At 38.3% G+C, this 1,153,433-nt stretch overlaps 9 protein-coding genes and 7 long non-coding RNA genes across 38 annotated transcripts; 9 read left to right on the top strand and 7 right to left on the bottom strand.

Annotated features, from left to right (window-relative positions):
- Positions 1 to 21,158: 21,158 nt before the first annotated feature.
- Positions 21,159 to 51,277, top strand: LOC310899087. 2 transcript variants are annotated; one of them, XR_014583977.1, is made up of 5 exons: positions 21,159 to 21,909; positions 38,052 to 38,117; positions 50,239 to 50,471; positions 50,961 to 51,058; positions 51,231 to 51,277. It is a non-coding gene; the product is annotated as an uncharacterized lncRNA (long non-coding RNA). The 2 variants fall into 2 exon arrangements; XR_014583978.1 differs by having other exon boundaries at positions 21,680 to 21,909; positions 50,961 to 51,277.
- Positions 51,278 to 74,118: 22,841 nt separating this feature from the next.
- On the bottom strand, positions 74,119 to 80,429 carry LOC310899089. Its single transcript, XR_014583982.1, has 3 exons — positions 80,323 to 80,429; positions 79,062 to 79,129; positions 74,119 to 74,248 (listed from the first exon to the last, which is right to left on the bottom strand). It is a non-coding gene; the product is annotated as an uncharacterized lncRNA (long non-coding RNA).
- Positions 80,430 to 164,065: 83,636 nt separating this feature from the next.
- On the top strand, positions 164,066 to 167,503 carry LOC310899082 (uncharacterized protein). Its single transcript, XM_083835055.1, has 2 exons — positions 164,066 to 165,633; positions 166,012 to 167,503. Exons 1-2 carry the CDS (start codon positions 164,704 to 164,706, stop codon positions 167,206 to 167,208), a joined length of 2,127 nt encoding a protein of 708 aa, XP_083691181.1. The 5' UTR covers positions 164,066 to 164,703; the 3' UTR covers positions 167,209 to 167,503.
- Positions 167,504 to 242,845: 75,342 nt separating this feature from the next.
- Positions 242,846 to 334,275, top strand: LOC310899085 (uncharacterized protein). The gene is made up of 13 exons (XM_083835066.1): positions 242,846 to 254,362; positions 260,143 to 260,212; positions 265,267 to 265,341; positions 280,030 to 280,165; positions 287,235 to 287,362; positions 288,824 to 288,902; positions 291,165 to 291,192; positions 299,100 to 302,987; positions 305,644 to 311,588; positions 313,129 to 313,244; positions 314,205 to 314,279; positions 333,158 to 333,292; positions 334,135 to 334,275. Exons 1-5 carry the CDS (start codon positions 254,351 to 254,353, stop codon positions 287,326 to 287,328), a joined length of 387 nt encoding a protein of 128 aa, XP_083691192.1. The 5' UTR covers positions 242,846 to 254,350; the 3' UTR covers positions 287,329 to 287,362; positions 288,824 to 288,902; positions 291,165 to 291,192; positions 299,100 to 302,987; positions 305,644 to 311,588; positions 313,129 to 313,244; positions 314,205 to 314,279; positions 333,158 to 333,292; positions 334,135 to 334,275.
- A 4,844-nt stretch (positions 334,276 to 339,119) lies between these two features.
- Positions 339,120 to 857,078, top strand: GALNTL6 (polypeptide N-acetylgalactosaminyltransferase like 6). 11 transcript variants are annotated; one of them, XM_083835053.1, is made up of 18 exons: positions 339,120 to 340,142; positions 340,502 to 340,609; positions 341,724 to 341,835; positions 345,693 to 345,769; positions 349,759 to 349,853; positions 463,856 to 463,968; positions 542,023 to 542,131; positions 566,201 to 566,339; positions 585,029 to 585,195; positions 773,475 to 773,660; positions 779,344 to 779,527; positions 810,970 to 811,087; positions 820,690 to 820,797; positions 833,698 to 833,919; positions 842,927 to 843,043; positions 850,486 to 850,635; positions 854,390 to 854,560; positions 856,198 to 857,078. In XM_083835053.1, the coding sequence occupies exons 7-18, from the start codon at positions 542,122 to 542,124 to the stop codon at positions 856,363 to 856,365; spliced, it is 1,740 nt and encodes a 579-aa protein (XP_083691179.1). In that variant the 5' UTR covers positions 339,120 to 340,142; positions 340,502 to 340,609; positions 341,724 to 341,835; positions 345,693 to 345,769; positions 349,759 to 349,853; positions 463,856 to 463,968; positions 542,023 to 542,121; the 3' UTR covers positions 856,366 to 857,078. The 11 variants fall into 11 exon arrangements, 5 of the variants coding, with proteins under 5 accessions (XP_083691179.1, XP_083691176.1, XP_083691178.1 ...); XM_083835054.1 differs by lacking the exons at positions 339,120 to 340,142; positions 340,502 to 340,609; positions 341,724 to 341,835; positions 345,693 to 345,769; positions 349,759 to 349,853 and adding an exon at positions 377,020 to 377,158; XR_014583969.1 differs by lacking the exons at positions 339,120 to 340,142; positions 340,502 to 340,609; positions 341,724 to 341,835; ... (2 more) ...; positions 463,856 to 463,968; positions 854,390 to 854,560 and adding exons at positions 377,013 to 377,158; positions 851,329 to 853,280 and having other exon boundaries at positions 856,198 to 856,324.
- Positions 372,454 to 376,896, bottom strand: LOC310899086. 2 transcript variants are annotated; one of them, XR_014583976.1, is made up of 3 exons: positions 376,777 to 376,880; positions 375,185 to 375,393; positions 372,454 to 373,647 (listed from the first exon to the last, which is right to left on the bottom strand). It is a non-coding gene; the product is annotated as an uncharacterized lncRNA (long non-coding RNA). The 2 variants fall into 2 exon arrangements; XR_014583975.1 differs by having other exon boundaries at positions 372,458 to 373,647; positions 375,185 to 375,258; positions 376,777 to 376,896.
- Positions 665,777 to 699,570, top strand: LOC310899499. The gene is made up of 2 exons (XR_014584350.1): positions 665,777 to 680,210; positions 683,989 to 699,570. It is a non-coding gene; the product is annotated as an uncharacterized lncRNA (long non-coding RNA).
- Positions 857,079 to 868,583: 11,505 nt separating the features above from the next.
- Positions 868,584 to 892,302, bottom strand: LOC310899088. Of its 3 annotated transcripts, XR_014583980.1 has the most exons (4): positions 886,776 to 886,915; positions 881,891 to 882,000; positions 873,332 to 880,732; positions 868,584 to 871,342 (listed from the first exon to the last, which is right to left on the bottom strand). It is a non-coding gene; the product is annotated as an uncharacterized lncRNA (long non-coding RNA). The 3 variants fall into 3 exon arrangements; XR_014583979.1 differs by lacking the exons at positions 868,584 to 871,342; positions 886,776 to 886,915 and adding an exon at positions 887,481 to 892,302 and having other exon boundaries at positions 873,087 to 880,732; XR_014583981.1 differs by lacking the exon at positions 868,584 to 871,342 and having other exon boundaries at positions 873,087 to 880,732.
- GALNT7 (polypeptide N-acetylgalactosaminyltransferase 7) lies at positions 886,791 to 958,752 on the top strand. 6 transcript variants are annotated; one of them, XM_083835061.1, is made up of 13 exons: positions 886,791 to 887,023; positions 917,896 to 918,353; positions 934,374 to 934,540; positions 940,830 to 940,960; positions 941,148 to 941,227; positions 942,639 to 942,821; positions 942,986 to 943,168; positions 945,892 to 946,009; positions 947,835 to 947,957; positions 949,561 to 949,779; positions 952,017 to 952,115; positions 953,413 to 953,541; positions 956,062 to 958,439. In XM_083835061.1, exons 1-13 carry the CDS (start codon positions 886,904 to 886,906, stop codon positions 956,197 to 956,199), a joined length of 2,148 nt encoding a protein of 715 aa, XP_083691187.1. In that variant the 5' UTR covers positions 886,791 to 886,903; the 3' UTR covers positions 956,200 to 958,439. The 6 variants fall into 6 exon arrangements, with proteins under 6 accessions (XP_083691187.1, XP_083691185.1, XP_083691184.1 ...); XM_083835059.1 differs by lacking the exon at positions 942,639 to 942,821 and having other exon boundaries at positions 886,795 to 887,023; XM_083835058.1 differs by lacking the exon at positions 942,986 to 943,168 and having other exon boundaries at positions 886,795 to 887,023.
- Positions 958,753 to 966,023: 7,271 nt separating this feature from the next.
- Positions 966,024 to 968,333, bottom strand: HMGB2 (high mobility group box 2). The gene is made up of 5 exons (XM_083835047.1): positions 968,175 to 968,333; positions 967,572 to 967,742; positions 967,309 to 967,454; positions 967,040 to 967,214; positions 966,024 to 966,567 (listed from the first exon to the last, which is right to left on the bottom strand). Exons 2-5 carry the CDS (start codon positions 967,719 to 967,721, stop codon positions 966,415 to 966,417), a joined length of 624 nt encoding a protein of 207 aa, XP_083691173.1. The 5' UTR covers positions 967,722 to 967,742; positions 968,175 to 968,333; the 3' UTR covers positions 966,024 to 966,414.
- Positions 968,334 to 981,101: 12,768 nt separating this feature from the next.
- On the top strand, positions 981,102 to 987,576 carry SAP30 (Sin3A associated protein 30). 2 transcript variants are annotated; one of them, XM_083835045.1, is made up of 4 exons: positions 981,102 to 981,592; positions 982,460 to 982,582; positions 985,069 to 985,167; positions 987,241 to 987,576. In XM_083835045.1, exons 1-4 carry the CDS (start codon positions 981,248 to 981,250, stop codon positions 987,361 to 987,363), a joined length of 690 nt encoding a protein of 229 aa, XP_083691171.1. In that variant the 5' UTR covers positions 981,102 to 981,247; the 3' UTR covers positions 987,364 to 987,576. The 2 variants fall into 2 exon arrangements, with proteins under 2 accessions (XP_083691171.1, XP_083691172.1); XM_083835046.1 differs by lacking the exon at positions 982,460 to 982,582.
- On the bottom strand, positions 987,414 to 1,003,634 carry SCRG1 (stimulator of chondrogenesis 1). 2 transcript variants are annotated; one of them, XM_083835048.1, is made up of 3 exons: positions 997,307 to 1,003,634; positions 992,566 to 993,217; positions 987,414 to 991,046 (listed from the first exon to the last, which is right to left on the bottom strand). In XM_083835048.1, the coding sequence occupies exons 2-3, from the start codon at positions 992,904 to 992,906 to the stop codon at positions 990,992 to 990,994; spliced, it is 396 nt and encodes a 131-aa protein (XP_083691174.1). In that variant the 5' UTR covers positions 992,907 to 993,217; positions 997,307 to 1,003,634; the 3' UTR covers positions 987,414 to 990,991. The 2 variants fall into 2 exon arrangements, with proteins under 2 accessions (XP_083691174.1, XP_083691175.1); XM_083835049.1 differs by having other exon boundaries at positions 992,566 to 992,829; positions 997,307 to 1,003,624.
- Positions 1,003,635 to 1,057,008: 53,374 nt separating this feature from the next.
- LOC310898162 (uncharacterized protein) lies at positions 1,057,009 to 1,138,684 on the bottom strand. Of its 2 annotated transcripts, none has more exons than XM_083832682.1 (5): positions 1,138,425 to 1,138,684; positions 1,115,792 to 1,115,885; positions 1,115,051 to 1,115,153; positions 1,060,084 to 1,060,273; positions 1,057,009 to 1,059,875 (listed from the first exon to the last, which is right to left on the bottom strand). In XM_083832682.1, the coding sequence occupies exons 2-5, from the start codon at positions 1,115,811 to 1,115,813 to the stop codon at positions 1,059,726 to 1,059,728; spliced, it is 465 nt and encodes a 154-aa protein (XP_083688808.1). In that variant the 5' UTR covers positions 1,115,814 to 1,115,885; positions 1,138,425 to 1,138,684; the 3' UTR covers positions 1,057,009 to 1,059,725. The 2 variants fall into 2 exon arrangements, with proteins under 2 accessions (XP_083688808.1, XP_083688807.1); XM_083832681.1 differs by having other exon boundaries at positions 1,138,562 to 1,138,626.
- On the top strand, positions 1,064,782 to 1,069,254 carry LOC310898164. The gene is made up of 2 exons (XR_014583025.1): positions 1,064,782 to 1,067,770; positions 1,068,943 to 1,069,254. It is a non-coding gene; the product is annotated as an uncharacterized lncRNA (long non-coding RNA).
- HAND2 (heart and neural crest derivatives expressed 2) lies at positions 1,073,295 to 1,075,407 on the bottom strand. Its single transcript, XM_083832680.1, has 2 exons — positions 1,074,795 to 1,075,407; positions 1,073,295 to 1,074,119 (listed from the first exon to the last, which is right to left on the bottom strand). The coding sequence occupies exons 1-2, from the start codon at positions 1,075,347 to 1,075,349 to the stop codon at positions 1,074,021 to 1,074,023; spliced, it is 654 nt and encodes a 217-aa protein (XP_083688806.1). The 5' UTR covers positions 1,075,350 to 1,075,407; the 3' UTR covers positions 1,073,295 to 1,074,020.
- LOC310898163 lies at positions 1,075,465 to 1,092,542 on the top strand. The gene is made up of 2 exons (XR_014583024.1): positions 1,075,465 to 1,076,377; positions 1,076,811 to 1,092,542. It is a non-coding gene; the product is annotated as an uncharacterized lncRNA (long non-coding RNA).
- Positions 1,138,685 to 1,153,433: the final 14,749 nt, after the last annotated feature.

The raw sequence follows: 1,153,433 nt of genomic DNA, 5'->3' as shown, positions 1-1,153,433 counted from the left end.
CCTGTCGGTGTGCTGGTGATCTGGCAGCTCACTGGGCATGGAGATTGATGGTACACTCGCACATACGACTTGAAGAACAGAAGTCTGAGACTGGCTTGTAGTTCAAAAGATTAATTTGACTGTTCTCCCATTTAAAAAGACCATGGGTCTCTGGAATAGTCTCATCATCTTTCCCTAAGAGGTCAGGAGAGAAACTCATTGTGTACTGTTCATGATACCTGTTTATGTTGAAGTATATTCATAGAACTGTCTTAGTATGTTTTGACTTTTATTTCAGCTAAGTAGGTTTTCCAGAATAAATGCTTACTGAATTACTCTGTGCTTAAATAAAACATAACAAAAATGAGGATGCCTATGTAGTCCTCTTCTGCAGAATTTCATCCTCAGAATCTGATTATCCTCTGAGCTGTCCAGTGATACAGTAAGATTAATTTTTACTCATGAAAGTCAGACATTTAACCTCTGTGACTCTCAGAAGGGTCAAGAGTTTTACTACAACTGCTAAAGGAGCGAGCCTAGATTTCTTGTAAATAATGCAGAATGTCTGGTCTCCACCACCCCCTGAAACTGCAAGATGCTGAATTCCCACTTTTGGAAGACCTTTTACCTCATGGTGTATGTTATGTGTTCTTACACTGTCATCTAATGAGAAAAACAAAATTGAATAAACGTAACCAGGCCAAGTCTTAACTCCCACCCTAACCCTTTTCCCCATTCCCATCTTTCAATGTTTTTGCTACAAATGGTAGTTGTTTTTAAATATCTGGGGCAAAATGTCAAAGCAATGAGTGTATTTGAGGAGGAGATAGAATATGTATCATGGAGTTACAGTTCTAGCAAACTGTGGATAACTAGCTTGCATAATTTTTTAAATACTAAGGTTTAGGTTTCAAATTATAAACTGTGAAAATTCTGACCAAGGTTGTTGAAAAAAATAGCTCTTCTGGGTTCTTATTGATATTAGTGTTAATTAGATATATTAATGACCTGTGATGGTCAGCGAGCTGTCTGAAATACATTCCAGACGTCAGAAAGAAAAACTGCCTTTTGGTCTGTCTTCAGATTCTGACGAGATATTATCATCTGTCCTCCACTGAGTGTGTGTGTGAGCAGATAGGAAGGAGAGGGAGGAAGAAATTGGCTAGATTGATATTCTCCTTGGTTTTGTTATGCCTTCTTTCTCTGCTCTTGTAGCAGGCTTATTAATGCCCATGCTCCCAACAGTGCTTTCAGCATCCCTACAGACAGCTGCCTGCTACTACCTATTTCTGGGGCAAGCCTGCTTTGTCTTGCTTGCTCTCTGTCTCTGAATCTGCCTGCCTCAAGTGCAACGCCATCCCTATTGTTAATTAAAACATCATGATTAAGTATTTTGTTAAATCAGCAGAGAGTTAGAAGTCCACCTGTAGCTATTAATGACAGCTCACTTATCAGAAGCATTACTTGAAACATACAATAAATGTATTAAAGAAATGCTTGATTCAAATATATTTTTAAAGTTATTCACTCTCTTATTGTGAAATGTTTTTGCTTGCTTCTAAGACTTTCTTGTCTTCTAAATGGTTTGATGTCTTAAACATTGAAATGCATCCACATCTATTCTCTCTGTACAAAAATATACCAATAAGTACATAGTTTATGGTATAAAACTATGTAAAATTAGTAAAGTACAAATGCATGAGGCAATTTTATATTTATTGGTAATTAATTTCCATTATAATAACATAAGACTGCTGCCAATGCTATACTAGTAGATGCTAATAGGAATCACTTGCTTATCCAGTAGTTGTGGTTTATTCTCTGATAGCATTCCAGCTTTTCATTTTGACCTTTCTGACACACTCATCTTAATCAGGAATACAAAGCTCTAGAACAGTTTTCCCTGCAACCCAGCGGTTGAAGCATAATTGCCATGCAGCAAGCAATATACTACTTTTCCTGGCTTTGTTCCGTAACTGTTGTGTAACCCATAAGCAACAAATGAGCAAGGGTTTTTCCCAAAGTCTCTGCAGAGGAGTGGTTTTGCCAGTGCTGAGCATTCAGAATTATGATTTTCACACTCCTGGTAGCTGACTGTGGAGTTTGATGTATGTTATGCTGTACCATGCTTTACCTATCCCATGTACTCTAGACACCACGATGAAACTGTTATATCAAAAATGCCTCATATATGTCTCCATGTTTTGATGAGATTTTTTTTGTGAACAAAAGCATAGATAGCAAGTTGTTACAGAATAGCTAGTAAACAGGGAGTGAAGGTGCCTACCTGGGAAATGGAAGAGAAGGTCAAGTCCTTATTCAGGCCAAACAAAATGAAAGACATAAATTTGAATCTCTCCTTGAGGAGACCCTCTTGGCTCAGGAAGTGCTGAGAGCTTTCTGAGGCAAGCTAATTTAGCTTGTCTTTCAGCTTACTCTACAAAATCATCTGACTTTATAACTTTCTAGAACTCCAGTAAATCCACGTTCCAACCAATGTGAGCTAAAGAGAGGGGAAGAGCTTGAGCAAAGGGACTTGCGTTGGAATTAGCCAGTACCTGCATACTTCCCTCAGTCTGGAGAAGCAGCTTGAGCACAGCACCATGCCGGTGACCCTCAGCAACTTCCAGGTGAGGCACCAGCTAGCACACTGCCACCACTGGCGTCTCTACATCCCGACTCCCCGGCAGTGTGGACATACTCTGTTTCTGGCCTTGACGTGGCAGAAACAGGCACTCAGGTCCTTGAACTTGGATTTCCCACTATAATACTGCAGCCTTTTCTGGTTAACAGACTGTTTTGTTGGGATTCAAAGGCGAGGAGGAGATGTCTTGATAAGATACAGCACGTGTCTTAATAACTTCATTCTTCTTCCTGTTATTTACATGCTACTAAAACACTTCTGGGTGTTTTAAGCCAATCAAATTGTATGACTGAGCATTGGCAAATTTCAGAAGAGATATGTAAAGCTATTAAATAATGCAGTAAAATAATGGAAAATCATATTTTTCCCAAAAAAATATTCTCCAAAGTCATACTGGGAGAATATACAGCCAAACTTCTCAGGTCAAAGGTGTTTGAGATTCAGGTTTGGCTTCACATGGACTCCACATAGATGAAAACTTGTCAAAATGCTAAAGTGTCTGGTTTGTCAGTTTTGCCTGTGAAGCTGCTGGAGCAGTAAAGCGAAGCACTTCAGGGATGTGTAGAACTTGAATAAAGATTTAAAGAAATCTTTAGGAAAGGGGAAGGCTGAAGCACAAAGCAAGAAGCCTGATTATTTTGCACAGATGAAGCTGATCAGTGTTTCACTACAGTGTGACAAAAACAGGTGATATATCAACTGAAATTATTTTAAAAAGTGTAAATTTACAGTAAGAGGAATGAAATGAATGTACAAAGAAACTAAATGCCCACCATGCTTGAGTGGATAGTCCATACTGATTAAAACTGAATTTTGTAAAGCACTTTTTAGCCAAGTGTGTGCATACTCGCATGCAATGATTACTACTGCTAGAAAGTTAACTACTTTCTTTACTGGTCAATTAATGCTATTAACCAACCATTTCTGGTTTTCATTATTATTTTATTATCTTTAAGACAAGATCTCAAGTCCTTATATTTATATTTTAAAAGGCTCCTGGGAGATATATATTTACCATTTAAGCTTTAATTGATGTAATTGAAACAGTAATTCAGTCAAAACTTCTGTTGATTTCACTAGAAGGAAAGATAAAACCCTTAAAATCAAAGTAAAGGTATCAAAATACCTAAGCAAGCCCAGTTTGATTTATGTTTACAGCAATAATGGATTGTATATCAAAGTATGATTTGATTTATATCAGGTATTATTACATTTACAGTATAGTTCTCAAACAAATGCATTTGTTTCAGAAAGCAGAGTGGTTTAGCAGTTTGCATGAATTTGGACCTACAGCTGTTAAAGTCAATGAGAAATTTGCTATTAACTTTGGTAACAAGCAAGTCAAGGTGAAGAGGGTTTGTAAATCCTTCTAACTTCATTCTGAAAATCAGTTTTACAGAGGTGTATGAATTGTGGCAGATGTAGATGGAAAAGTTTAAGATACTAAACTCTCTGTTCTGCAGCTCTCACTAGATTCACGAGCAATGAGTTCCTAATAAGACTGTCTGAGCAGTAAATCTTTTTTAGGCAGACCAAAAAATAAGAGAAAACAAAAACTGATAACAAACTGGAGATAGATTTAAGTTGTGGTTTGTTTGTTTGTTTTCTGTCTATTTGGTATTGTCTTTTTGCAGAGATGTAGCTAGTAAAAAAAAAAAAAAAGATTAGAAATTATTTTTTTAAGAATCACCAACAATGAAAAACTGAATATTTACTAAGTCTCTTCTTCAACTCTTTTCTTTCCATATGAACCTATCTTGAGGCTCCCTGCTTTCCTGAATCAATGTTATTCAGGGTAGTGGCTCCTGTCAGTCACTCCAGTGCTTCTGTATATGGGCATGCTCGTATGTAACCATAGGCAGCTGATGTGGAAATGGCCAAAGCAGGAAGGAGGTCTGAGATGTGTTTTTAAAAGGAACTCAACAAATCATTATGGGAAAGTTAATATTCTCTTAAAAGCAAGGCTCCTTTTGGCTAGCTCTTTTCTGCAGTTGCCACTGAGTCCTATGAATAGTGAACAGTAGAAAAAATATAATAAATAAGCATTATGACTGTCAAAATAAGATGCATTTAGATGATTTTTTTTTTAAGTAGAGTGCATACTATTGCTTCATGTATCAAAACTGATAACCTAGTCTCGTCAAATTACCATGAAGAGTTTGTTTATATTTGGCTTCTCTCCTGTGCAGCTTTGCTGCCTTTCCAGTACATACAAACCTTATTGAAAACTTTGCCATGGTCTTCTCACATTGTAGAACTGCACACTTGAGAACAATATTCATTATATTTTCAGCAACCGATTGTTCATTTTGCATTAGGGGAAAAAAATAAACAACAATGAAACAAAACACAACTTGGTATAAAACTCATTAAAAGTTCAAGGAAAGAAGCTCATATTTATTTCTCTCTGGAAGCAAGGATTCCAGGGACAGGTTTAAATCATGCTCATTGTTTTTCAGAGCAATGTGCAAGGAAAAAATAAGTAAACCCACTAAAATTTCCTAAATTGTATTTGAAGGAAGTAAACATTTGTGTCTCTCCTTCCTAATATTGCTTTTCTGAAACCTTAATCTTTCCTTTAAAAATGTAGGCTTTTTTTTTTTTTTTCATTTGGGAAAGTACTTTTTTATTGCAAACATGGATGTTCCATACTGGCCTGGTTGTAGCTTACTTTGGAAAAGCCCTTTAACACATTTAATTATCTATGTGTTCCTGGTGACCTTAAGTTGTTGGATATTTTCTTGAATGATTAAGCTTAGATGATATGAGAGTTCTTGTCAGAGGACTCCACTATGAATGATTGAATCAGGTAGCAGTGAAAAGTCATGCAGTCAATAAAAAGGAAGAATGTGGATTTTACAGACCATAGACAATCTGCTCTGTTGCCTTTATTGTAGTGAGTGTGGGAAAGGTGGGAGGTGTTGGAGAAAAAAACAAACTTGACCTCTTTGGGAAAATCAGGAGAAAAAATAAGAGAGAATTTATAAAAGCGGATTAGCAATGCAAATTGGTCAGGATAGCTTTTGTTAAATAAATTAGACAATGGTGAGAATCCAGCGTATTCAGTCTCCTACGTGAGAATAAGTGGCTGAAGCCTAGGACACCGTCTTGGTCTGGGATAGTTGAACTTTTTCTGCTAGGTCATTTTTGCAGTGTAATCTTTATCACGTTTTGCAGTGTGCACTCTGGAAAATTCTTACAATTCGCAGTTGGGGAACTTGGAAGATCAGGTAGCTTTTGGGCAGAAAATTTGCTAACTTGAATAGAGAAGGAAAAGCTTGGGACAAGAAAAGAGTGTAAAATGTTATTACACACCTTCCACTTTAATTCACAACAAATTGAAAAAAAAAATGCACAGCCTTTACTGTTATGCAAACATTATGTTTAGCATATCAATGTCAAATATCAATGAGGTTCTAGAGCATGCCAGATATTTATGCTATGAATGATGACTAGGTAGTAAATCAAACACAAAATAAATTCTGTGCTTAAATAGTTTTTATTGATCCATTTGATCGGTAGAAAATGATTTGTGTAAATATATGAATACATGCGAATTGCCTATGCTATTTTCACTTCTAATTAAGAAAGAAAAAATCCTAAGAAGAAGACAGGTAATTTCCTGTAAACAAGGAGATTTTTGTTTGCTACATTATTTACTGAAGCTGTAGCCTATGAAAGACTAGGCAGTAACTAGTGCTGATTTCTTCTTTGCCATGATCTTTTGCTGTTTTCTCCTTGATGTAGTATTTTTGAGTCACCAGTGATTGTTTTTCAAAGTTTCAAAGGGAAGTCCACCGTTTAGCACTATTTATAGGAAAAAAATGGACCTTATAAGTGAGACAGGTCTGAAATTATTTTAAAACGTTAGGAAAAAGCTCCTCCCTCCCTCTTGAAAAGGGGTTTTTTTCACTTTATTTTGTGTTCCTCTCACTCGTCTTTCACCATGTGGCAAAGTAAGTGCACTCCACAGTTTTCAAAGAACAAGAAAAGTTTGTTTCATGTCATAACCTCTCTTCTTCTGTAATGTGTTCTTTTTATATTACAATAAAACATTCTCTGCCCAAAGCTTTGAGTCAGGGGAGATGGACTGTCAAAAGCCTTTGTCTGTTTTACATTTAGAGCCACTGCATGTCCAAATGTGCCAGGAATTAATGTGCTCCATTTCTGGAGTCCCAACGGGTTTCTTGAAGATCTACCACAAACTATCACAGTCAAAATGCTCTTCAGGCTTGCAAACAGAGGGCTTGAATATCAAATTGGAGAGCAGTCTGATAGCAGATGGGAGGGACCCATCTGTGGAGGGTCTTTAAAGTTCCAAGAGCTTCACCTTGAAAATTTTGGCTTGATCAGAAGATTCAATGTTATCTAGTGGGCTGGAAAGTAGGCCCTGATAAATAAAGTGCATTAAATCTGATTACTTTTGTGCTTAACAAGATCTTGACTTCTGTTTTCCCCATTTGAAAAACCAATTGAATGGAAACTATTAAAGTAGATATTACTACTAATTAAAAGGTGAGCTGTGCATCATTTTGGCAAACCAACCAACCAAACAGAAACTCTTGAAACTTGACAGCAACTGAACAAAGATGGAAAGCTTTGGAAATGACTCTGTTCATCTTTACTGGATGTACAAAGAACCTTATTCCAGGATTATGTGATTGATAGAGCTTCGCTAAATTCAGTTATGCGTCTCTTATACTAGCTAGAAATTTGATCCGGGGTTATCTTTCATACAGTTTAATGTATCTATTCCCCTTTAAAACACTCAGCTTCAAATGTCCCTTTATCTTTCTCTAACTTGCAGAGGGCAGAAATCAGCCCACTGGAAGTGATTCACCCAGTTAGTGGTGGCTCTAGACAAGTCCACAACACAGGGAATACCAAATGCTTCTCCTCAACGTGAATGATGGGGCCAGGCTTTTGGATGCTCTTTGCATGGGAAGGGCTTTCCCTTTTGAAGGAGAGATGGGGAAGGGATAGCTCCTGCTTCTGTGAGGAATAATGCTGCCCACACTGGTCCATCCAACCATGGCAGCAAAAGGCAGACATCCACATTTCCAGAGCTCTGTCGTTGGAGGCACTTGCCATTTCCTACCTACACTTCGATGGCCATCGTATGTACTGATACTGAATGGTAATAGGTACCAGTTTTCAGAAGGCAAATAACTTACTTATCTCCCAATTAATTGGTTGTAGCACTTGCTATCTACAGAGTAAATCACAGCTGATCAGAATTTCTTTCAGAATATCTTAATATTGTTCAGAGAGAAAAATGTTTTCACTTCTAGCTATGTTAAGAGCAGCATGGTTTTTGAATTCAAAATTTCAGGTACACTGTGAATTTTTCTCACATTTTTGAGTATTCAAGTCAGTGGCAGTTATTATTCTGTCCCCCAAATGAACTTAAAAGTCACCTGTCTTCCTTTCTTTTATTTATATAACCTGAACATCTGTATCAGTTCATCTCTACTAAGGAAAACACTTAGGTACAAGCTGAAAATTCCTCTCCAGAATAGTGCTGCCATCTAGATAAAATTCATCAAGTAAAAGGTTTGAAAACTCCTTTGTGATGGTACAGCACTAACTATTAATGTGGACATAACCAGGGGAGATACTTTATGTCTCTTTTTATGTTAGAATCATAAAGTCACCAAGATCATGTCAAGCCCAAAAAAGTGGTTAATATTTTAAACTTTATCTTTTTTTTTTTTTTTTCCATTTCTAATGGCAGAGAATACTCTGATGATTAAGGTATCTGGGGAAAATTTACCTTCTTTGACAGTCAGCACAATTCTGTTTGTTTTGTACCAGACTGATAATTTTTTTGCAAACAGAATTCAATGATGCTACTGACTCCTTCATGTTTAGAAGAAAAGTGACTACATTTTTTTTTTCCTTTTTAAAGGACAGAAAGGTACAAAAGTAATTACTCTCTGATATAAAGTATTCCTGTGTTTAGCCCTATTTCTGATTGGATTTCATTAATTAGCTTAGAGATTAGACTTGCACTGTGGATGTATAATGCAGTTTACATCTTTCCAAACCAAGACCAACACAGTATGTCCAAATGTTTGCAAGTTCGAAACTTAGTTTTATTTTTGAACGAAAGTAAGTTTGTAGAAGATATTAATTCTAAAATATGTCTATTCCATCTTATAGATACATTAGTGCCAACTGATTTCTATAATTATATACTAGAGTTCATAATTAATGCTGCCAAAATGATGGTATCATTTAAAATACATTAACTATGAATGATTTCTGTTCTTTAGAGAACTTTTCTTCCATATACATCATGAGATAGATTTTACCTATGACTAAGTCTAGTCCACATTTCCCAGAGGTTTTTTTTTTTTTTTTTTTTTTTTTTTTTGTGTACTGGACTCTTTTCACAATCTGCAGCCTTTTAAGCAAATGCACAGAAAGCATTTTGCAGTGCTTTAATTTTGAATCTGTTTGAATGTGTATGAGATGCTAGGAATGTAAACACTCACAGTGATGCTGAGAATTGGCTAATATGAATTTTAAATCCAGATGTTCTTTTCTATTTCAGCACAAAAAAAAAAAAAAAAAAAAAGCTTGGAAGTGTAGGCTTTGCTAGATACAGTTGTGAAATTTTGGTAGCTTGTAAATACCAGATATTTATGTGTGGCCAGATTTACATCCCTTGCTCACAGTGAATAGTCCTTTGGTATGCAAGCAGTTCTATCAGACAAAATGTGCTTTTAACTCTCTGAGTAAAGGGACGCACGCATTCGTGCCATTCTATCAGGAGAGGAAAAATGTATGGTTTCTGAATCCATATGTTATGTATTATTTAGAGAACTTGTAGAAGTTTGTATGAGACTGTCTTATTTCCCTTTTATTTAGCAAATACATTTCAAAGCATTATCTGTTGTTAAAGTTGTGTGCCCATTGTAGGCAAGTGTCATACATTAGACATAGGTCTAAGCACCAAAAAATAATAATAATAATAATTAAAAAAAATGTTTAGTACTTCCTTCCCATTGGAATAAGTGGGATGAAGGAAAGAGCTTCAAAGTGGTGTGACTGGGAGAAGATCATCTCAAACTACCTCTCTGCTCACACAGACCACAACTTGTGCTGAAGCTGGACTGCACAGGCACCTCAGATTGTTTGTCTGCATCTGTTAGTTGAAAGACAGGGAAGGACTAAATGCTCCAGCTGTGATGGAAGAGCTTGTTAGAGTACCTGGACAATTTCTGAGCTGAGAGCAAAATGTGATATTCTCCTGTCAAGATTTTGGTGTACAGGTGATAGTGTGAAGTTAATTACAGCGTGATTAGCCAGCTTAGCGTGTACAACAGTCCACCTCTGCAGAATTTCATGGCTTGCACGAAAAGTCAGTGATGGTTGGAGACAAGCAATGACTGGAGCAGACACGTAACCTGTGATGTAAATTCTCAGCTGGTCAGGACTCATGCAAACAAATTTAGCACAGACACTATGATGATGAGTTTGAGCCCCTCTGATAGATTGTGTTTGGAGAGTCTTGTGAGAATGGGGCACCGTAGTTAGCCAAGGAGTGTGTTTTATACTGCGCTGTTGTGGATGGCACATTAGAAGGACTGTCTTGTACAGTGTAGTTCTAGTGTCTTCAGGCTGGGGATAATGGCCGCTTACACGATGGATATTGCTTGTGCAGATCACTTGTCTTGATAAATTTAAGACTGAATTTGGACATGTCAAAGGCAATATAGACATTACCACTGAAGCTGATTGCAAAACTTAGACTCAATACTGTGCAAGTCATCCTCTGAGTTCAACTGCAACTGTGTTATTTTTTCTATGAAAAGCCTATTTCTTCTTATGCATTCATATGTCAAGCTTATGATCACATAATTTGTCCATGTGAAACTTCCTATGCATGGATTCTATATGGAATATATACCAGCACAATGACTCCAGGAGACTACATATTTCATAATAATCACTTCATTGTGAATATATAAAGGCTCCTTGCAGTATTTTGTGTATGAAAATGCCATCAGAACATAATAGCCTTATGGTACTGCAACCATAATTATTATTTATTTTATTTTTAAAGCCAACTATTGTATTTATAATCCCATTTCTCTGATTCACTTTGCTCTAGCAACTTTTATTCCTTTTTCTCATTTTACTGTGAGCAAGAAGCATGGAATTTGCACAGCTACAGAGTACAGAGCAATTATTTATTGGTAAGCACATAGCATAGCAAGGACTAGTGAGCTGGTAGGCTAAGGGTTAATATTACTGGACTGAGATATTAATTTGGTATTAATATCATATCCAGTTAATATTACCGGACATGATCACCACTCTGATGAGACATCTGACAAGTCCTTGCTGGACAGGTAGTTGTACGTAAGGTGAGGGGGGGTCAGCTATCTTTGCTCTTTAGATTGAGCTGATCCTTGATTTTGCTGAGATGCCATCTTCTGATTCCTCACTGTTTTAGGCGTTTAGACCTTCTAGCATCAGTATTTTTCCTCTTGAGTCCTCATGCTGCTAACTGTCCCCGTATCTACACTTAGACTTTATTTTTCTTTCCGTGTTTGTACTCTTCTTACCTCACACAGCTTTTTGTTTACTTACTTTCTATAGTCTCAGCAGTTTTCTCACCAGACTGACCACAGGTCACACATCTATACTGAACCAAATGGGGCCTTCGATTGTAGACAGCACTAGCCCTTGCCTGATGGTTGCACATGAACGATGTCCCCAGATACTTTGCTTTTTGAAGTTTTCTGTCTAAGTATTTGAGAAAATGTTAATGTTCACACTTATGGATTTAACTACATCCCATGAAATTCAGACAGTAAACAGAAACAGTCAAGAACAAATCTAATGTATTGGCAGTGTGGAAGTCTTTATGGAATTTAGAACAATAAAATAAAAACTCATGATAAAAAACTATAAATAATACTTAGGATCTCCACTGTGTTTTGCTGTTCAAGGATGTATACAAACATTATATAACTAATCTCTGAATAAAGTTTGTTTAAAATAAAATATAAAACATATTGTAGTGTTCAGAAGCCAAAGAGCATTGTGTTACTGAATGAAAATTACATGGAGAAAGTGACTTGAGAGAGATATCCGCAGTAAATCAGATGTTGTTATTTTTGTTATTTGCCATTTCCTGGCAGATAGAGGATTCTATCACAGACTAGAATTCCACCTTTCTACAAACTATATAGGCAAAAACAAATAATGATCTCTCATCAAAGGATTTAGTACCTATGCATAAAATGAGGTATGACAGGCAACAAAAACTTTAGGACTTGGTGAGATGCATTAGATGCATTAGGTCTGCACTAGGTAGCATAGATCGTGTCCTGCTACGTGAACTGCCTAACTTTAATCTGGATTTTCTTAGACATTAAACCAAAGAAGTTATAAAGAAGTAATACATATAATTTAATGACAGAGTCTTGCAGCTGTCTTTTTATAAGCTTTATGAATTGTAAGGAGAGATCCCACGGAAAGACTGTATTTTTTTTAATGATAGAACCCAAGTGGCTGAGACTTCTGCCTTTACTGCAAGATTGGCATACTTCTTTCCATTCTGGAAGAAATGGGTATTTAATTATCATCAAAGTAAATTCAATTTTGCTGATATTTAGTAACATTCTTATAATTTACAGCTGTGATTCTGCAAGCCTTTAAACAAGTGCGTACCTTGATTCATGTGAGCAGTTGTCACCTGACATGGTAAAGTGAGTCCCAAACACGTTGGCAACTTTCCACTCTAAGGAAAATACAGTGGGTCTCTTGTAGACTTTGAATCTAGCACTATTTGGACTTCAGGAGCACTTTGAAATACTCTTCCAAGGTGTCTTGTCTATCTCCCTTTGTGTTCTTCCCTTTAACACTGAAACCTTAGAAGAAAAAAAATCCCGTTAGATTAGTGCTATTGTCTCAGAATTTCTCTGAAAGACTCCTTGGTTGTTTTGTGACAGCCTTTTTGTGCCTTACATTATTAAAGTACCAGAGACAGATGGCTCTCTTAAGCACCTCATCAATTACAATAAACATAATGGTGTGTTACAGGGTGGTTATCTAATATTTACATAGATAAAGACAGTATGTTTTTGGTGAACTTTATTGGTGGACTTTGTTTTTGGTGAATCTGAGGACTCATGGCATTTTTTTTCTTCTTTTCATTATTGGAAACTCGGATAGTTTCACATCTTTCCTTGAACTTTCAGCTTTCTTCATACTCTGAGGTATAGGTTGGAGTCTGGACACATAGGGGCAGATAATATCTCTTTCTTTTCTCTTGAAGCATGAAGATGTATGTGATTAATGATCTCTGGCCTGCAAAGCGCAACTGTGTCATAATGTAGGACTTCATGTCCCATTTTCCACCTAGAAGCCTTGATTATGAAGATGAGTGTTTAATTGATGAGAATGGGAAAAAAAATATTAGTAAAATAGATTAATGTGTCAAAGATTGTTTGAATGTTACTGATTCAATCTTGGGAAACAGAAATTGCTTAAGTAATCTCTCAGGATTGCTTTCATCTCTACTTTTTATTATTCTGCTTCTTTAGGGAGAGAAATGTAGGATGCCAGGATTAGTGCCTGCTTGCATGCGATGCTGTTTTTTAATAACACATAAGGCGAAACTAACATCTTGTGCATAGCTAGTGGCCTTCTCCATGCAGCTCTTAACTTGAAACTGTGAGGTAGGATGAGCAAGAGAAAGAGGAAGAGACCAAACAAGGACACAAGCAGAAGTAAGGCTGAAAATGGGACTGACGTCCAAGTGGCTCTACGGTGAAGGAAAAAGCAAGTAGTTTAAAGGCAACAAAGAAATACCAAAAAGCATCTGGTGATACTTGAAAAAAATTAGCATGTTTATAAATCACACGATGCATTCTCAAAGTTCAGCTGTTGTGTAGCTCTTCTTGCTTTATCAGAGGTTGTCATGTCCCTGAGGGTACCAACAGCCCTGACAGTCCCTGCTTGCTCCCCTGGGTCTCCCCCGACCCTATCCATAGCTCAGGACACCATTTTAGCCCCCAGAGCCTGTGTCAGGGCTGGTCCCCATCTCCCCACAGCCCTGCAGCCCCACATGCTGGCCTAGCTTCAGCCTGGCCCTGTCCCTGGAGGGAGGCCCAATGCCTGGGCCTGGAGCTACCCCAGCGCCCCTGCCTTCCTGGCTCCTGGCTGGGGCAGTGGGATGGGCCCTCGCTATGGGGCCCTGCCCTGCCGTCCCCATGGAGCCTCTGGCCCCACCAGTGCCTAAACAGGGGCATAGAAATCATTCTTGTTGTATTCCTGAAGTGGAACAAGACCGCCCTCCATGTAACAGAGAACGTAGCCCTTAATGCTAACTTGAAGCCTTTCAGCAGCTACAGCCACAAACAAAAGCTGTAATGACAGGCTTGGATGATAAAGTTTTCTGAAAATGATGCATGTAGTGCACAGCCATATGTAATCACAGAAACACTGGGCTGGAAGGGACCTCAAGCAGTCGTGAGCTGGTCATCTTGCTCCAGTGCAAGTTCTTTTTTCAGCCATGTCTGGTGCACATTTTCCAGCTAGTAAATAATACAGCTATATGTATGTTATTTGTCAGTGAATATCTCAGCTTCTTAACTACTGAGATTTGAAATGTCTGGCTGAATTTTATCCACTGTTTTAAAAACAGTGAGAACTAAAGGAGGAGAGAAAGCCTTGACAGGGGAACTTCCTTGCATTTGTAGAAAGAGCTAATTCAGGTTGAAGTTAGTAATACAACTTTCAGTGCAATTCTGATGTTAGTCAAATGCTTTAATTCCTTATTTTTTAGCTAAGCAACCTATTTTCTTCAGAATGTCTCTACCAGTTCTAGTAGCAAGTGTTGAATATGCATGAAAAGAATAAATTCTGTGGTAGGAGAGGAAATAACATTGTTAAGCAAAGACTTCTGCAGAATAGCCACCACTGGAAGTACAAAATTAATTTTAGTGCGTAGTATTTGATTTCATTGTGCTGCACTATATCTCCTGCAAGAATAATTGTACTGTAACTTCTAAGGATGAATTTCAGAAAACTTGGAGAAGCTAACAGGCATGCAGTAAAAACACTGCTAAACCAGTAAAACCGCAACCTGAATTTTCTGTATGAATTCTGCTCTCCATATAGTAAAAACTTCATACCTTGCCTCAAAAAGACAAAGATGTAATATTTTCTGTGTATAATTTTGAAGAAATAGCTTTTACAGGCCTGACACTGTCTGGTGTGTCAAGGTCTGTGTTGAAAGTTTTGTTTCGATTTTGGTGCCATTTTAGTTTAGTGTCAACATGGAAAAAATATTAGATGAGAAATTTGACATTGCATTCCATACAGTTTGACATAAAATGTTCTGCAGTAGTTTGGGTGTTTTTTAATTTTGCCTACTGTCACTATTAGTGCTTTGGGACATGGTGAGAGATTTATAGATGTTTGAGTTTCACATGAGTTAAGGTGATAAATAACCTTTAGCGCTCTCTGGAAGACTAAATACTTTAATCCCTTCCTAAAATCCCTTTTATACCTTTTGCTTTCAGAGGTAAAATGAAGGGTACGGGCTAAGAAACTCACTCAAGTCATGCAGTTGAATTAAAAAGTCAAATATTGACGACAATGCCCAACTCTACAGCTGAAAATAATAGAGGTTAGGAACATGATATAACACATAATCCGTTATAGCAGCTGTTAAAAATTAGAAAGGTGACTAGGGTTAGGTTGTAAATAGACATGAACTGGACATGGTTTTAGTCCAATACTCAAGTATGTTGCAAATTAGGAGAAACATTTACCTTTCATATAAAAAAGTGGTAACGTCCAGTGTAGAATTATTCATACTGCAGAAAATCTTACAATTATAACATGCTTAGTGTGTGAATGCCCTCAGACTGAAGTCCATAAACAGCTTTGAATAACAGAGTAATTTGAAGTGAGAGTATGTTGCTGCCTGCACTCAGTATAACTGCGATTTATAGAAAGAAGCCCCCCCCCTTATTTATTAAAATAAATCACACTCCCAGAGTATAAATTTACTCATAAGCTGAAGCTATCTTCAAAATATTTTTTGACAAAGAATTAAGTGCTTTCCTGTAAGAAAAATAATCAAATAGCTCTATAACCTTCTAAGAAACTATTATTTTTGTCATTCTGAGATTAGTCTGTGCTTAAAGAGCTCCTGTCATAGCTCATGGTATTGTGGAGAATACATAATTCTTTCCTTATGGTAGCATTTTTTTTTTCAGGATAGCTTTCACGTTTCACTGCCATCTGCTCTTTGATACCTGTAGGATACATCAGGAGAACCTTAACACATTGTGGTTTCGCCTCATAGAACAAACTCATATGATGAGCAGCATTATACAGATCCCATACAACTTTGTGGAAATGTAGGAGTGTGTCATATAAATGTTGAGTCAAGGCAAAATAAAAACTTTCTATTACTCTGATGATTCAACCCCTCTCCTGACTTTCAGAAGAGCTGTTAGGAATAGTCTCCTTCATAATAGTTACTATGAGTTTGACCACTTCTAGTGCTTATGTAAAATAGTCCTCCATGATTGCACATGGTTGCACAGTGACTACCACAGTTAAGAATGTTGTTGATGACTGCAGTCTATATCTCACCAAAATGCGGATGATAACTGTGATAATAATACTGGCAATGCTGTAGTTGTATGGCATGTGTCTCAGAGAGAGAGGACAGAGAGGGAGGATTCTTGGTCTGTATATTACAAAACTTTTGTGAAAGTGCACAAACTACTAAAATGGCTCAGAATAAAACTCCTTATCACAGAAATTGTATTTCTATGTAAACTAAATGAAAACTCTAGGCATAGTGCACGTAGCCTTAAAAGACTGAAATATCCTGTTTCTATTTATTTCTTAATATTTTAAATTATCAGCAGTATTTACCATTACAAAGGAGTTACTTAGCATGTTCAGATCCTTGTAGTATTTTGAATTATTTAAAGCAGCACAGAAGGCAGGAATAGGCACAGAGCCAGGAACCTAGGCAGATATCCAAAGGCACTTTGGGACTTTAGATCCAGATATTTTCTGTTCATTTTAAAGGAAGGACAGTTAAAATCATGGAAATTGCTGGAGAAATATTTTTTATTTTCACTAATATTCTATAACAGGGAACTCATATTTTTTTCTTGTTGCTCTTTTAAAAAAGAGACCTTTTTGAGATCAGTACACTGTCAGATCATGGAACTGCTGTGATGCCTAATGACCCTAATAATCCCTTTTATTTTTACTGCAGCAGTTTGTAGATTGCAAAGCAAATAATAAAGCAATCCAATATAACCGTATCAAAAATTGATAAAAAATTTTGTATAAAGTGCTATGAGAATCAGAGTGATTTGTCAGTAGAAATGGTCTCTCTACAGACCATGGATTAAAAAGGGATTTTGGTGTTAGCAGTAGCTACAAATATTGAAGCTTTTCCTTTAATTATTAATAATAAGACAAATCATTAAAAAGTCAATACTAGCAGAACTATGCATTCAATAGAATAAGCCTTATTACTTTTCTAGATCAACACTGAGGTTGAACTTATGTGAAATAGTTGGTGTAACTTTCAGTGTATTCTCTGTAAAAGGAAAACTTCACCATGTAGTCAATCTTGCTTATACTGTTTATTTCCAAATAAAGAATCATACCTAGACTTCAGGAAATCTAAGGTCTTCATACTTGCCTTTTGCTTTTTGGAGTTTTTGTCTAAGTCTGGTTGATTCTTTGAGACTTACTTGTGCAGAGAAGTTGCATGTATTTTTATTTTAAGTTTTTGCTGCTGCAAAAACCAGAACACCTCTTGGAAACTGCAGAACTTTTATAAAACAGTGTTAAAATGCTCAGGTCACTAATACTGAAAGAAAAAATCTCCAGGATGAATGAGCACATTTATATATATAACTGTCTGAAAGTCTTGTGATTGAAGGTTTTCTTCCTGATCCTCCTTATGGAGGTCTCCCCATGTGGGCAAATGGTTGGCCCATGATAACGAGAATTCAGAAAGACAGGGAGTGGGGAGAGCATCAAAAGAAGACTAGAATTAACAGGTAATTGATGCGGTAGTCCTACTGTAGTCACTTAATAAACAGGATCTCAAAAGAAATGGCTATACAGAAAGGTTCTGCTTTTGTCAGTAGGATCCCTAGTACTTATGACTGCCCTAAAGGCATGTCAAAATGCAATTGAATATGTTTTCCTTTAAGATGCCTTAGAAGGGGAAGAAATTTGGTGGCTGGAATAACATAATTGGGGATTAAAATGTTAATGAATCTCTCATTTTGCATTGTTAATGCATTTATTGAAAGATAGTTATTGATTTAATTATACTAACAAAACAAATTACATTAAAATTGCAGTCTAACTCAGTTTTGAGCTTTGGAAATGGAAATAGGTTTTTCACCTTCAGAAAAGAAGAAAATCCAATTTCAAAGACAGGAAATCAGTTGGATTACGTTTAGAAATTTATTATGGATGCTTTTGAAATGCTATTGGCATTGAAATTGCAGAGTGCTATTATTCTCCAATGTAATTATAATGGGCTTGATTGTATAATCTTACACATCCTAGTAATAACATTTGCAGAAGTAGATATGGTCTAACTGAAATCCAGGCAGACTTAAATTTTCTGATAACACTGTTAAAGCCCTACAGTAAATTGTAAAGGAAGCAGATTTGCAGTGCTGCTGCATAATATAAGCACAGTTTGATATGTCTAGGGAATGTAAAGATTCAAGCTACATAACTTAACAAACAATAAGGCTGCATACGACATACTGTGTATAGACAGCAGACATTCCAGTTATGAATGGATTTTTTATTTTTTTTGGTAAATTTTCTTCCCACAGTTTGGGAGACAGTCTCATAGATAATGATTTGTGGTCACAGAAAGTGGCTAAACCACAGCCGTTCAACACAGCCGTCATCGTATTTGGGGTATTTTATTGGATATTTTGGGTATTTAGGCTGATAAGTGGGAGTTGAGGAAGCAGAATTTCACTCCCAAACTATGGGCCAGTCCAGGATCTTGTGCCCCAGCTCTTCATTATTTTATTGCTGGCAGGAAACAAGTAGAAGGTGGACCTTCACTGCTTTCTGTAAGTGTACTGACCGGCAAGCTGGCTGTTGCCCATTGACCACCACTCAGCAGAATGCACTGCATCACAGCTCCTCAGAGGCCAAGGACCTATAACTTCAGGTGGCTTTGGAGCCATATGTCATGTAGAGCTGCTGTAGGAGCTGATCCCCTAATTGCTTTTTTCAAATATGTCTGAAATTGGCTGATAGATCCAAACCATACTGTGCGTAAGGGATAAACACACAAACTCACAGTATGACAGCAAATGCTTTTGTCTCAGGAAGTTAAATTAGAAATGGTTGAGAAAAATGTTAAAAAATAGGACATTTTTAAAAACAGCATTTTGAAATTATATTCAGATGAAAAATGCTTTAGAAAGGTATCTTCTTCTATTGTGGTTAATTCTTTCTTCTTCCTCACTGATTTTTTTTTCCTGTAACTACTTTTGTTACTGACTGATATTATTATTTTTCATTTGAAGAAGTGCAATAAGCTACGGAGAGGTATAGATTGACAAAAAAATAATGTTCAAAGAGAAAATGAAAGTGAAGTGAGTACCCCTACACAGTGCTCCTTCCTTTATGCTCAATGGCAAATGAAGCAAAAATGAAAGAAGAAAATCTAAAAATGAGTATTGAATATATTGAATATGTCAGAATTTTACAATGTCCTATCTTATCCCCAAATTGAAAACTGTGAATTATTTTATAGAAAAACAAAAGTTAAAAGGAACAATGCTATGCATATAAAATACATTTTTGACAGAATGTCAAACGTAGCATTGCTTGGTCACATAATTCATTCAAATGCTCTAGAAAAACACTGTTGAATGTAGTTTTTAGTCATGTTGTTCTGTGGCCAGTGGCTATTTTCTTTTCTCCATATTGGGCACTGAAACTGTTAACTGCACTTCTATTTGAGAAGTACTGTCTTTGAACAGTTTGTTAATAATCTGCTCTTTTTGGTGGTAACTCATTCCTCTTATTCTTCCTTAGTTTCTGTAAATTTAAACGTTCCGTTATACGTAAATTTTCTTGTCCTACATCATCTTTGGTAATGCGTCTGTATTTTCCACCTTCCCAATCAAACATTTTTGCTTTCTCTTGGATTTTCTTTTACTAGATAGTGATTTCCTTCACCACTCCCATTGATGAAACTTAATATATCTCGCTTCTATTGCATATTTCCTTGAATGGTTTAATGGAATTGGCAAAGAAGGAAAGGACTTAAGGGAAGTATATAGACATATGTCATACAATGCATACTCTGCAAAATGAAAATGTGTGTTTTAATGAAACAAATACAGCAAATACAACAAATACAATTTAAAACTCAAAAAGTTGAAAATCATGAGTAAAAATCGTTTATACCATTTTTTTTAATGTATGCATGCATTCACTGTATTTATGTTTTATTATAATTTAGTGGAACTATTAATATTACTTTTTTTTTTTCAAAGCATGTAATGGTAGTGAAACTTTCTATCTCAAAACTGACATTTTACCAAAAAATACTTGAGTATTGAAAATGGCTATGCAAATTTCAACATCAGTGGACTTCAGCCATGTTTTGTTTGTTGTGCAGGAACTAGACTCTTTTCATGCTCTTGAGCTTTCTAGTGCCCAGTACTGAAGACAGCCCAGGTGATGCAGAGATTTGCTTCGGTCAGATATCTGGTAAACTAAATTTAACATTCATTCACCCACACTTTTTATTAATGAGTGCTATCCACACAGGTGGCTTTTCAGTAGAACTTTGGCTGGATTAAAGGAAGGGGAAATTATTTAAATGCTTTAATAATCTAAATCTAAATCAGGGATATAGTCTCTATACTTCAGCATTATTCTTGTTACTGTTTTTGTAGATCAACAGCAGGAGATCCAATAGCCACCAGTTAGTGCTGTAGTGGTTGAGGCAAAATATTTTATCTGTAGCCTGTATAAACTGTAGCACCACATATTCTTTGGTGCTTTTATTTTGTTTAGTAATAGAAAGCACATAAAATTCATGGAATTTGCAGGAGCTGATGTAGCAGCCTGTTTAAGTTTGCTGTGTATATAAAATGCAGTGTATATTTTGGACTAAGTCTTTCTCTCATGTTCCACCCCAGGGTATTTATTTTCTTCATAAGCACTCATAAAATGTATTTAATGATATGATTTTTCTAGTAGAATATACTGAAGTGTGGCGTGAATTATTATTTCACTTACTTTTGCTGTTGCTTTGTTTTGACCAGAATTATGATTGGAATTATGGGGTGGTTGGTTCCACAGCCACATTCCAAATCATATTACAATCAAACCATCCAGTTGACTTTCAAGAATACTCAATTCCAGATATTCTAAGTGTCCATGAAGGTACTTTGACTATCTAGGTAGTCTGGAAATCTAGTGTGAAAGGAGAGTTTAATCTGTTTTCCTCGGAGTTTAATCTATATTCCATAGCTTCTGGAAAAGTAAGTGGATGATTCCTCCCAATTGCAGGACAGTATGAAGGCCATAAAAAACACTATTAGCTTTTAAGTCAAGATGTGAGCTGGAGTATTGACAGCTCCATAGATTAGGGGTTTATGTCTGTGCCTTATTCAACAATTATAGCACCCATGGTTGTGGTGTTAAACTTATTCACCAAGGCTCATGATTATATCTTGAGGATAAACAACTAAGGAAACACTTCTGACTTCTCCCTGAGAATGGCTTCTCCTGTAAGAGTCAAGATGCATGAAGCAGGGATGATATTTTCCTGTCGTATTATCTCACTGAGAAGTGCAGCTCAATGCAAACCATTGACTATTTCTGCAGTGGTATTATTTACAGCATAGTAAACTGAGATGGCTATAAATACAGAGCTGTAATAGTGACTGCCTCATGTGGTGCACTCTTTCATGTATTAAAAAAAAAAATATATATTAAAAAAGCCTTGTGCACACAAGCTAGCAAAACATTTGTTTCCAGACCTTACTAATTTTGTAATTCACACTGAAGCCAACACCCTTCCCTGACAGTGATTGGGTTTCTAATTAAGGATTTAAGTCTGAACACATGCTCTTAACTCCTAGTTTAAGACTACACCGTGTGCTGTAGCTAGGTTATATATTTCCCCCAGACAGGGTTAGCAGTAAGAGTTGGTTGCAGTTGTTTCCCTGTGTTAGAAAGCAAAACTGAGAGCTCCAGAAGAATCATGTTTTCAGGTATGATTTTGTGGCATACAAGTACTTTTGTCATAGGTGTTTAAAGTTTTTAAGATTTCTGTTTTGCAGGAATAGTTTTCCAGCATCTCCCTTATGAGGAAAGGCTGAGGGAGTTGGGTCTCTTTAGCTTGAAGAGAAGAGGAGACTGAGGGGTGGCCTCATGAATGTTTATAAATATGTAAAGGGTGAGTGTCAGGAAGATGGAGCCAGGCTCTTCTCAGCGACATCTAATGATAGGGCAAGGGGCAATGGGTGCAAGCTGGAACATAGGAGGTTTTGCTTAAATAGGAGATGAAACTTTTTTGTGGTGAGTGACAGAGCACTAGGAGGGCTGCCCAGGGGCTTGTGGAGTCTCCTTCTCTGGAGACATTCAAACTCCCCCTGGATGTGTTCCTGTGTGACATGATTTAGGTGTTTCTGCTCTGGCAGGGGGATTGGACTAGATGATCTTTCAAGGTCCCTCCTACTCCCTAACATTCTGTGATTCTGTGAAAGTAGTTTACTGATTAAAACTAAAGAGAAAGGAATGTCCTGAGAAGGTCAAAAATGGATTAGCTGATCCAGCAGATGGCTTTCATGCTGGTGTTCCTTAGACCTCTTTTAATGGCATATGCAAATGTTTATTTTGTTTTGGCTTTGCTTTGTACAGAAAAGTAAAAAGCATCAAGAGGTTAAACAGAAGTTACTGTGCAGGTTAACTTAATGCTGTTCGTTGAGAAAACTTAGACTGCAGTTGGGATTTAATCTGAAGGAGCTTTATCAGACCTCTTATGTAGTTAAAGAACACAAAGCAGCAAATTCCTAATGAAAATACTGCTTCTCATCACGGAAAATAATCTAATTCGGTTTTCATCCTAGTAAGTGAAACTGTCATTAAGACATGGTATGTGTATATCTATCTATATATATATCACTTCGTATCTACGTCCAATATACTTAATAACTAATATTATAAAATTATATTGGGCAGTAATCATGTTTAGCATGACTTCTTTTTTTTTTTTTTTTTTTTCCTTAGTGAGTAATGATTTTGTGGTCATGTGTAGAAGTCATCTGTTAACCTTCCTTTACCTTGATAAGAATTCAATGGTAAAGTCCAAGCCAAAACCTTTTGTTATCTTGAATTATTTTTAAATTTTATTTTATTTTATCCATCCTGTAAATTAAGTACTCTTTAATACTTTGAAATGATTAAAATTTTGGTGTTCTTCCTTGCCACATTCTCGTAATCTTATGAAGGCGATACTTTCGAATAATCCTATGTAGAAAAGCTTCCACTGTATTACTTCGCTTACTTTTAGGGTGCATTGTTTAAACGAGTAATATAGGTTAGTGCTACAAGTGTTCCCAGTAATTTCTTAGTCTTGCAAAGAGAAAACAAATTATTCAACCTGTAAAATGAATTTGTTGATTCTGGGTCCTATATATGTTATCATTGAGCAAAAGTGAAAGGAGTTTAAAAGGGATTGAGTAGCTGGAAGTATTATTTCCCTTATCATTTAAATTTATAAACTACAAAGCTAGTTTAATATCCAGGCTTTTTTTTTCCCTCTGTAGAGTAGTTTGATTAAAATAACAAATACCATGTCTGGCATGCTCTGCGTTCTGCATCAGCATCTGATTTGATAATACTTAAAAATTAACTTTGCTTTGGGACCTATTTCAGGGGTGCGGATGTCAAAAGCACTTTTTTTTTTGCTACACTTCAGGACTGCAAACTGAATTCCTACAGCATTATCTGTGAGATGCTAATTGGCTAAAAAATATATCCTGTCTCCCCGTGATAATTTTCATCAACAGTGATGTAGAGATGTAAAATATGCGGCTGAAATACCACAATTTCTTGTGGGAACTTTCCACTGTATTTCTTGAGCCCTCTTGATAAGGCCAAACCTGCATGAAAAAAAATACTTCATGCAAGACAAACTGAATTACTTCAAGGCAGGAAGGAGGAAACACTTAAAGGAGCCTGCAAGGGGACACAGCATTTCCGGACTGCAGATCAAGGGAGTATAGTAACATGCTGGGGGAAGAGCTTCTTTTTCATCTGGATAACTGTGAATGTACCAGATGACAGCTTTTTCTTAATGTGGTGAGTGAGTTTTTGCAGCCTTTGGAAAGGTTGACAGGCTGTCCAGTGCATGGAAGAGATGTGTCAGTAAACAAACTTCAGCGGTTGCATGAAGTGCTGACACATGACTGAAGTCAGGTTATCGTGGTTTCAAGGTGTTATACAGGATAACAAGGACCTATGTCTTGCTTTTGAAGAGGAAGTAGGGATAGAAACTATTGAATACTGAATGTCATAGCTATGAATATTAATGTGCTATTTGAGGTCACTTTTCAGAAAGTTGGAGGAAAAGCCTTCTAAAGTTTGCTCAACAGCTTTCTGAAAAATGGGGAGGAGAGGGGGAAAAAGGGTGTAAACTCATTCAAGTAAGTATTTCTTTGGGTTGTTAAACTTGGTCATATTTCCCTCTGAGGTTTTCCTCTTTCCCTCAGGGACTGCAGTGTATGCTAGTATATATGCTTTATGGCACAAGGACAAAAAGAAATGTGCCTCAAATATGAGGCAAAAAACAAACCCTGTAATATAAATGAAATGGAACATAGTGATTGATTTTTGAATGTGTTTATTCTGTATTGTACTTAATATTCTATATTGAATTTAATAATAAAAAAAAGAAATATTAGTGGTGCTACAGTCATCTAATATATATCCAAATGTCATAATGGTACATATGGTGTGTGGGGGGACATGAATAGAGTAACATTTTCAGTATATTTTTTCAGAGTATAACTTTTTAAAGCATCTTGCGTAAACAGATGAGATTAAAACTGTGCTTTTCATCAGGCAGCGTGTTTTCCTTTTTATGGAATACTTTTCTTCATAAGTATTTTTACTCCAAGTTACATTTCAAAGCAACAGTGATTTTCTTATTTTTATTATAACTTTGTTGTTTTTGTGCTAAATTGAATATGTACTTTCCCTGTGTGTACGTATATTAAGTTAGAGGGCTTCCATTTAAGTCCTGAGTTTCATAAAGGAAACAAATCGTAATGTGATGTTTTATGCCAATACTAATCAAATACTACTGACTAGTCATCTTTCTTGCTTGTATCATTTCTGGCATATACACAAAGCCTGTAACATTAATTCAGGCATACTGGATATGTATATTTCAATGCTTGAGAGTATTTCCTACTACTACTGTTGCATACGAACACAGAAATGTGCCTTTTTTTTTTTTTAAAGCTCTTCCTGATGAAATGCTACCATTCAGCAATCCTTTATGTGAATGCAGAGCTGGTTAATGGGATCAGGCTGAAAGTGTTGTTTGTAATGACTTTAATGGAGATCACTGATTTACAGTGCCTGAAGAAGGAAGTGAAAACATCTTATGAAGAAAGCTGGAGGATTGCTAAGTCATCTGTTTGCTTCAGAGAAGCATCACATACTTAAATGAATTCAGCAGTCTGTGTAAAGGACTGTGTTACTACTTAGAAACAGAGTCCTGGAAAACCTGTGTACTCCTAGCTTATGAGTTTAGCCTGCAGCTCTAAGCTGCTCCTTACTGAAGCAGGTGTGCTCAGTTACTGTTTAGTGAAGTGACTGGGCTGTGTTCAAACACAGCTTAGGACAGGGTTGTCATTTCTGCTCAGCATCCTTGACATGCATTGTCAGTAATTTCTGCCAGGGTTGGGGTGACAGGTGGGTTCTGTAACTGCAGTCTGGGGCTTTTTTTGGTTTCATCCTATGACAGGCAAGCATCAGGGAGTGATTTAGTGAATAATAATGTAGCCAGTTGTATATAAGAAAATGAGTGCAATTTTTTTGTAGCTCATAGCCTTTATGCTGCTTAAATGTTATACGCATCTGTAGTCCACTTCTATATGTATATACTACCACAAGTCATTAGAGGACATCTCCCTCAGAGCTTGGTCCACTGGCCTTGCACACATCAAAACCATCAGAGTCCCGTATCACTCTGTCACATGGTTCCTAGAAAGTATTGCTCTCTGCCTGGCACAGAGGTGAAACAATCCCCAAGAGCAATAAATTACTAATTAGCCACATATTTTCATGAAATATTAACATGTTAATCCTCCTGCATTGTGCTTAATGCTGCGAAATGAGTTGGTAACTGAATGAGTGAGTTAAAGCCAATACGGTCTATGTAGTACAGCAAAGTGCTGTTCGACAGCATGATTATAAATTAGAGCAAAGGGTAATTTATATCTTCTTATGGCCTCTTCTTGGCATGTACCCTGATCAATCAATGTGTAATTTACCATACAGACTAGTTACATTCATGGATGTGAAGCTGAAATGTCACTATGTGAGCTTGGGTGAAACTGCTGCCTGAGCTTAGGCAACTTTGCATGAGTATGTGCTGTGGCAAATAATATCAAGGGAATAAAAACCATGTTACATCCATGAGCTTTCTAATGTGATCTACAACTCCTAACACCACTCAATGATCTTTTGTATTCATTGATGCATAGTAAACAAGGGACTTGATTGCTTGATTGAAAAAAGACTTTTAATCTATACAGACGGAACAGTTGCTAGCCAGGGTTATTTATAGCTAGTGCTTTTTTGCTTCTTAGAAGAAAGATGTCCAGACTGTTTTGTTTTTCAAGTTTATTGTCAAAGCATACCTTAAAATGGCAGTTAACTTCTCAGCCAGAATCCTTAAATATTTTTTGTTTGATTGATTAGCAATTATATTGCAGCATTCACCCTGTATCTGGAATATGGGCCATTTTTTTCTTTCCTCCTTCCTCTCTGTTGCTTTACTCTTCCTGCAGACACTAGGAGGGATACAGGAGACAACCTGCATTTATCTGGAGGCTTTATAAAGTGAATAGTGACAAGTCAAATTATTGCTAATCCTAATGGTAGTACAGGGCTTATTTGGGACTAAGCTCTGGGCTGAATGTGGAGTGGCAAAAATCTCTCTAAGTATGGGCAAATCTCTTAATTTAATGCTTTGTAGAGGAAATGGTCAGTCAGTTTAGGAATAGAGAGGATAAGGAGTTGGTATAGGTCTCTGGTTAGTGTGCCAGCTGACACTACTGACTGGTAGAAAGGATCTTGAAGTTTGCAGGTAGTGCAACACATTCTGAGACTGTGAAACTCTATTTGTAAATTTCTGTGTTCACACATTAAGTCCTCAGAGATGTGAAGTCTTTCCCTCCCCTCACAGGAAAAAAGGCTGTAGCAGAAGAAAGGCTTTTTAAATGTATATATGTTTTTCTTTATTGGAGTGTGAGACAGGATGGGAGTGGCTGGTAAGATGCCTGGTGGCACTTACGTGAATCAGTACTTTCACACATGATTAGAATTCTGTTCCTTTGCAGGGAATCAGTTTCAGTTTAAATATACTAGTGGGAAGAGCCTGAAGTGCATGTTTGTGGGGGCAGACAGAGACAAGACAGTAGCTAAGAGACAAGTCATAACTCTGAGGGCAAAACATGGGTTTTCTTTCTTTCTGCAGTAGCTCAAAGTTTTGTGACCTGCATACCTGGAAAAACAGCCCCAAGCCAAAATAACAAATCTGATGTAAAGCTCGGGGAGCAGCTACGGACAGGGAGATCAGTGGTTATTCAGAAAAAAATGTCTAGTGGAGAAACTCCAAGTCATATTCTTAGCACTATGAGAACATGCATTAATGCGGCTTTATGAACTTAGCTGCCAAACTAATGCAGCACCACGCCTCTGTTCCTAAAGGGTAGAAATAAATATGGAAGAGGACCGATCTGAAAAGCTCTCTCCTTACATGTTTCTTTTATTAGGTGAAAGGTACAATATGTCTTAACCTGTGCTATAACCATATGAATCCTTTATGATGCAGTTTTCACTCCAATCATATGGGATCAGCTGAGAGGATGAACTGAGCTCAGAGCTGATGGTCTTCTGGGAAAATGAGTGTCTCACTGTCACTTCATTCCTGTGCTGTTCTAACGCCCATTTCTATTCATTGTTTCTCCATTTGAGTTTGACTCCTGTATTCACAGCTATTATTTTAACATGCACCTGAAACTTCTGTGACTTCTGCATGTCAGAGACGGAGCACAATAACTTGAGAACTTGTCAGTCATGACTGAAATAATGTCATGACAAAGACAAGAACTGAAATAATTTCTTTTCAGAACAGTGTGGCTTTTTGAGTATAGCATTGAGTATGACCCGCGTCCTTGGGCAAGAAATTGTTTTTTTTGTGTTAGTTACTCATCTGAATGACACTGACACTAGTTTCTTTGTAAAATGCTTTGAGTTGTGCTGGTAAGAAGTGCAATTTCAAAGCAAAGATTCATTATTACTCTCTTTTATGCTGCACGATTTTCACAGAGCTGCTGCAAACAAAGGAATTAAGGCTTCTCGAGAGATGATGCAAGTATCTATTCTTATTCTAGTCCCCCATAGTGAGCTGGGCTTCAGCACAATTAAGAAAGGGAATTCTAACCATGGTTACCTCGTTTTAAAATGCAACTTACTTTGTTCTGGAGATTTTTATTTCCTTAACTCAACGTTTTTTGTGTTAGTCAGTACCGTGATTGAAAAGATTCTGGAGAACAAGCCCACAATTTTCCATGTTGTTTGGTTTATTATTGGAGGGAAAACATGAGGGATATTTTCAAAGCTTTTATTTCTTCCCCTTTTGGAAGGCTAGAAATTGTCAAATCAAGCAGTTTTCTCACAGAAGTGGTGAAACAGGCCCTCTAACATCATCTTCTATTCTAGGATGATTCACTAGAGTTGAAGAAAAGTCTCCTTAGTGAAGAGACTTCCTGAGGTATACAGTTCTCTGAACTTGTGGCACTGAAAATGACAAGTGGCCTTTCTATTTCATTCTTGAAAAAACTTTCAGTAGTTATGAGAGATGGCTGTCTCCATTTAGACTTTGAAGATCATTTTGTGTAACTATGGACTTATAGCCTACGATCCAAGAAAAAGTGAGGCTGACTCAGAAGGAGTCGTATAATTACAGTGAAAACAGGTGGTATGTTTGCCTAGGCAAAACCCTCAACTGAATTGACATGTGTGAGGACAGGTTCCATTTTAACTGAAGGTTTGGAGCAATTTCCAGAAACTATTATTCTTGGTTTAAATATAGAAAAGTGGAAGAGTTTGAATCTTGGTGTCCTACATAGTTTATGGAAAAATTCTGTACATCGGTGTACAGCATAAAAGTATTATAGGATAGGAGATGTCCCAGTGCTTCAAATGTTTTGGAGAAACACTGTTTACTTGATGTACACACAGAGCAGAGTTCCTGGGCATGAGTCCCGGGAGATCTACCTGGAAAGGAAAGAATTATCCTGTAAGTGATTTTCTTTATTATTTTTGAGGACTATGAATCTCATCAGCGCTGATGGTCACTTAAGCAGGAAACCACTCATCATGTTGTTTTTGTGACTTGTACTCATATCGCCGAAAATTTTCTATGTATTTTTAAATGTGTTCTTTGCTTAGATTCTGTGTTATTCCTTGAGTTTCACAAGCTTAAGTTAGACCTCTTACTGGCCTGAGCCTATGAATATATTGGCCTCTACGTGCCTTTGATCTTGGAGCTGGTAACTGGATCATTCAGGGGAGCAGAACTTGAAGATATTGAATGAGAAAGTAAAATGATTAAGTGGAAAGTCCTGAACAGTGACTTTATTAGGTAAATCAAAGATACTGCAACTAAAGTTGCAGTGAAGACAAGATAAGCCATGGAGAGTACTAAATGACACATGATAGTATGTCAAATTTAAACTTACAGCTAATAGGGGTGCCGTTAAACACATCTTGCAGTATTTCTATGCTCTGTGATATCCTATTTTTTTTAAGACTAAATTCTGGGTGTTGGACTCTACCATGATGTCTTACAAGTTAAGCATGCACTTGTTAAGTATGTGACTTTTGAACAGTTCAATCTTGCAGAATTTTGTTTCTTGCACTTGGCTTGAATGCATGTTATCTACTTGAATTTGTATTAAATTTGTTAAATTGCCAGGGGGTGGGTGGGGAGGAGGGCATTAAAGTCAAGCAATAATCACTAAACATTATTCATTAGGTGAAAGTTCAGAATTACAAATACTGTAGTTAGAAATAGAAAGAAGAAAATCATAAATGGAAGACATTTCACACAGTGGTCTATTAAACTCTGCAGTGCAAGTAGAAGTGTTCTCAAAATAATAACTCTGCTCATGTCATTGCGCGGTATGTCATCTACACATACCAGCTTTAGATTGCTTTGATATTTGCCCAACAAGTCTTCCAATTTCTCTTCAATGATATTTGAATTATTTAAGGGTTCTTTTTTCTTTCTTTTTTTTTCCCTTTTCTTTTAGAGAGCAGGAATTTAGGAATGACTTGGCAGTGTGACCCTGACCATTAACACATAAATAATGTAAGCTGGTCTTTACTTTGAGAGAGATGATTGGCTCTGTAAAGATATTTGAACAAATGTGTTTGCTATTTAATCCTCATCAATATGAAAAGTAATACTAGAAGCAGCCTATGGAAGATAAACTAATAAATCTTTGCAAGAACTATGTGCAAGAACTATTTGCAAGAACCTGTGATATTTATTTTGAAAAAGCAGTGAATAAAGGGAATGTATTAGGGAGCAAAATATTGTTTGATAAACCTGTCATTTTTATGTGCTGAAAAAAATATGACTCTTGGGGACTTATTGATGCAGAGATGATGGTCATTTTTATTTTAGTAACAAATCATACTATGACAGATTCAAAGGTACATGATAAATAATGAGATAGGAAGTTTTAGGTGGCAAATCTGAGAAAACAGACCATTTATAGAATAACATTTACATTTAATTTGTTTTAAATCATAGAGGTATATTTGTAGCTGGATGCTTGTGTCTGATGGGGAGAGAATATCAGGGTCTTAAGCCAAAGCATATTTCAGTGACCAAAGTGTGAGGGGAAGTGCAGGGCACTGCTTATGTGACACTTCTACTTACCGAACATAGATTTTACGTTCTAGTTCCTTAAATTAATTATTCAAAATGCTGAAACAACTAAATTTGGTTCATTTTTTCATTGACTTAGAAGTTGCATGACCTACAGTGTGTAAAGCCAGGCCATTTACCTCCATTTGCAGCTCTCCAATGATCTGGTCTGAGACCTAGTCTTGACTTGGTTTCCTTCCTTCTTTGACCTTCTTTTTGCCTTACATAGAGATTACCATCTGGTGCAGACTATGTCCTCTCTTATGAACAATTTCTGTCTATTGGTGCTTTTTGAAGGCTGCTAAGTCCACCATCCAGGTAAAATGCTTTCCTTTCGTAAATAAAAATCCATGAAAGCCATTTCAGGTTTGGCTGGAACCTGTGTCCTCACACGTTCTTTGGGTTAGTAGATTGCCAAATGTTCCAGAGTGGGTGCCTTGGCCTCTGGATTGTATGTGCGAACCAAATTGTAAGGGCTCGTGCAGAGGGTAAGGAACTGTAAAAATTAGCGGAAGGAGGAGGTTTGGTCATTTTGGAAGTCATTGCTATATAATGAGGCACACCTAACTGAACTGCCTGGTATGGTATGTTCATACCACAAGATCTTTCTTGTGCTATGAATGTATTGTGAATGGTGAATAACAGCAGTGAGGCAGTGTTATCTTGAAGGTATTGTCTCAAGTGTTGCCTGCTCTTAAAAGCTCTGTTGAAACCTGAAGGAAGAAGTTGCACAGAAGGAAGAGTCAGGAGCAAGATCTCACTAGTTACCACCTGGTAGTGAAGCTTGGTAGCTTGCTATTGCAGATGTTTTTTAAAAAATAAAAAAATTCTCGATACAAAGAGTTGCTTCCAAACAGGCCAGAAACCGAAGTAGTGAATATACAATATTTTTAAGTAAGTATCTTATGTGATTAGTTATTGGAGTAATTCCCAGTATATCAAAGGACTAATGCAATAGTTAATTTATATAGCAACCTTTTAGTACACTCAGTCTTTGGAGAGCTCAAAACATATTAGCAAAGGGAGTATAGAAGAATAGCACCTGACAGTAATAACTCGAGGTGTTTGATCTTTAGAGCACTTTCAAATGTTAAGCTGCTGAATCTTGCCTTGTGTATCGCAGGGTTTCTGGAGTCTTTAAAATTCTGGTGCTACAGGTCTTGTCTTAAAGTAATGTCAAACAAACATCTAAAAGCATGGCAATCCTGCAAAGCATATATTTTGTGCTCATGGGAATGCTTAAATTCATTAAATCATATCCTCTGTCTGCAGAGAAAGATAAACACACACACTTCTGTCTTTCCTGTGTCTAGACTGATGGGTAAATAAAGATAGGAGCTATCAAGAATCTGAGACTGATTATTTTCAGATAAAAATCAGCCTTACATTGAATTTTACATTTTTCTTGTGTCTGGGGTCACAGTTTTCCTTAACAGAAAACTCTGCTGTTAATAATAGCAATAGCTGTCCCAATCCCCATACTTCATTTCCCCAAGCCAATCGATATTTTAAGTCTGACTTAGGTATTAGATGCTAGTAAGCATTCTAGCTGAATTTATGAAGATAAAAAACTAAGCATATATTCACTTTGTAGTTTTCTGACTGTCTGGGATTTGGGTACAATCATAGCTTTCCAATCATAGGCTAATTCATTTTGATTCTTCTCTCTTTTTTTAATGTAAAATTATTTTCTCTAATTCTTTCTATAAACCCATTAACTGATGGTTAGTAAAAACACTGAAGATGTCCAATTGACAATACAGCATGAGGCTTTCAAAATGAGTGACCCAATTTACACGCAGGACAAAAACTCATTTCATTGTGATACTGGCTTTGAATCAAATATGCTGAGAGAGACGTGATTTGGGGTTTGCATTTAAAAACAACAAAAAAGCCATCACTAAAAGTCTAGTATTCTCTGAATTTTTAGTTAACCTTCAAACTGACTTAGCATCTCTAAAAATGTTTCACCTTAATTTACACAGAAAGAACAGTACATTTTTAATAAAACACAGAACCCTTGTAATGATTAGCAAAGCCTGTTTTTCATTTCAGTCACTTGCTAGTAATATATATATCTGATTTTGTTTCTGATGTGTGTTGTGCTTCTGAAACAGAAGAGGCCATCATTAGGTGAAATTCTAAAGAATGCATTTGTTAGTGTCGCATTATCATTATTTCCTTGGGACTACTTACAGGAAAAAATGGACTGACGCTGGCAGCTCTATTTGTGAGGTTATTAACATTTTATATGGTTTGCAAAAATAGAATTTATTTCAGCTTCCAAAAACTAAATTCCCTGAACTGTAGAGTTTTTTCCTCTGTCATAGTACTGTGTATATAACTAGATAATTGATGTAGAAAGAACAGGTTCATGTAATTACAAATAAGACTTGCTGAATATAGTGTTTCATTTATTTGAATAAAAAAACGCATTGCTTCTGATATGTGTATTTAACTAGCACTTCATACAAGGAACTCAGATTTTTCACAAGAGAATAAAGAAATTTTCAGAAGATATCTTTCATAGGATGGCAGCATATTAAGACTGACTTGTAGCTGAATAACATTGATTTAGTATTCAAAATATTTGAAAATGATTTGTATTATAATAGCAAATGCTGTGTGTCACCTCCCTAGTTTCAGCAAAAATTAAAGTCTAAAAGAAATTGAAATACAAGGAGCAAAGACATGCGGAACTAAAATGCTAAAAAAATCAAGTACTAAAAATATTATTATGGAAATGTATTGCAAAAGTTTTAAAAGGAATTGTAGTAGATGTTTAAATGTAGGTTAGCATTGCTATTTTTATTATCTTTTAAATATTTCTACTTAAGCAGGAATATTAAATCTCCATCAGAAAGCTTCACAGAGAACTGCTGTTCTCCAAACTCTCCTTGTGTTTGAGGGCAGTAGGATGGCACTAGCAAAACTGCCATTTTTTCCCCTTAATTTCCTGGTAGGTGAATGTTAGTACACCTTAGGAAAATTGTTGGCCTTCTCAGCTGTCAGGAGTCAGAGGAGGAAGGAGAAGTTGATATTCTGTTGAAATGAGTGCAATGAACCTATATGTATGGGTGCTATGAAGATGCACCAATAGCTGGTGTAGGATCACTGTACTTTTAGCATCCTTTGGAGAAAAGGGAGGTTGAAATAATTTGAGAGATGCAGTTCTCTTGGAGCTCATAACTGAGAACGCTTCTCTCTTGCCTCTATTTTAAAGAGGATTTTCTGAAGTGTTAGGTAGGATCTTAATGAAGTTATTTACACAGACACACCATATTGCAAATGGTGTACAAATCTGAATCACAGAATGGCTGAAATTGGCAGGGACCTCTGAAGATCACCTAGTCCAACCCCCTGCTGAGCAGGATCACCTAGAGCACATTGTGCAGGATGGCATCCATGCGGGTTCTGAGTATCTCCAGAGAAGGAGACTCCACAGCCTCTCTGGACAGCATGTCCCTGTGCTCTGTCACCCTCACAGTAAAGAAGTGCCCTCTCATATTTAGCTGGAACCTTCAGTGCTTCAGTTTGTGTCCATTGCCTCTGGTCCTGTCGGTGAGCACAACTGAAAAGAGACCGGCTCCATCCTCTCAACATCCTCCCCTCAGATATTTATATATATATTGATGAGGTCTGCCCTCAGTCTTCTCTTTTCCAGGCTAAACAGACTCAGCTCTTTCGGCCTGTCCTCATACAACAGGTGCTCCAGTCCTTTAATCATCTTAGTAGCCCTCCTCTGAACTCGCTCCAGTAGTTCTATGTCTCTCTTGTACTGGGGAGCCCAGAACTGAACACAACACTCAACTTGGCAATCACTTCTCTGCTCAATGTTATGTAAGCAGAAGATAATAGATATAAAAAGAAAACTGTAAATTTTCAGATTTATTACACTTTAAATTGACCAGTAGAATTTTTTTGTCAGGTCATAAGCTTTTCTGTACTATAAGGGGGAATAATAGTGCACTCTTTAGACATGAAGACATACTGTTTTCTCTAAATGTAGGTTTCCTAGTTCATTCTAAAATATAGAGTCAGGATAGGGAATGAATGAATGAAATGAAAACAGCACAAACTTTTTTTCCCCACCACTGGGAGCAAGACTCCTGTGGTAGTTTCATGATGCCAGTACGATCATAGAATAATCAGTACATTTAATAAGATAAATGTAGGTTCAAATCTCAACTTTACTTTCAGAGTGTAGATAGGCAATGTTCCACTGGAGATCAATAGATACTCAAAGCATGTATTTAAAATATGAGAGAGATTTTAAAAAGTAGGCATAATGTTTTAGTCATTCTTCAGTTTTGCTTATCTATTTTTTTTAAATTTTGGTGTAACTTAAGATAATTGTTTAAATAAAGTTGAAGATTGAAGATAAGATAATTTGAGAAAGTGACACAGCCAATCATTTCTTCTTCTTGCACACAAAAAAAAAGCCTTTCAGAAGTTGGAATAAAATCCAGAGATCCCTGCAAACTTGTGAATTTTCCTTTATTAAATTAGCCATCCTTTGAATTCAATGGCTTTTGCAATGGTCTGTGTAAAGTGCGAATGTAGACTTTGTAATCCTCAATGTTTTAAGTCCATAGCAATGCATGTTAGCTACTCTTTACCAGTCTCAAAGGCCAATCCCATTTTACCCTGGATATAGGGCATTTGTAACACAGCTGATTGCATTTGGCCAGATTTTATTTTTAAACATATGCAGATATCATTATGCAATTTTACTTTCTTCATTGGATTGTGGACAAGCTGATCCCTTGATGGTTGCTTCAGTTATCTGGTCAGATGACGCTTAAATGCAGAGGGGGAAAGCACTGGAGTGGATTTCACCAGCCTGTAGCAGCAGCTTATGCTGATGTCTAGCACAGAGGCGGACAGGTGGCAGGGGGTCTGCGAGCAGCCTTGCAGAGCCATGCAACTGTCCCACAGCACTTGCTTCTCAAGCAGCCATTTGCTTTTTTTCTATGCTCCTTGGAAGGATAAAAATTTCAAGATTTAAAGATTTTCTTTTCTACAGGTATCTTTACTTTCAGTAGACAGACTGTATTTGTGTGTGAACGTCTATGTTCCTTCATGTCATGCTTAGGACAAGTCAGGTTAACACACGATTTCTTTCAGTAATTCTAAAGATTTATTTTGGGAGCAGTGTGTTGAAGAAGTGCATTGGCAGATGGTTGATAAATATCACTGAAGTTGTTGCAGTCGCTGCTCTTCTCCAGTACTACTTTTTGTCTAAGGAGTGGATTTCAGTATCACATCTGACAAGTTAGCATGCAGACTGCTGTCTCTAACCACGTTTTAGGTGTCTACATTCGCAATAGATGTGTGTGAATAGTAAATTATTCTATTCAGTTATTATTCCTGATGACTAGTAAATTATTTTAATGACATTGACTATTCTATTCATGCATTACTTGAAAGTGATTGGAAGCAAATAGCTGTCAAAAAAAGGCTTTGCAGCTGCAAAAAATTACACTTCCACTTTTTATTGTATTCCCTTTACCCCCAAATAGAATATTACTATTTCTGTCTTTCCACTTGATTCAGCCAGCTGCCACTCACGCATCCACAGACAATTACAATGCACTCGCATCATATCCCAGCTGCCTGTGATATACTATTGTTTTGTAGTGCAGTGTGCACAGGATAATCTCTGAATATCAATCTCCTGCTGGTAACTATTCCTTCATAGGCCACGCTTTTTTTTTCTTCCAGCCAAATGAAACGTGATGTGCTGGGAACCTGACCAGAAAATCTTTAATCTAAGATGATCTTTGTATGATCCCTAATACAGAGCTGTCTAAAATGAGTATCTTATTAAATTTCCAAAAATTTTGTTTCAAAAGTGAATTAAAAATGGTTTTACTTTGTAGAGCTTCTAACAAATCATCATGACTATAGTAACGAACATATTCTGTCACTTACATAATTAAATATAGAAAACAAATTTGTTGCTTATTATAGCAAGTGACCTCTGACAAATACCAATAAAGAACTCTTCCTAAAACATGTTTTCTAAGAATACACTACTTTCATTTAATCGTGTTTCCTTTAATTTTGTGTTCTATTTTAATCATGAAGTGTGAATAAGTTTAGTATTGCTGAGTATGAAGAACAAGTCATTAAAGGAATATGTAGGAAGAGGGAAAATGGGTTGAATCTTACCAAATTGTGATGTCTCCTCTTTCTTCTCTGAATGATCAGATCGGCAATAGTGCAACCCTAAATTTATCATATGTTCATTGTACTCTACAAAGCAAGAGGAAAGATGACGGTGTGTGTATGGAGGGGCTTTTCTATTTATTTTTTACAGAAATTCAGGTAGCCAGATGATGAGTGGCCATTTGCTTGTTTATTGTAGACATAGCAAATACTATGTACTACAGATTAAATCTGAAATCTTAAGTAAACGTGAAAGAAAACAGTGATTATATCTTTAAATAATCACAGAGCAGGCTGAAGGTGGCAGAGGGGTCTGGAGGTCATTTGGTCCAACCTGTGTCCACAGGCAGGGACACCCAGAGCAGGTTGTCCAGTCTCCTAAATATTTCTCTGAGCATTAATGGCTCCTTGGTTCAGGAGAGAACAACTTAAGTAGTACATGGCTCATTATGTGCATGCAAGCAAATTCTGAGGAACTGCTGGTTTTACAGGGCACACAGTTGGAGAGTGGATCTTAATCGACTGCACTACTAATCTATGAGGAAGTTAGTGCAGCTTTAAATTGCAAGTCATTTTTTTTTTGTGGTATGATTTTTATTTATTTTTAATTGATAGCTTTGTTCTGGAGAGAGATTCAGAGTTTTAAGACAACTTCAGCAAAATCTGAGATTTCTCTCTTTAACAGTATGACAGACCTCTCCATCTGCCTATTATTATCCTTACTATGTGTTTTAAACTTGCTTTAAATAAAAGCACCATCAGATATGGAAGTGATTTTTTTTGAAGTAATTTCAAATCATTATCGCTTACAGTTAGACTTATTTTGAGAACTGATATACTTTATTAGTAATACTTTGCATTATCCATTGCTCTGAAGTTATCTTCTAATTATTAAATGAGCTTTATTATTTTTTTGGGGGGGAATATGCATATACATATTCTCGTATTACATAATTACGGTAGAGCATTTTTTAAACTACTTTTCAACCATTCCTTTGCTTTCAGCATGGTTTCCAAACATCAGCCTATTACTTCCCGCATGGTTGGCTGGGTTAAACTGTGCTGCTTCAGGTAGGCATGAATTAGCACATACTTCAGCAGCATAAGATAGTTCCACATAGTTTCCACTTTCTTTTTGTTTTTCTTTTTTGTTGTTGTTGTTGACACTGATTTATGGCTTTAAAAATACTAAAAGTATTAATGTGTTTTTCAACTCCCATTTTTCCTCCAGTTCTTGACTTAAAATGGTTTCTTTCATCCTTTTCCTCTTTTAAAGGGTTGTCCTTAACAGTTTTGTTTCAGTGTCAGATTATGAAGTTCAGCGAAGTCAGTAAATAATGTCTTTAGAATCAGTTGCTTTTAAATCATATGGCTTTACTGTAATTCACTTGTGTTTACTGATGAAGGTTGGCATCCAATTAAACCTACAAAGGGCTGTGTTAAAAAGCAATGATAAATTCCAGTCCTTTCTTTGGCACTTTTAAAGTAAGTAAAATCACAAGTAAGAATGAACTAGAGAGACTGCTGTTCCATTGATTCAAAATACGTTATTTGTAATTTATTTTTACAAGGATAGGAGGCATCTCCTTTGAAAAGAAACCCATAGGTGATTTGAATAAACATCTGTTTATAATCAAATCCAATAAAACACTATTTTCCACAGTGTCTGGAATAACACAGTAAGATGAGCTGTTGTGGTTTTTTGTTTTGCTTTTAGACATTTGATATACTGTCTGCCACTAAAATGATTTCCATTGGCATTGCCTTTGTAATAGCTCTGAGAAAGTGTTGCTGGATTTTTACATAATGTTATAGATTTCTCAAAACATTTTTATCTGGCAAGTAATGCCCCCACACAACCAATTAATTGCCAGTGGGGGTAATTAAGAAGATCTGTTTTATCTAAGTTAAGACAACTTTCTAGTTATTCAGATATAATTGTAGTTGTGGACTGCAGTGCATTTGACTTATTTTTATTCCAATTTGTGTAGACAACCCAATGAGTGGGTCTTGACAGGATGTTTTTTGATTTTCCTGAGCTTGTTCTGTAAGTCGTCTTCCAGGTGAGGGCATCTTGCTCAGTGTTACTCATATATTCCTTGGGGTACTTCTATAAAAGCAATGATTTAGATTCTCATCACTTTACAGCCCACCCAGTGTTAGTAGTAAGTAGGCTTATCTCACTACTATAAAAGAGAGGAAAAAAATGGAAGAATGGAAATTAATTTACAATTTTGAAATGATAAGAGCGGGAGACCCGAATAAAAATCCAAAATTAATGTGTTTTTTGTGGGTATAGTCCATCTAATTGTATGTGCTAGGAAATGAACGATCTATAGACTAATTAAAACTTAAATGAGGTATTTGAAGGAAATTCAGTACAGTAGTTGAGATGCTAAGGTATTGTCATAATGAAATGCTTAATAATTATCATAAAAATGAAGACAGGATTGAGAGCCCAGATTTTAGAGATGTGTGCTTTCTCAGAGAATTAAATATAGACTTTGAAAAAAAGGTGTTCATTCATCTTCCTTACTAATTTCAATTCAGATGGAAATGTATAGTAACCTGAAATAGGGTATTATTTTCTTTTAGGAGTATAAGCTTGCACAATTCAATCAAAATCATGAAAATTTTTCTAAATAACTATTTAGAATTAATTGAACATGTATCTCAACATGTCTCCGTGCCCAAGTTCCATTTTGCTTTATCCCATGTACTTGCCAACATAGACTGTTTGCCTGAAATAGTTCTCCAATTCACTTTGTCTTTTGAAACAGAAGTTCATGTAACATGTTTATATTGATTATACTTCTGGGTTTGATCATATTTACTTTATTATAAAGTTCTAATATGCTTCATAATTCCTCATGCGTCTCAAGGGAGTGGTATGAAATCCAATGAGAATCTAATGAAGATTCAGATAGTCGTGTCCGTACTTGAATACTAATAGCTTTAACCAAATATATTCAAAAAATAACTGTAGTCTGCTGCTTTGCCTTGGAGAATAAGAATGAAAAGGAATGGTGGTTTTAACCATTATAAAAGCCCTCAGTAGGAACCCCCCCCTCACGAAGGATGCATTTTCCATGCCTAAGAGGAGCTTGTGACAACTTAATGGAATACTGAAGCTTATCGAAGGTCTGCGTGTTGAATATAAGCTCATAAACAATGGCCTTTTGTTTCAAGATGAATGCTTATAAAGCAGTTATGAAAGTATGTACTGGAAAAAATAGCTGTTCTTCCACTCTGTATTGCTATGTGGTCATTATACCCTCGCTAGCTATTTTCTACTCCAGTCCGTAATGCTCATGTTTCTAGAGGCACACATCAGTAGTCTAGAAAATGCAGAAAAGGATCCTTTGCTTCAGGCAAAATTATTGGCTTCATTTAGATGGCTATTTGTAGATGGAAATATTCCTGACATTAGTAGATCCTCAAAAGTTCTTCTAGGTAGCCATGATTTTACATATTAAATAATTTTAAAAAATAAGCTATGTCGTGAAAATTTAATGTCATTTGAGAACCACCTACAAAACACTTATGGCCTCATAGTTCCTTATATTTTAAGGATCAGGTTTTGAAATGTTTTCCACATTATTTTCATGAGAATTGGATTTTTAAACATTCATTGCACACACTAGCAATTCTCTTATTTATATTACGTTATCTCATGTACACAGCTCAAGTAGACACACAAAGTTGGTGATAATTAATTAATCCATTTTTCTCATAATCATATCTGAGAATTTAATATCTTTTTCCTGAACTAATTTCACTCTTCCAAGTAGTGTTTCAACAAGCTACTGATAGACTTCGCTATCAAGCCCATTGAAGATAAAGTTGAAGAAGGAAGCATTATTTAGTTTCCTTATATATCTTTGGTTCACTGACACCTTGATTGACTATGAAAATGCTTGTGCTTGCTTACTAAAATATTTTTTTTAAGGTTGTGATCTTTTTGAAAAACTTATATCAAAGCCTTTTGTTCTCATCTATTCTAAAATGAGAGTAGTCATAATATTTTCTTTTCAAAACAGTTTTGTTTTAAAAAAAACAGATTTCAAAACTTTTTTGTTCTCTTCCTCTCAACTACATTCCTCCAAAATGTTTTGTTTACCTTTTTGCTGGGAATTTTGGCATTCTCATAATGTCTTCCTGTGTTAATGCATAATTGACAGTTTATACATCCCTTTGTTTTTATAGATCTGTCTTTGCCAAAATTATTTCTCCTGCAATATGATTTAGGGTTAATTTCCTTAGGAAGAGCTATAATGCTTCATATCCCCTTCAGGGAGTAGACCACTTTGTTGTTGTTGCTTTTTTATTATTATTGTGCCTAGTCCTAAATTTCTAAGTCATATTGCCTCATCAATTGCAAAGGTAAAAGCTTCATTGCAATGACTGTCACTGAGTAGGTAAAACCTGATCTATAGATCAACTTGAGAATTAAGGCTTTGAATTGAGAATTGGTGGAAAGATTGGCACTTGGGGAGAATACACTCATGGTTGCTTGGCCTCAATGAGTTAATGGGCCACTGGATGAGATGCAGACGAATGGCTCTGTCTACTATTTTCACAGTCTGAGTATGATGATGATGTGGTTCATTGCGGTTATTTGTTTAGTTGAACAGAATACATGAAAGATGTTGGCGAGCTGCCATGGCAGATTTATTTTCTCAATACTTGAAAGAATTGGGCTGCTTCATCTTAACAGTGAATTTGAGCAGAACTCTGTGCCTTCAATTGCCTGCGAAGAACACAGAGAGGGAGAGTGGGAACTGGATGAAGATCATACTCAGTTACTTGTTTTTTTTCCTTCCCATTGCACACAGAATATTTCTTAACTTAGTGTACTTGCTTGGGAAATAGGGACCTAGTAATGCATAACTTGGAAATCCAGCCACAGATAGCTGTGACTTCACTGTATTTTGGGTTTTTGCTGATATTTTTTCCTAAGTTAGAGTAGACAGACTGAGAAGAGGAAGTATATTCAGGCACGATTTATACTATGAGCAATTTGAAAACTCATCTGTAAAGTATGTTTTACTTTGTAAAGTTTTAAGTAAAACTGAAAACTATATTTCTTAAAATAGCATTTAGAGTTTAAAACTTATTGTCATTTGTTTTTATGTAAGCTTTGTGACTGTTTTGGCAGAAGCCTGACAGCATTCAGACACATGACAATGATATTTAATAGGATTGTGTCATCAGGTGATGCCAGAGAGATTATAAAATGATCGAAAATGTCAAGAATTTCCCTATTTTCCCTGCAAGTTGTAGTCTTAATCGCAACATTGAACAGCCTGGTTTCTCCACCTTGTCTGTTTGTAGATGGAAGATGCTGGGCAGTCCTTTGTTCCTTACCCAAGCACAATTATCTTGTAGGAAGAAGAAAATGGCTGTGACAGAACTGAAGGTAAAATATCTGAAGACCTCAGGACTCTTAAGCTTCATGAAAGATGATGCTTCAGACCATATTCTTTTCATGGGATGAGCTGTTAAGAGGTTACTAGGTTTTGTGTTTTACAAGGGCCTATAAGATAAATAATAAACCCTAGCCTGCAACTAACCATTGCACTTACAGACTAGTAATATCCTATCAACTCTGCTCAGGCACGTTTGAGACATTTATTAAGTGAAGATTAAAGACTACAAGCAACCTAAGAGGCCACACTAGGGGAAAGGGTTGTAATAGCTGTTGATAGCTGAGTGCCAACTATGTGTGCTACTCCTGACGGACTTTTTTTTTTTAACTTCTGATGTCTTTTTTTCCTTTGTCACTTCTTTTCCCCCCTCAGACTGTAGGCGTGATGATAGGTCTGCTCAGGGCTGGACTGAATGTCTAAGTAACATTCTCGAACTGCTCAGTTGATCTGCATTTATTATAGGATGCCAAAATATATGGTGTGCAGTGGGCTGTTACACCACTATACCGCTAATGCAAATTTGAACCAAGCTTTCTCCTTTCCAGGCAGACTCCTTATACTGCTAGGCTTCTGAATGTTCAGGGTACAGACAGTTCTCACATTTCGGTACAAGCTATACGCTACCCATGTAGCTCATCTTCTTAGGACCATTTTTGCAGGAAAGCAGATGATTTTGGTGAAAAATGCATATCTTTCCTTCCTTGTTTCTATTTAGTCCTTGTTAGCTGAAGCGTATTTTACAAATCCCTTCACTATGGTCTTTTTTAATGCTAGCTGTATCAGAATTAGTAAATCAGTAAGCTTGGAACTTGTGTGCACAGCTGCTAGCTCTCAAAAATCATGTGCACTCGAAAGGAAGCTGAGTGTAAGTCATTTCTCTGCAAGTGGGTGGAATGTATGTATTGACAAGGGGTCATCTGAAATATTTTAAAAAGTAATGACTGGAATATAAAGCAACAGCTGTTAAACTTATTTTATACCATACATCCCAATCTTGGTTTAAAAACAAAAATAAACAACAACAAAAATAAAGTTGAACAGCCCCTCTGTCCCCCTTCTCCTAAAACCTTACACAGCTTGAGAGCTCTTAGTACAAATCTTCCAGGAGGGAGGGTGTTGATGTGTAATTTACCAAGTGTATTGTGTATGCTTTGGAAGTATTATGACCTACGTGTAATAAGTGCATGTTCTTAGAGATGGTGTATGAATACTCACCTTGCCAGGCTATTTGCTTTTTCTGTTACCTAACAGTTAAGCTGGAAGGTACAAATTTGTATGTGTATTTAAGCTAGAGTTATATATGTTATATATATTTATATATATATATATATAAAGCACAGGAGTGTTCTAGGAGTGGCTGATGTATATTGAGTATCCTTAGTACTTCTGATAAATATGACAGCTTAAACTCCTGAAAGAATTACAAAATTGGGCTCTGGTTTCTCATGTTGTAAATTATAAGCACCAGCTTGTTTGAATTTAACCTTTCTTGTTGACTTTCATCTTATTTTGAATGCTGGGAAATTTAACTAAAGCTAAATGCCTGGAGATCATAATATTTTAGATCCTCATCATCTTGCCAAGTAAAAGAGTTTTGAATGACCTTCTGAAGAACATATGAGAAAATTGCCTGCTGTAGATAACACAGTAACTGTGATCAAGGACAGAAAGGACATATAATTTTTTATGGTGAACTTTTTACTGGCTAGTGGCAATCTATTACTGATGGTTTGAGGCTAAAATGAACATCAGACAGTTTCAGTGAAAACTTGATCTTTCACATCTAAGGAAAGGCATGCACCTTTTGATTAGTACTGCACCAGGCTGTTCACCAGAGATTCAAACTCTTGCAAACAAGTGCCTTTAGATAAGGATGAGTGAACTGGCATTTCTGACAGTTCAGTTCAGCATGTAGTTCAACTCCTTTTCTTTGGGGGGCGAAGGGGGGGGGGGGGGGGGGGGAGTGGACAGGGAAGAGGAACCAGTTTTCTGGAGTCTTTCAATACAAGAGAATGCCATCTGTGCCCCTTTCATTTGCTTATATATTCTTTAATCTTAGTCAGCTTAATCTAATTGGATTAAAAAGCTTATTTACTTGAGTGCAAAGACTTTTTTTGTTTACTGGGCATCTTGTTCATATGGTTCTATGAACACTTATTAAACATTATGCAGCGTAAAAAACAGAATGCAGGTGGCATAATGTACGTGAACCTGAATAAAAAACTCTACACCAATAGGGCTGGCTAATAGAGCCAACTCCTGATCTTTCTCACAGAGACTTCATACATCTTTCAGGTACTTAAGCTTCTCTGCAGGCTGACCCTTTAAGCAAGTAGTTTCGTGAAAGAAATTTCCATTTCAGCTCTTCTGTCATCTTTTGGTTGGCATTTCTGTCTGCCAGTAACTTTCAGACTTGGAGGGCAACAAAGCACTTTGGAAGAAATCCCAAGAAATCCACTAAATAGCTCAAGTCTCCTTGAAAAAACTTATATCAGAGATGAGACTTGAAGCCTGTTCAGCCTGAGTATTCTAAACAATAGGTTTTGGAATATTTCATTGCTGCACATCAAGTCTTACCTGTCTGTATATAGTGTAGTCCAGAATACAGGTATTAATCCAGAAATACAGTTATTAAGCATGATAATACAGTTGCACATTAACATGATCAATATATGTGGTAGGTAGATTGTCGAACTTCTCATTTAAATTTTATCTTGGCAACGTCCAGAGTATTGTTCATGCTAGAAAACAAAGCTATGCTTCCTTGAATTTTTGTATGATTTTTGTATGATATCCATTTTTGTATGGATAGGTTGGGCTGATGGGATTCTCTGTAATTGATAGAACTTGATAGAATTGATAGAAATTGATAGAATTGATAGATCTTTTTTCTACTGTTCCTACTCGAGGGGGTGGGGGGAACAACAGGAAAAAGGTCTCCCTCTGATTTTAGTCTGTTTCTGGAATGAATTATCTGAGCATGATCAGCTATAGCACGACATTCTAGCACTTTAATTTTCACTGCAAGTCATTTTCACTAATGAAATATTCCTGTTTCCAATCTAAAGACAATACTGACAAAGAAGTATAGAGCTTTCCTCTTCTACTCTTTGTCAGCAAAACTTCTAAAGGTGGTAAATTTTTTTTACAGGTAATTACCATTGGAAAGGACTTAAGCAAGTGTAAACTCTTACTTTTGTCATGGGTCATTCTGTGTCAATATGATCTTCAAAGAATACCTTGTAGTTGCTTATAGGTGACAGAAACCTATAGCTGGACTGGTGTGCCCAGTAGTTTTTGAGTCTTAATCTTGCTATAGCATTGCACATTGGCTTAAAAAATAATAAAAAAAAAAATCAAGAACTTCTATGATGTAGGTCCCACCTTGGTAAAAAGATTGTCTTAGGTATCAGCTGAGATCACTCCTTATGCAACTTTGAGTACTAAGAAATACATAAAAGATGTAGCTTTTTGAGAACCAGTCTCCTGGCTGCTAATGGAGATGAAAACACTTTTCTACTCGTATCTTAGCTGTACAAAGATCAGTTTGCTACAAAGATTACTCTGTGGACAACAAATTTGTGTGGAACATTCTAGTGTTTCATTCTTGTTCTAATGTACTTGGATGAATGTACATCACCTGCAGTGTATTTATCCTGCCAATAATACATGTTTCTTACAGTCTATGATGTAAATCATCACAGTCTGTTCTTTAAGGTCCGTTTATGTCTGATAAAGTATTTTTAAAATGTATTTGTGTCTTGGGTGATCAGTCAGGGAGATCCAGTAGTGGTTTTCAGCATCATCAACTTTGGAAAATAGTATCATCCTATTTTCATCCTTCTGACAAATACTAAAATTAACTTAACACGCTGTTGTTGTCATGGATGGATAACTAACTCCTGTTTCTTCTCTGTGAATATTTCTATCCAACATGGAACCAAAGGAGGGACTTTATGTTTGGAAAAGATAAGATAAGTCTGCTTTCTACTGAACTTCAAAAGTACAAAATTAAGAGTACCAATTTATTAGTCATAGTATTCGATTTTTCACATAGACGCTTTTATTTTTTACAGTATTTAATTCGTGAATAAAGTTTGTAGCTGTTTAAGAAATTTTATTTCAAGTTTTCATTCCTTTGTAGTACATCAAATTAATGAAATGAACTAGTGTTCTGCTATCAGCACAGATATTAAAATAAGCTACAGCAGGGTGAGCTTGTAAGGGGTGTCACTTGTTTTTGTTATTGTAGTAGTACAAGGCCCTATGCAACCTGATCTAGTGGGTGGCAATCCTGCCCATGTCAGCGGGGTTGGAATTAGATGATCTTTAATGTCCCTTCTAACCCAAGCCAGTCTGTGATTCTAGCAAAATATGAGCTGTGAAGTTCTCATCCAGAATGTGTTTCCTGACTTGTCCAAATCAAAGCTGCTAATGTTATCTGTAGTAATACAACTTGATGAAGAAGTATTTGCAGTGTATCAACTCTAAAGTTTTATTTGTTCTTTTCGTTTTGTGATGTTCCTCCTACCCATTTTTGTCCCCATTGGCAGATTTAACCATTTAACATTCTTTCTATCTCTTATTCCTCCCCCCACCCCCCTTTTAAGTGCGTATTTCTTCACTAGTTTTATTTTTCCTCACTGCAAAGGTGCTGTCCACCTCCCATGCTTCCACCAGTCTGCTTTTCTGATTGTTCTCTCTGATACAAGAGCTGTCAGTTGTGGCACACCTTTGTGAACCCCATCACACCCTAGTACAGCTCTTGCATCTAGCTGGGCTGGATAGCACTTTGCTTTGTTGATAGCCAGACATCTTTTCTCTGTCTCTCATGCTGAAGCACTGCCAGTGTGGCTGGAGAAGGGAATTAACAGTTTTAAATGTGCTTGTGTTTCAAATGCTCATGGAAAGGTAGAATAATCTCTAAGAAGCATGCTGTGAAGACAACTAGCCAGGTATATATAAGAAATACAAATGGCTATCTTTGGTGAATCAAAATTAAAGCACAGTCTCCTTGTATCTCACACAGAGAGAAAAGGTAGGCTATTGTTACAACTGACTCATAAAGGTCTCTTCCTTTCCTAAAAGAGGAAAAAAGAAACCAAAACAATAACAGCAAATCAAACAATAATAAAACCTATCTAAAATCTTTTGTGCTTGGGAACACAATTATATGCTCCAAAATAAATGAACTTATCAGCCCATCCTTGAAAACATAATAGAAAATGATGGTATTGAGAAACATTAGGACTCTTGTGATTCTCCACATCTCTCCTACTATTTTATTGTAGCAAGTTGCAGCTTTGTCTAAAACTTGTGGCAGGATTTTCTTGCAAGTGACTGAGGAACAGTCTGTGGTCTTTTGGGAACAGTATTTGATTGTGTGGCCTTGATGATCCATCCTTTGATCTTAGCTTGCAAACTGTGTAATTTGAAAGAGGTTATGTTCTGGAATTCTGTAACAAGGAGGTTATTGTTTCTTACAGATTTCAAAGGAAGACTGTAAAATTTGTAATTCTATGGGACTTGTGCATAAGGAAGCCTAAAAATGGACTAGAGACATCTCCCATCTCTAACTTTGTTCATGTACTATTTACACGTTTTTGTGTGTAACTGTGTGCACATGAGAGAAGGAGAGAATTTTACCAAGGGAATAAAGTGCAAGCTCCTTTTCAGATAAGAACGTATAGATAATTGCATATGACTACGTGGGATAAAAGAACGAAATCTAGATGAGGGAAAGATGATAACAAGAAAGATGACTTCTAATAAAGTCAGAAAGGCTAATATAAATGTTCTCCAAGAGAAATAAGATAGGAAAAGAGACTTCTTTAATTTTCATCAAAGAGTGACATTTATTAGGTACGGAAAAACTTATATAAAAGGTTAACGGAGATTCAGCATGAATTAAATCCTAATTGAAAAAGGATGTGGCTTGTAGATATGATTAGCAGTGTCAAGGTGACTGTCCACGCCTGCTGGTGTGGAGTTACTATGATTCTCTGCTCATTGCAAAGTCACATTGGTGGCCTGAGCTAGAAGCCTTGCCTGCATTTCTAGCCAGTGAGATTTTTATGACAGGGAGGTATTAGCTACTTTAAACTGACGCAGTAATGTTGATTTGTAGTTGAGGCTATTTATGAGCATGAGAGGCAAGGAAGATGTGATAGCTTCTGATTTGGAAAGTATGCAAAATAAACGCATTCATTACAAATTTAAATCTGAAATAGAACGAGAAAGTGGATAAGGGATGGAAGATGACAAAATTATGGATTTTTATGATGAAAATCTATCTTTAATTTTATTCCTCTTGATTTAAATAAAAAGAAAAAATAATTTGAAGACAGTTTAAAGCTTAAGGGCTCAAAGGGATTTGATAATCAGAAAAAAACAGAAATGTTTACACTTGTTTTCAGTCTTGAATTTTAAAATCTCAGACTCTTGAGAAACACATTTGTCTTAATGTCTTCAGAATGCCTCAGGTGATGATAGTGATGCAAGTATTAATCGAATTAAAACACCTAAGGCTGCTTTAGTGCCTATATGCTTTATTCATACTACCTTGTCCTATTCATCCTATCTAATCTATCCTTAGTTGTTTCTTGTTTTGAAGAATCTGTATCCATGAAAGAAAGTATGCAATATAAAAATTGACAATCTAATAGACACATCAAATATATTCATTGGAAGGACTGAAAGTTTGAATTCAGGTTCTGAGTCAGGAGCAGATTAAGCACACTGTGAATTGCATTTTGCCCCTCACGTCTGTTTGTTTGTCAGTGTCCTTACCAGCTTCACTAATCCTTTGATTCATAAAGACAGAAATTTCCTGTAGGGTTAAAGTGACATATGATTGACTAGTATATTCTGCATTCTGCCCAGCAGGGTATGATGTAGCACAAGATAGCGCAGTAGACTATAATTGCTGCTTTACAAGAGAAAAAACTCTGCTCTTCCTTTAAAAGAGCACTAGTATAATCAGAGAAAAAATTGTATTGGAATTCTGGCATTTAATATCACATGGAGCTCTTGCAACGTTCAAAATGATATTTGTTATGTTCTCAAGGCAGTTGTTTCTTTTATTTTTGTTTCCTTGTTTTGAAGTTTTTATAGTGATATTACAGTATTTAATGGAAATTGGGAAAAGCATCTACACAGATTGCAATCCCCTCTGTCAGAGTTTAAACTCTATTGCTGCTGTTTCCGGGATGCCATATATTCAAACATTGTTTTGCTTTTACTTTCCATAGTGTTCATGATTATGCATTATTCTCTTCAGCCTGCTCTATATATTTCTCACCCCAACTACCTTCTGTCTCTTGTCTGGAGATAATTTTATTTTTTTTATTCATTTCATTAAGAAGAGTTAAATCAAATATATTGTTCATTACCTTGGATTGTGAGGTTTTATCTCCAGGACCCTGAAGTACATAAATAAAAGTCAGGTCATTTTCCAGTACCCTCATTTCCAGCAAGGCTTCGGATGTGTAAATATATAATTCCAGCTACAGGAAAATAAGTAATTAATCTGAAAATCAAAAGATGCCACCACATAGTTAAAGCATTTTTATTGTAACCTGTGTCAAAGGTTTAATTCTGTAAGCGAGATTCTCTCTTATCTTTTTATTTCTTTATTTATTTTGGACAAATATTTTGGCTTTTCTTCACGGCTTCTGTGAAATATCTTTAAAATTCTTCTCTTGCTCAAAACCAGTTATGGCTACAATAAGGTCAAGGGTAGTAACTGTGTGCTTTAAATCCAGGTGCATCAGAGAGGAGACAAGCCAGACAGCCCTGGCCTGAGCTCTCCTAGCTGGCTGGGAACAAGTGGAATTGGAACCATGGACTAAGAGCATCCAGGAATGAATCGGGTCAATCTTCCCAAAGCATTGGCAGTGGTGTCTTGTACTCAGAAACTGCCTAGCTTCATTATTTATTCAGTCGAGCTTTGCTGTTTCTGTTAGATTGTATGACAGATATGACAGCAGCATGAAAGGTACTGACCTGAGGACATTCTTTTCTTGTTTTTAGAGATCGTAGACAACCAGTCACGTAAAGGAAAATATACCCTGATTTTAGGGATCTCTCTATAAATCAAAGAGAATTTAAAATATTGAATGCTCATTACAACATTCAAAATTATTGATCCATAAACTGTAAATATATATGCTACTATTTATTTGCTTATTACCTTTCAAATATGTTCAAAACACTTTCATTTTTTTGTGAAGATTCACGAGTTCAATTATGCATGAATTTAAGCAGGTGGATATTCATGCTTAAGGTGCCAGCTGAAAATTTTATTTTTCTTCACCTTTATCAATTAACTCTTTTCTGTTGTCCTATGGTTACTATTTAATAAACTTATAGATCTACTGTCAGTACCATGGTGACAGAAACTAAGTTCAAAGTATTATATGATTTTTTTTCTATGTATTTTCAGTACCGTAGCTGCTTTTACAAGTGTTCTGTTCTCCCTTTGCAGGTATTTTTTTGCTGGGCTTGCTTTACCTCTTCAGTTCCATTTACTTCTGCTGGTAGTTTGCAAGTGTCAGTCATTCCTAGGCTGCGTTTGCTGTTCAGGTATGTTCTGCTATTTACTACTGCTGTATATTTCAATAATACAAATATATGTTGTGCACACAGATGAGAATGTTAATGCAAAGGGATCAACAGCACTCGTTATGGGAAGTATCAGAATATTATAAACAATGCCTAAAAATGTACTATAAAGTATGATTATATGGTATTTCAGGTGGAATAGGAATAATATGAAGACACAAAAGAATACTGGAAGCTCATCCTGTCCAAGAATCTGTCTCTGGAAGTGCTTAATAATCAGGCCAGATTAAAACAGATACTTAAACTGATAATAGCAAATGCAAAGTGAGAAAATACTTCCAGTCTGACTTTATCATCTGTTTTGTTCTTTGCTTTGTGCTACCTTTGCACTCATTTAAATAGTCATACAGTCTGCACCATCATGCTGATTCTGACCACGTGAGTGATGAGCATAGCTCTTATTTTTTGATGCAACTGCCAGGTTAGAATTGGAAGCGACATTCAATGATATTCCATTTCTGTCACATCATCTGGTCATCTTCTTGGCAAGGCATGTGAAGTATAGCTTCTCTATAGTAACTTATGCTGCCTATTTGTCATGAAAAAGGGTAACGATTATGAGCACCTTCCTAGAATCTCAGCAGGAGAAATCTTGAGCCTGCAGCTAATTTTTCCTTGAAGATATAGATGTAATGGTAACTGGCTATATTGTGCCATCAATAAAGTGACTAGTCACATTTTATCTTCAGCATATTATATGGTGGTTGTGAAAAGAGTAAGAAAGCTTTTGTAAGTATATTAGCAACTAAACCTACAAAATCACAAGAGAGCTTAGATAGCTCCACACGGGCACTTTATGGTGTATTGAGTACATGCTTAGAAGTTGGTGAAATTGCACTGAGGGTTGATTTTGGCTTGGCATTTCTATGTTGAAAGAAATGACGAGTGTGCTCGCTGCCTTATTCTCCTAGTGAATTCTGAGTTTCATAAGGTTAATGTTAGTCAGTTAAACTTTGAAATTCTTCTTAAGATATGAGATTATTTCAGACCAATAGAGTGCTTTGCAAGTGTGCGTGCTACAGATTATTACGGTGCTTTAAACTTTGTGAAGGTAGGAAACTGTCAGGAGAGAGTTGTATATCTATTCAGTTCACTCCATCAAATATATTACTTAAAAATTTCAAGATTAGCAATCTTCATCTACAAACTGTTGAAGGACAGTAAAGTTTATACAGAATTAATTTCTAGTGTGTGTGACAGCATCAATGGATTTGTCACTCTCAGCAGTAGTTTCTTCCTGAAACGTTTTGACAGAACTGTGAAGCATTTAACTATTTCAATGTTAGCATTAAGAAGTCTACTCACAACTTGGTACTTTTCAGTGTATTCTGAGTATGGATGAAAACATCTATAGTAAGTTTCAAGGGTACTTGTGCACTGTGAATCCGAAAGACAACAGTGAGGTTCTGAGGACCTGTTGGAGATTGTGGTACAGAACGGAGCATTGTAGGTCAAACTCTGCATTCAGATGTACGCGTATTGTTGCCACTGAAGTTATTGGAGATTCCTGTTACAATGGTCTTTTACTCCAGAATTTGCTGAGGTAAATTGGAGAGGCAATTCAACCCGGTCCATTTCTCTTCTTTGATGTTATGTATATGCATCCTTTTCAAGTAAAACCTGACTGACAGTTGTATGTCATCATTGTTACAGTAGGGCTATTCACTTATATACATACAATTACCTAGAAATCTTAAAATAAGTCAGAATATGGATGAATTATAATCTTCATGTGCTTGTTTCCTTCTTTCTTTTTTTAACCCCTTATGGCTTACTGAAGTAAAATGGTGAATTGGGTTGCCCCAATGATTTTGCCCAGCAGACTGCTGTATTGCTTGATCTGCAATAACAAGCTATATAGAACTAGATTGTGCAGCTATACACATTTTAATACATAGGCTGATTAAAACTAAATAATAGAAATGTCATTGAAAGAGACGTTCCCTCACTGAAGAACAGCAAGTAATGCTGAAAGGGTAAGACAAGAATTTTATTTTAGTTATACTATATTGAAAAACTGTGTTGAGAGAGGAAGTTCCCCAGTATGAGTAACATTTATGTAGCTGTAGAAATGAAGGGGAGTAGGGTGGGGGGTGGAAATCATCTCCAAATGCACCTTTCATTATCAGCAGGGGGGTGGCTCTTCCATGCAGCAGGAGAATAGAAATGTCTAATATGAAAGATACTGTCTAAACTGTCACCTGATGCCCTGAGTACAGAAGAGGGTGGATTTTTCTGACTTAAGTTCTCTTGCAAATCCTGGCATATTAAAATGGAAGAGAAGATGCATATTGAGTTGGTTGCTCCTGGAATCAGCAGGGCACAGATAAATTACTAGGCACTGATCAGTGCTTGTTTGGAGAACTCTGTGGCAATCTAACATCCACTGCCCCTTTTGAATGCTTAACACACTGTGACCTTGTCCAAAGATGATTTAGAGTCTCGGGTTCATCTGTAAGAGAAAGGAATTTAAATTACATTTCTTGGACTGTTCTACTGTATGCTTAATATTTTAATGATAAATTGCAGCAGTGCCAACAAAGGGAACAATTTAAAGTGAGTTAGTGTGTTCCTGGTTTTGACACAGAAATGTGTACCTCTTGGGTATACAAGAGAATAGATTTAGAGTGTCCACTTTACTTTTCAGATCCATTCATCAGATTTAAAATAGCAGAACATACTTTTTCCTCAAGTATATTGCAGACCTAGCACCCTGGGATTATTTTAATTTTTAATAAACCAAAAAGTGCAAGTTTGAGAAGTTTGATAACTTGGTAAATAAGCACAGAAAATATTAAAGGAACGTATCGTTCTGTGTTTCCTCTGGCTCATATTTTTCTTTAAGATTTCAGGGAATATTTCCGCAGTTGCAGTTTGCAGTTGAAAAAAGTGCTGTACAATAAAACTTACACAACTAAATAAATAATGGTTTGGCATCATAAAATTGAACTTGAAGGACAGAAATTTTGTTTAGGCCTATTGCATGTTATTTTCATAGTAGACGGAAGAGTGATGAATACGGTAGGATGTGAACGTGATTTTGCATCAATGTGAGTAAAATTCAAGATGAAGTGCTGGTTTTAGTGTTCTGTGGGGATAGAAGCTCTAGAAACACAACTCATTGGAGTGTTATGCCATTTTTTTGTTTTGTTTTCATTGTTGTAAACAGCATTCTAAAATTTAAAAAGCCCTAGTCCCTTATGCTTAATCTGTTTGTTTGTTTTTTCATTCAAGCCTGGTTATAAAGTTTTAGGGCTATATTCTAATATTTTTTTTGTAAAATCTTGGTTTCCAAAAATATTAAGAAGTGGCAAAAAGCAAATCTGGAAAGCTGGTAGATGTTTGCAGTTTTCTGTTAAATCAATACATATTGCAAATTAGCATCAGTTTGTTCCATGACATGGCACTGTAAGTAGGTGAAACTTAATATGCACTACCTTATAGAACAAAACTTGATGAATTTGGCAAGCAATGTGTTTTATTTCCTTTTTTTTTTTTCTCTCCAGATATTCAGTTTTTATTTAGTTTGCACTGTGACCCTTCTTTGGGATAAAGCATTTAAGGAACTGAGGTGTTGTACTTAACTAGCAGAAAAGAAAGCCATGCTGTGCAGCAGGCTGGGTACCAGAAGCAGTGTGGCTACACTCACACATTACTCCATGTAGTTTAAGTAAAAACATAGACTGACAGAATGGGTTGGGTTGGAAGGGACCTTATGGAGTCCATCCAGTTCCAACCCCCCTGCCATGGGCAGGGACAGCTCCTGCCAGACCAGGTTGCCCAAAGTCCCATCCAACCTGGCCTTGAGCACTTCCAGGGATGGGAATCCTGCACTGTCTCGTAGTGTCTCCTGGCTTCCGCATCCATCTTGTTGTTGATCAACAGCGCGCTCTAGCAGGAAGCACTTTGGTGACTATAAACGTGCCACTGACTTGCAGCATCAAGACAGTTATCATAAAACCCATCCAGGGGCTTGAGAAACAGACTTATGGCTCATTGAGAATGTAGTATGCTTTCCAACTCTCAAGCAACAAGGTGAGCAAGTAGACAATAAGAAATGGAATGTTCTGAACTTCCGTATTGTATAAAATATCTGAATATTTTAGTTTGATTTTGGAACTCACTAAATTCCTCAACAAAGTCCCTGAAAGATTAAAGAACAGGTGGGAACCTTTTGTCCTTCCTCATTACCCTGCGAAGTACTTTAGGAATTGGCCTGGCCATCCTGTTCCTCAGGCATTCAGGACTTTGTTGGTCTTCTCCCTTTTCAAGCATTAAGCCAACAGGATTTAAAGTCTAGAGGCCAACAAAGCATAGCAGCATGGTGTATTGTATGGTATCATCCTTTTTCTTTGGATTTGCTGCCCTTGGTGAAAATAGCAAGCTTTGGGTGTAGTGCCTCAAACATACATAAATTATTCCAGACAGGATACTTTTCTAGAGAAAACTGTGGTAAAATTACTTCCTCAGGGATATTTTTGAAAGTGTCTTTACCTGTGAGATGAACAAAACTGAAGGTATGTGAGCACAGCCATTTCCTTTTACATAGAGGACAAAAAGACTGTTTTAATAAGCAATATGTTTTAGGACACGTACTCTGAAGGAATAATTTTGCTTTATAGAATTACAAACACTTAATGGATTGACTTTACATATCATTGCCCTATCCCCTAAATAGAATAGATTTTCTTAATAATAAGAATTCATTATCATTAAGGTAAATGTAGCATATAAAATTACCTCCCACCATCCAAAGTGGGTGGCAGACAGTGGGGGGTGAAGCTTGTTACCTGAAAACCTGAAATTCTCCTGAGGCATCTAGGAGGAGAGTAACATAACAATATTGAAAAGAGCAATAACAAACATACCTATTATGTGTCTTCTACATAAATACACTTGGATAGAAGGGAAGTAATTGAAATGCTGAAGTTTATTGTAGCAAGATCCAAACATTTTCTTTTTTTATTAATCAGCATAACATTAATGACTGCAACATAAAGCAGAATTCTTTGCATATAGATCTCAGTAGCAGTTTTCCCTGGGGTGTAATTATGAGTGCTGTGAGACGTTGTTTGCATCATTTCAAATACATGAGGCCTGCTTCTACTTGTAGTTAAGTCAGCGGCAAGATTTTCATTAGCTTTCTCCTGTGATAGCCCAGTCAAGCTCTGAATGCAGGGAGTGCATAACGGGTCAATTCATCAGACCAACAGCACTGAAAACTGAGATTAGATATCAAACAATTAAAGATTAGCATGCATAAGCTACTCAGTTGTGTCCATGCTCCAGATCTCCCACCACATCAGTGCAAGGAGCATAGAGTTATCAGTGTAACAACTGGAGAACTTAGATAGCTATTACTATGTTAGTAAAGTGCTTGATGATGAGAAGAGGAAAAAATGAAGGTACCCCATAAAAGTAATTAAATGAAATTTACAAAAGCTTGTACAGATTTATATAAATACCTGAGTGTATGTAAACAGCTGTGTTTGAAAAGGGGAACTTTCCTCCTGAAATAACTGGAATATCTTAATTCTTGAGTATCACAGAAGACATAAATGGAATATACAGCACACAGCAGAAGAAAAATACTATAAGTAAATTTATTATCAACAGGAATTACTTGAAAGAAAATCTCTGGACTATTATTTGGATGAATTAGTACAATACACAAGTTTTTTTTGGTGTGTATAAATATAGCTATTGGAGCAAAAGAAGCATTTTATTTGAGTAAGTCTTGTCAACAGAACTCTAGGCCTCAGGCAGGTGTATCTGTAATTAATTCTGATCTGGACATGAATTTTACACTATTATAGAGAGAAAGGATACTCTTTCTATTAGAATTTAAGGCACATTCAAAGTCTCTTTAATAGATATTTTCATTCTATCAAAACAGATTAAGTCACAATTTTCCAGACTCCTCTAAATACTTCCTATCTAATCTCTTAAAATCGTATTTCTCCTCCAGCTCCTTTTTTTGAAGTAGTCTTAAATATTTTTGTTATAACCAAGATTGTGAGTAGTCAGATGTTGAAAGACGCTCAGCCTCCAGTAGAAAGTTTAATGTCAGGGGAAATGAGTACTCTGAACAAGCCTCAGTTATCTGATAATGTGAGAGAAGCTTCAAGATGTTTATAAAACAAAAACAAAAACCATAAAGCAGCACTGGCCTATTAACTACTGTGCAAACAATGAAAAGTCTTCAGAAATACAAACCACCTAAAGGCTGGCTAACTGTTTTCAGAAGTGGCTGTAGTGTTATTAGAGCTAAATATATAGACAATAAACATTTAAAATAAACAACCAACAAAATAAACAGTGGAACAAAAAAAACAAACAAAAAACTAAAACTACAAAAAAAAATAATCTCTGCAAATCCAGTCCATTGGAGTTTGAGCTTAGCCCACAATAGCCTCCCGGACTCACGATGTTTAAAGTAACTTGGGGTGACTGTATGTACGTTGCATGGACTAGTTTGTATTCTTTTAGAGTTAATTCTCTTATGGCATGCTCTTAAAAAAAAAAAAAAGTACTGGGATTTAGGACTTAGTTTGGAGGTGTTTGGGGAGCCAATTCTTACGTGTAAATTACAAGTTTAACAAGCTAATTAAAAGTAGATGTATGTATTACATAAAAATAGAGATGCTTCAAACTCATTTTCTCACAGTATCACAGATTTCTAGGTTGGAAGAGACCTCAAGATCATCGAGTCCAACCTCCGACCTAACACTAAGTACTCCACTAAACCATATCGCTAAGCTCTACATCTAAAAGTCTTTTAAAGACCTCCAGGGATGGTGACTCCACCACCTCCCTGGGCAGCCCGTTCCAATGCTTAATAACCCTTTCGGTAAAGAAGTACTTCCTAACATCCAACCTAAAACTCCCCTGTCGCAACTTTCGCCCATTCCCCCTCGTCCTGTCACCAGGCACATAGGAGAACAGACCAACCCCCACCTCTTTACAGCCTCCTTTAAGGTAACTGTAGAGAGCGATAAGGTCGCCCCTGAGCCTCCTCTTCTCCAGGCTGAACAAGCCCAGCTCCCTCAGCCGCTCCTCGTAAGACTTGTTCTCCAGACCCCTCACCAGCTTGGTCGCCCTTCTCTGGACTCGCTCGAGCACGTCCATGTCCTTCCTGTAGCGAGGGGCCCAAAACTGAACACAGTACTCGAGGTGCGGCCTCACCAGAGCCGAGTACAGGGGCACAATCACTTCCCTAGACCTGCTGGCCACACTGCTTCTTATGCAGGCCAGGATGCTGTTGGCCTTCTTGGCCACCTGGGCACACTGCTGGCTCATATTCAGCCGACTATCAACCAATACTCCCAGGTCCCTCTCGGCCAGGCAGCTTTCCAGCCACTCATCTCCCAGCCTGGAGCTCTGCTTGGGGTTGTTGCGCCCCAGGTGCAGGACCCGGCACTTGGCCTTGTTGAACTTCATACAGTTGACCTCAGCCCATCGCTCCAGCCTATCCAGATCCTCCTGCAGAGCCTTCCTGCCCTCGAGCAGATCGACACACGCACTTAGCTTGGTGTCATCTGCAAACTTACTGAGGGTACACTGGACGCCCTCATCCAGATCATCGATAAAGATATTAAAGAGGACCGGCCCCAGTACCGAGCCCTGGGGGACACCACTAGTGACCGGCCTCCAACCAGATTTGACTCCATTCACCACAACTCTCTGGGCCCGGCTGTCCAGCCAGTTTCTAACCCAGCGAAGCGTACGCCAGTCCAAGCCCCGAGCAGCCAGTTTCTTGAGGAGAATGTTGTGGGGAACTGTGTCAAAAGCCTTACTGAGGTCAAGGTAAACCACATCCACAGCCTTTCCCTCATCCACCAAGCGCGTCACTTGGTCATAGAAGGAGATCAGGTTTGTCAAGCAGGACCTGCCTTTCATAAACCCATGCTGACTGGGCCTGATCGCCTGCTTGCCCTGCAAGTGCCACGTGATGACCCTCAAGATAATCTGCTCCATGAGCTTCCCTGGCACTGAGGTCAAACTGACGGGCCTATAGTTCCCCAGGTCTGCCCTGCGGCCCTTCTTATAGATGGGCATCACATTGGCTAGCCGCCAGTCAACTGGGACCTCCCCCGATAGCCAGGACTGCCGATAAATGATGGAAAGCGGCTCGGCCAGCTCCTCCGCCAGTTCTTTCAGTACCCTCGGGTGCATCCCATCCGGCCCCATCGACTTGCACACATCCAAGCTCCGTAGCAGGTCGCCAACCATTTCCTCATGGATAGCGAAGGCCACGTCCTGCTCCCCATCCCCTTCCACCAGCTCAAGGCACTGGGTATCCAGAGAACAACCGGTATTGCCGCTAAAGACTGAGGCAAAGGCGGCATTAAGTACCTCAGCCTTTTCCTCATCCTTAGTAACTAGGTTTCCCCTCGCATCCAGTAAAGGATGGAGATTCTCCTTAGTCCTCCGTTTCGCGTTGATATATTTGTAAAAGGATTTTTTGTTGTCTTTTAACGGCAGTAGCCAGGTTGAGCTCCAGATGAGCTTTGGCCTTTCTAATTTTCTCCCTGCACAGCCTCGCTACATCCTTGTAGTCCTCCTCAGTGGCCCGCCCTTTTTTCCAAAGATTATAAACCCTCTTTTTTCTGCTAAGCACAAGCCGCAACTCTCTGTTGACCCAGGCCGGTCTTCCTCCACGCCGGCTCGTCTTTGGACACGTGGGGACGGACCGCTCCTGTGCCATCACGATTTCCTTCTTGAGGAGCACCCAGCCTTCCTGGACTCCTCTGCCCTTCAGAACCGCCTCCCAAGGGACTCGGCCAACCAGCGTCCTGAGCAGCTCAAAGTCAGCCCTCCGGAAGTCCAATACAGCAGTTTTACTGGTCCCCTTCCTGGCCTCGCCAAGAATAGAGAACTCTACCATTTCGTGGTCACTCTGCCCAAGACAGTTTCCGACCACCACATCTCCCACCAGTCCTTCTCTGTTTGTGAAGAGAAGGTCTAGCGGGGCACCACCCCTGGTAGGTTCGCTGACCAGCTGCGTCAGGAAGCTATCTCCCACGCTCTCCAGAAACCTCCTAGACTGCTTTCTCTGTGCCGTGTTGTGTTTCCAGGATATGTCCGGGAAGTTGAAGTCCCCCACGAGGACCAGCGCCGACGATTTTGCAACTTCTGTCAGTTGCCTATAAAACTCCTCATCTGTCTCCTCATCTTGGTTCGGCGGTCTATAACAGACCCCGACCAGGAAGTTAGCCTTGCCTGCCTTCCCGCGGATCCTAACCCACAGGGATTCAACCTTATCATTCCCAGCCTGGAGTTCCACAACATCAACATCAAAAGATTCTCTAATGTAGAGAGCCACGCCACCACCCCCTCTGTGCTGCCTGTCCCTCCTGAAGAGCCGATAGCCAGGCATTGCAGCACTCCAGTCGTGGGAGCGGTCCCACCACGTCTCCGTGATGGCAACCAAGTCGTAGCCTGCCTGCTGCACAATGGCTTCCAGCTCCTCCTGTTTGTTACCCATGCTGCGTGCATGAGTGTAGATGCACTTCAGCTGGGCCATCGCCTTCTTCCCCGGCCTAGCCATTGTTTCCCCCGGCACAGCTCCAACAAGCCTTGTTTGAGCCCCGTCCCCCTTCTTACCTAGTTTAAAGCGCTCTCTATGAGTCCCGCCAGCTCCTGGCCTAGGATCCGTTTTCCCCTTGGAGATAGGGACCCGTCTGGGGCCATCAGGCCGGGTGCCGAGTAAAGCTCCCCATGGTGAAAAAACCCAAAATTTCTGTGCTGGCACCAGCCTCTGAGCCACCTATTAACCACGCGAGCTTTCCATGTCCTCTCCGTGCCTCTCCCTTCCCCCGTAGGGATGGACGAAAACACCACCTGCACTCCCGCTCCCCCCACCAATCGTCCCAGCCCCCTATAGTCCTGTTTGATAGCCTTCAGGCTTCTCTTTTCAACATCGTCACTGCCAGCCTGGACTATCAAAAGCGGGTAATAGTCAGAGGGGTGAACCAGGTTTGGAAACTTCCTGGTAATGTCTCTGACCCTGGCCCCAGGGAGGCAGCAGACTTCCCTATGTGTGGGGTCGGGCTGACAAATAGGGCCCTCTGTTCCCCTGAGGAGGGAGTCACCCACAACAATCACCCTTCTTTCTTTCTTGGTGGAGGCAGTCCTGAGGCGTGGAGTCAACTTCCTCACCTCAGGCATCCTCCTGGGTAGGCTTCCTACCTCATCCTCACCCACCAGTCTCTCCAGCTCCAGGGCCTCAAACCTATTGTTCAAGGGCACCTGGGAAGGCGGCACCGGAAGGGGAGGGCATCTCCTGCGAGGTCGAGCAGGGACCTGTCTCCATTCCTCCTCAACTCACAGGTCCCCTCCCTCTGCCCGATGGCGACAGGGCAGGGGGTCCACCCCCCTTTGGAGCGTCTCACCCTGGTCCCTCTCCCTCCGGTCCTGCAGGGAGGTGCTCCACCAGTCTATCTCCCGCTCGCACTCCCTGATATCCCTCAACCTCTGCACCTCCTCCTTGAGCTCCGCCACCATGCGGACCAGGTCGTCCACCTGCTCGCACCTCACACAGGCATTCTCTCTGCCCCCCGCCGATGGCAGCAAGAGGCTCAGACACTCCCCGCATCCGGTGACCTGAACTGCCGCATGTTTGGGCGGGCAGTCAGTCTGGGTGTGTACTGACTTCCTAGAGAAAGCACCGTGCCTGGTGGAGACCATCGCAGCCCAGCTGACGGGAGAGTTCCGTTGGAGGAGTTGTCCCTATGGGCGGGTGTGAGCGCTCCGCCCTTCCTGCCCGCCCTAACTGCCTCGCTAACTGCCGCGTCACTCCCTGTTCGCCGCGCTCCTAGTCGCTCGCGCTCTTTAAGGGCTGCCTTTGAACGGCCGGGGGGAGGAGCTGTCGCTGACGCTGCTGGCTCCGCCTACGCCTCGTCAGCCTCCCTCACGAGGGCTGCCGGTGCCTGGCGGCTCCCTCACGTAGGCTCGATGCCCGAAAAATAGCCCTGCCTGTCCCGATCCCGCGCTCCACTGCAGCACGCGTCTGCCCCGGAGCCGGTCGCCTCGGCAAGTGGCTCTGAAATGGCGGTGGTGCCCGATTTAAAAGGCCCGCCGCTGACGCTGTCGCTGACGCTGCTGGCTCCGCCTACGCCTCGTCAGCCTCCCTCATGAGGGCTGCCGGTGCCTGGCGGCTCCCTCACGTAGGCTCGATGCCCGAAAAATAGCCCTGCCTGTCCCGATCCCGCGCTCCGCTGCAGCACGCGTCTGCCCCGGAGCCGGTCGCCTCGGCAAGTATTCTCATAATACATCTTTGATTGTTTAATTAAGAGTGGCCTGATTTTCAGAACTGTTGATTTCTCTGTTAGTTTTGGCAAGTGATAAGCGCTTCTATTACGGAGGCTACCTGTAGGCATGGTCTTATTTGGAAATGTTGGCTGTGCTATAGAGTGGTTTTCTTTGTGTGCTTATTGCACCAGACCCTTAAGTGCATTAAATAAATGTCTTTAAAATTCACTGCTGTGACTTATGCTGTAAATTAGGTATGTAGCAGCATTTTCTCTATTTTTCTTCTGATATACAATATTTTTTGCAAAGATCAATCACATAAGTCTCGCATAATTTTCAGAATTCTTTAAAAAACTTGTTTTGGAGAGGGAAATGATGTCAGAATTACCAAATCCTATAAAGTACTTTTTCCAAATAACTAGCATCCTTACGCCTTGTCTCCCTCTGAAGCAGGTTTTAAAAATGTATGTTAATATTATATACTAATACAGTCCAAAAACTGATGTAAAACATTTTGACATGTAAAGTCAAATTCCATTAAGTTCACAGTCTTTAAAGTCAATAGACATGAGTTTGGATGTTGATACCAAACCTATGACAGACAAGTAACTGTTGAAAAGTTGCAAAAATGCAAGTGAATTAGCATAATTTCATTAATAATACATTTTAGTATGGCAGATTGTTTTTGTAGGAAGAAAGTTTACATTTAGGTTTCTTAGATGAGATTGCAGATTTATCTTCCTCAACTGGGATTGCCCATTTGAGTATAGACTGAACTACATAATAGATAAAGGTTTTGATTTGCTATTATTATGTCATCATTAAACATTCTGTCACTGAAGCTGCTTACTGTCAAAAGTATCTAAAGGTTTGTTTTATGAAAAAAAAACAAGTTTTAATATAACCATGTTAGTACAAGTTATAATGCTAATTTCTAATTAGCAGTAATAATTGCCTTAGAATGAATAGGTGATATTCACTTTGTGAAGGCTGCATCTTAAATGGTTTCCTCTTAGTTGTAGTTGACCGATGTAAGTGTCATGTTCCTGAATAGACTGGATTATGAAGTTCAAGGAATGGGGTAGAGTTATTTTTAAAAACAGGAGCTGCTGTTACGTACTAAAGGAAAGTGCCCTACATCTGTCTCTGCCAGAAAAATTCAGGCTCAGCAGTTTGATATGACACTAATTTACTTGCTGAGAGATTTAGAAAGCTTCATAAATAGCAGAACAATATGATTAGATAGTACTTCTGTTGATTCAATTACAACTGAAGTTTAAAGATACTAAATAAATAAATAAAAAATCAAACATCTTGAGCTAGAATTAAGCTTTCTTAATGGAATGGGAAAAACTCAGCAGTGATGAAAAAAAGAAATTATTTCCACTGTGATCAAGGAGGGAAAACATTTCTTAAGCTGTGATGGGTGTATTGCATCAAAATATGGAATTTTTGCTGCATGTCATTCTTGTTTGGAATCTGGATTTCATTTACATTTTTGTGAAAACTTTTTAAATGGTTTATTCTGGTTTGCACTGAATGTATGTCCTTTTGTATGGAATAGGCTATGAAATGGATCACCTCATAAATGTACCCAGAATACTGTGCAGACTCTTTTGGTAGCAGTGTATTATGCTTTTATTCCCTTTAATGTTGAACGTAAGCAGTTCTGATGTCTGTTTTTAAGCCAAGCAAGTCAGGAGTTTCAAGCTAAAGACTAGCATTCAAATCTATTTTATCTAAAATATCGTAATATTGATAATTCAGTTGTATGTTACAGATGACACCTCTGGCTACTTTCTGCATTGGACAATTCCACTCCCCACCCCTCTTAAAAAGGAGGAGGGAAAAAAAAAAAGTGCCTGTATGGCCAGAGGATATGTTGTGCTTTGTCTGAAAGCTCTGGAGGCTCGATATACCAAACATCACATTCAGTATTCAGTCAGTTCAGAGTCTTTTCACTTCAGAACTGTATTTTAAATTCTGATCTCAAGATTGTCACTTTGTAAGTGATTTATGGCATATAAACTATTAGGTTCTGTCTTTTTCTTCCACTGTTGCTTCTCCGCTCTGTAAAACTACTGAAATACTCACCAGATGGGAGAGGTCATGGGGAATAGTACTGTGTGCATATTAGTGGGTAGAGAAGTTTACTTAGAAAGTAATATACACCTGTGTTCCAGCCCTAGCAGTAACAAATACTCAAGTACTAAATGATGCTTGTTCCTGCCATTTGGAGAAGTGTAAGCTTTGTCAACAGAAGAAGTGTTGAGCTTTTACTCAACCAAGTCCGGTTACTTTTTTCTGTTCCTAACCAATAAAAATTCACAGTTTGACCAGTGATGGTGCTGGAAAGGGTCATGTTTGATACACAAGTTTAAGCTGATAGCTTCCGAGTGAACATGAAGCTGGATGAAAAATAGTCTGGTGAATTGCTAACATTTGTGTCCTACTTAAGATTTTTTTCATTTTTCTTATTATTTCTGGAGAGGGAGAACTGAAAGGAAAGTAGGTTGGGCTATTTACTTGTTTTTACACTTTTTTTCTTCCATTCCTGTATTCTTTATAATTTGAGTCATTATGGAATTTCTTGGCTAGGAATGATTGAGCTAAATGATACAAAAGGCTTTTGTAGGCTTTTTCTATTGCAAGTTTCCATAAAAGCAGAAGTGCATTGACATTCTTCTTTTCAAGTGTGTCTAACTGATAAATACTCTGAGTAACTATTTCTGTGGGATGGGGAGGACTTCCTTTAAGAATACAGACTAATGAACATAGATTTAAGAAAAGAAGAATAGAGGTGCTGTGTTTGAAAGTAGGACTTTTAAAGGATGAATAAAACTTCTATTTATATATTTATGCTTAGCAAAGTTTATGCTATTAACTTGACACTCTCATTGCACAAATAAAAGTCACTTATTGCACAAATATATCACATTATTGGGATAATAAAGGAATAAAACTAGTATATTTACAAAGGGGTAGGAAGTTTTTTGTGGGAACCTCTTGATGGCATATGTAGGTAAGTAGAGAGAGACAACTCTTATTTGCAAATATGTTCGTATGTGCTTTGAAGTGATTTGAAGTTGAGTTGAACCTAGTATTTGCTGGGTGTTGACAGACTGTTATCTGCCATTGCTATTGTAAGGATTATTCTTAGCAGTGCCTCCCTGTGCCATGATGATGAGCCTCAGACTGAGCCACTGGAGGGGGGGAAACTCCTCTTTTGAGTCGCAGATTTGTGATCTTGCGCCTCACTGCTCTGAGGGTTTACTGCAAGTGGTAAGCAGTAAAATCATTATGGAGCAGCACAGATAAACACAGATAAACTTGCTGAGGCTATCGAGACTGAGCAGCTCTTGCATGCTGGCAGGGGATTACTTAACTAGCAACAGACCTGTGATAGTTTGTGCTGGAAAAGCTCTCTGGAAATCTCCAGCACACAGAGCCCTTCAAGCCTGCACAATGAGCTATGATTGCCGTATAACCGTCGTTAGAGAGTAAGTGTCCAATTACCTTGACGGCTGCTCAGAGTGGTCAGAGAATGACCAGGCCTCGTCTGTTATGGAAACCACCTGAGAGAGAATTCCCAGTATCATTACTGTTGATCATGCTGATTTCCAAAACTGCTGTTCTACTGAGCTTTCCTTTTTGTGTCTGAAGTAGAGTCAGTATTTAAATGTGATCAGACTTAGCATTTGAAAATGGGGAACTACTTCTCCTGAGGGGGGTCTAGATGGTGTAATTTAGTCCTCTGTTTTCCAGTTGGATCCCTAGCGGGATGGTGGTACCAGTGGTCAGGAGCATCTAACACTGAACTTCTGTGTAGGCTCTGGAGATTAGTGCATAGGGGTTAATGCAGTTGGAATTGAGTGCATGGAAAAGTTGTTTTTTTTTTTTTTTGAGGGGAGGTATAGGCAGGCTGAAGACCTTCCACCTGGTGAAGTCCTTACTCTGAGACTGACTGTATTTCAATCAGTGAAATTTTTTATCAACTTTAAACTGTCTGTGGCTTCCTAAGCGAATTCAGCAACAAAATCCTATGAGAGCTGGGTAAATCACCAGTACAAAGCTACCCGTGGTTCTGTCAGGAAATGAATTAATGAAAGAAGCTTGAATAAACTTACTTCAAAAGCTGAACAGTTTCATGCTTTACAAGCTCGCAAAGATAACACCAGTCCTCATTCTACAGGAGGTGGTCTTTTGCTATTTGCTTGGGTAGAAGTGTTTAAATTTCAGTAGGGTTGCAGAGAGCATGGAACCAGGATCTGTGGTGTGAATTAGATGATACTACTTAATAAGAATAACAAAGCTGGTATTTTATCATAACTGGTTTAACACAATTCAGTCCAACTGCTTGCAGAGCAAATGGTATTTGTCTGCTCTAGTTGTGTGTTAACATATTTCTTGCAGACAACTTGTACAGCAAGTAAGTTTACTGCTTGGTAGGGCAACTCTGTTCTGTAAAACTCCTCCTGTTGAAACGGTTGGTTCAATGTCCTTACTACTTTGTCCTCTTGAAAGGGCAATAATCCTTCCATGAAGATTAAATCCATAATATATTTGGGAATATTTGCCCAGTTCATTTGCATGTTCTCTGCAGTCTTAAGAGTTATATGTTCATTTGTTTTGAAATTAAAAAATGAAAATACAGACATATAACTCAGAAATGTGAGGAGATTTCCTTAGATTCAATCTGTCCTTCAGAGGTGAAGGGGGGGAAAAAAAAAAAGAATAATGCCTGGTGGGATTTATGAGTGACTTTTTCTTTGTTATTCTACAACTGTAAGTCCAAGTGCTTGCAAACAAAGCACACTGAGAGGTAACAACACCCAGAGGGAATAATACTGAAAAAATGGCTATGGGTTACCAGAAGAAAAATTGCTGCTTCCAGCAAGGTCAAAATTATTTACTGGGTGATGAAAATATTTGTATGCTGAAGATTTGAATAATAATAATAAATGCCATCGCCATTGGAAGGTTTTTTTAAATACAAATAATAGAAAATATAGAGTTATGGGTAATAACGTATAAAACTATGCATTAATTAATTCCAAAGAATAATTATTCAAAATGTTGGAAGTGTATAGAAAGTAATCAGTAACTGTCTTTTAAACAAAAACACTTTTGTGTCAAGTGAGAGACTAACTTTACAAATTTGTGTCCTCTTGATGTTTAATAGAAAACAAAAATTGTCATTCATTTATTCATTTAAATATCAAAGTGTGTTTTTCAGAAAATGACTGAGTTACATATTGCTTGTTTGGATGTATTGTTGCCTGTCGCAGAACAGAGTAGGAAAAATCCTGAAATGTGAAATTTCCCCTCACCCTTACAAAAACAAGATAAACTGAGAATGGTATCTTCCAGTGGACTAACACAAAACATTCAAAAAATGCTTATTTTAAGCTAGCCAGTTGTGGATCCTGGCCTGGTCATCTTATGAGATCTTGCTTACTTGCAGCATATCCTCCATATCAGGTTGCTTTCCTCAGGGAGCACTTAAAAGTAATTCTGTCCAATCCACTCAGATCCTACTTTCTTATGTTCCTCTTCTCTTCCTCCTCTTTATTTTGCATCTAATTGACTCAGGCAAGAGTGGTGCCAAGACTGACTAAATAAAGGACTGATTCACCTTTTTGAATATGTAGGTATCCTGCTGGCAGATGTCTCTTTGGCCTGTTGGTGATTTCTCAAAGGCAACCCCCTAGATATCCACTACTGAAGTGATGCTGCATATACCTATTGGGGTGAAATGCTCCAGTCACACAACCCTTGTCTTGCATGAACTTTCTCACTGACAAATAATACTGCTAAAAACACTGCAGGGAATTTAGGGCATTTAGCACCATTAACAGTACTTGCTCTGAGATGTGATCTGTTTGCAGTCGATTGCTTTAAAGTGCTATTAGGTTTTAGACTAACATTCAAAACATCTCTTTGAGGAATATCTTACCAGCCAGTGTGCATTAACTCGAAGTATTTAAATATTGAAGCTTTGCTGCTTAGGATTGGCATTACCATACACCTGAAGAGTATTGCATACAGTGTATTAAACATGGAGCCGAATTGCTGAGCTCCCATTATTACTGTTTTCACAATGCATCTCATGAAAACAAATACATCTTGAATTTTTGTCTGTGTTTACAAATTGTAGAATGTAGCTAATTAAGCTAAAAATCTATGCTAAGTGACTTGCCTCCAATTCACTGCAAAATCTGCAGTATGTTCATTGGGCTCCAGGGCATTTTACTTGCAGCACTTCAGTTTAACAAGAGCGCCTCTGAGTTTCTATGCGGATTTGAAAAACAGACTGTAAACAATGTGTTATTCTCTTTTCGTACACCTGTGTGTATTTCATTTACCTGTCCCTTTACTTTTTCCTTTTGCATTGCCAGCAAGCTACAGGTGCACACCTCATAAACGGGTTTTATAAAAAGGCACTTAAGAAACATTTGAATTCATTAGGTGATTAATTTTTTTTAATACAGCTGCTTTGAAGTGCCTGAACTATGTATGGCTATGTAGCAAGGTGTTAACACAATTTCTAAAGCATTAGTTGTCCAGTTTTCCCTTTAGCTTTGGCAGAAGATATATATGAGTTGCTAGGCTGGAAGTCACAACGTGCTTTTGCGGTGTGCCACAGTTCATGTGAGAAAAAGCAGAGAGGAACCTTATGGGACTACCAACAAAAACTTGTCCTATTCATATTCTATTACTGAAAATGAGATTTGGATTTTTATTTTAAAGACTTTCTAAAACTTTGCCTTTCACATGACCCAGGTCTGTCCTGTTATTCTTCTTTCTGCATTTCTGTGTGACTTGCTGTGATTCACTTAGAATTTGGTAGGTGGCTTTTGTCATTTGATTGGGTCTGTGGAATATTTAAATGGCAAATGTTTCTTGGGCTGGACTGCAGAAAAAATTGCTGGCACCAAAACTGCAGCAGCACTCAGGCAGTTATATCCAAAGCTATGGTCCTGGAAATCCTGCTGAGCTATTGCCTCATCCATAAGGGAACTAAACTGTGAATGGACCCTAATTTCAACCTCTAGGAAAAACTCCTTGCGTTTTGACAGTGATGTATGGCTTTGTGTCCAACTCATGTTCAGGACCAGCTGGTCTTTAGAAAATTGTCTACTAAAGTCTCCTGACAACTCAATCAGGAAATGCATCTGTATGTGCTCATCAGACCCAGGCAGAACTGAGTATCCTGTAACATGCAGTAGTGGTCAACGCTTAACTTTGAAGTCTCCTCTTCTCCCTCCCCGATGCTAGTATAAAACACACACAGGAGAAAATAGATTCTTCTGTTTCATGTATTCTAACAGTCAGGCTGATGCATAAAGCTCATGGGAGATAGTTGGAAAAATGACCAAAATTGAGCTTTCACTGCCAGCTTCTCACTGACCTAGGGAGGGGGCTCTTTATATGCTTAACACATAATTTTGCACGTTTATTTTATGAATTTAGTTGGTTTTGAATAATGCTCTGTCAAGGTAGAAGAGGTTTACCTAAAAGAGTCAGAACTCTAAATATTAGATGTCACTTTACTTGCAGGTAGTTTTTTGCCCTGTACTTGAAAATGTGAAGACACTTGCAAAAGTTCTTAAATATATATGCCCTCCCCTTCCGGTGCCGCCTTCCCAGGTGCCCTTGAACAATAGGTTTGAGGCCCTGGAGCTGGAGAGACTGGTGGGTGAGGATGAGGTAGGAAGCCTACCCAGGAGGATGCCTGAGGTGAGGAAGTTGACTCCACGCCTCAGGACTGCCTCCACCAAGAAAGAAAGAAGGGTGATTGTTGTGGGTGACTCCCTCCTCAGGGGAACAGAGGGCCCTATTTGTCAGCCCGACCCCACACATAGGGAAGTCTGCTGCCTCCCTGGGGCCAGGGTCAGAGACATTACCAGGAAGCTTCCAAACCTGGTTCACCCCTCTGACTATTACCCGCTTTTGATAGTCCAGGCTGGCAGTGACGATGTTGAAAAGAGAAGCCTGAAGGCTATCAAACAGGACTATAGGGGGCTGGGACGATTGGTGGGGGGAGCGGGAGTGCAGGTGGTGTTTTCGTCCATCCCTACGGGGGAAGGGAGAGGCACGGAGAGGACATGGAAAGCTCGCGTGGTTAATAGGTGGCTCAGAGGCTGGTGCCAGCACAGAAATTTTGGGTTTTTTCACCATGGGGAGCTTTACTCGGCACCCGGCCTGATGGCCCCAGACGGGTCCCTATCTCCAAGGGGAAAACGGATCCTAGGCCAGGAGCTGGCGGGACTCATAGAGAGCGCTTTAAACTAGGTAAGAAGGGGGACGGGGCTCAAACAAGGCTTGTTGGAGCTGTGCCGGGGGAAACAATGGCTAGGCCGGGGAAGAAGGCGATGGCCCAGCTGAAGTGCATCTACACTCATGCACGCAGCATGGGTAACAAACAGGAGGAGCTGGAAGCCATTGTGCAGCAGGCAGGCTACGACTTGGTTGCCATCACGGAGATGTGGTGGGACCGCTCCCACGACTGGAGTGCTGCAATGCCTGGCTATCGGCTCTTCAGGAGGGACAGGCAGCACAGAGGGGGTGGTGGCGTGGCTCTCTACATTAGAGAATCTTTTGATGTTGATGTTGTGGAACTCCAGGCTGGGAATGATAAGGTTGAATCCCTGTGGGTTAGGATCCGCGGGAAGGCAGGCAAGGCTAACTTCCTGGTCGGGGTCTGTTATAGACCGCCGAACCAAGATGAGGAGACAGATGAGGAGTTTTATAGGCAACTGACAGAAGTTGCAAAATCGTCGGCGCTGGTCCTCGTGGGGGACTTCAACTTCCCGGACATATCCTGGAAACACAACACGGCACAGAGAAAGCAGTCTAGGAGGTTTCTGGAGAGCGTGGGAGATAGCTTCCTGACGCAGCTGGTCAGCGAACCTACCAGGGGTGGTGCCCCGCTAGACCTTCTCTTCACAAACAGAGAAGGACTGGTGGGAGATGTGGTGGTCGGAAACTGTCTTGGGCAGAGTGACCACGAAATGGTAGAGTTCTCTATTCTTGGCGAGGCCAGGAAGGGGACCAGTAAAACTGCTGTATTGGACTTCCGGAGGGCTGACTTTGAGCTGCTCAGGACGCTGGTTGGCCGAGTCCCTTGGGAGGCGGTTCTGAAGGGCAGAGGAGTCCAGGAAGGCTGGGCGCTCCTCAAGAAGGAAATCGTGATGGCACAGGAGCGGTCCGTCCCCACGTGTCCAAAGACGAGCCGGCGTGGAGGAAGACCGGCCTGGGTCAACAGAGAGTTGCGGCTTGTGCTTAGCAGAAAAAAGAGGGTTTATAATCTTTGGAAAAAAGGGCGGGCCACTGAGGAGGACTACAAGGATGTAGCGAGGCTGTGCAGGGAGAAAATTAGAAAGGCCAAAGCTCATCTGGAGCTCAACCTGGCTACTGCCGTTAAAAGACGACAAAAAATCCTTTTACAAATATATCAACGCGAAACGGAGGACTAAGGAGAATCTCCATCCTTTACTGGATGCGAGGGGAAACCTAGTTACTAAGGATGAGGAAAAGGCTGAGGTGCTTAATGCCGCCTTTGCCTCAGTCTTTAGCGGCAATACCGGTTGTTCTCTGGATACCCAGTGCCTTGAGCTGGTGGAAGGGGATGGGGAGCAGGACGTGGCCTTCGCTATCCATGAGGAAATGGTTGGCGACCTGCTACGGAGCTTGGATGTGCGCAAGTCGATGGGGCCGGATGGGATGCACCCGAGGGTACTGAAAGAACTGGCGGAGGAGCTGGCCGAGCCGCTTTCCATCATTTATCGGCAGTCCTGGCTATCGGGGGAGGTCCCAGTTGACTGGCGGCTAGCCAATGTGACGCCCATCTATAAGAAGGGCCGCAGGGCAGACCCGGGGAACTATAGGCCTGTCAGTTTGACCTCAGTGCCAGGAAAGCTCATGGAGCAGATTATCTTGAGGGTCATCACGCGGCACTTGCAGGGCAAGCAGGCGATCAGGCCCAGTCAGCATGGGTTTATGAAAGGCAGGTCCTGCTTGACAAACCTGATCTCCTTCTATGACCAAGTGACGCGCTTGGTGGATGAGGGAAAGGCTGTGGATGTGGTTTACCTTGACCTCAGTAAGGCTTTTGACACAGTTCCCCACAACATTCTCCTCAAGAAACTGGCTGCTCGGGGCTTGGACTGGCGTACGCTTCGCTGGGTTAGAAACTGGCTGGACAGCCGGGCCCAGAGAGTTGTGGTGAATGGAGTCAAATCTGGTTGGAGGCCGGTCACTAGTGGTGTCCCCCAGGGCTCGGTACTGGGGCCGGTCCTCTTTAATATCTTTATCGATGATCTGGATGAGGGCGTCCAGTGCACCCTCAGTAAGTTTGCAGATGACACCAAGCTAAGTGCGTGTGTCGATCTGCTCGAGGGCAGGAAGGCTCTGCAGGAGGATCTGGATAGGCTGGAGCGATGGGCTGAGGTCAACTGTATGAAGTTCAACAAGGCCAAGTGCCGGGTCCTGCACCTGGGGCGCAACAACCCCAAGCAGAGCTCCAGGCTGGGAGATGAGTGGCTGGAAAGCTGCCTGGCCGAGAGGGACCTGGGAGTATTGGTTGATAGTCGGCTGAATATGAGCCAGCAGTGTGCCCAGGTGGCCAAGAAGGCCAACAGCATCCTGGCCTGCATAAGAAGCAGTGTGGCCAGCAGGTCTAGGGAAGTGATTGTGCCCCTGTACTCGGCTCTGGTGAGGCCGCACCTCGAGTACTGTGTTCAGTTTTGGGCCCCTCGCTACAGGAAGGACATGGACGTGCTCGAGCGAGTCCAGAGAAGGGCGACCAAGCTGGTGAGGGGTCTGGAGAACAAGTCTTACGAGGAGCGGCTGAGGGAGCTGGGCTTGTTCAGCCTGGAGAAGAGGAGGCTCAGGGGCGACCTTATCGCTCTCTACAGTTACCTTAAAGGAGGCTGTAAAGAGGTGGGGGTTGGTCTGTTCTCCTATGTGCCTGGTGACAGGACGAGGGGGAATGGGCGAAAGTTGCGACAGGGGAGTTTTAGGTTGGATGTTAGGAAGTACTTCTTTACCGAAAGGGTTATTAAGCATTGGAATGGGCTGCCCAGGGAGGTGGTGGAGTCACCATCCCTGGAGGTCTTTAAAAGACGTTTAGATGTAGAGCTTAGCGATATGGTTTAGTGGAGTACTTAGTGTTAGGTCGGAGGTTGGACTCGATGATCTTGAGGTCTCTTCCAACCTAGAAATCTGTGATACTGTGATACTGTGATATCTTGCTTGCATAAACTATTATGTGTTGTGACAAGAATTATTCTGTCTTTCTCCATGTCATTTAAACAAAAAAAGTTGGATTTTCTTACAAAAACCGGTTGGCAGAATGATTATCTTCATATTGTCTAAATATCAAATTTCTTCATGTCAATGATTGTATAGGTAATGCCTGAAATTTGATTTGAACAGAAAAAAAATATATTAGCATGCTAAAAGTGAATTAACTTGCAAGCGAAGCTTCGTTCAGCATCCTAGAAACTACACAACTATTTCTGATCAGAAACTCAAATGGCTTTCTGATTTTCGATGATGACGTTTTGGGGCTTCATGGATGGGTCTTTTAAGTACACGGAAGGAATGGAACAGAAGTAAAGTCAACAGTGCTATGTTTCTGATTTTTACTGTAATCTTTCTCACTAATTTGAGTTTACTTTGGTATTACCTTAAACTATTAAAACCAACCAAAAAAAACTTCCAATGTGTACAGGAAGAAAATGTAGCAAAGCACCCCAAAACTAGCTCATACCATAACTGCCACAGCTTTATTGTGTTAAGTGCAATGTGCCTTTTATAGCTAGTTATATTATCACATACTTTTTTTCTTCCAGAATCTTTGCTTTCTTCAGGGTATCAGTTGAACAGGACTCTCTAAATGAAAAAGGGAGAGACAGACACTATTTTAATTAGATTTCATCTTGAAATGTGTGGTTTGAGGTTTGACATAAATCATCCATATCTTGCTCTAAATACAAAATATTAATTTCTTCATAACCTTTTCTGGGTTTCTCAGCAGTATAGCACCTGCGTGTTTCACAAGCAAAATTTGATCAATTTGTTGTTAAACTCCTCTGAGTGAGGTATGTGATTTGCACCTTGCAAAGGGAGAAGGAAACTACAGCTCCCACAGGTTTCAGCTGCAACTGTGAACTCTGTGTTAAGAGCCCAGACCTTCAGATTTCAAGTAAGGTTCCCATAAATCCTGGCTTCCTGTCAAGAATGTGCTTTGAAATTGCTGGAGAGGAGAAACCAGGTGAGAATCCAGTTTTCCAGCACAGCACCCAACCATCCTCACATTTAAAAGGTGCTACCTGGCTGTTATTACTACAGGGGTGTTACAGACAAGTGCATCTCTATAGACATCATCATTCATCTTGTCCTCTGATGGGGGGGGATTCTCGTAGCCTGGTATGCAATCACATGACTAATTCTTCTGCATAGCTGATGTAAGGTGGTAAGGAACAGAGAACTGTGAATCTGACTTTTCTCAACAGTTAAACACACAACTTCCAAATGCTTGTGTTGTCGCTACCTGTGTATCATTTATAACAAAGAAAACTAAGTTTTGCAGAAATCATATCTAACCTGCCCAAATTGTTTAACGCAGAACTGGTAACTGCATTTACTTCAGAGACACATCGGTGCTTGTACCAATGGAGCTGTTATGTGGTCATCTTTATATAAAATAATTGTTCTGAGCAAGAAGTAGGCGTGCACCTTGTCCTTGGGATTCACAGCTTCTTGATGATAGGAGATATTTCTGTTAACTTCAGAGTTATATTTCAAGTTCTATTTCAGAACCATTTTTTTCTAGTGCTAGCATAATGTTTTTAGTAAAGCAATTAATCTACTAGAAATATAATTCAGGACTGAGCCAAACTTTCCAAAGAATTTGCTTGAATTCAGAATGTCTTGGTCCCATAAATAGGGGAGGAAACACTTTGGAAAGTTTTTTTCCCTGTTTCTTTTTTTGCTGAAGTAAAATATATATATTTTTTTCCACTTAAAAAGAAACTTAATATTAAAAAAAAAGTATTGCTTAATATGGAGGCTTTAGTCTAATCTGACCCCAAGTACCTTGTATTTAGTCAAATATAACCCTTATTTTGACAAAATGACATGTTGACAATTTTTTTTCAATTCAGTAGGAAAAAAAACCCTTGCCTGGTCATTTCCTCAGTTCTTGCTCCTACCTTTCCATATGCTTTTTTTTTTTCCAGGCTGTCCTCTACTGCTTGCTTCTACACTTGTTTCTGTCCCTGTCCAACCATCTGCTCTTCTCTTTACTCTTTGTGCTCTGACTCCTGCCTATGTTCTTCCTCTGTAGGCATGTTACCATTGTGGGTACTCATCAAATTATCTTCTATGCCTGCATAGAAGAATTTCTAATTCCAACCCCCTGCCATGGATAGGGACACTTCCCACCAGACCAGGTTGCCCAAAGCCCTGTCCAGCCTGGCCTTAAACATTTCCGTGGATGGGGCATCCGCAGCTTCTCTGGGCAGAAGCAGCAGCCTAGCTGTGGAGGTAACAGCAATGTAAATTACATTTCCATGCTTCTTGTGGCAGTTTTGCCTTTGGATAGTCACTACACTATTTTTTTTAAGCAGCTGATGAAGTTAAGCAACCTACTATATTCACTGAAGTCGATGAGGTTTCAGTAGTGTGGCTGTAAGCAGAATTTGACCAATAAAATGGTCTTTTCTATGCAATATAGCTCAGCTCTGCTGGTGACAGGATTGCTTGTTTTATCTGAGTGCTTTTATCTGTTTTACTTTTTAGTAAGACCCTTGCTCCAAATGGCTCCATGCTTCCAGGCATATTTCAATAATTCATCACAAAAAAAGCTAGAGTAAGCAAGATAAATAACACAGTATGATATATGGCTGCACCTCAAAGGCAGGAAGTGTAAATTGTATTTAACCACATAAATATCAAGCTCTCATCTCACTTCATAAACAGGGAGTGGTACACTTGGCCAAAAAAACAAACAAACAAACAAACAAAAACAAACCACCACCACCACCACCAGCAAAGCAACAGATTTATAAACACCTGACTTTTCTATTAAAAATGAAAAGGTGGGCAGGAAAGTTCACAAGACAGATGATGATTATTTAAAAGGAGCGTTGTTCAAAAAATACATAGGTGCATTCATGTGCATAATGATTGTTCAAAAAATGTATTAGTATAAAAGCAGGTAAATAATTCAGTGACACATGTAATCTCTATTTCCCTAATATATATGTTTGCTTTCTGTGAAGGAAAATCTCAATAGTTTTTCAAGCTCGTTGTTAAAACTGGCATTTTTGCATGTAAGGGTTATTTTAACTAGTTTTGTAGAACTGGTTGATTTAAGAATATGTGTATATATATCTGACCTTACAACTATCTGATAGCTGACTTCTTTCCTCCTTGTCCTTCCCTCCTCCTTTTGCTCCCAAGTCCCAATTCTCACACCTCCCTGAATCCTTAGCTACTTCCTACTATACCTTTTCCCACATCTCCTAGCTCTTTCTGTAAACACTCCTTGGCAATAGAGAGTCTATCATTTATTTCTAAATACCACTCTCAGTAGTTGAAAAACCTTTTACAGTGTTCGCTGTGTGCTTCCTGGATTTTGTGATACAGGGTACAGCAAAGAAGAGCTCAACATCCCCAAATGCTGGGCAGCTGGGCAGTGAAGCTATAAAATCCCAATGCATGGAGGGAAAGATGGCAAATTTTTCAGGAAACCCAGTGGGGGGAAAAAGAGTGGCAGCTTATAATGTTCATAATAGCATTTGCTTCTGCTCTGTGCCTTCTGTTCCAGCTTTTGGATAAGAGAAGAGGATTAGGCAAACATGGAGAGAGCAGGAAGATAAGGTTCACTGTGCAGATGCCAGGGAACAAGCTCTGGCTATGATAGGGATACTCCAGGAGATGTGCCAGCATTGTCTGATAGCCTCACAGATCTTTGCGCTCACAGGCTTTTCTCCTTTTTTTTTTTTTTTTGAGTTTTGCAGAAACTATTTTGTTCTCTACAATTTGTCACAAATCTAGTGCTATGACTTAAAAACACTGTAACTTAAATGCTTGTGTGCAGCAAATATGGGTTCTGATAAACTTTTTGTTTTCTAAATTATGGTTTTCCTTTGGCCCTAAATACGTTATTTGTTTAGATGATGGCACGTTTCTCTTCACACCCTGTTCCTTCTCCGTTTTTTTAGTGTTGTCCCACTTACCTGAATTGCATCTCACAGTCTAAATCATTGGCTCAACGTGCAGAGATGATCATATGGTTGGTTTTATGTGCTTTAAAATGAGAATGATAGAGCTCTTTCATTCACCAGGATTCTTGATCACCTACTAATTCATCAACTGCAAGTTCTGCAGAAAGATCTGTGGTGCATGTGGGCTCTTACAGTGAAAATAAAGATGGTTTCATGTAATCGAAATAATCCTTGTCTTATTAGTTAAACTGAATTTGGACAGCACCCAGAGGGGTTAATGCAGGGTGAATGTTTTAAACCCTTTTTTAACACTTTAGAGTTCTAACTTGAGAAAGCCAGTTGCCATATAATGCACAATATTAATAATGTAACTAGCAAATAAAATCACCAAAATCCGCTCACAGCGGTTTATGTGTCTCTCTTACCTTTTCTGTGCTCTTTTTAGGATAAAAAGTTAATTATTGCTGAATTAGAGTTCTTATCCTCCTGTCTCCTTCCTGATCAAAGAAACAGAAGGACATTGCATTTCTGGCAAACTGTGCTTGGAGTGGGAAGAAATCTTTATTTTCTATTTTATCAGTACCTAAATTATTTCTCAGATCTGTTTCAGGTACTTAAATGCCACTTACAATGTATGCTACTGGGAATAGTCAGCAGGTGTTTGCTTCAGGTAGTCATAAAGTCTCTTCAGAGACTTCAAAATGGCAGTATCAATTAAAAACTCTTTGTGGGAAGTTAGCTGCTGTGGATCTTTTATGGAAATTTTCAATGCAATGCTTTTTTTGAGGAATTATATGAAATTTTAGTCTATGACAAAAGATATTCAACTGCATAACTCCAAGAATAAGACTCTTCAGAAGCCCATGTGTGCAGAAATTATACTGTTGCTCCCTGTACCTTCTTGAGGTTGTCATTAGTTTTTTCAAATTTACTATTTTTGTATGGATTATGTACCTGCCAAGAACTCTGCTTGAAGCAAAACCAACCTGTATTTGTTTTTTTACTCCGAGAAACCTTTTCTAAATTTCCTATTATGAATTCCATTGTCCCTACTTTGATTGTGTTACTTTATTCTCGTTACTTTATTCTCTTCCGTCTTGCTCCTAAGATGTAAGCTTTTCAATCATTTGAGTAATCATAGAGCAAATGAATGTGTTATTGTGTGTGCAAACATCTAGATAAACCAAGATTTATGAACAGACATTGTCTCAATGGAAAATCTCTGGACTGATTTCACTTAGAAGTAATCAAATTGAAAATATGACAAGTAATCAGCTAACGCAAACTAAATGCACCAAATATACTAAATCCTTTTTTCGTAATATGATATACCTAAGTCATGACAATCATTTTAAATCAAGTATTATATAACAAATTGCTGTTTTCTAGCTGTATAAGAAATGAATATATATATATGATTTTATTCTAACAGCTAGGAAATATTTACAACATTTTACATGAACAATTAATACCTTTTTATTTGTGATGTTCTCAGAACAAGTTATCTTCCACTTTTGGTCTAATCTTCCTGCTGACTTAGCTGCAAAAATATCATTGTAGAATAACTGATCAATACTAATGCACATTTTAGCAACAACAGCATCAGCGGAAAGGAACTAGGGGTAGTCCCTGGTGTTATAAAATGGCATATTGGATATAGTTAGCTGATACTCCAAGTTAACGATAGAGCTTCTGAGGTTTCTTATGTTTTAGTAGCGTACTGCTTTTTACAGCATTCTTGGTTTTCAGAGGGACATAAGAATGAAGATGCTTTAGACTGTTCTATAACGTAGATAAAGATACACGCTGGAACTTCTGGAAATTCAGGAAGAGGTTTTCTTTGTGTGAGAAAGGAGCAAGCACTGTGGAAAATATTTCCTGACAGAAAGTAGTGCTATCCCATGCATTTCTGTAAAGATACTTCAGTCTGCTGCTTCTCATTTTCATCTCATACCATGTAAGGACTGAAAGACTACATCTATGTATCTTAAAATATTTACACGATATATTTAGAAATCTAGTAAGGAAGATAATGATGGGAAAAAGTAGATGTCTATCCTCATGTTTACAGTTCCTTTTTTGCGTGAATATTAAGAGGTAGCAGAATGCAGCTCTGTTTTACATGTAAACTGCTACACGGTGCTTTTTTGCAAGAAATAGCAATAAAAAAAAACACTCAATGGCTTAGCATGCTAGTGCAACAACATGCAAGGTTATAAACAAAGACAAATCAGTTTATCTCCGAACCAGACCCTCTACAGTTCTACAAATTAAATTCAGAGAAACAGCACATAGGTGTAACTGTTAGCTAATTGTATTGAATTGATATGAGGTGATATTTGTTTCACTCAACTGTTTTACTGGATCAAACATTTTGTTCAGGTTTTGCATTGTATCTTTTATTCATTTTAAAGGACAAGTATTTTATTAAAAAAAAAAAAAACAAACAACAAAACCACCCACAAAATGCTGTCATAATTTCAGCAATCCACATACTTTATAAACTCTCTTTTTAATAACTTAATTTTCATTTTGTCTTTAAGATTTCACAGTTTCAGAACAGCTTGTTTCTTGTTGATTGATTAAAGTGAGTACTGCATATGATACAGTATTGGGGCTGTATTGAACTCCATTATTTAATTTAGTTATCACTTGAGGCCAAGGAGAATATAAATGTCAGCAATAAGACTTCATGCTACTTCTGTGAATAAACAATAATTTTTGTTGGCTTACCTCCTACAATCGTTACTGACTGCCCTTTCACATTCATTCTTGTTAGGATAGGACTTGATGCAAAAGTCTGAAGAGACTCTTACGAAGTGGTAAATTGCCTTTTCTAGGTGCTTATATCTTTCAGCTGCTGTAGAAGAGCCAAGGGGACCAACCTGAACTGGTCGTTTTTGACTTTCACCTCAAGGTCAGTGAAATGGTTTCCAGACACAGTGTATATAACTTGTATTCTCATGTCTTTTTACTGATTTCAAAGTTGTTTTATGTGATGCTCAAGAATTTGGGTTAAAGGAAGGAGACTTGTTAAAAGTTTGAGTTCCCCTGCTTGCAAGAGTTCAGTCTAGGGGAGATGAACAGGATCAAGGAGTGTAGGTGAAGCATAAAGGTGCACAGCCTACACAGCTGATCTCCTGAGCAGGTTATTTTACAATCTGTCTGAGATGTTGGAGCAATGCGTGTGTGATTTAATTGAAATGCAAACTCTTGGAGTTGTTTTTGCTTCTTTCCCCTTTTTCCCTCATTTAGCCTTTTCTAAGCATTTTTTTGGCCTCTTCTAAGTATTTGCTTTTTACATAGTGATATCAATGAGATTATTTTACCTGTTTCAGATATTGTGGTGGCATGAATTTTTCAAGGAGTCTGACTTATGTGCAGTATTTTACAAATTTTATTTTTCTCCAAGACCCTTAGAGAGAGAATTGGTACTTTAAAGCAGGCAAATCAAGCAGAAATCATGATATTGGTTGAAAAAATAGAATTTTTAAAAACTATGAAATCAGCGCAACAGCTAAGCATTAACTTGTAGGACAAGCTAAGCAAAAATATTTATGTCCATGTCTTTTCTCTTGCTTTCTGGCCAATTCTTTTCACATTACAACTTACTTCCATTTTATGTAGATTGTGCCAAAGACGAAAGGCTATTAACTAATGTGGAGAAGATATTCCTCAATTTAGTTATTTCCAAGAGATTGATTTGGTTGTGTCTATGCATTTAAATTTTGTTAAAAGGAATGGTAACAATGTTTATGATAGTGAGATTAGTTTTGGAACAATTCTCAAGCATTTTTTAAAATGTCTCATCATCTGTTTAATTGTGCTTCTCCGTTGTTGGATGAAATGTCAAGTAAGGTTTCTTTATATGCACTTGTTTGTGCATACACTGCTGTAAATCTGCATATACTGCTGTAAATCTCTGCTTAGTTTGTGTTTATTTGATGGTCCAGCCATTGAAAAAAAGACTTGGATTCTATTCTATTTCACTTATATATATAACTTTATCATACCAGTTGCAAAGGAATAAATCTGATTTATTGTCTTCAGAAGGTGTAACCATTAATCTCTCTTGAATTTAGGCTACACAGCATTTGCTTTATTGTGTGTCCATTTTGGAGCAAGAAGCTTGCAAATTTGACCAAAACTGAACCACTTTTTTACTCCCATCCTCCCTAGAACCCTTATCTCCTTGGAATCTTTAGTGTAACTTCTATTTTGTTATAATCTCTTAAGTGTGTTTTGCTAACTACCTAGCAGGCACAGTATGGGTATCTCATGATGAAAGAAAAAATAGAAATGCCTATTTCTTTCTGTATCAGCCATAGTGTAGTTTAGGGCAGATGAAATTATTTCAGTAAAGTGAATGTAGTAGGTGTTGAGAAGATCTGGAGCTGCTCTGCAGCAATGTAATGTAATGGTTCCTACTGGTAGGAGGACTGCTGTTTGTTGTATGTGTATTTCTGGCATGGCTTAGATATTCTCATGGAAAATTCCTCAATGTGTGCTAAAGATTTGGTAAGAGACAATGTCATAAGAAGCAAACTGTTTCCCAATGGAGCATCAAAGGAACCGTACAGAATTTAGAAGGGAAGGTGCTTTCCAAAGAGGCAGGTAATTGGTGCAAGGGTCTGCAAGGTGTACGTGCATTCACTGTGGTGCTGTGCTGTGCCTCAAAGAAGTGACAGCTTTGGGGCAGAGTGCAGTTTAAACGTGCCTGCAAGTGGTAGCCCCAAGTTTATGAACTCTGCTGGGAGGACTTTACTAGCATGTCTGCTGTTCTGTTTGTGTACAGCTGTAATTCTCTGGACCCCAGCTGGCTCATTGTCAAACCATAACAGAAGCTTTCTTATCTTACTTTCCAGCAGTAGCATTGTGCTTAAATTGTCTACTCTGTAGACATGTCTTGCAATATTGACAGAAAAAAAAAACTTATCTAGTCTTGCTTTGGTAACCACTGGGAGGAATGGCAAGACACATGTATGTTGCTTGTTTTTACAGCCCTTTCTCCCCCCCCAAGCATCTGTTTTTATCAAAACATAAATAATACTTTATTTTACCTTGTGACTGGCTACAAGCTTTTGGAAAGAAGAATCGCAAATGCTTAAATCTGGTCAAAATGTTAAAGGAATGGCAGAATTGCAAAATTTGCAAGACGACATAGCCTACAAAGGACCCAGTAGCACAACTAGATCTATTATTGACAGATGATATCAGGCAAAAAAATATTGTTAAGATTTTGCTATTTAAAAGCTGGCATAGCAAACTAAAGACAAAGTTAAATACAGTGTCTGCCACTCATTTTCAGAAGGCACATCAGTGTTTGCTCTCTGGGTTGTTGAACTTGGTTGCCTGTTTATAAAAGAACAAGCTAGCATGGTATTGAAGTTTTAGCTTGCTTAAAAATATTGAAAATGTTCAGACATTCAAAGTTATCTTCTTACTGAGAGCCACCTGTATGCCATTGAGCAAAAGATTAAAAACTTCAGGCTCCTTCTAAGCTTTTCGTATTTTTTTCCTTTCTAAGTTAAAAATTACAGGACTCATTCCTGTGCTTTTATGCATTTTACTTCCCTTTCAAGCATGGTAAGCATAATATGTCTGCTTATCCAGAAACACAAAAAGGAGGGCATGCTGTCAGCATTTTCAGCCTTATTTATTCCCAAGGATGTCGCAGGGATTAGAGAACTAAGTAAATGTATGTTATGAGTAAATGTTTCACAGCCTGCAAGGAAATACTCATTTTTCTCTAACTGCTTTCTCTTCTTGCTAGTCCTTCATAATAGACTCAGTTATGATTAATTGTTCATCTCAACTCCTATTCATTGTCCTCTCTATTTCATTCAAAGTCCCAGGGTTTGCCTGGAAAGGCTAGAGCTAGAGTTGCTCAATGTTCACCCTGGAAAATCAAAGAAGAAACAGGAAATGTATCTACCATCCACCGCATTTTATTCTCTGAAGGGGTCACTTTCTGATCCATGGGTGGTTCTTTTTTCTCTTTCAAATACAGAAAGTCTTTAAATCCAAATAGTATCTTTAGTTTCATTGTGCAGTGAAACAGTCCAGACAATTGAATGCCTCTGAAAGTGTCTATGTCCCAAGCTGCAAGACAAATTATAAAAAGAAACCACTGGGAAACTATGATCAACTTCAGCCAGGATAGTTAACCTTTCAATAACTTCTCATTTTCAAACAGAAAAGAGAAAAAGATGATTTATGGCAATGTGAGATCCTAATTTGAGAGAATCCAAAGATTTTTCATCCCCCTTACTAATTATATTGTGTGCGTATATATATTATCTATCTATCAATATATATATAAAATTAGAGAATGGGGAACATTTAAGGAGATTTTACCTCTGGAAGGAATGTAATCCAAGATTTGATGTGGTGATGCCTGAGTCCAGCTTTTCTGGACTCTCAAAAGCTCCTTCAGAGAAGGATGAATAGACAAGTAAATTGCAGAGTCTTACGGTTAACTCAAGTCACTTGAAAATAAACAGCAAAAAGACAAACTTTCTGAAGATCACCTGTGAAATTTTAAGCATCAGGAAAGCTGAACCAAAAAATCCTCCCGTTCTTAACTATTAGTCTTTTGGGGGAATTTCCTTTACTTTTTACTTCCTTTGTACATAAAGAGCTTTGAAGAAGAATGAAAAGACAAACTTCAAGATATTTTGCCTGACAGTATAGCAATAAAATGATATCTTTAATGAAGTGACAGCTAAATGAATACACTGAAGATCTGTTAAACATATGGTAAAAATACTCAGCAGATGTATTGTGCTGCACTGAAAAGAAAATGGTCAGGGACTAGCTGAATAAGCTGTTGTAGAAGGAAGGTGAACATTCCTGATCAACTTGCTAGCCAAAATAAAAGTAGTGCTTTTCTTTTTCACATGAATCATTAGGGGAAATGAATGTTTGTTTGTTTGTTTTTTAAGACCAGTTGTTCTGATAATGCCTCACTTTTTTTTCCTAAACTATACTGTGGATATTTTGATTTCTAAAATTTGAAACTGATTTTATGGTTCAGTAAGGGAGAATGCTTACTTTTTTTAATTAAACCAAAGAAGCTCTCAGTACAGGAAAAATATTTCCAGCCCTGCACTATTCACAGTGCTTTTGGATTGCTTCTGGAGATGTTATTTGGATGAAAGCTCCTGTCAGACTCAATAAAATGACTGACAAGGCCAAATTGGCATGCATTAAGGGAAATGACAGGAGAAGAGCTTAATCATACCTGTACCAATAGATTCAAGCTACTTTGGTGATCACACTGCCATCCTGTGTGTGTCAGTAAGGCTTCACTTTCATCGCTCTTTGTAGAAAAGGCTTCAGAGCAAAAAGGCAATTGGACTTGATTGTATGCCTAGAAGAGGCCAAAGAGAGAAGTAAAGATTTCTTGGCACTGATAGGATAACAGGTCAAGCAAATACACTCTGCTTTGTCCCACAAAACAAACAAGAATATAGTAGTAAAATGGATTTTTTTCAGACAGAAAGCTTGGAAGTCCACACCTTGGTACCATCAGTCCCTACCCTTGATGCATTTTGGTGGTGTGACAAACATGAGTGCGAAGTATGGAATAGTGTTAGATGAACAAAAACCATCTGACTAACCACCAAATTAACATAACTATGACATATTAAATGTAAGTTGCTAACTAAAAGAAATTAATTCAGCTCTTTTTCATAGTCTCTAGTGGTCCCCATAACATCCACCTAGGAGAACTTTATTTTCTACATAGCCACAGGTTTTGCTGGAGGCTGCAGAACCTCACTCCTGAGAATTTTGGAGTAACATGGCTTGCAAGCCTTTAGCTTCTTAAAAATCTTGTGACTTTGTAGTCAGTATTGTAGGATAGCCATGGTAGCAGCATTGTCCTGAGAAGCTGAAGGCTGCCAGCCATGTTGCAATACAGCTTTGGAAGCAGATTTCATTCTGCTGCCTCTAACAAGCCACCCTTTGAGTATAAGTGGGTGTTACCTCCCTGAATAGTTTACCAGTTTCCCGTAAATATTTCTTCAGTTTATTATTAAAAAGATAAAAATCATCTCCATGGGATCTCTACTCTCTCCCAATCCTTTGCTAAACTCAGGAGAGAGGCGAACACTTGAATGCTTGGAAGAAAAAAGGATGCTGTTGTGTCACACAGTAGTTGATCTGAAGTTCCTGAGTTTCAGCCCTCCAGATGGGATGTGCGCAGGCATGCTAGTGAGAGACAGGATGATAGACATAATGCATTTCTTGCCTCGTTTTAAAAGAGTGGTTGGTTTTGCTGGGATGTTCTTGCAGGAGGGGAGCAGCTGAGCATATCTGTGGAAGGAAGTTAAGCTGCTGGAGCTGGTGGCTAGCAGGAGAGCGAACAACCCTGATGATGGAGCTGGGAGCTAGTGAGGCTGGGAGGCTGCTGGTAGTACGTATGAATGTCCCTTTGGGTTCCTCACTGACACAGGTGCTTGCCAGAGACCAGAACAGGTTTTGACATTGTGAATAGCCTGACACTGAGGCAAGGCCTCATCTGCAAGAAGTGGGCAAAAGGAGGTGTGTTTTTATATATATGTACACACACGCATATATAACATATACTATTATGCTATATCTCTGGAAAAATAAAACAACACAACCACCACCAACAACAAAAACAACAACCCATGCTTTCCTCCAGGAAAATCCCTAGACAGATCTGCTTCAAAGCTCCTGGGGTCCTTTTGCAAACAGAAGCATAAAAGACTGGGAACGCAAGCCAGGCGTTACGCTTTCACAGATTTATCAGTACAGCTTTTTCTTTCACCTATGCATTTGTGTTTATAAAACTATAAATCTACCAAGAACAGCTTTTCTGCCAAGGTGTTGTGAAGACATTTTCATAATGGTGTTTAGCTGGAGTGGCACTGAAAACTCCAGTAGCTACAGATTTATTCTCCTCGTTGAGAAATGCAAGAGTTAAGATTCTGGCCAGCAGATAAGAATATTGTATGTCTCACACTGTAATTCTCAGTTTGTGATATCCTAATGCACAACATAGCTATGATAGTGGGCAATTACAGAGGTTACATTTATTTTACGATGCAAGTCAGGATATTACCCCATAGTACTGCAATCACACTGGCCATAAAAGGACTTTTTTCTTTCCCTAAATCATGGGGGAATGGTGATGGGTTCTGTCTCTTGCTCTTTTCGTATATTTCCTATTAGATTTGCTTGGTTTTAGTACATGTGTTCCCTTCCACTCCTGATTAAAATCCTTTATGATGAGGATTTTCAGCAGAAGTTGGGAATTTCAGATGGTGTGTCCCACCAAAATTCAAGTTGAGGGATTTGTCTGCGTTAGATTCTGCCACTTTTATTGACGTGTACTGAAATTGCAGTTCCCAGAGTCAGTGTTAGTGTTAACAATGACTTAAGTGAAGTTCAGGTTTCACTCATGGGTCCTTTGCTTCCATTAACCTTAATGGGCTGTGAATCAGAGCTATTGAACAATGGCAATGGGGAAATCAATTACTTTTATAATAAGGTATTGTGTGTGACAGGGATAGAGGCAGAACCTACCCTTTAATTTTATGCTTTCCTACATCTCTGAGGTTTGTTTCTTATTTATAAAACTGCAGAAAAACTGACTTCTATGGATTCACAGAAATGCAAACCAGACTCAGATAAGAGTCCCTTTGAAGTGGTAGCCAAACCTACCTAACACATATCATGTTCAATGAATTAGCTAATAATATAACTTAGTAGGTGGTAAATGAGCTAATAAAATATGTAATATAGTTCTATGTTGGAGTCCAAAACAAGCGTTAAAGTAACATTTACCGTTATGTTTGTAGTAATTTGTGTAAGCTGCCTGGTGGGAGGTGAGTGTGCTGCTCTATTACAAAAATTACAACAGGAATAATCTCATTATTTGTAGCTAGGGTGAAAGGAAGTCTGTGAATTTATCCAACAAAAATGTGTTTTATGAAAGAACAGGCTAAGTACAGAGGTCGGTGTTAGATACTACATTTTAAAGACCAAGAACTAAAGACATCATTACCCAGTGAGTCAACAGGGACAAGAGTAACTTATGTTAGCCAATAAAAATAAAACTCGTATGCTGTAGAAAAGTTTAAAAAAAAAAAAAAAAAAAAAAAACCAAAAAACCCTCACATAATGTAGATTTGGGTAATTCATGCAGATTCCACAGAAATGTAAAATAAATGAGAGATGAAAGCAAATACTAATGGAGAAACCTACCACATAGGGCTATATTCTGTCTGTAAATTCCATAGGAATTGTTTTGAAATATACATATAAAAAAATTGCGTAGTGAAATGATTGTGCTGGGCTTCATTCTGTGCCGCTGACTTTAATGGGATTTTCCAGAGCAGCAAATGAGGGAGTCAGCTCTGGTTAGTGGCAGTACCGCTTGACTCCAATCACAGCTAGTCAGACAGCCACGGGAGTAGAAACCATGTGTTGAATTGTACCACCTACCTAAAATGGGAGGAAAAATAGTCTTTTTTTTTCTTCTTCTCCAGTATTATGTCTGGAAATTTGCTCAATTCCTTTGAAAAAAATTTCAGTTATTGAATTGAACCTGCTTTGACTGTTAGTGCCTGGGGACCGTTGCTCAGGAACACATGTAGACCAATGTTTAAATCCAGTCCTATTCAAAAACAGCATTTGAGCATGCACTAACTTTTGAATGTAGTAACTCTGCATGTGTATGTGCCCTCTTCTGGTCCTGTTATCCTAGAGATTACTTCAGCCAAGTGTTGTTTTCTTTTTTTGAATGAAGGTGTAAAATTTAGAGTAACATCTTGCAAATGAGTCAGCAGTGCTCCCCTGGGGTGGAGGAATGCTAATGCTCATCTGCACTGTGTTAGCCAGACTGTAGCCAGCAGGTCAAGTGACGTGATTATTTCCTCCTTCTTGTAGTTTGTTTTTTTTTTTTTTTTTTTTTTTTTTTTTTTTAGGCTACAACTGGCATGTTGTCTTCAGTTTTGGGCCACAGGCTTCTAGACAGGGCTTTGTTTAGCCTGGAGGAGGCTAAGAGGACAGTTAATTTCTCTCTTCCACTAAAGAGCTCAGAGCTGTGACCAGGCTTTTCAGAGGGGTACAATGAAATAAATGGAGATCACAGTCACAAGATTCAAGAAAAAAAAAAAGACTATTTGATGTAAGAAAAATGTTTTTCATGTTGAAAGGGGTGAAGTATTGGAGAAGGCTATCCAGAAAGGCAATAGAATCTCTGTTTTTGAAGATATTCAGAATTTCATAGGACAGAGCTATTTCAGAGTATTAGAATATATATATATATTTTAATAAAATGACTAAAATAAAATTTATTGTGAAAATGGGTCATTACAATACTTCCCAATCCTATTTAACATTTTAAAGAGATGTAAAATTGTATACTGTTGCTACCTGGAAGTTAGATATGTTATTGTATATTTTTGTGTTTCAGCTGTTTATTTTTTTTAATACCTTTCTAATTTAGAGAATGCCAGTAGGCTTCTGGAGGCTCAGTAATTGGCTAAGGCAGTGTCAGGGAAGATAAAATTCAAGCCTGTTAAAAGGCCAGAATTTGTGCAGGCTCTGAAATGTAGATTTTCATAATTTACATGCCATTTTAATTCTCAATTTATTTTATATACTGTTGAAGAATAAATATTAATTACTGTTTTCTCTAATTACCAGTCATAAGTAATAATAAAAAACAGAAACCATCTAACAGAGTGTCACCTCAGAAACTGGACCATTTGGCAAAATTGGATTATTGGAATTATTTGTAACTGAAGAAAGGAAGTTGAGATTTCATTTTAAAAATATCCTTAGTGCAGAACAATGTAAGGATACTCTACTGAGGAACAAAGAGAAGTGTAATGGTATTGAGATTCTAATTAGAATTGTGAATGCTGCTACAAAAATAACTTGCTTCTATTCCTTCCATAAGTAAAAGCCTTGGATTTGCACATGAATATTTTCATTAAAAGAACACAGTAAAACCATCAGTTAGCTATTTGATGTATATTTCCTCAGTATAATAAATCCTGGTGGTTCTTTATGTTTAAGATGACAAGAGCTTTTTAAGATGTGTTGTAAATGTTGTGCATCATTATATAACCTTCATGTAATAATTTCTTAATACTCTTCTAGATGAATAATTATAAGATTTATGAAAACTATATTGAGGTCATTTGATGATACAAGGGGTTATTAGCTTAAGAATAGTGATACCAACTGGAGAAAGTAATTACCTGGCAATGCTTAAACAAATTCCTTCCAAGCACAGCAAACCCAGAGCACTCTTTCCAGAGGCTGCTAACACTGTTTCAGAAATTGAGAGCCTTTGTAGGAGCATCCGATAATTTTTTTTGAAATAAGAGAAAAATAAGCACTAATTAAACCCAAATAGAATATAAATGTTTGTCTAGAATTTGGAATGAGTGAGTGAAAAAAATACAGCTACTGTTTAAAAGGTACATGAGGAATTTTGAGGGGGGAAAAAAAGTTTAAATCAGTCCAAAGGACTAATTTAAAAATATCTAGATAAAGCTGACATGGATACTGAGGTTGCAGTATAATGCAGAAACCAATTCCTATGAAACACCAGATTGCTCAGTGATTGTGTGTGCTCAGAGGGGAGGCATGAGCTAACATTTGGTGAAAAGGAAGGAACAGTGCAGTTTAATCCAGATTGAGGACTGTTTCTGTTCAATGGTATTTGCTTCTTTCAAGGTAACTTCTCTTATGTCTTTTCTAGGTAAATGACTTAACTCTTACCATTTTTTTAATGATTTATTTATAGGTTACAGCCCCTAGCTCTGTTACAACATATTCAGAGTATTCAGTCTGCCTAAGGCAGTTAACTAACAAAAAGAATGTTTACTTATTTCTTGCTTTAGCTATCATAAGTGGTCATTAATGTGGGAGGCGAGATAGGCAAGTTTTCCCCTAGGGCAGGCACTCTCATGTTTTTAACAGTCTCTTAAAGTAAAGTGTTAAAGAGACCTGAAGTTTTGCTTTCTACTGTCTGTTTTGCTTATGCTCTCTCTTTCTCTCATTCTCTTTTAATAGTACTAATATAGTGATAATGTTGATCATTATGATTGTTTTACTCATTTCAACCATGATATCCTTAAGTCCAAGCAAAGGTAATAAAAATGGTGGAGTTACCATTTGGTAATTGCTTCCACAGAGACAGTAAGTAAGAGTTAACTTTATCTTTTCTCAAAAGTGTGAGTAGCTGTTTTTAAGATAAAATTATTTAGCAAAAGACTTAGAGCAAGCACAGTTGCTATAATTAGCTGCAGGGAAGCCCATGGAAGAGAGGAAAAAAAACCAAAACACCTTATTAGGGACTTACTCATTAAAAAAACCCAATACCTAAAACACTTTGCCTTAGCTGGATGGACAGCATAGCTATTAAGTGAGGAGGAAATCTATGCCAATAATACTGGAATGATGGAAGGTCATTTTTGACAATGACAAAAAAAGGAATTGTTCTTCGTCGTTTCAGTCTATTAAAAACACACTGGAAAAAGCTGTTTGGAATATTGTGTAGGAAATATTTCTGCACTAGCAGGGCATGAATGACAGGAAATACACAAAAGGACATAAAAGGTCTTACAAGTTTCTAATTAAATGAAATTAAATTTGAAAGGCTCTGTGTTTTTTTTTTCTTAGCTACAGTAAAGATTTAGACATGTAGTGAATGGACTAAAATGTAACCTTTAATGACAAGGAAAGATTGTGGTATAAAAAAATTGCCTTCTACTTACTGACAGAGCTAGATCAATGTTTGATTAGTTCACAGATGGTAATTGAATTAAAGCTTGGAAGTGCAATGTATAGAGTATTGATTTTTTTTCCTGTTGACTAATCAAGAAGCAACAATTTAGATGCTGAGAGAGGAAAAAAGAAGGTTGCCAGAATATATAATTGCCATTAAAATACGCATCGTAAGGCAATGACAAAATCAATAGAAGACTGATACCATGCAGGTCTGGGTACTTCTAATTACTCAAAATTATACAGTCTAAATTCTGTTTTGGCTTTATATCGTGTATAACCTCATTGATTTCAGCATAAAATTTGGTCCAGTACCTACAGAGAACTCTACTTCGTTTCCTTTTCTCACCATGGGTCTGCTCCTGCTGAAATCAATAGCAGAACTCACATTAAATCTCAATAATGCCTGACCATGCAATGTGACTACTGAAGGAGGTGTCCGTATGAAAAACGGAAGAATTCGTTTCTCCATTGATAATAACAGCAGCTAAATGGATGAGGTTGTTGCTTTGCTACATTAGTTGCCTGCTTTTAATCCAATTAAAAAAAATTGGCAGTTATCTATAGAGGTTTATGATAAGGAAGAGGACTCAAATAAAGAATCCAGCAAAGCAAATGTGTGTATTCTTAACTTCAACTATGTAAGTGAAGTCAATAGAAATCACTCCAAGGTTTATTCAGCTGGAAAGCTAAGTATGTGTTTAAAGAATTTTGCTTGGTCACAGTTGCAGCATACAAAAAAATAACTATAGTTTCCGCAAGTGTCTTTCTAAAGCTTTATCTTTTTTTCCAAGTGTCAGTGGGTTTGAAAAGCTCTGGATCTTTTCGGAGGAACAGCCTACCATTCCCCCTTTTCTGCTCTCATCACTGATTGGATAAATGCATCCTGTTTTAAAGTGTGTTGCTCTCCAGTTACTATGTGGTGAGAGTCAGACAATGGCTGCAGTGTGGTTTTGTGGTCTCCAGCTGCCTTTCAAAGTAAGACCAATACGAGGATTTTTTATTGCTCCCCATGTTGCTGTTCGGGTGAGTCTGTGTAATTGTCGAGCTTTGTAGTTGAGTGACATTTAGAGATGAATACTTTTAATATTTCCACATAGTGTACTTCATGTCCATATTGGAACTCTAATGACACTCCTTTATTATGTTTTAACATATAATCATTACCAAAGAGGGCTGCATTTAAACAAAAGTACTTTCAAAATCCAAAACTTCAGATGTAATTTGCTGAGGCCTCAGTGACTGGATGTAAGTGTGCCTGCCTGTCTGTTGTGCCAGATGTCCCATCAGGGATATGATAACTGTTTGCAGTCTTGGTGATTAATATGCTGTGACATTTATAGATGGATGGGAACTGCAGCTGATTCTATGTTAGAGGATATTATCTGGTAATTTAGGATATGCACCCATCTATATACAACTTTTACAGTGACTATATGCAGATGTAAATGGAATTTTATTAATTTGGCAAACTTTTATGATAGAATATATTTGATTTTAGCATAGTAATTTTGTTCTAGACAGTATCCTGGTTGCTGCTCCCTCTTACTAGCCTTCCAAATGGCATCCACCTTCCTCGTACAACTCCAGATTTAATAATAATAATATCCTTAAATAAACCCCTTATTAAACTCCAGCTTTAATAATAACAACTTGAAATGGCACCATTCCAAGCTGGAAGCCTCCAGCTCCTGTATGAGGACTTGTAGCTTGGAAGGCAAATAATTTTTTTCCTGTGTAAGAAGAAATTAACATTTCTATAATGGTTATACAAAATGATGGCTATGGAATCTGGCTGCTGTAAGAAGATGAATTATCTTGGGGAATAAAGTTTAATGTTAGTCAAATAATTATATTAATCAATACAGAAGTTCAGTGAGCTCAGAAGTACTTGGTTGAAAAAGCTGCAGATCTTCTCCAGCCAAATGATTTCACATCCCCAGCCTGGTGGCAAGGTGATTAATTGAAGACCATATTTTCTCAGATAAGAGATTCATAGAGGGTGAGATGATTGGTGGTAGCAAAAGATAGATTTCAAAAGTGAGAGCTGCAGGCAGCTCAGTGAATATATCTCTTTCTCTTAAAAGAGAATCCTGAAGAGGGGAGAAAGTAAGCAACTCACTCTGAAATTCTCAAGATACAGTTGGACTTGGGAATTTCCAAGTGAGTTACATTGGGAAAGAGCAATTCAGAGAGCAAGGGCTGGTTTAACTGGGGAAACTCCTCTTTGGACTGGTATTGGATCAATTTTTATTTGTGAGACTCAGTTACTGTTACCTGCTAACATTTTTGGAAAGTTCTGACAGGTCTGTAATGCAAGACCTTACTGACTGATATCTGAAAGAAATAACATTCCCTTTTTTAGTTGTTCATAACTATGTCCTTGTATTTTCCTCACTTGTTACTAATTTTGTTCAGAAATGTTAAGGTATTAAAACATTAGAGTAAAAATATATCAAAGGCCAGTTACCTGTGAAAAGTACTTAGATTACAGCTAACAAACAATTCTCTTAAGAAAGCGGCTTGACAGTATTTGGTGACTGTACATCCAAAAAGGAACAGCTTTCAGGAAAACCATCGTTCTAAACTCACCACTTTTTAAGGTGTAATATACACGTATAATTTTTATGCAGCTTAGTATGTACAGTGTGTACACATGCGTGTTTATATATTTATATCAATACATAAAACGACTGGTATAGAATACTGATGGCCAGTTATGTTGAAGACTAGTATGAAGTGATATGCAAAGAAGAAAAAAACACACCACAAAGCAACATTACATAATAACAGTAATATCACGATAGTTTTCTTTGCACAGTCACCTCTAGAAATCTGCTGTGAGTTCATTCAAAATGGACACCATGTTGATTAGTCCAAATTTGCACTGAACTGCTTCACCATAAAATCTGTATCTCTGCTTTAAAAATACTGGGGAATATAGTTTTTTGTGTGCTTTGTCCTTAGTGATTATAGAGGTAGGCATCTGAGTTTACTTGAATGGAAACTGCCATGTGCTTGTCACTCTTGAAATTAAGTTTCTTGCCCTTTGGTCTAAATACAGATTCAGAAACCTAATTGTTTTCACCCATCTTTAAAGATCGTCATACCTAGGGTTTGATTTGGGATGCTGTCTCTGAGTGATAACTAATATAATTAGTGGTCTGAATGAAGCTTCATTAACTAAATTAGGTTTACACTTTGATTTATATTGTGCACTTTTAGCTTCATTCGAGCATCTCATTTGTATTTCTCAGTTTAACCACCTAAAGGGCTACAAAGTTCAAGAATTTGCCTATAATAGTTCCCAAATCTATTTTTAGGTCAATGCCCTGATGTTTGTTTTCCATTTAGTAGATATGCAGTGTCTCTTTTCTTGATCCAAACTCATTAGTCTACATTTATCTGCATTTGTCATCCACCAGCCAGGTACATTCATTATTTACATCTCTGTGTATTGCTTTGCTTTTCTGTTTGCTGTTCTTCCTAACCACAGCTCATACAGTAGTTGGAAATAATCCACAAACTCCCCAGATCACTGCCTTTTTCTGCTTTCAAGAAAAGAAACATTGAGTCCTGTACAATTTATGAGGTTATTTATGACAATATGGATGAATATTGGCGAATCACAAAATATTCATTAATTACTATATGTTCATGAACTGTCAACCAGAAATTATTGCTCACCAGAAATCTGCGGAGAATGCATTAACCTCTCCACCATTTGCTATTCTTTAGTTGTTTGTTGTTTTTTGTTTTTTTTGTTTTAGTTCCTAAAATGATTGTCATCCTGTCACAGAAAAGAACTCAGCATGATGTGTCTGAGACAAGTAAGCAGACATCTCAAATCTCAGTAACCCCACTTGAAGTGACTGCTTCAGTGTAGTTGCTTATCTGATGAGGAATGGAATTCTCTCATTAGTGAGACTGTATCCCTATGCATTTAAATATATACTACTATTCAGGTGAATGAACAGAAACATGAATACTTTCTGAATGGCTACACGTGTGAACATTTATTTTACCATATGCCTGCTCACACATCACTTCATCATTCATTTTGTAATCAGTTTTTGACTACATAATTCAACTGAATCATATTTTACTGTTTGCAGAGGCATAGAACTCTGATTATAAATCAGTCTCACCTTTTAGATATCAGCCCCGTACAAAGCTTTTTGTCTTTGCGCTTCTATCCTTGTATCACTTCTATCACTGAACTGTTTGCAGACATAGAACTCTGATTATAAATCAGTCTCACCTTTTAGATATCAGCCCCGTACAAAGCTTTTTGTCTTTGCGCTTCTATCCTTGTATCACCTTCTATCACTGAACTCCGCTCAGTCTGATCCAAAAAAACAATGTAAAAACCACTGGTGATCTAAAACTGTGTTTTTGTACTGCTTTCCTACAGTATTATATTGCTTAAATAGTGTTGTGGATATGGGGTGTTTGTGTTTGTTAACTTCTGCTTTCTTCTCCTTTTTTATAAGGAGGAAAGGCCTGACTCCTCAGCTGACTATGCTGCCAACTTGGCGGTTTGCAAAAACTTACAGTTCAGAGTGGTGTTTCTGATACTGAAGTTAATCCATTCTTAGCAAAGTCTTGCCTGTATGTTTTATGTGGCATTATCTAGAAATTCACAAGACAGCATTATGGTAAGTAAGTCTTGGAGACAGCAAAGTCCACCTCTCACTCAACAAAGATGGACTGGTACAAGCAATAGTAAAAAGAATGTATGGAAGTTATCTAAAACTTGAAGCTTTTTTGTTTACATGTTGAAGTTTACATGTTGAAGTTTACATGTTTTGTTTACATGTTGAAGTCACATATTTTCTAAAGCAGTTTTACAAATACTGCAAATACACTTTGTGCACGCTAAGTTATTCATGGGAAAAAAAAAGGACTGTGTAAATGAATGAACTGGGAAAAGAGCACCAGTTCTGAGCCATTTCAGGGATTTTTTTCGTGCTGAATGATGAAGGGAATAAACACAATAATTCCAAAAGACTTGCAGACAGACCAGGTCTGCACAGACTGAAGGTTCAAGAATAAATGAGCCATGATTGTTACCAAAAATTGCAAACCACACAAGTAAGATCAACTGTTAGTAAGTTGTTCTGACCCTAGTCACTCTATTATCCTTGTGCAAAGCCTCCATTATAAGCTGAATGATAGGTTCTCTTTCTCATATATTGGAAACACATTGATTGTGCCTTAAAAAAAAAACAAAAAATAAAAATAAAAACCAACATTCAGTCAGCCTAAAATATTACGAGCCATTTTCTATTTCTTTGTTTGCATGAAATCCTTTCTGATTCTGCAATATGCATTTTCCTTACATACTGTAATTGCATAAATAATTTCTTAGGGAAAAGCTGAAGTATAATTTTAACTTTATTTAAGCAAGCATTTTAATATTTGTAATACATTTAATCTAGAAGGTAGTTAGATCCAAGCAACTTTGATAAAGTGATATTGATTTGTTCAACTGCCCTAAGCAAAATGGATAGTATAATTTCTCTCGTTGATTAGTAAATGCTCTGGCTTTTTTTTAAATAGTTGACAGAATGTTTGGGGGAAACGGACAATGAACTATCTTTTGAGAATAGCAGCATTAATTTAAACTTATTTAAATTTATTTTGGTTACATTTAGAACTATGATCACTGCAAAGCTTTGTACATTGACAGAATGTAGGCATGAAGTTTCCTAAAAATTTGGTAGTTCCTTTTTACAGAATATGAAAGTTATTTTAGAAAGAACTAACAACTGTGAATTATACACAGTGGTGTCTATAACATTCATACAAAAAAATTAAAAGTAAATGTGAAATTTATGAAAAAACAGTCATTCATTGTTCCTCAAAACTGAATGGAATCATTAAATTGCTGCTGGAACATTCTCAGAAGGCTTCAAACGTACTTTTCAACTATATGAGTGTCATTCACCATCTGTCAGCCCCCATATCTGGTCATTTATCTATATGATGACTCACTGCAGGGTGCTATCAGTATCACCATTACTTTATTTAATGAGCGCCCTGTCTATTTGCACCCCCCTTGACAGCTTGTGTCCATATCATTCATTCATTGTCAGCCTACCATCAGCATAACGGGAAAGGCATCTCTGGCTGCTGCCTCATGACAGCCTGGTGCCATGGTTAACATCTGTTCTGCATTGTCCCGTCACTGTTGCGTCTGTTCTCATTGCAGCACCAGCGACTGCAAAACTACTGCAGCTGATGCTGTCACAGTATTTCTCCCACAGAAAGTGATGTTTCTTTTGATCTTGAGTAAAGACAACCATTTGGCACAGGGGAGGAAGAAAAGGAGATACTGATTCACACAGATCCTCTCTGTGGAAAATGTCAAGGAAGTTCTGGTGCAAGGTAAAAATGAATGGCACTCCCTCATTCCTCGAGTAGTTCAAATTGTTTCACATGGGAGAGGATTCCTCTTCTTGTTCCTCCCATGTGTAGGGGATCTGGAGTTTGCTTACACTGTAGAGCAGAATTCATACCTGAGAATATTATGGATCACATAATGCTGAAACAGAGAAAGTAAATTGCAACAACACAGGCAGGACGTCTGTAGAGAGGTTAGAAACTGAACTTCATGGGCAGAAGTGCAAGGGTTGTAGATAGTTTTTGAAAAGTAACTTTTGCTATTAATCATTGTAATTTCAAATTGTATCAACTCATGTAATCAAAATTCTCACAATGAATCAGCACAAATCAGTACAAAGTCATTAGACAGGCACCTAGTATATCTTTCCTGGTAATCTTGCAGTGGTATGCCATCTCTTTTCCCTAGCCACCCAAACCTAGGAAAATTGAGAAATAATTTTCTTTGAAGTCAGTTCTACTCTCTTTCTAAACCATATGTGAGTAATCATTCTGGATGCAGTTACACAAAGGCTCTTCTGTGTGATGGGAACCTCCTGGCAATACATATATATATATGTATGTATGTATTATTCCCAAATGGAATTGTTAATTGTGGAACAAGGTCTTCTAGCTCCAGTAGTCTCTAACTATTCATTTTCAGGATAAACTTTCAAGTTTCCATTGGGGCAGATAAAAGAAAGGCAGTCTGGTGTTTTTTTTTTTTTTAAGAAAAGTAAAGAAAAGAATACTCATTTGAAATGAACTTTTATTTGGTTGCTTACATTTTACAGTGGCATAAAATAATGTTTATAGATGTGTTATTCATTGAATGTATTGTTTAAAAATGCATAAAGATGGGGGGTCAGCTATATAAATGTTAATTTAACTGGTAGAATGAAATAGAATGTAAAACTTAATGAGAAAGGCCTATCTGAAGTGGGAATAAAAGAAGAATTTTTACAGCTTGCAGTGGTATAGGTGTGTAGGTGGTAAGATTTAACCCTGCTGATGGGAGAGGTTAATATCATTCTCATTAATAAGGAAGAATAATAAGGATAATAGCACGACATATGTGTAGACCCCCTTCTGTTTGCACTCAGATTGTCATAAATTATGACTCTCTGGCATTGGGTTAATCAAAGTCCACAGACCCCAGGAGAAGACTTTCAGGACTTTTCCTGTCCTGGCTTGTTTCCTGCCTCCATGGCAGGAAGAGTCACCTTGGAGTGTGAATGATCTCACTGTGTTGCCTCAGCATCCTCCTGTAAATGACGGAGCAAGCAAATAAAAATCTTTTTCTTCTCAGTTATTTTAAGCTAGATACTCAAAAACCTAAGTGTCTAAAATATAGGAAGCAATTAGTATTCCAGGAGGGGATGTCATGAACACAATACTTTACCTTATATAAATGAAGTAGTTAATAAATATAGATGAGGAGATACAGTTAAGCTATACAGAAGAAATGTAAGAGATTAATGTATGATAATAAATTTCCCTTGAAGTAAGGAACTATAGCCAAGGAAGGAAGAGTTGTCCCAATATTATTAGATAGACAAATATGGATCACGATTACTGGCAAAGAGTCTAAAAGTGGAAAATTCCATCCATCATTAAGTGATTATATCTGCGGTATTTGGCTGGTATTAATAACTGACACATGTAGATGGTCAAAATGGAAACTGCCCCACCAAACTGCAAATATCAATGTCAGTATAAGAGTACATTCAGTGAGAAAATCCACAGAGAAGACATGCAAAAAAAAAAAATCCAAACACCTCTCATTGCCAGTTTCAGCCCAAAATTGGTTTTCAGAAATCTTCTCCCTACTGTAACAAAAGTAGAAATTAAATGGAAAAAAAAAAAAGTCATCCTGGCAGCCCAGATGTAACCTAGGCAACTTGAGAAATGTATGAGAAAACATGCACAGAATACACCTGTGTGTGCATGCTTGTAAGTACATGAAATAAAAATTACTTATTTCCTTCAAATAAACAGAACAAACAGTTTTGAAGCATCTGTTAGATGTTGTTTTACAAAACTGGCAAACAAAGCAGCATTTTTAATGCTCCCATAATTTAAGCAAATATAAATGTAATTGCCTTGAATGAGCTGAGATTTCCTTGGAGTACTCTAAGCAAATTCATTTGCATCTTAGCTAGAAAAAAGAATGTAAGTAACTCTTGCTCAATAATAAATAAAACAGACTAGTTAATCAATTGCTTTCTAATTTCTTAGGTTTTGTATTTCTTTTAAATTCCTAACAAGAGTAAACCAAACCAAAACCAAAGGCATATTAAAACATCCATACTAGCTTTGTGTATTCATTATTGTTGTAAGGAACAGTAATTTTTTTAAAAAAAAAAAAAAGGATTATGCAATTGTGTCCTGATTTTGAAAAATTAATTCCATTAAATTCTTAAAAACGTTTATAACTAATGTCATAGTCACATGAATTGATGAACTGTAAATCTTAATGTTTGGTGTGGTGGCACAGTAGCTGCGTAGCTGCATGCCAGATTACCCATTTTGCAAGCTATTGCTGGTACGAATCCCTAGCCTACAGCATCAGAAGGATGTTCTTCAAAATCATAAATACAAATAACATTTCTGTTAGTAATCTAGCCAGCCTCTGATAATATACAATTCTGCTAGGCAAGACAAAATCTCGAAGTTAATTAATGAAATGAAAATCAAATTATGCTCACTAAAATAGGGTATTTCCATAAAATCACCTATATTGACACTCCATTTGTGTGCATTTAAGACAGGTATGGCCTGTCATGCTTCACAGTACGAAGCTGTGCCTTTTAACAAAACATGTTATATCAAAAATCAAATGGAAGTGTGGGAACCATAAGAGAGAACAGAAATTATTTATAAAGTTCCTTTTAGCTAATTCAAGGACACACCTGAGATCTCCTACTGCCTTTTTGTTGAAACACTGACTACTAATGGACAAAGATTATTTTTTTCGGTCCTCTGCTTCAACATAGTTTTGGTGCAGAAATTTTAGTTAAAGTTGCACATCACTGAGAAGTTAAATGCCAACATTGTGTAGGAGCTCCATCCCAGCTTAGTTTGTTTTTAAGTAGCCAGCTGATTTAGTCAAGAAATCAAGCTTTCTCAGTCGGGACGCTATTTTTCAGTAAAGTAGTAACCTATCGTTTAGTCCTAGTGTGATGTAGACATGTCACTCATTTCTGACATTTTACAACTATTCTCTTAATTTATCAGAAATAGATGACATTGATTAGACAAGCATAGAGGTACCACAGAGTAAGGGTTATGTGTTAAAGAGCCAGTGCAAAGTCAGCCAGCAGCACGCTTGACATCTGGTGAGATTTCTTGGCATTTATTAAATATCAAATCATGACATTTAGGAAGGCAAAAGCACTTAACCCACTTCTAATAAGCTCTCAAGATACTATTGCCTATATGAGTAAAACTAAGATAGCTGCAAATGTGTATGTATACACACATAAACACACTTTTGCCAGAAGCTAAGAAAATCACTAAGACGTACACTAGCTCCTGTATTATTTAGCATATTATTACTCATTTATAATTTTCTTTCTTCAAAAGCTCATAACATGTACAACAACACATCAAATTTGCCTGTCCACACCACTTGGTTCTGGACTGCCTGCTGACATGTGATGTCCATACTGGACTTTGATATTTTTTAATGTGCAAGTATAGTCATACTCCCTTTTTAAAATTGCTAACAGACAATCTGAAAATAATCAGAAATACTTCAAATATTAAAAACATAAAAACCAAAACAACAATTACTCTTTCATGTCTCTTTATGCGCAAGCTTGCTTTTTCAGGATTTATGTCGTCAGTCTTTCTAAAATGGTATTATTGCTCTGAAATGAGAGCATAACATTCATGTCAGAATATCAGCAATAGGCAGACAAGATTTTGACCTGATACATACTGAAAGTTCATTGAGGGGAGATATGGAGTGTTGGAATGATATGGTGGTAATGCACCTTGAGAAAGACCAATTTGCTTGTTTTTAGTTTTCTATTTTTTTTTTTAAAGTTTAATACAACTTGACTTTTGAAATTATTTCTAGCTTAGGAGTGTGCTATATCAACCAAGAGACATTGTTATACCTGAACAAAACATGTAATGCAAAGAAAATGTATCACAAATAATTTGTTCTGGATATTTAATGTATTATTCTTACCATGGACAATTTTTCAACTCTAGTGTTGCTTGTGAATATTTGCTTGTAATTCCCAATGATATGTATTCTTTACTGATATGTAGCTACTGCTTGGAATTATTAAGGTGCTATGCAAAAATATATGAGTAGGAAAAAAAAAGATACACGATAAGGAAATGGGCAGAGGCTTTTTTTTTATTCTTAGATGAAGAAAGCTGTCTTGAGAGCTCTGTCAGGAGTTAACTTGCCAGAGACAGCTTTTGCAATTCTGGAGATCTTTTGCATATGTTAGGCCAGTGGGCAAAACAAAACCAGGCTTGCCTTCATTATAGCTTTTTTTTTTTTTTCAATACCCTTTAAACAAATAAGAATGGGGATTTCAACCAAAGCAATGGTAAAAAGCAGGCTTGAAAAAGACAGCATCTAATTCTTGTGTTTGTCAAATATTAGTGGGAGCTGGTAAACATATCATGGCTGGTAAGCTAATAATGTCTTTCCATAGTCCATCAAAGGACAATCAAAGTGTAAACAGGTGAGTAGACTTTTGTGAAATTCTGGGACAGTCTCTGAGAGTGTCAGCAATGCTTTTAAAGGTGGACACAGATCAGATTGTAGTATGCGTATGCTGGACAGGAGAGCCAATAGAGACTAGAAACTAAGAAAATGCACTTTTCAATATGTAATGTGCCAGTTAACAGGTTTGTATTCAGGTCTTTGGGCAGGCAACTCTGCTGTGATACTCTTTAGCTGCTAACTGAAGTCACCATTGGTACTGGTTATGAAGCCTCACTGTTGATTTGGACTCTAGGAGGGGACAAGACTGCATGAAACTAGTCCCTGAAAGAGATTAGAAACATCTTCAGGAGTAACAGATCAGATCGCCCTGATTTAGTGGCTGTTGGTTAGTATTCATTGGATGATGGTGATTCCTAGAGAGCAGTGCCCTGGAATTTCAGGAGTCTCTGGTATGGCTACAGGTAGCTTTTGTGATGAGTCTGGCTCTGTCAAGAACAAGTAACAGAAATCAGACATAGCAAACTCACACATTGCAAATGGCATTAAAGGCAATATAGAAGATTTTTGGCTGTGCTGAGACATTACCTATTCAGTGCCATCACCCCAGATTTAAAAGCTGATCATCAAAAGCAAGCGAGATAGAACAGACGAAAAATAAAGTCGCAAGATTCTTTAGCCCAATCTTAATTGCAAGATTTATCATTGTCCACAGGGCATTGCAAAAATATTAGCAAATCTCACAGAAAGATTAATAGATACCCAGTAATAAACTTAGTCTCCACATTATACATAAAATTAAACATGAAGTTTCCTCATGAGATTCAGATTATTATTTAAGTACTTGAATTGTTATTGCTTTAGTGTTTCAATTTTGCAAATTTTCTGTTTATGCTTTGGCTTTAAATGAGATCAAAATTGTTCAGAATTGTCTTGACATCCTTAAGGTTCATAAAATGCTCAGAGCTGTTTTTCCATGCCACGATGGGTATGAGCGCTCGTTCTCCAGCACGTCCTCTCTGTACGCCTCGCTCCTCACAGCAGAGGAGCCAGAAGCCCCTTGAAGTCCTTTGCTTCATTTCACACAGCTATTTTCTGAGCGAATTACCATCCCAACAATTCTGAGTGCAGTCCTGCTGCTGTTATGGCAACCACTAAATGGTCCCAGAGTCAAATGAAACCAGTGCTTAGAGCAAAAATAATAGAATAGGAAGAGTTCAGGGCTATGCTTCCCAGAGTGCAACCCAGAGACGACTCAGGCATCCTACACAGTGTGCAAGCAGAGTAAAGTACCTCACGAATCCCAGTGTGGTAACACAATTATTTATACATTACCCAAAACTTACTCTTGAACATATGCATGGCTCAGAACTTTGGATCCGTCTCTGTTTTGTATATGCAGACCTGACGCCATGTTTGGAAATAACCTGAGTTGTTCTTTTCTTCTGAAATGCGGTAGTAACAAAACCAGCTTTTTACATTTTGTCCTCTGTTTGAAGAGCTCAGGGTAAGGCAAGTGGCATGTATTAGTGTATATATTGGTCAGAGGACTAAGTCATCCTTCAGGCTCCTGACGTGGTTTGGTAGATGTGCAGCATGTGGCTAGAGCACCCTGTCACCAAGAAAGGCTCTCCATCCAGTTTTTCATCCTGAGGTAGCAAGGAAGTCTGAGAGATTTCCTAGGAAGGCTGGAGGTGAGCAAAGAGGATAATCTATGTGCTTTAGAGAGATGTCAAACTGTCCTTTTCTAATTTAGAGAGGCTTCTGATCTTGTGTCACCAGAGGTGTAGCAGCTTCCTGACTACAAAAAGGGAGAAATATTTCTCTTTCCCATAGACTGAACTAGTAAATAACGAATGTTAGTATGACACGATGGGTTCAATGGATATGTTTAATCCCATTGCTAAAACACATTTCATAACTTCTGACAAGAAACATCCATTAACTGCTCTTCCTACCCTTAGGTCATTTCTTTCTGATGGCTTTAATTAGACTTTTAAAAATGCACCTATCTTATTGCATGACATTTGCTGTGAAATTCCTATGTGAACAGAATTTTAACAAATGCTTAAAGATAATTCATCTTGTTTGAAACTTTATGAATAAAACAAACAAGTAGAGATATCAGGGAAATGGAAAAAAAAGAAAGACAAAATTATGTAAGCAACCCTATTTCATAATTGACAGATTTCCTACAAGCAAAGTGATCAGCAGAATGGTGTTTTCCAGAGGATCTTAAGTTTATGCATGGAAAGGGCCTTGCAAAATGTGTCAAGCAGCGAGAGCAGTCATGAATTGCTGCATGTTCACTGAGATCTGTCAATTGACTAAGATGCTCCTTATTTGTCCTCTAGGTGCTACTTTTTGGGAACGTACTTTGCAAGTATTACCTGGAGTAAAAATTCCCCCAAAGTTATGGTGTGTAGCTATTAGTAATGAAGTAACTGATAACTTCTTATGAGATAATAGAGTTGATGGTATCTGCCTGTCAACATTTGTCCCCTTTTCCTATGGATGCGAGTTATCCACATCATGGAATATTTGTTTGAAGAGTTAGAATAAAAATAAAATGATACATAAATAAGCAAAAATGACAAGAATAAGCAACAAAAAACTACAAAACAACACGCTACAACAAAGTGATAAACTACAATACTTGCTTTTAATTCAAGGTTTCATGAATATGCTCAGATTTTATCGTGCTTACTGTTGTTTATGGCTCTTATGCTGATTAGCAGATGCTTAAAATCTCTAAAGGTTTGGACTGCATGACTGATTACTTACTATATGTCCCAGACTGAAGAGAAGCTGGAAGTACAAGATTTGTGCTAGGCACCAGTCAGGCCTTATAACAGAAAGCACATGAGGTTTTCCAAAATGTCTTTGATTGTGTAAGTTTTTTTTGTTTGTTTGTAATAAAGAGTTCAAGACCTGGTCACATTCCCTTCTTCAATCCCTCATATTTCAACATCTGCTGAAACTGATAATGTTTTGATACAAGCTTTTAACTGAATAAAATCTTCAGGAGAAATGCTGGAGAGAAATCAAAGTAGCAGCCATACTTGTAAACAGCAAAGCTGTTCGCTGTGTTAAATAGTGTTTATGTAATGTTTATGTGCAGTTTGACACTGATGCATAATGGCTATCTTACCTAAAAACACAACCAAACAAACAACTCATTTAAGATGGAAACTTCAGTAAGTACCTTTGTCATATGGTTGAGAAATGTTCTATTTGGTAATGACTGTATTTTTTTATGGTCACCTTCTGTCTTTTAAAATAAATACATCACAAATCACTATCAATTGGCTAATCTCAGGGAGGAAATCTTCCTTAACTTCCTTAATCTTTTCTTATGCTTTAGAGATGTTTCAGTGTATCCATAAGTGGGAACTTCTGTGCAAATGTATATACAGCACAGGAGAAGCACTATCGCAGTCTGAATTTCCTATTTTATAATTTTTTTACCTATTTAAACTAGCATTTTCCTTGAATAATGAACAGAAGCACCTCTCTTAAGCTAGTGTTTCTAATGCTGTTATTGAATAATCATAGTTCATGTATTGCTCTGTTATATCTTATTTACCATTGCTTTTTACAGAGTAGGTTATTCCTGTCAGTCCAACTTGGCACAACTACTGTTAAAACTAGGCCCATGCTGTTTAGAGCTCCTTTGCTCATCTTGATTAAATCACTTCTACCTGTTTTCAGTTCTAACACCTTAAATGTCTAACACCTTAAAGTGTCTAACACCTTAAATCTTAAAAACAAACAAAAAAAAAGCTTAAGAGCGTAGGGCGGATCTGCATGCTGGAGGCTACTGCTCTAAAGGTTCTTTGAAGGCGAGGATCATACCAGATGTGCTAGAGGCAGACTGATTAAATCCTGCTAGAAGTAGTTGGAAGTTCAACTAGTCAGATTTTCTTCTCAAAAGATCCCCCCACCCATTAGGGCTTTGGGTAGCAGTAATATCAAGATCATGACTGATGAGCTCTTTTAATGACACAGAGGTAGAACCTTTGCATGGCCTATTTTGTGCAGAGTGCTCCTAACACTTAATGGTAAGATTTGGAGTACTGTCAAAAAAAAGGAGTGTCAGACTTTGTCTGCTGTGTATGTTCTTGCAAGCATGAGAGAAATGGAAGGGAAATACATTTTATTAGCCAATAGCTGAGTATTAAAATCTTCCTCAGACTGTAGAGATATGGACTAATGTTGGACTGTTCACTTTAAAGGGTTGACTTTAAATTTTTAACATCTAATCGTCCTAATGAATCTTGAAGATACTATATGCAGCTATCCCCATTTATTTCTTAATGAATTTTATGGTTGTCTTACCAGTAAGCTGGAACCATTCTTGACTGAGTTATTCTGTATTTAAAAACATACTAGAAATAATGAGTAAGCAGTACATAAAATCAGAAACCTTAACTTAGCAAGACTTAGGTGGCATTCTGTATTATATTTTATGTCTGATTTTTATGGTGGCTCAAGTTTTCTGCTACACTCCATCTTGATGAAAAAGGGCATTGCTCATACCTAGTGACATTGCTGCCTGCTTAGCTTTACTTCTGCACTGAAAGCAAATGCTTTCTGCCTGTATTTTTTTTTTCAGAGAAATAAACAGGCTATTCAAATGCACAGGAATGGATTCAAAAACTACAATGGTTAAAGGGATCTTTCACTTAGAGGACAAATCTGTTTTTGTGTGTTTGTATGTTCATTATTTGTTATTTTTTTATTTTTTTCCCCAGAAAAGAGGAATGGAAGCTCTTATGGCTTTTGATGTCAAGTTTAATGCACAATTGCATGCTTAGTGACAAATCGGCAGTTTGATAAGAGAAAGAAATGTTAATATATAACTCATTTTTTCATTTGATTTGAATCCTCTGTATTGCCACATGTCCTATATTATATATGGTATAAGGTCTGTGTATATAACTATTTTCAAGAATTTGTACGTAATAGGTTAGTTCAATATTGGGTTCAATGGTAGTAGTAAATGTGAACATCCGTTTAACGCAAGGGAAGTGTTGGTTTAATATCTAAGAAATGTTAAACCGCTTGTCATTTAGACAGAAAAACTGAACAAAGTTCTGGCTCAGCAGCAGCTGTTGCTTGTCTCTGGAGTTGCTTTCTTGTCAGGCAAGCCTAGTAATGGTATTTTGTGTGTGCTTAAATTTTCAATATTTTTAAAATTTAAAGGTATTTTGATTTTTTAGGGGGAGTAGATGCATAAGAAATTAAATGGTCAAAAAGTTGAAAATGGTCATTAGTATAGGTGTTTGAAATGAGTGGTATAAATCTGTTAGTGTTTAGGCCTCTGCCTGCTCAGAATTTGCCTATATGCAAATTTCAAAATTGAGCTAGCTGAATCATGGCAAAATTCACTGTCCTTCTGTTGCCTTAGTGTATTGTTCCTTCCACAGGGTCAGTCATCAATGTGAAGTCTGTGAAAATGCAGGTGAATCACAAAAGTGTTAGATTTTTAGATTTTAGATACCAGGGAGATTTCTTTCCATTTTGTTAAAGAAGTTTGGATGTGAACTGTTGAACAATTCAGTGCATCAGTCAATACATAGTAAAGACTACTGGAAATGTGGAATGTGTCACAAGCAGTAGGAAAGACTGAAATTACTATTAGTAATTCAGTAAATACTTGTATATGTGTTCTAAGCTTATGATTTTTTAATGCAGGAATAAAATTTCTTTACTACTCATACAAGTATAAACAAAGTATTTGAGAAATGACAGACTTGAAACAGACTCAAATGTTAGAAATGAAAGCAATGGTGGCAATAATGACTTCCTTTTATAAAAAGGCCACTTCCATTTTCAGACCTACATGCTTTCCTGGAAACTCTCTTCATTAGCCTTTTTTATATCTTTTTTCTGCCCTTTGTCTCATCGTGCTTTATTATGTAACACATTTCTAATTCTAACGAGTAGATGGCATCAAAATTCACCTTAATGTTTCTCCAGAAATAAATATAAGACATGACAAAATCTTTATGTGGATTTACAATCTAAGAGAAGTGAGAGTGAGGTGCACAAGTAGTAAGGCTAATCTACAATCAAAGTGAGAAAATAAAGGAAATGTAGAGAGCAAAGAGGCACCATTGTTTACACACATTTTAGGAAAATATTTTAATCCTCTTTTCAAGGTGTCACATTGTTAAAGAAGTGACACTTCTCTAGTTCTGATGTAGCTAAACTTTAATAATGAAATGAATGACAGAAAACAAAGTGCATTGGGTTTCTTGTCAAGCTGGCATACAGCTTCTCTCTATTTTTTCTTCTAAGAGGAACCAGCTATAAGCCTGATTACTTATGAGTTCCTCTCTCAGCCCAATATAGTAAGAATAAAAAGTGAGTAAACAGCTGTTACGGTCATAAGAATCTAGCAATATTCTACCCTAACAGGTGGTGAAAAGGTCTGGGCATGTTTACGAAAGCTGGAGCATATCAGGGTATCAGTAGCAGCTTATAAAACAGTAGCAAAGGCAGACAAGGCATGATAATCAGCATGTCTCTACTGCATATAGTGGTAAGTCATCGCTGCTTCGTGCTGTCTTGACTGGCGTCTTAATTTTCTTCATGTAGTGGGTTTAACTTAGGTGGTTTAGAAAAATACCTGGCACCAAAAGAAATCCAAAGCTCACTGTGCTATTAGTGCATCAGATCAAGTCAGGAGTTGCAAAGTGTTTTACTTGCTGTTAACTGGAGATTTTTAGGCATGCCACATGATGCACGTGACATCTGCAACTTGACAGTGTTAGACAGCAAAAGAACAAAAGCACCCCTCATCCCAGTCCTGAAACAGATTTTTCTGATAAGTTAATTCAGCATTAAGTATTTTTTTTAATGCTATATAAAATAGACACTATTAGAGAAAAGGGAATTTTTATTATTATATCTTACTTTTTAAACACCAATCACTAATATACTGGAGCATGTACCAGAGTATCTATGTATGTATGGTCTCCAGCAAAGATTGCTGCTTCAAAGGCAGCCTTGCACCTCAGGGTATGCTGAGCTTCTTCTGTTATCATAAGGAAACCAGAAACATATCAAAATGATTGTCATTGAAGCTAGCAGGTGTCAGGGGACAGCTAAAAGAAACCTCCTACTGCTTGGAAGCCACATTGAAAATGTTTGAGTTTCAACTTATGTGCAGGCAGGTAAAGCAATGACAAATTGCCATTATTACTGTCTTGTTTCAGATAAATTTGATTAAAAAAAATCAAAGTGCTCCAACCAAATAAATACTATAGTATTAATTTGTAAATAGGTATCTATTTGTCCATAGTTGTTGCAGAAAGGATATTGAGGCAATGTGACATGAGAAAAAATGTCATGGGTGGATCTGTAGGTGATGGCATGCATTGGAATGGGTTTCATGGTTTTCACTGGGTCTTGCTCAGTTTCCCAAGGTGGTTGTTGCTTATGAGGTTGTTAGCACTGATTGGAGTGTGCTAACCAGGTGCAAGCATAGCATCCTGTTTATCTGTTAAGTTCCTGTGTTCACGTGTCCTTGCATAATATTTATGAAGTATTTCAGTGGTTTTCTACCATGTTTTGCACTGTGTTTATCTTTCTGTCACATAAACAAATATGGAAAACAGTAGGTAAAGGAAAGCAAAGGAAAGAAGGGCGATGTCCTACCGGTGGTAGTCACTTCCCATGAGAACCACCACAAGAACACCAGGATTTTGCAGGTGCAAGATCATCTGACCAACAGCTCAAGAACAACCACGTGGGATTATAAGGGTGTTTGTTGTTACTTTTGCTTTATCTGAAGAGTTAGTGTTGGTTATACTGATTTCTTCCACTTGAGAAAGCTCTAAATGATAAGTGCAGAAATTTCTCTGTCCAGTCTAACTCACAGCACTTTAGTGCTCAGTGCTGTTTGATGGTTACTGCTGTCCACTTGCACGGAAAAGCAAAGACAAGCTCTAAATCTAGAAATTTCATGTCTTTCTGTTAACTGGCCGTTTTTAAATAAATTTTTGTTTTACTGGCAAATACTCCTACCTATAGACTCTGTAGTATGTGGGAATGAAAAACTTCTGGATAATCAGTAGTGTAAGTAAGAGCAGGTAAGTAATAAATGAAACATGAATAGAGGCATCTACTCTGAGATGCTTCCAGGCTAAAAAACGGACAAAATTGCTCAGAAAGACGCAGGAGATGTCGGTGGCTTTCCGTGTGTACAGATGAATGTCAGCATCAAGTTACAGAGAAAACGTATTACTCTCCAGGAGAGTGGTTATTTAGAACAATTTTTCAAGAAGGAAGTCTGGGAGTCTTTTTAATGGGGAGCAGGAGCCTGAGCCACCCTAAGAGCAGGGCAGAGAAAGAGAATGAAGATGGAAAGTAAAAAAAGGAAACAGCAGATTGACAAAGCCAAATGGAGAAAGCAGAAAGTGACAGAAGACAACAGGACAAGAAATAGAGATGAACTTTTGATATTCTTGCAGGCTGAGGTAGGGAGTTTCAGCTTGATTTAGTAGGGGCTGATTGAATACCATTCCTTTTTCCCTCACAATGATTTTTCAAGGAATCACAGTACAAATGATTTGAAAGCAACCTGCAGTTAGTAGCGAAAAGTTTAAAGGGGGAAGGTGGGGGATGGGAGAAGAACAGAAAAGGAGAATAAGTGGGACTTTTTCTCCCCATACATAATTGTAAGCATGTCACTCAATATCAAATCAGAAGCAGCCTTCATGCTTTTCATGTGGCTGTGACAACAAGAAAACAATATTTACCCAGGGAAAGATGTTTTTCTCTTGTTTTTCTGTGTTGTTCTTAAAGTGGCAGCTTGCTGGTTAACTAAAAGAAAGCTTGGTTAAAATTATTTTGATAAACTTAAGGACCTGTACATGAAACAAGTTTGGTCATAACTACCTCTTTTGGACTCTTATAGGTGACATTTATGTTTGCACTTTGATTTTTAGATTGTGCTTTCCTTCATAATGTGCCTTCCTACCTAATGCCTTTTCAATAAGAGAGTCTCTTGAGGTGGTCTCCTCCAGACCCTTAAGATCAGGTCTGGAAGGTGGAGTGATCTTTAATATCTTCAAATTTATGTTATTTCTGCATTGATAAGGGCATTTTTGAAGAGGTAGACTCTAAATCTTTTATTAATGGTAAGTAATACATTACTATGCAAACAGTGCCATTAAATTTCCTGTGCTGTATCTTTTCTATCACCTTACTTTGGGTCTCAGTGAAATGTGAACTTGGATTGCTTCCATCTGAGTCTGGACTATTAATTATATTTATGTGATGGCTTATGCTCTTGCTCATCTTTCATATGTAACATTGCTGCTTTTGCCAGGAACACATGGGTTTGGAGTAGAGCCTGGTTTGTATTTGAACTCTGCCCCAAAACTCTGTTCCAATTGTATGTGAATGGTCTTTCATAGTTGCCCCAGCAGATTTAATGCCTTACCTGACTTTTTCTGCCATATTCAGATACAATTCTTATCCTTCTTTCCTTAGAGTCCCACCTTTATTAAAATAAGGTAAAAGTAGCTGCAAGATAGTAATTTCATTTTTAGGGCATCTCTTTCACCATAATGACCAGCAAAAATAGCTCATATAGAAGCTTGTAGAAACAAGAGCCCTCAAAAATCCATTGCAGGATGAATAAGTTGACTGCCAAAAACATTGCCAAGGAGCAACATGAAAACATCTTCCGGGATCTTGTTCTTGCAGAACAGTCTGATGCAGAGGTAAAGTCAAAATAGAAGAATAAATAAAATGCAATATCTTTGCAACAGAATGAAACCATCTGTACAGGACAAGGTCCTATATTTCTTTATAGCTGAGAAGTCTTAATAACTTTTACAGTGTCAAAGATGACATTTAAAGAAGAACAGAAAGATTATTTATTATGAAATCATAACATAAATTAATAGCAATATAATTTGCCAATGCTGTGACTTCCTATGTCTCTTTCTTCCCTGTAGCCTCCAGCCAAAATTGGAGAATTCTGAAAATTCCTTTTATTTGTCTAGATTGCACAAGAACAGTCTACTTCAATCCCTGTATCCAAAATCCCCTGTATTCCAGGCCTGAACACCTGGAAGCATTTTTGGAAAAGGGTACTGATGGAACTATCTTTTGTATGAAAGTTTTCACTCACTTCCTGCACATCCCTGGAGTAGTTTCTGTCCATGGGGAGCGATGTGGGATACTTCCTTCCTCTGAATTATCTCTTTGCAGGAGGTGGTGGTAACTTATTTCTGTCACTATCCATTAATATGCAGGCAAATGGAGAGGCAGCCTCTTGCCTGAGCGTTCAATAAAGCAGAGCCTGCAGCTTCCACAAGGCAGGACTTGAATGCTTCTGAAGAAAGTCTCCTGTTTGTGGTCAGCAGTTCACCATCATGCTGCCTGCTTCCACCACATGTATGGGTTGGATGCTATGGAGGTGAGTGGGACTGGCTGTGTAAGGCAAAGTATCCACTGATGGTGTTTCTGACTGGAAACAGCCCATGTACCAAAACTGATCTTTCCCCTGCAGCATGTGGAGAAGACTGTGGTGGAGCTGGCTGCCCCCCTGAGGCCCATGGAAGACCATGATGGAGTGGATACCCACAATGCAACCTGTGGAGGACCCTTGAAGGAAGCTGAAGCTTGTGGAGAGACCACACAGGAGTGGGCTCCTGGTGGGAGCTGTGGCTGTGTGGAGAGGAGCCCATGTACAAGCAGCCTTCCTCATGGGAATTGTGGCCTGTGGGGGACCCATGCTGGGGCAGTCTGTTTCTGAAGAACTGCACCCATGGAAAGGACTCACGCTAGAGCAGTTTTTGAACTGTGGCTTATGGGAGGGCTCCCACACTGGAGCAGGGCATGAGTGTGAGGAAGGAGCCAGACATTATGAACTGACAATACCCACCCATTCCCCATCCACCTGCACCACTTGGGGCTGGAGAGGAGGTAGAAGAATCAAGAGTGAAGTTGGGCCTGGTAAGAAGGGAATCGAAGGTGTGTGTGTATGTTTAATAAATTGATGGTACATTAAATTAATTTTCCCAAGTTCAGTCTGTTTTGCCCATGATAGTAATTGGTAAGTCATCTCCCTGTCTTTATCTCAATCCATAAGCTTTTCAATCTTACTTTCTTACAATCTTAACCCCCTGTCATGTTGAGGAGGGGGAGTGGGAGAGTGGCTGGCTGGGCATTTGGCAGCCAGCCAAGGTCACCTCACCACAGCGTCTAGACATTTAGGTTTGTATCTTCTGGTATTTTTCTCATAGGAATACAACTGGCAAATCTTAAAGACTAGATAACCATAATTGACTATATAAACATGATTGTTAGCAAAAGCAGGCTAGGGTTTGCTGAATGCTTTTATACATATCTGTGTGTAAAAAATATGCACACTTACACATCTCACCTGCTTCAAATAAAGCAACTGAAAAAGGCTTTATTTTTTAGTAATAGTTTCACTGTGGTATCCAAACCAGATTGGTTTGCCAAAAGTTTTATGAGCATCTGAATGTTAGGAATATTAATAAAGCCTATTAAGACATAGCAATTACTAGACATTTATATATACTGCTGTAGCTTATTTCATCTTTTTAATACGACTGATGTTTGTTAACATATCTTTAGCTAAAAATAAGTCATATTTTACTCTGACAGTCCAAGAGAGTAATCATCAGGTTAAATACACGATATATTATTTTGCTACTAGTAAATGGAAGAGATTTTAAATTTGGCGTTGCTTTCCACCAAATGTCCTCTAAATGCAATATACAAAAGTTTTTTTTTCTCCCTGTATTAGCTATAGGACAAAAGTTCAGCTGATACAAATTAATAACACATTTTTAGCTCCTGCTATAGATCTTCTGTATCAAGATGTGAGTGAACTGAAAGGACAGAAGGTAAAAGTGCAATGACAAGGATAAAGTAACATATTTTTTTTTAGAGGAAAAAACCCACAACCCTGTCTCAAAATACTTAGTGGACTGTGTCATGTTACTTTCAGTATGTGGTTTCATTCTGTCTTCCATATTAATAGTGCCAAGAACAGACTCTCAGAGCACCTGGAACTGTTAGTTTTCATTAGTGTTTCTAAAAGAACAGATGAGCAAAATGTTTTCCTGTTTGCTGCAAATAAGAAACATTTCAGTACCCATCTTTGGTCAAGCTGGGTTCTGGTCCCACTCTTCCAGGTGAAGAGTCACAAGAGGGACCTCCAGATTTAACAGACTAGCTGAAATCCATACATTTTTTAACACTCTGAAGAGTGAGTTTATTACAGAAAATATTACAGAATTTATTTCTTTCTGTTTTGATTGGATTCTTATGCTGATGCTACGTAGCAACAAAAACGTTTGGTAGATCGAAAGGGGCTTCATTCTCTGATGCATTGTTTAGACTGCTGCCTCATGTATAGTGAGATGAAAAGCACAGACAGCATGGATATATCTTTAATTCTTCTCTTCTGGAGGTCTGGGCACCTTATTCAAGGCTATAGATATGCTTCACTTCAGATTCACAAGCTGGATCTCTTTGAGTGATTTCTTTCAAAACTCTTTCTTTTAGCTTGTCCCTTCCCAAAGGTGTTCTTAGTCTTCTACAATAACTTGGTAATTAGAATACTTGCCTGGGATATGGGGGAGACAAATTTAAGACTTACTTTTTTCAGAGGGGGTTCAAGTCTACATCCTCTGTCTTCTGGGAGAATACCTGAATTAATGGGCTTTTGTGGAAAATTCTAATTTGGGCCAAAAAGTTTAAGAACCTCTGACCTGTAAGAGAGGCCTGAGGGAATATCCCTTCTCTTACAACACTGACCTGGAAAGGGAATGAGGAATCCTAGTTCCAGTGTGGGACAATGAAGTCTGCATTAACTCTGCTAATGAGTTACATGATTGTGCAATCTACATGTTGTTAGTAAACTGCCATACAGTATCAGGGATTAGATATACAATATGCTGTGCCATGTCAAGTTGATCATAAGAGGGAGAGGGAAGTGCTATGCAAAGATGGGTGTTGGTGTTTTTTTTTTTTTTCACTATATAAATAGTAATTTATTTCAGCAACTGGAAAAGCTATAGTACCTTTTATATATACATATATATTTAAATTTTCCTTTAAACAGACTTTGCTTTTCCCCCAGAGAAACTGTGTCAGTATAGATGAAAACGGTACAATGCTGGGAATATTGCTCTGGCCTCATAACCTTAGCTTTTTCTGAAATCCTATACTCTGTCAGTCCCTTTTTTTTTTCTAGACTGATTTGCTAGTTTCCTTTTTATTCCTGGAACCAAAATAGCTCTTTTTAGCTTCTGTCTACTTTCAGTTTCCATTAGAGCTCTGAGACTCATTCTCCTTCCTTTGTGTCCTATGGACTGTCCTCAGGCCACCTCATCGGGTCCCATTTACAGATGGTATTGCTAAATACCACCTCTGAACTGACACCTTCTAGATCTACCCATCACATTTCACCTTTCTCTGTCAGCCTTCTTTCTGTTGCTGCTGTGCTGCTGCCAACTCAAATTCAAACTAACACACCTGTGTTTATGCTCCAGAGTCCTGCACAACTCCAGTGAAAGGTGATTTGAGTGGCATGTTCTCTCTTGCATCAGCCTCTTTTAGTGTTAAACATGCAGCCAGAACTGCCCTGAGCAATGACAATTTTTTTCATTGCTATGGAAGGACCTGCCAATTACATAGCCAAAGCTCAGCTGTGCTATGCATGACACCAGTTTAGCAAGTGGGAGTAGAACAGAGCTGAGATAGAAAAACCCTTTGCTCATGTAGCTGTGGAAAAAATTTCTGATTGCAGGGTCCTTGTGTGGAAATCAAAGTCCTGTGCTAATAAGGAAATTATTTCCGTGCAGGCACTTATTTTTTGAAGTCCATTGACACTTTCAAACAACTTATGGCTTTAATTCTTGGTCATTATATTTGGCTAGTCCTTGCAAGGGAATGATGGCAAGGCCTGCTGTTATCACTAGGTACATAGCGCTGGTGTTAATACCACAGATTAAACTGTATTGCAAGTAGTGGTAATGAAGATTGCTGTGTGCTGCATTTTTATTACAGATATTGTACCGTTGTAATGTATATATCAGTGCTTCCTGTGCCCTTCAATTGATCAAGCTATGACATATGGAACTGTTGAAGTAATTATGAATTGAGGATACAAGTACAAAGATCCTCCAAAATTGACTACATTTCTGTAATGCATAATTAAAATGTTCATGTCAGCAAATACCATTGATTGCACTTGATGGTGTATTATGCTAGTGTTGCATTGAACTGGCAGAGATACTTGCAAAAAAAATGGTTAGGTTTTTAATAGGAAGGGACTGGAAATCTATTTCCTTTTCTCACTTTGTCTCCTTACCTATAACGTGTCTTTGTACATATGGTAAGTATTGACACCTTGGACAATTCTGAAGAATATGTAATACATACAAAGAAAACAACTATTTGTAAACTCCCCTGGCTTTTTAAATGCAATCAGTCAAAAGAAAAGTGAGTCAGTTCACTGTACCTTGAATAGTGAATACCATTCTTTGCAATAGCACTTACAATTTGACTGGCAACCCCAAGCTACAAGATAGACCAAAACACAGATTGTTTATTCCGTAGAAGATGTATTCTAGATGTATCGTAGAAGATACAGTGCTTAGGACACTGTCTTCATTAAAGCCATTCTTGATTAATGTCAGTCTGTGGTCATAACCAGATTTAAGTTCTTTAACAGTATGATTGAATAAAGTTTTCTAATATACCCTGTCCAGTCTCCTCCCCTCCTGTATCTTTCCCCTTATAGGTTTACTGTTTGTTTCTCTGATTTTCTCAGTCTGAAATTTTAAGTATGATTATCTGCTTTGCTCCACAGCTGGTCCTGCTGAAATCAGCAATGAACTAATAGTCATACATTCAATATATAGAACTCTATTAATTCTGTTCTTCTTGGTTGGTAATGGTGTTCATGTGCTTTATATCCAGTAGGCAGATTTTCCTCTTGGGGTAGTGTAATTAAAGTCTAAGTTTAATTCCATATCTCTTCAGTAGAAATGGGTTTATTAGCTGCGGAAGATAAAGAGGAGTAAAACAACACTTAAAATAACTGAAGGTTATCCGCATTTGGTTGTTCAAATTAGGAAGAGGGACTGATGCTGAATTTGATTAAAACTTTTTTTTAACATTAAAAAAAAAAAAAACTTTTTACCTAAACATTAAGGAATGCAGCAAGAGCCATTACCTTTTCAAGGTTTCATGCTGTTTTCAATACAGAGTTAAGTGAAAAGGTCTGCCTACAAGTTTTGTTGAAGAGAGGGAATGCAAGGGAAGAAAAAAAGCAGGAATGAGTGTTCCCAGTGGTTGCACCAAAATCACCTTGTTCCCTGTATTCTTTGTTACTAAAATAAACACTTACTAATCCCAATACTTAGCCTTTTGCCTTTGCTATTTAGCTCTGGGAAACCTCTTACCTACAAAGCATGATATTGCCCTTCTGATCTGATGCTAGGATAGTGGACAATTAGCTGCTGATTCAGTTGCTCCTGAATGGCAAACTGGGAGTGGCATATGCCTATTTCAAGACCATTTAACTTGATGTTCAATGTTATTTAGCCCAAACCATGACTTTTTAAAACACGTAAGACATGCTTAGAAAAGAATAAAGGAAATCTTTTTTTTATTAATTAACTCTTCTTAAGAATGTTCCTTTCTCTGACCCATGACCTTCTCAATTCCCTTTTGTGACTGTGTGATTTGTATATAGCACATGAATAGTGACTCGCAAAATAAGAGATTTTGAAAGTCTTCTGTTGGGCTTGACAAATTTATGCATGCAAAGTATGTACAATAATTTTCATGGGGATCTTTTTACACCATCCTCTGTTAGACTCCACAATCCAGACACAGCCCAGCTTCTAAGGGTACATAAGCCAAACTTCGAAGTCGCTAAATATATAGGCAGATGCTTAGTATAATTTTCAGAAGCAGCTATGATTCAGGTCAAGCTTCTTTTACCTTAATGTCATTTATGCATGAGATTTGTATTTCCCAGTTCCTTACAATTCTAAAAGGAAATAGTTGGTGCAAGGACATGAAACTCCACTCAAGGATGTATTCATGACACGTATGACTAGGCAGTGCTCTCAGACTTCCCCTGCAAGAAATAATATTACCTATTAAATATGTTGCAATATTTTCAACACCTTCTAGCAGAATGGATCAAATATATCTAGGGGACCATTACATATTAATTTTGTATAAACCAATGAAAAAAAAGAAAATGGGTGTTTAGAACAAAACATTTAGTGAGCTACTTAAAAATAACTTAGTTAAAGGCAGTATTTTGCAAAAAAAATTGAAGCAAGCCATATAAAAACAGTAAAATAATGGTTCAGAATAAAGTCGGTATGCTTTTGAACTCAGCATTTTAACTTTGAAGGTTTTTTTTTTTCATTCCCAGGACAATATTTCAGACTACCTCTTCAGAGATAGTATAAGAATTTGAATATAAATTTAGAATGCAGTTTTCTCTTTAGCAACTGGAGTTCAGATTAGCAATGGACAGAAACCATCATGAGAACAGCTCTATAGGCAATCTTTATTATAATATTTTGGGAAAATGTATGAACATAGTTCTTGTAGTTCTATCCAGATACCCAAATTGAATGGAAAAGATGTTAATAAAACCTTTTTCTCACACACACACACACAAAAATAGCCACCATCAGCAACTTTAACGGGATTTAGTAAAAAATCCAGGAGAATTTCCATTCCTGGATGAAAAATTACTGATTAAACAGTTACTCCAAGTATCATAAGTGGATTAAACAAATATGAAAGGTAGAAATCTCATTAGCACAGAATGAAAAGATAACTGGTCCAGTTACAAAAAATATGATATTGTTATTTCACATTCCTGTTGTAATAAAAGTAGACCATTAGTAGTATAGATATAACACACAATTTCCATCACTACTATAGATTATATATAAGAAAAATATACCGATGTCGATCAGAAATCCTGACAGCAGCAGTGAACAGTGCCAGGCTGGGGCTGAGGAAACATGGGAAAGATCTTAGTACGTCATGGGTACGAAACTACCATGCTCTGGGGATTAGTTTGGGATAGGAAAAACAATCAGTGTGGTCCCAAAGGATCCTCTACTGTGAACAGATATATCTTAATGGGAGACAAGAAGAGAGGACCCATCACACTGTCTTAAACCTGTGGGAATACAAGCAAAACTTCCAGGGAATTAATTCTTGACTAGTTTGATAGAAGCTCATAATCAGAAACATCCCAGAATAACACATTATATTTCTATCAAAGCATTTGCAAAATGGTGCGAATCTGACAGTGCAGATAACAACACCTATGTCTCTGGGTATGCTTATTCTGTTGTGATGAGAACAGGGTTGATAAAGTGGCTTTTTTTTTTTTTTAATCTCTCCTCCAAATTGTAAATGAATGCAAGATCAATGGTACCATTACTGGTCTTTTTTCTGCATCAGTGTATTTCTGACAATGTGCACTATAAGCATAAGAGGATGATTTGACCTCCTTATTGTAGTGGGATGTGGCAATTATTTTTTTTTATTGAAATTTCAATTAGCTTTTCTGTTCTTATAATGTTTTACCTAAATCCTCTTTTAAGTTCCTACTGAGGTTACCAGAAAAGATCATCTAAGCATGACTGTGTTAAAAGGTAGAGGTAAAGAAAACAAATTATTTCTATTGTGTACAAAATTGAGGTCACTTTAGGTTAACTGAATTGGATTCCTTGAAGAGATGAAGACTTTCTACATCATGAAGAATCATTCAGAGAATTCTAATTGAAAAAAGAAAGACACCAGCCTCTTATAGAGAAGAAAAAGATACTGAGATTAGTACAACTGAGTAGGAAAACCTGAAATAGATTTTACAGACTTTTGCCTTTATGACCCTTATAAAAGGAGAATTGTCAAATGAAAAACAATGGAGAAAACCCTGCAGATTACAAGTTTATATTAAACTGTCTAGCAATCTGAGTTCACAGTTTGGACCAAATAAAGAACAAAGGAATTTAGGTCTTACAATTAGAATTCTTCCGCATCTGAAATACTTAAATGCTATTAGAAATTCTAATAAAGAAAAACCTCCATTTGCATTTGACACCAAATTAAAAAAAAATGTTTTTCACAGAGAGAATTAGAAATTTCATTTGGCATTGACTATTAGTGCTAAGGTTAAACTGATTTTTTTCCCCTTGGAAAACTTATTTTTGTTTGTAAACGGGTATTTTTAAAACACTTTTTTTCCAGTCTTTAGCTTGCATGATACAGAAGATGTTTTAATGAGTAGTGAAGCTATTTTGAGTGTATATATATACATATATATATATGTTAAATACAGGGACTCTGAAGTTCATTAGCCCTTGTATAAGTGCTAAACCAACTATGTTCAAAAATATAACTATATTGCAGGGTCCTCTGTTTTCTGTGAAAATGCATGCCATTTGCCAAGCCTGTTCTCTTGGATGTGAATGCATTCAATTAAGAGAAGTTCATAAATTACATACTACTCAGTTCTAATATGAAGTAAGTCATTCTTGCTGATCCAGCTAAGAAGCCAATGAGCCCATTTTCACAATGATAATGCCAATATAACTCATAGGGCATTTAACTCTGTCCAAGAAAAGAAGAATAGATGGGTTCCTGTGCATGTGTATGTTGCAGGAAAGTGTTTATCAGCTATTGCAGTAGTATTGGGTCCCTTTCATGAAGTGTATGGGAAAGAAGAAAAGAGTAATGGCCTGTTTCATACTGAAAGGAGGCTTTTAAAAGACATGACAGGATGAAATTATTGTAAGCTTAGGGATTTGTTATATCCTCTGATTTGCAATGACACCAGAGATTGGCTGAAATTCTCAGTGGATTTAAATTAACGCAAGTCTTCTGAATTCAGGGGCATTATGCCCGCTGTACATGTGGTCATTTGGTACCTCTTGTATTTTCAGTCCGGTATAACAATGCTGCACGATGGATAAGACTTGGCAACACATTTTGAAACAAAAATCTGTACCTTCAGAAAAGGCATGGTTTCCTGAGTTCTTCTGTAGCCTATAGGGAGAGAGGAAAAAATGAGAAAAATGTTAACTACCTCCACCTGTAATCAAAGAGGGTTGCCATAGAGATGGTGCCTCATTTTTTGTGTTAATGGGGGTCAGACTACTGACTATTTCCCAGTTACCTCTTTTTTTTTTTTCTGTATCACAGATCTACTCCTTTAAACTTTACTTATGCACAGTTGGCAATTTTAGTCCATTTTTACTCTTTTTGTCTTTAATTTTCTGAAAGAAAACATCTTAAAGCACATCAGTGTTACAGCTGTACATTCGTACATGAACAGTTCAGGAAAATGAATGATAAGTCTTTCAAAATAACATTGTATGCGTGCATTTTTTTCACCTATCCTCACGTAGCTGAATGTACTTAAACTCCATGATTACCCAATGAAAAAAGACTGATACAAAGACAGAAAGTTTCCTCTGTTCCTGTTCTCCTTCAAGCATGTGTCTTAAATTCACTGTTTAAAACTTGTCTTTAAAGGGAAGGGAAGATAAAGGATGTTTCCTTCTGGGACTGTGGTGGAATAGCATGCAGAAGGAGGGCCTAGACTGCTAACTGCTCACCATAAAATTATGCTTATGTTCAGCGTACCCAAGAATTTTGCTCTCAAAATTTTAACCATTTAATTTTCTGAGATAAGATTGTTGCTATTCTTAGTATTTTAAGAAAGTAAATATTAAATTCCTTATTTTATGGTGGCAGTTTTTTCTCCCTTTTTTGGGGAACAAAAGTGAACGCAATTTTTCTTAAAAACTGAAAAAATGCATTTCTCTCACACATTGCTCTCATAGTATTTCAACACAGTAAAACAGGCCATCACCCAAAGATTAGATAACATGCAAAGGAGTACATCACTCAGGGTGTTGCCAGGTCTACAGATAAAGTGGTGATATAAAAAAAAGCACTATGTAACAAAAATTTTTGTAACTTGAAATATTTTCCCTATGTTTTCAAAATACAAATTAAAGTACAGTAAGTAAAACAATGGTAGTAAGGTGTTAATTAAGTATATTCTTCATACTTTTCTTTTGATTGGATTCTCCCTGAGACATGCAGGGAAGTTACCTAGAACACGCATACTGGAAAAATAAGATGCCTTTTTAACTAAATCTTAGGCTTACTGGGGAAGCCATAGGTCCTGCCTATGTCTATCAAGTAAAGTCTATCAGATACATACTTGGCTGCTTTGAGATTCATTTACCAAAATGTTTCCTGTTTATTTTTGTGTGAAACACCTAGTTAAATCTGAAGGTCATTCCTGTTTACAGGGATCAATAAACTCTATAACTGAATGTGGCCAATTTTCAGTTGAATCTGTTTCTAGCTAGCAATACTGCATCTTTTCTCATTTGTTGGCTTGATAAATTAAGAGAATTAGGGCTGGTGAACAGCCTGAAACAGAACTCACTGGAATGAACAGGAATCTCCCCATTGACTTCAGTGATCTTTGAATGTATCTAAGATTACTTTCGAATGGAAACGCTGTGTTTCAGCAAAGAAAATCACCTAGCATGGAGTGAAATTTATGGACCACAAATAAGACTATGACACTTTCAACGTGTTAAGAGAGACTGCATAATAATGTAAGAGTACTGAAAGGTCAACAAAATCAACATCCACAAAGAAATGACTAGAATCTAAGCCCAGGAAATCTGTGAGCATTTAGGGGAAGATGGAATTGCTGCTGTGGGTTACATCTTGGAGAAGTTTTCAGATGCAGTCAGGGTGTACATATCTTGGACAAAATACACCATTTGTTTGAAGAAATATGTCATAGGAGAAGTGGATAATGTTACAGTGGAAAAAATGAATAAACAATGATCATAAAAGTAAATAGAACTTCTGTTCATTCTAAATAAACAAACAAAAGAGCTGTATAAACCATTGAGATACCAGAAACCAAAAGCAGGAGGGAAAGAAAACCTATAGATAATAAAGGACAGGAAGCTTAAACTCAGGCCTTACTGAGATTAAACTACTAGTATTTCTGTTATGACCTTCTTTTTTAGCTTAAATGTATGATATTCTCTGAATATTTTCTGTTGTTAGCTCATCAGAGTGAACACAAACTTTATTTTGAATCTTTCTCCAAAATGCTTCCCCCCCGCCTGCCCCCTCCTCACGTTTCACATTTCCTGAGGAGAGCAGCTATACTGGATTTAGCATTCAGTTCTTTAAAAGACACAGTGAAACTATGGTTTCCTGTGGTGTCTATCAACTGTTTTCTGAGGAAAACATGTATTGCAGATGTTTTTTTTTAAACAAAAACCTATGGTTGTTTTGCTAGGATAGGCTTAGCCATCTTCTTCAGCTAGTCCATTGGATTTGGGGAAATATCTTAGGGATTGCACCCATGTGCAGGTCAAGCAGGACAAATTCCAGGCCTTTGCAAATCACTGAAATTATTCAGATGTATGTTGTTTTTCATTCTTTGAAATTAGCTCATTTTATGGATGCTCCCCAGTGCTCCTACATTATGTGTCCCGTTTTCCAAGTCTCCTCTCATGCCCCCCAAAAAGCATGCATGAAGATCTGTAGTGAAACTGTTTTCTGTCTGCTTTTCACCTCAGGTTGTATTTTTATTGCTTTAAAATCCTGAAATGAGGCTTCTGCAGAAGAACTCTCTCAAAAGATGGGGTTTTGTCAAAAATGTTCAACTGGCTTTGTAATCTGATTAGATTTATGTGTATACATAGAAGGAGAGTGAGAGAGAGACAGATGAAGTTTCTGACATCTATTGAGAAAGACAATTCTTTTTCACCAGAATAAAACTAACCCCAAGAGGACAGGACAGCAGAGATGATATGTTAGCGACACTCTGTATTAAAGACGCTGTTGGTTGTTAAAGTCACTGAACTCTTCAGATGTTTAAAATATTTAGTCTGAGACAAAATATAAGCCAAGTGTGGTACAAAGATTTCAAATACAAGCAGCTGTATATCAGGATAAAAAAATCCTCTTCACTGCAGTTTGCATCCCTCTTTCTCAAAATCGTATGGAAAAAAATATCATTGTTCTCTTTGCTGCTCTAGAAGTGCGAGAGCTTTTGTGTCTATATGTTAGCTTCTAAGTACACCGCAACGAACCTCCTCTTCGTAAAATATCCTGGGATTTAGCTGCTAAAAAAAAAAAAAAAAAAAAGGATAGCAAATAACACTATCTGTTTAGTTAATTTTTATGTAGTGGTTAATAGCCAATAAACTGTGTGGTTGACATATTTTCAAATATCTCATTGGACTTATAAGTACTGTTAAGAGTCTGAAGTAACGGTAATATGAAAAAATGAGTGGGTGCTAAAGAAAAAACATCTCTCATCACATGCATGTTTTATTACTCTCAGGATACATAGATCTTATTGTTGATTATCCATAGGCCATTTTAGTTGGCTATAGAACTTGCTTTTACACACAAAGGCGAAGACAGTCTTTATAAGTACCAGAATCATAACATTTCTGCTGCATGCCTCTTTTTTATTATGGCAAATATCCTAAATACACTAATACAAAAAGTTATCCATTTTATAATCTTTCTGTTTCCTGCCCTGGTCAGATGAAGTTTATTTTTTTTTATAAAGCAAATAGATATTATGCTCCTATGTTTCCAGCCATGTTGGAAGAGACCAACTATTACAGTAACTAACAAGAACTGAACTCCACCTATCATACTATTTAGTTTGTATAAATGCATTTTTTTTCAGAAAGATGTTTTGAACTAATCTACTTCCCTAGTAAGTTACCCCCAGCATGAATTTGATCTCTGCTCAAAGAAAAAGTGTGTAATGCTGGTGTTGGATCCTGCTCTTTTTATATGCAGCACTGAATGACATCATAACCTTCATCTTAGTGTCTTTACAATTATATAGTTTGTATCAGCTGTGCTTTTTACCCTATGCAAACATTAGGTTTGACTATTTCATATGCTATCACTTGTCACATGTCCACGAGTACAGCAGCACACTGCTCCACTATACCATTGTCTTAGAGATAGACCTTTACTGTATTCATGACCCGGTTCTTGAGTAAGCATGAATATTCTTGAATAAGCTATTGGCTTGCTGAGAAGGTGACACATTTAAAATCAACAACCTTTGTTAAAGTAAACCTGCTGATTAAAATTAATTCTTACTTTTTACAAAATGCATTTTGTTCTAGCTGCTCACTCTCCTTTTCAAAACTTTAGGTTTTTTTTCTTTTTCTTTTTTTTTTTTTTAGATAGATGGATTTCCATATTTTCTTTTGCATCACTCATACTCTGCTAGGTACTTGAGAGGGGAAAGGAAGAAGGTGTTTTTTTCTCTAAGAAGCTGAATTTCATTAGTATCATCATATGCATTTTTGTCCTTGTGATGGTGATTCGGATGGATGTGTTCATACAGGAAAGGTTAGTGTCACAGCTTATCATACCATAGAAAGTCTTTTTCTGATAATGTCTGTTTTAGCAACAGCCTGTGGTTACTGGGTAAAACTGTGACTAGACCATAGAGATACAGGGCCTTAAAACCAACCACAAAGCTACATGGAAAACTCAGAACAATGTTAATGCATAATCAGTGCTACTTTTAGTTTTCTGGTGTTCAAATACCATTCTGCAAACTGGAGTCAAAAAGCTCTGAACAGGTAATGCAGCCAATTTTCTCCCTGTTAAACTGAAACACTTGGAGAAAAGCACCTGAAGCTGTTTAGCAATCTAATCTGTAAAGGTAAATTTTATTTGTTGCCCATCCTGTTTTACTGAATTTTGCTTCAAGATCTCTGTTCCTTTTGGTGTTATTAGAAAGATAGGGATGAAGAGAAATAGGTATAACTATGAACAAATTCAGTTTTTACTCAAGTATCCTAAGATACTTCAGAAAAGTCAGTATAGGGCTGTTGGTAGGTCCTTGTTAAAAATAAATAAACTTTCAGGGCCATAATCTGCCAGATTGGTGGTGATATGAAGCAATCCCTTAGGTCTTAAAAGACTAATCCGTTGATCTCTGGACTATTAGCGCAAGCCTTGTATCCTCTCTGTTGACCAGCTGCCCTGGTAACATCTGATGGCCTCACATCAATTTCAGCTGTCAGGAGTCAGGCAATCTTTAGCACTGTTACAGCAACCATAATTTGCCTGAGAATTTGCACAGTATTTTTTGCTTGCTTGCTGCTTAAAGTGTCTTCTTTTTTTTTTTTTTTAATAAAACCGGTTTTGCACTCTTTCAAGTAATTGTATTTGAGCCAAATTAGATTCAGGTGCCTGTGTAAATATGCAGAACTTCCTGTTTCTTTCTGTCTCTTTATTGGTAGGATGTTAGCAGGCTCCTTAGAATTTGTATGTCCCATCTAAGCAAATACCTTATGTACTTACCGTTGACTGTTAAGTTTTTTTTTCCCTTTTCAATATGAAGTTGTTAATTTAAAGTTGTTTTTTTTTAATGTCTTATGAATTATTAAATAGCAATAAGAGTTTTTAATTGTTATTTTAAGGAAATAAAAATGGGTCAGGAACAAAGGAGTGGCTTAAAACTAGTGGGAGTGTATTTGCAATTGGGAGAAGAAACCACAGAACAAAATGCTCAGGAGAATACCCCTAAATTATTTAAGAACAGTAAGAACTGGAAATGAGGCACCTCGTGTTTTGTTTAGTATAAGTTTGTGTGTTTGATGACTTGTACAAAAATAGCATTTTATTTATTTTGGAACTCTGCTTTTATCTGATTTATCACTGATTTCATAAGTGTTTATGTATTTATTTTCATATTTACTATGTAAAAACTGTCTGGTTTTTGGAATGCTTTCATATTTCTTGTCAGCCATTTTCTTTTCCATAATTTCTTCATTTCTTCAAATACCTATGTACCTGGGCTGAAGCTGGTTTTAGGGATTATTCTTGTATATAGTGCACTAGCATAATTTCCAATTTCAAGTTTCATGTTTTTTCTCAAGAGATGGGAGCATGAGGACTGGAAACAGGTCTGGGAGGATGGTGGACTTCATGAGTGTTTCAACATAGAAGCTTCTCATGTGATTTGGTTGAGTGATGCTTGAAGCTTTTAAGAGTGTTGCTGTTGGCTACAGAATTTCTTTCATTTTTGATGACTATATGTTATTCCTTGGAACGTTTCTCTTCCCCCAGCTATGTGTTCTTCCCTTTATGTTGATCTGCTCTCTGTTTGTTGGCCTTGGATCGCTTTATTTGTCTGCTAGAAGTGTAACTTTAGGTAATGTGCCCTTCAGATAGTTTTCATAGCATAGTTGCTATGTTCTTGGATTAGGTTCTCATGACAAGCACTACTGATTCAGTTTAGATTGAGCATGGAATTTTTTTGCTTGATTGTATATTTTAAAGGAAGTTCTGTATCTGAATCTGTGGGGAAAAGTAATCTGAAATAGCATAGGATGAAAACACTATTCAAGTGAAAAACTTTTAAAAACAGAAAATGTTGAATTTGGTTTTGTTGTGGAATACGCATGCTGTGTAATGAATGTTTTGGAGAAGTACAATCTCCAGATACATTCACCATAATAATTGAATGGGTTTTCATTTTCTGAATGATACTAATTCACAGAATTAACCCAGGAGAATTTGATCTTTGTTTGAGAAATGGAAAACCCTTTTTCTTTTAACTTCTTTCTGAAAAAAAGTCACATACCTTTGCTTTGAGGTTATCGGTGAGCAAAGTGTATTTTAACTCATTCGATGTTAAACAGAATCTTCTTTAGTGTTTGCGTATCTCTAATTTGAGATTAATAGGATTAAAACAGTTCCACACTTGGACAAGAGTATGTCCTCTAGCAGGTGGAAGTTCCGGGATTTCACTGAAATACGAAAGGAAAACGTAATAGCAGAAGTTGAATAAGCCTATTTGCAATGGAAATTTTAAAGAATGGTTAATTTTTGCTCTACTGTAGAAAGTGTCCATATTTGTTATTGAAATTCTACATAAATCTGTAAGTGGTCAAGTGATCTGTATTTTTCTTTTTTTTTTCTTTTTTTCCATGTTTCAGAAATAAAGTACTTGAAGCAGCATGAGATGAGACCAGAGAGGTGAGTTTTGTTTGTTTGTTGCTCTTCCAAACAAGTTAGTGATACTAGGAATACCGTCAAATAGACTCTTGCGGGAGGGGTGGGGGGGTTGATGACTTTTTTTTTTTTCTGTGGTTATAGCTAATCCAGTGGCGTACATCAAACAAAGCCAGACACCCTCTTGCCCCAGACAGTCACAAGCTAAGTTTGTAGTCCAGTAGTGGGCTTGTGTCCCACCAATGCACTCTCAAAGTTTGTTTGTGGCAAACAGTGTATCCCATGAATGGAGGTAGAGTAACTGGTAAATGGGAAATTAACTTGCAACAGGAGATTTGAATGAAATGACACTGTGGTATGATGTTGTGCTAAGGTTCTTGGGTCAGAGCTGTACTAGGGGTGTGGGAAGGAGAACAGATGTAGCTATACATAAAGGTGCTAAATGTATGACCACTATTTAAATATAAAACTCATTGGCTTTAATCATCACTTGTCAGGTTTGCTGGTCTGTGCATGCAAATACAGAAGGACTCGTTGAACCACCTACCCATCAGGAAACTGTACGAGTAGCAAAGAACATGGCTTTAATTTTCATGTCTGGATTTCTAGATATGTAAGAGAAGGCAGTAGGTTTCTTAGACTTCTACTGAATTTGTTTTATTTTATTTTGGGGGTGGCACAAGGGCAGAAAACAAGAATAAACTTGTATTACATACATCTTATTTTGACATTTCTCTTATGAAGTGTGCCTTCCCTGTCCCATGCCCTTATTATCTGGTGCTTCCATCTGGCAGTTGTGTACTATAAGCTCACACGGTTTATATGGCAGGTTCTTCAGATTTCATAATGAAGTCTGAGTGATAAAGCAGTGGAATGAGAACTCCATGTAAAAACAAACAAAAACCTTGGCAATGCTACCTGGTCAACAATTCAAGTATGAAGTGTTAAAAGAGCAGCAGTAGTTCAAGATTTTTATCTAGTTACTAAACAATCCAGCAATGTCTACTGAAGGGTAGAAGGGAAAAAGAAGTTACTCTTGGCCAGGAGCCAGGGATAAGGTACGTTTTTATCTGGACTGATACTAACTCCTATTTCAGTCATTAGGAAATGATTAAATTCGGGCCGGTTATATTTTTGTGAAACAATTTTTTAGTCTCTGAAAGTAATAGTCTTATTTAGCCAAGAAATTGCAATGTGTATCATTTGCATGCTGAATTTCTTTTATTGGTATTTTTGGCAAGTAAAAACCACTATGTAATGTTAGCATAATTAGTTTGTAATATTCATGACTCACTCTGGGATCATTCACAAGTGCTCTGTGAACATTAAAGATGACCTATGACTAGAGCAATTTATCTTGTGCTGCCTGAAAACTTCCCTGCAGTGTAGGAAATGGGAATTGGATCCCATTTAGCTCTTACTTATCCACCTCTTGCAATTTGCAGTAGAGTAAGAAACATGAAGGTGATGTTTTCAGCACCCTCTCTTATTAAACTCCCTGGTCCATCTTCCCCTCATATACAAATGTAGCCCTGTATAAAGATAAGGTATCATTCATTTTTCTTTTAAAAAGAATGCAAGAGGAAAGAACCAAGTCCATATAGATGGTACAGGGACTGTTATCATTCATGGGAGAAAGGGCTCAGAGGTATCTGTTTTTTTTGTTTGTTTGTTTTGTTGGTTGTCTTTTTGTTTCTTGAGATGAATTTACTACAGAAGTAAGACATTACATTCTCAAATACACTGGGTTTTGGGAACAAGAGAGGTTCATTTCCAATTTTTTTAATTGATTTTTTCACAAGAACGTTGGGGGGGAGGGGGAGAGAAGCATGATTTTTGGAAAACTCCAAAAAGATTAATACTCTTTTTCAGAAGAAATGTTTCATAAATTAATTCTGCCAGAACTGCATTTACTCTGCATGTTTTTAGACAGATGTAGGAATAATCTCATTTGAATCTTCCAGTATCCTGTGGATATAATGTTGTTCTGGGGTTATTACTGTGCCAAGGTACCTTCTTGATTAAAGCAAATCAGTTGACTCTGAAATAAGCTTAGTTCCAAATTTTTGCCATGCTTACCAAATTGTTCTGTTTAATAACATCAAGATGCCTTTATAAGTCTAGTCTTGTGCTGGTTGTGTACTTAGTCTCTAGATGCTCGTAAATGGAAACTTTTAGACCCTTGTGGTGCTACTCTTCTGGAATAAAAGTTCAGATTATAGTTCAAATTTCAGTGATTCTACAGTGCTGACTTAAAACCTGAAATTTGCCGCCTTCTTTTGACCTAGACAAAGAAATCTCACTAGGAAGGTGGTAAGGCATGGTTATTTTGGCCTCAATTATTCTAAAACTACATCATTTTAATCTTATTGTTGTAATAGTTTTATAAGATTCTCTCTCCTTCATCTGCTAGTTCTTATTCTATCCCTCTTAAATATAGCTATTGAGACTGTTCTCTGCTGGTTTTGGGGAGTTTGAAAAAAATAATCCTGAAGCTGCTAATGGCCCTCTTATAAATATGGACATATGAACGAACAACAACAAAAAAATTAAATACAACGGAATTTCAGAAATCCAACAAAATTATTTTGTTTACCTGTCCCCTGTGTGACTTTCTCTTATTACTGCTTTTCATAAATATTACAGTTCAGTCTAAGTCTTTGGTCTAAATTACATAGCAGCAATGGGTATGTTGCCCTTGGTTCACTACGCAGTTGGCCTGATTAATCGTGAAGAAATCATCAATAGCTATTGCAGGCTGTTTTATCTTTATAGAAGGGTGTTGAAAGGTGCTTGCAGCAGTGTTCTTAAAAGGGAGTTGATATGCTTCATTGCCTGAGAAGTGGGTAAGAATTACAGAGGTAACTACAGAGGTTTACTGTAGGTAAAGTGTGTGTGTATATATAGCAAGGCAAAGACATGTAATATTTCAGGGAGAAAAAAAATTTTTGAGAAGGGAGAGGATAGAGTCCATAATTATAACCAGGTCAACATCCAATGAAGTAGCACGTTATTTTGTGATTAATATTAGGTTGCAATTTAATGTTAGCTCCCGGACAGTTGTTAAGATAGACTGAAACTGAAGGTGGCTTTTTAGCGTACCAGATAAATGGGAAAGAAAACTTCAGGTGGGAATTGCCCATTAAACACAGAGAAGGAAAATGTTTAAATTGAAAGGAGAGGATTTTTGATGTCTTTCCAAGCTGTTGCTTATTTTGAAGTTTGCTAGCACATGAGAAGCTCCATTCTGAACTAATCATTGGGATACCTGCAGTCCCTCATTATTAAAAGGACCCCTTAAGCATCAACAGCTTCTAAACAGAATATCCTCTTTTGATTTGCCTCTGTGACATCAGACATTTTTCAGCTGAAATATTATAGCTCCAGGTAAAGAACAGGCTTCTAAGGAAAAGAGCTGGTTTCCATGCAAATATCTGACATAATAAAAATAATAAAAGAACTACAAAAACCTCTCCTAGGAAATTTTGAGAATGTCAGAACTTTTACTGAGAATCTTTAGGCAGATTTCAAAAAGGATCCATATCCTTGATCAATATGTAGGCATGTACTTGCAGCCAATGCTACAGAAATGTTTACATTTGCACTTGTAGTGCTTCGTAATTTACTGTGCATATTTAGCATTTTGAAGAACTCTTCAAACGCTATTCTTCCACAAATCTTACAGGTCTTACCTTAAAGTTCAGCATTTTTCAATAAAAATTACACTCAGGGTTATAACAAGGCCTGTAAACTTGTTCTATTTGATTAGTCTCTTTTAATTAGTGAATTACTAATACAGCCAAGCTCTAAGTCCTGGTCTTTGTTATTACCTTCTGTAACATCTTTCTCTTTACCCTAATTCCTTCCTACTCTCATCCTTTAGGGGGAAATGAAAATGGATGAAGTGGTGCATATCCTTTTATGAAATTGGACCTGTAAGTAACCAGCATTAATTTATTATAGGGGACAGAAGCATAACTAATGCTAAAGCAAATGTGCTTCTGGAAGACATTTACCCACTTAGCAGTTATCCAAATTGTGTTTAGGTGATCAATATGGGTGTATCTTCTCTGTAAACATCTTGTGAGCACAGAAGTATTGAAAGCAGTCACAAATAACACCAGTGAGGATTTAAAAATATCTGCCGACGTTTATTTTTTTAGGAAGTACAGGTATCACAGCACTGAATACTTCATCTTTTAAGTTTATATTTGGAGAGGGATGTCTAAACCAGAAAATAGCGTTGTTGTGTGTCATGTCCACCCTTCCCCCAATCTTTCTGGTTATGGGAAAAATAACTTTAAGACAATAAAAACTAAGATTTGGGGAAAACAAATATTTCATTCAGCAGAAACAGCATAGAATTATTCTTGGGCAGAGGAGGTGATAAGGTTTAACTCCTTCAGACTTTTCCCACGTCTAAATGGGGGACTGTTTTGTCTGCACATCATCCTGCTCTGTAACCCAGCTTTAAGGAATGTGGTGCACTCCTTTGGGCCCTATATTTTAAGCCGCATCCAGAAATCCATATGTCTTCTTCAGGCAAGAAAATGCCTTTAGGTACTTGACTACACTGAAGTCTATACGTTTAGGGGAGTGGGATATTTCGGAGTAAGAGCAGACAGAGTAGCACAGGAACACAGAGATCACATCATTTTTTTTCCACTCACATAACCTTTGGTGTTTAAAGAAATTGCAGTCTCCAGAAAAAAAATGAAATCCCTTCTTTCTGCTCCTCAGAGTAATTATATGTATGACCTTTCTTTATTTTTTTGTTTTTGTTTCTTCCTGACTTTTAACCCCAATTATTTTAGAAGAAAAGCACAGGTCCTTTGCTATGACTTCCATCTTAAGGCATAGGCTCCTAATAACTGCTCTCCACATCTGGTCATCAAATCTGCCACATCAGCAGGAGGTTACAAGTGTCTTAAGATATTATTAGCTTGCATCTCTCCACTATTGTGCTACGGATAAACTGTTGTGACACTGTATAATGAATATTTGCTCGAGATGTCAGTATTCAGTTAATGCTCCCATTTAGCATACCATATATCTGAGGACTGTGTGGTCACTTATTTTCTTATTTTACTGTATTTTCTTAACTAAAGATGGGTGGAGAGGGGGCACAAAAAAAATGCAACCAACAACTACTAATAGGTGCAGTTGCTATTAGCTGTACAGATTTTGCTCTTATACTTACATCACTGGAATCCAACCTATTCTAGAAGAAAAAGGTACATTTATATCCATGTGTTATACATGTGAAACTGAAAGGACCCTGGTGTGCAGGAACAGTAAAATAACCCAAAGCAGACCCATCTAACACTGGGATAGCTGCTTTCTAATGCTGCGTTTTAATCACTTGTCTGTACATCCAGCTTTCTGTTGCACTCAGTGTTCTTTTGGTCGAGACTTACTGCAACACATCCTCAGCTGAGGTAAATAGACATGGCTAGCATTTTACACGAGGAACTGACCGTACTTTCTCTCCTTTATTTGTGAACAAGGGAGGGCTTGGAGGTTAAGTTCTACCAGCTGTTTGCAGGCTAGTTTTGAATCTGGTCCTCCTACTTCTTGCCGGTATACCAGAACTGAAATCAAGAGTATCTGATGGGTTAAAACACTCTGCTGTGATGAGTGCTGTCAGCTGAAGCTCACTGAAAGTGCCATAGGCTTTTTTTGTAATCTGAAGAGAGACTGGGACTTTTAAGAGTGATTATTACTGGAACCCAGCAGATGTCCACTCCTGTTAATGCTGTCTGAGGTAAAAACAGCCACTGTAATGTGCCCACTGGGTCTCCTGCTTGAAAGTGCTGCATTACCACCAAGAAGGGAGACTTGTACAGTGTCAGCCACCTAAACGGAGCATGGGAAGGGGGAGACATTAATCTAATTTAGGTTAGTTAACTAAGTGGAGTGAAAACCTAGGGCAAACTTGGCTCTTCTGCCCTGTGCATTTGTGAGGGGGGGGAAAAGATATCATCTTGTTAATCATTTTAGCAATGACCTGTATTGCATGCTGGGTCTGTCATACAGCCCCCAGCCCTGCTAACCAGTGGGAAGGGTGCAGAGAAATGCCTGGAGGGGCTCTCCTTGCTCCTCACATGTCAAAGCACAGCTTGGTTCTTTCCAAAGTTCCCATTGCTATGTACAGGGACACTGATGTTTGAATAACAGATTGCAAAAAATATATAGAGGTCAATTGTCATTAACCACAGCTGCTAGAAGCTTCCACATTAGAAAATGAAACTGGAGGAGGTGTCCTGTGCAGGACTGGACAAAGAGGATATCTTCAACTGCTTCATCAATGAGCTCTCAGAGTTTTTGCTTAGAGATATCTTGACCCAGGTCAGTATTTGTGTCATAATATGAGTCATTTTTAGAGGCTGAGATTTCCTAGGCTAGTTTAATAAGTTCATCTTAAGGAAAATAAGGTACAACTCTACTTCAAAGTTTTGGGTGTAAATACCCTTGAGGAGGGAAGATCAAGAGTTACTGTAAATAGGAAGAGTATGATCAGAGATCAAGAAAGTGATGAGCTGCTAAGATGGCAAAAGTTATTACTACTCACGACATAAAAATCTTCAAAATTTCATATACCCAGGCTTTATAGTTACCAGTAATACTTAACCTTTCTGAGCCTTAAGACAGAATAAAATAATAAAAAAAAAAGGAGAATCTCTTGAATTGGTAAGAATTAAAATCTAAGCGGTGTTTTTCATAGGCTGAGCAGTGTTCCTTGGTTTCATGCTCTCTTTCTTTCAGTGTTAAAACTTACCTTAAGAACATCTCTATGTCCCACATATGAACGCAAAAAAAATTCTAGTTCATCCTACTTCTCCACAGAAGTTTTCAAACATAAATTTCAAAACCGTCATTTTAGCTTATAGTCAGCCTAATAATATAAACAATTTAACTCAAATGCCAACTAAATAGTACCTTTGCCTTGTCCTTGCATTGTATGTTTCCAACACTTAAAATTTGTTTACTATGATGTTTCCAAACAAGTCTTCTTATTCTTTTCTGATGACATCTGAATTATTGAAAGATTGCATCTTGACTGCAGAACTCACAGAATGCCTGAAAGAAGCTAAATCTATTCCAGACAGTATAAATAATTCATGCTTGATTCTTCTCTCAGCTGCGGGGATGCTGCTGCTTATTTACAGCACAGCACACTTCAAGAAAAAAAAAAAGTCTTATTTTATTAACATCTCTGCTATTAAATAAAGCTGGTCATAGACTCCTATTGTAGCTACTCAAATACATACTCTGATGAGCTTTAATTATCTTAACTTGCTCCTTTTATAGTTCTTCCTTTATGAACTTAATTTAACGAATTTGCAGGTTTTATCATTTTATTTTCTAAATAAAGCATATTCCAAACAAGAGATGATGATATTTTCAGTGTTCTGTGTGGGACCTGTCCTTTACCCCCTTCAGGACCAGAGGCTAGAGAACAATATGAGAGAGAAGAGATCAAACTTCTCTAGGTTTTGGTTTTCTGTCCGTTTTCTTCAGAACTGACCAGCAAGTCCAGCCTGTCGTAGCTAGTGCACTGTAAAAACCGTTCTCACTGATTACCTTCCATGAAGTGTTTTGATACTGCTGATAATAAGTAGCTTGCTGCATTCATTTTAATAAAATGTGTTCAGGTAGTCAGTCTCCAACTATTGTGGTTGATGCAATTGACAAAATAAATATTTCTTAGATTCTTCTTTAATATTCACTTACTTGTGCTTTATTTTCCACCCTATTGGAAGAGGTGGACTTGTGAGAAAAAGTTACATGCAAGCACCTAAGTTCTGGATCTTGATTTAATGTTCAGATCAAGCAAGTCTAAATGCAAGTGTAAACACACTACTGTTAATTGTTAAATTCAATAAAGACTTCAGATTTTTTTTTTCACACTGTAATATATTTGATATATCAGAGAACTGGTACTGGAAAGCAAACTGCTTGTGCTGCTTATTAATAGTGATAAAAATTTTCACCTACATAAATTCTTAATTTCATTATGAAGACTTCTCTCCTCTGCATTGGACAAAACAAAAATTGGTTCCTCTTGTAGCTCTCAATCCAGATGAATCCTACCAATTAAGAGAATAAATCACTACAAGTGTAGGACTGTCTTGCTCAGAATAGATGTAGTATCTGGTAACAGTGTTTCAGAGAAAATGAATAAATTTGATACTGGAAATTATAGAATAACTTGCTGAAGGATGTACTTGCTCTTTGTCCCTTGCAGGTAATGTTCCCTTTCAAGAAGGTTTCTATTATGATTAGTGTTTATATGGTAACTCTCAGCTGTAGATGTTCTCACTATACATAAAAAATCTCTAGCCCTTTTCCGAGTGTCACTGCTTTTTGGGAACTTATATTAGTTTGTATCCAGTAATAGTGTCTTACATGTTAACCAAGGTCTGCAGAGAAGTTCTCTGAACATCTTCTATTCACTCTCTAGTAGCACTGAGTGGATGTTTCCAGTAGTTACCTCAGGACAATTCATGTTTCTGTTCTTGCAGTTTACGGTGAACTTAGGCTGAAGATGCATTTTTTTTAGAATCTTTGGTCTTCCGTCCCTCCTTTTTTCCCCTCTTCTTTTCCCCCTTTTCCCCTTCTTCCTCCAGTTTATACCTTAAGGTATAAACATTAAAGAACCTCATTGATGTATATGTATATTTTTCCTACTGACAAAAGGAAGTAATACTATAAAAGATTAACTTAATAAATACAAAACAAAGACATGAGCCAGCTCCCTCAGCACTCATTTGCTGTTTATGTGCTTGTAGAATCCTTTCATAGAATGGTTTGGGTTGGAAGGGACCTTAAAGATCATGTAACTCCAACCCCCCTGCCATGGGCAGGGATGCCACCCACTAGATCAGGTTGCCCAGGGCCTTGTCCAACATGGTCTTGAACGCCTCCAGGGATGGGGCATCCACAACTTCTCTGAGCAACCTGTTCTCAGAGCCTTACTATGCTCTTAGTGAAGAATTTCCTCCTAACCTCTAATCTAAATCTCCCCTCTTTTACTTTAAAACCATTCCCCCTTGTCCTCTCTTTATTTGACTGAGGAAAAAGTTGTTCTCCATCTTTTTTATAAGCCCCCTTTAAGTACTGAAAAGCTGCAACAAGGTCACCCTGGAGCCTTCTCTGCTCCAGGCTGAACATCCACAGCTGTCTCAGCCTTTCTTTATAGGAGAGAATTTTTTTGCCCTTTGAATCCCTTGCCAGATTCAGCCTTGGCTTTCCTAACACTGTCCCTGCATGATCAGACTGCAACACTATATTTCTCCTGGAGTATAATTGCCATTTAACAGTGTAAAATTAAATGGTGATATGAAAACTGCATGGGGGAACTAAAAAATGTGTATTTAAGAATAATTCTTGAATGTTGACACTATTGTTTTATTTACTTTTACCAGTAGAAGACATTTCCCATCTTCGGGGGCGGGGAGAAGGAATTTTATTTGACTGAAATTTACAATTAGCTATATGAAATCAAAGTTTACTCTATGTTTTACAGTGGAGCTCTTCCTGATTTACCATGATATAACTGCAAGAAGCATATCAGAAAACATATATTAGAAAAGCTGATGGACATTCCTTCCTAACCCATGCTGTTAATACTCATATTATTCTTCTCAAAGTTTAATGACAACATGTGAACTCTCTCTTAACAATGATGGAAAGAACATTGAACAAAGGTCATAAGACAGCAACATTTACCTTGGAAGTATTGAAAGGTGATGGGTTGGTGGGGATGGTGGTGGGTGGGGAAGCAGTAAAGCCCATTATGCAACAGTATAAGGTTTTTTTAAGGTACTTTGAAGACAAAGTACAAGATCAGAGCAGTGCAGATACTATTTTCATACCTACAGTTTGTTAGGTGCAAAAGATACGTGTTAAAAAGTGAATCCCAGATTTGATCTTAAGGCCGTTTTCAAGCAGAACTCTCAACACCTTTTCAAAATAACTTTGAAATTCATGCTCTCTCAGTGACATTGTGAAAGTAGCTGAGTTCTGATATATCTCAATGATTGAGTGCTTTTTCTTCAGCAGTGATATTCTTTTGAAAGGAATAGCAAAGAGAAGCTGTAATAATTCAATTCAGATGCAAATATGTCTGGATTTCTACTGAACTAGATTTACCACTGCTCTTTGTCTGCTTTATAATCTATACCTGTGCACAATGTGGAGAGGAGAGGAGAGGTGGGGTGGGGGTGAAAGCCTCTGCTCTATTTTAGTGAAAATCCCTGATTACAAAAGATGCAAGTCAGTGTAGAACTGATCTCAGTTTTGGTTGTTTTTGGTAAAGCTGTCTCTGCTTTCTTTACGGGTCTGCCTTGTTTGTTTCACTAATGCAAAGTAGTGAAGTCTTGGTTTTGTTCTTCTGAATATTACATTTTAAGAGGTACTTATTACTTTGTTCTCTTCTGGCATTAATATTTCATGAATTACTAAAAAAAAATAGTCTGGCTTGATAAGAATTGCATCATCTAAATTTGAACTATCTGAGGAGATATCAAAACAGTCAGTCTTAATACTTTGTTCTTGATGTATTTTTAGTTAGTTCTTCAATTAAGGGAGAAAAATAATTGTTTTCTCAGTTCATCTGGATTAAAGAAAAGGGGTATCTTTCTAGTAGATTTGTTTTTATTCTTCCCCTTGAAATTTAGTTTGTTTTTGTATAACTATTTGAATCTTTACCAATTAAAATTGCTATCACTGTTCAGTCTTATAATAAATTTTGTATCATTGTATATGTTTTATTATATTATTATTCCAAAAATAATCTCCATGCATTTCCCTCTTTCTAACTGGGGGAGAGGAAAAAAAAGGTATTCCCTGACCTCAAATTCATGTTTCAGCAGTTTTTCTTTCACTGATCCCATTCCATTTGTGATGTGAAGCATCCTTTTCTTCTGGAAGAGTGTTCTGACCACCATGGCATCTGTTATACAGATACATTTTTCACTTTGTGAAAAGGAAGGAAACTTCCCCCTCTATTCACGTGGATGTAGTTCTGATCTATTCTCTATTTTGGAAGTCCATGGAGCGGAGTCTTGTGGATATTTCTATTAATTTTGTTCAGCTTTCTTCCCTGGTCAAGGCAGAAGGGACAACAAAATTTTTCTTCTTCTGAAGCCCTTATTCCTTGGCTTGTCTTTATAAGTTCACTTCAAATACTGACTGAAATATCAACAAGGTTTTCTCTATGTAGCTTTTGCTAATAATTCTTAATATTTTTCCCTATAAATATATCTCATACTGTCACCTTCCTCCCCACCCAGGTTATATTTTACTAACTTCTTATGCTTTTGGGGATTATAGATTTCTGCTTGATCACATCTCGAGCTTTCAAAAGTAATAGGAAAAAGAATTATAGCATTTAATTTTTGTTGGCTAAAATTAACACTTCAAGTTTGGAAACTGTAAATCACAGTGAAGATATTTTACCACAGAATGAGAAATAGTTCTTATCAAGTTAATATCTTTATTACACTTCAAGAGCACTTAAGTGGCCTATCTTTATGCCTGTCATATTAGATTTCACTTACTCCACACTGGGTACAATGCAAATAATGGTATTTAAATACCATTTAAATGCTGTATATGAGCAGCAGGTTTAATTACAAGTTAGAGAGGGGATGCACAGTGTAACCTACTCTAGGCGACCCTGGTTTGAGAAGATGGTTGGACTCATTGATCTCCAGAGACTCACCATCATTCTGTGCTTAGGTCTGGAGAAGGGTAAGAAGATGTAGCGACCTGATTCCACAGGCTTGCTCTTCAACATAAGCCGTATAGATCTTATGTCCAAGCCTCTCTGAAGGCCTTTTCTTACATCTAAGAACTAATGAAGAATGAATGAGATCTTGGCACTGCCTCCAGTCCTGCTTACTAGCCAGATTGGCTTGAGGTAGAACAGAGTGAAGAGTAAATTACTGAGGGTCCTTTCAAAAACAAATATGCTCTCAGAAAAAGAAATCAAGAGGGAAGAACTGTAACTGAAATGTCTTGCTGGGCTATAGTGACTCCGACTATTAATAGCTCTTGGGTAATAGTAGAAGTAGCTAGCGTACTATCTGTATCTCAAAACTGTGCCTAGAGTGACACCATAGCCTACAGTGTGCCTGCTAGTGTCCCAACTTGCATTTTTGTGTCAGCAAGAAAGACCCCACGGACATGGAAATGGGTCCATAGCCCTTTAGGGACTAAAAGGAACAGGCTGTCTAACCAAGCTGTCTAACCAATTCAATTTCAGAGGTTGATATGTCTTCATACACAGATAAACTGTGCAGCATCTTCTACATGTCTTCAAGTGGCACAACTCTTATTTTGTACTGTTATTTCGAAGGTTCTGTTAAAATTAAAAATCTGAATCCCTCTTTTGATCACCTTCCCAAAGTGCTGTGGGAGAAATAAATGCCTATGTGATCAAGCTGATATACTGTACACATAGTTTATATATGTTTTAAAAACTTTGCAGATTTATCTTAATCCTCAAGTTGATTTTTTTTCTTTCTTGTTTGTTTTGTTTTAAGAATCTTGTATATGGTAAGGAAGAGGTGTGTAGATCCTGCTTTTCATTTAATTGTCACTGGTACAGAATTGCTTGCTGAGGGGGAAGGGTGTGTTCATTTTGTACAGAAAAGAACAAGGAATTGCAGGTTTATTTTTTGTTGGCTCTTGGGAAACCAAAATTCCTGGAATAGTCACACTTTTCTTTGACCTTACACAACCCTTTTTGGAGGTGACGTCTGTGTATCTGATATTTATTTGTCTAAACCCACTCAGTATGATACTTCCCTTATGCTGCCTTATTATGTTCAAATGAATTAATATTCCATTTTCTTTGCGCCCTCCCTGTTTATCTTCCTCTCTCCTATTTTCCCCATATGAATCTAGAAATGAATGGGAGTTATCACAGAGAAAGACATTTGGGATTCGGTATCATATTACTAATCCTAAATACTATTATGGTTTGAGATAGAAGTGATTGCCTGTATGAATTGCTCTTTAGTCAGATAACTTGTAATAATTTGACTATATCAGAACTGAAGTTTCTATTTTGTTGAGAGAATTGAAAATCCCTGAAAATATTTATACATAATTTTGTACTTGTAGAGTAAATCTGATCTTACTTCACTTCTGGAAACATTCAGCTTTGTATTAAGATGTGTTACCAATTTATATAGAATGATTTACAACATAAAGAACAGCTGCTCTTATGGTCTGTTGCTATTTTCACTTTAAGGTATCACAACAAATGTGTGTAGAAGTAGAGGTATGTTTATGTATACTGTTATTTGTTCTAAACTGTTCTTAAGGGGCTTGACTGAACTGGGTTCTTCCTTGCTTTAGTGTGGACTTGTACTTGTTTAATCAGAAATGAACTTGAAATCTTTTGTAATATGTAAGAATACCAATTAAGTTTGGTCTGGTAAGTCTTCATGTTTGTTTTTGTTCATCTTCAGTAGCTAGCTTTTCAGGCTAGACTCTGTGTGATACCAATGAGAGCTCAGTAGTAAAGGAAGGTGTCTGTTGTACAGATTCTCAGCGTTTTTACCTGATCAGATACGGTGATGTCTATTAAGCATATAGCCATCTCCCTATTTAATTTCCTGCGAGACCACTTTGCCAAAACTTATGGGCATTCCAAGTTAATAAAAGTCTTGTAAGAAAAATAACAGTCGTTGCAGGGGAGAGAGGTACTTTCTTGGTTAAATCTTCTCTGTCACAGATCTCCTGTGCAATGCTGGACAAACCCCTTAAGTCAGTGTCCAGAGACAAAAAAAAAAAAAAAAAGAGTGTCTATTTTCCTTTCTTGTGTTGGGCCATATGATAGAGATCTTTGAAAGCTTTTGCACATAAGTGTGCTGAAATAGACATGCTTTTCCTCCTGAATTTCTGACATCCTATTAACCTGTGGTTTTTTGTTTTGTTTTTTTTTTTGTTTGTTTTCTTTTCCCAAATATAAAATATAGATAATACAGCTTCAATTCTTTTGAATATTATCATTCTGACAGTAATAAGGACTAAATACTACCCAAGTAATAAGAAAGTGAATCACATTGGGTGCTTAGAAGACCTAGTTACTATTCTTAAAATAAGGTATAAAGTCACTATTGGAAATTAAAAAAAAAAAAAAAAAAAGAACAGAAGAACTACTGACCCAAGGAGATTTCTTGTGGAGAAAAATAATTAGTGAATTTACAGGATCAATACAGAAACATTTTGTGTGCATGCTTTGAGATGTCAGCATGTCTTGATGTCCAAGAGCTTCACTTTTTAGAATTATTTAATTTGATGTCTGTAATTTACCCTCCATGTTATATTATTTTGACAAGTTTCCACTTCTTTTGCTATGATAAGAAAAAAAGATTAACAATAAAAAAGTCAATATCAGGTTGTTCCTGTCAACTGTCACAGTGTGTACAAGATGTTTCAGAGAAGGAAATGCATCTTATTCACACCAATTTTGAGGGACAGTACGGTAAGAATGCACTGGGGAATAGACAATCCCTTTAATCTCTGAGATCTCACATACTCCTGCCTGGAACAGTTTCTAGTTGCTGTTTTATAAAGTCGAACTTGTTTGACTCTCTTAAAATTGAAAGACTGAAAGTCACAAAAAGAAACAAAGTAGATATCGGTACTAATCAGTATTCAGAGGAGGGAAATGGACTCTGAAAAGGAGAAAGAAAATCAACCTAAAGCCATATTGTTGATGAGGGGCCACCTTGATTCTCTGACAAGTACAAAGGAATCTTTGTGTCATGTGAAATCTCTTCAGAGTAATTCTTCTGAAGTAGTGAATTTAAGAAGAACCAGGGGACTCCAGTCTAGAGATCACATTGAAAATGAATTATTCATTTTCCTGCTTGTTAAAATCTTATTATCAATCATAGGTACATGATTTTCAGCACTACTTGATTGGTTTGGTGAACTGCAGGAGAGCAACCCCTCTAATGCATGTTTTTAACTGGGGTGATGTGGTGTGTGTGTGTTGGTAGGTTTTTTTTTTTATTATTTCTGAATTCAATCCATGAGAGGAAGAGATGAAAAGGAAACAAAAGCATATTACAGCATTTCTAAATTTTATTTGAAGATGAGTAGTAAATCTTATAAACTACTGCTACTAAATTACTACTTTGCCCCTGTCCAGCTGATGTGCCACAAACCTGTACCTTTTATCTGTTGAAGTTGGCAGTGAGTTGGGGGATGAGTTGGGGAGAAAAAAGAACAACTTGAAACACGTGAGCTGGCACCCTATTAGATTGTCATGTTGTAAAAGACTTTTAGGATCAAGTTTAGGCTTTATTAGATCTGAAATTGGTCTCAGCGTCCTGAATGTCTCATTCCCTTGAGGTTACAAATACTGTTTCTGAAACTTGCAACAATGAAGGAATAAACTAGGAGATGCTCTCTCTAAAAACGGAAGTCTTCATTTTACTAAGAAATGGTGGAGCTCTTTTCTGTTCTTGGGAAATGGTATTTTATTCCACAGAATGGATGCAAAAACAGACTGTTTCCTTGATTTTCTTATTTTAGATAAGAGCTCAGTTCCTGTTTTAAATCTTGCAGATTAACACACTAGAACTTGCTAAGTAATTAAAAGTTTTTATTTGAAAATCTTTTTTTATCAAAAAATTAGTCAAAAGAACCATCATAAGCAATTAATCTAGACTTGCATGGTATTTAATATCTAATGCCATTAAAATAATTGTAGCTGTTGCCTCCTATTCCAAAAAGCCTTTGTATTCCTTCATCTGTGTCTCATCTGAAGTCTGTGGAAGCCAGACTGTTTCTTTATTAAATTCAATGTATTACTTTTCAATTCAACATGATCACTCCTTGCTGTACATGAGAAACATGGCTTATATACAATTCTTGCTGATTACTGGCCTTGACCATGTATGCTATGTCTTAATTGGCAAATGTCACCTTTAAAATTTCAAGTATGAGGACTCCTCCCATCACATGCACACAGTTTTTCTTGCTGGCATTTTTTTTCCATTTTGGGGGGGGGAGGGTGTTTGCCTTGTATGTCTAGTGCATATTTGTATTCAATTTGACATTCTTAGATCTAAGGAGCAGTGTTTTTTTGCTGGTGTTGTTTTTCTTTGTTAGTTTTGTTTTGCAGGGAAGGTTCAATATGTTTTGTGTATCTGCACTTACACTGCAGATGTCTGCCATTCTATAGAGCCCTTTCTTACTCATTTCCAGATGACTTCTACAGCTTCTGGGTTGAAGGGCTGATTGATTTTGCAAGAACGCTTAGCTCATCTGATTTATCAAATCTATTATGAAATCCAGTTCTAACTTTTAGCATAACAAAGTACATTTACAATTGAAGATTTCTACACTCAGATCAGACTTTATATTAAATCTTAGTTGATTTACAATACTATCACCCACCCTTCCTGTGTAATGATTTCTTCCATCTCAATATTCTGAATATATTCATGAAGTTGTGTACTTACATAGCAACTGATGAATTTATATGTTAGAATTGGTCCCACAGCAGTTTTTCCATGTAATCTCAGAAGATGATGCAGAGCACCTAAGACTCATTTGAATGACAGTTGGGAAGGTCACGCTCTGACATCTTCTATTTTAGTCTAGAGACTGGCCCACAAGAAACCAGAAACCATGGTGTAAGATAAGTTTTGTCTGTTCATTTCTGTATTGCTTACATGAGTTTGTCTTACAAGTTAATAGATATATTTCTCATGACAAGTTATTCCTTGGTACTTGATTACATTGATTTGCTTCATGTTATTTCTGTTTAGTTTACGTTTTTTGGCCTTCCATAGGCTTTCAAGAAAGGTTGTATTTAACTATCAAGGTTCTAATGTTTTTAAAAAGAACAAAAATCCACCTTCATATAATCAACAAAATTGAGTGGTTAATCAATTGAAGTTCTTAATCAATAGAAGAGGAATATGTAACCTTGAGGATTCATTAAGTCAGCTCAACTGAAATACAAACAAAAAGGAATTACAAAACCATTCTCAACAAACCAAGAAAAAGAATGCATCAGACTTGCATTTATAGACCATGGAATATATGTTTGAGAAATCTAAGATTTAAACACTACTATCTTTTTGTTTTTTTTTCTCCAGTAGGTATCCTTAGAAAGTTTAACTAAGACAAGGCTTAACCTCATTGCTTGTGTATTTCCTTTGTGAGATAATGATTTTTTTCTGGAAAACTTCAATTCCAGTGCATGACTCTATTCCCTTTCTATTTGGCATCTGCAGTTTTGTAATGAATGTAGCTTTCTATTTCATATATTTTATATATGTTTATTTCAATAAATAACAATTTCACATGGCTCATTGTGTTTGGAACAGGACTTGCTGTTTTCAAGATGAGATTGGTAGATTAATAATATTTTTGGGATAAAATTAAGGAAGTGTAGTGGAATTAGTGCCTAGAAGAACCAAACACACATTTGACTAGTGCCAAATTATTTTTACCACCTTGAAAACCTTCACATTGCCAAGGTTTAAGAAACAAGTGTTTTCTTTAGAAGAAATGCAGTCTATTTGCTTTGGAAGAGATACACTCCAAGTATGGCAACTTCCATCACTGTGTTTGGAAGATACAGTTTTAGATCTAAAGTAGCTTGCTTTAAAAACACACAAACAAAACAAAAACAAACACAAAACCAACAATCAAAAAATTAAAATTATATAATATACAAGAAGATGTGGAAGATGGAATAGGACTGGTATGGAAAGGAATAGGAAGGTATGAAAAGAATGTAAAGTTTAAATGCATTTTAACTTTGAAATATTTAGCGTGATCATTCACTGACTGGTTTTCAGCAGTGCTTGTCCACAAGCTACATTAGCTATAGGAGGCACAGTCACAGTAGCAGGGTGTCTTCTATGATATAGATAATATATTATAGGAGGCTTTGCATATGAATAATGCAAAAGGTTTGAGTGGTTTAATGAGGGGAAAAAAGGCAATCCAAATGGATTCTTCCACTGACAGGTTTTAGGGGTCATTTCTAAAGATTTCACCCTAACAAATTGGTTGCATTTAAAAGCCTAATAAAGCTTAAAGCTGTGTTACTAGGCTGTGTCTCTTCTTGGTACAATGGTTTATTTTAAAGCATTTAAACTGTGCCTGTCAAGTAAATTACATACCAAAGAAATACAACTGACAAGTACATTGGATGGAATATAGTCTGAGCTGCTTTGAATTTTAAGCACTCTAATATGCAATACATGAGAAACTTTATAATGAAAAACATCCAATTCCTTTTTGTGAAATGTTTGCATTACTTGGAACTCTGCTTCCAACTTGTCCTCTTACCTGAAATCATTTGAGGGGAGATGTTGACCACTCTTCATATTTTCTTTGTATCTCTTTGCATTCTTGCATGGCTTGTCAGTCTTTATATTTTTATATATATATATATATAAAATATATATATATAATAGGCAATATATAGAGGCTATATATATCCATCTATGTATATATTTGTCTGGGGGGAGCGTGTGCGCATCCGAGACAGAAAACTGGAATCTCACAGATTAATTAGTGGAACATATTTATTATGTTAAGAGATCATACATAAAGACACTGTTTAGGTATTAAAGCAGTACAATGGATTTGAACTTGTTACTTGTTTTTCAGACTATACATAAAGAAACTGATCTACTTTAATACAGTGTGCAGTATCATTCACAAAACATGGTGTTTTGCCTCTTCAGAAGCTGCCAACAAGCTCAGCTGCTTCTTCACAGTAGTCATCTAATCACTTCAGAATTTTTTAAAGATTATTTAGGATTACTGGAGTATCACAGATAAATATTTGGTGTACAATATTAACTTCAGAATCAGTCTTGCTGTGAAGTGGGAAACTGGAATGTGCAATGGGACCAACTGTTCCTACAACTGGGGGTAAAGGTGCAGAAAGATAACAAATGGCAAAGGGTTCACTTCACCTTTTAGATCTGTGTCATACCTGGGACTTTTTTTGGTATCATTGCACACTGTTTTGAATGCAGAGAGATCAGAGTGATGTCTCTTGCTGGCATTGTAACAGAAGGCCAGAATTCATGATGATAAAGGTATAATGGTATTCCAAACTGTTGTCTCTGGGGTCTGACTATAAACTGCTATGCTAAAAGCATGAGCCTGAACAAAACATGTAACTTGCAGAGTTTTTAAAGGCTGTAAGAGAATATGAATTCTCTTAGCTATTTAAAGGCTATAGAGCTATTGGTACTAGAACAGCTTGAATGCATGTGGTGAAGACACAGCCAACTGAAGAAGCAGTAAGAGCAGTGACTTGAGCTTAAGCCAAAATGAGTATAAACAAATCTAGTAGGTTTTATGTAACATCCCAAGACTGTTTCTACTCTTTTTCTACAACATATACGTTGTTCCTTTTCAACAGTAAGAATTACCGATACTAAATTTATGATATGTATAATGGCCTATTTATGTTGAGTTTAAGCCTATTGTTCTAAAAAGGCCCAAGTGCAGCTTGGACTAACTTGAAAATTTTATCCTCTGTGGCTAGAGTGAATATCACCAACAGTATTTGATAATGTTGTAAAATACAAAAACTAGATTTTATTTTGTCCCAGAATGCATTAACAGAGATATCTGAAGATACTAAGATAGCAGATGCTTGTGTGTTGGTTTTGTTTGTTTGTTTAAATATTGAATATTGTCAAAGAAGGGTTTTAGGAGGTACTTGGAGTGCTTCTAGAGAGACAGGGTAGTACTTTGCATTATGTTTCTTTTAAACTGCTGCAGAAGGCATGAGATGTGGGGAAAATCAGGAACTCACTGCTTCAGTTGTTGGGATGAAACAGACTACTTTCTTACATCCTTAATCCAGTGTTAAAATTATTATACTCCAGTAAGGCAAGTTCAGATGCTCTTCCAACATCTCTCTATCAGGAAGAGCCAGAAGAAGGGTAGAACTTAAAGAAAATCTTTGCTTTCTTGGTTAACAACATAACACTTAAAAATTCTTAGATCTTAAGGATGCAGGTAAATCACATCTGCTACAGCATTTCCAGTTTCAAAAACCTTGGCATTCTTAAGAAAGAGTTTTCTTTCTCTGGAGAGCTCTGAGATGGATGTTTTCCAGCTTCATCTTGGTCATCAGCCAGGAGGTGGCCATAGGACTGATGAAGTCCAAGGCCTAGGCCTGTTTCTCCTTCGGCCCTGATACATTTATCTATTTGTTTGTGGGAACTCCTAGAGTAAGGATTGCTTTGGGGTAGATGCCTTCCAAAGTCTCCACTGAGTAAGGATCCTTGGTTCTTACTGCTAAATGCCACTTGCTGTTCTGAATGCAATATAACTGCTTGTGCTTTGCTTTACCCATCTGCCTTAATAACGATAGGGTTAATTCTAAAGTTTTCCATTGTCAACATGTTATTTTCTTCATGCCTTACTCTGCTGATTTTTTTTTCCCCTTTCTGTCTTAGCTTAGTCTAAGAGCTGCATGTTAGTGTTCAATGGCTAATCCAATATATAACTGTCTCCTATCCATACCTGTATGATTTAAAAAAACAAGGATTTCTTAAAGCTGAAGAACTTTGGTATTACTTTCATAAGACAGAAATTTGATTCAGATGAACATTAATTAAGATAAATAGTCTGTCCTTCCTCATCACTTTAATTGAATGAAAAGATGGAGACTGATTTTTCTCCTTTCCCTTGCTGCATCATATAATGAAAAATGTAATATTGTTAATGAAAGGTAAAATGAATGGGAAAGTACTTACACCTGTGTTTGTGATAGCATTAAGAGCTTAATGAAGGTGGAAGCCTCATTATTGATGAAATTCAACTGATTTGTATTTAATAAAATGCTTTTGTTCTGTAACATAATTGCAGTTTTAAATTTTTTTTTTTTGAGACATCAGCCTTACTGAATGTTATCTATACTTACTGCTCTCAAGAAACGGCTAATTAAGAAGACAATATGACCCCTTTATTCAAGGCTAAATTTTACTCAGTTACCAGGCATTCTTCCCTGACTAGACTTACCTGTATTGATTTAAGCTCCAAGAGGATTTGATTAATTCTGCTAGCAAGAGAAGGCAGGAATTGCACCTATGTGTGCTATTAGCTGACACAGATAAACAATATTTAAAGGACAACTTTTTTTTCTTTGTCATTTTTGTGATTTTTCTTTTTGGTATGCATAACTTGCTCCTGTTGCAGTCTTCTACATAACCCAGCTGACATTGTAAGGTGAGAAAACTAGCCTACGTTAACCTCTTAACATGGATGAAATTATGAGGTTTTAAGTTGCCAGTGATCTGGAATACATAAAAATCAAAACAACATGGAGAGTATAAAACATGAGCTTCCTAAAAGGATTTTCAAAATAATTAGATATTTACAAGTGAATTTAGTGTAAAAGCCAACTCTGTTCTGTGTAAGAAATTTTTAGGAACCACTGCTCTGTGTTGCTAGTGGGCTGTATAAGAAGCTGGTTCATGAACTCTTGCAGTACTCTTTTTTCTAAGGGCTGACATCAGCACTTAATGTTGACATTTTCCAGGTAAACAATGCAAGCCATAGTGTGGATGTGTAGGGTCCATAAGCTTCCATGGTGCATCTTGTTTGCACAATGTATGGAAGACAGTATAAAACACAGTGGTTTGTGAAGATCTTTACTCCTTGGATTAAATGAATTAGCAGACAAAAACATTAAAATACTAGTGAACACATTTGATTCCCTTCATAGCTGTACTTGCTGCTGTTTGCTATTCTCAGGCACTTGCAAAACTGAAAATCTAATGAAAACCATTTTTATGGTTTGTGTTCAGGAAGAGTAGTTATGAATTGTTCATAACTGCTCGTTAGCCTGAGCTCTTGAACTCCATTAAAATACTTCCTTAACATTTCATGAAAAATCATAGAAGAAATGAGAGATTAAGAAAAAAAAATAGCACAAGTTTGAAGATATCAATGTTTATTGAGCCCAAGGTTTACATTACAGTAAAGGGGATGAGATGATGGAATACAGACAGTAATGCATCAAGGAAGTGACAAAAGAGATATAGGGGGGCAAGTATCTGATATGTGACTAGAAAAGGCTGTTCAGAAAAACTGGTATGTACAGGAAGATATACAACTTCAGAAAAACAATAGTACAAACAAATTACCAAATTAAAACCAGTAGAAGAGAGGAGTAATGAACCAGTATTTTAGTAATTTCTGCTTCAATTTCAGCCAAGTATGTAAATGCTGTTGCAATCAGATCTGCATAGACAAATATACTATCACCACCAACAACAAAGTTTGGCCTTAGGCATGAAATACTTCGAGGTGGTTGGGGTTCTAAACTTGAATCCTATTTCTGGAAACCCTTTTTTCCTTTTTTTTTTTTTTTTCCCTCCCCTCAAGCATGGTACTAAATACTTGTGATATTATAAACCAAGTTGTGGAATCTAGTACATAGAGACTGCCTATTTTGGGTGGCATGCTTGAGTAAGAGAGAGAGTGCACTTTTAAATTTGGAATAAAATATTCACATTTGCTAGGGTGCCAAGATAGCTTGACCTGTCTGTAGAGTGCCAAGTATGGACTTTTTCCTTTGTTATTCATGCCTTAAATATGGATCTACTTTAAAATCTAGCTTAACCTCCAAAGCGTATAAGCCACTATGGTCAGATTTTATTTATGATTTATTTAATTGCTATTCTGATGAAATAACAGAAGGCCAGGCTGACTAGACACGACTCCTCCTTATTGACAGAAGTCAACCGTTGCCATTCACCCTGATTTTACAGAGTTCTAATACTATGCTAGTTCTAATACTATATGCTAGTTCATAATAAATACATATTAATAAGATGAGATTTTAATAAACTTTTTATCCTTTTTAACACAGTCATAACAGAAGTGTGTCAAAAAGGTGGAATAGATGAAGTATTCAGATTGCAGACATTCTTAGAGGATTCCAAGAAAGTTTCTGTTTGTCTTAGTGAAATCATTTTAAAATTAATCTATTACATGTGGTCTGCCTGTAATTTGATTCACAAACTGGTGGACGTGATGTCATGATCACAAAGAATACAGAATAAGAATGTTTTTAAAGTGACATTAAATTGATTGTCACAGCATTTTTCCTCATCTTTTTGTAGTAATTGAGATGCAAGTGATGCATTAATATGAATGATAAATAATATGCCTTCTTTCTCTTTTTACTAATCATCTGACTTTTAACACTTATATTAAACAGCACACCAAAATTGATTCCTTTAGGCCTTCCTATAGTTTGTGTACATGTCCGACCTTTATATCAAGGAGCTTATCTGAGTGTTACAGCAAGAAAAATACACACAAAAATGTTGCTTTTTCCAGTGTTTTATTCCCTGTCTGATGGTCTGGTGAAAATGCATATTGTCATCCTGAGACACTGGGAATATAGATGAGAAAGCTAGAGAAATAAATGCTAATGCACCAGAACACTACATAGAAGACTAGAGAAAGGTAGGAAAGTGTGACATGGTTTTAAAACAGATTTAGAAATCATGATTTCATGCCAGAGCCCTGTGATTACTGAGAAGTTTGCTGCTAACAATTCATTTCTTGAAGTTGGATTTGATATTTAGTGCTTTGAAATTCTCATATAAAAAGATAAGGTAGGGAAAAGGCCAAAAATACAACAAAAAAAAAGGCCAACATAGATATATTTTTGCACTGATTCATTGTTGTCTTTGCACATCTTCTCACTGCCATCATGACTACTGGCAGCAAGACTTATATGAATATTTAACAGCTCTGGTTTTGAAATATGAGACTTTTCCTACTGTTACATTTTATGTAAGGCCGGGGATCAGATCCATACCCACTGTCCTGATTAACCTATTTTTTTTACTTTGGTTCACTCCAATTACAAATCTGATTCATACCTGTCTACTCTGAAATTGTCAATTGATGATATAGACCATGACTATGTTTTAATTGCTTGCATAGATCATTAGGTGGCGGATGCCTAGGTACTGTGCTTTTAGAAACTTAGGAATGGTTGAGGAAGTCTCATTTTGTGTTCACAGCATGGCTTGTTTGTGATAATAATACAGATAATAACTAATAACAGAAAAACTTTCAACTAGTGTCTTACAATGATTTCCTGAGTGTATTTTGTCTGCCAGCCAATATTATTTCTTTGTTAATTTAATTTCTGTGCTAGGTATAAAAAAATTTGTGTGTGTACATACAAACTAAATGTAGCTTTAATCCTCTAATTTAAAAAAATATATATATATAAGAGAATTAGTATCTTTAAAACTTTGGTTGAGTAGATAAATGCTGAATTAATAGCAATGTGACTACTCAGTAAAGAGTTTACGTACTCTGAAGAACCATCTCCTAATGCCAGTGGAAAGAGGAAATCTGGCATTCAGTTTTGAGCTCCAATGGCTCTGGTGGCTTTAGCCTGGCTTTGAGGTGGTTACCAGAATAGGTGCTTCTCCTGTTTGTGCTCAGCAGTGGAACTGTGACAAGGAGCAACAAGACTTTCATTCATTTTTTAAGGCTTCTGAGCAAATCCTGAAAATAGGGTTTCACTCAAAAGCTTGAGCTGTTTATTAGTGATCATTAGAAAATAAACTTAAGTCTCTTTCATCTCCTTTCGTACTTCCCAATCAAGTTCAGGGAAAGGGGCTACATCAACATGGCCTGAAACTCCAATTGTTTGAACAGTTGTGAAAAACTTACTTCACATTCTTAGTTTATCAAGTTATGGTTGTTTTCAAATCCTACCTACAGTATTTTTGTTCACATTAATTCTTAAAAACCCTTTGCTGTGACATTATTTCAAACCTTTTTTTCCTCTTATCTGCCCAACTGGAGAATGGTAAAAGATACATAGATACAAAAATCTATGAATTTCAATTAAAAGAAATTTTTTTAGGGCAGAGCAGAAACCTGGAATAAATTACTAAAAAATTGCTCAGTTGTCATACTGTATTTAGAGATTTACTGCCTGCAAACTGAATGATCCAATTTAATGTTCTGAAATGCTTAGTTTTAGAAGATGCAGGATTATCCCATAATCTGAAGAGCTGTTTTGGTTCTTCTTTTCACTTTTCATAACTTCAGATAGAACAGTAAAGCAGCATAGAATGCAAATTTAGGCAATCCCTAGTCCAGAGTTTTTACTCATAAAATCCAGTATGTTGCACCAATTTCAGTAGGTAGTAACAGGTGGTGAGGCTGATCTCCTAAGAATAGCTTTATTTGATTTATTATTTTTTCAGTTAAATTATGCTACACAAGTGTGTATTCCTCTTACAGCAATTATTTATGATTGCACTGGTGTTCTAGTTGTTTTTCAGCTTTTCTGTCTAAATCATTCTCTGCAGATGTAATAAGGTGTTAAATGCTGTCTGAAGAGTAAAATCCACCCAGGTACTCTGTTCCTGTTCTATCAGCTGATGTTTTATTGAAAACCTTTCCTCACCTCTTCCCCTGTCTGCAGGGATCAGGAAGTAAATATGGAAAAAAATGGAAGACACATACAAACAGAGAAATGAAAGAAGGTGGAGATATTAAAAACAGATGTGCAAAGAGGGTAGAACAAAAGAAGGTGGAGTTTCAAATTATCACACAGGGAAATGGAATATTGTTTATGGTAGGTTTAGAATACTGAAGTCATGTCCAGAAGGTGTACTTGGGGTTTCTAAGCAGCCTGGATCTTTTTGAGACTGATAATGTTCAGAAGTAGAGCATGCTTTCAGAAACCATGGACCTGGGGATGGAAATACCCTATAAGCCTCCATCAATACTCCCTGAAGCATTTGAGATTCAGAACACATTATTCCTAGAAAGCATACAAATATTTTATAGATAACAAATTATGCGCTTTTTGACTACAGCAGTCAAAGAATGGCTCCCAATGGCAGAACAAATCCCTCAACTAATGCTGTATGCTGCCTTGTCCAACAGGTGTAAGGAAATTTCTATAAAAGAGCAAGGATAAAACAAATTTTCCATCCTCCCGATATTTTCAGCACTGGGGGATTTTCCAGAGACATAGTCATTTTGCTCATTTGATTACCCTTAGTGGATTTCTCACAGAACTATTTGCTGAGTATCCTCTTGAACCTCTGTAGACATCTATTAGTCAGAATATCCTCTAGCATCGCATCCTACTCATCTGCTATCAGTTGCATGAAGGACAAGTGGCTTTTGCCAGCTTCTCATCTCCTGCTTTCATTTGGTTGCCTCCTAGTTCTCACACTCGAATGAAAAAAGGGAACAAGTGATTCCTGTCCAATGTTTAGGAATAAGAATCTACCAAGTGTCTCTTCAGCTGTCTCTAGCATAAGGAGACCTTACTTAAAGTATTAATTAAGATCTTAAATAAGGAGTCTTATTTAGTTTTCTGTGTCAATGTTAAAGTCTGAAAAGGTCTGAACCTTTTCCAATGCTAATCTATACCTTGGTCAGGAGGTTTGAAGTTGGGTTAACTCTTATTTCAGGAAAATGAATGCAGGAATGGGTAGCCCTCAGGACATTTTTTGTAGAATGCTTGCTGAAGGAATAAGACAAAATATACAGAAGTGTTTTGTAGTTTTGTTTTGTTTACTTTTTTTTTTTTTAAGACTACAAGTTCTGCCATCTACAGTTATTGACCTGAAACGTGGGGAGCTAAAAACTTGTCACTATATCAGCCAAATTCCTGAATACTTACTGCTTCTACTGCTATCTGCCTCTAGCTAAGAATTGATCATGCAACATTGAATCAGATACTGCTTTGACTTGCATAGGAAGAAGTTAAAGCATTTATTAATGAATCATTTTCTATGACCTTATTTGGCCTGCCTACTTTCTATCTTTTCTGCCGTGTTTTTAATGATTTTGCCTTTTTCAGCCACTATAAATTTATTCTTGTTAGCCTGTGTCCACGAAAGTAATATAAAATAATTCCACAGTTTGATTGCAGTGAGTTTCCTAAGACCTACGGCAGTTAAATGTCATGATCTCAATGTGTGCGGTGAATTTAATATATTTTTTAAATGGGAAAGAATTATTCTTCTGTTTTTCTTATGACTTACACTGTAGATTTTCAAAAACTGATTTTCTATGACTGATTTATTTTGAACGCACTTTTAATATATGTAAACTGTCAAGCATAGGACTTCTGTCTTCAGGGGAATCCTTAAGCCAGAAGAAAGAATATTGCTAAAATGACTCCTTAATATATATTTTAATGCTTTTTCTGAATTTCAGTTAAAAAAATATGCATAGCTACATATTTTTCCGGTGTTTCTGTATACTGTAATTTGTCCTTTATCATAATTTTCCACAATGCTATGTAATTATTAGAAGCAGCTAATTGGGCTTTATTAATTAAAAATATCCTGGAACCAATAGATATTAGGAAGCCTGGTTTAAGCTGTCAGTCAAGCTAGAAGTCTTTATTGCTAGACTATTTGAAAGGAATAACAGACTAGCTCTGTGGGTATTGGCTCTGTTTAAGATTTCTGTCTGCTTGTGAGCAAGTGCCAGAATAGGTGTTCACTTTTCAAAGACCAGTGCCATGGTTTATGAAATATGAAGGAAATCCCAAATGGGTCTAGAAAGATAAAAAAGAGCTTTTAGAGGTATTGGTGTAGAAAAGAATAACAATATAGATCTTCACTTGAGCCAGATGTAGAAGTATGCGACTTTCACAACATTATTTCATTAAGACTGGCTTTTGTCTGATTTTCCTCCCTACTAATTTAGTTTCCTAATTTCCTCTCTACTAATTCCTTAAGACAGTTAAACACGATTTGCATGTTGCTTTCTGAATCACTCTATTACTTTATTTTTGTGTTACTCTAATGGTTGAGCTTTTGGTTGATAGCTTTTTCTTTTTCTTTGAAAGGAAAGATAAAACCTTTTTTCTGACTCTCCAGAAACAATTGGAAGTCTTTTAATTTGGCTTGTCCACTTTATTTCCCTGACCACTAGTGTTGTTCTGATGGTCGGAGATGGAAAAACTTAACTCTATGGTAATTCTATTTCTCCATTACTAACAGTGCTTTACCTGTTTTACCTGTTCAGGAATTCTTTGCAATATCTATTAAGAATAATAATTGTTATTATTATTATTTTCTACCTTGTTAGAACAGATCACCTCAAAATTCAGATGAAACTCATTAGGGAAAGAGAAATAGTGATGGACATCATTTTTTCTCTTTATAAATGGGAGGTTAGCTAGTGTTACTACTAGCTTTCTTTCACTTGAGATAAAATGTGTGCATTTGTACCAAAACCATGTTTTTACAATAACATTTAGCTGTGCTGTATCAAGATGGCATCTGTTTATATTTGTCTGTATGACTCTGATTCCTTTTACAATTTCTATCTGAATGGGAAGAAATGAAGGATCAGTAAAAGTGCATTTCAAGACTTTGAAGGGAGGTTGGAAGAGAGCTTAATCGCTACCAAAACTGCTCAAATGAAAACAGGAATATTCCTAAATCTACCCATGACAGAAAAACTGCTAAGCCAAACTACAGATGATCCACGGAGTTTAAATACTGGAGCAGATATTCCTTTTCTGAGCAAAGTAGTCTGCCTCATAGTGCTCTGGGATTTCTGATTTCAGTCCTAGCTGAAAAGAAGGTGAAGGAAGGAGCTACGTAAAATGATGAAAATGTACTATGTTGCAGTTGAGGCTCAGGATAACTTATCTTATTCATTTCAACTTTTCTTCCTGTTTCATTCTATATTCTTTTTCTCTCTTCAAGTTTGATCAAGCACCAACACCAGAGTGTCTGAAGGCTCTATCTATGCTTACTAAAAATGCTACTAGTATTCTAGTATTTCATTGTAAAGTATACAACTTTCTTCTTTTTCTTTTTTTTTTTTTTTTAAAGGCACTTTGTACTGCCATGCTCTTGAATCAACTGTCTTTCTTCCTAAACATCTAGTAGATAAATATGCTGTTCTTGAAAAGGATGGAATGATTTTAATGTTTTTCTTAATAAGTGAATGTGCAGATGGTTGTACTGAGGGGTCTAATCTTTGTGGTTAACTACTGTAGTGGAAAAGAGAGGCAGGCAACTGTGACCCTACAGCTAAAATGAAATAATTGTTTAGTGTGAAATATAAATCCTTATGAGATAGCAAGTGAAACAGTAAGTTAGGGTCTGCGCTGTATATTAGGATAAATGAAAAATCTAGTTACAAGACTAAAATGAAGAAAGAAAAAGTGAATAGTAGGGTCTGGGGTCCTTTCAGATTTTCATCAAACTTAAAAACTAAATGATTGAAAATAAAAGCAAGCCACAATTAGTGCCTACTGGTAGCATAGCATACTAGTCCTTTACCACTGAATTGAACTAGAAATCCTTGTCATAAGTTGGGGTAGAAAGGAAAGAGGGTCATAAAGAGATAAGAACTTACTGAAGTGAATGGATTTGCATGTATGACACCTGGTTTAAAGCAACATGAAGTGCAAGCACTAAGTTGATCACTCACAGGGAAGAATTGTCTTAGGATATTCAGAAAAATACAACGCAACCAACCACCCTTTTTTTGTCCATTCTTCTTTCTGATTAAGGCACCATTCAGTATTTTGCCTTGTTTTAGATGCCATGAAGGTGTTGCGTGTGGTGGAAGTGAAAATACCAATGCATGGGTAACCTGGCAGAGGACTTTTTGCTTCACAAAGACTCTCAGATAGTAACAACTTTAAAACACTTCTAATTTGGCATTTCTTTGTCATCCTGCAGAAATGTTAAGCCTGCCTGTTCTCACAAGGATTTACTCATTATTTCATCCAGCTCGTTGCTTCAGCTGCATTAGATCTGCAGTCAGTACATGTTCTGCAACTGATTCATAAAAGATTATTAAATTGAACATGCATGACAGAAGCCACTAACAAGTGTGCCATCAGGTAGTGATTTGCATGCTTGTAAACTATCCTTTGATTGAATAAATAATTTAGAAGAGAAAGCAATACTGCTAGCAGATATGATGTAAATGTTTGAGATTGGGAGGGGAAGAGCCTATTGCTAATTAATGGTCATAAAAATAGAAGCCTGATCACAATTTCTTGTTAGTTGTTGCTGTGACTCAAATAACACTAACGTATGCTCTGCCATCTCGGTATGTCGGCAATGTGATATTTCAATCATCTAATTCTTGCTTCTGCTGCAACGATGATGAATATAACACCTACCTACAGTTTTCTGCAGTATCATTTAACACTTACTTTATTATCTGGAAAATATGTTGCATGTAGTATTTACAATGCTTTTCCCCATTCATCTTCATTTTTTTTTTTCTGAAAAAGACAAAAATGAAAAAAAAAATCATAGTTCTGGTTTGAAACTGAAAATCAAAAGGAAAAGGAGTTTTTTCATAATCTAATTATTAACTCCATTTACTGAAATGGGAAGTACCCTTAAAATAAATAAATAAAAATTGGATAAAATGTAAGTTACTAGCAAATGGACAGTATTTCCAAACAACTCTGTTCTAACTAGGTAGGTCAAAACGTTGATGTCTGAAAAATAATTGAAAATGATGCTCTGAATGTGACAATGTTATGCAAAAAAAACCCCACAAACCAAAAAAACCTATTTTTGTTTTGGTGAAAGCCATACAGGAAATATTTTATGTTAAATTTGCCTTATTTATATGGCTATACATTTAAAGAAAAAAAAAAGGAAAAGACCCATTTATTATTTAATTGCTGTTCTTTTTAAAAGTAGAAATTTATAGTAAAACGGGAATTCAGTTTAGGTCCTGCTGTAAGAGCATACCGTTATCATTGACAAAGTCTAATTCTCTAAATCTGAGCTTACTGTATCATTTGACTGGCAAAAATAGTAATATTTTCATATTTAAAGAAAAAAATATGAAAATGACTATATATTACAGCTATATATTTATTTGCAATTAGAATAAAAATTAGAATAAAAAGAGTAAAAAGTACATTTGTTTTCAGCACAAGATCTTTACTACTATGATGCATTCTTAAAAATGCTGCAATATGCCAATAAAGCTACTGTTGTGCTCAATGCACTGTATTACAGAAGAAAGAAGCAAGTACTGCTGCAGATGGACAGCATATATTTAGAACATTATTTTTTTTCCTTGTAGTCTGCAGTGCAGAGCTTTATTGGATAGTCAGTACTTTGACCCTGACAGGAATTCTGTACAGAGGGTAGGTACCCAGCTGGAGTGCAGTGAAGATGCAATACAGACCAAAATGGTATGGTCATTGTAATGCAAAGGGAAAGAATTCAAATAAAAAATGCAGATTGGCCATAAAATGCTCTGTGTCTTAACAGTATATAGCTGAAGGCTTTTAAGGTTGCTTGGTGTATTTCTTAAAGACACTAAGATTTATTAAGGACATTGAGATATGTACTGCTCTGTTAAAATTAGGTAAGCTTGTCTAGGGCAAGATTGTGCATTTTAACTCTGTTGGGATGCTTTAGCTTGTGACCTTTCTGTAAGCACCACCTATGCAGGTGTGAGGCATAACAATAAGGATGTGTCATAATGACTTGTCCTATATAATGCACTTAACTCTTTCCTATAAAGCCCATTTGAGACTGCAATAATTCTTTAAAGGAATACTTGAGCACAACAATAATCAAAGGAAATCTAAGAGGCTGTCACTGAGAAGGTCCCCTTTGTGTCCACCAAACTGAAGATAAATTGAAAGGTAGCATTGCAGTGTCAGGTGAGATGAAATGAAATGAATCTTTGCCTGTATGGTTTAAATCCATAGCAAGCAGACAATGAAGGAGTGTAGCTACTATTCCCTTAAAATGCCTGAAGTGTAATTTTGTCCCCAAATAATGTAGTGTTTGGTTTTTGCCTTCCTTGTAAGTCCATTGCATTCCTTTCCCAGTCCATTAGAGTTGAAGAAAATTTTGTCTGCACAGCAATGTCTTTTGCCATTTCTTGTTTTTAACTCATTTCATCATTAAAAATAATCTAAAAATGATTGTAGACTCTCTAAAAAGATTGCTACTGAGATTAGATAAGCAAAAAACAAAATAGACATACAAACAAAAAACCCACCCCAAACTAAAAAAACAGTGATAGCAAAATAGTGTTCCACATCAATATTTTTTTCACAGCTAGGAATAGGGCCTTCAGTTTTATAGAGAGTTGACCTGAATCTTTAAGCTATACAAGGCATTTGTTTGCAGAAAATTACATTTGAACAGAAAAATAAGACTGCATTGTAAGAAAGCCAGAAATTATAATCAAATTCTGCTAATCCCATGAAAACACTACATTATTCAATTTGTGGTTTACGACAATTTAAATAAATTAAAGCAGAATTTAAGTTTTGTTCTAGGTGAAAATGTATAAAATTAGTGTTTTCCACTGTCAGTGTGCCTCAAATCTTTCTCTGAAGTAACTTGCCAGAAATCCAGAGAGATGAGGACTAAGAATAAGTGCTTTTGCTTTGAAAGATCCAACAAAAGTTTTTATTCTGTAATGTGGTAGATAAATAGATACCATAATTATTGATGCGCACGCCTAACCTTGTTATCTTAGTGCATGCTTGCATAAGTTAATACTATCAGTAGTGAGCAATGTTGCTGATCTGGGCTTGGGAACATCATGTCAAAGCTACCTGAACTTAGAGAAATAGACAAAATAAATATACATACAAATAAATATTTTATATAATATACATTTAATACATATAGTAATATATATATAGATATAAATCTTACATTCTTCTCTCAGGATTTAATAGAAGCACATTTTTCAATAGCTAGCCTAAATATTGCTTGGCTGGTGTGCTTCTCCATGGAGAGCTAACTTTGCTGTACGATGAAGGTTTCTATTGTTTCTGGCTTCTGAAACTCATTGAAGTAAAGCAGAAAAACATATGTACTTAAAACTGTTGCATAAATTTTAGAAATGGTTGTGGAAAGATGGATTAATTAGTGAGTTGCATAGGAAGGTGCACATGTGCAAGACAACACTAAAGCAAAGTTGGTACTAAAGAGAACTTAAGATGGGTAAAAAGGCACTAACTGCCTGGGTTAAGGCCTGGGAAAAAGAAAGAGGAGGATGGATGAATTTTTGAGTCTAGATGCCATTATCAGGAGATTTCTCCCATTCTTGGTTATTTCATTCATCAACGTCAAGCTGGTGACTAGTGGTGCTTATTGTTAATAGTTATTGATCAGTGGAACTGACAACAGATTTATAACTGAACATGATTACATGGCTCCAAGCAAATGAAAATATCACACCACTCCTTCCCCCTTGTCTTCCTTCCAGTCCAAAAGTCATTCTTATATTCTACAGTAAGCATGACAGAATGATAAACCACTACTGGTTTAGCACAAGATAGCCACTTTAAACAAAATTATGTAAACTAAATTGCTGTATGCCTAGCAAATTCACAGTTGTTTGGTTCCTAGTGACAATATGCTATACTTTTCCTCAAAAAATCGTAGGAAAAAAAAAAAGAGAAATCATGCAAGTGATTCAGAAACATTATTTCTGACAATGTTGCTTACAAATCATAGACCCGGAAAAACACCACATTGCCACAAATAAAAATGTACGGGTAATGTTTAATTTTGTGCCATGCTCTCACACAAAAACCGAGGAAAAAACAAGGAAAAATGGTCCATAGAGACATGATACAGAATTATGGTTTGAGTAGACATAATACTTTCCTTCTTACCAGATGGGCAAAAACCAAGTTGCATCACTTAAAAAAAAAAAGTTGTCAAAAAGAGAGGACTGCACAATTTCAGCATTGAGAATGGGAGCAGGGTTTTTTCTTGGGACATGCACTAGGAAGGATTTATGTAGGTAGAGAGGAAGTGAGTGTGGGATGGCTTCTGTTGGCATGTCTATTTCAGATGTTCTTGATAGTTCTGTTATTCTCAACATTTATTTCATTCTCTTCAGGTTAAGCAGTGACTTTGTATTCTCCACAGAGACAGTCGAATCTCTCTTGAGAAAAGGCTTGGAATTAGTAACTAACCTATCTCTGAACAACTAGGTTAAATTGTTCCTTCCAAAGTATGTTCCCTTGTATGTGTTTAAGGCAAATATTTCACCTGTCATTCTGCTGGCAAATTAAACTAACTAATTAAACTAACTAAATCTTCTCTAATATATCTTTAGATGATAGATGAAATAGGAACAATATAATACCCTGTCTCACAGGCTTTCTCTTTCATCTTCTCAATACTTCCAGATCCTTGTGCAAAACTTCTGCAGGTGTGTGAATGCCAGTGTAGTTTGGTCTTGTAGTTGGAGAACACAGAGCCAAAATTTGAGGTTATGATACTAGTAACTGAAGATCAAAGTAATATTTTTTTTCTTTGCCATTCAGTGATCAACTTTATGTTCTGCTTAAGGCAACGTGAATTCGATGTGTAAGATAGGCAACCAGAGTATGATATAGTACATTCTAGATATGCTTGCAGTAGCAATACCTCTGGCAGATGCAGAAATGTAGCTCTGTCAACTCAAATAGAGGCAGAATTGGGTGAAATGGAAAAGAACATGTGACTTGACAGGACTCAAAATCTTAAAGGTTACTTAGTCACTGTGGCATCAAGATTTGTTTTCATCATCAGTTTGTTATTAAGAAACTTTGGTAATGTTTCTTTCTTTTTTCTTTTTTTTTTTTTAATTATGGTTTTCATAAATTTTTTAGAGTATGAGAGCAGGACAGCTTGGCCCTTCTTGGATATAAATGGCCACAGTAACAGTCTTGACTTTGAAACTTAAAAAATGGTAACGAGAGTGATTTCTGATTATATGTTATTCTGTACCTGAGTATCACTGAACTAATGAAAGATTCAGTAGTAAGGGAATAACAAGATTCAACAATCAAATCTCTGCTTTGGGAATATTTCTCCCATTGCCTTCAGCAAGCCTAGGATCTCCAACAGGGTGGAGATCACCATGGCAGCCATGACAGATCTTGGGCAAGTCGCAGACTAGACATATGTCCTACCTTGAAACAATCTCACTAATAACAAATTGGCTAATAACAAAATAACAAGTTGGCTAATAACAAAACAATTTTCAAACATGCACAGAAATCTTCTACAGGGATTTTATTTTATTTTTCCTATCCTGTCCTTCCTAGTTACTTTTCAATTTATATATTTATTTATTTATTTTTGCAATGGGAGGAATTTTGTCGTGTAATAGAAATCTAGTTTTACTGAGTTGAAGAACCTTTTCTTTTTAGGGTGCTCACCACAATGAAAATATCCTGTCTGATCCACCTCAAATGCCAGGCTAGCCTGGGGTCTTGTGTCTAGTGAGCAGAAACTTTAGTCTTGGTGGTCAAAAGCTGTTCTTACCATATGCAACATACTGCTTTATAACCGTATATGCTTCTCATTACATGGAAGAGGGTTCATATAATGAACGTGATTCTCACTAATAAGCTGCTTGTCACTGGAAGTATCTCTCTCTCTCTCAATATTTATAAAAATCAAGTCTACAGATACAAATATATTCTAAAAGAATAAATACAATTTATCAACTTGTTGAGGACTGGCTCGCTGCGCGTAATCATATTGATCTCGTGCAGCTGCAAGATAAAGAAATGGCGGATTACCGCACCCAGCTGGTCTAGAAAAACAAGAGCAAAGGCACGTACGCAAGGCTTGTCTGGGAACTCTTGTGAGAAATCCCAGGCAATTAGAAACAATGATAGTAGAGGGCATACTGCCCTGGGAGTTATAGTTAGATTAGAGAGGGGAACTAGCGGATAGAAGAATGCGGAACTAACAGATAGGGCAGTAGATGACGCTTACCAATAAGGAGCTTGGCTTTTGCAATATGTATGAGCTAATTATCCTGTACACGATAAAAGACAATAGAGCTATCCATTAAAGCTGAAGCATACTTAACACTCATATTGAGCGTTTGTGTCTTCCCTCCGTCGACAACAAATGGCGCCCGAACAGGGACCCTTGCTGGACGAGGACCCGAAACGAGTAAGCCGGTCTTAGTCGACGGAGAAAAAGGGAAAGCCGGTTCTGACTACGTAACCCGGACTCCGGAGTACAAGATTGGGGCGAGCAGAAGGCGACTCGGGAAGAGCGCCCGGGACGAGCCCATAGTGGGTCCCGCCGGAACGCCGCGAACAGAAGCTTTACACGGGGGCAACGGCACCGTAAGTAAGAATGGAGAAACAAGCGGCAGTTGATTTACTTAAGTGCTTTTTAGAAAAGCGTAAGACGCCAGATATAGATTGTCATAAAGAATTACAGGGGTTAGTGGCCTATGGGGTGGCGAAGGGTTGCTTTATTAACCCCGACACATTGTTTGAGGAGGATGAGTGGCGTAAGTTTGGTGATATATTGTTTGAGGAAATGATTAGTGAGAATAAGACGGCTAAGAAGCTGGCAAAACCGTGGCGGGCTGTTGCGAATGCTCTAACAATACATCGGGTAGAACAGAAAGTAGCAGCCGCTGCAACAGAGCGGCTGGGAAAAACGTTGAGGGCGGATGAAGAGGCCAATCCGTACCCCCTCCCTCCATCGGTTCAACAATTTACCATGAAGGCACCTGGGGGGTGGGGAGAGGGGGTACAACCCAGTGCATCTCCTTTTCCCTCGGAGACCTCTGAGGGAGAAGGGACAGATCAGGGAAAAAATAAGAATCCGTTTCTGACAGATATGCGACTCGAATCAGGGGGGTCGGAGAGAGCAGGACTCTGGGCGAAAATAGCAGGGGAGGCGTTACGTGAAGGTGATGTGGGGGCAGCGACAGAGCTTGTAGGCGCCTTCCCCGTGGTGTATTCTCCACCAGACGCCCAGGGCCAGATAACTGTTACTATGACAAATCTGGACTGGAAAATACTGACCCAATTGCGTGCCACGGTAAATGAGTCAGGAATACGTGGGGAGCCAACGAAACAGATGTTAGACTATCTGTGGTCCACTAACGTGTTGCTCCCCGGCGACATTCGTAATATCATGAAACTAATACTGACGCAGCATCAGATCCTGCTGTTTAATGCCCATTGGCAATCAGCTTGTCAGGAGGCAGTTGCGGTGCAGCGTCAGCCCGGAGATCCATTATACGGGGTCACGCTGGATGAGCTTTTGGGGGTCGGTGCATACAATCGCTTGGAGGCCCAGGCCCTAATGGGGCCGGATAAGGCAAAAGCGACCATGACGCTAGCTAGGAGAGCACTGGACCAAATTAGGGAGCCTGGAGGAATGCCCTCCTATATGTCCATCAAGCAAGGGCGAGACGAAGCGTTTGGAACATTTATTGATAGGGTTGCCGCAGCTATACAGGTAGCTGGGTTACCCGAATATCTCAAAGGCCCTATTCTTAAACAATGCGCCCTTCAAAATTGTAATCAAACCTCTCGAAATGTTCTAAATACGCTGCCCAGTACCTGGACTATAGAAGAGGCTCTTGATCGATTGTCGCGGATACCGATAGGCTCGCAGGCGCTATTGGTTGACGCTATCCGAAAGGTAGGGGAAAGTATTACTCAGGGACTGCAGGCTAGTCAGTCGCAGGTATTCGCCGCCCTTGCCCCCCTGCAAAGTGGAAAAGGACCTCACTCGTCGAGAAGACCTGCACTACGCTGCTATCGGTGTGGCATCGCGGGTCATATGAAGAGGCAATGTGGGACGGCTAATGTGTGGTGTCCCTCTTGCCGATCTAATACGCATAATGAAACCGCTTGCCGGCGGAAGACCCAGGGAAACGGGAAGACCAGCGGGAACCGCCGCCCCGCGATGACACAAAAAGCGGCTTTTCCCTCAACAGCGGCGGCAGCTGCGGAGACTCCAACCGAGACGAATCCTTTCACCTCCAACCAGCCACCAGAGGGAGCCTGGGGATTGGACTTGGCAACCGCAGTAAATGTGACTTTGATGGACAATAAGCCTGTTGGGGTGAAAACAGGCGTTATGGGACGCCTGACCCTGTTTGCCCCTGATCTACATAGTCAAGAGCTGCGAAACATTACTCGACAATGGAAACGCCGGACGAGACGCAGTCTAAAAACCTTGGGGAGTGACTGTGATGATCAGGTCGAGCTCTGGGGTCCAGCCGAAAGATTCTTTTCGGCGGCACTTGTGCCTGGAGTGGCGGTAGCCCATGCTATGGCTAGTCTTGGGAAACTAGCTTGTTGGGCTGTAAAACAAGCAAACGTGACTACCCAGATACTCACAGAAATGGCTCAGGACCTGGATAGCCTGCGACACGCTGTGTTACAGAACAGAGCGGCGATTGATTTTCTGCTGCTGGCACAGGGCCACGGATGTGAAGAGCTCGAAGGAATGTGCTGTTTTAATCTTTCGGACCATGGCGAGTCAATCCACGAGCAGCTGAAATGGCTGAGAGACCACAACAAGAAGATAGTGGTCCAGAATAATTGGCTTGATGAACTATTTGCGAGTTGGTTTGGGAACATGGGAGACTGGATATTGGGTCTAATAAAAGAGGGGCTACGCTTACTGCTAATAATCGCACTAATCATAGTAGCGGCGCGAGTAATATTTAGTTGTCTAACAAAAAGGCTCGAGCAACTAACTAATAAGGTTTTTCTAGCACAAAATAAAAACGGGGGAATTGTTGAGGACTGGCTCGCTGCGCGTAATCATATTGATCTCGTGCAGCTGCAAGATAAAGAAATGGCGGATTACCGCACCCAGCTGGTCTAGAAAAACAAGAGCAAAGGCACGTACGCAAGGCTTGTCTGGGAACTCTTGTGAGAAATCCCAGGCAATTAGAAACAATGATAGTAGAGGGCATACTGCCCTGGGAGTTATAGTTAGATTAGAGAGGGGAACTAGCGGATAGAAGAATGCGGAACTAACAGATAGGGCAGTAGATGACGCTTACCAATAAGGAGCTTGGCTTTTGCAATATGTATGAGCTAATTATCCTGTACACGATAAAAGACAATAGAGCTATCCATTAAAGCTGAAGCATACTTAACACTCATATTGAGCGTTTGTGTCTTCCCTCCGTCGACAACATCAACTGAAGTTCTACCAATAGCTAACAATATTGACTTCAGCTCATTGACTGTAATGGCATAGAAATCTTGAGAGGCTCTGTGCAGTATCTTGAAGACTGTAATCCCAAATACGCCTTGTAAAATGTTTTCCCCCCTCTCTCCTTACTCTTTAAAACACTATTTATAAAAATGTTTTTGCTGTAGTGTACATTATGGACACTACATAAAAATAGAACACTTTTTATTATCAGAAGATAAAAGATAATGGCTCAGAAGTCTGTTCAATAAATGAATTTTACCAAGTAAAAAAAAAACACTATTTTCACTATACTATGTGTTTTCAGCTTAATATACAAGAAACTGGGGGGAATGAAAGTGCTCTGATTTGACTCATTATTAACCCAAATAAGCATATTAAGCAACCACTGTCAAACATATTGTAAAGAAAGAGATGAGAATGTTTAAACACAAAAGGGTGTTAAATAGCTAAGGATTCACAAGTCCTGATCCAACACCACTCACTTGAGTGGAATTTAACATTTGTACACTGAGAAAATAATTGGACTGTACTTCTTGCACTAAGTAAAAAAGAAAAAAAAATAAAGTTACATCTCTTCATTTGATTTCAAAACAACAGATCTGTATGCTATCCGCATCCATTTTTTCTATTGCTGATTTCTTCAGCATGTTCATGGATATTAGTCTATTGGCATTTATAGTGGAAATTCATTCTGCTGGAAAAACAAAAATTATATTTTGGGAAAGTGTTTGGTTTACAACTCTTTCAGAGGTCGGTAAATGAAGATTTAGTGTATAATGTTTTAAAAGAATTATTTAAATACTCCTCCTGTAAGCATACTCGTTAGAGAAGTATTCTTAGAAGTATAAAAGGATGGATCCCCAACCTAGAAGAGCAATGAGAATTTGAGTTTCAAGGACAAGGTTTTTGGAATGAGAGAAGCAACATACTAATCCAGCACTAAGAGAACTATTTTTAAAGGAAGCAAAATCTGAAGTGTGCCTGAAATCTAAAGGGGATGTCCTTAAACATCCAGTAAGAAATGTATAGGGAGCCTGTAGATTAGCCTTTTCAGGTATGCTGTGCTTGTCTTGTTTGTGATGAGGCTTCTCAGTGCTAGGCAGTTTGTCTGGTTAAAAGGCCTTTTTTGGGAATGTTTTTAGCCAAGTTATTTTCTCAATATCAAGCACTTGTTTAAAGCTTAATATTTCTTGATCCAAGTGCAGCAGGATGCAATCCAGGATGCTTTTGCCAAGAGAGAAAGTAACTCTCAGACCAAATAACCAAAACAGATTCCTAGGAAGTCACAGAGAATTTTATGTCCTTCTCTGTCTTTGAAAATGATGAACTCCCTACATAGAAAGAGAACTCTAAGAACTAATGGGGAGGTTTAATTTGGCATAGTTAGGCAATTACCTGTAAAAAATTAGGGTTGTTGATATGAATCTTGTCTATTTTGTCTATTTTTATGACTCAAATGCATCATTCATATGTATTTATTTAATGTATTTTATACTTCTTTATCTTGTTAGTATGGGGGAAAAGGAAAAATGTTGCTTTGTGATATATCATATTTTTAAACTGTTTTTAGCTTTTTTTTGACCTGCAGTAAATATTTCTTCAATTTATAACTTAAAACTCCACTAAGAGTACATCAGAAGTTCATTTAGAAATCCAGGCTTTGATCAAGCTCACTTTTAAAAGAATTTTATCTGAGTAATGACAAGTAACAGGCATAAGCTTGACAATTAGTAGTATGTCTCAAATCAAGTTGTTCTGAATCTAAGGTTTAAAAATGTAGTTTAGCTTGTTTTCTCTCTGTCAGTTGTCCCCCCTGCCAGACCTGTACTGCTAAAATCATAATTTAATTAATTAATTTATTTATTCTACAGCTGCAAGATATCCCTATTTTTCCCCATGGGGAAATTTTCTTGATTTATTTTGTTGAAATAAGTAAGGTATTATGTATAATACTTCTGGGTAGCTAGGGGTCAGTTGCCAATCTAGCCAACTGTGCTACAATGCCAAAAAGCAGGGGCAGGAGCTATCCAACTCTTTGCCTTGCTTCACTGTACAAGAACCTCAACAGTCTCGTTTTATGACTTTAGAGATGTATAGATCACTCACTACTTATGAGTTTTTTTGGTGGTTGCAACACTGATAAACTATCTTGAGAATCAAACCACACATCTGAATGACACGAGCGCTCTCAAACTATTTGGGTGTTTTTTTCTTGTGGTTTGATTGGAGATTTTTTTCCTTCTTGCTATCCTATTAGGTCTGTTAGCTCAGTGGTCTTATTCTGTCAGTGGTCAGTCAGGAAAACAAGTATTAAATGGTCGGACCAGTGCTCAAAGGAAGTTTTTTTAAAATACAAATTGGTTGACTCAGTGCTAGATTGTTACTATCCTTTCTGAAAAGCACATTTTACTATTTACAAGAAATTTTTAAATTTCATCTAAACCTGTTTTTTAACTTACAGTTAACGTGTTGACTTGTTACATCTCTTCTGACAAAAATATTTGTCCCTGAAAGTTTACTAAAAAGCTGCTGTTCTGAGGGGTGGCTGCATAAGGAAAATAAAACAGTATTAACCTGCTCAACTTCATGAATCTGTCTTATTCAGCTAGTCTCCTTAGGCTCCCCCTAGGCTCATAAACAGTAAGGTTCTAGAAGATGATTCACAGTAGGATCACAACTTACATTTTCTGAACAACATTTTGGAGGAACCTTTCTCTCTTACTTATAAAGGATATTGGCTCAAGTGGTAGCAAAAATACACCTTCAGTATGAGTGGTGAGAATAGCTGTGTGAGTCACTTGCGTAGTAGAAGAACGTGAACGTAAACGCAGCCAGAGAGAGGGAAAGGAAAGCAGTGATGGACAGTGTAATGGGCAGACTATTTGTAGTTTTCAGTTGGAAATCACAGATGAAAAAAATATAAATGCATTTGTGGTAGATATTTGAGAAATTATCACTTGGGAATTGTATATGGTAGAAAATGCACTCTTGAAATCTTTCCTCTCTCCCTTTCACCCTTCTCCCCCCAGTCTTTGAATTTCTGTAACTGAAATCAAAAGAAAATGGGTTTGAGTTATGCTAGTTTTGGCACAGATAAAAACAGTTCATTAGGAAGACATATTTGTAAGACCTGGAAAAATGTGGTTTCAAAATTTATTCAAACTGTTAATCTCTGTAAGAGTTGGTGCAGTAAGTTTTGCTATGATGTTTGCTGGTCTTCCTGAGTACTGTAGCTCACTCAAAAGGAGGAAATTGCTTTACTCAGAGCAACTTTTTTTTTTTTTTTTTGTCCTAATAATACCTACAAGAGGACTGGCCTACTGGGGACTGGAAAGTAAATCTGTAACTTTCTTCACAATGCAGGGTGTCATTATGGAGAAAGTGATGTTTGATTTGATGGAAATTAAAATCAGAACACTTTCTATCTTCAAATTTTCCATGCACCTTTTCAATATTGCCACATTTGCCAAATGTACAAAATTGTAATGAAATATCCTCTTGTCACAATACACTAAAAATTTGGGCTTATTTACCTTACTCCAAATCAGATTTTTTTAAAAGTATTTTTTAAATGTCAGAAATTGCCATTGCTCACAGATTGAAAATTTTCAGTTTTAATCCAAAACCAAGGTCTTGTATGGTTTTGGCCTGAATATCTCTGTAATACCTCAGCTTCTGCTGTTTAAAGAGCAATAGGAATATGTGTAGATTTCTTGCATCAGTCCCTTGAAATGGTTTTGTTTACTCTGTTTTTTATGCAGCTGCCTTTTACACTGCAGCCTTGTTTTTTAATTAGTTTTTACTATTCACAGCTTCTACTTATATTCCTTCAAATCCTTCTCTCTCCTCGGTGTGTTAAATATTATCAAAGCCTGCAGGTCAAGATGACCAAACAAATCTTTCGATGTCTAATTTTGGTGACACTCCAGCTATAGAGTGCTTTTTCTTACTCTTTTTTTTTTTTTTTCCTTGCCTTTCTCCCTTTGACTGTATTGGCTTTTTAAACTCTTCATTTTATTGCTGTATGTTATGCATTCCATATCCTTTGGGCACACTTTAATCTCATTATACACGTTTCAGATTCTCTATCTGCTGTTTCCTCTCTGCTATTTTATTATACTCGATTGCACTCAACCTGTTGAATTTCTTCCCTAAACCCTGTTATTCTGAAACCCAATATCTTTGTTTCCCCCTTTGGCTTTTCTCTAGATGTAATTTAATACTTAACTGGATTAAAATTACAATGCAAAGCAAATTTGGTTACTTAACTTGTTCAATAAACTTTATCTCACTTTCCAGAACTAAAAATTTAGTACAGTATAAAAAACATAGATCATTTTATGGTGGTCTATCAATAGAAAAATTGAAAATCTGAAGTTACGTAGAAGAGACAATTAACACTGTTCTGTATATTAAAAAACAAACAAACAAACAAACCCACACTTCTATATTGTGGAATGTTTCCAGATAGATTTTAACTATCTGGACAGTGTTCCAAGCAGTGCTTAGAGGAGTTTCTGTGAAGTTTGGAATCAGAAGTGTGTGTAGCTAGAGCACCTTGTACTCCCCAGATCTTCTGCTGGCAAATGAATTTTTAAGGACCAACTCTACCATCTAAGTGCCTCTGGTTGGACTTTATAGATTTTGTGATAGAACTAAGACTTGAGGCATAACTAGGACCTGCCCCTTTTCTTCCTCCAGGTGTTAGGAACATGGCTTTATGTCGTTGTTGTTCACAACCATGGTTTGCAGAAAAAAAAATCATTTTATTATATTGTTATCTTGAAAAGAATCAGAATTCCAATTCTAAGTCCTTTTTCAAATCATACATCTTCAGCAAAAAATTTGTCTCGGTGGCAACACTAGAAGCTGCTCAGAAGTGCAAGTTGCCTTTTTCTATATTTGTTCGCTATTTGGGGTGATGCAGATTAGGTTCAGAAAGGATTGGATAGAGTTCATCTCGTAGCAAAAGAATGAGGAGTAGGAAAGACTTCATTCCCCAAACAAAAGCGTTTTGTTTTGTTTTTAAATTATTATTTATTATTATGTAAAAATTCATATATAGCACACTAGCATTATATGAATTGGATAGGATATCCTGCTGAGAAAGTCTATTTCTGAGGGTAATGTTGTTGATGAATTGTAATGAACTTAACAGATCAAGTGGAATGCCCTTAATGAAAATGAGTCTTGTTTAGCTGTGATGGGACCATCACAGGAGATGATGTAGAAAAATAACTTTAAAATTGTGATCTGAGAGGACACAATTTTAACACAGATCAATATTTAGACCTAACTCTTAATCGTCAGATGCAACCATTTGAAGAGAGATCTAATTTTTAAATATGTTTGGTTCTGTAAATCTTACTTTTTGTCTTACTCCTATTGCTGAAACTTTTCCAGCTACTGAAGTTAAGACTGATGAATTTAAGGACATTTAGGAACTTAGGCATGAAATTAATATCAGGAAAGTAAAGAAATAGAAGCATAGAACTGGAATTGGTATGCTCTTAAGAAAAAGAATTAAACCGAACTGGTAGGTTCATACATCAAATTAAGCCGTAACATTAGCTTGTTCTTATTTTTCCAATCCATCTTTTCAGGAATTAAAATGTTCTTAAATGAATAACATGATAGAAATGTTGATACTCTAAAAGAACTTACTAATTATTCATGGATCATTCATCCTGTCTAGTTTCTGGTAGTTACATAGAAGCAATGACCTAAGAAAACACACCGAGATGGGCATTTTTTTCACTTTTTGCTACAACTTGCTCAATTGGAAAACTTGTGTAAGCTGCTAGTCAGTAAAGAAAGCAAAGCTATTTGAAATATTGCTTTAGAAAAATAATAATACTTAATTCCTTGTGGATATGCCATACTTAGTGCTATAAAAAGCTGTATAAGATTCCATTTTCCATACATGTAAAAACTTAATTTAAAAAGGGACTAAGGGAATTTCTTAGTAGAGAACATTCATGGTCATCAACAATAAAACACAAATTAATTTAGTATTCCCTTGATTTTTGTACTTGTTTATTACTGTGTTTGCTGTCAAGTCATTATTGGAAAAAAAATTTGTGCTCATACTATTACTGCATATTTCTCAGTTTATCCCTCTGAGCCTGTACTGTCTACCTTTTTTCCTTTTTTTTTTTCCCCCCACTGATGCTATATTGAATTTTTCAGATTACCCTCCGACATATAAGGTGCTTTCATACTTTATCATTTGACACAGCTTGACCAAACAGAAGGAGCATAGAGGTATGACAACTGAAAAGCTCACTAATAAGGTATCAAATAACATCTAAAGGAATGTATAAATGGCTCTGAATGAATTGTGTATCACAATAAATGATATATAATTAATTTAACAATTAAACAGTGTCACTCTTTATACCATGACTGTCCCTGGAAAAATTGTGAATATTTTCCGATATGCTTTCATGTATTAGTTCCATAAAATACCAGTAGATTAAGAACATCTGATCATGAAATCATATGATAAACTCAGTTTAGAGGATGGTCACATGTAGACCAGTGTGGGAATCACATGTGAAATGCCAGTGACCCTTTTTTTTTTTTTTTTGCTACAGATCAGACCTACTTACAGTAGAAAATCCAGTACAATTCCTTTAGCTTATCTCACAGCTTCTAAGATTTAACTTTCCCCTCTGACTGAAAGATAAAGCCCACTAATCTCTGATTTGTAGAGTATGCCAGAATACTTTCTGTAACCTATTCTTTTCTCATATATCCTCCAAAATATGAGGTGTGAGCAGTTGCTAGACTGAAGGTTGTGTGTGTGAAGATGGCAAACTACACTGAGAGACCCCCTGATTTGAAGCAGAGCTGGTTTGGAGTGCAAGCAATACACATGTACGCCCTAAAGAATGTTTCTACAGTGATGAAAGAGAATTTGAGAGTCACTAGGAAGCACAGTACCACATTGTTTTATGTTTCACTTCCCTGTGAAGCCTCTAGAGCAGGTTGGCTTCCAACCAAATATTGACTAGATATGTAGGCACAGCGCAAGAGTACAGGGGATGGGGGGGCTAACAGATTTATTTTTTTTTTCTTTTTATACAAGGAACTAGGCATCTGCCTGGTAAGAGCTTTAGCAGATGACTGGGATGGGGAAAAGCTGATCTCTAAGCTGACATTAGGTGGTACAGAGAAGAATGTAGGAGCAGATGAATCAGAGATTACTGGAGATGCTTTTAAAAAACTTTTAGTTTTAGTTTTTAGTGAGATCTGTGTGCCTGCATGAAAATCTATGGCTAGGAAGGGGAGAGAAAATTTTTAATATTCTGTCTTAGTTTTGCAAAAACAGGAGGTTTTTGCCCTTCTGTCCACAGTTCTGCAGGGCTAAAGCCTCCACAGGGTTTGCAGTGCCTGCTGAACCCCAGCTTGGCCTTCTGTCTCCAGGCTACCCTCCACATGGCTGGCCCTCTGTAGACACTGTGACCTGAGGACCAGTAACCTGAGACCCCTCACCATCTCAGGTTCCCCTTTCAGTGTGGTACGGCCTGTGATTCAGTACAGCCTGAACAGGTAACACTTCTGAGATGAAAGCACCAAGAAAGGTATTTTTAATACTAGGATTTCATTATCACCCTAGAGTCAGTTCTCCCAATAGCGCTGTTGAAGGCAGATGAGTGTTTTGGTGAGGCTGGGGACCTTTACCTCTATGGAAAGGTCCCCTCCATGCTGGGGACATTTCCCTCCATGCCCATACCAACGTCCCAGCTCTCAGGCTGACCCAGGCTTGCCAGGGGACTGCCTTGGGTGCGCCCCACAACACAGGGCTCGTTCTTTGCCAGCCTTCTCCACAGTTTTGCCCTGGACATGGTGTTGCTAGAGATGTGTGGAGAGTGAGGGATGAAGGAAAGCAGCATCACTGCGCGCAAGGTAGACTTCTTTGGGATGAAACTAGGCAGAAGACACTCCTGGGCTGTAGCTACTATGCTCCATGCAGAAAATGTATGTTCAGTCTGCAGACCCAGGCTAGAGGTGGTTTGGGACAAGCAGCCTGGCAAGATCTGTATGGCAGATGTTGGTTGTATTATCTGCAGAAGCTTTTTTTTTTTTTTTTTTCCTAGAGAGAGCCGCTCTTACTTATTTTCACTACTTTATAAAATAAACTTAGCCTGGACTCTCATGCCTTTGGGGAAAGGACAGTAAGAACAAGCATTACATAATGCTTGTAAACTGTAGCAGGTTTTTTGATGCATTCACTTCATCCCTTTAACAGTGGTTGATAGCAGGTATATGAAGGAAACAATGCAAAGTCCTGCCTCTGGTTCAAGACAGGGATTGTGCTGAGCTGAGGATTCATGTCCCATATGCTCTTTAATGCTAATGTATAATTACATTTAAATATGTTTTATCTGTTTAATATAATCTTTATGGATTCCTGCTAAGCCCTTGGATTTCACAATGAAATCCATGTATTGAAGTTCCATAGATTAACTATGCAGTATTTTACAAAATATTTTATCCATGTCATGTTTTGATTCCTCCTTGGATGTAACCCTTACTCTTACGACAATTACTGCTATTGAGTTGTTTTTTTCAACTATTCATTATTTTTTATAGCTCTGTAGTATCACTTCTTTTTTCTTCTTGTCTTAGACCTAAATAGTTGTCATTTTTAAAATTTCTCTTCATATGAGAATTTGTCCATGCTATAATCAGACCCATTGACCTTCTTCCTCTTATTCTATTTCTGCTCTTACCATTTAGAGGTTAAGTAATCAAGCTGAACAGAATTTTCAAAGAGTTTCAATTTCATTAATTTATATAATGGCATTTTAACGTGTTTAGTATTACTCTCATCTCTTACACAAGTTGACACTATCTTCGCTTTCTGATTGTTGTGCACTGAAGTGACATTTTCTTGAGCTATCCAGTTATGACTGCGTGTAAGTTGTTTCAACTCATTTTTGAAGCTGTCAGTATGTAGAGGTCTGCCATTTCTCAAAATCTTTCATAGGTGAGACTGACTTCTGTAATTGTGCTGTCTGCAGATTTTATCTCATTTTCTTTCTTTTCTTAGGTTACTCTAAATACACTCTACGTAAAATACATGCTAAAATGACAAGAATTTATAAAGGTACATGCTATATACAGAAAATGTGACTTGAGCCCCATAGTATATTTGTGATTACATTTAAGAGTATGCTGACTGGAAACAGAGAAGTGGCAGGCAGAAGGTAGTTTGGTCAACCGAATGTGAATTTTTTTGTACCTAAGTTAGTATTCAAAAGACTTTTTGAACATTTTTCTTTTCAGTGTCCTGCTTCAGACACACTTATTCTATTGTGTATGAAAGGTATTTTTTGTTGTTGTTAATAGAAATAAAGGTACAGAAAGCCCTACAAACACAATTTAAAATTAAAGCAACTGAAAAAAGTAATAATAACCTAAGTAACTAATACATGTGAAAAATATAAAATACATGCTCAGTCTTCTGTTGTTCTGCACCTCTTCCCTTTCATTGCACATAGACAATACTTGTAGAACCTGACAATTTAACACCTTGTGTGTTCTAATTTTTGTGCATTAATTTATCCCTTTGGGTTACTGTTATTTCTTTGCTTCACCCCAATGAGTTTTATCTCATCTAGACTGCCTTTTTTTTGCTAGTAATTATGTTTAGGTAATAGTTGCATGTTTTCAAATGCTGCTGTGACCCTCTTATGGAAGGTACTGTTTCAAATACAGTTTTAGAGAAGCTTTCCACTTGAAAAGCCTATCTACTAAAGAGGTAAGAGACAACATGAATAAGCCTTGTTAGTCAGTTGGCTCACTTCCTGGTCAGAAATACGTGCAAGATACCAGTGTGTTCAACAGGCAATTTGCTGAACTAGCTGTGTTTCTAGTGTTTAAAAAATATTACCATTCATCCATTTCGATGTATACTTATGTAGGATATGAGGACATAATAGAAATCCTGTTGTTTTATATAAACTTCATAAGAAGTCTATAAAAGTGTTTTTGTTGTTTTTCTTTTTTTTTTTTTGGTATGCGTATGTTAGACAAAATGATGTCTGCTTCTCTTGAAAGCAGTTGTTTAAATGTGAAACCTTTCTGCTGGAAAGGTTCTTCTAGGCTACATACATCTCAGTTGTCACTCAAGCAAAGAGGTAACTGACCAGTCCTCACATAAATCATTTGAAGTCATAAAGTTGAAAAGGGTTTTGAAGTTTTGTATGAGAGTTTGACTTCCCTTCCAGAGAAAAGAGAACACTACCTTTAAAGCTCTTTCATCAGTAGAAATTATAGGTTGTTAATGCTGTCTGAATACTTAAAGATACGTGCCAGCATCTGTATTGATAGTCTCCTGAAATGGTAAAGAAAATAAAAATAAAAAAAATTCTCATCGTCATGTACCTTCTTGAAGAACTTACATGAAACATATGCCAAGAAAAATATACACAAAAAGACTGTAACACTAATACTAGTTTTCACATTTTGTCCGTTTTTATATGAACTTTTCCACATTATCATGATTTCCTCTTTATTAAAGGTTAAAAGGAAATATTCACAATGGATGACTAGTCAAACAATAGCAGGATAGAGCATCATGTCGGAGTAGGAATATTGAAATACTAAAAGATGAAATAAAAATACTAGATATACTATCCAATATACTGAATAGTATGAAATTTCATTATGATGTTCCAGTTCAGTTATGTGCTCAGTGGAGAATTGTGTGATTGTCATACTGGTCTGTAAGATGTACTTTTTTTTTCTTTTTTTCTACTTAAGGAATAATTGTAAAAATGGTAAGAAGTTTCAGGGGGATTGGATAAAAGTACTTTAAAAGTTCGTAAGAGAAATCTTTGAACCTTAGAAGAGGAACTTGGTAATGATAAGGGATTACAGGGACAAATGGTTTAGAACATTTAGTTTATGTAGTCTATGGTGTGTCCTTCCTTAGTGAGATAATCAACTACAACCTCACTAGTTTTAGACAGTTTCTAAACCATGTGTTGTGTGGAGTGAAATTCCAATGATCAGCAGTTTATTAGCAAATATCGTGGTAATTTAGTATTAGACACCAATTTTCTTTCTCAGTTTGCAATAAAATTGATCTGGCATATAAAAAAGTAATTATGTACAAACACATCACGGTTGGACACTCACTTTAAAGACTCAGATGTACTAAATAGAAATGATAAATCTGATAGATGATATTTCCTTGTATTGTATGCAGGCAGACATCTGGTATGAAATTCACTGGAGATGCAATTCCATTAATAATCCATTATTGCTGGGGAATGTTTATTATTGTTCATTTGCAGAAAATTATATAAGGCCTGTGAATGAATATGAGCGTGAAAGTTTAGAGCAAGTGGGAGTCAGCTCTGGCTACTCTACACGGGTATTTAATTTCTGTGTTTTATAGACCATAGAAATAATTTGTTGGTTTAGGGTTTTTGTTTCATCAGCCCGATCCTTGATTTGCTTAGAAACTAGTCTTTTCCATCTCTCTCTTTCCTGCCAACATGCATGGCTTCCAAAAAATAGTGTGTATTATATTTCAAATAAAGGAGTCTAGGGTAAAAGTTTCACTTATGAAGGGGAAACACACAATGTATTATATTTTGGCTAAGTTCCAGTGAAGTGTCCTGAAGTATTTCACTAATATGAAAATTGAACAACAGCTGAAACCATTCTGGAGCGACTTCTAACTTTTGTTTTTAATTTATTTCCAGATCAGTGACTATATCTATTTGTCTCTCAACAGTCAGTAAAATGAATAGCTACTCAAAATGTGGCTCAAATTAATCTCTGATACAGCTCTGCTGATTTTGAAGTACTTTGTCTACCAAATCAGCAAAAGTAAGGTTGGTCTGGTGTAGGGCGTATCTAGTGTGGAGAAAAGTGTACCATACACAACACAAAATGACATGTTTGTAATACTGAAAAAAAAATGACTATGAAAAAGAATATGCTATTATGTCACTTCTATGTGTTATAACTTTTCTCTTGCAGACTCTCTCTCTAGTCTGTTAAAGTGTGGCAACTCAATTGCTATTATTTTCCTCATAATCTTCATGGTGATTTCCAGATTTGGCATAATACTTCTACAATACTTAAGTTTAAAACACAAACAAACAAAAAACTTCAGAGGAGAGTGCAGCATGGAGTTTACCCAGCGTAAGCTAAAAATGACAGCAACAACATCAACAGTGAAAGAGACTGTCTTCTAAAAATACATTGTGTTCTGTCTAGTTTTTGTACTCTTCATTTGTATTCTGAGAAACATATCGAGAAGGACTGATATTTTCTTTAGAAAAATAAGTTGAAAAATTGAGAGCTTTACAAGAACAGTAGTGCTGAAAAGTGTAATTTTTGCGTGACAAAATAATAGGGACCTGGCGCTCTAAAGATTCCACCACAGCATAAATGCTAATCAGTATAGATTGCTATTCATATAGGAAAAAAAGTGAAGAATACCTTCAGAAACACATTTTTAGAACTCTCATTTTTGATGAGAGAAAAATAGGTCTTTCAAGATGAAATCAATGTCAGGTGTTGAACACCAGGCAAAATTCTGATTGTATTACATAAAAGTCCAAATACAGATAACTGTATGAAGTTAGAATTTCATCTATTCCTTCTAGAATAACTAGATTTAAAAACAATAGTAGTGTACATTAGTCTTTTTATTACAATCTTATATATATGAGTGTTGCAGGTCAAGTCTACCTATGGGTATGTATTCTAGGTACAGTATTGATGCCAAATTGAAAATCCAGCAAATTGTTCCTTTACTTGCCATTGTAATTGGGACAGAAAGGACCAGGGAAGGCATATACAAAAGAGAAATGAGTATCCTATATCCTTTAACAGTCAGTGTTCCTTTTAGGCCTTTCTTCTCTCATCAGGTGGGAGTTGTCTTAGTCTCTTATCGTATTGAAGAATCACATCATTCACGTAGGATTGCATTCTCAGAACTACCACATAGTTTCCACCTTGAGTTCCTATTTACTTCAGCTCTAATACTGCGCAAGGGATCTTTTCTTAGCTTTGGGATCCCAGTTCCACATCTGAGATCTCTCTGTTAGCCTTGATGAGCCCAAAAGTACAAAAAACAATTGTCTTGAGATAACTGTACATATCTACTGACTAAAAAAGGTAGGCTACTGCCTTATATACGGAGTTGTTATCAACAGTAGCATTCTGCAGCTTACGTGTAATGTGTGGAAAAAGCTCTTAAAAGACATTTAAGAACAGCTATCCATCGCAAAATACAACAGTAAACTTTGGGGTAGTTAGCACACTGTGTTGGAGAAGAGCATTCTTCAGGAATTCAATCTTGAACAGAGCTTAATAAATAAATTGTCTCCAAAAGATAACTCAGATCTCCCCTCCACCCAACCAAAAGAGAAGATGATCAGATTTTTGTAGACTTTTATATTTGCTCTGATACAGATAAATCTTAAGTTTTCCATGGAGACTTGAACAATTTCAGTGGAAAGGACTAAGTGTTTCCCTGACTGCAGATTAATTGGTAGTGTGGTTAAGGTGCCTTCTAGGAGTGAGGAGCTGTGGAAGTCAGCGAGAAGGAAGAGGGAATCAAACTGCTCTCTGGGTGTTTTAAGCCCTGAACTGTAGAGCAAAAATGAGAAGTATTGGCAGCTTCTGCCCCACATGTTTTGAAAGGAATGAACATTATAGAGAAATATATTAGCTTAAATAAGACAGATTAATCTCTGATTTTAGTGATTTTTAGCATAGACTGTTCCCTTGGAGCCATAAATGGCTACTGATCTCCTATATGTTCAGAGCTGCTGGAAAATTGATCATGGTGTTGATCTTATATAAACACATAGAAATACCAATTTTTTTTAAACTATCTGATTTCATTTGTATGTTCTTTTGTATAAGCAACTGATAGCAATCATATAAAATTGATATATGCTGACTTGGTAGCTGTGAATGTGGGTTGAAATAATTAATTTCCTTTATAATAACAGAATTATTATAAAATACTCTATCTTTCCTGATATTTTTGAACCCTTTCAAAACTAAGGCAGTCCAGAACACAAATGATGATCTCTGCTGATTGAGCTGAGATATAGCAAGTAATGAAATAAGTTACATCTATAAACCTGAGAAAATAATTTTTTAAAATTGTCTGAGCCATGAGTATATATAAATTACATTACTGTGAGTCAAACATTATTTAAAAATATAGACCTTTTAAAGCCAGAAGAATTGCCATAATTCGGTCGGTCTTCATGCTGACATTTTTTTTTTTCTCTCCTGACTAATTCTACATGATTCAGAACTTCTCTACAGACATGTCTGATCTACATCAGGTGATATAGACAGAACTGATAATTCTACTGCTGCCAACACTTCCTTCCAGAATATAATCATCCTTGAAACAAATACCTGGCTAATTTCCATTTAAATTTTCTCAGTTGTGGCATCCAGTCTTTGGTGCCTGGCATTTTCTATGCTTTTTAAAATAACTTTTGTTTCTTCATTGTTTATTCTCTGTGATTATTTATACGTAAAGTCATCTCTTCCTGAGATCTAGAGTAAATTCATTGTAATACCAGACAAAGCAGTTTTGTAGCTATCTCTTGCATACTCAACATTTTTCATCATTAAAACATTTGTTTTAAACAAATGTTGACTGCAGTTTTGTATTGTCTGCTCATATTCATCCCATTGTAGACTGCTACAGTACCATATGCATTTAGGATGAACCTTCTTCAAATGGTGCTTGGCTAATGCTAATTCTGAAACAAGTTGTGAGACTGTATTTTACTACTCAGAGGTTAGAAAGCAGTTGTGAGTCCTATGTAAACTGTTTAGTGTTTTTATCCCTGTACGTGTTATTTCTGTGCATGAATGATTTTATTCTTACGGACCTAAATGTGTAGCAGACAACATAGTTCTTAGTGCATTGGAGGCCAGATGAAAACTATTGGCATAGTGCCTTCTACCCTTCCATGTGGAAGGTTTTTCTGTTAATGTATAGTTGGAGACTGTGCTATTCCAGAGCTGCTGGTGCATTCTTTTCCCACAACATGCTTAGGAATGGAAAGAAAGACAACACTAAGCTAAAACTAGTAGAATGTTTCTAGTCTCCAGTTCTGTTGAAATCTATCTGTGCAGTCCACTTATGGACACTAAACTTTCAGCCACCAGAGTTGTAGCTTTTGAATTCTTCAAACATAAACCTACTACAGAACAGTCATCAGTCTGTCAGTTACTTGGATGTATACTGTCCTTGGAATTAAAGGTAAGAATCATTAGTGTACAATGTTAGCAGTAGTTTGGTAATAAAAAATTCACTTGTGTAGTGCTGCTCTATTTTTCTGAGTACACTTTTTGAGAAACATTTGTTTTTAAAAATTTGAGGGGACAGATAAGGTAAATTTGACTATGTTCTCAGAAAATATTAAGGTTTTCTTAAGAAGACAATGATAAAAATGTAATCAGTTATTGACATCATAACTGTTGATAATACTTGTCTCATATCAAACCTTACAATGAGAGCCTGGAAATTTAAGAGCAAAATATGCCATATCACAGAGCTGCTTTTACATTTTGCACCTGGCTGCAGTCATATTGTTACAGAGCTGCTGCTAAAGCTGGGTCTTTGGTATTTATTATGGCTTAGAAAAATAACTTAAGCCTTTGGAGGTAATTTACAGAAAAACAATGCATTGCAAATGTTCTGTATCTTGCTCCCATACAATAATTCTGAAACTATTCCCAGCTAGAAATAATATTACATTATCAGATCTGAGACCATCCTAAAGCAAGTTGAGCTAGAGCTAGGATGCCTGAGGTGGTATTTCTGGAACACAGATACAGTTACTGCTGTACTCTTATCTACCATAAGTACATAAATGTGTCATGGCAGAACTAAGGAACAGCGTGTGCATAGGGTCCAACTTGACAGGCCATCTGTGAAGTTCACTTATTTTCTTTTCCACTGTTTTTTATTCTATTGCTGTCATATAGCTGTCAGTTTCAGAGAATCTGATTTGATTCGTACAGTGATTAACTGGAACAGTCTGGAACAAATGCAGTAAGTTGCTGTGTATGTGCTGTTAGGAGCTGAGCAGCACTTTTGTCTCCATGGCAAGGAGACATTTTAAGCAGTGAAGATGTATGTGGTTTTGTGAGTCACTGTTTATCATGCCAGGGATTAGCTCCCTGGCCAGGCAGTTTCTGGCCAGGCGTGCTTGGTGCTATTCTTTATCCGCTCTCATTACAAATGCTATATCCAGGGACTAAATGTGGGATCCTATGGGATGTAATAAGGACTAGCAGGACAATGCAGTATTGTTATAGAAGTCAAAACCAACTGCACAGATAAAGCTATATTAAATCTAGAAGTTGCCCTGAGTCTGTCATTTTGATTTCCTTCTTAACTTGCATTTGCTTCTTAAAAATGTAAACTTTTAGGGCTGGAAAAAATATTGAGAAGGCTTTTTGGAGAACATTTTAATAGCCATATTTGCACTGAACACTTCAATGCTTTATTTATTTGTTTATTTATTGTAAGGCACACATTTGATTAGGACAATCTGGAAGTCTGTCAGATAAAATGAATTTGTACTGCACAGTTTGTATTTGTAGCACAGGCCTTGGGTCATAGAGTTGTGGAAAGGAATAAGGAATCATTCCACAATCGGAAACACCAGTTCTGATTAGTAGCCAATTTTAACATTAATATCAACATCTGATGTAAGCAAGCAGAGTTCTTGACTGGATGTTTGTGATTAGAAATAAAATAATAATATTAAGAAATAAATTTTAAAAGAAATTTTCCATGGAGATAATATATTTTTAAGTAACTGGAACTATTTCTTATTTTTCTTACCCTTTGGGACTCTCTCATGCTCTGGTTTAAATCATGTGTTGCTTCATTGAGTTACATTTCCATTATGCCAGTTTAATATCAAAGAGATTTGATCTCCAGAGCAACCAGTGTACAATATAGTTGGTGCATATGTTTCCTTCCTTGATCCATGAATTTTACTTATTACATTAGCCTCTGCCTAGAGGATTTCAGATGCATGTTGATGTCAAATGCCTTTCCAAAAGCCACTGTCAAGAGAAATAAATACTTTCAGAATGATTGACTTGGGGGAGAAAAGGTACAGATAAGTAAGTCAGCAACATACAATTTTATTTTCAGATAAATGGCCTAAAATCTGTAACTTGCTCTCCCTGGGAGATCAAAAAGGATCATAAGATCTAGTGAACTGGAAATACAGAGTGCTTTTTTGCTTCAAGTGATGTTGGAACTTCTGGGGTCTTGGAGGTAATGCTGTAAGCAGAGACAGTGGTCTTTACATTTATTCCTCAGCAGGAACATTTGATAACCCATTTTCTGAGAGCTGAAACAGTTTATTGGAAGATTCTTATTGAAAATCTTGTCTCAGGATTTCTGAAAGTTAAGATATTTCAAACACTGATAAGGGCTGATGAGGTTAATGTAAGATGAGGGCCTAGGAGATATTTGGGTTACCAGAAGATTAGAGATTCCAGACACTTCATGATGAATTAAAATTTACAGAGAAGATTTCTCTTTCAATTCACCTCAGTGAAGCAGTAAGAGTAAATGCTCTAAAGGAATATTTCCTTGTGAACTTATGTGTAAGTGAATAACCCATGCCTATACATAATATCCTTTAAAATGTACTGGCTGGCAAGCACTTTGAAAGTCCTCTTTCATCTACATTATTGAATTCTCACTATAAAACTAGTGAGTACAAAGAACTAAAATGATGGCCATTTCATCAGCATTTATGAATTACCCCAGTTCCTTCTGTGGAACACGAGGATCTGTCTCTATCAGTGTAGTGAAAAAGGACTGTGTACCTGTTGGTCACGTATCTTAATGAGAATGAAGCAGTAGTAGTTCTTCAGCAGTCTTTTTTTTTCTTTCTTTCATTTCCTGTTTCTGTCTTCTAACATGCATTGCAAAGGAGAACCGGTTCTGCTTTTTTCTTTTCATGATAGCCTAGTGTGTCTTCACTAACTGTTTTCATTGTAGTAGGAAAGATAATCAAGCAGGAATTTTCCATTTTTTAGGATGTTGCCAAACTATTCTTGAGCAGAGCAGAGCAGCTGCAGCTTGTAACGATGGTAGCTCTGAAGTGGGATCATCATGTGCATTTGACTGCTGAATACTTGATGATATGTGGAATATATTTGTTTGCAAATTGATCTCATGTAAATTAGACTCAGAAAAAAAATTGCACTTACCACTAAACCACAAGGGCCCGATTCTATCATCTTTACTAAATCATCTTGCATTTTTATTATAATGATGAATAATTGAAATCAGCAACAGTACAGGGTTTGGGGAATCTGGCCTTTAACAAAGTCTGGAAACAAATGTGTTTCTTAAATGTTTAATGGAAAAATCTGAATGACATTATGGTCCTCAAAATAGCAGTTAAGGAAAAAAATCCCAATTCAGAAACTTTATTTATATGTTTGTGATATATATATATTATTTCTTCTATATTACTGTCTGTATTTTTCCCATGCAAATTTGGAAGCTCTCAAGCACACCAAGGCACACCAAGTTGCTTTGTATTTCCAAATGTTGCCTTCCAGCATTCCGGCACTTCACCATAATCATTTGCGTTTAAAAATTAAGGCACTTGAAAAACAAGAGTGAAACAGAAACTCTAGCATAAGCAGATATGTTGATTGCTCCTGCTCTTCAAGTTGATTTTAACGCCTGTTACATGCAAGATAGACAGAAATTCCCTCTGGAGTGCTTAAGGTGCTTGTCTTTAATTCTTATTCCAGTTCTTTCTTGTTTTTTGGCAGAAACTGAAGATGGAGAATGCCTTAATTTGTGGCAAAATTGCTTACATCCATAATTTTCAGGAAAAGTTGAGATAGGCTTCAGAAAATGACATTTGTAGGCAGAAATCATTCAACAGCAAAGTATGTGCACTTTGACGGGAAAAAACCTTTTATACCTGCTGAAGTTCTTTCCCCTCCTCTGACTGCAGGCTACCATGAGTAAGTAAAGACTGTATCAGACATCCAGCTCTAGGCTGATGCTGTGTTCATCTATTGCTGGCTAGCAGTGTCGCAGCTTTATCATATGTGAAGAAAAACTAACTGTGCTCTAGTAAGGATGCCTGCGGTAGTACGCTTTGGCATGCAGTTACAGCTGTCAGTGTGCTCTGGTATTACAAAGCATTAACCTCTCTAACTGTCTTCCTCTCTGTCCTCCTCTGTAACTTCATGTCCTGTTACCTTATACATCCACACATCTGATGGCAGTATTTAGCCTGATGTTGATTAATCTCCTGTCAAAATTAAGGCATCAGAAAGCCGACAAGAAAGGAAATGGACAGTTTTGGCAGTGGTAGGTCACTGGAGTTTTCTCTTCCATGGTAAACTTGAAACTAACAAGTCCATTTCCCTGGATTACCATTTGCTTCCTTTTTTTTTGACAGTTCTTCACAAACAGGCAAGTGGTGAGTGCTCTTTCTGCTCTGTCACAAATTCTCAGGGACATGTGCTGGGTACTTGGTACAGTCCCAGAACAAATGCCTTCCCTGTCCTTGTGGGCATAACGATTTATATGTGATCATCTTCAACAGCTTGGATGATGTCGCAGTTACTTCAAAATGATTCATTTTTAGTTTTATATGATTTATTGTTTGTAATTTGTCTTTCTCGCTTCTGCACGTTCTCACATGTATCCAGTAGATAAAATATCTGACAAATGGATCCCATTGTCTGTCTTTTCTCTGATTGGCTCAGAACTTAGAAATAGAAATGTCAGTACATATTCATATTATTACATTACGTACACAAACATAACTTTGAAATTCTCTTTTTAATGTAACCATTTGAAAAAGATGGTGAATCTGCTTTGCAGGGTTTTTGCCACAGATCAACCAGCCTGTTAACCTGAGAGAACGTATGGCTTGTCCCACCACTCCAGCCTTGTCTGTGCATGGCCATAGCTCAAAGTGGAGGGAAAACGCAGAGAACCCCTTGTCAGAATATTCTTGGAATGGTATTTCATGTTCTACGTTTCCTATATAACTTTCTCTGGCTGGCTGATCTTTGTAGGGGTAAGTTTTCCCCTTCATTTTCTTTTAACAGCCTGTGTATATTAATATAGTTTTGAAAAGGGTGACTGATGATATTCTATTAAAATAATCATGAAAAGTCTTATAACTTGAAGCAGCAATACATTAATTTGACAAATGAGAGATTTTTACTTAAGCGGATGATATATATATTAAGCTGGAAACAACCCAGACAGTAGATTGACTGCTCAAAATAATTGTAATCTAGTAGGACATTTTTTAATTAAGCTTTTCAGGAGGAAAAAAAAAAAAAAAAAGGCCAGGTAGATGATTTTGAGCTTTGCCATGTTCAAAACAGCAGTCACATTTTTACAGGATGAAATTTTACTACACGTAGGAGAGCTGGTGCTGGTACTATGCTCTGCCCACACAGCAGAGGATCATGAAGGAGTACTAAGCAGTCTGCCAGTCCTCGCTCTGACCACCCTCATCTGTCGTTTTCACACCAATGGAAAGGATGGCTTTTCATGGCGACTTTTAATAGAAACATCAGTGAGACTGGATAAAGTGAAGTCAAGGAAGAGGGAGAGGCTATTAAAATAATAATTAAAAATTTTATTAAATACATTCTTAATGAGAAGATGCTTTCCTTTTTGCCTGTGTCACTCTGTGCATATAGTCTCCACAGGATTCTTGTTTTACTGATTTACTTTCTTGAACATTTTCATCATTGCTTACAATGCTGATCCATTGTTTTAAGGCTGAGGCTACAAACTATATATGTGAGGTTATGGCTCTTTGATTGTTGTAAGGTTTGTTACAGTTTGATAAAAATCAGTGGGAGTAAAGTGCCTCTGTACAGCAGTACTGAGTTCCAAGACTATTGAGATGCAGGTGTCTACAGCATTCTGGAAACGCTTAGTTCAGTGGGAATTTGGCAGCTAATTTTAGCAAGGACTCTCTCATCTGAAAACATTCTGGCCAAATTGAAAGACAGTGAAAAAAAATAGGAAGTTTTTGGCCTTAATTCTTCCATGAAACTGATGTTGTATATGTCCACTAGCAATAATAAAATAGGTTTCAAATTCTTCCTCTCCTTCCCCTCCCACTCCCAGTGTAAAATGGCAAACTCTCCCAAGTAAATAATCAGTAGGTATACTGATAGTTTTGAACTCCAGAAAGATCAAGCATGGTCTTTAAAAGACATGGGTATATCTCTTTTGCTGATCATGGTATTTCATCACACTATTGTATGGAACCCCCACTTTTCACTTGAGCACTGCATTCAGAAACTGAATTCCCCTAGCAGTGACAATGATGCAGACAGCTTTATGATAGCTACTTCTCTGGAAAGCATCATGTTAATGCCTGAAAATTCCACAGGGTTGAAATCATTCCCAATTTTTAACAGGGTTACTTAGGCCAGGGTGGATGGTCTTTCTGAAGACCCAGGCTAGATGGAAAGCAACTCGTTGCTCAGTCAGATAATGACAGGACAAGAGGGAAGGGTTTTAAACTAAAAGGGGAGATTTAGATTAGAGATTAGGAGTAAATTCTTCACTCAGTGGGCAGTGAGGTGCTGAAACAGGTTGCTGGGGTTGTGGATGCCCCATCCCTGGAGGTGTTCAAGACCAGGTTATCTGAGGCCCTGAGCAACCTGATCTAGTGGATGGCATCCCTGCCTGTGGCAGGGGGGTTGGAGTTGCATGATCTTTGAGGTCCCTTCCAACCCAAGCCATTCTACGATTCTATGATCTGTGTTCATTTACTGGTGCTGTCCTGGGCAATAACTTCACCACGTTTCATTTTTGTCTCTGTAAAATTATATTTCATCCTTCTCGTCTGTTTATAGTCAAGCTGGAGATGACTACTCACTGGTCTCAACATTTTCACCAGCGGTCTCCTTTTGACTGAGATTTTGGTTTGGGGTCTGTTTGAGCTTTTACCATCAGATTATTCTTTTCCTTTGCAATTTTGTTTTTATTCTGTTGCAGTAGATAGATGATGAATTGTCTAGTTGGAAAATATTTTTCTTTCATATATTACTTCAGATGACATAGTAAATCTAACTAATATCAGTACCACAGTGAGCAGAGATTGATTAAGAATGTTGACTGTTTTTAAAACTGTCATACCAGTTACCAAAATTGCAAGCTGTTATTTGATCCAGAATATGCCTTTTTAAATGGCCTAATGACTGTGCTGTTCTGTGTTTGAAGGAAGCAAGTCTGTACTATTTCTTCACAAGGAAAGGAAAATCAATGCAGCTTGTGTAATTAATTTATGAACTATGATGCAGTACAGGACATTTGTCATGCATTAAATTTTACCTTAATGCTGCTGGAGCATTTAAGATATAGATCACTTGCAGTCGGGTTGCACTGAGTTTTCCAGAACAGAGGAGTCTATATCAAGCACAATAGTCATCGTCCTCTTTCAGAGGACACACATGTTCAAGATAAAGATATTGGAAGAATATTTATTAGGACTGCAAAGAACGGAGACTGTGAATTATGGCAAAGGGAGCTAGTTTATCTGCAAAAACACCAGTGTGGCAGCCATACTTTAAATAGGTCACCTAAGGCCAGTGTGCATTCCCTGTAGCCAGGTGGCAGTGCTTTGCAGAGTGTTTATCATGTGTATTTGACTTCTTCCTGCAAGGTCAGAGATAGCCATGATAATAGTGAGAATGTTTAGCCTGGAATTCTTCTCCAGTTGCTGGGAGAGAATGGCCTCCTACATCTTTTTTTTTTTTTTTTTCTTTTTTTTTTTTTTAAGTAGAATTTCAGGACGAAAATGATATATGCAGATTTTGCTGTTGATAATGTTTTATTTTTCCTTCTTTCTTTTGGTACATGGTAGAAATTGGACATGGAAACATCTATGTTGAAAAGTAGAGTTCTTCTGACTAGCTCCCAGAGCACACACATTCAACTTTACACAAGTGGTCCCTTCCTTTGTCAATCATGATGTTGTTTGTTGTGTTATTGTTTTGTTTTGTTTTTCCAAAGAAAATATTTTGATTGTTTTGATAGTTGTTCAGGAGGGTATTTTATTCACCTTTGGAAAGCATGTAAATTATTAAAGCCATCCTTGAAACTCTGCAATTGAATGGGACTTCTAATCCTTGTTTGAAAATATAAATTATTCATTGTAGGATTTAATTTAAAAGTTGGCTATGTCATTCCCATGGTTGTTTACATTGCATTCTGGTGAAATTGAAAACACAAATGAATTCCACTAGGTTTTGTTAGAGACCTTCTGACTCAGTATATCTGAAGGTTGTCTTTCTATTTCTTTAAGTATGTAATCTTTGTTTTTGCTTCCTGTATCAAAATAAAATATAGATTAAAAAGAGAAAGTTGCTTAGTGCCTTCAGAAATAGTCCTCCAGAAATAGTATTTCACCGAAAGCTGCCATTCATTCACACTGGCCATAGTTGGCTCTTGGATGAGAAGCATCCAGAGGAAATTGAGGAAATTTGACATCTGAAGTGATAATATTGTTATTTTAGTATATTATGTTTCACTGTGAGCAAGAAATGAACCGATGTGCTTAGACCCTGATAATTTAAAGGCACTGAATAATCTATATCACTTTCAAAAGAGGAATAATAGCATCTGTGGTCTAGTTGAATTTTGTTTGGATAATTTCATCCTGTATAAATGTCTTGCACCCCAATCTCTATTCCGTTCTACTGTCTTAGGAACATTATTATTATAGCTTAATGCTAAAGTTACTGAAACAAATGAGCAGTGTATCCTCTTTCATGCTAATGTGTTGAATGCGCTTCTAGTGTGTAATAGATCAAATTGTAGAGATCAGCGTTCTTCGTGTTCACTCCTTTTGTGTTCTGCCTCAAAATCATTCCTGCTTCTCACTGAAGTTTCAATGCATACCACCCTTTGTGGCATGATGTTATAGTATGGTTTAGGTGTAAATGCTTGGTTTCATGCCACTGGTTCCTTTTGAAAATCCATACTCAAATTCATTTGTGTTTGTATAAAATATGTAATGTTCCAACTGGCTGTCACACCACCCCACGCTGCGGTCTAGAGCAACCATACACAGCCAGTCTATATACTTCTCTGTTATTTCAAAATCACATCAACAAGTTTGCCTTTCCCCCTTTATAAAACAGAAGCACTTTAGAAGAAAGTGTATTTAAAATGTCAACTGTCAACAAACAGAATCCGTGATCCATTAGTGCAGGAAATACTGGAATGTTGTGTGTGTGTCAGTGAGTCAGAGAACTAACTGAGCTCATATGGGTCTTCTTTTAATACTTAAGTAAAACACGTCCGGAAAACTTTCAGGATCCTAGTGTGTTTTTTGCCTCCTCCAAGAGATATTTTATTAATAAATATGATACTCAGTTTTATTTTTCTAGAAGATACTTCCACTCTGTGTAGCATTTCCTTCCTTAGTTTCACTAATGTTTTTTTACCTTTTTGCAGTATTCAGAAATTGACAGAAAATGTCATTTTCTTCCCCACTGAACTTCCTCAATGTCAGTGAAATGTGGTTAAGCAGCTTTGCATGGGGAGAGAATATGGGGAAAAGCATTGTCCTCCAAAAACAGGTAACAAAAGGAGGAGGTGGAAAACTGTGAAAGAAAGATTTAGTGTTAGAACAGGAAGTGAACACTTGCTTGTCTGCCTCTGTTTGTTTTCTTTTTTCTTGAACCCTCTAGAGATGAGTTCTTGGTTCCATCAAATGTCGCTGAAGACTTCTACGTATGTGGGAAAATGCTTCTTTTTCTCTATTTTTTTTTTTGTTTAATATATTTTCCTGACTGCCTTTGCCACACTACCAATATCCAATAATCTCCAGGAGTTTGTCTTTATTGACTGTAAAAGAATACTTACTATAGTGTTTTACTATACTGCTTCTACTGTCAGATTTGTAGTCTTTTATATTTGGTTCAGGGTTTGGTCCAGTTTTTTCCTTCTTCTGTCTATCTCAGATTTCAGTATATGAAGCACACCTTTGCTGAAAACAAAGCCAATGGTTTTCTGCCAAGTCTGTGCACCCCAGTCCTTCAGTATAATCTAGTTTCTCTTTAAAGTTGATCATATTGTTCTCTGTAGCTTCAAGCATCTACCTTTACCTGTCAAATGCGCAGCTTTGCAATCCTGTTTAAGATACTGTTATTTAAATTCTTAGGCTCCTCCTTTCAGAATCATATATGTAAAGTAGACTAAGGAATTATTTCCTTTTCTGTAGTTATAACCAATGCTGGGGACTCACGCTGAAGCCATAGCCATATCTATGGCCTGGGCATATAAAGCATTTCCAGTCATATGAAACATTATCATATGAAACAGTATTAATATGTATGGCAATAAAAAAAATGTTCCATGACGAAGACATGCTGAGAAGAGCCTTCTAAGGCTTTACATTCTGAAAACAAGGAAATGTATGTGGATTTTCTGGCTTCCAAACTAGGCTTTATGGAATAGCTGCTTTTCAAAAATATCATACATAATCTCTCAGGACATGGCTTATGGCTCAGCTTTCAGGAAGCAGACTTGAGAAAATAAGAACATAAGATCAACAGTACCAAGTCAGACAAATCATTATCTAGTCCATATCCTTTGGCTAATAGCAGATACCAAGGGAAATGTGCAAGAGCAGAACAAGTGCATAATGATACTGCCCTACATCACTCTCCCGACACCCAGTGATTTGTAGCTCAACTGTTATTGAGCCAAAGGTAGTTACTTTCTTTTGAAGAAACTGTATTTTGTCTGTCTGTCAATTGCTTTTTGAACCACTATATACTTCTAGCCTCTGTAACATCCTTTGGTTGAAGCTGCAAACATAAGTAGTAAGCATTAGGTTGTAAGCTCAAGCATTTGTGGAGTCATGACAGACTGCAAATTTCTTGAAACTTCTGTCTTCTTGCATGGTAGCACATCCATCTGTCAGTGAAGCTCAGTTAAACACATGTTTTTGCTGATTACTGTGAATGTACATAATTACTGTATTCTTCAGAAGAATATCTTAGGTCTTGCCTCTGTAACTGGCAGGAACATTTTAAATGCAACTATGCAAATGTTTTGGGTACATCTCAGAGAGGAAAAAGGAAGTGGTGTTTTTTTGTTTGTTTGTTTGTTTTTTCCAAGCTGAAATATTAGCCTATCAGACTTGATACAGCTTTTCATCAAGAACACTTCTGAGGCCCACACTGAACTCTGAAGAAAGAAAGAGAGAAGCTCACTGGGAAACAGCTTTTTGACTTAAAGATGGACAAATCAATACAGTCCTATTCTGCCGTGAAAGAAAAGCAGATTCTAATTGTCTCATAGCTGCTGCAGGAGTGATTGTTATTATTTAGCCACATGGTTGCAATACTTCTAAGTGGTTATGCTTCCTTCACTGCATGCATCTAACAAGGCATATTTTGAAATGCTTATTTCATTGTCAGATTCATGCTCGTCTCTGTACTTTGCAGAACAAGTACAGATGAGAAAGGCCTTACACAATTCTTTGATACTAAAATAGATGATCCTAAGAAGACAAAAAGACTTACAGTGCATGAAGAAGGTTTGTTCTCTGGTAAATACGTATCTCATACATACTACTGATTTTCTTGATATACTTTTTTATATGGTTTTCTATATCTGAGAGGATTTCTCAAAGGGTGTTTTTTGTTTTGGTTTGGTCTGTTTTGGGGTGGTGGTGGTGATTGAGTGGTGATACGTTTATGGAAACAGAGAAACCTTTTCTCTGAGTCTTTCTATATGTGGGAAAGAAGCCATCCAATAACAAAGACAACAGTCATTCTTGTCTTTGTGAAATAGGCTCCATGAAGTACAAAATGAAAGAAAAAGATTAATCACATCCTGAAAGATGGGGGAAAGGTCAAGCCACATTACACTGGATAGCTAGACAGTGATTATGATCAATTTATTACTGCAGAGGTGGACCATATTTTTATGGTCAAAAAGCAAACCCTTACCAAAAGAACAAGAATAGTTTCTTGCTTGCACTGTGACTCAAAGCAAAGTTATGGGTCAGAACAAACAGAGGAGTCCCTCTGCTGATCCCCCCAAAAATGTTAAAAATATATATATAATTATGTAAGGCTTCTGGAATGTTTCTAGAAGTGATTCATACATTTGTAGTGGGTAGATAGTACAAACTAGAACACATGGAACAAGTGTTATTAACTTGGGCTATGCTTGGTTCTGAGGCAGTCTTGAAGTCATGGTAAGTAATAAAAGTAATGCGGGCACATTAATGCATTTCTGAACCTTAGTTCATAATCCCTCCTGCTAAGAACAAGATGCCTCTGTGTAATTGCATTTCAAGGGCACAGATGGGTAACAGTAATTTGGGATTCTCTTGACTGTACTGTTTCAGGAGTATGGTTATGTTCATCACGTTCAGTTTCTATAACTGCTACTGTGGCCTCAAACTCTTGTTAAGATTTTTAAGATGTTCCTGGGTGCTACTCCCTCTCATCTTACTATCTTTCAGCTGGTTTGATGTCAGAACTTACGTTGCAGAACTCCATCTTCTGCAAATCCCCAGTTAAACTGTGGAGGTGGCATTGATACAACCCTGTGAAAATCAGTGGCACCATGTCAGATTGCGTTCAGTAGATGCAGTATATTCAGGGTTCGGGTAGCTATACAGCTTGACGTGAGAAGAAAATCTGAGCTGGTGTCTTCACAGCAAGAACGATTGCTGGAAATATAATGAAGTCTGAAGGATTTGCATTAACTTACACTTTTTGCTCTACTTTGTTAGTGTGTGTAAAAACTGCAGAATTAATTTGCAACAGAAATCACATGTAAGATGTCTAACTTAGTAAATGGAAATTCTAAATTAATTTTACCAACTTTTATGTCAGGTTTGGACTTGTCTGGAATTATGTGTCAACTTGAGGTAGCATATTTTGCATCATTTTATGGTTTCCCTCTATGAAGAATTCCTATTTCAGTAGTATGTAGGGAAAACTGAGTAAGGCTGTTACAATTTTTTCTCATAGATCAGATCTTTTTTTTTTCAGATTTTTTTTTTCCTCACTTACCCTTAACTTATCTCTTCCAGTTCAGCAAGGATCTAAGGCTAATGCAGCATCACAGTTGTATCTGTCATCATTGCTGGTGATAAAAGATTCTGCACTCACAACTTGGCTGACAATTCTGTTGTTGATATGATAGGTAGAATAGAGTCTTTGCGTTGCTAGCTGTAGTTGCAGCTAGTTGTCAGTAAGGAAAGCAGATACATCTCCAAATCTCATGGAATACAGATGTCTCTCATAAAATGTTAATAGTATGGCATCATGTTTGCAAATTGCTAGAAACTGTCTCACACGTTTGATTAAGCATTTAATCATAAGAGTACATTTTTTGTTAAATTGGAAAAGTACTGTGGGCATACAATTTCAGAAGTTTTCTGTAGGACTGTTTCTGAAACCATTGTAGCTTCCCTGGTCACATCGATAGAAAGAAACAATAAGAGTATGGTAAGCACAAGTCTAAAGTTGTTGATGTAAGGTGAATGCACAGTTCCATTTTTTTCAAAAGTATTAAAATTTATTTTTTCGTCTTTGAGTCAAATGAAAGCAGAGTTCAGAAGCTATATCCATGCACAATATTTTCTTTTGAGTTAATACACTAACCTCAAACATAGTGCTAGTACTTACAGGAGATTTAAGTTGCATATTTATAAGAACTGTGCACTTTTATCGCATATTTTATTCCTATTTATTTACCTGCTCTAGGGAACCTGCTTTGGTAGGGGGGTTGGACCCGATGATCTCTTGAGGTCCCTTCCAACCCCTACAATTCTGTGATTCTGTAATTCTGTGATTCTATGCAGTCATGGATGAAATCACTTATTTCATCTTTTCATACAATTTGTTAGATTATGTCTGAAGACAAATGATTTTCTTCAAATCTTCATATATGCCTAAAATATATATTTTACTACTCCGTTGATACATAACATCTGATACATTAACAATGTTGATAATTAAAAAAGTTATAGTGTAGCAATTTTTGACAAATCAGGTTTTCTTACTGAAAAATTTGAAATTACTGAAATGTCAGTTCCTTCAATATATAAATGGTTTTCCTTTGTTTGAAAATGAATCTTTTTCTTTGTATTTATTTTACATTAAGATGGCTTGAAATAGAGTCTTTCTGAAATCCACAAAACTTTATTCTTATATGCATTAGTAAACCATTAATATTTTTAGTTTGTTTTTCTAATCACTGTGGGATTTTTCTAATTGCAAACCCTAAACTCTTCATCTTCCTTTTTTTTATTCAATTGGAAGTCAGTTTCTCAGTCATTAAAAAGGTTTAGTTGAAGTACTGAGCAGTTTTTAGCTCTCTTTGATCCTCCAACTATCTAAAGCTAGTGTATGAAACATCTATAGAAAAAAAAAAAAGAAAATAATAATAAAGATTACTATCCGTTTTGTCAGCTTTCTCTGCTGAATTATAACATTTACAAGCGTACCTGTTAATATAGCATTTGGTCTTGAAATTATTTTGCCATTTTAGTACAACAGGAGTGACTATTTATCGATAAGCTTCTATAGTGGAGGTAATGTCTTAAACCTTCTAGCTTTTTTTAAGAATTTGTGTTTGCAAAGACCGCTACTTTGGCTACATTAACAGTGTAATTAAAAACTCATTGTCCTTGCATATTATTACTGTGTTCAATAATTACGTATTTTCTATACACGCCCCTGGCAGTATAGATGTTGTACAGTAGTTTGTCACTCTGAAGAAGTGCTATGAAACATGAAAGACTGCTCTTGCCTCTTGTACCATGGCAGCCATTTGTCCTGTAATGCTGTGTGAAGAACATTGTACAGCATAATACCATCTGTAGGATGACACCTACAATGGAAGGTTTTCGGTTAAAGAAACTTATTTATGGACTGTCAGTCTGATGTAATTCAAGGAAAGGAAAGGACAACATGAAGGATTTATCTTTGTATATTGATTTTTATTTAAAATGGATTTGTGACATTTCTAACATCATCAAGTTTATTTATTTAAGTTATTTCTTAAAGTATTTGTTTAACTGTCAAACATAATGTCTTGGGAATTAAAGGGATCTTTGTATGAGAATATGGACCTGAGCCAGGCTGTTTAGAATTGAGACTTACATAAACAAGGGGAAATTAAACATTGAAATGTTCTGGGCACTGGAGCTTGATTGTCTTGTTGATAAATTGTTGGAACAGCTTTGCTTCAGTTGTGACCCACAGGCTCTCAAACAGTTATCAGGTGCCATTCAGGTGGTCAGGGGCTGCTTCCAAAAAGCAATTTGGATGTAATCACCTTCTCTTAAAGCATCAAGAGACTTTACAGAAGAAAAACACTTAATGCCAGGATACCTTCACTGCCTGAGAATGGTCCTGAGAACACTAAATATACTAGCATAAAAATAGCTTTGCAATCTGTGTTACATGTATGGAGGAAAGAAAGGAAATCAATATATATAAAGCTTTTTGTTTTCACAGAATATACATATTGCAGGAAATTTTCTTCAATTTATATTTTTACTAGGTGAGTGATAGTTATTGCTGGAGACCATTAGATTTTTAATTTTCAGCTGGTTAAGTTATCAAATTTGCATCAGCTATGTACATATTAATCTAAAATACGCACTTTCCTAGAAGACAAAACAAAGTAAGCTAATTAGATTTGAAAATTGTGGATAGAGCATGATGGGCTGTATTTTATTGTTCATCCAGTTTACGACATACTCAGCAGGGGCATTGGTTGATACAAGACTGATTAGGGCTCCCTGCAGCCCTAGTTTCCCCTGGCCACAGGGGAATAAATGACGTTTGTTCACTTTGCTGTATCTGCTACATGTGATGTGGATTGACATGGCACTTTTGCTCTCCTTTTCCACCTCCAAAAGTGGAAAGTGTCCAGCAGCTCCATCTGCCAGTCTGGGCCTTCTGTTGAAAAAGCAGTAATGTTAGAGTACAGCTGACTGGTACAGAGTGGATCAATATCTGCAACAAATGGATTATTTTGTACCTACCTGTTGGCTGTTTGATTTCATAGTCTAGTGATATCTTTGATTATAATAGAGTTTCTTTCTGGTCTACACAATTATAACTTGCAAGAACTAAAAATACTGTTCCATGCTTTGAAATGCTCGTTAAGCCATTCATTGTAAATGGCTGAGAAAGGCTCCCATTATACACGTATTTGAACAAGACAGTGTTGCAAGCATTTCACAGGGCACACATGAATCTAAGCCATGCAAGAAAACACAGATAATTAGTAAACTGTGATCAGACTGAATTAAATATGATTTTCCTATTTTATTTTATTTTATTTTATTTTATTTTTAGATGGTGTCACATGCTTTAAAGTAAGATTTCCCTGCCAAAATGTAGTGTTCTAAATAGCGATTCAGGTTTCGAGCAGGTTTGACCACAAATATAATGGGAGGTTAGCAGCTGTAAACCTTGTTCTCACTGTTTTTCCCGGTTAAGCTCATTCTGCACGTCTGACTTTGTTTCCCTGTCTGTGGAAATTAATCTAATGGTGTTTACAAAAAGAAAATTCTTGAAGTACAAAGAACTCAAAAACCTGAGGCTTTATGTTTGGAAAATATTGTTAACCATTTTTTAAGACATAGAAACTGGTGGCCAGAAGTGTAATTGTGCTGTACCCAACGTGCAGTTCTCCATTTTCTTCTCTCTTTTCTTCTAATTTCCTCTTCTATCCACATTTCACAGTTTTCAGGCCAGATTTGTTGAGGGCTTTTGATCTGTGAAGTTTGGTAGTCAGACATTCAGCCCTGGATCTTTGCACTGGTCCTCCACTGGGAGCTACTTGCTGCTGTCTGGCAGGGCCAGAGCCAAGAAACAGCAGGAAAAGAAGCTAAGCCCATCCTCATGTTCTTCCCAGAGGAAAAACAGCATTCACTGAAATGAATAGACAAAAATGCAAAATATAATAATTCACTAATGTGAGCTTTCAAGGGATCAAAGGTTTCTAACCAGACTTTCCATATTCTTTTTCCCTCCCTCCTTTTCTCCCTCCTTCCTTCCCTCCTTCCTTCCTTCCAATTCTTGGATATGCCATCTACTGTGTATATTAAAATATGCAACTTTAAACACAGAAGTTGTTTTAGATACATTTTAATAATAAAGATTAAATAGGTCACTGTTCATTTTGAAAGAAGACATTAAAGAAGGTTCCTGAAATGTGTGTGGTGGTGGGAAGGGGAGAAGCTTAAAAATATTATCATGCCCTTTCATAACACTGAATAATCTTTCTCAAAAGTTTTGCTTTAATTGCTTTTCTTATCATATGCTTATGTTTTACTGCTTCTTTGTTAATGCTTTGTGATTCACAATAATGTCTATCTATCACTTCAATTAAATCTTTCTAAGGTCTATTATAAAAACAGATTCATGTTCATTTTCCTCTGTATTTTCAAGGTAGAGCATTTTTATATATAATTTTTAAATTTGATAATTTGATTTCTGGTTTTGCACAGTTGTATCTCAGATTTGTTTCCCGATGCATTGTCTTTGGTTTTTCTTCTATATAAGCTCAATTCATTTTTTTTTTTTTTTTATTAGAAGCATTGCTGCCTTTTGGTGTTTGAGTATTAATTTTTAAGTTGTGGAAAACACTAATGGAAGTGGAAGTTTTTAAGAAACCCCACTGCAGTGCCCAAATTGCTGTCTGGTAAAAAAAAAAAATAAATAAAAAATGCTGTTGTGTGGCTGGAGTTCAGTCATAGATGCCTGGATGCTATTTTATGTTTCCTGGTATTTTAACTTAGACCTATACCCTGTAACTGCCTCAGTCGGCAATTGCCATGTTACAGCCAGGGCATTGTGGTATTGCAGTCATGACTCCAACAAGTTTTGAAGCACTTTCTACATAAAGTTTTGAAAATCAGCATAGATCCACTTTCAGCAATATTTGTTAAAAAATGCTGTATTCCAGGTGCTGGAAAGATGCTGTGCAAAAATCAGCATTCAAATCTCTGTTAAATGAAAACTTAGCCTTGACATGTCACAGGTAAAAGTTTAAAAATATGAAGCAACACTAAAGGTATTGTTTTGTTTTGTTTTTAATCTTCAAAACTAGGCTAAACTGTAACACAAATAGAGCTTTCAAAAACTGGATGTGGAAAGATCCAAGTGTTAATTTCAGTTTTATCTTTTTTTTTTTCAATGTTTACCTGTTTGATTTTGTAGGAGCAGAGTCATGATTTTTAGCCCTTGAGACTGACTGCTTCAAGCCAACTGTATATCACCAAGTATTTCCTTTTTTTTTTTTCCAGAAAAGTGCCTGTGAGGTCCAACCAATGCTTCCCTACAGCACTTTTGTACTGCTTGAACTGATGCTTGGGTGAAGATCTAAGCACAGTTATTTTTAAATTTTGATCACTGGATGGTATGTTATCTTTTCTATACAATAAAAAATTGATTTTAGCACTTAGAGAGGATGTCTAATTAAAGCCTTTGTGTTAAGCATTGTGAACACTTCCAACATTGCTTTTGATACAGAGAAAGTGGGGGCAAGGATTAATGCATTTGTTGAAAGGTGGGGAATGAAGACAAGTTTAGAATTTACTGCTCTGTATGGCTCACTTGTGCTTCTGGAAGAATGGGGAAAAATATTGAGGGAGGTGGAGATTGAGAGTGTTCTCACCCATTAATGGAAATTTGAGAAGGAAATAAAAGCATGTGCTGCAGTTTTATTCAGCAGAGAAGCTGCCATGCAAACCTGATTGCTCCATTTTAATACGGGATAATAAGGTTAGTTGAGCTTTACATGTACTGATGATGGCACTAACATTTTAGTATTGAGAAAACCAGATTTTCACTTCTGGCTTCTGAGACAGAAAATCCTATTGGGATTTTGGAGTGTTTGCGTGTTTGAGTATCTGCATATGGAGGCATGTGGACATATATTGAAGGTGTCAGACCATTTTGTACTCTATTCAACAAAGAGATTAATTGCAAAAAACAGATGCTAGGAATTGCTGACTCCAGCATCTTTCCACTACTCTCTTAATCCAGCAATTCTATTTTACTTCCAGCCACTGAGGCTGATAGGGTGATTTTTGCCATTTACTCTATCATGTAAAATGAAACTTAGGAGCTGTTGCCTGAGAACTGCTTTATGTTAGCAGAACACCACAGAGCGCCTGGGAACAAGAGGGAAATTCCATTCATTAGTCCAAGATTATCACCTCAGGTCTCGCTACTAAGGATGAAGGACTGGCCAGTAATTTAGTGGGTGCAAATTTCACTGCAGGGTAAAGTTGATCTAAAGGAGGTGAGGACCTGCTGAGTAAGTCTGCTACAATTTATTTTTAGATGTAATGATTCATATTGCTATTGGCTATTATTGCATAGCAATCCCTTTATTAAACATGAAAAAAATGCTTAGCTTCTAGATCTTTAAGTTCTTCCTGAGCCCCTGTCTAGGCAACAGACAGGCAACTCCATATAAAAGTTCAGCAATACTGCACAGAAAGAGTCAGATTGAATAATAGGGATGATTCATTCTTCTCTGCACAGAAAGTAAGATAGAAGAACAATCTTTCATCTCCTCTGTTGAAAAAGTTGATGAACTTACTGTACTTCTGCTTAGTCTGTAACATCTCCAATGCTGAAAAAGCTGAGATTTGGCTCTACATCAATATTTATGGGGGCCTCAGAAGAATTACAGACGACATAAATTGTAAACTCTTTTATTTACAATTTCCCATAGCAATAGCAGCTCTTACCTGCTGTAAAAATTAAACTCACGTTGTGTAAATGAACACCAAAGATGTCTTTCCCATGAAAAATCAAGGTTCAAGCAACTTCCTTAACTCTCAGGATTACTGAATTACTTTTACACGCTCATTTTATCACGTCTAGAGCGATAAAATTAAACTACTTGGCTGTCTTCAAGTAATGAATTATTATTATTATTATTTTTAATTTAGAGAAGATAGGTAATTTTACATTACTACATTTAGTTAAATTCCAAATGAATATTTTCATTTGGCACAATAATCATTAAGAATTCATTGGGGGGAAAAGTGGTTATATGTCTTTTAATATAAACTAAGCATGCAAAAAAATAGTGATTTATTTAAATATATAATGAAGGGCAGAAAAGTGTCAATGTAGTTTCATCCTAGGCACGTTAATTCAGAAGACTTTCTGAGAATTTTGCCCTGATATATTGTTATTGATTCACTGACATGGCTTTCATGTTACAATATATAATTCCGTGAATTGGGGTTTGCTTTTTACATCAGTAATTAAATATGATGCATTTCGACCCTTTCATTTGACTAATTTGATTGTAGTTAGTAGCAAAGCAATTTCCCTCAGTTTTGAGGACTTTTGTATAAATTAAAACAAACAAAATCAATGCAAAACAAAAAACGAGAAAACTCTCCCACACTCACTATTTAATTCCTCCCCAAAAAAGAGCTATGCTCACAGGTCAATGCAACATAGATATTTATCCTGATTTGTACTGTCCTCTGAGTCTTCCTCTTTTCTGCTTGAAATAAAAGCCCTGGAAATATAATCCCTGTATTAATTTTTCTAGTCCTATAAAATGAACACTTTTTGGTATCTCTCTTCTGGTCCTTGATTGGCAGTGGTTGCTCTCTTTTCTTTCTAAAGCTTTAAAACTGCAGCCAATTCAATGGGAGGCACTAATTTCACTACTTTGTCTGTGAAGTCCAAATGAAAGAAAAAAACAACAACAACAATAAAACAGTGAATATGACAGGTTTAGAAACAATCCTTTGCTGCTCTCAAATTAATGCTGAGCTGGCTTTATATCTACAGCAGTGTCTGTCTGCTGGAAGTAATGGGAAATAATAATGACTGCTACTTCTTGTAATTGCTGAAGTGATCATTACTGTGATCTGTGACAGCCTTCTCTTGTCTCTCTTAGCTGCTTTCTGGAAATCAGGGGCTAAATCTGAGTAAATACTAAGAACTTTAAGTGTAATTCCAGACGTGCATCATTCAAAGAGACACTTTTGGAAGGAAAACAGGCTAGCTTAGGGCTGACGTTTGATTAGACTTTGCTTCCCATTGTAGCCCCAAGGCCAGGAGTGCAGTGCAAATCACAGGGAGAACAGAGAGCTCTTCACTCTGTTATTGGAAGAAGGCTACGCAGGCCTATGTTTGGAACAAGCTTGAACTTGTTACTCCCGCAGGTGTACCTGCACAGGTTCATTTTGATCCACCTTGGAACAGTCTATCCCTTTCAGCTGTAGGCTTGCTTTCATTTCAGCATTTTATATTTTCACTAACAGTTGTGGTACCAGAACCTAAGCCTTGCTTAGGCACAGAGTTTCATTTCGGGAAGGAAGTTCCTTTTCGGGCCAAATTCTAAGTGTCCTGTTCAGGGTGACTGTACATGCACCAGTAATCTGTTTTTCTGCATTACTGTTATTTTTTTCTTTATTCTAGACCATAATCACAGAGCTTCCATTAGCATTTCTTGTTAGTCTTCCCCATATGCAGGAAAGTTGCCTTCCATTTATTTATTTATGGACAGTAATGCCCACATTTTTTTTTTAATCGCTTTAAGTTTTGTACCTTCAGCTTAGTGGACAGTGGGATGGTGCTCACATTTTTGTAATGGTTTTGTCGTTTGTCCCAGTTTTTAACTAATGGGAAATTTAAAAACCATTAAAAGCATCCAAATGTTCTGTTGGAAGTGCAGCTACTTTTGGATTATCATCTTTCTATTGACATCCACTGCTTGTAGATAGTGTTGAGCTGACTATCTTATTTTCTTTTTATTTTAGAATTTTAGCCCTTGTAGAAGTTGTCTTGCTATAGTTTCCTTACCAGCTTATTTTATTATTAACTCTGGGATTCAGTCAGGCTTTTTGCTGAAATCCTTATTTGTGAATAACCAACTGCTGCTGTTCATAAAAACAAAGGCTTCTCTGACATCCCTTCTTATTTTTTCCCAATTTAGAGAGATAAGCTACTTAAAAGAATAGTGCTCTGGAGTTTGTTATATACACACTTCAGTCATTGCATCCTTGAACTGAATTGAATGTATTTAATGATTTCTCATGCAGTCAGGAATGGCTCTTTCCATGGGCTGAGTTATCCAGTTCATTGGACAGGGCGTATACACATACAGCTGAACCATAGTATGCGTTGGTTTCTGGAATAAAGGCAAAAATATAATTTCATAGTTAGAATTAAAAATAATATTTTCCCTTGCCTGTTCCAACCTTAATATGCAGCTGATGTTCTGAAACTTTTCTTGAATAAACCAAGGTGTAGTTTTTCATCCTTCTGAAAAAGGATCAACTAATGATCAAAAATGCCTTTTCTTGATATACGATTCATAACTTTTGAAGTTAGAGATGGGTCATTTATGGATTCAAAATGGAGCCAATGAAAGAGAGTGCTTTCTAAAACAAAATGAAATATGGTGTCTTCCAGAATGACCTTGGTGCCTGTTTATTTGAAGGAACAGGAGGATTTTACTTTAGAGAATGGGTCTACAGGAATGTAGAAGAAATAAAAAGATACTTTTAAGAAATGCTAGTTTTACTAAAATCTTCATCAATAATTCTACTTAATTAACAATACATAGTTAGGAAAGGCATACGCTTTTGAAGAAAATATGCAGGATGCATATTACCGAGGACAAAAATGCCTTTGCAATGTATTGAAGTTGGTCTTTGCATGATTTCAGCAACAGATAACAGACTAGGTCTGTTTGCTCTCATTAATTGTTGATGTGTTTTGTTTTGTTTCTTTACCTTTTTAACAGAACTAAGCTGCAGCTATATATTCATTCTTGATGGATGTTCCCTCTGGGAACCATGCAGCTATGCTAAGAATTTTAGTTTTAAGTAGCATTATACCTCACAGACAGTACCTTGATTAAAATGAACTTTAATTAAGATAAATGGTGTCTGCTTAGTCATCTGTTTGGCATTGTGAGAGTTGTATCTTCGGACTAATGCTAGAAGTAATGAAAATTTTTCATTTCCTTAGTGAAAGCACAAATTAGATTTTGGCAAGATTGTTGCCCACCTGTCCTGATAAGTGTACAGCTGTTAGAAAGCAATAGTAAGGAATTTCATTTTACAGATTTTTCTCCATAATGAAGTCATGCCATCTTCCCAGTATCCTATAAGGATGCCAGTCAGCAGTATCTGTTCCAGGAATAATAATATGTAATCAAGGTTAGTCTTAATTGCTACTGATGCAAATATTCCCCATTTCTTAATTCATAAAACAGTTGGGGGGTGGTGATTTTTGATTTCTTGGGGGAGATGATCCATTCAGAAATAAAGAGAAATTAATCAGTTGAGAAAACCACAGAATGTGGGCATTTTTTTTAGGCTTAACATTCCATCTTTGTTAGTAGTATTGAGCACATCAGCTTGAATAATAACCCATAAAGGGGCCATTTTGGCTGTACCTCTATAGGTAAGTTTGGATATTGTACAACAAGAAACATTGGAAAATAGCCAGTTCCTTAACATAAAGTTTTAACTGAACAGCCTGTTATCCTTCTGAGAGTAATTTAAAATAGCACCGTGTTACTGTTTTTTAAACCAAAGCATGCTTAAGGTTCCACATAAAGAATTAAAGAAATGTATGACACAGATCTGCCAGAGCAGATTTATGCCTGCATTAAATTAAATCTTCATCCCAAATGTAAATTCTTAGACCCTCCTAGGTTATGGAGAAATTCCTGCCCTTTTTCTGGTCTCTGGGTTTTTCATCTGAGTTTCCTCTTTCCACCTGCTCAAATCCTCAGACCTTTTCAAGGATGTGTACATGAAAAATGTGATTTCAAATGAAGTCAGAGAAAATAGGATGCAACTCCCTACTAGAGGAAGTAGTATGAAGATGCCATTTTCCTAGCTTTTCTACACCTCTGTGGCAATGGTATTTGGGATATATATAAGAGTTTATATTGTAATACAGCCAAATCTATGAGTACTTTTTCTGCTACAGGCTTGCAATGTGCTATCCTTGCAAAGGAAGTTCATTCCTCCTCTGTGGGCAATTCTTGCATTCCAAATATACGCTTAGACAAATGACCTAATGTGTTTTGTGCACATCCACCATGTGAAAATCATGTACTTACACTCTTCAAGGTTACTTTATAATAAATCAGGGGAACTGATAAATGGCCTGTAAAAACGCAGCTTTATCTGACCTAATCTTGGGCCTGAATTATTACAGTGTCTGTTCAAAAGTTGATTATGGCATCTCTTAACTAGTGTATATATATGCTTCCTTAGTCAGAAAACTGAAAAAGACTTTCAAATGTGGAAGATAAAACCCTTCTTCAGAAAGGTGTATTTCCTATTACTTCTAAGTACATGATTACCTTTTTCACTGTACTAGTGTAATTTGAATCATACAACGAAACGCAATGTTTTTGCAAATTTAAAGGCTTGTTATAATAGTAATTGTACTAAATAATAACTAATAAATAAATAATAATAATAAATAATAATAATATATAAATAGTATATATAATATATAATATATTATATTATAATAATTATAATAATTATATATAATATTATGTATTATATATTATATAATATATAAATAATATATAAATAATAATAATAAATAACTAATAAATAACTAATAACTAATAACTAAATAACTAATAAATAAAAAACTAATAATAATTGTACTAAATTTTAAATGTAATGTTTTCCTGATATAAGTATTCATACAAACATGTTGTTAGTACTGAAGAAATGATAGTTTTATTCATTTCAGACTAGACTTAAAAATATTAAAAGTGTTGATAGAAAAATAATATTATTTTAAAAGGACAAGAAGCTCTCCGGTTTTATTTTATCAGATATATAACCTTGACAAGGTAGAATTTTTCGTAGGATATTTTTGCACCATAGGCTTGAAGTAGTTGAACAATTTTTAATCATGATACCTAACTCATAGAATTCTCTCAATATATGCTCTGAAGTGTTAGAGAAAAAGTAGTCAAACACTAGTTTGTAATACAATAATCAAAAATTTTCAGTCCACTTGATTGCGAAAGCTTATTATACACTTACGGTTTAAACAAAAAGCTAAGCAAAGCCAGAATTTAATGAAAATGCATATTTTATAAAATTCTACAACTGTGTAATTTATGATTTGGTTTCACTATGTAACATAACTAAATACTGTTTTACTAGTAGTATTTTTGGTATCCAAACAAAAGGGTAAGGGAAAGAAAACATATCACTTGAAAAATAAAGAGCATTGTTATTTTTGAAATATTAGTAGAGAAGTTGAAAACACGTGAAAGTTATACATAGGAAAAAAAAATTACATTTAAATTGGACCTCTTTTTCGTAGAAAATAGAACCAATATGTTCCCAAACTGCTTAATTCATTTGAAATACTTGTTAAATATTTACACTCCATGATTCAGTTACAAAATGATATTGGTCTGCAGTAGGTTGTTTAAAAGAAAAAAAGCCCGGTATATATAAATATTTATTGGCCTTAGCTTTTGTTAAAGGAAGAAGAGCATAACTTTAGAACTTTGTTAGACGTGGCATATTTTAAATGAAAGACAGGAACACTGGCTCCAGTTTTATGCAGTTAGGACAGGTAGGGGTAACAACGTTCAACTACGTATTTATGTAATTTCTGTACCTTCCGTTTATCCACTTCATAAACAATACAATGTAACAAAGCCAGAACTTTTTGGGAAGGTGTAGGGCTGCGTGAGAGACTGAATCAAACACATCTTAGAGGCAAGATGTTCTCTGCTGGGAGAGAAAAAAAAAATAAAAAAAAGACACAACCAACTCTTTCTGCTTCTTGACCTTTAGTAAATATCTGCAGCCTTCATCTTGCAGGGGCTTTCTAATCTGTAGTGCAGAGTAGCATTTGGTATTTGATTGGAGCCTTAAGCACAAATGTCACTATTTCAGTGAGGTGAAGCTTAATTTCTCCATAGTGAAGAATCTATTTCTTCCCTTCATAGTGAAGGAAGAATCACAGAAGAGATGTGCTTTAAGGAGAAGGTGTAAAACAGCAGCTGTATTTTTCTAGTTCTTTTGGGTACTAAGAAAAATACCTAAATAATATGGCTTCCCATCAGATTTCTCTGAACCCTGGTATCTGGGCTGCGTTATGCAATTCTCGTGGATGTTCTCTCTCTCTTTTTTTTTTTTCCCCACCTAGAAATGTTGTCCTAAAGTTCTTGAAATATTTGGTATGTCTGGTAGCGTTAATAGACTTTATGGCATCGCCAGGCTATGGCTTAGCTGGAAATGCTAGATATTATGGCCGTGTCTAGTAAAGCCATGTTCCATAAGATGGATTATATCAAAAATCATCAGATGAACTATCTGTGCATGTAAGTTAGACTACATATGCAAAGCCTGAACTTATGCAAAGGCATGCTATATCCTGATAGTGTTAGGTGTACTGCGTATGCAGGGCAGCCATCCAGCAAATGGAGAACAGATTGTGTTTCCTTGCAGTGCTGCATGCTCTCTACAGAGCACATGCCCATAATTTCCATGCAGAATGTGTAGGGAGCCAGTATTACCAGCTCCAGAAACATCTGCATGGGGCTGGAATGTAAGATGCTGCAGTTATGGGGGACCCACAGCCCTGCAGAGAGCAGTGAGAAAACAGGCAGCATATCCCTCACACCTCAAGTGTCACTGGCTTCATGTGTGGGCATCTGAACCACAGCCCAGGGTAAGGACACCTGAACACTCACAGGCTGATTGCTGCAATTCTGCTGGAGATGCCAGCATGTTAGTTATAAGAGGACATATACGGCATCATGTCTGGATACATAATTTATATTTTCTATACAGTCAGACTGCAGAGCACTGAATTCCTGTAGTTTGGGTATTTTGTTGTTATTGTTGTTTTTAATGTAGTCTACTATATTACATTAGTTAAAGCATATATGTAAAGGCAAATATTAACTGAAAGTGGCTTTGTATGTAAATCTTTCAACCTGGGAAAATAATAATGAATAATCGCTTTATAAAGCTCAAGTATTCTCATGAGATGATGAAAATTCATTTTTCTTACTAAGCAGAGCAAAGGATTATACCTACAGTACTGAAAACAACAACAACAACAACAACCCTACCACTGATTTATTGGCTCAGTTTTAAAAAACAAATATATAGTATAAAAAGTTTTAAGGTTTGAAGCAATGTCTGCACACCTCCTTGTTCTCCAGGAGCAGAGCTTAGTTTTAGTCTTATGGTTTTTATTATTTATTCTTTTTATCTCACAGATTATTATCACAGTTAAAAATAATAAAAAAAAAACTTTCTACAAGGTACAGGCTTGTTTTTGCATACAGAAGCAGTGCTACACAAGAAGTGTCGTATTAGAGATCATGATAAATGATCTCTCTTTACAAGAAGGCTGAGCAAGAGGCTTCTAGAGGTCCTTGTGTGCCTGTGTAGTAAAGTATTACATTAAAAAGCTGAGAGATCACAAACAGATGCGAGCAAGAGGTATTGGGTAATAGAATACTTTTAGTGAAAAGAAAAGTTTAAAAAATGTTTTTTTTTTCACTAGTGTGAGACTTCTGACTAAAAGACAAAAAGCCTGGAAGTAAACTATTTTTCTCAAATTTCACCAACTCAGGGGATCAGAAGGCTTTTGAAAGAAAAGGAAGAAAATCTAGCAAAACTTAAAAAATGTCATCAAAGGCAAAGTACTCAAGGACAGATTTCCAGTACTTTCAGACCCCCTGTAGTTTTGTTTTTGTGTTTTTAACTGCAAACTTCTTCTTATCCTTCACTCCTCTGGCATACATTTGGCCTTCCAATTTGCTGCTGTTACATAAGGTTTAACAATCCTGTTTGGAGCTCTGAGTGATAATCTCCAATGTATACGTTCACTTAAGTATTTGTAAGCAACATGGGCATAAGCTTTTTCCTGGAATGCCGTTTTATAGATCAACATTTCAGTAACTGTCTAAACTACATAACATTCAGAGTTTGCAGCAGATTTAAAAGCAAGTACCGTTCAATTTCGGTAACAGAAGTTTTAGTCCCCCATGTTTAATGTTTGCACTGTCCACTTTTTCTGTTACGTTGGATTGTCCTGCCCTCTTCTTTTCCCCCACCATAGAAGTATCTTTGTTTGATTTGGCCACTTCCTTTATCCTGCCTCTATCAGGCTAGAGCAGATAAGGACTTACAGTATTTGTCTTTGTTTCCCAAGTGGCTGATAAATGTGGAGGACCATGTCATCCTCTCTTTAGCTTACCACATATGATTTTTATAAAATATGTCAGAAACATAATATAAGAATATCTCACAGAATTTAAAACAATTTAATCACAATGCAATTCACATAGCTTTTTCTTTTTTTCCTCAATTATTTTAGTCTACCGTGTGTGAGCACTAGCATTTTATTCTGCCCTTATGATATATCTTTTTTGTTTTACAATATTCACATCGGCCAGGATGGCATGTACTATTTATGTTGTTGTAGTAACATTTTAGAAGGTACACATGCTTTCTGTGGTTATCATACCTGCAATACTGTAGCATCAGTTGGTAGAAGGTTAGTTATATGATAAAATTAAAAAGTTATCGTTTTATGTTACATATCATGATTGACACAGGCTGTAAAATTTTTTATTATTAAGGTATAGATGAAAGCATCAGAAGGAATGTTATCGCTATTGCTTTTTCACTTCCATAATGGAAATGATATTTGAGAGCAAACTCCATGAGAACTCACCTGTATCTTCATTAGTGTCTGCACAGTCAAGTGCTGGAAGGTATGTCTGGCTAATGCTTTTGTCAACTCTCACGAGCTCTGAGTGATGATCATTACACCGAGGGCTACTTTCATTGACTTTCACAGTGTAGCAATGTTAATGAGGTTCAGTTATTGGTATAATCTTTCCTTTGGTTTAGAAATGTAGAGACCATGACAGACAATGAGAACTGTCTGTCTGACTGATTACTGACATGATTTTTGTCACTGTTGTGATAGAACCTTGTGCACTCACATCTAAAATAATATTTTCATGTTTTTCTATCCTTGTTCTTAGAGGTATTCTTGAAGCAATTTTCACTGTCTATTCCAAATTTAACCAATTGTCTCAGTAAGTGTGATAGAACAGCAGCTGACATCTGTGGGTGCTTTGCCTCTCACAACCAGCCAACTGCAATCAACTCAGAAAAGGATCTGTCACAGTCACAGCACAGATTTAGTAGAGGAGTTGTGGGCTACAGATTTAGTAGATAAAATAAGGCAATATGAGTGGAAAGAAATGCCAACAATAGCATGTAACAAAGCAAACAAGCAAACAAAAAAAGCAAAACAAAAAACATGGCAAGACCTACAATACAGGAGGCTCATAAAAACTGTCCAGGTTGGCGTTAGGTGTTTCATGCTGAATAAAGCATCTTTACCTGGTGATTTCAGTATAGGATGGTGCTTTCTAAATCTGTTAATTGGTAACATATACATTCTTGATCTTGAATATTCACTGTTCTGCTAGATAGTTATTCTGCCTGGAGTCAGAGGAACCAAACATGGTAAATAAAGAAACACATCCATAAGCAAGAGAACTCAGTGTCTATTTTATCAGATTAGTGAGAAGACAGTGACTCAAATACGTGTGCCTTGGGGTTGTCTGTCTTTTTGGATCTCATATCAAATTTTCATACAAGTTTAAATAAAATCAGGACAGTATACTAGCTGTTTAGGCTCTTAGTAATATATTGAGTTGTCACAATCACAACCTTTGCTTTGGATAAGAAGTTGGCTGGACGAGTTGGCTCCAGGTAGAGTTTGGAGCAGGTGTAGGCAAGATCTGTGTAAAGAGCAAACACTTGTTATTTAGAAGTTGGATTCTCATTCTTCAGGTAGTTCTTTGTAGAACTTCACAGAAGGTAGCATGGATATTTATTTATTTATTTTGGTAACGGCTAGCTGTATTGTGTTTTGGTTTTGTTTGTTTGTTTTTGTGTTGGGAAAGGTATTGACTTTTCTAGCAAATACGGTTTTTGCTTTTCTTGGATATCCTAACATAGTACAGTGAGGATTCGAGTTACGAGTGGCAGGAGCTTAATGTTCGTTTGTTTGTTTGTTTTTTGGGGGGAAGAGGGGTGAATCTTGTTTCTGCAGTCAAATTGTTAGTCTCTACTGTCTTAATATAGGCCTATATGTTAGACTATATGTAAGAAGCAGGGCAGTAATGGAGCTCTTATTTGCAAACAGTAGATAAAGCATCTAAAATTTTAGAGGTTGAACCTACTTTTGTAGTACTATGGATCCACTCAAGTAGACACTTGCCCCAGGAGCCTTTGCATACTCACAGGTGCAAACAACTGTTCATGTAAATGCAATTATAAAATTGAGGCTGTCCAGATGAAAATTTAGAAAAAAAAATAGTTTTGGAAACAGCTAAAACGTCCTGAAATATCCCTCTTCCATTTGTCTGATGTCCAGAGTATCTGATGAATACTCCTTTTTTTTTTTTGTTAATTCTTTCTGATCTTTTAAGTAAGGAATTAATGATGAATAAATACTTCATTCCTTTATTATTCTAGTTGACTGGATAGTTATTCTCTTAATTTTAACTTTGTTATATATAGGCTGTTTTGACTCGGAAGCGAACTCTTAGGAAGTTTAATTAAAAATTAGCCTTCATAAGAAAATTTCAAGTTGGTTTCAATGTGGTGCTTCTGTACAGCCAGTTATCCATGAACATGGTCTTGTCTTTTCCCACAAAAAAAAAATTCTAGCTGTTCTGGAGCTTAGAGCAATGACTGTAGCCAGAGGTACGTGACATCACTCTGAGTCAGGTTTCAAAGCAGTAAACACAGGTGAACAGGTTCCTGACTCTTTCCGCAGAGTAGTAAGTCTCTTTTAATAACACCTGCTTGTAGGGATTACGATGAATAGATCTCGGAAAACATCAATACAAATTGTAGCTTCAGTGATTAAAATGTACAACAAACGTTTCTCTTTAATGTATAGCATGCTGTTCAATTTTATGGTATTGAAATTTGAGGCATCTCAAAACTTTCTAATTTTTTTGTCTCTACAAACACAAGTGGAAATTCTGTTGGTACCACCATCAATTCCTCTTCCCCATGATGAAAGGCCTTAGGAAGAGACTAGTGAAGCTATAATTATTACCTGTACATGCAGCCATTCTGTAAAGAACATGATTTATGTTACTACATGCTGATTTATCAGTTGTCTTGAATTGATGTCTTGCTTTCAAGTTAATCAATAGGTACAGTGCCCCATACTAAAATTGTTTGACCTATAAGATGTTATGTGAGAATGCAATTGAAGGTCTGGAAGCTATGGCTGTAAGTTTCAGGGAACACAGTGGAACCCCTTACTGGTTGCTGTGGGTGATAATGTAAGTATGCTGTTCTTGAGTAAGAACATAAACAGTGCTATAGAGTGATAAATGTTAGTAAATATTGTTTTTCAGTTAACTCTTGTAAATTAATGTGTCATAATGTATGTAAGCAACACTTGAAAATATAATGTTATAAAAAGTGTTGTGGCATCACCTTCTTTCATCAAAGGTGCATTTAAGTTTGGGGAAAAACAGCAATGGGCAATTCATTCACACTATTAACAAGGTAAATAGAACAGATAAAGAATGAGATTTGTATAGAAAGCTTTAACCCTTTTAATTCAACAGTGCCTCCTTTTTTTGCATCGTTGTCTATAAATGCATTTATTTTTTCACTATGTTCAGAGTGGCAGCAAACATTTATGTGAATTACTGAGTCTGACATCTAATTAACACAGTCTTTACAGGTTTAATGAGCAGTGATAAATTTCTATCCTTTCTTTGGCACATTTTAATTAGTTGTAATTATGAGTGGAGTGACCTGAAAAGATTGTTGTCCCATGGATTCATCATAAATTTGTATAATTTATATAGGTAGAGACAGATTTAGTTTTTATGGAATTGAAAAAACAAAGGTTGTTTAAACCATTACATCCGTCATATAGTATTCTTCCATAAAACTCAGGTAAACAAAACATTGGACATAAATATTTGACTACACTGCAGGTGATGCCTCATAAATTAAATTTATTGTCTTTTGCTTTTCTGAAGACTAAGCATGCATTGAAATCTGCTTCATCTGTTGCTCACGACTGAAGCATTGACTGCTGACATTCATCTTTAGTGGCATTACAAATTTCAAGAAGAAAGAAAAAGAACATGTTTAAAATATTTATCTATGAAGGTTTTTAGCATTAAATAGTTGAGAAGTGAAATGCAAACAAATGAAAATATAACCGTAATTTAGATGACAACATGAGTACAAAGTGTTTTCCTTACTAAAGTCATCCTGCAAAAGTAAAGTGGAATAAAACTTCCTAGCAGTCATGACTATTATTCCTTCACAGGGAGTTTTGTATAGTCTCTAGAGAGAGACATGAAAGAGCTGTCAAGGAGATTAATGCAAACTTGCATTACCTAACACAGCATATGAAAGTAACTGAAAGATTTGGCCATTAAAATAAATGTGTATTTCATAAAAAACTGTAAAAATGAAACAATAACATTTTATAAAGCTCTCAATTGTGAACTGTGCTTTGATTAAAAAGATAGGATTTCATAAAATGGGATTGTATGTAACATTTCTCTCTTGTAAAGCTGATATTTCAATTCCTGTATTAAAGAATGTTAAAGGAGGTTATGCTGAGACAGGATTTAAATCATTTTAGGCTCAAATAGGTAAAGTGCTACACCCTTTGGGAGCTGATGGGAATTGGAGGCAATATGGTATCCTACAGGAGTCACTCTTCTCCATGCTGTGAGGCATGACGTCCTGTTCACAAAGGGTGGGTCCCCTGTAGGGCTAGTGGGTTTTTCAGTTGTTTGTTTGTATTGTTTTGTTTTGTTTTCTTCATCTTTTATCCTAAAAAAGAGGAAAGAAATCTCAAATATTAGTGGAGCGAGAAAAAGCATTAATAGTCTGCATTAAGGGTGACTAAAATAATACTATTCTGAAAGTCAGAACAACATCTGAGTGTTTTATTTTTCCATGATTTGGGCTCAAATTGTCTTTCCTGCCGCCATCAGACAAAACCCAGAACAAGTTTCTGGCTTCTACATTAACAGTGAATTTGTAATTCCTTTGGTGTTTGCTGTTATTTTAGTTTGGCACAACAGAGCTTTGGGCAGCTTCTGCCAAAGAACGTGTTTTGTGGTAAGGCTCCTGAGAAAGATGTTCTGTTGAATCTGCCACGTACATAGCAGCCTTTGAGTGGTAGGGGGTGGAATGGGAGCTGCAGGAATGACCCTGTCTTTTTTTTCTCTGTTTGTATACCTTTGACTGTGGCTTATGGTGGCTTGAAACTGTTCTCTGATCTACACTGTAGTCTCATTGAATCTAGGAATCTCTGGACTAACTTGAGGTGAAATACATGACAGCATAAATCAAAAAGGAAGAATGGCCACAGCAGGGACTAGAAGCTGAAACAGTGCATGTATTGGGAAACTTAAACATTTTTGAAATACTCTTTTTCCTCGGAAAACCTCTTGAAGATACCATTAAAATAAAATTGTGTCGCTGTCAGACTCAGGTCTCAGTTTGTTGTAGTGCCTTATTTTAACAAACATCCTTCTTTATTAATTTCTTCCACGGTGTTAACTACTCTTGTTGTTTGCCTCCATCTTTACTGTATTTTTTCTAATCTTGTTATGAAAGATAAGTAAATTGCTCTCATTTACTTTGTGTAATGATTGATGATAGTGCCTTGCTTAATCATTTCTGATGCTTTTTTCTGTCACCATGGAGCTATGCAAGGGAAGCGTAGCATTTGTTAATACAGGCAGTGCAAACAGCTCACTTGATGAAAAAGTTGCAGTAGATCACATGTGAAGCTGGGGGGTTGTTTCCCACAGAGCATTTACTGGTACTTTATTAAGCTAGTTTTAAACAGTGGAAAAGGTGCAGTTTATCCGTTTCCCTAGGAGCCTAGACCAGAACTGATCAGGAGGATGTTCTCTCTCTCAATTATCCTAAATTTTCTTGTTCACATATGGTTTGTGCATTCTCAGAAAATTAACTGAAATTAGTATTTCACTCCAAAAGGCACAGGTAAAATTTCAAGATATTTTATTCTGAATTCAGTTTAATAATGTCAGAATACTTATGTCAAGGGCTGTTAGATGATCCTTAGAAGCTGTGAGAAGCGTGTCCTCATATTTTGCAGGTGTGTTCTCTTGCAGTCTCATACAACTTTTTTTTCAGGATCTGGATGATGTTAGGCATTAATATCATATAATTTCAAGGCCTGTTTTCTCCCCTGCCAAATCTGATCTGCAGAGTTTGAGAGTTTGATCTGTAGCCTTTTCGTTATCTTTGTTTGCTTGTTTAGTGAATCTAAGTAAATTCAGCTTTTACTTCGTTAATTTATAGGCAGTTTTTCTTCTTCAGCAGCATTATTCTATAAAATGAGTAATTCAGTAGTAATTTTGATGTAGCATTTTAAAAATGAACTGTGAAGAGTTAAAAGCGAGCCTTAACAGATAAACAATGTGAATATTGTTTCTGAGACTGAACATTAGCTTCTCCCAGTAACACCTTTGAATATAAGGGAATCAGACCTAATGCTGATCTCTATAGCTGGCTTTATTTTTTCTCTGCTGAATTCATCAGGAGCAAAAAGATGAAATAAAATATTATAAGAATCAAAGTGAAAATTATCCAGTATATGAGGATGAGATAGGTCCTAGAATAATTACCTTCCCTCAAGTTCTGCTGCTCCTATCTTTTCCACTGCTGTTCTTTCTTATACTGTCATCAAGGAGAAAAATAGTTGCATACTAAATCTTCCCCACTGTAGAGATGACCAGAGATAATGAAAACTCCTTGGACTCCATTTGGGGACATAATTTGACCTTTCTTGTAAATTCTGTCAAAACTACTCTGTAAATGGAGAAGAAACAGTGACAGAAGATACACATCATTGTCCCCACTAAATCTGCAGAGACTACTTAAGAAAGATAATGATGACACGCATTAACTCTGAGAGGTATCACTTCCAAACAGTGCAACTTCCTTTTGGGGAAGTTTCTAGTACATTTCTAGTGTAATGCAGTTTGTGAAGGGCCCAACCATTGCTGTTTTGGGACTGCGTATGCCTGTGTATTTGCTGTGAAAGCAAATACTTTTCCCATTCTTATGATTATGCAGAGGGAAGATGTGGTCTAAGTGGCGTATGCATGGACTTAAACTGGTATGTGTAATAATTAGCTCAAAGCAGTCAGCAGCATTGCAAAGAAGTGCATAGAAACATTTGGTGTATGCATCTCCCCTTCTACCAGCACTATTTTTTTGATGTTAATTGTTTTTCAACTGAACCTGTGTGGATAAAAACATAAATGAATGAAATGAAGCTTTCCACTTAAATAGGGTCAGAACCAGCCAGACAACTGAAGCCAGTGAAACAGTGAAGAGGATGGCAACATAGTTAATATTGAAAAAAGTGCCCTCTGTAAGTACCATATCTACTGCATATTTATTGCTTATTAAAAAACTGCATAGGGCCTTATTCTGAAAAATATTTATTAATCTCTTCAGAGTTTGACTGACTTCATCTAAATTTCATTGGCAAGGGGTGAGGCTGAAAGCTAGAACCAGTATAGGATTTAGGTGCTTTAGTCATCCTTAACGTCTGTTTTAGGTATTCAAGTCCAAAATTGTTATTCAAAAATCCTACACTCATTGATGCCATGTCTCAGGAGAATTTTAAAGCCACCTTGTTTAGTATAAAAATTTATTTATCTACAGGAAGTAGTTCTTAGCATTGCTTAAGCCCCAGCAGAATCCAGCAACCAGATGTTTGTTTAACAACAGATTTGAAGGCATTCCTGCATTGTTCCTTCTGCATTCAAACAAAGTTGAGAGAACCATGTTTTGGTCTAGAAAATACATGTAATTTCTTTTATCTGGACATTTTAGCTGTATTTTTGTGCTTTCTTTTTGTATAACGTGCCAAAAAAGCCATCGCGTGTGCTTAAAAAAGCTACCAAGAGCTGCAGTGCAGTCAGTGAATTTATATATGCTTATACACCTGAACCTTATCATTCTCTCTCACACATGCTCTGCAGTCATAGTTACAGTACTCTCAGGTTGGACCAGCTTCTACTTTAAGATCTTTCTGATGCTACTGGAAGGAGCAGGATTAGTTCCAAGACTGGTGTATTTTGTAGAAACTGTGATCTGTGTATAAAGTTGTGGGTTTGTTAGATCAATTTTTGTTTGTTTTGGTTTTTTTTTTTTTATTATTTAGTTTTGTTTTTCCTCTGACTTCTGCTTCCAAGTGGTTTCAGAGGGTAGCTTTGGCTAGAGTATATTATAGCTGTTGTCAGAAAGACAAAGATATGGCTGATTTTTAATGGGGACTGCACTTAGAAGGAGTGGTGGCTCCTGTCTCTGTAAATTGAAAAGAAAGAAGCAGAGCTCTCTTGGTCACAGTTATTTGAATGTACTGGGCAGCTGAGTAACTAGCAGTAGTGTAATATTGTGCATTTATTTAGTGTTTAGCATAGGCCAAATAAACAAAGTTCCACTCCAAATTATATACTAATGTGAAATTCAGATAAATAAAGGGAGCTGCTGATATATAAAAATTAACAGGATAGAAATCTGAATTCCTGCAGTAACTGGAGATCATTTTTGTTTACTCCATCTTCAAGCATGTTTCGTGTTGGATCTGGAGATACATATATATGTATGTGTATATTTCTCATTCTCCTTTATTGGCTTTGTGTACCTCCAATAGTCAAGGTGTAGATCTAGGATTAGTGTAGCTGTGTGTTAGTCTTCCTGCCTGGTTGTACTGTGTCCTCTCCAGTGGTTGTGTCCTCTCTGTCTGGCTTTTCTAGTGCTGCTTTCTCTGTCCTGGTAGCTTTAAACAGAAAAGAAATGCACCTGAATTTAGGGATCTGAAGTAATTTGGTAAAACATTTTACAGTCTTTGAGATGTAAGGTTGAATTCAATGTGCTAGCATTCTTTCTCTGCAGTGGATAAATAAGTAAAATGTCACTCAAAACAAATGAACAGTTCACTGTGATCCCAATTAAGATGGTTGGGATGCTGGCTGGGTCCAAAGCAGCAAAACCTAAATCAAGTTAGGACTAGAGGGAAGGCTGAAAGAAGGTCAGTGAAGCTAGTGAAGGGTCTAGAAAATAAGTCTTATGAGGAGCAGCTGAGGGAGCTGGGGTTGTTCAGCTTGGAGAATGGAAGGTTCAGGGGAGAACTTACTGTACTTTGTATTAAAGGCGGTTGCAGCAAGGTGGGGACTGGGCTCTTCTCCCAAGCACCAAGTGATGAGATGAGGGGGAATAGCCTCAAGCTGTGCCAGGGAAGGTTGGATATTAGGAGAAATTTCTTCACTGAAAGGGTTGTGCAGCATTGGAACAAGCTGCCCAGGGAAGTGGTGGAGTCACCATCGATGGGGGTCTTATAGAAAGGTGTAGATGTAGAACCATGGTTTAGTGGTGGACTTTAGTACTAGGTTAAAGGTTGGACTTGATGATTTTAGAGTTCATTTCAATGGGAGTAATTTTTCTACTTTTTTTTCTAATATTACACAAGGAATGAGCTACAGTAGTGTAAGAAAATCAAACTTTTTTTTTTTTTTAACCTCATTTTAACCGTTAGGTCTTGGTGTCATCCCACCGAATTAACAAAGTAGAAGGAGTCTAAGTAGTGTGTTAAATAACAGAATGAATCATCATTCAGAACGCTTGTCATCAAGGAGATAGAGAGCAAAGGTCCATGTACTTTGCATGGGCCTTTCAGAGCTTCACTTGCTTTCCAAGGTACAGAAAAGCAAGACTTTTGCAAAGAGAAGAAAGAGCTTCTCCATAGATGGTAGGTGAAGAGAGAATGCATTTGCATTAGGTATCAATTTCATTAAAAAGAGCAAATGCAGCTGGAAGATGAGCTGCAAACCTGAAGCACAAGACTTGAACTTATTTGCATACATGTTCTGGTGTTGGCTGGGATAGAGTTAATTTTCTTTGTAGTAGCTAGTATGGTGCTGTGTTTGGGATTTAGGATGAGAATAATTCTGATGACACGCGGATGTTATAGTTGGTGCTGAGCAGTGCTTACAGCTCCTCGTACTGCCCTACCAGAAAAGAGGCCGGGGATGCCCCAGGAGTTGGAGGGGACACAGCCAGGCCAGCTGGCCCAGGTGTCCCACACCGCCTGGTGGCATGTTCAGCAACAAAAATGGGGGAGTTGACAAGGGTGATGGGGGGGGCGGGACACTGCTCAGGGACAGGCTGGGTGTCAGTCAGTGGGTGGTGAGCAATTGTGTTGTGCATCACTTGGTTTCTGTATTTTCTCTTCCTCTTCTGTCCTATTAAACTCTCTTTATCTGAACCCATGAGCCTTTTCGTTGTTGTTTTTTCTTTTTTCTGATTCTCTCCCCCATCCCATTGGGTTGTTGGGGGTGAGCAAACAGCTGTGTGGTACTTTGCTGCCCACTGGGATGAATCACAACCATACAGGAGATGAATGCTACACTCTGGCAGTCTGAGCAGTTTTCTGTGTGTGGTGGGAGTCATAGGAGTGGCAAAAACAGGTAAAGGAATTAGGGGTAAAGATATCCGCTCAGGATCTACTGAACAATAGCTTATTTACCATTCAGGATCCTGTGAAAAATCCTGTGCGATATCACATAACAGCACTAAGTTTTGTAATATACATTGAATGCTTATGGGGAGCTACCTGGATTCAACTTTCTCCAATTTTTGGTGTTCAATTGTGAAATCACTATGGTAAACCAATATTTTTTTATTATTATTTTTAAAATGATTATTTTAACTGCTATTAGTGAATTTTAGTGAACTTTGGAATTATGTAAAAACAAATCCACTTTTATATCAATGTACAATAGATATCTGAGGACATAACCTGGACAGTAAAAATGAATAAATTATTTTAAAATTATGTCTGTGATAGTACAGTCATAAAATCTTTCAAATACTAAATCGATGCTGTATACCATACAGGAAGTAATAAAACATGGATGCAAAATGGCAATGTAATAAATTAAGCTTGAACCTTTAAAACAGATCATTTAAAAAGACACGTTAGTAAACTTTCCAAATGATGAAGAATAATCATCTTTCAGTGATTTTTTATCAGAACTGACAACTTTTTATATGTATCAGGATCATGCCTGCCAAAGAAAAATAAAATCAAATGATTAATGATAGCATGTACCTTTCTTGTCCAAATAAAAAAATATGTTTTCTGATTAGAAACACTCCCATGAGTGCACAGGGGAAAGAAATCTTCATTTATGTATGAGTGCAAAATGAAAAGTGAGTCTTAAAAAAATCTGCACAAGCAGAGAGAAGACATGCTATGGCATGACGTTCAATGAATAAAAGTCATCCTCTAAAATCTTGTCAGGTTGTTGTTGTTTTGCAAAAATCAGCATTTCTCTAAAGTGAGATGTAGATGGCTAATATGACAAGCTAAACATGTTATCAGACAAAATAGCAAGTAGTGATATGTATGTTATATGGTATTTGCTGAGAAGTCTCTTCAGTTATCAACAAGGAAAATAGAACTGTATACAAATAGTAAAACATGACTTTCTTAACAGCTTTGTGAAGATTTTCCACCATTTGTATTGCCATATAATTAGAAGTATTTCTCTTTGCAGACATTGGGTAGCTACCCATAGACAATGACCTAGTAATGAATGAGCTACAAGACAAGCTGCCACAAGGGTGATCTTCCCACACTTGTTTTTCTGAGCTTTTTAGTTTCATTTGAATTCCTGTTCAGGATACTTGAAATGCCAATACTTGTAAGCACTTCATTTAGATTTTGGGTATATGGACCTAAAATATGACTGGAATTTATTTTCTCTGGTACTCAACAGATAAATGCATGTTTGAGGAAGTGAGGGAGCCAAAACAGATGGGTTGTATTCAGTTTTCACTCACAGATACTGAATTGTCTTTCTGTTGTCTTTTTATCAATGCAGAATTTATCTCTGGTGTATATTTTATTTTTGTGTCTACATTCCTTTCATCTGTCCTAAGTTAATTTGAAGACGGTAGGATAGTTTTTTAGTCTAACAAGTTTTACTAGCTGAAAGCTTTTGGGATAAAGGTCTTCCCTTTTATTTCATCCCATGATCCCATGTGACATTCCTTCTCCAAGTATACAATAGAGCTAAATTTCTTTGCGTGTTTCATACTTCTTTTTTTTTTTTTCCTTTACGAAAAGCCCTTCTCTTTCTCTTAAAAACATTGCTTTCTACATGCTCCCATTTCCTTTCTGCTAAGGTGAAACTGAAATAGAAACGCATGTTCTTAGTGCAGTCTTACTAGTGTTATACGGTGCGGGCATTACCTGTATGTTTGATGACATGGTAGATCTGCTTTAATCATCAGTCTTTGTTTCCATAGCTAGCAATCTGCATCTGATTTTCTCTGCATTTTAAACATATGGAGATTGCTGTCCTAGTTTCTGCTCTTCTGCAGAAGTTGATTTTAGGATTATTTCATACCTTTATCAATTTCCATATTTTTTTTCAGGTTAGCATCAAGTTGTTTTACCCAAATTTCCAACACATCCAATACCTCCTTTGTAGATTTCTCTATTATGACCTGCTAATATCACTCATGAATTTTACTAGTGCTTATGTTAGTAATTAATAAGAAATTTGACAACAACTAAAGGTTATGCAGTTCTCTTGCAATAAATCTGAGAAATTTTGGCAATTTTTATTGAGGGAATCCAAGTGGAAATAAATAGTATTTCTGAAATTTTATTTGGAACTCAAAGAGAACATCTATATATTTGCATGTATTTTCTTCTCATTTTTCTTGTTCTAATTTTTTATCTATAGATGTTTTACCCAGATTTGATAGTAGAGACATCATTAATTACAGTTTTGCCCCTGAGAAACTCTAAGTAAAAGGAGTTATAAAGTTCCAGGTTGAATCTGCCCAAGTTCCAAAATAACAGTAATGCTTGAACAGTAGTTTGGAGGTCACTTCTGAAGTGTGTTGATGATCACTCTTAATACCACATCAATTTGTTCCAGCATCACAATGCCAGCTATATATATTTACCTATTTTACACCTTTCAACCAGTCTCAATGTGTAGAACAAGAATTTTTGGAACTAGATATTAAATCATCCTGTCATGATTGCATCTTCTGCTCAGATGACTTTGAACTATTTATTCTAAAGACAACTGTATTGCTGTTTTGTGTTGTTTGGTTTTTTTTTTTTTTTTTTTTTTTTTTTTTAAACAACAACAAAGAAAGGAAACAAAAAGAAACAGACATATACAGTGCAGGGTAGTTCAGAGTGCTTACATGAACCAAGAAATGCTTTTTTTAATGCTCTTTGTTATTTTGTAGAACTGTTTGTGACATCTTCCAAGAGGTCTGAGATTTAGATGCTGTCCATCTTGAACTTTCTAGTTATTGAATGGTCTCTTAGGATCATAAGATAACTCCCTTTGAAAGGGATCTCTGGAGTCTTTAGTCCAATATTCTGCTGAAAGCAAGGCCTGCGAGGTTAGATCAGATTGCTCAGGGCTTTATCCAGTCAGGTCTTGAAGTCTCCAAGGACGGAGACTGCACAACTTCTGTTTGCAGTCCACCTGTTTGACTGCTTGGCAGTTCTCATGGTGAAAAACAGTCCAAACCTGAAATTATGAAAACCTTACAATTGTGGCTGTTGATCCATGTCTTTCTGGTACTGGGGATCCCCAAACAGGATGCAGCATTCTACATGTGGTCTAGAGGCTGCTAGGTGTATTTTTTTTAGAATTCTTATCTTGATGATTTTTTTTTTCAGCCCTCTTGTTAAAGAAGCTCCCAGTGTTGAAGATACTGGCTTCAGGACACTGAAGTTCTTTCTTAATCCTCAGTACCTTGCAATTCTTCTTTCCTGGGGAGAAATCTTTCTTTTAGTTGCTCTGGAAAGACGTCAGTGTGAGTCACTGAAGGAGAAGGGCAAGGAGCATCCTTTCTATTAATTTTGCTGTGTTTAGCAGCAGCATGTTGTCTATAGGATTTTCCTCCTTTAGCACAGCTCTTTTCCTGGGGGATGTCACTCTGAATCATCTAAAGCATGCAGTGCTCTTGTTATTGATAGTGGTGCAGCTATACTTCAGGGAACTCAAACATTAATTTACATGGCAAAGTATCATCCTCAAAGAGACAGAGCATAACAGAAATCATTATCGGGAAGGTATTTGAGCAAATTAGCAGAATTGTTACTATAATTACCGAGGAAAAAGATCTACATTTTTCGGGTTGGTTGAAGTGGTAATAGGTTTGGGGTCCTGGAGGCCACTTGCATTTTCATCCCTCTAAACATCTGTAGCAACAACCTCTTCTCCCTAAGTAAGCACCCTTCTTCTGAAATGCAGATGTCTGACCTTCTTCCCTGAGCAGCCCCTTACCAGCTGTACTCGGATACCTCCACCCCCTCACTGCACTGAAGTTACCTCCTCCTTCAAAAAGCCACAGATGTACACAGATCGGTCCTTTTGCCCTTCTAGCAACAAAACAGTGGCATGAGTGAGACACTCTCATCACACTGGGATGTGGTAGGTACAGCAAAAGCTGCTGGAACAGTAGGTTTCAACTGGGAGAAAAACAAAATGTTGAGTGGAAAAGTCCTGTGGGATTTCTGGTGAACCATGCTGATTACTGTCAAAGATGGGTATCTTAAAATGTTCAGCTGTTTTGTGATGAACAGCCACGAACTTTAAGATCTGAATGTACTTCATTCATCTCGAAAGAAGTTTCTCTGAACAGCTTTAATACCAAACAGATGCTGTGCCTGGTAGGGATCTTTCCTGCCTAAAATACAGTAGCTTCACAGCAGCTTCAGGGCTCTTCAGAACTCTGCTAGCTGCTAATCTTGTCCAGTGGACATTAACTCATGGGTTGGCTGAGTTGACTCTGTTCAATGAGGATTTCTCTTTCTATCTGAGTATCTCAGCTTTTACAGCCTTTTCAGCACTGAATAAATGAGTAAGGATGAGGAGGAAGAGACAGTAGAGAATGGGCTTCTTTTGAAGGGAGATGGAGGCTAGAAACATGCTGGTAGCCACAGATAATGAAAACTTCTGCTTTTTATAAAGTGTTTTCTGTCCTACTTTATTTGCTTAGTCAGAAATCATGTTATATCATTCAAAAATAAATTTGTGGGTTTACTGAATGGCAAAAATGTTAAATATTTGGTTCCTCCAGACAGTGTGCTTTTCTGCTTCTTTTTAGATTTATTTATTTAATGTGGAGGCTATAGCTCTAAAATGTAGTAAAAATGCACCAAATCCTAAAACAACTCACAGTACTGAATGCTTTTCATGAATATGGATTTAGGTATGTCCCATTTTTCATAGTGAAACCCATTAAATGTGTGTACCTCACAATGGATCCAGAAGCTCCAGGTTCTTATCTTTGGCTAAAAAACAAAATCTGCAGTAATTGATCAGAAGTCTCCTAAGAGAGAGGGTGCTGAAAAATTATTCAATATTGTTTGGAAAAAAAAAAAAAAAAAGGCATTTCTGCCCATTTGGTCCACTTAACTTTCTCACCTAATTTCAACATTGTGCATTTGATTTGACCTGGCTTATGATAGAGCCGAGAACTTCTTAAGATTCAGGTGGTGGTGGTTTTATCCAGGGGGAAGACAATGTGATTCTCTGGTGTTTCCATGAGATTTAAACTTGAGCTTTGAAGTGATCGTTCCATGCCCAAAGTTTCATCACGGCTCTGGAATATGAAAGTGCCTGATTTAAGTCCCTTTTTTACCTGCTTCAGGGCAGAATTTTAAACTTGAGTCTCCTGTTATCTCAACTGTTTTCTACTTTTCCTTCAGAAGTGAGCAGGGAACCTCAGGACTCTGTGGGAGGTAACTGCTGCACAGTTGACAAGTTAGCTCCTAATACCCAGTGCAGACACTTCTGCACCATGGTAAGGAAACGTGAAGCTGCAGATCGATCTGAATATGCAATACTTAAATGAGACGAAGTGGTATATGCATATTTTAATTAACATATCCAGACTGTCAGCCAGTGGCACGTGTATAAAACAACTTAAACCACTTTCTCCAGTTCATGGGTTTATTTGCATTAATATTTTACCTCAAACAGAAATGCACTTTTGAGGCAAATATTCTGATCACCTTGATTTGCCAGCTGAGTGTATTACACAGTGATCTCACAGCATGCTAATGGTGATTTTCTGTAAATGAAAGTAAAACAGAAAACAAGCTGTAGGAGCATGCAAAATGTTATCCAGACACTGATGGCTATTCAGACCGTGATATCAGGCTAGAACTATGCCAAAAATAAAACATCGAAATGCTTATAATGTAGATGTCAGGACCTCCTAATGTGTGATACATAGCCTGTTTGCTCATAGGTCGGCTTCTATGAGAGTAACTTTTACTTATTTGTGATGCAGAAATCTTCCTTTATCAAAAAAATATTAACATTTTTCTGTACTTCATACTGTGAGCAAAGAGGTAAACATCAATAATATGTAAAAGCCATCTACTCATTTTTATTACAATTTTTAGTTATTATTACTGACCTTTTTTTTTCATTTTTGCTCATGATTTTATTCAGTTACTATTTTAACTGCAAAAAAGTTTACACCAAACTTTTTTTTCATTCTTTTTATGAATAAGTTGGGGGTATACTTAGCCTGCCAGAAACAGCATAAGTGAGATGCGTAGTGGGGTGGGAGTAGGACTTTCACTAAAATTATCCACAACTTTTTCTTTTGTGTGTGTTTTGTTGTTGTTGTTTTCCCAAGTGTTTTCATTGAAAACAAATAGTGATTAATTTGTTTACATTATTGATTTTTTAGGGCATCTTGTTTTTCTCTCTGTGAGAAGGGAAGTTGGATGCTTCAAATAAACCCAGTATGAATAATGAGCTTTGATATTACCAGGTGGGATTAACAAGGCTTTTATAGCTCATTTTTTGTCAATAGTTTTTGCAGTCAGTTTTCTATTATTTCAATAATAAGTTCCTTCTGAAATTATTGTATACCCCATAATGTTTAAATATGTGTATATAACAGTGAAAGGTCAAACAACTATTTCTTGAATTAATTATCAGGTACAGCATATAATGAAGCTGCAAATTCAACAAAGGGGAGGGGGAAAATCAGGGTTGCAATACTAAAAGCTCACTGGAAAGATTAAAAAAAAAAAAGGCAAAAAAAAAAAACCAAGCATCTGAAGCTCCATGCCATTCAAATACCTGAGATAACTACTCACGTTCAAAGAGCAAAATACACAGTATTTATGCCGTTTCTTTTTATACAGAATCAGGCTGAGAAATCTAATTGTAATTCTACAGTTCTGAGGAAAGTTACCTACAAGCATAACTGTCCAAACCAGTTGTTCTGAATGTTTTAAACTTTTGGAGGCTTTAGATTTATATTCTAGGATGTTCTCTGTGCAACCACAAATACTGTGATCTCTTTCAGGCATGAGACTGTCACATCGCTGGATTCTCCCACTGCTTTTTCATTGCTAGGCTACCCTGAAGTCCTCTAGCTATCATGTGCTGCTATTGTGAATTTCAGGAATAGCATATGATTTGTCAGGGGAATCTTAAGCAAGAATATTTAAGGCAATTTATAGGTGTGTCCACATGCCCACTTTCAGTGTTTTGTATTAGATCAGGACACTCTTTACAGTTGTGCTTTGGTTTACCTCAGTGTTTTCAGAGTGCTCTAACTCAATTCTTTCCTGATGACTCTGAATTGCTAAGAGGTTCTGTGCTTTAAGAGCACAACTAATGAGCTCTAACCCCTAATGGGCATTTAGTTCACAGGGTGAAACTGCAACTAGTCAGGTATAACCATTTCAAATATATATAACATGTATTTCTGGTCTTTTGCAGAGAATGATTCACTCTACAAATTTCACTCCTGTTTTGCCATGCTACTTGCTAAATTAGAGATAGCTTATGTTCATCCTTGTTCCATTGTTGCATTTTCTATTGCTTCAGAAACAGTGGAAATGTGTGTCCTCTACCTCGTACAAGGAGGAAAGGATCTGTAAAGGGACACAAAGCTTTTAAAGAGAAACAGCGGTTTTTAGATGAAGTGATCTCAGCTGGATTGAGCTTCAGAAGTATCAAGGACAAAATAAGACAGATAAAAATAGGGTAGATATTTAAGACTTGATGCAGCTATTTTAATTCCAATATCTGATAAGGATGCTATGTCTGAACTGATTTCTTCACTTGGTAGTAAATTCATATTTCACTGATTTCAGCAGAGAGATTATATGACAAGGTCAGAGTTCAGCCTTCGTCTAAAAGTCACTTCTGCTGAAAATATGGGAAATTCAGTTCAAGCTTTCAACCTGAGTAAACAAGCATGTTTTAGATTTTTTTTTCAACCTGCCAGTTTTACAAATTGGAATTTTAAACTAATGCATATTTGTCAAGCATGCCAAGGTGTGAGAAATTCACCGGGGAAGAACAAAAGTATAATTTATTGACTGCACTATTTTTCAAATTATTTAAATGTTATTCCTTTCCCATATCCTTTCTCTGAACTTACTACAGTACACTTTACTGAGGACTAAAATCAAGGTTATGATGAACGTCTCCATGCAAATGAGTAAATTTGTTTTATTATTCGGAAGAATGAAGGACACTCGAAGGTCTCGATATTCCCAGAAATAAACCTGCATGCAGTTTGATGCTGTTTCCCCAGTCTGTGGTAATGACTAAGAAAGCATAAAACGAAGTAGATTTGAAACTGACTCCAGCTGAAGTCCTGCAGAAAAACGGTCAAGCCATTCCTTGTATAATGGCAACACACAATTTAACAGGGCTTTCTAAGCTGGTGACCTCTGCCTGTTCTCCTTCTATCCTTACAGAGGTCCATCTTTCTGTCATTCTTTTCTCTGGACACCCTGTGGCACTCCCAACAAATTGTGCCAGAAATAATAGTTTACAGTTTTCAGTTTCTTGACTCTCAACTCAGTGGTCTTGCAGTGCTTTCTGGGCTTTGTTTCATGCCACTTGGATTTCTCAGCAGCCAGTGTCTGGCCCCTGTCATCTCTTGGTTTATTCCCTCATTTTGAATTCTGTTCAGGAGGCTTTTGTTTCACAGCTGAGAACATTTCCACATTCCTCATCTCCTTGGTCTACTGCCCAAATGGTCTAAATCTTCTGGAGTTCTTTCAGACTTGTTTCACCAGTTTTGGACTGACTGTTCTGTAGGCTTTCTACTCAAACTTCAGGCTTACTGTCCTCTTAAAACTGTCAGAAGATCAAAATCTTGTTTGATTAAAGGCCTTGTTATTACCACCGGGTTATTCAGAGGAAGATGGAAGCAGAGGAAGGTGGAGAAGGCAAACAGGATGTTGCATAACATATTTACCCATTCCATATCCTATGCTAAATTTTATTAGTATATTCTTGTGAAAAGTACTCCTTGAAAAATGCTCCTTAACAATTCACTTTAAACACCTTCTACAGATTTTATGGAATTCTTGAAAGAGGTATGTTGTATCCATTTGGGTCTTGTTTAATATATTGTTTAGCCATAACATGCGGAGCTATTATTGCTGTGATCAAGAAATAAGCTTGGGTTAGAAAGTGGAGAATTACCACTATTATGGACACAAAAAACAACCAACCAAACAAACAAAAAACAACCACCCTCTACTCTTCTGTTGCAAAAGGCTGCGTATGGTAACAGAAAACAATTGGCATTGATTGTTTTGTTGTTGTTGTATCTTTTTCCCCCTCTTTTCATTCTTGATTCTGGGAATAGAGTAAGATGTCAAAACATTATAAAGTGTTCATTTATACAAGCTCTGAGAGATAAAGAACATGCTCATCCTCTGTGAAGAAAACTTTGAAGAAAACTGGATGACCACTCTGTTTACTACATACTCCGCCAACTGTGTTGCAAATTAATGTACTGAAGACTGCTGGGCAAAATGGTTTGCAGATTTTCAGTATGAGTGTGAACTGTTGCCATAAATATAGGTTTACGGATCAAACACTTGGCAGTGCTGAGAACATTGAGAATGATGGCATCTCTCCACAGACAGGAGCGGTATTTTGTGTGACCTCCTGGGCATCTTCCATGTGGATTAGCATAGACACAGTCTGTGGATTGATGATACCAGGCACAAGCTCTATGAGAAAAGAACGTGTGTATATTACTGGAGGGTAAAAGGGGCATCTTTGCATCTTCACTGCAGCTTGTTCCCTCCCTCTAAAATACTGTTGTTTCCTGTCTTCCAGCTCCAATTCTCAAAACTCCTCCGGGAAAAACAGGCTCGACTAGTGCAGTAGCCATTGCAGCCTGTGTAAACAAGCTCAGAAGCTGTGATATTGATAATGAAATCAGGTTTGAGTTTGGGCCTAATTCTTCAGTGCATCAGTTCCACTAATAAGATCTGAGGACACAGATTTTTTTTCAAGGAATTCAACACCTTGCAGAATTAGTCTCTAGCTGAATTCTGGTGAGATGCACAGAATAGGTGATTATGCCAAACAGGTATTAAAGAAACCTGTGGCACTTCAAGATACAATGAAAGAAGTGCTGCTATGGCAAGTCACTAACGTGTGAAAAAAACAAAGGGGTCTGATTCTATTTCATATTTATTAATAAACCCGAGAACTGCAATAGCTTGTTGTGGACTTCAGAAGTATGTGGAGGGAACACTGTTAACAATGAAATGAGAGAGGAAACTACAAACAATTGGTTGAATGATAGTGAACTCAGCTCACTTATGGCATGACAGATATGACTTCAGTACATATGACCTAAAGGACAGATTCTGATATGGCTTTCCATTATTCTTGTTATAAATCCTTAGAATTACAGAAGTATTATGAAAGGTTTAGAGTGAGTAACTGATGTTACTCACTTAATGATATTAGATAAAGACAATAATTGAACTTTGCTTTTTGGAACAAATGGAATGATATGGCTGTCTGCCACCTGTTTGATGTCTGATGACATTCATGAAGAAATGCAGAGTAGAGTTCTTTGCTAAAAAACACCTTAAAAGCATATGTGAAATTACAGTCTATCATTAGCATTGCTGTGAATGTGCTTATGAAATAATGTATTAACCCAATAATAAGTTTTGACATATGGTAATTCTTTTAGCATAATTTTTTACTATTGGTACACCAAAAAATATTATGTTTCTTTTGGCTTCTCTGGGCATTTCTCTGTAGCAAATGAAGCTCAAATTGGACCATAAGATTTAAATCTTAGTCACTATTTTCACAGTGATGAAATCTCTCTTTTGCTGGGACAGGAACTTTGCTATTGCCTTGTACGCACGGTCTGTATGCAGTGTTGAATAGGGATGGCTCCAGCTTCTCTTGTTTAAATATTGGCAGCCCCAGGCCTTTTCAGCCTGTTTTTGCTTTGGATTTTCTTACTTTTCTCATAGGTGAATGTGTTTACAAGTTCTTAGCTTCACTAGTAGTGTCCTGCCACTTAAAGAAGTTGTCAGATGTGTACTTGAGGACTAATAGCATGTACAGTAGTGTAGTTATGTTGAATTCAGTCTGAGCTGACACGTTCAGTGGCAGGATAACTGTTCATGGTATTTTGAGTCAGAAATGAAAACATCCTACTTCCCAACATGAAAAAATGCTAGAAGTAGCTTACATAGATATCTAAAAAGTCTCTGGGATTCTTGGTGACTTGGTGGTGGAGAAACATAGGCAATTTTGTGAGGTTGATGGGTTCTTTCCAGCTGGCACTTTGATCTCTATCAGTAACAATTTGGTTTTAATGTATATGTGGGAGGGGAAAATGGATCTTATTGTCTTTTGAAGTACATCTTCCTTTTTCAAATATGGGAGGGAAAAAAAAAAAAAGTGAAGTACTGTAACACATAGCTGAAGCTTTTCCTGGAATTCACCTTTCTAACTGTTGTGATATTGTGTTCGTCAGGCAGATCATTTTATTTTTTCTTGCTGGTTGACAATTAGCTATTAGAAAAATGATCCTGTGTGCTAAAGAGAATGACAGATTTTTTTCAGTAGCTGGGGAATGTTTCACGGGTATTACAGATATATCTATTAGTATTTATTCAGAGAGATTCAGCAGGAAAAGTTCTCTAGTAGACTGAGGCACATCTGATTCAAATGTGCATTTCTTCTTTTAGAACGTATTAGGTGGTGTTTATTCAGGAATGTTTCCAGAATCTCCAATTTACTCATAAATATTCCTGTACTGAACTCTTCATGGATATGAGTGATTAAATATGAGAGGAAATTTGACAGGATCTTTTTTCTTTTCCTTTTTTTTTTTTTTTTGGACTGAATGTTCTCTATTTGTACTTGCATGTGCATGGATAGGAGAGAGGAGGAAACAATCCACCAACTTGATTTTTACATTTATTTTCAGCAGAGGAATAGTTCTGTGACATATGGTAATTTCTGTATAAGGATAAATACTTAAAATATGGTGTTGATGTTGTGAACATTTTGACACAGACTTTGTCACTTGCTAGTGAGAAAATCTTTAAATTAGGATCAGAAGAGCCAGACTACAAATGTTCAGAGATATGTATAAGCAATAGTGACAAGGAAAAGGACCTAATTATTATTGAGTTTTGGGCTGGTTTCAAGAAGGTCATAAGAAGAATAAGTAGAATGGTAGTATGTCAATCCACTGAATATTTTAATTGTTACTAATTTGAAAAGTAAAAGAAATAAACAGGAAGAGCTGAAGTCTTAATTAATGATTGCAACAGTTACTCAATTGGCATATGAGAGATTCAGTGCAATAATTCACATGATTACAATATTAGTGGGTATAAGTGCTCCAGAAACATCTGCAAGGGGTGAAAGTAAGAGTTTTTTTTTTTTTTTTTTTTTTTTTGTTATTGGGGTTTTTGGTTAGACTTAAACAAATTCAGGGTACTGGTATGAAAATGTAATGGGATGGAATACTAAGTAGATTAAAAAGAGTAAAGCAATGTTAGGTTAGACAAGCATATTTGTATTTCAACTTTTATTGACTTACATTGTTTAAAGCTTACCTGTAGCTTTTCGTTTCTTCCTCAGCGTGCAGAGATTACTGTTTGTACAGCAGGTTGTTAACAGTTGGACTGGGAACATTTGGACAAAATACGTGGAGAAAATACCAACTTAACAGCATTAACGCATCATAAATTTTAATATAATGAGTTCTTACCCTTGAGATCTTGCTTTATTTTACAGTGTTACTATTCTCAGATTATCCTTTGCTAAATACTTAGTCTTCAGTGAAGCTTCTAAAAATGTATTTAAACAAACAAACAAAAACTTCAATTGTGTGTTACAAATTGGAGGGTGGAGCTGTATCTTCATCAGAACTACCAGTGGTCCCGTCATGTTCTAGCCTGTGGCTGCTCCAGCATTGCAGAGCTTGAGTTACCTGAATAAATATTGTCATTCAGTTGCAGAAGGAAACAAAATAAAGGGCACCATTGTTACTGCTAGAAGGTACAAAAAAAAAAAAAAAAAATCCAAGCTCTAATACCACCTTTAAAATCTCAGGTCTTTCTTGTTGTTCTTGTTTCTTTGTTTGTTTTGTTTCATTTTGTTTTTGTGTGGTCCAACACAAAAATTATATATTGTCTCATATATCAAGCATGGTGTTCCTGTGATTCTGGTATCAAGATAAAGAGGAATGATAAGGTACATCCTTTAAGCCTTCTGTCAGTCTGTTATTTCCAGCTCTAGTAAATACCCACATTCCATAGAGCAGTTCAGTTTGAGTTCAGTTTGCCCTATATTCCTCAGTCTCCTCTGCTGAGGAATTTGGTTTTTGGACTAGTTATTAAGTTTGTAGAGACTCCCTCTCAGACTCTCCTGGTCTCCGTCTCTGTGTTGGTCTCTTCTCACTAGGGTGTGTTCCTTCCAGTGATCTAAAAGGCCATCATGGAAGTGTTCTGTTCTGAAATGACATGCAGGAAGAGTGTCACTGACTAGTTTTCAGAAAAGCAGTAGCAGGGAATTGCCATTGGCAACTCCTTGTAGCAACTTCTGTTTGAAGGAAAGTGAATTTGTGTGTGATGGAGCACTGGCACAGACCACCCAGAGAGGTTGTGGCATCTCTTCCTTGGAGATCTTCAGAAGCCGCCTGGACATGGTCCTGGGCAGCCTGCTCTGGGTGGCCCTGCTTGAGCAGGAGTTGGACCAGGTGGATCCAGAGGGCCCTGCCAGCCTCAGCCATCCTGTGATTCTCTGAGGCAGGCAGGCAAAAATGATGCAAGGAACAGTGCATACTTTACAGGTAAGTAACTAGAAATAATATTTAGAAATATGCAGTAATTATTTGTTTGATCTGTATGGGGTTTATGCATTGCAGACAATTTTTTGGTACATCTGCATTGCAAGTCCAATGATAGCGAACAGGGTCACACAGCCCAGTATCACTTGTCGCAGCTGTCCAGGATCGAGCTGGGTCAGGCTCTGGATCAGCCAACTGAGGTAGCAGAGGCAAGGACCCAGGGGAAGGTCTGAAGCAGCTCCTGGGTGAAGCAGATTCCACCCCCCACTGCCCCAAGTCTTTTAAGGCTCGTTTTTGAACAGCTCTTCCTTCATAATGCTGTGGAAAAAGACAGTTGCTGCATCAGCTAAACTTGGAGGCAGGGAGTGAGCTTCAGGCCCTGACAATATGCAAAAATAGTGTGTGTGTGCAAGACACTACTGAAAAGAAGAATGTTGAAGCACTGTTAATAGGCAAACCTGTAACTGCAGAAAACAAATAATTGCTTCTGTGGAAGTTATGATTTAAAATAACCTGACTTCTTGTAAAGTAGCATTAATCCATGTAAATCAACGTACTGTAATCTAGATAATTCTCCTGTCTGGAATTAACTGGTAGAAATACGAGTGTAATTAATGTTTTAGATGTCCTTTTAAAAGTGCTTAAATATTTTTTTTCCCCACAAGAAACAAACGTATTTCCCCTTGAATGTGGAAATCTAAATTATGCCCTTTAGTGTATCGCTATACCATCTCGCTTAAGTGGTCATTATTCTACTGCAAGGTTGATTGGTCTCACAAAAGCTGTTTTGGTTTAGTTTTCTGGGCCATGTGTCACCACAGCCCTGTTTTGTATCAACTATTTTGCAAACAGTGCAGTGACATACAACATACAGTTCTCAATTTGAAATGTCTGCCACAAAAGAGATGCTCTGAATAGATTAATAGGCCTTTTGAATTTTTAGAAACTTTGTATTTTTCTTGCTCCTTTGTTTGTTCTAGGCATTTTCCTTATATTGGATGTTGAAAGAACATTCCTATTGCTTAGCTTTCATGAGGGTATTCCTCTTACTCCTCCGAGTTCATGCTACTGGATTCACATACAGCATAAAATACAATATGGTCAACTTCAGTGAAGTGCACTCACCTCCTGCAGGCTGTGCTTAAGCTCAGTAAAGGAGAAGGTTAAGACTAAGTGTAGTTGAGATTTCAGATATGTGTATGGAGGGTTTCTCTCGTAATTATTTATAGAAAGTTTATAACTCTGTATTTACAGTACAGGTATTAATTCAGTACATTTATAGGCACATAAAAAGATGTTCTGAGGATGTTATAGAATCATAGAATCATCTAGGTGAGAAAAGACCTTCAAGGTCATCAAGTCCAACAATGTGTACATTTTCAAGGCAATTGCAAGCATGTCTGGAAATAAATTTCCATTTAGTATGAACATACAGTGTGAGGGCGATTATGTGCTTGCTTGATGGAAATAAGTCCCTGTGAACTGTTAAAAATAAATGGTATATTTTTTTCTTATTTTTCTGGACGAAAAACAGTGATTTATATTGCAGATATTGAACGACTCTAATTATGTTTTATAGCAGCTTTATCGTTTATGGCAGAAACTTGTATTTCAAGTTGATAGCAAGGAAATTTAATAATTATGAATTATACTGTTTATCTTATGATGCAGATAATCAAGTCTTGTTGCCTGATTAAACTGCTAACAGAGGACACTAAGAATACACGATTAACATAATTAGAAAAGATCTCGTGTTTGATATGTATATACCTGAAAGAGTTCTTTTGAGGCATTTAATTTATACTTGTGAATTCCTTCTATATATGTGAGTTTGAGAGGCTACTTAAGTTTAAACTGTATAAAGAGTTCATACAGAAAATAAATTTGGAAAGCAGGCTTCTCTGGTAGCCAAGTCTTGATTCCTCCCTTCTCCATCAAAGCCATGCTTCTTCACTTCTGCAAGAGAGAAAAGCCCTTCCCAAAGAGCTAGTCTTTAGCTTTCTGCTTTCATAACCATAACTGATACTTAATCTTTTTGATATCTCTTTCAGTCCTTTGTTCCTCCTCATTCCTCAGCAACTCTTCTAAGTATATATTGCTTGTAGTAATTTTCTTTCATAACCCTTTCCAGTCTCTTTGCCAGCTCACCTTCTCTATCATATCAATCAACTTTGTAACATTAATTTTCAAATTCAAAGTAATTCATTTATTTCCTAGTATATCATTTATTTAACTTTCCATCTCTTGATCCTTATTTTGTTCCTTTATACATTGTCTCTGTTTTACAATACTTTTCTTGCTGTTCCTGCATCATTTCTTCAACTTTGTTCATGTCCACAGGAACATGGTAGGGGTTTGATAAGGGGAAGGGGTAGTATTTTTGAAATCATCTCTCCTCTTTGTTGAATTGCATCATATTTATATATTTACATAATTATCTGAGATATCAGATGTTACGTTTATTTATAGGAAAAAGCACTTCTGAAATGTTACTGCTCATGTCATATGAAACCAGCTTACATTCAAGTAGTGATAGCACTTTGTGAGCAGGCTGTATTTATATTCTATCCCTTTCATCATTTTGTAGTACAGTGCTTGTCATCTTATGTTGCAAATAATATTGGTCAGATAATGTAATTTTATACAGTTCTGTAATAAATTTAAAATAATTTATTCATTAATTAATTGGTATAAGGGTAATTTAGTATATGCAGCTCCTGAGAATGAGAGAGCCCCCATTTAGCTCTTAGTTTCATGTTATGACAGGTAAAATCATAGTTGATCTTTTGACACTAACTGATGAGTAGCAGCCAACATGACAGAAATTCACATACAAATATTTCCCAAGCCTTTAAAGTAAATTAAGAATGATTACAGGGAATAAAAGTAACCTCAGTGTTACTGGAAGTGTGGGCTCTGCAATTCACAAGTACCATTAATTTCCTGTAATAAGACTGTTTTTAGTCACTTGTAACTTTGCCAAATGCTAAACATCTGGGTTTCTGTCTTCCATGTCATTTATCTGCCCTAAGGTCTAACTGTTTCAGAAACATTTAACCCTACATGGCTCATCTGTGTATCAAAGCCAGGCCAGGTTGCAAATCTCTTGTCTTGCATGGTAATGAAAAAAAAAATGAGGCTCTGTTTATTATTTAATATTTTATATCCTGTATATATCTTATTATTACTACATTATTTCATATTTTTTTATACTGTATAATTCTAGCATCTGTGTTTTGTCATGAGAATTTCAAACTTGACAGAGAAATGGTTGCTATGAGGAAGTACCTTCTGGCTTGTTGTAGTGGGTTTACATGGCAAGGTTTTGGTAGCAGGGGGCCATAGGGGTGGCTTCTGTGAGAGGGATCTAGAAGCTGCCCCATGTTTGATGAGGGCCCCACTGCTGACCAGAGCTGAGCCAAGAAGCGATGTTGTTTTGCGCCTCTGTGAGAGCATATTTAAGACATGGAAAAAAAACGCTACGACACACAGCAGCTGGGAGAGTGAGAGGAGTGAGGAACAGCCTTGCAAGCACCAAGGTCAGTGAAGGAGGCAGAGAGGTGCTCCAGGCGCCGGAGCAGAAGTCCCCTGCGACCTGTGGTGAGGACCATGGTGAAGCAGGCTGTCCCCCTGCAGCCCATGGAGTACTGCGGTGGAGCAGGGTTCCACCCTGCAGCCCGTGGAGGAGACCACGGTGGAGCAGGTGGACCTGCACCGACGGAGGCTGCGGCCTGTGGAAGACCCCTGCCGGAGCAGATTCCGGGCCGGAGCTGTAGCCCGTGGAGAGGAGACCACGCAGGAGCAGGTGACGTGGCAGGAGCTGCTGCCCATGGGGGATCCAGGTTGGAGCAGTTCGCTCCTGAGGGATGGACCCCGTGGTACGGACCCATATCTGGAGCAGTTCTTGAAGAGCTGCTGCCTGTGGGCAGCCCACGCCGGATCAGTTCAGCAAGGACTGCATCCCGTGGGAGAGACCCCACAGCACAGGGGATGAGAGTGACCGAGAAGGAGCTGCGGCGAAGAAGTGCTATAGACTGACCGTAACCCCCATTACCCTGTTCCCCTGCGCTGCTTGGGGGGAGGAGGTGGAAGAGGGTGGACAGGGGGGAAGGTGCTTTTGGTTTCTTTCCTTTGTTTCTCGCTTCTCTAGCTTGTTAGTAATAGGTAATAAATCTTACTATCTCCCTATGCTGAGTCTGTTTTGTCCGTCACGATGATTACTGTGCGATCTCCTCATCCTTATCTCAACCCTTGAGCCCTTTTCATTGTATTTTCTCCCCGTTCCTGTTTGAGGAGGGGGAGTGAGAGAGCGGTTGTGGTGGAGCTCGACTGCCCACCCGAGTAAAACCATCACACTTGTGAGGAATGCACTCAAAGGTGTCTAAGCCAAAAACTTTCGAAAAATCCCATGTATCTAGCCTAGCAACCAAAAGCTTTGAGTTAATACTCCATTATTGGTGGGGAGTGACTACTCTTAGTTCTCTTGCAGCTCCCAGTGCAGACAAGACAATGCTCTGTTACTACAGAGAGTGTGGCTGGAGGAGGGCAGAATTCAGCTTCTCCTCTGCTAATAACCAAGGCAGCAGAGAACCACAAGCCTCAAATGACACAGAGGGAAAGGAGTAGACTGTGGCTTTGGAAGCCCGGGGAGGCTAAAGCTGGGTCAGAAGTTGGAGGAGGAAAAAGGGATGGATTGATAGATAGATAGATTAGATAGATAGTGTCTGTGTGCTTGCTTGTCTGTGTCATTTTCAGAGTTTCTGTTCCAGTGTCTCCCAGACAGCCAGGCAGGTATATAGGTAGATCTGAGAATGTTTTGTTTGTCTGCCAAGAAATATTAGATTTTGCATCTCAGAGAGCATGTTATAACATGCTTAAGGTCTCACTAATGATATTATCTATCAATTCCAGGATTTTGGGGAACATATGCTGATAAATGCTGCAATAGAACATTTAAGACCAGAAAATATAAACAACATTTTGAGAACGCAAGGACTTAGATATTTACATCGGTGAGCTGGCCAGGTGACTGCTTTTGGCATGTTTAGATAATGATACTGTACTCTAAGGATAAGTTAAGAGCCTTATGTTGCTGTAAAATTTAAAGGTTTCTAAATATTTAGAATCTTATTATTCTCTCAGCATAAATTAATTTTCTGCTATCATGTATTTAGATTTAGGCCATGTGCGAAAACACTGGGAAATGTCTTGTGTTTAAATGTAAGCAGACAAAATCACTTCTGCTTGGGAAGTGCGATGTTACATTTAGTTCATGTGCATCTCAGGTATAAATCCATAGGTGATGGTAAGTGGGTGGACAACTAATGTTGAGATTATACTTGAAATATACTTAATAGTCCTGCTGAGCTGGGCACTTTGGGAAGGAAGTGAAAATGGATGAGTCCCCTGCTGTTTAGCTGAGTGGCTTAGGGTGGGTGCATCACGCTGATCAAACTGGCATGTCCACACTGTGTGCACAGCAATCAGCCTGTTTTTATTCTGCAGGTACAAGTCTAGTTAGTTAGGCAGCCAAATCTTACTGTGTTGTTTTTTTTTTTTTTCCCCTCTGTCTCACTAGTCTGACCCTAATAAAAATTAAGCCTTTATATGTTTTGTTTGAGGTATCTTTTCTGAGAGAAGATTGCCTACTAAAAAGTTCAGATGAAGTAAGGAACTTCACCTTTTGCTTTTATGCCTGAGTATAATTAGGCTGGAGTTTGTGAGGCAGAACAATAATAAATACATGTTCATATCTGAAACAGAATGTTCTACCTTCCATTTGGCCTCCAGTACAACTCTCAGGGGATCCTAATGTTTGTCCCAAATGTTTAATATGAACATCTATTTCCTTAATCAGACAGAGGTATTGCCAGCGTTAAGCCAGGAAAGCAAGTAGCTGGAACCTGAGAATTAGCAGAGCAGAACGCTGTGTGTGTTTTCAATTGAACAGGAGCTGAACAGAAACTTTCACTTGGATGAATATTGCTCAACATCTGAAATAATTTGAAGGCAGTCTTAATATTCACTACCTTGGGTTCTTGCCTACATCCTTAGTATGTGTGAGGTAAAGTATAGAGGGCTACAAAATCTCTGCAGTTGAAATATCAATTGCAAATATTATTTGATATGGTAGCTTCACCTATGCAAGGATTATCACTAATCTTCACCAAGAAAGCACATAAAACTGCATGTGGAAATGATCCCCTTCTTCACAGAAAGCTTTTAACAGTTGGTTACCTTCTGAGCCCAAAGCAAGGTAAGTTGACACAATACCTTCTTTTGATATCAGCTCACACTCAGACAGCAACTTCAAATCTTTCTAAAATCAAGACAAAAACTCCTGAAAACTGTCTTACTGTGATTGGTTAGTTCCCATTTTCAAATCTTGCTTTCCTCCACTTAACCACAAATGTTTACTAGGAAAACAAAAAACAAACAAAACCAACAACAAAACCCAACAAACTGCTTTCAGCAGTGGTCTTTTTTAGAAATCTGCAAATGAATCATATATGAATATGATTGACTAGATGGCAAAATATGTCTACTGCTGAAGTTCAAAAAAGAAGGCAAGAGTGAACCTTGGAATGAAGAAATTTTTTTCTCCCAAAATCCATCTGCGTTACTGATGTCATTTAATATATGCAAACCCAAATTAAGCCACTTGATGCTTTAGGCAGTGGTAGTGCCTTGTGTGATGCTTGCCCTAGTGTCAGGGCCTTGAGTATGCTAATAGGTCTTTACTGTCCTGATCAGTTTCAACAGGGTCATCCACCTACACATCCTCCAGGAGCTCCATTTAAGCTCCTGGGCACCTAGATCTTGTCTGAGCTGACCCAGCTTGCTGGCTGCTTTTGCTGGATAAACTGTGGACCTACATCATAGATGGCTTTGTCTCCAGTCCTGTTTTTGGCCGTCTCCTGCTGTTTTGACAGAACTCCCTGGATAGTCACTGGACCTGTTCCCTTACCTTGCCTTGTCTGGGTCTGTGGATGGGCCCTATTGCTATCACCAACATGGCCCTGCTCAGATATAGTGGGAATGTGACCTTGATGACGAGGACAATGCCTGTGCTATGGTCTCCTTTGGCTCCTGGCTTGTCCTCCCAGTTGGAGCAGCCACAGTCTTGCTGCTCCTTGAAACACTGCTCAAAATGTCAATAGTCCAGGTGTTGCTGCATATTGAGGTACAGATGGATATTATGAAGATGGAAATGGAAAAGTCATGAAGGGTACTAAACTCTGTCCCTGTAATAACCTGGTATCAGACAAGCCAAGTATCTTTTGCCATGGGGTATATTAGAACTCTGTCTCCTTTACAGCTTTACTGATGTTTCTGTTTCAAAAATTTATGAAGTGAAATGATAAAATAAATTTTATTGGTTCTCATAGTGTATATATAGGGTATACAGCCATCAGGCAGACAGTAAGACAGTAAGCATGATTTAAAGTGAGAGATGGGGAATGTCAGCATCGTCAAAAAGCTAAGTATCAGAAAGTTGAGCATCTCTGTTCAGCCTTTCTGTTTCTTGCATTTCATCCTCCCCAAAACAAAATTACAGTAATATAAAACCACCCCAGACTATTACTTCACTAGATTGCTGTAGTATATAGCTGTACCACAACCATCATAGTAAAACTTCCTGGCTTCTCTATGTTGTATTCCCCAAATATCTCCGAATCAAACTCTCATATTTTATCTGTATATAAAATATATCATAAAGAACTATCCACAAAAAATGTTGATGCCATATAGAAAAAGAAATCCATGTATATGTTCTTTCTTTTCCCCTAAAGGAAAGCATTTGTCAAGTGATGGAGATTTGGTGCTGCAGTTTGACAGAAAGAAAAAGCATTGTGGTATTTATAGAAAAAAAGAATGCATTTCCTGATACTTAAATCTGAAAATTCCTTTTCATGGGGATGGGGTGGGGTGGAGAGGGGTGGGGAACAGGACGGGACACAAAAACCAACCAGCAGATAAAACTAGAAGACCTCAAACTAAAGTCTAATCTTGCAAAAATGATTGTGTTCATCTTTCATTCCTATTCCTAATTGATTAAACATTGTTGATATTTGTAGCATATTCATTGTATGAAAGCTTTCTTTAAGAAATAAAAATCAAGTGTTCAGTAGAAGGTCTAAACCAGACATCCACCCATGTTCTTAATATCAGTTTTATTTTTCATATGATTTTTTGCCTAGTTCAATAAATATGGTTGTGGTTATTGATAATAATTTGTTAATATCATTACATGAATGATCAAATTTACATTATTAATAATATTCATAAACACAAGTCATAAAGCAAAATGCTGTTACTTGACTCAAACTGGAATTCAGTAAGAAAAATTTTAGTGTTCGTCTAATACAGAGATATGAATGAAAACATGGTAAAAACTTGCCAGGGACCTCTTAATCCAAAGCAAAGCAAAGGAAGCCAGATTAAAAACATGATAAAGCCATAGGAAAGAATGAACGAACATCTCTGATAGAATATATGATAGAAATGAGTGATTATTACTAACATATGAGAGAAGATACCCTACCCTGGGCAAAACAGGAAATGAAAGAGCGATAAAGCAAGTAAGGTATTTCATATCTTATCACTGAAACTCATTTAATGTAATTTAAAACTTTAAAAACAAATTTCATAAAAGGAAAAAGAAAACAGTTTATGTTTCAACTATTAAGTGTATCAAAAATGCTTTTTATATTTTCAAAGTGCCAAACATCTTCAAGTTCTTAATACCTATTGCTTCTTTGTGTTTGTGATGTGTTTGCGTCACTTCTTTAACCTCAAGCACAACTAGAAACACCAGAGGGCCCAGGAAAAAGTTTTTGTTTTGTAGGGCATCTTGGATTTTTCCATAATCTATTCTTTTGTCTGTAATTGAGAAAGAAACTCTTGAAATACAAGAACATTTTTTTCCTTCCATAACAATTTTTGTCTCTGCAATTCCACAAGGTTTTCCACTTGCATTGTGCAGGGTCTTTTGTGTGAAGAGCTCTTTTGCTAGACAGGGGAAACCAAAGTACAGTTTCTTTTCAGCAGGAGGTGACTATTTCAGATTGAAATTCAGAGGAGACAGATCTGCAAAGAAGAACATGGGACCAAGTTTTAAGCTTCCTTGGGGAGTCCTACAATGTGCAAATTTATTCTTCAAGAATCTGTGAATCTTTCAGGTAATTTCAGTTTCCAGATGTCTTCCTAGACCTGTTTGAGAGTTAGAGATGCATTCTGAGATGTGGTAGATGCAGTTTTCTTACTCCTTAACATTTATTATTCCTGCCACGTGGTTCAAAAGTTTACAAAGCTTTATGGCTAGCAACCTGATTGTGCAATAACACTCGTTTTAGGGTAAGGGCAGAAGAGAAAACAGTTTTTACTTAAGCGCCAAACCCTTTAACAGTTATATCAAAAATTCATTTTATTCACTCTGCTTACTGAAAATCTCCAAAACTGATCTTTTGGGTTTGAATGACAGCATTAAGTATTTTGTCAGATCAGCAGCAAATATTTTAAATTTTGCTTAACTATCCCTGATTTTTATTACTAAACATATATATAAAAAGGCTATTACATATTTTTATTTCATTTATCTTTATTCAACAAGGTTGTAATGGAGTTTCCTCGCATGGAATTAAACCCAAACCTAAATACCATGTGAACTTCTTGTAATGCAGTATTGGTTACTAAGGTTCTTAGAGTTTCTAGGCAAAGCAAACCAAGTCACCCCAAGAGTGTTGCCATTTGGAAACAAGTCAAAATAAATAACTAATAAAAATTAAATAGTTGTGCTCCCTGGATCTAAACTGCTAAACTCAGCTATTTACCTATAATTAGAATTAATGTGGCTCAGATCTACTACTTCTATTTGTGCTTAAATCAATAAAACTTTTTGTGTGAAGGAGATTACAAACGTGTACATACAAACTATGCCAAAGTCTTCTTTTATAGTAACAGTCAACCTAATGAGAAGAAAAATAGCAAAATGTGCTAATTTTGCAAACTAATTTTGCATGAAAACATGTTTAGAATAAGTTTTTTATGAAAACAAGGTAAAATGATCTTTTGTTATTCAAGGTACTTTTGTAAAATTAGTCAGTATGCCATGTCACCACAAAAACTGCATCCAGACAGGAAGTCAGTTAGGAGTGACCCTAAACCATTTAGGAATGATAGCATTGCATTTAAATATGTGACATAGCAAAACCTAGCCTTAAAATACTTGGCTTACATCCAGTTTATGTGCATGAGATTCCCTGTAGCTGCAAAACCTTGCCAGGACATTGATAATAAATGCTGAGCCTGGGCTGCTATGGCAACAATGGTAGCAGTACAGGAGTCAGCTAATTTTAGACTAGCTTGGGTACGTCTACAAAGATTGCAGTTACACTGCTGCCTATAGTAAAAACATCATCTTTGATCACTTCAGCGTCTTAAAATATGAATTAAATCCTGAACACCCAAAAGTGATATTTAAATATACGTGATGCATTACTGGATGTTTGAGCAACTTCAGCCTTTTTTTTTTTCTTTTTGCTGTATATTCTAAGATGTATTGCAGTAATCAAACAGAAGTCAAAAAAACAAACAAACAAAAAAACCACACACAAACATTGACCTCCATGACCAGAATGCATACCTGAGGTAAAACCAATCTGCTTGAGATTTCTTTCAGTATTTAACAGAATGAAGATCCAATAATCGCATTGACAAGAATGTTAATGTCCATACTTTCCCTCTGGGAATCAATGGAATTTTTCAAATTAGTATAATATTCATAGGCAATATTTACGATATGAAGATGGGAACTGAGCATCTAATTTTTAAACCAGTGGGGAATAACAGTGCAGTGATGGAGTCATCTTGAATCACATCAGATACAGAGCCCTCTGGGCAGAAAGACAAAATCCTTTTTGCAGCTAGGCCCAAAGTGGACTCAAGCAGTCCACTTTCATTTTCCCTGTATTGCTGATGGCACATTGGAATTAGAATTTGGGTATAAACTCACATTAGTAAACTGTTATACTGAGAATGAAAGAACTTATCAGGAAGCTTGAGGAAATGAATTAGAGAATTGAGCTCAATGCTATCAGCTGCAGTAGGTTTTAAAATACAATACCTGCTGAAGGCAGACACTCTGACACAAGTAAGAAAAACATTTTATTGATTTTTTTTTTAACTATAGACCGATTTAACAAAATGTGCTTGCAAATCTGAGTGATCTTAATGTTTTTAATGAGCTATTTATGCTTCCCATATTTGAAGGTGCTTCAGAAACTTTTAGATTGAAGGGCCTAAAACAACTATGCTTGTTTTATTTGCCTGACACTGACTCCATTATCAAAGTGTGGCTTATTTTAATTTGAACAGCAGCTGGCCTTGATCTCACTGCTGAAAATAGGTGTGATTCCCTTGCCAACAAATTAGCTAAATATTCTCACTTTACACACCTTATTTCCATTCTGTCCTGGATCAGCTAAGTAAGAATGTTACTGCATAAGCTAGCTCATTCTTAGAGTTGCATTCTAAAGAAAAATGATTTTTAAGTTTTCTATAAAGTCCAAAAGCAAAATCACTTTAACAAAATGACTTGATTTATAAAAGGTGAAGATTAAGGTGTTATGTATGTACAAGCCTGCATTTCTGCATGTGAGTTCCAGCTCAAGTGGCAATTGATGATAAATAGCACATTGTTGAAACAGACACGGCAATAGTACCCACACTTAGGGCACAAATACATTAAGATTTTGCTGAATGCTAGAAACACACCTCATAGTAATAGCAGTGGGATTGCCACATTATCACTTAGGGGATTTTTTTTTTCCTTTTTTTGTCCTCTGTACAGCATTGTTTCAACATTTTGGAATATGTTTTCTGGCCTCTTGGGTAGGTGTTGACTGCATACTTTTAAAACTATAATTTGAGTGCTGAATTGGATCCAGTAACACAGGTGCTCTCTTTCAGAATTATTCCTGGTTTACCTGTAGTGAGAAGTTGGCAGAAGAAACAGAGAAGTGATTCTGTATGTGAGATAGGAAGAGAGGAAAGTTTTGTTGCTCAGAAAGATCAGCAAGAATCAAAGAATCATTTGTTTCTCTTGTGTGCGCACTCTCTGCCAAGGGTGAAGCTCACACTTTGGGGTTTCAGGATCTATTTTGTATACTGACTTTGTACCTCTGTCTAGAATGTATTTTATTTTATTTTGCTGCTGTCTTCATTAGCATGTTCTTTGCAACTCTAACTAACGATAATGCAATTTTTGCAATAATACAATTTTTTTTATTGTTACTAACAATAACAATTTTTATAGTCCTCTGAACTTCATTTTGTATTTTTAGTTTGTAATAGTTTGTAATGGTTAAATAGCAATGAAACAGCAGCTTAAAGAAAACACATTTTTCTACAAATTATTAATAAAAATCACTACTTCATGACAAATTGTCTAAGGCCTGATAAGACTGATCCTCATAACCATCACAGGAATTAAGTTACTTTACAGGGATATTGTTCCTTTAAGAGTGAAATACAAAAAGAAGTATTTTTTTGTTGTTTTGTTTTTTAAACAGCAGAAAGCTAAAATAGCAAACAGAACCCTTAAGTTTTCAAAGAGCTATCATTCTCATTAATGATGGAAATACTATGCATTACACAAGGACAAAGTCAATCTAGTTTAATTGTTGGTCAGACTGTTGATGATGTCAAGAAGACTATTATTCATATTTCCCTTGTGATATGATAACTTTTTTATGCATCACGTATTTTGTAATGCGAAGTGTTACAGAAAATCTCCTTAGCTTCTATTGATTTCAGTGCAAGTAAATAATGCTTGCCATTATATTTCAAATCTTTTTTGATTGTAAGATCTTCAGAAAGGGGAAATTCTTTAAAGTTTATAGAATTAAACAAAAATCCACGATTTTGCATTTTGCTATCACAATAGCTTTTATTCCAAGCAGAAATATTAAATATTTTTTAAAAACAGAGCTTGCACTGACCTTTTGGTTTTATCTTTATCTTTGGTTTATCTGATGGACAGACATATGTACGTGTGCTTGAAATAGTTGCTCTAATCTTGCAGACCTTTTCTGTTCTACAAATTACCGGTATTACCTTGACTGCAGTGGAGAAATAGAGCTTGTTTACAGCCCATAACATACACGATTCTATACTGTTGTTGTTGCATTTGCACACTACTACTTTACTTTTTGTGTTTTGTCTTTGGCTGCAGCAGCAACGTTCTTTAATGGTGAAACACTGCTAGGGCCAGTTCTGCTTGGAAGTGAATGCCTATGCCATTGCTCTAAGGATGCTAGAGACGTATGCTATGATATTACAGTAGGGCAATTAAAATAAACTTTTTGTGTTTGAAAAAAGAGGCTATTTTGATCAAAAATACTTTTTTTTTTTTTTTTAATATCTTTACTAAAAGTGATAGGAAAGGTAGTGATATCAATACCTTATTTTTCTATTGCACCCTGTAGCAGCTACCTAAGTATTTAAAAATTAACAAAGGTTGTAGAGTATTTATGTTAAAATCTGATCTCCTGGGGTATTAGTGAGATTGAACATTGCTTTGCCACATCATAAAATGCTTCCTAAAGCTTCCAAAAGGGATTTCTGAGGTTGTCTCCTTGTTGCATTTACATACTTGTTGTCTTGGAGACAGGAGGCAGCTCTCACCTAACTGATTAGTGATGGTGGCACCTTTCTCACCAAGCAGTCTTCTAGTACGTTTGAGGATGGTCCTAATGTGTGTTTTGTTTCTTTTTCCAATAAATATTTTACTGATGGTACCTGTAAAATGTGGATTAATCATAGATATTTATCAAGAAAATACTGGTTTTGAAAAAACAAAGTCACTCGGCTATAGTGCTGATAGAAAAAAGGAGTTTCACAAAACGGACAACAAAATGATTATGAATCCAGTTTTAGGACTAGTTTAATGGAAATACATCTTGGAGGTTGATGGAATTTGGGTAGTAATTACATTTTCCCTAATTCCATTATTATCATATTTTAAAATCTCATATTTTCATAAACAGTTGTATATGTGAAAATACAGCAGAGATAGAAGGCAAAGTGGGTGAGTGTCACAAAACAGAATGTAATTCTGAGGAGTGCACAGACTACTGAAACAGTAAGTGCCCAACAGACCATTACATTAGAAGGTAAAATGTATTCTTGTCTCAAAATTAGTTTAAAAGCCACTGGCACACCTATGGAGCTTTCACTTCAGAATTAAAAAATAAAACCTGATCTTGTGTCAGCAAGATAACACATCAGGCATATTGGGCAAGTTCCTGAACTGAATTGTTCAGAAAGCATCCTTCACAAACAGGTTGTATGGGCAAGTCCCAGCACAGCAAAATTTCTTCAGCAATTTAGGAACGTCTTAGATTGTACTTTCTGCTAACACATGTGCTCACAGGATCTGTAGAAACTACTAGGAGAAGAAGTATTTACCTCTTTGGAGTGATGATGTGGAAATACGGCCTGATCAACTTTTACTGAGCATGCAGTAGTAATGTCTGCTGTCCTCCGCCTCCCCTTCTCCCTCTCCCTGAACTTGACAGAAGTTTTGCAAATGGGTTAGCCCAAGAAGCTCTTGAGTTAGACGAGCATAAGCAAGAAATGAGAAATGAAATATGACTGGTAGACTATGAAATAAATCCCTGAGATGTAAACCTGGCTTCTGTTCAGATTTTTTTCTGTACAAATTTGGGCAAGGTCACTTCTCAGAATGCCATTTCTCATTTATAGAGTAAGAGTAATAATTGCCTGCCTTGGATTATTTGTGCTGAAGATTAATTAAAATTCATAAAAGCACTTTCAGAATTTATTGTTGCAAAAATACTAAAAGATTTGTAATTTTGATAAAGAAAGAATAGATATGATGTGCAGGAGGAGGAAATGTTGCATACTAGACAGATAATTTGGTTAAAAGAGCTGACCAACTTTTGGTTAGTCTTTGTGTTGGACTGTTTTCCTGACTCTTGTACTTTTTTTATTATTATTCTTAAAGCTTGAATTTTTCAGAAATATTATTCTTTATTTTTTCTTAAAACAAAGCTGTTTAGTGTATAAAAAAAACATGCACATTGTGGAGATTATAACAAGAAGCTGGCTTATTTTCACACTGTAGAAATGTAATTTTGGCTTTGAGTCATGGGTTGGGTTAACAATCTGAGCAAATTAATATGGAAAAATATCAATTACAGTGGAAAAGGAGAACCCATTCTCATTAAGCACTCTAACTTGGAAAGAGTACTTTCGAGGAGGAATTTCCTTGGCAGAAATTGTGGCTGGCATCTAATCAGGAAACAGGAAAAGGGGATGGCCTTCTTACAGTTTTTGTTGTTGTTTGGTTTGGTTTGTTTTTCCCTTTCCATAAGCTATTCTCTGGCACAGGTGTCAGTCACGGTCTGGGTTTATATTTTTGCTCACAAATGGAAAGTATATGTAGTGCCCAGTTCAAGTTGTTGGTGGGAATTTTTTTGTTGCACTTGCTACAAATATTACATAGACTGGGTAAGAGTCTCTTCACCTCCTTTTATGAATTGTGACCTGACCTGGTAGAATTAGATAGATGCTTGAAATCGGTTCTTGTTTAGCCACTCACAGAACAGTGTCTTAGCATTTTGGTGAAAGTGTGAATGAGTTGAATATGTCTAGGAATATTGAAACAATAGCACTGCCTGCCAAATTATTGTGGTCATCTAGATGCTAAATGCTGCAGATGTACAACTAAATGGAGGAGGTAGTGACTCTTCATACATGCAGTACATTCATAAGGAAAGTCACTTGTAAAGGTTTTCAATGCACATCTGTTAAGTTCTAGTTTATTTTCAAGCAGAATATCTGATGACAATATTGAAAGAATTTTTAAAACATAATTTAAATTTCTTGGAAACAAACCATTTGATTATTCTGAGGTTATTGCATAGCATTTATGCGTTCATAACCTCCAGATAACACTGCTGAAAAAAAAGATCTATTTTTTAAAAGGATAGACTGAAGAATCCACTGAGCTTATATGTGATCTTGTATATAGTGTTTTTATTTGTAATGAAACTAATTAAAACTAGCTTTTGATTTCGAACAAAATCGGAGCTTTAAATTAGCATTTCAGCTTACTTTCTTGCTATATTTTTTCTGTTATTCCATGTAATTATAGTGTAATGTAAATGAAATATAATATTCTGAAATAAAATGGAATAGGTAGAAAATTGTAGTGAAGTCAGGGATATTTTTCAGCAGTAACATACATTTTCTGTTAATTCAGTTCAAAGACCAGCGATAATATTTCTCTTTCGTTGGGGAGGTTTGTTGAAAGAATATTTGAGTTCTTTGTATCTAAAAATCAACTGTACTCCACTATCATTTAAATTCCATTTTCCTAGCTATAGATTTTCAAATTAAATTTAATACCAGTAATCTTTTAATTGCATTAAAGATTTTGCAACTTACTCTTCTTCTTACAAGATTGTCATCATTGCAATCATATTTAATAAAAATAAATACACGTAACTATAGTCCCTGTGTCACTGACAAATGAAGAAAAAACATTTTGTTATGTTTTTTAATTAATAATCAATAGTTACCACCAGTCTTACTTTTAATTTCCATGTTAATCTTATATCCTTTTCTTCCAGTGGAAAATATACATACTTGCCAGTGCTTCCTCTTTTATCATGAATTCAGCAGTATAATAAACATTCCTTTCCAAAGGCTCCTTTCCTCCTCCTTTTCTTACTTCTTTGCTTTAAATTCTGCTTGGCCTTAAAGTTCTTTGCAACCTTTTTCTTAATGCTTAAAAGAGGTTCTACATTTTTGAATAAGCTACTGCCTCTTGGTAAGCTTTTAAAATAAAACAAAAAAGAAACTCATAATATTTAACACCAGCCCTCCCATCTAAAATATGTACTCATCAAATATTTTAGGCATGCAACCAATTTAGAAATAGAGCATTTTTTAAATGGTCTTTGAGTGAGCTTTGAATATTTTTTCCACTCTCCATAGCATTCATGTTTGTAAAGCACTTGCACACAAGAACAGCTAGTAGGCAGATGTTTTGTGTCATGGAAGATGGCGGAAAATCAAGATTCTGGAATCTGTTTCCTCTTTGATATGACAGAATTCCATTCTCATGATCTTACTGTAAGAAACAAAATTGCGTTTTTGCAGTAGAAAATTCCACTATTCTTGTATATTCAAAAATGATTGTGCAGTCATAACTGTGGAGAATGTTAAGCTGATGAGGGGACAGTGAAAGGTCCCACTGTTCCACAATAAGCAGGATGGCTATGAAAAACAGGACAAGAAGTGTAAAATCAGTAAAAACCAAAATTGTGGGCTCTCTAATCATGGGAGAAGAAGGAAAAGAAAAAAGGGGAAAAGGAGAAATAAAACGTTGGTCAAATAAAATTGTACATATATGGTATAGTAAAAACATAGAGTAGTTTATGAACCTGTAGTACTCAGGCAATGAGAAAACAGGGGAGGAATTAAGCATTGTATAATAGGGAATATAAGGTTATGATATACTATGCGCTCCTGCTCGCAGGACACCCACCATTGTAATTATGAATAAGTTAGCTTCACAGAAGACTGTCTGAGAAAATTTTTGAGATATTTCTCACACTACCATTATATTAAGTAAAAATCTAGAGATTACTGTGAAAGATGTCCTTGATGATATGAAATAGGTGAATATACATATGGATATATGAATTCCTGTAAGTGTGATGGCTAGAATCATAGAATGGTTTGGGTTGGAAGGGACTTTAAAGATCATCTGCCATAGGCAGGGGCACCTTCCACTAGACCAGGTTGTTCAAAGCCCCATCTAAACTAGAATTCAAAGTTGATGTCTTTTTAGATTGAAGTTCTTAAACTGAAGTCAACATTTGGGTTGATCCTGGAAACCAAGATGGAAAACAGAGCAGTCCCATGGATTACACTGTTTGTGTATGCAGAATGCTACTTGTTCCATAAATTATTTATAATTAATCAATTGCTATTATTGATTGTATATGAGCCTGTATAGTTTGCCTCAATTAAGCTAATTATTATTGCTGTATAGAACTGATCTCTACATAGAGGTAGATTTTTTTTTTTCCTCATCTACTCAATAGAAACTCATTTTCTTTGTTTCATGTGAAAAATGCTTCCTCCTGTTTTTCAAGTAAACAATCTTTCTTTAAAGCTTGATTTTTTTTTCTGTGAAGTCTCATGCAAATCTGATAATTAGTTTCTGAGTTCCAGTCAATTAAATACTGCCCTAAAATAGTTCCTATTTGGAGTCTCATGATGTTTTGGGCCTCTGCAGTATGAAGGTTAGACTGTACAGAAAGTCAAAAACTACAGAGTAAATATTAGTCAGTCTCTTTGGGTTACATAATTGTTTAGTTACCCAACAAAAGGGGAAAAATACTAACTAAAAGAGAAAGCTATTTGCAATAGCTGTGTGGTATAGCAAGTGTCCCACCAGTTCAAGCATATGTAATAATATAAACAATATATATGCAATTTTTTTCAGTGTTGAAATAGCTCTAGAAACTGTGTTTTAAAAAATTATGTTGTTAGTACATAAGTTGTATTTCTGCAAATACAGTCAAATGTATTTTTGAAACTTACCATGTCTGCACTTTTCCCTTAGTACAAGGCATGAAATTCATTTTACTCAGTTTGCATCAATTTAACATTGGTGTAATCAATTGTATTGATTACTGTGAATTAACTGATGTATTTATAGATGAAAGGAGGTATAGCTGAGATTGGCTCAATAGAAGAATGTATGAACTTTTCTCTGTTATTCATGGAAAGAGGAAAACAGATTGAAGTCACACACAAAAAAAATTCTATTTGACTATGTACTGTCAAAGTGTGATTTTATGACTTAATTAATATATGAACAGAACCATTGCAAATTCTTTTCTTGTACTGACTGCAAATCTTAATGTAAACCCACTGATTTATTTATTTTTTGTAATTGTTTTCCTTCATGTTGTATGTCTGTGTTTGAAAAATGTTAGTATTACCATTCACTATCAATGTAGTCTACTATAATTACCATTATTACAATTACTCTTTTTTTTCAAAGAAATTGAATCAGATGCACAGTGCGTTTTACAAATATTATCTGCATCTTTCTTACAGTGACAGAAACCAGGAGTAAGTGAACTCAAGAGAGTGTAGTTACTTTGATGATCCCTGCAGGAAGGGAAGATCAGCTTGTGCAAGTTTGCCCATTTTTTACTGAATTTCAAACTTCTGCATTCATGTTTGAAATGATTCTCTGATGTAGTGAGAGTTACGTTTTTTTGTTTGTTTGTTTGTTTGTTTTTTTCATGGCAAGGAAGGTATTTAGAATTAGCATTTTTGCTTTCTGTCAACTCTTTTGTTTCTTTGAATCTTAGGCAAAGTGATTCTAAGCATTGAGAATGCAAGGCAAAGTGAGTTGTTGCATGATTTAATATTACTGGTGAATGCCTCTTACATGAAATGAATGCTTCCCTCTTCTATATGTTTACATGTTGTCTAGCTTTACTTTAGTTTTCTTTTAAAAACAAACAAACAACGACAAAAACATACTCTTTTCCTGCCTAGCTTAGGATACCAGCTTAGGAACTTCAGAAGCTGAAAAGTTGCTCCCTGAGTACAAGGGCTAATGAGTTCTGGTTTCTCACAGTTCCATGTCCTTTCTCCTTCCATCACTGCTGCAGTACCTTTAGCTTCCCCTCACCCTGCACAGCATCGTTCTCTTTCTCCTCTTTCTACTAGCTCCTGCTGGCCTACAAGCAGCATGGGCTGTAACTCATTCCAGGCCAAGCGCTGAGGGCCATCTGGTAGGTTTAACAGAGCAGCTAAGTCTTGAACTGCTTAATTGAATGTGATTGGAATTTAATTCACTACCAGAAATTAACATGACTTGCAAAACTGAAACAATATTTCAGAAAAAAGAACCTGATTAAAAAAAAAAGTTGCATTATTATATTGAGCTTCAGGATTTTGAAGTAGGTCAGTGGAAACAGACTTGAATTGGTTTCTTTAGACTGAAGTAGGCTATTGCTCTCTGAAGACCTGAGAGGCACATATGCTTATTGTAAGCGGTTGTAATTATCAGATGAACACTCATATCAGATTCAGTTTTCCTATGCAAGGTTGATTTACTTACTTATTTTTTTTTTAATGGTACTTCTTGCGTTGTCCTTTGATGCTGTGTTTAGGAAAATGAAGAAAGCATGCGTAGGATAGAATGCAGTACCACATATGCTGAAGGCACCTGAATGACTAGCCCAACAGTTGCTTTACATGATTTGAACATTAGCCATTTATAGCTATTTGTTTTGCCAACTTAAATGGAAAGGGGTACCGGTTACTTGATAGGCTGATTAGCTACCTGCAGTATATAGTTAATAAAAAAATGAGTATTGTTAGATTCAAAAATCATAGCCACATGCTTAAATACATCAAGAAAAATGTTTCCTATCCTTTAAAATGGAATTTTACATTTAAGCCTGATTTGGATTGTGTCCATTACTATTGCATCTGCAGTTCTTGGTGTTTTATTGCTGCCGTGGGATAATTTAACACTCAAATAATGGATATTTTGGTACAAAATAAGTATTTGTAGACAGGATTAGGTAATTCATTTAATATGATTCTTTTCATTGATCCATCAAACTATCAGTATTATAATTTTTCTGGATTGTGTAGTTCCATTATTTTACTCTCTGATCAGAGAGGCAAAAGAAGCTCTCTCTCTCCCTCTCTCTATCAAAAAAAAAAAAAAAAAAAGGAAAATTTTGGCTCAGATTGGTTTAAATACTAATTATTTTGCATTCAGTGGGAAAATTCCATGGACATCTATGGGAATCTAGGTCCTTGATTCACGAAGTCAGGGTTTCTTCATATGTATGGAGACCTCTTTTTGGGAGGATAGATGAAAGTGCTGTGTAACATATTATCTCATGGTTTTAACAAGAATGTTCTTGGGATTTTTGTTCAGACACCTCACTTTCTATAGTGTTTTCAAGCCATCCAGTTTCCCGTTTACTAGTAATCCATAAAATTCATGACAAGAACTTAACAGTAATGTAGAATGTAACCAACTTTGTGTCTTTGTCACATAAGTATTTTTTGTGAACCTGAGGACTTTGAAAGGAGTAGAAGCACCATTAATTTTACACATTAACACAATAGCTGATTTGTGAAATATCATACAGACTTGATATTATGGTTTGATTTTGTGGTTTATGAATATTGAAAATGCTTCCTGCTACTGCTGCTCTCTTTTATTAATTTATACTCTCGTGTAATACAATTATTAAGCGTTTTCTCTTGAATTCAACGCTGACTTGTGATTTTATGAGTGTTCCTCTGCAGTGCCCCTTCTATTTAGTGGTTTAAGGGTTTTGTGTGGTTTTTTTGTTTGTTTGTTTGTTTTTAAATTTTGTGGGATAAATGGGATGGAGAGGGGTTGAATAGTCAATATTGGATCTGTGAAATACAACATTTTTTTTATTTTCTGTTTTCCTTAACTAGAGAACTTTTTTTTTTTTTAATCCAGATGCCATGCAAAAATAACTCTGATTATTTATTTTAAATCTGCACCTCAGTTACTGAACAAAACAAAGAAGGCTGCCAACAGCATGTTTTACAGGATGTGGATATCAATTTATTTAAAACACTTTCTAAAATAAATTGGAATGCGCTGTACTATAATTTAAGTATGCTTCTATGTGGTTACTCAGGAAGCTGTTAATAAATAAATAAATAAGATAACAAAAGCAATTTTACTGATACCTGCGGGAATCTAGAATAGTGGTCATTCATATTAAATTTATATCAACTTTATGAGGTTTTTGTCATGACACATTTATGGAGCTGTTAAATTTTTGCTGCCTGGGGGATATAATGTACTTGATGTGACCCCACTTATTAAATTAGGACCATGCAAGTAACATTGATGACAAGTCATTCACGAATAAAACGGAGCCAGGTCTTCTCTAGTTCTAGAGAAAGGACATATGTGACAGAGAAATAGCTAGGAAAACTGCCTGAGAATTCCCATGATGATTAAGTTGAATCATATCCATTTGAACAATAATTATCTTAGTGGAGTAAAATCAAAACTTTTTTTAAGCTTTATTTATTTATTTTGGAAAAATGTCCAATAACCAAAAAGTATCAGTATCCACCTTAGTTCAGAGAGATCAAATTTGTAATTACTATATTTAGAATAGACCAGTTAGGATTCCATATGATTGATCAGAGAGTTTTCAAGCTCATGAATAATTAATTCATCATGAAGAAAGCAGAAGTGTTTCTGTATTTCTAATCTTTGTATTTCACAATCACTCACTGAAAAACATGAAGAACATTAAAAAAACAAATATGCCCATATTTATACCTTTGTATTCTCTAGAATACATGATATTTTTGGCTGAAATTTTGTTTCAAAATTGAACACTTCAACTTCTTTAAATTTTTGTTTGCTTAAGCAGTTGTATAACAAATTTTGGTTTAGATTCAAATTAACAGTAATATAATCTTGTTAGTAATTTTGTTTTATTATGCAAACTTGGAAAGTTTTGTTTTGACGTTTTAGAGTTAATTTACAGGTTTCTTTTCACCAGTTCCTTTATTTATTTATTCTGTGACAGGGAACATTCTGCTGGCAAAGGTGTTCTCTGCTTCATATACAATCTTTCTATTTTTAATAGATACTAACTGCATGGTCATGCACATATTACTGAAACTCTCAGTAGGAAACATTGGTTATATTAGCTTTTTAGATTCACTTGGGAAATCTGATGATAAATATTGCCATTTCTAAATATCGTACAATATGGCATTTACTGAGTTGAATCATAGCCATGCAGAGGTTGTATTGTACTTTGCAACATATCCAGAGTCCCTCCTTTTACTATTTTTTAATTTTTTTTTATGTAAAGCTATCAACAACCTGATGGTTCTCTGGTATTAATGTTGTGAACATATTTACCTTGCCAAACTGATTTAGAAATTATTGTATGAGAATCTGTGTTCTGCTGTTCACTGCAAATTGTTTCTGCCCTCATGAAAAGTATTTTGAGTATAGCTGCTTATTTAATATCTTAGTATTGCAGTTTTCTCAGTGAACCAATTCAATGACACATGAAAATGAGAGTTAATCAAAGCTTTTGTGTATTGGTGTTAGCAATTTCTAACTCTTCTTATTCTTTCCACTTTTCTCATTTCTGTTCTTAATGATGAGAAGTACTCACAAATGAAACCCAAATTATGAGTTTTTCCATGAAGGCATGCTATATCATGTAGGCAGGAGGTAATTCTCTTCTTCCAATAAATTCTGGAGTTTCTCTATGGGTCAAGGACTTCAAAAGCATAAAGGATTAAGTATATCGTAGCTATTGGGGGAAAGTGGGGCACATGCTAGTAAACATAGTAAACATTTCACAGCCAGTTATGTCATTGTTGTTTCAATTAGTTAGATTTAATATGAAGCGTTTCTCCTGTGAAGAAAAAATCATAGAACTGGGGCTGTTCGGCCTAAAGAAAAGAATTCTCCAGGGTGACCTTATTGCAGGTTTTCAATACTTAAGGCATACTTATAAAAAGGGTGGAGAACAACTTTTTCCTCAGTCAGATAATGACAGGACAAGGGGTAATGGTTTTAAACTAAAAGACCTGGAGATTTAAATTAGAGGTTAGGAGAAAATTCTACTCTCAGAGCATAGTGAGGCACTGGAAGAGGTTGCACAGAGAAGCTGTGGATGTCCCATCCATAGAATTGTTCAAAACCAGGTTGGATGAGGCCCTGAGCAACCTGCTTAGTGAGTGGCGTCCCTGCCCACAGCAGTTGGGTTGGAACTGGATGGTCTTTAAGATCCCTTCCAAACTGAGCCATTCTATTATGATTCTATGATGATAAATATAATTATGAACATAGTACAAATATAGAAAAATATAAACTTTTCTATGTCCAAAGAGTTCAGAAGACAACCAGCTATGACTAATTGTAAAGTAGCCACAGGTTTTCTCACTAGACTAATTTTTTTATGCTAAACAGGCAAGAGACAGGCAACTTCCACAAATCTAGTTTAGTCTACAAATCTTCCTGACAGATTGCAAATTATAGCATCCAGAATTTTTCATCAGGGAGATAAATGAAAGAAGCTGAAAACAAAGGTATTAATATTATTATGTCAAAGATACATATCCAGTCATGTGCCATATATCATATATAGCACTTAAAATTAAGTTTCTTTCTTTCATTTGTGTAGGTATATTAAAAACTTAGAAAATTACTTGAGAAGAGCAGTGGGTATCATTTTTGTCTTAATAAAAACATTTTTTACTATGTCTTCAGTGCTTATGTTATTTGTTAATATAATCTCAGCAATTTAATTTAGCTACTTTTATTTTCATCCTGTTAGTGTTGTGGTGTTCTTGGTGGTTTTGTTTTTTGATTATTTTTTTTTTTGCGTATGTGTTTTTTTTTTCCTTTTCCAGTTGTTCTTCCAAAAGATGTGTTGCAAGTTCGTTTACAAAAAAGTTTGCCTGTGTAACTTGGCCTTAGTTTACGTGGACAAAATAACATATATATATATTTTTTTTTTAATGAAAATTGAACAATCTGTGCATTTTTGGAACTAAAAATAGAGTATGTATCAAAAATAAACTTTTCTATATATGCATCTCTGGGTTTAGTAAAAGAACACCTGCATTACAAAGACTTCTCTGTTACTTTTTCTGATAAATGATAGAATTTACAGTTTTTCTGCTCTGGGCTACATTTGTCTCATGCAGGTCAGTAATGAAGGTAGAGGTAACACAGATCACTGCAACATGATTTTGAAAACCCCACCAGAATCAGGTTCAGATTATACCATTTTACATAATACATAGTAGTGTAGGGACAGTTACTTTGTATTTATGACTTGCCTTAATTACAAGGAATACATATATACTGCATTTAATATTTCATTTCTGACAAAGTATGCAGATGTCAATATTAAATATTTAAAAAAAATAAGGCCAATAATTTGAATTTCACTTGCTTAGTCATATCTGTTTGCAAAATGAGCCCTTCATGTTTCCAGATATTGCAGGGACAGTTCAGTCAGGCTTGGAGAAAGGTAGCATGAGTGCAAATCTTTCTTCCATGGTATGTGTCCACAGTTGCTTTTTGCTGTCATTTTAGAACAATATTATTTCTCTCCAAATGCAGATCAAGCACACAGCGGACCTTGGTATTGGAAACGGGACCTTCTTAAAAAAAGAAAAAAAAAAAGAGAAAAGTGAGTAGTCCTGAAGCAAGGAGGCTGTTTCCTTTTTTATATTTTTCATTCCTTGCTTTTTTGCATTCATCAACACATATATTTTCTATAGCCAAAATAAGCCAAACAGGCTTAGTTACATTCCCATTGTTGTCGTTTTTGTAATAATTAAGCAGCACATAAAATATGCTTAGTAGAATATATTTGTAAAAATTGAAACCTCAGGAAAAAAACAAGACTGCGGATAATTTAAGATATGCACATCACACACAAGAATGTGAGAGATGCTATTGTTAAAACATATCACTATCTTACTAAGGATTACTATGTCAGCAATATGCAGAAATATTTTAACGAATGACAGTGATGGACACATCTGAAAGACAATTCTTTTCTACGTGGCAAGAGGTGTCTTTTATAGCCCAATATGAGGAATAAAGTAACTTTTTAGTTTAGGTTGGTCTTAAGAAGTTTCTCCTCAGTAGTGGAGTCTGTACCTGACTTAGAAAACGTCATTGGAACTGTGGCTTTGAATTTGGGTTTATGGGCTATGTTACCATGCCAAAAAATTCTTGTGAGATATTGAAAAATGGTTGTTCTGGGCAAAAGAAAACTGGAGAAAGTTTTTCAATGACCTAATCTTTTGACAACTGTATTAATAAGAGCTTCTAGTTCCAAGATTCATAAAGGGTTCAAGCTATAACAGAATTTATCTGCTAGTTATTCATTTTTTTTCCCAGTCTGTACTTGTGCTATTTATCAAAAGCCAGACAGACAAGATGAAGCTTCTTACTAAGTTAGATAAAGTATTTCATTGCAATTTCTATTATCACAGGAAAAGAGAAAAATCATTCTGAACTGAAAACTATGTCAAAATATTTGAAACAAATACAAATTGTAGGAGTTGAAATATTTAGTTCATTCATCTGGTTTGGGTCTATTTTTAAAACTTCTGTTTCTGGTTTTTAAATAAGCTGTTCTGCCAGGGTATTCTTCATTTTGTGGGATTTTTTTTTCAGTTACTCACCTGTCGTCTCATTGCTTTTCAACGTCTTCTGATACTACAAGTATCTCACAGTTTTTCTTGTACAGTATCATTAAAAACTCCTAGGTGTCTCATGATGTATGACAAGCAGTGGTTTATCAGTAAAAAATTGTTAGGAGTAATATTAGAATAAAATTACGTAGATAGACAAAAGGTGGTTAAGGTGAATGTTCTGAACCATGCAGCTTACCAAAAAGATGGAATGGTGTAGGTATTTTATATGTCAGGACAAATTCATGCATAAATTTTCCCAGGGGGGGAAAAAGAGCAAAAAAAAGACTGATTCAGTCTTCAGTTCTTCTCCATGCATTTTTTGAAGTTCTTCCATCAGCATTTATGGGCCACAGATTTTCAGAGTGCCAGTGTTTATCCTGATCATAGTACTGATCCTGGACAAGATACATAGCATGTAGTTCCTTCAGTCTGCTTTTGAGATCTGTAAGGGAAGGTTGCACTGCCTACAGACCTTGTGGGCTTCTGAAGTGTGCAGTTGATTTTTATGAGCAACAGTGCACTAGCACCAATTGCAGGCCCATAACTAGTTAAAAACTCTCCTACTTGACTTATACTGTTTGCATCTATGAGGAATAATATTTGTTACTAAGAGGAAATAGATGTTGAGGTCTTTGAGGGGAAAATCACCTCTTCAGGAAAAAGAAAGAAAGCTCCAAATCGATCAGCTTTTACAACAGTATGTTGATTTCAGTAACAAATACCAAGATAGTTGATAGTGGACTTTTCAACTGTTAAGCAAAGGGGTGTCATTTTGGATGAAATAATGCAAGTTAGTACAGGAAACAGAGATTTTTGTCATTTGCTTATTGTAGATTCAACCAAAAAAAAAAAAAGTAAAGATTAATGGAAAAGAAAAAAACTATCATGTTTTACTGGATAAATATCTCTTGGAGAATACAGATAAGTTTAAGAAAGTTCAAAAAAAATCTGTTTCTCGCTTACTTTATGGATTGTATTAAGAGACTCTTTTTTTTTTTTTCTCTGGTCAGAAAGGAATGTTTTTAGTTATGATATAAAATAATTGTGTGGGATTGTGCCTGTTAATAGCTAACTGTAATAGGTAACTTTAAGTAGAGAGGAAGAGACAACAGCAAATACAATTTGGCAAAATTCAGGAGAGACCTGTTTTTGTACATTTTAAGGTACATGTCATGCCAAAAAAAAATAAAAAAATCTCAGAGCAAATCACTTTGTTTTCAAAATTTCTGGCAGCAATATACCAAAACCTTATTTTTATCTGCAATAGTAAAACATTTTTGTCCACAAAACTGCTCAAACTATCTTTAAGGAATAGTTCCAAAATAAAGCCAATATTTAACATCTTAAGCAGGAAAAGAGCTGTACTGACTGTGAAACAGAGCAACTGAAGTAGATGCAGTCATTTCTCCAGTTCAATGTTTGCTTGGCATTGCTTGGCATAGAAGTAGTGCAGGCTGCTGGCCACTGGCCTGTTCACTTCCTGAATATATGAGCTTGGCATAAATACCACTAAGAACACTGTAGAGGGGCAGACTTCTCTCAAAAACCTGGGTTCAGGACAAGTATGAAGAAACTGTATTTAGAAGTTTTATGGAAGACTCCATACAACTCCAGTGACACATGAAATATATTAGATCCCTTTAGAAATGCCAGCCACATGGACTGCTACAGTCAGGTGTGTTCTAAAAGCCATGACTCGTAGTATGAGATTTAATTGTGGTTTTGACCATTGAGATTTGTAGTCTGTGAAACTTTACATTCAGTCTTCCCACGGAGCGCTTTCTGCTTTTGTGTGAATTGCCTTCTTTCATGTAAATTGCCCAGTGTGTCTGGTTAAACAATCATAGAATTATTTAAATTCCAGAAGTAACAATACAGAATTGAAAAGAAAACGAGTAAGCAGGTGAGCATCCTGATTATGTATATCTTAAAATACTTAATTACAAGTGACAGATGATGATCTAGTTCATGGTATGCTGAGGCAGGAAAATGACCTACTGAGCCTGTGCAGGTAAGGTTGTATGGCCAGGTCAAGAGATCTCTGTTATCTCAGAAATATTCAAAACACTTCCAGTCCATCCTCTTTGACAGAAGACAAGTGATGTATGCTGGAGGGAAAAACAGATTGTAACAACCAAGAGTGGCTATATGAGGTCAGCCCAAGTGAGACTCTCTAGCCAAGCATTCCACCTCAGGCAGAGTTGAGAAGTGTGCCAAAAGCAAAGAAAAAAGTTTTTTATTTTTCCTGTATGAATTTGTTTACTTTGATAATCCATACTTCTTGGAAAAGACTGTGGATTCCTGTTTGTCTCTTATCTGTTTTTTATAATATATAGACACGTCTTATTTTCACCTCAGCTGTCTTTCCCAGACTGAAGAATCCCACCCTTAAGTCACATCCATTGCTTTTCTCTGTGCTTTTCCCGATTCTTCTATACTGTTTCTGAGTTGTAATCAGTGCATGCAATAGTCAAAACACCTGTGCATCATGCATTTCCATGACAGCATAACAATGTTTTCTATTTGCTCTGTTCCTTATTGTTCCTTGCATTTGATTCATTTTTTTTCATTGCTACAGAGCTTTGAGCTGATGTAATGAAAACCCCAAGACACCACTCCTGAGAAAGCACAGAGTCCATTGTTTTTTTCTGTGAAATTCAGATTCTTTTTTCCATATGCATCACTTTATATCTATCTTCCTACATCTAATTTCATCTGCCATTTTATGGTACAATTATTCAGTCTTTTTTTTTCCCCCCACTGAAATTACTCACAGTTGGCTCCTATCCTCACTATCCTGAACTAACCTTGTATCATGAAACTTCATTCTTCACTTTCCCAGCCAACAGTGAAAATATTAAAAAAAAAAAAAAAGTACTATTACAGAACCTGAAATATTCTCTGCAGCTGCTCATTCCTTTTTTTTTCTGCTTTTTGACTTGAATTCATCCCTGCAAACCTTCCCTTTTAATCTAGAGAAGGAAGAGGAACCTTCTTGAATGCCTTACAAATTGACAGTTGTCTTCCTTTTCCATACACTAATTCATAACAAGATCTGGACATTCCTTTTTCCTGACTAACCCCGGTAAAAGCTTGTTTTGAAACCAATAAAATAGAAGTATTTTCCTCTGATCTCAACAGCTGTCAATGAAAAGCATACAGAGTAAAATTAATGCAGATTAAGTTGCTCTTAAAATAACATTTATTTCTGAGATATTCAGCCATTTGTAAAGCCTGTATATGGTTGCTTGCATTATTCCCCTTTTACAATACTATTTAGGATTCCAACCAGGAAGTAACAAGTGGAGCACATTTGCCCCAAGTCATTATATATCATAAAATATGCCAAAATGCTGACAAAAATGATATGTGTTCTACTTAATACGTTACGTTTTGAGCTTAAAAGCAAAAAGATTTATTGATAAAATTAAGGTATCTTGCAAGTTCTGTAAGTTAAATTCCTTCTCATTTATTTATTTATTTAATTATTCATTCATTCTCATTCATTTATTCAGTTGTTTGTGGAGTCTTAATATTTACATCTCAAATTTTGCCATCAGTTTACACTGCATTGATTCCAATGAGTATTGGACTGAATTCAGTGTGTGAAGAAGACAAGAAATGCTGTTCTTCTTAGAAAATGAACACCTCTGATATATGCTACTCAGTTTAAGGGTGGCTGGGGAGAATTGTATTTTAAACACCATTAACAAAAAAAGTTCTTTGTTTTTGGTCAGATTTGAAGAGGTACAACCTTTTTTTTTGTGAAACTGATTTACAGTACTCCGAAAGCCATTATCTGTATCCTCCTAGTAATTACTTTTGGTTATTATGTGTATCCATCTTTTAATAAGAGTTGCTTTTGAAATCAGCTCCTCCTTAGACCTAGTCTAGGAATAAAACCATAATGCTAAGTTTATGATATCTTAGTGTGTTGCTATGGAAGTGATATTAGCAATATTAGAAATCCAGCGTTGTGGGCTGTGCAACAGTGGAATGTGATAAACTGAAAGCATTGATGTGACAGAAGAAGCAGCTTTCATTTCAACAGAGATATCTTTGATTCTTTGGAAAACCATTGGAGAAAACGAGGACAGTGTATCGGAGGAAAGTAAGTATATTTGGATATTGCAGTTTATCTTCATGAGGATGTCTAGAACATAAAAACTAAGTTCTTAATTGTCAATGTTTTCAGGAAAATAAATTTAAAGTCTAGAGTAACCACAGATTTTTCTTTTTAAGACAATGATATTTTTTTAATTTCCATTTTTTCCTCTTTGCTATTGTGGTCATATCCTTTTTTTTTTTCCTTTTTTTTTTTTTAATTTTTTTCTTTTCTTTACATTTTGATTCTGTGATGAGAAACAGACCAAACAGAAAGCAGAAGCCTAGTTCTGTTCCTTTTTTAGCTGTTATTATTTCCTATATTAAGTATGACTGGCTCTGTCTTGGGCCCTTGCATACTAAGCCTGTTGATATTGAGTAATTATTGTGTAGCCCTATAGTAAATATTTATGTGCAGCTTAAGGTATAAGCTGATCAGTTGAAGTTTGGTACAATGTACTTAGGTGCATGGAAAGATGAAGGACTGAAGAATGGATCAATAAAGTCATTACTAGATGGAAAATGCTATGAAAACATAATGGTGATGTACGATTAAAGAACAGAAATCATATACAATCACTAGTTCGAGCTTTTGACAGGAAACATGAGCCTAAAGGCACAAATGACTGTGAATGGCAAAATGCAGCTGCTGCCTTCATTTGAATAGCCTAAAGAAGACAGGAGAGCAATCAAAATGTGCCCTAGCAATAAGCAATCATTTCAGAGCTTTAGCTGACTTAAAAAGCAATAGCAAGTTAGACCCTGAAGAGTACTAGACAGGATCCTGTGATGTGTCGTTGCCAACCCCTTTGGAGGAGATACTGTGAATAAAGGAATATTCATGAGAAAAGGAAAGTTCCATAGGGAATTAAGCAGCTGCAGAACCCCCAGTCTCTGCATGAAGGATCACACATGTTCCCATTTCTGCAGCTGCCCTTCAGCCTCTCTTCAGCTGCTGAAAAACCCATCTTTGCTTCCCTCCTTCTGATCCTAATGAATGCTCCACAACAGTAGCTCAGGACTGTTTGCGTGTTCTGCAGTAATCGGACGCAGTGCTTATAATATCCATTCCCATGTACACTATGGTTTTACATTTACTAGTGTGTTTTTTTTCTTTTTCTTTTCACCAAGAACTTAAAAAGTGAGAACATACTGGTTACCCTAAAAATATGCTGGAGCTGTATAACTATGTACAATAACTATCACAAATAAGTTTATGTTGTTAGTACAGTTTAAGTACTACAGTCGTTTCAGGAGGAAAGAGATTCCAGGGGAGATACTAACTGGCATATACTGCCCGGTGTATTTTGCAGAAATGTCCACAGTTATCTTTAATCTTACTGACATCAAACAAAGCATTTTTGAGAGAAGTTGAAGAGGTAAGAAGCTGTAAAATATAAAAATAAACTATCTGTATCATCAGAGGATGATATTTTTGTTGACCTAGCTCCAGATTTTCCTGCTTTACATAGCTCCGTTTCTCTTCATTCACCATCCTCTCTTTTATTGCATTCCATTATTGCCAGAAACAAATGAAATCCAAAAATTCTGTAGAGAAAAACAAGTTAAGCACCCCCAGCTGTTTGCAGCAGCATGAGCTGCTGCTCCACTAAATCCAATATGTATGTGCAGAGGCCTCAAGCATAGCCTTACCCCAGTGACTATTGGGGATGCAGAATTATTGCTTACAACAAATCATTGTAAGCCAATCAGAGCTCTGGATACCCTGGTGTTTTGACACATGTTTTGTTTGTAAGAGTGACATTTCCGAATGTTAGAAAGCTATGGGAAAGTTTCATTTTGTTATTGCCTGTGTTAGACTTACTTTTGACTGCTGTCATCTTGACATAATTCTTAAAAAATCCTAAGAAAGGCACAGAGAAATAATTTGGTTGGTGGTGTACAGATGAAGAATTTCTGTTGTTACTAAGTTGTTAATGGAGGTGTAGCACTATTATATAGCTTTGCTTACACCAGGAAAAAATGTAAACCAAGGGCTGTATTAACCTGTGAAAGTTTAAAACATGCCTGTGTCACCATTCAGATGTTTCTTGTTGCCTGCAAATGATTTCTCTACTAAGGTGAAGCAAAAACCATGTGCAACAGAAATTGCCTAACTGACACTGAGGATATCCTAAGTACTTGTGCTGTCCAATGAGAATAAATAGATAATTATTTTCAAGTCTTCTTGAAGGGCCCGGTCACCAGTCATATGGCATCGTTATTTCTTCCCTAACGAAGCATTTCTTAATGGTTAATGGAGTGTTCTACTTAAAAGTTCTTGAGGCGTTATGGCCAATAGCTGTTTCAGGTAATGTGTCATTCTCAGAGTAAAGAGCTTTTCACAACCATAAAGATGGAAAAGGCATCCAGAACCTTATCTACATATAGGAAATGACACAAATTCAAGTTGTTCTGAATTGACTTAAGCTGAATTGCGGTCTGGTTCATAAAGTAAGCCTCGTTTTTAATTAAGTAAATGTCATTGAAGTCTTTTCCACTGTTTTTCTATGTCAATTTAAATAAACCCTTAAATTAATCGTTTTCTTGATTGGAAGTTAAGACACAAATGTAAGAACAGGTTGTTTTTGTTATATTTGGGTTTTAGAAGACAGAAAAATCTACTATATGTAGGTATCTGAGTGAAAACAGCTTCTGTTCCAGTAGCTGCAGTAAGAAAAAATCAGTGTTAGCAAGTGGCTTTCAAACTGATGCTGATAGTCAGTGGCATGTTTTTTCTGTACAATTACATGGACTCTTTACTTGAGTTATAACTCATCCTAACCAAGTTATCCACACAAAGGAGCTGGGCTTTAGTTTGCTCACTTACTTAAATGGGAACACAGGCAATTGTCCAAGCACTGCCTTGCAGCTGAAACCTACTGGTGAGGATTTGGACAATGTCAATAAGCCATAGATAGTCACCCAGTGTTAGTGCAGGTGTCAAACTTAGTCAGTCACCTGTACTAACTGTGCAGTGAGCACCCAAAGTGTACCTTGCAGGTCACCATTGTGTAACATTGGAGCTTATTGGTCCACATGGTCCTGTAAAAAAGTGAGGCTGGAAGATAATGAAAAGAACACCGTTGGGGGACTAAATAAACCAGCCAGTGTGGGTTTATTGCTAAGTATCGTTCAGAACTGTTTATCATTTTAAAACTTAATGAAATTTCTATAAATAAAATCTGAGTTTTTTCAGTGTACGGACTATTCCTACAATACAGAGGAATTCATAGTTGAAATTTACCTGAAGATGAAAGCCTTAGTAAATGTGCACTGCTAATAAACAGGTAACATGTAGTTTGGGAAGAAATACAAAATAATGCTGGAGAAAAATGATCCCTAGTGTCTCGTAATAAAAACAAATTTTGCATAGAGTATTAAAGCAATTGAATATATTGAAGTTGGTGATGGAAATTTCTTTAGAATTTGAATATGGAAAAAAAATACATATATCTACAGGTGAAGATAAATCATGTTCCTGCTTAGTTGATGCCTTGTTTTAGGAATAGTGTATTTTAGACTGTAAATGTAACGTGTTAAATGATAACTATCAAAATTGGAACCATGTGATAATAGCACTAAGATCAGGTAATGGTAATCAGTTGGTTTTTGACAATTCATTGCTTTGTAGACAGAGCCAGAACAGATACCTACTGATTAACCAAAAACTTTGGGGATAATTGGTCCAAATAAAAAAGAAAGCTTGAAAGAATATGGAAATTATCGTAAATGCTTACATTAAGTTTTTGCATACAACTAAACTTCTGGAAAAGATATTGAAGATAACCTATGGATGCTTAGCAGAATCTTTATTGGAATACATAAATTAGAAAATAAATTTTCACTGTCCAAAGTTCATTCTAGTGCAGGTTTACAGTGCGTATTTTAAGTAAAACTAAAAAAAAAAAAAAAAAAAGAGAAGAGAAAAACAACAAAAAACTTACTTCCACACTAACTTAATTTTTCCACAGTATATTTCCTTGCTGGTTGTATGCTAGCTAGGAACAAAAGAGATTTACAGAAATACCTTTGCATACCCACATGATATACTGTATGCATAACTGAAGTGTGAAAATCAGTGCATTTCTATGTTGAATGAAAAAGTTTGAGAAAAGACATAGCTTAATGGGCTCAGAAATGTTAAAAACATAAACCAGTTTACATAGTGGAAAAATCGCATAATAAGCCTGGGTATGAAGTAGATGAAATGTCATGAAATAAGTCTCTGTGCAATGGATGCAGTTGTCAGAGCAACCACATTGTGGAATTGCTCTGATTAGAGTCGGAGTGGTTTAGTTTAACCCTCGTGTTGCTAGTTTTTTCTCTTAAGTTCTCTACAGTAACTGGCTCATTTCTTAATTTGAGCACTGAATATATTTTATGAAGCTAGTTGGCAAACAATACTCGAAGCGTTGAGAGACTGAAGCAAAATTTGTCTCCTCTCAATTTAACATGAGCTTTATTGTAGCTTGAAATTAATCTTGAATTCAGTGGCAGTTCAACAGCTGACTTCCTTATATGACCTTGATTTGACTTGAGTGAACTTGTGAAATTCCCTATCTATAGACTAGATGTCATTTTTTTCAACAAAATGGATGCTGTGAGATTACATTCATTGGCATTTTTTGCTTCTAAGGAGCATGAGGGTCTTGTTACAAGAAAGCCTATAAACAGGCATAGCAGATAAAATCTTGATGAGTATTGCCAGGGAGACATCACAGGCCAAATTGCTTAGTTAGATTTTGGATATGCACTAAATTGCAAGTCATGCCGTGACAGAATTATTTTAAGACTTTTAAAAGGAATTTCTTTGTGAAGAATGATAGTCAAAATATAGAGAATCATCTTCTGTGTTGGTGTTAGAAAGCTTTCTTATCCTTGATAAGGTTTTCTTTGGACGTTGTAAGGGGTCCAGAGAGGCAAATTCTGATGGATATTCAATGCTGATACTTTCGTAGTGTTCCATAATAGGATAATTATTATTTTCAGTTTAGCTCTCATTGTTGTCATTGTTCTTTTTTTGATTGTACTTTAAAAATGAAATAACTTTTCATTTAAATTAGTTCATATAGTTGCAACCTCATTTTCAATTTATATTTTATGCATATATATTAGGTACATATGTTTGATTTTAACTATCTACTAATTTAACCATATAATAATTGCATGGAAATGCAAATTTGTTGATTGCTTGCACAATGTTTGTACCAGAACATAGTCTTGAAAAGGTCAAGCTTATTCTGTCAAACCAAAAGTTAAAGCATGTTATTGAGGGCATTATCCAAACATGTCTTAACACAGACGAGCACGAGGCATCAACCACCTCTCCAGGAAGTCTGTTCCAGTGTTTGACCACCTTCACGGTACAGAAATTTTTCCTGCTGTCCAGTCTGAACCTTTCCTGGCACAGCTTTGTGCCATTCCCCTGCGTCCTGTCATTGGTTCTCAGTCCAGCACCTCCCTCTCTGCATTCCTTCCTCAGGAAGTTGTAGGGAGCAACGAGGTCACCTCTCAGTCTCCTTTTCTCCAAACCAGACAAGTGTCCTCAGACTGTCTTCATGCTCTCCAGGCATTTTGCCAGCTTTATGTCCCTCCCCTGGATATGTTCAAAGACCTTAACATCCCTTCTAAGTTGTGGAGCCCAGAACTGTACACAATATGTAAGGTGAGGCTGCACCGATGCTACATGTAGTGGGAGAACCACCCCTTTTGACCAGCAGGTCAAAACTGTGCACACATATTAGCTACTGACTATGCAACCCAAAATGCAATTATTGTATTATGTTATGTTAGATTAGATTAGATTAGATTAATTTAAACCATTTTGATTCAACACAGAAGTTATACAGGTAGCAGGAGAAGGAAGGTCTGTTTGAAGACATGCTTCTCCGTTTTTTACTCTGTCTATAGAATCTGTTAGCAGACTTATGGTATAACTCATGAATCGCCCTTCATTTCAAGCTGTTTTTAGGTTAAAGCTACTTATTTCTGAATAGAAAGATTTTTTTTTTCATTTCTATTGACATTTTTAGTGGTTAGGTGGTGGAGGGTTTTATTGTTTGTTTTTAGTTGTTGTTTCTTTGCTACTTAACATATGCCTGTAGACAGTGCAATTCAACACATTAATTTAAGTGATGTTTTGACCAAGATTTGAAGTTGGTCAGTATTTTCTTCTCATAGGAATCTCTTTAAATTTAAGAGTTCATAAATACTATACTGTTTCTATGGTTGCTAGTAAACTACTGGTATGCTAGTGAAATGGTGTAGCATATGGCATTTTCTACCAGTATTTACTATTTTCTGTACATATTTTTCAAAACCGTAACTTTTTCAAGTCAAGCAGAATTGGTTTACATCATGAGCAGATGTCTTTTTATCAATCTAGAGGAAAATATGAAGCTATTTAGGTTAATTTGTGTGGGTTTGACCTTGGCTTAAATAGGAAACTCATATTCATTATATTTAGGAAAGGTAATAAATTGATTGAAAGGCTTAGACTGTATCATTTATCTTATATTATGACTTTAACAGTTAGGCTATGATTCTCATCAAAAAATGTCACTTTGGATTTTAAATCTATTTTTATCACCTAGAACATATCATCTGTCAATATTTGATTAGAGGTCCTTGCAGCTTGAGACAGCTTTTCTCTGTCTGATAGATAATCTGAGGCTCTGAGACCATCGATTGAAGCTTCATCTCTAGGACGGGAAAAAAAAAACCTAGAAGATAATTTTTGATTACACTTCAACCTGTGACTTCTGCCTTGTGCCCAATAGAAAGTCAGAATCATCTGGTCTTATCACAGCAAAGACAGACTACTCCTGTATTGATTTAGACAGAGAAGTTCAAATAGGTTCCAGCCTGATTATTTTTTCATAACATCTCATCTAAGGTTAAAGGAAACTATCCTTTTTTTTTTTATTTTTTTCCTTTTCAGCCTCGCCGCTCACTGATATAACACAGCCATTTAATATGCTTTGTGGAGTGCTACACAAACTATTGTAAGCTTTCTGTTCAAGCACTGTCTTTGAGGTGATTACTTCTTTACAATAAAATAACTGTCCCGAAGAGGAAAAAAAAAAGTGACTAAAATTTCAGTATAAGTCATATGTAAAATCAGAAACTCAGAGATTAGTTGATTGGAAACCCTGAAAGGTCTTTTAGGCCTACCTGCTCCAGTGGCAAGTGCTTGTCTAATCTGTTCATAAATATGTTTCTTTGTTGTTGTTGTTCGCTTTCGTTTGTTTGTTTTTTTGAGGAGATTGAAGGACATTTCTTGATACCTTGGGAAAAAACAACTAATATTTTCATCTAATGAAAATATTTTTCATTTAATTTCATCTAAACATCTAATATTTTCATATGTTCAGTTTATTTCACAAATCTGTTATAGATATTAAGTATCACAAGCATGTTTTCCCCACATACCAATTTTGGGTGCTGAAAATTGGGCATTTATTTAGGTACGTACCAATAATATAGGGGTAGATTTCCACCTTCAGTTATCCAAGTAATTTTTCTCTAAATCGATATCTTACATGTATTATTTACTTTTTCTTGTAGAATAATTTGTGAGTTCTTCCTTCTACTGACATATTTGGATCCTGGAGAATGTAAATTCATGGCCTAAGAACAGACACGTTAGCTGATTATACAAAAGCAGTTGTGCATATTTTGTATTTATATTAATATGTACTATGTTGAAATTTGACAATATGCTAGATTTGAAGTTAGATTTTATGTCAGAGAGGTGCTCGTGAAAAGCTAAATGGAAGTGAAACAAATATGCCTGGGAATATTTAGCATAGATATAGAAAAAGAGTCAAACTTTGGTGCAAAAATGAGAAGTATTATTATTAGCCAATACAATAGCCTTTACAAGACGCATAAAATCAAACTTATTCATCCTAAACATACCTGAAGATTCAGGTTGGAAATTAGGAGAAATTTCTTCTCAGAAAGAGCTGTTAGGCATTGGAACGGGTTGCCCAGGGAGGTGGTAGAGTCACCATTCCTGGGGGTGTTTTAGGAAAGGTTGGATATGGTACTTAGGGACGTAGTTTAGTGGGTGATATTGGTGGTAAGGGGGATGGTTGGACTGGATGATCTTGGAGGTTTCTTCCAACCTTTATGATTCCATGATTGTATCAAACAAGTACAGCCAATAAAAATTTGCCAGAAAATTATGACAAAGAACACAGCCCTGTAAATATTCACATTAACAGCTAAAAATTTGAATACAATATGTAGATATTGGAAGCCAACATAGGACCAAATAGATATATATTTTAAGTTCCTGAATTTAGCTGTAAGGATGGAGAAATGATAAGTAACCTTAGTAGCCATAAGTGTCCCAATGAATGTATATCAGAAATGCTAACAATTATTAGATGATTAATTTCTAATTAGTCTCTCCTTTGGGTTTACGAACTAATGGCCTGATTAATTTTGACCTGTGACTTTGTCAATTATGTATTTTCCTTTTATATCTCCATTTTTGAAACAAATTCACAGTATGAGCAGAGTTTGTTTGCACACATACCAGAAATGCAATCACCTGCCTTGACTGGAGAGTTTCTTTCTTGTGAAAAGCAATATTGTATCTACTTCAAAAAATCTAAGATTTCCTTGCTGATTTAAATTTAGATTCACCTGCTCTGTCAAAAGCCTTGGAAAATAATTAATAACTTACATTTGTTGACAAGAATGAGAAACAATTGTTGGCTTTAATCAAACTTCGTGTTGAATCTGGGGATTTTTGAAGCATGAAGCTCAAAGCAGTTAGCAAGAAGAATAATCCTACTCAGGTTCATGCAGACCCAAAAGTTGCCAGCTGAAGAATATCAGGTACTTTCACTGTTAGCACAGTAATGTTGAGTTGTGAAATAACTTTTAATGAAAGTCGTTATTTCCCAGCTCCTTGAAGAAGAGGTTGTTGGGTATCATGATGGTGGTTATGAGTGTAGCAGCAAGAGAAGGTAAAAGCAACAGGAGAAATAAAATTAAAAGAACTTGGCTTTTGAAGATAAGCAAAGATGTTTATTGTGGCAGATATGCACTAAACCTTTTCTGAGCTGAGATTTAAAAGATGAGCAGAATTACTATGAAGGAAAAAATATATTTAATTCACTTTTTTATTGCAGGAATTAAAAACATTTTAAGTGACATTTAATGTGCTGTATATTTGATTTCTAACTATAACAATAAACAATGTTATTTAACAAACAGATTTCCCATTTTTAACTGATACATGAGTTATGTATACTATATTAAAATATGGATGACAAAGCAGCAGTTAAATAAATATCAAAGATCTTCCAGCTGTTATGGTCTGGGGAGCAGCTAGAAGAATAACAGTCAGTTCTCTTTCTGTGTACTAGGCAATCCTGTCCTAGAGGAGAGAATTGGACTAGGGTACTTTTTTCTGTCCTTCTGTTTTTCATTAATATGTCAAATACATCAGTCATGAATTTTACGCTAAATGCAAGGAAATATTATCTAGATTGTTAATCATTCAAGCCACCTTCACATCAAAAGGCCCATGGCATATTTTTGCTTTTCCTGAATATATTCTATTGCATTTGTATCGTGAATTTCTTTTTTCATTTGTGTACTTCTAGTTATGTTGTATCAACCAAAGTCTTCTGATGCTTTCCTGTGGAATACATTTTCAGACTGCCTTGCAAGATGAGGAGGCGATGTTACAAGGGTAGTTACACATGGAGATTGAGGTCAAAATACCACTCACTTTGCTTGACAAACTGAGCTACCCAGGACCTGACTGCCACACTATTTAGCATTACAATTAAGCCAATGGTATAGTAATTTAAAGCAAAGGTGCTGCTAACTTCTGTTGCAGATGTTACTATTCACTATGTCCCTATATCAGGATCATAGGGCAGAAATCAAGAGTTCACTAATTAGATGTGCATATGTAATGACTATCTATGAAAAGGCTATTTTAAATTTCTTGTTCATTGGCACATTAAGAATTCAATAGCTAAGGAAAGAATACGATTGAAGATTTCATTCAGCTGCTTTGGATCTTATGTGGTTCTTGCATTCTGCGAGGAAAATACCTGATGGCCTCAGTCTGAAGCATTCTTAGTGCAAATGAAATTTATTAGCTACAGTAAAATTGTCTTTTCTAAGCACAGAAAAATTGTATTTTTAAAACAGATCATTTGGACAGACTTCCACAGGCATGACTAGACTAGCACATGATTTTTATGAGAACACCCCTTGCTATATTTTAGCTGCCTGCCTGAAAGCACAGAATTTCTATAGTTATCCAAGTAACAGTTGATAAGAATCAATTGTCAATAAGAATTTCTGTGTTCAACAAGAGAGCTGTCATTATATAGTAGCTACTTATAGCTAACTAGGCAGGAAATTTATTAATTTCACTATTCTTGCGTGTAAAGATATGTTGAAAGAAAGCTGAAAGGCTTCTGTATCACCAAGGAAAGCTGGTTTAATTTAAAGGTGAAAAAGTATGTCAGTTGTATGACAGACTGATAGAACAGCCAAACTTCAAGGAAATGTCTAGCAGGTATGCTTATAGCCTTAGATTCCAGGAAGCAGCAGCAACTAGGAATCCAGTACTTTGATGATTATATTAGTCCAGCTTTTAAGAAATCATATTCTGATGCTGTTATGTTTTTGGAAGAGTCTTTCATAATCTAATGCTTTTTTTTTTTTTTCTTATCATGACAAATATATCCCTTAGAACTTTCCAGAGAAGTGCAAATTTTTCTTTAATCATGCTCTGAACTTTAGTAAATATTTTTTATAGAATGGTCAAGAAATCCAAGATAAGTTTATGATAATTTGTTAAATTTTGCTGTGTGTCATTCCGTACTTAATACTGCTTTTGTTTTGCACAGTAAATAACCATGTAGCCTAGTAAGACTCCAGAAACTTTTCTTTACATTGCTCATAATACTGTCGTCTGCTGTTTGTATGTTTCCCCAAACTCAAAGGCTGCCTTTCTTTTCTAATAGGACTTACAAGATATCCCCTTACCTGTGTCTATTTGGGAAAAAAGAACAGTCTATTTGGGAAAACTTGGAAATTTGTGCCTTTCTAGAAATACCTTGCTATGGTTATTTAAAAACTGAAAAGTACAATTAAAGGCATTCAGGACTTTCCCTGGTCAGCCAAAAACTAGAAAATATGAAATGATATAGAACATCAAGAAGCTGAAATATGAGTACAGAAACAAAGTAAATATCAGTAGAGTTTCACTTCTTCATCTTTATTTAAATATTTAGAATATATATTTAAATGTATAGAATTTCTTCATCTTTATTTAAAATGATAAATTCCCTCATTTAAAAAAAAATGATGAAAGCATAAATTGATACACAGAACATTCTGGTCTCTTAAGCAAGTGCTCATTCTCTCTATTTTTTTTCTTTCCTTTTTTTTTTTTTTTTCCATTTTTGAATATCTGGCAGAATGTAAGTAAATGGTAAAGAAGACAAATCAGGATAGCCAGGCTTTAGCCATTCCCCATTCCCTGGTGTATATAGGCTGCGTTTTCCAAGGATTCAAGTTCAGCTCCCACATTTATGAATAAGAATGTTATTTCAGACATCTTGTGAAGAAGTGATCTGAATGTATCATTTCAAAAGGAGGAATGCATTGAAACAGATTACTCTGTAGATTGCACTGTAGATATGTATCTGCATATATATCGCTTCAGTCTTATTTGAATGTACAGATTCATGCACAGTTGTCTGCTGAATTTTGTAGTGAACTTCATGCAATCATGAGTAGTCATGCACCTCTTTAGAGAATTGGATGTTTCAATGGAAATGCAAATGAAAGCTGTTTGGAAAATACAGTGGTAATACTTTTATCTTGCTTTAGGGAAAAACATTTTTATGATGCATTTCTGCATGGCTAGCACCAAAAAGTAGCATATGAATTTTGTTTTTCAAACAAAACTGGAAAACTACACAGAAGAAAAAAAAAAGTCATTTAGTCAAAAAACACTTCCAAAACTTTGAGATACAACAATGGTTTTACAATTAAATGGTTTTATAGTTTTATGTACAAAGGAATATTTTTTTTTCCCTGATTAATTTAATCAAATCTCTTTTCTGGTGTTTACTGAAGGTCACTCTAAATTTGATCAAGTTTTCTTTAGATTATACAGTTGTCAGCTAAAGACAAATATTTTTTCCATATGTTTGTTTTAATTTCTCTCTCTAAAATTCTTTTTGATTTGGATGATTGACTTTTAGGATGGTGTTTTCCGTTCATTCTGTATTAAGTTTCAGGTAGGACTATGCATTCCAAACAAATTCAATGAATTACAGATATACAAGGTAAAACTACTCAAGAAGTATTTATATTTGGTTCTGAGGTTTGTAGACAGGTATTCTGTAAGTTTGGAGAAATAGGTATATCTTTACTAAGTATTATTTTTGTGCTAGTGAGATGGAGATTTTTCCATAAAAATTTTATTGCATACATCAGTCTATATTTGCTATTATATTCTCTAAACTGTTGTAAACACAGTGACAGCAGCACCTTTTTCAATGCAGCACCTTTTTCAATACATGTTGGTATAAATTCAAGAACTTGGTGCAACATTTCTGCATTTGAAAGTAACATAGCTGCAGTTCTGATGTTGTAGTTGAAAGATGACACAAGGTGTACAGTAGGAATAGATGAATGACTAGCATTTTTATGCATGAATTTCATTGTTGCCCTTGCTCCCTGGCTAATCCACTCAATGTCATTCTTGACTCCTCTCTATTCTTTTTTTCTTTTTTTGCAGCTCAGTAATCTTTTTTTTTTTTTTTTTTTTCCATTTTATCATAAGAATCCACCCTTTCATCCTTTCTATTCACATCCTTGTGGGCATTTTTTCCCCTTCTTTCTTTGTATGTAAAGTTCGAATACTCAAAACGTAGTCATCTCCCATACTTATCTCTTTATTTGAAGCAGTGTTTTTCTCCAGTTGCATATCTGTTGCCGAATCAAATTCAAGCCTTTTGCCACATTGTCTAATAAAGAGTACTGCCTCAAACTAGTAACTACCTCTTTATCTTCTCTTGCTTCACATTACTGGTTTGTTTTTCATTGCTACTACTCTTTCCTGTAACATGCAGAGTCATTCTATTGTATCATCTTACTACAAAGTCTTTCTAAAAATACCTGCTTCAAGAAAACACCCTAGTCCTTTTTTCTTTTTTTTTTCTTTTTTTCTATTTTTTTTTTCCCCAGAACTCCCAGTTTTTATATTTCTGCAGCAAAGGTCTCTGAAGGTATGTACAGAATATTTTTCTTATTAGCAGTGATACTTATAAGTTAACATGCTAAAATGAAGAGTAAGTGATGTGACAAAAGACTGTCTGAACTGGTAACATGGGTTCAGATTCTTTGACCCTGTTTTGGTTGTTTTCCCTGACCTGCTATATTAGTTTTACAGCTTCAGCTGTATGATTTACAAAACATAGAACATCAGCTGCCAAAAAAATGTCAGAGAGAAATAATTAATGTCCCTTTTTAGTAGTGAGGCCTTTGAGTAGTGAGGCTTGCTTTTTTTTTTTTTTTTCTTTACTCTTTCAGGCATGAGTTATTCTACGGTATGTTAAATGAATATGCTGTCGGCCCCTAGATTTTCATCAGTAATGAAGACTAAGAGTAAAAGGCCCTGATCTGAAAGAAAACCTAAATGATTCTTCCTAGCGAAAGAGATATTAAAGGAAACAGGAGAGATCTAATAAATGAAATCTCTCCCATCTTCACCCTTGGAACGCCTAGTCTTAGATATGATGTGCTCCACACAGCATCAGTATTCATGACAGGGATAACTGCATTAATAGCACTGAAAAATGAATTATTCCATAGCATAGATTTTGTGTGTGTGTGTTTTCCTACTGTGATCTTTTTAAAAGAAAAAAATGAAAATTCTTGAACTTTCTTCTCTACATTATTTTTTATAGGATTTAACTTCATTGTGTATGTCATTTCCAACTGATAAAATATTCTTGCAGTGCTGCAAAATGTTATAATGACTTCCTACTTTTGATGGATAAATTACTGTAAATGTTTATATGGTGGAACAACTATATTATCCATTATTTCTTTGTCTTCTAGATTGCATTAGGGAGCTTCATTCCTGTGTAATAGTCTGTACATATTATAACATGAAATTGAGGGGAGGAAAACTACAGTTGGGATGAACTAGCTGATAGAACTTTTTTAATTTTAACAATGGAGGTTTCTTGAGGAGTGGTGGTAAAACGTTTAGAAAGAAAAAGGTGTTTTTCCATTTTGCTTGAAATAAGGTTAATCTATTAAACATCACATTTGCAAAAGTGATTTTCATGTGCATCAAAATTTGGGATTTTCCTTTCTCAGGGTATTGTAAGTACTGATGTTAGCTTTGATCTTGAAAATTCAGTTATCCAAGTTGGCTGTTGAACGAACACGAAAACTTCCAGTTAAAACATTTGTGTGGGTTTGTTTCACAATTAGTCTGTTACTCTGCATTTTTTAGGAATTTTACTCCATCACTCTCAGGGGGATTGTTCAGTCCCAGCTAGGCTAGTTCTTTCATACTTCATGAAGATCTGACTTGTATGAGGCACAGCAGTGCAGACCTATGCTGTTTTGTGTGTTTGTGTATGTCTGTATGCTTTATTTATATTTATACCTTTTCCCCCCTTAGATGTCAAATTGCTGCTAAGAGAGAAACAAAGCAAGCAGGGCTACACTGTTCACTTTCCATCAGGAATACCTCTGGAAGACTGGCAAAAAGGAAGCGGAGATGACCACGCTGTCAGCTCTGCTGTAAGAGTTACCAGGTAACACTGTGAATTGTGTAGTGCACGCTGTGGACAATTCCTACTTCCAGATCACAGTATACAGCTACTGGTAGTTAGCACTGCTTTGGAGTGCTGCAGACACATTGTCTTTACACAAATCACACAGACTATATCACTTAAGGATTTAGCATTTGCACATGAATGCAAACCAACCTGCATGAACAGCTTCTTCGAAAGGGATGATCTCATTGGGGGATTTTTATTATTTTGAATCTTTTATGATAATAAAAATCCTTCCTTTGAGACGGTTAGTAGTGGGAGAAATGCATCTTACTGGAGTCTTGGCTTGGCACTATGCGTTTATAGGTGATCCAGCACATACTATAGGAGAAAATGAATGAAGGTGACAGAAGGCAGAGGGAAATACAAGAGAATTACAAGGGAAATAAATAGAAGGCTTTTCTGAGGTCAATTCCTGAGCTAAATAACGACTGAAGCATCAGCTCTGGAACCCAACAAAGTACACAGGAGAAAAATCATTGTTTTAAGTGAGTTTCAAGTATTATTTCAGTTTCATCTTTAGGTTTTTACAGGTCTCCTCTCATTAGCTCACATAAGCATATTCCCAAAACTAAAATGAAATATGAGATATTTGAAACTTCATGTTGTTTATTCATGATAAATATGCCTAATACTATGTTGCCTTAGCAGAAATATCTGTGCTCTAATAACAAATGTCTATGTTCAAGCAAATGAGGAGATGCAATCTTTTCTGGGAATTTATAGGAACAAAGCTGGAAACTTAGACCCTGAAGGGTTACTGTGGGCTTTTCTGCTACAGATCAGCTAATCTGTGCAATGGATGCACTCTGCCATCTAGATATCTTACACTTAACTTGTGATAATATGAAGTGCAGTTCTGATGCTTCATTCTGTATAGCAATGACAGATGTGTTGTTCACTTATTTATATGCATATATTAATATATAAATGTATATATTTATACAGGTATGCTTTATATATTTACCATACTATATTTCTATAGCTTTTATTTATATTTATGGGAGATTTTTTATGTACCTTCTTTATATATGTGTAGAATCACAGAATCATTAGGGTTGGAAAATGCATCCAAGATCATCTGGTCTAACCATCACCCTACTGCCAATGTCACTCATTAAACCGTGTCCCTAACATAAATGAGACTAATACTGTGATACTATGCACTTGAACTGTGAACAAATAGTTGGAAGATACACAATTTGGAGACAGAGTGCATTAGGACCATAGAGATGCATGCCAGTGGATATGCCTGTATACTCCACTGCTATCTTCTAAAGCACTGCTGTTGTAAGATCTCTAAGTTAAGGAATCATGATCACTTGATCACCTTGACTGTAATAGTCACTGTATTTTGAAGCCAAAGTATGACCAATATGAAAAGTAGCATACATGCAGAATAAGATCTGAATGTAACTTTGAACTCAAGAAATTTAGTTTTGTCTGTTTTCTTACATGGCTGTGGTCAAGACAAAAATAACACCTGCAGGTTCAGATAACACCAAGCATTTTAATACTGTTGAAAGGTTATGTTGCATATTATATTTCATGTACAACAGTAAAATTTAAATGCGAAATTATTCAGAAAAATTGTAATTAGGAATTGGTGTTAGTGAGAAAACCTGGCCATTTGTTGTCGAAAGGAGTTAATAAAGATTATTTCATTCTCTGCTATATCATCAAGCATACATTTTTACAGCCCTTATTCTCTTATACTCTTATTCTCTCTGCCTTAAAGTAAGGTTGATCATTTCTGTTGTTCAGAGGTGCATCTAAGTCAATAAATTGAAAAACCTTACCAAATCTTTGGCCTGTATAAAAAAACTTAGTTTTACTGCCAATAGCAATAACAAAAGTGAAAAAGTTACATCTTAGCAGCAAGAGCCTAAATAAGTTGTTTGAACTAGAAATGGTGTTCACCAATGGTATTTTGATTTAGTGTAGAATATTTCTCTGTCAACTGCTTATTTTTATCGTCAAATCATTATTTGTGCTATTTTTATTTTTTTTTAATAATATGATTTTTTTTGCATTAACTTTCTGGTTATTATATTTATTTACTTACTTATTTGTGTGTCTGTGTGTGAAAAAACATGATTCCAAGAAAGAAAAATTTTGGAAGGTTATCAATAAGGGTTGAATGGAAAAAAATTATACAATTTCTACTCTGGCTGCCAATATTTTTCTTGCCTGGTATAGTCATAAACAAAAATTTATGAAAGATATTTTGGTCATTAGTTCCTGGGCCTATAAATGGTAAGGTGTCTTTATGTTTCTGAGGGCTTGATTTTATAGGATTAGCATGTGAAATTTAATGCTCTCTAAACCTTGCAGTTTTATCAATTTCTTAATTTATATTTCAGCTTAAAATTTAGTTTTTATGTAAATACTCTATAAATATACACAGTCCAGAACGACCACAGTAAAAGATTTCTTTTGCATTAACAATGCAGCTCAGGAGCTTTGTGATAAATGGTGACATGGCTGATCCCTTCTGGAAAATTGGAGCAATTCATGACTTTGCCAAGAATTTGACATGCCACCCTAAATGTTTAATCAGGGATGCTGTGACATTCAATACTCCTTGTTTAAATATGTCAGTCTAATTTTTATTAAACCTCTTCAAAATGAAACAATCTGCTTTTGGAAAAAAAAATCACATGACTGAATGAAACTAATGCTATTAAGTTTCTCAACGGGTATGATATAAATAAGCTAAAATCACCCATGATCCTCACTTCACTGAGCACAAACTTCCCATCTAAAAGTTTTCAATTGGAATAGAACTCAGAGGAGTGCTGTGTAAAATTAATGATCATGAAGCAAGGCTCACAGAGCATTAGTAGTCAGCTTCTGCCTCAGGTATGAGACCAGGGAATAGATGCCATTCAGTCATCTGAACAGAATTTCTATGATAAAATCTGTCCTTCAAAATATCGTAAGAACCTAACAGGGACTTTCCAGTGACTTTCATCAGTGTAGTCTATTCCAGCCATGGAAAATACATATTGGATTTCAGATAAGGGCCAGAGAAGCCAACTAAAAATAATAGTTATTAATCTGTTGGTGCTGATGCTGCAGATTAAAGGGGCTATACGTGTTATTTCTAATCCTGGAAAGCTTTGCTTGTATGTATTATCTCTTAATTTTTTTATATATAGCTTGGCTTTAGTTTAGTGAGACTAGCTGAGTAATTTGGAAGAATTTACAGAATCACAGAATCATCTAGGTTGGAAGAGACCTCCAAGATCACCGAGTCCAACCTCTGACCTAACACTAACAAGTCCTCCACTAAACCATATTACTAAGCTCTACATCTAAATGTCTTTTAAATTTAGGATCATTTAGGACTGTGTCTGAGTTAAACTTCACAACATGAAAAGTATTTTTATATGATTATTTCTCATTCATAATGATGCTCTTACTGGTGTTTCTCTAGTTTGTTTCTTATATACAGCTTACCTGCTAAAGGTCTTTTTTTTTTCCAACAACATTCCCAAATTTACTAAGCTGGCCCCTCTGTAAGTTCACATAATAACATATGTAATTGAAGTTCTCAATAACATATGAAAATAGGGGTTTAGCTTAAAGGGAAAAGAAAGACCTTTAAAAATATTTCAGAGCAAAAGTCAGATACTTCATTTTTGCTTTAAGAATAATGCTGAAATTTTTTCAAAGCTCAGTATTTAAAACTAGCATGCTTGGAGACTCTTCAGGCCAAGTCAGAGAATAATGCTACTGCTAGATCTAATTTATAAAACATTTGAGAAAATAAGAAGAAAAGAGTAAAGAAACCTCCAGATAGAACAATTAAATTATTGACAAAATAATAAAGTAAGACTCTAATACTTTGACCATCTCTTGATTGTAAAGCTGTTGGCATGCTCTTATGCCATTTAAATTAACACAAAATTACAGAATTCCCGTGTTCGCCAGCATTCCTTTCTAAGTAGAAATAACATACACTTGCAATACCTAGAATCCTTTCTAGCCACAGCAGTATGTGATTAGTGGCAGAAAATTTTGTTCTATGTTTTCTTTGTTGTAATGCTGTGCCCCAGGATATGTACAGCAACACTTATACCCAGACATAATATCCACCTGTGCTGTTTAGTGTGAACAAAAGGTAAGACCGAGTATTATCTCCCAAAGTAAAGTTTGCTCTTCAAAAGAAGTATCAGATGCTCTGGAGCTTTCATGGCTCATGTGTATCCATGTCTGCTTTGAGAATGTTGGTGCCTAACCCCAGAGATTCAGTGGTTTAATTTAAAGAAAATCTTTATTTCATTCCTTAAGGTCCTGGTTCAGCAAGAATCATGTGATAGACATATGCTCAGGAATGTATTGTTTGTAGATATAATATACACAATATAATTTCATAATGTAACTGTAAAATAAAATATAATGGAATAGCTGGGTAAATAAGAACATTAAAACATTTCAATTATTAAAAAGAACAAATTTCTAACGGAGGGAGGTTTAGGGCTTTATAAAGTATAGCAAACTCAACTGTCCGTAGCCTATCTTGCATAAGGTGTAGTAAGATACTAACTTTCTTGTCACTGAGCACTGGTAGGTGGATCTTTAATCTTCAGAATCCAGTAATCATTCTTGTGTCACCAGGAAGTATCAGTACATCCAGCAACCTACTGAAGTAGTCTATTAACCCAAAGAGAGAGCAATTAAAAATGGAGAAAAAAAATATAATTTCTCTTAAAGTTTTAAAGCTCCTTTATTCATGTGACTGAAGCTTTAGATTAAGTCACAAACGCATTCTTTTTCTTTGCTAGAGAGGAGATTTCTGGAAATTATACTATGAAAATTCTAGAAAATTGCAGCCTGCATTTTTTTTTTTCTCTAAAATTACCTGTCTCCATTCTGTGACTGGTTTTTGCCAGAGAATGTTACCATACCAGTTACCATGGTTAAAACATGGCCTTTCCATCAGTCTAATCCATCACTGGAAATCACAACTAAATGGAGGATGAGGCGGCTTTAATGTAGATCCTGAGGGCATTATACCATTAAGGGTTGCTGAGGCCATTGGAAGAAATTATTGTTAATTGAGATCCTTCTTTTCCCCTTTCAGCAGTTTTAATTTTCTGGTTCTGTGTTTATATGTAAATGTCATAATTCTGGAACTCATAAGTATTTCCAGATAAAACCAAAGAGGCAGCACAGTTCTTGATAGGGTCTCTTTTGGGAACAGTAGAGATGCTTGACTATGGGCAACATGGTGTTAGATTAGTATCCAAAGCTATGTTGTTTACTCCAGTTGAAATATTTAGGTTGTATTAACTGTAAGGCTCCTGGGCATTTGGGCATTGTCTTAGCATTTCTTGACCACTTAGGAAGAAGACAAAAAAATGTAGGCTGACATGAAACTGTTCATTGTCTGAAGGCAGCTAACCCTTAACAGGCCTTTTAACAGAGAAAACAGAATTCTGGATACAAAAGTGTTCCTGCTAAAAATGTGAGAAACAACAAGCATATATTCCAAAACAAATGGGGTTTTGGAAGAACATCAATGAGAAACCATATAGAAATACACAGAGACATATGTCTGATATTAAAACTCCCAGTGATTTGATCTGTATGTTTAGCAACTCAGGAAAAGTAGCACTTATACTTTATATATTATACAGAGAAGGAACAGCAGGAGCATAAAATACAGAAATGACTGGGAGAAATGATCTTTTACTGTAGTGCACAAAGGAATGTTTGTGCTTTAGGATGAAATAGCAAACTACTGGAGAGCCCTGTTAATCATAGTAAAGGCTGTATGGTGATATACCAAGGCCACAATGTTCCTCGGTTGCTGCAGCAGTGTGATAAAGTCATGCTGGCTCTTCATATCCCACCAATAAAAGTGAAGAAAACTTGCCTTGGTGTTGTGGAAGCAAGTCTTCCAAATGGAGGCAAGCCTCAGTGTGTGGGAAAGGAAAAACAGATGACAAAAGCTGGGGAGCCTTGCAACTTGCCTAAGGTGCCATTTATGGCAGAATGATCCCTACCCTCAAAGTAAATATATATATATATATTCTTTGATTGATGTGTCACAGAAAACACTTAATTTTGTGATTTTATGGAGCACTGTTTAGTTCATAATTTGTTTTTGAAATGTTTTATTCTAGAGCATACCTGTAACAATAACTTTCATAATTTTAATGGTGTCTTAATATCATGAGATCTCATTATAACAGTCCGCTTATTCAATTTTTGCTGATAAGTGAAATAAGAATGCCAGTTGTTATGGTTGAATTGCTAGGTCCATGGATTATTAAAAAGAAAATTAATGTAGTCATTATATATATATATATATTTTCCTATTTAGTAGTATTTAGAGGCTCCAGTCAGGATTAGAGACTCATTATAATAGATGTTGTATAAACATTAAATAAGGATGGTCTTACATGGTAAATACAACACGCTGTTATTATTTAGTTTAATGTTGAAACAAGTCGAGTTTTGTTTAAAGTTCCAGGAAGAGAGGTCATGTTTGAATAATGTTGTCCATATTTAATTAATACAATTAATTTAGTCATCCAAAACCCTCACAAAGGTTAACAAAATTATATCTGTGGATCTGAAATTTCAATGAAAGCTATCTAAAATATACTTCAGTTATTTTCTGGTGACAAGCTGGATATTTCATTGCATGTTGATCTGGGGGTGGGGAAATTGAAGTATATCTGTTTTCCAGCACAAAAGAACAGTGAATACAGTAGCACTATTTTATTTCCAGCATAGCTGTTTACTTAATCAATTTATTGGTAGCAACCTAGACAAAACTGAGCAAAGTTGAAAAATACAGCATTTCATCACATACTGGAGAAAAGAATGTGTACAGGTATAGTGCAATTCATTTAAATTTATCGTGCTTTGAAATATATTGCATACTGGAGGAAAGATAATTTATCTTTCTATCTTACATTATTATTGTATGCGTTGAATAATATTTTAGTTTGTCATATATCTAAAAAATATTGCCTCATTTCAGGAAAGCAGTAATCATTGTGTATGTTTGTTTGTCATGTTTATTTTAAAGTCTTAACGATCACCACACCTTGATTTTTCCTGGACCAATAGAAAGAAGTGACCGTCTTTTTCACTGCTTCGGGAGCAAATGGATAACATTTTGAAAGACTGTAGCATTAGACTCATCTGGGGCATGAGGTACAGTAAAAAGAGTAGAGCATTTCTGTCACAATTTTCTAGTAAACACTTGGAGCAAGCCTGTACTTGAACTCAGAAATCACATGTAAAGAAGGTGCTACCAAAGCACTGTCTGTGATTTAATACATGGTCTTTAGACTGTTAGCAAGCTTCACATTGGGCAGCAAGTGCTATTTGTCTGCATTTTCTCTCTGATGCTGCTGTCAGGTTCATAAAAAGATATAAGAAGAATAAAAACCCTACCAACTGCTGCATAGCCTGGAAATAATAATGTACACATAGTCTTTTATCATTCTGACAAAACACACACCTTCTTATAGATGAAGTGCGAATGTTGTCTATTCCATACATGAAAAGACAGTGATTTTCTGAATTTTGTGATAACCAAGTACATGAAGCTCAGTACTAACAGATTATCTTAATTGGATTAAGCAATCTCTTCAGGTAGGAAATACTGCTGGCCACTGGAAGCTCACAGTAGTATTTTGTAGTGTAGAGGTGAACAGACAAGAAAACATACAAACACTATGGAGCATTTGCGTCTGTGAGATGCATAGTCTGGTGATTTCAGTGTTCAATACTACTAGCAGCCCTTTAGTTCATCAATGTTCATCTCCCTGGCTCTGTGATCAGGCAGATCTGCCACATTTATTTATCTATTATATCTGGATCCAAATGTATACGTAACCATGACATGATCCTCTTATTGATAATATGTGCTGAAACAATGCACAATGAATTTTGCAAATGTTAGGACTATCTAGTCCCTTCATTTCATGGCAGATGACTTTTTTCTTCTGTCAGATCAGTAGAACTACCTGACCTGTACTACGTATCTGTAAGAAGCCTCTCAATATCATAAAGGTTCTTAAAAACAAACAAACAAAAAAACAAACTGAGGTTAGAAAATCACAATAAAAATCATCAGTGGTTAGTTTTGATACATAATATTTTAAACATAAACTGTGTAACAAATATAAGTGATTTTCCTGTTTTTCCACTGACAAGGCAGAGCATTTTGAAAAGTTCTGTTAAAAAAAACTGAAAATAGCTGGTCAGAAATGTGCACGATTTATTTTTTTTCCAATGCAAAATATTATTGCCATGTCTATACATTTTTTTAATTCTTACTGAAAATGTTACATTGCATATCATCATTTTTCATTGATTTTTGTATATCAAAATAAACTTCTCAATCACAGAATTCTTGAAAAGTAATTCAAGCAATTTTAGCTCATTAAAAAAAAATTCAAATCAGTAAATCACACAATGGGGTATCTATTCAGAATACTTTGGGAATGGGAAGCTTCTGAATTTTCCCCAAATTTCACTTCCAATAAAAAAATCCATATTGTTTTTGCAGTCATTCAGGTGTAACAGTGGCAGACCTTAAATAGCAAATAACTCTTGGATTATGCTAGTATAATAATTACAATGAAAAGCATCTGTTTTTCTTTTCAGCTGTTGGCTACAATGAAAGACACTACAAGTTTCTTAGGCTGTGGTTGGAAAAGTCTTTGAGCATCTAATAGCAAGTAAGGTAAGTGGTTATTTTTCTGCTTTTTTAAAAAAAACTTGTATTTGAAAGAAAAATGCTATTCAATATTATATTATACTTACCTTATTTTATTTTTACCTTATTGTGTGTGTGTTTTGTTTTTAATGAGCAAGAGATTTAAAAATGAAGATGAGAAAAGACTGCACTTTGCTTTTTTCATTTTGCATTCAGCTGCATATTTTCATGTAACTACAGTTTTTGAAGAGATGTTAAACATTGAAATTACATCACTGCAAACACATCATTATGTCATAGAGGAGCAGCAGTTAGCAGTGATCACGTGGAAAAAAATGCAACTCATTTATATAAATTGATAGCCCAGAGGAACCCAAGAACCGTAAAATAAATATCCATAACATTACAGCATATAAACTTAGCTTCTGCAGAAGCACTTCCAGAGCTTAATTAGGAATGCTTATTTTTGAAAGAAATTTTGTGGTTTGAATTAACAAATGTAATAAAATATTCAGACTAGGAGTTAAAATTATGTTTTCTTTCATCCTTTGAGATGGGACTTAAATAGGAATGGAACATACAAAGAGATTATTTATTATTATTATTTGACATCATATTAATACAATTTAATAGCAAAAAAAAACTCCAGTGTAGCAATCTTTTCATAGTATGATATGACTTTTGATTTAGTAGTATACCTATAAGAACAGTACCCAATATATTTTATCAATTCATCAACAAAAGGTCCAGTTGTTACTGTCATTATATCTTAAGAGAAATAAAAAATAGTTCAGTTAAATTATTCAGTTACAGATTATTCATTCATATACAAATAAATTAATGTCAATTAGTAATTTCTAAAACTGAAGCTCAACATAGCGGGGAAAATCCAAGAAAAATGTTTCTGCCATATCAGTCCATCTTCCTCCTATTTGCCAATCATTTTACTCCTGATCATTTCGCTGAAGTTTATTCATGCAAGAATGTTTACATGAGCATGTCTCAGCCTTCATGTTTGACACAAACAGTCAGAACGTGTACTAAATGTTTGAATTGTAGAAAAATTATATTTTGGGGGCATTGTGGTAACTCCTGCACTGTAACGAGCTCTGAGGACTCTGCAAAGGCTAATTTTAGGCAACGCACAGATCAGTCAGAGCTCAAACAGTGAATAAACTACACCCATGTTGCACTTCAATTCAGTGTGACTGCTGGTTGAAGACAAGTGTTGCAGTAAGTAACTTTAGTAAGATATAAATATCCAATTTTCAGCCATCATACTTCTGTAAATATTTGATATTTTCCCCTTTCTGACTTACGGCTGATCTAGTTATCCCTCACCCTCTGTCATGATTCCTAGTCTCAGGAATTGTCTGGCAGTTGGCACCTTTTTTTGTTTGTTTGATTCTGCATGAATACAAATGGGGAAAAAAAAGGGAATATAATCAGAATATTTTTATCAGAAAATTACTTGTCGTGAATCATGTGATCTAAATTCCATTCAAATGTATAGATTTTTAATACTATACCTAGTCCTTCTAGGATGTCTAGATCAGAAATGTTAAGAAGGTGTGATGAAATTTATACTTTCTCCATTTGGACTCAAAGGTGCACATTTTCCACCTTGGTCAGCTGATGTATAGCATGGCTTTATTACAAAAAGTTATGTCACATTAACTATGTGATATTTCAACAGGCAAACACAAGACACTGTGTAATAGCTTCAGCTGCTCACTGGTGTAGTGCTGATATCCTCTGCCCTATTAAAGTTGCTTGGATGCTCAGAAGAATGATCACTTTAAAGGCTTCTAAAACTGTATCTTTTATAGCAGACAGGTAAAGGGATGTGCAAATCAAAGGGCTGCTGTCATTTCTGGCTGAATGCCAAATATCTTGGAACAATTCAGCGGAGAATTTGAATTGCTCACTCCATCATCTATAGTGGAATAAGACTAGTAGTCAAAATTCTTTTTAAGCGATCAAAATTTATGCCATGGCAGGCTCATAGCATTGGATGCTATGTAATGTATTAGGAGTTAAAATATCAGATTTGGATACTTCTGCCAAAGTCTTTGTTGCTGCTATAACTTCAGGAGAACTTCACAGCTGTAATAGAGATTAGTAAATTATTTTAAATAAGTTGCTTATTGTGTAGGTTTGCACTGGAAGAATATTTAGTGAAATTAGTGTCAGTATTAGAGACACGTGAAAGACTTTGGTAAATCTAGCAGGGAATGTAAAAGATAGTATGAAAAAAATATATGTATTTCACCCTCCTTGTCCCTGCAGTATATAAACCTGAGGACTCTTCTATCAGGTAAGAGAAATCTCCCATCTGATCTAAAAGAAATTGTATTAATTAATTAAAGAAGTATTGATGGTTCTTCTGAAAATCTGATAGCAAATTGGCTGGAGTTACCGTGTTCAGATAAACCTTAGACACATATATATCTGATTAGAATATCTTCCATATTGTTTGTGAGTGACTTGACAGTTACATAATACAAAGGCATAGTTTTCTTCCATGTTTATTAAAGATTATGTGTCCTTATTTTCTTCAGATATCAAAGTATGGTTTTGTCTAAGTGGAGGAAAATACTGATGTCTTGGTTGCAGCTGGGGAGATCCTGGCGAAGGAAAGGAGACCAGATATTTTCACAGGGTGTGTGACAAGTATGAAAGGTAGGAACTGTGAAGCAGTTCCTAGGAGGGGAGCCCTCCGCAGTCAGGAGGGGAAGGGCTGAGGCATTGACATCACGTTGCACAAGTGGAGGGATGCTCCATGCGAGGCAGAACTCAGCAGGAGCTGCTGCAGTGTTTGCCTCCACCTTCCATATTAAATCTGCACCTAATATGTTTTCTTCTTGGTACATCAGCATGCAAAGGAATGAACCATCTTAATAAGCTTCAATAGTCCTCCTCCTCTCTAATCATGACAAGAATTGTATAATTTGCATATTGTTTGGGTTATAGCAGCCACCACAGGTATCTCAGGAAAGGGAAAGAAATTTCCTTTAACCTGTGCTTTTGAATGTGTTTGCCCAGTCTTCTGTCCAAGTTTTATAACACACCAGGACAATAATTCAAACTCTAAATTATAATAAGATTGAGCATACAGTGTTTGTTTGTTTGTTTTTAATGTATTATAAGATAACTTGATTAAATAAGGTTTGATTATATTAATGTCAGGCACTCGCTATCAGAATTCTTGCTTTTCAAATTGCCTTGGATAATGATAAAATTAGTTCTAGCAAAGGTTTGCTAAAATGTAAGTTCCATGTTTTTACTTCTGCATTTTAAACCTAAATGTTACAAGCAGCTTCCTTTCAGCATTTATGTTCATTCTAGGTTTATATATAATCTGCCGAGGACAAAATAAACCTTAGTGTGAGTTGCCTATCTTAAATAGTGGACAATGGAACCAACATCTAAAACCATCTATTAGCATGTCAGTCAAAGTGTTATTGTGCTCCCCCAAAATAGTAGGTCTACTTTGAACAAGACTGATTTATGATTCAGAATCACAAAAAATCTATTTCTAAGCCAGTAAAGATGACATCTGGGAAGAGCAGATCTAAGCCTATTCAAACCACAGAGATTTTACCATTTATAAATTCAAATTATCTTCTTTCAGCATTGAAAGAGTGTTTCAGAATGACAAAAGGAACTGATCACTGGTGTACAACAGGCTGACTTAACCACAGGCTTCACTGGCAGTGTGCAAAAGAGGTTTTGTAAATGTGGCATTTAGAATAACTGGTGGTTATCTTCTATTCATCCTGTATTTGGTGTGAGCAAGAAAATAAATTCAAGTAAATATAAATGATAGTTCTTACTTGGCAGTTCCCTATAAATTTATTTAATATTAATAATTATATTTCTGGGAAAATTAAGCAACTGCAAAGTCTATTGAATTCAGATTTTAGATGGAGCTCTAAGAACCTTGTTTTTTGTCACATACAGAATAAGCAAAGGCAACTGAAGGAACTTCAGACATTGAAAGTCCACAAGGTTAAAACTGAATCTGCAGAAGCCAAAGCAGAAACACAGATCACAGCTGTGTAGTGCTCATGAAGTCATCAGATTCTGATATGAAATTTGTTGCTGTTATTTCAAATGCCTGCATTGTGCTGATTGTGGTATCTGGAATAATAATGCAAAGAAAAAGGATTCTGATTCCAGAGCAAAACTTTCACTGACTTTGAACTGAACTGACATCTTCCGAATTTCAGAAGCAGTAGTATTTTGTAATAGGTGGGTTGGAAAAAACTCACACTGAATTTATTAATGCAAAATGCTGTCTCATTGTATTAGCTTTGTAGAGGATTTACCTACTGAATCAAACTGCATACACAACTGTGCTAAGAAGCTGCAAACATGACCTTCAGCATCACTCCTCTACAGGAGGAGGAAAACTGCGTCACAGAAATTGCTAATTCTACACTCACTGAAATCTACCACTGGCTTCAGTAAGGGCAGGTGGTTGTTGTTGTTGTTGTTGTTGTTTTTCCCCTCTGGAAATTTCCAGAAGTGATGAATGATTTAATGGATATTTTATGTGAGCAAATGGACAGTTAGTGTACATAGTTGTATTTCCTTAGTATCATTTATCTAAGTTCAAGATGTGTAATTCATTTAGTGTTTTAGAAATCGTTATTTTGAAGTTGTGCCAGAAATTAGAACAAAAATTGAAATGACCATAATAGTATTTTTTAATATAGAGTATGCATATAAACAGAAGAAACCAAATTAAGGCATTATTCAAACGTTTTAAATAAGCACTGAAATGTGCTGATGTGAAAAAAGTAAGTACGTGATTAACTGTACAGTAAAATAAAGTGAACACATCCAATATTAAATGTAAACTTGTTCATAGAAAAAGAATGTTATCCCTGTCCAGAGATAGATTTAAGTTCTACTGATAATTAGAAACTCCTGCTAATAGTAATACAGAGCATTAAATATTCCGATAAAATATTTAATCAAGTGATAGGATTTGAAATACAGGAAACTGTACACAATTTTCATTCCTTTTAGTAGCATGTGCTTCAGCAGTTTTTAGATATGCTGCCTTCTAAAAAGCTATATTTTCTGGATGGCACTGGCCTTGCAATATTTTTGCTATATTCTGGTATTGAAACCCTTCCAGGTTATTTGGAGTATTTACACCTCTTACACCAAATGGAAATTAACCTGCTACATTATCAAAATTCATCAGGATAATAAATTATCCCATTTTACCCTTTATACTCTAAGCATCCATCCTTGGAGACTTTTGATGTGTAGTTTATGGGAAATACTACCTTTAACTGAATAAGAAATTTAGTTGCACCAAATGTTGTGTATCAAGTAGTACACATCCAGTACTAGAGCTTGTTACAGGGTTAATGGGGAAAATGCAGTGAGGTCAGCAAAATGTTTAGAAAATAAATTTTTAAAGGGTAAGTGGGTATAGCCTTTTGTATTAGACAGGTTTGTTTTAGCACAGTGTTGTAATTTGCCACAATCCAAGGATGCTCTGATCACTTCAACAGTGTGTGCAATGCATTCAGATGACATAATGTATTTCCTTTTCCTGCCTCAGTACTCAAGGAGTCCTCAGAGAAAAGGTCAGTTGTTTTGTGCATGTCCAGCAACATTAAAGAGGATTCCAAACTGCTATAGGTCCACATTTTTTGTTATTGTTTATATTTTCAATTTACAATAACATACATAGAGCTTGGTCATTAGAATTTTCAGAAGAGCTTAGAGATTTTTATTTTAATTGCAATTGCATTCATCATTAATATATTTGTTTATGCATATTGGTGGCAAAAATAGAGATGGGTCTGAAATAAAATGTTGATTCCAAATTCTCTTAGGCTTTTCAAAAGAGTGAAGTAAAGATTCAAATTTTGTTTCTCATGAGATTCTTGTTAAAAGGTAATTATTTCTGCCATAATTACTGTAAATCCCAAACTTCTATGTATGATTCAACCCTGAAATCTCCTCAATAGTAAAGATGTGCTGTCTGTCATACTGAAATGAATATTGATGAAAACAGTGGTTCGAGAACAATAACAAATCTTTATTAGTCAAAATTACCACTCCAGAGATTTCTTGGCAACATTTCCCAGTTACTGATCTAACTCCAGCCCCAGCATTCACAAAAAAAAAAAAAAAAAAAGACAGTGAATTGCTGCAGGTAAACATTGCTCTAAGCTAGATCACTAAGAGACCTCAAAGCATTAAATAGGGCATGGATAAGGGTCATGGCTTTACCACTGATCTCGTTTGAGCAAGAGTAAAGTAAAGGCTTTTCCAATAAATATGTGGTGCCAGTTCTCTCTATAGATAAGAAATGATCTTTAGGCACAGGAACAAGAGCTGTTCCTGAATGTTTTTGTTTCAAGGAATGGTGGTTATTTATTTTTTTTTTTTATTTCACCTATCAGTATACCCAGACAATACGATATCTTCGCTCTTTCAGGAGCATATGGGAACCTTGTGGAGTGAAATTATCTATTTTTTTTTCTTCCTTGTTATGTTTTATCCATAAGACCTCATTTCATTTTGATTCTTGTGCTTTTCTTACTTATTAAGTGGTGTTTCCATTGGCATTTCCATTGGCACTTTACTTCAGGTCTAAGTCAAGACCCACTGATTAATAGGAGTGTTGTTGGTTTCAGTGGCACAAGTTTTTTTTAAATCCCTGAGCACCACTTACAAAGAGTGTTCTGGACCCTTTATGAAGTTATGCTATGGTGAATTTTATCATTGTTTACTACTGCATAGGGTGCTAAAAATGCCTCGTGACTAGGTGAATACTTTTATAACTAATGTGTCAATAACTATATGCATAAGGAAGTAATTTTGAAGATGAGTTTTGGAGTGTGTAAAAATACAAAGAAATCAGGCTTAATTAGGTGGTGCTGATGAGATCAAACAAGTCCAGCAGAAAATGGAACTCTTGGACTTGACAGGAATAATTTTGCTAAGTATGAGCAATGTGACTTTCAAATACAGTAAGCAGCCAAATAAGAGGCATTTAATCTTACAACAAAATAGGGCTTCAAGCATTTGCAAACGTTTATCAAATCCTTTCAGTATGGACAAAGAATGTTTTAGGCTAGATTGTTACTATCCTTTCTGGCAGAATGGAAGTTACCTATACAAATGGCCTCTATTTATAGGGCTAACAGCAACGGGTTAGAGGATGCCTTAGGATCAGTATTGAGACTCTATGTCTTTGCACCCATGCTTGAAGAGGACATAAAGAATGAGGTTGTTGAGGGGTGTTTCTGGGTGTGATGTTTCTTCGTGTGATTTTCTGGTTAAATTAATCAGTTTGGCTGATATAATTTCCTGGTTGACATACCGCAGCTCAGCATTCTTATGCATTTCTTCCCTGGGTTCATTTCTTTTGGAGGATTTATCTCTTGTTTGGGCTCAGTCTAGAATATCCTTTTCCTTTCAAGCTTTCAGTAAGCCTCATATCATTTCATCTTTAAATAAAAACTTTCTTCAATATTTCCGGAGTCATACAGTGTTTATACTGTCCTGTTAAACTTCAGGTGCTAGGGAGGGATTTGTTTTGGTTTGTGTTTTTTGTGTGTGTGTTTTGTTGTTGTTGTTTTTAGTAAAAATGTAAGCATTTTTTTTTTTCTGCAAGATTTTTTGAAGTTTTCCCCAGAGTGTCTGAGAAAAATCTCTCAAACAGCTTCTGGCTTCTTGCTCTTCTTTTTCAGCTCTGTACACAACACACACAGAAGTTTCTCTCTCAAAATTTTTTATCCCCTCTCTGGAAAGAAAACTTTCACAAAGGCTTCCTTTCCCTTGGCTTGCTATCTAGTTGTCTCAAACACTCATATTTGAAATATTCAAATAGTGCAGAGGGATTTTTTTTTTCTTTAATTTAGGTGAAATTGGATTATCTCACGATATCTTGCATTAAAATTTGAGCTATGAAGGATGATGCTATCTACATACTGAGCACTGTGTGCTAAGATGCCTGAAGGCATGATGTGCCTGGTGTGCAAACCCTTCTGAGATGATCCTGCACGTCACATACCCTCTTCTGTCCCTAGTTCAGACAGAACCCTAGGAAATTACAAGTAGTATGAACATTAGCAATCTCACAGCATTGTGCTCAGACTATGAGTCCTGTATCAGTAAAAGTGATCTTTGAGTTGTTGATTTGAACCCAGAGAATTAACACAGAAAATAATTATACTGAGTCATTTACACTGTCATGACAGGAGCATTTGAACTGTCAGCTGCTGAAATTCAAACAGTTCTGTAGGTTCTTCAGTAGGTTTACTGAAAAGGGTACACTATCATTTTCATGGTAACACTCCCTTGCTGACTGCTGTGTACAAATGCACTTGATTAAGCTCTTGTTTAAAACATCACCACTAAGAATGAGAATCAGCACAGGTACACTGATAATTATATTACCTTCTTCAGAAAAGTGGATTCTGGAAGATGTGTGCATCTAAAAATGCACTCTGATAAACACCTGATTTTGGGAATGATGATTTGTTACATGAATTTGAAGTAGTGATTATTAGTCATTTTATTTTCTTAGACGATGTTTTTTAGCAGACTGGTGTATAGACTGTCAATCAGAGTTAACTTGAAAAACAAGTAACAGTTGGTTATCAGCTGCCAAAGGTTGAAGTGAAGCATATTCATCTGCAGGAAGTCAGAGAAGTCAGTTTTGATGAACTAGAGTATCTGCTTTTTTTCTGTTACTTTGCATTAGGAAAAAAAAAAATGTTATAGCACACAGTCTCAGAAAATGTTTCTGGCTGTTCTGTAACCATTTCCCCTAGAAAATGCAGCGAGCAGCATGTGTGCTTGCGTGGAAGTGCCCAGAGAGAATCATGCATCTCCTGAGAAAAAGTAGCTCCAGAGCTTGACCAGTTCAGTGCCTACCTAGGGACACAGAAGATGTTTTCAGTCCTTTATGTAATCTTTCAGTCCCAAATGACCTAGCACTGTGATCAGAGAACTCATAAGGAGTAGCACAGTGTCTAAGCTTCCTTCTGTGATTCTTCTTAACCTGGATCTGCTTTGTCTTTTGTTCCTGAGTATTTACTGTCCTGTATCTTTTCAGTCTTATTAATGTACATGGATTTATGGTACCTAGCCAGCACAGCTCCACCTCACTGCAACAGCACCTCACACTTTTATGCTGAGCCCTATTATTAGCAACACCTCATATATACCTGATATTCTGAGAACAGGAAAGAAAAATACTTGTTTTCAATACAAAGGAGGTTGAACTTTGCAGATGGAGAGGGAACACTGGAGATCCTGGAGTTTTTATACAAGTAGTTAGCACATTTTAGATCCAAATTAGTAGCTAATAATCAAGGTAATGGACTATATTTGATTCTGGTAAAAATCTATTAAATACTATAATATTTCTAAAATAATAAACCAGTGAAGTGTTACTCAGATATCAGATTTATTTTATTTATTTTTTTCAGTAAAGAAAATAACTCTTTCAGTGCAGATATTTCTGATAATATGGAAAAAAATGCATAAATCACATTATCAGTGGAAAATGGAAAAAATACTAAAGGAATATTTAATCTTCCCATTTGGGTACACGCAGAAAGAATCCCTACTGCTTAAATCTGGGGTTAGACTGATTTCAGTTTGCTTCAGTAATGGATAAGGATGTGATTATCTGTGACAAATATGATTTTCTTTGAGGTATTTAATATAAAAACACAGAGAAGTGACACGAAACCTAATAGGCATTCAGACCAGCTGGGGAAGTTTAATCTGGTTTTGAACCATGTTTAGTTCGGTAGGAGTGTACTGCACTTATTCCTGATTGACATTTCGTGTACAGATTATGATACCACCACAAAAGGCATGACAAATGCTCCAGTTTGAACAGTGTTAAAGATCCCTTTCCAGGTATAGCCTCTGGATTTCTAATTTCCTAACCCTGTTCATTATGAAAATTATGAGACATCAGCAAGTCCACCCTTTAACGAAGAAAGGGAAACAAGGAAAAGAAGCAAAAGCATCCAATTAAAATTCCTCCAGGAAAAGTCTCCTTCCCTGTACACACAGACACACACAGACACGTGCACATCCCACACCCTTTTTCCAGTACAGAGCTCTTAATTTTTATGGGACTCTCTGGTACAAACTCTTCCTGGGGTACCTCACCAATATTGTTTTAACAGGTGCTCCTAAAAAATGTTTGCTGTACATTCTCTCTAGGATGCATTTAGGAGGTGCAGTCTGAAAATCGTGAGTCCAGATATTTGCTGGCGGTGAAAGTTCTTTCACAAGGAAATGCACATGAAAATGGTGAGTTTTTCATCAGGTCTCAACTGTGCCTAGGCCAGCTATCTTCCAGAAAAAGAGTAGTGATCACCTGTAAAGCCTTCCTGACAAGAGAGAAGAGAAGGTAATGTAAAAGAATAAAATTATCTTCTGCACTTTGATTTAATTTTTGGTTTTGTTTAGTTTTGGTGAGTCTTAGTATATGACATTAACTGCCATGATAAAACTAACAGATCTGGCATCATAAGGTATTCCTAAGAATTATGATTAGTGATTACTGCCTTAAAACATGCTTGATCTAAGCTATTATTTTTTTTTGAGTACCCACCTTGCTGAGATTCTCCATTAATATTTTTGTTTTCATTTTTGTATTTTGTGAAACTCTCCACTGGCCTCACTCTCTAGTACAGCACTTAGTTTCAGCTGCTGTGGCTTGTTCACGGTAATTTTAAATTTGGGGGGAGGGGTCGCCCTTTCATTGTTTATAATAGCTTGTCTTGATATAATAGTTGTTTGTAATCAGGAAGTTCTACTGAAATTAGAATACTTTAATGAAAATTTGAACTCAAAAAAAGAGTGACTGATGGTTTGGAGTGCCAGTTGTGTTCCGTATGGCCACATGGGTTTTAAAGCTATTTTTTTGTTGTTGTTAACATATTGCCATTAAACTTTTTGCAAAATTTCTCTTAAGAATAGTTGTGTAAATGTAGTTGTCCTGTGTAAATTTCAGCTCAGTCTCCAAAGCCTCTATTTGTCTTTTATGTAAGTTCATATGTGATACACAAAATGATGTCTTTATATATATACGCTGCATAAATTGTATATCTATCTGTAAAGATACTTTGATTAACTATGTGATGAAAGGTAACTGACTGAATGCAAGATGATTCTAACAGCTAGAAAAGTTTAACCGTAGTATCTATTTAGTAATAAAGGTAAACTCATTTATTAAGAAAAATAAGTCTTTTATAATTGGAAGTAATCAGTGTACTTCATGTAATCTGGCAGTAAATGACTGTGCACCCACAGGGCTACTTAAGTTCAAAACCAATTTGGTAATCTTCCAACTGGAAATTACAGTAAATTAAGGTCATTTCTCTAAGGAATGACGTAAACACTTAAGTAATGGAGCTCCTCTCTTTATGTTGAATCACATAAGTAAAATTAGAGCCTGCTTAATTACATCTATGGTTGAATGTTTCGATCGGGCATTTAAATACCTGCGATGGGAGTCACAATTAAGTTTCTCCTTGCAGGCCTGGAAACATTAAACCCCCAAGCAATCAAAGCAGACCTATCTGTTCTGCACAAAAGGCAGTGGGAAAAAAACTGCTAACATGTAAAGCTTCCCCCCCTCGTCCCACCCACTGCCCAAAAAATAGCCCTACAGACTGTGTTTTTTTCCATTTCAAACTAAAATGAACAGCGTTAAACACAACCGAAAAGAAAGTATAAGCTGACTTGCAGTTTGTGGTGGGGTTTGGGAGGGTTATTTTGAGGGGTTTCTTTTTTTTCAAAAGGTATAAGGTTGTAGGATATAAGGGTAAGAAAGAATTTTTCCCCGGTGGTTTCTGCACATCTCCATATAATTTTGGAAAATACCATATCTTCAAATGAGAGACTGATGAGCACATAATATCGTGTGGGACCAAAAAGTTGAGATATCTTTAGTTTTAGCCTTGTCTGAACTCCTAACTGACTCCTGAACTGCTGTTTTTTTAATCAAACAGCAAACTTCTTCAGTGACACAAAAACAGATCTTTGGAAATACATGTTTAAGCAGATCAAATCATTGATGCTTTTTCCGTGTTTCAGTCCTGGTAGTCTGACTCTGGCTTTTGAGGTTTGTGCAGGTTTGCTGTTAGTAATATGGCACTAAGAAAGATGATTTAGCCTGGGGCCACCATGTGTCTTCTAAGAGAACAGGCGTGTGAGTTTCAGGGAGATTCTGTGCTGTTCAGTTTACTCATTAGCTTACTTGGTCTCCACTCCATAATCCCTCATTTTTCTTCTTTGTTTAAGATAGTAAAAACAGAAAAATGTTTTCCTATGGAGGCTGGAGAGGTAGAGAGGAAAGACAGTGCTTACTGAGCAGATGGGAAAGTACAAATGCAGCAGGATTTATTTCAGGCCATTAGGTCTTGTGAGCAATAGACACCAAATTTGCAAATATGTGGATCTCAAGTTTATCATGTTTAAAATTTTTGATCTATTCATGTAAACTGTTATGCTGTAAGTTTCCTTAAGAAATGCAAAGGACTACATTCAGGTGATATAGCTGAAGAAGCCTTTGCAAAGTGGAATTGATGTTGACAAGTGAACTATGGAGTCTATGTTTTATTGAATTTTGTTCAGTTCAGTAATGTATGAAAATGACAGGAGGAAATGTATTGAACTTATACATATGGATATGACAGTCATGCATGAACATTCTGGACATAAAAAACCTTCTTAATCATCTTACTTGGTACTGTTTGATATTGTTCTCAGAAATACTTTAAAAATGAGCATATAGTATTAAGAGAGCAATAAAATCTAATTTTAAGTGCATTTTATTCAGGTTCATGAATATGCATCCAGGTATCTTCTGCCTCTGGACTAAATATCTGTGCTTTTCAGTGCCTGCATAGCATGACCGTATTCCTAGATAATCATTTCAAAAATCTATTATTCATTACATATAAATAAGCCAAGACCTCCTACATAGCTACATGGCTATATTGTTATAAGTAACATTTAATTTCATGTAGACAAAATTGGATGTTTCTGAATAGTAATTATGCTTTTGCAATACATTATAATTAGATGAATAAAGTTGAAAATGTTCTTTTTATGTTTTGCGGAACCAGAACAGTGGTGGATGAGAGAGATTAAGAAATATACAAACTCAATTTTTCTTGCTTATTTTCACATGGCATTTTACGTTTCATTGTATATTTATAATTAGACTTTGTGAAGATGTAAATGAGACAATGACTAACAAACAGTTGTTTTAAAGACATTCTTACTACAGTAATTTTCAACAACAGAGTTAAAATGATTTTTATAAGCTTCCTTTGCCATTTACAATAAGGAAGGAAAAAGATGAGCAAAAATGCATTTGAAGCTTGTTCGGCAAATAGAACTTTAAAAAATATTTATACTCCTAATATATTTCATTCTAATGTATGAAATATTTTTTTTTAGGAAAAGGAGGAAAAAAGACTAAATCCATCTATTGTGTAAAGATGGTAAAGGACTCTGAATTTACTTAATCCTTGCTTAAGGGCTTTGTGAAGCCACTTTTTATTTTATCTCAGTGGTGAGATACTTGCTTCATTGAAATTAAAAAAAAAAAAAAAGATTTGCCATTGACTTCAACAGAAACCAGAATTGTTCCTCTTGCAATGCAGAATTATGTAGTGACTTCATTTAATTTCTCAGTAGGGTACTTATTATAAGGTACTAGAGGTGTTTTTCCAGATCTGTGCTCAAGTAAATTTCAGCCAGTTTCTATAAAACATCATGATGACATACACAGTTCTAAGAACTAAATTATCCTTTTAGAATCATTCAGTGAAAATATTCAAGTAACAGGAATTTAAAATCTCCATGACTGTGTTTGTCTTCTCTTTCCAACTTCATCCCAACTTCCCTTCCCTGGCTGAATATTTTCACAGGGATACACATGAATTCCTGTCTTTTCTCTCTTGTGTTTTATATGTCAGAGGTTCCAGTTAGTGTGAATGTCAGCAGTACTCACTGGACAGAACCTGAATCAAAATGCAAAGAAATGCCAATATATACATTAAAAAAAAAAAAAAAAAGTTGATTTGATTTAAGGTATGTATGTTAGTAATATTGTAATACCTCTAAAATGAAAACTACAAGGTCTTGAAGCAAGTTATTTAATATCAAAAAGATTTTGCTTTGTACTCCTGCAGACAAAGCATGCAACAATCTGCTTTATCAGGCTAATTTGAAAGCTCAGCTGAAAACAGCTAGACTGGCCTGTGTTTTGCTGCAAGACTAGTCCCTTTCCTAGCCAGAGACAAAGGTATTCTTGAACTTAAGCAAATGCTTTGTAATGTGGCCAATAGTTATGCCCTGGTTTATCTCATTTTGATTTCAGTGAGGATTGGAAAGTCCTCTGTACTGGTTATATGTGTTTTGTGGGAATACTAAGGTATAAAGAAATTGTTAACAAGACCATTTGCTTATTACATATTTTTTCACTAGGACTCTGTATTGCCTACCTAAGTTCTTGGTTTAGCTTCAAAGTGGCAGATCTTGAAGATCATTTAGAAACTCTGCCAATAAACTAAAGCAAAGTTTAGAAAGTTTTTTGTACTTCTTTCCCCTCTGTTCACTATTCCCCCCTCTGTACACTACTGCTCCTGCCAGAAACAGCTTTTCCACTAAGCTCCTGTGAATATTGCCCCTTTAGAAGGACAGATTTTTTCACTTTTGAAAGGCAAGGTAAAGTAACCCTAGAAGAAGATCCCAGAAAGTTCTTTATACCCTTGCTCACTCTGCACATCATAGTGTGTAAAATGGATGCTTTAACTGTATTTCTATTACAGTGGCACCTGTCGAGTACATTCTGATCAATGGTTCCTCTGGGCTAGATGTTGCATCCTATAGTCAATACAGCCTGACCTTCAAAAGCTTATGATCTTAAACTCTCAGTCTTATAACAGTGACCAAATGGAGCCCAGAAAAGCCTAAGGAAAAAAAGCATAATATCCAAACTTACGAATCTTTGCTTGTAGAATTGTGGCATGATTCAAAAATAAATGAAATAAGCAATGTTAGCAGCAATAGGGAAGAAAAATTTTGAACTCCTTTGTCAGTTTATAACAAGGATCCATTCAGCAGTGTCTAGTGTGCCAGCTAGTACACTAGAATCAAAGTACTTCAAGCAATTCCATTATAAACCCTGCTATGGAGAAATTTATAAGTCTGCTATAAAAGTTCACTCAAGGCTGATCAGTGCCGAAGAACATTTCTTTTCCACTTAAAAATAATATGTGGCTGCTGCTTATAAATGATGAGGTTGCAGAAGTGGAGAGAGAGAGATTTTCAAAGGTATAAATTGGGATCGGGCACCCATTCTCCATGTCTTCGAATAACTGTCAATAACACCAAAACAAAAAAGATGATGCAAAACACTTTTGCACAATTCCAGTGTCGGAAAGTGTAAATTTTGATGAGTAGGAGGAAGAGAAAATGAAATTTGCCTGCGTATGATTTTTGTCCCTCAACAGGCTAATCTTTTTTCCAACTCTTTGAAAATTATAATTGGCTCTTGGATTATGTTCTTTTGATGATTGAAACTTCAGGAGTTTAGTTACTGGACTTTCAGAATTGTTTTCTATAACTTCTACTTCATATAATTTTATACCTGCCCATATTATCATTTTTAACAGCTTCCTGCTGTGATAAATTGTAATGACCATCTGCCCATGATCACCTGTCAGCTATAAAATATTGCGATATACATTTTGAAATTGGACAAATTAATCTTTGCATGATAGACTTTTCTACTGTCTTATTTCTTATAGACCTTTGTAATAATACTTTGTCTAAATCTGGCTGCCTTCTAATTAATAAAATTAAATTTAAAAAGTCAGACAAAGTAAATTAAATCCAAGTTGCCATAGGACAAAGAGTCTGAGCAGTATGCACAAAATAATGACAAATCAGGGCTCACGTTGCATCTCTATTTTCTGTGAATTTACAGACAATGCAGGATGTAATATACCTTATTTTCTTTCTTCTTTAGTATGTATAGCAAGTATGTATGGCATTATTAACACTATATATTTCCTGGGTGTAATGTCTCCTTTCCATCAACAACACTTTTTAATTTTTAGTAAGGTGCAATTGCTCCTCATTGACCTAGATATAAAAGCCTCCCTTGTAAGTGCTGCACCTCCCTCTTTAAGAACAAATTTATAATATGCACAGTCTCAACTCAGACACACCCACAACAAAAAAGTAACACTAGCTCAGTTTGCAACCAAAAAGATAAGTTGATTTTCAGGGAAAGACAATTGTGACCATTACGCTAAAATGAAGAACTGAAAAATAATGCTCATAACAGCTATGCAGTTTCTAACTTCCCAATATATTCTCTGGTGTTTCCTTGCATGGTGGAACATCAAGAGAATGCCACTGGTGGAGGGTGGTCTAGTTAAAAAAATAAATAAATAAATGTGCAGACATTTCAGTAGTAAAGGGATCTAAGTCCTAGAAATACAACTTGAGCACAGGATATTTCTGCAACTTACCTCCAACCTTTGGAGTCTTTAGGTTTTGTGGGAACAAACAGACATCTGCTTGCAGGGTAGAGTATAAAAACTTCTAAAAACCTCAGACACTCAAAGGGAAAGTCCTATAGTGCTGCCACTTTGGAGAAGAAATAAATTTTGTCTAGATCAGTGAAATTTCTTAAAACATCTTTTAGTAATAGTTAAATTGTTAACTGTAATTTCAGAAAGGAGGAAAGGACCCATTACAGACATGAGGTAAGTCTTATCTAATCTCACACTGTTTTATTATTCCCTGTATCCAGATATATTGTGCTATACCTACATAAGGAAAAAACAAGAAATAGTAGTGTTGGATTTTCATATACAGGTGGTTCATCATTTCATATATACATATATATAAGTAAATATTATATATACTGTGTGTCGGATTGTTTTGCTGTGACATGGAAAATCTATTTTTCATAGCAGCATATGATGGCAGGAATTTTTCCCCCATATATGACATGGTACTGAAATATGAGTTGTATGATTTTGCAGGAGAATAACAGTTTTAACTATGTTACATGTTTAAAATCCCAACTGAACATAATATAACTTTACTAGCTCATTTCTCCTGAGGCATCAACACCATTTATCACTACTACTGCCATCTGGCATGTCTGAACTATCATGATCAGCGTTTTATGTGGAAATGAAAGCATTCAATATGGTCTCTCTTCTCTAATGCTCTGAGGTCAGATACAATACTGCTAGAGGCAGCGAAGATGCATTTTTATCACACACTTGAGAGACATCCATTTGACATATTTTATAGTTTTCTAGGTTAAGACCAGCCAAGCTTTTTCTTATTTGCACTGACCTGACATGGGGTCATTTGCTGCAATAAAAACCTAAGATTCATTCAGATAAGTTTTGCTATACTGCAGTGTTCAAAAGACCACATGCAGCCAAATATTTGAGTGCTGAAAACCAAATTTCTAGTACATATTTTTGCTGTGTAACACTAGAGATTAGAAAGACAATGGAATCCCTTGCCCAACTGGTTTCCACCCAGAGAACACCTGCATGTAGTTCACTTAGCTTAGGTTTTTGTGAAGAGGTATTAGTTGCTCTAGTTTTCTTGCAAAGGATTCATGGAATGTGGGCTGATGACTTAGTTAAGAATATCTTGTAGTTTAAGTTCAAAACTTCAATTCCAGTGTGTAAAAATATATGGCTGTTCCTTTTTACAACACAAATTCATGAGTCACTGTCAATTTCCAAGCCCCAGTAATCCATCTTGTGAGAAGCAGTGTTACCACAAATATCTTTTATCAGCAGCTCCTTCGTTGCCATTTGTGATCATTGTAAGATAGAGGGGGAATTCTGGAAAAAAACACTGAGTCTGTAACTCTCCATAGATCATACCGATCATACCATTATCTTTAATGTGTTTAGAGTTCATCCTAATACTATATATTTACTTAAATAATTTCAAACTCATTTTTTTCAGAGTGACATTAAAATAAATATATTGTTTTTATTGATATTATATGAGTATTGAAAAATACAGTTAAATTGAGCTTGACCAGGATGTGGTGGGTACATGGGAGGTCTCAGATATGTCTGAAAATTTACTCTGTGCATTGCCTTTTCTTGGCCAGTAATGACAGAATGGCCTCGTGCTTTTTGTGTGACTGTGTAGTGTTACATTAGGGCAAAGAATCTTCCAGTCTCAAAGAGTCATAGGGAATAGAGTTTGATCCAGTTGGTGGCCAGTCACCAGTGGTGTTCCCCAGGGCTCAGTACTGGGGTCAGTTTTGTTTGATATTGTTATCAGTGATCTGGATGAGGGGATCACATGCACCCTCAGGACATTTGCTGACGATACCAAGTTAGGTGGGACTGTTGATCTGCTTGAGGGTAGAAAGGCTTTGCAGGGGGATCTGGATAGGCTGGATTGATGAACTGGGTCATTCAACAAGGGTAAGTGCCAGGTCCTACACTTGGGTCATAACAACCCCATGCAGAGGTATAGGCTTGGGGAAGAGTGGCTGTAAAGTTGCCCAGCAGAAAAGGACTCGGCAGTTACGGTCAACAGCTGGATGAATGTGAGCTGGCAGTATGCCCAAGTGGCCAAGAAGGCCAATGGCATCCTGGCCTGCATCAGAAATAGTGTGGCCAGCAGAATTAGGGAAGTGATTGTCCCCTTGTATGTGGCACTGGTGAGACCACACCTCGAATATTGTATTTAGTTTGGGGCCCCTCACTACAAGAAGGATGTTGAGCTGCTCAAGCATGTGCAGAACACAGCAAAGCTGGTGAACGCACAAGAAAACAAGATGTGAGGAATGGGGATTGTTTAGTGTGAAGAAAAGGAAGCTGAGGGGAGGCCACATCACTATCTACAGCTTCCTGAAAGAAGGTTGCAGTGAGGTGGGTGTTAATATCTTTTCTCAGGTGACAAGTGATAGGATTTGAGGAAATGATCTCAGCTTGCACCAGGGAAGATTTAGATTGGATATCAAGAAGAACTTCTTCACAGAGAAGGTGGTCAAGCATTGGAATGGGCTGCCCAGGGAAGTCCCCATCCCTGGGGTTATTAAAGAGATTTGTGGACATGGCACTAAGGGACATGATTTACTGATGGGATTCAGTAAGTCAGCTTGATTGTTGGACTGGATGGTCTTGAAGGTTTTTTCCAAACTAAATGATTCTATGCTTATATGATTAGCAAACTTACATCTGAAGGCAAGCACTGTGAGTTAGGAGAGAATACATTCTCCCTGTAGACTGCTGCTTTTCATCATGAAACACTGCTCATTGTCACTTATTACAAATAATAAAAACATGGACGTGGTTCTCCATGCTCATTTATCGTCAGTAATTCAACATTAAATCTACTGAGCTGCAGATAAAGGGTCAAATTCTAACAGAATAGCTAGCAGTTTGGTCTGCTATTGATCCCATCATACTGCAAAAAAATCCTGTGGCGTATGATAATACACTACATGAATAAGACTAGAATCTTCCTCCACATGATCTGTTGTAAAACTGTAATCTCATAGATACATTCAGAAGGCTAAAAATTACGTGATGGACAATGTAACTTAAAAACCACACACATCAGTGAAATTTGTTCGTTTCTTATTACCATGGCAAATTCAATGTTTTTGATAAATGCTGTCCTTTTGAAAAACAAACAGATAACTTAATCTCTGTGGCAAGATGCTTTCAGATGTTTCTTAAATGAAAACCACCAGCAGTTATCTGGAACTTACAGCATACTTATAGTGTCTAACATGTTTAGAATACAATTGGAATTAATACTGGTTCTTTCTTATAATGCAGTGATGTGACACTGTCCAGATGTTTTTATGGTGCAGGTGCTTTTCTACAGTCATATTTCAGGATGGACCTTCATTTTGGGAACCTGTAAGCATTCTAGCAGATATTTCCATTATTGCGATGGCTCACATATAACCAAAATTAGGAAGATTTCCTCAGTAACTTCCCTAAATTCAAAATCCTGAAATTCTTATTCTGAAATATGTTGAAAGTCTTAAGGGAAGGCTGCATGGAAAACTATCATTTTGCCTTGGTGTCAGATACTGCTAAGAGAAAAGCTCAAAATGTAAAGAAATCCAATGTAAATAACACAGTGCAATTAACAAAAAATATCTCAGGATTAAAATGTTTGGGCTTGATACTTTTCTGATGGTGTCTGGATAAGGTGAATGTTGTTTCTAACATGCAGAAGATAGCTCAGCACAACGGTGACAATATATTTTTTTTCCCTTTCCCTTTCCCTTTTTCTTATTTTTACTTTATTTCCAACCTTCTTTTCTCCCCCTCTTCCCTTTGGGAAGGGGAGACAGTGAGCAGCTGTGGTGGAGTTCAGCTGCCCAGCAGGGTGAAACGACCTCATACTAAAAAGCTGATTTTTTAATGATCTTTTTCTTAACTCACTACCTAAGCACTAATAGTTCCAAATAACTTTTCCCACTCTCTGAAAATATACATTTCAGTATTCATTGAATGACTTAAAATTACCACAAATTTCAAGAATTAAATGACTGACTGCTAAGAGTCCTGGGAAAATGGTTCTTCCCAGTTTTCCAAAAAATTATTGGAAGCCTGTGGAAAAATAAGTAATCACCCATTTTTTTTCTGGCTTCATGTATGCTTTCATACTCTTCCCAAGAGATAAATATGTTTTATACACTCTTTAGAGAGAAAAAGAAACAGTTTGATTTATTTGTATTGTGGGGTGTTTTGGTTTGTTTAAAAGTGTTTTTTGTTTGTTTGCTTGCTTTTTTTTAATCTTGGACTTGGAGTCCTTTGAGCAGTCAAAACAAAAATGGAAATTCAGAGTTCCTAAATTACTACCATCCCAAAACTAAATTAGCCAGTGACTGCACTGACAGAGGTTCAGAATAGCTCCAGATCAAATGCAGCCAATTATTATACCGAAAAATATGAACATAGTTCATCACAAAGACTTGCTTTTGCATTAGATATGACTAGATTAGTGCAATAATATATACCAAATTCTATCTCATCAAGAGAATAATTATTATTTATACATCAATTTGTATTTTTTTCAGATAATTTTAAGTGATTTAGATGCAGAATTCGTGTTGCTGTGAATGACAGTTTGGAGCTATCATTTCCCTCATGGCTTTGGAAGTTTTACGCGATCTGTCTTTATCAGTCTTCAAACATACTTATAAAATATATTTTTTTCTTTTTTAGTTTGTAATAAGGAATACAAAATACAATGGGGAAAACTGTGAAAACTACCTTTTGAAGAACATACATATTTGAGTGAAACTAAGTGCCTGTGTTAGAATAGTTGTGTTTAATCTGAGTTTATGTTCCACTTTGCTAACACACAGGATACTAGACTGTCTGATTTATGACCATTTCTGTAATTCCCCTTCAGTTTTATCATGACAAAAATTATATCCTTAGGTAGAACAGGAATGTCAGTTGATGACTAGTGTATTATTATGCCTTTTCACTGGATGATAATGGGAAGTATCTATAAAATCTACCAGTTAAGAAGTCAATACAAATTACACCAGAAGTTAACTTGGGTTCTTGCTAATCTCAGGTTGGTGATTACATGTCACATTAAAGGTTTTTTTTGTTGTTGTTGTTTGTTTGTTTGTTTTTGTTTGTTTTTGTTTATTATTAAGACAAATTTCAAATACCTATCAAACAGTATGCTTTTCCACAGAAGCATCCATGAGTTTATTTTTCACTGTATTCTGGTGGTCCAACTGATGCCAGTTTATTGCAGAAAATGTGCATCACAAATGAGCTGAGACAAGCTAAACAAACCTCTCAAAATCTAGGATGTGGCATTCACTTTCAGCATGTGCATGATCATTTGTAAAAGCCTGAATGAAATCCATTATGTCATCTATGTGCAATGAGGCTAGAGAAAATAGAAACTTTAACATCACTGAAGTGTCAAAAAGCAGACCTATTTGCAAGTGTTGAGTTTGAAGCACAGAAGGGAATGTTCTGCACGGAATCACCAGCTTTGCCTAACTGAGCCATGCTTGAGATGTGGGCCAAACAAGTTTCAAGCATCACAGTTTAAAGGGCATATTTTACAGCATGTCAATGGCTTGGCTTTTTCTGGGTTTTATCATGTTTCAGAGCACTGTATGGCAGAGAGATGGTATAGGGGAAGAACCATCTCTGAATTTAGAGAAGGCAGGACTGTTCCCATTGTATCACTTCAAAAAGTGTTTCTTTTACTGACAGCACCAGTTAACAGAAACTACAATTTATAATAATTAAAAAAAAAAAACAATCTGCAGAACTGATACACAGTGCAATGAAAGTTTCAAGAACCAGTCATTATTGCACAGCTGAAGATCTTTTCCTTGGACTTCTGATTGCTGCCTGTGAAGCTAATAGTATATGAAAAGAGTGGGGCAGCCAATTCACTTTTAGAATAAGTTTTGAAATGGCTGTGTGGCTGAAATATGACATGCTTTGAACAATTTCCTTTGTTAAAGTCCGTTTGTTGTTTTTTGTTTTGTCAGTCAATGCTTTATCTAATTCATAGTGCCATGTCTCTCCATACTTAGAAAGACAAATCGTAACACAAAAATGACACATGGAGAAGAAAGGTTCTTTTTGATTTATGCACTGGAACTGTTCCCATAGCAAGGTACCAAAACACTCTCCTTACCATTAACATACTTTGGTGTTAGTTTATTGGGAAACCCTTTGTCTACTAAAGGATAAATATTAGAGAGCTTGAACCTAGATAGTGCTTCAGTGGTTTTCACTGCAAAATGAGGGAATTGACTTGAAAGCCAATTCTAAAATGCGCTGAAAAAAAAAAAAAAAAGATTTTCAGCCTATTTTTTCCCCTCAACTGAACAGCACTGAGTTTTCCCTAGTTTCTTTCACTTGCTTTCTGTTCTTACAAGCTGTTCTCCACTTCCTTTATTATTTTTCATATTTTCTTTAGTTAATATGTGTCTCCTGAGGTTGGATGTGGATTCAACTATTCCCATCTACTTCATAAAACCTACAATTAAGGCTGCATCTCATTTCAACAGCTCATCTGTTTGGAGGAATATTGAGCCTCTACTAATCTGTAAATGTAGCAAAAAAAAAAAAAAGTACAGTACTTATTACAGAGAAAAAAATGTCAGCTAGATATGGCAACTTGGACCAATTTTGTTTCACTTGGGATCTTTTACAAAATGCCATTCCTTGATTGTTTCCACTTAACATCTGCTCTTGTTGGCCTCTTTTCTGTCCTCCTTAGTCTTCCCTTTCTGCTGCTGCTTCTTACCTCGTTTCAGCTTTCTTCTCTTGCTTTTTTTTCTGCTTTTCTATTGAAAAATTTTGTGTTTGTAATCATTTGGATTGACAAATGATACCCTGTATTTTACTGTATGATTACTTACCACGCATGTAGCGAAATTAGTATTTGTCAGTGTTAATAAATCATGATACAGTCACAATGTTCTTTTTTTTTTTTTTTTTTTCCTGGGTGGTGAATAATTTGCATAAAAAAATTGTTCTTTATTTACTGTAATTAACTGAGTGTTACTCAGCTGATGGAGCTTGGAGGTTTTACTTCCAAATCCATATGTTGTCTCTGTCATCTATAATGAAGACATTGAAAACTTAAAATCAAGCTAGCAAACAATATTGTGTAGGTAGGTAAATCTAAAAACTGTAAAGCAAAGTAGTAAGTGGTAGCTTGCTGTTTCTTTGCACTAAGTAGGCACTCAGACAATGATGGATCTATGAATAATCGATGGATTTAACTTTTACTGAAGCAGCTAAACAGTCTCAAGGATGAGCCATAGTTTTTATCCTGGAAAAAGTATGATCAGGAAAACTATAAATAAACCAGACATAAAACTACATATATTTTTTCAACATTTTAAAAATTATGATAATACTCATCAAGTTCAAAGGAAAGATAATTCAATCCTTAATTTTGTTCTTCAGTTTATAATTTGATATGTCTGTGTAGGGAAGTTATGGTTCAAACATATATTTTTTAAATCATGACCACAAATATACACCCCATCAATCTGGTAACAAAAATAACTTTATTTTAGTTGTCTATAGGTCTAGCACAATGACCTTGCTTTAGGGCTGTGAAGTAGAAAACTGAATTTGTGATAGGTTTAGCTTCAAAGGTACACTGTCTGAAAAGGAGCTCTGTATAAATCCATGTTAAGTTTTACAGAGGCATCGGAACTACTTTGCTGAAATAAAGAAGATAAACGGTGATTCCTGAGTATGACATATAAATAGAAGTATGAAGACACTAAAGAAAAATGAAAGAAGAGAACAGGTAAAAAAATAAATCCACTGGAGCTAAAATTTGGGAAATACAGAAGAAAACACATAAGCTACTGCATGTCTTCAAAAAGGTGCACAGGTGAAGAGTATCCTACTTTTTAAATAAATGTTTTTTGGATACACTAGATGTACTTAAAAAAAAATCTTTAAGTGAAACAGAAGAGACAAACTATAAAAATATGCTACAGAAGCTTGAGAAGTATGGTACTGCATGTAGAAATGAAATATTTCATAGATTTTAGGTATTTACTTTACAGGCAAGACATCATTCTAAAAAGGCAAGGCTTGTGCTGAGACCTCCCAAATTCTGCCCTAGTACTGGTTTCATAAGTAAAGTTCCAAAAGGAACAATAAACTGAGAAGGTAGTTTGGTGGGCATGAAATAAAGTGGCTTGCAGATATTGCATGATATTCATTTTGTTCCATCATCACAATCTAACAGAGGAAAAGGATTATAGGTAACAAAGCAAAGATTAGACAAAGTTGTAGAATTATACTGAATAAAATTTGATGTTCCTAATGTATAGAGTAACAGCAGGGAAACATGTTTAAATGATTACAGAAATTTTTATGGGAAACTGGGAATTTCAATGCCTATAATACGTGCTGATGTTAGAGGAACTGAAAAATTGCAGACATAGAAAGCCTCGAAGAAAGACTGGAGAAGAAGAAAATTCCTGAAACTGCTACTACTTTATCAAAATGATGCAATGCCCATCTATGATGCAATAACTTAGGCAACATTTTCTGTAGGGGTGTAACACAAAGTTGTCACTTTGAAGCTGAAAATCCCAGTCATTCCTACAATAGGGAAAAACAGTGTGATAAATCTCAAGTCACATACAGGGAAGACTGGCAAGAAAAGGTGGATGAATTACCAAAAAGGAAAACCATACACAATATGATGCTAGGGAGGGCAATCTGCAACTTCTGTTTCCCCTCTCTATTTCAGAAAAGGCTGGTGATTCTGCACAGAAGTATAATATGCTTTGTAAGACCACTGAGACCTTCATAATACTGCTTGAAGGTGAGTGTGCATCTCTTGGTAACAGTCAGTATGAGTGACAGAAAACACAATGCATTTCAGAGGGTAAGTGGCATTAATAAATTCAGTCATTGGACAGATTGCAGATATGTGGAATTTTGTTTTATACAACAGGGTTCTGCAAATTGTTGTCTACTTCATCTGGAAAAGAAAGACACAAAATAAAACCTTAAGAGCCAGTTCCAACAAGAGCCCTAAAAGCCTTAATTCCACGTCAATCTCATTTTTGGCTCTGGGTACATCTATCCTGGTGTCTTGGCTGGTTTGCTAAGTGTGAGTTGGAAACTGCAGAAATTCATGGATTGCTTAGCAGGGATGGGTCCAACTGAAAATTCGGTACAATGGACACTTACAAGTACCTCGTGCCCAAAGTGCCTTTGTACTCAGAGAAAAACCTCATAATATTTAAGATACATGCCATTACTGAAACATAATCAAAGTCAAAATAGCATAAGCTGGAGCCGTGTGATACCAGCAGTGGCATCCATCTCTCTGGGTGTGATTAATTTAACTTCTTTAAGAATAATACCTTTCCCACATTTCTGTCCACTCTAACAGGTAGACAGTGAGAATTTCAGGAAGTCCTTTGATCTGTGCAGGTCTTCTGCTGTACAGTTCAGGAAAGGACCAGACTCATTCATGTTCCCATAAATTTAGTCAAACTCCTGACCAATTTAGCATGGCTTGTACTCCTTGCATTTGCAAGAAGGAGATGAATGTCTGAACCAATTTCACGCAGTTTACTAGAGATTTAGGTTTTGACAGTGTGCATTACACACAGCTGTGGTGTCTCATCAAAGCTAGTCTCTTCTCTCTGTGCTGCATAAACCAGTCTCTACTATTCTTCACTCAGTTCCCCCAGTTGTCTTTCTCCTCCTTTCTGCCTGCTACAGAGAAGCGTGATGTGTTAATTAACTAATTAACACATCATCTTTGTAATTAACCTGGCCTTCTTTTTATGCTGACTATCCACACCAGGAAGAAGGATGTTAGGTGTATCAATTTACAGTAGTCTGAAGCTGTTTACAAGCATATAGGCAGTTTAAAACAAATAGTATGTTAAGAAGGTCTCAAGACAGAAACAAGTTTTATTACCAGCTACTGAGGTAGTAAAAAATGACATTTTCATTAGAATATTATCTGTGCTGTACTTTCTAATACCCAGCTTGGGAAAAGATGCAGAGATTTTGAGGGAAAAAAAATAAGGAAAACATGCCCCACTGGGATGAAAAGGGAGGAGGGAAAGATTTGTCTGAAACAGTCACCTGCTGGAAGGGTACAGTATCAGAGGGAATGTTTTCTGACAGCAAACTTTGGATGGGGAATTAGTTGTACTCTCTTGCTTGGAGCATGCTGCTTTGCATAGGTGGGTCTCCTAGGGAAAATTCTGCTACTGGGTGATTAGCAGCAAGGGTATTTCAGGGATAGACTCGTGCTTTGTTTTATTTGATTTAGGTGGGCATTGCTACAGAGAGATTTGATTTTTGATTTGTATGGCTGTGGGTGTCACAAAACATTTTTAAATGTCTAAGGCTAATTGAGAAAAGAGACTTATGTGCCACTGTGCAAAATACTGGAGGTGCCTTGCTTCTAAGTGATTGATCTCCTGAGTGGAATCCAAAACCTGACAGGAACAGGATCAGTGTAGAGATATATTTAAAATCTATTCACTCTCCAGAGCATAGATGACCTACCAGAAGCAAATAAATTTTAATTTTATCTGCTTCAGAATACTCGTGTGAAGACAGATGTTGACAGTTGTTCTTTAAAAAGAAAAGAAAGCAGGGGAGAACTGGACCCCATTAGTTGTATTTCTGTAGTGGTAATGGGAGCTGACTGCTTATGTACAGATTAAGTCGTGAAAGTCCACAGTATTTTATATATTTTACCCTGTTAATATTTCATGAAAATACATAAATAGCATTTGAAATGCATGCTTCACTCAGTAGGTAAGTTGTTTTTCTTTCATAATTGTACGTTTTTATTTTTGTTCTCTTCTTTCACGATTCTTGGTGAGGCACAGGAACAGGTCGCCCAGAGAAGCTGTGGATGTCCCATCCCTGGAAGTGTTCGAGGCCAGGCTGGATGGGGCTTTGGGAAACCTGGTCTGGTGGGTGGCATTCCTGTCCATGGCAAGGGGGTTGGAACTGGATGGTCTTTAAGGTCCCTTCCAACCCAACCCATTCTATGATTCTGTGACCTTTCTAACAATCGAGTAACTAAAGAAAGTTGATAACATTCTTCCCTTGAAATGTGTAGAAGAATTAAGAGCCTGCTAGTGTGATCTTGTGAATAGCTTGTCTCTGATGTCATGCTATGAATACTTCTAAGCAATAAGAACTGTGGAAAAAAAAATGGCAGTTTCTTCTATGATATTATGTTTGAGATTGTGTGGCCTGTCTAGTCAACTCTGACAGTGCTAAGGTGTTTGTGGAAATACACTGAAGCAAAACTTTCAGCACCAGAGAAACTTAAGATAAAGACACAGGCGCCAATGACAATTTGAAGTGTTTTAAAATATTCTGAGATAGCTGAGCAGGGATTTGCAGAACTATAAATTCTGACTTAAGTGGCTATCTTCTGTCTAAGTCATGTTCCAGATGCTGAAATTGTATTTTAAATCAAGCTGCTAAAGCTTAGGTAGGAGTGACATAAACCCATAAGAATAATAGGTTTTTCATTCCTCAGGTGTGGTGAAGAAAAGCAGAAGCAGATGCTTTTTTTCCCTCACCTTTCTTACAGTCTCACAGCTTTTTTAAAGAAAAGTAAGAGTTAGCTTTAAGAAGCTTCCAGAAAGCCTGAAAGTTTATTTCTAGAATTGTGCCAGTGTCCAAATTTAGTGCAGTAATTAACTCATCCTCAAATAAGGTGATTTTTCAAATCTTTTCTAAAGAGAGAATCCTTTTTTTTATTGCAAATGAAAATTCAGGAGCACCCTCTTGAATGTGGTGCACCTGTTTGATGAAGCATGTCATGAAGGATGCAGTCCATATGCTGCTGTGTGACTCACGGGGGAGAACGTCCTCAGTGCAAGGGAATGCTGTCAGCTTATACAGATTTTTAGTTTGAGTTCATTTGCTGTAGTTGTTCTGCTGGAAACTCAAAGGAAAAAGAAATAGTGCCCAAGACACCTGTAATAGATTTGGATCCTTAGCTGAAAGAAAGCAAAACCCCATGACATTTTTTTTCTTTGCTTTGTTGCAATCATCTTCCTTGGAAAGTTTAACACTGGTCCTGCAGATGTAAAGCATTGCCTTATTCCTATGTCTGTATAGTTGGTTAGAATGGGAACACAATCTGTCAGAATTTAGTTCACATTATTGAAAACGTTTACTAGTTTAATTCCAGAAAAAGTGCCTTTTTGAGACATGTCATCAGGAACTGATACCAATGGGCCTGAGTGCTCGAAAGTTTTGCTTCAGGACCTGCCCACTATTTCTTGTAACTGCAGGGAAGGGGATGGTTGGAGCAAGCAGATACTGCTCTGTGTGGCCTCTGAAAAAGCATCTGTATTATTCTGAATGTCCTCACTAGCTGTGGGCACCGTGACGGTGTCTTTGGAGATGCTGGGGGCATTCAGTAGCTTTTGATACCGACTCCTCTGTTTGTTAGGAGGGATCTGTACCTTTGGATTCTAGCTAGGAGCAGGCTGCCTCCAGACAGGAAGAGATTGGCTTCCCGGTGTTACTCCAGGGATGCTACCTGCCTTACAGCTCTTCTTGTGTGTTCTCCCATCCACTTAAAAGCAGTACTAAGAATTTTCATTCATACCAGCACAAACGTGTTCACTGAAGCCAGCGGGGGCTCTGCACCTGTGCTGTGTCCTGCTGCTTTTCAAGTCAGCATTGCAAAGTAACAACACAGCACTCAAAAGTCAGGTTCTGAGCAAGGAGTAACTTACTCTTTCTCTAGTTTTCTACTGCTGGTTCAAGACAACAAGGAGAGATGACATGGATGGACAGTTGTATATTTTTTGAAATTTAAAATAAAAAATCTGAGCAATAAAGAGCAAAATAAACTACATGTTATATCCTGAGCAGCAGCCAACTAAATCGCCCCTGATTACTCCTGACATCAGCCTCTGGGATTCCCTCTTTCTTTCTGAACTGCATGTTGCAAGAATTTACAAAATAAAAAAAAATTTCCAACTGCAATTCAAATGATAAGTGGTGCATGCTAATTACATTTTATATGGTGATTAATTAAAAATAACCATGCAAATGTCTAATGTAGGAGTCACTCGATTCACTAAGTCTTCAGACACTGCCTAGCTGCCCTAGGCATTTGGTGGTTAGGCAATTTATTCAAGCTTTCAAAATATTCTCAAAATGTCTAAGATAATGAAGGTTCTTGAAAAAGTTCCAGCTAGCTTAGAATGTATAAACAGAGGTTTCAGAACAGTAAAATAGCACTGCATATATTTGCATTTTTGAGCTGAAGTGCTCTGTGTATACATAAAAATAGAACAGGAAGTGAATAATAGAGATTCTAAATAATCTGAATATTTAGCTGTTTTGCAGGCTGCAGCACACAGCAGACCAGTTCATAAATAATTTCATTGGCTCAAGAAAATTAAACAGTCTTACTTAGGTCTAACATTTTCTTTAAGTAAGAAGCTTTTAATATACACTGGACTTGCCTTATTCACAAATAAATATAATTGAATCAGTAGAACAATGTCATAACGGTGACAATTCAAATACAGTGAATTTTAATTAGTGGAATATGCGCTTTATGGAAGACGTTGCAATGGTCTAGAGAATGGGAGGTTAAAATATACCATGTGAAGAACATCTTCAGAAACTAATAAAGCTTACAGAATCCTAATTTTCCATTTTTGCTAATAGCAAAATAATATAAATACTTTCCAGTTTTAGGATCTTGCTCCATGTGATTTTTATTTTTATTTTTAAATAGAATTGAATTTGGTGAATAGATGATTGAAAAGAGAATGAATGTGTCCAAGAAACCCCCTGCATTTGATTTATTGTTTCTTCTTACATAGGAAACAGCACTCTAATGACTATTGCCATGATTCTTCTTAGAAGAAATACGTGCATTTTTCCCTGTATAATACAAGAAAATATATGCTGTTCCTTAACATCTTACTTTCACAACTTACTATTTTTTAAGCCTCTTTATGAAATACCCAGCTTTTTTTCAGCAGAGGTGAATGAGTCTTGGATTATGACAAATGGTCACTCCAGTAAAGGAATAATCAATAGAGCCATCTTGGAAAATAGAATGATGTTGTAAGGGTATTATCCATGTTGTTCTGGGCCACTTGAGAATTGTTTCATCTCTGAAATTGTTCCAGTGTATCCTACAAATACAACAAATTTATCTGCAGGAATGTTCTAATATCAAAATACAGAAAAATTAGATCAACAGATGCAGAATGCATGTACTTTTTCCATGCATTAACGATGTTCCTGCTGCTCTACCCATTTCTTTTGCAAGAACAAATTCAGTAATAATGGGTACTTGTTTTCTGGGACTATTTTAGTTTACACAAGGCTATAAATAGAGTGAAAAGCTTGTGTCAGCAGGCATCCTACCTGCAAACACTTCACAAGCATAAGTGAAATTAATTGAAATGTTAATTATGAAATATTTGTCCTGCTTTTATAAATAGCAATATTTCTTGCCATGTACAGTGAAGCCCACAGTAGCTGAGATTATATGACACTTCCAATTATTCTCTAAAATACATTTAACACACAGAATAATTATTTTACTTTTAAAATTTGTTTACTATTCAAACATTTAAAATAGAAGCTGCATAGAATAAGACAGAGATATAAAAAGACATACAGTGGTAGATCTTTTTAGTCAACCTTTGTTCATACAAGACTTGTAACTTGTTTTGTAAAAAAAAATTATTACTGTATGATATTATTTTTCTCAGTTCTAAACGACTCATTGGATTTCAAGCTATGGGATTCAGATTACTTCCCATTGGTAGTGGTGGCTGTAGATACATCAACACTGGAAAGTCCTGCCTACTAAAGAACCTTCTTTGTGTGTCCAGAAATGATATGTCTTGTGTCTGTTATTCTGGTAGTTTCTGCAAATTATAAGAGCTTTATCTGTTTACTGATGACCTACCAGTGAGGGTGTCCAGTGTATTTTGAGGAACATTTCATAGCATTTACAAGGTGATGCTTTGGGAATTGTGCAATTTACAGGGGAATATCTAATAAGCTCTGTCATTTCACCCAGAAAGCCGTGTGGGTAGACAGTTTCTCCATTTTCTACATTATTGAGGGCTTGCTTTTGTACCCCCAGGGTTTCCTGCAGGGTTTTAATAGCTTTCCACATTGAATGCTGGGTTTGGAGGCTGACAGATGATTGTACAATCTCTGAGAAAGTTTGCATTGTTTTTGCTGATTTTTTTTTCTTTGTTTTGTTTTTCCATCTAATGAACCTGTTGACTAGCTCTTGCTTAGTGTGGAGGTTTAGCTGGAGACTATCCATCTAATGGAGATACTTCCTTATTGAACTAAGTCCTGAGTTTTCATAAGGAGTGCATTTGATCCATAAAATCTCTCTCTCTCTCTCTCAGCAGTAATAAGACCTTTTTCACATTGGTCAGCAGCACAAGAAATCTCACTAGGACAAGTAAGCAGTTACTCAAAACATCAGTGTTGTGTCTTCCAACCATGCGGCCTTTGTTAGGTGAATGACAAAGGACACAGCTACTTCGGAAGACCTGTTACTACTCTCTGCTTCCTACCCACACAGTCAAGAAGTACGTGGCTTCCCTCTCCCATCCCACTAGGGCCTGATGACACTCGCTTCCAGTCTTTGTTGTAGCCTACTACAAGTACAGGTCCACCTGTGGGGGCAAACATAGTTGGCACCTCTGTGACAGTTGTTGCATTGAGCAGGCATTGGCTCCCTTTGTCCCAAGTATCTTTGTCTCCTATGTACATGCAACAGCTACATTTAGTCTGTGGTGCAATATAATGCAACCAAGTTGCTAATTCTGATGAACCTAAATAAGATTGCTAATCAAAACCCTATTCATTTTGCCTGAATGTGGCTTTTTTTTTTTTTTTGGCAACTATTAAAACTTGAATGAAATGAAAAATTCTCTAATATAATGTCTCACTGAAGAAAAGGGAGAACAAGGTCAGAGCATACAAATGTTATATATCTGTTAACATACAAAACAAAAGCATCATAGGTGTTTATATTTCACAGCAACAATAATGACCATCTAAATCTTAGTTGTTCTTTTGTTTTGTAGTTTATCTTCTGAATTATTTCTAAGGGATTTTAATACGAAAACTTAATATAAATATTCTGCTGGTAAAAATACCTAAATGTTTTCTAAGCTCACTTACACTTTTTACAGACCCAGTTGCCATAACAACTTGAATTGTCACTACAGTAATAATCTTTTATTATGAAACAGTATTTTTCACACAGATGCTGTTTTCATAAGCATCTTGACCTTCATAAGTGAAGTTATTTAAAAATATTTTCTGGAAAATATTCATAGTTTTATAGGAAAACGTATGCAAGGGATAATTTCCTTGTTGTTTTCTTTTAGTATAAAAAAATTAAGTCTCACCTCAAATCTTACATACATACATTAAGAGGCTCTTTACTATTTCCTTACACATTCTTTTTTTTTTTTTTTTGTCCACTTAATTTTTTGGCTTATGAAAAGTAGAAGATGTAAAGATTTTTTACTTATTTATTTAAGTTGCTTCTCACATGTTTCCCTTCTCACATTTACAAGGGTGTTAGTTACTTGAAAGCTGATTATTTCTATTTATATATGTAAGAACCTGACACTCCAATGTAGGATCTTAGGAAACACCTTCAGCTTCAAACAAATATAATAAAATACAACATATACATAAGTATAATCAATAATATGTAGATATAATGATTTAATATATTATTTATATATGTAGTTTAATTTATGAAATAATAACAGCTTACCCTTTCTTATGCAGCTTGGTATAAGTTATGAGAGAAATGCCTCCATTTTTTCTGGGAAAAATATTCTTTTCTTTTTCTCCCATGCAACTTTTGTTAAGGATATTATTTTTTTTTCAACAAACTTCCATTTATTTCTGCTTTTGCAATTTCTTATTTTTTTCCTTTTGTGATTTTTCTTTTCAGTCTTATTTTTGCTGTATGAGAAGCTGGTTTCCAGCTCTTATTCTGGGTCTCTGAGGATAGAAGAGAGTCAACCCCTAGTAATGTATTCTACAGAGAGACTTAGCAAAGGAATCAAAGCAGTTAAAAGTTTGGTCTTCTAGAGAAAATTTTTTCCTTTATATATATATAAACAAAAGACCTGAAACACCCGTAGTTTTCAAAGAGATGCTATTCCAAAACAAGGTATTTAAAAAATAAACAAACGACAACAACAACAAAAAACTGTACATGTAAACATGTGTCTCTGTCAGCATGCTAATATTTGTTAAAAGAAAAATTGGATTAGGCACTTAATAATACAGGTTAAGTATTTTAGTTGCTTCAGGTCTGAGTGTATTTCTGATGCCTATTGTTAGAATCATCTTTCCCCTACCAGTGTGTCTTGCCCGAGGGCCACATGTTTTTGAGGTTCTGTCCTGGGAGATGAGAGATGTGGAGATCTGAATCCTTTCCCACATTTTTGAGTATGCTTAGCACATAGATTCTGTGGAAGAGGGTTTAGCAACGGTATCATGACTGTTCTGACAACAAGGGATCATTACTGATACTTTTTGCTGTGAGTCCCATCCTATAGAATGTACAAGGCAAACTTTGAGAACATCATGTAGTATTCTCTGGGGGATTTTCTGGAAGAATGTGAGCTTTGTGACTCTTATCATAAGTGCTGAGCAGTAGATCAATTTTTTCACAGCCAGGAGGTATGTAAGAAACTTTAAGATGGAAAACTTCTGTAGAAGATAGTTGAAATAAACCACTATGAGATGAACTTTGAGTCGATTTTAATGCTTGTGATTTTGCACTTGGACTCTTGGAAAACTTCAGCCAGGTCCTGATACGGATGTTTTCCTTTCTGTTGACTCTAGCCTTGAATTCCAAGTACCAGTTGTGGATTTTTCAGGTATTTGTTGGCCTCAATACATTTTATGTTCCCAAAGTCATCAAGCAGCAAAAGTTTCTCAAACTAGAGTGCAGTGTCAGTGCAATTTTTTTTATATCTCTACAGTGCTGTATTTGTTGTATGTATTGAGAGACGAATTTTGTCTCCAGGTAAATCAATGCATCTTTTCCCACAGGTTTATATGTAAGTGAAGTTGAGTATTCATTTTTTGCCCTTCTGTTAAGAAGGCTTAATTAACAGAAATTTGCCCTTCTGTTAAGAGGCTTAATTAACAGAAAATACTTGAGTGTGTTCACTGTTGCATTTTCAGTTTTGTCCTTATCAAGAGCTTTGTCCAGTAGTTCCAGTAAACTGATGCATTTCTGAAGCATTGCGAATGTATTTTAAACCTGCATTCTAACATCCTAAGGACTCCTAGTGTTAGTGATACTATTTCTACAGTTGTAATAACTGTTGGTAGACTTTCTCTGTGAAATTGTATTTAAAAAAAATGTAGAATATCTTTGTCCTGATACGAAGAGTTTTTGACAAGTGCAATATCTCAACATTGAACTTTTCTGGTACTAAGCATTTTTTTAGATCACGCTTTTTGCTTCAGAGTACCCAAAACTATATCCATCGTAATGAAGTTGCTAAGCCAGTTCATTTCTCTCTTGTTTGTATGCAGCATTCTTGTAATTGGATTTTGTGTAGAAGACTACAATCACTAGTCAGACACTTTATTTGAGCAATTTTACACTTCTCTAATTCTGAATCTATCGAACTGTGCATATGTAACAGTGCTAAGAATTCTTGAGGTTATCTTTGAATGCCTGTTAATGCCCTAAATGGAAAAACTGCAAGTGTTCTAATTTTCTAGAAAGAAAGTCCCCTAGTAATATATTTTATAAAGAATTAAAAAACTATAGACAGTTATTTTCTGTTCACTCATTTGGTAATTTGTGGATTTCTTCATGCTGTACAGCTTGTTTAAAAAATGTTCACACTTTGAGCAATTGCACTGATAAAGCACCAAAATAACTACTTACTGCCATCTTTCATTATTTTTCAGTTTCATTTTGCTATCATTACCTCATTTCTCATTGCTGTGTAGTCCAATACTATATAGTAGTTCTTTAGGAGAAAGGGTACTAGCTTTCAAATAGGTACAAGACCATTTTTATCCCTAATATTTACGAATATGCCTATTCTGTAGACACAGATAGTATGTGTGCGTAGCAGATAATTAGTTATATATCTAACAATTCATAGTGCACGTATACTATTAGTGTCTGTATAATGTTCTATTTCTGCATCATATCACAAGATAAACTGCAGGAGCAGTACTGCAGCCACAAATTTATGGTCACATCATAGAGGCTTTGAAGTGGTTACACTGATAGGTAGTTGTTTTAATAATTTGAAAACTTATCTTCTACATGTTGAGAGCAAAGATTCAACAGTAGTTATTCTAAGAGCTTTTCTGATAAGTTGTTATTGTATAGGAAAGGCATTAAGTCTTTCATTTAATGTTTGGATAAGAGGGTATGCTACATTCAACAAGGGTTTAAATAATTTATAACGTATTTTTATGCCTTGAAAGTGACAGGATCATATTCAGTGATAGTCACTCATCTCTGGAAATATTTTTTTTGTTATTAGAACTAATGAGAGAGTTTTTACAAAAACAAACAGATTTATCTCTGATCTCCTTTTATCCTAATATGTAATGAATTCTGGAAAAATAAAGTCACCTATATGAGATCAGAATCTGATACTAGGATTAGGCTTGTGCAGAAATGTGTTTTACTCCCAATTAAGCTTTGTGCACAGGCTGTTGGAATGCAGGATTGTACTTATGATGCTGTAGGAGAAAATCTGTGTGCAGGAGCCAAAAAGCACTCCTCCTCACACAAGCCAGGCAGAGGTATACCCAGCCCAAGTCTGCCATTGTATATTTCTCCTGTCCTTGAAGCAACATCAAATGATCAATGTCATGCAGAAAATCTGGGACCCTGGAAGGGCTCCAATATTGTATTTATAAAGGCCAGTAAGATCTCTAAGTCAGCCTACATTCAGGTTAGATCCCTGGGGCTTCACTGTATGAAACCGTGTGTCATTCAGCTACTAACAGGGGTGCCTCGAGCATGGGTTAAGGAAAATGCTGTATTGTAACCTGCTCCTAACATACACAGCTTCCAAATTTTAATATTAGAGTGGCTTTGGGAACGCTGGTACTGAGGGCTTGATAGGTGAAGTGAACAGTCATGAGAGAAAGTAGATTGACTTGATTGTTGTGTAGTCGTCTGTTTTATTAACAAGGTCTATACAGCACAAATCTTCCACGTTTCCCATTTCTCTTTCCACATCTTGTTTTGCAGCAGAGATAACACAGTAATGCAGTTTCCTATTCTATGCTGGCCTATTGCGTTTAGGTACTAAAAATGCTAATTAATGAGCTTTCTTTCCATCCCCTCTTCCTTTGTTAAGCATGCAGTAAGCCTGCCAGAATCATATAGTACTTAACAAATGGGCACGTTAAGAATTAGCTTGTATTTTCAGGGTCAGTTTGGAGAAAAAAAAATAATCTTCTTTATGTTATGCCCTTTCAAATTGCACTTGAGGAATTTTCTGGGTCTTATTTTGCTCTCTTGTCATTCAAATTCAAAAGGCTTTATTGAAAAACTGATATGAGATTGTTGGCTATGTTTGTTAAGTGTGATGAGAAAGACACACAACCCTGTTGGGCTATATAGTTGATTATGTTGTTGTTTGTTTGTTTGTTTGTTTCCCATGAATAAAATTAAGTGATTACACCTAAAATGAGTTCTTAATTATCAAGTTACAAAAATGATTGTTTAACTTATATTGGTATTGAAACTAGGGACCAAAGGTACTAAATTTAGACCTACAAAGTTTCAGCTCAACTCCTGAACTTAAAAACTTCGTTCATTACGGTTTGAATGTTGGTATTGAAATCAGCAGCAGAAAAACAATAGAAGATTACAAACTCTGTTCAAAGTCCTACCACTCATCCAGGTGGTCTGCAGAAGAGGACAAAATATCCCATCACATTAGAGGATGTTACACTTGGGAGGGTCTGCAGTTCTAGTGGCAGAACTGTGTAAGATTGAGTCCAATGAGCATTATATTTTCTTCTCCAGGTCTTAGTGTTTTCTGTTCAACGATACTGATGTTTGGTTTTAACAGCATAGGAAACATTGTTTTGTGTGCTACACTGTAATAGTGCAATTCTAATAGCTGAAACCTGGTTAAGATGAGTATATGCCAGTTTTTGTTCAAGACTTAGCAATCTCCAGGACTGTCCTTTTCAGGATTTTCTTTAATGTTAGCACAAGGCTAAATGGAAAGTCAGAACATCATGTATCTGCCCTCCCTGTGGGTGTTTTGCTACCATGGGACTGAACTGCAGTTTCACAGACTGTTTTTCCAGTAGTTAGCAACAATCCACATGGAGCTGTAAGAGCAGTATATAGTTTTTGTTACCCAGGAGGTCAGGTGGTAAAATATCCCTCAATGCCTTCCCCAGTGGGAGAGACTTCCTGCATTTAACCTGATTCAGTGGCCTGTGCTGAAAGAAATCTAAAATTTGGCATTCTCATTGAGTACTGTTGCAATACAAGCCAAAAGATTTTAGTTATGGGGCCTGTTATAGAATATAATGAAAACAAGACTGAAATTAGCTTAATCTAGCTAGAATCAAAGGGACCTTTTCAATAGGTAAAACAGAGGGAGAACAGTGATTTAATTGTTGGACCTGGAAGAATTAGGAACAGTATCACAAAAGGAAGGCTACAGCTGATGGCACCACTGATGATGGGTGCTTGCAATGTAATCGAGCCCTCGGTGTTTTGCATGGCAATAAACTAGAACTAAGCTATTATATTCAAAAGAATATGTAACTGCAACCAGAAGATAGCCATAAATTCTAAGATTACTGCACAGGATATTCAGAGCTGTCTGAATAGCTGTTTCTTGTTTGATCATAACCAATACACAACATAAATGCCCCAGAGAGCGTCAAGGGCAGCTATAACTTTGCTCTAACTTTGTACTTCAATTAGTAAGAGAGAGGTTTTTTATTTCCCCATGGTTTCTTTTTTCCCCACTAACACTATGAATATCCAACTTGGCCTTGTTAATGTTTGAAACTAGGATGTACAAAGGAATACAAATATGGTGTATTATGGTATGTAAAATTTGAGTATGTTCCATCAAAGGAAGGTTATTGCAGTGGTGCTTATAACAACTTGTTACAAAACTTGTTTTTTTATAGTAGTTATCAATCTCTGAGATTATTTTAGTGAGTAAAAAGTAATTAATTCTAATATTGTGAAAAATATTTATTTTGTGTAATAGATTCCAGAGCAGCATGAATATGGGGGTGAACAAGAAGGAAGTGTCATATTCAAAACCAGGATGCATCAAGTAAACTACACACACATCACAGGAGAAAAAAGTACACTAAAGAAATTGTACTGACTAGAAAATTGGGGTTGATGCACTTGGAGAGAGTATTCTTAGCTAGTTTCAGAAACTCCGAGGGAAACTAGCACTGTTTTTTGGTTTTTTTTTTGGTTTTTTTTTTTTTTGATAATGTATTTTGAGTAAACTGGCAAGAATTACAAAATGGTATATTATTCCCTAAAATAAGGATATCAGAGAGATATAAAAAACAAACTTCCTTTTAAAATGGTTTTCTTATATTTTATGAAATGATAATCTTAAAAACATAGGTAAGACACATCTGGAGTGCTGTCCAGTTCTGGTCTCCTCAGTACAAGGGAGATATGGACATACAGGAGCTAGTCCCATGAAGGGCCACAAAGATGGAGGTTTGGATCACCTTTCATATGAGGAGAGACTGTAGAAAGATGAGAGACTGTGCACTGCCACTTGCTGCTCCCTGGAGAAAGTACGTTCCCTCCATGACTTGCTGCTAAATTATAATACTTCCTGAATTCATAGAGTAACTTCTTGACCCAGCAACTGCAATGATTCAGTTGCATCATATTACACAGCAGGAGCCTATATTGTACTACCTCTTTTTATGTGACATGGTTTTGAGATATCAACAGGATATAAAGTTCCAACATTAACCCTTGCACTATTTTCCAGTGTAAAACAGCTTCTATAGTAGATTGTTCTTGTTTTCTCAAGACAAATCGCAATTGCAATTCCAGATTTGTTGAACAGATTTTCATCTGAAATCCTAACTATCCTAAGGAGGAATAGCAAATTAATGCTTTTGTATTTCCAGCTCTCTGACTGTTGTACTGCTTTCAATCATTAGTCTTTGTTAACAGAAAGGTACAGTTTACATCAGTTTAAAAGTTTACAGGAAAGAATTGCAATGAGGCAGGCTGATTCATATTGTGTTGCTTTGGTTATAGAACTTTGATTTGATTACTGAGTTAAGATCTTCCTAAAAGGTATGATAATCCGTCAATGCCTTCAGTGGAATATAAAAAGCAATAAAACCTTGGAAGTCCATGAAAATATCTGTACAATAAAATAATCTTTCTGTTTAATAGTTGAGGAGGTTATATTGCAAAGGCAGTCTGCTCTAGGTGTGCCTGCTTGAGCAGAGTGGTTGGACCAGATGACCTCTAGAGGTCCCTTCCATCCTCAGCCTTTCTGGGATTCTATGATTATGATTTTATTAGTTTCAAAATGTCCTGAGAAATTGAAAGACTAAACTGGAGTGGTGTTTCAGTCTTGAAGAATCCAATACACAGCAAGATTAAAATTAGATAAGACAATGTGTAATATGATATTTAGTGGTTGATGTACCTCTCAATATTTACTTATCGTGTAACACAGAAGTTCTTTTACCATACCCCAAAGGAAAAACACTTGAATATGACTTGCTAAAGTTGACCTTTACTTACACATAGTGACTTTTACATGGCAGTATTATGATAAACTGACTCTAGCTTCAGATTTATTACTCAACCCTGACCTTTGGTTATATTAGAATATTGCTTTCAACCAGACTAAATAATAATGTCTTTATGAATGTAAGGAACTGGCAGATCCGAGATGTCAATTGCCAGCTCAATTTTCCTTTCACCTGGGAGTACAGCATGTCATAGTGCTTTATTGATCTGAGAGCCATTAGAGTTCAGTGTTATAATTCTTCAGTTTTCCACACCGTGCAGTATAGTGCACAGTAAAAGAGATGAAGCGTGAACTGGAGCATGACTTCAGTTATGACTGGCCACAATTTGGAATGTCTATTTCACCAGAAATAAATGTAATTATCTTGAAATTAATTTTCTTCCTAAATTGAGACTTGTAGTCAATTTTGTTAGAAAAGGTATTAAAGAATCTTCCCAAAAGTATCATTGTATCATATTTTTAATATATTCTGGAAACAAACTGTTTTTGAGATTTAAGTGCTTAATTTTGTTGTTATTAGAATGCTTAAAACAATTGCATTGATAGAACTGCATTATGTTCCTTTTGAGTACAGTATAGTAAAATGTTTTGATTTCATGATTGGGTGTAATATTCAAAATGAAAGATGTCATTTTAATGCAAACAAACTTTTTGAGAACTTTTTAAAATAAAAGTCAGTGATGCTGATATATTTTGCTGATATGTTTTGATTTAAAAAAATCAGTATCCACTGATACAAATGATTTGAGTAGTCAGAAAGTTTTCAATCAGCTGTAGGTTAGAGGATAATAATGAATAAACACACCTCCTTGTCACTTCAGGTCATCAAACATGAGAAGAACAATTCCAGTATAAGAATGTCTTTCAAAGTGATGCAGCGGCTTTGTGTGCAATTGCTTTTCAGATAGTGACTGAAATCAGGGGGATTTTAATTTTAGAAGGGACTAAGATTATAATCCTGTAGAAAATTACGTTATTAAAATAATAATGAATTTACTTAACCTCTACATAAAGATTAAAGAGTTTGGCTTGCTATTATTGCTATTGGTGCCAGGGTTATTCTGCATACTTGCCTGCTAGCATTCAGTTCTTAGCTAATTTTTTCTGTGTTCATAAACTCATTAGTTGTTATTGAGTCTTAAAATAGCTATATCATATGGTACAGTGCTGCTATATGGATGAAGAGTGGAGCAGATTATTTTTCCTTTCTAAGAGGTTCTGTATCTTTTCTAGTGTAATGTTTTAATGGTTAATTTGCAGATTAAGCTATGTTGTCTCTTTCCAAGTTATTTTGATGTATTACTGTTGACTGGAAATATAGTTAGTAAATGGGTAGGTATCTATAATATAGAGATATTTTAATGAGACGTTTTCTGGAAAACACGTTGAATTTTTTATTCTTCCTGTGACATTTAGTTAGTAGTAGAAAAAGAAAGAAGAATTAGTACATTACTAGTAGCTAGATTAGCTTTGTGTAGCTCTGAGGTTTAGTATTTCTTTTAATCTAAATACATGTTGATATTTTAAAAACATTTTTAGACATTTAAAATGCCTAAATTTTAGGCGCTTAATTATTTTAAGAGTACACTTTCTTTTTGTACTCATGATGAATAGAAACGTACTTTAAAACAGATCAGCCTAATAAAGGAGGTGATAAGTGAAATAAAAAACATCAATATTGTCTTGCAAATAGTGTCTTCAAAATTCCCATTCGTAAAATCTATTTTTGTGTCTATTATACTTGAAGATGTGCATAAGTACTGCAAGTAATGTTTTACGCTTGTAAAGGTCATCTTTAAAACTCGCTGCTAGTCATTCCAGCATCTCAAGACAGCTTCTTCAATCATCTTTCTTTAAAATCAGAACTGCTTGCAACAGGTACAGGATTTCACTAGTTAGTTGGAGGTAACAAAGTTACCTATAAAATGTTCATGTTACAGCAGAGGTGCTTTCTGCAAACAAATTCACTATATGGCACTTTGCAAGCAGCCATCTGTCAGCAAAAGGCTTATAGAAAAAAATCCCACCAACTATTGCTTATTTAATTTGACTGATTGATCTGATGAAGCCAATACAGCAGAAGCAGTTCTTTACTGCAAGCACTCTAAACTTAATCTCACTTAAGGGGGTGGGGGGGATGGGGGATAGAAAGGGGAAAAAAATGGAAAAAATTCAATTGTCATTTTCAGCTTTTTAAAATACTCTGCATCTTATTTTACAAAACAAATACTTGTTCCTATTATGCTGCAGGAAATAAAAACACAACTTCTCTCTAGAAATTACTGCTTAGCTTATTGCTATTTTATGAGCATTTCTTCCCCCTGACTGAGAACATAGTTTAATTGCTCAATAAACTTGCAAGGCTTTAAGACAAAAAATCTACAGTAAAATTAAATGAGATTTAAAAAATGTATGCTAAACAATGTGTCAGTTCATTACTCCAGTTCTGGTGTCTTTGAGAGCTGAGAATTAGAGGGTCAGGTTCATTAAAACTTATACTGATGTCAGATGAAGTTGAGGCAGCATTTTTACCTCACAGAAGGTATTCAAATTTAGCAAAAAATATCAAAAATATTGTGGAACTGATCGCTACTGGAGATGTGAGCTCTTGCTAATATAAAATACATGGATTTTATAAGGCAATGTGATATTAAATGTAAATTGTTAATCATTCCACAATCCTGGCCAGGATTAAAACATATTGACAAGACAAATATTATGACCAGTTTTACAAACATTTGCTTTCTTATATATATATATTTCATTGCCTGTCAAACATTTCATCTTGCATCACTAGAGAGTCTAAAATCACTTTCTTCTAATGCTAAAACCAAATGGACTTCATTATAATGAAAATAGCATACTTTATTCTTCATTATTTTTTGTTTTGCCGTTAACCTTTGTATCTTTCCATGTGTTAGTTATCTTTGTCCTGCAGGTTGGAAAAGAAAGAATTCTGTACTGATAAGCCTATATTCAGTAACAAGATAGACTCACTGTCCCTGGCCTCATCTCCAACCACAGGGTCAGGACTTTTTCTTTCAGGTTTTAACACTGAGTCTTAGGTATACTTTTTGTAAGAGGAGTGTAAATCTTCATAAGAATATGCATAGCAGAATCACTGAATCTATCACAGTTCTCATGATCAATTATTAAGTTTAGATTCCATTTTGTGGCTACTAGTTGCCACAACTAGTGGGTCTGAAATCATCTGTTAGCACAGGGAAATTAATGGCCCAGTGTTGCAGCTCCTTAGCACAGAAGGTCTGTGGACTTGAATGGGAGTTCTCAAATTGTAGCTGAAACATAAAAGTTTTCATTTTGGATTGATCCTGATGCATTTTGTCCTAGGAAATCTTTCATTTTTATATATAAAGAAGTTGTAGTTATTTATTTTTTCTAGCTACTTGAAGGGTCTTCAGAAAAAAAAAAAAAGTATTCCTTGTTTTGTTCTTAAATCTGGTACTTTTCATGAAAAACAGGCCTAATACCAGGACGCATTATGTGAACATTTAAAATGTTCTCTGCTTTGTTCTCTCTTAGATCCAAGTTTTGTTATTTGTGTACAAAGACAACCAGATCCTCAACAATACTGAACTTTAACTGAAAAGTCCAGACCAGAGTTTAGAGAAACCTGTATATTCTCCCCACAAAAGTAGTTGTTGCCAATAGTTTGTATGATTGACCATGCGTGTACTTTTCTTACCTTATGTTGCAACCAACAATATGTCTGTGTTGTGAAAGATTGGCTGTTTTTTGGGATGGATCTCCTACCCTTTCACCTGACAGTCAGGTTCCCTTTAACCAGCTCTCAAACATAATTCCAACTAGACCAAGGCAGAGCAATAACCCAAAGCTTTCTTCTCTTTTCTTTCTTCTCCAGGTTCTCCCTGATGATTGACTGGCTCACTGCAGACAGCCTGAGAAGTTAAGAAATGTACTTTTGATCTTTTTGTAACATCAGCGAAATGAAATTAGCGGGAATAGTTTTAACTTCACAATTTGCTGGAAGACAAAGGTATGATCAAGCAGTGTAGGTCACACCTGGATGGATCTGGTTATGGGAGGACAGCCAACTGCCAAATTTCAAGGAGCATGTGGTGGCAGACTTGCAAACCTTGTGTCAGCTAACAAGCTGACTGAAAGCTATGGTGATGTTTTTGCTTTGAGGCAATGAAAGACTCCTTCAGATCTATGCAGGCCAAATCCTTTCACTCTTTACTTAACCGTTGTTAGTTGGATCAAGAGCCTTTCCTAGCTCTCGATAATTTGTTATACAAGAAGACACAGTTTATGACTGCTGCTGAAGTTGTAGACAGCTGTTGAATGTCAGTTAGTTTTGCATTTTATCTGACCCCAAGTGGGTCAAATATGTATTAGTGTAAGAGTACGTGATTGTACTGCATGAACCTGGGTGGATATGTATACCTTCCTACACAGAACTTTTCCTAAGAAATTCTCTATGATTTGTTGAATGAATTTGTCTTGTATTTCATTATTGAGAATTTCTATTTCAAGTATTTTCTGAATAATCTTTGAATAGCTCATCGTTCTACCAAAGACACACTTTCACCTGCTTTCAAGTCTTTTAATTTTTTAACCTGGAAAGCTTCACTGCAAAAGGTCAAAGCTGTGAGGAACCTAAGGCATTGTGGGAATTAACATCTTCCATTCTGATAACATCATAAAAGTAGTGCACTTATCCTTTTTGAAGGAACATTGTAAATTTTGAAATTAATTGACTGATTTTCCCACAGTGTCATTTTAGGAAACAGAATCAGTGCTCAGTCTGAAGCATTTTTTCCTGCTTTTTAGCACATGAATTATAATGATGTACTTTGGTATTTTTTTGCATTTTAGGAAACAACAACCACCAATTGGAAAGAGCCCTGCTGCTCTTCAGGACATGCAGGAATTAGTAGACAGAAGTGGAAGAAACTTTTTTTTTTCCTCTGACAGGACAACTGGATCAGAGACTGAAGCAGGGAAAGTACGGAAGAGGTATCTATCTTTATCCCAGAGCACTAAGGGAGATGATTCTTTGTTCTTGGTTGTTTTGTTTTCTGTAATTAGAATATATTTCTCAGTCTGGATGCTTTCAAGTTGTAAGTGGCTCGGGATGCACATAGCAAATTATTATGCTGCTGGTCTATATGAGAAGCTTTATGAGCCATTCTATATCCTGATTTGTTAAAGGAAAATAAAACAGCAAAAAAAGTAGCTGAAAGGTACAAAAAGCATTGTTGCTTTGTTTTTCCTATTTATGAAGCACTGAACTGTAGGTTACTCTAATGACAGCTTGTATTAATTTTAACAAACTTGAAAATCTTGCTGACTAGTCTAACATTTAGGTGCTTTTTCATTCTCAATTTCTCATCAGCCTTTAGCTTTCTGCTGGAGGCACCACATTTGTTATGTTAGTGTAAATAGCTAATTACAAGCAGTGATGAAATGAAACTCCACCACTGATAAAGCTGAGAGGCTTTTAAAAGCTTCATCCCACTCAGTTAAAAATAAAAGAATTGATTTAAATTAAAATACATGGATTGTGATCATACTGGGTTTATTAATACAAAACCCATTTTGGAGCTGCTTGCTAAATAGCTCCAATTTTGTTAGAAAATATTGTTTCCTAAAACTAGCATTTTCTGGTTCTTGCTCTCTACTTACACACAAACAGTGGAATTTGTCTTCCGAAACTACCCGAGGGATTTGAGGATTAAAAAAAAAAAAAAAAGAAATTAATGCCTCTTCTCACAGATTGTTCTTTAACTAAAGGTTAAACTGTATAACAGTTGAAACTCTGGTGATCCTAAGTTGTCTGTTGGAGGTGATCTTTAGCCTTTTGTAAGCAGAACTTTATTTTGCAAAGACACAGGGGACATCGTAGAGTAGATAGGGTATGAAGCCTGATGTCTTGTATTGGAGAGCTGAAGAAGAGAATACTTATTACTGTGGGAACAGGGCACAGCAAGTTTCTCCTCTTCAGTTAAGTTTAGGAAATGGAAAACTACTGGTGGTTTATGTGGATCCTTAACCAACAACTGCATCTACTGCTGCTACTACGTTTGTTTATGCCTAGGCAGAGTATACTTTACATGTGGCCTGTGAACACTACAGCTCTTAATGCTTTCTTTGGCCATTTTTTCATATTTCATTATCCTGTATGAAATTCATTCTGGGAGCAGAGGATCACATGAGAGTCATAGAAGTTGTCAAATTCAAACCTAAATGGGACATGGATTATGTGCTGGCCCTTCTCCAAAGATGAATTTTACCTTTTTCTGCACGAATTTCTGACTTTTCTTCCATTGCGTGAGACCTCCTTTTTCTCTTCATCTCTCCTTGATTTTTTTTAGAAATTGATATATATATATTAATGTTTTATTAAAGAGTGTGACAAGAATGCTGACAAGAAAATAATGTCTTTTATTTCTTATATCTTAGTGAGATTGGTTAGGAAAAAAAGAAAAATAAGGAAATATACTGGCACTTCGTAATACCTATTTGTAAATAATATCCTCAAAATTTTTTTTTTTCCTGTCCTGTTTCCATATCAGCATATGCCCTAGGGGAATGTTACAAAAAATGTAAATCTGTTATTACTATTTTTTCATTTCCATGATATGCAAAAAAAAAAAAAAATCAATATTCCAACACTGTAGTGTTTTGATCCTCCAGACTTTATTGCACATGAAGAGTGCATATTGCAACCACAGGTATTTGCTACTATCCTGGCCTTCCTATGATTATTGATGAAAATAAAGGTAGTACCCTGTCTCAAATCTGCAGAAGTTGATATATTCTGCAATAATGATTTTCTAAACATCAGGTTATAGAATTTGCTTTTTAAACCTGTTTAGCAATGTGCCATCAATAGTTGTGTTTTATAAGTGAATTCATTTGCTGTTTTCTCAACTAACATTGTCACTTTTACAGATTTTTCACACAAAGTTTGTAAGCAAATATTTATGCAGACAGTAATTCAGTTTTCTGTGTACTTCATGAAGGTCACATTTTCAAGGAGAGTCTAGGCAATTCAGGGATAAAATTCCTACACACATAAGAGCACAGGCTATCTTTATGACATTGTTTTGACAGAAGCAGAAATCAAGTATATTGGATGGAAGGGAAATTGTTGGGCTAAAGAGAAAATACTTTATTTGTTGCCTTTGTGTGAAGGAAAGAGGAAAAGCAGTAAGCAGGCACAGTTTTCCAGGGGTATTAAAAATAGTCAAGTGTTAGAACTGTGTAAGCAAATGTCTACTGCAAGATGGGAATTGGAGGCATATGGCAAAGCTGTTGAATATCTTATTGCAGGAGTTGTAAACTGATTTCAATCTAGGTCAGTCACTCAGAAATCCCTCTTTAGAAATACTGTACATATGGGCCAAATGTAACGTTTTATTTTTGTTTGTTTTTAAATTAAATGGAAGAATTGTCTTGTATTTTTAAAGTACCTTTAAGAGGCAGAAAACATAAATGAAGTGTTTTATATCAGGCTAAATAAATGAAAGTAAAACAATGTTGTTTTCCAACTTCTTTTTTATGCTACAGCTTTGAAGTGCAGCTAACTGTACGTTACACTGTTATAAATATGCTTCAACTGAAGAGGTGTTCAATTGGCTGTTATCACTTTAAATTAATCAATGCGTACCTCACAGTCAGCTGAAGCTCATTTTCATGACTGTGAAGTGCCATCTTCATCTTCCTCTAGCACAACATATATACATGCTTTCCTCTGCAATATCTTTATAATAGCTCTGAAGTGATCTCCAGGGAGCATACTTGTCATGAGATAATTACTGTCCTGTACTATATGAAACTCTTGGCTGCTCTTCATGCTTCAGGATATCCCCGGAGAATAATCACTGTACCACAATGTCTTTTCTATTGTGATTTAATATCTCCTTGCAGTGATTGACAAATCAGTCAAGATAAAGTAATTTTATCTTGTATCAATAGTTTCCCAGCACAATTTAAAGTGAAAAGAGATTGGGTAATGCTGCTCAGAAGAGTACAATCACCTTTCTTTCTGACATTAGACTTCAGCTACCTACATTTAAAATGCTATGATACGTGACACCTGGTAAGCTCTTTCTTCTCAACCTCTTTCTATAATCAAACCTAGGATTTCACTGAATGTTCCCCACCTGAAAATACACAAAGCATAGCTGCTGTTACAGTCTTTAGATCTTAATATACAGAGATGGCATTTAAATGCACAGCTGGAGAAGGAGCTGGCACTTGGGCAGTTCACAGTATAGGTCCCGTTGGGGTTAGGTTGCAGCTGCCAGGTCAGGTTGGCTTGTGCAAAGCTGATCCAGATCCCCAAATACAGGAGCAAGTAAACCAGGAGGACCTGTGCAGGCTGACTTCATTGACCCGTGAAGGGAGTGGGTAATGTTGAGGAGAGTCATGTGGTTATGTCTTTCCTGGGAGAAATGTGCTGGTTCTCCTGGGCTCTCCAAGCAGTGGGATTTGCATCATGGTCAGACAAAAATTTGGGTATACATCTTCTGCGGCTAAAGCTGTTGGCTGATACTGACCACATGCCTCCCTCGCTGAGCTTCAGGGCTGCACAGTGCAGCTTTTCACCTTGCTCCCCTCCCAGCCTCTGTGGCACTTAGTTGCTGGAGCAGCCCCTTCCTTTGTGGGTACACAGCCCACATCACTTGGTAAGATACTCTGACCTACGGCAGGAAGAAGACCTGGTCATGGTGTTTTGAAAGGAAAAGGGGTCAGAAGCAGATCCAAATGTATTTTTTAATTGTCATATGAGGGATGACTGCTTCTTAAAGACAGGAGTTTGTGAATGCTTTTGTGATTGCACCTGCTTTTGAAATACACGCACCTGCTTTCACAAAAGGAAAATATTTTTTTTTTTTTTTTAGTGCCTAGGTAAAGCAGCAAGGAAGCATATGGAAGAAGGCTGGCAACCATTTAAATAATTGTATGATTTATTATGAGAGGAAAAGTAAAGTTTTATGTGAGAATTTCTGATCGTCTTTCTCCAACTAAAAGACAGAAAAGAGACAATATAGCGATGATTCGTGATGCAGTTTATGATTTGCCCTTAAGATATTTATGAAACTATTATCTTTATTTCCCCTTTTTCTTCTCATATAATTTGATTTGTGGGAAAATTAATAAAAGAAATTACATACACAAAAGCTTAGCCCATAACTGCTGCATACTCAAATTGATAAATGTGAACCATACTCAGTGTGATATTTAACAGAAATGAAAATATGATGGTACTAAAGTTATATCTTTTTTTTCTCTTCATTGCCTCTGCTATTAAATGAAAGGAAATCTGAATATTATGCATCTTGACAATGGACTCTTAAATAGTGAAACAGCATTTAGCATTATTAAAATGTGAGTTATTCTTGCAATTGCAATTTTTTTCAACATTAAAACAGTGATTGATGTACATAACTTTCAGCTGATAAGTCACAGAAAATACAGTAACAGTAAATTTCTTAAAGCAATTAAGTTGTCTTTTGTTAACATTGAAATTACAGCCGAAGAATATTTATTAGGTTAACGCATGTATTTGTTGCATATATAATTGAGATTAAGGTAGAAACTAATCTAAACTGAATCAAAATGTTTTTTTTTTACAGATAATATGCTCCTAATAATATGTCTGTTTTCTTGGACAGACAACAACAAGCTGTGTTGCCTTGATGCAGAAGTGGAAACAAACAGCCAGAAAATTCAGCACAGAAATGAAGCTTTAAAAACAGAGAAAAGTCTGTCCAGTGCTTCTTTCTTTTATGCTGTGGTGTTGTGGTTGCTGTTTTCCGTGAAGAAAATGTGAATAAGAACTTTTTCCTAGTTTACACTATGTTGATCTTTGTATGTTGTAAGATCATGAAGAAAGGTCTAAGATGCTATGGTGACTCTGGCTTTAAGAGCCTGAGAAATCACTAAAAACACTTTTTGATTTGAATGAAACAAACCCTTCCTTAATCTTTAGCTAGAAGTATAGTGTTTTTTTGTTCCATTAATAGGATATATATTACCAAATATTGCCGTACTATCCATGGTCCACAGATCTGTGTGGACCAAGTCATAAAGTGTTTTAAACAAAGCAATAGAGCCTGTGCATAAAAACAGAAATGTGGTTGTCATCAGGTGCTTACAATACATATAAAATGATCTCTTTAGAATAAAATTTACCCATCTGCAGAAGAATGGGATGACTGCAGCCCATAATATAAGCATATTTCCCAAAACATGTAAGAGGTGTTATTTTCATCCAGCATTGTTGTCAGCACCAGAGTAATAGAATAATTTTTATTTTTGGTTTATGTCCAGAAGCCACATGCAGAAACATTAATTTACATCCATCAAGTATTTTTCTCACTGTCAGCATTACGTCTGAAAAACACTACAGTGAAAGTAGAAGAAAAAGAAGTCAGTCAACCATTTTTCATTATGTCCTTGCTATGAGTGAAGCTGTGTGTGCTGCAGAACATTATGCACTGCTGTCACTGCAAATTCTTCCAGGCTCCCATCTGACCCAGAGGCTGCAGCCCTGGACTAAAGCTCACAGACCTTCAGAGAGCACAGAGACTGCCCAACAGCGTCTCATACACTAGTTCCTAAGAGGACTGTAATGACACTTTTTCTACCCTTGACTCTTCTACGCTTGGAGGAGTTCAGAGCAGAGGAAGAGTGGATGAAAATGAGGGCAGATACTCCCTTTTCCAGATATGTTTTGTTTTGTTTTTAATCAAGTCACATAGAAGACAGGCAATGGGGAGAAATAAGAAAGAAAGGCTTGTTGCTTGTAGAGACCACAAAAATCTAAAGAAAAGCCTGGAAGAACAATTTGCATAAAACAAAGACAAGTACAGGTAGGTTTGTGCAGGTGAAACAGTGCTATGGTGACATGCAGTAGCTCAGATAAAAGTGACTTCCCAGATCACTTTAAAAGACAGACTTGCAGACTTCCCATTGTGGTCAAGAAAACATTTGCCGTACTTTGATAGTGAATATTCTATAGCTGGTACATTTTAAAGAAAAAAAAATTAAGAAAAGATTTTATTCTTAATTATTTTTGCTACCATTTTTTGTTTGTGATCATTAACACAGATTATTATGTGTGAAGACTGAATACTCACTATGTTGGACAAAATATATAATGAGCATCTCTTAGAAATTTGCATTATCTAAGAATGTCAGTATTACTGTTATAATCAATATCTCTTTATAGGTTATAAAATAGAGGCCTCTTGTACTTTTGGGACATCAGACTTCTTGGATTCCTATTATTAGAAGCTCAGTGAAGCATCAAATTCCAAAATATTTCTCTAACACAAAGGTAAATGTTGCTGGTTTAGGAATAAATCTTGGAGGGAAAATTTCATGTGTGAAAGCAGTAAAAGCATATTTTCTTCTAATCCCTGTAGTTGTTTGAAGCTATTCAGATGTTATGTGATGGTTTGTAAACTTTTCTAAGTTTTCTTAGAAAATTTTCTAAAGAGTTTCTAAGCAAATAACAAGTCTGTTGTGTGGATATGCATGAATGTTTGTTCTAGATAAATAGCGTCACTGAAGACCTGCCAAGTGGATTTCTGGATCTCCAAATAGTAGCATTTCACCCATGCACGCCTTAAGTAGTGTTTCACCCATTCACTGACTTTTGGCATGAAGACAAACAGAATTGAAGGGAAGGAAAGGCTGTGCTTTTCTGGGGCTTATGGACTCTGTGATTTATTCCAAAAAGCTCCACAAGAATTTCCCTGGATAAAGTCAGACCAACAGGAGTTTTGCCATTGTTCAATGGGATCAAAGCTTCTCACCAAACCACTGCTTGTAATTCAATTACATGGTGTCAACAGCAGAAAAACAAAACAAAACACAAAAAAAACATCATTTTCTTTCACATATGACTTGCTGAATCTTTGCTTTTCTGTAAAATAATTGAAATATGCACACTTGAGCACCCAGCTGTTAGTTTTGCCAAGCCTCCAGTATCACAGGTTATAGCATCCCAGGGTTACAAATTAACACCATCATACTGGGAAAGTGTTTTCTTTTTTTTTTTTTTTTTTTTTTTTTTTTTTTATTCCAAGTTTTGTGTTTGTTCTCTTGTGGATGGCAGGACTGACCTTCAACCAAATATGTAAGAAACTGTACAGAGCCTGATGTGCAGCACGCTGCATGACTCAATGGGAAGGAAGCATACCTCTATAGGAGGTCATCAAGAACCAAAGATAAAGCAGCGCTCTGAAAGGAACAACAGCAGGACATTGCTCAAAATATTATCAAAGAAAGAAAACTGTTTTCTTAAAGGGCAGCACTCTCCTTTGCAGACATAGTATATTTGCATTGCAACACTTTTAGAATGTGTGTGGTTTACAATTGGATGTCATGGCACACGGATAAAATGCCATGCACAAGAAGAGTTCTTATAATCTATTGTATGTTTTTAGGACCTGCCTGAATACCTGCCTGCCACAATGAAGAATCCAAGCAGTTTAAAGAGTAAAAGTTCTCCAGCATCCTCATGTAAATAAAAGTATCCCTTCAAAGAGATAGACACAGGTAAGTATGAGAAGTATTTGTTGCAACTTGGACTACAGATGTTGTATAGAATGTGGTAACAGCACATTACAGAAAATACTTATTTTCAGCCTCTTTTTCTTGAGAATGTATACCTGAAGGGAGTATTTAGGCTCTTGTGTGCAAAGGTCAGCAGCAATATTTCAGAAGAAAGATACAAGACCAATATTTTTCTGTACAACTTTGTGATTTATGGTAGAATAGCAATGCTTTTGCTAAGTTCCATCCAATCTCCCTGAATTCCTCAAGTCCTACTTGTGCAAGTGTATAATAAGTTAAATAATGTATCTCATAACAAACATCTAGTATGTGTTTGTCTTCCTTTCAAATAATTGCTTCTCATGCAATTATACACAACTTGAGATACCTGTAGTCTCCCTGTGCTACATCAAAGTCTTCTGCTTTAATATTGCAGCAGTTACTTCAGATAAATACTGATATTTTTGAACAAAGACATGAGTGACAAAGAAGAGGCCAGTGGAATTGACAGGAGCAGCACAACCTTCCCCGTGGTCGGTGACCGGGCACACTCCCTCTGGCTCTGCATTAGCGCAAGTCCATGTGCCTAGGAAAGTAGCTGCTGGGCAGGATAATTGCACCTGTTTAATTAGATCTTTAGGCAACTGTCAATTCCAGGAGTCAGTTCACTTGAATATAAGGGAATATGTTTCTTTTCCCTATTGTTATTGACCCTATATAGTTCTATATTTGTTTCTATATTGTTCTATATTTGTTATAGTTATGTATCTGTTAAATATTCTAAGGACTTTAGAGGTAGCAATGTTATGTTGTGTATTACTTATTTTTTGGTAAAGCTACACAGATCTCTCATATATGCTTATATACACATAAATATTTATACACATATGCACATACTCATACATAAGTGAAACCAAATTTATAATATATTTTAAGTGTAGGTAATGCTATTAATATTAAAGAATTCATAAAACTTCAAAATAGTACATTTTGATACTCACACACTGTACATTACACTGTACATACACATTTTGATACACAACAACATTGCAGTGCTTTTAAATAAGAGTTGCATGCATTATGATTATAGTACTCAAATATATAACATTAAGACTATTTGAAAGCAAAGGAATGTCAGAAGATATACGTGATGAGAATAAAGATTACATAAAACTAGCCTTCTAAGTAAGTAACAGACGTGGCACTGGCAAATGTCAAAACAAATAATGATTATCATGTGTAAATTCATATCTAAATGATATTGTAGAGTAACTATGCCATGAACCCTGTACTTTGGCTGAATATTATGTAACCTCTCCTGCAAGCTTTGCCCAATTTGTTTGCACTACTCTAGGTTTTAATGTTTAATATGAGTAAACCAAGTTTAAATGATGCGATGTGCATAGTTGCAGCCATAATAGCTGTCTAGTTCAAAGAAGAAGAAAAAAAAAAAATGTCCTGTCTCTTGAAGACAAACACTTTTCAACTTCAAAATTTAGCTAAAAATACATGAGATGAACATTTAATCTTCTGTTAAAGTGCTATAACATTACAAATGTAGACATACTAGTTGTATTGGAATGAACCTACTGACTGAAGCAACAATCCGTCACTTCTGTATCTCATCTCTGATAGTGGCCAGTCATAGGCAAATTATGTAGAAATTAAAACTAGAGTAGAGGCATGATCCTTTAATACTTCAAGTTTTTTAACAATCAATAATTTATGTTTTATTACATTATTTTCTCCCCATCATATACACTAGCCTTTGATGGTTTTTCTTTCATCACTTGTTTACTTATTTCTTAACCCATTTTGACTGCTGCAAAATATCAGAGCAAAGTTATATGACTTTATTATCGCTTTTTTTTTTTTTAATTCTGTGGCTGTCTAAGAGTGTGCCATCTAGTTCAGGCATTTTGATTGGAAAAAGTGAATAGAATTTTCACTTCATTTGGAGCCTTCATATACCTGTAGCTCTCTAGTGTATTCTCTCTGAGCCTTCCCTGTTTCAAGCTGAATAATATATAACTACCTACAGTTTCTTATATAGAAACCACTCTTTGGTAAACCTCATCACCCTTTTATCTATCTTCTCTAGTTTTTTCTTTTTTTTTGGAAGTGGGATTTCAAGTCTGTATTACAGAATTTATCAATTTTCTCTGCATGGTGTTGCAGAACAACGAAGATATCTCTAGGAAGATGAAATTCCAACAATGATCTTCATTTCTTCCAGTAGTTAAGCTGAATTAAAGGATAACTACATACTTAAAGTGTTGGCAATTTCACATTGAAATATTGATCAAATATCACCTGATCTGTGTGATTTATTAGTATTCATCTGTTTTTGAAAATGATCTACTAGTGTCTCTAAATGAAATGATTCCTTGGACTTCTCTCCTATAAAAACAGGCTAAGCTTTCCTTACACTTCTCTGCTATGAACATTCAAGATGTTTAAATTTGCTGTGATGGTTTTCTCTTCCTGCAGCATCCCTTTTTATATCTACAGTATCTGTGGATATTTTTATACCTACAGGATTGCAAGGCCATACAGCCCTTTGGTAGATGCCATGCTTACAATAAGTCTGTAAAATTAGTGACAGCTTTGGGGTCTTTACTACTAAAGTCCTCATATCTTGCTTTGTTAATGTTTTTCTTAACATATGCTTTGTTAACATATTTATGTTATGAAAGGTAATACATTTCATGGTCATGATATAATACTGACTTCCATGTCTTCCATATGACTTCCATGTATTTTTGCTGTGAGAGCCTCCTGTTTCATTTAATTGTGATACATCCTATGAATAAGATGGCCCTTTTTTTCAGAGGGGGACTTCTAGATGTACTTTTGCTGTGATGTTATTTTTATTCTGATTGGCTAGTGTGGTGTCTTTAGATTATCTGTGTGCTCTGTTTTAACCTTTCTGCTGCTCTTTATACACTCCCCCCCACCCCCCCCTTGGTTTTTGTGTTTGTATATCCCACTTTGGGATATAAAAATTTTGTCTTTGTGTTTTTATATCCCATAGCTAATTGAAGGTAAGCAATAGTATTATGAATAATTAATGTTGAACGTCTTTTCTTCTCTAAGGATATAGGTCAATGTTACAAAGCCACTATTCGATTGTGGTGTCCTGAACCAAATCCTGTCCTTGTTCAGAACTAAATTAGTTTTATGTGTTTGTTTATTTTTTCTGTTGTTGTGAGTTCTGCAATGAGTTGCTTCAAAAAGCAGTCATATATGGTATCAAAAATCTATACTTTACATTATACATCATATGACATTTACCCACGGTGGACTACCTTCTCATTTATGGCTTAATGGACCACTCTTGGAACAAGATATCCATGAATCAGTTTAATTGAACCTTTCTTCTGACCTGAAAATAGATCAAACAAATTCTGATCTTATTTACTCATATACAGTGAGTTGTATTTACCATTAAAATGGATCCCAGAGTTACTTTGGGAAACTTAATTTCAAAAGGGCCATGGAAAATTTAGTCCACAGATAAGGAATGGAAAGAAAGCAATATTTAATCTGGGAAGGAAGCAAGGTCTTCCATAAATCGCAGAAGCTGATATCAAGAGATGTTTAAAGATCAAAGCTGTTTCTCCAGAGAGTGAATACAGCCCATAGAGAAACTGTGGAGTCCCAGAAGAGAAGAAATAAAATTGCCAACAGAAGAGAAGAAAATATTGGTAAACTTAGTGATTACCGAGTTACACAGGACTCAATAACTCAAAAGGCTCCCCACTCTGATCCCCCAAACTGCATGAGAAAAAGTTGTTTTTACATGGAGAAAGGAGAGCTGGATGTTGTGCTTTAATTTAGACTTTCATCTTTTGGTTCAGGTGGATTTTGTAATCTTACGTGACAACTAAATCAAGGTTTCAAGAGAAATGGAAGAACTATTTCCCAAGTTAATAAGGTATGTCTCCATTTTGCTGAGTCTGTACACTTGCTACATACTAGATTTGTACGTACCACTTTGAAATGTTTTCCCTCTTTGAAATGGCAAACATACCCATGGCACTTCATATGAATGTCTTTGTAAAGTAAATGCTAAACTGAAGTACTAGCTATGAATTGCCTATCTGTGTAATCTGTAAATTACTTCTAATAATCCATACAAGGAAACAGACTGTGTTACGTTGAAGGTCTTTGCTCTCTCTCTCAGCAACTTCAGCTCTGCAGAAATTAGTTGAGTTCTCTAGTTGTATTCCTTCACTCAGAGCAAATCTCTTTATACCTACAGTGGAGAAAGGTCTTCAGCATCTAATTCTTGCACTCCAGATCTCCAAGACTCTGTAAGAATAATATGATCCTGTAGCAACTCAGACAGCGTAGCTTCCCTTTCTAGCCCACATTCCTAGAATGAGTAGTTGAAGTTTGGGAAATAGTGTGGCATAAATGAACAGGGAAGAGACGGAAATTGTATCATTCTGTTTTACATCGCAGCGTAAGTGCATGTTTGGTATGAAAAAATGATGGCATTTCTGTGAGAACTCCGCAGAGTTGAAGTGAATATTATTAGGGTTTTCTTTTGTGTTAACATACTTCTACCTCAGCAACCTCTTGATGCCCCACTGAAAGTAATGTTACTGCATAACATGTGCGTACCATAATACCCCCAAAGAATACAAGCAGGCTGGGTCCACCTAGTGAAGTTGTCTCTCTTAAAGCTGGTATCAGATCTTACAGTTCCTTTATGTACCCGTCAGCCTTAGTCGTTAATGACTACTCAAGTGTTTACAGTTAATTACAAAGAATTTACAGGATTATTGTGAGAGGAAAAAAGAAAGACAAAACCATACACACACATACAAAAACAGGTTCTGTCCTCAGAAATGCTGACAATCTCTTAATATAGAAAGACCAGTATCAGTGCTTTATGATGCGTATCAAAGAACGATTTTGATGTCGCTGATATTTTAGTACAGCTGCATAACAAGAAACAGTCAAAAGAATAAAACTGCACGGCTGAGATTCAAATATGCTCATAAAGCACAGTGTTTGGATGCTCGGTGAGCTTTGTAGCCCCAATAACTCTCACTTGTGTCACATCAGAAGCCTCAGGCACTCTTGTCCTAACATGGCATCTTGTTAGCAAGCAAAAGACTCCAGCAGCAACAAAAGCTTAGGGCATCTCTGCCTAACTGCCTGTGAACTCCATTTTCCCCAGAATTCTGCCTAACAGGAGACTTGGTTACTAATTTAATTTGTAGAAGAACAAAACTCTGGCAAATTAAAAGCAGCAAACACTCCCAAGTGATTTGATGCAAAGCAGAATAAATGAATAACTGCTTTAAATGAATCATATTCCATTAATTTCACATAACAGCAAAAGTTGGTTTTTTTTTCTAGTTTGAGTGAAGTTGTGTTTGAAAATATCCATTATTGGAGCCGTTGATAGCAAAGACATTTTATAGACAAGACTTGATTATGTCAATCCTTTTGATTCAAAAGTTGCCATTTAAACAGTGTTATAGATGTCAGGGGACAATCAAGTCATCATTGCCTTATTCAAAAATTGCTTCAGAATTCACAAGAGAAATGAATTTAGAAAACAGTAGTAAGATTTTCATGCTTAGCATTGTTGCCACACAATTATGAAGAATGAGAAACACTTCTCACAGGTATGCCTTATAATCTAGCGAAATAATTGCTCAAACACGTAGTTTCAAGATCACGTAAGATGGGCACACTCAAAGTATGTTTTGCCATTGTGTTACCATTGCCCATTTACAAGGTGTTGTAACAAGCCCTAACTTCAGTAGAAGAAATTAAACAGTTGAGTCTATTCTAAATTCTGACATACAGAAGGATTTGAAACTCCAAAATGTCTTGACCTATTTTGCAGGATCAGAGCTAAGGCAAAGTTTCTCAACAATTCTCAAAATAGCTACGTTCCCTACAGATATAAATATATATATATCTGATATAAAAATATAGAAGAAATTAGGACTCCCAACTATAATGCTAGATAGAATGAAACTTTTCTCTTAGCATTGGCATACTGTACTCTTACTCATTCTTCATACATTTATTCACCATCTTACAGTTTTTCTTTATGATCTCTGTCACCCTTCTATAAACTACATAAAACTGATGTGTTAGTTTTTCACATAGAAATCTCTACTTTTGGTGCTCAGCATCATTCATTAATTTTTATTTCCCCCCCCAAAAAAAACTTTCTTTATGTTAAAGCTGTGCTAAAACTTATTCCTCTCCTGACTTTGCACACAGTTTCTGTATTAATCTTTACTCACCTTAGCAGTGCCACTATAGTCTACTGCTTAATTTACATTAATAATCCCAATGACTTCATCTAGTTCCTTTTGTGGGACTGAATGCCAAATATGCGTCTTTAATCACAAGCCAGATGAGTCCATTTGGCATTCAGGGCTGCAAAAGGAACAGGATGAAGTCATTGGGATTATTAATGTAAGTTAAATATGTAAGTATTTTCTGGACCAGAAGTCAGTCATACTTGACTGTTCCTCATAGTCAGTGGAGATAACTAAAGTTAATTGTGATTGTTATATAATGTCTAACAGCCATGTAAGCAAAACACAAGTCTTCTCCTTGGAAGCTGTTTAAGGTGGTTTTGTTTGTTTGTTTGTTTTCCTAAAATACAAAAGCAACTACAGAGTTGCATGCTATGAATAGCACTTTAGAAATGTAACTTGCTGATACTTGCATGAAAAATATTGAGAAATATAGTGACATTTTCTTGTCATTGAGGATGTTTAACTGGTAGAAATGCTGATGTACTTTCCATGTACTTTAATTACGAAAATATGCACTTACTACCTAGAAATAAGTAGTGGGTTTTCTGCAGAAGGACATCAGCGCTGGGGTCTCACAGGACTCTGTATTAACACATGCTATTTAATTTGCCCTTAAATAACCTGGAAAGAGAGGTGAATAAGTAAGAGCAAAAGTGTTGCTGATAAACCAAAATTATGAGAGTACACTAAAGAAAAGGACCAACTGTGAGTAATTATAAAAGGACATAAAAACCCACACTGACTGCATGATAACATGGCTGATGAAATTAATGGTATGTAATGTAAAGTAATAGGAAGAAAATATTTGAACTTTATGTATGCAATGATGAGTTCTGAGCTGACTATTATTAGTCAGGAATGAGATTACAGGAATGCTGCAGATAAAGCTATCCACATTACAGTAATTGTGTTCTAAGAAAGCAGCATTTAAATTAAAAAGAGCAGAGAAACAAACATGAAAAGTCATTCTGATGCTCTCTGAAACTATGGGATCCCATTGTTTTGAAAAATTAAATGTCTCTCAAAAGAGAGACAATATCATGTCCAATCCACTTGCAGGTCTGTGGGGCACAGAATAGCCACAGAATGATCCTCTTGTGTCCGCAGTCCCTTGGTGTCAGACATCCAGCGTGAGTGTGAGTCCTACTGCTTGTGTATCATTTTCTGCCTCAGTTCTCCTCCAGCTCCTTAAAGGTCATTCAGTTTGTTGGTGAAGATTTTCTAAGGTCCCTACGATAGGCAATCACAATATGATAGAGAGTCCTTACGAATGATGTAGGTGTAACAGTGTTTAGTAAGTGATACATTGCAACCTCTCAGCCATCTTTTTCCGCTTTTATTTTCTGTGCTTTTATGTGCTACCCCAGATGACAGTGGAACTAGTCTGATACTTGCTCAGCAGCAGTTAACAACAGGCTTAAAAAAGCTTTTATAGCACTGTTTATATCTAGCTGCAGCAACATTCAGATTTTTCATGTAAATTGGAACTCTTCTTTTTTTTTTCTTCCCTTTATTCTGAAACTCATATTCAAATAGTTAAGCTGAATATTTTTTTTCATTCTTGATGTAGTAATATTTTTGAGGTCTGGAAAGGTCAAACAGCTCATAGTGTGTACTATTTTTACAGGTTAATTGGCACTAAAAGAAATGATCATCAAGCTTGGAATGTCATAACAGGGATGTCCTCAGACTGTGAAGAACCTGTCCAAGGGAAGGAGCTAGGTAAGTGACAAAGGAGAAATACATTTCCTATCCTCAGCCATTTGTGCCTTTCCTAAGCAAAAAAGAGAGACAAGAAAGTAGTTCTCATAATTCAGAAGCTTTGTGCAGTATGAACCACTAGAGCATTAAAAACCACAGTGAAGATCCATAGGGCAACTGGAGATAATTGAAGGAACTAATTTACTCAGGCCAACCAAGGTATCACTTAGTAACCAACAGTTTCCTCCTTCATTTGTGAAATGCACTGTTTTAATATACCATGCTTTAGTTTTAAAAATCTGGTGTTTGATCATTTCTGCTGCTAGGCTGAAGCTGATGGGAAAATTATGTTTTTATTTGTGAGCTAAAATGAATTAGTTTGATCGTAAAGCGTCACGTGCTCTGGAGATTTGGGAGAGCACATGGACATGGTTCATTTAATGCTGTTGCCTGAGCTCTAGTGCCAGTAAGACGGTAGTCTTTACCCTAGGGCTGAGTAGCCGTGGGATCAGGAGCAATGGGATTTTCAGATATGGCTAATCCTGTTTACTCTTGTTGTTACAATACAAGAACACAGCAGTAAGATTTGATGGATTCTAATCCTTGATATATTTGTCTTGATAATCATTATCCACCAGAGGGAGCTGCCCTAGAAATATTAAAAATAGTTTTCTATTGGGAATTTTGTCTTCAGGACTGAATTCTTCCTCACTTGAGCCTACGAGAATAGGACTGGAAAGCCTGTGTTTTGGAAGCATGCTCACTGACGTAAAATATCAATCTTAATGCATGCAGTATGCCTTTTTTATAACCATATGTCATGCTTTTATCCTTTTTACAAACAACTTTCAATCCTGTGGTTCATGAGAAAAACTAATGTGCACTGCTCTGTGCCAGTCTGAGGGGATGATTATTAAGAAATGATATTAATGGAAATGACCTCTGTCAGTAAGATGGACTAAGCTCACTTCTGAAGCCTATCTGGTCTTTACCAGTTCTATATTTCAGATGCTCCCTTAGGTACATCAGTGCACTGGCACATGAAGTTATAGAATTAAGGGAATGTAAATTCCACCTCTAAAGTATCCCTATAATGTAAAGTAAATACAGAAGTTCAAACTTGTTCAAAATTAGTTGAACAAGTGACTTCTGAGCCCTAAATATTTTCTTTTCTAAACACTAATTCAGATTGTGTAAAAGCAGTTGGATCTTTCGGTATTGGACTAATCTGATCTGTTATTTTACTTGCGTGGTATCTTTTTTTTTAAAAAAAATAGTTATAATTAAATATTTTTCATAAGAATAATCCTATCAATCCTGAAAATTAGATATACATATCATCATACATTATAGCTGTTCACATCTTCACCAAATATTCCCCAAATCAACACTTTTAACAGCAAATTAATAGCAATGTAGGTCAATTCTGCAGTTTCTAAATTACAGCTGTTTGTCTCAGTCATCTTTTGGACTGTTTTTTTTCTAAACAGTTTAGCTTCTTTTCCCATTGAAAGCAAATACAATTGTATGTAAGGTAATATAAGATAACTTTTTACTTCCTAATTTCAGTGGACTACATGTATAGCAAACTGGAGTGAAAATGAAAACCTATATTAATTTAAAATTGTACACCAAAAAGAGAGTAACTGGGTGCATTGTACTCTATCTTGTTTATTTGTTTCAAACAACACACAAAAAATATAATTACCTATCTCTGTAGCATTCTGAGAAAGGAGAGAAACAAAAACACTTGGAGAGTAATACCTTAATAGCCAGGGACTACCTTTTTCTTTTTTTCTGGAATGCTGAAGTTGTAGCACCTTTATTTTCTAAGGTTGTAGAAGTTGGTAATACACCCTACGTGTTTGGATGCTTTGTTATCTACAGAAAATCAATATATTTTTGCAAGCAGCTGCTCAGTCTGATCAATTGTGCTTTCATATTCTGCTCCAAAGTCTGTGGATGTGTTTTTAATCTCCTGATCTCAAGTTCAAGACAGATTTCTGAATCAACTGGCAAGCTGCATCTTTTTGAAAAGCTACAGGCGGCTGCAGCAAGATGCATGTACAGGTTCCAGTGAGCTTAAATCTCAGTGATCAGCAGCATGCCTGGGGCTGTGGTGAAAAATTAAGGTGGATTCACTGGCTTAGAAGCCAATAAAGGCAAGTTTGCTACATGCTACAGCTACTGGCAAGGGAGAGCATCCCTTCAGCACCTGCTGTATTTCAGGCTCCATTGAGCTGCTTCTGGGCAACTCATCTGATAGCCCTGAAGGAGAGTTTAAATTTGAGTGAAGTCCAAAGAAAAATCAAACAAATGTTTCATGCCTTGAAGCACTAGAGAGAAAGAAATGTTATATGTTGCATAAAGCAGTAGCTAATACACATTTGTATATGTTTTACATAATTTTATAGGTTAGCCTTTTGTTTAACTGTGAAAAGGGATGCCAGTAAGCCTGAAACTGTGGCTTTTTTCACAGTGAACAGTTTTGGAGTAGATAGAGGCACTTTCGGTACAGTGTGATGGAGTTTGTCCTATGAGTACCCTTCCTAGGAGTCCCAATTGGGTTTGGATGCCATTGTTAACACAGATATTTATGAGCAATAAAGAAGTGTTATTGTTATTTGTAGTACTGTTGCAATCTCCACTTTAACTCTCTTTTGTACCTTGATTCATTGTGTATAAATTCTTTGTACGGCTTCCACATTTGGAAAGACCATCAATGCTTGTGCTTTGAAGTTCAAAATATATTAAAGTACTTCAGCACAGGTGAGCCATTAGATCTGCCATCATTACGCCCTTCTTAAATTGGGACTGGTTGTCCCAGCTTCATACCAGATAATCGGTGAAGTATTTCATTGCTGCCTTAGGCTTTGTACAAAAATTATCCTTTAATTTAATTTCAGTACTATCAGCTCATAATATGGTATTTTTACAGACAGCAATTTCATGTTTTAGACATGAATTGTGATGTTTTTATATTACTTGGTTTCCTGTCTTTTTCTATGTTCAACAACATAGAGAAAACTTCATAAAAATACATAGAATTTTTTTCATTCTGCCTGAACTAACTTTAAGGGCTGCTGAGGCACTTAGTGCAGAAAGATATGTAAGGAAAAGGAAACTTCATTTTCCAATTAATTTATTTTTCATAGAGTTACCTTTTCCTGGAGTGTTGTCCTGGTTCCAGTTAGGACAGAGTTAATTTTCCCTCCTAGTAGCTGGTAGGGTGCTATGTTTTGGATTAGGATGAGAAGAGCGCTGATAACATGCTGATGTTTTAATTGTTGCAGAGCAGTGTTTACACCAGGCCAAGGACTTTTCGGCTTCTCGCTCTGTCCTGCCAGCGAGCAGGCTGGGGGTGCAGCAGGAGCTGGGAGGGGACAGACCCAGGACAGCTGACCCAAACTGGCCAAAGGGGTATTCCATACCATCTGACGTCATGCTAAACAATATATAGGGGTGGCTGGCCGGGGTGGGGGGCCGGCTGCTCGGGGATAGGCTGGGCATCGGTCAGCGGGTGGTGAGCAATTGCATTGTGCATCACTTGTTTTCTTACACATTATTATTATTAATACTATTATCATTATCACTATTATTACTATTATTGTTATTATTATATTCCTGTCTTAATAAACTGTCTTTATCTCAACTCACCGGCTTCACTTTCCCGTTTCTCTCCCCCATCCCAGAGAGGGAGGGGGGAGGGTGAGCGAACGGCTGTGTGGTGTTTAGCTGCCAGCCGGGTTAAACCACAACAGCCCTTTTGGCACCCAACGTGGGGCTCGAAGGGTTGAGATATCGACAAATTTGATCAGAGTGTGTTAAACTAAAATTGGTATAAGTATTGGACCTGCTTAATAGTTGCTAGTCACGATGTTGATTGCCTTAATCTCCAGTCTGCTGTACCTGTATTCCAAATTGAGTTTTATGGTGCGTTACTTTCTATATGTGCTCCCTGTTGCACTGTTTATCCTTTCCGGGCCCTGGTTTAAGATTGTTATGGTACTGTGCGGTGTAACAATGGCTTATGAAATGATGAAATATCTGGTCACGACTCTAACCTGGTATTTGTACTCAGCACTGACGTCGACTCTATACTTTGGAACCCATATCTCGGAAACTATTGGCAATTACACCTATTGCCTGTTTTCGTTAGGGAGCCAATCTGTGAAGGGGACAGGGGAAGACATGTTTCCCTACCTGTTCACTCTCCCTTTCTCCTTCACCACCACCCTCTTATCCCCCGAGCTAGTTACAGTGGTTCTCCGAGATGTTGAATATCCTTGGGATACTCAGACCAGCCTGCTCTTGTTGTTATGTCTCCTGAATGCGCTTCAGGTTTTGTTGAGGGTTAAACAACTACTTAGGAATCTCATCCGGAGATCTGTCTTGAGGCGGGATAGTTGCGAGTGGCAGGGAGTGTGGGAGGATATGGGCAGGTTTCTAGAGCAGTGGTCACCTCCAGTGTTTTGGACATTCACCCCTGAACAACTGCAAAATCCTAAAAAGCTGGCAGAATGCTTGAAAAAAAGGTGTCATGACTCTGGCAGTTCCAAAGTGACACAAATCACTGTAGCGTGCTGGGGTCTGGCTTGTGCCTATTGAGCTGCAATTGATGCTACTAGCAACCTAGCTCCAGCTCCTGCAGCCGCTCCAGCTCCTGCAGCCGCTCCAGCTCCAGCTCCTGCAGCCGCTCCAGCTCCAGCTCCTGCAGCCGCTCCAGCTCCAGCCCCTGCAGCCGCTCCAGTTCCAGCTCCTGCAGCTGCTCCAGTTCCAGCTCCTGCAGCCGCTCCAGCCCCTGCAGCCGCTCCAGCTCCAGCCCCTGCAGCCGCTCCAGCTTCAGCTCCTGCAGCCGCTCCAGCTCCAGCTCCTGCAGCCGCTCCAGCTCCAGCTCCTGCAGCTGCTCCAGCTCCAGCTCCCGCAGCCACTCCAGCCCCTGCAGCAGCTCCAGCTCCTGCAGCTGCTCCCACTCCTGTGTCTGGGTCAGAGAAACGAGCTGTAGCAGTGCAAGTTGACCCCGCAGAGGGTATTCCAACCCCTGTGGCAGACCCTGTGTCTGGGTTAGAGAAACGAGCTGTAGCAGTGCCAGTTGCCCCTGTAGACAAGGTGAAAAAATGGTATAGAGGCTCAGGTCGTTTAGAACGCAGACAGTCTTCTGCTAAGTCTGGGCATAGTGAAGACGAGGCTGGGCCATCAAAGGTGCAGGAGACTGAAGATGAGGATGAGGATGTCGAAAAATCAACAGTAACTACCCGGACTCTATACCAGCGTGAGCTACGAGATGTGCGAAAAGATTTTGGTCGCTGTATAGGCGAGCAGCTTGTCACCTGGCTGCTCCGGTGCTGGGACACTGGAGCCAATTATGTGGAATTAGAGGGCAAGGAAGCCAGGCGGCTGGGATCCCTTGCTAGGGACGCATGCATTGACAAAGCAATTGGAGATGGAGCACGATCTCGCAGCCTCTGGAGGCGTCTCCTGTCAGCTGTGCAGGAAAGGTATCCCTTCAAGGAAGAACTTGTATGTCTACCAGGCAAATGGACCACCATGGAGAAGGGAATTCAGTACCTGAGGGAATTGGCCGTACGGGAAGTAATTTATAAGGACCTAGACGACGCACAAACATCCGCAGATCCAGATGCAGTCCGGTGTACACTACCCATGTGGCGGAAGTTTGTACAGAGTGCACCATCATCATATGCCAGCTCATTGGCAATACTAGCCTGGAAAGCGGAGGAGAATCCCCCAGTGAATGAAGTGACTAAAATACTCCGGCAGTACGAAGGAAATCTCTCCTCTTCCCTACAGGCCTGTGTCTCGGCTGTGGAGAAACTCTCTGAAGAGGTCCACCAACTTAAAGAGAATTTATCTTCCCCTCCACCTGAACGAACCAGTGTCCACCAGCTAAAAGAGAATGCTTTGGAGAAACTTTCTGAAAAGATCCACCAACTTGAAGAAAGATTATCTTCCCCTTCACCTGAACGAACCAGTGTCCACCAGCTAAAAGAGAATACTTTGGAGAAACTTTCTGAAAAGATCAACCAACTTGAAGAGAGATTATTTTCCTCCCCACCTGTACAAACCAGTGTCTCAGCTATTAGGGGTAAACGTTCATCTATGCAAGGAAGACAATATGGTGGGCACACACACCGCGCCACCCTGTGGTTTTACCTACGTGACCATGGAGAGGACATGAGAAAATGGGATGGAAAATCTACTGCGACCCTAGAGGCACGGGTACGTGAATTGCAAAGGAAAACAACTGGGAAAAAGGAGTTCTCTGAAAAGTTTGCTGCTCCAACTTCCAGCAGGCAGTCCTTTAAACACAGAAACGAAGATTCTGACCAGGACTAGAGGGGCCCTGCCTCCAGCCAGGGGGAGGAAAGGGACAATCGAGTTTATTGGACTGTGTGGATTCGATGGCCTGGCACGTCAGACGCACAGAAGTATAAGGCTTTGGTAGACACCGGTGCACAATGTACTCTAATGCCATCAAGCTATAAAGGGCCAGAGCCCATCTGTATTTATGGTGTGACGGGGGGATCCCAGCAGTTAACTGTATTGGAGGCTGAAGTGAGTCTAACCGGTAATGAGTGGCAAAAGCACCGTATTGTGACTGGCCCAGATGCTCCGTGCATCCTTGGCATAGACTATCTTAGAAGAGGATATTTCAAGGACCCAAAAGGGTTCCGCTGGGCTTTTGGCATAGCTGCTTTGGAGACAGAGGACATTAAACAGTTGTCTACCTTGCCTGGTCTCTCAGAGGACCCTTCTGTTGTGGGGTTGCTGAGGGTTGAAGAACAGCAAGTGCCGATCGCTACCACAACTGTGCACCAGCGGCAATATCGCACCAACCGAGACTCCCTGAGTCCCATCCATAAGCTAATTCGTCAACTGGAGAGCCAAGGAGTGATCAGCAAGACTCATTCACCTTTTAATAGTCCTATATGGCCAGTGCGAAAGTCTAATGGTGAGTGGAGACTAACAGTGGACTATCGTGGCCTGAACGAAGTCACCCCACCACTGAGTGCTGCAGTGCCGGACATGCTAGAACTCCAGTATGAACTGGAATCAAAGGCAGCCAAGTGGTATGCCACAATTGATATCGCTAATGCATTTTTCTCCATCCCTCTAGCAGCACAGTGCAGGCCACAGTTTGCTTTCACTTGGAGGGGAGTCCAATATACTTGGAATCGGCTGCCCCAGGGGTGGAAACATAGCCCTACCATTTGCCATGGACTGATCCAGTCTGCGCTGGAGCAGGGGGAAGCTCCTGAACACCTGCAGTACATCGATGACATCATTGTGTGGGGTGACACTGCAGAAGAAGTTTTCGAGAAAGGGAAGAAAATAGTCCAAATCCTTCTGAAGGCCGGTTTTGCCATAAAACAGAATAAAGTTAAAGGACCTGCACGAGAGATCCAGTTTTTAGGAATAAAATGGCAAGATGGACGTCGTCAAATCCCAATGGATGTGATCAACAAAATAACAGCTATGTCTCCACCAACTAGCAAAAAAGAAACACAAACTTTCCTAGGTGTCGTGGGGTTTTGGAGAATGCATATTCCAAATTACAGTCTGATTGTAAACCCGCTCTACCAAGTAACCCGTAAGAAGAATGCTTTTGAATGGGGCCCTGAGCAACGACAAGCCTTTGAACAAATTAAGCAGGAAATAGTTCATGCAGTAGCCCTCGGGCCAGTCCGAACAGGACCAGATGTAAAGAATGTGCTCTACACCGCAGCCGGGGAGAATGGTCCCACCTGGAGCCTCTGGCAGAAAGAACCTGGGGAAACTCGAGGTCGACCCCTGGGGTTTTGGAGTCGGGGATACAGAGGATCTGAAGCCCGCTATACTCCAACTGAAAAGGAGATATTGGCAGCATATGAAGGAGTTCGATCTGCTTCCGAAGTGGTCGGTACTGAAGCGCAGCTCCTCCTGGCACCCCGACTGCCGGTACTAGGCTGGATGTTCAAAGGAAGGGTCCCCTCTACACATCATGCAACTGATGCCACATGGAGCAAGTGGGTTGCACTGATTACTCAGCGGGCTCGAATAGGAAACCCCAGTCGCCCAGGAATCTTGGAGGTGATTATGGACTGGCCAGAAGGCAAATACTTTGGGATATCATCAGAGGAGGAGGTGGTTCGTGCTGAAGAAGCCCCACTGTACAACAAGCTACCGGAAAATGAGAAGAAATATGCCTTGTTCACTGACGGGTCCTGTCGTATTGTGGGAAAGCATCGGAGATGGAAAGCTGCTGTATGGAGTCCTACACGACGAGTTGCAGAAGCTGCTGAGGGAGAAGGTGAATCGAGTCAGTTTGCAGAAGTGAAAGCCATTCAGCTGGCTTTAGATATTGCTGAACGAGAAAAGTGGCCAGATCTCTATCTCTATACTGATTCATGGATGGTAGCAAATGCCCTGTGGGGGTGGTTACAGCAATGGAAGCAGAACAACTGGCAGTGCAGGGGCAAGCCCATCTGGGCTGCGGCATTGTGGCAAGATATTGCTGCCCGGGTAGAGAACCTGGTTGTAAAGGTACGCCATGTAGATGCTCATGTGCCCAAGAATCGGGCTACTGAAGAACATCAAAACAACCAGCAGGTGGATCAGGCTGCTAAGATTGAAGTGGCTCAGGTGGACCTGGACTGGCAACATAAAGGTGAATTATTTATAGCCCGATGGGCCCATGACACCTCAGGCCATCAAGGTAGAGATGCAACCTATAGATGGGCTCGCGATCGAGGGGTGGACCTGACCATGGACACTATAGCACAGGTTATTCATGACTGTGAAACATGTGCTGCAATCAAGCAAGCCAAATGGTCAAAACCTCTTTGGGATGGAGGACGATGGCTGAAATATAAATATGGAGAGCCCTGGCAAATCGATTACATCACACTCCCTCAAACCCGCAACGGCAAGCGCCACGTACTTACAATGGTGGAAGCAACCACCGGATGGCTGGAAACATATCCTGTGCCCCATGCCACCGCCCGGAACACTATCCTGGGCCTTGAAAAGCAAGTCCTATGGCGACATGGCACCCCAGAGAGAATTGAGTCAGACAATGGGACTCATTTCCGAAACAACCTTATAGACACTTGGGCCAAAGAACATGGTATTGAGTGGGTGTATCACATCCCCTATCATGCACCAGCCTCTGGAAAAGTTGAACGATACAATGGACTGTTGAAGACTACACTGAAAGCAATGGGTGCTGGGACATTCAAAAACTGGGATACACATTTGGCAAAGGCCACCTGGTTAGTCAATACCAGGGGATCTGCCAACCGAGCTGGACCTGCCCAATCAAACCTGTTACGCACTGTAGAAGGGGATAAAGTTCCTGTAGTGCACGTAAGAAACATGCTGGGTAAAACAGTCTGGGCTACTCCTGCCTCAGGAAAAGGCAAACCCATTTGTGGAATTGCTTTTGCTCAGGGACCTGGATGCGCTTGGTGGGTAATGCAAAAGAATGGGGAGGTCCAGTGTGTACCTCAAGGGGATTTGATACTGGGTGAGAATAGCCCATGAGTTGAATTGTAGTATGTTAATTATTATATAATACTGTATGTCATCACTACCATGATTGCTATATATCATAGATGAAAATGGTGATTAATTAGAATGTATTGGAAAGAGTGTAACCTGAGCATGACATAAATGGTATGGAATAAGGGGTGGATATCTGTCCTGGTTCCAGTTAGGACAGAGTTAATTTTCCCTCCTAGTAGCTGGTAGGGTGCTATGTTTTGGATTAGGATGAGAAGAGCGCTGATAACATGCTGATGTTTTAATTGTTGCAGAGCAGTGTTTACACCAGGTCAGGGACTTTTCGGCTTCTCGCTCTGTCCTGCCAGCGAGCAGGCTGGGGGTGCAGCAGGAGCTGGGAGGGGACAGACCCAGGACAGCTGACCCAAACTGGCCAAAGGGGTATTCCATACCATCTGACGTCATGCTAAACAATATATAGGGGTGGCTGGCCGGGGTGGGGGGCCGGCTGCTCGGGGATAGGCTGGGCATCGGTCAGCGGGTGGTGAGCAATTGCATTGTGCATCACTTGTTTTCTTACACATTATTATTATTAATACTATTATCATTATCACTATTATTACTATTATTGTTATTATTATATTCCTGTCTTAATAAACTGTCTTTATCTCAACTCACCGGCTTCACTTTCCCGTTTCTCTCCCCCATCCCAGAGAGGGAGGGGGGAGGGTGAGCGAACGGCTGTGTGGTGTTTAGCTGCCAGCCGGGTTAAACCACAACAAGTGTGGTTAGAGCTGAATTTAGAAGTAAAGAAGTATTGCAAGAATCTAAAAACCTCTGGAAAGAAGCTTTCCAGTTACTATGGAGGAAATGAAGAGACACTGAAAACATCGAAATATTAAAAGATGTAAAGTTATTTTCTTTTCTTAGCACAGAGAAAAGCTGTAGGTGCTTCAGAGAGGTATAAAGGCTTGAAGGGAAAGGAATGTCCTCAGACGGAGGCTGTCCAGCCAATATATTCTCCAAGGGAAATTACAAAGTGATTAACAACATGAAGCAGACCCAGGGCATGCAGCCAGGGATTTATCTCCTCTAGTAAGCAAAACATAAGAAGCAGCTACTGCAATGGTATTATTCAAAGTTTCACTGAACGCTTGTGCTATTGGAACATTTAGCCTGACCTCTGTAGTTACAGATCCTTATGTTTTTCCAAGATACCATGTACGGAATCCAAAAATATTCCTGGATAAAACATGTCTTCCAGAAAAGCATCAGGTGAGTCCCCTCACCCTATTAGTAATATATCGCAGCAGTTAATCACATCCATTGTTGACAATTCATGCAATTTCTCATTTGAGTTTGTGTGATTTTAGACTTTCTGTGTCTCTTTCTTAATCCTTTCTTTTTGAAGTGTCATGCATGGTGTTTTCTTCCTGTGAAAGTACCTAGACATTACTTGAATTACTGCTACAGCTGGTGGTGGCAGAAGAAAAAAAAAAAGTAGCTTGTAAGGTCTGTCACCATAAAAAGTTACTTTGCCCTGTCTGTCAGAAGATGTACCTAATTACCACCAAAGTCTGATCCTGTAATACTTAAAGCTTCCAACTTTCTATAAGCCTATTCCAACATGCATTTTCAACAATGCCTTTAACATCATCATATTTTTATATCCCATAAGTTTTAAGTTAATATTGACATATTTTCTATTTCCTTCTTGCAGTTTTGTTATTACTGTTAGGTACTTACATTGCCCAGGATGTACTTTCAGATGTAATCCTTATGTTGATAGTGGAACCGTTATCTGATGATTCTTGCTCTGTCACAGCTATCTTTTTTTTTAAAGAATTTCCAAATATCTTTTGAAATCTTTCTCTTTAAACATTGTTTTCTAACCGGCTTTGCTTACCTGATGGCTTACATTTTCAGTAAAATCACTCTTATGAAAAATTATGTATTATTGTAATTCTTAATAGCTGGGACTGTGTTCTTTTACTTTATGTAGAAATGGACAGGCTGCATTTTTGCTGTTGCTCTGTAAGCTCCAAAACAATATTCAGTTCCGTTATTGATTAATCTTTATTCAACATAATGATGTCCAAATTAAATTATAATTGCATTTAAAAGCAGTGCATTTGAGCCCAAAAGTTATCTACTGCATTTAGCATTGTTATTATTCTACTATTTGGTATCTTGTATATGCTAATCAAATTGTATTTCCCAAAATGCAAGTTTTCTTTATGCAAGCTAGAAAGATACTTAAGAATTACCTTGTCCTGGTAATTTTTTTTAAGTATATGTTTGAGCTTCCTTAATTACCACAGTTTCCTAAATATGTTTTTATTTAATTATTACTGTGATTTGCATACATTAAGGTTCTGAGTTACCAGTACTTGATTTAGTTACAGAAGTTTATAGCAAAGACTGACTCCCTCCCATCTTGACCTTTATCTCCCTGGTGACTTTTTATCATTGCAATAATCTGACTTGTTCTGCTGGGTTTCAGGCAATTCTTTTCCTTAGCAAAATAACTGGCAGTGGTTATATAAGCGGTACAGTAGAACTCCTCTCTATTCCTTGTCAGCTCTGCTGAACCTGTTTGCAATCTGCTGAGTAGGAGTTTGCATGACAGTTGTCATCTCAGCACCCTTGTCTCCCTGTTGCTAATGCAACAGCCTCCTTGATGTCCAGCTAGTCTCTGAGATCATTAGCTCATTATCATCATCACTGGAGAAGCAGCCTGTTCTCCTTGTCGAGCCTCCTCCCTTATGGAAATGTTGTGCGCTGCTTTGCAAAAACAAATCTTTCACTTTGCACCAGCTAGGCAAATAGCAGTATGACTGCAGCACTCTCAATAATAAATTGTGCTGCAAGAATAGCTCTACAACTTTGTTAGTACCCGGAAATCTTCTGTTACTGAAGTAGGTCTCTGACAGCTATGTGTGTCATTAGAGGCAGCTTGTAATTGCATAATTCCGTGCAATTTACAGATGCATTTTTACTTCTACTCCAGGCAGGTAATGCCCTCACTTTAGCTGTAGTATGCTTCCAGCTCTTTTTCTCCAGTCTGTGATTTACTGTGTAAGCAGATACATCTCTTAACTGAAGAGCTTACAAATTAGCAAGGTATATTTTAGTTCAAACAGTACTTTTCAGGATTGATTCTTACTTCAGAGTTTACTTAACCTCTAACACTAAGACGAATGGAAATTCACTACTAACTCTCAAAATATATTTCAACAGCTAGTTTTCCCTCATGGTTAAATGAATGATTCAAATGAATGGAGGTGAATTGTATAGGCCAACAGCTATGTATGAAAATTTACTCTGTTAGTATTCTCTATCTAACTCTGAACAAAACCCTACAAAAATGAGTACAGGATGAGCATGCCAGCTGGAGATAGAACCTAAAACTTGATAGACCCCTTAATTACTAATATGCTGAATGACTCTCATACCTACAAATGAATGCCTAACATGTTTTTGTAGCTCATTTGCCTTTATAAGCATTTTTAAGGGTACAGCAGTGAAAAATGTATCTCCAGAAATTTGCAGAAGTGACATCCTGTTACTGATCCTATATGAAGAAGAAATGTTGTTCCTGGTGTGTTAGTTACCAGAGAAGACACCCTACAGCCTGGCAGGATGATGATATTTCTGTACACCAGCCAGGCAAAACTCAGGCAATATACAGAGAGACTTCTCCAGTACTAACTGGGCTCCTCACCTCAAAGAGTGTTGCTCTTTGCTTGCTTTAGGACAAAAACCAACCCACCTTAACTAGATGTAAGTAAGTTCTTCTGATAACAGGATTTATAGAAGGTTTCAAACTGAAGGTTTAGAAACCATTAAAATTGTACAGCCACACGTGACAACAAGAAGCCCTCTCACTCAGATATATATATATTAATTGGTTTAGGAGACTGTCATCCCATGCCTGTATCAAATAGGTTGGGCTGTCTGTGACACTCAGTGGTTCATACAGAGAGGTAACGTGGCCTCTGAATTCTTGTTTCCACAAACTCACAAGCAAAGTAGTAAACTGGTAGCTTTTACATTTGGGTAGCCCTGGTATGACAAGAAGAGATGCATTAGGAAGCACCCATTCTTCTGAGAATTAATCTAGCCCGACAGAACATAGGCAGCAGCATTGAGCTTCACTCACAACTTCAGTTTGATGCTTTTTTGTTTTTTGTTTTCTAAATGAAACAGCAGTACACAGCTGGCACAAAATATCCTAGAATTTTTCTTATTCTACATCATTATTTTATTCATGTTACTGTCATGTATATGTGAGCATTAACATTTATATTCCTTAAACAAAACAGAATTTTGAAGACGATAATAGCTTTCAGTTTTGGAAATGAATGTAAGGCTTCACTGAAGGCTGATATATATAGTGTTTTGAATTATAAAATGTGCTTTTGAACAGGGAAGAGAAGAGTGTTTGCTTTATGAAGCTAACACTATAGTGATCCTTTAACAAAGTTTTGTTTTATACACTTAAACCACAGAATCATTTAGGTTCATCTAAGATGCTTTATACTGAATGTTATTTTTTAATGCCATATAAAAGTATTTATCTAAAATCAAAGATGCTGATTTTCCCCAGAACACTTGATTGTAGCCTGAAATCTTTGTGGTATGGCTTTGTTTTTATGTTTTCCATTCTGAAACGAGAGTTTTCCCCTTGCTGTGATATACCTATGATATACTCAACATTCAACAGTAATGAAACTTAATGACTGGTACTCTACATAAACAACAAGCTGTTTCATTTAATGAAACTGACTTTTTGAAACACTTCTTCAATTGCAGATAGGTCTAAGAAATCACTGCTTTGAAGGGTATGCTGGAAGAAAGTGTTTCTTTAGGAAGCTGCATGCTTTCACACTTACATATGTTTCTGATTCTTTCAGCAATGAGTGTAAAGCTTGTGCTTTTGGCTCCACCGTGGAGCTACCAATTGTAACTGCAACTGCACTGTTGACATGCGACTTGAATCCTATTTAAAACTTAAATGTCTTCATATTACTATCTCTAGCCTGCTGATTTGTTCTATAACTTCAGACAGTCACGAGACATTTTCAAAGCATATGGTGTTCTATCACGAAATAGTTAGGAAGAGTAGACAGATTGCTAAACTATCAAAAGAAATAATTATAAGTTACTTCATTTTGGAAATTTTATTTAGAAATACAAACAGGATGAGAACTTTTCTTTTAAATTCTCAGGTAAGCATCCGTTTTCTTACTTCGCTATCCATCAAGCAAATTCTTACTCTTTAACTTTCTGAAGCTCTTTAACATCCTCATCAATTTGCTATGCTTATGAACTTTTGGTAGTCATATAAATGTGCTTTCTACCTAAACCATCTCAGGTACCTATCTCAAAATTGGTCTGCTTTGGTGAAGCTTTTGGATGTTGTTGTCATCTTGAGAACTTGTATAGTATATGTTTCATGTTTCATATTCTGCCATGTCTACATTAGCTTTGGCTTTTAAATTCTACTGCTGTCTTCCACAAAGGGAATAACTTTTTTTTTTTACATGCCCTTAAGGAAAAAAAAAAAATAAAAAAAATAAGCTCAGTGCAGTTTGAGATATAACAAGATGATCACACGTACTGGAATGTCACATAATATTCATCTCCTAGTATTCCATCAAATAAGGACATAGCACAGTTCATGTTAGATTCATTATGTTTTAGACACGAGTACTTGGAATGATGGTTATTACTTTTAGGACATGCTTTGTGTGCATCAATCCTTCTGTCTGATGCAGATTTCTGTGTGTGGACTAATTTGGAAGGGTGACTAACGAAACCGGTCCAGGGTCATCATATTTTGTAATAGATTTTTCTGTTCCAAAATATTGACAACTCATTCCTGAGTCACCTTATGTATTTCCAGTTTTCAGAGTTTTAAGCATCCTGTGACCATGTCATATTAATAAATAAAATATGTATGATGTTGAATTCTATCTTACTTCAGGCACCCTCTTAATAAAGGAGGATCTCTGATGCATGATTTTCAGAAACTTATTGGCATGTAAAATTCTGTTGAACTTCTTTGGAAGTTTGGCCATGAAAAACGGCGTTCCAGCCAGGAAAAAAAAAAAAAAAAGGCATTCAAGACCTTTATTAACCCAGGAGCTTTCTGGGGTGTGGATTTTCCCCAATCATATGTAGAATTTTCATATGTTTGAATTTATTGTGATATGTACTGAGGAACTTTTAGATTTTTCAGCCCATCATCAATGCTCTTATACAGCCATACTGGCCAAAACACTCAGGCATGCTGCAAATCATCTGGGGACATACAGCTTGCTCCCTACAAAAAATATACAAACAAAAAAATCTTAAGACCAAATTTGTCTTCCTATTTTGGACCTTTGCTCTGAATCATATGAAGAAGAAATAGCAGGTTTATGTGACTTAATGCATAGAAGCAGCTGGATTGCTTCCCTTAAAAGGCACTCTGACCCAATTCCCGCTTGGTTTCATTTGGGCAGAAACAATATTTCTGTTTCTGTACTTTGCCTGCTTCATCTTCTGTTCTTTTCCTTTAGCAGCTGACTTGTCAAAGAGACTAAGCCATCAGCAGTTTGAATTGTAAGCATTTTCAAAAGGATCCAGTTTTGAAATACTAATTCTTAAAAGAACAAGACAATTGGAAAACTAGGTAATACAAGGCACCTGGCCCTCGTGGAGGAGGGGAGTACATAATTTAGAGAGTTTTAGACTTCTTCAAAACACTAAATAAGAAGGGATGAGAAGCGTTAGTCAAATAGATAAATCAAGTCAACTGAGCCCCTCCAGCAGGAAGGGATCCCTGGATCTTTCAAGTGAGATCTGTGCTACTGCACATAATGACAATGCATTTTACTAATTGTAAAGTTGGTAAGATATTTTTAAAACAAATTAAGTAGCTTTCCTCTAATGCTTAATGGAATTTTAGTCTAAGAGGTGAAATTTTGCTCCCAAACTTCAAGATTTTTTTTCCTGAACATTTTATATATGATCTTCTCCTAAACAGTACTTAACTCAGTGTCACTTTTGTAATTGTAGTCCTCAAGGTCATCTAGCTCTTCCTATACAAAATTCTAATCTTCTCTATTGATGATGACTCTTAAAATGTCATTAGCATGCACCTACTTTTGTACTAAGATCACTGGCAAAATATTCAACAGATTTTTCACAAAGACCAGTGCTTGACCAGCCTCTACAAGAGCTGAATGTTAAACAGTGAAGATAGAATTATATATAAAAAATGGGAAATATATCTAAATTATAATCTGAAATAGTGCATATCCCCCAAAGACATAAGGTATATTTCTCAGTCAACTTGACTGAGTACAGTCAGAAGTTCAATAACGTAGCTGAAGGAAAAACAAAATACCAAATAACTCATACCAATAATGAAAAGTGCTTCTAAATAGAGTTCTGTGTGTATATGTCATCTCTTTTCTTTTGTAATAACATTTAATATGGGATATTGGTTACTTTTTTTCTATGTACTGAACCTCTGTACAGCAGAAATTTTTCATGCTGAAATTAAAATTAACTTGTGCTAGGAATAATATTTTGAGTGATGTGAGGCTGACCAAAGACTGATGGTGTACTTAGTTATTAATCACCAAACCTAGATAAGTTTGGTTGTTGTCCTTTCCCTTTTAAAGATTTTTTTTCCATTGTCTTCTGCACTGACAAAATAAACTTATTACTAAACAGGTATGTGCAGTCTTTCTGAAAATTATGTGTAACACAAGTCCATCTATAACTATACCTATGCACTTACATTTGTTAAATCTACCATGAAAACTCTTCACAGTAGTAAAAGCACTTTCTCTACAAGCTACTTGCAAGCATCTCCTCTAAAACATGCTTCTGTGTTACGATTTTAGGATAGGTTTCAGAAAAAGGTGTTCAAACAGGTATGTTTAAGCAGCTTTTTAAGTGCTAATGCATAAACATGGTCAATAATTGCATATTAAATGTTACTGAAACCCAACTAAATGAGGGCTATTGTAAAATAGGAAAGAATCTTTCCTGTGAAAGAACAAGGTGTTGGTTACAAAACAGATTTGTGTTCATGGTGAGGACAGGTCCTTAGTTACAGTGACCTCAGTCAGCAATTACATGATAACTGATGTAAGGAGGGGTGGTTGACTTGCACACAATGGCAGTTCCATCTTCACTCAAAACCAGACATAAGCAGTGCTCAGAAAACTTTTAAACGCTGTGGGATTTTTTCCTGTCTTTTCATCGACAAAATTTGTGCCTCTTTGCGAGATATGAGTATGTGTCATTGTTATTCATGGAAACTGTCAGGCTTTTTAACTCCGTTGAGAAACATGAAGGGTGAATGACAGATGGGGACCGTTATCTTGGCAAGGAAGTTCTCTGCTAGCAGAATGCCGTGGTATGAGACCTGAAAGAAAGAAGAGATGATAATTTCACTTGTTCTTGTATCTAAAAGGCATCTGAAAAGAGTCTGAGATGCCGTGGTATTTAGACTCCTGTCTATTTGGGCTGATACTGTCTTCAGTCTTGTTGATAGAAGCCAAGTGGTCTTGAAAAGGTTAAAACACATAAATTAGGCTTAATACCACTAATGCCAACTGCTCTCATTGTTTACCATGGGCTGGAAAGAATTTAGTACAGGAGTGATAGACTGAGATATGAGTTTTATGATTTTATAAGAAACTTCAATATCCCTACCTATTGCTGAGTTGTTCAAACAGTGGCAACTCTTTATCTTGATATGTACTTTGTATGATGTGCTTTCACATGCCCATTGTATGCTTTTTGGGTTGGTGACCTTTATCAGTTTTGTGCCTGTGTCAGAATAATTAGCTCTGATATTTTACATGTACATTCATGAAGTCCCTATGCCCTTCATGCAAACTCATTTAAAACACAGGAAGGAAATAGCTGAAAAACACTGCTCGGCTAAGTATGTGTGAATGGGCACACAGGTGAGCAGGGGAGGGAGGCTGAGGGCCTTTCTGATTGCCAAAAGAAAAGTAATTTGGGGCTAAAACAAAGCCTTTATTTAGATAATTGCTTTGAATTTTATCTTAAAATATCTTAGGGTTTTTTTTTTGTGTTATTCTGAAGTTAGAAAGTTCCTTACAATGTTCATGTTTTTTTTTTTTGCTTGCTTGCTTGTTGTTTGTTTTTTTTTTTAACCAATCCATTTATTTCTATATCAATGCAACTTCTGTTTTTTTTGAGTAGAATCTACAGTTTCAGCAGAAAGCTTTTCCTATTTTTTCTCCTTGTTCTAGTATATATAAAATTGCAGTTGCACTGGGAAAAGTACTAGAGAATTCTGGATTTACTGCTTGACAGACCAGTTCATTAGTCACTTTGTAAAAAGCTCTTAACATTAGCTGTTCTTAACTTTAGTGATGATTTTTTTTTCCCAAATCCATTTGGCTCTTAGCTATTTTTATCTGTGAACAAGGAATGATCCTTTTGATATTGTATTAAGTGACTAAAATTAGCTCCTCAAGGTGTGGAAGGCCCTCTATATCCTAGTTATTAAAAAATGCTTCCTCTAAATGAGAGGGAGAAAAAAAAAAAAAAAGAGCTATATTTACTAAGATCAAGGCATTACCATGGAACAACAGTTCTGTTAGCTTTAAAAAAAAAACAAAACAAAAAACATGTTTGTCAAGCTGCATGAACTCTTTCATTGCCTGTAGCCTGATTCACCTCTCATTTGTACCAAAGTGCTGTAGCTAAAATGAAGCTGTTCTTATTCTCCCTTTGAGGAAAACTTCAAGCCAGATACATGTGTTCAAGAGCCCTAACTCTGAAAGGAAAGGACAGGACAGAATGCTTATTGATTCACATTAGGGATGCACAGGATGTTATTGGCTTTCCCCATGTACATTTCAGCGTTGTCTAAGGACTATTGGCTATCAAGTTAAGTTAGCACAGACCTAGCACCTGGTGCTGCTTCTAGCTATTTGGAGGCAAAACAAGATTTAGAAATATACAGTAATCTGGGTGTTTCAAAACATTAGATTAATGGGTATTTTCACACTAGAAATTGTCAGCTCTCATGAAGTTTCATAAAAGGGATAAACATGTGCTCATGGAGATGCCCACACATGTATTAAAATTGTCCCTGCCCTCTGTTTCTTGATAGCTATTATCATGTCTCTTATTCAGGGTGTGAGGAGAAAAAAACACCTCTGTGCCTTTACATTCAAGGCTCCTTATATTAATGTAACTCTTTTTTTTTTTAACATCTGATAGCCATTAATACTCTATTTTCTCACCTTTATGCTAATGTAAAACTGATTGAAATGATTGGTTTTGGTTCAAAATTTTCAATAAGCTTTTAATGAAACTTTTGTTAATTTTCATTTCCTTCATAATATCTGGTGATATCTGTATTTCTTACATTTGATCCTTTAATGTATTCTGAGTTCTACTTCTGTTGAATATCCTGTGAGCCTGAAAGAAATCTGAGACTGAAAAGACAACTTGTGATGTATGAACTGTAATAGCCAAAAAAGTCTTTTAGTTCTCTTGAGGGGTTTTTGAAATGTGGAGAACAACTTCCATGAAAAATACTAAATTTCCAGTTAGAAAGACTGGACTGTTAATCAATCTGAAGAGTAACTATTATTGTGAAGATACTAGTAAGCAATTTTCTGGGTGGTCTTCTAGTCCCTTCTGGTCTACCTTCGGTTGGTTTATCTCTGGTCTTTAATATTTCTATATAAAATGTCAAATTTGTTAATCATTTAAAAGTGGAATAATCTCTCACTAATACCCCTTAGAAAAGTACTTTCTAAAATAAACTATTTCTCTTGAGGCTCATTTCTTTCAGCATTTATTTCCTTGAATATATTGGAATCAATATTGCAAATTGCATTTACACAGTTCATCAGAAACCACTGACTTTGACAATTGTAATTTTAGATAAAATAACCTTTTCTACTTAATGATGGAGCAATACATAGTCTTTAAATGAAATTATGTAATTGCTGGGTTGCACCCAAAGTATATAAAATCATAATCTTGTCTTCTGTGGCATTGTTGATGCCTCTCTATGGTACATGATGGAGTTCAGTGTATTGCTGTCTACTAATAATGCAGTATAAATGTGCCTCTTCTTACTTGCTTCATGCTTTTATATGTATTTATACTAGTAAGTTGCACTGGTGGACCTGGAGCTCTCAGCATTATGATCTTCATTAGAATTATTTTTGATGATTTCCTCTTCAAATTGGAATAAAATATTCACATAGCATTTGTTGTCCTAGGTATACTTCACAGAAATTAATATTCAGTTGTTGGTGAGTTACGGAAATACCACGTTATTAGCATTGTACTGTTAGTAGCATACCAACGTTTTAGTTTGCTCATGAGTACCAAGTGGATCTCTGACAAAGTGGAGATATGAAAAGGTACAGACCATTTGTGTTTGAAGTTATATGAGGTCCCTGTCCAAGCCATAAGCTTTCATGAAACCCCCGAGATGTATGATGTACCCTAGGGAGTGACACACAGGCATGGTGGGGAGCTTGGGGCATGTAGTGCTCAGCTGGCTGGGGGTACTTGTAGGATGACAGAGAAGCTACAGCCTGGGGCATTCTCATCCATTCTGCCTTTTAATAAGGTTACCTGAAAGAAACGGTTCATGGTGCTTTGTCTCGGAGAGAACTGTCTCCAAGAGAGCAGCCCAGAACAAAACTGGGAGTAAATTAGCAAGTGAGCACTGTGGAGCTCCTTCTAGCTCAACCCCCCTCTCCTGCTGAGACATCTCCAAAGTTTGCTGGTGATGCCTCTACCAACAAGTTAGAACTGAAGGTGACATCTGCTACCATTTGAAATATCCTGCACATTTTACAAATTTGGTGAGAATTTCAGTCTTGTTAATGAAGCTTTCCAAAATGTACTGCTTCATTTCCAGTGATATAAAGCTATGTTATATTGACCTGGATCTGGTTATGTGATGAGAGTGCAAAGGCCCTGTGTATTACCATACAAAGGAAACTCTTGGATGTGAAAAGAGTAATGTTGACGTGAGTCTGTACTAGATATTTGGAAAGTGTACAGGAAGTTCTCTGAAATTGACGAAAGAGAAGATCTAAAAGGAAGATTTTTGAAAAAGATTAATGTTTTTCCTAGCTAACAAAGAGCTGAGTTTGTTCTGTTCTTGTAAAGCTGATATATTGCTTCTGTTTGTTGAAGATGATGATTAAAAAAAGGCAACTTTGGTTCATCCAACTTCCTGCATATGACATGTTCCTGCGCCATATTTAGGTCCAAATTACTGTGGATTTTTGTGAAAGGAAGAATGAGAAAATATTTTTCCTGACATCAGTGTTTTATGATTACTGAGCTATTTAGAAATATTTGACATTGTACTGATTTTCTGTCTCAAAATAAACTTTTCTGATTACCCTTACATTTCAGTGATTTCTTTTGTGAATCTGCAGCTTGTGAGGTAACTGGCAAAAAGTCTGATCTATCAGCATTTTTGTTTGCTTTCTTGAGTTTATAATGGCACAGCAACAATGAAGCAGCAATCATCCATCATCCAGCTAGTCAAACAGAATAAAGATTTGAAAGTGGAAATAATTCATGGCCTTAGCATTACTCATTTAAGTTCTATATGACTTTTACTGGAGCAATAGTTTTGCTTTGGAATTTGAAGTTTAAAAAAAGTTTGGAAGTCAAGTTTCAAACTTAATTTAAACAAATTAAAGTTTGAAAACAAACTTTAGAATTCTGGAATAGGAATGACACAATTTTCTAAATGCCAAAGATTTTTAGGTGCATTCACCCAAAAGACTTCATATCATTTAGTTCATTTCACTGCTACTAATCTTCCGATTTAAGGTGATGGAAATTTAAGTGTACTATGACTGGAAAATCTCCACCAGATTTAAGAAAAAAAAAAAGTTTTCTGATTTATAATAATTATGATTTTAACAAATGTTTGCAGTATACTTCTTAAGTAATATTTTTTCTGGCTCCATGCAATATTGCTAAACATTGTAACTTAAAAAATACAGGTCATGATCCAAAAATCTTGATAAAAGAAACTTCTCTTGTGTTTTCCTCTAGGGAGTGAATTTTTATATTTCCTCTATGAGTAGGAGGTCTCCCAGCTCTCCCTTTCAGCAGAAATTCTCAGTTAAGTTTGAGAACAAGTTTGATTCTAAGAAAAACCTAACAAAGGAGATTTAAAAAAATATTTCCACAGTTAGCAGTGGTACAAATATGTGGTGATGGTTTTGAAACTTGATGGCAAAAATGGGGAGAGGGGAGGCCTAAATAACTTAGAAACAGAAGGTCAATAAAAAACTGTTAAATGTGTTGTTATTTATAGCCAAAGTCTATATATAAATGATCGTTTCAGGTTTTGAGGAAAATACATTGATACTTTCCTCTGCAGGACACATTGAAAATACATGTTCTCTGTGGGAGCTTGGAGGATCTTGGATTTTGAACTTTTATAAAAGTTCTTCCCCTACACATTGAATTTCCATTTCTATTTCTAGTATGCTACCGATATCTTGCCTTTCCCTGGAGGATTTGGTCAAGCTTAAATGATACTTAGACAGGGTCTGATGTGCTGTGAGAGACCCTTGGAGGTCAGAGGAAGAAAAACAGCCATGATAAAAGTGTGTCAGTGCCCTAAATATCAGAATCACTGACTGCTTAAGATCTGGGTTATACTAGTAGAAGAACAGACCTCTTTGCCCCTCATCTTGCCTTTGAAAGTGTTTTGCAATACTACGATTTGTCTCTAGCTAAGCAGATTGAAATAAATATGGGAACAAACCTGTCATTTCACATCCTGAGTTACCTGGAGGTAAATACTGTAATCAAAACAAACTCCCATTCCATTACCTTTATTCACTCTTTTATATGGTGATGTTACAGACTGTTAATCATCATTTTACTGGATTCATTCTTTGTTTACAGTACATCAACCTCTGCTGTTTGTAACAGGCAACATGAAGATGGGTACTTTATCTTTCATGTGAGTGCAGAGCTTGGCTCCTGCAAGCTACTCACTGAAGAGTGGCTTTCTTGCATAGAGTATTGATTAGCTGTGAGCTGAAGTTTCTTTTGAGTAACTCTATATGTAAAGCTGTGATCTCAAAAAATTTACTTTGCATGTTGTCTGAGTTCAGCTTCTAGCTTTGAGATGCATATCCAAAAAGCTTCTCGTACTCATCTAACTTGATAGCTCTCATCCCTACTGGGGTGCGTTGCAGTCTGCTCTGATTTTTGCTCCTAGGTTGTATCAGAAGTCTAGGTGGAGGTTTTGACTGAGGAGGACCTGTAGGAATAGATAGGAAAATATGTCCCCAGAATATGTGCCAAGGTGTGCAGACTTTCATAATACACCTCTATCATTCTTTTTCATATATGGTTGGAGATTTCAAACAGCAAGTACTTCAAGTCTTGAAGGTATTCCAACTGAAGTCGCCATATATTCCACAGCTTTACTACAGATTCTTCTAGGTGAACATATATTTCCCCTTGCCTTGATGTTTGGCTGAAGCTTCTAACTCAAAAAACAATGAAGTTTGCTGTTGGTGTTTTCTTTCTTTGTTTTGTCCTTTAAACTGGCTTAGCATCTTAGCTTAGCAAAAATCAGCAATTCTTATTAGGGCTAGGTGGTTTACAAGTGTGTGAAAAAAAATATATGCTGAAAAACATGCCTTTATTCTTTACAAAGCAGACCTGAATTAGTGAGTTGTGGACTACAGCCATTACTACAAAATCATCCTCAGGGTTCAGGAAATTAAATTGAATTTCCTCTCCTGAGAGTGAACGTGAATGTTTGCATTCGTTTTTATCTCCAGAGAGGGACTTAACTAGCATGCTGTGGAATTCCAGCGTGCAATATCTCCTAAGTCTTTCCTGCCACTAGTGCTTCTTTTTCTATAAAATTATTATATGATCTTACAGCAACTATTTCTATACTTAGGGTGGTTTTAGCTATTATGCTTTTCACAAGGACTGGAAGAACATCAGTGTTGAATCCCTTCAGACAAAAAGGCAGCTGATTCAAAATCTTCTATATGTTAGGTAAGTTCTCTAGCCTTGGATGACTAGCTAAAAGTTAAGTGGAATTTCTGACCAGATCAATGCTCTTTGGGTTTGTGAATACTTCTAGTCTTTTGATGAATACAGCTTTAGAATACCAAACCAGATTTTTTAAATTTTGGTTGAACTCAATACCATGATGTCCTTCCTTATAGCCTGGCAAGAGTGAAAGGAAAATAGTGAAGTATGTACTTTATCACTAGGACAGTAGAGCAAAATTTTGCATGTGGTGCTGGTCTAAACAAGACTAGTTTATGTTGGTCTTGCAGCTCTTAAGGGTGAGTGCAAAATTGTGTGGAACCTACTGAGAGAATAAAGTATCAATGGCTCACTCTTAAATGTGGGTGGATACCTTTTGCAAAGCTCTGCAAGGCTTTGTCCTGGATATGAATCTGCTAAAGCTCATGCTAACGGTCTGGATTAAAGACTAGATATTATTTTTATTAAATTTGTATATGACAGCAGAAGATAGGTTTAAACACAAAGTGCTTTTGTCAAACTGAAGAGAGATTCTGGAAGAAAAGTGATAATATTCAATAGAGTCAGTGCAAAAGGGAGCTGTGTTTGCCCACAGGAACAATGAATGAGGAGGGAGTTAGTTCAAGGAAAACATAACCAACCAGAGCTTAAAGAGCATCACCAACTGGTCATTAGGTAACAGCATAACGCTGCTGCAAACAAATCATCCATTCCACATGTAAGCATGAAAAAAGAGCCCACATTGTGACACGCACAATTATCCTTCTTTTCTTACAAATACTTACAAGGTCTCAAGTGGTGTATTATGCCCGGCTTTGGACGTTGAACTTCAAGAGAGAGAAATCAGTTGAAGACAGTCCTGATGAAAGCAGTAAGAGACATCAGCTGTTGAGATGTCCTGGGCTGTCTATGGAACAGTGTGTTAAAAGGTGGGCTTTAGCTACGTAAAGACTGAGGGGAATACTCTTTTATCCTCAGCGGGTAATGTAGTAGCCTGAAATCACAGCACGGAAGATTCAGGTTAAACATGAGGGAAAAGTTTGTAACTGCAAGTTGGAACAGATTGCCTGAGGAGGCTGTAGTGGTGCCGTCACTGGAGGACTTCACAATGAGTTAGACCAATGCTTGTCAGCAATGACAGAGGTGCAGCTGATCGTGCCTTGGGGCAGCACCGTGGAGGAGCTGACCTCGCAAGGTCCCTTCCAGTCCTACTTTTCTGTGGAGAGCATTATGCTGCTCCCTCCCACCCCACCTTCAGCGTTCAGTCTTCTGTTCCTTCCACAAGCTTTCCTTTATCTCCAGCTCCTCTCCTAAAAATAAGCTTCAGCTGCCTCTCCTATTGTATTATGCATGTGTAGGAAAGGCTTTCTGCACGAGGCGGTTCTGTGGACGGCCCCGATCGATCTCACCCACGAGAAGGGCGGCACTACTTCCCACCCTGTGTAGGGATGCCCTTCGGATGCAGGACGAAGGTTCTCACTGTAGGATTTAGCCCTAGACATTCAGGAATGCTTTAAGCCATCAACAGAAACATGGGCCGTAGTTGGCAGTTTTTATACAGAAAAAAAAGCAGTTAGATACACCTTTATTTTACGATATGGGTTATAAGCATATTACCGCTACAACAGGGTGCATATTTTCCCACTGCGTGAGGTGATGAAGCTGAAAGGGCACTCACTAGGTCCGAGCGACCTTAACCCGAGCGTCTTCCTGTTTTGCCTAGCGGAGTTAGTTGGGGTGGAGAGGAGGCAGTGTGGCTTCAGGGCGGGCAGCCCAACTCCGACCGGCAGCCCAAACGTGCCTGACCAACACACCGGGCAGCGGCTACGCCGCTTCCACCACCTGCGGGGCTGCCCCCGGTGCGGATCCCCCGCGTTTCACGCAGCGCCGAGGCGGGCGGACCGCAACGGGAATCGCGAGCCCCGTCCCCGCTGTGCTACGCGGCGGTACCGGCACCGGGGGGGCCCCGCTGGCCCGGGATGATGGGGGAGCGGCGGGGCGGGACCGCTGCTGCCCGCCCCCGGCCCGGCCCGGCCCGGCCGGTGCACGTGGTGGGGGGGCCGGGCCGGGCCGGGCTGGGCCGAGCCGCCCCCTGGCTGCCCGCCTACCCCCGGTGGAGCGGAGCACTGTGCCGCCGCGCCGGCCTTTGCGCGCCGCTTTTTTATTTATTTTTTTCCCTTTTAACCCTTGCTTAGCAAATTACGCGTGATGAGCTCATGATGCCGCGCCCCCCCCCCCCGCACCCCCCCGCCCCGTGTGCCCGGGCGGCAGGAGGGGGACGTGAGGCGGGCGGCTCCGCGCCTCCTTAGCGCCCCCGCGGTACCCGGGAGCTAGGCGGGCCGGCCGGCCGGTCCGCGTATCACCATCAGCGTTTTACCTCTTTTATCGTTTTATCGCTCGGTGTCGGGCCGCCTGCCGCTCCATGAGCTCCCGGGGGAGCGGCGGGGCGGGGGGAGCAGCGACCGCCAGCCCCGACCCCAGCTCCACCCGGGCAGGGGGCGGGCGGGCGTGAGGCGGGCGAAGTTTCTCCGCCACACCGGGCCCCTGCGAGGGGCGGCGGGGAGGGAAGGACGTGGCGCTGGGGAAGCTGCCGCCGCCGCCAGGGCAGCCCAGCTTTGGCCATGAAGAGGAAACAGAAGCGGTTTCTGCAAATGACGCTGCTCTTCAGCGCGGCTCTCATTTTCCTGCCCGACATCGGCCTCTGGGCTCTCTACAAGGAGAAGCACCTGGTGAAGCCCGCCGAGCCCGCCGAGCCGCAGGTAGGAGCAGCCCCTCGCCCCCCGCTGCGGGGTTTTGGGGGGGGTCCGGGAGCGGCGGGTGGCTCCGCACGGGCTGCTGGTGGCACGGACGGAGCGAAGGGAGAAAGTTGTGGGCGAGGGAATTCGCCCGCCGGCTGGCCCCAGGTGGCCCCGGTGTCCAGGCACGGCAGCCGGCTGTGAAATTGGGAAGATGCGGGATTTCGGGAGCCTCGGGGGTCAGCCCGGGGGGTTACTGGCCTCTGGGGTCTCGCGGGTTTCCCGACGAAGTGGAGTTCCTGCCGCAACTTTCAGGGGTCTGCTCGGCTGTGCCGCTCCGTGAGCTGCTCTGTGCCGCTAACACTGCTCGTAATCCTCCCAGTTCACCGACCACCTCCAGCCTCTCTTTCCTACCCTTCTTATTGAAAACTCTAGAGAAGTGGTTGTCGGTCTTTTTTTCTTTTGAACGTTACTAAAGTGACCTAAAGTGTGCCTGTCAGATTGATGGCACAACCAACTTTTATTTCCAGCTTACAGTCTCCTCGATCACCATTATTAATGTCAACTTATGTCAATTCACAGTTGGCATAAGCAAGGTGTGTTTTTTTATTTTTTCCTTCTTTTTTTTTTTTTTCCCCTGAAGTTATTCTTCGACTCACTGGGCTTATGCGTGGCTCATAAATCTCAGTAAGAGCTGCATTAAGTGAAGTTTAGTTTTGGGGAGATATAATGAAGCACTTTAAAACCCCGCCTGCAATTTACCATTTATACATTTACATTTAGCACTGCTGAGCAGAACACAGATATGCTCCTACACAGTAATTGTCGGTGTAATTTAAATATAATATAAATATTTTATAGGTCATTAGTAAGAAATTATGGGATTGTTTGATCTTTTTGTTTGTTTACCACTTGCGTAGCCTCGATGTTGGAGTGTGCGAGACAGCATAATGTATCATTTTAGTGTATTAGTAGTCTTAATTTCAAGGGTCATCACCCACGTATATAATGCACTTGCTACATACTAACTGTATTTAAGTCAGTTCCTTCAACTGAACAGTAACATATTTGACTCTTTTTTAATATAGCTATCCATTATGGAAGTTATTCCTCCAAAGTGTCATCAGTTTAGTTAATGAAATATGCTGAATGGAAGATACCCTAATTACCACAGGAGGAATTTGAAGCTTACTCTATCTAAGGGTTTTGAAATGCAGTAGATGTCAGGTGCTAGACTGTAGTTGGAAATAATTTCTGCTGAAATAAAATTACACCTGATCATAAGTGTCTGTCATTAGTTTACAAGGTGCATACTGTAGTCTTTGCAGTTTCTGATTTACTTTATGATTTAGGAAAGCTGAAGTGTTCAGTGCAAATGATGATTTCCATGTTTGTTGCATGGCTTTTAAAAAGACATATGCCTTGAGATAAGATGAAACTTCATATGTTCAGGACTGAACCCTAAGCAGAGCATGACTGGATAACATTCATGGTGAAATAATGTTTAAAAAAAAAAAAAAGTAGTTCTGGATGCAGTAGTTGAAGAAGACCTTGGCAATTAGCAAGCAGCTGAACATATGTGAAGGGCTAGTGAGACTTGCTAATGAGCAAATTTTAAATCCTAAGTTTTCTTAAAGTTTTTTTTTTTTCCTAGTTCACCCCCCCCCCCCCCCCACCTGAATGCTAATGGAGCAGTAATGGGTTTGTTTTAATGAGAAAACAATAAAATTGGCAATGAAACTTTGAACCTTGCAGCGGACTCTAATGTAATTCCACTGTCACTGTCAGAACTGAAGTCACGTTGGAAATGTCATACCGTGTGAGGATAGCAGGTTGAAGTAGGGGGGCGTGATGTAATTATGGTACTTGTACCTTTTGATGTAGGGGGGCATGATGTAATTATGGTACTTGTACCTTTTGATGTGTGCATCATAACCCAAAGTGCATTTGAGGAATGAGGTTTGCAGTACAAGTTTTGAGATCAACTGTTTTATGTAAAAATAGATTGTAAGAAGATGGTCAATGTACTTCTTTAAGACTATGCTAGAAAAAAAGGTAATACTAGAAGAGGTTATGTTAGGTAACTACTATGATAATCTTTCTAACTTTTTGTTGTTGTTGTTGTTCCCCTCTAGAGTTAGCAGGAGATGAATGACTGTGGTTAGTGCTGAAATTCTGGCTTTGCCCTTGAGGTATTCAATTACTCGATATTTAGTGTGACTTAACACATGTTTAAAGGTCAGTCCTGTTGAAACTGCAACAGACCTTCGTTATATATACTAGAACTGTGTTAGGTTTCACAGGTATGTAGGTGGAGGCAGAACATGAGATGGTGATGTATAGTGAGGTTGTTCTGGTATGTCATGAGGATGGCAGAGGGTCAGAGCTGCTTTCACCCTCATGAGTAAATGCGTGCCTAGTAGTATTCTGGTGTTGGCAGTAATGCTTACAAACATGCCATCTCATTTTAATAACAGCTAAACCAATGTAACTGATCATCAGGTGTTTCTGAGGAGGTGGCAGGGTGAAATTCTGATACTCCGATGAGTTGAAAATGGAACTTCCCAATGCGTTGCTAAAGCAGACATTTCCAAACTTGCCTGGGAACAAGGGCTCTGTCAGCTTTTCCGACCACCTAGGCTGCTAGCTGCAGCTCCGGAGCGGAGGAGGGATGACAGCAAGCTGATTGAGGCAGGGTATCCTGACAGCCATAAGCAGAGAAGCTGCTCAGAAGCAGTCCACGTGGCAAAAACAGTCTGCTTGTATCAGTGTGCAGAGCAGTGTCCCCTGGGCACGGTGTCACTCCCCATGCTGAGAAGAGGGCAGTTGTGCTCTATAGCATTATCTGGAAATTCTAATATAACAACATAAGTTGACATTTTTCTTCTTTAAAGTATTGCTCCAAGAAGTTACATAAGATTTTTTTTTTTTTTTTTGTCGTCATGCAAATCCTGTCTGTTTCTGAGCAGAGCAGCTCTTTCTTCCTTAGGAGAGATTATAAGATGAGAAAATGGTGTTGACAACGCTGATTTCAGACAGCATTAATGATTTTGATCGCTGTACGTTAATTCTATATGCATTATTAACCTCTGAGTGTTTCATACAAACTTATTTTTCACTTACCGTGTTTTCCTAAGGCTTTCACTTGTGATATTGATAGGCCTGGTCTTTATAGGTTGAGTACTGTTACTTACTTTTGTTTTTTTTTCACGCTATTTAAGGTGAGGTTTCAAAGGGAAAGGTACAGAGACTAAGGTATGATTTGCACAGAGCAACTGTCAAATACTGTTCGACAAGTAAACAGCATATGCAAAATACTGCATGTGAAATGCAAAAAAAAAAAGCAATTTCTTTTTTAATTCTTCGTAAGTCAGTCTTTCTACCTATACTATAGGAATAAGAGAAATTGAAGAGGGTACTTTATGGCCTTTTTAAAAAAGCCTCGTAAATTCCTTAATGGCTCTTGATATCCTTGAGTTTCGATGATAGTTTCTACAGTTAGCTTAACTTCTTTTTTTTTTTTTTTGTGTCACTGAAATATTACTTATGTGATGTAAGTATCCTGTCTGATCTGATCTTTTCTTGTGACGCATTCCCAAGGCAGGGTGTTGGGGTGTTAAGTTATGCTGGCCAAGCTTTTAAGTTCATTTTAGTTTGCAGTTGGAACCAGCAACGACGCAGTACGCCTTGTGGGATGTAATTCTAGTGTAAACCTGGCTACCCTGATGCTGCCTAAAGTTAGTGCTACTTTGTCTGGCTGAAGTAAGGCTGTAACCTTGTCTGTGTATACAGTTGCAGTAGATGAAAAATAACTTCATGTAATAGAACCAAATTTCCTGCAGCAGCTTTCCAGTGTCCATAATACAGATATTTGGTGAAAAGTACTGCAAGATGCCTTTCTTCCTGTTTTCATGGGATGCCAGTGTAGTTGGCTGGAAGAGAAGGGCAATCTAGTGAAGTATCTGCTGATACATTTATAAGAAGGTGGATTTGCTTCGTTTTACTTAGGTTTGGCATAGCACTGGGTGCAACTTTACCCCCCTGATTCAGCCACTTCTATGGGAGGGGCTGTGGTTGGTGTTCGCACTTTGAATGCGTGGAACAGAATAGCTCGGTCAGAAGGGACCTTCAAAGATCATCTAGTCCAATTGCCTGACCACTGCAGGGCTAAAGTGCCTCAGGGATAATGCTGTTTGCACATTTTATTCTAGTGTTTGTACCTTTTTTTTCCAGTGCGTGCATGGTGCCTGGAGCAGAGAGCAAAACACAGGCATCTTGCCAGGGGAAAGCATTGCTCAGTGGGATGGAGGCACTCTCTCTTCCCCTTGTCCTGTGAATCCTGTATTTCTTTCTGGTTAGCCTGATGCTTAGGTGTTTCTTGTGGGACGTGTGAGGTAGGGATTTAAATGAACTCCTCAGGATAAGGAGAATGTAGTTCTTACAACTCCCGAGCACGTGATGTAGCTGGCAAACGTGCGCAAAAAGCAAAGGTGCCAGCTTTGCCTTCTGAATCCAGGAAGCGCTTTTGGACTGAAATCTGTCTTGCAAAGGGTCATTAGTTTCTGAAGTCCATGAAAGAGGTGAAATTTCCAACTTACCCTGAGGTTAAATGTTTCCTGCTGCTGAGTACAGGGGTTCGGATAGGCACAGTTGTTGCGGGACGGCTAGCTCCATTTGCTCACTACTGGTGCACGCCAAGTACTGGCTTGGCTTGGCCAGTTCTGCGTCTGAAGCTGCATGAAAGCTGTACCTTAAAGTGAAAATTCATTTTTCTTCCATTAGCTCTATTTCCCATGCTGTTCCAGTTAATTTCCACATCTCTAAACTATTGTACTAAATACGGTTTGGTTAGGACACAAGTAGGTGCCTCTTTCCTATAATTGCACCACCAGAAGAGGGTCAGTCATGCTGGTATCTATTATACTGTCAGTTTCTGGTGGCTGCTTTCACTGCAAACTTGTGAAGCAGAAGAGTTGTCTTTCTCTTTGTTAACAGAGTGTAAATATAGGGACAAATAGGCCCAAGTCTACAGAAGTAGCTACTTGACTATTGTTGACGTCAATTTTTACTATTTTGGGAGTGCACATGGCTGACAGTTTTTAAAAAAAAAACCCACACAAACAAAACAAAACTGATAAGATGAAGCCTCAGTTTCTGTGCTGTTTCTCAGTTTCTGTACATGTGCTCTTTTGGGCAAGTCCTTGTTTCTCTCCCCAGAGCAGCACCCAGTGTATTCAGTCCTCTTTTACTCTCCAGCTCCTTCCATTGCTGTGCCACTATGTCAGCTCCCAGGCCCCTATGGATGGTATTGCAAAACAGACCTCAGTGTCTTAAAATGCAGCGCTCTGGCAATCTGTGTTTGCCACTTAAACACTTAACAGTCAGACAGTTAACACTTTAGTAATTCACTTCTTTGTCTGAATTGCTCATGTATAATTTTATTCCCCTGTATATATTGGAGCCTACTGAGGAAAATATCATTTGAGTTCTAAAACCTTTGTTACTTTTAAGATACGATATTATTTTTGGCAATTAGCAATATGTTTCTGTTGTATTCAGTGTACCAGAGGGAGCCCTCCTGTGGTTAATTTAATACCTATCAATTTTCAGGAATGTTTCTAAACAGTGTATCTTGCAGGATAAAATGGGCTGTTTTCTATACTTAGTTTTATTTCCATTTAACTCTGTGTTTGTAATGCTTTTTTGCTAATATTATTGTGTGCAGTTACCGTATTTTTTTAAAGTACCGTCATTTCAGATCGATACAAATGAAAATGCAAGGCGCAGACCAATATTTGGACTTGTCGGGATGAGTGGCACTCCAAAGCAGTGGGACACGGGGACCCCCACTGATTAGGGATGCCTGCCCAAGCTGTGTTTCATTCCCCCTGCCAGACATGATGCTGCTTGCTTCTTTCCTAAACTTCCTCACCTGCCTCTGTGGGGAGTGAAGCCCTTGGGTTTGGGTCCAGGGAACCACAGCGCCCTGTAGGTACATCTTGGTTGAGAGCCAGACTGCATGGGTAGTTTAATGGAGATATAACCTGTGTGTGTAGGTAGGTAGATGGAGAGAAGAAAGAACAATTCAGCTTTTTTTTTTTTTTGCTTTTTTAGTGCTCAGACAGGTAACTTATGGACTTCATCTAGCAGTATGCTGATGCGTGCATTTATAGCAATTGAGTTCAGCAAAACTGAGTGTATGCTAACTATTTTGATGGACCTGGGCCAGGAGCAGACATGTTTGGTTACTTTAAATAAGGCTGAAAAAATTAATTCTGAGGTTGACAAGTTAAATACGGTGCAGCTCAGGAATCTCCAGCTAAAATTCCTACATCTATCAGAAATGTGCATCGCAGTCAAGGGACCAAATTACCCTGACCGAACAAAATAGCAGTCCCAGTTTATTAATGTTTCTTTAAAATGTGAAAAGGCCTTGTTAGGAGATGTCAACCTGCTGTACCAACTCCTCTCTGAGAATGTCAGTGTAAACTGGTTTTTAAGGTCAAACTCTGTTGTGATTCATTGCTTTCACACTGGTTTTAATATTTGCCACATTTGGTGGAACATCACAGGGTGATGGGCTAGACTGTGTAATTTTCCTCAAAATATGTCTTTGACAGAGAAATCCTATTCCTCTTTATGAAAAAAACTTTTGGAAGAGACCTGTGTGAGGAGGTCTGCTTGAGAGGTAAAGCTTGTGTCATGGGAGAAGGAAAGGAAGAAACTGTATTGAAGTAACTTAACAGGATATCATGCTTCTCTTTCAACTTCTTTACGTTCATTTCCATAATTTCATGTCTTCATATAGGAGAAGACATGCCTCTAAATCAATGCAAACACCTGGTAATTCCAGCCAGCTATTTAATCACCAAACTAATAGCGATATATTAACAGCACCGTAGGAATTTTAATGGTGAGGTGTATGTAAAACTGATGTAGGAAATGCACAGGATATAGCTGCCACTCTTCTGGATGTTTGTCCCTTACTGGGTCAGAGCTGCCACGTCCCTGTTCCAGGCAGTGTTTCACAGAGACGATGCTGTCTTATGCTGCCGCTGTAAGATCTCTTGCCAGATCTTATTGAAGGAGTTTCCTGTCCCCTCTTTCTTCTGGTCAGACCCTACTTAGTGAAGATCTCTGCCCTCGCTTTAGGAAGCAGTCACTGGCAGAAATACGAGTTTAACAGGTATATGGGTTTAACAGACAACTACAGCATCCTGTTCCCCCCTCACCTCCAGCTGTTGGTTACCATCCAGCACCTGAAACTTTCAGCCAAGTCCCTGGTGATAGGACATAGCAGCATTTGACAGATGCTTCATCGGATCATCTGAAACCACCTCCACAACAGCTTAAGTTTATCTGCCAGACTCTTCCCTGATGCAGCTGAAGAATATTTGCACGTTGTCTTCAGAGCCGTGTGAGAAGCAAAGCATGTGGAGAGTGGCAATGTCTGGAGCTGCAGTGAGTGCGCGATACCCTACAACTTTGGTCAGGTCTGTGCCAGCTCAGAGAGACCATATCCAGGGCAGTTTCCTACGCTTAACCAGCTGAATTTGTGGTGCACATTGGACATAGTAGGCCAGAAAATCTGTCCCATACAATGTAAATGATTCATCAATCACTGATAAACCATTGCTTCTTAGCTTAAAATGCAGTGGGGATTTAGCAGTTTGCTTGTGTGCTATACAGCAGTTTATGACAGGATGCGATGCTGCTAAGAGATTTAGCTAGGCAGAGTAATTATCTGAACTAGGATTTGGTCAGGACACCCATGTTAATACAGGGTGCTTTGGAAATTGAATTGCTCACTGAAGTGTGTAAGTGTAGATTTATCAGACTAACTTAAGGTGCTCATTTGCTTAAAGAAGCATAATTGTTCATACTTGTACTTAAAATAGAAGTGGAGTAACAGATGGGTTTGTTTAGAAAATTTTAACCTGTTTATTTATTATTCCTCTCTGACAATAGTGTTCTATAAATTAAGTGCTAGCAGCATGTAAAGAAACATTTAGGACAAGAAAGAACAGAATCACAGGAAGGCCGAGGTTGGAAGGGACCTCTGAAGATCGTCTAGTCCAAAAACTTCGGATTCTGAAGATCACCCAGTCCAACACTTTATAGCCAGACTGTACAAGTTCTGTTTATAGATGAAGATGGGGAAATGCAAGGGCTCCCTGTCTGTCTGTTCAGAGCCAGTGCCTGGGATATATAGGTCCTGCACATGCATCCATGTAATGCTAGCAGCTTCTGCAGTGTGAGAGAAGTGTTTTGTCCCCTATGTTTTTGCCTCACTGTGATTAAAATCTCCCAGTTTTGCATTAGGTAACATAATTCTATTACAGGCAGTTTGTCATTCTGTTCTGCCATCCAGTCCCTGGGCAGAAAGTTGTTCGTGTAACGTCATGTTGGGCTAATGCCGCTGTAGGTTTATGGGTTTATATCAGAGAAGGCAAGGCTGGGTAAGTACACGTGCTTGGGAGGTCTGAGGTATTCCCTCCTAAAAGAGCTAGCTCCGGTAGGCACTGGCAACAGAAATCTCTCTTCTGCACAGATTAACCCTTGGCAAAATTTTGCCAATCTGTAGCAAAGCTCTCCGAGATGCAGTGGTAGTTAGTGAGAGCTAGGTTACTTTAGAAGAGACTGCTACTTGTGCCTAAGTTTGTGCTGAAATAATATCCTTCGGTGGTTCACCAACTCTGTCCTGCACTGAATATAATCCATGGCTTAATGGAGTTGTTCACTTATTTAATATTTCTGTATTGTGGTTTAACCCAGCAGGCAGCTAAGCACCACACAGCCATTTGTTCCCCTCCCCTTCTCCTCCCCCAGTGAAATGGGGGAAAAGAGTCAGAAAAGAAAGGGAAAAGCTCGTGGGCTGAGATAAAGATGGTTTTTGTCCTTTTTGTCCTTGTTTGTTTGGTTGGTTTTTGGCAGGGGAGGAGAGGGGTCGTGGAGGATGGCAGAGAACACAGTAGAACACGTTTCAGTTTCTTTAATGTTTTTGGTATCTCATTTGATTGCTGGGTAAATTATTTTATTGGATTGCCTGAATCTTGGAAATTTTTAGATTGTTTTTTCTACAGAATGGTAGTTTCACATTAGCATGGGAAATGCATGAAAAAGACACATTAATGCCATCTTACAAGAAAAATATTGCTGTGTTTCAGGCTCTGATAAATGACTACATTTTAAGTTGCCATTGATATGGATACAAAATGAATGACAGGCCTGAACGGATGTTGTTTTTCCAGAATGGCTCAATATAAACTGAAGTGACAGTCAAATCGCTGATCAAATTTTGCAATTATAACACCGGTGTAAAAATGTAAATCTAGAACTTTTATGACATTAAGTAATGAATTTTCCACTAAAATTACAAAATGATTAGACTCACAGCATAAATGGACATTGAAAGTACTTTAGATAGCTCTAAAAATTACTAGAGAACTCAGATGAAATGCAAAAGCTTCACAGCAAAATATTCCTGCAGCATTTTTAACCCACGTTTTACATCAGATTAAATCTTTTTCAGCATAAGGGCATCCTTGACATGATCACCAATGATAGTGAAGTGGTGGGAATTTCTCTAAGTACATAGATACTCCTCCTAACAATGGTCAAATTTATTTTGATTGATATTACTTCTTGATCAATGGCAAGTTAGGTAGCAGTCTGAGAGAAAGGTGGTTTTACCATATTTTCCTAAAGTAATGCATGTAAGAGATACAAGCCCAATCACAGCCAGAGCATATGTATTAGTTTATGCTTAGCTAACGTGGACATTAAACTGTATTCACCTCTACCAACTAACTGCCTGTACTAAATGAATTTAGAAACACAATTGAAAGCTGGAGTCTTGAGTACTACAAACAGCTATGCCATGCATGGAGGAAGGGCTGCAGAGGAGGGCATGGAACTGCTCCTGGAGGGAAAGCAGAGAAGCTGCAGAAGGTTGGGAAACAAATGTGACTGGAAATATGGTCTACGACCATATATGATCTTTCCCAATCTTCCCCATCTCCTCTCTTCATGAGGAGAGGAGACACCAAGAGCTGCAAAAGATGCCAAGGCATTGTTTAAACCATTCATATATAAAGGGTACAGAGGAAGTGCTTTACAAAGAGCTGCTATTAACATGAAACTTGCTCTTTATAAAATTGAGGTGGTATCTCAGCAAATTATTGCTCAGGAATACCAGGTGCTGCAGTGCATATTCTGACCCCACACAGAGCAAAAGTGCTGTCAGAAAAGACAAAGGTGTATTTATTGGAACAACTGCAGTATGAACAAGTGAGACAGAAGTTTTTCTTCAAGTGCTCAAGACGCACAACAGATGTCTTCTTCAGAAACAACAAAGAAAAATTGTATTTTATAATGGGTGAGGGGAAATGAAGATGGCATCATGCTAAGCGGAAACCTGCTACTGCATCTGGGATAGATGCACATGACAAATGAACACAGGAGATCAAGCCCAGGACACGTGTACTTGCTGCCTGTGCACCTTGTAACCCCTTCAGGCTGCGGAGGTCTTGAAAGACTAAACCAAATGGCTTTAGTAACGTTTGTTCTGTGATTTATGAGAGTAAAATACTACTGAATCAAGTAGGTTGAGATTCTTCTGAGTGCATTTTAAAGGAATTGTAAGTAGAATAGATTCCTCAGAAATACTTTTCATGTGTGGAATCTGAGTGGTGTTTTTTTTTTTCTTTTATGTATGTGTATATTTGTAAATACATGCCTCTGTTTACAGGCAAGAGGATGTGAGACCATCTTTGCTCCCTACAAGGGGAGGGAGTTGATTTTTCTTAGCGTAGCATGCCCTAACAATCTTAGAGGTGTGCAAATATGTGTGAAAGTATAAGTTTAGGATATAAATTCTGTACAGCCTAAAGTGTATTTGGCATTTTCCTTTTTTTTTTTTTTCCCCTAAATAAATGTGAATGTTTGGCTTGTTTTTGTCTCCTGTCCCTCTTTATGCACAGATTGTATGTGGGCTGGCTTTATGTACAGTTTTTGCACAGTGACTACTTTTGATGATCTACTGAACTTTTTTTTCCCCTCCCTACTTTCAAGTCTTGTAATACATAGGCAATAGATATGTTGGCTCATATCATTTATGCTTTTGATTATTTCCAATCTGCCTTTTAGTCCTTTCTGCTCTATAAATGCTGGGTTCTCCTATACATTTGTGTAGGAGACTGTAATGAGTTTGTTCAAAAAATACTTGCCCAAAGCTGCTGTCTTTGTAACACTGCTAACTTGCCTTTCTCCGGATGTGATCTTAAAAAATAAAAAATAAAAAAAATTAAATGACTGACGTATTCCATTCAGTAACCTTCTTCATATTACAGATTAACCTCCAATTTACTGATCTGGTTGTTAGAGAGACCAGCTTTTAATGATAATGGAGAATGAAAAGCTGCCAGAGTGTTAGGATGGAAGTGACAGGGAGGAAACTTGAAAGGAAAATGTACAACCAGAAGAAGAATAAGGGAACTATATTCCATCAAATGTATTTCTGGTTATTGCAAGTCACACTGCTAGTGTGTTTCCTATGCCTTTTATTTCATGTTTCTCTAACCTGCATCTCTGGCATATATTGTTATTATGATTTTTTAAAATGCTAACTGCAACCTTATTTCTCTATTTTAATTTATTATAGTGTATTAGTAAAGCTGCTTTGGAATACCCTGGATTAATGATGCATTTAAACTGTTTTAAAATGACCCCAGGCTAGGTCAATTATGGAAGTAGTGCCAGTGAGGAATATTTTATTTTGATTGCAGTAAGCTCTTAGTTTTATGTTAACTGCATCGTACAAACATGACCTGTGGGCTTTTAATGTTTTAGTGAATTGAAACTGTGCGTGAATAAAGCAGGCTTCATAATTTTATACAGCAAACTGAAGCTCCTTCTAAAGACGAGACTCTATAATCTTATTTTCTTCTGTTGTACATGTAGTCACCTTTTTGTACTAGTGCTCTGAGAAAGCAGACTTGCCTTTTTGATATAAAGGGAAGACATAGTGAGGTGCAGGTGCTTCTTGTGGTGTGTTAGGAATCAATGCATCCTCCCCTTCTGTATCCCCTCAGCTCAACAAACTTGTGCTGCTATAGCTGGGTTCAGAGCAAACAGCCTCTCTTATCCTTTGCGTCCTGAAGGTTGGGAAGACTAAGTAGCTCAGGATGTTTTGGTGTGGAAATTGTAATTTGGTGATGCTCTTTGAGCATCCAAAACCAAGCGGAGAGTCTTAGTTGGGCTGCCTGACTTGGCTTCTCGACACTTTGTGGTGTTTTTAGCATCAATGGCTGGAGATAGGCTTTGGATGTCAGAGAAATAGCAGTGCATGCAGGGAGGAGGGAGGATGTGTCTTTTCTCCCAGTGACACAAACAGCACTGATGCTGGGTTACCTGCTTATACAGGGCTTGGGGCAACCTCCCTTGAACGTGTTTGCTGTGGCCAGGCAGAGAATGTGGTCTCAAGCAGTGTTTAAATGCCAAGTGACGTAGTCATTGAGGTGTTCTGTTAGGTATAGTGGACTGAAAAGTGTACGAAGGAAGTGTGATTCACTCCAAGTTTTGGTATGTTTGTGGGAAATTACTGCTATTTGTGTTGCAGTGTAGGAGAATTTTTTAAAGCAGATTATTTTCCAAAACTTTGTTTGAAAAAGCATTGCTTTATTTTTTTTTTTCTTTTAAAGGTCACATCTTTTAGTTATTGCACAGGTGACTTTGTATTTCTTTCACTTTTTGGAATGGAAAGTGTTACTTGCTGTGTTCTGCCTTAGAATTGAGCTAGAATGAGGGTTTACTGCATTTTTTTTTTTGAGAAACACGGATGCTTTTTTTTTTTTCTTTTCCTCTTCACATCCCAAATATGTATCAGTATTTCAATTTAGCAGGCTTTTCTGTGCAAGGCAGTGCTGGAGTTTCTCCACCAAATCTAACATTATGGGCAGTTTATGTAAAAAACAACAACAATAAAAATAAAAAAACACCCTTACGGTAACAAAAGAAAAGCCAACAGCAACAATAAAACCCCAACCTAAATTTAGTAATGCAGTCTCATCTCAGCAAAATTGACATTGCTCACTCTTCAGAGACATTGGACTTTACATATTGGACAGTGGTTTAGATGCCTGAATAACTCAATAGGTTTCACTTGTAACTTTAGGCTGCAGTTGTAGGTTTTTGTTAAATTTGTCTTTCACAGGAGCAGTTGAAAATTTACTCCAGTCATAGACTACTACTTGAAAGTAGACCTGTAATGAAGTTGTGGAAATTTCCTTAGTATAAAGAGGACATGCACCCCCCTAGAACAATCTTTTCTACTGATTTAGAGGTCTCTTGACTGTGAAAGAGGAATAAAAACAGTGTTTGAAATTAAGAATTCTACCTTGCGTAGGGGAACAGTAACTTGGCAGTGGCTGAGATGTTCAAGAGATCAGCAGACATCTTGAACATCAAGCCACTTAAGAGGAGAGAATATGTAAAACTAAGCCTGAAAGATTTATTCGAGATGCTTTAGAAGAATCATTGGGAAGGTAAATAACTATTTTATGTTTTGGGGTTGCTATTAGCCTGAGGAAATTTCAAAGTACTTGGAAACAGAGGTGATCTATGCCTAGGAAACAGGTGCATAAAAAATAAGATGATTCATTGTAATGGACAGATCTTATATATGGAAGAGAGAAAATGAAAAACAAAAGGTATGTGTGTGTGGAGGAATATGGGGTAGGATGCAAACAGAACATTACTGCTGTAACTACAGATCTCTCTGCATAATGCTGTCTTTCTTCATCTAGCCCTCTGAAATAAGATGTGGATAAACATGAAATAAGGTGTATGGGGAACTAAATAATCCTAGTTCTACATACACAGCAATAACTTTTGAGATAGTAATTGCTACTCAGGAAGGAGCTCTTGATGCTTGTATTCGTTTTATGAAAATGTTAGCTTTCTTTTCGAGGAGGATAACATTGTTATTACTACTGTGTAAATTCATTTTGCACTCTGAAATACTGTATGCAATTCTGGTGCAATTGTAATCATCACAGATGGAGTGGAAAAGATGCCTATCAAGGGTGACTAAATTATGTAAAGACTTCATTGTTGAGTGACTGATAAGAAGAGAGGACAAAAGAAATATGGTAGAGGTATTTTAGAAGAGAGTAACATGGAGAAGATATGCAGGGAACACTTAATTCGTTCTCTTCAATAGAAATAATAACATCAAATTAAATACTGTGCTAGGGTTCAAAACAAATGGCAGTCACAGGTCTTTGAAGAGGAGGTTATTAAGCTGTGGAGCTTTTTGAACCAAGGATTGTAGGTATTAAAATTTTGCATGGTTGCAAGAAATAATTGAATGCATTCATGGCAGAAAAATGCATTTAGGGCTAGAGATGCCATCTCTGGCTTGTGAAGTCTTTAAACCAGTTGCTGGAGGAAGATTGTGGGGAAGTGAAATTGTTTGTTTGCCGTGTATTTATATCTTTCCTTAGGATGTGCTGTTGATCACTGTCAGAAAGAGACAGTTGGCTCAATGGACCTTTTTGCATTACTTTTTATAAAGGACATTCGTATACTAATAATGTTTAAGCTAAAATAATCCATGGTAGCTGCTGATGGCAAATCAAGTTGTGGAACATGAGGGGATTTTGAGTGAGTTACTGGATGCTGGAGAATTTTCTGGTAAGCCAGGGAGAAAACTGTCAGATTCAGTATTGATGCTTTACAATGAATCTGAGGTGTGGCGCACCAAGAAAGTGTGTACCTTAGACTAAGTGTAACCATGACAGTGCACGTTTTCCTATTATTGATAAATGTCTTGGTGCATTAGTTAGTATTTGATGGAGACCAAAAACATAATTTCAAGATGCAAAGTTTTAATCAGTACTTAAATGGGCACTGATCCCCTCTCTGTTCTCAGTTGGGTGGGAACAGTAGGTTCCCAGAGTCTTCTGCATGGTTAGTTTGCTTTTAGTTCGTATGCAACTTTTTTCCTTTCTCTATCTCCTTAGTAATGTTTAATTTTTCCTGCCCAGAACAAAAACAGGGACATGTTGAATATGGTAGGGTGTAATAAGGAACATGCTAAACTTGGGACTATGTTATTGTCAGTAGATGTGGAACAGCTGGGGGGTTGTGTTTTTTTGTTTCTGTGGGTTTTTTTCTTTCATTATTTTGTTTTCTAATACTGAAGGGGAATACTTGCTTACATTGCCCATATTGCCTATCAAGGTGAGATTACAGTCTGAAAATGTTTAAGTTGCTCTATGGGATATCTGCAGAATTGTACATTCATTCCTCTATAACTTGGACTCTTGAGTACCTGTAGATATGAATATGTTTTGCTTTTTCCACATGGCTCACATTTTCCTCGTGTTGAGCTCTGTTTTATATCAAGACTGTGTTTTGGATTTCAATAAGAATAAATTCTACCACAGGAATGTGTAGTTTAAATGGCTTAAAAAAAAAAAAAGAAAAAAAAACATGCTTTTCTTTCCCTCTCCTCAGTAAAGGTTGCTTACAGGAAACCTTGTACATTAGGATTCTGTAGGCTGTGCTAGTCAGGGATTTGCTAGGTGCTTACCAGAATACCACATAAGAGTTTGCTGACAGTAACAGATGAACGTAAAAGGTCTTTTATTTTATTATTTTATTTTTTTTTTTTTAGTAAATAGTGTAACGTGAAGTTGCTAATGAAAAGTAGTATGTCTAAGATGGGAAAGGTGTTTTCAAAGAACTCTTCTGGAATCTAGGTTTGAATGCTTATTTGCTAAAACCTGCGCTGCACTTCTATGGAAGATGTAAAATTGTTCTATTGATCTCTTTCCTAAATACGTGCATGCTAATAGTCTTAGCTTTTATATACAAGTTGCAGTATGATACTGTCAATTGTACTTGTGACCATGTGTTAGTACTCGAATTACACAATTACACAAGTGCTTTCAGAGTCTTTCTTAGGAAAAGAGTGAAAACGGGATTTAGAAAAAAAAGTCTTCATTGCCATCCATCCTCGTTACTGGAGTAAAGCTCCTGTTGCCTTCAATGGGAACTGAGTTTTGTAATCAGTGCTGTCAGTCACCATCTGGACTGACTTTCTCTTTCATATCTGAATCCTACCATAGAGTCCTTCCTTTCTGGGATACCATCTGCCAGGCAGTTTCTTTTGACTTGTTTCCAGCATCAACCTTTGTACCTTCTTTCGTGTCCTCTTATGTGCTCCAAGAAACCTCTCAAATCTTCATTCTCCCTGCTGTTTTCAAAACACGTTTTGAAAACTGGTGTACTCAATGAAGTACCCTAGCAATAATAGCTATTACCAAACCCTGGGCAACATCATAGTCATCTAAAGAAAATCTGTCAGGAGGCCAAGGCTTGGAAGGCATCGACTTCAACCCCTTTTCTCATCCCTACAAGTGATATTTCAAAGTAGTAGCTGAGGGAGAAGTTTGAACCACTGGTGACTTTGTGTCTTTTCTGTGGATAAAAGAAATGAGTGAGTATGGCAGTTAACCTAAAAATAGGTTACAAAAGTATTAGTTCGTATAGGTTTAAAAATACGATTAGGTAGAATTAATCTAATGGAGTATAACAGTTATAAAAGCCTGTTTATGAAGACCTTTTTACTTAGTAGAGCCATGTTTATGAAGACTTAAAAAAAAAAAAAAAAAAAAAAGAGGCAGTTTTTGCCTGCATACAGTGTTTTCATTCTGACATAGTTAAAGCTAAACTCCAACAATTCATACAGCATTTCATAAGCCAATATAAGAAGTGTGAACCCCGAAGATTCTAGTTTTAAAGAGAAGGAAGACATAATATATTAGAAATAATACATAGCTGTGGAAAAAAAAATAGGTTGTTACAGTAAATCCAAAATAAGCATAAAAAGGAGGTATCTTAATGAAATCAAGATCAGTAGCTAGCATATGACTTACTTCATGAGTTGTAAACAATTCAGACATGATAATCACCAAATCACACATGGAGGAAATTCCTACATAACTAAATAGAAGGCTTTCTTCTAAGTGGTTTCAGTGATGTGCTTTTTCCAAACAAAAATTGAATGAATTCATGTTGGTTCATGAATTTGATTTGGACTCTACAGAAGGAAGAGTTCCAGAGAGATAGGAAAAAAAAAACAGGAAAAAAACCACACAATAATTCTGTTAGAAATAGGCTTTTCTAGTGTGTGTATATGCATATACGTAAAACCACCCCTCTTATTGTGACTAGATAGCCTACAGGTAGAAACAAACCCATTACTGTGTTTGTTCACAAAGGCAAGCATAATCTAGTATCAAAAGCCTGGTTTATTTCAAAGGTTAGAAAATGTGGCAACTGTCAATTCTGTAAAAAAAAAAAATAAAAATTGAAATAGAGATTTTTATGGAATTAAGGCTTCCTATCACCTTACTGTGCAATGTTTGCTCACAGTTACTTTGCATAAAAATTCATAGTAGAAGACTGTGTTGGAAAATCTTTACAGAATGATTAAGAAATGACACGCGATATCTGTAAATCCTTTAGTTTGTTTAAATGTATTGAAATTGGAATAAGCAATATTCTTTCTAAGAAGCTAAGTCAGTGTAAGAAATGTGCCTTTCCAAATATTGAACGCATATTTAACTGCTGGGCAGGGGCGTGAATGACCAAGTACTGGCCTGTACATAGGGGACAAAGGCTCTCTTCATAGTTCTCTGCGTGCCGTGCCTAGCTTATCACTTAATTTCTCTGTGATTAGCTTCCATTATTTGTAAGATGTGGCTAGGAAAACTTCCCCTGTAAAGCGATTTTCAGTTGCAGATGGGAAGAGTGATATGTAAGAACCATGAGATTATTAATTATTCTGTGACTTCTGTTACTGCTCAGCTCTTAAAGAGGTTTCTTGAAGATGCTTTGCTCTTTGGTAGGTGCTGTGGGGAGCTAGTTACCCATGTGTCTTTTCTCTTAGGGTAGGATGGTTGTGATTATTTTACACCTCCAACTTTACGGTGTCATTTTTGTACTGTTTCCTCCTTGAGAGGAGAATGAAGAAATTTGCCAAAAATGTTAGAGGTTTTTCCTCCCAGGTTACTGACACTTAAAAATAAGTATTTTTCAGTTGTACATTAAATCTTCCCAAGCAAGCAGTCTGAATTATTTCTGTCATGGAAAACCTGTCCATTTCCCTCTTCCATGTTTTTAGACATGGACTACTTTTTGTTTTAAAAATGGTAACTATTTGCCTTCTTCAGCTTATTTAGAAGGAGTAATCACAGTTAGATAAATTTGTTTGATCAGCCCCTCTCCAGCCCTGGCTAGTAGGTGTGGCGTTTTTAACATGTCTGCAGGGAAAATTATTTCTTCCAGGTCTGTGTCAGTTATTGGCTGGCTTCTGTCCTATGGCCTGCCTGAAGACTTGCATCCCATATACTTCGCAGCCAAATTTGTATAGTACTTCATTTTTAGCTGACTTCAAATTTTGTTCATTACCGACTCCCGCTTTGGGAATATTATGATTCCTTATTGTTCTGCACTTCGACGAAATCAGTCAAGAGGCCATCATTCTAACAGAAAGCTGTGACCAATTGCTTTAAAAATAAATGATTCTTGCACTGACACAAGAGAGAAAAAAGGTTCATTAAAACTCATGTTCGAGAACTCTCATCATTCTTTTTCCATTGCATTTGACATTGCCTGAGAGACTGTTATATATTATGTTTATTTTTAGAGACTATTGTTCTTTTTAAACCTGCTCTGCAACTTGAGGAAAGCAATAATGCTTTCAAACAGAACTTAAATTTACAGAAGCAAGTTGTTGCCTTTCTGTTACAATAAGGGACTGTCTCATGAAAAATCTGTTAAAAATAAGTTTGACTTTGTCAGGAGAAAAAAAATCATCATTAGCTGCTTTAGGGCACACAGATTGAAAACCTGTCCACCTTGTATTAAGAATGTAATAACCTTTGTAAGTGAGACCCTCAGCACTTCATGTTCATTCTAATAATTTGTTTTGAAGTGCTGAAGAAACAAACTAGTTTCATTTAGTTTGCTTTTCTCCCCGAGACCAACCTACTCAGCTACTCAGTGTCCTGATCATGTACAGAGCTCATACAAAACTAATGTGTTCTGTAATCATAGGTTTGGAAAGGTAAAATATCCTTTCAAGGCTAAGTGGTTAGAATAACTGAATTAGCAAGTATGTTTCGATTCCTTTTTTTTTAAATGAAAGTAATGGAGACCAATAAGAAAGTGACAGATTATTCTGTCTTTGACATAGATCAAAGCTAAAACACAACTAGTTTAAATTAGAATGTATTTAAATACATGGGAAGAAAATAGACGGTTTAACCAGGCAAATTATAAAAATATGAATTTCCTATATTTGGAAATTGGTAAGCAGATTTAGGGAAAGCCACTTTTTTTTTTTAACCCCCTTGTTCTCTTTGTCCTCATCTATTTCAGTTGCTAGTTACTTTGAAAGGTGAAAATATTAGTTCTTTAAAAAGTACACTAGTTTTTGCAGGGGTCCTCCTATTGGGTATCTTGTGGGGTTATCTCATGCAGTTGACATTAAAGAGGCTACAGGATCAAATGCGGTTTAGTTCTACTGTAGGTTGTGCCTGTCTTTGGTATCTTTTCCACACTACACATCTTGTTTGCAGAAACTGAATAGCATTTGATTCTGGTAGTTGCACTTCTATGACCATTTGTTGCCACTCGTTAGGTTTCAAGTATTTGATGTTTGCCGTGGATTTTTTCTTAGGTATAGCTGGTGGAGAAGGAAAAGCCAGTCTATACGGATATACATTAGGAGAAGCAGAGAAAAGATGAGGTGCAAAAGTTTGCAAAAGCCCTGTTTGTTCCTGCAGTGGCATAGTTTGAAGATGCATGAGTAAAACAGGATCCTAAATTCTGGTCTCATGTATATTGGGACTAAGCATCAGCACTCATGAATTTGGATTTAACCTACAACATCCCAACTTTCTCTGTCTTGATCAGATGTTCAGGTAGTATAGGTAGGGAAAGTGATCACGTAATTAATATCTACCCCGTTGCTTCCTGAGTTCCTAGGGAAACCATCATGGTTTTCAGGGCTGTGATTTCAAACCACCTTTGCAACCCCCTTATTTCAGCTCTCAAGACTGACTTCTGGTCAGGTGACCCAGACTACATCATCCTATCTACTTGTAGAATATGCCATGCTGCTCTTCTTTCCCATTAATACCAGAGTATCGGGACTAGCTTTCACTTGAACTGAGTATTTGCATGGAGAACTAGATTCGTGACTAAATAAAAATTCAGAAAGTAAAGCTGTCATTATATATTCTACATTGCTGAAACAGCTAACACATTATAACAGCTGCCAAATTACCTGTAATCAGCATCCACACAATAGAAGGCACTCTGCATACTGATGAAGGTGTGATTAACACCTATTAACAACATGGAATTTATCAATGGAAAGATGACAGTGCACTGTTCAGAAATAACTGTTGTCTGTGAAATTTCCTGACTTTGGACATAGTAACTTTAGACTCTTGTCAGACATTTGCTAACAATATAAAACTATGCTTTGAAAAACTGTGTTCTTAATTGCTAAGAAAAAGAAATAGTTTGCAAAATGATGCTTTAATCGAAAAAATAGTGGGTTTTTTCTCCTGGCTTCCCTCCTTCCCATTCCGACTATATTAAATAATCAGTTTTTTTTAGGCATGTCATGTCTCTTATTTCCTTGAGCTGTCAGTCTTGACTTTTTTTCTCTGTTTTTATCTTTTCTTATTTTATTTTGTATCTAAGCTCTATAAAACTTGCTGTAGTAACCTGTGATAAGATACACTAATTACTGTAATACCACCCCAGTTAATCTTCTTGGAATACTGTACAGGTAGGCTTCTCTGTACTTAAGTTACTAGCAGAAGCATGTCACAAAAATGTGGTTTTATTTATGTTCCCCCACCCCCAAAGCACAACAGTTAACTAGGGACACAGAATAACTGAATCAAGTATTCAAATTATTTCTCAAGTTGCATTTCCAGTGTAGGACTTGTCTTAGACGACATGATACAGAAGTCATCCTTGTGACTTGCTCAAGAACAGGGCTAATGGGCCTGCCTGCAAGCAGCTGGAAAAAGATGCTAATCGAAGTGTTAATCCTTCACTGTATCCTTCTTAAGAAGCAACATCGAGGGGAGATACGGACAGCTTTCACAGCCAATGACTCTGGAGCTGTCTTTTATCATTCCTTCTGTGAAGGAGATGCAGTGGTATTTTTTTCCTTAGCGTTTTTCTCTTGGACATAGTGATGGGAGAATGTGTAGACTCAGGTTCAGTTCCCTTTGCCTGAAGGCAGTTAGGGGTCAATTTTCATCTCTGGAGAAAGAAACTACTGATTTTCTTGCTTTTCTAAGACTGGAATACTCTCCTTGTTCCTTGCTGAAGCTATGGCTGAAAAGAATTCAACACTTGCTGGTTACTGTCCAGGGATATAATGTTATTTCTATGTCTGTCTCCCAGGTGACTTAACTTTTGGATATGCTCAGTATCCCTAACTGAAGAAATCAGGAACACCCAGAAACTTCCACGGTGTTCTTGGGGGTTTAATGCAACTGGGTTGGCTGCTGAGCAGTCAAGAAGTAGGTGGATTTCTGAACTGGATAAGCCTGCAGATGAGGTCAGCCCATTTAGCACAATTTCTGAAAATACTATAAAATAGTATCAAATCTTTAGCTTAGTTTGGTAACAACAACAAAATTAACTTCATTACGGTGTTCTGAAAGAGTACATTTCAACAGTCTGGTGTGAAACAGTTTCTGCCTTCCACTGAGTTGTTGTGTCAGAGTTCCTGGTTCGTTCTCTTTTTGCAGTTCATTTTTTCTTTTCTTTTTTTCTTACCCAATCCATTAAGAAAAAAGGCTTGCCAAATATCCTCTTGGTTTAGAAAAGGAATAAATTTAATAATTGTTACGTTATTTGAAGATCAGTCAGTCACCGTGGTAGTCTAGTGTATTCTGCCAGCAAAGTAGCATCATTGGCCAACTTTAGGGGGTGTTGTTTATATCTGCATAATCCCCACTGGTGCTAACAGAGGCACACAGCTATAGCTAAGGAGAATAACTTGAGTCAGAACATGTAAAGAGAAGTCATATGCGGAGATCTCTAATGGCAATACTTTTTCTAATCATTAAAGATTATATAAAATTTAAACAGTTGTGGGGTTTTTGGTTGATTTAAGGACAAGGCAGTTGAGATGGAAAATCTGCAATGCTGTGCATTTTTTGCTGGTGACATGGCAACTGGCAGAACCTGCATGCTGTTCTGGTAAGTCTTATTGGGGATAATTAACTTGGGGCTTGGGGGTTTTTTATTGTATACATCTGTCACTAACGTTGAAGCTTGGGAATTGGAAATATGTGGCTAATTAGGTTAGAAATATCTGAAAATGTTTACATGGGACAGGGAAAAGCTGCATTCTGGTATTAAGTTATTTGTTAGACAAACTTGTATCAACATAGGACTTCTACATTTTTACAGATGGATATTAAATAAAAAAATATCATTTCTTTGTACATTTTCATTAGGCACCTATTTTAAAGGAAAACAAGCTGAGCTATTCGTATATTCACAGTCATTCTATGAAAATGAAAGATGATATTTGTTCGGACTAGAAACACTCTTTAAACCTTGGAGGTCTGTATTTTGTGTACACAGTCTCTTGAAAAGGAAAAGAACGTGATGGTGTAGGGCTCTTGTGAGCGTCTAGGACTATAAGTCAATGCTTTTCAATACTACTGGGAAATAACACTGCTTTTCCAGGATAAAATACTGTCTGAATTCTGCAGAATTTACTGCCTGTGGTTTGTGTGGGTTTGCTTCCCTTGGAGCTGGTGCCAGGTCCTGTCACTTGACCCCATGGAGATGTGCAGAGCCATCAGTGAGGACAGATGTGTGGTGGGGAGAGGATGAATGAGCCAAGTCCTTTAGGCTCTGGGGTATGAGTGGTCCTGTGTGTGCTGTCACAGCTGGGGAGTTTCACCACTCCTGATCGAGTTCGAGGGAATCATGGCAAACCTAGGAATGTAACAGAAAAAAGTGCTGTATAAAATTCTGAAATGTTACTTGCAGTTTTGCACAGTGGTTCAAAGAATCATTAGAAAAGATCTCACATGGATGAAGTATCAAGACATCAAGAATCATCAGCAAACAGAAGAACAGTGCTCTTAGACATCTCTAGTTGTTGTGGGGAAAAAAAAAATAATTTTATCTTCTTGCTAATATACTTACCGTGATGTGTATTATATATTTGTTTATGAAGGGAGGAAAAATTGCAAAAATACTGAATGGATTCTTGCCAAGAGCACAGACCTGTACAGCCAAGCCTAGGTGGTCATGCAATTAGTTTTTGCATAATGAAAAAGGAAGTTTAAGCAAAGGCGTAACAAGCATGTAGAATAAATTATGAGAGGGCAGTGAAAGCAATGAGCTGCAACGGATTCAACAGTAATTCAACAAAGTTCTGAAGAGAATATAGCAAATGGGTACAAAAAAACAAGAGATTCAGATAAAAAAATTAGAGATTCTTAGAACTAATTTTTTTCAAACTGCTATGCTAAAAATCTATTAAAAATAGTTATATATTTTTTTAAAAATAAGTGTTCAGAAATGGTTGCATGGAAGGAAACTTTCAGCAGGCTATGCAGGTGCGATGTCAGTGCTTTCTGACTGCTTCCACAGAAGTGTGTAGCTGGCAAACCATCTACAAAGAATGATGGCCGTGGACTTTAAAACAGCTGCTCTCAGCAGAATTCTCCTGGGTAATCTCCCATTCTGCTTCTGTATGTGCAGTATTGCAAATATGTGAATACTCTGGAGTTCCCATCAGCCTGCTTATCTGTCAGGGGAATATTCCTGTGATTCACCAAGCAAATAAGAACAATGAAGTTGTGTTTACTCATCCCTTATTTCCTTTCTCTCTACTCACTAAAACATAGAGGATCTACCATTTTTTACATACACAGGATTAGTCTTGGTGGATGATTTTTCCACTGAAAATAGATATATAAGAATTTACCATGATTCCTCACAAGCAATAAAGAAATAAGAGAAAATCCAGAATGATAGCAAACACCCAGAACATTTGGTTATGTGATTAAAATTGTATGAAGAAGATAATTGAAAAATATTTCTAGGTGATTAGATTTTCAAGATAAAAAGTAAGAAAGCTAACTCAAATACAGTCATAGTCACTGAAATCTGTGTTCATAATATTCTAAAGGCTTCTATTTGTTCTGCTGCATTTCGAAGCATGTTTGCATGTTTGATTCTTAATTTTTTTTTTGTAAAGACAGGAAAAACAAACACTGATTTTGTAAATAATTCATTTGCAATGCGCAGGTTGATCCAAGAAGTATGATCGATTCTAAAGCATGTGGTTATTTCATTCCTAAGAAGTTTGGAAGTATGGTGGCAAGGTGGAAAAACCCTTGCCATTAAAGTTCTGCATGTTTCATGATCATTTTTAGATGAAGAAAAGAGTGGGCAAGGCTAATTCATGGTAAGGGTGACTACCTGCAGAGTTGCCATTGCTCTTGATTGTATCTAAGGCTGTCTGATCCCTCAGAAGAAAATTAGTCTCTAGAAAGTGTGCTGTGTTTCAATTGCTATCCTTAAATCATTAACCTACAATGTGAACATTTTATGGAACGGAATAGTGTGATTCGTGTCTTCTACGCAATTATTTTGGTAGTTACAGTACTTGAAGGAACAACTTTAAGCTGTCATAATTTCTACAGGTATATATACTGAAATGTAATAAAGTTTCAGATTAGCATGAAAAAACAATGCTTCATCAAAGTTGCTGTTTACTATTTTCTGGTCAGCAGCTGAATAACATGCAATAAAGCAATACAGTTATTTAGAAAATAATGTAAAACAATGAAATATGACATTCATCCAGCAAATGGAGGGAAGTGTATTGGAGAAAGCGTGATTGATTCAGGTTTTTTTTTTTCCCTGTACTGCTTCCAAGTTCTGTTTTCAAGGTGATTTTCCATTATTGAAAGATTGAAAGTTTACCTGTTTTTCAAGGACTCACTGATTATTTTTTTTGATTTTGTTTTGTTTTGTTTCAGTTTTGTTTTAATTTGCCTTTTAAACATAGGGGACCAATTTTCCCTTTTGTTGTTTAGGTTTTGTTTTAGTTTGGTTTTTAAACCTTGCATTGTCATCTTTGTGGTTTTAAAGTAGGAACAAAATGCTATCAAAACAGAACAGCAATGCTTCACATCTGCTTTGCACCTGTTTCAGAAGGTGTAACTCTTAACACACAATCCAAGCCATGCTTTTGCTCTTCATTCTTGAGTAAATTTGTTTTTTATGGAAAAAACAATTTTAAATATTTTTCGGTTTGTTTGATGCTATTGAAGTTTGTTGGATATCTTTACTTTTTAAGACAGGCATTTTACTTTTGCTCACATGAAAGTTCATATACTTTTAAATAAAATGCAGTTCAAATTGAGCATAGCTTATCTCATGTTTGCTTTTGTAAAAAAATAAAGATGACATGGAAGCACACACAATCCTAACTCACGCTCCATCTTTAAGCCACGAGCTGTAATATATGGACAGATTTTCTGGTTACAAGGTGTGCTAACAAAACCAGAGCTGTTAAAGGTAAATGGTTCTTTCACAGAGATTGTAACTAATGTGTAGACAGAGCACCCAGCAATTTTATCAAAGATGGCAAGTCTAGTTTGGGTTCAGCTTGCAGTAGTGTTTATTGTCAATTTTATTTTTTTTTATCATCTCATAAGGGTAACATGGGAGAAATAATCATACTTTATTTTTGTAGCATCTGACTACCCAGAAGTCTAACCCTGAAATGTTACTCAGCATTACCTTTTAGAAGACAGCAGCTGGTATTTTCTTCTCTCCTACAGGCTATGACAGTCACTGCCAGATTGGGGTATTGTGCCTCTTGCTTTCAGACCAATCTGGTTAATTCATGAATTTTCAGCTCTGGTGTCTGTCACCTCTTCATGGCTGTAATCTGTCTACGCCCATCTGTACAGAAGTAAGATGTTATTCAGGTATTAAAATGGAAAGGAAACAAAATAGCAAGTTGGATTAAGTGGAAACTGCAAATTAATGTAAATAAAAAAAAAAAGATAAATCTCTCAGGTGGAGAAGAGCAGAAGGGAAATAAAGTTATTGCAAGAGCACAGAAGGGAGGTGACTGGTATAAGCAGGCATGATTCAAATGATAAATTTTAACTTTTATCCCAAACAAACAAAAACAGATAGCAAAAAACCAAAGCAAATATGGTGTGGGAAGGAATGTCATCTCTGTTTACAGCCAGATACGTGACTTGTTTTTTTTATTAAAGAAAAAATAAAAAAAATCCCATACATAGACCTTTTTCACATAGAGCTAGACCAAAATATAATAATCCAATGACATACTACAGTGGGAAAAATAGCAGTTAGTGTTACAGCTACTTGACTTTTACTCCTTTGATGTTGCTCTGAGAAATTTGTGTCAATTCCTATTGAAAATGAGAATTCAGTGAGCTTTGTACAAATACTAAATGATATGCACAGGTTTCCATACAATCAGCTTAAAGGACTTTAAGATGAACTTGTGACCTCTATGAAAGAATGGTCAAAAGGAGTATAATTTTTCAGAAGTACCAAGGATCTAGATCCATAAACTCTGCTGAAAGTTATTTCCAACACAACTGTTCAGGGCCAGTTTGTTTCACATTTCCTCAGAGTATAGAATAATAATAATAAAGTGATTAAAAAAGGGTTTCTGCTCCTTTCACTCTAGTCCCAATTTCTGAACTCAAGTTCCGTTTGCTCAGCTTGGCTCACTATCACTAAAGCTTCATGAAACATGAAAAACATTTGGGAAAGGTCTCAATAGGGCAATTTGAAATTAACCTAGGCCGAGTACGGTTTGCTTATCATATATTGTAGATTAGGGGGATTTTGCTGATTCTGTTTGTGAAGTTGAAGAATTCTTGTTGCATGTATAATTCTGAGTTGGTGTATACTTTGGAAAATAGCTAGAGTTAATATAACATGATAATTAACTAATCAAAATTAATTATCAATTTATATTATTGATACATTTTTTTCAGTGCTTTAGAATTCGTCATTTTTTTCCTCTCCTGCCCATGTTGTAGTATGTTCTACTTGCCTCAAAATAAAAATTAAAAAATATCATTTAATGTTGCATGCATGTCGGGAGAAGGGAAAAAGGCATTTCTCAAAAAAAAATGTTCAGAGAACTTCACAGTCACTTCTAAGAAAAAAAAAAAACACAAAACCTTCAGTACCAGTTGGTTTAATTTTCATTGATGATCTGTTGAGATCATGAGAAAAGTGTAGGATTCACAGGATCTGCAGAGATGGATCCCAGCATCATTTCACCAGTCCCTTTTGTTCTTTTTGTGTCTCTGCTTTAACAAAGTGAGTCACCAGTGCTGAATCCTAAACTTAATAGTCTGTGCTTCTAGTGTTTAGATTGGAATAAATTAATCTGGTTGGTATCTGACAACTCTTGTAATCAACTAAGATTTTTGGGAATGTCTTTTTTTTTTTCTTACCATGGTTAAATGTTGTACTCCAGAAGAGAAACAATTGGAGGCGTTATACAGTTAACATAATTTTAGCTTAGTTAACGAGTGAAAACAGTGGTGTTCAGAAGGTGTGGAGACCTTTGTGCTGTCTCCAGGACAGGGCTGTGGCTGATGTAGCCGGGCTGATGGTGCCAGCTGCAGCCCTCTGCTAGGAACACAGCTCATGCCTGGGGAGGCTTTCCTTGGGCAGACTGAGTTTCTCCTGGTGAATAACAGAAGCCAAATCAACCTCAGCGCCGCTTTGTCAGCCTACACTAGAGGGTTTGATAGCACTGTGATGCTGGTGATGGTAGGAATCCACAGCATGCCACCAGCCCTGTAAAACGGGTGGAAAGCAGGATCTGAGCCTGATGCTGTCTGTGAAGCTGCTTGGGCTATGTGCAATGGCGTATTAGAAGAAGGAGGCATTAGAGGTTACACACACATACACAGAGGCCAACTAAGGGCGTTCAAATCAGGTATGAAATACCAAAAGCAACTTGAAATAATCAGTTGTGGATTGCCCTTCTGCAGGTGCTTGGCAACACATAAAACCCGTTTCAAATAAAACAAACTCTGCAAGAGCTTGAGTCAGTCCATAAGTGCACTTCTGATGAAAGGTAGTAATTATTTGTACAGAAGTATTTCATTAAATGAACAGTGTATTGAGTGGGTTAAATTTGCAGTGGTTCTTTACACTTTTTACAGGTTTCACCTATTTTAAGTATGACAGCAATGAATGCATTTAGCATAACTATTGACATACTGTCACTGCACACATACATTTTAAACAGAAACTTTTTCCCTGAAAATACTCAGATTGTGGATTAAGTCTTTAACTCTGCTGTATTGCTTGGAATCATCCTGGTGCTACGAAGTAATATTTAAATCATCTTTACCAGACCCTCGAGACCTTCTTTGCTCTGATTCTATATCACCGTTCGGGAGCTCATCACTGGTGTGGCCCTCACCTGCTGGAGAGAGGGAGTTTGATCACTGACAATAGGGTAATGTACTTGAGTTTGAAGATGCAAATGCAGTTAGAGTGGAATACCGAGTCAGTTCCTCCACTGTGTCAGTGGTGGTGGCACCATTGACTTCGACAGACCTATGCTATTATACCTCAAGTGAGAATTTGACTCAAAGCTTGACTAATGAACTCATTTAACTCCCGTGACTCAGAAATATGACATTTTTCTTACCGTTGCATAAAGGGTGAGGTGTATTTAAACAGATTTAATTAACCTGCCTAAATTTGATCATCTGACTAATAGATGTTCTTGTTCATTTAGGAATGAAGCAGAATCATTGTGTTTTCTAATTAAGAACTAAACTTAAGGCTGTGTGCCTGTTTGAAATATGTAGTATTTGGACTGGAAGGGGAGATGTTGATAGAAAAAGAAACCCAGCTGAACTCTTACTGGAAAATAATCTTTCCAGTAATGAAATATAAATGTTGCTGGTCTACTCCAAGGTAACAACATATTAGAGACTATGCTTTTATTTCATGTATTTTGCAGCGGCCTTGTGTTGAGGGTTTGCATACCTGGTATTTTACTTCTCTCTAATTTACTTCTCATTCACTTTTGTTCTTTCTCCTGGTTCTCCCTGTGAGAGCTGAAGCTGTGGGAAGGCTGAGTTTAAGGTTATTTCTTTCGAGAGAGCTCTGATTCATTCCGCCTCCAGCTTAAATAAAGCATTTACAATATATTTTTTTTTTCTTTTTTCCTCCCTTGTTCTCCCTAGTCCTATATGCCTGTCAGCTCAGGGCCTCCTTGTCTTTTTTACTGAACTTACCACCTGCTTCTGTGCCCTTGTTATGTACTTTACCAGTTTTAATGCTTCCATGGCATTTCCCTGAATCACGAGCAAGTTCTTTCTTATTTTCTCCCCTTGGGCAGTTTTGTTTTCCCTTCGACTCCATCTGAATTACTGTTGTCTCTCTATTCCCCACTGCCCGCCCCAAAACTATCATTTCCTTCTCTGTGAACTGTGAGCTGAAGTGACATTGCAAATGCTGTCTCTCTCACTCCTAGTTGATCTTGGGTAATTTCTTTGCTTCTGGTTCCCCCTGTGTGCTCTGGCCTTTTTTTCCAGCTACTCTTCTTCCAACTGTACACCCTCTTCTCTCCAGAATGCTTTCTAGGAGTGGTATTTAGGGCAGCACAAAGCAGGCACACAAGCAAATCTTGATGATACCTTTCCATTATCAGTTGACCATGACCATCCTGATGACAAAAATATGCTGTCTCTGGCCACCACTGTCATTATTTCTTGTGCTTGCCTTTCTGTTGCATAAAACTAGTCTTAATCTGTGCTTTTTAGAGACACTTTCACTCTGGATCCTTGCCATGCAACAGTGGGATGGCTCTTTTTTTTTTTCTCAGTGTCTCACTGGTATTTATCTTATTTTACTGAAATTTATTGTATTGAAGACTTTGTAGACAATGTTTTTTTTTTGTTTTTTTTTTTTTCAGTTTGCTAGTAACTGAAAAAGCAGGAATCAAAATGAGTTCAAAAATATAAAGAATAATCATACACCCCTTTTCTTCCTCTCAGTATCATTAATGATTTTTAGAGATTTTTCAGGCACCTATCCATCAACTGTCATCTTCTGAAGCTGAAGAATTCCAGTCTATTTAATCTTGCCTTGGAAAAAGGCAGGTGCTATACTTGTGAGCATCCCTTCCTCAAATTAGGACAGACCAAAATTTCACAGAGCACTCAAATACAGAGACACTTCGACTTCCTGAGCATCATAATGATGTTTTTGTTTCCTTTCTAATCATTCTTGGCATTCTGACTGAAAAAACAATACATTATTTTTTCCCCTAGCACACGTTATTTATAATTCTGGCCACTAACTGAAGAGAACATGTCAGGGCACTGACAATTTCATGTAGGCAAAAATGCAAACCATGAAATTTGGGTCAATTACTGCAATTAATAGACTGTTGTAACTGAGCTTAGGTATATGTATCAATTAGGTAAATAGAGGTCTCTAGGATGAGAAGACTCATTTATGAAGCCAGTTCGAAACTTCAGACCTTACTAAGCTAGGCAATCACTAAAACACCTCCTGCTTGTAGTTTTTTCAGTGTTTTTTTTTTTCCACATTATTCATCCTTGTCATTGTGTATTCAAAGCAGTCAGTCCCTAAATACTGCATTCTGCATAAGTTGCAAGTATGCAATACCATAGAGCTGATGCAGTAGGAGATGACAAATGCTGGTAGCACAAACGCTGTTCGTTTGAGCCAAGACAGCTTGAGGTTTTCCCACCTTCCCATTCTCATTGGCTTTTCACAGCAGGTCTGGAAGAATTTTTCTTTTCTCACTCTAAATCCTAACAACGTGCTTGTCAACGGAATTCAGATATAGTTTATTTTTGGATCCTCGTGACCTGCCTCTGCTCTTGGCAGCATGGGTAGAAAGACTCCTTTTCACTTTGGTGTCAGTCAGGTCCTGACAGAGCTCGTCCATCCTTAGGGTATTGAATCCAGCTCAGCCTGGACACATGTAACAGACTTTGCTCTTTTAATAGTAGATCACATGAATCAACGAACCCAAAAATGCAGAAAGAAGGTCTTAAAATTGTGTCAAGAAATGCAAATCTCAGATCGCGCGGCACTCATTGAAGGCCAGCTGCAGAGACACTGGCTGTGCCATTCAAGGAGACCAGTATTAGCATTCTCTGTGATAACTGCTAACTCTGGAAAATTAAATTTTATGAAAATTTCAAATTTGTGAGATTCAACATCATAAGAATTAAAAAAAGTTGAACGACTCCTGTGTTACTCATGTCAGAAGGATTTTAATTGTGGTTAGGAACAAAAAACAACGTGCTGTAACTGATCTTTTGTTACTGTAACATGATGTAGCTTGTAATTTCAAGGTAATGGAGCCATGAAAATTTACGCTGGCTGAGAAATCCCTTAGTTTTTAAAAGTACATCAACACAATCAGGTTCTGTAAACATAGCATTTCAGAAGCCAGCAATAAGAACGGCGGTAACCAGATTCTTCTCTGCTAGTCACAGTTCAACATAAGTGAAACATTTGGTGGGGTTTCTGGATATGATTAGCACTTTAGAGTGAAAAACAAAACAACAACAACAAAAAACCACTGCATTTAGGCACTTTAGGCATCAAAATCAACTATTTGGCTATCTTTCTTCACATATATACGCAAATGTATTAAGTGCACGTATTTTTATATATAAAATTAGTTCATAAATTTAGAAAATATAAATAAAATATAAATTCAGCTGTATTAGTCTATTAACTGCAATATTTTATCCAAATTCCATGCTTTTCATTTTGCAAAAGTAAAATTGACAGAATAATATCTCTATATAATATCCATATATATACACAGATGTTTACATTTCTAAGTAGTTTTATAATATGGAAAGCCATGCTCTACTGTAAAATTGGTATTAAAAGATTCAAGTTGTGTATATAATCTACCTATAGTATATTATGATTATACTGTAGGATTTTTGCTGGCCTCACAGAATTATTGTAGGGAATGGAAGGGTTTTCTCTATTTCAGTAATATACAAATCAGATAATTGATTTCTAATATGTTGAAATATTGTTCTAGTTTTCCATTTTTTCCTTTAGTTAGATGACAGACGCTCCATGTGTTAATATCATCTGTGCATTTCAATAACAAGTATTTGTAAAATTGCTAATGTGGATGTACATGCTAATAGTACATGCAGAAGTTTTCTATATGATACTGGTAAGCCACTACAGCTGTATCATACTGATGATTTCATTGTCAAATTGGATGGCTTGTCAGTATGAAGAACTGAATTTTCTTAAGAAGTAAGGGGCTAGGAATTTAGATTAAAATGGTATTATACAAAAATATGTAAGGTGTTATATCTAGAACTTGAGAATTTCCTCTTTAAAAAAGGGAGCTTATCAGCTGGAAGTGACAGATGAATAAAACACCTTGTCTCACCAGATCATTAAATAATTGCAATCTACTAACAGGATTCAGTAAGAAGGCAAGTGTGACTGCAATTTTATAAGGGATGGGGATGGGAAATGGTAGTACAACTATGCAAATTGCCAGTAGTACTGTTCTCTGGTCCCCTCATTCCTGAGAGATGAATACAAACAAATGTACAGAGAGAGCTGGATTCAGTGTCTTGGGGGCTCCCCTGCTGTCTTCACCCTATAGCACTCTAACCCGTACTGAAAGCATGCTCAAAATACACTACAAGAAGTAGATATGCCAGAGACATGCTCAGAAGCTAATTTATTTAATATACAAGGTTTTAGCTGGACAGCATAATTAAAAATGCAAACGAGAATGGTGTTTTTAAGACCAAAACTATTTCAATCAATATTTTGGATCTTGATATGAGAATTCTTTGTTTTAAGTTATGCTCTATATCTTTATTTTGGAGCTCAATGTTGTAATATGCTGGATGCTTCTAACTTGACAGTTTTCATGAAAGTTCAGGATGTCAGCCTCTCATGCAGTTGTACTTTCTTTCATTTTTATTTGGTTTGATTTAATTATGTTAGGTTTATCTCAAACTGCCAAGTTACTCTGTGTGATAATGCAGGTCTCTTATGCATAGGGGGTTGCAGACATTGCATAAATATTCACAAAGGGAATCTTAATAAGCAGATTTACTATGCATACCAGGCACAATAATTTGCAACCTAATAACAACCGACTGTTTCAGGACACAATTCGTGAATTAGGTGTCAACACTTACATACTTCAGTGATGGTTATCTACTTTTTAAGAAGTTTTCTAAGCACAGACATGTTATTTAGATACCTCATTCTTACAGAAAATCTGCAATCTGATTTTTAAATGTATTCCTTATCTTAAAAAAAAAAATAAAATAAATAAAAACAGAAAAGAGGAGGGGAGCTTGCTACTGGCATAGACCACAAAAATTAATTTATAAGAAATAGTCTAATTTCTTTTTTGTAATAAAAGATTCAACTGAAGAGCTATGTGTATTTTGTGAAGCTTATGATGCCATTCTGACAGAGATACCTTATTAAAGTAGTTCTATCTCTATTACATGAAAGGATACATTCTACAAATTTTAGGTCTTTCATACAGTGCCAGAAAGTCTCTGAAGCAGAATGTTCCTATTTTATGTTGGAAGAGAAACCAATTACAGCTGTTTATGCAACAGCTTTGGCATAAACTTCTAAAACTTTGTTGTTGTGGGAGCTACCAGCTTACTGTCATGTGGATGAGGATCAGGCTCCTTTAGGAACAGCAAGTGAATGCAATTGCAATGTGCTGAGCTCCAGCTCTGGTACTTAACTTAGGGCTGCCTTTCATCTTGCAACTCCAGCAGAGGCCTGCAGCACCCATAAAAGTGGAAGCAGGTTTTAATACTAGCTTGCGCTCATCCCAAACGTAAGTATATGTACACGCTATAATTTTATCATTTTTTTTTGTACCCAGTGGCCCAGTAAAAGCATTATTGTTATTGCTAATAGCATCAGCCCTGCTGTGGCTTGTGTGAGCAAGCCTTATGCGAACTGTGCAGGGCCTACTCCTGGCCTGCTTTTAGGCTTGTCATCAACTAATTACGAGGACTCACTGTGCAAACCATGGTGTTGTGGTGCCGGGTCCAGCAATTATGCTGCACAATTAGAGGGTACCTCTAATGCTGCAAAATAGAGGGTACCTTGAAGGCCTGGACACAGGATGCAGGTGCTGGCCCCGTAACCACAAAAGCCCACTGATGGCTGATGAAAGGACAACACAGCTGCAGGAAAAGGTTGCTTTTGCTTTCATAGAACGACAGGATAGTTTGGGTTGGAAGGAACTGTTTAAGATCACCTACTCCAACCCCCCTGACACGGGGAGGGACACTTCCCACCAGACCAGGTTGCCCCAAGCCCCATCCAGCCCGGCCTTGAACATCTCCAGGGATGGGGCATCCACAGCTTCTCTGGGCAGCCTGTTCTAGTGCCTCACCACTGTCATCATGAAAAATTGCTTCATTTTATTTTGCTGAAGGGTATGAAGTCAGACCAGTTACTAGCCATTGCCTGATGGCAGCTAACTACAGGAGGTGCCAGATCCAGTCCAGTTTACAACAGACAAAATATTGTTGTGGAGAGAGAATTGCAGTCCCAGAGGTGGAGATGTTCAAAATCACTAAAAATTACTCAACTTTTTTTTTTTTAAACAACAACAAAAAAAACATAGTTTGTTCTATCTTCAATCATTTCCCTGTCCTAGATTATAGAAGAAAGAGAGGCTTATTTTTCAGCATGACTGAGAACCAGTTCATATTACTTTAGGGACTCTTACTAATAATTCGCAAGCGAGAAGCTGGAGTGATCTGAAAGGTTCAAGAAAAGAGAGTACTTTTTCTTTATGAGTTACTGAATATAAAAGACTGATTATGTCTTTTGTTTTTGTGGGGGACAGAACTCATCATCACAACACTACCAACATCATCAATCTGGACAAAGAGACAATTTAAAAATATTCTGTCATAGCTTGTGGCGGTGGTTGTTCAGTTCCTTTCTCTAGAGTGAAATAATCTGATGTAGTATTGAAACTGCCAGTAAGAATTGTTAATGTTTAATTTATCCTTGCAATTAAAAAGCATTTTTAACCAAGTGTCACAACACAGTGACAAGTAAATTAGGCTGTGATTTACATTACAGTGCTTTGCAACTTGATTTAGTGTCACTCTGGAGGAAGTGACAAACAGCCCCAGTGGAGTAAGACAGTGCTTTCAGTAAAGAATGAATTCATTTCCCATGTGTTGGCAGGATTGAAAGATAGTTGCTGTGTGGTACTGAAACAATGATTCATAATTTTTGTTTGCTTCCTAAAATGTAAAGCAATAGAATAGCAAAACTTTCTAGATAGAAAGAATACTCAGGTCAGACAGAGTGATTGATAACTTGGTGTTTTTATAAAATAGAACTTAGTTTAATGCCCTAGGGTGTTTTTTTGTTGTTGTTGTTAAGAAAGGAAGATGAATCTGGTTATTTTATATTTTCTGTAGTCATTGTCTAAAAGTGGGAGTTTGGGAATGTCAGAATGTTATAAACATGATGAAGTCAGTTTAAATGTTGCTAAATGAAATGGACTAAAGATAAGTTAGGTGAAACACTATTACTGTTGAATTTAGAAAAAATGCGATTCCTTAAATGTCATCGGTAATATGAAGCATTTAGTACATTAGTATTTTGGGATATCATTCACTTTTGTTTTGGGGATACTCCCATTTTTCCTTGTCTTCTTTCCAATAAATATAACAACGTTATAGAAAACGTGCGATATATAATGCTGTTGAGATTTCCCTTGAGGAGAAAAGGAGGAAAAAAATATCATGTGATCTCAATGAGTCATTCATTCTCCTCATTAGTTCTAGTTAGCTGTTTCTAGGGAAACTATACTAACAGTGATGGGATGAGACTTTGCAGTTTGTTCCATCCATATTTGTTCTGCTCCAGTAAGTGGAAGTGGATGAACGAACTTCTCAGAGTCCTGACAATGTGAGCAGGGTTCTTTTGGTCCATGGGATGACTTGGTAGTTGCAGTCACTAGAGCTACTTAAGCAAAGACTGTTTCTGGAGGGGGAGAGAACTTCCATTATTGTGAGATGTCCAGTCCTTTAATCTGTGATTCTTTCCTCTCCTTGTGTAAGTCATTTGTTAAAAATCAGGTAAGGGGAAAAATTCAGTTGCTGATTACTATCGTAATTTTATGGACACGTTGTCATCAGTTATATAAGTTCTGGAGATGCAAGATGTTCATGATAGCATCTGTATAAGTGGATAGTACTCAGTATTTCATTGACAGCTCAATTCTCCACTGCTTTTAGATGCTTTTAACTGGAGGACAAATGAAGGAAAAATACCATTAAAAAGTTAGAACCCAGCCATGACTGTTCTGTTAAAACACAAGCTTTCATGGTTCTTAAAATCAGCAAAACATTTTACAAATGTTTTACGAATACTTCTTTTTGAATACATAGAAGGAAACTGTATTATGAAATGCCTGGGTCTGATTTATTTTATTATTTTTTTTTAATATCACTGAAAGAAAATTATCAATTGGAAAGAGCTGATATAGGGAGGAAGAATTGTGTATGTGTGTATGTAGGTATCATTTTAGGTGTGTTGGGAGCCTTGGAATATGTTTAGACAACGGAGTCTGTCTTGTCATAGAAAATAATAGCATTATTATGAATACGCATATAAAGAGTTAAATAAGTTGTTATGACCCCTGTGTACTTTAATGGTCTGCCAGATAACAGAAAATTTGCAGAGTTTATGGGATGCATGTAGTGTCAGTGAATTGGCAGTTTACTTTGCTGCGTAACCAAAATGTTGCATAACAAAATTTGGAAAGGTATGTGCTGATTGGCACTACTGTGCGAGGTACTGAAAAAAGCCCGATGGGAGAAAATGAGGCTTGTGCCTTTGTATTGTCTTGGTTTATGTCTGCTACGTGAATTGTATTCTTCCATATTCAGCTGAGTTTCCTGAAAAGAAGGCAGATATATATTTTGGTTGCTTGTTTACTTTTCTGCAAGTAGGTAATCTTGGTTTTACCTCGTAAAGGGTGGGAAAATACTTGGAATCTCAGAGGGTTTTGTGGTACAGGGATTTTTCTCCCTAGCTCCCTTGGGAAGCTCTTCAAGAAAGATGATGACAAACTGAGAACATTTCAGTCTAATCCAAACAGTTGCAAACAAGTTAAAAAAAAAAAAAAAGTGACACCGATTTACCCATTCTAAGCATGTTAACTCACTTTCAGAACATTTATACACATCATCTATAAAACAAGTCTGACCTCTGCAAGACATACTGTGACCTGCCTACTCTAAGGCCACGACTTATCAAGAACCTACCATAAAATACGTGTTTTTCACCATTTACATAAGCTGGTTTCCTTAACGTTTTTCAGCTCAGAGTCTGAGTAAATTATGTCAGTTTTGGCAATAAACGTAATCCTTTATATCATTGAGTGATTTGGCATTACCATGACTTGGGCTCATGGGCCAGCTACTATTATACAAATTATTGATAATACAGACAAGTGTAGCACCTGATGGTATTTCCAAGAACTTTTTCTTTGTGAGAGGTCACTCCTTTTGTTTTCGTTTGTTCAGTGTAGCCTTAGTACCTTAATAAAATGCGTTCAAAGATCCCAATCGGAATTAATTAAAATTGAAACAAATTACATGGCTTCTTCTACACCCCTTCCCCTGCCCCAGATTATTAATTCAGCCCAATAATACAAGTTATTAGCTGGAACTTACTGTATAAAATCTTGTTAGATAAATGTCTTGCACATCAGAGGAACGTCAATAAGGAGGCAAGGCAATGTTTTGGTAAAGCTCAAGTGTTTGGTTTCCTGATTTCTCAGGCTGTTGCCTTGGGTACTTTGCATGCATAAGGCGATGTGTGCCTTGCTGTCATCTGTTCCAGAACACTGTAAGCAAAAAATGAAAATACTGTCAAGTCAATTTTCCTTCCTGTGGAGATTTTGTTCCTGCTCTCAGTGAAGTCAAGAACAGGACTAAGTTCAGAGCTCTAAGTTCAGTTATCTTTGGTCTTTCCTGTGCAAAAGTCAGGCAGCACAACGGGTGTAAGATGGGAGCAAGAAGTGTTTGTTATATACCAATATGTCTTTATTAGGAGAGCAATGCACTCAGACACAGTGAAGCGGGAAAACACTTCTGTGACCCTCCCAACAACAATAAGAACATTGATCTTCTGCACATGTTGCAACTCTTGGAAGTTACCCATTTTGAAAAGGTGTTTTTCTCCTGTGAAATCTCCCAGGGTCCTTAGCAAAAGCTTTCTCTACCTTTAAGTATGATACCATTTATTTTTTAAGTAGGATCCATTTATTTTTTAGATGTTTATGATCTAATGTTGGAAAGATGCTTAACATGCACAGAATGGTGCCCCTTTAGTACCCTTTTCTGATAGATCAAATTAAAATAATACAAGTGTAAATCAAGATGTGTGGTCAGTTTCTTTATAAAGAAAAAGCTTTGTAGTGAAAAGCTGGGCTCTTTCCTAATTTTGATATTGAAACGTTGTACTTCATATTAAGAAAAAAAGTAGACAAGTCCTTCTTTTCAAAAGCTTTAAAATACTGTTAAGAGCCTAGGAGCCAAGTTTGATATTGCAGATTTTTATAGATGTGATTCGAAAAGTAGCCAGACTTCTGGATTTTCTGAGTTTAAATTAGTGACAGGGTTATTTGTACAGCGTTCTTCTTGGTAACTTGCACTCATCTTGACTTGTGCCCTCCTTTATTTCTCTCCATGGCATAGGTCAGAATTACAGAAAACTGCTCTTACATCTGTCTAAAGTGATTGTACTACACTATTGATTTATGCATGAAATATGTCTATATTTTTGTCCAGTGGAAGCTAGATTATATATGGGATGTTACCTGAATTTATATCCTTTTCTTGAGATACCTAATGATATCTTTGCAGTGCTAATACCAGAACATGTGGAAAAGCAGAATATGGATGGCAATTAATAGGAAGGGAAGAAAAAAATGGAAAATCTTGTAGCACTTCTTACATATTGAGTTAAGGAGCTGCTGTCAAACCATGCTGAGGAGAGGGACTGATTTACTTCTCCTTTGTGTGTGCATGTGACAGAGAGACAGATATTGGTGGACCTTACTGTACTTAACCTATACTTATAAAAACAAAATATAAGAAATATTATAAGATAATCTAGTTTAAACTAACTAGCTGGAGGCAGAATTTGGTGTCTCCATCCTGTTATTGCTGCCTTTTTCTAAAGATCCGAGAAAACTGTGGCATTTCACAAGAATTAAGTGCTTGGAGCTGGGCTTCATATTTTCCACAAGATTGTGGTTTAGAGGTTTATATAAAAAAAATAACCTGTTTACCTACTGTGACTTGCTTTGTGTGCTTAAAATCACTTTCTGGTGCAGTTAGGGTGGATTAGAAACAGAAAAGAGGCAGTGGGAGGGGGAGGAAGAGTAAAAGTGGTGAGGCAGGAGACTTCAGGAGAAAGGCGGTGCGGTAATAGCAGGAAATAATACTTCCTAAGAAAAGAAAACATGTTTATTACCAATGTAAAGCCCAAGGTGCCTGGAGCTGATAGAGTGTAAAGGAAAGAAAATTGCAATGCCTTTGAGTTTTCTGGTACAAAGGAGGCTATAGGACCTTCATCACAGGATGTGGACAGGAGAAAGGCAAAAGGAAGGTGAAGCAGTTTTCTCTCACAATTGGTTGACTTGTTTTAATGTAGTGTTTTAAAATACACATTAAATACACTAATGGCACTGTTACAAGGAGCATCACGTATTATTATAAATAACAAAATTCAAGAGAAAAGTTTCTGTGTTTTATTTCTTGCACACCAAAAATGTGCATGTTTTTGGCAAGGTAGTAGAGGAAACATGCATTTAAGAATTAACAAACATGATCTTTTCCAAAATATATTAAAGCAGGCATAATTTCCAAGCCAGTTTATCTTTGCTCTTAATTGAGTATCTTGATTATACATTGATGATTTTATGTAACCTCAGCTCAAGCAAACTAGTGTTCACACTGTTTCCTGAAATTATTAGGTTAATGTTAGATTATAGGATCATTGGCAAATAAACTGTTTGCATAGTTTGTGTATGATAGGAGTCTTACTTATGGAAGACGTACTGTAAAAACCTTGTTGCTTTATGCGATTACATATCCTTCAATCTGTTTGATACCTGGTTAGTGATAGGGAGTTTGATGGCATGTAATTTTATACAGTGTAAAGCCAGACAAAAGAACAAAGGAAATGAGTTCACACTACTGATGTTTGTACTTTAGTAGGTCTTGGAAACGGCTTAATAGCACTGATGTGGGAGGAATAAGAACTTGTCAAGTGCTGGGATAAATCATTTAACTAAGAAATTGATAGTAAGTGAGATTAAATCCTATTAGTGCTTCAGTACTCTCCAATATGTGTTGACCCACCAGTTTGCTTCTATGTCCTGGTCTTTCAATCTTAGCGAAGTAAGCACCTTTTCCCCTAAAATTTCTCTAAGTACCCTTATGGCACACAATAGAAGTCGTTGGCATGGTGTTGTAAATGCAGTGACAAGTTGCACTATGACTCTCAATAAATCTAACACACTGAGTTGAAAAAACTCGGAATTCTGTCTGGGGCCATAGAAGGCTCCCAGCTTGGGCCAAGCACCACGCAATGAAGGGTCTGCATGTAGTGTGCGTGTGAGCCACTCTGGCCTGAGAAGCCCCTTAGTGGGGGTACCAGAAGTTGTTGCTAGCTGCAAAACTGTGTGACACGGTAGATTAACCTCAGAAAATCTGTGATGTAAGCTATTTGGTTTTATGTTGAAGGAGGAGAGCTGTTCTCACAGCCAACAGCTGATATTCAGCTGGGAGGTGGAAGCTAACAGCAGTCCAGAGACCGTGTGAAGTCTGCTGCCTCCCAGCTGATAGCAGCAACTTTCTGGATGAGCATACCTCATCTGCTTCCTTCCAACTCAGGCGAGCACTGCAGGCAGCACCATTTAAAGCACTTTGACATTTTGTAGAGCAGAGGAGAGGCGCACGCACAGCCAGATGCTGGTTCCTGCTGGGAGGCACATGCTGAGGGTGCTGCCCGACTCAGCAGTGTGTCACCAGCAGGTCTCTGAGGCTCACCTCCCTGCCGCTCATGGGAGCTGCCTTGCTCCATCTAAAGCAGGAGCACTGTCAAAGGAAGCTTTCTTGCCCCACGAAGTAGGAATCGGTCATTGTATGACTGGGGGCCTAAATAGCAATTGAAAATGCAACCTACGCCACGAGGAGGTATCACCAGGGCTGATGCAGGGGAAAAATAAGTCAGTTTCGTAGCAAAACACAAATGTATACAAATATACATTCAGGGAGACATCACACTGAGAAAGTAACTACAAGTAATAATATATGGATAAATGTTGTTTGCTTTTGTGAAAGAGCAATACTGTGTATTTTCAAGACAAGCTTATTATTATGTTTGTTATGCAATCAAAATCATGCTTTTTTTTTATTGGCATTTTTTATAATCACAGAAAATTTGTGGTTTTCCTAGATTCTAATAGTGTAGCTGAAATCTCAGAATGGTATTTTGAGTGTTTGACAGTTTATGTTAAGAGAAGTAATTGCAGTCTTTCGTTCCCTTTTTCATTCCTCTTTCTCCATTTCCCTCTTCTCCATTTCTTTTTCCAGGGAAAAGCATGGCAAATCTTGTATTTATGTACTGTCCAGTATTGTTCAGCACTGAGCATAACATCCCAACCAAAAACATCCATAACATTTAATGCCAGACATGGAGGAATGAGTCAGGGGTGGTTTTAACTTGTGTGGAAATGAAACACAAAAGACAGAAACGTAAAGAAACAAGAAGACAGAAATATATAGGACATCTGTGGTAAATGCTGATATTTGGTATCTCTGAGTCAAGAAAATGTTTTGTTTATAAATGCACTTTATGTAAGTTAAGAGAGAGAGAGAGAATAGAAAATGTCATAAAACTATCTGATCTTGAATTCCATTTTTTATCATTTACTCTAGTAGTCTACTAGTTGCAATTTGGTTGCAGAGTGGCAAGTTCCAGCTATTTAAGAAATTGTGACAGCCTTATAATTTAATACTTTTCACTCTCAATTAAAAAAAAAAATATTTCAAAGACACATAAAATTGCTAGTAAACACTTAAAACACCTGTACCAGATGTTAAGTGGTATAAAGTGCTGTAATTTTACTAACTTCAGAATTAATTCTAGTGTGTTGAGATACTCTCTCCACTTTAAATCTTCAGTAAAATAATTTATCACAGGAGCTGAGCTCAGGGAAAATCATGGTTAGATTCACCAGACCTAAAAGAAAATACAAAATCGATAGAAAAAACATAACATTTCAAATGCATGTTTACAATAATTGATGTTTGACATCCTGTTCATGAACAAAAATGTTTATTGGTGCAGCTTATATAATGGAAAAAGCATTCCATTTTAAAATTCAAAAGGGTGGGAGAAACTGCTGAAGGCAGCAATGAACAGTTTGTGGTAAATCTTAGGAGAAAAAACACCAAATTCTTCAGTGTTTGGTCTACCTGTAGCAGTTTCCTTAATGATTTATCTGCTGTTGCAATATATATATACATATTTTTTTGATACAACCTTACTTTTTTAATAAGGTGCAAGTCCTATCACTGAAGCAAATAATTAGCATGAATACCAGTAACAACTTCTCTTTCTGTTCTCTCAGCCTCACCCAGGTGATACACCTGGTACTAATTACTGCCTTTCAAAGATGTAAATGCTGGAGAGTCACATGTATTTCTGGCACTGAAATCTGCTGTCTGAATGATGAACTAGTATGCCCCAGTTCATTCAAAGCGTTCTTGGAAGGAGTTGTCTCTCTCTTTTTGGGAGAGACAAAAGAATAGGTACGTTCAGAAGCCTGTGGGCAGAAGCAACAGAAATAATCTTACCACCTTGCTTTTCCCCCACTGTAGGGACGTCACTAACAAAACACATAGCAGAGATGATCACACAAACAGCTGTCATAGATTATTTCAATGAAGCCTGTTGATTTTCCTCTGTTCTTTTCTTTCCTTCTTAATGCTCAAATAAGGGATGGGGAGAGGCAGAGAATAAAATAAATAAATAAATCAACCTAGCAGTAAATGCAAATAATGACAATATGAGACCTTGGTGCCATATGTTCTGTAACAGTTCATGCACTTTCACTGAGTAGAATTAATAATTTTTTCCAAGGTCGGTGGGTCTTTCCAATGGGGGTTGTCTTTCCTATTTTTATTTTTATTTTTATTTTTATTTTTATTTTTATTTTTATTTTTATTTTTATTTTTATTTTTATTTTTATTTTTATTTTTATTTTTATTTTTATTTTTATTTTTATTTTTATTTTTATTTTTATTTTTATTTTTATTTTTATTTTTATTTTTTGTTCTGGAAGAGTTAAACTAGAAGCCATAAACTCTTACTAGCATATAAAAATAAGTGAGCATCCATACCTATGCTAAAGCTCTATGCATCTGTAATCATTAGAGGACTTAAGCCATGTGCATGATTTTGATTCAAAATACTGTGAAAAACAATAGTTAAGAAGGTTGTTCTAAGCCTTGCAGTTGATTTTGCAACTTACTGTATTAGAAAATATTTATTTCCTTGAAAGCAAAGCACTACTGAGATTGGAGGTGGTGAAGTCTGTGAGAAAGTAAGAAATGGGAGCCTCTAAATTGGAGATTAATTCTGATAGATATGTCTTCTTTATTTTTCACACATATATTGCACAGTTTAGAAATGAGTACAAAATAATTGTGTTATACCATAAATGAAATAGAAAAAAGTTTAATTAGAGGTTAAAAAAAAAAAAAGATCAAGTGGAAGATGAGAGGCAGGGATAAGTAGCCTATTCTGCTGTCTGCTGCTTGTAATACAGCACTGAAACTGCCTGGAAATGGTGTGAATCCTTCTACACTGAAAGCAGAGCCAATAAGACTCTATCTTCTCACATTTACCAGGGATGCTCTGTGGTACAACATGCTATGTGTGGAAGACTAAGTAGACCAAATAAAGGCATTAAAAAAAAAAGGACACTGAAATATATAGAACTGGTGCTGGGAAACAGACTAATTCAAAAAGAATATTTACTTCTGTAGAAAAATAAAAAACTAAATAAAAATTAATTTACAGGTGAAAATACTCAAATAGAAAGTGGCATTCGGGTCCAGCATAAACACAAAGATTTGTATGTCTACGTCAACAGCAGTTCATGCAGTTTTGTCATTCTTGTTGTCAGTGGCTAAACCATAATGTCCTACGGAGAATTAGGTCTGATGGTCAACAGGGGAAAGAAAGAAACAGGCAGATGAATGCCTTTGTGGTTTGTAACCTGGATTATGTAGAGACTCCAGCGAGGAAGTAAGTACATCCTTTATAGGCTTAAAACTGAGTACTATGGATTCACCTCTAATTGTAAAATCTTGGACGTCGTACGAGTATGTCAAAAATTGTCCAGAAAAAAACAACACAAAAAAAACACCAAACAAACCGACATGCACAAAAAAAACCCCATACTTTGCAGGTAAGGTGGTTATTTCAGATGCTGTGATAATAAATGATAATCTGCAGGAGGGGAGTAATGAGAGTTCTGAAGGAGAAAGAATAGCAAAAAAAAAAAAAAAAAAAAAGGCGTTAACTTACAGTTGCCACTGAGGGTGGACTTTTATTTGGGGCTACAATTTACTGCTCCTAATGAGTAAGGGTTTAGTTCTGGGTTTTATTAAGGCATCAGCTGGGATGCCTCAACAGTTTTATTCTGAATATCATCTCTGCAGTTTTACGCAATTCATAGGATTCTGTCTTCTCTCTACTGATCTTTTCGTGGTCATGCCAATTCTTTCAGAGAGTACAAGGGACATGACACAGGCACTTAGTGTAATGAAACTATCATCAGCAGTGATATCTTAAAAGGTTATAAACTGTCATGTATTGTGTATGTAGTATTTAGGAATGCTTGCCATTGATCTTACATGCGTGCATACATACACCCTCTACTCCCCACCTTCTGGCCTGAGTGGAAAAACTTAGTTGAATCCTATTCACTTTCTTTTTTCTCCTTTTTTTTAAAAATACATTTAAACATACATATACATACATATACATTTAAATACATATTTAAAAATAATGATAATACATTTTGCAATTTGAAATGGGTTGTGCTTTATACACCCTTTTTGAATGCTTATTTGCACACAGATGTGGGTGTATTGTTGTTGTGTTCAGGTACAGTATCAGTTCTGTGAGAATATAAACTTTCCATTGTTTGAATTAGTTACCTTTAATACTGCCTTTTTTTTTCCCTACTGCTCAGATTACCTGACAATAGCCTACGTATTTATAGTATAGGTATAGAGTTCTAAAGCTAATACATAAATTTGATGTGCTCGATGTCAAAAAATGTCTCGAAATTTCTAATTTGCTGGGAGGGTCAGTGAGATATCTGGATTGGAATCCCGGTAAGAATTGGGATTCTTATTTCTAGTGGCTAATATTTTATAGTTATTTTAGATAAAAACAGCAGAAAGACAACTCCAGGGTGCTTTCAAAAAATTAAAGATATAACCTTCATATATGGAGAGGGGAAAAATATTAAAACTCTGTGAACTGTAATCTGTATCCCAGAGGAGTATATGAGTTTTGCATGCTGTGAATACGTTAACTATGCATCCTAGTGCAACATTATCAGTACAGTGATCTGCAGCAGTATTGAAGTACATTCGACATTTTGGGCTTATCTAAATTTGTTAATTAAATAGTGCATTTTATTTTTGAGAAAAAGTATGTTTTATGTGCGTTAAGGGCTAACAAGTGTGATGGATTGCTGGTGAGTAGAAGACATGCACTGCATCTTCAGCCAAACTGTAATGGAAGTCTCTGCTCTTTTCTGAAAAGGAGGGGCCAAAAAAAAAATAGGAGGTATAGCTAGAGCTGTTAAGAACAGTGAGGAATACGTAAAGAAGTTTTGTCAAATGCAGCGTTTTAGAGCAGTTTGTATATGTGGTTATAATTATAAATTTTAGATATTTATCCTTTCTTAATATTAATAGGTGCCAGGCCTTGTACTAGTAACAGTACATCTTGCTTTCATAATACGCTTCTGTAGACGGGTCTGCTGCATGCTTTTTCTCTTGAACAGAATCCCAGTGACATCAGATAATATAAGAGTGGTCCCTGTTTGGAAACAGGAACTCTTTGAGATTCACACCTGATGAAGCATTTAAAAGCCCATTTGCCTATTTACCTTCAAGCAGATGTTTTTGACCAGGTGATTTCAAAGTGAGATGTTGTGTTAGGGTGTGGAAAAAAGGAGTCCTATGAAGTTTAAAGTTTTAAAAAAAAAAAAAAAAAAAAAAGAAAAGCTGGGGGAAAAATAAAGCCAAAAAATATCACCCCATACTTAATACAAGATTCAGAATGGGGTTCTTTTGGAGTGTTGGTCCAGAGAATGAGCAGTCCACCCTTGCTGCTGGTGGGAAGGATTCAAAATTGTATTTGTTCTTTAGAACAATGAAAACAAATTTAGGAAACGTATGCTTTTTTTTTTTTTTAATGCTACAATTCTTCAGTGTTTTCATTTTAATCTGGTAACAAGGGCTAACCTGCAGTAGAGAAACATTACAACTTTAACAAGTTGAAGGCAGTCTCCTGCTTGATTAGAGTAAGAATTATTTACTTCATCAACGAACCTAAAATGCCAGCTGACACAGGCTAAGCAACTAAATATAACTGACACTGGTAGTTAGTAATGAGCTATTAGTACTGATAAGCTTAATAGAAACTGCTGACTGTTTCTGGGTAGGAAACTGCATCTGCTGTTTCTTCGTGGTGTCAGCTGGACTCACCAGTTCATTCCACTCTAACTGGTATTTTGGGACTGTATGGCATAAAGCTTACCTGAATGTGAAGACCAAAGTCTTTCCCAGGCACGTGAGCTTGATGATCTGACTTTAAGGAAAGAAAACACTATTTCAGGTGTAGTTCTGAGTAACTGCGTGAAGCATCATGGCTATAAAGTCTTGTTTTGTAGCATTACTTGTATACTGTGTAGGTCTTCCAAGTTGCTTATAGCTAGAGAGAATGCCATTTCACAAAATCTGAGGTTGTGGAAAGTCTTGGTGTTTTCATAACCTCATCGTTGAACATCATTACAACTTATATATGTATAAATCTCTATAGTCATTTCTAATGTAAACTTTAAAAAATATTCATAATACTTTAATATTTATAAACTATTGGCTGGAAAAACACAACTTGGGGAAAATTTTAATGAATCACCCTGTTCTATGTATGCATGTTTATGTATCTTCAGTGGTAAAAATATTTGGTGTTTTCTAATGTCATCTGAAAATGGAATTGAGAGTAGGCAGTGCATTAAGCTTTTGCTTTTGGCCATAGGAATGTAATATTTAAGAAAGTCTGCCTATGCTTAGATGGAAATAGCTTATGTCCTTTAGTCACATGTGATTTAAACACACAAGATTTTATATCCTTGGAGATCTAAATGTTGCTTTTAACTTGGGCTTGGGAGGCTAACTCCTGTAGGGATCGGGACAGTGAAAATGAAATCTTACATAAAACAGTAGACCTTAAAATGTTAAGTGCTTCCTTTTCTGTAAGGTGTTTTTTTCATAGTTCTAGAGAACTAAAATTTAATGGTTAATTATTCAGTGTCGTGTCGTTCCCCCCCTCCTCCCCCAGCAATTTTATTTTTCACCCTGCTTTTCTGAGAGAGACTAAAGAAATAAATTAACTCTAACTAAAATAACTACTCTTCAAAGAAGAATGTAACTTTAGCTTTAGTTCTAATCTTTTTATATCTTTAATATAAATGAAGCCTTTTGTTTTGCTGTGTTTTCTGCCTGTTATATGTATACTGATGTTTACTAGAAGTTATTACTAGTAAACTAATAGTTCCCATATTATATAACATTTACATTAAGATTTTATGAATATGCTGGAGTTTTATTTTTCTTTTCAAAATCTACTGAAAGATGGAATTGTTTTTGTAGCTTATAAATAATGAAAACTTTGCAAAATGAAATCATGTTAATAACTTACTGTCTGAAGTAATTTTTTTTCCAGATCTTGTTAATAAATGGTTAATAAAGTATGTTAAAAGATCTCATAATTCTCTCATAGTTGTCATGTAATATGTGGTGTGAAAACTTAAATTATGAATTCCATCAGCTGATGGCCAATTATTGCTAAAATGATTCTTTATTGCTGATTATTTCTTAAATTTCTCGTTTTCTTAAATTGCTGGATTCTTGCAATGAATTTCCTAAGAGCCTTAAATGCCGCTTGAAACAGCTGTTCTTCCAGAGTACTGAACACTCATTTCTCTAAGTTTTTATTTTATTCTGTTCTGTACTTAAACTTGTTTATGGCCTGATGCCATTATTTTAAAGGAATATTTTAAATAGGATGACTTTTAAATTGGGGAGTTTCCAAATGTGTCTGGCTTTGAGAAAATAATGGAGAAATGAGATTATAATGTCTCTAATTGTTTTATATTAGATAAGCAGAAAATTAAATGTGATAAAGGTTTCATATGGCTGCCGACTTTTTTTATTATGACAAGATTGCTGTGGTTGATATTTTATATGGAGGTATACAAGATCTATTATTTAAGAAGCATCATTGCCAAATGAGGACTAAAATATAATGAAGGTAATACCTATGCTGTCTCTCGTTTCCAGTTATTGGATGTTTTGTTCAGTCTTAATTGACGCTAACTTAAATTAGACCTGAGGTTTAGTTGTATTAACAGCAGGATCTTCACTAGACATAGGCATAAGAAGGTTATCATGTTCTGTGTTCAGATGCTTGCTTCTTTTGTGCAGTTCTCATGATTTATAATGGTAATAATTATCAGATGAGAAAAAGGAACCATTTTAGTTATTTGTCATCTGGATATGTGTAAATTTTTGTGTGTGAGATGTATGTGTGCTATGTAATATAAATATAACATAATGCCCACATACTTTCTTATATATCCATGTGAACTCTTCTTCGTCTGTCACCTCTTTGTACTAACCCCACACGGTATGGTTGCTAGTTTAATATTTTAATAAAAAGATAATTCAGTACAAGAAAATAAGAATGCAGTGTAAGGAAATACGGTAATCAAAATGATATGGTTTATGAATTACAGTAACTATACATTTTATTATCTTATACACTATATTTTACATTTTATTATAATCTACATTTTATTATTATTACACAAATTGTAGCTCTTGAAATAACTTAGATGGCGATTTGATACTGGTACTAAATTGCTCCTTACTTTTAGCTGTTACAAGTATAATTAATTATGACCTGTCCTATTGCCCAGTGGAAAATGAATATATAGATAATAATGGTAACAAAAGATTCTCGGGCACAAATAAAATTTTGCGTGGTCAGACAGCAGTTCCATTGAAGTCAAAGAATAACATTGTTGTCTGACAGCATGACAGCAACATGGATGTTGTTTAGAGGAACCATAATAGCAACATGGATGTAGGTTAGTGGAGACTACTCACACTTCAAATCCATAGATTTCTTTGTTTTACATTTTCCTGGTAGATAGCATGGCAAAGGGTCACAAACAGTCTGCTTGAAAGCCACCTGTGGCTGATGAATCTGAGTGCTAGTATAGGAGAATGTTTGATACTGTTTATTATTGGGGTTGAGTACAACTGTTACTATCTGTAACAGGATGTGACAAAAAAATCAAAGTTTTCAGATATTTCAGGAGTACTTGTAATAGTCTCTTTCATCTGGTGGGAAGGGGCCAAACTGGAATTAAGGACCTCCCTTCAACCATTTCAGGTGCTTGGGGGTATCCAGAGGAGCATCATGCTCACACAGTTCTGTTATGGTGATTTGTAGCTTCAAAGACGAGTTGTAGGTTGGATTTTTTTTAATTTTATTTTTAAATTTTGAGGAACAGCCTAGCTGAGGTCAACTCCCATTTTGAAACCTCTGAGTTACCAAGAAGAACCCAAGCTCCCAGCTGTCTTGTCTAGATTTTTTAACCACTGCTGAGTGCTCTTGCCCACCTATGTGGTTATAGAATCGTAGATCGATATGCATCCGTGAGTTGCCTTTGTGTAGTGCCCCTGTTGGTTAAATGCATGTTAGTATATTACACTGTCACACAGTAAATTGAGTTGCTTTCCTTTGGTCTCCTTTCTTGCCCTGTGTTTGAGGAATTATTTCCATTAAGACCATACTAATATCCTGACCAGTTAACTCAGTGTTAGTCATCAACTCTGCTTAAAAATTAATACATAAATAAATCTATCTAGAAAGGTTAATTTCTTAAATATGGAATTTATTTCCCTGGAATTCCATTTTGATTTAGGATTAAATGTCTTTGTTCCTGGGTTAGTAATTAGTTTAGGCACTAGGTTGAAAATGAGAGCTTTGCCACTGATATAGAAGGGATTCCAAATGCACTGGGAAATAGGAATGGGATATACTTTTACAGATTTGTATTTTTTTCACAAGTCATTTAAATGGAATGAGTTAGGTTCATACTATTTCTTAGCTATGAAAAGTTCTGGGAGTTAATCCATTTGTTTTAGTTTATTTCAGCATAGAAAAACATGAGGTAAACTGTAGTTGTTTTAGTTTTTGTTTACAGTGTGAAATGACCAGAGTTGTACTCTGCAATACCAAAAAAACCAACCAACCAACCAAAAAAACCTCTATGAAACATTGTGGTGTAATCCCTGATCTTGAAAGAATATTACATAAATTATATTAAAGTTGGAGACTTTCAAAAATTAATACAATTCCCTTAAAAAACATACAAATTTTGTGAAAGGCTGTGGGTTTTTTTTAGATATTACATAACGATGGCACTGAGTAATCTTGAAGAGTTATTGGTGGTGAAGATAGGCAAGCAGTGTGCTGAAAGTAACTTTATCACACAATCAAGTGTTCTCTCTCCATGGATTAATGCAAGGTATTTGATTAGGGAAAAGATCTTTTCTGTAGTGGATCGCTTGTCTGTGCTTTGCTGAAATGGCCTTCTCCTTCGGGTTGTTTGGTTCAGTCAGTGCTCTCAGCCATTATCTATCATTCCATGGTTCTATCATTTTATGATTAAGGTGGCTCATTGCAAAACTGGGATTTTGTTTGTAAATTCAGATGGCCTAAATTCCACCCAGGTCTCCACTTAGTTGTTGTGTCTTTGTTGATTGCTTGAAAGCCTGCAGAACCTATGGCCTCAGGAACATAAACAGAGTTTCGACTATCTGGATATGAACTTTTGCTCTCAAGCTAAAATGAGATTCAGAGCATGTGTAAATTGGTGTGTGCACTCTCTAAGTGGTGCTTCATCTAGAAGTGAATTTTACTCTTAAAAATGCATTAGTATCTACAGCTCTTAAAAAGAGACATTTTCATCCTGAAATTTTAGGTTTCCTTTCTGTAGGTCAGAGCTAAGCGTCTACAAAAGGGAGAATTCTGCTTTCATCCAGCCTCTTGTGACTCTTTTTTGGTAAATAATTAGACAACATTGAGAGAATATAGAACCTGTGTCCAAAGCAAAAGGAACAAATTTAATAGGGAAACTTGGGATATCTAGATAATCTACAAATTACTTTCATAATCTATTTATGTAACTTTTCTGTGTAGAAGTTTGTGATAACCTCTTAAAGAGGTGTATTCATTTTCAGTTGTCATGCCTGTGAATTCGCTCTTGAGAATAATGGGGGTGGGGGCTGTTATTCTGTTTTATATTTTAACTTGCAGTGATCTCTTAAAAGGAGTTTATAGACTTTCACTTTTGTGCCAGGAGAAAACTATATAGGGGAAGAAAAACACCTTCAAAAAAAGTTTTGTTAAATTGAATTCTATCGTGTCTCATTGGACAACAGAAAAAAGACTTTTCAGCCCTGATGGATAAAGTAAGGCAGAATAAAGTAGTGTAGAATAAAAATACAACCCAAGTTGCAAACTAACTTTAAATTCAATGTCTAATAATAATATGTTCCTTTTTATTTTTTTTTTCCCATAAGAGTTTTAATGATTGAAAACCAAAAGGACAGAATGAACACAATTTTCAACATCTGTTTACCTAACTAGTCAATTAAAATATAAATTCATTTAAATTGTGAAAGTTTTTTGGTGGTGCACATTGCCTTTTTTTTTTTTTTGTGGATATGATACTACACAGAAATACTACACTAGCTGCTATTTTTCTAATATTGTTGCCTTTCACAATATGCTTTGGAAATGCCACAAAGGTTCCTGCTTCTCTTTGGTCTCACTTCACGTAACTTGAAGGAGGCAGTTTAATTGCAAAAGTAGCATTGTTCTTAGATCTTTTTGTCAAGAAACTCTTTCTTGGGTTCAGAATTTTGCAGTAAGTTTAGAAAGGGAACCAGCTAGAAAGAAGAAATCATTGGCCTAACAGAGTTGAAGGTAGACATATCATTCCCACTTCTTTTCATCTCCATACCCTTTTAGAACAAAACTCAAGGTGATATAATTTTTCCCCCTGTAATGTCTCTGTCCATCCCATTGTTTCAGTAACTTATGAGTCCTTTTTCTGCAGGCTCAGTTAAGTGAAATGAAAATATTGAATAATCTTTGAAACAGAAATTATGGTGAGCTCTTATATCACCTGATAGATGGGGGGAAAAAAAAAAAAGCAGTGGAAAAATGGAACATTTCCCCCCTCCTTCTCTTGCATGCTTACAGAAGAGCCAAGCAGAAACCAGTCCTAAACTAACATTTAATTCATAATCTTTATGTTGTAGTGGATGGGGACGGGTGTTTCTTGACTGAATATAGTTGGAAGGAAAAAGAAGATACATTTTTAAAAAATGCTTGCAGTAAGTACTGCCTTGATCTGCATTGCGACCAGTGAAATTAAAGAAATTCCTTTTGCTATCAAGTGTGACAAAGTATGCCAGAATCTGTCCCAGAAATTCTCATGGAAAAAAAAAAAAAAGGTTTTAATATCCAATTCTTATTTTTAAAAATGCAGACCTCTAAAAAGAGTAGTAATAAAATTCGAAAACCATTTTATTCACTACTCCATCTTACAGCCTTAAGAATGCTTCTATGCTAAAGTGGGAAAACGAAGTGCTTGTAAAAATGAATTACTGTATTTTTTGCAAGCAGTAATGTGTAGTTCTAGATATATGTGTAGTGAAATTACCAGCCCTAACTATTCTGTGGTTCTATGAATGTTGCCAAGATGCTACACATAGAATAATAGAGGACTAACAGGGAAACATGGCTTACCCTCAAAAGGTGCGTGGGAGCCTTTTCCTGAAAATCCACAGTAAAGATCTTTGTACCTCAGATAGAACTGCAAGAGATGTTTCTGCCCAATATCTCTGTTATCTTTGTTGCAAGATTAGAAAAGGGCGAGAGTACAGAAATATCGTAGTTAATAACAAAAGAGAAATGTAATGAATTGACATCAAGCAAAGATGCATAATATGAATAAATTTGAATTGTTTTAAAATGTATACCTAAAGCACTGTACTATTGATAAGTTGCTTAATCTCCCTTTTTAGACCTAAATTCTTCAAAGTTAGAATCCTGTTTTCCTTATACTGCAATATTAACAATATTATAATGTGGGAAATTTAAGCTTTGTTTATACAGTTGGATGATTAATTATAAATGAAAAATGAATGATGATAACTGTACTTTATTAATTTTCAGTTATCTTTTCTGCCATTGTAATGCATTGTCTTTGCCTTATAGCATGCCTGACAATAAAGGAACATTAATACATCCTCAGTGAATAGAGCTGAAAAATCAGTCATATGCTTTTATTTTGCTATTGAATGTTTTGTTTCCAAATTAATCTACTGCAGAAAGACAGTCCCTGTGAATCAGCAGCTGCTGTTATCACTAAGGAGAGATTTTAAGTTGCTCTGAAGGTAGAGTTTTATCGTTTTTATAAGATTTACTTAGGTGTTTTTCTGCAGAGTGAACACTTATAATCTCAACATTTGGTGTTTTTGTTTGGATCTTCCAGTTGCCTTCTTTTCTCCTAGGCCCTATCATAATGCAAGTGAAAGCCATACAAGTAGTCAAGTAAGAACAAATCTATTAAGTAGCTTACATATAAAATCTCTCTATCATTAAAGTCACTAAGCTGAGATTTAAAAAGGAAGCAAATGCAGAATTTGAAATTCATGTCTTTTTTTAGTGAGTTTATTTTACACACACAAAGAAAGATGCGTGCATTGTACTCTCAGCTGGTGACAGCATTCATAAAGAAGCTCTTGGTAAGAATCTTATAATTGGAGCTTTTACAAGAGGATTTGCAATGTGGCAACCCTGCAATAACTAGTAGCCAGTAGAGAGAGCACCAGGGAGGTTCATGATCAATGGTGAGCAGCTGAACAAGGCAGCCCAAAGCCAGCAGGCTTGCTAATACCTTTCAAAGGCAAAATCTGTCCTGGATGGGAAACAGCTGGTAGATGGGGTGTCTTGTTTGTATGAAGGTCTCTTGTTGTATATAGCTCTTCAAAGAAAAGAAAGTGCTTTGGAGGTAGAATGGTTGTGGAGACTTGTTTGGCATGATTTGTAAGTACAGAGAATGAAATAAATATTTAAAATTAAAAAAAAAATAAATATTTTTGTACTATGAGAAAGATGAAGCTCATATGTGAAATATAATTTAACATTTCTTATAAAAGAATCTAAAAGATATTTTAAAATAATGAAATGTCATGCTTATTACAGTAATATATAAGTATTAGTAGAGTATATGGTTCTGTATAGCTCTGTAGTCCCCGTCCTGCCATAATTGTAATTGCAATAGTATGTACAGAGTGAGATGAGGAGTATAGGACATATAATGTGCAATAGTTTGATGGTTGCACATTTAAGGGCTGGTGGCTTCCCAAAGAGACCAGAAAAGCTCATTATAAAATGTCACACAGAGATTTTGGGATAAGAGGCTATGATCCATACGGGTGTTAAGGGAGTGAAATCTCTTTTCCTTTATCTTCAAAATACTCCCATGACAGATGTCAACAATATGGATGATTACTATGTCATTTTGAAGGGGAAACAGGAAGCTAATAATGGAATGGCAGAACAAAATATGTTCAATGATTATATTTTGAATACAATTATTTGATGTTTTCAATATTAGTCTCAATTTTATCTTTTCCCCTGTTGTTTGTCAAAGTCACAGTATTATTTCTGTTCCTTGAAGGGAAAGACTTACTGTCTACACGATTTAGACAGCTACATATTTATAGTTCATTCACTGAGAATGTAAGTTATTTCATCAAACCAGGAATTAAAACCTTCATCAAACCAGGAATTAATACCTATGCACGTTATTTCCAACTATAACGACAATTCTTTCTGTATTCACTGATATCTTTGAAGAGCCAAACTTGTAATTATGGTAAATTCTAATACTATAAAACTCAGCTGTTTGCTCTTTTTTTACCTGTATATTTGTTTTTTTTTCTTAATTCATTCTTTTTCTTTCTCCTTGCCCTCTTCCCTTTCCCTATCACTTCAGTCCTTGTTACTTGTAGAATTAAAGCTGGAGTTAATAGCTAGTTACCTGAAATTTATTTATCTTTCCTAAGGAAATAAGAACAAATTAGTTTTCATTACTTTTTTTTCTTATTACTACAACTTTCAGGGTTACTTAAATAAGTCAACTTTTCACAGTCCTGCTGTTTGTAAGCTCACAGATGTTTTCTGAGGAAACTTTTATCACAAAAACAACGAAATAAAAGAAGAAAATCCAAACAAAACCTTACAATACAAAAAAAGATTATATACTTTACAACTTGCATCTTCTTTCCCATATGTTTCAATATGTGCATAATCACAAGGGTGATACAAGTAAACGCTACATACATACTCTGGAAAAATATGGTAATATTGGTATTAAAAACATTCTGATGAGAGCGGGAAAGAATTACTACCTTGTTTTAGGTTAATACTCCCAAACTTATTTTCATTACTTTGAGTAAGCAGAAATTTAACAAAATAGCTGTGACAAGCTAAAATGAATGATAGTGTCTTCCTCTTCCTGTAATCTTATTGTCTCTCAAAACTTTTACCTAACTGGGTTAAAAAATTCAGTCCCATTCACTTGATTTCTCTATACAGTAAACTTCCTTTGTAGTCAAAGAAAACATGAACAAAGAACAGCTGTAGGATCAACCTCCCTTTATAGGATTTTGTGTCATGGAAGCAGAATAGCTGAGGAAGTGGCTCACAGTGATTTAGAAGTTTTGTTGGGGTGGTTTTATGTTGTTTTTTTCTTTTTTTTTTTTTGTCTCAAGTAGCACCACCAAACAGACTGTTTAATATAAATGAAATTGTCATGTTTAGTAGTAATAAAACAGATGGGTAGAGAACGGTTATCAAAATGGACTGTATCAGAATAGAAGTTGTGCAGAACACCTTAGGCTAAGTACCTTTTTGTTCTTTGTACTTTTTTTTTTTAACTGCATATGCAAATATATATCCTCTCAATATGTTTCCTCTCAATATGTTTCTCTTCATGCAGCTGGCTTTTTTTAGTTTATCTACAAATCATTAACCAAGCAAATAGCAGAATTCTAAAAAGGTGGTCTTGTGTGGAAAAAATAGTGTGTATATATACACTATATATATTATAAACATGTATACTGCCATGTTTATATATATTCACTGAGGGAAGTCTTTATATTTGTGAAGGAATTGCTTCTGAGCAATATATTTACCTACAGCAATAAATCAATAAATGCGTTGCATCGATGAACAGATTTTGAAGTATGCTCCTGAACATAGAAAGTCTCATTGGTATTAAAAGCCATTATGTTCTGAAACTGTAGCACACCTGGAGCTTCTTACATGAGAAGGTTTAATATAATCAGAGATGTTCACTATAGCTACTTAAAATGTTCTTGATGTTGAGGTGGGATTTGAATTTAATAATTTTGTCCATGGAATATCTAATAGATGATTGAGGCTGCATTTATAATTCTGTGAAGTTGTTGGAAGGAAATTTATTATTTGTGTAAGTTTGGCCAAGTTTTGTGCATGTGTAAGTTGTATTCTTTAAAACATGAAGTTTTACTTCATATTTTTTGAATGGTTAGTGCTCTTTTTTCTCTCACCCCCTACATGTGTCTCTAACCTGTTAATATGCTGATTACAAATCACATACGACTATTGCACTATAATCAGTTTAAAGAGGGAAAATTATATCAAGTAAGAGCTGCTGTGATTCAGAACTGCTCCAAAGTATGTTTGTGTTTGTCTGTTTGTTTTTTCCATTCAAGAAAGCAACAATAAGCATTTGAATGTAACAAAAGCAAAACAGTTGTCTCTTAACAATCTATGAATTAAGACACAGCCTGTTCCTGGTTAAGTGGGGGAGGCAGGAGCAGCAGAGGAGGCTGCCTCGTTGGGGAGGTTTTCCATGCTCACATGTGGCTGCGTGTGCATATCTGATTCTGTGCACAGATTCCAATTATTTCGTTTTGGTGAAAAAAGTTGTCTAGATTACTCTCCGAAATGCATTGCTTGACTATTATACCTTATTCCTTCTCAGATTGCTTCCAGGTATGCTATAGAAATACGTATGGGATGGCTTGTCATACAGCTATGTGAAACTGCGTTGCTGTACTTTTGGCACTAGTTTGAATTGAGCCTACGTATTTTTCCAGTTTTGTTGACTATCTGCAACTGTCAGTATTTTCATGTGGTATGCTGGAATATTTTAATGGAAAGTTCATTATCAGAAAGTGGTTATAAGAAATATAGTACCCGGTGGATAAATCTGTTAAAAACAAACAAAATTCTTTGTTTGCCTTTTTTTTTTTTCCTAATCCTTGCATATAGAAGCTGTATTCTATACACATGCATACTAGGCTGCAGCATGTCTTTCTTGACTCAAGAGTTTTCCCTAAATTATCATTGTGGAACTATTTTGTTGGAAAATCAAGCTTAAAATTTTTGTTACTCCAAGTGAAATGTCTATTGTTAAAGTATCTCAGATTTTCGGGAGGCATTTAAATTCAATGTCACTGTGTTTTAACCTTTCTGTCATTCTGTCTAAATCCCCAACAATTTATCATTGCACAAAATCTAGATTGACCTGAATCACATAGCAAGGTAGCTTATTTGAATAGGCTTTTTTCTTTTTTTTTTTACACAACCAAATAAAATTTTATGCCTTTGACAAGAAGCATCATATTAGAGGATCAAAATTATTATTCTTTTTTCTTTTCCCTAAAACCTTGGTGTTCTGGTTTCCAAATCAAAGATGTCTTTCTATCACTAGCAATAGCTCTTTATTGCAACACTTGCTTCATAAAGTGAAGCAGAGTCATTACAGCAACTGTGAGACCTCCCCCCAGTAACAAAATCTGCTTTCATCTTGGATATGATCTGATCTGGCATATGAGATAGAGAAAGGGATAAGGTTTGTAGATGATGCTGAGCGGTGTTAACAAATCCCAGCCTGGAGTTAAATGAAGTGTAATTGTGTGTATTCACGATTCTCTTATGTATACTTAAGAAAGTGATTTAGGAACAAGTAACTTCCAAAATACTGTGCCATCTGCACACTTCCACAAAAATAAAGAATCTTGTAAAAGTAATATGTGCAGATTTCAACCTGTATTTAAGCTACCATTACAGATTTGCAAACTGAAAAGAAAAACCTTGCACAACCGTTAAAAAAGTAGTAGTGAGCTGGTCACTAATCCCCCAATTCGCTATGGTGAAATCCAAAGATGCAACATTTTGTTGTAAATGTTTTTCCAATGTGTGATCTTGTAGTTCTCTGCAAGAACAAACTTCCAGTGTTGCATATATGGAAGCAGGTAGGTGTATTGTACTTTAATCGCTCTGTAAAGAATCTTTACTCTAAAGCATTGTATAGAACCCTGGGTAAAATGCCAAGGAACTGATTACAAAATATCCATGAAAGAAGAATGCCAGTCTAAAAATTCTCTGTTGATTACCTAAGCATTAGTGAGTGCTGCACACCGTGTCTCATGAAATCGCTGGATGTGAACTATGAATACTCCTTAAAAATTTTATTGACTTCCATCTGACAGTTTTATTCTCAGACGTTACTAAATTGTCTGAAGAGTGGTGCCTCTTTCATGTGACGTGTCTAGAAATTCACTTATAATTAACAAAGCAAAGGCTAAATTGCAGGTGTAATCTGGTGAATAGCTAAGAAAAATATTATCTCCGAGTGGTCGGAACAGAAGAGGAGCCTGCATACTTGGCTGCTGAATGACAGAAGAGGCTTCCTCATATTTTTTCAGTATTCCAATGCATGTAAAATGTTGAAATATAAAGACAGTGAAGCCATGGTAGGAATCAGTGAACTGTTCTAGATTGTATTTTGGGTTGTTTTAAGCTGACTTCACACTAGATAGACCCATACAGCTTTTAAGAATGTGATTGCTGTCTCTTGTTTATAAAGGAACGTGAAATTCAGTTAATTCTTCCACCCTTCTTCCAGGCCCATGTGGTGTGTGGCTTCTGAATCCCAAATAAGACTGTTTTTTGTTGTTAGCATTAGTTTGCAGCTGCAAAACAGTTTTTGGCACTTGATTCCTGTTGGTTTTCATTCTTGACCTTTGCTTCTGTGGCTGCCGGCAGGATATCTGTCGAAGCTCTGTTTCTCTCTGATGAGCCGTGGACCGTAATATACACCCCTCTTTTCATGATAATGGCTTAGATCTTTTAAAAGTGTTTTAGTTCTAGCGGCTTCCTTACTGCTTGTGCCATGGAGAGGTCTCCAGAAATAACACAAATACTTCTGGTTTCCCTCCTCTCCTCCTTTCACAGGTACCCTTCTTTCCTAGCAAAATGCACAGTGCCGCCTACACTGTTGCTATTGGAGAAGGGAGAGTTTTTACCACACAGCTTCCTATGATTTCCCAAAAGGTTTGTATTTCGATGTCAAGATAAAACTCCATTCTTTCAAATGGCAGCAAAAGGTCCAAGTGAAATGTATGGGTTTTGTTTGTTTGTTTTATTGGCAATGGCAGTTACTACAACACAGCTTAACAGAATTATAGTACAGTTCCTTTTATACTAAATCAAAACGAATGTTCCAGACATTCTTGATGTTTGTAGGGGTTTTGATCTAAACGTGGCCAGTACAAACACAGAAACTAGTGAGCTGACACAATTAAAAACGAACATCTCTGAAACTTGAACCTTGACATCTGTACCCATTTATAAGTACCACTTAAATACCATTTTTCTCTGTTTTGTGTGTGTTGGTGGGGAGGAAGGTGTTGTCTGATTGTTTTGATTTGCATTTATTTGTTGGGCTTGGGTTTTTTGATAAGCTGGAGAGAGAAATTTCGCTATAGGGAAGAAATGATAAAAGAGTATTTTTTTTCTCTCGTCTCCTTTGTGAAGATATTACAAGGAAAGCAAGATTAAAAATAAAATATAATTTCCTGTGGAAGCGACAGTAAATGGGAAAGATATTTTGTTTATTTCTTTTGAACCAGCAGGAGACATAAACAAAAAAGTAAACTCTTTGAGTTAGCCTCTGGTGCTTGTCTTATGAAATAAAACTTTTGCATAAAGTCTTTTTATTTGTTGTGACATTACAGAATCCTTCAATTTGAATCTACAATAAGTACCATACATAGTAATTTGTATATGACAGTGGCTTCTGTATTAAAATATTGAAAATTTATGACTGAGGTCAGAAAATGTGTGGTATATTTAGCAATGGCTAAACTTTTTAGTAAGTTAAGAAACATATGACAATTTTTTTCTTCTATGTTGTAAGCAATGCTCACTCATTTAAATTTGCAAAGAATATTCATTCAGAATGCACAAGTTGCGTTTTAAAATGTTCTTGACTTCTGCACATACTTACCCAACGTGATAATGGCAATGCTCTCAAGCATGCAGAGGACGGTGTCTGTATGTGCACACACATGTTCCTTTGCATCTAGGGAACAGTTATCCAATTTGTGAGCATAACTAATTTCAAAATGTGTCTCTGGAGCAGCAACGCTCTTCTTTCCGCACTTGCAGAAGAAATTGGTTTGGCTTCTCTGTGAACTGCTTTTCACTTAGAAGGGTTTGCTTGGTTTTTGTTGTTGCTGATGGTGTTTTTTTGGTGTTGCTGCTAGTGCTGGAACTCCTGTGCAAAGAGACAATTCTTCCCCAAGAGTCTGAGTCCATGTGAGTGCTTGCTATCCAGGTGATGTCTGCCACTTCAGTGGCGCTTAATCATACGCCAGGTTCAGGGGCTGTCTAAGCACATGTGTATTTTCAAATACAGACTTAAGAATAATTCTGTGCTTAAATAAAATTGAGGGATTGCTTATACCCTCTGCTAGATTAGTGATAAAAGGAGATAGGAGCCAAGACTTGGAATGTAAAGTTAGTCCTTAGATCTTAGGAGTAGAGGTGCGTAGCGGCCCTGCAAGTCTTTGAGATTTATGTATGTTGAATCCCTGCAGTTCCTCTAGCTGTGAGAGGATGAAGACTTTCATGAAGTTAAGATTTGCTCAGAAGATTTATTTTGTCATTTTTACTTCTTGCAGCGGACTGTAATACTCCATTGGATACTTCAAAGTCATATCTGATTCTTACAGACCTGTTTTTTTTTTCAAAGATAAGCACACTCTGATTTAATAGTGTTGGCATGTCATAGACAGAAGTCATAAATAATGGTAATATAAAATACATATATATTATATGGAAAGCTTTTTAAGATCTGATAAGTCATAATTTCTTTTAAAAATCTACAACAAAAAGAATGTAGATAAAGCAAATTTTTTGTCGTTGTCCTTTCAAAAGTAAATTTGATGCGATCTCTGAGTCAAGCCTTGAAAGTTTATTCACATTATCTTACAGTATGTTCTTCCTTAATGACCCTTGTAAATTCTAAAACTGTGTCATATATCATATCCTATATAACTACTATACACTTGTGCTGGTGTAAAATGAGGGATACTCTGCCAGCTCTGAGGATATTTTAGTTCTAGTTTTTATCTGACAGAATAGATATCATTAAGAATTTCTGAATTTCTCATTTCTTGGTTATATTTGGATGTATTGTAAAGAACTAATCACTTTCTTTCTTCTGCTGCAAATAAGGCAACCCCAAGCCCTTTGTGGTTTTTGTGGTTTGTTGGCAGAGGTACAGTGGAGCAGATGTATCCACATCACTGTGAAGTCCTGCTGTAGAGATTGCACTTTGCAGTTTTATTACACTAATGGATGTATGCGAGGCTGCAGGTCAAAATTGTCATGTTTGGTGTCAGCGTATTTAATGCATTGTTGTTATGGTTAAAATCTACCCCTATTTCAAAATAACATCAAATACTAGTAATTATTTGGTAGCTTGAATTAATCCCTCATCAAAGCAATATTTACATCAGAGATTAGAAAAAAAAAAAATCTTTTTCATAATTTCTTTGTCTTAACCCAAGTACTCGTTTTGCAGTTTTATCAAGCTCTAAACTGCAGCAGAGCAGCAGTTTGTCTGTTATTGCCTTAACTAAAGTCTGTGATACAATATGACATTGATGATTTTGAGTTGACATACCACGTACAAAATATAGTGATAATGGTGCTCCCCACTCCAAAAGTGAAAAATTGCTAAGAGGAAGGGAAAAAGTCACTTACTTTATGGAATTTTTGATATTTGGGAGGTTAAAAATTAACTTCTATTTCCAAGTTAAAGTTGAGTTTCTGTATTTGATTTCTGTATACTATTAAAGATTCTATAGACCAGTCAGCTTCCTTAGAAGCTGCTCATGTCTTTGATGACCTTCCATGACTTTCTTTGTACAAGACATTTAGCTCAGTTTTGGTTTAGTCATTTGTTTTTGAGGTAGGGTAGTAATTGTGCAGTACTCAAGGTGCTCAACTACCATGGAGTTATACAGTAAGCGGCTTCATAATTTGTTCTCTACTCCTTTGTAATTATTCCAGAAGTTTTGTTATTCTTTAGATTTCTACTACACGGGGATTCCATTTTTTATTTTTCTAACAGATAACAGATCTAGGACTTATCATAAAAAAATTCATAATGAGTAACTGTTACTAACACTGATTTTCATTTCTGGTTTTATCAGCCTGAACATCTTTTGCATTTACCTGTACTTTTCATTATTCTGAATAATTTTAAATCACCATTAAACTTTGATATAACATTATGAATTCCCTCTTCCATATCATTTGTTGAACATATTGAATAGTACAGAGCTTAACTCAGATATTGTACAGTTTGTAAGTACAGCTTATTGTGGAAATGGCCATAGGTTCTTATCTTGGGGTTCCTATTCTTAATACATAATCTTCTGTGTTTTCCATTTTATTCCATGAGAAGTTAGTTTCTTTAAGAAATTCTGATAATTTGTGACAGCATTTAGGCAATAGGACCAGCCTATTCTTTCCATATGAGGAATCCAAACAGATTTTTGAAATACAACTTCCTTCTACAAACTAATATTTACTATACACCATTACATGGAATTAAACCACCTTAATTGTTTTTGTGGTGGATAAAATATTTCCTAGATGAGCCACTTACATTAGTGGTTTTGTTTTCATACAAGGTATATAATCAATTCTTTTATGTTGCTACATAAAATACATATGGTAATAATTAATATAAATGGAGACTGCACATCCTCTTTACAGAGGTAATTATCTGCTGTCCATGTATTTGTCTAACAAGGCCAAGAACCAAGATCAGGACTCGACAATTTTAGATAAATGCTGTAGTGAGGTCTCTTATTTTATCAGTGTCTCCTATGAATTATGCCAATACCAATATAATCATTGCTATCTACAGTAGTTTAATGAGGACAAATAGGCTCTCAAAGCTAATCTACAAAAACACGTCATATACATTCTCTGTGTGACTGTTCAAGCACCCTTCATGGTCCTAATGCCATGTCATTAAAATTGTAATGTGAACTCAGTTGGGGTTATATGGCTGTTTTATTAATGGGCATGAAAGGCTAGTGGTTATGGCCAGTGACTACAAAAAAAAATAACTATAACCACAACAAAGGAAGTGTGAATGGTAAAGAAATATAAGAAATATTTTAGCTCCTCTTGAAAACAACAACAAAAAAAGCAAACACTTTAACAGAATATAAATAAGTGATTGTCATAGTTAGTTTTGTCAGCAGGAATAAACTCCTTTAACCAAATCAAACATTATTATTATCTCCTTTTCATTGGCATTAAAGTAATAGAATACTGCAGATCATCATCATACTGTAACAAGAAAATATTTTCTGTGCATCTCCTTTGTGATAGAATCCTTTTTCTAAAACCTTTTAATCTCTCTCCATCTGAGGTACTCATCATACTTCTCTACTGTCTCTGTGCTGTGCTGTTGCTTTGATGGGTACATCGATGCTGGAAACTAGAGTTACTCGGGCCATAACTCTAAGCTTACAATTTCTATAGCTCATTGCTATTCTTTAGCAGCAAACATGCATATAATGAAAAACAGACATATTTCTTGCTTTATCTGGTGTTCTACTGCTAAGGACAATCTCATAGAAAAGACCATTTAGTGGATTTATTTGGAAATACATCTTTTAAATTATTATTCTGAATACCATGAGTATGTAAATTAGAAAAAAATAGTTTTCCTGTATGATGTGTTTGAGAGAGAGTATTTTACTTAGGGCCACATTCAGCCAAAAATATGGACAGACTCTGTGCCGTAAGTTGGAAGGGAGATTAAGAAAGATATCCTAAGTCATTCAGATGGTCATAGCAAGAGTAGATGAATCACCATGACTTGCATTCAAAAGAGCAAAGTTGAGAATTTTTCTGTGTTTGCCAGAGTTTTTGTGAATCATCTTTAATCTTTTAATTCATAATCATAGTATTCATTCTGGAATATTTTTCTGGAGCCACAGCAGAGCCATCATATTTAGAATTGTTAAAGCTCGGTGTGTGGATATGTCATGCAAACACTGAATTTCTGAGCTTTTATAAGCTCATGTATTTTATAAGTCATGTAGTGTGATTAAAATGGTGAGCTCTTTTTAGTACTATTGCCACACACAATTGTTCTAGCTTAGCATTTTTCACTGCTAAGAGTATTTGCTATTTTCATAATTTTGGCTTACTTCATCACGTTTCATCAGTCTCAACAAACTCTATATCAAATGTATAAATCTTTACCAACTGAAAATCCTTTAACTTAACTAACTTCTGTGCAGCGTACTCAGGTTGTCACACAGAGCTTTCCATGTCTTTTTCCTCTGTGTATGAGACAGCGTGTTGGGTCAGGTGGTGCCATGTGAGGTTGTACAGAGAGGTAGGGTCAAGCTGTAACTTAGAAAGGAGCACCTTCCTGTCCACCCTGTATGGATGACACTTCAGGATCCGATTCATCACCTGTTTGTTGAATCAGAAAATACTGTTTTAGGTGATTCTGGGAGTCTCCAGGTTCACATCACTGGGTGTGCAGAAGTTCAGGCACTGCAACAGAAGTTTTGAAGTCATGGAGGACCACAGTACAGCTGGGAATGATGAAAAGATCCAAGGTAATCTGGGGGGAGCAAGACAAATTTCTTTATATTTCTGAGAGATGTAGCAGTAGGAACGTTTTGTGTGACTAATTCCCTGAGGTTAGCAGACTTCATCAGGATAACAGGACTGAGTTAAATGAATTTTCTAAAGTGTTACACTAAACCTGTTGCAAGAGGGGAAACAAAGTGGTAAATGCCTTTTCCCTTTTATATGATTTGATTTCTTTTATTATTTTTTAAATTATCTCACTTATATTTCAAGACCTGGCATAGGTAGAAATTCTGATGATTGTGGTTCATATTTCTTTATGTGCATAACTTGGGTAACGCAGAAAGTAGCTTTGTATATCAGACTAACCTGTTACCATATGAGAAATGAGATTCTGCACTGAGGATATCTTGACATTACAGGATATCTTGACATTTTAAATACCTGTGTTTTAAATGCTGATGCAGAAGAAGTAGGTGCTGTGTTTTGTCCTGTACAGGAGGAGCTACACTACTACTCATATTATTTGATATTTGAGGAGGGTTGGAAGGAAAATCAGTACTTTTTCTACTCATAATTAGCAGTAAATAGAATAATGTGACAGGATAAAATACAAGGAGGAAGTAGGACAAGAAGATTAGAATGGGATACAGTGTGCTTGCCGTTTATGCCAATCTGCACGTTACAAGATGGAAATACTGATGCCTGAATTGATAATGATGTGATAACGAAAGAGAATAAAAAGATGTAAATGCATATAAATACCACCTTTGCCATGTGAAGTAGGATGGTCAAGTATAATGGAGGCCAGAGAAACAATTGCCTAAAGTAGTCCTTTATCTTGCTGAAAATACTGTGACTGGTAGAATAATATCCTAGCAAAAAGGCAGTGAAATGAACCCTGAGGAAACAGATGTTACAGCAGTAATCTGCTGGGAGTCCAGAAACTGAGTGTGAGCAATAATCCATGGGTAATTGTAGAGAGAGAACCTGTGAATGTATTACAGCACTCACTACAGAACTGCACACGCATTTCCCAGTTATTTGTTCAGGTGTTGCTAAAATATAGCTGCATCATACCATTTGTATAGCACGTATTTCAGTGGGATAATGAGCTGATAGTTCATCTAAATCGTTGGAGTAAAGAATGCTGTGTTGAGTGGCAATAGGTGCACTGGTTTCAGGATTTGGCATAGCAATGTGTGGTAATCTAGATCACAGCTGTCAATAAAAAACATACAGTGTGTGTAGGGTTTTGTTTTTTTAATTTTTTAGTTTTCCAGGGGTCTTTTCCAGTTGAATCTCTGAGCTTTTGGACCTTGATAACTAGGAAACTAGAACACATAACTTGAGGAGAGCTGTGTTGCCCCAAGTATTGCCTTTCTCCAACGTCTTACTCTTTCAAAACCATTTCCTGAAGAACATGTATTAAGTAAGATGTTATCCATCATAGTGGTATCGACTAAATTCTGATTTTAAATGTATTTTTTTCTTCCTGTGATTTTGTGCCTTATTTCATTGGAAAATTTTGAGAAGCCATAAAAGAACTCACGACATGGCTTAGTTCACATTCAGTATTTTGCTTTTCACAACCATACCAAAAAAAAAAAGGCAAATGATCATTGAAGTGTGTGGTATTAAACATACAAAATAATTTAGTTTTATTCTTTAGCTTGTTTCTTTTCTCCTTTTAACAAAACAAAACAAAAATTATTTAGCCCCTCTCTTTAAAGTGGAAGTGAAATCTGTTTAGTTATATGAAAAATGTTACCCAAGAACATTAAAGATACATATTTTTGGATATAATCAAATAGAAAAGCACTGCTCTGGAAAAATAGAAAAGCCAAACATAGATGGAAAGAATTAGATCTCTGTTTTGTGTTATCCACTGATGCATTGGAATCGAAACAGAATAATTTTCTCAGTACTCATTACCAAAAGGGGCTTTATTTCTTTCAAAAAGAAAGAAAAAAGAACACACCCCACACCCCAAACACTAACACTACTAAGTGTAACCCTGTAACCCTATTTTCCTATTTTTAGGTGGGGGAGCTTCACAAATTGAGTTGAAGAATTAAATTTATGAACCTCTTTTCCTTGTTTTGTATCAAATTTGCTTCTTGATACCATATATGTGTGTTTGTATTTTAAATGTAATTACTTCTGTGCTGTAGGCCATGCTGAAATTGAGTGGCAGGTAGATTCTGTGTACATTTAAATGAACTCTAGAGCTACTGAATTGGCTAATCTGAATTTAAACTATTTTAAATAATCAATCAATAAATAAAACCCCTAGAGAGAATTCCATAAAGCTTCAGGTGAATAAATAAAGCTTCTATTTGAAATATGAAAATAGAGCAGAAAATAGAAAAAAGCTTCTCATTCTGTTGTGTTTAACACTTTGATAACAAAAATGGTACGAGTTTGAGCCCAAGAATTTTCCTTTCTCTAAAAAATCTTGTTTTTTTTTTCCATTTTCTTAATGCATCTTTTAGTTTTAAATGAATGTTACACCAGTAAGATTAAAATTACTACTTCCGCTTCTCTTAACAGACAAGTTTCTATGTCTATTTGCTCGCTGTTAACATTGCCACTCCTGGCACACATGAGTCTCTGTGTCACTGCCGAAAGTGATTATTTAACACTTGATGTACATTCACGCTGATAAACTGTTTATTTTCTTTTGTGGTATTCATCCAGTTCTTCTATGAAGAACTTATCTGAGCTCATGTTACTTTTATTTTCCATTCTGGCTGTGCTGCGCTTGCCGTGCTGTGCTTTCACAGTCACATTTTGATCTTTGCAAAAACTTGCAAAGTGGGTGACATGATCATTTGTGCATTTCCTTCCAAGTTTTGGCACTGCCAAGATTTTTATCACTTTCTGCAGGTTGTGTGGCTTGTAATATGTGAGCTGCATTTTTGTGGAGTTAGATTTTAGTCCTACTTGTTTTTCTCATTAGGAATATTTCTTGTAGTACTTGGCATTATAAGTCCATAGCACTGCCCATAGTTCAGTAGTGTTTCTATCAACATCTTCCTTCACGTTATGCAAGTGCTAGTGGTTGGGGACTGTTTCGAAGGAATGTAATGTGGAACGTGGACTGTGTTTGTGTGATTTCCCAGACACAGTTTCAGTTTTTTTTGTTTTTTAGGCTGTATCTTTTTCTGAGTGTGTTGATCCAGAAAGCTCTGATCAGGTTTCAAGTACTCAGTAGCCTGGAAGATTTTTATGCATATTGCAGTATCTCTTGATTTTATTATATTCTTAATATGCTTGCTTAAAGCTATCAAATACCTATTGCCAATCCAAAAAGGAGGGGGGGGGGGGGAGGGGTGGAGTGTGTAAGAATCATTTCTCATCTTCAACGAGAAGAAATATTTTTTTAACTGGTGCCCAGTAATAATTTGAAGTTTTGTGTGAAATTGTGGTGCTGGTTTTTTTTGTCCTACAATTTGTTCTTAAGATTTTTTTGTTTTTGTTTGTTTTTTTCATATTTCTCAGGTGAATTATTTCAGCTTGCTTTCTTTTTTGAAAAATCACATAGTCATGGAAGTCTACTTAATTGAGGCTGTAATCTGATTTGCGTACCTTAATTTCCATGTAATACAGGAACAAGTTCCAACGACTAGATTAAATGGCCTAAGCCTTTTAATGGTACTCTTCTTGACATATGTTCTGTGTGAATGATTGCAGAGCCAAATGTATAAATTGTTTCTTTGTTTGCAGAGAGGTTGATGATTAGACACATGCCAGTTTTCACATGGTAATGAGGCAATTTGTGATTGTATGTTAATTTGTTATTTTCCTATTTTAAAAGTATAATGAACATTTGTTAGGTTGAAATATATTTGCATAAACTATTACAGTTGAAATTCATGGATCTTCTCCATCTTTGAGAGTTTGTAACGAAACATGAAAATATTCTATTTGAGAGAGGTTCCTAATGTGGTGCCAGAGGAATATGACTGTGAAATGTGTCATGAGAAATTGAACTAAAATAGAACAAGGTAGTGTTTTCTCTGAAGGAGATTTCCAAAAAATAATCTTTCTTATCGGGAGGCCTTCTTAGACTTTTTTTTTTTTCTCTGACTCAATCCCAACTCTGTTGAAGCGACCAGGTGAAAAGATCAACGATGGAGAAACCCATTAAGAATTTAGCTAAAGTTTTATTCATTTCTGGTGTGAAACAGGGAAGATATATTCATTACTTCATTACTTGAGTCAATAAGACAAAAAGGGAGCTGCTGACTTGTAAATATAATAGGGTTGTGGCATAACAATAATAGGGGCATGGCTCTGAGCACTATCACACAATTCTCCATGCTGCTCTACAATCAGCAATGCAGAGAGCGTTGTGTTGCCTTATGCCAACCACCACTCTCTCACACAGCACATCAGCCAAGCTCAGGGCTTGTGGTGGTCAGTCACTTCTCACAAATGTGTTTGGAAGCATCCACGCTAATTTGAGGGCTTGGAGAGATTGGCTGGTGGTGTGTTACTTGGTCAGACACCATTCTTTGCTCCTGAGACCATTTTTACTTACTAGTGTAGATACAGGTGACCACAAGTGAAATAATTTTTATTCATCATTGTTAGCTACTGATGAATTTATGTACTTCTTATTCCAATTTAGAACACAATATGCCAATACCAGTTTATTTTAAATGAATTTGAAAGTCTTGGCCAGGATGCAGACTTTTTGTGAATTTAGCTAATAAGTAGTGTTTGCTCACATCACTGAGTGATATGCAACCTGTAGTAACAGAATAACAGAACTTGTTTCCTAGCCAGTACAGAATTTGATGAACATGAACCTTCATTTGAGATCTTATAGCAATGCAGTGAACCCCCATCATGTGGAACTGGCATGGAAACATATGATACCTATGATGATTTGCTTGTATTTCATTCACATGAGCTCGCAGGTTGTATAATGATGACACAGGGTGTAGTTCCCATTGCCTGTCTGACCCACTGAGCCTACAGATGCTGTTGAAGTATGATTATAAAACTAGTCAGTGTTCTTTTTGTTTTGTTGTTGGGTTTTTTTTTTTGATTTGTTGAAACTTTCTCAATGCTGGGGAACAGCCAAGAGTAGCAAGAGTTAGAAGTTCCCATTGAGTTTCATAGTCCCTTGATTTTTTTGTTATTTCTCGGTATTCCATTTAATTGGTCTTGTGGATTTCAGCTTCACCTCCCCTTTCCCTGACTTTCTGCCAGAGGCTTAGATTGGTGCATCCCTAAGTGTTTTTTTCAGTAGTCTTGTCTTAAAGCTTTATCACAGACATATGCCCCAAATCTTTGGCCAGCAAGATGAAATTTGGGTCTTTCTTCAGACTACTTCGTAATTTAAGTAATAAAAGGAAAATCATGGATTTACCTTTTTTTTTTTTTTCCTAAAAACAATTCTGTGATCCAATGAATGAAAAGACTCTATTAGTTTTGGGACAGTAAAATTTATTATGCACTTGGCTAAAAATGACAAAGCATCTTTTATTCCAGGTTGTTTAAATGAGACTCAGCACACAACTGTATAGTTTAAAAAAATAAAAATTAAAAAAATCAAGAGCAGGTTTTTAAAAGTCTGAACGTATTCTGAGCAGATGAAATTATAATACATGATGCAAAGCTAAGGAGAATGAGGCATATTTCCCATACCTATTAGGAGTTTATGCTGTGCTTTTCATCTAGATCTGCCTATTTTTGTATTATACAAAAGACATATACTTATTTATATATTAAAAATTATATAGAGAAATGGAACATTAAGAATTTGGATTACTGTGTTCATCTCTGGGGTCCCCAGCAAAAGAAGGACATGGACATATTAGAACAAGACCAGAGGAGGGCCACAAAGATGATTAGAGGGCTGGAGCACCTCTTCTATGAAGACAGGCTGAGAGAGTTGGGGTTGTTCAGCCTGGAGAAGAGAAGGCTCCAGGGAGACCTTAGAGCGGCCTTCCAGTACGTAAAGGGGGCCTACAGGAAAGCTGGGGAGGGACTCTCTGTCAGGGAGTGCAGTGATAGGACAAGGAGTAATGGTTTTAAACTAAAAGAGTTTAGTTTTAGATATTAGGAAGACATTTTTTACTGTGAAGGTGGTGAGGCACTGGAACAGGCTGCCCAGAGAAGCTGTGGATGCCCCATCTCTGAAAGTGTTCAAGGCCAGGCTGGATGGGGCCTTGGACAACCTGATCTGGTGTGTGGCATCCTTGCCCATGGTAGGGGGTTTGGAATTAGGTGATCTTCAAGGTCCCTTCCAACCCAAGCCATTCTATGTATTGAAGAAATCATAGGGAAATATTTCCACACAGTGCTGGATAGGTTAAATTGGTTCTAGCTGTACATACAGGACTTGCAGAGAAATAAATTACTTTAGGACTCTTTTTAGAAGTGTGTGTGTGTGTACATATGCGTGTATTTAAGGTCAGACTGCTGCCTATAAACTGCCTTTTGAATTTCAGTGACAATATCAATCTGGTTATGTAGCTTACAGAGCTTCTAGAAATACTGTGTTCTGGCTAAACACAGACAGCTGTATTCTGATTGTATTGCTGTGTTAGTTATCCTCTATGAAGTACAGTAGTATGTTTTATTTCTGAAGTGAAATGAACTCACTGCAAGACATGCTGCTGTGGTTGTGCTTACGGGGAATGGTACTCTTTAGAACCTCTCTGACCTTTAAAGCTACGGGTTTGGATTAGTTTTCTCAGGGGTGCTGAGGGAAGGATGGATACCTGAGCTATACCCACTGCTGTCTTCCATATGAACACAACCCCGTGTTTGTTTTGGTATTTTACTACTAACAGCAACTTCTTCTTGAAAAAAAAAAAAAAAAAGCTTTCTCAAAAGTATATAGGAAGCAGAGTGAAGGATTAAAGTGTGAGCGAGCTCTCAAACTCTAGTGAAAGACCAGGAATATTCTTCCAGTCTTCTTTTTTGTTTGGTCATGAACAGGTTCACAGGTTCTCCAGAAAAGGTCTTAACTGGCACTTGAAAACTTTGTATTTCAGAACTTGCCTAACTTAATTTGACCTCACGTCTTTACATGTAAACAGCAATCATGAGCATACAGAGTGAATTTATTCTGCTCTGAATTTAAGCAGGTGCAGTGAAACTCATAAATAGTTGTGGAGGTGAAGGGAATTTATCTGTTTTTCCATGGCTGGTAATGAATCAAAAGTAACTATGCTTAAAGTATATGATGTTGTTAAATTGGTGGTCAGTAGCACAGTTCTCTCATAAGAGAATTACGGAATTATAAAATATTGATCAAATTGTATAATGTCATGAATATTAATAGAACAGTATTTTTTTTAAACAGTCTGAAAGATCATGTGTAATGGTTGTACAATATCAGAAAACACAAGCTACGGGACAATTTTCCAGAAGCTCTCCTGAACGAAGAACTGCTGAAGCCATGCTGTCTCCCTCTCTTGATGATGCCTGGCATGCCAGCACAGCTAAAAGAGTGCATTTATCTCCCTACACCTCATTTGAGTCCCTTATTAATGCTGACATCTGTTCAAATCTTAATTACCACATTACCACAAATAGTCCCTTGTCAAATCTAACCTAATTTAAAAATAGCTCAAAAACAGAAGTGCAAAATGTGTCTCTATGTAATACAATGATGTTTTATTAATAAAGTAAATGGATAAATCATTTGCATAATATTAAAAGCATCAAGATTATAATGCTTTTTATTCAGCTTTTGGACATTTTTGACATTAAAATCTATATTGTTGATAAGTTCTGTATATGTGAAAACTGATTTGAATGCATTTGAAGAATGATCCATTATCTTCCTAAAGAAACTTTTCTCTTTATATGATGTGCAGTAGTTTCCTAGTTATGGGTCCCTAGGCAGTACCTTTTACAAAAGAACTGCCAGCATTATTCCTGAAAAATAAAATAATAAACCGCCAAGATGAAATATTTGTGCAATGTTTGATGCCTAAATATTGAGTCCATTATCATGTTTGAAATGAATTTTAGAGTAGCAGAACCAGAATATTTCCTATCTTCCAACAAAGTCAGAGTAGGTCAGTGGACTTTTTTTTTTCATGCCACTCCACATGTGCTTGCCAAACGTTATTGCACCGTTTGTCTGTCTTAATGATATTGCTCAAGTCTTTGAAAAATTCAGTGGATTTGAGCCATCAGGTGAAGTGACAAAATACTCATGTTCATACTCACAGCAAAAGTCAAAGTTTGCCCTTTAGGGTTATATAGGTCGCGTGTTGGGCTTTTGGATGTGACTAATCTTTATTAATTCCCTTGATCAGCTGTAAAAGATGTAAAGAATCTCCAGGACATGTTATCCAGACTAAGAATAAAGGGTGATATCTATGTTTGTTTATGGACCTTATTGCCTGGGCATTTAGAGGTCGGTTCTGGAGGCTAGGATCTGTCTAAAATGTGCCTGTTAAGCATCATCTCACTCCAGTTTTTGGCTAAATAGGAGCTACATCCCTTACTATGTCTCATTGCTTTTGAGGAAGGTTTTGAGAAAAAATCCTCCAGTAACTTGAGACCTCTATCGACCTTGGGAATTTCCCTCAATATATCTTGTATGTGCAAAGGGACTTTATTAATTGTTCTGTCAAACCTAAGAACTCAAAAAATCACTTTGTAGAATACAACTTTATAAAACATTAGTTCGTTGTTCTTGTATCAAGTTGTATAAAACTGTCTCAGAGCAGGAAATTGTTGATTTTTTCTGAGATGATTGAGGTGTCCTGCGGTGCACAGGAACACAGGAGGTTGTGCCTGAAAAGCAGCATCAGCAGGCAATTCCCTCCAGTGAAGGGAGGGAGTACTTAGTAAGGGTCATACGTTGAAACAGTCCTAAAATTGTCTGATGTAGCCAGAAGCTGATTTGTGGTTCATAAGGCTCCATATAGAGAGAAAGGTAGATGTTGTGAAGTATTTGCTCCTTACCTGTGCAGAAGATCCCTGGAATAGAGACGGGCAATGGTCCCATATAAAACCATGAATGTTGTTACTTTTGTGCAGTTAAGAAGCCCAACTGTGTTTTCTAAATAGTAGATTTTTTCTGTGACACAGATGAGCGTAAGAGCCTTGGTGGTACTAATGTGGGAAATCTAAATGTCTGGGAGGTGGGGGATTTCACACTCTCATGTCCTTGTTCTTTGATTTGGTTTCAGTCAATGTAATTACCATTTAGATGCTTTTTTTCTGTAGTTTTTGATGAAATGTTTGTGTATGGTAGCCAAGGTGAATGGAGGGCAGTATTAGTGACAATCTATGTGAATTGTTCAATTGGTGTCTGTGCCTTAAGACCCTGGGCCACCACACAGTTCAAAATTGTTTAATTTTAGGCACGTAAGCACTCTTATAGACTTTTCTGATAATTTAATCTTTCCTTGAAAATACATTTCATCTCTTTATCTTGCCATTGAATTCTGAATACAGACAATTAGCTTGGGAGTTCTTTTTCCGAAAATAGGGTACCATAAACAACATGATGCTAAGATACTATGATAAATAAAGGTAACGTTTATTTTACATTCCTAAAGATATAACATGCTGTATCAACATTAAAGATCATGCTCTATGATTGAATAAACTTAATGAACATATTTTTTAATCTCTATTGTAGAAAGGAATTCCCCAAAATGTAGGCTTTATGTGTTGTGTTGTAGTTGAAATGAATAGCACAGCGTGTTATGTTGTCTTCCGTGTTTATGCAAACGTATGTATTTAGTTTGCAAGCTGAGAATATTTTCATATATATGTTCATATAAAGATTTAAGTGAGAAATGCCTTCAGGTACGTTTGTGAAGAAAAGGAAAATCTAAACTTAGGTCTTATTTTCAATCCTCCATGATACTTTTCAACTTCATTTACCACCTGCATTTTAGAAGACTCAGATGATGATATTTTCTTTGAAGGTTTTCAAAACTGCTTCGTGTCTTTCAAGTGTTCTAATGAATTTGGGGACTTGGATAATCTATTGTGTATTAAGAATGAATTTATCTGCTGGTTTGTCATATATCAAAAACACGGATATATTTATTTATTTTTGGTCATGCCTTTTGTGAATAAAAAAACTGTAAGTATCTTTGGAAGCTTTAAATGCGGCAAATCAATGAGCTAAAAAATCAGATAATGTCTTCCCCCTAAGATTTGTTTTCTCTTGAGGTATTAGGAATACGAAATTATGAGTAAAGCAGGCAGCTGAATTTCTGTTCCCTCATTGCTATACAATCAGGAAAAAAAGTGTTCATTTTCCTGAGCTCTGAGTGTATAGAGCATCAATGGGTTTTAAAGAGCTTAAGGACTGGGAATCTGCTAAACATAAGGTTATTTTACACAGCTATTTCATACAAAAGCAATAGCATACAAGTATTTGCCTTTATCTATGTGTGTCTTTTTCTTATGCAAAAGTTAAGTTATGCCTGTGATCTGATGTGTGCTAGATTCTTCCCTACAAAACAATACAAATCTTCCTTCCTTTCCACCTGAAAAGGATGTGAAGGGTGGGACATGAAAAAGAAAGAACTGGGTTGTTCTTGCTCTTGGGTAGCCTCATCTATGCTCAGTTAAATATTGTATTCTTTGGGCTCAACATTACACTGCTTGAGACTACAGATACAAAAGTGATACTGAGAGCAGTTGAACAGTTTCTGGGGTTGTGTATTGCATTACATCTAATGATGAGTTTTATTATATTGTTTCTTTACTCTAGCACAGTTTAACACTGTAATACAACATAACTGAGTTAGCCGCATTCTCTGCTATGGAATGTCTTACCAGCCACTAATGAGTCACATCTGTGTTTCTTCTGCAAAAGCAGCTGATGTTGAAGAGCCCATTCTGGATTACCAAAACTTTATTACATATAATAGCATGTTAGAAAAAGGTCCACTGCACTCTCTAGTCCACAGCTGGCTACTGTGGGGAAATAATCTGTTTTTGCATTTGAACATAGTGGATTTTTGATAGCTGGTGGAAACAGTGTTGAGTAATGAATGGTTTAAAAGTTTAAATTTTCTAACGTATATCTGTGTAATTGTATACTTTTTCCTTTTAGAAGCAAGCGAATGAGACAAGAATCAAAATTGTTTTCTAATTATTGAGTCAGCTACCTCAAAGCATACCTGCAGCTTTCAATCCCCTCTAATTTCTGTCACCTTGCGGCTGCTTTCTTAGTCCCCTCAAGAGCCTTTAGGAGCAGGAGGGTTTTTTTTATCAGTCACAGTTTGCTGTCTGTATCAGGGCTGCTAAGATCAATACCATGTGCTCTACCTCCAGAGGAGATCAGTGCATTTTATGCTTAAAACGTAGTGTGTCATCAGCACTTGTGTTTTAGAAATGGTAATATAAGCCTGCAGCACTAAGGACCTTGCTGAAGGCTTACTCACTTGAAAACAGCAGTAAGCCTGTTGCTGTAATTGTAGTGCATTATTGCTGATTGTTATGCCTGTTGGGTGGGTTGTTTTAAACGTGTGTTTCCTTTCCATCTTTTCATGTATCTGTGTCTTGGAAATTTGGAGGAGCTTTAAAGACAAAGTGAGATTCAGTAACTGTATAGATGACATTCAATGACTTTTGATGCTTTAAAAGGAGACACATTTATGAAATGAGAAGTGGACCTTTAGCTTTTCTTCCACAGCAGTGAAATATTTGAGTTTCTCGGCCCTAGTTACTCAGTTCACAAATGCCATAACAAAGCGTTATATCACTATATTGTGAAATATAGGCCATATGTCTCAGCAAGTAATTGATTAGTTCTTTTGATCTGCAATGACCCAACTGCAAAAATTGAAGATGAGTAAAGTCAAGTTCTGGATATCTCTCTTTTTCAGGGTTGGCTATCCATTTTTTTTTTTTTTACCAGAGCAAGCATTGCTGATCTGCAGTGATCAGATCCTTGAAAAAGAACAGGCTATAGCGACTCTGCTTTCCTGAGGAGCAAACACTTTCTCAAGAGCTTGTCTTGGATCCATTTCATTCATCTTAAAAGTTAGAATGCCTAAAGATAGGAGATAAAATTTGCTATTCCACTAACAAAATAGCATAGTGGTTTTGTGGCCTGTACACGCTATAGGGGGGTATGACTTCACTATATTTGGCAGTATGATGCTTGGTTATGACTGCCCTGTAGAGGTGTCCTTTACTTGGCAGAAGTGCTCACGTGACTCAGTTTATTTATTTCTGAGATACTGTAGATACTGAAATCTGTACAGTGACATCAAATATATCTTGCTCCGTCTACTCTGGTGATGTTAATATCTCTGTATTATACTGAAAAGACTGATTTTAGTCCTGATGATCTGTTTCCTATATATTTGTGTTCCACATGGATATCTGAAGAAAAGCAATGGCATCCCCATTCCCATCTCAGTCTTCAACCAGGGAACTTGTGTTAATGGAATTAAATTTGCAAAATGGCTGCTCATACAGTATTGCATACTGCAAAGAGAATAGTCTGCAGTAGTTATTTGTTATTTGACTGTTACCTTGATTTGATATCACCCACCTGTGTTTATCATTACTGCATGTTGGACTTCTTCTCTAGACATAGTTGACACCTTTCTCTCCAGTTCTGTGTTTACCCAGCACCAGTGAAGTCAGGTATTCAGTCTCTTCATTCTCTTCTAGTTCTCATTCTTTCCTGAAGGGGAATGTCTATTCATTCATCACAGAAGCACAGTCCTTTTTGGCTTCTTATGTGAGTATTGCTTTTCTCTGAATACATGCATTCTAAATTCTTACTCGCTGATAGGATAATATTTTTTTGCTCAAATATGTTTATTGAACCCCATCTTCTGTGTTTCAGATTTTCTGAGCATCAACCTACCTGTGCACATGCATAATTGTAATGCATATACATAGATATAAATATATGTATATATCTACACATGTTGTTTGTTTGTTTTCTTGTTCAAAGCAGGTTCCTGTGAATCATATCATGTCTTTGCTTTGCCACTGTGTTTTATTTGACTGTCCCTGATCTTGTCACAGTTAGCACTTCTTTTTAGCTTGTAAACAACATCTTTGGGACAGAGACCTTCCATGAATTCAGGTTATGTTTATCTAATGGAATATCTGTTCATTATTGCTGTTCCTGAATTCTTTGTCTGTCCTTAAAAGAAGAACTTTTCTCTGAAAGATGTACATCTTTGACATTACAGTACACAAATAGCGTCATGTTGGAAACCAGCATGAGATTCATATCCCAAGAAGAAATTTTCCGGTCTGTAAGCCGTGAGATTTCCATTTGCTGCTTATCAAAGACAAAGTGATGGTCTTTCATGCAGTTGTGCATATTGTAAGCATATTTCTAGAAACAGAAGACAGAGCTTGTAAATACATAATTTTTGAAATATTTTTAGTAATGTAATGGTGACATTGTCATTTGACCAGTTTGGCCAATGGAATCGGTTTTTACTGTCTCTTGGAGCTGAGGATACTTGTTTTCAGATGAGATTAAACGCAGCTTCCTTTCTTTTCCTTTTTAACCTCTGAGAAAAAATATCCTGTAACCAAGCTTTAAAGCAAATTACCTCTATATTCTGGTTTTCATATGTCTCCACCAGTTTTAGGTCATTATTATTAACTCTAATCACTATGTGTTTAAGCTTCCTGTTCTTGAGGAAACATTTAAAAAGAAAAAACTTGGGAGAAGTAGCTTAAGTAAATTACTTTTAGTTAGATAAAAATAGGTACACAGAAGCATTTTTATGCACAGTGGGTTTTTTCTCCCATTTGTAAAAGGTAGTAACTTTTGGTTAAAAGTTTTATATTCCATGTAGTGTTTGGTAAAATTACTGGTAAGGGAAGGACTTGCTATAGGTAACTCACTGTGATTACTATTTAAGTGTCTGTAGCTTTCAATGTGCAAACAGCATTGTCCAGTTAACATTCTTTTAATTTCATTAGCGTGATGAGGAAATGTTATTTATTTTAAAATGTAAATAGTTTGCTAGAAAGGTGTCACTATATGGGCAGAATAAACTATATTATTTGTAATTGATTTTGGTTTTCACGCCTTTCTGATTGAGAGAAAGTCTGCTTTGAATTCTGTTTCAGAGTTTTTCTACATATAAGAATCCAAGCGATAGATCTCCTATTACACTTCTCTATTAAGCTTAGCAATGATTAAGCAGTCCTGCATCCTGTGCAGCTGCTGTCATTTGTCTGTTTGCTAAAAACTACTCATTGCTGAACTGTATTGATCTACAATGCTTGACACTGTATGTATGGAAGGTGGTAAGAAAATTTCTGTAGCCTTCAGCATTGCTTAAATTAGTCTTCCTCCTCTTGTGTCCAAGCAATTCTAGCTCTTGGGAAGTCACAACATCATTTTCAACAGTTTAAAATGGGTGAAGAGGGGGTTTCTTTCCAGCCTGCTGGTAATGGTTGCTCTTTTCAAGATAATTGTGATGATTGTCAGTGTCCTTAAGCACGCGGTCACTTTTACTTTCACTTCAGTTGAAAAACTTTGTCCATCATATCAAACCTTTCTTGCTCCACCAAGAGTGATTTTCCTAAAGCTACTCCACTGAGCATAAATGTAACAAACAAACCACAAATGAGTGTCAGAAACCTTTGGTTCTCATCTATAAATTCTCATTGGTTATCTTCTCTATTGCTTATTGATAGGACAAGAGGTAATGGGTATAAATTGAACCACAAGAGGTTTCATTGCCATATGTGGAAGAACTTCTTTATGGTTTGGGTGACAGAGCACTGCAACAGGCTGCCCAGAGAGGTTGTGGAATCTCCTTCTTTGGAGATATTCAAAACCCTCCTGGATGCGATCCTGTGTAACATGCTCTGGGTGACGCCACTTGAGCAGTGGGGTTGGACTAGAGGATCTGTGGAGTTCTCAACCTCAACCACTTTGTGATTCTGTGTGATTATACTGGTGCTTTTCATGGAATCATAGAATCGTTAAGGTTGGAAAAGACCTTCAAGATCATCTGGTCCAATCGTCCCCCTACCACCACTGTCACCCACTAAACCACGTCCCTAAGCACTGAGTCCAATCTTTTCTTAAACCTTTTCTTAAACACCCCCAGGGGCGGTGATGCCACCACCTCCCTGGGCAACCCGTTCTGATGCCTGACTACTCTTTCTGAGAAGAAATGTCTCCTAATTTCCAACCTAAACTTCCCTGGCACGACTTGAGGCCATTCCCGCTAGTCCTATCACTGCCTTTTGGGTAGTTGTAGAGAGCAATAAGGTCTCCCCTGAGCCTCTTCTCCAGGATAAACAACCCCAGGCTTTTTGTCACAGGGGAAGAATTGTTAAGTTCTGGATGTGAACTTATGTTTAGGATACAAGGAAATAACTCCTATTTTCTTTTGGACTTCATGTTTGTGGAAAATATACTTGCCCATGATGCAATGCCCATGGCACAACACATAGTGGCCACAGCTGTGTGGGTATGTACCTTCCTGGTTAGGTGTACAGCTTTATTGTAAGCACATTTAATTCAGGTAAATTGTAACACCTTTTATTAATGCTTGAAGTAAATTTTCTTACGAAGCAAAGGACTGTAGCATTTTAGTATTTTTCAGGCAAATTCACTGATTTGTGTTTGCCTGCCTTTGGTTTTCATCATATTTCTCTGTGAAGATAAAAAGAACAGCTTTTTAAATAATGTTTTAAATGCAGTAGCTGCTACTTGTGTAGTGTTAAAACTGTGTTCTTATCCACATCTTACTTGATTAATCAATGTATTTCACATAAAAAGTATCTTAATGGTTGGACAAGATGAAACTATGACATTACTATATAGTCATTTCTTTGTGTGGTCAGTGGTCTTTCAGGTGTTGTGTTTTTTTAATTATTTTATTTCTTTTTCCTTAGAGCCTTAAATCAAAGGTATCCTATGAAGAAGTTTTAATCTCTCTAAAAGAACATTCTACTCTGTAGTGGAGTACTATGTTTTTGAGCTCTCAGGGAGTCTGATTGCCTGCCAATTGAATTCATTCCTGAACAAAATCCCTAGTTTGCTTTCCGACAAATGGTTCTGGCAGGTGTTGTTGTTTTTTTCCTTTCTAGTTATTTGAGATTTATGAATGGATGGATGTAGCAGTTGTGTTGCACGTGTATACAAGAGGAAATGGCAGAAGGAAGAAAAACTGGGGTTCTTTTCTTACTTTGATAGGTAACCACTTCATTGGTGTTGGATGGAAAAAAAAAGTCAATAAAAAATCCATTATCCTATTGGAGTATAAGTGCATCTCTTAAGTACTGGAAGAATGTGACTAACCAAGAGTTATGGCAAGGCATTCCTTTTCTTAAAGAAGATGTTATATCTGTCAATTTTTGTCTTATAGCTTTTTACATATGACATCCCTGGTCTGAAAGCAAATTTTCATTGCAATTCATATTTCAGAAGGCTAATAAATAGAAAACTCTGAGTTGGCTGCCAATTAATGGTCTGTGATTTATTTATTTTTTATAAGTTGTCTCTTAGAATAATACCAAAAATCTTCAGTTTTGGATAAGCTGATAACATGCTGAAGACAAATGATTTCTAATTTTTTCACCTGCTTGTTTTGATATGACAGCTATACCATGCCATTATTTGTCAGCTCTTTTCTGGGATGGAGTTATCCCAGGAAATCTTCAGCATTTTGAGACCAAAATGAACTCTAAGTTGTCATGTGCCCAGTCAACTCTGAGATGCTGAGAACAGTGTTTCTCACAGAACTGGGATCTTTGTTTTACATCTGTGAATCTGTTGTTTACAACATGCTGTCTCCTTAGAGCTTTGTATTTGGGATGTTATGTAGTGATGTGCAATTACTTCGATGTTTTTTTTGAATATATATATATTTAAGATGCTTGATTAGCATGGTGTTTGGCTCTCAAAGATTACAGCTCTCGTGTAAAATCTTTTAACAATAGTAAGAGCAGAATGTGGGAACTTTGTTTTGGTAAGCAAGGATCTGATGAGTCTTTGAATAGCTGAAAAGAATCCAAGCTGCTCGTAGATTCTGGGAATTTTTAAATCTGGAGTTATTAATACTGAAGACTGTCCTTAATCAACAAATAAGTCTGTCTCACTTTTGGTCTTGTCAGATTGTGGACATCCATAATATGTGAATTGACATAAATGAATCTGCATCTATGACAAGTATGGAAGATGATTAAGAAACTGAAATCCTTGACTACCTGTACTTAAATATATATATATATATATGTATACACACACGCTTTTTCTATATATAAAGAGTATGTATGCTTTAGTATTCTCACTTTTTTTATGACAGCCATTGTATTTGAAATAATTATTGCTCTGTCTAAAGAAAAAGAACCACCTCTGTTATGCTTTGCCCTCATTACTTATTTTAAAGAATAAATGTAAATTGTGGTTCAGTTGGAGTGTGCCATAGCTGACGATGTTTAATTCTGCTCTTTTTTGTTGTTTTTTGGTGTTTTTTTTCACAGTGAAAGCAGTAGCTGAATTATTTTGTTGACATTCTTTTTATATTACATTTACTTAAAAATCAATGAAGAAACCATATTAAATAAATATATTTTTTAAACTGTGTGCTGTGTTTTTTTTGCAGAATTCTGGCTGTGCTGACATCTTTCCTAGGAAAACAAAACTAAACAAACAAAAAAAAAAAACAATAAAAATGCTGGCTATCCCTTGTTGTTTTGCAGTAATGTTGGTTAAGGATTTTATCCATGGGTTTGTTGGGAAGGTGTTCGTGTAGGTTAAAGAATTGCTTATACAACATAAGTCAGTTAAGTCTGAAGTCCTGCAAGTTAGAAAAGTGGGTTTTGAACTCCTCCATGAGCTGTGCGTGCAACTGTTTTGTAGCAAATGCTTGGAAGTGTTTTGGGAATGTATGAGTTACAGTTGTTTTTAAACTCTAAAACCTGATTTAAATTTGTAGCTAACCCACAGCATACTGTCAAAAGAAGGGTTTACATTTCTTAGCAGAGACCTTATAATATATATGTTAATTAAGCTTTTTTAAAGTTAATTTTCTTTTATAGAATAGCATTAAACTATAATGACAAATTCTGTTTTCAGTTGCGCCGTTTTGTTTCCATTAGCTGGCAACCGAATGTGGTCACTAGTGCTTCAAAAACGTATATCACAATTAAATACTTTGTCTTAGGGCAATGTGCTTTCAGGAAATTGATTTTTGAGTTAAACACTGAACATGGTAAATCTGGGAAGCCTTTATATGCTGCTAACACTATTACGCCAGATGAGAATTGCTTTCTCCCTATTCTTGGTCAATGGGAATGGACCAAAAGAAGGAGCACTTAGCTCCCATTTCCATTAGACCTAGGAAATGGCACAGAGCATTACTGTTTGTTGCAGCAGCAGTTTTCTGTCTTTAACTTTGCATGGGGCTACAAATACCTACCTAGCACCTCATTTTATTAGAGATTATTTTATTCTGCTTATTGTAGTGGATATATCATGACAGTTAAGTAAATGGGAGTAGAAATAAGATAAAGTATGCTCATTTGACTTAACTGGTGAATTCAGCACTGTGTTATTTGGTCACATCTTCAATTACCAAGAACAGAGATGAAGTCTTTCAGTTTGAAACCTTTCTGACAATAGTAGCTCATGTATAGGAATTAAAAAGAACTTAAGCTAACCAATATTTCAGTGTTTCCCTTGAAAACAATGTGTAGGGACATGACATTATTTGCCTTTGCTTTTGGATTGAGTCGTGCCTCACTCTAAGCTCTTTACAGACTGTCTTTTGATTTTCTGCCTTTCACACATTTTTGCTTTCACTACACTTTTTTTTTTTGTAAATGTGAGGTGTTTTTTGAGTTAAACACTGAATATGGTAAAGGATCCAGGATCTAGAGTTTCATATGTTTCCAGAGTGTATATATAATTTTCTTTTTTTGGGGGAATGGGAATGACTGGGAAGAAATTTTCTCTTATTGGTTCTCCTATTGGAATCTTACTGGTTGTAAAAAGTTATCTGAAAGTACTGAGTTTGTTTTTCGGTGACACTCATGGTGTTCTAGTTCGATCTGTTTTCATGACACAGTTGTCTTTTAACCAAAACTACAACTTACAAGGTATGAATGAGCAGTCTGATCAATTTTGCTTTTTCGTCATATGCTGCCTTGTATAGAAAGGTAAGTTTTCAGGGTTGTTTAGGCGTCAGTCCTCCTATTCTGGAGGTGGTAGCAAATAAGATGTTTCACCCTCAGGAACTGCATTAAATGCAGTGGCAGTGGAGGACAGGATAGCAGCAAGCACAGCAGAGGCCCTGTAGAGCTCAGGGTCAGAGCACAATTAATCATTTCGTCTTCAAGGGTGTGGGAAAGGAAGGGTGAGAGGGAACCTGGTATAGTCAGGGCGATTCCCAGGCTGACATTTCAGCTGTTAGCATGGTGGTGGTAGATGGACCTTGAAAGCCCAGAGATGGATTTGTGAATGAGAAGAGTCACTGGCACTGGAGCCTGTGAAGTCCTGAGCTAATTTCACAGTAGTTGCAACCCAAAGCAAGGTGATATAAAGCTGAAACATTATTTCAGTTTAAGTGCTGCTACAGAGGACTACCAGCAAAGGAACTAAGCTAAGTTAAACCTAATTGTGCTCTGAGTTTCTTATTGCATTTCTGGTTTAGGGTTACTTATTGCTTTTTGTCTGTTTGTACATCTAGTTCCTAATTATATACAGTCACTTATTAAGATTAATGCATCCATGAGCAAGCAGTGTTTGCTAGGCTTACCTTTTGTTTTGTCTGCCTGATGGATGTGCCGAAAGCAGAAGTCATACAGGATTCCCCCTCAGAAACAGGGAAGATTGATCAACTGTAATGATAAGAACAGCATCATCATTTTGGCTTTACCATGGGGTAAAAACATATATAAATGATACAGTTAACCAAAAGTGAAAATCAATTAGTCAGTGACTGCAGATTTCCTGTAGGGATTTTGTTAACCTTTTATCACCTGATTAAATTTCTGTTCCATGGAGCTGTAGAAAGCAGAAAAATATGCATTCATTTTTTTGCTTGCTTTGCTTGAAAAGGGTGTTATTTTCTTCTAGCATTCACTTTTTAGTTTATTTCGTTAGCAGACTGTCATTTCCATTCCTAAAGTAGAGAACGTTTGCAATCATCAGTGCAATAAACACAAATTGAAGCTCAATGACCTAGACCACAAGTTTAGTCAGAAGAGTTTTAAAATCTACCCCAGGGCAGATGGAAAATGAAGGGGAAAGCAAAACAAAACAAAAACAAAAGCCAGAAAGCTGTCAGGGCATTCTCTAAATCTTTGACTTGTGAAATTTGATTTTTCCTTACTTCTGTAGGTAACAGGCTCTGCAGATGTGCAGAGGTCTTTCCTCTGTTCTTGTGAAGATACATGCATCGTGTACAGGAATATAATACTGATATATTCATTTAGGCTATATTTGACTTTGAGTATGGCGTCAAGAGTTGAGCTAAAATTAAATATTTAATTAGGGTAGGTGCAGTTGTCATGCTGGTGCATATGGCCAGTGCTCCATTGACTGTGGCAGGGTTTGGTTTGGGTTTGTCCAGCTGCCCACATTGCCCTTTGGAAGTAGGAGGAGGAAGAGAGAGTGCCTGGGGGGAGGTGAGCAGCCCCTTTGGGGAAAGGCATGTTGATACTGTGGTGTGGAGCTGGTCTCACTAGAAAACCAAAATAGATGCCTGTGCAGGTGGCCTTTGAAGAGGAGGAGTGTCACTGCAGTGGTGCATGCTTCACATCAGCATGGAGTCAGTGCAGGGAGTCTCAGGATGGTCCAGGCAAAGATATTCTGTAAGGTGGCCCCTGTTGGAAGCAGCAAGGATAAGTTGGTTTTAATACTTTGTACCAGGTGGCACATCAGTTCAGGAACTCTTGGCTCTGAAGAAGAAATGTTGGTCTATGTTGTCTACAAAGTAGCATAGAAGGCTGCTTACTATTGCCAAGGTAGTCCTTCTCCCATCCTGTTGAAGAGTGGATTCTCCCCAAATAATGTGCTTTCCTTACTGATCTATTATCCCAAAAAAATTCATTTTCATGCTTTGTTTAAAAATATTTTGTATTTTTCTGTAGGATTGCAAAGCAGTCCTACTGGACATTGGCTGCAAATTTAGTGAGTCTTAAACGGAAGTACTAAGTAACATGGTCTCTTATTTGATGAGGAATCATTCACAAGGAGTTTTCAGGTATGTTTCCTCCAGTCTGTACATAGAAGTTTGTAATTGTTTCTTCACCTAATTTCTTAAAGGCTGTTACCAACACATCCCAAGAAGTTGTTGGACAGCTGTTTTCAGCTGTGTCTCTTATCAAATGCATGTCTGGGTAACTGAAGCTTCCCATTCACACTGTCTGGCATTTGGTCTGCTTCTGTTAAATCATTTAAAAAGAAGCTCTCACTTATACTACTTTGTTTGGTGATCCTTAGTAGATCTTTATTATGGCTTGTATGTATGTATGTATTTACATAGGGCCAACCAAGCAGCCTTGATAGAACAAGCAAATACATAGTACATCTGTAAAACAGGCAAACATAACTTTATTTTCTGACTGCTTGCCAAGATAAAAAAGAGATTATCTTGGACATTATATTATTTTTTAAAAGCTGTATATTTTAAAATCTTTCCATCTGGAGAAAAAATAATAACAACAAGCAAACATCAACAACAAAAAACACTTAATCCAGTCTTACACTATAAATTATCCTTAAATATAAACTAATTTGAACGCTTTATTTTTCTGTGTAATACTTTATATAAAAAGAACATTTTCATACTGTAGTGGTGATGCTCAAGTAACACAGTTACTTCCTGAAATCCAGACAAATCAGAAGTTCTGTATTAGTATAATCTGTTAAGTGGAAAGCTTCATGGCTGTTGGTTTGATGATAAGCACATATTTCATGATTTAATCCTCATGTCTTAAAATTGCAACAACAAGTTATGTAATAAACTACTAAAGCTTGAGACTTCAAGGAAAGACTGAAATGTATTTTAGATAATTTATTCCTGCCACTATGCTTTCAACAAATGTTATTAATATAAGCATTACCTACATTGTTTCTTTTTATTGTCCTTTGCTTTTTCTCTAAAATCTAAATTCATTGTAATGAATTCATTATACAGAGATGTCAGAATTGGCTTTGGCTTTTCACATTTGCTAACAGGTAATGAACTAGAACAATTGACAATGTATGCAGATTTCTTACTGTGACGGCAGTTTCTTTAATTTGAACAGATGACCAAAGTACAGGGTCCATTAACATAACTGTAGATGGTGTGCAAGGAGTATTTAACAAGAGGAGTTTCTTATTATTTTTCCTTTTCCTTCTTTTGGCAAAAATAGATGTAATTTGATTTTGCAATTACTTTGACCCAAGAACAGTTCTTCAAGGACAGTGTTTTATTAACAGAAATCACTATATAGTCTTGACAACAAAATTTAGAAATACGACTTTTTCATATGGAATACATTTACTGATGTTAGATAATGATCATCTCACAAACCCCACATATAAATTCTTGATTGCATGACATTAGGAAAGACCAATTAAGAGAACATAGGGATCAGATCCTGGCATGTGACACCACCTTGTAGATTTAATTCTGTAAGCAAAGACGACTAATTCATTTGTATCATTCCCAGACATTACTGTCCTCAATTTTTACCTGCGGTTGATCTTCATAATTTTCTATGTCCTTTTGATTTTTATGAAAGTATAAGGATTTTTGTCTCTTAATTCCATCTGTCCAATTTTAGCCTTTGAGATTAAGTACGCTTGTATAAATAGCAGTGAGAATATCTGGAGTCATATTTTGCACTTGTAGGGTAAAAACTTGGTGTGTGTCAGAGTTGCACGCTGCAATGATGGTATGTGTGGCTATTAAGATAATTTGTTGAGATCTGACAACATGATATAAAACAGGAAGATGTGGCCTGTGCTGTAAAACAGCTTGTAAGGGTTAATTGCTGCCTCTGGCTTAGAACGAATGCTAACAGGGGAAAAGAAAAAAACCCTGCAATTTGCAGTTTCTAGCTAAAAGTCTCCTTGGGTGGTAAATGTCAGAATTTTGTATAAGTGCTAGGGTAACAGAAAGGCAAATAGAGGGGAAAGGAAAGATGGGGGGGAAGGGGGGGGGGGGCAGAGGGGAGGGAAGGACTGCAGAAATGGAGGAAAAAAAGAACTGGGGGAAAAAAAATCCCTGAAGGATTGTGGTGTTTCTGTGCCAAACCCTATATAGTACTTGCCTTGTTTCTAGGAGCCCTATATGATTTCTTGACCTCTTCCTTTAAGCTGTGATACTGTTTCCATTGACTTGACCTTTTTATAAGTTTAAGTAGGAAAGCAAAACAACAAAAACAGGTATATGTATTACAAGTAAATACATTTTATTCTCCATATTGCTAGTGCCACAGCTGCCATTCTCTCCATGTTAACCTCCGTGATCCTGACCTTTGGTGTCCCAAAAGAGAAAGAGCTAAAAAGGAAAGGGCATGGAGGGAGGAGTGTGGGAGTGTGTCCTTGATGTCCTTGTCCTTGGAGTCTGTCCTGCTGTCCTTGCTGCTATATGAGGATAAGGGAGAACATTGTGAAGTAAACCTGCAAGTCGTTAAAGGAGAACAAACTGGATGTCTTAAATTATTTCCTCTGTTAGCGAAGTACTGATGTCAAAAATCATGAAAGAGGGTCTAGTTCACTAACACAAGCATGAAACTTATGTCTGAAGGCATCCTGATAAAGGCTGGCTTTTTACAGCTCTTATAGTGTGCTATCTAGGAGAAAAATGGCCGTCTCTTTTGTAAACAGGCATAGTTGAAGACTGATAAACTATCTGTGTGAAACTGGAAGGAAAAAAAAAATCCATAAAATCACAATTTAAAATCCAGTCAATGGCTTGCCAAGCTAAATCTCCTTCCACTATTTTTCTCTCATTCCTTAGACCTATAATAAACTGTTTTTCTTCTCACATAAAATTTTGAAAGGTCTCTGTGCTCTACTCTTCGTCTTGCTTTCCAGAACATTTCTTTTTCATCTATTCCCAATTTCCAAGTTTCCTAGATATTCTGGAACAAAAAGTATTTCTACTTATTACAAGAAACCTAAAATTGTGTGCTATAGATGGAATGCCTCATTTAAAACTCCATCCTGTTCAAACACCTCATTTGGTTTAGTTAATGTGAGATTAAGTCCACAGTAGGGACAGGTGCTAACCATCCAAGTACTCAAACATTATGAATAAACTGAAAAAATTTAATAGGTCATCAAGATATAGTCTTTTCTACTCTTAACTCTGCCTTCTAGTTGTGAACAAATGGGGACTTAGGTAAATCTCTGGACTTCGTTGTAGTGTTAATAATCACTTGATAAGAGAAAGGAAACTTTCTTCATTTCAGTAAAAAACAGCAATGAAATCATTAATAAAGTAGTCACAGTCAAAATTAATTCTGCAGAAAGATTGTGCATAGTATGATTCACCATAGTATATTTTTAGATCTAAATTTATCTCAAAATTAGTTTATTTTTGCAAACTGGCTATCAGATGCATTTCTTCTGAAAACATACTGTTTTCTGCATGATGAGGAAGGCAAAGATTTATCCCTGACATATTAATTAGAAGTAAACTAATAATAGGCGTTCTGTCATTTTATTAGGTTCTTGAGTGTACAGTGGTAAAACATATTACCAGTAAGCTAATAGTCTAGATGTGCTGTTCTCTACGCACTCTTTGCAAATACTTCTATCAATACTGCTCAAAAATATGAACTGTGATGCTCTACCATCCTTGATGAGATGAAATGGGGAAACAATGTTCTTTTTACTGAGATTTGCTGAGTCAGCTGCTTCAGTAAATCTTGGACTAGTCATTTGTTTTTGTTTTAATTTACTTTATAAATGTGAGACTCACATTTATGCTGGTAAATTGTTTCGATGAGCATTTACAAAAGCTTCATGGAAGCTCCGGTCTTGCTAATGATATTCTCATGAATGTAGAATTAAAAAAAAAAAAAAGAGAGAGAGAGATGAATCCTTGATATTTTTATTTTTATTTTTTTTAAGTGTTAGGAGCTGTAATAATTGCTTATCTTAGCCCAAAGTAAAAACAATTAAATCCAGAGCTTATGTTCACAGAAGGTGAAACAGTTGCACTGCTGGTGGTAATGGGAATTATGCTGTCAACAAACTAAGGACAGATAGCAGTATTTATGCATGAAACCAAGCTTTCATTTTTCCAGGTCTTTATTCTGTGCATAATCACAGAAGGTCTGTTGTCAGGAGATTACAGAACTCTGTAAATGAAGCTCGAGAGCATGCCAAAAAATTGCCATCTCTATACCAACTGTTAAAGGAAGTTTAAGGTAGCTTGTCTTGCATAATTTCCAGAAATGAAATGAACATTGTCTTTGATAATCGTACGAAAGGCTGTTAAGCCAATTGGAAGAAGATTTGCTAGAAAATATGATTGGACTGCTAATTTATTATCAGATTAATCTGTAAACTACATCCAATGGAAGTGATCGATCTACCTTCTAATTTTTTTGAAGTGAACTTCATCATGAAGCATGTGATGGTAGTGTGAGATGGTGTAGTGAAACTATGAAATCTTTTTTTTTAATAGGGAGATACTAGACCAGCCCTACCAAAGTGCACTGCACAGAATTGAGTCATGATGGTAATTAACAAACTCAGCAGCTAAGTGTGCTGCCATCAATCATCCTAAAGAATTAAAGAAAAATCAATTAACAATTTAATTAAAAGTCATTTGATGACCTCAGTTATTCTGTTTAAATAAGATCATCATTTCACTTCCCAGTTTAGAATTCAGACCAATTATTTAATTAAAATGCCAATGAAACATTGACCTAGTGAAACCTTTATTCTAGGTGTTTTAAATATAGATTATCAAATTATCTTAGCAACTGCATATTCCATTAGATAAGAACAGCGGTGTTCCTTTTAAATTATGAAAGAGATTTTTCTAAATATGCTGTAATTTAGAGGTGTTTTCTGGCAGAAGGGCACACTCAGGCTATTTTTATGTGCTGTTCCTCAAATTTTGAGCTGTTTTTGAGTGTTGTTTTTTTTTTTTTAACTCTTTAGTTTTAGTTTAGTTTAGTTTAAATCTAGTTGCCTACAGTTCTTGTTGTTCTATTTATTTCACTTTCCTCTGATAAGAAAGCATACTGGAAGTCAGTTACTGTTTTTGTTGATCCTTTTCCAAATGTCTTTGCTGCTCTAGTTTGTCACCTTCTTTCCTGATATACAAGAGACATCTCAGTCCTTGACTGAATTCTCTCTCTTATCTATGGGAACTTCTCTTTTTACGAATGGAGATTTTGGCTTGGCAAGACACTGTTAATGCTCAGCTCAGTCATCTAGAAATGTTTTTTCTTAAATGCAAATTGATTGACTTTTTGTTAGACTATTGTACTCTCGAATCAGTGTACATTAGTCATCTACTGTGGTTTTGCTTGATTAGTGTTTAATTTTCAATCAAATATATATATTTTAAATTTCATTAGAGGTTTGTAAAAACTTCCTTTTGCACTTCCATCTCTCAATAATTTCTGCTATTGAAGTTAAAGAAAATTAAAAAAAAAAATGTATAAAGAAACATTGAAACTTCCATATTCCTTCAATGCTGAGTAAACAAAGTGAAGGAGAAAAATACAGAATATAAAAAAAGACAGTATATCAGCAGTGCTGTCTCCCTGCTGGCACAGGTATGGCAGTGGGGCACCTGATGGGAGGGATGTGTTTACCTGCCCTGGCGTGCACACAAAGATCATCTGTAATGATGCACTTGTATTTTGTGTTGTTTTGAAGAACAAGAATCTGATAACAGAGTACTATCAGCATTATTACCAGTTGTCATGGATGTGAAAAGAGGAATTTGATCTTAATAATTTACTAAGTATCACTTGGCACTACGACAAGCACAAACATCCAGCAGAAATGGGGCATCCAGGCTAACAGCAGGTAGTTAACGTGGGTATTTGCTGCTAGGAAATGTCTTACAGAGCTTTGAGCAATTGATATGCATTTCCTTTCAGTAAAATACAGGCTATCTTCCTTCATGTGCATATGTTGAAATACTCTTAAATGTTCCCAGGGCCCTGCCTATCAACATTTGTATATGGGGTAGGGAAAAGAACATTTGGTAAACTTGGGATTGGGATCATCTCTAAGTGTCCTTTAATACCAGTGAATTCAGTATTGCTTTTGGCAGTAGTCACCAGTAGGACATTGGGCTACATGAAGCAGGGCAAATCAGTGGTACAAATAAATTTTCAAGTTTAGCGCACCGTCTTTCTATCTGCTGAAGGTAGCAGAAGTATGCAGTATTTGTACACAGCTCCTGTATTCAGAGGAACTCTGTAGATAGAACACAGCTTGGCACAACGTCAGTTTTATAACTCCCTTTCCTGCCACAAGGAACCACTGATTTTTATTTTTATTTTTTTTCAGATTTCCATTGCAAATCTAGCTTGAACTATTTCACAAAGCTCTAAAAGCACCAACTGGTATCTGTGAGGACTTATGCTAGAAATTGAATAATTTGAGGAAAGTGTTAGTGTTTTGTTATATGAAAGTTATTCATTAAACTGACTTTTTAGTTTAGACTTAAAAAGCAGAAAGATACATAATGTAATATCTTAGCAACTGAAGTATTGAAGGTCACATTAAATATTTACGGTGAACAAATTAAAGTATTACTGAATGAGACTTTGGGGACTGGGAATCTTCATCCTTCAATGCTTGAAAGCAAGCTTAAAATCCAGAGCTCTATTCTTACCTTGCATTTGTATATAAAATACAATAGACATCTGATGATTATATAGCCAAAGAGCTAACTATTATATAGAAATATTTTTTTTTTACAGAAATCAATAGAAGTGTGTAATTTATGTGAAGAGCTGATTTATAAATAGTGACTGTATATACATAGTGCATTGAGTAGATTTAATGCAGAGCACATAAGGTACCTGTGCCATGGCAGATTCAGTACTTAAAGTGAGTTGACTTTACAACTTGATGTCCTAACACGTAGTATATGTAGTTTTAATGTACTAAAATATACTTCAAATGTGATTTAATTAGTTGTCATGTCAGGTGGAACATTTTACATCCACTTGTTTATCAGTATGTCTTCTGGATACGCTCACCGTTGAACGCTTTCAAACATCTTGTTTCTCTTAAGCAATCAGAGTCAGCCGTTATATGTCCATTTTTATTTCATGTGAAGACCTTTATATTGCACCCTGTCATTATATGCAACTCCACAATTCATTTTATAACACTCAACTAAAAGACTGCATCTTGCAATTTTCTGCACTAATCCAAAATGGTGTACTGCATGATTTAATAGACCAGGTCATGAGCCAGGCTTGGTTCTGATAACTGGAGTTTATTTATACTGCTTCATTTTTTTTTCTTTTTCCTATAAATATGATGATTTTGTGATTCCTCATTTACATCTTGACTGAAATTTTAAGTTAAAAGCTAGACTTACTGTAAGAGTACCAAATCATTTTTTTTCTGATTTTTTAAACTAATTCTATCCTACCTAGATGATTGATATGGGGTTGGGGAGGTTTCTGTTTATTTTTATTTTTTCTGTATAAACCTTAAGTTGCAGAAACAAACATCTGTCTGTGTTAGATTGGACTAAAAATGCCTTTTTAAAGTGTTGTATATGATTTTTATAATGGTAGTTTTGTGTTTATTTATTTATTGGTCCTAAATATCTTTTTACAGGCACTATTTTTTATGTTTTCCTTTTTTTTTCCTGTTAGTTTTATGTTAATTCTTGCATACTGAATTCCACAAAAAATTGAAATCAGGATAGGCTCTCCTGGCAGTGACACCAATATGACTAAAGACTGCAATTTACTATCAGTTCTTTTGATGATAAATGAGCTTGACTAGGTCCTTTATCATTTAGACCCAAAACAGTGTTGCAAGGAAAATATAGCAATCATTTATTTTCATCATTGGAAGAAAAAAATTTCCTCTTGATGTATGTTGAGCATACATCTGAAAAAAAATTTTTGCTGATGTCCTATTATTTTTTTTTCAAGCAGATGTTATGTATGTTTCTTTAGTTACCATAAATTAAATAGACAAAGATTTATTTGGGTAGATAAATACTGTTCCTCCATCAGTACCATCTCGTGTAGTATTTACACTATGACACGCGGTCCTATCTCAGCCCCATTTCCTTGCCCCATTTACTCCTAGTCTGAGGCAGTTTGTGTACTCCTGCTCAAAAAGTTGTAAAATTTGATATATTTTCTTCCTGAACAAGTTTAGTAATCCTAAGAGCAGTTGTAAATACCCTGTTTGCAGCTTCTTTAAATTTCCATGATTATTTACTGTTCGTAATTTTGGTATATGTGACTCTGAGTATAATATTCCTCCTTTCTCCTGAAAGGAATGCAGTCTCTCTTAAACCTTATCCAAATACAAGGTTTTCCAAGTCTTAGCTTCACATGGCTCACAATTTTGTGTGTTTTTTTTTCTTCTTCAAGAAACTATAGATTTATGTACCTAAGTGAAAAGCAGGGTTTTCACAAAACTAGGTGATTCTAGGAGCCAGGGGTTTCAGAAGAACATATTGATACTGTTGTATTGTTAATAAGAATAATTAAAATGTTAGTAACGAATATTTCTATGTCATTTCCTCAGTAACTTTTTCTTTCACTTCTAATGGAGTCTGCATAAAGCTCCTTTTGTTTTGAGCTTGAAAGTAGCCATTTATGCATATTCATATTGTTCTCCATCATCTTATTATCATATGAAAAAAGGCTTTTTGTTTGTTACATGGTCTTTTACTGTACTTTGGATTCCTTTTACCACAGCTGTAAATGTGTTTTTTAAAGTATTTTAGCATATATTTTCTGTGACAGATATAATATTGTATGAAATTTTATTGTCCTCTTTAAGATAGTGTAGACATCTTGTTAAGTGTAGTAAATTGTTTTAATGCATGGTAATGACTATTAAGAATGATATAGGAACATAAAGCAACAGGAACCTATATTTATAGTGGAAAGTTTGCTGATAATTATCTTTCACACTGCATGATGAATATTTCAGTATGTAAGTGATGGCAATTTATCAGTGATAAATCTCACAGGTATGATAAAGGCCAAGAGCAAAACTTTTGCATCATAAGCTGTTGTTCTTCGCTGCTACAGCTATGTGTAAAGGCAGCCCAGAAAACAAGGATTTCTTTATAATGGCACCTGAAGTTTCACAGCATGATTTTTTTTGGCGTTTCATTTCCTTAACAGGCCATACAAGAGACAGTTTATCCTGCTTCAGCCTTATGTTGATATCATTAGTGTTGCCAAACAGTGGCAAAGTTAACTGAGTGGTAGTTTTTACTTTCAACGTGGAATGAAAGAGGAGTGACAAGAAGTTTCCCTTTCCACTGCAGTTTTCCTAGAGATGCATGTGAATTTGATTAGTCTGAATCTTCATGATATGCTTTTTGTACCATGCTACATGTAAGTTACTCTGCATGAAAATCTGGTCATGTGTAAAGAATATTTATTTAAGTAGAACTTTTCTGGATGAAATTGTGACCTTGAAAATTTCTAGAACCAGTAGAACATGGCTACACAAAGGCCATTGCTTCTGCCATTAATCATAATAGACTGTGCCTACAGCTATTGTTGGCTTTTCAAAGTGAATTATTAAAGATATAGGAACATGAGAAGTATTTATTGCAGATCATTTTATCAAGCCAAAAGGGCAGGAGTCATTTTGTACAGACTACAGAAAAAGGGTTGTTTTTCCTGTCTGCGTTTACAGTAGGCCTATAACTTCTTGCTTTTAGTATATGTCAGCTTAAAGTCAATGTACTGTTTAAGAAATAAGGATTTTATAAGCCAACTGCTAAATGTTTGTGTCTTTATTCACAAAGGTATCTTCAGAGTCTTTTATTCCAATGAATGCAAGCTATGTCAGCTGAAATCTCCCTGTATGTTTGAGCTCTCTATTCTTGTATTTCTCTGTATTTTTGGAAGTGTGCAGAATGACATCACAAACTCCTGCAGCTATTTGTTAGATAAAGAAATGAATGCTGCCTGTTTATCTTAATTAAATCCTCACTGATGAAATGATGTATTGATTTATAGCTCACAGACATGCCAGGAGCATGGAGTTTCAGGCTGAAATGACAATACTGAAAGTATTTAAAAAAAAAAAAAAAAAGAATAGTAATATTGCTCTCCAAAAAAGGCTCATTATTTTTTTTCTGATGGGTTTAATTAGTTGAACCCAGAAGGGGAAAAATCCTGTATAATCAGCAGTCATAATAAGTTTTAATTTATCTGTTAAATTTATCATTTAAATGATGGATAAACATGGATATTGAAGAACTTCTGAGGCAGGTTAATGTGGCCCCTGAATAAGACATGCACAAGTCACTGAGCAGGTGGATAGGATTTTCCAAGGTAAGGCAGCTATGAGCATTTTAAACTGCTCACGATGGAGTTGCATGGCCAGGGCCATTCACAATGGAGCACTGCTATATGGGATTGACTAACAGGGCTTCCTATGAAATGCTGGCTTGTTTCATATATGTCTGAAGATGATTATTGGCTTATTCAGACTCAGGTGCTTCAGAGTTAGGCTCTGTACAAGTGTGTTGTGGGGCAAAGGGAAGGCCAATTCCTTTAGAGAGCTCCAGAACAGGGTGGTACCACAGGTACAAGTTGATTCGTACAAGTAAGCCTAGAGAAATGCAGGAAGCCATCACCATGGATGATACCCTGTGTTTCTGTTTATTTGAGTTTGGGGAGTCCAGACGTAAATGAATGCAAGTTCTAGCTACATCAGTCCTTTGTGCATCCATTGAATGTGCTCAGATGGCCTGCAACTGACACTATTTTAATTTCAAAAAAAAAAAAACAAAACCCTTTTTTCTGGATATTTATATATCTCATCTTCTTTATTGGTTGGTTACATGCCATAATTAGATAGTATTATAGTTAGTCAATGCTGTTATGAGGTTATGTATGCAGATGTTCCCCAGAACATATTTATAAGGCACTTTTTTGAATTTCGAATCAGAACTTTTTAAAACTTATTGTATCTGCTAGACAAAATCAGTTGCATAATTGCTCACAGGTGATGTGTGTACAAAGATGCACCAAGCATTTGACATTGCAGAGAAAGATGGGGCCAAGGTCGCATTTGGCAAATGAAGTTTAAAGAAATTTTCTTTCACAACTTTATTCAGTCATCTGAAACTTGCTGCTCAGGTCAACATGCAGACTTCAAGTGAGAACACATCTCATGTTTGGAAGTAACGCTGACAAAGAACACTATAGAACTAGTAGTACTCAGCAATACAGCAGCACTGTGCTTTACCAGGTTCTTTGCTTTTGCTGCGGTAGGATAGAGCTTGATTTTGAAGACTTCATTATGTGCAGTGGCTTACAGAAGTTCAGTTTCCTTTGTAAAAATATCTTCACTCCCAATATTTGGCTGGCTTAGGAAGTTTCTTTTCACGCAGTATGAAATTGAAGCTCATTCTCTGGAATGATGCTTGTAAAGTATAACATGAAAAGCAGATCCCCCTGACCCAACAACTTGAAATCTTTATTTCCTTTCTTTTCAAAGTGGTAATTTATATGTAAGATGCTGTAAACAGATATTTACATTGGACATAATAACTTGTAGATTTTTCTTTATCTGAAAAACCAATGAAGCATTGGCCAGATAAGCTGCTAAATCCTCTTATGGATAAACATGATTTAAATTACTTCATATCCTCCTCTGAGAAGAAAAATCAGGAGCATGAATTTATTTGGACCTCAAGAGGCCTGAAATGAAGCATTGCAATACTGACACAAAAAGGAGATAACAGTGATTTTATTTTAAATCAATAGTATTTTAAGTTGAATTTCGACAGTTTTTCTATATTTTAGCTTTTGGTATTGTTCCAGGCTTCCTGTGAATCCTATTACTTATTGAGGACAGTGTAAAAAGTTGGATGAAAAATCAGAGTGCTGTTTTTATGAGGGCTAAAAAACAGAGGAACATTAGTGAACATTAGTTTCTTGCACAGTATTATCTTAGGATCCCCTTCTCCTAAGTACATAAGGAGTATAATTACACAGAAGTACACTAAGTTTGCAACAGACTCCAGAGCTTCATCAGAATATTTTTTCTCATGACCTAACCATGTTTCTTGCTGTAGTTAAAGGCCATTTCTTGTTGACGTGTTCATCAAAGATTCTGCTTTACATTCTGCTTTACATAGTTGTAAATTGCTATCAAGTCACACCTTAGTCCTGGGAATAATGGCAGCCTTTGTTAGTGTTTTAGGTTTAAGTAAGTAAATCTAGAATATGTAAACTGTGAGGCCAGCCTGGCCATGGACAGCGGGCCCCATAGAGTAGGGTTCTGTTGCTCTCAGGGCCAGGCACATGCATTTAATGCATTTAAATGTAAATCCGAAGAATCCTGGTAGATTTAAGATATAGTAAATGCGTGAATGATAAAGTAGACATCCAGTTTGTTAGCAAATTGCTTGCATTAAAGTTCCTATTATTGTGTTTAACTCACGTTATGGAATGGGTGACAGGTTTAGTTGCATAATCCAGGCAAGGTCAGTTCTTATGGTTTGTGTATTCTTAAAATCTCAGGAAAAGTGTTGCATTCCTGAAAGACTTTGCCAGTTGAAGAACAGTAAGTATGTTGTGTTATGAGAATTTGTATTTTCTGATAATTTTGCCCATCATGAAAGGGAGAATTGAAACATAGACAAAGTTGAATCTGAAATTCAATAGATTAAACTAAAAACATCCCCTCCTATTCTTGTATTCTGTGACAGATTTTAACCGTAAGGAAAATGTAGGATTTTTTACAACAAACCAAATGACTTTGGCTATGAGTAGATATGAAGAACAACTGCATTAGAATGCTCTCTCAGCAGAGAATTTCATTATAAGTAAAAATATCCACTTGTTTTAGATAAGTATATATATCAATATTAACAGGCATTTAAAATCTTGACTATAATATGTTTCATAAAGATCTTTCAGCCAAAGAAGGAAGAATGTCAACCACTAGTAATGCTTTTGAAGCAAAGTAATACAGAAAATATAGTATAGTACTCCCAGAAGATGAAGGTGTGAGTTTTCCCATACATCATCTTAATGGCAACATTTTCTACAAAATGACATGGGGCACTCCTTTCATATTTCATGACTTCTATTTGCCCAGCTTCAAAATGCCAAATGTGCCAGTGAACAACACTTTAATATTCATGGGTTTCTGGGATGGCTTTGACAGTTGTCAGATAGAAAAATGGCTTAATCAGAAGGAATCTAACTTGTGATTTCTTCTTCATACCCAGCCACATACACAAACATGCAACATGTATCTCCACATTTGTCTTTCACAAAAAATATATAATTCATGAGAGCATTTTTTCCCCATTACACTTGACTATGTTGATCTAAAATACATTTCCATTTATTAAAATTCATTTACTAGAATAGCACCTTAAGCTTTGTAGTGGAAAATCTAGCATTCAGGAAAAATAATAATCCTGATCAGTACTTAAACTCATGTCTTCAAATGTAAATATGATTAAAATAGCATGAATATTAGTTAATGTCATCAAAGAGAAAAATATAAAACTAAACTACAGGCAACCATTTTCCAGACATTTGAGATATTTGTGTAAGAAACAGATTTTTTTAAGAGATTCGAGAAGAAGCCAGACTGTTTTGAAACAACAAGGATTCAGGTGGGGATCATGTTCATACGAAATTATCAACAGTGGGAGGGTAAACTAACACAAAGACTTCAGAAGGTAATTGGAGCAGTCTGTAAGGCAAATTTAAGGTAGTGGCAGAGTGTGTTGTTTTGCCAGTTTTGAGAGGAGGAGATAGTGTGGAATATAAGAAATATCTTGGATGAAGCCCTGCACAGGGCTTCTTGTTTTACTATTTTTTTTCTTTGTAACATTTCATATACTTCCAATTAAGAGACTACTGGTATGAAAACAAGAAAAACACATCTTATACCAATTCTATGCTGTTCATCTGCTACTCTGTAAAAATGGGATGGTGATCAGAATATAAGCATGTGCTTTAAAGAAAGTATCTTGTTTGGACCACACCAAAGGTCCTTGTTTTTAACTAGATAAGAAAATGTAGGAAGTAAAGCATTTTTAAGGTAAACATGATAAAAGCACGTTATTAAGACAGGTATATTTGAAATCTATATAGATTTTTATTGTGATTCAAGCTCTGGCTTTAGCAAAGCTTAAAGCAAACTGAAAAGTCATTTTTTTATGATTAATTTAATGTTAATTACAATGTCAGATTCAAATGTGAACAGGATTTATATCACTGGAATTTCATGAGTTCCACTGTCCTTCCAGCTCAAAGTAATAGCTAACTATTTCAGGCTGTCACAATCAATGGAATTTCTTCTCTGTGTCTGAACCATAATTGAAAGAGTGCATTTTTTCAGTTTTTCTCAATCAGAAATAAAATCCCAAGGCCGAGTGCAGATTTTGTGATTCAAATTTGCATTAATGATAAATACGTACATAAATTTTAAAGTAAGTTTCAACCCAGGTTGTGATTTAATTTCACCAGCGGCTCTGACAGTGTACTGGGGATTTGCAGAAGCTTTTATTCTCTTCTCTTTTCTTCAGTGCTTGATTTGGTCCTCATATCATGTGTTGTAGAACTTCTGAGGTGTTCTGTGAAGTCGTGTCATGTGTAAACTGCAGTTGCTGGACATTGTAGGTGAATTGCAAAATGAGGCATTCTTACCAGTTCTTGACCAAAATTATTTTCCCCACTAAATTCACAATGAAATTTCCATAGTCAAAAATTGGTTGTTATACTGACATATGAATATCAGTAGTAGTAGTAGTAGAGGACATCACTTTACTTCCTGAAATCTGAAGATAAAGTCATTATTTAGAGTTTATCATTTCTTGTCCCTTGCTGTTGCATAAACATTAGTAGAGCCTGACCAGTGGAGGTGTGCAAGTGTGGATGAGTAAGTGCTTTGCTGTGCTGAGTAGTCACGTAGCTCGGAGAGTCGCTCTGCAGAGCTAACTTCATGCCAGGCCCATTTCAGAAAAATGAATAAACATTTTCTTCAGTCCATTTCTAGTCAGGGAAGCACTTAAACACTTGTTTGAAATATGTATCTAATTTCCTTAGTATTCAATGAAGAGGAATAGTGTCTGAATTAATTCTTGAACTCTGTGAACACAAGGTTTAGACCTGATATGAAGGAGGATCAGTTCTGTCCTTTCTCTTCAATGGCAAAATTTGTAAAAGCATCTGATCTTTTGATTATACAACCTGTGAACTCTGTGGCAGTGGTGGTTCATCTGCCCTTACAGTAATTCAGGCTTGTCTGAGTTACTTCCCAGTAATCAACTGGGATTCTAGTTGCTTTAAGATTCTAATATATGTTTTTGCAGCTTTTAGAAACATTTTGCTTTTTTTTGATTGTGCTTCTTTGCTTTAAAAATTATTCTTGGAAGAAAGATATTTATTTTGTTACGGACATATGTTTTACCACAAGGGAGAACCTTTACTGACTGTATCCATTATGGTCAGTATGACAGATAATTAAACCTTGAGAGAGAGAGACAGTGGAGAATTAATTGTTTTTATTAAGAAATGAACATGAAAACTCATAAATAACAATGAAAGTAGCCACAAACTGTTACTGTACTGACTTATTGTTTTCATTCATCAATAATTATTATTATTTCTGGACTTAGATACTCGTCCCCTAAACACCTTTGTGCCTGTGTAGATAAATTCAAATGAACTTCCATTAACTTCAAGAAGAGTTCACATAAAATTATATATGCATAAGCTTTGCAGAAGTGCCATTTCAGGTTATTAATATTCTAGATAGAAACCAGAGAATTAACTTCCACCTGGCATTAACTGAAATAAAGCCATAGCTTTCACTGCAATTTAAGTGATTTATATCAGCTGATTTTTTTCCTTAGAAGTTTTTAGGTATGATGATTATCGAAATTTGCATTTAGGCAATCAGTATTAGCAGTATTCAAGAACAACTTTGCAGTACAGAGATGGGAAGTTGAGCAGATTGTAGAGATACTGAGGTTACTTATTTATCTTAGGATCCCAAGTAAAGAAGTATTTCCCTGCCTTTTTCAGAAAGCACAGTATTGTGTTACATAAGTAATATAGTACATTCCAGAATAATATATTAAACCTCAAAAAAAATTGGAATTCAGTACTTACTGTTTTCTGATGTGAGACGATCAAGACATTTTTCAGTGCTGTGGCACTTTTAAATAAGGAATACTAATCAGACTCTTTCATCATCTGGATGAGGAATAGGTCACTAGAGAATATAACATTTTCGGGTGACATGCCATTATACAACAGGGACATCTGTGAGAAATTCTTTGACATGGCAGTATTTCTTAACATGATTTGCCCTGAGCTGGAGTCAAATTTATTGTAATCCTGCACAGCTAGTAAATCTACCCGTCAGTTATATCAGTAAAGCTACCTTTCCCCAGATGTCTGTCAGTAAATCCTTTATTGTATTTATTGATTGAGCCTCAGATTATTTCAACCCTGGCCTTCAGTTCCTGATAAAAGAATAGAGAGAACTTTTCTCTTCCTCAAAAAAAAAAAAAAAAAGATGAAAAGTACGATGAAAAAATCTACATACTGTTCACGTGACTTGTCCTTGATGTAATTAATCTTTTTTAATTCTTATGTGAATAAAGTTTAGCAAAACCTGGATGTTTGTCGTATATTTACGAATACTTTTATTAAAAGAAGTAATAGACTTCAGTGGGAAACGTTGAACTTTAAAATATAATGTTATGTTCCACTTAGAGCATATTTAATGCATGTTCAGAAAACAGCATAAAAGTGAGAGAAGGAAAGATTGCACTTGCTGTTCTGAGGGGATGTATATTCTAAAAGGAAGTGAAAGTAGTGTGAAATAGACTGGACTGTTGCTTATTTTCAATTAACTATAAACTAATTTCTATCAAGACTGGGTTACAGTAATTAGGGAAAACTATCAAGGAAAAAAGGCTGCATCAGTAAAAAAAAAATAAATAATATATATATGTATATATAAAGGCCTAACTTTCAGAGCAGTTGCTCAAAACAGTAACATTTTCAGAGTAATGTACATTTCCCACAGCTATGTTATTTTCCAGCAAGATTCTGTGATTCTTCATACAATAGTACATTGTAGACATGCTCAAGACTGGTATTGTAGTATTTTGAACAGATCCCAAATTTTAGCTTATTTTCCAGTGAAGTACAATTCATGAAAGGAGGTGATATATTTTTTTTTTTCAATGACAGGCAGTGGAATTCATGTGTAAATATTCTTGGCTCATGTGTAGAAAGTGTTGCTTTCAATGCGTAAGACTTTGATACTGTAGTAATTTTATAATAATAATATGAATAATATGGTAGAACATGCAAGGTTACATAAAATATTAGGAACATATACCATGAAGCTGGTCCTTTTATCTGTTTAGTAGACAAAAATCCAATAAGCTATTATCTTACAGGATCTGTCTTCTTTCTTGTCAAACCATAGAATCATTAAGGTTGGAAAAGACCTCCAAGATCATCTGGTCTAACCATCCCCCTACCACCAGTATTATGCACTACACCATGTCCCTGGTGTACATCCAACCTTTCTTTAAACACCCCCAGGGACGGTGACTCCACCACCTCCCTGGGCAATCCGTTCCAGTGCCTAACTACTCTTTCTGAGAAGAAAATTCTCCTAATTTACAACCTGAACCTCCCCTATAAATGCTTTAATAATCTGTTCAGTATGAAAAGCCTTAGAGTACATTTTGACCTCACTTCTTCCTTTCAAGTTATGCCATCATAGATAATTTATTGATAAGGGTACTTGTAAAGGCACAGAAATAACTGTACCTATGCTTATCTGTGTATACCTCCATTTTTAATTAATTCAGCTAGACTATTCCTGATTATGAAGTGGCTGTACTTGTTAGGGCAGAAGTTAAACAATTGAGTAATAAACAAAGAGAGATGCAAGGAAGAAATCAGGAGTAGAAGTATATTTTTGAAATTTATCATAAAGACTAGACACTGTCTTCATGCTGAAGATTTAAATGGAAAGGTCAATACTTCAGTATTCTCTTTGACTCATCAGATGTACTATTAAATGTCACCGCTTTACTAAGGTGCATATGAATTTTGTCTCCAAGAGTTTGTTCTCTTAGTCTTTGTCTGCTCCTGTTGTTGTTGCAAAGTTGCAGAAGACAGGTAGTCATGATAAGGTTTCCAATAGTATATTTCAGGAATTTTGCAGAGGGAGAGTGTCATGGGAAAGCTGATGATGTAGCAGCTGTCTTACCCGTCTACACAATGAATCAGTTATTTCTGATTGCTGTATGATTTTGATTTTGATTTTTTTGGTAGAACAAGTCAATAATGTTTTGCCATATTCTTTATGCAATAGTTAATAGTAAATTTAATTAACCCTTGTCTCACTTTATATGTTTATATGTCCATTGTTTTAATTCCATGTAGGTGATTAAAATGTTTATATTTTATGCAAAAGCATCTACATCTTTAGAGAAAAGCAAAATTATAGTGGATTCATATATCTAAAGTGCAGGCTTTTTCATCAGGATGAGTCGAGTTGTGAGGGTAAACTAAGCAGTGTCATTATGGAATTACTTTCCTGTATTTACATGGAGTGTCTTCAGTGCCAATATATTGCATCTGCAGAACACAGCATGGAATAGCCCCATGTAGGAATGGGATCTGTCATTCCTTGGAGCTGCCTGTAGATCTCATTGGCTTTAGAAGTAGCTGAAACAACATAAACAAAAACATTGACTTTTAGAGGTCGTATGAAATGAATCCCATCATGAAGTTTCGTTTTGGTTGTTTTTGTTCTAAGCAGTTACACATAACTGATTTTTTAAAATCGATTTTTCCTTAGTAAATGAAGTAGAAAGTCATTTTATAGAAACGCATAAGACAAATTATATATCCATTAGACTTAAAATCTGTAATATAGTTTTTGTATGATTGTACGAACCTTATCAGGGACAATGCTTCTCAACATCATTACACTGAGCTTAACCATGGAAAGGGTAGCTGCCTTCTTCTGCTGCTACTCACTGTCGCTACTTAATTGACTGACCCATCAACTGCTGTTCTTCAATTGCTGTGTCCCTTGCAGCTCTCTATTGATTTTCTGGCAAAAAATAGTTCATGGAGACAGCTGTTCTTGCAGCTAGGGTGTTTTTCACTGGACTTTGTTTTCTGTTAAAGAGACGAGTCTGTGGTCTTCTCTCATGATGGGTATATAGTGTAGAACTATATTAAACAATTATGGTAGCCTGGAACACTCATTGAACTTGAAATACAATAAATGTTTATCATATCAACAATTAGAAGCTGCACACCACTGGCTAAATAACAAATATGTCAAAAAGATGTATTGGGGAATTTCACTTAGGTTTTTTTTCTTACATTTTATCCTGAAAAGAAACCCCAAATCTCAAAACATAAGTTAGGAAAGTAGCTTCAGTGGAGAGTGAATTGCTGAATGAATTAAGGTAAAAAGTACATGCCAATTTCATATGAAAAATTGTTAGACATCTTTGTTTTTTCAATTATAGATTTTAGCCCAAAGGTTTTATAACCAAGAAGAAAGCAATATTTATCTATTTATAAACAGTGAGGTATTAAAAAATAAGAGTATATATACTGTAACTCCAGAAGCAGATTTTCTTTCATTTGTAAATTCCTTGGTAGAGGAAGCTCTGTATAGTATTTCCTATCTTTTTGTCAGAATGGGAATATTTTTCAGGGGAAAAAAAAAAGCATTTCAAACAGTTAATTTTTAATTTCATTAGTGAATTAATTCACGTCTCTTCACCTCTACATGCAATGGAAAAGTGTGTATCTAACTTCTGCCCTGTTATCTCTACTTTCTCATGCCTAACCCAACTGCTTGTCTAAATCAAGAAGGCTAGATTCATCCAGCTTGCACACATGAACGAATTTGCTTCTCATCAATCCAGGTATTCACTTTTTCTGACTGTTTAGCATTCATCCAGCTCTCTACAGTGCTGTAGAAAACCACAGTCTGCCGTCTCACCAACACTCTGTTCCAGCCAGGACTGGAACACGTGGTCTCCCAAACCAGTGCTACAGCTTTTCTCTTGGTATAAAATCACTTGTACATCTAGGCCTTTAGATCAATATAGAGCGTGAGCAGGGGCAGTAAAGTTACTGATAGAGGGCAACCCAGATTAAATTAAATCAGGACACATTCAATTAAGTTTAGCAGAGACATTAGAGGGAAGCGCAGCATGAAAAAGGGCAGCAGAATGGTGACAGCATCACATTACTGCTGACATCTGATGTGAGCCATGAGTGTTGCTCATTTCTGCCTCTGGAAATATTATTTATTGACACCTGTGCTGAGTTTCTGGTGTGTGTATATGGATGCTGAAGTAGAATAATTGCATATAAAAACAGATAGTAATTTAATGTTAGTACAGTAGCTGTATGTAAAACACTCGGTTGTTTCAAAGCCACAAGTTTATGAAGCCTATCGAACAATTCTGTCTTTCTCAAGCATAAAGCCCTGAAGAATATAATAGAATTACTTTATCTGAAACTGTAAAACTAATGCTGTATGTAATATTTTAAAATAAATGAACAGAACAGAGTAAAGCAATTTAAGTGTTTGTCTGTCTGAATAGAGGATGGAGTCTAGCCAAGAGTTTTTCCTTGATATGAGAGCATATGACAAAACTGCCCTGTTGCCACTGTGAGAGTGATTCTAGCCGTAAGGACTTCTGGTCCTTCACACCCACTTAGGATTGTGCACTGGCTACTGTGATTTCTTATTTGATTAAAAAAAAAAAAAATCAAATGTCATACTTAAAAAAAAAAAAAATGCATTAGGTTGGAAGGAGAGAGAGAAATAAAATGCTAACAGTTAGCAGTTCTTGTTTCAGTTTTAGAAATGGAATAGTATATCTTGGTGTTGTGGTGTAGCCTCAGCAGGCAGCTCAGCAGGCCCCAGCCACTCGCCACCCTCCCCAGGTGGGATGGGGAGAGAAAGGGAGAGGTAAAAGTACGAGAGCTCAATGCTGGGGCAAGGACAGCTCGGTGGGGAAGGCAGAAGCCGTGTGAATCAAAGACTGACCGGGCCCCACTGGCTGCTTCCCACCGGCAGGCAGGAGCCAGCTGCTCCAGGCCAGCAGGGCTCCTCACGCGAGGCGGCTTCTCAGGGAGACAAACGGTGTTGCTCCCAACATCCCCCTTCCTCCTCCTCCGCCCCGGCTGTTACTGTTGAGTGTGACGCTGGGTGGTGTGGGACATCCCTTTGGGCAGCCTGGGCCAGCTGTCCTGGCTGGGTCCCCTCCAGCTCCTGGGGCACCCCCGGCCCCTCGCTGGCAGGGCAGCACGAGGACCTGGGAAGGCCTTGCCTCTCGGCCAGTGCTGCTCTGCAACAGCTGAACATCCGCATGCTGTCAGCACTATTTTCATCAAAAGTCCAAAACACAGTGTTGTGTGAGCCTCTATGAAGAAAACTAACTCTGTCCCAGTCAGCCAGCACCATGACACTTAAATTGTCTTAGAAGAAACATTGAGGTCACAGGTAATTCTGTTCCTTTTTATAAAACTTTGATCACTAATCTCAAATGAGAATCAGAAAATTTCTGTGGTTTCAAAAGGGTTTTGATTTATTTATTTTTAATAAAAATATCCTAATATACAGCTATTTATTCTCATTCACAACTATTGGTGGTCTGTCCACCTATTTTTTCCTAGTTTATGTTTATATTTTGTGTGAATATTACAAATTGTAAAATTTAAACTACACTTTTCAAGATTTTAAATTAATCTTCTACCTCACCTGTTGCATTTTCAGTCACAATGAGCACAACCCCAGCTAGAAACTGTTATTTTTTGAAGGATTACTGGATCTTTTCTCTTTGTTTTGTTTTTTAAAGATTGATTCACTTTACCATTGACTATGTTAACTAATAATATATAAGGTGGGGAACAATTTCATTGTAACTACACAGACCGATAGCCCACAGCACTGTATGAGCCTCCTCCAGGGACAGATGGCTCTGTCAAAAAGCTCTCCCTTAGAGATTTCAAGGTTTGTTATCTAAACAAATACATTATGCTGTGATGCTTTTAGAGCCTGAGTGTGTGTGGATATTCAGTGGAATTAAAAACTAGGCTGAAATTTATTTATTTATTTATTTATTTATTTGGACTCCCTGCCTGGGTCTGACCACCAGAGACAGGAGTGCTGCCAGTTCATTCTCCCTGGACATACTGGCAGCATATTCCCTTTAGGCTCCTCAACACCCTTACTGCTCCCCAGGTAAACAAATATTACTGTCAGTGGCACACTGTGATGGGTGAGCTAGCCATGGCCTAGGATCCTGGTGCTACAATAAATACCTTCATAGAGTTCGGTATCAATGAATTTCAGGCCCATCTGTTTTTCTCTGGAGTATATTTCTGTATATGTTGAAGGTAAGAATCAAAATCCAAAAGAATTAGGATGACAAAAATTAATCCTCTTTCATCCTCTCTGCTGCTGGGAGAGTTCTGATCCTTCCCTCCAGCTGCTGTGTAAGCTACTGCTGTCAGCTGGAAAATGAGATAAGATCTATATTTTTTATATTAGCACTGTATACAGAACAGTCAACTCTTGGACTGTTCCTAGGACTCTCCTGAGCCTCTTGTTGCCCTGCCGGGATTACATGCTTTTGCCTTTTAAGCAACTTCTTGGAAAACAATTAATGCAGAGCAGAAATAAGCTACTTCCGTCGACTCTACAGGCAGTAGAGCATGAGCTTTTAAGGAAGCAAAGACTTTAGATTTTGGTTTTAGAATTTTTGTTCTGCAAATAGTGATGCGCAAAGTTGTTTGTTTTGTTCAGGGTAATTTATAAGCAACTTCTCAAGAGATGAAACTTTGGGGTTAAGCATGGATAAGATTCTTCATTGTCTACTGTGTTTTTGGCTGGAGCTGTGCTGCCCTGCTGAAAAGAAAACTGGCTCCTTTGGTGCCTGAACGGCTGCACAACATGTGAAAATTGGCAGGATGTTTTTAAAATTATTAGTTCAACTGAGGAAAAAAAAAGAGTTTTCTGATGTCTGAAGTATATGCTGCTCACAGCTGGAAAGCATTTCAGTCTGATAAGTGTAAGTGTGAAATGAATAGGAGAAGATTAATGAACGTAATGGAAAAGTTTTGGAATAGGGTTGGGTTTAAATTTGTTCTGGGTACAAAATATGCAATTATAAGAACTATAATCTGTTTTGCTATAATTACATTCTAAAAATCAGAGGATGATTAGTACTAAGGAGCATCCCGTTGTATTCATTTCATAGTGCATGCTTTTTACAACATTGTGAAGTCATTACGCTCAGGGAGGTACTACATTTAAAACATACAAAACTTTCATGTTTTAACCTCCATGTGTTTTTTTCACGAGCTTGAAACAAGTACATCCTTCCCGTTTTTAAAACCCCAAACGAGACATGCATTATGTGTTTTGTCTTAGGCATCCCCTTCTTTTGTGGTCTGTATTTACAATTGTGTTCTGGCTCTAAGGTAAGGAATTGTCAAACCTCTGAAACTCAGCTATGGCCCCTGGGCATCCTGCTCACCCAGCAAATGTGCCTATAAGCTACATTCTCTGTTATCCGCAGGAGAAAAGCTCATTGAAAGTTCATTCTTGATTGAACTTAAAAATGGAAATCTGCTTATACTCTAGTCTCAGTCTCAATTTGGACACTCCATTGGCCAATTATAAAAGAGAAAATTATCAATCACAGCATAGTTTTAACTTAGTTTTATAGTTTTATCAATCATAACTGATCAATCGTAATTGAAAACTTACAAGCAGACCTAGACAGTTTAGACCAAGACCCCCCAAAAGCACTAGATGCTTCATTGCTAATGATATCAGTGGCAACTCCTTTTGAAAATGTTCCAGTCTGGATGCTATGACATTAAAGATTAGAAGGTCTAAATCCATATAGAAATTAAATTGCACAGTCAAATTACCTAATGTATTAGTTTGATTTAGGCTACATGGTATTAGTATATTGTGATTACTACAAAGGTGTTAGTAAAGGTGATAATAGAGTAATTATTAATGGAGTAAAAGAGATAAGCAGACTCGTTAAAATATCAAATCACTTGAGGAAAAAAATGCATTTACTTGTTGCTGATCGGACCCAACCCACGTATTAGAAGAGTATCTTTTGAATGCAGAAACTAATATGCTTAATTTACTACACTGCTTGATAGTTTAGAAATTTATGTACCTTCAACATTTGTCAGTACTGTTGTAAATAATTCATTTTTATGGCCTTCACTTTTTTCATTTTCTGTTTTTGTGCGTGTGTGTGTGTTTTAGTTAAAACACAGCAGGAATTTATGCTGTGCTCTGTTACTATTTCTCGGCATGTCTGACAGCTGAGCTATTTTCTTGACTGTAAGATTTAGAAGTCTGAGGAAGAAAGAGGACAGTTCATCTCTCCACCCCGAATTAAAGTCTTTCCGACATTTTGATGTAGTACTTTACACCTCGCTGAGTGAGTGTCGAGTGGAGGCACTGACATCTGACATTATAAAGGCTAAAATATTCATACATATTATAAATACAGAACATAAGAAATAGTGCTCTCTTCCCACATTCATTGCTAGGAGTTTGTTCATTGCCAATACATTAATCGTGTCTTTGGTATCCCTCTCTGTACCTTCATTCACATTCCTAGAACCACAGCTAAGACAGGCAGCCTTTAAGCAAGTTTTCATCTTTCATTGTTTTGAGTGCTGGTTGTATTGGAAAAAGAAGGCAGAAAATCTCCATTTAAATTTCCAATATTCATCCTTTATAAAATCTTCTTCAAAAATAATATTTTAAAAGAAGAAGAAAGTGAATCCAAAATCAAGTTTATATTCTTTATTGTAATAAAGTAATTATTAAAATTGTTTTTCTGTCTTACTTTCTGTACTTTACTAAATCAGAAACTATTGTCTCTTCTCAAAATCTCTCTAAATAATTTAAAGTCTCCTATTTTCAGTGATTAGATGGAGCCATTCAGCATGCCATTGGCATATCTACTACATGAAAAGGGAATATAAAGAGGAATTGTATCAATCTGAAGAGGGCCTACTTTCTTGCAAAAGTTATCTGCTTCATGCAGGAAAAAAATATTGCTTCTGTTCTGTCCTGTTTTGTTTTTTTTTCTGTGCCTTTTAGTTTATCTTTTGAAAAAAGAGACAGCATTTGTTCAGTACCTTTTTTTACTTTTGAACAGGTGTTGGGGCAAGCAAATCAACAGACAGTGCCAACTTTGCTAGAGCTATAATTTTTGCTACCTCTTGTCCCACTGTTCCAATATAAATCTTCTTTTGTGAATATTTCTTCAGTGTGATAACAGCCCTTGCTCTGGCATTTCTTGTACTACTGTTGAAATGCTTTACTATTTGTTGTCCTTGGGGGACGGAGTTGGGGTAAAGCAGATGAGATGGAAAGGAATTTTTTTATCCTCACTCATGAATATGTGCTTGAACAGGCAAAGCCTGTGATCTACAAGGAAAAAACTACATTCATTTGAAAGAAATATCAAAATATCTAAAGAAAATACCAATTGTTAATTAATTAATTAATTTGGAAAGTTTTGTTTCTTAGCCAAACCTGTGATGGAAAAGAGAGAGACAGATAATTACTTTTTGATATGTAGGGTCAGCAATATTGCCTTCGATAAAACTGATATTTTTTTTTCATTCATGTTTTGTGAATTCAGTTATCTGATGGGTTTGTGCAAATGTCAGGTTCAGAATGAATTATGTGAATTATATGACCTAGATATACCCTAGAAATGCATGAATTCAGCTGTATTTCTCACCTACAGCTTAAATCACTGCCCAAAACTTTACCTTTTTATTTCCTTTATAAGCATAGATTATAAAATACTATTCTTTATCATAGTGTAACCATATAAACAGTTATAAAAGGGAAACATAGGAAGATGAATTCAAACCAAATTAAAAGGAAAATGAGAACATAATTTTTACCAGGATCGTTTTCTTTTTGTTCTTGTGGTAGTTTGTGTTTTATTATTATTATTATTAATTTATTATTTTTAATTATTCTAAATGTTCTTGTTTTAATCTCCAGTAATTTAACTCTTTGTGTTCTAATTATGCAATTAATAATTGATTATCCTAGATCAAACCTTGCGCCAGCATAGCTAAATTGTACTTCATCTTGGATTAGATTTTGATTAAGTATCAGAATATCAGTAAAAAAGGAAGAAGCTCAGATAGTCATTTGAAATTCCATCTCTTTCAGCTTTGCAAAGACTAAATCCTGGAAGAGAAATATGATTATCCATAGGATTATCCTAACCCCATTGAGGTTAGAGTGGTTTTGTCTTGTTTGTATTGTTTGCTGTTTTGACATGGATTTCTGTCTCACCAAGTACTAAAACTTTTAAAATATTAGGGAGTTTCTGATACTTTGTGACCAGCTCTGGGGAGAGGAATCGGAATGGTAGCAAATGCTATATTGCAATGAGGAGATTGGCAAAAAAAAATATATGGGTGTACATATAAATGCAGAATTTTTAAACCATTCTGAAGTTGACACTATAAAAACTGTTTTTGAAAATTACTTTTTGACTGCTGATATTTAAGGACCATAAAGTATTTATTTTTAGTATACGTGATTTTGCCATGTAATTCTGTAGAGCTCTATCCTATGTCAAATTGGCTTTCCTAAAGAAGTTTAAACTCTAGTTTGTAGAGCTCTCTGTTTAAAAGTTAAATCAATGTCTGAGAATTAAAACACCGTTATTGCTAAGAACATTTCCTGTGCTCCTCTTTAAGTATTTAAATTTCTAGGTGTGCTTATGAGATGTCTTCTGGAGTAATTGCAATCACTCAATTTGTTGTAAGAGACAGCCATACTGTCTCTTATGGAAAGAAGTACTTTTCATAAGACAGGGCTGAAGTTCTAGAGTGCAAGTGTGATATAATCTTAACATTTTATAGATTACATCTTTCATTGTAAAGTGATTATCTGTCTATAATCTGACTTTAATATTGTGGGTAATGCTTGTGGTACATGAAGTGAAAATATTATTTTCTAAAACCAGATTGTATTATTTCTACCAGTGAAGTAGCTATTGAATACTGTAAATTTGCTAAGTTTGACAACTACTTAAATGACAAGGATAAAAAAATTCTGTAAGAACTTCCCTAAGGGTGAGAAGTGCAGCTTCTTTGTGATTCCTGCTCTGTTAATGCAGTCATTGCATGTTCTCCCTTATAAAGCCACTGCAAAAATACTTGTTTTCATTGGTGAATTTGAGATACAGGTTTGTGATCATTGATAAATGTAATGATAAGAAAAACACTGAATATGGTTTAGCCAGAAAATTGCTTTGAAAGCCATAGCAGATATTAACAGGTATTTTAAAGGTTTTGCTTTATTATTTGTTTTTTCCGTCGTTTAAACTTCCGGAAGTGGTGGTGGTTGTTGCTTTTTCTTCATTTGTTTGTCTTGGTCAGTACAAGAAAACATTTTTTTCACTTTTTAGCATTTTTTTCTTTTATTTAGTTCTTTTTAACATTCTCTTCATTCTTATAAGCTGAAAGTTACTGATAGAATTTACACTTTCTTTTTGATTGGTTTAGAATTCTTCCATTTCTTGTTTCTATGAAATCACACATTGTTTCACGGGATTCATGGGACATCGCATATGATATTTGAAGTTCTGTACTGTTAAAAAAGTTACAAGGCCAAAACCTGTGAATATGAAATAGTGTGTCCTACCCACAAACTTGTGTACACTCGGTATGAAGTGACTGTGGCTCCATGACACCATTTCCCTCATTCTTGAATTTAAAGTTGGAGCCAAGAGAGACAAATGAGGGACTGGATGCTCAAATACATTTAAACACCTGCTACCTTTTTTAGTCACCTGCCTTCTGGATAGAACTTTGAGCCTGAAATTACAAGTCAAGATTTGAGTATTATCAGAAAATAAATTAAGGCCAGATGCAGAGTACGGCTAACATCCTAATCAATGCCTAATTTTTTTTTAAGAGAGTTGACATGGGCATTTACATTTATTTCTAGATAGAACTTATTACTTTATTTAATGTTAATGAAAAGAGTTTCATGATTAATGCTATTGTGCTCTTTTCTTCATGCACTGCTTATCTTTTTGTCATATTACTGTAGTCAGTAGAACCAGGAGTGACCCTGCATAATGCTTTTATCTTTTGTTCTTTTCAAAGTATTATTTTTTTTGTAAATTTCTGACAACTTTATGTATCTTTGGAGAGCCCTTTTCTCTTAATTGTTGAAGCCTTCATAATTCAGTTCTTGTATTTGTGGATGATGGGATTGGAAGGATAGTCTGGTTCAATGACTGTGTTCCAAAAGCTTCGGAGTTATTTATGATTTTCTACAGCATAATCATTAGACTCCTTCTCTGCCTCTCTCTAGTTCTTTTGTGAACACTTTCCAAGATGGTGACCCTGTTGCCTTTCCTTCAGCAAAACACCCCAATTAGCCTTACTAATGCTTGCATTTATTTAGGCACATTTTTCTTTTATTCTTCTAGGGCCATTTCTTCATGTTCTGACAGTGACTACTTTGTATATACCTTTTCATTATTTTCATTAGCTCTCTGTATGCATTTATAAAGTATTACTATTCTTTTTCAACAGTATTTTGCTTTCTTTTCTTCATTAGCTCTCCACATATAAGAAGTTAATAGACTATTTCAGTTGTATTTTTTTCTTTTACTGTGTATTAACTCATTTTTCTTATCTGTTTGTTTAGGCACTATGCCTCATTTTATTTTATTTTTTTAATTTTAATTTATTTTAATTTATTTTATTTTATACTTTTGCAATATAGACTACCTCTCTTCTGTTCTGCATCCTTTCTTTGGCTATTCTGACCATACAGATTAACAGCATATTTACAGTACTCTGTCAGTACCTCAGAAAGAGAAATAATTGCCCTGCTAGTGCTGCTGTGTATATATAATCTGTAGCCTATAGTGCTAATAATGTAATTCTGTGCATGTTTGATGTAATGTAGTTTTTACATGTATCTTTTCCTGCAGTGCTGTTCCCTATTCAGTATTTTCTATGGTTTATATTTGTCCCTTATGTCTTTTCCTCTCCAAGTGTATCTTTTGATAAAGTCTCAGTCAAATGATTTTCGCATTTATCCAGTAATACTATATCTTCAGCCAACATGCTAGCCACTTTGTATCTTTGACTACAAATAATGTTTGGTGTGTTTTCAACTTCTAATTTTAGAAAACATCGTGATTTACCTTATCCTTGCTTACCTCACCTCTTTCCTTTTTGACAGAGCACTGGCTAAAACATAGTTTTTCACCTTTGTATTAATGATGTGCATTTTTCAGATGTTCTTTTGTACTATTCTTGAAATTCACAAACGCTACTGCCTTCTATATTTGTATGACACTGCTTGCCTACTGGGCTACAGTATATTACCATAGTAATACTTGTTAGTTTCTGTGGTTATGTTTTTGATTATACAAGTGGTTCTTAGAGTATGTATTTACAGAAGTTTTTGTCTATCATAATATTTTCCTCTTAACAGAAGTGCATACTGTAGAGGGGAAAGGAAGCAATGCAGAGGTTACCGTAGTGAAGTGCCGGGGTGAGCGTGTCAGGGCACATTTCATGCGGCGATGGTCCTTTTGTGGGCTGAACATTTAAACAAGAGCTCTTGATTCCACTATCCTTTTACACTTGACATTGAGCCTTGACATTGAGTGTTACCTTCAGTGTTCTTTTCTCTTCAGCTGCTCTCTGAATTTGGGCTGGGTTGGATGCATGGAAGTGTTGCCACCTGTTTCATGTTACTCAATTTACTCTTAATCAACTTTCATTCCAGTGTAAGAGAGTTTGAGTCTGTGGAAGAGTATCATGTGGGCTGTCCTGCTAGTGACTGGTGACATACTTCAATTGTAAATACAGTAAAAACAGAGACAGTTGTTTAACTTCTTAAGGGGAAAATGGATGTCAGTTAACTAAGGATGTCCATGAGGCTATTTAACTTCCGCCGCTATAGTATCTCATTGGGCAAGAATCACAGGGGAAGTACTATACAAGTACATGTATTTAGTTCTTGATCTTTTTTTCAGACCTAAGAAGACAAGCACAGAAGTGCTACAGTTGTTCAAGCAACTGGGAAGAGCCCAGTACATGTAATTTGAAATCAGATACATAGCAAGTGGGTACTTGGGATATAGAAAACTGAATATGGTATAGAAGTATGCTAATAACAGGACCACTGTTATTATGAAACACCATAATGAGGTATGCAGAGGAGCCAATTTCTTTATTTTTGTTGTAATAGATTTATTTTTTTTTCTGGACCTTTAATTGACAGTTATGATATTGCAAAATGAAATAAAAACTTTGAGAAGAAATGGTAAGTTACTGAAATACTTCAGAATATTTATTTTATGAATAAAAACATTATGGTATTATATTGCATTGTCAGTGCATAATTGCTTTCTAGTCGATCATTTTATTGATGGGAACCTTTCTTAATGTAATTTTTTTTTTCTTTTAGAGCTTAGGGAGGGATCGGCTCTCCTTTGATGGTTATATGATATCTCACATATTATACAAGACAAAGTAAATATCTCAAAAATAGATCTTTGTGTAAATCTCCACAGTGTTTATTTTAATGGGCTTCTGGTTGCATTTTATTTCCACAGTTTGCTAAATATAAGGAATATAGATGAGGGATCCCTATATTCATGCTTCTCATGGAGTTTATGTCAAGGATTTGGTTATTCCTGATATTTCCAATAGAATAATATATGAAGGAGCATTTAGTCTTCAGAAAGTAATGAATTATATTACTACTTAATTTAATGTGACTTACATTACAGCAGAGCAATAAATCATATGCATCCTTAGATTGGCTTTGAAACATTTTTATGGCCAAGATCAGGATGTAAATTGAAAAACTGACATACCATTTTACAAATAATGATACAGCTGCAGCAGGAATAGAGATGGCCAAGGATAAAGAAGCTGTCTCATTTTCTGAGGTAATTGCACCTGTGCTCCTTGCATGTTTTTGACATTACAGGAGGTAGGCCTCAGAAAGCGACTTCAGTTTATTGCCGGTGGTTCTGCTTTGTCTGGAACAAGGAAACTATAATCCTGTAGTCATACCTTTTATGAAGTAAGTTTTATGATAAAAAATATTTATTTTAATAAATCATGGATTCGTAGTTTATTATGAAACCAGTGGGCAAGAAATATTTGGGGCCTAATTATGCAACTCATTTTTGCTGATCATTTTGGTGCCTGTGACTACCTGTTGAGGTAGTTTCTTTCTATTGCTCAGTTCTTCACTCACTTTCTCTCTTTTCTCTACCCCTTTGAGGTTAGGTGATTGATATTGGGGTTGTTACATGGCATCATCTGCAGATTTATATATTCTGATCAAGAGATCAAGAGCAACCACAGTTTTTGCTTTAAGAAACTTGTAACTTTTTTTTTCCAGTTTTGGAGAATAGCCTTACCTGTCTTTAACTCTGTAGCTGTAATAGGTGTACTAGCTATGTATCAGTCAAATGAGTATTGAAGAACATTTATTTAGTTTTTTTTTTTTCCTAACAAAACTTGAAGCATTTGTCACCAAACATGATATATGACATTATTCTGGAACAATGCACCATTTAAGAAGTACCAATAATGCAGATATCTTGTAAGAGATATTAATGGTAATTATTGTGTTTAACAAGATATCCATGTAAAGGTAATGTCTGTAAAATTTGATTTGCCTTGGAGAATAGTTTAAATGCAGATGAGCAACACAACAAACTTGCACTTGAAATATATAATTGGAGTTGCCCGATACTCAAACTTGGACAAGACAGCAATATGACATGACTGTTAGTATCTCATTTAACAGACTAAATTACCCGACTAATCTCCCTAGGATCTCTTCAAACTCTGTGAGAGAACATGGCTTCTCCAGAGAGTAATTCTTAGTGGAAACCCAATTTAAGGCTCTGAATGGTCCTCTGGAGAAACTTACTGCTCTCTTTTGAATAAGCCAGGAGGTTGGTTAATAATGGCAAAGTGGAAAATTCTGTAATTTGTGGCTAAATCGCCCACTTAGGGCTTTTATTTCTATAGTTCCAGACTTCCAGTTAAGGAACAGCAAAAAAAGTTTTCACAGTGTTAAAACAGCATTTGCCAAGATGTAAGATATTAAAACTGGCCTTACATCAGGAAATCACATGGGAAAGTAGATTGAAAGGGGCTGTTTGAAACAGCTCATCAATCTACACGTTTCTGGGTTTTGCTAAGGTCCAGTATCTTATGAAGCCTCATAAGATATTCCATCCCCCTAAGTTGTCTTTCAAAGAGAGTCTCTATGAGAGGTGCAGAGGTAACAACGCAGTCATAAATACTCATTCCGGGAGGTGAGTGCCTCTCCTGAAACCCCATCGATAGCAAGGGGAGCTCTGCTCAGGAGTTTCACAGCTATTGCTTTGTAACTAGCAGAAGATGTAGTGCTGGTGTGGGGACTTTGTTCTTTGCTTTAAAATTGAGTGATGGTTACGTTAATTGAAATTAAATATTTTCTGAACATGTTTAAATTGATCTCACAGGTCATTTTCTGCTTGGTAGATGTTTGTTTGTTGTACATATATATATACAACTGCATGTGTTCAGTGAGCAAATCTCTGAAGTGAGTTCAATTTCCAGGCTAGGAAAAGCTTTTGAACAGTACTGAGCTTCCAAGCAGGAGTGTCTTGAGAATGAACTGGTTTACAGCCTCGTAGAGCTTCCTAAAATAGACTGAATTTGAGCTAGCTCAACCTTCTGCTCAGACTGCTTCCTAAATTGGAGTAATTGCATTAGAACTGCAAAGAGACTTATTATCCCTTTAATTCTTCCATCTAATGAATTCTGGCCTAATTGTATCCACCTGATTAAAACAAACAAACAAAAAAAAAAAAACACAACAAACAAAACAAACAGACATCCCTCTCCTCTCTCCCCCCCAGTCCAAAAAAATAATAAAATTTTAAAAAGTGTGTTTTGTTTAGTTTGGGAGGAGGGGTTGTTTGGAGGGAGAAGGAGGGGAATAACGTTATCAAAAATTTAAAATACCACCGAGGTTTTCCTAACTGCTATGAGTATGTCTGAACTGGAGTCAGTATATTGACGGGCAGATTAACGAGGCATACCTGTCCTACCTCTAATTTTGCTGGCCTAGATCATCAGTAATGTCATGGGTGCACAGACTTCTATATGGATGATGCTATCTTTACTAGACCTTGCATATTAATATGTATGTGTTCACTGCTACTGCTGTTCATAGTCATATCAGTCATGTATCAGTGAAATTAGTTAGATAAAGCCTCCACTGATGAATTATTGGTGTGCTGATTTGTTGTAGCAATTTCTAACAGTTGTTTAATGTGTTAATAACATGTCCTATTCATTCTCTAAAAAAGGAGAAGCTCTCTGAATAACATTTGTTTAGGTTTGCATAACACAACAGGGCAGAGATACTCAAGCCAGCTCATCCTGGTAGAGCAGTATTTTCAGATGACACAAGATAATTGCATACAGCTGCATGTTAGCACTGAACAGTACTCCACCTGGGTTCTTATTACTCTGCTTCTTGGTGTCAATAATCAAACAAAGCAGAAAAGATTAAATAAATTTTCCTTATTTTATATCTACATCCTAATGCATATTTACTTAAATGTCCTGTTAAGTACATGAGCCTAAAGTTGAAGTATTAGGGGCAATGAAAAAAGAAACTGTTTAATAATAATATGTTTAGTGCTATGCTTCATTGTTTTATGAGAAGATACTTTTCTTAATGCAGGTGGTTCGTTTTGACTTGATTATTTTGGTGTGCCTTTTCACAATAGTCAACTCTGTTTGATATTGCAGAAAATTTTATCTTCTTAATTAATCAAATAGCACAGGTTTCCTGTTCTCTAACAGATTATAATTGAAGTTGCTAAGCTCTGGTTTCCTATAATGATGCTTTAATTTACAGTCCCAACATGACCAGTGCCAGTAAAATGTTCTAGTATATTATGTGGCAGTAAATAAAACCTGCCAAAAAAATCAATAAATAGAACAGTGCTTAACAAAAGACATATGCCTCATAAATAATATGTCATGACAACTAGCAGCCATAGAAACATATCTGAAGGAAAAAGCTGAAAAAAGTAACCAGCCAGAAGGAGCTAATGGGTTATTTTTGCTAGAGATCTGCCATAGACTTTTCCTGTCATAATATTATTGCATTTGTCATAAAGCAAAAGGATTTGTGCTGTGATTTTTTAGCATACTGTAGAATTTTCAGATAGCAAAGATCAGTTTAGATTAATTTCTGTGAAGAGCAAGTGTGTCACCCTATTACTAATCCCCTTATATTTGTATTACTCCCCTGTCTCAACCCCAGATCTGACTCACTGTTTTTCAAAAATATATGATGTACTTATCCAAAAGGGACATTTCATTACTTACGAAACATTAGTTCAAATCTTAAAACATAACGCTTGGGAAGAAATACATCCATGTAGTTTGGAAATGACAAATAGGTTAATGGTTTTGAGTGAAATCTGTATGTTTCACTTGAATAGGCAAACTAAATAACTCTCAGATCTCTTGATACTACAGTTTTTGGGGGATTTTTTATTTTAATTAGTCCAAATGAGTGGGAATAGAGGAATATGATGATGAGAGGAATATAACGAGAGGAATATTTTCCTTAAGGAAGTATTACTGTAATAGCATGTAAGAATGCTTCTCTTCTTCCCCTACTCCAGGGGAAAACTGAACCAATCAAACAAACAAACACTGTTCCCCCCAAAAAAGTCATAAGGGTGTTGTGAAATACTAGCACTAAAAGTTTCACAGCAAAAGTTAATCAGAGAATTGCATGAAGCCAGATTTCTTGTTAGGGAAAACATGGAATGTGAAGGCCAAAATGTTTTTACATAGAAGATGGTGGAGACATAATTAAGGGTGATGGGGCATAGTGAATTAGGGAATTATAATAAAGTAAAATAGTAAAGCAAAGCAATTTTGGAACTGGCATCTTGACTTGATTAAATATTATAAGTTTAGTTAGCCTGGGAGGGAGCAGACAAAGCAGGAAGAGACAGTATAGCTGTAGTAGCTGGAGGAAAAGAAATGGATTATGGCACTAGTAATTGAAAGGAATTTTTGTGCTTTACTTTTCATTTTTGTGTCAGCTTTGCATTTAGCAGGTACATTAAAATCTAAGTCTTTCCTATGTTCTCTAATGGAAAGAAAGAGGAAAAGGAAGCTGTAACTTAAATGCACGGGAGTTCCTGGAGTATTTCATAGGCTGGTTTATATAAAGTTCACTACTTGTCTGATTTGTTGGCATTTACTCTGTGGGTGGCAGAACAACTATTGTGATTGTCTTACATTATTAACATTTAAAAAAAATTACATGACATTTAAGTTAAATGTGAGGCTTCACTAATCTTAATACATTCATAGTTTTCTTTGTTTCATTGTACTGTACAAAGAACTCAGTACACCCGTTACCTTTAGTGAATTGAAAGTGTGTTATTATCACATCAGTGTTACAGAGGTTGGTATGTAAAATGGTGGCAGGAGCGTAACGTCACAGCCCCCTGATGCACGAAATGCAGGAGTCATGCTATTTGTTAATTCCGTAGCTTCTCTTCTGTGAACAGAAATAGGGAATAAGACCAGCAGTGACAATGTGGAGTTGACTCTTCTGATACCTAAAGGGGGCCTAGGAGAAAGCTGGGGAGGGGCACTTTATCAGGGAGTGTGGTGACAGGACAAGGAGTAATGGTTTTAAACTAACAGAGTTTAAATTTAGATTAGATTAGGTTTAGATTAAATATTAAGAAGAAGTTCTTTACTCAGAGGGTGGTGAGGCACTGGAACAGCCCAGGGAAGCTGTGGATGCCCCATTCCTGGAGGAGTTCAAGGCCAGGTTGGATGGGGCTTTGGGCAACCCGGTCTAGTGGGAGGTGCCCATGACAGGGGGTTGGAACTGGGTGGGCTTTAAGGTCCCTTCCAACCCAAACCATTTTATGATTCTTTGACTACCTCTAGTATATTTTCAGGGGAGCAGCAAGTCATAATTCAAATGATAAAAGACACTGCTGCTGATAATTTTTAAATAAAATTTTCTCCTTTTAGGACAAAAACATTCTTTTTTTCTGTTAATTCAGAAGGGAAGCAAAATGATCCAGGTCATTCTGGATGCCTTTCAGAGGTACCTGCTTCAAAGTACCGTTTAAAATAAAAATAAATAAATAAAAACATAGAAAGAAACAAACAACAATATTTGATCTATTTTTTTAAGTATAATTCTTATGCTTCTGTTTCTCAGGAGATTTTTTTGTTATTTGTGTAGACCTTTAGTAACAACACACTGTGTGACAATAGAGAGGCAATGAGTATCATGTCAGTGTCGCTGTATGCTTTGAAGCATATTGAGGAGAAATACATATTGAGAGAAAAGAGCAGTTTTGGTCATGTGAATACTATGAAGAGGTCCATCTCAGCATTCAAGAAATCTGGTCCTCCATCAGCTGAGAAAAAAATGACAAGTGGACAGGAATTTGGAAGGTTTTTAGTATATTTCTGTTCAAATTCTCCATTGATGAAGAGGAGATGGTTGATAAATGGAAAACTTTCAGTTACAATGTTACTAAGCTGTCTTTTGCAGTGATGGTAATCTATGGATGGATGTTGCACTTCTCAGGATTTTCAGATGTTATAGTCAGAACAGAGATATTTGTTCTACTTAAATGTCTTGCTTATAGATCAGATGGAAATGCTCATTAGTCTCTATGAAAGGTGTGTCTTTTGGGGAGGGACTGACATTAGTTATCTTCATTTTGCTTTGTGCTATGCATGGAGTGTAATGTTACATCTCCTATGTGCTTATTGGCACCTTCCACTAATGTGGTACAGGCAGCCTTGCGCACTTCTCCATGCTGGTACTGGAAATCTGAATTACAATATGCTCTCAGCCAGCAGTGCTGCAAAGGTCAATGTGAGGAATAGTGTTCTGTCTATAATTTGGGCAGCATGAATATTAGCCAAAGAAACCAGCTTTAGCAAACAACAAAACAAAATTATTATATATGCATATATAAGGAGAAATTAAATATCACAAAATCATATTTAAAAACCTCAAACTGCAGAATGGAAGCCTAAAAAGGCATTTATGATGTATCATTTTTAATTCTGATTTGCAGTCTGTTACTATGATATAATCTGTGGATCTCTTTGGGGAACAGCAAACAGTATCTGGTAGCTCTTTGGATTCCCTCCAAACTGCTTTGAAATAGATGAGAATGTAGTAAAGCAGTGTGAAGGGTAGGCAGCTGGTGAGCATATCAGAATCATGAGAAATTCTCATTTTTCAGGTTATTCTGGTTTTGTTCTTGTGTTTTTGTTTTGTTTTGCTTTTTCCATTCTGGTAAAGTTTGCTGTTCTGAGAGCTGAGTTTGAAATCAAACAAGAAAGCTTTTTATTTAGAGTGCTGTAATATTGCTTTGCAGTGTGGATGTGCTCACAGCCTTCACTGCATGTTTTCATAACTGCCTACCAGAAATGTGCAGGCTAGCTGAGCATACCAGGCAGGCTGGAGCCCTGCTCTGGAGAGCCTGCACTGCTTCGAGGCCCTCTCTGCTGTGTGCCTGCTGCCTCTGAAGCATCATGCTGTGCCACAGCATCACACCTAGGGGAGTTTGTCCAGGGGCAAGGCGGTGTAACTGGGGGAGACTGCTGCTGCTGGCTGACTCCTGCAGCTCCAGCAGCTTTCAAAGCTGATAACTCAACCTCCACTGACAGAAAATCTGCGTAACCTTTTGCAGATTGATGTGAACTGACTCTGTCGATAGTTTAGGCTGATGCAAATCAGTTTGGTTTTGAATTTGATTTCATACTAAACCATATTCAGTAACAAATGAAGTAGACAGAATTATTTGGGGTTTCATTGACTTTTTTTTTCAGTTTAAGAATATAGTTTTCTGGAAAATTTCTTCTAGACAGTCAAAAGATGAAAGATTCAGTAGGTAAATATTTGTAATTTGTGTGTATTTGCAGGTAGCATGCACGTTTCCTTACAGACACTTAAATCTCTCCTGTGGTATGTTTGCAGGTAACAATACCAATTTGCAGTAGTCGTTTTTCCTCCAGTGCATGGCTAGCCTGATGACAGCTTCCAGTTATCAATATGAAGTTATTTGTCCCAGGTGTCTACCACAGCCCTCACCTTTCCACTGCAGTCCTTTACGGGCCTTGCATATGTGCAGTTTTCTTCACCTCACTATCAGACTGCATGCCTACCAACAATAATACTCTGTTTTATTTTACCTTCTGCCTAAGTCTCCCCTGTGAACCCCATCCTCTTTATCACAGCACCTCGATTTCTCTTACAGTCCATGCTATGGTCATTGCAACTGTCTTTCACGTCTTCTGCCTTGCCAAGCACCCTCCTGATTATGGAGCTGGCAGTGCCTGCACTCTGCGTGGCTCACCAAACCAGCAAAGTCAGGGCCATGCATTGTGCAGGGAAAAAAAAAAAAACCTTCACCTTTAATGATTCTGATGATAAGGTGCCTTCCTTTGGAAAACTATATTATGATTTAATTAACCCCACTGTTATGAAATGCCTTTCAGTGTCCCATCCAATTTCTTTAAATCATCATCCTTTTAATTATTTCTTCTGTTAATTTTCATGCAGGTCTCTGCTTCACTTAAGATGTTTGTACTTACACCTATATAAAAGATTTATCTTCTACCCAGTATATGATTTTTTTTCCTTCTATAGTTTTTTAATTTAAAAATATGAATGTGACAAATATATAAGAAATGTGATTATATAGGCTATCTAGTTATATCATGTAAAGTCTGATTTTTCACTGCCCACACTTCACAGATAGTTTCTTAGATTTCATCTCACACTTTCCAGTTTCTTTGTTTTAATAGTTTATTAATATAGCTGCCTCACCTAGTGATCTTAATTGCCATTTACTTGCCTAACAGCATTCTGATTTCCAAAGGTACCTGTTCAGTGACTTGATGTCAGTGAGTCTGCTTTTAAGTGCCCAGTATTGGTAGTAAGGTTCTTATAATCAAATCCCTGCACCTTGTGGTTTGTAACATTTTATAACTTCCAGCCTGCATGATTAGATTGTATCTACCATGTAATGCAAATCAAAGATCCATATAAAATCCACAGTGGGAAGGATGTCTAGGAATTTTCAAGCCTTTTAGTAGTTTCTCTGTTCTTCAAAAATCATATAAATCATGAGTATGAAAGGAAGAACAGTTAAGCTGATTACTGCCATGTACATCTGTGAAAATGCACATTACTTAGAAAAATCTTTTGTCAATTTCTGTAGTGCAAAAATGCAAGCCCGTCTTCAGAAAGGTGATTATTTAATTATGTGAAATATTGCAGAATTTACGTAGTGAAATATGTCAAGAAAGGGCTTTATGCTTAATTTTGTAGTCAATCATCTCACAAATTTATGAAGAGCTTTCCCATCAGCAACATTAGGGGTTTTTGTTTGTGGTGGTGTTGCTGTTTTGTTTTTTTGTTTTCTGTTACTTTGTTTTGGTAAGGATATGGAGTTCTAAACATGGCATTCAAGCTGCAGATTTCATGACGTTTAGCTTTACTTGTAATATAAGCAATAGTAAAATAATTCACACTACAAAACAGTTTTTAAATTCCTCATCAGCCCCTTTAAGATACTCACAGAAGGATTTTCTGTGCTGGCTATACAATTTGATTTCTCAGAAAGAAATTTGTTTTCTATTTTTTTATTCCAGGACTATTTGTCTATTAATGGTAAGGTCAGCTCATCGAGTATAGCTGTCTGTTGGCTGTTGTGATTTCAGTGTACTGAACAAGACAGTCGCTTAAATCTTTCTGACAGTAAAGGAAGCTATATGCGGTAATTGGGACTGTTTGTTTCTGATTCTTCATAATGTACAGTTTACTTCAAAGTAATGGGACAACAGAACTTGGATCCCTATTTGAAGCAAAGGGTTTTTATGAGGGTCTGGCTGCATGAGAATGTGCATATAGTGCTGCTTCTGCAAAGGAAAACAGAGGAAACCTTTGAAAAGCACAGTCACTAGCATGGTCAAAAGATAAACTTTCCAAAAAGAGAAGAGTGCTATTTGTTGCATCTTATTAGGGAATGTGGTAGATAAAAGTGAATCCCAGCTGGTGGATGCCACAGTGCTCTTGTAGGAGCAAGAAGTTTTTACATTATCACTCTTAAAACCCACCCACCCGTATCAGACTGAAAAGTAGATTACTTCACTTTAATGCAATGGGAGCCTATTTTTTCCTAAAAATCTATGAAGTATATAATGGAGGTCATTAGTAAAGTGATTCCATTACAGCTATGCATGCAGAGGATTAGCAGTAAGCATTAAAAGCTGCTGGATCAGTACCTTTGCAGTTTGCCCACTGACTCGAGCAGAAATTGCCCTGAACTGTGTCAGAACACATTAGGTGAGGGTTGTTGGGTTATTTATTTATTTACTGTTAAGGTTTTTAAGATTTCCACATATAAATCATGCCTGATTATGGTGTGCTATTACATTACTAATTATGCAACATCAAGTCAAAATGAAAGCTAGTAAACCTTATCTGTGACAAAAAAATAAAAATAAACTTTGTAAAATTGTTTCTGTTTATTGCACACAAACAGTATAAGACATGATAGACTTAGCTAGTTATTTTCTTCCTTTCTCTCAAGTATTGCAATTTTCTGAAAGACATAACAGGAACATTTATGTCATTTACCAATCTTCACCAGACTTTTAGGTTAAATGTTTTCTTTGTTTTAGCAATTCAAAAGTAGGCACTTCTTTGGAAGTTAATAGCAAAACTTTAATTCAGGTTAGCTGAAAGAATTCAGATAATTCAAACAGATTAGTTGATGACATTATTATTAGACTCTCCAAAATCATTATTACAAGTGTTGTTTGTCTGTAAATCTCGAAGTGTTTAAAAGTTTACAAAAGGGATGCTGATGCCGAAGTGCCCCTGCAGGCATCTAAATCAAGCATTTAAATGTCAATGTATTCATACCTAACCTGTCAAGTGCTGAAGAGAAAACTCCCTTGGACTTTAAGTTTCAAATTCCATAGCTGGATAAGCTGATAATTTGCTGCTTCTCAGCATTTGCATGGGTTACAACGTGTGACCAGTGAGCTGAGAAGCAAGGAACCTGAATCATTGGTCTCATTTGTGATAGCAATGTATATGCAACATTGATGTCCCTATCCCGTATTACATGGTAATATGCAGAGGATGTCCTTAAGAGTGCTTATGAGAAGATAGCTGCCAGAAAAGACAATATAAGATATGTTGCTAAAATATTGTAGAGACTGGGGTCACACCTCCTCCCTTTTCTAAGGGTTTTCCATTCAGGTTTTCATGCTGACTGGTTGGCTAGTGCTTTCGGAGACTGATGAGCTGCTCTCTTCAGCATTAAGTACTTATGCAATATCTTTTAAGCCAGAGAGAAAATCTCTTATTATCTAGTGCTTAAGGCAGCCCCTTGGGATGGAGAATCATGCTTTCAGATTCCATGACAATGAACGTTTAAGTATTCTAAATTAAGCATTCATTAGAGCAGGGACTTGAACTCAGCTGTCCCTCCTCCCAGGTGAATACCCTAATCATGGAGCTACTGCAGTCCTCTACTATCTGAGGATTCCCAGCTGTTTCAGGGAGATGCATCATGAGGGCTTGGGATGAGTGGAGGACGTCATCTCCAGCTGGCTGAGGCACCTTCCTGAAAGTGGAAAGCATGTATTCAGATGCCCTTTAGCTGAAGGGGTTTCAAACCCATGCTTTCTGTTATCTCATATGCATGTTTTAGGCAGTGAGTGGCCAGGTAAAACAGCAACTTCATCAAACGTGTTTTGAAAGAATTGATGCTGCTTTGCTTTCAGAAGTAAGCTCAGGCTCCTGTTTCAGAAAGTTTCAGAGTCAGCAGTCAGGGGATAAGTGCCTTCCTCTGACAGAAGTGAGCTCCCTGTGCCTGCGGGAGGGAAAGGAGTCAGCTTTCTTGCCTGCCTTTCTTAGTGACTAGCAGAGGTGCCCTCTGCTCTGTTCAGTAAGCTGACTGTAGTAAACTCCTTCCCTAGACACCTAGCTCTCCTACTGCATCATGAAAGTGTCATGGTAAGATGTACAGAGATACATTTGTAGCTTTGACTAAAGATACAGGCACATTGTGCAATAGGTTTGATTTAAAGAATAATTATACATTATTTTATATAAAGCTTTGAAATGCTACATTTAAAAAAGGACCTCTCTCTATAATCTTACCTACCATTAAAACCAGCAAATGAGCTAAGTGAAGAAATGATAATTGCAAGTGATTTGTATGGCATAAGTGTGTGCTGCTTTGTAAAAATAATTGCAGTTCTAGTGCCAAATGCTTTTAAATCTCTAATTGATTTTTAATGTTTTTGACAGGAGGCTCCTTTTGTGAGTTTTAACAATTAATATTGTAATAGGACAATCTAGGGACTTCCATGATTTAGCTCAAACAGTTTATACTCTAATACATTGTAAGATTTTACACTGAATTACTGTAAGAAGAACTGGTAAAATGTCTATTAAGTTTGTTCAACGTTTCTCAACATAAATTTCAATTTTAAGTGGTTTATGACACTTAAGCATAAGTCATGATGGTTGGCATTTCTAATGTCAGTTATGTGAAGCAAGTTGGAGGGAGATTTTCAGGCAAAGTGAATATTTCAGAAACCTAAACTAGGGAAAATAGCATTTTGCTTGTTTACAAGTGTTATTTTACTTTAGATAGCCATAGTGTCGCACTTTGAAGTAGGGAGGTGAAATTACATGGGGAAAGGGATTTTATCAAATCTGCTTTTTGTCTGCTTCGTAGGCCCAGATTTGCACAGGTTTGAAGACTTTTGGTAATACCACTTTTTGCATTCCCAGTGAAAATGTCTCACATCTCAGTAGTTATTTCTTCCAAGATCTTTTTGTCACTTAACATTGTTAACCCGACTGTTCCATGGAGCAGCTGAGTGATCTCCTATGGACTTGGCGGTGTGAAAGATGAAGAGAAGCCTGTAATGGTGTCTGCCAGGAGGAAGCTCAGGACTGAAAATATATCACGTGAGGTCTGTTTTGTAAATTACCCAGGAAAAGGAAAGGAGAAAATTGGGCATAGAATCTGATAGGATTAGGATACAGGTATGGGAGAAAGAAGTCGTAACTGGGCTTACAAACTGAAGGCATCAGAGCAAAGAGAAGTTAGGAGTAGGAACAGAAAAATGAAACTGAGGGTCAGTACAAGTCACTCTGGTGATGGTAGCACTGGACTAGGTGAGATGTTTTGGAAACAGGAGAGTGGAAGTGGGATGGGGAACAGACGAGAAGAGGGGTAGATGACCCCGGAATTTTGACTTCAGCTACATTGCCAGAAATTAGATTTGGGAGGTATTTCAAATGCATCTTCTTTTCTCCAAGTTACAAGATCTGATTTTAAAAAGTTGTTAAGCACTGATGGTCATTTGCATTCTATACAGTACCAAATAATGTGTTTAAGTTTCAGAATAAAGTTGCCTCTTAAGCAGAGCCATGGTGGACAAAGAAAGGAAGAGATACAAGAGAAATTATTTTAACTCGATGAAATTTATCATCAGTCCCACTGGTCCTGCCCTTGTCTCTGGAGCAGTTAGGAGCCATTAATATTAGGTATATATTCAAATGCATGGATGGTGCCTTATCGGCTGATAGCTTATTTGATTGCAGATTAGGCTGTAAATTTATTTGTATGACAGATACAACTACAAGGTGTAACTCTTTCAGCATGAATTTTAATTTGGTAGAGATAAGATGTCTATTTCCTCATTTGATTTAGGAGCAGAGATGTACACTTGAAATTGATTATTTTGAATGTTAATGTTGTGTGAATCTTGAATAGTTTAAAATGGGAAATATCATCTGCCCGTATTTATGATTTTCCAGATGAGCAACTGTCTTTTTCCTTGCCTAGATTCAGGTGTAAGTAAATTTCATTGTCTGTCAATAATAATTATTCCTTGTGTTTAAATGTACTGATTGCTTTGACAGCCATACATTTAATCCCCAGATTAAAAATTTAAGAAATATGGATGGCTTAAGATTTTCTTGCTGTATATGATTCAGAAGGTGTGGTAATACTGACAGGTATTGTAGTGGAAAAACTGTCTCTTACCTTGGAATAAGTCAAAAGCTGCTAATGACTGTGGATGGCTTCATCTTTCTTCTTAATTTGGGAATGTCCGTTCCCATGAGTTTATCTGGTGGTGTGTAAGCAATGCCTTGATAAATCCATACTGCCATCACCTGGAAGCAAAACTGCACATTTACTTGCTGTGAAGAGTTTTGTGGGATTTTGGGCATTTTCCTTCCCTCCATCCTCCAGGTTTAAGGGAGAAGGTTTTTCATTTTTATTTGCTGTGTATCTGAAGCCATACTTGATAAGGTTTGTACATTTAAAATGTCTCATTTCTTGAACTCATAGAGCCTTCTTTTATATAAAGAAAGATGCTTAATATATGTTCATAAAAGTTTGGTTGCTGCTGCTTTAACAATGCATATTGTGATAGCTAGCATTATTGACTTTCTTCAGTACCCAAGTTAATGTGTTTACTGCCTAGTAAATCTAGGTTACCTTCTTCAGATGTGTTTCTTTTCCATGGAAGAGGTAGGAATTCATCAATTATGCTAAACTGCTGATTTTTCTATTCATTCCTCAATCATTAAGCAATGTAATGCTTTAATTGGCAGTTGAAAATTATAGGCAGGTTCTCTTTTTATGAGTTGAGCCCTGAAAATGTGAGAACCTCCTTTTTGTAAAATGAGTTCTTGAAAATGAGCTGGAATTCAGTGAAGATGAGAAGGTAGATCTGTAGGCATTAACTCAGGTTTTGGAAGGCTGTTTTAGGAAAAATTACACTAAAGATGAGAGAAATTGAGTAGTTAAAAGAAAACTGTACCACTGTTTCAAAGCACTGTGTACTGGCACAGGCTGCCCAGAGAGGCTGAAGATCTCCCTTCTTGGAGATCTTCAGAAGCTGCCTGCACGCAGTCCTGGGCAGCCTGCTCTGGGTGGCCCTGCTGGAGCAGGGGTTGGACCAGATGGACCCAGAGGGCCCTGCCAACCATGCACTGATTCTGTGATAACCAGAATTAAGCCTATATTGTTAAAGGTTAGATTTTGGACAGGGAAAGATCCTTGGAAGAATTATAGTTGCAAAAGCATATGCTTAAAATAATATATATATGTATATGTAATAGTGCAGCTTAGCCAGTATTCATAGCTTTTATTTTCTCTTGCAAAAGTTCAGAGCACAGGTGAATCTCATTCAAACTAAGAAATTAATCTCTCTACTCTGATTAGTCTTGGTTTTCTTAGTGGCTTGAAAGTGAAGCAAATATAACTGATGCCAGTTCTTGGCATAGTTTGGAAAAAAAGATTTGGTCTACTTTATAATTTATTTATTTGGAGAAAAAGTGTAGGTCAATAGAATGGTAATGGGATATACGATCACTTTGGTGGTCATAACTAGTGATCAGAGCTTTTTTGGCATTCTAGCTGATGACTAAATACCTTTGTGAAATGAGGTTGTTCTCAGTCTAGTTCACAGACTTTCTTTGTTGTTTTTTTGTTTGATTGATTTTGTTTGTTTCTACTTTAGGAAACATCAGCTTTTGCTGACAGTTTCCACAGACAGATCAAAAACTTCTGTGGTCAGTCTGTTTGAGAGAACTACAGGTATAATGTATTTAGGTGTGCTTTGATGCTACCCAGTGCTATGTCTGTATAAAATATGTTGCTTTATCTTCAGGGTCACCAACTTAGATAATTACTCTGATTTATTATTATTATTTTTAGAAATACATTATTAATTATAAGTAAAGATCTGTAATTTGTAATGATGCTTTATCTTTATTAAATTTTTTTAGTAAAGAAATTCTTTAATAATTTTTTTTAAAACAAGTAATTTCATTTTGAAACAATTTATTTAAAACTTCATTGTTGACAATGTTTAATTGCACACACACACACACTCAGCTGATTCAGATTCCTGCTGCTCTGCTTCTTCTCTTTTTCTAAAGACGTTTGCAAATTTATTTATTTTTTTCATAATTAGATCCTGTCAAAAATCCTGAGTTGGTAAACCCTTGAATTAGCAAAAATTAAGACTTTGAATGGTGAAATATCCTCATTACAGGGTGTGAATAAACATGACTTGCCAGTGGATTTTACTTGAAGGTTTATTAAGAAAAAAATTCTCCTTCATATACACTGAGGCTGATGATACACTATCAAGCCTGATGCAAGGCATAATTGTGGCAACCTATTGAAACAAACCTCTATGACTTCTCCCACTGATCCATTGAGTCTTCAACTGTGAAGCTACAATTTTAGCTTAGGCATGCTAGGGTCTGAAGTACCAGTATGTGCTGCTTTCCTGCTGCCAGCCATTCTAGAAAATAAAAGTATGTAATTTAAATGCTTATAGTAATAAAAGAGTATTATTGACAAGTTACATGTAAATAATTGCTATTTTGGTTAGGAACATAAGCGTTTGAAGAAAGATGTGTTGTTTTTTTTTAACCTAAATACTCATTAAAAAAATAAACTCACTTTGCATTCTCTTCAATCTAGTTAAGAAATTAAAAAGCTCAGGTTCTGTGAGCTTGAAAAATTATGCTTAAAAGCTCATATAAAACTACTGTATGATTTGTCCCACTCCCTGTGTAGTATGTGTAGAGCTGCGTCTTTCTGTAAAATTCTATAAGATGAACCTTAAGCATTCCTGCTAAAAAGTTCTACAACGATCATGTGAAGTGTCTGATAACTAGATTCGAAAAGGTACCTTGAGTGTTACTTATATGTTTATTTTGTTCATTGTGTATCTGAAACGTACATAGTACATGAAGATTTTTCTCCTATTTCTTTCATATATCTGTACTCAAAGAGTAAATGATAGAGATTTTATAATTTTCTGCAGAAATTTTTGTGATGTAAATGTAAATTTGAAGGCTCAGCTCCCTATACTTTTTCTATGTTTGTGATTTATACAGTCTTGTACTCATCAGTTGCACTTCTTTGTTTCTATGCTGTTTTGTACTCACCTTTTACTAATTTTTTGCTGATGTGTGTCAGCCTGTAGAGCTTTTCCCTCCCTCAATTTAGTTCTGGCCTATGTAAAACACATAGTTAAAAAACATTTTTTCAGCCACTTCCTTTTACAATAGAATTGTTATTAAAGTTTGTGTGTCCAAGATGTGTACCAGAGTACCATAACACTCAGGACGGTGATTTCATTTTTTCCAAACATTCATGCCATTCCAGTTTGTGCCAATACAAAATGCTATGTCTATAATAAATTTCTGCATAAAAGTTGATGCATTCAACTTCTGGGAGGATAGAAGGAAGAAATTATACATATCAAAATATATAAACCTTTGTTTACAGTGCTCAAGTAAATCGTTGCAGTCCCAGTCTGTAGCAACACAGCAGAAACATTAATCCACTTCTCTGTGTAGTAGTCTGTCTCCTGGCTGCCATTATCCATCTACATTGTTATCCAGATTTTCAATATAGCGTGTAGGAGTGAAATAAGGTTTATTTAAACCAGCAAGACAGACTACACAGATTATCTTTTATGAGTTAAGTTGCAGATCATATTTTGTGATATTTGTGATTCAGTCAGTGTGGATCTGAAAGCAGATATGGTGCTCTTCATTTTCCTCAAGAGGTTGTTGCCTAGCTGTTCAGTTCAGTTGGTTGGAAAGACAGAGCTTTCTTTCAAGTCCTCAGTTTGTGATAGACTCTTGCAACTTTGAGCTTTGGAAAGAAACTGAAAGTCAACACCATTCAGAATGAAGAGCCAAAAGGTTCTTGAGAAAACTGGCTGCAATATGCTGTCTTGGGCTAACTAGTACACAGGAACCTCTGGGACTTGTTAGTTGCAGCTGTCTTCCTTAGATAAGCTTCCTTAATGTCACAATACAGTGCTAAATGCTTATAAAAGTGTCATTGAAGCTAAATCCCAAGTCTGAATATTTCAGTCTTTTCCAAATTCAGTGACTGAGGGTATAAACGTATTTTCAGCTTGAGCATTCCTTTTCGAATTAAATTGACAGATTTTGCATTATTTTATTCTTTCGATTTATTATTGTTACTGTATGTTTAAAATTGTACAAAAAAAGCATCGGTCTCGGATGTCATGGCACCTGAGCAAAATATGAACAAACAGTAGCATCCTGATATACCAACCATTCCAGATCATACCAATTATTTTATTGTTTTTCTAGCTCACGAATTTGAAGAAACAGTTAACTGAATAGTACCTCATTCAGCTTCAAATAATTCTGTGTATGTCTACTCACTGTTTTCCAGTAAAGTAAAAAGGAAAAAAAAAAGTACAAGTCATTTTGACAGCATTTCTTTACTTTTTCTTATGTAATTTTAAATAATTCCCCTGTATCAGCAGTAACTAACAGTACATTAACATAAAGTAGTTCCCATACTTCTAGACTTATAACTCACATTTTAGGAAGCCCACACATTCAGACAGTCCTCTCCTAATCAATGCCAGAAACGGGGGGATGAAAAGCAAGGGAGGTTTTGTAGTAGTGGAAATAAGGTGAGGATGAGTAATAGCAAAATTACTATTGCGAGATGCAGATTGTGCTACGGGGGATCAGGCTGTGGGAGGAGGGAGCAGCTCTGAGATAAACTTCTCTTTTTATTACTCTCATGTATACGCAATCACAGTGTAGTTGCTTCTCAGGTTTTCTACATATAACCCTCAAGCTGTAAGCAAGAAAATAATGTAAAAAATAAAATAATTTGGAAGATAAAATTACCTTTTAAATAAACTTTTGCCTAGTAGTATACAGCCTCTTTCATCAATATGGTAATATAATTATTGAGCTTTAAATGAGCACTAGAAGAAAACAGTAAAATGTGCATCAAAGTTATGATGACCACTTCTGCTCTGAAGAGTTACGAGGCCGATGCAAATGCAATTCAGCTAGTGAGCACCTTGTGTCTTTTTTGTGCTTTTGTCATACCTGTTTCTGACCTGCCTTTCAAGCTGATCACCTTGTGAAGTACACATGCCAGACTCCTTGGGCAGTGCCATTTCACAAGCATGGTGTGCTTTGCCGCTGGAATCACTGCTTTTGCTCTCTTAATATTACCTGTATTTTTATCCCTATCTTCATGGCTCTGAACTACTTACATTTTTGAAACTAGCCATGCTAATAAAGCAAAGCAAAGCACATGGGCTTAGCAATGAAACATTCTATTAACAAGCGCTTTGTGGTGTTGGCAACTGTAGGTTTTTTTTTTATTGAAAGAGAAATGCTGAATAGAAGCTGCTTCTTAAAGGTGATGAGGACTGTTGTCTGTATATGTTGTCTTTAAAGTACCTTGAAATCCAGCCTCGGGATGCCAGACTTCACCATTACATCAGGTCATCGCTCTACACCTCTGCCTTTGTTTGCACTCAGTCATTTAGCGAGGAGTCTTCTGGTCTTCTTGGTCTTGTTTTGTTCCTGGTGGTGGAATGGACTCCATTTTGCAAAGAAACATACCATTAAAAAAAAAAAAAACACAAAATGGGGTCTGTCCCTGTTTTTGCTCAGCTGATGAAATTTCTTCAACTCCCTATCATCAGTTCCTGAGTAAATGGGCATTCAGAGTTATTGGCCATGCAGGTAGGAAGCATATTATTCCAGTATAGGAGAGCTGTTAAATGCTAAAATGTCTTTATTCTTCTGTCACAGTTTCCAGACATGGTATGTCTGCTACCTGTCAAGCTTCTGATACAAGACGGGTGCTGTAATCTGCAGAGAAGATTTTGGTCATAAATAGCCTCCATGTATTAAAATCAAATTCATAACCTGTGACAAGGTATCTTGGAAACTCCCATGAAAATAATTCTTCTTTCTTTGGATACAGGAAATTAAGATTCTGGAACTCAATTAAGTTTATTGCCACTGCCAAAGTATTCCTGTCATATTCAGTGTTTTTAATTTTTAATTTTAGGGCTGTCATAGTGCCTGGGAGTCCCACTCTTGAAGCATATTTCTCTGTCATAGGTAAAATAATAAAAAGAACCCTGAAAAAAAGAAATATACTTAGATTTGCCTGAATGAATGAAACTGAGTGCTGTGTTAGTTTCAAAAATGTATCTTATTGCTATGCAGGAATCAGATTTATGAAAAGATCACTTGAATCTGATCATGCTGATGGACTGAGAACATACAGAACAACTAATATTAGTCATATAGAGGGAGGACTATTAATATTTCCCAATGACAAAGCCAGAACTATGTACCCACATCGAAGTCTCTAGACCTTTGCTAGTCTTCTCCTGACTTTCTGTATTGGGCAAATTTCATATTACGTGAAGCAAGTCAAGATGCTTCTTTCTGGTGATCTCTGTGTTGTTGCTCTCTGAGATAGTAATTACATATTTGGTTGAAAAGACTAAAGAACTATGAAAAGGACCAGAATAATGATAAAACCAGCTCGTATCATACTCATTGTGTTTACTTTGTAACCCTGAAAACTGAAAAATATAGTTCCAAAATAGATGAAAAACATATTGTTAAGTAATTAAGTTAATGTGTAGTTTTCTTCTATCATGCCATATAAACAAATAACCTCTTGTTTAAGATTTGCAGAGTAGTATCTAAATAACTTCTAATATGTATATGTTTGCAAGGTAACAAAATCTGTTGGAAAACATATTAACATCAGTTAAGCTGTTTTTGTTATCTGACTGAATGAACAATGTATTGTCATAACACATTTTTGTTTGCTGTACTGATTGGTATACAAAATATTTACTTCCACTTGTGGGGAAAAAAAGATAATATTTCACTAAACTGTAAACTCAATTTAGGCTCCAAAAGCAGTTCTTCCTTCTGTATCATCTTCACTAAAACCTTTGTAACCTTGATGTTTTCCTATTCTCTTCATATTGTTTACTGCGGTGAAATGTTTATATCAATTCTAAATTGGTCATCAAGGCATTAATAACTGATTTTAAGTAATTTCTTATTGCTGCAGAAAAAGTAGTATAATGAAATGTACCTTTTTAAACCCTGCAAGTAGTGTTCTTAATAAAATTTGGTAATTATAATTATCATCATTGAAGTAAACAAGCAAGATTCTAATTATAATCCAAACACTTTAATTTGTGGTAAAAAGCTGTCATTGTAACAGAGTTTTTTAGTTGTGCCTTATTTTGCAAGATCTAAATAATTGCACCAGTACTTGCTGTCACAGGTTTACAGCTAAGAAAATGGTTTAAACCTGTGCCCTGCAGAAGACCCAGTCAAATACTCATTTTCGTTAGGTTAATGTTATTGCAGTCTTAAGTTTTACTCAGTAGATAATCCCACAAAATTGCATCTCTTCTTTTTTTCTCCAATTGTTATAGTGAAGTTTCTTGTATACTAATGTCAACAGGAATTAAATATAATAATTTAAACAGATTCTTATCCAATAACTTGGACAGGGCTGGAAATAACAGAAGATACCTGTGTTGTGGTTTAACCCGGCTGGCAGCTAAACACCACACAGCCGTTCGCTCACCCTCCCCCCTCCCTCTCTGGGATGGGGGAGAGAAACGGGAAAGTGAAGCCGGTGAGTTGAGATAAAGACAGTTTATTAAGACAGGAATATAATAATAACAATAATAATAATAATAGTGGTAATGATAATAGTATTAATAATAATGTGTAAGAAACAAGTGATGTACAATGCAATTGCTCACCACCCGCTGACCGATGCCCAGCCTATCCCCGAGCAGCCGGCCCCCCACCCCGGCCAGCCACCCCTATATATTGTTTAGCATGACGTCAGATGGTATGGAATACCCCTTTGGCCAGTTTGGGTCAGCTGTCCTGGGTCTGTCCCCTCCCAGCTCCTGCTGCACCCCCAGCCTGCTCGCTGGCAGGACAGAGCGAGAAGCCGAAAAGTCCCTGACCTGGTGTAAACACTGCTCTGCAACAATTAAAACATCAGCATGTTATCAGCGCTCTTCTCATCCTAATCCAAAACATAGCACCCTACCAGCTACTATGAGGAAAAATTAACTCTGTCCTAACTGGAACCAGGACAACCTGTCAAAAGTCTATAATGAACTTTTAATGCTACAAGGCAATTCTTCCTTTATTTAGAGGTCATTTGGTCTTGAAGCATTATAATTGGCAGTTGTCATTGTTTTCATTCCAGCAACTGTAATTTCTGAGACTAACCAGAATTTTCAATACGACATTTTCAAATGGAAATGTGAAAAACATCAGTATTATAGGAGAAAATGCCTCCTGATTTAACAACTGAAAAAAATTAAATCAAAAGGCTGTGAAATTCAAAATGTAGAGGTTCCACCAATCTTATGGAAAGCATCATTTATTTTGATTACATAAAAGCTGCATTAGATAGAAAGGTGTGAGTCATTCAGGAATGTGACAGCTGAAGATAGAAGTATTTTCTCAGAAGAGTATAGTGATGCTATCAGAGAAGGAAATAAGGCATCTGCAGAATTCTGATAGAGCATATGGCATATCTTGATAATTTTAAATCTTTGGAATAAGCTTATTTAATCTATCTTGAGTTACTAAAGCAACTGAGGTCGTTACTGAAAGGTTGACCTATCCTCTATATAGCCCTATTCAGTTCTGTATCGCTCAGAAACTGTGTTAAAAAGGGTCATAGGTTCAGTCTATATCACATGCTTCAGTTTCATCATTACTGGATTTTTGGTATACTAACCATGACTGAAAAAAAATAAATAACATAATAGAAAGAACCTCAAGTGGGATTTATCTTCTCCTGTGAATTCTACACAGTTATTTGTTACTGATATTTAAAAAATAATTATTATCATTACTGCCCTGTGTGTCGGTGCCTCACTCACTCGTATTTCTAAAGTTCTCTGAAGTTCTTTCTAAAGCTCTGTCTGAAATTCTTAGTGCAACTGCTAGTGTGTGTTATTAATAATAATGTATGTGCAACTAATAATATAAATATTACGTTGAATGAAGCAGTTTTCAGTTTAAAATACACTAGGGATATTTTTGGTCAGGTCAAACTTTATCACTGAGATTCAATTATCTTCTATTGTGTTGCTTACATATATGCTCAGGTATATAAGCCCATGCAAATCTAGTCAACCTCAGATAGGATCACGACATGCAAGTCTCATCTGTGGCTCATATGAATTAAATTAAGAAGCTGTATGTTTCAAATGACTGCTTCAATGGTAGAATCCCATTGATTAAATATATTTAAGCTTTATTTTTCGCATTCCAGCATAAATAGTATGTTTGTATAGCATAAGAATTAGAGCCGAACAAAGTTATTATTGAAAGATAACATTTGTCTGGATACCACTGACCTCAAATGAGTTCATTTTATATATATGTATATATTTTTCCATTTCAAGCAATCTGAAATTTCTTTTGTGGTGTTTTGGGCAATGAATAGAAAAAAAAGATAATTATTTATGCATCTGATCGTAACATTTGCATGCGTAGTTGCCTGTAGTTTCACACCATCCACGTTGGAATATTCCTTGTGATGATGGCAGGAGCAGGGAAGACAAGTTTCTAGGTCAATGACAGAAACAACATTTCTTTGTGTTCTCCCCTCTTTTGTACTTCCCTGCATGTGTAGGACACATTTTTTTCTCTTCCTCTGTTTTTCCACTTGCTTTCTGGGGGATCCTGTGCTCTTGGACTCCATTATGCAACCTGGTCTGCACACTTCTGTTATCACTGCAGTACGGATATGCAAATGCTGGTGAGCAGATGGGGAACTGCTGAAGGTGTCACTGCATTTCCTGTCCCACTGTTCGTTACCAGATGTGCCTGGTGTGGCTCAGAGCTAGACAGACTGACAGTTCTGAACCCTGAGCATGTTCAGTAAATTGCATTTTGCTGCATGTGCTTCTTCCATTTTTGTGCAATATACAAAAGGTGTGAGTAGTCTTCATTTTACTAGATTTGTAATAATTGTTCACTGTGCCCTATTAATATACACACATAATATGTATATGTAATATATATGTAATATATACACATATAAATCCAAAATAATGTTACATTAGGGTAATGTAGGTCTGTTATATGGCTGGTTTTGAAATTTACTAATATCTATCTAAATGATACATATGGTACATATAGCCCATATGTATAATTTTGCTTTTAGTTTTGCTTTTTAACTATATAACTGCTTTGGGAGAAAAAATAATACTAATAACAAAAATCCAGGCCTTATATTTTACTTTTAAAATGTTTTCAGTTTGTCCAAAAGCACAGTATATACCATGCACAAATCAGTTTCAACAGAAATTTATGATCAAAAGTATAATCTTCAGTTTGTTAAACTAGGCTAGATTTAAAAGTGTACAAACAAGTGCATAAGGATAGTGTATGTAAGGTTATCACAGATACAACGTTCATCCCTTAGGTGATGTCAAAGTTTCTGTGATAGTTTGCTGTGAGTCTTGATTGAGGTTTGCTATTTACAACAGCCACAAAGGAAACATTGAAAAACTTTTAAGAGTATCTGAATCATCACTGGCTATGTTTCCGTATTACAGCTGTCTAGAGAGGGCTAAGCATTTCTCACTATGACTATGAAGTGATTTTAAGATACATTTCTGTATCTTCTGCCTTTAGATTAGGTATTATATTAAAGCAGTTAAAATTTGAACCATTTAAAGATCTCTCTTTTTTTCTTCTTTTTTATTAAGGAAAAAAATGCATTTCTTTTATGTGATATAAAATTCCCAGTTTTTTAATGCAGATGGATTTATTTTTCTTTTTAGAACAGTAAAAATAATGTATTGCATGTATTATTGAAATTGAAATCTGTTAATGAGTTTTCAAATTGCAGATTTTCAAAAGTAAGCTTAGAATAGGGAAATACAATACGTTATTTTTTTAGAAAGGTTGTAAATTCATTATTCCAAAGTATAACCCATTTTATTTTCCTGTGATGGGTATGGGCTAATTAGCAGACAAAACAATAAGTAGAACATAGAAGCAGCTTATGTTTTTTCTGTCATAAACACGTAGCATACATAGGTTAACCTTGTACAGAAATGCTATACCTTTATATCTACTGATTTGCCAGAAAATATTCAGTCTGTCAGGTGGCAATACAGGAAGGACCATACGATATCCTCAGAAAAGGGAGCTCTGTAAGCTGACAAAGCCTGTGCTAATTGATACTTGCCTAGGTCTTCCAGACAGTTTGCAAGCTGGAAAAGCAATAACTTTGTGGATGAGGCATACTTTTGCATAATTATGACCTCTCTCTGTCCATCTGTCTGTCTCTCTCTTTCAAAAGCAAATACTCATTCTTTTGAATCGCTGTCTTTTAATGCATAGAGAATATTTTTGATGATGATGATGATGATTTTTGATGGTGCTTATTTTCAGTAATAACTGTAGCTGGATAAACAGATTTCTACACTATTCTAGCATTTATTGAGAGTAATGTGTTGTTACTCAAGAATCCCATCTAGGTGAAAAAAGTAAAGAGCTGCTGAAAATTCTAGATAGCAGTATTACAGGAGAGCACAAAAAAGAATAATTTTAAAGATAATACTACTTTCATGCTATCCAGTTAAAATACAGGTACTTTCTAAGGTGCTTTACAATGTTATATGAGAACACTTCTCTTCTCTGATGACATTGCCTGAATTAAGCTCCAGTGCACCCTCCATATTGCTTCCTGAAAACCACGTTTAAGGATAGTATACTCTGGGACTATAGTCTGGGCTGTATTTGCTTCTTCCTACCTTTTCACCCTGTAGGAAGGGGTGTTTGGCTCACATGGGCATCTCAAGGGTCTTCTCCCTACAAAGGTTCTGTGCCATACTGGAGTCGTTTCTCTCATGTGGGCTAATGTAATTTCTCATGGAACTACATGATGCTAGACTGCATAAAATCTAAAATGTGTGTCCCCACCATCAGTTCTATATGCACCAGAAGAACACAATGCCCATGAGCAATTTGTCTGTCATACACACCCAGTATAAGAGGGATACATGGACTTTGGACAACATGTAGAGGTCAGGGACCAAAGGCATATAAAAGTTTTAGATCTTCAGGAAAAGCAACAAAACACATCAAGATCTCCCATTTGTGTCTATCCTCTCTCCTTCATCCAGCTGTTCTTTCAGACAGGCCCCTTCTTGCAGGTCCTTTCTGGTAATGATGGTTAACTGAGAGAGAGACAGAATACACAAGACCTTCACGTATTAAATAGTTTATTTCCATTTGTATTTCACCTACTGCTCAGCTTCTTTTCAGCTGTGCTCTTTAGCAAAACATTCTTTTAAGACTGAAGTCTATACTGAGAAGACAATCACAGCTGACGGCAGCTGTGTTAGCCCTACAGGAAGGTGATAGGTATTCCAATAACTTGTCAGCAGCTTACATGTGACAGCTACTCACAGTAGAAATGCTTTCTTGAAACATAGGTCACACTTCTCCAAAGGCAGTTGCAATGCACGTCACAACCTTTGAATGGGTGTGTACAGACATATATCAATCCATCATGCTAAAAAAATGATGATTAAGTAGAAAACAGCTGGCATTCAGAATAAATTAAAGACCATAAAGATTTGCTTCTGTCTACATCCATTTTTGAACGTATTACAACTGCTACACATTTTTGAATGTATGGTAGCTATAATACTTTAGTATTTGTGCTTACGTTATTATACCATTTGTAGAGCTGATATTTCATATAGCAAGTAACAGCAAATTATTAGAAAGATGTTTAGAACTTTAACAGTTCTATCTACTTTCAGTTAATAAACATCCAAGCTATAATTATCAGTACATGGTAAACAATGTAATGACAGGTTTTATTTCTACATCTGCAAAGACTGTTCTATAGATTTTGATTCTTTTTTTTACAATCTTAGAGCTTTTGTTTGTGTTTACTGAATTGAAATGTAGCAAATGATGATGAAAACCGTGTGAATTTACTGCAGGAATAAAAATTTGTGTGCTGCTCAGTGTACTATACACTACCAGTAATGCCTGTAGCCTTTTCAGCAGGCATTTCAAAGATTCAGCATTACTAAACAAGAGAATGAGATGTTTACAATTTTTGTCATGCAGTCAGTTGATTGTATTTTGCCAATATGAAAGAATTTTCTAAAATTTTATGTTTGTAAAATGTACGTGTTAGTGAAATTGGCATACACAATGAGTATTTGACTGTTTTGCATCAATGCTGTCCATGCACTGCTTTTTTTGTATGTAATATCCTAAACTCTTTACTCTGCTATGAATGGAAGCCAACTGTGTGGTGGCCTGCATCCACACTATGCAGTTTCTAGTCTCCAAAGCAGGATGTCTCGATGAGAAACATCTGTTTGGGATGGTCCTTAGAATATGATCATTGCTGAAGCGCACCTAGGCTAGCTGGTAAGATAAAAGCATGACAGAGATCACCGTTAACAGTTCACAGTGCTAAAGAGCTATGTTGCATTGCCTCAAATTACTCCCAGGCACTATTAAATGTATTAGTACAGCTAGAGCCTGTTGCCCTTAATGGGCTGCATGCCACCCTGTCAGAGTATTACCGTTTGTAAAGCAACAAATTACATCAGTTGTCAGTGCTTCTGTGTTGTGCCTTGTTTAGCAATATATCTGTTATCTAAACTTTTTTGATAGATGCCAGCTTTTTCAATACTGATTTGACCTACCAACAGTGCGAATGATTTGTCTTCATGGTTATTCCTTCCCTTGTTGGCTTTATTTTAAGTTATGTTCCCTTTTTTATGACTGAGATGTGTTATGGAAAGTATATTCTGTAATGCGTGGCCTTCCTTTTTTCTTTTTCACAAATAGTACTGCATGGCATTAGCATCGTATTTTCTACAAAGACAGACTGGTGTTTATAGCATTTGTTTTCAGGTACGTTAATTTAATTGCACGCATTATGGCCTTAGTAGGGTGATGTTTTTTCTTGTAAATGATTCGTGGCGAGTCCAGAAGCCAGTTCACTGCATGGTTTCACCAGAGGCAGTCTGAAAGCTCAGGTTTACCACAAGTCACAGAAAATTGACCTCCATCTGTTGTTCCCCAGATTTAATTCACCTCAGGCTTAGCATGTTTCTGAGGTTGCATTTAACAAGTAACTTGAGCAGATGGCCTTCTCTGGATATAGTTTTTCTTTAGTATTCCAAATCACCATTTGGATGACCCTCAGGCCTCAAGAACAACTTTCTGGAGAAAACATTTAAGTTGTGATCTTCCCTTAGTTTCCAGTTCACAAAGCTGATGTCTGAGTTCTGTTGTGATGGTTCTGTGGTTACAGTATTTGCCTTTCTAGCTGACTTTATACTGTTATTACTTCATATTGTATAACAATTAATAGATTTGATTATTATTGTGTTATTAGTTCACATAATATGATGACCCACTTACTTGTATTTCTGTAGATACCATATCTCTCTTTTTCTGGCCAGTTACGGATTTTTTTTTAAAGACACTTGAAACTGGTTTTCAATACTCTTTACCTGGGGAAACAGCAGAGTGTTTTCAGTACAGAATGTGCCAAGGACGCAGCAAGGGCCAAGCAGAGTGGTCGTGTTGTTCCTGACAAAGTCTGCTGACATGGGCCCATAGGTGGGGGTCAGGATCAGGCCCAGTGAAGGGAACCGGGGCTGGACAGGGCTGTGGGGACAAGGAGGCAGCCTGTGGGGTGGGTCTGGGGTCCAGGCCCACAGACAGGCTCAGTTTGGTGGCAGCAGCAGTTGCTCAGGCCAGACCATGCAGCAGCCCAAAATGGTTCCCAAGGGCCAGGACTGGCCCTGTGGTGGCCTCCCTACCACACTCATGGCCACTAGTGGGAAAGGAACATGCTCAGTGTTGTGGGCTCCATGTTTGCTGTGGGCCCATGTAGCCAGGCAGCAGAAGAGCTCAGGGCCCTGGTAAGATTCTAATAAAGGTATGCTGTATGATACAGCTTCTTAGTAAACTGATTCATTCAAAAAACTGTGAAGTGATAAAAGAATGACCAGGACATTATTGTTTGCTATTAAGCTGCATTTTCATAAAGTTTGTACTCAGCGTTCATGAAAAATATTCTTCACATTACATATATATATATATATATATAATCTATTTGGAGAATCACTTTTTAAATATTCATTGATGAAAAGATATATATTATATAAAACCTATGGTAATATATGCACACAAATTCAGAGAAAAATTTTTAGAAAGATTTTTCTGCAGCGAGTCTTCCCTTTCAGCACAAGCATTAGCTATAGAAACCTGGTGATTAATCAAGCATTGATTCAAAGGATGATCCCAGCCTTTAAAGAGATGTAGAAAATGGTAATGGATGAAAAAAGGAGTTACAGCCAGTTGCCACAGAAATTGAATGAAGCTTGAGTTGAATGGATAGCTTTAGATTAATTGCTTATTGGATGAATTGCTTGAGTTTCCCTTGCTACAGATATTGATAAAAGATACAAGTTTGAAATAAAATGATGGTGTTTTTCATCTCAGAAGAGAATGTTAGCAAGAGCTGAAGGGTTTTTCCCCTCTGCTATGGGAAGAACTCTTCCATTGTTGGTTATAACTTCTCTTGAAGGTCCAAGTTCCTCTTCAGGTCAGCTTAAGCAAAGCTATTCTCATTCATATTGAAAACTGTATGCTGAACTGAAACTGTTCAGAAACATTAAAAGAAACTATTCATATACATAGACAAATGTATGTATATGTATATACTTTTATATACTTAAAGCAGTTATGTATGATGCCAAACACAGACTGTCTGATGTAGATGAATACCTGAACATATATTTCACAAGATTTCATTGAATGGCTCGGGTTGGAAGGGACCTTAAAGGTCAGCTAGTTCCCGACTTAAACTGCTCCTGAATGCAGAACACCTGAAGAAAATAAAGCTGTGCATAGGAAAGGTGCATGTGTGCATTCCAGGACGTGATGGAGGAGTTTTCCAAGTTGGGTCATGTCGTGGGGGAGATGTTGCAGCAAACAAGTGATACGCTTTCTGTAGGGTTTGGACATACAGTAGCACTTCTTGACTCCAGAAGTCTATGGGCTTGGTACAGGTAATCGCTGAATTATAGACCTGACAAATGGCAGTATCATGCACGTATTCTTCAGGAAGAGCAGTGTGACATGATGCCTTTAATGACAGTACACTGCAGTGTCACCACCGGTGTCATCAGTGCTGTGTCTGTGTGAGTGAGATAAAGAGGTACTGGGGGGCAGCAGTGCGTGGGTCTTGTTGACTCTGTAAAAGCTGACAGGCCTGCTTAATTACAAGGGTACATAAAAAGGAAATTGTGCCTTATAAAGTTTCTGGACCAGTCATTAAAAAAAAAAAGGGAGCTAAAGAGTTGCTTCTGGTTTGAGGTGTGATGTCTTTCTTGAGGACAAGTTGGAAACTTAGGTGCGTTTTTTTTTTTTTTCTCTGTCTTCAGGGAGATGCAACCTTTCCTATTCATCCACAGAGCTGAATATTTTTTCAGGCATCAACATGTAAATTACTGTTGTGTCTTTCTCCATGGACTTGACAGAGGAAAAGAGGGCTACTGCTTTGACTATGCCTTACTGTTCTGCCTAGTCTAATACATCAGGTATTCTCTGCTTGATTTTTCTCTGCTCTCCCAAAGTGCTTTGGAGGTTACACCAACACTTTCATTAGGTTTTGAAACATTAGCTTTCATCAGCCAGTAGAACTCAGCCTAAACCCTGATCTCGCTTTTGTGTAGGTGCTTGGGAGGAGCGCAAGGGAGGCTTCTATGAACTAGTTCCTTAATTAAAAAAGAAAAATGTTGTTATGACTGTGTCTTGAATTTAGCGCTGGTTAGGTTCTTAGTGCAGTGAAAATATAATTTCCCATGCTGAATGAATGATACTGTTTCATTGCTTATATTTCTTTCCTCATCTGTTTAGACTTAGATTGTAAACATATTTGGGGTAAAACTAGGTTTTGCAGCTGAGCACAGTAGGCTGATGATTCTTAACTAGAGCTCTTAGACACTGTCATGAAACTATCATAAAAGCATAACTACAACTGTTCTAGGTACTGTTACAGAAAAGCTGTCCATGAAAACATTTATTAAAATTTGCTTGCACTCTGAAATTCCATTACATTTTGTTTTGTTTTGTTTTTGTTAGATCTGCAGTTTGTATGAGTGCAGAGGCGTGGCTGTTCAATTTTATGACAAAAACACACCCTTTTTTCTTCTGTTAATATCATTCATGCTGAGCACAGCTAAGAGCGTAAATTCAGTTTCTTCCTTCTCCTTCATATGTACTGGATTTGATTATTCAACTGCAATTAAAGGATTAACTTGTGTAAATTTGGGGAGGCACATGAATATGCACAGGTGTTTCTAGGGACTTTAATTCAGCTGCTCAGAAATGACTGTCAGAGATTTGCTTCATTTAGTGTTTGTGGTGACTTGATCAGCTTTATGTAAGTGATGGGCTTCTTCATTTGGCTATATGCAAGTTCTGAGGGTACAGATATTGACACCTTTCTTCTAAAGTAACATGTAGTGGTGACTTAATATAAATGTGGTGATAAATACTGTAATAAAAGAACCTTACTCTTTAAATACATTTCTGAGATATCTTACAAATCACTATTGAGCTGTTAATATATATTTGTATGGTATGTCTGTCAAGCCATGGTATACCAGAGAGATAATATACCATTCAGAAATGAAAATTTACCATTTAAATGGATGATATGTATTACAAATATGCTGTGCTAGTAACTCAGGTTTTAAAGAATTTTGTCTTTAAAAATAGCCTGGGTACACAATTCTAGTTTATATGTAAAGTTAGGGAGATCTGTAACTTTCAGTTTTGTTTTTTATCTTTGTAATGTCTAGTATTTAATTTTGCCTCACTGTATTCATGTCAAATGTGCTAGACTATGCCTCCAAAAACTGAATCTCTCCCAGGATGGTTTTCGCTCCGTAACTGCAAATCTTCAGGGGTGGTGGAGGAAAGGAGTCTCTTTTTCCTTCTTTTTATTAATATTTTTATTACTACTCCTTCTATAGCTGTCGGCATTGAAGTCTCCAGGACTGGAGACATGAGAGACAAGGATCATCAGGGTGCAGCTATTACTATGGTTTTGTTTGTGCTTATGAATTTGTCATTTTAATGTTTGTCAGCTCTACAAATTGTGCTCAATCCACCCAATGCAAGAGATGTGTGTGGGCCCTCTGTTCGAACGTTATTCTGTTAGGAATACTCCTGTGAATAGGACTACGTACTTAATTACTTTCAATTTCTTTGTGTTTTACATGAAAATTTTGCTTGTGGAAGCGTGCGTTTCTCAATAGCCCTTTTAAAGTGAGGTTTGCTTGAATCTCTCTTTTTCCTCTATTGTATATTCTGGTTTTATGGTATTTCTGTGGTTGTGACCTTTATTAGCTTCCCTAAGTCATAGCTCTCCGATGTTTCACTTAAATGTCTTTGTACCTGAGACCTCACTAATGTTTAATATTCATAGATGAAAAGTGAAATTTAATGTCTCCATGTATTCTAATATATATTAAGCTGACAATTTAATGTGTTTTCTTTTTGACTCCTCTCCAGACCTGAGACATTTTAAAGTTCAGGGGTTTTGTGTATTGAAATATCCGGCTAAGAGAAAAAAGGGACTAATAATATTAATCCCCATAATTGTAACAGTCACTGGTAAAAAGTCAGTTTTTATAGAATAGCTGCTTCATGGTGCTAGCTGAGATAATATCATTTTTTCTCTGTGTCTACATGGCGGTAATTGTCCTGGTTGTAGAGAGAATTGGCCTTTAAGCGAGCCCTGGAGTTTGCCTTGGAGCCACTGAAGCGTAGCTGGATATCGGATCTGTTGGGGAACATAAGGATACCGAGTTCAGCCAAGGCAGCGCAAAGGGAATAAGAGTGTTTTATGTTTATGCACAGGGACTTAGCAAAGGCAGAACGGCGACACTCCTAAGCTCTCAGCCCGGAGGCCTGGTGAGAGCCAGCCTGCAGGAAGACATGAGCATGCTGGGGAGAAAGCCTCTGCAAGGGCCAGGTTAACCAGCACCGCTGCTGTGACCCAGCAGGGGATGGGCAGGAAAGTCTGTTGTCTTGAGTGTACTGGAAAGCCTGCCCTCAAAGGAGGGGGTGATGGAAATGGTCTGTAAAACCAGGCTGCAGCACCTTTTCTCAGAGGTGAGGGCTATGGCAAGTGCAGTACCATTTCTTTGTTCATGGTAGTTCTTGCAGAACTTACACGGCCTGAGCGGAATCAAAATTATTTCATGTATTCATCTGCTCAACACCACAGGAGGACCTCAAGTACAAATTCCTTAGATCCAGTAACTAAAACTTACATTTTCAAACTTAAGTGCTGCCATCAGTAGGAACTATGGGTACTATGAAAATTAGGCTGTTTATATTAATAAGTAAACACATTTAAATCCTTGGCTTTGGACATGAGGCAGGGAGAAATTTTTCAAAATCTATAAAAGCAGTGTTTAGCAAAGGTGGATATAGCTTCTTCTGTCAGAAGAACTGTGATAATTATTTTCAATGTCTTTTTTTTTTTAAATAGTATCTTATGTTTAAGAACTGCTCACGTAGCACACAGCTCCAGACCTATCAATTTGATGTTTATATATTACAGGCAAAAAAAAAAAGTCATAGGAAAGCCGAAGGTCAAATCTTTAAAGTTATGTTTGTGTTACAGTAGCTTACTCTGTTCAATGATGTGTAACCTTAAATTCCTACCAAAAGAGTGGGAGACAAGGAATTAGAAATTAAAACTCAGTGTATCAATCAAAGCTGTTCTTTCACCTTACTTTAATATGCTATTCACATTCTGGCTGTTGATAAAATTAGATTTAATTAATCACAGTACTCCTTTTAGTGAAATATACTGATTGGTTCTGTAATTGAAAACTATTGGCATAAAATGGAAAGGTCAGCTTAAATGGCATTAGACAGAGAAGATAATCTGTTTGTCCAATTTCAAAGTTTTTTGGTTCAGAGGAAAAAAAATGAGGTCATTGTTTGAATTGAAAATAGTTCATTAAAAGTTCTCATAAATGTTTCCTCCTTCCAGTCCTATTCCCATTCTCCCACGTGGGGAAGAGTTTCTGTGCATACCTGAATTCTTTAAATGTGTTCTCACGACTAGAGGAAATATCAGTGCTATTTCAGGCACAAAAGAAGAAGGACAGGACCTATTAGATCATCATTGCTAATAGTTTTTTTTCTGGTAATTTTAAGTATATGAATCCTGTTGAACTTGAGTATCTTTGCAGGTTTGTGACGTAGTTTCATCTTGATTGGCTTAATTACTTATAAACATTTCAGTCATTTGTCCACTTTAAGTAAAGAGAGTTCACTGCTGCTCCATAAAAATGTGTAAGATTGGGTTGGAAATGTAAAGTATGTAACTGCGTAACATGGGTATGTTAGGCGATTTTATTGTCAGTCAGAGAGGCTAAAAGCATATTACAATAAATAACTTAGTCTTTCTTGCTTTCAGGAAATTGATTGCCTCAAGGTACTTGTCTTAGTTCTTTGTCCAGTTAGCATTGATATGGTTTTATTTGCTTTTTTTTTAATAAGCAGTATGTACTTCCCATTCTTAGTCTTACCCAATTACTAACAAAATAATACAGTTTTCTTCAAAGGTTCATATATTCCTGGGGTCAGCAACAAGAGATGAAGAGAAGTTGAAAAAATAAGAGCATTTAGTCAAGAGGAGAGAATAATTTTCCTGTCTATGAAATGTAGCTGCTGGAAAGGAAATACGTTATTCGTGTCCCTGGTGGAAAGAACAAAGAAATAAATGGCTTAAATTACGGCAAGTAATGCAGGTTAGATGAAAGGGGAAGTTTTCTAATTGCAAGAATAATGAAGCATTGAAGTATATTGCCTTGAGAGATTGTGCAGTCTCTGTATTGGAGGTCTGCAAGGGCAGATTAGTTAGATACTTCAAGGAAGCGTTTTAGGCATACCTGGTCCTGTTTTGAGGTAGATTATGTCTCAAAGGAGCGTCCAGATATATTTTCATGATTCTGTGAATGATCATCAGATTTTGCACTTTCATGCGTGACTTAAAATCTGCTATAGTAATGTATTTTTGGCATTTCAAAAAAAAAATTGATAATAATTAGTCATGGCAACAAAACAGGTAGTCTGCTTTTCCTTTGAGAGAACCCAAATTTGATAAATGTGGAGAATGACATTTTGACCTAAGATGTCTTGGTTTTTATTTATGTATGTTAATTATGATTTTGCATGGGCCTTTGTAAGATCATACAGCATGTGGCTATGTATATCGTTTAGTAGCTTTTTCTAAGTTTGTGTGAATTTTCCCTCACAATGAATTATGAGAGGAAGAATAAGTTCAACTTACTCTCCCCATTTTTTCTGTTTACAATTGAGATGTAGAATACAGTTTTGTTGATTTTTTGTAATAGTTGTCTTCTTCAGATCCTACTACTCCAAAAGAAAAATCTTTTTTTTATTGGAATTGAAAAAAATGCAGAGGTTTCACCTAAAAACTGTTGAAACTATACCATCTTCTGTTTGTAAAATAATATCATTCTAACACAAATTATGTATCTGTTACTAGTCTATTATATATGGGATAACCTATTTAAAATGAATAAAGACAATAATTGTAAACAGTTTGTAAGTGAAACAAAACAAAAAGAACTAAATATAAAACTATTAAGAAAAAGTGAATAACGTTGAGTATTGAGCAAGTAGCCTAAGAAGTTGATTAAAATGCTGACATTTTTACTTCTGCTTCCCTGTAAAAAAAAAAAAATAGTATCAATGAAATCCAAGCATATAAAGTAGCTTGAGACTAGTGACTGTATAAAATTCCTCTGCTTAATATCCTTTCTGTGGACTTATTTTTTGTGCACACAATACTTGTCTTCATATATGTGAGGATTGAGCATTTCAAGAAAGGAAGGATATGTCATCTGTTGTTATTCTCACCTTAAAAATGAGGAGAAAAAAAAAGCAACAGGAGCTGTCATAATATCTTAGTATTAAGATTCTTCAGAACTTCTTCAGTGTTAATTAACCTGTTCCAGAAATTAACTGGATTTAGTTAAAGGATCAAAATCTATTCTAGTATATAAAGGCATTCATGGTATCCTAGTGTTATTCTTCAGCTAGTAAGAGATTAAAACCTGTTTCTCATGTGAAAGGAGTATGCTAAACAATGTTTCTCTACCAAATCTTCCTCAATTTACTTTATTTTTACAGAGTTAAAAAACATTTAGAAGAAAGGAAAGAAAGTAAGTGTGGAAATGTGTATGAGATTGGGAATGGAATGAGCTCAGAGTTAAGTAAGATTCAGAAAGCATGATGAGGTGGTAAAAAAAAAAAAAAAAAAAAAACAATGAAATCCACTTTATTAAAACCAGGAGTAAGGGTTGTAGTGCAGCCTGAATAAAATACAATTTCACATGGGCAAAGTAAGTGAAACAGTTTCTCTAAGTCAGCTTAGGAACTGTTTTTTATCTTTTTAAAAAATTGATGAATTTTAGACATCCCATGTGTTCGACCATGAACATGTACAGCCACCTAAAATTGCTTTAGATCCAAATTTCATCATGCTGGCATCAATAGCAAGACTGCCATCAGCCTCAGTAAACCAGGACTGACTTCACACAAAAATTGTCGTGCTTCCAAAGACCTTGGAAGAGGACAGCTTCATACTGTCTTAAGGCTGAAAGCTGAACAAGAATGCATACCTGTCAGTTATGGTTAATCAGCTTTCCCTCTGCAGCAGTCTTTGGAGTTTGACTGAAAATCTCTTAGTGGGAAATTTCTGTCCGATGCTGACATAAGGAAAGATTTCTTTGGGAGAGAGTAACGATACATATAGTGGAGCATCAGAAGCCTACTGATAAGAATTGGCATTGGCATTTGAGCTGATTAGTTTGATTCAAGGTCTTCATTACAATGCAAGATAAAAGTTTGTTTCCAATGTAGGTTCATTACTTCTATTAATCAAAATAGGTTTTGTTTTCTTTAATCTAGTATAACCCAAATAGCAAATTCCAAAATAAGTTATTAATGACACATTTATATGGTATGTTTTAATAAATTCTTGAGCTGATGGATGCAGGAAGGAAGAAGCTCCTAATAGGAACAGTGTTTTTTCTGCAACTTATATTTTTTGCATAAAAGTTTACTTCCTAAAATAGATAATCTGGAGTATTTGTAAACAGGTGAGCCCTATTTGGTGCTCAACAAGACAGTGAAATGTTTTCTTTCTCCATACAAACTACAGATTCCATATGGACATCGCCGAAACCTTTAGTATGCTGCAAATCAATGCTCTTGGAGTATGAATTATTTTGTGGCATGGATCAGGAAAGAACTTCAAAAATACTTTTTAAACATATCTATCTGTCAGTCTATTTTTTTTTGTAAAATGTTCAGTCAACTGTGTAAAGTAAAAAGTTACTGTATTTCACCTATATGAGAGGCTGTTTTGTAGTAAGGTCATTTATCTATAGAGATTAGAATTTAAAGCTCATGAAAGCCCTTATTAAAAAATCTATTACTCTTCTTTTGTAACAATTGAAGAATATGCTTGTAGAAGGCTATTAGCTTTTACAAATACTCTGAGAGGCTAAATTAAGTTTTACCTTATACTGTAGTTAAAAAAATATGGAATATGCTCTCCATTGCTGCAGAAACTCAATTTTTGCAACATATTATTTTTTTATTGCTAAAGCATGCAAGATAGCAAGTTTGCCTAAAATAAGTTTCTGCATCTGACCTTTCTATAACAACCATTCTATTACACCAGAATAAGCCAAAAATCCATTTCTATTGAAAATATTGGTCAGCTTGGGTTATTTTTAAAAGAAAAGTAATAAATGGCAGCTATTCTTTTCTAATATTGCTGGGTCTGCTGGGTCAGAGGTATCAGATTTGCTGCAAGGCTGTTATCAGCTGTACCACAGAGGTTTGAAGAAAGTTACATTCATGAATAAAATGAAATTTTTGAGAAGTACAAGGTGCGCCAAAGGGAAAAATAGAAAACGCTTCTGAAATATTGTTGCATGAGACAACAAAGTTGAAGTATTCTCATTAAAGACTACCTGACTGTACTTTAATTGCTTGATTCTGTACAGTTTCTAAAATGTTTTCAGTACTTTGTGAGTATTAAAGGATAAGAGAGGATGAACTTTTAGTATAGGAAGTTCAAAGGTAAATGATTTTAGATGTATGTTAGCATAAGAAAATATGGCTATCCATCCCCATTGAATGGATACCTCAAAGTGGGAAACAATTTCGTGCTTAAAACACCTGACACTTGAATTCTACAAAACCACTTTGTGTCTTGAGTTGCTGAAATGGCTAATACAAAACAGCATGATTCTTTCCATAGTGAAAATGTACAGACATTATTCTAAACATGAGGAAAAATATGCTTATCTGAAAAATCTGTTAGCAATAAGCTATATCTTTATTACTCATCTTTGCAATATTGCAAGCTGCAGGTAGTCAAAAAATTAAACAGCCCCTAAACAGTAAATAGATCTCTCTCTCCCACCTTCTCTCTCCCCTGTTTTTAAATGACATTTTAAGAGTTAACAAAATTATTAACAGCCTGATTCTTTGGCATGGACATTGGTCTTTATTTGTTGATTTTTTTTTCATTGGTTTGAAGAAGAAGAGAAAGCTTGTTTATATAAAGTACATACTTACAATTTCTTGTAACTGTGTGACAGGTTTAAAAATAATTAATATCTATCATATAATTAATTCAGGAATTATTCACAGTTGTCCTTGACATTGTTCATTGGAAGGGTCTTAATAATCTTTACTTCAAAAACTAAGCAATAGTCATATTGGCAAAAGTCCTGCTGACTATCTTTGAACCCTTTTCATGTTTTTTTGAAGTAAAAATAAATTGTGAAAGAGGCACTCATTAAAAGCAAGCAGCATTAAAGTAACTTCAGGTATGATTTTAAAGCTGCTGAAAATTAATAATAAAGTACGGATGTAGACTTTCCTGCAAGGTTACCCTGTTGTGCTGGGAAAGCACTCTTTCTTGACTTTGGCAAGTGCAAGAAGGAAATGAATTGGTGAATCGGCACGCTATCAATGTGTGGTTCAGTTCATTTGGAGCTGTCGTAGGAGCTCATGTTATTTTAGTTTGGTTTCTTTTCGCAAAGTTGGAATTGAGACAAGTGAAAATAAAACATTAAGAAAAGATTGTTTTGGGTGTTGTTTTAATTATTGAGCAAATCTGTCAGCAGCCTAGATCACCAGGCAGAAAGAGGTGGGAGTTGCTTTCTCTGATGAATATTTTTTGTTATCCCATCAGTGCAGATCCTACCTCCTGTCCTGTAGTCATGTAGGAAGCCAGACTTCACTGCTAGGCTTTGTAGGTCACAATTCATGGTGTTCGGGTTCAGCAGGTACACATGAGTCCAAATTCCTATGGAATTTGGTGCTTTTTATGTCCTTCCCACAGAACGGACCATACCCTCATCCCTCTCCTAAAGGGCTGGAGTGTCTGTCTCACAGGGAGAAGCTGAGGGCTGGCTCTGTTTAGCTTTAGGAAGATAAGGGTCAGGGGCATGGTATCAGTAGGTATAAACACCTGGAACTGGGGGAGCCAGACCTTTCTTAGTTGTACCAAGTGAAAGGGCACTGTCTGAAATACAGAAAAATCTGGTTAGACATGCTCTGATGCGCTCTTCTGTCCCAGTCAGCTGCATTGTTTGGGGGATTTGAATACTTTAGCCTGCGTTCCCTGAATGATTCCTAGCAGTCAGGAAATACAAATTTCAACTTTCTGGTTGCTTCTTTTTTATAATAATAAGAGATGCTAGCATGTAATTTGTTGTTCATATGACAGAATAGATGAAATTGCCCTGATCCTTTTAGTGAGGTGATAAAGAATATTTTAGAAATGTTACATGTTGAAAGAAATGAGAGAAATAGATAGAGACATATACATGTTGGGCCTACCCTCCTATATATCACAGTGGAAAAGCTTAGAATTTTCCTTGGGGTATCACCTGATGTATTCAACATAGGAGTTCATGAACCATTTTCCTGATAACTTTTAAAATATATTTGTTTAAAATTGTTTCCTGAATGACAGTGCGTACCACAAGTTCTTCATAGAGGAATGATGTATGCAAGACCGTATTAGCGCTAAAGAAGCTGTTAGTCTTCTCATCCCAATGTATGTTCTTAGGCATCTGCAGTCTTCCACAGTTTGACATGATAAATCAAAACTCTCCAGTAGGCAAATGCGTCCTTACAGAGTTCTCATACACCCATTGCTCAAGCATCTGTCCAGTGGGTCAATAAATAGGAAGTTGCGATGTTTTTAAAACCCATGTTATAGCTTTTTTTTTTTTTCTGCACATTTGTGACTTCATCAATATAACTGTAGTGCAGCAATAACAACTTTTATACCCATCTATAAAATTTCTCAGTAATGAAATGCTTGGGGAGTTTGGCATTTTCTAAATAACCTTATTAACAACTTCAATTTTGAATTTATGGCATGATGTTACTGGCTTGTCCATGATACTCTAGAACCTAAAAGCACAGAAAGTGTGATGTAAGTGTTTCAGAAATGGAATAACCTTGAGTTATTCAGATGTTGCAGAGTAAATCAAGTGCTGCCCTTTTTTTGATGTGCTGGGCTAATTATTTCAACTAATGTAAATGTCAGTGCAGTGAACACTTATTTGCTGTCGCATAACAAATAGATGGCACGGGAAATCTGAGCATATGAAGAAATTTATCATATCCTCAACTCTATATTGTATCGCTTCAAGTCAAGGATTTAGATGGTGATTTATTTTCATATTTTGGGAAAAAAAGTTTTAAGTTTACTTAAAAATACAGTAAAAAATAAAATTAAGTAATTAAAAAGCACTAATTATGCATGGATCTGTTCTGATTTTTTCTTCTCATTGAAGGATTCTGAGCATTAGAGCCTTTGCCACCTTCTCTTGTTAGCAAATACTAGTTGTCTACATTTTACTGCACTACTGCATTTTACTGCATTTGCTTCATCCTAGCATCTTGCAGCCTAATGAGTGTACCCAGCTTGAGGGCAGTTGTTTGCTTGATGTGTGCGTTTGGGCGTGTGCTGTAGAAGGAGGTCCCTCCAGTGAATGTCCCTCCAGTTCTCCCCAGGCATCTCCTGTGTGTCCCCGAAGTGCTGCCCCCACAGGCAGCAGTTTTGGAAGGCGATGGCTGGCCAGCAGCAGTGTGGGACCACCTGGAACCATCCATGAGCATTGCTGGTTGCTCTGTCAGGAAGGGCAGCTGCTGCCCACCACCCACAGCCCACCCCAGTACCTGCTGCAGCCATCGACCCCTCATAGAGGGACAAAATCCTGGAGAAGGACCCTGAGAAGCATGTAACCTGTGGGTTCACAGCTATCAGCAGGCATTTTCAAGCTGTGCACTGCCTGCTCCTGGTATGTTTAGAGAAGATCACGGTGGATCCAAAGCACTAGACTTAATACTTACGTTTTATGGTGATGGGAACTTCGTAGGCGCTTAATGACTGTATTGTCCCTATTCACTCTGCATAGTGCTTCTGTACAGATCTCAGTTATACATAGGCAGTTCAGATGTGAGACCTTTTTCATTTGTTAGTCTAATGCTGAAGAGTTGCAGGGAAGGAGAGCCACACATGCAATGGTCGGAGATTAAGCATAAAGGCATAGGGATGGGATAGTGTGATGTTTGGATTTTATTTTTTTTTGCTAGATCAGGCTGCCTTGTAGCAAGCACCTCCTTAGGGGAAATAGCATTTTAGTTTTTATCCTGAATTTCCTCGGCTTGTCACTGCACCAGTGTGGATGCTGCTTGTATGTGGAAGTGGGAGAGCCTTTGACTTCAAATTTTGGGTGATATAGTGCTAACATTTCACTTTAATAGTCTTGTGCTAAAATTTAGCATAAGAAAAAAAGGGAAATCTTCAGGACTAAGTAGTTTTCATGACTGTTCCACCTATTGGGAAGGAAGCCTCATGAGAATGTCTGTGTTCCTATGCTTGTAATGATAGCAGAACTGAAATTTAGAAAATGGACACCTTGCGATTTTGGAGCTGATTTATAATATACGTATGGTGGTATATCCAATGATACCACCACTTTGAAAAACAATCCTTACCTTTATTCTGATAACTGAATGAATTTCATTGCTCAATGAATTTTCTGTTTTTGTTTGTTGGTTGGTTTTTTTTGTGTGTGTGTTTTTGTTTGTTTTTCTTTTTGTCTAGTTCAATCGCAGTAGTTGGACAGGGCTTAGCATGGTGGTAGGAAGAGGGGAAAAATAACAAATTGTCTTTTTTACGCAACACTGTTTACGAACACTATACAGAATCTTTTATTTCAAGAATGAAGGTGAATCAGACAGTGGTTGCCTTTATTCTACTGTTGAAACATCCCTGAAAATGTCTAATGTCAGTGCTTCTATGCCACGTTTCTTTCCCATGTGCATCTTTCCTGAGCAGGAACAAGTGCCTATGTTCTATGTAAGATTATTTCCTGAAATTCATTATACAATTGGAAATGGTTATGCTGATCAGCTTTAATGATGTTTTGTTAATGCAGTAGTTGCTTGTATATTGGTGTTCAGCAAAATAACCCTAGAGCTAGTGAGTAAATCCTCAGGCTCAAAGTGAATCTGTAATTATCTCTTGTATTTTTTAGAAAGGTGCATTTCCACTGATATGTCATCTTCCTTTGCCTGAGACCCCTTTAATTGTCTGTCTCCTCAGAGTGAAATTAAAAATAAATGAGTTATTCAATGAAGGCACTTGTTTCTGAGTTTGAGCTTTCAAATGTCACAACAGAGAAGCTTTTTTCCCTATGAGGAATCTAATAGTCTGTGAGCAAGATTTTTTTGATAATTGTGCTATTTTTTGGGCTCATCGTATTCTCTGTAATTGAACCAGATGTTGAATCTTCTCTAGAGGAGAAGGATCTTCTGAGTCTATGTAGTATTTTATCAGTCTTGCATCCCTAAAGGTTTGAGGTTAATGTAAAAATGAAATAGTAAGGCAGATGTTGTATGCAATGTTGCTGTAGGTGGGTAATCCCTCTTGGTCCGAAACACTTAAAAATGTGCAACTCACAGCTGCATACTAGTTGTAACAAATGGTTGGATGATAAATTGTTGTAGGATTTTTTTGACATCCAGTCACAATCCAGCTCTTTGTATGCAGAGTGACTTTCACTATTTTAATAGTGTTGCAATGATAAAAAACAGTTCTTAAATTCAAGAGGCTAAGGGCTGTAGAGACAGATTGCACTATTTGTGAGTAACTTACAGAAATGTTTTGGAGGGGAAAACCCTGAACATGTTTCAGCTTGTCTTCTCTGCTGGTTTCTCATTTCCATATAATAATGTATCACTAAAGAATATGTGTAACTAAAACTTTGGTTAAGAATTGTTTCACAAGCCAGTAAGCAATTAGTCACTAAATCCAAGAAGGCAGTAGTGATATTTAATATGACTAAGTTGAGTGCTTTTTGCTTTTGAGCACTACTGTGAATCTGTGGCCTGATTTTTTGAGGCGAAGGAATTTCATGTGATTTCATTTGGTATATTCACAAAAGAGAAAAGTATTTTAAATATATAGGAATCCAGTTTGCATTGGTCAGACCTTGAACTTAACCGTGGCTGTCTATCTGAAAGGACACCTAAAACAAAAGCCGATCAGGAGGGCCATGGGAAATCTGGTTGTGTAGGAGCACCTTCAAAACTCATGACTCAGGTAGGCACTCCAACTACACTGCTTCTGTGTTAGGGTGAAGTGCTTTTGGGTGCCTGGTCCTCTTTTCTTATACTCTGGTTTCCACTGGAAAGAAGCCCTGCTGCATATTTGGGGAGGAACCATAAAGTTCTCCAGTCTTACCATGCCTTAGTGCCTCAAGCATACCAAAGAGTATTCTTGCCTTTTGGTGTACACGCAGTTACAGAAGTGTAGACTAAAATTTTACACCAGTGTTGCCGTGTTGTTGCTGTTTAGCTGTATGAGAAGTGGGAACATGCAAATACCCAATATGTGTTCTCCAGCATACCTTGTCTCCCATGATCTGTTGCTCAGTAGTTTGCTTAGCCACAGATTAATAATCCTTGTTAAATTTTTCATTCATGGGCTTGAACACAATGTTATTTGATTATTTCTTTAAATGTCTAATCCCAAATTTATGCTGGAGGTGTTGGATAGCATGAATTTTTAATCATCGGTCTGGCTGCATTAATCCTAAAGAAAGGCAACAAAAGGTATTGCTCATTTTAGCATTTATATTTATGCTGGGTGGCCAATGTTACTTCACTTTAGCCTATCAGTTTATGGTAGAATATGTGTTCAGTGAAAATTCAGATAATCAGGGTCTGTTAACACATCTGTAGTGGGTTTACGTGGCAAGGTTTTGGTAGCTGGGGGCTATAGGGGTAGTTTCTGTGAGAAGAATCTAGAAGCTGCCCCATGTTAGATAATGGCCCAGCTGGTGGCCTGAGCCAAGCCAATAAGTGATGTTGTTTTGTGCCTCTGTGACAGCATATTTAAGACAGGGAAACAAACAAACAAAACAGACAGCCAAACCAAACCAAAAACAAACAAACAAAAAAACGCTGCCACGCAGCATCTGGGAGAGAGAGAGGAATGAGAAACAGTCTTGCAGGCGCCAAGGTTAGTGAAGAAGGAGGGGGAGAGGTGCTCCAGGCGCCAGAGCAGAAGTCCCCTGCGGCCTATGGTGAGGACCATGGTGAAGCAGGCTGTCCCCCTGCAGCCCATGGAGTACCACGGTGGAGCAGGGTTCCACCCTGCAGCCTGTGGAGGAGACCGCGGTGGAGCAGGTGGATGTGGCCTGGAGGAGGCTGCGGCCCATGGAGAGCCCTTGCAGGAGCAGGCCCCGGGCCGGAGCTGCAGCCTGTGGAGAGGAGCCCATGAAGGAGCAGGGGTTCTGGGGGGAGCTGCCGCCCGTGGGGGACCCAGGTTGGAGCAGTTTGCTCCTGAGGGATGGACCCCGTGGTATGGAGCCATGTGGGTGCAGTTCTTGAAGAGCTGCTGCCTGTGGGAAGCCCCTGCAGGATCAGTTCGGGAAGGACTGCATCCCGTGGGAGGGACCCCACGTGGAGCAGGGGCAGACAGTGACTGTGAAGGAGTGGCAGAGATGAAGCGATAGGGACTGACCGCAGCCCCCATTCCCCTGCACTGCTCAAGGGGAGGAGGTGGAAGAGGGCGGAGGGGGGTAAGGCGTTTTTGGTTTCTTTCCTTTGTTTCTCACTTCTCTAACTTGTTAGTAATAGGCAATAAATCTTACTGTCTCCTTATGCTGAGTCTGTTTTGCCCATCACGATAATTGTTGAGCGATCTCCCTGTCCTTATCTCAACCCTTGAGCCCTTTTCATCGTATTTGCTCCCCGTTCCTCTTTGAGGAGGGGGAGTGAGAGAGCGGTTGTGGTGGAACTTGGCTGCCCACCTGAGTAAAACCACCATTTTACATCCTGTATTATGAAGTGACTTCGTATTCAGCTACTCAGAACTCATCTTGAGATTGACCATGGGATGTGCTGCAGTTCTGTCTTTTGTGTATTTGCAAGCAGCAACATTATCAAGGAATCATGGCCTAGCCATTACAGGAGGCAGTTAGTCCATGTATAACAAAACACAAGTTTGATACTTACGACATACTTATGATGTATCCAACACTGTACTTTAGGGTTTGTTTGTTACCTGTTTCTTCCTAGGGCAATGTAGCTTTTCAAACATTTGAGCCACAGCAAGACTTCAGTTTGCTATTTCATAGTATTTGGATTTATATTTATCCTTTTGCTAGATTCATTTTAATGAATTTATTTACTTAAGTATATTATGTTTGCAAGAGGGCCCTGTAGTACATTAGACTTGTAAATGTTATCAGGTAAAGTAACTACAAGTAATTAATATTTTTTAAGAGTATTGCATCAAAATGCAAATAGGCAACAGGAAACCAGCTGCTAACTGTACTACTCAGCTTCCTTTCAGAGTGCTGCAAGTTTGCTATTTAAATCGCTGTTTTCAGGGAAAGGGACCAGCACGGGAATAAATTGTCACAAAAGTGAAGTTTATCATGCTTTTGATAGTTCTGATAGTCTTGAATTCTTACAACCAAGAGATTCACACTGGCTGTACACATGTTGAGAAGAGGCAGAAGTTTAACTGAAGTCAATCTGTCTGTGCCTCACTTTTAAAAGAGCCAGTTAATTTGCTTTGAAGTGGCTAATTTAGGAAGCTGGGCTCAAGAATCATGTATAACTCCGTTCTACCTTGTGTTTCTGACTTTAAGAAACAAGCTGCTTAATGTTACCATTTGAACGTTATCATTATTTGTACACAAGAATTATTGAAATTAATGAGTTCATTTTGAGGCCATGAAAGGTTGGATGAAATAGTTTTATCAGAATATCTTTAGTTCTTCAGTTCTTCCAGGTATGAACCTCTGATATATGTTAAGACATGAAAAAAAAAAATGTTTTCTTGGAATACATCTGCCAAAGTTGCAATAGAGGAGTGAACCCAGGCTGGATTTTATTTCAGTAATATGAAATGTAGGTTACCAACCTTCGATATTAAAATTAAAAAAGTAGGTCATGTTAACAGAATAAGATTGTTGTTTCTCAGTAACTCATTTGTTTGGTTCACATGCTTCATACATGAAGAAGCATCGTACATTCAGAGCATCACTCTTACATGTGCCTGAGATTTTTGTTGAGATTTCAAGATATTTCTCAGAAGAAGACTGATCAAATGTTGTTTCCCCAGAATTGCTTTGCAAGTGTGTTTTCACACATCCTTTGAACATGCTTAACAGCATTTGTAACATGCATTATACATATGCCCTTCATTCTGCACAGTGTGCTGGTTCAAACCTAGGATTAACAGAATAAGATTTTCTCTGTTACTCGTAAGCAGCAACAAATCGCTTCTTCTCTTTCTTCAGCACAGATATGGTAAATCATCTCTTGTTTGTTTATCAGAATTTGCTACACTTTTTTAAACCACATTTTTCATAAATTAAGTGTTTAGAAAATGGCAAATGTTACTTGAAACCTTCTGCAGCCTTGTGATACTTCTTACAGATCTAAATTTTGTTTACTTCTAATGGTATTTTTTTATTTTTGTTAAAATACCAGCATTTGGCAGAAAGAATGAGGAAAAAAGAAAAAGTTTTCAAAGCTCTGGAAAGTTAATTTGTAAGCTCTTCTTAGCTTTACCCGGGAAATTGGAGTCTGGAAAGCAAAAGCTGCATGTTGCATGCATGCTTCTTTTTTGGTTTGCTAGTTGTGTTTGTGTTTTTTTGGGGGGGAGGAAGGGGGGGGCTTGGGGGGGGGGGTGGTTGTTGTTTTTTTGTCTCTTACCACACATACAGATATACTGATTTGAAAGTGCCTTGGGGGTCTCTACATTCTGCCTCTCTAAGGCAGTGGGTCTGGCCTTATATGAATAGCAATAACTCATGATTGGCTATTCCAGGAAAATCCAAAGCTAAAGGGGAATGTTGGGAGGTGCTGAGTAACTATAACTCCAGTCTTGTAGAAATGAGAATTTAACTCCCAAAAAATCGAGGTACTTCTTGAGTTGAAGAATGAGGCGTTTTTGACAGCCTGCTGTTTTAGTGGTCCATTTAACGTCCATAAACTTCTTGTGTAGTAGCCATAGCAAGACGCTAATAGAAATATTACGGATGTGTTTGACATACTTAAATTAATAACTTAGTTAACATCTAAATTCATAGTTTTCTCACAGTATTTAGAATAGTAGCTTCATTTTCCACAGTCAAGGCTCAATATTTGCACTGGATAGACTGAATGTTTTGCTCACTAATGCCATATTATATATGTTGATCTCTAATAATGCAAACAATACATGTATGTGCATATTTATTTGTGGTTTTTTTTGTTTGTTTATTTGCTATTTTTGCAGACAGTTCCATTGGGGCTGGGAGATGGACAGCTGTTCACCTGGACTGATGGCTTGAAAAGGAAGGACTGGCATGATTATGAAAGTATTCAAAAAGATGCCATGCGTTCAGGTATACTTAAGTTCAGAGCAAATTTAAGTGGTTTATTCATTTTTTTTTCCCATATGATTTTCTTTCTCTTAAGTCAGCTAAAAAGAATCATAACAGTCTGTATTTGCAGCATGTCACAAGGATTGATAATGTTCTGAACTGAGGGGTCAGAACAAACAAACATCCTATCTCTGAAAACAGCTAAGTGAAAACAAAAATGTGTTGAATGCTACTAGCTATGTAATGATTGCATTTAGGAAATGGGCAAAAATATTAACAGAATATTTTTCATGTTGAAATCAGTTGTGATACTGTAAAAAAAGTAGCAAAAGTGTTGGTTTCCAAACAAAGGGACGTATGTAGCAACTGCAGCTGAGTTGTCTTTAAATCAGTGGAAAAAATCTGAGCCCGGTACCTATAACTGTCAAGAATATCCAGGGTTACGTTAGGAACAAATTTTGACCCTATTGCCATTGTTGAACTCCAATCTTTTAGTCGTACTTAGGCTAAAGCTACTTCATTCTGACAGTCTAAAATGATGTGAAAATGGAAGCAAATTGTATTTGCAGATGCACTGAAGGACACTTGGTTACATTGAGTAATATAATTTTAATGTACCTTTATGTACTGTAGGACATATGTGCAAACAAAGGTTTGTGTTACTCGTTCTGTCTTAGGAGCATGTTCAGAGTTAAATCTTTCTTTTGTAATATAATTTACAGCTATTCAGAATAAGATGAATTAAATTAAAAGGAAAGGAAGGGAAACAGCAGTTAAATTGCACCTTAATCAGTGTCTGAAAGTCATTTTACAAAGGCCAATCTACTATTATAAAATGAATCATGCTGTCTTGATCCAACTGTCAGAAGATAGCCAACACCTCCCCCCAAATACTGAATCCAATTGACAGAGTCGTAGTATTTTGTGAGTACTTCATTTTGGGAGGTCTTGAGCCACTAAAATATTTCAAGTGCAGATTAATTTTATAAACCGTTTTTTCCTTTCTCTTTTGAATATTTTTGGTCACTAACTAAAAAAAATGATCCTTCCCTTCTACATGTTCTTAGGAGGAAACAATGTGGGGGGAGGGTTGAAGATATTTTAGGCATTTTAGGATTTGACAGATCAGTGTTAACTTTGTTCCAAATTACATACAGGATTAGCGCTTATTCCAACTGTATGTAGAATGACAAGTATCTAAGAGAATGCACAAACTAGAAGCAGCATATATGTAGAAACTTGTAGAGATGTAGGGAATGTCATGTTTGGAATGTGGACCTTTTTGAGAGTAGTGCACTGACATTTTGGCAATGGACTTTTGATTCTTGAATATTTAACGTGAACCCATGTGTTTTGGAAAATAAATGAAAATACTTTTGATTATCTGATGGATAGCTGTAGCATTACCTTTGTAATGCAAGCTGTTGCATGGAGTTGACTAAGAAATTAGCAAAACATGTTATGTGGCATTGTCCTACTTGGGCATTCTACTGCGGTTATAATTTAACAAGTGTGTGGGTATTTTACCAGTAAACTTATTTCCTTGAGAAAAATAATGTATTAAATTCTTCTGACTTATGTTTTTATTGGTTTCCTGAGTGTTTGCTGAGTCTGAACATCTTAAAAATCTTTTTAAGAAATTGTGTCATTATTCATTACATTAAACTAACTTTTAATGTTTTGTTGTTGAAATCACAATATAGTAATGCAACTGCCAAGGTAGAGTACAGAAGTATCTCTGTGCACTCTTTTAGGACATTCTATATAATTTCTGTCCATACTAGCAAACCAAAATTTTGAAATCAACTTTTAGTTAAAAATTACTTAGAGAATAAGCTCTACAATCTGAAGGCATGAAAATAACACCAGTGGAAGGTCTTCTCAGGTGATGTCAGAAAAGGCAGTCAGTGGCAATTACACAGAAATGAGGAGAATAGTGAAGTCTTTTCAGAATCCAGTTTGTCTGTAAATCTTAGTTTCGTGTGTACTGGGAATGGGCATTTCATAAACATAATTACAGAGAGGTGCTAACTTGGCTACTTGTTCTCTTGCAAGACCAAAAGTTTTTATCCTCGTTTATTCCACAAAATCAAAACTGATGTTCCCGAGTTTAATAGGTGTGCCTTGAAAGGTAAGCATTTAGTTGTTTTAAAGCTAAAGAGTAAAGTCACAGAATAACAGAATTGTAGGGGTTGGAAGGGACCTCAGGAGATCACTGGGTCCAATCCCCCTGCCAAAGCAGGTTCGCTAGAGCAGGTTGCCCAGGTAGGCGTCCAGACTTGAATATCTCCAGAGAAGGAGACTCAACAACCTCCCTGGGCAGCCTGTTCCAGTGCTCCGTCACCACAAGTCATTTGCAAGAAATGCAGAAAGATTGTACTATTTCTGTTTATTTCAAGTGTTCTAGCTCATCTTTTTTGTCTCTAAAATTAGAAATAATCTAGCATCTAAATACTGAAGTGAGTTCATGTTACTTTTGGATTTGTGGGGCTTTGTTGGCACCTCTGACATTCAAATGTGTTTTTATGCTGCTTTCACCAGTAGTTCACATTCTTTTAGCATCATGGCTGTACCTGAGAAGGATGTTGAGACTGGAGTGAATAATGGAGTGGCAAGGCTCTACATGTATAAGCTCCTGATACAGCAAAAACAAAATTAATATTCAAAGGTTCTTGCAGATAAAAAGGCTTCAATAACTTGTACTATTTTTTCAACTTCACTTACACAGAAATTGCTCATGCTATAGATCATTCCAAGATCAGTTTCTTTCAGCTGGGAATATTTGGTGAAGCCCCTTTTGAGGGGGAAACATGCTTGTGTGCTTCCCACCTGACAACAAAGGGCATTACAGATGCCATCGCACTGTATCTGCTTTTTACTGCCACTGTTCTGCCACTGAGGAGGTGAATCTGGTGTCCACATGTGCTCCATATAGTTTTTATTCAACATTCTTTGATAGTTTAGAGATAGTTACAAGATCTTCATTGTAGGGATATGTTGCTTTTACATTTGAGAAGAGCCACCTCCAGATTCGGCAGATGGCTGCCTCTCTTCCAATCTCTTTGTCACTCCTGTGGTCCCTAGCAAGTGATCCCACCAGCTGGGCTTCCTGGCCATCTATTTCCAGAACAGTGGCCCCACAATCCCAGCCTCAGACCGCAACTCAGTGAGAGTTGTGTATAATGGCTAAAAGTTTAGTCTAGCGCACTGATCAAGTCTGTGGTTATCTCGAACCCCTCAAGCCCCATCTCAGGTGTAACAAAGGACTTTTTTGGGGTAACCCCAGTAGGAACCTAATCACCACACAACTGTTCTCCCACTCCTTTCCCCTCATCAGGATGGGGGAGTGTAAAGAAAAGAAAAAAGCAAGAAATCTTATGGGTCAATATACAGTTTAATAAACAAAGGAAAGAGGAATAAAGAAGAAAAAAATAAGAAAAAAAAGAAACCAGTGATGCAAAGGTAATTGCTTACCACCTCTCACAAACAGACTGATGCCCAGCTGATCTCCAAGCAATTGCTACTGTCTCCCAAGCTGCTCTCCCTTCCATTTTATTGCTGAGAGTCATGTTATATGGCATGAAACACAACCCATAACTGACCAAAGGGATGTCTCCTCCCAGCTTCTTGCCTATCCCAAACCTACTTGTTGGGGCAACAGAGTTGGAAAAAGAAAAAGTGTTGAGGCTGTGCAAGCACATAGTCAAAATGTCGGTGAGTGATCAACGCTGTTTTAGTCACGAATTCAAACACAGCATATATAGGCTGCTGCGAAGAAAGTTAACTGCATTCCAGCCAGACCCAATACACGTCAAAATCCTTAGAGAAATCTTTGATATAGCTGAAAGAGAGCTGAGCTCTCCACACTCTTTGTCCAGACACTCCATAAATGATCCTGCTTCTCCAGCTGTATTAGAATAATTGAATATTACTGGAACTGCGTTGTATGGCCTATAATTAAGGCAACAGTCTGGAAGTCTATAAATTTAAGTTTAATTTCCAGTTTTCTCACAGGTATTTCATTTTCTCAGTGACTCAATTTCTTGTCTTGAAAAAAGATAATGCTTTCTAACTCTATCAAGAATGTTGTAGGTTATTGTTCTTTTTACCAGTGGCAAAAACCCAAAGAAGTCTTTGGAGACATAACTCCTTAAAAGTTAATTTGTTTGCTAGCCATATTATTTCTGTACCCTAGTAAAAGTCTGTAAATGAACTTGTGATGTGGGACTGTACTGCTACCTGTTTTGCACATCACAAAAGGTCTAGTAGAATACTCACAGGTTTCTCTGAGATACAGCCCTGATCTTACTGATACTGTTGCACAGATTCACAAAATGGCAAACGGCTCCTACACCTATGCCCAGCTATATTATGTAGTATAGAATATGTACTGTACAGCCGGCATTGAAAGGAAATTGTCCAGTCTGCTTAGATTTTGCTGTCTGACTTCAAACCATATGTCCTTTTGATTTACAAAAGAAAAAGAGGGGGAAAAAAAAAGCATTTCCCCAATTTAAATGGATATGCAGATGAGTTAAAAATTCCCCACTAATAACACTCCAGATAAAGTTGACATGTGAGTGATTCCTTGATCTCCAGAAATGATGATGCAATACTGGCACAAATGGTCACAGTTTAATAAATGATTTCTTGATAGTCAAATGCAAGGTCAGTGAAACAGATAATTCAGGCCATCCCAGATTGGTCATTTTCTTGCAAAGAAGAAATCAGTTGTGGATCTGCAGGTCACTTGGTATGTATTATCTGCCATGAGTGAAGAGCCTGAAGTCCTAGATAGATATGAAAAGAAACTAATTTACGTGATACTGGTGAAAATACTAGTGATTCTGTCAGTATAGATGGAATGCCCAACCTTCTTTAGATAAATTTTATATGAATCATTGCTGAACTATAAATGGATTTTTGTTGAAAAAAGAACATTATGTTGAAATCATCATGATACCTAGTTTCGATGCTTTCCAAACATGGCATCTCAATTTATTTTTTCAAAATAAAATAAGAATTTGGAACTTGATTATTTTAAATGTATGTATAAAATAGCTAACCAATGTCTCTTCCCTCTGTTATTGAAAAAAAGTATGTACCTGGATACACTGCTAGAATAGAATAGAATCGTTCAGTTGGAAGGGACCTTCAAAGATCATCTGCTCCAGCTGCCTTCAGTGCTAACCAGAACTTAAAGCATGTTATTGAGGGTATTATCCAAACGTCTCTTGAGCACAGACAAGCATGGGGCATCAATTTCTTCTCTAGGAAGCCTGTCCCAGTACTTGACCACCCTCACGGTACAGATTTTTTTTTTTTTTTTTCTGATGCTCAGTCTGAACCTCCCCCGGTGCAGCTTTGTGCTGTTCCCCCACGTCCTGTCATCGGTTCCCAGGGAGAGGAGACCGGCACCTCCTCCTCTGCATTCCTTCCTCAGAAAGTTGTAGGGAGCAACGAGGTTGCCTCTCAGCCTCCTTTTCTCCAAACCAGGCTACCCAAACGTCCTCAGCGTTGACTCATAGGGTATGACTTCTGTCCTTTTTCATACTTTTCTCAGATACTTTGATATTGTTGATAATTCTATTTGTGAAATTACAGCCTTTGATATAGCCAAATTTTTCATCCTATATTGTAGATTTTAAAATTTCTAATTCTGTCTGGAATCTTCGTTATTCTTTGACCACTATGATTTTCTGTAGAATGCTTTTATCAGGTTAATTGTATATTTAGTGTATGCTATTGTGTTTAGCCTTGCTTTTTTATTATGAGTTAGAAAAAGCACTGGAACTACTTCTCTATTAGGAATTATTTTGTTGTGTTACTTGCAGCTTCTTTCTCTTAACCTAGTTTTTAATGATGTTTCAATATTTTCAATCTCTTTGAGTGGAAATAAAACTTCCAAGGGAGGTCTAATAACTTTTTTTGGTTAATTTTGATATGTGAATGCAAGAAATCAATAGAGAGAATGTAGTGGAAGGTTGCAGAAGCAGCTAATTGCTATACTGTTAGTAGAAAAGGGAAGATAGCCAATTAGTTCCAGTTATCCAAGTCCTGATTTACTCAAAGGCAGAAGGGAATGTTTAATGACTTTTATTAAATATACTGCTCATCAGTACAGAATGGACATAGTGAAATCAAAGATATTTTATTCAGTCATCCCAATCACTTCCATTTTTCTCTGAATATTATTCTTTCATTACTTCAAAACTAGTGATTGAAATATAGAAAAAGGAATCTGAAAGTTTACCTTTAAAAAGAAAAATCTTGATGTGATTGTCATAGGTACGTCAGGAAAAAAGAAAAGAAAAAAAAAGGTTGTTTCCATTTTCTGAAGCAACCCATTAAGTCAATCAGATACTACAATGGAGGGGGAGGGAACAGAGTAAGCTAATCAGAGAAACCGACTTTATTAGAGCAGACGTCATGCCATCTTTCTGACAAGAAACCAGCGTTTAAACTAAGCGCTGTTTCTATTAATTTGTTTTCCTCTGGGAATACAACTGATGACATGCCTTGATGAAAAATATGCTTAATTTACATTAAAATTTTAAAAACTGTAAACAAATGCAAATCTTCCATCTTTTTTTTTTTTTGTGGCAAGTGGTAAACATTGTCTCACGTACATCTGAAAGTATTCTTGCACTGAAGTTAGCATTGTGAGTGCACCCTATGTAAATACAACTTGTGTTAATGACCTGGGTAGCTATTGGTATGTGTGTTAGTCCAGGTACAGCAACAATGATGGTATCAGGGTAGTGCAAGGCTGCCTGGATCTCTAGATAGAACAGAATTCCTGTATGCTGAAGACCATGGTATTACTGTTTATTGACTGGGCAGGTTTCTTTGCTTCGTAAGAGATTTCCCTAGTTCCCTCTTGTTGTCTGGGAAGAACTCTGAGAACATGTCTGTCAATATCTTCACTTCAGGAGCATGACAGCTGGTGTGGTGCCAATGACCACTGATTTTCCAGGCTTTCTGAACAGAAGTCTGAGATGCCCTGAATGCTCCTAAGAAGTATGAGATTCACAAGAGAGAGCCATGAACACCTAAGGCAGTAATTCAGAAGCATCCATGAGAAGAAATTCTGTTGATTCCACTGCTGTCTTTGTACCCTGGGTAAGACTAAGAGTCCTAGAGAATCTGTCAATGTCATTGTTACTTCATTTCTAAAAGTTATTATGCCTATTTCCATCAAGAAATTCTTTACTGTGTGTGCTCATCAATTACAAGTAATAGCATTAATGATGAATTACAGCCCTTCTCAGATAAGAGGAACAATTCAAATGCACAATTCTAGGGCTTTTAGAGAAGTATAGATTGAACATTTATATTTGAATATGGTGCTATTTCTGATCATGAAAAGCTATTTCTAAGTACGACTGATAGCTTTTCCATTGTTAAATACTGCAAAAGGGGAGCTGGCAGAATGGAAAAATGGAAACTTTTCAGCAGAACAGAACCAATGGGAAAACAACAACAAAAAAGATTGGATTTCTGAATAATTGTTGATCAATTCTATTTGTGAAATTAATAGCCTATAAAGAGACATGGAAAGATGGCATACCAAAAGTTCCTTAGTGTTTTTTTTTGCTTTCAGTTTGTTTCACATTGTTAGGGAAAGAAAATATTTCAAAAGGCTGTTCGTTAAATACTTTGTTTTTTTCCTTTATATGATGTCTTGGAGATATTTTGGACTCCTTGAATGTGTTTGCTGAAATGATTGTGATATTTGATGGCCATTGAAAATTCACTATAATTGAAGCAAATTTGGGAAATAATGGTAACTTCTAGGGACCTGTGTTTAGAGCTCTAAACATAAATTAAAAAAAAAAATAATCTTTGTCTTCAAAAGAAATGGGTTAAGGAATTGATAAAGTGACTTCTAAGATTTGGCTGTCAATACTTTTATGTTTGACTGTTGCGTTGTATTGCTCCTGTCTGCTAATAAATTCTCAAAGGAAAAAACTTCTGCAGTGGGCTGTATCACCCAATGGTTATCCCAACAATTATTGAGCCATTTGCACAGTCTGTCTTTCTCCTTTTTATTTATCTAAATAGCATGTGGGAGACTTAGGTGGAGGGAAGGAATGAAAGTTATAATTCTTCCCCATACTCAATATCATCTTTACTTTTCTGCTTCTTCAAAATGTTATCTTGGACAGGAGGAGTTTTAAGCCCCTTGACCTTAACATGCCTCAGCGCAGGGATTCATACAGATTAGTTCATCAGAGATGTATTAAAATATGTATTATTAAAATATCTGTATTATTAAAATACCAAATGATTGTTGCTTACCTAGAACCATGCAGGCAGCACAGACAGATAGCAACTGTCCTTCCATGCATACACAGGTTAATCTTATTGTAAACCAGTATATCTCAGACTAAAGATTCTTGGTTATTTTCATATATTCAGAAGCTGGAGCTTAGAAACAAACCAAAACTAAACAAAGATACTGTAAACAAACTAAACAAGAACATGAAAAATAAATGAATTGTATATTTTTGTGATGAAAATAGAAATACTCCGTTTCTAATACTTTATATTTCTGGGCTTTACTGTTCAAAGGAGGCAAAAGAGTCAAGAATGTTTTGTGTACACAAGTATAAAGTAGTGAACACCTGAGATTTGACTTCTGTGTGACCTAAAGAAATGGTGCACTGGTGATTTTATTTTTTTCCCATCACTTCTGATCTTAGTTCTTCAGAATGAAGTGTGATAGAATAATTTCCCCAGACTTCTGTGGTTAGTCTTTATTGTTCTGAACAGTGCCTGTTCTTAGGTTTAGAAGAACTTTTCAAAGCAAAGCTTAGTGCCAGAGTGACTCTAGAAGTTTTTAGGCAACATCATACTGGGGAATTACATAAAATAGGGAATTGCATTTAATGTTGCTATAGGTTATGAAAAAAATAGTTCTGTGATACTTACGCAAAGAACAATAATCAAAGAGGGGGAGGGGGTAGTATATACTAAAATACTGATTTACTTATCCTGTTTTTCAGATGGGATTATACATTTGGAACTCTGTCAACACTGTATATTAACTAAATTTACTAAATGTAATTTAGGTTTCTGATCTTGCAATCCCTTTAGAAAGATTTGAGAACTTGCAATATAATTGGAACTGCAGTGTTAGCCAAGGTCCGATAAGTAGTCATAACCTAGTTGTTCATAGCATTAATCATGAATATGCTTCCTGTAGTTTACAACGTATTGTTTCATAAAAGGCAAAAATGTTCATCGGTTTATCTTAATGCAAGTCTGACATGATTAAAAAATTCTGAAATGTAATGTTAATCATTGCTTGTCAAGGAAATGGCATACGAAGGGTATATAATAAGAAAGAGATGGTTACAATCTACCGTATTTACATAAAGTGTTTCACGTACTAAAAAAAATATTGCACTGTAAAATATAAAGCACTGTCAACTATGATCTGATTCTAACACTCAAGCTTAATGGTCTGGATGTCCTCCTGAAAACAATTTGAAGCCAGGTGCCAAGCATAAATAAATCTGTTATGCTCTCAAATATTGGTTTGGAAAGAGATATTTGAAATACTTACAGCAATGCCTTCTCCGAAAGTTTAAACCTTGATGTGTAGAAAATACAGGGTTATTTTGTTTGATTTTTCACAGATGCTGAAGTTTTTTTCCTGGATGACAACAAACTTGCTTCCTCAGATTGTGAAATAATATTTCACTGTATTAGTTAAGTGGTGATTTGGGATTTAATACATACCTCCTCAGGATCTCACATTACCACTTCATAATAAATGGCTACAGAATCCAGAAGAGTAACTGTGACTGTATAACATTTGTTTGTGTTGGAAAATTGTGCCTGTGATAAAACCAACTCTCGCCACTTAAATCTATATATTAAAGGGAGTTCATGTATGGCTGTAAGTCAGAGTCAAGGTTCCTTTTAAGAGTTGTTTCTGGAAAGCACAATGACTCAGTGGTCCCAGTAAAAGAAACAAATATTTGAGGCATTTCTAGTGGTTGAAATTAGCTAGATGCTTCCCCAGTTCTTCCCCAGCCCCATCCACACCCCCACACCCTCCTTTGAAAACTCATTACCACTGGAACGTAATTGGTAGGCTAATTTGTAAGAACTACCAGTGTACCCTTCTGTACTGGACATTGGCACGTTGATTTTTACCATGACAGGCAGAAAGAAAGTAATATTTCCAGTAACTCAGCAAGAGATGTCTATGTATACACTATAAACCAATGATACATTTTCTAGCTTGAAACTAGTGTGTAAATTTCAGAAAGTGCTCTTAAAAAATTTTGGAAGGTGCTCATCTTTCCTCTTTTCCTTTTCCCCATGTATTTGCATGTTGGTCTCAGTGCGTGCACAATTTAAAACAAAAAAAGAAACAACCAAACCAAAGCAAAATAAAAGAAAACACCAAGAAACAGATGCTGACTGCCAATTAACTTATGATAGTCCTAAGGTTATTATTACCCCTTCTGTACAGCAGTAAAGATCTGTCAGTCAATACATCAGTATTAGTGATGAAGTTGTGATGCTGGTGAATGTATTTAATGTATAACGTTTAATACTTGGTAGTTGAAAAGAGTGGCTGCCTGCAAGTACAAAGAGAAAAAGAAATGAACACACAACAGAGGGTCTTCTAGAATAGATTTATCTTTGTGTGGAAAGAGAAGGAAGGGAGAGCTCTATAGACCATCTAAATTGAGTTGACTTGTGATGTGTGTGAAAATTATCAAGTTTGTCAGTTCAGAGCAATTATAGCTTGGCTCAGTGGCACAAAGAAACATTGCTTTCTTTTGTATTTCAGTTTCCAGTTGTTACTTGTTTTGCTCTGAAAGTCCCAATTCAATGAAGGGCAAAATGCATCATCACTAAACTGTGGCAAAAGCACTGTAACAAGTACTTGGCAGCAATTATAGCATATCAACACCATACTTTTCAATTCAGAAGCAATGACAAAAGATGAATTTCCTTTACTACTTTTGTATCATCTTTTAAGTTTGAAACATAGAGTAAGGTGCTGTCAACCAGCTTTAAAGACTCTTTCATTTAAAGATTTAAGGAATCTTGGACATGAATCCATGTCAAAAGACCCGTAAGAGGAGCTTTTTTCCCCTCTAATGTACGTAATGCTGGAGGGAACTGGTTATCAGCATAGTATGATGGTGCCACATATTTATTACCTGCACATTCCTCAGTAACCTTATGTGTTACAGACTTTATCATCTAGAATAATCATGATGATAATCACAAGAACACCTTTCCAAAGAAACTAGAAAGCTGTTTACACTCTCAAATTCACCAGTTGTTTACCTTACTGTTGCATTGTTAAGGCTCTTCGAAGATCTTCGAAGATGATGAATAATGTATTGCTTTACAGTACTATCTATGTGCTCATATTTGACTTGATGTTGTAAGACTATTTTTCATGTATTGAAAATACAACTTGGCAGGTCACACAGCATATTTCAGCACAATTTCAGAGTGTATTTTAGCCTTTTGGCCTTCAAAAGGCCAGCAAGAGGTTTGAATTTAATAGTCATTGCTAATAATAATAATAATAAAATTCATGGCATCATCACTATTTTTAAAACATGGAGTCAATCTTGCTTTTGCTATTTGTCAGCTATTTTACTCTTAAAAGAGGTCTATCCTTTCATGTTTTTAAATGATGGTTAAGTAATTTCAGGTTACCCAGGCTGTTGCTTGTATTTTACATGCTAATTATTTGGATAATAATTATAATAATATTGAATAATAATTCTAATTTGGGTAATAATAAGAACGTGTTTTGGAAACCAGTCTATGTCTGTGAGGCTGCTGATACTTCCAGTTGCTCCTTGCATTGTTGTTCCACAGCAGCCTACAAAAGGTGAGACTGATCCTGAAGCACAGTGAGCTTCATACACAGTGAGTGTATAAATCAGGGAAGGAGTATTCTTTGGAGGGTAAGATGGCAGATGCCTTTTAGTGCTGGTTCCCTTGTCCTCCCAGGTCTGCTTTCCTGCCTTCAAGGGCAGGAATGCAATTCTGGTTATTGGATACTTTGAGTCACTCTCCAGGGATTTTTAGTTGAGAGACTAATCTAATTGTAATATTGTCATCCAAAAAAAGACTCTAAATAGATAACATATTAGTTTATTTGCTTTTCTATATATTTTTGTTCCCAGCTTTTACTGAAGCAGTTATACTGGGAAGAAATCCAAACTTCACATGCTTCAGAAAAAAGAGTGAAAGCTTTAAGGTGTTAAAGTTCTAGAGGGTTGACATCTTAATTAGCTGTTATTAATCAGTAAGTAAAACTAGTTACTAACATACTGCCACTTAAGTATGGCATTTAAATGACCTTTTCCCCAGCTTATACAACAATCAACTTCTTTGAAGTTTTTAATAAGCTGTGATACAGATAATCTTTTCATCTGCGCATTTATTTATTTATTTATTTATTTTCTTCCAAGGATTCTAATGTTTTACCTGGAAGTTAGGAGTCCTTGAGTACTTTTTGGAAATGTCATATGCTCAAGTAACAACACTTTTTCAGTGTGTATCTGTTTCATATGGTATATGATAACTACACGTCTCAAAAATGCTAATCAGGAAATTCATAAAAGGATGGATTCTTGGCTACAGTTTTAGCCTACTGGTGAGGCTCAGTTTAGACCTATCATTTTAGGGAAGTTTAGTCTCATAGCTGTAAAAACTAAATTCAGGAGCTAAATCCCTGTTTTGAGAAGGCCCTTTAATAAGAAACTTTGAGGGCAACTGTCTCACTGAAGGCCTTGATAAAGAACAGTTAATGTTTTCAGATATTTTTTAGTCAACTGATACAAACAAATGGGAGAAGAGAGAAGGAAAGGAATTGATCGGGAGGTTTCTCATTGCTTAGTGTACAACCAGGATGTAATGTGTAGGGATCTTTCAATTCATTTATTTATTTTTAGAACAAACTCCTACAGGCATTAAAATCCTATTGAAGGATAGGTTCTTTCAATAACCTTAAGTGTATTTCATGCATTTTCACAGGCCATCAGGATGATAAATGCATTGTAAAGTAAGTGAGCTCATTACTAATGATTTCTGTCAGCTTCAAGTCTGACTTTAGCAAAAGCATCATGGATTTTGGAAAACGTATTCTGAAAATATATTGAAAACAAAAAAATAAAGACTCAGTAATAAGAATGAGTTTATCTTGGTATGTCAAAAATTGAAAACATTTTAAAATGCCAAATTTAATCTTATATAAAGAATCTTCCTCAACGTCAACAAGTCTTGATCTGGTCTAAATCCTCTGTTATTTCTCTCAACTGCAGCTAAACAAATGATGTTTTGAACGATTTTAAAAGTTAAGTTCGCTACCTGGGAAAGTAGGAAATGATTTCTCTATCATTTCTTAAATTCATAGAATCATAGAATGGTTTGGGTTGGAAGGGATGGTTTTCAGAAAAGGAATGTAACTGATGAATCAAAAGAAGACATGGAAAGGAGAAAAAAGCATTGAGATACAAAGTGTTACTTTAGGTCTCGTAGGAAAAAAAAAAAAAAAAAGTACTATAAGTAAAGCATAAAGACTTAGGTAGACCAAAGCCAAGAACATGTGATAGCTTGAGTTTCAGTTGTTTATCTGCTGTAACTGCACCTTGCTAAATCTTGGCATGTTGATTCAGTTCCTTGAGATCACACAGCATGTCTTGAGGTTAATTCTCATATATCTGAATTTTGAGGAAGTGGTTTGTTTATTAAACTAGGTAATTACTTGTATACTCCGTGTCAACCTCATAAACTAATGATTATCTGAGAACAATGGCACTGAATTTTATAATGTTGTAGGTCCATGTGGAGTTGAATATGAGGTAAAACATATACATACTACATGAGGAAGTTACTGTCATGGCCCTGAGTTTGCAAACTCCCTTTGCTTAAAAGTCCTCTTCTCAGCTTTACAGAAGGAGGAAGGATGTCCTTGTTAGTGAGTCACTGCATTGGGAATCAACTGGCTTAGTTCTTGTTCCTGAGCCTGCCTTAGACTTTAATTATGAGTGTTTGTTATCTCCATCGGTAAGAATGGCTATAGGCTTGCTGTGGGGATTTTACATGCTAAATCTATGGATTCTTTCTCTGTAGGATGCACACCATGGGGTAGTGCTTCTGTTGCACACTGTAGACTCATGCATAGTTAAATTCCTTTTTCCAGGCTGTTCCATCTTATTTATGCAACAGCTGCAAACCCAGCTCTGAGAGCTAGTTTAGGTTGATTTATGAAAAGAAAAAAGAAAATAAAATATTAAAGAATTCCTACTAACAGAGTTGCTCCATGGCACACCCTGTTACTTTCCTGTGATGGAATACATTAAACAGCACGTGCTTATAATATGTCTTAGAATTAAGAAACAAAAGGGTGAGAGAAAAGTCTTGTGTTATTTACAGCTGTTCAAAGCCTTTAATTTTATATTTCTGGGCCTCCTAAAACCATACCTGTGCAACTGTAATTTTGCATTAACTTCGAGGAGCTGCTCAGTTCTTTTATATACTATGGTAGTAACAGTTTAGTTTGAGCTTTTCCAAGAGATCAGCTTGGACACTTGCATTAATTATAGAAAACTTGTCAGCACTAGAGACTATTAGAATGCTATTTTTGAGACAGTTTTGTGTGAATTAATTTATTGCAACACTGAAACAAACACCTTACCACTATCAGTAGTATTTCTTCAGGTTACATAGTAATTCCTTTTTACCCTAGCAGGTCATTCAGTTGCTAAACCAAATTTGTGAAGCCTTTTTTGTGGTTGAGCTGTTTCTCTCACATGCTTGCTCATTCAATGTTTACAAGGTTTGGCTCTGATTAATGGTCTACAACCAGTCTGTTCTAACGTTAAATGAAAAAAGCATTCCAGTGGCTGTGGCATTTGGTGATAAGTAGACTAAATAGAAGATGTACTGTGCATCCCTTGGCTACAGGGTTGTGATTAGATCCAGCTCAGCCTGCAGAATGTTGCTGAGGGTATTGCTGCCCTGCTGTAGTGATAGAGCAACTCATATCAAAACAGTATGTGTTGCTGCTTATCTTGCATTGTACACAGCAGCTTTCTAAATACACTGGGCATATGAAATGGTGTGCTTCCCTCCCCCCCCCCCCCTTCATTTTCTTAAATCTAGACTTACTGAAGTGGGAAATGGGGTAGAATGAGTCTTTGTGCTTGCCAAGCCATTGTAGTACTTGAAGCAAGTGTTAAAATTGATAGATTTTCTAAGATATTTTTATTTATTTTTGTGAAATATTTTTTCAAATCTTCAGACAACTTCCTTTTCAGAGTTCATATACAGTCACCCTTTTGCTGAAACAGAACAATGCCACAGATAACCTCATGATATGTTTTGAAGCAATCTCTTCCTCCCCACAGACTGTATTTGTGCTCTGCAAAGCATATGTTGGAACTTCAGAGGCTATATTTTTAGTGTTTCAAAAGGATTAAAAAGGCAAGGGATATACTACCCTAAGAAAACATAGGCTATAAGATTTAGGAATTAATTAATGACTGAGAAAGTGCACATATTTAAGATAAAGCACACTGTCTGGATGTAAGTAGCAAAAGTAAAATGAGTAATGTAAAAGTTATCATGAACACAGATGTGGTTTTTTTCCAATTGTTGGCTGTATAACCCACCTTTTCTGCTACCGTGCAACTGCTAGCAGCAAGTGCCAGGCTGAAATTTGTAGCAATATCCATTTAAGTGTTGGGAAGAAGCAGCAAAGTGGTATCCAGTAAAGATACCTGGTATCCGGTAAAGATACCTTTCAGCTTTTAGGAAGAGCACACAGAGCACTGCCATGCCCCTAGCATATACGGAATACTGTTAATCCATTTCTTCCACTTCATGGCTTCTTAAAATCTCATGCCATTTTTTAAATTGAATTCTGGCCCAGAAGTTACAATCTTAGATTAACATGAAGAGATGACTGAGGTCTAGTCTATGAAAATCTGGAAGTTATGTCCACTGCAGTTAAAAACCTGTATTTTTTTATTTCACTTGTATATGCATTTCTTTTAACAGAAATGCTTCTCAAACATAGTAAGACTGCGTATGTAAAATAAGTTCATTTCAGAGGTTCCCATTCATCCGTCTAATCTCCTCTTCTTTCCAGGAAATGTTCTTATTTTGTCTAGCTCTTACCAAGTATGGAATTTCGTTTTGTTAATGAATGGGGGAATGCATCAGCACCGTAAATATATATCACATTTCTCTGTTAGCAACAGGTTCCCTTCATTGTTACCTCATGCTAGCCATAAACAAACAATACTCTAAAGATCCAACTACGCTACTGTATGAATGTACCTTTCAAAATTTTAGGGAGCATATTCATCTCTCCTCTCTGTGTTTTTGGCTTTATTTTTTTCCCAGTTGTAGGTGTGAGCAGGCAGTCAATATCAAAATTTAAAGCTATATCTTTTTCTTCCAACCTATGCTATTTGTATAGGGACAGTCCTGAAGAGGAGGCAATTTAGTTCTTATTTCTCATGCCAACCATCATGTTACTGTAGCAGCAATTCTGTAACCCCAAGGCCTCATGTTTACTCCCAGTAACATTTCGATACCGCTTACTGAAGACAGTGTGATCCTTGAAAAGAAATCTTGTATATGCTACTGCTACTGGCATCTGAAGGATAATAAAGTAGTAGGAAATTGAATGCTTTCTTCCAGAAAACTGGAGTGAATTTTGGACTGTTTGCTTTCTGTAGTGGTTTGATCTTGAAACAGTAATAAATAAATTTTGTTATATATTTATAAATGAATGATTTATTCTTGCTTAAAAAATGCATTGTTCGGGATTTAGTTGCCAGGGTTTTTATTTTTCCGAATTGCATAAGTAAGATTTGATTACAGCTGTGTCAGTAATACTAAGGAACAGCCTTTTATATTGCTTCAGACTTTGACAGAGTTATATAATAAATTATTTAAAGTATTGTAAATGGTTTTCCATTGGTTTCCAATGGTTTTCCAAGTTGTTACCAGATAGAGTAGCAAAAAAATATAACAGGCATTTTTGATCACATTTTCATTGATATAGAATCAATTAAATTGCTTTCCTATAAATCAGACTCATAAAGTGATACAACTAGTGGGACACTCTGAGAAGTTTGGGAAAAGTAGAAGATGTGATAAATGTATTTCAGTTTCTACTACAAGTTTTGTTGATTCTGAGGAGAGAAAAAAAAAAAAAACAGGGGAAAAAAAACACGTAATTCCAGCAACTTATCCCCTTCTTTTACATCTTACAGAGTTCACGGAAATTTAAGATTGGAATCAACCTCACTAGATGGCCAAAGTTGTATTGATCATCTCTCTGAGGCACAGCATCATTCTTTTCTTCACCATTTGTGGCTTCCACTGTTCACGGGCCTGCCTATCCCATTATTTCACTACTTTTATGGTTAGAAAAATTTCCTTATTTTCTATCTGAAAAGCTGTAACATGTGTGTGTATATATATATATATATTTTTTTTTTTTGGTACTTGGATAGTCCCATTTGATGTGCAGGCCTCAGTTTCACATGAGCCAAGTGCAATTTTCATGTTCTTACTCTCTAGTCAGCAAAGAATTTCCTTTGCATTTCTTGACCTAAAATCTCCATGCTTTTTACTGGAAATGAACATTGACATGTAAAACCATAAAAGGCATTTGTTCATAGCAAGCAGAACCTTCCTTAGCATGAAAGATGAAAGTCATTTGACCAAGTAGCTTCCCCCTTTTTTTCCATGAACTAGTATGTACTAGACATGACTCTTGAACCACGTGTGTATAGTTCACCCACATGTCTTTCAAAGGTTTCAAAATGTAAAATTTGCAGATGGGATGAGAATGCCACCAAGTGTAGATATTCTAGGAGAAACCAAGACATTTACTGTCAAAAAAAAAAAAAAGAAATCCTACTTTGTGCATTTATGAAGTCACCTCTTTGTTCAAGATAATTTAACCATTATTTTAGTAGATGTGCTGTACGTCTTGCCCCTATCTGTGAGGATGAATGATACAGAGAAGCCTTTGAAATAAAGACTATTTCTTAGTCTTCAAATGGGAATTCACTTCCCCCCCCCCAAAAAAAAAACAGAATATGGTGGCAGTCTGAATTCAGAATGGACACTTTGTTATACTTATCAGTTTAAATAGTATGAAATCCATCTCCACAGCAGAAAACAGAAAACTTGAAAAATAGAAAATAGAAAACTTGTATACAGCTGTGCTATTGAAGTGCATACTTAAACAGAATTTTGACTCATTTGTTTTTCTATGCAGAGGCCTTTTCCAAAGTCGAATTAAACAACTACAACAACCACCACAAAAACATTAGGGAAATACAGGGGTGATGTAAAAAATAGTACAAATTACTTTAAACAGTTTTTGCCCTCTGACTTCCATTGGCCACTTACACTGTGACTCCTATATCAGGGAGCATAAAAGGCTGTTGAGGAGAAGTTAACATGGCAGGAAGGTGAAAGATGATGCCTAACTCAATGTAGGTTTTTTTTCACCTAATAGTCTTTATTTCCCCTTTTACTACATCTAATTTTATTTTTTTGAAGCTGCTGTGTAACTGCATTCATTTTGAATGTGTTTTTCTCTCTGCTAAGAAATGTAATCACTAACCTCCCAATCCCCCTGGGACTTCAATTTTGTATTGAAACATTGATTTAGTATAAGATGAGAGCTTTTCTCCCCATGGGAATATTCAGAAGAGAGAATGGGCTCTGAGATTACATGTGAGGTGCACAGACAACATTGTAATAGATTCTGGATGGAATATTTAGGGGTATTAAAATGTGTAATGTATTTTAGAAAATAGCAAATTTATCTGTCATTACAGGATACACTGTAACCAAGCTTACTTATTTTTAAGTTCATTTATTAAAATAAACTTATTTAGTCAAGCATTTAGCACATGGAGAATTCCCATTCCTAATTACAGATGTTATGTTTGGACATGCTTAATGCTTAAATATTTTTGTGAATTATAGCCTTGACTTGGTGTGACTGTGAAGCCTTGCCTGAGTGAACTGCCAGCAGTGGGTATAAACAGTAAAAAATTCAGATTTTTACATAGTTCTTCCCCCAAGAAACTGAGTGGGTTCTGTTCTTTATCCACTTGTTTTCCTGTGTTAAAAAATAAAAATAAAAATAGAAACCAGAACCTATGTTTTGTTGTTGTTTATAATTTTATCAAGCAGCATCCCCTATCCACTACATGTGGAAGCTCTGCAGAACTCTTTTGTTGCGTGCTCAAATTGATTTACAGCTGATATATTTTGCCAACAATACCACTGTTCTGTTTATAATTATCGTGCCTGGCAACTGTACGGATGTGGCTGATCCAGAGACATTATTCTGCTATTATACATTTGTACTGAGTATACAGAATGTTTCTGAGTTTCTTGTCTCACCCTAATCTTCTCTTCATGCCACCTGCTGTTCAAGAAGGGTTGTTCTCCTGCTGCTGCATCTGTATTTAATATAAGTAGAAGATGCCTTAACTGAGGTTTCCCTAAACTCTCAGTTATCGAAAGCTATCAAGCATTAAACTTAAAATTCATTAGGGCTAGGTATAGGGTGTATTATTTTCTTGAGGATATTAACATCCTCGAGTGAAGCTAAAAAAAAACAAAACAAACCAACCAAGCAACCAAACAAAAAACCTTACATGGTGTCTGATATTTGACCGAGTCTATAGTCTTGATGTCTATACTATCTTACTTTAACATTTGTTTCTTTGAATGTTATTGGGTAAGCATTTTCAGGTGGTGTATTAAAACTTTTACAATAACATAATTGATGTAGAAATGTCAACTCCAAAACTAACATGGTATTTTTAAAAAATCTGGCATACTTTCAAAATGTTGCCTACAGGGAATACTGAGCTAAAAGTTAAAATCAAGGTGTAAGAACCCTGTAATCAATAAGATTAGACAGCACTGTATAAATTAAAAAATACTGTTAGGGTTTTTCTTTTGCCCCACAACGGAGCATGCCGGGGGGAGTTTGGGGCCCAGGTTGAGCACACACATCATTCTGGTTCATTGATTCTTCTACTATTTCCCCCACCTTGAAAAATCAAAATCTGAGTAAGTGAACAAAAAGTTCTGTTTGTCCTTTGTTTTTGGGATTATTTACGCTGTAAGTGTAAACCAGCCTCAGACACGGTCAGAGTTGGGTTGCTTTGATCCATCACATCTGGGTCAGCCCCCTTTTAAGCCCACAGAGGCCAAAAATGTCCCTGTTGGGATTCTTGCTCTCGCTATTGCCTACATAGTACATTCTAGTCCTGATATCCTTACAGAATTGCTACTTTGCCCTCAGGCAGAACAAACAGTGTAAGAGGGCTCATCTCTGTCTGTTGAAGGGTTTGAAGTACCCTTCTGTAGCCAGTAACGGGACAGCCTCTCCACACTCTTTTCGCCAGAATGCTACTCTTCATGTGTTATGAATTTTCTCTGTTCACTCTGGCATTTTATGTAGACTTTTGGATAGTCCAGCTCCAAACCAGTATGCACTGAACGCAACTGCCTTGAGTAATCTAGGAAGACAAGTTGGTAACAGAAGAAGAGAGTTTTAATATGCTTACCACAATTTTTAATGCTGAGGAGACTCATATGTGGCGATTTACTGTACAAAGGAACCCTTCGGGTCTGTAAAAGTTCTCCAAAAATTGTACTTATTTCTTTTATTATTATTATTATTCAATTTCTAAGCTAATTCTTTCTCTTCTTCCCAGGCCACTCATAAGAAATGGCCTTTTTTTTTTAACCTGAACTCTTCTAGAGAAATTAATGAACTGCTTTCTAGCTGGAGCTGGTGGGTGTCAGGAGCAGCTACAGGGTGAAAGAGCAAGCAAACAAGAAAGCTTAGAGAAATACCCATTGGTTTCTTAAAAAACCACAAGCTTCTGTTAATGGTCTAGGGTGTGTATTTTAATGTAGTGTTAGGAAATAGTCACACTTCACAACTTCTAATGCATGTTGTGACCCAACTTTTGCACGTGTACCAACTGGTATACGTGCTAAAGCAATCTATATATTGCAGTGGGCCAAACAATTATGCAGCATGGTATGAGAAAACCCCACTTGTTCCTGAGTTGCTCCAGATCAAAAACAATGATATCCTTTTGATTTATGTGATTTTTGTGCACAGTGATAGTACTTCATACTCAGTGAGGAAGACTTCTCTTTAAAATTACTTGTCTTCAGTTTTAGTAGTAGGAGACGATGAAGAAATGGCAGTACTAGGAAAAACACTCCTTTCTTGAACAGTGAAATAGAATCCTTTAAGAAAATCAAAGCAAAGTGAAGAAACCACTTGTCTTGACACAGAGTGAATAGCAAGAATATACAAGGAATTATATCTTTAAAAACATCTGTTGGCAATAGTGTGTCTTATGTAAGTTATTTATTCTAGAATTTCTATTATACTAGTGATTAGATGGATAAATCTTTTATTAAAAGCAAATTCAAATGGTTACCTTTGGTCTACTTAGAATATGTTATTCTAAGCTTATTGTTATTGTATTACAGAGAAGATTTGATATAATTGTACTATGGAATTTTAAGTAGCATTGTGAATCCTCAGCTTGTTTCAATATTGTAGTTGCACACCACATTTAGTATGAAACTGTAAAGATTCACATCTTAGTTTGAGGTTTTGTATTCTGTTAGTTTTAGGGTGTGATAATGTGCATCTCAGGGATGTTTGAAAATAAAAATGACAAAATGAAATTGCATAAGCAAAGAGATTTCAGAATGCAAACTAACTTTTTTTCCTTTGTAAGTAACAGTAATTATTTTCATTAAGAATTAAAGTGGAGTTGTAATTATATGCACAAAATTTGGGATAGAAAGTGAATACTTTATCTGCAAAAATTTTCTGAAATTGTGTGACTACACTATCTTTAATTATACATTCCGTGTTTTAAACTTTTGCATGTGTACAATATGAAATACTTAGACCATTGACAGAGGTTCATAGGCTTTGAGGATACTACTGAATATTTCTCAGCTTTCTGATGCTTTCCTCTTCATCCCCTCCGCAGCTGCTCCTGATTAGCTGAGGATCAGGTGGCTTTGGTCACTAATCAAATCCAGCTGGGAAGTTGATTAATTTCCTTAAAAGAGCTCAGGTGAAAGGAGGTATTTTCTTATGAGTGGGCCTGGTGGGAGAGGAGCAGAGAGGTTATAAGCTGATCAGTTAGACTAGAGGAAAGTGTATCTTCTTGAGAACACGAGTAGGTGTGAGAGACTTAAGAACTTTGAAGGGCTCATCCTCTGTAAGAATGAGGAGGATAAAAATAGTTGCAAAGAAGTGAAGACTTTTGTGTTTTGATTTTTCTTTGAAGTGTTTTTTGTTTGTTCTCTGCTCTGTGACCAGTGGAGGTGTAGTTGTCTGAGGTAGGTACTAAGCAAGCCAAGTGACTGGTGATGAGAACTAACTTGGGAATGAAAAGCTGGAGCAGAAAATCTGTGTTTTGCCAGGGAACAAGCAGTTGATTTCTTTAGGGAACTGAAGGGACCAGTTTCTGAAACCAAATCAGCAATGCTGAGATATTAGAAGCACTGAGTACGTCTGGCTTGTCCCTTAGAGTGCAAGGGTGTTCAAGGAGCCCAGAGCAAAACATTTGGTTTCATTTCCATTTGTTCTGGAAAATTAGATGGCCTAAACTTGAATGCTGAAGTTGTTTTAGGAAATGGTGAGTGTAGGGAAGTGCTCGGCCTGCTAAAATGCTGTATGTATGTGTGTATAGTTATAGATATTAAAAAAAAAAAAAAAATACTCAGTTTACTCCTATCAGTCAAAAGGAGTATTGTGGAAACTCATCCTTTTGTTCATGATTCTGCTATGAAATCTCATTTCTGATTCAAAAAGGTCATATTTAATTTACAAATTGAATTTTTTATGTACAAAATGGCTTTAAGCTGATTGTGGCTATGGAAGGAAAGCAATCTGGGTGAATTGAGAGGGGACTTCCGAGGCTTTTTCTTCTGTCTATTTCGTATGTTTATATCGGAAGTAACTGGAGTATTGCTTTATCGATGAGATGGTTCACTGTGGAATTTTTAACCAGGTAGAATGCAAGGACCAGACATTTTGTTTTCCTCCTTCATGCCTAAATAGATTTAATCTAAAATAACAATATAGTAGCACTGTACTGTTCATAGCAGAAACTACTGATAATTTTAATGGATGAACCTTTCATCCTGCAATCTGAGGTGCTCGTCACAATTGAGATGTGTGTCCAAGTACAAAGGGAGCTAGAGCAAAGAGCTGGTATTCCTTGAAATTGTGTTTGCAGTATTGCTAAAGGTAAATTCAATCTCCTTCTTCTGCCTATGCATGAGAGTCCAACTATGTAACTTCAATATCATTAGTAAACCTTGCTATGTTTTGTGAAAGTTTTTTTTTATTATTATTATAGTTCTATGGTTAAGGAATTTAGAAAATGACAGGTGTTTGAGACCTCTAATGGGAGGTATTATTATTATTATTTTTAGTTTAAATAAATGCTCTATTATATTGGGGGTGGGGGGAAGAAGAAGAAGGAAAGGCAAGGGGAACAGTGAGAAAATGAAGTTGTAATGAAGAATCTGAAATAGATTAAAAGCAATTTTTCCTTTAACTGCAAGATAAAGTTATATTTATGTGCCAAATCCTATCCGAGGAAATAGGACCAAAGAAAATGACTTCCTTCTTCCAAAAGTGAAGATGGCATTAAGTTCTGTTCTGACGTTTGTCTGGGTGTGAGGAGTTTGCCACCCACTATGTGCCAATCCCTCACATTGGAGAAGGAGCAAACCCTGCACTAGAAAACTTTTCAGAGCAGCTTTATGCCCCTTTTGCAGCACCTTTTCTGTAGCCTGTGCTAAGCTATCCTAGAAACACCTCAGCAGAGGGTTATTCTTTCTTTTGTATTCATCAATATAAGGTGTTGCAGGAAGTTAGAGATATTCCACTCAGTATGCTAATTGAAGTTCAGCCCATTATTTTTGTCTTTGTAGTCCATTCTGTGCTATCAGTTTGAGGCAAATAATTGTTTCCTTCCTTTTTAGGGAAAGGTGAACATGGAAAACCGTACCCTCTCACAGAGGAAGACCATGATGATTCTGCTTATAGGGAAAATGGCTTCAACATATTTGTTAGCAACAATATAGCACTGGAGCGCTCCCTGCCAGACATCCGACATCCTAAGTATGTAAATTGTTTCATGGACTATCTGACTTTAAATTTTTTCTTTTTGTATATCTCTAAATAACCCGTTTTTCTGGAAGGTGAAGCATGAATATTCAGCCAATGAAGTGACAGCTTTATTCAATAGGAAACAGCAAGTTTGTTGCTGTTCTTAAATCGTATTTCCTGTCTTTTAAACTGGCCTCTAATCTTATTAATAACATGCTGAGACTGTATAAAGACTCTTTTAGTTGCAAAATGATTTTCATGGCATTTCTGGGTAGGGCGGATATAAATAACATGAAGTAAACTTTCTCCAGGTTCTTCTTTGTTGAAGACCTTTAGGCTGGTGGCTGACCAACAAGTCATAAGTGCATAAACCTTTATTGGTTAAATTTTTGGACCAGTCTCCAAAATGTTTGCCTTTTTCTGTAACTAAACAAAAAGAATCTAATAGCTACAGCTTATCAGCTGTAATACAGATGATACTAATGCTAGTGTTGAATTATGTAAACAGAATGAGTGATGATGAAAATGCACATGCAGAATTGGGGATAGTTGAATGATAGTGTGAAAATAGTTCCTTAATAGCAGTGATATCCTAGAGAGAAACAGGATAAAGAGTATTCTGTAAATAATCACTGAACTAAGAACGATCATGCAGTTCTCATTAAATGTATGCTTCCTTTCATGTTCTGTAACTTCAGATCTCTTAGGCAGAGAATAAACCTTTCTATATGTAACTGGAAATGGTATGTATGCCTTTCTAAGGCTCCAGGCTCTAGTGCCCTACAATTCTTCTGAGCTCTGAAGTGATGATTTAGCTTCTTTCTGTGTGATGTTCTTCACTCTTTTAATTGAGAGTTGCAAACCCCATTGCTTCATTACACTGTATTTACAGTAAAATTCAAGCCCTACTAGCTGTGTTGAAAGTTCTTTTAAGTTCATTTATTTGCATGTGAACAGTGACATACCTCATGCTAGGAAGATTTTCATTTACATTTGAATCCTTGTTTTCACCACTGCTTTCATGTGATTAGTGTATGGGGGGGAGGGGGGGGGAATCTGTGTGGAGAAAGGTATTAGAGAGGGACAAAATCTTCATGACAATCTTTATATTTTCCATGGGGTACAATTCCCTTTATTATGATTTCTTAGTTTAAAACATCTACTTATTTCTTAATCCATATAAGAGTGCCAGGTGAATTAGTATGAAATTATCTGAGGAATGGAACAGAACTTGAGAGCTTGATGGAGTGGGAGAGGGGGTAGATCACGATATATCATGGCAGCTTCTTGTTTCATCAGATGTGTGTACTATTCATTCTTTGAAAAGGACAGTTCATGTTTGCATAGTAAGATTTTAAAAAATAATTCACAGTGGAGGAATTCTCCCCAAAACTATTAAAAAAAAAAAGTCATTGGAGGTGTCTCCTATTTAATTGCCATGTTGCATTGTTTTGAGAAAACAGTTTATTTTTACATCTTACTATTGTTTTGCATAGAATTAAGTGAAAAGAAATAACATACTTCACTAAGCCATATATTTTTATATGCTTCATTTGCCTTCTAGTTTGCCCAAGTTATATACAATTTCCCTGATGTGATTTATAAGAATTCTTCCAAGAAGTTGAGTTCTAATGTACAGCTGTAGAGCGTCAGAGTTGTCTTAAATTACATTGTTGGCATAATAAATATGCTCATCAAGCATCCTTCTCTATTAGTAAAACTGCAGAAGGCAATTACTAAATACAAAAGAGAACTGACATGTCTATCCTCCCTTTGTGTTTTTGCAAGTTGCTCTTCTGGCAATTTGTTTCTCACCCAGTACTGTCTGCACAGTCAATGACATTTCCCTGCGTGTCCCCAGAAGCAATGTGTACAGCGTGTTGTCAGAAGTGACATATAAGGAACGAGTCAGTGTTACACCATCCTTTCTGTATGCCTCTCTTCTTCCCTGGCCCAGACCATTAGGGGCTTTCACTTAAGTCTCTCGCTTGAAAAACTCAAACTTTCAAGGTATCCGCATCCATTTTCATGTTCCAATTCAGCTATGATGTTCAATGAAGCCTCGTGTGACTAATGTTATGGTAGTGTCCTGAATGAATTGACTTGTCATGGCCATCTAACCTTCCTTATGTTAAGCACTTGTAACATAATCTGTCCGATAGTTACTGCCTGTATCATGTTGTAAAGGTAAAATGTTTCTGTGCTCAGTTTGCATACTAAGAAGTACACTAAGGTGACAAAACTAGGCTCTATGCCTCTGATAGAAACAAGTCAGGGTTTGGCTTAACCAAGTAAAATGGTTTTCTTGCCATCAGTAGAGAAACTTCACAAAACAAACCTTCAAGCTCATTAAAAGACAGAGTAGTTCATCTTGCAGTTTAGGCCAAAAGATATTTAAGCAGCTGTAGTAGTTCCTACATTTCTGAAATCACGTTAGGAAAGGAAAAACTATTTTATTTCAAAAGCTTGGACCAAATAAATTTCAAGTCCCACCTCTAAGAGACTGGTTTTCTGGAAAGTATGCCAAGACAGCAGATAACCAAAACTTGCTCTTTTTAATCCAAATGAACCTTCTTTTTGTTCTCTTTGGAAATTTGGCTCTAAATTTGCAAAATACTATTTCTGGTAAGGGGATGAGGGGAACCAAGCAAATGCTTAGATGTCTAAGCTCTGAGAAACTCAAGTTCTCAGGTTTTTATAGTATTCTTTCCTTTTTTCCTTCAAGTATGACATAGTTAAAGCATTTCAGAATGATGTATTCAGATTAGCATCTTAAAAAAGAAAGAAGCAAAATGTGTGTGCTGTAAAAATCCCTGGAGGAATGAAACCGTTAACTTCCATTTTAAGGCTACCTTAACAGCTTTCCTGTTTCCTTTATATTTTTCTGTTGCAAGCTCCTAGTATCTCCCATATATTTTTTTTTCTCTCATAGCTGCACTCGTATGATATTTTGTTCTGTTTCTATGGGCAATTTGGTATCTTGTATCTGTACCACTCTTATGGGGAAGTCTTCTAACAGTGGATGCTCACAGTGTTACATTAGCTAATTCTCTATTCATTGCTCACCATCACCTCTGGCCTTAAGTAAAAGCAAACAAAAATACACTTGCTGAACTGTTTTTGTTTATCTGTAGAAACAGGGCTTGCAAGACAGGTCAGTGCAAAATGTATCTGGGTAAGGACCCATTTAATTTGCTGCTTGTATATGGTGTTTGGTTTTGTATTATAACTTCTGCACAGGAAGTGTGGTAACATGGGCCAATTATGTTCTCTAGTTTACAGCAGTAATTAGGGAAATTATAGACATTTATATTGAAGAAACAAGTTGGCAAAGGCATCTCTGGTAAGAAATATTCCTTTTGCCTTGGAATGCCTGAGTTGTTGCAGAAGATGGTAAATGGATAGAACAGGTTTGTCATCCTGCCACAGAATCTGAAAAAAATATATATATAGCTTTAAAGCTGTTGTTCAGATTGTAGGAAGATGGGATTTTTTTATTTTTATTTATCCCAAATAAAAATCTGAAACAGAAATACCACCTCAATTCATTAGGATTTCAGGACTGATTTAATCAAAGTAAGACTTCTGGTGACCTAAATTTGAAGGCAACATTAGAGTTTTGGGTAATACTTAGTGCTGGCAATGGAATTATTATTTGAAGTTCTTTACTAACAGAAAAATTATTTCAAAATACCAGAGAATAGTTTTAGCTTTTTTTTTTTTTTTTGCTGGCTCATGCCACTTTCTCTAGTTTGGAATACAACAAACTTCCTAAAGCTAGGAGAAAAAGCAGTAGTATCCTGTTCTGTTAGAAAGGGGGTTGGGGGGAAATGCTACTCAAGTGTTTACAGTAACAGTTAATTCTTATCTTCTTAACATTCTTAAATATTCTGTGTTTATCAGTTTTGTTCAAACAAATGAAATCAAATCCGATCCATGTTTTGAATAGCTTTCAAAATACAATTCTGATGAGGCTGCAGGGAATGATTGCAATCATCTAGACTGAACAGAGAATATAAGTTTTGTGGTGTATCTTGTTTCAAACCCCTAAGTCCTCATAAAAAATTGTATACCCTTGTTTACGTATTCATTCTTGAATCAAAGGAATTCAAGTTAACTCCAGTTACTAATAGAGTGCAATGCAAGCATCATCACTCGAAATATTTCATGGTTTGTGTGTTTGTATAGGTTGATTTCAACAGGGCTACTCATCTCTGTTGTTTGTAGAATGTTTGTTTATAATTTGGATTTGTGCATCTGTGCATATGCTTGTTGGTTTACCTGAATAATCTATTACCAGAAATCCCATCCTTTTTAGGTTTCAGTAGGTATAGATAAAAATTTCAGTACAAAGTGAATTTGATGTTCATATTGTACATTAAGGATGTCCAACTTGATTTCTGTGACATCTGTTTTTAGTGTGTATGGTGTGGAGTTGCTGTTTCCAAGTATTGGCTGACTATTGCTATATGAAGTGGTCGGACTTCACTGCAATTCCCAGCAGTGCTCTTTTCAGAAGTCTGAGCTATGCTTGTTGATCTTAGACATTACATTTCTCACAGACCTCTGAAGAAATGCATTTTCATATTCAAATAAATAAAGGTTTGTTAAGGCTGCAAATTGTTCTGTGTCCTAAACAATAACTAATAAGGCTTTTATTTTTTAATAATGAAACCCCCACATTTCACTGTACCTGTTCTGCATAACTGAAACTCACCAACTCTCCCTCCTTATCAGCAGTAGAAGCTGACAGAATGCCTGAATGGTTCACTTTCAAAATATTTGAATGCAGTGAGGTTGCTGTCCCTTGTATTTCTCTTTAAAAGAGACTAAAATGAAAGTGTTGTGGGGTGTGTGTGTGTGTCTTTGGAATAGTTGCAGAGTTAATGTTATCCCTGATGGTGTTTTAGTAAATTTTGCAGAAAACTAGAGTTACTAGAGCCGTATGGGAGAGGGATGTATTTTAAAAATCCAAGATAAATGTTGCAGTCGTACAATCATACAGTAGTTCATATCTGAATCCTCTAAAATTTTCAGTTATTGTATTGAATATATTGAGTTACTTTCTATAAATACAGTGCTCTTGTCTGAATGCTTTTAGCATACGTTTAAGTTATATATATTTTACCTGAAATTGAAATTAAAAAAAAAAAAAGCTTTAATCCAGCTCTCCAAGATAGTTTCCAATGAATTCCCTCAGCATTCTGTTATCTTAATGGCTGTCCTAGGTTATCCTAGCTCAAGACACTAAAAAAAAATGAATTAATTGAAATTAAGTATGCTTAACTTTGCAATATTTAATATGGCGTATGGAAGTAATTAGTTATTAGGATTGATCTTCTATTGACTTTTGATTAGGTACTAAATGAAACTAAAAAAGTACAAGGTTTTTCTAGTTGTTTCACTCTTGTGAATCAGACAAGTCTTTATACACTGTGTGTGTAAATATAGACATATATATGTTCAGATTTATATATAAAATATTTTAATATATAATGTTTTATATATGTTGTTTATATATAATATTTAAGTATATAATGTTCAGATCTGTCAGTGGGTAAGAATATTGTCTCCCTGTTCTTCCTCCCCCAGAAGAAAGGGGGGGGAGCGGATATGCTATTGACACAGACCTGTGCGTATATTAATGGTTCAGTGTTGTTATTTGTTGAGAACCCTAAGTCAAAGTCGGAAAAAAGAAAAAATGATTAAAAGCTTCTTCATCAACCCAAAATATAAAGGTAATGGCATCTCAAGATGTGGTTAGATGTCCCTAAACTTAGAAAATAGTTGTTTTGGTTTTGCTTCTGTGGAATTCTTTCTAGCTACCACCAGGGAAGGATGCTGGCTCCTTGTGGTTTTCTCTGTAACTGTTCTCCCAGCAGTCAGACTTCCAGCATGATTTTCAAAACAGCTGAGTTGCTGAGAGTGAAGGAGGACAGATCTTTTAGTTCTGACATCTTGCAGTGCGCTTCATGCTACAGAAGGGGATTTATGGGAGAGCTGAAGCATTATGCGGTGTGGGATGCTAGAGAACAAATATCACCTGCCTGTGTGTCGCATGGCAGAAGCACAAATTTGCTCAAGTGAATGCTGTAGTCACTTGATCATTATTTGGTGAACAGAAGAGTAATGTGGCTAAAAAAGCAAGAAAGATGTAAGTAAGAAACTGATTAAATTGCAAAAATAAGGCAGTTAAGTGCGGGAGTTGCTGCCCCAAAGCTTACGTTCTCAGATGTCTTTTGAAGCACGTAGTAGGAAGAGTGGGATTGTGGTTCATGAAGTAAGCTTTAATGGTTAACTTCTTATTAACCAAAAGGATGATTTTTATTTCATCTCCTCAAATAGAATAGTCTGACAGGATAAAAAGGGAAATAATACATTTTAGGTATTTTTCATGGGTATTTGTTAGACAAATTAGAGCTGGCTGAGTGACTTCAGCTTTTTCCTTAAGTATTTAACTGCAAGTATGCTGTGCATTTCCTCCAGACAAAACAATCTGAATACTCGGTAGCTGATTTTGCTGTTAAATATTTGTTGTTCCTGATTTCTTTAGTTTATGTACGCTGTGCATAGGAAAGTCATTGAAGTGTATAGCATTCAATCAGAGTACTAGTTTACTACATTAGTGAAATGCTAATCTCTCAGAACTATCAATTAATTTAAAAAAGAAAGTTTGAAAAATGGTCACCCGGCAAATCTAGGTAAGTATTTAGCTCTACTGGCATTTGAAGCATTGCTTTCTCTGTTTTTCCTTACTTTTGTATTTGTGTTTTGTTTTTTTTAAAGGCAATAAATATCCTATAGCAGTTTCAGTGTTTGCAAAATAAAAATGGACTCACTTTTATTGCGAAAATATTAGTAAACACCTTGGCTGTGTATTCACCTGCTGTACATGCAATTAAAGCTGTGGCACAAGTTTAATCTCAGTGCCTGCCATAATGATCTGATGACTAAAAGTCATCTGAGTCTCATCTCTGGCAAACAGGGTCAGCTTTTGGTGGTGCTTGCGTGAGTGAGACTGGTTGGTGCAGCCAGGCCGTTAGCTGGCTGCTGTGCCCCAGCCTCAGGTACCTCCTGCAGCTTCCTTCCCTCCAGAAGAGGAGATGGCTCCTCTGCTTTTCTTTCCCTCTCTGCCTAATGATGAAAAGCTCCTGGAGAAGCTGTAAAAGTTAGCTCAGAGGCATCTGAATCATCTCTGCCTGCTCAGTAGGGAAATAATTTGGGTACAACCTAATTGTTCAGAGGGCAGATGTCACTGGTACCGAGGGATGCTGAAGAGGCACTCTGTGTGTGCTAAACTTGGCATGGCTACTAGCTAGCTGATTCAACTTCCATCTAACTTGCTTGCTCTTATGCTTAATTTGACTGGAATCCGCAAACCACAAAACAAGCTAGCCTTTTCCCAGTGCTTCAAGAAAATGTTGGTTCAGGTTTCTCTACAAAGGGCTGCATTACTTTGTACGGATGTTTGCTAGCACTGTTTAACCTTACCTGGCCACAGACCAACTGGTTAAGCACACATTGCTTTTAGTGGGGTGATGAGAAAGCTGTACACTATTACTTGAGCTGCTTTTTCAGGTGTTCTGTGCAGTTACTGCATAATGTGGTGAAGGTGGAAAGTCATGCATGCCAAAACACGATGGGCCATGTCCCCATTTCCAAGCCTCACCAGATTGTGCCTTGCAGTTGCTTCAGGGCATCTCATTCAAAGTGCAGCTCCTTGAGAACAGGGTCAGAAATGTTTTATGCTGGAGAAAACTTGTGGCCTTCTGTCTCTGTCATACCTGCTGTCAGTTCCTCTGCAATATATGTATTGATAGTAACAAATTATGTGGAATAATTCCTAGGCTCTTTCTGGGTGCTTTGTGTGCTTTTTTATGGTAGCAACAGCTAAAATGGGGTTGAAGATTGATGATTCCCCCTCCACCGCTTTGGTGAGGAGCAGGCTGCAGCGTTTAGTAGGTCAATGAGGAGAGTCCGAGACTGATGGCTCTGTTTCTGTTTACTGAAAAGAATTTGATGAAAGAAGTAAGCTGTTTATACAAGCAGAGGAAAGTAGATCTTGTGGGTTTGAATGCCTTGCATATCTCCTACATTGCAGTGAAGCCTCCCACACTGCTGAGAAAATAGCAAGCTGCAATAAACATACTGTGAAATCTAAATACAATAGGGAAAGGAATACTGCAGGGTATTTACCCTTCAGTCACTTCTGGGCATCTGGGATAGCCAAGTCTATTGGCACTTGGCAGTGGTTAAAACAAGAACTTTTAGGTCTCAAACACAATACAGCAATTGGAAAGCACATGCAGCTTCCTTAAGATCAATGAGAAATATTGAATGTTCTGGGGATCCAGACCTTTGCAGTTCACAGATGACTGTGATGATGATGTATGCTGCCAATTTAATAGTTTCAGGAAAACCTTCTGTATGCCTTACTTGTTATTACGTATTAATTCTTGCTTCCTTTCTGAACATTTTTTCGTACAATTAGGCATTTATGTAATGTGAACCAGCATAGGATTACATACTTCTAAGCAAGTGAAATTTCAGCTCTAATGCTAACAAAACCCAGCAAGTGCCAGTATGTTCTTACAGGCAACAGAATTAGCTGCTCTGTGTCATGCAATAAGGACAACAAATACGCAGCAAAACTAGAGTGAAAAAGCAGCTTTTGTTTTGCCTGGCTGGATTATGGACGACCTTATTGAGCTGTAATTTTCCAAAGGCTGCGCTGGCCACAAGATGTGGTAACAGGCATGTGAACTTACTGATCATGCTGGTGCTTGTGGTCTGTGATGCCTGACAGCGACATTTTCACAGCGTTTGTTCCCATGCCTGCTAGCTGTGACACCAATGCTGTGACGTGGGTCAGACCTAATAATATTTTGCCCGTTGTTTTATCTTGTGTATCGTATATGGGAGGTGATACTGAAAGGGATGTGTGAGTCTGGCTTCTTCCTCCGGTTTATTTCCCGTAGATTCTTTCAGCATCCTCAGTAACTGGATTTTTGGGTGATACGTAAAGCTGCTTAGTGGTTTTGTACAGGTATGCAGTGCATGTTCTTGTTTAGTTTATTACTGAACTTCCTAATACTGTTGGTCCTTGCAACCCTCTGCACAGAAAGATAACTGACCGTTGCGTGATGCAGGAACATTTTATAACATGGTTTAGATCAATCTGATGTTAATTGCATCAAATACCCCCAAATTAATGAGTTTGGTGAACAATGCTTTCTCATTTGGCCTATCCACCAAGTTTTGGAAGCTTTTTTTGTAAACCTCATTCATGTATCCCTTGTATTATTGAAGCCTTTTGAAACTAGGAAGGTTTGCATTAATTTAAATGTGTGTAATGGAGCAACCACTATATTCTTTCTTTAGTTAGGGACAAAGAACTTTCAATTAATATTGTGTCAGAGTACCTGAATTCAGTGGTGTGAGAAAACTGACCTGAAAGTGCTGAGTCCTGAACTTCTTGCTTCCAGAGAGTGAAGACCTCACTGTACTGTTGTTGCATTTCCTTCGATGTTCTAGAATATCTTGCACTAACGCTCAGCATCTCACAGTATAACGCACAGTTCTGTGCTTTCTGGCTAATCAGATACTGTTCCTGTATTTCTCTGCTCTAATGTCACTGCAGGTAAAGAGGGAGTTTTGGATAAAAGGGATTCCAGACTTTACTTTGTATTCTGAGTTCTATATGCACTAAATAAGTTTGATTCTATCCCATCACTTTGTTTTAAGGTAATTTTTAGATGATTTTCAGTATCTTATTGTATTCGTAGTCAAGCTGAGCTTGGTTGTAATCTATTTTTAGCTGCAGAATGCTTGGTATGGAAAAGGAGATGTGGCTGACCTTTGGCAGGGAAGGTGTTTGTGGAAGCCTGAAGGATAGCTCTGGAGCACAAGGGCAAATGGTAAAGGAATAATTAGGATTTCTAAAACAAATTCAATGGTAGCTGAATGTCATGGGTTGGTTTGTTCCTAAGTAGCATGATTAGAATTCACTTTGAAACAACAAAAACGTTCTGATCCTTTTCATTCTCTCTCAGTCAGGAAATCAAACAGACTTGAATTAGAGGCTGCATGTTGATCATTTTAAGCTCTGCATGACTTTTGAGAGACAATCACAAGTTTGAATGAATTTTGAGTACATTGATATTTCAGTAATTTTCACTCAAAAAAAAAGTGTAGATCTGTGTACACGTGTGCATACATATTATATAAACTAGGTTGCTTGCTAGAATTTGGGAATTTATAGGTAATGAAGAGCATGGTTTAAGCTGAATTATAATTGTAGTACTAAGATGCCTCTCGATGTAACTTTCCTTTTAAGTGAGGGATTTTGAGATGATATAAAATTACTTTGTGTTCACTTTTCAAAACCTAGACTTAATATATATGGATAAATATGTAAGTTTCTTAAAGTTATATATATAATAAATAGTTTAAGATCTAGCAATGAGTGATGGAGGTTTTATACTGTGCTTTCTTATAAAACAAAGCTTTGCAAGCATAGGTTTGCTTTGAGTTGTATGGCTCATCTGTCTCTTATGTTTTTCCTTTGTTTAAAGAAACCTTACTGTTTGAATTACGAAGTGAGGCAAACTTTACTGTCTGATTTCTTTGAAGACATGCAGAGTTTCTGGAGTGATTGTCCATGACAGTCCGAAGTGATGCAGCTTGATGTGAAGTAACAAGCATCTCGCTCAACTTTGTGGGGATTTTTGTGTGAAGTCACTGCTGAGAGAAAACCTACTTAACACAGTAGGCTTTTCCTATTTAGTTTCCAAGACATGTTAATTTTTGTATTGCATTTAATAGCAATAATGCAAACTACTTTCTACCATACAATTTCATCTATCTGAAAATAGTAATAAATTTTTAGAGAAGGTTTATTTGCTGCAGTAGGGAGGAGGAAGTGTTGTGACATTTATTGAGGTCCATACCCAGTAATGTATGCTTACTTCCTAGCTGTAAGCCACAGTGGAAATAAAAATTACTTTCCCCTCCATCAGCTCACACCCAAGTTAATTTTACAGCCTTGTCATAAAGCAGTAGAAATTACTAGTTATCACTACTTTATCAGGCTCACTTGACAAGGCTAGGTTGCAACAGAAACACTGTGTGACTGAAGCTTGTTGCTGTAAATTGAATTCTTTGATGTGCTAAGACAATTACTATGTAAATCTTCACTGGAAAAATGTTTTGTCCTGGTAACTTTGTCGTGGGTTTGTCAGCAGTTGGGTACCCACTGGGTGCTGTAGTTCCTTTAATAAAGGGGAAAGAAAAGGTCAGATCTGCTAAGTGTGTGTGCTGACAAAGCCAGTGGAAGGAAGCTTTCAGACCTGATTCTGTTTTGCTCTAACTTACTCTGGTGTTTCATGTAAAAGGAGAAAATTGGAGGTGGTCTATTTTATGATCCAGTAACTGCTGTAGAAGGCTGCTACCTTGCTTCTGAAATACAGCAATGGGATGTCTGCAAGACGTTTAAGTTCTCCTACGCTATTATCTATCAGAAAGGGCAGTTTACAAGGTTGTTGATGTGTCTAGAAAGCACAGAACCTAGTAACTGGCCAAGGCATTGCTATTGGCGTCCCTTAATGTGCATAAAATGTTGTTATATCCACAGGGTCAAACAAATTGCTGCTTTTATGAATTGGCTTTTGCTGTGAAGTGGCTGAAATGGTGCCAGCACTCTCTACTTTTTCATCACTTTAGATGTCCATTTTTTTCATTTGCTGTCCTACAGAGCTGGTAGATCTGTTTCTGTTAGAAAAGCTGTAAAAATGCAGAAACTTTCAGTTCTGCATGTTTTCTTAAGCTATTTGATATTATATTACTTTTTTTTCCTCCTTAAACTTATCGGGGATTTAAACAGAACTATCACTGTATCTTGGACTAAAAGGATGCTATTTATTTCTGCACAGCAGAGTATGCTAACCCTTCTTTTGAGCCAAAAAAAAAGTTCTTAATATTCTTAAGACTCTTAGTAGTCTGTAAGAGGCAATTTTATCTTTTTTTTTTTTTTCACAGCTTTTCTTTTTATAGAGCGGTCCTCTTTCATGTTGTATTTTTAGTGTCGGCTGTAAATAGATTCCAGATGTTTGTGGCAATTTTCTTTTTCTTCCTCAGGCAGGTTAGCATTTCAGGAATAGAGCAACCTCTACTATTCTTTTAATCTTCTAGAAGTCTCCCTGCAACTTCAAAACTTACTTGTGATAGTGATTCATTCAGGAACTCAGTTTTGATTATTGTTTCAGCCTAGTAGAATTCTATATCCCAAAGCAATACTTAAAATTAGAGTTAAGTGTTTTTAGAGCGAGTTCATGTGTGACGGTGTATCCTGTTTTTCAATAAGCCTTAAACTACTGGATCCAAATACCCACCTACGATAACAAAATACAGGAACAACGTTCAAGGTAAATAGCTGCTAGTGGGTTCCACTTTGTCAGTTCTGCATGCCTAAATTTTCACTATACAAGTTATTTACAAATAAATTCTACCTTAACCTTTTGTAAAGAATTTTGATTTCATAGTTACCATGACTTCTGTGGTATGTGTGTATAATAAACAATATTGTACAGCTCTCAAAATTCAGTTTCTCACAACAGTGATAAACTACAGGACTTCTGGGGTTACTGAAATGCAGCTGTACTTGAAATGACATACGATTAGTGCACAGTGATGTGTCTAATAAGGAAAAAAGAGAGGAAGAAGATACTTTGGCTAGAGAGAGGAATGAGGCTTTGGAAATTAATTTGGAAACAACTCACGCCCAGGTAGAAAACCTCAGTTCTTCCCAGTAAAATCCCCCCCAAAAGTTCCTAGAGCATAAAGAATATAGTACCATATCATTCAGTTTGCTAAGAAATAACAGATTTCAGATTCTCAAATACCATGCAAGGAAAGCTTATGAAAAGACAAGATTAATCAAGAACAGCAATATTTGAAAATGTAATTCATGGTTCATAACTTTTGATTCATGTTGGTAATCTCAAAACTGTCATTGCATCCAGTTTGTCCACAAATTCATCATTTAGTGCAAATGGAGCTTTATGCCATATTTTCTTATGTGCATGCGTGCTGGTGCAAATGGAGCTTTATGCCATATTTTCTTATGTGCATGCATACATGTTTGTGTATGTTATTTTTGGGGAAAGCCCAAATTGTTAATTCTGAGAATTTCAGCAAGGGAAATACATAATGCCACTAGCACAGGCCTCTACCAAGCTCTGTTTATTCTGAACATTAATGTAATAACTTCAGTAAGAAAATACAGATGTGAACTACTTAACTAGCAAGATACCAGTTGCTCTTCATGGTTTTCTTTCTACGTATTTCTAGCAAGACCTTTATAAATCACTTTCAGACTTAACATAGAAATTACTCTGAGATTTAAGATTTCATTAAATTTGCAGAAATCTATTGTTTATTCTAAGAAATTGTCATTCTTGTAGTAATAGGTTCAGTAGCTAAGATTTAATGTTGTTCCACGAATAAGTGATGATGTGCTGCACTTCTGTGCAATTTTTAACCACAAGAAAAAGCATCCAGAGCATTTTATTAAGGTTAATCTGTAGCATTCTATTAAGATTGAGCAGAAGATGCACGTGCTGAGTTAGGAACACTTTTCTAGGTTCAAACAGCTGGTTCTTCTCACCCTCAAATTGTTTTTCTGCTAAGAGTGGTAGATGCGTGCAGTTGTTTCTCCACCCCCATGCTCCCCAGCTTCTTGTTTCAGGTATTCAAATTCTATGCTTGTGAAATAAAAGGCCTAGTTTTCCAGCAGTCTCTTTTGGTGGCAACTACCTCTTCATTTTTTGAAGAGTACAACCAAAACATTAGTTATTTTTTGACTGAACTCCATCAGAAAAGTTCTGCAATTCTAAATGTCTAGGGTAGGTGTGTGATTTTAAAGTACAAAAACTTGAATTTTAAATAATAAAAACACATAAAGAACATAACAGACTTTTGTTTCTCAGTTTGCCTTTATAGTGGTACCAGAATGAAGTAGTATTATACTGCAAGCAAATGACTTTGCACTAATTTCTAGTTTACCAAATTAATATTCTTCCTTTATTCAGTGTGAACTCTTCTGACCACTCTAATCTTGCAGTCTGTAAAACCAGGAATAATCCTACACCTGTCCCCTGGAGAGAACTAGATATCTGGGTCTGTTTAGTTGGGATGGTTCCATAGGATGTGCAGGTGCCTACTGTTCCACTGTGCTGGCAATATGGCATGGCATATACCTACAGATACGAGCACGTATATGAGTTAAGACTGATTGGGATCTTTTGGATTACTTTAGGGAAGATAGAATCAAACACTGAAAAACAAAGCTTCTAGTTCTGTAAGTAGTCTCTTATAAACCATTGAGTAGGCTGTATTAGTTGTGTAAGCAATTTAACTTACAGGTAGCTATAACTTAAGTACATCTTAATGTGTTTCTGAGCAAAGTGAATAGATGCTACTCAAATGTTAAACAATAAAAATTCTACTGAGCAGTTTGAACTTTATCTAGGTAAACAAAAGTGTGGAGGTAGGGATGAAAGTGAGGAAAAACATAATGAAAATGGTGGAAAAATAGTTGAATAATGTACTCTTACCATCCTTGAATATTTATGCTCTTATCAGTATGGGCAGTGATGTTGAGTAAACATCCTTAGCCAATACTGATTAATGAGAACACTTTCATAATTTTTTTTTTTTTACAATCAAAGCTGAAGCGAAAAATCAGTTTAGTGCAGTGATTTCAGGTAGTTTTCTGCCCTCAGTCCCATAGGCAAAATTATTTAATTTCATGGGTGGGTTTTCTTCTGAGACTGTGTATGTTTATACTAACATACATTTCATTCAAATTAGTTGGTTTACAACATATCTAGAACTGAGGTATAGAAGTAAAATGACCTGTCTTCATCTTCATTCACCATGCAAATCAATTTTGTTACTATAAACTTCTCATAAGTTATTTTAAATGTTACTCTAGAAGAAAATACTACCAGGACAAAAACTGCTTTTGATGGAAATGAGCTTAAAAATAGAAAATACCTTCCTGGTTTAAAAAAAAAAAGACATAGCAGTTGTTTCTCTTTTTCAGATCCCCATTTGTTTTTCTCTATGTTCTTAATTCATTAAGCAGAACATCATGTGATAATAAGCTCTACAGCGGTATGTTTGCATTTATCTGTTGCATCGTGATTTGATCATGAAAGAGAGCGCATAAAGTAATGTTTATTGACATCAACTCTGTACTCTTTCCTTTCTACATTCTTTTTTGTATTGAAGTAGATCCTGGAGCAAACCTTCAACACTGTCAGAACTGCATATTTTGCTTAAATCTACTATCCTTTTTTGAATATTAATCTTACGATTTATTTCCAGGCTTTTGTGGTTTTCCCAGTACCCCAAGCCTCAAAGTCAATGTGTTTGGAAATGCTGTTCTGTCATTTGTTCTGAATTACACTTACGGTCTACATAGAGCCTACACTCATTGAAAATACGCAAATAAGTTGTGATATGTTCAGGCTGAGGCTGGTGATCATAGCATATGTATGCAAGTACTAAGATTTTTTTCAAGGTGGATAAGAATTTGACAAAACTTTGTACTTAAATTTTGCACTGCAATTTCAGTACAATTCATTTTCATTTAACACATGTACCATAATTTGACAACTTTTAAGGATGAATTAATGCTCATTTAAACATTTTTAAAATAGGATATTAATGGTAATCTTTGACACGTTTTTTTCCTTTCTGAAATAAAATTTGATTTTGTTATTTTTTTATAAATTTTGCTAAGGTTGAAATCTTAAGGGAATATAAAGGGCTCTTGAATTACATTTTCTCATTTCTGTGGAGAATCAAAATCTCCCTTTTGAAACATTCATTCTACAGGGTATGTAAGCAATTAAATTAATTTTAGAAAGTAAACATGTTGAAATAGTGGTCTGTTACTTGGTAAATGCTCAAAACATTTATGATGGCATTATTTTGGTGAGAGCAAAAAGCATGTACTGAAAATATGATTTGATGTTGGCAGAAAATAAGTTAGTTATTGAGGTATCTTAGAACTTTGGAACAGTAAATAATAAAGCAAGGGGAGTTTGAAGTTACAATCAGACTTTGTGTCAGGACCTCTCTAAATGGACTCTGCTGAATTTTTGATAATGAATTTGTGTTGAAAGAATGCCTCTAAAAATCTTTATTGATGCAAAAGTGGTACAGTTAAAGATGAAGGTGTTTTTGTAGTACCTTATCTGTTAATTTTGCTAATGCTTCTTGGTTTTAAACATCATTCTCATCAGTAAAACATGGAAGAGTTGAGTTCTTCTGTTACAGTTAGTTTAATGTTGGAGAGCAAGAGGCTAAAAATGAACAGAATTTAACTTGCTGAAAAAGGCAAGTAGGCCACCACTATGAAATCTAACAGGCTGTCTTAACAATAGAAAAAGATGGAATTTAAGGTGTCATCTCTATGAATATGACAATTTGACCAGCTTGTTGAGGGGGGAAAAGTAGGAAAAGTGCATTTCAGTGGTTTGTGGCTTGTAACAGAAATCAGTTCACATATAGCAGGTACCTTTGGAAAACTTGTCAAAGGAAAAGTAAATATAAATGAAGAAGAATGGTCAAAGATAGTGGAAAGATGGAGACATGTTAAGAAAGTTTAAGGTGTCTTTTGCTTTTATATTCTAAGCATGGCTCTCTTTTAGTCCTAGTAAGGCAATTCATTCTGTAGGAAGAATGAAAATAGTTTTAAACTAGGTCCTTCAATGTTCTTTCTCCTTTTTATCAATTAGAATATGCAATTACACTGAAAGCACAGATGAGAATATCCACATCCGGTGACCTTCCCATCTGTGTAGACTTCAGTTTACGACAGTCAACTGTGAAAACACACAAACCTCACTACAACCAGGCTAAAAAGGCATACTGTTACTCAGGAAGGTAATTGAGTTCCCTTGTGGAAGGGCATCACTTTTTAAAAAGAAACAGCATTCTGACATTGTGTGTGTATTTCTTTTGTGTGGTGTTTTTTGTTTTTCTCCTTCAAAAAAAAAAAAGATTAAAAACCCAGTTTTAAAAACCTACTTAGTGGGAGTTAAAAATGCTAAAGGAAAAATCTTGGTTTCAGGAAAAGCATAAAAATAACATGCATTTGTTCTACTCCAAGCATCACTGTCAGCAAACAATTGACAACAGTAGGTGGTAGTTTTGATAGGTGGTTTTCTTAATTTGCCACCTGAAACAGCTCTGTATGAGTAATGAGCTTCCTTTGTTGTACTCCTTCCTACAGATAAGTAGAAGAATTCTTACTTTGTCATATTTGTGCAGAGTAGCTGTCCTTTTTTCAGTGTGCATATGCATTCTACCAGTAAATTACTTAATAAAAGGTTTCAAAAATGTTATTTATGGAAATGGCTTGTCAATAAATTCATTGCTGCTATGTTTTTGGAAGAAATGGCTGACAAATATAAATTTATTTTTAGGAAAACTTTCAAATACAGCAAATGCTGATTTCTAAATGGCATTTGAAAAGTAGAAAGCAAAATAAGCTGCAAATATATGTAAAACAGCATTAAAACCTACAGCAGTGTTTGATATGCATTGCAATTCTTTCTGAATAGCAGCAAAGGTATCTGTACATTTTTGGACCTAGAAGTTGGAAGTCAAAAGGTTTATCTGTCTCTTTGTGTTGATTTATCATGAAGCAGTTAATTTATATTTGTACGGGTACCTTGATCAGAGCATGACTTTCTCTCATGGAAGCAGTAATAATTCAATGTCTTTGTCCCCAGTGGACGTGGCTGAAAATGCAATGTCGTGTTGCTAGCAGAGGAACGTATCCCATTTACGGCGTTTTGGGGGAGGGGGCGGGGGGGAATGATAGCCTATCAGTTTCAGTAACCTAAATATTACTTATGTTATCTGATTTTAGAAGCTAATGAACTGTAAGACCATTATTTTTAAAGAATACGGATTTTGGTCAAATGTGTGAACACTTCAATATTAAAAATGTTTAAGTTTAAGCACTGTTGTTAGCTGCTATTTAATTAAGATGCTGAAGGTACAGTGGTCTCATTTACTAAACAAAAGGCTGTTTTACATTTTCTTCTATTTTCAGAATTATATGTTGTACTATCTATACATACAGTAGCAGAAATTACTTTGGGCATCTAGATGTAAAGTTGGAGTTGTACTTGTGGATGTTGTTGCATATTTTCAATGCATCAGCCAGGAAAATAACACTGAATTGTTTCTGGTATTTGTCTCTGGGTAGAGCAAACTGCTTCTATGTTTTGTTTGCCATGGACAAAGAAGGATCATTTCAGGTTTTATTTTCTTTCATGATAAATATCAGGAATCTTTCTAATAAGATGATTGGAGTTCTAAAAATGTTGCGGAATATATGTTCTGAGTATAATATTGCAGGAAAAAGATTCTAGTGAAGAAAAAGAAATCTAATTCCAGCCAGTGAACTTCAGTTCCTTTTCTGTTTTGTTCAGAGTTATTGTATGTTGCTTGCAATATAACTTTTTTTAAATTAACTAGTTATTCTCACATGAAAGTACTGTTTAATTATACAGTTGGATTTTGTTCCAGAAACAATGGTGGTTTACTGGCCTAAGCAGGTAGTGTATATGCCAAGGCAGACTTTGCTATATGCTTACACAACTCTCTTCTTTTCTTTCCAGCTGTAAGCACAAGGTGTACTTGGAAAAGCTACCAAATACTAGCATAATTATCCCATTTCATAATGAAGGATGGACTTCACTCTTGCGAACAATACACAGTATTATCAACCGCACTCCAGACAGCCTGATAGCAGAAATCATTCTTGTGGATGACTTCAGTGACAGAGGTAAGGCCCAGCTGGTTTTGTTTTAATTTGAAATTTGTATTGCACTGTGGTCTCTATAGAAACTAGAGTAACAAAAATTGAAGAAAAAAATAGCTTCTGAACTGCTTTCCTTGAAGTACTATTTGATTGTCAGCTAGGGGAAAAAGAAACTTTTTTCTTGCTAAATGTGCTTTTGTTTTATTTTGCATGAGTACTGAAAAGGCAAGAGATTATGAATTGTTTATTGGTCTTTATTAGCACAGTATTTGAATACGTTCTTTCTGAAATACTGCAAATTGTTAATGCTTCATTGACTTGCAGAAAACAGACTCCACAATCAGTAAGATTGTAAAGTAGGTATGTTTATTCAGCGCTGGGCAGCACGGGGGGTAGTCCCGCCAAAGTCGTGTGCACCTGATGTGGCAACTTGCCTTGGTTACATGCAGTAAAGTTACATATGCATGAAGTTTCACAGTACGCCTAAACGTATTCGTAACCTGTCCCTGCTTTGTCTTAAAATTAGTTCCAAGGAGTCATTTCCATAAACTCCTCCCATCTGTGCTTGCACAGTGTATTCTGGTGGTTGTCGTCAGGGGTCGCGGGGATGAAGGTTGATGGCTCTTCCTTGTCACCGCTAGTTGACCTCTTGTCTTTGCGCAGACTCAGTTGCTCCTTGGCTCTTGTCCATCCGCAGGACCAGTTTCTACCAGTTTCTTAAGAAAGGCTCACACTCTTATTAGGAGACTGACCTTGGTAAGGTGCCCAAGGCTTCTTGCTGTAGTTAATTTGCACAATGCACCATAGTTAGCAAAGACACTAAGTAGCATCTTAGTTTACTGCCATCAGCGCTCTATCTCTACGTGATAAGATTCTCCTAACTCCCTGTCTCATCACCATCCTTTCCTTTTAGGCTTCATTTTTACTTGGAATTTTTAACTTTCGCCATTTTGGATGGATGCAAGTCATTTGTCTTTAATCCTGAATATGTATTGAATTAGGCAGCTTCTTGCTCTGGTATAAATTTACCATATAGAAAAATGAGACTGTTTTGAAGGGAATGTAAAAAAATAATTAAAACAATAATTAAAACTTTTGCTTTAGAATAGTTAAAGTTCATGACATCTCTGTATAATAAAATTAAGATAAATGACAATTTAATGAACTTTGCCATCAATACTTCTTGAATGCAACACAACAGTGGAATACTCTCAAGGTCTTTGGATGAAATTTAAATTCCTTAGGTAAAATTAATTCATAACAATTATATGGAACGTGGATGTAGTTTATTACTTTCAATTTTATGCACTTCTTTTAGGAATTTAAATGTGAAAAGATTTGATTGTTTATTTTGGTTTGGGATTTGTTTGAAGGTTGGTTTCTATTGAAATAACAATCAGTTATTGATTGTTGAAATAACATCATTTACTAATGCATATGTGAGTATTGTTTTGAGTAGATTGATAGAAAACAAAAGAATAATGCTCATTGCTGACATTTAGGTAATACCTTTGTCTCAGCTAGGAGCTTATAGCAAAAGGTTTCTGACCTGTTATGGTGAGAAGCCCCTAGGTGAACAAGAGGGATATTAGTAGAGCATTCTTGCAGTGTAAGATTACTGTAAAATTTTAATTTGATGTTTCAGGGGTGAGAAAGATTAATGGTGCACACATCTCTTACCCTTTTGTCTCTGCTGTTTTAGTTGCAATATGTCCTTTGATGAACTGCCTCTCTATCTGTAATTTAATTTTAGAGAAATCATAAAGCAAGTAGAGTTCTGTCTCTTCCATGCGTATAGAAACTAGACAATAGATGATGAAAGTTTTCAAAAACAAGTGCAAAGTAAGACAACAATTTTTCTGCAGGCTAACAATTTCCTAGTAGTAAAACAACTTACCAGGAAGTAAGTTGTTCTTATGAAGCCTCTGACTACTAAAAAAGCTTCTTATACTGAGCTACTGAGACCAGCTATTTAGTGTATGCTCAATCTGGCTGTAGTGTTTTTCTTTAATCAAAGGCCATATTGACTATATACTTTTAAATATGATAATGTTTTAGAAAGCTTATATACTTCCCAGTTATAAGAAAAGGGACTAATGCCATTAAACAGAGAATATTGTCATTTTTATTCCTCTTTCTGGAAATGCCCCAGCTTATGTTTTGCTGCTTGCAGATATTTTAGATATTATGTTGCAGGTATTTTGGGAGTAAATATCTGTAATATTAATTCCTATGAAATTACAGAAATCTCCTACGTCTCCCTCATTTTGAGTTATATAAACTTATCTAACTTCTCAGTGGAGCAGTTTTCATCTGGAAGAAGTGATTTATATAGTATGGAAATGCTTAAGTGTCTGGTTTGAAAGTCTTAAAGAAACTTATTAAGAAGACTTGAATGGAGCTGGGCCAAGAACTGATGTATAATGATGGAGGTTTACTGATTTCTTTTTTTGTTATTAAAAACAAAGATTAGAAATTTGTTTTTGAATGGTTGTCAGTTTTGAATTTGAGCATGTTTGGTAGCATATTTGTGTTTTGGGAATAGCTTTTTAACATGTGACAAATGTGTTAGCATCTCTACTTTTTGAAATCAATAACGTTGAACTCCAAGTCAGTTAAATCATTTCTGTATTTCTGAAGTGAGGTTTTTTTCTTGTATTTGTGATACTCTAAACTGTTTTTTAAATGATGCTATATTGTGTTTTCTTGTGCCTTTTTTGTCTTTCGAAGGCACAGGCTACGTGTAGTATAGATAGGTTATTTAATGTTGGAAAAAAGTCTGTCTACACGTCCTCAGTAATCCCTTCCCAGTTCATAACAATCTTTTTAAAAAGTGTTTGAATAAATGCCTCTAACATCCCTTTCAAGTTTCTACTTATTCTCAACTACTCTAGTTCTAACAAGGATTGTCTCTTGGTAACAATGTCTTTTTTTGTAAAAGGGAAAAGTTTAGTTAGTTGAAGTAGAGAGAAACATTAGCCATTTAATCACTACTATTAAAATAACAGCTATTGAAACATCCCATTCTCCAATACAGCCCCACTCCAGGAGGGTATGTAACACTAATAATAGTGTTATTAGTCCTTCACTTGTTTTTTCAGGGACTGACAAGAGCAGTGAAGCAGTGTGAAAGGCATTGAAGACAGATCAGGTCAAAAATGAAATGTGAGTTAAATTGTTTTCAAAACTGGTAGAAACATCATAAGCAAAGTTTATTGCAGTGTTGAAACTAATTAAACCACTATATGCTTTTGTAATTTCATGAGGCTTCGTATGTCAGCTGACAAAAGGCTATTTCTCACTTTTGTGAAATCAGTTAAAACTATTTAAGTGACACTGTGTATACTATACTGTTCCACAGTTGAAGATTATAAAAGAGTTCACTACTAGGACCCTATTTGTTGATAGTTGAAAGTGAGACTGGAGTATTTCAGCACTACGGTTATTTTAAGGGTAGTAATTAAATGGCTGGTGTCTTTTTCTAGTGTGTTGTACAAACCAAACTTTTCTGTCTTAGAAAACTCCAAGAAGTTGTTACCAAGAGACAGTCCTTGTTAGAACTAGAGTAGATGAGAAAAAGTAGGAACTTGAAAGGGCCGTAAAAGAGGGATAAAACATTGTGCTTTTCTGTTTTCATAACCAATGCAAATATAAATATGGAAATGCATATATAGAGCTTTTGATAACAGATGATGATGTTTTAGTGCATAGCCAGGTACCCACCAGCTTGTTGGTTTGTTGCAGAATTACTTGTGTGCCTTCACTTTATTCGTATTCATTTCTTTGTATTTTGTGATCAAAATGAAAAACTCTAGGTAGTTCGTTCATAATATTCACCATAGATTATGACATTTAGATATTATAAAAGTGAAAGGACAGCTGCACCTTTTTAAATATCAATATAATGCAGACTAGAGACGTGATATTAAGAATGGGGAAGTAAGCAAATGTTATGAAACTTGGAAGTACCAAACATAGTCACAAAAAAAAACTCAATATAAAAAACCCTATATGAATATCTGTGGCAGAAGGAAATGTAGATTTAAATATAGGTATCCAAAGTTGCAAAATATCTTTGTATAAGTTTTGGAGTTTATATACTTAAGTACTAAAATAATGTGAGGGAAAAACTTGATAGAATTAGCGGTGGAATTACTTCCAACTCTGTTTCAACATGTGGGGTTTTTGTGTGTTGATTTTTGATTTATGTTGTAAATGTGAGTAAATGATGGGGTACTGGCAAGACTAAAAGAAACTAGATTTATAGTTTACGGAAGCTCTTCCACGTGTCTAAGAAATACATTGTCTGTTAAGTTCTGTAACAGTGAAGTATTACCTTCTAGTTAGTCTGTCTTTGAAACCTCTTGTTAAGGGAACAGTTTTCTGGCTGACACCTAAGAATGTTTGTTTTTACCCTGTCCAGCTGACTTGGCAGTCTGCTCTTCATTAGAGACTTCCACTGAATTATTATACCTCAGATGTAGGCTCAAGTATGATAGCTTTTCTACAGAGGGTCAATATTGCATTATTAGTAATAATATTGTGGTACTAACAATGTACTTTTGCACTGTAAAGTATGCAGAATATTTGACTGATTTGGGGTTGCAAATTATTCTAATACCTGACACATGCAAGCAAAACATGTATCCAAACTGCATGTAAATTAAAGGCCTATCGGTTGTTAATGTGTTACCTGACATGGAAGCTGAACACCTCAGTGTTGGAGTGTACTGTGTGAGGTGTTTAAAGCAAGCTGTGTAGAAAGGATTCTTTTTCTGGGCTTTTTTTGCATCTCTGTAAATGAGGTGGGCTTTGGGAGAGGAGGGTGATTGGTGTGCAGGTTTGCGTTGTGGGTTTTGGGGAGGGAGGGGGGCAGATTGCTCTGAAATTGCTGTCTGTTGGTAGATAGATATCTGGAAAGATGGCAAGAAGCAGAAGGTGGGCAAGAGCTTTGGAGCAAAGGGCAAAATTCGGAAGTAAGCTAGTTGTCTTTGGTTCTGTTATAGACCAGCTTGTATTTACAAAAGAATGCTACAAACTCTTAATGTGTTTCAAAACTTTAGGGCAAAGTAGATTTGCTTTGTTAATGAGTTCAACAGTCAGGTAGGTTGCCAACACCTTTGCTGATAGCTTTGCACATCCACTTTTATTCCTTTTGTCTTTTAATGGCTTTGTTAGCATAGTCAGGCTTGTGAACTGTTAATAACACAGCTTGTGGCCACGCATGTAAAACTGACTTACCAAGCATTTTTTACTTTTTTGCTTTTACTTTACCCCCTAGATCTCTAACTGGTATAGTATCTATCTCTTGTAAGAAAAAAATAAACGGTGCCACAGCCAACAGTAAATTTATTAGCAGTAACAATTATCAAACAGTTTTTTTAATTGGTTAAAAAAAAATCAGATTTTCCTAAGAATAATTTAAAACTCAGTGGTCAGCAGCTTCTTTCAGGAAAGAACTAGTTTCTGTCACTGGCACCAAACTGATGTTTTAGTGGAAAATGACACTGGAAAATTTTTGTTCATGTTAATGAGCTAGTCCTTTCTCATTTTGTCACCTGCTGTGTTCTTCTCTCTATGTCCTCTTGCTTAACTCTATGTTGTACATCATTTCTCATTTCACACTCAGACTCCCATAATGTCCCATACCACATAGCATATGCTTTCTGCCAGTTCTCTGTTCTGTGAACAGCCCAGATTAATAATGTGCAGGTCAGTCTGCAAAACCAACCTGCTATTGATTGACTAGGGCTTGATTTGATCAGTCAGTGAACTTCAATGCTGGGGATGCTGTTTGTTTTGTGTGAACAAGGAGAAAGATCTGCTCTACTCTAATTACCCAATGACCCTAATAGCCTGCCAAAGCTTTTCTGGCCTTATGGACATTGTCTGGTCATTGTTGTAACTGTACTGTAGTAAACTGTAGCGTTATCATATGTTGTACTGAAAGCAGAGCAGCTCTGAATATCAGATAGCATGTATTTCTTGAGTGGCAAGTTGTGCTATTTGTTGCATGAAAATTAAATTCTCTGTATTTTACTTGCAGACAGCTAGTTTATGTTACATGTCACTTGTGATTCCAATTTATCAATGCTCAGCTTTGGATCGTGGGCAGATACAACTTTTCTGATCAAATGAAAAAGGGCTGTGTTGTTGAATGACTATTTCAGCAGAGGTTTCCTAGGATTCTCTGATATGGTGAAAGCTTGCTACTCCAAAAACTTAAATTCATGTATAAATATGATATTAATAAACAAAGCAAAATATTTGCAAAGCAAAATATTTTTGTCTGTTCCTTAAGTTCAAGAACCTGTTTTTCAAAATGGTATATAGTTGCTCAATGACTGTTCAGTTGGAGCTGTTTAAAGTTGCACAACTGATTTATTTTTTCTTAAATATCAATAATTTTCGACCTTTATGTACCAGAGACTTTACCTTTTGAACTTAGTTTTTGGGTGTCTGCACATCCCTAAACAGCCTTTTCAAAAAAAAGAAAAGTGTGTGCCTGTGGGGTGTGGGGCACCAAACAGCATAACACTTAGAGCATAACTGGTTCTGAAGGCATCCAAGGATCATATGAACACAACTCATTAGCACTTTCTGGAGACACAGTAGGACAAGGAATGGGAAATTGTGTTAATGGGAAAGTCTGGGGTTGCCTCCAGGTGCTGTGTGTGGTCATAGTGGGAGCAGAAAGGTGGAAGAGGGAGCATCTGTGATTTTACAGGTATTAGTATACCAAAACCATGAGGATTCCAGGTGAAGTTATTGGATCCAGAACAGACAAGTACCCAATTGCTGCTGAGCGTAAGGGTAATGAGCTGGGGAGAAATATTGCGCTTCTGAGATCAGACTGCTTTTGGAACTGATGCTAGCTTGACCATCTGTGTGGCATTGTGTTGCATAGCATAAATACCTATTGGAAGAGAGACTGTTTGGCCTTCAGTATATGTCGTTCTGACTTTGTCTAGCTTGATATCAGTATTATATGACTCAATTGTAAGTATAGCGAACTTTAAATTCTCAAGTAGAAGGTGTTATAAGGCAGGTATTTTCCTGCAAACTGTTGATCCTGTACCTGTAGATGTGCCTTGATGCTTGGAGAGGTATAAAGAGGTGTGCTGGATTTTGTTGTCCTAGAAAATGAAATAGCTCAGCTTAAAACTTCTGTGTAAGTCTCATTCCTGTTGGAACTGCTTTAAACGGTGTGGGAAGCATAAAGAACACTTGCAATAATTTCAGAATAATATTATGTTTCTCTAATGCACGAGGTTTTGCACTGCAGGTTCTGCTGCCCATCCCATGGTTGGAAGCTATATGATAGGAAAGAAACTTCAGAAATGATCTGCTGTACAGTAGGATTGTAACAAGTGGTGTTGTCACCTTGGTGTTGTCACCTAAACTGAAATAACTCAGCTGAACAATTAAGGCTAATTCTGTTTTAGGATTACAGATGAAAACAATTAGTGCCGTAGTATGTGTACATCAATATTTACAAACAGTGCACTTAAGTAAAGCTGACTTCAATTATATATAACAGTCCTCTGGAGAACACTAGTCACTTTGTACAGACTGGAGAGATTTGCTTCATTTTTGAACAGCTGAGAAAGAAAATAGAACTAAGCAGTGAACATTGAATTTGAAGTGCATTTACTGTACTAAGATGAGGAGTTGCTTTGGTATGTTTGTCTTGTTTGCAGCAACGTTGAGAGAGAGACAATGTTATTCCTATACCAACATCAACATCCAAGTGCACTGTTAGAAGTTTTCCTCAAGCAAACCACTTAATGTTAATAAATAAATCAAGCAATAGGAAAATGCTAATAAGTCCTTGGCTAAGGCTTGGTACTTGATGTAACTGAAGTACCTGAAATAGTTCATTCCTCAGGAAAAAAGAAGATGATTGTGTGTACTTATATGGAGCTATAATGAGAAAAGCAAGTAAGCTTTTGAAACAGATTACACACACTACCACCACCCCACTAATCTTCCAGATTGTTCTCGGTGAAAGCTTTGCTGCATCAAGAGGGAGGTGTTCACTCAAGTTAGTTTCCAATCAGCTGAAAGTTCTGGGCCAGATCCTGATATCTTTAAAGTGGCTGGATGCTGGGGAACCTGGAAGCAACTTGCAGAATCTGTGCCTGCAATGTAAAACCAGCTTTCTGTGAAGGATGAAGTGTTCAGACGCATCTTGCCACATAAGAGCACTCTGTGTTTATCATTTTGTCTTCTTGAAGTGTCTGTCCCTGTGGTACATCATGGACAGAAGGGAGATTGCTGAGAACAAGAGGCAGTGCTGTGTGTTAGACCAACCCAGTTATTGCCTCTTAACCTGGGAAGGATTAATGAGCTGTTAGTAACGAGGCAGCTCAGTGACCCTATCAATTACACTGTGATTCTTGCAGCAGGCACGTCACCTAGAAAGAGGACTTGCAAGTGAATCTGTCATCCAAAAGTCATCCCAAACAGATGCTGACATCTTAGGTATTTGAAAGCTGTAAATTTGAGAGAGCTAACATTTGTAATTGGTATCTTGAAAGCTCTTGTCAAGTGTTCTCTCATTAACCGTAGTGATGGCAGGTGTTTGCAATACTCGATGCAAGTCACATAGACGTAGTGTGAGAAAGTAGGTATGAATTCAGGTACCTATTAACTTTATAGCTGAATAGTTATACCTACAGCAATTAGCCTTACCAGCTGGGAAACCTATTATACCAGTCATATAATTATACAAAGGTAAAGATAGTTGTTTTCCACTCCCTCAAGAATTTGCAATGGCCACACTGCTGATTATCATAACATCCAGGAACCCAGATCAATTTCAGCAACATCAGCTGGGCTGTTGATATCACTGATAGGGTAAGCTAACCTTTTAAGTAGTACAGTTTAATGGAGCAAAACTTTGAAGTGATGTTAATCTTAATTCTAGCATATTACTGCTTCATGTGCCCTACATCAGAAAAATTACAAGGGACTGACCCTCTTATAAAGTTAAATGCTTTTTTATTCAAAGCTGATAAAATCTCCTTAAAATAATAAATCAGCATATTTAAAATAAAGCAAAAGGACAAATAGGAAATTGAATAAACAATTTCAAGATGTCTGTATTGACTAGAGGTCTGACTAAACATAGGGTTTAATATTTTTATACGTGGGATATGGAGCTATTAAATGTCTTTTTAATTTCCTCTACAATGCACTCACACAGATACTATTTGAATTTTATTAAAGATGTATCTGCCACTTGGACTGGCTTCTAGTCAAAATAGTGGGTTTCTACCATGAGTGTAACAAGTACAATTTAAAGGATATCTGAGCATGAGTTTGAATAAACTGATTTGGCTTTGTAATACCAGATTTTCTATGCTTCACTGTTCCTCCTCAATTTTGATGATTTAATATTATGATTTCTGCTGTGGCGTTTTATTTCCAAATTGCAGATTACAGGCTTTTACCTTCAGCTACTGGATGTACCTTGCAATGGCAGTTTTGTTACTGAAGGCATTGTGACTTGACAGAATGGCTTTACCCATGGGAAAATAAATGGTTACCCTGAGGATGAGAGTTCATGATCAGAAGAATAATGATCATCTTGAAAGTGTCTGCAGCCCATCTCAAAATGCTCTCCAATTGCTGTAGTGCAAGAATATTGTCATGTTGTGAGAAAAGGAGGAGTGGGAAGAACTTGCAGTAATTGAGTTTGTACACTTCACCTACACTGAATTGATTGCGAATGTGGATGCAGTGGGAGCAATGTAGGACTGCCCCCACCTCTCGCGCCCCAATGCTGCTTTCACTCAGACAATCGAGATGCACCTTGTTTATTAACATTGCATGACTGGACTTTTTGTATGATAGCATTTTATATTTATTTTCCATGTAGTTCCTTCAGTTTAAATAAATAAGCATTTTCAGTTACTTAAGGAGGCTGTTTCCAGTAGCTCTGTTTTGGTGAACTTTTCTGGGCTTTTTCCTTCCCATTGTGAAATGTTTGCTGGATGTGCATCATGCTGGTGACTGTAGGCTGTGTTCACTTCAAGTGTAAATATGTAAAGATATTTTTAGTACATTAACAAGGTGGTGCCAATGGGCAGCTTGTACTTTGCAAGGTTGTCCTCTGCGTCAGCTTCTAAAAATGCTTATGCCATCCTTGTATTGAGTGTCATTCACTAGGCATCTCCTAAGGATTTATAGAATCATTTTGGTTGGAAAAGACCCTTAAGATTGTCAAACCCAACAAATCACCTAACACTACCAAGGCTAGCAAGAGGATTCAGAAATACATCACTACATTCCTTCAGTGATCTTGAAATATCAGAAGCATATTCACGTAGTAGAATAAATGCATTCTAGTTTTGAGTTCATTTTTTCTGTTTTTCTACTATACCTCTCAGCTTTGATAATTTAACCCTATAGAAATGTGGCCGAAATTGGATTATTTAAAAAATCTTCATATGAAATAGATGTGATCTCATAACTAGTAAAGAAACTTCCTGAACACAAATAAACGTTGGCTTCTATATCGGCTCTTCTCTCAAACATCAGCTGTTCGCTTTCCTGTTGAAAAAGCACGATTGTACTGCAATGATACATTATACAATTTGACAAGAGCCTTGAACAATTAGCTTAGTTACCTTCTTCAGCTATCGCAGTTTATGAACTATGGAGAAGATGGATATTAGTAGCCCAAATAAGTGGAAAATGTATACTCCTTTTGCATTTCTGTACAATCCTTCCTTTCTAAGTGTTAAGAAAATGCCTTTATTTTTATTTAAAGACAGTACACAGTTGTTGCTATGAATAGGTGCTCTTGGGAGTCACCTGGACATTTAGCAATGCTTTGCTGGTACTCCAAAGGTATTACTTCCACTACTTCAGTGAGAAGCATAATGGAAATGTTCATTAACTTTTACATCTTTAGGCAACAAATAAAGAAGCATTCAGCATGAAAGTCTTGAGTCAGATGGTGTGGGATAGTAGTTGATATTCATTGCTTTGGAAGTCTCACGTGCATCCATTTAAGCTGTGAGGGATTCTCTCTTATTTGGTGTCAGGAGTACAGAGCTGAGATCTTATGTAGTACTGTTTTCATAAACTAATCAACAAGTTTTTGCCCTAGTATACAGCTAGAAGGTACTTGTCAAAGGTTAGTCTTCTGGTATTTAGCAGTTTTCTTTAATTAGAAATCTAAATTTATTTATTTATTTTGTATCTGATTGTTAGAGTTTCAATGTTCTCCTTACTTTAAATAACTCATTATCTTCTCAGTGTATACAGAAAGGGCTGGTAGCTTTCAGTTTTCAAAGTTAAACGTGGTTTAGCAAGCTTTTGAATTAACATCCCAGTAGTCTTTCTGAAGACAGTAGTTTGTTACACAGGGCTGTCTTAATTGCGACATTTGAGTTCACCTATGTAGACCTTCAAAAATGTCTCTTCCCCTTCCTTGAACACAGACTTTCAAGTAGGTTTATATTCACCAAGCACAATAATAACAGTACCATATAATGAGTTACGTTTTATGCATTTTCAAGAAAATAACTTCAGGAAACCTCCTACTTCAGTTTACCTCCTTAAAACAAGGCACTAAATATTTACTACTTTTCAGTTTGCATATCATGGGTGAGCCCGAATGCTGCTAATTTTATTTGAAATATATTACTGATAGTATAAATGATCAGTTATTTTCCTGTTTGTTCACTGGCACCAAACTTTACATATGGTTAAGAAATAAAAGTGGCTAGTGCAAGCAAAAGTACAAGATGACCAATGCACGAAATTGTGATCATCACTTGTAAGAGGTTTTTCAACTGTGATTGTCAGTAGTAAAATTTTGTATTAGCCTCATCTTGTAAAAGCACTTAGGATCAGGTACTGGGTGTGAATAATAGCTTCTAATAATGTCTCTGGAGGGAGACTGGGAGAATGCTGATTTGGTTGCTAACTATATATTTCCTGAAATGAGCACTGAAGTCTTTTGCAGAATGGTTCGTATGTGTAGGATTGCAAGTGAGTATTTAATTTTCAAATCTTAATGGTGACCTAGAGAAAAAAAAAATCTGTAATGACTTTAGCAAATGAGTGCCTTCAGAGCTTTATATGTGAGGAACAAAGGTTTGTCCTGTCCTATTAATTTGGTAACCCTCACAAAATCAGAAATGTTTAAAGAGCTCTAATAGCTATTCTGACCTTGCTTCAGACATGGAGTAAAACAGATAATAATTTCAGCTTCCATTAAAGCTCTGGTATACATTAGTTCTGTCAAAACAAAACAAAATGAAGGATTGCCTACAAAATATTTTCTATCTGAGTATTAAAAGCACTGCAATTCATTTGTATTCATTTAATCTCAATGCTTTTCTGTTGAGATGACACGATACATAATTTGACAGCATTTGTTTCCAGTGATTCTTTCCTGGCTAATGGCAAGCAGTTCCCCAATCATCTGTATTTATTTAATTTATCTTGCATAATTGAAGGCCCTATTGCCAAAAACATCTATTTTGCTTAGTATTTTATGTCTTTATGCAGATTTTTATTTTGTGCAGTCAAAAATCAAAAGAATACTTATGCGTGTTTGTTCATTGCTCTGTGCATCTTGGATGTCTCACAGGAGGCATTAATGACGTATGGAATTGTCTAGTTACAAATCTTCTTGTATAAAAATGCAATTATAATTTTGATTAGCTCAAAAAGGAATATTTTGTTCCTCTCAGAAATCACTATCCAGACAACTCAGCCAACTTGGGGGGGCTTTTCTGAGTGTGCTCTGTTTTCCCAAATTAAGCTCATGCATTTTTTTCAGACAGATGGGCAATTTTATCAAGTTTATAAATGGTTGAACGCTTTAACGGATCTGTCATGCACAGTTTGTTTTTTGAATGTTGCTGATTTGTGCACAAAACATTACTAACCTGTATCTAGCAATTAAAAAGGATTTATTTCAATAAGAGTGGGTCAAATCAGGCTTTCCAAGTTAGAAGTTCCACACCTAGTGGAAGGTTTTGGTGAAAAAGGCAGTGCCAGGAGCTTTTGGGCATTGCCCTCTGCCTTCTGAAGTTGTAACCAGAAAGTGTTTTTCACCTCTGACTTTTTTTTTTTTTGCATTTTATCAAGTTGTCTGCTTATGCTTTCTGAGATTTCTTGCTTCAGCTTTTTCAGTTTTGCAGGGCTCCTGCATAGCTCTGCTGAGACACAACCACTGCATTTAGGCAAACAAATCTCTTGTGCTTTTTTCTTTTTTGTCAGTGACAGCAACCTCTGTACACCTGTTATCAGAACCCCCTATTTCTGTCCTCCCCACACAAAAATTCAATAAACAAGCATCAAGACAAATGATTAAAACTTGAAGCTAATAGTGAAGATAAACTGTATGTATATCTTAAAAAATGAAGTGTGAAAATATTCATGAAAAGCTAATATATAATTTAAAGCATGTTTGAAGGTAGCATATCCAGTCTGTTGCTAATAGTTTTTATGTAAGATTGGCTTAAAAAGTGACCATGAAGCACAAGAACGCTCCTGCAGTGTCTCACCAAAGCAGAGCGTCCTACACAATATGAAAAATCCTAACCGTTTAGAATGGGTAGCCATTAGGGAATTTGTTTCAGTATGATGGAGAGAACCCTTCTAATTATACATATTTGCAGTATGTTTTATGGGTGTATGGCACTAAAAGATGCAGAATTGCTTTCAGTCTTTGCTGGTTTGGAAAAATGATTATTGCTGTTATATTTTTACATCTATCAAGTTAATCTCTCTTACTGCTAGGTCAGGATACCTTTCAGAATATTTTTTTAGCTCTGGGAAAATGAAAAAAAAAAAAGAGGGAATGCATAATACTAATTTGCAGGCAAAATGTTGACCCTAATAGGGATCTAATAACCTTTAATATAGATAGTAATCTCAACTTCCCCAAGACGTTCCTAGCTGGTGACTGAAACGTTTTATGGACTGATGTTCATTTTAATGGTTAAGTTGGTTTGATGTTCTTCTCTTTCTACTGTGCTACCACTTGTGCCCAGAAAAGACGCTATGTAAATGCATCCCAGCCTGCTCCAAGTCACTTCTGATGGCAAACTTCAAACGGCCTGTGCAAGTATCTGAAAATAACTAGGTTGGAATATGCTGTACTCACAGACCTGCTCCACTAGTGGTGCTGACAAGAGGGGTTCGACACAGCGGTCTCCAGTTTCTGATGGCTGAAAAGCATCTGAGCTTTGCCTGTAATTGCTTGAAGGGCAACAGAGCTAATTTAGAAAATAGAGCTGACAATTCCTTTTAAGAGTGCTGTTTGTGCACAGCTATAAAAATAGCAAACTGTAGCTTTAGCAGAATAGATGTGAGTTTGCTGTTTTACTCTTTCTGCCTCATTTAATCACAGAAGAGACCCAAAATAGTTGTCTTAAATGTTTGCAGGTGTGGAACTTTTTTTTTTAAAGAACATTTTCCCATGCCATATGAATATTTCTGATGTATTCTGGCTATACTGGCTAATGTGGTTGCCTGCTCAGTCCAGTATTTTGTTTTTGAGAAGCATAGGGTTTGATTGCCGGTACTCTTCCTTTTTCTTTAAGTGTTTCTAAGCATTCTGATCAGCTAAGCAATTATCACTGCCTATAGGGAATGCAAACTGTACAATGGATGGGTGAGACGTGGGAAACTTTCCAGGGAATCATATGTATCCAGTAACCTTAAAGGCCAAAATACCATTAGAGTTTATTTCTGACAAAATAAAAAAATTATCACTAAATATTCAAATATAACTTTGTGGATTCATGCCAAATATGCATATATTTTAATCTGTAACTTTTAGAAACATTATACAGAAAAAATAGTAATATTATATTTATGGAAATTACATTATTTATTTCAATTATTCTTTTACTTATTTGTCCATGTATGAGATGTTTAGTAGATATGTTTTCTGAAAGAATAAGTTGTTCTAAAATTACAAAAATGATTGTACCTCTTCTGTATTGTGTCAGTTCTCTTCTTTAAATTAGTTGCGAAAATGCATTAAGTCTTTGAGCAACAAACTTCCTTTTACCCGGCTTCATAAGAAACATTACTAAAAAGAGCTGAAATGAGCATTTATAGTGTTTTCTTTCATACTTAAATCAAACTAAGCTGCTTCAGGAACTGAGATCAGTTTCTCTTAACAGGAGTTAGCAGCTGCTTCATGGGTTCTTATGAAAGTGATGGTTGACTAGCACACAACACTGGCCGTCCGAGGAATCTAATGCCTTCGTGAAAATCGTAAATGTTCAAGCATGCGGAGGGAAAAGAATTGATGTGATTAATAATAATTACCTGCAAATTGTATTTTTCTTTTTTCAGGTAAGATTGAAAAAGTGCAGGGGCTAATTAAAATACTTAGATTAAGCCGTGGCAAATCAAAGAGATGCAAAATGGCTCATTGCTGGGTCTCTGGTGAAGCAGCTTTGGGATGATATAAAACTATTCTTTGCTGGTTTTCTGCATGGCTTAAGGGACTAGTAGTTGTCAAGGAGAATTGAAGCAGAGTGATTGATGTGTTAAGGTAAAAAGTCAGTGATGTAATCTTTGTCCCAGAAGGCATGTTGTTCCTTGCTATATCTCCTGTTTTACAAGGAAGGGCTTAGGGTAGATTGATTATGTATGAGGATGGGTAAGCTAGAAGAATTAGCCAAGAGAATAGAGTATTCGCCTAGACAGTTTCCTCTTAAAGTTGAACCAAAAATCTATGCAAGTGATGATAATGAAAAGCAAACAACCCTCAAGTGAAACATAAGTGAGAAATTTATTATGTGGAAACAGCAAGAAAAAGCTGTCTTTATATTCATTTCAACAGGAATGTGTGTTTTCACCTGTGCGTGGATCTGTGCTGATGCTTGTCACTTCTGTGTTGGGCTACTCTACAGGGTACACTGTTGGATTTAATGGTGCCTATAGAGTAGTTTCAAAAAACATTAAGGTAGTATTGTTGCTTTCATGTTGTGCATCTTTCTAATGAAAATTATTTTAATTCTAACTTCCTAATTCATATTCCCAAATCTGTTTTTTAAAATCTTATTTAAAGAATCATGTTGATTCTTATATGATTTCTTTTTGCTTACACCATTGAGGCTTCTGTTATCTAAAGTTGTCTAATTTTATGCTGCAAGCTGGAGAGTATTTTAGGTAAATTGTAATTCCTTTCTAAGCACTTTGACTTCTGCTGGTTTCGGAAAGGTAAGAATTTGAGTATGACTTGTAGCCTTCTGTGTTGAACAAAACTTGAAGTACAAGATAAAATTAAATATAATAAGCTTTTCTGGAACTGCTATACAGAATGTCTCTCAGATATGTCGAGTTATCTATTTTTAGTCGAGCAATATGGTGTAAAACATTGTTTTTCATTGGAGCATGTCTTAGGGAGAGGAGTGGTGTGGGGTTTTTTTGTATTTAAACCTTAATCCTGCCTTCAGCTTTGTAAATTATTGTTATGATCAGTCCTGAATTTGTTCTCTTTATATTGGACACTTGCAAGCATATTTAACTCTGAAATCTTTCTTCCCTGCCAAGTATTTTGATACTGTACAGTAAATTTGGTTTTACTACGGCATAATTTTAATTTTTTGCTGTCATTGTTTTTGTATTGCTTTTTCAGCAGGGAAGCCAACATCATCTTATCTAATTGAGCAGGGTGAACTTAGCTCCTTAAAATTCCTGCTGCTTTTTCTAATGGTGTCATCCCAGGGAAAGCATGTCATTCACTACTTTGCTCTAGCCAGCTGCAGTACTAACCCAGCAGATAAGATTATGCATTTGAGAAACATCGTGCTGAACAGATATCTCTGTTTCTCTGTTGTTGGTACCCAGTGACGTTCCCCAGCCACAGAACATCTCATGTTAACATCTTGTTGTTAACATAATACGAGCAGGGAGAAGGAGATGTGCTGTGGGAACGTTCTCAGGTGGGCCTCAAGGTTTCCATACTTCAGTGCTTGTTCTCTTTCAAACTTCAACACTGTTCCCCAGCGCCCTGGTCAGATCTCTCGCCTTGACAGACGATTGTAGCCCAGCGATTGCAAATAACTGGTTGTGGTGCCTCGAAGCACATGCTAATGACTCCTAGCATGTGAACACTAAGACAAATGGTTGTTGGCTGTGGGATGCAATGAAAGCGAGATGTGTGCTAAGTGCACTGTACTCTAGTAGCACTACACAAATAACAAATAAGGAAAGATTATATTGTTTTGCACGACTTATTGGAAAAGGTTACTTTCTTTCCCTTATGTGTATGGCTATTTTTTCCTCCTGTCAAATACCCACTGTCTCAGGAATATGGACATTACTTGAATAGCCATTTATTTTTCCATTCAGATTTTAAGAGCAGCTGTGCAGTTTTAGCGTCTGTTTTAATCTCAGCTCTGTGTAGAGTTTGCAAATTGTAATAAAAAGGTTTTGAATGGGCATGCCCCCTGTATATCCCTACAGGAAATAACTTCAGGCATACATTTTCCTGAAGCCTACATTCAGGCTTTAGACATCCAGGGTTGATATTTTCACTGAAGTTTATAACGCCTTGAGTGTAGCTGTACTGCTGTTACAGCTACATTTTGCTATGTTATATTGGGTGGGGTGGAAAAAGACGACAAATAATTTTGTACTAATAAAACTGCCCACCCTGAAATGATACAATCTTCTAAAGGGGATTTCCTTCATAGTTTCATGTAGGTTTAAACACAGGCTATTCATGTTCGGCTAGATAACCTCACACTGAAGTAGAAGGTCAGCAACTATGTAGGGCAAGTTGCTTCCATAATTTGGCTGACCTTTTTGGCATTATATTTACGGTGTGCAATTTCAGATTATGTCTAGCCTCAGCATATAAAGTCAGGTTTGAAAAGAATTTGATAAATCATTATAATAGTACAATATAATATATGTATTTTAAAAAGGTGGGGGGTTACAATGAAGAAGTTATTTTGGTCATAGAGTTGTAATTGAGCACTAAAAATGGTTTTAATCAAAGCAGTTATTCAACTATGAGTTTACTTTTTCCATTAAATAAACATTACTGAATAGTTTCACTTCAGGATATCAGTTAATACACCAATCAGGCAGCATAGCGTAGCTGGGCTATGGAGTAAGTAAATCCATGAGACCTTTCACTTGGGGAAATTGATCCTTAAGAAGAATCATCTGTCTCAGTGTTTCATCAGCCACTATGGGATCTCTTCAACTTTGTGTTTTTCTAAGTTGTGTGTTGCAGGCAGAATATAAAAGTGGAGTGTAGGAGATGGGCAGGAGTTATCTGTGATGGAAGTAGAGCATTGACTCCAAGTGCTGCCCTTTTCCCTAACACCTCAACCACAGCTTCTCCACAGTCTCTGACAACTTCTTCCCTCATTGCTTGGTTTTCTTGCTTGATACTGAGAGACAGCTTGGTCTGGGACTGTCTGGTGCTTTGATGGACTCTAGCATTTTTTTAGTAACAGGCACAAATTGCTCCCAGGATAACAATAATTTATTTGGGTGTTTTCTGTGTTTGTAATTGCTGCTTTTACAGCCTTTCTTCTGGGTTGTCAGATGTGATTTAAGCTGACTGTAGGTCATGACTAAAACAAGAAAAGACAATGAAAAACTACAGGACAAAAAGATATATAACATTACGAATACTTTCAGAATACTATAGTTACTTAAAACATCTTAATTTTTAAAGCACGTGCTTTCATAACAATTTTATTTAACATATAAAGTTGTGTAAAGTATAAATGTATTGTTGTTTTAAACACTGGTTAAGAAACTATACATACATTTCTTATCAATCAGGCGTTTACCAGATTTGTAGGCTGCAGATCAAGTATAATATCAGCATTAAATGTGGTCACACGTCTGGAGGGTGCTGCTAGACAGATCATCAGTGAGCAATCCATTTGCCTTGTGAGGTGAATGTTGATTTTACCTGTTCAGACACTGGAGTCTTTTGTGTTAACTTTCAAGAAAGGCAGTGAAAATAGGTTGTATGCTCTGTGCAATGTCTAAAGCACTGTACTGTTACACAAGGATCTCTTCATTTTGTTTACATGTTTATATATAAATATGATATTACAGTGTTACGTGTGAAAATGAAACACCAGGGCCTTCAGACCTGCCCAAGTTACAGGAATAGAAAGTAGACTTTGGAATAAAACACAGGTTTTATTTCTTCCTTCCTCCTGTCTGTTCCTTAACACTTTTTTGCAAAAATGTTAGAGTTTAATGCTTCAGTCTTCAAATTGTATACATTTGCATAGGTGTTGTGACAGCTACACAGGAGAATGTAGAAGAGATTAAACCAGGTAATCTTCCCAGGATTCCGAATTCAGCAAGTATACGGGCATAGTAGTCTTGGCTGCCTTCTGACTTAGCCGAGCCTTACTGCTCTTATCTTCCAGAAGTGATTGTTATTCTAGGCACTAACTCAAATTAGGTTTTAATGTTTCTTAAGAAAGTACCCACTTTCTAAAACTTAAAGCATGTCTATATTCATTTTATCTAGAGAATAAAATGCCTACAAATTACTGACTGCCCATTAATAACAGTGGCAAGGTTTTTTCAATAGTGGCAGAAATTTACGACACAAGGGAAATTTCTTTTTTTAAATGCTGTGAAACTGTGTTTTTAATACTTGTCCAAAAGTTGAGATGCACACAGATTTCTTGCAAGTAAATAGGTGCAAATACTGCAACACTAAGGTAAAATTAAAAAAAAAAAAAAAAAGTCAATTGACCCTCTAGGGCTGAGTTTCTTAGTTTCTTCTGTTGTCCTTTTATCCTGTTGTATGAAACTGCAGCTGGCTGCAGACTCTCTGAAGCAAGCAATATTTTCAGTGTGCGTGTCCGTGTGTGTACACAGAGGCAAACAGAACACAATTCTGATCTCAGCTGGTACCTGTTGGAATTACTAAAAAGCGTATAAAAATATAAAGAAATGGGTTGCCTCAGAAGATTATCTCTTAAGCCATCTTTACTATTTACTGTTAATATTTTAAAAAGCCTTAGTCTGAATGAAGGCTTGGCATTACATGAAGCAGTTATGCTTTTCTGTTCATGAATTATTTCATTTTTTTCATTTTTATGTGACAAGTGGAACCTTGACAGTGCCTATAGCTTTCCATGCAACTAGCTTGCAAAATGTTCTAACACTATGTTTTGAAAGCTTTGATATTTCAAGTACTAAATGACCATCTGAAGCAGTTAATGCTTCCTGTTTCATGCTTATGTGCATGTAACTTAACTGGTAACCCTGTGCTATTAGCTCTGCTCTTAATTTCCTTCTAGAGTGTGAAAGTCAGTGTGTAGAAGTAGCCTCCGTACATCTTAAAGCACTTTTGTTGGAAAAAATGATAGTTATCTACCATTAAAGCGGTACTGGATGTCTGGGAATATATTATATATATCTGGGAATATATTATATATAATATATCTATAAATATATATGTATATTTATATATATGAATTCTTATATTCCAGTGGAATATAAGAATTTATAGGGTCTGTACGGGGTTGGAGGACTGTTCATAGCCTTTCACCTTGAGGCTGATAGCACGTACTTAAAAAGTAGAGGAAGAGGTTAAAAAAAAAAAAATGAAGCTTACATGAAATACCTTTTCAGCAATCTGTGGCTTAGGAACTTTGAGGCAGCATTATTAGACTTTGATGGCTTGCCCTTCAATGAATTTGTGTAATCCTTTAAAAATATGTTTTTTGACACTGACTTCTGTATTTACGTGCATATAGTGTAGAGGTATTTGTTTAGTTCACTGTAATTTGCTTTGATACTTGTCATTTCTTGTATTAAGAATCAGTAATGAAAGTCAAATCTTTCTACCTTTCCTCCATCATTCATGATTTCACACAGATGGTTGTTACCACTTTTCAGCAACTTCTTTTCTAGACTGAAGACTATCCAACATTTTTAATATTCTTTGTTCAGAAATATTTTTATAAACTCTTGCTCTTTCACTGTGACATACCTCTCCTATATCACTTGAGGTGGCAGAGAGAGCAAGCTGTAGGTAGTATTAAAGATCCATGCAGACGATAAGTTTGAGTGGCATAAAGAGATTTTATATTTTCTTTTTCTTATTTATATTGCTAGTGAACATTGAGCTGTCATTTCCAATGAGATATAGATTTATATCTAGTATCATTTTTTTCTTAGTAGTTGTCAGCTCAAAGACAATCATGTATGTTTGAAGTTAGCCTTTTCTTTCCATGTGATTACTTTCTGTGTTGAAATTCATCTGCTATCCAGATATTGATGGAAATATTTACAGTGTTTTTACTAGCTTAAAAATAACTTTTTTTTTGGGGGGGGGGGTAAGTAATTTCACTATTAACTCTTTTCTGACTCAAATACGAGTATGTTGAAAAGCAGTCCTTAAATAGGTCTTAGTGGAATTCCAGGGTTGGTTTCCCTCTGATGTGCAGGGTAGCAATTTGCCTATCAGTAATCTTGTGATCAGGTGCTAATCCTTTCATGAAAGAAATTTTCCCTCCCTAGCATTTTACTTGCTTTCTCTTTTTATGTTTGTTAAAAATAACATGGATAATATGATAATCTGTGCAAGAATTCTTTAGTTTCATACAATTTCTATCAGTTTTCTTGATACTGGTGTCAGACTTACGGAGTTGTAGTTTCCTAGATACTGCAAACACTCTTCTTAAATGTTGAGGCTATATTTGTTACCTATAGTTTCTCTCATTTCAAAATGTTAAGTGATAGTTTATGTGCTGAAGTTGCAATTCAGACATTTCATGCTAGGGTTCCCTAAAATTCCAAGTGTAACAGACTCTGGTTCTGACATCCTGTAACCGATCACATTATAAACTTGTTTTACAGCTGCTTCTACTAGGAAGTAGATCATTTTGAGAGGTCTTCTACCTTATCTATGATAAGGAGAAGTTCCTGTATGAAAATTGCCACAAACTCTTCTACAGTGGATGCAAACACCACAAAACTTGCATAGATTTCTTCTGTTGCCCCATCTTTCTGATTGGTTTTATATGATAGTCTTATTTTTTGGTAAGCTTCCCTCCTGTGAAAGGAATTTATTATTAGGTATGTATCTGTTTGCAAGCTATTCTTTAACACTTTTATTTGTCCTTCCTTCTTAAGATGCTTTTATGCTCATTTTTCCAGCCATATGATTTTTAATTAGATTTGACTTAACTTAATTTTAACAGGCTTTGATGCCATGCTGTTTTACCAGTTGAACTTTTTCTCTCACTCCTTTCTAATTCGTTGTGCATTTGTTGCTCCAAGACTGAAGTGTGTGTAGTTTGTGTCAAACACAGCAAAGACTACCCAAATGAAAAATCTCTCCATTCTTTTGGGTGAGGTTGTGGGGTGTTCTTTTTTACCCTTTCCAATACTACTTTTAATATTCTTGTACTTGTTTCTTATTTTGATTCTCCTTTGATTCTTATTTTTTCTTCTGCAAAGATGTAGAATGTGGGTAACTTAAAATCTGTGTGCATGTTGCATTAAATTACTCAAAACATATTACTCAGTGTCAGGTAGGAAGCTTTCTCTTAATGTAGTTTTCTTCACTATGTACTAACAATGCTTATTCATAGTGTCAGATTTCAAATTTTGAAATTTCATTTGTACTGCCAAGCATTGGCCCCTTTGACTATTTCCTCACTTTAACTTTTAGCTGATTTCTATGTGTATCATTAGGGGTTATCATCTTTGAGACTTAAGCTTATAGAAAGTTTGTGGCACATAAATCTTGCCCCTTTTTTTAATCTCAAAAAATGTGACTTATGTGGCTGATCTTGCAAATCCAAAAATATTCAGTACTTTAATTATGCTTACTTTATTTAAGTGCTGAAGGCTGCAACAGGCCTGCAATTGCAAGAATGCTAACAGCACATAATACAGCCAATTGCAAACAGCGGTCTAATTTGTTGATTTCAAGTGAGGTGTAATTATATTGCTTCATTTGCTGAGCAAATCATATGAGAGCTTCTCTAAATCAGCCTGATTGTGTAATGAAGAGCTAATTACAAACAGCAGTGTTCTTGCAGTAAATTTATGGTAACTGCTAATGCCAGGTTGGCACCAGCGTGACAATGGCTCATTAGTACATTTACAAAAGCAACAATGGAATTCTGCCCAAAGCCCAGCAACTATTCTCTATTTCTGGAGACCAGAGTGATTACCTCTCTCCCCTCCATTGTAATCAGTTAAAAAAATAAGTCTTTAGTCACTTCTTGGAAAAAAAAATAAATAGTGCTTCTAGAAAAGCCTGCTTTAAGACTGAGTGACTTAGAAAGCATTCTTTCCACCCTTCAAGGCAGGTAGCCTTCGAAAATGTTTGACCAGAAACCTTGGCCATTAGTGATAACTGGAGGTCTGTTATTTCCTTTTGTACCCATTTCTGCACCTAGAGGGAAGGTACCTATTTTTCGCTGAACCTTCATAGCATGAGGTCAAAGGTGTTCTTGGCAATCCCATGGCCAAAAGAGAATTTCTGGTTAGCATCATGTTTGTGTCAGCCCTGTGCAAACTAAAAGACTTTAAACTTCTATGCTCTGGTATTTTTCCCTGTTTAAGTTGGAATTGATAGTGACCTGATACGGCTTCCATTATTTAATTCAAAATTATGCATACTGTCAGATCAACCAACTGAAGTAGAAAGATGAACTGGTCACTGTACAAATTCACAGCATAAGATATGTTCTCTAGTTTTTCTGAAGTTTCCATTAATCTCTTGATTTTTATTAATTTCTTTGAGTTCCATGAAGCATACTTTCTTATAGGTACTTTCAAGCAATCTGAATAATTTATATCTGAGTAGATGTGTGTAATTGCCTGTTCGATTTTAAGCCTGACACCCACAGTAGATTGAATGCTATTTTACACAAAGGCTTCTAATCTATTAAATGGTGCACTGGGACTGATTTCCTATGAAATTGCTTGATACACTTTCTGTCTTGGCACAATAGCACGGAATATATTTCTTCCTGTATATCTCCATCCTGCTTTCTTTCTGCTGCAACACAGAATAATGAAGCTGTGGCCTCTTATTATTTCCTCTCTAATCCTGCTTAGTGACAGGTGACCCTTGATGAATGGTCTGATTTGGACAAGCACCCCAAACACAGAAACTTATGTTGTTTAGATCAACAGCAATGGACTTGAATTTATATCAGGCAGACTTCTTTGAAAAAATGTTTGATACTTAACTCCAACAAAGTGGTGAGTTTTTCCCTTAAAAGCTCCAAAGTGGCTGTTTGCTTTGATATATTTGAGTTTTGGCTTGTTTTGGAACTCTTTTTTTTTTTGGTAGCATGAAGACAGTCCAGGACAAATTTGTAGGTTAACGCCTTGTGGCCAGTAATGAGTTCTTGGAGAAACTGTATAAAAAAGTTAGTAGGAAGGATATGGTAGTCACTGATAGAGAGTTAGTGACTATATCTGGTCTGTCATTTTAAATAGATACCAACAGAAGGCACATATATGCAATGTTACTTTGAAAATCCACAGAGAAAATGCAAATTTGATCTAATTATGCATTTGTTAAGCATGGGCAACATTATTTTTGAAAAATCGCTATTTACAAAGTGTTTGGCCTCAATCTTGTAAAGTATATATTCTCAACAAGAGATTAGAGATGCTCTCAACTTTAGCACCATATTCTAGTGTAAAATCTGTTTTGCTAAACAGATCTTCTGCTCCAAAACTAATGTAATAGTAACTGCTAGTAAGCCTATCAAAGGCTTACTATATGGCTATACCTTACAATATAGTTATGTTGCAATATGGTTATGTTTTTCTTTCATTAGACATAGTCAAAATATTGCAGCAGAGAGTGTCATAGTTATTTTTACATTTCATTAACTGTTTCTTTGTTCTGTGGAGCATATGGTAAGGGGAGATTACTAAAGGCACAGCAAGATTTCCTGTAGTTATGCTATCAGTTTTGAGATTAGACATCAGACAGAAAGGAAAGTGCTACAATTGTATATCAAGTCAATGTAAATGTTAGGCATCCTACTCTAGAGAAAATCTGTAGACAGCGATGTTTGTTTCTACTCTCCCTTTTCACCTGACAGAGCAATGGAGTGCTAAATGGTTGTTTTATTCTCTTCCTTCTTTATAGGTCTTATTCCTGTTAATCTGCAGTGATAGAGTTGAGTAATTTTAGGTAACTCTGAAAGAATTTTAACCAAATCCTATCATATTCAGAGAAGTTCATACTTTGGATGAAGACTGCTCTCTAACTTAGAGGGGGCTCCCAGCTTTCTCTTTTGATCTTGGATTTGCAGGCTAGTCCTCTTATCCACGCTTTCAAAGGGCACATATTCATCTGCTGCTTCCCTTGATCTCCCTACCCAAGATTTGAGAGAGATAGACTTTTCACAAATTATTCTTACTTTGATTTCCCATTAATCTGAATTTTAAAGCTGAGTTCAAGACATTATTCCTTTAGGTGGGCTGGGAGAATGAAATAGAAGAGCAAAACCACCTCAAAATGAGCTCGTGCCTGAAGTATCTGCATGAATTTTTGTGTATTTTCTTATGATCATGAGCATCAACACTTTGATATTTGTGTACATAACTTTTTGTTATTGTCCTGTATAAAATCTAGATTCCTCCAAGGGAAGCACCTGTTTTGTTGGTTTTTTTTTTTTGGTGTTTCCCTGCAAACTAAAATGTATGAATCTCTCTCTCAATTTTTATTTAGGGAAGAAAAAAAAAGTGTAAATAAAACTGTAGGATGTCCTTATAGGGTTAATAAAATATGTTTATGTTTAGATCAAATGTTAAAAAAAAAAAAAATCAGACATGAGCCTGTAGCTATGAAAATTGTTTGAAAGTCATTGGGTGGGATGAGATGGTGTTATATTGTGGGGAGCAAGGCTTTCTTTGTGAGACCCTCATGAGAACCAGCCCAGATAAATTTGGTCTCACGTAAGTTAGCATGAAAATATCATTGAAAATCATAATTCTTTTCATGATACTATATTTTCTATGAACTATATCTGTACCGTATCTTCTTCTGGTATTTCATATTGCTTCCATTTGATAAATCTTTTAATTTCCATGTTTATAGTACCCTCTTGGGTGCACTTTACAAAATGGGTGCCCAGAGTTTGGTTTGCTACTGAAGAAATTAGGGTATGACATGACAAGATTGATTAATGATTTGGCCCACAGAGAAAGCTTCTTTTATTCCATAGTCATAGTGAATAAGTTGGCTGGAGATGATAAATGGATGCAAGCTGCAGGATGATTTATGCGTGTTTCTGTGGCAACAACACCATTGAAAAGTATTGATGTCTATTATGGATAAATATGGCATTTCTTTTACAAATATTACTACTATTTCTTGCGTTGCGGGACTTTGCTGCTTCAGTTGTGTTTGATGTCCACAGTCAGGGAATGATCTATTTATTTTGCAAAACACAACATGAGAAGTAATTTCAAAGGTGGGGGTTGCAGATAAAGTGTATGCAAGGTGTAAAAAATAGAAGATTGGTGACTTTCTCCTTTGCTTGTAAACAGTTGCACATTCAGATAACATTTGTGTGTGAACTTGTACTCGTGCATGGTGTATGCATGTATACTCCACATATTCTAGGTTGTACGATACTGTTAAATTACAACTATAACTGTTTCTAAGGGCTCAAGAAGATATATTGCTTAGTGCTTCCATTTTGACAGCATTTTTGCTGCCAGAAGGTTGTCTCATTAGCTAACAGATCGCTAATCACTCTGACTGAAACCTTCTTGTTTTCTTGATCCTCTTATGGAACTGTGGGTTTCAGGTCTCCTGAAGCCATCTCTGGTTGTGTTACTTACTTGTTTTCAAGTATATATCTATCCTTCAGTGCATTTGTGCATTTAGTGCATATCCATCCCAAATGTGCATTTTAAAACTCATGTATTATAGGCTAAGGGTTAACAATTGATTTCTATTTATCACTTCATTAAACACCACTTAATGCAATTCAAAGTCATCCCTATTACACTGATTTCATGCTAATAGGGTCCTGTTTCAGTAACACTTACTGCTATTCCGTATCGTTAGCTAGATCAGTTTCCCGGGAGTCCTTAATAAAATGACAGTCCCAGTTCAGCATATCCCAATTAAGTGAAGTATTTTGTAGCAATATATTACGCTTAGGCAGAGTTCTCCTCATGAGGCCCCTTACAATTACGCGTACAGAACCATTGGACTACGGCAACCGAAGTGACAGAGGGCAACTCTTAACTGATATATTAGGCAGCACAGATTAATGACAAGAGGGGAAAGCTCAGTTATGTTAAGGCAAACATACATTATTGTAATATGCAGCACAGACTCCTCAACATCAGCTGAGTTAGCACTGAAGTTTGAGAGCTTACCTAAGAACCCTTAGAATAAATAATGCAAGACTTTGATATTGAAAGACCTACTCCTTTTTCACTTCCGTTCTCCACTGTATTGGTCTTCCTTGAAGGAAAAAGAATTTCATTTTACGCAAGAGGTTGGTTTGCTTTGAGACTTTTTTGCAGTACTGTAGACACATCTTTTGGTGCTTCCAGAGCAATAAAAGCACCACTGAAGTGCTAATAGCTTGTCACTCAAGTGACAGGTCAGACCAAGTTGCATCTTCAGAAGGAACTCTGGGCTCTGCTCGCTCCTCATTTTTTTTTTTTTTTTTTTTTTTACAAATACTGGCAACAGCCTGACAACTGTCTGTTTCTCATCCTCATTTCTTTAAAAGGAGGCTCATACATTTCATACTTTGGTTGTCTAGATCAAACTGTAGGTATATTAATAATAATTCTAAATGGAAATATGTTCTGATAACCTCTTAGAAAAAGTTACTTATATTCATGCCAGTTTCTGGCTGAACATGGCAAAAACATCAGTCATCAGAGCTTTTCTGCTTCCTTGAGTCTATCTAAAACTGTTTTCTTAAGGTAGAAGAGGGGGTTGTCAGTTGACTTCAGCTTTAAGTATAAAGATCGAATATAGCCTTCAAAGAGCAAGTATATTGCAGGAGCTTTGAAATCTTGATAATTATTTGGTAATATTTTGTCTGTATAATAAACCTTTCATACCACTAGTGATATTTGTTGCTCTACCAGAAATGGTATTTGATCACTCACAGTAAGATGTTTCAGCTGAAAACCATCACTGAAATAAGCAGTTGAGATTACTAGTAGCAACCTGAAAGTGTCCAATTTTATAGGTTAGGAATGTAGGATTTTGAGTTGTAATAGTTTTGACAAAAATTATTTTTGCACAGCAGTGTTATAATTGAAGCTAAGGGAACCCTTACAACACTGCTGCAGCAGGAGAGAGAAGGGTTGTGCTTGAAGAGGAGTAGAAGAGTACCTTACCCTACCTGGGAAGAGAAAAAAGGGGAGAGGAATTTTTTTTTTTTTTTCAGTATCTCTTTGTATTGCAGCTACAATGAGAGGAAGTATTGTCCAAGGAAAGTGGATAATTGGGAGCAGGAAGGAAGAAGGGGATTGAAATTCCTTCTACTCTTCTGTGTAGTGTTACCCCCAAATTTTTTGTTATCCAGATAAGCAGAGAGGTATCATGTTACCAGTGTAATGAAGGCAGACTCTGAGGCAAAAGGGCCCAAAACTTCTTAGGTCAGCTGTCAGTTCATCCTTGAGGAAGTAAAACTGAAAATCACATGCTAATGCACTAAAGCAGATAAGCATACAAAAATTTTAAGGTCACCAAGTAAGACATTCTGTGTGTGAATTTCAGGTAAACCTTAATAAATCCAATTAGAGCAGTGACATATAAATACATAGCTTTTCTGAAATGGGAATAAAATTATGTAGTCAGGTCTACATCTCTCATATATCAGATTCTTCTAATGTCTGAGGGGAAAAAATAGAGTTGTCAAACTATCGTTTTCTTTTGGAATATATAAATTACAACATAAACTATGGTAAACTTGTAAGAAAATGTTAACTAGAAACTCATGTTGTTTTTCTTTCTGAAATTGAATGGCAATTTATTAAAGGATTTGGATCAAGGTTTTGTAGTTTATATAACAAACAGTACAATGGCCTTCAAGTGGTAAAGAAATTATACTCATTTTAGCATATGGAATTGACACTAAACTCTGAAGTGTGTTTTGCTATTACAGTATATTAAATGCTGGCTCCAGAGGAATATTAAAACATATTTAGAACTCAGTATTAAACTGTCTGAATTACATCAAATATATTCTGAACATACTTTTCATGAATTTTCTAGCAAATTAGTTTACTGATAAGAATAGTTTAAAAGAAGTCTTTAAAAACATTGCTTGAGTTTTGTCCTTAAAAACATCTTAAACTGAAGTCCGGGGAAGCTAAAATATGTGCTCGCACTATTACAGATCTGAAGCTTGCTATTTCTGTGCTGCTCGAGTTTTGACCTTCAGTAATATTTCAGTGAACACATACCAACCAGGAATTACTTGTGTAAATTACTTGGCCCATTATTACAAATTTATACATAGGAATCTTGATAAGCTCACACATACTGCATGAGCATAACAAAGAGCAGTTATGACCTTTCAGAAGATTTTTATCTTCAACTATGGTAGCATATATAAAACTGTAAGTGCTATCTCTTACCATGCAAAAGTATCACTTTCCTTAATGCTGGGTAAACTGCTGTCAAATGTTGAAAATTAAAATGACCAATATTGATAAATATCCATCTTCCGGTGTCTTCTAGTCCTGCAATATAACCTTGAAGTCTGACTTCTTATTGTCCTAAAGAAGTACTTGGCTTTTGATCAGTCATCACCAGAATCAGTCCGTAAACAGTCGTTACTTAGAGTGTATGAATCAGGGGGGCGGGTGTTGGGTAATGCTCACTGCTTTTTAGGAAATGAAATTATTTAAAATCTTCTGTGAAGTAATTGGATCAAAAGACTTCATCTGATCTTACAGTATTGGCAAGCTCTTCCTAAAAATACTATACTTTTTTTTTCTTCTAATAAAATAGTATATAAAAATAAATTATATGAAATAAGACTTTATTTCCATTAGTAAACACAATTTTGTTAATTCTTTTTTAGTCTTAAAAATTAAATTGGCCTTTATATACTGGTACTTCAAGTTCAATGTTATCAAGGTGTAACAAATGATATGTTATTTTCAGTGTAACTATGCACAGTGTTTTCCCCTGTTTTGCCACTCCTATATTCATTTCCTTTCAGCATATGGCTCTGCCCACAGGAGCCTTAGGAAAATGATATTTAAAAGTCTAAAGAAATATTAGCATGTACCGTTTTCTACAAATGAACTTAATTTGACAAGCAGCTGTTGGAAATATGAAAAGTCTCAATTTTTTTTCAGCACCTCACTCACATGCCATTCATCTGGAGACTGAGATAAATCTCTGCCTCTAGAATGGGAGGTATGCACTTAGCATTGTGTGTCAATATTTCCTGATTTCTGGTTCCAAAATTCTCAGTAGATCGCATTACCTGTTGGGAAATGTCATTTAATTTGTTTTCCTCCTTGGTAAAATAGGATAGTGTTTACTTTTAAAACCCTTGGTGAGCAAGTGAGCGGAATGCAGAAGGCGATCAAGGCAACTGAATTCATGTTCTTTCCTCATATGTTCCTCTAACTAGTTGAGTATTCCTTTACCTGTCTGCAAAATTTAGTTTCACACTTTTTGAAGATTAATTTAGCTCACAGCAGAATTTACAATGGCAGATGACTTTAAATGTGACAACATGTGAATGTTCTTGCATAAGAAATCCTGCCCTCGACTCTCACATTTTTTAAGTTACATGATAGTTTAGTGGTGAACACTTAAAACCATCTGTGAAGATGGGCATGTAGCCCATTTCTAATAGGTGCCAGATAAACATGTTTTTAGATAGGAATCTTGTGCAATGCTGCAAATGCTCTCCCTGCTACAGAAAGGTCAGGCATTGTGACAGTTTTGCCAAGCATCTCTTTACACTTCGTGATACTTGTTGACACTTACACACCAGAAAAGGGGATTTTTCTTAACAGTGAAAGTAGGCACCTGTGCCTGCCCATGAGGCAAATACAATTGTAAGAGTGACCTTGAATAACAGAATTTGTCAGAAGAATAACATACAGAAATCCTGCAGCAATCCTCCATTATTAATCTAATTCCAGAGTGCATTAGTAAATTAAAGGACATGGCACAGATTTCAAACTTTTCAATGAAATTGGTAACTGGTAATGACAGTGCTTCCTCCCACAAGTTGTCATCTTGGACTTCTGGCGTTGTTTTTAGATGAAAAGGGATATTGTTAAAGATTTGCCATTTGTCATGAAGCTTAGTCACCTTTATTACAGACAGTTTAATTAGACCCTTAATTCAGCTCAGAAAAATGGTAACCTTTGGAAAATAACTAATTGGTAAAGTTAGGCTGAAATTTTCTGCATTGTATTTTGTTTTCATTTTCTTCCTTTAAATTTCTGCCTGCCTTTTAGCTTTTCTCAAGGAACTATTTGTAAAATATCATGTTGTAGTTGTCAGCACAGTTCAGTGTACTAACTTGCTAATAGGGTGTATTTAAAATGTAAGTTGTCAGCACATAAAAGCCAGGCGTATCTCAAATATATATTTATGTATATCTTAAAAAACAAAAAAAGACCCAAAGCACACAGGTCATCTTTGAGTGGTTCTGGCCTTTGCCACTGACCTGCTGTGCATATTTTGGTAACATATCTCCAATAGCCAGCGTATCCTTTTTCTCATGTTTCTTTAACCATTGCTTTCTGAGGAAATTATATATGAAAGGGCTGGGAGCGTTGGTCTGTACAGTGTCTAGTATAATGCATTCTTGGACTGGATTACCTTCATCTTATATGTTACTATGATTGCCCCCTTCCTCACCTTTCCATCCCCAGAAAAGTTTTGTAAATCTAGCTGATTTTTTGTATGTCACCTCTGATTATTATCCACTATTGGTAGCACATTGTTCAAGGAATTAAATTCAGAGAACGAATTAGTATGAACAAAGAGAATAGAAACGCGGTTCCACAAAAAGTGTGCAAGTTGGTAATGTTCTTATTTTTATATGTATAACTAAATTTTTAGGAGTAAGTGATGTCAGTATAATTGATTTTTGAGCACCTAGATGCTACTAGAAATTTAATGAACGAAACATGATAGAAACTGACTTGATTTCTGTTTGCTTTTTTTTGTTAGAGTGATGATGGTATACTCTACTGGGGTTCACGTTCTGTTTAGTCGAGTCTTCTCTTTTTCTTGAAAGTCCTAGATTGAAAAGTTTGTCCTTCCGAAAAAGGATTAGTCAGACATAGGATTGAGGCATCAGAGACTTTCAGAGCCTTTTAAGTAAGTGCATGATCAGAATTAAAGCCAAATTTCACTTAATTTTGCTGCTGTTTGTCTTCACTTTCATTAATTTCACAGCCACTCCATCATGGTTAGGAGCTCTGAATCATAATTTTCTTCAATCTCTAACACATCTTTTTCCCCAAGGAGACGCTACATTTAAAAGTTAATTAGTTTTCTCACAAATGAATAAGTCAATAAAATTGAGTTATGATTATTAAAATCATAAAAGTGACATCAGTTGCACAGATCTGGAATATTTCTGAACATGTATTCATCACATGCAAATTTCATTGGGATACAGATCATCTGCACTTCATGTTCTGACAAGACAATATGCAAGGTCATTTTGAAGGGAAAAAAAAAAGTACAGTGTTGACTGGTGCCATCCAGCAGAGCTCTCTTGCTGTCTGACCTCTCTCTTTCTTTCTCTTTAATGTTTGTAGTTTTTAATTGTATCATTTTGGAAGAGCAGTTAAGTTGCTTACCTGGGTAAATGTGCTGGTAATAAGGAGAAGGTAAATTCTGAACCAGTAGTGGAAAAACTTAGCTAGAAGTAGAATATCTGAAGGAAAGATAACAGCAGGAAACAAATATCAAGTTGTCAAGAATGTGTGTCAAATATGTTAAAGTTTTATTGCTAGTACTGTTTGGCAATATGTTTCAAGTTGCTAATTTTGGCAAACAGGTTTTCTGGAAATTCATGGTTGCCTGTAGAAAAACACAGTGTATCTGTGTCTGTTGTAGTTTAACCCGGCTGGCAGCTAAACACCACACAGCCGTTCGCTCACCCTCCCCCCTCCCTCTCTGGGATGGGGGAGAGAAACGGGAAAGTGAAGCCGGTGAGTTGAGATAAAGACAGCTTATTAAGACAGGAATATAATAATAACAATAATAATAATAATAGTGATAATGATAATAGTATTATTAATGTTATAAATTAGTTTTGGTAGAAATCATTCCTGACACATCGTGGGTAAGGTAGATCGAATTTCTATTTATTTGAGCAATTCAGCAAGCAGCAATAAGTAAAACAGCGCTGGGCGGCCGGGGAGTCTCCTGCTCCGCCAACGGCGCGCACCTAAGCCCGCCAGAGTCTCGATTTATAGCCTAGTAGTTCTGGGTTTAGTGGCACATCCTGGTGTCTTCTTACGACTGCGAGGCCTGTTGCTAGGGGGTCTTCGTCAGTCCTCTGGTGGTCGTGGGGATGAAGATCGTTGTCTTCCTCTGCGTTGGGGTCGTGACTTTGCTGCTGATATGTGTTCTCATGTGAGGGGGAATGCCATTTTGCCCTTTTTTGGAGCTGGTTTCTACTGCAATTGTTAACTTAACAGGAAATTCCTATACTTGCTTTTTTCCTTCAACAGGATATTGGGGGTATAAGCAGTTAACCGTTGAAAACCTTCCTATCAGCAATATTTAATGAACAAACAAGGCTTTACCCATTACAATCCCCCCTTTTTCTCTGTATCATTTTGTTCATTAAATCTATTTAGTTCTAATTGACTCAGGATTAATGTTTCCTCTAGTATGGGTCTATCATTTATCGATTCATACTTTGTCCTCATAAGCATCAGATGAGCAGCCTCCAATCTACCTTTAACAATAGCTATGACTTTGTTAAGGATACAAGGACCAAACGTCAGTCCTAGGGTTAATAAAATCAGCAGGCCTACTATTGTTGACAACAGAGTGGTGAGCCACAGCGAGTAATTATACCAGGACTCGTACCAGCTTTGCTGGGCCTCCCGCTCTCTTTTTCTCCTTTCCAATTCTTCTCTAAGTTTGGTCATGGTATCCCTCACAATTCCAGTATGATCAGCATATACACAGCATTCCTCCCTCAGAATGGTGCACAATCCCCCTTGTTGTAAATACAATAAATCTAGTCCTCTGCGATTCTGTCATACCCCTTCAGATAACGATCTTATAGATTTTTCTAAAGCACTGATAGATTTCTCAATTCTGGCTAAATCTTCATCCACAGCTGTTCATAGAGAGGTGAACTCTCTTCCTTGTTTGATTAGTGAAGCAACTCCTGGGCCTACCCCAGCAACCCCCCCCAAAACCATTACGGTAGCCACTGTCAGTGTGGAAATTGGTTCCTGTTTTGTCAAATGGTGTTCTTGATTGATCTGATTGTCATACATAAAATTCTCTGGGTGGTAGAGTATCTTTGGGATGATTATTACTTGAACACAGAATTCTACAGACCCATTGAACAAGTCCAGGGATAAACAAGGGGTAACTCCTATCTTTGAGCATACCCACCTAGCATCCTTCACTGGTAATAACCATTCCGCTGGTTTCTTTATATTTCCGATGTTAGTTTGATTTGCACACAAGTGCATTTTATCGGGTGGGACTTGTCCATGCATCTCCCCTTCCCAGTCACTTGGGTCAGCGTTATGCCCTGACCCTCTTTCCCCCACATACATTGTGAGGGATTGGATCCATTTACCCATCGGGCCTTCTCATTGACCCCCACAGCTTCGTAAAAGGGCAGCCTTACCCCGTAACAGAGCCAGCACCACTCAGTCAGGTGAGGGTTGGTAGCATTTAACAGCTGGTAGCTTACTTGCATCAATTTCCACAGGGCCCCTTCCTGGGTTCAAGCTGGGGCAGAGGTAGAAATCTGTTTGGTTCAGACACAGGCTTGTGGGTGCCAGTTGACAAAGGGATGTGAGAAAACTTGGTGCACCCGCCGCAGTTACTTGGTTAATGATAACTTGGTCCCCCCACCTAATTAAACTCCACTTAAAGGGTTGGTGCGAATATCCCTGGTTGGCCCCAGCCGGACAGGGGATATTCAATAGGAGAGGTAGCGCCAACATACACCAGAAGGGCAACGTCCTTTTATAATTTTGGGGAGGCGGCTTCAAGTTATGGTGGGTACTAGGGCGGTTTATTCGGCCGGACTCCATCATCTCAAATAGGGGTGGGTACCAAATAACTCTCCCCACTGTTGTACCCCTCTGCCTCGCCCGCCTACTTGGTTGCCTCAAGCAGCGGGGTTCACTTTCTTCACGGCAGCAAGGGTAATCTTCAGGGGCCTAGGTACCAATTTCCCTGTTCCAGCCACTCCCAATCCCAGTTACTCACTCCTCCTTAGGCGCGTTACCCTTCTGATGTATGGGTCTGGGTACATTAAAGAATTTCCCTTCCCCTACTTCCCAGTTTCATTTACAGTGAACCTATTATTCCTTAGAGAGGGTTACCGATCATATGATTACAAATTCACTCTTCAGTCCCTTTTCACATGGTCAGCCTCAAGTCTCTGGGTCGGCTGACCACTCTCCACTGTTCCTCCGGTATTGGTCCTTTAACTCGGCTAGCGTGAGTCCATCCTTTCTCGGCTGTCCAGACAGCTGTGTCTGTGGTAAGTAGAACAAGGTAGGGTCCTTCCCAACGAGGAGTTAAAGAGGTCTCTTTCCAGGATTTTATCAGAACCTGGTCTCCTTGTTTGATCCTGTGTATGGCCATCTCTAGAGGGGGGGTACGTTGTACTACTCACTTTGCTGCAGGATCCCCCCTTATATTGTGAGGTGACAATACCCTCAGTTCGCCCCCAAAGGTGATTTTATGCGTTTCTTCCACCAAGAGCGCAGCCGCAACCACTGCCTGGAGACAGGTGGGCCATCCCCTACTCACGGGGTCCAAAAGTTTAGAAAGATATCCCACGGGTTTCTTTTTCCCTGCCCAGTCTTGAGTTAAGACCCCGAACGCTGTCCCCTCCTTTATGTTGATAAATAGATAAAAGGGTCTCTTCACATCGGGTAAATTTAACACAGGAGCGTTCACTAAATCCATTTTTAAGTCTATCAGGCTTTGCTCATCGCTTTGGCTTCATTTCATTAATCCTTCCCCAACCAGTTTCTGATATAAAAACTTCACTTTGCTACTATAATTTTCAATCCATTGCCGACAATATCCTAACAATCCCAGCAGCTGCCTAACTTGTTTTTTGCTTTTTGGCACTTGTAGTGACAAAATCCCATTTACTCATTCGGGGTCTAGTTTCTTAGTACCTTTACTTAGCCAATGTCCTAAATATTTCACCTCTTCCTCCGTAAACTGTAATTTTGACTTTGATACTTCTAGTCCCTTTAAGCTCAAGAAGTTCAGTAGCTCGATACTTTCTGTTCTGACTGCCTCCTGACTCTCTCCTGCTAACAGCAAATCATCCACATATTGGACTAAGGTTACTTCAGGATTTGGTTCATAGTTCTCTAATACTTGTTCTAATGCCTGACTGAGTAGATTTGGTGATTCCATGAATCCTTGGGGAAGCACAGTCCATCTTAATTGTTGTTTCCGATGGGTTGCAGGATCTTCCCACTTGAAGGCGAAATAATCCCTGCATTCCCTTTTTAAAGGACATGTCCAAAACACATCTTTTAGGTCTATGATACTATACCATTTCTGCGCTGGGGACAGCTGGCTTAGCAAAGTATGTGGGTTAGCTACTACAGGAAATCTGGTTATTGTTTCTTTTGTTGACCTCCCTCAGGTCTTGGACTAGCTGATAAGAGCCATCAGGTTTCTCGATAGGTAATATAGGAGTGTTATGAGGTGACATGCAAGTCTCCAGTAATCCCTGTTGCAGTAGCCTCTCGATTACTGGTTGCAGCCCCTCCCTGCCTTCTTGAGACATTGGGTATTGTTTTACCCTGATAGGAGTCTCGGGATTCCTGATAGTGACTTGAAAGGGACTAATATCTAAACGGCCTACTGATTCGGGAGAATACCACACCTCAGGGTTTATTTTTGCCTTGTCCTCTACGGTGAGGGCGTATAATTTAACCTCAATTCATTTATTTTCCACCTCCAAATTAATTTTTAACTTAACCTGTTGGGAAGAGACTTAATGGTTATATTCAGCTTCTGGTACTAATAAAAAAGATCCTGTGCAACTATGGGCTGGGGTCTCTATTTCCACCCTTTTTATTCCTGAGACCCTAAAGGGCTCTCCTTTTGCTCCTATCACCTGTAATTTCTCCGAGGAAAGTTGACATCCCTGGGGTACCATTTGGACAGTCGATCTTTCTGCCCCAGAGTCCACAAGGAACTCCACTTCTTGATGCTGGGGACCTAACTTCAATTTTATCAAGGACTCCGTTATACCAGAAGTCCCCAGTCGATGGAGCCCCTGACTCCCCTAATCTTCTGTAAACATTCGCTCGTCTTGTAAGCGTTTTTTGCAGTCCTTTTTCATGTGTCCCTTCTTTTGGCAATAAAAACATTCTATCTGTCTTAGATCCCTCTGATCACTCTGGCTCCTCGGAGGTCTTTTTCGTGGTAGCGGAACACCCTTCGGGCGAGGGGGGGGACCCTTTTTGTCCTTCCTGGACCACTGCCACTAGAATCCTGGCCTGCCTTTTATGAATCTCTTCTTCTCTTCGCACATATACCTTCTGAGCTTCTCTCAGCAGCTCATCCATCCCTCTATCCTGCCAATCCTCTAATTTTTCTAATTTCCACCTGATATCCCCCCACGATTTTGCCACAAATTGCATTTTTAACAAGGCCTGTCCCGCTGGTGTACTGGGGTCCAGTCCTGAATAAAGCTGGAGGTTCTTCCTTAATCTCTCCAGCCATTCTGTGGGAGTTTCATCCTTCTTTTGATGTTCACTAAAGGCCTTATTTATATTTTGTCCTCTAGGGACTGACTCCCTTATACCTTGTACAATAATAGTCCTTAAATCCTGCATATGATCCCTATCTTGTTCATTTTGGTTATTCCAGTTAGGCCTCTGTAGGGGCCATTTAAGATCTCCTACAGGACCCTGCTGGTGTTGCTGGTCCCAGATTTGCATTCCAGCCCTCCGGATCATATTCCTTTCTTCCACAGTGAATAATATACCTAAAATGGCCTGGAGTTCTTCCCAGGTGTAAACATTAGACCCCAAAAATTGGTCTACTCGCTCAGAGGCCCCAAGAGGATCTTCTAAGAGATTTCCCATTTCCTTCTTGAATTCTCTGACGTCTCCCGTATTTAGGGGGATGGAGACGTATCCCATACCATATTGGGGCCCTCCCATTGCAACCTCTCTTAGGAGATATAGTCTACCCTCACCCTCTCGATTTCTAGTTTGGCTCCTAGTTACCCGTCTAGTTCCCCGAGGGGTGTCCGTGGCCGAATCAGAGTCACTATGGTAGCCCGGAGCCTTGGGGGGGGCTGGAGGTGAGGGAGGAGGGTGTATATAAGGCGGGGGGTGAAAGTGGGACTTCTTCCTCATTCCGTTCATTCTTCCCCCACCCCACCCCCCTTTTTCTCTTAATGGGTATAAGTTGGCTCAGGTCTCAGATCCTATCCATAAGTGTGCATACTCACTCTCCTCTTAGGCTGAAAGGCTCATTTGAATTCACATAAAGGTTTAGAGCCTGACAGATCCATTTCTCAAAGGATCCAAACATGGGCCAATATAATGGGTGAGCCCCTAATTTGCTTCCCACCCCAGTCTTCCATACAATAATGTATCGTCTTAACTTTATCCTTACCCCGCCTAGAGGGGTAATCTTTCCAATGTTTAATCATTAACCCTAACGGGCTCTCCGGTGGTATCGGGGGCGACCTAGCCTTGGGTTCTGACCCACCCATGGGACCAGAAGACTTGCTCCTCTTCTGTCCCATCTTCCAGAGTGCCTTCACACACACACATGGTCTTCACCTCCCGTTCGTGGCCCAGTCCCTCGCGGGAGGTGGGAACCGCACTACCAGGGAGTCCGCACTCGCGCGCACCTAAGCCCGCCAGAGTCTCAATTTATAGCCTAGTAGTTCCGGGTTTAGTGGCACATCCTGGTGTCTTCTTACGACTGCGAGGCCTGTTGCTAGGGGGTCTTCGTCAGTCCTCTGGTGGTCGTGGGGATGAAGATCGTTGTCTTCCTCTGCGTTGGGGTCGTGACTTTGCTGCTGATATGTGTTCTCATGTGAGGGGGAATGCCATTTTGCCCTTTTTTGGAGCTGGTTTCTACTGCAATTGTTAACTTAACAGGAAATTCCTAAACTTGCTTTTTTCCTTCAACAGGATATTGGGGGTATAAGCAGTTAACCGTTGAAAACCTTCCTATCAGCAATATTTAATGAACAAACAAGGCTTTACCCATTACAATTAATAATAATGTGTAAGAAAACAAGTGATGCACAATGCAATTGCTCACCACCCGCTGACCGATGCCCAGCCTATCCCCGAGCAGCCGGCCCCCCACCCCGGCCAGCCACCCCTATATATTGTTTAGCATGACGTCAGATGGTATGGAATACCCCTTTGGCCAGTTTGGGTCAGCTGTCCTGGGTCTGTCCCCTCCCAACTCCTGCTGCACCCCCAGCCTGCTCGCTGGCAGGACAGAGCGAGAAGCCGAAAAGTCCTTGGCCTGGTGTAAACACTGCTCTGCAACAATTAAAACATCAGCATGTTATCAGCGCTCTTCTCATCCTAATCCAAAACATAGCACCCTACCAGCTACTATGAGGGAAAATTAACTATTTCCTAACTGGAACCAGGACAGTGTCCTACTACATTAATGGCATAAGTTAATAGCATGTCAAGTGACAAGGCTGTTGTTCCTTACAGTGTTGTAATATTTAGACCAAACAAATGGAAGGGTTTTTGTTGTAGATGATACGAATGCTGGCCCTTTTCTCTGATGTTTTTCTTAGCATAAAATTAAGCTATTTTATTTTTTTTTTTCCCTTATTCCTGGTCTAAATATTTCTGAAGGTACTTCTTCTGCGGGTTTGTAATTTGTGCTACTACACTTCTGTGGAGTTGTGGATCATGGGTGTCAAGATATGATTTTCAGTTTAACAAGACATAAATGATGTTCACATAGATTGTAACTCAAAGTATAGGTGAAACTAATCTTGCATATGCAACTGTTCTCGCAATGATGCTCAAGGGTTCCTAATTAAAAAAGCAACGTGCGTGTGGATATTGATAGTGTTGTGCTCAGGTTCTGATAGTGTTACATGTATTTGTGGTTAAAAGATGGAATAGAATATGTGCCCATTAAATCTAATGACAGTCACAAGCTGGGAGGGATCCGAAGTGGGTTTGGCTGCACAATTGCAATTTTAAGAGACCTTAGCTTATTGAGGAAGTAGGCTGGAAAAAATATATATAAAAAAAGGAAAGAAAAAAAAAAAGTAAAGAAAACTTTGCCAAGAGGAAGTTCACAAGGACAGATGTCTTGCTATACTGTTCAACAAAACTATTCAACTTTTTAAGTAGAGGAGGAGGAAATCTTGGCTGTATGGAGACTTGAGAAGGTGTGTATATGTATATATATCTACAAGTCTATCATCTATATGTCTGTGTACATATAAAGTGAGTTATTGTGAATCTAAAGCCTCCAATAAATTAAAAAAAAATCTTCACAGTTGTATAAGATAAGAAAAAAAGTGCAAAAGTTATAGTGGGCTGTATAAAGAAAAGAACCAGTGATGCAAAATACATTTTTCTCCACTTGATTGTAGTCTTTACAAAACTTCATGAAAAAAGAGAGATCATAGATTTCTACCTAGTTTTGTGCTATAATTTTTTTCTTCTCTTAGCTAAAATAGTAAAAACAAATTTAGTAAAATAACACAATATCACAGTTGTAGCCCTTTCAACTACTTTCAGCTACGACAAAAGATGATAGGAGAGGGAAGACTGAAAAGATTGAAAGGACCTGTAGTGGTCTGCAGGTATAAGATAGGTCTATATTTTCCCTAAAGTATTTGTAGTATAGGCTTTAAAAAGTTAACATTAAGAATGTGTCAACTCATCTTCCATGATTTTTATATGAAATATTTAAATACAAATACTAAAAACTAAAGCATGTTACACCTATGAAAGCTTTCTTCCCTCCCTTCATTTTTTGTTCCTGAAATCCTAATCTTCTATTTCTTTGGAGTTGTTATTAAATGATTCTGTGAAAATAACTTTGTAATAAAACAGGGAAGAAAGCGTTCATAAGAGTTCATATGCTCAGAAGGAACAGACATTGTTTTTAAGAAGAAAAAAAAAGCATTGTTTCAGTAAATAAGAGAGTACTCGAAAACTTCACTGACTTACTAACATCTATAGTGGAAGCAATGTAGGTCAAAGAAGAGACATGGACAAAACATGACAAACTGGCATAGCTTCCATGTGTTTTTTAGGCTTTTCCAAGCATTAGCAGCCTTGTAACTAGTGACAAAGAGTCATGATATGTTCTTTGTGACTTATTGCTTAAATAAATGTCCTTTCTTGTTAAAGTGCTGTATGTGATTTTGACTTCAGTTTTAAAGAGTTTTTTTCATAATGGAAATCTCTCTTATTCAGAGAAGTTGCATCTTATAAACTTTTCATCAGAGTGGATCTTCAGAGATTATATACTTGACAGTAGAAGTCATCAGCAGCAAGGCTTTTCACTTTGTTTAAAAAAAAAGTAAATTTCTTTCCAAAGAACAAAACACAGTATGTCTTCCAAAAGCTGATAGAATCACCAGTCTTTCAGTTCTAAGTTGTAACAGTCAAGATACAATAAAACATATTGCTCTGCATTTTCACTACAGCCAAAAGCCCTAGAAAATCTGACAATCCTCTTTTGTGATACTTAGGCATTGCAGCACTAGTGACTTTTAATTTTTTTCTGAAGGAAAACTGTATGGGAGATTTTTTATCTTGTGAAAAAACGACAACAGAAATTGTCTAATTTACAGACTGACTTGCATTTTTTTTAAAACTGAAACTGCCAAATACTTGTAGTGTAAAACTTACTAGGTGTTTATAAGCAGTTATAATTTTGTTCTATAGTCTTAAGAAGAGAGGTAATGATTTTTTTTATTATTTTTCTTTCTGATATTTTGGCTGAGTGTTCTGCACTACTTGAGTTCTGCCTTTCTCATTTCTGACGGCACGTTTCCCTGGAAGTTCAGTATCATCTCAACTGTCCGGACTTCCCTCGGGTATGGGAGTCTGGTTTTTCAAAGGCAGGCTCCTTGGCAGTGATACTGTGTGAATTTAAAACATTTTTGTTAGAGTGGTGCTAATTCTGAAGCAAATGCAGTCAGGCCATTCATACTGGCTTGACTGCATTTGTAGTAAGTACTACTTACTTCCCAGGCAGCGATACTGCCTTGACATATAATGCTTATCTCTTTCCAGGAGAGATGAAACTCTCCAGCTAATTACACAGCTTGTGTTACCAAATTATATATATATATATATATTTTAAAGCAACACTATGTACTTAAATGGGACAATATGTTTTTCAGTTTGGGAGATGAGAAATTATAGAAGAATAAAGAGAAGATTTGTAATATTGTACTTAGCTGGGTTGCAGGGTAATATCTGTGGACTAACAGTGTGTAGCCAAATGAATTTGGCTTCTAATTTCTCCAAACCATTTTAAATGTGTATGCTCTGATACCAAATTTAAATTTATACTGGGGTAGGTGTACCTCAATAGTTTTGATGAGTGACAGTGTGAAATGTGAGATGTTTTGACGGGGTTTACACTGGTCTGCTCCGGAAATGTTCTATTGAGAAGAGCATTTGTCAGCATCCTCATATTTTTGGTTGGTAATTATTTTTCCTCAGGACTTCTGTGTAAGAGTAGAAAAGTATGAGAATAGGGGAACTGAACAAAACAAACGTAACATTTTGTGGTCTTGGAGTTATAGAATCAATCCTGTGCTGAAGGAAATTTCTAAAGAAAGGAAACAGGATGGGAAGGGGGGAATCTATCACCTTCTGCTCTGATTTTGAAATGAAACTCCTTGATAGCGTTTGAAGCGTTCAGTCCCATGAATACAATAATGGCAGATTAGCATGTAGATAGCCCACTTTTCAAATATAATTGAATGTCCATTGCACGCAACATAAACATATGTTGATGCCCCTTCACAGTGGAACCATGTGCTTTTAAGTGCTATATCAGAATGTATATCATTTTCCACATCTGCTGTTAAATTTTATTTATTAAAAAAAAGTCATAAACTGCATATAATCTCTGAATCACTTCTTTTTGCTAAAAAAAAGAAAGTAATGTTTACCTAAAAATAATCAATAATAGCCAAGCAGAGATTTTAAGCTTCTAGATTTTAGAGTATATACTCATTTGGGCTTTTGTGTAGTCACTTCATCATTTGTTGATTCTGCTCTTGTTGCTAAAAATTGCTCAAAGTTATAAAAGTACATGTACTGAATTCTGTGGAAGGGGGGATCAAACGCGAACTGATGGTATTCCAAATCAAGAACCAATAGTGTTGTATTATCTTGATTATATATTGTGTTGTTTTACAAGTTGGTATAGGAAGAAGGCTATATAATTTTTTTGAAGTATTAAAAAGGAAGGCAATAATTACGATATAGTGTGGTTATTCCCCAGATGTGTGATAGTGCTGTGTAATTATTAAATCCAAGTGAAGTGTGTGTGCTTCTTAAGAATATACTAAATAGTTACCTTATGCTCATGTGCCAAAAAAGACTAGTCAAATTGTAGTTGCGTAGTTTAGAGCTCTAATTTAATGGTATCAATTCACAGCAATGCAAGTTAAAATTAATATAGAAGGGAAATCAAAACATGCCCTTGTAAGGTTTTTTACTATATGTGCATAATCTTATTTTTTTCTTACTATAAAGTGAATTAGTGAGATTTAATCTTTTTTTTTTATTTTACTCTTTAAATTTTTACTCTTCCTTTTCAAATTCATGGACCAAGCAATATAAGCAATAGGAGTACAAAGGCTTTAGCTGTTGTAGTAAATCTGTAATCATAGATTTGTGGTTATGGTACAGAGTTGTATTTCAGCCTTAACCAGGCTTGTATTCCTGCAGCCATCTCTTCATGCTGAATCACTTTAAGGAAATGCTAAGACATTTTTCAACAGCAGCAAAAATTTTTAATTTTGTTTGTGAAGGATATATTCAATATATCAATTATTCTTAATATATATTTTAACTGTCTGAATCATTTAAGCTTTCAATGTGTTACATTTTAAGCTGACATGTTTACACAAGATCCTAAAGGTTTTTCAGGAATATTTCAAATAATCCTTTTTCAATTATTTCTTTAGATAAACTACTATACTATATCTTATTCTAACTGAATCTCTTTATTATGGAGTATTTTTTTTAACATGCTGAAATATTGTAAACACAAAAATGCCAAATTATGTATTCTTACAAGTGTTTTGATGCTATATTAAGATTAAAGTTCAAGTTCATCTACTGCATACATGTTCATTCTCACATGCACATGATGGAAACATATTTAGCACCTATTATTTAATAAGCATTATTTATATTGTGCGACCAGAGAATATCAGTTGAGTTTGGTAGGTGCTCGATTCAAAGTAAAACAAAGGAAGGACAATTTTTTTTTATGAATCAGATCAGCTTATAGGATTTAGTAGGCATTTCTGTGTATGCTAACAGTGCAGATGAGTTCAAGGTGAGATTGGAAAATTCATTCAGAAATACTTAGAAACTATGTGGCTCAGAAAGCGACTTTAATGAAAATGATTAGAGTCAAAGAGCTCTGGAGGAAGTATTGTGTATCCTTTGCAGGTCAGGGTAGAAAGCCGAAACCTATAAACAGAATGATTAAAAGCAACTTAAATTAAATTTAAGTAGAGAATGACTAAGAATAGCAGATGCCATCAAAAGAATAATATGTAAAATGTTGTAAATTGTCATTTTAAAATTGTCTCTGCACCTGTATTTTGCTTTTCAATGTCCATGAGATTCCAACAGCCTACATCCTCACATTTCCACTGTGGTTTTAGTTGTAATGTGTGTTCAGGCTTAATCAGTACAAAAAGAGCCTTATGGAAAAATTGATGCAGCTATTATGAAAAGAAAACACATCTGAACAATACAATTCTGAGTTAATTTGAAGAAAAAATTTAATCCTCTGAGCACTCTCTGAGCTGGAAGAATGGTGTTTTTTTTTTTTGTTGTTTGTTTTGTTTTTCTGGAAGCTGTGGTGAAAGGAAGCTTTTGGTTATTTTATGACTTTTAAAAGTTGTGTCCTTATAAAGTTTATGCCCTCTTTCAAGTTGTACCTTCTTGGAGTTTAAAACAAATAATAAAAAGATAATGTTTTAAGTGCTGTTTTGATAATTTTAAGATACATTTGACATAAGAATCAATTTCAGTGAGGAAGGCTTTTATCTTGTAATACCTAGTTGGTGCCTTAATGAGGCTTGACAGGATCCTGCTGAAAAATTTTGAGAACCGCTCCAGGCAAATGTTTTATGATGCATTACTTAAACACATATTATTTGGGATCTGATGGCCTCAGTTACTGGAGAAACACAGGATTCAGAGTCAGTAACGTAGCCAATTTACCAATAATAATAAAAGTAGAAAGGCCTTTTACCGCTCAGTTCTTCACATTAACCTAAACATTTCCCTGATTTGATCTTATCAAAGAGATTTAAAGAGAACATGGAATTATTTTAGACTGCTAAGTACACGAGTAACAATAAAAAAAAAAAGTGTAGCAGATACTACTGTTCTGTAACTTGTGTATATGCATGTATATATATATATATATAAAGGTATGTGCTTATATATATGTATAAGCAAGGGTCTGTTGAAATGTAGACCTGAACTTGGAGACAACTTACTTTCAGCTAAGCCTATTTTTAGTGGAGAGGAACAGTTTCTATGGGACTGTTAGTAGCCAATCACCTTCTATTTAATTTGCTGTTATTCAAGTCTTATGTCTTTAATGTTATTGAAAGTGTTCTTATGGTGAGGAAAGATGAATGGAAAGTTACATTTAGTAAATGATATTTTAACTAAATCAGGGAGTTGGAAAACCAACTTGAAACTCTTACCTTGAAAACATGAGTAAAACATTACATAAAATGTGTTTCTTTACATTAAATGTTTAATTTGTCTGTAAGGAAAATATTCCTTTTAGTATTACAATAACAAACACTCCAAATTGAGAGAATTGTTGCTTTTGAAACATTTAAAATTTTATTATTTTTTTTAATCAGAACTATTTACTAATTTTGACATGGACTTCTGTGCAAGTATGTGACCCCCAAAATGCATTGCTCAGTATATAAACCACCTTTCAAATTTTGGTGAGATCTAATATTGCATCTGGTTAGTTACAAGTGTAGATGTGTCAGTGGCTACTATCTGCTATATCTATAGAAGGAAAAAGGGAAATCCTAAAACAAAGTAGTTAATCATGTACACTGTGTTATAAGATTATGCATTTATTTGTATTTTGTACAATTTTGGTAAGGTGGGCCTTTTACAAACTAGAAGCGTTAAAGTTTATATTTCTCACATTCCAGGGTTGACATGCCAGAAATCATTACTGTCTCCTGACTATGCCAGTTACTCTGTTAATAAGATTTGTATCTTAAAGAATGTTTTTCATTTTGTGTGTGTAATTACAGGATATGTCTGCTTAATTACTTGTGTTTAAATTCTATTATTTGTGTTTTCAATTGACTGTGAGTGAAAATAAGTTCAAGGACTAAGACTTCCAAGAAAAAAATAGATATTGAGATTAAAGATGCCTTTAAACATTTATTTCTTTCTCATGTGAAGAATCGCTATTCACGTTATGTCACTGAAGTATGGACTCCATGCAGAAATAAGACAGTGGAGAGAGAATATTTACTTTTAGAGATAGGCAGGCTGGTAAGCTGCTGGTGCCTGCTGGGTGGGAGGCCGCTGTTGTCAGACCCATGCGTACTCTGGTTTCAAGCTGTGTGAGGAGTTACTGAGCGCAAAAAGACGTAAAGCGAAAGTACAGGCACTAAAGTGCTAGGGATTTAGTGTCCTGTTGTACTGTGTGCACTTAAATACAGTGTATTGGACTTATATTATTTAAGATTATGAAATCTTGTGGAGTTGGCCTGGCAGTAAATTGCCTCACTGTTGCCACGTGAGGGATGTAACCTGCATGGCTGGATTTTGCCATTTCCCTCGTTTCTCTGTCTGTGCATAACCTGCATTGTGTTGACTTTGCCAGCTTGTAGTCACAGCACTCAGCAAAGCATGGATGATAGTGCCAGCTCCAGGAGGAGACTGCACAGCCTGGACTGAAGTGGGAGCCTTTGTAGACATCCCTCTCAAGATCAGGGCCCATGTCAATCACATTCCAAAGGTCAAAAGTGATTTCACATTTCTGGAGTAAACTTGAACATTAAGCTTATTTTGGAGCAAGACAAGATAGGGAGAGGTTATATATTTCCATACATTCATGTTAGTATCCTTATTTTGTTTTGCCTGATGTTTTTGTAACATGTCATGGCTATCTAATCATTTTTCAGCAACAGCGTCAGTAAATACCAGAGATTCTTCTTGTGTTGTGCTGAGTCTGAACTTCAGTGTAATCTACTAACCAGCTTTTCTGGTTTTGTTATTTAAAATAAATCACTGAAACACAGCAAAACAAAGGTCCGTGCAGCATCTGTTTTCACTGCCAGTGATATGGATTGGTTATCTCCAAACCTGGATGTAGGCTGTTTTTTCCTTTTTTCTTAGCCAGTTCTAAGATGAAGAAATCCCATAAGCTCAAAGCAGTTACCATGTAAAGCTATTTGACTAAGGTGTTTTTTCTTTTTTTTTTCATGTGCTTCTCTATAACTTTTGTTTTGTGACAATTTTATTTTTTTTCTCAATACAGTGAGCTGTTTATTATGCTTTCAGATTTCTTCAGGTTTTGGTTGATACTAACAAATAGGTATATGGGATATGCAGCTTACAGACAGATATTTTCCCCACTTTTAAACATGAACTGAAAACATCATATGGAAAACAGAGCTTGGAGATCATACTACATAAGTATTTGTTGTTGTTTTTTTTTGTCATATTGAATGCTTCTGAACTAATGCCACAGGTTTAAGCCTTCTTAAAATAACATTATTCAAATCTCACTTGAACAATTACGTGAGTTGTAATTATACTAGTGGCTAATGATCATTTATAAAGCATCCTAATTAGAAATGTTGCTGAAGATAAATGAAAAGTAGTGAAAGAGTTTCTAGTTTTTTTTTTCTAATGGAAGTCAGATGGAGTACTTGAATTAGTCAAAATAATTGTCTAATTTGGACACTGGATTCTTGGTTTTGATAACACTGCCTTGCATAAGTATCTTCACTGGTAGACAAAGGATAGCGATTTCTAACTATTATAAATGTTATTTTGACATTTCTATTGAATATCAGTGGATTAAATCTAATTGAATTTTGATTGCCTAGCAGATTTCTAATGGATTGCGTAGTGGGATTTATTGGCTTATATTTACAGCTTATAATACAATACTTCTTAAAATCCAGCCTCCTCATAAACAATTTAATTTAATAACTGTGCTTGGCATATTAGTCAGCAATTAATTGAAAGAACTTGCTTATTGCCCATCATAAGCACGCTTTTCTAGAACAAGAAAATAAAAAAACTGTTGTTTTTTTCTCTAGCTAGGAGAAGGGAAAAATCTAATTTAATTATGACTGACTTTTTTCCTACTGTTAAATAAGGAGTATGTCACATTGCGAAAATGGCAAGACCAGATGTGCAAGGATTTCACTTTTTTTCATCTGACTGCAATGTGTAACTAAAATTCGTGAAGAAACACTCACTTCTTGATTAACTCTTGATCTGTAATATAATAGCCTGTTTCCAACAGAATCTTACCAGCAGCCTTTCAGTTAGCACAAAATTTCACAGCCTTGGTAACCTTTGGCCAAATACACTATGCAAGTGTTGCTAGTAAATCCTTCAGTGATAATTTTCCTGTTGGCAAAACCACATCAGAAGAAAAAAAGCTATCTTCTAGGGGCTTTTCAGAGTGTTCTCATTTGTGCAAGAAAGAAGGAAATCCTGAGGCAGTATTGGAGTAATGAAGAAGGAGAGGAGTCAGCAACCACGGTAGCTGACCTGGAGTGAGGCCACGGTACGTAACACTGATCTGGGGGCATGGGAGTGAGCACCCAGCCACCTGCCTTGGAAACCAAGAGTGCCTCGTTACAGGTCTGCCCACTCTCATACTTGTTCTCAGGCACTGCGCACCTTCCCTGCAGTTTTCTTCAGAGTCAGTGCTGAAAATTGAAAGTATTATGTCATGATGCTAGGGCTGCCATTATTGAGCTCTGAAATAAACTTTGTCAGGAGCTGATGATTGTAACAGGAAACATTTTGTCAGCATGGTATTCAGTCTGAATTGCAGTTCACGTACTTCCTTTTTGCATTTTCCAAGTTTTCTTCTATTTTTTTTTTCCAGACAAGAAGAAAACCCTTCTGGTTTGGAGAAGGCATTTTGCTGTGCAGTTCTCTTCAGGAGCAGCAGGATTTCCTGCTGCTGATGTATACATTCTGAATTTTTTCAGCTGGGGAGTAAGCAGTAGCATCAGGCTGATCATTGACCTTGGAAAGAGTCTCTTAATGTGTTGCTGTATCTATAAATGTTATTCGAAGAAAATCCTCAAGTTTATTACGTGGGTATTAATAGAACCTGGAAATGGAAATGACTTTATTTTTGTGATTACATCTTTTTTCTTTTGTAATGCTTAACTATATAGTGCTGTGAAATTGTTGCAGTATTTCAACAGCTGGCAGTACCCTAGATACACCCGAAGTATTGCAGGGTGACAAAGCTGATACTCTTCATGCAGAGCTCCATGGACTTAGATGATGATGTGTAGGAGGAGCTCGAATAATGAATTTCCCTGAATGCCAGGGGTCCATCCCAAGAATGCCAGGAAATACAATTGTATATAAAAGGTCCACGTTAGAAAGCAAACATTAGATCTACCTAGTTATTTCTCAGAGTAGACTTTATGATCTCAGGAAAAAAAAATGACTTGGTTTAACTTTCACAAGCGATTTCATTATTAGCCTTGGGTTAGGACATTTTTAAATATAACCCGTTTTATAATATCTCCTGCCGCTCATGTTTCTGTTGTAGATTGTAATGTCCCTAGTGCTTTTGCTGAGCTTGAATCATTCTTTGAGGAGTTTATTCTATCACAGTTTTAGAAAAAAATAGGGTTTAAAAAGATAGAAAACATCAGAATACTTGCGGTAGCAGGATGTAAGGAGGCCATAGCTTTATCTCTTGGCCATTTACTGCAGCGCTGGCACTTGTCTTTCTGATGTGCTGCAGCAGCAGCTTCTCAGAGTCCACACATGTCAAGAGAATGGCCAGTAAAGGGGAGGAGGCCATTATCCCCCTTCTCAGGGCTGTGATGCTCTTAACCCTGTCTCTGCTAATGACTTCAGCTCAGTGTCACGGTGGCTTTTGGTTGCCTCGTACTGCTCTGGTAGAAAAAGATCTTGCCTCTGGGGTTGCTCTCTCTAGTTCTTGGCTAGAGAAAAAGACAGATAAGAGGGCACAAACAAAGTTAAAAACTTAGGTTTCCTCTGTGTTAGAGTCTGCTGGATTGAGCGTGGCTTGTGAGAGAAAATGACAAGTTGCTGGATTGTGATGATGTGGGGGGAGAGGGGACAAAAGAACTTTTCTTAGAGAAAAGACTAATATTTCATTCCTTGTAGTAAATCTGTAAAGGTGAGCATTTGCTTGACCTTTGCCATGTCAGTCAACCATATAATGACTTTCAGAAGAAGTCTGGTGGTTGGGAAGCCACAGCTATTACTGCTATTTCACTGTTGGCAACAAATTGCAAACAGAAGCTGCAAAGTTGCTTCTATGAATGCGTGAATACAAGGTCTATGTGACAGCCTTTTGCTGATTCATCCAAACAAAGCTGCCAGCCCTGGATAGCTTAGCAGTTTGGCAGGAAGTAGTTCCTACAGGGAACAAGTGTAACGTCAAAATATAAAAATAAAACTAATCTTGAGTTGTTCCATTTTTCTCCTTTGCAACGCAAACAACTGGTACAGTATGTGGTCTGTATATGTCTGCTTGTATTAGCTGATCATTTATATGTACTGATATTATTAGGTTTCATTCTGCTTGGTGGTAGTTTTGCACTTCGTGGTCAAATGGAGAAGGGTGACAGGAGGTCTCCCTCTGCCACCCTGGTGGTACATTTGCACCATAGAAGCAGCCACACAAAGAGGCAATAGTTAAAACATGAAGGGTCTCTCAAGAATCTCAGTTCTTGGCTGGGTAGTTGAATCCTTCAAGTGTCAAGTACTAAATGATGTTGAAAATATAGAACATGCGCACTTGTGCACATGGGAGCATTGCAGTTAACTATGTGTAAAAGCAAACCTTGGAGGTAGTGTTTGAAAGCTTGCCTTTTGCAGACTTTTACTGAAATTTTCAAAGCACAAGACTGAAAATGAGCAGACCTTTCAGAATATTAGACTAGAGAGTAGTCACAGGCTTCTCAAACAATGGCACCTTTTCATTTTTAATAGAAATTTATGTAGCCAGTATACCTTATTTAAACCATACGTAGTATATGTAGTGTTTTTTTTCTTTCATACTGGTAGACTCTTCAGCAGGGTGATTTAATGAGAACTTCCTCAGATGCGTGGTGCCTTGTTTCATTACTTGCTAGTCTGCGGGTCTGAGCACTGTGTTTACTTAACTGATAAAAGGAGATTTGGTAACGAGGGGCCAGCTTATGAACTAAAAATCTCACACATCTTGGTTGTGACACATTGACCTCTGTGGCTTGGTTTTGGATGTGTGCTGATTTGTTAACAGTTAACTGGCCAATTTGAATCAAATTTCTTGAGTGCTAAATTCCTAAATTCTGGCAATTCCTTCCCAATCCTTGGGGGGAAAAAAAAAAGATTAAAATATTATTTTTCTATTGAGTGTGTCCCTCTCAGTTTCTTATGAGTAAAATTCTAGTATGTCTCCGTTAAGTATACTTATTCGCTCCGACCCTTCTGAGAAAAGGTTTCACGTCAAACAGAATTAGGTACACCAGGCTCTTAATTTGAGGTCTAGGTTTGACATGAGAATTATCCTCTCATCCTTTCACGTGTGAAATTGAAGGTTCCCCGCCAGCTTTACAGAGCCCTCAACTCAACAGTTGAGCACTTGGTGCTCAAGCTGTGAGTATCTTCCTCGGCCACTTGCCGAGGCGACCGGCTCCGGGGCAGACGCGTGCTGCAGCGGAGCGCGGGATCGGGACAGGCAGGGCTCTTTTTCGGGCATCGAGCCTACGTGAGGGAGCCGCCAGGCACCGGCAGCCCTCGTGAGGGAGGCTGACGAGGCGTAGGCGGAGCCAGCAGCGTCAGCGACAGCTCCTCCCCCCGGCCGTTCAAAGGCAGCCCTTAGGGAGCGCGAGCGACCAGGAGCGCGGCGAACAGGGCCGGCAAACAGGGAGTGACGCGGGGGAGAGACGCGGCAGTTAGCGAGGCAGTTAGGGCGGGCAGGAAGGGCGGGGATCCATCGTCGCTCTGTTGCAGCTACCTCTCCCTTCCGTGCTTGTAACCTGCTTGAGTAGAACCTGACCATGGTATCAACCAGGCAGAAAACCGTGGCCTCCGCATCTCGTGCGGCATCTCCAGCCACAGTCACCACGGTGGCTACTCAGACGGAGGGACCCGGGAAACACGCAGCCGTCCAGGTCCTGGGCTGCAGAGTGTGCCCCAGCCTTCTGTCGGTCTCCGACAGCAGTGGTGGGTATGCCTGTGGGAGGTGTGCCCAGGTTGAAGAACTGCTCAGCCAGGTAGCGGTGCTCCGGGAGGAGGTGAACAGGCTCAGAAGCATCAGGGAATCGGAGATGGAAATTGACTGGTGGAGGTGCACTCTACCCTCTCTGAGGCAGGCTCATGAGCCTGCCACAGCACAGGCGTCTCCTGTTATGCAGAAGACGGAGGTTCCCTCCTCCTGCCAGGCAGCGGGAGGAGACCTAGATCAAGGGGGGGAATGGAGGCAGGTGCCTATTCGGGGTGGTAGGCGAGCCCTCTCTCTGCCCACCTCACCTTCTCATCTACCCTTAAATAATCGATATGAAGGACTAGAACAAGACAATCCGAATGATAAAGTAGATAAAAACCCGTCCCAGCTGGAGGGGGCGCCTAAGACAAGGCGACCTACACACCGCATTGCCACATCATCCTTCAAAAAAGAAAGAAGGGCTATTGTTATGGGGGGCTCCCTTCTGAAAGGGACAGAGGGACCGATATGCCGACCGGACCCAACCCGCAGAGAAGTCTGTTGCCTCCCTGGGGCTCGGGTGAGAGACCTCGCCAAGAAAGTCCAGCGCCTGGTATGGCCCACTGACTACTACCCGCTACTGGTCTTTCAGGCTGGTAGCGATGAAGTAGCAACGAGAAGTCCGAAGGCGATCAAAAGAGACTTTAGGGATTTGGGGCGACTACTTAGAGGATCAGGGGCGCAGGTTGTGTTTGCCTCTGTCCTTCCGATAGGGGGGATCGAAGCTGAAAGGCGTGCTGTTCACATAAACTCGTGGCTTCGAGACTGGTGTAACCGGCAGAACTTTGGGTTCTTTGATCACGGGAAGGTCTATGCTACACAGGGCCTGATGGCACCGGATGGGATGTGCCTCTCTCGGAGAGGGGTAAGGATCTTTGGTCAGGAGTTGGCAGGGCTGATAGATAGGGCTTTAAACTAGAGTCGAAGGGGGAAGGGGCTAAAACCAGGCACGCCGGTGAAGACCTAAGGGAAGGTACGCTAGAATCAGAGGGGCTGGGTGCCAGTGAGGTCCTTCGGGCAGATCCACAAGGTGCTGAGTGTAAGGAGACGCACCTGAAGTGCTTCTACACGAACGCACGCAGTATGAGGAATAAAATGGATGAGCTAGAAGTCCTGGCCCAGTCCCACAACTACGATATCATCGGCATAAGCGAAACCTGGTGGGATGAGTCCTGTGACTGGGGTGTTGCGATAGATGGTTACAGGCTCTTCAGGAGGGACAGGCAGGGTAGGCGAGGGGGTGGGGTGGCGATGTATGTGAAGCAGGGGCTGGACTGTGTGGAACTTCAGGTCGGAGATGGCAAAGTTGAGAGCCTCTGGGTAAGGATCAAGGGACGAACGAATAAAGGGGATGTCGTTGTGGGAGTCTATTACAGACCGCCTGGCCAGGACGATAGCGCCGATAAATTATTCTTTACAGAACTAAGAGAGGCCTCGAGATTAACTCCCCTTGTCCTTATGGGGGACTTCAACTTGCCAGACGTTAACTGGGAGTGCCACACGGCTGACACGAGCAAGTCCAGGAGGTTCATGAAGCACCTAGATGATAACTTCTTGGTGCAGGTGCTAACGGAGCCAACTAGGAAAGGTGCCCTCCTAGACCTGTTGCTAGAAAACAGAGAGGGTCTGGTGGGAGATGTGGTGATTGGTGGCCGCCTTGGTCAAAGCGACCATGAAGTGGTTGAGTTCAAAATTTACGGTGACAGAAAGAAAAGTGCCACCAAAACCTCATCCCTAGATATGGGGAAAGCGGACTTCAGGCTGCTCAGGGAACTAGTCAGCAAGGTCCCCTGGGAAACTGCTCTGGAAGGCCTCGATGTCCACCAGTGCTGGACATTCTTTAAGCGATGCCTCCTAGAAGCACAAGATCAAGCAATTCCTAAATATCGCAAGTCAGGCAGGCGGGGCAGGAGGCCGGCGTGGCTGACCAGGAACATTCTAATGGAGATTAGGCGGAAACAGAGAGTGTTTCGCTACTGGAAGAAGGGCCAGGTGTCATGGAAAGAATACAGGGATGCCGTTCGTGTTTGTAGGCAGAAAATTCGTGTGGCCAAAGCACACCTAGAGTTGAAGCTGGCTGTGTCTGTGAGAGAAAATAAAAAGGACTTTTTCAGATATGTGAATGGAAAAAGGAGAACTAAAGAATACATAGGGCCGCTCCTTGATAGGGAAGGTCTCCTCACAGACAATGACATAGGCAAAGCAGAGACGCTTAACGCCTTCTTCGCCTCTGTCTTCAATGCCGATGATGGGCTTCGGGACCCAGGGTGCCCTGAGCTAGAGGGCTGGGACGGTGGGGATGACAAACTCCCAACCGACCCTGAACGTGTGCGGGATTTGCTACTCCACCTGGATCCCTACAAGTCCATGGGTCCGGATGGGATTCATCCCCGGGTGCTGAAAGAGCTGGCGGACGTCATCGCGGAACCTCTCTCAATTATTTTTCAACGATCCTGGGAATTTGGAGAGGTCCCGGTAGACTGGAAGCTGGCAAATGTTGTGCCGATTTACAAGAAGGGTCAGAAAGAAGACCCTAGCAATTACAGGCCTGTCAGTCTCACGTCAGTGCCTGGTAAAATCATGGAGAAGATGGTTCTCGAACTTATTGAGGCTCACCTGGGGGACAAAGCAGTCATTGGTCCCAGCCAGCATGGGTTTGTGAAGGGCAGGTCCTGCCTAACTAACCTGATTTCCTTTTATGATAAGATCACCCGTATGATGGACCAAGGGAAACCAGCTGATGTGATTTTTTTGGACTTCAGCAAGGCTTTTGACACGGTTTCCCATAGGATCCTACTGGACAAAATGTCCACCATACAGCTAAATAAAAACATCATACGATGGGTGAGCAATTGGCTAACGGGCAGGGCCCAAAGGGTTATGGTAAATGGGGCTGCGTCAGGCTGGCGGGCGGTCACCAGTGGGGTCCCTCAAGGCTCCATTTTAGGGCCGGTACTTTTCAATATTTTTATAAACGATCTGGATGTAGGAATAGAAGGTATTTTGAGCAAGTTTGCTGATGACACCAAACTTGGAGGAGTTGTGGACTCGAATGAGGGTGGAAAGGCCTTGCAGAGGGATCTGGATAGGTTGGAGAGCTGGGCGATCACCAACCGCATGAAGTTCAATAAGAGCAAGTGCCGGGTCCTGCACCTGGGACGGGGAAACCCTGGCTGCACGTACAGACTGGGCGATGAGACGCTAGAGAGCAGCCTAGAAGAGAGGGATCTGGGGGTCGTGGTAGACAGCAAGTTGAATATGAGCCAGCAGTGTGCCCTGGCGGCCAGGAGGGCCAACCGTGTCCTGGGGTGCATCAAGCACGGCATCGCTAGTAGGTAAAGGGAGGTGATTGTCCCGCTCTACTCTGCGCTGGTGCGGCCTCACCTCGAGTACTGTGTGCAGTTCTGGGCACCACAGTATAAAAAGGACATGAAACTGTTGGACAGTGTACAGAGGAGGGCTACGAAGATGGTGAAAGGCCTGGAGGGGAAGACGTACGAGGAACGGCTGAGGTCACTGGGCCTGTTCAGCCTGGAGAAGAGGAGGCTGAGGGGAGACCTCATCACAGTCTACAACTTCCTCGTAAGGGGGTGTCGAGAGGCAGGAGACGTTTTCTCCATTAACACCAGTGACAGGACCCGCGGGAACGGGGTTAAGCTGAGGCAGGGGAAATTTAGGCTTGACATCAGGAGGGGGTTCTTCACAGAGAGGGTGGTTGCACACTGGAACAGGCTCCCCAGGGAAGTGGTCACTGCACCGAGCCTGTCTGAATTTAAGAAGAGATTGGACTGTGCACTTAGTCACATGGTCTGAACTTTTGGGTAGACCTGTGCGGTATCAAGAGTTGGACTTGATGATCCTTAAGGGTCCCTTCCAACTCAGGATATTCTATGATTCTATGATTCTATGATTCTACCAGCAATTCCTCCCCAGGCCCGTTAATCTGGGGAGACTGAGAGGCAGCCCGGACTCTGCATGAGTGGGTTTCTATACAGCTCTTCAGGCACTTCCAGAAAGAGACGAGGTATGCAGTTTGACAGGATCTTTACCAGTGGTAATGGGTATTTTCATGCGGAGGTCTGTGTTCAGAGGTCACAGAGCATTTGCAAAAATGCCTGTTTAAAAAAAAAAAAAAAAAAAAAGAGAGAAAGAGAAAGAAAAAAGAAAAAAAAAGGCAATAAAGTAAAAGTAATTAATGCAGTAATTTTCAAGTATCGTAAGATTCTCCAGTTACCAATAACAGCTGCAACTGACAGCCTGTATGTGGAAAACTTTTTTTTACCATGTGTGTTATGAACATCAATGTGAAAGATCAATAGATACCTTGCTCAATATTGTGATTATACATTTAATAAATTAAGAATTTTTTTTTTTACTGTAACAAAATTGGATAAGAATGAAACACTTCTCAGTAACGCCTGTTTCCTCTGTGAAATTTTTAGGCGATCAGTTGCCTACACTTCTCAGCTCAACCAGTTTTCTTTTCATATGTAATCTAAATCAAAAACCTGCCTACAGCTGGGAGGGCTAACTTGTCACAAAAGAAAACTCTGTTTGCCAGCTCTTATATTACTACACCAAAGACATGCTTTTAAAGCATCATGCAGATTCATGACTTTTCCTCGTATTCTGGTACTCACACTCTCATGGATTATTATAGATGGTGTTCTATTTGAAACAATTGCATACATATTTTATGTTTTCATGGAAATGTTCAGTGCTATCTTCATCTCATTCCTTACTGCCCCAGACTTTGTATGCACACAACTAGAGAGTAAAATCAGGTCTTGTACTGCCACAAGTCAGGATAAACTTCAGCAGTATACAGATCACAAATACAATAAAAACACAAACAATAGATAGTCACTACATTTATGTTCCCTTCAGCCCTCCCTACTTTCTAGAATGTGGAGCATGTTCTAATTTTTTTAACTGGAATGCAAAAAAAACAGTTCAAGGCCTGAAATCAAAGATCCAAGAATGGTATCAAAAAAGATTTCATGACCTTTATAGGTAAATATAGAATATTTTCCTATGCCTACAGATCTGCAAGAATCTAATGTAGATTGCAAAGCGTTAATTGTTCGGTGCCATTACTGACTGTTTTTTGTAGGAGTACTTTTTAGATTGGCATCCTGTCCAAAACAAATTCTGCACTTGTGAACCAAAGGAACATAAGATTAAAAGTTTGTGTGCCTCTCTGGAAATTCGAAACGTATCAATTACAGTGGATGAAAAATATATATGGTTATTCACAACTCTTTTTCTTGAAGAGATCACCATATATTTTTCACGTATGATGATCATCATATATTTTCCATGAAATGCGAATGTAGTGAGTTTTATATTTTGAGAATGGATACTGCTTTATTTATTATTATTATTATTATTATTATTATTATTATTTACTATAATGAAACAGCTGACCACAGCAAGCTATGTTTCCCAAAATGAAAGTAAGGTAAACATTCTGTTCTGATGAAATTTTTCTAACTTTTAGTAGTAGTGATACTTGGCTGGAAGTCGTGATTTTCCTTTTGCCATGTCACTTTGAGGAGAAAAACGTCGTGCATGAGATATGTTGGCAGACAGATGTAAGAGTATATTTAGAAGGGCACAACAACATAATACACAGAGTATGTTGTGTTAAGATGCATAGTTTCAATTTTAAGTTATAAGTAGCAACAACAAAGAAAAAAACACTAAGGAAACACCATGAAAAAGGTTTTACACTATTTTATCATATATAAAAATGTTATTGAACATGATAATATGAACAGTATCTTTTATGGTGATTTTTTGCCCCCTAGAAATTGTCCTTTAGATAGGTTGAGAAAAAAATCACTTTCCTTCCTTCATTCTTCTGACATTTGTGTCTTATTTGATATCTGAAATAGCAGTAAAGTAACTTTCTCCTGTGCTCATATTGCTGTTATTCCTCTTCCTCCATGTGTAATTTTGACAATGTATTCAATAAATGTGGCGTGGGTTATTTAAAATTTCATGATTGTATCTGGAAACATTATTTCAATGTTGACTTTTGTGGTGTTCTTCTGAAATATGGTGGTGTTTGCAGCGAAGTTGAAGACTACTGTATTTGTCTCAGATGTTCTACATTCAAATATTAGTTTGAGGCTTTAAGAAAATATTAGCCTCAATCTTATGTAGACGAAGTCAGTGTTCATAACTGAAAGAGAATTTATTTTCCTTAAAGTTCTGTAATTAGAAAATATATTAATATCTTTCACGCAAATACCTAATATAGCAAAATTTTAGGTCAAAGATAAGATTTTGAGAACTTTTAACCAAGAGGAGGACCTGGCTCATTGATTGTTTGAAATTATTAAATGAATAAATAATTTGTTATGTTCATGTTTGGAGGGGAAGTACTTGATGTAGAACAGTTCTGCAAGGTCTGAAGAGCATGCTAATTATAGCAGTGGTTCAATGGTAAAGAATCAGGGTTTGATGCAAGCTTTAATGATGGTGTAAAGAAACGTGAGACTACTTATTTAAACACCTTAATATTTTTATTTTTTTTCTCTCCAGGAGTCATATATTAAAAGAGCGTCAAAACATAAGAATTAACTTCCATTATCCTTCATCTTTAAGAGATTAACAATACAATTGAGAATGAAGGATGAAATCTGAACTATTGTTCTGGTTTAACTCTATTAGGAAATTACATTAATTATAATGAATATATTCTACTAAAGCTAATTAATGTAAATGCTAGTTTTATGAAGTTAAGTGGAAGTATATGGGATGCTTTTTGACTAATTAACAGATTGCAAGAATAAAGATTCTACGCAGGGCAACATCTTGAGTCTTGGAGGTCACATTGTAAATATATAATTTTTCATAATTAAAAGCGTAAAAACCCCACATTACTTAACATGGGTCAGTGCATGCTGGCCATGTGAAGCGTGTTTCATTATTGCTGTCTGGACAGAAATCTAAGAAGTACTCAACTCAGTTAAAGTGTGAACACTTATTATTTGCACTGTTCTTTTCTCAGGACTACATGGAACGTTGAATTTTATTTTAAATTACTGAATTCTCAAGATGTCTAATAGGATTTGAAAAATTTAATGTTTCATTTTATTTTGATGTAACTTATTTGATGATAAGTTGTCCATCTCAAACTTTATGAAGTTAAGACATACATTAACTCCTGTAGATTAAAATTTCTTGGCCTGCTTTCATGCGTATGCTATTTAACCATTCCTCAGAAGATTTCCCTGGATGAAATTCTTTGCAAGGCAACTTTATTTGAAGGCAGGAAGGGCATAAATGAGAGGCTGGTCTATTTGTATATATGTGCAGTCAGGTTTTCCATTTTCAAAGTTATAAACCCTAACTACAGCAATCCAATATGACCGTTAGTTCCACCCCAAATGGAAGAGGAATGCTTTAGGATCTCTTTGTTGGTTGTATGTGTTTTTGTTGTTATTGTTTGTTTTGTTTTTTGTTTTTAGTCTTGAAGGGAATAAAGTGATGTCTTTTGTTTCTGTGTGGCAGTGGTCATTTTTAGTCAGCCTTTCTAAGGGAAAGTTAAGAACCCGAGAATCCTTCAATTGTGGACTTTTATTAGGAAAAAAAAAAAGTATCAAATTAAACAAGAAGGAAATGAGGACCTGTTTTTGCTAACAGTGTGATATCCTTACTTACTGTTTACTTAGTGCTTGAAATTTTCAGTTTTATTCTAGAAAATGCCCTTATATTCCTACACTTACAAGAGCAATTTCTATTGGGATCTTAGTACTATTTATGTGCCTGAAATCAAACCCCTGCTTAAATGATTTTGAGGTCAAGGAAATGATCAAAGATGTAAACAATTGGTTTGTTGTTGTTATCTTTTATCCTTTTCCCATCTGTTCACTAGAACATGACATGAATCATTTTACTGAAACTAATAATGGAGCTGTTAGTGTTCAGATGGCAATATGTATATATATATATATTTCTGTTTTGAGAAGAAGCTTATAGTGCTATTAAAATTCTTATCTGTGTCCATCAAGTTCAGCTTCTGGAGAAGTGAGTAACTTTGAAAACCTTTCTTGAAAATTCCAGACTTCTGAATGCACAGTGGTTACAGAAACGTACTCAAAATTACGCATCCACTATTTCTAAAATACAAACATTATGTTGTCTAAAATGTAGGTGAACTGAATCTCCATGGTATTTATTCTAGTATTTCTGTAAATTCTCATGCTATACAAACATACTTTTTGGGGAGGGAGGGAGAGGAGATCTAAATCTTCTGTTATCTGTACACATTAGAAAAGGCAACTTACTATTGAGGATCATTGTTTTATTACAAGGCAAAAGCAGTTATTTTCTGGCTAGTTTCTTCTGGTCTCGATTTCAGCAGCAAATATCAGCCTTAAAGACTGGTCTTCTCTAGTCCTTCTGCAGTCCTAGTTTGCCGCAGGAATGACATCTCCTCTAGTATTGGCATTGTGGCTTGTTGCTGATGTGTTGCTCTGCGAGAGTCCTTGTGTAGAGGCTCAGGCTGTACGTGGAGAGAAACATCAGGCCTGAAGGCAGACCAAGTGAGTCCCTTTGGTAGCCTTGGTTGTGGGAGGAGTATGTGCTCTGGGATGCTCTGGGATCCCCACTGTCCAGAGGGAAGGAGACACCTAACCCTATGCTAAACCCTCACCATAAGTGGTTTGGGTTTATGTCTGTATACTCTCATGAGTGATTTTGTGCACTGGTATTTTTGTGCTTTTTATTTGTTTCTTTCCCCGTGATGATGGAGAGAGATCTGTATATCTGATTAACTACAGAAAGTTCATGTCACAAAAACTTGTAACGTTACTGTGGCTGAATGGGGAATGGTCTGATCTGGTTTTGAAAAGAGCAATCTCAGATATGAGTGTGAATCCAGCCTAGTGTGTAGCATATGTACTTACTTGTTTGAATATGCTATTGAAAACTTCAATTTCAACATCTGTGTAAGTATGCCAGGTTGCACTTAAAAATGTGCTTGTTTGGATGCAGGTTTCTTTCTGTATTTACCTATATTCTAAATTTTTGCTATGTACACTATTCTCTTAAGGCATAGGGCTGTAATAGTAAAGAATGAAGCTCAAGGCAATACTGAAGAAAGTTTTCTGCTAGATAGTCCATCAGCTCCCTTTGTTGCAAATGTGGATGGAGGTTCATGCACCATAATCATCAATACTTTTATCATCTTTATTGTTTCTCTGTAAGAGTCTAATATGACAGTGACATTTGAAATAAGGAGAAATTTTCACTTATTACTTTTATGAGCATTTCATGTCTTTTCATTGCTCAGTTTGAATAATCTGAACAATGTAATTTATAACAATAGGCTAGAATGACTAAATGATTGGCTGGCCAGCCTGCAGGCTCTGAATTTCTGCTATTCAGAGATGGCAGAATTTTCCAAATCTGTTTCTTTGCTTCGTGTGCTTTCATAAAGACATGCTTTCCATTACCACAATGATGGTTTTGTAAAAGTAATTTGGAAACTAATTCTTCTTTCAAAAAAAAAAAAAAAACACTATACTTAAAATATAATGACATTTCCATCTTCACTATCTTTTGAATTTAGTTTTCATTTTACTAATTTACTTCTGTATATTAAGTGCCAGTATGTTGCAGTTGTGTGGGGGGAGAGTCATAGGAATGAATATATATATATATATATTAATTTATTACATAAATATGTATGTATTATGTTGTATATGTACACACATATGTATACATAATCTTGTATCTCAGGATTGCAGTGTCACTGAGAAGAATCTTTCAGATGTCCACAGGCTCTTTGACTAAATTTCGTCTTCCAATTAAGTGCAGCCTCCATTATTCTCCTTGGAAAGTATGTTTTTTTCCTTGAAGCACTAAATTTGTTAAAATGTGCTGCACAAGAGAGTATGAGATACTGAGGACCATGCAGTGAGCAACCAATGTTGATTTTTTTCTCCTTTTGGAAGTTCTAAAATTGAACTTCTAGTAAGGATGGAAAGAGTTCACTGGCTTAATGCACAGGCACATCAGTTTTGGGTTGTGAGCATTATTCTGTTAGGTGCATTTACAACATGCAGACTTCTAGTGGCCAAAACAAAGATTCCATTCTTCTCTGTGTAACAATACTGAAAGAAACAGGATCATGCTGTTCCTACTCATGGCAGTGCTTCCAAAGCTGTTAGAAATACTGTCTCATTGGAATAATATTAAAGACTTGCAAAAACTATTTACTAGTGGACTTCATCTTGTATACTGGGGCAGTTCACCACTGACACTCCTGTTCAATGAGAAATTGCTAAAAGAACCGATGGACTGTCCTGAACAAAGGCTGCTTTGCAGTTCTTCATAGTCACCTAAACAGATGATACCACTGATGAATATTTTCAGCTTAGAGTTAATTGTTAATTTTCCTGTTTTATTTTCTCCCTTCTTTTTCCAAGTTCATTTGCTTCCTATCTTTTGCTTCCTATCTTTCCTCCTTTATAGCTGGGATTTCATTTTGTTTTTCTGCTGGGGTAACGTTTTTACATGTGTACCATAGAAAACCTGAGCTCCTTTAGTTTCTAGTCTAATTAATGCAGTTAATATAATGTAATTAATATAATTAATCAAAATAATTCAAGTGAGATCTTTGGCTTTCACCCATATAAGTTTCCAATTAAATAAGGAGACAAATGCTGTTAAAACATTTGTGCCAATTTTAACATTTGTAGTTCCATAGCTCTTAAAGAACAAGGTGATGATAATCCACATAGCTTTGACTGCATGAAGAATGGTCACCATTAAATCTCTTCTTTCTCAATGCCTTGGGTCAGATACCTCTGTCATTAATCAGTCCGTGGTAGGTACTGGGACACATCCAGGCAGGATCTCTGGAGGTATGGTTTCATGACAATACGCATCCACTCTTTCTAGATGCTTTTATCATGGTAAGTCTGTTCAGTATTTCTTTACATCAGATGTCTGGGTAATGAGTCTGGGACATGAATCAAAAAACAGGGAGTTTTTCAGCATAATAGCAGCTAGATCCTTGATTTTTCAGCTTTGATTTCCTTCACACCCACCAAGCCTGATTTAGATGACAGTGAAAACCATGGGGTCAGAATCACATCAAATTACATATGTTATCAATATTGTCGGGCAGAAGGTAACTTCAGTGAAATATCTTTGTTCCTAGCAAACAGCTATACAAGCGTTAGTTAAATTTTGCATAGTACATGCCTACGTTTGTACAGGAAAAGTAACTTGTGATTTGGGAATCATGGCAGCTCTGCTGTCTGGTCAGACCAACTGGGCAGGTGTTACCTGACATCTGTCACATTAGACAAAAACTACAGTTGTCTTTTTTTCCTGTATCAGGTCCTTTAGCACATTCACAGTATGAGGTTAACTGTGAGGTTAGCCTATACCAGGAAATGAGTTTCACTGCCCAGCCTGCAATGTGGGGCAGATCCCTGAGTTTACACTGAATAAAATAGCCTTGGTAGCAACAGCTAAGCAGCTAGAAGGAATGGACTCTAATGATGATATTTCAACAGGGAAAGGGGCTGTTGTAGACACTTTTTGATAGTTTCAGTGATTTTGTTCATGTCATCTTTTATATATCAAAGGTAGAAGATGAGGAATTCCTTTCAAACACTCCGTCATTTCACTCCATTTAAACTGAAGTATTTAGCACTCTGAATATTTGCAGTAAACTTGAGGCGTACTCAACGGAGTTTGAGCATGTCAAAACAGAAAGGAATGAATGTAGAAATGTTTCTTAATTTCTTCTCTTGCATTATTTTTTTTTCAATTCAGATACTCAAATTGTACAGAAACATCTTGGAAGAATAGAAAAAGTTATAAAAGCGATGTAGAGGATTTTTTTTCTTCTGCAAGTGATGCACAATGCAATTGCTCACCACCCGCTGACGGATGCCCAGCCTATCCCCGAGCAGCCGGCCCCCCCACCCCGGCCAGCCACCCCTATATATTGTTTAGCATGACGTCAGATGGTATGGAATACCCCTTTGGCCAGTTTGGGTCAGCTGTCCTGGGTCTGTCCCCTCCCAGCTCCTGCTGCACCCCTAGCCTGCTCGCTGGCAGGACAGAGCGAGAAGCCGAAAAGTCCTTGGCCTGGTGTAAATACTGCTCTGCAACAATTAAAACATCAGCATGTTATCAGCGCTCTTCTCATCCTAATCCAAAACATAGCACCCTACCAGCTACTAGGAGGAAAATTAACTATTTCCTAACTGAAACTAGGACAACACAATGCATAAACTCGTCTGTTGCCGAAGGCAGTATATGTCTTCATATGCAAAGTAATCAGAAGCACACAATGAATGCATCCTGTTAGAGGAGTGTCCCTGTTTTATTTTGACACACATAAATTTATGTGCATATGTATGTCCATAATCAGTTCAAGTTTGTTTGTTAAATATGATCTAGATTCTTACCACTGTTATAACTAGATTCTTACCGCTGTTAAAACATCTGTTATTTTTCTGTTATGTTGCTTTGGTAGAGGGATGGTGGATAGAGTTGTATCGTTTAATTTATGGGTGAACTTTAACCTAACCTGTCTGAGTGTTCAACGCTTTCAGGAACCAGATCATCACCTGATGTAGTTATTAATTCTAGTGACTCTATGGAGCTACAGCAGTGTTTGTAGATCATCTGTAAATAGGCTATAAAGTGGATCTGCTTTTCCTGAGAATTTTTTGTGCAATTTTTCCATGTTTCTTTCTTCTGGCTAGCCAATATAGAATCACAGTCTGAAATGTTTACAACAGTCAAATTTTTAAATTATTTTTATTTTTTAGAATTTTATGTAAAACCTGGTTATGCTTTAGGTATTGCTTTCTGAATATCCAGTAAGTCCATAATAGTTTCTAAGCAAAGTTAGAATCAAGATTCATTGTCATATAATTTCCTGATCGAGCTTGCCTTGAATCTTTCTATTCCATTATGTCAAGTGAAGCCTCTTGTGACGTATTGTTATCTTTTATTATTTTTGTTTCATCTGGATTTAGTTTATTGCAACTGAGAGCAGAATTCTGCCTCGTTATTGAGCATGTCTGAACAAAATTTTTTCATCTTTGTCATAATTATTTTTTTCTTACTATTCAGACTGATCCTCCGTTAACTCTGAGTGAGCTACCTTCATTTTTACCTGCCAAGATTCAACAGAAAAATACCATATTTCAAGAAATTTTACAGTTAAGATTTAAAATTTCCTTTTTGTTCTCTGTTGCTAAAGTTTTTGTAACCTACATGAGAAAGCAACCTCACCTTAATTACAATATTGGCATTTAGAAATTCATACTGAATAACAAAGGGGTATACAGAATCCTTTTTTTTTTTTCCTGTTGATTTTCAGGATAAACTGTGTTCTCATGTCATTAGGCTAATGTCTGTGAATGACAGTTTAGCATGATCCAAGATTAGGCATGGCAACCACTCCTGAAAAGGGTAGAGACTAGGTCTGTAACTGACCTATGGTTAAAATGACTGCATTTTCTCTGGTGTCCTGCAATTTATTTCACTCCTGTGAGGAGGGTCAAAGGCACCTTCACTAGCCAGCAGTTGTTAGCTGTGTATTTGAGGAAAACGGCGATGTTTCTGGAAGTGGCAAGCCCCACCAAAGCCTTCCTCTGTGCCCTGTGTTACTCCACTATTGGAAGAGGTTGAGTATGTCACATGCTACGCAGGGCAAATTGATTCCAAGGCAGCTCAAACAAAGCAGCAGGAGAGGAAATATCTGCAGGTGTTGCATAGGCCTTGCTGTTTCTGGGTAAGAAACATTGCATTTACTTAGTTTTTCGTTTTCTCACTGTTCTTCATGAACCCATGGTTTCTTTGACTTTTGAAACATTTCAAGTATGTTCAGGAAAGTCTTCAAAAATGAATAAAAGGGAGGTCGGTGAAAGACGCAACAACTTGTGAATATAAATATTAAATTCAGTTTTATCGATTTTTAGAGAAGTAAACCACCTCAGAAAGTATGTTATTCATTGCATTTGCCTTGGTGTGTGTAAGAAGATGGTAGGGATAGGTCCCAAGAAAGCCACCTGCAGGGGAGAGTAGATGGAAGGAAATCGGGCTTATACTCAGAAAAGATGAACTATTAACACTTGTGAAAATATGCTCGGAATGGCAGAGCCTTCCATGTTTTGTGCCTGGCTGCTGCTTGCTTGCTGCCCCAGTGCGGTGGGCTGCTCTGTGGCGTAAGTGTCAGGAACAGTCAAACAAAGCAGCAGAAAACCTCTGCCTGGGAAGTAACTGCTGCTAATAGGGCAGCATATTGTGTGAAAATCCAAAGTGAAATATTTACGTGTTCTCATCCACATGCTTTTCCTCTGTGAGTGATTGGAAAATAAGTGATTGAAAAAAGTTTAAAGTGAGTATTTTTACATGCTTGTACCAAGCAAAATCATAAAACAGTAATGCAAAACCCTGATAGCTACTTACAGATGAGAATAAGAACTATTTACTGTCTAAAATAAGACTATTTATTTCCTTTTATCTTAAAGGGTTTGGGTACTGTTAAACATGCTGCTACCTTGAACTGTCCCCATGCCAGGGGCTTTTTGTTGCTGCTCTCTCACTGAAAGCAAGTCTTTAATAACTAAAGATTAGGTGATGTAGAGGGGGGCAAAACCAGAAAACTGCAAGTAAACACGCACGTCAGATTGCATATAGTTTGCATTTTCCCAAAGGCCGTCAAGGGCAGGCTATTCTCAGCTTCAGAAAATGTGAAAGAACCATACGTTCTCTCAAGCAAGAGATCCTCCTGTGAGCCCCTCGAGTCACAGCTGGCAGCCTGTCCTGCTGCTTTCCCGTGCTGCCTCCTCTCCAGAGCGAGTGTGCGTGTCGTTCTAAAGTGGAACAGACACATGGCTCTCCCACTGGGAATCTATTACCATACCGCCCTATAGTGTCTTTGTTTGAGATGCTGCTCTGTTAAGACAAACACAGCCTACTGTGCATGCAGGTGCTCTGTTCTCAACAGCACCTTTGCCATGGGATTGCCGTCTTCACAAGTATAATGCTGTAGGAGGTGATGTTCCACTATTTTAGTTAATGGGATGTGATTTTTCACGTTGTCTACAGCTTGGTATTGCTTCGTCTTCTGATGTGCATATGAGGCTGGAGGAGAACGGCTTTATGCCTTTTCGCTTTTCCCCCTATCTCTAAACTAGTCTTTATTAATGCTGCATGTAAATCTTGTAAGATTAGTCACCAAAGCAGGAAAGCCCCAGGCCTTGGTTAACGCTTCACTATAGTGCCTTCAACGTTTTTTCTCATAAAAGCCCTTCTATATGTGTCCTAATAGATTTGCCATAGTATTTGTGTGTGTTTGGTGGAAGGTTCTGTTTGTTTACAAGTTTTTTCTTCTGTTCTTGCTTCTTAATACTATTTTCCAATCTTTTTTATCTTTGAGGATTCTTCTTCCCTTCTTCTGATAATCCAAGCCCTTTCCTATATTTTGAGTATCTCACCCTTCAACATAACTATTTTGTTTCGTGAAACTGAAGAGGAGATGAAATATTATTCAGTGCCTGGCAGACTTTGCATACATTTGAATTTCCTTTTCTAAGTTGTCCTGATTCCAGTTAGGACAGAGTTAATTTTTCCTCCTAGTAGCTGGTAGGGTGCTATGTTTTGGATTAGGATGAGAAGAGCGCTGATAACATGCTGATGTTTTAATTGTTGCAGAGCAGTGTTTACACCAGGCCAAGGACTTTTCGGCTTCTCGCTCTGTCCTGCCAGCGAGCAGGCTGGGGGTGCAGCAGGAGCTGGGAGGGGACAGACCCAGGACAGCTGACCCAAACTGGCCAAAGGGGTATTCCATACCATCTGACGTCATGCTAAACAATATATAGGGGTGGCTGGCCGGGGTGGGGGGGCCGGCTGCTTGGGGATAGGCTGGGCATCCGTCAGCGGGTGGTGAGCAATTGCATTGTGCATCACTTGTTTCTTACACATTATTATTATTATTATTAATACTATTATCATTATCACTATTATTATTATTGTTATTATTATATTCCTGTCTTAATAAACTGTCTTTATCTCAACTCACAGGCTTCACTTTCCCGTTTCTCTCCCCCATCCCAGAGAGGGAGGGGGGAGGGTGAGCGAACGGCTGTGTGGTGTTTAGCTGCCAGCCGGGTTAAACCACAACAAAGTCCTAACATTTATGAACACAAAAGTTAGTAATGTGAGTGCTACAAATGTAACAAATCCGAAAGGATTAATGTGAGTCAGCCCTAAGGCATGGGCTTGCTTTTTTCTTTCCTTTCATCTATTTGCAAACATGTAACTGTTGTTTTTGCTAGGTATTGCATTGTATTTACCAAAACTGAGTTCAGAAACTTGGCTGCTTATCCAGACTGTGTACATCCATGTAAAAGGGCTTGTGCATCCCTTAAAAATATTGACATATGAAATGGAGTAGTTTTTCAGTGTGTTGTTATGGTTGTTTTGTATTTTTGCTGCTTCTTGTTACAACAGAACTCTTCAGTCATGTGGTTGTTTTTTTTTTCCTGTTTTCACATTCAGAATGTATGCTATCCAGTTCCTTGCTGCAGAATCTCAGTGCCTTTCAGAGTGATCTCAGATATCCTGCATTGGACTTCATAGTTGTCAAGAAATCTTTCTTTGATAATTTACGATGCTTTTCCCCATAAGCAGCTTTAGACTAAGTGCTATGTCTTCCTTGATTAAGAAGGAATCCCAATCCCTATATTCTTAACTTTGTGTTGCTAAATCTCTGTTTTATTTTGATTTTAAAATGTATCTTCGTCCTTTTATATAGAGGAAAAAAAAAGAACTCAAGTTACCTGCTTATCAAAAGGCTTTAATATTCTAAAATGCGTGTTGGAATCGGGGAAAGCTATTTACAAGAAATTCGTAGGACTATGTCAAACTCGCTACAAGACAAGATGTACTGCTTTTCTGTGGTATCTCATCCAGTTGCCAGCTAACCTGTTTAAGAAGACCCTTTTGTGATACTTCACTATCGGCAAACTTGTGATGATTTCTTATCTTGTTATTTTATGGGTGCTTGTGGGTTGCTTGCTTGTTTTCAGTTTTGCTCTAGTATTTTTCTAGAGATGCAAATCCATGAATATTTGAATTACTAGCAAAAAATAATATTTGGACTAATCTATAATTTCTCATGTCTTTTTCCTTTTTTCTTTTAATTGGAAAAAGAAAAAAGTTTGCCTTTTTCCATTCCTTAGGGTTGCTCAATCTCCATGAGTGTTCACAGTGATGATGTAGAGATTTCTTCAGATGCTTCCTTAGTTACTCTAGGTTGAGTTTCATCAAGTGAGCTGGCCTGTGCCTTAAGCTGAGAGTAATCTTGTTGAATAGCTGAGTATAATTTACTGTTCCTATTAGCATTCTTTTTTTTTGATTCAGCTCCCCTTGAGTTATGACCATAATCTTAATACAATTATATTCTTTATGTCACAGTGACTTTCTACATCAGGTTAGTTTTTTAGGGAAGCTTTTAATGTACCTTTCTAGTGACTTTAACCCTTGGATCAAGTCTGCTGTCTTCTCAGCAGCCTTATTTTGTGAAACTCTGTGCCATGATGTTCCACTTGATGCTGTCTCAAGTGCTGTGCATTTGCCTCTGGTGACACTTGAATCAGTCCCTATACAGAGGAGGGAAATGAGTCTGCAGTGCAGTAGATGATGCTTTGCAGAGGGAAACAGTAGGTGCTGAGTAGTCAAAATCTGCACTGTCATTAAAGGGAGTTACTTTGGACTAGTTCTACTGTTATCCACACTGCCTGAACATCCATTAGCAATAAAGCGTTATTAGATGTGCTTCTGGAGAGCATCTTCTGATTTAATATTGTCCAAAAGCAGTCCAGTTTGTTTGTTCTGAGTCTGTTCCACAAGGTGTACCAAAGCACAGTAAGTGGAAACTTGGAAGAATAATTTCAGAAATGCACTTCCGATTTCACCTGCTTCTACGTTTAGCTGTAGTTAATGCCTCAAAGTTTGGCTCCTGTCAAGAAATTCATTTCAGTGGATGATGGAGCTGAACAACAGGAAATGCTTTTGTTTCTGTCCTTCTACAACTGGCATTTTTATAATTAGCTATTCTGGGGAGTAGAATGCTTACCCAAAGTTTCAGAGATTTCCTCCTCTGTATGACAGTGATGTGAGCTTTGGCAGGGTGATGGGAGAGAAATAATTTGCACCTTTTCATAAATTTAAAGGCAAAAACAAAATATCTTACACAGTTTGTTAACATGATGGACGCTTTTCTCTGAATTTCATTGTTTTTGTTATAAAGTGTTAAATAGTCTCTGAACACAGATTGTTTTATCCATTGATTTGTAAAATAAAATTAATCAGATTGTTTATTAAATTAAGCAGCTAAAGTGATATATGTACTTAGCTATTGAAGTTTGTTCATTATAGCATTTGTATACTGTTGTTTTACTTCTATTATTTCAAGTGTAACAAGCTCTAGCTAGAGTAATTTAGTATTGTCAAAGAGAAAATAGGAAATGTAGTTTCCTATTTCAGTATTATTCATGGGTGTAGACAAAATGATAGGTCAAAGAGAAGTGACAGTAGATACGTGCATAGGCAGCAAATGGTTGCATAGATTAAATAGCTATAGCATGTTGAACATCCTGTGTAAAAGACATAGTGCACTGTAGTGAAACTACCTGACTAGTCCTTGTCTACACAGGTATGTTATAAAACAAACAAAGAAGATGCTGAGGAAAATATTGTTATTCGTCATTGTCTTGATATACCGGTGGGGAGATATTTAAGAAATCATTAGGCTGAAAATGTAAAAGGAAAGAAAATGTTGCTCTTTATCCTGTGAAGTATGACTGTGATGGGAACCCCTTCTTTGAAGATGGTATGGATGCTATATGTATAAGTGGGTGTCAAGAAATACCACCAGATAAAGTCATACAGACCATATTTATTAGTTACTGAAAAAAAATGCTGTTCTGGATGCAACTCCTTAGTGTGTTTCCCCAAATTGCTAGCTAGAGAAGCATTGCTGTGGAGAGATCTCTCTACACATGGCCTGTTTCCATCTGATTCCCTACTCCTGGACCCTAAGAGGTGGAACAGGGCATCACTGTGCTTTCCTCTGTGCCTGGGTTACACAGTTTTCCCTTCAGAGAAGCCTGGATGGATGAGAGCCAGATCAGGTCCCTGGCAGTCCTGTCCACACGAGGTGCTCAGCCCAGCCTTTCAGCACTGAGCCAGAAAGTCTTGGGGTCACCCAGCTTTTGTAGCATCAGGGTTTTGGGGCCCTTTCCACCCAACTTCATGCATTCTCTGTGGGACAGGAGCAGTTCAGATTTCCTTAAGAGGAACTGCTTTTGTGACAGGTGGTCTGTGTGCTTTGGTAGCACCAGGCTTAACCTCATGTAGTAAGTGGAAATGCTAAATGCGGAGGGGTTGAGATGCAGAGATGACATTCTGGCAGCACGGTGCTGACTACTAGTATGCTTGCTGCTTAGGGAGGGTGAGCGTCTAGGTCATATTTTTTGTCATTAAATGATTCCATGCTGCTTTAAGTGCTATGGTATGGATATTAAGGTAATAATTTTGTAGCTTGCATTTTGTTTATATCTCCACTGAATCTCGCAAAGGCAACTTTGATGTACATGGGGTTGAAACATAAAGTAGGTTATTCTCTCAACTCTTTTTAGCAATAGCAGTAAGTACTCCCACAAACTCCAAATATCTTAATAGGTCTTTAAAATGTTTTTACTGCTTTCTTTACCCCACTAAATTAATGTACAATTGCTACTGGTAAAATTGCATGTTCTAGTATATATCATAGTGCAGAAGACTTTTTCTGTATATATTAGGAAGGAAAACAATGTGGTTTTGATTTAAATGAAACAGGAAGATCTCAGGGACAGCAGCAGAGTACTGATGCCCTAAGTCATGCTACACTCAGGATATTAATATAACCTTAATAAGTTGAAGGAAAGAACTCTTTAGCTCTAAAAGTAATTCCTACAGAAGATAGATAAGGTACTTCATCACTGCAGTCTGGCTACTATTTTTCTTTGTCTCTGTTTATGAGGAGTATTCACTTCCATTGTAATTCTACTAGCATCTTTTAAAAATATTTTCCCCAATGGATGGAGAGAGAGAGATGAATATTGTATAACTGTAGTTACCTTCCATGATCAATAACATCATTAAACTATATAAACATGGTTTCTGTAACCTTATAATGCTATTACAGTGATTTCTTGCTGGGTCTTTTACATCAGGCAATCTAAAATATAAAAATAAATAAAATTTAGTCTTGATTCCAAATTCAAAATAATGTTACAACTGATGGTTAATTTTTGCCCTTTAAATTAACATAGGAAATATGTGAAGAATTACAGACTTGAGCCAATCTTATTTAACAGATCCATGTGGTTATTGTCTTGCTTTCCAGATTATTGCTTTCCAGATATATTTTTACTTCTGGAAAGAAATGCTATAGTATTGCCTTCCAAATGCATACTAACTCCATGTGAAAATCTATCACAGATTACTGTGTTATTTAACTAACTGCATAACAACTGCATATAAAAATGAATGTATTTATTTCATGTACTTTGATGTCATTTGTTTTGTTTCCTCTTTCCCTCAACAAACGTGTTCTGAAATAGGCCTTCTTCACAGGGGTTTTGGACATAACTGGTGTAAAACAGAAAACCATAAATTTGCCTTTTACTGTAATTGTTTCATGTCCCCGGTTCTCCCAGGATTATTTTGCTTGTGCATTTTTCTTAGTCATAAATTTGATTATTGTACTGCAGCATTTTACTCTTAAAAATATATATATATTAACAATATAATCTCTCCAAAATTCTCTGCTGTGAGCCGTAACTCTCTGGAACGCTCTTTAACTTTCCAGGCATTATAAATGCCAAAGCTGCACCATGTCAAAGTCATATCATAGCAGTGTCATTTTCCCAGTGGACCAATAATGTAAAGTAATACAAAATACAAATAAATATTTGTAAGACCTGGAGTACAACAATCACAGAATGCTGCCCCATCTAAGAGGAACATTGAGATTGTAAATTTGTATTTTAAACTTAAAATCCTGTCCTGAGCATGAGGTATAATGTGTCAAGGTTCAGAGCTCCATAACCTGCTGATAGAACCTAAATCTCATGAGTTCAGTAGCTTTGTGGATAGCTTTTTGGACCATAAAATACAGTTACCTAGAGGCAGGAAAAGTGTGTATGGAAGAGCTTCACATCATCACTGAATATTCTGAATCTTAAATTTTTAATAATACTGCTGTGTTGCATATCTTTAAGTGAAAAAGACAAAAACAGCGAACAGGAAAAATATATTATTTTGCTATATATACATCATTGGATACTCAAAGTAATTTCATTAAAGTGCTTCAAATACTTTAAATATTTTTTCTGAGCATTATGTTGCTTGTCTCACTTATTTGGTTGCAGTATTTACAATTTACATGCACTCAGATTTTTGTCATATTGGTAGGAAAGACTATTTACCTAACTTTTCTTAAAAGCTCTGAATCGTGGTGTCCAGTATGACAAAAACTGTGTAAAAGAGGAGAGTCACAAATGGTGAATGCACACACAGGCATGCTCACACATGTATATACTTTGTGTGTAGAAGCGCCACAAATCTTCCAGTATGCATACGCTGAGGGAAAAATTGTATCATCTTCATTTTCTTGGGTGGAGTTTAAGCATCTTTTTAAATGAGTTTAAATTCTGTTACTAAGAAGAGAAAGCTAATATGTATCTCAACATATCTCAAAGGATGAATATCGTTTACAAAAGGAGGCATTGAATTCTCATCACTCTGCTGTCTTCTCTTGTGACTATACACATTCTGAAGATGATTAAGGTAATAAATTTATACAGGATTGTTTGGTGCTGAATGTTGCCTCCAAATGATTTGACAAAAAAAAAAAAAAAAACAGCTTATCTAAAGCAAAGTGTTTGTTCTTTACGGTAGCTGAAATTGGGACTTCTCGAGAGATGTTTCAGGAGAGTGTATTTGGAAGAAGAATTCAAACAAAAAAATCTTGTTTTTCTGCTTTGTAAAACCAAGTGTCAGTTATCACATGGCTGAAGATTATAATTGCTGTATAGTGGCTTTGTTACCAGACCTTACTTTACAATTGCCTATGACAACAGGGACTATGGCCCAGAAGGTTCTTCCTTCTGGAACACCCAGTGGTGTTTAGGGTGAGGAGTGGTATAGGTCTGTGTTGATCAGAGATTACGTGTGAGAAGAGGTGAGATTCAGGGAGGGGGGGGTTCTGTTCTTTAACCCTGTGCAAGGTGGATTTCCTTTTCTCTATTTTGTGTAAACTATTCTGCTAGAAAAGGCATGGAGGCTTAAGGGGAGGAATAGGAAAAAGCAAGACAGTTCCATGTTTTCACTTGAGTTTCACAGGAAGTACACATTTCTGTGGTGCAAATACCTTTAGGAGAAACTATGAGCTTTGTAAGGAAGTAAAGTTAGGGTAATGTAACAGTTGCAAAGCAGTATCATGTTGCCAGATTACCTGACAATCATGTAGTTATTAAAGGAAAAATTAAGGAAACAAGTTATTACTGATTTCTAATTATCTTGATTTCTTTCTCAGGTGCTGCTGGTAGTATAACCTGTCATAGGTAGGCATATATTAATGAGAGCAAGCCTTGTATTTTTATAGTTTCTTATTCAGTGTCTAATATTTGAAACTGTGTCTAAACACGTTCGTGCTCAAAAAGAAAAAATTATTCACAATTGTTATTTTTAATGGTTTGGTTTATCCTATAGTTTCAAGTACCTGATGGGTTGCATTAATTGAAAACATTTTAAAACTTTGTAATGCGTGCTTAGGACTGGAAGGATTGCTTAGTTTAACTTTTCTGTCTTATCACAGTGTTATTTCAGTGTGTACGCTTGGTGTGATTGTGTGTAAATGCAAATATAACAGTTCATACATGTTGCTTTGGAATATGCTACCCGTATAAACATATATTATTCGATTTTCCTCATGCTGCAAGTGTGTATGTATCATGAACTTTTTTCTATTGGTATTTATTCTTTGTTCTTCTATAAATGTATGAGACACCATGAGGTTCCTTTTCCGTCAATTATGGTGTTTAGATATTCAGATAAGCTTGGTTATTCTACTCCTATTTCCTATGAAGAGTAGACTGCTTGTAGTAGGTGGGAAGGTCTGGCCTGAAGGGGGTTCTTATTCTTAGTAGCTTGTTATGCAGTAAGAGGCAAACAGCCAAATTTCATTTTTTTAAAAAATGAAACTCAAAGGCAGGTAGAATTCAGTAACCTATGAAGCCAACCTTAGACTTTCCAGAGGATATAAGAAAAACTTAATTATTGTAAATTAAGGCAGTGTTATCCTACTGACAGGGTCATAAATGCCTTTTCTCATTATCAGTGACTGATGTTTCTATTTTCATAGCAGTTTGCCATCATTTGTGATCTGACTATGGCACAGTTCTTGAGAACATTTCATCAATATATGCACCAAGTTTTCATGGTCTTCTGAACACTGCATGAATTTCTTATTGCTTCCAATGTCCCATCCGTATGCAGAAAATTTGCTGCTGTGATAAAAAGCATACAAGCTCAGACCAGTGATCTATATACTTGTACAACTTCTAGTATTTGTATACCAAAACAGAGTAAAATGCTAAAATGCTCTTTATTAATATGTGTTTATAAATACCTCCTTTATACATATATATATGTATATAAATGCAGTTCTATTCAAATCACTGAGGTGGTGCCAAGTTTCAACAGGTAACTATCATTTACACACCAGCAATCAGGAAAAGCCTTATACAAGGGTGGAGCTCCTTTGGGCTTTGCATCTCTCCATGCATTATTTAACAATTATCAGGTAAACAACATATGCTGCAGTAATTCTAAAATGAATAGTGATGCATCTATGACCAAGGGTAAAGGCTGTGTAAATGATTTTTATGTTTTGGAGTAGACCATCCTAATATTAACTCCAAATTGGGTCAGGCTGGTTCTTCAGTCTAGTGCACTCTGCTGATTTATTCCTGTACATTTGCCCTTGGCTACTGAGATTCAGAGAACATCTTCATTACAGGTGTAAAAATTAGCATAAATAAGCACCGTGAGACCATTGCTGCATTAGCTTGTTTCAAGGTTGTTTCAAATAGTACTTTTTTGTAGTCACAGTGACTTTATAATGTTCTCTGGGTTACTGCCTTTTTTCCTCTCTCCTTTTTCCTCTTTTTTTTTTTTTTTTCCCTGAGGATATTGACAGGTTTTCATTATAGCTGGCCAAAACATGACATCCAAAATATCTTTGCTTCTTACCGGCTCAGTGATAGTGGTGAGACATCTGTTGGGTATTGCGGTCAGTCAGTAGCACTTTGTTCTTCAGTCTCCACCTGGGAAGAGAGTCTCCTGTCTCATCCTGAAGACCTGTGCTAGACTCCTGGTGTTACTCTGGGCAGAGCCTCTTTCATCATTTTGTGACAAAATTTGATTTCAACCCAAGTTGAAACATAAACAACATTGTTTTATCTTATTCCTTTTATCTCCTAACATACTCATCTTGCTAATGTGTAGCAGCATTGCACACCCACTTTAGCTTTTACTTCCAGCCTTCTTGAGAAGGCATGTCTATGCAGCAATCCTGACTGCTAGTCCTTACAATTTCTAGCGTGTGCAACATCTGATTTCAAGTCATGTAGTTCTTCCTCCTCCTCCTTGATGTGCCTCTTTTATGGTACCGAGGGTACAAATGTACTAGTTGCTTCCCACTGACCTTGATAGCAAACAGCAGTTCCAGGCTAACTGAACTTAATTAGTTTGTCAGCCTTTCAAGTCTTTCTGCAATATGACAGTTGAGGGAAACAGAAGGTATTGAGGGAGACTCAGAAAAGAGAAGGGTGTTGCTGCACAGGCTGTAGCAGGGAACCCTGGAGATAGGTCAAATTGAGGCAGAAGGGAGAAAGTGCTGTTAGATGAGAATCACTGACTGATTTGTCACCTTCCCTTGCAGATCTAAATTAATTTATTGTTAAACATTAAACTTCATGTTCAGCATGCCAATGAGATGTCCTGAAAACTAATATACTTTGAATGATAGTATTCTTTCATATGGAACAAAAATGCATGAAAGACTCGTGGAAACATCTTGGAAAAAGAAATATTGAAACACTTATTATTCACAGTTTGAAATATATGTGAGTGTGTTTTAGGGAGACATGGAGACTGACCATTGAAGTGTGGAACAACATAATTTTAGTCCTGCTTCAAAGCCTAGTTTCAGTGAATTGCGTGCTGGAGTCATACTGAAATAAGATTTAAATATTCTCATCATTTTGTTGTCTCAAGATATAAATGCAAATGTCAAGTGAACCTTAACTCTTACGTTGTGCATACCTGCATCTTGTCAGGATGTCTTAATACAGAGTAATTCCTGCTTTTCACACTTAGCCTCCAGCTCGTGTGTGTTCTCAAAATGTTAAAAGTATCAATAATTTTGCTACCAATGTATGCAGCTTCTGTGAGCAGCCTGTGTTGTTCCTTTAAACATACGCAGCTTGAAAAGCAGATGGAATTGTGTTCTCATGATGTTTAAGGACTTTTAGAGCACTGCATATCACCAGCATCTGGAGACCAATTACTGAAGAGGCTCCAATAGGGGTCCTGCCTCAGGGTTTTTAGTTGGATGAATAATATATAAACTCTATAGTTTCCCACTGAGAACAACTGGAGCAGTATCAGAAGGAAATAAGCCTTTTAGGAGTTGAACCAAAAGTGGAATAACAGCACTGGATTTAAAAATGAAGCAGTTTTGCTTTTGCGTATGTGGCTGAACATAGTGTATTGGTTGTATGAATTCTGATTTTTTGTCTTTACCATTTCAGAACCTTGCTTTTCCTAATGTTGACACACCTCTATTTGAAAGCTTCAGCAAAATGCTTATGAGACTTATTCAATTACTCAACTGGCTTACTAAAATTCCCCTTTATAGAAGAGGTAGAAATGATCTTTAATATGTGCATCATTCATTTAATAACACAGGTTCAGCATTATAGTACTGAAATGATAATCGGATTTTATCTCACCTATCATTGTATCTGGCTCTGGGCTTACTTGCTGCACTTTATACAACTAGAAACAGATTGCAAAATGCCAGTACCATTCAAAATCTTCTTTCAACTCATGATATCCCTTCAAATATCCCTTCAAATTCCTAATCATTGTCTTCTGTTTCAGTTTACTTGAAAGCAAAATGCATTTTAAAAGGAAATAAAAATATCTGAATGGAGATATCTGTATGTGAGAAGAAATGTGTCTTTTTCTTTTGTTCAATTATAACAGAAAACCTTCTCTAATGGCTCATTGCAATACAGATGTAAATGGAAATTCACTGAGGGGTATTTTGCAGCTGAAGAATACATCAGCTGGAGAACACGATCAAGATATACAGAAGAGAACATAAGGGAGGGTATCTTTTATTTATAAACACACCCCCCCCCCCCCCCAAAAAAAAAATTGTGCATTGCAGATTGGCAAAGGGTCAAGAAATCATTTCATTTTAAAAAAGGCAAAATAAAAAATGGTAGATAAAAGGACTGACGTTTTTGCCAACACTGTCATTGTTTTAGCCTGCAGCTTGCTGCCAGATAGCTAAATCTGGAAGCTCAGTCCCTTGAATTTTAAATATAATGATATAATCTTCATGAGGCAAGTACCAACCACCAACTTGAACATAACTATTTTGCTGCATTTGCAGCTGAAACATTTGTGTGTTTGGTCATGACACCAAAATCGCCTAAATGACATCAAAGTTGAAGGGAAAAAATTAGCACTAGAATGATACTCCTTGGAGAAAAGGATCAGAATCAATGTGGAAGCTATATGTTTTAATAGTATTGATCAATTTTGTATTTAGAGCTTTGGAAAAATGAGTGCAGCTGCCTTCCTTTCAAGAGAAGAGAAAGTGCTATGTGATTGATTAAATAATTATTTGCATGCAGTGAAACAACAGTTACCAAAAGAAAAGTAGTTATATTGAAGGTATGTAAATTATCCTGATTTTTTGCATGAGAAACTACCCACGCAGGAAAGGGAAAGAAAAGTAGTTACCTGGACTAGGTATCAGACTAAGTTGAACCCATTTAACAATATAGTAGAGCTCAAGTTGCATTTTATTGAAATTAAAACAGTCCCTTCTCCTTGAACAGTCACTGTTCCGAAACCTGTGTCCTTGTTTGAATTAGCTGGAGTTGCTCATGAGCATCAATGCTTTCTCAGACTGGCAGCCTATTTCTGATGATGTTTGGAAAAGTCATTCATCATCTCTCCTCCATCCCCTCTTTCATTTTGTTTTCCCTAGCCTCTGTTTTCATTCATAAATATTGTTTCTAGTGTGAATTAGTGGTACCTAATTGTCTGTTGTTTGGTTGTAGTCAGTGCACTGTGCATTATTTCTTTGTGAAAACAGTGTCAGGAGGGTTACTGGCCTTGAAACTTCAAAGCAGCTAACGCTAAACTTTGTGCTGCCGATTCTACTACAGGAGTTTAAAAGACAAATAAAAGCCTTGGTTGATCACAGCAAATGAAATGAAAAAATGTTAAGAGAAGAGAGGGAAATATAGTGAGTGCTGAAGCAGTGTCAAAATCGGGGGGGGGGGGGGGGGGGGGGGGGGAAGCGAAGAAAGAGAAGTCTTCCAAATATCACCTCAGTCTGTTCTTCAGCTCTTAGTCCTCAGTGTCCACTACTGATTGTTACCTAAGCTATGGAAACGGTTGTAAACTGGCCAGATACCTAAGGTGATTCAGGAAAAATGAGGACAAGCAAAGGCATTTATGATAACCCTAGCTATGAGGAAAAAACAATGTAAAGAGGATATTTGGACATGTGCAAATGCTGTGTTGTTGGGTTGCTATTTAACTATCAAAACTGAAGACCTCAGTCTAATCTTCATCTATACAGAAGTAGAATCTCATGACTCCTGATACACTCCCAGAACATGCAGGTGAGCTAGATCTAAATCCCTGAAAGTACACACAGTTCAGGTGCATGCTGTCTCTGTAAAATGACTTTCAAGCCTGCAGTCTTGAGTGGGGCTGCTACACAGCAATAATACAGTTTGAAAGTATTTTTGCTTTTACTGATGCTATAAAAGAATACAGAAACAGTAGAAATGAACCTTGCAAGTCAATTGTTATCAGTTTCTGTGTAAAATCCTGGCATGGGTCATGCCTTGAGGAGGGGAACTGCTTATTTCTGGCCACCTGCAAACAGGTGATCCCAGATTTAGTTACCTCTCCCTGAGGGCTCTTCCAGAGACATTTTCATGTCCATTGGCCGGACTCAGAGGTTGAAGTCAAATTTGATGCCTTCCTTCTGAGCATCTTCATGGCAAGGTGAAAGCTCTGTGGGTTCAGCACAGTAAGTCCATAAAATGAGAAGTCTGTAAAAATAGTCAGCAATAAGGCATACTTGATCCCTCCAGGCATACAGGCACTTTTCATCCCATCACAGTCACGGCTCTTCTGAGGTGCTGGAATGAATCCTTCAGCTCGTTGGTATTAGATACCTACTTCTCTAGAAGTAAGGACTGTTGGACTAGATTCAGCTACACCTGGGAGTACAAATGCATGCACCAAAATAAACATACAAAGGAGAAAAAAAAAACATAGCACATTGATCTTTGTATCTACTTACAACATCCCTTTTATTATGCTGCTACAATTTCTTGGGAAAGGGAAACAAAATAATACTTGGTTTAGCATGGCATCTTAGTAGCTGTTTCTGTTGTGTGCTCTTCCATCTGCAAGAACTAGCTTACACTAGCTGAATGTAACTGATGTAAGCTTGGACTACACCTGATTTTAAATCAGCTTTTATCCATCTAGCAACTTCAAGCACTAAGTTTTAACATCAGACATACTTGAGGATCTAGTGATCAATTAAACATAATTCTTACCCAAATTGTCTAATATGATTCCTTTGTTGTCTCTCTGTATGCATAGCTGAAATGCATTTTGCAGAAAATCATAGCTTCTAAACTCTTTGGTGTTAAGTTTTGTTTGCCTCAACTATTAAAGGTACTAGTTAATTTACAAAAGCAAAACATTTTCTAGCAATGGTGGAAAAACTGTAACTTGATTGTGTGTCTGGACTTTAGTGTTGAAAATAAGAAAGAGTACTCCTTGGTTTGTGAATTGATCAACTTCTGTATTGGAGCCATTTGGGGAAAATATGTATAGATACAGTAAGAATTTGTCTTTAGGAGTCATTTTTTGGAGGAAAACAGACTTTATTGTGTTCCAGTCTGGGTCTCAGCCCGTGGAGAACATGCTACAGTATCGCTACAGTAGACTGTAGTGATAAGTGGTGCTGTCAAGACTGGAATTTTCATCTCCTTATAACTTTAGTGGTGGACGCTTCCTTTTGAAGTTCTATGACATATTAAAAACTTGTTTCCTCTGGTGTTTCTCATCTAATTCAACACATCTGTACACATTTCAAACAGATCGTTTTTTCAAATCTCTCTCTAAACTGGTTGGGTCTTTTAGGGAGTACTTTTGAGCAATCTCTAATGGTAAAAGCTTAAAACCTAAAGGCAATCTCTAACTGCTAATCACAATAGAGTACTTTTTGCTTTTCTGTTTTTGAAATGAATTGCATTTGTTAATTCTGTTTTCTGCTGTGCATGCTGGAAGAATTTTTGTTATCATGTGGTGATAGTGTTTACATTTAAATATATGTACATATAGAAAATCCCACAATTTATGTATACATATTTATATCTTTTTGTAATGGTTGTAAGAAAGAATAATTTTTTTTTTTTTGCCTTTCATAGCATCATGAGCTGCACTATTGTTTAAATGAAGGGTTGCTTGGAAAATGTATCCAGCAACTTGTTAATAAAAAAATGAATTATTTATATTCCAAAACGTGTTCCAATGTTATATTTTAAGGTTTATTCACTTTAAGCTGGTTTAGCTGCTGCTTAAAGAAGAATCAAAGTGTTTCAGCTGCATATATGTAGCATATATATGACTACTCCATATTTTTGCAATGTTTACAAAATGTAGTATTTTTTAAATAATCTCTTTAATAATCATTCTCATTTTTTCATTTGTTTTTGCTGCCAAGAGGTTTATAGCCAAAAGCTGTCTTCTTTCTAACCATTTCCAATTGCATATTTCTCTCAATAATTTTGGCATCCTACTCGAGTAACCTAGTTACTAAGAACAAAAACATCCCTTTGATTGGAAATATCCTGCAGGCTAATTTTATGAAGAGAAAGGATTTGCCTTTTTTTTTTTTTTCCCTTCACAGTTTACCACAGTGTGGCAGTAGTTCTTTTTGATTCCTGCGAACTGATCCTGGCTTCTGTTGTAAAGCTTAGGCATTTACTGCTCAGCATCTGCCTGATGCCTTTTGACAAATTCCAACTGTTGTCCTGTGGATGAGCATGAACTGTGGCATAGTAGAGCTATAGAGATTTTTTTAGCATCTAGAGTATTTTCCTCCATCCCTATGTGATGGATATTCTATGCAGAATTTCCTTACCTTTATTTGATGGGTGATCAAGGCTCACAAAATTATAGCAGGATTTTCCTGGGTTGCCCTCCCTGCATTTCCACTAGAAGTCACAGTTTTCAGCTGTGATCTGCCTCCCTCTATTCCTTCAGGATCGTTGCTGTTGCTTCCACCTTTTCATTGTTCTGTGAATGTATGTGAGGATTATTTTTGTTGGTGATAGAGCAATGGTCAGGTGGTATCACACTGTATCAGTTGATTGAAAAAGAGTTGCAGAGTTGCAACTTTCATTTTTTATTTACTTGTTATTCTAGTCTTACACAAATATGAACTGTAGATGCAATATTGCTCTGTTAAAGAATGTGTTTGTAACTGAATTCTCTGCAGTAAAACATCACATTCTGGTCTAAGTCTATAGTACAAAAGGAAAACAGTATACCTGGTAGCTTTGTGTATGTGCTGTGTTTATAACTTTAATCAATAGATTAAGCCACTGAAGTGTTAAGAAACTTGTCCCATTTTCGTTTGAATAATCTGATTCAATAGAAATGTATTTATTCACAAAAATTTTGAAGTGCCTCTAAGCCTGCGAGAGGACACCTGATAATGTGTTCTCTTAAACAGGTGGGTCAGGAGATCCCATGAAAAACATTCAACACATGACTTTGCTCTGGTTTTGTTGTATGGAGGATGTGCAAGAGATCTTTTTATGTTGGATAAAAACAAGCTTTCTTTTGCAGTTAGATGAACCGGAGAGAGGCCAAACTGTCTGATATGTACTTCTAAATAAGTAGCTGACCATTATGAACTAGATTTTTAGAACAAATGCTGAGCGTTGAACAAAAATACTGTATTTCCTTTTGAGTGATGTTTAAGGTTCCTGCATAAATTCTACCTATCTACAAGGTCATCCCTGTGGAAATTCCTGGTCTATTGATGGAAAGTACCTTGGACTTGTTCACTGACTGTGAAATATGAAAGTTGAGTTTATATTGTTTTAGTTCCAGCTCTGGTGGTGACTTTAGGCACAATGTACAACTATAAGAACATACAGCTGATACATGGAAGTAAGTAGACTCTTTTGTCAGCAGTCATGCAGAGGACAATAGTTGGACAACAATGCTTAGTTGTTAGAATAACCATGGAGTACAATACCTGCAAGATGAAAAGATGGTTTGGTTTGGTTTTACTTTGAAGAGCCGATACATGCACTGGGCCTGATGAATAAGCATGTCTCTGTATTACTTGCTAAGAGAGGAAAGTTTATCAAGAAGTGGCAGTTTTGTTGTTTTCTTTTTTTATTGTTTTGTTTTTAATAGAAAATGCCTTAAGCATCTGAATCCTGGGAGTTGATACAAGTTGATGTGCAAAATTTATTAACAGAAAAACTAGCTGAAGATCGGTATATCCTGGAGGTTTATGATACTTTCTCAGACTGTGTAGTAGCTCAGCCACTGGAGGATGAAAGGATGAGACAACTGCTGATGTCTGAGTGATGTGAATGGTGTTGCACCTCGAGCTGTATCAGCTGTGATCAAGGGAAATAATTTCAACTGTATCAATTGGATGAGATCTGCTGACAACTCCAGAAACCCAAGGCTTCTTAAAGGGAAAGTAACTGTAAATTAGTTCAGCAGACTCCTACGAAGTTTTTAAAAGACTCATTCATAACCCTTTCTCCAAGGGGAGGGAGAGAATTATCTGAGGAATGGGCACTGGACAATAGCCAAAGATCTGATGAGTCTTTTGGATAGCTCTCATGTTGGTAATTTCTTCAATGAAAGATAGTGTGTGGTTATTTCGTAGATATTAAAAATGAACTGGCTGCAGAAAATAGCAATTTAAAAATGCCCTCTGATGTTTGCTGACTAAAAGATCATGCTGTGCTGACTGAAATAAATTCTGCACACAGTGCCTGGAGGTTTAGGACTGTGAAATTCTGATGTAGTCCTTCATCTTACACAGTATTTACCATAAGGAATGTGTTTCCTCAGTTCCTTGAGTTACAACTTTATGATTTTGGAATTTTAAGATTTTTTTTCACCTCAATGTAATTTAACTTGCTGATACCAACTTAGAGGTACAGCTAATGTTGACTGAAATGTTGACTCTGAAATAGCGGCTAAAAATGCAAGTTGGGAAAGGAGTTGAGTGAAGAACTCAGAAACATCATTATGCCATTCATATACCCTTGATCCGTCCAAAACAGCAAAATGGGGATGGATTTGTAGAAGAGCAGCATACATGCTCAAAGACGTATTTAAACACTTAAGACAGACACGTTGAGGGTTCATAAACATGTAGGCATGCCCTTCATCTCTGGACACTGAGATTCTCATGTTTAGAATCAGAGAGGTGTGGGAAGATGTAATGGTCAACTAATTCTGTTCTCATATGCTTCCAAAATTACCTGCTATCAATCACTCAGAAGATGCTAGACTAACTGAAGCCACAAAGGGCCTCTTCTACTTCAAACTGATTCAAGATAAAAGTGGAGCTGAGAAAAAAAAAAAAACTTCTAAAATAATAGTAATTAAAAATAGAACAATATACAATAAATCCAGCTTTCAGACAAATGCGTTAAGCTGGGAACATAAATCTGCCTTAGAGCACTTATATACCCTCTTTGAAGTGAATGAAATTTTCCCAGTTTTATGACTGCATTGATACTCTACTTTTATTTTCCCAAGGAAAATCATTTCTAAATGTACAGTCTAAACAGGAGAAATATAGTTCAGGGAGTAAATATGTAATGGGAGATGAATATTTATGGGAAGAGAGTTGCTGTTTTAAGAAAGTGAAAGGCCGTGAGTTTAATGGAAACCCTTTTTTTTTGTTGTTTTTCATACTGTTAATGAGGTATCATAATGAAGTTTTCATTTTAAATGACTGGCATATTAATCCTTTATGAGAACTCTTAAATTTGATGATTCAAGGCTGAATTCTGCTGTTCTCAAGTAGAAATTTGGAGACTTGTCTCAAATTATTGCAGGTTTACTCAAGTTAATAAAGGTCCAATTCTGAATGTCTTCCTTTGGTAAGAAGAGGTGAATTAAGTAATCCCCAGAAGAGTGTTGGACTGTCCATGTAATGCAAAATCAACCTGTTCTTTGAAAGAACAGCACAAGTTCATATGTACTGTGTTTTCTCAGTCTTTCATTGCCTTCTTCTCTATTTCTTTGCCATATTAGCAGTCAGACAACTTAGCATTCAAAAGTGTGGTCCCTTTCCATTGTATATGGGACATTTCACTTCTGTGATATAGTATTGTCTTTTCTTGTGTGATATAGTATTGGCTTTTCTTGTTCATTTCTCCTTTTGGTCTGTAATCTACTGTAAAGGAATAACACATGAAGAAAACAGTAAAGGTGGAGGAGTAGGCTTAACAAACTAAATGAATACAAACCAGGATTATCTGCCTGTGAGTGGAGTTAAATTAGATATAATGGAAGCCAAGCTCATGGTATATTGAAAGCCCATAGAGGAATAGTAGAAAAATTAGAAAGAAACATTAGATAAAATTTCAGTTACTTTCTAATTATTTACTATAAATTACTGCATCATTGTGTTTTTTTTCTGGTTTTATTTACCATATATTGACACCAAGCTGAGTGGTGCAGTTGATACAATAGAAGGAAGGGATGCCACCCAAAGGGACCTGGACAAGCTTGAGAAGCGGGCCCATGTGAACCTATTGAGGTTCAACAAGTCAAGGTGTAAGATGCTGCACCTGGGCCAGGGCAATCCCAGACATGAGTACAGACTGGGAGAGAAGAGCTCATTGAGAGCAGCCTTGCAGAGAAGGACCTTGGGGTTTTGGTGGACGAAAAGCTCAACATGAGCCGGCAGTGCGCACTTGCAGCCCATAGTTACCATTTCTGTATTTCTGGTTTTTATTTCAGATTGTAGTTGTATACAGAACATGTTAATCACTTTAAAAACAGAAAGACTGTACTTGCCTCAGGAGTTTACCGCCTGCCTTTTAGAACATATTTTTGACTGACTTTTGCAAATTCAACAGCAAAGCTATTAATTTCATTTTGACATTTGTCAGTCAAGGCAAGGAAAATTTCTACTGTGAAAAAAAATAGAAAATCTTAATTTTTTATTGAAATATTTACCCTTTGGAAAATAGGGTTTTCTGAAAATCGGTCATTTCTTCCGTGGAGAATCATCACTTTCATTGAAACACTTCAACAGTGTAGTTATAATAATAATAAAGGAAGACAATTTTAAAACAGTGCTCACTTTATATCGCATCATAGTTTGCACTTGGAAGTGAAAACAATTCTGACCCATTTTTACATTTTACATTTTTTACATTTTAACTTTTTAGCTTTGCTAAACAGTTTTGAAGCTGTTCAAACAAGTCAGTCTGTAATTATCATATCTCCCCTTTTAATTTTTTTCTAGTTTTGCTTAGCTTGCTAAACAGACAAATATAAATAAGAAATAGCAATAAATTATGAAGCATCTGAACACAAACTTTTAGACAGCGTAATGCTTTGAAAACTTTGTAACAACAACAACAAAAAAAGTAGTGTAGCCCCATTGTTCTATTTTTAAAATTGAGAAATCTTTTTTGAGTAATGTATTAATGGAAAGAAGATTTCCAAACATTAAAGTCTAATTAAAGTTTAATGAATGTACAAAACTTTAATAATGTAAGTGTTGTGGTGTGTATGTATGCCATGATAGTGCCTGCTGTTGTGCACATATTCACAGAACATGGGTCCTTACAATTTGCAGCTACAGCTTTCTTGTGTATATCTTCAGAAAGCTTGAGTCACGTGAGAGGAGAGCATCATAATCTAGTGTCCAGGCTGAAAAATTATCTCTTTAGTTGCAGTTTCAGATTTTCTTTGTACTTTCAATCTGATATATATTTGATATGATAAATACGATAAATATATGATAAATATTTATAACATCTTCAATCTATAAATGGATTTTTGCTGCAGCTGTTGCTGCAACTGTTTTGAGCAACTGCAGTGCAGGGCACTGACAACTCCATAAGGTCTCTGACAGCTTTCCAAAAATGCAGATTTTACCACTTCCTCATCACTTGCACAAACAGGATAAAATCTAGATTCTATCCAGAAAATTGAGAATTTGTAATGTGTCAGGTACAAACTGACTTCTGTTAATTATTAATACTGTGTTTTTTGAAACAGTTCAGTTATCTGTCATAAAAAAATAACATTTTTTGTAACAAAATTACTTCCTTGTAAAACACAGTAAATAGATCTGAAAAAAAAATTATTATATATGCACATTTTTTGGGTGTTAGATATCCAAAAAGTACATAATTTAAATAGATTGATAGCTAAAATATATAGCTATGAAACATCTTTTTTTCATGTTTATTCAGTGTGGAGATAAGAAGAAACTTTCAGAAATGTTTTAAACTCTTGGTCTTCAGCAGCATTTGCCTTTCCATTAACTGTTCTTTTTACAATTTTTCTTTCCCATTGCAAACACTCTTTTTGGGCCTTTGAAGGGCTGAAGACCTCTAAATTCACAGTTCAGAAAAAAGAATCATTTAGCACAAACAGACGTTTGGCAGGTTTAACATATCCGTAACAGCTGTTATAATTCGCCATAATTTTTTATGGAGCATCATAAAGAAAAGGCTGTAACTCCCAACTCTAAATGCAACTGGCATATTTCTTACTGCTTCTCCTGCTGCGGAATGCCAATTACAAAGAGTGAGTAATGAAAGTGTGAACCCTTTGGAGCAGCCAATTCTCAGAACCATTAGTTTTCTTTTATACTCTAGCCTAATTCCAGGAATGTGCTAGATGAGAAATAAGACGTATCATGTCATTTCAGGATAATACCATGTAATTTTGGGGTAATAAAGAATTCATTTCTGGAGAGAGAAGTGATCTGATATGGAAAAGTTCAATTTCTTTCTCTCCAGAGTGCTTTATCTCGTCAGATGTGACCTTGTATAATTAAATATATTTCAAATATCAAGAGAAATGGCAGCAGAGCAGACAATAGAATTGTCTATTTTATGTAGAAATGAAATGAAATTATATGAAGCAGTCAGTGTAATATAAGACAAAGTAGATTGCTACTATTCGTTGTTTCCACTGGAATTCTTGCTGTTTGATTTTACTTTATTACAGTTTCAGAAGAAGGCAATTTTGTCTGTGTGACTAGATTTTTAGACTCACACTTAATTGCATTAATTCAGAAAGTACTGGCAAGAATCAGCTCTTAATTGCTGTTATTACTTGAATATAAAAGAAAAAGGGATGATGTCCACTAAAGAAGAAGTTACGTATTTCACACTTGAAATACTTGGAAGGTACTGGGTTGATTCTTAAGGGGTGATGTGTTCAATAGAAAAGGATCTAAATCCCTTTTTTATTCCAACAATACATTTAAAGTATTTTAAAACATAAAATCATTTGTTTCCACAAACCTGATTTTTTCATTAAAAAAAATAAATAAATTTTAAAATACTTGTAAAAATAAAAAATCCAAGTCACACAGTTTTGTCTGCATGTTTCATGTCAACAAGGCACTAACACAAAAATTCCTGTTTCTAACATTTGAATCCTATTGTATTACCATGCTTGATAATATAACGGATAAAGGGTGTTGTCTCAACATGGTTTTACATCTTGCTTCTTACATGTCAGGCTGCATGACAGTCCTTACACTGAAGAAAAGTGACCAAAGCTAACGGTTGGTTACTCCTTGATTTCTACAAAGCAGTGGAAATGGCTGAACATTTTTTTCCTGAAACCAGTGCATGTCCTTAGCTGCATTCTCAGATTTCGCATTCAGTCCTTTTGAGCTGTTCCTTAACTTTACTGGTTAATGGTGCTTAGCTAATAATCAGTCCTTATTCCGTTGTTCTGTTATTCACCGGGTTACGTGCCAAGTTACAGGCGTGGTGCCATGTCCATCCATGGGCAGGGCAGGACCAGGCCTGGCTGGTGATGGTGGGCCTGTCTCCAGGCTGCTCGGCGCTGCTGCTCCTCGCTGAGCTGGTGTTTTGGACGTGACTGAGATGCAGTAAGCACCACGCTTCGCTCTGCACTTCAATGTGCTCTCCATGAGGCACTGAGTGTAACCTTTGTCAGCGTTTTCTTTAGTTTTGGTTTTACAGCTTTGGCAGCAAGCAATAGGGTAATGTCAGATGCTATATAGAAAATACGTAATGGCTGAAACGCCTCGTGGTGGATTGTCCCTAGACCTTTTCTTTATGAATGGTGTCATCTTTAAAACAATAATGTAACTTAATGTAACGTGGTAAATTTTATTCCATAAATGGAGTCTGCTAGAAAATTAGATTTAATTTCCCATTCGCTTAGGGTACCTCTGGTTAATGTCACTTCAATACCAGCTGAAAAGGCAGTTTTAGGAACTTGAATGAGGTAGATTAATACAGCAAGGTGACTAAGCTTTGAGTCTGGCTTTTTGTTTCCTTCATATCATATACAATGTTAAAGAACATAGGGCCTGAACATAAAATTAATATTTTTCCATATATTTTTCTGCAAAAAGCATGCTATGTCATTTTCAGCAAAAAGTGTGTGTGTGTGTATAGTGGGAAGGATGGGATTTTCTTTTTCCTAGTATTGTTTATATGCCCCCCACCCCTCTGCCTGGCTGGGGGAATAGTGTTTCAAAGGAAGTCTGTCTCAGAACAGAACCTTGTGTTTTGGCATAAAACCTGAGTTTTATGCTGGCATAAAGGCATGAGTTAGACTTTATTCTTGTGAAAGCAGCTTCTTGGAAATCTACGAGGAGGTGAAGGATGAAGAAGACCAAAGAGGTCTTATTTTTTCTGAGAAAATCTCTCTGATCAGAAGGGCTTCTACATGTTCTTGACCTTGGCACAGCAGCCAGAAAATGTTAAATGATTTTATTTCTTTTAAGAAGGATGGTGGATTTTAGAATGTGATACAAAAGAAATTTTGAGCTGATTTACTTTGTTAGTCTTAGCTGATGCCTCTGGGTTCAAAAGGAAGTTTCTTCTATTTTCTCTTGCAAGTGTCCTTCTCTGAGAACAATCTTAACACAAGTTAAAAGAGGAAAGTATTGTATTGTACAGGTGCAAATACATGCCAGCGGGCTTAATACTCTCTACTGCATTTTGAAAACTCTAGTATCTTGTGAAGTCAAAGTGAGGAAGAGTTTTGAAGTAGATAAGTGGTTTCAATGTAACCTCTAAATTAACGTCACATTTGTTACCTTTTGAACTTTATTACATTCTGTAGAAATTGTGCTTTGCTGAGACTGTAAATCATTTCTAATGTGCTGGTAGACTTTTGTAACTGATGTAGAGGTCAATAACTGGTTAGTTCACAAAAATTTTTCTTCTAACTCTAGTAAAAATGAATTTTATTGAAGTTGCCAATTCATGTCTTTTTGCACTGCTAAAATGTTCACTTTTAGTCTGTAAATTGCAGTTTTAATTTCAGTTGGTTTGAAAATAAGATTAATTTACTAGTTATTTTTTCCAAAGTGCAAATTGCAACTGAGTTATCCGAACATTAATTATGCAAATTCACATTCAGCATAATATAAAAAGTCCTAGCTTAAGTTTATTAATTTGACTAATTTGACTCTTATTAGGTACACATATGAATTCATCTGAAAGGCTTAAGAGTTACTCTTACTATAAAAGTCCTAGTAGTATTTTGTGCAACCCCAAGGGTGTCACATGCATAAAAAATATGAGGAATAGGTGAGGTCGCCATTTTTGTCACAGTTTGTAATTGAACGGTGAGGAATTGGAGCTGAAGAGCTAGTTTCATACAGATGCATACATAGTTTCCAGTTATATATTTTTTCTTCCAAAGAAAAGAATGTCAGTAATGCAACCCCAGATTTCTGTAAAAGATAAACGCAAAATAAAAGGTTTTTTCAATGATGACTTAAATGGATGCCTTTACAAGCAGTATAGGGATCTGGTAATGCATGTCATATGTTTCCCCATCTGTTCCTGTTTGTTATTACAAAATGACAAGAGGATCACTTGTGTATTTTTTACGTCAAAACAGTGCAGATATTTGCATGCAATTGTAGCAGTCTTTGGCAGAAGAGTCTCAGCAACGGACCTTTTCTAGCTATTCACCTTTACCACCATGTGAGCCTAATTTACGAGCTCTCATTTATATTTGTATCTGGAGCAATTGCAGTGATTATGAAGAATTTAGACTGGTGGTGCTCAGAGTGTAGTCCTGCACTTTAAGTGTATGTGAAAAAGTATAAAGAAAGGAGAATATTTCCTTGGAAAAGTTTTAAATTTCAGTGCTATCATCTTAAAATAAATAAATAAATTTATACATGATGTTAATTTCTATGTTGCCAGTATCTGAAGTAAAGGTAGGTTCAGGTTTTCAATTTAGGCATTAGTTATATATACTATACATTTATATTAATCAAAATTGTTTTTTAACTACTTACGACTATGAAAGGTTATCTGTTTCACCTTTTTCTTCTCTGATCACGTTTTTCTTTAATAAGTGTGTGTATTGAGAGCATTTTTGTGTGGTGGGACAATAAATCTATAGGCAAACATATATATATATAGGTATGTATATTTGTGTGTGTGTGTCACTTCATTTTGAAGTGATGGCGTATGAATAAAAGGCATGGAGACCATATTTATATATAGTCAGTCAAGTACACCTTTTTGTTTGGCATCCTGGAAACTCCCTGATCCTCCTGAGTCTTATTAGTGTTTTGAATTTTCATTTTAGAAATTCTCAAGGTTCGGAACAACTGGCACTGCAATAACCTAATTGTGACCTCCTGTTCAAGTTAATACAAATATTATTCTTTGGTTTATAATGGCACCATGTAGCTTGATACAGGCTGGATTTATAAAATGCTTGTTTTGAGAAGAGTTTTTGTGAATATTCACTAGAGCTGTAATTGCAGGGTAATCAAGTGAATGGAAGCTCCAAAGAATTTAGTTGCTAAAATCTCCATCTTTAGAGAACATATGCAAGCTAAGTTGAAAAAAATTCACATAGGAGTGCGGGGGGGAAACGATACCCTCTGATACAAGCCTCACCCACATCTGTTAAGTTTCAGTTCTCTGTTGTGAAACAAAGGTTCTCAAGAGGATTTTTGCTTTTTCTTTTTTCCAAAGCAAATACGCTGAAAATTGTTTTTCTTTCTCAAAGAAATATTTTATTTCAAGTTAGTCATGAGCTGTTGAACTATTTTATGAAGTTATTCTGCTGATAAGAAAATGAAAATAAATGTTATTCAGTCCATGACATGGAAAAAATTTCAGTAGTGATCATTAATTTTTGATAAGGTTGACATACTGAAAACAATTTTATAACAAGAAAATGTCCATGAACATTATTAGTAGATATTATTACAATTTTCTCTGTATAAAATAATTGGTAAGCACTTTCAATGTATACTGATTACTTTTTTAACAGTAATGTATGAGGCCCACTGTGGATTAGTATGATACCATTTTCTTCTGAAAGGTAGATAACGTGTGAAAAATAGAATTTGGTGAATTACCAACAGAGGTATTTTGCAAAGTATCCAGTGGAAGAGTCCAAATTTTTAATTCCCTGTCCTCTGACTTAACTGTACACTCCTGGTGATGCACTGAGCAAAGGGCTAAGTTTTATGAACACTAAAGTTTCCCATGACAGTACATAGATACTTATTTACGAATGTGAAATAAGGCAAGTTTTCATTCACGCTATTTTTTTTTCTAAGTAGAAAGATGGTAGTCAGCAGTGTATATTCACTAATATTACAAGAATTGACAAAATAATAATTCAGAATAACTGTATGGAGTTCTTGTTGTTAATGAGCTACCTTAAAAGAAAATACCTTACTGAAGTCCTAAACTCAGTTAGCACTGGATCATGCTACTAATAGAACAGGTTTAAAAAAAAAAAAAAAAAAATTCGTTTGGTTTTGCTTTTGAAAGGCAAATGACTTTTTTTTAATTCAGGTATTGTTCCCACAGTTCCCCACTAGTGAATATTTTCTCTTGGGTTCCTAAAACTGCCTTTATAGATATCTCTTAATTTTCACATCGGCAATCTGCAATGTTCCAATCATTTGGGGAAATACTAGATTTTGAAGTGCCTTTTTCTTTGGTCTTTACCTTAGGAAGCTAAATTTTTATGGAGTTAAAATTTTGGAGTACATCTCATATACCAAAAATAAGACTCTTGCAACTATACAGCACTGAATTGAGTAATATTAAAGTTTTATTTTCATAATAGCTTCCCTGTACTTACTTACAGAGTGGAATAGGTAATAGAAAAGAGCATTGTAAACATAAATAATGCGCAAAGTAAACCAAGTATGTCAAAAATATTTTACTACTAAACACTTAAATATCATCTGCAGCAGTCTAGGTATGACAAGAACTAAAAATAAGACAGTCAGGATCAACAAGAGTAATGAACCTCGAAGTCTTTCTGTTCTTCTGGAGCTGTTGAAATGGGACATCTTTAATCTCTGTGAACTGCACGTAAGGAGGTAGAGTTGAGCATGTTGGCTTTTTCAGCACAGAGGAGGAAACTGGTCATAGACAGACCAGACAGCAACAAAGCTGGTGCTTTCACAAAGGTAATGATTTGCCTTTTCAAGTGTTTTATTCCATACTTGACAAGGAAAGGGGAGGATGATCTCTAAATGTTTACTTTGATAAAGAAAGCTAAGGTATAATAAAAAATGTATATCGGTAGCCCTGAAGAAATATGCATGAGAGAACCTTTTCCAGCTTATAACACAATCTAAACTGGGCAATATTCAGATGTTAATAGTGGCACTAAAAGTCATCAGTCCTGTGTAGATTTGAAGAGCTGCAGGATCTTGATAGGTTTTTAGAAAGTCTAATATATATCAGTCAGAGTTCTAACTTTTCCATGGCAAAACCCCTTACTGTAATCATCTGTGGCTAATGCATTCTTCATACTAGCAAAGAGCTGCAGGACTTGGTAAAAGTGCTTGTGCCAGGCTTAAAGCAATCCCTGTGGGTTGTCATAAAAAAGAAAAAAAAAAAGAGAGAGAGAAACCTTGAAATTCTAAACTTCTGCTCTCTTCTGGCTTCCATTAATTGTGTTCAGACTGACACATCATGTTACCTCGTTACTTAGACAACTGTGAGATGAGGAAATATTGCCAGGTTCTCCGTTTAGTTGAGACAATTGGCAGATGCTTTCTCTGGAGCACGGTTGAAAAAGTTAGAGCTGAGCTGCTCATTTATTCTCAGCTACCACGTTCATTGATTTTTTTCAGCTTTAGGCAGTTTGGGGCATATTTTGAAAGAAAGGTGAGTAGGGAGGCACAGCTTGCGCTGAATGAAATCATAAATGCAAATGTTTGTTCGTAAAAGTTTTTATATGGCAAACAGTAACACTGTTATTTCCATCCCAAGCATCTACAGCTATTGTGGAGTTTTGTGAAATTATTCATCAGTACTTTCAATTTGTTTTGTTTTTTGTGATAAGATTTTACTTCTTACAATGTTAAGATTGCAGTTTCTTACAACGTAAGATTTCCCAGCTTTGGGGTTAGCTGTCCTTTTTGCCTCCTTCCATGTGTCTCTGAATGCATCTGTAGAGGTTTTTAGACATGAACCTTTTCTTCTCATGTAATATTGTCAACTGTAGACAGTGTCATGATGTAGCAACAGTTTTTATTCAGCAGGTCTGATTGTCTTTAAAGCTCCTTGACTGTAGCCACTGGCGTATGTAATAATCAGACAAACCTTTTGAAATAAGTGTTTATATTAACAATAGACAAGGCTTTTTAAGAGGAAAAACACATCTAAAAATACTGTACATGTTTATTTTCTTAAAGGTCTTACTACTCTGTAATTTTTAGCTGAACAGACTTTCTTTCAGTTATCTCGGTAAATTCTGTTTGCCTTTGCTTTCTCTGACCCTAGTCTCCTACTGTGTTTAGGGTGTTACTTTTTAAACCACTCAATTCTTTTGGTATCTGTTATGCTTCAACTATCACCTAAGAGGAGTCTTTTCATTTATAGAATTGTCTTAGCACTCCTTTAATATTTGCAGAGAACTTACCTAGAATAGCTCCTCTTGGATAATTCACTTATCCCTAAACCAGAAGCAAAAACTTACTGTCCCCTTGCTCCTTTCTTATGCGGCTGACAGTCAATGTGATCAGGATTTCAGTCCTGGGACACTTTTCAATTTTTTTCAGGAAATGTTCAAATTAAAATTGTCCTTCTGACAAGACTATTGGATCCTTCAACTCTCTCCTCCTGTGACAATATTCTCTAATATTAAAGTGGCAAATTTTAATTCCCAATTTTCTGTGTTAACATTTTACATCCAAGTGTTGGCTTAGCTGAGTTAGAAGAAATATCATACAAGAACATACATTACTGATGGCTTTTCCACTGTCGTATCCCTGTCTGTATTGGATATGTATATGGTCAGGTGAACAAAAGGCAATACTACGTCACTTCTTTCCATTACCTACATCCCTTAGGTTACAATATGTGCCCTGCTTGAATTGCTTACATAGTGGGAGGATTAGACCAAATGAGATCTCTTTCCCCCTCCATACTGCTTCTGATGTCTACCACCTCCTAATTAAATCAAAGGCTATAAAACCATGATTTTAAAATTACGCTGGCTTCAGCATTATCTTCATCAGAAGATACTTCTAGAAATTGACTATCAAACAATTTAAAGGCTCTCATGACATCTTCGAGTGGAAGCTGAGATCTGTAAAGTGTTCTGCTGCTATATGCCATCTATTTGATCCCCCTTGCTGGATTTCAGGTCTCTTTTCCACAGTTGCTCAAATATCACCAGAGATGGGGAATGTACCCTCAAAGTCAGTCACTCGGGAATGCATATTTTTAAGTTTAAGAATTGGGGGGTTAAAGTTGGGAATGTAATGTTTGTTTATTAACCTAAGGAAATGTTGTTATTAGCATACTGTAAATGAACAGGTTCTGCAAATATTTTAATACCCGGACCTTCTCTTCTGAAATGCAGTCCAGCTAGTATTATTTACCATCTTGTTAATATATGCATCTCACTAATGAAAAGATGCCACTAATCTCTTCAGACAGAGGCACCTACTGCTATGAAAATGGGATATCATCAAAACAAAAAATCTTTTTTAATGAATAAAACCTGAAGGCAGATTTGAAATAAGCTCTATTTCTTTTCTGTTTGCTTACTATAAAATTGATACTAAATTACCTGTGTAGCATACATACGTTGGGGAAAAAGAACAAAAATTAAGCACATTTCTGCCCTAATTATTTCTATGGTTTTATTTTCTTTTTTTTCTTTTCCTTTTACTTTTTTTTTCTTGTCAGAAACAAATAACCAAAAATTTCCAGGATTTTAATTGCTGTTTATTAACTAGTAGATATAGTAGGAAGATTACAGGATTATGTCAGGTCGTATCTGTAAATCCGTGATTGTGAATCAAATGTTATATCCACTCTTGCTAATAATCCAAAAGGACCTTTCAGTGACCAGCTTTAATGGTTAATGGCAAGGTGGTAATTACATTTCAAGAAAGGTTTTAAAAACCAATTCTATAATACTTAAAAATTCTATAGCCCTATAAAACGTTAACAGCTACAAAATATTTAATTCAGATCATCTTTGGTTCCAGTTCACTTACTTTCTTTACTATTTATTTTTCTTTTTTTTAATAGTCAGAAAATCATAGTATTACAATATACCAATCTCTGTATCATGTAAAAGGTCCCCTGATAAAAACAAAATATTTTAAAATATTAATAAATTCAGTGAAAGAAAGTGAATCTACAGAGGTGACTCTAAGGTCTCCCGCAATTCATAGTACTTGAGTTCAACTTGAGTCCTGCACGTGTAAATGCATATGCACTTCTACTGAGTATTCTGCCCTAATTAATTAGGGGAAAGATCTTTGACATTATCCCTTTTCACGTAATAGAGCTTGCGTGGGTCTGACACACTGTTATTAGCTATTGTTTAAAAATACTGAAATACTTGTTTACTTATTAGAATGAGACACTTTCTTAGGCTCCGTAATTTAAATGCATTATACACGTACTTTACAAGTGTTTATAAGGCTTCTTACCAAATTAACTAATCTGACTTAAGTATTACAGCCTCAATATACAGTTAACATTTAAATAAGATGTATAAAATGGCTTTTTTTCACTGGTTTGCACTTCAGTCTTCTGTTATTTTTCTTATGTTTTCAATGTCACTAGGTAAGCAAAGTGATGCAGTATTAGGAGTTGTATTTGTGCAGATGAAGCTTAATGGTAGCTTAGATTTCAAGTCTTAATGTTATCAATTAGCCTTGGGTTTGAAATTAATACTTCTGTCTTTAAATTCTGCCCCTGATGTTCATGAAATAGAGAATCTGAATTGTTTGGAGTTATAGACTGAATCTTCTGAAATTAAAACATCCCATTAAGAGGATGCAAAGTACTTCCCAGACGGTGGGTCCAGCCTTTATGCAGTGCAGATGATTTCCAAGGGATGCAAAATGAGCAAGATAAGGTATTTCTTGATTATTATGGAAGTTAATTGGAAATGTCCTCTCATTTGTTCATTCATATTTTACAAGCCGTTAGTTTTTTTTAGATGGATGCACTCATTTACCTGGAGAAGCAGAGACCTTGCTTGATTTATTTATTTATTTATTCAGAAGCATTGCGGGCTTATATTTACCCAGTCAGTATGAAGATTCCCAAAATAACATAATAAAATGCATGAATGCAGAAAGGTAGGAAAATAAAGTTTTTTCCTCTTGATTTGCATGGCTTAAGAACATTAAGAATTAAACTGGAATCAGACACACTGTAGCACTGATAAATTCTATTTTGTTAAGTCCTTTTATAATTAGTGCAATTACACTGTGATTTTCCTACAGTGGAGAGTAGCAGAGTGTACTTCTTGGTGCAAGAATGCATGGAGCCTAGTTTTCTTGAATTGTAGAAAAACAAAAATTTCTATTCCTTTCTCTCTCTCTATCTTCCACTGTTTACACTGCAGTTGTTGAGTAACCAAAGTCATCCAGAAGTCAGGGTGGTCAACATGGTCCTCAGTGTTCTGACTCTGCAAAACCATTTGCTCATTTGCATGACTGAACATTTAATCTGAATTTCTTGTGTAATAGCCCTTGTTTTTCCACTTAAACCTTGTAAAGACAAAGCTGCTTAATCAAGGGAATTGCAGATATTGAAACCTGACTAATAGGAAGGGTCTAATACCAGCAGTGACTCTCTGGACTGCCAATGATCTTCAAGCCATGCTTGAAACTGGACTTTCTATATTCTTAGATACAGTTAAGTAGCCAGAAATCAGCTGAAGAAAAAAGAAAAAATGCTGAAGATAACTTGCCAGGCCCAACCTAATCTACAATGATGTAACAGAGTGAGTGTGGCACATGCTTCCCCTTCAAGGTCAGTTACTGCTGGTGATCACAGTAAATGTCAAATCAGAAGGAACAAGCAAATATTTTTAGGAACTTGACAAGTTTTAGCTACAATGTGAAAATTCAGTGTTTCTGGTGGAGGGGGGAAACATGCCTCTTAAAGTGTGTAATGTAGATATATGATCATGAGACACCACTGCAAGTGACAGTATTTAAGATGCTGTCAATAAACACTAGGTCAGTTTACGAGATAAATGCCAGAACTGCAAATATAACTACACATGTAAAAGTTCAAAGAAAAATGTTCAAAAATAATAAATTTCAGATGTGACAGTAGGAATTTCTCAGTAGAACAAGCGTCCCAAAATATAGTGACAATTTTCTCAGTTTTTCACATCAGGCCTATATGAGTGTGGGGAACACATGTTGCTAAGTTATCCAACAGCACCAAGAATCACAGAGCATCAGATTCTCTACAGTCTAGGCATTGCGCAAGAACCTCCAGAATGACATGACTGCTCAGAAGTTGTCCTGTTTTATTTCATAGTGGGTGGCAACAGATGTTTTTATGAAAGTAGAATAATATACAATAGAAAAGAATTTCTTCTAATTCTTCCTATGCAAGATTTTTACATTTGTCAAATGTGTGTGGCAAGTTTGAAAAGTTTTGTGGAACTTCTCTTTTTGCTTTAAAATTAGAAGTCAAATTTTCAGCAGATTAAAAATTTGAATAGCTGAGATACATCAAAACAGTACATTTTGATCATGTGCTCTGAAGGAAAAAGGCTGTTGCTTTTGTAATTACTGTAAGTGTAGAGCAGCTTCTAAAATTGATACTGTAAAAATTGCTTTGAGTTTGGTGTATTTGCTTATGTCTAAGCTCACAACAAACTGTCGTGATTGATACCATAATATTCATGGAATGGAATAAAGGTGGAAAATACAGGAAAAAGAAATGTTCATTATGGGAGCTAATTGTATAGGATTCTCTCTATGCTGTAATGCAGTGGTCTGCATACAGCCCTAGGGATAGAGAGATCTTCATGTCAGTGAATGGAGGGCAGGGTTCCGTCAGTGCCCTTGGAGAGGGAAGAAAAAAAAAGGTGATTTAGCAGTACTAGATTTTAATGAAACTTCTAAAGATATCTAATTTACTGGTGGCTAATGATGTTATGTAAAACAAAGGCATTGTATTTGGTCGTAGGAACTCAGTATTTTCTGTTCATTAGCAGTACTAAATTCCTATTGATTCCAGATATTTCCACTTGCTTCAATAATATTGAGTCTGTGTTTTTACTCTGAGTTAATCCTGTTGATCTGAATGGGATATTTCATAAATGTGGGCAACTAACACCTCTGATAAACTCACTGAAGAGATTCCTGTAAGTGGTTTTGCTTGTCTTAAATGTCATGTTATTTTCAATGGTATCGTGACAATGAAGGAGGTCCCTTTACTTACATTGGATTGGTAGGACACAGTTACTCTCGCAGTTTGTAAGCAACTACTTAATATATCTGAGACAAACACATTTTTCTGCAATTTAAGTCCCTATTTACTTCTGTAAATACTGTACTTATTATTTCCCAGAGGGCTTGCTAGTAGTTACTTCATAGAATCATAGAGTCAGAGAATGGTTTGGGTTGGAAGGGACCTTAAAGCCCATCCAGTTCCAACCCCCTGTCATGGGCAGAGACACCTCCCACTAGATCAGCATGCCCAAAGCCCCATCCAGCCTGGCCTTGAACACCTCCAGGGTTGGGACATCCACAGCTTCTCTGGGCAACCTGTGCCTCACCACTGTGAAGAATTTCCCCGTAATTCAAATCTCCCTTCTTTTAGTTTAAAACCATTCCCCCTTGTCCTGTCATTATCTGCCCAAACAAAAAGTTGCTCTACATATTTTTTTATAAGCCCCCTTTAAGTATTGAAAAGCTGCAATGAGGTCCCCCCAGAGCTGCCTTCTCTTCTGTAGGCTGAACATCCCCAGCTCTCTTAGCCTTCCTTCATAGGAGAGGTGCTCCAGCCCTCTGATCGTCTTCACGGCCCTCCCCTGAACAGAGGTATTCCTTGTGTTGTTGGGGAACCATTCAAGAGCTAGGAATTTGGCAGCAGCCAAATATATTCCAAGGTCTTTGTTCTAGTTGGTGTACAGTTCATAATATGCATGACGTAACACTTTCAGAAGGATTTTGAAAGAGTTGTTATATTGAGGCTTCCCAATACCAATAACATAATATCCATAACATTAATACAGTGCAACATTTCAAATGCTTAGAACTGCTGTATCAACTAACTTTCAGTAGCTCTCCTAACTTGCTTTGCCTTAGTGTCTTGAAAACGTGCTGTTTTCAAGAAGAAATTCAGAGCTCTGGCTGCCATCTCCAGAGATTAAGCTTTTTCAGGCTGATGGACTTGCTTGTTGTCTGAGACTTTCTCAGGCAAATGCTTTTAGTGCCTCGGATCACATTTCTTAATTTTGAAATTAAATACTCCTCACCCTGGAGCACGACTGTGTGTGGACAACTTTGTACATTTATAAGTCTAACTAGTGTGTCAGAAATAGTGACTGTGAGTATTGTTTCATTTTACAGACATACACCATGAGTTTCAAGAAGCAGTAGGAACTCTCAGGTCTTGATTGCTGTTGATCAGCTAATGAGAGAAATGATTACATGTCTAAGCAATCTCCACTCTTCATGTGAGATCAGACAGATGTAGCTAGGTCCTTTTTTTTTTTGAACACACAGTCTAGTTGTGAGTCTTGCTTAGCAACATCCTTTCATCTTCAGGAATCTCTCTGAAGTTGTAATTATCAAAAAATAAACAGCATCTGTATTTTCTAGGGAATGTTTATCAGAGAAAGTAACCTATTTAGTTACAATACTAGCAGTTTGTGGTCAATACAATTTAACAAGACTTTTCCTACATAAGCCACATTTTCCTGTGAGATGACTTTTTGCGTGTGTGCTGATGGACTGTGCTCAAGGTAATCTATTTTATTTAAATACAATTAATACAATGCAAGTATATATTTATATAATCTGTATTAGTCTGTGAGATGCAAAGCCTTCGTTTTACTGTACTTTTAGAATTTAGAATGTTTGTGATAACTTCAGTTTTGATGCACGCTGCCCCAGAGACTTAATTCTTTCAGTATCTAAAAAATCTTTCGTTCTGCACATTTCCTTTGTTAACTAGAGAGCTCTCAGGCTGCTTGTATAGGACAACCAAAAGACAAATTTCTCTTTTAAATTCACCTCTGCAAGGAATCTTGTTCCCCTCCTTATTTTTGTGTGCAGGCAGCATGGTATCAATTTTAGTGATACTTACGGCCACCACTTGACATGATAAATTCTTTAGAATAGAAATCATACACTTAAGGAAGGCGTTGCAATTTTTCTCTGTTTAGGGTTAGTCAGATATTGCTGACACTTAGTAGAATAGTTCCACGTCTGTAGTCATATTCTTCTACAGATCATGATCTCCTGAATATCTTACAGCACACTAAAAGTGATTATGTGGAATACCTTAGGTACCGAATACCATCCAAATGGCAGTAGTGGTTCTTAAGGGCACAAATGAATGCTGTGATCTGGTTACAGCACCTAAAAAATTTTGCTGACATCTCAAATCATAGAATCCTACAGGCTGAAAAAGACCTTCAAGATGACCAAGTCCCACCATCCAGCTGACCTCGTGAATCATGTCCCTTAATGCCACGTCTACGTGCCTCTTAAATATCCCCAGAGACGGGGACTCCACCACTTCCCTGGGCAGCCCATTCCAATGCTTGACCACCCTCTTCATGAAGAAATTCTTGATATCCAATGTAAAACTTCCTGCTGCAGCTTGAGATTGTTTCCTCATTTCTGTCACTTGTCATCTGAGAAAAGAGACCTGACACCCTCCTTGTTGCAACCTCTTTTATTGTGAGATAGTGATGAGGTCTACCCTCAGCCTCCTTTTCTCCAGAATAAACAACCCCAGTTCCCTCAGTTGCTCCTCGTATCCTCATAAGTCTTATTTTCTAGTTCCTTAAAAAAAAAAAAAAAAAAAAAAAAAAAAGGAAAGAAAAAAGCATCCGTCATCTTTCCTACGATTTCTCCTCACATTTGTTAATAGTACAAAATGTTCCATCCTTAGTCTTTAATTTTAAAAACAGAAGTGCACCAACTCATATTGTGGTTATTTAATCCTTTCATTTAGCCATCCAGCAAAAATATATAAATATCATGTTGCACTCACCAACCATCTCTACTGGTTTTAGCCTTAATTAGCTAATTTTAAAAACACTACTTGATGCAATGTCACATGAGTATTTTGCTTCTGACATTCCTAGATATAAATGAGGTGCAGATACCTCAAAAGGCTTAAATATTAGAAGTTGGCTTCTGTTTGTCTTTCCGGGTTTTGTAGCACTTGGTTTGTGTTAATATTTTGCTCATTTAAGAATATACAAATTAGCAAATTACAATGAATGTATCTGATTGCATGAGAAATTGTGGAAGAAATCTATTTTTAAATCATACATGAAGAATACCATCTTGATTTGTAAACTGGTGCATCATCATCAAGGTATTCCCTGGCAAACAATAAAAGCGTTTTTCAGAGAGAATCAGAGGTGAAGATGATTGTGGTTGTCTTCAAATGAACCTATTCACAGTATGTTGTAGGATTTGGAGGGGACGGATAAGACATGACAGTAAACAGGTTGAATGTAATGAAATAGTAAATAAGATGTGGGCATGAATAAACAGCATAGCTCTTTACCCCTTAAAAGGAAATCCAGTTATTTATTTTACAGTGGGAGAGCTAGAATTAAGTTTCTGATCAATATGAAAAATGCAAAATCATAGTAATTAGACTCATGTTCGTAATCTTCCAATCTATTTGTTACTCTCTGATAATATTAGCATTCTCATACATTTAACTGTGCTTCATTAAGTTTTATTTTCTACCATTTTACTACCCTATACATCAGCTCTCCAAGATTTAAAGAGATTAATTGTTTTTACTTGTGCAATAGTCCGTACTTGTATGGCCTAATTAAACACATCTTCACTGCTAATCCCAACAGGTACTTAATAATAATATTGACATATAAAGGTAAACAGTTCTCTGAGCTGTACACGCAAAGGGGAGTGCTGAGGGTAAAGATAAGAAACGTCAGACTTCCAGGTAGCTGCTGCTGACTGATTTTGGGGGTACCCCTTTTCTACGGGTACCTCTCCCAGATGATGCTTGCGGGCCGTGGGGTGAGAGCAAGACTGCCTCACACTGAGTTCTAGAAGTGGAAAAAATGAGTCCCCGGGGTAGATACAGAGGTGACTGATTTATCAGCTGCCTGACACTAAATATTAAGAGTCTTTTAGTTCTTGGCGAGTTACTTACATGTTTACTAAGCAGTAGATTTGATGATGTCTCTTGCTAGGAGCTAAATAATTGCTTTCTGTGAGGATCTGTTGTGCAGACAGATTGCTTCTGACTCTAGCTGATCTTCCTTTAAATCTCTTGTGAAACACCAGCCTGTGCTGGGATGCTTGCAATATACCTGTCTGCTCTACTGGTGATGATGATTGTTTGATTAGTCAGACGAGGTGTGCTATTTTCCTGATTATCCTTTTGTTGCCTTTTTGTCTTAGCTATAAATGACAGGGCTTTGTATTACACATGATTGTATGTATTTTGTGTGGTTGTCTGCGCTTTTAGAGCTAAGGCAGACCCTGCTTGTAGTTTCCACACCCTTTTGCTTATTTGGTTTACTTTCTGTGTCTTTGAAGGGCAAACCTTTGGTGGTGTTGGCTACCCACCAAAGTAAAAGTAACTTCTGCTTCACTTGCCATAGCTTGTCCAAAAGGCTGCATCACATTTTAAAAATGTTTCAGTCTGGCTTTTAACTATCTTGGAATAAATGGCTGTGTACCTTGATATGCGTTCGTTCTTGGCAATGCCACATAACTTTCAGTACTATGAGGAGTGGAAAATAAAATAGGCAAAGCTTCCATATTTTCCTTTTAAGCATTAATTGATATATTTAGTCGTGGTTTGCAAGGTAAGGTGTACCATTCTCTGTGTCTAGCAGCTCTCTGAATCTTCTTATTGGCCAGATAATGAAAATATTTCTCTTTTCTCTGATTTCCTAAGTATGAGCTTCAGGAAAGCAAAGATGGAGGACAAAAATCTCATAAATTGTTATTAGCTTCTCAACAATAACTCGTTCTCTCTGGGTATTAACATTTCCTTTTGTAGTCATAAAGATACTTTCTCTGTTGCTGTTCATCAGTTAAAGCTACTGCATTTTGTTTCTGAATTCATAGGCATTTTTCCTTCTTGCAAGATTCATTTTATTGTTTTATTTTCTGCATTTTTACGTGTGTCTTCTGTATGGCACTTTAAGTTTCTAAAGTAAATGGTTACCATTTTGTCATCTTTCTAAATGGCTTCAAAGCTTTCTCTTCTGAGGTGGAATTCAGGGATGTGCTCAGGTCTCTGCTTTTCAGAGTCAGTGTGTGACAATACTCCCAGTGGCGCCCCTTGTAGTTAGAGGGAAATGAGAAACTGGCAAGTAGTGCTCTGGTGGAACAGTTAGTGCACTTTGGATACCAGATGATTAATGAGTTTTAGGTCCAGGAAGGAATATTATCATAATCAGATCTCTGTTGTATACTGTATACAGTATACCTGTGTTTTTAGGAAATATACTCTCAGCAGTGTTGCTGCAGCTAGAACAAATTTCCTCTCCTCCTGCACTGAAAATGTCAGTAATTTCAGAATAAAAGACATGCTGTGTAACCAGACCTCGGCAGAAGACAGCAAAACTTATCTGAAGAGTTAATCTCTTGCTGCTGGTGTGTCCTTATTTATCATCCTAAGCAACGATTGATTTTCCTAACAGAGCCTGAAGAAAGAATAATGGCAGTACGATTTCTAGTAGTTGTATAAATAATAGGGTGGCATATAATGTTTTGTGACTGCACAACTTTGCTCTTGTTTCAAGTTTTTGTGTGGGTGGCATTTTTCCTACATGTTTAATTAATTTGAGTCTATTGATTTATCTAAGTAAGAAAGGTTTTTCTTTTTAAAACTTCAGGGGTAGGGACAATGTTTATCTTATTGTGCTAAACCTATGTCATATAGATTTTGATATTTGGCTTCTCTGACTTTCAAGATGCTGTGATCTCCACAGGGTTTCTAAAGCTGGTCTCCTCTCACATTTTTTCTCCCCTTTTTAAAGCTACCAAGAGATAGAACAGAGAATAATTGCTGCCATAATTGCTGAAATTGTTTACACAGCTACATTATTTGTCAAGTTTCATTCTGCTTAAAAATGGTTCTTTATAGATCCAATTCACCAAGCATCAATAAAGAATAAGGACAATTAAAAACTGAATTTCAATGCAAATGTGGCCTTTTCCCTATTCTGCATGAACGCACATTCATCAGGCTCATAAACCCTGCTGTTGACAGCATACCATTGAAATAACCAAGAAACAGCCATGCTGTTATTGTTTCATGAGCCTTTGATATCACGATTCATTTCCCCCCAGAAACAGATAGCAAAGGTCAGTAACATGTCACGGAAGTCTGTACAGCAACTGCGTGAAGATGTATTTGCCTAAATTTGCAAAGGGTCTTCAATACTGGTGGGCCTGATCCCTGCACAGTAGCTTTTTTCAAGAAGCATTTAATACAAAACTGTGCTCATTCGTCATTCATGTATTCCGTTATATCTGACAAGTTGTGATTATAGAATTACAGAATGGTTGAGGTTGAAAGGGGCCTCTTGAGATCAACTCATCCAGTTTCCCTGCTCAAGCAATGTCAGCTAAACTTGGTCACCCAGGACTGCACCCAGCCAGGTTTTGTGCATCTCCACAGATGGAGACTTCACAGCCTCTATGGGCAACCTGTTTCAGTGTTTGGCCAAACTCACAGTAAAATAGTGGTTTTCATGTTCTGCTTGAATTTCATGCATTTTAATTTGTGCCCATAGCCTCTCATCCTAGCATCGCTAAGAGTCTGTCTCCCTCTTTTTCATTGTCTCCCATCATGTATTTATAAGCATGGATAAAATCCTCCCTGAGCCTTCCCTTCTCTAGGCTGAACAGTCCCAGCTCTCTCTCTCCTCATGTGACTGACACTCCAGTTTACTAAACATTTTTGTAGCCCTGCACTGGACACACAACAAGAGGTCCATATCTTTCTTCAAATCTGCACGGGAGCCCAGAACTGGACCCAGCACTCCAGGTGAGGCCTCACCAGTTCCAAGTACTGGGGCAGGATCACCTCCCTCGACCTGCTGGCAACACTCCTAATGCAGTGCAGGATGCCATCAGCCTTTCTTATCATGAGACTGCTGGCTTATGGTCAGCTTCTTGCCCCCCAGGACCCCAGGTCTTTCTCTGCAAAGCTGCTTTCCAGCATGTCAGCCCCCAGTATATAGTGGTGCTTGCGGTTATTCCTCCTCCCATGTTTGTGTCATCAACAAACCTGCTAAGGGTGCATGCTGTCCCATCATTAGGGAGAGGCTGAACAGTACTGGCCACATTATTGTCCCCTCTGTTGGTACACCACGAGTGATTTGCCTCTAAAGAGACTTTGTGCCGTTGATCACCACCCTCAGAGCTTGGATATTCATACAGTTTTCAATCCATGTCACTGTCCTCTTATCTAGCCTGTACTTCGCCAGCTTCTCCATGATGTTATGGGAGACAGTGTCAAAAGCGTTACTAAAGCTGAGGTAACTAACATCCTCTGCTCTCCTCTCACCTATCAAGACAGTCACCTTGTTGCAGAAGGCTTTAGCAATACCCTACCCTGTGACAAATGCAGTTTTCAGCAGACATGGCTGGACTTCCTTAGGTACAATGCAGAAGCCTTAGGATGATGTCAGCAGTGCAACTTTTAATACACTATTTTGGATGGGGTGCATAGTCTCCACCCTATGAAGAGATGAGTGAATATGCTGGTAGCTCAGTGTCGTGTACTCCCTCGTTATGTTTTTTGTGTATTTCATTGTTGCATTCCATACATTTCAGTCACTGAACCTTACTTGCAATTTTGGCAGAGCAATGATTTCACTGAGGCTTGTTAGGAAAGCTTTCTGTAGTGCATTAGTAGAATATGTTAAGAAATCCAATACCAATCTAGGTATATATTAAAAACTAGGAGATACCCCGGACATACACAGATAAGTAATTGCATTCAAAATATGTTCTTCTATGTTGCTTTAGAGGTAAAACAGTCTTCATAATATTTACAGTACGCTGTTCTTCAATAGTAGAATTTGGTGTTTAATTCTTTAAAATGTTGTATTAACAGGGTAGGAAAATTAAGACTAATGGTGGAAAATCCATAATTTAGATATGTGTAGGATACAAGCAATTGATAGAAAGTAATTTTTAATGGGAAATTGAGAAAAGTATCCTATTTGTTAATTGATTAGTATGGATTTACTTAACATCCAGTTAATGAGTCAATGAGTTTTTTATGCCAGCATATTTTACCCGTGGAATTATTTGCAGAACCTCACTATATGCATTTAATTATTTAATATTCAGAATTTGATATTAAAGTTGTATAGCCTGGAACATCAATCATTTGATTTGTTTTTTGAAATTATTTTTCTCCAATTAAGTACTCTAATTCATATATAGTGTGCAAATGGGTAAGCTTGAACTGTAAACTTTGCTTTCCATAATATTTCATAAACAAAAGAAGGTAAGTGGCAAAATTTCTGCCAGGGAATTTGTTAAAATGTTTATTGAAAAGGAATGCACCAAAAAAAAATAATCAGAGCAAAAAATAAATTATGATTCTAAAGATGTGCTTTAACTCAAAAAGACAAATTTATTGTAACCTAAAATTAAAACAAAAACTTATATTTTATACCAGGTCATTCACAAAATAGTAGTGTCTGTACTTTCCAGGGCACTGATTGTATATCACAATTTCAGTCAGTGACCTAACTTTATCAAATATATCTGTGAACCAGAGTCTTAATAGAATGAATCCAATTTTTTATTGGTTTATATCTATCAAAATCTATTTTCAACCTTATATAACCCCACATGTAGGAATGTGACAAAATCCTTCAGGACAGGTTTATTTTAAATATACACCTTTAGGACAGGTGTATATTTTCAGAACAGCAAATGTTGCTTCCTCTTCTTTTGTTCTTAAAAATGTGTTTTATTTTTAATTAATTAAATCTGTACCAACCATTTAGGCAAGGGCAGGCAATAGTAATAAGGTTTTGTTTATTTGTAGGACTATGCTTTTAAATGAGGTTCTTTGCAATCTAACATTGTTGGATAAATTTCAATGACTAAGAACATTAAAATTTACTTTTCAATTTCACATTTAAAGATTCTGTAATGGAGAAATGCAGACATTCAGACCTTAAGCCGCACTGAATGGACTGTTCATATTTAAAATCTGTCTGCTTACTTATGTACAATAGATACCCTGAAATGAGGCTTCAGAAAGGCAAATGAAGAGTTACAAGACTCATTTCTTCTTGGGAAAATTCAGTAGTATTCTTGCAAGGAGAAATAATAATGCCTTTTGTGGAATATGAAATCATAAATGATGTTTAATGCATCGGTGCATGATATACACAGTGAAAAGTATACGATATCTATCTTGCTGAGACGGCACCACCAAACAGTTTGTTAATGTACACAGAGAAGAAATTGGAGTGCAACAGTTTGTCACTAACCAGCTATTGAATTCCCAGAACAAGCCTGGGGCTGCAGATCAGAAATACAAATACCTGTTGTGCAAGTTAAGGGCAGAACTGAAACTGATAAGAAATTGAAAGTCACTTTCACCTTTCCAACGTGGGATTTCTTTTTCAAAAAAACTTTATTCATGAAAATGATACACAAGTAAAGTGATACATGGAATGGTTTTATTTTGTTTTGCTTTTGTCCTCAGTAGAAATACAGAAGATGCAAATATGTGATACTTTAAAAACACTTTCAGGACAAAATTCACCGAGATAGTTCTTTTCAGATAGCTTTCATGGAGAAGTTCATAGCATTAGCTGATGGAGGCATTGCTGCTAGGGTTGTGTGTGCTGCTTAGTAGTGACGAGGTGGTCATTTTCAGGAGGTTACAAAATGTCATGAAGACAGGCAGTGATGCTGAGGTCATGCAGATTATTTGTGTTGGTTTTGTTGTATTTTGTGAACTTCTGCTAATGACACATGCCATAATTTGCTTAAGATTTTTGTTATAGACCTTGGTAAACAATGCAAATTGAATTGCTAATGGAACTTTGTTGTTCAGTTATAAAAATGAGTATACTAGTTACATAAATATTGCCATGTGTAATTAATGTCCCCAGTGCTCTATTTGTATGCATCCTCATGGGTCCTGGTAGCAGCAAAGCTAATAGATTTGCTAGCAGGGGACATTAATTGGGGGTGACATTACTTTAGTTCTGTGCACATTCCTATTCAATTGTCTTTATTGTTACTTGATTACTTTTCCTTTGATTCTAAAAATTGCATTATATCAATTTAGAATAGCACAGCTTCTGATATGATTTTCTCACAAATTAAAATACTTGTGATCACTGTACTTGGGTCAATTTAAATCATTAATCATGCTGTCTTTCGGTTTTCCTTGGAGGAATGTTTCAGGAATCTCCAATAGCCTAGAACTGCTTTGTTATCATTAAAGAGTTATTTGTGCTTTGAGTAATACATAAAGAACTGTATAATCTTGTTTCAGAAACTGGATGTCAATACTTAATACTGGAAATTATTTCTGAATGGATAATTTTTAGTTTGCAAGTTTTCACTGACCATGTTATATGACACGGAGATAGGAATCTTGTAACCTTTTTCTTGTAACCTTTAATGATTTGGTTATTTGCATACCTTAATTCAATTGAAGTTTGCTGGATTGATTTTTATTTATTTTACTGATAACAAAGACACTTATAGCACTTTTTGTTCTAAGCGCTCAATATCTCCTAGTTTTAAGTCTGATAAAACCACCTTTGTGATTTTGTGTGATTTTCGTAGGTAGGGCTTTACAGACCAGCCCAGAGTATGCTCTGCCTCAGCAACACTACTAATTTAGGTATCCCTGTGCTGCTACACAACACAAATTGAGCTCAGACTTGTTTCTGCAGTCTCTGTTAGTTCAGCAGTTGTAGTTCTCAAGCAGATCAGCAACTGCACCTTCATCTATGACCATGCAAGACAGTTGATTTCACATGAGATGAATACAGTTCTACAGGCCAAGGGTGAAGCAAGTGACAGCCAGAGATAATGTGTTCTTGGCTGAGGAGTATCGGTTGTAGAAAAACCTTCAGTGGAGACTGACATCGGCTTTCTACTTTTTGTTTGCTTACAAAGCATTTTACAGTGCCTTTTATTAGTAAAGCTTTTCTACTATAGCAAGGATCATTTGCTTCATAAAGGTGGAGAGAGAAGAGAATGATATTCAACCAGATCCATTTAGAACAATTGGGGGTAGATTAAAACTGGTTCTCTGGTGATTGGTTCTTTGGGTAGAATATACTATGCATAATATGATATGGCTTTTTCTCAAAGGATATAAAATATATTTGTCTATTTTGACATGTTCATTTGGCTCATTATCTGATCATCACTGTGTTCTTCACAGTGTTCCTGAGATAGGTGGGCAACATAGCGCTATTATAAGCGTGGTGAGCATAGGTACAAGACATTGTGAAGTCCGCCATTGATGCCTCTTTCTACCAGATATATCCCAGTTCTCAATAGCAGATATGCCCATAGGTTCCTGAGTCAGAAAATTGTCTTGTACCAATATGTTGTTGAGTATGAAATATGTGTATATTTCTATATATTAACACATCACCTATTTCTACTATCTTTTCTTCAAATCTATTCTTGTGTTTAGGGAAAAAAAATGCAATCTGTGTGGTAACTAACACCACAGTTAGTATCAAACTCATAAATTAATCTCTGTGGTAAAGTAGCCATTCATCCCTTGACACTGAACGGCAATGTTTCCTCTTCCTTCTCTAAGTGTCTGCTGTGGGACAGCAGTTATATTCATGAAAGCAGCAATGCCCCACGTTAAAACTTCCACTTCCCTTGACGCTTTGTGTTGAGTGGGAACTGAGCTGGTAAATTTGTTTTTGCCCGTCTCTGCTAATGAAAGATGTTCCAATCCTTTTAATCACAAATTTAAAGTGTGTGTGTGTGTGTATATATATATATATATATTTATATATATATGGGGCAAATTCATCCTTTTGATTTTGAGTAGCTGTTGTAGCAAAGGATCTCAGATTTAGTGGTTGCTAAGATTTTTCTGTGTAAAGACAGAATTGGGAGTATTATTTCCCATTTTTGTCTTTGAAAACGACTTGTATCAGGAATATCTGCCTGTGTTCTTTCGTGAGGCCTGTGATGGACAGAAGTGCTGAGTTGCTTTTTTACATTGTTTTTATATGCTCTTTTTAGCATGTCTTTTCAACATGTTGAACATGTAGGAGCACAAAATTCTGCTTAAGCATGTGAATAATGAAAATTGAATGTGATGTCACCTATGAAATTAAGTCCTAATGATAGCAAAACTTTATGTGGAAGAGTTGATAAAACACTATTTCTAAAATAATAATAATCAGATAACAAAATTAATCAATAATGGCCAATGTGAGGGTGGTTATGTGTTTCAGGGATGTTTATAAAAGATTACTTTAGCTATTCTGTTAATTTTCTATATGATGGAAAGAACTTACAGATTTTAAGGGTTATATTGCACTGAGAAAAAATCTGTTATTTGGTCCATAGGTGTTAGTATGTCAAATTGTTTTAATTCTTAAGCAGCAGTCTTAAAGTAACTGGTTGAGCTGCAATTCTGAGTAAAGCTAGGGAAGCATTGTCAGCATTGTAAACTTAATAAGGTAGGTGATGTGGATCAATTCACGCTGCCCTTGACTTTCTGCTTCTATTAGAATTCCGGAAGATGGTTAGCTACCTCCGGGATGTATTTGATTAATAGGTTTGGTTAAACAAAACAGGTGAGGTCAGGCGTGATCTGAAATTATGAGAAATATGTATTCCAAAGGGAATTTCCAATTTCCAAATTTTGAACAAGGGTAAGCTCATTCTCTCTTGATTCTGATTAATTTAACTGTGTTTAATCATAGTGATGGCCTGTAAGAGCTTTGTTTTGCCTATAAATAAAGTTTAACATTATACTTACCCTGTTAAAAGCAGTAAGTTGAAGTATGGACTACTAGTATGCATGTAGAGGAATAGTAAGTTTAAAAAATAGTTCTAAGGATATTTTAAAATACCGTATTTATAACTTAAGACAGGGAAGCACACATTTTTAGGATGATGTCTTTTCTTCCACCTGAGGATTCAATAGATTTTATTTTGCGTCTGTGTAATTCCATACAGAAGACAACTCGGAGTGTTCACTGAATGAAAATGAAAATGTATTTTAACAACTAGTAGTCTCCCTATTTTTCTACTGCCCTTCCTCGTCATTCCTTCCTTCTCTCAAAATTTGCAAAACATGATTTATTTCAAGCAAAGATGAAAACAGACACTTCAGTAACACTATGCTTTGCTCATCAGTGGCTTTTCGTTTTCTGCTGCTCATATTTTCTTCCTCAGGTCCATTGGTTTGTGCAGATTAAGCATGGTTTATAGCCTAGAGATACTGTATTTGTCTACTTAGTTCCCCATGAAATGAGAGCAATGAGTTTCACTGTATTTATTTGTGCTATTCACAATTAGCTTTATAAACTATTGCAAGAATGTCTGTCTTGTAAATCCAGTCCATAACTCTCACTTCTCTGATGATGGCAATGAGTCCCCTGAGATACAGTATGAGTTAATTTCCTTATTATAACATACTTTCCAGCTTCTAAATTACTCTTGTCCTGAAACATGCTGCCAACAACAGTAGCAGGTTTGCAGTAGATGTATCTTAATATGGAGCATTGGTATCACTCTCCAAATTAATGACATCAGTTATTTTTGGCTTACTAGCTTCCACAGGTGTGAATTTGTCTTGTTTGAATAGGAAGTTTTGCTATTCATATGCTATTTTAATTTACACAACTTGGATTATGTCAGATGGGTTACCAACAGAGTAAGATTTACTGTGTTTTTATCTTTTCCAAACCACTATTTCTCAGTCAGCATGTGCTTGCTCATAACTTAAAGATCTGCACCAGTTTCTTTAATAACTTGTTACTGAGATATTATCTTCCTGCAGTTGTCTCGGTCTCAATCTAAATAAATTAATTTTCACTAGGTAAAAATGAAATTGTGAAATTATGTTTACCATAACTGTTTCATTTATTGACAGACTTCACAAAGTCTTCTATTTCCAATTCAATCTGCTGTTTCTGCCATCAAAAAATGAAAGTTAAAAAAAAAAAAAAAAAACACTTTTAAACATAGTCACAACAATAAAGGAAGATATGCCAGGAACTATAAATAGTAGGGATTTGTTTTCAATTGATACCAGTTTTCAAGTATTTGTTCGGATGATATGGTCATGTATTATGTTACAAATCTCTGGTCAGTTTAGACAATGGGTTATTCTACGATCAGCTGTACCAAATCAGAATGTAGACTTTGAGTACCACCAAATGAAAAAAGTACTGTATATAATTAAGTAAATATAAAGTAAATTTAAGGTGAAAAAAAAATGACAGCTTTCATATACAAGCTTTTTATGATGGAAAGAATTAATCTTTTTCGAATATTATGTAGCAGTGGTTTTCAGACTTCACTGCAGCAGGGCATCAGTAGCCTAAGCATTGCCCAGTTTCCTTGTACAGGTGGTTCTGTGATTCCTCACAGCTGGCCCTTGGCCATATTGCCCTTGGCCTTCGGATCATCAGCACAGTACTGTTGCCCTGTGCTTTACCCCTTGTTTTACAGATAATTTTTGGACATATTGATTGTTGCAGGGCCTAGTACAGGCTGTGGCAAAACTTCACTGGTGATCTCCTTTGAAAACTAACTTTTGTTTTACCCTCTATGCCATGTATTTCAGTTAAGTATTTATATGTGTCAGGTTTTACATCTTATGCTATGGCCTATTAAATTCATTACAAACTCCATGGAAATCCAAGTGGCCTGTACCGGCTAGACCATCCTTATTTCTGTGCAAAGGACTCAAAATTTTGCAGAGCAAGGTTTTCTTTTAATGCTGATTTTTTCTGTACTTATACAGGAGTCCTTCAGTTACACCTTCTTGTAATCTGTTTCTGAAGGATATAATTCACAATTCTTTGAAACCTTTTCTGAAGATTCATACCTGAATAATAGAGGTTGAAGACTGTCAGAATTTAAAAGCATTTTGTTCCACTTACATATAAAATGCATAGCTTTTGTAGCTTTTACGTTGGCTTGTTAAACAAAAAAAAAAAAAAAATAGTGGGGTGGCTGTGTTGGTTTGAGAGCACCAATGGGGCAAGGAACAGTAGAAGAACTTGCACAGCTGAAAAAATAAGCTAGCATGCTTTTGTATCCATCACTCCTAGCTGTGGCCCAGGACTATATAACAGCACAATTTATGCGGTGAAACCTACATCTATCCACCCTGCTTTCTTGTGAAGACAGCCGATCTACAGCGGATTTCAGATTCATACAAGTATATTAGCTAAATCCGAGAGCCTTTAAGAGCCTGTAAATCAGAGACCACAGGGAAAAAATCCACTACACAGGAGAGAGCTAAGTTTGCTATTAGGGTCTTGCTTGGGCTGTTTCAACTGCCGCATCATCTCCTGTGACTGCTGAAGTGGAGAGTGCTGCTTCTAATTGTTAAATTCTTTATGTCACTTTATTAGCAAGTGAAGATCAAGTCACACACAGAGCATTACCATAATGCCTCTTCTTGGTACCTAATTGTGAAGCACATTGCTCCTGTTAACCACACATTTATCATCCAACTCATGCAAACTGTCTTCTTTATCACATTTTTGTTTGTTATATGATAATGATGTCAATCTAATGTTTTAAAAAGAAGGAAACATTTTCAGTAGTGTAAATTACTTTTAAAGTCTTTAAATACAGCAGTGCTGTTTGTTTTGTTTCCCCAAATTCCTATCTTGTAATTACAGGAAGATTTTTATGAATTATAAAACACACATTTACTTATTTATGTTTTGTTTTTTTCTTTAAGGAATATGAAGTAACTATGGAGTAACTGCTTTTGTGAGTTCCATCCAAGTTAGACTAATGAAATATGAATGAAAACCTGTTTAAAAATGAATTGGAAGTAAACATGCTCATTTGCCCCTGTTACCTAATGATTTTTTACATTTCGTCTTCCACTTAGGAGATTATAATACATTTATTGAATGTAAAAATGTGTATTTCATCTTACTATAGCTACAGTACTCATGTTTCAGACAAGGGTACTTAGTTCTTTAAGAACTAAGATCTTTCATAAAAAGAAAGTAGCCAAGTTCTGGTATGTTTTCTGTTGCCAAAGAAAAAGGTGGAACTGTCTTGCAGAGAATATTCCTGTACGTGCAGCCTGTATTTCACAGAATTGGCAATGCCTCCATTAGAGTACTCTGTTCAGATTTTGGGATCTGCATTGCAAAATGTTCTGTACTTAACATTTTACGGAAAGATGTGGTATAATTGAAAAAATTGGATCTGAAGGTCCTCACTGCCTTCATTTGTTCCATTTATTGACAACGCTATCTCTTACCATCAGGCAACACTAGAATAAGACAAGGAGAATATATTAACATGGTTTCAGTACATAAGATTTGAAGTAGAAGGCTTAATCAAAAGGCTCTCTAGGGATAGGTGGTTGCTCTTGTTGGAGCCTTTTTTTATTTGTTCTTTGTCAAGAAAAAACATGGTAAAGTGGCAGCACAAATCAATCACTGTAAATGGTGCAGAGAGCACAAGAGGCATCTTTTATGGCATCCTTTATCTAGACTTTTTCCTGTTCCTGCTGTTTCTTAGCCTTCCCTCAATTTGGTCCTTCAGTAACGTAGATGAAATGCTACAGGGCAAATTGCTCTCAACTGTGCACAATACTGACATTCCTAGAAGCTTTCTCAGGCAGCCACCCTTTTGTTTTATTTCATTTGACATCCATACTGAGAACCAAAAAATTCAAAGGGGTTTGTTGTGAAGAATCCATATCTGTTCAGCCATGTGTACTTTCACACCTTCCCCAATAGTGAAATAAGCCCCTATAAGCTGTTTCACAATTTTTCTTTCAGATTTCACTGCATCGAGCCTTTCTGGAAAAATAACGTAAAATGGAACAATAAGAAATTAGTATCAATAAGAAATTAGCATCGTTAATAAGTTCCATGTTTGTGCCCTTACCCATTTTTAAAATAGAAATTATTTCTCAGGTGACTTTTTCTCTGCTGCCTGGAGACTCCAAATATCTTAAAATCATTGCTGGCAGAATAATATCAGGATCCATAGCAGCAAATACAAACTTCTTCCCAGCTGCTTTACCATGGCAGTATATATTTTAGCCTTGTGCTTGCTGACCTGCTTCTCTTAAGAGCAACAGCAAAGGAATCTGGAACCCACTGTCTTTTGGTTTTCTGCTATTACTTTTTCTGTGAAAAAGATAATGAGTAAAATTAGTGGGTCAGTGGAACTAATGAAAGAGAGAAGGAAGGATCTCTAATCAGGGGGATAAGAAGCGGTAACTTCATTAGAGCTTATAATGACTGGTTATAGTGCCAGGGTGACAGGAAAAAAGGAAGCAGCAAATTGTTCATGATGGCCTCTGCGGAATTGAAACCTCTTAGATATACGGTCTAAATAGACTTGGTGTTGCTCCATATGATTTAAAATACAGAATATAAACAACTGTTTCCATAGTAAAATCAACCAGCATCCCCGTGTGTTCTCCCTTTCTTAACAACCCGGTATCTCTGCAAAGAAGCATTTGTTTCACCTCTTATTATCCATAGATTGACTTTGGAGAGAGTCTCAAATGAGCAAACTTGGCAGGGGGAGGCAGCACTAATTTCCTGCATGCTTCAAAAAGATCTCATATGTTTAATTTTAATGTATTAATCAAATGACTTTATGTAATAACAAACCACTAATTAGTTGAACTAAATTGAGGAACCTCATAGTGTGCGGCTCTTATGTGTAAGTTCAAAAATGTGGACACACTAATGAAGCCACAGGGCTTCCTTCCCAGCTATGCTGGAAGTGTAGATGCTTTGCTTTTCCAAGCAAATCTACGTTATCTGTCATGATTTAAAAATAAAAATAGAATTAACCATTAAAAAAGTAGTGCTTTGAAATGGTAGAGAGCTATTGTAAGCCCTGCAGTGCTTCCCTTTAGTGTACAACTACAGATTTTATTAGTAGGTATGATTGAAAAGGGAATTATTTCTGATGATTAGGTAATCATTTTACATTGCTGAAGTGTAAGATTTGATCACATTTGCTAAAATAGTTTGCATAGCTAAAAATGTGGTGGGAAGATCTTCTGGCCCCCGAGTCTCCAGCTCCCTGCGCTGGTCCCCCTGAGGCCTGCTGCAGAGCTCTTGTTTAGTCTGGGCTGTCCATCAGGGCGCGCTTTGTTCCTAAATCAGCTCTTGTCTAGAGTTACAGGGGAAAGTGTTTCCAGGGGGTTGCAGGCATAGGTGCCCTCTCTAATAATATATAACAGAAATTCAGCTAATGGGTTGCATGTTTCCTCATTTGAGCCTGAGTGAAGACATGGTTTCGGAGCCATTACTTTAAAATTTTACTTTGAAACTCTGAGTTGGTGCTGCATGAAGGTACTTTTTATGTAGAAAGTCATGGTACTCCAGGTAAAGGCTATAGTGCATTATAGCCATTCAACTTGTAGTTTAAAACTGATTAGTTAGGAATTGTAATTTAAAACACATGAGCAATTGACACAAAAATTAAACGTTACACTTCAGGTGTTCGTAATTTTACTAAGAATATTTTTTAAGAAGATAATTCTATATTTCTGCTGTGTACAGTGGTGTGATCGTGCAAGAGATAAGGAATCTGACTTGACAGTTCATTTCACTTGACACTTTCATTTCATAAAAACTAAATTTCTTCCTTTCCAAAATACACCAGAGATGTATTTTAGCAATAGCATGTAACAAAGTATGCCATATTGCTGCTATTGTTGCATTTTAAACACCCATTGCAGGGCATGCCAAGCACCTGAAACCATACCTTGCCAGGATTTTATCCACAGCTTATAGGTAGGAGTATTTTAATACAAATTATTTGTAAACACTTGTAAATAATGTGTATAAAGGAATTGAGCCGGGCTGTTATGACATCAGTTTTGGATATCTTGATTTATTAATAGTTGAATATATTATATTACAAGGTATTTCATTGCTTATAGTACAATTCACATCTAAGTCTGTTCTCATAAATTTTAAGTCATGTACCTTTCTCCAGAAATTATCTGTGATGCATTCATTAGAAAGTGCTGATAAGTAATGCAATAATTCCTTGTCTCACATTCATAAAGGCTTTTTTGAAAACGAAAGAAAAATATGGGTAGGGTATTGTTATGATAATATGTTTATGCAAACTCTCTCATAAGCTGCAGGGGTGTGGATTGCTTGAATTTGGTGTTAAAAAGTACAACAACCCACTCCCTTCTCCAAGGTGATTTTCATATTTCCCTGGAATTTGTATTCCAGTGCCTGATGGCAGTGAAACTGAACTTGAACCTGTCATCTTGGACTAGGGAGGGGGAAAAAAAATTGTCCTCCTCCAAATGTCACAGATCTCCATGGTAAAAGCCATGTAAAATTATTTAAACAAAAGAAATTGTAACAAAGATCACAGTATCACAGATTTCTAGGTTGGAAGAGACCTCAAGATCATCGAGTCCAACCTCCGACCTAACACTAAGTACTCCACTAAACCATATCGCTAAGCTCTACATCTAAACGTCTTTTAAAGACCTCCAGGGATGGTGACTCCACCACCTCCCTGGGCAGCCCGTTCCAATGCTTAATAACCCTTTCGGTAAAGAAGTACTTCCTAACATCCAACCTAAAACTCCCCTGTCGCAACTTTTGCCCATTCCCCCTCGTCCTGTCACCAGGCACATAGGAGAACAGACCAACCCCCACCTCTTTACAGCCTCCTTTAAGGTAACTGTAGAGAGCGATAAGGTCGCCCCTGAGCCTCCTCTTCTCCAGGCTGAACAAGCCCAGCTCCCTCAGCCGCTCCTCGTAAGACTTGTTCTCCAGACCCCTCACCAGCTTGGTCGCCCTTCTCTGGACTCGCTCGAGCACGTCCATGTCCTTCCTGTAGCGAGGGGCCCAAAACTGAACACAGTACTCGAGGTGCGGCCTCACCAGAGCCGAGTACAGGGGCACAATCACTTCCCTAGACCTGCTGGCCACACTGCTTCTTATGCAGGCCAGGATGCTGTTGGCCTTCTTGGCCACCTGGGCACACTGCTGGCTCATATTCAGCCGACTATCCACCAATACTCCCAGGTCCCTCTCGGCCAGGCAGCTTTCCAGCCACTCATCTCCCAGCCTGTAGCTCTGCTTGGGGTTGTTGCGCCCCAGGTGCAGGACCCGGCACTTGGCCTTGTTGAACTTCATACAGTTGACCTCAGCCCATCGCTCCAGCCTATCCAGATCCTCCTGCAGAGCCTTCCTGCCCTCGAGCAGATCGACACACGCACTTAGCTTGGTGTCATCTGCAAACTTACTGAGGGTGCACTGGACGCCCTCATCCAGATCATCGATAAAGATATTAAAGAGGACCGGCCCCAGTACCGAGCCCTGGGGGACACCACTAGTGACCGGCCTCCAACCAGATTTGACTCCATTCACCACAACTCTCTGGGCCCGGCTATCCAGCCAGTTTCTAACCCAGCGAAGCGTATGCCAGTCCAAGCCCCGAGCAGCCAGTTTCTTGAGGAGAATGTTGTGGGGAACTGTGTCAAAAGCCTTACTGAGGTCAAGGTAAACCACATCCACAGCCTTTCCCTCATCCACCAAGCGCGTCACTTGGTCATAGAAGGAGATCAGGTTTGTCAAGCAGGACCTGCCTTTCATAAACCCATGCTGACTGGGCCTGATCGCCTGCTTGCCCTGCAAGTGCCGCGTGATGACCCTCAAGATAATCTGCTCCATGAGCTTTCCTGGCACTGAGGTCAAACTGACAGGCCTATAGTTCCCCGGGTCTGCCCTGCGGCCCTTCTTATAGATGGGCGTCACATTGGCTAGCCGCCAGTCAACTGGGACCTCCCCCGATAGCCAGGACTGCCGATAAATGATGGAAAGCGGCTCGGCCAGCTCCTCCGCCAGTTCTTTCAGTACCCTCGGGTGCATCCCATCCGGCCCCATCGACTTGCGCACATCCAAGCTCCGTAGCAGGTCGCCAACCATTTCCTCATGGATAGCGAAGGCCACGTCCTGTTCCCCATCCCCTTCCACCAGCTCAAGGCACTGGGTATCCAGAGAACAACCGGTATTGCCGCTAAAGACTGAGGCAAAGGCGGCATTAAGCACCTCAGCCTTTTGCTCATCCTTAGTAACTAGGTTTCCCCTCGCATCCAGTAAAGGATGGAGATTCTCCTTAGTCCTCCGTTTCGCGTTGATATATTTGTAAAAGGATTTTTTGTTGTCTTTAACGGCAGTAGCCAGGTTGAGCTCCAGATGAGCTTTGGCCTTTCTAATTTTCTCCCTGCACAGCCTCGCTACATCCTTGTAGTCCTCCTCAGTGGCCCGCCCTTTTTTCCAAAGATTATAAACCCTCTTTTTTCTGCTAAGCACAAGCCGCAACTCTCTGTTGAGCCAGGCCGGTCTTCCTCCACGCCGGCTCGTCTTTGGACACGTGGGGACGGACCGCTCCTGTGCCATCACGATTTCCTTCTTGAGGAGCGCCCAGCCTTCCTGGACTCCTCTGCCCTTCAGAACCGCCTCCCAAGGGACTCGGCCAACCAGCGTCCTGAGCAGCTCGAAGTCAGCCCTCCGGAAGTCCAATACAGCAGTTTTACTGGTCCCCTTCCTGGCCTCGCCAAGAATAGAGAACTCTACCATTTCGTGGTCACTCTGCCCAAGACAGTTTCTGACCACCACATCTCCCACCAGTCCTTCTCTGTTTGTGAAGAGAAGGTCTAGCGGGGCACCACCCCTGGTAGGTTCACTGACCAGCTGCGTCAGGAAGCTATCTCCCACGCTCTCCAGAAACCTCCTAGACTGCTTTCTCTGTGCCGTGTTGTGTTTCCAGGATATGTCCGGGAAGTTGAAGTCCCCCACGAGGACAAGCGCCGACGATTTTGCAACTTCTGTCAGTTGCCTATAAAACTCCTCATCTGTCTCCTCATCCTGGTTCGGCAGTCTATAACAGACCCCGACCAGGAAGCTAGCCTTGCCGGCCTTCCCGCGGATCCTAACCCACAGGGATTCAACCTTATCATTCCCAGCCTGGAGTTCCACAACATCAAAAGATTCTCTAATGTAGAGAGCCACGCCACCACCCCCTCTGTGCTGCCTGTCCCTCCTGAAGAGCCGATAGCCAGGCATTGCAGCACTCCAGTCGTGGGAGCGGTCCCACCACGTCTCCGTGATGGCAACCAAGTTGTAGCCTGCCTGCTGCACAATGGCTTCCAGCTCCTCCTGTTTGTTACCCATGCTGCGTGCATTAGTGTAGATGCACTTCAGCTGGGCCATCGCCTTCTTCCCCGGCCTAGCCATTGTTTCCCCCGGCACAGCTCCAACAAGCCTTGTTTGAGCCCCGTCCCCCTTCTTACCTAGTTTAAAGCACTCTCTATGAGTCCCGCCAGCTCCTGGCCTAGGATCCGTTTTCCCCTTGGAGATAGGGACCCGTCTGGGGCCATCAGGCCGGGTGCCGAGTAAAGCTCCCCATGGTGAAAAAAACCAAAATTTCTGTGCTGGCACCAGCCTCTGAGCCACCTATTAACCACGCGAGCTTTCCATGTCCTCTCCGTGCCTCTCCCTTCCCCCGTAGGGATGGACGAAAACACCACCTGCACTCCCGCTCCCCCCACCAATCGTCCCAGCCCCCTATAGTCCTGTTTGATAGCCTTCAGGCTTCTCTTTTCAACATCGTCACTGCCAGCCTGGACTATCAAAAGCGGGTAATAGTCAGAGGGGCGAACCAGGTTTGGAAGCTTCCTGGTAATGTCTCTGACCCTGGCCCCAGGGAGGCAGCAGACTTCCCTATGTGTGGGGTCGGGCTGACAAATAGGGCCCTCTGTTCCCCTGAGGAGGGAGTCGCCTACAACAATCACCCTTCTTTCTTTCTTGGTGGAGGCAGTCCTGAGGCGTGGAGTCAACTTCCTCACCTCAGGCATCCTCCTGGGTAGGCTTCCTACCTCATCCTCACCCACCAGTCTCTCCAGCTCCAGGGCCTCAAACCTATTGTTCAAGGGCACCTGGGAAGGCGGCACCGGAAGGGGAGGGCATCTCCTGTGAGGTCGAGCAGGGACCTCCATTCCTCCTCAACTCACAGGTCCCCTCCCTCTGCCCGATGGTGACAGGGCAGGGGGTCCACCCCCCTTTGGAGCGTCTCACCCTGGTCCCTCTCCCTCCGGTCCTGCAGGGAGGTGCTCCACCAGTCTATCTCCCGCTCGCACTCCCTGATATCCCTCAACCTCTGCACCTCCTCCTTGAGCTCCGCCACCATGCGGACCAGGTCGTCCACCTGCTCGCACCTCAAGCAGGCAGTCTCTCTGCCCCCCGCCGATGGCAGCAAGAGGCTCAGACACTCCCTGCATCCGGAGACCTGAACTGCCGCATGTTTGGGCGGGCAGTCAGTCTGGGTGTGTACTGACTTCCTAGAGAAAGCACCGTGCCTGGTGGAGACCATTGCAGCCCAGCTGACGGGGGAGAGTTCCGTTGGAGGAGTTGTCCCTATGGGCGGGTGTGAGCGCTCCGCCCTTCCTGCCCGCGCTAACTGCCGCGTCACTCCCTGTTTGCCGGCCCTGTCGCTGCGCTCCTGGTCGCTCGCGCTCCCTAAGGGCTGCCTTTGAATGGCCGGGGGGAGGCCGGGGGGAGGAGCTGTCGCTGACGCTGCTGGCTCCGCCTACGCCTCGTCAGCCTCCCTCACGAGGGCTGCCGGTGCCTGGCAGCTCCCTCACGTAGGCTCGATGCCCGAAAAATAGCCCTGCCTGTCCCAATCCCGCGCTCCGCTGCAGCACGCGTCTGCCGCGGAGCCGGTCGCCTCGGCAAGATGAATTAATAACACAGAGAAATTTCAAATTGGAAAAGGAAGGCTTATATTTAATTACTGAAGTTTAATATTTCTTGTGAGATGAACTATGATTTATATTTAGACACCTCATTCCACAGTTTGCTTGTTTTTCAGAAGTACTGGTGTGTGTCTGTCAGGGTACAGCCATCTGGTTTAAAACTTGCACAACCTATTCCTATTCTAAAATGTGCTTTGCATGCGGAAGTCACAATGTTTCCTGTCAGAAATAAATACCATAAAAATACTCTAATGGAATTAGGGTATTGGTATTTCCTTACACTGCTGAATGTAGTTCCATACATAGTGGAATATATATTGTTTAAACTTCTCTAGTACTTAATAAACCTGTGATAGATATATTTCTCATTTTTATATATAGCTTAAGATTTCATGTATGAACTTGGCCTAAAGTTTGGGATTTCTTCTGTGGGCTGGCTATCCTCATGTTACATTGTTTTTACAAGTCCTAAGCCTAGGCTGTTGATGCCTTTGGTAATGAGTTATACAATGCAATAAGATCATCTTCTTTACTGTAATTACAGTTTTTACAGTAATTACATTTTTTCTTTCTGCCTTAGGACATGCCTATTGAGTAGATATCAATAAACAAGTGATGGTTATTTCTTATTGATGTTTCTCAGTGGTATTTGATTAAAAATGAATCAGATGTCTGCTTTCTGCAATTGAATATTTGGAATAGTTCTGAGAAGCTGCAAGCTGCCAGCATCTTCGTGCCTTACCATGCTGATTCCCACCCTTGTGTACTGTACTTACCCTTACAGTGCTGTCATATACTTTATAGAAGTGGAAAACCCTTAAATAAAACACCCTTAGTTTCAAACATAGCAGTAGAAAAAAAAAAACACTGTTTATTTTTTTCCAGGTTAATTAGATGACATCTAAATTTCTTAAAGGAAACAATGCAAGCTTCTATATGCATAATCCTATTTAGTAATTTTGCATCTGCAGTTATTAGTGAAAATGCATGAGAATATATTATAGGTACTAAAGATATTGCTTACAATGTTCTAAGTAGGGCGCTCATTTAGTTGTTAATCCTGATTGATCCAGCTGTGAGAGCAATTCAGTGTCTGAATGACAGGTCTACTTTGTAACTAAGTGCAACTTGATCTAAATTCTACAAGAAAACTACCTGAAGGCATCCTATTTTTATTTCTTTAACACCTGCCTCATTTTAGTACGCCACTCTCATGCAGTTAAGTTTCAATATGTGATTCAGTAGCATGCAAAGAATTATGTTTAACGTGGTCTCTTGTCATTTATAGCAGAAGAACATGCATGTGCAGCCGTCTCTGCAAAAGGACTGTTCTTTTTTATTCCCACCCTTCTCATTTCACCTTAATTAGGAGCTCTACTCAAAAGTAATATTTCTTTTTAAAAATTTCACACCAGAATGACCAGAATAAGATGTTGTTGTTGTTGTTTTTGTTTTGTTTGATTGATTGATTTTTGGTATTTTTTTGTTGTTGTTGTTTTGGATGGCCAATTTATTAGCAGAAAACAGTACACCTACCCTTGTTTTTTGGGGCTAGCTGATCAGTAGAGCTGGGTGTCCATACTCCCCTGTGGCAGAGAGAGTATCTAACAGAATTGTTGTTACGCCCATTCATATCCCTGCGTGATTCATTTTCTGAACAACTGAATGATTTATACCTACTGCTTGTACTTACTTCTTTTTGACAGTGGAAGTAATGTAAAGGAAGAGGTAGCCTCAGAAGGCAGCATAATCTCCTCAGATTCTTTGAGGAGGCCACTAAAGGCAAGTAAAGGGGGCAGACACAAGTCTGAAAGCAACTTTTGCAGATGGTAGTTATGAGCGTCCTGCTTAGTGCGACTGAATTTGCTGTAGACTACTGAAGGCAAGGCTCAAATAGTAGGTAGTGTCTAGCCCCATCAATAGGAGTCTTCTAGTGGATCACTGACTTTAGTTTTGAAACCTAATAAAGCTTCAGCCTAAATGTAAAGTAACGCTCAGAAATTTTACGATTTATTGTAGGTCACAATGCTGTTCTGCTTTGTCTTAAAAAGAAAACCTTGGTCACTCTGAAAGTTTCAAAGCTTTCAAGTTGTCTTATGATTATAGCCATGGCTCATTCCATCAGGGATGTGAAACTGTAATGTGATTTTCAGAAACAGTTAAGCAAAGCACTCAGGTTCCAAGTGTTGGATCCTATAAAGTGCAACTCTTCCAAAAATATTTGGTTATCAATCACTAATAACAACATCCTGTTCATTTTGTGATCTCAAAAAGAAGTTACATTTCTTATGTGGTTTGTTGTGAGTTATTTGCACTGTTGTCAGCTGTTGGTCCCTTAGCTATAACATAGCTTTGATAGGTCTTCCTTTTTCTAATTGCGTTTCTTTGCCCTGTCTTGCAAAGTATTTTCGTTCACCTCTCAATTCTACTGGTTGGTTGCTTCAGTAACAAGGACTGTCATTGACTATAGTTACAGATACAGGCAGACAATCCATCATGGTGGATTTTGCATGTGGCGGCTGATAATTAATCAAGGGACCATGGTGCAGAAACTACACAGCAGAGAAGAAATTTGTCTTCCAAAGGCCAATTCAGGGTTAGAGCATAAAGAATAATGAGCCCATAGCTGGTAGCTGTTGTTTACAAATCAATCTTCCTATTTTGCCTTTAAATTCATCTGTAGGATTTGATGAAATCATTCATAGAAGTGATAATAATGGCTCAGTGGAAAAAATGCACATTGAAGACTTCACTGTGATACTCATTTTTTTGTTGTTGTTTAGTTGTTTTTGTTTTTTAAGTTTCTGTCTATTACACAGTTGAATGAGTTAAATACTTGATAAATTAGAAGCTGTATATATTAGTTTTGGAACAAGTTGAGAGGGAGAAGCCTGCACAAGGGTAGAAGGTCTTGCTGTTGTACTCATGACAGATGTTAAGTATCCCAATGAGCCGGATAGAAGATGCCTGAAAGCAACATAAATATTTACGATCACATTTTGGCATCTCCTTTGAGACTAATTGGAAATGTTCTTCCTTCTTAGGATTCAGTATCATTGGAATGTCTGTATGTTATTGTATGAAAGCCATTACAAAACACAAAATTCTTTGTGTTTCATTCCCTGAACTTGTCCAGCATTGGTTAAGGCCAAGTTCCCAGAGATGTTGTGTTCCAATGTTTCTGCAATGACAGGATCCCTCAGCCACACTGGATAAGTAGCTGGGGAGAACAGGTTGTACTTAGCTGCAGTAATAAAGGTTTATGGGCATTCAGAAGAAAAAAAGAATGAAGCAAGCCAGTGTGGTTTTGTCTCTTAACAATGGTTTCTCACAGTCTTTTAAAGTTTTGTCAGTTTCTTCTCATCCATTTTTGTTTTACTGTTATGTGTCATATTCCTTGCAGATTTTCTGGACCCTTACAGATAATTCTTTTATTCTCTCCCACCCCCAAGCACTGGTCAGTGGTTTCAGCTGATCATGTGTTGTACCTTTCCTCATGGTGTTTGAAGATAATGCTACGAGAAGTCCTGTCTCACCTACAGCCGCCAGTCTCAGAGCTACTTGGTTTTATCTGTTGAGTTCAGGATGCCATGAGCGTATTCCTGCACCTGAATTTTATAGCACAGGATGCAGAGATGTCAAACACGTGCAGAGCAACTGCTAACTTAGTGAACACATCAAAGGGAAATCTAGCACAGTAACCAACAGAGAAGAGCAGGCAACAATGATTTCGCTGTTGCAGTCTGTGTCTGTTTCTGTGTGAAAGAGTTTTGTCACAAAAGGCAGATGAGATAGGATTCCACTCCTTTTTCCTTCTTGATGAACACTCAGTTGAAACTAGTCTGGCAGAAAGCCAGTGTGAAGGATCAATCTTTGATTTATTTTTTCTTTAAAGCAGAAAAAAAAAAGTCTATAAAAAGCAGCACTTCAGAAAATCATTAAGCTGAGTGTAGTTTTTGTGTTTTAAAAGTCAGTGTCTGTCTGATAGCAGTAGGATACTGAGGGAGATGGGTCTTCATTCTGACTCAGTTACAGCTATCTTATCAATGAGTGTGATCCAAGTTTCATGGCAACTTGCATTGTTTAGACCCAAAGTTGTAGTGCATCCATTATCTCCAGTGAGCCATTGAACTAGCACCCATGTATACCCTAAATAAGCCTTGCCTTCCAGCCCATTGAGCGGGTGGCTTCTGCCAACATCACGTACAGCCGTACAATAGGTATTTAATGACACCATCCTTTCATCCTTTTTTTTTTCCTGGAAAGAGAATTGATTATTTCATCTAGTGACATCAACCAGGACTTCTCATGATCTGTCAATGGTGACATTTCTACAACTGAATATTTGTAAGTATCCGTGAGATAATATTTGTGATAAAAATGAAGTTATGGTTGCTCTTTCATTAAGGCAGAGTAACGGACTAGCTGCCTCTTGAGGACCCATGGAGCTCCTATTACTATATTTTGATCTATATTTTGCATTAAAAATGCAACAGCTTCTCAATAGAACTTCTGGACAAAACTAGATGTACTTATTGACATTATATAATTCACAAGGAACATCTACTCTGCTTCTCATGCTTCTTAAACCATTTCTAAACATACATGTCTTGCCATGTAGTTCACCAAATGCAGTGCATTCAGTTCATTGTTTCATTATTAAGTAAATAGCTCTTCTAATTGTCAGCATTCACAATATGCATGGACTTTCCTGTCTATTTTATAGTGATAGCTATGTAATTCTACCAAAGTTTTCTTTCATTCTCTGTATCCTCTGTTCCAATGAAATCTTTCATAAGCAACTACTTGGTAATTTCAGGGTGTAATTCCTTGTTTTTTATTTGCTAGAAATCTTTAATAGTGATCTATTCTATTAAATAATAAGTAGTTTGATGAACTAGGGTCTTTTTGCAGATATTATTGTCTGATGATGAGAAAGTAGTGAACATCCAGAATTCAAAGAAATCTGGAGAAAATTTTTCTTCTGGATTTTTGCACGGCTGCTGCTTGATGTTGAACAAATCGCCTTCCTCTCTGCGTGTGTTTTGCAGTTTGTAAAGTGGGGCAAAATCACAATTATCTTGCTGATTCAAAAAAAAAAAAAATCACGTTCTTGATTTTGCTATTATGTAGGCATTCTAGGCAAAAATGGCAGGAGAGCTCTCCTCTTTTCCATATAAATGATTTATCTGAGAGAATGATAGCTTCTAATAAAGATCTATCATCAAGAAGATAAGGGATTAGAGAAGGGTGCCTGTTTTACTCTTTTAACAGAAGAGTAGGGATCTTAGATTTAGCCTAAGAGATTAATCAGATCAAAGCACTACTCAGTCAGGAGGAAGCTTGGTCTGTGAGCCTACTGAGAAAACGAGGGAAAGCGAAATCTGGATTTACTCAGATGAGGGAAGATAAGCGACACACATCTGGACTTCATTGTAAAAATTGAACTTCTGATTTTGAAAACTAAAACACTGCACATAGTTTTCTCATCATATGGAATGGACGTCTTTACATGAAAAAACAGTTCCTTTTGGTAATATGAGCTGAGCTAGGTTCTCCTTTTTTGTCTTTTTCCTCTCTCCCAGACTTCACAGTAAAGAGTTCAATGCAGGGATGAGGTCATCTACTCTTCCAACAATTTGTTCTTCCTTTAACTTCTTGGTTATGCCTCACAATTTCACAGCAAAACGTGCTTTTCATGTAGTTTGTTAGAGCCACTTCTTCTGTGTCACTCTGTTTCCTGATCTGCTCAATTTCCTTCAGTGTTGCATTATGAAGTTAAATGTATTGAGTGAGGGTAGGTGTATTGAGTGAGGGTAGGTGTATGGATTTTTTTTTTTTCATTACAACAAAAAGGTTTTTAGATTCAGGCTTCACAAGAATGTCAGGAGTTCATTTTATGAACCACCTATTTTCAAGGATTTTTCTCCTGCAATGAAAAAGCCCTGTTACTTATTAAAACATTGTCAAAAATGTCATCCTGCTTCCTGTAAGTAATGTCAAACAAGGCTAGCCCCGTGGACTGGATTCACTTACTGAACAGCAGCCTTTTTTAAAAAAAAAAAAAAAAAAAAAAAAAGAACAAAAAAAAAGAGAGAGAGAGGAAAAATAATAAAAAAATTATTGCTTTGTTCAATGGGAATTGGATAATGTGGTTAGATTACTTTCCCATCCCTACACATAAAAATAAGCTAGATAAGTAACAGTAGTACTGTAATATGAACTGACTAATCTTTTTTTAAAGCATGAAAAATAGTATTAAATGTAATATATTTTAAAAATCAAAATGCAGAAGTAAAAAGATTGATCACTGAAGAGCATTCAATGAAATCACAAACAGTTATGCTCTAAGGAGACATTTAAAAATTGCAAGGCAAGATACATTTTAATTAAGGCAAAACTGTCTGTAAAAAGGAGGAACTGCAAAGCTGAAATAGGCTGTAAAAACATTGTGTGACACATTGAGAGCTTATGCAACATGCAGCTGCTATACCTGGTATTCATTCAGTCCTTTTGCATTATCATTTCCTTTACCTGTAGCACCTGCCCACCCCTCCGTCCAGTCAGTCTGTCTGGTACATCTTTTGGCAAACCTACTGCTACCTAAAGTGGACCTGTCTCCCTTTCGCTTGTCTTTATTTCACCTTGACTTGCAGCATCACTGAGGTTGTTAGGTCAACCATAAGACAAATAATAATGACGGCTCTCAAATACTAAGAAAAGAAAATCTTTTGTCTTATTTCTTTCAAAAGGAAGAGCGAGGAGATGGGTGCGTATCACAACGCAAAGGCACATGGCTACAAAGTAGCACAACCTGGTACAAGTGTCAGAGGTTGTCTGGTTTGTGTCAGTGTCCGTGAGAGTTTTACAGATTATTAAATCTTTCTTTGAATTTCTGTGTGTGCCATTTACAAGCTGTAAACCTAGCTCCAGGCAATTCTGTCACCTAGTAAAGAGTAAAATTTTTCATTCTGCTCATAATTAGTACTCCTAAAAACTAGCTTTGAAAGCTCTTATTCACCAGTGTATCATGAAGGCACTTCTTGCCCCTTGGCCACCGTGTCCTCATTTTTGCTGGACAAAAATGTTGAAAATTTACAGAATCACAGAATCACAGAATCGTCTAGGTTGGAAGAGACCTCCAAGATCATCTAGTCCAACCTCTGCCCTAACACTAACAAGTCCTCCACTAAACCATATCACTAAGGGCTACATCTAAACGTCTTTTAAAGACCTCCAGGGATGGCGACTCAACCACCTCCCTGGGCAGCCCATTCCAATGCCTAACAACCCTTTCAGTAAAGAAGTTCTTCCTAACATCCAACCTAAATTTGCCATAGTTTGAGGGGTAAAAAGCCTGTTCTTGGAGTGTTTCCTGCCCCTTGTGGCGTCAGGTTGCACCAGGGGAGGTTCAGGTTGGATATTTGAAAAAATTTCTTCTCAGAAAGAGCAGTCAGGCATTGGAACAGGTTGTCCAGGGAAGTGGTGGAGTCACCGTCCCTGGGGGTGTTTAAGGGAAGGGTAGAAGTGGTGCTTAAGGGTGAGGTTTGGTGGGCAATATGGGTGGTAGGTAGATGATTGGGCTGGATGATCTTGGAGGTCTTTTCCAACCTTAATGATTCTGTGATTCATCTGGCTGCACTGACGAGTCACCAGCAGGCAATTCAGTTTGTGAGCAGGTACCAGGAGGTGACTCTAGCAAAGGCAGCGGTGCAGCAGCAGGAGTTAAAATGCATAAGGCTGACCTGCATAGAGCTATGTTAATTGAAGCTGGTACAGTGTAAACTGGCAAACAGAGTGGCACTAATGAAGTGTTGAGGTTAAAAATGTATGAATCAGCTTAGCAGTATCATTAAACTGTAATAAAGAAGACAGCCTCAAAGTGTCTTGAGAATCCCAAACAACTGTTTTGAGTGCACAGCTTGAATAAGATTTGTAAAGACCCAACAAGATTCCATAGCAGTGTGTCTTGTATGAGTTAAAAATTTGTACAGTGGCACGAAACATAATTAGAGGTACCAGTTGGGTTAGTAATGCCTCACCGTATCAGAAAAAATATTGTTTACAAATAAATATCGTCTTTGAAATGTGATAAAAAAAATCTTAGTATTTCTTTTTAGTCACTGAAGGTGCTGCCTGCCACTGCACTAAAAATATTAGAGAATCTGTTCTGTGCAAAGGAGAGATCAGCCAAAACCAGTAAGTTAGAACAAAACTCTTCAGCTGCTATTATGAGAGTGTTTGTCATGACAAAATAGCTGTTCTTTGGGGGAAGCTGTTCTTGGGGAAAGGTCTAATACCCATTGCCACCTCCTGTTGCTTAGTATTTCTCACTGGTTATGTATATGGTGGCAATTTTTAAAGGTATGCTGTATCACCCGGTTTTCTTTTTTCACCTCACTGCATATGCTGTAAATCGGTGTTACCCTAGCTGTGATCCACTTAACTATGGCAATTCTGCTTACAGTACATTTTGTATTAATAGCTGTGTCCATATTTTTTTCTTTGGTTGAAAGACGTGGTACTGGGTTTCTAAATGTGTGAAAAGAGAAAATGGTAGGAAGTGAGAAGGGGCTTGGAGCTAGACAGTTGGCATAGGGCAGAAGGGGACTTGCAAGCTGATGCAGCAATGAGGACATGAGGGGATAGACATGTCTGATAAGAGAGGCAGTTAGATCAACATCTAGTTTCCACGAGGCCCCTGCAATGTGTATGCTTTTGAAGGTGGTTTCTAAGCTTCACTAATAGTTTTAATTGGTCAGGAGGAAGAAATGGGAGCAAACAGAATGTTTTTGAGTCAGATCAAAAGGAATCTATGTTGAACAGACCAGTTCCTGGGAGCACTGTGGGATTGCAAGGCAGAAATACTGTGTGTTTCTGGGAACTGCATTGCAGGAAGGACAAAAGGCAAATTTTCCAGAATCGTACTTTTTTTTTTTTCTTAGAGAAAAGTGACTGTCCCTAAGATAGTTGTGGGAAGAACGTGATGATGAATATTTTCTCTGGACAGAAACTGCTCCCAGACAGGCAGACTTGAAAAAACTGAACCATTTTCTTCTTCTTTCCTTTACCCTGTGGAGTTTTCCAGGACTTGAGAGTATTTGATCCTAAAATTTGGTGTGAGACACAGGCTAGGACTTGGTTAAGATCTGGCTTCTGATCTTTAATTTAGGAAAAGTGAGGTAGAGATCAAGGGTTAGAAAGGGCCATTTTAACTGCTTCCTGCCTTCTGCGTTTCTTCCAAATGCACTGTGCATCATTTCCAGAAGTTTTTAAGTACCCAACAGCACGAGCTAACTGAAGAGACATTGGGGGGGGGGGGTAAGTTTTCATGTTTTCATAAAGGGGGATTGAGCAACAGTTTGCAACAAACTTGGAAGGGGCCTCATGATATAGCCAGAATGTGGAGTGCTTCAGGAGAGAAAGAAGTGCTGATGTTTCCTGTACCTTGCATTACTACAACCCCATTTGGGGGCTATTTCTGACAGCCATATTTGCATTTATGCCATATTTGTTTCATGCTTATCAAAGTCTTACAGAAATTTGACATACTTTTGGATGTTGCTCTGGGCATACTAGAAGGGAACGCATTACCTAGTGGGATGTGTGCTAGTTTCTTATGAGATAATATGAAAATAGAGTCATGGTTGCATGTGATGCTCCCAGTGAGATGCTCTCTGTAATAATGTGGTTGAAATGGTAAAATGTAGCTCTGTAGTTGGAAGAACAGCTTTTACCTAGGCAGAAAATGCTTTTCTAAAAGAAGCCAATAAACAGAAAAGTGCAGTGCCAAATAAAATTTTAAATGTAGCTCTATTTTAATCACTGCTAAAACCTTATGTAGGAATGCCAAAAAAATCCACAAAGAGCAAAAGAGATAAGAACTAATACTTCATGGTTTTTCTTACTGAAAGCCTGCAAAATAGGGAAGAAAAAAAAAAAAGACTACATATCCAATTTGAGAGTAGTATCAAGATTCCAGCTACATAATGCTTAACAAATGTGTCCATACATACCATGCATCTCCACTGCTCAATATCATCACAGTTTAGAACTTTGTCCTTCCCTTCGGCCTCAGGAGAAAAAGTGTAGTAGATCCTTTCAAAACATCAGCAATTATTTTAGAAGCATTGTATCATATTACTTCATTATTATATTTTTACTTTTAAGTAATATGTATACTAGCTAAAATACCAAAACTTACTGTTCTGGAATGAATTAAACGTTCATTCATGTCCCATAAACAAAATGGGACATTTCGGTTTGGAGATTTTGTTTCAATATTTTTCAACCTTCCTTTTAGTGAAGTTGTAGCATGAAATTTAAATAAATGATTAAATCAGAAAGTTGAAGTGTTCTGTGTGAAAATTGGCTTAATTACATGTTTGAGAGTATGGGAGTGCTGCTCAGAACTGGCCTGCTTTTTTTGCTCCATTTGACAAGAATGGCCTCGTAACTCTAAAAGGATGCTATTGTTAACTCTGCATATTTAAAGGAAAGCATATTTTAGTTAGATTTAATTTTGCATAATTGTTTATTACCATGTATTTTTTAATCTACTGTGGGGATTTTGTTCCCTTTGGCTGGGGGGTTGGAAAGGAAGGAGAGGAAGTACAAGACTTTCCATTCTGAAATGGACCTGCTGCATGCAGTATGGGAACAAGAATGATGGAGGCAGCAGGCACAAGTCTGCATGCCCCTGGGTCTTGTTAAATCCATTACACCTTTGCAAAATCAGTGTGATGCATCATAAACAAACTCTTTTTGTAGCATGCCAGCTTTTCACTCAGCTTACACAGAATGAATGGCAGTGAATTGTCAAGCCTGTTGTTTTTTGACCTCATATTGTAACAAAAAAAGAGGATTCTCCTTTGGGCAGCCAGACCACAGCATGCTTTCAGTCTCTTCTGATAAACAGTATTTCCTCTGTGGTCTGCAAGACCGTGTGTTAGACTGTTCGCCATTTTAAATAATGTTTTTAGTGGCAACGCGTATGTTGTGACCCAGAAGTTAGTTTAATTAGCCTTAGTCCAGAAGATTCATTCAAAACTAAAATTATGGCATGATATGCACTTAAATTAAGCAATGTGTGTAAAAATGGCTTTATAATCAAATAATTAAAGATTTGCAGGGACACTTACTAACTGGGATAGGTGCACAGAGAGCACAGGCAAATGCCAAAGTGGAAACCATAATCAGCACTCCAAATTAATTTTTGTGAGCTTCCCATTAACTCAAAATAAACTGAATGACCATTTGGATAAGCAATTATTTTGATATCTTACCTTGCTGAAGGGAAGTCCACTAAATAAACTGTGCCTGGGGGAGTCTGTGAAAGGCATTGACAATAACCTTTCCAGATTTCGTAACAATGATGTAAAGATTTCTGACTGTCCTCTGTGAAAAGAAATGCCTTTGTATGCTTGTATGCAATCATGCAAGTAAATCATTTGGGTACAAAGTTAGGAGATCTAACTGCAATTTTGGCAATAAAAGAAGAACCAAGCGTTAAATGTAAGGCTACAGAATGACGGAGAAGCCCTGATATTAAGACTTTTTCCATTGTAAAGTCTGTGGAAGGTCATCTCATGACAAGACTCTACCTTGAAGGCACTAGGCAGAGGAGAAAAATGTACGGATTATGAAATGCAAGCCATTAAATACTGGGATTCAGTTTTCATGTTACAAATTCTTTGCGTATTTTTCTTGGGACACTTTTAATTGTAGATTGCAAGGAAATTAATTGGTTTGTTTTTGTGGAAGGCAAAACTTGTTGAAGATTGACAAAGTCTCTTCAAATGCTCTAGAAATGTAAGATTTTTATTTTTTTTTCTGAAATAGATTAAAGTGTAAGTATTTTCTGGACTCACGTTATGTATCACATATCTTCTCACTATTTATTGTCAATTTTTTTATTGTCAATTTCTTACCACTGGCAGGTAAGCATACTGCTTGAAGTTTAAAATGACAAACCCAGATCAATCTAACTATGCATTATCCCTCTGGCTTGACTAAATATTTTTAAACAGAAAAGTTAACCTGTGCACAGAGAAAAAAAATGCCAGTTATTCTGAGTTATTAAGACGGAGTAGAACAAATATTTTTTGTTTACAACTATTGATATGAATATATACTTTTGGAAATTGCTAAGTACAGTTTAATAAAATACAGTACTCCTTAAGCAGAAAAACTTGTAATTTCTGTAAATAAAATCACATTAATGGGGAACTGAATTAATTACATTTTACTGTGCTAAAAGAGAGGAAGTTTGGACATCTGAGTAAAATTCTCGACTGACAGATTTACTGCCTAATTTTGGCACATTTCTGGTAGTCTGTACATCGTTCACTTTCCTCATCTAAAAAATCATAAACTCTCCTAACATGCAGTGATGCTGTCAGGAGTAATTCACTAATGCTTATAAAAGCAAAATGCCTAAAAATAAATAAACAAACAAAATAGTTTTGACCTGAATTTCCCTAATCTGATTTACAACACAGCTGCATAAATGTTTATGCCAGCATAAAAGGAACAAGATCATGTGGGAGGGTGAAGGGGTGGGCAAATTGCTTCTTTGGGAACTTGTGGCTTTAAATGTTCATGAAACAACACCTTTAATGGAACCTAGGGACCCTTGAATACACACAGAGTCTCAGGCTGCTTTAATCATACATGACCAGTTTTTGCTGAAGGTAAAAGGAAATCTCATTGTGACTTCAAAACAAGCAAAGTTTTAACTCACCTGAAAGAATATGATTTCCTAAGCTGTTCCCCATCAAGACTCATGTTCTTTCCCCTGCTCATGGGGTTCCTGTAACAGCTGAAGAAGGACCTATGGTGGTCTTCTCACAATGCTTGTAGACAAACTTAAAGGTCCTTACTGATATTTTTGGAACTACTTGACAGAAACAACACTGGTAGTCAAGAATAAGATTTACGTACCTGATAAATGATGGGGTAAATGTTTCCTGTTTTATTATATCAGTAATTTTAGAGGAGAAGTTCTTCAGATCTTGTGCACACAGTCTGACTTCTTCTCATTTCTCTTCCTTTTTTGAGAATCACACTTTTTCCAGCATTGCTGGCTTTGCCTGGAGGATTCCACGTGTGGGGATATAGCAATGTTCAGTAGCTATCATGCATGAAACAAACCCTAAACTTCCTGAAATCCATTCTGTAGCTCTCACCGAACTGATAGGGTGCAATATCTTTAAAAACCCTGGCGTAATAATGGTCTATTCCCTACAAGTAACACCTAACCACTGCAATGAATTTGTTGTAGTAAAACTTGCAGGATTTAAAAGAGAAAACTGTACAAAAGGTATTTGCTTAGACGAAAATTTAAGGTTAATTTCAGTTAACTAGTCTTCATTAATTCGTCGAGTTATGGATCGCTTCTGTTAATGTGCATTCTTTTGTATATCTGTTGAATCAAAACAGAATAGAGGTTTGTGTTTGCTTCCAAAGTATCCCATTTTAAATCTCTCTGGTGCTGAATCTGTTTTTTCACAAGTATCCCAATATAAAAAGTCATTGTCCAACCTCACTGTCCCGCTCCTGCCTGTTAAGGTGTAGCAGGATGGGTGGGTGTTCAGGAGTTTGGGAAGAATTACTGTTGGGCAGCTGCAGTGTGTTGTCCATCCTGTAGGGTCAGCTAAACTGAGAAGGGTTAAGATGTTATGTGAGATAAGAGTCCAGTTCTCCAAGCTGAAGAGCTGCATGGAAAGGCTGAATGTAAATTCAGTCACTTCCATTTTATCTGCCTCTGAATGCTACAGAGGACATGAATATTGTCCAACAAGGCATTAGTACAGAGCATTGTAATATCTATACAATGCCATGTGTTATGAAAGCTCTCTAAAATATTCTGTATTTCTGTGGGCTGAAATGGGAGTTATAAAGATGCATAATAGCTGTTGACTCTGCTTCCAGACTATATTAAGATGCATCGCTTTTTCTATACTGTTTTGTATGGAATATGAGCCGCATTATCTTTTTATGGAGGATGAAAACTAGTCTTGCCTTTCTGGCTGTTTTGGAGCCTATTTTTACAGGTAGTTCTTGGAGAAGTAATTACAGTCTCCTTTAACAGGAAAAATATCAATCTGATTGTGTTTCCATATGTCATAGCTGAGGAAGTTGTGAGTAGTCTCATCCTAACAAAGCAGGATTTTGAAGAAGAAAGGAAGTAAGTATAATGAATTATGCTTCTTGCTTTTGTTAATGTTTACATATATTCAGGAAATTAAGAAAAAAGATGGAACATTTTACAGGATCATGTGCAGCCAATTGTGTTTTGCAGTTAATTAATCTAAGTTTGATTATATGTAATCTGAACTTGAGTTTGAAAGGTGTGATGAGAAGGAATGACGACTTCTGGCTCTGGAGTTCAAGTTTTGTTACTTAACTGTTCATACATAGCTTAAGTCTGTCATCCTTTCCTGAAAGGACAATTTTTTTTTTTAATTATTTTTTTTAAACTTTTCCTCCTGTTACCTTCTTGAGGCCTGACTTTAGGCTGTATAAAGAGTATATTGAAAACTGGAGGGACACAGGCAGGTAGTGTGATGTCCTTCTGATCTCCAGTGTCAGGAACCATGTGTGGATCATTAAGTGGAATCATTTATTGTCAAAAAAACACCTCATGAATTTCTCATATTGAAACCAAGCAAACGATACTAAGTAGAACAAGAGAAAAATAATCCCATTGCAGGTTTTAACATGACAAAAAGTAAACAAACTCCGAAGATATTTGTTCCTTTTGTCCCAGACTGTCTTAAACACTGAAGGTTGATATGTCTTGTGTACCTTGTTGGATCTGTGATAGGCACAGTATGGTTCAGTCACTCCTCTGATAGACTTGTCGAGCTTGTTTTTCTACAGCTCCTCCTTCAGACTGTACAAACTGCTTGAGAGAGTGTGGCTGTGAAGATAATGCTTTTTCTTTCTACGGCTCAGCAATTGCCAGATACCACAGAATATCAGATTTCATTGCTATCCGTAGGCTGCGTGGAAGCATCTGAGGACAACAAATTCAGTAACGTATTCGCAACCTCATAAATATTGAAATCCATGATTTTCTCTGTAATGACAGCGACTGTGTATTTTCATACCCAGAAATAGAGCTGTGAGCACACTCAAACCAGGAGCTTTATCTGATTGCAGTCTTTAGCACATATCTGGGGGAGAAAAAAAAAAAGGAAAAAAAAGGAGCCAGCATTAAAAGACAGCAGTTAAAAATGCCTTTTGATATTTATACGTGGAGTGAATTATGAAATGGCACTCTCAGGCAGAGGATATCTTTTTTTTTTTTTTTTCCCATGCACCTGATATTTTCCCTTTCAGTCAGTTGGATGTGGAGTGTTCCTATTTAAATTCAGTCCAAGGCTGTGAAAGCAGGGTGCCAGAGAGGACTTGTGCAGTGGTTAGGACTTGTGGCAGGGCTCAGTGGCAGGACACAGAATATAGAAGATCGCTGTTCTAGGCTGCAAATTAGTTTTCTAAGCCCAATGAGAGGTCTGCTAAACCTGGAGTGAATCAAGAGACTACAGACCAAGGGGTTTATTCTGTCCCACTGAGCACATGAAAAGAGCACATAGCAGCTCCTGAGTCACTGCTTGCTGCCTATGGTATTTTTCTACTGTGAACTGGAAGCAGACAGAGCTGGTTTTTCTCCAGCAACTTAGAAAGGTTTGCTTTTTGCTTTCAGTCAGATCAAATTAAAGAAATCGTGAAATCTCTTATTCAGCCTTCTGTGAAGATAAGCAGCTTTAAATCTTAAATCTGTAAACCTTTGCAGATTTTTTGGGGCAGACTAAGCACAAAGAAAATTACCGGTGTGAGAAGCTGTCCACTGGTCACAAACAAGAGGCAGCCAAGAGCTGGGCTAGAAGTTTCAGATGCGTGAAGATGGTTTGCTCAGATCCGTATTTCAGGATAATTGTCATAGCTTTGCCATTTAATATAAGTTTAAACTGTAAGCTTTCTCTCATTGACTGCAATTGGGAGCTCTAAGAACTGATTCATAAATCTTTTTACATCAGAAGAATGTATGTGTTGTTATAGAAAGGTACCCAGCATAAAATGAGTTGTTTTCCACGTAGTCCGGCAGACAGTTCTTCTAAAGCATGATGTTCTGCTTCAGAATGATTTCTTTGCCTAACTACACAGTACTACTTGAAAGACAAAGTTTGTAATACATTAGGAGAGAGGATTAACAGGCTTAATAGAATATTTAAGAAAATCATAAACTGTAGATAATTCCAGGGCTTTGTGATGCTTTCTTATCACGTTGCTTTGAGGCAAATGGACAGTGTGGTAGCAGTCAGACATGCTGGCTGACATGTTTTTGTGATTCGTGTTGGCTCTCCCCAGTGCTTCACTTACCCCTCAGACAACCATGTTGTACCTATTCATAATAAATCCTTCCATTTGAATAGCTTCCTTTATGATCTATTGAACTGTAGAAGGGCTTGCATGTATTAGGTCAGAATTTTCTAGGAGTGGGCACACTCTTCTATCTCAGGCCAATGTGTGTTGGGGAGATGATTTTCAACTTTAGCATCTGTGGAATTATTAAAACTTTTCCAGAAAGAATTCATCTGGGAAAATATGGGTGTGAAACATTGAATTTTAAGGAGAGTAAAATATTTTAAAATATTGCCAATGGAAAATTTCCTGTCTCACTATAGCCCCTTCCCAGCCAGAGGTATAGCTCATTTCTCTTCTGATGTGGGGATTTACAAGATCTCTCTTCATCTAACAGCGTTGAAGTTCTGAGTGATAAATCCAGCTTATTGGCAGACTGAAGGACTTGCAGTGCTAAATTACTTTGAAGATTCCTTGCCTGTGTTTGAACCTCTCCTCGAGACCTAAACGAGCAGAAAGAACTGAAAGGAAGTGCTGCAGAAAGAGTAATGGCAATTGCTTTGTTTCGTTTAAGAACAAATCAGGGCAAATAAGCCATTCTTTTATGTTCTGTGAAAATAGAAAGCTTCTCCTTAATATCACACAGCAGCTAAGGCTTTCTCTGTGTATTTTTGCAAAGTTACAAAAATAGAGGTGCAAACCTTCAGTTCAGTATGCCAACAATGAAAAGTTTTTACTTCTCAAGTTACAAGGAATTGTTATGAAAAGCTCAAGGAAGTATGGAAACACAGCTGTACAAGTGATAGAACTAGCTGAGGCAGAGCTGACAGCAGTCTAGGAGTCTCCACTTCTATTCTTACACAACCACAACTTGAAAGCTAAAGGTATTAAAAAAAAAAAAAGACACGGAGAAGAAAAAAAAAACTTTAAAAAAATAACCTATGTATCTTACTGCATCGTGTGCACTCAAAATACTTGCCTTTCCCTGTTCCTTTAACCATCAAGTTAGGCTTCAGTAAAATTTGCTAGAGAGCTTTGCACTGAATTTTTGCTTTGATTTGAGAAATGCTTATGCTGTCGTATACATTAGGGGAACGTGAGTTGCATTAAGTTGATATTAAATTTGTTATCTGTACCAACAAAAATAACAAAATTCAAACTACTGCCAATCCTTATTTGCTTCAACTAGTCTACTAGATCGTGGTACGTTTCGGAAAAGATAATTCCAAAGACTTGGTGGTGCTATCATGGCATATAATGGCATATGAGAAGCAGCTTGCAGGGTCACTTTAAAGATTGTTTTTTTGGGGGGAGGGAATCATGGAATTGTGATTTGTGGACTGAGTTTTAGCATCCAGTTTCTACTTTGATGCTGCCATTTGAAAGTCTGTTTGGAAAACAGAAAATTTTTGGAAGTATTTTTAAAAGATACAGGTGCAAAGCAAACATAGAAGCAAAGCCAAGACTCTTCTGCAGTATTGTTTGATATAATGTAGTGTGTCACGTTACCAGTTCTGATATTTTTCAGTGATACTGCAAACTTGGATTCTCACTGTGAATCCCCTGGTATGCCACTTCTATCTCCATTCCTGCATACCACCCACTGATATAGTCTGGGAGTTAACTATGTTTTCTTAGTTCAATTATGTTTTAGAAATTACTTAGAAGAGTCTGACAGTTTTAACTGATTATTGCTCTGGGAGCTTTTTGTGCTAGTTGTTATATATTTCTACTTGCTACTATGTTGTGTTTTACTTTTGAATTCAGTAACAGTTTTTTGTTTATGAAGAGTATAGTTGGAGATTAAAAATTGGTCATCTTAAAATATATGTTTACTCAGTGGCAAAACTGCGTGGAGCAGGGATACAAGAGGGCTTCTTATACAAGAATGGTTTTAAGGAGGGTAATGGATTTTCAGTATCTAGATGAAATTTGTAGTTTAACAAAAGCTGAAATAAAAAAATACAAGAAAATCTGAGGACTAAAAGTAGAAAGGAAAAAAGTGAAACCTGCATAGACATAAAAAGTGCATCCTATTACAGACTGAATTTATTTTGTAGTAATTAGGTCTGCTGACAATGTACTCCACAAATATGAAGCAGTATAACATTATAAATTTTATGAAAACATCCATATCTAAGTAATTATGTGTAGGGCACATTTAATTATAAGATCGTCTACTGACACTCATGCTAAAGGTGGTACACCTACCGCAGCAAGACTTTTCTAATACAGCTATATATAGACAAATATCTTGTAATATGTCAAGGCCAACCTTCAACAGTATCATAGAGGAAGGTCCTCTGTATCTAAATCTTAATGTCAGCATATCTCTTTTCGTAGGTCATGTTAACAATATGATATGGGTCATCACTTTCTGAAAAGGATGAAAATTGTTTCTGTAATGTAAAACTCATTGCATATGAAACGTCTACAGAAATCCATAGAATGTAAAATGTTTTCCATTTCTTGGGCAGTTGAGTATTGCAATCTGAGCCTGATGTATACTAAAGTATTAGAATGAACTTGAATAAATTATCAGTTTTTGTAGCTTATGTTTGTATTTAGGTTATTGCAATCGTTAGATGGATATGCAGAATGTTGAAAGAAAGTTAAGTCTTTGATACTGTTCCAGAAACATCCAGCTAGCCACACTGGATAATACCCTGGTCCTAGACAAGAGCTACCTTGGGAATAGGTGTCAAAACTCTTTCGAGGACAAGTAGACATCTTCAAACATTTTCCTACTTTTGAGTTCTCCTGTGGAGATGCCATGTGGGTGAATTGTGGGTAAAACTAGCATAAACCTTCTCATTCCTCTTCACAGGTTCACCCAAGAGAGGTAGTTAATGGCTAAGGTGTGATTTAAGATGTTCCTTGCCGTTGGCCACTGTTGCTGTCTCATGTCTGTGATGTGTGCCTGAGTCTGTACTACCTTGATAATTTGCTGATAAAATTAAACACCACAATATAGCTGAAAAAGAAGGTATATATTTGAACCACTCTTGTCTTTTTGGGGTTCTAAATTAACACGTTAAGAAGTTATAAACTCTTGGTGGTCCTTGCAAATGCAGGTTGGATAGGCTGAATGCAGAAAGCAACCAGAAAGCTGAGCAATAGGACATGGAGAGGAGATTGGTACTCCATACTGACAGCTGTTACAATGCCTGGGTGCACCTCAATGATTTGTCTCAGCTCTAACCATCATATTAAGTTTGTTCACATCATGTTAGAGGAGAAATTACAGAAGATCTGGACATCTGAACTTAGTCTAAAAAAGGCCTGAATGAAGACAAATAACAGAAGTATAGAAAATAACAGCTGGTCAAAAGATGAAGTAGGAATTCCTGTTTACTTTGTGCTTGAATATACTAATAAAATTATTATATAGTTTATATATTAATTATCATAAAGACTGTAGATTTGGTAATATGAAATATTTTATATAGAAGTCATGAAAATAATCATTAAGATAAGAAACTTAATAGAACACAAAATAAGATTAAAAATCATTTAAACGTTAAGTAAATATGGGTTGAAAAGAAGTCTTTATTCAATGTAAGATGAATCATAAATGCTATCAACTTGTTGAGTTTATTAAGTAACTAGTAAGATGTCCTGGTTCCAGTTAGGACAGAGTTAAGTAGCTCATAGTAGCTGGTAGGGTGCTATGTTTTGGATTAGGATGAGAAGAGCGCTGATAACATGCTGATGTTTTAATTGTTGCAGAGCAGTGTTTACACCAGGCCAAGGACTTTTCGGCTTCTTGCTCTGTCCTGCCAGCGAGCAGGCTGGGGGTGCAGCAGGAGCTGGGAGGGGACAGACCCAGGACAGCTGACCCAAACTGGCCAAAGGGGTATTCCATACCATCCATACCATTCCATACCATCCATACCATGAACGGCAGTTCAGGTCTCCGGATGCGGGGAGTGTCTGAGCCTCTTGCTGCCATCGGCGGGAGGCAGGGAGACTGCTTGCGTGAGGTGCGAGCAGGTGGACGACCTGGTCCGCATGGTGGCGGAGCTTAAGGAGGAGGTGCAGAGGCTGAGGGATATCAGGGAGTGCGAGCGGGAGATAGACTGGTGGAGCACCTCCCTGCAGGACCGGAGGGAGAGGGACCAGGGTGAGACGCTCCAAAGGGGGGTGGACCCCCTGCCCTGTTGCCATCGGGCAGAGGGAGGGGACCTGCGAGTTGAGGAGGAATGGAGACAGGTCCCTGCTCGACCTCGCAGGAGATGCCCTCCCCTTCCGGCGCCGCCTTCCCAGGTGCCCTTGAACAATAGGTTTGAGGCCCTGGAGCTGGAGAGACTGGTGGGTGAGGATGAGGTAGGAAGCCTACCCGGGAGGATGCCTGAGGTGAGGAAGTTGACTCCACGCCTCAGGACTGCCTCCACCAAGAAAGAAAGAAGGGTGATTGTTGTAGGCGACTCCCTCCTCAGGGGAACAGAGGGCCCTATTTGTCGGCCTGACCCCACACATAGGGAAGTCTGCTGTCTCCCTGGGGCCAGGGTCAGAGACGTTACCAGGAAGCTTCCAAACCTGGTTCGCCCCTCTGACTATTACCCGCTTTTGATAGTCCAGGCTGGCAGCGATGATGTTGAAAAGAGAAGTCTCAGGGCCATCAAACAGGACTATAGGGGGCTGGGACGATTGGTGGAGGGAGCGGGAGTGCAGGTGGTGTTTTCGTCCATCCCTACGGGGGAAGGGAGAGGCACAGAGAGGACATGGAAAGCTCATGTGGTTAATAGGTGGCTCAGAGGCTGGTGCCAGCATAGAAATTTTGGGTTTTTTCACCATGGGGAGCTTTACTCAGCACCCGGCCTGATGGCCCCAGACGGGTCCCTATCTCCAAGGGGAAAACGGATCCTAGGCCAGGAGCTGGCGGGACTCATAGAGAGCGCTTTAAACTAGGTAAGAAGGGGGACGGGGCTCAAACAAGGCTTGTTGGAGCTGTGCCGGGGGAAACAATGGCTAGGCCGGGGAAGAAGGCGATGGCCCAGCTGAAGTGCATCTACACTAATGCACGCAGCATGGGTAACAAACAGGAGGAGCTGGAAGCCATTGTGCAGCAGGCAGGCTACGACTTGGTTGCCATCACGGAGACGTGGTGGGACCGCTCCCACGACTGGAGTGCTGCAATGCCTGGCTATCGGCTCTTCAGGAGGGACAGGCAGCACAGAAGGGGTGGTGGCGTGGCTCTCTACATTAGAGAATCTTTTGATGTTGTGGAACTCCAGGCTGGGAATGATAAGGTTGAATCCCTGTGGGTTAGGATCCGCGGGAAGGCCGGCAAGGCTAGCATCCTGGTGGGGGTCTGTTATAGACCGCCGAACCAGGATGAGGAGACGGATGAGGAGTTTTATAGGCAACTGACAGAAGTTGCAAAATCGTCGGCGCTTGTCCTCGTGGGGGACTTCAACTTCCCGGACATATCCTGGAAACACAACACGGCACAGAGAAAGCAGTCTAGGAGGTTTCTGGAGAGCGTGGGAGATAGCTTCCTGACGCAGCTGGTCAGTGAACCTACCAGGGGTGGTGCCCCGCTAGACCTTCTCTTCACAAACAGAGAAGGACTGGTGGGAGATGTGGTGGTCGGAAGCTGTCTTGGGCAGAGTGACCACGAAATGGTAGAGTTCTCTATTCTTGGCGAGGCCAGGAAGGGGACCAGTAAAACTGCTGTCTTGGACTTCCGGAGGGCTGACTTTGAGCTGCTCAGGACGCTGGTTGGCCGAGTCCCTTGGGAGGCGGTTCTGAAGGGCAGAGGAGTCCAGGAAGGCTGGGCGCTCCTCAAGAAGGAAATCGTGATGGCACAGGAGCGGTCCGTCCCCACGTGCCCAAAGATGAGCCGGCGTGGAAGAAGACCGGCCTGGCTCAACAGAGAGTTGCGGCTGGAGCTTAGCAGAAAAAAGAGGGTTTATAATCTTTGGAAAAAAGGGCGGGCCACTGAGGAGGACTACAAGGATGTAGCGAGGCTGTGCAGGGAGAAAATTAGAAAGGCCAAAGCTCATCTGGAGCTCAATCTGGCTACTGCCGTTAAAGACAACAAAAAATCCTTTTACAAATACATCAACGCGAAACGGAGGACTAGGGAGAATCTCCATCCTTTACTGGATGCGAGGGGAAACCTAGTTACTAAGGATGAGGAAAAGGCTGAGGTGCTTAATGCCGCCTTTGCCTCAGTCTTTAGCGGCAATACCGGTTGTTCTCCGGACACCCAGTGCCCTGAGCTGGTGGAAGGGGATGGGGAGCTGGATGTGGCCTTCGCTATCCATGAGGAAATGGTTGGCGACCTGCTACGGAGCTTGGATGTACGCAAGTCGATGGGGCCGGATGGGATCCACCCAAGGGTACTGAGAGAACTGGCAGAGGAGCTGGCTGAGCCGCTTTCCATCATTTATTGGCAGTTCTGGCTATCGGGGGAGGTCCCGGTTGACTGGCGGCTAGCCAATGTGACGCCCATCTATAAGAAGGGCCGCAGGGCAGACCCGGGGAACTATAGGCCTGTCAGTTTGACCTCAGTGCCGGGGAAGCTCATGGAGCAGATTATCTTGAGGGTCATCACGCGGCACTTGCAGGGCAAGCAGGCGATCAGGCCCAGTCAGCATGGGTTTATGAAAGGCAGGTCCTGCTTGACGAACCTGATCTCCTTCTATGACCAAGTGACGCGCTTGGTGGATGAGGGGAAGGCTGTGGACGTGGTCTACCTTGACCTCAGTAAGGCTTTTGACACCGTTCCCCACAACATTCTCCTCAAGAAACTGGCTGCTCGGGGCTTGGACTGGCGTACGCTTCGCTGGGTTAGAAACTGGCTGGATGGCCGGGCCCAGAGAGTTGTGGTGAATGGAGTCAAATCTGGTTGGAGGCCGGTCACTAGTGGAGTCCCCCAGGGCTCGGTACTGGGGCCGGTCCTCTTTAATATCTTTATTGATGATCTGGATGAGGGCGTCCAGTGCACCCTCAGTAAGTTTGCAGATGACACCAAGCTAAGTGCGTGTGTCGATCTGCTCGAGGGCAGGAAGGCTCTGCAGGAGGATCTGGATAGGCTGGAGCGATGGGCTGGGGTCAACTGCATGAAGTTCAACAAGGCCAAGTGCCGGGTCCTGCACCTGGGCTGCAACAACCCCAAGCAGAGCTACAGGCTGGGAGATGAGTGGCTGGAAAGCTGCCTGGCCGAGAAGGACCTGGGAGTATTGGTGGATAGTCGGCTGAATATGAGCCAGCAGTGTGCTCAGGTGGCCAAGAAGGCCAACGGCATCCTGGCCTGTATAAGAAGCAGTGTGGCCAGCAGGTCGAGGGAAGTGATTGTGCCCCTGTACTCGGCTCTGGTGAGGCCGCACCTCGAGTACTGTGTTCAGTTTTGGGCCCCTCGCTACAGGAAGGACATGGACGTGCTCGAGCGAGTCCAGAGAAGGGCGACCAAGCTGGTGAGGGGTCTGGAGAACAAGTCTTACGAGGAGCGGCTGAGGGAGCTGGGCTTGTTCAGCCTGGAGAAGAGGAGGCTCAGGGGCGACCTCATCGCTCTCTACAGTTACCTGAAAGGAGGCTGTAGAGAGGTGGGGGTTGGTCTATTCTCCCACGTGCCTGGTGACAGGACGAGGGGGAATGGGCTAAAGTTGCGACAGGGGAGTTTTAGGTTGGATGTTAGGAAGTACTTCTTTACCGAAAGGGTTATTAAGCATTGGAACGGGCTGCCCAGGGAGGTGGTGGAGTCACCATCCCTGGAGGTCTTTAAAAGACGTTTAGATGTAGAGCTTAGGGATATGGTTTAGTGGAGTACTTAGTGTTAGGTCGGAGGTTGGACTCGATGATCTTGAGGTCTCTTCCAACCTAGAGAAATCTGTGAATCTGTGTGAATCTGACGTCATGCTAAACAATATATAGGGGTGGCTGGCCGGGGTGGGGGGGCCGGCTGCTCGGGGATAGGCTGGGCATCGGTCAGCGTGTGGTGAGCAATTGCATTGTGCATCACTTGTTTTCTTAGACATTATTATTGTTAATACTATTACCATTATCACTATTATTATTATTATTGTTATTATTATTTTCCTGTCTTAATAAACTGTCTTTATCTCAACTCACAGGCTTCACTTTCCCGTTTCTCTCCCCCATCCCAGAGAGGGAGGGGGGAGGGTGAGCGAACGGCTGTGTGGTGTTTAGCTGCCAGCCGGGTTAAACCACAACATAAGATTAGTAAAATTAACCTGAGACTAGGAAGAAAATTTCTGCCTAGTAATATATATATATATAAATATATATATTTATATATATATAAATATATTTATATTTATAGAAATAAAATATTTATGTTCTTTCACTTTATTCTGAGATGTCTATATTAAAGAGACCAGGATAAAAGAGAAGATGAGCCATTGGTCTGAGCCTGTTAGATCTGGAGAACAGAAATTTTGAATTTTTTTTCAGTGTCTGATTATTTGGGCAAAAAGATCCCATAAATAGTAGGAACTGTTGTTGTTGAGGTGTCTTCTAACTGAATGATTTTTAATTTCAGAACAGTAAAGTTGTTTTCCGGTTTCAGTTAAGTGAAAAAAAGCTTTTGAAAAAATAAAACATACAGCGTTTTGCTTACAGCTGGGTAAAACTTCTCACTTGTTTTCTAGAAAACCAGAAAATCAATATGCTGCTATTACACTTGGACAAAGTTATGTTTAAGTATTGCATTTGTTAATTAGAAATTCAGATATGGTTCCGGATTAATTGTAGGGGCTTTTCTGTACTGAGAAGGCAGCGAACTGTATGTATGAAATGGCAATTGTGTCTGTTGATGCAAAATACTGCAGAGCCAGATTTTTGGCTCAGGGTGAAAAATTTTTCATCCATGCTTTCTCTCCCAGACTCTCAGATCTGTTTTCTATGGCTGCTTTTGGATGGGAGGGGGCACAGGTAGACTCTTTAGGTTGTAAGTCTGTGTTCAACCTTTAGCCACACTCCATCTCCATCCAGGGACAAAAACAAAGTCTCCAGTTTTCCGTATGGTCTCTGTTCATTTCCTGGACAAAATTCTGCCCGTGTCTGTGTATAGCGCCTCAAGTGCCCAGACTGGACAGTCAGGGCACAACTGCAGAGGAGCACATCCCCAAATCACTTCGTATGAATTGAAAGTCAAATTTTTTCAGGACCAAAAAAAAAAAAAAGAGCCTTTATGTTGTTCATCCTTCTCTCAATTGGGCAAATATTTGTAACCATGTGTGTAATTCTCATCTGGGAACAAGGGGTGTCCTTTAGGTTTCCCCCTTGATGAAGTGCCTATCATGCTTTTACCTTACTTTGCTTTACATGTTCATTCAGATTCATGGAAAATTTCTAGACCACCAAGCTCCAAACAGAAACACCTATGAAAATACTTTTTCATATTTTGGGGTGTGTGTGTGTTTGTTTTGCTTTGTTTTTACCAACTGTGGCACACTTTCTTTACAGAGTACTGTAGATACTGCTTCTTGTTCCTTTGAAGAGGTGCACAACAGAGCATGTACCAGACAAAAAAGGACAGGGCATAGCCAGTGAAGCCAAAGTTGCATAAGCTTAGCTCTTGTTGTATCAGTTTTCTTTCTTTCTTTTTTTTTTTTTTAATCACATGACAGTGCCCCAAGATTACAGTGCCAAAGGCATAGTTAAACCAAAGAGCTCTCCAGAAGCTGAAACAGTACATGAAGCTCATGGTAAATAAAGCCTGACAGTCACCTAAATCAAAATAGCTTGTATTGTCCTTTGTAGTACAAGAATTTATCAAATATAGCCTTGACTATCAACTGAATGGTTGATAATGTAGAAGTCTCTGGTATTTGGACAGCTTGATGAAATAATTAATGTTTCTGAATTGCATTGTGCCATCGCCTAACTCATCAGTGTACTTTATCCTAAAATCTCAGATTATTAAAGGGAGAATAAGCAAATGTTTATATTCTACCAAAATGACTTCAGAGTTATGAGCTTCAAATATCTCTAGTTGAAATTGAATACCTGCTTATTACTTGGCTTTAGTACTGCTGTGTTGTAGGCTGAAAAGAGGGGTTTGTTTTTCTTGGAGTTGTGAGTAACTTTATCACAGGTTTTCTCATTGCATTCTTCCAGACCCTAAGGGTAAGAGTTGATGAGGTTATGGGGAGAGTATAAAATCAAAAACTTAGACTTCAAAGTTGTCAGTTTTTAGGTATCGTTTTTTTACATGTCATATCAATCCATTAGTGAACTTCAGTAAAAATTGTTTAAAGATTCAAGATAAGAGTTGTATGCTAAGCAGGTGACTTCCTCCTAGATTTGGATTTCTTTGCAAATACTTAATAGAGTTCAAGTCATGTTGTCCACGCTGTTAGTTTTTGTAGGAGATAGCATAACCAGTTTCTTTAAAAGGAACTCCAAGGTAGTTTTGTGTCTGTGTGCTGTGTAGGGGAAGATAAGAATCAGCAAGACTATTTTGACATAATGCTGTCCAGTAAATATGTTTGACAGTAACGTATCACTGCCTGTCATTTTGTTATTCCTTTGTGTTCTGAACTGCTAGTCTTGCGTCAAGGGCACAAAATACTTCCTTATCTGCAGGATGTTCTATTGCAAATGTAAAGGATGAGCCAAAGTGAATGTCATGCAAAACAAACATTATAGAAACCCTGAGCTGACTTAGAACTTCGTCTCATCTTTATATTGAGATCCTGAGCTGCTGCTGCTCAGTAGGGTCCACAGTGTTTCTTTTGCATTGCAAAGTTTTGATAAAAGCATGGAGCATGTTGTTACAGAAAAGTCAGAATTTTTGAGGGCAGTTGAAGAGCAAGCAGCTAATACGGGGGGAAAAGGACTACCGGATACATTGTCTGAGTTAACGATTGATTTATTTACACTCAATGTGTTGAAAGCTCCATGATGAGTAGAACATGGACCTAACTGAGCAATGGGAGCAGCTGGTTGCTAGAAGAGTTCTCTGTGTTGCGCTGTTATTTCTTGTGACAATGTAACTTATAAATGTCATGATGTAAGATAAATTAGAGAAAACGTCATTGCAATCCATTGTAATCTAAACCAGAACTGGAAATGTAGCTTCTTGTGTGCAGTCACATAGCTGGAGATTTCATCTCTGTTAGCTTTGAAAAGCCAAGGCAGATGTGAAAAATTGAACTGTTTTGTAGTCCAAGTCAGCAGAACTGTTTCTCAACAGCAAGCTAAATAAGTTGTTAGAGTTACTTAGACTTGTGTTAGTCTTAGACGGGTTAATAAATCCTATATCTTCTGGAGTATAAACAAAGATGAAGTTGTTAAAGTACTCTTGCATGTAGTGCATGGCTTATTTTTGGGATGGGGGTTGCTTTCTAAAGGTATTAAATGGCTGAATTATCCCTCCTGCTAGTAAAGCCCCAGAAGAGAGGTGGAGACACAAAGACTCTGCCAGCATCCCTTTTAGATGCTTGGAGAATGCTTCCTCTGGCCTGACCAAGGCATTTAATAATAAATGTGTATGTATGTATGCACAGTTAGGGACTGCTGCTGCTAACTGGAATTCAAAAAGAAGCAGCATACTGTCCATTGCCTCTGGTAGGAAGCTTTGATTTGAGGGATTTGTGTAACATCCCTTCGTTATTGCACACACGCTACAAGTGCATGAGTGCATGCCTTTGGCAAGAATTGCTCTGATCTGTCTCCTGGAGTTATATACTTTTCTTCCAAATAATAGGGAAGTCTTATACCATTCTTTTAAAGTATGGTAAATGTAGCAGTAAAAAAGAGATTATGTCATTTTTCCACGTACAGCTTAGTGATCCAAGAACATTTTCCAAGATGTGTAGGATGCAGGTTCAGTTACCTCTTCTGCTAACAGGGCTGCATGTTTCTTTATGTGCATTACATTGGGGCACAGAAAACTGCATCAGAAACTGACAGCCATCTGATTTTAAAATATATATATATACTTTCCAGAGGAAGGGAAAGTTAGTGAATTATCACTCTGTAGCATAGTTTCCCTCAAAAGTAGAAGTGTTTATTGCACAGACTGTTTCTGTATTTTCTCCAAGGGATATTTCATGTAATATTGGCCACAAGGGTTGAAATAGTTACCCTATTTCAGCCCCATTGGATATTGCAGCATACCTGGACACATGTAGGTGCACACTCATGCATGTGCACACACATACACACAGTGCTTGGAGCCTAGCAAGATGTATTACTGACTGCTGGGGTGACTCCAGGATTAGGTGGATTCCAAGAACCGTGCTCCTGGATGAAGACACGTATACTTTTCATACGGGGTTTTCTGGGTCTTTTCTTAACATTTGTGGCTCTAGGTCTAGATTGAAGACTTTATTTCTGTTGATTAAAAACAATCGTAGTTCATTTGATAATCTGTGTGTATGTTGTTTGCAGGGTTATTTGAAAAGCACCTGAATATTCAGTATTTTTAATCTAACAGCAATGGATATAAATTTCTAATCCTACAGCCCAGTCTATCACTTTCAAACAATGTTTTGGCTTTTGGCTTATGGTATCAAAATTAATTTTTTCTTCAGTTAGTACTTTTAAGAATGACTCCCATGCTGTTAAATCATTCCAAAGTTTAAATCCGTGTAAGAGAAGTAAAACGTTAAAACACTTGATTTTTTTTTTTCCAGAATGCTATATTTACAACATCAAAATGGATATAAGCCAATATTTCGCTTTTTGAAAAGCCTTCTGGCACAAGTCTGCTGTATTTCTCGAACACTGTATAAATATAACTTACAGCCAAGCACAATGTACAGCTTTGAAAGCTAACTGGATTAGATTTATTAGACTGAAGCGTTGGATAGGACATTAGTTTATAGACAAAATTAAGTTGTTGTCTGTGGTTTCCAAGTTTATGTTTGTATATTGATTTGTAGGAAGACCTCGTGCTATGCAAGGTATTAGTCTGAAGCTTGTAGCTAGTGCTGATGAAGATTATATCACTGCTGTGCTGGAAATCAAGAGCAGCAAGCCCTTACCTCATTTCCAATGTCCAGAGGGCAGCTGAGCTTTCTAGGACAGTGGTTTTCAAAGCAATTCCTTTCTGAACCCCCACTCTTGGTATTTAGGTTCCAAGCTTAAATATTAGCTAAGTATCAGCAGTTGAAGTGCTGATGTTTGTGTTTCTAACTGGACTCCCCTGTTTTGGAAGCTGCAGCCTTACCTGGCTCCACTGTGTTGGGCATCTCCTATGGGAAGCATCACAAGGGAGGATTGGTGCTTCCTGACTGCCCAACATTGGTTCCCTAATGTGACTCAAAATTATGTTATCTCCCTGGATGTTGTTTTTACTATGTCGGTACAAGAAGGTTTAGTAGGTCCCTCTCTTATTCCAACTGTCACTTTCAGTCCAAATTATAATGATTCGTGCTGGTGAAGTTGGCCTTACTGAAAAATACCAATTCGTTTTACAATAATAATAATAATAATAATAATATAAGCTACTTGTTATTTCCCCAGCCAGCAAAAAATCTGGCAGGGTACAAGCTGGTTGCAGACTCCTCCTCCCTCACCGTCAGCTCCTTAGGGGGACACCCTGCTGATGGTATCAGAGTCACTGGAGGAAGCCCTGGATTACACTGCTGTGTCGGGTGCCTGCCACAGCTTGCTCCACAGGTAAATGGCCATCAGCCTGCATAAGGCTGGGCCTGACTCTTCACTGCAGGACTTAGTGACTGAGTTCAGTCTTACCTGGCACTGCCCTACTTGTAAAAATCACAATCCATCCTAACATGCAAAGAACCCCACAATATAAAGCACTTCTTTCAAACCAGCACAACTGATGTGTGGCATACATCCCTTCACCCTGTATAGAAGGATCTCATCCTTAGCTTTCTGCTCTGCAAGTCCCTCATTCCCAACCTATCACCGCTCTGCTTCTTTTGTTTCCTACCAGTTTTCATTTTGTTGTTGTCAGAATCAGACTATCCAGTCCTTGCAGCCATTGCTAGCCTCTGCACTTCCAGCCCCTAGCCGTGCATTCAGCTTGCTAATTCTAAGGGCGCCTGTGGCAGGAGGAGCACATATTCTCTCCCTAGCATCAATACAACTGTCACAGAAGAGATTCAGTACAGATGTAGTGCAGATGCAGAACAGATTTAGTAAATCTGAAGTGCATGGGGTATCAGAAACTTTCCCTAGGGCCTCTGCCACCTTGACTTTGCAACTCTGACGTGGACCAAAATCCCACTTGTGACATGCACTAAGCAGCTTCTTGTGTTAGAAATTACAGTGCCTGATGAGAGGCACAAAGTGCCAGCAAGGTAGCATGCTGACATCTCTTGTTCAGGTGGTTGAGGCCAGTCCTCATATGGAATTGCATAAGCTCATTAAAATGTTTAAAGCGCTGAGTACTTCTGATGTTCCTGAACTCTGCAGTGGTTTGAGGTGTGTGCCAGATACCATCCACGTGTGAACCAAAGCTGTTTAGCCAGAGTGCTCATAGCGTTAAGTCCAGACAAGCACAATTCAGTTAAACAGAAGTTGTGCATAATCTGTTTGGTGAGTGGCCTGCCAAATGCACACACAATCTCCCATGTAGACAGGTACAGGTTGTGAGTTATCCTCCATTCAAAAAACTTCTGTATTTTTAGGCTTCCAGATTAACTCCAGCAGTGGGTTTTGAAGCCTGTCTGCTAGGATGTACCAGATGTGCTACTGTTGATTCTCAGTATGTTATTTTTCTTGTCTTTGCACTTGAGTCTTTTGGATGAACAATGAGGTCTTGACTGTGCAGGAGAACGGGGTATGACCTCATTTATACTGCTGTATCTTCTGGCTTTAATCCAAAGAATTTATTTGACCGCAGGACTTGCAGTCAGTGTGGTTGATCTTTATACCAGAATACAGTATATCAAAAGCCGATCTGTTCTATATAGGAGTCATAAAACTATGGACATGAGCCTTAATGTCTTGGGATATTTGAGTTCATGCTTTTTTTTTTTTAAAAAAAAAAAAAAACTATTCTCTGTACTCCCAGTTACGTGTAGTGGTCTTCCCTTTCTCCTCGGTACTCAGTGGAGATTGAGTAACGTGCTGTGAAACATTTCTGAAGCTGCTTGAGAGAGCACCAGTTTTTAATCCCAAGAAGCAATTCCTCTACACCTTAGGAACAAAATGCAACACTCAGTTACACCAACATAAATCCAGGTTAGCTCCACTAGTTCCAGTAGCCTGTATTTGCAGTGGCATAACTGAAGGCAACATTTCATCTTATATTCAAAAAAATAATAATTTGAAAGTCAATTTTTAACCTTTTCCAAACTGCTATTTTATATACAGATTTTGAAGCATAGGTCATTAATCATGTTATATGGTGCACTCATAGGGATGTGTCAGTTTTTCCCTAGCTTTCACCCTATCTTGTTTCCCAATATTGTAACAGATGTGTGATTTATGCTACAAAACATCTTGAGAACCTCTACATACCAGGGATGAATGTACATGTTGGAAAGACACCTTATCTCCTTATCACCTGAACCATTTTCTGCCTTCCATCCTACCTCAAAACACAGGAAAAATTCAAAGCTGCTCCAGTGATCTTGCTTTCAACCTTCATGTCTTTTTCTGCATTGCTTTATTGTGTTTAATAACCACGAATGGCATGCGGTGTCAGAAAGGCTGAACGTTGTTTGCTCAGCCAGAACCCTGAATATATTTAACAATGTATTGAGGCTGAAGTCATATCAATTCAAATGTTTAGTAGCTATGCATATTAAATGGCTGTTAGTAGAATCATCAAAATCAATACTTCATTTGTTTCTCAGGATGTGACTGCACTGTAGTTTCATTCATTCCTTGTCTAATTATCCCTAATCTGCTGCTCCACATGCTCAGCAAGTGGAGCAATTGAAATAATAAAGTTGTATTAAGCATACTCCAAGGCTACCCTGGCAATAATGCAAGGGTTGTGGATAACAGAAGGATTTTGTTCATTTTGTTGCTTAGTAACAAAAATATTGCACAGAGGGTGTGTGAAAAAAAATGTAATTTTAGTCAGATACATGCATTCTGCATATTTATAGATCATGATTAATGTTACTGCTCAATTTTGACAATGCACTGTTTAGGTTTTGAATCTGCAGTAAATCAGAAAATGGAAAAGTCTATTGCGCTACTTGGCTTGAAATACTACTTACGTATTCATTCATTAAAATCCCAAAGTGGCAAATATTTATTTGTTTGAGGGCAAAATGGTTTTAAATTATACATACGTATGGCATGATTTTTCTTCTCTGTAAGGTTTTAAAATTGTTACAGGTATTTTATTAGTCTAGGCAAAATATTATCTAATTGGTGCAAGTGATGGCAACAGAGGCAAAATATTATCTAATTGGTGCAAGTGATGGCAATAGAGGAAAGCAGAGCACAATATAGCAAGTGTATGCCTAGGCTTAGCTTTCTGTAGCGTGTACATCTTGTAGGCTGAGAGCACCTCAATTTGTCATCGAGTCCTTCATGCTGGGTACAGAGAAGGCACAGGATTTTCTAGCTTTAGGTCAGTGGATTCTACTCCTCCTTCGTGTGATGGAATAGCTTTCTGAGTGTAGACCTGGTGAGACACTTAAATATATTGCTGAATCTCAGCAGCAAGTCAGAGCTCAGCAGAGTGCTTCAGTAGCAGAGAAGAGCTTCCAGTACTACTTTCCATCTAATAAAAACAGCTGCATGCCTAAGAAGCATAATCTGTATTGGACTGGACTACTACTGTCCCAGTTTGCATGAGGTTTGCAAGTATTTTTCTACAACCCTAGTCTTAAGAGGTAAAATCAATCTTTGAACTGTAATGCTGAGTCTTCCCCACCCGGTGGATGGCCACAGGCACCATAGAGCCTGTAACGCTTCGACCCTTACGAATCGGTACAGCACGTAATTGCATATTAATGAAAGAGATCTGAACTGTAAATAAGGAGATTGAAATCTTTGTCTTGATGTGTTTTTTGTTGGCTTTTGACTTTGGTGAGATGACTTCACCCAGAATTTTAGAGTTCCAGCCAATTTTCCACACTTGAATTATGAAAAACTTGTAGTGGCTGTTTGGAATCCTGTAGATAGATAAATACATAAATAAAATCTTGAATTAATGTGTAACTCAAAATACTGGAGAAAAAAAAAAAAAAAGGTGCTATTTGTGAGGTTTTTCTATTATTAATGACCAGCCTGGAGGTCATTTTCAGTGTTTGCAGTTTATCTGACTTTGTTTACTAAATGTGTAAATCATTTGTTGTTGCAACTCATCCCAAAGTAGATTGGTGTAAGATATTTTCAAGTCATTTCAGTAAAAATATCATATTCCAATTAGTGAGGCTGAGCAAAGAGTAGAGTTGCTGCTTTAAATAGCAGAATTTTGACTGTCAAAAAGCATGATAATATAACCTCTAAGTATTCTAATAATATATTCTTCTAAGGAATAATCAGCATTTTGAGAGCATTCTCATTTTCTGAGTTCTGTTGACTGACAAAACTTGTGTTTGTTACACTAAAAATCTGAATTGAATTAGAATTTTTTGTGGTATTGAATTTTCCATGTTATTTCCAAAGATCTTTAAATAATCATTCATAATGCAAATATTGAATAGAAAACTGAACAAACATCTGGCTATTGTCTTCCAAGGTGCTCTGTGCTAATTATGACAACAAATTAAAGGCAGTATTGATCTTGAATTTTAACTGTCTTTCAGCTAAAGGCAAAACATTTCAAGGGTGCTGAGTTCCTTCAGTGCTTCTAGGGAACGCAGATTGTTAGTGCCAAGAGTAAAAGATCTGAAATGTTTACTGTTTGCTAAAGGTCAGCCAAAAATAATTATAGATAAACCATTGCTACCAAAAGGAGAAAACATTTATCTTTGTAGAGAAGGCATTATCAGCATTATTCCAGTGCTTCCTGCCTTCCCAAGAATTCAGTTGTGATTGAATTTTCATGATCCCACAATTCTAGAGAAAAATTTCTAATTGTAAAACACTGTGGTCATTGGACTAAAGTGTTGGAACATGTTTTCATTCAGAGGTCTATTTCTGAAGGATTGAAGCTGACAGTTTCACACACGGGTAAATTTTAAGCAAAGTAAATCCCCAAAGCCACCTTTATATTTAGTTTTCAAATGTATTTGCATTTTAAGTACATCTGATAGAGATCCAATTACTGTAAGCTTTGAGGCAAACTTGATTTTTTTTTCTTTTAAATTATGCTATTTTCTAGTATTTTGTCTTGTTACTTTGAAATATGCCATAAGGACTGGATTAAAGTGGTGATTTCAGTAGCTTATAAAAAGCATGTAAATGTTCACGTGTCTGGTATGTTTTTTTGTAGCAAGATGCTAAATTTCTTTTATTTCCGATTAGTTGGGACATGGAGTAACAGTGGAAATGCTGCTATAATGACAAGCATAAAGAAAGCTGAAATGTTCTGCTTCAAAGAGGAAGAGAGGAGGTCAACGTTTGTGTGAGTGCCAGGGGACAGATCCATTTTGGGAGCTGGCAGTGGCCAGTAGTGGTTGTACTGTTCATGCCCTTATGAAGGAATAACGTCAGTCTCTTCGTAAAGGTGCTAGGCGTGTGCCAGCTGGTCCATCTGGCTCGTACGTAGTCAAAGGATAGCATCAGTGTCACTGACAAAAATAATACAGGGAAAACACGGCCTAACCCAACAGTATCACAGTATCACAGATTTCTAGGTTGGAAGAGACCTCAAGATCATCGAGTCCAACCTCCGACCTAACACTAAGTACTCCACTAAACCATATCGCTAAGCTCTACATCTAAACGTCTTTTAAAGACCTCCAGGGATGGTGACTCCACCACCTCCCTGGGCAGCCCGTTCCAATGCTTAATAACCCTTTCGGTAAAGAAGTACTTCCTAACATCCAACCTAAAACTCCCCTGTCGCAACTTTTGCCCATTCCCCCTCGTCCTGTCACCAGGCACGTAGGAGAACAGACCAACCCCCACCTCTTTACAGCCTCCTTTAAGGTAACTGTAGAGAGCGATAAGGTCGCCCCTGAGCCTCCTCTTCTCCAGGCTGAACAAGCCCAGCTCCCTCAGCCGCTCCTCGTAAGACTTGTTCTCCAGACCCCTCACCAGCTTGGTCGCCCTTCTCTGGACTCGCTCGAGCACGTCCATGTCCTTCCTGTAGCGAGGGGCCCAAAACTGAACACAGTACTCGAGGTGCGGCCTCACCAGAGCCGAGTACAGGGGCACAATCACTTCCCTAGACCTGCTGGCCACACTGCTTCTTATGCAGGCCAGGATGCTGTTGGCCTTCTTGGCCACCTGGGCACACTGCTGGCTCATATTCAGCCGACTATCCACCAATACTCCCAGGTCCCTCTCGGCCAGGCAGCTTTCCAGCCACTCATCTCCCAGCCTGTAGCTCTGCTTGGGGTTGTTGCGCCCCAGGTGCAGGACCCGGCACTTGGCCTTGTTGAACTTCATACAGTTGACCTCAGCCCATCGCTCCAGCCTATCCAGATCCTCCTGCAGAGCCTTCCTGCCCTCGAGCAGATCGACACACGCACTTAGCTTGGTGTCATCTGCAAACTTACTGAGGGTGCACTGGACGCCCTCATCCAGATCATCGATAAAGATATTAAAGAGGACCGGCCCCAGTACCGAGCCCTGGGGGACACCACTAGTGACCGGCCTCCAACCAGATTTGACTCCATTCACCACAACTCTCTGGGCCCGGCTATCCAGCCAGTTTCTAACCCAGCGAAGCGTATGCCAGTCCAAGCCCCGAGCAGCCAGTTTCTTGAGGAGAATGTTGTGGGGAACTGTGTCAAAAGCCTTACTGAGGTCAAGGTAAACCACATCCACAGCCTTTCCCTCATCCACCAAGCGCGTCACTTGGTCATAGAAGGAGATCAGGTTTGTCAAGCAGGACCTGCCTTTCATAAACCCATGCTGACTGGGCCTGATCGCCTGCTTGCCCTGCAAGTGCCGCGTGATGACCCTCAAGATAATCTGCTCCATGAGCTTTCCTGGCACTGAGGTCAAACTGACAGGCCTATAGTTCCCCGGGTCTGCCCTGCGGCCCTTCTTATAGATGGGCGTCACATTGGCTAGCCGCCAGTCAACTGGGACCTCCCCCGATAGCCAGGACTGCCGATAAATGATGGAAAGCGGCTCGGCCAGCTCCTCCGCCAGTTCTTTCAGTACCCTCGGGTGCATCCCATCCGGCCCCATCGACTTGCGCACATCCAAGCTCCGTAGCAGGTCGCCAACCATTTCCTCATGGATAGCGAAGGCCACGTCCTGTTCCCCATCCCCTTCCACCAGCTCAAGGCACTGGGTATCCAGAGAACAACCGGTATTGCCGCTAAAGACTGAGGCAAAGGCGGCATTAAGCACCTCAGCCTTTTGCTCATCCTTAGTAACTAGGTTTCCCCTCGCATCCAGTAAAGGATGGAGATTCTCCTTAGTCCTCCGTTTCGCGTTGATATATTTGTAAAAGGATTTTTTGTTGTCTTTAACGGCAGTAGCCAGGTTGAGCTCCAGATGAGCTTTGGCCTTTCTAATTTTCTCCCTGCACAGCCTCGCTACATCCTTGTAGTCCTCCTCAGTGGCCCGCCCTTTTTTCCAAAGATTATAAACCCTCTTTTTTCTGCTAAGCACAAGCCGCAACTCTCTGTTGAGCCAGGCCGGTCTTCCTCCACGCCGGCTCGTCTTTGGACACGTGGGGACGGACCGCTCCTGTGCCATCACGATTTCCTTCTTGAGGAGCGCCCAGCCTTCCTGGACTCCTCTGCCCTTCAGAACCGCCTCCCAAGGGACTCGGCCAACCAGCGTCCTGAGCAGCTCGAAGTCAGCCCTCCGGAAGTCCAAGACAGCAGTTTTACTGGTCCCCTTCCTGGCCTCGCCAAGAATAGAGAACTCTACCATTTCGTGGTCACTCTGCCCAAGACAGCTTCCGACCACCACATCTCCCACCAGTCCTTCTCTGTTTGTGAAGAGAAGGTCTAGCGGGGCACCACCCCTGGTAGGTTCACTGACCAGCTGCGTCAGGAAGCTATCTCCCACGCTCTCCAGAAACCTCCTAGACTGCTTTCTCTGTGCCGTGTTGTGTTTCCAGGATATGTCCGGGAAGTTGAAGTCCCCCACGAGGACAAGCGCCGACGATTTTGCAACTTCTGTCAGTTGCCTATAAAACTCCTCATCTGTCTCCTCATCCTGGTTCGGCAGTCTATAACAGACCCCGACCAGGAAGCTAGCCTTGCCGGCCTTCCCGCGGATCCTAACCCACAGGGATTCAACCTTATCATTCCCAGCCTGGAGTTCCACAACATCAAAAGATTCTCTAATGTAGAGAGCCACGCCACCACCCCCTCTGTGCTGCCTGTCCCTCCTGAAGAGCCGATAGCCAGGCATTGCAGCACTCCAGTCGTGGGAGCGGTCCCACCACGTCTCCGTGATGGCAACCAAGTTGTAGCCTGCCTGCTGCACAATGGCTTCCAGCTCCTCCTGTTTGTTACCCATGCTGCGTGCATTAGTGTAGATGCACTTCAGCTGGGCCATCGCCTTCTTCCCCGGCCTAGCCATTGTTTCCCCCGGCACAGCTCCAACAAGCCTTGTTTGAGCCCCGTCCCCCTTCTTACCTAGTTTAAAGCGCTCTCTATGAGTCCCGCCAGCTCCTGGCCTAGGATCCGTTTTCCCCTTGGAGATAGGGACCCGTCTGGGGCCATCAGGCCGGGTGCCGAGTAAAGCTCCCCATGGTGAAAAAAACCAAAATTTCTGTGCTGGCACCAGCCTCTGAGCCACCTATTAACCACGCGAGCTTTCCATGTCCTCTCCGTGCCTCTCCCTTCCCCCGTAGGGATGGACGAAAACACCACCTGCACTCCCGCTCCCCCCACCAATCGTCCCAGCCCCCTATAGTCCTGTTTGATAGCCTTCAGGCTTCTCTTTTCAACATCGTCACTGCCAGCCTGGACTATCAAAAGCGGGTAATAGTCAGAGGGGTGAACCAGGTTTGGAAGCTTCCTGGTAATGTCTCTGACCCTGGCCCCAGGGAGGCAGCAGACTTCCCTATGTGTGGGGTCAGGCCGACAAATAGGGCCCTCTGTTCCCCTGAGGAGGGAGTCGCCCACAACAATCACCCTTCTTTCTTTCTTGGTGGAGGCAGTCCTGAGGCGTGGAGTCAACTTCCTCACCTCAGGCATCCTCCCGGGTAGGCTTCCTACCTCATCCTCACCCACCAGTCTCTCCAGCTCCAGGGCCTCAAACCTATTGTTCAAGGGCACCTGGGAAGGCGGCACCAGAAGGGGAGGGCATCTCCTGTGAGGTCGAGCAGGGACCTGTCTCCATTCCTCCTCAACTCACAGGTCCCCTCCCTCTGCCCGATGGTGACAGGGCAGGGGGTCCACCCCCCTTTGGAGCGTCTCACCCTGGTCCCTCTCCCTCCGGTCCTGCAGGGAGGTGCTCCACCAGTCTATCTCCCGCTCGCACTCCCTGATATCCCTCAACCTCTGCACCTCCTCCTTGAGCTCCGCCACCATGCGGACCAGGTCGTCCACCTGCTCGCACCTCACGCAGGCAGTCTCTCTGCCCCCCGCCGATGGCAGCAAGAGGCTCAGACACTCCCTGCATCCGGAGACCTGAACTGCCGCATGTTTGGGCGGGCAGTCGGTCTGGGTGTGTACTGACTTCCTAGAGAAAGCACCGTGCCTGGTGGAGACCATCGCAGCCCAGCTGACGGAAGAGTTCCGTTGGAGGAGTTGTCCCTATGGGCGGGTGTGAGCGCTCCGCCCTTCCTGCCCGCGCTAACTGCCTCGCTAACTGCCGCGTCACTCCCTATTCGCCGCGCTCCCTAAGGGCTGCCTTTGAACGGCCGGGGGGAGGAGCTGTCGCTGACGCTGCTGGCTCCGCCTACGCCTCGTCAGCCTCCCTCACGAGGGCTGCCGGTGCCTGGCGGCTCCCTCACGTAGGCTCGATGCCCGAAAAATAGCCCTGCCTGTCCCGATCCCGCGCTCCGCTGCAGCACGCGTCTGCCCCGGAGCCGGTCGCCTCGGCAAGTAATCTTTAAGCAGCTGACAAAGATCACAAACATCCTTGAAGCAAATTAATACCATATTTATTTAATCTGTAAAATAATACTACCTTAATATCCATAGCATATCACTGTCCATAACCCTGGGTCATCACTTGTCTGTCTATTCAAACCCTTTTTTTTTTTTTCTTACTCTCTATTCTGTTTATTTTAGCCTAGTTCATTCCTCAGGGGTAAAACATTTGTTGCTAACTTTGATAGCAAAAGATCATGTCATCTAATATGGCTATATTAACTACTTGAATTTTTTCTGCACTTTAATTCTTCCAATATTCGTAAGAACATACGGTCATGTCTATAAATGTTTGAGCTATTGTGATTCAGCAAGCAGTAATTTTTTTTCTTCATTGTTTTTCTATTTTTTTCAAAGTGTAGCAAAAGTATGGCATTCCTTTAATGTAAGAACCATTAATTATCTTCTACAGGTCACTTCAGGACTGTGTTACCTTAGAAATTAAAAATAGTGATTTGAATCTTTGAATCCTTTGAAGCTTCTGGTGCTCCCCAGCCCCAAGTATTTGTTGCTAAATGCCTTGGACATGTATCACTTTAAATTACAGACTGGTAACCTGAGTTCACCCCACTGACTTCCATACAGAGAGATTACTTTTTATTTACTATCCTAAATCGCTGTTCCACTGTGGGGCTGTAGCCCTTCCTCAAAGGCAGAAATTTTGAAAGTGGGTATTAATTTCCAGGAAAGCCACATTTGTAGGTCAGGTCAGATAACATCTTCTATTAGACCTGATCTAATTTAAAAAAAAAAAAAAACAAAAAAAAAACAGGTATCAATTATATCACCTGCTGTAATGAAATATTTGATCTGCACTGCAAGCCCTTATTTCCCCTGTACTCTCAGACTGTCACAGCTACGTAGCACTGATACTAGTAATTCTCATGCAGACTTAATTTTCTTGAAGCATCAGAGAGTCTCTTGCCATGAGTGGCATTAGCTAACTAAATTACTTGTGTACTGTTTAAAAGAATTTACATTAAGGGAATGAAAAGATAGGAGAGTCTACAATCAACAACAGCTTTAACCATTTTTTTCTCTTTCTTCCTTCCTGTTTTATCTTGTGTATTTTGTGTCTTCTATCTTCAGACTTCAGCTTTAGCATAAAGTAATGGGCAGTAGGAAGTTTGGTAAAAAAGGTAAAACTTGCTCTCAGCTCCTCAGCAGTGCTCTCCTTACATACTAGAAATTAAATGAGATCTCTGCTCTTTTAGAGTAACACTAATTGTTTGTGTATATGCTAACTAACATTGTCTGTATGCTATGTATTTTAAATTGCCAATACTTGTACAGACATACTGAAGGAGCTTCTCAGAATTGATTTCTCATGTTCAATCAATATCTGACTCAAGTACCTATCACCCAATTCTCTAATCACTTGCCTGAGCAGTAGAGTATGAAATTTCTCAGTTAACTTGAGCAAAAGTATTTTAAGCACATAGATGAGCATGTAGGTGCTAGCATGAAAAGATCTACCGTGCAGAATGGGAGTATGGTGATGTGGGTAAAGCGTAAAGGTTTGAGTTAGCAAGAGAAAATCACCAGACTTTATGTGAATCCTAAACTAACGTGTTATTAAAGCCTCTAGTTCACTGCATCATGTATTTGGTATATGCCAAATATGATATACACAAGATACTTAGATTTTTTTTTCAGATTTTGAGGAATATATGCCTTCAGAACCTTGGTTTCTAATGCAAAGGATTGCTGCTAGAATAAACATGAAATTCCATGAAGTGGTTATTATCTCCTACTATTATTGTTGAGTGTGTAAGGACTAATGTTTGTGAGAAACACCATATTCTTTATCATCTGTTATATTCATCATTATCTGCATTTTCTTTTCTTTTTTCTTTTTCCTACATAACCAGTTCAGACATCCTAGAACTTTCTCATCTAGGCTCTAAGTCCTCTGTTTCCAGACCCAAATCACAGCTAAAGTTATCAGCTCCACTAATTCTGTGCATAAGCTAGGGTAATTCTGCATATGTAGAAAGAGAAATGTTTCTCTATACAGCTGAATTTATATAAAAAATATAAATAATAATGGATCTCTATAGTTGTTGCACTACTATGCTGGAATAAGCTCCATTTCACTTACCAAATAAATAGCCGAAGATAACAAAATTTAAGCACAATCAAATGCGTAGATAAATCAGTCTTTGAGCTCACCACATGGACAAGTACACACTGTATCAGTGCTTAAGTAACTACATCATGATTGAATTTTTAATAGGAAATGCCTCTATTAAGATTTGTAAGTCCTCTTACTATATGTATTCATAGAGACAAAAACATTGCAACACATTTTTCGTATTCTGGCCTTTCTTTGGGAAATTAATTTTCCAGTGTGGCAGCCATAATATCATAGTGGAGGTTGTGTCCTGAGTTATGAAATAGACTCACAAGTTTTCTTCAGTGCACATCAGGAATCTGGGGAATCAGTCTAAACTGCAAAGTAGAGTTCCTAGAATCACTAAGCTTAGGCCAGTTCTGACCTGGATTGGTGCTTTTGTTTGCTTGTTTTTCCAGTAGAATGAAGGATTAAAAAAAAAATGTAAATGCATATTGATATTTGGAAACTTTAATGGGTCCAAATTCAGAGATAAAAGCCTGAGTTTTTATTCTGGACTGTAGTTAGAACTGTTTTCTTTTTCTGGAGTCTGTGTGATCTTAGGTTCAGCCTTCTCAAACAGCCAGGGCCAGTTCCCCTCTGAACAGACAGCAGAGGCATCCGTAGACTCGGAGATAAGAATGAAAGGCTTTGGTCCTGATTTCTGTGCTGGACATGGACCTGCCACTCCTTGGGCTCAGGTTTCTGTACAAATGGGGCCACAGAATGCTGGTTGAAAATTGGACAGAGAGTGTGATGGAGCAGTAGGCTTTCCACAGCCTAAATAGTAGTAAGCCACAGGTGCTCGGAGAGCATGGTCATTACTTAATGGAGGTTCAATTGGCCAAAAGAGCTTAATGTTTTTTGCAAGTCTGATAATGCCTAATGTCCAAAAAAGATTTTGCTACTTAAATTACCTCATAGTAGATTAGTTATACCAATAGGAATTTTGCCAGTGTTAAAACTGCTGGATCAAATTGTTAAGTTGTACATTTTGTTATTGAGTCCTCTTTGCTTACAGCATGCTTACATGGGCCTAAAGAGTTTCTTCAGTGAGTACATTTAATTTTTGTTTAGTGGTAGGATGGGCTAAAACAGAGGTAAAATATATAGTTCTGCACTGTAAACACTAGAGATGATAAAAACGTCCTTTCCATGGCAGATGAAATGTAGCTTTGTGCCAATTTGTTCGCCTTTGTCTCAGAACACTGCTGAGTAGTTTCTGGTCATGACAGCTTGGTTATGTCAAGTTACAGAAAAAGGAAATACTTACTTTCCTTTTCTACATCTTATGCCCTGTTTTTACCACTAAGTGAATGCCAACAGAATATGCTTTAATGGTATCTTAATAATTTGAAAACTGTTGCAAAGAAACGTTATCACAGTGTAAATCACCATGGTAATAACCATGATAATGTGTGCAGTTTAGCTTTGATGATAAATTCTGAATGTCATGAGTCATGGAGTGGTAATTATCACTTCTAATGATGAGCATCTTAAGAAAGCTTGTTTAAGATGTACAGATTAACATCCTGCTTTTTAAGATTTGTCAAGATTGTGGAAATAAGTCTCTTTCTGCATTTTGTGCCAGTGATGGAAAGCTTCCGTATTAGTAGTATTACTGGAGTACATTATCCAGTAACGTCTGCAACATTACTTGAAAAATGACAAAGCCTTTTTTGAAAGTGCTAAAGTATGTAACAGTGCTACTTGCTCATTGTCTTTGTCTACCTGAAGTCCTCGATGTGCAAACCTTGTTTTTCTGCTCGTTATCTGCTATTGCCAGCCTGTATTTGCCTGGCCTCCATGTCCTGTCCAGTGTTGTTACTGCACTAATAGTAAGGGTGCTTTGTTGTATGGTTGGTTGGTTGGTTTTCTCACATTGTGGCTATTTAAAATAAGCAGAACTTTACTGTCTGCTAACACATATTCTAAGATGCTTGTGTTTGTGTGGCTGCTCTCCAGCATGCACTGTACGTTCCAGTCTGTACAACCGCGATGCTCTGCTTCAGTCTGAACAGCACTGCCTATGGCAAAGCGGAGGGAATGTGGAAAGAGCAAGAGAGTTTTAGTATCTACTGATGAACAAAACGTTCACAAAAGAAGGTAATTGTAAAGCACAGATAATTGGCGATGTAGTAATCTGGACAGGTAAAGGAATAGCAATACTCAAAATTCTGGTTTTGCTCACAACTCTCCTCCGTTTATGGTACCTGTAAGTACTTGTGTGCTGCTTTGAAGTCATGATCGAGTGGTACATATTGCACACCGACTCTTTCCAATTTCTTTTTAAAGGGAGCTTTTACAAATAAGCTTGCTAAAGAATAACAGAAGAAAGTAAGATCAGAATATTTGAAGTGTTTACCTACGAAGCTTTTTTATTAATGAGTTTTAAAAGTGTTTAAATACTCTCATTATTAACAAAGAGCACTCAGTGTTTGAAAACCTTTAACATTCTGGCCATTACTTAACGATGAGCTTTAGATGGCATGGTGATTGCTTGTTAAAGGATTTTCCCTACTTAGTTTAGACAGATCTTTTAATAAGAACTTACAAATGTAAGGAAGAAAACTTCCTTGAAAGCGCCTGACTGCCATTAATTCCTCTCACTTCAGATAAAGAAGCAGAGTGATGTATAGAGCTGAAATAAGTGGCATATCTTTTCCTAATGCATTGCAACATGTGGCTGAACTGTGAAAATTTTAGATTATGTGGAAAAATCTTTCTCCCTAGCGTTCTATTCATTGTTGTCTGAAGTTGTTAATGTGAGGAATTGTTGCTAAAGCATATATTCACGAGTCACCCTTGCAGGGATGAATTTTACAAAGGAAAAAGCATGGATCTTTCAGTAGGGTCTTTCTGAAAACAGCCTTTGCAGTTTGATTTTAGTAAGAACATTTATAGGATTTAGATTACACTTGGGGAGAAATTTTCAGTTCTGCAGGACAGTAATTTAATTGCTGCCATAGGATGTATTGTTCCATACTTCCCATTAAGCCTTGATCTGTGGTAACAGCAGCAGGGGTTTGCAACTCTGCCTGGTCTGGAGGACAGTCCTGATTGAAAAGCGGGTGTTAATGTGGCAATTAAAGGGGGAAATGCTACAGCCAGGTAGAAGGCAACTAAGTCGTTTAGATGATGTGAAGCAAGAGGAAATATACAATACAGTGATTTAGGAAAAAAAAATAATAATCAGCAAAACCTGGGTCCGTGGGTTTCTGGTGGTTCAAATGCTGTTCAGTTTGAACTGTGATGTATAACAGAGAAAGAAAACAAAGAAAGAAGTCGTTCTTTGCATAGAGTTTCCATGACTGGTGACAGAAGAATCTGAGAGAAATGACATTGTGGGTGGGGTGACTTTGTGCAGTTGTTTCTGCTTTGGTATATTAGCTGAAGTTTCCAGGAGAAATTTAGTGTAAGGTAACCATTTTTTGAAAGTGCATATATTCATCTTGGTTTTGCTTTCAGAAAAATTCAGAATATGGATAAAAACTTAGTGGTGGTTGTTGTTTTTTTAAAGTGCATGTGTGAGTGTTGTAAGACATGTCAAAAAATTCGGTCCTGCCAAGTCTTTTTAGTATAGGCACTATCGCAAGTCTCACACAACATGAAATACAAGATGTAATTCCAGTGTAGAATAGGTATCAATGTTTCACAAAGTTACCAATAGTAAGCATTCTCCATTTGTACTTAGGCATTGACCTTTTTCACTCTAAAGTATAAAAACAGGATCAGCTTTAGCCCTTAGTAATGAAAAGTAAAAAAGCTTCTGCAGCCTGTCAATGAATTTGGAGAAAACTCCAAAGCATAGTGGAAATAGTTTAACACCATGACTGTGCTTTTCAGCTTTTCTTAGTACTTCTACTATTTTGACAAATTTTTATGGTATTAACATCTGATTTGTTAGTTAATAGTGGAATTCGTTAATCAATAGTGAATTATTTCTTGAGTGAATATAATTTCTTTTTCAGAGTATTTAACATCCTGAAGGGTTATGTATCAGTTTCTTCTTTAATACTATTTTCTAGGTTACATTTCAGAATACACATTTTAGTGGTTTCTCACTGCGTCAGTGGATAAATTCACAGCAAATGAATTGGCTAAGGCCCCTGCTTACATCTGTGGGTAGATCTCAAGGTATAGCACACATCCAGCGAAGTGACATGGAGTAAGGCTTTTTCATATGTCCATTTGCATACACCTGCATTTACATACATCTGTTCCTGCAGATAACTTTGCTTTAGAAAATTTCATAAAATAAATAGCCTTAAGTTGGAGCTGAATTTTTTGCTCTCGCCTACCTGACAGAGGCAGTAGCCTGGTCCCTTTTGTTTTCTAACTGGTTGATGGAGTGAGACAGGAGCTTCACAGGGAGGGCATTTCCCATCTGCAGTCACCTCCCATCCTCGTGTGTGCTTACATACAGGTCAAGTGTTTTGGATGATCATCAGGGGGCGTCCTCTTAAACACATTGGGCTATCTTCTGCCAGCTGTAGACTGCACCTGTCGCTCACTGGTGTCAGAAATGTCCTGCCCCCCCATCAGTTCTTAAAGCTTCTCCTGGTAGTGGCATTGGAGCGTTTCCTGCTTCCCTGAAATGAGACCGAGAAGAAACTAAATGAGATGGGAGCTGGGTTAGGGTCCCACGGAGCTGTAGCACTCTGGTCAACAGTGGCCCTCACAGTTTGTACCTGCCTGGGGTTTAGCAAATCTCGGGCTTCTCTGAGCCAAGCCAAACGCTAAGCTGGCAGTGTAAATTGTACCTTCTGTTCTGCTGTGTATGCTGAAGTTCTCCCAGTGCAGTTCACAAATTACCTGTGTTACATGAAAGTTCTTCTCAGAAGATCTTAGTTTAAGGCAAAGTACATTTTCATAAACTCGCTAGATACATAAAGATAAAGCTATTGCTCATGTGTGTAAAGCTGCCTCAGTCTTATGGCAGGTACTGAATCATTTCACTAACAAGCCCTGTGTCCCATGGTAAGCCATTGTCTGGTGAAACAGATAGCTCTGCTGTTCTGAGGCTACAAAGGTTTTTAAAACTAAAAACAATATTGACATTGACGAATAGATGAAATACTGCCTTGCTGACTTTGTTGCTTTCAAAGTATCCTGCCGAGTTGTGCTGGAGTAGCTGCTAAAGGAAAACACACAGTAGGGTTATTGGAACAAGAGATTAAGAAAAGTCACTAAGACATGTTCAAAGGACGCTGAAGTGTTTTTGATTTTCTCACATTCAGTGGGATCCTTCCAAAAGCATAATCTGAGCATATTGTCATGAATACAATTTAGTTACAGAAAAACAGAGAACACACCGTTGTGTGTCAAGCCAAAAATTAGAATGTATTAATACAGTGTTTTAATTGCCCAATCAAAATACCACAATCAGTTAATTTAGCACAATTGAGAAGGAATTTGCAATTTTACAAATTAATTATTCCACATTCTCATTAATAATGCAATTAAAATAGCTGTAAACCAGCATCCTTGTACCTAGCCTCTTCCCTGGTGTTGTCCTTGCCTTCTGGAGTCAACAAGAGTCAGAAGGTGAGGGTGGGAACTTCTTCCTCCCTACAAATCTCCAGGCTTGTTAATCCTCCTCTGTAGATGGTGTGATTTCTTTTTAAGGGGAGAACTATGCAACTAACAGAGAGCTAAGCATAATGCAAGGTAAAACAGTTGAAATAACTAACACTCATAAACACAGGAGAAGCACCAAGTTAGCACTTGTAACTGGTGTTACAGCTAGGACAAGCTAGACAATGACCATCAGACCTTTAAGTGAGTTTCTGCTACAGTCTATTTCTTACTTATTTTTAGATGTGGCACATCAAGCTGCAGTAAATTTAAGACAAGGATAAAAAGCCCTATGTTCTGAAGTACTTTATTAGTTTTTAAAATCAAGACTGAGGTCTATTGCTAGCACTTGTTAATGCCAAACTGAGTGAACCACAGAGTTACAATATAAATGAGCAGTTACATCCTTATTTCCCTTGAAAATGAAATTCACATTTGTGTGAAGCGCTTGCTTTAATGAGTTTTCTAGTAATTTTAATAAAGGGAGCACGTTGTCTTTGTACTGAGGGGAAGTTCCTGTTAAGGGATGCTCTTATCCTTGAGAGAACTTCCTTGGGGAAAGGTGAAGTGTGTATCAGTGAAAGAAAGCAGGTAGAGTGTTATTTCCTCCTTTCGAACATATCCAGCTGTTATTTTGGAAAACAGGTGCATTTGTGCATGAGTCTTTTGTGTTCTTCCTTTCACTCCAAGCCCCAAAGTGAACCAGATGAAGAGATGTATTGCTAAGGTGCAGACTGCCCTTTGCAGCAGAACTAAAAGCCCAACGTTTTCACAAGAGTGATAGTCTGCTATGAACAGGAGCCATATTCACTTCAGAATATTGTGGTTACTTGCATTGTACCTTTTATTTATATACTCTTTACTATTTTGTGGTGGTGTTTTGTTTTTTTGTTTGTTTAGTTTTCCTATATTCAGTTTCGCCCATACCAACATTTATGTACTCAACTGTTATTTCTCTGTTGCTCTTAGTTCCTTTCAGCTGCTTCTAAGAAAATATGAACACAAAAAACAACTCTAGGAAATAGTTCAGAGTTTTTGTTCTCAAATAGCTTTGAAATGAAGCTAAACATGTTCTTTGACCTATAAGTACCGTCATGGTTTACTTTCCAGAGTCTGCCAAGCATTTGATAATGATGATAAGTCAAACTTTCTTACAAGAAGAGAAAGAAACAAAATATTTTGAAATAATTTCTGAAAATCACAAAAACGGAGAGAAGTAATTACAACTTATCCACAAAAATATACAAATTCTGCAGGCCAAAATACAAGTAGAATGCAACAATACTTGTGTTATTTCCAGGCAAGCCATTGCTAGAGCTACCACAGAGATTAGTGAGTTCGCTACTGGAAAGGGATGGCTGCCCATCTGATGTATAGTAGGAGGGCTGTTATCTGTAACGCAGTGCATCTCTTAGGATGTGACTCACAATGAAAAGGTTTCTCATGGAGAATATTTTCTGCCATTTGTGTGTGTGTGTATTCTGTTTTGTTTTGTTTGTTTTGGGTTTTGTTTTTGTTTGATTTTTTTTGTTTTTTTTTTTGCATTGCACTTGCACAGCAGATTGGCACACAGCTGGTTTTCAGATTACAGTGCAGAGGAAAATATTTTCTTGCTTTATTCATTTATTAAAAATATTAATCACATGCAGTGAATGACAACAACTTTCCCTCTCCTCTTAGTACATCTCTTTTTAAATACTTCCTTTATTTCGTAGTTGCTGTTAAAGGTGCGAAACCGCACACCAGCACAAAATTAGAGAGAAGTGTAAGTGACAAGCTATATATCAACCACACTACTAATTCCCTGCCACACTTCTAGTTCAGAGAAAACATGCTGAGGGGAGGATGTATGCGGATATATAGTTCTGGTCAGGACCAGCAGGGTTTCTTTGATCACCCAAGCTATTGACAGCCTGATGAATACTTTAACTCTGAAGTGTTCTGTTTTTTTTAAATGAGAATGAGATTATCCTTTGTTTTTATTTGTGTATTTCTTCAATTCACATGTTTCTATTATAGCTTTGTATGTAGTTTTAGACAGGGATATTTTTCATATGTTAAGGTGGTCTGATACAAAGGTTATTTTGTCTATAACGTGTAGTTTTAACAATAACAAAGGTATGAGAATTGTTTTCAGAGTTAAAGCATTTTGTCCATCTCTAAGGATCAGTAAAATTCTCTAAAACAGTTAGGACCAGTCCAATTTTGAAATTTCAAATACTTAGGGACATGGTTTAGTGGGTAATATTGGTGATGGGGGGACGGTTGTTCTTGGAGGTCTTTTCCAACATTTATGATTCTATGATCATAACACTTTCCAAAAGCAAGAAGACATTTTCATGGTGATAAATTATGTCACTCAAACAGCAGTCTAGTTCTTTCACTGTAGGACTGTACACCTTCCTTTTGGAAGGACACTTACAAATAATAATAGTTAGTACTTAAAAAAAAAATACTTGTTAGCTGCTAAACCATTAACCCTTTACTTCAGAAAGACTTGCAAAATGTACTTGGAGGAGGCTGTGCTTATGTAAGTAAAGGCCAGATCTGGCAAATTGTTCTGTTTGGATCTGAACCCGTGTCTGTCTGCCTGGAGATGCGGTGAGCCCTTGCTCCTAAGGCTCAGCTTTCCAGAGGGATTTAGAACAGTATGCTATCCTCACTCCTTATAGCCAAACATGACCATTTTAATGTAAAACTTTGTGACGCATAAAGTAAAAACTAACAGATTATGTACTGTGTCACATCCTCTGTTTTTTGACATTGCAAGGCAGACAGCAGTTTGGGGGAGGGAAAGCACTGGAGGAGTGTTCAAAATAAATTGTGTAGAAATGTGTAAGCGTAATCTGAGCCTAATCCCATTGTCATCATATGAAAGCTGCCAGGTGCTAAATTATATCTCTTAGTTAATATTCAACATAATGTCTGTTTATTTGTTTAAACTTCAGATCTTAGCTGTTCATTTAATATTCAGTATATCTTTCTGTTTTTTAAATTCACATCCTTAATGAGGGGACCTGCCAGACTAAAGGGGATGTGAAGAGCATCAGTGATACTGCAGAACAGTTGTGACAGCTGAGAGACAGGAAAAGACAAGTTGATTCAATGTGTAAAACAAAGGGAGAGAAAAGATAACAAAGAAAAGAAAGAACTTGATGTCTCCTCTTCCAAAGCTTGATTTATGCAGCAGCTCATTTATTTGCCTTTTTTCTGGTTTTAAATAAAATGTGAAAAGCCAGTCATCTGCCCATGAAAAAAACAGGGTGTTATTGTTTGATTAATACCTCATACTGATGTTAGGAGATGCCTAATTATGCATCAGTGTTTGCCTCATTATGTAGAGGAGCATCATCACAGCAGATTAGTCCATGAACAGAGAATGGTTTCCTTTTTGCTAATTAATTCTCATGCTTCAAAATAAGGAACCCAAACAGCAGTCTAGTTCTTTCTCAGTAAGACTTTACACCTAATTTTGGAAGGAAATTGTTTGTTGCAAATAATAATTATAATAATAATAATTAAAAACAACAGCAACAAAAAAGAAAAAGAAGAAAAAAAAAGACTGTCTGACCTAGTCTTAAAAACATGGCTCAAATAGATTGCTTTTCTTTGCTAGTAAGGTGTGAGAGAATTCCCACAGCCCGCAGCTTTCTGAAAATGTCTTCAGCAATATTAACTCCATCTTCTTTCCCTACATTTATGACATAGTGATGACTCCAAAGGTTATAATAAGAACACAGCTAACTTTTGCAAATAAATGAGTGAAACACTGAGAACTACAGTTCTGTTCTAGCTCAGTAAAGGCAGAAATTAATATCAAGTAACAGAAGAAGGGATGTATTTCCACACTAGACAAAGTTCAAAGAGAAAATACTCTTGAAATAACAACTAAGAAAACGTTTGGATGATGGAATGCAGCAATCAAGAGAAGTAGCTGGATACTTGCTTCAACAAATAGAGGAAAAATGTGTAAATTCTTGAAGGTTATAATGGCCTGCATTCCAGCCATGAAGATATGTCTGCTAATGCTAGGTGCTGTGATGTAGGAAATAAAGTTAAGGAGGTACAAAGGGTATTTAAAAGGTACAAAGGGTATTTAAATTTTTATGGCTAAAAATTTAGTGCTAGCATTTGAACTACTGGGAATTTAAGGCCTATTTCAGTAGGTTAAAGAAACCTTCTTAAGTGTCCTCATCTTGTATCTTGCCACAGCATGCAGACCTTATGTAAATTCATCATTTCATAGCAAAAACTTGGAGCCTCAATCCCTGCATCAGAGAGAGCATTTTTAAAGAGACAAAAGTAAAAGATGAGCAACTTCATGATATAATATTAAACTTCAAGGAGAGTAAAGTATTGCCCAAACTCTATTTTGTATTTTGAAATCTCATTTCCAAAGCATAGTTCAAGGACTTCTCTTATTTACAAGAACAAACCCATGCATTAAGAAAAAACGCACTGAATTCTTGAGGAAAAGGACAGGAAATTGCAGGTGGATTATAGAACCTGAAGATTTTACCCTGAATGATTAGTACGTAGAATGGACAAGAATAACAGAAATGTAGGAGGGAGATGGCCATATTCCAATATCCTCAGGTTAGCAGAGCCTAAGTTTTGCAATCTCAGAAGTAATTTTACTGACATTATTGTCAGTAAAATAAAAGTGGGAAATAAAAGTGCTCAGTGTAGAGGGCTGTGTCAGAATCTGATGCTACTTAAAAAGTAATTACCTGAGTTGTGGCTTCTATTTCTGCCCTTCCCAAGGGCTGGTGTTACTGTCCTCTGCAAATATAAGGTCAGTGCCATCCTCACAGTAGAGTTTCACTAGCTCTCCACTATAATCTGTGCTTGGCATTTGAGAGGTTAAAAAGAGCAGTATGGGAGAAAACAGCTGTCTGACAACAGCACCGACTGTAAAAGTCAGTGATGTATTTTGGTGGAAGAACTAAAAATATGTCAAAGATAGTTTCAGGCAAAACAGAGAAAATGTCAGTGTAATGACAGGTCTCAAAATCTGCAAGACTGTATGCAGTGTTATAAATATGTTCAAAACCAAAGTTTTGCTTGACAGGTTATCATTTACAATTTTTAACAGTTAATGTTGCCAGGATGCAGTAGTGTGACTCTGAAAATAAGTTGGCATTTCTGAGTAATTTATTGATCTCAAAGAAATTACACTTTCCTGGATTCACTTCAAAGTAACCTTCTTCTAATTGGCCTTGCAACCTGGAAGAAACCTCGTAACATGCTTTCCTTGGGGACAAGTTACTGAAGAAATACCTGTGTAGTAAACAAATCTGTTAAAAAGAATCAAATTTTAGTGCAGCAAGATCACCTTTAGACAGCTTTGTACTACATACACGTGCCCAGAGAATGATCTGTAAAGGCAGCTGTATGTGTCTTTGTTATCCTACCGTATACTTCAGTTGCCTTGATTCTCGTTTGAGCTATAGCCTGGATTACATTTATTGCACTGGTAGTGTAAGAAAGTTCCAATGTAAGTGCAGCTATCCATAGGAAAATCTTTGTTGTAAAAATGGTAGTTGTCAAAAAAAAAAAAAAAAAAGTTCTGCAATCTCTTCTGCCTTCCTTATCACCCAAGAGGGAAGCGTGTCTCTGAGCACGCCTGTGCCTGTCATGTTAGGTTTGGGGCTAACAAGGCTGTACTGAGAACTTTTCAGAGGTCTGGTTGAACTTTGTTCCGTGTGCCATGCTGCTGGCATCAGTGAAGCTCTTTCAGGAAGCGAAATGTTCCAAGTGTCATTCAGTGCGGCAGCGTGAGTTGTACGGTTTCTTTTCACCCCCTAATTTCAGGCACTTTAGTTTTAGTGCTATCAACCCATTTAGTTAGCAGGAGGACAAGCAGAGGGAAACACAGCTTTCAGTTTTGTGTGTGCTGTCTCCCATTCAATCTGCTGTATCGTTAATTGGGTTCCATTTCTTGCTCACTTTCAGGTGATTATTGTATTTATGTTGCAGCAAAAATAACTTCCTGCAACTTTATCTTTATCTCCTGTTTAAGACTGCTTTTCTGTGTATTCTTAACCAGCTTTCCTCATCTGGCATAAGGTGGTTGCATATATTGTGTGTCATTCCTCTGGTGAACAAAGTTATTCTTCCATATATTATGGCTGACAAACAACTTGGATATGAGCAGATGAACAGAGCTATAAAGATAATGCATTTCCTCAGTGTTGTTTTTGTTTTGTTTGTTTGTTGTATTTTTTTGGTTGGTTGGTTGTTTTCACATAGGAAATACAATATTGAGGAAACATTCAGAAATAGATAGAGGCAAACATAGGAACAAGCATGTCACAGGCTTTTTTCAGGCAGTTCCAAAACCCTTTTCTGAAGATGGACCACTAAAGATGTAAAAGACAGTTGCTTTAAAACTATATACAAAGAAATAGACAGTCTATTTAAATATTTTAGCTTTAAAAAAAAAATCTTTTGGGGAGGGATATTCAATTTTCATGCCTGCAAAAACAGTTTGTTTATTGTTCTGTATAGTGCTTAAGTTCTTTTTGCATCAGTTATAAGTTATAAAATACATTGGACATTAATTCCTAGAGGTGCTTAACTGTGATATGTAAAATAGGATTTAGGTAATTCTGTTACTCTGTGGAGGTTTTCAGGCCATAAGTAACCACTTTATCATTTAGTCTTTGGGTAAAAGATTAACCCCACTTTTCCCTGAGTTCGACTGCTGGAAACAAAGCAAATGAAGGAGTCTGTTGTCAGCTGTGGAAAAGACATGAGTTATGATACTGCGGCACCAGTGAAGGTATCAACAACTACCAAGTGCAACTGGCACTTGGAATAAATCCATAAAGAACAACCAACCATCTTTCATCCTTTCCTCGGGAAATAAAAAAGTTCCCAGCCGTGTCAGCACTACCAACAAACTAGGAAGCCAGCGCTAGCTGCTCGTGCGGAGGTCTGACTTGTCATGCTAGATTACTGCAGCCCCAAAATTTTGTGCTTTGTTCCTTTCCCTGTTTGCGAAATCTGAAGTAGAAAAGTATCTCAAGAGTTTAATGATGCTTCTGTGATGCTTCAGTGTTTAAGAAGTCACCACACCTTATATCTCAATAATATCCTGTGTGTGCTCTATTAGCTGAACACTCACCTTGTTGACGAAGTCGTCCCTGGTGCTTCTGTGCTGGTTATAGGACTGTCACAATGGCATGAGCTCAGGAAAGTGGAACAGAGATACCAGAATCTCCGTCTCTCTCTACTGACTGAGATTGTAGCCTGAGAAAGTGCCAGCAAATCTGGCCAGCCTTGCACATTCTGCAGTCTCAATCACTTCTTTCATGACTATGTGGAAACCTATACAGATTTGTTCAGAGAAGTTTATTTAAAGCCTATCATGAATGACATCAAGCTAGGCTGCGTATTTATCTGTGCCGTTTGCTCTCTCCTGCTCTCAATAATGCTGACCTTTTGAGGCTGTGGCAAAGGAACGAGCTGTAGAGTTCAGAGGTTCTTTCAACTTGAGCAGGCTGCAGTAGAAACTCAACATCAAAATGAAGTTGCTGTCTGGAAGATTATATTCACTGGTGTGCAAGCAATGAGCAGAACTATTGCACGTTCAGAATCCTCTCCATAGCCTTGTATTAAACCATCCAAGGACTTTGTCTTACTATTACCATCAAAAAAAGAGACTGCATTTTAGCTTGTCCTTTTCCCAGTTGTCCTTATTCTTAGGTGTGCAAAACTGTGTTTGGAAAGAATGGGTTATCTACTGCTTAAATGAGATTGCTATTAGCTAATTGCTGTTATACCAAGCAGTTGTAAATTTTGTTCTCATTATCGGTCTGTGTCACACTTACCATGTCCAACAGTTTTCACAGCATCTGTCTGCTTCTGGAACTTTTTTTAGAGTCTGGCATGGCTATGGATCAGGTAGTAAAGTCTGTACAGCAGAAACCTCCCCATCCTTCCTCCAGGATTTTACTCAGTCAGGACTGATTAGGAACAGAAGACTTTGGATCTGGATATCAGAAGAAAGAATACTGACACACTCTTCTAGGTGAAAAGTAAAGCCACAATGGAAGATAACCAAAAGACTGGGTAACTATTGGAAATGGAAGTCAACTAGGATGGGTGACCAAAAAGAAAAAGATGATACATCATTGAGAAAGACAGAGAAGTGGACTGGTAACTGTAGACCAGCCAGCCTCAGCTTGCTGTCTGAAAGGAACATGAAATACATCCTCTCCTTGGGTGGTGCCTATCTATTTCAAACTATGGGAAGGACAGGAAGGTAATATTGTCATCACATATTTACCAACTGCTAATCATGTTTGAACAATCTGGTTGCCTTTTCTAATTATCGTGGTCAAGGGAAGGGTGATGGATGTAACTTGTTTTGACTTTAAGAAATTTTTATCCCTGCAACATTCTCATTCATAACCAAAGGAAGCGTGGGCAGCACAATAAGACTGCTAGATGGGTTGGACTGATGGGCTCAAAGGGTAGTTAATCAATGTCTTGATGTCTGTCTGGCAGAATATCACAGGTAAGTACTGGGGGCATTGCTGGTCAATATCTTCAGCAGTGACCTGGAAGAGGACTGTGCACCTTCAGCAAATCTGTGGATGATGCTAAAATAGAGAAAGTGGTTTACACATAAAGTACAGCATCAGTCCAGAGGACTATAAGAAGCTATAGGATTGGGCAAAATAAATTTATGAAGTTAACAAGAAATGTTAAATTCTGTACCTGGGTGAAAAACTCCATGCACCAGTAAAGCTGGGAACTGGCTAGCTGGGGTGTTGCAAAGGTCATAGTGGATAGCAAGTTAATAGGACCAAAAGGTGGACTTTGGTCACCAGGAAGGCAAACTGAACTGGGCTACAGTGAGCAGATTAGGTGAAATTATGTGCCCTCTCACAATGTTGGTGCTGTGTATGTACATCTGGGATTCTGCATCCACTTCTGGGCTCTACAGTTCAAGTAGGATGACAAAAGCTGGCATCTGTTTAGACGAGCTTGCAAGACTATCGTGGGCCAAAAGCATGTGACCTTTGAGAAGAGGCTGAGACATCTGAGCTTGTTTAGTCTGGCAAAGAAACAGCTAAGTGGTGATCTGATATCTGCCTGCAGCAACCTGAATGGGAATTACCCAGATGGCAGAACCAAATTCTTCCTGGTACTGGCAGATGGTAAAATAAGAGGCAACAGCCCCAGGGTGCAGCTTGGGAGATTCAGTTTGTACATTACAGAAAAGTTACTCACCAGAAGGGTAGTGTGGTAGTGGATTTGCTTACCCAGAGAGGTAACCAGTGGAATTGTCCTTCTTGGAGTCTTCAAGACTTGGCTAGAAAAACGTGGCAGCTGTCCTGGTACACCCTTGGCAGCAGTCCTGTGTCCAGCGAGCACTTCCAGCCAACTTTCTGCGAGTAACAAACTCAAAGCGTAACTCTGAAAAGAAAGTTGATGCACCCAAATTCACGTGTTCATCTCATATTCTCTCTTCGGGATGATTTGGTTTTATGCTAGCATGCATAGGGGCAGTGAAAGTAGAAATAATGACAAGGTGCTGGGGAAGGCTGTTTTGTCAATTGCAGTAGAAAACCAATAATAACAAAATAATCATAGGCCTCTAAGTTTCCTTTATGTATTTTTTGTCAAGCTAGACGGGAGCATTTCAGTCATCAAAAGCTTAAGCTGACGTGTTCCAAGAAAAACGTGTGCTCAGGGCCTTGGGAGGAACGGAGGGTATGCTTGCTAATTTTATCTGGGAAGATACTCCCCTCTTGGGAGGATATAAAGTGACTGAGGTCCTTTCACAGTGGGAGCTCTGTTGCATAAATTGGTTTGCTGTGCATACTGGGCACAAAGCTTTCTGCTGCTGGCCAGAGATAAGATTGAGAAAAATGTTCTTGAACTGGACAGCCTCATTATCATTGCATGTAAAAACAGCCATTTGACTGCTTTAATTTTCACCAGCAGAAATAGTCACTTGAAGATTATTTTACTTAGCTAAGACCACAGACTGCTATGTTATTGGCCACACTGCTTCCTCCCATTTGCCTGTGCTGAGTTAACAAGAGAGGCCAGCATACATTTTCCACCACAGAGTTTTTCCTGAATCTCATTTATATGGCTTATGTTGGGAATGGCAGAACAGCTCAAAATACATCAGTAAATTAATGTTAAAAACAAACAGATTTAATTAAGATTGTTTATCAGGGCATTTAGCAGTTCTGGTAGGCTCTGTGACTGTTCTTAGTGGAGTTACACAGTTATTTGATAACTTGCAGGTTGGCGACAGTAAAACAGAAGTTGTGCTTTGGGGCAAAAACTGGAGGGGCAACATAGGTGAAGAGAGTAAGCTGTGTTACAGGCATGGAGTTGGGTTGGACCTGCCTGGCTCTCCAGAAGGGATACTTAACAAAGGTCTTTTTCTTTGTATATGCTTTTCTCTTTGATCCATGCTGCAGTCAAGTGAGCCTTGAAAACCAGCTTCAGTTTTCCCATCATCTTTTAAGTCTCTCTGAACATTTCAATAACCTTGGAGAAACAATGCTTGTCATATAGCACATATTGCCAGGGGGCACCAATGTGATGATAAAATGCTCTCTGTATACATCCTAAAAGGAGAGAATTACACTTCCACTTTTTATTGCTATGATTTTTTCCTGACAAAGGCTTGATTTCTAATATATGTCTGGGCACCAAATTAAGTAGCCGGGTACTCTGCTTGAGTAGGCCTTCAATTAGTCTGACCAGGAAATTGAGTCCCTGCTATTCTTTTAGGAAAACTTCTCTAGACTTTAAATGAAGAAAGAGAAGACCCACAGAAAGTAATTGCAATGGAGAATCTGTTTACAGATTATTGCTGAAGGAGAGATGTAATGCTGCCCTTTATCATCACTTGTCATAGCAGTGACAGCCTGCAAACCTCCTGCCTGTGCATTATTCTTTATTTGTCACCACCTGTGCCAACTCTTGCCCTGGCAGGTGCCTGGCATGTGTCAAACATATGATTCATGGGTACATTTGATCAGCACTGTGAAGAAAATGATGATGTATTTTCTTTTAAATTACAAATTAGACATTTATTTCCCACATCTAGTGACAGGGGTTTTGGCTTCTTTATATCCAAAGTGCACCATTTATAGCTCACTGTAGAATTTAAATATTGGCTCCTCTCTCATGCCTAACTCTGAAAGTGAAATTTATGTAATATTACAGCACATAAATGAAACCATTGTACCTCCCTGTTTTATTGTTGTGGCAAGCTTTCCTCAACTGATTCTTTTGGTAATAAATGGGCCGAATGTGTTGTCTCCTGGAGATTTAAAGGCCATTTTATTTCCTGTTGCATTCTGTTTTGCACACTGTTATAATTGCTTTCAGATAATTTCTTTAAAATTATAATTTTTCTCTGGCATTGATTGTTGCATGTTTACTTGGGTACTAGAGCTCACTTGCTTCTAAATGTATATATAGAATATATAGGCTTGTGTGAGAGATGTTTCTTCTGGAGATAATATTAGCAACAAAATAACTGGGGACTGCAAGGAACTGTAAATGTACTATAGGAAGGAAAAGTATTTTTCTCTTAGAAGAAAGAAGTTTATGGAGTGCTGTGAAAGGGGGACAGTTTATTATTTTAGGAAAATATGAGATTAGTTGGAATTTGTTAATAACAACAATTACCATCTAAGTCATTTGTTAGTCAAATTTATTGCCATACAGAACATTTGAAAGTCTTGTCCAGTCTGTTTTAAGTAATACGTGAGAAGCGAGATTCCCAGGTATTGTCTTTGTCAAAGCATCCATGTCTTTATGATCACTGGCTCTTTTATTAAGTAGCTAGCCCAGCTGCTGACTGCAGATCCTGCAGAATTGCTACTACTCTGCATGAGCATTTTCTTTCATAGTCTCACCTATAGTAATGCCAGCATACTGAGTAATGCAGGGGTGGCTTTTGTGAGTAGTTCAGCAGAAAGGTTATGTTTTACTACCTATATAAATAGAATAAAATGCTACAATTTTCTTTACAACTACTACTGTTCTGCTGCCTCTGGCTGTTACTCTGTGGATTTTTGTGCTATCAGAGATCAGTAAGATCAGAACCAGATAGTGCCACAATACACTGCAAGAGAAAATGCAGTGTGAAAGTACTTTCATGTTTATTTAAATTTGGAAAAAAAATTATTTAAGGATCCAAAAAGGGATTTATTTTTTTTCTTCACTTTATTTTCATTCTCAGAAGCATATTACAGTTGGTTGTTGAACCTAAATGCTGCATGATATTTTTTGCAAATAAATTCCAAAACTTGCTTCTTGGCCAAAGCTCCAAACTAAAGATATGGTAGGTGTTGTTACTGGCATCTCTTTGACTGTGTCATGACTTACTGTTAGAATATTACCAATACGTGTCTCTAGATTCCTTATGTATTGCCACTAATCTATATATTTCCGTTTGTATATAGACCTGATCTTTTTATTTCATTTATCTAAGCTTTATAAAAATTCACTCTTAAATTTGTTTTCTTCCTGGTTACTTCTAGTTATGTCTAAATGAGGGTGTATTTAGAATTCTGTGTGAACAAGATGTGCAATTTTTACCTCTTATTTGTATACCTCTTACTTGTGAGTAGTTCTTTGAATCACAGGGAGAAAATAATAAAATGAAAGTATCTGAAAACAATGTTGGGGCACGTAATTCTGGCATCAAAAGATGTGCTGTCTGTTTTAATGCAGTTCTTTACAAATCAAATGATATTCTGTCTGAAATGTGTGAAGAGCTATTTGAAGGAAATGGAGGAAGAAGATGGTGTAGTGAACTCTTGTTTGTTGTACAGAATTTCAGCCATCATTCTGGCCTAAGATAAAATATTAACAATGCGAAAGATCTCTTTTCCTGAGTTTGCAAGGAACCTGAAGCAATGAAGGAACAGTATGAACTATCATTGTTTCCATGGGGTTCAAGCTCAGATACAACTGATGACAATCAAATTATATTATTCATTTATTTCATTATTTAGCAATTGATATAAGAACAGAAAAGAATGTAGCATAGTATGGCCGTGTACATCATCTCTCTCTGAAGTGTTTTCTTGAAGAGATGGGCTTTCAGAATTTGCTCATTGGAAGATGTGCAAGGAATGAAATGAAGTCCTTTGAGCAAGGCTGGGTACACAGCTGAATTTCACTGAATTTATTTGGCCCAAGGCAAGTGATAACAGTCAAGAGTGCATGTGAAGATAGCATTTGTGTGTGTTTGTTTAAGCATCAGTGGATATTCAAATTGGGTACTTGCAAGGGCTTTAACTTAGTTGTTGTGACACCTGAGTAAAGGTCCAGTTCAGGCTTGCCTTGAATTTGTAAATAGGGAACAGAGAGCTTACCCCCACCAGGAACAACTTAGATTGTTTAAGCTCCTGCTTCTGTCCATCAAGGGGATGAGGAGCTGCCTTGGTAGCTGCCTTCACATACACAGGGGGAATTTGCCAGCCTGTGAGCCAGCTCACGGGAAATGGTAAAGCACTCGCACCTGGTGCAGAGCCCGGCTGAGCTACGTAGTAGGATCCTCTGATCAGCCAGTCTCATCAGTGAACCACCTCTGAGGGCAGACAGGTAAAGATGGAGGATGTGCACATAGCCAAGCTGTTAAGTGCTTGCTGGCCTAGTTGGAGAGCTCTGTTCAGGCTGGGTCACCTGAATCTTTTTGTTAGTTGTCTGTGCAGTATGCAGCAATGTGGTCACCTTCTTGGCTGGGCAGGCCATGCACGGGTCAGTGTAAAAATCTGAAGATTTGTGGGTGCAAGAGATCACAGGGGAAAGGGTTAGATGACCTTAGAGTACTACAGGACATTTTCACAGTGTCTCAGGACTAAAAGAAGCCACAGTACCTAACAGATTAGATTTGCTCTACTTTGGAAGTAAGTAATATCCTGTCATTTTGAGAGACTTTCATTTTTCATGGCCATAAGATGATGCGATTTACAGTGGGAAAAAAATCCAGATTGACAGCCCTAACAGATTTTCTTATATTTCCTGCAAGGACTCTTTGTATCTTTGTTTTTAAGGTCTATTTCCCTTCTTCTATATTCCTGCACTATGGGAATAACCTCAATGGAGCTCATAAAAACAGCAAAACAGGTCAATAAATATATGCTTTAGACAGTCTTGCACATGGGCACAAAATGATCTAAGACTTGATTTAACCTCAGGCCAGTCATGATAGTGAATTGTAGCTGGTACCTAAAATGAGTCAGAGTGGCATACAGCCCTTGTCATGTGAGTATGGTTGGGCATACAAAGATCATCATTCAAAGACACAGTGCATCTCTTGTCATTGTGACTGCTGGGGGATTGTGTTGTTTTTTTATTGAGGTATGTAACTAGCGAAATGGGATGAAAAAGGGATGCCGCTGCTTCTCTTATTTCAGAATGAAATCTGAGAATTTTCCAATCAGCCATGGAGTAGAAGACAAAAACATTTGATGTTTATCTGAATGTCATTCTTTACTTTTTGGAATAAGGTCTCAGACTTGGCCCTTAACATATTTCTCTGACTTCTCACAATCATCCTAGGAGGACTTGTTCACGACACTTGTTTACTACTTGATCTAATACTTCTCCCGGGTAGTACTATGAACACAAAGCACTCTTGACTCAGTAGCTCTCCAAAGTATTCCGTTTCTCCCTCCCGAAGCTCACAGCTTGTTCTGCAATTCTTGTCAATTCTCTGATGGTTCCCAGGTCTCAAGCCTCTCCCTTGTCAGTGTGAGCATACATTGATATTCAGTTCAGAGAAGTATCCCATACAGTATTCTCCTATTAAATGCATATAACTTGTCCCTGCTGCTCTGGATTTGCCAGCAGCATGTCAACAATTCAATGTTTTCTACTCCTCCTGATCTACGGGTAGATTTAGAAAGTCTTGTGTGTTGATCTGCTAGGAAGTAGAGGAGCAGAGACAAGAAGGAGCATGAGCAGGAAGCTGTGTTTCAGTAGAGCTTAATTTTACTTTAACACAAGATCCTGTATTCCCTGTACTGTGACTTGTTTGTTTGTTGCCTTTAAATCTTTGTGTCAGCATTATACACTTGAGGGTACTGCTGAAGAAGTCCCTTCTGGTAGTCCATAACAAACTTCTTGCAATCAATAACGATGTCGGGTCTGGATCAAAGCCTGTATTGACTGACCACACAAGTCCAAACAATAAAGTAGGTGATATAAGAAGCAATCATAACCTGGCAAACCTATTTCAGTGAGATTTAGTTTGCAACTCCTAGCATCACTAAATGTGGCACATCAACAGTTTTCATTACTGGAGACTATGCTTTTCTCTCCTTATTTGTCTTGCCAAAGAAGTTATCAAACTTTTCCAAAGTAATGAATCTGACATGCTGAGGTGTTATATCGAAGGCAAAATATCAGTGTTTCTGTTGTAGATGTATTTAGGAAGAGCCAAAACTATAGGTTGTGGTGTTTTGTTTGTTTCTTGTTAGTGGTGGTGTTTGATTTGGGGTTTTATAGTTCTTAGTGTCCGTTTCTAGTCAGAATAAAAGAAGTTCCCGAAGGTGCTGTTTTGTGATACAAACAGCTAGGTTATGCAGATAAGAGAATCTATCAAATGCTCTACATTTGCAGCTTAATTTTATTAGGACGTCAGCTGTCCATTTGCTTCACACTGGTATCCAACTATTATGATCTTCCTTCATGTCTGTTTCCCTTCCCATTACAGAAACAATCTAATAATGCTAGTTTAATGGTTACTTTTTAAAAATTGCTTTCCGTGCGTATTTCTTCATAATTAGTTGATAATAGGAAGCCCACTTGGAAAGGACACCGTTTATAAAACAGTATGCCAGAATGTTTATCTGGCCTTGGGCTGCAGGAACCAGAGGATGTATGAATATCCTGCAGTTGTTTTGGCCACGATTATATCGCGGATGGCAGGTTGCCAGTAGCAACTGCAGTAAAAGGTCCAGAGTGTCAGTGTCTTCCTCTGGGTGATAAAACAGAGAACATTTGCACTTTCCGAACTGCCTCACAGAGGATTTGTGGCAGATTTTGGAGGTCTTGAAGAGACAGGAGACGGAAGTGGATAAGCTGCTTGCAGGTTGTATGCCAACCTATCCTTCTGTTGGCTCCTCCAGGCTTGGCACCACTGACGCTTTTTTTGCCCTTCTTTCTAGAACATTTAAAAGAGAAGCTGGAGGAATACATGGTCCGTTTTGCCAAAGTGAGGATTGTACGTACCAAGAAACGAGAAGGGCTCATTCGAACCAGACTGCTAGGAGCCTCGCTGGCTAGAGGAGAAGTCTTGACATTTCTGGATTCCCATTGCGAAGTCAACGTGAATTGGCTGCCTCCCTTGCTTAGTAAGTGTACGAGTGTTCATCACCCACTAAAACTGCAGCATTCAGCATAGCTTAAGCAATCAAAACTGTGTCCCACAATAAAAAGGACATACAATGTATAGAAGTGTTTAGAGCTGCTCTGCAATGTCTGAAGAGTCAGTATGATAGAGAACTCAGAGAAAACTGAGCAGCTCAATTTTATGTTGTTGTTGGGTTTGTTTGTTTTTGCGGCAGAACTAGCGAAAATTTGAAGTATCACTTTGGCCTATTACAGTTGTGTTTTATTTTATTATTACTACTACTAAGCAAGCTACTAAATCTAGTATTATGCCATGCCCTTACTATACACCTGAGAACTTTAGTTATGCAGGTATCGTACTGCTTCTTAGTCTTCCACATTCCATTAAAACAGCTTTTGCTGTAAATGTATCTAGGACCTCGGAGTTAAATTCAATAACAACTGCATTCGCAAGAGAAAGCTCAGAGAGAATGATTAGCTATTGACTGCTTTGCTGGAATCTGGCTGCAGCCAGCAAAGCTCCATTAGTCAAAGGAATGGAAGGAATCAATTGTAGTCTAGGATTTCACTCAGGAAGCAGTAGTCTCCTTTTCTGTACACCTGACTACACGCAAAGCATATGTGCTTTGCAGTGCATTTTTTTTCCAAACAAAACCAAATAAAACTTCTGAATTTGTTGTTAAAGAAATTTGTATTATTTAAATGGATATGTCACAAGTATAAGACAAGATAGTGTTTCATCAACTAATGGTTATTGTTTCTTGAATGTTGTTCCTAGGCTAGGTTTGGCCATACAATAAGCTAATAAAACATTTAGAGCCAAGAAGAGGGCACTGTTTGGGTAATGAACTATCACTTGAGACAAAAAAAAAAAAAAAAAAGTAGTAACTAGTTTTCTTTCAGAACAATAACAGGAGAATCTACAAAATTCTGAATTTACATCCTTTCTATCTTCCATATCAATTTACAAATCCAGACTATCCCCGTGTTACCACAATGTCCTTAATCACACGATCAGCATTTTTAAAAGTAACCTCACTATCTTCATGTGAAGCCCAAGTGACATAAAGGAGCAGAAGGAAATACAAGTTTCAACAAGCTTTCCACAAGCAGCTTTGACAGATAGCTGTTAAACACTGTGGAGTGTACATATACATATACTGTACATATACAGTTTTCCTCTGCTTTCTAATTTTGTCTGAAGGTTCATAATACATCACCATAATGTAAAAAATTCAGGAAGACTCTCACTCTTGTCTGCTGGAACCTTTTGCTAAATTGTTGCAGATTAGATATAGCCCTTCTGTTTTGCTAGTTTAGACATGGGAAAATTGCAATTGCGAAATCAGTTCCTTTTCTTGCTTTCTTGTCTGAAGTGAAGATACAGGTAGCTGGGTTTGACCCCATAAAAGCTTTAAACAGAATGATCACAAAGAATTCATAATTGCAGTTAGATTCAGTTGGGTATTGAACTGATGACCACAACCCCCGGCTTCAAGCAAGAAAACTGGAAAGATGAGAGAAGCTTCATCAGGGACCAAGACCCAGTTCTCCTCAGCTCTCAATGCAATTTGATCTCTCTCGTTCCCTTTTAGTGGAAATACCCTTAGTTAACCAGCTAGAGGATCTGGAAAATAATCTTGAGGAACACAGGAGCCCAAGGTCAATAGGCTTTATTTTGAAAGAAAAAAAAAAAAACATTACATGAGGAAGGACAAATAGAGAATGATCACACAGCTAATATACTTAAGAATGCCTTGTGCCCTGTTTTCTGAAAGGGAAGAGAGAATTGCTCTGAACCATTAGGGGGCAAATATTTACTATCTGGAAATTGGATGACATGTGGCTGTTAGTAATAGTAAAATTGGTGGCTTTTTTTGTTTTGTTTTTTCTTTGTCTAGTTTTTAAAGTGTTTATCTTAAGATTTGTCTTATGTTTCAATCAGCACTGCATTTGAATGAATGTCATTCAAGGAAACCAAAACAGAGTCTATAATGGGTACTTACTGTTTTGAAGCTGGCCCTATTTTATCTATGATTTTATTGTTTTTTTTTTGGTCAAGAATAGTGAAAAGTCCTCAAAAAGGACTTTTCAACCCAATACTGTAATGAAGACTGTCAGTCTTCACTGAGAGCAGCAGTGTTCTGCACTGCTCAGAGCAGTGGCAAACAGCTTTTCTCAAAATGAGATCTTGCAAGTTAGAGGATAGAAAAAAAGAAAGAAAAACAAAAACAAAAAAAAAGCAATCACTTAAAGCCAGGTCTCAAAGTTATTTAGGCATCTAATTTACATTTTAAGAATTGGCTATCACTTTTTAGACCAAAGAAAACCTAGTTATTTCAGTACTTGTTAGGTATCTAAATACTTCTAAGGAGATCAGCCATAGGTGTTTTCTGTGAATATATATATATATTCCTTTCAGTTGCAGTCCTTTGTTGTTGGTTTTTTTGTTGTTGTTTTCCTAAAAACAGGTGCAAAATGGCTTTTCTTTATTTTCTTTAATCTTTATTTAGTTTATTTGGTTAGCTTAAACAGCATTCTAAACTGAGATAAGCCACTCCAAAACTGAGATCTGAGGGAGTTTTGCCTGATGTTCACAGAGCAGGCAGCTGCAATCATGTAAAAATGTTGGCAAACACAGCTGTTTGTTATCACTCCTCAGTAATATAAAGCCAGCAGAGAGAAAGTTGTGATTTGAGCTCCAGCTGCAGTATTTGAGTCCAGTGTAGTGAAGAATCCCAGTTATCACGGGTTCAAGGAAAGAAACTGAGGAGCAAACCAGCTGAAAGATGCAGGCACATCTTTCTTTCTGCTGATGTTGCTGCAGAAGTAGGAGGAGAGGGGAGATGGAAACACAGATCAATAGTGCTATAGGCTACCAAAGCCAGGTTTGTCAAAACAGGTATTTTTTTTTCCTGACCAAGAACTAAAATTACATCATGCTTAGCAAGTTACCAAGACACCTGCTAGCCATAGCTATCCGTCTCCACGATGTTATACTTGATAACGTTACTTGCCAGTGGGGAAGACTTAAGAGCGCAAATGCTCATGACAAGTCAGATAACATGAAATAACTTGTTGAGCTACTCAGATGTCACCATCCGTAACTCCATACATAAATACAAAAATAAGATTATTTGCAAAGTAGTATTGTTTCTTAAATCGGGCCAATTTGAAACAAGCACTCAAAATTAAAGGAGTGCACCTTTCTCTTAAAGACAGAACCTAAATTTTTTTTAGGTAGTGGCTTATCCAACATTGAAAACTTCTGCTTACTACCACATACATACACTCTGCTTGATAATAAAATTGCTGAATCCAAATATGTACATATAATTGCTTAAAATTTCAATAGCGAAAACTGAGCAGTGTACCCTCTTAATCCCAGGCCTTCTCTCAAATCTGAAAGATTTTTACACGTATGATGATGCTTATGTCTGCTTTTCCCTGTTTCTGCAACATATTTGCATTGAAATACGGTGCGGACATTTTCAGACAGACAGGAATTTGTGAGAGGATGAGGAAGCTGTAAAACACTTCCTGTGCCTTTCAGTTTTGTACATTAGGAGCAGGTGGGATAAAGAGCAGCTTGTGGCAAAGGCAGCAGCATGTTCACATCTATAAAAGTATGATATAAGTACTCTTGTGGAAAGTAAGCTGCCTGTACAGCCCTTTTTTCTGTTTCCTGAATTTATACTGGGGCTACATTTAAGCCTGAGAAGTATGCAAAATTCAGTATTTTAGGCATACCAAAAGAAACATTGAGGCTGAATGTTTTATTACTCTGCCTTTTGGTGTACAACTACATAATTTAACAGCCTGGTTTCATCAAAAGTCAATATCTTCATATGGCACATCATCATCTCTGAAACATTTTAAGGGATGAGAAGTGTAAGTTTTGCAGATACCCCAAGACCAGGCATGTAAGCATCGTCTTACTTGCAAAAATCTTGCAGAGTTTTAGGAAGGAAGACTAGGCTTGAGTGTGAGCCCTGCTCAAACAGTTGTCTTCCTGGCTATCTCTGCTTGGGACTTGGAGGTTTCCAGTCCTCCAGTCTATTTTAAGCTCTTGAAGATCAAGAGAAGGATGTCAGTATATTATGAGTCTACCTTTGACCTACTCCAGCCAAATCAATCCCATTTAGTTTCTCTCCTCTAATCAGTTTAGAAAGGGGCGATCAGAGGCAGATTATTATAAGCCCCGTAACTATTAGCAGGACCATCACAGGAAAGAGATTATGTAAAAATGACTTTACATAATGATTACAGGTAGCACTACACAGTGTACCAGTGAATACAATTATATTTGGCAATAGGAACAGTAATGCAGCCATTATGTTTCAGAAGAGTTTCTTAGAATTTTGTGAGAGTCTGGACATTAAATTTATTTCACTACTAAAGGATTAGGGTGTAAAAACCTGCTGAACTTCCAGGCACAGCAATTTCTCACTAGCAGTCAGTATTGTTCCCCTATTTGGACAGTCTCTTAAGAATAGCTGAGAATAAATATGAAAGCTACAGAAGTTAGCTAAAATATATGTATTTTTTTCATTTCAGTCCTTCAGAAGCACGGAAACAAAATCTATATTATTAATAATACCACCAATATTTCCTGCCTTCTGATCCAAATGTTCATTCCACACTCAGCCCTCTGATTATTTTTTTGGGGATATTTTCAAGCACTAGTGAAATCTAACCCTTAAAAAAAAGTTTTTCACATAGACACAGAAAAATTTATTACATTGTTTAGAAAATCTGGGCTATCATTTGGAGAAAAAGCTTTACTGTAGTTGGAGTTTTGAGATCTTGTTTTTTTCACAGATAGTCTTTCTCCTGTCCTTTCATGCCAACACAGCTACAAATTTTCCCTGTACCTCCTCACTTCAGTACATTATTCTTCTGCCTAATTCATGCAGTTGGCATATCTTCTTTCCTGCTGTTTCTTTTCTGTGGAGCTCTAAGGTATTTAGCACTAAGATTCACCAAAGGCAGACTCAGGCCCACCCTGCTTTTATATTAGAGATGAGAATTTGATTTAATCTCACAGTTCTAATTTTTTTTTTTAAGCCAACTGAAACTGCTCGCTTTATAAAACAGGTGAGTAGGAATAATACCGTGAGGCCCTCTTTGTATCTCCAAGAAAGGTACAAAAAATGGACACCAGCCCTGTTTTGTTCCCAGCATTGGAGTTTGCCTTTAATTTGTAGCATTTGATCTCAGAGTTGATGGACACTAGTGCTACGGGAACAGAGGCTGAATGGTTGCGAGGTCTGAGATTCACATTTGGGAACACAAATCTCTCTCTCAGGAGCTTGCCGTACACGCTCCCCACAGCTGAAGGAGTATTTTTATATTTTGCTTGCTGGCTCGTTCCATAGCTGACAGATTGGGGACAGCTCGGAGTAGCAAAGTGGCAGAGATATAGATGACTGGACTCCTGTGGGTCTCACAGGGATATGCCTCCCTTTAAAGAACTGTAAATGCTTCTAATCATTGCCTAACTGCATTAAGTCCACTTTAGATAAAGGTTTGATACAGATTTGAAAAATGAAATGATTTGGGGGCCATGGGGAGCGAAGCAAGCAATCTTCAAACATCAAAAAACCTGTGGGATTCACTTTGCAGTAATATGACAGATGGCTTGACTAGACATGCCATTTCCTATTTTCTACTTTCATTTTTCAGACCAGATTGCACTAAACCACAAAACCATCGTGTGTCCTATGATCGATGTCATTGACCACAATCACTTTGGCTACGAGGCACAGGCGGGGGATGCCATGCGAGGAGCTTTTGACTGGGAAATGTACTACAAAAGAATCCCGATTCCTCCAGAGCTCCAGAGAGCTGATCCCAGCGACCCCTTTGAGTAAGTAGCAATAAAGGGGAGAGTGGGAACATGAAGCAGAACAAGCAAAGAAGGCAGCTGTAGCAGAAGAAGCCAAGCCCAGGAATTTCCTTGTAGGCTGTACTAATTAAAGGTAGTAAAAGCAAGCAGCTATAAACTTCAAAACTGGGGAAAAGATCAGGGCAACCAGTTGCCAAATTCACAAGCCGTGGTTAGAAACACTTCCTGAGCTCTTCTGGCCCAGTGGTTGTGTGAAAAAGAAACAGACTCATACGTGCAGTTAAGAGAAAGTATTGGCATTGAGCAAAGAATGAATATGACTACAATTATTCTCATTATTCCACAGAACACATTCTGAAAATATTTTAGTTATGTTTTCTTTGCTGAAGATTGATGCAATACATGTATCAATCGCTGAGCCTACATTCTGGCAATAGATGCTTTGTTTATGGCTGGTGATACTGCTATTGTATGTGTTCCTGTAATTTCAGCACAGGACTGCCAAACCTGGACAGTGTCAAGCTGATTTGTAAATAATTTTTTACAAGCCAGCCTCTGATCCCAATATTATATAGATCAGCTCATTCACAAGAATGATCTTCTACTCTTCATAAAATTAGATCCTTTTTTTTGACTTTCTTTTTTTTTAATTTTCATGTAAGGATCAGATGGGGTTAATCCTCATCAGCAGAGAGGACAGGCAGCCAGACATGGTTCAACATGGTTGAGTCTCTAGGTCTCTCATGCAGCATGCATCTCAGCAGGACTGGCAGTGAGACTTGCTTTGATGCTCATGACTGTCTGAAATGCCATGCTGCAGATTTTGGCTGTTTAAAAACTCAGCATTTTCCCCTCCCCAAACAAAACCTGGAAACAATAGCAACAGAAAACCTGTGTCTCTGTCTCAGAGTCTGCACTGTTTGAAAGCAATGGATCCGATTCACTTAGAATATGACCCGTATCTTCAGGGAATGACCAGCCCTTGTACATCAGGAAAAAAATAGGTGATTGCAGCATTATGTGGGCTTGTTTTCATTATTCTGCTCGCTGCTTTTTACTTATTCCCATCTAGGCACATCAGTCTTAATCTTGCTTTTTTAAGTGCTGATGAAGTGCTTTCCATCAGCTGCCAATGTGACGACTGTACAGCATGGATGTAGTGAATGCATTCTCCGTGCTCTGGAGTTGCTAGTCTTCCTGGTCCTCTGAAAAGTTGTAATTTCTTGCCACTTACTGAAAGTCACCTAGCATATCCTATAATTTGGTTCAGCATTCAAACTTTGTGTATAACTAAAAGTTATACTGCTAGTGCAAACTATCATCTGTTTCGCACATTTGCAGTTTGTTGTATTCATCTTTCAAAGACAAGAGAGGCCTGAAGAGGAGATACTCATAGGAAGTTTTATAGAAGAGACAGGGCTTCGTGCACTACAGAGCAGATGAGGCAATTTTCATGAGCTGTTGTTGTGACCATCGTGGCAGCAGTTGGTACCCAGCTTGCTTTGCCTGCGTATGTAAGATGCAGAGATAAATGGCTTCACAAGGAACAACATATAGGACAGTGTGACCTATAAATCCCTTGTAATTTGATTCTTCCTGATTCTTACATAAATCAAGGAGAGTCTTCCTTTGTTTTCCCCGTGACAAGATCCGCATCAGAGGTATGCAGGTTGAAAAGCAGTACCGTACAGGGAACCACTCTGTGCACCCTGCATGTGGGAACAGGATTGAAGGCTGGCTGAGCTAGGACAATCTGTTTGCTCAAAAGTACCCTCTGTCTAAAATGGCAATAGCAGAAGTGTGTTTAATGATCGGTATTTTTGCTTAGTTGAGGAATTATTTTCTAATTGAAAGTCAGTACTACTTTTCTCTTAGGGCCTTCTTTGTTGACACCTCGGGCTTTTAATACCTTGCTTACAACAAATAAGGTAAATGTTACAGAACACGTGTTTAGATATCAGTAACTTAATTGACCAAGGCAGCTTCTATGGAATTAAAGAGGCAGAACAGTTTTCCTTTAGGTGCATATACACTATAGCTAGAAATGGCTTCAACCAGCACCATAATTATTGTGTCACTATTTTGTAAGCAGTAGGGATATTTTTTTAAAGGTAAATATTTTGCTATTGGTAGTCTAATAGCCCCGTTTCTTGCTAACAGCATTAGATCTGAGCTGATCCTTAATGAACTGGAAAATTGCCAGAGTTTTTAGTAAAACACCAGCAAATAATGGGTATGTGAATCAAAAATTGTGCTGATGAGTTTTCCCCTTACATAAAATGCTAGCCCAGTATTTGTGTAAAGCAGAAAGGTTACATTAGCCTTAATGTACATAAAAACAGATCAAAATGAAGAAGACCTAAGAGTGGTTGTTGTATTATATGTGCGGTATATTTGCTTTCCATCTGCACATGATCAAAATCCTGCTGCAGTGGGCATCAGCAGGATTTGCTTTTGGCACAACAAACTGAAGGGTTGTCAGGTAGGCTTTTGTTGTGACAATAGTATGGAGCTTACCAAACTCCCGTGCCAGCTGAGCTAACATTTCTGGAATTAATTTTTCCTTGCCCCCCCCCCCCCCCCCCCCCCCCATCCAGAGTCTAAATCAGTGAACTCCTTGTTGATTTCCCTTTTCACGTGCCATGGAAACAACAGAAGTGTTATATAGTATTCAACTGATTTGTCACACTTAGGGTTCATCACAGTTGGCCATAGTGATTTTTCTCTTTTGATGCACATACACCTCCACAATACATTCTGAAGGGGACTTCATACAGTTTCCCTTTGATGCATTTAGGGCTGAGTACCAGGCACAGAGCAAATTGGTTCTGCTGTATTGTGGGAAGTGGTCTTTGTAAGATAAATGTGGAATCATCACCATGTTACAGTGGTGGTTCAGTGTCTTGAACCCAGGTTCACTATCATTCAGCAAAATGTGAGATGACTTGGGAAGTGTTCTTTCAGTTTGTAAATGGGGAGAACCAGAGATCTTTACATCCTTTGTTGCAAAGTTCTCTTGCACTGGCTTGTTTCTGTGCTATGGTAGAGGTTTGGGGCATTGCTTGTATGCTCTGATGTTTCTCTTTCTGTGGTGCAAAACACTCTAGTCTCTGGAGAAGTTTGCCTAACCCAAGCAGTTGCTACTTAAACTAATAGGGTAACCTTGTTGCTATAATGGACTGTGATATACAGCATGTCAGTTTATGTGATTTAATAGCCTGTCTGGGCTAAAAGCTCTGTGGAAGTTTAACACGGGGGTTTGATATGCTCAAGCCTGCTAGGGATGACTGCTCTTTATTTCCTGGCAGCAGTTACATAACATCAATTCATGTTATCTTGTGCCCTGTCTGAAATAAGGCATCAGTGTCCATTGGTGCCAGCAGCAGCATATTCCTAACCAGACAAGAAAGCATCAAAAATTCATCTCAAAAAAAAAAAGGGAGGGGGGGGGGAAAGCATAATAGATTCTATACATATTATAGCACAAATTGAATAGGATAGGAGAGGGCTGCACAGCTCTTCAGAGCAGTTTTGTGGAGGTGTAGGTTTATGATACAGGAAAGAGGGAAAGGTGCAGGTGAAACCTAATATTGCTCTGGAACTGCAAGTCAGGACGGCGATGAGAGGAGTGTTGTGCCACTCACTGGTACCAAGACTTCCAGCACCTACATGAGAAAGTTAGTTGGTTTTTGGTATATGAGTACTCCTTGACTACTCTTTGACAATTTCTTTCTGTAATGGTTTCTTTGCCTTCTGATATAGATCTGTCATCTCCAGACCTCCGTGAAGGGAGATGAAACTGGAGAATCATGTAATTCTAGCAAAGGACCAGAACAATAGTTTGGCAAATACTTTGCTAGCCAACGAATTAGAATCAGCTTTGTAACCTTTGATGAGACATTTTAGTTCTTTGTACTCAGTTTCCCATTTGTAAAATAGGAATAGAAATGCTTCACCATCCCACGGCTACTTGTAAAAATACAAGGATACAATGCTACTTTTACAAGGGTACAAGTGTGGCAAAAGTTATAGGACTGAGGTTTCACAGTAGTAAGGGCCATTCATTCATTATGGATGTACTTTTAGTGAAATTTTGGATGTGCTCAAGGAATGTAATTAGGCGTTCAGTACATTGTTCTCTTCCCTTGTATAATAGATGCTCAGCCTTGGATATAACATAGGACCTTAATGTGGTCAGTTGTGTGTTAGATTGCTTGGCACTTTCTGTTGATTTACATATCTAAAATCATATTATTACTATGTAAGCTGTTGTCAGATTGCTCTTTTATTTGAATTTGATATAATCTATTTTAGAAATACTCTTTTTTTTCTGCAGTTCCTTATTCTCAGTATTTATATGTACTTTTAACAACATGTTGGTGCAAATAAAGTCTTTGCTAAAGACCATGTTTCAAATCTGACAAGTACTTTTACAATTTTACGATCATTTTCTGAAGTTTAGAAAGTGCTATGGACAATGATTTCTGTTCTATAGCTCCCAGTGCTTTATAGTCTGTGTCTTTTCTGGCTGATTTCTGCCTATAAACATATTCATAAAACCTCTCACAACCAGAAACAATCATCTATTTTTTTAGAGCTTGAGTGTAATCTACGGTTTTGAACTGTGCTACAGGAATGTTTGATGCAAAGGCGTTATTCTACAGAAAAGCAGTTGCCAACCAGTGTGAGTCTGTGCAATTTAAGGTCTTGATTTATTGTTTTGACAGACTGTGGTTTATAGAGGACTGGTAGCAGAGATAACAATAGATTTTACAAACTCCTCTCCACCTATGGCCCCATGAAATTTTCAGATTTTTTTCAGTGAAAAGTGCTAACAACGATGCATACTATTTATGTATGAAGATCTGAATATTCCATTACTTTCTCCTGCCTTTGGTGGGATTTCAGTGTAGAGCTTCTGTACAAGCAGTACATTTTCTCCAAAGGCCAGTTCAGGAGAATTCTACGGAAGAGTGCAATGTTTCAGAATAAAAAAAAATAAAATAAAAATCAAGAATCACATCTGCTGCTGGTATCATTTTTCTAACCTCACGAGAATCACATGGCACTTATTTGAGTCTTACATGCTGGTTGAATTGGATAGACCCAGTCTGGATGCACAACTTTCCACTTAAACGTTGTTTGGGGCTCATGCACCCCAAGGCAAAAAGGGACCAAATCTTGTTCATAGACTTGATGCTGCAATGCTAAAGTAGCTATGTTTTTTCTGCTTCTGTGGAAACTCTTATGTTAATATTTCTTTTACACTTGGACTTTGTGTTTAGCATAAAAACATAAATATCTTGAATGTAATGTTTCTAGAGCTGTTAGCCTGCTACTTCCCACAAATATTAACTTTAGAGGTTGATAGTCTATATGCCCATATGCTAGGGCAGATTCGTAGAGTGGGTCACCAAAACTACCAGTAATTAGAAAACTAAGTAGTTTCTGGACATGAATTTAATATTTCTTTACATAAAAAAGACTGGGGTGGTAGCCAAGAAGAAGACAGAGGTATGTTGCTTAATGCATTCAGGCGACCTACTTAAAGCTATCAATATGCTATTGATACAGATGACTTGGCTTTCAAAATTATAAAATCCCATCTGAACAATTTTCAGTGATGAAGAAGAAGTCACCCTTTTGAAGTAATTATTTTTAAGTGTGTATTTTCAAGTATTTTTTCTAGAACTTTCATCTAGAATTTGGTGACACCTATTGGTACTACTACACAGAAAATGAATGTCCCTCTCTTATATTTTGTAGTGTTTACCTAGTGTTTATCTGCTCCTAACGTTGGGAGCGACCTCTGCATCTGCTGCCATTTCTGCTTGTTTGAGCTCATTGGTGGTTGTTTTTTTAGAGAATGATCTATTGCTGTCTTAAGTCTCAGCTTAGTCCATATCTGTGCTACAGCTGCTCCCAACACAAGATTAAAACCAATGACTGATTTTGTTAGACCCCTCACAGTGCCAAACAGCTTCCAAATATGTACATTAAAGCAAGTTCTGTATGTGTTCATTGACTCAAGTTACTATTATGGGCCAGGATGTGCATTGTGAGGGTCATTTTGCCTGTAATGTACAAGATCTGCCAGAAGCTCCACAGTAGCACAGTGTTTCTCTTCCTTTCTTCTGCAATGCTGATGGTTCTTGGAATTAAATATGGTACAGAAACATCTTCACCTGCCGATATATACCTTCTGATTTTTTGTCTATATAGCCTAATTCTGACTGTCCAGCTATCTTGACATAGGATCACCTTAGTCCTGGGGATGAAGAGATATCTCTGATGTCCACTTTGAAGAAATTGAGCTGCTAATGCAGTACATGCAGGAAGCATGAAAAGAAGAGGCTAGGAAGAAATGTCAGGAAGTCTCCTACTTTGTCCTGTTAACCTCTCCCCCCTATTTGTAGCATTACAAATAGACTAGCCTCCTTTTAAAAACCCCAGTCATGCGGAGTCTCAATAAATTGCCCAGACAATTTATTATATAGCCAGTGTTACAGTACTATTCTTATTTATAATAGTTAACCAGAAATTTCCTTGTCATGGCTTTAACTCCCCTCTATTTTGTCCTGAACACTGTACACTGGGAGAACACCTTTTTGAACACTAGTGTCAGATTAGTTCACTGTTCATTTTCAAATAAATTACCTTGTTTTTTTCAGTCTCTCTTAATAAGTCATGTTTTCTACGTCTCTGATGATTATCTTTGCTCTCCTCTGGACTCTTTCCATTTAGCCTGTAACACTGAAAGCAGATACTGCACCAGCCAAAGCCTTATCATTTCCTAGTAGAGCAGGTGGGTGGCTTTACCTGTCTCAGAGACTGTGTTCCTATTTACATTTCCTCGACAATGTTGATTCGTAACAGGCTCGTGTTCTGGTGTAACCTCCACATCGTTTTCTGCAGAACTGGTATCAATCCAAGTGTTCATCATCCTCCTCTTGTAATTCAGATTTTACCTTTTTGAAGGCAAGGCATTTGCCTTCATATCTGTTTAAAGTTCCATGGCCAAAAAGGTGATGTGTCTTCATAATCCCTAGTTCAGTGATGCTTTATACTTAAACATTTTTACTTTTATCTTTTTTTTTTGGCCTTCGTTTCTTTACTTTTCCAGCTTGTCAAGAGTTTGAATTCTGTTTAACCTTCCAGCTACTTTAAATCTAGTGCACTGTTATTTGTGCTCTATTTGAGGTTCTTGCAAATGGCAAACTCTGCTCTAGATCCAGATTGTAAAAATGGCAGGATTCAAGATGTATGATGTCTCCAGGTTTCAGCAATACATCCAGTGGTTCTTCCATTTTCCCAGTCAAAAACAGAACAGGTGCAGGTACCACCTCTGTGTCTCTGGAAAATCTATTTTATTCAGAAGCCATGCTTCCAGCCGTGCAAACCTGTATAAATCATCTAATGATCCCAGTAAAAATTGGTAAGCCTTATGAATATGTCTTAAAACTCTGAGAGGCTCTGAGCACCACGTGTTTCATGCATTGTGAGTCCTACACACAGGATTTCCTCCATGAGCTCTAGATGGCATCAGATTTACAGCACAATGTCAGCTGGCTCTTCAGGTCCCTTTTCAGATCAGAGATCAGGATCTAGAAGCTCGTGGGCACATGTTCCAAACTGGTGCAGAAAGGCAAAAAACTGCATTCAAAAAGCTGCATTTAAAACCCTACGGATGAGGAGCGCTGGATGCGCGTTTTTAATGAAATACTGAACTGAATCAGGTGCAGGACAATGTTTGCAGGTACTGCCTAAGGACAAATTCCTTTCTGATGTTGGGTTATAGGTGGTTGCTTTTTACTTATGGCTATCAGCAGTTTTTGCACCTCTCTGACAGACATTATGTCTAGTCCATGTTTCTGTAGTTTTTAACTCGCAGTTATTTGTGAATCTGATCACTTATTTGACACTGATCTGAAAAAAAGAGAGTTAATGCAAATTTTGTTTAAATATCAGGAGAGTTCAATATGGGTATTGACATGATGTGGGTCTTAGAACTAAGACAAGCACAATCACATTCTGAATTATCCCCAGACATTCTAGCAGCTGTTTTCTTTTCATCTAAGTAGCTGCAAGACGAGTTTTGTCAAGAGGTGAAGGCAAATGCCTCCAGCAGTCATTGAGGTAAAAATTATTATAAACACCCCAAATTTTGCTGTGCTAGTTTATTTATAAAATGCTGTGCATATCTTTTGATAGACCAGGAATAAATGAGGCTCACAAGAATTGGCATTTGTTGTTCCATAAATTGCCAAGTCAGTGTCCTTCACTGGGGAACAAGGTTCATATCTCAGCTTTGCACATTTCTAAAAATACCTGTTTCTATTGTGGGGATCCCTTCAAGTCAGTAATTCAATAATTTTGAAAATCAACACTTCTGATGTTTTCTATTGTCAGCTTGGTGTGGGGGTGTTGTTTTCAGTGCTGGAGAGGTGCTGTAGGTGCTTAAATTGCACGAGTCAATTTGTCCACGACAGAGAACGAGGTGCCTGCAAGGAAAGAGGATATGCCACTCCCCACTCTCTTCTGGTTCTCAAGCAGAAAGATTAGCTGATTCTGCAGAACCTACCTGTTTTCTTTTGTGCTAGGCCAAGTCACCACTCTGTTTTCCCAAGAGTACAAATGACCTGTGGACATGCAGTGAATTAGGAGTGGAAGAGATGGTGATAAGCCAGGAGCACAGCAGGGAAACACCAGCAACGTTTTTGCCTTTTGGAGGATTGTGAACATGCAAAGGACCTCTCAGAGTACCAGAGGAAAAGGTAAACAGCAGGGGAAGAAAGTAGTTTGGAGCAGTATTTTCAACCCATTGTCTTGGGGACCTCAGGGTAGTGGTTTCTAAGAGACTCACTGAAGGCAGGAAAGGAAAAGTAAAGTTACTGAGTTCTCACCCCACAGGAAATGTTTTTGGTGCCCAGATTGCTTCTTTGCAATATGTTTTTGTGCTTAGCCCATTTTGCAGTGATTCTTTTTGACAGAATGACAGTTTAAATAGCAAAACTGTTCAAAGCACAATCTTTGTTTGTTCCTGACTTGTTCAAAGGGCATTCAGGAAAGAAGAATAGTCCTTTGTTATAGGTTGCCTGTCTGTGCAGTTGTAGTTACAATATATATAATTAGTTTCAGTGTTATAATTAAGTCGATATAGCTAAATCATGTGGGCTCTATTATTTCAGTGTTGCTCTTACTTGGCCTTAAATCAAGCAGCATAAACAAAACAATGACTTTAAAGTTCCAACTACTTTCCCTAAATTTTATATTATGAATTTTATATTGTAATTGCTTGCATTTCCATTTCTGCTAAGCAGAGATATTATTATTATTCTGTATCAGAGAGATGATAGGAGACATTATTGCATTTTTTGTAAATCGTAAAATACTATCGCTATTGCAGCCAATTTCCAGTATTAGTTTCTATAATGATAATTTAATAGATTCGTATTTTTTTGATGCCAAAACAGGATATTGTGACTATCTTGATGGAAGTGTTTTAAGAACATTCATTTATTTGCTGGAAGGTAATTAAATGCTTGTAATTTCTGTAGGCATAAAAGGACTCAAAGCTTGTCAAAATAGGGGTATTTGGATGACTGGCACTACATGTTTCTTTATACTGGTATGTTTTTAATGTTGTGCAACAGAATACTGATCAAGCTTCTTTTTTTTCTTTTTTTTTTTTTTTTGAGATGCTCAACAGCACATGGTCTACTTTAAGGAAATGTCTTATGATTACATGTTTAATTTTCCGTCTTTTCCCTTTTGTTAGTATTTTCTTGAATATGAAAGTTTCCTAAACGCTGTGGGCACAGCTGACCACAGACTGTAAGAATGGCTTTGGCAAGGCTGATAGATGGGCCTTAACTGCATACAGATTTCACCCGTCTCATCTAATACTTATTAAGAAATCTAACCTTGGTTAAATTGTATTATACAAAACTTCAATTGGATCACGGACGGTCAAATAGCTGTTTTCTGCAGTAATTACTGGACTTACATCTCCACCTACTGGCTGATGGGGCAAATTCCCATTTGAAAGTCAGTTTTATTGCAATCCAAGTTGTTTTTAATACTGTAAGGAAAGTTTTTACAGGTAAATCATTTACAGACACAATTTTAAGGGAAAGTTTGTTCAAAGCTATTTAGCTGTGTATGTAATTAAGACACTGACTTCAAACTCACTGACCTATGCATATTAGCCTTGGTCTTAATAAAGAAAATAAGACAAGATTTTAAGTGAGGAAAAAATTAAAAAATGCATTTAAACCCACCTACAGATCCTTTTTGTGGGAACATGTGAGTACATCCAAGAGCCAAGAACACAGTAGACCTCTAGGAAGTTATTGCTATATAACCCAATAAAGCTGAAGAGAATAACAAGAATGATTATAATTAGGCTCTAAGAGAAATGAATTAAAGAAATAGAAAAATCTGTTCTAACAAGGTTCTCCGGCAAGGTTCACAGGGTGATTATCAGTGTTGACATGCAACAACAACAAAATCGCAGTTCAGGCATTAGCAAAGAGAAAAGGCTGAAATTTAATACCAAAAAGTACAAAGTCAAAGTGGACAGATAATGAGAATGTCTTTTGGAGTGGATTTCGTCCATTGGTAACAGTAAAACAGGAGAAATACTATTTGTAAAAGCAGCTCGTAACAGCAACTCTCCGGTGTGATAACAGCTGTGGAAGGGCAAATGCAGTCCTGGAGCTTGTTTTGCCATAGCCCGTGGCCCTTCAAGGTTACAGAGTATTTCAGAATCTCAGAGAGCCCCTGCTCCTGTTCCTCACAAGTTAGGGAATAATCTCCTCTTAGCCCAGAATGAAATCTGACATGCTTCTGCTGTTTTTTAGACACAGCAACCTTTTTCTTCTTTCCCTGGGGAGAACATATAATAAACAGACACAAAATTACAGCATAGGGTGTTCATTTATACCTTAATTTATACCAAAGGCTTTGTTTTCTGTTCTGTTTTCAAACATCAAGTTTCTGGCTTCAGGAAGCTTCCTACTAAGGATACATGGGTAAAATCTAAGTAATTGTGAGGAATATTAAGAACCCAAGCTCCCTAGTACTCATTTCTAGGTGAAATTAGAGATGTGCTGCTTGGGCAGAGTCATACTAACTCTCCTATGCACACACTTTTCATTTTACAGAGACTCGGTCTGGGTCAGATGCCCTATCAGGTGCATCTACGAAGTCATATGAGCCATTTAGAATTAAGTATCTATTTCTACAGAAGCTCATGTTAAACAGTGCTAGAATTGAGATGCTAGATGAAGTAGGTTTCCTCTAAATTCTTCTGCTCTGATCAATTTCTTTACAACAGTTACAGAAATGAAGCAAAACAGAAGCATGTCCTGAATGGAAAAACAGCTATTACCCATCTGGAAAACAAATTTTCCAGAAATATGGAAGACAACTGAAAGAAGCTTAAAAGACACTTTGCTCTGTATCTGTAAATAATAGGCACTAGTAGAAATATTATTTACAGAGTAAGACAATGGCTATAGTTCTCAAGATGGTGGGTTTTTGAGTGGTTTCATTAATTTTGAAACAATTTAACTAGTAAATTTCTGCATATTATGACATTCTAGACATAATAGAGAATCCAAAATACTCCCAGAGCAGAACTGAATCAGAAAGACATGGAGTTAAATCCATTAAGCAAGACTGGTGGGCTTCCTGTAACTTGACAGCAATAGAGTTGATACCTCTCAAATCTCTGAAAAGGCTGGTCTTTCTGGAAATGAATTGTACGTACCTAAGCAGCCAGGTTGTTTAAACATATGTGATCTATCAGATTTACTCTTGCTCTGTCTCTAAAGACAAATTAGCTTTCATTTTGATGGGTTTCTTCCTTTTCTCATAGAATTCCAGATTCATAATTCCTCTGATTATTCTGGCACAGCTCTGTGATAAGTTTCATTTTTCCTTTTTTCTGAAAATAGTTGGCCAGATTTGTATGCAGTCTCATACTGCATGTGATCTTCAGCAGCGCTAGTGATCTGTACCTGCTGAAAAGATCTCCATTGATAGATCTTAAACTTGTATTTTGCCTTTCCAAAGCTTATCTGATACTTCTTGCATCCATTCTTGAACAATCTGACCTTGCATATCTCAGGTATTTGGAACAACTATTACTGCAAAATTTCAAATGATTTAGTCTTGGTTCTGATGAAGCAATGGGCAGAAGATGTGCAGGAGAGCACTGAGATGAGATGTATTTGAAACGTTTCCGTAGAACTTGGATGTTTCTTTTCCAATACTTGAGTCCATTTTCATTCAGTAAGTGTTGATGGTTTTTTACTTTCTCTAATGAAGCTTGAAATTAACAGCGTTTTGTTTACTTTCTTATTTGCAGCAACATCATTGATAGTAATATCATGGCACTGGGAATAGTTCTTGCAAAGCTGGAGGACAGAAGTGAAAATTATTTTGGATAGGCCCTGTATACATATAACTACTATTTAATATTTCTATATTTAGAATGCTGTTTGTTTAGGGGAAGACAATCCACGTGAATCAGAGATACAAATTATTTTGACTCTGAACTCTTTGGTAGCACCACTTTAACTTAACACAGATGCAGTTTTATTAAAAAACTCAACTAAACATAAAATATTTATTTTTCTTATTGTGATTTGCATAGCATAGAAAAATACTTTTAAAAAAGGAAGAATTATAGCAGTTCATTAATCTGATTTTTTTTTTAAATCATTCATGATTTTAAAAACATATTGTACTGGTAAGCAAGATTTTAGTAAGTAGATTTTACCAGCTGGAAGTATGGTAGGAGATGAGCAGCATTTTGGTATTGAAAACACACCCTGAGATTTCTGGTGTCCTTGTATATTTGGTGTCTGTTTAAATAAACCCAGTGTTAACCATAAGGTCAGAGTCTGTTAATACTTGCTTTGGAGAATTCTGTCTTTCTGAGCCTTTTTTTTCCTTTGTCTATTTTTTGGTCACTGTAAGAGTGAAGTTAACAGTATATACTTCCTTACAGAGATACGTTAGTAATGGAAAAAATAGGTGTTTGTAATCCATTTTTCAAAGTTAGGTATTTCAGTCTGAAAAATGTACTGTTTTGGAAATTCTCTTGTTGGGACTCAATAAAGAAGCAAAAAATCTGTAGACGAGAACAACAGCTAGATCGGTAGTAACTCATCCCAGTGTCAGAGCAGGACTGGTAACTGAAGTGCTGTCAGATTTGTTAGCTAAAATAAACCTCTGGGGATTTTCATGACAGCTTTCCTTTCTGCACATTTGATATTCCATATTTCTGAATTATTCAGCATTGCTGCTGCTAAGTCAGGTAGTGTCTCTGGAGTGTAATTATCTTAGCGATGGTTAAAAACAGGAAAAAAGAAATGTCCCAATTATATATTCATTGTTTTTTGAATACTTGGAACAGTAGTTTCAAATACCAACTGTAGTTCACAGGAACCTGAAAGCAGGACTGGGAAACCCTGGAGAAGATATTGTCATCTCATTGAAGTTAATACCAAGCAGGGCAAAAATTAAACATTCCAAGATATGCAAAACCAAATAGACTTAAACTAATTGTGAAATGTGATCTGTTCTAGGACAGTCACTTCTCCATGTGCCAAGTGTTTTAGTTGTTGGTTTTCCAAGCCTCACCTTTTATTTTATGGAAATTAAAATTAAATCAGTTCTTACCAACCTAATACTGAGAATATTTAGCTGGTTTTTGATCTACTGCTTTTTTAGCTGGAGCCATGTTCTGCTAAAATGCACTGACGTTTCAGGACGGGGAACTTGAGAAGCATTTGATTAGGTATCTAGGTGTCTTAATATTTGTCTCATGGCAAATTAGAGTATTCCCAGACAGTTTCCTTTCAATTTGACTAGGCTGGCTTAGCTAAAAAATCATTGTTCTTCTTGGCAATCATAACGTATTTCTAATCTATAGTAAAAAATGTACTCTCAGGTATCCAGAATACATAACCTCTGTCTTGGCCATGAGTAAGCTGTATGGGAGAAATAGGCTTTGCTGCTGGTCCGCTGTACAGTGGCAAATGAACCCAGTTTTTCTTTTTTCCTTTAAGTCTGATACTGATAACTGACTGTCTGGTACTGATAACTTTCATCTGACACTGATAACTGTGTCAGATGAAATGAACCCTTGAGCTAATGTCCAAAAGACCATGAACACCCTTCAGTAATTTTTTTTACTCTAGATTGAAACAAAGTTTTAAGAAATGAAATCAGAAATTTATTTTGTTAATTCCAAGAACACTAAGTGAAAAGAAATTACTTTTTGTTTGTTTGATCTTTCACTGGGAGCTTTTAAATATGATCTTTCTTAAAAGGTTTTGTTTGAATCACAAGTTCTAGTGAGTGTCTTATCAAAGCTTCCTACTGAAGGAGAAGGAAACTAATATTGAATTTAATCGGTGAAGCAAAGAACAAGCTTCTTACTAGAGAATCATGTGTCAAAGATAGGAAAAGAGCAAAATTCAGCATGATAACTGTAGGTATCTGTCTGTCTAGACAAAAGACTTAGACATTCTGGATTTGGGGTCATTTTCATATTTTGAACTGTTGTTACACCTACGGTATTGAGGAAAGAAATAGTGCTTTCCCTCTGGAATACAGGACTGAAAGGGCTCTGCTCTTTCTTATTCCTGATTGTCACTGGTACTGTGTCTGCTTTTTGAAGCTCTCTGCATTTGAATTTGTCATGAATTTGTCAACCATAAAATTCTCTATAAACTATCTCATACTAAATTCAATACACTGTGGTGCTGAAGTGTTAAATTCAAACAGAAGCGTCCACAGAGGACTGTTGAGACTAAAATTAGCTCCTACTTCTTACATCCTCTTCCCCCATTTTTTGAGCTGTTATCTTTCTTTTTAAATTAACTAATTTCAATTAATTGATTAATTAGTTCTTCAGATGGAAAAAGTATTTAACATTTCCTAAAATATTTTTGGTCATTTAGCTCTCATGTATAGATTTAAGGGAATAATATAAAACTAAATTATACCAATACTTAATGACAGATGCAGTACTCCCTCTTTCCATTTCTGTTCAGCTGATGCACGCACAGCTTTATTATCTCAAAAATGCACAGAAATTATAGTTCTGTTTCCTGTGCGTGGGCCTTATGGCAAAGCAAGTGAGTAGCTGTATATTTATGTTGAGGCAAGGAGAGCCAGGAATATTATACCAGGTGACTCGGTTGAATGGTCACAACAAACACAGCTTGGCATTTAGAACTTTTAATCCATGGAGACAGACTTCAAAATATTATTAACTGAATGATTTCAAGTGACAAAGATACTCAAATATTCTTGCAAGTATTTCATAAGTCTAAAAAGAATCAGATTTCAACAGGCAAAATGTTCTGAATTAGGGATTTTTGAATACAAATGCTGATGTTATGGAAACCAAATGAGAACAATCAGAAAAGTTAGTATAACACCAAATGCTTTGTCCGAATTGTTATATTTTATCACTATCAGAAGTAAGCTTGATTACTGAGTAGAACATCCTGGAGGACAGGCTTGAAGCCAAATTAGCCATCTGTCCACATTCGTTACCTGCAGGAGTGATGTCAGAGTTGGCTTCAGGGATGCTCCAGCTGGTGTCCTCCAAGGGAAATATTGGATGTCATCAGTCTGAGTGCACCTTGCAGACACACTTTCCTGCCCTGAAGTCAGGGTCAACACACTCTGATAATAACAACAACAAGCAGGAGAGTTGAGCCAAGGAAAAGTTCTTTGAGATGGAGGTTGGGCTGGCTGCAGCTCCCCCTTCCAAAACTGTAGCAATCCTCCAATTCTGATTTCAAGTATCCAGAAGCCTGCAGTCTCGGGGCATTGCTGCTGGTGCAAATGATGTTGCTGAGTGCAGAGTAGCTGGAAAGGATGGGCATACTGTCCTCTGCCTCAAAATTCAGCAGCCTAAAATTCAAAATGCTCCCTGTGTTCTGCCACGTACAGCAGACTGGGATTTCCCCGGCAATTTGCAAGTCTGATGTGGAGAGTGAGGAGAATTTCTGTGATATACAAGGTTATGTATACTTGCTATGAAATTTTGGGACAGGTAGGAGGAAAGCTTATTGAAAGACTGGATAAAGGAAAATAAAAGGATGATGGTAGATATTATAGAATACCTATTCTCTGTTTGGAGGATATTGTAGACCATCTCATCAAAAGAAAGAAGTGAATGAGGCTCTCTTTGAGCATGGATTGAAAATTTGAAATACTACTCAATAATCTACTTGTAGTTATCTGTAAAATAATAAAATTAATAATATTGAAATTGATTTTTTTTTCTTTAATGGAAGTTATGGTGCCATGAGACACAGGAAGAGCATGACCAGCTCCCTGCCACTAGAATAGTGAGAAGATGGTCCTGCTCTCCACAGTCTCTCGTGATGCTGACTTAGTGCTGCTTCCTGTCTTCACAGTACCCCTCTCCAGGATCCACGTAAACTCAGTAAAAATAAATAAATAAATAGAAGCTCAGGGAAAAAAAGCCTATTTTTCTGGCATTTAAATGAATTCTGTAGCAGTTTGAAGAGGACTAAAGCAGTTACGTGGGGAGGAGACCACACATCTGCAAGCTACAACAGGGAGGAAGAGAGGAGTGAGCAGTGAGCCAGGGAATGAGTTCTCACCCTTTGGTAGCAGCAAGTCATTAGATCTATTAAGCAATATTAGGATCTCAGCTACCTAGAACAATGAAGAAGTAAATGTGCCCTTTCTTCCAGTGCTTTTGGTATTGCTAATGTTGCTTTCTCACAAGCTGGTTAGAGAGTGGATGCATCTTTAATTTTCATCTGATGATTACACAACAGGATGAGAAGAAATTGCTGTCAAAGAGTAGCTGTCAATGGTTTGATATTAGACCAAGAATGTCTCAAAGACAGATACAGGTCCCCGAGGTAACTGTCTCTGTAGAACCCCACATCCTAGTTCTGTTCTGCGTCTTCATTAATTGTCTGAATAAATAGGTAGCAAAATGAATGGCATCAAGTTGACGTTGGCTGGATATTAAAAGTCAATTGGGAAGACAGGGTCAAAATGAAAGTGGATCCTGGCAAATCAAAGAAATTATTGGAAGACAGTAACATGAGATTCAGCACAGAAAGCAAGAAAGCATCAAGGGCCACTATTGAGGAGAAATTTAAAGCACAAAATAGTTTGTTAGCACTGTGACTAGGACAAGAGACATAAATTGTTAAACAAACAACAGTGTACAAATTTAAGTGTGTTAACATCCATAAGAAACAGTGGGTAACTATTCCAGTCTGCATACTTGTGAAGTGGCAGGTGCATCACTGTGTCCAGATGTGGCCACCATGCCTAGGAAAGATGCAATAGTCATCCAGAGACCCAGTTATATTTCAGTTGCTTAATCTAGAACACAGAGGGCATTATATCTGTTTTCTGATTTTAAAAAGGTCAGTAAAAAGTGGCTAATGATTAATTGTTCCTACGGAAACTGGGGCAATTTCAGACAGTTGTAGCATTGTTCACACTTTGTTTATTTACTGCAGTTAGCATCAGGCAAAGGTGTTGTGTGAAGCAGACAATCTGCTTCTACACCATCAAATATGTTAGTTTCATCAGCCCTTAATGTTTTAAGGAGTGATATGTAAACTGAAGGAGTATTGGTGGTGATTTAAGTGGTAGGAGTACCTTGAAAAATGTTTCATGTGTTGGTTTATAGATAAAGTAGCTGTAATGCCCTCACCTGTAGAATTTTTAAATACTGCTCTGGGAGACAGATTTATTTGACATTCAGAACTGTTCTTGTGCACAATTATTTTTTTTGCCATGAAAACCATGTTTTTATGGAAGAAGAGGAGCACTTAATGATTTGCTGAACTCTTTAACTCCAACAATGAGCTTAGTTTAGTAACTGAAATGTTAGGATGAGCATTCTTATTTCACTGAAGTACTTCATTTATGTGTTTGGTTCCTAAGAAGAAAATTAAAAAAAAAATAGTAATTAAACCTCTTGTCATAAAGTCAGTTTTGCAGAGCTTAAAATAATAGGAAATGATTAAGTTTAAATAATGTTACTTTAAAGACTTAGAGTACTGAAAAATAATTTGAGCAAAAATTCAAGCAGTATGTTCAGACCTGACATTAGAGGCACATATGAAATCATATTTTAAAGGATTTTTTAAACGTAGCTTCCTGCATAGTAGCCCAAAAAACATTTTATTTGGAGTTCTAGGTAAGTTTTTTTAATTCTTACAAGCAACACTTCTTAAAGTAAGATGTTTTCAGCAATTAACTAGTAGAGCGTGAATCCAGGATGTCTAATTGCACTGATGCTGTAGGAGGCAGACCCAGGTAGAATTTTAGTGACTGAGGAAAGCCCTCCTTGTGTATCAATTTCTAAACAAATACCTTTGTGCAAGAATTGATATTTCAAATGATTATTTAAATCCACAGACAAGCCACATGATTTCTGAAAATTATTTTTCTTTTTTGTTACAACAATAAATTGCATAATGACTTCCTATTAAAAAATATATTTAAAACATCTTACTTTCATCTCCACCTAGAGTACAATTTAATTATGCTTCATGGATAAAACTCTGTAGTTATAAAACTAAAATCAAAATCCTTCATGCAAAAAGAAAAATGTTCTTGACTATATTCCATTCTGTGAAACAGGAGCTTTTTATTACTTATAGTATTTGTCAAGAATGTCTTATGTGTTTCCTGTTGAATACATAGTTGTTGGCTTTCATCTTGATAATGAAATACATACACACGTACTCTGAATGGATCTTGACATTGGAGTGAACTTCATTATTCCACAGAGATGCTAAGATCTACTGTAGGAACATTGGATCAGTTGCATTGTGTTTATCATGTGGACACCATTGCTCATGGCAACAGGAGTTTGTGGATGCTGATATTATTCATTTGGAGCTTCGCATCTGTTATTAGAGCATGGCAAATAGTGCCTTGATCTTGAGGAACTACAGGACTGCATACGTGGATCTTCGGTTGGCATCTACTTTGTATTTACAGAGTTCTTGAAGTTACAGAAGCAAAAACAGGAAGATGTTTTTCAGTGTTTCTTACTTTTCTTCTTAGTCATTGCTTCAGATAGCGCCAGTATGATTGGTATTGAGGGTCTGTGTTCTACTGTATTCTTCCTTAAAAACTGAATGCCAGACAGTGCACCTGTTGCTTTGATGCTCTCTGATTTCTGAAATTCCACAGGAACTGAAATCAAGTCTCAAGGTGAATTTCTTCCCTGTAAGTTTGTTTTGTATGTTGCTTCTACGCAGGGAGATGGACTACATTGAGCTTTCTCCTTGGGAAATGCAGGTGTATGAACCACCCCAAGATTAATTGAATGGTATCTAAAGGGTATCGGTACAGACAGGGTGATGCATGAGGGAAGAAAACCACTAATACAGAGCATGCTGTGCCAGATTTGCTTGGAGCTGCTGTCTGTGCTCTGGCAAGAGAAGCAACAAAGACAGAATGCTGACCTCTGTGAAGCTCATTCTTTTTCTAAGAAAATGTACTCAGTCCTTCTTTCTTGCTATTACTCATTGTCAAGAAATTGTATCTTCCAGCTAGAGCAGATTTTGGCCTTCGGGAATAGTCTCATCCACAAGTCATTGAAAGATATTGTCAGGACTCCACTTCACCTGACCCCAAAACACAGCTTGGTTTTGACTGTATTGCTTCTCTGCCTCCATTGAGACATTAAGCCTCATCACTAAAACCCCGAACACAAATATGAATGGGGTTCTTCTAACAATACATGGAAGCAGATTTTATCCCTTTGGCTTGTTGGCTTTCCCACTTACTCCTAATATTAGTTGTTAATGGAATACTATCTTCTGTAATTACAGTAGAAGCATGATTCTGCTTGTAAAGTATAGTCATTAGGGGAAAATATTCACAGTGTTCTGTTTCATTTCATCTTTATTTATTGAATATCATCCTGTGTATATCTTCAGAAAGAAAGCTATAAAAGATTCTGTCAATGTTAGTAATTTCAGTCTTTGACCTGCAATTCCACGTTTTATAATGTTTATTTGTGTTTTGCAATTTATATTTAATTGTGTCTGAGAAGTCTCATGCATAACATCCTTCCTTTAAGTTTTCCATTAGTTTTATTTTCTTGCCAGCCGAATATGGTTGAATGCTACAGCAGCTGCTTTGCAACTATAGCTCTTCTCTCTTATTACTGATAATGACAGCCAACAATTTACTGCATGTATTAAGTTTGGTTATGCATTGTTGTATAACTGAAGTTTTCAGAAAAATATTTTCTGAAGCATAGGACAACAAATGTCAGGCTGACCTAATTACTGTTATCCTATCTATGAGCTCTCTTTTCTTCCGCTAGCTGCAGAGAAGTTGTTGGAAAATGCATGTTAGCAAAGTATTCAGATTTCTGCTGTGTATGGCATCATTATTCCCATTTTTGTTTAGCTGGTAGTGGGTGAATATTTTTACTTAAGGATGTAAAGGAAGGACTGCCCCAAGTGGAGGGAGTGGAAGCTGCTGCTGAGGTCCATGCCCTTGGGCTTGGGCTGGCCACGGAGACGTGGACCCTGAGAGCTTGTGGAGTTCCCCAGCAGAATGAGGGATGAGTTCAGAGGACTTGGGTCAAGAGTTCAAAAAGAAATGAACTTGCAATGACAGAGCAGACATGATCCTGTAATCGGAGTGCTTGCATCCTTCAAAAACATGCAGGTTTTATTCAGTTAGCATAATCCCTGTTGATCATGGCCGTTGTCACTAAATAACAGACTATAATCTCAAAGGTTGCTGAGAGGTACAAACCAAGGTGATGTACATGCCTGCAGGGTAAAGTGATGTCCCATGGTGAGAAGTTTCTGGGCAGATTGAGCAGTTTGACTCTCTAGGGAAAACAGATGAGTTGAAGTGTGAAGCCCATCTGTACATTGACACTGAGGGAGGGTTACAACATCACCTAGGTCGTTTACCAAGATTCAGTTCACATTTCCAAGGACAGCTTTGTTATTTCAGATCACGAAGCTGTGGAATAGTGAAAACAAGTCAGTGTGAACTAGGGCCTTAAAGTAACTTGCACCTCTTTGCATTTGCATTTGAAGTACTTCCATGCAGAGCTAAGAAATCTGTGAGATTAGAAGCACTGAGCACTCTTTGTGTAGTCTGTAAAATAATAACAGTATTACCAACTCCATCCTATAAATATCATCCACCTAATGAGACTATCTGTCAGTAACCATTCAGACAATATAGAGCCCATTTGTCTGTGGTGATGAATGTGACTGTGATGGAGGGGATCAGATAAAACTACAGTTCCATTGTTGCTGGTAACTGCTATTACTAACAATAGATTATTCTGATTATTTTGTTATTAAGGATTTGCCTTTTTTTTTTTGTGAAGTCTTGACAATAAAGCCTTTATAGATCAGTTGCAAGAGTTATTACTGTCCAGCTTATCTTCCTGCCAGTTCAGGATTTGATATGGCTTTTGTGTGTTTTCTAATTTAAGTCTGAAATGATAGGGCTTTCACTAGCAGATTTTTGGAAATGAGTCAGAATGGCTGATTGCTCCAAATTTTTCTGTCTCTTCAGTTGTTTCTTAAAATAATAGTATCATTTATTTCATCCGTATGCTCTTAATCTAGATAAATGCAGAAGAATAGTATTTCCTGGAAGTGTGTATAGGCAGGAGTCTTGGGATTTGAGTTAATGCATTTGCAGTGTTTGTATGTTATCATTTCCAGTTCTTGATTCATTCTTGCGGTGCTTTCATTATAGATAGGCAGAGGTTGGGGTGACCCCTCTTGATGCTCGCTCTGTTGCCTGGCAGGCACACGAGGGGAGCTGGGCAGCCTGAGCCTCTGGGTGCGGGAGGGAGGAAGCCTGCAGAGGCTCCTGGGGTCTGCCTTGGCGAGTCACCCAGGTGCCAGCTCTGTGCCCAGTCCCACATGGAGCAGCTTTACTTCTGGGGGGCTGCCATTGTTCTGCCTTTGCATTACTCTCAGAGGTCCTCTTCTGCTTGCTGTTCTCAGAAATGTGTCTTGTACTCTCAAGCCACGTGAAAATTTTAGTTTGCAACTTGGAGGGCTGGGGTGGGTGTGGATGGTCATCCCACGCAGTGGAGGTGCTTTTCTGTGTGTGGGCTGTTACAGTACATAGGAATTCTTGTTTCCGGCTCTGAGACTGATGTGGTTCAGAAATGTTTGCAATACAGCCTGTGCAAATGATCACAACTCTGTGGAAAATCCATTGTCATTATTTGCCTTCGAGGTCGGGTCCAGAGTTCATGCACAACAGCATAATTTCACTGGCAGCGTATTCTGCGTACACTTAAACCATCTAAAGAGCCAGCTTTGCAAGGCATTATTTGGCAGCAGAATCGTATAGTCAGTGATAGAGATTTCTAGTGGCTTACCTCTAGAGGTGACCATTTATCAGTAAATGGGGTAATAAGTGTGGTTGTTTTACACATTTTTATATTTAGAAGAAAGGAAAAATGTGATATTTCAACCTGGATAGACCCTTTTCCTCTTAGCTGCATATCAAAATATTCACATGGCTGAAAGAGTTTCTAACAGAAGTGAGCATTTATAACAGCGATCAACAGCTCTTGCCATCAGAATATTTTACAAACGGTTAATGAAAACTATCTATACTATAACATGATTTTTCTAAACAACCAGTTCACATCCAAATTCTGAAAGAAGAATACTAGATATCACTCTTTGTGAGGAAATAAAATAAGCTATTGGGTATCTTCTGCAATTCCTGACAGTCTTGCTATTTCAAAGCCCAAAAATATTAATCTCCCTTAGATCACATTGTGGATATTCTCTCTATCTATGTCATTATTGCTAAGGCACATTTCCATGCACTTTTAGTACGGAGTGAATGAGCTTATGCAAATGTGGAGAGCTATCCCTAGACCAGACTTCCATTTTACTTTTATTATCAAATGGAGATTTTTTTAATGGGATTTATTATGATGATAAAACAGGAAGGTTCATTTCCCTGGGTTTCCACAGCCCTGCCTGCCCATCTTTACAACAACATCAAATTAAAAGCAGATGCTGTCATGGGACAATGAAGTGCTCAACATCATCAGCTTTCAGCTCCTTACTCCCTTACTGTGAAGTGGTTTCCAGTGTTTTTCTGTCAGTTCTATTTCTGAAGAACTGTTTTCACTGTTTCATAGATTTTACAAGAAAATATTGTTGTGCCTCTGGTGCAGACAAGGGGAAATCTAACTTCATTATAGTTAAGTGCCCGCCTCCCCATTCCCCTCTATAGTAGGGTAATGTACCAAATTATAGAGTTTTAATAAATAGCAAGGATGCAGTTAGAAGCACATTTCTAGGATCTCAGAATATCTTTGGCTATGTTTGCCTCTTCAGGCATTTTTTTTTGTCATCATTGTTCCTGATGCCTTCTCATAGCATAATGATAATGTTCTTGAAATTGTTGACCAATGGCAAATGGGTGACCTGCTTTTTGTAGCAATGGTGTGAAGCTACACGGGTTCCAGTCTTCCTCCCTGTCACTATGCAGTGATTTCAGGCTTCTGCGTTAACCCCTAAAGACAGAAATAAATTAAATATTAAAATTACCTTTTGTCCCCATTTCCTGCCTGAGTTTGAAGCAGCATGTGTGCGCAAGGGTAGAGCAGGGGCACTTGCTGACAGTACTTCTGAAGGACTGATCAAAGGAATAATATTCATCCACATCCTCCGCTCCATGGCAGATCACAGGCCCTATCATTAACTGTGTGTCTCATTTGCTTAGCAAAGTGTGAGCGCTCTGTCTGTTTGAATCAGGATCACTATGCACAGTTCGCAGGACCCTGAAGAAAAGCTGATTCCACCAGTGTGCTAGGCAGCAGTATCTTAAAAGATCTTGCTAAAGAATCAGGAGAAGGTTATTGTAACTATGCTTCCACTTAAAGTCTTTGCAACTCATAAATGTTCTGGAAATGTCCTTCACTAATTATTTGGTCTGATCTGGGAAGGAAGTGGTGGGGTGACCAAAAAGGAAACCCAATGAAACCAAACCAGTGTTGCCACTTCCTTGTAGTGCTTTAATAGTAACTACACATTTGCACAGCTGAAGCATTCTCTGTCACAGAAATAAAATTTTAGCCTGTAATATTGCAGCAGAGACAGAAAAAAAAGGCTTCTCTATAATTTGAAATTTATGACAGTGACTTTAGCTTGATGGCCTTTTTTGTCTTTTTCAAAGTTTTCCAACTGTTGCAAATATGCATATAGTGCTATACGGTGCCATCCAGTACGGTCAACAGAATGACCTCTTTTTCTCACCTGTCAACCATAAAAAGACCAAGCAGCTGTTTTACCAGCCCCCGTGGAGTACATATGGCATAGGAGATGCCACAGGCCTGGTAGGCACAGCCCTGCTGGTTCTGCCTGTTCAGCAGATGCTACGGTGAGCAGTGCTGCCGGAGCATGGGATGGTGCAGCTGCTCTGGTCTGCTGGTGCAGTTCTGCTGCAAGCTGTGAGCAGTGCAGGGAAAAAAATGCACTGGAGCAGTTTGTAATCTCCAGGCATGAAGTCACCGTTACCCATTGTGTGCAAAAGCTGGCTTTCTGGGCTGTGGTGCCTTCAAGTCTTCTTTAATCTGGAATAAGTACAGAATGCTTTAGAGTTATAGAGATCAGTCATAGAGTTACAGTAATCAGAAAAACTTAAATCATCTGTAACATCTAACAGCAGGCTGATAACCAGTGAGATTTGTTGTTATTATTTATCTATTTATCTATGTTGGGAGAACAAGGTTTGAATTAAAGGGCTGTTATGGAAATTAAAAAAAAAAAAAAAAAATGTTTGGGCTCCAGTAGATACGTTTTAAGAAGAATCATTTATCATCAAATTTTAATAAAAATTTCCCCGAGTTTAAACTTTACTTATGATGCTGTACTGTGTTATGTAAATAAATAAATAAAGCAAAAGTAAGTCCTGGAAAAGGAAGATAGTTCTGTAGTTTATACCTCTACATCTAAAGAGAAGAAGGTAGCATTGTAATTGGATAGTAATTCTGTTGAGCTACTGCCCCCATATATTCTGAGAGAACATCCTTGAAGGGAGTGTTGGAATTTAATGAACTGTTGTTATTCCCTAATACTTGGGAGGCAGTGATGGAGTTGCTGTGCAACCAAGAGAGATGACCTACAGATATGCTGCTGGCCTTGTTCCTTATTTGAAAATAGAAGTTTAATCTCAAATGAGATGTCAATTTACCTGAGTGTTACTTTCCATAGACACAGATTTCCTTGTTAGCTTGAGCAGATTTTTCCTGTTTAAAAGTAAGATGTACACTCAATTTAGAATAGTGGCATTGCCTTAAAATGTCAGTCTCACATTTCATAATAACCCAGAGGGAAAAGAGATGATAGTAGGAGGTTCATTGTGCCTTCAGCTGAATGGCACAGGCCTTCATAATCAAAATAATTGGATTTTTACAAGAACCAGAAACAGGGTGACTTCCCATACTTGCAAATTTCTTAGGCTGTGCAAAACGTTACTTATCTGTTTGAACTTTGACCTTGAGTTAACTTTGAATGCAGAGTCTGATGTAATGTCTTTTTTTTTCCTGACTTGTTGAGAAAGAGTATATCCTTTAAAAAAGTGATTTTTTTATTTTTAGATATGCTTCTAATTAAACCTTACTAAAAGCCAGAAGGCCTAATATAAGTTCGTATTTTAGAGACATTTAGTAATATTTTGCCTCTGTACTGTAAATTAAAAATTGCATCAAATTTTGCTTGAGAATTTTTTTTTCTAGCATTTCTTACTCACTTCCTACTAGTAGGCTGGAGGGTTTTAGGGCAGCTATTGAGCTGCACATATCTGATATCCCTGCCCCCTCATGCCATGAACATGGCTCAGCAGTAGTGCTGCTCTCAGCTCACCTTACAAGCAGTCTTACAAGATTCAGGTGTTTTAGACTCATGTCTCTAGTCCAACTTGAAGCACAATATTCCCAGTGTTCTTTTGCTCCTCAGTTTTATCCTCCTGAACACCTTTGCCAGGAGGACATTTCCAGAACATTTCATTTTCCTTTTGTGATAATATCTGCTGACCGACCTCCTTAGTTTGATTACTGTAGATCTCCTCTAGCAATAATACAGATAGATTTCCCTTGGATTATGAGAGGTAATTATAAGAGAAGGAAGTCTTCTCTTCAGTCTTCCATCTCTACCCAATTGTCCCACCTCTTCCAGAGCTTCATTAGTTTTCTAAATATGGGAGGGAAGGCTAAATGGGCCTCAGCATCATTACCCATATAAGGGTTCATCACTCTTTTACAATATGATGTTTCAATGAAGTTTAGCAATGTGCTAAGTAAAATGTTTGCTTAAATACCAAAGCATCATTTGTACGTTTAAGATTAAAGTGAATGATGTGGCTATAATGCCACTTACAAAGGTTACCTGTAATGAAACTGCTTGATGACTATGCAGCACTTTCATAATCTCCAGCAAAGGTTGCTATGTGAGAATGCAAATTTTTATCAACACTTTTACAGCTCTTGGTCATGGGAAATTTACTGCATTTGGCATTAGAATGAGGCCTTACTGCAATTTTAGTAGAAAGTGTGTTGATCACGGGGGGATGCAGGCTATGAAAGTATGAGTCAGGTAAATTAGCCTTGATCTCTATCTTGTATAATAGTGCCTCCCTGGAATCACACAATGGTTAAAGGTTGGAAGGGACCTCTGGGGGTCATGTGGTCCAACCCATCTGCACAAGCAGAACCTACAGCAGGTTACCCAGGACCATGTCCAGGTGGCAAGGAAGTAAACGGGTGAAATCTTTGTTCTATGCCTCTTAAAGGACACCTATCTCACAAATGAATTATCACCTATAGAATAGTTTACTGGGTGCCAGTGAAAGAAATGTATTAACCATGCATATATATATATGTAGATATTCATTGTAGGTAAGATAGAGACACTGTGGATCTGTATGAAATCTGTCAACACATGATGGATTTTGCAAACAACTCATTAGAAAGATAGAGAGGAACAAAAAATAACACAAGAATATTCAAACTGATTAGGAGCGATAATAAATTTATACAGCAGCTTAATTAGAGAATGCAGATTACTGAAACCAGCTGGATGTGTAGGAGTCTGCACAGTTGAATACAGTGGTGCAAATGCTGCCTTCAGTTTACTTTGTGAAAATTGCTGTGCTATCTTATTATAAATACTCAAAACTTCACAGTTACATAAAAAATAAAAAAAAAAAAACAGCTGGTAATTTACAGTGTACTTTGGTGAGGGCTTTGAATGTACAATTATTGAACTGCTGTGGTGTAGGGGCACTATTTATGGGGAGCAAATCAACTTAAAGACAGACCATTTCCTTACACAGTTGATCTGTCATGTATTTTAAGATACCATTCCTACACACACTAAGAAGATAGGATGTGGGCTGCAGGGATGCAGTGGTTTGCAAAAGCTATGTGAGCATTTGTTAGAGACTGGGGCACAAATTCATCAAATAAGGGGCAAAGTTGTTTCATAATCATGTTGTTAGAATGGATGTTAGTAAGATAAAAGGAAATAGTGCCTTACAGAAATATTCAATGTAAAAAAATAGTGTATTTTAAACTAATTTCAACATATTTGTTTAAACAGTTAAATATATGTAAGATACCTCTTTTTAATTTACTTGAAAAATTCAGTGATGTCAGTCTAATCCATATTCATCCCAATTACGTCATCTTTTTCTATGCACAGTACAGAAATTGTCCTTCAATTTGTCTTTTGGAGCAACCTATAAGCTCATACTGTATCTATCACTTCCTAGCCACTTGGTCAACTCATCTTCTTCATTTCAGTTCGTTTTATTTCTGCATCCACATCATTTCGTTGTTAGTGTCCAAATCTCTGTCTCTTGCTTTAAACATGCATAGATTTTAATGTTTAGTTTTGTTCGAAACTTTTGTTATATAGGATTAGTATCAGCTCCTGCTGTTTGCATGACGAAGCTTTGGTGCACTATCAAGAATCACTGCAGAGAGCACCAGCTCTCTGGAACGAGGTATTTGAATCTATTCACTCTTCTGAGGTGCCTTCCTGTGGTATCACTAAGGTGGAGGGGCACACTCCTCCTGGGCTGCATCAAAAGCAACATGGCCAGCAGGTTGAGGTTCTCTGACTTTGAAAATTCATAGATGATCTCTTTTCTTCCTCTGCACGTAAATTATGAGAAGTCAGAAAATTGTTCACTGGTTACAGTTAGTCTACTGCTACATTTCCTTAGGTACATTTTTTTAAATCTGTAAGTTATTTTTCTTGTTAAGCATTTACCTGCCTTTTTCTCAGTGCAGTGTGTATTTTTTTTTTTTGCAAAAAATAACTTCTTTTTTTTTTCTCACTATCACTAAATCATACTCCATTTTTGTCTCAGCACACCAATCTGTGCTGGGAAAACGGAGATCTCTTGGGCAATTTTTGGATCAGCTGACTTACCAGCAGTATTGTTCTTCCAGGTACAGTGAGTTTGTGCAGTACTCTTATGTGGAAGCTTTTTATAACTATTTTTAAGCTTAGCAACCTTAGCCTTTCCAGCTTTTCTGATGTTTAGGAGTCTTTGTCCTTTGAAGTGTTTGACTAGAAGTTTTTTACAGCTTCCCACTCTAATTACTCACATAATATTATGTTACAGTAGCTCAAGTCTGATTATTTAAGTGTCTGAGTAGGATGTTCCATGAAAAAAAAAATGCCTTTACAAACATAGCTTTGTACTTGACGTTTCTATATAGAAGCCATTAAACAAGACATTAATTCTTCTCTTTTGGGCTCAGTGCAATTCTTGTCTGTGTGACTAATCCTATTGACTACAAAAGGACTTTTCATATCAGTCAAGATTGTAGGACTGGACTCTTGTCTTCATATTTTGGAGACAAATTAAGCCCTGTTCAGCTGTAGCTGCTTGTGGCATGCTGTGGAATACATATCCTGTGCCAAGTGGTCAGGGCCACACAACTTATTGCTCATCTCTCTCCAATAACTAGAAAGCTATCTTGTTTTGTCCTCCCCATTACTTTTTCTGCAAAGCTACAAATGTCAGAACATGCTGTGGAATGACTATGGCAACATCATGTGAAACTTTTTTTTTTAAATGCTAGAAATATGAATTTGCTGTTCCAATCCCTTGTTTGTTAGTTTTTCTAATTGTAATAAATGTTCTGAACTTTCATGAATGATCATCTAAATAACAAGGGGTTTCTTTACTCAGTACTATCTCTGGAAAATGTACAGATTACTTTTAAAGTATCTGCCAATTATCTTGCAATTTGAAGTCTGATTTTTTTCATTTTCTATCTGATTCACCTGAGGGGATTGCCATTTCCATAGGCTCTCCACTGTGTCAAGAGAAATACTCAAGGAAGGTAAAGTACTGAAGAGAATTAGAGAAAACCTGTGCTTCCCCAGTGATTTCTGGGACTTCATTTTTTCTGCCAGTTAAGATTTAGCTTTTAGTATTTTCCATGCAAGTCCATCTTTATAAAAGGACATTGTATTTTGATTATTTAGAACCTGAAGTCACAAAGGGCATGTTGTAATTAGTTTTACATCGGTAGGAATGGAAAACGTATTGTAGTAGTCAGAATCCCCAGGGGAAGGTTTCTAATAAAAAGTCCGTTGAATTTATTCATATGTGGAAAGAACAGTCAATATTTGAGGTATGAAATGTCAATAAAAGTGAAACGTATTAACACGCAGTCTATGTTGCAGAGCATGGCCTTGCCAGTTAGAATATTGGAGCTTTGTTTCACAAAGCTACTGTGTACTTTTAGAAATACAATCTCTAAAGGAAAACAGAATTAGTCTGTTAAAAACAGGGCTCCCTAGTTGTGAAAATTGATAGCTTAATATAAAATGTAAGATATGTTTTTTTTATATATACATATATTTCAGATTACATACTAGAAGTGAAAGGTAAAATACCTGTAATGTATTACATTACTATGAATGCAGCTGAGAGGATCATTTTCTGACGTTCATTCTCTGTGATTCTAATGGTGGTAGAGGCCACCCAGCTGTTTGCTATTTTGTCTTGGATAAAAGATAGCATTATAAAAAGCGATAAATTAGAAAAAATATGGCAGAACATTGTTCCATTAGCTTGATGTCCGGTTAATAAACTTCTAGCTTACTGCAATACTTATCCTAGTTCAGTACCAAATCCTAAATCAGTGGCAAAGAATGAAGTTTTTATTTGCCAGTCAGTTCTCAGGAATGGAACCATGTGCTTGCATAGCCACAAACAATCCACCTATATTAATTCAAAACAAATGTTCCCCCAGGTGGGATGATTTTCCCAGAGGGGCTGCAGTGTTACAAAACATATAGCATACTATCTGGTTGTATGTCTATTCTCTGATTAGGAAGTACCACGAGCATCTTTCCTCTTACTGACCAGACATTAACAGAAATGTGTTCCTTTTTGCCCATTGCTCTAAACTTACAAGGCAAGTGTTGACCCAAAACTGATTGAGCAGTTGGATTGACCTTTCTTCAGCTTATCTTCTACCTGCTCAGTGTAGAACCCTTTTTATCCCCTTTCCACTACAACATCAAGGAATCATTGAGCAACATTGAACTCCTGAGAGCTGTCAATGTACTTACTTCATTAGAAGCATCGTTGTCTTGGTAGTTAAAACAAAAAAATAGTGTCCAGTATAAGAAATCATGCTTATAAATTTAAAATGCACTTTTCGTGAACATCCTATAATCTTAAGTATCCCACTTGTTCACTTGTTTGTTTTCTATATTATCTGCGGAAAGGGGTGAATTAAAGCAATTCAATTGAATTCCACATGTTTATTCATGGAATAAATGAAAACACAGGAAATACTGAATGATTTGCCTATGAGGTAAATCACCACTGTGAGACCAAGTTTAGGAGTTTTAAATGCTCCTGTAGAAAAGCAGATGTTCAACTCCCAGCAGCTGCTCTGTGACCATCTACTGTTGCTTTTCTCTAGCCAGCACCTGTGAAACTGAATTGAATTGAGAAGTTTTGCTTGCTTTCAAAACTCACTTTCAAATGTGAGTTACTTCACATGGAACACAGGGATCACATTAAACACTTTTGCAGGTTTCCAGAGTCCCTTTCTTTCACTGTTACGTAGGTTTACTTAACAATGAACAGAATTTGGTTTTAAAAGGGAGAATTTGCACGACTGCCTGCCGTGCCCTATATCTATCTACTTATATCACATTGCCTGTTTCTCAACTGGAGTCCATTTTAGGGTCAATAAAGGTAAATGTAGTTTATAATAAAGGTAACTGTGAATTTACCTACATTCACGTGATCCTAGCATCTTCATTATTGTTTGTCCACGTACATTGCCAGTCTTTTCCATTTTTCAGGCACAGCAGGATGGTTCCTGTCATTTACAGTTTGTTTTACTTATTCTTCAGGTCTCCTGTGATGGCTGGAGGTCTATTTGCTGTTAACCGAAAATGGTTTTGGGAGCTGGGAGGCTATGATCCGGGATTAGAAATATGGGGAGGAGAGCAGTATGAAATCTCTTTTAAGGTAAGTCATCGAGTCACCTTATGACCTTATGAGTCTTCCTTACTTGTTTGGTTTTATGCCTGTGGATTTTGATTTCTGATATGCTTTGTGATCGTGATGCTGTAACTAACGCTAGCTTTAGGGTTTTAACTAAAATTAATTTAGTACAGTTTGAATTCTTTTTCTTTACAAATTTCCACTAATTTAAAACAGAATTATGTCATCAACATAGGCTCCATAAACCATATAAAATCACTGCGTGCAGTTTAGTGCAATTTTCTCCAAATATCTGGTAGCTTACCGCCATCAAAGAACAAAGTTTTACCTTGTCCTTTGTGTCAAGTCTTTTCCACTTACCATCATCCATCAGACGCATTTCCTGAACCCTATCATGCTGGAGGTAGGCTTCCGTAGGGTCAGCTGATGGGAATGGATGGAAGTGAAAGTAGAAGCTCGTAGGAAAGAGGACTCTCTTCAGTAGCAGTGAATCACTAGACCAGCTCGACTGCTATGAGCTATTACCTACAGGCCAGATTCTCAAAATTGGATGATTTTTAATTCAATTTTGATAATTGACATAATTGTAATGACGGGGAGTTTTTGAGTGCCCAGGTTATGAACCACCATCCATGGTATATCCTCTGTGTGGACATCTGTATTCAAATCAGTTACTTGGCTTTTACATGCTGAGTTGAAAGTCTTACTACTTTCCACATGTAAAATAGGTATTTGCATTAGTTTGATAAAGACTAATATATCTAATTTTGAAAATTCAGTTTACTATGCTCCAGTATACCCATGGAATTAAGAACTTTACCTTATGGCCTCTGTATGCGCAGGTTTTCAATTAGCTGATAGAATTTCATGAAAAATATAAAATGAGTCAGACATGTTTGGATAAGGATCTGTAATCAGAATTCACATTTAGCTTCAGGATCTTTCCAACCTACTTCCAAACTCCTACGGTGTAAAGCTCAGCAAATAAATTTAATATGTCAGCCATGACTAATATTGTACATCTTGCTGCATCTGAGTTTCAACAGTGATTAAAACAATAAAGCTGTGGCCATTCTGTGGAATAAAATGTACAGCACGACCCTACACTGGGCTGCTAGACTGTCTTTATGGGAGTTATCAAGAACAGAAAAATGGTTTGTATTAACTGCACTACTCTCATCTTTCTCTAAATCATTTTTACGCCACAGCAAAACAAAATTGGAAGGCAAGGGAAACCCAGTAGATGGAAAACATGTTTTGAATATATCGATTTACGTTCTATCCATATAGGTTGTTTCAGAGTCAAATGTAAGTAGTCACTTGTAGCTGTAACAACAGTCTCTGGCAGGTCACCTAAGATTTTATTATCCTATTTCGACTATTCCTTTTATTTGTCATCACAAAGAATATAATTGTAATGCAGTCCAGTCTTTGTATAGAAACCATGGTAACAGCACTAGAAATTGAGATACTAGATTGCCCCAGTGTGTTTTACTCAAGTGATAGATTCCTTTTTTTTTTATTTTTTGGAGGCAGCTGTGTCACACTGGGTCTCATTTCAGTCATATCTCCTGATATCTCCTGATTCATCTCATTAGTATGTACTAACCTTAGGGTCTCTGTCCTTTCTTATTAGTATTAAAAGAAGTAGGAGGAGGAAAAAAAAAAAACTCCTTAGAAAGAATTGCCAATAGAAACAGCTTTCTGCTGGAAGAACTTAACAGATATGAGTTACAGAAAAAACACTGCTGTTTTGTTTGGAATGACACAAAATGGGAGAAGAAATCATGGGAGGCAGGATGGAGAAACAGAACAGACTTTTTTTGTTATACCAGAATTACCCATGTCATCTTGGGAAAGGTTTCTGGTTCAACAGTTTCTACATTGAGAGCTACAGATTCAGTTGTCTTAAAACTTTTTTAAATGAGAGCAAATTAGTCAGTTTAATTTTATTCACAAAGTTTTTATTCACAAAACTTGAGAAGGTGGTGGGCTTGCCATCTCTCTGTTATTCACAAAGTCAATGAAAAAAACAGATGACCAACACGTGAAACACCCAGCTTGAGTGGGTAGGAAATGACATCTTCCCTAGATTATCTATTGTTTATGGGTACCCTTTGCTGATGCCATGTCTTGTGTTAATGCTATTTTGCTTGGCAAATGACTATTTGGAGCATGCTGCCTCAAGAACCCCCTCCAGAACATCTCTAACTACCAGATACTTGACTGTTCTCGCTCATTTCTTCAATTCAATTACATCTCAAGTATTTTGTAAAAACATTCCATTAAGAAGCTGCAAAAAGAAGCCAATTTGAAACGTCCCATAACAGTGGAAGAAAGTTCACGTTTAGAGAACTATTTCAGGTTGGTCTTCAAACTCAGTGACAAACATGATCTTCCTTTTATTTTCTTCGCATATAATCTTGTTTTTAACTTTGAGATTCATTTGTATGAGCACTGCTATATAAGTATAAATAAGTGATCCAGCTACTATAAATGGATACCATACCAATGACATGATCTTTCCAGTGTCAGACTTGTGATTTTTGTGGTTAATTCTAATACAGTGATGTAATTATGAGGGAGTGCATGCCAAAGTGAGAGCTGTCACAGACTCTCTGGAAGGAAATAGTGTCTGGTTCACCTCGAACAGATTGCCCTGCTCCATGAGCTGGAGTGAGGAGTGTTCGTGGATCATTTTTGTTCTTCTACTCAGTTATGAGTTTTAAACTCCACTTCATGGATCAACAACCTACTGTAACCCCTCTGCTTAACATTGTAACAGAAGATCCAGGTACTATACAGTAGACAAGCTGTGGCGCGTCTTTAATTAGTGCTCCAGTTTACTTTAATGATTTGAGTGCTTGAGGTAGGCTTACAGGTATGTTAAGGAAGATCTTTGGCAAATGTGTATCTCAAATATCAGGCTTATATGCCCAATTTCACTGTTTCCAAGCATAGCATCATGTAAAAGAAACAGTGCATGTCATGTTTAATATTTTGTGGCCTCATTTTATTTGGAGAAAAATATCCTAGATGCTGGAATGAAACTTCTGCAGGAAACATTCACACACCAAAGGGAAAATATCACTTGACAGTCAAGATCATATTAAGGAAAAGCATCTTCTCAACCAAAGACGTCTGCATTAGTGAATCACAGTTATTGACAGTCATCCGCACAACTCAAATTAGAGGAGTGTGGGCTACAAGGCAGGTAGGAAGCTGTGAGTACAGAGCATGGGCTTAGAAAACCAGAGAAATTGGATCTTTCAGAAAAGTATGATTGCTAGATCTTTGCTAGTCTCAGGACTCCATAAAATAGTTTGCCTGATGTCCTCTGACATAAGGCTTCATCAGCTTCTGCATCGTGAACTTAGTATCACCTGCTCTGCTGTGCTGTGCTCACTTTAATCTTCTACTGCATTTTGCATACCCCAGACACACAGTGAATTAAAGGCTGGTGTGCAGGGTCATCATACAAGCTCAAAGGAATCACTAATAACAGCTAAGCCATGCTGCTTTATGAGTTCAAGATGCTAAGGCAGAGTTTGAGTACTGATTTAAAAAACTATATAAGAAGATTATAACAGGAGAATTCGTTGTCTGGGGAGTCAGGCAGCAGTTTCTGACACAAAAAAAAGTTGAACCAGATTTAGGAAGGGTAGTCAGGCTGGGAAGATTGGATGGTAAGTGTCAATTTTGATGTTTCTTACTGGCTGTTTCACTAGATGTGACCTGGGGTGACAGGCACCAGGCTTCAGTGTAGAGGATACTCCTAACCCAAAGTATTTTTCTGTGGGGGAGTTTGCATTATCTCATTACACGGGGACAGGGGGTGGGTAGTGTGAGAAAAAATCTCTTAGTGTGTGTTTGGGGATGATGAGGGGTGTTCTAGGGGGAAAAAAAGAGACTGAATCTGCACTGAAACTAGTTTTACTGCAGAGTAATTGAATGTTTCTCTAAAATACAGGAAGCTTTATAATGTTTTGGTGATGTTTGGAATTGTGCCATAGCAGGAAACTTCCGCAGACTTCAGGCACATTTCTATTCCAGGTGCTGAGTTGTTAGGAAGAGACAGGGACAAGTTTAAAAAAAAAAAAAAAAAAAAAAAAAGGCTGCATTTTAAGTTTGCTTGGCATTTATTTCCTTGACTACAAAAAACAACATACTTCTCTCTTTCTCTTGCGTGGTAATGTTGCAGCAGAGGACAGCAACAGTCGTTGCACCGGGTGCTGTGTTGATTAACTGCAGCTTCCAAATCAGAGCACTTGGACATACATTTGAGGGATGGTAAGGCAGTTGCAACCTGTGTATCAAAATATGACCTCTTCATTAACGGGTTTCTTAGATTAATTTTTACATAAGAAATAATGTGTAGCATTTTAGTTTTTTGGCAGCATAACCTCAGGATCAATTTTTTAATTAAAAAGATGTATGATATCTTGCTGACGATACTGTTCAGCATGTGCTAAACTTGCAAAACTGTTCAAGTGCTGGAACTGACCTGATTAATAGCTTCCCTTCTCATTAACCAGGGAAGCCACTATTTAGGAAATCCCAAATTTAAGTCTGCTAGAAAAACACTATTTATGTAGTAATTTCCAAAATATATAGACTTGTAAAAGATAGTCATTTCCTGTGTTTGCTGAAGATCCTTTACACTGGACATTCCTTAGTCATAGACATATACCATACCTTAACAAAAATGATCGTGCTAATATCCCAGCCTCTTTGAAGAGAGTCACCTATATCTAGGGCTTTTTTATCCTTAGCTGTGCTGACACATCTTCCAAGTTCTCTCCATCCCTGTTTTTGACACACAACTCCAAGTTCATTAATCCCTTTATTTATTGTCTTCATTGTTAATTCCCTCCACTGCTGGCAGTCTTGGGGGGAGATAGGGAGTAGGGGAGCATTACCACTTGTCAATGCAGTTGCAGACTATACTGAAGTACAGATGCGCAGTATTTGAGAGCCACTGGTGGGTTCTGTTGAAATATCCAGTCATCGATTTCCAGTTTACACAGTACTGTTTTAATGTCGTTGGCAAGAAATCCCACTACATCATGAGTAAATGGGTTTTGCTGTTTCTGACCTTGCTGACTGCACATTTGAAGTCATTGTTCCTGTTTTTAATTTTTTATTTTATTTTTGCATTTAGCTGGGCATTCTCGTTACATGGAAAAGTTCACAATAAAATATTCTTCCTTCTTTTCTACCACTGCCAGATCTGGTTTCTTGGCTTACATTTCAGGAAGAGTATCTGCAAAATTCCATAATGTTTTTGTGTTTATATTTTCTGTGACTTTTTCAGCCCCATCGTGATAGTACATTCCTCCTGTTTGTAGTCTCTATTTCTTGCCCAATGCTCAGAGCACCAAACTGACAGCTTTGCATGACATACTTCATATTCCTTTTCCACCAGTTTACTGTTTTGTGGTGGTGGTGGTTTGTGGTTTTTTTTTCCTTTCATTACAGTGTCTCTTGCTGTTGTCTGTCTTGTTACTGACTCTCAGCTGCGGTATGTTTCTCAATTAGTTTTGAAGACTGATCCAAAATCCATTCAGTCCCTCCTCAATCTTTTACTTAATTTGCTGTATGTTTATGTTCCTGTTCTCCAGCAACATATCCTCCACTGCTGAAAAATCATGAATCTCTTACTGCAGTAATTATGATTACAGTGTAGCATATGGATTGGAGTCTCATTCTCATGTGCACTGTATTTACATTTTACAGATAGTCCCTGGGCTGGATCACTCACAAGCCGGAGAGATAAGGCGAAGAGATAGAAAGAGCAAGCAACATTTAGTTTTAAAGACGAAGTGATACAAAAAGAGGGTGATTCACCCCAAATCCCACAAGAGCTGTACAGCAGAGCCAGAAAATGCATCTGTGATATCTAAGCTGCAGTCAGGAACAAAGCCACAAAACCACAGCTTAATCTATTTTAAATCTTGCGTTAATGCTTGCCTTTTGCTTTCAACCATCCCTATAAAGTGTTTTGCCACATTCTCTTGGAAGGAGCTATATAAAGATAAATTGTGATATAGTACATAGCTGACACATAAACTACTCTTCTTTTGATCTTTCCAAACTGAAATTGCATTGTTCTAGTTTCATCTTTGTATTTTATACCTCAGCTGTGGACCAGATTCATTGCTTTGTAAGAAGGAGGCATTAGCAATCTTGAGAGTTTCATTGCTTGCTTCTTAGATAAACAGAGGCATCAGTGTTGTGATATCATTTTGCCAAATGTCCCACACCACCTGAATTCTTTTCATGGTACACTGGAGATCTGCAATATTTAACACAGAAGCCATTCTCCAATTTTTTGCATTTAGTGCAGGTGACATAAAAATGCACATTTTAAAGACAAGGTTGCCAGAATTGATCTTCCCAGGAAAATATTAAAAGTGCCTTTAAAACCATTCTGAAGCTAAAAGATAAACAGGAACAGCTGCTAAATGTCCTTCAAGGCAGCCCGAGATTCATTTCAATTACCCTATACAGTGCACCTCAGGTGCTGCACAGCATTTTCAAGTTTTATATCTATCAGATATAAACCTAACACAAAGTGTTATTTCCTCCCACTTGTTATTGCCTCAGCATACCTGACAGGTTTTTTTCCTAAATCCTTTTCTCCTTTCATTTTTTTTTTTTTTTTTTTACAGATATCCAACTGCATTACAGAAAATGCAGTATATGTCTACTTCAGCTCTCATTGTCTGAGTTAAAGTAATACTGCCCTATAAATATATATGCTTTCTTGTCTTTTAAATTTGTTCTGCTGCTGATCCTCCTGAGTCAAACTTCTATACTGTCCACTCTTAGCTTCAGTAGCTAAGAAACATTGCTTAATGACTTCAATATCTTGTCTAGTCTTTGAAATAACACTTTAATTTAAAAAACAGCAACAAACTGTAGATATATGTCTGCACTTTCATCTGTGCACTGGGTTATTTGAAGACAGTCACAGAGGTATCCACTGAAAAGGTACCAAATGATGTAATGTACAGGGTATTCGCAGAAAGGTGAATAATATTTTTTACATGATTATATTACCCACCTGATTTGAACATTCTCATTTTTATGATTTTTAATATGTTTATGAATGAGAATTAGGTGTCACGGGATTACGTGAAAAGGATATTCTATGATTCTATATACAAATGTTAACAAGATTTCGGGTTTTCGTTTAAGAAGCAAACTTTACAAAATGGTTTTGAAAAAAAATGATCAAGTCAGCGTGGCATAGCAAGACCACTCGGGGCTGTAATGAGCTATTTTGACACAAAGGCAGAGCATTTATTTGGGTCTCTATTTCTAAACCATCAGTAAATTTACTCCCTGAGAAGGACTGTGCTCACTCAGGGACCTGATGAGATATGCTCACAACAGAAATAGGAGTTAAAATACTCTTGATTCCATCACATTGTGTGCTTCCATTTGGCAGTGCAGGTGCCTTTATCGCTTGGTGCCACTAACCTGCAAAATGTGCCTGCTCATCGGACATGCTAGCAAGCACCAGAAGCACCTACAGAGCGCTCCTGTGCCTTAGTGAAGAGCTAACTAACTCTGTGCTGGGCGAGGGAAAGGTCATGAGCAGCTTTCAGCTGTGCAAGGGTGTCTGTGGGTCCACAGGAGAAAGCTGAGCACAGGATCTTCTGCTGTCTTTGGCGGTTTCAAACCTTCCTTGCTCGTGCTAGTGTACTCAGGCTTGTCAAGCAATCTGGTACAGAGCCTCAGACAATTACAAGGGCTAATACCCAAATGACCCATAAGAAGTAGCTTCCTCAATCGCTTTGCAACTCAGGCCTTCGTGCTAAAAACCCCAGCTTTCTCTTCTCACAGTATGAATAGCACAGTCAGTCTCAGCGGCTGAATTCCAGCTTGCTACCTTCAGCAATTGCTTTCAGTCACACTCAAGCACCAAGAGATCCCGCAGTGCAGTGCTTAGCATCTGTACGTTCAGATTACTAACATGTAGTCGCAAGCTCACAGCCACACAGCCAGGACTATGCAGATACACCCTCTGTAACAAAGGCAAGCTCAGCAAAAAAGGACAAACTCTTGTCCATTTTCAGTATTGTTTTAAATGAATGAAATTAATCATTTCATTTTCCTGTGATTTGAAAAAGCCAGCTGCTACAGCCAGCTGGTAGGCAGGCCAGAAGAGTCAGAATGAGAAATGTATGGTAAAAAAAATGCAGAGATGCACGTTGTTCACTGCAGGCTTCACAGTGAATGTCAAGTATTCGTGATCATATCATATTTTCTGATACCTTTTTCTAGGGATCTGGTAACTGCTTCTTTAACTGGGAGTATATCAACTTCTGGATGAATTGCTTTCTGTATGTGAATCATTGATAAAACTTTCAGTTGTCTGTTCTGTTCTGCGTTAGCCTCAGTCACAAGCTTACTTCATTCCATTTTGCTCCAAAATGCATCAAATACAGATAAAATCCCTTCATATGTGTAGCATGTGGACCTCTGTTGTCACCCAGATAAATGGAAATTAATGGAAATATAGAATAACAGCCATTCTGTTATAATATTTGCAGAGAACAAAGAATACTGTTTTGCCAAGGCTAGGGAATAATGTTTATATCAGCTTTCACTCTAAGTGAATTTTAAACTCTTGATGAATGACTGGTTTCAGGATTTTGAAAAAAGTTCTGCTTGGGGACTTTCAGAGGTTTTTTGTTGTTTTCCATTTCCCTGATTTGCAAAGTCAAATTGCTTTTTCTTTTTATTAGTATTATTTTTAATCAGAAAGTCATAAATGTTGTCAGTGTGCTATAAAAACCACTGAATAGCCATCTTGGAGTTCAGTGGTTTGGCATAGAAAATGATGCCCGTAGGTGTTATTGCATAATTTCTGTAGTTCCTCTGATGTGACATACAGCCTTGCTCTCACATACACTTGGTAAAACCTAGTCACACTAGGTGAAGCCTTGTGAAGAATTCCTTACTTGCTGCCCATCGACATGCAGCGTGGGTTTTAGGCCTGTGATGTACTTGCAGCTCCCATCAATTTTGACAGAGATGACTACATTTGTTTCAGTGTCAAATGTATTAAAGATGAAAAGCAGCATGCTCTTTTCTCTGTCTATGTGAATCTGATTGGAAGGAAATTGATTTTTTTTCCTTTTTCTTTACAAAATGAAGAGCATCTTAACAGTTGAGCTCTTTGTTCACTATTCAATACAAAACATAAACCAGGTGTTTTGGAAATTCTTCTTTCTTTTTCTGATGGTTTGTTTTACACACATGGCCTTCTTCTGAAATGTTGTCCCTATAAGTTTTAAACAGTAGACAAAATAATATGTGGTTGTGTTGCAGGAGGACTATTGATAGATATATTAAAGATGTTTTATATTTTCATTTTGAACATACTCTGCATATGCAAAGTGAGATTCCAGGTACCAAAGAACCTTTTCATCAAATTGCAGCATTGGGTAAGCAAAGAAGGCCACCACTATGAATACAGGAGGATTCGGTACAGAATGATGTATAGTTTTTACATAACCCTTACATAACAAATCATAACGTCAATCAAAATGCCCTTCTTTGCCCCATTTGTCCCCAGGAGTCATTCTTTCATTTGCTGTGTGTCTCCTTTCCAGGTGTGGATGTGTGGAGGTGGCATGTTTGATGTTCCATGCTCTAGAGTTGGGCATATCTACAGGAAGTATGTCCCTTATAAAGTCCCTTCTGGAACCAGCCTAGCACGCGTGAGTAATTGGGTTTTGCTGTTTGTCATTCTCATTCATAATCAGTCTCTTCATTTCCGCACCTAACAGTAAACCATTAAAATGTAAAATGAATGTTGCTTTATTTTTCTGAAATGGGATGTGCAATTGCTGCAGTTATGCTGCCTTCGAGAGATAAAATTGCTAAGAATAAAATGAAAGCTTAAAAATACAGGGTTGGACATTTCAGCACAGAAGTACGGTTCATACTGATTCAAAAGAACCGAGGAATAACCTAAGGCTTTCAGTTCTTGAATTGCACAGTGTTGTCAGTCATAGCAGGACCAATTTGAATGCACATTTTCTTATCAGTCAGCAGAACAGACAGAATCTTGCATAAGGAATATTTTTTGAGGCCAAAGAACTGAGTAACAATAATTTGAGTGGCTGTCTAATTATTGTATAAAACCTGGTTATGGAATACAGCCAGCTTCAAACTGTATGAGTGAGAAATTAGAAGACCTCTTGACATTTCTCAAAGACTACCGGCCACGTGCATGAGGGGCTTTTTGCTCAAGAGAAAATGTTCCATAACTTTTTGGAGATGTTCATGGGATGTCAAAAGATGAGAGACAAAGTGCACAGATGTAGCTTCAAGGCAGATACAAGTATTTATTCATGCTTGAGTTTAATCTTTTCTATTTTAGAGGATTTTTTTTTTTAAATAAAATGGCATTAATGTTGAAGTCTGCATATTGCCATAGGGTAATATTTTATGAATCATATTTTTTTTTTATTAATGAAAATGTGGTATGAATAAAAGAATAAATCTTTTGCTTTAAGGGGGAGATATTCTTGGTTTCAGCAGCATGGGACAAGGCTTGCTGTAATAACTCCGCACACAGGAAAAAGGCCTTCTGTACTGCCTGCCTGACAGTTGCCTAGGGAGAGAAAAAACTTGCCTTAAAAAAAACACCATGTAAATTGTGAGACACCGTAATGGGATTAGTAGTTGTGGTAGTATTAGTGACAAGACATGTATTGACAAAATTGTGAGATCAAAATCTTCCCCTTATATATGTGTAATCTCAGTTTCCCCACTCAGATTTCATGGAGATACTGTGAAAACTTGCAGCCAACCGCTAGCCACAGCCAGCAGCCTCCCTTTATATATTTATATCTGATATATGTTTATTTTAGCTTGATTTCAATAAACTACTTGTGAAATGTTACCACCACCACCCCATCCTAGAATCCTAGAATATCCTGAGTTGGAAGGGACCCACAAGGATCATTGAGTCCAGCTCCTGGCTCCACACAGGACCATACAAAAATCAGACCCCGTGTCTGAGAGCATTGTCCAAACACTTTTGGAACTCCCTCAGGCTCGGTGCTCTGACCACTACATGGGGAACCTGTCCCAGTGTCTTGACCATGCCTCTCGGTGAAGAACCTTTTCCCAACATCCAGCCTGAACTTTTTCCTAATACCCAGACTAAATCCCTGTTACAAAATTATAAATCTGCCCATGCACGGACTGACTGCCCTATGTCTTGTGAGAAAAGATGTAGTATGCTGATAGGATGGATTTTATCCTTCCAATTCAAGTAATGGTTCATTTCCTATGTGGTGTTGGAATCCAAAATATGATGATGCTTAGGTAAATTTCTGGCATATATTTAACACTGAAAGAAAATTTGAATTTTCAGGTTCCCCATATTTTTTCCAGTACAGTGTTCTAAACCAAAGTATTATTGTTAAGATGCATTTTATTAAGGTCGCCAACAACGCAAGATCTTCTCTATGTTTCAGTGTTAGTCCAAATATTATGTTCTCCAAATATAAGTATTTTATCTAAAACTGCCCTTCAGTTCCAGAACATAATGGATAACATATTCAAAAATACTCAGAAATATTATCCCTGTTTGCCAAAAGCATATTTAGTATTTTTCAGTATTTAGTAGTATCCATGAAACTTTTCGCTAAATCCTTTTCCATCTTGTGGGATGTAAAGCAGGATGCTAGCGATGCAGTTCACAAAGGAATAAGCCATAGGAAGCCCGTCTGTGATTGTATAAATGATTGTAGCATCCCCTTCATTAGTCAAGAAAGAGTTTGCCATTGTGCTGATACTGCATTAAAGGATCATGGATTTCCTCATCCTGTCCCACAAGATCAGCACAAGGGATATAGAGATGAATTAGGAAGAGGATGGAGCTTCTAGACAAACTCAGGCATAGCCCAGATCATGCCGTGGATCTTCTTTCAAGCTGTTTCAGCCTTTGTTTGTCCATAATGAATATGTCTTAAGGTGAGCATATTACCTTCCCTTCCCTTGGGATTTCACCTGTCTATAGCAGCAAGGTTCAACATGCGCTCTCAGGTAGCTATATAATATCTGACGAATCTAGATATATTTTTAAAGAGCTATTCTCTGACATGAGGATCACATACACTTTATAAAATGAAAGACTTGTCAAAAACTGTGTTCTGCCACCTTCATCAGTAAATAAGTATTAGTGTACCACACACAATAGCAGATATCATTACATCAACTTTCTACATTCTTATTATAATATTTCTTACCTCCTTATCTGTCACTGAAGACCTGCAAGGCCTACACATACCCAGTGTTGAAAAACATCCACCCATGAAATGCTCTGTCAGTAAAACTGTTTGGTAGTACAGAACAAAAGTAAAGGAAACTACACATGTAGTAGATTTATAAAACAGACCACAATGAACAAATGCGGATAGCAAAGCTGAGTATTTTTTTCAGGAGATATCTCAGGATGTAGCTGCTTACTAAGTGCAGTCAATGCCCAATTTACAGGTAATTGCACATGAAATGAGATTAATGGGCAAGCAGATGACAGCAGTGATTCCGCATTATAATGTGGAAGCACCACATAATTATTTGTTCATTCCAAACCTGTCAGCCTCTGCACAAAACTGCAGTGACTAATAGCTATTTTTGTCTGTTTGTTTTAGGTAAGGCATGTATAGCAAGCAAGTCCTCAAATCTTAAAATCCTACACAAGATGTTGCCCTATTAAGAACTTCTGAATTGTTTGACTGGATTATTTTAGTTGCTTTGTGGTATTCTTCACTGTTGCTTCATTTTTAAGAGTTTTACCTAAGCCATTTTCTTTTAGCCAGTTACCCATGAAATTAGACTTTAGAACATTATTAGCAATTTATTTTAGGTATATTTGAGCTTATTATTTATTTTATTTAGTTTCCTAGTTGGGGGGTGGATATTTTTCTATTCGCAATTCTGCCAAGGCTGTAACACATTTATCGATAAATGCTCACTGTTCCATAGGATATGCAGAGATGAACTCAGAATTTCAAAATATATCTACAGAAATTGTTTTCATTTGCAGGTATCTTACACAGCATTTTAGCATTAACTACAGAGCATTACAGTACTAGGCCTTCCTGAAGGGAAGGGCAATCCCACTGAAGTTCAAATTTGGATGCTAACCAAGCAGCATGGTGAAGCCTAATCTTAACTTGAATTCCTCCCTGCACTCTAGGACGTGGGATCCCAGAGCACAGTGATCCTCTGACCCAGCAGGCACAAGCACGATGACATTTGCCTCATTACACAGTGTTGCTGAATTGGAACTTGCAAGAGTTTGTTTCAGGAATTCAGCTGATAAAGGTGGGTTCAGATTCCCACCTGAACCATTTGCTCAGCCTTTTTTGTGTGGCTTCGAAAGGGATCCTTAGGGAAAATTTCTGTAGCTAGACCATCTGGTGCTTTGACCACATTTGCATTTTTGACAGAGCTTCCTTTAATATTATTACCTTTTTTATTTTGTTTTATTTTCCAGCTGCAAATATTGACTGGGGCTTTCTTACTGCAGCCCTTGAACATTTTCTTTTCGGCTTCCAGCCAGGTTAAAGAACCAAGGGGAAACAGTTAGGTAAAGAATATTTGTAGGTTTCCTTGTGACTGGAGTGCAAACTGATGGATGTGGCTTGCTGTTCAGGGGGCAGTGCTGGCACTTCTGCAATCACCTCTTTAGTGCAAAAGGCTGTAGCACAAATTCACTTAGGAATCGGCAGTCACAGTAAGCAGGTGTAATGTTAGCTTAGAACTAGCTAATCGTTTCAGAATCAAGCAAGAATTGCCTTCTTGCAACAGCACAATTGTAATATATGATAATGGTCACACAATACAACTTTTAAGTTTTCATTCTAACTTTTTTCATTTAACAGATTTATGAAGTCGTTATTAAAATTAAACTCAGATCTCAAACAGAGCACTTACCAAAGAAAAACTTTAATATCTTCTAATCCTTGAATACAAGAAAGTTGCAGTAATTTTTTTAATGCTAATTTTACATATTTTCTTTGATCTGAATAGAAATTTTGCTTTTAAGATAAAAAAGGCAACAGGACAGGCAGTTTAACTATTAGCTATATGAAAGAAATGCAAAAAAGATGGAGAACTAGATGTCCCTGGATAACAACAGCATCAGCGATAACTGCTTTCCAGGATTTGTTCAATAGACTGGCACTGGAAGTCAGGTTACATGGCTAAAGAAATGTATTTGGCATCAAACTGCTAACTCTCCAGGCTTAACTGCACGAGTGGGCTAAAGGCTGAAAGTGCCCACCAAGTATGACTCCATAAAGTGAAAATCACAATAGTGAACAGATTTGTGGGGATGATGTCACTATGATTTCTGCTGAGGAGTAGTGGTCAGTAAGTAAAATTTATATCTATACCTTTCTGAAATGGTAATCTTCAGAGTGGCCATGAGGACACTGTGCTTTATGCCCTCTCTCCCCACAGCAGCCCTACAAACAGTATTCAGAGACCTGGGCTCGGGCCAGGAAGCATCCTCATGGTACACCATGCCCATCCTGCAAGCCTGCAGAGCTCACTGACCACCAAGCCACACAGCCTGGCCTCAAGTGAGCAGAGGTGTGTCCTTTAGTGACAGAGCGCTTTTTTCCCCCCTTTTTTCTAATGTGTAGATCTTATTTTTTCTTGTGCTGGAGATATAAACGTTTATACAAAGAATGGAATTCTGGTTGTTTTCAGATGACATCTGTGGAATTTCAGTTCTAGGTATTTGCAGGCTACAGGCTGAAAATAAATAGTCTCTTGCTTCTCTGCCAGCTGTGCTGTGCTAACGCTCACAAGAGTTATTTATATACACCCCCAGCTTTGTCACCTAGTTAGCATACTGTCTTCCATGGAGAAGCCTTTCTTTTACACCTGCAGGCATCTCTTTATTTGGTTGTTTCTTTTATACAAATATAAACCATTGCTGGAATGAAACCCAATCAAGTTTTAAACACAATTAAGGGCAGAGGACCAAAACAAGATGCCCAAGAGGCATAAAGACTGACAAACACTAGCAGTGCCTAATGCCAAAATTAAAAGGGAATTAGGCAAGAAGGGAAAAGAGATGAAAGTCCACATCTAGATGTAACTGATGTGGGCAGCTTAGACCTTTACATGTCACAAAGCTGTAATTAGTGTCCAGGAAATGCTTTACTATGTTTTTGCTGTAGAAATATGCATGAATTAGGAATGATTGTGTGCTGTTACTGCAAGAAGGATGTCTGAGTGAAGTTTAGGATACTGTTTTTCTCCTTGTGCGTGCTGTGAGGTTTTGTATGCTGCTACCTCTGTCATATTAATCCGCATTTGTTGGATGGGCTCCTCCAGTTGTACTTTGTGCTCCTCCTACGTGGTGATTTATTGTGACGTTATACTACCCATAAGCCAGCAGAACATCAAGTATAGTTCTCTTGCCTGGATGGATCCAAATGCGCTTTTTAAATACTTCTTTATGTAAAACAAACTGAATATTATAATATTCCTAGCCAAATGAAGTAAAGCTACTTCCAGAAGTAAAAATGACACACATTTTGAAGTAGCAACAACACTGTTCTTCACAAAACAAACAGTAGAGAACATTTAAAGTAGGAAAATGAAATAGCTAGAAAGATAATAACCACATTGGAATGTTACTAGGAAGGAAATAGATTAATATGTCAGTTGTTGCAGAGATTGTTGTGTTATTTTTAGTAAATAAATAGCTGTATCCTCTCTTACATTTCACAGCTGAAATACAGTCAGGCCTTAGGCATGCTACAGTGACTCATATTTGATTGAGGTAATTGAAAGTGATTTTTGATGTCCTGGCTGATGAGAGAAAAGGCTGTTGTGACACACAAAACTACAGCAGCTGGGTGTGTGTCTGCTAGTGACATCCAGCTTCCTGGAAACTATTCAGATTAAATGTAGGACAACAGGAATTCATTGCAGGATCCACATGTTCCTGTAGCAGTTTAATACTGACAAAAGCAAAGTTTGCGGATTGGAGTCAGGGCTGGTTTTGTGCAAAAAGTGAGATAGGCACAAAAGCAGAAAAAATGGGTTATGCAGGTGTAATGAAACAAATAGGAAAACCATTGTACTGCTTTAGTGCCGCTGGATAACAAAATGTGCTTTAGAACATCTGGAGAAACTGAAAACAAATTACATTTTTATGGTAGTTTAACTGCTACATCTAGAATGTGAGTTGGAAAAGATGTAACTGTGTGATGGAATTATGCAGGTTTGCAATCTGGAATAGTATTTAGGATGGTAATATTTTAATTAGGAAGTGTGGATTACCCCTCTCTTATCAGGGGCCAAGCTAGTTAAACCTTGCTAAGAGGGAATATTTATGAATCCGTCCTTTGCCATGCCCCTGCCTGAGTCTATTTTTTCATTCATATGAAAAATGTGTTTAGCTTCTCAGTGAGTTTGAGTAAACGCCATGTCTCTTGTAAAAGGCAGACGATCTTGCACCATTAAGACTACTCACTGAAGAACGTGAAAAGGACAAAACAGTCCATGAAAAATATCTTTTTCTCAAGTGGAGAAGTCTTCATTTGTCTCTTTCATTCTCCAGTCAAGTTGATTTCAACTCTTTTATTAAGTCTGGATTTCAGTGACGTATTTTAACCACCATTGTAGAACGTTGCTGAGTGAAAATACAAAACGAAGCCACAGTTTTAAATGTATGAGCTCATACAAAATTAACTCGTCCAAATGTAAGCTTAACAGTAAACGATTTACCAAACAGTAAAGTTGTAGCAGCACCACAAAACTTCATTAAATCAAGAATGCATGCAAGGGCAACTGATGACAGCTAATGCATGAGTCTTACTATGATTGATATGACTTCTGCATGCATTTCTCAGCTTCTTGCTGACACCTGTCATAAACTTATACATAGAAATATGCATCTACTCAAATATCATCGGGCTTTTTTTTAATCATACAGAAATTTTTCATTGAATATGACAAGAGGGAAAACAAGTCATCATTTGTCTGTCATGGATAGGTCCTGAGAAATTCTTCAGATGTCCATCTGCAATCTCTGTGACTCCCTTACAATCTGTGTAACTGTTTTGTATTGAACTGATCTTCATATAAATGTTCCTATTTCTTTTTCTACTTTTTTTCCTTTTTATATTAAAAGTCCAGCTTCTCTGATCTGGACATCTGCAACCTTGTAATGAGTAGTAGTTTGACGACAAAGCCAAGCCACAGCAGCTTTTCAGCTGTAGAAACATACTTTATTTTTCCCTTCTGTATAAATTTAGATGACGTTTTCAGTTTGAAGTAACAGAATCCAAGCAAATGTGATCTACCAAAAAAACACACCAAAACCGATTATTTGTATTGATAAAGATATTTGATGCCGTTTGAGAAACTGGCATTTAAAAGACTTTTTTTCTTTAAAAGATTATACAAAGAGTAACAGAGACAGAAATCAAGAAGATTCAAAGCCAACACTTATTTTGTTTGTTCTAAATTTGTTGTAAATTAGCTTTACTATGAGACTGGAGTGCTTACGTGATGCTGTAGGACATTCACAAAATGCCACCTAATCTCGTAGGCTCTAAAACTTTTTTGACCTGTAAGTCTCTACAGCACTACACACACATACATTTTAAAGTCCTAACAGTGCAAAACTGCTTAGCACCTATTTTACATTCAGAATCTGTCAAGATTTGGTAGCTGTTCATTCCCGTTCTTATTTGTGGGGCTTAATATACTGACATGCTCAAGAATGTATCTAGACTCATTTAAGGCTAAGGCAGGGAGGATGTGACAGTCCTACTGCCTCCACAATGCCAACCACTCGACCAGATAGTAGTAAGGACAATTCTAGGAGACTCATAAAGGGCTTGAAATCACTTCTTTAGAAATAAGTCACTTGATCAGTAAGCCTTAAAGTGCGATGAGCGCTCTCATTTCAATTGTGCTCCTCTTCCTTTCTGTTGGTGATAAGGTCAGTAATAAACAGAATCTCACTCACACGGTTTGCAGAGAAGTTATGTTCCTAGCAGGGTCTTCTCACAGGGCAACTTCTCACAATGTCAGAAAGCCACAGAACTGGGATATTCAGCTTAGCAAAACTCATTCGTTCCCAGGGTCGTGCTGAGTTAGCATATTCTGAACAGCAACATAAATGATGTTTGCCTTTGATTGTGTAAGGTTGCTCTGGGCTAGCTTGCAGGAGAATTCATCTACCTGACTGCATTCAATTTAAGTATGGGGGTTAACTGCAGTTTGTAGTTTTTGTTATTGGTCTGCACATGTTTATGTTAAAGGAAAATGTGATTACTGAGCCTGTATAGAGATAATAACTATAAAAAGCCCATGTTAACTGAAGCCAGCAAACCTCTTCAAAGTATTTGGATACAGAGTGCTTTCCTGTAACTACCACATTCAGAAAGAGCTTCCTGCTTCTCCAGGACAGAGGTTTCCTTCATAAACAGTCTGGAGGTTTAGAGCTAGTAAATGAAGAGTTTGTATTTTAAAATTATTGAAATTCAAAGAGCTGCCTCATGCAGGTTCAGCTTATGATGGTAATGTATAAACTTGCTAAGGATGTATAGTTTCATTATAGAATCTGGCAAGGTGTGGAAGATTTTTAGCATAGGATGGAGAGAATGTTTTTGGAAGAACCAGGGAATAAAGTCTAAATAGTTTTGGATCCTGGCAGTCTCACTTCAATGCCTGGTAAAATTATGGAGAAGATTATTCTGGAAGTTATTGAAAAACCCATGAAAGACAGTGCAGTCATTGGTCACAGCCAACATGGATTCACGAGGGGATAGTCCTGTTTAATGAACAGGACTTTTCCTTTTATGAAAAGGTTTCCCACATAGTTGACCAAGAGAAGCCAGTTGATATATATTTTTTTTGATTTCAGTAAAGCTTTTGATACTGTTTCTCACAGTGTCCTTCTGAAAAAAACACAATGCAGTGGGTGAATGGTTGACGGGTCAAGATCAAATGGTTACGGTAAATGGAGTTATATCGAACTGGTTGTTGGTCGCTAGTGGGATTCCCCAGGGCTCCGTTTTAGGGCTTGTTCTCTTCAATGTTTTCATGAATTACCTGGATGTAGGACCTGAATATATGCTAAGTAAGTTTGCAGGTGACATGAAATTAGGAGAAACTGTTGACTATTTTGAGGGCAGACAGACATTACAGAGAGATCTTGACTACTTAGAAGGCTGGGCAATCACCAACTGCATGAAGTTTAACAAGAGCAAGTGCCAGATCCTGCACCCAGGACAGGGCAACCCTGGCTATACATCCAGAATGGGGGATGAGAGGCTGGAGAGCAGCCCCTGGAAAGGGATTTGGGGGGTTTAGTCAATGGCAAGTTGAATATGAACCAGCAGTGTGCCCTGGCAGCCAAAAGGGCCAACTGTATCCTGGGGTGCATCAAGCAGGACATGGCTAGCTGGTGAGGGAAGGGATTGCCCTGCTCTGCACTGCACTGGTGCGACCTCACCTCAAGTGCTGTGTGCAGTTTTGGGCACCACAATATAAGAAGGACATAAAACTATTAGAGTGTCCAAAGGAGGACTAGAAAGATGGTGAAGGGGGTCTGGAGGGTAAGACGTATGAGGAGCAGCTGAAGTCCCTTGGTTTGTTCAGCCCAGAGCAGAGCAGGCTGAGGGGAGGCCTCATGGCGGCCTGCAGCTCCCTCACAAGGGGAGCAGAGGGGCAGGCGCTGAGCTCTGCTCTCTGGGGACAGCGACAGGACCCGAGGGAACGGCATGGAGCTGGGACAGGGGAGGGTCAGGCTGGGTGTTAGGGAAAGGTTCTGCAGCAAGAGGGTGGTCAGCACTGGGACAGACTCCCCAGGGAAGTGGTCACAGCACCAAGCCTGATGGAGTTCAAGAAGCGTTTAGACAGTGCTCTCAGAGACAGGGTCTGAGTTTTGGGTGGTCCTGTGTGGAGCCAGGAGCTGGACTCAGTGATCCCTGTAGGCAGCTTCCTGGATAAAGCGGCTTACATGATACTTGGGGAATGGTGGGCAGAACTGTACTTTTCTTTCAAATGCAGTATTTTGGTGGGTTTCTACCACCGCAAAGGAGAGAGAGGAAAAAAAAAAAAAAGGCAATGATAAAGGGCTCCTTTGAAAACAAAGAGGTTTTGATGGGTGAATGAGAGTTTTGAGCTAGTGAACAAGTGTAATAATATGAAGCATTTCTGTTGGACTCTTTTTTATTCAGTTATAATCATCTAAGGAAGAATGTGGTTCTTTTAGATTAGCCAAATAACTGGAGAAAACTCCAGCAGAGTCTACTTCAATATTGATGGGCTCAGACTCTGCTGGAGGTATTTTGAGTTTTCCTAAGATTTTTTTTACTGTACTTTTGCCATATTTTTATATGAAAATAACAGTATTAGATAAAGTGATTAAAACAAAAATAGTATGATATTTTCTATAACAGTCTTAAACTGCATTTGCATTATAGTAAATGAAGTGTGCAGAACATAGAAGTAAAAAATATACTAGAAGGATCACACTTATTTTCATGATTTTAGTGTTCAAGGCCAGGTTGGATGGGTCTTTGGGCAACCTGGTCTAGTAGGAGGTGTCCCTGCCCATGGCAGAGGGGTTGGAACTGGATGGGCTTTAAGGTCTCTTCCAACCCAAACCATTCTATGATTCTATGATTTTGGCTTTTGGTTTTAATGCGCTTAATCATATTTTAGCCTCATTTATGGAGTTTCGTCACATAGTACTTTTACTTGTCAAGAGATTTTTTTCTTACAGGGTTTCTGCTAAAAGTGTGGGCTTGTCATTTAGATGTTGTTCTTGAATTTATTCTTTCTTTGTCCTACCCAGTTCCTTTATCCTTGAATTCAAATGCCTTGTAAAGTAAAATAATTTAGGTTGTCACAAAATTACAACAAAAATAAACCCTATATAGGGCATGAGCCATTTCTGTATAGGGATAGAAGTCATGTGATTTCTTAAACTTCTTTACTTTTACTTGCTTTGTCCCTGCAGGTTTTAATGTATTTGCTTCACACAGACAAAACACACAGAAACTTGTCTTGCAGTGTCAGCTAAATGTACTTTGTTCTGTATCTTGCTGTCTTTGTATTCAGATAAGCCTTATTAGTTCAGAGACATCTAGTTTTTGTGGATTAATAAAATTCAGGAAAGGAACTTTCAAACGAATCTTGAAAGCAAATCAGAGTAAGAATCAGTCTTACTTATTTGCAGAGAATGTTCTGAGAAGAAACATTACCTTATGTTGCTGATAATCAGATGTATATTGTCCTCCAGCTTATTACAAAGCAAATCTCAGCATTTTGCAGTTAGTGTTCTATAAAAAGAATATTACAAAACTTGATGATGTTTTTACAAACAAAGCAATAAGAACACTCCAGTGTCTCAATGTCATCCAGTGAGATGTTGCTTTATTGGTGGGATAAGAGCTTATTGGGCAGCTGTGGAAATGCAGAATAGACTAAATCGGTATTCCACAACGACATCTGCATATAAATTCATGTGGAAAAAAACACAGAAATATAGAAAATCTCCCCTGACCTGCTGCTGTTTAGACTCCATGATGTTAAACAACAATAAAATATATCTCTTCAGTCTTGTTCTTAAGAAAATAGATAATTGTCTTCACTGTAAAATGCCAACAAAAATAAACTTTGTGGGGCATAAGCCAGAACTGGGTTTTGTACAGAAGTAGATTTAGGTATGTCTACAAGATGAGTGCAGAAAGACACAAGTTGCACACTCTATTCCATTAGCTGGTTTTCCTCAAGTCAGTGTCACTTATGATTATGGGCTATGCTTTTGCAGACTTACTTGTACACTAATACAACAAAGTTTCCAAAGCTAGCGTGAAACCAAATGTGAGAGCACAGAGCAAGGTCATGACTGCTTGCCCCATACATATGCGTGTAATTCATACCTAAAACGTAGGTATGATTTGTGAGATGTGATCATGGGAGAGGGCTAGCTGCAGGGCAACTAGACCTCCGTTCTAGGTCAGGTATTTAAGATTTCCCTAAGGAGAACTGTGAAGGCAACAGGAAAAGCAAATTGATGAAGAGAAGTTAACCAAGACTGGAGAAGGTTCAGAAGTGCAAAAAGCTAGGTGAGTAAGCCATGTGATGACAGCTGAAATTCAGATACCTTTCACATGTGAAGTGAAATATATCAGAAGAAGTAATTTAAACTATTCATGCACAGTAGTAGGTTCTGAGCTAACAGGAAAAGCCATAGGAGCAAATGTGAGCAGCTGAAAGAAAATTCTTTTTTAACATTCAGTATTAGTCAAAACCCATGTAAAGATGCATAAAGAATAGGAAGGAAAATAAGATGTTCAACAGACAGAAGAACATATCTTATAGAGTCAGCAGGAAAACAGGATACTTAATACTCTGCAGTGGTTGCTCAACACTTTAATGAAGGTAGCATATGTTTACCAGTATTTTTCCACGTTAAGAATAAAAAACTAGACCAGCCAAGCTTAAGAGCTGTGTGGACTATTGATTTTTTGTTTGCTTAATTCTTTCCATTGGAGATATCATTTCAGTCAAAGCATGGAAAAGTTAATCTCTGCTTTTTTTCTGCTGCACAGAACCTGAAGCGTGTGGCAGAGACATGGATGGATGAGTTTGCAGAGTACATTTACCAGCGACGGCCTGAGTACAGACATCTCTCAACTGGTGATATCTCTGCCCAGAAGGAACTGCGCAAGCACCTTAAATGTAAAGATTTCAAGTGGTTCATGGCTGCAGTGGCTTGGGATGTCCCCAAATATTACCCTCCTGTGGAGCCTCCACCTGCTGCCTGGGGGGAGGTGAGGAATATACAAATTAAGGAAAAAAAAAAATTGAAATGAGTCTAGCATTTTACATTACAGGAAATTAAAATTATGAAATTAGATTTGGCTCCTTTGATAAGTAGTGTTATTAAGGGATTTCTTAGTGATTGGAACAATCCGTGGACTAGCCATTAAAATGAGAAACTGTCATGTCTTAGAACCATTGCTGTCCTTTTTATAATTCATTACAATTTCGTGTGCGCAGGCCATAAGCTACGTGCACAATGAGGACAAGAACATGGAAAAGATTATGTAGAACTCATTATTGCATTTCATAAGATGATTTTAGATTCTGAGAATCTCATTAGCAAAAAGTAGTTCTGAAGTCAACACTTTTTTTTTCCATATCCACTTAGATACTTCCTCCTGTTCTTGCAATTCACCAGGGTTACTGTGTAGATTCGGTTAGGTTTGGTCTGTTTTGCTCATATGTACAAGTATGAAAAGTGGAGCCTTGGTACTTTTCTTTTAAAAAGACTAATTTTGCTCAGCTTGTGGCCTGCATTTTGTAGGTGCCAAGTATCAGTAGCAAACTGAATTTCTCTTCTGGGGGATGAGAGGAAGGGAGAGAAGGGGAAAGGGAAGCCAATAACTGCACATCACTTGAGTAGGGGGCAAACAAACAGCCTGCTGGAACTCTCCACCAAAGAGAGGTGATCAAAGATGTTCTGCCTTCAGACTTCTCTGAAGAGTAGAGCCAGGGCACACCTTGTTTTGACAGTTTGTTTTGTGCAGAAGAAATGAAAACACAAAGAGTGCAGGGACAGGAAATGACTTCTGTGGCTGTACTGAAAGCTGCAGTGGCATTTTACCCCTAGGTACTACAGCTGATTCATTTCATCTTGAACGTGACATGCAGGGGGCTTTTTCCACACAGTTCACTAAGATTTATAAAGAAGACTTTACTCTCAGTTTGTTTGGCTGCTTTAAAAAAAAAAAAATAGGAATGTCTTCACTGTGAGTTCTGTCCCTCTCAGATTTTGCTGGAGATTTTTTTGGGGTTCTCAGACCAACCAAAGAATGAAGTTTTTGACCAAAACGTTTGGTAAGACACCTTCCATTTCAGTATCTCCCCAGTGGTCAAGGATGATCTGTGGAGGGGATTTCTAAACACAGGTGCCTTTATAGTTTTCCAGATTTTTCTTTTAAAGCAAATTATATCGTTGCCAAATTTTAAAAATAACTTTCTGTGGTAGTAGTGGTCCTTAATTCTTCTTTGCAAGCTATCAGTTGTGGAAGTTCAAAGGAATGTCATTTAATTGTGTCTTACTACGTGCTACTCCTTCACAATAACAAATTCCTTTGTTGTTAATGCTTCTAATATCTTTGATGTTGTTGCACACACTTAATTGGATAAATTTGTACCAAGAGGTAACAAATTCATTAGTAGAAGCCAGGCTGGATCAGGGTTGTATGACTGCTACAGTGGTCTTCGACATGTATACATGTGCATCCTTCGAATACTGTGATCTATATGTGAGATCTAGAATTTCTACAGCCAGCCAAACAATACTTAACTCAGAATGTCTAAGAGGAAGAGATTGTGATTCAGGTATTAATTTTTCTAATATCATTATTAATGCACTATTTGCATAAAAGCAAGACTTCTTAAAAGCAAATCATACATCATAGCGGTGGTACCTAATCTGTACCTTAAAAGTACTTATTGAGTTCTTAGGAAGGAAGTTAAGACCAAAGACTTGTTTCCTCTAAGATATAGTTTCTTTAAAATAAAAAGAAGTTTCAGTCCTATTTTTTCCTGAGACTGTCACATTTCTGTGAAGTTTTAATTAATTTGCTGGTACTTGCAAAGGACTTGAACAAACTTGAAGGTCAATGACTGTCATAATTAGAAGCAGAAAGAGGAAAACAGACTGTGTGTTATTGCTTTGTAAGAATTCAAGCAGCTCTGGAAACCTTGCTGATTAAACACACCAAAAGTCTGTGCCAAAGCTGACTGTCATTTAGTACCCTCTCTGCTTGCACTTAGAAAGACTTTACATCTGCTTGCCTATGCCAGTCTGAGGAAGAACAAACAATGAGCTACTCAGGCAATTTTTGGTTCTGGTATTTTGATACATAGCTAGTAAGAGCGTGTGGTGTAAAAACAGGCGTCTCATAAACAGCTGCTACATAACTCCTCTCTTTTTGCAAACATACTTATGTAAAATCTGACTCTTAAATTTCTTGACAAAATCTATTCATGATGGTGAAAAAGCAAATTTGGGAAGCAAAAAACAGTTGTCTTCACTACACTCAACATGACCTTATTTTATGTCTTGTTTTTGTTTGTGCCTTTTGTCCTTTGTAGTTGGTGGAGTGTATATTTCCTTGATATTCTGTTCTGCCTTATAACATCTGAAATATGTGCAGTAAAGTAATGCAACGATGAATCTAGACAGATTAATTTTAGTGAGACTGTCAGTTCTGTGTCTAGGTGAGATTACCGTATTGTTTCCTCTCCCACCATGGAGAGAAGAAAAAAAAAAAAAAGAAAAGAGCAGGTTTTCAATTTAGATTTTGTTCTTTCCTTACAAATATATTGGAAGGGATGCTACCAGTTGCAAAACAGTAATAACCATCCCATTCTCTTTCAAAAGTGCAATAATTTATTAGTAGCATGTATTTGAAATCCTGTTGAAGGAAGTTAAAACAATAGCTGCATTAGGTGAGATTTGGATGCTGGTTGTTTTCTTAGGAAGTACTCCTGAACCTACAAGCTGTGATCTGCTGTGTGTGTATTGTGCAGCTTCCAAGAATATATTTGAAAACACATTTTATAGTAAATCAATCATATAATTTCAGCCATTGCAATTTACTTTAGACTTCATGAGCCCTATTGTCAAGGTGATATGAAAAAATTGATTTGTTTTACTGGGTCAAAAGGGAAATATTTAAGCTTGATTTCATTTGCTGTTGCACGAACTTGTTATTCAATGATTTAATACACAGCAAGTCTCTCAGTTACTGCAACAGTGCTGAGCTATAGGACCTTTTCAGTCCAGACCTCATGAAGTTTATAGAATTGTTTTACAGCACTGACATGAAGTTAAATCAAGTAGCATATCTGAAAAGGATTAAAACATAAGAACTCACTACCTTCTCTTTTGATAACTTTCTTTTTTAAAGTGTCATCCTCATACCCTTAACGAGTCAGTCCCAGCCCACCATGTGTCAGATGGGCACTGCACAAAAGCAGCATAACCAGCTATTCCCCACCCGGCACAGAGCGAGCGCTGCACAGCTGAGCTACTCAAAGCTCTTTCATCAGGATCAGTGTCATACAGAGTCCCCTGTTTCTTCAGTGAGGTCTTTGGCAGAGCTCGACTTCTTTTAACTTCAACTTTTCCTTTTTATTGCTCACACAAAGGATAAATACGCTTAAAATTGCTACGTATCAGTTGACGGGAAGGGTGGCTTGTTTCTGCGTATTTGATCTGTAGATGTTGATGGCCCTAGGGTTATCTGAGAATGTAAGCATACACAAAAACTGTCTTTAAGCGCTGCTCAGACAAAAAAAGCAGTATAAATGAACATTTGTAATGTCTTCCAAGAGCTACAGCCACTTTCTTATTTGTGGCATTGAATCAGATGTAAGGAAAGTACTCTATGAACTGGTAACACCAAGGTGCCTCTCATGTTGCTATATTGTATGGGGCACCCTAGGGATATTCATAGCACCATCTCCACCTTCATCATTTTATGATGACCATGTTGAACACAGAGATGTCTTTAGGTTGCTGTGCTTCCACACTTTTTACTTTTGGTGCAGCTGGATAGTGCAGTGACGAGCACGCAGCACAGATCCCTGTGCCCGTGGGAGCGTCTCTCCCTCTTTGACTCACCCACTACGCTCCAGAAGGGCTGACAGCGGGGCCACAGGGCAGGCACTGCTGCAGCCAGGACATCTCACCTTGTCTCAGGAGCAAATCTTGCAGGAACTTGCAGTCTTGCTCAGAGTGTGAAGCCAGACCATCTTAATCTGCATCTCCCATGGGGAGAAGATTAATCATGTAATTGCTGAGTTTCTGCAAAACTCTGACATTAATTCAGCCTGAGGTCAAGTTATCTGGGAGACAGTATATTCTGCTGTATGTAAATACTGTTTGGGAACCCCTGATTTTCTTTTTATTTTGGTGTGAGATTCTGAAGTAAATTTATTTTTGAGTATGGTCAATTTCCCTATATTATTTCCTACTGGAAACGCATGTTGCCCTGCTTGTTGATGCTTCACATGTACTACAAAGTTTGTCTGTTCTCAGATTTCCTGTGAAACTGGAGATTTTGGAAGCCAAATGATTTGTACCTCAGCAGCTTTGCTCACACATGCACTATGTTGTCTTAGCTCTAGGAAGCTTTATACATGAACCTGGTGTGGATGGGCAAGCAAAAGTGAATGCCTGAGCGTTTGAAGTTGCAGATAATTTCAGTCACAGGTAAAAGAGAAAAAGGAGGTTGTGAAGGAGGGAAGCTGACTGGACTCTTGATATAGTTAAGAGAAATATCATTATCAATGGGGAAAAAAAAAAAAGCTGGGAAATAGGACAAGGGAAGAAAGAGAGGAATTGAGAAATCCTTTGATACCTGAAAATATCCGAACCTCTGGTTTGTTTCTTTGCAAAACAAAGTTCCACAAATAAAACCAACCAAAGATACTGACAGATAGGCTCAGATGCATACTATGCTTTTCTTATTTATCACATGATACAATCCTAGGTGTTGCTCCACTCACTGATGAAGGGACAGAATTAAATCCTGCAAGCATTCCTCACCCACTGCATCCACCAGTGTAGCTCAGTTAAAGCAAGGCAGCAGCAGAACAGAGCACGTGTCTGGTCCTTTCTCAATGAAAGGGCTTAGCAGGGTGGTGGGAAGTAACTGAGACACAGAGACTGGCATGGGAACCAGAGATGAGTCTTTAACTGCCACAGCCTCCCTGTGGTGATTGCTGACCACAAATTTCCTTCAAGTATAAAGAAAACACTCTTTTAAATGCCCTTTCTGTTGAACAGTCAATTGTTCAACTGGCTAGAGTTGAAAAGGAAGCAACACTGAACGTGGATAATTGTGTAAATGTACTTTTAATATTCTCAAAATATTTTGACATCTTAAAAACCAATCTTAAGGTGACCAGTATACCAAATGTCTTAGGGGAACCACTAGCACTCTGGCTGCAAATAAATCCCATCCTTCCATCTGTGCTTGGGCCCACGGGTCAGCTTTCTCTACAAAGTAGTTATTTTAAGTGTCTCTCTCATCAAGACACTGGACGAACACTGTAGTCGTGATTGTTTCTGTTTATAGAGAAACACAGAGATGCTTTAATCAAACACATGCAAACCCTGAACTTAAAATGGAATATTTTAATAGGTCCTGATAATCCAATGCACTTGGTAGTGGAGCTGGCCATACTGACATCATCTGTCAAAAATATTTTGCATTAACAAGTCCTTTGTTCTTTTCCCTAAAAGTTAACAGAGAAATACCTGTTTATCGAATCAGCAGCTTCAAATGTCAAGAGGTAACAGTGTAGTCTTCAAATCTAAAGTATAGGCTTAAAGACCTCTCCTCCCATGTTATGGCTCCTGTTTTACATCATGTTCTTCTTTCCACTCTACTTCTGGGGAGCTAAGCTACTTCTTTCTCCAGGCCTCGCCTACTCTGCAAAAAAGCCTTTTTAACAAGGGCTGGCTAATGTAGAGAAAGGAAGCTGTAGTTTTAATGTATATTCATTGCTTTTTATAATATGCAAGATAATTGTATCTAGACTTACACCGTGATTTCTGCTCATGGCTTTCTACCTTATTTAAAGCACAGAAGTCAGATGCTACAACAGCAGCGATCTCTCTCTGTTGGCATGTCTATTTGCCAAAGATAGGTACAGCACTGAAAGAGCCTTTATGTCCTTACTCTGACAGCTTCAATATAGAAGAGGGAGAACACAAATCCATTAGAGTTTGTGTTCTCTGTGCTTTTACACCTCACCTGTTCTCTCTAAGAACTACAGGGTCCATAATCTTTCTCAGTATCTGTCCCAGTGTGCGTTAGGATGGCATTTCAAGAAGTATGCATAATGATATACACACAGCATCCCATGCTTTAATTCTAAAAAGGCGTTTAAGATCACCACTAACCACCCTTGTTAGTCCCTACAAACTCCTCAAAAACATGCCTTTCCCATACACATATCTGTATGTACAAATGATAGCATTTAAGGTTGGGCAAATAATCTTTGTATGTAGCAATTCAGTGCCCTACCCGCATGTGTGATAAGATGTCTCCTGTTCATCCCCAGTCTCCACAATGGCACAACCACAAACGTTGGAAATGTGAGTGTGTTAGGAGTGCTAGCTATTTCTTCTCGAGTTGTAGCTCATAACCTAACCGTTTGAAATGCATTGTGCCATGTGACTGGAGACAAGACAGTTCAAATGCATATTGATGTATAAATGAAAATAGAGCTTCTCTTTGCTTTGTTCCTGCTTTTCTTCCTTCTTCCGTGAAGGGATCTTAGGGGATTTGGCGGCAATGCAGTGCTGGTGTTCAGCAGAACATTCCCTGTGGTTCTGGCAGCAGCTTGATGGCTCAGTTCAATTTCTAGTGACTGCCAAGGCCACACAAAAATGCCAGAGAACAAAAGCACAGACTTGACTGAAATGCCTGTAGTACAAAAAGAAAATGAAAAACAAACCACAACCCCTCTGCAGCTGACAGGAAGGATAAAACAAAAAAAGGTTGAATTAACATGTAAGCTGAAAAAAAAAACAAAACAAAATAACCTAACTCGAAGAAACTGTTAAGGAGCAGAGGGAGTGGTTTCCAGCAGTGAAGGAACTAAATGTAGCTTCAGCACAAAGCTTTTCCAGAAATGTGTAGAATAAATTTACCACATATTCCAAATGAATGAGACAGGATGGAGCAATGTCATCTAGACAGAATTATAAAAGCTCTTTAATCCAATAAGTGTTCATTGAATGTGGAGTGTATTCTCTTTCATTTTACAATTCTGAATCCCATAAGTATATCCCAAGGATTAATGGTAATTGTTAGCATCTTCATGTTAATTAGCTCACACTCTTTAAGGACAGAACTGATGTATCATTTAATTTTGTATTAGGCCAATAATTTTTATTTATATAAAGTAAATTTAAGTGCACTGAGAAATGACTGAATGCTCATAATATTTGAAATAGATATTTCACTTAAGACAAAAAATATAAAAATAAAATCTTTTCCCCTCATTATTCTTTCTTGGGTTTTTTTGCTGAACAATATGAAAATGAAGGCAGAGTTGTTGAGAGCTGATTACATTTCATCCTTTTTTCAGTTAATGTGACTCTATACTATGGGGCTCGGTCCTGGGTTTCAGCATCTGGTTGTGTATATCAAAAAACTAGTATCTGACCTCTTCTACAGCAATTTCATTGCGTCAAAATAAGGAAATATACCCTAGAACTGCACTTGTCCAAGTCTTGGAGGAATATTCCTCTGAAGTCTGGTGAAGGCTCAGAGTTTCTTGGAGCCAATTGTTCAAACTGGTGCTCACATCATTTGCTCAATCTGCTCTTTTCTAAGCTAAACAAATGCAGTTCCTAAAACCTTTCCTGAAGGTGGTGTGGTGGTTTTGTTTGTTTGTTTTGATTTTCTCCAGTTCCTGTTGCTTTCCCATCTGTCTAAATCTTTCTTAGAACATGATGAATAGACTCAGTTCCAATCCTCCAGATTCAAGAATAGAGCAGAGCAGCTTTCCCGTGTGTCTTACAAGCATGAGGATTGCCCTTTTTGCAACGTTTTGTGCTGTGTTGTTTTCCATCCTGGTTTGGTTTTGGTGAGATACACAGTATTTAAGAGTGGCAGTGTTTACATTTGTCTAACATAATATGGCAACAATGCTGACTTCTAAAAGTTTTCCATGGAAAGTTACAAATGCCACCTCAGCTGAATCTCCTTCAGCATCTAGCTTTTCTTTTTTAAATATGGACCAAATTCATTGCAAGAATGTCACATGTGCACCTGCTTTCTATGTATTATATATACCAAATCTGAATGCAGCTCCATGCATGTGTGTAGGTTTTGGTTACTGTGCTTCTCTGTATCTCATTGAAGGGGAAAGTTGTTTAAGAAGTCCTCTTCACTATGGAAGTGTGGAAGGATTTTTAAACAGCTTAGCTAAGGTATTCGAGGAGAAATATACATGTATTTGCAAAATAAATATAACATTTTCCTCTTTTTAGTGGCAGTGGGCAGCCTTTTGAATAGTCCTCCAAAAATATCTCCATGACAGCAGTTGTACATAAACGGTATGACTAATAGTCACAGGTTAATTATTACTCAATTGTTTCAGTCTCAAAAATGAGATTTTCCTTTTAAGAATAAGTTCCACTGCAGATTGTTTGCAGAAGCATATGGACAAGACAGCACAAAGAACCTCTGGGTAAGCATAGTAAGTTAAGTACTTTCTAATTTTATGCACTTTGAACACTAGTTCAAACCTTATCTACAATGGTATTATTGTGTAAAAATAAGAATACGCATTGGGAAAGGGTGTGCCTGAGTCTTCAAGAAATATTGCTCCGAAGTCTGTGAGAGAGTCATTCAGAAATCATTTCCTCTTAATGCAGTTGATCTCACTTGCTCCAGTAAGAGGGGGGGGGAAAAAAAAAAAAAAAAAAAACAGACTCAACTTTGAACTTTCCACACTTTTCTCTCTTAATTTCTTTGCATGAGACTATTTCATACAGACCTACCTTTCATTTGTTAAGCAGAGTATTTCAAACTTTGCTGCTTCCAAAGCTGTTCAAATAAAGAATAGGTCATTCCAGGAGCTGGTGCTCTATCCTGTAAAAAGTAAGACCCACCACATATATATAACTGAGCCTCAAGCCCCTCAGTTTCTAAGACAGTTGAATTCCTAGCTTCTTAATGTTGGAAGCTCTGTTCTGCAGCCTGGTTTAATGTAAAATGTCACTGCTTGGTTTTGCAGATTCGAAACATGGCAGCCAATCTCTGTGTGGACAGTAAACATGGAGCCACGGGGACTGAGCTGAGGCTGGACATTTGTGTGAAAGATGGCTCAGAACGGACATGGTCGCATGAACAGGTATTTTAACAGCTAAAAGGCAAAAGCAATGTCAAATTGTTACATCTCTTTTCCAGTTTCTGAACATTTCTCTGAGGTTTCCTCTTTTTATTAAGATAAAGCAAGGTGTAGAAATTATTTTTGAGTGATTGCTGACCTTAATAGTTTTTTTAAAAGTATGCTTTAACCTAACCTCAGAATTTTGTCATCTGTGCTATGTATTCTTCTGAATTTCCAACAGGAATTGTAATACCCAAAGAGCTTTGGGGTGCCCCATTCTACCCCATTGTTTCATGAAAACACTTTGATTTCACTTCACTTACCTGAAAATATTTTAAATATACTACCTGGGTATGTAAAGCTCTAGTGGTTGTCTCCTTTTATGCTTTCATCTCAATAAACACAGTAAGTGGTCGTATGTTAAGTGAATAAGAAGTATAAGCGAGATAAATGGGGTGAAAGCCAGAAAGGGTTTCACAAGGATAAGGGATGATAAAGACTCAAACGTCCTTTTATCTAGGTAGGTTAGGAAGAAAAATATTACCTCCCAGGAGTATGGAGGAAAAGATCTCTCATTTGTACTCACCATGATTGTGAGTGCCATAGGAAAGAAATCATGACTCACTAGCTCTGGCCAACATGAGCAAAGAGAATCTGGACAAAAGGTACAACCTGACCATTTATTAGCAATTTTAGTGAACATGCCTTCCACACGGCAAAGTCACGGATTAGAAAAAATCACCAATGCTGAAGAGAAAAATTGACTTGGCAGTCATACATGGCACTTCTATAGATATTAAAAGTTCAGGAGAGAGGAGTTCTGAGGGATATTTGAAGTGCTGAGGTCAAAAAATCATTCTCTGAGGATACTGAGAAATGCAGGGGGAGGTGTGTTAGTGAATGAAGCTAAGAAGCTAAAGAATGATCACAATTTAGATAAGTGCCAACACAAGGGAGAGGAGATTGCTGAAAGAAGGCTTCTTCATATAGCTAGCAAAGGTAAAGCACAGTGATAGGGTGCTGACGTAGATAAATATATATTTTATTTTATTTTTTATGAAAGACATCCAGCAATTCAAACAACTATTTAAAGGAATTTGTATGGTCCAGACCATCATTGTGGCCTCTCTAGTTTCAAAATCTGCAAACATAAAGAGGTCCAAACCCTCACCAAGAACAGAGGGAGTCCTGACAAAGCCAGATATGAGGAAAGAGAAAAGAGGGAAGAAAACTGGATGAAAAGTTGTTAAAAGAAACAAAAAAATACCAGGGAAGCAGAAAAAAAGGGAGGCTTAAAGTATCATTTGAAGGAGCAAGTTCTGGTGAGGAAAGGGAAGGGACACAAAGGGAGAAGACCATCAGGAAGGACTCTGTGTTTCATCGCATTCCAGCACATCGTGATGCTTGGAAACAGATTCAATGCAATAGTCTTATTCTACACTAATAACAAAAAGTGACTTCATTAAGATAAATAGGGTTAAGTTAACACAGAACAAGTTCAACCAACCTCAAAGTGCTGAGCCAGAACTATGAAACCTCCCAAACTGCTTGACGTGTGCCTCGAGGGAATCATGAATTATTTCTGCGAGGCTGGAGTAGAACAGCACGTACCTTCTCGCCGCAGAATAGCGTTCAAAACACTGCAAGGGAACATTTTTCTGAACAGCATGGTACAGTTGCATTGGACGAGGACTGCCAAAATCCAAGCCAAGACATTTAATTCAATTTGCTGAACAGTTCAGTGACTTTTCTGGGTTGCTTAAGAGGGGCAGGAGCAGGATCCCACAGCTGATTGTTCGTTTTTCTTACACATTTCTCCAAGAGCTACTGTTTAAAGTGTGTAATTCAGAAAACAAGCAGCAGAGGGCAGCTCCGGACAAGCTGAACACAAACGGGCCCCAGGGAAGGTTAATGAATTAGCATCGTTGGGAGCTTCTCCGTGATGACAACCAGAAAAGAAGGAGCTTTTCAGCTCTGACAGAGGAGGATGAAAATTAATGGCTTTAAAATTCCCCCCCACACACCCTGCCCCATCAAATAATAATAATAATAATGCTATTTAACCCTCAAAATAGTCTGTTTTCCTTTGCTAACATGGGGATTGTTTGGATTCATTTGTGGTGTGTTGTTTATTTGTGGTTTTTTTTGTTGTTGTTTTTGTCCCAGAAGACAGGACCACATTCAAAAGCTGCTGTTCCAACTGATAGGAGCATAGGTGCCATTAGTTTATCTACCTGTCAATGTAAATCCCAGAAATCACGAGAACTGTTGAAGAATCCCTAGAAGAAAATTAGGGTAACATAAGTATAATTTCACTTTCTCCTAGAAAAAGTTCACTTCACTTTCTCCTTTATTTTCTAAAACTAGAAAATAGAACTTTTAGAATAAAGATGATAGGCATAACATCCATTACTGTATTACTAGGTAACTCTTTATTTGCATAATCTTGTTACTTTTAATATCCTATTGGTTTCATGATTAGTTTAGAAACAAAATGAAACTGATTGTAGTCAAATATTCAGACTCCTAATACAAGACACATTCATCCAGCTGGTGGATTTCAAGAGTGAGTCTGTGCAAGGTATGGGTTTTCAAGACGCCAATTAAGAAAGAAAGGAAAGAATTACAGAATCTGTGATTCTTTGAATCTCATAAACTTAAAGACAAAGCAGACTAGATAGTAGACTTGGCTGAAACTCAGAATTTCTATCCCATAGAAAATTACAGTACATGCAGATTATCCAGAGGAGAATTTTCGGTTTTCTTGTAGGAGAGAAATTCTGAAAATGTTTAATTTGGGAAGGTAAAAACATTTTGGTGATGCAGGGCTTGAATTTTTTTCAGAAACAAGATAGCATCCTTTCCCTTCATTTTCTTAAAGTTTTCCTCAGTGGAGTGACTGTGTGCACGGTTGTTAGCAGCCAATTTTCCATTGCTCTAGCTGTAGCTGATGCCTCTGTATCCTGTAGGTCCTCAGGAACCCAGAGGGCAAAATCTCAATTTCCACCCTGGCAAGCAAAATCTGCCTTTGTGTTAGTGACAGGTGGTAGGGAAAAAAAAATCCCACAAAGGTATATTTTAGATTGGGATATTTAGGTGAAAATTTCTTGACTAGCTGTCCTTACTCAATCCCAAAGGCTACACAGTCAGGAACGTTACCTGCAGTAGATGTTAAGATCACAGTCTAATGAAGCAGCTCCCAAGGAGAAAGAAGGCGATCTTCTACTTGCACCCACAGTAAGCTATGAAGATCAACTTTGTTAGAGTATTTGGGAAGAAATGCAAAAGAGCTCACCAGCCCTCAGATAGCTCCTCCTTATTGCTAGTACCTTCTTGAATTTGTTGCTTACCAGATTTCTATGTATGCCAGTAGACACTAGCAGTGTTGATGAAAATATCAAGTATTTTACTGTCATATTTCAAGTAGTGTAGACTGACACTGAGCTGGTCTTGTAACTTGTGGTGTAAATTTACAGGGAGTTCTTTGGAAAAATATGTTATATGACTGGTGTAGCAGGTGGTAGTGCTGATGGTATCACTAGACAGAGTCACAACCCCTTGTGCTCCTTGATTCAGCCCCTTAGCAGCCCCCAGGAAGGAGACCTTCCACCCCAGAGCTTTAAAAGCAAACAGCAGGCAAAAGCTTCGTGGATGTCTTGCACCTTTTCTGGTAAATAGGACAAGAATCAGAAGTGAAGGTGATTGTTACTGAGCTTTCTGGAAACTTCCTCAGAATTAAAAAACAGAGAGGAAGAAAAGGGGCAGGACGGTGGCACATCTTGGTAATCTTCCACCTCCCTCTTCCCAGAACTACTACCTGGTTTGAGGGGAAATTGGGGCCAACCAAAGAGCAGCAAATGATGTGGTGGCAAGCATCTTCTTTGTCTTCTCAAGTCCTCCAGGCTGGCCAGGGAGTGAGTGGACAGGCATCATCTCCAGCCCAACCCAGCCAGTAGCTGTGCAACCCACCCAGCTCTGTCTTCTCAGAGATAAAAACTCAAGTCAGAGTCTAGTTCACAAATGTGACATTTTGTCTTTGTGCAGGGCACATGTTGTCTGCTTAAATCTTGTGCTATGGCCTGAGCACAACGGTCGCTGAGGCCAGGCAGCAAGCAACCAACCAATGTTGTCAAGCTGGAGAGCATTAATGGTTTCAAAAGGGCCTTTGTCCTGTAGACAGTCCCAAAACAGTGGCTGTGTCAGGCAATCAATTTTCAGGCCCAGTGCCAGTTACAAATTAAGCTCTTCTTAAAAAACTAGATAGATGGAAAGCTGTATTTTTCCAAGTTGTCCTGTGACAGGGCTAGGCCTCATCAAAAGCTAAAGCACACAGGCTGAGAAAATACTTGTTTGCAAACACAGAGGATGGGGCCTTGTTTTACAGGGTCTGTGGTAGGACAGGAGGTGGAGGAGGAGGGAGGAAGGAGCCAAAAGCAGAGAGAGTTTCTTGAACTTGACAGGGAGCAGCAGCCCTGGAAACTATGAGTGAAAAGACAGACTGCTATCTGTTTCTAATGTGCTTGGAAATCTCTTTGCAGCCTTGTTTCAAATCTGGAAACGGATGGGAGTGAATGAAGGAGTACAGAGGGTTCATCCGTTTCTCATGAAGTCAGGCTCAGATGGCTCCTAACAGCTTGGGCCAAAGGAACAACATCCAAAGTGATGGATGGTGGCAGAGCAGAGCGTTATGTGCTCAGGACCACAGCTAATAACACATAGCATTGTTACGCATTATGCAGAGGAAAGATCATTTTTATATCGGCCAGATTTAGTGTTGAAGTACACAGGATTTGATGTGTAATGGAGGATATCATAGAATGGTGAGATTGGAAGGACACAGGCCTTCAAATTTTATCCATAAGTTTTAATATTTTCTATAAATTTTAATACTAATTGTGTGTAGAGAGAAGTATAACCTTTTTTTCCAGTCATTTTTTTCCTTCTTTCTTAGTTCTAAAGTTGAGTTTCTGCCTCTTAACAAGGTTTGTTTTACAGTAGTATCACTGTGGAGAAGATGTACTTTTTAATTTGTAAATGCAACTGTGCTACAAAACATCAGGCTAAGAAGGAGGGGAAGGAATCTGTGTTAGTCTAATCAATAAGATCTAGTATTACACAGATCCCATTTTTCAGTGGAAGGGAATAAAAAAAACCCTAAGTATTACCAAGTCAAGATTCTTGACTTTCAAACAGAATACAGCCCTGGCGGTCTTCAGAAACTACACAGGAGTGAGAAGGGCAAAGGGATACCCTGCATCAGTCTGATCTGATGTAAAAGCTAGCTTTAGTTTTTTCAGGTGTACTGATCCATTCAGTGCGGCAGTAGTCCTTGAGCCAAGGTCCAGAGAGCAACAGGAATGGCCCCTCAGCTCACCGATGATGCACAGAACGAAAAATTTGGAGAGCCAGCCACTGGGAAAGATGAGAAAGGCGCTGCAAGAGGACCTCTCTCTTGCAAAATAGTCATGAGAATGAGAATATTGCAAAACTACTGTTCCACACCATTTCTCTAGGTATTTGTTATTCATCGCTTTGAGCTCCAGGTTTATTACTTGGCTGTAGAAAAGTAAAGCAAAAGAGAGGAAATTGCTTTTGCTGTTTTTTCCTTTAAAGGAAAATCATCTCAGGCTTCCCTTTTTCTAAAGATGCAACATTATAGCTTTTTTTTCCTGTATCAAATCTTACTTCTGACTTTGCTTGTGAAATGGTAGCCTATTTTTCAGGGAGTCCATGATGCTGCTTCCAAGAAACATGAATAAAAGTGAAGAAAGATTTAACCTTTTAAGAAGCAGGAATTGGCTTGAAAATGAAGTTAAAGCTGTCCACTGCATTTTACTGCAGATAAATCTAAAATGCACTCCGGGGGAAAGAAGAAATGAGCAGGACACAGGGGCAGACTGAGCAAATGCTGACTAGAAAACCTACAGTACAGAAGTAAATAGGAAACGACAGCTGCTAACAGGCAGAACAAGGGCTTACAGTGAGACACCAGAAAAAAAGTAAATATTCAGATATATGCTTGCATTCTGTGCCTGCAAACCACAGGAAACAATAATGCCTCTGAAATGCGGTGTTTAGAGGATGGTATAGCATTGAAGATGCAGCATTTTAGAAGGATGTATCTTTTAGGTAGACCACAGAGAGAAAATAGCTATCACAATGAAAGGGTCAAAATCTGGGAACCACAGCAGGAGTATTCCAGATCAGACCCACATTACACTGAGCTTTAGTCTGGATTGGTAGAGACTGGTTCTAACACCAGGAAACGTATACATTGTGGGGAGCAGGTCGCTAGGGCAGTACTGAAACTACCCTGAGATGAGATAGCTGGGGTGCTGGAGGCAGCCTGAGCACAGCCTGTGGAGCTGCTATTCCGGGTGATGAGCCCGTGTGCGGTTCCACATGAGTGGTCACAGCTAAATGGTTTCCACTAGCAAAGTTTGCTCATTTAAAGAGAGCTTCGCTTTCTCGGTGTTATGCTTCAGTTTGTACTGTGGAAAAACAAGAGCCAAGCAGAAAGCCATGGAATAGCACTTACACAATAAAATAAAATAAAATAAAATAAAATAAAATAAAATAAAATAAAATAAAATAAAATAAAATAAAATAAAATAAAACAAAAACAAAAACAAAAACTTTACAGCTCTCAGCAGAGCTTCTAGATAGCAATTTTCAAGCTGCAACCTGTTTTCTGCAAGGATTGGTCCACAGGAAAGGAAAATGTGCTCTGCATCTTTAAATTTGATGCTGTCAGACCTGTCACCTTCATCTTATGATTGAACAACTGCAGTGTCACAGCATAATTTCAGACAGCTGGTGCCTGATTGAGAAGAATTCCTCTGTTAACTGTGAGCCTCCACAGTTCCTCTCAGGAAGCAAAAAAGAGCTGTAACAAGCTGCCTGTAGCTCACAGGTTTCACGATAGAAAGACCGTCATTTAGTGTGTGTTGTTTGGAGAAAAAAGACAGTCAAGAGAAGATATGCTAACAGCATCCCATATAAACAGAAGGGAACTGTTCATTAAGCATAGAGGATATTCTGGGATGGGAAGATCTCTCTAAGTGACTTCTTCAGACCCAAACAAGAGCTAGAGGAGTGTCAGCAGCAGAGGTTTTCTGAGTCCCTGGTAGCTGCAGATCTCGTGTGCACCAGTGTGCCTTTAACTGGGGTAACAAAAGGCTTAACACAGCATATTCCCTCCCCTCTTCAAAGCACTGTGTCATCAGAGATTTTTCCCTTCCCTGCGATAAGCAGCTGATTATGCCTTCCTGGGGTTACTCCGCATTGCTGTTGATGCACTTTAATTAAGGCAGTTGGAATCACTGAATCATACACATGTAGCATCTCACTTAATCAGAGGCTGTGATGTACAGAGCAGGGCAGCATGCATCGAGCTTTGTGCATCTGTTTTTAAACGTTTCCCACTAGTAACAGATTAATGCATTGCCTGATTGTTTTTCTAGCTCTTCACCTTCGGCTGGAGAGAAGACATCCGCCCTGGGGAGCCACTTCACACCAGGAAGTTCTGCTTTGACGCCATATCGCACAGTAGCCCTGTCACACTGTATGACTGTCACGGGATGAAGGGAAACCAGCACTGGAGCTATAGGAAGGTCAGAATCACTCTGGGTCATTTCAGAGGGTCAGACTTGAGTCTATATTCAAGTTAGTGCAGACTTGTGTTTTCCCATCAGAGAAGTTGTGTTTTAAAATCCACGCTGTTTTATTCCAATTTAATTTTGTGGTAATCTCTCTAGAGTATGTTCCTGTTGAGCATTCAGCTATTTAGGTCAAATTCAAATGAAAATGGATCTGATCCAGCTCAGAGGGTGTCTGCGTTGGATCCATTCCCTGAAAGGTGTTTTACCATTCTGGCACTTCAAGACACTTGTGTCATTTTAGCAGAGGCACTATTGGAAGTATTTTCATCCAATGTGACAGCATTAAGAAATGCTGCTCATGAGTTAAATATTATTATTCTACTAAGTTTTATGAGTGGAAGAAATATCTCCCTCAAAAAAACCCAAACCAACATTAAAAGCACTGCTGTAAGCCCAAAGACGGCAGGAGTTTATAAATTAAAGATAAGCAGCTTAGACACTACTTTGATGTGCCAAGTTTCAGCTCATTTTGATAAATCGCTAAAAATGGGAGGTCAGTCTAGGAAATGAGAGAGCCTCATTTAGGGTTAAAAAATAATAATAAAAAAAAGTCCAAGTAATGCTACCAAGTTTTTTTTAAAAAATGGTTAATCAGTAAGTTGCCTTGATAAAACATTTCACTAATAAACACTGTATTCCAGGCAGAATAAGGACATACATTTCTCTGAAGCACCAAGGACTTCCTCTCCTGCATCCTTCACTTTTCAGTGACCACTATGCCTTGTCATCTTGGGACCTAAGTGCCAGGAATTGGATTTTGCCACGTAAACCTCAGTAGTGCTTTCTAGATTGAAATGATTCATAGGAAACTAATTCAGAAGCATTAAAAATAGTTTTGCTCATACTTTTTTTGCTGATACTTTTTCTGACTACCTACTTTTTAGCCTGTGCCTTTTTTTTACTGTATTTATCTTTTAATCAGAGATGCAATGCAATATTTTCCAGAAACACATTCCCTTTGAAGCTGAGGTATTGCTTGTAATAAAGTTAAAATGTATGGGTCAGATATTTAGAGGACATAAATTGTCATGGCTGTATTGCTGCATATCTGGCTTTGTAATGCCATTATAATACCTTCTTGCTTCAGAACCCTTCCAATTTATCTTTTTGCTTACCCAAGCTGTAAGAAAGAAGCTTTCATACCTTTAGCACTTCAGTGGTGCCTAATGTAGCTGGTTCATAAGAAAAATGCAGGTCTGGAGCTGCCCTCTTTGTGGCTCATCACCTTTGATGTGGACAGTATACAGCAGATAACCCAAAAGAAATGACATTTGAAAAAAATACACAGTGTGAGTTCTATTAAATCCTCTGCACAGCTTCATTTTTCATTTCCAGAAGGCTGACAGGGCTCATAAAAATTCTGAATGCAAGGCAGGCATTTCCATCTCAGCAAAAGACACCACAAAATTTTGTGATGATGGAAGTACCGACACAATCCCAACTGTACTAGTAACCTGACAGCAAGCTGATTAGTTTGCATGAGTACTTACCATTTAACTATAAAACTTCAGATAAAGAAACTGTAGTTGATAGTGAAAATATAATTTCGTTATTATTATTTAGGCTTAGTTTTAGTTTGGCTACACATTAAGTAGGTTTTGATTGTTTCACAGTGTTTATTTCCTTAGATACAGGGTAGATTTATAGTAGAGATTTTTGGTGTACAGCTATACCAAAAAAAAAAAATCCGGATGTTATAATCCTTATCTAGTTTTGGAACATCTAGGCAATGGGATATATACTGCTTCCCAAGGAGAAATAGACCAAACAAGCAAAAGGATGCTTATATCAGTTTAATGCTTCTATAATAGAGCCCTTTACCTAGAAGACAGTATGCGACTAAAATTGCACCTTAAAAAATAGGAGTAATAGTCTGTGGTTAAATAAGAAATGTCTCCTTTTGAAAAAGAAAGAGAAGATCAGCAACTGTGTTCTGTTCTTTGCATGACTTACCAAAGCCATAGTTTTTTAATGGTCATTTGTTCATCTTGCCATTAATTCTTCCCATCTATTAGGAAAAATGACCTTGTTTGTCAGAATCTTATAAGATGCTTAATATAAAGCATTTCTTATCATGCTGTCATGCCATTCCTATAAAACTAGAAGACGAGTTTTTTATTAATTTAAGGGTCAGTCTCTTTTCATGATTATTTGCATCCTCAAGTCACTGGTGAGCTCTGAGCAAGTAATTGAAAGTCTAGAAAGTCTGTGATACTAAGAAATGATTTTTTTTTAGTCCAAACTATTGGTGTGTAATAAACCAGCCAAGTATACCCTGTAAGAAGTGATGAAGTAGCCTGAATCCAGGTAATATCATGAACATCACTGTGGATTAGAAAAATAAGGAAGTGAGTTTAATACTAGAAAAACAATATTGACACTGTAATGGGGTTTTGTAAACAATTCTGGGAGCAATGGGAGAAATCTGAAGATATTAGAGATTTTGGAGAATAATGGCTTTCCAATCTAAAGCCATTTCCTTGGCTCTGTTTACAATTCCTAAGCGTGCCAGAGATGAAGATCAACGGTGTCTACAAATTTCCATTCCTCCCAGTGAAGGAATATGCCTCAGGTTTTCAGCTTAGTGTCACTCTGAGGTAATACATCAGTTCTTATAAAGTATGATTAAAATTTATGTGCCCTAGTCCCCTTAGTACTATTTGTAGAGCACAGGTATCCAAGAGAGAGCTGATTTAGTAGGTCTTTAAAAAATAAGTTATAATCGTGCAAAATCAGTTCCATTATACTATAATTTTATGCTGAACGTAGTGATTACAATAGATGCTAGACTGACAACGTCAAAAACTCTGCCCAGAATGGCGTGGTTTGTTCATACTTTCCTGACAGCTTCAGGGACAAACTGTAAGAGTAAGTTCACTCTTCACTCAGTGGGCCCATAGATTATTTCCTCAGACAACCAAAGACATGTCATTGTGATAGTGGTTTTTATCATATGGACATCTGTCCTGCTGAAACTGCGCTGAGGCTACTGACTAATTTCAGATAAACAACTGCAGCTACCAGCTGATAATGACTTCCAGTTGCTGTTGACCTTGGCCATAGTTATAGCAGTGACCTAGAAGAAATGAAAGGCTCTGTGTCTCATTACCAACCCCCTGAACTGCCAAGGCCTATTATCTTATGGAGAAGTTTCTCCTACAAATAATATTCAGACTTGCCGTCATGCAGAAGAAAAAAGAAATCGCTCTGCTCATTTCAGATGTTAGAAAGGTCTCCACAGGGTCCTTGTGGCTTTTTAACATTGGTGTAAAGAGGAATTTATATATTTCTCCCAGAAAGTTCTTCTCCGGGATACACACAACTGTTACCCCTTAAAGTCCTCAGCCTGTTTCCACTGAAATCCATAAGAACAGCAGGCTTTGACCTTAGGTCAGTGTAAGCTGGAGATGATAAATTAATAGGCCTTTATACATCGTTAAGTCAGCCAGAAGTTTTCCCAGAGTAGTAACTATGTCCCTCTTCTTGAAAGACGCTCTTCTCTCCTAATAACCAGACTTGCTAAAAGAAGGCACCAACAATGCTTCATTCAAAAATTGCATCCCCTGGCTATTTCTGTGAGAAGACAGACCGCCAGCTCTCTTTGAAAAGGCCGGAGTGTTTTTCATAGCACGCTTTTTGCAATGAAACAGCTTCCTTTCTTCTTGTACTAGCTACTGTATTAAAGCTTCTAGTATTCCATCTTTAGCTTCCTAGCAGCTTGGCTGACCTTGTCCCCAGCTACGATGCGAGGAAAACCAGACGTCACCTTCCTGCGAGGCGCCGCAGCAGGCAGGGAAGCTGTGCCACATCACTGCCCACTCCCCATTTCAGCCAGTGCCATCCATCGGTCACTCACAGACCAGGAGGAGCTGGTGAGGTGAAAAAGGGCACATACACCACCCCGGAGGGTGCTTGGGAGCTCTGGTAGGACCACTCGTGACACACTGAGGACATGACATAGAGCAAAATGGGCCCCTACCCACCCCATCCACACAAAGGCGGTCAGTTTGGTTTAGTCCTGTTAGCTTTGACAGCTTCCCTCAGACTTACAGTCCTGTGTGTACATGTGGTTAGCAGCTTCCTCGGGGTAAAAGTTGGAGGTGAATACTAGTGTCTGTGACAGGCAGGTCAAGCACCATCACTCTCAACGAGAGCACAATGACGTACTTTCGAAATTGCTCTTTGTTGCATATACTAAATACTAAAAAAGGATATTGTGCTTTACCAGTGTTTCACACCCCTCAGAATCAAATAATTTATTCTTTCATAAATTAAAACCAAAAAAGAAGGAGAAGAAGCTTTCCTTTTCAAAAGTGGCTTCTATTTCTTTTTGGCTTATTGTGTTGGTTTTGGTTTTGTCTTACTACTTTTTTTTTTTTTGAATGGTGCGTTGTTTTTAGTTCAAGAGGTTTCTGTAAGATTATCGCTCAGCACCCAGAGCACTCCTGTGAGTTTTTAATCAACTGTGATTTGTCAGGTAGCTTTCTTTTTTCCTCTTGCAAACTGGGCAAGCAGGCACATCCCCGATTAGTATTAAACTACCGTCATGTTTGGCATGGAGGAGGTTGGAGCCTGCATGTGGTTTACTGAGAGTAATCTGAAATTTATTTCAACAGATACAGTAACTGTATTGTATAGTCCCTGGGAACTTCAAACCAACCAATCACTCCCACGTCTGTCTCTCTCAACCACTTGCTTACATGGACTGAATAGGTTGAAACTCCCCAACAAATACCAGTTGCTTATCTGGGTACTTTCTGCTTTACCAAAGATTCACAGTCAGGTTATTAAAAATAAACTCAATTTTTGTGAAGTAAAATTAATAAAACTAATAATCATAAAGATCCCTTTTAAAACAACATAATCTATACTTATCCTCCCAAAATCTCCATAGGGAGCTAAAACAGTGTTATAATTTCCTTCTTAGGAGTAGAGTACTTCAGTGGCTTGTCTTATCAAGGCTGCAGGCAAAGTCTGTGTTTTATGGGGTGAGAACTGAGATCATCAGTCCTGTGTCTGTCTGTCTGTCACAGTATTCCAGTTAATATTCATTACTGACATCTTCATCAAGTTGAATAGTACCCAGTTCCCAGACATATTGTTACAGATCCTCCTGCCCAGAAGCACAGTAGAAATTGTCAAAAAACAAACCCAAGCAAAAAACAGACTTTTCAGGTTCAGACATTTAAGTGGGGCCCAGGGAAGCACATGATATGCAAAGATTACCTAAAGACATTCTATCTTTTCATTGTATTATGTAGTTATTATCTAAAGACCAGAAGATGTCTTCTCATTCTTTCCTGATCCCCAGTTTTTTGGAGAATAAAAACCCAAGGAAAAAATACTAGATTCTCTACAGCTTCATAAATTAAGCTGTGGTTATTACCCAAGGTTATGACAGAGTATACAAAATCATTTCAGACAGGGTTGTGTTAATCCATATTCTGTAAAATGAGAACACTTCCAATTACTTGGCATCTGCTACTTAATTGTATTTTTTTCTCATTCCTGTAGGACAAAACTTTGTTCCATCCGGTAAGCAGCAGCTGCATAGATTGCAACCCAGCTGAAAAGAAGATTTTCATGAACAGATGTGATCCTTTATCTGAAACTCAACAGTGGATTTTTGAACATATTAATACAACTGTTTTAGAAAAATTTAACAGCAAGGCCAGTTCCTAGGGAAAAAAAAAAAATGAACACACCCAGTTACATACAGCCTGCAGACTACATTTTCGCCAGCATCTGGGTCAAAGGAGTCAGGAATTAAATTTCCTAGATCCAGGAAGTCTGTCCTGAGGATTAAGAAAATGCCACAGCAAGAGCCAGCAGGCTGTCCTTGTGGATGTACTGTATCTGAAGAACTTGGCTAGGAGCCTCACCGGATGCTGATGAGAACTTCAGGCTGAAAACTCCCTTGCTGGTCAAGGGAAAACTTTGTTTAAGAACTGTTTAAAAGTACTCCAAGTTAATAAAGTAAAACAAAACTCTAGAGTTTCTCAGGTCAAGTCCTGCCGTAGTGAGTAGTTCAGAACAGATGCTATAATTAGGGATGGGTATATGGTGTGCATGACGGCTACAGGAACCTGAAGAAATCCCAGGTTTTAGAACTAAACATACTAGTGGAAGAATAATGATGTCCCAGCACTCCCCAGACAAGACATATGCTCTGTTGATATTCTCTTAATAAAAGGTTGGGTTAAGCAGGTTTAACCCTCAGAACTGCTGCAATTAATTTTAAATACCTCCCTTTTACATTCCATTCATTACCAAAATAGGAATGGTAGAAATCTTAGGGTCTAGAATTACACTGTAGTGAAGCATGAAATAAACTGTAAGATTTTGTCCTCATATTTCCCCCCCTTCAGTTGGGAAAAAAAAAAAAAAAAAGTAAAGCAATTAAATTTCTATACGTGGTATATTTAGCAGTTGTGATTCAAATCCCATTGTCACACAAGGTGAGATTTTTTTCAGTGACAAATATAACATCAGCAGCTGCAACATAATGGAAGGCTTGTGTACTATCTATCTTTTCTAAAGGTAGACTCCTTACCAAAGTACAAATTAAATTTAAAATAGGAAGAGAAAAAAACGTCATGAGAGTAGGAAATAATTGCATACTGCATGCTGAACTAGGTTAGTCAAATTAATATTGGTACACTGCCATCACCTAAAAAAGTGTTGACTCCCCGTAGTGCTGCTTTGAAGATTTTGCAGAGATCATATGTTGTTCTTGACAGATAGCTTGGAGAGAAAAATCGACATGAAACTAGTTGGGTGGTTTCAGAGTTCTTGATGAAAACCATGAGGGAAATTACATGAATCTTAGTTATCAAAGAAATGGCACTGTAGATCTTATGATGGAGGAAAAGAGGAGTGCAAACAAGTTACATGTTATAATATTTTGGTGTTTGCACGGACACAATTTAGATTCAGACAGATTTCTGTCACGCTGATGGTCATTATGGCATGTGGTGTCCCTAAGAACCATCAAGCTATTGGCTTGAGAGGCCTACGGTTCTTTTCCGAAGAAATCGGTTAATACTGATATGTGGAACATAATTGACAAGTTTGGGATTTTTCAAGGTAAGAGCACGTGTGTAAGTATATCCAAAAAGTATATGGACTGCTTTTGCTTGAAACATGAATTTACAGATGAAAGCACCATAAATACGGATAGATGACATTCCCTAGAGGTGGCTCGAACAGTGCTGTTAGGTTCCAAAAATATCATATGTAATTAAGTTGATTATTCTGATTCCTGGAGAGGTGGCTTTCTAGCCAAACTACTGATGCGTAGGCAACCCTGTTCTGAGGGATAAGGGTGAATGTGTTTTATGTATTGCTCCTTACACTGTGTTTATGCACAAAGAGCACTGATTGCATCCAGAGGATGGTTCTAATACAATTAGTATGCACTATTTTATGACAGCACCTAGTAGTTGTAGATTAAGACCCAAAATTGTAGGTTGTAGGAACTTTTTAGGAGGGTAATGAGATCCTGAAGCATTTAGGATGCGTGCACTTAGAAAATTCTGAAATGCATCCATACTGTGAGTAATTGTCTCAGGTTATTGAAGAGACCTTTCAATTAATCTAAAAGTAATGTCTATAGAGCTAGATTTCTCATTTTATGATTTTAAAGCAAATTAACTTGTTTAGGTATTGTTTAAATTTAATTTAAAGTTATGGTGCACTGAAGAATGGAGGCAGTAAGGCTGCTGTGTGAGGATACTTCAGATTTATGTAGCTATCAGTACAAAGGACCAGACTGGGCACTGCAGACTGCCAGCCTTCCCAGGTGCAGTGCTTGTAGTATCATTTATTTGCAGCCTGAACATGAGAAAAGAGGATTTAGAAAAAGAAGAAAATGGGCACCTAAAATGTAAATGCAGTCTTCAAGCTGCTGATTGAAAATGGCCCCAAACTGTCAAAGTCTTGGAAGCAACACTGTCTGCCCAAAATAGAGAGGCAAAGGAGAATTGCTAAACCATCTAAGCAATTTATATTATGCACACATTGGTAGGGTTATATCATTCAGTGTCTGACTGCATCTCAGTGGTCTGATTCTGAAATGTCTAATGGGAACTAGACTGCTGTTGGGGCAGAGTTCTTGTATGCTTTTTACAACCTTCATTGATTAATATTGCACAGCATCCTGTACTGCCAAAGGAAACTTTCCCATTACTCATAGTTGGACACTGACTGTAAGCTCTAGCAGTCCTTGTCAGAAAACAATCCATATAACTGATATTCAGATGTTTTGGAAAAATGTATTCAACATAATATTTTTGTTTTTTATGGGCAAAATATAAGAAAAAATATATTAGAGTTTGTTGTGTGTCAATAATAAGCAACTTTTGATTAATCTGGAAATATACAGTTAAATGAATGTCCAGATCTTGCAAAGAGTTTAATAAGAACTTGCCACAGTGTGGTATAAAAACACACACACATATACATATATGTATACATTACTAGTGGAAAGAGACAGATGGAGCAGAGAGGTTTGTTTTCAATTCTTGGGCTGAGATATCAAATATTTAGTATAACCAGAGCTGCACAGAGGAAAAAAAAAAAAGTGTATATAAATATCTGGAGCCATTAGCCTAATAGAGAAGACAGTTATCTCACTGTTTTCAGCTTAAGCAAATTCCTCTTTCTAAAAACTGAGACAAAAAAGCTAGCATGCAGCTTCTCCACAGGCAGCTATAATCCTCCTGCTCTGCATAGAAGGTGGCCCTAGGGACAGTGTTTCAGAGCTGTGCTCCTGTAGCATTTGGGGTGATGGATTCGCAAAACGGTTATGACTTGCTAAGCACAGGACTCCTTCAACAGAAAGTATTATTAATAATATATGATCATCCCTACCTCTAAATTAAATTCTGTCTTGAGTGTTCTCCAAAGCTTTCTACTGATGACAGCATTTCATGACTAATTTAACGTTCAGAATTTCTTTAAGTCTTCCAGCAACCATATCTTTTCCACCCAACAGACATCTGAGCAACTCAAAAGATCAGATGGACAGGTATATTTTCCTGTCATATTTCACCAGGACCATTTAACTTCAATATGCATTTCTCCAAAAAACTATGAAGTTTCTTCCAGAAAAATGCTTAAAATGCAAGGTACTTCTGAATATATTTTGAATCTAGTGCACAGGTAGCATTAAGCGATGTAGGCTGGTAATTTTAGTGGGGCTCTACTAACCTTTCCCAGCTGATGATTCTTTCAGTTTGTCTATTGATGATTTTATGATTGAGAGCGCTTTAATCAACATGCCCCAAAAGATCTATGCATCATAAGAGTTCATCAGCACCTACCCTAAACCTTTTTCCATTTAAGATTATCCGACTCTTTTCATGGTCACCAAACTACCACTACAGGAGATGACAGCAATTGGAAAACCAGGACAACAAAAACTCTAAAATCGTGTATGTTTCCCTGTGTATATTCCAAAATCCAAACGAAACAGAAGCCCTAGCAGAGAGGGCTTAAAGGAGAGAGTATTTGGGAAATAAAGCATTTCAGAGGCATGCCAGAGAGCATCCTTGTTGCAGAGGCATGATGAGACTTCACTTTTCATTGGACATGACCTTATTTCAGGAAAATGAGGTAGTTTTAGAACAAATGTTTTCTGCAACATTATTGGTATTTTAATGATATAATGTGTGCTTCCTGAGTGTTATCAATTTATAAATAAATGGGCTGTAGCTCCTGAACTAGGTCGTCTTCATGATAAAGATAGCCTAAGCTTGAAAGGAAGCCGACAAGCACTTAACAACCTTTGATTACTGGCAATTTTCCAAGCATCAGTGTCTCTGTGGCCTCAGTGAAATCGGATGCCAGAGAAGATCACAGAAGAAATGTACATAAATAGCCTAACCAAACGTATTCTATGGATTGCACCCATTTAAGAGCGGATATCACCTTTGTTAAAAAAAAAAAAAAAAGAGAGAGTCATAATCAGAATTAATTTACATTTTTACTGATAACTTCTGCAGAGGGCCGAGGGAATGGTACTATTTCAACCCACCCAGGCAGAGTGGGGATGAAGTGCTTTGGGGAGGCTTTCAACGTGGCTGCCACCAAGGGTGCATCTATCGTCTGGTTAAAGAGCATCAATCTTTAATGCTGGAAGGCCAGAAATTTTTAAAAGAACAGAAGGTGTACATTAAGAAAAAAAAGAGTATGATGATAGGTTACTTTTTAAAATCCATCAATTATACAAGCCATTTCAAAACCCTTGAAAACAAAAAGCTGATTGGAAGTAGCTTTTTTATAGCTGGTATTAGGTATAAAAGGTTAATGAATTCATTTATATAACTCCCTTACAAATCTGTTCCATATATCCTTTTAGAAAGAGCACAGAGGTCCCAGAGTGCTTTTACATCACATTTTGAGGATCTCGCCCTACCTGGAAGTAAGTTTTGAAAGACCTTTAGAAAATTTATATATTAAAAAAAAAAAAAAAAGACGTGAATATTATGTCTAGTGTATGAAGAGATTTTGCTAAATTTCTTCATCCAAAATAGTACCCGCTGACTGGAAAAAAAATAGATGAATAAGTACTATAGTTAAGTAAATCCTTGGTGTGTAGTGCTTTCAATTTAAGATTTCTACTCTTTAAGAAAAAGTACAAAGTTTAGTGAATCTGTGTAGTTAGTTGCTGACAGTTGTTTTGTTGGTTTTTTAACCACGTGATACGTAAATCTGTCCTGAGGTGTCCTGTAACCTCATATTTTTCTTGTTATAATTTTGAATGCACTGGGCTGAGAATAATCTAGGCAGAGAAAAGCCTTTAAGAACTATCTAACTGTGTAAAAAACAAACAAACAATGAGCAAGTTTAGCTAGAGAGGAACTGAAAAATGCATCACATTTCCAAAGCTTCAGCAGCATTTAGAAAATACATTTACTTCGTGTGATGGCTCTGTGCCCTTTCAGTGTATCATTAATATCACTGGCATTACCCCTGGAGAAGGATTTCTGAAAATGATGTGCTATCATTTGGCACGGTTGATGGACAGCGTGCTGCCAGAGAAAAAAAAAAATCACTTTGTAGAAACAGTTCCTAAAAAAATGCATTCAAACATTGCAGTCTGGTATGTCTTCAGAGTCTTAGCTATTTATGAAGTTCCCACTACCTCAGTTTTTTGTTTGTTTGTTTTTAGACAGGACCAGACAGAGCACTGGCACAGGTTCCCCAGAGGGGCTGTGGGGTCTCCCTCCTTGGAGATCTCCAAAAAGCCACCTGGACGCGGTCCTGGGCAGCCTACTCCGGGTGGCCCTGCTTGAGAAGGGGTTGGACCAGGTGGACTTAGAGGTCCCTTCCAGCCTCAGCCATCCTGGGATTCTGTGTCTCAATGGCCTTTATGAAAACAGTGCATACAACAGAGGAGCAGAGAGGACATGCATTAAAACAAATAAGAATTTGTGGTTACCTAAAGATACCTAGTCCACAGGCACGTTAACTATACACAAAGATAAATCCGTTGCTTTTGTGTGGCCCTTGTGGAAGATGCACAGCTGCACCAAGTATATGAATGAGAAGGAGCCACGTAAAGTGGGCCAGCAGGAAGTCCTTACTTAGCAGACACAGAAAGAGTCACGGTGACCTTATTTTTGAGAAGCAGATGAACAGGGCCTTGAGAGTGATACCACAGCCAGCACAAGCGATGTGAACAGATCTGCAATGAGACAAGTTTGCTAAGCAGTGCTATCTAAAAGACATTAGGGCATGGGAAAGGAAAACTTTGTCCTCATTAACCTTTGCCCTTATTAACCTTGGCAGTATCCCTCACCCTTTGTCCAAGTGTTAGTTGATTTAATTAAGTTAATCCTTCACCTCTCCCAGCAAATGACCCAAGCCCAGAGGAACCACAGCCCAAGCAAATTCCTGTTGACCAGCTTAGAGCATCTAATTGGCACAAACACTAGGCACAGGTTAGTCAAAAAAAAACTACTGCCACCAAAGCTAAAACATTATAATCAGCCTGAAAAATCCATAGGGCCCCCTTACATCCCTCTGTGAAAAAGGGTTTCGCTTGCCTGAAGGAGTGATTGACAGTAATGATCCTAGATTAAGAAGATCATGAATCATGAGCTAGCAGGGAGGTGAAAGGCCAAATGGTGAGATTATGGCATGGCAGTTTAATTGAGAAAGGAAGGAGGAAATAGGTGGTAAGAAGGAAGAAGCAGGAGTCATGTTTATTTCTGGGTATGAAGGAGGCATGACCTACAAAGGTCAGCCACTGATAATTTTGGATACCTCTTCATGTGCCAGGGTTTGTGTGTTTATTTCCATCACAAATGTTCAGGAATTGAGAGGCAATCACTTCCACCCTCTCCCACAAAGGATTTAAATTTAGAAGAAAGAGATTTTCATACTCTGAAATGTGCTGATCTTGAAGTATGTGAGTGCAGCAAGAGCAAAGGTTTGCTGGACACCATGCCAGCATGTGGTTTTCCACCAAAGGTAGGTACCTCCATTACTGAGGATGTTTTGGAGATAGCGTGTAGAACCAGAATATTATGGTCACTGTTTTAACTCAGATTAATATTTATCTGCATCTCAGGTTTTTTTGAAACAGGTAAAGAGGTTAGCTAAATTTTCCAGGAAATGTCAAACCTGATCGGTACAAAGTAGGTCTGCCTCCTCCCAGCATGGATCAAGGTAACTTGTGTTTATCTTCAGACATCACATAGAGCTCCTAAAAAAAACATCAGTGTGGCAGGTTTTGTCCGTGCTAGAGATATACCTCAGCATGGACATATCCACATCCCATATACCTTCTGTGAGGGAGAAAACTCTGTTGGCAAACTATTTTCTCACCCATCTTTAAAATTCAGTGCTAAAGTCATGTAAGACCAGAAGTGTCTCATTCCATCGATACGCTTCTTACAGATGTTTAGAAGCAGCTGAACTTAAACTTCACAAGCAAGTTTTAACTTGTGATTATCCTTATTGAGCTAACGTAGATACAAGAAACTGACTTATAATTAAGTTAAATTAAAATGTGGTTTGTATAAGCCACCAAGGGGTTATAACTACTTGACTTGAAGGCATTATTTCAAATCTAAAATTGATGTGTAATCCCTGATGAACATATGATATGAGTTCACCTTTAGTCAGACTGCAGAGAGTCAGAGTGGCTTTTTTTATTACAAAACCACAAGAGGGAAATTATCCAAAATGTAGCAGCTCTTGCTTTTAACTATATGGGGCTTCAGTTTATTCCTCGATATGTCAGCAAAGATGATATATACATATTAACATCTCCTATGATTCTCATTATCAAAGCTGCATTTGCCTACATGGCAGTAAAGCATCATCTTTTCTTTAGTATTAGCGGAGAATCCTTTCGTTTGTTTCCCAATTGTTTTTATACACCCCCAGAGTCATTTATTTATAACCAGAACACACAAATAGAAGTCTTACACTGTCCCTTCACTACACAAGTTCCTGGTGAATCAGAATAGTAGTGTGAAGACCACATAAAAGCAGTGTTGAAAGGACTGTCAGGCAAGGAAGAAGGATCCTTTATAGAAGAACGATAAGCCTTCCTAAAGTTGGGTTTCCTTCATTCCTGTTATAGTTGCGGCCAGTGCTGTACATCTAAACATGTCATGGTAATCACACCTGGAATGATAATGGTGCCTCACCAGGGCTCTGCTGCCAGTTTTCTGTATGAATCTCTACACCATGGCTATGTAAAGCTGTTCTTTGGAGCAGAGTGTCTTCATCTACAGTTGCTGTCCCTGTAAGGAACATCCCTTCCAGCTGTGCCCTGACCTGATATTTTCCACCTCAAACTCTGCTGGCTGAAGTCACTTGGTGTTGGCCAGCTCTCCAGATGATCTGGCCCATCACACGTCTCTTAATGCTTCACAGCAGTCCAGCCCACGTGAACATGTACACAGTTCACCAAACATTAGGTGGCAAAATAGAAATTTATGGTCCCTGCTGAGTCTCTGAGATGCTTCTATTTATCAGCTAGCCTTTCTGATGGCCAGAGTGATTTCCAGGCACTTCTGTGAATATGCATCCTTTCCTGCAGGTATCCTGCAGAATATCCATTTCTCTCATTTTTTTTGAGAGTCTGGAATGGCAGCCTTTGCTTGCTGTTAAACAACATTCAGGACAAAACATTCCCTGGCAATTCAGCTGTTATAAACTACTTTTAAAGGGCCAAGAAGGGCTGGAGATAACTTTGTGCAATCTCTGTCCTGTGTGCTTGTAGGCAAGGCAGCCAGCAATGATCTGGGCTGATAGGAGGCTAGCAGAGATCAGTCAACAAGTAGTAGACAGAGTTGTCTCATTTTCTGGGAATCGAGGTCTAGTCCTTTGGTTTTTGTGATTTAAGAAATATATCTCTCTGGAAAAAGATGTGGGAAAATATTTTCAGGTGTGTGTATTTAAAGTATTATACAGTAGGCGGCAATTAGTAATATATACATTATAAAAAGCAAAATGAAAACATACACTTCTGTGCTGACTAGTCTGAGATAGTTGGCTTAGATGTTATTAAACAGCAGCTGTAGAAGCTTTGACCAACTTACTGATGCATTAAAATAAAGTTTTCAAGACATGTTTACAGAGAGCACATGCCTGTAAATTACTAGACTGTAATTAGGAACCTGAACTATGGAATAAAAATTGTACACCTGTCCTATTTTATACTTGGATGTATTAAATTATGGAATACAAAGTAAAGATTGCTGAAGTACAGTTTCAAAAAAAAAAAATCACCGTGATCTGAATGAATAAATACCTCTCAAAAGTAATAACCTTAGTGTTTCAATTTGTTGTGCATCTGTTGCTGTTGAAACAACCTGCTGTGTATGTCAAGTGGGTGAAGAACAGGACCAGCTTGTTCAGAGCAACCAGGGCTGCCCAGGGCCTTAGAGCTGCCTGCTATTCCCACAGCCCCCAGCCATGATAACTGTGCAGTATCAACAGAAGGAGAAACCGAAATCGTCTCCATCCAAAAGCATTTTTAGCTCTGGCAATATTGGAACTAGTATCTTGAATGGCCACTTAAATAGGAGACAAATACAATGTAGGATTAGATTAACCTATTAAAAACAGGTTGCTGCACTGCAGAAATTTAGGAGTCATATTGGAACAGCAAGAGTCAATCATCTTCAAAGACTAGGGGAGGAAGAGTTGCTTATTACCTATTATTTTGTTTATCCTTCAGAGAATGATTTTTTCTTTTTCATTTGCATTTCTACTTTAAGCCCTATAACTTGATTTTATGCATACCCATACAATTCTTCAGTGCTGTACCTCTACCCTAAAAGTACCTGATCTAAATTAGTAGGTAAAGTTCATCCACTGTGTATGGTAGAGTTGTTGTAGGATTTAACTGAACACAATCATTTTTTATTTATTCAAGCAGCTTTCTGAGGGAACGGTTAAAGTGTGTATTTCTTCTGAAGACCTCTGCCTGTCAGAAGCAGCAAAAATAAGAAAATTATAAGTATGCACTGGAAATATGTGACTGCTCCTTGTCTAGAGAGCTTAAAAGGCTGCTGCAGTCAAATGTAAGCTGAAGAAATCTCCATCTGCGAGGAAATGAAAACTATTATTTTCCATCTAAACTTTCCACCTAAACCGTTTCTTAGACTAATTCCTTAGGCAGCTCCACTGAGCAAAATTTGGTAAATATCTCTCCAGAATGATCATAAACCGAAATGATGTTAACAACAACAAAACAAAGTCCTAGCGAGGGGGCTTTTATGAGTAACAAAAACTCATATCAAAACCCAAAGGAAACTGGAGTAATCAACATTGCAGGCACTACCCTTTGGCAAGGGAACAACTAGGAACAAAGAAAAATTATTATTAAAAGAACAATAAAGTGCTTCAGATACATCAAAAACAATTAGCCATTAGTTTTAACATAGCCTAAAGTTAAACACAGTAAAACAACAGAGGATTTTCCCATTTGCATCATTTAAAGTTCACGGTCTTGGATAAGCATTGTGGATAAAGAAAATCAAGAGCCTTATGTGAATTTGGTGTCAATTATCTAATTAACTTTGATAACATCAGATGCAACCCTTCAGGGAAAAAGAGCTTCAAAGAGCTCTTGCAGGTAAGGGCACATCAGGAGAGCAATAAGAGCTAAGGCGGGGAGAACAGAAAGGAGAGAGGCCTCTGGCCTAGGTGCTTGTCCCTGGGTGTACAGCAGACAGCAGGAGCCACCGAGCAGCTGCTGGTGCACATTTTCCAGCCCAGTGTGCAGCATCTCCACACAGGAAGGAGGGCAAGGGGGCTGAGCAGGTTTCTGCTCTGACTCCTGTTTTGCTTCAAGGCTAAGCTGCTGTGATCTGGAAGCAGAAGAGCATCCTAGCCTGGCTCCTGCCTCCTCCTCCCATCCTCCCTCCGCCAGCAGTGCCCGCAAATAAGTGAAGTTTGTAAGTGAAGCTTTGTGAAGATTGTGTGATGAAAGTACATTTTAATTATAGTTTAATCCTGGCTGGGCATGTGGGCAGCTCCTCATGCAGGAGGGAGATTGCCCCTCCCAGAGAAAGCCAACAGCAGCTCCAGGCTCTCAGCCTTCACATTCAGCTTCACATTAGCAGCAGCTGGTCACAAACACTTACCACCCACACAGCCTGAATTTCCATCCTCAAAAGCTCGTGATACCACCAGCTCATGCAGTAGCTCTGTGCACGAGCTGCCTGTTAGCTCAAGGCAGCGCTGACACTGCCACCGCTCTGAGGGCAGGCCCCTGCCCACGGCCGAGAAGTGCCACCTCCCTGCCTGCACAATCGCTAGTGCTGGCATCTCTGCACGCCTGATCGGTGCCAGCTCTTCTTCTTGGTTTTGGAGGGGGTGTTGTGGTGGTCATTCCAGGGCAGTGGATGCTGCAGAGGGTGTCAAACTGAGTGCAAAGTCAATTATCTGTGGGCAACCCCAGAAGGCACCTCCTTAGACCACCCCATGTGCTTCAGGTGACCCAGGAGGGCCTGTGCTGGCACCAGCAGCACCACCGGGACAGATGTTGCGGTCAAAGGTAACTGGTGCCACCTGAGCAAGCCCATATCACCCAGCTCCTCACCAATCCCACTCCTCCACAGGCCATCCTAAAGGGTATATGAAGCCTTTACAGACTTTCTCTCATTTTTTGAGGTCTTTTGCTTCAGGGACTCCTGCTTGTACCACCTGATTAGTGAGCAGCTGTGGCTCCACCACTTTCATGCTAAGAAATCTGTGTTTGCAGCCCTCAGAGAAGATGCATCATTGGTTCTCCAAGCACTGGGACATACACTTGAAAGGAGACCACACCAACCCAAAATCAGGTCAGTGACTAAATTATTTGTTGCTGTCAGATCAGGTGTCAGTACTGTATGCACACTTAGGAAGATATTTGCAGTTGTTTCTTAGATCTGAGAGCAAGAACTACCTATTTGTGAAATAACAGCTAGGTTGGGAGGGAAAGGCAGGGAGTTAGGAAAGGGTGGGAAGATGAAACTGCAGTGTCATCTGCTGAAAATGCAAATGTTTCTGCTGCTAAGAGCTTATGAAGGTGGTACTGATAAGGGATACTAGCTGATTGTCCCACAAACCTTAAATAATAATGGATATAGGACTGTAAAAATACATGGAAAGCTTCATTTATTGTTTTCAACTTATTTCTTCTAAATAGCATGCTAAGAACTTGAGATCTGTGCCCCTGCCTTTTAGGATTTCTAACCTGCTCGTCAGGGCTCTGGCTCGAGAAGTCCCAGCCTGCTGTACCTGCGTGCTGGCTCCTTGGCAAGGATGATAGTGCAACACGTGCTTTGCTGAGCCAAAGCAAAATGGCATTGCTGCCTATCCATGCTGGCTGTCAGCAGGCCCATGCGATTTGTGTCACTGCTCTGCCATTTCAGCAAAGGTAAGGAAAAGACACTTTTCCTGCAGTCTAGGTAGCATCAGCAGTGCCTGAAGTTGATAGGCAACACGGTACAGCCTCTGAGAGCTGCAGGAGGTGGAAAAAGGGTAGTTTTGTGTGTATTACCTGGCAGTAGACTTAGAAAAATGTGGTGCTATGTGGCAGGTTGGCAAACATTTATTGCGTAACTTTTTTTGGTGTAATTAGAGGAGAGTTTACTACTTTGTTAAGAAAGGCAAAGTACTAGAAAAGCACATTTTGTTTTAGGAAGTACCAGTAAACGAAAAGCAAAAAGCAGAAATTTCATGTCTTTTGAGCTATCTACTTTTGGTATCACGGATGTTGCTGAGCTTTTGTTCTGTGCAAGAAGCCTTCCTCTTTCATCAGTCTTTCATCTGACCGCTTACTGAGATTTTCTTCAGCTAGATCACTCTTAAAAGGCTGAAACTGTGCTAGTTCTCAGGATGGATTGTCAGGAAGAACGTGAAGAAGTTAAGGCAAGTCTAGCCATGAATAAGGTCTATGATATTTTCAGCTCTCTTGAGAGCTTCCATCAAGGTAAACCTAGACTAATTTTTTCTCTTATAAAATGGCTCTTTTGAAGCAAAGTGAACTGGTGTTTTCAGCTATTTGTTTTCCTCAATATTCTTTACTTGGTGTCTGATCACAGTGGTTGGCATATGCAAATACTGTGGCTCATTTTTTAACAAAGCATAGGTGTTATACTTTTGCCTTTCAGTTTGCATTTCAGGTGAAGAGGCAATAATGTATCACAAAATATTTACCCAGAAGAGTAACAATTTGCTGAGGATTTGACAGCAGTTTGACTTTTTTTTGTGTAAATGATTAAAGCTTACAGCTTTGTTTTCAAACTAAGGTTTTCATGTGGGTTTTATAGTATATGGCATGTAAGGCATGCCTATTTTTTTTTCTTTAGGGTCTTCTGCTTTTTTTTTTTTTTGAGTTGACAGTCTGTATTCACTTTTCTGGAGAGTTTAACAGTCCGTGCTTGTAAGTGTTCTGCTTTTAAGCAAGGTAGAAAACCTAACCTCTTTGCCTTTGTTAATCTAGTGGTTGTAGACCATTTACCCAACAAGAACATTTTTGTTGGGAATGGATCTTATTCCTTCTCTTTCTCTCTCTCTCTGTCTCTCAAAAAGAAATAAAATAAAAGCCCATGAGCTCATTGATCATCTGGGAGGGGAACTTTTCCCCCACCTGCTGACTTTGTTTTTTCCATAGGTCAGGGGCAGGTAATGACACGTGAGGCAAGGTGGCAGGGTGTGGGGAGGGAGGGGAAGAGCACAGATCATGAAGAGCCATTGGGCCACCTCTTGTCTGTGTCCCACAAGCAGAGCAAACAGGCACAAGGGCATTTTGCATTGATGTTGTTGGAGTGCTTTTTAAAAGATAAAAATAAAAAATAAAATTAGTCATTTTCTGCCCTAGTTGAATGAAGAATGTGACGTGCTTAACAGGAAAGGTGGTGTTATGCCACCTTTGCATTGGCTCTGTGGAGCAGGGTCGGGGAGCTGCTGAAGTTGAGCGTGCTTGCTAGGGCTTCCTGGAGGGGCTTGGTCAGCCTTGGGGATGGTGGTGGCAGCCCTACAGGGTATGGACATAGCAGCTTTGTACGGTATGTGTCTGCCAAGTGCACCAAAGCACAGGCATGCATGTCATCGTGAAGGTGATTAAGTGTAGATTGAAGGGCTCCCAGAATGGACCTGGCTGGGTGCACTTTAATTGGAGGGCTGGCAGTATTTTTGCTTTCCAGGTCTACATGGGAGACAGCACAATGGCTGGAGCCCAAAAGCATCCTCTTTAGAAGTGCAGGCTCAAAAATCTCTCATTCCATACCCATCTTATTTTTCCAACTCTATTTGTCTTGTTGGATGCTAATGTTACTAAAGCCAAGAGACACATTCTTGTAATTGACTTTGTTTCATGCAGCACTAATGAAGTTTGGGCTAGTTATTTTCTGACTTAAAATTCATAGTTCAAGGCAGAACATGAACCCTGGGGAAATAATTTGTTGGTGTCCATATTATTAATATTATAAAAAAAAAAAATCAAAACTCGAGTTAAAAAAAAAAGCTTTATTGCTGAATCGTGCTATATTTTCTGCATAGTATATAAAACATTCTTTAATTGCATTTAAGCATGTCTGAAGAGTGAGATCAATTTTTCTGTGGTAAAATTTGCTGTTGCTTTCCTGAGAGCAAAGCAAAGGGCATACATTATGCAAGTGGTATTTGATATCCCCAACAAAAATAAACAGCCTGAGGAATTCAGTGAGGAAGCATCATGCAGGACAACACGCTCTGCTTTGCTTCCTTCTGTGCTCTTCCATGCACAAGCAGCGTGGTGGGTGAGGGAGATTTGCCCCTGAAGGAGGCCCTGGCCCTTCAACATGAGCTCCTGCTCCCACTGAAGTTCTTTCATCCAAGGCCCCACTTGCTCTATGGCCCCAGCATGGGGTGGTGCCCGGTCCTGTAGCGGTGCCTGTTTTGCTGTTTCTTCCATCTCCTACATTGTGTTGTTTCTCAAGTATATCCAGCAAGGTTCACTTACTTCAGATCCATAGAATCATAGTTGGCCTTCTGAGATTCCTCAGTGACTTTACCTGTTCAGTTTTGGAGACCTTCTTTGCTCAAGGAAGCAAAAGCATAGTGTCTTGGCACATTTGAAGCTCAGGAGAGGCAGAAGCAAGTCGTTGCTGGTGCTAAGGCTTTGCATCAGGGCATGTCTGCTGGCCACAATCAGAGCTCTGGCCTGGTTATTATACAAAATGCAAAGTTACGCAGTACCGTAGCAACAATAAGAGCAATCAAAGGGCAAAGGTATGCATACTGAGAGGAACTTAATAGCAGCAAGAAATGCATGCAGCCTACAGTATTTTAAAGCCTATTTGGGGTGCTAAAAAGCCCCCCTGCAAGCATGCTTTATTATGATAGAGTAGAGACAAAGTGAGTAAACTCTAAGACTTGATTGCTAGCAATCAGGAATTGTTCATTTGACATCTTGTATCAATGGAAATTAAAATGCAAATAAATACCATCATAGTACACATTGATTTTTCTTTAAAATAAGTTATTGGCAAGCAGGAGTCAGAAATCAGCTTTTCCAAGTTCATTAAAATTGAAGAAAAGTAGGAAAAAATTTGATGTAAAAAAAAAAAACCCTAAGACTGCAAGGTATAGAAACCCTTCTGCTTCCCTGTTGATGTTCTCCTTCTCTCAACACTCAGGTGAAAATAATTGCAGCTTCAACAGACTAGCATTAAAGACAGATCAAGTACAGTCCTTTTTTTTTCCTTCCATTAATTAAAAGGAGATTTCCTATCTTTTAATTCTGAACAGATACAAAGATGTGCCGAATGGCTACACAGCCATGGCTAAGTATTTGCTGTGTAGTATAAGAAAGAGCACTGGTAAGAACTATATGGAGCAGAAATGTTGGAGAGTGCCAAAACCCATACTTGGGTGCTAGTTGAGTTAGCAAATTCACAAAATAGTAACTTACTGCACAAAATCTCTCTGCAGTAAAGGATGCTATGTCAGATAACCCAGGCAGCAGTGTCTTTACGATACCTGAAGGCTTTGCCTAATTGCAGTCTCGCTTGTGGCAGCGATGCCTGCGAAGGAATTCCCCAGGCCTTGTGAGTGAAGCACAGGCCTGGGCTCCCACTGCCATAGCAACAGAAGTGCTCCCTGCTGAAAAGCCAGCTGAGTCCAGGAAAGGTCACCAGAGACCTTTAGAAAGCCGGAGAGCTATATTCCCAAGTAACGAGACACAGCTCTGAAGCTGGAACGACAAAATGGTTTGCTGGTGGCAGGCATCCAAAATTCACAAGTTTACCTCATGAATTATATTCTTAATGTGTTAGTGTTGACTTTAGGGCTATTTGAGCTCTTGGCAGGTTTTGGGGGAGTGGAGGGTGGTAGGGCTCTGGAGTGAGGGTGCGAAGATTGGGGTTTTTCTGCAGTTGCCATGGGTAGAAGTTACTCATGAAGCTACAGGGACTGAGGCCTTGTGGAAAAAGCCCATGAGTTCCAAGGGCTGGCATCACTAAGGAGAAAAATAGCTTCCTTCAGTGTCTTTTCTGTATTCTTCCACTACAGTTGCTGTCAAAGTAGAGGTAAAATGTAGCATGCTGTTTCCAGGGACACTGGTCAAAGTGCTGGGCCTGGTATCACCAGAGACAACTCAGTCTGCCTCTCATGACAGGCTGAATTTGCGGAAATGTGGGAAGGGAGAGAGCTCTGTTTTTGTTGTTTGTTTTTATCCATGTACCCGATCCAGGCAGGATCATCCTCTGGTTGGAAAGCTTTTTAAAGACGTAAAGTTTCTGATGCACCCTGTCATGTTTATGGTTGTATATGATTGCAGGACTTTTCTCTTGAGTGCTTAAAGCATTTGGGTAGCACTTCCTTAGACCTGTGTAAACTATAACTGATGATGTAAACTGTATCTGATGGTAACTATTTTGACCAGGAAAACATTTTTCCCCCAAAGGTGTATTAAGACTGCTGGGTATAAAACAAGGCAGAGGCTGAATGTGCGCAGTGCAGCAGCAAGCACAGCCTGGCCCGCTGCCCTCTTGGGGGAACAAAAACCTGATTTGGGTCTGCTTTCCTTCGCCTCTCTGAAAGAGCTTGTGCAAAGTGACTCTGCTGTGCAGCAGGATGAACAAAAAAAGACACACACACACACACCCCTACACCCCTCTTCTGTGTTTAAAGAGGATAAATTAAAACGTACTGGATGGGAATGTGCATTTGAAGATTCAGCCACATCCTCATTCCCACAGACTCCTCTACTCCCAATGCATGCTAAGGAAGCAAGTGTTTCTGAGTACAGGACACCTTAAAGAACAAACAAAAAGAAACATTTACGTGTGCAGAGGACAGACTTGGTGTTAAATATTTAACTGTCATAATCTTCCTAATCTGTTTTTTTTGTCTTTTCCTATTTATCTGTATTGCATGTTATTCTAGTAACCCTAACCCTAACAGAGTCCTCAGGAAGTCTGCAGCGAAGTCTAATATTTTTTTCTTCAGAGAACAGTTAATCTAATCTGTGGTTCTTGCCATCTTCATTATGGAAAAAACAATATGATTACACAGTTTGGAGCAACATGAAAGCACGTGAAGCACCAATCCACAAGTCTTGGTACCTTGGATCTCAAACGATGGTGTAGGCACGTGTGTATATTTGTTATAACAGGGTCATTGTAAAGTCACTATCCCATAGTCTCTGAGAAAAGGGGGAAGCAATTGAGGCCATACATGGAAACCTCTACATGTAGTATCTTTTTTTTTTTTTAACAATTCTTCCTTGCTTTTTTTGGCACAAGAGAGTTGCTTAACATTCCTTTTCCCCAATTATGTGTGATTATATTTCATATGGCTCATTATTAACAGAATCAGCTAGTTAACCAGAAGCCTGCCAGTAAGTTGAAAGCTCCTTGAATTCAAAATGTTGTATATGGAGGAAGTAGTGGAATAATATGTTTGGGGGGGATGCAAAATGCTTCAGCGAAATACCCCAGGTGGAGGTGGTTTAGTTGCGGTGGGGGGAGCAGGTGGAGGAGGAAAAAAGCGACAATAAATAAATGCTCTTGAGTCACATCTGGGAGTGCTGGCTTTGGGTTTAAGATAAATGACCAGGCTGCAGTTCCCAGCCAGAGCACACACAGCAGCAGGTGTGGACAGGGGAGCGCCGGTGTTATTTGAGCCAATGCAAATACCCGGGACCAGCTGGCACAGCAGCCGAAACCAGCACACCTTGTTCGGCACAGCCAGCCACATGGCACACTTACATAGCTGTGCTATAGCACAAGAGCGAACGTGAACAAAGTTATCCACGTACAGGCTCGGCAAACCAAACCCAAATTACCAGGTCAAACATACTGCAGGCAATAATTAATTGCTCAGTAGATTTACTTGTCACGAGATCTTGAAAACCTTGGTATGAAATAATGGTACAAAGTCCCACAAACTATAAAACGTCAGGAACACTGGGGCAACTGAGCCAGCCTGCGAAACCCAGGCACTTTAATGTTGTTTTAGACATTGCTAACTTCAGAAATGTGGTAGGTAAGCGTACTGTCTTGGATCAGAATGTACTTTACGTTAGGTATCTGCAAGTTACTGCCACGTAGCAGTGGAAATGTTGTTCATGCAGAGAAAGAGAACAAGCTTCCTGCTAAAGGAATTTGTAATGCAAATATGTTATGCACACAAATGTTAAGTGCAGGCTGGGGGTAAATTGGACAAAAGCTGCTGAGTGCATCAGCTATGTCTAAGGATGACACACCCTTAGGTTAAAAAGTTGTGTGTTAAGGGTATACGTTTACAAGCTCTTCAAGCACAGCAAGTATCTTGGAGGAGAAAGGAGTGACAGGACTATAAAGGATGCATACTCTGAGCAGTATTTACAAGTGAATGTAATAAAGAAACTGATTTCTTAAAAATCTTTTAACTCTATAGAGTAAATCTTCAAAGTAGCGCATGGAAGTCATGCACACAAATCTCATTATTCTGAAAGCTGCTTAGGAACTTTAGCCCTCAGAGTCAACATACCACAACACATTCAGAAGTAAAATTTCAAAGAGTGACAAATGTTTCTAACAATTAGCTAATTTAAAAAAAAAAATGAAGAAAAAATAGGATTGAAAAGGATTTAAAAGAGAAGAATTACAGGGGGGTTATATGTTAAGAAGGAGGTATTTGAAAGGGATTGAGGGGGTAGAGTAGGAAGTGGATGTGGTTAAGGCATTTGCAAGATTAGTAGAAGAAAAGTCTGGTAAAACTGGAAGTAGGGAGCCAAATCCTGGGACGAATGAATATAGTTTCTTTGATGTATTTGAAGCTGCATGATTTATACATATTCAGCATCTGGCCTGTGGACCTTAAGAATGATTGGATAAAAATAATGATGAAGCTTATTAAAATACAACCATAAAAAGTAGTATGTAGTGTTCGATGCACAAAAGGTTAGCACTTACCTTTTCAGAGATGAAAATATCAGTGTCAATCAGTGGTACCAAACAGCTGCAGGTATTCTCTAAGCCTTAAGCGGGCTTAGAGAACTAAACATCTTACCAGTAATGGAAGCTGCAACTTGCTATGAAAGCTGGCTTATTGAAAAACAAAATTTTTCACAGTATTATTATTGCTTTAGAGGTGGGCCGTGAATTTGAAACTCTCTTTCAAATGCATCCTCAAATAAACAGTATAATATAAATGTTCAGGCTTTGGGAGCTGATCTGGAAAGCTCTGGCATCCAAAAGATATTTACTCTAATTAGTGTAGATACGCCTTTTGAAACTCCTGTCGGTTTTTGTATCCACAGAAAATATATTGGCACTCCCAAGTGAGTAGGGTGTGTGTGTGCACGTGTGTGTGTGCTTGAGATCTCAATTACTTCCAGGATTAGGACATGTGTAACATCCTACAGGTGCTCTAGGAACAGGCTCGATGAGTCTGTGCTTGCACTGAGCAAACACAGGGTAAAGGTACACGACAGACAGAGCAAAAAGGCAGCAGAGAAAGATAAATAAAGAGCTGAAACTGGTCAGCATGGCAGTATCCAAACATTGTACTCCCTGGCTGTGCTGCAGAGCTCCTAGGATCTTTTTGCATTTTGCATACTGAAATCTCAAACAAGAGGGCAAGGGAATCTATGTCTTGACATTAAGCAGACTAATTTATAAGATTACTCTTATTTCATTTGCATTGCTTCAGTGAGCCGGTGCCATGTTCAGAGCACTGTCAGCATTGAGGAAGAATAGAGAAGCACTGAGAGTTTCACGGTCATAAGAATAAACATTGACAGCAGGATACATAAAATAATGTATTGGATTTGAAACATGACATCACAGGAGAATGAAGAAAACCAGATGCATCTGCTAAGCATTTCTGGCCAGATCAATTTAAATTATGCTATTCTTGACCTATGCAACTTTATTGTAAAAGTAGGATAGGACAGTGCTGCAGACCTGGGATAACCAGCAAGGAACCCCAGAATTTTATGTTAAAACCAACTAAAGAGCAGTATCTTTTTTTTGCCTTGATACAAAACTCCTCAGAACAATAAGGGTTTTTCTCTGTGAACTTTGTTTATAAGGTCAGCGTAGACACTGATGCTATTGCTGTTCCTCTTCATGCACTTATAGGGTAGGAAAACACTTGATAATAGAGATTATTGTGGATACTTGAAAGGAGGATATCGTTTAACTGTACACAGATAATTGAGTGGAAAACTGAAAAGCCTGGTATCAAGGTTGGGTACCATGATGAGGAACTTGTATAAAACAATAACTTTTATTGAGAGAAAAACAGGAATTACAGACTAACAAAAGGGTAGTAGCAGTAAAGAAAGGCTTTGGTAGAAGCTCTGAATGATCAGAGAGGACATTGTTATCAGATGAAGCAAGTTCTAGGAGGCTTACAATGAACTATTTTAATTTTTCAACAGCAGTTCAAATTGTGCAGTCACTCGTAACAACATAGGAGCTCTTTTTATTACAATTGCATACTGTATGCACTTCTTCAGAGAGACCAAGTTATTGATCACTCCCACCTATGTTAATAGTACATCTCTGTTTGGATTGCAAAATAATAACTACATGTTTAATTAACTTCTGTAAGTATTGCAATGAAAATTATGCCTAGCAGAGTCCAAAATCCAGACTCGTGAAAGTAGGGAATTTTTAAGTTACCTTTGACTAATACTCTTTTTGAATAATGAGTTTGTTGTTCTGCAGTGGACAGGGTAATAACACTAAGCTTAGACCCAGTCTAATCTGCTCAAATAACTCCTATCTTCAGTGCCCATCTACCTCTGTCCATAGTGCTGCTGTCATGCAGCCATGCACACCACTACATGCAACTAAAGGGCTCTGAGATACAACCAGAGGCATGGCCAAGATGAAGAAGATGGGAGTCCCTCTCCCACGCTCAAGTCCAATACCACAGTAGGAGACTTTGGTGAAAGAGCACTGTGAATCATGACTGGTTGCACAAACGTGGAATATCATTAATATCACATCACCAGCCTGTGTGCATCTTTACCTAAATGACATCATTTTATCACCTATCTGTGGGGTCATCATTAAATGCAAGACAGTGGGACTCGGTACTTTCACAGCTTTAGGGAACGTGATACATCCATAGGCACTTTGCTGAAGTACATGCATCCTACATCTCAGAAAATCTGCTTTCATAGTTTTATTGCAAGCTAAAACATGAGATGACTTCTAAAATTCTGTATATAGATGTGAGGCATGGTAATGTAGGTATCAGCTGGCTCACCGCCACACATTTGAAGGGCAGGTAAATCTTAACGCACGTTAAACTGGTGGTGGATGCTGATTTGGCTCTTTCCTTTAAAAAAGAATCGTGTTGAAAAGCATCTTTATTATTATTACCTTTTTTTAAAAAATATGCCAGTATCAAGCATTTATGAATAACATTTCCTGTTTTAGTAATCAACCCACTTAAGAGAGGAAAACAAGTATGTGAAAAAAATCTGCATCTTATTTACATTTGAAATATTACATAATTCTGAAGGTATCAGAAGCATTTAAATGAGGATTTTGATAACAGTGCTGTATCAAATGCAGTTGTTTTTTTTTTTTATGTTTAAATAAAGGAGATTGTAAGGACATAATTGGAAAAACTGAAGGTGGGGTCAAAAACATACCTCACTCATTACAAAAATGTCTGTGCTTTTCTTGGTCTATATTTTAAGAGCATATCAATAGATGCACAATAACAGGCATTTCTTGTTCTGCAAGTAATAATTTGTCTTGTCTTTTAGCGCTTCATCATCAGGTACAAAAAATCACCTGACTTTGTGCATACGAGATGAGCACATTTATGGAGCACTGATTTAAAAAGTCACTAACTCTGTCCTCAGGCTGCAGTCGTTGTGCTGCTTCCGACACTCAGCACCCTGCATAATTGCATATCAATGGAGCATTCTAATTAATGCTCTGGTTTTAGCGTCGTGATACGTGTGATTCTGTGCATCACCAGTGTGATGCACAAAACATGGAAAAAGGGTATCCTTTGTTCAGTAAGTGTGCTGGCTTATTTATTTGACACCACTGCTTCACAGGGGCAGTTTGTCTCGATTCAAGCACTTCCCTGAGCTTGTGGGTATATTTGCAAACCACTTGTGTAATTCCTAGTAATGACCATAGAAGTCTGTAGATGACAGTTTAAAGTGCACAGTACAGTTCAGCCCCTCAACTTCTCATCTGCAGTAGGCTTTTCTGTGACATTCTTATTTTGCTGATCTCCTCTATTTTCTGGTCTTAGTTTGATTAACCGTGCATACGGGAGGAGGGGGGGGGGGGGGGGGGGGAAGTGATTCTTTTGACTAGCAGTATCAAATTTAGAAATGAGAAGGCCCTAGTTGGTCAGCTTTATCCCCAACACAACTGAGGTTGAAGTCCTAGCTCTAATTAAGTTGATGGGAAAACTCCCCTAATTTCGAGTAGAGGTATTCAACCCTACTAAATACTTCATATCCTAAGGGCTCTATAAGTTGTTGCATAAACATTAAATAATTAGACTATGGAAAAAAAAAATCTCCCATTTGCCTTCAGAAAAGGGAAATTCCTCACCTAAGGTAAAAATCTTTGCTGCCAGGTTTCCGTGGGAGAAGCTGGCAGAGGTAAACTGGCAGCAATGGAATATTCTGGGATTAATTAGACGTGGCCTAGATACATGCTGGAGAGTATCAGCGCTGACCTAAATGTTGCGAGGAACAGTGCCTCTATCTCCTCCTTTGTGTTAATCAACTCTGACACCAAAGGCTTAGCAGGGCAAGTTTGAAGAGAGATGTTGCATAAAAGCCTGAAAGAGGCAAATTGTTAAATTAGTTTTTGTTCATATTATAATCCTACTCATTCAAATCTAAAAACGTATTGAAAACAAGTTTTATCTTCGTGAATCTTGTAGGTTAATAAGAAGTCAACCAGCTTTTTCAAGCAGTTAGCCAAGAGTTTACAAAGCTCTGCTGAGGATCACCATGCTTTAACAGGCTGTGCAGTTTTCCTATAGCTTTTGTCCTAAAGCACCGTTTCGGGGGGAGTGTGGGGGAGAATAATTAGTTACACAGATACTGCATTCATTTTTAGTTATATTCCAATATGTCAAGGTTGTTGATGGTAAACAAGGAATGGAATCAACTTCACTTTGACCTAAGGCTTAGAGGAGCAGTTTCCATTGCTCAAAGAGTCAATGAATAGGAATAGGAATGAATTGCTGATTCTTCTGTTCAGTTTGAAATAATGTCAATTGGAATGAGTCTTTTACCACTTACTCTGTGAACTGCAACTAACTTCTAAACTCCCTTCGCCTATAGGATATCCCCAGGTGGATCAAACTACTCAGAACAAAGACTTACTTGAGCTGGTGTTAAAATAAAAGTGCAAACTGGAGATCTGCTTCCAGCTAATTGCACATACCTTGGAATTTCAGAATGTTTTTGGCTTCATTGGACTATTCAGCCAACTAGTTTGTCATTGCAGTTGTACATCAGAAAAGGGAGTTGAATGATAGTGAACTGAGAGAGCTGGAAACCCGCAGTATGTGAAGGTGGATGAGATCCTGCCATTGTCACTATTACTTCTCACAGGTGACTAAAAAGCAGTGGAGTTCAGCTTGCCAAGATGACAACCTTATTACAGTTGTGCATGTGTGTCTATATTGATACCTGAGCTAAAACTGTCCACACTTGAAATTGTTTAATTCATATCAAGTAAGGATATCTATGTAGCTATGGATCCGAGGAAAAGGAGAAACTTCCCCCAAAAAATGATGCGTCTGCATGTTGTACTAAAAACCTTGTAAATTCTATTTCTTTATGATTATATTTAGTAAAAGACTTGAATATGTGCAGTGTTATGATCCAACAGCTGCTACTGCCTGCAATTTCACAAGCAATTCCCACAAAACATGTCTTTTATAACAGAATCATTTCACTCAATTACTTAATCAATACAACTTGGTGTCAGATTATACATAATAGAAATAATCTATTGTTTAAGAATTTCTCTCCAAATAGCAACTCCGTGGGAACAGAGGCCACTTAGTATCCCAGCATTGCTTCGCATCCACTTGTAATGTCAGACTCAGTTTGTGAAGCCTGCAAAACAGTAAGAAAGCTTGGAGTTGTTATCTAGTGATAGTTTTATGCTTAATTGCTACCAAGACTTTTGACTTTGAGTAATGGATTTGTGATGGAGGCTGTGAGGATCTGCAAACTTTACATGACTAATGGTAATAGTGTTACTTTGCTGTCAGCTGCAGGCACCTCGCATTACACCACACACCTTCCACGTTCCCAAGGAACCCAATTGGAAAACCAGTCTGACTTACCTCTATGATGTTATTCTGGTGCTATTATTTCAGTGTTAATGCATAAATCTATCTCTTGAACTGGACTTATTATTAATCATTAAGTCATTATTAATTGACCTTTCACGTATTTATGTAAAACAAGGCAAATTACTCTTTCTGCTCATGTATCCTGTGGCTAAGGAACAACAACAGATAGTTGTTTTAGTGACTAGTAACTGTTGCACATCCATATTTTTCAACTTAACAACCTTTGATTGTCCTTCTTACTTGCCTACAAAGCCTCTTAGGGCTTTATCTTGTTCAGATTTAACATGCTGACTTTACCAAACCTACCCAATGCTTTACTAACGATTATTAACTTCAGTAACTGTCTTGTTTAATTTTGAACATAACAGACTATCTTGAATAAGAATCTTAATATAATAATAATGTTATGTTAGACTATTAACAGACCAACAATAAACTGTCCATAGAAATATGGAAATCTAATTTATTTACAGTTGTTTGTAAAATATTTCATATTGTACCTCAAAGGTACTTCAGATTTTGTTCAAATCATCAATTTCATTGAATTAACTCTTCTAATTTGCTAGATTTTAAAAGGTTTTTAGGAAAAGTAAATCAGCATCTGAAATGTGGGTGTTTACACCGTTCACTTTTTCAGCATAACAGAAATTGCAGCAACATATTTCAATTTTTCCTGCCCTAGATTCAGGAAATGATGCCAGTTAATTTCTGTTCTAAGTCTTCAGGAATATGTCAACCTGAAAAAGGATATTTTCTGGATCCAAAATACTTGCTCTTACATCTGGTTCAAAATACAGGTGAGAGTTCCTAAAATAAAGTCATTTAAAATATGTATTTTTCTTTTACTTTTGAAATGGCTAAGTCATGCTCAGAATCATTCCAGTTCTCCTTAAACTTAAATGAGACACCCACGTACCAGACCATTCCATCTCCTGCTTTAACGAGATCCAAATCTGTCAAGGATTGTCAACAGGCATCGCGGCATGGATTTCTTGAGGACTTGCAAATCCAAAAGAGGTTAACTTTCTGTAGACAAAAGCAATATTAATAGTACAGCATCGGCCATAAACATTGATTGGTGCTCGATACCAGAAAGTGCATCTGAAAAAAATATATAGATTTTTTTTCTTTTTTACCACCTAGTCTTCAGGACATGAGTAGAATACAGAACAACACAAAATAATGAGCTTCACTTACTGTTGTGTGATAAAATATAGGATGAGCTAGAGGTGATATTGCGGGAGGAAAACTGACTAAGTAGGCATGACAGGAGTATGGGGGCTAAATATAATGACAGGAACTTCATAATGTGTTCTTCATAAAAGTGACAGAAAAAGCAAAGGAGGCAAACTGCGCTGTGCCAAAAGCATTAAATCAAATGGTGAAATGCTGAAGAATAATTTTTGGTAGGGCATGCAGTGCTAAAGCTCCGGCTTAAAAAAAAAAAAAAAAGGGGGGGGGGGTTGGGGGATAAAGGAGAATTATAGGAAAAATTGTACTAAAGATTAGAGATCACGAACACCAAACAATGAGGATGAAGTATACCTCAGTCTAATTTGCAAAAGCATGTATTAAGTATTACTGAGAGCCACTTGTTTGACTAAAGCACATTTTAAACAATTGCAGAAATTAAGAAGAATTTTAAAACCTGTAATTCAGTTTTTTATCAACTCCCACATTAAATATACATATGCTGTTAATATTTAAGGTACAGCTTTATCTCCATGGAAGTGTATGCCAAATTCTGTCCTTCTGAATTGTCCTAGCTGGTGAATGCCTCATTAACCTAGAGTCTGCGTGAGTGTCCCTGTGCTGAGGACAGCCTCAGCAGGGAGGTGAGCCTCTAACAGAGCTCGGTGTAGGGCTGACACCAACAGCTCCGTGCTAATGCTCTTCACAACGTTTCTGTAAGTGCCAATGGCCAGCTTGCCTTAGACCCAAAGCAGCAATGTGTCAAACCTCATCAGCTTTGTTCAGAGATAATTGTTTACATGCAAATAACTCCACAAATCTGACCATGGAGCAGGGAAGTTGGGAAGGGCTGGGAAAAGCAATTGAATGCAGGCAGAGTTTTCACTGGACCGGAGGCAGGAGACAGAGGAAACATTTTAAGGACCATTGCTCCAGCCAACAGGCTGCTTGCCCCTCGTGTGTCACCATGTGCAGCCATGCAAACCCAGTCACTGTTGCTTTTGTCTCTGTCCGAAACAGGACACAGCAGCAGATGGAAGGACACACAGCTGACTGGTGTACAGGGCCTTTCACCGCTCCTTCCCAGACCATTTCCTGGGTACCGTGCTTCTCCAGCCTGGCAAATTTTCTTTCCATCTACTCTTTCACCTCCCACGAGGCTACTACAGATCCTGTCCATGTACAAGGTTTTTGCATTAATGAATTGTACAGAAGTTTGGGATCCTGTGATGAAATGTGCACTAAGGTATATATCGTAATACTGACAAATGCTTTGTAATACATAATTCATAAGATAGACATGCCACTGCCGTTAAAAATATAGACATGCCAATACCCTTTAAAAGCCATGTTAAAATGAAACCAGCCCTCTCGTATTCAGGGCATTCAGCTTAGGAAAGCGAGCCACTGCCTATCAGCTGGCATTTTCCAGCAATTTCTTCTCTAATCAAAGCATGACCAAGTTTGCTGTTATATTAAGCCTGGAGTATATCCTATCGTGAAATACTGCGCTAAATGAAGTGTTGGTAGTTAATTCTGGAAACTTCTAAGGAAAGTGAAATTGCTTGAGGTCTACAATTCATTGCAAATTTCAAAGCACTGTTTACAGACTCGTGAAAAAGCCTTGTGATCTGTGCTTGCTGCACTCAGCAGAAAGGGAAGTTGGTCTCGGAGCTGCAGGCTTGACAAAGGAGGACTGTGTTTGAAGAAAATCTGCAGATGAGCAAAATGGGGGGGGGGGGGGTGTTGAAACCTTTACAGCAGCTTGTTGTATTATGGAACTTTGCACTAGATGATTTTCATTTTGATAGGTACTGAAGTCTATAGGCATTTCCTTTCGAAGACTGCATTAATGTTCAAGAGAGGCCTTTATTGTGGCCAAATATTCACGACAATGCTTAAGAGGCATATCCAAATACTGACACTTCCCCGGCGCAGGTGACTGCACAAGGTTTTGACATTTGCCCGTGACCCTGCTGCAGACACCATCCCCCAAATCCTCAGCAATAAGGCAACTGAATGGCTTAGGGGATTGGTAATCGGATCCTTCACCCCCAGGTCATCGAAGGTCTTGGTTCAGGAGCGGTGAGGGTGTGCAGTGACTTAAACACTGCCGGGTATTTATTTGGAGGCATGTGCAGAAAGGAACATATGATTTTGGTGCAGCAAACAGTAGACGCGTCCACATATAGATCCAAACATTATGACAGTGCCTGTCTGCTGGAAACATTTGAATGACAGAGTATCAGGCTGACAGAAGTTGATTAAGCCCCTAATAACAGTCAGGATTGTTTCTTGTTTTAGTTTGAGCTAGACGCTTAAAGCACTGTGGTTTGTACAGTCTTTTGCAAATGAGAGAGGCAAAGTTTCATGTTTAACACCCTCTCTCTCTCTTTTTCTCTCTCCCCTTCCAGGTCATAAAAGACTTTTTAAAGTGTTTCTGAATGTTACTGGAGACAATCCAAAGGCAACTTTAATTTGAATTTTCTATCTCAGCCATATGAGTTTGGCAAGAGCAAAAATATGTTCTGCGGGTATTTTGGGGGACTTTACTCCATGGGAGGAACGAAGAGTGCGGAACCTGAGACTTCAACTCGTCCCTAATGAAAACAAATGCCTTCGGCGGGGCAGAAGATTACTGCCAAGGTCAGCATTAACCTGGGCCCTCTGGCGTCGGGCCGGGCGGCCGGCGCTCCTGGGGCGAGGGGACAGCAAAGGGAAGGGGGAGCCCCCTCGGGGAGCCCTGCCGGGGCCGAGCCGGCCCAGGGGCTGGCACCAGGGCCCCGTCCCCGGGCCCGCACTGCCTCCCAGCGGGCATCGGCTGCTCCTCCTCCGTGGGGAAGGGCTGCCGGCTGAGGAAGCTGCTGCCCGAGGGCAGCTGAAGGGGAATTGACTTATGGCCGGGTGCCGGGCTCCTGGGAAGCAGAGCCCGGCCACACGTGGGATCATCCTCCAGCGGGGAGCACTGCGTGGTCTTGGATGTGCCCTTCATTCATGGGTATCGGCAGGATGTAAGCCTCCATTTATTAAAAAAAAAAAAAAAATCGGTGGGCAACCTTACAAATGTGAAATCGTGTAGTATTGACCGGCACGCAGGCAGCCCTGTCCCTGTCACTCAGCTTTGACAAGCAGCAGCAGAGCAGCTTCCCAGGGCCGCAGCCAGCTGTACGCCACCCTCTGTGCAGCGCTTTCAGCGATTTATTTCTTCTTCTTGAGTGTGCACCAGCACAGGAGAACAGAAAGGGATCCCCAAAATGGAGACTTAAGCCCAGGGAGGCTAAGCCACGTCTTGCTGCAGTTAAGGTCTCCTGAAGTCGGGAGCTTCCACCCCCCAGCCTTGTGCAAGTGCTGTTGTCATCCCAAAAACAGGCACTGGAGCCTTCATGTGGAAATGTCAGTGTGGTCACTGCCATCACAAATGGGGAGGGAGCTTGGGGAAAACACCCCTGGGGACCCCTCCTCCAGCCCTGTGGAAGTCAGAGGGCCGTGCAAACAGCTGTAAGGGTTAGAGCTGTTGCCCATGCTGTAAGTGCTGCCTTCCCTTGCCTCGTACCTTGTAGCGTGGGGAAGGATCACGGGGTGCTATATAGCACTTGCACGGGTTATACGAATAAACAAAGATTTCTGTGTCTAGGTGTGTCAGCTACAAAGGTCACTCTGTTTCTTTTTTTCCTCCAAAGTGATCCTGTTCAGGGTGTAATATCCTGTTTTATTTCTACAGTGCTTATCATTGAAAGTTAATGTTCAGGATTGCTGGATCTGATATACTCACAATGCACACAGGGGAAAAAAAGAGGCTGAAAAATGTCAAAACAAGCGGATATTACTGAGCGTATAGAAAAGGCAAAAGTGTTACATGGGGAGTATTGTCCTTACATTACTGTGCTTTGTGGAGGACTCAAATAATCAGGTTTGTGTGTGTGTGCATGCGTGTGACAGCCTTTCAAAGGCGGAAATAGGATGCCTAACTTTTAATGCAGAAAATTAGTAACGAAATACATGCAAAGCTTCAGGCTGATAAGATCTCTGCAATCTCCTCCACAATCTGCTACCCTGAAGAAAAATGTGTTGACTTTACAGGCTTGTCCTGAACGCACACCAGCACCGTTCTGCCCCGGCTGCCTTCAGTAATTAATGGGGCCTGTGTTCGCCCAGCTGTATGTCCATCACTGCGCTCACGCTGCACTTGGATTTTCACCAGCCAGTGCCCCATGGCACACCCCGAGAAAAGAGAAGCGGGGGGGACAAATCGATAAAGGACCCCCTCCCGTATGCACCCACGCAGCGCTCGGGGAGTTCTGGGGCCCCTTCCCCTTTCGTTTTGCGGGGGCGCGGTGGAGCCCGGGGCTGCGGCAGGTGCAGCGGGGGCCCCGCCCGGGCTGGGGGCTCGGTGCCGGTGCGGGGCTCGGTGCGGGGCGGCCACGTGGAACCGCGGCGCCCGCTGCCGCCGCCGCCCCTTCCTGCTCGCCTCGCCCCGGCGAAGAGGGAGGGAAGGAGGGAGGCAGGCAGCTAACGGGGAGGAGGGGAAAAGGAGAGCGAGGGGGAGGGAAAAAAGATTTAAAAAAAAAAAAAAAAAAAAAAAAGAAGGGGGGAGGAAAAAAAGTTTATACGTGCAGCGGCGGGCGAGGAGCGGGCAGGCGGCGGGGCCGTGCCGGGCCGTGTCGAGCCGGGCGGGGGGCGGAAGGCCGGCGGTGCGCGGCGGCGGGAGGCGGGAGGCAGAGGGCGGGCGGGCGGGAGGATGCGGCTGAAGCTGGGCTTCCTGCTGCGCGCCGTGCTGCTGGCGGGCAGCTTCTTGGGGCTGCTGCTGCTCTGGTCCTCGCTGTCGCCCCGCGCCGAGGAGCCGGCTCCCCCGGGACGGGTGAGTGCGCGGCGGCGGCGCCGCTGGGCGGGATGGGGGCGGCGGGCGGGACGCCGCGGGGCCAGCCTGGAGATAACGGGGGGCGGCCGCCGGGGCCGCGGCCTGCAGGCCCGACACGGGGAGCGGCGGGGACAGCCCCGGCCGGCCCCGCATCCGCACGGGAGGCGCCGCGCCGCGGCCCAACGCCGCCGGGGGGGGGGCACGGAGGGGGCCCGGGGGGCGCCGCGCTCCGGATGGGCCCCGCGGCACCGCCCGGGGGGGCCGGAGCTGGCCCAGGGCCCCGGCGCCGCGGCCCCTGCCTGGCGGCGGTGCCCCGGGCGGGGGCTCCCCCCGAGCCCCGGTGTCTGGGAGCCTCGGGGCGCGCCGGGCCCCGGGGAGCTCCGCGCGAAGCGGGATCGTCAGAGGGGCTTGGAAAAGTCACAGCATCGCCTAGCGATGGGGGGAGGAGAGGTCTTACGCTCGTACGCTCGGTCCTCTCCGGTGGGCTGCTTTGACTCATCGGCGAGGCGAGCGAGCTGGCATAATTCTTGCTTTTTAACACCGAAAATGACTTTGGGCTCCTTCGGCAGATGCTCTGTCTTCTGAAGCTCTCACAGTTCGCTGTATCTTGGCAGTTACTGCTGAGATAATAGGCCGTAGTGGGTTTTTTCCTGAGATACACAGTTTATTAAGTGTTGGAGTTCCCATAATCTGCTCTTCTCGGCGCAAGGCGGGCTTCTCTGCGTACGGAGAATTCTTCAGAAATGTTGCTTCCATATCTCCTGAGAAAATGTCAAGAAATAAACATTTCACATCAAAAGCGGTTGAATTACTCATCCTGCGTAGGAAGGAGAAACAGGCCCGCCAGCGGGCATCCTCGGGGTGAGCAAGATGAGCGGCGTGGCCTTGCAGTGCCCGCCCTTAGGTGGCTGCCCCAGGAGCCCCAGTTGAGCTATGGCACTCCCAGCAGCCTGGGATTTCTATGAGTGCTACACTGACTCAGGCTACCCCTTCCCACCAGCCTGAAGGATACTTTTGAGCTGAAACCTTGTATCAAGCTCAGTTGACATGCCAGTCCCAATGTGGAAATCCCTTCTCACTTGCATGTGTGGAGATAAATGAGTGGGAAGAGTTTTTTCAGCCCGTCCCTGATAAAGCAGTGGTCTGTCTTGATTACCTCCGTCTGGGCTGCAGGAAGAAATATCTGTGATAGCCACCTCAAGAAATAATTCAGCCTTTGTTGGGAGCAAATATAATTCTCTTAAGTAAACACTGTCAAAGAGAAATCTAAACAGAACGTGTGGTTCATTAGCGAGATCAGCCGTTTGCTTATCACCGTGATGTATGTGAGAGCGAACAACACGTTTTATCATCGTTTTGTAGGAAATGGTGGTGTCATTTCTAAACTGGTGTTTTGCTTTGGACTGCTTGCCTCCTGAGCAGCCTCTCAGGTAACAGATCCTAGTGAAGAAGCAGTGTGTAAGCAGTGGCTGTGCCCACTGCTGGCTGTGCCTTGGCATATTCTGGGGAAATGCCGGGGCACCTCCGAGCACACTGCTTGGTAGGAAAAGGCTGCCTGCCCCAAGACTCAGGGGGATGCTCCCTGTGGCACCTGGGGATGGGCTGTGCCTCGGTACAGTGCCTGCTTTCTGCAGGTTGGGGTGTAATAGGGCCCAGCGCTGCGGGGCATGCGGCCTGCGCTCTGCTCGGTCATGCCAACACGTGTATTTGCTCTGCTGGTGGCTGCAGATAACAGAATAATTCTTCTTTCCGTACAACACCCTCCTCCTGAAAGGTCTAGCCAACAATTTAACTTTTATAGCTAACCTTGGGCAGTACCTTTCCTTCTCTGCACTGTAAGCCCGGGCACAGCCTGGAGCATAACTTTAATAACACCCAGGCATTAAAGAAACAAAGCTGAAGAGTTCTGCTGCCTTGTTCTTTTTATCTTCACAAGCGTGAATCTTTTCCTGCTTATAGCAGCTGACGGGGATGGGATAGGCAATAATACTGAAGATTTTGGAGTAGTTCTATAACTATGTACCTTTTTTAAAAACAAAACAAAACAGTGCATTCTACCTTCAAATACCATATTGTGTGTGTGTGGTTTTTTTTCTGTTGATCTTAAAAGATTTCAGTGGTCTTTTAGAGAAGTGAGATGACTTGAGGTGCAGAGTTTCCAAAGGAAAAGTGAAAGTGGAGAAGCGGCTATTTAGGAAGGAAATGAGAGAGCACAATTAATAACAGTAATACAGAAAGGTGGAGATAAGGCATTTCTTTTTCCCTTCTGGTAGAAGACTATCACAGATTGATGTATTCGCTGCTATTGAAAGCATATTTGGAACTTGAGGAAACAATACACTTTTCCAGATAATCAGCCTGTACAGCTTTGTTTCTGCAAGATGCATTCAAGAAAAAAATGTTTGCAGGATCCAGAGGGAGAGGTTAAGTAAGTATCTGTTTTTGTGTAAGTAAAGACATTAGCTATCTGATAACAAGGATTTAAAAAGGTACCCAAGATTTAGGTAGGGATGCACGCATTCTTGTTTATAGCTGCAAGAAAAGATTAGACAAAATCTTTGGTTAGATTATTATGTACACGTTGTGGGGTCTTTTGGATGTTTTCTTAGAGTTTGTGCTCTTCTCAACCAAGGCATGGTAGTTTTGGAGCCAGCAGGAGATGATTGAGGCCATTCATTGTAAGAAGATTGCTGTAGGGATCCCAGCTATGGTGCTTGCTGGTCTCAAGTGGGATATGTTGCTAATGATCAGCCTCGGAGGTACAGCCTTAAAATCTGGTTTTGTCAAGGAGAGAATAGAAGTGGGAGTACAGCAGGCAGAGCCAATGGACTGAAAAGGTAAAGAAAGATTCACGGCTGAGAAGTTGAAAGCAGCGTATCTGGAAGGAGCCTTATGTAAGCTTAGTATAGGTCAACTTTAACTCTCTAAATCAGACCAATTACAAAGAGTTATAGTGACTGAATTACTATTCAGAAGCTTTTAATTAAATGTGTAATTGTTTGTGTTTTTTTTTTAAAATCTGTTTAGCCTACTTGAGGCAAAGCTTGGATACAACTTCGCATGCTTCATAGTAAATAAATAAATAGTTAATTCATAATTCATAAATTCATAGTTTATGTGATGCAGTGTAATTAGTGGTCTCCTATGGTTTCTAGTCTTTGCTGGACCACTGCAGGGAGGTCATAGAGATGACCCTATTTGTTTGTCCCTATGAAGGAAAGTAAGAAAGAGAGAGCATCCAGCATGTTTTATCATCCGTGGCTTAGGAAGCTCATAAAAGATTTGATGGAAGTATGCAGCTGACTTTGCTCAGGTCAGAAATGTGGTGCTGAGACAGCAAAAACCATAAAACAAATGCCATGTTCTGAGCACTTCCCATGTGCAGTGAGGAAAATGTTCCTGATGAAATCTCAGCATGTGCTGCGTAAACTCCTATCTGGGAACCTAGTGCTTCTGAGACACTATAAAACTCACGGTGTTCCCCAGCCTCCACTAGCTGATAGCTACTGCATCCCAGCTGCTGGCAGGCTCCTAGTCATCCACCCCTGGGCACCTGTGTAGGGGTCAGTCAGCTCTCCTTGCTGCCAGCTGTCCTAAAGGAGGAGCAGGGCCCCCAGTTTGGGAAGGGTCCTGGTCCAGGTGCGGTTCTGGCGCATTCACTGGCTCAAGGAACAGCTCGCAGCCAGCTACCTGGTGGCTAAATGCTACAGATCTCACGTGGCCACTGGAAAGTGGAGGTTTTATGCTTTGGAGGAGGAGTTAGGAAGAGAGAAAAAAAAGGCAAATGGATTTTTTTTGACTTTTCTCGTGACACCTCTTTTCCCCCACTTTAAAGACCACTAATATCCTGTACGCCTTGGCTGGATTGTCACTGAGGACTTAATGACAAGTTGCAGGCTGAACTTGAAGTGTTATTGTGGTTTAAATTAGATTCTTTGCGGTGGAGGTCCCAGCAGAAATTTGCTGCTTTCCCTTAAGGAGTAAAAGCAAATGGGCTTGGAAGAGAAACGGAGAATTGGGGAATTTGAAGTTGATGTCATTACTGGAGGAAAGGCGGGAGCCGAGCCTGGAATAAGATGATAAATCTGATGCAATGGGAGCAGTGGTGTTGTGTTGTGAAGGGATTCAAGCCTAAGATAAGAAATGTGAGCGTGGTCAACACGCGATGCATCATGGCAAGCAAGCAGTCAAGCAGCAAGGTAGTCTCTCTACAATTGCTAACTGTGTTTAACTATACTTGTGATCACTTTTATATACTGGTTTGCCTTCCTGTAGTTGGGTGAGACCTGAGGCAAGGAGCACTGCATTGGCGCTGCCGCTCCTGTGATACCTGAAAGCTCAGTGCCGTCAGTTGCTTTCTGTGCCAGAGCTCCCTTGGGGCACGAGGCCAGACCTAGGCTTTCCTCCTCTCATGATCAAAGCCCCAGCGAGTCACTGCTTCTTGCCTGATGCTCAGCAGAAGTGAATACATTGGGAAATGTGTAGAATTTGTAGAAATTCACCAACTTTTGTTTGAAATTTGCACGCAGGGAGGCAGAGAGCTTGCTGTAGCTTTTGATAGTGTAGCTTTTTGATTGATAGTGTTGCTGTTCTAGCAAGTAAACATCACTCCCCCCTCCCTGCCCCCTGGTTTATTACAGTAATCTTTTGTGTTGCTAGTGACAGTAATAGGCAAAATGTTTTGAGATGTTAAATGTTAATGTTTTTAATGTGTGCTTTCATCTAAACTGGCTTTGAAAAAGCTTGTAAAAATCTGTCACCCTTGGGAGAGTGTGAAAACCCCAATCCCTGTCTTATTAAAAATGAAGTCTTTTGTCAAATGCTTCCAGTTATGTTACAGAATAAGTGACCACAGAGTAGTTTCCTGAATAATGCGAAGAAATAAAAAAAGCCTTACATAATTCCTGCAATTTGTGTATATATGCATAGATTGTATTAAAACTTTCTTGAACCTTTCCATCATAAAAATCGCTAGCAATAAGTTAAGTAAATAACTCGTTATCTCAGGGCTATTACTTATGTAAAAACCTACTCTTCTGCAGGGAGCAGTTTAGTACCGTTTTATATGTATATGACGAGATTCCCGTTGTCCTATTCTAGCCCCAAGTATTACCATTTGTGATTAATGTAAATTAAATAACTGAACAGCAGAAAAATTAAAGATGTTAAGGCTGATGCTTGCTTTTTAAGAATCCCATTGCTGGAGAAAGATTGCTAGATCATCCAGGGAACCTTTGGCAGCATCCGCAACATGGGATAAAAGGTGGCTCTGTTCTCTTAGGTAAGTTTATGCAATAAAAAGCTTGATGATTGTGTTCACGTAGGGAACTGTGGACTAAAACTATTCGACTAATGCTGTGCCTGAGAAAGAAACCATGAGTAAGACCACAAAAGTTGGGAAGGAAGAATCTACGCAACAGGTTTGATGGGTCGTTTTTGGAAAACAAGTGACAATAGATGTGGTAGTTGGAGCTGCTTAGTGGCTGCAGAAAGGGGCATTAAAAATAGCATGCAATAAAGTCCTTACTTGGAAAGATGTGAAAATCTAGGTAACCGCTAACTCTGTTCTGATTTATTGAATTGAGAGGTGATGGCTAAGCTAAAGCAGTGGAAATTCTGTTGTAAGTTTAGCTATCAGAAAAGGCCCAGTGGGTCATCGGGATGTCAGCCTGAAGAGCAGCATACCACATGCAGAAGTGTGTGCGTGGGTTTTTCATCACACGGTCAAGCAGCACGAACCTTCTCCAGCTCGAGCTCAGTAGAGTTAAAATTGCTTGTACTGAGCTGGCATTCCCTAATGAAAAATGACAGTATCTTTGTCCTATTTTTGTCAGATATTAAATCAGCATTACGGGAGACTGCCAAGTGGAAATAGGGCAGGATAAGCTGTTACATTAATAGGTTTGACTTCTACCTTGGAGGGGGGTGGATGCTTTTCACAGAAAATAGGCCATATAAACTGAGAGAAGGATTCCAAGTCTGGTAGCAGTTACATTTAATTACTAGATTTCCTCCATAAGTATGGAAAACAAACATCTGCTGTGAACGATTAGTTTAAAAATAGAAACATGCTGCTTAAAAGGCCGCCTCCTCCACCAGTTTTCTTTAATCTTTTTGTGAATTAAAGGGAATTTATCTTGCTTGAATCTGCCTTTAGCAGTCCACCTCCGCCCTGCAGTGCTCTAGATTTTGGCACCGTGTTGGCAAATGAGGTATTTTCCCACTATGACTAACAGGAATGCCAAGCTACTGTGTGCAGAAAGCAGGATGTTGCCAGCATGGTCCAACAAACGGGAGCAGTAAGCAGCCAGCAATGTGCATTTCTGCGACCTGCGGTGCTGTTTAGGCTTGGATTTTGGGGCATTCTGAACTTTCAGGGGTAGATTTCTGAAAAACTTAACCCAAAAGTTGGGCTTGTGCTTTAGAGCAGGTTTCTGGTTTGGGGTTTATTGGTTTAATTGTCGGCTATTTCTTGAAAGAGCTTGCTGGCAAAGTATGTGCTTTTGTGGAGAAGGGCTCTTTTCTTGTTAGTAATTGTAAGCCAGGTAGAGGAGAAGGAGAATATTTTTATTCAACCTTTGTTTTCAAGTAGTAATCCTTATTGTGTTCTTCATATATGTGGTTAAATGGTTTTGAAATGTTTGCTTAGTCATTTGATAGCTCATTTGAATTGGTAGGTCTGAATTTTTGGGGAAAAAAACGACAACAAATTCCTTGCTTGCAGCAAGCCGTTTGTGGAATAGGCTGGTGCTTTTCTAGAGGTGTGTTTTACAGAACAGAATATCTATTGTCTGAAAACCCGCTGACTTCCCATTTTATTCCCACGTGGGAGTAACAATGCTATTCTTACCTGGCTAGGTATAAACTTTATGTAGAAAACAAAAATGGCTACTTTTTTTGAAATGAAGTTGATCCTCAAAAAAGGACTGTATTAAACAGGAATACCTGAGGAAAGAAGAGCTGAGACTTTTCACTCCCACCACCGCTAAGGACAGAAGAATATTAGTATTCCTACCCAGCTTGCCATTATCATTTCTTTCATTTTTTAACTTCTGTTGCCCCAGGCTAGTAGACTTCTTACCATTTTGAAGGCTTTTTCCTTCTCCATGAGTAAGCATGCTTTCTTGCAACTCACAGAACAAATGAGTTGTTTTTTTTCCATGTTATACTAATTGCATTTCTTTCAAGTTTCTCTCTTACTACCTTTTCTTGAATCCTTCATTCTAATCACTGACACCAGTAATTTTTTTTTGTTTGTTTTAATATTGCTCTGGCTTTCAGAAGCTGCAACTTATTTTCTTTTGATTTCCTTGTGGAATGCTGAGTTGCGAATAGCAGCAGCCAGCACTGATGTGTGGTACACCTCTGAGCAGCAGGAGGGGATTGCAAGAAGGTGTAAAGTAAAATCGGTATACTGGTTCACATTTGGAAAATTTCTTTACAGTTGAAGGTCTCAAAATATAACTGTTAATGAAATTAAAGCATAAGCAGATGGTGCTCTGCCCACAAAGTTTCTTGTTTTGTTGTCTTAAAAAAAAAAAAAAAAGAAAGAAATTGGCAATGAAAATGGCTTAGCAAGAACTATTCTGAATTGAGTTAATGTAGTTGGTTGATATAAAAAGACAAAGTATTGTGTTAAATAATGTGCTTTAGAAAAAGTTGCAAGATTTTTAATGAAACTGAATATTGTTTTTTCATAGTAGAACATTTTTGTCACAACTTGGGGATTAAAATTTGCTTTGGTTTTAACCTGTCATAAAAGATTTCCTTTTGTGAAGGATGACTAAAAAACAATGAATAGCTTTTCAATAGGGATGAAACACAGCAGGACTCCCATTTTTTTGCTCAATTCCTGCCTTTACGGGTTTGAGATATTTAAACAGTCTTTATTTTGAGCTAGATAATAAGAATTCTTGATAAGTCAAACAAAGAGGTATTTATTGTTTTATTAAGTTAATTTGTTAACAAATGCATCATCTAATGACATTTCAAAACAGAAACAAGAAAGAAACCAAGCCACCTCTTACAACTGTCTGGAATTGAAATGCCATGATCTTTCTATTCTTCCTATTAATGAAGGAATAACAAGAAAGACAATATTGAGATATGTTGTTCAGAGAAAATAAATTGTTCTCTGCATCCTTCAGTCTTGAAACATGATTTGCTACACTTTCACTTAAATGAGGCCTTGAAGTTAGCTCTTCATGACTTGTATATATGTCTTTTATAAGCCATGCATGTGTCAATGTGCATTTATCATGCATCTTAGATTGTTTCGCCTGCTCTGCTTCTGGTAATTCATCTCCCACACTGTTATTCTAATATGCCAAAGCCTTCTGAGAAGCTTTAAGCAGCAGCTATGAAATATGTTGCTCTTTTTCCTCACCTCTTCCATGCTTTCCACCTTTATTTTCCTCCCCTCTATGAAATATCTTCCTCCTGGGCAGAACCAAGACCTTCACTAGAGATTAGCTTAAAAAGAACAATATTTCATTGATCTGCCAAGGTGGAAAAGGGGGGGGGGGTGTTAGTTTGATTGTTTTAAGGGAAGAACAGCTTTTTGTGGTAGTCTGTAAGTGTATTCTAATTGTGTATGTGCAGGCAGTCACTGCCTCTGATCAGAAAGTGTTTAGCCAGCAGTTCTCAGGAGCAAAAGGACGGATGGTGTGTGGGTTTCCTGTGCCTTGGCTCATGCTAATGATGCAGACGAATCTTGCACTGTCTCTTGCATCCCTTCTTGGAGATCGTCAGCTCCAAATGCTGATATTTCTCTCAGTGTAAGATACTCCGGTATCTTTTTTTACTCCAGACTTTTACTTACTGTGTAGAGTGATCATGAGCTGCACCCTCTGTGCAGGTATTCCAGCCCTGCCTCTGGGCCTCTAAAGTAAGACTGCGTTTGAGTGACCAACATGTTTAAGAGATGAAGTCACCTTGTGTCTTCTGTCCCTCCCCGTTTTCAAATACCAATCTAAAATGTTCATCTTGAAGACTTGCTTATGTTTCAATAATGCAAACAGGATCAGAAAATTCAGGCTGAGAAAGAATGTTGACTTGACAGTGAGGCCATGAACCTCTTTGAGCAGGTCCTGCCGTGAGCTCCTCCTTCAGGGTCACCAGTGGAGAAAACATCCTGAAGGAGGGCAGCTCTGCATTTCAGACTGGGAGAAGGCTTTGTCAAACCTGGGGCAGGTGGTTACTGTGGCGCAGCTTTGGCAACGTACGATGAGACCCTTGAGTAGGAATCCGAAGTGGTGATACCAGAGCCATTATTTCATGTGGAGAAACAAAGGGGGGAATCTGTAAGACACAGCGTCGTCATCTTAGTGAGCAGTCTTGCCTTTTCCATGGCTACTATATAAGTCACCTCTCAGGTAGTTGCCAAATTTTGTTCCCACTGTTATCTTCCACCAAGACTAGTGATGACAGGGGAGTTGTCAAGCTGTTCTGATAAAAGGGAACAGCCTGCCAGGATAGTTCATGTAGCCTTTAATCTTTGTGTATGCCTGAGGGTCCCTGGGAAAAAGAGGATGGCAGGGAGCAGACTGGATTAATTTTTCTGGATGAAATGGATATGTCCTGGGGGTTGGCCTACTTAAAAATAATGAGGATTCTTTGAAATTTGCTGTCCTTGAGCACGTTTTATCTGTCCTACGGTATGATGTCCTACGGTATACCTCTCATAAGGTATGATGAGATCCTCACTAGGAAGCTTGATATTGACCGTTGATTGACTGCAGCCAGTACAAGTTCGTGTTGGTGTAATGAGGTGCATTGACCTTTGCTGGTCCAGGTTCTTTTTCCAATCTCATCCTCAGATGATGGATGAGTACCTTGCTTAAACTTTTTTTTTTCCCCTAGTCAATTTTATTTTCCTTGTTGATTCTTTGTGGGGATTTGGGGAGTTAATTGGGCTTACTCTCATGACACACTGTTCAGCAACTTAAGAGTTTTCTTGGTTTGCACTAAGGTGATAAGAATATCTGGAAGTTAAGAAGAAAGATAAATGATTAGAAGAATAGATAAATTAGAAGAAAGATAAATGATTAGAATACTTCTCTTGGTTTTTATCCTCTGTAGTAGCTTAGACAGTCCATCTTCTAACAGATTTTTTAACAAGTATATAAAATTATTATTAACAGGATATAAAACTAACACTTTTATGAATAAAACTGTTTCTGTATGAGCTCCACAGCTCAAGTCTAGGATTACAGAAGTCTTTACAGCCTTAAATGCTAAGCACCAAAGTTCCCACTGATAGACTCGGCCAGTTGCTGTTACTGGAAAGGAGAGAGATGGCTTGAACAGGTTTTTGAACAGGTTTCATCTTGCACAATATTTGCAAGAATTTAGTCTGTATTGAGAACTTGTCAAAGTACTGTTTTCAGTTTAATCCCAGCAATCCTGATTTTCAGGAATGATTCACAGCTGTTAATTTCTAAGAAACAGAACTTTTATCTATTGATTTGGTTTATCTAACAGCCATAGTGTACTTTTTAACATTACCAACGGCGTTACGTTCTGAACAGAATTTGTTATACTTTTTAGGTCAATACTTTAAAATATGTTTTAATAACTTTACTTAACAGTCTTGACTCTGATACCTTAAAATGTTCATCAGTAAGAATGCTTTCAAGTATATGAAGTCATTTTATTTTATCTCCCTTTTTCAATTCCCAAACCTGAGATTTGCTAAGTCCAGAGCACCATACTTTTACATATTTACTAAACTGCATGGGCATTCATTTTTAAGCCCAGTTTTACTTAAGAGAAAGTTAAGGTTTCAAGTACAGGATCTGTGTCTTGCGGCTAAATTAGTTAAATATTCATGTCTGTAGTTGCATGTAGTTGACTGTAGCTTTGCAAGTGGAAGTCTTCAAAGCTGTACATATTTTGAGAGTCCTGTTTAGGTTCTAGCACCAAACCCCCACAACTTTCTACTAGGAAGTCCATTTTTTCCCCCACGTGCGCTTGTTAATTTTGTAACACATTATTGTTGCTTGACTGTTTCTGTACTGCATGGGATGTAGAACTCAGAAACCTTAGTGTACAAAAAAGACCTGGTTATGGTAGCTCCAGTGTTTTATAACTGGTGCTGACTTTTTCCCAATGCACGGTAAGCTCTGCAGTATTCCTTTCCCTTCATGTATTTCACAAACACCAGCCCTGTGTTACTGGCTGGTATGTGCGAATGGAAGATTACATGTCAACATGACAGCAACAGTTGGTTTTTCTCAGGTGGTGTCTATATCGTTAAAACTTCGATGTGTGTGGAATTGCTGGAAGGTTGTTTTTTTTTTTTTTTTAAGTGAAACCTGGGTTGTCTTTTTTTTTGGTCAAGTTTATGTATGTTTTGCTTTTAATTGTTTATTTATTTTTAGTTATTTTGATTTATTTCCTCTCTAGACTGAGAAAATGTGGCCAGCATTAGATTGGCACATTCCTTAATATCGTTTCTTATCTAGCTGTAGTGGTATAGAAGATCGAATACAAGAGTGAGAAAATACTTGCTAATTTTGTTTAATTCTTTATCTTACATGGAAGGGAGTTCTGCCTGACACTTGGGTGCATTTTGCAAGAAAAGCATAGTACTGAAGATTTAGAAAAACATGTTCAAATCTAGTGTTGTGAAAAGTGACTTTTTTTTTTTTCTAATGAGAACTCTGTTGACACTTGGAGCTTTCCTGAGAGAGTGCCCTCATACAGTGCAGGGGCAACTGCTGGTTGTAGGCATCTTCCTGCCTCCCTGAATTTAAGAACATGCAGCTCTCTCCATCAATCTGTAGCAAGATGAAAATATTCGTTTCCTTGAAGAGCAATCTTGTCTTAGAAGAATTAGGAGAAAAGGGAGATTTGTGTTTAGAGGATAACTTTTTTTTTTTTGCATTGCCATTTACCATCGAAAACACTGGAAGAACACTCCTGGGTGCCTTGGAGAGGTGAACAGCAAGCATGGCTCCGATCACCTGAAGCAAAGTGTTTTGTTCTTATGGGCTTTCCCTGCACAGGAGTGCTTGGGTTATTTCTGGTTTCTATGACTGAGATAGGGTCTGGGCGTGAAGGCAACTCAGAAAACCGCCTGACTGGGCAAGCCTGCATTTGTTTCTGATGCTCTTAGTGCACCAGGAGTGTCTGCTTTTGTGTCCAATTCCCCAGCACAGCAAGGGGGCTCCTCCAAGGCAGAAGGAAGGCTTAGGGAGAGAAGCACTCTTGTATCTTTTAATTAAAATAAATAAGAAAAAGAAACAAGCAAAACAAAACAAACAAAAAAAGGCAACAACAAAACCCTCTATTGAGCCAAGTAGCTGTGCACATGCCAGCCTGGAGGCAATTTTTTCTCCTGTGTGCCCTTGGAAGGTCCTGAGGAGAGCTTTGAGGATGGCTAGAAATAACTCTAGTGTTCTGTGCATTTTGCTGCTAGGGCACTCTCGTCTGCCTTTTTCAGCTTCCCCAGCAGCTTTTTTCATGTTCCCGTTGTGAACTAGCTCAGCACTGGTGTTCACCCTGCATACAGGTGCCAAATTCGTTTGGCTTGCCCACACAGCTTGCTTTGGGAGTCCTCGATGCAGCTCTGTGCAGGTGTACAGGTGCTTTTGTTGGCACACAGAAAGGATAAAAATGTAGGGGAGAAGTAAATTGGTTGTGGAAACGTATCCATCTTACTCTCAAACAATGGCTAGAAAAATTACCAAACATCTAACATTCATCAGGCAGAGGTTTAAATCCACAACAAATTAGAGAAAATAAAAATGCAGAGACAGCTCCTCTATGTCAGCTAAAATCAGTATTTTTCATTTATTTGTTCAGCAAGAGCTAGGTGTATCTTTCAATTCATATTCCTGGTATTCTACAGTTCATCTTGCAGCAGAGATGAAAAATACCACCTTCAGGTCTTACTGTATCAGTGTATCTGCAGTCTTGGGAAGATAAATGTCAATGTAATGCATCACAGTATTGACATTCAGAAGTCTTCCAAACTTTGATTTTCAAATAAAGCAGGGAAGTCGGATGAGTACCTTTACTCCATAGGAAGAATAGGTAAGTGATTTCCACCCCCCATTTAATAGAAGTCTGACTTCCTTTACAAACCTACAGTTATGTCACGCTGTCCAGAGTTATAGAACTGGAAATGGCATGCTGGAAAAAGAAAAAGGAGTGTGTGCTGTTTCCAGGAAAAATATTATGCCTGAAGCAACTTCTATTGCTTGTGGCTTTCAACTACTCTTTACTAAAGAGATGCACAGATTTCCTGCTATTCGTGTTCTGTTGAAATTACTAGAAATGGAAGCTGAGTAGTAGCTTATTTTTAAGCTTTTTATATTTTTAATTGGACTGAATTAAATGCAAAGTGAAAAAAAAATCTAGCTTTAATGAAGTCAAAAAGATTATTCCAATTCTTTTGCATAGGATCATAGGATAATTTGAGCTGGAAGGGACTTGGAGAAGTCCAACCTCCTACTCAAAGCAGGGTCAGTCATGGGGTCAGACAGACTGCCTGGGGCTTTGTCTGCTTGGGTCTTGAAAACCACCGAGGAGGGAGACTGCACAACCTCTCAGCCTAGCTTGTCCCACTGCTTGGCTCTGCTCATGGGGCAAGTTTTTCTCATATCCAGTTGGATGTCTCCATCAGTTTTTCTGAAGAACACGTTGACCTCTTTATGACTGTTCCTGATGGTTTTAGTTTGCCATGAGTCTTAAAACTGTAAAATACCTTAGTTATAATTTAAGAAAAATAATATGTTTTGTGGTTGATTTTTTTCTTTAGTTTACTAGAATCGTTCAGTAGAATAAGGACTTAATCTATTTTTTTCTATATTAATTGAGAAGGTTTGTCCAAGTCTACACTGTATGATAATGTAACACACTGAGAAACTGTTGATTTGAGTAACTAGAATATGACACATTTAACCAGAGCTTATGCCTTTTATATTGTGCTGTTGTCAGTGGTGAGCAAGAACTTTTAAAAAGGAAACAGTTCTCCCCAAAAGGTGATTGTTTAATAACAGTAATAATATTGGCTTTGTTGATGTCTGCTGAATGTATTGTCTCTGACAGAAAAGGCTCTCCTGTATTGCTTCTCCTTACCACTTTCAGTACAGTAGTTTTGCAGGTTATTGAAAGGTAGCAAAACACAGTGGATTTTATCCCCTCTTATTTTTTTTTTTTTTATACTTTGGGATTAGAGTAGCTTCCTTCCTGATTTTTGGCTTTGTTTTGCTGATTATATTTGGATGCACGGTAAGCAGGCCTATATCACTTCCTGTCCTGTCCAAGTACTGCTGTCAGTTTCTCCTCTGGTGTTTGATGGCCTATGCGTTCAGCATCCCCTTCACACTCCTGATCCAAACAGTGACATCCTGCTGCTGCTGCAGTGCTTCCTCTTGGGAGGCCCCCTCTCTCCCAGGCCAGACGTAAGTAAAAACAGCCTCACCGACTCTTCTACCTCTAGTTGCTGGCCAGATTTTTCCCCATTAGAGAGAAAAATAATATTTTTCTCAAGAACTGCAAATGGCTTGTGAAATCAGCTTTCTGACAGGCTTTAACAAAATTGTCTTTGTTAGAAGTTAAAGTGCAGGACTAGCATGTAAAGATCTTGATCTGGCAAATCGTGTTCCCATTTAAACACCTACCTAATGAACTGGGTACATCATAACTACACCTCGCTAATATCTTTTCTGTGTTAGATGCAAGAAGTGAAGGCTGTAGTTTTCCTAAATGCAGTTATTAGCACCTCCATTTGAAGCCTACCAGGAGCATGCAGGCTTAGTGCTTATGGAAATCGCTCCAGCTGCAAGCAGCTTCATGAAAGAAAGTACAACCTGAGAAAAGGCTTGCAGTCATTTGGGGATCAATTTTTAAGCAAAATTCCGTTCTGGTTATTTATGTAGAGTCTGAGTTGCCAAGACTTCCGAGTTCATAACGAAAATGTTTACAAGGAGACAATGTTTGTCAAAAAGCTTACAGTTTATCATACAAGTACCTCTTGCTATGCTGTTTCAGCAGTGGGGGCTAGACCCAGTGCTGAGAACACCGACTTCCATTTGTTGCGAGCAAGAAGGGTCCCCATGCATCTTTCTTTGTCTGCTGTATTCAAAAATAATTTCAACAGGAGATTGCTACAGTCATCTACTGCTTATTTAAATGCAAGAGATTGCAGCAGGCACTAATAGGCACTTTCATATTAAAGCCCTCTTAAAAAAAAATCTATGAAAGTCTTATCACACTGATTGAAATTCCAATCACTTAAAAGGTATAAGGCTTGTGAATTACTACATGTCTGATGTCTGGCACTTTATACTAATGTCTGTGGGAAGCTGAAAATGACCACATGAACCCTGTAAAAACCAATGCTGTGTGATTTCTAGCAGTGTTTAGTGCTTTGGAGGGAGAGGGGAAAAGAACAGCTAGCTATTGGAGTGTGACACTTATTCCCTGCTTGCATAGCTGTTTCAAAGCAAAGGAATTGGTGGTGTTTACTCACATCTTCTCCAGACACATGGTCAGAAGTGCCAGTCAGAGTGTACCTGAGCTGGGAACACATTCGTGTGAATACTTTCTTCAGGATCCTTCTTCAGATGTGACAGTCGTGAAAGACGTTCAGGCATAGGGGCTGAACCTTAGTGACTTCTTGAGAGAAAGAAGGGAGGATGTCAGTTCCCAAAGTTGGCTTTGAAAGTAAAGATTTAACTGTTAGCCTTGCCAACTCCAAGTTTAGATTGTAGCACCAAGGATCACCAGCACTAGCCAAGTAAATGCCAAGGCAGTCCGTTCCTTGAAGTCCAGCAGCAGCATCTGCCCCTCCATTAGATCTTGTGGTGACTTCCCTAGTCAAAAGAAAAGATACTGCATGGAGAGCACAGAGGTAAGGGCAAGGCTGGAAGGGTAGTGGAGGGCAGGAGAGAACAAACTCAATGGAGTCTGTTAAAACTGTTTGAAAAAGTATGTGGATTAGCTTATAGAATTCTTGCTGACTATCTAAAAGATGCCAAGAATCTGGCTGTACTCACACGTGATGTGGCTGCTAAAGCAAAGCTATGAAATAGGTTTTGACATTCATCATGTCTACTTTACAGCAAAACAATAAATGTCACTAGCTGTATGTGTCACAGAAAGAGTAGTCAATTTACCAAGATTGATTTTTTCTGTTCAATAAATTGGTTCTCAACACTTTGGTATTCTTGCAGACAGTTTTTTCCCTTATGCTTCCAATGCATGTATTGTGTTGACTTTCATTATTTTTAAAGTAGTTAAGACAGATAAGAACAACCCTTACCTCAACAATTCAGTAGAATATAACTGTAATTTATTGGCAAGTACCACACAGATTCTCTTCAATGTCCTACACAGAAAAGATGCAGGAAGGAAGGGTCATGGAAAGATGAGGTAGAACACAATTGATCATAAGTGATTTCCCCTCAGTTGTCAAGCAGTACACAAGGTAATTATGTAAATATTCTGAATCTCTGAAATCTATAGGGAGTTCCGATGAAATTTTCAGAAATGGGTTTTAGGCTATGTGTAATTTTCATACAATGCAGCTTTTGGCTTTGGCTGTTTCTTTGAGAAAGCTTTCAAAATGGTAGGACTGATCAAATTGTAGAATGCAATTTAAGACAAATAGGCTGTTGTAAAGCTTGAGAATGGTAACAATATTTCAAGATAAATAAAAATCTAATCATGCAGTTTGTTTCTTAATAGCAAGAAATATGAAATAAGTTTGATGGAAGTCTAAAAGAAAAAATTGGATATACAAGAATATAGCACAAAAACCAGCATCCCCTGATCAAGCATGTCCATCAGCAATGGATTTATTGTATTGTGAATGTCATTTACCCTCCGAGGTATATAAAACAGATGTATGATTTTTAAATATCTTTCTGTCTCAGATGATTGAGGAATAGGTATGAAGTTCCACAGTCCTTCTCTACTGGCTTTTGCTAGTACACTGTTCATAGCCTGGAGGGCCAGGAAATCTGTTCTTGGCTGCTTAAAACATTAGGATTAATGGCAGTTTTTGTTTATTTTGGAGGCTTTTTCCCTGTGAAGGGAGAAATAATAGAAGTTGGTTATTTTCAATAGCAAAGCTATGAGTTAGAAATTTTAACTCCTTGGTCTCTTAAATTTGCTAATTTAAATGTTGATTGTTCAAGTCCAGAAGAAACAGCTAATGTTTCTTTTTTCAGTCTACAAAGAGCATTCCTAAAAGGGACTTTGTCTCAGTGAAATGAAAAGCCTTACCCCCTCATAGGCCTCTGTAACACTACTATATAGGAGTAGTAGTACATAGGAAAAGGAGCCGAGTAATCCCTGTGAAATGGAGGAAGCAAATGAAGCTGGACAGAGGACATCTTAGAAGTTCTTAAGACTCTCTAATGACCATATGAATAAAAATTAGTTCTGTCTTTAAGATCTTGCTGAAACATGCACATAAAACAAAGGATATTCCCAGAGCAAGACAGAATGTGGAAGGAGCAATGACTCAACTAGAAGTGTCACCAGTTTCTTTTAATCTTGAAACCTAGTGACAAGAACAAATCTTGCACAGAGTCTCTTCAATGATGCTGTGTTTTAAGCCTTTGACCTTGAAGGTCACAACTTTCCAGGAAATAAAAGATGAAAGTGGTCTTGGGGATGGCAAAGAGATGGCTCGTTACTACTTGAACCATTAAGGGCTGTGAAAGAAAGTTTTTAGCAACCGTAGTAATGCCTCAAGTATGGGTGCAGGACCAGTTGAGGCCAGCTGCTGTGCATGAGGGCATGAAAGATCTGTGCTGCTGAAGATCACAGAGTGCAGAAGTGAAATAAGGACGTAGCAGAGAGAAGGTGTATGTGCTAGCAATGATAGAGCTGTGGATTAAGGCAATATTACAGTGAAACAATCCCTTCTTATGGCTGTTTTCTACAATTTTCATCTGTTTGATTGCAAAAATTATTGAAATTGTTTGCCAAGTGTTTTAAAGCGTGTGCCTTTGGCAGTAGTGGAATACAACTACAGAAATAGCTAAACTACATGGATCAGCATATACTAAATTCACAAGGCATTAATACAATGTCACTATTTTTATTTCCAGGTATTCAGGATCATTTGTTCTTTATTCGTATTTAACAACAAAAATTGTCCTAGAGATCTGTATGGGAGGGAGTTAATTTTAACTAGAAAACGGGACCTGCATTCTGCTAGCCTCTAATTGGCAATACAGAGAGCTCAGATAAAGCTCAGATGAAGATCAATGCATTCTTTTTTTTCTGAAGAAAGGGGAAAAAAATGAAGCCATGGACCAGGGTCATAGGTAAAGACCTGATATGTGGAGGTCCTTTTGAATTTTACAGTCCACTCTGATAGAGATGAGGTATTAAACAATTGTCCATTTTGTTCTTAACACTCATAAATGCTTGACTTGAAGAATTCTAAAATAGCTCTAGAGAGGAAAATTGTGGGCAGTTGTCTAATTATGGACTGAGGATAATGGCTGTTTCAGAAGAGTACCTAACTTACAACAGTGCTGACATTTCAATTTAGAGATATGAATCCCTTGCTATCTATCAAACATGCCCCCCTTCTTCCTTATATCCTTAAAAAATTTTTATAAGCCAGCAAGGTGTTGGTAATTTGAATTATTATGAAGCAATTTATTATATCCCAAGTATGTTTCTGATTATCCATCACTTGCAACTAAATCAATAAATGCCTTTACCTTCACTCCGTTTTGCTGGTCTTAACTTGGAAGTCTATTTTTCTATTAAGGAAAAAAATGGATTTCTATTTATCAAGCTGCATTGGAAAACATTATGGTTGTGATATATTCTGTATTCTATGGTCCCAAACCCTCTCTCTTAAAAAAAGCTTTTTGGAAGATGGAGGAAATCCAATACTTCAATCTGAAACCCTTGTATACAAGTTGACTGAGCTGATATCTTCCTTTTTTGGAAGACCTTTCTGTTTTCTGGATGTTATGAGAATCATTCAGCGCTGTTTTTAAAATCTGGTCAGATGAGTAGGATCATTCCAAACCACATAGTCATGTGCAAATGTTGGAGGAAGGAGATGGGGAGGGAATCTTGCACCTTCTGCAACAAATACTGTCCATTTTTCAAAAGGGATTTGCTGATTTTCAAAATTTTGTTCAGCTTTTTCTAGAAGAAAGAGTTGGAAAAAGTTTTTCTCTATACTTCCCCCCCCCCCCCCCCCCAAAAGCAGGGTAAGCAATGGCACCATCTCAGTCAAAAACACTGTGAACAAAACTGGAAATGTTACCCGCTTTGAGAGAGACTAAGAGGAGAACAGAAGGTTGCATTTGAACAAAATACATAATAATAAATACATAATAAAATACATAATATTGATTAGACCCAGCCAGAATTCTAAGCATTTGGAGAGTTCCCACAGCTTTCATCTGCTTAAACAATTTTCTGGGGTTGGCTGAGCCCCTAGAAGTTACTTGTTTAGAAACGCATCACTTTATCCACAGCTCCTCCTGGATACCTGTTGGGTTTGGTTTTTTTTTTTTTCAGCATCTTCTGAAGTATTTGGGTAAGGATGCAGTCACCTTGCTGAACCTCTCACACAGCGAGGTACCCCACGCATTGCCTCCAGGTTGAGTCGTTGAAGAAAAAAATATTTTCTTAAAGCTTCTTCAAAGAAAACACGGCTTAACTTTCTAGGCAATAAGTGCTTTCCTTCCTGTGAGTAAATGCAACTTGACATCTACTAAGACATCAAGTAGAGGAGTTGTTTCAGGAAAAGAGGGAAAAATTGAAAGCAATTGGGTCCTTAGCAGATTCACTACTGGCATGATTAGACAAGAAACTAGACTTTATTTTGGCAAAACAAGGCTCAGTGTCTGGTGGGCTTTGCTTACCTGGGACAGTTATTTTCTGTGTTGCTGCAGCAGAATGATAACTGTGCCGCAGGGCTTCATGCTCTCCTTGCTCTTTGGCCTCTCCAGGGGACTTGGCTTTCTGAACAGCTAAATTACAATGAAATATTTAAAGCAGCTAAATTTAGCAAATGAGTCAACTGGTATACAAATTTTATTTTTTTGATTTAATCTCATCTATGGTATAGCAACCTGTATTGTGCATTCAAGGATAAACACACTGAAATACCAAACAGGTGGTTTGTTATTTCACAGATCTTTGAGATTTGAGTCACTGCACTCCCTGTTCAAGAATGAATTACTGTGGATGATGCTCAGCAAAAGTTTGCAGTTGAAATACCATGCTCATGACAAAATGTAAGCTGCAGTATGTAGACATTTGTCTGTTATGCAGAGAAAGGAAGGAAGGTTCTGGGCATTGAAGAAGTACAGTTGTTGGCAGGCTCGGAGGTGAAGCACAGTCTGTTGGTCAGCTGGTGGTTGATTAGACCTGTCTTAAGTACTTAACCTAAAATGACTTACCTTGTACGATGTATAGTGTTTGCTCTTCTCGCTTTGTGTCATGTTCCATTAGGAAGAGAGGAGCAGGCTCAGTGGAACCGAGCCTCCTTGGAGCAGACGGGTGTTTAAGATGCAAGGTAGGGCAAACAAGGAAAGAGTGCGGTGAGCTTCACAGCACAGCAGGGAGGGCTTAGAAGAGCAAGAAACAGATCTACAGCTGATGGAAAGGGATGTCCTGGGGACCAGAGAAACTGCACTTTACTGGGACAGGAAAAGGACACCTGATTAACAGGGACATAGTCTAGAAGCAAAACACGTGTGAAGAGAGACAGTGGGTAGGGAGATGCTTGCTTTTATGCTTTTATTTATGTTCGTTTCTGCTTGATCACTTTTTCCTTTACCGAAAAAGTTAATTATTCTAGTTGCAATAAACTTGTAATAAATTCTTGCTTTTCTGAGATTAAAAGCCTTTTTGTCATCCTTGGGGAGCAGTCTATAAGGAAAGTATATAGGAAGCTCTAGATCATACTTCTGCTTTATCCAGGGTTTTTTGACAACTTTTCTCTTATTCTACAGAAGCAGCTACAAATGCATTTTTTTTTATTGCACAAGCTAGTAGTGTCAACATCATACCATTGTAGAGTACAGAAGAGACTACAATATAACATGACCTTAGACAATATAGCAGCCTCATTTATGATTCAGTTTATGAATATCTGTGCTACTTGAGCGATTGTATTAATGACAAGAGGCTATGAATTTAAGCAGAGACTAATATAATATCTGTTTATTCAAGTATTTATCTGAGTCTTTTATATCTTTTTAATTACTATCTGAGATTATGGGGTGCTCTCGGGAGCTGCAAGGAGATAAGCATTGCTTGTTGTTGTCTCCATAGTTTTCTTGGAAATGTGTTAAGTGAACTTCATTGGGTGAAGTGGATCCCTGACAAGGCTTCGTCAATGTGGCATGATCATTTGTCAACAGATGGGGCAAGGGACAGCATGGAACTGTAGATAAACTCTGACCATACCAGAAATGGAAAGACAAGGAGATGGGTAAAAGCCCAGTAAGAGCTGAACCTCAGGCAAAAAGGAAGGCATGCTGGAGAATTTAAGTTAGCTCAGTATCTCCAAACAATGGGGGCTAGTAAAAATGAAGACAATAAAAGTTTACTATTTTTGACAGTAATTTGTTCTGAAGTACTCTGTCTTTATTTTTACTTGCTTTCAGTCAGGCAGAGGAGTCTAATTGTGAAAGTGGATGTCACACAGGAATTCGAGAAGTGTGGCAGTTCTCCCTGACTGGCACATGCGATGTGGCTGGGCCACGTCCTCACTGTCCTTTTTGTACTCTGAAAACCCAGCAAAGGTGGGAAGGAGGGAGAGGGAGCGAAAGAAGTTTGCAAGCTTTGCATGGCCATTGGCATCCCTGAAAAGTGACTAGGTCTGGTGCAAAGGACTCAATCCCAAGTCTCCTGGCTGTCTCTGCATTTTATGAAGTAGACTTGACTTTGCTAAGTAAAGGAAATTGCTCAATCCAGACCAGATATGTACGAGCGTAACCCTTGTGTTTATAGAAAATCCAGCCTTCTCCAAGAGGAGGAACATAGAGCACTGCAGCCGAGACACGGGGGCAGAGGGACATGGGAAGGAGATGTGCAGGAGCAAGGGCAGGGGGTAGGGCAGTACAAGCCAAAACAGAGCTCAGCTTTTGCGACAGCATGGTGTTGCTCTGCTGGAGCTCAGGTGGTAAGTGCACAGCAAGGGCGGAGAGGATGACAGCAGCATTGTTAGCTCAGAGGAGTTCTCCTTACAGGTGAAGGATAATATTGCTGGAGAACCATTTAAATCCACATGGATATCTTACTGATTCATCTAAAGGTAGATGCGTATCTCTAAAAAAGGTACTCCTAGGTAAATGGGTAAAACTCAGGATTTAACCCTCTGTTAGGCAAATATTTGGGACATCAAGTTATTTCAACTGAAAATAAGTATTCTTGCATTGCTAGGAATTAATATCAGTCACTATATTTGCAGGTACACCACAAAAAAGGGAAGGACGAGAGATAATCTCCATTTGTTTTGGTACCTGAGGGCTTCCATAGCTTAGTAAAACTTGGTGTGCAACGACCTTGTGAAATGTTGGCTGCAAACCAGGGCAGTACGCAAGCAATAGCCTGTAGTCACTGTCCTAGATGAATGCTTCTGCTGTGACAAAGTAGATGGTATCTTCAGAAAAATCCGAGAAGACAGGAAGAGCCAGTTGATAGTTTTGCCCACAGAGCTCTTACAGCAATTGCAACCTTAAAAAAAAATGTTGAGAAGCTGAGCCTTGTCTTTCCTGGCAGTTCAGACAAGATGACCTCAGCTGTTAGTGAATGTTTTTAGTTTTTAGACTCATTACTAGGTAATATGAACATGGTTTTGCTATTTCCTTGTAATCAATGACACAGAGACTCAGATTAATGTGGATCGCTCAGAACTTGAATGCTAAATTCAGTCAAACTCATTTGAACATCAAGAACTTGCCAATTTCACATTTTGAGAAACTGTTTCTCTCCTTTATTATATAAGCTATGTTTTTTCTTATGGATGTGCCACTTGCTTTTCCATAAGCAATGCTCTCAAAATCAGGAACGTCAACAGTAAAATAGTAGGAAATTGTTAATCTTACTCCCTGAAGTTGTTCTGCCTCAATTAGTTCTGGCAATTTTGGGGCACAAAGGTATTACTACTTTTTTTTTTTTACTTTTTTTTTTTACTTTTTTTTTTTTTTTTACTAGTGGACTAAGTAGATATTAATGACTGTGTTTCACTGGTATCTAGTGAAAACTAATAGTTATTTCTGCATATAATATAATAGGATAATGTGTAGGTAGCATCAGGTAGCAATCAGCTTGACCATTACTATAAAATCTAAGAAGTACGTGAAGGGGAAAGTTGTCCTCCATATAAAATAATAATAATTGCATTTTATTTTACATTCTTAAATGTAGTGGAAGTACAATACATAGTAGTATAAAACTGTTGCTGAACATGCATTTCTCCAAAGCTGCTTTTGGCAGCACCTCACCTTTTGCACCTCCGTTGCACTTCCAGGTTGTGTGTTTTTAATGAATAGAATACTTATGTATTTGTATATATGTAATTATATTTATATATATAATGTATATAAAGTGACGCTTGCTTCAAAGTTCTGTTTAATTTTTCTGAGTTTTCTTTGTGGCTTCTGACCGAGTCTTGTGTGGAACACTCTGAAAAGTAGACTGATGTGGTCATCTTCTGGTAGGGTTACTTGCTGTTTGGAGATGCCATCACAATAACAAGTTTGTGGTACAGTAGTCAGGTCAGTTCTGTGTGCCAAAACTTATTCCAGGTTGGCATTAACGTAGCTTTAATGCTAGTATGTTAGATTTGGGTCTTGTTGAAGTACTTTTTGTTTCTCATAGAATATTTACCAGGGCAAAATCCAGATAGATGGCATTGGACTTTGATGTTCTCAGGATATCTGTCAAAACTGAGGGTAACTGTAGACATAAGAGCGTAACTTATAGACATGTTTTCCTGGAAGTGTTGGTGATGAATACCTTTAACATGTTTTTCACTTGAGTTGCACAAAGCATGCAGTTACAGTGATTTAGCAATCTGTTATTTTTACAAGCATGTATTTTTAAACCTCAGAAATTTTCTATAATTTATTGTAAAATTATATTTCTCTCTGTTTCTGCAGTTCTCATGAATGTTCTGTTCTAAGGTTACACAGGCCCTAGAAGTTACTGTAGGAGCTACTGAGCAGAGAAGCGTGCACTCCATCACCTTTGGAGTGGCTCAGGATGACACCAAGTGGAGAAGCCAAAGGAAAAGAGTGAGCCATTTTTGCTCAGATACTGTGTTAGCTAAAGCCCATTTCAAGCCAGGTGGCTTGAGTGCCACTGCTCATATTCAACGGAAGAATTCTTGAGGTCCAAATTCTGCCCTAATTTGAGTACATTGTGATGAAATTGCTTGATGGAAGGTTTTGCAAAATTTGACAAGTGGGCAGTGCTGCATATGGAGTTTAAAATAGACCTCTTTATGCTGGAACACTTAAAAAATTAATGATTACAAGGGAATTTTTAATTTATTTTTTTCTGAAGTGATGGCAGTTGTGCCATAACTCCTCCTCCTTGTTCTCAAAGCTGTGTTTTTCAATTTCTTTGTGCTTTTGGTTTTGCTTTCCCTTCCACAGATGATCCTGCAGTAGCTACATCTTGATTGCTAGGAAAGAGGTTACCATGAAGGGTGTAATTGGAAGCAGTACCATCTCCTAGGGTTTCTTTGACAGCCAGCCAACTGTGTTGTGGGAATTATGGGTTATTTTATTTATTTTGAAGTTAGTGAGTATCTACTGTAAGATCTATTCACAAATATGTTGTTGGATAAGATGGTTCTCCACTTTGGCTGTGTTTGGTTCTGTGCAATTCTTCAAATTTTTTATCAGAATTATTATTTTTTTCCTATCATGCGACACAAAAATAGCTGTAGAACAAAGAAATTTGTTGTGACACTATTTTTTTCCATCTATGTTCTGCGCTTACACTGCCTGGTGAGTAAAACCTACACATAACGATTAGAAGCAAACCAATATATACAACGTGGTTTCCCCACACACGTTGTTAACATACAGAGCAGAATCACGCTAGAAGCATGGCTGAGAACAGGCACTATTTTAGTCTCTCCTCAGCATGAGTCTAGTCAATAAGGAAATCTTTGTGGATCCATATTATGGTTTTTCTCTTTTCTTCTTTCTCTCTGTGTTTTTTTTCTAATTTTCTCCCTTTTTAATTTTTTTCTTTTATTTTTTTCCCTTTTTCTCTCTTCCTTTTTCCTCTATTTTGTCTTTTTTTCTTTCTTCTTTCTCTTTTGTCTTTTCCCTTCTCTTCTTTTTTCTCTTTTGTCTTTTTTCTTTTGTCTTCATCTCTTTTTCTTTTTCTATTTCTTTTTTTCCCTTTTCCTTTTTCTTCTTTCCTTCCTCTATAATTGAACAAATTAAAACAACCCCTCCCATTTCCTCAACTAATTAAAATGGTAGGCTTAGGTGTCTTGTATCAGAACCCCTTTCAAGTGGACTTTTTTCTCCAATAAGCCAGGAATGTGACTGCATTTAAGATGAGGCAAACATAGCAAAATACTTTAAATATGTTGAAATCTTTGCTGAAGTACCAAACTTAAGCTGAGAGTTGTGCAGTCTCTGTCACAGCACCTGTGACAGTCTCTATTCAAAATACTTCTTTTTTTCCCCCCTTTGTTTACTTTTAAATCTTGTCACCTGCATGAAGAACTTGAGTCAAGGGAGCTGTGAGAGCTGTTGATTTATCATCAGTTAAAAGTCCTTGTACTCTTCCTTGTGTTTGCATTTCATGGTAAGTGCCAGTGGTGTAGATGTAGCCAGGAATTAAGAAAGGCAAAAGTTAGACTGGAGAAAAATGCATGTACATAGGGATTGACCTTCTGGATTACTAAAATATTAAACCTAATGAGTTTTTGTAGTTTTTCATCAAGAACACCTGAATACTGTAATATTTGGTATCCATCTTTAATCAGCTGGGTGTAAGTACATATATTCTGAGAGCGTAGAGTTTTTAATTTCCTTTTGTAGCCTTGGGTAATAAGTATACTACTGAATTGTACTTAATTATGCTTCTCTTCATTTTTTGGGCATCACTGATTTTTGTCTAGATGAGCAAGTTGCTTTTATAGACATTCTTTTCAATTAGCAAACTTTTTTTTGGTATGATAATCTTCAATTTTATAAATTAAACAAATCCACTTTTTTTTTTTTAACATCAATTTGTACTTCAGACATTATTTCATAGAATTTTAGGGAGTTGCCAGTCTTGAACTGGTTTACTTAAGAAAAGCAGATTATGCAACTTTGACATTTTCAGTTTTATTGAGAGCCAGAATTCCAGCCCTTCTGTCAGTTGACTAATCTTGCAGCCTTATGAAGGCCTCTCCCATTTTTTATTTTTTTGCTTTGTATAATTTAGAAATATGTTTCCGAGAGGATATGGTTGCTTTCCTCATTACTTCAGTTTCATTCCTCTCCTTTGCAAAAAGGAAGGACCTAACTTGCCAAAAAAAAAAAAAAAAAAAAAAAAACACCAAATATCTCCTTTTTACACAAGTCAGGAATTGACTATGTTTATATCATCTCAATACTTCCGAAACACTCATAGCAGTGACTCATACATAATCCTTTTAAGGGGTGAAAACAACATCTAAACAATGAAGAAGGCTTCACTTGAGCTGGAGCTAGAAAAGCTGGCAGGAAATCTTTAGATTTAGCCTATAGAAAAAAAAACAGGTTTATTTCCTGGGGGAAAGAAATCTATATTATTATATATAAACAGCTTACTACGTGTCCTTTGTAAAGATATCATGAGATCTTGTTGCTCTTCTTTGGTGGTCTTTAGATGTGAGATGACTCAGATTTTTGCCTTTCTTCCCTAATTTCTGGAAAACCCAGGAATGCTCAGGTGTGTGTTGTGCTCACTTTTTTTCTGAGACCTCCCTTCACCTTGTTGTAACTGATTTGGTCTTTTCCAAAGTTTTTTCAAATAATTTTAAGAGTCTCTTGTTTTTCCAGTTTTTGAAAGGTTGTGATTTTTTCATATGCATGCCTTCCAACTTGGCTGTCATTGTTGTATGAATCTTTTAGAAGTTTGATTCTTCTTTTGCTGAACTGAACTTTCAATCACTAATTAAAAACTATTTGTCAGTTCTGGATAAGTCATTTAATCATTTAAAAAAAATACATTTAAAAATACATCATTTAATACATTAAAAATACATCATTTAAAAAAAAAATACAAGGGAAGTCATCACTCATAAAAGAGAAGTTCTAGAAGTTCCTAACTGAGGCATTGCGGTTTATGTAATGGCCAAAATAGTTCTTTGATTGTGGCTTGACTTTACTTTTTCTTCCAGATGGTATTTAGAAATCCTTTGTCTCTGTTATCTGTGGATAAATGAGCTGGATATCTCATTTATCTGTGGATAAATGATCTCCAGGAGCTGTGGACTGCACTTAAGCAATTCTTTTTTTTTTCTTTTTTCTTTTTTTTGAAAATGCCCATAAAATGCTGTCTGGAGTGGAGTTAATTTTCTTCACAGCAGCCTGTAAGCTTTGCTAGCAACACAGCGTTTATAACACCAGTGGTACAGTTATGGCCAAGCAGTGTTTGCACAGCCCGAAGGCCTTCTCCATTTCTCACTTTGCCCACCATGGAGGTGGCTAGGATTGAGCAAGGGGCCGGGAGGGGACACTGCCAGGCAGGTGACCCAAACTGATCAAAGAGACATTCCATACCATATAATGCCATGCTCAGAAAGGAGAAGAGTGGATTTAGGGAGATTAGCCATGTTTTGCTCAGGAACTGCCTGGGCATCAGTCTGCTTGTGGGAGGTTGTGAGTGATTGATTGCCTTTGCGTCACTTGTTTTGTTTTCTCTCCATCTTCCACTTCTCCTTCACTTTTAAACTATTTTTGTCTCAACATGTGAGTTTTCTCACTTCTGTTCTTCCTTTTCTCTTCCTTCCACCCCACTAGGGCATGGGGAGGGAGTAGTGAGTGAGCGGCAGTGTGGTGCTTAGCTGCCTCCCGGGGCTGACCCACAATGAGTGCCTGCTGTCATATTGTCATAGGTGTGTAGAAACTGGAGGGGAGAGGTGAGCGAGTGTTTGTGTGTGTGTGTGTATAATTTGCTCATTCTATGCGGTATTTTCCAGCCCTAGAAAAATGACATATATTTAGTGTCTTGAAGGGAACAGCAAATAAGTGCATTATAATACAAATTATGTGTAACAGTTATAATGAGGCTAAGTGTAGTATGAGGTAAGCCATAGTTCTGATGGCAGCAAAATAAACAAATTACTTTTAGAAGTGTTTTGCTTCAGTCAGAGAACGGGTGAAGTTGAAGCTTGTAATGTTTTACAGTTGGTGGAAGTGGAGGGAAAAGATATTTGCTTTGGTACAGACCAAGGGCATAAGAAATGCCTGGCTGACTGAGACTAGTGATCCATCTAGACCAGGATAGTGTCTGAGAATGGCAGCAGGATGTGCAGGCAAGCCTGGCTACTGGCTCTGCTTCCTTCCCTTTGGACTCTTCCAGCATCCACACAGGTTGAATTAGAGTTGTTAGAAGCTACCTCCCTGCCTAGTCCTTTCACTGTCTCGTCATAAAACAGTCACCCATCACTTTGCCTCATCCCTTGTTCACTGTCGGTACTATCTCTGTCCACAGCCTCCCATGTGGCATATCCCAGGAGATCACTGCCTGTGCAAAGAACTTTTTTGGTTTTGTTGTTTTTCTTTTTAAAAAAAAATTATTCTATGATTTTTTTTTCAAGTGCCCCTAGACCTTGGATTTAGGGTAAACAGTGGTTTTGCATTCAATGTATACATCACCCTCATGATTTTGTGAACTTCAGTCATATACCCCTCAGCCATCACATCACCAAACTGCAGAGTCACAGCTCTTCTGCACATACGTCCCAAGGCACCTGTCCACCTCCTTCGTTCCAGTTGCCCTCCTCTGTACCTCCTCTAACTCCAACATGTGAGTTCGAGATGTGGAGACCAGAACTAAGTATTACCAAAGACATGAATGCATCAAAATGTTATGTAGTCAAAATTACAGTTTCTTTAAGAATCCTTCTTGATGATGCCCACTATTTTGTTGGCTTTTTAGTTGTCTGTGCACTTGGATCAGAAATTAGGCACAAATTTGTGAGAGGTCAGCAGTGTTCCAACAGCTGAGTGGTGGAGCCTTCATGTTGTTTTCTAGGGCAAGTGTGAGATGATGCTCTTCTGAAAAGTCCTCTCAAGGCTTCAGTTAGGTACATGTCTAGCCTTTTACCTCCTTGCTAAATGTGCCTTTTCATGTGCTCTTATCCTTCCCTTTCCCATGTTGGCTTTTCAGGGGTCCTCAGAAAATGATGGAAGAGCAGAATAATGTAACACTTATGCATTTTGTACGTCTTCCCTGTTTAAATTAGAACAGAGAGGTAGAATGTTATTTTGAATTGGAGCCAGTCTGACTCCCATTGTTATTGTGTTACTCTAGGCATATTTTATCATGGATTTTTCTTACTTTCTGAAGTTTATTATGCAGCATGGTATGTGAGGAAAACACTGCGATGTAGTCGGCAATGTGCCCTTGCCGCAGTAAAGGCAAACTGCGTAATGAGTAGCAAGAGCTTAGCCATCAAGTTAAGGGAAGTGTTTTGTTTCTTGATAACACACAATTAATGAGACTGCATCTGGAGCATTGTGTCTGGTTTCTCCTCTTGCAGTGCCCAGCATAGGAGAAAAATTCACAAATGGAAGGGGCCTGGCAAAGACCTGCTGAGGAGGCCAGAGGGCTGCAGCACATGGACAGGGCAGAGGAGTTGGGATTGTTTTGCCTGGAGAAGTCTAATGGAAAATTTAGTTACACCTTTTCACCCTCAAAAGTGAGGTTACAGAGAAAATGGAAATAAAGTCCTCTCAGGGGTCAACACTGAAAGGACAGGAGACAATCATCACAGGACATAACAAGAAATTTCTAATTGGGTATGAGGAAAAAAAATATGTATCTTCACTGAGACACTGGTAAAGCATTGGAAGAGGCTGTCCAGAGATATTGGATGTTTTCAGAGTCTGACTGGACACGTCTTTGAGTAGCCTGATCTTTGGAGTTAGACCTGCCTCTAGCAGGTTGGAATTGGTGACACCCTTCTGATCTATTTTATTATTATTATTATTATTATTATTATTATTATTATTATTATTATTATTATTATTTTGATCCTGTATTTGTGAACAGATAGTGAGATCTTGCCAAAATGCATGCATTTTTAGGTGACACTGAATTCCACAGAGAACATCTATCCCATTTACAAATAGATAATTTTACCAGGAAATCTGGACTTTCAGCAATGTTTCCCCATTGTCCCATTGGACAGAAGTACTAGGGAAAGCAGTGACTGTATTTTTTGGAACGTGTTCGTGGGTGGGGCTGTTGTACTCCAGAGACTTCACACCCAGCCACTCAGAACCTTTCTGCCAAGTTTCTTTCAAAATTACCCTTGTCCTACCCCATGGACCTTGCTGAACACTGAAAATGCCAAGAAGGTTTCGAAATCTGTGTGAATTTCACGTTTCTCTGGGAGGGTGCTGTAAAATTGCTGAACAAGTTTTGGGGTGTGAAGAACATTAGGCCTTTTCCAGGACCACTTGTTCAGGTAAGTGTGGACAGTGTCCAGTGATGCTCTCCAGCAACTGCTAGCTTTAATGACAAGTGTTCATTCAGCCCCTGAACGAACAGAGATTTCTCCATTTTTGCTTAACATACATATAGTATCAACTCTCAGTGCCCAAGGTACTGGATTTGGGGAGGGGGGGTGGGGGGAAGAAAAATAAAAGTAATACATTTATATGATCTCCTGCTGTTTCTCTGTGTATATATAGGATGACAAAGAAGCCAACAGACCCATACCAAACAAAGGAGAACGTGGACTAGGAAATGAGAAATTCAAACCTGTGGTACCTTGGCCTCATGTTGAAGGCGTGGAAGTGGACTTGGAATCAATTCGAAGGAAAAATAAGGCCAAAAATGAACTAAATCAGCATGGTGTTGGTGATAACAATCAGCAAAATGTCATCCAGAGGCAGTATCTCACATTTAAGCCTCAGACATTTGTATACCGAGATCCTGTTTTACGACCTGGAGTCCTTGGTAATTTTGAACCCAAAGAGCCTGAGCCTCACGGAGTTGTTGGTGGCCCTGGAGAGGAAGCGAAGCCTTATGTTTTAGGACCAGATTACAAAGAATCCATTCAAGCCAGCATTAAAGAATTTGGGTTTAATATGGTGGCAAGTGATATGATTTCACTAGATCGGAGCGTTAATGACTTGCGTCAAGAAGAGTAAGCAAACTTTTTGTTTTCTTTTAGTTCTGTTTTTATGAGGTTTAATTATTTTCTTTCCATAGATCTTAACTGATGCTTAAAATAATATTATTAATTAGGCCAAGTACGTGAGACTTCTTGTCCTGACAGGCAAATGTGCTGAACTGTACCAAATGTTTCTATATGTTATTCTTAATGCTGTTCCAATTATTCCTTTCACGAACACTTAATCTATATTGATTTGTCTCTGAAGTCATCCATTTTAGTGTCTAATTGCATATATTTAGATGTTCCACGTCCAGTCAGTCTTCCTTGTTGTGTGTTCTCTTTATAATCCATAACTTAAGATTTGCTTTTAAGAATGGTTTTGTTTTTTTTTTAATTATTATTTCATGCATAAGTTCTTATAGTATGGTTTATTTAGTTATGGTTTCGTGCCAATGCTTTAAAAAAAAAAAAAAAAAACAAAGTAATATTGTTCCCTTTAAATAACTCTGCTTAGTTACCTGCATTAACAGGAGTATAGATCTGCCATACTGGAGTTTGGATTTTGGAGCTGACAGCAGATTAATCTTCTACCTACACTACTTACTGCATTTATCATAAAGAAGGAAGTAATCTTAGGGGAAAAAAAAACAAAACAAAAAAAAAACCACTTGCCTGGGATGTGCCTACTTTGATGTGAGGGGGATTCTGGGGAGGTATTAGTATTTGCTCTGTGTATGGTTACTAACAGGTTTAAACAGTCTCTTCTTGTCTTTGCTAAATGCTGGAGTCAAATTTGCTTTCAGGTTAATCTGCATTTAATATTATTTTATGTGTTAAATATCAGCTAAGGAGAGCTCTGTGAGCACACTGATTGACTGGTATCTTTTAGCTTTTTTGCATCGGATAGGAGGGTATATGAAATGAGGTACTGCCTGTTTTCTCTCTCCTCTCCTCCCCAGCAGAGAGGGGGGCTCTGCCAGTCCTGGGGTTTGGTGCCCACCTCAGCATTGCAGGCTTCCAGCTGCGGCAGCTGATCTCTTTGGTTGGTCACCGGTTGCTCACTGGGACTGTGCCATGGCCTTTCATAAAAAGGGTGTTTTTCCACGACATGAGGTGGGAGACAGCTGGCCAGCTGTGAGTCTGACTCATGCTTGTGCAAGCATTGCTGCATGAATTTACTGGCCGCTGTGCATTTGTTAAAATGACTGAAGTGCATAGAGTACAGCGCCTCTCTTTCTTCGTGCCATGTTCCCTGAGTGACTTACTAAAGATTTCCACCTGCCTGAAGCTGGAGGAGAGAAATGAGTCTGTCAGCTGCTAGTGGCAGGGAAAGGTTCGCTATCTTGAAGTTCACTTTAATTTTATTTCTTCACTGCAGTCAGCAGTTGGGCTTCTGTGCTGAAGAGATTTTCTGAAGGGGAGGAAATGCTCCAGATAACCTGTTTGGGCCAGCATTTCCTTCCAGGTGGCCGTTCCCTAAGCACTGCTGCTTCTGCTGTGGGGTTGGCAGCCACTGAGGCCCTTTTTGTAAGAGGCAACAGGACTACAGAAACTTGCAAAGAAAAACGGTTTCCCCACCAGGTGCGGTGGTGAACTGAGCAGAGTGAAGCTGCTCGGAGTCAAGAGTTCGTGTTAGCAGAGTTCATTTTGGCCCTGCCTTTCCTCAGGAGAGCGGGAGGATGGAGGTGGGAGCTCTCTGCTCTGCCCAGACAGCCAAGCAGAAATGGCAGCATGTCCGATGACATGTCCGATGAAGGTGGGACCAGGCCGCCTCTGCCCAGGCTACTGACCATGTCTTTGGCAGCAGAGCTCCTGCCTGTTTTCCCCCGAGGTGAAAAGCATCAGAGAGACTACATGTCTGCCAGGTAGTTCCCCACCTCGAATCTCAGAGTTTATCTTTACTACTGTAATAAAGATAGAAGTTCCCTAAGAAGACCTAAATGCTTTGAGGAACAGAAGAGACAGCCACGATCAGATCAGAAATTTAAAAGAGTTTCCTCCAAGCTCACTTGCAGATAAGTCTTCCATGGAGGTCAAAGCCAGCAGATCAAATCAAAGTTAAGTTTTACTGTTTAATATCCTATACGAGCAAACAAAACAGCACAAAAAACGTTAATAAAACATATCTTTCAGGCAACTTGATATAAGTTATTTTATATAATGAATATCCAGGACTCTTGCAATTATTCTGAATAGTTTAAATGTTTATCGCTTCAATGTGTTTCCTGGGAAAGGCAGGAGAGAGGGAAAGCAATGTAGGATTGGCTGGTGCTGCTTTCAGGTATCATTGTATTTTCTTTCTTGTTCATTCCCCTGCTACTGGGAAGAAATGCAGCAAAAGGTAGCAGATGGCCTGTTGGATAAATTATTTTACCATTTATTTTCCTTCCCCTTTTCATCCTACTGATCTCTTTAGTAAGTTATTTTGGTTGGTAAGGCTGGTCAGCATTCAGCATAATCCTACTGAAGAACAGTATAATCAACCTTTTTTTGCTTGCCAGCATTGCTAATTGAGGTAGGTCTTTCAGGCAAAGACTGAGTTATTCGTTCAGAGATGTTCAAATCCAGGTAGGCCTCACCTCTGCCTTTTCCTTGAGGCATAAAAATTCTTCAGCGTTACCCTCAGCAGTCAGGTTGGTTCAGGGAAGTACACCAAGTGCTTCCCCAGGTGGTGTTGGCAGGAGTGAAATAGCACTGCAAGAACTGACTCTCTCAGCTAAAAAGCCATGCAGCCTTGAGGCTTGTCCCTGCTGAAAGGGGAAGAGGGAAGAAGTGCCTGTGAAGGGGGATTCAGTCCTGCTACAGTTAGATTTGTCTTTCGAGTCAGACACATACGTGGCCAAGGTGATTTGCCAGCTGCTGTTATTGATTCAGCAGGAACTTTGTTGGTGACTGTGGGCTGTCTCGGCTGCCATAAAAAGCCTCTTGCTGCCCCCTGTAGAGAGAAATAATATTGGATGGTGTGTTGATGCGGTTTGTCGGGTACATCTGAAAATGTTCCTTTAGCTAGTACATGTGTATTGCAGCCTGGTGTATTGTAACCAGGCTGTTTTGAGGTTGAAGGCAAACACTTCTGTTGGCATAAAAGTCACAGGTTCGGTTAAATGGAACCAAGAATGTATGGGGATACTGAAATGTCTGTGTACAAAGTTTCAAATACAGCATTATCTCACTTCAGCCGTTCAGCACTCTGCAGGAGGGCCAGGGGAACCATCAGCTGGGTTTAGGTGGAGCAATACTTGTGTTCCATTTTACTTCTGGTTGCAAAGAAGTGGGGGCAGGCTTAGCAGGTCCTTTCTAAAACCTCTATGCAAATGCTGGAAGAAAACCTTTTTCTTAAAACTTTGTGATTTTTGCCAAGTTTGGATTATTTATTTATTTATTTATTTATTTATTTTAATTCTGATAGGTGCAGCCTTTTAAGAGCCTTTATACTCAGTTTTACATTTTGTCCTGCTTCCTAGTAGAACTCTAGTTAAACTAATTTTAGCTTTAGGGAATAAGGTAATTAATTTATTTACTCCCAGGATATTTTTGTGATCAGGAGTATGCACAGAGATAAAGCTGAATAAAAACAGAAAGATAAAGTTTCTGGATGATTTTGGATTCAAGATAAACACACCATGCTAGGGAAATAGAAAATGGACCTATGTTGGGGACAAACTTTGTTAGGTACAAGGTGGGTCCTCTCAAAGAAAAATCTGAAGAGAATTTTGTTTCCAGCACCCAGATCCACTTGTCCAGAGTTTGTTTTGTTTTGTTTTTGTTTTAATTTAATCCAAATGTTCTGGGTTTGACCAAAGGTCTGTCTTCTCTAGGTCTGTTTAATAACATATGCTTGGGAGAAAGCATAAAATAATGGAGTAACTTCCATTCCTGCTAACCAGTGGGCAAGGGGTTCTTGAGCCAAAAATTGCAGCAGGATCGTCATACTTTGTGGACCTTTTTCTGTGCTCTGACTTGTCTTTTAAGTGTGTTTGAACTCCTAGAATTCAGTACACACTGAGACAAAGTCTTTTTCCAGGCTGAAGTAAGCAGTATGTGTGCTAAAATGCTCAAAAAGCTGTCCGTGTTTGGCTCCAAGGTTTCGAGTGGCAAAAACAAGTTTGGAGACTGTCCCCAAGTGCTGTTTGCACTGTGCCTGTTCTTACACTTGGTGTGCACTCACTTGCACTTGCAGTGGGCTCTCCTACCAATTCATTGCCTGGGTAGTGTCCTTGAATTCTTCTGCAGCTTTTTATAGTCATTTCAATTGAGACTGCCAAGGTTTGTTTCTTTTTTATTGCCCAGTAATGACCTGGAAGAGGAGGTGGACAGCTTGGATCCCAGCACAGATGCTTAGGCTCCTACAGCTGCAAACTTCCTTCAGTGTTCATTCCTCCTCCTTAAGCAGTTATTAATCTAAAAGGATGTTCTGTCTTATCTTGACGTACTTTGCTGAAGAACTTTGCTTGAAAAGAAACCAAAGAACCTCGTCAAAGACTTTGGAAGTTCAGTTACTCTATTAGCAGACTCACTCGTGTCCACATACTTTTTGATTCCTTTAAAAGATTGTAATATGTTTCTGCAGCATGGCTTTCTTCCACAAGAGCTGTGCCTATGACTTACTAATTTGGTTCTTTATTATTAGCTTCTATTCAACACTGGAGTCGGACTTAGTAGTCAGCTATTCTTTAGATCCCCGGGGCCCTTTTGTAAAAAATGGTGTCAGATTTTCCTACTTCTGTTTGCTTGAAATCAAGGCTGGTGTCAGCAGTAGTTATACACCATAATAGTTAGTCAGTTTATGTTGCATTCATCTGGAAATACTGGGTTTATCAAAAAAAAATAAAAAGAAAGAAAAAAGCAGTTAGGCTATTCAGAGAAAAAAATCCAGCAAAAGCTATCCTACAGATATCATCCATTATTTCCAAATTACAAAGTCCTTAAGCTTTAGGTAGCTGAAGATAGGAGCATGTACTGGGAAGTATCACTGTATACTTGACCTGCTTTTTTGTTTTTGTTTTTTTCCATGGGTATCTGATGTTGGTCACTGTTAAAGAGTTCAATGGAAATACTTAATTTAGTTTTCCTGCTTCTGAAGTGGTCTCTTTTCATTTTGATCATTTATCAGACCAACAGACTTTCTGGCAGGCATCCTACTTGTGGTGTTTGAAAAAAAAAAAAATGAAAAAGAATTCAATAGCAGCTTTCATACTGAAGTAAGCTATTTCTTATGCTTTTTTTTTTCCTCCATCTATCTTACTACTTACGTTCAGTTTGCCTGAATTTGTGCTCATTTCTGTTTTCATTTTGGATACCACCCAGTTTATTTAAAGAATGTCATTCTCACTGCTAGCAGCATCTCATTTTTATTCATGCTACCTTTTGTAGTTCCTTCCTAGACTTTTATTTACTTATTATGATTAGTGGTAAATATTCTCGGCTTCTAGCATGGTGTCATTGAAAAAGCTTCATGCTACCTGAAGACACTTTAATAAACCTGCTCCCTTCCTTTATAGCTCCCCTTTTCAAGAGGAGGTGTTAACAAGGACACTTATTTGGCACTGGACCTTCAGCATGTTGTGGCCATGATTAGAACAGGGCTCCCAATACCTCATGACTGAGGTATGAGATGCTGAATGAGTCCCTGAGCCAGGCTTCTACAGCGTTTCTTCAAATCTTTTTTCTTTTATTCTGTGGTATAGCCACAGATAGGAAGGACAAAGCAGACACAGTACTGGCCAAAGGGGCTGTGACATTTGGAGCTGTGGGCAAAAGCCCAACTGAATACCTGTTGCTGCAAATTTCTGTTTGCTTGCACGAATTCTGTGATGAATTTTCTCACAACGACATTACGAGTTCCCTCAGCACCTCTAGTGCAGCCCACCCAGTCCCATGGGCTTGCCCTGTGTTTGTGCAGTTTGCTGTCATATATCCAGCAAAGTGGTCGGCTTACCTCTGTGGTGCATATTCCTTCACTTCTGTAGTCTTTGCCTCTAGACAAAGGGACTGGTGAGGTGTGGCTGCAGGCCTTGACAATAAAGACAGGGGAAATAAGGTGCTGAGTACCTCAATATTTTTGATGTCTATTGACACGAGTCACACACCACTCAGTGGTAAACCTCTTGTCTGTAAGCCCTTCTCATTTCTCTTACCATCTCACTGATTTCAGCTCCACCAGAGCTTTGCCTTTCTTCTTTCTCTCTGCATGTGCTTGAGCGTTTGTTTTTTTTTCTGTACTCCTTCTAGGCAGCCGGGCCCTGCTCTTGATTTTTGCATCCAAGCTCCATCAGGAGCTCCTGGGCCAGCCAGGCAGGCTTTCTGCTGAGCCATTTGTGTAGGAATGGGCTGTTCCCGTGTCTTGAGGAGGTTGTTCTCAGAGACCTGGGCCTTTTTGGCAAAGTTGTAACACCTGAAATTCTGATTTTCTTCTGGCAGATGCCAGGAAATGTTTAAATAGTGGCTTCTCTATGAAAGAGAGTTGAAAAAGGAGAGAAAACTGCCGTATGGACAAAACTACTGATGAGTGAAATGTGGAGCTCTGAGAAGAGGCCATATGGTGTGTGGCTCATTTCAAGAGGTTTACCTGGTTATACGCTACTAAAACAATGTTAGTTGTTCCAAAGAACCTGCATTCAGTGTTTCTACAAAAAAATATACGTCTACAATGTGTTAGTTGCAGCAGTCTCTCTTTGCAGTTTCTTTTCTCTCAGAAACACTGAGAAGCAATGCAGGTTTTTCTTTATCAAGTTCATTTCCACAGCAGAATAACTCCCTCCATGCTGTTATATGGAGAGCTCAGCTGGGCTGAGGTCAAGCTCATTGCACTTTGGGTTAAGATTTAGGTCAAGAAGCACTCTCTTGAACTATTTTGTAAGTGATGCTCTGTGAAACTCCCTGTTAACTAACTTAGGTTACTTTGGAGCCCTAAAGCCAGGGTTGTTCTTACTGTTGATCAGATTTTATGCCAGCATAATTAACCGTGTTGTCTGTAAGAAAGGATCCCTGCTCAACATGCTTTGCTCAGACTTTGTATGCTGTTGTTATCCTACCCATAGAAGACTTGCTTAAAAATTATTCTTACTGACCCAGAGGGTTTTAGTCTTGTGATTCTATTTATGCTTGATTTTTTTGACAGCCTCTTTTGACAAATGCTACAGGAATTTTACCCTGAGTAGTTTGACTGGGAGAGAAAGCATTATGACTCTTTGTGAATGTTTATGACAAGAGACAAATTAATCTCTTACTGAATTTTTATTTCAGTATTATAACAGATAACTGCTGTCTGTTCACCACTGTGAGCCAGAATCTCAAGTGCATTACCCACACACATCTGTCAGTCTGATCGTAGCAAAATAAATATTTTAAAGTGTTTTTTCATTCCATGGATTATCCAATTTTTACTTTCCTTTTTAATGACGTTATTGCTGTTACAGGGCATGCCTCCTGGGCCATAAAACACATACTTGAATAATTGGATCTGTTGTCCTGGATCATCTTTTTACATCAAAAAGAACTGGTGATAAGTTTTTGTTGAAAAAAATGAAAAAGTAACTCTTCCTTGCTTGAGTACCATGCTCTGTGTGTACAGAAATGTGTTTTTGGACAACTGTTTTTGCAACTCTCAACATTTTATAAAAGTTTTTTAATGGTCATAACAGAGTGAGTAAGAATTGACTTGTTTGTAAAATCATAAATGTAGTTTTGAAAGGTGTTCATGTTATTTATTTATATTTTTACTATTAATTTTAGTACAAGCAGAGGAGGGAATTCTTTCCAAAAATAAAGCCTTGAGTTAACATAAGAATTCTCACATACAAAGCTGTATGTTATTGAAACAAAACTGTTACTTAGTAAAGACAGTTTCCTATCCTAGTTTGATGATGATGCCTTGGACACTTTAGCTGGTCCAAGTGCTGTTAAAAATATCAAATCGTATAGCAAGCTTTTAGTGCTTACTTGAGTTGAAAAAATAACAAAATCTTTAGTTATAAACAATTACTCAAGGCACATGATAGCGCAAATGAATCTTGGCTGCTTGTTAGAAAAGGATGCCCTTTTTACTCTGAGTGAGTAACATGAATTTAATATCTTTTATAGTGTTTAGCTGTCCAGTGAATCTTGTCATAGCTAAGCAGATTGAATAGAAAAGCTCTGGAGTAGAGCCTGCTTTCTTCAGGAATGTGATTAGTAGCTTAATTATAGTACTGTGCAAATTACATATTTGATACTCTTATATGAAATAAGCTTTCAGTAATTACTGTTGGTATCAGTGTCAATGGAAATGGAGCATTAGGGACTTGGTCTCATTTCACATGGTACCTTGGGAACAATCTTTTCTTCAGGCATTACATAGTCCACCATAACTCTTCTGTGGCCAAGAAAACTAGTTTTGCAGTATGCACATAAACCTTTGTGTGCCTTGCTGAGAATCAGGTGAACCCCAGTGGTCAGACTAAGTGAAGAAGGCCAGTGTGTCCATGGCAGGGCACCAGCTGCCTTGCTCTTGGTAAGGTTCCTGGGGAGAAAAAAATGTGTTTAAAACGTAGTTGAGGATGTATTGTCAGAGCATCTCTGTGGTCAGGAAAGATGAACTTCAGTCATTGGACTTAAGCAGAAATAAGCGTTTTCTGTTAACATTTTGTTAACAGGTCCCAGTAGTGAAAACTAGAGTAAGAATGGATCCAGTGTTTCTTCAATGCCAGCTACTAGCATTTCAAGTTTTAGGTTTCAGCAGAGAAATAGCTCACCCTAAGAGCACAAAGAAGTTGACAGAAACACCAGGTGTGTTGTCTGTTACTTCTGTGTGTGTGTACATCTAAGTGAGAAGACTGAGCTCTGAACAGAACCTCTTATTCAAATAAATATATATAGCATATATATATGGTGTACAACATATATACCTGGTGCATATTCAAATTCTGCCTTAAACCTTGAGTTTGGAGGAGGAAGCAGAGGAAAGGATGAGAGGTTTTGTTCAGTTGTATATGTAACCATCCAAGTGCAGCCTTGGATCATAAACATTTTGGGGCAAATGGAGGAAGCACTCTGTCAAAGGAGTTGTAATCTGAATGCAAAGCTGAAATAATAATTGAACTGCTTATGCTCTGTCTTGTTCCTGCTAATCAGAATTTCATGTTAAAGCATTTTAAATAAACTGGTGTGATATAAGTTATAATTCAGCCCAACTGAGCCCAGACAGGAACATTGGGGTTTGATATCTGATGAGCAAGACATGGCAGAAATAACGTATTTCCTTGGGACTGAGCCCCAGGCTTCTTCTCGCCATTTAGTTTATTATATTAGGAAACACCTGTCACAGCCTGCATTCTTTTAAGCCGTGCGTTGGCAAATGCATCAAGCTGCAACTTCCTAAAGTAGTGCAAACCCAAGCAGAGAAATGATGAGAATTGCCATATACAGGGAGTTGTGGCTTCTTTGCAGTATTTTCTGACAAAACAGTGCTAGCTGCTGCAGAGGGGAGAGCAAAGTATAGGGCAGAAGAACAGTTTTTGTGTAACTTACCCACAGAAACATTGTCTTCAGGTGTCTGATGATCAGTTTGCCCTGTCTGTCTTCTCTCTGTGGTAGTGCACTGTTCTGCAGAGGACTTGAGAAACATGGGGAAATACTGTGCTATTTTAAACCAAGGAGATGCTGCAGAGCTACAATGCCATAAAACCCAGCGGCTCTAACTTGGAAGGTGAAAATGATCTGTCTCATATCACGAGAAGAACAGGCCGAGGACATCTTTGGGCACAACACAAAACAGGAGCTGTGGGGGAAAGGATTTGGCTCCCTGTGTCTGCAAGGCAGCCTCCCCCGGGGAAGGGAATTTGTTTCTGCCCTCTGGCTCTCCTGCACTAGTGTGTTTATTGCTTAAACTTTTTCAGTGAAAATAAGACCATGGGCAAGACTCTTGTGATTTAAAAAAAAAAAAAAAAAAAAGCAAGGTTTATTCTTTAGACTTTCCTTTTAGCAGTAATGTTGGGTCTCTACAAACCTTGTTTTGAATTTGGGTCGTGGTGCCCTAAGAGGTATGATAGGAAGTGCAGCTTGTGCTTCCAGGGGCATGTGCAACTAAATTCAGTCATATAGCTTTGCAGGCTGCTTCAGGAATGGAAGCAGACAAAGCCCGTAGCTATTACAAAAATAGGAAATGCTGCTTTGGCATAGGTTTAAGCTGTTAAATAGCGTGTAAGAGCGGTTTTGCTACTGTCTGCTGAAAGCAAAAAGAAAAATACCCAGCTGAGCAAACTGTCCTTCTTGGGGTGTCTGTTCACTTCTTTCCTAGAACCCCTGTTTTGTAAGTTATCTAAGTTTATATTCATGTTGATAATGCATAAAAATACCCTGTAATGATTCAGAGGTAATAAATACAATATTAACAGTAGATTTACTTAGTTATACCTTAGCAAATAAATGCAGAGTTCTGTAATCTGCTTCTGTCTGTGCCAGACAGAGGCGTTGATGCCTCAGACTTGCAGGCACTCAAGTAGCACGGCTCGGCGAGGACCTTGGTATTGGCAGCTGTATAGATGAGTAAACTGTTGGAAGGTGCTTTGTGAAAGAAGCTCTCATCCATCTTCCTAGGGGGTAGATGCAGTTTACTGCAGTAGTCATAATAAATTGATGATTTAAACAGTGTGCAGCCCCGAATTCAGAATTAAGCTATGTAAACAGCATGCTGTCTGCTGGGCGCCTGTGTCCTTATAAGATAAGAATGGGGCTTATGAGAAAAGGAAGCTGCAAATGGGAACAGCTCCTGACTTCCTCTTAGGCTCTGCTAGTGCTACAGCTGCTCAAAGAAACAAATGCATGCATTATCAAACAATTAGTAGTTGGTGATAATTGATATCACTGTGAATCGCACACATTTTTCAACATGAAATGCAACTTAAAGCTGTTCATAATTTTAAATTGTATTTTATATTCATGCAAAAGAGAGACTAGAACTTCAAAGTTAATCACAATTTCAGGTTGATTTGTTAATACAAATGCTAAATTGAGACCTTCAGCTCTTCACTCACTCAGGGCTCAGCAGAAACAGTGTCTCGAATGCCGTAGGAGTTGGCTCCTGGGGCAGTTACAGGAGCGCTGCCCTGGAGAAACCTGTGCTGCAGCCTTCTGGGCCAAGCACACAGGCACGGTGCTTTGAAATTAGACACAGCCAGATCGGGGCCCAGCGTGCCTTTGGTAAATGCAGGTGTACTTTAAGCAGCTGACCCGAGCATGACAGTAACAGGGAGGAGAGCTGGCTGTGGCCACACGCTTGCTTTTTTCTGGAGTTGAGATGCTTGCGTGCTAAGAAACTGAGGAATTCAGGATAACAGGAAATTCAGTTAGCTCAAGATCTCAAATTATCCTTTAAGTAGCTATATGATTGAGACTAACACTTAAATTGCTGTCAGGGTGCTGTCATCATTTGCTGCTTATATTTTTTGCTTGATGGTTGGAGTACTCTTCCAGGAGAAGCAGCAAATAGCCTGGGCTTTTTTTTTTTAGACTGGGGAAATTTGAGCCTATGTCTGTGACTGTGGTGGTTGCTGCCAGGGAGGCTGTAGGATTCATCCAGTCCTTGGGCCATGCACCCACACGTGGTCACTTCTGTGGGGCTGAGGGACATCAGCAAGAGCAAGCCAATAAACAGAGCACTAAGCACTAAATTTCCTCGAGCCAAGGGGTGCTCCAGACCAGATCTCCAGCTGCTTGTACAGAGGAGTTCCCCAGAAAAGTAGTCCTCCTCTGCTGAGGCTGGTCCACCACCTCTCCTGTGGTAGAGGGGCAGGGATGCTGGGTAGTACTGTTCCCCTGCGGCCATGGAGAAGGGAGTGGGAATAATTTGTATGGTAAGTATATGGGCTGGTAGTCAGAAGAAACATTACTCACTCTGTTTCTCCATTAGGTCACAGCTGTATCTTTCAAAAGGTTTCTTCTCCTTCCAGCGATTAGTCAGCCCGTGGTTCTGCTCAGTACTGCTGGTGCTTGCTTGGGGACAGGAAGCTTTCACTTGTGGGCTGGTCTGAAGGTGTTGATTCCTTTCACCTATGAGCTCCCTCAAGAAAGGAGGCAAAGAGAGCTGCTCCTCCCTGCAACGTTACTGAGGAACAGTGTTGCCAGTCCTTCACGGATGTGTATGCTTCTGCCTCCTCTTGCTCCATGCCAGAGCTCTTCACAGGGGTCAGACAAAGTGGTGTGAAGTGTCTAGTGGCAACACCAGCTTAAGGATGCTCTGGTCTCACTTCTGCATGTCTGCTGCAGTGTGGTGTCCTCTCAGCTCTACCAGTAAGAATTCAAAATATTTTTTGTAGGCGAGCTGATGTTTGCTATCCTGGTTCGCAGCTTATTGCCACAGTTGTCCTGCAGGCCTCGTCTGAACAGGCACCGTGCAGGACAGAGGCTGCTCCGAGCAGTGTGTGGGCAGGACAGAGCACCCAGAGGAGGAAGCTAGAGGCTCAAACAACTTAGATCCTCTTTGTCACAGATCTTTTTGTACTTTGAGTCTGCCCCGTGCCAGATTTTAAAAGCTGCAGCTTTTGCCTGGATGCCCGTACCTACTTGCCCCTATCTTTTAAACCAGAAGTATGAGCTCGGAAGTGTAGGCTTTTTACTTCCCCTTCCTGGTGTCTAAAATTCACAGGTAGATTAATACTGTAAAACTCAGCTTCAAACACAAGGAAAGTGCATGTATAGTTGGTTGGTGTTTGGTTTGCCAACCACTGGATGTCACTGCTGCTCCACAAAAAGGTTCTCCGCAGCTGCCTTCCCCGTGGGACTGGACAAACGGGAGCAGAGGATTTCGGGTTTGCCATTCAAATAATCGAACAACAATCACATATCTTGGGAAAATTGCCAGACAGATTAAAATATACATTAACTGCTTATACCTAAAGCAACCACTATGTTTCAAAATTCTGCTTCCCAGAGCAATGTAAGAGACAAGATTGCACTTGCAAATTACTACAGTCTGTTACGTTCAGGGGCCTGATGAGTTGGTATGTTGACTGTCCAGTAAGTGAAATCAAGTCTCTGCAGAAAACTAAAAGTATGATTTAGAAGCACAAATGTAGTGTTTTTATGGCTTACAAATTGTATATTTAGCAACACGTGATTTTTTAAGTTTAAAAAGTAAAATGTGCTGACAGATTTGGCGAGATTAAGTTGGGTTGTTAGAAAAAAAAAAACTAGATCTCTGCTTTTATGTTTTAAAAATATATTAAATACAGATCAAAAAAGTTTATAAATTGCTCACAGATGTGGTATTCAATTCAATTTTTGTAATAGGTTTGTTTTTTAAATATGCTAAATTACTTACTGTCTTTCATTCTTATGCTTTTAACCATTTTGTTCCTAAATATTATTTACTTACACTACAGGAAGTGGGAAAAACAAGCACACACAAGATTTTGGTTTGTTGCAGCATTTGCTTTGTTTCTTTTGTTTGTTGAAGGCAGTCTGGAACGTCATGGCTGTCTGTCTTTTTAATTGGAAAGCAGAAAAGTTTCCAACTGAAACTTCCAAAGATGCCAGTCCGCAGCACCAGATACTGCCTTCTTCTTCAAGGCAAAATGTTCTGTTATTAACCTGCTGTTAAATGCACAACAGAAAATCTTTCTTTAAACAGCTGACTTAACACACCTAGCCAGCCTCTCCATTTTATCTCTACAAATAGCTAAATAAGTTGTCGACAGCTTAAATGCTTGTGCTAGAGATTGAAGTATTGCGACTTGTAATCAGCTGAAATCTCTGAGAGGAGTTTGTGGAAGAAATGCATTAGTGGCCTGATCCATAAAAAGAAAAAAAAAATAAGTCTAGCACCTGTGTATTGGTACCTTATAAATATGATGAGCTGCAGGTACTTCAGGCATAAAAACAATCGAGAGGGAGGCTTTTAGACAGTAAATCATACTTCTAGAGATCATGCTGCTGTAGAGATTGCTTACATCAAGCCTGACTGAGGGAGGAAAGGCCTGATCAGATAGTTCTTAGCTATAGAGTGGTTTGATTCAGTAATTTTCATTTCCCTCAGGAACAAAATGGATAGTCTGTTTCTATCAGCTTCAGTTTTTCTTTCTTCTGGTGGAAGAGGACTATGCATCAATGCTGTTACCAGGCAATAAGTGAAAAAATTCCTTCTTGACCAAATAAATGCTGTTTAAATATCTACAGACCAGTTAGATGAGTTCTTTCCATGTATAACTTAATTTAGTTTCAGAAAACCTGGTGATTTCTGGTGATTAAGGTAATTTCTTTCCAAACACAGGAATGTTTCTTTGCATTTAATAAGCTTTTTAATGTATATTGAGAAATATAACTATGGAAGTTTGTGCATCCATAAGTTTCAAAGTTTCCATTTGTAAAGAATAATTTCTTAATACATAAATGGGTATCTTTGAAAAAGTCAGATTCTCTTTGATAGAGACTTTACTTGCTTTACTTGTCTTCTGCCCATTGAAATCTGAGTCTACATCTTCGGATTCTGTGATAGGAAGTATATTGTATTTGGAAAAGGGGGCTAGTGATCAGATAGGAAAACATCAAGGTGTAGAAATACCTGGACTGCTTGTAATTAGGGAGACTGAATAGTCTCATTTAGGGCTGCAGCTGGGGAAGCAAACACAACAATTGCAAAATAAATGCATTGTTGATAAATGTGATTTAATGAATGCTGAAAAGTGTGGCTGAAATACTTGTGTTGCTTGCCACTAAATCATCTGTAATCCCTCAGGAAAAAAAGACATGAGTTCTTCCAGACACTTTGTGTGGGAAAGCTCTGCAGTATGTGGAGGGAAAAATGTAATGAGTGGAAAAAGTAAAAGGATGATTATGCCATTATGTTCATTCACTTGCATGTCCTTTGCCCAGAGTATTGTCTTCAGTTCTTGTGATATAGGCTGCTGCCTGTATAACTTCAACAGCAGGAACAGGATTCAAAGGCAGTGACGTTGTTTAGGGAATACACAGTCAGAAAGTTTGATGCTGTCTTGTGTGGATATGGGCAATCTTGCTGAAGGGAGGGACAAGGGCAGGTTGCACTTTTTCCTTTTAGTTAGACAGCACAATGAAATTGAAATGCAGAATGTTTTAAATGGATGCAGAAGTGCTTTTTGTGGCACAGAGTTGAAATTTACTGGTATGGATGCTTCAGTTGAAAAACTTAGTAGGAATGAACATAGGAACCAGTCATATTTCTGATGTCATTCTTTTTTGATGTTGGTCAAGACATAAGAAAAATGAAAATAAATACGAACGATACAGTCAGATATATGTTTCACTGAACCCGTTGCTTGAATGTCTACCCAATGCATTTGTCGGGGTAGAAACTGTTTATTTTGGTCAATATTTGGATTTTATTATTGTGCTAGCATTTATTAGCAAATTTTAAATAGGCATAACATTTGAATAAGCCTTAAATTCTTGATCTTTATCTAAAGTTATGTGGACAGTGTTTAATTTCAGTGCTTAATTTATCACTTTACTCCTTTGAGTTTTCAGCACAATTTTTGTATCTGTTCAAAAAATACTTACTGTTGCACAAATTTAGCCAAAGCTGCATCAGGTAGGACATGTGACTGAGTTTTGAGTAGAGGAATGGAGGGCTACCTGGATTTGGTGACCTTTCTTTTAGCTACATTTGCTATACCTGAAAGTTTAAATAGCAAAGATCGCTTTGTGTCTGCCATGGGATTACATTTTTTGCATGAGGAATTAGGCTTTTCTGACACTTTTTACAAATGGATATAGGTTTACTCAGAACAGCTGACATGAGCATTTCATAGGCTGCTATAGTATGTCTAACAAAATTACTGTGTCTAAATCTGTTTTGTTGTGAAAGCGTAGAGAAAGGGATTTTTTCCTCCTTTCTTAGGAGGAAAAAAGGCTCGCTGGCTGGAAGCAGGCTGTTATTTGGGCATCGTACCTCTGTAATGTGCTGCTTGAGCTGTATAATGTTTTGTGTCCTGATTCATCTAAAAGATCATCCTCAGTGAAGGTTTCATGTGTGGAAAGATGGTCAAGCAGTTCTGTAAATCACGATGTTAAAACTAACACAAGGAAATCCTTTTACAGATGCAAATTCTGGCATTACGATGAAAACCTGCTCACCTCCAGTGTCGTCATTGTCTTCCATAATGAAGGATGGTCCACGCTCATGAGGACAGTTCACAGTGTGATTAAGAGAACACCAAGGAAATACTTGGCAGAAATTGTGCTGATTGATGATTTCAGCAACAAAGGTATGTTGGCAATATTAACACGCTGCTTGCAGAAAAGGAAAATTCGTTGCTTTAAAAATAGGTTTCTTTTGATTTATTACCTGACATGGACTGAGTTGACTCTGCAGGAAAAATAAGTTAATTCTCCACAGTCATTTCAGTTTTCAGTGAAGGGAAAACTCATTTTCAGTGAACTGCTTTCATAAAGGTGGTGATCCTTTTTGTGTTAGGTTCCCTTCTACAGCTGTGGAGGTGTATGTAGGAGAAAGCTGGGAGAACTGGTACCTTTGTCCACTCTTGTGAAAATAAATAGTTTTAAGTGTATTGAAGGAGTTTGAGTTAAGCTTATTATGAATAATTTATTTCCTTATTCTGTAGAGGAATCCAGATTCCTTTTTTTTTTTAACTGTAATAAAAATGTGTCTGAGGTTATTGAATTATTCAGATTCATTTTCACTATCTTTTTATTTTTTAACATCATCTTTTTAAGTGCATGTTGACTTCTCCCTTTATTTGAGACCTGCATATCAATGTTTTCAGAAGTCCAGAAATGTTTCTCTTCCTTTGCAATGTATGTCAGATCTGGTTTGTAGTATGTATTTGTGTGATTCTTACAAATATAAACATACATTGACGTTTTTCCTTTAATGGTGGTGTCTTCAGGGCTAATACAAGTCAAGGCTGAATCCAGAGAACTGGAAGCAGTATGATAGAGATTCAAATATAACGTGATTGTCATAGACAAAATCACTCTGTTTTTGAACTTAATGTATTATTTTGATATTTGTTTAAAAAAAATGCAGTCAAATTTTGCAAGATTTTATTCTGACATAGTTCTTCAATAGGAGTAGACAGAGAAAAAGAGTAGTGGCATAAATAAGAACATTTTAGACATACGAGACATGTATTCTTGTAACTGAGAGTGTTTAGACATCAGTTACTGCCTCTGACTTTCTCCTTTCAGACAAATTATTTGATTTCTTTGTCCCTTGTCTTATATTAGCATAGCAATAATAGCACATCTGCCTTGCCCACAGGTTTATGGGAATAAATCCATAAAACCGGCAAAACATTCAGGGAGCAAGATGATGGTGAGCCAAAAAAAAAAAAAAATCATAGACTTTTGGTAGGATAAAAATTTGTAGGAAATGAAAATCTGAGATGAAAAGAGAATGTCTTCAATAGCTCTACCACTGCGAAAAATCATGGTTTCAAATCTTTGCCCTTTGCATGTCGTATAATGCTACACGGCTCTGATTTTGCAGGGCAGTTTCTCAGCAGGGCTAATCCATCATTTTGTCAAAACTTTGGGGGTATACGGTGACAACTTCTTTTAGACGATGGTGATGAGCCAGGCTTTTAGGAGTACAAGCAAGTTTGAGCTGGTCAGGAGCATAGGATACACTCCCTTTGCCCTCCTCTGTGTTTGTGCAATAGCTGAATTGGACAGTGGCATGGAAAGCAGATGACTTTGTGCTGAGGCTCTCCCTTTTATCAAGTGATCAGGGCTTGTCCCAGCTCCAGCCTCACAGCAGGAGTTGTTTTCTGCTGTTCTGCCCGCTATAAACCCTACGTCTGAAATCATCATGTAGTTGGGACTGACTTTTTTGAGTATAAGTTGCTATTAAAGATAATTAATGCATACTAATTTTTACTTCGTACCCATGGGTAGGTATCATTTTCTGTTTGTTTTTACAGGAGAGGAAAAGTTACCTGTATTGTAAACTTGACTACATCTGGCTTAGTCTAATAAAGATACTGAATGTTACATTATAGTCTCCCATATCCTTTACAGCCTTTGAGAATTTGGCTTAGATATACACACACGCTATAAAACAAAAATGTCTTCTCTCCTAAGGGATATAATTTTAATAATTCAGTCAGCAGACATGTACTGTGTGTTTCCTTTTCGGCTGGGATCACAGCTTTCCTTCAGAGCTGTTCAAGGGCTGCCCGAGTGAGCAGCATAAAGTAACTACAATGCTGATGGTCTCTAGAAACTTTACCAGGCTTTTACTAATGATTGGGCTCAGTGTTTGGGTTGCACATGAGTCATAGCTGACTCCGTGCTATATATATGTAATTTATAGAATGAGTTTGGCATAACTGGTGCTACAGTTTTCCAGTACCTGATTATTATTAAATAAAGGTAGTATTTTTCAAGAAATTTGTTTTGGAACGCAGAACTTACGCTCTTTGCTCACATAAGCATGGCTAGCAGATACAGCTAGCCTAGAACTAACACCCAGCAGACCCTTGTCTTTATTTTTCCCACACTTCATTTTCCCAAATAACTTCAGGTTAGAAAATTGAGTAAAGCAAGCATAAGATGAAATGTTCTCATCTGCGAGCAACTCGAAAACAAGCAGGGACTGGAATGACTCTGAACACCTTGCTGCAACTGCACTATTTCCCTATAATAATTCGTTAAAGTGCTTTAGGCTATTACTTGGTAAACATAATTAACCTAATTTCAATAATTCAAATTGCATTCTAGATGAAAAAAATGGCTGAGGGAGGAGAATCTCGCTCCACTTCTTTCTCCCCAGAGAAAAGCACGAGCTAATACAGTCTGCGCAGCGTGCCAAGCTGCCTAAAGAGATCTCCAGTTGTTAGGAGAGCTGCGAAACACAAACACCCTTCCCCATAGCAGAGCTGCTCAGGGCTTTTTCTTCTTCGGCCAGAACAGAGGTGGTGCTGATTGAAGTTCAGGACTTTCTCCCCCTCCTGCTTTCAGGCCACTTGCTTCGTGTCTGCCTTTCCTTACATACCTTACAGGGAGAAACAGTTGCAACACTTGGAAAATGTTATTTTCATTTGAGTTCTTTGTATAAAGTCAGCTGGGAGCAGTCTGTTTGCTGTTTGACACTGCCTTCCTTCCGTCATCTCTTCTGCAAACAGTTGAGCTGCACTGAGATGTGCTGAATTCAGATCCAGTATTTTTTTTCATTGCCAAACACAGAGAGAACAGTAAAAGGGAGATGATGCCAAGCTAATTGAATTATGCTAGTTCCGATATTTTCAGTGGAAAACCCTGCACTAATGTGTACTAGAATCGAAAAAGCGTTGCAGAGCTACCATGCTGTTGGCATGGCCACACTGCTGCCCATATATTCTCTGCTTCAGAGTTTCTTGTACAGATCAAAACTATTTTGCTGCAAGCATTAGCTGTGCAGAGAATGCAGCTGGTCTGGCAGGGCAGCGAGGGCTCTTAACGTGGGGTTTCCTAAAGCTCTCTGCAAGTGCAGTTGTGGGTATGTCTGCAGCAAGTAGTTGTTACACATTTACGTATCAGCAGTATTTCTTTCTGAAGAATGCAGGTCAAAATCTCAGTGGTGCATCTCTGTTTTGTAGCCCATGCACCTAAGAGTGACTACGAACATGGCAGTGTTCACAGTAGCATTTGAAGGATTTGTCTGTGTTTTGCATTTACGTGGTTTTTTCTTTATGGCTGTCTGATGCAGCATCCCTTATGATAACAAAAATGGGAAGTAATGAGCATAGACAGGTAACAGCGTTTTTATCAGCTTGCTTAATGGTGCTCACGGGGCAGGGGGGGAACTGAAGCGTGAATGAGTACCTGTATTCAAACTGAGAGCTCTGCACCAGCAGCATTAGAGCACAGGGCACTGGGAGCTTGAGGGAGGGCTTCTGGTACCGTTTCTCTAGTTCTTGAAATGACATCCATGAGCCAAGGAAGCAAAACAGAGCTCTCCTCCTCCCCACCCCACCTTGTAATCTGCAGCGCCTAATGCCTTTTGGAGAAAGGACGTGTTTTTTAAAAGCATTGATTCATGCTGTAATCATGCACTGAGACATGGAAGAACCACCCAAACAAGGGAAGACCAGATTGGTGGTTGTAGTACTTTGGGGGGGGTAAAGTAGACATTTTCAAACAGAAAAGAAAATACTTTGAGGCTGTTGACAGATATCATAAATATACCTTTTAGGTGAGCGACGTTTAATACTGGCCAAACAGTGTTTCTAACTGTAAAAGGATCAGGTTTTTATACACTACTGTCACGCAGCCTCACAAAGCCAAGTCCTTATTGTATGGGAAAGCGGGAAAATTCAGTTTTCCTGTGGGAAATAGCACTTGCTGCTAGCCCTGGCACAGTTTCAGATAATGGACTGCAAAGTCCTGAGACTTATGCCGTAGAAAAGCTTTACACAATCAATATTACAGGTTTTTACAGCTCCCTGTGAACCTTACATAGCTGAACATTTGATAACTAAAACATTTGGCTTCACAGGCAGGAGAGCTGGAAATAACTTCAGGGTTTAAAAACTCTGAAACATTCCTGACAGTCCTTCTGTAGCATGTATTTGGAATTTGCAGAATAAATGATGGTGTGATGTGATATAGAGATTCTCGTAGTACCATTTCAGGATGACCTCATAATTCTCTTGAATTAAGCCTTTAAAAATGTATACAACAGCTATCATATCACATATTCTATATATAATACATGGCATGTTATTCTATAGAGCATAAGTGATAAAATTCTTCTTTCTCTAGTTTGATATTTATATACTCTCGAAGTTTTTCTAATGCACAAGGGGTTACTAAAGATGTTGTAAATGTGTGTGGGAAAGGAGAAGAGGTTACACAAAACTTTTGCTTGAGAAAACTTTTTTTTTTTTTTTTTTTTGTTATAAAGTTGAAGAGGAGGTATAATACCAGTATTAAAAGATTACTGGTTTGGATTATTTTCTGGTCTTTGGTAGAACTGCTGAATTTTCAAGTTTGGAAACTTCACTTTTAAGAAATAAACATCCATATTTCAATTATTTATATGTAGCTTCTGTTTAAACTAGACAGTTTTTGAACACTTTTGGTAAGAACAGAAAATGTACTAAAATGTAAGGTGCAGCAAACTCCAGACTTCAGTCATTTCAATTCAGGGTGTAGACAATGCTGTAGCTGAAGCACCTTGATGGATACATTCCCCTTTGCCTGACCATGCCACCTTGTCCCTTGTCTGGTCTTTGTCCAAACAGGAAACAGAGCCACCTTACCCAGCAAAAAAATACTTTTCAGGTTGATTTCTGCCGGACAGATGGCTTGTGTGGCCCCAAGATTCAGTGCTGGTGCTAGGTGTAGAATAGGCTCCCGGAGGAGCCAGGAGCAGTAGAGGAGGAGAAAGACCTGCCATTCTTCATGGCAGCATGCTTAGGTCAGCCCAGACACGTCACTTGCCTGCCCCTCCAAGCTGGTGCAGACCTGCTGTGGGTGCCTCTGCTCTAGCTTAGGTGGCTCCTTTTGGGTCCCCTCTGGAAGATCCTGGAGCTGGAGGCCATTCTTTCCAGCCTTTCAGTACAAAAATAGATTTCAAATGAACAGCAGTAGTTAAATTAGCGTAGCCTCAAACTGCAAGCGCCTGACTGCCAGCCCTTCTGCCTTTCTGAATTATCTCAACAGAATCAGCTGTGCAAAAATATTATGCAACACTAGCATCCTTTTTTCAATTTGTGTGGTAGGAATGTGGTTTCCAGATTAGTTTGGCAAAGCTTAATGTGCAAATCCAGATCTGTAAGCATTTAAGTGTAGCCGAATTTGATTCTTATGTGTTAACCCATCCCTTTACTGACCAAGTCCCTTTGGCTAAAGTGTTCCTGTCCTTTTTTCATTCTGTAGGTTTGTAGCGTGATCATCTGTATGAAGAGCTACAGCTCATCTACTGCAGTTTTGGCCCTCCAATTATTTCTTTTATTATTTTAATTGAAAGCACCACCACCACCACCACAAGTGGAGACAGATCTAGATGAGGGAGGGGAATGACTTGAGTATGGTGGGCTTTCGTCTCAGGTTTCCAGATTTCATAGACTGACACACAATTTTATAACCTAAGAAGAAAGTTAGTGAAGAAAAATGTTAAACTGAAAAGTTATGCTTCCTACTGTATACGTGACATCTGATGAGGAAAGGTCATATGCTGAAGTGTAGAAACTTCTCTGTTGGTCTATGTGGTCGAAATACACATGAAGACATGAAAGTCACTCTGTGATATATTGAAGTGACTGACAATTTTTCACCCAGCTCCCCTGTGGTGTGGACAACTTCACCTGGTTTTTCTTTAAATGTAATTTAAAAGGACGACCTTGTGCCGCAAAGCCAGAGAGCTCCAAGGCTTGATCCCTTCAGGTTTAGTGTATGTGAACAGCAGCACAAGTAGTTGAATTCAAGATTCTGTAAATCCTCTATGTCTGTAGGTATTGTTAAATAGAGATGGATTTGAGTTACACTAAGAATACAAAACTGATTATTACTAAACTTCACCCAAATATTTTTTTCTTTGTTATTTTATAGCACACTTAAAGGAGAGACTAGATGACTACATCAAACAGTGGAACGGCCTAGTGAAGGTTTTTCGAAATGAGAGGAGAGAAGGTTTAATCCAAGCTAGAAGCATTGGAGCCCAGAAGGCTAAACTTGGACAGGTAGGAACCAGCTCACAAACAAGTCTTATATAATATATATTTTTATTTTTACTCCTTTTAAGCTTCATTTTTCTGTCTCTAATATTAAAGTATGGCAGTGTAAAATAAACTTAATTAAATCTTTGTGATACCCTGTATAGAGATAAAAGTGACTGTACATCTGCTTCCTTGTTTTTCTCTTTTGAAGGTTTTGGTTTACCTTGATGCCCATTGTGAGGTGGGAATTAATTGGTATGCGCCACTTATAGCTCCTATATCCAAGGACAGGTAATGTTCTACTATGATTTCCAGTGCCTGGCCTCTTAGGAAGGAAAAGTCAGAGTAACAATCCACGCTTTTCAAATTCAAATCCATATGTTGTATATCTTTATCAATATATATCTATTTCAAACTACGTCAGTATTTGCTGAATTAAGGTTTTGTCAACTCCCAGCAAAAAAGTTATGTAAGGAGGAAGGAAAATAGCCAAGTAAATTTCCAGATAGTTTATTTCAATAGGTATACTGAATATTGTGCTTATTGTAGATTAAATATAAAACAACTCTTGTCTTTTGCAGTGATCTGAGGGACAGTTACAAAAGTGTTCTGTTGTAGCCGAGTAAGGACCCTGATTAAGCAAAGTGTTTATTATAACTAAACAAAATTGTGATTTTGGGTCAGAGGAGAAGTAACGGTAAGAGTTCTGATTTAACAGGGACTTAAAGCCCCTGTGATCTCAAGAGTTTTATAACTAGATAGAAGTTAAAAATGCTTGCGTGCTTCCACTGAGTGTGCATTTTTTACATGCCATAGAGGTGGGAGGAGGAGGCAGCTGCAGAGGCTCCTCCGGCACTGCCTGCAGAGGATGCGGGTGCGGGAGGCGCTGGCAGCTCTGCAGCCTCCATCCAAGCACTCTCCCCTGGGTACAGCATGCTGGTCCCTCAGCACCCAAGGGAAGAGCATGGCATTATTGCTTCTTGTCGCCTCCCCCATGTGTTTTTCCAATCTCATACAGGATTTGTCTTAAAAAGATGGAAGCGCTGTAAGAAGTAAATAAGATTACAGTTTGGTCACTGGGAGAATTAGGGGAGAATAACAAGATGATGTCTTTTCCTTGTCAAATGCTGTATATGACAGATCACAATTAGGAGCACATTGCAAATTAAAAAAGAAAAATTCTTTGTAGGCTGTTGCTAAAAGAACACCAATAACATATTTTTTATCCTTAAAGGCTGGATTTGCAGCACTGTCGGACAGAACAGTGAACATCCATATTTGCACTAGTAAAGTGTTTATCATACTTATTGGCAGCTAAGATCTGATATGAATAGAAATTATAGAAAATAATAATACTGTGAGAGTCTTAGCCCTCTAAAGGCTCCTCTGTTGCCTCCAGCGATGCTTTCTTAGAAGACCAATGTCAAGAAGAACACATATAAGAAAAACTGTAAATGAATTGATGTATTAGCATTTTGAACTGAACTTTTCTGCTTTCAGAATGTCTTAAAACAACATAAAGAAAAGCCTCTCTCTTTTTTCTAATGAGGCCTCCTTTTGCAAATAATGTTTACGAGTGACTTTTCATATAAACTACTTGACGAGATTAATAATTGATGGTATAAATTTCAGATTAGACAGATTACTCTTACTCTTCTTAAATTGTATCTTGCTCTTTCTTTCCCTTCTATAAACGTTTCAGAACTACATGTACTGTACCTCTAATAGATTACATAGATGGGAATGATTATTCCATCGAGCCACAACAAGGTGGGGATGAAGATGGTTTTGCCAGAGGGGCCTGGGACTGGAGTTTGCTATGGAAACGAATTCCATTAAGCCACAAGGAAAAGTCCAAACGAAAACATAAAACTGAGCCTTATCGGTAAAGAAAGCTGTTTACGTGTCGTGAATTGTAATGAATAACTGTCTAAAGCCTTTCCTTCTTCCCTCCTCCCTCTTCTCCCACGAACCACGATTGGCGCACGTGTCCCACGCGGGTCCCTGCATATAACCGCATCCTCCCTACCACCATCCGCTGCCCCGCAGAACCACATGCACTGTGCCACTGATAGATGTCATAGACGGCAACACTTATAAGATTGTGCCGCAAGGGGGTGGTGACGAAGATGGGTTTGCTAGAGGAGCGTGGGATTGGAGTATGCTATGGAAGAGGGTTCCCTTGGCCAAGCGAGAGAAGGAAAAAAGAAAGACAAAAACCGAACCGTATCGGTAATCACTAAATCACTTACCTGTTTCTTTTTTCTTAAGTAGCTATTGATCCACTAAAACTTGCATGTACTTTTGAGCCTGAAAATCTTCGTATTGCTAACCACGACAGCTGCTTTGTTTAATCAGACCTGTTTGCTGCAACTGATTACTTGACCAAAATAGCTTTGCTACCTTCCGCTGCCTCTCCACTCCTGCTCTTGTGTGGTTAATAGGGTGTACATCAGAATAACGTGGTTTTGCTTGGTGAGAGAAAGCATTGTATGACTTTGTTTCCAGGGAAAACTTTATTTAGCTATGATATTTTTGAAAAGTAGTGTTGGAAACAAAAGCTCTTATTTAATCATTTGATTTGAAATAATGAGCATGCTGTGAGTATTTTTAACAGCTGGTAATGCATAAAATCTGTAGGTTGCTGTCATGGCTTGATGCATGCATACAGCTCGTGGGTTATGCATGTACATCAGAAAAAAGCCTTTTGTCATGTTTCTCCCACTTGCTTCATAATAGATCACATCTGACAAAGATGCATACTATTTAAGAATTTTGGCTAGATATTTTCTAAGGTCTGAATTTGCTTGGGGATTTTACTTTAATACATATAACTTGAAGAAAACCAAAACTTATTTTCTGGGAAAACTCCAATGATTTTCACACAAGTCCCACCTTTTTCTTTGGCTTTGTAGGGGGGTATATGTTTTCTTCCCTGCAAACAAAAACTGGCTAGAAACCCTAGCTTACATTTCTGGATTGCTTTTCAAGACTGGGAGGCTGCGGTTCTGCTGTTTTTTATTACTTTCCCCTTCACACTTAACTAATCGTGTTACTACATTTGAAAGCAATCTTCACATCTTCAGAATGTAATGTCTTCTATTGCTTGTATATATGATTTAAGCACTGTAAGAATATATGTTGGTAATTCCCTCTCCTCACCCATGATTGTTCTTTGCTAAAATGGCAACACATGCAAGGAAGTTATGAAGCTTTGATCTGTTTTGTGTACAATCTAAATAATACCATTTTCTGACAAGGCTGTCCGCATTGGAACTTTAATACTCGCTCAGAGGAGGATAAACTATTTCAAACATCACTGTTGTGCTCTGCGTTTACCATCCAAACAGGTCTTAAAATCCTTTAAACTGTTCCCAGAAACACACAACACATGTTCTCAGAATGGTTTAAAAGTTGACTTTATTTTTAATAATACTTTGATAGTTACAGTGCCTTTTCTAGAAAGAGATGTTCCCTGCATCGGTTATGGCCAGGCTCTAGGCGTTTTGTTGCAGAAAAACCAAGGCGTGTAAGACCAAGTAACGGCTTTGCTTAAATTGTCTACATGATTGCCTAGTTTAAAAAGAAAACAAAACAATAATGAAAAAAATCCTCAACATCTTAAAGCGCAGAAACTACTTCTGGTAATGGGGGAGAATCGCCCCAGGACCAAATCCCACTTTCAAAAATACTGTGCTTACCCCTTTGTATCTTGTAAAATAAACTACTGAGCTTATGCGGATTTTACTGTGTTCTTTAACACACTTGATGGTGTGTTAAAGGCCAAGACCGATACTCTGGCATTCAAGGCCTCTCTGCGCTTGCCAGGTCTTTACAGTGCTCAGGGAAGCCAGCAGTGCAGGCGAGCCACAGGGCTGTGCGGTGCCATGTGCTTCTCCCCGCCGTGCTTACTGGCTTCCTGACCCTCCAGTCCCTCTGGGGCAGCAGCAGGGCTGGAGGAAAAGCCCATAAGCAGACGAGAGCAAGGAAGAGGGGGCATTCAGGAGGCACTCAGCATCTGATCAGGCGGTCTGGAGAGCAGCTAAGTTTGCCGTGCTGTGGGCCATCCCAAGTCACTTTTTCCTTACCACCATTTTTAATCCCCAACCTAGTGGGGACTGCAGGTTTATCCACTAGGGTTTTTTATATATTTATTGATCCTTAGGGGGAAAATACTTGGTATGTGTGCAGGAAATGGCTTAACGTATTCTACTCTCTATTTCCATGTAAGCAAGCTGCCAGAGAGTTTTGGTTAGAGCCGCTCTGCACAAATGTTCCAATCCTAGTCACAGCATCTTTTTGACACATTAAAACTTGTTAATTGAACTTTGGCATATGTAGAGGGATTTACAAAGCCTTTCTAAAAAAAAAAAAATATTAAACTAAAATGGAAACCTTGTATGCCTTAATCCAGGCCCTCTTAAAAATTTCACAGAGGGTAATGAAAAGTGTCTCACGTGATGGAGGGTAGAAAAAGAGCCAGAGGGAAAAAGTAAAAAGCCATCATTTAACCAGGAAAACTCTGTTGCTTGTTTAACAGTAAGTAAACATCAGTTTCAATGTGGCAGCTCTGCAGAACATAAACTTAAGTATGTTATATGGTCTCATCCCTTGTATCAGAAACTTGAATGTCTGTTCAGTGAGAAATGTCTTGCCACAATGACTCCTAGCATTTTTCTAATAGAAGTATGGTGGCTGGCTGAACGGTAACTCTGAACAAAATTTTGTATAATTAAAAAAAAAAAAAAGATAAAATCTGCAACCTCACTAAAAATATACACGTCATTTCAGGAAACCACTGGAAGCTTATGACAAAGCTTTAAGATTTTTCAGTGTATTGCCATTAATCTAATCTTTATTACATGTTAACAGCAAATTGCTTCCTTGATTGGTGCTTTCTCTGAATGTTACCTAATCCTTTTGGCAGAAGGAATTACACTGTATTCTTCTTTTAGGTCCCCCGCAATGGCCGGCGGATTGTTTGCCATTGAGCGCGATTTCTTCTTTGAACTTGGTCTCTATGATCCAGGACTTCAGATCTGGGGTGGTGAAAATTTTGAAATTTCTTACAAGGTAACACTAAATACCAAAAACTTTCCTCTTGGCGTCCTTGCAAACTTAGGATCAGGAGCTGTCAGAGAGATAGCTTAGTGAAGAGACCCGAGTGCTGAGCAGTCTAGATTTCAGTAATGGTTTGGGATCACACATGCTCCCCTGAATATCCAGCCTGAAACCAGACTGGCAAATTTGATAGAGGAGGGGGGAAACCCGAGTTCTCTCAGGATATGTATGTGTGTATAGAAAAATGTTTTTTCTAACAGAAGAGAAAAAGAAGCACTTGGTTTGTGCATAGATGCATGTAAAGTATACAAGGATGCAACCAGAAATAATCTGTCCTGGTTTCTTCCTCCTTGCCGTTTTTCTGGGTGAAGAATGGTCTCACGTACTTTTCAAAATTTCAAGAACTTCTCTACAAGAGAAGTCTTCATAACTGAAGCACTAACTGCATAATTCATAATCATTGCAGAAGATTTTATTTTAAATCCCAGGCATATGCATGCTCTTCAGTTAGCAGGAAATGTAAGATGATGATCATTAGCTTCTGGTAGCTTCAGTATTCGTAATGACACAAGTGGCAGACAGCAGGAATCTGTCCCAATTAAGAAATGAAAGTGGAGACATCTAATATCCTCAGCAGTGATCTGTGAAATCGCAGCTGAAATTTACTAAAAGTACATTCAGAGCTCCCCAGCTACTCTTGTTGTTGATGATTTTGAGGAAAGCTCTGAGTGCACTTGCTCAGCTGTAAATCCATATGCAAAAGGCAGTTACTGAGGATATTACATATACAGAGTCTTTATCCTTCTAATTCCCCATCTTGCTTAGATCTAAATCGTGATTGAAATTGCATACAGTAGTTTTGCAATTGAAGTGGATAGTTGTTGCTGATTATGTAGAGACCTCCAAATTGGTTTCATGTAGATCAAAACCAATCTTTAGAACTAAATAACATTTATCAGTGTTGCGTGCTGACTCCTAGATAGCGAATAAAATTGCTTTGCATATCATTTTTTTAATCAAGCTCTTATGAAAATTAATATGATGATAAAGCACATGCAGTGAAGGAAGTATTCTGCCCATCTTTCCTAATAATGTTAAGTCTAATTTTTAACCTGGAATTCAGTCTGTTTTGGAATGTCCCCAAAGTTAGCTTGAATTTGGATTTGATGCTACATTTTAAACTTGTCAAAGCCATAAGTGATTAAATTCAAATTATTTAGGTGTGTTTTCTTTCTCCCACAAATAGACGGATTATCTAAGGACGTGGGTGGGAAGGAGTTTCAGAATGGTAGTTAGCTTTCCCCATTTTTATTTTCAGCTACTACCATTGAAAAAAAAAATCTGTTTGTACTTGGTTGGAACACGGTTACCAAATGCATTGTTATCTCCTACTGGTCTTTATTAAGGAAATCTTAAATGTGATGGGCATCTAACCAAAACCCATCTTAGTGATGGTATGTGAATTGCTCCAATAAAACCAAAATACTGATTCTGTCATTTTAAAAATTACCCTATCCAGATTTTGTTCACTCATTCATTACTGTTCTTTTAAAATAGCAATGGAATGAGGTGACAAACTATTTTAAAAGCTTTTTGAAAAATTACTTTGAGTAATTTCATGTCAGAGTTGAAGATGTACTCAACACGTCTTAATTTTCTTTCATTTCAGTCATATTATGTCTATGCTTATGTCTGAAGTAAAAAAATATTTAAATGTATCACATGGTGGTATAGTAACAGAAGTAGCTGACATCTCTTTCAAAATTTGCTACGTATTTATCTGTCTTAAATTCCTGTGCATGTTTATTAATATCTGCATCTTTGCTTGAACTTGTAGATCTGGCAGTGTGGGGGAAAACTGTTGTTTGTCCCCTGTTCCCGTGTTGGACACATCTATCGTCTCCAGGGTTGGCAAGGAAATCCACCCCCTGTCTATGTTGGGTCTTCTCCTACGCTGAAGGTATTATTTTGCTGATTTGAGATAATAGATTTAAATAAATCTGTGTAAATTATCAGTAGCAATTTAAAGAGCACTTCATCCAAAGGTATTTAGCATCTAAAGCTAAGATGTTCATCCACATGGTGATCATGGGTTTGCAGTCCCACACTGGCCTGAAAGGGTGGTATCCCAGGTTCTCTCTGGGTTAGTGAATGCTCTAGCATCTCTCAGAATTTTGTGACCGAATCTGTAAATTAAGAAGCAGAGGATGACACCTGGGAAAATGCTGTGCTCTGCACTTGGTTGCAATTGTTGGTAACTCCTCAGGCACCTCGTAGGCTCAGAAGTTTTGTTCAAGCCATGGTATTAAAAGTAGACAGCACCTCTAGGAAAGAGTCAGCTGCCTGTCTGTATCCAAACACAGAACTTGAATCAAGAGAAAATTTTTTTGTATAAGCTTACACCTACAAGCAGGAAGGGAGAGGACCCTCCTGCTAAGGTTTCTTATTGCCAAGTCTAAGCTTCCTCTTGTGCAGTGCTTTGGTATTTCCAAATCCCACTCCTAAAGACCTAGATCTTTGTAAATTCCAGTCGCCCAGACATCATCCTAAAAGTTACATGTGATGACAACTACAGATTTACGGGTTCAGAGACTATGGCTTGAATGAAGCTAGCAATTGTTTCTGTTCAAAAGTGAGTGTCCCAGCAAAGCTTCACAGGAGAAAACTAACACAGCACACACAAAAGAAATATATCCTTTATTAATAAGGTGAATTGATTAACATTTTGATCAAGCTAACAGTACGAACAATACTATGGAGGGTAGCTGGAAATAAGCACAGCTGGGCATAGTGACAGAGAAAAAGGGCAATGGGAAGGGGGCTTGTAAATGATAGCTCATTTTTCAATGCAGGCAAGCTTGTCTGAAATTATAAAACCCTTCCACTAATCTGAAAAATCTGATCAAAAACATCTTCTGCGTATCTAAACTCCTTACATGAGTCAGCTCGTCTCCTTACTGGATGAAACGAAGCACTGCTGAATGTTCTTACATAGTAAGCAACTTCTACGTACAAGGTAGTAGAGAGGAATATCTTTCTCCCTCTTCAGGCACCCTTCTATCTTAACAAGCAACAATAAAATACTTCACTTAAGGTGCATGGGAATATAAAATCTCCTTGGTGTTTCATAGCTGGCCTGTTTAAGACTTTTTTTTTTCACCCTTAGTGGACTAAAGCATGTCATTCTGGATATTTAAATTGTAGAAGTTGAATGCAAACTCTAAATTGCAGTTCTGGTACTTAGCAAATGATTGCAACATTTATTGCACCAGTTACTGAAGAGTCCTTATTTAAAACAAACAAGCAAACAAAAAAACTTAGGAGAAGACTGTACTCTCATTAAGCCAGTTTATTTTACTGGTTTCACACCTAAACTCTCATTTGAAAATAGTAGTCCTGTGTGTCATAATCTGCTGAAGATGACAAAATATTATTGCTATATAATAATTTCACACTATTATGGTTTTTAAGAGAAGAAATCTTTTAAATCTGTGAAGTTGACATGTTATTGTGTCTGACCTGTTGTGCATGCACTGAAATAATAACAATGTCATTCTTCACAGAACTATGTCAGAGTTGTAGAAGTGTGGTGGGATGAATACAAAGATTACTTTTATGCTAGTCGGCCAGAGACAAAAGCGCTGCCCTACGGAGATATATCTGAGCTGAAAAAATTCCGTGAAGATCACAACTGCAAAAGCTTTAAGTGGTTCATGGAAGAAATAGCATATGATATAACATCATATTATCCCTTACCACCTAAAAATGTGGAATGGGGAGAGGTATGTAAAGCACATAACCTGTATTTATTTTCGGAGGATTCTTTTTAAAGTTCAGAATTCAAAAGGAAACGATTGTTACTTGACATCAATCTGAGAACAGGCTCTTTGTTTCCCGCTATACTGATGTAAGTGATACTGGCCAGAGGGCTACAGAGAAATAACCAAAGAGGGGGGAAAAAAAAAAAAAAAAAAGAATGCTATTTTAAAAGGTGGGATTTCTTTAAAATTAGATCAACGTTTCTTTCAAGATTCATTTTTGTATCTATCCCTGGCCTCAGTTATGTTTAAAGCTCTTTTCTCCGAAATTGGAATTTATTTATTTCTAAAAGAAAAAAAAAACGTTTGTATTAGAGCATTGGCAAAGATTAATAGGTGAAAATCTTTTTTTCTCTCTCTTCTCTTTTTTTTTTTTTTTTGGTGTAGTCTTAGAGAATAGGTTGCGAAATACAGAGAGAGTACATTCTGCCTATGTTTGCTAGCCTGAGATTTACTCATCCTGGTACAGCCTCAGTAAATCCCTTGCCTGTATGTAATAATTTGATATGATTCTTTAAGAGTTGTTTCCAGCATTAATGTATATGAGTACAACTTTGCTAAATCAAAGGTGTGGTTATAAACTTGGCATTTTCACTTAGAGAAAATTCAGCAAAAGTGGTGATTTCACTTAGTTATGTTACCAGATGGATACAGGACACGTCGTTGAACCCTGCCCTTTCCTTCTGGCTGTAAGCCCACACCTAAAGGAGCCATTACTGCAGGTCTCCTTCCCAGCTTCAACTGATTTTTTGGCCTTTTTGAGATGGTGCAGCCTTGCCCTGTCTCTCCTATCAGTTTCGCTTTTGAAGATAGTAGGGGCAAAACCAAAAAATCATCTTGCTAGCAGGGGAGGAGTCCTGTGTCCCACCAAACTGAACAACCTTCTTTCTGATGTACCTGGTTTTGTAACTTCAAAAGAGGATTAGAAAGTAGAGATCTATGCATATTCATGTGACCAAGAATGTATCATCTCTAACTTCTCTGAGGAATTATTGATACATAGTGTGTGCATGGTGGAAAGAGAGTACAAATAGTCTTGTATCTGGGGACCAGGTGAACAATGCCACCTTTATTTCTTATCTGAAAGCCGACACAAAGCATCAGGTTAGTGCATTAGCTTTAGACCTGCTTTTGAATTCACATAAAGGGTTAGAAATGCTTGTTATGTATTGCTCTTCACTGGGGTGAAAATATCTGAAGAGAATAAAATAATAATGGTCACCTTGTGGGAAATCATCCCTGATAAAAGCGAACAGCTCCAGAGCAGAAACAGGAAAGACTGAAGTTCAGAGACCTCTGTGAAATTGTCTTCAACTGTTCACTGGCTGACAGTTATCCTACAACATCTGAGATATATTTTTTTCCCCATATGTTTGTAACATCGCACTAATTGCATTTCCAAACCGTCAGGAATGAAAGCATGGGGTTTATCTTCCCTAACACTGTCTGGAAGTCAGGTCTCTGGGCTAAGCCTAGTCCTCCAGGCTTTCTTCTGAAGTCACAAAGGAGAAAGAGGCTCCAGTGAAGAAAATAGGTTTGGCAAGAAAGTGATTTTTTGCCATAAAGCCTTTTCAAAGCCATTTGTTGATCCTTCTGAGAAGAGAATGGGATAATCAGCAGCAAAGGAAGGCATGCTTTCTGGCAGGATTTGTGTTCTTTATCCTTGTGCCTGTGCCTGTCCCTCATCAGTGTCATCTTTCCTTTCCCTGTGTAATTGCTGCTGCAGAATGGACTGCTGAGCAGCCGGGCCACGGGGCTGCTCCTGCCTGCAGTTAATGACCGCTGTCTGCAGCTCCTCGGCATCAGGTTTATCTCCTCACGTCTACCACAGGATGAGAGCAACTTCATCAAGCTCTGCCTTTATTTATGATGATCCGAGAGACCAAACTTGCTTTGATAGGAGATTGAATAAATTAAAATACTTGGAAGTCCTACACTTTAGTGTCGTTAGTTTGGAACTGAGCTTTGCAACTCTAGTTTCATTAGTGTAACTCCTATAAGAACCCACAGATTAGTCTGGGCAGCTAGGAGCTCCATCTCCAACAGTTAACAAAATTTTTTAAATTTCATATGCAGGCTTCTTTTGTATCCGTCTGGCAAATATCTGTTTCTGGTCTGAAAGAGAAGTGGGAATTTTCTGAACTCCTTCACGCTTATTTTTCCTTGAGACTAACTGAAAGTGCACAACCTTTTTTTTCTAGATTAGAGGCTTTGAAACTTCTTACTGTATCGATAGCATGGGCCACACCAACGGTGGTGTTGTCGAATTGGGGCCGTGCCATAGAATGGGAGGAAATCAGGTAAGTGACTGTAAGGCAAGGTTGAAAGAGAAGTGCTTTCAGTGAGTGATAACAGGTCATTTTTCTTTTAAGTCTGCACATAAAGTCACTTATGTGCTGGCTATGAAAATGGGAGCTAGAGGTTTTTCATAAGCATACTGACATTGATAAAATACAGGAATCTGAAAGTATCATTTCAAACACAGTGCACAGAATTGAAGGCAAATTCGTAATCTTGTTTTCACAGAAGCAGGTATATGTGGAAGCGAGAACTGTGCTTTAAAGCAACCTTATCACTGCATTATATAACAACTGCAGCTGGTAGCATCACTGCTGACTCATCGTTTATCCTCCCTTAATAATTAATCCTTCAGGAAACAGCCCCCCCTTACTCTAGCTTAGTGATTTCACAAAGTTGTTTTGCTCTAATGGAAGCATAAAATACTTCTGTGCAGTAACTCACCTTCCACCACAGGAGACACAATACTGAATATAAATTTCTCTGCTTCATTTACAAATTAAGTGACAGAACATAATTACTAATAGATGATCGCAATCCAAGCTACTATTGTGTTTGACCTGTGTCTTCACAAACCTATGCAAACTATCAGGCAAACACGCTGTTCTATATTTGCATATAGAAATTTTTCAGCTGGATAACTTTGCAGCATTTAAAACCAGTGTTTGTACTGATGTAGACTTGAACCAGGCAAGTTGTGTCACTGCAGTCCTGAAATCACACGCAGGAAGATTCTTTGAAAAATCATATTTGGTTAATTCTTAATACGCCTTGGAAATTTATCTTTTACTTTGATATTTAATGCAAAAGTTCCCTAAACTACTTTTTCTGTTTATGCTACCTCCAAAAACCTCTAGTGATTATTTCATAAGAAGTAGCTAAGATAATCTTTTGTATGGATTAGTTTGTTTTCCTCCATGGCTAAAATACCACGTTACTGCCTTCACCTGAAATTACTGCCCAAGACCAAGGACTTGCTACCAAACATTTAGAATGATAATGGCTTGTTTAAACATCACATCATACAAAGACTTTTAAGAAACACTTTCGGAAACCTCCCCAATAGGTGTCCCTTTATTTTTATCATTTTTCTCTTGCTAGGTAAGTTTCTTAGCCTTCTAAAGGAAAGCTATCAAAATATAGTGTCCTGATCGTAAAAATGTGTTACATCATGTAAAATAAAGATAGGTGTAATAACACCAGAGAATATTTTAAATGATGGAATTTCATTGGTATTTCTGTTTCTAAAGTGTTATTTCAAGACAGCTTTTAAAAAGGTGGCATCTTGTTTTCTGCTAGCTTTTCCGAATCAATGAAGCGAATCAACTCATGCAGTATGATCAGTGCTTAAATAAAGGACCGGATGGATCCAAAATTATGATTACACACTGTAATATGAACGAATACAAGGAATGGCAATACTTCAAGGTATGCAAGAGATGTATAGGGAAAAAGAAATTATAATTCTCATCTTGTTTTATTACACCTTTTTTATTATTATTCTACATGTATTGGAAAATAGAGATCTATGACAAGATTAACTGAAACAGATAAAGTAAATTGTTAATCACACATTCTCGGAAATCCGTGCTTGCTGGGAAGACGTCCCCTAGGGAAAGGTGTTTTGCTAGCACTTCCAGTTGTTGATTTCTGTAGCAAATCTTTAAATAAAATCTCCTGAGGGGACATGTGCTGCTGCAGGTATGTTAGGAGTTAGCATTTGTCTCAGAGGAAGCAAAGAGGATGTCCACTACCAGTGACAGTGTTTCTAAAAGCTCTTTATGCCACCACGCTCTCTGCTTGTGTGCTTTCTGTCAAGAAAGCTTCTTTATTGGGTGTTGTGAGAAGATGACTGAAGTGCTGAGGTGCATTTAGCAGCTAGGAACAATACATCTTATTTTGGGAAGGCTAAATTGAAGTATTTAAAGACAGAAGGCTATGTAGGAATACGTAAACATAGTGTTACTCTTTGTCTTTCTGCATTGTCTTTGCTTTCTTCAGAATTTCTTTTTCCTGTTCATTAACCATTCCCTAAGAACATGCTCTGTTATGAATTAAGGGTGTGGCGCTATTATAAAGCTATTGCAAAATCTATGCATTTTTAATAAAGACTTGGAATGTTGGCTGATATACGTGAGAGGGCTGTTACAGCCTATTTAGTAAGTACATCTGCAAGTCCTCCATTAATTCTAGTTTTGAAAGTGTTATTTTTTAAAACGTCTAAGGTTATATTTCTGTTTCTCTTAAAAAAACGAGAATGAATAGTCCAAGGGTGACGTTATCCTTGGATATGGCTACACATAACTTGGTTCTGTGTCTAAGAAAATCTCACGTGTTGATTTTTTTGTCTTCAATCTTTCTAGTGTATTGCATGTTTCATTAGCTGGTTATCTGGATTGTGTTTGTCTGAAAGATGTAGGTACTATTGATTGCAGTGAAATCTGTTTGCTATCCTTTAAGCCACCACACTCTTTCTGATATTTGCATAGGGCTGTGAAATGTCAAGCAACGTAATACTCTTTCCACTTGGTTATCTTGTGCCATATAGACAAAATTCTTTATATCTGAAATTTAAAAATCAACAAGTAGTGTTTCAGTGCCTGCTGACTTCTGCTGTAGCATTAGAAAAATATATAGCACTTGCTAACTCTCCAGCCATTCTAGTGTGCCCCAGCATGTTACTTGGCTCTTCTGTAAGCATTTCTTTTATGCAAGAAGATCCATTTCCTCCACAGTGGTACCAAGTTATGTAATTGTTTGCTTATTACCACAAGTTATAAGGAAGCCCAGTAGGCACAGTCTGGGCTGTAGAACAAAACACTGACTGGCTTCCAGAAAAAAAAAAAAAAAAAAAGAGTTGGGGGGTGAGAGCGAAAGGACCACCAAGGGTGTGTAACCAAGCAGATATTAGAAATTTGGCACCCTTTGCTGAGCAGTACAGAGGGTATGACCGTTTGTCTTAATGAGGAGGGTGTAAGGAATGAAATGCTTATGAACTGCTGAAAAATGTTGTGGACTGGTGTAAATGAAAGCTGCCAGGAGATGTTATCTGGTTGGTTGGTTGTTTCTGGAATGAACATTTGTGTGCAGTTTGGTGAGCATAACATCTGTGCTTCTGCAGCGTGGAGCAGGAGGGCTTTTTGGTGACCGCGTGCCGGGGAGAGCGTGTTTTCCCACGGCCATGGGAGCAGGGGACAGGGCTGTGAAACCCCAGCCATGGTGCTGCAGGTTTTCCTGCTGCTCCGTCGTTTGGATGCAGCTTGCCAGCAAGGCAGGGCTGCCTCTGGTGCTCAGGGTCAGCAAGCAGGAGAGAAGCCATCAGGCTGCTTTGCAAATGCGTGAGATTCGGGCGCTGCAGCAACGGGGTGTGGAAGGAGCCAAAAGTGCGAGTCTCAGCCTGACTGTGCTCCACACAATAGGTCTGCAGTTTCTTAGGCAGTCTCCTGTTGCTCTGGAGGCCAAGCTTGCTCTCATACCCTCTTTCCTTCCTTCTACTAGTTACACAGGCAGCAAAGTTATGGCTTTTTTCCCCAGTGGAGTTAATGTTGCTGTTGTGCATTTGCTGTGTGTGAGGGCTAACCAAGGGAAGATCTGCCCAGCAAAGTCAGTTCTCGTAAAGCCGTCCTCCAGAGTTAATCTTCTGTTTTAGTTACAGGATGGATGAAAGTGCTGGAAGCATTTTAGATACGGTTTTGCTTATATTCTTAGCAGTTTGCTTCCGAAGAGAAATGCAAGGCATTTCAAGCTAACTTATGTGCATCAACATTTCATAATATAAAAGATGTAAAAATCTAGTTTTAACAAAGAAGCAGCATGCGTATAGAACCGATCTTTTTCAGGGCCCCTGAAACCTCTTTTTGTAGCAGCAAATAGCTATATTACAGTTGTAAAAAAAAAAATGTTTTAAGACAAGCAAAAAAACGTGTTCCTGGTGGTTTTGTTTTCCAGAATCTGCACAGATTTACTCATATTCCATCAGGGAAGTGCTTGGATCGTTCAGAAGTCCTACATCAAGTTTTCATTTCAGAGTGTGACTCCAGTAAAGCAACGCAAAAGTGGGAAATGAACAACATTCTTATTGTGTAGACAAACAAAACCTACCTGCTGACACATTAATTTGTACAGGACTGAAAATAGCCTGAAAACTGCTGCAATTATTAACTTTGTACAGCTGCGAGCCTCCTGATTTGGATGAAGGACATAGACGAACTGTGATTATTACAATAACATTATCATCCGCAGTTAATGTTTACAAAACTGCTTTACCTTAAACTCTGTAGATGTTTACATCTTTTTGTTTTAAGATGTTGGTAAATTAATGTGCTGTTAGCTATGTTTCATAGGAACGTAGCTAAAAGCATTGTCTTCTTTGGGATTACACTCAGGGGTCTGAAGGCAGTTTTTTTACACACACTTGAAAAGGTTGGAGTAACCAGATTTTCATAGAACTTGGTGATTATCAACCTGTTGTATATTTTTATTTAATTTTACATCTTACTAAGCACTGCCACAGGTTATTAGCCAGGGTGGCCTTCTCTCACAATCATGCTGCTTTTTTGGAAGGTGAATTTCAACATATTTAGTGCCTCTTTCATTTCTCTCTTTCACAAGAAAAGCATTTGTCAGAAATTATACAATGGATTTTTCTGAGCTGTCACCATGGGTAGGGATCAACTGTACCACCCCATGTAATTATTCTGTTGCTGAAGACAATTTCTATCACCAGTTTGACCGCTTGTTGGTGGGCGGGAGCAGAGGCTGCACACAGATGTGCTCCAGGCTCTCCGACGTGCCCCTTTGCTGGGCATGCTCTGAAAATATTATGCTGGGTCGTTGCCCCATGTTCTGCTCCCTGCATCTGCTGTGCCTGGCGGTGCAGGAGCAATCGGGAGCTTTGTGTGGGGCAAGGAAGAGCTTAGTGTCGAGTTTAGCACCAGTGTGGTACATGCTGGTGGAAGTAAGCACCCTCTCAATTCCGGTTACGAATTTATAAGTACTAACCTGCTTGTTTAAACCATGCCTTACGTAAAAACAAGAATTAAGAAAAATGAGAGATAAAATAAAGCTGCATAATTATGTAAAAAAAAAAATAATAATAATCCAATGCTTCATTTATATTATTATTTTAAATGAAAATCACTTAGAGGTGAACTAAAACTTTCAATCAGGAAAAAAAAATCCAGCTTGCTAACACATTTGCTTACTTCTTTGAAAGGGCATCTGTCAACTAGCTTGGAGCCCGGTCTTAGATTTGAAAAGAGAAATGGAAATCCTGAAATCACATTTATTCATGTTAATTTTTTCCGTATTTTTTTATTGGAAACTTTTCCTGAGTGATTATGAACACAAAATACAACCGCTTGGTGCTATAATGTGCAGAACAGAACATGAAGAAGTTTCTGAAAATGTTCCAAATAGGAGTTTGTGAGAGCTCCCTTGGGAGTATAAATATTTACTCAGAGTGAACAGACAGGTGGAGGAGAAATGACTTATCGTCACTTCCTTATTCAAGATTTCGTGACTGTTAAACGTTGACATCAGTGTACTGACTTAATAAGAGTTATGTCTATAACATGTCACACTATTAAATATGACTAAATACTTCCCTGAAATCTAGAATAGCATTGCATGCAGCTTCCATTGATGTTAACAAGGATTATGTATCATATTTGGTGACAGAGTTTGATCTTTATAGGGCTGTCTGCACTGATATATTAGTTTGGGATCTTTCCTAGTTTCTTTAAACTTCTCACCTATCCTTTCAGAGGTATGAAAAATAGAGAATAAAGGAGGGAGAAACTGGAATAAGGAAAATAAGGGTGTGTGTTGGTACTTGTTCCTTGTGTGTATGAAAACTTACTCCATTTTTATGTGTTGGGTAGATTAATTTAATCATATTACTATGCATAAGAGAAAGAATGGTGGCACATAAATTGTGCGGGTGTGCATTTTAAATGGGTATTTTGTGCAATTCATTAAAAGCTGATCCTGTGTGTGAACATGAATCTCTGTATGTGAGACTGAAACCTTACAAAACATGAGATCATAAGAAGCTGTTGCTGTAATGACTTTTTCGTACTATAGCCTGCTTGGAAAAAATAATTCCCATATTCTTGCTTTGTAAGTTGATGATAATATCACTATGCATTTCTACATATTTTATAAATTTGATTTGTGCAGATTTTGATACACTGTATGTTTCTGTAGAAATTGTATAAATCTTTAAAAAATTTATTAGGGAGAAATCTGGGAAACATGTATATCTTATGGGTTGCTTGTTTTTTAGGTGAAGTAAATAAAATATTTGAATTGTTGGGTTTACTATACTTTTATAGAGTAAAAATGGATTATTATCTTTATAGGAACCCCATATCTCTAAAACCGGACAACTTCAATGTTACAAACTTAAAAATATTAAGTGGTTTATTTTCCTTTTTTATCTAGGTACCTTTTGTCATACCTGTGGGAGCTCAGTTTTTTATCCAGCAAAGTCAAAAATGAAGTTCCCACTGTGAGTTGCCATGTGGACACATTTGGATTTTTGTACCTCCTGCACTGATCGAATTAGGTAGATTTACCATGCCCACAGAAAATGAACCTGGGAATGATTTCTAAAGTAGAACCAAAGGTCCAGGTAAAAGGGGGTGGGGGGAGAGGGGGGAAGCAATATACACAACCTGTAGGTTTCTCACAATATTGCATTGTTCTGTGGCTGTTCTGAACAATCATGTGGATGGAGACGCTCTTAATTCCTTGAAAGAGCTGGTGGTGCTGGCATGTGTTGGGTGAAAACATCCCCCCTGCAAGCTGTGCTCCCACAGGCAGGGATCCCTTTCCCAAAGCCCCCTTGGGAAGCACGGTGTCCATCTGTGGTATACCTAGGGTACAGCAAATCGTGCCTGGCAGTGGAGGCCTTGCTAGCCTGAGCCTGTAGGACAGCTTCCCTAAGGCCAGCACGGTTCTCCGATAGACAACTGCAATTACAATTTTCATATTTTCATTTGTGAGGCAGCGTAGACAATGAATGAAAGTAGCAATGAATGAAGGTAGAGGCCTCTGCTGGGTTCTTGGGGGTTCATAAGAAGAGGCATTTGGGAAGAGATGACCAGAACAAGGAGTACACCTAGCTGTGGAAGTGCTTCCAGTCGTACTGTTTTCCATTGCACTGAGGAATGTCCTGAAGTCCTGACTGTCTTGAAGCTGCTGAGGGATCTCTGGAGGCCAGGAATGATGACTGAAGGGAATGCAGCCTGTCCTGCAGCCTGAGAACTAAGGTAGGGTGATATGGGAGGAAAACAGCTCTGTAACCCCAAGTGGGGGTCTGGTTGCTGGTGATATTGAAGTTATCAGGGATAAAATAATGTTGTACTGAGCCATTCCCACTTGGAAACTGGAGCTGCCCCTTCTGGTGTGTATTTGTTTGTTTGGTTGGTTGGTTGGTTGTTTTTTTTGCCTGTTAACAGTGTCCCGTTACCTTCCGTGTGATGTTTGTGGTCCATGCTTCTGAAATATCAGGATCCTTTGTCTCTGTTGGACAAAAGCAAAGAATATTCTGACTTAGGGCATGAACTGAGCTTAACAGAAGAACTTTAAAAGTGCAGACGAGATCAGACAAAAAGTCTAGTTAGCACAGTGGCCTTGCTTCCCTCAGTAAGGCTCACTGTGGTCAAGCAGCACGAGGCAGAGCGAAAAGACAGGGTGAGGTTACTTGCGTAACACTCTCCCTACTTCTGGCAATTTACAGTTCAAGGGATGTCCGAGCTAGGAACAGTGTTTTTCTATTTAGTATTCCAGAATTTGTCTGACCACTTTTTGAATCTAGGCAGACTTTGGTCATCCATCACATCTTATTATGCAAAAAGTGTGAAGGTTTCTAAAGGGGCACACTGACTCTGCTGCTAGTTCCCCTGCTGAGACAAATCAGTAAAATACAGAATTATGAAGGCTCGTTAATGGTCTTAATTCCCAAAGGAGGATTTAGTGCTAGGTCAGTGATGGGTTCAGCTAGCCAGGAGCGGGCTTTAAGGTGGCAGCACTGACAATAATGTCATCACAACACATTTTTCAAAAGACCTTTTTAGAAGAATGTGGTCTTTTCTACTGGAAGATACCTGACCCTGCTGTTAAAGCTTGTCCATTCAAATATCCCTTTGGCTCTGCTGAAGAGATGATTTACGTGCACAACTTTACCAATAGAAGTTTGGGTCAAGAAACTTTGAGAATAGCCATAGAGCTTGTAGATGTAGCACCAGATTGCTAGCTAAACATTTTTCTGGTGGCTGACACCATATTCAGTCCTGAAAATCCAAAAGCCTCTCCAACAGTGAGGCTAAGGCTAGTTGATCTCATGCTATCTAGTTGGAGCTACCTACAGGTTCACTCACTAATTGATGCTGGCCTGTGACAGCTCTTGATTGCACTGATGAGGAAAAATTTGTATAGACAATCAACTTTTTTACTGGGTAGGTTTAAATGTCATGCACATCCCACAGTTGGAAGGGTTATGAGTCCCACAAGGGCAGTGTGTGTTGGAGAATGTAGCAATGAGCTCTACATCTGGGCTCTGTTAGTGGATTCTTGACACTGGATTCAAAAGAAATCATGGAAAAGCAGACCAGGCTGTGATGGAGCTCATGTGAGAGGCCCAGCAATTCCAGAAATGCAGGGATTGTCGGCAAAACATTTATGTACTTCAAGATGTGGAAAGAAATACAAACCAAAATGAGAAAACAGAGAGAAATATATGCCTGGGATGGTAATGCAAGTGAAGCAGGTTTAGTGACGGTCACTACCACAGCAAATAATCCATCGCTGAGCAGTAAGTAGCTGATTATTTACTAGTGTTATATACAAGGTGCTTGTCATACACAGTTATGAAACAGTTTGACAGATCATTAGCTAATTAAAGGTAAAACTTCTGTTCCATGCTTTTTTATTTTTTGTCCAAGTCGATTTGCAGTTTTGTTGCTGTTATTGTAATTGTTGATTAAGTTCTAAAGCCTGTATACACTGCATTCAGCTCCTGGGTTTGTAGCTGTTCTGATCAAGGTTTTCCTTTTGAAAACACCACAAATAAATAAATAAATAAATCACATATTAAACCTTATATTTCTTTAGGAATAAGGCAAAGTATTCATAAGTAGTTCTTATTTTTTGAATTACTTTTTGAATTACTTTACCTAATAATGCCTGACTTGCTATATGCTTTTCTAACAAACAGCTCTTATATCTTCACAGAATTATCTATTACAGTTCCAGCATCTCCTCCAGACTAGCCTGTAATGTAGTGTATTGTTCATCCTCATCACCAAAGACATAAACAGTAGGCCTCCTTTTTCCCCTTTGCTTGTGTTGGGAGAAAATGTATTAACATGTAATGTATCTTGTATAAACAGCGTGTTTCACCTACTATTTTTATTATGCTCTCACTTCAGGATGTAGTCTAGATTTGCAGTTCTTCACTGTTAGCTCTCATCTTTGTTGCGGCACCATTCACCACTTTTCTACAAGTCATTCACATATATATATATATATATATGATATATATGATTGTTGTGGTTTAACCCAGCTGGCAGCTAAACACCACACAGCCGTTCGCTCACCCTCCCCCCTCCCTCTCTGGGATGGGGGAGAGAAACGGGAAAGTGAAGCCGGTGAGTTGAGATAAAGACAGTTTATTAAGACAGGAATATAATAATAACAATAATAATAATAATAGTGATAATAATAATAGTATTAATAATAATAATGTGTAAGAAAACAAGTGATGCACAATGCAATTGCTCACCACCCGCTGACCGATGCCCAGCCTATCCCCGAGCAGCCGGCCCCCCACCCCGGCCAGCCACCCCTATATATTGTTTAGCATGACGTCAGATGGTATGGAATACCCCTTTGGCCAGTTTGGGTCAGCTGTCCTGGGTCTGTCCCCTCCCAGCTCCTGCTGCACCCCCAGCCTGCTCGCTGGCAGGACAGAGCGAGAAGCCGAAAAGTCCTTGGCCTGGTGTAAACACTGCTCTGCAACAATTAAAACATAAGCATGTTATCAGCACTCTTCTCATCCTAATCCAAAACATAGCACCCTACCAGCTACTATGAGGAAAAATTAACTCTGTCCTAACTGGAACCAGGACATTGATAGATCAATATATAGAGAGAGAATAATCATCACTAGCCCTTAACCTGACCTCCAAAAATAACCTATGGGTTTTCACAGTTGATTCTCCTCAACTGGTGAAACTGGTAATTAATTCCTATTTTGTTCCTGTATTTTTTATCCCATCACTTATTAACACAAGACCTTCAATGACGGCTTGCTTTATTTATGAGGAGTCTGTCAGGAATTTCAGAAATCTACCTGATCTCCCTATCTTCACATTCATTGATTTTTTTCAAAGAATCCTTACAGGTCTATGGGACAGGACTTCCTCTCATGTCTTATTTAGCCATTTGTCCAGAAATTCTCATCTGTACTGAGAATTTCTCAACTTGCCATATGGACATGACTGGTCTGAAGTGCCCTGTATCCCCATGGAATGCTTTCTGAAAATTAGTGTCATATTTGTGACCTTCCATTCCTCTAGTGCTAGGCAGTTTTAAGTGAAAAAAGACAAAGTACAGTTAATGGTTCAGCCATTTCAACCTTGGGTTTCATTAGAACTCTAGGATGAATACCATCTGTCCTATCATTCTGTTTCAAAACCTTTTATAGCTGGATTTGAGACAGATGCTCCACCATGCCTCCTCCATTACAAGTTCTGTCATGAGGACTTTCTGAAGCTCCTCTTCAAGGTTAAAAATTAAAATAAAATAAATGTGTGTTTTGTTTTTTTTTCCTGAATCTTCTCTGAGCATTGATTTTTGCATCTTGATCATGTGTTGTCCCAAAGGACTCTTTGGTAGGCCTCCTGTTTCTGATGTGTTTGAAGGTTAATAATCATGTGTTTTCTCAACGTGTTCCAATGGTATTTTTCCCTGCGACACACTGCTGTATCAGGTCTGTCGGGGTGCAATTTTCTTCTCTTTTACTGGTTTAGAAGTAAGTTCCACTTTTTAAAGATTGGTCTCCTACTTTTGTTATTCTTTTACACCTGCTCTTTATCCACATCAGTCTTGGTTTTGGTGGTCTTGGTCTACTTTACTGGGTGGTATGCATTTATGCTGGACCTCTCATGCAATTTATCAGCCTTCCTGATGCTGACGACCTTTTTGGGTGTCCCTTTGATTTGAGACAGACTTCCCATTTCACCTCCAGGTTCAAGTTTCTGGTGAGTAATTTCATATGATTGTCCATATTGAACATGGATGTGAAAAACTAATTTAGCTTTTCTACTACAGCCTTGTCTTTTCCGAATGTTCCTTTTATACTTTGATCACTTACTAGCTCTTTCAGTATTCCCAGGTGGGCATTATCTGAAACTCCTGATCTGACATACTGTACTTTTTAAAGCTTAATTTGAAGGTAGTCATTTCCACATGCTCTTTTCCTTTTGTCTTTAATCTGTATTCAACATCCTTCTTATCAAAAGGTCAAAATATTATTTGAAAAACTAATTGTATTTAGTCACTATATCATTTTCAGTTGATAGATCAACTTGATGTGGAGCTTTGCTGTGGGTTGCTGCAGCTCATGCTGACGTGTGCACACAAAATGATCTGGGTAATGATGTGGGTCAGGCTGGTAAAGCAGCACAATAGACTATTTTTGCAACAAAGATCTCCATCAGTCAGCATGTATTTGTAAATGAGATCATAAGCAAAAGTAACGCAGGTGGCTTTTCATCATTAGGGTATGGGACAAGAGTGGCAATGTTACACAGTTCTGCGCGGTTTTGTGCAGAAATTGTGTTGGAAGCTAAATTAGCCAATTAATACTAAATGAAGTTGAGTCCAAAAGTCTACCTCACTGAGGAAAAAATTAGAAGAGCCCCTTTATTCTGAATTACCTCAAGATACACCCTTACTCAGGCACAGTATTTAAAATTCTGTAACCCATACAGCTTTTTAGGACACTTGAAGTGTTATATTTTGTTCACTTTAAAAGCACTAGAGCAAAACTAAAAAACATTTCAAATCATCAAACCAGTCAATTTACTCTGATGTTACTGTTCTACTGCGAAAGATTATAGAAACCAAATCAGGAAGACTTCTTGAAGTGTCACCATTTTACTCTGGAACGGAGTCTGAAAATTCAGGGAAGATGATGGGAAGTTTCTACAGGAAAACCTGAGCATAACAGGATGAAAGTGAGACCAGTGCAGTCTCAGCTACATACTCTGAAAGGGAACTGTCTCTACAGGGAAGAATTTTGGAGACAAGGACAAAGGTTCTCTAGAACTGCAAATTCTGTATTAGAGGATAGTGCACAGAACTCTCACTTCCAGTTTACACCTGTGGCTTCCCAAAATCTGAGGTAGTAAAATGGAGATATTGACCCTGCAAATGTGGATTATCTCCAGTAGGTCCAACATGCAAGACAGAAGTTAGCCCTTCTGACACTACTTTAAGTTTCCTGGGGTGGAGAAACCAGCTTTGGGGTTTTGAAGGTCTTCAAAGGTTAGTTAGGTTACACTACCTCATTATAAAATAGTTTTGAATTGCCTTTAGTTACCTTATTCCCATGCTTTTGCAAATATACTAAATAGTTTTGTCAGAACTGGCTTCTTTTAGAAAGTGAGTGCTACATTATCTTTAACCTACAACAAAGTGACATTTACTATGGTGATCCAGCTGAGATCTCTTTTATATACAAGATAAAATGACTTTTCTCAAATTTATTTCAGACCTTGATGGGCAAAAGAGACTTAAAAAAAAAAAAAAAAAGGTTGGAAGCATGCCCTTTATAGCACTTAATCTCTAGGCATTAAATGACTTTCAGCACAGGGCTTTCAAAGGCTAGTAAGTTATTTATCTATCTCAACAAATTAAAATGAAGGTATTGGGTTAGCTGTGGAATCTTTCATTTTTCCATGTGCAAATCTTGCTAGATGTCTAGATTTAGACTTTTAAATCTTTATACCAAGTTTATGATTTAAAAAAAAAAAAAACACTATGAAACAGTGCAACTGGTGTTACCATCACAAACAGTAACATACCAGGAGAAGGTGCTCTTTAAAAATGCTTCCTTCCTCTTTGGTATGTGGTAACATTCCAGACTTTCTCAGGCTATTCTGCAAGCTGAAAGTATTGTATGAAAAGTCACCAATACCAGGGCTAGGGTGAAAGGGAGAGAGTAGGGGGACATCAGGGAAGATATGCCTCTAACCATGTCTCTTACAGCCAACTTTCCTATCCTACATGGACAGCAGAAAAGGCCCCTGAACCTGAGCTCTAGAAAGTGCCTGATTTATTATCAGCTAATAAAGCAAGACAAAACTTTGAAACCTCTGCTTTGGTAGTGGGGGGGGGGGGGGGTGGGTGGAATCCAGGAATAAATATTATCAACTTAAGTATTAAAACTAGATTATTCACTCTGATTATATAAGCAACTACTAGCATAAGGAAAAACTTAATTGCAACTCAAGGTAGTGTATATGGGAGAGAAAACCCTGGTTAAAAGGCAAAAGAAAATTTTGAATCCTGTGCAAGTTCTTAGAATCCTAGAATGGTTGGGGTTGGAAGGTACCATTAAGGGATGTGGTTCCAAACCCTTCAACCAGACCAGGTTCCTCAAAGCCCCATCCAACCTGGCCTTCAACACTTCCAGGGATGGGACATCCACAGCTACTCTGGGCAACCTGTTCCAGTGCCTCGCTACCCTCAGAGTAAAGAATTTTGAAGAGCTATGACTTTAAGAGTCTTGTCAATTTTGTGGTAACAACAGCAGTAATAGCCCAAGCACACTGCAATACCTGCACAGGGCTTAAGAACTCTGGGAAAAGGCAGCCTCTCAAACATTAAGAATACAACAATAATCATGTACAACATTTTATTACAAAATTGTTAAAAAAAGTAATACAATGCAATATACTACAAAATATAAAATCAGCTATTAAGCTACCTCCTTTATTTTACTTAGCTAAAAAAAGAAACACCTGGCTATCAGTCACTGAATTTCAACAAAACCATTAAATATGCAGAAACATTCCACAACTTTTTCTTCTTTTTTTTTAACCGAACTGTAGCAGCCCCTCGGCGTACTACTTACATTAAAAATAAGAGGTCTCCCTACAAAGAACCACATTACCTATACACAATTCTGTACAGATTTTTATACTGAAGCTAACAATGAGCTGCACTTGAGTTCACATTCTTAGCAAAATATTGGATTTTGAGCGTAAATCTTTACAGCAGGACATTCATTTACTCCTCATCCTCCTCTTCCTCCTCCTCTTCCTCATCTTCCTCCTCCTCCTCCTCCTCTTCGGGTTCTGCTTTCTTCTTAGATCCTGCAGGCCTACCTGGCCCCTTTTTTCCTGCATCACTCTTGCTCTTGGCACGATATGCTGCAATATCCTGCAAGAAAGACGCTGGTTAGTTGCTGGTAATGTAACTCTGAGGACAATCATGCACTACTACAATAATTTAACACTACCGTGTATGTGGAAAAGTGGGATTTCCACCTTGGAACTTTCATTCTTTCACCTTTTGGCCAGAGAACATAGATTCATACAGGCAGTTTTAAGAATTTTATATTTACAGTACTTGGGAAGATGACTGCATGCTTTCCCAAGTAGGTGACCTGTTTTTCTGGAAGTAAAGTACCTTATTGCTAAAATCTCTAGATATGTAAAAATCACATTTAGGCTCACTGCAAGCATTCCAGAAACCTCCCATGCCACACCCTTTCCATGCGTTCTGAAGCCTGACAGAGTTTCATATAAACACTTAGAATTACAAGCCATACATGGTTTAGGTGCAAAGCTTCAGTGTCACATTTACAGTGACCTTTATGAATTTAGCCATTACTTTATTATCCTCACTGTACCTTTTCATATTTCTCCTTTAGTTTTGCAGCCTTCTGTTCGTATGGTTGTTTATCTTTGGCCGACTGTTCAGACCACATTTCACCTAACTTCTTTGCTGTATCTCCAATAGACAAGCCGGGATGCTCATTTTTGATTTTTGGACGGTGTTCAGAACAGAAGAGGAAGAATGCAGATCTGAAAACAGAGACAGCAATAAGGGTTAAGCAAGTATGAGACAATTGGAATGTATAGGGTTGTGTGGGGTTTTTTTTGGCACAGAAGCACTCACGGTGGTCTCTTCGGAGCGTTGGGGTCCTTCTTCTTCCCCTTCTTCTCTCCTTTGGGAGGGACATAGTTCTTCATCTCCCTGTCGTAACGAGCTTTGTCTCCCTTGGCCATTTCCTCGAACTTCCCTTTTTCCTTGCTGGACATTGTCTGCAGACACACGGGGGGGGGGGGGGGGAGGGAAGAGGGGAGGGAACCCGGCTCAGATCCGGCGCCCGCTGCCCCCTTACCGCCCGGAGGGGCGGCAGCCGGGGGGGCCGCGCTCACCTTCCACCGCTCGGAGCACTTGCGCGAGAACTCGGCGAAGTTGACGGACGAGTCCGGGTGCTTCTTCTTGTGCTCCTCGCGGCATGTCTGCACGAAGTAGGCGTACGAGGACATCTTGCCCCGCGGCTTGTTAGGGTCGCCTTTGCCCATGGCGAGGTCGGCGGCGGGTCCCTGCGGGGGGGGAGGGGGCCGGAGGGGGGAGAAGTGAGGGGGCGTGGTCGCGTGGCCAAGTGGGGGCGTGGCCGTGGTGGTGGCCACGCCCCCACCCCTCGCGCGCCGCCACCGCCTTCCCGCCCAAGCACGCCCCCACCGCCCCGCGCGGTGTCCGCGCATGCGCAGCACCACCCGCCGCCCGTCAGCCGCCCTCCCGCCAGCCCTCGGCTCCCCGCGCGGCGGCTAGGCCCGTGCCTCCGCTCCCTCCCCCCCCCCCCCCCGCGGCCTCCCTCCGCGCGGGGCCGTCCCCGCCGCCCACCCGGCGGCCGTCCGCCCGCAGGAGCCCGCTCCCTCCTGCCCCCGTCCCTCCCTTCCTTCCTCCCCGCCTCCCTCCCTGCTTCCCCGCAGCCTTCGCGGAGGCTCCACGGGCGGGGGCCGCTCGGGCCTTGCCTGGCTGGGCGGGGCGGGGCGGCTGCGGGGCGCTGCTGGCTGCGCGGCTCGCTGCGGACTGCCTGCCCGGCAGCGCACTTAGAGCCTCTTGTTTTCCGCAGCCCTACCCGCCACAGCAACTTGACCCGCCGCCCCTCCGGGCCCGCCCCCCGCCGCCGCCCATTGGCTGCCGCACCGGTTCAAACTGCCTGCGGCCCCGCCCGCTCGGGCCGGCCGCGCTCCCCATTGGCTCGCCGCGCCGCTGGCGTCAGCGGCCGAGCAGCTGCCGGGGTAGGTGGCGCGCGAGGGGGTCGGCAGCCCGCATACTCGCTGGAACCGGTTGGGGTGAGGAGAGCGGCGGGAGGGCGGGGCTAGGCGCGCCGGGCGGCGATTGGACGAGACGGACGGTTTAAAAAACCGCGGGGGCGCCCGCCATTGGCCGCCGGGCGCTGCGCGCCTCGTGATTGGGCTGAGCGGGATGCGGCAGCGTGGTTTAAAAATACAAAGGCGGCGGCGGGGCGCACTGCGAGCCGGGGCGCGGCACCGCGCGGGTCGGGCCGGGCTGGGGCCTCCCCGCCTCGCTAGGCCCGGCTGTGGGGAGCCGGGCTGCGGCCCTCGGCCCCGCTGCTCTGCCGGGAGCGCGCAGGCGGCCGAGGGGAGGTGTCGCCCGGTGCGTGGTGCCAGGAGGGGCGCCGGGGAGTGAAGCCTCAGCGCCCGTACGGCGGTTTGGTCCAGGGCTACACGCACTGTGCGGGTTTTCCTGACGGTGATGTTCCTCTGTCCTCCCCCAGCTCCCCCCTTAACGTCCCGTTAGACGCACCCAACCCACGCCGTTTCTAACGGCCCTGCCTCTTCAAGCGCAGCCACAGCGCAGGTTGTGCCTTTACTCGCCGAGGATGTTACGTCCTCGGTGGAGCTCTAATCGCGTTAACCTAGTTCAGCGGCAGCGCTAATAGCCTCGACGGGAGAGCGGCAAGAAGCCCTAAGCTCTCTGAGGACTCGTCGCAGGCATGGGATCACTCGGTGGATCTGAGTTGATCTCCAAAGTCTCTTCCGTTGGAGATCTGCTCAGATAGCATTGAATGAGAGGCATTTATCGGGCCCGGCCCTCCGAGCTCATTTTTCTTCCTTCTGACAAAGGCATGTTCGCACAGAGCAGCTTGTTAATGTGGTAACAAAAGCCTCCTTCATCCCCTTTCCATGTCAAGCTTTATGTGTTTGCTTAAACTGCAGCCCTGAGAGGCAGAGTGTAAACTGGAAGAAATTGCTCAAAATCTTCTTTAAAGAAAGGGAGGTTGGGAGGTGAATTGGCAGAGCTGTGCAGAGGTATGTATTTCCTTTGCAGATGTCAAAGCCTGTCAGAAGCCAGTTATCAGAATTCTTATATCAGCTAACTTCTGCGGCTATTCCTTTTGATAGTGTTTTACCTACAAACAAAACTTACACTTATCTTCTAAAATAAACATTTACGCAGGGGATATTCTGTGTTCCAGCATCAGCTCTTTATTCCTGTAAACCAGTCCACTACCTCTCAGTAGTGAATTAATGTTCTCAGTTCTGTAGTACCGAACTCTGTGGAGGCTGAGTCACATCACAAGGAGTGCTTTTAATTCTTTATGTAGCTTTAGAAATGTTTTTACTTCGTGTATTACTTGGAAAGTGCTATTTATTTTTTTTTAGTGAATTAAGCTGCCAGATGGTTACTCATTTACTTTGTGGTGAACCACCTGTATGTGACAGTTTCTTGCAGAGTGTTTTCTGGTTAATAAAGCATTTTTGTTACATAGTAGAATCTTAGAATGCTAATGTATGCAGAATGAATCATAATACAGCCATTAGCATGTCTGTTTTTAAAAACATTTTTTGTCCACCAGATTTTTCTATGTCACACCATTCAAATAAGAACGGTTGTACTACCTCCTGCATGTTTTACATCCACAGAAAGATGTAGATTAACTCCATCAAAATCAGTTTTACTTTTGTTTCCTCACTAATGCAGGTGAAAGAAAAACAAACTGCTCCACCAGCTTTCAGGAAACAGGTCTCTCAATAGGGGTGCTTCTAAAATAGTGTGTCATGATCTTTGGGAGCTTGTAATTAAAAAGTAATCACGATGGTTACAGGTACTAGAAATGATTTTTAATGGTTGAAACCAGAGGAGAATATTGTGAATTTTACCCTTCTAAATTGGGTGTTCTATCTCAGTTCTCAAACAAAAATCTATATTTTTTTTTAATTATTCTTTCTATTAACATCAGTGTAGCAAGTTCATGGAGAAACATTACTTTGGAGCGGTCGTTGGAAATTATGGGATATAAACGCAGGGAGATTTCCTCTACTGCATCTTTTCTTCTTATCTACCCTAAGAAAACTATTGTGGAAAAGCAGATAGAGTAAGAAAGCGTAATTACTGTTATGGGGGAAAAAATGAGACCTGCCTGCCTTCCAAATGATTTAATCATATGTTTTAAGGAAGTTGTTCAAAATTAGGTTCTTCATTCTTTTAAAACAGCCTTTTGCTAGGTTCTCTTCTCTGAAAAAGAAAGCTTTTGTACAACTAAATATAAACTTGGAGGGTTACATCATGCTGTGTCATGCAGCATAGGGCAGCATAAGAAACCAAACAGTTGTGGTCTTTAACATCTGTCTGTCCTCCAACAAGGAAGGCAGTATTGAGAATTTTTCATGCTTGAATATGATACTGGAAGCTTTCTACAGCAGTGCTGATGCTGAAAGCCACACACAAGAAAGCTGATTTTAAAAAACTTGTCAGTTCCAAAACAGTCTTTCTACCAGAATCCTCATACTTGGAAAAGTATTTCTCTGTGTGCCTAGCTCCACAATAAGCTGTCACTCTTTTTTCATTATACCACACTGTTCCTTTTCAGACAAAACCACAAATTCTGTCTCAAGAGATTCAGTCACTGTTGCTTTTCTAAAGCAGTGATCTATGCCATATTGACTTTGGTCAGTCCGTGTGGTTAATTTATTAACCACATGTGGATGACAGTTGTGGGGAAGAAGCACAAACTCCAGGACTTCAGGCTTACTTCTAGTTGAATAATTCAGCTCATGAAATGACTTAAGTTTTATAGCTCCCTGGTTTCAAGCCATTTTGTGTTTCTAATCTGCTCCACAATTGCAATTTTGGGTGCTATTGTTGATTTCACTTAATCTTCAGTAAACTGTGTGTGAGGAAAGATAAGCAATGTAGCGACTGGAAACAGGTTACAGAGCTGAGAAACTGGTTTAAAGAAAAGTGTGTTGTGGACAACAAAAATGAGCAATTAGTGTTAATGCTTTACAGCATACCATATCTCTTGTTTTCTGTGGCCAGCAAAGCTTGTCTGAATATGGTTCTTATTGTGAATAAAGTAACGAAGACCTACTATTTGAATCTTAATTAAAACCTCAATCAACAGATCTGTTGCATTTGGAACAGGTATGGTTCAGATGGGGCAGCTGCAAACTCCAGTTGCAGGACCTTAACTCAGACCAAATTTTTATTCTGATCCAAGTCTATTATATGGTGACAACATCAGTTAGTTCTAATTCGTTCAGTTGGATAAAGTGGCTCCCCAGAGACTCTGCTATTACCTGAATGCCTGTATTGAATATACGATAATGTAGCATTAATGGCAGTGAAATTGAAAAGTAATCGTTCCTGATTAATTGCAGTCCGCAGCTGAAATGGTCCCCCTCTTATGGACTCGAGAAATCACTGTTTACCGGATGAATAATGAAAGTGAGTCATAGCCACTCTCGGTTTTAATGTCACCTAACTTCACTAATAGCAATGAAAGATATTGAAAGAAAAAGTGTATTTAGCTTTAGAGTATCAGCATTTTTTGCTATAGGAAAAAAAAAAAAGTTTAAATCCAGGACATGAAAAGCATTTAAATAGGCCACTGCTTTAAAACTCCCTTTTTAACTTGAGTTACAAAGTCTACAGAGAGCAGCTCTGGTTTGGGGCCTATTCAATATGAGGGTCTCTTATACTAAATAGATGGTAACAGCTGTAGGATTAAAAGTAATATCTAGAACTACCTGAACTACTGCTTGCTTAAGTTCAAAAGAAAGCTCAGCTTGCTGTAGTGTTCCACTTATCAGCAGTTACTTTCTTTGTACTTTGACAAAATCACATGTAGCAGTGCAGCTGCCCAAAAGTTCTCAGAACTGGAGTTTCTGTCCATATCTTAAAGACTTATTTTTAAAGTAATATGTTAGAACTTTTCTCTTTTTTTTTTTTCAGTTGTATAACACGGACATGATATCTATTTTATAAAAATGAAATTATTTACTGTCTAAACATTAGTTTTATTGTACATGCTATTGTACAGCCTGCATAACCAGTTAAGCAGCTCGTAGGCAAACAGAGGCCTTGTTACACCAGGCTGTTTTAGCCTGAGTTCAATAACTTGTTTTGACTTTGTGCTGCGTACCAAATATTTAAAACAAAGACAGCCTACATTAGACACTACCAGGGACAGCTGCAGAGCAGAGAGTGAAACTGAAGTGGTCATATGATAGGAAATAAACACAACAAATCTCTCATGGTACTAATGCAGATAATATTAGGAACACCAGCTGTTCCTGGTCACAATAATTGTTATACTTAACTGATCTTTTTCAGTCGTAATTTTATTCTAAATTTCATTTACTTTCTTATTTACAAATTAATACTCATATGACACTTTTCTTCTGTAGATCGTAATAGACCTTCTTATGTTTCGCTATATTGTTAATCCCTGGATACAGATATGAGAAGAAAATAGCAATTTGCCCTTGTTCATCCATTAGATGGTTTCACAGGCAGTGCAGAGGGACTTTAAAATGTGATTAGTTGCAACTTACACTACTGAATTGGCTTAAATGGGTAAAAAAGAATAAAAAAAAGTTCCCTCTGCCTCCACCCTCAAAACTCTTCCAGCTTTCATAAACATTGGTACTTTATCTGAAATGTATATGATACTTACTCTTAATAAGTAAAATGTAATTACTAATGCAAATGTTACATCATTTAGAAACTGGAGGACATAGTTCCAGGATATTTTTCCTTCTATACAGTAAGACAATGAGTTGAATTGTGCCTGGCCCTGAAGGTGTGACATCCGGGAAACAGTTTCAAAGAATCTGTAATCACAGTCCAGCTCTTGAATAGTCTAAGTACTTGTGTGAGGCTAGCCACTGGTGCTTGTTGCTGCAAAAATGAAGCGTGTGGCAACTGATGATGATTTGCAATTGTTGAAAATCCTACAGAATGAATCAGAATGTTTTGTTTATACCTTTTCCGTTCTGGGGGACTATTTTCTTCTGCAGTCATGAGGGCTAGAAACTTGAAAGCAAACTGAACCTGACAGCAAATGCTATTTCCTATGTAACTGCTATTCTTAAATCTTTTAGGAAAGAAAAAGAAAACGGTAAGTTGACAAGGCTGTGTACCACAGGCCACAAGAGAAAGGAGGAATCTGTATCCTTATGTCTCCCATGGCCAAAAGTGAAGCGGATTTGGTGCTAACAGCTTGATTCCTAAGAACTGTAATACTCATATGCATGGATGTTGTGTCCAGGTAGCAGATGAACTTAAATGTGTCTCACATTTTGGTCACACAAAGTACATGCTGGTATGAAAGTCACACTAGGCTTCATTTTTGACCCAGGGAGTGCAGCTGTGAGTCCATCTCCATGAATTAATTTATTAGTTCAGGACAAGAATACTCTGTTAAAGGGAGTCTCCCAATGGGATTTTACTTACCAAGTTTTTTCTTCGTATTTCAGAGCAGTATGAGCACATGCAAATGGAGATAACTTTTGGATGAAACCACAGTGAAAGATGTGTTGCAGGAACACACGTCGTTGACATCTGGCTTGGGGGAATAAAGTAGTCTGAAGTAAAGCCTCCCAAGTGTATGTGAGTTTCACTCTCCAGATATACTCTTACTGTGCTGTTGCTAATGTAGACGTTGCCATGGTAAAATAATTTTCTCTTCTCTGTTATTGCTGGCAAATAGTGCTGTCATGGGTCATGGAAATGATCACAGGATACACAGGTAATCTGTTGAAAAAAGAAATAAAATACCAAGGAAATTTTGAAATTGTTGATTCAATGATTAGTCTCATTTTTAGTCATGGATCCTGTGTGATTTCCCATCAACTGATGATATAAAATTACCGTTTCTCTAGAAGACCCCTTTGTATACCCTACACTGTACCATTATGTTAAGTGTTTTACAGTAACAGGAAAGGATATTTCAGAGCTTTTGTGCTACTAGAAAATGCATCTGCCTATAATATCAGTCAAAACCTAAAGCTTCTACTCAACAGACCAGCTCCTGTGGAAAAAGTGTTAAGGATGTTCAGTAATATATCCTTGGTTCTGTGATTAATCCTCATTATTTAGTGTGTGAGGTTAATTAGAAGCCCTCTGTAATTACTGGCAGGACTAAACCCCTACTACAAACAAAAAAGAAAGAGAGAAGAGGGCAGTTGTGCGTTTGAAAAAAATAAACAAGGAAATTTCAAATGAAGTTGTTCTGTGTCAAAGAACAGCTTATTCAGAGCCATTGAGAAACTAAATTGCAGCTCGAACCATGCCTTTTTTGTTTTGTTTTGTTTTTAATTTAAGAAAAAATCCTTAAAATCTGTAAAGGTTTACACCGAAGTTGAGTTTGAGATAACCCATTTTGATGCAAGACTTATTACTACTGGATCAAACACGCTCCAGTTCATTGGCTTGATTGTTTTGTGCAATTTTTGTTGCTGTGTTTTATATTAATAATTAGCATTTATGTTTTTAAATTATTGCAATGTGTACAGATATTAAAAGCATACAATCCCCATTCACTTCTTCCAGCAGGAAAAAAAAAAAAAAAAGTACTTTGTAAAGTTGTAATTCATTTTAGAATAGACATTCATGCTATAACTAGAAATATAGATAATCACGGAATAAAGAAGTTAAAGTTGTTTCAGAGGTAAAAGAGCTGTATTATTATTTTCCTAATTCTGACATAAATTATGATGAGAACATCTAAAATTCTGCCCCACTCACTTGTGGAGAGAGGTAAGGATCTTATAGTGCCTGTGGATAGCTGCAATAGCAGAATCAAGTCTCATCATTTGTGTTTATAATGTTAATAAACATTAACAACCAAACACAGATAAAAAGCCATAATATCTGTTTAAGCATAATAATGTTGAAACTAAAGGGTGGGAGTCTATTTTTCTTTGCGTTCTTTGCTTTAGAATATGTCCTTGACCTGATTACAAACTTATCTTTACAACTGTAAAGGCTGGAAGCTTTATCAGTACAAAAGCTGAGAAGCTGAGACTCTAACATTATCTTCCAAGAGAGCTGAGATTTAGAGAGCATTAAAGATGAAGCAGGAAAAGCACAATCTGGTGATTTCTAAGAAAGAAGTGATGCTTTTGATCAACTGCTATGTATTGAACGATCGATGACAGTAAGTACTATAGAAATGTGGGAAACGCGGTGCCCTGTGTACTTTGCAATTGCAATAATAAACTCTGCTCATTGGTCATGTTTTGTGAAAAATTCTGTAAAATATTGCATCAGATCTGTTCCTCATAATATATTTCCCAGTTAAGGATTTGTTTTCAAGCAACGTTAGCTAAAAACAAGTCTCGTTCAAAACAGTCATTGTACTTCAGTTTGTTGGAGTGTCAGCCTGTATCTCTGACACAGAATGAGCTCTGCAGGAAGTCAGGGAAACAATTAAACCCCAAAGCCACATGTAATTTTGCTCATTTTATTTTCATAAAAGTATCTATTACTAGCACCAGACTTTAGTTTTTACTGACTTGAGACCAAATAATTATCCTCTAAAGAATTTCTAAACCATGCATTGTAGATTTAGGTGGATGAAGTGTTCACCTGCTCTCCAGGGGCACTTTGCGGTTGCTGTTAACTTCAGCAAGAGTGAAGTCAGACCTAAAGATGCTTATAATTGTACTGCAGAGAGGAGGATACTGCAACAAGCTACAGGGCCATGGAAGTTTCCCGTTTTCCTTTCTGTAAAAACAGCCCATATCAGAAGAGGATGTGATGGTGTAAAGGAGCATTGTAGTTTCTAGAACCCTATGACAAAACTGCAAAAATCATGTGAGTTAATCAAACAAAACGCGATTGGAGACCATGTCAAATCTGAGTTTATGTAACCGAGAAATTGTTTCACAGAATGTAAGATGGTAGCAAAGAGTACACAGTGCTCTTTTTTGTAGTATCAAGAGAGCTGACTCAGCTTTTAATTTCTTTTCAAGGGATTAAAAATAACTCTTACAATACACAAGTGTTGATCTGTTATTCATAGCTGAATTTTTTGTTGCATTACTAGACAAAATCTCTAGGGGTGATACTTTTTTTGTTATACATTCCTGATCGCTGCATTACATTTCAGAAAAGCACTAATGCTGTTTTTGTTGGGCTTTTATTTCTGACTGTGTGATCACTGACAGTCATAATATGAAACAAAATGTTAATCAAAGTAGCCTGGATGGATAACTGATCAGTGACACTGTGACTTTGATGCAGATGAATGTGCACTTTTAAGTTGGCTGAATGGGGCCTTGTGAGAAGAAAGATTGTTGAAACCTAATACATACCTCAGCACAAAGCTGAAGGTAGACTCTGTGTTTGCTTGTGTGCCGCTGAAGTATCTTCCTTAAGCTGCATTTACATATGCTTTACAAACAAAAAGTATGTGATATACTTCATTATTTCAGTCCCCCAGCAAATAATTCCTGGCACGTATATTCAACAAAGAACATCTTATTTTTCTGTGCTGGCATTTATACATATTTTTGCACGTGAAAATGAAGCCTTTTAATAGAAGGTCCTTTGATGCCTAACTAATGTCTATTGCAAATGTGAGTTGGTACAAACAGTTAAGGGGCATGTATTACAAATCTTTAAAGCTTTTACAGTACACGGGCTTATCAATTTTAATCCCGTAACACCTAGATTATTCTTAAAATACAACATTTATTTTTGGACCCTATTTACTACTTTAAGTCTAATAAAAGCACACGTCACATAAACTCTTATACACCCTTAATTTCCATTTTACAAAGTAGAATGCTTAAAAAGGAACATTGGCTTCAACTGGATTATTCAAAGACCTGGAAATACCAGTTTTGCACCAATTTAGCTCTCTTGGCTAAAGCTATGATTTTTCCCTCTTACCATCTCACTTGATTCTCATACGATAAGCTCTGTGTGCTAATACAGATTTTGTTATACAATTAAGTATCCAAACAAAGTTACAGCATAACTAGTGTAAAACATGAAGTGAAGAAATAGTTTGTAGATAATTCCAATGTTCCTGTGTTTTAGGCTCTGTGCTTAAATGGAGTTGAACAATGAATGGGAGGCAGAGTGACAGGCAAGTAGCACAGTTAGTGGGTGCTGGGGTGGGAGAGAAAAAATCAGAAAATCAAAAATCTGAGAAAGAAGAGCACAACAAAAAGGATGCAACTCATTTCTGCTAAGGAATGAGAGATTTACTTGCTGTTCTATACCAAATTTACAGCAATAAATAGAACTTAATTTCTAATAAAACAGTTAAAATACAAACTTACAACTATTTCCACGATCTCTGATGTACAGCCAGTGAATTCCTGTTGAGTTGGTTGCTCTTTCATAAAAATCATTGGGGGATGTGGTGGAATTTGCAGAATATGTAAAGCACTTTACAAGGATCTATTTTGAATTGAAGCAGTTAACAGTCCACAACAAAACGTATATGTGACGTGAAAAACTTACACTAATCACTTTCCCTATTACTCTATTTGCTATCAGGATAATTTGAGGTGCAGCACACAAGTGTACTAAAGTACCCTGAGACTTGAGGTGAATGGTACCTAATGGGGAAAGGAGTAGTCATCCCCAGTGAACCTTATCATGCGAAGGTATATATACAGTTACAAAACACATTTCCTTTCCAAGATTACTAATAATGTGTTTACAGTGTGCTTGTAATATATCCAAGGTGATGTGGCCAATTATCGTTCTTCCCTCTCGAATTACAAAACACATCAGTCAGAAGCTGGCAGGAGCTGGGACATGTGGCATCTCAAGGCATCTCAGGCATAAGCTGCTCAGCTCCCACCTGCGCCTGGACCTCCTCGGAGACAGGACCAGTCCTTGAGTCCTGCTGAGTTCAGAGCCTCTGAGCTATGAATTTGGGCACCCTTCTCAAGATGCAGCAGCTCCTGTTCCTTCTCTGTACTGCTTACGTGTCAGCCGTATTTTACTTTTGGCATCCATGACAGGCATAGATTACTGTGGCCCTCCATGTGATTCAGCCTATAAATGTTAGTAGAATCTCTATCTCATACCAAGAGATACAGCTTTGGAACTGCCACTCTCTTTTAACTGTTTTAATTTTTGAGGTTTTACTCTAATCAGTATATTGTTGCAACACTGCATGTCTTGATATTTATTTAAAATCTCTCACTATATGTGCTCTAGTTATGTCTGAATACTTCTACTAAACACTACTAGAGCTTAATATTCAGAAATCATAACTTTGGACAATATACAATCTAGCAGAATCCTTCTGCAACAACTTTATTTATTATTATTATTATTATTATTATTATTATTTAACAATGTCCAAGCTTTTTGCATTTTTTGATCCCACATAAGATACAAGATTAAAAGGGATGTGATTCCTCTAAGCAGACATTCATATGGAAGGAGAAGGTCCTTCCCGGTTCCAGCATCAGTCACACAGTCCTGCCCCTCCATTGGATCTTCCTCTGTGCTGGGACATGACCATGCAACTGAGCAGTAAAGCAGATCGGGGTTAAACTTAACTGATTTTCTTTTGCTGGTCTAGCTGTAACCCAATCTATTTTGCCGTGGAGCCTTCTAAATGCTTTTACAGGCACAAAGAAGGACAGGGCACAGGTGTGAAAATGAGCAGCTTACAGCAGAAGCAGAACTGTGTTTCTCAGCCCCACTACAGTCTTATCGTGATCTAATCATGAAACTATGATACTACTCTATTGAAATTCAGCTTATAAATTAACATATTGGCGAGCATGCCTGAGTAACTATCAGGCTTTTAGTTGCTCACAAACTGTACAAGCAGGATCAGACAAATGTGCGTGTGATCCTTCTGTTTTATCAAATCATAGCATATGTTGATTGATGTATTTTATGCTTACTGTAAGGTCAAAACCATCTGAAGAAATTAAATGAATCTCAAAAGACACAGTGTCAGATTCTAGAAATTGCTATTCGTGACCCAGATTTCCTCTGAAAAATTCCTGGAACTCACCCTTGGCCCAGTTTTCCCAGCATGTGCTTCCTATGTCCTTCTTTAGGTACGTCCTCCCACTGTTGGTTTTTTTTTTTTCCCTTTGTTTTGTTTTAATGTTAACATCATTACCATGTTTGAAATGGTCAAATTATGAGAAACCTTACAAGTGAGTTAAACGTCTGTTCTCTGAGATTATACAGTGGCAGAATGTGGAATTAAACCCAGATGCTTCGTTTAGTCTTCAGCCTGGTTGATAACAAAAGAGGGTTTGATATTTTTTCCAACCCTTATCCAATTCCTCCCCATAATCACTGAAACTTGCCTTTTGTGTAACTGTTGCCTGTTACTTTAAGCTCAGCCTAACTTCAGTTACTGTATCCTTCATTCAATTACAACTGTTGGGAGCGTCAGCAGGACCTGCCCTTACTCTCTAATACCGGGTTATGTAATCAGATTAAAAAGCCATCTGCAGCACAAACTGAAACTGCGGTATAATCATGTTCCCTGGCTCACGCAGAACTTTGGCTTACACCGGATCTGTGTCTTCTCAAATCATTCACTGACCTCCCTGCTACTCTTCTGCTTCTTTCTGCAAGCTGAAAACGCGCCGTAATTGATACGGCCGAATATTTCCGCGATTAAATCACCACGCTCCGCGTACGGCCAGCTCGGATGCCGCTTCGGGGATCTCAGGGAATATTCACCGCGGTTTGAAAGCAAAGCGGAGCCTCGCTGGTCGGTGCGTGCGCTTTGAACGGAAACAGGTCAAAGTTTGCTGCTTCTGTCACCGCGCTGCCGCCAGCTGAACTGTTAAACGGCCTCACGTCAGCGTCCCTTGTGCAGTTTGGTGAAGTCTGGAAAATAAAAATACTTTTGTCGTATCTTCAATGTTTAGCTAGTGCTGTGCACGGCGAGGTCTTAGTTCATCGTTAGTGAAAGCGCTAGAGAAATCTGAGGTGTTTTTGGTTGTCAGAGCCACCTTTATAGGACTTTTGGTAGTTCAAGCTGCCTTTATTAACAGTGGGACCTCTTAAACGCCCAGACTGGAGACTTGCCCCGCGCGCTGCCTTTGTCCTCACAGACCCGTGCTGCGGGAGGCAGCGCCGGGACCACGCGTGCCCCAAGGCAGCCCTAACAAAGGCCTCCGCGCTGCCCGGGGACCCAACGCGAGCCTCCGGGGGAGAGAAACCGAGCCGGGAGAAGCGCCGGGAGGCGCCGCCAGCCCTCAGCCCTCAGCCCCCACCTTCCCGCCTCCGGCCCCCCGCGGCCTGCAACCGCCGCCCGCATTTCAAATCCCAACGGCCGCGCGGACGGGGAGGAGCGACCCGCAGCAGCGGGGGAAGGGAGAGCGGTCTTTTAAGAGCGGGGCCGAGCCGCCGCCGCCGCCCCAGCACGGCGGGCCCGGCCTCCCGGCGGCGGGCAGAAGGGGGGCGCTTGGAGGGAGGGAAAGAGGGTGGGCCGCAGCCAGCGCGCTCGGCGCCTCCGCAAAATGGCCGGCCCCCGTCCCGCCGCGGGGCACGCCGGGAGTTGTAGTTTCCCCGCCCGTCCTCGCGCGGCGAGGGCTGCGGGCGGCGGGACTGCGTTTCCCGTGGCGCCCCGCGCGGCGGAGGGCGGTGCGCGGCGGCGGGCAGGTTGCTGTTGTTACATAGGAAACAGCTGAAGAGTCCCCACATGACGGAGGGGGAAGGAGGAAGTGGGGCGACCCGCGGGGCGACGCCGACGCTCCGGTAGCCGCGGGGGGCTTCGGCGCTCGGGCGGCACCGGCCGGGAACGGGGGAACGGGAGCACCCCGCCGCGGGGCTGGCGCCGGGCATGAACGGCTTCGCCCCCGAGGAGGTGACCCCGCGGGGGGCCGACCCCGCCGCCGCCGCCCCGCTGGGCAGCGTGGGATCCGCCGCCGAGGTGCCTCCGCCGCCACCGCCGCCACCGCCGCCAGCGCCGTCGGGGCTGGCTCCGGGCTCGGCCGCCGGTGCTGGTGCCGGTGCCGCCGCGGGCTCGGCGGGCGCTGCCGGTGCCGGCGGCCCCGGGGCCGGGCAGCTGTGCTGCCTGCGGGAGGAGGGCGAGCGCTGCGGCCGCGCCGCCGGCAACGCCAGCTTCAGCAAGCGGATCCAGAAGAGCATCTCGCAGAAGAAGGTCAAGATCGAGCTGGACAAGAGCGTGAGTCACGGGCCGGCGGCACCGGGGCGAGCCCGGCCCCTCTCCCCTCTCCCCAGCAGCTCGCTTCCCTCCTTAAAGTTCTGCCTTTTCTATTAGTGATTTTCTTTCTTTCTTTCTTTTTTTTTTTTTTCTCTCTTTCCTCCGGTGGCGTGGCAGCCTCCTCTCACCCTCCTCTCTTTTTTTTTTCTTTTTTAATTTCCTCGTGCCGGAGTTTGCCGGGGTCCCCGGCGCTGCCCCAGCCCTGTTAGCTCGGGGCTGCGGCCGCCCCGCCTCGTCCCGCCGCCCGCACGGCTCCCTCCGGGCACCGCCGCCTGGCAGCCATCGGGCGTGGCACGGCCCGGCACGGCATGGGGCTGGGCAGCGGCCCCGGCCCCGGCCCCACGCGTGGGGAGCCCCGGCGGAACCAGCGCGGCCCTACAGAGGGGAGCTGGGGATAAAGCTGCGTGCTGCTTGACCTTGGAGGCGGTGGGAGCCCGCTGGGGGGGGATATGTGGGGCGAGAGCCGGATTTTTGTCTTCCAAACAGCGTGAGGCGGCTTTTCCTGCTGGCTTCTCTCTCTCTCTCTCTTTTTTTTTTTTTCTTGCTTGTTTGCTTCGCGATCCCCGAGCCGGAGGGCGGGCTGTACGTGTCTGTGCTGCGCTCCTCGCACCGAGCCAGCCCATTGCAGCGCCTCGCCGCTCCCCGGCCCAGCCGGCGGCAGGGCTCTGCAGCGCAGCAACTCCTTCCCTCAGCGGGGTCGGGTGGAAAAGCTCCCTGAGCCCTGTTAGCGGGCTTGCCGAGAGGATATCGCCGTGTGCGCGTTTCTGTCGGACGCCCAGGAGGTGTTTACGCGGATTTGATTGAAAGCTGCGGTGTTGCCTCTTTTAGGCGAGACATCTTTATATCTGTGACTTCCACAAAAATTTAATTCAGAGCGTGAGGAATAGAAGAAAGAGGAAAGGCAGTGATGATGATGGTGACTCACCAGTGCAAGACATCGACACTCCAGAGGTAGTTAAACAGTTGCTCTTTCTAATAGTTATGCGAAGCTTGCTCTTACCTCCTGCTGAGTCTGCGCAGATCTGCTTTCCCACTCTCACAGCTTTAGTTTGGGGAGTGGGGAAAGGGCTGACTCCTGGTTCACTCCGTTTCTAATACAACCGAAGCTGACTGAGTTTTGCAGTGTATTCTCTGTGTTAGTTGTGCAGAACAGAATGAACAAGACTTTCTAGAATGTTTTTAAGTGTTCTAGTTCTCTCAGGCAACTGCTGTTTCCAGCTTCCTCCTTCTGAAGTGATTTGTCTCCACAGTCCTACTGAAAGTTGTGCTTTGCTACATATTAGCAAAACCTGTCTTTGCCGGGGTTGAAGGGAATTGCATGTGATACTTGGGATATAAATGTTTCGCTGCCCCATCCCTCCAATCCTTGCGTGTCATGCAAAATGTGTTGCAGATGGTTCTTGCAGTTACCCTGTTACCTTAGTCTAACTGAAAGTTTAGTGATAGTAGCTCTTTGTGTTTAGCCCTTGCTGGGGGAAGTGATGTTCAGGGAACTGTACCTGAAATGAGCTGAGAAGGATGGCACTTTTCCTGCTTGCTTTCTGCACTGCAGACCAGTGAAACATCACCCGTTATGAAAGCAATCCACAGCTCTCAAATGTTTTCCAATAATATAACGGGAGAGAATGCACCTAGGGCTCTCTTCTTCCTACATGTGCTGTGGATTATTTCTGCTATGGCCTGTGTGTTAATTTTGAGCAGAGCCTACCTGGTCTCCTCCAAGAGGGATTTTTAAAGTGGTCTTTTGAAATTGCTCCGTAAGTGTTAATTTAATGGCATCCTTATGGTCAGCATCTGCAGACATCAGCAATATAACTGATGAAACTTAATACAAGAATCCCTGCCTGAAGGCACATGGCTCCTGTTTGAATGCTCTGACTAAGAGGATTTTAGGGGATTGAAAGTAGTTTGATGCTGGACTGTGTCTTTTGTCGGTAAACATGTTGGATCGCTTCTCTGAAAGTCCTCTTTAAACCTAATATTCTGTGTGGCTTTAGGTAGCTGTCTGGCAGAGTGGTAATTGCAGCTCTTCAGCGAGCCTGTTTTGTTTTCCCAGACAAGAATAATAAAGTATGACACAACTGATGGATATCTCTAGAACAAAAAAGCAAGTGTATTTTTAATGGTACTACTGCAGGAAAGAAAGCTGCCGGGGTAGTACTTTTGAGGCATTTCAGCTAGCCATTTGGACAACAGTAGTATGCACTTCCCATGTGGTCACTATACACCTTTCATGCTTGTTGGCCCTTGACCACTTTTATTTTCAATTGCTATCCAGTTTACTAAGGGGAAAAAATATTCTGAGCACCTGCAGGGCCTTCCAATTTCCACCTGAGTTATGACCATCACTAGATGTTAGTGATTCCTACCGGGAGGAAGAAGTTTCCACAGTACGGCTGGCTCGAGTACCAAAGGATGCCCATCCTCCTGCACGTGAGGCAGCATTGCGTCACATCTAGCCAGGTTACCAAGTAGGCACTAGCACTGTTGTTGCCCGAAATATTCCATAGTTGAGACTGCTAAGTGGCTTTAAAGTAGAAGTGAATGCCTTAACCGATCTTTAATGCAGGAAGTTTGGAGAACACTACTGCAATAGCAACTGACCTAACAGAACTTCTCATTCAGCCTGTTTTGTCAGCTTACTTCCCTCCTCGGTCTTTTGATTTCACTTTCTTTTGCATTGTCTAGGAGGGTAAGCTGTTGGTGGGAGAAGTGACTGTTGTTCAGAGTTTGTGGGATTTAAAACTAAGGGAGTACTGGGTTGCGGTTGTGTATTTATATCCCTAAAAGGAGCTTGTGCAATTCTCTCAACTGTCAACTCACACTGAAAAATAGTTTTGCGCAACGATGCCTGTGCACGTACCTCCTGTGTTGTGCTTATGTAGCAGGGATATGTTTGGAGACCACGAGCAGCTGTTTTCTTCTCTCACCTCAAGCCAGAGAACTTTGTACTCTAGACTTTTTCTCAGTTACAATGCATGCTGTCTCATGGTACAGCTGTGCTATATCTTGCGTGTAACCTGTGTAAAATTTGATGGCTGAAATCTCAGTACAGAGGTGTTCTTTGAATCAGATGTTATGTAAAATTTCTTACTGGGCTTTGTGCTATCATGCTCAAAACTGGGAACAAACAGGAAAAAAAAAAGAAAATATTAAAGTACAGTAGTGAGTTCCAAATATTGTCTGCTGCTAACGGGAGGAAGAGCCATGTTCAGTAACAATAAACTGCTCTTAAACTGAACTGGAGTGTTTTTTCTTTTTGCTCGAAGGTGTGGGGTGGAGTTCTGTGTTTTTTTGTCAAAATGAGATCTTCAGAGCTGACAGTCAATGCTTTTGTATGCGTGAGATCCTAAAATGTTGAGAGGCAAACTATTAATAAGTGAAACCTTATCAGTAACGTTAGATTGCTTTCTTCCCCTTCCCTCATTTTCTTCTAGGTTGATTTATATCAGTTACAAGTAAACACACTTCGAAGGTACAAAAGACACTTCAAGCTACAGACCAGACCAGGACTTAACAAAGCACAGCTTGTTGAAGTACGTATGAGTGTTTGTTCCATAATAGAGAATGCAACTTGCTATGGCATGTGTGTTTCTTCTCTCTACAATATGATCCTTGCATAAAGTGTATCTGTAATCTGGATTTTATGAGAACAAAACAGAGCAGCTTATCTAGCTTCCTTCATTGGCCGTGGCTCCTGAGCCAAGTAAATCAAAAGTAAAAGTTCTTTCCAGAGGAGGGACTGTTAACTTTGAGAAGGAATGTATGCTGCTTAAAAACACAAAGTGCTGAGTTGAACAGTAAGGTGATCTGCGTCTCTCTGAATATCATAGAATCGTGGATTTATAGCCTGTGCATCAGTCACACCTTCAGCTTAAGAGTCCTGCTGATGATAGTTGGAAACTGAGAGGTAGCAATGAAATACTAGTAAGGTTCAAGCTTAGCTTTAAAACCCTAGGTAATATCTACATACGTTTCTGTGTAGAAAGTACAGAAACCTGAAAAACAGACTTCTATTGATCATTAATTTCTATTAATTAAAAACTGGATTCTTTTGTCACAGAATGGAACTTTATGAATTTTTTTATCATTAAGATTTCTAAAAGTGATGAAGCAGTGACTACAGCCATGTGTATCTTTACTGTATGGGAGTGCAGTTTTAAAGGAACTCTTCTGCACTGCTAAGATGCAGTTACAGACTGCTGATATAAATATGTGGAAGCACTGGTGACCCTCTCAGGAGGGAAGTACAGCTGCCACTTTTTCAGTTTTATGCAATAATACTCAATTGTACTTCAGTGCAGAGATTTTGTTGATCTCTTTACAAAGCAGTGTGGATTAAAGCCAAGGTTCTTAAATGTGTGAGAGATCTCAAGGCCAAGCTGTAAAAGAACAATGCTGCTGCTGCTTCTATGAGTAAGAATTTAAAACCAGTTTGGTGTTTTCTTGATGTACAGCTAGTTCTTGAATTAGCAGGACTGATTTGAAAAAGCACAAGTGATTATATCCCCCCCCCCCCCCCCCCCCCCCCCGTAAATCTGGCATTCCTAAGGGTCTGCTTTAGGTACATCTCATGAGATGTTTGCAATAGCGTATTCTTCTTGTGCTGCTTCATGTGAATAGGCAAAGCTTCTGTCATGTGCTTTGACTGACCTACTGGTCTTTGTGAGATATAGCCACAGAGCTTCCTTACTTTATAGTCCATATGATTTCTTGTAACCCACCCTAATGTACAATGGTCATTCTGCTAGCTGTTATGCTGTTACTTAAAACTCCATGTTAAAGGGCTCTGTCAAACTGTCTCTGACTTTTTTTTTTCAAGCGGGGTTTGAAAAGCTTTCTAACTCGCTAATTGTTTTAAATGCTTGTACCTTGTGGTAGTTCAAAGACCAGTCCCATTCTCCTCCCTTCCTCTTGCTAATTTTAGTCCAAAAAAGTGTTCTGCAAAAAGCCAGAGAACAGACTGGGGCAGTCAGTGTCAATTTGAGTACTTATAAAGCTGACAGTCCATTTTGATGAAGAGGAAGAAAAAACTTCTGGAATTACAGAAGTGACTCGAACTGTAGAAATTGACATTTTTGTAGGTATACCATGGTGAATTTTTATCACTGACAGCTCTGTTTTGAAGAGCTGAATGTTCAATAATCAGTCTTGAAAATTCTTTTATCCGATCTTGCATTTTTCTATATGATACAGGCCCCCCTTCAGCCTGAGTAATGAGTAGTAGCCTAATTCCTGTGCTGTAGTTTTGTTGATATTCAATAGTCATTACACATTCTATAGGATTCAAGCACTGACTACATAGATGTAATGATATTCCTATGCTTGTGAGAATTGATTATTTTTTTCTGACAATTTTCTGTGCATTTTACTTTGGAAATTAGGGTACAATCTGCTGTATTTGTTTCAGAGTTCTCAATAAAATGGTTCCTATCCTAACTTTTGTGTGACTAGTAAAGACTTTTGAAGGGAGGTGGGGTTTCCTTTATTAATTTTAAGCTGTTTGATCAAGCTCTTAAACTTTCTTTAATGTAGTCTATTTAAATCTGAATCTTCCGTTTCTGCATATAAAAGTGGTTATTTAATTTCCTTGCATTCTTCCTTTGTAGATAATTGGCTGCCATTTTAGGACAATTCCAGTGAATGAAAAGGACACCTTAACATATTTCATCTACTCAGTGAAGAACGACAAAAACAAACCAGATCTAAAGATGGATAGTGGTGTCCACTAGGCAGAAAAGGTTGGGACTGAGACTCACGCTGCAAATCAAAAGACTGAGGGTTTTTGTTGATATGCAAAAGCTTTCTTTGTAACTTTTTCCTCCCCAGAGTGTTTCTCTGTTTTATTTTTCATAACCTTGCTGATTTGTTTGAAAACCATCTCTTATGAAACAAACTTCCTCAGCAAACTATTTTAAATAAATGTCACTGATACTGTTGCTCAAGTGGATGTGTCTAACTTATTTGGTGAGTTACTTGTTCTTAATAATTAAGCTTTAATTCCTTATGTAATGATTGAATTTTTTTTTCAATTAAAATCTACCAAGAATACATTTATGAATGTACTTCAAGTTCTCATAATGCAATGCTGTCTTAAAAAAAAAAAAGTGGCAGACTTGGCAATAGGTTCTTTTTCCTAAAGTAAAAGGGTTTAAATGACAGTTCCAGTTGTTAGCAGGGCAGAAATTGCTGAATAACATTTTCATTTTCCTCTTTGGAAACAAGAATTGATGCGGGCTTTTCTGATTTGTTTATTCATCTTGTCATTGCTCGGATATGTGCTTCCAAGCACTCAGGCCTTCCTGCTCCGATATTAAAAAGGAAAAAAAAAATGCGGTTCTTGAATTTCAAAGCCATAAGTATGGATGAAAAGACTGCTGCAGCTTACTGTGCTGAGAAATCTTCCACTTGGGAAAAAAATCCTGTAGCTGCTGACATTTTTTTCCCATTCATGTACGTAGACTGCTGCTAAGAACTTAATTGGAGAACGGCAGACTGAGTTTATGCTGGGTTCATATGGTATCTTCTAATAGGCATGCTGTTTCTTGTTCATTACATGCATTAACTCAGGCCTGTTTAAAAACAAAAACAAAGAACACACTGAAACATAAAGTACCATGAGAAATATATTTAATTGGCTATCTTAGTAAAGTCTATGATGTTGAAGACAGGATTATGTATGACTTCTTGGACTTCATTGTTAGTTGTTGTGCTACTCTAAATGTGTGGTACATGAAATATTTCTTTCTGCGTTAAGCTGAGTGCGTGGGTTGAAGAAAAGGCAGAAGGAGAAGCTTAAAGCAGAGGAGGACATGGCTTCAGTTTGTTCAGTTAGCATTTGTTGCAACTTTTAACCTTATCAGATGTTTAAAGGCTATTTCTTAATTAGGGAAAAATGAGAGAGTATCTCTCTGGTCTAAACTGATGGATGTTAATCTTGTGAGTTTTTTTGGGAAAACTACTTTCTTGGCATCACTGCAACCAAGATGCTCCATTCTGCTATTTTGACCTGTGGCACTCTGTTGCTTAACTGAATGATGATAAACCCTAAACTCAAACTGGCTGCCTTCCCAAGAGCTATAAGTGGCCTAATTTCTTTCACTTGCAGTGTCTTAGATCTTTCCATGTTGAAGTTGTGCAGTGATGGCCTAAGTTCAAACTGGTTAGTGATATCTAACTAGTGGTGGCTAAAGTTGTTATTTCTTGATGTTTCAGTACCCTTCTCACAGTAGTGTCTGCAAAATTGTTTACTAAATGTTCTTTGCACAAGTTGAATTTGTCATCTTTGAACCGTTAGTTGGGGAAGCAGCCAGGAAATCTGGCCCTGAATTGGGCACCTGAAGGATAAAGGCTTTTTCTCTCTTACAGTATGGAGGACAGGGATGAATGTTTGCACGTAGGTCTGGCAGGACCTGTAGAAGCTTTTTCAGGAGGGAAGGAGAGCAGGGAGAAACAAAAGCAATTTTCTATAGGGAATTGGTCTTAAAGTAGTAGCCTAAGTGACCCTATCTTGCTGTATGTGGAAAGTGGCAAAACGTTTATTTCCAACAGATTGTAGATTTTTCCAAGTCAGTAGTGGTGGAAGGGGAAGTAACTGAAAACCACTTACTGACTTTACAACCTAGCTGTGTATCTGCCTCAGTTCTTGTTGCTCCTGCTCTGGAAAGCTATGGATGATAGGCATATGCAACATGATTTACACAGGAGCTAGATGGCATGACCAGCAGGAGCTGCTTGCACTTACTACTACTAGAAGTTTATAGAGGATTTTGCACAAGAGTGGATACCATATGTTTTCTTAGCAAAACACTGACTTTGGATATTTCAACTGTGAGTTGCCAGATTATTTTTTCCTTAATTGATTATTTGGTAGGAAGCCCAAATGACTCAGGAATAATTACACAAACCAGGCTTAAAAAGCCTAGTGAAACAAACTGTTTGTTTAACACCCAGTAGCCTAAAAATTACTTGGCAAATGGTACATGCAGATTTATTTGAAACATTTATTATTAGCTATGTATAATCAAGCCACTGCTACCCCTATCCAATCCTTGTTTACTAACAAAGTCATTGATATTTCATATGGTATGTGAAATAAGTTTGGTACTCTGATGCTAGCAGTTTTCAGTGTAATGTAAAATTATTAGGTTAACAATATACTGATTTGAGGGGGGTAAAAAGAGTGACCTCAGTACTACATGCTTTTCATGTGGCTGACTTGATAGCTAAAGAGTTACCATTTGTAAGGCAGTAAGATAGTTTACTGTCTCTAAGCCTGGCTTGTTCAGATGGCCACTGTTAAACTTATAAGCGGCCATAAATTATTGGCTACTTTTCTCTGATACTGTAAACAGTGCCAGCAGGTATTGAGAAGTAACTGTATATCTATAGGCCAGATCATGATAACTCTTAAATTAAGATGACTACTTCCAATATTTCTAGCTACCTCTGTCTTCATTTACCCAACTGTTTCCCTACAGAACTATCCTAAAAATAAAAAGCTGGGTTTTTAACTTTAATTCCCAGGTACTGTATTTCAAATGAGGCTGGATCCAAAAGCTGCTTAAGTGAGTATTTTTATATTGCCTTAACTGACCCTGTGTCAGTCTGACTTTCTTTCTGTCTTTCTAAATATATATGCATATATATACGTGCTATTGCTGCTGTTTTAGTATTCTAAGAGTTCAATGTTCATCCTAACTTAAGATTTCATATGCAGCTGAAAAATTAGACATAATCATCTTCTACATGTACTTTACTACATATGAATTTTAACTTTTTTCAGTGGAATTTTCAAAGATGAATGGTGTGAGTTTGTGAGTGTTGTTTTTCTTGTTTTTCCCAAGATGGCCAGGGAGAAGGTGGGAACCTACGTATGGAAGTGCTAGGTACTGAATAGTGTCAGCTTAAACCAACGTTAACTGCATAGCAGCAATAAAGCAGTAGGAAGCTGCAATGCAGTAGATTCCTGCAAGAGTTGTTCTTAACCACGTGAAGGCTTAATTTTGAAACTCCTTCATAAAAACTATTTGAGAATGTTGCGCTTATTAAAAAGGTAGGCTTTTTGCTGGGACCTGCATATTAGGACTATTATGCACTTGTACAGTCTTTCACATGATATATGGAGCTAATTAACAGCTACCAAATTCAAAAGAACTTATTACATATTCCAAAAAGGTAAAGAAAGGAAATTTTTCTCCAGTGCAAAGAGAGGCGCTGCAATGTGCTTAGAGAGAGAGGTGTTTTTTTTTTAAAATTTATTTATTTTTGCTTGACATCGGATTTATTTTTCCCCTTGAAAGTGTTGTTATGCAATTGCAGAATGATGTAGGTTGTCCTCACTGGCAGGCTTGATGTTGATCACTCACTGTTGCAGGGGATCACAAAAGATACCTTTGGTCCAAAGAAAATCTCCCTGAAAGAGATTTAGATATTTTAATAATTATTAGAGCTTTACCGTGACATGCATTTCTATGTTTGTTAGCTTTTATGGGTTGTATGTGTGATTACTGTGTATATGGGATGCCCTTCCAGCTATGCAAATGCAGCTGTGGGTCTGTATGAAGACACTGTTTCTACCTCTGCTGGCCTGATTCAGAAGTGAGGGCAAAAACTCCCTTGGCTGACCAGTGTGCCAGGATTCCAGCATGGTATTTTAGCTTTGCGAAGGTAAACTTACAAAATATTATATATTATAAAGAACTTTGGCACGTGCATGCATTCTGCTTAGTGCAATGTGTCCTGAGAGTGGACCCACAAAGTAGGTCTTCTGTATCTTAAGATGGATGAAGGAAGACCTCCTTGTGTATTTGTATCAAAGTAAGAGGCTTTCAAAGCTCAGGTTAAAGCTGGAAACCCAAAGTGTGCTTCAGGGTGAGGGCACTATATCTGGTTTTAGGTAGAGTGAAATATGAAAAATTTACTTAAACCTTGCTCTCAGTTTAAATGTTTAGATTTCTAGCTTTAGGAGTCATTCTCACTCATTTCAAATCTAGTCCCCTACAGGAGTATGGACAAGTTATCTTTTATTGGACTTAAGGGACTTGAGAAACTTGGGTGGCAAGAGGAGCTTGTATAAAAAGTTATTTTTGCTTGCCTATATAAAGCCATCACATTATAATGTCCCTGGAGTATTAAGAAGTTGCGAAGCGTTGATGTTTTAATCTAAATTTCTTGAAGAAAAGACATTGCTGGAAAGCTGAATGGAAATAATCTCTTAATATATTTTGTCTTCAAACCAGTACAGGCTGGTGGTGTTTATTCACTAAATATTAATTTTATTGAGATGCACATTCTTTCTGTAAAACAACAACAACGAAAACACATTCCATGAGATTTTCTGTTTTGCTTTGTCAACACTGTCAGCCGGCATGCAAAGCGTTGGCTAAATCTCCAAATCTTTTTCCACCCTTGCAGGCATTTGCAAACCTATTCTCCCCCTGTTTGCTTTCCTACTTTAAACAACTGTCTTTACAGAATCATTTATTCAGCCGACATATATGTACATGCCTTGGAATAGTAGCATAACTCTTTATTGGCTAACAGAAATCAAATGTCTTTGTTTATGGTCCCGAAAACATCTTCATTGCAAGCTGCTGTGAATAAGGATTTGTAGTTCATGTTATTAGTTTAAACAGTTATTGGCAGAAGAGTCAAAAGCTGGGCGATTGCAATGCTAAATCCCCTCCCAATGGCACTTGCAGGCTTACGAAGTATGCTAAGCATGTCCCAGGTGAGGCCCTGAAAAACAAGAATTGAAAACTGCCAGTGTGCCAGGTAATTGGCTGTATCTTGATATAGTTTCAAACCACCTCAAGTGATGTGTTTCTTTAACATGGCAGCTTATTCCTCCAGTGGAAACTGTAAAGTGGGGGAAATATAATGGGTGGCTGTACAGAACTCGGCAAGTTTCTATGAACTGAGCGTAACCTTACTTTGGACAGCAGAGCAGTTCCTTGAAGTTGCAGTAACAGACAGTCTCGCAGCCCTTCCCTTCCCAAAAGTGATCCTGCAGGCTTCCATTGATTCGTCGAAGGTTCTCCATGCCCTCGGGGATGCTGTGGCAGTTGTGGTCCTTCAGAGCTCTTTTGTAACAGGAGGGGCGCCGGGAGGGGGCCATGTGGGCACCCAGGAGAGTGCTCAGCACGAGCAGAGCCGAGAGCGTTTTCATTTTTGCAAAGCTTCCCACGGCAGGAGTGCTAAAGAGAAATGAGGTACGTGACACAGGTATAGCTGTTGAACAGGTCTTTTCCCCAGTCTGCTTTCTGGCGCACATTTTTCTGTCTTTCCTGTGAACTTTTGGAGGTTTGAGCCTCTGTGCTGGAGAGTGTTTTCTCCTAGGATGTAAATAATATTGCCATGGAATTGATATTCATTACTTTCTGTACAACCATGGGAATCCTTTCTCTGGGAATTGAGGCTTCTGTTGCTGGCAATTCTGTTGTTGCTTTGGTCTCTCACCTTGAGAAAATTGCTTCGAGCTGGTCGCGTTCTCTCAGCAGTGTAAATGCATGCGTTGGTGGCTACCAGCGCGGGGGAAATGTTCATGGCTATCATTGCCTTCCTGGTGATTTCAGCTGTTTGAGACTGTTGAAATGAGTAATTTGCATGAAATTAATACTATCTTTCCCCCACAAAAGTTGTGGAAAAACTGTCTGAGCCAGACTGCTGTCCCAGACTGCCTGAGAAACTGAAGTGCTATATGGCCCAGGCAGCCAGAGCCCTGCAGGGCTGTCAGATGCTGCACCCTTGGCAAGGACTGCTCTGCAGGCTCTGGTGGGATGCAGCATTACTGAGAAGTTTTTTTAATCTATCTTGGTACTGAAAACTACTTAGCTGAGTCTTGCTACAAGAGGTCATTATAGTTTAATTGACATTGCTTTTTAAATGATAGGATAAACTATTCCTTGCAGAACTGCTGGTGGTGATGAGGCTTCCCATCATCTGTGTGAGCTTACTTAATGCCAGCTGTGCTTTTCTGGGCTGCTTTGCACAGAGGTTGTGTCACAATGCTTTGGGTAAGACCCTTGAACTTGCATTTGCTTTTCTAAGTTAGTCCTTTTACTGGTATTAGGATTGAGAGGTTGGTGGGCTTGACTTTTTTACTGCTTTTGCCTCATGCTTAAATTAAAGAGACCTGGTATCTCTGAATTAAAAAATGAATTTTGCTCTGAAACCTTACCTAAAACAGTGGTCAGGTCTGTGTAGCTAGCTCTCCCTGTGAGCGTTCCTAACTCTATTTGTGGTAGCATCAAAAAAGATTTTGTTTCATCGCATTGGCACTTCAGAGTTAGTTGCCCTTTGCTACAGCACTGTGGGCTAGTTCAGGTCTGTCTTGTGTGGCTGCAGAACAGAGCACTCTAAACTAATCCAAAACCAGGAATAAAACAACATCTGAGCAAAGACTTTCAAGTCTCAGGTTAAGGTGGCAGAGCTTTTATCTAGATAAGAAAAGTGTCAGGTACAGAGGTCACTAAGATAAGTGAGTCCTGCTTGTGATATTTTGTAGAATGATTGAGGTAACCTTTGAAAAACAAACAATAAGCTTTTAAACATATAAATTTACTGTATTGGTAGTGTGTGTTTTTTTTTCCTGTATAGTTACATAACTGCCTTAGATTTCTTGCTGACTTTCCGTGATATGCTAGAGATAGTTAAGAAAATCTGGGAATTCAAATTTATTAATAAGTGGCCAAAGTATTAAGGAATATGACTAAGCTCTTGTGTATTTTTTAACTTCTGTCATAGAAACAAAATTCATCCAATGATTCCTTTTACTTTCTGTGAACTTGTATGTGAACTTTTGAGGAGAAGACTCCATAAACTACTAGTAATGGAGCTGTAGGGATCTATTTTTTAATCACTTTGGAGTGCGGTATTAAATAACGTACTGTCTTTAGTAGTTTTAGGCCTCAAAACTACTTCTCAAAGTAAACACTGTTCTAACTTTGCTTTATGTTTTTTTCAGAATCAGGTAAAGAATCATTATAATAATGGTTTTATTTTGTAGGATTACAAACACTGCAGTTTGAGGGTTCTGCTAAGGGACGACTAATACTCAAAGAGGAAGTTTGTTTGTACTATACCTTGATAAATGCCAATGTCAGAAATACAATTTAACATTTTTCTGTTCAAGTAATTGAACTTCATTATGAAAGTATTTAATGGAAGAAATGTTCCATGAAAGATAAATTCAGGAAGCAGAGGTTTCTGTGCCTGTTTTCTGTGATTGGATTATTCTATCAGTTCTTCCCCTGAGGATGAAGCATTTATATCTTGCTCTTGTGCACATTTTTTGTTCTTAATAATTTGGATGAGCTTTTTCTACATGGAGTTTAGCTGGAATGCTCATATGAGTCTGTTGCCAGCTGCTGATCTGCTCAAAATTCATAGGAACATATTCTGTCCTGAAAATGGACAGATTTTCTGTAGACTGTCAAACTGCTGGATTCAGAAATCATGATCTACAGTTTAGGGTACCTCAGTACCCACTTTGGAATATAACAAGATAGTGCTAGGGTGCATTGTTGAGATGGCTGATATGGATAGCTGTCAAAATTGGTATTAGCAGAGTCACATGCCATTGAGCTATGGACAGACAACTTCACTAGCAGGTCAGTTATGCATCTTATCTGCTCAGCATTGCTGTTTTTCAGAAAAATCTTTTTTTCCTTAAATATTTACTTTTTTTCAGTTAGTAACTGAAAGGAAACTTTCAGTCAAAAGGCCTTTCTTCAAAAGGTTATTCCTTTACAGTGAGAGAATGGTGCCTATTCGCGGATGAAAGATTGCCAAGGAACTGGAGTGTTTCATCAATTCCCTGCACAGGATCAGCGGTGATGAACTCGGCAGATCTTTCAGAAGCAAAATTGTTTTTTCCCCTGACAAACTGCTGCAACCTCTTCTTCTGACTATGGTTTCACAAATGATTGAATGTTACTGATTGCTTAGTTAAATAGCAGAGCTAGTAAGTGCATATTCATCTGAAAATGCATGTCAAAGACCTTATCTGCTTTTGCATACTATAGAAACAGTCTTTTCTCATAAAATAAATCAGGGAAATTTGAATAAATCCAACTGCAAAAGGGACTCAAAAATCACTGCCAGCAAACAGTCTTACATTTATGTAAAACCTTCTGAAAAAGTAGTAATGCCAGTTATGCTCAGCCTGACCAGGTTCTCTATCCAGGTTATATCTTCTCAAATTCTAACAGAGAAGTAAAACCGTCTACAAGAATTTAAAATGATCTCCTTGCATTTGCAAAGGTCTGTTTTAAGAAATTACTTCTCTGATTGCTTTGACATGGTGTAAGTGAAGTTCAGAGAAGTTCAGCTGTGAAAACAAATGCTTTGAAAAAATTTAGAATTTTGTGTAGAAGAAAATGTTTTGTTTGGGACTGAGAGCTGTGAATCAGGAATCACCACTATCCCTGCTCGTTCACCCGAGAGTGTTTGAATTGTCCTGCCAAGTGATTTGGCACCATCTAGCTTATGGATCTGCAAGGAGCAGAGGGAGTCACAAAAAGACCAAACAGAATAACCCAGGTTTCAGCATCCATGGCTGAGAACTACAGGGTAGTACTTCATGAGAATAGAGATGCACTTTAAATGCCCCATGATATTAGTAGGAGCTCAGGTGCTGGCAATAGAGACAGATATAGGGAACACTGAGAAATGGCACAGAGATGCATATTTCAGCACATCTAGAGATCCTTCCAGTTTGCGAAAAGATAAATATTTACAATTTTGTCTGTCAGCTATTATATATACCTTTCAGAGTTGATATTCTTGTCTATGGCTCTCCAGTTGCCTAATTCTGAAAACAGCAAATACTCTAATCTAACTGGTACTGTCTTGGTGTGTGATCTGTTCCAGTCAATCCAGTGGCAGGTGCTGGGTTAACAAGTTGGCAAATTGTGCTTTAAATGATGAAGCTTTTTATTTTTTGACATAAACTTATACATTGCAATCTCAATGTGCATTGAGGTCAAGAGTTAAAGTACTTATTCAAAATAAAATGCCTTTTATCTTTTTTTCATTTGTCAGGTTTCTAAGTCAGAAACACCTGTAAAGAGCCAAACTTAACGTTTAATATTTAGGTGTCAGTGCATTATAGTTAGGTTTATTAATGCATTCATAAGAAATCATTACACAAGAACTTCATAACTGATATTAAGAACTTTCTTCCATTAAAGAAGTCTTCAAATCTGTTTTGCTTGAACAGTTGGTGCATTGTGAGGACAGCGGCTATTCCACTGAGGATGAATTCAGTGAATTACTGCTTTGTAATTCCCATCAATACCATGATTCTTTCAAGAAATTGAGTTCTCATTAAAACCCATTTAGTTTTCTTAAAGACAGCAATTCATTGTGAACATACCTCTCTCCACATTCACCAACTTTGCAATAATATTGAGTACAGGCAGGCAATATAGTATGTTTAATGACTTCAGATGTTAATATATAACATCCAGCTTTAAAGAGCAAGATAGGGAAAGGGTTATCTTTAGCTGGATCATATGGATGCATCTGTCTTAAATAACATCTTTTGCCCACAATGTATCAGATTTTTCCCAAATCTTCTGCATGTTCCCATATATATATTTCTAATTCTGTAGTCTGTAAGTAGTACCAGAACAACAAGTGCACAAGGATAATTTCAGGAGCACGACATACCTTTTTCTTCTGCTTCACTCTTTCACTTTCTTGGCAGCTGTGTCTTTTCAGATAGACACAGAGAGCTAGAGCTAGCAGGGATGAGAAGAGGGAGGGCTGACGGGAGATGTGGGACAAACAGCCCTTTGTCTGTCCTGACTTCTGCCTGTGAGTGACACACTCCCTTCTCCAGCGAGGGGCCAGAGGATGGGCTTCAAGAGCTGCCTCATTCAGTCACTGCCAACCTAGACAAGAAAAAAAAAAAAGTGAACGTATCCTTTCCAGCAGGAAACTATTAGTTCATCCAGGACCTGATGGCAAGGTGTCTCCTCAGAGAGCAAAGCAAAACATCCAGCACAGGGAGAGGGAAAACGGCCTGCAGAATACGTGCGTCCTGCTGTGCAGCCACAGCAGGTGTGGGGCTGGTGGGGGGAGCAGAGCAGGGCACGGAGCTGATGTGCTGTTTGCATTGAGCAAGACCCGTGCACCTAGCCAGCAGTCTTATGCAATTCCTGACTTCAGGAACCTGTTTTTTGAAAATGAAATAATCAAGAACTGTAATTATTTTAACCAGGCTTTTTGTACAGCATACTACGTGACACTGCATTGAGTTCAATACTGGCCAAACTTTTAATCAAGAGGTAAGGTGAATGGTATTTCAGAGGAAGATATTTTAGACTAAAAACGCAAATCAAATCATCTGGTATCACTAAAACACAACTTGAAGTCCTTGAATGGAGCTGAAGTATTATGTATTAAAGAGAAAAAGTCTTGGGGGTGAAGTCTGGGGTGTTGTCAGTGTCCTTACGTTTCTATTGCAATTTAGGCCCTCCTTTTGTTGTGAGCATGCTGGCTCTGTTTTGTCATACGAACAGACAAGTAAGGTTACACGTTAGTTGTCAACTAGTAATTTTTTACACTTCTAGTCTGCATTATTTTTATTCTCTCGTAGCTAGAATTTTTCTCTATCGAGCTGCTTTTAATACAGAGGTTTGTTACAAGTACAAAAACATACCTCTGCTCAGCTGCTTCAATATACAAATCGAGGTCTTGGTGCTTGTGTTGAAAACCGCTTAAACCTGCATGTCCCTTCTGGTGGTGGTCACAGCCAGCAGGGCATTCCCTCTTTTTGCTGGAGAAGGGCAGCCGGCTCAGCAGGGAGCAGGACATACGCTTGTGCCTGTACAGGACATCGGGGTGACAAAACGCCTCATGCTGGCTCTGCTTCTCTGCAGTAATTCCTTTCCAACATGGATCTTTGCCCTGGCAGCCCGTGCTCTAAATGAGATAATCCTAATGCCTCTGCGAGGACTCGGTGTCCCAGTTCCCTGCGAGGGACTTGCATGGATAGCAGTCCAGCAGTTTGGTGGGCTGATAGCTCTGTTTATAAAGAGAAGTGTGCAGGGAGAAATGTGTCTTTGGGAAATGTCCCCTTGTGGCTTTGAGAAAAGAGAGTTCTAACAAAGCTAACATTTTGCTGGTGTTTTTCCCCCCTCTCCATAGGTTTGTGTATGATGTTTCCAGTTGTGGCAAACATTCAGGAACAGGAGGAAACTTTCTCTCTCCTGAAGTTTCTTCACCACAGAAACTGGGAAGTAAATTGAGATTGGGAGGGAGCAAAGGTTTTAGGGAATCTGTGGGGTGAGGTGCAACCAAAGACTACATTGGCTGCTGTAGGAGCAGCTCTCTGAGGTGTGAAAAGTAGGGTACATTACAGGACAATGCATTGAAGGGTAGGGCAGCCTGTGATGCTGTTGGCTTGGGAGAGAGCAAAGTGCAAATCAATGTTACCAGATCTAAATTCTTTCTCAAGATGCAAGAGCACTGTTAGGAAATCCTGCTTTTTCACCCTCCTTGATCTGTGTGCGTGCACACAATGGGCATAGTAATTATCAATTATGTTCAATTTGTCTACAGAGCCTTTTTTCAGATGCCTACATCATCCCTGCTCCTGTCCAAAGACGTATGTCAAAGTAAGGTGCAAAACAGAACTGTTCAGAAGGGGCAGTGACAAAGTCATAACAGTAATCCATAGGGGAGAAGTCGTTCTTAAGGGAGAAAGGCCCCTGGCAGCGTGAGGAGACAGAAAAGGTAGCAATGAAATTCAGCTGCAAAAGGGTGACTGCCTCAAGTATACAGCATTACTCTAGAATAAACTTACGTAATGTGCCCTGGGAAAATAATCTTTGCTTTTTGAATTTAAGTACTCAGCATTTTATATGTGCTTTGCATTTTTAATGTAAGCCACACAGGTTTAACTTTTTTTTCAGTGAACAAAAATCAATTTGCATTTTATTGCATTCTCGATGTCATCATCCAGCTTTTTGCAGTCTGACAGTGAAGAATACCAATGTTTCTCCTCTTACATTAAATCCACTTAAAAGTTGCCACTTAAGCTATGAGTCAGACAGCTCATTTAATACATACAGTTCATATGAGGAACCTCTGAGCCTGATTTTGCTGGATGATGCAATCTAAAGCCTATACCTGAGGATTGTAAATGACTGTAGATATTGTGGGGATGTATAAAGACCTTGGAGACTTCATGCTGGTGGTAAAGACAGTGCCAGTACAACTAAGACATTAAGTGCTGTCATCATTTGCTACAGGATGACAGTAGGTAGGGTGCCTTATAGTCAGTTTTCAGCATGCTGGATTTTTAAGCAACAGTAAATCTTACATGCTCATTTTGCAAATACACGTAACACAAACATCATAACTTGCATTGTGCCTTTCGTGTCACCGTTCCCATGTCTCAGCATCTATAATGTCAAACAAACAGTATTTGCAAATGCATTTTCTGTGCTTTTACTTAGTGTAACTTTACAAAGCTTTTACTTAGTGCAGCTTTAACCAAGGATACTTTTTTTATCCTTTGTTCTGTTGTTGATTGTGTTCAGAAAACATCTGTGCTATTAGATATTCTACTATTGCCTTCACAATTCCCACATCTGGCAATTTACTTTCTAGCTGGTACCTGCATTAGACTTTGAATTTTCTAGACAACAGTTTGTTGCTTGTTCTGAAGAAATCAGGGCACAGTAGTTGTTGATCATGCGATTTTGTCTCTTGCCTTTATCATCAGATGTTGCTTTATTTCCAGTGGCTGTTCTCTGTGAAGTCCCAGAGCCTCTCTGTTTTCTCTCTCAGTAATTTTTGACTTCCTGTTATTGCTTTTGGTTTTCTCAACTTCTTCTGCAGGCTGCAATCTGTGCTTGGTTAAAATATGAGACAAAGCACTGGTCTAATCAAAGGCATCTTTTAGTGTATTTCCTCAGATCAATTCTCTATTGACATGCTCAGGCTGTTGCTGCTTTTCTATTAATGCAGAGAGGATGCAATACAGTCAGAATCTGATGATATGAACTGTCAATTCCAGACATGCCAAGTAAGTTAATATTAGGTGTGTGTGTGTCTACGGCTTGGTGTTTCAGAGAGGCAAATGAATCTGAATATATTATATTCTCTAAATTACTGTAAATTGGGAAAGTATTCCCAGTAAACAGCTATCACAGATGCACTAGTTGTCTGATACACAGAAGTACATGCCTGGTCCGATTCTTTGCTGATTCAAAATGTTGCTGTGTGTGGTGGTGGTGTTGGTTTCTTACTGCTTTGCTAGGAATTAGTTGTTGATAATTCAAGGTGCCTGGCCTTGAGGGTGTGGAGCATTCTGCAGCTGCTGGAGTGGGTTGGTGCCAGGAGTCTGAAAGAAAACAGGGAGAGATACCTTTGCCTCTATCACCTATGCTAATATTTCTGTAGTTAAAGGAAAAAAAAAAAAAACACACAGAAGAATTTACTTATAAGATCTGACCTAATTTTCCTTAATCACTACTAAAGATATTATAGATCACCACACTGGCTTTTGAAGCCTTTGACCATCCCCCTGCCTTTTGTGTGTTACAGGATAGCTCTGAGCAAGGCTGCTTGCCAGGGGGCTCAGGTCTGGGGTGTTGCAGAGAGACCATGAAGGCTTTTCCAGCCCTCAGACCTCTACCCCTGCTGCTCTTCATTGTGGTCACCAGCCATACAGCCAGGAGAGAGCGGGAAAGTGTGAAGAGTGACCGCATGGGACAAAAGCTCCTTTGTTAACAGGCTGGCCAGCTTGGTGAGGAGGGCTGTAAGCAAGGAATAACAGGATGGAGATGGCACTGCACAGCTGAGTGCGGAAGTGGTGGCTGTCTCATGAAGCCTGTAAATAGAGCAGGACTGGAGGGAGGAGACCGTATGCCTGATGGTTACTCTGCTACTCAGAAATAAGCTGGCAGGAACACCATAAAGCTCAGCAGAAGTCAGTGCAAAGCCCTGTACCTGGGGAGGAAAACCCCGTGCAGTAGGACAGGCTGGGGACCAACTGGCCAGAAAGCAGCTTTCGTGGGAAGGACATGTGGTCCTGTTGAGTGCTGGGTTGAACATGAGCCAGCAGCAGTTCCTGGCAGCAAAGAAGGCTAATGGGATCGCGGGCTGCGTTAGGAGGAGTATTGACAGCAGGTCAGGGGAGGTAACCCTACCCCTTTACTCAGTGCTGGTGAGTGCTGGATCCAGGTCCAGGTGACCTAGCGTAAGACAGATGTGAGTGCAGTGATGGGCCACAAAAGTACTGAAGCATCTGTTGTACGAGGAGAGGCCGAGAGATCTTGGACTGTTCAGCATGATATGTATATTATACATACTGTAACTAGGGGGTTATCTTATCAATGTGTATAAATACATGGGGGAGGGGAAAGAACATGTAGCCAGGCTCTTCTCAGCAGCACTCGGTGACAGGCGCAGAGGCAATGAACACTGGTTGGGAGACGGGAATTTCCATTTCAACATCTGAAGGAGCTTTCCTGGGAGGCAGGTCAAACACTGGCACAGGTAGCCAACAGATGCTGTTGAGTCTCCATCCTTGGAGATATTAAAAACCCATCTGAATGCGCAATCCTGAGCAACCTGCTATAACTGAGTCTGCCTGAGCAGCAGGGTGGGCTAGGTGGTTTCCAGAGCTGCCTTCCATCTTCAGCCATTCTGTGATTTCACCACCATGTTCTAACAAAAGTGAGTTTGTATTTCAGCGCATGCTGCAGAACTGTATTTGTCTGTATTGAGAGCACCATCTTGAATGAGCTCATGTAATTTGTGGTTTGGCAAAGCAAATTTCTGTTGTGTACCCGTTATTGGTTGATCTTGTGCTTTCTCAAGTCACAGCACAGATTCCCTGTAAGAACAGCAACCTCCCTGCATTGTGGCAAGTGACCATGTGTGCTACTGTTTGTTTCTGTACTTAAAGTATGAATAGACAACTCAGCTTCCTTAAGAGCCTCTGACAAGGGATTTTTGCCAAAAGCATTCTGGAGACTCAAGTGCTGTGATAGAAGCTGAATCACCCTTATTGACTTAGTCATCTAGTCCTTCAAAGAGCTCATCTAGATTTTGGAAGTGTAAGTTCTCCCTGGGAAAAAAAAATATATATATATATCTTGAGTCTTTTTCAGCATTTCATACAAATCATGTTGTGTATATACTGATCTTTCTTTTTTCTTTTTTTTCCCACCTTGGCCTCAATTTCTCGCATCCCCTTGGGAGTCCTTCACGAAATTTGTCATATCTTTTGCCATCCTCATCTTCTATTGTATTTGTATAGTCTCTGTTTATGTAACATGCTACACACCAGATGTCATATTTGCACTGTCATATTCGACTACTGCCGTACTCTCTGGTCCTGCTGATGTTTTATTTTGGCTTTTGTTTGACTTTTAGTAAGAGTTGTAGACATTTCAGTTTGAAGCAATTCTTCTGACTCCCCTGAGTACAGAAAGGTTAGGATATATGACCTTAAGTTGTATATTGATTACTAGTGGAAAAAAAAAAAATGAGACCCATCTGAAAAGCATTTTATCATGACAGGCCCTTGCCTCTAAGGGCAGACGTGGTTTTATCAGATGACGGGAGATGGAGAGGGGAACATCTCCACATTTCCACTTGGAGACTTCTATGTGTAAAGCAAAACAGCATGCTTCCCTGCTGAAAGGGCTGTCCTGTATGTTGGGGCCCTGAGCAAAATGTTGTCTCAGCTTCTTTACTGTTGGAAATAAAAAGGAATTTTACTAAAATAATTCTTGAGTCCTGAATTATATTTGGAGTCAAAATATCAGAGTCTTATGCATACAGGCTATAGATCGCAGTCATATAACTGACATGTAGAAGGACTACTCCATAGACTTTGGGCAGCAAAACTACAAATCATAGCTGAAACCTTTTTTTGAAGAATATTATACCAGACACTTACCAGAGACAAATAATTTAGTCTCATCTGTAACATATGTCAGTGCAGCTCATTTTTAATCAGCTTTAACTACAAAAGACAACTGTTTACTGTTGTAGTTTACCATCGTTGTAACCCAGGAAAATCCACAAAGGAATGTTATTTGTGGAAATATGAAATCCAGCTTATCAATCTTCGTTGCTGAATAGAAGCTGAGCAGGAACAAAAAATATTCTTATGCACAATTTAGAATAAGTACCTTTCACATTGCTCTAGCAGGTCACTCTGATCAAAGGAATTAATTTTCTGATGCTAGTTCATTTTCTCAATGTCCGCAGTTTCCAGTTCATCTGAAAAAACATGAAACCAGAAACATATATTAATGCCTTTTGGTGACCCTTATGTCAATAAAGAGTGCTTCTGCTTTCCTTGAGGAGCTGTTTCAGCCATTCCTTTGAAGAAACTTAGGTAACCACTGCACTGTTGCATGTTTACTGCACTGCACTGTTGCATGTTTACTGCCATCGCTGTAAACTGTTTCCAGAGTTTTTACCTTTAAAATTAAACAGAATAGGTCAGTTCTTGCTGTGTATCTCCGATTTCCAAGACTTGCTAAGGATATACATATCTTGTAAAAGATACTGTGTAATGTATATGTACATATGCATATGGGGGTCCTCACTTTTTTGAGAGCCTATGAAATCTTCCCTGGCTCACTGGAATGACTGAGAAATTCATCCAAAGAATAGTCAACAAGTCTTTCCAGACTGCTGCTGCTTTAACTGAGACTAAAAGCTTCATGCTCGCAGTAACCAGAACTGAATTATTACTTTATAATCTTTGCACAGACCCATGATTGTATTAGTAAGAGCTGACAGTTGAGTGTTAGGTAAACATTATGCAGCTCTTCAGTTTGGATCTAGTAGAGTTCAATGTGTTTTGACAGTAAGTAGCCCAAGAAAAAGGACAATTTTGCATAAAGCAAAAACTATGAAGCAATTTACTGCTGTCTTCAGCAGCCTTGGCACACATTAAGCTTAAGATATACCCAACACATGGAAAATACACAGCATTCCCAGGTCAAATTATTTTTATATGTTTACGTAAATGTTTATATAAAATTTAATATTTTCTATACATTGTCCTAAGCCTGTCACCACCACATTAATCAGGACCTGTATTTCTCCTTAAAAAAAATTCATCACCATATTTGCAAGATACTCAGCTCTATGGGAATAAACTGCAGAAACCCTTCCATCTGGTCTTTTGTTTATATATCACAGCATAAAAGTTTAATTGCCCGTATGACATATATTTGCAGCAGAGTTCTCACTAAATGATTAATATTTTGTGGGGTTTTGGTTTATGGTTTCTTTTCTTTTTTTCTTTCTTTTTTTTTTTTTTTTAGTAGTTCAGAAGCAATTGCAGACAAACTTTTCTGTCTGGTAGGGTGATGACAAAATTCCATCAGATAACCGCAAGAATTTTCACGTTTCTTGGGGCATGCTCTTTAAGGAGCAAGCTGGTTAACCAGTCCAAAAGGTTAACCACGTTCCTGCTTCCTACCTGCTTCTCTCTGTTCTGTTGTTCTGTAATGGGATTGTCTCCTTGGGATTCACAACTCAAGTAATCATCATTATTTAAGTTGTAATTATATTTAACTCCTCTTGCCAATACCGTTCCTTGCTGTTGAACTGCTTCATTAATTCTGAGTCAATTTTCCCAGCTTCCTTTTGTCAATACCAGCGTATTAGGGTGCACAGTTCAGCCGCCATTTTTACACCCTGGAACATGATAAGCTGCCTGAGCACTGTCACTGGAAGGATTTGTTCAATTTGACAAATCTGTGCTTGAAAGTATATGGCACGCAAAGCAGCGCATTGACTTCTAGATGGTGAGTATTCACCATTTACAAATTCATCATGAAGAGTTCATGCTTGAAAGCTGTTTGCATTAAATATCATTGGTTTGCTTTCTCACCAACTGAATAAACATAGGAAGGCTTACTTAAATCCTAGTCCTCATTCTGCCAAGGTTTGAGGGCTTTTAGTTATCCAATAGGAATGCAATTCATTGTTAATTGTATACTCTAAAGTTGGATTTGCTGAAAAGTGTGAAGATTCTGTTGTTTTGAATACTCCTGCAGTGTTTACTGTAATGCCATTTTCTTTGCTTGCCTTCTCCATCGTACAGCTTACATAATTAACGGCTCGTTAAGTTCTTTTGGCTAAGGATTCATTCCTGCTCTAATATTACTTGATGATGAGCCTAATTTAATGTGAAAAATAAACCTAAGTGTAGCTGACTTGCTCCTTTTTCTTTTTTCTTTTCTCTTCCATTTCTATCACCTTGTCATATCACACATAAAGCTCAGGCATCCACCTAAAAAGAAAGCATTCAGGTTACAAAACTGTGAATGCTGTTGACAACACACAATAACAGCTTCCTGAAGGTGGAATGAGAAGTGAAATAAATATGTCATGTGATGACCACAATATATCCCTGATTGGTCACATTTAATCACTAGGTAGGTAACAATTTTTCTTATTAAAAAAAAAAAAGTCACTTCTGTAGGCATCACATATTGTTTTAGGCTTTTATTTTCCCAGTTTGTGCCTTGAAGAGGGTACATGTCAGTCACAGCTTGTTTTGGCACTGGCTGTTTGGTGCCTGGGAGTACTTTTCAAATTTCAACCCCAAGGCTTGGTCTTGTTCTGGGTGGCTAATGGAGGAGAGGATAAAGGTTCCCAGCACCAGATTCCAGGAAAATCTCCCCTTGGACTATTATCATCATTAAAAGTATGCAAGATGTGTTTGGGAGGGGAAAGTAGGAACAGTGAGGCGCTTCTTTCCTTGATGACTTTCCCAAAGGAATAAGATTTTTAACACAAATTTCCTGTGCAGAAAGATTGACCAATAAAAGGCAGTGTTGTTGCCAGCTGGATGGAGAAGGCTCTCCTGTACGAGATGGTAGAGAAAGAAAATTAGCGGAGAAGGACTGTACGGTTAAGGAAAATTTCCTAAAGTCCGTGGCTGTACCAGCCACGTGTGATCCTACGGGTTAAATAGTCTGAGGGTTTTAAAAGCCCTCACAGCCCCACATTTTTTTGGGAGGCAGATGCCTAAATTCTCTCCCTTGGAAACAAAGCAGGAATCTACTCTTATCTTTCCTGAGGGAGGAAGGGAATCATGCAGTAGTTGGGTAGTCAGTCAGCTTTACCAAGATAAGGGAGGTAATTCCTTCTCTCTGCAATTTAAGACAGTGCTCTAAGCAGTAGGCTATAGTTTATTTAGAATAATTGGCAGCTGTTTTATTTTGTGTAATTACTTTTATGTTCATGGGAGGAAAAGAGGAGAGAATAAATTGTCTCCATTACAGGTAAGATGAGCTGGCGATTACAGATTGGACTTGCCAGTCCTTGATGGTTAAACTGAAGCATGATTAATTTCACCCAGGTTGGTCTTTGCAGTTGTCACAGATGAGATATTGCATGAAATGTGGCATTCCCACTGCCACTGCCTGTGCTTTGTTGGCTCTCTGGAGGGCACAGACCAGACTGGACCCATGGGGTGAGCATTTGGCAGGATGTTTCCCATAGTCCCAAAGGGAATTAGGCATTTGGCTGCCCCTATGCAGGCACTGCTGATCTTCCACTGACAAAGTACTTTTGGGTGCCTGGGAAGCTTCAGTGATGAAAACTGAAGCATTTTGAGGGCTTCAGATAAGGAGAGATTTGGATTTCAGTTTTAAATTAAAGAAGTTAAGCCCTTTTTTAATTCTGTCCCATTACCACTGAAATTTGTTGTTTAAATTCCACTGATGTAATGGTGGCACAAAAGCACGGATTTTTTAGGTCTCCAGTCTGTTTGTTAAATGCATACATTAAACACTGCATCCCTAAGCAATCATGTCTTTTGAAAAGTAGGGTTTTAGGTTAAAAAGAAAAATGAGAAGTTATGACAAAATTCTACATGTATAAAGTATTTTTTAAATCAGCTTTAATCCTAGCAGACAAACACTATCATTGTGACAGGAGTTTTCCTATAACTTGAGAGTATCAGTGGTTACAGAGCACACAAGAGCTTGGTCGTGTCACCTCGTTCATGTGAGTAACTCTCTGAGAAGAGTGTTTTATTTGACTTGCTTGAATGAGAAATGCTTTGTGGGAATAAGCCCTTGACCTTTCACTGGAGGCATCTGCTTCCCAGTTCCCCATATAATTGAACTGGGGCCCTATCTTGCAGCTTTTTACTCACAGCACTTGTTGATTTAAATTCATCTTTTTTAGAGCAAATAAAAAGGAGATTCTTAAGAAAATTATTTTAAAAGTAACCTTTAAACTTTTATTTTTATTTTTTGTGTGTGTGTGTGAAAATTAAAAATATTACCTAACCATGACTTGCTTTAGATATTAGCGGTCAGAGGAGGACAACACAACTGCCACAGAAGAAAAACTGAAAGTTATAATTTACTGAAACTGGTATTCAGCTCCTTATACCCACCATCACCCTAAACAGTGATCCTGACACACAGAAGGCTGCAAAATTTTGTCACCCCTTCCAGCCTTCCCAAACATTTACTTACAGGAAGGAAGTATCAGCGATGCAGAAGTGGAGAGAGGATACCCCTCATGCTACTGACTGCAGAGAGGACGCTAGTTCAGACAATGAAGAATGGGAAATTCAAGATAACTGCCTGATTGCTCACTATGATAGGAAATATTTTAGAAAGTTCACAGCCTGGCTGACGGTCCAAAGATGTTGAGCGTACAGAGAATCTGACAGGCACGGTCTCCCAGGCTGGCAAGTGATTCGAGTTGTACCCCAAGAGCATACACTGGAAATCAAAGAGGAGACACTGCAGGCAACATATTGCATAGGAAACCTACCTTGTTCCTGTATCAGCAAGCAGTGAGGTTCATGTCACCTTTGGACAACTTCAGCTGCAAAACACAGTGGTAAATATTAAACTGCAAACTGTCTTTCCTTGATGATGTTTCTTAAACAGAGTGTTAGATTTTTTCTTTTTTTTTTTTCAAAATGATTTTTCTTTTTAAATTATTGTTATTAGTTAAAGGCTGACATCTACATAACTCTCCTGGTTGATCAAAAAGGTGGGGTGTGTCTGTGGCTTTGCACTGTCGTTTTGCTAGTTCTGACTACACTAATCCTACCCCAAACCTGCCATCACCTGGAGAAATTCCATTGTTATATTTGTGAACCTGCCCACGCAGTTATTTTGCTGATGTAATGTTTGTAGGGCATGTGTATATCACATGAATATACATGTTTTTGTAAGTAATACTTAATCCCGCCTCCCTGCGTGCAGCTGCAAAGAACATCAGAGCAATTTTGTTCTGTTCACAGTTACCACTGCCGGATGGACTGATCACTTCTCCCCTCCACGGCCAACAACTTTCCCTCTGGCTGGGATGTTCCTGCTCCATCTGGTGGACAATTTGTAATAAAATTTTATAACTTATTTTACAGGCAAAACCTGAGGAAGCTACAGGGTTCAGTTTCTGCATGTGAGAGTAGGAACAATATTTTTATGTCAGCAAGGTGTGAGTATATAAAATCTGATCACTCCTCTTTGCTTCCCACAGAGGAAATGAAATTAAATAGTTGGCATCCGACTGAACATCTGCGGCAGGTAAAAGACAATTATTCAAATAGGTACATTAACTTTGTGTAATCAAGATTCCCTTTCCCTGGGAAATTCACTTTGGAAATTCACCTACAGCAGTACTGCAGCTTTTCAACCACTCACATGGTGGTCTTCAGGTGTGCTTTTCTTACACAGACACTCGAAGGTCAAATCAGAGTAACCACGCTGGTTATATCAATGAAAATTTGAAGTAACTTCACTGTGGTCTGTTGAGAGATATAAGGCTGCCCAACAGGTAACAGCGTTCTGCATTTGCCCTATTTGTTTGGTTTTGTCCTAATCTAATTATTAGGGACAGGGCAGCAGCAACCTCATGAGGTTTAATAAAGAAATGCATATAGCCCTGAGATGAGGATGGAGAAGAGCCGTGCCCTGAATGAGGCTGGTGATGGAGCAGACCTGGGCAGCTTAGCAGAGAGGGCATGGGTGCTGGCAGACCAGTGGGGTGCTGGTGAAGGCCCAGCACCTACTGGGTGGTGGGAGCAGGAGCACATGTCCAATGGCTTGGAGAAGGGCTGATTTTCCCTCCCAGTGCTTGTGAGGCTGTGTATGGTGGGGCTACACCCAGACTTGGGCTCCGCAGTCTGTAGGGGAGGCAGCAAACTGGAGAGAGCCCAGTGGGGAGCAGGTTTGGGGAGCGGGGCAGGTGATGTGTGAGGAAAGGCTGGGCTTCCCCAGCATGGGCAGGGAGCATTGGGGGACCCCTCCAAGGAGGGGGGGCCCGGCTCGAGTGAGTGTGGCAAAATGTGGCTGGAAAGTTGCAAAAACGGAACCTGCATAAAAGGAAAGTTCATTTCGAGGGTGGCTGAGGACAGGAGCGCATTGCCCAGAGGTGCTCTGGGCTCTCCCCCTCAGAGCATCTCCAAAACTTCCCTGTACAAGACCCCGAACCACCGAGCGCAACTTTAACCCCGCTTCGGGCAGGAGACTGCTGACCCCCAGAGGGCCAGCCCTACACCACCGTGTTCCCAAAAGCCCAAGCCTTAGCCCTGCCGAGCCTTGTTGTTTGGTGCCACCTGGTGTTGAACGGCTCGGCCCGAGCAGGCCTGCGGCCGCCCGGGGACGGCACCGGGCCGGGGGCTGTGGCCTGCGGCCTGCGGTCATGGAGCCACGGCCTGGCCGGTCCCGGAGGGTGGGGAAATGCTCCAGGAAGGAAGGAAAGCTCTGTTATCCTAAACAGCTTTCTAAAGAGACGCTTCTCCTGGGGAGAGGCAGGCGATGTTCACTGAAATTCGCTCAGGCAGACAGCAGAGGGCATTAATGAACGCCTTAATCGTCGGCGCCGGCTTCCCAGCTACACTGTGAATTTCAGCGGCAGTATAAATGTACCCTTTGCCTTCAACTTTTAGTTTTTTTTATCATGATTATGGAAACAATTGCCATTGCTTCGTGCATACTTTCTGCATTTTTTCCTATACACAGATAAAGAAAAATGTCGCTGCTGCTCCCAGGTCTGCTCTGCCTGAGGTGATAGGAATGTACCGCACAGAAAAATACTGAAGCGTTAGATGGCTGAGCAAACCTAAGCTACACAAGGAGTAACGAAAAAGCTCAAAGCTGTTTCCCCCTCCTTACTGCTCAGTTATGGCAAAAAGAGCCAGTTGAGACATCCTTTTGATGGGAGCAGTGCCTGTTTTACCAGCCCTGGTGGACTGCCCTTTTAAAGCTGAAAGCTTGATCAAAAGAAAACGCTTAGCTACTCTAATACTTTATGGGCATGTTTCACTCTTGTACTATTTAATTTCTGATAGGTGAGTCAGGACTGGACTAATTTACTCCTGGCATGAAGCCTGGGATGTAAGAAGCCAAAGTGCAGTATATAACAACTGCAGTTGGTCAGGGGAGCGTAGGTCAGCGCGCGTTTCACACCCCTCCTTTTACTAGTGGAGTCATGGGGTAAAAATCGACTCTTTTGCCAACTCCAGCAAAGGTGTAAATGCATATGCACAGTGTAATGGCTTTAAATCTTGGATTCCTACTTGTATGCGCCAGATGGATCTTGTATAAATGTTCCACTTTACAGCATGTTAGCATTTGCTAGTAGTTAGCTGAAGGTTATAGCTGCCAGACTTTTCTGTGGCAGTTTCCAGGCCAAAAAAAAAAAAAGGAAAGGAAAAAAAAAAGAAAAAACACAAACAAACACAAACGCACAAAACAATTCCCCACACAGGAGGGAACAGCAGGACAATAGATAAAATAATTTTTTAAGAATTGCATGTACCTGTATTTGGTTTTGAACCACATTTCATTTGTCTTGTCCTGATTTGAACTACATTGAGTACATGAAATTTAGAATTGGTAAGGAAAGCCAGCTCTGTTTACCAATAACGGTTTAAAAAGTCTTACAAATATTAGTGTATTGTACACAGGATTATGGTTATCTTAGAATTATATGTAGCTGTATATATGTGTGTATTTTTGTCAAAAACAAGAACTGGACAGTAGATAGGCTGGTAAAAGCTTTTAATTTGATGAGATAGGCCAGAAGTATTTTTCAGCATATGCGCTATATATGAAATGCATTTGTGCTCTCTGTATTTGCTGAAGCTTTTTAGTCTTTGCTTACTAGAAGTACAATTCTTACCAACTACAACTTTATGACATGACAATATGCATTTTAGTAGGGTACTAATTCTTGCCTCGAGTTCAAATTTGCTCCTGTAGACACATAAGATTTAATTGTCTAGTAAAATGTTCTTTGGAGTGCCTTTTACTTTTTTTCCTTTTTCCTTTTTCCTTTTTCCTTTTTCCTTTTTCCTTTTTCCTTTTTCCTTTTTCCTTTTTCCTTTTTCCTTTTTCCTTTTTCCTTTTTCCTTTTTCCTTTTTCCTTTTTCCTTTTTCCTTTTTCCTTTTTCCTTTTTCCTTTTTCCTTTTTCCTTTTTCCTTTTTCCTTTTTCCTTTTTCCTTTTTCCTTTTTCCTTTTTCCTTTTTCCTTTTTCCTTTTTCCTTTTTCCTTTTTCCTTTTTCCTTTTTCCTTTTTCCTTTTTCCTTTTTCCTTTTTCCTTTTTCCTTTTTCCTTTTTCCTTTTTCCTTTTTCCTTTTTCCTTTTTCCTTTTTCCTTTTTCCTTTTTCCTTTTTCCTTTTCCTTTCCTTTCCTTTCCTTTCCTTTCCTTTCCTTTCCTTTCCTTTCCTTTCCTTTCCTTTCCTTTCCTTTCCTTTCCTTTCCTTTCCTTTCCTTTCCTTTCCTTTCCTTTCCTTTCCTTTCCTTTCCTTTCCTTTCCTTTCCTTTCCTTTCCTTTCCTTTCCTTTCCTTTCCTTTCCTTTCCTTTCTTTTTTTCTTTTATTTTATTTATCCAAATTAAATTTGTAATTGCAGAAAAAAGAAAAACGGAGTTTCCGAAACTGCAGAAAATAATTCACCACTTTTATGATGCACATGTTTAAAACCTGTAATATTGGCTGGGCAAATTGTTAAAAACAGGGTAAAACCAGGTCTTCCTTGGCTGTCATCTTTTTCTTGTTTTCTTTCTAAAACCTCTTTCCGTCTCTCTCTCCCTCTCATACTCCAATGAACAAGCACATTTTTTTCCTCATAAGAAGCATGTCAACACTTTAATTCCAACAATAACAAGAGCATCGGCCTCAAAAAGCCTTGGTGCAATCCGGCTGCAGCTGGCATCCTCCGAAGGGCCACGGGGAGGGGAATACCCAGCCTTGTTTGATGCTGGCCCTGACACTGCACCTATGCAAGTCACTGGCTGCAAAACCCCTGACGGAGGGGGGGCGGGGTGGGGGACGGGAGAGCAATACGGGATGGCACTGAGCAGGTCAGAAGGTGCGATCTGAGGCTCTGGGTTGGGGGAGAGTGACCCAGGAGCGGTACTTTTATGCGCTGTGAATTGTCCCACTGAAACCACTCACTGAAAATCAAGCAGTTACTTGCATACTTTGCTGGATTAGGTTGGCAAAGCCTGCTTCTACCGGCTGATAAACCTGGTCAATGCCATTGAAGGCAAAGGACTCTCAAGAGTCCATATGCATCCATAGCGTGTTGTCTTCTTCCTCTACAAGGGCAAGCTCAAAGCCTTTTGTTGTGAGGAAATATTCCCAGGGCTTTTTCCTTAAGTTCCTCTTGTCTGTAAAGAAGAAAACACTTGTGGCTCTGACTGTAGCCAAGTGTCCCAATTTCATCTGTCATCTTTGTCAGCAAGATTTTGCCACTGTTTCTGGATTTAACATCAAATATGGTCTTGCACAGTATTTATGGTTGGTAGTGTCTCCTTTTTTTTTTTTTTTTAAATGTAGTGAAAAATGCCTGGAAGTTTAATAGTTGCACTTCCCACTATGGAAAGCACATTTGCAGAAAAATGAATTGTTACCAATAGCCCTAATTGCAAGCTTGGTCATTAAATTTTGCCTTCGGTCAGCCTTTCACTCTGCCAGAAGATTATTAAGTACAGATTAAGAGGTTGTTCCTAGCATTTAACTGTGGATTCATAGGGCATCGCTGCTCACAAATACCGTGTGTTTTATTTGAGTGAGATTCAGCATCAGAGCATTTTCTAAAAACATTCATTAGCCTCTGGTTTTCAAAGAGACTTACACTGTAATCGGATTATTTGCTTCCCATTGACTGCAGAGGATACAGGCTTCTGCTTGTCTCGCATTTCCATTGCATCTTGCCCTGCTTTAACAGTGAGGTCTTGTTGGGGTCCCAGGGCCGTGTCCTTTCATGCCACAGGGTCCCGCATTCCCCCATGCCCTGTACGGTAATGCCTGCTGGAAAATTTTAATAGTTGGGAGTGCTCACTTCTAAGCTCACTATGTATTTTTTTTTTCAGTGTTATTGTCCAAGATAAATTGGTACAGGCAGAGTGGAGAGTTTTAAAAGGCCTTTGGATGTAGTTTGCTGAAATCTTATTTACCATATGAATGTTAAAACAGAAATGTTCGCATTGTGCTGTGCCATGCAGAGTTTCCAAGCATATCTTACTGATAAATTAAAAAAAAAAAAAGAAAAAAGGAAAAAAAAAGGAGTCTTTCCTGCCTGTTGAATTTATGGCTGAGATAGCCAGATTACTAGAAACACTTATGCGTTTAATCTTTTCATGTTTAGAGCGAGAGAAGGTAGGTCAAGAGAGTTGCCCAAAGAAAATGCAGTGGAATTGCTTTTATTTTGTGGAGATTGTAAATTCTGTTATGGAAAATGTAATAAAGAAGAAGCTTAAACAAAAAGAGTGGCTGTGTGAAATCGCAAAATTTCCATTGGGTGAAAACAAATCCTAACTTTATGTACATTTCCCTGGAGAGATGTAATGTGAATGCTTACAGCTGTTTTTAGTTTCTTATTCCCTGATTAGGTTTAAATTAAAGGAAGGATGTCATATTGAATTATGAAGAATTACTTATTTTAGGTATGTTCGTTTATACATACCTTCTATCACAGTCTCGCCATGGCTGTTGCAAGGACATATTTAACATGTGCACACAAATGATATTAAACGCAAACTGAGAGCGGAGTAGCGGTACTTTCAGAAAAATGCATCCAACAATTCCCACACCTCCCTCCCAGCTCAGCAGCCCCAGTACCTTCACACTCCAAGCAAAAATGAATCCGCTGCACCCAACCTTCCCCATCAAGTTGAGTTGCTGGCTGAGCCAGGGAGCAGGGCTATTGCAGGCTGTGCCTTTGGGAAAATTCTCCTCCAGGGCTTCCCAGTCCAGGGGCTTGTGCTTGGGCAGCTCTGCTGACCCAGACTTAAAGGGATGGGATGCTGGAGGCAGACAACGGGCCCAAATCTGGGCCATACCCAGAGCAAGCTTAATGGGAATGGGAGGGCTGGTTTTAATGTATTCTGTGGGGCACTTTGGCTGTTGAGTATTTGTCTTGCAAATTATCAGCTCTGCAGGAGTCACAAGATGTAAAGGATTCATTAATGAAAGCTACTCTGGTAAATATATCTGTTTAAAAAAAAAAAAAAAAGAGTAGAAAAGAAGAACAAAGTGAGTGAGCTGAGCAGAAAAAGTGCTAATTTGAGCAGGAGGCTTGCAGAGCCATACTGCGAAATGCAGCAGGATGTTTGGGGCTGGAAGCACAGGGACAGAGGTCTGCCAGGAGCACCGTGCCCGGGGACTGTCTGCGTTTTGCACAAGGCAGCAGCCTTCTGGTACAGCCTCAGCAGCACAAGCTGCAGTAGTGCAATTTGAAGATGCAAAGAACACGCTGTCTTGCTGCAGCTGGAAATCAGTCTCCTCTGTGGATGTGCAAAGAGCTAAACATCCCATTGACATCTTTGTGCTTCTGTAATCATCTCTTTTTTTTCCCCTTCTGCACAAGAAGTTGTTTATACCATGCTAAGTTTTGGAGTGGAAGACAAGGAGCCTGCTGCTGATCTGCAGAGTAATTGCCCTGGAGGGAAAGGACACGGCTCTGAGCAGCGTGCTTTCCAAAACTGGCAGGTGACAGGAAAGGGAAGGTGTACAAGAAGCAGCTTTGCAGTGATCCCCTGGGCATCCTGGGGAGCAGCACCCTCAGGTGCACTTGCCTTGGCCTCAACGGTGCTCCCTAAAATGCTCAGCATTGTTATGTGATGGAGCTGCCTATTCACTTGTAATTTATTAAGGTACTTTTAAGAATAATTTTTCTGTCCTACCATTCCACCTAGAACAAAAAGGCATTAAAAGCTCCTTAGCATGCTTAGAAATATCTGATCTTATGACCACTGCAGCACAGCTCCTGGTTTCCATAGCCCCATGCAAAGAACAGCCTGGAGACGATGCTATATTGCCAGTTTGCCGGTCGAAGTGTGCAATGCTGCTTCTAATGATCTGCACTCCCGTCCCACTTTAGGTCTCCCAATGCATACAAAAGCTGGAGCCTATGTGGTCTTTGCAAGTCTTTGACTGCTTCCTGATCCTTATCATCTGAGAACTGAGTAGATCTTGTTATATGGTTTACCCTGACTTATCAACCTCTTCATCTCTTTGCTATCTGCTGCTCTTTGGGATGGTTGTAGTCTCCAGCAAGAGCTTTGCATGTTGCCTTCCCTGCAGGACCCAAATCTAGTTGGTGACACACTAATAAATTATTATGACTATCATTAATAATAATAATAATGATAAAGTTCTTTTTATTAAGTTTTCAAAGGAGCACTGGAGAGAGGCTGACCACCAACTCAAACTCTCTCCAGCAATTTCCAGAGACGTAGATTCATCTTGCCCTATCAGCGCACATTCTGGCACTGGGGACATCTATGAATTTTTCTTTACCTTTTCCACCCTTGTAACATGGAGGCAAAAGAGACATCTGTTTCTCAAAGGCACACTGTAAGGTTATCTTACTATTTTGAAGCACTTTAATGCAATAAGAACAGCAGCCATAAAAATACCTCAGACTGAGAGAGAGTACCTTTTATTGCATGTGTTTTGGAACACTCTCAGCTATGACACTTTTAAACTTGTACTTTTAATTCATTGACACTTTTTTTTCCTTTTCTGTCATTCTCAATGCATATTTATGGTGTGTTGCAGCTTCCGTGTTTCCTTTCAGCCAGAGTACTTTCTAATATCTGTGATGTTTTTCTGAGCAAATAAAATATCCTTACACAATACCACTTTTTAGTCAGTCATCACACTGATTTATTTCAGCTTTAGAAAACCGACCCGTTTCAAGTTCCAAATGCACACATTGCAGCCGGTGTCATGTTTTGTCTGCACACAGCAAGTGCAACTGGATTAAGGTCAGTGGTACCAAAGCAACTCCTAATTTTTTAGACCATTGAGGAGGCCTCTGGCCTTTCTCATTCTTAGGCTTTATGGAAATTAAAGCAAGAATAGTTAAAATGTACAAGTAATTGCCCTGGACAAAAACAACAACAACTAAAAACAATGCTCCCTATGCTTTGGAAAACTGGTGTTTTCTCCTGCATGTTCTTCACTTGAGACAGTGACCAAGAAGGACATTTCTGTTGCCTGTAGGTCCCTGCAGTCCTTAGTCTCAAAGAAGAGAAAACAGAAACAATTTTTCCTGTACCAACTACTCAATTACACTCTTGCTGTCAGGCAGGGTGTTCCGTGACATGGCTTGGTGTGTTTTGGACATGTTACCGAGTGATAAATTTAATCAAGACCACCTCACAATTGTGAGGCTTTTTTCTTTTTTCTTTTTTCTTTTTTCTTTTTTCTTTTTTCTTTTTTCTTTTTTCTTTTTTCTTTTTTCTTTTTTCTTTTTTCTTTTTTCTTTTTTCTTTTTTCTTTTTTCTTTTTTCTTTTTTCTTTTTTCTTTTTTCTTTTTTCTTTTTTCTTTTTTCTTTTTTCTTTTTTCTTTTTTTCTTGTTTCTTTTTTCTTTTTTCTTTTTTCCTTTTTTCTTTTATTTTCTTTTTTCTTTTTTCTTATTTGTTTTTCTTTTTCTTTTTTCTTTTTTTTCTTTTTTCTTTTTTCTTTTTTCTTTTTTCTTTTTTCTTTTTTCTTTTTTCTTTTTTCTTTTTTCTTTTTTCTTTTTTCTTTTTTCTTTTCTCTTTTCTCTTTTTTCTCTTTTTTCTCTTTTTTCTCTTTTTTCTTTTTCCTTTTTCTTTTTTCTTATTTTTTTCCTTTTTTCTTTTTCTTTTTTTTCTTTTTCGTTTTTCTTTTTTCTTTTTTTCTTCTTTCTTCTTTTTCCCTTTTCCTTTTTTCTTTTCTTTTTACTTTTTTCTTTTCTTTTTTCTTTTTTTTCTTTTCCTTTTTTTTCTTTTTCATTTTTCTTTTTCTTCTATCTTATCTTTTATCTTTTTTCTTTTTTCTTTTTCCTTTCTTTTTCTTTCTCCTTTTTTCTCTTTTTCTTTTTCTTTCTCATTTTTTCTCTTTTTCTTTTTCTCTTTTCTTTTTCCTTCTTACCCTTTCTTTTTTCTTTTTCTTTCTTTCTCTTTTTCTCCTTCTTTCTTCCTCTTCTTTTCTTTCTTCTTTCTTCTACTTCTTTTTTATTCTTTTCCTTTTTCCTCATCACTCTCTCCTATCTCCTATATTTTGCTTTTTCCTTTCTTTTTCTCTCTTTTGCTTTCTCTTTCCTTAACAGCTGAATCTATTGACAAGTCCCCACTTCAGTTACTTTAATAAGCTTTCATACCATGCTTGCTCTACTTTATTTCTCAGCTTCGTTATTTCCACTCCCCAGTAAAATCTATCACCTTTGAATGAGTTATTTGCTTTTCTGGACTGCAGCAAATACCACCCACTCTGTTAAGGTCAGGCTCCAGCTCCTTGACTTCGCTATTGTTCCGTCCCTTCCTTACCCACTCTGTCATTGCAGCACGACAGCTCCAGCTGGGAGGGCAGGGAAATCACTCCCTTAAGAGCAGTTTATCATGGCAATAAATGTTATGTGTTTTACTAGGATGCCATCAAAGTTCACCATCATGCTGAAGCCAAACAATTGGTCCTTTTATTCATCTCCTAGACATACTGTATTTGGTAGGTGTCTGTATCGAACACAGATTAGCATCCTGAAGGTGCAAAATGGTACTTCTAGGTTGTGTTGTTTTATGAAAATTACAGAATTTGCAGAGAGAAACATCATAATATTTTTAATTAATTGCTGCTTCTCAGTTTTCTTCCTGTTCTCCCTACTGCCTGGTCTTTAATTACTTTGCTTGCATAGGCATCTACAAAGTAATGTCAATTAAATAGTGTACATGGCCTTTACATTTCTTTCTGACTGATTTCTTATTTTTATGGTACTGCCTGTGCACAGCTCTGTTGACTTCAAAGCATCAGAGTCCTGAGATTTTTGTGACTGCAACTGGTGCTCAGCAGAACAAGGCTGGCTGAATGAGTCTGACATTAATGAAATTAAATATTATTTTTTTTTCAGATACTAGAGAGAAAAGAGGAATCCTTTTGCTTGCACCCTCCCCCCTGTCTTACTATCAAATATCAGTCTTTCCTCAGCCAAGAGAGCTTAATTAAAACTGAGAATACACTTTGCTACATAAATTTCATCTAGCAGAATTGTGTGTAGCAATATGAAAACAAGTTGCTGAATGTGTCACAGGGTAATTCACTGAACACTAAAGGAAATTGCTTAAAATGAAAAAAAAATGTTATACTCAAAGCTCTCAGTAACATATGAGAGGTCCCAGTACTCTGGTGGGAAAAATGGTCAGCAGCCTTGCTCTGACATATCTTAGGTATCTCATGTGCCTGATATGCAGGTTTGGATTGATAGAAAATATCTGGGACTTGAGGTCAAATTCCCAGTATCAGTTTTGGTCAAGAACATGAAGGAAAACAATGAAGATCCAGAGTCTTTCATTTTAACATTTTTCTACAGAAAACCCTTTCAGTTCTTTTTTTTTCCAGATCACTTTGTTTCTAAATCTGGCTCAGCTTAGTAAAGGACAGACAAAGCAGCACTCAGCCCAGCATCCAAAGCATCCCCTCCTATCCCTCTCTTTCTTCTCAGGCAGAATGGGCTGGCAGCTCACTCCACTCCATCTGCTGGCTCTGTGTTGCCAGTAGCACCATGGTTGGCTGCAATATTCAGTGTAGACACAACCCATTGTGGCTTCCTTTGCTCCTCACGACCTCTCTTTTTTTGCCACCAAAAACAAACAAACAAAATACTAAAAAAATTCACTTCAAAGCAAACCAAACTAAACCAAAGACACTGTTGTTGAAATCACCTCTGGGATGGACTGGGGACATTTGCTCTGAAGACAGAGCAGTGGTTCAGTGGTAGGGCTCCATCCTTCTGTCCCTAGTGTCAGTGAGAAGACTATAGGTTCACTGCTGCTATTATGGTTTGGGGACTGCTGTGGGACTTATTTCATCTTATGTTATGCAGGAATGCCAGTTGCAGACAAATGGAAGAAAGCTTTGCTTTGGCTAATGAATGTTATAATGTACATTGAGTCTGAAAGAGGAGAAAAAGGAAGATATATAACTGGTGGAAGGAGATAAACATCAAGTGCAAAAATAAAGGATCATTCAATAAACTACAGTGGGTATTGGTGTCAACTAATTTTCTAATAATGTGATCAGTGTTCGTTTACTGGTGCTCAAATGAGCCAGTTTAAAATCTTTTGATCAAAAGGCAAAGACTTTTTTTTTTCCTGTTGGAGATGGATATTTCACCACAAATTTTTATTAAAAAATAATAACAATTTAAAAAAGAATGTGCTCACCCCTACAGGCTTTCAAAGAAGAATGCTAAGGTTGGACTGAGGAAGGTTACCCAGGTCAGGTGCAAATGCTGGGGCTGGAAACAGTGCTTTCTTATGACTTTCCTATGGGGATGCGGCGTGTCCTTTGCCTGCATCAGCTGCCGAGCATGGACATCCAGCTCTGTAACCTTCCAGCCAGGGCCTAGGTTGTGTTCTGACTGCAGTTTAGTGATCTGTGGCTAGAGCAGTAACGAGAGATGGGTGAGGCTGTTTGAACGGGATAACTCAACATTTGTATGACACTGCCTTAGGTGATTTCCATCTCTTTGCTTACCTTCAGTTCTGACTAGCAAGCTGAGCAAGAGGGAGTAACATACACTGATGCTGATGGCAAAAGAACAATTACTTTTAAATATTGTTAAAGGCTCCTTAGGGCTTTGAGTGACTACACAGTTTCTGAAGTTGTGTATGAACAAAAAATACATGAACAAAGCATGAATTTATTTATTGTAGCCAGGCTGAGGCTGAAGCTGAAGAGATGGCCTGTTACCCATCTCAGTCAGCTACAAAATGGGAGATTATTTAAATTTAGCATATCAGCAAAGCTTTGCAGTAAAGGTGTAATGGTTGGGGGAAGCTCTAATGCTTTCTAAGGTCATAAAGAATTATTTGACTAACATTTTAGTTCAGATGGTCAGGTCCCAGAGACCAATAGCCAAACGGTCTTGGGAATATGCAGGTGCTCTCCCAGTCACCTGACTTCTGTTTAATTTGGTTTAAAGTGTTGCCTCTGGTCAAGGGAGTGACTATGGCTTCCTGTGTTGAAAAGGCTTTTCACATCCCTTCTCTGTGTAACCGGAGCTGTTCAATAAAGTTGTGGTCTTTCTGCCATTACTTCTTAGAGCTGCGTTACATCACAGCCAAGATAGCCCAGTATTTTGACCCTCAAAATTAAACAACAAAATAATGAAGTAAAACCTTACCAAACCTGTAGTCCTTTCACACAGCTACGTTGTCTGCATCTCAAACCTCTGACAATACAATGTAAGCATATGTGGTTAAAATAGTGGGATCCAAATGATAGATGGAATGGCTGCATCATATCTTGGGAAAACATTTAAAAGGGTGTTTTGTTTCTGTGAGCACACTTGGGATTTGATGTAATAGTGCTTGCAAGAGTTGACATAGAGGAAATTATTGCTTCCCAATAAAATTCTCCATTTTTATTGGCTCACATACAGAGAATGGCAGCCAGTTGATAAAATACTTGGTGGAATTTTCCCTCCATCTAGCCACGTACTCTACAGCTATGAAGTAGTGTTTTGTTTTGTTTTTGTTTGTTTGTTTTTTAAACTGGGCAAATGATGATTGTTTAAAAGTATTATGTTTATCTTACTATGCTTTAGGTGGGATTCTTTACATACTTTATGCTTTAACTGAAACTTTGGCTTTTGAGCCTGCTGAATGTGACAGTAAAGAACATTTTGTAGGTCATAAACATCTCTTATCTCTGTCAGATATTTACAGACAAAGTAAGATGTATATTCTATAAAAGCATTTTTAACTTTTAGTATGCTATTTGGATTCCTTATAGACTGTCTAGTTAGGGATATATGTATATATATACATATCTGTATAATATGGCTTTGTAAGACTGAAACTATAAACAACATTTGCAAAATATTACTTCATCAGGGGCATGAAAATCTAGAAAACAGATCAGGCCTACTATCTTTCCTAAAATAAACACAAACTTCCTCAGAAACTTAAACTCTGTAGCATTACTTGCATTTACTAGTAACAATTCCTGAGCTTTCCAGAATGGAAAATCTTCAATTTCCTACTAATTTAGTTACTGCAAAGTATAAAACATTTCATCACATTAAGCTGGTTTTCCTTTGTTCACGAGGGGAATTTGATTCCTAAGCGTTAGGGCAAGAAGAAGACTTAGCTGGTTGATTTTTAGGTGCTGGCTCTCTGGAAGAGCCTCCAGGTTCTCAGCAAGGATGTAGCCTTCCCAGAGAAGGCATGGGGAAAAATGGATTGCCCCAGGAGGGAAGCCCATGCTGCCAAAAATGCCCAGGGGACATGGTACTGGGTATCTTAAACCTGGTCCTTCCTTGGGGATAGAGAGGAGACCCCTCTCATCATGGCATTCACAGGTGGCTTGGGGGACGCCTCCTGCAAGAAGGGTCTTTTCCAGCCAAGACATCAAAAAGCACTCTCCTGGTGGGTAAATGTGAAACTCCTGGGCATGAGTGAATTGAAAATGGCTCTCTCTTGAGTGAGCTGAGCTCTTCCATGGACAATTGTTCAAATACAAACAAGCAAAGAACCACTAGGACTTGATGCCCACAGGGCTAGGCCAAGCGAGAGTTGCAGACTCACTGTTTGGGACTTAACCAGCAGTGTACCATTTAAACTCTACTTTGCCTTTTTTTTCCTGACCTGGCCTCCTTGTATCAGTGAGATTTAGCTTAGAAATTGTCATTGTTAGAAATTGAACATTGTTAGAGTTGTGGTCAACTTTGTAATAACTTGTTTAGCCATGTCAAAGCAAAGCAGTTCAGTGCATGCCCAGACCTGGCCTAGTAAATGGTTGTGGTGCAAGTGGAGGTGCTGAAGCATTATATCCATTTTCTGGGTGAGCAGCAGCTGATAAGGGGATATAACAATGGGGAATGTGTTGTCTAAGCCCATTTCTTGGCCTAACACTCTCCAGCGTTTCTGCGTTAGTGGTACATTAAGGCTACCTACTTTTCTGCAACAAGGAATGGACAGAACACCTTAGTTTTCTCATCTGACCACTTTTGTTTGGTGGTCACAGGATGGCCCACCTGGAAAAAAAAGCTCACTTCTGTTAGCAGCTATTGAGAGAAGAAAAACAAGCAAAGGTGATGGCAACTCTTTATATATTGGTTTTCAGGTGAGGTGACAGCTGGGCTTCCCCCATAGCTGGTGGAAGACACAAATCCTTTGGCTGCTCCTGCAGAGGCTAGCAAAGACAACAGCAACAGGGGAGAGCCTTAATCATGGAAAACCATCTCCTTTAATGTGCATCCTCCATGCCCTAGGTAGCATGTCACAGCCTATAGCTAAGGTGTGTCTTTGGAGTCTCCCTCCTTGGAGGTCTTCAAAAGCTGCCTGGATGTGGTTCTGAGCAACTGCTTGAGTAGGGGATTAGACCAGATGTCTTCCAGAGGTGCCTGCCGACTTTAAACAATTTGTGATTCTGTGATAGCCATACTAGCCCCATTTGCAGCTGTCTGGTGTGATTTACCTGACTAACTCCCTGGAAGTGTGTCCATATAACACCTGTTTGCCTGCATGTTGTATATACAAATCAGCTTTCACCTGAAGAACAGTAACCTGTCATCTTTATTGTTGAATGAACATAAGCCACGAAGAACCTGCAAAGGGCATTATAGCACTCCAGAACATCTGTTGGCTTTCCAAAGGGGTTATGCCGTTAGTTAGAAATGCTTCTTTGTTTAGTTTCTGGAGCTCTCCAGGCCTAAAGTGTCCTTGTTTGGATTGTCAAATAGATCATTGTCACCAGAGACAGCTGGCATGGGAAATAAAACCGTGGAAGAATCAAGTGATTTGGCATTTTTACAAAACATTTTACAAATCTGTATTAAAGCCAGCCTTTTATTTCTAATTAAATTAACATCATACCATGCTGAAACTTTTATGCACTTCTTTAAGAGTTACAGCTAAATGATGTTATGAACTCATTATGTCAAGATGCAGCAGCATTGACCCAGACTTGTCTCCCAGTCCTCCAAATCTTATCCATTCCACACTTGGTTTACCACAAAAATGGCCTGGATTACTATAAGCTTAAAACAAGAGGACACGTTTTAACATAGCTTCTGTGTTTCAAATGTGCAATGATGGACCAGTTAACAAGAAGCAGATTAAAGCATGCTCCAGACACTCTGGCAATTTATGCATACATTAGTCCTCCATCCTGCCAGAGCACAGAGTGAAAGCAGATATCCCTCCTCTGCAACGTGGAGAGAACCAGTTCTGGATGTTAGGAAGTGCTCAGATGGAAGTAGTAGTTTTTGAGTAAATTAATGATAGCAATGAACTCATTTCTTTGCTGCCTTCTCCTTGGATTGATACTCATTGGGAAAGTGTAAAGAAGACGGAGCCACCTACTCAGTTGTGCACAGCGGAGGGACAAGAGACACAGTCTGGAAAACAGGAAACTCCAGGTTGTTATAATGAAATTTTTTTTTTTTCACCACAAGAGTCGCCAGACCTGGAACAGATTGTCCAGTTAGGCCCTACGATTCTCTTCTTCAGAGATACTGAAAATTTGACTGGACAAGGTCTCGACTACCTGCTCTAACAACCTCGAGTAGGAGGGTGCTCTAGGTAACTGACAGATCCCTTCCAACTTACAGGTTTCTGAGATAGTACACATGCAAAAGCTGTGTGTCCTGAGGAGCTAGTGCCATGGGCTGATTGTGGACACCATCCAATGAAGGGAGGGAGGAAGCAGAGTTGCATCAGATGGGGATTTCTGGAGTACACTTTAGAAATCTGCTACAGAACCAGGGGAGATGACTGGGTCAGGTGGGTGCTGGTTCATGCACACAAGTATTGGTTTTAATTTGCTGCTGTTTTTTGTATTTCATTTTAAATGTTTTTATTCATGCACATATTCCTTCTGCTTCCCTCAGTAAGATCTAAACTAGAGTAATATATAAATTTTTATACATACCTTCATGCGGACAAAAATAACTGTCAGATACGGTTGGGATGACGATACAGCTGTCGCAGTAGAATAACTCTATAGTGAAATGGTTCAGGAAGCTGATGCATGGTGAGAAGGTGAGCCATTACAAGGGAGAAAAATGCACAAACAGTAGAGACTGTCATGGTAGTAAAGAACTAGTGACACCTTTCATCTCCTTTGCATGAATCCTTGTTTTACTATAGCAGAGCATAAGAGTCGATGGCACAGAGTTGTTCAGTTAGTGTGGCAGTTGCTGTTGATGCTTGTGAATTGGCAAGAAAGTTTAGAAGTGTAACAACACAATGTGGTTCTTTAATGTAATAATCAGTATTTTAACAATTGCTTTCAGAGTGATCTCTAAAAGGTGATTTGCATCTACCCCTGTGGGAAGGTAGCATTTTACATTACTCCTAGTGGAGAGAGCCATAGTTTGAGGGTGGGTGAGGCACTCTTGTGTTTTGGTTGTTGAGTATCTCTCTTTTCTTCAGTAGATTTGGATTAACAATACTGGCTGGCTTCAAGCAAGTCTGCATATAACAATACTTTTAACAATATCAGAAACACAAAAATGGGCATTGTGAAATGATTATAATGCTAATAATTTAAAGAGCATTGTTTTCCTTTTTTTTTTCTTTTTTTAATCTTCTTTTCAGATCCACATTCACAAGTGTGTAGAGATGTCATTTATGTCCTAGACACATTAATTTCTGATTTTTTTTCCTTTAACTCTCTTAATTGGAAGAAAGTATGTTACTGCTGATTTATGAACTCTTCAGAAGTGCCAGGGATCATTTTAAATGTACACAGCTGCTCTGCAGTAGTTTAACTTGGCAGATAGTATTAAACCATTGAATTGTGTCATTTATTTGTGTATGCACACAATAAGTTCCTTGTGCAGGTTCTTCAGAAATAGGCTCAATGTTGATTCGGAAATGTGGCCTAAAAATAACCTAGTCCCATGATTTATTGTTTTGGTGCTTGTCTCCAAACAGTACATCTAAAATGAAGAATGGGATACCATGTATACCCCAGATAAGGCAACGGAATGGAAACCATCCGCAAGAGGATCTGTAGGCCAAGGTCTAAAATGGAAAAGTTCCCAGGGTGAGCGAGTAAGACACATGATGGGAATCGACCTGTGTTGCTGATATTTGGGAACTCTGCAACTTATTTCATTGCTAGGCAAGGGAGTATATGATGTTGTGTAATGAGAAAGAGCAGCAGTTGTGACGGTGATATCACTGCTTCTAATGGAGTATAAATCAGTGCAATTTACTCTGTCATTCCATTCAGGGCATCATAAAAGTAACGCCTGTCATCTGGAAAAAATCTGAACTCAGAGAATTATATAATGCATTTTGCATACACCCTATTGAATGTATAAAATCCTACAGCACCAGAAAATAAAACACTTTTTTTTTTTTTTTATCCTGAGTCTCTTTATATGGAGGGGTGACATCTGCAAATATATTCTACAATCAATACCATGTGACTTGATTTATGTCTTAAACAATTCCATGAAAAAATGCAGTATAGATTCTACTATAGCTCTAAAATATAACTTTCTAGGCCATGATACTAATCCCTTTGATCCACACCACTTAATGTATTGGAAAGCAAAATAACTTCCCTTATTTCTCCTTTGGCTGAAAAACAGAATAAAAATAGCCTTCAGGGAATTGTAGGTTCAGTTACATCCTCAACAAGAGAATCTAACAGGCAGTGTTTAAAGACTGATTGATAGGCATCATCTCTTGATGATCATAGCAGAACTTTTTAGGCTGCTGATTGCAAGCACAGACATTCTAGAAAGCAAAATTTATGCCTGTCAGGCTTTCTGCTGTGCTTTGTCTCCTCTTTTCTTCCCTTCCCCTCAAACCAGATTTCAGAAGTCTGACATGGAAATCAAGAACAACGGCCAGACAAACCTGAGCCAAAGAGTAATATCAGACCCACAAGTTTCAAATGTTTTTCTTTGGTAAATGGCATATAAGACAGAAATTATAAACTAAATTGAGGGCAAGTTTGCCTTAATCCTCTAGAAAGTTGTGGAACTTTAACATGTCAGAAGCTTTAGGAGCCACAGGAGCTTTAGAAAGTAGGTGTAGCATCATTTATTCATGATGATTCAATTCTTTCATTCATCACTGTCACATAATTTCCATGTGCTCTGGGCAGGCACAAACATGGTGTGTGAGTTGCTTTCAGAAGGTCGTGAAATTTGGCCATGAAATTTCTGTGACCTTGTTATCAAAGGCTGTGAAGCATGGATTTACTTCTTACCCAATATCAGTAGTGACAATAGCTGATGAAATTGAAATATCAGTTGGAGTTCTCTTCTTTCTCTTTGCCTACTGAGTTAGTGGCTTGGTGCCACCTGTGACCTGGTTATGAAGTCATTCCTGATTATCAAGCCTTACCCCAGACAGCAGTACAAGTGAGCTCAGGCCCAGGTGCAGAGGCTGGAGCACCTTGAATCTTCTGCTTTAAATAAACCAGGCTAGCATGCTACCACTCAGAGAATTAAAGCAGAAAGTGATAGTACCAACAGTCTGAGTAAGGAACATGTTGGACAGTGCCCTCTTGTCTTATACAACCTCAGCCCTCAATGCAGAAAGATAAGGAGGCTTAGATACTGACACTGGCTATGTGCGGCATGTGCTAGGGCAGCTGGATTGCACATTAAGTGGTGGGCAGTATGCTGGAGAGATCACTTGGGCCATCTTATTTTATCTCCACTTTTCCATAGGAGTTCTTGGTCCCATTCATCATTCCCTCTACTGTTGAACAAATCAGAGATCTGGTCTACTCTGTTTTTCTAGCTTCTACTTATCCATTGCAATAGCAGGGCTTTTAAATTTTTATTTTTTTTTTTGAGACATGCAACCTGCTTTGGAGAGCAAAATGAGCTTTTGCTTAAGTCATTACAGAGAGAAATAAATATTGATGTAAATAACAGAAGATACAATTGCCTTGATAGATTGAGTTTCTGTTGTTAGATTTTGTACATTTAACTGGACAGTCATTGCATAAGATATTTTATTCAACACTTTATTTGGTAATGAATGCATTTTTATACTGCCATTGACCTCCATGATTTTATTTCAATGTTAAAGTACAGAGGGAATTGTTGGAAGTGTCCTCAATACATCACTTTACTGCTGTGTATGCTGAGTGCAATGGGCAGAACAACAGTCAATTTACAGGGACTGCAACTATAGATCCATTTCTTCCATTAACTGATGAAACCTTTTTGACTAATATAGAACAAAATATTTTTTAAGCAAACGTATTATCAGGCCAATGGAGCAGATGCTCCATGGACGACATCTTCCTCTTCATAAGTAAAAGTCATGCACTGCAGACTCAGGAACTAGTTGGCAAAGAAATCTCAGAAAGCACTTCTAAATCTGAACAGTATTAAGGCTGCAGTTTCTGGGAAGCCAGGTTTACTGCACTGGCAGTAATAACACCCAGATAATTTGCTGGTAACCAAATAATGCCCTTATTTAGAACTGAATTTTCTATATTGTAGGAAGGAAAAACAAGTAGAGTGAATTTGCTATTTCAGTCTTTTAACTGTGTTTTATAGAACGTCATAAAAAGAAGAGAAAGATATAACAGTGTGTTAGGAACATCCTGCAGAACCACAGGAGGTATCCATCTGACACTACTACAGACTGTGGATAATTGTATCTTTTATATATATATATATAAGCCAGAGTGATTTTGTCTCCAAACACTAAGTAGCAATTAACAAGTGGTTTGGAAACCACTTGGCCCCACTGGGAGAGAACTAAGTATGAAGAGAGGAACTTAACACAATTAATCTGACTTGAAGGTAGGGCACTTGTCTGGGATGTTTTAGGACTGCTTCAGACCTATTCAGGGTAAATATGCCAGGGCAGGGGTGTCTGAGCGCACCAGAGTGGCAAGGTGTGGTTCTTGGTGCATGGAGTAAAATGGGGACCGTGTTCAGTGCTGCTCCCCCGCCTCTGTGTCATGGTAGTTTTGCCTTCCCCCCCAGCCCAGGAGCCGTAGCACTGTCCATGCTGTGGATTGGGCCATGGTATGTATTGGGTATAGCTATACCACAACCTAGAAAGCACTGCAAAATCCAGTCCTACCAAAGATCTTCGTCTGGGAAAACTGTTCGTAAGGAAACTTATTCATAGAAGAGCTAGTCCTCTCCTTCACTCTTACAAGGCAAAAGTCAATGTTATTCCCTTTGCCAATGATATATTCCACTTTTGTAGTGGCACTAATGCAAATTAGTAGGTATAAGAAGGTTTAAAAACCCTTTTTTCATGTCTTATTGAGGACTCCATGAATGCACATATAAACAAGGCAGGGTGCAGCCTTACTCTTCACAGATGGCTTTGTTTCTTCAGTCATATGGCCTGAATATCCTTTGGTGCATTGGAAACTCAAGTCCAAATTGTGCAGCTTTAAGTTACTTCTAACCAAATGAGAAAGACTGAGTTGCTAGTACTGAAGAGAGACTTACTTTTGACTGTGATTCCAAAGCTCATCAAATTTTTGGCTTTGATTTCAACACCTTTCACCAATCTGAATTAATTGGATTAATTAAGTGAAAAACATGTCTTAACCTCCTAAAATATTTTGAAAAATCTCCTTCTTTGGTCTTTCAAAGAAAAAAACAAAAAAGTCATTTGAATGCAAACCAGCACAACAAAAATGTTAATTCTTGTTCAAAAGTGAGAAAAATCAAATTGTCATGACTCGGGAGGGTGTTAATATTCTGATTTGTGCCAGAGCAGTTTTCTGGAAATTTTCATTAGGAGGAGCTGAGGGTGCCAGAGGCAAATAGCAATATTCTGACCTTGAGAGAATTTGGAAAATGCAGTTATTACTGCAGAGACACTGCCATGACCACCCAGAGATGTCATACACTGGTCAAATACTGGCTATCAACTGGATGTGCAATCTAGAAAGTGATGGAGCAAACCTGTAGACAAAGTATCAGCTTAGGAAAGGCCATATCATCAGATATTAGGACTAGGAAAAGGCTATATTTTTGGCAATGATTATTAGCATTTTTTTTTTTAATATCATTACGAAGGAGAGAAAATAATGCAGTTGTAATCCATGCTGAGCAGCATGTTACTTTCTTAACCACTAGAAACAGTCATCCTCTAATGGCTGGTTCACCAAGTACTTCTGAGCAAAGATGTGCAAAATATTTATAATGAAACATAAAACCAGGCAAAACTTCATTCACCTGGTTTCAGCTTTTTTTTTAATGAGCCTGAAATTCAGACTCAGGTTCACTAAGAATTGGTGATTGCTGGAGGGAAATTTGAGGCTCATTTGAAACATAGTTCATTGGTTGCCAAAACTCAAATGCATGACAGATATAAACTGACTGTTGTTAAAAAAAAAAAAAAAAAAAAAGGAGGAAAAAAAAGAAAAAAAGGCACTTCTATTTAAGCAGGAAACTTGAAATGCTGTGGGATTTTTTCTTCTACAACAAATACCTCCACAACCTCATTTTTACAATTCTTCATTTTCTGTGCAAATATATGTGAGAGGACACCAACTTTCTATGGAATTATGGTAACTAGCAATAAACTTAATGACTCTCCTTGGAAAGCCGTCCCCCTGGTATATTTGAAAGGTCAGGTTAGAAGCTTCTCAGCTTTGCATGGTCTAAATTAATCCTGCATTAATCACAATGAATGAAAACTTTCCTTTAGCTCGAGTGGTAAAGGCCTGTGGTTTGGGAGTGAAAGGCTGTGACTGCTGCTTGTCAGGCTGCATCCAGACCCATTTCTGCTCTGTTATGCTGTGTAAATCAGCAATAATTCAACTAGGTATTGGGATTTATAGAGATATATTGGAAGTCATAAGCTGTTCTGTGCTGAAAAACACACTTGGAAATGAGCTTTCACCAATGATTTTATCATTATTGCTATAGTAATTCTTTTGGCAAGGAATTCAGATGCCAATTTGGCAGGTGTTGAGTATCAAACTGACTGTGCAAACATATTCTGAACCATACAGCACCAGAGCGCAGAGGGGTTACTCTAACTTTCAAATGCCAAGTTTGGACCTTTTCATGCACCTTGCCAGCTTCAGAACAACCTCTGAAAATCCTGCTGCTCCTTTTCCTATGGCAGTCCTTTCCAACATGCCTATGAAACAAGCCCTGTAGATCTCCTTCCAAGATTGGTAAAAAGACTCAGACTCACACAGCAAGACTACAGCAGGAAAACATCGGCTGATACCTGCCATCTCCATGCTACTGCACTACAACCCCGAAGCGATAGAAATTTGAGGGACAGGGGCTCGATCACAGAGCTGCCACTGCAGGATCCTGAGGCACAGGTGATGAGCTAGGGCCTAATTAACTGGGTCAAAGGTTGCGTTAACAGAATAATTTTATTCATTGACACCGTGTTAATGTTAATAAGTACCTGAAAAATGAAGGTTCATTTTAACATCTGTCATGGACAGCAAGAGCCAAGTGACGCCTCAGCAGGGACTAGAGGTGGGCTTCACAAGTGAAGACTGGAGTGGGTGCTCACCTACAAATCTTCAGCTAGAAGGTCATTGTGCTTGAGATGTTCTTGGAGATTATTGGTATTTGAAACACGGACAGAAAAAATCAAATGTGGACAAATTTTGATAACTTATTTGTTCTTTTATTGAGACTTGAGTTCAATACATGTGAACCAGAAAAGCAGAGTATGCTTTCAAGGAGACACTTAGGCTGGATTGGTGTAATTATTGAACATGGCCTTTAAAAACAATCAAAAAAATGTGCATAAGAAAAAAGTTTAAGGAATATAATATAATTCCTTTCTTAAATGATGCTATAAAACATTTGGACGTAGCTACAGACAAATTTTATATATGTAATTTATTGAATTTATATGTGTATATAAATATGACAAACAGTATTTAGTCATTCAACAAAATTTGAACTATCTTATTTTATGTTTTTGTCCTTGTTAGACTCCAAGAGCCTGGACATTCCTTTCCTTTTATTTATTTGTTTATTTATTTTTCTGTGAAAGCTAATAAAAATAGAGGTTGGTAATCCAGAAATCCTGGGTTTAAATTCCTGCATAAACAGATTAATGCTTTGTTCTTTAAATAAAAAGTAGCTAAGATGCAAGAATTACAAATACTAACAGTATTATCCAAGTACTGCCAGTTGCTATTTTCTCAAGAACCTTGTGATACCAAATGTTTTTCAATATGACTCCTTTAACTTGCCCATGTATTTCTTTTTGAACATTAGTTTTGCAGCTCCTTTTTCTCTCCTGTGTTAGGCTGACAAGGATCACTGGTGTTAGTGTGAGGAGTGTCATTTCTGAGGCTCATCTGGGAATTATTTTTGCTGATTTTCCTGTAGGCGAACAGAATATATATTATATATATATATAAGAATATTATCTTCTTCTAGTATCACTCTAGTATCATATAACTGCAAGCATTGGTCTTTTACCGCAGGTGTTATGGTTGTTATTGAGGGAAGGGGAAGAACTGTGCAAGAGTGTGAGAAATAAACATTTTGTGTCTGGGGCACAAAAACACGGTTATACACTGGTTAACACAGACAGTTTCACAAGATGACATTGCTGTGCCTGTGGGGCTTCTATCTGGGTAGCTGCTTTCCTTCTCCCACAACCCAGCAATCTTTTTTTTTTTTTTTTTTTTCATGGATATTGCTAAGCTTTACACTGTGTTCCACAAAGTAATCTCCATCTTCCGGACACGTCAACAACTTTCCATGCTCCATCCTTCTTACTTCATTGTGGCCAAATGCCTTGCAACAAATGAATAATTGGTTTATTCTTCCTTTGAGCATGTACCTTTATGTTATCTCTTGGAATATTTTTGCTTTACAGGCTGGCACCAAAGCAAAATGAAAAACATTAGTGGAACTTCAAAATAAGCCACCTACTCTTGAAAATCTCACTAGTAACTCTGTCTGCTTTATTTTGATCATAATGTATTTTAAGATGTTTATCTTGGAAATGCTAACAGTCGCCAATTCCAGCTTTCTTGTCTTTCATTAGTTTATTGCATCTAAAAATGACTGCGGAAACTCAAATGTATTTCTAAGCACAATATTATGGTTCTAAACGTCTGTTTTGAATGAGGCCAAGGGCACAACTTCCAAGCGAGCTGGCTCTCCGGTTCGGTCCTCACGCTGCCACTCACACGGGTGGCAATGCTGCCAGCTCCAAACCTGGGCTAGGCATGGGTGCCCACTCTGCTCGGGTTACAGTGGGCACCCTGGGGATGTAAGAGTGTTCAGCTGAACCAGCATCAAGCTTGGACTTTGCAGCCAGGCTTTCCTGAAACACTGGTACACGCTGCACAACCCTGGGGGGTTGTCCTGCTGCAACTTCGGGCAGACTCTGGCCTTTGGCCGTTTAGCTCAGTAGGGTAAAACTTCTGTCACTCAGGTCTGCACAAGCTTTGGAGTAGGCACTGGCTCGGCCCCTTTCAAGAATATGAGTAGCATATAATAGTACATAATACTGTATGAATAGCATATGATGGCAATAGGAACAAACCCCTGATCGTGGCCTTTTTCCTATAAAAATAAGTGCAAAGCAGTAAATCCCTCTGTTAAAGCAGCATCTGAGGGAGCCAGTGCACACTACCATCCAGAAAGGGACACAGACTGGCAAGATGGTGTTTGGAGATGGGGACAGAGCTGGGTGTGAGCCACGGGATGAGCTGGTTGCTCACATGGTGATCCCTTGGCTGGAAAAGGTGTTCCTGCTGTGCACTGTCAAAATATCCTCCTGTTTTTCATGGGCATCTGGGTCCTGAGAGGCAATGGAAAGGAAAATGGATCCCCTCCGTGAGGTTTCATGTTGTTCCCACTGTTACTATGATCATTTTCATATTTTGAATATGTTCCAAGAACATTTTGCATCTTCCTTTTTACTACAGATACTAACAGCTGTTTTAAAAGAAACTGATAAATACATGAAAACTTGTGTGCTTTCCAAGTATTCGCTTAACTACAATGACTGCATTGGGAAAGAGCATTTTCTGGACGCAGGCTTGGTTTGTAAATAGCCAAATTATGCAAACATTTGATTTATGATCCAGTGGGTAGTAATTTATTCAGTATCATGGGACCAGACTGCTAGTTTCTAACTCTCATATTCGTTATGGATATACATAGCTAAGTGCAAATTAAGAGAATTTCTCTTCAGGAAATTCTCTGTTCAAAGAGAAATCTGGTAATTCAGGATTCCCCCTGGAAAATATAATTTGCACCCTGGATAGATTCTCAGCCCTTTGACGTTGGCAGCTGAAATCCCCATTGATCTTTCTGGGAACAAAATTTCATCCATATACATGACTGAGTTTGAGACCACAGGTACAGAAGAAATCCATTTCGTTCCTTAATGAGAACTAAGAGTTCTCTTCTATTTGTTGCCAAAGAGGTTGTTTCTCCTCTGCTTCACACAACAACTTATCCAAAATGATGTAGCCTTTAAATAAAGATTCCAGCAGAGGTATTCATGTCTGGAGCTATTTGTCAAATTAATCATGATACTTGTTTGTAAGTAATAACAACTGGAAAGCTTCACATTACATGCTAGAAGTAAAATTAGGCAAAATAATTCTTGAGCAATGTTCAGATGTCAGGCAGGAAATCCTGCTCATATGGGACCAAATCATGTTGCACACCTTTCTGGGAATCTTTACTGAGAAAGGATTTCTGTTTCCTTTGCAAAAGTAGAAGTGCTATAGGAGTGAGGGGAAAGGAAAGAGATATATGTCCTTAACTGCAGAATGGCTGTTTCAGCTGCAAGTATCATCCCATGTTCCTGGTGCTTTGCATATCCTTGTGAGAAGAGAACCAACTCTCTCAAGCTGCAGGTGGGGCAGGCACTGTGTCCCCCAGTTCAAAAGAAAATGCTCTGACTGGGGACATCATTATGAAAAAGCAAGCTGCTGTGACCACTCCTGGCAGTGTGCCTGAGACAAACTTGCTGCTGTCACGGGACGATAAGCATGATCAGGGTAAGCTTAGGGACCCAGGTCCTTCAAAACACTAATATCTCCTCCAATTAGTCAAGAAAGGACACTATCAGCACAACCTTTGGTACCTATGGTAAGACTGGGATTCAACTATAAACATCTATAATGCAAATTTCTAAGCCTGACTTGCTCTTTTAGAGTCCCTTTAAAACAATAAGAAAGAAATAACCACTTTTAAGGAGTGATTAATTTCACCAAAAGCAGCCATAAAAAATGAACCACATGAATTTGCACCCAGAGAAGTTCAGTAACCTTATAAGGACCCCAGGCTGATTGCCTTATATATATGTCTGCAGCACATGCAGTTGCCATTAGGCGAGAGTTGTCCCACCCCAGGTGCCTGTGGTAAGGCAAGTGTTTGAATAGACCCCATGCTGTGAGTTTTTCCTAGCTTGCTGTGCTGAACATAAATGCTTATGGTAATACTGGGGGCATGGTGTCCTGGGGGAGTTTAAGCTTGAACAGGTGATGACAAAGCTCCATGTGAATATCTGTAATTGTCTATAAAGTAACATAATTATTCAATGCAAGGCTGGATATAGATTGAAAACACAAGACTGAATGCCCGTCAAGGGTAAGACAGCCAGACAGCCTACAAGTTCTTTTCCTTTGCCTTTCCACTTCAAACATAGACTTTTCACCACACAGGCGCACACAGCGAGCTGCACACCTGCTCTGCCCATGCTTGGAGCTGCTAGACAAGGGTCAGTTCTGGAAGCCATTTAACACCTCAGCAAATGCACATTCCTCAGGCCTCTTTAGATCTCTGCTATAGTGCCTAGAAAGCCAGTCCTTTGATCAGATATAGGGGGTAACCTTTAGCTATTCCATCCTTCCCTTCCTCCCTCTCTTTTCCTTCCTTCCTCCTTCTCTTTCTTCCCTTCCCACCTTCCTCCCTTCCCATCTCCCATCTCCCTTTTCCACCCCATCCCACCTGCCTGCCTCTGTGTAGCTCCAATAATTTAAACTAATATCTTCATCTTTCATTGTAAATGAATAAGGAATGTTTCTGGTCTTTCCCCTGTGCTTCTATGCAGTACCAGTGTTCATCCCTTCTGTATGACTTCTATTTTTCTTTAAGCCAAGCAAGACACTAAATCCCTGTATTTTGTAATTATGCAGCAAGAATTGTAGATGATTCTCAATCTTAATAGACACTTTTTGGTGAAATTAAGCAAGTCTTAGTATATTAGTTAATGAAGCTACCTTGGAATAAAAATTTATTGGGCAAGGGAACGTGATTATTCCCACTGTTAAACATTGGTACCATGAAAGGAAACAAATAAACAAACAAAAAAAGATCATGCCTAATCCCAGGAGGATATTTAGATGGTCAATATACAAATACTGTGCAGAAGGGAATGGAGACAAAGTGTGAAAAAAGTTCAACAGTTTGAAACACAGTATTACTACAGTGCCATTTTTCTTTTTTTTTTTTTTTTTTGAAGAGATACATATTGAACTGACATTTCTTTCTCATTTCCAACAAAATGACAGCATGAGGAATCTCAGCCCCTTTCACGTTGTTCTCTAGCCTGTAAAAATGCTCTGCAGAGCAGCAGTTTATGTCAAAGCACTGTGCTGGGACTCTAAAGCCATAGGTGCTCTCCCTGCCTTGCCATTAGTCTGGTGCATGGCCACTTCCCTCCTTGCATTTTCCCCAACTGCAAATATGGATAATGAAATTGCCTCCTTTATCCAATAATAATCCAATAATAATTAAAGAAAAGCTAATGAAGTAATACAAAAGCATTGTATTTTTGTTTGTAGTTTAAAAATAAGAAAACCTTTCAGATTATAATAGTGTCACATTATTTCTAGAAACAAAATACATCTTAGTGAGACCAAATGTTCAACATTCATGGCTTTTTTGAAAGCCACAAGTTTGCATGTGGATAGTGTTTGAACTTTGCCTTCTCACTGACAAAATGCTTTAGCTTCATTCAGTAATTCAGGAAGTGAATCAAGTACAAAGGTGTTACAGTACAAGTTTCATAGAGGAAGTGACACTAAGGTCATTACCCATATTAAAAATGGTCCAGCCTTGAAAACAACATATTTTTTCCTATAGAAAAGATAATGTACACTGACTAATTCCTAAGTGTTTTTTTTTTTTTGTTATGTTTTTCCTTCCCAAAATTTGCACTGACTTAGTGAAAATGGAAATTCAGTCTTAATTTCCAGCTAAGAATTTCCATCTGCTGTCAAGTAGACATATATACAATCAAGCGGATTTGTTCTTAATGCTCTGTCCTGGAGTAAAAACTGCAGTCCAAGCCACAGCCATGAAAGACAGACCTTCTGAAGACGCACCCCAGGATAATTAACATGACAATAATTATCAATTCCTTCACTCTTCATCTTCAAGGCACGTATCAAATCTCTGCTGTCAGTCCACTTAGATATGTGACATCTTTTTCTGCAGGCAAACTCAGTTCCTCTCCACTCTTTTGCATCACCAGCTGGCCTCTGTGAGCTGTTCTGTGGCTGTCAGGAAAATAAGAAAGCATCCAGAGTGTATCAGCAAATCTGGACCTTGCTTGGAAGCTTGGGATGCTTTTACTTACGCAAATAAACCCTGTGAGAGTTTCACCTGAATTTTTAATCTCTGAGTAGAAAGCTGGGAGTTACTTGCATTACTTTGCAAGCTGCCAAAAAAAAATTTACTTGTTCTTCAGGGTGCATAACTTTGTAAGCTCTGCTGCCAGAGCTGCAAGTACTTAAGCAATTGTGCTCTCTGTGTAATGTGTGTGCTGGAGACAGAGATCATCTGTCCAGCTCCCACCTGCCCTCGGCACCAAGGACCCTTCCTCTTTTGGCTGCTAGGCCTGGCCAAGTGGGACGAGCCAGCTCCAAGTGCAAGCTGGTGGGGTGGAGTGCCTTGGAAGCTGCTTAAAGAGCAAAACGATTTTTTAATGGGAAAAGTGTGATTTTTCCAAGTAATTTGAGCCGAGTGGAAACAAAGCTTGTCAGAGACTGTATTACGTGAAAATGTTTGCAGAGTGATGTCAGTGTGTTAGCGCTGCTAGCAGACAGTTGAGGCTTTATTCACAAAAAGAGCACTTTTTCACGGCATAGATTCATAAAGGAGACTTCCTGTGTGCAAGTGAGCTCTGTGAAAACGCAGCCCCTCTCTGTTTTCAGGAAGAAAAGACATTTTTGTGTGTGTAGATAGGCCAAACTGCTTCAGTGAGTTTTTCAGCTCTCTGAACATGGGTTCTCAAAGGGCCTTCAAGGGTTTGTAGGTGGATGTCGGTCACCCTACATAGATGTCAGTCCCCCTAAACAAAGGGTGGGGAAGGAGAGCAGGGCACAGCTTAAAAGGGGCTTCCCAGGAGCCACATGTGGCCTCCTATCCATAGGAGCAGGAAACCTGCTGTGGCAGCCTGAGCCAAAGGCCCACCTACCTCTGCCTCCCCTCTCCCCGGCGGTTGTGTAGGGAAATGTGTAAGGAGCAAGGAATGCACAGAGCGATCCATCCTCGGCTCTACTGTCGCAGCTTTAACCATCTCCACAGCGACCACATCTCACGGTCTGCTCTGTAGGACAATTGAAAAAATGTGGCTTGTTTGGGTGTTAACAGACCCAAACTCAGCGACATTTTCTGCTGGAGAGGAATGCGATGAGCAGTAAAGGCGGGACAAGTGAATTTGAGGGATGTTCTGCAAAACCTGGGGAGTCTGGAGTCAGTCTCGAGCAGGGAGGCAGGCAGCCAGTTTTCAGTAACATTTAGATGATGCTCAGCCACCCACTTCCACTAGGGTGGGAGTGTGTGAGTGCTAGCAAAAGGATGGGATCTGCAGTGCCAGGTAAGGGGAGGCAGAGGCTACTTGGTCAGCTACCGGCTCATCTTTTCCAGTGCTTTTCCTGTCATTTGCCTGGGAACCAGCAGTAAGGACCCTGTGGAGGAGTTCAGCCAGGAAGTCCTTCAGTAGAGCCTTCTCATTTTCTGTAGCTGGCCCTTGCCTCCCTCTTTGGGAGCAAGCAATGAATATTGCCTGTATCATTTACAGCTTGATGCTATCACTTTCTGTGGAATAAAATAATCCCCTCTCTCTCCCCTGCTCCGGCTTTTCTGAAATGAAATGATATATAATCTGCAGGTGGTCTGTGGGATAGTCCCTTGCCAGTGATTTCATTTTCACTGTGGTACGATATATTGCTATTGTTATTTGCACATCTTCAGTAGTAACATGTTAGGGTAATGCAGATACTTTTATTAGAACAAGCTGAAGCATCTTAGCATTTGGGAATGATTTGGCATTACGGTGGTTGCTGTGCTAGAGGTTCCTTGTACACTTGTTCAAGTACATCCATAGCAGAAGGTAAAATGTACTTCTCCAGCACCATTTCCTATGCCCTCCCAATATGGGTTCCTATGCCGCACTGCTCACTAGGGCCTGAACCCAAGGCAGTAGTGCACTAAGTGATGTGACTAACATCTGTCATGTGTTGTGCTCTGAAGGAAAGTGTGTGCAGCAGATTTAAATCCCTCTTTAGGCCTAATGCACATGTATTTCATTTAAAAGTCTTACGACAAAAAAAAAAAAAAAAGGAAATAAATCAACATGGTCTTACCCTCACTGTTTAATTAGTTCTTATTGTATTCATAGCCCATTTTCACGTCATTATTCATAACTGTCAGTTCACTTTTTTTTTTCCCCTTGTTTAATTAAAATTATTTAAGAGAAATCAGAGCTGGGCTTGGGTGCCTGACTTCCAGGCTTGGGGACCAAATTCATTCTTTCTCCATAGGGTCAAATACAACATAGGCAGTTGCAATGAAAGCTGATCTCTGCTAATCTGCCACAAACCATGATTAAGGGAAAAGGCAAGGCAAATCTGCCTCCTCATTAATTTCTCCAGCCCTGTTTCTTCTTCCTTCCTTTCTGTGACTTTTGCCTGTTGATAGCTAAGAGTGCACCAGGAACACAGAGGTGATCCTCAGCCTTTTGGCTATCTGATCTCTTCAGCTCTTCCTGAAAGAGAGGGCAAAGCAAGCCTGGATTCATATGGAGACCTCTGCAGAAACCTCTTGGCGGAAATGATAAGCCAACAAAGGCCAAATCACCATATTTGTGCCCCGGTGCTTGGTGCTTGTTGATCTGTGGCTCAGTGGTCATGAAGTCCACAAGTCATCCCAAGAGAGCACGTTCTTCCCTCAAAAAGGGATGTTGAAGACAGCAGTGATGACTGCTCATTAGCTTCAATGGTTAGCTCTGTTTCACTGGTTTGCTTTGCTCATCAGCTATTTTGGGAGATGATGCCAGCAACACCTGGGAGGGACTTCTGCCTGTTTCATTTAAAGCAGCTGGTGCAGACGCTGGGCTCATATTGTGCTACAGGGGGGCTGGAACTCAGAGCTTAGTTGGCAACAGACACTGGGACCAAAGGGGACAGCCAGTGACAGGACTATGGGAATGCCACCAACAGCTCCTTGGGTTGGAGTGGGTTGCCCACCTTTCCCTCCCACCAGGGTGCCAGAAAATGCCTGCATACAGAGCAGCCTGCGGAGTGGTGCTGGGATGGGGAGCAGGAGAAAACAAAGGGCAAAAACCAGCATGTGTGATGTGAAACCGCTGCAGCTCACTGGGCTCTCACAGGGAACAGCTTTCTCCAGTTCTCTGCGTGTTCCCAGGCACAGCTGATCAACCAGCAAAGTTGCCTGTGCTGCAGCACATTTCTCTGTGGTGCTGCAGCAGCTGAGGAGAATATTTAACCCCCACATGTGGTGGAAGCCATCCTCCATGTAGAAGCCTTCACTGTTTTCTTTTTCTCCTTGCTAAAATCCGAATGTACCCCCTAAGGAAACTCTGTCAATATTTTTATTAAGGGATAACAGCTGTAGGGGTTTATTGGCAGAGGAAGAGCTTGAAAGATTTGGGGTAACCAGGATTTAGATATTTGCTATGGATTTCAATTGCTCTGATACTAACAAGAGTCTAGGGTAAACACATTTCTTTGACCTTAAAAATCAATGAAACTGTGGTTGTTTTGAAGAGCTAAGCTGGGGCACTACTTGGTTTGTGTATTTTATAGAGAACACTCATTTTTGTGCCTTCTGCACTGGCATAATCGGGCCACTGTTCAGGTGCATATTGCTCTTCAGGAAGGACACATAAGCATGTGTTTAAGACCTATGAAATCACCAGCCTTTTTTGCCTTTCCTAAATCAACAGGACTTAAGCATGTGCTTAAAGTGCCTTTTCCGAACTGGGGACTTAAAGAGCTGAGTTAGCTTATCCACCTTCCTCTTTAAAAGATGGATGTGGAAAATTTCCCAGATTATACATCTGCTCTTCCAATTTACATCGCAGAGGGTAAGGCTGAGTACAGAGGGAGCAGAAAAGGGGAAAGAAAAGTAAAAACAATCTCGAGCTGGCAGCCTGGCAAAAATAAACCGAAACAGCTGCATGCCAGATTTGGCGGGCTGTGCGCTGCACGAACCACGGCGGGGCCATCTGCATGCCAGGCTCGCACCAGGTGCTTTATTTAGCATGGAAGGAGACAGTGAGCCTGTAGAGAGAAGGAAAACCTGCTTACACTCAAGAGGTGTCTTAATTTTCAGTCTCCTCTTGCCATTTTGTCTCCATCTGATATGTCCCATGCTCTTTTCTCTGCAAAGAGTCGCAATGGTGCCAGTTGAGGAGAGGGTTATTCTGCTACCCAAACAGCCTTTTTGGAAGAGTGATGCTCCCCACAGCACCTGCCCAAGCTTCCCAGTACCGTGGAACCATTCAGGTGTAAGGAGGATGGGCAGCTCCATGCCCGTGGCCATACCCACACTGCCTAAGTGGGCGCTTCAGCCCCCTTGGACCAGGAGGTCTGTGGTGTTTGCACCCGTCCTGCCTCCCTGGGCAAGCTGAGGTCTCCATGTGTTGGCAGGGAAGACATGTTTCCCTGTGAGGATCCAGAGCTCCAGTGGTGACCGCGTGGGACACCAGCAAAGCTGGCCCAAGCCTCTAGTCAACAAGATGATACAGACACAACCACTGATCCTCCAGCTATCACCCTGCCTTGCTTCTTATCCAAGACAGTTTCAAGGCAAGCTTTTTAAAAGTTGATTTACTTTCACTGTATTTCCACCCCAACTGCTGAATTTTTTTTTCATTGCAATGACCATTTTGTTAGTATTTCACTGAAGATGTGACAAAATAAATCAGCAATGCAAGCCTTTGTTGCAATACCCACTTTGCTGCAGTCAGCCTGAGTTCACTGTAGGCCTATCAGGGTGAAATTTGGTGGCCTGCAATATGTGCAGGGCTGACTCTCCAATGACTTCTCTGCCCTTAAGCCTAGGGAATTTATGAGCCTTATCTTGGCCGCTAGACCATCCTTCTCTTCCTTTACTTGTTCTTTACTTCCTCTCTTATAGTTTTAAAACTTTATTTGGACCTAAACTGTTCTTTACATCACATACTCTCTCTTTGATTTCAAATATGGAAGGGAAGTTATTTAAAAATAGGCTCCAGCATAGACAGTGTTCTGGTAATTAGGCACGGAGCTAGACCTCGTGAGTACAGCTGTGGCTCTGAGGGAGGTCAGCATGGTTTAACTTTTGAGGAAGAAAAGAAAATCAAACTGTTCCACCATTTGACTGGTGAAAGCCAGAGATCCCTTTGTATGGATTTCTTTGTGCTGTCGTGTTGCTTTGGCTCTTTTATTCAGCCTGCTGTTTGCTCTGCCAGTATGACAGGTAAAACTGAACTCCAGGTGAGAGCGCTCCATGCTGGGACTGTAGCACACAGCCCCCAAAGAGTGACCGGAGCATTGCTTTGAAGGCACTTACTTGTTTGAAGGTGAGCTGCAACCAAACTAATCTCTTATTAAATACTAATTACATGATAAATTCTTATTGCTCTGTTTTAATCATGCTGATGATATGCCCAACTTCCCAGTAAGGTGAAAAATCACTGAAATCCATAGATGTTTCCCCATTCTTTACATCTGCAGTAGCAAAGGGCTGTGAAGGAGTCAGCAATATCAGGTGATAATGTGTCACACCTAGCACAGGTCACTCTGGATGGCGCTGCTCTGGGACGAGCTTTGCCACCAATCTACAGTGGGTGTCAAACCAGCTCATCTCCTGTGCCTCCATCTCCTATCTGTGACAGAACCATTCGATGCTTTGCTGCCAAAGGCTACAAAGTTCCATAAAGAGACATACGTTGCTATTACTTTGCGTGTAGCACAGACAGGGAAGGATCAGTCCCAGGGAAAACAGCGGAGGTGAGAGGACCATATGGCTATCTGTATGTCATTAGCAATCCCCAGAGCTCCTTGTCCTCCCAAAGCTCATAAACAGTGATATGAATGTTTTGAAAGTAACTTTAAAAAAAAAAATGTAAAGGCCTACTTTAATTAAATGAACGTATCTTTTCTCTTAGATCATAACCTTGGATCCCAATAGCTATGTTGGGAATTCAGAAGCATTTCAGATAATTAAAAAAAGAAAAAAAAAGAGTGATGTTCTTTCACAGCTGGCAATATTTCAGGCTTCATATGTTAATCCAGCTTTTTCTTTTGTTAAAAGCAAGCTGAAAAGCTTTTGTAATAAGATATTAAAAATTGTTTAGCATCCTGGATCATTACTAGAAACACTTGAATGTAGGCCTTAAGGCTTAAAAAGGGCAATGCAAATCTATACATAATACAGATTCATTTATCTGCCTTTTTTTTGTTGTTCTACAGAACAGGATCTTACAAAAATAAAAGTACTGTGTGCCAAAGTGGGACTTTTCTTTTGAGCAATAAATAGAACAAATAGTCATACCTTATTGATGTTTTATCTACTGCCATTCCCAGGGTGAGGAAGAGGAGAGCTCAGGCTGTGGCAGAGACTCAGACTGAGACAACACTGTGGCTGGCAGCAAGCAAGGCAGGATGGAGTGGCTGCCCAGGGAGTTTGCAGATGGGTGGGGATCTGCAGCAGTCTCTTAGGGCTAGGACAGCACCAAATGCTCAGGGTGCCAGTGACCTCCCATTATGGGATATGGCATCAGCATGGAAAACCCTCCTGGGAACCAGAGAAATTCCACTTGCTTCGCCTGAAGTGCAGTAGCACACCTGTTTCTCATGTGCAAGCACAGGTGTGAAACCTTCATTTTTCTCACCCATCCTAGCTCACAGTTGCTCTTATAAAATCACCTGCAAAAATAACTTCTCCACTTTTCCTGATGACAGCCATAAAGTTTCACACCAAGCTAAGCAGTCAATGTGATATCAGTTGCTAATATAACTGGATCTTCTGTGGATATCTCAGAGGAAAAAGGTTGAAAACCTTGCCAAAAAGCTGTGTGCAGCCAGCAAAATTAGCTCATACAGCTTGAGAGAGATAGATAATCAACTAACTCAGTGATAAATATCCCACTCATTTATTTGTTCATGGATCCTCTGTATTTAATGCAAGCAGTTTCTCCACTGTTCCTTTTTTCCCCAGGTCTGGAAGGTCTGCTGCTGCCCTTAATAAGGCTTATTTCCCTTAAAAACAAGTATGGACAGAAGACATTTGGTATTTCTTCCTCTGTCTCCCAGTGGCTCTTTCTGTCCTTCAGAATCACTGAACATCACAAGAGAGAGACTCCCTTATCACAGGCAGCAAGACAGAGTACCATCATCAGCATTGGCATCCCTGTTTTTCACTAATTTAAAGTTATCAGAATTTGTTGTCATTCATTTGTTGTGGGGACCAGTGAAGTGTGTTGGATACTGAATAAAATTTCTCATTGTGTTTCCCCAAGCCATCAGGCTTCTGGTCTTCACAAAGTACAGACAGGAACATGAAATTCAAAATGTGGAAAATGTTGATATTTCTCAGGTGACTAGTAAAAGGAAAAGGCTTGTCAAGATGAGTCTTAATTCCAGGTTGATTTTGGCTGAGCACTCTTCTCGTATGTTAAGGATGCTCTCAACTATATATGAAAGTTGAAATGACATTTATCACTTCTGTAATGCCTGTCTTGGCCTGGCAAGGTTTTCTAATTACACTGACCTATTTTAATGACTTTAATACCAGCTGCTAAGTGGGCCAGAAACCTCTGGCCAGAGACACCAAGAAATTAAAATCAATGTTGGACTATCCTGGTGGAGCTCCCAGGCCAGAGAGTGCTCCACCGAGGTGCCCTTCCCTGTATGGTGCCTCTCCACCTTCACTGAGAGAGGCTGATGTGAGGCAGGATGCCTGGGACTCTTTGAAGCTTGAAGATCAGCCTCGTGGGTTTTCATGCCTCTCAATTGCTGGACATTGGCCGCCCAAGGCTCAGAAGTTTTGGGGCATCTTTGGTCATCAACACTTTTTGGTCACCACTCATCTCGCAGCCACTGTAGTGGCTTAGTTTAATAGAGCAGTGACACTGCCTAGATGGAAATACATCTGTGTTATGTGTTTGCTGAAGGAACTCATTTATAAAAATCAGCATGTTAGTAAATGGTAGCTAGCTCATGAACAACAACAGAAAGTTGTTGGATCTACAAGTCACTACAAATTATTTACGGTGTCCAGATTCATTTGCAACAATGAGCTTGGGTGCAAGAAAATCTTGAACTTCAGCCAGAAATCCCTTCCTTTATTGTTAACAGTTACATCTGCTGCTTCTTTCTTCTAGTGCTACGCAGATCTCTTTAATCCCTATAATGTGTTCCCAATTTGATTGTATTTACATACATGTCTATAGCCTTGCTGAGAATACCAGCCATACTCTTCATCACATTTCCACGCTGTGTTGAGGCTTGGTTTGGATAATGTCACTTTTCTCTTGCCTGGAGAATTTGGCTTCCTGTGAGCTTTTGGAATTTGACTTCTTCCTTTATATATCCAGAGGATTTTTTTTTTCTTTCTGCGTCTCTTCCTCTCTCTCTCTCTCTCTGCTTGTTTTGGAGTTCTTTTTTTTTTTTTTTCAGTCTACTAAGGGAACCAAAGATGTGTACTGCATACCCTCTGGCCTGCCATGTTTAATTTAGATGAAGCCTCAGTATGAAAAATTGAAATGAGACTGCTTTGCGTTTGAAGTGGGTGCAAGCCATGCTCGATGGCTGAGGGTTTTTCAGGAACTATTGTGGAGATGCAGGAAGTGGAAATGAGTCATGTCTGAAGCAAATCCAATTGAACCAAACAAAATAATAACAAAAGAAACTGAAAACTCTTATGGCTGAGTTAATAGATTTTAGTGCTTGACTTCTGTAATCAGAGCTAATGTCGCCTCATGCAGAATCCCGGCCAACACAATCCCTGAAATGAGCGCTGCTGGTTGTGATCTGGTGCTTGAGAAATGTGATGATTCACTGTCCCCCCAGGATAGCCTGTGCCTCATTAAGAGATAAAATCCAGAAGCCTAGTACTCATGTTGAATACTCAGCTGTGCGCTGATATCTGACGTGGTCAGAGCAAGGAAATAACTCCCACCAGCCCCAGAGCTGGCAGCCCCTGCACGTGCTCGCAGCCCCCGAAAGTGGAGATGTCCACACCACGCCACCACCTGCCTCCTTGGGGATCCTGTGTGGAAAAAGAGCTGACACTGCCTGAGCACCTCCATCTAGATCGGGTTCAGAAGTGGCAGACTCCCACAGGACCCTGGTCAACCCAGTTTGCTCCTAGTTTCTTGGGTAAAGAAGGGGCTACAAGGTCCTGCTTTGTCCCATACCAAACCTTCATGGCACGGCAGGGCTTCTTCCACACCCCGGGGATTGGGACTTCCAAGCGTCACCACAGAGGCCAATGCTGATAACTTTTCAGCAATTAAACCTCTATGATCATAAATATGAAAGCAGAATGCTTCTTAGTATGCATTTTTTCCATACAGAAAATGCAAAACATTTTTGTCTTTATATTGTAAAAACAATAAACTAAAGAAGACTCCATTTCAGTAAAGGATACCCCACTCATCATGCCAGGAAAATGTTGACTGATCACGTTGGGTAAGAAAAATAATCCACCAAGCAAATTCTGTGAAATACTAGCACAAGGTTCACAGTGCAGATATATGTAACTTTATTCGACTTTGGGGATTTTTCCCATTTTCTGCCACTGAGCTAATGAGGAAAAGGTAGGTTAATTTAAATAAATAATTTTTAAAAAGATATTATCAACATTTTTTACATTAAAAAAATCAACATATTAAACTGCATCCTGCTCCCTTGACGTTTAAATAGAAACTCACGGTTTGCCCAACTCAAAAGAAGCCATCCTACTTCTCTGGTTGAACAGATCTGTTGCATTAATTTACCAAGCATATCCACTTGATTTAGTTGAAATAACACCTACAAAGTAATAAATGTTTAGTTTAAAAGGAGGTTAATGAGCAAAGTTTATTACTTACTGGAAAATCATTGAAATTGAAAGCCACATATATTTACATAAAGTATGTGACATCTGAAATAAATCCAAAGAATTTTGTTATTAATTTCCTGTGTTGTTTACATGTGTTAGAGCTATGTTTATTCCAGAAGAATCACTCAACAGGAATGACAGAAATCAAAGTGCAAACAGGTTTATTTTTCTCGTTAACATATGAATAACAACATCAGTTTTTAGTGTTAGATAGTGCAACAAACACTTTTCTTCAAATACATATAAAATAAATGAGAAAATAAGACAAAGAACAGTGCAGTCAAGTAACTTTTTTTAATAAAATAAAATAAAAATTAGTGTCTTTTTTTCAATCTTGTAATTTTTCTATTAATTCCAAAATATATTGAATACATTGTAGCAGGTTTTACAGTGTTTTACTGTATGTTTCATTAAGCAAATACTTATACAATGAAGTGATAATCGAGATCATAAAAACATCAAGGGTTCCATTATATTTTCTCACAAACCTGTGAATTAAAAAAATAAGTATAAAGTTACCTTAACAAATCAAAGGCTGTAGAGTTTATAAAGTCTCCTTTTAAAGTTGGAAGGGAACACGGATCACATTTTTATGGCAAGTTACTATATGTTGAAGCAATTTCTCATTTTTCACATTTGGTATGAAAATCATCCCGCATGTTTCTTAACCTCAGACCATCTCCTCTTAGTTTTGGCAAGGCTGTAGAAAGCAGTTGGCTTTCTCTAAACCAGCTAAGAAGAAAATTATGAATGCTCTTTTCTTTGCTCCTAGCCCTGGCTCTTAAGTCCTTATGTAGGCAGAATTCTCCTCGGAGCAAATAGGAGCTTTGCTGTTGAGTAGATATGACTGTGCAGGACTTGGTGCTTCCAGCTTTACGTACCACACTATTTTATTACTGCCTAGAAACACTGTTCACAGACACAGGGTGATCATGCCAGGAGTGCCTGGGAAGCAGCTTGTTCGCAGCCGGTTCCTCGTTCTCCATCATCTCATCTCTGCAATCCAGTTGTGGGCCTGGATAAAAAGAGGATAAGGAGTACGTGGGCTTTCCAAGAGCGCATGTTGTAACCAGCTCTTCTTTGTTTATAGAGACACACACAGTCCAGTATTGAGAGCTTCAAGGGAGAATCTTCTAAAAAAATAAGTAGGTTATACTTATGTTTTGCTATGAAATATGGAGAATCACTCCTCTTTTCATCATCTGCCAAGTGTTTCTGGGTTTGGAGGTTGTCTTGCAACAGTCAAGATGCTCTAACAAGCTAAGGATCGAGTCCTCATGCCACCCGTGTACTTGCTGACGCTACAAGCAAGCGGCCACTCTGCTACTGGGGGCTGGCCAAGCACGCTGCCTTCTGCACATGCCAGTCAGGCAGGGGGGCTGTGAACGCACCCCCTCCAGAATGCTTGACAGCACGGCAGTGTGGTCACTCCAGTGTTAAATGGGGATATCCATCCCACCTGGATTCCATACTTCAGAGCAACCTTTGCACTGAGGCGCGGGGTCCGGGTTCCCCCTGGGGGCTGCGTGTGACCCACTGGAGCCATCCCTACGGTACCCCTCAGTAAAAGGGAACAAACTGTGAGTTTCCAGCCTGACTGCCCCCCAAACCCAGTTCTGCTGTGGGAGGTTTAACACTTACTTAATGAGGACTATGTGTGTGCATACATATGGATGTGTGTATATCTGTCTACACATACACACAATATAAATTAACTAAACATGTTACTAGGATACATCAGGAAAACCACATCCAAACAAAGAGTCCAATATGGAAAAAGCTATTAAAAGATCCCAGCGTTTGAGCTTGTTATGTATGGGAATAAATATGATTACTGCTTACCAATCTTACATTCGTTCTTTTCCTGCTGGCATTTGTAAGAGGTGCTGTCCTTCTGGGGGTGAAGGGAAGATTTCAAATGACAGAGCAAATCTGACCTTCACAAATAATGTGATGCTCATAACTAAATTACTCACCTCTGGAAGATTTGTGAGTGAGGTTCATGGATAAAATGGAGTATGGGAACTGGTGCCAATTTTTTTTTTTTAAGTTGCAAAATGTCCAAGAGGCCTGAATGGGCTCCTGAGCATAAAGCCTTTAGAAGAGCGGAGGAAAGGACCTTTATGTCTGAGGTGCCCAGAGGACTGGAGTGCCTTCACGTGAGTGTCAGTTCATTACTGAAAGACAAGGATAAGCATGGACTTTGCAGTCTCCTGTCTGTAACATCCTTCTTTAAAGCTACCCAGCTAGCCTAAAGATTTTTCCTCCTGCCCATCTACCACTGCATTTTGAATGCAAGGACACACAGACAGAGGACAGACACACTGCAGGTGACAGACTCAGTGGTGGTGTGCACCTGGCTGGGTTGCCAGGAAGGAGAAGCACCTGGAGATGTCCTTACAGCCCCAGGGGTGATGATGACTCTATTTTGCAGGTGCTCTTCCAAAGCCCTTCAGCAGCCATGGACCGAGGTGTGGCAAATTAGCTGGCTGGCAAATACCCCTTGTAAAGATCTATGAAGCAATGGCCTGGTGTTTGAATGCCCTCCTGCCTCCTGTAGTGCTTCCCCTGAGTCCTGCACCCTACAAATAATGATGCAAAGACAGAGAAGCCCCCACAGTGCGACAGCTGAATCCCCCAAAGCTGGTCATCTCTTGGGTAGCAAGAACAGAGAGCTGGACAGTTAAAATAAATAAAAGTATGTCTCAAAATCAGGCTCTTGAGGGGTGTAATACAGGCTGGCAGCTCCACGTGGAGCGGCACCTGGTCCATCTCACATGTTTCAAATGACGGGATGGTGCAGGAGCTGCACAACCCGAGCTTCTCTGGGCAAAGACAAACATGCCAGCCCCAGATGCTTCCTCAAGTGTTGGGGTGTGTAACAAAATGCTAACTTAAATGGCACTGGTCATGTGACTAAAAGGCTCAGATTTGTGTCTAGCAATGATTTTCCAAACTGGAATTCCTCTTGGCTTGTTTTGAAGTCAGTAAGAAACCTCCCGTTGGGTTTAATACAAACAGAATCAGCCCTCACTGAAGATTTTAGAGAGGCAGAGAAAAACATTTTTCCTGTTAAAAGATTTTCCTATTAGTACAGACACATAAAAGCCTTCTCAAAGCTATAATGTTAAATATTTTAATGTCCTGCCAAACCTCATCAATTCTCATTGTTTAACAAAAATGGCACAGACATTATGAGTTGCTAGCTATGGTATTTTCTGCATATTAAGATCAATAATATGCTTTACAAGGAAAAAAGGGTTGGTTAATGAGAAAAGCCTTTTAAAAGTCAAGACAATTCCAACTGTTATGAATGATTACAAATTGTGTGGTTAATTTTATGGGGGGAGGGATTGGGGGAGATTAAGGCCTTGGGCGCACGAACTATACTGTTGCATTTCCTCTTCCTTTCTTTACTAGAAACTGTACCTCCTCAAAAAACATCCAAACATCCCTTATTGATCATCTGTGCGGATTCTAGGAAACACCAGCGTGGCTGAAAGCATAACGAGCTAAGATTTCCATTTCAGCACCATCACCGGACTCTTAAAATATTTATTGGAATAAATTTCTTTGACAGGCTGTACTGACATGTACAGAAGGAAAACTTGGCTCGAACTGCTTTAAAATTGCACTTTTTGGACCCTATGCTCTATTCCTTATTCAAGCAGAAGTGCCAATAGCCTCAGGAGCTTATAGGTGTGAGGTTTTTGGCCTTTGACTTCTTCCACATAAGCAACACAGATGCACTCCCCTGGGTCCCCAGCTGCAGTGTGCTCATGCCAGCGATATCCACCTAAGCAGCATCCTGCTATCCTGCGTTGTGGTGGTGGAGAATAAAACTTTTCTATCAGAAACTGAAAAAAAAAAAAACCCACACTCCTTTTTTCTTTGTTTTTTTTTTTTTTTTTCCTAGCAAAAAGAAAACAATGGTGTGATGGTTAATTAGATGTTCCCAGAGGTTCTGAGGGGCTCGTTTTTGTTCCTCTGTAAAGGTGTATTGACCTCTGGGTAGAAGATGTTCCTACATTGTTACAGAAGAAGGGGGAAGGCAGGAGGCACAGAACCTCTAGTTGTGCCATGCAGAGTAAAGCAGATTTGAAGAATCATATCATAGAATCACAGAATGGTTTGGGTTGGAAGAGACCTTAAAGACCATCCATGCCATGGGCAGGGACACCTCCCACTAGACCAGGCTGGTCAAAGCCCCATCCAACCTGGCCAAGATTGGGGCATCCACAGCTTCTCTGGGCAACCTGTTCCAGTGCCTCACCACCCTGTGAGTAAAGAATTTTCCCCTAACATCTAACCTAAATCTTCTCTCTTTTAGTTTAAAACCATTCCCCCTCATCCTGTCATTATCTGATTGAGCAAAGAGTTGCTCTCCATTTTTTTGTAAGACCCTTTAAGTGCTGAAAGGTTGCAGTGAGGTCTCTCCGATGCCTTCTCTTCTCCAGGCTGAACACCCCCGCTCTCTCAGTCTTTGTTCATAGGAGAGGTGCTCCAGCCCTCTGATCATCTTTGTGGCCCTCCTCTGGACTTGCTGTAGCAGGCCCACATCCTTCCTCTACTGGGGGCCCCAGACCTGGATGCAGCACTCCAGGTGGGGCCTCACAAGGGCACAGCAGAGGGGACAATTCCCTCCCTTGACCTGCTGGCCACTCCTCAGTTGATGCAGCCCAGGATACAGTTGGCCTTCTGGGCTGCAAGCCAACACTGCTGGCTCATGTTGAGCCTTTCATCCACCAGAACCCCCAAGTCCTTCTCTGCAGGGCTGCTCTCAGTGAGTTCTTCTCCCAGTCTGCACTCCTGTCTGGGACTGCCCCAGCCCAGGTGCAGCACCTTGCACTTGGACTTGTTGAACCTCAGTAGGTTCACATGAGCGCGTTTCTCCAGCTTGTCCAGGTCCCTTTGAATGGCATCCCCTCATTCTGTTGTATCAACTGCACCATTCAGCTTGGTGTCATCTGCAAATTTGCTGAGGGTGTACTCGATCCCACTGTCTGTGTTGTTGATAAAGATATTAAACAGCACTGGTCCCAGGACGGGCTGCCTGAGGGACACCACATGTCACCAGCCTCCACCTGCACATAGAGCCATTGACCACGATTCTCCATCTGTGGCCTTCTAGCCAATTCCTTATCCACCAAAGAGTACACCTTTCAAATTCTTATCTCTCCAATATAGAGATCAGGATGTCATGTGGGACAATGTCAAAGGCCTTGAAGAAGTCCAGGTAGATGACATCAGTTGGTCTTCCCTTGTCAACTAATGCAGTCACTCTGTCATAGAAGGCCACCAGACTGGTCAGGCACAATTTGCCCTTGGTGAAACCATGCTGACCATCTCAGATCACCTTCTTCTCATGCATGTGCCTTGACATTGCTTCCAGGAGGATCTCTTCCACGATCTTTCCAGACTCGGAGGTAAGGTTCACTGGTCTGTAGTTCCCTGGGTCCTCCTTTCTACCCTTTTTAAAAATGGGAGTGTTTCCCTTTTTTCAGTCGCCAGGAACTTCACCTGACTGCCAGGACTTTTCAAATATGATGGGGAGAGGCTTGGCGACTCCATCAGCCAATTCCCTCAGGACCCTGGGATTCATGTCATCAAGCCCCCTAGACTTATAGTTGCTCAGTTGCATCAGGTGGCCTCAGACCTGCTCTTCACTTACAGTGGGTGGGACTTTGCTCCCTGAGACCCTGCCTTGAGGTTCAGGGAGTGGAGAGGTGTGGGAAGCCTGAGTGGCAGTGACGCCTGAGGCAAAGGACTCATAGAGTACCTCAGCTTTCTCCTTGTCTGTGGAGTGAAGTAGTAGTGGCCACAGATTCAAACACGAAGTTGATCATTTTAGAAAATATACCCAGATGCAGGTTGCACAATCACAGGTGCCTCCACAATCTCATTCCTCTGTCCACCCTCGAGTCAATCATACCTTGACTTCTAGTTCTCCCTTCTTGTTTACCAGAGGGGGTACACTCTCCTTGGTCTTTCTTTTCTGACCAATGCACCTATAGCATCTTTTCCTGTTATTCTTTGCATCCCTTGCCAAGCTCAGTTCCATCCATGCTGTGGCTTTCCTGATCCCATCCCTGCACACCCTGACAGCATCCCTGTACTCTTCCCAGGCCATGTGTCCCTTCTTCCACTGCCTGTGCATCTCCTTCTTGCACTTCAATTTGACCAGCAGGGCCTTGCTCAGTAATGTTGGTTTCCTGCCTTCCCCACTTGATTGCCTACACATGGGGTAGAACTATTTATTCTCCCACCCTTTGGTTGCCTGCTATCCCAGAAGCTACATGCCGCAGTGACAGGAGATGTGGCAGTTAACTCCCTAAAGCAGATGAAGGAGGCAGACCTACTCCTGGACTCGAGTTGTGCATGATTAGCAGGCTGCTGTGCAAAATGGGGCTGCCTGCACTCTCCCTGCTGGCATTTTCCTTCCATACTGCGGTGCCACCGTGTTTTGCGCAGAGCTCGCCTGTGTGAGCGCGTATTGCATGTGCACTGTCAGAGCAGGCTCCTCCAGAGGAGGAATGCTTTGTCTGTGAATCCGGATGGGATTAGGTGTGAGATATGCACTTAGCCCTGTCAAGACCAAAAGGCTTCAGTGCATGTGCAGAGCAGAACTTCAGGCATCTCAGAGACTTCCCTGGTGCCTGGGGGGTTACTTGGTAAAGCCACGATGATATGAAAAAGACAGTTTGCATTTAAACACCAGATTTCCACCTAATCCCCAGTGATGGTATGTTTGTGAGCTGGACTTGTGTCCCAGTTACGTAATAGCAATTTTCTAGATGTAGACGGTATGAAGTAGTGCAGTAATTCCTCTTAAATACAGCATCTTGGAACCACCTCTGAATGTAAGTTTTTCCCGAGACTCATTGTGGCAATGAGAAATGAATGCACACATATTAATATGTAGTATTTGCTGTAGTATACTACAGTGTAAAAATGGGTGCACACACACCTCCTGCTCTGTTTATAATCTCCCTACACATCAGTGTGAGCAAATGAAAAGAAATCTAAAAAATGATAGAAACAAATTGTCATTCGAATATACTACAAACTCCTGGTTCCCTCCCAAATAGGAACTTTCTTTAATTTATTGCCTAAAATGCTTATGAAACTGTTTTCATGAATACTCATACAGAGCTGAATGGTCTTAATTTCATTTCTTGCCTCCTTTCCACTCCCGGACAGCCCAGAGCCTTGAAATGCCCTTCAGTTTCCCACTACGACCCACCTCAGATCTCACCGTGCCTCCAGACCTTGGCAAATCACAGGGGGGTCACAAGCTGTGGCGAAGAAGGAGGGACAAAAAGGGGGGAGCAGTGGAAAATCCATCATGGCGTCGGACCTGAGGTCGCTGCATTTGGCTGCACGATGAGTTGGCTGGTGGGGTAGACATGGAGCAGGTGGGGTACGGATTGCAAAGGCTGAGCTTGACAGTGGATGTTGGATTGGTGCCCAGGTTACACAGCAAAGTGGCAGAAGATGAGTTAAGTCTGCAGAGGCCCAAAAAGATAATTGAAAACACCCCTGGATGACAACGGCTATTTACTTGCATCCAGTCACTGCGTCCCATGGAGGAAGAGAGGAACGGAGTGTCTCCCTGGGCTGCGTTTGGGAGCTGTGACCAGGCACAGCCCATCCCATGGGTCTGCACATCACCACTGCTTCTGCCTGGTCCCATGAGCGTCGCGGGGGGTGAGGGCTGACGAGGCGGGGTGGGGAAGGGGGTGGGGGGTGGGGGCAGAAAAACACCAGGAAACCCGTTTTGACAGAAAAGGCTTGCGAGCCTCCCATGTGCGCTCCACATTGCTTATTGCGTGCCCTTTGATGTCGGGTTTTGTTCATGGGAAGGCGTGGGGCCGGATCCTCACCCGGGGACGGCCGGTGCCACCCTGCGCACCGTGCCGCGGCCACGGGCAGCCCGCCCCAGCGCCGCTCCCGCAGCCCCCAGTGCACAGGGCGCCGTTTTCCCTTTATTCTTTTCCTTTTCCCCACCCATTCTCTTTTTTATTTTCTTTTTTTTCCTTTTTTTCTCTCTCTTTTTATTTCTTTAATTTTATTTTTTTCTTAATTTTTCTTTTTTCTTATTCTTATTCTTATTCTTCTTATTATCATTATTTGCCCGCTGCTGTCTAAGAGCTTTCCCTGTTCACCTCCGCAAGCCCGCTCGTTTCCTCCTCGCCTGCCGCTCCTGGCCCCGCGGGAGGTGCAGCCCGGGGCCGAGCCGGCGGCGCGGCCCCGACGGGGGGGGCAGCCTTGCCCTGCGGAGAGCTGGCCTGCCCGACCGCCTGGCCCCGTACCTGCCCCGAAACGCCATCCCCAGCTCCCCAAAGGGAAGGCAGAGCTCCTTAAAGCCCTCTGACTCACGGCGGGGAGCTCCCAGCTCCCGGTTCCAGGCGCTCGGCAGCTCCCTCTGCCTTGCTGCGTACCCGTTCTCGGCTCTTCGTGCAAGAAACCGATGGGAAAATATCAACAAATAGCCAAAATGACTGCGGTTTTCTTTCTCCCCGTTTTCTTTTATTGTTGTTGTTTTTTATTTTTATTTTTTTCTATCAGCTGAGTTACTGATTCAGGTTTGAAATCGCTGTCCTGGCATGTTATACATGAGGGATGGACGCATTTATCCAAGTTTTTCGTATTCCGCAGCCTGCAGTTGTAGGAGAAAAAGAGAAGAAGAAAAAAGAAAAAGTGGGGAAATGCCTGTTCTTTCATATTTCTCAAGGTGTTTGAAAAATCTGGTCTGTGCCACGTGAATTTTGGAAACGGCGGTTTTGAGTTGACGTCTTACTGCTGGAGGCACAGGACTGTTTTGAAAAGGAAGTACGAATGAAAAGCAGCCCTCACCTCTCCGCAATGCACCGGGAAAGGACCTCATCCCGGGGCTCCTTTGCTTACTTCCTACACAGTAGTCCCTCTCCTTCTTAGTCCATTTTTTTTTTTTTTTTTTTGGAGGGAGCAGAGAGGGGATACCGAGATATGCCAATAACTCCAGGCGCCCCTTGCCTCCTGGGATAAGATTTATTTCTGCGGGGAAAAGCCGTACATCACATGCTATCAGCAAAGACACCCTCTCGCTGCGTTCTCCTTCAAACTGCCGCGGACCCCCCCGATCCTCCGGGCGTGCAGAAGCTCCCCAGGCTCGAAGCCACCTCGGTTTTCAGCTCGCTCGTTTCCCACTGGCCCGCTCTCCCCGAGCATGGGGCAGCAGCGCCGCACACCCCGCCGAGCGGCGGGCAAATCACGGCCCCTTTCTCACGGGCCGCATCCGGACCGGGCCGGGGCCGCGGCGGCCGGAGCCCGCCGGGAATCGGGGGGGTCGGTCAGAGCTGCCAGCCCAGGGGGTGGTCTGGCCAAGGAACACTCTGTCATATCACGTCATAGTACATCACTTGTCCTATCCTGCCGTATTAAATACCGGAGTATTTCGATAAAATTTGTATGCGCGTCCATACATCCATGTTCATATGCGGTTATACGTACAGTATAATGTCTTTTGTATATGTTTAATATGTAAAAGCATATCTAAATATTCCCCAGGTTTTTTTTTTTGTTGAGGATCTTGGAGCTCATGACGCAAATGAAGGGAAACTGCAGGACTAATTCCCTGTTATTTAATAAGGTAACTAAAATAATGCCATGTACATTCGATTGTATTAATTAAGCATATATTAATGGTACATGCGCAGGTATTTATACACACACGTGCAGAGATGTATAGCCACTTATACACACGCACCCCCACGTGTTTCGCCGTGCACAGCCCGGGGCGCCTTTCCCCCCGCGCTGAGCCCACGCGGAGCCGCCGTGCACCCATGGAAAGACCTGAGGAGTGGAACAGATGTGGCCGGGGGGGGGGGGGGGGGGGAATGGCTCCCACTCTGCTGCTTTCGGACCCGTGGGGAGGGCGCGATTAGGTTTTAAGAAACAGCCCCTCCTCAGGCAGAGCCGCTGCCTGCGCAGGAAAGCACGGACAAAGAAACAGAGCCGGCGCGGGAATGATAGATAGATGAAAGGATGAAATAAGAAGGAATGAAATGAAAAGGAATGAAAAAAATAAAATAAAAAATAATTAAAATAAAATAAAATAAAATAAAATAAAATAAAATAAAATAAAATAAAATAAAATAAAATAAAATAAAATAAAATAAAATAAAATAAAATAAAATAAAATAAAAATAAAATAAAATAAAATAAAATAAAATAAAATAAAACAATAAAATAATAAAATATAGAAATGCCTCTAAAGCAAAAAAAAAAAAAAAGAAAAAAAATTACACGTTCTTTGTGCACACCATGGCTTTGGTACTATTCTCTCTCCGAGTGCTGCGGCGCTCCGCTGCGGGAGGAGCGGGGCGGTGGCGGCGGCGGCGGGGGACAGGCAGGCGTGGAGAGGGGACCGATGAAGGGCGAGGGCGGAGGGGAGCGGCTGCTGGGGGCAGCCATCGGGGCCACCGGAGAAGGGTCACGCCGGCATCTGCAGCTCTCCAGTGCCGCCTGTTACCTGCCCGCGGTTGCCGGGGGTTTGTGCCTGCGGACAGCAGGCGGTGACAGCTCTCCGCGGGTGACACCTTGTAATGAGGGCCGCCGTGGCCACCCAGCTGCCGGCCCCTCCAGCGCTCGCTTCGCATCCCAGTCCCCGCCCGGAGCATCCCTTCCAGAGGGTCCTCCCGGCTGTAGCCCCGAGGGGCTCTGTCCCGCGTGAATAACCGCCAGGAGGTCCAAATCCTCCCAGTGCCGGGCAGGACACGGCCGACACCCGGCCCCAGGTCACACCGAGCAGGGCGGGATCCTCCTGGTTCCTGTGCCGGTCCCGAAGCGGGTTTAGGGCGCTGCTGGGGCGCGGGCATCCTCCCTCCGCCAAGTGCACGGTGCTGACGGATTTACCTTCCCCGCCACAAGCTTTCGAGGGAAGCACAGGCGGAGCTGAGGGATGCTGCTTCCAACCCCTTTAGCCCACCCCAAGGGGGAGCCCCATCCGCCAGGTGATGCTCCTGCGGCCCGAAGTGGCCCCAAAGCCAGGCGAGGCAGAGCCAGCCCCCAAAATCGGCCGGTTTGGCTGGGGAGGCGGTTGGCAGGTTGGCAAAGAAGTGGCAAGAGACGTCCCCCAGAACTTCCCCATGGGCTTCAGTGGGAAAACGGGCAGAAAACGTGCCCGCCAGGCTCTGCCCTGCGACGTGGGTGCAGGTCGGGCACCGTCGCGGTGAGATGAGGGAAGGAGCTGTCCTCTCCCTGCCCTCGGCCTTGAGGAGAGAGTGGCCAGGCTGGGGGCACACCAAGGACGAGGTCTGGCTGAAAGGTGCCAGACACCGAAAACTGCCCCCTGTCCCCCGGCTGGGCTCCCGAAAAAAATAAAATTAAATTAAAAATCAATTAAAAAGAGAATCCGCTGACTGCAGGCAAGGTCTCACCTGCTTTCTATTCCCCCCTCCGCCCCCCGGGAGCTCTCCCCGCCGCCGGCCGCACGGAGGGGCTGGCTGCGGCCCCGCAGCCAAGCCGTCGGGGGGCTGCCGTCTGCCATACCCCCAGGGAGTTGGGGCGGCTCCGGCAGCTTCCCCCGGCGCTTCCCGAAAAGGTATCCCGGGAATTCTTCCCCTAGAAAGGCAGCAGGCCGGAGGAGTTAGCCCAGCCTCGAAGCATCCAAGGAATTTCGAGCAGGGAAGCGAGCCCCGGCCCGCCGCTGCAGCCCCGCCGGCCCCCGGGGGGCGAGAGGCGCAGCCCCCGTCGGGGCGTACCTTCAGGCATGGAAGCGTTTAGCGGTTTCGGCGGCATTAACTCCTAATAGGGTGTGAAAAGTATTGGGGATTGAAAAAGCTGTGGGAAAGTGGAGGCTTTCAAAGTCAGCCAGACTGGAGCTTTCCTCCCCTCTGCAGGCGGACACCTTGCGCTGCTCCCGCCGCCGCGACCGTGCCCCGGCCCCCAAAAAAGAGCTGCCTCGTCCCGGGAGCCGTGGGTCGAGCAGCGAGACAGGTGCGGTGCCCCCCTGCCCCCTTGTAGCCAGAAAATCGGGAAATCGGGCATCCCCTGTGGCCACTAGCCCCGCCGCCCACAGCCGTCGAGGGGCGCCCAGCCAAAAGCCTGCGGTCTCTCCTCTGCTCCCAGCATCCTCCTGCTGCTTTTTTTCCTTTTTTTTTTTTTTCTTTTTCTTTTTCTTTTTTTCTCTTTTCTTTTTTTCCTTTCTTTTCTTTTTATTTTATTTTTTGTTAACCTAGCACACCGCTCTGCTTTTTTTTTTTTTTTTTTTTTTTTTTTCAGTGCGAACGGCCTGAAAAACAAACCCACGGGAAGAACATTTCAGCTCCGATCCCATTTAATTAGCCGTTAACACTCGTTCCCGTTAAAGCGGAGATCCTCACCGCCCTTACAGCCGCCCCGAGTGAGCCTTACGGTCCGTAACCTGGGGCCGCATCCAGCCTCCCCCTTCTCCGGCGGGCAATCAACGAGGTCTGCAAAATCCTCGGCGGCGCAAATCTTAAATCCCGGTGCCAAAAAAAAAAAAAAAAAAAAAAAAAAGAAGTTTGCTTTCTCCCCGCCAGACAAGACGGTGGATGGCGCAAGAGCTCACCCGTGTGTCAACCTGCGCTCCCCCCACCCCGAGCACCGCTGCCCCCTGCCCGCATCGTGGGGGCGAGATGCGGGGCGAGCAGCTGCAGAAGGGACCTTACATTGCTTTTCTTACCTGCCTTAGGCGAGAAGGGCAAAGGGACAGGCACCTGGCTGGGGCCAAACTGGGAGTGTCTTCCCCCTCAGTCACAGAGCCGCCGCGGGGGCTCCTGCGCTGCCCTCTGCGCTCACTTGGGCCGGGCCGGGAGGGAGCAGCCGGGGTTTTCGGCTTCCGAGGAACCCCGGGATAAAAAGAGAGGCTCCTCCTGCAAAGAAATCCATTGCTAGGCATCAGAGAGGGGTTTTAAAGAAAGGAAAAAAAAAAAAAAAAAAAGCCCCCCCTCCGACTCGTGATTGAGGGACAGTTAAAAATAATTGCCCGTGTTAAGAGGCAGAAGACCAGGTTACAGGGAAAACTACCTTCTTTCAAAGCCCGCTAATGGCCCTACGATTCATTAGGTTACTTAATCCTAATAGCCTCGCTAGCATCAGTCCCGGTGACCCAGCCCATTAAGCACCACCAGTGAAACCCTATAAAACATGCAAGGGGAATGTCCAACATATGAGCACGTTTATTAGCGTTATGTTCCCGAGATAACGTGCCTCCGGCTCCTCTGCACACCGCTGCAGGCAGGTCGGGGCCAGAGGGAGCTCGCTTTTGGGAAGGGTTGAGAGCAGAAGAGGAGTTGCGGGAGAGGGGGAGCTGCTCCCACCGTCCCTGTCACCCCTGCCGGTAGCACTGCTCCCCCGTCCCCTCGGCTCTCCTCCTCTCCAGCCAAACAATAGCTACATTTGCGGCTAGCATTTTTTCCCTCTGATTAAACCCAGGCCAACCAATGGCAGCCAGAACGAACCAAAACACACAGAGTAACATTTCGACCATAAACAGGAGTTAACAGCTTTAAAAGAAAAAAAAAGGGGGGGGGGGGGGGGGGAGGGAAGACAAAAAAAACAGCCTCCCTTCCACCGAACCGTGTCAATGTGATCCACTCCCACCCCCCTCCAAAATCCCAAATTTATTTTATTTATTTTTTCTGCCCCTCCATTTCGGGGGGAAAAAGCGCCCGGGCTGCGGTTCAAGATGCTGAGACAGGTTAATGGGACAGCCCGGCCCCACCGGGGGGGACCAGGGGCAGCTCCCAGCTGGGTGGGATTGGGAAGCAGCCGGCCCTGCCGCCCTTCCTCCGCCTTTCCTCGCCGGTTTTAAGGCTGTCGGGGCATCCTCTGGGAGCCTCCAAGCGAGCTGCGCCTTCCCAGCGCCGCCGGCTGCTCCGTGGAGGATTTGCCGGTGCTAAACGCTGCGGGCTGATCCCGCAGACCCGCGGATCTGGGAGCGGCGCCCGGCCGCCAGGCCCCCGCCGTGCCCCGGGCACCGCGACGGGACGGCCCCGAGCGCCGGGGGCCGGGGGCTGGGGCCGGGGGCTGGGGCGGAGGAGGGCCGGCGGCGGCAGCGCCTGCCCGGGGCCGGGGCTCCACACCCCGGCAACTGACAGTGCTTCTGTTATTAACCCCCCCCCTTTTTTTTCTTTTTTCCCTTTTCCTCAAGGGCTTTTTTTTTTTTTTCTTAACTTGTAAAATGTTGCTCTGGCTTGGAACTTGTCATAACAGGAGCCTGCTTTATTTATTGGGTTATTTATTTCTTTTACGCATAACAACAATAACCCGAACACGGTCAGTTTGCAAGGAGATTCCAAACAGAAGAAAGACAGAGAAAAGCAAGAGAGCAAGAGAGCAAGAGAGCAAGAGAGCAAGGAAAGAAGGAAGGAAGGAAGGAAGGAAGGAAGGAAGGAAGGAAGGAAGGAAGGAAGGAAGGAAGGAAGGAAGGAAGGAAAAGAGAGAGAGAAAGAGAGAGAGAAAGAGAGAGAGAGAGAAAGAGAGAGGGAGAGAAAGAGAAAGAAAGAAAGAAAGAAAGAAAGAAAGAAAGAAAGAAAGAAAGAAAGAAAGAAAGAAAGAAAGAAAGAAGAAAGAAAGAAAGAAAGAAAGAAAGAAAGAAAGAAAGAAAGAAAGAAAGAAAGAAAGAAAGAAAGAAAGAAAGAAAGAAAGAAAGAAAGAAAGAAAGAAAAAACACATGCGAGCCCTTCAAAATTAAAACAAGAAGCCCCGAAGTATTCTTTTGGTATTAATATTATTTAACATTTAAAAATCCAGGAACTTCAAACAACCTTTTTTCGGGGAAAAGAAAGAGAAAAGAACTATTCTCTGGAAACCATTTGTTCACAACTCGAACTGTGCCATTTTGGCTTCGAAACAAAACTCGAGACGCCCAACCCTGTCCCCCCTCCCCCCGGCATATATCTTTTCAGCACACATTTTAAAATAAATATTCTTACGAGTCTTTCCAGAATGCCTCCCTGTTATGAATTGATAGGATACAACATACCCCAGCTGCGCCTGGAAGTTGGGATTTAGTCCTTTAAACACCAGGACAACATCTGCAGGGAAAACAATTAGGGCGGCCGCGGCCCCCTCCGCCGCGCTGCCTCGCTAATGGCCCGGGCGGGCCGGCCCGGCCCCGGCCCCGCACCCTGCACAGGGGTGCCCGGGGGCAATTCACTGCTGCCGCCAGGGCAGCCCTGCTGGGACGCAGAGAGCCCCAGCTTCTCGGGGCAGAAGCCCCCAGCCTGTCTTCGCTCTGGCATAATGGAGAATTTTTTATTTTTTTTTTCCTCCTGGCCATCCTTGCAACAAGCCCTTTTCACTTGACCGCCTTTTCCCGGTCTTTCCCTGCCGCTACTGAGCAAGTGAAAATAAACCCCAGCAAATTCAGCAAACTACTCCCTCCAGAATTTAAGAAAATAATGAAGGCATTTCCAGCGGTCTGTGCGGATGTGTCCGACTGGGGAAACGCAGGGCGAATCCGACACGTTTTTCGTCCCGACCGAAGCTTAATTCAACCTCAAGTATATTTTCGTAGCGTATTTACTTAGCAAAGCTTTCCTGTAGCTATTCTGCCTGAGAACGGTGTTTATCATTTAAAGAATGCGGAAAGCATTTGCTCTGTGATCTCCTGTTTCGGAGCTTATAACAGGTGTCGGAGCTCTCTTTGGGGGGAGTTATATATGGATGTCTATATATACGCCCAATTAAATAAAACGACTGCTTTGTCTATTTTAAACCATATGTTTGCGAAAGAAATAACAGAGAAACGTTCAAGTTTTAAACACCTTCTATGCTTATACGGCTTAGGCTCAGTCCGAATATATTATATGACCTTATCATGTTTCAGCCTCTGTTTTCTTGTTGCTTTTAATGAGATGCTGCAGTGGGAACGGTCGTGTCCCGGCTTCCATAGGCTATGCTCTTTTCCATCCTAGGTGGGTGCGTGTCTTCTCAGAGCTGGCCAGCTCCGAAATAACTTTGTTCTCGAAAAGGAGTAAGACGCGCCAGTAAAGTCATCGCAAATGGGGTGAAAAATACAACAGCACTGAAATCCACGACCACGACCGGCCACCAAAAATGCGAAGTATGACTAAGCACATGGCTGAGGTGCTTTATCTCTGTAGGAAAATGAGCTAGAGCCCATGTGCCTCCTCTCCTCGCCTCTCTGCACCCAGCATGGTTTTCCTTTCCCGTTGCCAAAATCAAAATAAAAATACAACTCCCAGCTCGTTTTACGGAAGGGAGCGAGACACTTCTTACAGATGTTTTACGGTGTGGGAGCCAGCGCCCTAAAGAAGCCGAGGACTGAGTCCTATGCCACAAGCTCCCCTCTTCTCTACGCCCCCACCTGTCCCTAGTGTCCCCCAGCTAACGCAGCGGCTCGGGGCGGGGATAGCGTCTAAAACCTGCACAGGTCGCGGCTGCTGGTGGTGCGGAGAAGCTTCAGAAAGTTAAAATCCCGGCACGGATTGGCCTCCAGGAGCATCCCACCCCATCCTGGCAGGCGGCGGCTGGGCAGAGCGAAGGGGCCGCGGGAGCGGGCGCCCCCGAGCCCTGCGCATCCCATTGCGGCCGCAGGGCACGGAGGGATGCGCGGCTGCGGGAAGGATGCCAAGGCAGCCCCGGAGGGGGGAAAACGGAGATTTAAGGGCAGCGAGCAGTGAAATACTGAAAATATTCGCAGCTTGCAGCGCTCAGCGGTGCCCACAGCCACGAGGGGTCCGGTCGGGACAAGAGGTCCCAGCCCAGAGGGATGCCCACGGGGTGATGCCCTACGGCCCCACAGCACCGGCCCTGCTCCCCACAACTCCTTTTTAAATTTTTTATTTTTTTTTTTTCTCCGAAAAGTGCCGACTTCACACGCAGAAAACGGCGAGAAGGGGAAAGAGATGTGCCCCTGCCTCCCTCCCGGTGCTGCCGAAGGATGGATGTGCCTCATCCCCCCACCGCGCACGGAAACCCGGGCCATCCTGCGAACGACACGCTGCCTAAATAAAGATAAAACGTGCCATACATCACAGGCTTCCCCGCTTGTTCTCAATGACTTGTAGATTCCTGCCCTCCCCGCCCCCCCCCCCACCGGCACACTTGCGGTGATAGAAAACGGTTTTAAATGCCGAGGGGTCACGCAGAGCCATCCTGCTCGTTTAGCAAGAATAACAGAGCTATTACAGAGCGCAGGGAAGGAGCCGGCCAGTCCCCCCGCACACGCTTCAATAGCGCGCCTGGCCCGCACGCAGCCCCAAGCGCCCAGACCGTGCGGGCACCCGGCTCGCCCCCGTGCCCCTGCTTCAGGCCGCGGGGGCGCGCACGGGCGGCGGGGCGCGCCCCCGTGCGCGGGCTGGGGGGCGCGGAGGGGCCGCGTTGGTCTTCGAGACGGAAAAGCACGGAAAGACTTTTAGGAGAGCCGGGAGACAGCATTTGCTCGCTAACCCACACTTCTTATTTTGATTTTTTTTTTTGTTTTTATCTCTGTGGCCGAAAACTGGAAATAATTAAATTCTTTAAAGGTTTACTTTTGAAACCGTGGCTGGAGTAAACTACGATTCAGGTGTAAATAATTACCGAAGTCATGAAAGCGGCAACTGCTACATGTGGTTTATTCATTGCCCCCCTTTTTTTTATCGTTTGATCATTTTAATCCTTAACTGTTTGCCAAATTCGCATATTTGTAATTTACTAAACTTTATCGTCTCTCCTAGGACAGGGATGGTGTCCATTAGTTTCCAGACCCGTCCTGCCCCGCCGCAGGAGTCCTCCCTGGTGGAGGAGCGTGGCTGGAACAAACTGGATGCTCCTGGAGAAGGGGTAACCCTATTACCCCGGTATTTGGAAAAGCTGCCTATATCAGATTAGGGAAATTAGAACTGAATAAAAGATGCTTCCCTTTCATAAACGCTAACAGACCTACTCGGTTTAAGACTCCGGAGAAGAAATGAGTTATTGAATAAAAGAAATTGTTTAAACACAATAGATCCATGACCGAATGAAAGCATCCCCCGCGGCAAGACAAGCAGGATTTGGCCCGAAAGCACGAAAATAGAAGCATGCATTAAGCGAAAGCCTTGCAGAAATAGGAGAAATGTGGACATATAATATACACCATACAAACAAAAGCAGGGAATTGATTTCATCCACGTTTGCTTCAGCCCTTGTCTACTTTTTACTTTTTTTTTTTTTTTGCCTACGTTGCAATTTCAACTCATTTGTCTCTTCAGAAAGCCACGGTGGAAAAAAAAAAGGCAGAGAAAATAACATTTTCTGATGTGTGTCCTCTTTTAAAACCTTTCTGCACACTGAGACACTACTCGAACATGCTCTGGCGTTGTAAAAGTGTTTTTATCACGCTGTAAATTACTGCCACTCCAACAGGGGAGCCGGAAATGTAAATCACACCGTAGAGCTGAAGTTATGAAAAAGTTTGTTACATTTTCTTGCCTCTTAGGAAGATCACGGCGCTGCTGGCTTGGGAAGGGAGGGGGGAGGCTTGTTTACTATTTTCCTGCTCCACCAAACTGTTGGCTCCACGGTGCCTGGGACTTTGATGAGAAAGAATGGACAATGTGCAGAGTCCCTTCCTATGACACCCAGGCCACCGCCACTTGGGAGGTCCTTCGGCCTAATGCAACCACAGCTAACTGCTCCCAACAGGAGGCTCTGTGGATCAGGCAGGGTCACAATTATACTTCTGCTAAAGGCAAGAGCTTTAAAAAAAAAAAAAAGAGAGAGAGAAAAAAAGAGAGAGAGGGAAGGGGGCTGGGCGAGCGGCTGAATTAAAGCCTTTTACTTCAGATGGGGAAAGAAGGACCGAGAGCGAGGGTGGCAGGAATCGTTTACAGGAGGCATGTGCATGCGTGAAACCAGGTCGTCTTCATCCAGGCGCTGCTCGGAGGCCGAAGCCCGAGGCTCGGCTCATGGAGCCCCCCTCGGCCGGAGGCAGCGGGTCTCTGCCCGCCCGGTGCGGAGGCTTTCGGGGCTGATCCGCGGGCGTGGGACCCGCCCGGTGCCAGACAGATTAGAGCCCTTAAGCGCCAAATACTCGCTGGAGGTGGGAGAAAGGCTGCAGGAGGAAACAGCCCAGCCTCGGCCTCCGATTTCGGCACTCGGTGGGGGGGTGAATACTTGACGGGGGTGCGGGCAGGAGGGGCAGGAGGCCCAGGGCACGCGTGGAAGAGCGGGATGAGATTCCCGGGAGCCGCAGCCCCTGCAGAGCTGCTAAAGCCGGCTCGCTACCGCTTCCTCGCAGCGGCGAGGAAAAGCGGGGGGGTACGAGGTTGGGGGGCCGCGGGGGGGTCCCAACCTCCGACTGTTTCCCGTGCCAGTGCCAGGAGCGGCGCCCCCCCGCCAGTCCGTCCCGTCCCGCCCGCGTCCTCCAGCCGCGTCCCCCCGTCCCTTTTCCGTGCTTACAGCCCCCCCGGGAGCCTAAGCCCGGGGGGTCCCTCCCGGGAGGCAGGCGAGAATCCCCCAGCCCGCTTCGGCCCAGCGTTGTGCTTTCGCTGCCAGGAGGCTGCGGCACCGGCAGAGCCGAACCGATCCGGGCTGGGGGGGTCCCGTTTCGACCCGAAGTCCCCCCCATCCCCGGCCCTGCCTGGGGCAGCGGGATCCCCTCGCCGTCCGGCTCCCCCGGCTCGCCCCGTCCAGGCAGCGAGACCCGGCCGAGGGAGGGGGGCGGGCTCGGGGCCCCCCCGGCCGCAGGCTCCTGCCCCGTCCCCTTCCCCGCCGCCCCCCGCTTACCTGGACGAGGCTTCCCGTGGTCGGCGGCGGGCTCGCGGCGGACCGGGAGCGAGGAGGGGGGCAGAGGACACCCCGGGAGGGGAGGGGAGCAGGCATGGCCTCCCCGCACCCCGGAGAGCTCAGGCTCGGGGAAGAGAGAGGGTGGGGTGGAGGGAAAGCCTTTTTTCCCCCTTTCTCTCCCCGTTTGAGCCTAAGTGACCCGCAGTATCTGGAGAAGGTTTTTGAAGACGTTTGGGAGGGAGGGAGAGAGTTTTCTGCTGAGAAACTCAATCTGCCATACAGTAGCGGCTGCATCTGGGATCTGTCACAGCTGACAGCACCACAGGGCACAGACATGATCTTCCGCACAACACTGCAACTCCCCAAAATACCCTCCTCGCTCCCAGGGTGTCTGCCGGGTTGCATCGCGCTCCTTCGCCAAAAGGGGAAAAACAACCTGAATCCCGAGCAAACAAACCCACCGAGGGAGAGGGAGAGGGAGCAGTACCCCCCTTCCCCTCCTCGATTTTAAACAAGCCGCCGCCGAGGAAACGGGGCGAAAAGGCAGTGTCATACTCTGATGGTGCAAAGGCCGTAAATGTAAGCGCCAGCGCCGCGAGATTCCTGAGAATGACTTTAATGAATAATTTCGGAGACAGTTATGGCTTTAGGTAATTACCGCGCGGCTCTATGAAAACCAGATTGGGGGGAGAGGCAGTCAAGGCCGGGCCGTGCGCCTCGGCTCGCCCTGCGCGGCCCCGCGGGCGCGCACCCCGGACCGGCACAGCACGGCACGGCCCGGCACGGCCCCACAGCCCTGACGGACCCCCCGCCCGGCTGCCGGGGTCTTCCTCCGGGCAGGGCTCCCAGCAAAGTCTTGAGGCTTGGGGCTTGGGCTGGGCTGGGGGGGGGGTGGGGGGCCTGATATTATTATTATTAGTTTTAATCTCTTCCGCCTCCTGTATTTTCTGGCAGAACATTTCATTGTCTTTCAGGCCGCTTTTAGAAAACTTCCATGGGTCTGCATACGCATTTAGCTTTCTAAAAATTCATTATGCGCAGCTGTTTTAGCCTATAGCCACATATGGCATGCAAATAGAGACCCCTATAGGAGAATCGTCCTCTCTATTATCCCCACATGTTTGTTCGATAGACGTGGCCGGGAAAACGACTCTACTGCTCTGCATTAAAATACAATACCACATTTTTTCTCCTGAAAAAGTTGGGCAACACAGGGGCTTCTTTCTCCCTCCAACAGCATTCGCGTTTGGATAAAAGGCTCCCGGAGGCGGGCGCTCCGATCCCCATTGTGCCTCCGATACATCACCGCTGCTCCCCAAACCCTGCTCCCGCCTGTCCCTGGGCACAGCCCCGAAACCAGCCCGGTCCCCGCCGCCTTCCCCGGCCGGCAGGATCCAGCCCCCCGGCTCCCTGCCCTCTGCTGCGGGCAGCCCCGGCCCTACAGTCCCCGGCCAGGGCAACAGCTCCCTCCGGCCGTGCAGGGCAGCGACCACTAAGCTCTGCGATGGGATTTGTTGGGAGTTTTCCCATTGCGTTCGTGTCCGTGGGGTTGTTTTGTTCTTTGCCTTCACTTGCCAGTTTTCTTCGCTTTTCCCCAACCCCTGCCCCAGCCCTTGGGCTGGGGAATGCGGTGCGAAGCCGAGCGCACAGCGCACTGTTTGCACTGGTTTAGGAAGGAAATGTTCCTTTTCCTTTCGAGATTACACATAGACACAGCGGAGAGTTGCGGTATCTTAGGGGGGTTATTTTATATGTTTTTATTTCATTTCATTTTATTTTGCTGGAACAAAGAAATGGAAACACTTTTTTTTTTTTCCTTTAGGGTTACACAGGGCTTTTTACTCCTGGCAGGAGTGCTTTACCCAGAGAATTTAATCCTTCAGACAAATAATCTAACATTATCTCTTTTCTCTGGAGACGAGATCAACTGCTTTCTCACCCCCATCCCTCCGCCCCCCCCTTCCTGGTAGCAGCACCGAGTGCAACGTACAGCTGGACAAGTGTCGGCCGTCCAAGACTTCGCGAGCAGGCGGCGGAGGCTCAAGTTGTATTTATCGACTTATTATTTTTATCTCTTTGGACGGAGGAGGGGGGAAAGAAATGTACAAAACAATAAAGTAAAGAGTTTGTAAAACCGAGTCTGACAAAGATGATCTCGGGTCCCGCCGAGGTGTTCGGCGCGACATTGAGGCAGCCCCAGCTCTCAATTAGCATTAGGACTTAATAGCAGGTGCAAAGCCATCTCCCCGCCGGCAGCACGCCCGTTCGCCTCGGGATTGCTCCGGATTTAGGGCGGCCTCCAGCTCGCTGGAAACCCGACCGCCGCTTCGGATAGCGGGCTGCGGGGGTGCGGGGAAGGCAGCCCGCGGTGCCCGCACGTAAGCGCTGCACTTTGCTTCGCTCATTTCTTCCTGCCAAGACACAAGGTGGAGATCTGCCTGGCCTGCTGTTTGGTTTGGAAGGCAGTGCTCCGGGCGAGCGCGCCGGGAGAAATGGAAGATAAAGCCAGCGCCGGCCGGGAAGGAGCAGGGCGAGCACCCCCACGGGAAGCAAAGCTGCTTCTTTTCAACCCACCGACCAAGCAGCCCCGGCGGCGGGCTCCAGAAGCGCCGGAACCTCCGGGGGCTGAAAATCCAGCTTCGCCGCGGAGCCCCGGCGAGCGCCGTCCCGCTGCACCCGCATTCCAGCTGGCGGCCGCGGCCGGGCTGGAGCTTGGAAAGCGCTGCCGTGATTACACCCAAGTCGAGAGCAGGATGGCTCCTAGCCGTCTGATCTGACGTCAACATGTCTATAGCTCCTCGCTGCGAGATAGAGGGAGCAGAGCCGGGGGAGGGAGGGCTCTAATCATTCCCAGATGTCCCTAATAGCAGATATAAAGACTTATATAGTGTCTGAGAATAAATTTGTAATCAATGCTCTACAATCGGATCATCAAAGCAGCGACATTTCGAGAGGAAAATGGGGGTGGGGGGAGCTGGGGAAGAGGGAGACACACACCACGCTGGCGTGGAAGGGGGAGAAAGGGCCACAGGGATTCCCAGCGAGGCGCTGGCCCCGCGTATCGGCAGGCTTTGCTAGAATTTATGTGAATGTATAATTCAGATAACAACTCGGTTTTAATCTCCCGTGTGCAGGACGAGCTGGAACAGCTGATCAGTAATTGGCCAATTAGAAGTAGAAAAGATTAGCGTTCGCTTGCGAAGGCCCGTATTTCACGGCCCGCAAAATAATAATAAAACAAAAGGCTCCGAATTAAAAATATATAAAGCATTGACAAGCCCCTCGTTACACCAGAGGGGATTATGTCTGCAGGAGCGCGGGACGCGTTTCCTTCCCACCGCTACTTGGAGCTTTCTTCTGGGTGCCTTTGCGAGCCGCTGGGCGAGTACGTGTGAAAAAGGAGGATTAAGGTTAGGTTTCCCAGCGCAGGAGGAGGATATTTTGCTTAGAGGTTTTATTATTAACCGTCTTCCCCCCCTCCTCCCCTCCCACCTTTCAAGATCACGTTGTCTCGATGGCATCCCCCGGCCGTGTTTATGTCCTTACAGTTGCCCGCGGATGTCTCAGCTCTTGTTCCAGGGGTGTCTGCGGCTGGCCCAGAAAGGCCCCGTTGCCCCGCTTTGACAACGACTGCAAATCAGCGCTAATTATTGCAATCAGCTCTTGGCGCTCCCGGGAACGAGCGGGCGAATAAATAAATAAATAAATAAACCAACAAAATAAAATAACATTAAGAAATCCGTTGTGGAGCTGCAGGGGTGTCCAGCGCGCCCGATGGCGCAGAGGGCAAGCCGAGCAGCCAAAACCGCACTGTTTTCCGCCTAAACCAGAGCCGGGCCGCGCCGGACCGTGCCCCCGAGGGGTGGGTGCCCCCACTTTCTCCCGTGGATGCCGACCGCCGCCTGTGTTTCGGGCCCGGGGAGCCGAGGGGAGGCCTCCTGGGAGGGCAGGGCAGGAGGCACGCCAGCCGGGGTAGTTGTGCTGCTGTTTCTTTTCAAATGAAAAAAAAAAGGTTATTTTCTCTGGAGGCACAGCAGAGGCTCCCCCAGCGACAAAAAGAAGCGGCGAGTACACACGGGCCGTGCGCCTGCAGGGACACGGCTAGAGCAACCCGGCTGCAGCGCACCTACCCCCTGCGCCTCCCTCTCATCCCTACCCACCGGCACAGCGCAGGGAAACGCTGCGGAGGGGACAGACCCCCGCTCCCCGGTCCCATGGACTGCTACGTGCTTGTCACCTCCGAAAAAAAGCCCCCCCAGAGCCGCCGGCCCCGGCCACAGGGTGCGGGCTGGCTGCGGGCACAGCGCTCCGCTCTTATCAGCCCCCGGCTCCGCTCGCCGGGAGCTGGGGCCAGGGCACTGACATCCCCGTCTACCATCAATTTACCTTCTACCGCCCTGCTTCCCCATTTAGCTTTTAACGTCAAAACCTACATTTTTGTCGGCTCCGGCCTGTCTAGGGCTCTTGTGATTTAGCTCCGGGAATGACTGCTCCTGAGAAAATGGCAACATTCTCATTACCGAGCAATTAAAAGAAATCCTTCTCAGCGGGTCCGGGGAGGGGGGGGGGGGGGGGATATCCCTGAGAAATTCAGGAGAGGAAAGGGGAGAGGTACCGATCGGAAAGCCCCGCGGGGCGGCGGCGAGTTCCCCCAGCGGCGCGGCCGCCGCCTCCGCAACCCGCGCCCGGCCGTGCAGCCCGGGGGGGGGGCAGGGGGTGGGCGATTTCCCTCTGTCCCCCGAGGCCCGGGGAGCAACAGCTCGGCTGCTGGGGCAGGGGAAGGCTAGGCTGGCCCTGCCGCCCTACACCCCTCGCCCCCCTGGAGCCATCCTCCTTCGCCGTTTGCGTGCAAAAAAGAGATTTGGGCGAAGGTGGAGCGGGGGGCTGCGAGGTCCTCTGGTTTATCAGCTGGGCAACTAACAGGCAAGGAAAAGCAAACAAGGGGAGATTCTTCTCTGCGAGTGTTATAAACAAAGGCAAGTGTCGGTAAACACAGACCCACGGCGGAGCGCAGAGTCGGGCTGCCTGACCCGCCGGGAGAGAGGGCACATCACTTTTGTCTGGTTGTTGTAACCCCGCAACCTTCCCATTGTCAGCGGGGGCGGCGAAGCGGCGCGGGGACTCCCTTATCTTTTTATGGGCAATTGCACATCTACCTACGCTTATTGTCGGGTCGCTTCGGGAGCCACTTCCTTAGGCGCGGCGGCAGGGGAAGGCAGGCAGGTAGGCAGCCCTGGACCTGGAGAGAGAGCCAGCTGGGTTTAGGTTGAGCTGAGTTAAGCAAGGGTTTCAACGGCGCAGAAACACGAACTCGAATTCTATTATGGGAAAAGTGTAAAAACCTCGCGTCTAACCGGGAATTGACCGAGCGTACCTAGAACAAGATTATTTCGCAAAAAGTTTAAGTTTCTGCCTTGCCTGCCTACCACACGGGGGGAAGCCAGGCGATTCCCAGCACCGAGCGTCTAGGTGGACCGCTGCAGCTCGCGCCGACGCCGGGGAGCAGAAAACCCAGTGGCCTGGCACCAGGAGCCTTGCAAAGGAGCCTGCAGACAGGTAGCTACACAAACATAGGGGAAGAGCGGTCATACTGGGGAAGCAGATAGATGAACGCACAGCAGAACCGTGGCACGGCTTGCGGCAGTTTGCAACCAGAAAAAGGTAAAAAAAAAAAAAAAAGTAAAAAAAAAATCAGCTCGCTGTTGCTGACTGGAAACGTGCAACCCAGGAGAGTTTTGGGAACCACAAAGTTAATATTAAGTTCACCGTCTCTCATTGTAAATCTTCCGTCCTCCCCCCACCCCCGCGCAAATCCCTCGCCTTGTTCGCTCTTTGGTGCTTGACGTAGAATTACCTGTTACATAATCGCTCCGAGCAAAGCCCTAAAAGCCTCCCACGCCTGCCCCCGGAGCCTCAGCCTCAGCCTCCGCCGCAGCCTCCGCCTGGCACCGCCGCCGGGAGCAGCCCGCACGGGCGCGGCTGGCGCTGCCGGGCCCGTTTGCAGCCTTGTCCGCTTCCCGTTAGCAGTAGGTCTCCTGCCTGGAGAACACCACCGCAAGGCATTTCTCCTCTGCCGAACTGCCGTTTGCATGTTCGACACTCACAGGGCTGGCGAGATCCCTCCCTCTACCCCTCCTTTCCCTCAGTCACTTGTTTAAAAATAAACTTCGGAGCCATCTTTATAATTTAGTTTACTTCCGAATATTTTAAATATTATGAAAAAAAGCCATAAACAACGCTGTTATTCAAAACATTTTGAGGTATAAAACATAAAAAGATTTGGGTTTTCTTTTTTTCCTTTTTTTCCTTTTTTTTTTTTTTTTGTAAAAAACACACACAGTGGTTTATTGAGTACTTACAACGTTTACACCTTCAATATTAATTAGATTCCACTTTTTCCCTTACGGACGGAAGTGCACATAACCAATAACTGCTGAAAACATCTTCAAATACTGAACGACCACAACAAAATTACAACACTAAATACCGAATCAACCGAAACATTGGTGCAACTGCTTCTGTTGAAATATAACTTTATAATCCCATGAATATTTATATCCAAAAGGCCAAGTATTAAAGATACACTTCACATACACACTAATGCCAGGGAGGGACTTTTTTTTTTTCTTTTCTTTTCTACGGTTCTGTTTTCCCCGTGTGTTTTATACAGAGCAAATAACATTCACGAAACCATTAGAGACGTTACCCCTTACCAAGCTGGAGTTTCCTCTTCATATTCATATATGGAATGCTTTTTCCCTCTCCTTCAAATATCCACATTTTGGGGGGGTGGGGGGAGAAATTGCACATAAATAAACTGGATGATTCCAAATACAAAGAGTCCTCAGAGGAGAGCTCGCTACCGAGACTGAGAGGACGGCTCCTCCAGTCCTGCCGTGCTCACTGCTTGAGCTCCAAAGCCCAGACATGCTGCGGCCAGCCAGTCCTCCCTTTGGTTTTCTTATCGTTGCTGCTAACTGTGCTTTTCAAGATTTCGTTCTGGGGAGGCATGATGCGAAGGGAGAGAGAGAGGGAGGGAGGGGAGAGAAACAAAGCGGGGAGAGGAGAGAAAAAACAGATTAGAGAGCTTCCTCCGCTTCCTACTGCGCCCGAGCGAGAGAGCTGCGAGGAGGAGCCGCGGGCTCCGGCGGAGGCCTGCGGGGCATTTTCGGGGCGGCCTCCGCGGGGTCTCGCCGCGGTCTCTCGCCCCGCTCCGGGCCTCCGCCGCCCGTGTGCGGGCCCGCGGCGGGGACCTCGGGGCTCGCCGAATCGCGGCGAGGCCGCGCCGAGCCTCCCCCTGCGGGCCCGCGGGGAGGCGGGCACCGGCGCGCCGGGCAAAATGCGGCCCCGCGGCGGAGGAGCCGCCGCCGAAAGCCGGGGGAGGGCGGCCCCAGGGTGCCGCCGGGCCGGGCTGGAAGCGGGCCGCGGCTCCCCGCCGCCTCTCACCGCCTCTCGCCCCGCAGCAGCGCGCTCAAGCCGCAGAGACCCGCGCCCCCCAGCCGCGCGTTTGGGGCCGCGGGGCCGCCCCCGATGCACCGAGCTCGGCTGCGCCGTCGGGGTCCGGCCCGGGACGGGATGGGACGGGACCCCCGCCCCGCAGCTGGGACCCCCCCGCGGCCGGCGCCGAGCCGCCTCGCCCCCCCGCCCCGTCGCGGCCCGTGGCGGAGCACTGACCAGCTCTTTCTTCCTCTTCTCCTCCTTCACGTCTGTCTTCTTGATCTCTGCCTTGAAGGCCTCCGCCTCCCCGTTCTGGTCGTCCTTCGCGAGCAGGTCCATGAGGTAGGCGATGTAGCTGGTGGCCAGGCGGAGGGTTTTGATCTTGGAGAGCTTGGTGTCGGCGGGCACGTTGGGGATGCACTCCCGCAGCTCCGCGAAGGCGCTGTTGATGCTCTGAGTCCTGCGCCGCTCCTTGCGGTTCGCCGTGCCCCTGCGCTTCACCGGCCGGGGCCCCCCGAGCCCGGGCGGGCCGCTCCCGGGCGGCACCCCCCCGTAATGGGAGTGGTCCATGCCCGGCGCCCCGTTGGCGTACTCGGGGCTGTAGGACAGAGCCATGCTGTAGTCGGGGGGGGACATCTCCGGGTGGCTGCTGATGAGCCAGCCGTGGAAGTAGGGGTTCTCCTCGTGGCCGCAGCGGGTGGCGGCGGCGGCGGCGGCGGCAGCGGCGGCGGCGAAGGGGTAGCCCTCATGGTGCACCACCGGGTGGTGGGGGAAGCCGCCCACTAGACTCATCCCCGCACCCTAGCGCGCCCCACCCCGCCCCCCGGGGCCCCAAAACAAAGCTTTCCCCTCCCCGCCCGCCCCCACCCCCCGCCGCTCCGGCGGGAGATGCTGCCCGCCGCTCACCCCTCAGCACAGCCCCGCTGCCCGCCGCCTCTCCATAGGGCGCTGCTGCAGAGTCCCCGCGGGTGCCCGAGCGATCCCCCCTCCCCAGACGCCGCCGCCGCCGCTCATGCGTTGTGCCTCCACCTCCTCCTCCTCCTCGCCCGGGGCCGGGTCTTCGAGGAAGCGCGCACACACACACCACCAAAAAAAAAAAAAAAAAAGGCTATGGAGAGAAGTCGACCAAACAAAACGGCTTTGGCTTCCCAGCCCGGGATATCTTCCTCGCCTCTTGCTTCCCTCCGCTCTCGCCAAGTCCGCGGCGGCCCGGCCGGGTGGTACTTACACGCGGCCCCCCTCCATGCGCCCCCAGGCTCGGGGCGCTCGGGGTGGGCAGGGCAGGGCGGGCAGGGCGCTCCCCGCTGCCCTGCGCGGCGGCGGGGGCCGTCAGTGCCGGGCGGGAGCGAGCATCCCTGCGCGCCGCGCCGCGGGGCTCAGCGCCCCCCGCTCCTCCGGGGCATCCGCGGCGCTCGGCCGGGCGCGGAGGCGAAGGCGGGCGGGCGGCGGGGCTCGGCGCGGCGCGGGGCACTGGCAGGGCTCCCCGGCCCGATCTCCATGTACAGCTACATGTTTAGGGCCGCTCGGGTTAATATATGTCGTCAGAGGCGGCGGCCGCCAATGGCTGGCGGCTGGGGCGGGGCCCGCGGGCCTCCGCAATAAAACTTTTTGATGTTCGCCCTGCTAATTGCCGAGCTCCTCTTTTAGGATTGGCTGCCCCTCCGCATCCATAATGTAATTAAAACAAGGGGGGAAAAATTATCATGGAGGCAGAGGTTAATGCAAGTGTTTAACAGATGCCTTACTGTAAAATCTTCGTTATATATAAAAAAAAAGCAACAAACTCATTAAAACTTAAATATCGGATAATCTCAACCCAGGTACAGTATGGATGCGAGGATTTTTCTTGGCAAAAATCTGTGTGAGAGCTTGGTAAGCTCAGTCGTTGCTTTTACAAAGTGCTTTGTGCCGGTCCGGTAGAGGAACACATAAAAACAGCTTCGGAGGGCACTTTATCGATTGCCCGGTTGTGCTAGACATGCCTCATGTAACACTCGGGCTTATACTTTTATTGCCGGTTAATATACACAAAGAGATCACTAGTAACGAGGTTCCGAGAGGAGGGAGACGAAGTCGCTCTGCGTTGTCACCGAGCTTGCCTTTCACGTTAGCGAGGACTGGCTCCGGCTCCGCGGCTGCTGGCGCCCCGACCGAGCAGAGGGCTCGGGGTTTGGCCAGGGACGGTGTTTTCTTCCAGAAAGAATTGCTTTGAGATAATAGCAATAAAACCGACTCTAAACGATTCTCTTCCAGCTTGCCGGCTGCGCGCACGCACCTCGACCAGTGTTCACCCGGTTCAGTTATGCTCCTGAAATCAGTTTCATGCTTGTTTAACTAGGCTGATTGGTAAGTAACCGAATATTTTTTACAGCATGTTCAGAGCTTATTTTCTAGCTTTTACTAACAAATATATAAAAATTTCTCCGCGCTCCTGCTTCTGCAATAAAAAAAGACCAGCATCTGTGGAAAGCAGATTTAGCTATCGAAAGGGAATAGTTAAACGTCGGGTTAACAGGCGGGCCAGGAGGAGAGCAGCCGAGGCTCTTTAGGTGTTTTGCTTTGCTAATCTCGAAGACGTTATGAAATGAAAACGGATATCGAGCTGTAATTCACGGATAACTTGGAGGCGAGGCGAATTGCTGTCATCCTCAGACGGAGCCGAGCGTTCCTAAATAGCTGTGAAATATCAAATACCCACCCTTCCGTGTGCTGGCTGACGGCTGAGCTGATTTGGCGTATATTACAATGCGATCCTACAATATAGGCAGTGTGGAAAACTGTGTCAACAGGAGCTGAGAGGTCATAAATTAAAGAAAGAGAAAGAAAGAGATGGAGCAGCCTGCAAAGGAGGCAGCGGGAACCGCAAGCCCCGCTCCCGCAGGAGCTCCGTGCGCTCTCCGCATCCACAGCACGGGCTGCGGAGACGCCTCTGGGGGGGGGGGGGGAGGGCGGGGGAAAGGACGGCCAAAACGCTGCTCGGGGGGCAGCAGCTCCGCGCCGGCGGCAAGCACACGGGCTGCCCCCGAGGGCCCGGGGAAGGGCTGCCGCCCTCGGCCGAGAGGGCCCGGTGGCTCTCGGGGTGGCTGGGGGCTTTCCCGGGGAGAAGGAGCGGCGGGGAGGCTGCGGGCTCCGCGGCCGAGGCCGGCGGAGGAGGAGCGGCCTCGGTGCGCTGCGCGGGGCCGCGGCGCTGGGGGAACCCCCGGGGCGAAGCTCGAGGGGAGAGCGGGGCTGGGGCCGGCCCCGGGACGTGCCCAGGGGACAGGAGCGCAGGCATACAGGCATCTAAACGTGCGCCCGTATGCGTCTGCGGCCGGGTGTAAACGGAGGATGAAAGTGAAAAGCTAGTCCAGATGTAGGACGTATGTAAATACGCGGACATCCGTACGTACGCACACATGCTGGCACTTAAAAAGACCGATAAATATCTCTGTGTCGATCTGCGCGCACACATGTTGTATCACCCCGAGGAAATAACGAATCGCCGGCGCAGATCTTGAAATTGCAGGGAGGCCGTGGGCACGTCGTGCCGCAGAGCCCCGTGTCCCAGCCTCTCGGGGTACCAGGTCTGCAGTGAGCAGCCTGCAAACCCACCGAGTTTCTACAGCGGTTCTCCGGCTTTGTTTTACTGCGGTGTTTTCCCTCATGTGGAGAAGAAGCGGGCATTGTCAAGGCCGGAAAGGTATATTGGCTTGCAAATAGGGTCGTGTTTCTTTGCACTCCTTATTTGTGTAGGAGCTTTCCAAAATACTGAGGGCTGGATTGTAACTGTGACAGTTTCCGTGGCAAGCCAAGCTACGGTGACTTCGATAACATCTCCTGCGATGAAGGAAACGGAAAACATCAGGCAGAGAAAAAGTAATAAAAGATACAGGAGATATCGATCGGAACACCAGTCTCCAAAGCTAGCATCGTTATTGCTTAATTGGCTTTGGAGAAAGAGGGTCTCTAGATAAAGCACCCAGCATGATCTTACATATAATTTTCCCTCCTATCCCCCAGCGGTTGTTTATGCATTTTATAAAGTGAGTTTTAGAGCAAATGCAGCTCTTGTGTACTCCCTCAGCTTTTAACTACCCAGGTTGCCCGATCAGGGGTAATAGCCTTGTCTGTTTGATCAACGCGTTTGAAACCGCTGCAGCCCGAAGTAACTTTCCCAAGACGAGGCTTAGAAGAGTCCTCTAAAAAGCCCGAGCGTTTTGCCTATCTCCCGTTTATTGATTTGATTAGATTTATTTTTTTCGCTCACAAATCATTCGCTTAGAAAAGGGGAGAAAAAAAGAAAAAGAAAAAAAAAAAAAGAAGCTCTCGCCTTATGTCACTTATTTCCCTGCCAAAATGGTTGCACGTTAGACGGGGATTTATCTGGGCTATGCTGCCAGACAGGACTCTTCTAGCCCGCCGTAATTAAGAAATTTTGGTGGCGACTGTGCCGAGGCTGGTCCCCCCCCAACTCCCTTCCTCCACCATACCCCCCCCGGCTCTTTATTTATTTATATTTATGTATTTATTTATTTATTTATTTACTTCTTCCAGGGGGGTGCCTCATGCTCCTGCCCCGCGGCTGACACCTCCATAGCCCGGCAGCCGCGGCGGAGCGGAGCCGGAGCTGCCCCCGGTCGCTGCGGTCCCGGCAGCGGGGAGCCCCCGGGGCCCGGGGGCCGAGGAGAGCGGGGTCGAAGCGGGCAGGGAGCCGGGGCCGCTTATCGTCAGGTCGCTTCGCTCCTCCCGGCCAAGCGTACGTAGGGAGGAATTTGGGGATAAGAAAACAATAAAGCCCTGCTCCCACCCCCGCCCCGTCCCAGCCCGGTCTTGCGTGAATTAAGCTAAATTGCGAATTAAGTTAATTTCTCACAGTCGGACGAAACCTTATGGAAACGGGGAAGAGGTGCCGGAGCTGGGTGGTCGGAAGCGCACATCTGCTCCGGGCTTTCGGGCGGGAGAGTCGCAGGCACGCCGGGCCGGGTGCTTTCATCAACAGCCCAGGGGCGTAAAAGCGCCTGGCGGGGGCGGCGAGCGCCTTGGCTCGCTCCCCTTCTGCCCCTTCTTCCCCAGGGGTGCCCGACACCGACGGGGCGATTTCGGGGGCACGATGCTGGCCAGGGCAAGGCCGCCCGGGGAGTCCCCGGGGCCCGTCCCCTCTTGTCCCCGCTCCGGGAGGTAGCGCCCGGCTCCTCCCTTCTCCTCGGCGGTGCCTTTCAGCCCGGCAGCATCCCCCCCCGGCACCCCAAGGACACCCCCAGGCCCTGCTCTCCTGCCCTCTCCTGTGTTTCTGCCTACCACATCGCTCAGCCTCCCGGCGCAGGGCTTGAAATAGCGTTTGAATTTATAGAGTGCATGATGTCATTGACCTGCGAGCCAATGTGCAGGAGAGGGGGATGCTTCTCGGATGAATTTGGGGACTCCGAGGTACCCCCTGGCCCAGGGATGCGGCACTTTCTTTCCACGGGCCACCGCTTTGGAGTTCGCAGAAGAGGCAAACCCGCTAGGAAGGGTATTTTTTTTTTTTTTTAAAGAGGCACCGGAGAAATATCATTTGAAGGTCAACCTGTCAGCGTGGGTTAATGAAAAGGACTTGTGCCTAATGGGCCTACTTATACTCTCAGTTACGCTCACGCAAACTTGATTCCAACGTCTAGGGCAGAGGGCAGAATTGGGCCCACCAGGCCCGAATTAATTGCTGCCATTGGAGGTGGAGGAACCCTGGTTTACGTTACTATTATCGGGAATGAACGCCCACATATTTCAGGCATGATAATCTCACAGCCGTTGTGTATACAAAAATAAATAAATAAATAAATAAAAGAGCAGGCACGAGAAAAACCCAAGACACTGACCATTTTGTGAGTCGCAGTGATTGGCGGTAAGCGCGGGACCGTACGCGTTTTACCCCTGCATGTGTAAGCAATTATTCGAGGATTGCTTATATTTGTGACCGAGGATCCAGAGTTGCATTTCGACCGTGGAAAGGAATCGCAGAAAGAAAAGAAAAACACAACGAACTCAACCCGAGACCCCTTCTTCTTCGGAAGAATGATATAGACCTGCTCAGATCCCGCAGTGAACGAGCAGTGTCTCCATTTGGTGGGTTGGCCATCTCCTCAATCCACGCATGTATAACCACGCACACGTGTGTCTGAGGACACGCACATATTTTTTCCGTGTCATGCTCTTTGCATTCCTGGGAAAGAGCATCTCGAAGCTGCTCTTGAGCTCGGCGCTGGTGAACTAGCTCGCGAGTGTCATTGCTTTTATTAATGAATATTTTTCCTCCAGCATCTGAAATTCTCGCTTTGGAGGAAGCGTTGGAGGTTAGGCTGGCATCGTTTGGGGTTTAGGCTGACAAAACTCAACACTCCTGTTGTCGTTATTCATGGAAAGAGCCCATTTAACAAGGCTGGGCTTTAAGCGGTGTTCACAGATCAAAGGCAACCTAGCCTGGCTTAAAAAGATCCCTCCGGAGCGCGGACAATTAGGGGCAATTTCGCCCCAAAATGTCGGTGTCGTCCTCCCGGTGCCCCCGCGCCGTGTACCTGCTGCAGCACCCCTTGTCCGGCCCGCCCGGCTGGGATGGCCTTTAAAACTAAGCAGCTGACTGCTGCAAAAGTCGGCTGCACACTTGTTGGAGGCATCAGCCTGTGTAGCTGCCTGAACCGCAATTCCTCTACGAGTATCTCGGTGTAATTGATCTGGCTGAGTGAGGTCTTTTTGGTAATTTGGATACACCGAGTCTCCAGTTAATGACATATAATCAGCCTTTAGGTCACTTGGTCATTCTCTTATTACAAACCCCTCCTGCTCTCTCTGATCTCCTTTCAAACTAAATTTCACACAAACAAATAAAGTAAGACAGGGACAAGTCCTTAAAATACAAGAGAGAAATATTGGAGAATTGCTCGTGGGGAACTATAAACATTTTAAAAAGAAAAACCCAAAAGATAGGAAAGAACATCTTATCGAGAAAGAGAGCATTGTGTACAAAACACGGAGGGAAAAACGGTCTGGCTTCTGTTAAAAATGACATAAAATTAAAATAAAAATAATTACAAACAGAAATGGCATAACATAAATAGAAGGCAGGAGACTTTACTGGAAACGCGCGGCCGTCCTGTGTAATACGTTCCTGCAGATGACACAGCCGAGCCGTGCATATGCAAAACGCTTCTTTGCTTCCCCTTCGCCGGCACACACACACACACCAAAAAAAAAAAGCCTTCTTTGGGAAAGTAGCTAAAGAAGCAGAGAAATACAGAACCGAGTGTCATTTACCTCCTCAAACCTGCAGGGAAACGGAGCCGTAGCCAAAACGTTGGGTGTAAATGCGACAACAACAAAAAACTATTTTACATCCCCGCGCAGAACATATTTTACAAAGTCAACACGTTGTTTTTCTGCTTTTCATTTCTCTTCCCTCTAGGAAGAGACAATGCCCCCTTTTTATTAGGTATTCCTTAAAGGACCATTTTGATCTCGGTCCAGGTATGTATCTATACATTTAACAGAAGTGCCGAGGGTGCAGCGTGATGCCGAGGTGGCCGGGGAGGCGGAGGAGCAGCCGTGCCTTGGGTAGCATGTGAGGGCCCCGCAGGCTGCAGGCAGGGCAGCTCCGAAGCCATCCTTTTTTTTTTTTTTTTTTTTTTTTTTCGGCACTCGAGTTGATTTATAAAACCAGGAGCCGGCCGGGAGATTTCAATGTCGCTCAAGTGTTAGCACTCGAAGAAGAAACCTGAAAGAGGGCTGAAATCCGTGCTCCCTCCCGGGCATTAGCACCTTTCAAAATATTATCAACATGCCTTTTACCAAGGATCTCATTTGTATTTAGTAGGGGATTCAGACAGGCGCTAATTGAGCATGGAAGTGTATGGGAGGGCATTAGTGCCGGGGCAGGCTCACACGGCGAGGGAAAAGGGAGCAATGAATGCATGGAGAAGAGTGTCACAAGGCCCCGGCGCGGGGAATATTAATGTGACAAATCTCGTTACTTGCTCACTACGTTCTCAGCCGTCTCAGCCTTTCTCAGGGCCCCTGCTTCTCCTGAAGCACCAGCCCGCAGCCGCGCCACGACCCGGCCTGGCAAACCGGGGGCGGCCGGCAGGCACAGCCCCGACGGCGCGGTCCTGCCGGGGCGCACCCTGGGGGGGCAGGGGCGGGGGGTCCCCGGCCGCCCCCGCCGGCAGGGGCCGGGGATGCTCAGCCCTGCCCCGGCCCTGCCCCAAGCCGCCCCCAAGAGCCTGCCGGGGGTCGCGATGCGAAAGGCCGAGGGGGTCCGAGGGGGGGCTTTAGGGGTGGGGAGCCCCGGAGGCGCCCCCAGGGAGGGCAGGGGGCGATGGGGCGGTCGGAGAAGCCCAGCCGGGCTGGGGGTGGCTGGAAAGGGTTAAGCTCCCCCCCCCCCCCCCCCCGAGCCCCCTGAATGCCACTGCTTTCCTCTAGAGGTCTCATTAGGGAAACCCTAACTGCTATTTTCAACATTTCCTCAATCAAGCGCCTTTAAATAGAGCTCCACAAACAAATTGGCGGCAAAACGCGCAGATCTTGTCACGGGCGAGGCCGACCCAATATTTCACCCTTGTTTGCTTTGTAATTACGGGCCGGCTTGCGGCTACCTGCCCGCTGGAGCCAGCTCCCCTCGCCCGCTCCCCGCACGGCCCCGCGGGCACTTGGCAGGGGGGCTTAGGGGCGGGTGTGTTAAAAATCCTAGAGCAGAACCGGCCAGTCCCAAACGCTGCCCGAGCTTCGTGCGACGCCCTGAGCATCCCAGCGCATGGGGTGCCCCCGCACCCCCGTGTCCCCCGGCCAGGGGCAGGGGGCAGGCTGTCCCCGCAGCCGGCTCCTCAAGCGGCTCCCTCTGCTTTGCGGGATTCTCTCCCCCTCTCCCCGTTAAACCGCCCTTATGATTTGTTAGATTTTTCCACAGCTGCTTGCTCTTGTTTGACTGGTGTACCAAGCCGCTTTAAAGCTGCTGCAGGAAGAATAAAAGTTAAAACCGCTTGGACGGTTTCCTACAGACTCGGGGGCACTTGGGTCCCCGCATTACAAGCCTTGGGCACAAACTCCGGCTCCCTAAGCCTCGCTGCTGCAGCTCGGGGCAGCCGCCCGCTCGCTGGTGTCAACAAAAATAGGAGCTAATTCAATTACCTCTGAAACCCGGCGTGCAGCAGAGGGAAACTTGGGCGCTTACGAACTAAGCTGCTATATTTGCTTTGCTATAAACCGACGAGAATATTTTATGGTGGAGGGGAACGGTACAACACAAAATGGAAATATGACAATAAATCTCTTTTTATGGATCCTCTCTAGCAGCAAAAACACGAGGATTCAACGGGTTTACCACTCAGCTGTTTTACAGGTATATCCGAAGACGCCTGCAGAGAAAAAAACGCCCCGTATCCCCCCCGGCCGCCGAGACGGGGACACCCGCCCCTACCCCACCCCCCCCCGTCCAGCGACAAAACTCCCCGGGACTCGCACGGGAGCGGCACTGGCACAAGAGCTCCCGTCTGACCGCTGCAGGGGCATGTTCTGGTTGTTTATGGTGCCACTGGCAGTGCCCTCCCATGGTTTACTGATATGCAAAACCTGAAGCCAGAATTAATGCTCCACCATCCAGCTGAACGCGTAAGGCTGTTATTTTCTTTCCAGTTCCTCCCAAAATATTAACGATTGAGATCATTTATCCACTCGTGGAGCTGAAACACAGCTTTGGTTTCACAGGGCCAGGTTTATAGAGAGATTCACATGCTAAAATAAAGATAGATACTTCAGGGGGAGGATTTCAAAGTGGCAAGGGGTCTAATGCTCCTTGAAGTATGTACAGGTTCAGAATATAAATCCCTTTGATGATTTAAGCCCTGGATATGTTTGGAAACCAAAATACGCAGCTCTCTGCATCTCAGTACCTCTAAAAATCTGCCTTACAGAGAATATAGTTTTTAAGGGTCGTGTTCCACTGGAAAAAGCCATTTATACGTCCTAAAACTGTTTTGTTCAGTACTAGCAAGTTTGCTCCTCAGGTGCTAGGAATATTTTGCTGTCTAACTTCGTGCCTTGTTTTAGTTCTTTCTTATAATCAAGTCCTAATTTGGCTTAACTCTGATCACCCAAATCCTACTTTAGGTCACCAAGAGAGCAAGGAATAGCATCTAGGTCCAGTGGTTTGCTGCTGGGCTTCTGTGATTCAGAAGTGCAGCACTTGAGTAAAATTACTTCACGTGTAGTCTCACAGTCCAGCTATTTCCCCTTCTCAGCACACACACATGCAGGCAGCATGGCTCCCTAAGTGACCAGTCACTGGGAACTCCAGCAGCTATGGAAGCAGAAAGCAGAGGTAGCAGATGCAGTTAAATGTATTCTTTCAAAAGTAAGTCATTTCAGTTTAAAAAGTTCTTATATGCTGCTAAATGGAAATCTTATTACTATTTTCATTTTTTTTAATGGATTAGACTTGATTTCAGAACCCTGTTTTTTTTTTTTTTTTTTAAGAAAGCTGTAGAAGGATCTGCAGATCAGATATGCCAATCCTAGCCATGCAGTGAACAACACCTACAGAATATATCCATGGAAAAAAGAAAGACCACAAATACTGACAGACACAGTCGTTATCAGCACAAGTATTCCTGCTTAAGGCAATAGCATTGTTTAGGAAAGTGGCACACATTTGCATGAATTTAAGTTTTGCAAGTGTGTACTGTTAAAAGCAATAATTTATATGTACTTGAGCTGGCTCTAATACCATGAGCAGTCTTGCACAGAAAAGCAGAGCACAACACAGATTATTTTTACTCAGTTTCTCACTGAGAAACTAGCCTGGGCTGAGGTCTGTGCTACTGCACTAAAGCAAGCACGGTTTTATAGCCACTTCAAGGAGCTCTATGCTAGACTGCAGTCTGCAGTATAGACGGAGCAGTGGGAAAAATGAGCCCTGGATATACATACATCTTTACTTAGCTGGAAGCCAGGGGCTATGCCCTGCATACTCTGGAGCCTGTGAAGGGCTTCCCCCAGTTCCATTGGTGTACAGTTCCTAAAGATATGTCCTAACTTGTAAAAACAGAACATGCCCATTTCGTATGATATGTGCATGCGCACATCTGGGCTGCATGTGTGGAAAAGTAAAGGCACACACCGCAAACAATTTTACATGTGCAATTTTCAAAGTAGGGGTCTATGGGTCTATAATGTGGCATATCTACAGTGCATAAAATGATATTCTTCTGCACAGGAGGGCATTTTTAAGTGACTTTCAAAGAAAAAAAAAATGCAGCATTATTCTTAGTAGCTGAGGTAGCAGCAGTTTATTTCTCCCGGTGGCTCCTGAATCTTTCTGCAAACCCACCACGATGGAGTGTTAGTCCTAAACAGCAACATGCACACAGCGATCAGAATATTTCAGATATTCATTTCTACAGGCTGATGTTATTAAAATCAAAAACATCTGCTTTGAGGAATGCAGATTTTCTGGATGTAAATGCTTCTCTACTCCCACAGTAAATTCAGCTACTCGTGAAACAAAATGTGATTCTAAACAGTCATTGCATTGTTTTACACAGTAGCGAATGGAACAACGGTGCCCTTAATGTTTTTGTTGTTCAAACAACAGGAATTGGATAAAGGCTTTCAGCTGGGAACACTTTCCTAATACCCTTGTAGGTAATGGGATTCCTATTGTGTGCTGCTCTGTGACCATTAGGCCATGCGTACTGGGCAGAGGTTCACCCTCATATCACCAAGACAGCTCCCAAAGAGACTAGCTTGTGCCTGGGATAGGCTTTTAAATCTTTGTCTGTTATCAGCTCAGCAATGCAGCTTTGCGACCAGGGAGAGTGGTGAACAGAGCCCCAGCTGCCTCTTTCAAATGGTATCATCTAATCCTGATTAGAGGCACCGTGGGCTAGAAACTCTTCTGCAAAGCCAGAGGAGAAAACCTCCTCCTTTTTGTGTTCCCCTTAAAATTGTTTCAGAAAAAAAAACTTGCTAACTTATGTTAGATTCTCTTGTATAAGCTAAACTGTATGTATCTGTTTAAGTACAAGTAATTACATTTATTGACTACCACATAACACGTTGATTGCTGTGCTAATGACATAACTGTGCTTCTACCCTCTAGACTAATGATAAATGCAGTCTGTATGAAACGTGGAGTTGCACTGAACCCTGTGGTACATCTGCAAGAGATTTTATTGCTCTTGCCTGTTGGTCTATGTCTAAAAATATATATCGATGTATAAATGTTGCAAATGTTGCATCCACCCTCCTGATAAAGGAATAATAATAATAAAAAACAGGAAGATAATCCCTGGGAGGACACTGCCCTAATCTATATTGAGGTGGTGCATGATTAAGAAAGCATAATATGCCATAGGAGTGTGTACGGTGCTACCCAGCAGTTAATAATGGAAGTTAAATTTCTTTTCTCCCTCTGACTCCTCATAAATCTGCCACAGGTTAAATTCTGGGGTTTCAGAAATGGTGTATAAATGGTAAATTAGATGAAAGATGGTATTAGTGTAAGTGAAAAACCTTGATGCTTATCCACCTTCTAGAAAAGATCAGGTATAATATGCTCAAATACTTTTCTGTATGGGGAAGGATTGCTTCCTTCTTTAGACTATAGGTAAGAGTCTGGAGACAGGTTATCTTCCAGTAGGCTGGAACACCCCCAGGCTTGACTGGCACAGGCCTTTTCAATGATTGTTTTACTTCTTTCTGACAATTTTTTCTACAATAACCTCTACCCTTCATGTGCCAGGACAAAGTGGGAATCACCAGAGGAAGCCTAACAGCAAATGGTAAAGAAAGACCCCCATACACTTTTCTGTTTTCTCATAAAATCAATAACATCTCCAATTAAATGATGACTGTAATTATATGTTGCATATCTCCAAGATCACAGGAACCATAATTGCTTATTTTTGGAAGTGCTCAAATGAGTAATATAATATGAAACTGCACGGTAGGTTTTTTTTTTTTAAAACCTAAAATTCTATGAAATCCAGCAATTATGATCTAATGATTTAAATATTAGTCCAGAATTATGTCACTATTTTGAAATAATAATTTTAAATAAGTTTCTTTCTTTCCTGACTCTTTCAGAATTTCCAGTGTTTCTATACCAGACATTGGAAAAAAGCTAACTGTCATTTCCTCCCCCACCCTCTTCCATTAAAAACATTGGGGAATTTTCAGTGCACCCCAGTCTTTAGCCTGGACTCCAACCATTTTAAATACTGATTGCTACTACACATTCCCATGGTTGCTGTCAACCGAAAATCTGCTATCTGTAGGATGGATGCTATGAGGTTATAAGTAAGATCAAAACAGGACTTTAAATTCTAACATTGTTTATGTCTTATATTTTGATTATAGGAGTTAAAAAATGTTTTATAAGTTGATTAACACACACATATGCATGCACATATGAGAATTTGCAAAAAAAAAGTAGAACCCCACAGGATTTAGTCGTTTCCTTTCAGTATTTACATAACCCCCTTAGTCAGTGTTCTAGTTCAAAAGAGACATTAGGATCTGGCAAAATTAGTAATATTTGAGAACTATCTAGTTTTTGAAAAAGGTCTGATACTGCTCTCTTTGGCATCCACATGAATGATGGTCTCTGTGGAGGCAGGTGTCTTCATCTCAGCTGGCCCCATGAAGTTTCACTATGTAACATTTGCACAGTGTTGTAGACGTTGGTCACTGTGGGAATGTCAAGTATGGGAATGTACAGCCTTTAAAATCGGGGATTAAAATAATGAGAAAAAAGAAAATAAAATCCATTCTTTATGTCTGACATGAAGGAAATGTTTAAAGACGGAAAAGAGCTGATTATCAGACAAGTCTGTATTTCCTATGGTTATAGCCATGAAACACTTGCTGCTTTTCTAATATGGAGTAAGGCGTGTTGCCAGTGAACCCTAGGTTAGATATTTACTCTGGGGGCAGGCAAGCCAAATTTTGTTTCTTTAATATATGAAGAAGAGAACAATAGTTGCCAGGCAGAACTCCACTGTTGAAGTCTAGGGGTAGATCTGAAGCGGCTCATGAACACAAAGATTCATTGCTATCCAGGGGATGCTTCCTTGGAGGAGAGATTAAAAAATAAAATTAAAAAAAAAACACCACAAACTAGGAAAGTTTTTTATTTTTATTTTTATTTTTATTTTTCCAGTGACTTAAAAATACTGCAATTAAAACTATTATTAAACTAGGTTAAATGAAGAGGAAATTTACTTTCAAGTTTTAAAGCCAAGAATGTTCTTTGTGCCTCTATCCATTTCTGTGCTCCACGTACCCTGTGCTGTTTACACAAGGATTATCTTGTTTATTTTACAGTTATTATGCTTCATAGAAACTAATCAAGAGAATATTTCTTTTTTTTATGACAAAACATGGATGTTGAACTGCTCAAGTTGCTTTTACACAACATTCTTGGGTTAGCGATAGTGTGATATTTAATAAAGTGTTTATAAAGGCAGATATAATAGTTTATCAGATCTCAGGCAGTCATAATAACAAAACTGCCCTTAGCCTGAGTGCTATGTACTGTACTTTGTAATTTACAACACAGCACTTTCTAAATTACTTCATAAACTAAGAAAGTTGCCTACCAAAGAATCAATCTTATAGGAACTAAGAAACCTTTTCCTAAATATTTTTTCTGTTACTTAGTCTCCATACAAATCATTATTAATAGCTTGGGCTCAAGCAGAAACTGCACTCCCTTGTAACATGCAACATGTGCATGCTGTAAGATATTTTCATAGTGTCTAATCTATTTAAATTTCCAGTGGAAGAGACTTTTCAGCTTGAAATTCTACATGTCTAGAATGTTCTCCTGCACAATCAACGGGATAAAGTGAAGAGAAAAGACCAGAAAGAAAGGCTGAAGACCTTACAGTGAGAATCTAGTGGAACAATTCAAGTGGGAGTTAATAGTTTATGAGACCATGAATAGAGAATGGAGCCTTTCATTTCTGTGTTGCTAGTCCAAGTCCCTACCAATTTATCTGAAGTCTGTTTGGTGGATTCACTGCCGCAGCATGTCAAACTAAGCCTCTACCACCGAGTCCAGCCTTCATCTCTGCTTAAGGACTTGCCCTGAGAAATTCTGCCAGTGAACAAAAGGAGACCCAGGTATGCAGGCCAAGCTAACACTAGCCTCCACCCATCCGTCCACAGATTTTATGGTCCTCTTATTCCCCATGCAGAATCTGTCTGCTATTGCATGAAAAGAAAAGAAAGGATAGCCATTTAGAAGTGGAAAACTGTTATTTGTTACTCAAGACCAATTTTTGATCTGGAAATAATCAACTACTTCCTTGATATATCGTTTAACATTTACTTAGTCATCATACTAGGAGCAACTTCTGCAGTTATTCATGGCATACATCTGTAGATACAAAACATATCCTTATGGTCACTGTGAAATTATCATCCAATTAAACTTTAAAATTCTATATAGCAGAGGAAGAAAAGTACCAAAACAGGTGTTTACATTGCTCATCTTCATGTTTTTAGGTGGCATAAAAAAAAAAACAAAAATTCACAATTCTCTGTAAGCAAGTATATCTTCTACATGGGAAAGACTTCTCCTAGTGTTTCTAAAAAGCAGTCTAACTGCAAAAAATTCCAGTCATTCTTTGTGGAAAGGACTGTGGATTTGCATTCTTGATCAGGCTTTGATCTGAGAGAAGCAAAAAGATTGCTGAAGCGTTCTCTTAGAGAAAAAGATCAACTGATGGTGGTGCAAGGAGCAAGAGTTTACCTTCAGAATATCCAAGAATTTCTTGCCAGATTGCAAGAAGTCTAGCAAAGATGAGTAACTTGTGTCCTTGTTGCTAGTTTTAAAGGATATTTAGGGAAGTCGAAAGTGATTATCTGATATCAGAAAAAAAAAAAAAGCAGTATAGAAGGAACTAGTTTTGTGGTTGAAAGTGATATAGGTAGATAAACAATTTTCACAGTAATACATGCTTTTAAATGGTTTTGTTGGAGACCATCAAATACACCTGATCTACTTTTTTTTTTTTTTCTTTTCCTAACATATGTTAAAAAAAGGAATCTATCAGGATGGTGTCAGCTACCTGGGTTCTTGCAGCATTTCCATTGATTCATGCCCTATTTTCAGCAGTAGGTAGGCTGAAGGATAAGAAACAACACTTTACATGACTTTGAGGGATTGGCTTTAAAATTCTAAGCAGATGAGCAGGTATTTTTCCTATCCTCAGTGGAAATATATACAGCTGAAGAACTGCAGTCTTGGAATATGCTCATAGATCATGTCTTCTAAGCAGACTTGTTCTTCAAGAACAATATTGATATTACCCTGTTCCATAACTAGTGTTGATAGTGCAATAGAATGATTATTCCAGAATGAAGACATTTCTAATGGAGAATACCTGTGATAACCAAAAACCTTCTGCTGTAGATAGAGAATGTATGGGACCCTGATGAATTTAAAGAACCAAAACTGCCTTTGCCTTAGCTCTCTCAAGCACTGTGAGTTCTTGTCTACCAGCTGGTGAGAAGATGTAGGCAACAGATAAATTTTTCCTGATGGGGTGGTTTATGAAGAAAACTGCAGAGGACTGGGTAGCAACTTTGAAGTTTTGTATGAAGATTTATCATGGTATGCCATTTCCTTTAAGAACTGAAGGGATGGAGAAGTAGAGCAAGTTGTGAGAGAGAGCATCACACGAATGGATACTATAACAGTAGAGAAGAGGGTTACATTTGGAACTGACCAGAGTGTAATGATTTAGAAAGTAAAGGAATATGAAAAATATATAAAATATATAGAAGAGAGATTTTAAGAATGTTGAGGAAAAACAAACTTATATTGAAATAGTAATCTAAAAAGAGCAGGAAAAAGGGATGCACTCGGTAGTGGGGGTGACATTACAGACTTTGAATAGAGAGTCCGAGAAAGAAGCTAAATCAAAAACTGGATTGGAAGATAAGAATAGAGAGGGAAAAGGTCAGAGAAAGAAAAGCAGACTAAAGAAAGGAGAGGTAAAAATATTATAGGGAAAGGGCAAAAGGATGAAAAGATCTGACGCATGAGAGGAAGGCATAGTGTGAAAACTGGAAGAAGTACGGGAAAGTGATTGAAATAGCTGAAAGACTCCTGACACAGTAAGTGCCCAGTGTAAGTGCAGTGCAAGCCTGCTTATGTCTGTGCATGCCACAGAGCACTGAGATGCTGTTCTATGTATTCTGTACAATTGCATGTGTTCCAGCTGAGCAGCAGACACTTTACAATATTTCCTATTCAAAGTCTGACTGGCCCTTCCTGTAAGTTAAGTCAGTTCTATGGCTGCATGAATGTAGTCACCTACAACTCTTTGTGTACACTAAAGAACATTCCCAACTTGAGAACCACACACAGACTTCTGTTTTTTGATCACACCCTGAAACTGGGAGCCGTGATGAAGTCACAAGGTCACCACCGTTACTCCTTTCATGATCCCCCTCTTCAGTCACAGTGGTTCAACTCCCTAGTCCTTGGATCAACGAGAATCACTGCTGCTGATGGTGGCTCAGAGGGTTCCCAAGGCTACAAAAACAAGTGCTCATTTAAGATGTCTTCCTACTGAAGACCTTCAGAGAAAAAGTTGTCATAAAAATCAGAATGACACTCCCTAAAAACTTGTCAGTACCTCACAAACTAATATGGTTAATCTGAAAGCTTAGGCATTTTGTTATATCCTTAATCTAAACACCCACCAAAGTCAGTAGGAGGCAGAATGCATTTGAGAACAGAATCTGGCCCCAAGGTAGCTCACTTCTTTTGGTCTCTTCTGAAGATTTTGTAAAAAGGTTGCAGAATTACATTGTACTTGCAAGAATATTTGTCAAGAGCATACATGTAATGCAAAATTCATAGCACTATGATAAAATTGGGGATGATGTTTCTGAAATATGTTGTTTAATAATAAAAATAAAATAAAATAAAATATAAAATAAAATATAAAATAAAATAAGAAAACATTTTAATAATGGTCTTGTTTTTTCCTTGACACTTTCATGTAGCTGTAACTGTGTGTAACATCTAACTTCGTTTGTGGCTGCCTCATCTTGGTGGACAGTGGTTCTGCCTTTTTTATAAACATCTTTTCCATCTTCCTTATGAAGTAAAACAATACCACATAGATGAGCAGGAAGATGTGGGTATGTGAGGAACGTTAAGCAGTAGCAGGTCTCCCCACCAAACAGCCATATCGCTTAGGTGCCCTCCACCATCTTTGCCAGTTTACTGTGGAGTGGTGCAATGTCTCATCAGGATGTTCAACAGCTGGACACTGCATGTAAAAACAGCAACCATAGCTCTGGAAGAGGCAGTCTGGCAGGCAAACCCAAGCCTTCACCTGGCATGCTAACTTCTGTAACCATGAGAAGGTTAGTCTGTGGGAAAGACAGAACTTTTCTGATGTGTACTAAGGAGTATAGGGTGACATCCCATCAGAAGAAAGTGAATCAGCTATCAGAAAAGAGAACTCACAAACTCCACATGGGAAGCTCTCTTCTTGTTTTTCTCCATCAGATCTAACCTAATACTCAATGCTGCATGCTACTGCACGTGGTGCTGAGGGCTGCGTGACTTTGTGAAGAGCAGAGCAGGCTGGAAAGCAGAGCATTTCTGAGACCATCCCTCTCACTCAGCCTGTGCTGATAATCTTGGCTAAGAAATCAAATGTCACCTACAGCATTTATCATGTGACAACAAAATTAGTAGCTTCGAATGCCCCAGTTCTGCTCCAGACATTTTCTGTAATTTTGAGAAGCTGTGTCAATTCTGGGCGAGCCAAAACAGAGGTGCATAAATCTTCAAGACAGGTATTCCATGCACTTATCAACCTGGATGTCATTCTTAGTTTATAAATATTCACATTTCTGGCCAACTGCTGTAGCTATTGATTTGAGTATATTTTAAAGTCCTTCCACTGACTTAATAAAAACACAGAGGTTTTTTTTTTCTTTTTAGAAATATCACGCAGGCTATGAAAGAAACAGGCTCCTTCATTATCTGAGGTGGGGTTTGGAACATGCAGATGGAGGTAGAAGGTCACTTATCCCAGGGTGAGAACAGAGGTGCGGTTGCCAATGTTCAGGAGAAGACCATGAGCTTCATAGTCACCTTTGTAAACTGCTGACTTTAGGCTACTAAACAGCTGGATTTACTGAACACATTCTCTTTTTTTCAGCCCAGAAACATTGTTTAGGCAGCTGTTGAATAATTTATACATTTGTTAAGATTTCAAGCTGTTTGCTTTCTGTGGCAGGTCAGATGCTCTGCCCTGGCTGCTCTATGAGCAGGTTGTACACAGCCTGGTGGTAACCACAAGACTGCATGAACTCTCATAGTCAGCCCAACACTTTCGGAGAGCATCATATTTATTATGCACATGTGACAAAGTCACTGCATGCCTGCACAGTAAGACTGACACTTCTGGGGATTGTCTAATGGACCTACTGCCCATGTGCTACACAGTCATTGGGAACATGCACGGTAAAGGCTCTGTAAGTCAGATTTACTGTGAATATGCAGAGCAATGAAATGTTGCATGTGCAGCAGGACGTGTTGCTTCCTGAAGTGTGGGGTGGAGTGCACATACGCTGCACAGATTTCCCAGGCTGAAATATAGGAGCTCTATACTGGCCAAGTCACTTAAGTCTTGAGGAGGGGCAATATTTTAAGATGTGTTCAGCATGAGGGCCACAAGAAATCTGCTCTTTGACATAGTGATTCTGTTGATCTCATTGCAGGGTGCCTCATATGCACTGAGAAAAAGATGCTCAGTGCGTAACGTGCTGCTGGGTCCCACTATCATGTAGGCAGTGCAGCTCTAGGTGATACAGAGATCATGGCTTTTATGCCTTCATTTCCCATCTGAATGGGAATATCTGAGACCAAAATTGCAAGGATGCCTAAGAAAGACACTATTAACATAGATAGAGATTATGAGTTATTCAGACTTTGTATTGAGTAGGCACTGGATAAATAATTTTTATTCCTAGCACAGCAACAGCTCCTGAAAAGCTGAGAACACCTTTATGGTAATCCTCAGTTGCTTGTAAGACAGGGCATTTGGTTACAATTAAAGATGAAGTCTCAAACTGTGTATCCAAACCTCCCTGAACCTTAGACAAAAGGGATCCTGATCTGAGCCAACTCAGGGTAATGGTCTTGCAAAAACAAAATAAAATTCATTTTCAAAACCAAAATAATCATTTTTTTTGTCACATTCATTTTTGGTGTAATTTACTAGTTTTATTTTATTCTTTTTGTCACCACATAAGGAAAATGTGAACAGACTAGAAGCTAGGTTGATTTTGTGAGGTTGAGTTGAGGTCACTGAAAAATTGATAGCAACTTTTGAGATGAAAAAAAATCATCAAAGCTAAAGGAAGCTTCTCAAAGTGGGATTTAATAGCAGCTATCATATTGCCTTCAATGGCTTGACCATTTCTTGTGCAGCTGTTTTATTTTAAAAGATTTCACCCCCATTCCACATGTATAGGCCTATACACTGACCTAAGTACACACATCCAAGTACTTTGGTCACTCATGATAACCATAAACCCTTCAGTGAACTACCAGAAAGGTAGTTCAAATGGAAATGGTGAAATTCAATATAGCGTTTAACTAAGTCACTGTCTAAGGTTAAGCCCAAGGAACAATCAGCATCATTGGAAGGACAGGCAAATGTATTAATTGGTACGTGGACACCAGATATATGTGGTTTTCCTGAAAATTGTCAAATAACCACAGTGGTATTTCAGTGTGAGTGAAGAAAACGTGTCTATTCAAACATATACTTTATTTTTATATGAGTGTGTGTGTATGTAAAGAGCCTAGATACAGATTTAGGGTAAAAGCAAAACTGAAAGGCAGGAGGCTGGTAGTCCTTTTGCATTCCCGTGCATCTAATCAAGGATAGAGGCAAGTTCTCAGTAGATCTTTAGTGTCGGGCACTCAAGCCCCATTGACTCTCAGGGTAGAGTAGATTTCTGGTTCACTATGGGCTTTTCAAAAATTTTGCTTTTTTTATACAAGCCTTAACTGAAAGCCTAGTCTGTTTCTCAGACCAACCTATCACCTTTTATCAAAATAAACATAGGTTAGGTAAGACACAGGGAAATAATTATGATGATGAGAAAATGATGAATCATTTGGAAAGTGTGTGTTTGTGCATGAATGTACAAATAGACAGTAATAGGCCCATACATATGTTTATCATGGGATATGTCCACTGTCACCTGCTTTATCTGCTTTTATTTTATTTTATTTTAGTGAGCTTCCTCAAAAGATGTTAAAGCAGCTTTAACTTTAACTTCAACTTCTTTAACTTCAATGAAGGTTGAACAAAATTCAAAATCTACGTCATATTAACTAAAAAAATATATCTATTTACTACTTTTTTCATTTATTGATATGAAAAACATATCAATAATTTTGATGCAGTCTTGCATGCAGGCATGTAAGTAGTATAACACAATGCTAATCAAAAAGCTGAAGATAAAAGAACTGAGAAATAACCACTTCATTACAAATTGGTAGATCTAAAGAATTCTGTCTTTGAGATTTTTTTTCATTATGAGGTACCTACTTTTATCACCAAATATTTATCTATAGCAAAAATAAAAAGTGAATTGCTAACTGGTCTCTCTCATCCCTTATTTATTCTCCACCCCAAAACCAAACATCTTTACTGTAAATCCAGTTTATAGTTTAAAAATGGGAACTTTGTTGTCTTACCATGGTTCAAAAAATAAAGATTGAAGAGTGCTAGGTCATAGTACACCAACAGATGGACAGGCAGACACATACTTAGAAGGATTTTTTTTTTTTTCCCCCACAGCTTTCTAGTCTCTTGCACAGACAAGAGAACTGGCAGGAGTTGGAAAATCTGTGAAACAGCTGATCTGTCTCACAACTTTCCATGTAAGTGAATGGTACAAACATTTCATTTCAAAATTGTCAGAAACAGCTTGAAACTTCTTGATGATCATTCTAAATCTGAGATGCCTTTGATTATCTTCAGCCATGGAATCGCTGAATATTTAAAGCTAAAGAAACTTCTGGAGGGCAACCTCTGTCTCAAAGCAAGGTAAGCTAAGGGGTCAGATCAGATTGCTCAGGGCTTTGTTCTGTTGGATCATGAAAACCCCCAAGAACAGAGATTGCACAGTCTAGTGCCCCTTCACATTCTTGGTGACCCTCTGATGGACTCAATTGGTTTTATCAGCTGTGGTTCCTACCTGTCCACTACTTTCTCCCACTCATTTCTGAGTCATTACTAGGTAGCTTTATTAGGTGAACTTGAGCATATTGATCAGGGTAAACTCTTCTGAGAGACATTTCTTTCTCTCTCTTTCACTTGGCTCATACTTCTGCCACTTATCCAGCTGCTGATTTAACCAGTTTATTTTAACTTAGAACCTATAGGAAACAACACTATCATTCAGTTCAAATGAAGGTTATAACTGAGGTAAATGCAGGTGTTTAAATTGGACTAGCTCTTCTATCCTTACAACATAAGAAAATTATTCATACAGCGTCAGGAATGCAGCATTCACGTAAAATGTTCATATTTTTTCCTACCTTACTGCTTGTAGAAAAGTAATTTATTGCAGCTGAACATTTCCTTCACTGTAAAAGAAAGCAAAGAGTAATTATTGTCAGCTCATTTTGCTAGTTGTTATTTAGTGAAGGGTTAGATAACATATAAGGGTCTTCACAAGCACTGTCAGGGAGGGCACCTAGATTTAAGTAGAGTAGGTATCACCCATGCGCTATAAATGTATCTTAATTTTCCACAGTAGCTATATTCTCAGCTGTCACCTGAGACAATTTATATCAAACGTGATATATTTGGCCCTATTAAAAGAAAGAATTACTGGAAGAGTTGATCTCTTAACTATTCGCACAATATTTTTGATATGCACTTGCAACAGAAAGAATGATTAATGATGCTAGGGAAAATGTGAGCTTAACCATGTTTAAATGAAACTTACTGAATCTGTACATTTACAGGAGCTATTCTGAACAAAGTTCAGAACAAAAGATTGCAACTGATAATAAACTGTTTTTCTGTGTTCAGTTCTTTTTAATATATTGAAGAGCATATTGAATATAAATTTTCAATGTAAAGCACTGAATCTGTGGAAATGACATTCAACAAAATCTTCCAAACTATAATCTAGTACCTAAGCATTGCTTCAGTTTTCTTTTTGAATTCTTAACATTCATTAAGCACATTGGTGTCAGAAAATCTTAGGTGGTAAAACCACCAACACCTCCTCTTGGTGTGAAATTCTGTCTTTTTAGAAGTCTGTGGAAATATGTCTACTGGTGCTACATTTTTACTCAGTAGTTTCCTGATAACCTCCTTAAATTTGTTTCTGTAACATTAAGTATTAAATTCTGCTTATACTTTATTATTTTTAAATTACCTTGCTCTATGTTAGTTCTTTTACTCAGATTTTTTTACTGTCTGCAAAGAGATCTACAAGTCAGAATGTCTTTAGAAGTAATACATATAAATACTGGAGGGACTTAATTTGTCAGTAAAAGTCTTACTAATATAATCTGAGATTTTAATGCAGAAGAAATACAGAATTTTTGAATAGCTGAGACCTTGTTGAGTAAAGATATTTTCTTTGATATCTGTTTTTTTTTTTGAAATAACAAAACGTGAGAAATGGCTTTCATGAGCTTATAGGTTTTCTTTACAATTACTGTGATAGCTACTAGTATTATACTTTAAGTGATTTCAGCTATTTTTTGGGCTTTTATGAAGGTTTAAAAATAGTATCTTGTGGTTGTTCACAACTGAACAGCAAACTGAATGTTTGATAGTTATCTGTGTTACTAAAGATAAAACTGCGAAGTTATTAGGCTACACTTATCTAAACAGCCTAAGAAAGATGACATAGATTTAAAGGTATAGTCCAAGATCAAAGAACGCAATAAATGATGCAGGAAACAACAATTTAAAAAGGAAAATCTCTGTGAAGAAAAAACTCATTTTTTAATGTGAAGGCTAGTTTTAGGGTGGGAAGAGACATTATTTGTAATAGGACTATTTATTTATTTATTTATTTATTTATTTTCTGTAAAGGATGTTCTAAATTACACTTGTATTTCTGTAGAAGTATTCTGCTTGTCCAAAAGAAAAGAACACAAAGTGTCTTGCCTTTTCTACTCAATTTCTTAGGCATTGTGAACCTCTTCCAACAGCCACTGATACCCAGAAGATGACACACCAAAGTATTAGAATGGGACCCCCTGGAGATTCAGAACTCTTTTCTCCTTGCTTTGCTAAAAGCTGGGGAGCTGCTGTACTTCTCCACTGTCCTTGCTACTGGTTCCTTGGAAGGGGATCATACAAGCAAGAGTGAAGGAAATCTGAAAGGTTGGTAGTGCCAAAATGACCACCATCTTTTGTCTGGAGAAACAACAAGGAGGGAGGAAAATAAAAGACATGTAGGTCTATGGAGTACTATAGGATGAGCCTGTTCCTTGGTAAGCTGACCTACCATCCCTTCACTGAAAGAGAAATGAATGCTGCTTAGTTTGTTGAGGGGAAATATTTCCTTTAAAATACTTTATTATCTTGGAGAAACCACATTGTCTTTTTCAGGTTGCCTGATAAAAAAACCTCTCATTCAGATTTTAGTAATATGATGTATTTGCATATATACTGATTTCCCATTTTTGCCATATGTATATAGGATGTTCCAAGTATGTGTAGAGAACTGAGTACATAGGGACATATGCAAATTCCTAAGTTTACCTCTCTTACGCTAGCTATGAGCTTGACCTCTTGAGCACCCAGTGAAGAAGATCCAATGCCAATGTACCAAGAACTAACAACATTGGTTATTTTATTTTCTTCAGCTTTAATCATTGTTTGAATTACCCTGGTCTGTTGTAGATGTTGCTAATGTCTTCTTGGTCTATTTTTGAGCATTAATCTTAGCTCAAGGCCATCTGTTGCCACCAGTGTGTCTTCTGTTATGTCCTCATCTGTGCCTGGGACAGTTTCTTTCCTTTTTCCCATACACAAAATATTTTGCCATTTTTCTATAGCTTTGCTTCATGTCCAGTTGTGTTGAAACAGTTTTGGGACACAAAATAAAAGAAAAATTAAATTTTAACTTAAATGTGGATACAAGATATGATTCTGTATCTAAACAAAAGATAGTGAAGTTTCTAGCCGCTTGTCAGAGATGGCAGGGATTTCACTTTTTGGAACAATGATCTTTCAGTTCTTACTGTGACTTGCTGGAATTTCACCTGCTTAGGAGCTAATGATGTGGAATTGCTACTGCTGTGACTTTCTGTTATGGTCATCTAAACCTGCCAGTTCATTTCAGTATTAATCTGTATGTTGATGGTCTTTATTATTTCAAGTTACTAAAAAATATTTAAAATTAAGTACAACAGAAGTCCCAGTCTGCTCATACTTTTTTTTTCTTTCTGAAATTGTCTTCTTTCTTTGTCTAATGCATATATTATTTAAAGTTCATTTTCCCCAAAAGTTTAACAAGTAGTCTGAATTTTTATCGCTAGTCAAAAAAACATTTTGAAATACAAATATAGAGCTCCCTGTCCCCCAAAATGTATCTGCTCCTTTGACTTTAATAATCCATTTCATCTGTTTTTCTTCAAAGTTATTTTGCTTTACACATTCTGTAGGTAAGTTTTAATTTACAGTATTTAAAAGCTGTTTGCAATAGCTTCAGTTGGCTTAGCACATGGGTATATTATATCACTTGAAAAGGAAAATGTTTTTCTCTCCCCCCCAGACTACAGAAGTTAATAATGCATCCCTATTCTCTCTTTTAAAATAATGGCTTAAGAAGGGTTGATAAAAGGCCTGATAAAACAGATGGTCTTGGATGAGGTCCTAAGTTTGTCAAATTCGAGCTCTGTTTGACTATAAGGAGTACAATGTACAGTCATGAGCAATCCTCTGAGAGGGCTTAGGGGGAGGAACAAAGGTTTTGTATATTTAATATCAATAAGAACAAAAGCACTTGCGTGTGTGTCAAGGTTTTGTTGCTGTTTTTTCTTGGTTTTGTTTTTGTTTGCTTTTTTTCTTACAGTCACTTCATACACGATTACAAAGAATGTAAAGAACTTATTACAGGGTTGATGGCAGTTGGTAAGGGCTACAAGGAGCATACTTGTGAGCATAATTAAAAAATTACACTCAAATTATTTTTCTCAATTAAGAATCTTCATACACGCATATTGGGATGACTGTTGAATGCAGATGAACAGAGCAACCAAAAGTGAGTGCAGGTTAAGCCAAAAAACCTGTGCATGCAATATGAAAGAGCATAATCTAGTATCAAAAGAAATGAAGAAAAGAGACACCCCTTTTATTAAATATTTGTTTCCAGATAAGTAACATTCTTCTTTAGGTCTAGGTCAATGAAACTCAGCAATACAAAAATTTTACAAAAACACTTCAATTCTGTCACTTCAAAATACATATATAGTCTTTTGCCTGATTTTTAATTTGGGACATTCATACGCCTGATGCAAGTTTACAGTTTCATAGCACAAAAGTTACTGAGATGTAGATAGTCGATAGAATGGCTGGAATTATTTGCCATCCAATCTTTACTATTACAGATTTGAAATATAGTACGCATAAAAAAACAAATTTATAATACTTATATGGTTAACTCTTACTGAATGAAAAACAAATTAATAATGTTTATATGGTTAACTCTTACTGAATGTGAAAATCAGATTTATCTGTTTGTTTTATACTGAACATGACAGAACCACATTTACCAGGAAATGGAAACAAACTTTGTTGAAAAATATTTTGTAAGTAAAACAAGATCTTTTTGAATGAAAATATTATTCCTGGATTAAGCCAACTGCAAGAATCAGAGACAAAGTTAGTGGGGTGGTTCAGGAGAAAGGTAATAGCTTTGTCCCACATTTCTTTTCCCTCTAGCACCACCTAAGGAAAATTATCAGCGCCCTCTACTCTCATTACCTGGAAGTCAGACTGATCTTAAGGGAATTGCATAGGATGCCAAATTTCTTAAAGGCTTTTGGACAAAAGTATCTTTAAAATATTTGATTTGACATCTCTTGCACACAAAGGAAAGGGCTGAAATGAAGTTATCTACTTCTAAGCAATGAAATAAACTCTGAGCACTATCCACTGTTATGTCTATGCAACTTATTAAGTTTTACAATATTAAATGACTAACCAGTATATTCCTTGCTGCTCTGATAATAAAGAAATCATTTGTCTGTTTCTTTCAAAAACTGCCATTCCCCCCTCCTTGCACAACAAATCTTGCAGAGGTAGTTAAAGCATCAACACCTATTACAGAAAATGGAAAGAATACATCACTGGAAATCTTGGAAACTTTTCAGCAGTGTATTTGTTTCAGAATAAATGAAGGCCTCTGAACTAATCCTCAGATGAAAAGAGGTTCATATACGTCTTTAATTAGATCATGCTATTGGAACACAATATTGTGATAAAGAAGATTTAATAAAGCATTTTGTCCTTTTATTACTTTCGTTTCATGCAACATATCTCCTTATCCAAGCAAGATGTTTGACTTCAAAGGAAGTGCTGTCCACCCTCCCTTTGCTCAATAAATAACTCCAAGAGGAGTAAAAACAATATATGTTTGTAACTTTGCAGACGCTGCTGAGTGGTGAGAAGATCAATCATTGTTGTTCTTTTCTGTGGCTGTGGGTCCAAGATGAATCTCTTCCTTAAAGAAATTTCTGTATAATTTGGTGTGTGTCATTAACCCTTCACCTTCAGGAGCGATCACCTTAATAATAAAATGAAAAAAAGTGACTTCCCTTGCTGAAGAACATTCTTCTGAACAAAGCCTAACCACATGCAGAGGCACAGTCAAAATTCATCCTGATAGTGGGTCTGAAAAGTAGCTGAAGAAGTGTGTTAGATGAATGGTGGCATACTCAGAAAATGACCAGGAATTTGTTTTTCTTCAGTATGAATATTCTTTCTAGGCTTTTGACAGGACAAAATGGCCCTTCTATTATTCTTTTGAATAAACAAAGTCAAAATATTTTCAGAAAGAAATATTAGACTCTAAAGGTATTGTTAAAATAAAGTATTAATAAAATTAATAAATTGAATAAAATATTACTTTTAGTATTAAAGTTAATTTGTCAAGAAATCTCAGCTTACACTGTAAAGACTAAAAGAAGCCAGAGAGGCTGGATGGCATCTGAGGAGGCATATATTTCTTCTTTTGCTGCAAGGTGTGATCATCTGTCAAGAACAGCATACTAGGCAGAGGTTTGTGTTCTCACAGATTTCCAAAGATTCCCTCGTTTTCCAGGTAATTTATTTCAGTATTTCTTTCTTGCTGACAAAAGTTTTTCCTGAATCTTAACTGAATGCTCTTCTGCTGCTACTGAAGCTGTTGCATCTTCTAGCTACCATCAACATGGAGAACAACTTGTTCTTTTCTTCTTTAGAGCAGACTTCTATATATTTGATTAGCATGTTTATTTTTAGTATTCTTTTCTTGACACTGTATTTTTAAAACTTTTTTTTTTTTTTTAAATTTTACACTTCTTAAATGTCTAATGTGTTTTGCTGACTCTAATTAAGCTTACCTTTTAGTGACTAACATCGGACACAGTAGGGCAACAAGACCTCTCCCACGTTGAGTAGAAATGAAGGCTTACCTCACTTTTCTTGCAGCTTGTGCATCTATTAATATCTCCTACGATCCTTTATTATTTATTTTTTATTTATTTATTTTTCATGGTAATTTGATGTTGTTTGTTAATGTTCAGCTAATAATGCTAACAACTAAAACCAACTAAATCCTTCTCTAAAACAAATTAACATGAGCTGCTTGTTCTCCGTCTTACTGTGTGGTTGATTATTCCAGAAAGTGTAGTAACTTTCTATTTGTTCCCTACTCACTTCTCACTTACATCAAGATAATTTTGGATTCGGGCCTTTCTCTTCCACATACTTGCAGTTCTTGTTATTATCCTTTATGTACAAAATTTATGTACATTTTATATTTTATGATTTGGACCATCCATGGAGATGCTGACGATAATTAGACCCAGGACAGATCTCTTCAGAACACCAGCTGATCTATCTTTCTATTTGCAAAACTACTACTGATAAGTATTCTGTGGATAACATTATCCAAACAGTAGAAATCTGAAAATCTGGGACACATGGACATGTACATCTAGCTTGCAACCTTGTATTCATGAAATCTTTCAGACAAAGTGGTTTGAAAATGTACTACATCCCAAAATCTCAAATTGATTTTTTTTTTTTTAATGTTCAGATTTTGTTCCTCAACACCTGCAGTTCCAGTAGACTTCTGTGGAATTTTGAAGTATGCAGCTTTATAGAGCTGGCTTATTATTTGTACATAACATCATCTGCGGAATGGAAAAAATTAGAGAAGGAGTAAAACCATGGCTACCACTGAGGATTTTTAAGTCTAAATTAGGTACAACATTGCATCTGAGAGAAGCATGATGTCAGACAAACAAGTGAAGAAAGGTTATGAGCTAGTTGTTTTGTGATTGTGCTTTTCCATTCTTTCTCTTAAGGTTTACTTTTAAATCATGTAGAATTTGGCAGGCTTCTGAGGGAGTGTGTACTTTGGCAGTGGATTTCAAGGAGGAAACAGGATGGAAAAATAAAATTACCATTTATGATTTAACTAGAATTAAAGAAAGAAGGGGTAAATTCTGCTTCCAGTTGCACTGTGGGAATTTCAACAAGCTTTTATCTTAAACAACTGTGTCTTCATGCTGCTTGAATTAAAACTCTCATTGAATTTAAATTTACCTGTAATCCTCACAATATATTGCAATAAGATAAACTTTTTTAAAGGCATACTTGTCCGTTATTTTTCCTCATTTGTTCAGCTTGCTTAATATTGTTTGCTTTTCACTTTGTATCTTAACAAGCTTGCTCTTCAGTTTTAGAGTAATTTGTGATCACCCCCAAATGGAAGTTTATTTTATTTTAATGTTTCTTTCACAACTAATTTGAACTTACATCTGGCTTTAAAGAAATATTTACATAGAAAAAACGCAAAATTGCATGGTGTAAATGTAGTGCCATTCAACTATGTAAATAGCAGCAAAGATGTTTAATTGAATATAAAACACTGGTAAAACATACACACTGCTTGTTTTTATTCAGGTTGCTTTGTGCTTGAGCTTTGATGATATAAATGAGGAGAACTAATTGATAGTGGAAGTTACAGTTTGGAGTGTGTTCTTACAACTTTGCTTTACATGTAGAAATCTTTTCTGTAAATGCTTGTTCTCCTGGTGCCACTTGTAGTGCCTCTAAAATGTTTCTACTGTCTTCAAGATATTCAGTCCTGGATTTATAACTACTGTGACCACAGTCCTCAGGGCAAAGCTATGCATTTCTTTACGTAAAAACAGTCCCCCCCGATGCATTTCAAAGATGTGTGTTGAAATAACAAAATCTTCAAGATGCAGATAGAACTGGAGCCATTTTTTAAATTACCTCCTATTTGCATATACCAAATTGAAAGAGGTATAAAACCACAGAATTATGGCTGAACAGGAAGTTGGTCGAACAAAAGCAATAACAACCGGGCTTCTAAAATGGGGGTGAAGACCTTGCCACTCAGGCTCCTGATGCTTAAAGGGCAGCAAAGCCTAGACTCCACGGCAAAAGGGCCAGCACTGAGAGATGATAATTACACTAAGCACTGTGATCCAGAGGCTATCCATGCATTTATTTTTTAAGGTTTGCTCCATTAGTTTTACCTTGCTGAAAAGCATATTCACCTTACTGACCTTGGAGACCCTGTTGCTGCACTGAACTGGCAGCCTGACTTCTTGTTCTGTCAGCCTGCGCTTGTGTCTCATTGCTGCTGTGATTCATGGCATGATTTTCACAGCTTCAAAAGAAAGTTCAGAGACATCTGAAGGCAGTGAAGTGAAAAGCTGTCAGGTCAGGCATCTTCATCATGAGAAACAAAGAAATAAAGGGGGAAGAAGGAAAGACCGAGGGCAAAGTGTGTGACTCCATTCTCGTTCCCCTTATCCCTCCTGTTCTTAGGATGGTGTTGCTACTATCTTTACCAGCCAGCTCTACCAACATCCCTAGCAGGCATGTCAGAACAGTCCTTCTACTTTTGATAGGAATGAAACAGGAGGACGGATCAGAGAACAGAGATCAGTTGCAGCTGGAAAGGCAGCTGGAAGGCCAGGACAGGGCACTCGCCTCCACGAGAGCTTGAGAGCCTCCAGCCCTCCCACCAGCACCTGCTGAGGCTGATTAACCCATGAGCAGGACCCCTGACCAGCTACAAACGGCTTAGTTTTGGTAATAAACAATACTTGCTGATAAAAAATAAGATCTCAAGATCATTATTTTACTTCTAATAAACAATACTTGCAGATAAAAAAAATCTCAAAAGCATTATTTTACTTCTAAATTTTTATTTTTTATAACCGCTATCCTGTTATCTTGATCTTCACACTGTCCTGTCATCTCCATACCGTCACCTTCAATACATATTTGATATCTATTCATTTGGCTTTCAGCTGTCCCCACTCACAATAAAACAATACAACTTAGTGTGGTAGGTAAGGAATAACTGCAGAAAGGAAGATATCACAGCTGTCTTCTGCAGATTTGATTTAGAGCAGGTGAAAAGACTCCAGGTAGACCAATGCAGCACCATAATTATAAGCAAAGTTTAGCTGTTATTGCAGTGACATTTTTTTTCCCGTGATTGTTGGCTTTGATGTTTACATAATTAAATATCAAGCCTGTTAATTCTGCTTCCATTAACTCTGGGTGAAAGCTGTGGCTGTAGGGATAGGAAGACCCATCACACTCTCTCTACACAGTTGTCCTTTTCCACTGAGTGTTGTAACAAAGAACAAGAATACTTACTGAAAGACAACTTTTAAAATGATCTTAAAATGATTTTAAAATTAACATTTTAGATTTGAATGTCAAAATTATGTCAAGATAAACTAATGCTAATTTGGGAAGCCTTAATTGTAGTATAAAATATGAAATAGTCATACCTGTGCACCACTAGAAATGTGTAAAACGGCATAAGAGTTGGTTGGGAATAAGGGAGACAGAGGAAAGTCAAATAGATGACTTTAGCAAATAGAATAAACTAGATAACAAAAATAAGTTATTCTTACAAAATTATGTAGTTTGGTCATGAGTAGATGACTGGTGCCTGAGTACACTAACTTCCATTTTTAAAAAAAATATTTTTATTTTTTAAATGCTGCACGCTGAAAATGTGCTTGGTAATGGGTAAAGAAAATGAGTTATGAATTTTAAGAAAATATTAATCAAGTAACTTTGAGAAATGAATATTGTTTAAATAAATCTTGTCTTGTGGATAAATTAGGAGAAAATGAAATTAAGTTGTGTTAAATTGTTTCATAGATTACTTAATGCTACCTAGTTTCATTACCAGCTATGATATTCTTTCAAAGTAGAAGTTATATAAAAATACTTTCAGATATGTTGATTCAGAACAGTACACCTACTCATTTCTACTTTTTTACAAGGCATACCTTTTTTTTTTCTTTTTCTTTCTAACATTTTATACAACTATACACTCAGTTTTCTCCTGTTCAGAAAACTGATAATATTGTACATATCACTAAGGGTGATATGTACAAGGTGACTTCAGCCCACAGAAGCAAGCCCATCCAAAATTAAGACTCTAACTTGACTTTTAGTCGATGCAATTGTGCCTTAGTACGAGAAGAACTACAGACAAGAGAGATTTCCCAAATTATGTTAGTCTTTCAGGGATTGTAATTCAAACAGGATGAACTTTATTTCTCTTAATTTCTTTAATCTTTTCTAGTGTTTGTCAATCTTTGTACTATTTAAATAGTAATTGAATTTATAGATGATTTTAAATCATGTGTTTAAAAACAGTATGTCTGAGGAGATGTTATTAGCTTGGGTAAATGCAGATAATTCTGCATGTCAAAGACAATTAACACGTATCCTGTGGTCTTGATTACCAGGTTCAAGGAAATTCTGCCCAGAAGAAATTCTCAGTAAAACCTCATGGAAAGTTAAAGACCCCTGCCCTACAATTAAAAGGGAAAGGCAATGGACCCCCTACTTTTTTTTTTTTTTGGGTGATTGACTATAAACCTTCACACAAGGGACTGTTCTCAGAGGAGAGGGTAAAAACAGTCAGGAATAAAAAGAGGTTGTTTTAGTTGTGAGTGTGCCTACATTCCTCAGTTGCTTTTCTTAAAATAAAATAAAATAAAATAAAATAAAATAAAATAAAATAAAATCTTAGACATAAAAGTAATGTCACACTACATCTCACATACGAAGAACAAACAGAAGCACCAAATATAGGTCAAGCATGTTTGTCCTTCGATTGTGTAAAAAGCCTTTTCTGTCTGTGTGTTCTACATATAGGCAAGTCACTTTATATACCTATTCGAGAATAAGCAGCACATTTCTCATAAGCCCTTGAAAAAATTAAATCATTAACTGACATCAAAAGAAAACAATTTAGAATACCTCTTCTCTGACTAATATTTTTTTTTAGCCCATTGGCAATAATTAATCCTTAAGTGTGCAAGGAAGAAAATTTAACAACTGAATCTTAACCCTCAAGTCAAGAGCTGCAGTGGGCTGTTAGGCTTTTTGTCAGGAAACTAAGAAACTGTGCTGCAAGCCTGGGCAGGGTGCTTTCACATGCAGGAGTTCAGATTCACCCCAGTGCAGGGTTGTGCTCTGCATATTTTATCTGATGTTGGAAACCTAACCTAGGAAATGCCATATAAACAACCCTGGCCTGGGAACTTAGAAGACAGAGTAACTGTGACCATTTCCATGAACACAGAGAAAATCATGATCTGTGATCATTTTCAGGGTGAGGTATAATGTACAGTAAAGGGAGATGAAGTCAGGAGGTTTGGAGGAAACTTTAGATAGTCACAAGGAAAGACAGAGAAATTGCACCTCAGTTTGGAGCTAGAATTTGAATGAGAAGGACATATAGGACAAAGAACAACAGGGGCAACAAATAACTGGGAATGTAATGGAATAATAAAAAAGTGACAAAACAGAGGAGAGAAAGTAGAGATGAAATGTGCCTATCTTTGTGCACATTTAATCTCCTTCTGGAGCAAGAAAAAGAGATAACAAAGTACAGTAACAGGGGTGTGGACAGCTAGCTGACAAGCTACAGGGATGGAGGCCTGAGGTCCCACAGCCAAGGCAGCACAAAGCCCCTGAGTAAAGCCATCCCATAAGAGATGCTAGGCATCAGCCTTCTAACAGGAAGTCAATCACTGTGACACTGGGTTTTCAAGGATGCTGACACCAGGAAGAGGGCCTCAGCCCTGAGTTAAGGCTGCCAGGGCACAGTGAGGCTGCTCCTCCACTAAGGGAATAAGCCAGGAGCCAAGTGTGACCCTGACACAGGCTGTGCCCTTGCCAAAGGGGTTCAGTACAGCAGGGTGTTGAGCAGAGCGCACAGAGCTGTGTGTGTTGATGCTGTATTGATGGGTGTCGCCAAACCAGGATAGGACAGGGTCATTGGAAAGGGAGACAACAGAGTTTCTAGGAGGTATTGGTTTCATTTGGATCTCTCTTACTCTTCTGTAAAACAGTGATGGCCTCTTGAGTGTTGAAAGACTAATGTCTGGTTCTTGAATAGGTCATTAATTACTCTATCTAGAAAGCAAGGGAGGGGGGAAACAGTTACTATTTTCTGAAATTTGGTTGCATTCAAGTGGGGAGACCAAGCCTGAGGATAAAGTCTGTGGTCCACAGGGGAGTTAGTGCTGGATGAATTTAGGTGACTTCAGATTTTTTGTTGTGCTCAGGAGTAGGGTTTCTGAACCTCTGGCTTAGATACAAGGCAGCTAAATTCCTGTCCTGAACACCTAAGATGTTTGTCTGAATACACTCTGAATCTCATCATGAATTTCTCTTTTTGCAGCAATAAAGAAGAGGAAGTGGGGAGAGGAGTTACTTGGCTAAGAGAGAGAAGAGCAAAGGAAGCAACATTTAAAGTTCTAAGAAGAGTTTGTACCCACATGTTGAAGGTAGCAGGGATTTCAGCACAAAAGAGTGGGTAAGAGGCCACTGGATTTGATGAAGAAAAGGTTGTTAGTCACTTTAATGAGGGCAGTAAGAGGACAGAAGCTAGATCAACATACTATCGATGTTAATGTTTAGTGCAAGTTTAATGGCCCTCAAGGAATACATTTCTTCTCTGTAGATTTTTTCCTTGGACACAGCCCAAAGGTGAGCTCAACTCCTAATACCATAAAAGGATAAACCTTTCACTGGATGATTAGCTTTACACTCACTCCCTCAAAAATAAAAAATAAAATAAAATAAAATAAATAAAAATAAAATAAAAATAAATAAAGGAAAAGCCTGTGGTTTTCAGGGAATGAATTATATGCTTTAACGACACTGGAAGTAGAGCAGCAACCTTTCCATAATATTTAAAAATAATGAAATAAAGTAACAACAACAAAAAGGCTATGTGAACCTTTACATACAAATAGGACAGGTAAGGAGTTTTCCACTTCAGGTTAATTTTTTTTCTAAGTTGGTTGCATGTGTTACACTTATGTACACTATTTATTGTTGTGAATCTCCCCATTGAAAAATTCATGATTTGTAGGAGCACAATACGTGTTTGTACTTTTCAGTTTGTCCCCACAGCACTGTATGCACACAGTAGCCCAAAGATCACTTTACAAATATAGTCTGCTAGCTGCCAGCCAGCTTCTACAGTTTTTCTGCAGTGTCAGTGACACCTACTAGTATAAGTTGTCATGAGCAAAAAAAAAAAATAGTGCTATCAACAAACTGTACCATTCCTCACAAAACAACGGCAACTAAATGTCATGAGTGGAGGAGTGGGAATATATTTATGGTTTATTTCAGATAGACCCACTTTTTATTTATTTATTTGTTTTTTCAAATAATCATGTACTGCTGTAAAATCTCTGTGTAGAGGTGTTAGAATACTGAACCGAAAGTACAGCAAATAGGAAATCTGCTGGGCCATGTAGACTTTCTTTCATATAGGCTCTCTTTAAGATCTCTGCTTGCACATACTTCATCATCAGGATTTGTGCTAAGGATGTATACTCTTTAAAGACTAGTTGCTCATGAAGGCATAAAGTCTATTAGTTTTGTTTGTGCTGAAAGCATATAGTTGCCATTCAGGTACAATGCTCCATTTGTATAGCTTTCAGCAAATGTGCTGTCACATAGTTAGCATAGTGATTAAGGGTGCTTTGAGAAGCTTACCACCTTTGCTTGCAGAGAGACGTACCTTGACCTATAAAAAAACAAGTGGTACACTTAATAAATTTATCATTTCGTGGATTTGTCCATGGATGTTCTATTTATAATTCATTGTTATTAGAACATTTCTACAGTGGATACTTGAATCAACTCTTAGCTCTCTCTCTCAACTTATTTTGAAGTATTCAGTGGTGAAATAACAAAGAGCATAGCTGAGTTATTATCCTGTTCTTCTGAGAGGTAAGTGATCACACGGAGATTGCAATTTTGAAGAACCAAGACCTTGTGAATGGCGCAATATTATTTAATTTCAAGTATTTTGGAAAACACTTTCTTCCACCAGAAAAACTGAGGAAGAAATTAAGATCTTGCTCTGAACTGTGCCAACCATAATGGTTAGTTCCACACAAACTGTTCCCCGTTTCTGGTATTTAAGGTGAACATTGGCCTATTTATTTCCAAGTTAGTATAAATATTCTGGCAATAATCAAACTGGAATGTTTGACACAGTAAGCTATGTTGTCCCTTTTAGCTACAGCAAAAATTAAGCATAAAAGAAAAAGAAAGTATATTTTCCAAAGAAATTTGAAAACTGTGATGCAATGAAGAATCTACAAGCTTGAAATGGTTCACCTTTGAGAGTCAATGAGATTAAATAGATTGTCAATCAAATATTAATTGTATTTTGCACAGATCAGAAATCACCCCGCCTTGGGTACCCAAGGTAACTACAGAAGCTTCTGGGATTCAGGAATGGCCAAAATTTAAAGTCTGATTTTCTCTCCCTCCTCCCTCCCCCCCCCCTTTTTTTTTTTTATTACATGTCAAGCTTTCAAATAGAAGGCAACATGCTACATGTGTGATGACAACCAAACAACACATTTTTCACATAAATAGATGGTTGGTAGTCTCTGTGTGTCTAAATATCAGTCAGAGCAGAGGCAGGTTAAATAATGGTCACACTGGTAATGACTGCGGGTGTCTTGTGCATATCTCAAATCAACAATGACAGAGGCAGTATAAAAACAATTTATGAACCACAGTCCTCTTGGGAACTACATTTCAAGCCATAATTTCATCTAAACTGTTTATCGGCTGCTTTTATTTAATGTATGAAGTGTCAAAAAATTTCTTTGACATTAGGCTTGTTATTGTCTTTTGATTTATGTGTTAAAGCAAAGCATACTAAATACAAAGATTGCTTAGTGGTTTTGTGTTTGAAAAAAATATTGGAAACATTTGCTACAGTGATAAAATCATTCATATAGTTGCTACAAAAAACAAGAGTCATGAACTTTTAAAACTTAAAATAACTTAAGACACAGAAGACCTGAACTGTAAAAATTTTTACTGTCCAAGGCCCATCTTGTAAACACAAATGTTTACGTCATGAGGAGATCCATTACCATATACGTGCAAACAAATAACTAGGCATGGTTTTCACAACTGGGAATGTAAAACATTCCTTGATATGCGTGTATGAAGGCATAAATCCTTGAACCCAGAAATGCCTGGGTGGACCTGTCTACGTTCGGCATTTATTTATCTCAGCTGGTGGCTGTCTGTATTGTCTTATCTGTAAGGTTTGGATTTTAATAACCACTCAAGTATTCCTAAAATCTTAAGTATACTTATAGTGTGAAAAAGTTTTGGCATGAGATTTCTTGCAACCAGACAGGGATTTGTCAGCATGTGCCTGGGCTGCACTCAAACTCCCCTCCCAGGGATGGCAGAGACACCAGAGAGGAGTCTCAGTCTTCCAGTCAGGAGTGAAACAAGTGAATGGAAGACAATTACATGAAAATGGCAGCCTCAGATAGCACTTTGTGGCGGAACAAGACAGTTACATGACAGCTGAGGAGGCAGAACATTGAACCAGCACAAAGACCTTCAGTGTGGGTCTACTTTCCCTAGACAGTTTATATTGAAACAGCATGAAACCCCAACTACAAGCCAACCTCCCGCGTATTAGATTTCCCATATAGCTGCATTTATTTGAGTGTACACTGTGATTTCCCTCAAAGGCTGGCATGTAATGAAGTGTATGTCAGCTACAGATCTGGAGGGGAAACTGTCTCATTGCCATTTCCATTCACAATGCTTAGCAGGAACTGAGGCAAGGTGTTAACAGTCATCAAGACCACCAGCACATGGCCTGGGCTTTTGGGGCAGTCATTCACCTGTCACTTTGCTGGCACTGGCTGGAGAGCTGCTACATGTTGGAAGATTTAATTTGGGATAATAGACCCATATTATACAGAAATGTAGGACTGAAATTGAGGAGGGCAACTGAATGCTTGAGCATTCAGCAGCATCTTGCACTGCATGTTTAACCCATCTTTATTTGAATATTCAGGCAGACACCTGTTTTCTATGTTTTTTTTTTTTTTGGCCCTGAGTTTTTTTACCTTGGCATGTTTTTCCTACAGATGTACAACCCACATGTACAAGAAAGGGACTGTAAAGAAAAGTCAAACAATGGACTTGGTTTTAGTACCATCTGTAATCGCTATGAGTAAAGTTCATAAAACACCAGCAGGACTGATATTTAACACTCATGTGAACTGGGATGTAAGTGGAAAATTATGGTCAGCTGTCTGATATTAGTGCAGTAACATGGAATTTACCTGGTTTTTATTTTCACTTTCTGACCATGAAGTGTATCTTGCACATGTCAAGTGGAGAAAACCTGTGCTAGGTTGCCTACTTTACTTGTGTTCATTTTTGAAACTCCTGCATGTGAAAAGAGCCCTGGTGCTGATTCAGCAATTGTATATTGTATGTACTTAACATATATGTAAATGACCCCATTAACTTCAGAGATTATACATAGGTTTAAAGTAGACACATGTTTTGCCACTTCATAACGTAGATTTACTGGTCCTCAGCCTGCTTGGAATTACATTGGAATATTTCCTCACTGCCATCCTTCAAAACTAGAGTGAAATTAGGCTCAGACCCCCTGTGATTATATGTGATTGATCTATGGGAAGTTTTACAGATGGATGAACTGCTAGTCAGTAAGATAGCCACAATAGACTGAGAATACAATTATATTTTAATTATATTTTATGATTGCTTTATATGTTTCCCAACTTATCTCTGTTCTTTTTATTTGTGAAGGGAGGCTCTCTGGGAACTGGGAGATATTCACTCGCACCCTGTGAATGAAACTGGTCTGGAAACTCATAAAGTCTGATGGGTTTGTGCAGTTCCTTAAGCTCTCTACCCTGTAAAATTGTATTTTTAATGAATTTGCTAGATCCAGCAGGTTGTGTTCATTTAGAAGAGGAGAAACCCTCTAAACCACCGTAACACCAACAATTCCATTTTACTTACTTAATAGGAAATGAGAGTTTTGACAAATAGGTCTTGTAGATTTTTAAAGATGCATGAAACCTACCTTTCCACATGACTTTCAGGATCTATCTAAATGGTACAGTTCTCTCTCAGAAGTATGGGTTAAATATGAGAGTTTTTTTTTTTTTTTTTTTTTTTTTGTGATCCAAAGAGGCTTAGAGTAAAAACGACAGAGGTTCCCTGTTCTCTTCTCTGTTCCACAGGTTCCATAGTTGGAAGGACACATTTCTTCCAGCATTTATTATTATTATTCTATTAATCTAAGCCTGTCAGAAAAAGATAAATCTTCTGGGAGACAAAGAACTTACTTGCCTGCTGAAGGGATGGGTCTTTTTTTCCCTACGTATTAAACTTCCTTTATACCAAACTTTAACATATATATACAGACTTTAGTCCTTTTCCATAGCACCCTAACTGGATGCCCGCATTAAAGGTGTGTAAACCTCTAGAAAATTAATAAACTGGACTTTTCATTTAGCTTTACAGGAGAATTTCATCTAGCAGATATGATAATGGCTCCAAGTCCAGTCTCATATCAGCCATGCAATGTTTTCATGCTTAAAAACACTAGGCATAACTCCTCATCTTTGCCAGAAATAGAACAGAATCAGGCCTCCACATTTTAAACCTGATTTGTTAAAACTGATCAGACTACATAAAAACAGTCTAAACTGAACCAGTATTTCTGGACCTTAGAAGTTTAGTAACTGCAGTTGTAAAATGTTACTGATGAGCATGCACACACATAATTGTATTTGATACATGTTAGGAATGACAGAAGTGAGAAAAAACACTCCTTACTTTTCAGTTTTTAATGACCTCTGATGTAATGTAGACTTTTTCTTTCTGTTCTTAGAGGTCTGTGAATATTCTCTTTGGCAAGCTTGTTGCTTAGGGTGGGAGCCTGCAGTGCAAACAGGAAAAGTATGGCATCAGGTTTTTGCTGATGAATTAAAGGCACAATATTAAGCGCTAGGCTGTAAGTATGTATTGTCTTTAATAGGAAGGTATATCACATGGGATATCCTTTGAGAGCATTTGGAAAAAAAATACTCTTTCAGTTGAAGAAATATGTGTTATAGCACTTTTAAAATCACAGCTATAGAATATAAATTGAAACCGCAAGCTCGGAACAGATCAGAAAATGCTTTAGTGAAATTAATCAGAACACCATTAAATGGAGGTTCTGAATTATAAATAGCTTACAAAAATAGCTTACATCAAAATTTTTATAGCTGAAATAATTTCCTTTGTAAAATGCTGATCTGTCAATTTGACAAGTTTAATAAAAAAGTATAGCTTTTACTGATTTTTTGCATAAAAGTGGGAAACTGTTTTATTGTATAAAAATTCTAAATCTTTACAAGCTGTTTTATTTTATGAAAAAGTCCTAGATCCTCTTTGTTTTTCTTCTTCTTTGAGTTTTCAAATTCATACAAATCCGTAGGGTAGAAATTCAGAATTAATAAAATGGACTCATTAGTTCCTTAATTTTGTCACAGTGTTTTTTTCCTTCATCAACTACTTTTATTTAGGTAATACCTCCAACCTGTGTATTTTCCATCTTGTCATTATCAAAGAGGTAAAGGGACCAGAAAGCTGAACTGCTGCTGCTCAGTGTGTGATCTTAACAGGTCTGCAAACAACGAGAAGAAAAATACAGTTTTCTCCAGAGTACTATTTGGTGTTGAAATGATTTAGGTCTGGAAAATCAATCTGTTCATCCTTCTGGACAATTTCTGAAACAAATATTTAGCAAGATTTATAGTGTTGTACATATGCAGGCCAAAAGATTCCTCTGGAAGGCAGATTTTTGTAATGCCATATAATCGCCTACTCAATAAGATGTTTTATTGTTTTTTTTTTTTTGTTTGTTTTTTTTGAGTAATAAATACAATTCTGCAACATGTCTCAGGGCCATATAAATATAACCAATCATTCAACTTTTCATTTCTTCTGTAACTAGATGATTTTATATTATCCTGTTTAGATACGAAAACACTGGAGGCCTTTAGATGAAAGCAAACAAACAAAAAGCTAAATGAAACACCTCCCCTTACTTGCACTTTAATTACTGAAATTTAATTTTCAACTTAGTCATTTGAACCCATTAAAGTGTAGACTTTTCAGAAATGCCTAAATAACATAAATTCAGCTGAAACTCTGGCACATAAATACAATGTGAAAACAGGGTTTAAGAATGAAAATCACGAAGGTTGTTTTTAACATGTTATGGCTATTTGCTTGTTGTTAATCATAATCACAGTTTACTAGAACGACATAGTCTAGGAATATTGTTGCATACCAATATCCCCTTGCACACTTGCCCTCTGCAAACACAGAGCAAAAACCTAATCCTGGAGCATTAACACTTGTGCATGAGATGAGAGAAAACAGATACTTGCAGACGTGTAAGGCAGGAGAATGCAGGCAAATAGCACTGGAGAGCATGACCCACCCTAGCCCCAGTGCACCTGTATCCTGGGAGGTGTGAAGTTTTCAGTTGCCATCAATGATGCTGTAGCTGGAGATTCTTCCAGATGACTCCTGCCTGGTGCAAGCAGCTACACAAAGAAGGCTTCAGAGCTTTATTTTTAAAACACAAGTGGTTAATGAATGCTCAGAGCTACTTCAGCACCTTGTGAAAGTGGGAGCCACAATGGCTGGTTAGTACAAGCTTGTACAAATAAGTTAAGATGCAAGCAGCGCATATTCCACCAACACAGAGTGGAGATTTGGTCCTGTTTGTTTTGGCGTATACTAGTAATTCCCAGTCTGCTCAGGCGTTTTCACCATTTTGAGGAGGAGATGTGGAAACAGGCATGCTTGTCTGATCCCATGTGACTCCAAGCACCAGGGTGTCAGTCCTAACCATCGACCCTCAGGCACAGGCTCAGCATAGGTTGAAAGATGGGCTCATAATGTCTAATGTGAATCTGACAAGGGGAGAAAGGAGAGTAAATACCTCCTATTTGGGTGATGTTATCATCAGATATTTCATTACTGTGCGTAAATTTTCTATTAACTTACAGAAAACATTTCATCTAGCTATGAATTGGGATGTTCCCAAAATTTCAAAGGTAAAATTGGTGGCATTATAATGAATAAGGGAGACAGTCCTGGCAAAATTAAGATTTATCTACATCCAGACATCATATTTCTCTTCCATTCTTTGTATTTTGATAAGAGCAATGAATCCAGTCAGGGTACCAGTCATCTGTAAACATACAGATGAAGCATGAAAACACCTGCTATAGCAATAGCAAGCCAAAAATTAGATTTGAAGCCAGAAAAAATAACTACTGGGTCTCATCTTTTTTTTAAGTGGTTAGAACAAGTTGCATCAAAGTAGGTTTAACCTCCCTGCAGTGAGCCCCACGCTTTAGTTTTAAAAATTACAAATTACACTTAAATGAAAAAAAGAGGGATGTTAAATTTCTTCCCAAAAAAAATCTAATCCTGCCCACCCCCCAAAAAAGTGCTTTATACATCAAAATTCTTTATATTTTTACTAACCATAGAGGAGAACAAACAGTTTTTGAACCTTGCTATAGCTTAAAATCACTCCTTGGTCTAAGTACAGTTTGAATAAAGGAGTAAACCCTTTCCCTCTTTTGAAGTTGTCACTTTTCACTTTCATCAATCCTTCTCTGTCATTATCTCATGTAAGATGAGAAGAAAAGTTGTCCTTAGTTATCTTAACTATGTATTTATTATCACCTTTCTGTGGTGTTTTAATGACACAGAGAATATTGCCACCTCACCTTCATATGAAAGTTTTGCTACAAACAGCAATACTTGGACAAGTTAACGATCCCATTTGTTAATAACCTTTAAAAATGAGGTGAACACCACTGCGTAAATATTTCCATTGATGAGTGCCATAATCATCACTGTTATCTCAGAATAATGTTTTCCCTTTTAATTCATTGTGTATCCAACCAAACAGCTTGTTTGCTCGTTTGACTATAAATTTTTATGCCCTTTCCTGTTTTAATTATGATGATTATTAATCCTAAAAAGTGGAAGAATCAGCTAAATTTTTCACTTCATAGACAATAGAAATGTTTTTACTCTGCTCCCTGTTCTCATCTTTTAGTAATTAATAGCAGAATTAATTAAAAGTAGTGAGAAAATCCTCCTTTTTGCCTGCAAGCAAGTAAATTAACTTATTCATGCCTGAATAGGAAATTTTGGAGACTTTCTTTGGTCCATCTCTGTCTTCAAGCACTCAACAGCATCTCCCTGTAGCTGGACATGACTCAAGCAATCCATCTTCTTGGTGTTTTTTTCTTGGTTATTATGGCCAACTACATTTTTTCCCCTGTAATTATTTCATCAAGAATACAATTTAAGCTTAATAAATTGAGTCTTAATTTCTGATAATGGTATTTATTTTTTTCTCCAGTATGCATCTAAGACATAAATTTGTCTTCCTTTGTCACCAAGAGAAACTCTGGAGATTCGCTGGAGCCATTTGTCAAACACTTTCATTACTTTCTAGTCAGCTGCATTTGTTTCTTCTGTTCTACACCCATAAATTGCTCTGGCGAAATTCTTCACCAGTTGAAACTTCTGTTTTGAAATAATATGATTTTCCCACATTTCTGTCAGCTTGGATGGCCCTAGGTAGTGCATGGAGATAGAAAAAGTTATTGTTAATTGTTATGCCAATTCTTTTACTAAATTTCATTTGTTTATCCACCAGCTTTCAAAGCAAATTTTTGTCTTTCCATGACAAAGGATTATTTTTCTATTATGCTGATCTCTGGACGATGTTCTGCCTCTGTTTCTGTTTGTACGACTTTCTCTGAGTTAATGCAGCTATGGAGTCCAGACATGAAATCAAGTCTATGGGTTTTTCTTTGTCATTCTATTTCTATGAATAATCATTTACCAGTTATTTTCTGCTTTTGACATTGTTCATTTTCAGTCATGCATATGCTAGTAGGTCAGAACCTTCTGACTGGATAGCTTAACACTAAATAATGCCACTCACTATGGCAGAAAAGTATACTGTCATCTTTGGTAGTGCTGTTATGGCGATATGGATAGAGAAGTGTTTGTGTTACACCAATAAACATTCAAATACATCCTGAAGATGAAAAAACAGATGTAGATTCAGGCTTTTTTCCAACAAAGTGGATAAGCAGGTGCTTAAGTTTGAGCCAATGGATTTTAAGTCTGTGCTTCTCCTCTAGGGCTATGAAAAATTGAGTGGTGTTTGTGGAGGGTTAATAGCTAATTTTCAAAGATGCTGAACATTCATTACATTGTCTGAAGTTGGCAGAAGATATGTATGATTGGAGGGTAGTGAGGTTGAATAGCTAAGTCCTATCAGTTGAGAGGAACTTTTTGCTCTATTTGCCATGTCCAGGCTATTGAGAAAAATAAATAAATAAATAAATAAATAAATAAATAAATAAATATATTTCACTTGGAACACTCCTTTCTGAAAATGGTATAGCTGATTCATGCTGACAGCAGACAACTAGCATAACTTGTTGATAAGATTCAGTTTCATACATACCTATTGCTGTATTTATGGATTGTTTTTAAAATGTTTGTACTTGAGCAGAGCTGAAAAACATAACCATGCATGTAGCGTGCAGCAGTTGGTCAGAAAGCAATCATGTGATTTGTAGTTTTCCAAGGAGACCTGAAGGGGGCAAGTTGTACTTCTGCGATCTAAGTCCACTGGTTGCATTCAGGGGGGATTAACATCTGTTAAAAGTATTATGTTTATCATGCAGGTGTTTCAATATTTGTATTTATTACGTGTTGCAGCAACAGTCTCTGAGAAAACATTCATATAACAATCTGGTTGTTTTATTGTCTGAATCTGTCAGGACAGTCATTTTGTTACTGCAACATTGTGATCCCCTTGCAAGCTGTAAACTATTTAATGAAGTGAGTATATAGAGAAAGATGACAGACTTTCAAACTTTTGGAAGACAGTTTTACATCAGAGACATTAGTTTTTGCACTTGGGATTGTTCCTAATACATGTATGGCAAAAATGTTGAATTAGATTGAACATTTCCAGAATTCCAGTGTATTCCCCTGTGTAGGTCTATATTTGACATTGCTTTCATTTTGTCAATAAACAAAACACTTAGATTCCAATATTAATAGAAATAAATATTCCACGAAGTATCTCATAGAAAGTGTAATCATATCTGACTTTGAAGCGATTTGCTTATATAATGCTTTTATTGCCCAAAAAGTAACTCTGCAGATATAGTAACTTGCAGGAAAAGCTGTTGCCTGTTTAAAAGAAAAAAACAAAACAAAACAAAACAAAAAAAAATTTAAAAGCTTGACATCTGCTGATTTGCATTGTAGTGTAATGTGACACTGCAAGTACCACAGACAATACAGCTATGTTAAAAATGTTAAGGTTGCAAAATCAAGTGCTCAAAAGCATACGGAAATATAACAGTTTAGGTCACCTGTGTATCTTAATTTGCCCCCCTTGAGTGATTACATTATGGTGCAGTCTTTATTATATTATCATGGATGTTTTGTTCATAGGACCTCTTGAATCTAATCCAGCTCATACTAGAGCTAATGGAAATATTTTCTTTGACTTCAGTGAGTTTCAGGCCAAGTTCCAAATGGCATGTTTTTCTTATTTAACCCATATTTCTTGAAATAACATAGGTGTATATAATGACAAAGTTTATCCGGTGACTAAGACATGATCCTTGTCCTGAACAATTTACAAAGGCCCTGCTCATATAATGAACTGGAGGTGATTGGTTCCCTCTGCCTAAATGGATCACTATTTCACTTTGATTAATCCACAGAAATGTAAGTTTATTTTTATATAGAGTTCATTGCTATATCAGAAAGAAAGAAGATTAAAAAATACAACTTACTGCATTTTTTTTTTTTTTGGTTGAGACAGAAAAGAATTTATACCTAGGACAAAGACAACACAGTTCAGATGAAGAAGGGTACATGGTGGTGAATGATCATAGAGAAGGTAGGAAGTAAAGCTGAATTAATATATTTTTTTCATTTAGTATATGGGCACCAATAAATTACACATATTATAATGATTATTGTAAAAGGATAATTTTCAATAATAAATATCTAGCCAAAATTGTATTTAGATGAGGTATGATCCATTAAGAAATGACAGAGTTCCTGCCAAAGATGGAGACGGGATTAGATTTGTTTCTGTCATTTCTGCTAGATAAGTTCTCCAGTATGCCACATTGTTTGGAATTAATATCAGCCATCTTGCCCTCAGTTCCTCAGTTTTGATTCTGACCTTGGCCAGGGATTAGCTGCAACTAAAGGACTTGTCTCAAATTATTAGAGATGCAATTAATGTGCAGGTGCAAGGAATAAACAACTTCTTCCCCCCCCCCCCCCTTTTTTTTAATGTTTAAGATGAAACCTAAGATGTTATATTTTAACACCATTTCTCCATAACCCTTTCCCTCATATATTATTTCATATGAATTACATCTATTTCTACACTGACCTTCAGAAAAACAGAATCACACACAATTTATTTTCTATTTTCCATCAGTAATTTAACTTACTGCATGTCCTTGTTCAGCAGGACTTCTCCCTGACCACTGATGTCTTCCAACAGTATAAACAGCAGCAGCATTCATTGTTTTAACTCTCACATTTATTGATCCTATGGTGAAAAGAATATGACTGAAATGTTTATATGTATTATGTACATATAATTTTATTTTTTCTTTTGGCTTTCTGAATTAGTAACATCTGTTCCTGCTGATGGAAAATATCCTCTGGGCCACAGAGGAATCAGTCACATGTTGCCGCTGGAACAGCCTGTGTGAATCAGCAGTAAGATAGACTCATCACTCTGCACCTAATAGATATAACACCAAAACGGAGCCAAGACATTCCTATCCAAAGTGGGAGGTAACAGTCTGTCCTCTAGCTTGAAAAGAGAAGCCTCAAACCATTTTCCAATAGGCCTACAGCCTAATAATCAGAGTCTACTTAATCTGACTCACTGTAAGCTTCACTTTTTCATCAGAGCTTCATCTTGCCTTCTTTATATAAGAAATAAGGTGGTCCATAAGCTAACTGGAAGAACATAAGAAAGAAAAAGGCCCAGGGATGAAAGGCCTCTGCGTCTGTGATTTTCCAGACTTTTCATTCACCTTCACTCTAAAATTTTGAAGATCTATATCAAACCTTACTGATGTGTTAGTCATTAGCTGAGGAGGATGCAGCAAGTAACCAGCAAAACATGAGTTTTTCAAACCAAGAAAATTTTAGTTTAAAAAGTGACAAAATGTCTTCACATTTGGAAAATTGAGCCAGAATCTTTCATCCAGATTTGCTTTTTCAAGTACTAAATAAGTGACACACAGGAAGTTCTCTTATTCAGAGTAGTCCTCTTCTAAATGTAATATACATTGATCTTGATGCACACTAGTGATTAAGGTAGTGACCAGGAGTTCTGTTTTATGTTTGTGCTGTGCCCAGCACATAAAGAACTGGAACTTTTAGCCAGCTTATCTACTCAGGTAAGCCATGCATACTCAAAGTCTCTTAGTTAGATAAATTGCGGAAGCACAATAAATGTTTATCATATGAGTTTCAAAATTTGTTTTTGAAATACCCTTGGCAAATGGTTGTGTTGAAGGAAGCCTATATCAGTCTGGACCTCTGAGTCTTACATTTACATTGAAGGCAACTTCTTGTGCAAACTAGCTTATGTAGATCACAGATGACCAATAAGAATGTACATGTACATATATCACAGAATCACAGCATGTAAGGGATTGGAAGGGACCTTGAAAGATCTTCTAGTCCAATCCCCCTGCCAGAGCAGGAACACCTAGATCAGGTCACACAGGAATATATATCTGTCATTTATAGAAAGACTATTTCTGTGCTAAGCTTTAGGTATGTTATATTCCTTAAAAAAGTCAGTAAAATGGTCTCCAGTCTGATGAATGATTTATCTAAAGTCTTTCAACCCTACATGTGCAGAAAACGTTCCTGTGCAATTTGTATGTACTTGTACAAAGAGATTTATTATTTTCTCTTGGTATGTATAATTATTTTTAGTTAATTCTTTGTTTATTTATTTGAATATTATTCTTCTGCCTCTGCTTCTTTCTAGCTTTACTCCCTATTTCTCTCAAATACAACTGTTCTTGGTGGGGAACTTCCAGAATGTATACAACAAAAGTGAATTTGATTAAGACCAATGGGATTCACTAAATAGATTGATCTTACATTACATGGCTTTTTATAATATCATTTATACTGCAGAGAAGAAAAGGCTCAGAGAGTACAAAAATCCAATTCTCAAGTCGTTGAGTCAATGTAACAGAGCTAGATTTTATCCACTGAATATTTGGTCCTGGCTCTTTACATTCATACTTGCATTGATTTGCCCTTGCTATTACTTTTTTTTTGGGCCATATCATAGCAACATATTCTGTACGGTAATAAATTACCACAAATGAAGAGATGCACTGCATGACTGAAAATAATGCCCACACTTTCCTCTGAAAATCTTAAGCAGCCCTTCAGAAAGTCGCAACAATCTGTAAGGTGTTATCTACCTTTTTTTTCAGTGGGAGTTGAGGACATACAGTCCTCCAGAGAGCTAAGACCCATATTATATAGAATATTATAAAAGTCAAGTAACTGACATGTGATAGTGTGGTTCATCCAATAAGAAATGGATTGTTTAAAACAGACAAAGTGGAGTGAGTAACTAGCTATCAGAGACAGTTTTGACATAGAGCCATAAAGTTGGAAGCGGCATACCATTTTAGCAGGCATTAATGCAGCAGACAGACCTTCCTAATGATCTATAAATAAAACAGAAAAAATGTCTTCCTGGCTTAAGTGAATTATTGTTGCCATTAAAGATGATAGCACGACATGGGAGGAAAGGTAGTGCTACTTCTTTAAAATGGAGTGTTCCTCCCGCACACCCATTATTAACTTCAGCTAGAAACTGGAGTAACACAAACACAACCTTCTTCTGTCCAATTTTGACATTACATCCACACAAAAGGAAAAGATAGCATTTTTTTTTTTCTGAAAAAAGCCAGGCAGCCCCTGTAATACCTGCAGACTTTCTTTCCTGAACATCATTTGGAACTAAGAAAATTCCCACCTGCATCTTTACCCACTTTCTAGTAGGGCGTGCTCTTCCAATGCATTGGGAGCAGCACAGACAAGAATTTTTTATGGTTTATTAATCATTAGCAATCAAATGGTTTAAAAAATACTTTTGAAGTTATCTCATCTCACCTGAAATATGGGATTTAATCATATGATAATAGATTAAGTCATTTTAGAGAGTACCTCATGAGTATTTAGACTAGGTCTTGAAAACCTTCAAGGAACAGAGCCTGTCTTACCTCTTTGGGAAACTTGTTCCAAAGCAAATGGCAGCCTATAGGCAGTGTTTTTTATTGTTGTTGTTGTTGTGTTTTTTTGAATATGATATTTTTTGCCTTCCCTACTACTAAGCAGTGTGATCAGGTTGTTGTGAATGACTGGCTCTATAAGACTGAGGATGAATATTTTTTGAAGCCCTGTACAATTACTTGAAATTTTCACCTGGATCTGAATACATCTTGATAAGTGTCCACATTTATTTCCCTTTATATCAAGGTGTGGTGAGAATCCTTATTTCTAGTAACTTTCAGCCTACTTTGAATTAGCCAGGAGAACAGCTGCTGAGATCTCAATATAGAATATGATAATATAGAATAACCATATACGGCACTGCCTGTACCCAGTCTGTTGAAGCATCACAGTTTGCTCATACATGGCTGAGAGATTAGGTGAATTTGCTTTTACTGACACTCTTTTCTTGATGTTGTCATTAGCCTTCATCCTACCATTGTGAATTCTACCAAAAACATCAGTTTACCTTTACTCAGACCCTCTGTCTCTTTTTCTCCTTTTTATTTTCTAGAGAGGATATTTGCTATTTACAGAGAGAGAAGGGAAAGGTGTGCTCATTGAGTTTCTGATTGAGTTTCTGATTGAGTTTCTCTGTTCAAAATCCTTCTCTTAGGACTTGGATTCCAAAACTTAGATTTGGTTTTCATACTGTCAGTTCAATTGCAGGCAGGTTGTAGGCACACAAAGTATAAAGTATTTATTTTCCATTTACTCCAGCAATACTCCATTCAGCATTTAATTTCTTTAAATAATAGCCTATCCCTCTCTACAGAGATGTTCTGGAGATGCCATTGTGTGATGTTCTTGGTGCTGGCAGATGTACCCCTAGGCACCAGCTAGTCTCTGCTGCTGGTTAAATTCTCCTGGTTCATTATGTCAATTTTTTGATGAGTTTTCTACCTGGTAAAGGACAGCTGTGTTGCTTGTCTACTTTGTAAAATCTATTTTCCCAGTATTTATGTATGTACAGTACTCTTTTAAGTTATAATCAAACACAGAATTCTCAAAGTGTTGTATTTATACAGATCAAAATCCAAGGTCTTGGATCTGGTATTTAAAAAAGACTTTTAAAATACCCCAATCATTTTCATGGTTTTAAAATTAAATTTTGTAATTCAAAATGCAATGGAATTTCTTAATTTGAAAAATATGGATCAAAAAAAATCTCCTGTCTTAGACATGCTTTCTTAACCTAGAGATCAGTTCGGTAAATCATATGAAGTGCCCCTCAGCACTTTTCCGACATTTTACAGTGCTTCATTACTGCAGATAAATGTAGTTACTGTTCACATAATACGAACCCAGAATTCTTGTGCAGGTACTTAATTGAAGTGGATAAACTTTTACGCAGCAGTACTTTGTTCCTCCTAAATCTTTAGTAGTCCATGGGTAATAATATAAGTGGTAGTAGTGTTAGGCAAATTTTTTTTAATGGAAAGAAAAAATACTGCAGTTTGTTTTGTGTTTTCAGTCTCTGACAACGAATTACATGAAGGAGGCTTATATTCCAAGGAATTATAAAGGGTTAAAAAAACATAGATGTCCATAAAGAAACAACATTTGTAAGTTTTATGGTTAAATCAGCCATTGCTTTGCTGACCAATAAAATGGAAAATGTGTGCTTTTATAGGTTTATAAAAAAGGCAAACTCTAGTTGCATGAAAAATAACTTTCACCGATTGAGTACAGGTGGCGACTTGTTTAAACTCTGAAGATGTAAAGGCTTAGTATGTATGACTGAAAAAGGGAACATGGCACAATAAAAAGTCTTCCTTTCTTTACTCATCAATCCTTTGGGTATTCCATGTCAAATAAATGTTACAACAATTTACAGTAAAAGTATACAGTGGAAGTGCCAACGTTAACACTTCTTAGGATTGGACAGGGTCCAAATTTTTCACACCAATATTTAATGTGAAGTAAAATGTCTTTTCCATTGGAAGTGTCAGCTGTAACATGCTTTCCTATATTTGGCAACATGCTCATGTGAAGTATAAAGTCAAATGCACATGATGTTCTTTTTATTTCAACCATGATAAATTGTGTTCATTTGTTTAAGTGCAAGTGGCAGTTTTAGTGTTCCTACTATAAATTTTGGTTAGCTTCTATTGACATGCTGTATTAAACTTAAGAAAAACAAATTACACTTCACCCATTTTAATTGACTAAATGTGTCAAAAACACAATAAGTATAACATGAAGGGTCAGAGTCTCAGACTTCACCATAATGGGTGTCATGGCAAGGATCCAGCTTTTTGTACATTTCATTTTTCATAAAGTTTTAGTATGAGGCATACATTTAACCTTCACTTCCACTTCAGATTTGTAGCTAAAAAATCTCTCGTGTTCTGTTCCCCTTGCACTCACTCTAATATTGTTAAAAGTTCTTTTTTTTCTTCTTCTTCTTTTTAAGGTGATAGTACTGATGAATACTAATGATCCTCTATAAACATAAGATTTCAAAATTGACTTCGGTATTTGAAGGAATGAATTTATGATTTATGTGGTACAAACGGATTTGTGTCAAAACCCATGCCTGAGACTGTGGTTAGGAATCCCTGAGACCACTTTTCTAAATCGATGAGTGTGGTTGAGTGCCAGATAAAACTTGGCATGCCTCATTCTAAGGGATTTGAATAGAGCCTGTCACTTTCAATGTACACATTTCATGCTAAAGAATTGATGTCTATTTCTATCTTTTGGAAATCTTTACCTGTTTTCTGGATGTTAGAAAGTGAAAAGTAAGGAAAACCACTAAAAGATGGCATGAATATTGGCAGGATGCCCCTAAACACTGAAATACCTTGATGGAGTTCAAGCCATTTGAATGTCTCACAGTGGATTAATTCTTATGAATTATGAACAAGGGGTCAGCACTTGTTACAAGTGCCAGTATCCTTTATTTTTATTTTTTAATTTTTTAATTTTTTTTTGCTTTTGTCACTATGTAAGCCTGCACCCACTGAAAGGCTTTTGCTCTCAGCCTGACTGTCTGCCTGGTTAGAAGTAGCAAAGAAGACTGGTAGGAGAACTGATTGGCTCAAGATGTATGTAGGTCTTTCAGCAGGGTTTATCAGAATTAGATGCCTGGCTCCCTTGGCTTTCCAGAGAATCCTTTCAACTACACTCATCTTCCAGTGGACATCACATATCGCTGGATATCAACAGCAGCAAGGTTGAACCCACACTAATAACGCCATCTGCTTGTTTTGTAGCATCCTGCAATGGCTAAGTATCATCAGGCAAAGCCTTTGTCTGCTCCTGCTTGCTCTAGTTTGTACTGCTGCTGCTGGTACAGCCCAAGTATAATGCCAGTGGTAAATAAGATGGGTCCAGATATATATTGGCAAAAAGCAAGGGGCTTGAAAAGGAGGCCTGGAAGGACCTGAGGTTGGAGGCGGTGATGGACATTAAAGCCCAAATACTGCTGGGAGGACTCCAGTGAGGAGATCAAAATCACTCCGAAAGAGTGATTTATTCTCATATTCTTGCCAGTATCTTTAATGTTATTTGAAGATGGATGTTCACAAATGTACTCTTGTTTGGTGTGTACTCACTTAGTGTTATTTACCTAGAGAAAAACATTTTCTGATCAACAAATTGGCAAATCTTCAAAAACCTTCTTGATATATGTGCACGGCACTGTGTTTCAATAACATGGCTAATTGTATGCCTACCCTTTGCCTTTTGATGGCTGAAAATGCTGTACATGTAAGCTGTTAGAGTCCTGTTATATCAAGTCTGCTTAATCAGCTGATTCTGTATAGGGTATGTAACTTCATGAGAATATGTACCTGATCAAAACTAAAAAAAGTCAGTGCTGGTACAGTATTGGTCTCTGGTTCTATGACTGTAGAAATAATCCATATGAAATAATGCCTTCATTGAGTCTTTACCGGAACTTTTCCTGTAATTTTGCTATTGTATAAGCATTTAATCTATGTACTTCATTTTTAGTACGTCAGCACCTTGCTTTTTTCTTTTTGCTAGACTCAGGGTTTCCTGCTGTCTTTCCTGATCTGCCTCTCTTTTACACACCATACCTCTTCACCTCTGCTAAACAAGGTTCCTTCACCCACAGGTTTCACAGTTATGTCCTCCTTTAAGCACTGCCACAATGGTTAAGATACTTCTTGGCATGCAGAGTTTGGAGCATTTTTTCACTTGAGTTTTTGAAGCAATTTGCTCTTTTATTCAGTCACTGTGCTGTATCCAGCTAACTAGAAAGTGTGAATGTGTGTGTCTTTGGTTTCAAGGCAAATTTAATTTGCTTTTTGGGGGTTTTATGATCCTGTCACAACTTAAGCAACTAGTTTCATAAACGTACTTGTAGCTGCCAGAGGCTGTACATTTCTCAAGACCAAAAGTACATCAGTTGGAATCATATATATGCAGGATCCCAAAGGGAACTTAAAACTTTCTTCATGATAGACTAAATGACAAAAGCTCTCCAAAAGTTATAGTTCAGTAGGTAGGAAACTTAGCTAACTCTGTGAATATTGTCAACAGAACTGACTGTGCTGTCTATAGCTCCATTTTCACTCTACTTTTAATGCAGAGTCACAGAATATGCTGTTTTCAACGTTTGCCAATGTAACTGCACAAAATTATTTTCTTTCATTTTTTCTTTCTCTTTTCTTTCCCTTTCTCTTTCTTTCTTTCTTTCTTTCTTTCTTTCTTTCTTTCTTTCTTTCTTTCTTTCTTTCTTTCTTTCTTTCTTTCTTTCTTTTTCTTTCTTTCTTTCCTTTCTTTCTTTCTCTTTTTCTTTCTTTCTTTCTTTCTTTCTTTCTTTCTTTCTTTCTTTCTTTCTTTCTTTCTCTTTCTTTCTTTCTTTCTTTCTTTCTTTCTTTCTTTCTTTCTTTCTTTCTTTCTTTCTTATTTTCCTTCCTTCCTTCCTTCCTTCCTTCCTTCCTTCCTTCCTTCCTTCCTTCCTTCCTTCCTTCCTTCCTTCCTTCCTTCCTTCCTTCCTTCCTTCCCTTTGATGGAATACTTAAAGTTCAGCTGAATATTTTAGCTGGTTCCTCAGAGTTCAGAATTTAGTCTATCATAAACGAAAAAAAAATCTTGAAAACCTCTCCTGTATCCATTCTATACAGCCTTAAAATTTGGAAAAGGAAAATATTCCATCTGCTCTTTAGAAAGTGCCTTTTACTGGATCACTAGTGATATACCTAAACTTAGCCAAGTTAAACAAAGTGAACACCTTCCATCCCAACAGCAGCATCAAAGAAACACTATCTCCTGGGACCCTGCCTTGGACTTTAACAGCTAATTTGCTGAGTATTTCATTGGGGCTGAGCTTGCTCAAGCCCAGAGCTGGCAGGCTGACAGGTTTCCCTGAACTGCAAATTCTGTCCATTGTGGGACACTGGGATGGTGACTGATGGGGACTGAAAGCAGAGACTACCTTACTGGAGTTCTTTCTGTTCATACTGAGGGAGTATAAAGACAAAGAAGATATTTCACTGTAATGAAAAAGAGAACCAATCTAGGACTGTACATGTAATAGACTAGAAAGATGGAGAGGCTAGGACTGGGACCTGATACTGTAAAGAAAAAAATTTCTGACTTTTTAGTTAAATATTATTTGATAATGTATAAGAAAAAAAAAAAAAGGCAAAGTAAAGTTTGTACGTGGCAACTGAATTCTGGTTACTCCAATCTTCTAGTGCTTGACCTTGCTTTAAGTATTCCTTTTATGTTTCTTGTGTATGTGTTTTATGTTTTACTGTGTTTTGGTTATATACAAGTGAAGTGTGTCATTGCCATAAGAAGATGTAATATTAATATTATATTGTTGTACATTTATAAAATCAAAATAGGTAACAGGGGAATTGAATTTATGGTGGGTGTAGAATGGAGCTCTAGGTCCATGTGGTTGCTGTAGTCTTTCATAAGTTCAACTAGAAGTTTTCTATAGTTGGAAACATTTAATTACCTGAGAAACTGTTCTCACCTTACAGTAGGAAGATGATTCAGGAAATATCAGGTACAACTATTGGAACTAAATGAATCTGCTGACCTAAGTCAGATAGGAGAGATGACAATCACTAGAACCAATCATAATTTTTATCTAAAACCATAATCTAATCAAAATATTTTTGTCTCAAATGTCACTTTGCAGGAAAATGGCTTTATATCTGCCACTCAAATCTGGAAAGAAAACTTGTATCCAATTTAGAAATTATACTTTATCATCTTTTCCTTTGAAAAGCTAAGCTAGAAGTATAAATGGGATACCTTAACAGTTTTAGAAATCTTAAAAACACAGTTTTCTTTATTAATTGAATAGACTATTATTAAGTCTGGGGAAAATTGAAAGTACACAGATAAATATTCCCTTTGAAAAACAACTGGTTTTATTATACTTTTAGTGAAAACACTACCACGCAGAAGCCCCTGCCAATTGAAAAAGCACACTATTACAAAAAGTGTGTTACCTAACTGAGGCAACCAAGTGCCGGGGAAATAAACAAATTCACACAATACAACTCTAACAGAAAAACATCAGTGTCTCAAATATTCAAAAAAATATTTTGACCATTTAGTGTGAAAGAAACATGACAAAACTATCAGTGCCACTGGAGCTTTCTCTGAAAGTGATAATACAGGCTTTCCTAATTCTCTTTCACCTCAAGGTTAAAGGCAAAACCCAGTTGGATTTCACTGGAGTCAAAGTCCTGCTGTTTTTAATATAACCACATGACTAGCTCATGTCTTCCATTATAAAACTCTTGAAAATATTCTTTGTTGTAATATAGGTGTTTTTAGGGGTCTGTCCCATGAGTTTGTCTCTAAGAAATACTCCAAGAAACATTCCATCATACTTGATCACTTCTTATCATGACTGTGAATTCATATTATATATATACCTTGTCATTCTTTTGCATCATCCATTGTAACACAGTGTTCTTCATCGCTGTCTGTTATTTAATAAATAATGTCAATCAGCATAGACTTACTTGGCAGTACTCCATAACAATCCTTATTGCTAAACCTTGTCCATCACAGCAAAGTATTTAGTTCCTCATACTGATACATGAACTGATTTCAACAGAGTCTTATTATCCATCAGCATTCTCTTTTATTTTTATTTTTATTTTTATTTTTATTTTTATTTTTATTTTTATTTTTATTTTTATTTTATTTTTACTTTTATTTTTATTTTTATTTTTATTTTTATTTATTTTTATTTTTATTTTTATTTTTATTTTTATTTTATTTTTATTTTTATTTTTATTTTTATTTTTATTTTTATTTTTATTTTTATTTTTATTTATTTTTATTTTTATTTTTATTTTTATTTTTATTTATTTTTATTTTTATTTTTTTGCTACACCTAGTGTAGCAAAGCATTAAAGTGCCTTCACATTCACATATGTACATGCACACATGCTCACAAACACTGCTCTGGCTGTAATACAGAAGTGGCATCATCGTATGCATTACTGTATGAGTATAGAAATAATGATCAGATCTATCTGCTCTTGTCTAATGCAGCAAGGAATTTGTCTTTTGGCCAAGGAAATGCAGGGATGCTGCTAATGTTCTCATAGCAGCATGGGCTCCAGACCCTTTGGAAATTAGTCAACAAAAATATTATTATAATGCACCTGTGCAGGCTTGACTCTATATGTATGAGGTTTAACAGGGATTGGTAGACAGAAACAGATTACCCCAAACCCATGAGCCTCTTCACATTTGCTGGGAGACTATTTTTTTCCCCTAAGCTCACACTACTTAAAACCCAAACGCACACCAACAGTAATGAATGATCCTCTTTCACTCAACTAGGCATTAGCCACTTCAAGATCTGTGAGGTATGAGAAGCTTTTACAAGTATTTATATTAAATTCCTAAGTGGTTTATTACAGGAAAAAGACAATTTTTTTCTTATTATGTGTGTTATTATTATCAATTTATAGAGTGCTGCTGTTGCTGGCAGTGCCGAACATCATGGATAGAGACAGTTCTTCCTCCATAAAATTAACTGGAATGAGCTGAAATGTTTTCCCACTTGAAACATTTGCTACATCAGGAAAACATGAAATTTTGGGATATTTATTGACGAAAGCATACCGTGGTGAATTTAACAGGTTTGATAAGGTATGAAATATGGGATTGCTGTAGCACTGCTGGGGTGATACACAGCTGTGCCTTCTGATGGTGGGCACAGCAGACATCTTCCATGAGATTGCCTGGAAAGTGCACCTTGGATCTTGTGGTTTGGAAGTATTCACACAGCTGTAGGATACGTAAGTTAGCCTCAAATTTGCATTCCACATTCAGGAGTGCACACGATAGGTTTCTCAATCCATCCAACTGGAGCTGCACTGCTCTGTGAAGAGTTAAGTAGCTTAAGAGGGTGACATATAGAGATACCAAAGCCAGCTCATTAGGGTATGGCTACTAGATGTTGTTTTGGGGAACTGGAGACCCCAAATTTCTATGGTGAAGCTCCAATGGAAACATGGGTTCATTTGCCATGCTGTAGATCTGCTCACATACAGTGGTCCTTCATTCACAATGTCCAGATGTTTAACAGCCCAATTGAGCTAGTTTTTTTTTTTTCTTTTTTTTTTTTTTTTTCCCTCCCCAGGGTACCAGATGTCCAGAAAGCACAAACAAACAGCAAAACTCTTCAGTCAAATAAAATCACCAGGCTGAAAAGAATGACATATCCTCAGAGTAAAAGATGTGTGACAGCCCAGTTTGTGGTAGATGAATCTTTACAAAAAATAAGTATTAGGTGGGGTGGTAACATAAACTAGATATTCAGGGCTGCAGGCTCTTTTTCTCACTGAAACCTATCAAGGACCTGAAAGCTTTTTGACAAAATCTGGCTCAGTGCCACAAAATTTCAGTTTTGATAAACTGCCATCTTTCTAGTAAAACACGGTTTCGTTGGAAAATTCCTGACTCACTAGATTCATCTAAACAGATGCTGACAATATGGTTCAAACATACGGGATACATAGGAAGACAGAGCAAATTTCAATTTGTATTTGGACTCCAACCCTACACTAAGAAATGTGTAGCCTCACTCCTGAGCGCTGGTGAAGCCTTGATGTGGGACTGGGGTCATGGTCATGGTCAGTTACTATTGAAATTCTTCCCAGAAGAAATTTGTAGGGGCCTCGGCATAATTCTGCCATCACATTCTCACCTCTGCAATCCTAGCAAAGGTATTCAGTGCGCGCATTTTACCATATCTGCCGAGGCTGCAGACATGACAGTGTAGCTGGCAAAGTTGCAATCCAGATGTATAGCTCTTCTGCTTTCCTTTTGGGATATTTGGCAGAGGTTCAGTGATGTAACAGTGTACTGCCTTCTAAACCTTGATGCACATGACAGACCAAGACTAATGGTTTCCTTTAAATCTGGGGCTGAATACCATTGTTGGCTTTGAAAATTCCAAGAAATGTAATTTCACTTTAGATCACTATAAATTTATAAGCTGTTGTACAGTGAAGAAGTAATCTCCTGGGAAATGAGCATAAACCTATTATATTTTCATTAACAATCTGTTTTCACCATTGACTTAATCCACATTTACTGTTGTGGAATTTGATTATGCGCTATAAAGCACCATAAAACAATATTAGGTATGTATCAAAGTATCCATTTTTCCTGGTCATGCTGAATTATTCATTTCCTTGCTTTAAAACCTTGCATCCTTTCTATCTAACTAAAAGAAGGCTATCTGGTATGTTTACTGTCATCCACCTGAAAAGCAACATAGCAATTTCTTCCTTTTTTTTTTTTTTTCCCCCTTTCCATTAATGCCCTTTTTCTACAAGAAAAAAAAAAAGAGAAGAAAATAGAAGATAGGGAGAAGGGAAAGAGAAATTAAAATACTATTTTGATAAATTTAGCATATTAATTTGATTTGAGAGCTTTATGCTCTGCACCTTGCTTTTTATTTGGCTGCATTATTATCGTACATATAGACTTGCCTCCACAGCTCAAACCTGCCAAAATACACCAAAAATAAATACCGAACCAAACGGAGTAACCCAATTACATGGGCCTGTTTTAGAGGTATTTTATAATCAGTAGCTGGGGGAAAAACAGTTATGAAGGTTTTAAAATTGTCACGCATGTCGTTTTGGAACAACCCTATTTTTCAACTATGAGGTGGATTTTTATTTCAGTGTTGTCTGGATGACTATTCTGATATTTGGAATTGTTTTCTGTCATACGGACAGTGATAGTTTCTCCTTCTCATGAGTTAGATAAAATCGTCTACAGAAGTGTCAGGTTACTCATTATGTACTTAATTATCTAGTGTTTTTGCATTTCTCCAATAGAACGAAATGATTATTTTTACCATTAAGGTGGGAAGTCAGTTATTTTAAAACAGGCTCATTGATTGACATTAAGTAAATCAAATATGTTAAATTGCATATAGCTTTCAAATAATTGGCTAGTGTTTTACAGCAGCTGCAGTTACAGAGGACTGACATGAACTTCATGTTAGCGTTACAGTTTTGCAAATAACATTTCCAAACCTGTCAGCTGCAATAGTTTTTTAGCAAAAATCAGTTCCGATGATGTTAGCCACAACGTTTTAAAATTTGCCAAAGAATCTGTGAAACATGCAGTGATGTCACTGTACAAAATATGTTACATCTACCAATGCACCAGGAGGGAAATTAGAGTTAAAGAGAAGTGTTTAAATGCAAGGGAGATATTTTATGTATGAGAAGTGTTGCACCTTCTTTATTACTATTCAAAATGTATCTAAAAAGATCAAAAAAAAAAGAAGAAAAAGAGTTCCTCTTCATGTTCACAAGTTTTCTGTTTAGCAGCTTGCCTTTACCTACTTTGATAATAATACTGTGTACAAGCACAGGGGAAAAAAGGGGAAAGGTCCTGGAACTTATATTGATGAACTATGTGTGGATCCCATAGCTGGCATAAAATATCTTGTTTGGGCTGTAAAAATATATTAGTATGTCATGTTATCTTCATAAATTCTTCTAACACATAAGGTGGGTAGTGTCCTCCTGAATCCCAGGACTCATTACAATTTCTGCTTGCTCTTCCCATCCATCAGCCTCTCTGTCACATAGAATAGGCGTGCGGCCGGAGCCAAAGCATTACGGTTCTGGAGGGGTAGATACTGAGTGAGTTATTAGCTGTGGCAGACAGCCCTGTTCCCAAACACTCCTGAGAAGGTTCTTCGCTTAGGAAAGCAACAATTACAATGGCATTTTCAACCTGGGGGATGGCAGAAGACTCTGGATACAGCCTGTGGGTTTTTGTTTTTTCCTTTGCAACAACTCTGATTAGACATTAATCATGATTTCCAGGGCTTTCCAAAGTTCACCAAAGAAGTTCAAGTGTTTTGGATGTTCACTAGTGTTCATATTCACTGAGCAGGCTGGCTAGCATACAGCTCTATCCTTGTTTGTAGGAAAACTATATATTCTGTTCTGCCTGAAAAGCCAGATTCTGAGACCCCAGGAAACTGAGAATTTGGGGCTCTGGTGCAACATCAGACTGGAACGAAGACTGCAAATTAATACATGAACAACCCTGCTTTTCACAGTAGGAAGAATTTCGAAGTTCCATTTCATATATGTATTTTTCTTTTGTGTTTCTCAAATTTACACATTTTAAAATAGCTATGCTTAAGAGGATTTATGATCTCTTTGCACTGATAATGAACATCTGATTTATTTCAAATAAACGTGTTACTTTTTTCTATTTGGAGGTGGGGAGAACTGAATGCTTTTTCAGACAGCTACTGTGAGATTAAAAAATTAAAGGTATTATTTAAAAGTGATGTTGATTGATTTTGATCAAGGAAGCCTGAATGATCTAGAGATCTTATTTCAAGTTACTTAGGGTCTAAATCACTTTTGAAGGGAAATTAACTAATGTTGGCCTGTAATAATTCTTAAAATTTAAATCCTAAACATGTAAAAATAACCCTGTTTGTTTTTTATGATTTCGCTGATTTAGTATGATGAAGTGACCTTTGCTTTTTGTCAAATCAGCTTTGCTGTTTCACTACAGCAATAAATGTTGCAGAACTAAAATTGGTGACAACCTTCTATCTGCTATTAATTCACTGTGCATTATCCACAGCGAGATTAGAATTTGGAGATTAGAATATGAGGAGGACCTCATAGGAATTTTCAGTGAAAATATCTTTGTTTAATCTTTTCAGGAAAATGCTTAAATTATATATTCATTATTATGTTCTGTTCTTATAACTGCAATTTTTATCTAAACAACTTAAATCTGTCAGCTGTTTAGATTATCATTATAGCATATTTATAGATGGGAAAATACCCAAGAAATGTTATGATAAAATTAAGAATAGCAGTCTAAAAAGAAAGCATGGGTCAGTTTATGAGATTGTATCATGAAATGCGTTCCCTTTGATAGCAGAGGAAATTTCTGTAACAACTTTGATACATAACTCTCAGTAGAGTGCATATAAATATTGGTCATTTTTAGAGCACATCATATATCACACGACTGCAGTTTTCATATCTTTTTAAAAATATATTTCAGTTCTAATTCTGCTCTCCTTCCGCTCCCAAACAAAGAGAACATTTAAAACTTTCTCTCATTTCATTCCACTGAGCTATGAAGTTTGAGGGTAGAAGTGAGGTCCAGATGGTCATGAAAAATATTTTCTGTAGGCCTATAAAAGAGAAGAAGATCACACTGATGCTTTCACTTAACAAGAAAAAAGTTTGCATGAGAATAGCATGTAACAATCTGCCTGGAAAAGTCAACAACAGTTTTGCCTCAAAAGTCAGTGTGGGTTTTGTAATAGTGTTCTTCCACTTGGTTTTCTTGCCTTCTGCAGTATGCTGTAGTTCACCCAACCTGCTCTAGAGACAAGCAATTTTGGAGAGAGGGCTCTCTTGCACAGTCACGCCCTTTCTAATGTCTATTCTAGCAGCAAAGATGTGGGAAGTCTCGATGCCAGCCTTCCTACCAAAGCAGCAGCCACGGCTACAGAATTTTGTATCGCTCCTTACATTAAATGATGATCTAAGTCTTGAGTGATAACTGATTTCCTAAGATAGAGGATAATAGGGAGTCTTGCTTCCTAGGTAATGCTTTTTCAATCACACGATCTCTGTTATCCATGTCAATTGCTAAATGTTATATAATTACTTTTTTTTTTTTCCACCAAGGTACTTTACTGTGACTTACAAGACATTCAGAAAAGACTCTTTCAAACCTAGACTCTATAATCAGATCAGAAGGAAACAAATCTCTCTCACTCTCTTCATATTGGATTATGTCAAAGATTAGCTTCTATTTAAGCAACATGGTATGAAGTTTTCCAAAGGATTTTCTTTTTAAACTACAACCATATGTTTTACTCCAATGAAACAGCTTACATATTGGGTATATGAGATTGATTGATGACATTTGCTTCAGTCATTTCACTAGTCATTTATTCAGTTAAAGTTAGGTTGAGAATGTTTATTAAATGATCGGCAAAGTAAATCATTGATCATCATTCCTTGTTTCTGGCTAGAAACAACTGAAGAGCAATTGTTTTAAACAAAAGTATACTAGATCATTATAAAATGAGTAACACAAGGACACTCATTATTGCTCTACAACTTCTTTATCATAAGACCTTATAAGAAATACATTACAATTTCCCCTAAAAAAAGATCCCAAACTAGGCTACAGAATGAGTAGTGACTGGACCAACACCAGCTTAATCCTGTGCATCCCTCTTTGTTTTGTCTCTACTCACCAAAACAGATTGTAGCACAGATATCATCCTAATTTTCAGTTTTCTTCATTGGAACGCAACTGAACGTTTAAAGTCTTTTTCCTTGTATTTAAGGCCCTTGAGGAAATGAATCCAAGATGCTAAAAAGGCCACATTACCTCTCAAAGCTGCAGCTTCCTTCTAGATGTTCTCCCTCTCAGTTTCTCAGCAATTGAGCTTTGTCTGTCCTTGGTGATGTTTTCAATAGACTGAAGCTTGGTGTTTCCTGGCAGACTGCCTGAGACAATGAAATTCCTTTTTTTTTTTTTTTTTTCCAGGAAGGAAAAACAACTTGAGGAGTCGTTATTTTCAGGTCACATGTAGAAAATGCTTTTTTTGATTCTGTCCTTCCACAAAGCAAAAGTATTTAGGAAAAAAAGAAAAAGAAAAAAAAAGGAGCTAAAAAAGCTTATGAAATAAAACAAAAGTGTAAATAACTCCTCTAAGGAGGATGGAGACTTTATATCAGCTTTGGTCATCTTACATGAGTATTCTCCAAAACAAATATTGGATAATTCCTGAGCAGGGCTGAGGAAGGCCAAAAGGTGAAGGAGCAGGCATGCACAAGCAACATCTGCACAGCTGACTGGTGTAGTATGAGGAGGGAAGGCTGGGGTTCGATACCTCTAAGGGGTTATGGTTACATGACTGTACATCCACCTAAGCCCTTCACAGGCAATGAAGCTCACTGCAGCAGCTGTTTCTGTGTCCTCGCGTGGTTGGGGCCAGCTGCTATGTCCTTGCTGTGTCTGCACAGTAGTCATGCTCAGCAGCAGGACTTCAACCCAGGTTCCTCCAGAAGGAAAACTGCACTCAAGCACATACTGAAAGTTTCCATCTATAGACACCAGGAAGATTCGCACTGCAAGCACCATCCCTGCACTCCACTGCTAATGCAGTTACCACAACTAGGCTCCCATGCAGCCTTTTGGGCATCTAGCTTCTTTCTCAGAAACCACACAGTTCTCAGGACTAGGAGTAACACTACCTGAGAACAGTACCTGAGAGGTTGTTGTACTCACTCTTCAGCCATTTCGGGGAAATTATCTTAACAGCTGATTATGTGTAATCAGTCCAAACCATCCTAAGCTCTACATCTACACTGGCGTATAGGAAATGCAAAGTGCACTGCATGGTAGGCACCTTATAAATGCACAATCAAGCATATGATACATTATTTAACATTTAAAGTATTGTATAGATATGAAAGGCAATGGCAACAGATATTTACTAAAAATAACAAAAGAAGAATGCTTGCTTTTTTTTTCTTTTTTTCATTCTCAAATAGCAGATGTCAATTTTGCAGACTTCCAGAAAGTGTGAGTTAAAACACCTTCTTCAATAGCTCACAAAAGAATCAGTTCATAAGTGTTCTGTGAGGATTTCTTCAGATATCAAGCTGTAATAAATTATAAAAAATATAATTTAGCAATTCTGATAGCACTTTGTTATTGTATTTGAGAACTTGTGGAAGGAGAGGTATAACTTTTTGGAATATTGGACAATGGCAAACACAGAAACTATTTTTTAAAAAGTGGCTTTTGGATTTATAGATCAAAATCAGCTTCCATTTCCTGAAAAAACTAGAACAAATAATGTCTGTAAGCAGAAATACAAGTACAAGGTGATAAGAAACAGCTCAAAAGGATTTGTCAGGAATAAATACTGTCAAGAAATACCAATTAGATTCCTCCTGCTAATGGTTTTGTGAATAGGAAGTAGCAGTAGATATTGTATGGTTTGACAATAGAAGTTTTTGATGTGGTCTCAAATGGCATTCTCAGAAGCAAAGTGTTAACATATGGAGCAACTGAAACTGTTATCAGGTGGGTGGACAACGGGTAATCTATCCTGTCAGAATAGCTATGGAGTCATTGTCAGGCTGGAAGGGTCTATCACCTAGTGCTTGGGGAAATCTATCTGGGGATCAGGGCTACCATCTCTGGAAGTCTTTGGAAAGAGTATACATATTAGTCTGTACAGGCCATCAAGTAACTTGGAGAGTCCAGATTAGTATTCAAGTTGATCTGAACATACTGGAGAGGTGTAAATAGGACGTAATTTACAAAGTATACTATACCAAACTACTCTGGAGCAAAAATAAATCAGTCATGTAACTGCAGGAAATGAAAAAACAAAATAAGCAGTTCTGCATGGATGATCAGTGGACCTTATGGTGTATATCAAAATGATTAGAAATGTGTAGAAATATTAAAAAAAAAAAGTTATTGTCCTACTTATTGAGATATACACAAAGAGTTGTGAAGACATATAGTAATATGAAGGACTCCATATGTGTTGCTCTACACTTTAGACTGTGGCATAGTGACCATAAAAATAATTTGGAGCAAGAGAAGGGTACTGGCAGGACAAACATGAATGATGAGAATGGTCAGAGAATGATACAGAAAACGTGAACTGGAGTCAAAACAAGGCACAGTATACACAGGATAGCAGTATTTATATATAGAGAAGTTTCTGGAGAGGGAAAGAAAAAAATTGCTCTCCACCAATAATAGAACCAAAAGGAATGGACTCAGTATGGAATAAGAGAGACTTGTCAAAGAACCACTTTGAAAAACTTTCACTAGATGTGGTCAAGACACTCTTGATACTGCTGTGGGACAGGGACATGGTTTCTTCTAGTCTGCTTTATTATTTTTTATTTTTTAGACAGAATTATTGTTGTGGAAGACAACAGAAAACATACCTTCTATTAATTTACATGTTTGGGTGTTATTTTCAACTCATAATATACTAGAACTGATATAGTAAGACAACAGAACTCCTACTTGGGCATAATTAAGCATGCTATCTAGTAATGCAGATGATTCTAGCAGAATTACGTATTTCAAATTTAAATCACTACCAGTATTTAACACCCCCAACAACACTGTAAGATAATTTCTTGAGGAAAGGGCAGAGAAATAAACTCTTTACACCCGAATAGGTGAAGTTGTCCCCAGTTTCTTGCATCAATGTGATGCACAGAATCTGTCCATTCAGAAAGTGAATGAGATGATTTATGCACAGGGAAGACCAGACTTCACATTTAATGGAGAGTTCCTGGAACTGCCTCTCTTTTTTATTTCTTGGATTTTATCAGACTGTAAATCTGTTAATGTCACCACAGTTATTCTTGTTACCGGTTCAAATTTGAGAGGACTCATTCCCTTGTGCTGTGTCATGCTGTCTTGCGGCAGCTTCCCCCTAAGCAGCCTTGAAGCATGACTGGCCACATTCCGTTGGCATGGGAACTCACTTGGGAGTAAGTCCAGTAACTGGACTACTGATGGGGAAATCCTGAGTTAATCCACAAGTAGCAGGATGATCTCCAGGGACCGTGAGTACCAGAAGCAGCCAGCACATGTCAGTGGGATAGCCTGCACCATCACATCATGCCATTCTCATGCAGAACCCTTTCTCTCTCCTCTGGCAGCTGCATATCCGGACTTGGTTGCATATCAGTATTTGGGGCACTGCTACCTGATTACAGGTTATGAGTACACGGACTGCCTCATCGCAGGATCCCCCAAACATATTCCTTTATAGCAACTAACTCCTATCTCCAACCAAGCTGAAAAAATCTGTCAGGTTAGACAGGTTTTGATAGAAAACGGTCTGCCCCACATCACAGAGAATAAGAAAATGGCAGAGTGGTGTTTTCTGTTCACATACAAAGTATTTGTACTCCCCTGCAGCCTTCTTCCCAAGCCTGTCTACGTCTAACTTCTCTGACTTTCCCTTTTCTCTTCCCTGGACCACAGCTGTGTATTTCAAAGGAACAAGACACTAAAGCTCCAGAAAGAGCCACTTGATGTCTGACTGTTTGTACCAAAACAGTATGCCTATGTCAGGAACACAAGTCAAAGTGACCTCAGTCACATCTGGATAATGCTTTTGTGCTATAGAAACAGAGTAACAAAAGAGACAAAACACTATCCTCACCCTCATACCCTCATGTTGGCCTGGCAATACATATATCAGTCCAAGCAAAGTCTATCCAGAAAGGACCAGAGAATTTCCCTTGCATTCTCCTTTTGGAGAACAGGATTTTCAGGGAAAGGGTTCAGTCATGGGGATCCCCAAAACCATAGAATTGTAAGAATCATGGAACGTCCCAAGCAGAAAGGGACCCACAAGTATCATTGAAAGAAAATAGGCTGGTACTGGTCCCACAGTGAGAATATTACCCACTGCTCTGTGACTACACTGAGAAGTCTGGCAGCTATTTTCCTCCAAAGCTGCTCTGAAACAGGGTGCCATTGAAATGGGATTTCTCTTGCCTTTAGACAAATTACTATGTTCTGGCTCCAAATATATTTTGCATGTCATCCTGGAAAAGAAGAGAAAGGTGGTTGGAGACAAAGATGCTCAGTCATGTTTCACTTACCTGCATTTTCCACTGGAGTCTTCTGAGGAAGGAACTCAGAAAGGGTTGCCCTCCTGCAGAAGACTCTGGTAGATGTCTCTCTTCTACTAGGAATCAACTGAACTGAAATGATGCACGGATTTCTTAGTGTGTTTAGCCCTGACACATGCATGAGGAAAATATCTTTCCTGACCTTCTCACCCTGGATTGTGTAAAAAGCTGGCAACTTCAGAAGAAACACAGTTCTGGCTTGGCTGAAGAGCTTCAGAGTTGCAAAATTCTTCTAGGTGGGGCTGAGAGCCAGCAACTGGCTTTGAAGACTACCTTGTCCAGTAATTTGTGTGACTTTGAGATGATTGGAGACAGATCTAGGGGAAGAATTTGGAAAGTCCCATCCTGTTGCTACAAGGTAATGGCAAATAATAACGCGAGACAAGCCTTGCCCCTTATGTTTGTGGCTTGTATTTGATGGGCTTGCCAAACAATATGCCTGTAAGGGTGTTCAAGGACTTTTAGAATAAATAGAGTCTTTATATAGTACCCATGTGGGTATACTTGGAGAAGGTCAAAGGTTCCACATAGGCCTGCAAGGTGAGACCTGAGGGCACTTCAGCAGGAGAGGCACGTGCTCAGGTGACCATTCAGGCTGTACATGTGGCCTAAAGCTCAGACTCTGCAGATGGCAGGCTGATATATTATGCTTTTCATAGAATGGGCCCCACATGTTAAGGAAATAATATAATGAGAATTATTCCCTTAATTTCATGAGTATCTTATCCATATCACTGTAGCATTTGTGTGAAATACATATGAAATACATGTACGCTTCCAGTGAATATAAAGGCCAGACTAATTCACATCAGAAGAATTTTGCACTACAAGCTAGATATTACTACCAGCCAGAAAATAAATTTGTCTGAAAAATTAATTTATCCATGTTTATTTAAATTTATTTCATACATGCTTATCCATGTAGATGTTATATCTGATAACTAATGCAAGTAAATAATGCTGAAAATAAAGAAACAACAGTCCAGTTAAGGGCACAAAAATAGTCTATTTGCTCCAAACTAACAATTGCAGCTGCAATATTTGCATATGTAATGATGTATATGCCAGTGTTTTGAAAAATATATTTGTAATGTTTATAAAACTTGTAATTTTGTCATCAGAAAGAAAGTAAAGGTCTAGCAGCTTCTGATGCACTGAAAGGAGTGTACAGATTTTGCATTATAAGTTACTTCTAATAAGTAGATTGTTTAGTTTATTGAGGAACGTTTAAGGATAGAGGAAATGAATAAGCATGAAGTACAGCTGGTATATTAAAAGGGAACCTACATGACAACTGCCAAATACCCTGCAGCAAAGAGGTTTAATAAAACAAATAGAAAAAGCACCAGGATGCTTTCTTTATTGCAGCATTTCCAAAGTGTAATAAAGAAACTAAACATGCAACAAAGCTAAAATACTCATCCTAAATTATTGGACTGTTAATAAATCATACTGATGACCTGCTGTTAAATGCAAATAATTTTGTGAGCAATGAGTAACAAATATGAAAACCCATCTAAAATAATTGGTGTAGATCCTATTGAAGATAATACCTTCCAGGAAGTAATCACCGTAAAATGATGGGAAAAAAATCAAACTAATTTGATGGCCTATTTGATGCAGCTGGTGGGGAACCTAAACAGCAGACTAGACCCTGTGTTTACTACTCTGTGAGGAGTTCACCACCACCAATAAACTGAGTGTGAATTCTGGGTGATGGCTTCTAATCAGTCCAATATTACTCCCTGCATCATTAAGGGCTTGACCCAGGTGAAAGTAGCCTCCATGGCTGTCAGCCCACACTAAATTAAAAAAGAAAATAAACTCCATGAGCCACTTGGGACCTGCAGCTACAGAAGCTTCTTGTGACTCCAAGAGCAGTATTTCCCCCAGTGACCACAGAATACTGGATGGAGAATGAACAGTCACCAGTTCAGCTGCAGAGACTGAGTCTGCTCATTTGACTCTCGGCTGTACCTGGAGCACAGGTTTTTCAGAGCACTACTAGGGGACTGCATGTGTTCAGAGAGAGTTGAGATTTTCTGATGTGATTGTGGCTTGTCCAGTCACACAATAAATGAGTAGCAGAGCTGAGAATTGAATTCTCTAAGTCCTACCTCCTAATCCCATTCTTCAATCAGTCAAATAAAGTAAAAAAAAAATCCCTCTTTATAGGTGTTAGCCAAATCCATTTGCGGTATTACTCCAAAGTCCCATGATGTCAGAAAATCTTATAATCCATGGACACATGGATAGTTTATAAATCTAAAATTTTGCTTGACATGCAGTCCTTTCTGGGATTTTAAATTAATTCAAATGCATTTCCACAAATGTCTCTGAGTGAGACTTTTACAGAATGCTCACATCTACAGGTTTGGCTATTAAAGATATGTTTCTGTGTTAAACAAAGTTGTCTTCCCTATTAAAATTGACAGCCAGGTCCATATGTTCCATAAAATAATGGAAGGGGTCACTGTGAACAGTGCTGCAATGGATCCCAAAGTTCCCATAACTGTTCAGAGTATGCTCTCGTAGTAAATTCACTGGAACCTTTCAAAGAATATTGCTTTGCAGCTCAGTATTACCTCTCACTTGCACAGAGCGGGAAAACCAGCCAAAACCAAATTCTGACCACATTTGCTTGTACAGGGATTCCAAATACATGCAATTGCTTGCTTGCCACTTCATGAAGAAAACTTTTCTGCCAGGATGGCTCAGGAACTTGTATTCAGTCTGCCTCAGTATTTCTTGGGTGTAGTGGTGCGTTCTTGGTCCCTCGGTGTCCCAGCAATAACCCACAGTGCCAGCACAAGCACTGCTCTTCCATGCCATTGCCAGATTACCCACTGTCACCCCATCTGGCTATAGCCCTTGGACAGTAAGTGCAACATGTTTCCAGTTGTGCCAGTCTGACAAGAAGAAGGAACACCCAGATTCAAGCCTCCTGATGGGGCTGGTTGAGCGGGCATCATGAGAGCACATGCCAGCCACAAGCTGACAGGATGGCTCCTCACAGAAGGTGGCTGCAATCACAGGAGAGCAAAAAGGTTGGTAGCTACCTTCAGTATAAAAGGTAGCCTGTCAGAATAAGGAAGACGCAGATTTATGAGGCTGAGAAAATGCAAACATTTCTTCCAACATGTTAAGAGTTTCCTTACTAAGGGACTCAAAGCAAGATGGGCAGGAGCGTTCTCTACTGTTGGAATTAATGTTGTCAAATTATATGATTGTGGACAAAATAATGTAAAGTTAATAGGTCCTGAGATGAAATAATAGTGGGCAGAAGTATCCATTGGATCTGTTACCTGCAATAGAGATCACTTCCATTATCTACTCTCTCAGTTCACATTAACAAGCAATTGGACAGAACATGTTAAAGTTTTAAAAGACTGTGACCTGCTGTATCTGTTCAAGCCCCTCTGTCTTTGCAGGAAAGTCTTTTTGGCAGTGAAAGTCCCATGTAGATGTAACTACTTAATCTAAAGCCACATGAGGGGTAGGACTCATTCATGCCCTCAGAAAGCATAAAGAAGGTTTCTTCTCCCTGCATATTGTGTCTCACCTTGGGTTCAGAATTCTGATTTAGATTAGAGGCCAGGCATCCCAGAGTATTTTTGGATGTGGTCCCTAATAGCTTTAAAAAGATTAATTCATGTATTGTGTACTTCTGTGGTAGTTCATTTAGTTTCACGTCTTCTACCTTATTATTTCCTCTTTTCTCATACGCTAAGCTCGAATTTTCCCTCATTTTCATCTAATCTCAAAGGTTGTTTGATGTTGTTAGGACAGGTTTCAGAGAATGCTGCAGTTATTTCTTATCTTGAGGGAAACTAGCAGATGTCAAAACTACTCATCCACCTGGGATTCCTGCCTTTTTTTTTTTTTTCCCTAGGCATTATGTAAACATGGTAAATTGGCTAGTCTCAGTGTCATCTGCCTGGCTTTTCATACACTGAATTAACAGTAGAACATGCCTAAGATTTTACTGATGGATAGAGTTTGTATGTTAACTTGGAAGTTAAATTACTCCTTTCCATTTGAATGCTAATGGGATTATTTTCATGTTGTCATCTATATTTGAATCATTTGTTGAGAGTTCATACATCTATTTACTATGATTAATGGTGGCATTTTACTTAGAGTTTCTCACCAGCCTACCAGTCTTTTCAGCTAATTTATTCCAATACAAACTTTACCCAGGCTTGGCTATTGAGGGAGTTGATTCTTTGCTGGAGATTATCTTTTGTGCTTAGTTGATACTCTAAGCAAAGGCAGTCAGGTGCAGAATATTGCATCTCCAGCGGCTGCTTCCACCACACTGCTAGTTATTTCCTCTATGCCCTTTTCATTACATTTGAAACAGTACTGTTGCCTCCTCCTGCTTTTCCTCCTTTTCAGGAAGAGAGGTAAAGATGCTATTTTTTCTCCCCCGTATAAGAAAAATTCAGCCTGTGTTTCTTCTCCTCATTATCTTCTGCTAAATGTTAACAAGATCAGAAATTCCTTCAGATTCTTTATCCCAGATCCACTCGTAAGCTGCTGAATTATCTGCTATGCAAAATAAAAATACACTCAGTTTCTGTTACCATTTACTTGTTACTGCCATACGTGACCTACTGTACAACTTAATTCAGTCCTCTTGATTTTTGCCATTGTTCTGTTGTATTTTTGTAGGTGGAATTTGTCTTTGCAGCTGATATGGAGACATTTGGGATAATTCCATTTTCTCCACTGCTAGCAACTAGTTTTCTTCTCTACAACGTCTCAGCTTAGCTTTCCACTACATTTACTTCCCCACAAAAATAGCCGCTAAATTCCCTATTCTCTTCTTTCATTGGGGAATTATCCTCCACCATCTTAGATAATCAAGAGTCTGTTGCAGTCCAGACATATTAAAACTTAGCGATTTATTATAGCCAATGCTATGTGATTATAGTATTTTAGCAGCTAGTGCATTTCTTTTGTGCGTAAGCTGTTAAATATAACAAAGACCTATTGTGTTCAATGTGGGAAAGCAAATCATTTTTAAAATGTGATTAATTGTGTAAGTATGGACCTTTTAAGTACATGTGGTAAGCCCTATGCTATGGGAATGGCACTTACTGCTCTCTCAGCATGAGTCTGACGAAGTAAACAAAAAGTTAAAATACAGCCTATAGTCTCCCTGGCATTCATTAACATAGCATAGAAAGCAGAAACTAGCCACATTTTATATAAAAAGACTCTAGAAATCTGTGTCTACTTACATCAACATTAGTCAATTGGTGGGTGCCAACTATGCACATAGCATGTTTTATTTATAGGTCTATATAGTAGTCAAAAACATTCTATCATGGAAATGTGTTATTCATTAATTCATATTTTGCTCAGCCCTACTTTACTTCTTGAACCCATCCAGGTGTTTTTTAAACGATGAGGGTAATTTAATACCAAACAGCATTCACATTCACCCTATTTTTCAGTTCCATGTAACTAAATATTTCTCCTGATTTTGTCTATTATTTACCTTTAATTAGCTCACATACATTGCAAACTAGAACTTTTCTGTACTTTTATGACAAAATTCTGCACAATGGTAAAAATAAAGATGGAATAAATAGTCAACTTATTGAATGGAGTACTTAAAATTAACTTTTTTATTTCTCAAATATCCATTTTTTATGTTATTTAGAATGGTAAATAGTGCTGCAGATATATGCTTCTGCTGCTTAAATTATTTTTAAAAATGTTCATTTTAGCCCACTGTTTCAAAACTGTGTATGAAATGTATTCGCACGTTACAGAACATAGATCACATCAAATGACCTCAACAAATCCAGCAACATGCAATGTATATGTGTTTTCTCTAAAGAGGCTTTATAGGTTTCCATGACTTAACCTATGAGGTTTAAGCAGATTTAAGGAGGAAAAACAAAACCCTTTTCTTGTTGGTTCTTTTTATCTTATATGTGAACTGAACATAATCTAATTTTAATCACAAGGAAAAATTAAAACAAAGTTAAAACATGAACAATATATCAATGCTAAAATGATGTCAATTATTGCATATTACTATATTTGTCATGTGAATCAGCCATGTAGGTCATTTATGAACAGGCATAAGGAAATTTCTTCCATTAGCAAGGCATACAACCTTTGCCATTCAGTGATGTATGTAAATACTGTTGTCAAAGTTACTTCTAAATACCCACCAATGGAGAGAGAGAGAACGCTACTGCTATTAAGACACAAAAGTCTTCAACATCTGAAGAAATACAACCATTAAGTCAGCGACAACTTTTTATACTTAGAGTTGATAAAAAATATCAACATTGTAATGGATTTCTGCTGGGGTGAAGAATATTAAAATTGTGTAGAAAACATTTGATGAAAAATCACAATTTTTTGCTGACATCCTTGAAATAGAAAAAGATTTTTAAGCTAGACAGTTGTTCCTTGTTCAACTTTTTTCCATTTTATTTTATTTTATTCTATTTTATTTTATTCTATTTTATTATTTTTATTTTATTTTATTTTATTATTAAACTAATGACAAGACTGTCTCTTATCTTCTGCAAGTTTCAGTCCTCAGTTTCAGTTGGACTGAAAAATTATGCTTTTCCTCTTTTATAGAAACTATACATTCTCAAAAACTTACCACATCCTTCCTGAGGTTCACAGCCCGAGATGTTTTGTGGAATGGTACAACATTTTGGAAGGGTTTCAGGTAGAGCCAGCATTTCTCGACCTTCTCTGTAGTCTTTCCAAGAGGATTTCAGAGGAATTAACCAGGCATTTTAAAGGATAAGCAGAACAAGTTTAGTTCTGCAAATTCCTGTTTAAAAACTTGGATATTGTATTTCACAGTTTGACTTTTAGAACTCTCCAGCAGAGGTTTCACCCATCGCATTTCTTGTATGATTCTTAAGGCAAAAAATAAATCAGGTTGAGCTTAGCACCCTCTATTTCATCGGGCTGTATGAGATTTAAGGGCTTGTCTCTTCAGACTTCTCCAGCTGTAGCAGCATAGCAGCATGCACGTTATAGTGATTCTACTTCCTAGCCCAGAGTTTTTAGATAGGAAAATTGTAGTTGCTCATGTATTTGGAAAAGTGAAGACAGCCTCATGGCCACATTCTGCAGAATGAGACTAGATTTTGTCTGACGGACTTATCTATCAGACTGAGAGACACCTGAAGTCAGAGAGTTTAGATAGGAACATTATCCTGGATGAAAGTTTCTTAATAGAAATTGTAACTTTACTTTATCAGCTGCCCGAAGTCCAGAATGGACTTTCTGCTGCCCCAGTGAAAAGCACTCTTTCTTTAATAGTGCGTATCTATAAATAATAGTCATTTGCCAAACATTGGCTTTACAAGTCATGAAAAACTTTTGGGTCTAGTGTGCAGTAGAGACAGAGTTTTGGTGTCCATGTCCAAAACAATGTTAATTGTTACATATCCTGTGTTTTGTTTCTATTCATGTTTACATGTATCATAACCTTGGTTGAATTGAGCCTCTCTCTAAACCAGTTTAGGATATCTAGAAGTTCCTTGAGGAGCCTGGTGTCTTACACATTGGTAAAGGAATCCCAAAACACTTGGCAGCAAAAAGTCTAGCACAAAACAGAGCTCCAGAGCTACTTTCAATTAATATAATAATTTGGAAAAAGAGTAACCATTCACCAGTTGCATAATTTGTGATTAAAGCACTTTCCCAGGAAGAGGGAGACGATTTCAACTCACTTACCTACTTCAAGACATCCAGATTTCTTTCACTCAGCAGAAAGGCAAAGTCCTGCTTCCAGTGTTAAAAAGTTGCATAGGCTTGGTGAAGTTGTTCACTGAGTGAAAAAGAAAACTAAAAGCAAATATATCTCTATTAGTGCATACAACTGAAAAAGCAGCAACCCATTGACAGTGGCTCTAGTCTTTAGACAGTATGAGTTCTTGGGTTAATTTTTGAAATAGAAAATATCTCCGCTTTCTGTTGAAACTTTTGCTTTTCCAAGACCACTGTGTAAAGCCTTGTCAACACCTAACAGTAATAACATATCTAGAATATGCATCCAATATGCATCAGCGATTCTTCCTCCTGCAGGATATTGGCTTATTGGCATAGTCCTAGATATATGTAAAAGGACAAAAATGTCTTTTTGCACAGAAAGAGATGAGGAAAACATAATATTTTTTCCTGTCTTTGGTTACATGACATGTATAATTTTGAACCTGATGGACTAAACCAAATGAGCCTTACATTAATGATTAATCCAGTATTTTTCTGACAGGTGTTTAATACGGAATTAACAAGTGGAAGTCCTTCAAGATACTAATCATTCCATTTTAGATCAAAGTGAAGTATACTTATTCTGATTTCCCACATAGTCTCGAGATAACCTTTTGTGAAGTGAGTCACATAAAATAAAGATTATGATAAAGAAGTAGATGAGACCTTTACAAGCTAGTAAACAAGCTGTCAGTAAACAGCTCTACAAGCTGTCTTCAACACAGCAAAGATTCATGTACACAGAGAGCATCCGTATAAGATGGTTACATTGTTCAGTGTTTTACCTGATGTTCCTTAATAATGTTTACTAGTGAAGCTCAATCTTCCAATAACGTACGTGTAAGCCATTAAGCGGCAGGTGTTTTTTGGGTTCTACCACACTGAGATGCTGAGGACTTCCCCAATTCAGTTTCTGATTGTTTACAATCTCCTGCTGTGCCTGCAATATGCTTGAATTGTACTTAAAACACATAAATCTGCCTTCAAAGGCAGCTTGGGAGGCAGAAGTGTGGCTAGGGAATTTTAAATGGAAGGGACAAGCAATGGCTACAAAGAGCTCAGTTTTTAGTAGTAGGTGTTGCAGTTTGTTCCAATTACAGCACACACTAGAGTGTGAAATGTTCATGCCAATCTAGTAAAAAGAAAAAGTACACGCAATGCTGAAATTAACACCTTTGTAATTACAGACAAGCTCCTTTACTACTACCCAGCAAGTGCAGCTGAGGCAGCTTTGGAGAAATGCAAGCATAATGGGTTGTGCAATAGGAAATGTGACATTTTTTTTTTTCAATCTGAGTTGGTAATTGGAACCTTCTTTGGCAGCCATATAAAATCATTTGCATTTTTGAGCAGAAGAACTCAAGAGTGTACTACATCTATATTTTCCTAACTGAAAACCAGACAAAAAGTTTTTTTTTGTTTTTTTTTGTTTTTTTTTTTCAATTAAATGACTTGCATTCCCCTTCTTTCCCTCATGTACCATTAACATCACAAAACTATACATTTGGCATTCTTCAACATAATTTATAGCTCTTTTTGCAATCTAGCCAGTAACAGACCATCATAGAGGCAAATATGCCTTTCATTTACGTTGAGTGAGCCGTCTCAAGACATGGCAAAATGAATAGCTGGATATTCACCAATAATCGCAGTCCCTTACTATTTACACACATTCTCAGTGACTCATCCAGGAAAATATCACTGAGTGTGTCTTTTAATTTTATTCATGTTTCCACTATAACCCTGCAGAGGCTTCTTAGTGCTTGTAAGATTATTTTAGTTAGCTTCACTTGCCAAACAGATCTTTCCCCACTTTATTATATCGTCATTATTATTTCTACTATATAGGAAGTATATTGCCACATATCATATATCAAAACATTACTAATGCCATTAAGACAGTGCCAAGCCTAGTCACATGATATGCATGAAAAAGCAGCTCAGTTCTTCAGAGAGTCTTGAGCATTAGCTGTCCGGTTTCTGTGAAACTTGTGTTGTATGTGATGCCAAAGTCAGAAACAGACATCCTGTTCAGGACAGAAGAAGGAACTCGTCTCTCCTGAAATAAAGACTGAGAAGCAGATACCTTCTTGTAGCTGAGGACCTTTTGAAAAAACAGTGGGCTATCATTCAAGTGCATTTTGGATTTGGTTTATGTCAGAATAGATGCTTCTGTCTAAGCTTTGATTTGACAATATTGAAAAAACTTGCTGCAGAATTTTTTTTACAGAACTGCTGCTTTTCTGCTTTTGTAGATGATTTTGCATAAAAAGGGGAAAACATGTACCATTCAATTATCACTCAAGGAACAAAAGCAAGTTACAGGCAACCTTAATGCTGGCTTTTCCTAATCTTAAACCTTGCCTCTGCAGACTCATTATTCATTTGACAAGGTATCTCCCCATAATATAATGAAAAAAATCTTCAGAGCACACCCTCTTTGCTTTCTCAGTCCAGCTATTCCCATCTGCTTGAGCAGGTAACCCAATGTACTACAGTTCTGGTATTTATTGCTGCTTTTTTTTTTTTTTTTTTTTGTGTGTGTGCTGAAAGGAAAATGCTAAAAAAAAAAAGCTTTAATTTTTATCCTTTCTTTTCTCTAGTTTTAAGTTTATGATAATCACAATATACTACACATTACACAAGCAATTGGTGTGTAGGTTTTAGTATTGGCTATCACTATTAACAGCAGTCTGACCATAATTAACTTAGGAAGAATTAGTACTCAGTCTTCCATTACTGCAGTCCATGTTGCTTTTCAGTTGTATATCTTAAGAGAAAACATAGTGTATCTAGTCACCATA

Source organism: Anser anser, assembly GCF_964211835.1.
Source record: "Anser anser genome assembly, chromosome: 4".
Classification (NCBI taxonomy): domain Eukaryota; kingdom Metazoa; phylum Chordata; class Aves; order Anseriformes; family Anatidae; genus Anser; species Anser anser.
This window is presented reverse-complemented; position numbering and strand designations above follow the sequence as displayed.

Bases quoted from the DNA above. Each gene is read 5' to 3' on its own strand.
- HMGB2 (XM_083835047.1), bottom strand. From the start codon at position 967,721: ATGGGCAAAGGCGACCCTAACAAGCCGCGGGGCAAGATGTCCTCGTAC. The intron at 967,455-967,571 runs GTGAGCGCGGCC...GTGTGTCTGCAG, and splicing joins AGTGCTCCGAGCGGTGGAAG to ACAATGTCCAGCAAGGAAAA. The intron at 967,215-967,308 runs GTGAGTGCTTCT...CTCTGTTTTCAG, and splicing joins AACGCTCCGAAGAGACCACC to ATCTGCATTCTTCCTCTTCT.
- LOC310899082 (XM_083835055.1), top strand. From the start codon at position 164,704: ATGGAGAAACAAGCGGCAGTTGATTTACTTAAGTGCTTTTTAGAAAAG. The intron at 165,634-166,011 runs GTCGGTGCATAC...GCTATCCGAAAG, and splicing joins CGCTGGATGAGCTTTTGGGG to GTAGGGGAAAGTATTACTCA.
- SCRG1 (XM_083835048.1), bottom strand. From the start codon at position 992,906: ATGTGCGCCAGAAAGCAGACTGGGGAAAAGACCTGTTCAACAGCTATA. The intron at 991,047-992,565 runs GTAAGGTTACGC...AATCTCTTTCAG, and splicing joins GAACTGCTCTGCTGTCCAAA to GGAGATTTTCTTTGGACCAA.
- HAND2 (XM_083832680.1), bottom strand. From the start codon at position 1,075,349: ATGAGTCTAGTGGGCGGCTTCCCCCACCACCCGGTGGTGCACCATGAG. The intron at 1,074,120-1,074,794 runs GTCAGTGCTCCG...ATGCCTCCCCAG, and splicing joins AGAAGAGGAAGAAAGAGCTG to AACGAAATCTTGAAAAGCAC.
- SAP30 (XM_083835045.1), top strand. From the start codon at position 981,248: ATGAACGGCTTCGCCCCCGAGGAGGTGACCCCGCGGGGGGCCGACCCC. The intron at 981,593-982,459 runs GTGAGTCACGGG...TGCCTCTTTTAG, and splicing joins AGATCGAGCTGGACAAGAGC to GCGAGACATCTTTATATCTG. The intron at 982,583-985,068 runs GTAGTTAAACAG...ATTTTCTTCTAG, and splicing joins AAGACATCGACACTCCAGAG to GTTGATTTATATCAGTTACA.
- GALNTL6 (XM_083835050.1), top strand. From the start codon at position 377,021: ATGAAGAGGAAACAGAAGCGGTTTCTGCAAATGACGCTGCTCTTCAGC. The intron at 820,798-833,697 runs GTGAGTAATTGG...TCTGCTGCACAG, and splicing joins CTGGAACCAGCCTAGCACGC to AACCTGAAGCGTGTGGCAGA. The intron at 833,920-842,926 runs GTGAGGAATATA...TTGGTTTTGCAG, and splicing joins CACCTGCTGCCTGGGGGGAG to ATTCGAAACATGGCAGCCAA.
- LOC310899085 (XM_083835066.1), top strand. The intron at 265,342-280,029 runs GTAAGTATATTT...TTCCCCCCTTAG, and splicing joins GGACAGTGTATCGGAGGAAA to ATGTCAAATTGCTGCTAAGA. The intron at 280,166-287,234 runs GTAACACTGTGA...TTTATTTTAAAG, and splicing joins TCTGCTGTAAGAGTTACCAG to TCTTAACGATCACCACACCT.
- LOC310898162 (XM_083832682.1), bottom strand. From the start codon at position 1,115,813: ATGGAAAATACACAGGTTGGAG. The intron at 1,115,154-1,115,791 runs GTATTACCTAAA...TTTGCACTGCAG, and splicing joins GGAAAATACACAGGTTGGAG to GCTCCCACCCTAAGCAACAA. The intron at 1,060,274-1,115,050 runs GTAAGGAGTGTT...ATTTCTTTGCAG, and splicing joins AGGTCATTAAAAACTGAAAA to GAGGAGCCTCTCTTTTTATC.
- GALNT7 (XM_083835061.1), top strand. From the start codon at position 886,904: ATGCGGCTGAAGCTGGGCTTCCTGCTGCGCGCCGTGCTGCTGGCGGGC. The intron at 949,780-952,016 runs GTATGTAAAGCA...TTTTTTTTCTAG, and splicing joins AAAATGTGGAATGGGGAGAG to ATTAGAGGCTTTGAAACTTC. The intron at 953,542-956,061 runs GTATGCAAGAGA...TTTGTTTTCCAG, and splicing joins AGGAATGGCAATACTTCAAG to AATCTGCACAGATTTACTCA.